The sequence below is a fragment of the Ambystoma mexicanum genome, chromosome 3p, assembly GCF_040938575.1.
Source record: "Ambystoma mexicanum isolate Mex_15411 chromosome 3p, UKY_AmexF1_1, whole genome shotgun sequence".
In the NCBI taxonomy this organism is placed as follows: Eukaryota; Metazoa; Chordata; class Amphibia; order Caudata; family Ambystomatidae; genus Ambystoma; species Ambystoma mexicanum.
In genome coordinates this window covers 1,265,038,481-1,266,191,913 of record NC_090925.1, presented here as the reverse complement: position 1 = coordinate 1,266,191,913, position 1,153,433 = coordinate 1,265,038,481, and the positions used below count along the sequence as shown (strand labels likewise).

General features: G+C 48.3%; 2 protein-coding genes and 1 long non-coding RNA gene across 4 annotated transcripts; 1 reads left to right on the top strand and 2 right to left on the bottom strand.

Moving 5' to 3' along the window:
- Positions 1-282,609: 282,609 nt before the first annotated feature.
- ACO2 (aconitase 2) lies at positions 282,610-920,307 on the bottom strand. Its single transcript, XM_069652760.1, has 18 exons — positions 920,182-920,307; positions 822,566-822,708; positions 762,406-762,664; positions 747,613-747,705; positions 663,382-663,540; positions 617,677-617,827; positions 560,816-560,920; positions 555,167-555,258; positions 554,359-554,464; positions 493,716-493,873; positions 488,405-488,478; positions 486,087-486,198; positions 466,365-466,487; positions 466,105-466,260; positions 411,408-411,599; positions 378,508-378,640; positions 361,968-362,089; positions 282,610-283,155 (listed from the first exon to the last, which is right to left on the bottom strand). Exons 1-18 carry the CDS (start codon positions 920,215-920,217, stop codon positions 283,018-283,020), a joined length of 2,352 nt encoding a protein of 783 aa, XP_069508861.1. The 5' UTR covers positions 920,218-920,307; the 3' UTR covers positions 282,610-283,017.
- A 45,907-nt stretch (positions 920,308-966,214) lies between these two features.
- LOC138581438 (uncharacterized) lies at positions 966,215-1,133,321 on the bottom strand. The gene is made up of 3 exons (XR_011304552.1): positions 1,132,943-1,133,321; positions 1,018,228-1,018,502; positions 966,215-966,574 (listed from the first exon to the last, which is right to left on the bottom strand). It is a non-coding gene; the product is annotated as an uncharacterized lncRNA (long non-coding RNA).
- PHF5A (PHD finger protein 5A) lies at positions 999,480-1,074,214 on the top strand. 2 transcript variants are annotated; one of them, XM_069652758.1, is made up of 4 exons: positions 999,480-999,631; positions 1,013,581-1,013,604; positions 1,037,093-1,037,259; positions 1,073,976-1,074,214. In XM_069652758.1, the coding sequence occupies exons 1-4, from the start codon at positions 999,580-999,582 to the stop codon at positions 1,074,063-1,074,065; spliced, it is 333 nt and encodes a 110-aa protein (XP_069508859.1). In that variant the 5' UTR covers positions 999,480-999,579; the 3' UTR covers positions 1,074,066-1,074,214. The 2 variants fall into 2 exon arrangements, with proteins under 2 accessions (XP_069508859.1, XP_069508860.1); XM_069652759.1 differs by lacking the exon at positions 1,013,581-1,013,604 and having other exon boundaries at positions 999,521-999,631.
- Positions 1,133,322-1,153,433: the final 20,112 nt, after the last annotated feature.

Genomic DNA, 1,153,433 nt, shown 5'->3' with positions numbered 1-1,153,433 from the left:
GTCCAGCCTAAAGGTTGATATGTTGCTTCTAGCCACTAGTACAGCGTAAGGGCATGTGGGCCCTTGGCGATCGTCCCATAATATGGTGATCGTGCTCCAGTTGTTGACACGAAGCTGCAGGTGTCTGCTGAAGAATCCATCCGCCGGTGTCTCAAACAAATGGCAGTGGCAGAAAGGGATCAAATACCTGTTATGAAAACAAAAAAAATATAATTAGTCTCGCTAGCCGAACTTCATTAATATTACTCATTTTATTTATTACGGCCGATCAGAAACTATTTGCTTGCAAGGATAGTTCAATGGAGTATGTTCGTCTCTAAAATCAATGCGAAAAGTAACGAGATAAATGGAGGCCAACACACAATGATAAACGACAGTTAGTCTACATGAGTGAGGAATGATATGATATATGATATGGCATTTGTAACGCGCCTATACTCAAGTGTTTCTAGGCGTGACGAGGCAGGTGGGGAACAAGGGCAGACAGACAACGATCCTACTAGGCCAGGTGTCTTTCTGATCGCGCATGGGGAAGGGCTGTACATGGTTAGTTGAATACAAATTAAATAATAGGGCCAGCTGGTGGCAAGTGCAAGGTAAATGCCGGGAGAAGGGGCTGAAGGATACAGAGACAGTCCCGTAGTGCAGGGAAAAGTGGCTGGGCCAAGGACCGAGATCGGTGAGACCAGTGGACCTGCATGCCCATGTGCCCACTACGAACAGTTTTACTTGCTTTTCCTAGCTCTTCATTCATTCATTTATTCATGCATCCATTCATTAAATCTTCATTCCGGTATAAAAGCGTGTAAAGATTTACTTACATTATATTTGAAATTTCCATTGTGTCTCTTCGTAATGCAGTCTGTAAAACGGACCGTGCTCTTGACAATGATTTTTCGTATACTGACCTAAAACTGAAACTCGGTCTAGTTTCTGAATTTTCTGCCTTATCGTCTCTTACGTTATTGCGCACTCCCTTCAAATGTAGTTCTCTCGGCATGGTCCCTGTTTCAAGGTCAAAAAACAATAGACCCTTATACTTCCAGTGCGACTTGTGGGCCTCATCTGGGCGCTGTCCTTCGCATTCTTTATTTGCAACATCACGTAGTATAGGCATCTGTGAGAACTTGAAGTTTAGAATCCGTCTATGTAGTGCGCCTCAATGTGCAAATGCGAACTGGCTTCTCTCCCAAATGCCACGGCCCGCTTGGCTGGCGCGTTCTAAGTGCCCCAATTTTGTCCCCGTTGTCTGCGAGCTTTGCAGCACAAATTGAGACATTTAATTTTTGGCGGAAGGTCAGGGAAAGTATAAAGTACCACAGGAGTTAAAAGTGAGATTTATTGTTTGTTTGTTTGTTTTATTATTTGCAATACGCAAGCCTCCCCTCCGTTAACAGTGCGCAGCATTTACATTTACATGAGATGAGACATGAGAAAAATATATACATAAACATATGTGAGGTGAATAGAGAGAATTCAAAGATGACACCCAGCTTGTTCGCCACCCATGATGGTGATGGTAGGGGTTAGGTTTACAGGTACACTGTACAATAACATTTATTTACAAAAAGACAATTGTATTGCAATTATTTAAACCGGGATTTGTACTTCAAAATCAGCTGTGCTTCGGGTTGGCATGGCACAGTCGCAATGTTCGGTGGCAATGGATCACTGCTCTGCACAGAAACGTCCAAAATTCCATATCTGTGCTTCTCTAACACAGCAACAATAAGGCCTTTCACAAAGTCGAACTGCATTTCATCATAGACTGGTTTGATCACCCATTGCTTACTTCGTTTTGAAAACACCTTAGTGTAGCGAGGCATCCTTACTTTACCCCTACTCCTAGATTGTTCACGTCCGACATTGCTGTTATGGGCCAAGACCGCTAGTAGAGTGCGATGTTTCATGCCCCGAAAGCTAAAATGCAAGCGCTTTGGCCTGTACGTTAGGCACATATTGTGGAACACCTCCAAATCTCCTGTGTGACAGAATTCTGTCAGTCCTCTCAAATCTCTTGATAGAGTTTTGTCGAAAACAATCTTCTCAATGGCTTTGTGTGTCGGTGAAGATGGAATCAACCAATTCTTCTTCCGTGCCTCCTCTGGGGACAAAGGGCCATGTTCACATTGGTGGAAATGTTCATTTGCTGTCCAGCGGTGAACGTTGGTACAGTGGTGCATCAGTGACCGCCATTTTTCAAGTAGTATTTCCACTGACCCCTCACAAGTTTTTGAGCTCCACCAAAGATGGTTGGTGATAGAATGTGACCACTGCAAAATACTTTCAAAACCTTTTTTTTTTTCCCTGCAGCCGAGATTTTCTTATTGATTGATTTAGCAAGATGCCATACGTCAAATTGATGTTTAATATGTGGGAACTGCTCTCTCATTGTCTTGGCAATTGAAACGTGTCTATCCGTGGCTATGAGGTCGATGTGCATTCCCCTCGATTGTAGATATTCCACTGATTTTATAAAACCTAGTTTCTCCATGGCCACTTAGGATGTACATTGTGTTACCTGCACGACCACCGAACTCACAATTTTCTTACTATCCATGTCCTGAAAGTGGTAGGTGCAGTACTTGGAAGAAAATCCAGGGCTGTCGCACTGTCCATCGCCGGCTAGCCTGAATCGCTTGCCTTCAAATGTACTTGCTAGAGACAATTGTTCAATTTTCCAAGCATCACTAATGGCCGGAAACAGATAATCACGTTGGTATATGTAGTACAGCGCTTTAGAAATGAAATGGAGTCCCACAAACTGAAAGAAAGCCTCTAACTTTCTAAAACTGGAGCCACTAAAAAGTGATGCAGCTGCACACAGTAGATTGCCTGCTGGCAGTTTCTCCAGCATCGGTTTTGCAGACCATGAGAACCTATGATTTAATCTACAGGCGGCATTTATTTTGACGTTACTGCCTTTTATTTGACGAGTCACATTAATCAATGGCTTCCCACATACTTTTCCTCTAATGGAATGCACACATTTCAGCATACTTATAATTTCCATCAAACAACTGTTGAATACAATGTATTTGCTCTCTTTCATTAGACTGTCATCCTGCGTCAACGTTGTTTCGGCATGTGACGTTGTGGAGATTTCAACACATTGGAAAGTAATATTGCTGATATCAAGTTCTGATGCGTCTATGGATGCTGCGGCTTGTTCATTCTCTGTCATTTCGACATCTATTACTTCAACATTGATGGGAGAACACAACAATGTCGACAGGTTTTTTGGTGGCAAATTTTTGGCGGGTGTAGATTGTGTAAATTTATCTGCAACTACTTCAGAGCTATCTTCAATACATTCAATAACATCTTCTTGTGGTGGTGCGGTCGCACTGTAGCTATGGTCCAATACAACTTTGCTGTAGTCTCCAAACACAGTTAATTCATGTTCTGGCCATTGGACATGAGCAACTCGAGCCTGAACACGCCTCGCCTCAATTAATAGTTCCTCCATAGTGTACACGGTCTGGCAAGCCACATCTCTCATTCGCTTCACTGTCTGTGTGTGTATAGTTCTGACACCCACGGGTAACTGGAGGAGAGATTGGAAAAGGGATGTTCAGTTTAAACACAAGATGGAGTGTAGTAGAATTGACTGGAAAAAAACATAAAATAGTCCCCAGCACAAACATTTTTTTAAAGTTATGAACTGTTTGTAACTAACCTTTTTTTGTTTTTTTTTCTTTGCAACTTTTTTGGCTCGACCTTCAACATCTGCACGCTGTAGCTCCGATTCGTTTCCGCATGTCCTCCCTTCCTCTTGCGCTGCAACGACTATATTTTCTGTTTCCGCATAGACAGCACGGAATGAGGCTCCATCGTCTCCCTGAAACATAGTACTTTTATTACTATGTATCAAAATATTGTTAGCATAAACACACGTGAGGACGAACACACAGGTACATCTCAATAGCCAAACACGATTTAAACATTGTGTGCAACAATCAAACGACAAGTATTCGACCAGTGATGATCTATTTCGATGGAACTGTCAGTATCCATACCTCTGGTTCTGCATTGACTGCCATGAATGGTTGTATTGGAGAGGAGGCATCCGCATCTCCCTGAAACACAGTACTTGCATTAGTATGCTTTTCAATATTGGAAACACAACACACACTTGGGGTTGACGGCACAGGTACATATAAAGAGATAACCACAAATGATGCATTGTCCAAAAGAATCAAGGAAAATCCAAATATGATCACATTTCATTGACTTATTTCAAGGATTCCTTTACATCTGCATCATCTAAATGAGATGTTGTGATTGTGGTGGAAGCTCCGTCGTCTCCCTGAAACACAGTACTTGGATTAGTATGGTTTTCAATATTGGAAACATAACACACACTTGGGGTCGAACGCACAGGTACAAATAAAGAGATAACCGCAAATGATGCATTGTCCAAAAGAATCAAGGAAAATCTAAATATGATCACATTTCATCGACTTTTTTCAACTAATTATTTACATCTGCATCATCTAAATTGGATGTTGTGATTGTAGTGGAAGCTTCGTCGTCTCCCTGAAACACAGCACTTGCGTTAATAGGGAAGAAAGTATAGCAAATGGAATCACGTTATATGATCACGCATGATGGAGCTGTCATTATCCATACCTCGTGCTGCTGAAGAATATCTATGGATGTTGCAAATGTAGTGCGCACTTCCGAAAGCTGTTGCGCCGATTCGTATACTTGAATGTCAGGCTCTGCATCAAGTGCAGGGGTTGACGCTCCATCAACTGCCTGAAACATAGTACTTGCATTAGTGAGGATTACAATTGTGAAAACATAACACACACCTGGGGTCGACAGCACAGGTACATATCAACGGCTAACCACGAATGAAACATTGTGTAGAACAATCAAACAACAAGAATTCCAGCTCTGATGATGACGCTCGATGGAGCTGTCAGTATCCATACCTCCTGCTGTTGAAAAACTTCTAGAAATGTTGTAGATGTGGCGGACGCTTCAGCATCTCCCTGAAAGACAGTACTTGCATTAGTATGGATAACACTAATTATAACTGAAAACAAACACCAGTGGACGATAACTAAGGTGTATATCAATTGGAAAGCAGTAACCAAACATTCGGTAAAATAATTACACGATAGAATAAAACTATTACTTGACATGCATAAAACAAGTATGTAGCGGATTAGCCTAGTAAGATTACCTGATACGCGCTAGAAGTGGTTGATAACTGCGACCACATCAAGGATGTAGAATGTTCTTGCTTCAGATTCAAGGTATAGTCAAGAAGTTGTAAAGGTCAATTAATGATTGATAATGAAATGCCAATATTAAAAATAGCCATGTAAGCCGACAGAATACTTGAAAAATGCTCAATACAGCACAGTTCCCTGTCCCATATATATATACATTGTGTTTGTGGGTTATGAAATCGAAAAAGAATATATTGATAAATGTCATTATTCAAAAAACTATACACTCATATCAATATCGAAATTATTACAAGGGATAGAACACCTACAATATCAATTAATCAATTCGGCTACCTACACACTACCGCAAGGCCTAAAGCTAAATCCGGACACTTGACTCACCGGTGGCGGAATGTGGACGAATAGAGTGGGAATAGCGTTTTCGCGCAATTTCCGTGTCGTTCGCCGTTTATTCTTCTTTGTTACCCAAGAAGTTGTGTACATGTCCAAGGAAAAGTGCCGGCTGCAGATGCGGTATCTATCACCCCTCTTGTCCTGTAAGACTTGTTGGACTCTACTTTCCAGCTCATCCAGTGGATATCCGCAATGTCTGACCCATTCTCTTATTCGATCAACAGTTTTCGGGACTACATGCATTGTAGTTCCTTCAGATTTCGCATGGGTCTTCGAAGGGCAACCGCTAATCGAACAGGCAGGCATTGTTGATAAATCAGAAAAGTAAATATCAACATTATTATACAATCTTCAAGAATAAAGATTTGATACAAAAGTAAATGAATCATACAATGATCAATGCAAGGTTTGTTTTGGTCACAGGAACTATAGCAGTTCATTATGTGCGGCTTAGTATTTGCATAAGTTGCAGAAATGTATAATTGATGTGACTGAAATCTGAACATGTGACTCGTCCCTTGGATGTTCTGTCTTGCACGAGAAGGAAACATGCTTACATTATAGACTGGACCCCCGAAGGATGCAATTCAATGACAATAGACAAAGATGAAAATAAATAGATCTATTGATAGCATAGCAATGGAAATTCAAGTCAATAGCAATGAGACCAATGAACATAGCACTATTGGGTACTCTACTCGCAAATAGATAGAAATTTAAAAATCTGTGAAATATGACCAGGATACATGGCCTTACCTTGACCAACAAACAGTTGGATTCAGCAAGCAGAGCAGTATGTTGCGGGAGAATAGGTGGATGGCCACAGGTAGCGCACTGATGGGTATGCTCGAAGCGGTCACAGAAGTTCACGGATAGCACGACGACGAGCAGATTAGCATAGATCTCAGTGGTTCCCAGGTAGCACGTTCAGGAGTTGACTTGCAAAGCACAAAGATGTTCTCATGAGGCATATCGAGTGGTTTTTAAAGTATTAGAAACTGGGGTGTGTTTGTGAATGAATGACGTATGTATGTCATGGTATTAGGGGGGCGGCCTGCTTGAAGGGGAGGCCTGCATGGAGACACGGGGTCTGAGGAGGCCATGTGACCGGTGGCCCCTTGGCGTGGGACATCTTTTGAAGTGTACATGTAGTTTGGCACCTTGGCCTTTCGCGCCCCTGACAGCCCCCCATGCCAGCGCGCATCCACCGGCGCGAACCGCCTTTGATACAGGGGGGTGGGATGGATGGCCCTGGGGCGTGCAGATAAGGCACAGGAAGACTGCTGAATGGAGACACACTTATGTGGATAGCAGGGGGGCGGCCTGCTTCAAGGGGAGGCCTGGCTGGAGACACGGGGTCTGAGGAGACCATGTGAACAATGGCCCCTTGGCGTGGGACACCTTATGAAGTGTACATGTAGTTTGGCACCTTGGCCGTTTGCGCCCGTCACAGCCCCCCATGCCCGCGCGCATCCACCGGCGCAAATCGCCTTTGATATAGGGGGTGGGATGGATGGCCCTGGGGCATGCAGATAAGGCACAGGAAGACTGCTGAATGGAGACACACTTATGTGGATTGCAGGGGGGCGGCCTGCTTCAAGGGTAGGCCTGGCTGGAGACACGGGGTCTGAGGAGGCCATGTGACCGATGGCCCCTTGGCGTGGGACACCTTTTGAAGTGTACATGTAGTTTGGCACCTTGGCCGTTTGCGCCCGTCACAGCCCCCCAGGCCCGCGTGCATCCACCGGCGTGAACCGCCTTTGATACAGGGGGGTGGGATGGATGGCCCTGGGGCGTGCAGATAAGGCACAGGAAGACTGCTGAATGGAGACACACTTATGTGGATTGCAGGGGGGCGGCCTGCTTCAAGGGGAGGCCTGGCTGGAGACATGGGGTCTGAGGAGGCCATGTGACCGATGGCCCCTTGGCGTGGGACACCTTTTGAAGTGTACATGTAGTTTGGCACCTTGGCCGTTTGCGCCCGTCACAGCCCCCCATGCCTGCACGCATCCACCGGCGCGAACCGCCTTTGATACAGGGGGGTGGGATGGATGGCCCTGGGGCGTGCAGATGAGGCACAGGAAGACTGCTGAATGGAGACACACTTATGTGGATTGCAGGGGGGCGGCCTGCTTCAAGGGGAGGCCTGGCTGGAGACACGGGGTCTGAGGAGGCCATGTGACCGATGGCCCCTTGGCGTGGGACACCTTTTGAAGTGTACATGTGGTTTGGCACCTTGGCCGTTTGCGCCCGTCACAGCCCCCCATGCCCGCGCGCATCCACCGGCGCGAACCGCCTTTGATACAGGGGGGTGGGATGGATGGCCCTGGGGCGTGCAGATAAGGCACAGGAAGACTGCTGAATGGAGACACACTTATGTGGATTGCAGGGGGGCGGCCTGCTTCAAGGGGAGGCCTGGCTGGAGACACGGGGTCTGAGGAGGCCATGTGACCGATGGCCCCTTGGCGTGGGACACCTTTTGAAGTGTACATGTAGTTTGGCACCTTGGCCTTTCGCGCCTCTGACAGCCCCCCATGCCAGCGCTCATCCACTGGCGCGAACCACCTTTATATCAATATATAGTATATCGCCTTTATATCAATGATAGTATATCGTTGCTTATCAATAACAAATGCCACATACCAGAGATTCTTGTAAGCACAGACCCACACTTCAACCGGTTTATTATAGTGGTCAAGACCCTAAGGCCTGTATAATCCAATGGTAATTGTTAGTATAGATATATGTGTGACTTTTATAGAGACATAACCTACTGAAAGACTTTGAACAAGTGTTATTTAGTGCATGCATTATCGAGAATATGTTATGCTAGCTTAGATAAATAGTGACCACCCTGCTTCACAGCGACCAGACCTTCACCCATTCGGAGCACAGATGTCTGACGTCCATCCTTGAATGGAGTCACACTTGATTCATTTAAAAAATCGAAACAAACGTTGTTAAAATATATGTGGTGTTTTATTTTGTATCTTATTTTCATGACACAAAAATACAAGACTTTAAAGATTATACAGGTCAGGTTGCAGCACAGCAAGAGAAAATCCCCTGTACTGACCGCTGTCACTCGGGAACGTTTCTCTAATGGCACGAATGGCACAGGCGGGTATCACTCTTCGAACGCGGTGTCCAAGCCTCCCGTGGAGCCACCATGTAAAGGAATGATAGGCCACCAGCCTGTACCACCTGTGAAAAGGAATGAAACAAACTGTTTTTAAATGACCAAGATAAGTTTAATAAACGTTTGTTGTCAATGACAATTCTTGTAACTAATGGCATTCTGCACGGACAAATGCTATCTAGACAATGCACACTATTGAACGACTTACATGCGTTATAATGATATGTAGATGTAATTTTGGATATAGTAGAAGAACATGAAATAGGAGTGGCATGACAAGCAGAGTATACTTACTCGTTACTCGGATTACGAGAACGAACAGTTGCGCGAAGTTCGTGCATAAGCACCATCATTATTCTCAACACGGCCCGTGTGAGGCAGGCTGCCCTGAAGTCTGGCAGCTCGGTGATGCATTGCGGTCGTGGCTCGCCTTCCGAAATGTAGGCCAGGCATCCCGAGTTTTCTCGGCAGCAGCAGTTCTCCTCCTCAGTTGGCATTAGCTTGCACCGATTGCATGTGCACCAGGTGGAGACGCCGTCCATTCGACTAGGCCCAGGCTCTTCATCTGTTGATTCGTCCTGCCAACTGCCGTCCGAATCCCCATCGTTTTCGCGTGCTTCCCTTTCCAGTAGTTCCTCCTCGGTATACTCGGGCTCGTACATGTAGGGCATTATTGTAGCCATTGTGTGTTAAACAAACTAAAATAATTTATAGCGGTGGTACTGGTATCTGTTCACACGGGCTACAAGCGGCGAAGGTAGCTGACCAGAGCACTGAAACGAGTCACAGAATACTCAAAGTAACACAGAGAGAGGAATGGAATCGAAAATCTGCTGCTGTGTGTTGTGAAACGGTCTGTTTATACTTATTGAGGAAAGAGGCGTCCTGCCATTTCCATGGCGACACGTCATTAGCTGAAGCGCAGCGAATGTTGACACGAGACGTGCTTTGGCGTTGGGAAATGGGCGGTACGAGTCTGCTGATGACACTCCCAGGGGCGGGGGAATTGATTTAGTGCCGCAAAAGCAGGTCAGCCAGGGCGATCAGGGAAAAGATAGGATTATCAGAAAATGGCGGCTCCCTGGTGCTTGTTTTCACGTGCGTTTAATGGACGAAAACTCGGGTAAGGTCCATAGGAAAGTTTTCTAAAATCGAGCCACTTAGGCTTAAAAAAACATGGCCGACCCGTAGGGACAATAAAAATTTTTACTAGACCATGCCTTTAATAGAGTCTACTGTAAATAAACCGGGATAGTTCTAAGGTTGGGTTTGTTTAAATAAGTTATTCAATGCCCGAGAAACTGTTTTCATTCAATCTGATTCCACTTGACACGTAGTCCTCCCCTATGTGTTGTAGCAAACGCTAAAGTGGGTGCAATTTCATCAGATTGAATAGTTAATCTAATACTGAATTTAATAATCTAATGGTCACTGAAACTTACCTTTTTGATTATTAAAGGAGAACATAAAAACATAAGATTGCTGGACACAAAATAACGGCCAATCCATGATGAGGAAAACCTCTGATTTATGTGTTGATATTGTATGATGTTTCAACTCCAGTGGGAACTAGAGTTTGAAATTCCAGTATTCCATTAGGTTTCTCCACGGTTTGCCTCCGTGACCACCTCGAGTCAGATTAGAACAATCTGTAGATGGTAGTACTAGTTTGTGAACCATCAGTGCAGGCGGAGTTAAAATCACCAAATATGACGATATTGTTTTTATGCTCATTACCCAACCATGTTTCTATTTCATTAATGGCAGATTAAATATTGCAAATTTGACTTTTCTCTGGGTTCTGTAAGGAAGTATATAAAGCGCTGTAAGGCGCTATATAAATAAACAATCAATCAATCAACACTAAAGACAGACACAAGTGATCACAGTTCAAGGGTGTTTATTAAACTGAATTACTGGGTTGGGAAAACGTCTAATCTAAATCTATATCTAAGATCGGAGCAGGCTACGACCATCAAAATAATAATGAGGCAGTCCTAGTGGCGTCTTGTCAAATAAAAGGGCCTAAGCTAAAAAAAAAACGATTTACAGCTAAATACAAAAAGATTGTCGGATAGTGTTCACAAGAAAAGAAAGAAGTGTTCTCATATGATAAGTCAGGATGTTATAGCCGGTGTTACGCTCACTTGGCTCCCACAGGGGCGTCGATCGGACCCAGACAGCTGCGGTCTCCTCCAACGTGATGCGTAGTGCAGAGATGACAGACTGGACTGGCCCACCTAATCTCGTCTGCTTGACCCGTAGAAGTATTCTCCTGCAAGTGGAGAAAGGGATTTAGCCACCCGTGGATTCTAGTAATGGCACCCCACTGTTCTCCCCACTAATCACCTCCGATATTCGCTTTCAGTAATCTCACCTTATGTTTTTGAATGATGAGCTCTCCATCCTGCGTGGAATACAGGGGCGCGTAGATACCAGTTACTTCACTGGTTCGAAGGCGTTGGAAGAGTTCCGGATGAATATTGACTCCGAGGTTCCTGGCGAGAACCCATAAGTATAAAGTCCAAAGAGTTCAATATGTCCGATGTTCACTCTTGTCGCATTCCCTTCTTGTGCTGCAGCCGGGTCCAAGAGAAGATTGTATTGTGGCAGCTGATGGCGTTCAGGTAAGAGTCTGTATTACCCAATGCTGTCCGGTAAAAAATGCATGTATTTAACTTGTTGTTTTCTCTCTCCTTACAGGTGCGGCATAAGAAGTTGCGGGATGTTAAAGAATAATGCCTCCGGTGGTAAATCAGGTAAGTCTATGGTGGTAAAAAGAGATTGTATTTGTTGGCTCTCTTGGCTCACCTTATGTTTCTTTGTCACCTAGATGCTGGAGTTCGGCGAGGAAAATGATGGAGGCAGCGCTGAATCGAAAAATGCAGTGAGGACTGGTGAGTATGGCGCGGCGCTGCAGCTGGCGTTGCGACGCGTGCGGAAATAATGTCTTTTCCAAGATCGAAGACGTGATGGATCCGGAATCAGGTAAGGAATTAAAATAAAGTCTGTATTCTATCCTTTCCTTCTTCTTTTCTCTTTTTCTAGGAGCTCAGGATTCGAGGAGGGTGTGGCAGAAGACTGGATGCTGACTGCAGGCACGGTGAGCGTTACGCTGCTGGATGCAGAATAACGCGAAGCATGTGCTGCTGTTCGGGTGTGGTTTAAATAGCCTTCAAACTAGTCCCAGGTAAGAAGTTCCTCCAGAACCACCCCCGAGTAAAAAATAGTCCCTGAAGTAAAGTAGTCCCATTCAGGCCTCACGTTGGCTTGACTTCATTGCAGCATGGTCTGCATGAGGTAAGTAATGTACATGAGCCTGGCGCCTATGGCGCCAGGACTGATTTCCTCTATGAGCCTGGTGCCAATGGCACCAGGACTGTACCCAGACAGCCCCTAGCCGAAGCTGCTGGGTTTTTTGTAAGCACCTGGATGCCTTCTCCCGGGGCTGATGGGATTGGTCCAGATGCCCGGGGGTAGGCATCATGACAGCCGGGGTCTCCTTTCCCTATGTTTTTAGCACGGGACAAGGCGGGACTCCTGAGCACAGCACACTCTCGAGCTTCTCCCGCACAAGTCTACAATTCCTCTCAGCGATATCAGGCTCTTTGGAGGTTAAGTCTCTTTTCTACAAAGTCTCTTTGCCTCCGAGGGACTGATTTGTTCAACAAATATCAAAACAAAAGTTCCTTTCAGTATGTTGGGTGATGACTTTTTCACCCCTGCATCCCCCTCTTCCGGGCTCAGACCCTTCTCGATGTTAGCCTCCCTCCGTCTGGTTCACTACTGCTTTTTTTTTCTTCAAATTTTATTAGTATCAATGCTTTTACAACTCAACGCAGGACTCCTGCAAACATCATCATGTTATAAGATACTGAGAAGGTTTTGACTTTCTCCCCACCCCCAAACAACTATTTAAACACCCCGCCGCCCCCTCCCTTACCCCAACAGTTTTTCGGCCGCTCAAGGGCAGTCTCCTAATTGGTCCCTCCGGGTTCCCCATTCCTATCCCTTTGGTCCCACCTTGAGGTTTGAGGGCCTAGGTGGAGGCACCTCGAATTCGATTGGCATCATGCTACTCCCAGTACGCCACAGTTTTGCCCGTGAAGTCATGTGTTTCCCTGTCATGGGCAGGTCCACTTTTCCTTACTTCACTCAATGCGACCCTTCGTCAATTCCCAGCCCCACCTCTTCTTCCTGCAAGTGTTCTGGGTCATATTTGACAGAAAGGGTGCCCATTCCATGGCTCTCGTCGGTGATTGATTATGTATTTGCCTCGGTAGCTCCTCCATTCTATATAAGTCTAGTGCCTTAACTGCCCACTCTTTTTCACTCGGGAGGCTCTCCCTTTTCCATCCAGATGCCAGGCATGCCCTAGCTGTCAGCACAGCAGGAGATAGTGCGTCATATGCGGTAGTTTCGTCCATTCCTCAGTCGACGTTTCCGTTCCGAATAGCACCAGTAGCGGGTCCAACCTCCTTTCTATTTCTTCGAAGCCCCTAGTCCATCCCAGCACTTCTTTCCAGAACTGTTGTACCTTTCCACAGTTCCACCACATATGCCAATAGTCTGCTACCCGTCCACATTTCCTCCAGCAGTGGGGATCTGCCCCCAGAAACATTTTCCCTAGTCTTGCCGGGTCCCAATGCCATCTGTATAGTAGCTTGAGCCTATGCAGCTTATATTGGAAAGCTACTGATGTTCGGTGGGTGCTTAGGCAGAGTGTCCTACATTGATTCGTGTCTAACTCCCTCCATCAAGTCTCTTTCCCACCTCTCCTTGAGTGTAGATACTTCATCCCGTCTGGCCTCTAGCAGTGCCTGGTATAACTTTGAGATGAGTCCCCTAGTGCCTTTTGCTGTGTCCAGAACCCTCTCTTTATGCTCTTTATGCGTCAGGGCCCTCTGAAGTTCCTCCTTTCATCTTTCTGACATTAGCACCCCCTTCACTTGCAAGTATTTAAAGACTGACATGTTGCGCATCCCCAGGGCTATTTCAAGGTCCGCTAACCCTAGGAATTAGTCCTTCTTTAGGACCTGCTCCAACCTCTCTAATCCCGCTTCGACCCAATCCTGGAACTGCCCGTGGCCCGGTATGTTGTCTCGTATGGGGGGTTCCCATTTATGGCTCAATGGAGAGAGCCATGTTGTGACTCAGTTCATTTCCTTTCTGACTCTCCATAGCGTCAATAATGGCCCCAAATTTATGTGTGAATGGATTCTTCTTGGCATTGCTCTCATCGGTGCCCAAAACCATTCCCTCAGGGTGACCGGGCGGAATCAGTGATCTTCTATCCCCACCCATTGTTTATCATTATCCATATGTAGGTGAGGAATCAGGGCCCTGAACTGGGCAGCTCTATAATACTTTCTCATCTCACGGAGTCCCACCCCTCCCCTTTCCTTTGGTTGGATAAATATTTTGTAGGCCACCCTCTGCTTTTCCCCCACCATAGGAATCTAAGTATTTTCTTCTTCAATTCCCCAAATTGCATCTCCTGTATTTCTATCGGGAGTGCCTGATATAAATATAACATTCTGGGAAGAATCATCATTTTAAGTGCATTTAGTCGCCCTAACCAGGAGATCGTCAGTTTCGCCCATTTCTCCATTTCACCTGTTAGCCTGTGCAAGAGCGGGGGGAAGTTGCATTCATACGGTCTGTCTAATTTCCACGGTATTCACACCCGTAGATACTTTATACTGTCCCTTTCCACTGGTATCCTCAGGTCCGACCATCTCAGGAGTTGTTCCGGTGTACCCTCACCTAGGGGAAGGATAATTGACTTGTCAATATGTATCTTAAAACCTGACACCTTCCCATATTCCTTTATGACCCTGAGTGCTCTCTGTAGGAAGTTCCCTGTGTTCGAGAGGTACGTAAGGATATCGTTCGCATACATACTTATTTTAAGTTTCTGCTGCCCCACTTCGAACCCCTCTATCCCATCACCTCCCCTTATCCACTCCCCCAGGGGTTCCATTGCCACAGCAAACAGTAGGGGCGAAAGGGGGCAGCCCTGTCTGGTTCCTCTTGTCAGGTGGAATTCACGCTTTTTGACCCCGTTAACCATTACTCTGGCAGTCGGTCCCGTATAAACCGCTCTAATTGCCCTGCACATCTTCTCTCCTACCCCTATTTTGCGAAAAACTGCAAAGAGGAAGGCCCACTCTACACTATCGAATGCCTGCTCGGCGTCTAAACCTAGGAGTGCTTGTTCCCCTGGCTTTTCCCCTACGTGCTCCATTAGGTGAAGTGTCTTCCTGATTGCATCCGGTCCCTGCCTACAAGCTAAAAACCCCATTTGATCGGGATGTATTATGTGTGGTAACTTTTCTTCGAATCTTGTCGCCAGGATCCGAGTGAAAATCTTTTCAGACATGTTTAAGAGTGAAATTGGACGGGAGTAGGAGCAAAGAGAAGAGTCTCTCCCTTCTTTGGGGATGACTGAGATCAGGGCCTTGCTAAATGAAGATGGGGCCTTCCCTGTTTCCAAGATGTGATTATACAATTTTAAGTGTTGTGTCAGGATTCAGGAGTATTTTTTATATAACCCTATCGTGTAGCCGTCCTCCCCTGGGGCCTTCCCGCTCGGGAGGCATGATATTGCACCCTGGACTTTCTCTGCTGTAATTGGGCTAAGTGTTCAATCTCTGGGGGTGTAAGTTAGTTCATGTGTACATCCCTCAAGTATTCACCAATCTCTCCGTCTGCGCCCTGAGCTTCGCTAGCATATAGTGTTTCGTAGTACTGTGCAAATCCCTCTGCAATATCCTTCGCGTGTGCCTATCTCCCATCCGGCCTCCCAATTTGGTAACCCACCGTTCGCCCCTCTGGGCCCTAAGACTTGCCGCCAGGAGCGCATCTGCTTTGTCACCCTTTTCATAATACTTTTGCTTCAAATATCTTAGTTTCCATAGCATTTCTCCCATACCCAGAGCCCTCAACTCTGCCCTTGTAGCCAGAACCGTCTCTCGGTGTGCCTCTATATCCCCTATCCCAGCATGCATCTCTCCCTTTTGTTCCACTATTTCCTTGCAAAGGTTCTCTTCTACCAGGCCCCTCTCTCTCTTCTTCCTCGCTCCCTCTCTGATCAGCAGACCCCTCCAAGTGGTCTTCCTAGCATCCCATACTGTTCCACACTCACTTCCCCTGTATCATTAAACTCAAAGTATTGCGCTATTCCCTTGGCCAGGTGGTCGGAGAAGAGGGGGTCGCACCAAAGCGAGTCACTGCATTGCCATGTGCCCCTTGGTCTGAATAGGCCAGAGATTCCTAGGGTGCTGGTCACCATATCATGGTCGGACCATGCCACTGGCCTTATAGTACTCTATCAATCTCAAGCTCCGCTCCTTGTTAAGAAGGAGGCAATCAATCCTTGTATATGTTTTGTGCGGGGGGGGTGAATGTAAAACCTTCTTCCCTCGGGTGTTTCTGTCGCCATATGTCTACCAGTGCATACTGCTCCAGTGCCAGGCCCAGGTGTCCCCATTTGTCCACTCTCTTATCCATGTTCCCCCCTCTAGTCTTTCTGTCCCATGTTTTATTAGCCCAGGCATTGAGGTCCCCGCCAATGATGTATAGGTCAGGCTCCCGCTCATGTATTCTATCCAGCGCTTCTTTTATGAATCTTTCTTGACCCTGGTTGGGGGCGTATACTGCTGCCCGTAACACTTTAGCACCGTCCAGAGTACCCTCCACTATTAGCAGCCTGCCCTCTAACAAGTTAGTAGCACCACAGTCTTGGATCCGGCAATGTCTATGGAGTATTATTCCCACACCTCCCTTTTTTCGTGGGTCCAGGTGCCCAGTGCACTCGCCCTACCCCTCCACCTCGTAGCTCTCGTTCCTCCACCCCGTACTAGCCTTGTCTTTGCCAGGAATAAGATATCCAGGGAGACTTTCCGAAATTCCCTTACTACCAATTACCTCTTGGTCGGGGAGTTCAGCCCTTTTACATTTAAGATGCCCACCTTCAGGCCCTTCTTAGCTGCACCATCCCCCGTTTCTGATTCTTACTTCTGCGTTTGTCCTCTCATGCCTAGGGTTTGGTGTCCCCACAGGATGTGTATTCTTTTCCCTCGGAGGGACATGCCCGGAATTTCTCAGGTTAGCCCTTCTGGAGCCGGTAACCCCCTCAAACTTTATACTAAACGTTTTAATGTTCCTAAAAGTAAACCCCCTTCCCCCAACTTGGAGGTACGAACTGTGAAGTAGGAAACGCCCCCTTTTTCACCGGGGGCCACTTTCGAGGGGTCTGAACAGCCTCCCTCCAGCAAGTTTCAAATTTTACCAGAGCATCCGTCCAGATTTCGTTATCTGGTACGGACCCGCTCACCTATTCACCACAATCGTCTCAGTCCACTTTCTGCTCTTGAGCCGCAGGCAACTTCATCGGTGAGGGTCCGTTGAGCCTCATGAATTTCCACCCCATCTGGGCTCTCCTCCTTCTCTGTGGTCCTGGTGCAGGTCGAGGATATGTCTCCTCAGAGGTCGGGTCCTGTGGGCCTTGCGGGCCTCTCACCTGATGTCCCATGTCCAATGTGAGGTGTCTCAGGGCTTGTTCCGCCACTTCTATCGAAGTCAGTCTGTATTCATCTCCTTCAGCCTCGAATTCCAGTGAGAGTAGATAGCCCCACATGTAACGGATCCCCCTTTCCCACAGCCAAGTCCTGAGTGGTCTGCAGCCTCTTCTCCTCGCCAGTGTAAGATTGGAGAGGTCCTGGTATATGAAAACTTTAGAACCTTCAAATTCAATTTCTTGTTGTTGCTTTGCTCTGTTTAAGACCTATTGGGCCTCATTACAACCTTGGTGCTAAGTGCACCAACTTTACCACCATGGTGTAAACTCCGTTTACACCATGGTGGATGGTGGATTTACCGCCCCATTCCAAGGTGAGTGGGGCGGTAAATCCCCATTTCCCATTTTCCCTTCCCCATTCCCATTTTTGCCCCATAGGGCATAATGGGAGTGGGGAAGGCGCTAATTACGGCACCGTAAATTACGGTGCCGTAATTAGCACCAAGGTGCCTTAGCACCATGGAACTTAACGCCTGCAAAAAGCAGGCGTTAAGGTGGGAATCAGGCGTTAAGGGTTAACAGTGGCGTTAACCCTTAACGCCTGAGTTGTAATGAGGCCCATTGTCTGTCTCTGTAACTTAGAAATCTGGCCACTATTGAGCGGGGGCTGTTTCTGTAGGGTTTACCCCCCCTCTGCGCCCATTCCAACTTTACCGTCTTGCCCTCTTCCGTTGCAAAGAGTTGATGCATCAATGCATGTACCTTTTCTTCAACATGCCGTGGCATTTCTCTATCCGATTCTTTCAGGCCCAGTATTCTCACATTGTTTCTTCTCTCCCTGTTTTCGAGGTCGTCGATTTTCAGCCTTATTTCCTCTTCCCTGAGGTCCAGCTCTGTCATTCCGCATCCAGACACATCTCCACCATATCTGCATTGAGCTGATTGTGCTCTAATTCCTCGATTTTTCCTCCCACTGCAGTCACTCTGCCTATCAGGTCTGTTAGTGACGCTTGTATGTCCCCTCGCAGGGCCCTCTGCCAAAATATGTCCGGTGTCCTCTTTAGTGGAGAATTTAGAGAGGTCAATTCCAGTAGCCATTGCGCTGTGGGATTGGTCAATGTATGCTTGCCTCTGTCCTTTGGGCTGTGACCTTCGTGCTTCTCTTCTATCTCCCCTCTCAGTGCGCACTCCAATACTATCTCCTCCTGTTCCTGCACGCTTACTCGCTTTCTCTGCGTTCTCTGTGCTGTCCCTGGTTTCTGTGCCCTTGTGCCCTTGTGTTTCTTCTTGAGAACTTGTCTCCGGGGGTCTCAGGGTGTGCCCTCTTAGTTTATCCTCTCCGACGTGTGACCCTCAGCTGTGCGGCACCGCGTAGGCAGAGGATGTTTGCGGGGTGTCTAAGATAAATCGGTCTGAGCACGGCAGTCCTCCTTCGCACTGTCCGGCAGTGCCAGCAGTTTATTGTCTCTGGGTGCTAGGTTGGGGATCAGAGCCAGCCAGTTGGCTGCGCCTGCACGTTGCAATGGCGTTGCGCCAACTCACTTCCCTTGCTCCCAGTTCCCAACTCGCGCACTGAAAATGCGAGTTGCAGCTCCTCTCAGCACTCTCCTCACATCCCTCTTTAGCTCCCGTTGCGTCGGATCTTGCTCGCGTGGGAAGAGAGGGGGTCTGGGCACGTATCTCTCTTTATGTGCGGGCACCTACCTTTCTTACACTCCGGACCCAATATGGCTTCCTCCATCCAGTCTCACCGTGCCTGCACTGCTGTTGAGCCTTCCCACATCGCTCCTCTGCCAATTAGGGACATGGTGTTCCTCGCAGGTCCCTCCTCGGACGTGCTATCTGCTCAGCTGTAGCTGGATGGAGTCTGCTGCACAGCCTTGGGATTCCTGGGGCCTGACACGCGGTCTCCCACGTGGGGTTCCCCCGCGCCTGCACTGCGCTTTCCTTTTCTAGGCCGGTTATAGGTGGGGGGGATCCCAGCTGCTTATACACCTCCCGCTCTCCCTCAGGCCTCTTTACTTAACTCTCTCCTCTTCGCCGCTGGCCCTCTCAGCGCCGTGCGGTCTGGGTGTGGGGAAGCACATCCTTGTTTGGTTGCAGCAGAGGTCCCCTCAAGCGCTCCTCCTTCGCCGCCGGGGCTCACCGTGGAGTTGTACCGGTGGGCAACTGTCTCCCTGCCGGGCCTCTAGCTGCACCTCTCATCGGATGGTCGCTGCTCAGAGAGATTTGCAGGCTCGCCGGGGTCTTCCGGCGGGGATCCTGCAGTCAACAGCTCCAGCTGGGCTCCTCCTCTAGCATCCTTGTTGGGTGCATTGCGGGGTGTATGCGATTCAGGGTGGGGAAAGCTTCAACCGTCGCCCAGTGTCCGCCGCCACAGGATGCTTTGCCTCGCCTTGGCTCACATCCACTTGAGATGGTTGTGATACGCCGGGCTTTCTTCGCTGCCGAGCGCGGCCCTGGCACTGCTAGCACCTCCGGGGAGGCCTCCTCCACGTTGCTGCACTTCTCGTGGGTGTCCAATGCTTCCCTTGCACCTACGGGTGCCCCAGTCGATCCTGCATCGAACGGTTGCCTCAGCTTGCGGTTTCTGCAGGTATGGATGCTCAATCACCTCTCTGAAGTGCTGGATGGAGCGGGAGCTGTGAACTCAGGCAGCCATCTTGTCCCGCGCCCCCTAGTGGTCTCCTCCACTACGGCTTTTTAATCAAATTGGATGATGACTTTTCACCCCTGGGTCTCTCTCTTCCGGGCTCTGACCCTTCTCGAATGTTACGGATCAAAGACTTTTGACTGTACAAGGGGTTTTACTCGACCCTTGTATGACCACTTTGACCTTTTCCGTTGGGCTCTCCTAGGGCCTTCTCGTATCGGTAGTTTCAACAAAACGGGGACCAGCCAGAGTCTTTTGATTGAGCGTCCACTTGGCGCCGGACCCCTCTGCAGCTGGTCTTTCCCTGCGTTTGTAACAGTTCAGTAATATGCACAGCCTTTGTTCTTTGATTCACCTTAGGTTGCCATTTGCAACCTTCGCCCAACACAGTTTGGTTTACTATGGGTTCTCCCTCCGACTCACCAGCTGTGATGAACCGATTGGTGTTTCTTGTCCCTGGAGTCAAGGATGATACCACGGTAATGATCGTCTCTCCCTGCCTGGTTTATCAGTGTAGGAGGGCTCCGTGAACCGTTGATATCTGCTACACCACACGCTGGCCGTTATTCCTGGTTTTATGATTACTTTAACAGAGGCTTTGCGGGTCTGGGTGGGAAAGGGCAAGGGCACTTCTCTCCTTGTGATCTCCTCAGTTCTCCCCGCCTTTCTCCTTCTCTTGAATTGCCGTCCTGGAATAGCTGACTCATTGTGCGGTCTGCCTTGCTTGTAAAGTGCTCTCATGCTCCACCTTTTATCCTTGTGGGGAAGGAAAAGGGCAGTCAGGTGTGTGTGGTTATTATCAATTGCCTAACTTTGTCTGACCCTTGTGTTGGGACATGTCAGGTAAACCGCCCTGGTATTACTCTGTTGTCTTTCATGGTGTAAGAAAGTGTTTGTGTTGGAAAAGCGGGTTGGGGTAGAACTTCTGAATATCGTACGAGGTAGGATGGGGAAAAGGTCTTATAAGGAAGGGGGTACAGCGTCTCACCCGTCGATGTCCCACTTCCACTCCCAGAGGAACCCCCATCCAGGTGATCCTCCCGCACTGGTCCACTCCCAGGAACTGGATCCAATAGCGATGGCTGTGTCCTTGCCACCTGGATGACAGCTTCTCTGGGACTAGTCAGGGAGACACCTCCAGGTTTCTCACAGTCTCAATATAAATGAAGAGTATTTCTATTTCACTATTTCCAGATTCCACCCCTACTACTAAGATTCCTTCATTTGTGGTTTCAATTAGGTGGGATGTCAATTTAAGCTTTAAATTTACAGCGATCACCATACCACCAAAAGGACGGCCACTTGTACCTTTGATGGCTTCATGAGTAAATGTTTTAAATCCTTCTATGCATAATGGAGTCGTCAACATAGCTTCCTAAGATATTGTGCCCTAGAAATATAGATCTGCGATTAGTAGTTTTTGTGATATTCAAGAAGCCACAGCTATTCCACAACAGAATTTCTAAAGTGCTTGTACTAAAGGCTAGTAATCAGGCCCTTGGGGACAGTGTTTTTGCTAAGAGCAGCAGCCAACCATGTCCAGTCTTGAAGGGACTCAAGACTATTCGATTGGTCCAACGTGTTTCTAACAGTCCTGGTAGCATTTGTGTAATCTCTTTTTATTACCAGAGGTGGAGTACCAGTTTGTTTCAAGCTGCCCAAGTCTCTACAGTTCGACAAATAAGACGTTATTTGTGTGGGATTCCTGAAACTCAATATGTCAAAACCGATAGACTGATAAGCATCTGTTTGTTCCCAGACCAAACGAGCCACTATGTGTGAATAGAAGTGACAAAAAAAACTCAGGTGGGACTCTGGCTTGTCTATTCTTTTTAGTGAAGGGGAGGGTTATGAACCTATACACTTACAATCCATCAAAATAAAGGTCTATCACAGATGCCAACACCAGAAATGCAAAAAAGGTAGCAGGCGCCCCTCTCTCGAAAGAACAAGGCATGATAACCTGTTCAGTGGTTATTAACCACATTGAGAGTTCGCAGCCATTGCTTTTTGCTCACTGTACCTTCACAGATGGGAAATTTCCATTTGCATATCAGTCTTTGTCCCGCCCACAAGGGCAGTCCAGCACCGAAATGCTATGGCAATTCCTCTCTGAACAAGAGTACCATCAGCAACCCCATACACGTGTTTCAGCCTTGTTGGGCATCATCAGTGAGGTGAAGCTGAGCCTCTCTAAGCACAGTGAGCAGGGAGTCCACGTCTGGTTGCCCCCAGGTAACCTAGGGTGACCAACCCCAAGTTCCTTTCAAAAATACAAAAAAGGTAGCAGGCGCCCCTCTCTCGAAAGAACAAGGCATGATAACCTGTTCAGTGGTTATTAACCACATTGAGAGTTCGCAGCCATTGCTTTTTGCTCACTGTACCTTCACAGATGGGAAATTTCCATTTGCATATCAGTCTTTGTCCCGCCCACAAGGGCAGTCCAGCTCCGAAATGCTATGGCAATTCCTCTCTGAACAAGAGTACCATCAGCAACCCCATACACGTGTTTCAGCCTTGTTGGGCATCATCAGTGAGGTGAAGCTGAGCCTCTCTAAGCACCCTGAGCAGGGAGTCCATGTCTGGTTGCCCACAGGTAACCTAGGGTGACCAACCCCAAGTTCCTGGGCAGGACAAAGACTGATATGCAAATGGATATTTCCCATCTGTGAAAGGCACAGTGAGTAAAAGCAGTGGCTGCGAACTCTCAAGTGGTTAATAACCACTGAACACGTTATCAGGCCTTGTTCTGTCGAGAGAGGGGCGCCCGCTACCTTTGCAAACTCAACACCAGAAATGGTTTAAAAATAATTGGATTTCAATTTTATTCACAAAAAATACTCAGGATCATCAAAAGTTTATATAACTCAATAATAGCACATAGTGTAGTCCTGTTTCATTCTGCAATGCAGATATTTCAAGTTCATTCCACAATTCATGTATTTCAGTGATGACACATAAGATGCCACTTATTTCTGCTCAATTCATAAAAACAACCCATAAACACAACGTGTAAAAACGTGGCAATGTAACATGGTCAGATAGTATCTGATGGGACAGGACCGACAGAGCTGAAAAGCCACAGAAGGGCACACGGATTAAATACACAAAGGTCTATGGATAAAGCGGACGACGCAGCGCAGATGAACGATTACGCCTTTTCTATAACCAAGCCTTGTTAAGAATACACCCTACTGAAGAGGGTCTGTACACTGTTTAGTGATTGAGGTGGTTTAGCAGTGGGATCACACACAGAGATTCTTATACGCACCCCACCAGTGGTTGCCAGAAATTCCCCACAGTGAGGAGGAGGAGATCATGGAGAAAGCGATTTCCTGTCACGGCTCGCTCCCTTCGCTCCCATTCCCGTCACTTGGGGGCATGTTTTGGGGTTTATTCCCTACTGGACATTTCCTCCGAACCTTATGCTACAGTGCTGTGATGAATTGGGAGTGCTAAAACCTTATTTTCCAAGTTACCTCCCTTCCGGATCCATTCCAGGTTTTTGGCAGCCAGCATGCTACTTTAATCTAATGACTATGCTTCCCAGAATGCCTGGCTCACTGCTTCACCTCCTCCCTTGCAGGATAAGGTTGGGTGGAGGATAGGCAACACCTGTGGCTGCAGGTGCAGCAGGCGGCACACCTGAAGGGTGTGCTCGTTAAGCAGCTTTAAAAGCCTCAGTTTGCTTCAGTCCAGCGCTGGTCATTGTTGCAGTGTTCCTGTTGTGACTGGTCCCTTGTTCCTAGCTTTTGTGCCTAGTTCCTAGTTCCTGTTTCTTGTTCCTCTGCCCTGGATTTCGGATTTGTGTGCTTAATTGATTTCTGCTTTCTGGATTTCCCTTTCTGTCTTCCTCTGTCTGCAGGCAGCCTTTCTCTGTGCTTTACCCTTTGATGCTGCCCAATCTGCATGTGTTCTCTGTTTCTTTGATGCTGTCCTTTGCCACTGAAAAACTTGATGCATTAGTCTTTCCCTTTATAGATTTAGCTTCCTGCCTTTTCTCCTTGGATGGGTGGGAAAGGTTTCCTTTTGTGATATCATTTTCCCTGCTCCTGATCCTTACTTTCTATTGGGATCCATTCCATGTTTTCCATTGCACTTCTGCATTTATTTCCCATTCATTATTAGGTGTGGGGTGCTGTTTTAACTAGTCCCTGTGTGAATGCCTTTTGTTTTCCTCACTATTCTATAATCACAATTCATACTTGCCCCTTGACTTGGGTCTTATGTATTTAGTTATCCTCCACCCATTGCTGTTATAGCCTTCTGGGTCCCTGTTTGATCAACTGGGTTCGTGGGTTTACTGACATTCAAGTGGTCTTTCCGGTCCTCGTGAGTACTGTTTCTAAGTTCCTTATTCAGTATCATCCAGAGTGTCAGCTCACAGATCCTGTCCTTGCTTGCCCTCTACGTGGGCTTAGCGCTGTCAGTATCTGTAATAGCATAGGGGGTAAGGAGTTTGCCGACTTTCCTTTCAGTCATAAGGAGGTTCTAAGTGCTTACCCCACATCCCTTTTCATATATTGGTATTATTGTTTCACTCTATTTGCACTCCTGGGTTTTAGTATACACGAGTCTTGGGTATTGTATGCACGTTGTTAGATTCAAAGTTGTTCACTGTGCGATTCCGTGCACATTTCCCTTGCCATATTCATTGCCTTCTTCCTTTCTTAACAGAATGGCCAGCCATTATTCCCGTTTGAATATGGCCAGTTTAAGAAAGAAAGGCAGCAAGGCCACTAACAAGTTTGTACAGAAAGCTTCCCTTACGTTTACCTGTGACAATCAAATCACTGATCCTGACTTAAATGAACTCCTTGTCACAAATGGGTATTTACGTGCAAAGTATTTCTCCCACAGGATGGCCCATCGTACATTGCCTGATCTTAGTTCTGTCTTTAATTTTGATCCAGATTCTATGTCCGCACAAGCCTTAGCAGCGGAAAACAACACACTGCTAGATTTATTACACACGAGTACCTCTGTTGTTGAACCCCATGATTCTGGTTGTGCTTTATCTCAGATTGAACAGTTTCATGATTCAAACATAAAGAATGGAGGGGTTCCTTGCATATCTTCTGTTTTCAGCCCTCAGTCTACAGCTTACTCCTCTGCACAAGTACTTACTGTAGTCCCTAATGCCAAGAGGTCTGATGTCAATAGTCTGCTTAAGGGAAACACAGACCAAGTCGGTAAGAGAGAGTATAAATCACAAAACTTGCAAGCAGTAAATGACAATGTACAATCAGTGCACATCCGGATGGCTAGGGCAGGATCCAGCCCTGATGCCACCATGCCTTCCCCTGTGCCTACTGATAGGGATGTACAGTTAAGGCGGGGTATGCTAAAAGCTGAACTTGAGGAGTTTAAACAAGAATACATTACTTTACAAGAGGAGAATAAAACCTTACAGTCTTTTCTGAATACACCTCAAACTTTATCCGTTGATGAAGTGAATACTGTTCAGTCTCTGAGTGCGGAGATTTTTGTAGGTCATGTTACTTGTCAATATGTAAAATCTATTGGGAGTGAAAGTCCTTTTTCTAGCACAGCACTTATTCAGGGCACAGGTTCTGACAATTGTTCTACCGTTTGTCAGGAATTGCTGTTAGCTGAAGATTTACAAGCCACTCCTTTGCCTAAGATTTCCTGTGTAGCAGTTTGTCATAATTCTGAGCTTGAACGCATACATGCTTCTGATTTCCAAACACAATCCACAATGGTGGCATACACAGAATCAGTCACTACTGTAGGCTTAGGTTCTGCCCTTTATCTAGCTGCTGAGACTGAAGTAGACATTCAAGCTGATGTGGAAAACGATACTACCTCTGTGTTCGCTCCTCCTTCTGCCAATTTTTGTCACAATGAACAGTCAAAGACAGTGCAGAATTCTTGTTTTGATGGACTCATTCCCCAGTATACTGAACCAAAGACCCGGCAGGCGATTCCTGAACTGTTGATTGTTAATATGCCACTTTCAGAAGCTAAGACAGAGGAATGGACATTTGACGAAATCCTGATTAATAGAGACTTTACTATGGTGATTCCTCTGGTTGATTTTGACTTCTACAAAGGAAGAGACTCTGTGTCATCCACTAAGGAGAGGGACGGCATGGGTACAGTTCAGTCTTTGGTTACTGGTGCCAAGGAGTCTACCGCCCTAAAGGTGCTTTCCATTCCTGAGCCACAAATGTGTCTGTTGACTTCTGGGACTTCAGTCTGTCCTCCTACAACCATTGACTCTTCGATTATCCAGTCCACGGCTCTGCAGTCATCGTTGACACACGTGTCTTCAATCAATGAACAATTGCTATGTCTGCCAGTCACTCAAGAGCCTTCACCATGTACGTGGTCAGAGCCAAAGACCTTGAAAAATTTGTCTTCAGCTAACGAGACGGCTCCAGCTTGCATGCCCTCAGCCTTAGAATTTCCTCTGGCATACCTATTTTCGGCTACAGTGACTCATCCAGCGGATTATCCTTCAGCCATGGAGCCTCTGGTAGCACATCCTGAGTGCATGTCTTCAGTCCCAGAGCCTACTGCTAGTTTGGCTTCAGTTCATGAGAGACCTGTTTCCTGCTCAGCCCCGCTGCCAATATCGGAGGTGCACCTGTCTACTCTGTCTGATCATGTTGCATATTCTTCTACTTCAGAGTTACTGCCTGAATCCCAACCATTTATTACGGATGAACGTCCAGCATGCCCTTCTTATGCTTCAGGGGGATCACCAGAATGCCTGCCTTTTACACAAGTTAATTCTCCCAACTGCTTGACTGTAGCATCAGCGCCTCACGAATATGCAACATCTGAGTCTGAGACTTCTGCCAGCTCTCTCTTCAGAAACATCAAGCTGGATCACGACTCGAGAGGGCCTTACATGCAAGGCCATTGGACTTGCCTGGAGTGTTACAAGAGGGAGACGGATACCATCCGCCATGGCCCAGTCACCGAACAAGTAGCCGACCAGGATAGCGGGCTGGACGGTTCGCATTTGGGGGCCGGTTTGGATCAGCCGCTTGACAGCTTTCTTGTTGCCGGATCCCACATGAGCCTGAGGGAGGGGACAGGCACGGCCCCCCAGCTGCAGCACCAGTCGGGTGCAAGTAGCCAAAGGAAGGGTATGACTGCTGCAGTTCAAGATGTGCCTGTTATTGCTCCTGCTGCGAGTGTGCCTGATGTACCAAGTACTGCGTCTATCACTCCTATCGGTATGCCAAACGTCCCTGCGGTTGTATCCCACGTGCAACAAGGTGGCTACATGACTGACACCAGGAGTGCCAGCCTCATACAACCCATTGGACTTCCAGGCCCCCAAGGCGTGGAACAGATGCAGTCGAACCTTGGTCACCCTCAACCACAGGCCTTTACCCAGATGGATGACGGGAGAAGATCTGAACCTCTACCTCGGCCGCCACCTTCTTTTTCTGAACATGAACATTTCCTGAAACCTGCTATTTTCTCACCTCCTGTGTGTCTGCTCTCGGCAGGGAGGCTACCAGAGCATCTACCATTGTCTAAAGCATGTTGCACCAGCCTGCCTCCCTCCTCAATGATGTATGAGTGTTCGCTCCCAGTGTCTGAGCTTCCTGGACCTTCCAACTCTGCTTCGGGTCCTGCAAGTCCTTCATGCCTTTCTTTGACCCATGAGTCTCTTCCTCACTGAAAACCTGCCTATGGCTCTTCTAGACTGCGGCCTGATTCTATTCATTCCAGTCCCTCTGCTTTTGCCCGCGGGTCATTGTTTCCGTCAGTGCCACCTCCGAAGACAAAGCGCTCCTGTCATGGAAGGAAGATGTTTTGTGCGGGTGACGGTCGCCTGGAGTCGGCCGTGGGAGGGGGTATACTGTCACGGCTCGCTCCCTTCGCTCCCGTTCCTGTCACTTGGGGGCATGTTTTGGGGTTTATTCCCTACTGGACATTTCCTCCGAACCTTATGCTACAGTGCTGTGATGAATTGGGAGCGCTAAAACCTTACTTTCCAAGTTACTTCCCTTCCGGATCCATTCCAGGTTTTTGGCAGCCAGCATGCTACTTTAATCTAATGACTATGCTTCCCAGAATGCCTGGCTCACTGCTTCACCTCCTCCCTTGCAGGACAAGGTTGGGTGGAGGATAGGCAACACCTCTGGCTGCAGGTGCAGCAGGCGGCACACCTGAAGGGTGTGCTCGTTAAGCAGCTTTAAAAGCCTCAGTTTGCTTCAGTCCAGCGCTGGTCATTGTTGCAGTGTTCCTGTTGTGACTGGTCCCTTGTTCCTAGCTTTTGTGCCTAGTTCCTAGTTCCTGTTTCTTGTTCCTCTGCCCTGGATTTCGGATTTGTGTGCTTAATTGATTTCTGCTTTCTGGATTTCCCTTTCTGTCTTCCTCTGTCTGCAGGCAGCCTTTCTCTGTGCTTTACCCTTTGATGCTGCCCAATTTGCCTGTGTTCTCTGTTTCTTTGATGCTGTCCTTTGCTACTGAAAAACTTGATGCATTAGTCTTTCCCTTTATAGATTTAGCTTCCTGCCTTTTCTCCTTGGATGGGTGGGAAAGCTTTCCTTTTGTGATAACATTTTCCCTGCTCCTGATCCTTACTTTCTATTGGGATCCATTCCATGTTTTCCATTGCACTTCTGCATTTATTTCCCATTGATTATTAGGTGTGGGGTGCTGTTTTAACTAGTCCCTGTGTGAATGCCTTTTGTTTTCCTCACTATTCTATAATCACAATTCCTACTTGCCCCTTGACTTGGGTCTTATGTATTTAGTTATCCTCCACCCATTGCTGTTATAGCCTTCTTGGTCCCTGTTTGATTAACTGGGTTTGTGGGTTTACTGACATTCAAGTGGTCTTTCCGGTCCTCGTGAGTACTGTTTCTAAGTTCCTTATTCAGTATCATCCAGAGTGTCAGCTCACAGATCCTGTCCTTGCTTGCCCTCTACGTGGGCTTAGCGCTGTCAGTATCTATAATAGCATAGTGGGTAAGGAGTTTGCCGACTTTCCTTTCAGTCATAAGGAGGTTCTAAGTGCTTACCCCACATCCCTTTTCATATATTGGTATTATTGTTTTACTCTATTTGCACTCCTGGGTTTTAGTATACACGAGTCTTGGGTATTGTATGCACGTTGTTAGATTCAAAGTTGTTCACTGTGCGATTCTGTGCACATTTCCCTTGCCATATTCATTGCCTTCTTCCTTTCTTAACATTTCCTTAAGTAAAAGCTATATAATTGAGCTTGTTGAGAAGTGACAGAACAATTAGCTCCTGAAGAAAGTTCTCCATTAAAGGTTTAGAACTGAAACATGTTGCATAAAGACAGGGGGCGGACAACGTATTAAGTTAATTCCTCCCATCCTATCTTATGACATTGATTTAACTATAGATAAGAAACAGAATTAGTCACTCCATTTTTTATGTAATTAGTTACTGTATTTTGTCAGTGTTTTTAAACGTTGTTTTATGAATTTTGCAGAATGAATTGAGATCTTGTGTGCCATCACTGAAACACATGAATTGTGGAATGAACTTGAAATATCTGTATTGTAGAATGAAATATGACTACACTATGTGCTATTATTAAATTATATAACCCTTGAAGATACAGAGTATTTTGTGTGAATATAATTTAAATCAAATTATTTTTAAAACCTTTTTGGTGTCATCTCTGATACACCTTTATTTTGATGGATTGTAAGTGTATAGGTTCATAACCCTCACCTTCACTAAAAAGAAAAGACGGGCCAGAGTCCCACCTGAGTTTTTTTGTAATTTAGCTCATCCGGGTATTGGTCGCACGCCACACACCTCCAGGTTTGAGGTAGTGATCCGGAGTCTCTTTGTGTTAATTGTGTGAATAGAAGTGAGCCACCAATTTATCACCAACTTGGATCATGAATTTCTACCCAGTCAATATCTCCAGTGTGTAATAGACAAAGCACTGCTATCTTCGAGAAGATATGTAGCAATCTTGATCAATTCAGATATACTGTTTAGTTTATCCGGGTTATATTTATAAAATCAATCACCCGATCATCAAAGTTAAACTCACTGTACATTTCACTTTGGTTCAATTTAATGGGCTTTTGGTTCGAAGCACCCCCGACTTCAGTGTACGCTACTGTATTGACCACACTTGCATGGTAATTCATAGAATTTCGCACAAAAGTGGCGCACGCGGCTGGCGCACAGTGTACGTGTGCGAATGTCTGCGCCAGCCGCGTGCGCTAAAATCGATTTCCGCGCACAGCGTATTCATGGATTTCAGCCTCCAAAACCAGCCGTGGCGCAGAGTGGCGCAGCGACCCTGCAGCAGCGCCAGTTACGCCCCCAAGAACGCCCTCGCGCAAGGAAAAGCCATCAAAATTCCTAATTCAGCGCAAAGGGCTGCGCTAACCCTGGACCAGTACACAGGGCTGCCAAACAGCAAACGCTGAGCGGGGAACGTGTATTACTGGGGTGCGCGGGAAGTTCCACATGCGATTTCAGCAGGGTACATGTATTTCTGGGGTGCGGGGAAGTTTAACACGAGTTTTCAGCAGGGTACGTGTATTACTGGGGTGCGCGGGAAGTTGCACAGGCGATTTCAGCAGGGAACGTATATTTCTGGGGAGTGGGGAAGTTCCACATGCAATTTCAGCAGGGTACGTGTATTTCTGGGGTGTGGGGAAGTTTAACACGCGATTTCAGCAGGGTACGTGTATTACTGGGGTGTGCAGGAAGTTCCACACGCGATTTCAGCAGGGTACGTGTATTTCTGGGGAGTGGGGAAGTTCCACATGCGTTTTCAGCAGGGTACGTGTATTTCTGGGGTGCGGGGAAGTTTAACACGCGATTTCAGCAGGGTACGTGTATTACTGGGGTGCGCGGGAAGTTCCACACGCGATTTCAGCACGGTACGTGTATTTCTGGTGTGCGCGGGAAGTTCCACACGCAATTTCAGCAGGATACGTGTATTTCTGGGGTGCGGGGACGTTTAACACGCGATTTCAGCAGGGTACGTGTATTTCTGCGGTGCGCGGGAAGTTCCACACGCGATTTCAGCAGGATACGTGTATTTCTGGGGTGCGGGGACGTTTAACACGCGATTTCAGCAGGGTACGTGTATTTCTGCGGTGCGCGGGAAGTTCCACATGCGATTTCAGCAGGGTACGTGTATTTCTGGGTTGCGGGGAAGTTTAACACGCGATTTCAGCAGGGTACGTGTATTTCTGGGGTGCGGGGAAGTTTAACACGCGATTTCAGCAGGGTACGTGTATTTCTGGTGTGCGCGGGAAGTTCCACACGCGATTTCAGCAGGATACGTGTATTTCTGGGGTGCGGGGAAGTTTAACATGCGATTTCAGCAGGGTACGTATATTTCTGCAGTGCGCGGGAAGTTCCACATGCGATTTCAGCAGGGTACGTGTATTTCTGGGGTGCGGGAGTTTAATACGCAATTTCAGCACGGTACGTGTATTACTGGGATGCGCGGGAAGTTCCACATGCGATTTCAGCAGGGTACGTGTATTTCTGGGGTGCGGGGAAGTTTAACACGCAATTTCAGCAGGGTACGTGTATTACTGGGGTGCGCGGGAAGTTCCACACGCGATTTCATCAGGGAACGTGTATTTCTGGGGTGCAGGGAAGTTTAACACGCGATTTCAGGAGGGTACGTGTATTTCTGGGGTGCGCGGGAAGTTCCACATGCGATTTCAGCAGGGTACGTGTATTACTGGGGTGCGCGTGAAGTTTCACACGCGATAGGCCCTGTGCGAGTGGGGTACGTGTATTTCGGGGGTGCAGGGGAGTCCTACACGTGAATTGCCAGTGTGGGTCCTCCCAGGTGTTCCCTCTACACCCTCCACAGCCCCTGAAGGCAGCCCACACCACAGGGGACTACCCTGCACCCCTGGTCATGTCCGCAGGCAGCCCATCCACCATGGGCATGCCCCCCCAGCCAAGCTACATGTCACCTTGCACTAGTGATCACCAACGCATTACCCCCTTGCACCCTCATCCCTCAGCAGTGCAGGGCACCTGCCAGCAGGCCCCCACTCATGTCCCACTCATGTCCCCTTGCACCCCCACCCCCAAGCAGTGCAGGGCACCTGCCAGCAGGCCCCCACTCATGTCCCCTTGCACCCTCACCCCCAAGCAGTGCAGGGCACCTGCCAGCAGGCCCCCACTCATGTCCCACTCATGTCCCCTTGCACCCCCACCCCCCAGCAGTGCAGGGCACCTTCCAGCAGGCCCCCACTCATGTCCCCTTGCACCCCCACCCCCCAAGCAGTGCAGGGCACCTGCCAGCAGGCCCCCACTCATGTCCCCCAGCACCCCCACCCCCCAGCAGTGCAGGGCACTTGCCAGGAGGCTCCCACTCATGTCCCCTTGCACCCCCACCCCCCAATCAGTGCAGGGCACCTGCCAGCAGACCCCCACTCATGTCCCACTCTTGTCCCCCAGCACCCCAACCCCCCAGCAGTGGAGGGCACCTGCCAGCAGGCCCCCACTCATGTCCCACTCATGTCCCTTGCACCCACACCCCCCACCAGTGGGGGGCACCTGCCAGCAGGCCCCCACTCATGTCCCCTTGAACCTCCACCCCCAAGCAGTGCAGGGCACCTGCCAGCAGGCCCCGACACATGTCCCCCAGCCAACACGTCATCACAATCTAGATCCCTGGCCCTTATGGCCAGCCTCCACATGCCAAAGACCCACCCAAGTATTGCATCCACCCACATAGAAATTCCAATTACATGATACAACCACAATGGCAAGTATGTAAATGAACACATGTCCGTCACACACACACAATGGGTGCAAGTGAATGTCAAAACCCATATCATGACATGCATGAAACCAATGAGATAATACCACAAATGGAAGTATAAAAAAATATATATTAAAGATAACATGAACGTAAATCAAATTAAACACACAACAATGGGAATAACAAAAGAAATGGTCCATGTCCGATAAATAATGAAAATCAAGAAAACATAAGCAAAAGAAATACAAAAAGAAATGTTGTCCAAAGTCACAGTCCAAAAAAGCAAATCCAAGGGAAAATAAAAAGTAAAAACCATTGCTCCATGGTGAACACAAAAAAAATATTAAAAAAGATGAATCCAATGTAGAACTATGTACAATTGAAGAATCCAGGGTCCATGAGCCCAACTTAAGAAATGAAACCTACCAAAAACTACTACCTAATAAAAAAAACTATATACAAAAATGTGGTGCATTGTCCAAGCGGTCCAAAATAAAGAAAAAGCTAAAGGAAACCTAATACTAACTAACTAACTATTTACAAGGGCAGGGGGCAAGTCCAACGGCTCACTTTTTGATGTCCCGGGCCCGGGCATCATCGAACTCCTGCTCGATGTCCCGGAGGCGGTCCTCTTCCATGGCCCCGAGGGATCGCAGGGACGATGACATCTGGATCTCCAGGTCCCTGTGAATGGCCTCGAGGCACTCGGCCCACCTCAGGGCCCTACGCATGGAGTTCTCCGCCCTGACCATCGTGAGCCGTGCCTCTTCCGCCCGCTGCCGCTCCGCATCTATCGCATGGCCCAACCGCTGCCACACGGAAGACACTTCCCGTCCAGGGTCCTCCTGCCCTCCGGCTGATGCCTGCCCCTCCGATGATGAAGGCCCCGATCCATCATGGCTCCCACCTTGTTGCTGCTGCTGCTGTGCCACTGCCTGTGCCCTGGCTCCTGCTGCCTGCACATCCTCCTCCAGCTGGGGTGCAGTTGTTGAGGTGGCCACCCCTGCTGGACGTCCGACTCCCGACTGTGACAGGGATGTGTCCTCCACCAGCCTGGCCGCAGGGTCAGAGGCAGCTCCACAGGGCACCCAGGTGACACATGGGTGGGAAGATGGCACGGAGGATGACTGGCGCATAGGGGGTTCAGTTGAGGAGAGGGTCGGAACAAGGTCCAGAAAACAGAGGAATCTGGCCCTGGTGAGCTGTCCCAGTGGGTCAACGCGGTCAACGAGCCATGCGAGAAGACATGCAGTCTCCTCATGAAAAGACTGCAGGTCAGCTTGCATGGCACGTTGACGCAACGCCACCCCACCCAGGACAGGCTCAACCCGGTGCCGGATAGCCACATCGGGAGAGGAAGGCCAGTTGGTGTAAGCCGATCCCTTCCCTGAGAACGGGTCTGGACGTAGGTATCCCTGCTGGTGCAAGATGATGCAGTCACAGGATCGGGGACAGGATTACACACAGGCACCTCCGCGGCGGCCTGTGCTGCAATGCACCACTAGCACCAGTGGAATCCCCACCTCCAGACCCCGTCTTTGTCCCTTGCACGGCCTCCTCCTCCACCAAAACCCCCACCAACCTGGATGACTCAGTGCCATCTTCCTCCGTCAGGCCCTGTGGGGTCTCAGCTGCCCCTTCGGCTGCCGAGGAGTCCAACTCCAACCTCCGCCTCTTGGACCTCCCCTGGCACGGGACTCCTCACTCCCTGACGAGATGACAACCTGGGAGGGGAGCGATCCCTGCCGCTGTGCTCCACAGCACCCTCTCCACCCTCTTCATCAGTCGACGCTGCAGACAGGGAGAGATAGGACACAGGCATCAGGGCACTGTATAATGGACTCATACACACATGACAGTTGCACACGAGTGTCATTGTCAAACTTCAGACATGGCATCACAATCCCCAACACATATGTCATTTCAAATCACACACATGAGCTATTCCACAGCCATATCGCAACAGCCAGCACCATCCATACACATACAACAACATGAGCAGGCAAGGGTGAGCGAGACATCACATGAGACAGAAGGAGTGCACTAGACATGCACACACGCCACCACACTTACATGCATGTGTACACCTCGACCAAGTGTCGCAGTGATGAGATCGGCATCCATGTCACATCTGGCAATCAGTCTTCTACACATCAGTCTCACATGCATCCATGTTGCATGACAGTTGCACACTTGTCAGATACACATACATGCACATGTACACAGTGCAGATACATGCAGCTGGAACCAACATCCATGTGTGACACCACAACCTTGACAACTGACATACACAGTCATTCAAACAGGTGTGCTCACACATCTGCATTTGGCCTGCATGCTTACCCACAAATACACCATCCACGTGTCTCACACATGAAAGGACTTGCATGTGTCAGCCTCACAGCCCTGTACATACACATCCATACATGGCCCTACAAAACCACATGTGCAACCTGCACACTACTGGCACACCACCACACGCACAGCTTCCAATCAGTATGCATGTACACTTACCGCTCGACTGCAGACGGATCTGCCTCTCAAGGACCTGGACGTAGAGCGCTGGGCATACGTGTTCCAGGACCCTCATTTGGTCTTCCGACAGGTGGCCCCGGCACCCCTTAGCGTCTTCAAGAGGCACCGGGCTTTTTTGAGGGTCCTGGACCTGAAGTCCTCCCAGCGCTTCTTGACATGATGGAATTCGCGGACTGCCACCCCCTCCGTGTTGATGGCAGTCATGATGTCCGTCCAGATCCTGGTCCGTCCTTCCTTGTCGGCGCGCAACCTTCTGAAGAGGGCATCATTGTCATGATCTCTGCTTCCAAAAGGTCAGGGTTTTCCCAACTCCCTTGGAAGCAGATCCATAACCCAGGTTCCGAGTGCCAACCAGTCCCAATTGGGACCTTTTGGACCCAGTCCTGGCGCCAGTGGCACCAGGCTCATAAATATGCCCAGTCCCAGCGCTGGAAGCGCCGGGCTCATAATGCTTGGGTGGACTTACCTGCAGCAGACCATGCTGCTTACTTGCCTGCCAGTTGAGCCTCTGATCCTCTTCTGTTTGGAACTACTTTTCCTGTTGGGTGGGGCAGGAGCCACTCCCTAGATTCAGAACACTGGAACTCTTCTGGAAAGCAGGAACTCTTTTCTTACCTAGGTGTGGCTGTGGAAGGAGACACCTAAGCACTACAGGAGGCTATTTAAACCACACCCGATGGATGAATCTTGCTTTGCGTTATTCTGCATCCTCTGCAGCAGAACGCTCATCGTGTCTTCTGCATCTGATCCTGGGCCTAAGAAAAAAGGCTTACCATCCTGAATCCAGTCTTCAGCAACACCTATAAAGACAAGAAAGAACAGGTTAGCATTACGGTCTCCAGTGAGAGCTCTTCACTTACCTGGTCCATCGGCTGTCACCAATGCCTCGCGCTGCATTCCGGCATCTGAAAGACAAAGGCTTACCTACTCTTCGTGCGCTCCGGAGGTCTTCACACTGCATTCCGGCATCTGAAAGACAAAAGCTTACCAACTCTTCGCACGCTCCGGAGGCCTTCGGCGCTGCATCCCACATCTGAAAGACAAAACAAGGTGCGTTTAAAGACATTGGGGAACTTTAATACTCACGTGCCATTACTCCTTTCCACATCTAACCCAGTGGGTATTCCGGCACCCTGCAGCCGCTCCGAACTTGTACCTGCAAAATAAAAAGACAGTTAGAGCGCATCGTGAAGCAGGCAACAAGCGCTTACTTACTTCCAGGCGCTTCTATTCATCACACGGGCTCCATCTTCAACTCACTTCAGCCCGTCATCCGCCATCGCCGGAACCCTGCAAAACAAGAAACATCATTACTAAAGACTTTAAAGACATTAGAATTACTCGAAACTTACCGTTCGTGCAGTAAACGACGGACAGCAGTCCTCTGAAGTCAAGAGGCCTGCTCCCCTTATCCAGTGAAGAAACTGGTTACAGCACCCTGCCCCGAGGCAGATGGAGAGCACGGCGTTCACTTACCTAAGGTGAGAGCGTTAACCTTTGGGGTTCTACAGGAGAAGAGAAAGGGAAGAAGAGAGAGACATTCAATAACCCAGTTCCTTAATCCCATATTTTCTATCTGCAGACATCTTACCCTTCGAGTCAGACATACAGTGCACAGAGGTCCAGCCCAAAGAGCCAGCCGTGTGTTACACATCACCTTTGAAGATACGGTATACGCCCAGTCAAGACCGGCGCCTCTACGGGAATCAGGTGAGCGTTACAGAACGCAAAGCCTACCACAAAACTCCCGTCCAGGCGCTATGGAAACCTCGGATACCTACCAGCTAGCCCAGTTACTTGGGGAACTAAGGGCAGAAGTGCATGCAGCCCGTCAGGAAACGAACGCTCTAAGAAGGGAACTGATTATTTCCAAGGAGCGAACAGATGATCTCGCTAGACAATTGCTACAGTCACAAGCCGGACAGACCCCGTTACCCGCATCTGGGGGAAATCTTCCTTCTACATCCTCTATGAATCCAGTGCAGATCAACCTACCTGGGAATGTACCTCTGGCTCCGCCCGAACGATTTTCTGGTGACCCAAAGAGGTTTGCAGTATTTATCAATCAGTGCCGGTTGCATTTCTTATGCCGGCCAGCAGCCTTTCCAACTGATCAAGCTAAAGTAGCTTTCGTGCTTTCGTACCTTAGTGGAAATGCGGCAGACTGGTCGATCCCTCTAGTAAATCAAGATGATCCGGTCCTCCATGATTTTCAAGCTTTTCAGCTCAGTATGGAAAAACTGTTCGCAAGACATTCACAGGGGCAGGCCTTGGACAATGAGCTTCTTTCGTTGCGACAAGGTAATCAAGACCTTTTGGCTTATATTGCGTCTTTCAACAGACTGATAGTGGAAACTCATTGGCCTGAGGACATAAGGATTACGCTGTTTTATAGAGGTCTACGTGGAGAGCTCAAAGATGTGTTAGCCCAAGTAGTGAATCCCCCACAAGATTGTTCGGACTATATAGACTTAGTTGTTCAAATAGATCACAGACTGCAGAACAGGAAGGCCGATCATTCCAAGTTTGATGCTCGAGTATTTTCCAAACCGCCAACTCCTTCCAAAGGAGTAGACTCCGGGGAACCCATGCAAATAGGGGGTCTGAAAGGTCCTCTAACACAAAAGGAGCGGGAAAGGAGAAAACAGTTGCAATTATGCCTCTATTGCGGAAACTCAGGGCACTTTCTTCGAGACTGTCCGGTGAAACCTGCCAAGAAGGCAGTAGGAGCTGCAGTTACCAAAGTTACAAACTCTGAGCAGGGAAACGACCTCGCCCGACAAGAATAGAGGTCCTCTTGCCGAGCGTGAAAACCAGTTCCGTGACCTCGCATTTCGTGATACCTATGGTCCTCATTAGCCCTGATAATCCGGATCGATTACATGCAATTGAAGTTTACGTCGACAGCGGTGCCATCGGCAATTATGTGGATCATGAAATGGTTTTGAGGATGAATCTAACTCTTTGTCCCAAGGCTGTAAAGGACGTCATTACTACGGTGGATGGTACGGAGATAGCCTCCGGGCCAGTAACGCATACCACTCAAGAGGTGACGCTAGTAAGTCAAGATGGACACCATGAGAAGATTGTGTTCGATGTGATCAAGGCCCCTCAGTTTCAGATTATTCTAGGAATACCTTGGTTAAAGAAACACAATCCTCTGATCGATTGGCGAGCAAGAACGGTCCAGTTTCCAGAATGTGTCTCTACTTGTCACCCTCCACCTGGTGTTGCACTGGCAGCAATTTCTTCAGAGACTCCCCAGTTACCTCCCGAATACCTAGAATACCAAGATGTTTTCCGGAAGGATCAGGCTAACTCTCTACCTCCTCATAGGTCTTATGACTGCCAGATAGACCTGATACCTGGATCTACTCCTCCTTGTAGTAGAAATTATGCCCTCACCGAGCCTGAGAACCTTCACCTTCGACAATACCTGGATCAATACCTGGCAAATGGGTTTATTCGTCCTTCCAAGTCCCCTGCTTCTTCAGCTTTGTTCTTCGTTCCAAAAAAGGAAGGAGACCTTAGAACTTGTATAGATTATCGCTCCCTGAACCAGATCACTGTTAAGAATAGATATCCGTTACCTTTGATCCCTGAACTCCTGGACCAAGTCAGAAAAGCATGCATATATACAAAGCTGGATCTTAGAGGAGCTTACCACTTGGTACGAGTAAAAGAGGGCGATGAATGGAAGACGGCCTTCCGCACCAAGTATGGGCTATTTGAATACCAGGTCATGCCCTTCGGACTTTGCAATGCCCCGGCCGCCTTTCAATATTTTATGAACGATGTCCTCAGAGAGCTCATAGATGTGTGTGTTGTTGTTTACATTGACAACATCCTCGTTTATTCTTCATCGGAATCTGAACATCGGAAACACGTGAAAATGGTCCTCGAATGATTGCGTCAACACAAACTTTTCGCTAAATTGGAAAAATGTGTTTTCAACGTGACTGAAGTTGAATTCTTGGGATTCATATTATCACCTGGCGGAGTGCGTATGGATTCAAAGAAGGTCGATGCAGTTCTCAAATGGCCATCACCATCCTCGGTAAAAGGTGTGCAAAGCATGTTAGGCTTCGCTAACTTTTACCGCTCGTTTATCCCCGAATTCTCTCGAATAGTCCAGCCCATCACTGCCTTGTTAAAGAAAAACAAACGTTTTGAATGGTCTACCGAGGCGGAACAAGCTTTCCAGGATTTGAAGACTAAATTTATCTCTGCACCAATCTTAAAACACCCTCGCCCCGAACTCCCCTACATCGTGGAAACTGATGCTTCAAGCCTTGCCATGGGGGCAGTTCTATCACAAAAGGACCCGGTAACCAATCAGTTGCAACCCGTGGCATTTTGGTCCCGCAAATTCTCGCCTCCTGAAATCAATTACACGATTACTGACAAGGAACTTCTGGCTATCAAGTCTGCCTTTAAGGCTTGGCGACATTATCTGCTGGGGGCCCGACACACCGTTACTGTGATTACGGATCACCGAAACCTGCAATATTTGAAAACCGCAAAAGCCCAATCCTCTAGACAACTCCATTGGGCATTATTCTTTGCCGAGTTTGACTTCATAATTACCTATCGACCTGGTACAAAGAACGGTAAAGCTGATGCCCTTTCTCGGATGGGAGTGGAAGAACACTTGATCAACCCTAAACCTGTACCAATCATTCCCGAACAAAGAATTCTGGGTGTAATCGCCACAGAATCCATAGAGGAAGTTAAGGATAAAGCCAGGCAACTTGTAACTCCAGCAGACATACAGAATTGGCATCTGCAGGGAAAGGACTTTGCAGTAAAGGACAACTTATTGTATTTCCAAGAACGATTATACCTACCCAGCACAGATTTACAGAAAAAAGTAATCTCGTGTTATCACGATTCTTTAATGGAAGGACATCCCGGTATGGCCAAGACCTCAGAAAAGATCAAGCGCTACTTCTGGTGGCCGTCTTGGAAAAAAGATATCAGAGACTTTATAATGTCCTGTGGAGTATGCGCCCAAAACAAGAGTCAAAAGGAAAGACCAGCAGGCCTCTTACGCCCTATTGACATCCCACCTCGCCCTTGGCATACGCTTTCTATGGACTTCATCACCGATCTACCTCCATGCTCCGGATACAATACGATTCTAGTAATCGTGGACTTATTCTCCAAGATGGCGCATTTCATTCCGCTCAAAGGCTTGCCAACAGCAGCAACTCTGGCCCGAGAATTTCTCGAAAACATCGTCCGACTGCACGGTTTTCCTTCGGTTCTAATTTCGGATCGAGGTAGTCAATTTATTTCTCATTTTTGGCGAAGTTGCTGTCGGTCGGCTCAAATTGATGTGAGACTATCGACCAGTCACCACCCTCAGACCGACGGACAAACCGAGAGGACCAATCAAACTCTGGAACAGTATTTACGCTGCATGCTGCAACAAACTGAAAAAACTTGGAAAGACATCCTTTGGATAGCCGAATATGCCTACAATAACTCTGTCCATTCGGGAACTGGGAAAACCCCGTTTTTTCTTTTGTACGGCAGTCACCCTCGAACTTCGGAGTTAGATCCCCTCCAAGATCTTGAAACACCAGCAGTAGACTACCTGCATTCTACAATCACCCAAGCCTTTAAGGAAGCTGTTTCTCACCTTCAAAGGGCTAAAGAACAATACAAGAAAGGAGCAGATCAACATCGGAAGGAAGCCCCTCAATATCAAGTAGGGGATCAAGTCTGGTTATCCACCAAATATCTACCTCTAAAAGGGCCACGCACATTCAACCCAAGATACCTTGGTCCCTATTCCATCACTACCATAGTAAACCCAGTAGCGGTCAAGTTGGACTTGCCCCCGCACATGAAGATACATCCGGTCTTCCACGTCTCTCTATTAAAACCCGTGCAACCTCAAACCCGACTAACTAAATCTCCAAAACCTATCCTAGTTGATGGAGAACTCGAGTTTGAAGTCAAAAGCATTCTGGACTCCAAGATCTCCAAATCTAAACTATTTTACCTAATTGACTGGAAAGGCTACGGCCCCCAAGAGAGATCCTGGGAACCTGCTGAATATGTCCACGCTCCTCGCCTAATCAAAAGATTTCTCCGAACATTTCCTGACAAGCCAAAACCCCTGGAGAAGCCCGGTTTGGGAGGGGCCTTGAGGGGGGGTACTGTCATGATCTCTGCTTCCAAAAGGTCAGGGTTTTCCCAACTCCCTTGGAAGCAGATCCATAACCCAGGTTCCGAGTGCCAACCCGTCCCAATTGGGACCTTTTGGACCCAGTCCTGGCGCCAGTGGCACCAGGCTCATAAATATGCCCAGTCCCAGCGCTGGAAGCGCCGGGCTCATAATGCTTGGGTGGACTTACCTGCAGCAGACCATGCTGCTTACTTGCCTGCCAGTTGAGCCTCTGATCCTCTTCTGTTTGGAACTACTTTTCCTGTTGGGTGGGGCAGGAGCCACTCCCTAGATTCAGAACACTGGAACTCTTCTGGAAAGCAGGAACTCTTTTCTTACCTAGGCGTGGCTGTGGAAGGAGACACCTAAGCACTACAGGAGGCTATTTAAACCACACCCGATGGATGAATCTTGCTTTGCGTTATTCTGCATCCTCTGCAGCAGAACGCTCATCGTGTCTTCTGCATCTGATCCTGGGCCTAAGGAAAAAGGCTTACCATCCTGAATCCAGTCTTCAGCAACACCTATAAAGACAAGAAAGAACAGGTTAGCATTACGGTCTTCAGTGACAGCTCTTCACTTACCTGGTCCATCGGCTGTCACCAACGCCTCGCGCTGCATTCCGGCATCTGAAAGACAAAGGCTTACCTACTCTTCGCACGCTCCGGAGGCCTTCGGCGCTGCATCCCGCATCTGAAAGACAAAACAAGGTGCGTTTAAAGACATTGGGGAACTTTAATACTCGCGTGCCATTACTCCTTTCCACATCTAACCCAGTGGGTATTCCGGCACCCTGCAGCCGCTCCGAACTTGTACCTGCAAAATAAAAAGACAGTTAGAGCGCATCGTGAAGCAGCCAACATACGCTTACTTACGTGCTTCCAGGCGCTTCTATTCATCACACGGGCTCCATCTTCAACTCACTTCAGCCCGTCATCCGCCATCGCCGGAACCCTGCAAAACAAGAAACATCATTACTAAAGACTTTAAAGACATTAGAATTACTCGAAACTTACCGTTCGTGCAGTAAACGACGGACAGCAGTCCTCTGAAGTCAAGAGGCCTGCTCCCCTTATCCAGTGAAGAAACTGGTTACAGCACCCTGCCCCGAGGCAGATGGAGAGCACGGCGTTCACTTACCTAAGGTGAGAGTGTTAACCTTTGGGGTTCTACAGGAGAAGAGAAAGGGAAGAAGAGAGAGACATTCAATAACCCAGTTCCTTAATCCCATATTTTCTATCTGCAGACATCTTACCCTTCGAGTCAGACATACAGTGCACAGAGGTCCAGCCCAAAGAGCCAGCCGTGTGTTACACATCACCTTTGAAGATACGGTATACGCCCAGTCAAGACCGGCGCCTCTACGGGAATCAGGTGAGCGTTACAATCATACTGCCCCAGGACTTGCTCCACCAGGACACCAACTTCGGTGGCAGTGAAGCTGGTGGCCCTCTGCCTCTCTGGCTGCGGGTTGCCAGTGGTCTCAGATGGTGGTGTGCCCGACATGGCAACCCCAGAGGCAGGAGTGGGTGGGCAACTGGGTCCTGGGGCTGGGCTGTGGAGCGATGGAATCCCAGTCGGGAGTCTTCGGTTCCAGAAGGGGTGGTCACAGCAACAGCACCCCTGGCTGACGTGCAGGCAGAAAATGGCAGGGCGCGTGGGCAGCAGGCAATCAGGCAGCAGCAGATGGCAGGTGGGAGCGTGCTCAGGGCGCAGAGGGGCAGTAATTCATCCTTCTGGGCAGGAGCATGGTCTTCCATGTGTGGACGCGTGGTCAGCTTGATATGGAGTGATTTGGCACGTGAAAATCTTGCACGTCAGCATGTAATTCGAGGAAAGGTCCTTAGCGCGTAAGCCCGTCAGCGCACCTACGCGATTTCATTGGACCAAAGGCCCTTAGCGCGTAAGCGCGTCTGTGACATGACGTGCGCGGGTGTTTCCCTCATAGCACGTGATGACAGAGCACACGTGGAAAAGCTGCACGTCCGAGTGTCAGCGCGTGTAATTGAAGGAAAGGGCGCGTACATGCGTAAGTGACATGTACGTGTGGGCCGGTTTCAAAGGTACATGTAGGACGCCATTTCCTTGTACGTGCTTTTTGTGGAGAGCGAGTGGGTGGATTCTGTACTTCTTGTCGGTTCACATGTGATTACTTCACAGCGTTTCAAGTTCGTACTCCCTGTTACCTCTGACAGCTTTCATTTTTCTACTTTTTTTGGGCCTGTCTCCTCAGACAGCGTACAATTCTTCTTTTGGCAGGGGTGTTGCCAACACGCACACGTGCGTATTTTTCACGTTCTTTTTCCAGGCAGACGGTGAGTTCCGCACGTACTTAGCAACTGTGCTTGCCCCGTGTGTCGCGTACCCCTTCAGAGGTCATTGTACGCTGCGTGTATCATGCTTATGCTTATTTTTGTGTTTCTGGGTGCCACAGCGTAGTGCGGGTTCATTTTTCCACGCACGTGGTCTACGAGGGGTTGCGTGCATGTTTATTTTTGTTTTTGGGCTGCCTGTGCATTGCGTGACCCGTCATCTTCCCCCAGGGGTCACAGACAGCCTTGTTAGAGCACTAGGGTACGAATTCCATCTAGTACCCTACCCCTTTGACCCCCAATTGCCCAGGACAATAGTTAACTGCTCCTCCCATACGCACAACAACATCAGTGCCATGGTTGGGAGGTGACCAAGCGGTAAGGGAGGCAAAGGTGGCCGACCTTTAAAAGGTGGACGTGGTGGGCGCGGTAGGGGACGTGGCCAGGATTTGCAGGGTGCCCGTAGACCCCCATGTGTGGAGGACCAATCAGGGACACCCATGCCCCCCCCCATGGTTGAGGAAAACGTGGCTGAGACCATCCCAGCTCAGCCCCTGTTGGACCAGCCCATTGTGGCACCTGACCTGGCACAGGATGACTCCCTGGCTGACTTCCAGGTCAGCAAGTCTAGGCCACGTGTGGCGGTGCAAGTTGTCACCAAGGCAAGTGGATCTGGGGCAGCTATGTCATCTGCTGCCCCAAGTATGCAGGGTGGTGAGGCTGCAGGGGCAGCTGCAGCTCCATCTGCCCCAGCTCTGACTCTCCCAGCCAGGACAGTGTCGGTCCTGGTCCATCATACTGATGTTTCCCCTGCCAACATCACACTTCAGACAATGCCTGCACCAAGTCCTATGGTCAATGTGCATTCGCACACTCCAACAACCCAGTCCACCGGTGATTCTGCACCTACTGACCAGAGCGGCATTAGCCACTCTGGCTCCGCTCCACCTTCTAAAAAGAGAAAGAAGGGTGCTCTGGCACGACAGGCTGAGACCCCAGGCACGGCTACACACTCCGGCACGTCAAGGAAGCCTTGCTTTAATGACGCAGAGCTTAATGCACTTGTGAGCTATGTGTAGCAACATAGCCACGAAATGGTGGTGACTGCAGGGTCCAAGACCACACCTGGTCAACGTAAGGCACACTGGCAGACCATCGCCAATGACATAAGTGCCCTTGGATTTGTGAGGCGCTCAGCTGATGATTGCTACAAGCGGTGGAACGACCTGAAAAGCAGAGCAAAGGACAAACTGGCCTCAAGTCATGCCGCTACTCTGGTGACTGGGGGTGGGTCTCCACAAGAGGACAACAAACTCACTGAGCATGAGTCTGTTGCTGGGACCTTCATCACAGAGGAACAGATCCGAGGTGTGGGAGAACTACCCCATTATGACTCATTGTCCGGTGAGTGCCCATTCGTGTGTGTGTGTAATGCATGTGTATGTTGTTTGGGTGACGGGTTCTGATTGAGTGGCAGGTGAGGGTGTGTGTGACTGAGTAGTATGGGTCACCCATGTGCTTCATCCAAAACATTCTGCGGCCTCGAATTTGGGTATGACACTATCCCTGATGCCCACAGTATTAATTTAGCACAACATTACGGCAGTTGCCCTTGAGGTGGCATCATGCAACAACATTGTTTGTATTTTTCAGTGTTCTTTCAGGCTGATTGTTTCAATTCTCCCACTTTTGCAACACATTCCTCAGCCTTATTGTGACATATGTGACATGCTTCTGTCAGTTGAGATGAAGAACCCCACATAGGCCCACATGTGTCACCTTGGTAGTTGAAAGATTTGACCATTCAGGCTGAATGAGTATTGTCCTGATCACATGATGTTTTTGGTCCTGTTTGAATGTGGAACATGCTAGTTGTTTCCTGTCATGTTGAAGAGCACAACCATTGATGTATACATGGCCCTGCAATCACTGTATTTTTGGACTCTGGATGTGTTGCAGTGTGTGGCACATGGCTTATCTTTTCACACTATGTGGCATTTTTCATCTCTTCATGTCCATCTCACGTGGATGGGTGACAGTACTCATTCACTGACATATGGATGTACTTGTGGAATGTACCATGACTATGGTACATGCCATCTGTGTGATGGCATGTGTCATTTATGTGTATAGGACATGCCACTCACAGGCCAATGTGTGATGGCAGTGCTACCCAGCATGCAGCAAATGTGTTGCTCTTCCATCTTGGTGTCATCAGTGTCAGACCTTTGCTTCCCCAACCAACTCTGTGACAGTGCATGCATGGGAGGGTTATAGTCATATGGGACATGTGTAAATCATGTACTGGTTCTGTAGCTTGTCAGGCCTATTTGTGTGCTATGGTGCTAATGCCTGTTTCCATTAATTGTCTTTCATGTTTTTGCAGGGGATGACACACTTGATGCTGGTGAGGTTGAGGAGATGGTGCAGACCCAGTAGGAACCTGAGGCACAACCGGCCACCAGTGGGGGACGTGGTGTGGTGGTGGGTGAGATTTTTGATTATTTTTTGACAGTGTGTTGCCCTGTGTGGCTCCAGTGGGCATCCACTGTATTCCGGCTGGGCACATGCAGGCTTGTCCTGAGTTTGGGTTCGATGCTTGGGTTCGTGAGACACACACCCCTCCTGCTTACCGTTTCCATGGGCTTGCAAAGGGTGTGACCAAGTGACAGTGATGTACACAGTGATGTTGGGCTCCCATGAGCTGTCTGGGCAGTCTGTAGTCAATACTGTGTAGACATTCCTTGTGAATATTGTTGTTGTATTGTACACCCCATGTTGGAATTATGTATGCTTCTGCTTCCATGTCTCCCTCTAAATTTGCAGGTTCATTCCTCATGTCTTCACAAGGCCGACTACTTTGGAGATGGAGTTCATGTTGTATGCAGTACACAGACAGGTTTTGAAGCCTGCAAGACTACAGTTGGAAGAGGGCAAAGTGGCGGCATATTCAGGTTGTAAGACTACGACTACTTGTCATGATGCCTGCTCCCGGGGAGCCGGTTCAAGCCCGGCGTCCCCGAAAGTGGACATCCAGTCCCCAAGGAAGGACCCAGCAACCCCATATAGGGGCCCTTTGGACAGTGTCCTGGCGCCTATGGCGCCAGGCTCATAAAAGACATCAGTCCTGGCACCATAGGCGCCAGGCTCATTATGGGAATACTTGGGTGCACTTACCTGATGCAGACCATGCTGCAGGATCCCGGCCTCCTTGAGGCCTGAAAGGAACTACTTTACCTGTGGGACTAATTTACCATCCGGGCGTGGTCGGGGAAGGATACATACCTGATTGGAGGAAGGATACATACCTGGAACTTCTTCCAAGGCTATTTAAACCCCACCCGAACAGCCACACGTGCTTCGCGTTGTTCTGCATCTAGCAGCTGGACGCTCACCGTGTCTGCTCCTGCATCCTGACTTCTGCCACGCCTGCCAGCATCCTGGATCACCTGCAAAGGAAGAGAAGAAGAGAACAGAAGAAGGAAAAGTCCTTACCTGCTAAATCCGCATCCCGGAGACATCTCGCCGACAATCCTGAAAAGGAAGACTTTAATTTAAAAGCTCATCGTGTTGATCGCTGTAGCGCCGCATTCCACTCACCTTTACAGGGCGCCTCCATGTTCAGCAGCGATCATCTGGATTCGCAGTCACGCCCCAGCACCTAGGGAGAAAAAGACCAGAACAAAAGGTGAGAGAGAGAAGGGGAAAAGGAAAGCTAAATTTCCATGTTAAGACTTACCTGTTGATTCATTCCCTCTTCATTTCGGGTCCGCGCCGCATCCTGGCATTTCCGGACCCCGGCCCCTAAGGGGAAAAAAAGACATCAGCGTTAATGAGCGAATGAAAAGACATTACCTAAAAACGCTCATTAAAGACTTACCTGATTTCTACAAGGATTTCACCTCTCATCTCGGGTCGGTGCCTGTTCCCCGGCATTCCGTACCCCGGCCCCTATGGGGAAAAAGACACTAGCATTAGTACATTAATGCATGGACACAAGGGGAACCTCTTATCAAAAAAACTTACCTGGAAGCCAAGCAAGTTTGGTTCTCACCAATCCGGAAATCCAGTGAAGTAACTGGATACCAACGCGCCCCTGCATCAGAAGCAGGATGGAGAGCTCGTCCTTCCAGACCCTAAGGTGAGACGCTACGGGAAATCACAGAAGGGTTTCAAGGAGGGTGAGAGGGGAAAGTGGGAGGCCGATTGCATTACCCCGCAGACAGTTAATCCCCTATTTTCCCCTACAGAAGGATACTTCTGCGAGCCAGACAAGCCAGATATGGGGGCCCGGTCCAGTCCGTCTTCCAAACCCTGCGCATCACCTTAGAAGAGGTCACAGCAGCGCGAACCAGGCCAGCGCCTCCGTGGGAGTCAGGTGAGCGTAACACTACTTTAACTTAGTACTGCCATGTTTTAGTTATGTTTGAGCTTGTGTAGCTGCATTGTATTGTTGGTAAGTATTTGGTCATGTGTGTTGTTAGTTCAACATTACTGGGAGCATATTGTTTGTGGCCAGTTTCCATTAGGGACACTGTACTTTGTGACACTTGTGTCAGGTTTTCGGGATTGCTTTGTTTGCTCTCACATAGCGTGACATGCCATGGTGTGTTGGGTGGTGGTGCTGGGGAGGGGTTGGGTAACATGGCACTGTCCTCATGTTGTATTTTGCAAGGGGGTAATGCATTTAGCAGCATATGTGTCTTTTGATGACACAGCATTGGTGGTGTTTCTGTAGGTAGGGATGCACACATTGTGACACTTCCAGGTGACCAATCTCAGGCTGGTATGGTCGTGACAGTTCACTGTTCCTTGTGTCATCATCGATTGTCAGCTGGTATGTGGGAGGGCTGTGTGCACTCCACAGGGGTGTGATTCTAAGTGAAGTAATTAGCCACCAGCTGCGTTCGGGCTGCCTCACCCCGTGCCCTTTCCCCTCCCATGCGCAGCGTGCGTGCATGTGGTTGGGGATGTGGGGGCACCACCAATTCCACCGGCAGGCCACGGCGTGTTGCAACATTGCGCAGGACACATGCTGTCACTATGATCCTGCACACTACTGGGGGAGCGTATAACAGCTGCCAGCCAGAACGGTCAAGGGAGCGAAAGCGTGACTTGAGCACTCCGAATGTGCGCTCCACTATACCCCGGGTTGCAGTATGGGCTGTGTTGTATCTTACCTCGGGTGGCGTGGTGGGGTTCCGAATTGGCGTCAACATGTGGGTACTCAGAGAGTAGGCACTGTCCCCTATGGAGGTGGTGATTGGTATCATTAGTAGGGTTGTGACATTACTCAGTATCTGGCATGCATGCATGCGCTGTGGCATTTATACTCACCGAGCAGCCATGTATCTCCATGTCGCCGAACTTCTAGGTCCCGGTTTAGGGTTGACATTCTGTAAATGAAACTGTCGTGGGTGGACCCTGGATAGTTGGCATATACTGAGGTGATGATTCCCTTGGCATCACATACTACCTGGACGTTGATGGAATGCGAGTGCTTGCGGTTTCTATAGATATGCTCTGATACCTTGGGGGGACGTAGAGACACATGGGTGCAATCAATGGCACCTAGGACTTTGGGGAATTGTGCCACCCCGTAGAAATCCTGGACGGCAGCCTGCCTTTCTGCAGGTGTTCTGGGCAGGTATATGTGCCTGCGGACTGATGGGCGTGCAGTCATGATGGCCAAGACCTGGTGTAGGCAGCGTGACTGCGTGGCCTGTGACACCCCCCCCCCTATGGCACTTGTCCGCTGAAATGATCCGGTGGCCAAAAAGTACCGTACATTGAGGACCTTCTCCAGGGGGCTGAGTGCTTGGGAGCAGAGGGTGGGTGATGTGAGGTCATCCTCCCACTCACTGACCAGGTCGAGTATTATGTGAGGTGGAAACCTGTACCTCCCATACACCTGGTCATCAGGCATGCCAAAAAGGGTGGTTCTGGGTGTGAAAATTCTGGGCCTGACTATCCTCCTCCTCCTCCTACGGTATCACACGACCACTGCTGCTAGGAACGGTATGTTCATCCTGGCGTCTGAGCTTGCTTGTTGTTTGCGCGCACTTTTATGCCTGCTTCCTGCTGGCGTATGTGTTTCTGGATTAGCGCGTCTTTTTTGGCGTGTGCGTGTGGGCGCATTTGCCTCCTGTACTTCCCCGCCCACCCCAGTAATACATGTACCCCGCTCGCCCAGGCCCAATCGCGTGTTAAACTTCCTGCGAGCCCCTGAAGTACACGTACCCCGCTCACCCAGGCACAATCGCGTGAAAAACTTCCCGCGAGCCCCTGAAGTAAACGTACCCCGCTCACCCAGGCACAATTGCGTGTAAAACTTCCTGCAAGCTCCTGAATTACATGTACCCCGGTCACCCAGGCACAATCGCATGTAAAACTTCCCGCGAGCCCCTGAAGTACACGTACCCCGCTCGCCCAGGCACAATCGCGTGTGAAACTTCCCACGCACCACCGCAATACACGCTATTTTTGACACAGCGGGTGTCCGTGTTTGTTGCGTACTCCTTTGCACGTCATTTGTCCTAGAGGGCCACAGTATGGGACATTCATCAGAGCTGTATATACAGGGTTTTTGTTAGCGCAGGGACGCTACCGCCTGCCTTCCTTCGTGTGACAGACATGTGTTGATGTACATAGTTGACTTTTGGTTTGTGTCATGAGATCGCCATTTCACTGCTGGGGGGTGGGGGTGCAAGGGGACATGAGTGGGGGCCTGCTGGCAGGTGCCCTGCACTGCTGGGGGGTGGGGGTGCAAGGGGACATGAGTGGGGGGCTGTTGGCAGGTGCCCCTCGGTGCTGGGGAGTGGGTGTGCAAGGGGAATTGAGTGGGGGCCTGCTGGCAGGTGCCCTGCACTGCTGGGGGGTGGAGGTGCAAGGGGACATGAGTGGGGGCCTGTTGGCAGGTGCCCTGCACTTCTGGGGATTGGGGGTGCAAGGGGACATGAGTGGGGGCCTGCTGGCAGGTGCCCTGCACTGCTGGGGGGTGGGGGTGAAAGGGGACATGAGTGGGGGCCTGTTGGCAGGTGCCCTGCACTGCTGGGAGGTGGGGTGCAAGGGGACATGAGTGGGGGCCTGCTGGCAGGTGCCCCTCAGTGCTGGGGGGTGGGGGTGCAAGGGGACATGAGTTGTACATGAGTGGGGGCCTGCTGGCAGGTGCCCTGCACTGCTTGGGGCTGGGGGTGCAAGGGGACATGAGTGGGGGCCTGGTGGCAGGTGCCCCTCAGTGCTGGGGGGTGGGGGTGCAAGGGGACATGAGTGGGACATGTGTGGGGGCCTGCTGGCAGGTGCCCTGCACTGCTGGGGGGTGGGTGTGCAATGGGACATGAGTTGGGGCCTGCTGGCAGGTGCCCTGCACTGCTGGGGGGTGGGGGTGCAAGGGGACATGAGTGGGACATGAGTGGGGGCCTGTTGGCAGGTGCCCTGCACTGCTGGGGGGTGGGGGTGCAATGGGACATGAGTGGGGGCCTGCTGGCAGGTGCCCTGCACTGCTGGGGGGTGGGGGTGCAAGGGGACATGAGTGGGGGCCTGTTGGCAGGTGCCCTGCACTGCTGCGGGGTGGGGGTGCAAGGGGACATGAGTGGGGGCCTGTTGGCAGGTGCCCCTCAGTGCTGGGGGTGGGTGTGCAAGGGGACATGAGTGGGGGCCTGCTGGCAGGTGCCCTGCACTGCTGGGGGGTGGGGGTGCAAGGGGACATGAGTGGGGGCCTGTTGGCAGGTGCCCCTCAGTGCTGGGGGGTGGGTGTGCAAGGGGACATGAGTGGGATATGAGTGGGGGCCTGCTGGCAGGTGCCCTGCACTGCCGGGGGGTGAGTGTGCAATGGGACATGAGTGGGGGACTGCTGGCAGGTGCCCCTCAGTGCTGGGGGGTGGGTGTGCAAGGGGACATGAGTGGGGGCCTGCTGGCAGGTGCCTTGCACTGCTGGGGGGTGGAGGTGCAAGGGGACATGAGTGGGACATGAGTGGGGGCCTGCTGGCAGGTGCCCTGCACTGCTGGGGGGTGGGGGTACAAGGGGACATGAGTCGGACATGAGTGGGGGCCTGCTGGCAGGTGCCCTGCACTGCTGGGAGGTGGAGGTGCAAGGGGACATGAGTGGGGCCTGATGGCAGGTGCCCCTCAGTGCTGGGGGGTGGGGGTGCAAGGAGACATGAGTGGGACATGAGTGGGGGCCTGCTGGCAGGTGCCCTGCACTGCTGGGGGGTGGGTGTGCAATGGGACATGAGTGGGGGCCTGCTGGCACGTGCCCTGCACTGCTGGGGGGTGGGGGTGCAAGGGGACATGAGTGGGGGCCTGCTGGCAGGTGCCCTGCAATGCTGGGGGGTGGGGGTGCAAGGGGACATGAGTGGGGGCCTGTTGGCAGGTGCACTGCACTGCTGGGGGGTGTGGGTGCAAGGGGACATGAGTGGGGGCCTGTTGGCAGGTGCCCCTCAGTATTGGGGGGTGGGGGCGCAAGGGGACATGAGTGGGACATGAGTGGGGGCCTGCTGGCAGGTGCCCTGCACTGCTGGGGGGTGCGTGTGCAATGGGACATGAGTGGGGGTCTGCTGGCAGGTGCCCCTCAGTGCTGGGGGGTGGGTGTGCAAGGGGACATTGGTGGGGGCTTGCTGGCAGGTGCCCTGCACTGCTGGGGGGTGGGGGTGCAAGGGGAAATGAGTGGGACATGAGTGGGGGCCTGCTGGCAGGTGCCCTGCACTGCTGGGGGGTGGGGGTGCAAGGGGACATGAGTGGGGGCCTGTTGGCAGGTGCCCCCCAGTGCTGGGGGGTGGGTGTGCAAGGGGACATGAGTGGGGGCCTGCTGGCAGGTGCCCTGCTGGGGGGTGGGGGTGCAAGGGGACATGAGTGCGGGCCTGTTGGCAGGTGCCCCTCAGTGCTGGGGGGTGGGTGTGCAAGGGGACATAAGTGGGACATGAGTGGGGGCCTGCTGGCAGGTGCCCTGCACTGCTGGGGGGTGGGTATGCAATGGGACATGAGTGGGGGCCTGCTGGTAGGTGCCCCTCAGTGCTGGGGGGTGGGTGTGCAAGGGGACATGAGTGGGGGCCTGCTGGCAAGTGCCCTGCACTGCTGGGGGGTGGGGGTGCAAGGGGACATGAGTGGGACATGAGTAGGGGCCTGCTGGCAGGTACCCTGCACTGCTGGGCGGTGGGGGTGCAAGGGGACATGAGTGGGACATGCGTGGGGGCCTGCTGGCAGGTGCCCTGCACTGCTGGGGAGTGGGGGTGCAAGGGGACATGAGTGGGGGCCTGTTGGCAGGTACCCCTCACTGCTGGGGGGAGGGGGTGCAAGGGGACTTGAGTGGGACATGAGTGGGGGCTGCTGGCAGGTGCCCTGCACTGCTGGGGTGTGGGTGTGCAATGGGACATGAGTGGGGGCCTGCTGCCAGGTGCCCTGCACTGCTGGGGGGTGGGGGTACAAGGGGACATGAGTGGGGGCCTGCTGGCAGGTGCCCCGCACTGCTTGGGGGTGGGGGTCCAAGGGGACATGAGTGGGACATGAGTGGGGGCCTGCTGGCAGGTGCCCTGCACTGCTGGGGGGTGGGTGTGCAATGGGACATGAGTGGGGGCCTGCTGGCAGGTGCCCCTCAGTGCTGGGGGGTGGGTGTGCAAGGGGACATGAGTGGGGGCCTGCTGGTAGCTGCCCTGCACTGCTGGGGGGTGGGGGTGCAAGGGGACATGAGTGGGGGCCTGTTGGCAGGTGCCCCTCAGTGCTGGGGGGTGGGGGTGCAAGGGGACATGAGTGCGGGCCTGTTGGCAGGTGCCCCTCAGTGCTGGGGGGTGGGTGTGCAATGGGACATGAGTGGGGGCCTGCTGGCACGTGCCCTGCACTGCTGGGGGGTGGGGGTGCAAGGGGACATGAGTGGGGGCATGCTGGCAGGTGCCCTGCACTGCTGGGTGGTGGGGGTGCAAGGGGACATGAGTTGGACATGAGTGGGGGCCTGTTGGCAGGTGCCCTGCACTGCTGGGGTGTGGGGGTGCAAGGGGACATGAGTGGGGGCCCGTTGGCAGGTGCCCCTCAGTGCTGGGGGGTGGGGGTGCAAGGGGACATGAGTGGGACATGAGTGGGGGCCTGCTGGCAGGTGCCCTGCACTGCTGGGGGGTGCGTGTGCAATGGGACATGAGTGGGGGCCTGCTGGCAGGTGCCCCTCAGTGCTGGGGGGTGGGTGTGCAAGGGGACATGAGTGGGGGCTTGCTGGCAGGTGCCCTGCACTGCTGGGGGATGGGGGTGCAAGGGGAAATGAGTGGGACATGAGTGGGGGCCTGCTGGCAGGTGCCCTGCACTGCTGGGGAGTGGGGGTGCAAGGGGACATGAGTGGGGGCCTGTTGGCAGGTGCCCTGCACTGCTGGGGGGTGGGTGTGCAATGGGACATGAGTGGGGGCCTGCTGGCACGTGCCCTGCACTGCTGGGGGGTGGGGGTGCAAGGGGACATGAGTGGGGGCCTGCTGGCAGGTGCCCTGCACTGCTGGGGGGTGGGGGTGCAAGGGGACATGAGTGGGACAGGAGTGGGGCCTGTTGGCAGGTGCCCTGCACTGCTGGGGGGTGGGGGTGCAAGGGGATATGAGTGGGGGCCTGTTGGCAGGTGCCCCTCAGTATTGGGGGGTGGGGGTGCAAGGGGACATGAGTGGGGGCCTGCTGGCAGGTGCCCTGCACTGCTGGGGGGTGGGGGTGCAAGGGGACATGAGTGGGGGCCTGTTGGCAGGTGCCCCTCAGTGCTGGGGGGTGGGTGTGCAAGGGGACGTTGGTGGGGGCTTGCTGGCAGGTGCCCTGCACTGCTGGGGGGTGGGGGTGCAAGGGGAAATGAGTGGGACATGAGTGGGGGCCTGCTGGCAGGTGCCCTGCACTGCTGGGGGGTGGGGGTGCAAGGGGACATGAGTGGGGGCCTGTTGGCAGGTGCCCCCCAGTGCTGGGGGGTGGGTGTGCAAGGGGAAATGAGTGGGGGCCTGCTGGCAGGTGCCCTGCTGGGGGGTGGGGGTGCAAGGGGACATGAGTGCGGGCCTGTTGGCAGGTGCCCCTCAGTGCTGGGGGGTAGGTGTGCAAGGGGACATGAGTGGGGGCCTGCTGGCAGGTGCCCTGCACTGCTGGGGGGTGGGTATGCAATGGGACATGAGTGGGGGCCTGCTGGTAGGTGCCCCTCAGTGCTGGGGGGTGGGTGTGCAAGGGGACATGAGTGGGGGCCTGCTGGCAAGTGCCCTGCACTGCTGGGGGGTGGGGGTGCAAGGGGACATGAGTGGGACATGAGTAGGGGCCTGCTGGCAGGTACCCTGCACTGCTGGACGGTGGGGGTGCAAGGGGACATGAGTGGGACATGCGTGGGGGCCTGCTGGCAGGTGCCCTGCACTGCTGGGGAGTGGGGGTGCAAGGGGACATGAGTGGGGGCCTGCTGGCAAGTGCCCTGCACTGCTGGGGGGTGGGGGTGCAAGGGGACATGAGTGGGACATGAGTAGGGGCCTGCTGGCAGGTACCCTGCACTGCTGGGCGGCGGGGGTGCAAGGGGTCATGAGTGGGACATGAGTGGGGGCCTGCTGGCAGGTGCCCTGCACTGCTGGGGAGTGGGGGTGCAAGGGGACATGAGTGGGGGCCTGTTGGCAGGTGCCCCTCACTGCTGGGGGTGGGGGTGCAAGGGGACATGAGTGGGACATGAGTGGGGGCTGCTGGCAGGTGCCCTGCACTGCTGGGGGGTGGGTGTGCAATGGGACATGAGTGGGGGCCTGCTGACAGGTGCCCTGCACTGCTGGGGGTTGGGGGTGCAAGGGGACATGAGTGGGGGCCTGCTGGCAGGTGTCCTGCACTGCTGGGGGGTGGGGGTGCAATGGGACATGAGTGGGACATGAGTGGGGGCCTGTTGGCAGGTGCTCTGCACTGCTGGGGGCTGGGGGTGCAAGGGGACATGAGTGGGGGCCTGTTGGCAGGTGCCCCTCAGTTCTGGGGGGTGGGGGTGCAAGGGGACATGAGTGGGGGCCTGCTGGCAGGTGCCCTGCACTGCTTGGGGGTGGGGGTGCAAGGGGACATGAGTGGGACATGAGTGGGGGCCTGCTGGCAGGTGCCCTGCACTGCTGGGGTGTGGGTGTGCAATGGGACATGAGTGGGGGCCTGCTGGCAGGTGCCCCTAAGTGCTGGGGGGTAGGTGTGCAAGGGGACATGAGTGGGGGCCTGTTGGCAGGTGCCCCTCAGTGCTGGGGGGTGGGGGTGCAAGGGGACATGAGTGCGGGCCTGTTGGCAGGTGCCCCTCAGTGCTGGGGGGTGGGTGTGCAAGGGGACATGAGTGGGGACATGAGTGGGGGCCTGCTGGCAGGTGCCCCTCAGTGCTGGGGGGGGTTGGTGTGCAAGGGGACATGAGTGGGGGCCTGCCTGCTGGCAGGTGCCCTGCACTACTGGGGGGTGGGGGTACAAGGGGACATGAGTGGGACATGAGTGGGGGCCTGCTGGCAGGTGTCCTGCACTGCTGGGGAGTGGGGGATCAAGGGGACATGAGTGGGACATGAGTGGGGGCCTGCTGGCAGGTGCCCTGCACTTCTGGGGGGTGGGGGTGCAAGGAGACATGAGTGGGACATGAGTGGGGGCCTGCTGGCAGGTGCCCTGCTCTGCTGGGGGGTGGGGGTGCAAGGGGACATGAGTGGGGGCCTGCTGGCAGGTGCCCTGCACTGCTGGGGGTGGGGGTGCAAGGGGACATGAGTGGGACATGAGTGGGGGCCTGTTGGCAGGTGCCCCGCACTGCTGGGGGGTGGGGGTGCAAGGGGACATGAGTGGGGGCCTGTTGGCAGGTGCCCCTCAGTGCTGGGGGGTGGGGGTGCAAGGGGACATGAGTGGGACATGAGTGGGGGCCTGCTGGCAGGTGCCCTGCACTGCTGGGGGGTGGGTGTGCAATGGGACATGATTGGGGGCCTGCTGGCAGGTGCCCTTCAGTGCTGGGGGGTGGGTGTGCAAGGGGACATGAGTGGGGGCTTGCTGGCAGGTGCCCTGCACTGCTGGGGGGTGGGGGTGCAAGGGGACATGAGTGGGACATGAGTGGGGGCCTGCTGGCAGGTGCCCTGCACTGCTGGGGGGTGGGGGTGCAAGGGGACATGAGTGGGGGCCTGTTGGCAGGTGCCCCCCAGTGCTGGGGGGTGGGTGTGCAAGGGGACATGAGTGGCGGCCTGCTGGCAGGTGCCCTGCTGGGGGGTGGGGGTGCAAGGGGACATGAGTGGGGGCCTGTTGGCAGGTGCCCTGCACTGCTGGGGGGTGGGGGTGCAAGGGGACATGAGTGGGGGCCTGTTGGCAGGTGCCCCTCAGTGCTGGGGGGTGGGTGTGCAAGGGGACATGAGTGGGGGCTTGCTGGCAGGTGCCCTGCACTGCTGGGGGGTGGGGTGCAAGGGGAAATGAGTGGGACATGAGTGGGGGCCTGCTGGCAGGTGCCCTGCACTGCTGGGGAGTGGGGGTGCAAGGGGACATGAGTGGGGGCCTGTTGGCAGGTGCCCCCCAGTGCTGGGGGGTGGGTGTGCAAGGGGACATGAGTGGGGGCCTGCTGGCAGGTGCCCTGCTGGGGGGTGGGGGTGCAAGGGGACATGAGTGCAGGCCTGTTGGCAGGTGCCCCTCAGTGCTGGGGGGTGGGTGTGCAAGGGGACATGAGTGGGACATGAGTGAGGGCCGGCCTGCTGGCAGGTGCCCTGCACTGCTGGGGGGTGGGTGTGCAATGGGACAGGAGTGGGGGCCTGCTGGCAGGTGCCCCTCAGTGCTGGGGGTGGGGGTGCAAGGGGACATGAGTGGGACATGAGTGGGGGTCTGTTGGCAGGTGCCCCGCACTGCTGGGGGGTGGGGGTGCAAGGGGACATGAGTGGGGGCCTGTTGGCAGGTGCCCCTCAGTGCTGGGGGGTGGGGGTGCAAGGGGACATGAGTGGGACATGAGTGGGGGCCTGCTGGCAGGTGCCCTGCACTGCTGGGGGGTGGGTGTGCAATGGGACATGATTGGGGGCCTGCTGGCAGGTGCCCTTCAGTGCTGGGGGGTGGGTGTGCAAGGGGACATGAGTGGGGGCTTGCTGGCAGGTGCCCTGCACTGCTGGGGGGTGGGGGTGCAAGGGGACATGAGTGGGACATGAGTGGGGGCCTGCTGGCAGGTGCCCTGCACTGCTGGGGGGTGGGGGTGCAAGGGGACATGAGTGGGGGCCTGTTGGCAGGTGCCCCCCAGTGCTGGGGGGTGGGTGTGCAAGGGGACATGAGTGGGGGCCTGCTGGCAGGTGCCCTGCTGGGGGGTGGGGGTGCAAGGGGACATGAGTGGGGGCCTGTTGGCAGGTGCCCTGCACTGCTGGGGGGTGGGGGTGCAAGGGGACATGAGTGGGGGCCTGTTGGCAGGTGCCCCTCAGTGCTGGGGGGTGGGGGTGCAAGGGGACATGAGTGGGACATGAGTGGGGGCCTGCTGGCAGGTGCCCTGCACTGCTGGGGGGTGCGTGTGCAATGGGACATGAGTGGGGGCCTGCTGGCAGGTGCCCCTCAGTGCTGGGGGGTGGGTGTGCAAGGGGACATGAGTGGGGGCTTGCTGGCAGGTGCCCTGCACTGCTGGGGGGTGGGGGTGCAAGGGGAAATGAGTGGGACATGAGTGGGGGCCTGCTGGCAGGTGCCCTGCACTGCTGGGGAGTGGGGGTGCAAGGGGACATGAGTGGGGGCCTGTTGGCAGGTGCCCCCCAGTGCTGGGGGGTGGGTGTGCAAGGGGACATGAGTGGGGGCCTGCTGGCAGGTGCCCTGCTGGGGGGTGGGGGTGCAAGGGGACATGAGTGCAGGCCTGTTGGCAGGTGCCCCTCAGTGCTGGGGGGTGGGTGTGCAAGGGGACATGAGTGGGACATGAGTGAGGGCCGGCCTGCTGGCAGGTGCCCTGCACTGCTGGGGGGTGGGTGTGCAATGGGACAGGAGTGGGGGCCTGCTGGCAGGTGCCCCTCAGTGCTGGGGGGTGGGTGTGCAAGGGGACATGAGTGGGGGCCTGCTGGCAAGTGCCCTGCACTGCTGGGGGGTGGGGGTGCAAGGGGACATGAGTGGGACATGAGTAGGGGCCTGCTGGCAGGTACCCTGCACTGCTGGGCGGTGGGGGTGCAAGGGGTCATGAGTGGGACATGAGTGGGGGCCTGCTGGCAGGTGCCCTGCACTGCTGGGGAGTGGGAGTGCAAGGGGACATGAGTGGGGACCTGTTGGCAGGTGCCCCTCACTGCTGGGGGTGGGGGTGCAAGGGGACATGAATGGGACATGAGTGGGGGCTGCTGGCAGGTGCCCTGCACTGCTGGGGGGTGGGTGTGCAATGGGACATGAGTGGGGGCCTGCTGGCAGGTGCCCTGCACTGCTGGGGGGTGGGGGTGCAAGGGGACATGAGTGGGGGCCTGCTGGCAGGTGTCCTGCACTGCTGGGGGGTGGGGGTGCAATGGGACATGCGTGGGACATGAGTGGGGGCCTGTTGGCAGGTGCTCTGCACTGCTGGGGGCTGGGGGTGCAAGGGGACATGCGTGGGGGCCTGTTGGCAGGTGCCCCTCAGTTCTGGGGGGTGGGGGTGCAAGGGGACATGAGCGGGGGCCTGCTGGCAGGTGCCCTGCACTGCTTGGGGGTGGGGGTGCAAGGGGACATGAGTGGGACATGAGTGGGGGCCTGCTGGCAGGTGCCCTGCACTGCTGGGGGGTGGGTGTGCAATGGGACATGAGTGGGGGCCTGCTGGCAGGTGCCCCTCAGTGCTGGGGGGTGGGTGTGCAAGGGGACATGAGTGGGGGCCTGTTGGCAGGTGCCCCTCAGTGCTGGGGGGTGGGGGTGCAAGGGGACATGAGTGCGGGCCTGTTGGCAGGTGCCCCTCAGTGCTGGGGGGTGGGTGTGCAAGGGGACATGAGTGGGGACATGAGTGGGGGCCTGCTGGCAGGTGCCCCTCAGTGCTGGGGGGTGTTGGTGTGCAAGGGGACATGAGTGGGGGCCTGCCTGCTGGCAGGTGCCCTGCACTACTGGGGGGTGGGGGTACAAGGGGACATGAGTGGGACATGAGTGGGGGCCTGCTGGCAGGTGTCCTGCACTGCTGGGGAGTGGGGGATCAAGGGGACATGAGTGGGACATGAGTGGGGGCCTGCTGGCAGGTGCCCTGCACTTCTGGGGGGTGGGGGTGCAAGGGGACATGAGTGGGGGCCTGTTGGCTGGTGCCCCTCAGTGCTGGGGGGTGGGTGTGCAAGGGGACATGAGTGGGACATGAGTGGGGGCCTGCTGGCAGGTGCCCTGCACTGCTGGGGGGTAGGTGTGCAGTGGGACATGAGTGGGGGCCTGCTGGCAGGTGCCTCTCAGTGCTGGGGGGTGGGGATCAAGGAGACATGAGTGGGACATGAGTGGGGGCCTGCTGGCAGGTGCCCTGCACTGCTGGGGGGTGGGGGTGCAAGGGGACATGAGTGGGGGCCTGCTGGCAGGTGCCCTGCACTGCTGGGGGTGGGGGTGCAAGGGGACATGAGTGGGAAATGAGTGGGGGCCTGTTGGCAGGTGCCCCGCACTGCTGGGGGGTGGGGGTGCAAGGGGACATGAGTGGGGGCCTGTTGGCAGGTGCCCCTCAGTGCTGGGGGGTGGGGGTGCAAGGGGACATGAGTGGGACATGAGTGGGGGCCTGCTGGCAGGTGCCCTGCACTGCTGGGGGGTGGGTGTGCAATGGGACATGATTGGGGGCCTGCTGGCAGGTGCCCCTCAGTGCTGGGGGGTGGGTGTGCAAGGGGACATGAGTGGGGGCTTGCTGGCAGGTGCCCTGCACTGCTGGGGGGTGGGGGTGCAAGGGGACATGAGTGGGACATGAGTGGGGGCCTGCTGGCAGGTGCCCTGCACTGCTGGGGGGTGGGGGTGCAAGGGGACATGAGTGGGGGCCTGTTGGCAGGTGCCCCCCAGTGCTGGGGGTGGGTGTGCAAGGGGACATGAGTGGGGGCCTGCTGGCAGGTGCCCTGCTGGGGGGTGGGGGTGCAAGGGGACATGAGTGGGGGCCTGTTGGCAGGTACCCCTCACTGCTGGGCGGTGGGGGTGCAAGGGGACATGAGTGGGGCATGAGTGGGGGCCTGCTGGCAGGTGCCCTGCACTGCTGGGGGGTGGGTGTGCAATGGGACATGAGTGGGGGCCTGCTGGCAGGTGCCCCTCAGTGCTGGGGGGTGGGTGTGCAAGGGGACATGAGTGGGGCCTGCTGGCAAGTGCCCTGCACTGCTGGGGGGTGGGGGTGCAAGGGGACATGAGTGGGACATGAGTAGGGGCCTGCTGGCAGGTGCCCTGCACTGCTGGGGAGTGGGGGTGCAAGGGGACATGAGTGGGGGCCTGTTGGCAGGTGCCCCTCAGTGCTGGGGGGTGGGGGTGCAAGGGGACATGAGTGGGACATGAGTGGGGGCTGCTGGCAGGTGCCCTGCACTGCTGGGGGGGTGCAAGGGGACATAAGTGGGGGCCTGCTGGCAGGTGTCCTGCACTGCTGGGGGGTTGGGGGTGCAAGGGGACGTGAGTGGGACATGAGTGGGGGCCTGTTGACAGGTGCTCTGCACTGCTGAGGGCTGGGGGTGCAAGGGGACATGAGTGGGGGCCTGTTGGCAGGTACCCCTCACTGCTGGGCGGTGGGGGTGCAAGGGGACATGAGTGGGACATGAGTGGGGGCCTGCTGGCAGGTGCCCTGCACTGCTGGGGAGTGGGGGTACAAGGGGACATGAGTGGGGGCCTGTTGGCAGGTACCCCTCACTGCTGGGGGGAGGGGGTGCAAGGGGACTTGAGTGGGACATGAGTGGGGGCTGCTGGCAGGTGCCCTGCACTGCTGGGGGGTGGGTGTGCAATGGGACATGAGTGGGGGCCTGCTGGCAGGTGTCCTGCATTGCCGGGGGTGGGGGTGCAAGGGGACATGAGTGGGACATGAGTGGGGGCCTGTTGGCAGGTGCTCTGCACTGCTGGGGGCTGGGGGTGCAAGGGGACATGTGTGGGGGCCTGTTGGCAGGTGCCCCTCAGTTCTGGGGAGTGGGGGTGCAAGGGGACATGAGTGGGGGCCTGCTGGCAGGTGCCCTGCACTGCTTGGGGGTGGGGGTGCAAGGGGACATGAGTGGGGGCCTGCTGGCAGGTGCCCTACACTGCTCGGGGGTGGGTGTGCAATGGGACATGAGTGGGGGCCTGCTGGCAGGTGCCCCTCAGTGCTGGGGGGTGGGTGTGCAAGGGGACATGAGTGGGGGCCTGCTGGTAGCTGCCCTGCACTGCTGGGGGGTGGGGGTGCAAGGGGACATGAGTGCGGGCCTGTTGGCAGGTGCCCCTCAGTGCTGGGGGGTGGGTGTGCAATGGGACATGAGTGGGGGCCTGCTGGCACGTGCCCTGCACTGCTGGGGGGTGGGGTGCAAGGGGACATGAGTGGGGGCCTGCTGGCAGGTGCCCTGCACTGCTGGGGGGTGGGGGTGCAAGGGGACATGAGTGGGACATGAGTGGGGGCCTGTTGGCAGGTGCCCTGCACTGCTGGGGGGTGGGGGTGCAAGGGGACATGAGTGGGGGCCTGTTGGCAGGTGCCCCTCAGTGCTGGGGGTGGGGGTGCAAGGGGACATGAGTGGGACATGAGTGGGGGCCTGCTGGCAAGTGCCCTGCACTGCTGGGGGGTGCGTGTGCAATGGGTCATGAGTGGGGGCCTGCTGGCAGGTGCCCCTCAGTGCTGGGGGGTGGGTGTGCAAGGGGACATGAGTGGGGGCTTGCTGGCAGGTGCCCTGCACTGCTGGGGGGTGGGGGTGCAAGGGGACATGAGTGGGGGCCTGCTGGCAGGTGCCCTGCACTGCTGGGGAGTGGGGGTGCAAGGGGACATGAGTGGGGGCCTGTTGGCAGGTACCCCTCACTGCTGGGGGGAGGGGGTGCAAGGGGACTTGAGTGGGACATGAGTGGGGGCTGCTGGCAGGTGCCCTGCACTGCTGGGTGGTGGGTGTGCAATGGGACATGAGTGGGGGCCTGCTGGCAGGTGTCCTGCATATGCCGGGGGTGGGGGTGCAAGGGGACATGAGTGGGACATGAGTGGGGGCCTGTTGGCAGGTGCTCTGCACTGCTGGGGGCTGGGGGTGCAAGGGGACATGTGTGGGGGCCTGTTGGCAGGTGCCCCTCAGTTCTGGGGAGTGGGGGTGCAAGGGGACATGAGTGGGGGCCTGCTGGCAGGTGCCCTGCACTGCGTGGGGGTGGGGGTGCAAGGGGACATGAGTGGGACATGAGTGGGGGCCTGTTGGCAGGTGCCCCTCAGTGCTGGGGGGTGGGTGTGCAAGGGGACATGAGTGGGGGCCTGCTGGTAGCTGCCCTGCACTGCTGGGGGGTGGGGGTGCAAGGGGACATGAGTGGGGGCTTGTTGGCAGGTGCCCCTCAGTGCTGGGGGGGTGGGGGTGCAAGGGGACATGAGTGCGGGCCTGTTGGCAGGTGCCCCTCAGTGCTGGGGGGTGGGTGTGCAATGGGACATGAGTGGGGGCGTGCTGGCACGTGCCCTGCACTGCTGGGGGGTGGGGTGCAAGGGGACATGAGTGGGGGCCTGCTGGCAGGTGCCCTGCACTGCTGGAGGGTGGGGGTGCAAGGGGACATGAGTGGGACATGAGTGGGGGCCTGTTGGCAGGTGCCCTGCACTGCTGGGGGGTGGGGGTGCAAGGGGACATGAGTGGGGGCCTGTTGGCAGGTGCTCCTCAGTGCTGGGGGGCGGGGGTGCAAGGGGACATGAGTGGGACATGAGTGGGGGCCTGCTGGCAGGTGCCCTGCACTGCTGGGGGGTGCGTGTGCAATGGGACATGAGTGGGGGCCTGCTGGCAGGTGCCCCTCAGTGCTGGGGGGTGGGTGTGCAAGGGGACATGAGTGGGGGCTTGCTGGCAGGTGCCCTGCACTGCTGGGGGGTGGGGGTGCAAGGGGAAATGAGTGGGACATAAGTGGGGGCCTGCTGGCAGGTGCCCTGCACTGCTGGGGGGTGGGGGTGCAAGATGACATGAGTGGGGGCCTGTTGGCAGGTGCCCCCCAGTGCTGGGGGGTGGGTGTGCAAGGGGACATGAGTGGGGGCCTGCTGGCAGGTGCCCTGCTGGGGGGTGGGGGTTCAAGGGGACATGTGTGCGGGCCTGTTGACAGGTGCCCCTCAGTGCTGGGGGGTGGGTGTGCAAGGGGACATGAGTGGGACATGAGTGAGGGCCGGCCTGCTGGCAGGTGCCCTGCACTGCTGGGGGGTGGGTGTGCAATGGGACATGAGTGGGGGCCTGCTGGCAGGTGCACCTCAGTGCTGGGGGGAGGGGATGCAAGGGGACTTGAGTGGGACATGAGTGGGGGCTGCTGGCAGGTGACCTGCACTGCTGGGGGCTGGGGGTGCAAGGGGACATGTGTGGGGGCCTGTTGACCGGTGCCCCTCAGTTCTGGGGAGTGGGGATGCAAGGGGACTTGAGTGGGACATGAGTGGGGGCCTGCTGGCAGGTGCCCTGCACTGCTTGGGGGTGGGGGTGCAAGGGGACATGAGTGGGACATGAGTGGGGGCCTGCTGGCAGGTGCCCTGCACTGCTGGGGGGTGGGTGTGCAAGGGGACATGAGTGGGGGCCTGCTGGTAGCTGCCCTGCACTGCTGGGGGGTGGGGGTGCAAGGGGGCATGAGTGGGGGCTTGTTGGCAGGTGCCCCTCAGTGCTGGGGGGTGGGGGTGCAATGGGACATGAGTGGGGGCCTGCTGGCAGGTGCCCTGCACTGCTGGGGGGTGGGGGTGCAAGGGGACATGAGTGGGACATGAGTGGGGGCCTGTTGGCAGGTGCCCTGCACTGCTGGGGGGTGGGGGTGCAAGGGGACATGAGTGGGGGCCTGTTGGCAGGTGCCCCTCAGTGCTGGGGGGTGGGGGTGCAAGGGGACATGAGTGGGACATGAGTGGGGGCCTGCTGGCAGGTGCCCTGCACTGCTGGGGGGTGCGTGTGCAATGGGACATGAGTGGGAGCCTGCTGGCAGGTGCCCCTCAGTGCTGGGGGGTGGGTGTGCAAGGGGACATGAGTGGGGGCTTGCTGGCAGGTGCCCTGCACTGCTGGGGGGTGGGGGTGCAAGGGGACATGAGTGGGACATGAGTGGGGGCCTGCTGGCAGGTGCCCTGCACTGCTGGGGGGTGGGGGTGCAAGGGGACATGAGTGGGGGCCTGTTGGCAGGTGCCCCCCAGTGCTGGGGGGTGGGTGTGCAAGGGGACATGAGTGGGGGCCTGCTGGCAGGTGCCCTGCTGGCAGGTGCCCTGCTGGGGGGGTGGGGGTGCAAGGGGACATGAGTGCGGGCCTGTTGGCAGGTGCCCCTCAGTGCTGGGGGGTGGGTGTGCAAGGGGACATGAGTGGGACATGAGTGAGGGCCGGCCTGCTGGCAGGTGCCCTGCACTGCTGGGGGGTGGGTGTGCAATGGGACATGAGTGGGGGCCTGCTGGCAGGTGCCCCTCAGTGCTGGGGGGTGGGTGTGCAAGGGGACATGAGTGGGGCCCTGCTGGCAAGTGCCCTGCACTGCTGGGGGGTGGGGGTGCAAGGGGACATGAGTGGGACATGAGTAGGGGCCTGCTGGCAGGTACCCTGCACTGCTGGGCGGTGGGGGTGCAAAGGGTCATGAGTGGGACATGAGTGGGGGCCTGCTGGCAGATGCCCTGCACTGCTGGGGAGTGGGGGTGCAAGGGGACATGAGTGGGGGCCTGTTGGCAGGTGCCCCTCACTGCTGGGGGTGGGGGTGCAATGGGACATGAGTGGGACATGAGTGGGGGCCTGTTGGCAGGTGCTCTGCACTGCTGGGGGCTGGGGGTGCAAGGGGACATGAGTGGGGGCCTGTTGGCAGGTGCCCCTCAGATCTGGGGGGTGGGGGTGCAAGGGGACATGAGTGGGGGCCTGCTGGCAGGTGCCCTGCACTGCTTGGGGGTGGGGTTGCAAGGGGACATGAGTGGGACATGGGGGGGGGCCTGCTGGCAGGTGCCCTGCACTGCTGGGGGGTGGGTGTGCAATGGGACATGAGTGTGGGCCTGCTGGCAGGTGCCCCTCAGTGCTGGGGGGTGGGTGTGCAAGGGGACATGAGTGGGGGCCTGTTGGCAGGTGCCCCTCAGTGCTGGGGGGTGGGGGTGCAAGGGGACATGAGTGCGGGCCTGTTGGCAGGTGCCCCTCAGTGCTGGGGGGTGGGTGTGTAAGTGTTAGGACACCTACCTGTGCTGGGCGGCGGGGCTCTGGGGGGCGTGCTGGTTCCTGGCGGCTGTACCCACGTCTCAGATTGTGGAGACGACGCGCCGCCCCGGGCACATTTCCCCGGCGGATTTGCTCTGTCCTGGCCCATGTGGGGCACGGGTGTCGTTTACGCAGCTGTTCGAACGTGTTTGCGTTCCAAACCTCGTTCGCGCGGCGACATCCATTCGCGCATGCGCATTGCAGCGCGGTTCAAGCCTCGTTTTCACACAGGACCGCTACTTAAGCGATCCGAATTAGTTTTCCCATCGCGTCTCAACACGGTTTGTTCCCTTCCGCTTCGCTCCCTGGTTCTGTGGTTCTTGGGTCCTGATCCTGTGCCTGGGCTGTGTCCTTCCCTGCCCCTACCCTTGTCTGGCTCCCCTTTCCCTTCCCTTACCTGTCTTCTTGTGTACTCTGGTCTCTTTCCTTGGGGTATCTTCCTGCTTCCATCCTTGCCTGAGTTGCCCGCCTCCTGCTGAGTCTCCTGTGGTCCTGGTCTGCTTCTCCGGCTCTCCTGCATTGGTACCTTGGACTCACTGCTTACCTGTACCTGTACCATAGACTCTTTGCTTACCGGCATTGGTACCTTGGACTCTCAGCTTACCTGTACTGGCTACTTTTGTACTTTCACTATCCTGGATAGCTGCTTGGGATACTTTGCCGGTACCTGCCAGAAACATCTACGACCTTCCCAGTCAGTGCTTGCACTGTTCTGACGCCACGTTAATATTGGGAAGCGTCATTCGTGGCGTCAGGAGCTGGCCCCAGTTCAATCCTTTATTACAGGACGGGTCCGGGGTTGGTTCTTTGCATCGCTACTCTTCATTTGCGAAGACTTCATCAGCTACGTGTCTACCTCTACCACGACCTGGCTACCTCGGCACGCAAGACTTCTGGAGATACAGGTACGCCCCGTCCTCGGGACACACAACTTAACAGATTGAGACGACTTATCCCCAGTTCTGAGACGGAGATGGAGGAATCCCAGGAGATCCATGACGAAGTTAGAGCCTTAAGAGCGGAAATGGCGGTATTACGTCAGGAGAATCTCAATCTCCGCCAGATGGTCATGCAAGGAACCCCTGTTATTCCACATGCGGAGACACCAATGGCTACTACCGCACCCATGAAGTTTGATGGTGATCCTAGCCGTGTGGCAGAATTCTGCAACCATTGCAGGATACATTTTTTGTTCCGGGCATCACATTTCACACAAGAAAAGGCTAAGATTGGCTACATCTTGGGAAATCTAACAGGAAGTGCCTTGGCTTGGGCTTCTCCCTTGGTATCGGCTAACAGTCCCATTCTTAATGATTTTGTGGCATTTGAGAAAGCATTTTTGGAGGTATTTCAGTCTCCCAATTTGGCAGTTACGGCACAGAATCAGTTGATGGATTTAAAACAAGGATCCAGTGATATTATCACTTATATAAGTCGGTTCCGTCAATTGGCTACGGACTCTCAATGGCCCGAAGTAACGCAAAAGACTCTGTTCAGACGCGGCCTAAGAGAAGAATACAAGGACGAGTTACTTCACATACCCGAACCTGAGACTCTGCCGTTACTCCAGGAGCAGGTCCTACGTATTGATCATCGCCTGGCCGAACGAAGAGGTGAGAGACGTCGGTTAGAGAGGTTCCTTCCCCGACCACTTCCTCAGGCTGGAGGCGCACCTGTCATTTTGGAGATGGGTCTAGAACCAATGCAGCTAGGAGCACTCAGAGGACCATTATCGGAGGCTGAGAAAAGACGCAGGAGAAGTCTCCGTCTTTGTTTGTATTGTGGTACTGCCGGACATTTTCTCAGTGCTTGTCCATTGCGACCAATCAAGAAGGTGGAAAACTAAGAGGCCTGTCGCGACGGAGGAAGGCAGTGACAGGCCCTTCGATCTCTTCAGTCCTTCCCATTCCTGTGACGACCCATCCACCCATGACTCCGGTGGCCCTTATGGCTCTTCAGATCCGGGTTACCTGGCATAGTAAATCAGTGATTGTATTGGGTCTTCTGGATTGTGGAGCCTCAGGTAATTATGTGGACTTTGAATTTTCCAAGAAGAACGGGATACCTCTGCTTGATAAGGGTTGTGCTACCCTGGTGGAGGTAATTGATGGAACCCCTTTGGCCTCCGGTCCGGTTCGCCAACATACCGGAATTCTACAGCTACAGATAGCTGAACACCACGAACTGATTTCTCTTGATGTGATTAAATCACCCTCATACCCGATAATTCTGGGGTTACCGTGGCTATTACATCATAACCCCATTATTGATTGGGCTTCCTGTACCCTGACCTTCGCTTCCAATCGATGTAGTCGGGAGTGTAACACCTTCGGACCTAGTACCGGATCTTCCACTATTGCCACTCAGACAGAAGGATCAGGACCGCTCCAAGTGTGTACCTTGTCTTCGGTACCCTCCGACTACAACGATTACCATGAGGTATTTTCTGAACCGGGTACCATTCCTTTGCCACCTCACAGAGACTTTGATTGTGCCATAGAACTACTACCCGATGCAGTAATTCCTCATGGCAAATTGTATTCCTTATCACCTCACGAGAGAGAGGTCCTGCAAGAATACTTGGATGACTGTCTTCAGAAAGGTTATATAACACCTTCTAAGTCACCTGCGGGATTCCCTTTGTTCTTTGTGAAAAAGAAGGAGGGCACTTTACGGCCTTGTGTGGACTATAGGCAATTAAACGACATCACACGAAAGCATCGATATCCGTTACCCTTGATATGCAACATTATGGAGTCTTTGCGGAATGCCTGTATATTTTCTAAATTGGATCTCCGAGGGGCATACCATTTAGTACGTATCAAGCCGGGCGACGAATGGAAAACGGCCTTTAAGACCCCAGCAGGGCATTTTGAGTATCGTGTAATGCCGTTTGGTCTGTGCAACGCTCCAGCCGTTTTTCAACGTCTAATGGACGACATTTTCTCGGATTTGATTGGTGTATCCGTATGGGTATATCTCGATGATATTTTGATATTCTCCAAAGAGAAAGAGGAACATCTACGTCACGTGAAGGAGGTTCTTGGTCGGTTACATCACAATCCCTTATATGCCAAAGCTGAGAAATGTCACTTTCATCAGAGTAGTATCGAATTTCTTGGATATGTTATTAGTGAATCCGGAATACACATGGATCCTGCCAAGGTACGGGCGATTCAGGAGTGGAGACAACCTTACGATTTGAAATCTCTTCAGCGTTTCTTAGGATTCGCCAATTTTTACCGGCGTTTCATACCTGCCTATTCGGAAGTAACCGCGCCTTTGTCAGATTTGACCAGCAACAAGACTCCGTTCAGATGGACTGCAACAGCAACCAGTGCTTTCAAGAGACTGAAGGAGGCATACAGTACTTCCCCGATTTTACATCATCCTGATGAGAACAGGCCATTCATCGTGGAGGCAGATGCTTCCGATTTTGCTGTTGGGGCTGTCCTTCTTCAAGACGATCCACAGACAGGGTTGGAGGTTCCTGTTGCCTATTATTCCCAGAAGTTAACATCCAGCGAACGAAATTATGCAATCATTGAAAAGGAGCTATTGGCCATAAAGGTTGCATTTGAGGAATGGCGTCACCATCTTCTGGGGGGAAGATTCTCAGTGGAAGTACGCACTGATCACCGGAACCTACAGTATCTACGCTCCTTACAGTGTCGTACTTCTCGTTTGGCTCGTTGGGCCTTGTTCTTTTCCCAATTTGATTTCACGATTTCCTACATCCCTCAGTCACGCAATTTGAAGGCTGACGCTCTTTCTCGCTCCCTGGAGAACAACGTTGAACTAGATCATCGAGCTCAACAAGTACTTCCTTCCAAACACTTCTGGTTGGTTATATCTCAATGCTTGGATACCATCCTACAGGACACTCAAAAGGATCCCAAGTATTCCTTACTTCTCCAACACCCTTCAATTAGGGAGAACGGTGGCCTACTCTTCTTTCACAATCGGTTATACCTCCCCACTGAGGTACTTCGGACTGCCGTCCTGCAAGCATTACACGATTCTAAGATTGGGGGACATCGCGGCATTCGATCCACTCAGGAACTGATTTCTCGCCAATTTTGGTGGCCAGGATGGGCTAGGCAGACAAGAGAATATGTGGAATGTTGCCCAGTGTGTGCCCAGGTCAAGATTCCACGAAAGAAACCTATTGGACTTCTCCAACCCACCGAGAGAGCACCATATCCTTGGCATACTATTGCCACCGATTTTATTGTGGACCTCCCTCCCTCGGAAGAATATACATGCATCATGGTGGTCATCGATTGTTTTTCTAAGCTAGCCCATTTCATTCCATTCCGGAAGGTACCTTCAGCCGGTAGTATGGCTCAGGCCTTTTTACATTCTGTTTATCGCTTACATGGACTTCCTGAGAAGATTATTTCAGACCGTGGATCTCAGTTCATTTCTGCCTTTTGGAAGCAACTTTGCCGTCACTTGGGTGTCCAGCGTGCTCTCAGTTCCGGCTATCATCCACAATCCAATGGCCTGACTGAGCGGACAAATCAGACTTTGGAGCAATACTTACGCTGTTTTTCCAATGCTTCTCAATCCAACTGGGCAAAACATCTGGATCTAGCTGAGGTGGCTTATAACAATTCTAAACACTCAGCCACTGGAATGAGTCCTTTCTATTGTTCCTCAGGTCTTCATCCCAGGTTGATTCCATTTCATCCTGTTCCTTCCAGTACGGTTCCTTCCGCGGATCAGATGGTTGCTGATATCCAGAAGAATCAGATCCAGGCCACAGGAGCTCTCGCCAAGGCATGTGAAAGTATGAAGGCACAGGCTGATAGGAGAAGGAGTAGTGAGCCAGCTTTCCAGGTTGGGGACATGGTATGGCTCTCTTCTAAGAATTTACCAGTACACAATCTCCCGATTAAATTAGCACCCCGTTTTCTGGGACCTTTCCGGGTGATCAGACGAATCTCCTCTGTGGCATTCAAGTTGGATTTGCCGCAGTCTTGGCGGATTCACCCCGTCTTCCATGTGTCTCTCTTTAAACCGTTTCGGTCTGATCCGTACGGTCGTTCGCATTCTCGACCCACGGCCATTGATGTGGGAGGCACTCCGGAATTTGAGGTGCAGGAGATTTGTGACTCCCGTTTCTTCCGGGGTAGGCTTCAATTTTTGGTGGACTGGAAGGGTTACCCTGCTTGTGATCGGACTTGGGAACCTTGTGTGAACATTCATGCCCCCGTCTACTACGGGAATTTTTTCGTAGGAATCCCTGGAAACCGGGTGCTCCGGGTCTTTCTGGTGGGGAGCATAGTGTTAGGACACCTACCTGTGCTGGGCGGCAGGGCTCTGGGGGGCGTGCTGGTTCCTGGCGGCTGTACCCACGTCTCAGATTGTGGAGACGACGCGCCGCCCCGGGCACATTTCCCCGGCGGATTTGCTCTGTCCTGGCCCGTGTGGGGCACGGGTGTCGTTCACGCAGCTGTTCGAACGTGTTTGCGTTCCAAACCTCGTTCGCGCGGCGACATCCATTCGCGCATGCGCATTGCAGCGCGGTTCAAGCCTCGTTTTCACACAGGACCGCTACTTAAGCGATCCGAATTAGTTTTCCCATCGCGTCTCAACGCGGTTGGTTCCCTTCCGCTTCGCTCCCTGGTTCTGTGGTTCTTGGGTCCTGATCCTGTGCCTGGGCTGTGTCCTTCCCTGCCCCTACCCTTGTCTGGCTCCCCTTTCCCTTCCCTTACCTGTCTTCTTGTGTACTCTGGTCTCTTTCCTTGGGGTATCTTCCTGCTTCCATCCTTGCCTGAGTTGCCCGCCTCCTGCTGAGTCTCCTGTGGTCCTGGTCTGCTTCTCCGGCTCTCCTGCGTTGGTACCTTGGACTCACTGCTTACCTGTACCTGTACCATAGACTCTTTGCTTACCGGCATTGGTACCTTGGACTCTCAGCTTACCTGTACTGGCTACTTTTGTACTTTCACTATCCTGGATAGCTGCTTGGGATACTTTGCCGGTACCTGCCAGAAACATCTACGACCTTCCCAGTCAGTGCTTGCACTGTTCTGACGCCACGTTAATATTGGGAAGCGTCATTCGTGGCGTCAGGAGCTGGCCCCAGTTCAATCCTGTATTACAGGACGGGTCCGGGGTTGGTTCTTTGCGTCGCTACTCTTCATTTGCGAAGACTTCATAAGCTACGTGTCTACCTCTACCACGACCTGGCTACCTCGGCACGCAAGACTTCTGGAGATACAGGTACGCCCCGTCCTCGGGACACACAACTTAACAGTAAGGGGACATGAGTGGGGACATGAGTGGGGGCCTGCTGGCAGGTGCGGGGTTGGTGTGCAAGGGGACATGAGTGGGGGCCTGCCTGCTGGCAGGTGCCCTGCACTACTGGGGGGTGGGGGTTCAAGGGGCCATGAGTGGGACATGAGTGGGGGCCTGCTGGCAGGTGCCCTGCACTGCTGGGGGGTGGGGGTGCAAGGGGACATGAGTGGGGGCCTGTTGGCTGGTGCCTCTCAGTGCTGGGGGGTGGGTGTGCAAGGGGACATGAGTGGGACATGAGTGGGGGTCTGCTGGCAGGTGCCCTGCACTGCTGGGTGGTAGGTGTGCAATGGGACATGAGTGGGGGCCTGCTGGCAGGTGCCCCTCAGTGCTGGGGGGTGGGGGTGCAAGGAGACATGAATGGGACATGAGTGGGGGCCTGCTGGCAGGTGCCCTGCACTGCTGGGGGGTGGGGGTGCAAGGGGACATGAGTGGGGGCCTCCTGGCAGGTGCCCTGCACTGCTGGGGGGTGGGGGTGCAAGGGGACATGAGTGGGACATGAGTGGGGGCCTGTTGGCAGGTGCCCTGCACTGCTGGGGGGTGGGGGTGCAAGGGGACATGAGTGGGGGCCTGTTGGCAGGTGCCCCTCAGTGCTGGGGGGTGGGGGTACAAGGGGACATGAGTGGGACATGAGTGGGGGCCTGCTGGCAGATGCCCCTCAGTGCTGGGGGGTGGGTGTGCAAGGGGACATGAGTGGGGGCTTGCTGGCAGGTACCCTGCACTGCTGGGGGGTGGGGGTGCAAGGGGACATGAGTGGGACATGAGTGGGGGTCTGCTGGCAGGTGCCCTGCACTGCTGGGGGGTGGGGGTGCAAGGGGACATGAGTGGGGGCCTGTTGGCAGGTGCCCCCCAGTGCTGGGGGGTGGGTGTGCAAGGGGACATGAGTGGGGGCCTGCTGGCAGCTGCCCTGCTGGGGGGTGGGGGTGCAAGGGGACATGAGTGAGGGCCTGTTGGCAGGTGCCCCTCAGTGCTGGGGGGCGGGTGTGCAAGGGGACATGAGTGGGACATGAGTGGGGGCCTGCTGGCAGGTGCCCTGCACTGCTGGGGGGTGGGTGTGCAATGGGACATGAGTGGGGGCCTGCTGGCAGGTGCCCCTCAGTGCTGGGGGGTGGGTGTGCAAGGGGACATGAGTGGGGCCTGCTGGCAAGTGCCCTGCACTGCTGGGGGGTGGGGGTGCAAGGGGACATGAGTGGGACATGAGTAGGGGCCTGCTGGCAGGTACCCTGCACTGCTGGGCGGTGGGGGTGCAAGGGGACATGTGTGGGACATGAGTGGGGGCCTGCTGGCAGGTGCCCTGCACTGCTGGGGAGTGGGGGTACAAGGGGACATGAGTGGGGGCCTGTTGGCAGGTGCCCCTCAGTGCTGGGGGGTCGGGGTGCAAGGGGACATGAGTGGGACATGAGTGGGGGCTGCTGGCAGGTGCCCTGCACTGCTGGGGTGGGGGTGCAAGGGGACATGAGTGGGGGCCTGCTGGCAGGTGTCCTGCACTGCTGGGGGGTGGGGGTGCAAGGGGACATGAGTGGGACATGAGTGGGGGCCTGTTGACAGGTGCTCTGCACTGCTGGGGGCTGGGGGTGCAAGGGGACATGAGTGGGGGCCTGTTGGCAGGTGCCCCTCAGTGCTGGGGGGTGGGGGTGCAAGGGGACATGAGTGGGGGCCTGCTGGCAGGTGCCCTGCACTGCTTGGGGTGGGGGTGCAAGGGGACATGAGTGGGACATGAGTGGGGGCCTGCTGGCAGGTGCCCTGCACTGCTGGGGGGTGGGTGTGCAATGGGACATGAGTGGGGGCCTGCTGGCAGGTGCCCCTCAGTGCTGGGGGGTGGGTGTGCAAGGGGACATGAGTGGGGGCCTGCTGGTAGGTGCCCTGCACTGCTGGGGGTGGGGGTGCAAGGGGACATGAGTGGGGGCCTGTTGGCAGGTGCCCCTCAGTGCTGGGGGGTGGGGGTGCAAGGGGACATGAATGCGGGCCTGTTGGCAGGTGCCCCTCAGTGCTGGGGGTGGGTGTGCAAGGGAACATGAGTGAGACATGAGTGGGGGCCTGCTGGCAGGTGTCCTGCACTGCTGGGGGGTGGGGGTTCAAGGGGACATGAGTGGGACATGAGTGGGCGCCTGCTGGCAGCTGCCCTGCACTGCTGGGGGGTGGGGGTGCAAGGGGACATGAGTGGGGGCCTGTTGGCAGGTTCCCCTCATTGCTGGGGGTGGGGGTGCAAGGAGACATGAGTGGGACATGAGTGGGGGCCTGTTGGCAGGTGCCCTGCACTGCTTGGGGGTGGGGGTGCAAGGGGACATGAGTGCAGGCCTGTTGGCAGGTGCCCCTCAGTGCTGGGGGTGGGTGTGCAAGGGGACATGAGTGGGGGCCTGCTGGCAGGTGCCCTGCACTGCTGGGGTGTGGGTGTGCAATGGGACATGAGTGGGGGCCTGCTGGCAGGTGCCCCTCAGTGCTGGGGGGTGGTTGTGCAAGGGGACATGAGTGGGGGCCTGCTGGCAGGTGCCCTGCACTGCTGGGGGGTGGGTGTGCAATGGGACATGTGTGGGGGCCTGCTGGCAGGTGACCCTCAGTGCTGGGGGGTGGGGGTGCAAGGGGACATGTGTGGGATATGAGTGGGGGCCTGCTGGCAGGTGCCCTGCACTGCTGGGGGTGGGGGTGCAAGGGGACATGAGTGGGTGCCTGTTGGCAGGTACCCCTCAGTGCTGGGGGGTGGGGGTGCAAGGGGACATGAGTGGGGGCCTGCTGGCAGGTGCCCTGCACTGCTGGGGGGTGGGTGTGCAATGGGACATGAGTGGGGGCCTGCTGGCAGGTGCCCTGCACTGCTGGGGGGTGGGGGTGCAAGGGGACATGAGTGGGGGCCTGCTGGCAGGTGCCCTGCACTGCTGGGGTGTGGGGGTGCAAGGGGACATGAGTGGGGGCCTGTTGGCAGGTGCCCTGCACTGCTGGAGGGGGTGGGGGTGCAAGGGGACATGATGGGGGCCTGTTGGCAGGTGCCCCTCAGTGCTGGGGGGTGGAGGTGCAAGGGGACATGAGTGGGACATGAGTGGGGGCCTGCTGGCAGGTGCCCTGCACTGCTGGGGGGTGGGGGTGCAATGGGATATGAGTGGGGGCCTGCTGGCAGGTGCCCCTCAGTGCTGGGGGGTGGGTGTGCAAGGGGACATGAGTGGAGGCCTGCTGGCAGGTGCCCTGCACTGCTGGGGGGTGGGGGTGCAAGGGGACATGACTGGGACATGAGTGGGGGCCTGCTGGCAGGTGCCCTGCACTGCTGGGTGGTGGGGGTGCAAGGGGACATGAGTGGGGGCTTGTTGGCAGGTGCCCCTCAGTGCTGGGGGGTGGGTGTGCAAGGGGACATGAGTGGGGGCCTGCTGGCAGGTGCCCTGCACTGCTGGGGGGTGGGGGTGCGGACATGAGTGTGGGCCTGTTGGCAGGTGCCCCTCAGTGCTGGGGTGAGGGGGTGCAAGGGGACATGAGTGGGGGCCTGCTGGCAGGTGCCCTACACTGCTGGGGGTAGGTGTGCAATGGGACATGAGTGGGGGCCTGTTGGCAGGTGCCCTGCACTGCTGGGGGGTGGGGGTGTAAGGGGACATGAGTGGGGGCCTGCTGGCAGGTGCCCTGCACTGCTGGGGGGTGGGGGTGCAAGGGGACATGAGTGGGACATGAGTGGGGGCCTGCTGGCAGGTGCCCCTCAGTGCTGGGGGGTGGGGGTGCAAGGGGACATGAGTGGGACATGAGTGGGGGCCTGCTGGCAGGTGCCCTGCACTGCTGGGGGGTGGGGGTGCAAGGGGACATGAGTGGGACATGAGTGGGGGCCTGCTGGCAGGTGCCCCTCAGTGCTGGGGGTGCAAGGGGACATGAGTGGGGGCCTGCTGGCAGGGGCCTGCACTGCCTGGGGGTGGAGGTGCAAGGGGACATGAGTGGGGGCCTTCTGGCAGGTGCACTGCACTACTGGGGAGTGGAGGGGGTCATGCGTTGGTGATCAGTAGTGCAAGGTGACATGTGGCTTGGCTGGGGGGCATGCCCATGGTGGATGGGCTGCCTGCGGGACATGACCAGGGGTGCAGGGTAGTCCCCTGTGGTGTGGGCTGCCTGCAGGGGCCGTGGAGGGTGTAGAGGGAACACCTGGGAGGACCCACACTGCCAATTCACGTGTAGGACTCTCCTGCACCCCAGATATACACTTACCCCACTCGCACAAGGCCTGTCGCGTGTTAAACTTCCCGCACACCCCCGAAATACACATACCCCGCTCGCCCAAGGCCAATCGCGTGTGAAACTTCCCGCGCACCCCAGATTTACATGTACCCATGCCAATCGCGTGTGAAACTTCCCGCGAACCCCAGATTTACACGCACCCCGCTCGCCCAAGGCCAATCGCATGTGAAACTTCCCGCGCACCCCCGAAATATACGCACACGCTATTTTTGACACAGCGGGTGTTCGTGTTTGTCGCTTACCCCTTTGCACGTCATTTGTCCTAGAGGGCCACAGTATGGGACAATCATCAGAGCTGTATATACGTGCTTTTTGTTAGCGCACATTTTGGTGCACATTTTTTTCATGCGCAGGGACGCTACCACCTGCCTTCGTGTGGCGTACGTGTTTAGGCCTGTGCGCGTCTTCGCCGGTGTGCTGGTTTGCCCTATTCGATTCCATGAATACGTGTTGTAGGCGAGCGTGTGGGCGTTCCGCGCACCTACCTCCTGTACTTCCCCCGTGACGCCCACATTTTCACGCGTTGTTCCCCATTCCGCGTGTCACGCCCCGTGTTGCGCCTACTTTTGTTATGTGCGCCGCGCTATGTGCGTGTTCGCTGTGGCCGTAGCGCACGCCGTTAGATGACCTGTGCGCCAGCGTGCGCCACGCAGATTTTCAGCGCACATCCCACATTTTACTGGCGCACGGACTTCCATGAATCGATGTGCGCGGGTTTTGCTGCGATTTTCGCACTTGCACTGCGATTCGCACGGTTTCGCACACTTGCGCGGGAATTTTCAGCATACATAATTGATTTACTGGTGTTTACTCCAAGAGTAGAATCTCCAATTTCGCTATTAATATTGAGTGATGTTTGTGGCTGTGGTGATGTAACATTTTCGGTAACAGCCAGTGTTTGTATACACTGCTCACAAACATCTTCATTTCCCTGAGGTAACAAGAATTTGTCTCTCTCTCCTTGGGAAAACGTGCTTGTTTAACTTTTCTTTTTCTTTGCTTCTTTTGGCTGTAGATGCAGCATCAAGTTAAAGGATGGCCCCAAGGTGCCAAGATTAGGAAGGATGTTAGAAACACTTCCTTGTTGTATGTTTTAGGAATAATAAAACCGACTTGAGGGTGATGCCCTTGTTGATCTGAGATAAATTATGATTGTGGGTAGAGGAGAGCGTGGCTCTGTGATCAATGTCTCCCTCCTTCGGATCACTAGTGTGGGAAACATCATACAACCCTTGGCACATACGCAAGAAAGACTCATCCAGGACCATCAAGTCCAATCGACTAAAGTTTGGTTAGGAGACTGCAAGAAAAGGTGCTAGATCATTCAGGTTTTTCAGCTGGCAAAATTCAGTTCTCTTTGCCTTTATGTGCCTTGTCTGCGCAACAGGGCACGAAATGGCATCAGCTAAGAGAGGCTGTTCCTTGCTTATGGGCACGCTCGGGGGGAGGGTGAAGGGGGACAGGATGACAGTCGGGCAGACAACCATAATGGTGGTGTTTGATGTACTTCTCAAGTTGTATTTGCGAACATGTGGAGGACAGAAGTGTTGATAAAGCAAGATCTAATGTGTCCACTTTTCTCTCTAAGCTCAACACAGCAGTCTTTAGTCTCACAATTCTTCTTGAGACTCCAAACATATAATAGGGAAGCTTTACTCACACACTCTCCAACAGCCCCGCAGACCACTGCAGACCGCACAATTGCCAGCGCACTCTGCATGGTGAGTTGGTTTTTAAAGCACTGGTTCCTCCTTGTGTCAAGGGGTTCAGGATCGAAACAACAGACAATGCAAACGTTTTGCAGACTTGCCACCACTTCCAGTCACCTTTTCTAGATGTTCACTTGTATCCTTTCTCCTGAACCCCCTGATTCCGCTCTATGCCCTCTCAGCAGCACAGTTTACTTCTTTTTTTTTACACTGTGTGGGTGCAGCACAGTTTACTGATTTCTTCATCTCTAAAATCACAAATCTCTGCTCCTCATTCTCAGACTACCTGCTCTTTACAGCTCTTTCCTCCTCCCATTTACATTCAGACACCGTAAACTCATAAACCCCCCTTGATTGACTCCCTTCTTCTCTGATACTTCTGGTCATCTCATCCTCTATCTCACCTGTCTTTTCAATCTCTCTACTCTGCTGTCGTTCCCTTCTCTTTCACTCATGACATAATCCCAAATCTGGAAATCCTACCCATGACCCTTTCATGCTCTTACTATAGCCCAATTTCTCTTCTGCCTTTCCTCTCTAAACAGTTGAAATGGATAATCTACTCAAGGTTCTTCTGACCCCAATCTCCACTCTCTAATTTCTCCTCTACAGTCCTACTTCTGCATGCGTAATTCCACATAAACTGCCCTACTATTACAGACTTTCTTCTCTTTGCCCGGCATAGTCAACTTCCCTCTATTCGCATTCTCATTGACTTAGCAGCTGTATTTGACACTGTGGGACCTCCTCCCCTTTTGTCTTCTCTGTTTGCTCAGCCTTTCTGGTACTGTGCTTCAATGATTCACTTCTTTTTCAAATTGTTCCTTTTTCTGTCTCCTGGGCTGGCTCCACCTCTGACGCTAGTCCTCTCCAATTTGGGGTTCAGTACTTGATCCTATTCCCTTCATACCATTCTCCTCTCTCAATTTACATCTTCCTACAACATTTACTCTCACTACTATGCAGATGGTTTTGAACTATTCTTCTCTGCTTTGACTCCCTTCATGTCAAAGTCTCTGTCTCCCTCTCCACTGCTCAAACTTGGATGCACACCCATTTGCTTCACTTAAATCCTGCTCGTCGGCCTCCCATCTCACCCCCCTTTTCCGCTCCGTCTTCAACTCTGCTATTCGTCTCATGTTCTCCTTACTCATTTGGGCTCCTATGACCCCCCCATCTGTGCTTTGCTTCTCTCCTCTCATCTGACAACCATCTCCTATTACACTTACTCAGTAAAGTTTTTAAACACATTCACGATCTAGCCCCCGTGTGCTCAGTCTTGCTTGCATTCTTTCTTTACTTGCACTCAAATTCTGGAACTCTCTCCCTCTTCGGTCGACCACCTCTCTTCACACACTCTTAAAAATCATCTACTTTCATCACTACCCAATGCTTGATCATTCTACTACTACATAATCATGTTATTTTCCTCATTATTGTACCATTTTATCTTAATCTCTATTCAGCGCTTTGGCAAACCCTCTCTACAAATTCAATAAAATACACTGTAGAGCTGTTACAACCTCTTGATATTACCACTAGATCTTCCCAGTCCCAGGTTGCTTGAAACCATCACACATTAGGTCATTGTTGAAGTGGCCTTATGGGAAACATCACATGCGGTATCGGATAAATTCACGTTTATGCACCATAGATGCATAACAGTGAAACATTGCTTGGAATGCTTGAACTCTTTGAGAGTAGTAAGCCATGTTGATTTGTTCTCCCAAAAACATTTTGGGTTGTGCCAGTGCCGAACCTGATTTAGGTACATTTACTGAATAAGCCAACTGACTAGAAGCATTGTGGACGTTACTGGTTATGAGCTAGTCGTGTAGAAAATTATAGACGTGCATGTCTTACCTGCGGAGAAGTGCCACCACCACCACAGCCAGTACCTTTGTGTATACACAAGGTGCCCACGTTAATGCAGTATTTTGAACTAGTAGTTTCCCACCATGAACCTGCGATATTTGCAAAGCTGTGGTAACATTGAAATATAAAAGTACCATCTCTCATGTAAAGGGCTGCCATGTTATCGTCCTTGGAAATAAGTGGAATCACCTCTTGCAAGGTGATCATTTTGAAAATCTGATCTTGACAAATTTGTTGTGGGAAGGTTTCTAGGGTTGGACCAATAGTTGTGTCTTTCTTGTGAACTAAGAAGTAGTATAAGAATATTCCTGTATTTCTCTATCATGGTGGAACTCTAACCCCCCTTTTTCCAGCAATGCTGCCACCTCAGCTTCTAGAAGCAGCTGGCAGCCTCTTTTTGGACAAATGTTCTTTGTAGGAATGTTGTAGTCTGAAACTCTACGCAGTAGCCATGTGTGACCATGTCAAATGCCAACAGATAATTGAAAATACCTTCTCGTGCATTGGAACATTGCTTTATTATTCCTTCTACTGGGGTAGCATGGGAAGGAAACTCGCACAGAAAATGATTTTTTTGGTGTTGCTTTGCCTTTGGCAGGCGCCCCTAGACCATGTTCACTTCAAAGTTATCTGGAATGACTTTGGTGTGGCAGGCCCTGCTGGGATCCTTGTTGGAAAAGTGAAACACACCTTGGGTGGGTTGAACACTCTGTTAAGGTGTCAAAACCCTGATTGTTGTTGTATGCGGTACGCCACCTTAGGCTTCCTGTGCCTCTGCGGGACTGTTTGCCCACAAATTTGTCCTATGACCTTTAGGGACTTGTTTCTTTTCTCCAGGTAAGTCATTCATTACCTTCTCAAAAAGAAATTCCCCATTGATAGGTTTATAAATGAGTGCAGCCTTGGTCTACGGTTTGAACCCTGCGATAAAGAGCCATGAGTATGTTGAGTATGGCAGCATTAACCATCTATTGGCACGCTGGTTCTGAGTTTTCAAGCCTATTATTGATTACTGTGTGATGCCAGTTGACTATCCTTAACCATGGCTTGTGCTTTGGACTCGAGACTTTCTGACATTTCATGTAATTGCTGCATGGCGTTCTATAGAAAGCAGTCATAACTGCTTAGCAGTGAAGTGTCCTCCTTGAAAGGTGCCTCCAGGAAGTGAATATTGACACCAAAGAGAACAGTGAAGCTATAGAATGTTTGAATGTAGCCACCAAGAATCTTGAGCTGCAAATGAAGGACATGGAAAACAGATTATGCAGAATTAACATAAGGGATCAAAACCTGCCATAGTCGGCAACGGACAGGGAGCTAAAGGTCCTGGGGATGTTCACTGACATTTTAGGAGATACGGCCCCAGAGAAAATTGAATTGGATTGAATCCAAAGAATGGGCAGGATCATGAAGGGCCGGGGTAGCAGGCCGCAGGACGTGCCAGCGGCTTTTACGCAATACACCCAGAAGGAGGCAATGCTGTGAGCAGCGAGGGCCAAGGAAACCCTAACAAACAAGGGTTCTCCCATCCAGCTATGTCAGGGCTTAGCGGGATCCATGCTCCTCAAAAGACGACAGATGGTTCTGGTGGTGAGGGAGCTGGCCTGCAAGGGAATCCGCTACAAATGGACCTGCCCATTTGGGTTGGTCTCTGAATGGGAAGGAGTACAGAAGCATATAACCACCACGCAAGAAGGGGCTGATGATGTGTTGAAGTTGGATGCAGACCAGAATGGACAAGAGGATCGTCCCTCACTCCCTGAAAACCGACGGAGGCCTAGACCCTGGGAGTAGGGAACGGCAGGAGAGTGACGGAGGCGGAGACCCCCCTTGAGGGGCCCCCAACCTAGAATGGGGAGGTGGGCGGGTGGACATTGGCAGATTAACAAACTGGATTGAAGTAAAGAATGTGAATGGGTCACATTGAAAGGGTGGTGGGCACAAAAAGGCATGAAGATGGGCACTAGGAGGGCAGAAGTTTGCTCCGTCTTGTACTTCCAGAGGGCGATAACGCTCAGGGGGAGGCCTGAAGGGAGGGGTGGTGAAGGGTGGACGGGGAGGGGCTAAGGGCGAGTCCCATAGTTGAGACAGGCGGGGGGCACGGGAGGGGGGAGTTGGGAAATGCGGGGACGCATCGGAAGTTGAAGACCGGTGCCGGGCAGAGTAGGGACGAGGAACATGCGGGAACCGGGAAAGGGGCAAAGCTTTGAATTGGAGGAGGGGTGGGTGGAAGCCGAGGAAAAATGGTCCAGAGTGAGATGGGCAGTGCGAGATGCAGCCAGAGGCAGAAGCGGGAGTTCCGGAAACATTCCAGTGGGCTACAAATAACATTTGGGGATTAAACTCCCCCCTGAAGAGGAAGACATTTGAATTATTCATGAGGAAGTCGGGCCCAGACATACTGGTGCTTCTGGAGACTCATCTCCTGTGTAGGGACCAGACGAGACTTCGACTGAGGGGCTTTTCCCGCACACACCAGGCATCTGGACCTAACAAAACAAGTGGAGTGGCCCTGGCTCTCCGACATGGAGTGGATCTCAGAGTAACAGATTCCATGGCAGATAAAGGGGGGAGGTGGCATACACAGTGGCCTCGGTTTATGGCCCCAATCTAGGCCAGGCGGCCTTTCTTAAGGATTTACTAGGCACTCTGGAGGGATTCACGAGGGGCCACATTATATTGATGGGGGATTTCAACCTAGTGTGGTCTAGGACACTAAATAGGTTGGCTGGGGGAGGGGCACTACACAAAGAGGGAGTATCGTCCAGGTCGCTGGAAGGACACTTTGCGGTCCTAAACCTTAGGGATGCAGGGAGGGAAGTGCATGGGTACAGGGAGTGTTTTGCCTTCTGCTCCAATGTACATGCATCGCACTACCAGATTGATTACATCTGGGTATTGGCGCTGCTCCTAGGGGAAGTGACTAAAATAGAGGTGGGGCCACTAGATATAGCAGATCACACTGTAATCCAAATGACCATACATATTCCAAGGCACAGATGTGGAATCTGGGGATGGAGAACTCTGGGAGAACTGCTAAGGGACCCAATACTTAGAAGGGAAATGGAGGGCAAGATTACTTCCTTTTTTGAGCTGAATGAGGTACAGGACACGGGGGAGGAAATACACTGGCACGCGTTTAAGGCTACAATTAGAGGAGAGTTTATTGCAGCTAAGGCACAAAGAGACAAAGAAATTAAGCTGCTGTAGACCCAATTGGAAGCAGAAGTGGAGGGCGTTAGACGACGGCTGTTGATAGCTCCAACCAGTACAATCATGAAGGAATATAGGCAGGCAGTTAGGCAGCTGACCATTCAAAGGGCGCACAGGGCCATGTTATCGACCTGTAAACCCTACTTTGCTAAGGCAAACAAAGTGGACAATCTCCTGGCTCGGCTACTAAGAGGGGAGGCAACTAAGAAAACTGTGACAGCAGTAGTGGATGAGATAGGCCGCCACCATACTCTCACAGGGACATCCAAGACTGCTCTGCGCGGAACTATGCAGACTTGTACACAACACAAGCCCTCTCTGATCAAAGGCAGGAGGATTTTCCAGCTAAAATTAGATTGCTGAGTCTGGGGGAAGAGGAGAGGGCAGCGTTAGGGAAGATATCATGAGGAAGAGGTACGCATAGTGATATTGGCACTGCCTCAAAACAAAGCGCCAGGCCCGTATAGCTTCACAGCAGCTTTCTATAAAACCTTTGCAAGAATCCTAGTCCCCCATTTTACTGGGTTCTATGACCATTTTCGGGAGGGTGGGTGTACCTTCGCATCAATGGAGTAGGCTAAAATGACCCTTATTCCCAAACTCAACAAAGACCCCACCAGGTGCAGCTCATATCGACCACTAATTAATGTTGATGCAAAAATGTATACAAAAATGTTGGCTAATCGGCTCGAGGGAATACTTCCAGACTTGATTCACCCTCATCAGGTGGGCTTTGTAAAAGGCTGACAAACATTTGACAATATAAGACGCATAGCTCACCTGGTGGAAAAAGTCCACAAGACCGTGACTCCTGCATTTCTTCTCTCATTTGATGCAGAGAAGGCGTTTGACAAAGGGGAATGGTCTTTCCTATTCAGAGTGATGGAAAAAATGTGGATGAGGACAGACTTTATCAAGACGGTCCAGGCTAACCACAGAACCCAAACGGCATGGCTACTCTTTAACGGGACACTTTCCTGTAGCTTTAGGCTAACTAGGGGTACCAAGCAGGGGTGTCCATTCTCCCCTTTCCTCTACGTGATATATTTGGAACCGCTTCTTCAGTACCTGCGGGAAGCTGCAGATGCGAATTCCATTTGGGGGAACTCAGCATAAGGTGGCTGCATTTGCGGACGACTTGCTACTCACACTTACTCACTTCCACAGACAACACACAGAGGGGTTGCAAGAAGCGTTCTCCTTGATTTTGGAGCGCCTCAGGCCTGAAGATCAACTAAACCAAGTCTGCGGTATTAAAATTTCTTTTTTTAATTCCTTTTTATTAACTTTAAACAAATGCAATAAAAATACAACAACCTGTGTCCTACAAACCCCCATGCCCCCGCACCCCGCTCGGTCCAAGTGAAGCTGTTGAAGAGAGGGGGGCTAAGTCTCTTTTGCTTGTCTAATACATGTCCAACAGTTGCAGGCGCTGTGTGCACCATTGTGCTCTGAAATTTTCTTTAAAAAAAGACAGTACTTCCCCCACCATCAGTCTCTGGCAAAGCGTGCCACGGTATTGTTCATAGCCTATGTTGCCCATTTCAGTGCTACAGATTGCCAGACCTTTCGAAGCCAATCTTGGAATGTGGGTATAGCCGTTTCCTTCCACCGTTGCACTACCAGCAGCATTGCCGCCAATGTGAGCATCGTTTGTGCCCTCCTCTGCCCTTTCCCAGCCGCTACCCATCCCCTCATCAAATCCCATTAAAATCTCTTCCGGAGAAGCCCCTGCATTTTACCAAAAAACCTGCGCTTCCTGCACCTCCTCCCAGAACTATTCGATTTTGGGGCATATCCGCCAAATGTGGGACCATATGCCACCACCCCCTCCCTCCGAGACCCCCTCCAACACTTGGGAAGACCCCGGGTAAATACTGCTCAGGCAGGCCGGGGTGTGGTGCCACTAGCAGCCTGTACCAGCATTCCTGCAATTGAGTTGCCTTGGCCACGTTTGGGATCAGCCTCCACAGCCTCTCTCAATAGTCCCTTGACATTTCCCTACCCACCACCCGTTCCCAGTGGTCCATATATGGCCATGCGGCCCACAGAGTGGCTTCGTCTAAACTTTTGTATAAGCTTGATATCAGTCCTTTTGGCCCATCCTGGGTTACGAGGTACTTCACAAAAGGGATGAGCAGCCGGGTGGCTGCTGTTTTAACCATTGGATCGTGAAGCCAATGTCTCAGTTGAAAATACCGGAGCCACTCTGTTTCATCCACCCGAAGCATTGTTTTAATAATTAAAGGGTCTAATGGTCAGACCCTGGAACACGTCCCACAGTTTGCGGCACACCCCCATCTCTCCCATTGAGCGAATGCCCATGGAGCTGTCCACAGTGTAAAGTCGGGGTTCTGAAATATAGGAGCGAATGCGAAGGGAAGGGTGTTATCCCATACTTCTCTACTATTCTATCCCATGTATCCACCACCAACCTCGTGATAGCGCTCAGATACATGTGCTTTGACCTATGTTGTCATGGCAGCCACAGGACCTCCCCAGATTGTGCCTTGCTACCGCCCTGTCCATCGTTGCCCATTGTTTGTCCCAGGACCCCGAGAACCACTCCCTAATGATCCACAGTTGGGTTGCCTCGTAGTAAAAGTGGAAATTGGGAAGCGCCATGCCCCCTTCTGAGCCATCAGCAGTGTACGACTTATCCTTGGTCTCTTGCTCTCCCATAAAAATTCACCCGTTACTTTCCCTAGATCACCAGAGAAACTTTTCAGGACTGCCATCGGGAGGGCCTGAAACAGATAGAGGAGCCGGGAGAGTGTCACCAGTCTGCCCATCCATGAGACTCTGAGTACCTTCCACTCCAGGAAGTTTGATTTAATGGCATGCTGCATGGGTGGGTAGCTTGCCGTGTACCAACCAGAAAGTGTTGGGGTTATTACAATGCCAAGGTACCTGATCCTGCCCGGGCTTCATATGAAGGGCGATGAAGCCTTTAGCTCCACCACCTCCCTGCCTCTCACCGTCAAGTTCAAGAGCTCCGACTTAGTGTTGTTTATCTGAAGCCCAGAGGCCCCCACAAACTCTGCTAAAATTCCCCTGCATGCCCTTATGGAATCCCCCAGTTTTGAAAGGGTCAGTAGCATGTCATCAGAGAAGAAGGCCTCTTTCTGCTGGAGTCCCCCAAATGGTATGCCATGTATCTCACCCGATTCCCTCAGTGATTGCAACAGAGGTTGCAAACTTTTGCGTGCAACAGAGGCGATAACGGGCACCCTTGTTTGGTTGCCCGGTTGAGCCGTATACTATGGGGCAAAGAGCGGTTTAAAGCAGGCATGCTGCGGGTGAGATGTGATTCGCCTGGACCATTCGCAACAAGTTCCATTCTAGGCCTATCCTCTCCATCACTTTGAAGAGGAAGGGCCATTCCACTCGGTCAACAGCCTTCTCGACATCAAGGGATAACAGGACCGCGGGAATGGAAGTCCTATGGACCTTATATACTAAGTGTGGTTTATAGTCATAATCTCGAATACAAATATGTCGAAAGTCATAATGTCGAAAAAATAAAGTCGAAAACAAAAATGTCGAATTTCTTTTTTTTTGTTGATTTTTATTCGAAATGGGGGGGTTCCCCCCAACCCGCCTTTTTTAATTTTTTTTTTATGTTTTACCCCTTTTTTTTACCACCGGAACCCCAAAAAAACATGTAAATTAAAAAAAAAAAAATTCGACATTTTTGTTTTCGACATTATTGTAATTCGACATTTTGTTTTCGAGATAATGACTGGACACCCCTAAGTGTGCCACTCTTCTAATATTATCAAATGTTTGCCTCTCTGGTACAAAGCCCGACTGATCCGGGTGGATTAAGGATGGCAGGCGCGCCTCTAATCTATTGGCCAGGATCTTTGTATATATTTTGGCATCCATGTTTATCAGGGCTATGTGCCTGAATGATATAAATCTAGTGTGGTCTTTATTGGACTTGGGGGGCAAGGTGATTTTTGCCTCCTCCATGGACGCTGAGATTCTACCAGACTCCCAAAAATTATTAAACAAACTGGTGAGTTGCAGTATCAGATCATTTGCAAATGCTTTATAATAGGGGACAGTAAATATGTCCGGTCCTGGGGTTTTATTGGCCGGGAGGGCTGCTATGACTCTTCGGACCTTGTCTGGGCTGATCTTCTGCCCCAGTTTTCCCCTCCCTTCCAGATCGAGTGAAGGGAGGTGAAGCCTATACACAAAGTCCACCAGCCCTTGGTGCAGGGTTTTTTGAGATGAGTACAGGCCCTCATAGTAAGTTGTGAAACACTCCTGGATCTTCTCCATACAGGTGTGCCAGACGCCCTGGTCCTCCATTATGGCAGTGATGGTGTTTCTGCCGGCTGACCCCCTGAGCAGGCATACCAGAATTTGATCCGCCCTTGCTTGCCGCTGCGTAAAAGCACTGGTGCACGAACAACATTGACCTTTGTGCTGTTTTAGTTCAGAGGATGTCAATTGTCCCACCGATTGTCTGTATTCCCTCATGTGTTTCCTGGAGGGTGCTCCTACTGCCTGCATCCTACTTACTTTCACCTCTGCCTCTAGCTGGCTTTCTAGTGCCCACAGCTGCCTAGCCCTCCTGGATTGCATGGTGATAAATTCTCCCCTCATGGTGGCCGTAAACGCGTCCCAGCGTACACTCTTCCCCCATTGTCCGAAGTATTGTTCAGAGTGAAGAAGTCTTTTATCTTGTCCTCTAGTTCCCCTTTAAGGAACCAGGTCCCACAATAGATCCCCCCGGTACCCGTCATCCCCGGATTCCTGGTCTACGTCCTGGCAGGCGCAGGTCCATTGTAACCACTGCATGGTCAGCAATTCTCAGCGGACCCACCTCCATGCCCGAGACTGCACCCAACAGAGCGCCCGACACCCAGATATAATCATTGCGGGATTGTGTCCCATGCACGCTGGAGTAAAACGTGAAGCATTCACTGTTTCCCTGGACCCCCCCTCCAGATGTCCCATAAACCCAGGGATTTTAATCTGTTTTGTAATGCCGGCGAGGCCACTGCTTCCCCGTGCCCACCTTCCCCCGCGCTCCTGTGTAACTCCCGGGAACATGCCCGGCTTAAATCTTCCATTAGAATAATGTGGCCTTGCAGCGCCTCCTCCATGACGTTCAATAGCTCCCTCAAGAACACCTCCTGCCCCACATTAGGGGCATACATTGATTCCAGTGTGTATGTGGCCCCCGCAAATTCCCCCACCACTAATACGCATCTACCCCCTCTATCCACTTTAGAGGATTGCACCCTTCCGCAGTCCATCCTGTCCCTAATGGCCAAGGCCACTCCACATTTCTTTGTTTCACTGGCTTCGCGCCATACTCTGGAGAAGCCCTGCAGTTGCAGCCTTGCCTGGTCTTTTCTCAGGAGGTGTGTTTCTTGAATTGCGAGCACATCTGGGGCCGATTTCCTAGTGAACTGTCCCAGTTTCTCCCTTTTGAGAGGGGAGTTAAGCCCCCTCACGTTACGTGTAGACCATTTGAATGGACATCAATCAGGTGCCTCCTCCCCCCTTTTCTCCCCCTCTCGCTGCCAAGTTCCCTGTCTCCCTGGCCTAGACCCCTCCCCTTGCCTGCTCACTGGGCCCTCCCCTCTTCCCCTGGCATCGATCCCCAACCTTTGGTGCCATTTCCTCCACCCCTCCCTTTCCCCCCCTAACAACCCTCTCCACCCCTCCCTTTGCTTATCCCTAATGGTCACTTCCCCCTCCCACCCTTTTCCCCCAGGCACTGCCGTCCTTACTGAACCCAAGACGGAGCATCTGCCATTGCCCATTGACTCCCCCTTGTATCCCACCATCCCTTTTAAGCAGGTCTACCTGCTTGTTCCCCATCATTAGCTGCTAGCCTTCATTGCGCTGCTCCTCCTCCCCCTGCGGCTTCGACGGTAGGTCCCGCAGGGAGGCCTTTCTCCTGGGTTGTTCTCCTGCCATCGACCACTTCCAGGGGGTGTGGTCTTGAGCGGGTCCTTCCCTGGAGAAATCGCTCTTTTTGGGGTCCCAGGCCCGCCTACAGTTGAAGGATGTCCATCCTGTGCCAAGTTGTCATGATGCGCTTTTGACTTCCCTGCCATTCAAAAACCAGTCCAAATAGGAAGGTCCATTTGTAATGCATTCCCCTGCTGGTCAGTTCCCTTACCACCGGCCCCGTTATACTCCACTTTAACAGCGTGTTTGCTGCCAGGTGTTGGAACAAGGAAATAGACGTGCTTCGGTAGGTCACCAGTTCCTGTGCCCTTGCTGCTCTTAGGACCGCTTCCTTCTGCGCATATCTTGAGAAAGCTGCCAGTACATCCCTCAGTCTACCATTACAGCCTCTAATATTTCTGCCAGTCCTATGCATCCAGTCTAGTTCAATCTTTTCAGGGTTTGTTTCCCCCAGGAGAGCTGCACAGATCTTCTGAACCTCGCCCTTTAGCTCCTTGTCCACCACAGATTCAGACAGGTTTTTGACCCTTATGTTGATCCTCCGCGACCTGTTCTCCATATCCTCCATTTGCAGCTCAAGGTTCTGTGTAACCACGTTTAGCCGCTCTATGGCCTCTCCATGGAGGGTTGTGTCCTTATCCAGCTCTTGCAATACCCTTTCGAGGAGGTCTGTCCTCTCCCCCAGCTGGCCAACCTCCCGACGAATTTCTGTTAGGGCTGAATTGAGATCCGATCTCATTAATTGGAATTGTTCTTGGAATGCTTTAGTAAGCAATGATTGAAGGGACATCATGTCACTATGAAGGTCCTGCCGCGAGATGGGCTCTCCAGCTGCTGCCCCCACTGATTCTCCCAGGTCCGCCATTCCTAGGGATGTTATCGGGCCTCTTTGCTTCTGTTGGGTGCCAGATGGCGGGGAGGGTGCCTCCTGCCCCTCCTGTTACAGCCTGCTTGATGGCATTTGCTTTAGTCTAAAACATTCACCTTGTTCCTCTGGGCTCCATACCTCGCTCTTTCCTTGGCATTGGGTGTGGGGCACCAGGCCCTGCTCATATAACCCTCCTCTCACTGTCTGGGAGGCTCTCCCCCCTCGTCGGGGTCATGCCACCCTCTCTCAGCGTTTGCTCCAGTCTTTGCCCTCTGCTTCTACAGCTGCGTTGCCTTTTCAGCCCCCTGTTTAAGCCTCCAGTTCCTATCCAGTGATTAGGCGAACCGCCAGGCCCCTCCTCTCCAGTCCTCTCACCTCCTCTCCTGCACTTCTATTTGCTGATTGAGGCCGCTCTTACAACCTCTCCGAGACACCTCTGGGTGTTATGGACTGTGGCCCCTCCGACCCTGGCCCTGTTCCCAGGGTTGTTGAAGACTGTGCCCTTGGTCATCCAAGACCCTTAGCGTCACTAGCCTCTCCTGCCAGTGATCCAGTCTCCAGGCCCTCCCCAGTAGCTCTGTTTGATTTGAAGTGGTCTGGGCCTCCTGGGCCGGACCCCTGTTCCTGTAGGCCTGGTTCCCTCCCCTGGCCCTTGTTAGCAGGTTGGGTGTCTGCTGCACTTCTTTCTCTCTGTTACAGAGAGGGACGCAATCGATTCTCCCCTCAGATGCAGAGCCTCGCCTGAGGTGGATGAGGGGGTGCCCCGCATGGGTGCCCCCTCCATCTTCAGGTGTGGTAGCTTACCCCCTGACCTCTCTTTTCCCAGGAGTTTAGGGGGCGGAAGTTCTGTTCGAGTTCTCCTCCTCCCCTCCATGCGAGGATTCCCGTTACAGTTGCTATGACTGTAAGCCGCCTTGGCGAGCATTGACACTGTTGGTGCGCTCATGCAGGGGGGATCCACCCTCCTTTCTCACTGCCTGCTGTCCTGGGCATGTGGTCCACTCCTCTGCCTTCTCCCCACTCCACCAACCTTCTAAGCCCCCCCCGATCGGGCCACCGCCACCCCGGCAGGGCCAGACAACTTCGCCAAGCACCGGGACCCTGGTTCTCCTATATTGCCAAGGGTCTCATTTTCCTCCTCTGCTCCCTTAACGAAGGTCAAGCACGTCATGCTGGTTCCCCACCACCTTATTGTGCTCTATGGCGCTGCTTGCCTCGTTCCTGCTGCTCGCCTCCTACCAGTGACTGGATGGGCTGTTCCGTGGGGGCTCCCGCTCACCAGATTCCTGCAGCACTGGGCTGCTCCCCTCTTCTTCTTTCTTCACCTATGGGGGGATGGCGCTTCTCTCCTAGTCTTCCGCACAGGCCACCTCCCCCAGAATACATAGGCGGGCCTGACCGTCCAGCTGAGCCCTTTTACGCCTGGGCATTGGGAACTGCTGTGAACCTCGATAAGTGCTGAACCCATATGCATGCATCAGTATTGGCCGAACCCCAAACCCTCTCCCGTAATGATAGGCTCACAACTTGTGTCAAGTGTTGGCAATATAAGGCCGTAGGATTTTATTGTACAGATATGAGTTATGGAAAATACACAATATCACATATCATGATGGTATCATACTTTTGGGCACCGGGTCCTGAGGTTACCCCCGCTGACCCGTGCCGCTTTCTTGTGTCCCAAGACTTGTTGTGGGCACCGTACAGTGCCTTGTACTTCTTTTTGTTCATCGCCCCTTTTTGTAGGGTGGGCGGGTTCTGTGGTAAAGAAGCAAGAAGATTTGGAAGACACTGATGAACCTCCTGTTTGCTTGGGTCCCCGTTCAGGGTCCACAAACAGATTGTGTTTACTCTGAGCATGCTGCTCATATTTATAGGACCCAGGGAGGCCCTGGGTCTTTGTTGTGTATGTGGTGGGGGCTGCTGTTGTCGCAGCCCCCGGCCGGATAGCTGACTGTCTGGCCCCCTGGTGGGGGCAGATCTTGTGAACCATGGGCCCTGCCTGACGGTTGTTTTACTTATGGTGCTTAGCACCTTGCTGTTTGGAGGAAGGGTGAGATGACTGTTCGCACCTTACCCTTCTGTGGCTTTGTGCTGCCGAGACTGCGTGTCTCCGTAGCTGGGGGGAGGAGAGGAGCAGGCACAGAGAAGGTTGGGGCTGCCTCTCTCCCAGCTGCCGATGGTAACAGCAGTTACCCTGCCTCGCTTGTGGGATGCCCATGCAGCATTGCCCATAACTGCTGAACCCATATGCATGCATTAGTATTGGCCGAACCCCAAACCCTCTCCCGTAATGATAGGCTCACAACTTGTGTCAAGTGTTGGCAATGAAAGGCTGTAGGATTTTATTGTACAGATATGAGTTATGGCAAATACACAATATCACATATCATGATGGTATCATACTTTTGGGCACCGGGTCCTGAGGTTACCCCCTCTGACCCGTGCTGCCACACACAGGCAGGTTGACGGCTAACCATGTTCCCCCAAGAGTATGCCCTAGAGACAGCCCCTGTGAGCAAGTGTTGCGTTGATTTCTCGAAAGAAATGCTCCATGCCCTGGTTAGACAAATGGGTGCCGTCGTGGAGAAAGAGGTCTGGGTTGCCTAGTGTAATGGCTGGGTGTTTTATGAAACCGGTCCTCTTGTCATACAGAATCTCTCTATCCCCCTGTTCAATTTCCTTCTGGATATGTCTATAGATTTGTAGCAGTTGGCCCCTAGCCATTTCTTTCTTGGTAAGATGGCTGAGAAGTATATTTCAGTACCCCTCCAGTTGTGCGAAATGCCTGCTATGGAGGAGCAGATTTCTTCACATAGGATGCGTCTAGCCATGTTGAATAGGTCGTTGCCCCCTAGGTGAATGATCAGGAATTCTTGGGAGTCCCTGTATGTCACCAATTCTGCTAGTGTTTCGTGGACGTCGGCCCACAATAGGCCTCTGTATCCCCACCATGAAGTAATGGTGTTTCTGAAAGGTGGCCCTTCTTTAGTCTCTTCTGCCTATCTGCCTTTCCTGGAAACGAATGAGTGGCCAACTATCCATGCTGATCGGAGTGTGGTCCTCGATTCGCCTGTTGTTTCTGTGGTGGTGGGAGGGAGGGAAAAGAAAAGAAAATTTGGGGGAGGATGGCTATATCAGTTGTGGTCTGATATATCTTTTATAACAGTCTGACTTCCATCCCCCTATGTTTTTTAGTTGTTGCTGTGCTAAGCCTCCCTGCCATGCTGCAGTGGCGGCACCTATCCTGAAGGAATGGGTAGCAAACTGTTTGGGATCCCACCCTGCTTTGCTGATTGCTTTTATCAGCACTCTTTTAAATTGGTAGCGGCTTAGATTAGAGCCGATGCATCCTTGTGGATTGAAAAACTCCCCTCCCCCACTTTATGGCGCTCACTACAGCCATGTTATCGCACCAGATCAAAAGTTCTGTATTCGCTAGTCGCCTGCCCCAGATGTGTAATATTAGCCAGATGGGAAATATTTCTAGTAGGGTGATGTTTCTTGTCCACCCTGCTGCTTGCCATGAATTGGGCCAGTGTCCTGCCACCCATTCGGAGTCTAGTATGGCTCCAAACCCCTTGCTCCAGGCTGCTTCGGTGTATAAGACCCTGTTTGACCAGGTATTTGAAGGCGTTCGCCAAAGTAAAGACCCGTTGAAATCTCTGAGGAATTTTCCCCATCTTTCCAGGTCTTGTTTCACCTCTCTGCCTAGCTGGATATGCAAGTGTGGTGTGGTGAGTGATTTGATTTTGAACTCTAGGCTTCTGGAAAATATCCTCCCTTGCGGTATTATTCTGGATGCGAAATTGAGGCTGCCTGCTAAGGATTGTATTTCCTTTACTGTCCTCTTTTCTTTCGTTATCAGGTTTTGTATTTTAAACCGGAGTTCTGCTATTTTTATTTTGGGGATTCTGCAGAGCCCCTTTGCTGTGTCTATTTCGATGCCCAGGAAAATTATGTTTGTGTCTGGTTCGGTGTTTTTTTCCTTCGCTAGGGGAATTCCCCACTGTGCGGCCTTGTGCTCAGGTTTTGCTAAAGCCCTGCCGCATTCCCCGGAGTTCGGTGGCCCTATGACCATGAAATCGTCTAGGTAATGCACTATTTTTTTCCCTGGTCTCTGCTTTAGGAAAGCCCATTTTCCTGGGTTCTTTTTTGGGGACCAGGCCTAGTGGAGATATTAAATAGTTCTTTAAAGGCATGCCGTCCCAGGGACCTGCTACCCTGCCTAAATGCAGTTCTTTCTTGATTTTGGTTTCTACTATCTGGGGGTTGTCCCTGGCTGACTTCAGGTTCATCGGGATGGTGTGTGGCCCAGAACCCTTAAATGGGATGGAAAAACCTTTGGTGAAACCCTGCCATAGTATCCTGCTGATTTCCTTGTCTGGGTAGTTGTTTAGGGCGTCCCTAAAGTTGCCCGGGTTGATGGGTGTTCGTCCTGGTTCTGAAATTGGGGGTTGGCACCTATCATTCTTTCTTGGCTGGTAGTCTGGTGCAGTTGCTTGCTGCATGGTCGCTGTTGCAGTTTGTGCAGGTGTGTTTGTACCAGCATTCTTTGCCCCATGTACACTGGTTTTTCCCAAAATTTCTGCATGGGATGTTGGATTTGGCAGCCTGCTGTTTGTTCTGTCTGTGGGCATTATTTTTAGCCGCCCAAGGCTGGTTCCTCCAAAAGGGCCGCTCCCCTTTTTTGGATTTATCATTGTCATGGGATTTGCTTCCTTGCGAATTTTTGCTATTTTTGGAAGAAGAATGCATGGTATCTTCTTCCTGGGGAGGTTCGGCGTTGAGGGTGTATAAATCGTTCTGGACTTCATCCCACTCAATGGGCGGCCTTTCTGACATGCTCCTCCTAAATCTGATGTCATATGCTAGCCATGTCTTCCCCCTCTGGGTTACTTTTACTTCCCTTTTACTTCCCTTATTTTATCAACGTATGCCCAGCTCTTCCTACCATCCATGGGGAATTTTTCTTCATATATTGTTGCTAAGATGGCAAAGGCTTGTAACCAGTTGTCCCAGTTTTGTTCGACCTGGGCGTTTCTGGCTATAGCTTTTTCTTCTATCTTTTTGGGGTCTCTGAAAGCGCCTTTTCTCTTTGCGTTGGGCTTATATTAAGGAAAAGATTTCTATAAATTCCTTGGCCCATATGGCTTATTTGATTGTGGTATCAATTGACCGTATTCTTCCAAGAGTATGCCCTAGAGACAGCCCCTGTGAGGAAGTGTTGCGTTGATTTCTCGAAAGAAATGCTCCATGCCCTGGTTAGACAAATGGGTGCCGTCGTTGAGAGAGAGGTCTGGTTTGCCTAGTGTAATGGCTGGGTGTTTTATGAAACCGGGTCCTCTTGTCATACAGAATCTCTCTATCCCCCTGTTCAATTTTCTTCTGGATATGTCTATTGATTTGTAGCAGTTGGCCCCTAGCCATTTCTTTCTTGGTAAGATGGCTGAGAAGTATATTTCAGTACCCCTCCAGTTGTGCGAAATGCCTGCTATGGAGGAGCAGATTTCTTCGCATAGGATGCGTCTAGCCGTGTTGAATAGGTCGTTGCCCCCTAGGTGAATGATCAGGAATTCTTGGAAGTCCCTGTATGCCACCAATTCTGCTAGTGTTTTGTGGACGTCGGCCCACCGTAGGCCTCTGTATCCCCACCATGAAGTAATGGTGTTTCTGAAAGGTGGCCCTTCTTTAGTCTCTTCTGCCTATCTGCCTTTCCTGGAAACGAATGAGTGGCCAACTATCCATGCTGATCGGAGTGTGGTCCTCGATTCGCCTGTTGTTTCTGTGGTGGTGAGAGGGAGGGAAAAGAAAAGAAAATTTGGGGGAGGATGGCTATATCAGTTGTGGTCTGATATATCTTTTATAACAGTCTGACTTCCATCCCCCTATGTTTTTTAGTTGTTGCTGTGCTAAGCCTCCCTGCCATGCTGCAGTGGCGGCACCTATCCTGAAGGAATGGGTGCTGAACTGTTTGGGATCCCACCCTGCTTTGCTGATTGCTTTTGTCAGCACTCCTTTAAATTGGTAGCGGCTTAGAGCCGATGCATCCTTGTGGATTGAAAAACTCCACCCCCCACTTTGGGTCGTTGTGTGTAATAGAGGTTGGTGATGCAAACCAGACAGTTTGTTGCTTCATCAATGCAACAAATGTTGATGGTTCTTTTTGCACCCGTTTTCGACTGCTGCATTTCTATGTTAACACTCTCCTGTCTCACCCTGACTTCCATGACACCCAGGCCGTTTGTGGCCTTGGTGCTGGAAGCGATGAGTTATCTTACCCGGAAAGCCCCAAAGTAGGCTAGGAAAAAGGCTGTTTTAAATAATATTATCTCGTATGGGTGCCAACATATGGCTTCCAACTGGCTTGCTATCTGCACCAGTTTGCTGAAATCAAGGGGTCGGCGGGTGTCCACTTGGGCACCCTCTATTCTGCCCCATCCCTTCATTGCATAAGAGATGAGGGCGTTCTGGGTGGGGTCTGAATCGCCCCGTATTTTTGTAAAATATGAAATTGCCACCAGGTGTCTTTTGGCCCAATCCCTTTTGAAACCTTGTTCCCGAGCCCATTTTAAAATACTTCTATATCTTTAATCGTTATTAATTCTACGTGGTTTATACCTGTGGCCTTAAATACTGTTTGTAAACACTTACTGTACTGTGTTGCCATAGTGCTTGCCACTGCCCTCTCTGTCATCTCCGTTAGGAAGCCTGTGAGGTTGTTGGCACCCGTTGGTGATGTGCCTGATTCTTGTTGGGCATCCCGGCCTGGGATTTCTGGAGCTGGCGTTGATGCCAATGTGTTGTTGGCACCCGTTTAAGGGGTGCCAGCTTTGTATTGGTCATCCCGGCCTGCACTCTCTGGTGCTGGCGTTGATGCCAATGTGTTGATGGCACTCGTTTTGGAGGTGCCTGGTTTTCGTTGGGCATCCCGGCCTGTGCTCTCTGGCGTTGATGCCGATATTTTTGTCTTCCCATTATTGCCCAGCATTCTGCTGGTATTGGCGTCATCTGCTCTTGGGCGTGCTGCGCTAGCTCTCAGAATCTTGTCCACTGGAAGCGAGATAAGGCATCAGCAATGTTATTATCTGCCCCTGAAATGTGCTTCGCTTTGACTACAACGTTTTCTTGTAGTGTGACTGTTGCAATGGCTCGTAATACTTTCAGTACTAAAGGGCATTTCGTAGACCTTCTGTTTATGGCGCCCACTACAGCCATGTTATCGCACCAGATCAAAAGTTCTGTATTTGCTAGTCGCCTGCCCCAGATGTGTAATGTTACCCAGATGGGAAATATTTCTAGTAGGGTGATGTTTCTTGTCCACCCTGCTGCTTGCCATGAATTGGGCCAGTGTCCTGCCACCCATTCAGAGTCTAGTATGGCTCCAAACCCCTTGCTCCCGACTGCGTCGGTGTATAGGACCCTGTTTGACCAGGTATTTAAAGGCGTTCGCCAAAGTAAAGACCCGTTGAAATCTCTGAGGAATTTTCCCCATCTTTCCAGGTCTTGTTTCACCTCTCTGCCTAGCCGGATATGCAAGTGTGGTTTGGTGAGTGATTTGATTTTGAACTCTAGGCTTCTGGAAAATATCCTCCCTTGCAGTATTATTCTGGATGCGAAATTGAGGCTGCCTGCTAAGGATTGTATTTCCTTTACTGTCCCCTTTTCTTTCGTTATCAGGTTTTGTATTTTAAACCGGAGTTCTGCTATTTTTATTTTGGGGATTCTGCAGAGCCCCTTTGCTGTGTCTATTTCAATGCCCAGGAAAATTATGTTTGTGTCTGGTTCGGTGTTTTTTTCCTTCGCTAGGGGAATTCCCCACTGTGCGGCCATGTGCTCAAGTTTTGCTAAAGCCCTGCCACATTCCCCGGAGTTTGGTGGCCCTATAACCATGAAATCGTCTAGGTAATGCACTATTTTTGTCCCCGGTCTCTGCTTTAGGAAAGCCCATTGGAAAAAAGAACTGTATTGCTCAAATAATGCACAGGATGCTGCGCACCCCATGGGGAGGCATCTATCTACATAGAATTTGTTGTTAAAAGTGAAACCTAGCCACTGCTGTGAATCTGGATGGACTGGCAAAAGTCTGAAAGCAGATTCGATGTCCAGTTTGGCCATCAAGGCGTTTCTGCCACACTCTTGTATGAGCCTTACCGCCTCTTGGGAATGTGTGTAAGATACGGCGGATTCTGTGTGTGGGATGCCGTCGTTTAAAGACTGGCCTTTAGGGTAGGAGAGATGATGGATTCGCCTCATTTTCCTGGGTTCTTTTTTGGGGACAGGCCTGGTGGAGATATTAAATAGTTCTTTAAAGGCATGCCGTCCCAGGGACCTGCTACCCTGCCTAAATGCAGTTCTTTCTTGATTTTGGTTTCTACTATCTGGGGGTTGTCCCTGGCTGACTTCAGGTTCATCGGGATGGTGTGTGGCCCAGAACCCTTAAATGGGATGGAAAAACCTTTGGTGACACCGTGCCATAGTATCCTGCTGATTTCCTTGTCTGGGTAGTTGTTTAGGGCATCCCTAAAGTTGCCCGGGTTGATGGGTGTCCATCCTGGTTCTAAAATTGGGGGTTGGCACCTTTCATTCTTTCTTAGCTGGTAGTCTGGTGCAGTTGCTTGCTGCATGGTCGCTGTTGCAGTTTGTGCAGGTGTGTTTGTACCAGCATTCTTTGCCCCATGTACACTGGTTTTTCCCAAAGTTTCTGCATGGGATGTTGGATTGGGAGCCTGCTGTTTGTTCTGTCTGTGGGCATTATTTTTAGCCGCCCAAGGCTGGTTCCTCCGAAAGGGCTGCTCCCCTTTTTTGGATTTATCATTGACAAGGATTTGCTTCCTTGCGAATTTTTGCTATTTTTGGAAGAAGAATGCATGGCATCTTCTTCCTGGTGAGGTTCAGCGTTGAGGGTGTATAAATCGTTCTGGACTTCATCCCACTCAATGGGCGGCCTTTCTGACATGCTCCTCCTAAATCTGATGTCATATGCTAGCCATGTCTTCCCCCTCTGGGTTACTTTTACTTCCCTTATTTTATCAACGTATGCCCAGCTCTTCCTACCATCCATGGGGAATTTTTCTTCATATATTGTTGCTAAGATGGCAAAGGCTTGTAACAAGTTGTCCCAGTTTTTTTCGACCTGGGCGTTTCTGGCTATAGCTTTTTCTTCTATCTTTTTGGGGTCTCTGAAAGCGCCTTTCCCTTTGTGTTGGGCTTCTATTAAGGAAAAGATTTCTATAAATTCCTTGGCCCATATGGCTTATTTGATTGTGGTATCAATGTTCCATGCCAGGCATCTTTTGTATCTATTTAATATCGCTGTTTGGAAAGATTTCATTTTTTGGTCTAACTGTGCATTACAGATTGTTATAATGTCAGTTGTATTGCTGCCGGGTGTCCCTGTCACGCCCGTATTGTCTGCACTGGGGGTTGCCCATGCTTTTAGAGCACCTGCTGAGTCTGTTGCTCGAGCTGTGGAGGCTGTTTGTATTTATAGCTGTGGGTGCTACTGGCAACTGCTATACTTGTTGTGGCGGGATTGCTGTAGGTAGGGTTATGGGTGGGTTGACAACCGTTATTGTAGGTTCTACTGTGATGGTAGGGTTTGAGGCCCCAGGTTCCCTTGTGGGCGGTGTCTGTTTCCCCCTTACTTCTACCATTAGTTGCTGTAATTCCGCTACATTCTCGCATAGTTTTGATAATTTTTTGTTACCTTTTTTGGCGCCTTCAGATACTTTTCTCCTTTTTAATGGTGCAGAAACCTCATCTTGGCTGGGTGGGCTGGTAATTCCTTCCCTGGGTAGGCCGTACATGTTTTCTCTAACCCATGCCCATCTGTAGTGCTCTGCCGCTTCAATGGCTGCTAACAATTGTGGAGATTTGGGCTTTTGCGCCGGTGTTGAGGGTGCCCGCGCTTTCCGTTTAGGCCCCATGATCTTTTATGTCTGTTATAGGAAAAGGAACACGTTTTATGAAGGAGTTAAAATTGTTGCTATCGGCAAGCTCTTTGAGCCTGTTCTATTTGTTGCCAGTGCTGGGTAACTGCTGGCTGTGCCTTCTTGAAAGGGTTCAAAGAAAAATTGTCTCCTAGTGTCCGCTTTGTGCGGTGTTTATTTTAATAAATGGGCAGCCCCCAGACTTGTTTCACTGGTATTTAAATAATTGGTTTCGCTGTGAGGGCACCCGTGCAAAATTACAGAAAATATTTTTAATCTGCAGTATTTGGGCCCGCCGAGCTTTAAAATGCGTTCACAAGCTCTGCGTGGATGTCAAGAAAAAACAAGCTCCTGGCTCGCCGTGCTACCAGGCTGGCTGTGGCTCTGCCCGAGTTTAAAACTGGCTTGTGTTATCTTGCCCCGCCTGCCTTATAACGCGGGGGCTCCGGTCCACTGTAACAAATTGTATCTCTTCCCAGAAACAAGAGTCTATTTTTCCTCCCTCGTAGCCCCAGTGCGGTGGCTCACCTGTAAGTTGCTGAATCGGCAGGCCGTCCGCGCTGGGCTGCTCGGGTGCCTCTCTCTCCTTCGTTCGTACATGCTTAGGATGATTCTGCAGCACGCGTCTTTGTTTGTTTTGTTTTGGACACGCTCGCCGCTCGCTTTTCCTCTACGCCAAGATGTTGAAATTGACGCCATCCGCGCTGGCTGTTCGGTTGCCTCTTCTTCCTTCGTTAATGCTGCAATGCAATTGCTTTTAACAGTACAATGTTCAGGAAAGAAAAAAGACGCTGCGATGTACAGCGAACTTAGATTTGCTAAAGAAGCAAGAAGATTTGGATGACACTGAGTAAACAGTGAACCTCCTGTTTGCTTGGGTCCCCGTTCAGGGTCCACAAACAGATTGTGTTTACTCTGAGCATGCTGCTCATATTTATAGGACCCAGGGAGGCCCTGGGTCTTTGTTGTGTATGTGGTGGGGGCTGCTGTTGTCGCAGCCCCCGGCCGGATAGCTGACTGTCTGGCCCCCTGGTGGGGGCAGATCTTGTGAACCATGGGCCCTGCCTGACGGTTGTTTTACTTATGGTGCTTAGCACCTTGCTGTTTGGAGGAAGGGTGAGATGACTGTTCGCACCTTACCCTTCCGTGGCTTTATGCTGCCGAGACTGCGTGTCTCCGTAGCTGGGGGGAGGAGAGGAGCAGGCACAGAGAAGGTTGGGGCTGCCTCTCTCCCAGCTGCCGATGGTAACAGCAGTTACCCTGCCTCGCTTGTGGGATGCCCATGCAGCATTGCCCATAACTGCTGAACCCATATGCATGCATTAGTATTGGCCGAACCCCAAACCCTCTCCCGTAATGATAGGCTCACAACTTGTGTCAAGTGTTGGCAATAAAAGGCTGTAGGATTTTATTGTACAGATATGAGTTATGGCAAATACACAATATCACATATCATGATGGTATCATACTTTTGGGCACCGGGTCCTGAGGTTACCCCCTCTGACCCGTGCTGCCACACACAGGCAGGTTGACGGCTGACCGTATTCTTCCAAGAGTATGCCCTAGAGACAGCCCCTGTGAGCAAGTGTTGCGTGGTTTCTCGAAAGAAATGCTCCATGCCCTGGTTAGACAAATGGGTGCCGTCGTGGAGAGAGAGGTCTGGTTTGCCTAGTGTAATGGCTGGGTGTTTTATGAAACCGGGTCCTCTTGTCATACAGAATCTCTCTATCCCCCTGTTCAAGTTTCTTCTGAATATGTCTATTGATTTGTAGCAGTTGGCCCCTAGCCATTTCTTTCTTGGTAAGATGGCTGAGAAGTATATTTCAGTACCCCTCCAGTTGTGCGAAATGCCTGCTATGGAGGAGCAGATTTCTTCGCATAGGATGCATCTAGCCGTGTTGAATAGGTCGTTGCCCCCTAGGTGAATGATCAGGAATTCTTGGGAGTCCCTGTATGTCACCAATTCTGCTAGTGTTTCGTGGACGTCGGCCCACCGTAGGCCTCTGTATCCCCACCATGAAGTAATAGTGTTTCTGAAAGGTGGCCCTTCTTTAGTCTCTTCTGCCTATCTGCCTTTCCTGGAAACGAATGAGTGGCCAACTATCCATGCTGATCGGAGTGTGGTCCTCGATTCGCCTGTTGTTTCTGTGGTGGTGAGAGGGAGGGAAAAGAAAAGAAAATTTGGGGGAGGATGGCTATATCAGTTGTGGTCTGATATATCTTTTATAACAGTCTGACTTCCATCCCCCTATGTTTTTTAGTTGTTGCTGTGCTAAGCCTCCCTGCCATGCTGCAGTGGCGGCACTTATCCTGAAGGAATGGGTGCTGAACTGTTTGGGATCCCACCCTGCTTTGCTGATTGCTTTTGTCAGCACTCCTTTAAATTGGTAGCGGCTTAGAGCCGATGCATCCTTGTGGATTGAAAAACTCCGCCCCCCACTTTGGGTCGTTGTGTGTAATAGAGGTTGGTGATGCAAACCGGACAGTTTGTTGCTTCATCAATGCAACAAATGTTGATGGTTCTTTTTGCACCCGTTTTAGACTGCTGCATTTCTATGTTAACACTCTCCTGTCTCACCCTGACTTCCATGACACCCAGGCCGTTTGTGGCCTTGGTGCTGGAAGCTATGAGTTATCTTACCCGGAAAGCCCCAAAGTAGGCTAGGAAAAAGGCTGTTTTAAATAATATTATCTCGTATGGGTGCCAACATATGGCTTCCAACTGGCTTGCTATCTGCACCAGTTTGCTGAAATCAAGGGGTCGGCGGGTGTCCACTTGGGCACCCTCTATTCTGCCCCATCCCTTCATTGCATAAGAGATGAGGGCGTTCTGGGTGGGGTCTGAATCGCCCCGTATTTTTGTAAAATATGAAATTGCCACCAGGTGTCTTTTGGCCCAATCCCTTTTGAAACCTTGTTCCCGAGCCCATTTTAAAATACTTCTATATCTTTAATCGTTATTAATTCTACGTGGTTTATACCTGTGGCCTTAAATACTGTTTGCAAACACTTACTGTACTGTGTTGCCATAGTGCTTGCCACTGCCCTCTCTGTCATCTCCGTTAGGAAGCCTGTGAGGTTGTTGGCACCCGTTGGTGATGTGCCTGATTCTTGTTGGGCATCCCGGTCTGGAATTTCTGGCGCTGGCGTTGATGCCAATGTGTTGTTGGCACCCGTTTTAGGGGTGCCAGCTTTGTATTGGTCATCCCGGCCTGCACTCTCTGGTGCTGGCGTTGATGCCAATGTGTTGATGGCACTCGTTTTGGAGGTGCCTGGTTTTCGTTGGGCATCCCGGCCTGTGCTCTCTGGCGTTGGCGTTGATGCCGATATTTTTGTCTTCCCATTATTGCCCAGCATTCTGCTGGTATTGGCGTCATCTGTTCTTGGGCGTGCGGCGCTAGCTCTCAGAATCTTGTCCACTGGAAGCGAGATAAGGCATCAGCAATGTTATTATCTGCCCCTGAAATGTGCTTCGCTTTGACTACAACGTTTTCTTGTAGTGTGACTGTTGTAATGGCTCGTAATACTTTCAGTACTAAAGGGCATTTCGTAGACCTTCTGTTTATGGCGCCCACTACAGCCATGTTATCGCACCAGATCAAAAGTTCTGTATTTGCTAGTCGCCTGCCCCAGATGTGTAATGTTAGCCAGATGGGAAATATTTCTAGTAGGGTGATGTTTCTTGTCCACCCTGCTGCTTGCCATGAATTGGGCCAGTGTCCTGCCACCCATTCAGAGTCTAGTATGGCTCCAAACCCCTTGCTCCCGGCTGCGTCGGTGTATAGGACCCTGTTTGACCAGGTATTTAAAGGCGTTCGCCAAAGTAAAGACCCGTTGAAATCTCTGAGGAATTTTCCCCATCTTTCCAGGTCTTGTTTCACCTCTCTGCCTAGCCGGATATGCAAGTGTGGTTTGGTGAGTGATTTGATTTTGAACTCTAGGCTTCTGGAAAATATCCTCCCTTGCAGTATTATTCTGGATGCGAAATTGAGGCTGCCTGCTAAGGATTGTATTTCCTTTACTGTCCCCTTTTCTTTCGTTATCAGGTTTTGTATTTTAAACCGGAGTCTGCTATTTTTATTTTGGGGATTCTGCAGAGCCCCTTTGCTGTGTCTATTTCAATGCCCAGGAAAATTATGTTTGTGTCTGGTTCGGTGTTTTTTTCCTTCGCTAGGGGAATTCCCCACTGTGCGGCCATGTGCTCAAGTTTTGCTAAAGCCCTGCCGCATTCCCCGGAGTTTGGTGGCCCTATAACCATGAAATCGTCTAGGTAATGCACTATTTTTGTCCCCGGTCTCTGCTTTAGGAAAGCCCATTGGAAAAAAGAACTGAATTGCTCAAATAATGCACAGGATGCTGCGCACCCCATGGGGAGGCATCTATCTACATAGAATTTGTTGTTAAAAGTGAAACCTAGCCACTGCTGTGAATCTGGATGGACTGGCAAAAGTCTGAAAGCAGATTCGATGTCCAGTTTGGCCATCAAGGCGTTTCTGCCACACTCTTGTATGAGCCTTACCGCCTCTTGGGAATGTGTGTAAGATACGGCGGATTCTGTGTGTGGGATGCCGTTGTTTAAAGACTGGCCTTTAGGGTAGGAGAGATGATGGATTTGCCTCATTTTCCTGGGTTCTTTTTTGGGGACAGGCCTGGTGGAGATATTAAATAGTTCTTTAAAGGCATGCCGTCCCAGGGACCTGCTACCCTGCCTAAATGCAGTTCTTTCTTGATTTTGGTTTCTACTATCTGGGGGTTGTCCCTGGCTGACTTCAGGTTCATCGGGATGGTGTGTGGCCCAGAACCCTTAAATGGGATGGAAAAACCTTTGGTGAAACCCTGCCATAGTATCCTGCTGATTTCCTTGTCTGGGTAGTTGTTTAGGGCATCCCTAAAGTTGCCCGGGTTGATGGGTGTCCATCCTGGTTCTAAAATTGGGGGTTGGCACCTTTCATTCTTTCTTAGCTGGTAGTCTGGTGCAGTTGCTTGCTGCATGGTCGCTGTTGCAGTTTGTGCAGGTGTGTTTGTACCAGCATTCTTTGCCCCATGTACACTGGTTTTTCCCAAAGTTTCTGCATGGGATGTTGGATTGGGAGCCTGCTGTTTGTTCTGTCTGTGGGCATTATTTTTAGCCGCCCAAGGCTGGTTCCTCCGAAAGGGCTGCTCCCCTTTTTTGGATTTATCATTGTCAAGGATTTGCTTCCTTGCGAATTTTTTGCTGTTTTTGGAAGAAGAATGCATGGTATCTTCTTCCTGGTGAGGTTCAGCGTTGAGGGTGTATAAATCGTTCTGGACTTCATCCCACTCAATGGGCGGCCTTTCTGACATGCTCCTCCTAAATCTGATGTCATATGCTAGCCATGTCTTCCCCCTCTGGGTTACTTTTACTTCCCTTATTTTATCAACGTATGCCCAGCTCTTCCTACCATCCATGGGGAATTTTTCTTCATATATTGTTGCTAAAATGGCAAAGGCTTGTAACAAGTTGTCCCAGTTTTTTTCGACCTGGGCGTTTCTGGCTATAGCTTTTTCTTAAATCTTTTTGGGGTCTCTGAAAGCGCCTTTCCCTTTGTGTTGGGCTTCTATTAAGGAAAAGATTTCTATAAATTCCTTGGCCCATATGGCTTATTTGATTGTGGTATCAATGTTCCATGCCAGGCATCTTTTGTATCTATTTAATATCGCTGTTTGGAAAGATTTCATTTTTTGGTCTAACTGTGCATTACAGATTGTTACAATGTCAGTTGTATTGCTGCCGGGTGTCCCTGTCACGCCCGTATTGTCTGCACTGGGGGTTGCCCATGCTTTTAGAGCACCTGCTGCGTCTGTTGCTCGAGCTGTGGAGGCTGTTTGTATTTATAGCTGTGGATGCTACGGGCAACTGCTATACTTGTTGTGGCGGGATTGCTGTAGGTAGGGTTACGGGTGGGTTGACAACGGTTATTGTAGGTTCTACTGTGATGGTAGGGTTTGAGGCCCCAGGTTCCCTTGTGGGCGGTGTCTCTTTCCCCCTTACTTCTACCATTAGTTGCTGTAATTCCGCTACATTCTCGCATTGTTTTGACAATTTATTGTTACCTTTTTTGGCGCATTCAGATACTTTGCTCCTTTTTAATGGTGCAGAAACCTCATCTTGGCTGGGTGGGCTGGTAATTCCTTCCCTGGGTAGCCCGTACATGTTTTCTCTAACCCATGCCCATCCGTAGTGCTCTGCCGCTTCAATAGCTGCTAACAATTGTGGTGATTTGGGCTTTTGCGCCGGTGTTGAGGGTGCCCGTGCTTTCCGTTTAGGCCCCATGATCTTTTATGTCTGTTATAGGAAAAGGAACACTTTTTATCAAGGAGTTAAAACTGTTGCTATCGGCAAGCTCTTTGAGCCTGTTCTATTTGTTGCCCGTGCTGGGTAACTGCTGGCTGTGCCTTCTTGAAAGGGTTCAAAGAGAAATTGTCTCCTAGTGTCCGCTTTGTGCGGTGTTTATTTTAATAAATGGGCAGCCCCCAGACTTGTTTCACTGGTATATAAATAATTGGTTTCGCTTTGAGGGCACCCGTGCAAAATACAGAAAATATTTTTAATCTACAGTATTTGGGCCCGCCGAGCTTGAAAATGCATTCACAAGCTCTGCGTGGATGTCAAGAAAAAACAAGCTCCCAGCTCGCCGTGCTACCAGGCTGGCTGTGGCTCTGCCCGAGTTTAAAAATGGCTTGTGTTATCTTGCCCCGCCTGCCTTATAACGCCGGGGCTCCGGTCCACTGTAACAAATTGTATCTCTTCCCAGAAACAAGTGTCTATTTTTCCTCCCTCGTAGCCCCAGCGCGGTGGCTCACCTGTAAGTTGTTGAATCGGCCGCCGTCCACGCTGGGCTGCTCGGGTGCCTCTCTCTCCTTCGTTCGTACTGGCTTAGGATGATTCTGCAGCACGCGTCTTTGTTTGTTTTGTTTTGGACACGCTCGCCGCTCGCTTTTCTTCTATGCCAAGATGTTGAAATTGACGCCATCCGCGCTGGCTGTTCGGTTGCCTCTTCTCCCTTCGTTAAGGCTGCAATGCAATTGCTTTGAACAGTACAATGTTCAGGAAAGAAAAAAGACGCTGCAAGGTACAGCGAACTTAGATTTGCTAAAGAAGCAAAAAGATTTGGATGACACTGAGTAAACAGTGAACCTCCTGTTTGCTTGGGTCCCCGTTCAGGGTCCACAAACCGATTGTGTTTACTCTGAGCATGCTGCTCATATTTATAGGACCCAGGGAGGCCCTGGGTCTTTGTTGTGTATGTGGTGGGGGCTGCTGTTGTCGCAGCCCCCGGCCGGATAGCTGACTGTCTGGCCCCCTGGTGGGGGCAGATCTTGTGAACCTCGGCCCTTCCTGACGTTGTTTTACTTACGGTGCTTAGCACCTTGCTGTTTGGAGGAATGGTGAGATGACTGTTCGCACCTTACCCTTCCGTGGCTTTGTGCTGCCGAGACTGCGTGTCTGCGTAGCGGGGGGAGGAGAGGAGCAGGCACAGAGAAGGTTGGGGCTGCCCCTTTCCCAGCTGCCGATGGTAACAGCAGTTACCTTGCCTCGCTCGTGGGATGCCCATGCAGCATTGCCCAGTCCCCTCCTCCGCAGCCGCTACTTAATCGGGCACCGTGGCCGTCCAGCCGCCCTCCGGTGCCTTTTGTCGGTGGCCGAGTGCCCTGCCTGCTCCATTTCCACACTCCACCTCTTATCTGCTGCCAGCCGGGCAGCTGCGCAGGGCCTCATGCTCGCTGCCTCTGCAGTGCTTACAACTGCTCCTCTGGCCTGACAAATGCTACTGAATGGGGGTCAATCTCCCCAGTCTCCGATGCTCTGGTCGCCAGCCACTTCTAATGAATCCGGGGTGGTGGGAGAGACAAAAGAAACTCCACGGCTGATGGAGCAGCTGCTGAAAAGACAACCTGGTGTCAGCGCCATCTAAGAATCTGAGGTATTAAACTTGATGGTGGGGGGGAAGTAGCAACATTGAAGGCGTTGCCGCACTTCATGTGGAGCCCTACGGGGATCAAATATCTGGTTATACATTCTACTTTGGAGCTCTCTGGCTAGTTTGCAGCAAACTACCCCCCATGCTGGCCTTCATTACAGCGGTCCTTCATATCATAGACCGAAAAGACTTAAAATCTTGTGGATGGGCCGATTAGCGGCAGTGAAGATGGTGCCCCTCCCTCGACTGCTCCACCTCTTGCAGGCCCTGCCGGTGGCTACTCAGATTACGTTTTTTCAGCAATTTGGAAAATGACTGGTAGCTTCATGTGGGAGGGCAAGAGGCCAAGGATCAACTGTACTTTCTTAATGTCGCTGAGAAGGGAGGGCGGGATGGTGCTTCCAAATTTCCAACTATATCACATGGCTTCCAAGATCCGGATAATAAGGGAATGGTTTGCGGTTTGAAGGGGAAGGGGGGGAGCAATGGGTAGTAATGGACCGGGCAGTGGTGGGGCACGAGTTGTGCAGCGTTTTGTGGATGGTGCGGCAGGATTGTTCTAGACAAATGGCTTTGAGTGCCATAACGAAGTTGGTGGCCGACACTTCGGATATATTAGTTAAAAAGAAAATATGGCATCACAACATTCCCTTCCCCATTTACGCCTATCTTTCGTAACCCAGGCTTCACACTGGGTACAGAACAAAGGGCATTTATCCAGTGGCAGGGAGGGAAACAGGGGGGTGTCGGAGTATCCAAGACATGTTCCAGGGCCAAACAATTAGATATTTTGTTGAATGTAAACAAAGCTTTGGGGTGAGGGAACAGGAAAGGTTGCAGGGTACTGTCAGATTAGGCATTGGGTCCTGAATCCAGATATCAAAGTAGCAACAATCCACCCAATCACAACAAAATTCCTCACCACACAAGATGGGACGAGGGGCCTTATCTCTGGCCTCTATAAGATCCTGGATGACGTCACACCCAGAGCCTCATGGCCATATATGGTGCAATAGGAGAAATCAGTAGGGAAGGCAATAACTAGGGAAGACTGGGAGAGACTGTGGAAGCAGGTACCGAGATTAGTAAAGACATCTCAACTTCAGGAATGCTTGTACAAGCAGATTTTTAGGTGGCACTACACCCTGGCCTAACTGCATAGAATTTATCCTGAGTCCCCACAGGCTTGTTGGAGGGGGTGTGGTGGCAAAGGTACATGGTTGCATATTTGGTAGAAATGTCCCAAGATTGTGTATTTTTGGGGGGTTGGGGCAGTACAGGAGGCTCAAAAGTTAGCCTTTGGGGAAGACGCCGAAGTCCCCACAGAGGAGGTAATATTGGAATTGGAGAGTGGAGGAGTGTGGGGGATGCCTATAGGCCGAAGGAAAGTGCGACTGGTGACGACGCTGGCGGCGATGTTGCTCATTGCACAAAGATGGAAGGGACCAGAGATCCCGTCCCTCCAGGATTAGCTGCGCAAAATGTGGGATTTTGTGGTACTGAGTGGGCAATATATGCCATGGATAATTGACTGCCTCGTTTTGCAAAAGATTGGGGGATGTCTTGACTTTTATAAGGAAAGATTACAGAATGTAATGGTGCCCCCAGCGTTTGAAACTCTTTGACGTCAATTAATCCAAAGGAGTAGGGTAGGAAAATCCCAGATATGGGCCGCATGTTTTCCCCGGGGAGGTGGTGGGTGGAAAGCAAAACACTAATGGAGCAAAGGCAATGTGTTGATGGTTATGTTTATAGTTCATTGAAAATAATAATAAAAAGAAGTGAAGTGGCGCTTGCAATGCGTACATTGTCACTACACCAGGAAAATTAAAAATAATAACTGTCTATTGTTAGGGAGAATTCTGATTCTATGGCTAATTTCCCTTAACTATAGAGTCCCCCAGCAGCTTTGGGAATTTAAAGGGTTTGTTTCTTTTCTCCTGCTAAGAGTGAGACTCTTTTTCCCACTCTTAGGCATTTTTGTTATGTGTGTCCTAGGCTATTTTTGTGTTTAATGTCTATGGGGTTTTTCTCACCTCCATAGGAACCATCTTTATTCACATGTGTTACACAGCACCCTCAGTGCAGTGACACAGGGGTGTCGTAGCGACCCCCAAGCATAGACTCCATACCCTGGGACTGACTATTGTCTCCCAGGGCATGTAAAGTCACCATTGACTTTACTAGTCAATTTTTATGAACTAAACCAGTACAACCCATCTTACTATGGAGGTACTGGAAAGGGTTAATAGTTTTTCCCTTCTGTTCATTTTCGAGAGGGTACCGTACAGTCCCTCTCTCAAAAGTTTCTGGCTGGTGGCAGTGGTTACTACCATAAATATTCGACCGCAAATATTTTCCTATGGGATTCTCCCATTGTTCAAGGCTACCACTTTTTCGGACAGTTTCTAACATACCGCCGGTGCATTTTAATATTAACTTTACTCCGGTAGGTTTATTTGCCAGACCTTTAATATAACTTCTTTCTCATGTCTTTCTCTAAACTCCTAACCCAGGTCGGGGATCCTTTGTTCGTCTGTTTGGCGGGCTTCTGCCAAAAAGCCCTCCTTTCTGAGCCACTGAGTCTGGGGTGGGTCCATTGTGTGGGAGAGGGAGTAGGACCCCTGGACAGGGATGCCTCAGCAATCCATGTCGCACTCTATCCTGATAGGCTGGAGGGTCTCCCGCCAAGATGACCACTCCACTGTGTGAGTGACAGCTAGGCTGTATGAATGGGGATCGTTTTGCATAAAAGCAGGGTCCTGAGGACTGGAAGAGCAAGACGTTGCCACTGGAACTAAGAAGCCGAAGAGGAGAGAAGCCAAAGATATGTGTAACGACTGAACCACCGGTGAAACCCTGCTGCAGCGTCTCACCACTTTTCTCCACACGACGAGAGAAGATCTTCATCTGCAAGAGCCTTCTTACCTTGAGCTGGTGGGGCCAACCAGTTTGCCAATCGCCTTCCCGGACCTGCCTTGGTTGAATCACCAGTACCCTGTACTCGGAGGCCGGATAGCCAGGCACCAGTCCACCCGGACCGCGATTTAAAGGAGCGTACCTTTTATTCGTCAGGCAGCACCGTGGCTGGTTTCATCCCTGGGTAGTGCAGTAACTCAAACCTTCCTCCAAGACGAGAGCCTCTCTTCCTCTGCTGGATCCCCCAAACTGCAGGAACTACCAGGAACAACCGCCACCACAGGAGCCACTTCTTCATTTTAAAGGCAAATTGTTCCGCCAGGCTGCCCTTTCTTCGCGGTAGCAATAAAGGTGTTTTAAATCCTTTACCTACCTGTTGGGTTGGCCGCCCCTCTCTCCCAACATTGTCTTTCACCTTCTGCATCCACCTTTTCAAAATCGTTAACCAAAGACTTGACTGCAGCTACAAGAACATTTTGCTCCTGGGCCCTTGCCCTGTACCACTGACTCTGGCACAGGCCTACTGACTCTGGCTACATTTGTTAGAACTGCCTTCTTTATATTACTTCTCAACTAGAACTGTGTTAATGCACCTACTTCTTATAACTACCCTTTTCTTCCCCTTTCTAAACCTTGTGAAATGCCATTTTGCTCAGTTTTCATTTAAGTATTTCCAATACTGATGCACTGTCTTGCTTAAACTGGTTCACAAACTTATGGGAAGTGTTGCTAGGGTGTGTAAGAAGCTATTTCTGTATAACTTGTGCTTTCCCTCCCTTGTGGGAAATTGCTATCGTATCCCTTGTGTGTGATTTTCACTGTGCCGTTTTGCTCAGTTTTGGTTCACTTGGTCTACAATTTAACTAGGGAGTGTTTATATTTTTCTTTGACTTATTTTAACTTGCTTGATGACTGATAAATGTGTTTTACTAGAAGTGTATAAAATAAATATATCTCTACTTTTTAATACAAAGCTTTGGTCAGTGTTTGCTTGTGTCATAGTACTGTAGGCCTATTGTGCAAACCCTGAATACTGCTCATCTCCCTCTTGAGATAAGTCTGACTGCTCAGCCACAGCTACCAACTAAATCTTTGTGGTACAGACTGATACCAAAGGGGATTTATTGCTCTCACCTGTAGTCCTAATCTTCTGTAGTCCTAATCTTCTGTAGTGCTCCCTAAGGGAACTGCACAGGATTCTGGCTAACATCTATATAAATTATAGACTGGATGTAATGTATGTAATTTCCTGTAATAATTTGTATCATGTCATCATTCGAACTTCAAAATGGCGAATACAAAAATAATGAATTGCGAAATGCACATTTTCCTGCAATTATATGTGGGGATGGTAGGGTTACAAATAATATAAAGGTAGTATTGAGGGGGGGGCTTCAGGGGGTCTCCCCCACATATAATTGTGGGGAAATGTTCAAGAAATTAATTGATATTTTTGTTTCAGCATTTGAAGTTCACAGTGATCACATAGATTATAATAATGAAATGCAATGTTACACTTGTAACATTTATGATTATAAGGGATAGATAGGCTTTAGTACAGTGGCAATACAAGATTTTAGGCAAAATTGTAATATCAGTTTGATGGTCACATTTAGTGTGGAAATCAAACTACAAAATAATTGTTAGACGTTTAGCTCACCAAGAAGAGACATTCAATGGGAAGGATAGTTTAATATGTTCCTTTACCAATCATCTAACAAGATCTTTTAATGGTCTAGTCGCTGTGGTTAGAATATGCCAATACGTTGAAGATGGTATCTGATTTTACATGTTACTTATTCTACATGTGCTTACTGTATACATACAAACAGACTCCATTGGCTTTATTCAAGCGACACAAAGACACCATTTGAGAGGTGAAAATCAAGAAATGTTGAATGGAATTCTTAAATAGTTAGCTTTTGGAAATACCATTTTATGTTTGTAGATTACCCAGATTTGAACATTGCATATTGGCATTTTAAACGAGTCAAGGCAGGAACATTTCAATTATTGTGAATCCTCCTATATACTTTCTCTTGGGCTGGTTACATTATCTGTGTTTATCCCCCTTTCCTCCGTTTTTCAATTAAGGTGAACAATGAGATTTAATGAAGAGATCATTGGATAATATATCCATTAAGCTGTGTGATTATTTTTTTTTACTTTGTTATCCTAATGAACTAGGAGGACAATGAGTTTATCCTCCTGGTAACAACACAATTCATATATTGGAATAAGGTTAGTTGGCTAAGGGTAATTTGATCTATACTTTATTCTTGAATCTATATTTAGAGAACACTTAGTTACTATTTAAAAAAAAAGATTTGTAAATTGAGACTCCTGCTCTTGTGATGAAGGGTCAATTATCCCTAAACACCTTGAGTTATCGCAGATCAGCAAGTTTTGATAAATTCCATAGGGATTATTTTTTTATTTTTTGAGGGTTACTTTGAAGGAAATATTGTTACGTGTTCTCATTTTTGAATATGGATGTTGTTTACAGTTTGAATGTTAATTCTATGTCAAGACCGGAGGCTCACATTATGCTTCTCTTTCTTTTATTCAACATAAAGAAGGAAGCTCGGCAGCAAGTATTTTATGCACCTGACTGTGGGCAAAAAGTATGCATAACAAGGTGCAATAAAATATCCATGAACAAAGAACTTAAAACATGAAGAAAAACAAACTCCAGTCCATAGAACTGTCTCTGGAAGAAAATAACTCAATATCCCAGAAGGCTTAGAAAGAGTTCATTAGGTCACAGAACATGTGACATCAGTCCTCCAATAACCATGCAGCTGTCCCTCCAAATAGCCCCTAACATTGTGTAACTTCCTCTTTCTTTGCTGCTCATAGCAAGTGATAAGTACATTTTATTTCTTATATCACTTTTACGGTGTTTTAATGAATAATTATATATTTTGCATGATGTTATCTTAACATCAGTCTGGTTGGATCTGTAACGTTATATTTCCTTTTATTATTGGGTACATTTGTTAGGTTAGTTTCTAATGTGAGGACCGTGTCTTGCATCCTCTTTCTGCCTTCTGTTTTCGGCTGATTTGACGCCAGCTGTTTGAGTGGCATCGGAGTACGTTCTGGAGATTCGAAGCCCCCGCGCTTCGCGAGTGGCTCCATTGTTTGTTTTGTCGGTATCAGCTACAGCGGACGCTCACGCACGCCTCCCCGACCCAGAGCAGGCTTCACGGGGCTCGGGGAGGCCGCACAGAGGTTTTTCTCTGTGACCGCGATGATGCCTGTGGCCACAAGGGGGAGCTCCAGCGCTCGAGCACCACGCATTTCCATCGTTTTTAACAACGGATTTTACGAGCACGAGTGCCGGCAGCATTTTCACAAGCATTTAGGTTATTCTTTAACTGATTCACTAAAACAAACAAAAAAAACAAGAGAAAGGTAGGAAAAGGAGATAGATCCTCTTCATTAAACTGCATTGGGCTGGAGAGAAGGCAGGTCTTCTTGCCCACAGAGAAGAAAAAAAAAGTGAAGAAAGGTGTGGTAAAGTTTTTCATTTACCATTATGGCAGCTCAGTACTCCCCTCAAGCAGACCAAGATTGGTCAGAGTACGAGGAGGACACTTACCAAATTGGCGAAGTGGCTATGGCAGACAGCTTAAAAAAGGACTCGGATCCTCTGTGGAAACTTGCATCAAGAAGGCTGTTTCAGAGATGCTCTTGCCCATCCAGCAACTCTATGGAAGAGCACTCGCAGAAGACTCCCCCACTAGGGAGGAAGAAAACGCAGAAAAGAAAGCACCTTTCTGATGGGGATGTACTCCGGCACGTAAGAGTAAAGACTCTCTGACCCCCGGAGCCAGCCTTCTCCGGGCTTCAGAAAGCCTTTCTAACTAAGAAGGAGGCCCCTCCCGACGATAGACCCTCTCACCCTGAGGAAGACAATAGGGTTGCGAGACCCTCGAGCCCAGAGAAATAGCAGCTGGGCACAGACGACGAACAGGATAAGAGTGATTACAATAATGGTAATCAGACCCTCATCTCCTCGGAGGAGGATGATCAGACTATTGGGTCAAGACCCTCTACCTCGGGGAATGCTGCAGCCCCTATCCCCAAGAAGACAACCAGTAAACATTCTTCTTTAGAGGGAATGTTTACACCAGAAGATTTGGTACACTCCAGGTCTACTGACTAGGAACCGTTGTTTAGAGCGACAGAATACATCAATGCCAGGCTACATCGGCCCCTGGATAAAGAAGTTAGAGCCAGGCTCAAATCAGAATGCCCTCGTCCAGAGATTCCGGGGAAGGTGGCTCTAACTCCTAAACTCAACACCAAAATGATTACCTTCCTAGGGAAGAACATCAAAGATCTCAGGAAAGGCATTGATCGTGCCTGGAGATCTTGCCAAGACAGGGTCCTGGACATTACTGGGCTCCTGGCGAAAATAATGGACCTGGCTGAAACGGCTATTGATACAGGGAATGCGATTGACCCAATAATTCTTTCAGGTTGGGCCCAGCGAGCACTCTGCTTGCTTGGGAAGGCCAACTGTGCCATATCTACTGAACACAGGAAAGGCATCCTCCTAAAAATAGATTGAAAGCTGGGAGAGCTGGCAGACACCGAATCCGGAGCAGCAGCTCAGGGTCTGCTCTTTGGGGATGCATTCATGAAAGAGATGTCCAAATGTGTTGGCACCTTCACCGCCTTGGACAAGGCTCAGGCATCCATTACAAGGGTCTTCGCTACCCAAAAAAATTCCTGGGCCCGACGAGGTAGGGGTCGCTCCTCCAGCCGATATTCATTTGTTAGAAGACCTCAATATTCAAGAGAACAGCACAATGCCTGGCAAGACCGCTCGGACACCTTCTTCCCATCAAGAGGGCAAGGAAGAGGTTGTGGTTGGAGAAGAGCCGCAAGATATCCAGCCCAACAACAACCAACAAGTCAGTGTACCCATAGCAACGCCAGCACCGCAGACACCCATAGGAGGGACGATAGCTCTCTTTGCGCGAGTCTGGGATTCCTTATCAGGAGACGCCTGGGTCAGGGACACAGCTCGAGGCTTCCGTCTAGAATTTTTTGCTCAGTCTTTCCAAGCGAATCAGCCCGCCCAGATAGTAATGTCCGAAGCGGACGTGGCAGCACTAGACATCAAGGTGCGCAGCCCACACCAGAAACAGGCAATTTGCCTTTGCTCAAGCCAGGGCAGATTCTTCAGCGCTATATTTTTGGTTCGCAGGAAGCAAAAAGTACGTCCAGTGATAAATCTCAGGGCTTTGAACGACTTCATAGTCTACCGCCATTTCAAGATGGAAGGGATTCACATGCTCAGAGACCTCTTGAGACCAGGCGACTGGCTCATTCTCCTGGACCTCAAGGACGCTTATCTGGCAGTGCCCATAAACCAGGCACACATAAGTTACCTGAGATTCGCCTGGAAGAACCAGGATTGGGAGTGTACGAGCTTGCCGTTCGGCCTCTCCTCGGCCCCTTGGGCATTTACCAAGCTTCTAAGGCCGGTAGTAGCTCATCTAAGAGAGCAGGGTATAAGACTCATAGGGCCTCATTACGAGTCGGCCGTGCCGGAATCCGGTGATTCTGTGACGACGGTCACTCCACTTCCGCGACAGCAAGGTTGCGGAAATAAGGGCCGATTATGGCACTTGGGTCACGCAACACACTGAGGCGGAAACGGAGTCACCGCCGTCATGTAAACACCCACGCACATGGACTTTACGCCACAGAAAACTGTGCTAAACACGTGTCCGCCCCCGCCGACACGGAAACACCGGAAGCGGAAACACCAACACCGGAAGCGGAAACTGCATGACCGCGGGAAAAAAACAAAAAAAACAGAGAGGCGGCCATTATACAAAGCACAATCCACTGCCATCCTCAGACACCACAGGTCAGATTACCTCCCTGAGACTGACAACTCATCGAATGGCATCCAGGATACCAGCACGCAGACAGCGAAAGGCGCGCTTTAGTGAGGCTGAGCTCACAGTTCTGTTGGACCACATTGTTGAGCATGCGGAAATGCTCTTTAGTGCAGACCAGCGGCGCGCTACTCAGCAACGGCGCAAGGAGGTGTGGGCGGAGGCAGCACGCAAGTGCACAGCGGTCGGTGTGACCACACGCTCTGTGAAGGACTGCCATAAAACGTGGGATGACCTCAGGCTCCGAGTGCGCAACCTCATGACTGCACACTGCCAACATAGCACTGGCACTGGTGGAGGCCCTGCATCCCCTCTCAAGTTGCAACCGTGGGAGGAGCGCTGCAACAGTGTCATGCACCTCAAAGGCATCCACGGCATAGGAGAGGCAGAGGCAGGAGTGAGCCCACCTGCACATGCTGGTAAGTGCACACAGTACAAAGCCATAAGTGTGAATGGGAGTGACCCAATGGACCCACTCACAATGCCCCCCCACAACAGGGCAGGAGTGACCCAATGGACCCGCTCACAATGCCCTCCCCCCCAACAGGGCAGGAGTGACCTAATGGACCCACTGACTGGCCAGATGACAAGTAACACATCCCCAAAGCGTGAACCCTGGAAATGCACACAGTGCGTGCCTGACTGAAAGCAGACACACACACACCTGAGTGCATCAATAGTCACAAGTGTGTACATGCAAGTGGTCATGGATCATCATGTTGGATGCATGTGATGGACACATCTAGTAACATCACACAACTAACAGCATGCCCTCTGTATCCCCACAGTCGAGACAAGTGACAGCGACTGCCAAGAGGCAACGCAGTGGCCACCTGCACGCGCCCAACTCAGCACTTCTGCCCAGGAGGATGATGCTAGCTGCTCCAGCACACAAGGACCGGCTGCATCAGGCACACCGGCTGCATCAGGCACACCGGCTACATCAGGCACACCGGCTACATCAGGCACCCACCCTAGCCCCGGATGATGATTCGCAGCCCATCTGCACAGCCGAGGAGGCTGCATCAAGTGATGGAAGTGGCCCGGCCATTCAGGCCGAAGCAGTACAACAGGGTGAGGGGTACAACATGGATGAGGTGTCACCCATCCATGGCCTACAGTTCAGCCCCCAAGAACTGCACAGCCCCATGCGCTCCCCAACTCCCTCCATGGCTGAGCTCAGTACATGCTTGCAGCACTTTGAGCAACAACAGGCCACCCTGACGCAGCTGGTGGAAAGTCAGCTGGAGGAGGCCAAGCTGCAGCGTGAGGAAGCCGTGCATCAGCGGGAGGAGGCCAGGCTGCAGCGTGAGAGCAATGCTACGTCGATGCGGCGGCTCTCCAGGTCGATTGGACAATTTGCGGCCACCATTGTCACCCTGGCACGCCATGTCAGGGAAGGGAACAGTGTGCAATCCAGCATTGCTCAGTCAATGTTGGTAGCCCAGCAGGCGTTTCAAGGGCGCTTGCCCACAGTCACACCGGCAGTCACCTCAGCCAGCACCACCCCATCCAGCTCTGCCACTGCCAGGACACGGAGGCGTTCTAGTCGGGTGACTGGAGCCGCCAGCAAGGACACGGCACCACATAAGCACACCCGCAAATAGTGGCATGTGGGGATGCCAGTCAACATGACATCTGGGGACACCATGGGTGTAGGGGGGTGGGTACGTTTGGGTGGTGGGGGAGGTCCATTAGGGGGTTAGTTGTTTGGGGCCTGGTTGGGGGTGTGTACGTTTGGGTGGTGGGTGGGCACGGGTGGACAGCTTACCTACCCAATGCACTTTCTTACCTGGTTTATCGAAAATACAACACCTTTGAAAAGTACCATAATGAGTGGACATCTGTAATTTCATATGCAGTACAATTAAATGGTATTTCCGGTCCTAAATTTTTATTGTCCCTACGGGTCGGCCATGTGTTTTTAAACATTAAGCGGTCGATCGTAGTAAAATTTGCTATGGACCTGACCCGACCTTTCGCCCACTAAACAAACGATAAATCTCACTTTTACATAAATAGACAATTATCTCCATATTTATGGTTCTCTAGGGCTGCAAAGCACGCGGTCAATATACAAAGATGGAGTGTAGAATTCAAGTTCTCAGGGATGGCTTTACACAGAATGTTGCAAAGTAAGAATGTATGCACTTTCACAGTGAAGGTCAGCTGCTTCGATTTATTGCTCGCGGGCCGGAGTGGCCCACGACTCGCAGTATAAGGTTCTATTGGTTTTTGACCTTGACAGACAGGCACCGTGCCTGAAGACTTTTGAAGGAGGGGTGCAATAACGTAAGAGATGATAAGGATGACATTTCAGAAACAAGACCGATTTTCATGTTTGTTCACTATAAGAAAGATCGTTGGCACAGACGGAGTGGTATTTAGGGACTGCATTACACCTAGACAATGGAAAATGCAAATCTAATGCAAGTAACCCTTTAGATGATTTTATCCCGGAATATATTAACAATAGCGTAGTGTTAAAGGCCAGTTAAGTTGGACTTGTTCGTTCAATGTGCCATTTTGTACGGCGCACTATCAACGCCGAAGTGGTCCCCTGGCGCTCAGGCGGCTCTGAAAAAGGCAGAGGAGAGGGGGTGGGTTAGTGGGAATAACGTAACATACTCCGTTGCACTATCCTCGCTAGAAAATAGTTTCAGGCCCAATAAATGAAATGAATAATTTTAATGAAGATCGGCTGGAGAGACTAATTTATGTTTTTAATACAATTACATCCTTCCCTACTGCCAATGCCATCATTTCCAGACCCCGGCCGACGGGTTCCTCAGCTGCCAGGTGCAGCTCCATGTCAACAACTTCACCACCCTGACCATTTTATGGGACGATCGGCAAGGACCAATATGCCCTTATGCGGTACTAGCGGCTAGAAGCAACATACCAACCGTTACGGTGGGGTAGTGCCTCGTTGTTGGAACAGCCTTGCGATTATCAGTGCGACCATAGTGCTTCTTTTATCGTAAACCAACACCCTGTGTACCGCAAAGGAACAGCGCGTGACTCAAGATGAACTTTTGCGGATCGAGAGCAAAGACAAATGCGAATCGCTGAATATTCTCTAAACATTTGACGTCAAATAAATGTACTTTACCAATTGTACAATGTTGCTGTTTGCTTTTAAACCACAGTTTCATATTCCGAATTGTGGCGCGCTGTGTTGTGAGATGATCTGTGTTGTTTTACGGGTTCTGTGTGAAGTCGCGTAGAAGTCGACTGGGCGCGTTTGGCTACGCAGCCCAGTAACGTCACGGAGAGAGGCGGGGAATATGAATGCTTTGTTGATGTCAGGCTCAGGGGCGGGGGATATGATTTAGTGCCGCAAAAGCAGGTCATCCAGGGCGATGGGGCAAGTGATAGGATTATCACATAATGCCTGCCCACAGCAGCCTGATTTATCGTTTGTTTAGTGGACGAAAAGTCAGGTAAGGTCCATAGGAAATTTTTCTACGATCGACAGATCCATGCCTGAAAACACATGGCCGACCCGTAGGGACAATTACAATTTGGTCATGGAAATACCCTTTATTCATTAAGTGGCATCACCATGTCCCTGAAATGCTGTGGATGTGCTGTCTCTCAAAAGTAAATGCGAATCAGTACATCCCGTGCTCGTTGTCCATCTAGTGAACCCGCAGGAGGTGGTTGTGCCATCCCATCCCCATCCCCATCTTCATCATCTCCGTCTGGGGGAATTGGAATGTTCCTGCGCTGGCACAGATTGTGCAGCATGGCACAAACGAGCGTAATTTTACCCGTCTTCACTGGGCTGTACAGCAGTGATCCGCCAGATCTGCTTAAACAGCGGAACCGGGCCTTCAGTAGTCCAAATGTCCTCTCAATCATGCCACGTTTGCGGACATGTGCCCTGTTGTACGCATCCTCATGCCTGTTCCTTGGCCTCCGTACAGGCGTCATCAGCCATGGCATGAGTGCATATCCGGAATCTCCTACATGGGATGTAGATGTGGGAGACATGTCAGTGTTGGTAGTATCATGTCTTCATCAGATGCAGTGCGATCTTGTGTCATTGTTCATTCATGCGTATGTGTCATGCAGTGTTTTCACTGATGAGTGTGAATCTTCTATGGCCATCATAGTGGGGGTTGGCAGCTGGACATTGACCAATGCATTGGTGTGCATGTGGCTTGTGAGTATGGCATTGTGCAGTGATGTGCACACATGGCAGGGTCACTCCACAGTGATGATATAGTAGATGCAGGACGTCTCATGTACAGCCATCATGTGCATTGTGAGTGCTGTGTTGCATATTATGTGGGGCCGGGGGGTTTGCTGTGGCTCCAGGTGTGTGTGCCAGCGGGAGTTCAGGCTGTGTGTGTCAGGTGGCAGGGTGTGAACGGCCACACTGTGGCTACCTGTCATGTGTTGCTTTGTGAAGTTTGGGTTCTGCTGTCTATTCAGTGGATGGGCGGGGGGTGATGCATGTGCAGTCGCAGCAGCCCACTCACGTAGCTCATTGCCCTGGTCACACACACACACCCCACTTACCCAGGTCCGGAGCATTGGCAGCTGTACTCACCCAATAGCCATGTGCTTTGTCCAGCATAGCGTTCCATGTACCGTGGCAATGTTGAATTCCGCAGTACCATTGAGTCATGGGTTGAGCCTGGGAAATGTGCGCAGCAATGTGTAATTACGAGAGTCGCATCACATACCATCTGTACATTCAGTGAGTGGTACTGTTTCCTATTGCGGAACACCATTTCAATTGCACGTGGTACTGTCAGCTCAATGTGGGTGCAGTCGAGTGCACCTACGCAATTTGGCATGCCTGCTATGGCATGGAAGGCCAACTTGGTGGCAATCACCTGGGGGAGGGTACGGGGTAGGGCAATCTGTTCAGACACATGGCGCAACAGGGCATCCAGTAACTGAACCAGGATTATTGAGAAACAGGGTTGTGATAGGCCGTGCAGCTCACCGACTGTGTGTTGATGGGTACCGGTGCCAAGAAAGTGCAGTACAGACACAACCTTCAGGAGGGGAGGGGGTGGCGGTGGGGGTGTCTATGTGGCTGCTGATGTCGTCCTCTATCAGGCCAGTGATGTACAGGATTGTTGGACGGTCCAGTCGGTATAATGTGTGGATCTGTCCTGGGGTGAGGTTCCAGGGTGAGGCCCTGATGCGTGGTATTGCAGGCTGACTGCGGGGTGCTGCCGGCTGGACAATGGGGTTTGGCATGGGTACAGGGTTAACTGGTTGCCGCCTGCACCTCCTACGCCGCCTCCTCCTCCTCCTCCTCTGCAACATTACTGCCATCATGTGCAGTGCTGCCTGTTGGTTGAGTAGGCCCAGTCCCAATGCTACTAGAGCTGCTGCCTGCATGGTTCTGTTTTGAGTTGGGCTGGGTGTGGCCCTTTTGTACGCACCCAGTGGCCTGCTGGGTCCAGCTGGGCTGATTTGGTGCATCTGTGGCCTGATTCAGGACACCAGGCACAGTTACCGCCACCGTGATCACGGTTTTACCACCATTTTGTTGTCGGTGTTTCCATGTCCGCGCTAGTTGTGATGCTCGCGGTGTTTCGTATTGCCAGCAACGGAGGAGGTTCCGTGCAGGCAGAGTTTACGGGAGCTTTAACTCTGCGGTGGCAGTTGGAGGTGGCGCCATTTCTGGGTTCGCAGGTCATGATTAGGCGGACGCAGAAACGGTGCCGGTATGGTTATACCGGCTGCGTTAATTCAGGACCGGAGCACTTGTAATGAGGCCCATAATCTACCTAGACGACATCATCTGCATGGCTCAATCTCAAGCCCTGGTAGAGCACCAGGCCAAGCTCGCCATAGATCTATTACACAGCCTCAGTTTCCTCATAAATTGGGAGAAATCGATTCTCTGCCCATCTAGAAACCTAGAATTTCTAGGGTCCGTAGTGGATACACAGATCTCGCAGCTCCGCCTCCCCACAGTCAAGATACATTCCACACGTCGGGAGATTTGCAGGCTTGTTCAGGGTGATGCCATATCCCTCCGGAAGCTGGCGAAAGTAATAGGTCTGCTATCCTCTTCCATTCAAGCAATATTTCACGGCCCTCTTCACTACCGGGAGTTAGAGACTGAAGGGTCAGCACTTGAGGCGCAGCCTTTCATACTCTCAATGTCTAACACTCTCGCCTCAGGCGAGAATGGAACTCATCAGGTGGCTCACGCACATGGAAGCCTGGAATGGCAGAGCCATCTTCGGGTCCACCCCAGACATAGTCATTGAGTCAGACGCCAGCTGCTCCGATTGGGGAGCAAGATGCAGCACAGTAGCCACGGGAGGAACCTGGTCTCCCCAGGAGCTGGAAATGCACATAAACTGTCTGTAGCTCCTCGCTGGCTCTTTCGCGGTACGGTCATTTGCCAGAGACAGAGTGATTTGTTGTATTTTACTGAAAATGGACAACATTTCTGCAGTGAGATACATCAATCATCTGGGTGGCACCAAATCAAGATCTCTAGCGGAGCTAGCCAAGGACTTTTGGCATTTCTGCCTGGAACACCAGATCTGCGTCACGTCAGAGTATGTCCCAGGACTCATGGAAGGTAGTGGCAGACTAGCACTCCCATCATTCCACCGACTACAGCGACTGGAGGCTCAACAGAGACATCTTCCTCCACCTCCAACAGATATGGGGACCCATGTCCAAGGACCTTTTTGCCTCACGCCTCAACACTCAGCTCGCAGAGTTTTACAGCTGGAGACCGGATCCAGCAGCTGCCGCAACAGATGCATTTCTACAGCATTGGACGGAAGGGATTCTTTACGCCTTTCCCCCCTTCACCATGATAGAGAGGACCCTGGCGAAGTCCTGTCAGGATCGAACAGAGCTGGTCCTCATAGCCCCAGTCTGCACATCTCAGACCTGGTATCCAGTTCTTCTGGAACTTTCCTCTGATTTTCCAATCCTTCTACCCCAATTTCCAGATCTGCTTGTGGGTCCGACAGGGCAACGTCACCCCCTTCTCCTCAGTGGGTCGCTGACCCTATCAGCTGGAGGATTTCAAGGCAAGATGGAGAGTTCCAGGGATATCACTTAAAGTAATCAGTCTCATCGAGAGCTGGGCCCCCGCTACCTTCAAGAGATACTCCAACTCTTGGAACACCTGGACAGGTTGGTGCCTGGACCGAGGGCTTCATCCCGTTTCAGCACCTATAGAGGAAATTCTGAATTTCCTACCCTCATGAGTTGAGCGAGGTCTCGCTTATAGGACGGTTAATGCTTACCACTCCACAATTTCAGCCAGCCACAACCTCGTGCAGGGTGTTCCAGCAGGAGAACATCACCTGGTTTGCAGATTACTCAAGGGTATCCGGGTTACAGTGACGCCTCCGGCTCGTTATGACAAGCTTTGGGATGTTAATAAGATGCTCAACCTTTTTCTTTCCTGGCCTCATAATGAGGAGCTATCCCGGATTGCGCTCTCTGGCAAACTTACTACACTGTTATGCTTGGTCTCCTGCAGAAGGGTCTCTGATGTCAGAGCCCTCGACTTAGCGGGCAGGACCTTTTCTCCTGATAGCATAGTTTTCCACATATCCAGAAGGACAAAATGCAATTCCAGAGTAATCTCTTATCCTGCCTTTAGGGAATAGCCCAAGCTTTGTCTCGTCAAGTGCTTAAAGGTCTATGAAGAGGTGACTGCGCCTCTTAGGACCTCTCCTAACGGACAGCTACTGATAGCAGTTACAGACCCCACAGAGTGGTTTCTGCTCCGACATTGGCACGCTGGGTGCGTTGGACTCTATCTCAGGCAGGAGTAGATACCAATCACTTTGGCGCTCACTCTGTGAGAGGTGCCATGGCTTCCAAAGCCGTTCAGGTGGGAGTCCGTCTAGAGGACATCATGAAGATGGCAGATTGGGCAGGGGAATCCATTTTCAAACAATTCTACCTGAAACCGGTAGAGCAACCTGCATCCATTGTGGCAAGTACGTTTTAAACAAGCATAATGTGAGCCTCCGGTCTTGACATAGAATGAAGATTTTCCATATTAACTTACAAGAAAGTCTTAATTCTATTAAAGACACGGAGACAAGCATTATCCCGCCCGTTTAGAGAAATAGTGGTACAAGATACGCTTGAGTACAGTGTTTAATGTCATTGCTTTTGGTGAAATTGCCATGCTGTAGGCTATGTACATTTGCATAATAACACTGATTTCTCTCCCACCCTCGTAAGAGGAATAGGGTTGTCATATGCATCAAGTAACCCTAATTATTTCTTTCTTCCTTCAACAGTGTCTACAGACAAATCCGCCTGATCCTTGGATCTGCTCTGGTTTTTCTTGCAGGACGCCCCCAGTTTGCGGCTTCTTTCCTATGGTTTTCTGGATGGCCAAGTTTGCAGCATTGAAAGAGGAAGTTACATCATGTTAGGGGCTATTTGGAGGGACAGCTGCATGCTTATTGGAGGACTGATGTTGCATGTTCTGTGACCTACTGAACTCTGGAAGAAAAGAACTCAATTTCCCAGAAGGCTTAGACAGAGACAGTTATATGGACTGGAGTTTGTTTTTTCCTCATGTTTTAAGTTCTTTTTTCATGGATATTTTATTGCACCTTGTTATGCATACGTTTTGCCCGCAGTCAAGTGCATAAAATACTTGCTGCTGAGCTTCCTTCTTTATGTTGAATAAAAGAAAATAAGCATAATGCTTTCCTCCATGTCTTTAATAGAATTAAGACTTTCTTGTAAATTATTATGGAAAATCTTTATTGTCATTTGTTAACAATTGAAGGAAAATGTATGCCAAAATAATTACTATTTTTGTTATTTTTCTTATACCATTAAGAAGTTATTATTAATTGCACACATGTTTAGTAACCCATTAAATCTTTCTAATTGAAATGAAAACAATGTTCATTTAAATATAATATGGCGTTAACCACCCATTCCAGCTGTTCAGATTTGGTAGAGCATGTAAAAGTGGCAGTAGGAACCAAGAAGAGGGTAAGGAGGGAGGGTTCACATGTCAATCCATGCACGACCCATGCTGGAGAACCGGAGTTACAGGTAAGTAATTTTTTCCTTCTCCAGCATAGGGTCTTGCATGGATTCACATGCTCATGAATACGATTACACAGCAGTATATATACACAACCACGAAGGCAGAAAGACTCAACAGAAGCAATACACTTATAACGTGAGTAAGAGACTCACCTCAAACAAACAGATTGCGTAGCACCGCTTGGCTGACACGGGACACCTCCCCGGAATCCCTGTCGATGCAGTAGAATTTTGTGATGGTGTGGGTGCATCCCCACCATCAGAAACTTCAAGACCAAATTAAGGTCCCAAACCGGAACCTGAAAAGGCGATGGCGGGAACACATTTGTGAGCCCTTTTAGAAATGGAGTAACCGGTGGGATATTGAAATAAGAGCATGCCTCAGATGAGCGCTTAAAGATAGAGAGCGCTGCTAGGTAACCTTTAATGGTTCCCATTTGAAGACCCTTGCTTGTGTGCCAATGAAAGCAAAATAGATCGACCATCCGGGGTCGAACACTGAAAAGGATTAACATTCTTTTCTCTGCACCAGTCGCAAAACTTATTCCAACAGCAATGGTACAGAGACTTAGTTGCTGGCCGCCTGGCCGAAAGCAACACCTCCATCACTTCATCAGGGAGGTCCCAATCCTTATATCTCAACCTTTTAGAAACCATGCGTGAAGGTTGAGAGTTTGGACCTCTGGATGGGGAACCCGACCATTCCCTCGCGAGAGAAGATCCTCTCTTTGTGGAAGACGCATCGGAGGACAGACGGACATGTCCAGAAGGTCCGGGTACCATGGTCTCCTGGCCCAATCTGGAGCAATGAGGATCATGTGGTTCACGAACCGTCTTAACCTCCTGAGAACTTGAAGAATGACGGGGACTGGAGGAAACGCATACAGTAGTGGAAATTCCCAATCCATAACGAAAGCGTCTCCTAGAGCTCCTCTCGGGAGAAATTCCCTTGACCAGTTCCGCTCGCACCTTCGGTTGGCACCGGTCGCAAGCATATCCTCTTGAGGGGTTCATCAAAGGGCAAATATCTCTTAAAGGACATCCTGAGCTAGTTCCCACTCGTGGAAGAAGGCACTCTGCCTGCTCAGGGCATCCCAGGCGTGTTCTCCTCTCCGGCCAGGTGAACTGCTGCTGGGGAGATTCCTTCTTGAATTGCCCAGTACCAGAGCTGCATTGCCTCTCTGCACAGTGGTAGTGACCCTACGCCTCCTCTCTTGTTGAGGTTATGCATGGCCACTGTGTTGTCCGTCACTATCAGGACAGTTTTTCCCCCATACAGATGGCAGAAAAGCCCTCAGTGCTAGCCTGATTGCTCACAGCTCCAAAAGATTGATCTGTAGTGTGGACTGTGATGGAGACCACGACCACTGACACTCAGATCGTTGGCATGAGCTCCCCACCCTTTGAGTGAGGCATACGTCTCTACAGTTAACTCTGGCCATGGTTGCCAAAAGCATTCTCCCTTCAGTAGATTTTCTTGTCAGAACCACCACAGAAGATCCTGTGATACTCGGACCGGAATCTGAAGGAGATCGACATCTTCCCTGAGAATTGGGAGCATTGTGTTCTGAGAGCCCATTGCAGGTATCTCATCCTCAGGCGTGCCTCTGACACCAGAAAAATGCAGAAAGCCATGAGGCAGAGCAGCCTCAAGAATTCGAAGGCCGTAAGACTCTGGGCACTCCGGAATTTGGTTACCATCTGTATAATGTCTTGAGCCCTCATCCTGGGTGGCGAGCACTTTCCCAGGGATGTGTCTAATACAGCGCCGATGTACTGGAGCTGTTGGGAAGGTGTCATATGGGACTTCTTGAAATTGAGGGAGAAGCCCAGTCTGTGAAGGATGTGGCAGGTAACATTGAGATGATCCACTGCTTGTTCGGGAGAATGCACCCTGATCAACCAATTGTCCAGATAGGGGTAGACATGAATCCACCCTCTCCTGAGATGCACTGCCACCACCATCATCCATCTGTTTGGTGAAAACCCTTGGGCGGAGGTCAACCTGAACGGCAGGACTGGAAACTGATAATGCGAGCCGCCAACGGCGAACCTCAGGTATTTCCTGTGCTTCAGATGGATTGGCACATTAAAATAAGCATCCTGAAGGTCCACTGACACCAACCAATCCTGAAGTTGGAGGGCCTGAAGGATCTGAGAAAGAGTGACCATCTTGAACTTGTCCTTCCTGAGGAACTTGTTCAAGTATCTCAAGTCCAAGATGGGTCTCAGTCCCCTGTCCTTTTTGGGAATAAGAAATATGGGGAATACAAGTCCAAGATGGGTCTCAGTCCCCTGTCCTTTTTGGGAATAAGAAATATGGGGAATACCAACCCTTGTTCCACTCCGCTACAGGCACTGGCTCTATAGCGCCTTTCTCTAGCAGGGTCAATATTTTCTTGCACAAGGAGCGGATCCGGAATCCTCAGAGTGACTTCCCGGTGGATTGTTCTGGGGCATCGTAATAAAAGGAAGGCAGTAACTGTGGGCTATTGTTTCCAGAGCCTAAGCAGCTGAAGTAATGCCTCGCCATTCTTCTAGATGCTGAGATAGCCTTCCCCCCAATGGTGTGCTGTGACACAAGGCCTCAGAGCAGTTTTGAAGCGGCTGCTGCAGAGGCTGATGGTAAAGAGGCTGCTGCTTGAGCTGGCTTGGCACCTCGCCCTTGTTCCCCATGAGGAAACTTATGTTGGCCTCTTTGACTGGCCATTCCTCTCGCCCTTCCAAATGAGGAGTAGTAGCGAAAAGACCTACCCCTCCACTGCTGTTCACTAGTACGAAAAGGCTGAGGTTGCCGAACAGCTGCGCCTAAAGACTTTGCGGCTGCTTTAGAGGTCTGCAACTTCTCAAGGCTCTCATCAGCCTTGCTGCCAAAAAGATGAGATCCGTCAAATGGCATTTTCAGAAGCCGAGCCTGCACATCAAGTGCAAACCACGACTTCCGCAACTACGCAAACCTGCGTATCACGGGGCTCATAGCCATGGATCTGCTTACACTATCTGCAGAATCCAACCCAGAATGAAGGGACTCACACATGGCTTCCTTGCCGTCCTTAACAATAGCCAGTCCCTTTCTTCCCCTTCGGGAATATGCTCTGCCACCATAGATATGCACTCCCATGGAGTGTATGAAAATTTAGCCAAGGCACAAGTGGGTTTGGCCGACTTCAACGCCATACTCCCAGTTGAAAATACCTTACATGCCCATACATCCACGCGCTAATCGTCCCTATCAGGGGGGATGGCAGGGTACGCTGCCTTCGAGGTAGCTGCGGCTGCCTGGACCACCAGACTCTCTGGAAAGGGGTGAGTTGACAGGTAGCCGGGGTCGCTACTGGAGGGGCGGTATTTTCTTGTAAGAGACTTGTTCACCGCAGGATTAGTCCCCGGAGTCTCCCAATTCCTGGCCACCCTTTTTGCAGAGCCACATGGAATGGTAAAACAGGATCTGTAGGTGGACCCTTGTCCAAAATGTCCATAAGATCATCCTGATCATAATGCACAGGAGGTCTAGACCAGCCCAGATATTCGACAGCTCTCGACATAAGTTGTCTGTAAGAGGAGTGGGCATGCTCCCCTAGGTCGGGTTTACTGAACTCCAGCTCAGGAGAAGGGTCTATGCCACTAGTATTATGTAAGTACTCACAGAGATCCTGCATCCTACTCTCCTCCAAAATGAGGCATTCAGGGACATTAGGGCAGTGGAGTAACTTTGCTGAAAATGTTGGGGGGGACATGACATCTGAAGAAAAGGTGCCCCAGCCAAATGAATGGGGACAAATGGTGTGCCATGAAAGTTGGGGGGGACAAACACCCCCGTCCCCCCCTAAAATTATGCCCATGCATTAGGGGTCCCAAACTGAAGACCAAAAGCGGCATCCTCCTCATCTGAACATTCCTCCTCCTCAAAAATGGAAGTGAGGGACTTAATAAAATCTTTTTCGGAAAATGGGTACACCTTTTGTCCGGTGTAGCACCCAGAGGCTGCACAGTTGTCGACTTAGACTTATGAAGCACCTTTTTCGGCAGTTCCACACTCACCTGTAACTGTGCTGGAAAAACCGGCAAAGACAGTGTTGGGGGTCCCTCCCTCAAACAGTCATCCGCATCCTACCCAAGAAGGCTTGGAGCCAGGGCTGAGTTCAACCTTCTTTATTCATGTACAACTTTGAACTGCCTTTCCCTTCCCTTTGTCCCTCCCCTTCCGCCCTTGCGGGGGGAGGGGTGGGGGGGGGAGAAAGAGAGAGAGAGAGAGAGAGAGAGAGTGAGAGAGAGAGAGAGAGAGAGAGAGAGAGAAAGAGAGTGTGTGTGTATGTGTGTGTGTGTGTGTGTGTGTGTGTGTGTGTGTGTGTGTTCCCTTTCATTCAGACACAACACCTCCCCCGCGCTTAACATGAAAGCCGGGGTCACATCTGTTCAGTGAGTCTCACCGGTCTCTTCACTGTTCTGTGGGGCCTTCCTGGAGACTCTCAACTTTCACCTGTTGCTTCTACCAGGGGGCTTGTGGTTTCCCCATCTTCTGGGTCCTCAGCGATCGCTTCTGGCGCCTCAATCATCAAGATACAGTCTTTTGAAGAATGACACGTTGCGAGTTATCAAGGGTCCCTTGATGGCCGTGATGATTCGAGGTTCTGGGTCATAACGGGTGTTCGTTTTCCTCCTCTGGTTTTGTCGTACTAGGACGGTCTGCCCTACTTCAAGCTGGGGGTCTTTTGCATTTCTCTTTTTTTTTTATTTAAATATATTTATTGTTTTTTCCAATACAGTACAACCAGTATCATCAGTTTAACAATCAGTTTTGTGTCAATAATCACTCCCCCCAACACTCCCCCCCAAATTAAACCAAGACCAGGACGTTGTGCTGTCAACCATTTGCGCTAGGGTGAGCCTGGGCTGTCCAGGTCCTCGCCGGAGGAGCTGTCTTCATTGGTGCGGAACAGAGCCACTGTAAGGGCTATCCACTGTAGAAGGTCCTCAGAGTCACCTATTTTTTGTTGTCGCTGCACCAGCTCCCAGGCCCCGTTTTCGGCCACAGACCATCTACGGAGGTCTTCCCACCATGCTGTGACGCTAGGGGCTCTGGGGCATTTCCAGGCCATGGCGATACGTCTTTTAGCCAGGATGTACATTAAATCCTTGAGTCTGTTAAGAGGCTTGTTCTTTTTGCCTCTCGGGTATGAGCCCAGAATGCAAGCCCTAGGGGACTGCACGTCCAGTGTTATATCCGCTTCTGCTACCTTAGCTTGAACTTGGGACCAGAAGGTCTGTATAGCCGGGCAGCCCCAGAACATGTGGGTCATTGCGGCAGAGGGTTCTTGGCACTTGGGGCATGTCGCCTGCATTTCTTTTTGTCGGCCCATTCCTTTGCTTTTCTCTTTTTCTCAGTGTCTCGTTTCCTTATGGCCGCTTCTTCTTCCGGTGTGTAGTCTTCCCACTGGGGGATGCGTGTTCGGGGTCAGTACCTCACCATTAGTTCTGCTGGCGTTTTCCCCGTCGCGTCGTGCTGCGTGTTCCTGTAGCTTCTGAGCATGCCGCAGATAGCCTGTGGTTGGGATATTTGTTCAGCTAGGGCCTTCTATCTGGTTAGTTTTATAGTGGCCATGAACCTTTCCACCATTCTGTTGGCTTGGGGCCAGAGTGGGGTAACCTTTTGGTGATGGAAGCCGAGATGGTCTGCGAATTTGGCAAATTCACGTCTTTGGAACGAGATCCATTGTCTGTCTTGACTATGTTGGGAATGCCCCATTCGCTGAATAGTTCATCTATGATGGGCGCCGTTTCAGAGAATGATGTTGAGGGTGTTTGTTTGATGAATGGAAACCTTGAGTACTCATCATTGATAACGAGCAGGTATCCGCCTTCCTCTAGGGGTCCATAGAAGTCCATTGCAACCTTTTGCCAGGGTCTCTCCGGGAGTGTCGTTGGCTGCAGGGGGCTTGGATTTGACTTTCTCGCTGCTAATTGACAGGGTTTGCAGTGTGCCAGCATGTCTTCCACTACAGTATGGTCCTTTACGAGGGTGAACTGTCGGCCAATTACGAAGTGGTGGAACTTCTCGCAGGCCCATACAGCTGCAAGGCTTTCTCGTTCAGCTTGGGAGTAGGCTTTTTCGGTGTGGGATAGGGCACGACTGGCATAAGCTACGACTGCATGTCGTGCATTGTCTTTGGTGTCAGTTTGGGCCAGGATGGCCCAGGGCCAACTGGACTGGCATCAACTGTGATGATGGTGTGCCACTCCGGGTGGAAGTATGCAAGCTGGCGGTGGCTGGCAAGGTTTTCTTTGATGGTTGAAAATGCCGTCTGGCAGTGTACATCCCAGAGGAATGGCTGGTCCTTTTTCAGGTGAACGCGGAGTGGGTCAGTGACCGTGGCATAGTTTGGGAGGTAGCACGCACAGTATCCTGCCATCCCTAGGAATGAGCATAGTTCCACAGTTGTCGTGGAAGCTTGAAGGTCAGTGATTGCTTTTATCTTGTCCGGGTCAGCCTTTATGCCTTTATCTGAAAATATGTGCCCAAAAAATCTGAGGCTCGTTTTGCTGATGTCGCACTTGGGTATATTCAGCGTTAAGCCTGCTTCTTGGAGGATCTTTGTCACGCTTTCTCCCGCAAACCCTCTCCCTGCTCCCTCCGCACGCCCGGTCTCTGCCAAGAACCATCAGGGGATCCCGTTTATGCACTCTGGCAGTCAGAGACTGCATCATCTTACCCGCCATACCAAGACACTGTTTGGACCAGGGGTTTACCGGCCATCCCAGCGCTGGAAAGTGCAATGGAGACTCCCACTGGCAGCCCGTGATAATCCACATCGTTTGCGACGATCCTCGCATCACGTGAGGGGGCGAGCACCGCCAGGAGTCACGTGGCGACAACGCTTCCGCATCACGTGACACGCATCACGTGATTTCTCTCAAGGATTCAAAAGCGGCCAGGAATACGGAAGCGTTGCTTCACAGCTGAACTCTTTCAGTACTGTACGGCTCTTGTTCCTTGTTTTGACCTTGCTCCTACGATCTGTGTACGACCCCGGATTTTGTCTACTGGATTGCTTTTGTCTCACCCTCGAGAACTTTGTGAACTTTGGCTTGAACTCTGTCACGACCTCGGATTTGTCTACTGGATTGATTTGTGTACACCCCTGGCACCTTTGACCCTTGACTTTGCATTTTCTACGACCTCGGACTTGGATTTGGATTGCCTCACGGATTTCGTTGTGTTTTGGTATTCTTGGCCACTGGCCTCTGCAAGGCGTTCGCCTGGCTGCATAACCTGGATCGCCTCAAACCTCGGTGTGCGCCCATCCACAGAGTCTCGCACACCAAGCCCCGTCCAGGGCCCCACTATCCATCAGGGTGACATTTTCTATACACTAGGTAAGCGGTGCTCTTTTCCTTGCTGGGTATTTATTGTACAACACGCACATTGTTTTGATAATCACTTATTGCCTTGCAGTGCTCCAGGGGTCCTTCTGGCTGTTCCCGGTTCCAGACCTGACGGCTCACAAAACAACCTGTGGCCTCAAAGACTGCACAGACACTGAATAGCTCGTTGTCTGTGTGGTACTTGGGGACGGAGGCTTACTAATCTACACGACCATCAAGATCAAGGCCCTCATTACGACCCTGGCGGAAATCGAAAAACGATGGCGGAAATGTAATACCGCCATCGAATACCGCTCGTTGCGATCATGACCCGTCACCGTAAAGTACGATGCCATTAGCGACACCGTAGTGAACGCCAACGCTAACTGCACCAAGTACGCGCACGCGCGCCTTGCGAAACCGTAATTTCCGCCATGGCGCAACGGTACGCGAATTCTGACCCTAGCGGACATGTACTCAACGCCATCAAGCATGGCGGAAAGTACCATTCCGCCATGGCGAGAATTACGGCATCGCGAACCAACCGTAAATGGCCCTACTGAGTGCCTGTACTCCACTCCCTGCCCACATTGCACAACTCCCCGTAGGCGCAATGTAGTCACACTATGCAACCAGTGAAATGTACAAGTCACCCATGCATGCCAACGATCAAATGCATGCAGGGGCTCCAAGTGGCCTGTGAGTGGCCATCCATATTTGGCATGTCACCATTGCCGTACTGATGCAGCACAGGCATGTGAAGGTACAAGTACACCAAAACAAACTGAATTATTCCATGAGACAAAACAACAATAGTCCCCCATCGCTTGCCACCAGTTAAAATCAACATCCAAAGCAGTATCCTGAGGGAGACTGCACCAGCCCTGTACAGTAGACAAACCAACCATCAGCATAAGCATGTACCACACAAGTTGGCAGAGTGACTGAGCAGCCAGGCACATCTCAAGAGGGGCCAATGGGAGCTGTAGGGCACAGATGGCACAAATACAGCAGCAATTCCAATGGACCTGACCTCAGTCTCCCTCCAAGAAACGCACGCAAACACAGGCACCTGTGACCAGCCATTTTCTGATAATCCCATCATTCCACCAATTCACCTGGCTGACCGGCATCTGTTGCACAAAAGCTAATCCCCCGCCCCTGAGCATGACATCATAAAAACAGTCATAATGGCAGCCCCTATCCCTGACCTAACTGGGCTTCGTAGGCAAACGCGGCCAGTACAGTACCACACAACTCCACTCAGAAGCCGGAACCCAATGCATATCATCTCACAATACATCGCGGCACCAATGGGAATATGCTACATTACTAGCAAAGAATAACGCTACACGGTAAATAACTGAATATAAATTTAATGCACATCAAAATCACCAAGCCCATACAGCTATTTACTCATAAACTCCCAAATAATTTACATATTTTCATTACTGTGGGCTGCATCCGCAATAAATGACCAGCTACTTCTTGTGTGACGCCCTGTTCCTTCATGGTACACAGGGGCTACATTTACGTTCAAAAAGGCAACATGGAAGCGCCTAGAACCGCAGGGCCGTCCCATGAAGTAGGCACTAGTCCAGCTGAAAGTATGAGATGTTGCCCCTAGCCACTAGTACTGCGTAAGGGCATGTGGCCCATTGGCGATCGTCCCATAAGATCGTAATGGTGCTCCACTGATTAACTCGAAGCTGCAGGTGTCGACTGTAGAAGCCATCTGCAGGAGTGGCGTACAGATGGCAGCGGCAAAAGGGGAGGAGATACCTGTCACCCAAATGAATAAAAATAAAAATAGTATGGGAATCCGAACTTCATAAGTATTACTCACTTCATTCAACACACTACATCTACAACCATATGCATGCTAGCCCACTCAAAAGGATTGATTTCACCCAAAAATAACTTGGGAATCATAACGATATAAATCGAGGTGAATACACTATCACAAACGAGTGTTTGTGTGCATGCGTCTGTTAAAACATAATCCATTTGATGGGATTGGTAACGTGCATAGACACAAGTGTTTGAAGGCGCGTCGAGACAGGGAGGGTTCAACAAGGGCAGATAGACGATGGTCCCACTATGGCAGCATTGCATCACATAGCGCAGGGGAAGGGGATAGATTCCAAAAAGCCATGTACATGGCAAACCCTCAATTAAATCATCTGTCCATGCATCCATTCATCATTCCCTCCTCCCGGTATAAAAACGCCTGAATATTTACTCACATAACATTTGAAATTTCCATTGAGTCTGTGCGTAATGCAGTCTGCAAAATCCACTGTGCTCCTGGCCGGATTTCTAGTGTAGTGAAATAACATGTAATTGGGAACGTCCTGCCTTATCGTCCACTACGCTATTGCGCATCCCATTCAATTCATATCAATCATTGCATTCTCGTCATGGGCCCTGTCCCAAGGACATTCAACAATAGAACGTTATATTCCCTGTCAGACCTGTGGGCGTCTCCTCGCCGCTAGTTGAAAACCAAAAGCGCTGTCCTTCGAATTCCTCATTTGCAACATCACGTCGAAAAGGCATCTGTGAACGCTAGAATTCACAAATACATCTATGTAGTGCGGCTGTGTGTGAAAATGGTAACTGGCTCCAATCACTAATGGGACTCCCCGCCCGTCGGTGAACGTCGGTACAGTGCTGCATGAGGGTCCACCGTTCATCGAGTACTACATTCCACTGACCCTTCACAAGTTTGTTCGCGACTGCAAATATAGTATGTTAAAAAATGGAACAATAGCAAAATTAACATATAAACCAATATTTCACTGCCATTGGGATTAAATACATGATTGTGATTGCAAGATGCCATGCGTCAAATTGCAGCGTTGTGTGCAGGACGTGCTCGCCCAATAGTTACTGCAGCTGGCACAGGTGGAATGAATCACCACAGGTGGAGGCTATACAGCCTGAAAACACATAAATTGCACACCCAAACCCCTCCCACAACCACACCCACTCCAAAATGCTACCGACAGGACTAGCGATGTTGGGCCTGGGGGACCTGATAGCACTGCAAGTACTCCAACTTCAAGAAGAAGACGAACACCAACTACTACAACAACCGGCCGCACAGATGAGACGAAGGAGGAGGAGGAGGAGGGCAAGGCACGGGCAGCAAGGCCCACCAGCACAGCCACTACCACCACGCAGGCAGCCCGCAATCCCACGCCTCCGAGCTAATCCGTTCAACCTCACTGCTGAGCAGATCCACACCCTCTACCGTTTGGACCGGGAAACCATAACCGCCATTGTCAACATGACACACGCTGACCTTGTCAGCATGATAGATAGCCCCACCGCCATCCCACCCCTACTGAAGGTGGTGTCTGTACTCCACTTCCTGGCCACAGGCACCTACCAGCACACAGTCGGACAGTTGCATGGCATTTCACAGCCACTATTGTCACGGACACTATTCCAAGTGCTTGATGCCCGCCTGAAGCACACAGACGACTACATCTCTTTACCACGCTCGGAGCAGGAGCTTACAAACACAAAAGTGGGATTCCATGCACTTGGCGGCATACCGGGTTGCATTGGTGCCATCGACTGCACCCATGTGGAATTGGTTGTCCCACATGCCATGGAGGTCCAGTACCGCAACAGGAAACAATATCATTCTATCAATGTACAAATTGTGTGTGACTCCAACAGGATCTTTACACATTGTTGTGCCCGATTTCCAGGATCAACCCATGATTCTATGGTCTTGAGGAACTCTACAATACCACGCTACATGGAGCGACACGCAGGGCACCGATCCTGGCTACTCGGTGAGTCTCATTTAATGCATGTGAATGTGGGGTAGGTGATGCGTCAATGACGTGGCAGGAAGGGGGGGGGATGCGTACGTAGCAATGTTATTCCACAAACATCCTTCTTTGTCCACATACAGGTGATGCCGGGTATCCACTGAAGAGATGGCTCGTTACACCAATCCGGAACCCACAAAACCAGCATGAGGAGGACTACAACCATGCCCACTCACGTACCCGTGTAGTCATAGAACAGGCATTCGGCCTACTGAAGGCTCGTTTCCGCTGCCTCAGCAGGTCTGGCGGGGCACTCCTGTACCGCCATGAGAAGGTGGCAAAGATGGTCATGGCATGTGTCATGCTACACAACATGTGCGTACGTAGAAATGTGGCCATGCCCCCTGACGCAGAACTGCAAGCACCTGAAGATGGTGATGATGAGGGTGGGGATGTGGCAGCACCTCAAGGAGTCCGCGAGGCACAGGAGGCCCGTGAAATTCGTCAGAATCTCATAGATGCATGCTTCTAGCACTCACGCCTGGTGGCTGTTACATGGACACGGGACTTGTGGCACTGTGTGTGTCTGGAACATACACAATGTGGACTGTACGCCAAGAAAGGCCTCGTACACAAAGATCAATGTCCACACATCTCATTGGATGAATATGAAGAAATGTATAGCAAATGTGAAATGATGTTACACACCCAATCGACCCGCCACCCAAAGAAGCACAACACACCCCCTCCACCCTCCTACCTCCCCCCCGAACACCAGTGTCCAAAGATGCTCAGTGTCAGTGGGCAGTCGCTATTGCAAGCCCCCTCTCCGGGTATCAGGGGCACCCCTGCCTGTGGAGCGCAGGTTCCTCCCAGATCTACGTTGGGGGCTGCCCTGGACGGAACTTGCAACGGATGATGTCTCTGCCTGCTCACGTCCATGCATGTCCCTAAGGGTTTGTGAGAGCTCAGTGAGCACACGGCGCACAGCGGCAAGTTCACCACATACGTCTTTGGACGTCGCATGCAGTTCCCCCCTCAGGCTCTCGGTGCTTCTCTCCATTTGTGCCCTTAGTGTCTCTGTACTTCGCTCCATTTCTGCCCTAAGTGTCTCAGTAGATGTTTCAATGGCTGCCTTAGAACCCCCACATTCAGCAGCATGCTCCTTGAGGAGCGTGGCCAGTTGCTGCTGTTGCACAATCATCTGCTCGAGGGACTGTTGCCTCTGCTGGGCCATGCCCATTTGCGGTGGTGTCACAGAGGGGCTGATCACCTCATGTTGCCTTGCCACAAGCCTTGTGGGGGTTGGCCAGTCGTCGTCTTGTGGGTGCCCCTGCGTGGTTTCCTCATGGTGTACGGGATGAAACAAACAGGGGGATTGAGACAGGTCATGGATGGATCCTACATCTACAGCACCGTTTTCTGTGTCGGAGCATGCTGGCATGAAAGCAGTGTCACCTATGGTGCTGCTGCCACCAGAAGCAGTGCCTTCTGTGGCATCCATTGGGGGGACCTGTGGTGCTGCTGTTGTGGACATGCTGGCTGCTGGGGTGCCTGTTGAAGTCCCCTCCAGTGTGCTGCCACTTGATTTGTGCTGCTGCCGTGTCTTGTTCCGTGCAGCTGAGGTGGAGGGTCTTTGGCCGTTGGTCTTGGCCCTCTTTGCAGGTGTGCTGGTAGGGGTGTCCTGTAGCTCGTCGTTTGATTCGGACCCTGTGGTGGAGTAAAGGAGGGCAAGCGTTATTTATGGGTCTGTGGAAATTGGAATGGCAATGTATCACATGCATTGGGGTGGTACCTGAGGGTGATTTGGGTCAGGGCCTTGGAGGTGGTCTCATTTTTGTGTGGATTGAGGATGCAGTTATTTTGCAGCCTGCAGTTAGGGTGTGCATGCTGCACATGTAGAGGGTGTTTTTAGGATTTTTACTTATTTATGTATTTGATCTGACTTTTAAAGGGCGCTATCATGGCAATGTATGTGGACGTTCTCCTGGTCATGTGTTTCTATTGCACTATGGGGACACATGGTACTTCACATGATTGGACATTGTGGATTTAGCATTGTTTTATTTGGGCCACCTACCTGATTCTTCGGATGTCTGCACTCCTTTCTCCATCCCTCCGACTCCCTCTATGCTCTCCATTCCAATGGTGGAGGCACAGATTTCTTCCCAGGGGGTCAACTTGATGGGTGAATCCGATCCTCCCCCGGTGGCTGTGGCAATGTTTCGGTTGGCCGAAAGTATGCTCCGGACGCGTATCCGCAAGTCGTCCCATCGCTTTCTGCATTGCTGTGGGTTGCGGGGTGCGGTCCCCACCGCACTTACCCGCTGTGCCACCAGGGCCCATATGGCCTTCTTGTTCGCAAGTGCCGTCCTGGTCATTTGGGTCGAGAAGACGACGGCAGCATTCTCCTGGAGGGTCTCTGTGAGCACGGTGAGTTCCTCATGGGAGAAGTGGACCTGCCGCTTGCGATCGCACGCTTTTTTAGCAACTTTTCCCATATTTATTTTTTTAACTGGGGTGGCTAACGGGTTGGGATGTGTCTCAGGGTCGGATTTTTGATGGTTGTGTTGGGATTCTGATTTTATAGGTGTACGGCGTGCTGTTTCCCGTTCCGGCACCATGTTTTTACTTCCGTTTCCGTATATTTACGGTGACCGTAATTTGCGCTGCCCGCTCATTACGGTGACCGCTAAGATGGGTGGCGGAGTTGCACCTAGGGCGGCGTACGACGGCGGTAAGGGGCATTTTGGGGCCATTTCCGCCATCGCGGACTTTGCACTTCCGCCATGGCGTTATGCTCGTGCCCGATGGGTCGGAATTAGCCGCACTTTGCTCCATCGTGCTATGGCGGAAACGCTATTTACGCTGTGGCGGTCATGTCAGTTACTTTCCGCCAGGGTCGTAATGAGGGCCCAAGTCCGTAACACACTGTGAAGCCTTCTTGGTCGTGCTGATTATGGATGCCTCCGCCGGGGACCCTGTGACCGCTCTAATGCAGGCTGTCGCGGCCCTTAGGACCGACATGGCCGTCGCAACCACTGCCATTCACCATCGTCTCGACGCCTTACAAAGCGCACGCCAACCTTTGCCTGTTGACGCTGAGTTTGGGGATCCCAACCCTCCACTCCAGCCTGCCCCTACTCCGCCTCCTACTCCCACGCCTGTTCTACTCCCAACACCTCTTCCCCTGGCGGCTCCAGAACGCTACCAAGGCGATCCCCGGAAATATCGCACATTCATCAACCATTGCAAACTACATTTCTTGTGCAGGCCTTCCCCGACTCCGTTACCAAGGCCGCTTTTCTCCTGTCCCACTTATCCGGGGTAGCCGCTACTTGGGCGAATCCATTACTAGAGAACGACCATCCAGCTTTGTATGATTTCGAACTACTAGTGTCCGAGATGGCGAAAGTGTTCGATACCCGTTATAAGGCCCAATCAAGAGACCTGGAACTCCTTGAACTATCACAGGGCAAGCATTCTCTGATTGAGTACATCACTCGTTTCAACCAGCTTGCAGCAGAAACATCCTGGCCAGAGCAGAAAAAGGCGATTGTCTACTACCGAGGGTTATGCAACCCCATGAAAGACGCCCTCGCGGTGGTTCCATCCCTTCCTTCTGTTTTCTCTGATCTTGTTGATCTCACTCTCCAGGTGGACGCTCGTAGAACCGAGCGTAAAGCAGAGACGTTTAGTTCTGGCCAGCTCTCTCCCGCTTCAACTGCCGCTGGTGGTGAACCTATGCAAATTGGTGGCATCCGTAGTCCTATAACCCCAGTTGAGTGGGAACGCAGGAGAACCAGTAATGCCTGTTTTTACTGTGGGACTAGTGGGCATTATGTAAGAGAATGTCCCCGTCGGCCAAAAAACAAAACTCTGGGTTTTCCGAAGGCTCGCCCTTGAGATCGGGGGTACCGGCGAGCCCTTCATTGACCCCCACTGGACCCGTATTTGGCCCTATCAGACCCATAGTAGTACATGCACTGCTGAAACCCTCTAGGGAGGTCATGCATGCCGTACGCATTGTGATTGACTCAGGGGCCACTGGCTGTTTTCTTGACATCACTTTAGCCCGGCATCTCAATCTGCCCCTAGTTCAGAAAGAACATCCTGAGCCTGTACAAGCGGTTGACGGCACCTCCCTTTCGTCTGGTCCAATCAAACAGCAGACTGCCCCTCTAGAAGTGGTGATTCAGGACACCCATAAAGAAACCATGTCTTTCGACCTTATCACCACGCCCCAGTTTGGTATCATACTCGGCATACCCTGGTTAAGACAACACAACCCCTTGATCAATTGGGGCACTGGGCAGGTAACATTTGAATCAGATGTATGTCAGCATTTCTGCTTAACAGAATCCGAGAGACTCACCTCTCCCGCCGCTATTCTTGGCGCCATGGCCTCTTCTCGAATTGAGGATATTGATCCACCCACACCTACACATACCGTGGGGGCTGTTACAGCTGGTATTCCTGCTGATTACCACGATTATCTGCAGGTTTTTGATAAAGCCACGGCAGAGGGTCTCCCTCCGCATAGGCCTTATGATTGCCCCATTGACTTGATTCCCGATGCACCAATACCAAAGGGTAGGATTTACTCATTATCCCATTCCGAAGAAACCGTCTTGAAGGACTATATACAACAAGCTCTACGGTTAGGCCACATTCATCCCTCTTGTTCCCCAGCTCCCAGCCCTATCTTTTTTGTGCCCAAAAAGGAGGGTGACCTACGACCATGCATAGACTATAGACGGTTGAATGCCATCACTATAAAGAACAGGTATCCCATCCCGCTCATCTCCACCTTGCTTGATAGACTGACACGTGCGTCCATCTTCACTAAGCTGGATCTAAGGGGGGCATACAACTTGATCCGAATGCGCCATGGAGACGAATGGAAGACGGCGTTCTGCTCCCGACAAGGGTTATATGAGTATACAGTAATGCCTTTCGGGCTGTGTAACGCCCCTGCCACCTTCCAGCGTTTCGTCAACGAAGTCTTCTCTGACATTCTTGACGTCTATGTTGTTGTCTATCTGGATGACATACTGATATTTTCGTCCTCCTTGGAAGAACATGTCATGCATGTCAGAGAGGTCCTATCCCGTCTCAAGAACAATGCTTTATTTGCTAAACCAGAGAAGTGCCTGTTTCACTCGAAGGAGGTGGATTTCCTGGGCTTTCACATCACCCCCGGGGGTCTCTCCATGAATTCGTCGAAAGTCCGAGCCATCATGGAATGGCCTACCCCGGTCAATGTTAAACAGCTCCAGTCTTTCCTTGGCTTCGCCAATTTTTACCGACGCTTTATCGCCGGTTTCTCGGCCATTGTTTCTCCCCTCACAGCCTTGACCAGCCCTCTTGTTCCGTTTAATTGGACTCCCGATCACCAAAAGGCATTTGAGGCACTTAAATCTAGGTTTGTCTCGGCTCCGGTCTTACAACACCCAGACCCAGAACTCCCGTTCATCCTAGAAGCAGACGCCTCTTATTTTGCATTAGGGGCAGTCCTTTCCCAGTCTTGTCCAACTACAGGCCGTCTCCATCCGGTAGCCTATCATTCCCGGAAATTCACTCCAGCCGAATCCCACTATACAGTTACCGAGAAGGAACTGTTAGCCATCAAGGACGCCCTCCAGACATGGCGACACCACCTCATCGGGGCAAAACACCAGACGGTGATATATTCTGATCATAAGAACCTGCAAGATCTAGCAAGGCTGAAGTGTACAAACAGCAGGCATGTCCGCTGGCATCTCTTTCTTGCAGCATTTGATTTTGTGGTGAAACATAGGCCGGGTCTCTCCCACGGCAAGGCGGATGCCCTTTCCCGGTCTCCTGGGGGGGAATCGTTACCTCTATTTCCCGACACATTGTTAGAAAAGGGCCACGTCATCTGTATGTGTACACCATCCCCTCCTATGCTTGCCATCATCAGACACTGGGTTTCCCAACACCCACATGCCTTAAATGAGTGGGACGTTCAACTACAGGAGGGGTTGCCTTTTATTCAAGGAAAGCTATTTCTCCCAACCAGCGATGTACGCAATCAGGCACTCGCTTGGTCTCATGATGCTGCATTCAACGGGCACCCGGGGCAAAAACGCACTCTAGAACTCCTACAGCGGTGGTGCTGGTGGCCTTCAATGAGGAGAGACATAGAGAACTACGTCAACACTTGTTCAATATGCGCTCAGTGCAAGTCGTCTAGGGGACGGCCTCTGGGGCTGCTCCAACCTCTACCAGTCCCACCCAGGCCCTGGCACACGGTCTCTATGGACCTTATCACTGACCTACCCCGCAGACGAGGCTACGACACCATCTGGGTTATCGTTGACTCCTACACAAAAATGGCCCGCTTTATACCTTGTACGGGAATACCCTCAGCACCCACATTGGCCCGTTTGTTCTTTCAGTCCGTTTTCTGTCTGTTTGGTCTCCCGCAGGTCATTGTTTCGGACCGAGGGTCCCAGTTCACGTCTTGTTTCTGGCGTGCCCTCACTGGCCTTTTAGGTATCGATTCCCGCTTCTCCTCTGCCTATCATCCAGAAAGTGACGGGCAGACCGAGAGAGTGAACCAGGCCCTGGAACAGTATCTGCGCTGTCTAACCCTCCAGTACCAGGATTCTTGGTTTAACCTGCTCCACCTAGCTGAGTTTGCCTATAACAATTCCTGGCACTCGTCTACTGGTTTCTCCCCTTTCTATTCCTTGTACGGTCAGCATCCTCGTGCCCTTCCTCTTCCTGATTTTCCCTCCGCCACTCCTGCTGCTGACGCCTGCGCTCGTGACTTGGTCGCGATCCATGCCCAAACACTTACCCACTTGCGCGAGGCCCAGGTGGTGATGAAAACCAAGGCAGACAGGAGGCGGCTAGCGGCTCCTAAATATTGTGTGGGTGACCGGGTTTGGCTCTCGACCCGCCATTTGCATATACCTGGCTGTCGCAAGCTGCTGCCCCGCTTTGTTGGTCCCTACAAAATTGCTAAGGTCCTGAATCCTGTGGCCTTGCACCTTTCAGTTCCACCTACCTGGCGGATTCACCCTGTTTTCCACACCTCCCTCCTCAAACCCTGTCTTGCTCCTACCCGACTTAGTGCCCCTCCTGCTCCTGTTTCTGTGTCCTCTCCTGACGAGTACGAAGTCAGTGCCATTTTGGGTTCTCGTTTCCTCAGGGGTCGTCTTCAGTATCTTGTGGATTGGGTGGGTTATGGCCCTGAAGACCGCTCCTGGGTCCCTTCCCGAGATGTGCACGCCCCAACCCTGGTTGCCCGTTTTCATAGGGACTACCCGTCTAGCCCACGGGGTCGTGGGCCTTTGAGGGGGGGCTCTGTCACGCTTTCTCCCGCACACCCTCTCCCTGCTCCCTCCGCACGCCCGGTCTCTGCCAAGAACCATCAGGGGATCCCGTTTATGCACTCTGGCAGTCGGAGACTGCATCATCTTACCCGCCATACCAAGACACTGTTTGGACCAGGGATTTACCGGCCATCCCAGCGCTGGAAAGTACAATGGAGACTCCCACTGGCAGCCCGTGATAATCCACATCGTTTGCGACGATCCTCGCGTCACGTGAGAGGGCCAACACGATCACGCATCACGTGAGGGGGCGAGCACCGCCAGGAGTCACGTGGCGACAACGCTTCCGCATCACGTGACACGCATCACGTGATTTCTCTCAAGGATTCAAAAGCGGCCAGGAATACGGAAGCGTTGCTTCACAGCTGAACTCTTTCAGTACTGTACGGCTCTTGTTCCTTGTTTTGACCTTGCTCCTACGATCTGTGTACGACCCCGGATTTTGTCTACTGGATTGCTTTTGTCTCACCCTCGAGAACTTTGTGAACTTTGGCTTGAACTCTGTCACGACCTCGGATTTGTCTACTGGATTGATTTGTGTACACCCCTGGCACCTTTGACCCTTGACTTTGCATTTTCTACGACCTCGGACTTGGATTTGGATTGCCTCACGGATTTCGTTGTGTTTTGGTATTCTTGGCCACTGGCCTCTGCAAGGCGTTCGCCTGGCTGCATAACCTGGATCGCCTCAAACCTCGGTGTGCGCCCATCCACAGAGTCTCGCACACCAAGCCCCGTCCAGGGCCCCACTATCCATCAGGGTGACATTTTCTATACACTAGGTAAGCGGTGCTCTTTTCCTTGCTGGGTATTTATTGTACAATATGCACATTGTTTTGATAATCACTTATTGCCTTGCAGTGCTCCAGGGGTCCTTCTGGCTGTTCCCGGTTCCAGACCTGACGGCTCACAAAACAACCTGTGGCCTCAAAGACTGCACAGACACTGAATATCTTGTTGTCTGTGTGGTACTTGGGGACGGAGGCTTACTAATCTACACGACCATCAAGATCAAGTCCGTAACAATCTTGCAGATAGTTGTAAGTGCCCCGTCATGTTGTTCTTGGTCCTTTGTGAAGATCAGGATATCATCGCTGTAGTTTAGGGCGTTCACCTCGGATGATATTAGGCGTCTGATTGTCTCTTGAAAGATTTCTGCGGCAGAGGATATGCCGAAATTGAGCCGTTTATATCTAAATAGCCTGCAAAAAAGTGAGGAACCTTTAGGGTGGGTATTCCTTTGATTGGACCTCAGCGCCCTTAAGTATATTTTTATATGAGTTTCATTGTGCACGGTCGCATGGGATAGTAACAACGGAGTACTAGGTTCCTCTACTCCGTTAAATTGAGAAGAAAAATTAAGCAGTTACTTTAACATTTGCACCATGCGCCCACGTTTTTCTGAGAAAAAAAGACACATGACCCCTTTCTCAGTTTTCCAATGCAATTTTTTGGAGTTTTTTATGTTTCTGTTTTTTTCTTTTTGCAAATGACAGTGCCCTCTTTGATAACACGTGTTTCGACGGTATCTTCATCTTTCTCATATCAGTGCTTATTGTTTTACAAATTCACAAAATCATAAAGGAATGCCATTCACATTCCATGTTGTATACAATTTTAAAACACATTTTCAAATGTAAAGTATTTAAAAAACAGCCCTTAGTGTGTCGCGAAGGTGATGATTGCTCGTGAAGCAGGGTCTATGACGAGCTGGTGGTAGCCCCGATTAAGGTCTAATTTTCAAAAGTGCTTGGCTTGGTTCAGCCTGATGAGCATGTCCTCTAGGCTAGGACCTGGGTGCTTCTCCCTTTTCATGGCAGTGTTGGGGACGCGCATGTCAATGCATATGCGTAGGCATCCATTGTCCTTGGGCACTATTACTATTGGGGATACTCATGGTGTCGGTCATTCTGCTTTCTCAATGATGTCGTCGAGGAGAAGGAGTTGGATCTCCTTTGACACTCGGGCCTGGAGGTGGAAACCCACCTTGCGGGGGTGTTGTGGCACCGGCGTGATCTTGGGGTCGATGTGCAGTTTAAATACAAAGCCTTTGAGCATACCTACTCCTTCAAACAGTTTGGGTAATCGAGCTTTGAGATCCTCTTTAGTGAGAGGTTGGCATGTTATTGACATGATGGCATCGCATTCTGACGGGTGTCCTTTTATTATCTCAGTTTGGTCGTACTGCAGGTCAATGAGCGCCAGGGCTCTGGCCGTTCGGTAGCTGAGAAGGCAGCGTCCTACGGAGGGACTCCTTATGACATGAATCGTGGTGGTTACTGTGAGATCGCGGTGCGTCAGGTCACATTGATATTGTCCTTTTGACATGGGCAGGGCTGCTCCCCACTGGAAGATGTGTGTTTTGGGACTTCTGCCGAGGGTAGAGGGCTGCAATCTCGTGGTATAGTTCTTCCTTCATGACATTTTCTGTCGCTCCGGTGTGAACAACAAATTGGTTCCTGGTGCCTACCATTTGTATTGTGACCCTGGGGGCTGGCGTGTCCTCAATGTCGACGCTGAGGAGACGGACGTACTCCCGGTCATATCCGTCTTGTAGGTATTGGAATTGTTGCACTTCGTCCTGGTGGTATCTTGGCGGAGAGTAGCGTATGGGTCGATGTTCCGGGGGAAAGGTTGGATATGACTGTCCTGTTCGTGAGGTGGCGGGAGTTCTCTTGTGTGTGTTCTCTCTTTCGCAGCCAGTTGCACTGGGTCACGGTGACAGAGGTTGTAGAGCTCATGGTCTTTCCTGTCTGGTTCAACCTGTAATCCTTCCTGCACTCTCACTGTGTTTGGGCGTTGGTAGGCGTTTGGGGTAGGTCACTCTTTCAACGGAACGCTGGTCATGTTCTCTGTGTGTCTCCGGTGTGCGACCGGCATTCGGTTGGCAGACTGAGTTCTCCTCGGGGAGTTGTTCCTTGTACATAGCTTGGAAGTAGTTTTCTTGTCCACATCGCATGCATCGCTGGCCAATTGCAGGGCATGCTCCCCTGTGTGGGTACTCAAACCCGCAGAGGTAGCATTGTCGATCACTTTGTGCACGTTGTGAGGAGTACCTGGGAGTTGATCTGCTCTGAGCATTCAGCTATCAGGTGTAGGGGGTTATGGCTGCGATGACTTCACCCTTTTTGGGGTTTTCTATGGCTGCGGCTTGGACGTCGATTCTTTCATATACTCTGGCTATGTCCAGTACTTCTTTGAGGGATAGGGCCTTTTTCAGAAGATGTTTCCTGAACATTGAGGATATACATCCCTCTATTATGCGTAGCCTGATCGCTTCGTCGTGGTTGAAGTTGGCGAAGTCGCACTTTATGATCTGCCTTTGCCGATGGTGTCGGCATCGACAGTCTGACCGTGGTGGAAGACCCGATAGGCACCATCAACTGTTGTGGCAATGATGTCGCCGATGACGTTGATGGCTTCGACGGTGTGGAAGACCTTGACCTCTCTCCATGTCTTGATGGATCTTTCGAAACCTTTTCAGAACGGGACCGCGAGGGCTCCTGATGCGGATCATGCCATTTACCCGGGCTCGAGGCCGCACAAATATCCGGCTGAGACCGCTCCCTGCCGGCTTCCACAGAAGGCATAGACGGAGCTTTGCCCTGTTTATCAAAAATCTTAAGAATCTCCACATAGAATGCTTCCCATTCTGCTGGCATCTATTTTTTGGATGGGCATCTCACCCTCTCTCGGTGAAAGGGGCCCCTAGGGGTCCCTCGCGTTATGGAAACAAGGCAAGTCACCACACACGATAGATACACCAGACACGAGGTTGTATTCCCAAAGCTAGGGTTTATTGCAAAGCAAATAGTCTCAGTTGGCCAACTCGATCTCACACCGCACGACATGTCTCTCTAGACCTCGAGGGACACAAGAGAGGGAATTACGTAAATCAGTTACATATATACAAAATGCATATCATACAATCAGCTGTGACATGTTTAACACCCCCCTTTATTGGGTTTCTTTGAACTCGGTTTGATGATGGACACTTTCGATGAATATGACACCTTCAAATATCTATTCTAGTAACAATATGCAACCTTGAAAGTGCGGAGACACCTTTTCTTTGTTGAACAGAACACAGTGCTTCTGTTCTTGTAAGCGAGCTACATACGGGGGAAGAGTCACATTCCAGACCTTGCTATCCATGAGGTGCTATTCGTATCCTGGGAGCCGACACGCTCTACAGGGCTCAGAAAAGGGGGGCCATAATAAGAGCATAATTCAAGCCTTTAGCTGCTTTATTCTAACATATTCTACCATATAACGAGACTGGCTGGCAACTGTGAAATGATTAAATACCCTGCGGCTCTGCTTCAAGGCTACATTCAGGAGGGAGCCAGGCATTCCTCCCCGGAGCTGCCTACGTTGTGTTTCAACAAACTCTTATTAGCCTCGCGGCCCTGCGGCCTTGTCCTTTCACTTTCAGACAACAATGTTAACAGTCGAGCAGTGTAAGCAGAAAATATGCTGCGAAGCAATTTGAACAGAAAGCAATGAGCAATTGTTAGAAAACAAAATGGCGATCCTTGTTACATCAAAATGGCCGTTCATTGGTAAAACTCGGAAACCTGTATTTCTATTGTTTCGTACATGAGACGGTTGGCCTTCGGCCACCAAAATGCATTTGCCGTCAATCATGAGAGGTATCCATTTTTCTAGACTGACATGGGGTGTTGCCTGAAGAAGACGAGGAAGGCGACCGGCGGTGCCTATGCCTCGAATGCTTCAAGGAGGACTACGAGTGGTGGGAACCACTGCGCAACCTTGAGCGCTTAGCCTTCTTCCTCTGAGAGTCGCCTCTCAACTCATCGGTCGAAGGCCCAGCAGGTCAGGACTTATGGGGCTTGGACACCTTGCCTACTTGAGCTTCCCCTTTCGTTCCCTCAAGGCTTTCCCAGTCATAGACTGGCACTTGGAGCAGGTATCCGTGTCATGTCCCTCGCCGAGGCAATACAGCTAGACTCAATGCGGGTCTGTGATAGATATCTTGGAGCCGCAGTCCCAGCATTTCTTGAATCTGGATTTAGGAGTCGTCAGCGTAGATGAGCACATATTGAGAACTTGAACAGCAAATACTTCAGAAGTATGAGGCGCGGTGAGTTTCACGAAGCAAACACGTTTGCAGAGAAATGGAACCGAGGCAACGGGTGCCGTGCATACTACTTATAATAGTCGATGATGTCACCCTTGACGGAGGCCTTCAAGGGACATCGACCCGACCCCATCGACGCAGAGCCCCCTCTGTTGAAAAACTTCTGAAGCAGCCGAAGCGGGACACTACATGTCAAAGATGAGGAATACGTTGGAGGACACAATCCATTCGAAGAAGTGTTTGGGGGTGGACGGTGTACCCTGTGCAACCTTTGGATTTTAGAAAGGAGGTTCCCTCTCATGTGAGTCTGTGAATTGGTAAGGATGTCGGGCCATAAACTCTACAAAACATATGATTTTGTTCATGGTTCTTTCAAACCTTTGACAGTCCACTGGCTTGAACTGAGGACATCATGAAATAGCAAAGGATCAGAAGGATCCTTTCCTTGAGAAGGTAAAGTTTATGATAATGGAGACATGGAAGCTGTGTATTGTGTCTGTTTCAATGCAGTATCAATGGCCGTGGAAACTGAAGATAGTTTCAACAGACTCCCCATGGGTTAGGAAACAATTTGGTTTGAGTTTCAACATACCGTGCCTCTGCATCGAAGATTTATGTTTCAGCACTTGTTTTTTGCCACAGGAAAGGAAATACTTTTTAGACGCAGTGTCGGTAGTTCTCTCTGTCATCATCAAAGATTATTCAGATTACAAATCCATAAACCACATATATATATATACATCAATACATCAATACAACAAGAAATAATCAACAAACAGTATAAAATCAATGTATGCGCCAGAAGGTTAAAACATAGAAAAAGCATTCAGGGTTAGCAATTGCCCTCAAACGATGCCAAGATTTTCTCAAAAATTCCAAGCAACCCCATGCTACTGGTATAGGTTCTGCATGTTAAAGATAAATCAATGCAGGTTGGGTTTACGTGAAATTTGTAGCTTTTAGCAAAGGGACAATATTTTTCATTCTAACATCATGATAGAGAGGACAGAATAATACAAATTACAACAGATCTTCTTTTGCAGCACTACACCCCGGGCAAACTGTTGACTGGTCCCGAGGTCCCCAGTTCTTAGTAACTGCTCTAAGCCATAAAAAGTTAAATCGGGGCCTAGTCAGAGCCCATTGATCTGTCACTTTATTACTGTGCAAAAGATATAATTGAACACCAGTTGGGTCTGAAATTAACACATTTTTCCTATTATATTAAATCCTGAGCCCAGATGTTTCCCTGTTGGCTGTCACTAAAGAACCACACATCTGCTTATATGTATTCGCTGCAGCCAGTGTTAAGAGCAGAAGGACACTACAAACTTAGAGCGTTCAATTGTAACAAGCACAGAGATAAAACGTAGCCAAGGTATTTAACGCCAAAATGAGCTCTGCATCAGGGCCTTGATGATCATGTGAGTCAACTTGGCTCTTGGATTAGACCAAGTGCCAGTCAATGCGAAGGCAGAGCCATATCACACTAGTCGCCAATGTGCGATGTACCTAGTTCAACGTGTACAGCAAATTTGGTGCTGAGCAAGGGAGACCCAAACGTTTTTTTTTAAAAAAAAACATTATCTATTGCTTCAATAGCAGTAATTTTTTGTTACCCCACAGGGCCGTGCAATAATTCTTTGCTGCCTTGGTTGCTGCTTCGGTCTGTGCTCTATACATTTCCAAAATAAGCTTAATCGGTTGACCCTGGCACATATTCATAAAGCGAGACAATCCCCCCAGGACCTGTCTCATTCTGAGACACTGTTTCTCTATATGCAAGGCCTCCCTGCCACTTTTCACTAAAGGTGATGCCCATATAATCACATTTTTCAACACGTGGGATAATTTCACCGCTGCTCAGCATTCTTCTCATTTTTATCCTTCTTCCGCCCCTTTTAGAACATACCATCACTGCTGACTTTTTTGTATTTACAGATAGTTTTAAGTCAGACATAAAGGCGTGGAGGTGTCTATTGAAACTTTCAAGGCAAGTGGAGTCCATGCAATCAAGGCCGTATCATCAGCATAAGACAGTACAGGGGGGGGTGTCTCGCCCAACTTGGGGGAAATCAGCCATCGTTTTAACTAGTGCCTTATATAGACCATTAATATAAAGGGAAAACAGCACCAGGGCCACAACACATCCTTGGCGTACTCTGGAAGTTCGCTCTCTCTCTCTGCACTTGTTTTTGGTGTTTGCCATGCAGCAATTGAGTTGACGAGGGCCCAAAGGATGCTTCGAGCCTGAAAGGGTTTTACCACTTTCTTGCGACACAGCGTGGTCGTGTTGGTCTGACAAAGTACTCAATGTACAGCTTGGGGTTGTGCGTTTGGTGTGGTATGAATGTGTGCCTTTGTCACAAAGTGTTGTCCCCATCACAGGTCCGCCCGCCTGCTTATGGGAGGCGGGGGCTGGAACTAGTGATTCGGCAGAACCCATGTCTCTAGCGTCACTCTGTGTGCCGTAGCTGCCTTGTTCCTCAGACTCTTCGGTGCCCGATGGGATTTCGATAGAAGCATCAGGCTGCATGGCATGAGCTGTGTAACATTTTGTATACAGGTCTTCCTATGTCAGATTTTTTAGTGTATGGCTTTAGAATTGTGAGGCTTTGCAGTGCTAATTTACCATTGGACTGCCCTATTTGGGATCAATTAATTGTTCCTTTTTTTCAATTGCCTATGTGACAAGTTGATTTTATTAACTAATCAACCTATTAACTGAATCAAATTGTTTATTCATCAGTGTCCAGTTGACCTGGCTCCTCTCGAATGAGAGATCATTTTTTCTCCGACGGAGAAGGTAGCCTTGGCAACTGAACAGCTATTTGAGGGATTACTGTCATTCTTCCGCTGAATTGTTTATTGGCATTGAATTGTTTGTTGCCTCCCTCCGTGACCGGCACTTTTTTAACACACATTGCACTTTATATCTCTGTATGTTTATTCCTGTGTGTATTCCTAACTATTTAATATTCTCTTAAATGAAATTTGACCAAAATAATAAAAATGTATTTTTTAAAGCCTTTCCTGTAGTCTGTATGGGGTGATCAGTGGAGTTGACCTTAGGTTACTGCTTTCATACTTTTGTTGGAACCATGTTTTCCTAAGTGAACTCAGTTTCACATCCGCTGGCTTGACCTTGTTCAGTATTGCGAGTTGCTTCCCCTTCTTGCCAGCGAAGTAGGGGTTACCCATCCATTTAGCGTTGAGGCAATGATTGCGTGCATGGTGCAAGTCCTTCCAATGATATTTCCAATTGCAGGACGGGCAAAATGTAAAAGGTGTATTGTCCATTGTCTGTGTGTAAAAGGCAGCTGTTACACTCAACTGGTATCCACGGGGACGCCACACGATACTGGATGGAGGTCTAAGCGCTATCCCGGACCCCTCTCTGCTTGGTTATGTGCCAGACGTTGGGTAGCACCTATAACAGGAGAATGGAGGGTTAAGATAATGGTTCTGTGATGGGCGGACTCCCACCTCCCTCTGGTCCAAATCCCCTCCCTTGGGGTTATTGCTCACCTTAGGTTTTTGTGCATTGAACTCTCTGTCCTGCGTCTCCGTGCAGGGGCGCGTGGTTGGTGCGGGCGTTCCGTGGACCTAGTTGCTTCACTGGTCAGTGTGCCCTTATGTCGGGTCCAGACCGGCTGTGACTCCGGCTCTGCTTGCTGTCTTCCAGGTGAGTTATGTCTTTTCCGTCTTTATTCTGTCTCTTTCTTTCCCTCCGTTTTCTCCATCTTCTCAGTGTCTTGCTCCACTACGCTGTTCCCTAACAATGTCTCTTTGTTTTCACAGTGATGGTTGCGATCTCAGAGTTGCTGCGCCGATGGCGAAGACCACAGTGAGTTATTGATGCGCGGAGTGCTGCGCTGTTTGTTGGTGTTAATTGCTAACCTGTGTTCTCTTCTCTTCTTTGTACAGGCTGCAGTGATGTTCCGGAGTGATGAGCGTTCGAAGCGCTGCTTGCCCAGGCAAGTGCTTTGTTAATGATGACCTTGTTCCTTCTCCCTTGCAGGTTGCGGTGAAACCCGGAGATGGGCGAGGTAAGAGAAGCGCAGGGTGCTGCCAGGACTCGCTGCTTCCCCATGTAAGAATTGTTGTTAATGCTGTCCTTGTTTCTTTACCTTTGCAGGTTGCGGCAGACTCCAGAGATGGGCGAGGTAAGCAAAGCGCAGGATGGATTCAATACCGGTTACTTCACAGGTAAGTGTTCTTGCTCGCTAATGCTGTTCATGTTCTTCCAGGTTATTAATGGAATACGGATCTAGGGCTTTAGGATCGGGCCGCCGGAGAAGCAGATGAGCAGGAACTGGACACGGTGAGTGTTACGCTGCAGGAGTGCAGAATAACACGAAGCATTTTCTGCTGTTTGGGTGTGGTTTAAATAGCCTAGGTAAAGTAGTTCCAGGCCAAGTAGTTCCAGGCCCAGCCACACCCAAAACACTAGAACACATGGCTTGGTTCTAAAGAACTGAGCTGTATAATAGGCCTCCATGTTGGATTAAGGTCCAAAACTGGTATTGCTTTATTCCTGATAATGAGCCTGGCGCCAGGGCCGACTCATGTGTGTTTCTGATGGAGTTATAAGGCCCTTGGGGCCAGTGTGAAGGGCTTTAGCCCCACTGCTGCCAGGGGGCTGTTATACCAGAGGGGGTCAGGGGCATGGATCGTGACAGCAGCACAACGATGATTGTAAAGGGGAGAGACAAAAAAGACATTCTTTGAGTGAAAGAGGTATGTGAACACCCAACTCTCCCTACTGTAGCAGGCTGAGGTCTGGTATAGGCCGAAGACAACGTGTCATGGAGTAGCAAGCTGCTGTCATAGCAAGCTGCTGTCGTCGAAAGCCCCAGATCTGGAGATGTGTCATAAAGCCTACCCCCTGGGACCCAGACCAAGTCCAGCAACCCCGGAAGCCGGCATCAGGTTATTCCAAGCAAGCCCAACAACCCCTGCTAGGGGCTATTTGGGTGCAGTCCTGGCGTCTATGGCACCAGGCTCATATGGAGAGTCAGTCCTGGCGCCATAGGCGCCAGGCTCATAGATTAAAACTTACCTGATACAGACCATGCTGCAAGAGCTCCAAGCTAAAAGAGGCTTGGAAGGGACTACTTTACCTAGGGACTATTTTTTACTCGGATGGGGCTGGGGAGGAATACTTACCTGGGACTACTTTGGTGGCTATTTAAATAATCCTTTGCGTTATTCTGCATCCAGCAGCGTAACACTCACCGTGCCTGCAAGTCTGCATCCAGTCTTCTGCCACGCCCACCTCGAGTCTGGAGCTCCTAGAAAAAGGGAGAAAGAAGGAGAAAAGGTTAGAACAAGAGCAATACCTTTGATCCTTACCTGAATTCCCGACCCACTGTGCCTTCGAGCTGGAAGAAAGAAGTTATTTTATGCGCGTCGCCTCGCCTGCTGCAGCGCCGCGCTGAACTCACCAGCCTTTACACATCTTCACATTCCACTGCATCCTTCTGCATGTTCCCGCCGCACTCTGGCACCTAAGGGAAGACAAGAACAGCAAGGTGAGCTAAGGGAACAATATTAGTTAACCCCCATAGACTTACCTGATTTTACCACCGGGGGTACTATTCCTCTTCACGGGGTCGGCGCAGCTTCCACTGCATCCTCGCAGAACCCCGGCCCCTAAGGGGAAACAAAAGGACAGCAAGGTGAAACAAAGGGACAAACAAGGGGAAACCTCCTCACCACTATAGACTTACCTGATTTTACCGCCGGAGGCATTATTCCCCGAGACCTCATACTTTCTCTCAGCACCTGAATAAGGGAGAAAGCAACAGGTTACATATGGACATTATTTTATCGAACTGTGTTGGATAATACAAATCCTTACGTGAATATTACCGGTTGCCACGAGGAACTCTTCGCTAGGGTCAAGCTGCGACCTGCAAGGAATCGGACAAGAGTGAAAGTCAGACATTTGAACTCTTACGAACTACATACTTATGGCGTCTTGCCGGATATCTCAGAATCAATATTGTTCTGGAACTCACCAATTCCTTCGAGCCAGTGAAGCAACTGGTTATCTACGCGCCCCTGCGCTCAATGCAGGATGCAGAGCTCATCTTTCCAAACCATCAGGTGAGACTATAAGAGGGGACATCAAAGGTGATCAGTGGGGAGAACAGCGGCAGTGGGGGTGGGGGGTTAACGGTCAACTCCACGGGTGGTTAATTCCCTTTCTCCATTTGCAGAAGAATATTCCTATGGGCCAAGCAAACGAAGCTAGGTGGGCCAGTCCAGTCCGTCATCTCAGCACTACGCGTCACATTGGTGGAGACCACAGCTGTCCAGTTCAGATCGATGCCCCTGTGGGAGCCAGGTGAGCGTAACAGAACACGAAGCCTACCCACAAATTCCCACCCGGGCTTTATGGATACCTCAGAAACTAACCAATTGGCTCAATTACTAGGGGAACTGAGGGCTGAAGTGCATTCCGCCCGTCAAGAAACCAATGCTCTTAGGAGAGAACTGATTTTGTCAAAGGAGCGAACTGATGACCTTGCTAGGCAACTACTGCAAAGCCAGGCTGGACACGCACCCCTACCAGGTCCCGGGGGAAATCCAGCTCCTGTGTCATCGAGTAAACCTTTGCAAATAAACCTACCAGGAAATATTCCATTAGCTTCGCCCGAACGCTTTTCCGGAGATCCCAAAAGGTTCGCCGTGTTTATGAATCAATGCCACTTGCACTTTCTATGCAGACCTGGAGCCTTCCCAAACGATCAAGCCAAGGTAGCCTTTGTATTGTCATATCTCACCGGCAGTGCAGCTGATTGGTCAATTCCACTAGTTACTCAGGATGATCCAATTCTTTGCGGTTTTCAGGGCTTTCAAATGAACATGGAAAGACTATTTGCCCGGCACTCCCAAGGACAGGCCCTGGATAACGAACTTTTGTCCCTATGACAGGGTAACCGGGACCTTCTATCCTACATCGCAACCTTTAATAGGTTGATAGTAGAAACTGGATGGCCTGAGGTAAAACGAATCACGTTATTTCATCGAAGGCTTCGAGGAGAACTCAAGGATGTCTTGGCTCAAGTTGTGAACCCATGTCAAGACTGTGCTGAATATATAGACTTAGTGGTCCAGTTAGATCACAGACTTCAGAACAGAAAGGCTGATCGAGCCAAGTTTGAGAATCGGGTGTTGGTCAAGACCCACGCTAACCCCAAAGGAGGAGATGCTTCAGAACCCATGCAAATCGGAGGGGTTAAAGGACCCTTAACCCAGAAGGAAAGAGAAAGGAGATGGCAAATGCAATTGTGTCTATATTGTGGAACTTCTGGGCATTTTCTACGGGATCGCCCTGTAAAACCACCCAAGAAGGTGATAGGAGCTGCTGATAAAAGCCATATGGAGTCAGACTCCGGAAACAACCACACCCGACAAGCGTAGAGGTCTGCTTGCCGAGCTTGAAGAAGGATACTCAGACCTGGCATTTCATCATACCAATGGTCCTCGTAGATCCAAGGCAGCCATTGCGTATGCACGCAGTAAGGGCATACATTGATAGCGGGGCCATAGGAAACTATGTGGACTACGAATTGGCTTCCAGGATGAATCTACCTCTCTGTTGAAAAACCACCTCGGATGTCATCACCAGTGTTGATGGAACTGGAATTGCCTCTGGACCTTTAACTCATTCCACCACAGAGATGACACTATTGGGTCAGGATGGGCATCGAGAGACTATTGTGTTTGATCTAATCAAAGCCCCACAGTTCCAAATAATATTGGGGATACCTTGGTTGGAAACACATAATCCTTGTATTGATTGGTGAGAGAAGAGAATAACCTTCCCGGATTGTGCACAAACCTCTTACCCAAAGAAAAATCTGAACGCAGGCCTGGCCACAGTAACCACAGCAGTCGTGCAACTACCTCCAGAATACCAAGAATTCCAGGACGTCTTCCAAAAAGAACAGGCAAACACCTTACCACCTCACAGACCGTACGATTGTCAAATCGATCTCATACCCGGTGCACAACCCCCTTGTAGCAGGATCTACGCCCTTACGGAACCTGAGAACCTTCACCTACGACAATACTTAGACCAGTACCTTGCTAATGGCTTCATTCGGCCATCCAAGTCCCCTGCATCTTCGCTTTGTTCTTCGTGCCCAAAAAGGAAGGTGACCTCAGAACGTGCATAGACTACCGCGCATTGAACCAGATAACTGTTAAGAACCGATACCCATTGCCTCTGATCCCTGAACTACTAGACCAAGTGAAGAACGCTTGCATATACACTAAGTTAGATCTCCGGGGGGCATACCATCTGGTACGTGTAAAAGAGGGCGACGAATGGAAGACTGCTTTTTGCACTAAGTATGGGTTATTCGAATACCAGGTGATGCCTTTCGGATTGTGCAATGCACCAGCAGCCTTCCAATACTTTATGAACGGTGTCCTTCGTGAACTCATTGACGTTTGTGTTGTCGTATATATCAATGATATCCTAGTATACTCCTCTTCAGAATCTGACCATGTGAAGCACGTCCGAGCAGTCCTTGAGAAATTGCGCCAGCAAAAACTATATGCAAAACTGGAAAAATGCGTTTTTCATGCCACAGAAGTTGAATTCCTTGGGTTTATCCTGACCCCAAGAGGATTCCGAATGGATTCACGAAAGTTGGACACAATCCTTAAGTGGCCATCACCAAGTTCAGTTAAAGGAGTACAAAGCATGCTCGGATTTGCCAATTTCTACCGCAGATTCATCCTGGATTTTTTACATGTTGTACATCCCATCACAGCACTCTTGAGAAAAAATAAACGCTTTATGTGGACTGAAGAAGCTGAAAATGCCTTCCAAGAGTTGAAAGCGAAATTCACGTCTGCACCTGTATTAAAGCACCCGTGCCCTGAACTTCCATACATAGTGGAAACTGATGCATCCAGTCTAGCCATGGGAGCTGTCCTGTCTCAATAAGGACCCTGAAACTGGCCAGCTTCACCCAGTAGCATTTTGGTCCAGAAAGTTCTCGGCACCCGAGTTAAACTATGCGGTTACCGACAATGAGTTATTAGCCGTTAAATCCGCCTTCAAGGCTTGGCGGCACCATCTTCTCGGTGCCAGGCATACCATTACTGTGATCACCGATCACCGGAACTTACAGTATTTAAAGACAGCCAAGGCCCAATCGTCACGGCAACTCCAATATGGGCATTGTTCTTGTCCGAGTTCGATTTCGTGATAACCTATCGACCAGGTTGTAAGAATGGTAAAGCAGATGCCTTATCCCAAATAGGGATGGGAGAGGCAGAAGTGAACCCAGAACCAGTACCTATAATTTCCGAACAAAGGATTCTTGGTATGACTACTCTACAGACACTAGAGGACATTCAGGTAAAGATCCAGCAATTCTTTGATCCTACAGCCCTGCAGGACTGGGTAAAGAAAGGCCCAGACTACTCTGTCACCAATGACCTGCCTTATTACTAAGGGCGGCTATTTCTGCCACACAAGGAACTACAAGAGCTAGTCATTTCCCGTTATCATGATACCCTAATGGAGGGGCACCTAGGTATTGCAAAAACTGAAGCTAAAGTTAAGAGACAATTCTGGTGGCCCACCTGGCGAAAGGATATTAAATCATTTGTGATGTCTTGTGGCATTTGCGCCCAAACAAAAGTCTGAAGAAAAAACCAGCTGGTCTCTTACAACCTTTAGACATTCCGCCTACACCATGGCACACCTTATCGTTAGACTTTATTACTGATCTACCCCCATGCAATGGATTTAACACCATTCTAGTTATTGTGGATCTTTTTTTCCCAAGATGACCCACTTTATTCCTTTAAAGGGATTACCTTCAGCTTCAATCCTGGCCAAGGAGTTCCTCGAAAATATTGTTCGCATACACGGATTTCTGTCCGTATTGGTCTCTGACCGGGGTAGTCAATTCATTTCACATTTTTGGAAAAAATGTTGTCAATTTGCGCAAATCGATGTGAGGTTATCGACCAGTCACCACCCCCAAACCGATGGTCAAACAGAGAGGACCAACAAGACTCTCGAACAATACCTGCGTTGTATGTTGCATCAGACAGAGTAATTGGAAAGACATTCTTTGGATCGACGAATATGCATACAATAATTCAGTACATTCTGGAACTGGACAAAGCCCCTTTTATACCTTATATGGGCACCATCCTCGAACCTCAGACCTTGACTCACCCCAACACTTAGAAATGCCCGCAGTGGACCATCTGCACGCTACGATTACACAAGCCTTTAAGGAAGCAACTGCACATTTAAAACAGGCGAAAGAAAAATACAAGAAAGATGCTGATCGGCATAGAAGTGATACTCCACAATACCAGATAGGGGACCAAGTATGGTTAGCCACAAAACACATACCTCTAAAGGGAACACGGACCTTTAACCCCAGATATTTGGGACCTTACTCTATTAAGGCCATTATCAACCCGGTGACTGTCAAGTTGGACTTACCTGCTAATGTGCGAATTCACCCCGTCTTTCATGAGTCACTTTTGAAGCCAGTGCAACCAGGGACAAGACTAACCAAGCCACCAGACCCCATCCTTGTAAACGGGGAACCCGAATTTGAAGTTAAGAACATCCTGGACTCCAAGCTGATAAAGTCAAAAAATGTTATTTAATCGACTGGAAAGGTTACGGACCACAGGAAAGGTCATGGGAACCTAGTGACCACGTTCATGCACCCCGATTGGTGAAAAAATTCCACCGAAATTTCCCAGACAAACCGAAACCACAGGGAAGAACGACTTTAGGAGGGGCCTTGGGGGGGGGGGAGGGAGTGCTGTCATAATGCCTACCCCCGGGGTCCCAGACCAAGTCCAGCAACCCCGGAAGCAGGCATCAAGTTATTCCAAACAAGCCCAACAACCCCTGCTAGGGGCAATTTTGGTTCAGTCCTGGCATCTATGGTGCCAGGCTCATATGGAGAGTCAGTCCTGGCGCCTCATAGATTAAAACTTACCTGATGCAGACCATGCTGCAAACTTACCTGATGAAGACCATGCTGCAAGAGCTCCAAGCCAAAAGAGGCTTGGAAGGGACTACTTTACCTAGGGACTTTTTTTTACTCGGGTGCGGCTGGGGAGGAATACTTACCTGGGACTACTTTGGAGGCTCTTTAAACCACGCCCGAAGAGCAGCACACGCTTCGCGTTATTCTGCATCCAGCAGCGTAACGCTCACCGTGCCTGCAAGTCTGCATCCAGTCTTCTGCCACACCCTCCTCGAGTCTGGAGCTCCTAGAAAAACGGAGAAAGAAGGAGAAAAGGTTAGAACAAGAGCAATACCTTTGATCCTTACCTGAATTCCCGATCCACCGCGTCTTCGTGCTGGAAGAAAGAAGTTATTTTATGCGCGTCGCCTCGCCTGCTGCAGCGCCGCGCTGAACTCACCGGCCTTCGCAGCATCTTCACATTCCACTGCATCCTTCTGCATGTTCCCGTCACACTCCGGCACCTAAGGGGAAGACAAGAACAGCAAGGTGAGCCAAGGGAATAAACAGAGGTAATATTAGTTGCCCCCCATAGATTTACCTGATTTTACCACCGGGGGTACTATTCCTCTTCACAGGTCGGCGCAGCTTCCACTGCATCCTCGCCGAACCCCGGCCCCTAAGGGGAAACAAAAGGACAGCAAGGTGAAATAAAGGGACAAACAAGGGGAAACCTCCTCACCACTATAGACTTACCTGATTTTACCGCTGGAGGCATTATTCCCCGAGACTTCATACTTTCTCTCAGCGCCTGAATAAGGGAGAAAGCAACAGGTTACATACTGACATTATTTTATCGAACTGTGTTGGATAATGCAAATCCTTACCTGAATATTACCGGTTGCCACGAGGAACTCTTCGCTAGGGTCATGCTGCAACCTGCAAGGAATCGGACAAGAGTGAAAGTCAGACATTTGAACTCTTACGAACTACATACTTACGGCGTCTTGCCGGAAATGTCAGAGTCACTATTGTTCTGGAACTCACCAATTCCTTCGAGCCAGTGAAGCAACTGGTTATCTACGCGCCCCTGCGCTCAATGCAGGATGGAGAGCTCATCTTTCCAAACCATCAGGTGAGACTATAAGAGGGGACATCAAAGGTGATCAGTGGGGAGAACAGCAGGAGTGGGGGGGGGCTAACGCTCAACTCCACGGGTGGTTAACTCCCTTTCTCCATTTGCAGAAGAATATTCCTACGGGCCAAGCAAACGAAGCTAGGTGGGCCAGTCCAGTCTGTCATCTCAGCACTACGCCTCACATTGGTGGAGACCGCAGCTGTCCAGTTCAGATCGACAACCCTGTGGGAGCCAGGTGAGCGTAACAAGATGTTAGTTGAAAACAGCTGAAGGGTGGTCGTCGAAACAATGATTACGAGCAGACATGAACAACTAATTTTTAAATGTTTTACTTCTATAAGAAGGGTGTTAGCCAAGGACTTCTGCAAATAGCAACCGACTACGATGGCAGAAAAAAACTATCTGACGGACCACGATGCATGAAGGACCATGGGTACAGTACACATCACACAAACACGTCCATTCGATATGCAATTTCGAAAACAAGTCATGCAATACTCCGCTACTACCACTAGATGTCAGCCCATTAAAAAATGGAGGAGATGTTACTTACAGGTAATGTTCTTGCTATGGAATCTTCACCCATAGATTCCTCACCAGATAGCTCTCCCTTCCAGAAAACTTGGGGGTGTAGCGCAGCTCGACTCGGTTATCGATGCCTCCTGAGTCGACATGTAGCGCATATACTCCTGACGGGACGTTGGTCGCCACATACATACGTCACTACATCCCCTGTACCTCAGTTCCCACCCCACCCGCCAAGCTCAGCAGCTGTGGAGGAACAATCCAAGAATATGGCTAAAACAGTGACAGCTCTCGTTTTAATGCCAAAAACAATCTTTGTTTCTTGGTGTAGACCAGGCGCATAACAACTGTGAAGAACAGTGCAGGCAAGAAAAGGCCTCAACGATAAATTTGGAAGCTCACCATTCACACCTCATCTCTTGAGAAGAGGCTAGTCACAATAACTGCAGAGCACTTTCACAACAGGGCTGGATGGGAGGGTGATGAGGAATCTGTGGGAGAAGAATCCTCAGAAAGAACATTACCAGTAAGTCATTTCTCCATCAATGGATTGCTTTCTCCTGCAGATTCCTCATCAGATGGACTCCCATAGCAGTATAGAAACCGGAGGCGGGATTAAAGTCTCTAAACAAAGAGGTTCTGCAAGTCCACTCAGCCATAGTGGGCCTCTGCACCACATGCTGTATATTATATGTTAGTCACTGTAGTGACTAACGTATTCCTAGTCCATAGTCCCCTTTCCTCCATTCTGTATGGGCGTCCCTCGCTAGGGACAGGAAACTGATCCTTTTTCTCCAGAAATATGGTCTTCCCCCATTAAATTCAGATGTGTGCTGGGGTGCGGCCTTGGGAGCATCCGCTCCCCTGACTGCGCCCACCAGCGCTACTCCTCAGTCCCCTTTGACGCGGCTATATTAGAATTGCCTAATGACACAGGTTTATTAAGGGGGAGGATGGTGAAAAGGGGGCTATGGACTAGGAGTATGTTAGTCACTATGGTGAGAACAATTACTCCTTTGTCCCTTCCCCTTCCCCTTTCCTCCATACTGTATGGGCGATTACAACTGAATACAGCCCTTGGGAGGAGAGTTGCCCCTCTAAGAAAACATGTTTTTTCAAAACTGCCTGGCCAAATGCTGCGTTAGATCTGGCGCTGGCATCCAAGCAATAGTATTTGCAAAAGGCCGATGAGGAAGCCCAAGTAGCCGCTTTGCTGATTGTCTGCATTGGAACCTAACCTATCTTTGGAAGGCCACAGCCGTGGCCTTGGCTCTGATAGCATGGGCGTGCATGTTTGTTGGCAAAGACATGTCCTGCCTCTCATAAGCTTCCTTGATGGCCAGCCCCATCCACCTAGCTATTGAATCATTGGATGGTTGACAGCCTGGCTTTGACCTGCCAAAAGTGATGAACAAGGCATCCGATTTACAGAGGCTCTTCTTACTGTCCAGGTAAAATCTTACAGCACGTCTGACATCCAGACAGTGCAACACTTTCTGTGCCTCATCCTTTGGATCTGCAAAGAATGTCGGAAGTACTCTGTCCTCATTGAGGTGAAAATATGATAACCTCTGGGAGAGCTGAAGGGTGCGTCCTTAGCAACACCTTGTCCCGGTGAAATGTGGTATACAGCTCTGAAGCCACTAGCGTCTGTATCTCACTGATCATGCGCGCTGAGGTAAGGCAAACTAGTAGAGCAGTCTTTGTAGTATCCAGCCTTATATCACCTGATGTCATGGGCTCAAAAGGCTTGTGGGCCAGCGCGCCCAGCACCACGTGAAGCTCTCAGACTGGATGCAGGCATTTGACTGGGGGATACAATCTGGTCAGGCCTGTCAAATGCTTCTTGACCACCGGATTGGAGGAGAACATGTTTTCTCCAGAATTTTTGTAAGCCCCCTATGGCTGCCAGATAAGTACAACAGGTGTCTACCTGCACACCGGAATTAGCAAAATGCGCAGAGAAAGACAACACGTCATCTAGTGAGCATGCCAAAGGATCTACTTTGTTTGCCTTGGCCCAGTGACTGAACCTGGTCCATTTGCTTCTGTACTGATTCCTTGTGGAGTTGCTTCGTGCCCCCTGAATGATAGCTAAGTTGTCCTGTGACCAGTGCAGAATTTCCAGGGTGACCTGTTCAGGAACCATGCTGCTAGGGCTATCTTCTGCTGGGGTGGGGGGGTTGAACCACTGTACCTCCCTGATGGGATAGTACGGGGGCTGGTCCCAATGGAAGGGGGACCAGGGGTTAATGCAACAATCAGAGGAGTTCTGAGAACCAAGGTCTGGCTGGCCACCACAGCGCTATCAAGTTGAGTTGAAGCCTCTGTGACTCCTTGAACTTGCAGATGACCCTATTGATGTGTCCAGTTCCTGCCTCAACCAGACTCCGTGGACACTGGTTATCCAGGGGAGCCCCCATTCCTCTAGGGACAAGTCTGTGGTAATGGTGATCTCCGGTAGCGGCTGCCTGAACAGCCTGCCCGCTCACAAGTTGGCCTCTGCACTCCACCACAAAAGGTTGTGGTGAAGGTGCTGTGGTATGCCGACTAGAGCAACTTGGGAGCCAGTTTCCTGATTCCAAGAGCCTGAGAAATGTAGCTGCAGCCTCCTCATTTAGAGTCTTATGTGTGACACAGCCAAGAGACAAGCCGCCATTATTCTGACCAGGTGCTGGTACCACCATGACACAGTTACTGGTCTGAAAATGCCCCGTGGCCTTCTTGATTGCTGTGATCTTGTCCTCCGAGGGGAAGGGCCACTCCCCACCCTGGTATCCCAAATTAGCCCCAGGAATGTTAAGGACTGCGTGGGAAGTAACTGCGACTTATTGAGGTTGATAGAGAACCCCAAATCGTATAGCATGTGCATAAGTGTGGCAGCTGTGTACTGGACTCCCTCAGGCGGCGCCGCTCATATGAGCTAGTCGTCAAGGTATGAATAGAGGTGGTGGCTCTCCGCCATGAGCAGGGATACTACAGCATTCATTAACCTTGTAATGACCCTTGGGGCTGAATTGAGGCAAATGAGAGGACCTTGCATTGGAAATGAAAGCCCATGATACTGAACCGGAGGAAGGAACGATGGGGCTCCCAAATCGGGACATGCAGGTAAGCATCTTTCAGATGCAGAAAGCACATCCAGTCAACCCCACACGGTGTCTCCGCAATGAGTGCTGGGGATACCATCTTCAACTTTTGAAAGGATAGGGAAAGGTTCAAGGATGAAAGGTCTAGTACAACTCTCAGGCCAGCCTCGTTCTTTTTCTGTATGGCACAAATATGGGACTAAAAGCCCATGTCTCGCTCTGAGGCTGGAACCTCCTCCACCGCCTGACTTGCCATGAGCGAACAGACCTCATCCAGAAGAGTTGCCGTCCCGATCTGTGGGTGTGGGGGGGGGGGGGTGGAGGGAGAGAGGAAATGGAGGTATCGGCAGGCGGAAGCCCGAGGAAACCAGTGAGAGAATCCATGGGCCCACGAACCTTGCACACCAGGAATGAATGTGAATGGCAAGCTTGTACCCCACCAGAGAACTGTGGATCTGGATGGCACATCACTGTTTCTGAGGAACTTCTCAAAGAACATGTTCTGGGGAGGAGCTTACTTGCATGGGTGTGGGTCCCTGGACTTGTACCTGTTGTTCAGCTTTAATTGCCCCTTGTCTTGGGTAGCTGGGTCTGTCTATCACCCCTGCGAGGAAACAGTTGGAGATGAGGAGGACCAGTGACCGGTGTAGTCCAATCCCACCTTGGCAGGCGTTCCGATGCCTGCGCACTGGAATCGAGACGTTCAGGGCGCGCCACCATTTTGTCTGCCGGGAGGCCATTTTTTCTGGTACCGCACCATGTGCTTGCTGCGTGACGATTGTAATACTGGGACCAGTCTCCGCCCGCTTGCATGACTGTGAAGGCTTGAAACTTCCCTGCACCTCAGGCAAGGGCCTGGTAGGCGGAGTGCCCTCGGCCATGACGTCAGTATTGCTGGAACTGTATTTAAGCGCCCTCTCTGGTTTACGCCCGGTGTTAGAGCTAAGCTCCTCGGGGAGCTCCCTGGGTCCCAGAGCCTTGGGACCCCTCATCTCTGGACTGGGAGGATCCTTAGACCCCTCAGCCGTGTAGCCGGTAGCTCGTAGAGCCTCGGTCGCTGCACTGGTAGTAGTGCCTGGAAGAACCCTCCTGCTTGGACACTTCCCAGGGAAGGCTTCACCCTTGCAGGGTGCAGAGGAGTACAGGGCACCTACCTCAGGCCTGGTCTTCCTCCTGACATACTACTTAATGTGCTCCGGTGGCGATCTCGAGAAGAGCTCCCTCCACCTGGCTAAGCGGTTCTTCAGCGATCGCAGGGTGAGTGTGTCGCATCCCGAGCAGCTATCCCAGCCATGGTCCTCGCCAAGGCCCGGAGGCAGAGCAAGTGTGGATTCGATGTGGGGAAGGAATTCTCGCAGACTGGACACCTGCTGAATCCTGTCCCCATATGCACCGGAGAGGAGCGTGGCACCGGAGGACAGAGTATTTAGACTCTGAATTAAATTAGCTATGTGGAAAGAAATGGAGAAACAATTATCCTGGGGAAGTCGTAGTGTGGTATTACGAGTAAAAGATAAGGCCTCAACCACAGCCTACGGTGAAAGAGGTCCGCTCCCATCGACGCAGAAAAGAGGACTGGGGAGCGGCGCTGGTGGGCGGAATCATGGGAAAACATGCTCCCAGGGCAGCGCCCCCACACGCATCTAAATCTAATGGGGAAGAAAGTGTTTCTGCTGAAAAAGGTCCCGTTTCCCATCCCTAGTGAGGGATGCCCATAAAGTATGGAGGAAAGGGGGCGTGACATAGGAGTACAAGGCAATATTACTTTGTAAACGTGTGACGCGATGACCACGTTGCAGCTCAGCAGATGTCTGGAGAGGGAGAATGCCACAAAGAGTTGGGCCAACCGTCTGATCTCGGCTGTCCTTGCCATGTAAAAACAAAGGGCCCTTTTAGGGTCCAACCTATGACACCTCTCCTCCTTTTTAGAAGGATGAGGAGGTGGGTAGAACACTGACAAGTCAATCCCCTGTGACACATGGAAATCTGAGACTACTTTGGGTAGGAATCCCTGGCGTGCCTTGAGAGACAGACAGTCCCTGATGAATTTCCAGATCTTAATCTGAAAAGTGACTATGAAAGAAACATGTTGGATGATGTAATGCTTTTATGAATTATAATGAGTGAAATGGTTTGAGCATGAATGGTATGTTTGATGTGAGTTTTAGATAAACTGACTGTATGCACAGCACGTGACACTTTATTGAGATTAGTGGCAGAAGAAAGTTTTTACACTTTGGCAATGTTACTAACTGTCTGTTCCTTTGCACTGTTGTATCTTTAATAATTGAATTGTATGAAGCTGAAAAAAGGTGTATCCTTTGTTTTTTTAACATTTTGTTGTAAAAAATAAAAGATGTATTTGTTGATATAGAAACCAGATTGACGTATTTACTTTGCCAGTTGTGGAAGACGAACCGTCCCTCCCCAAACCCCCCAAACAGGGCTTTTTTGCCCACAAATGTTTTGTTGTCTGTTGGTAAAGGTTCAAGAACCTGTTAGAGGGCTCGTTTGTGGGTTAGTTCCCTCATGCCTCTTGTGGTTGTTTGTTTCTAGAAAGAGAAGGTATCTCTCACGGTACTAAGAAACTGTGGTTTACAGGACAACGCCTGGAGCTCACTGACACGTCTCGCAGACATGATAGCCACCAGGAAGGCTGTTTTTAACATGAGCAATCTGATTGAACATGAATGCAAAGGCTCAAACGGAGCCGCCATTAAGAGCTTATGAACCAAATTAAGTTCTCAGACCGGGACTACGAAAGGAGTAGGCGAGAACCTATTCACAAGGCCTTTCAGGAATTGAGCCATTTGAAAAAAGAACCCAGTCGAACCGTCAGGGGGCGCAAACAGCATGTGTCCAGTGTTGCCAATTTAGCGACTTTGTCGCTATATTTAGCGACAAAGTGCGGGTCCCTAGCGACTTTTTCCATAGAAAGCGACTAGCGACTAATCTAGCTACTTTCCCGAGTCCCATTAGCGACTAGCGACTAATCTAGCTACTTTCTCCCGAGTCCCATTGGTTTGAAGACATACACTTTTTTTCTATTGGTTTGGAGACTTGCACGTTTCCAAACCAATAGAAAAGGGTGTACGTCTCCAAAACAATAGGAGTACCCCCAATCAGTGCCCCCGTCCTGGCAACCAGCCAGGCCAGGCCCGCCACACAACACGTGACGTGATGTCGCCGCGGCCTGCGAGAATGCGGCGAGAATCTGTCGCCTACAAAATTAAAGGAAATGCGTATGCGGATTGCGGACAGTTTCCCATTTAATTTCCTATCCTAAGACGTGCCGTCACCGTGATCTTCATCGTTCCTGTTGCAGCCGGCCCTGCCTGCCTTCGCTTTGAGCGCCTCTGCTGCCAGTTACCTCGTCCTCGCCTCGGTGGACTCCAGTGTGAATCCTGTTGCCTGGCCTGGCTGGAATCCTTCTTCCTTCCGACTCGCAGTTGCCACTGCTGAACAGCTGCAATTCTCCGACGTCAAGGTAAGTGCTGCCATACGGGTTGTTTTTAATGTATTCCTGTGCACGTTGTGTAGGGGGCTTTTCTTTTAATGTATGTGTGTGGATGGGGACTGTATGCTGTGTGCACGTTGTGTAGGGGGCTTTTCTTTTAATGTGTGGATGGGGACTGTGTGCACGTTGTGTAGGGGGCTTTTCTTTTGATGTATGTTTGTGGATGGGGACTGTATGGTGTGGATGGTGTGCGCACGTTGATACATGTATGGGCTCAACTCTGCGACCATGTCAGGGAGTTGTGCATGTAACAGCAACTTAGCATGTCTGTGAGTGGTGCACAGCCCCGCTGTTATAGGCACAGGTCTGAAAGCCCCTCCCAAACAACAAGAGCTACCAAATGGAAAACAATCCTGCTAAGTATGTTACATAAGCATACCCCACACACAGTGTCTCGCTCTCTGCCCATCTCGCTCATTGCATTGCGGTTGTGCCATATGTGCTGCCTTTTCCTCATCAGCATCAGGCTGGTGGCTCTTTTCTGTGCACTCTGGGACACATCTCCTGACACCCAGATTGCGCCACATGCAGGACAACAATGAGGATGCCCAAACTTTCCATGTGCATGCAGTAAATCCCTGCAAGCGTGTGGCAATGTAATATGTCCATCCGGAGTATAAAGATTCTCTCAGTTCTGTCTGCACTTTGAACAGGTGTGTGCTGACAGCAGTTATAATTAAACTGTGGGTTCATGGGTGCTACCTTTGATTTTCACTTCATGGGCACAACATTTCATTGGAGCGGAGTCCAACTGCCAGTGCAAGCTCTGCCTCCTTCAAACTCCACCCCTACCCCGGCCCTTGTGTGATTTTGCAGCCTAGTTGTGACATAACCTTTTGCAGCCTAGTTGTAACATAACCTTTTTCCCTCCTTTTTCATGTAGCTCCTGTCGGGTTCCGTGGTTTCTTGATGTTCCCTCTGGTCTGTCGCGACCCTTAGTGACTGATCCCTCCGCTGGCTGATCCTGCCCTTTTACATTCACTGTATTTGTTGCCTGTTGTGTCCGAGATATTAACTGCACAAGTATAAATCGTTGCATTTGCCTACCTCATCATGTCTCACACAAAACTGTACACGCAGAAGTACAGAAAGGAGTGGAAAACAAACCCTGCATTCAAAGTCTGGTTGAACCCACTTATTGGCGATGATACACGGGCATCATGCCTGTATTGTAAGGCTGATTTTTACGCCAAACTAAGTGATGTCAAAAAACACATGGCCACACTAAAGCATGCCATAAAGGCAAAGCCTTACTGTCCCACCCAAATCAAGCTGCCATTTATGGTTCAACAAATTGACTCTGCTAAAAAGGCTGAGGCCATCATGGCAATGGCAATCGCTGAACACTGTCCTATGCTGGCAATTGATCACATTGGCGAAGCATGTAGAGCTGCTTTCCCAGACTCTGGTGCTGCTACCCATTTCAAACTGCACAGGACAAAGTGCACAGAAATGATTAATCGTGTTGTAGCGCCCTACTTTCTGAAAAAGCTGGTTGCTGATGTGGGTGACCTGCGTTTCAGCCTCCTGCTCGATGAGTCCACAGATATAAGTGTTGCTAAGTACCTGGGGATTGTGATAAGGTACTTCAGCGTCACAAAGCAGACAATTGTGTCTACATTTCTGGGGCTTGTTGAGTTGGAGGGAGGAGATGCCAGCTCTATAGCCCGTGCTGTTGTGGCTTTCCTCGAGAAGTGTTCTCTCAAAAAAGAGAAACTCCTGGGGATAGGGACTGACGATGCGTCTGTTATGACGGGGGTTAACAATGGAGTGCATAAAGTGCTGAAGGAGGAGTATGGCCTGAAGGATCTGATCCTTATTCGCTGTGTGTGCCACTCTCTGCAGCTTGCTGTAACTCATGCTTCCAATGAAGGCATCCCCCGTAGCGTGGAAACTTTGGTGCGGGAGACTTACAAATGGTTTTCAGTGTCTCCCAAGCGCAGGTTGGCCTACAAGGCCGTATATGAGACCATCAACTGTGGGAAGAAAGCCTTACAGATAACAAAGATGTGTTCCACACGTTGGCTCTCCATAGAACCTGCAGTTTCACGCATTTTGGACCAGTGGGAGGAGCTTAAGCGTCATTTCTCAGTTACCAGGTCCAGAGAATACTGCTACATGGCTGAGATGTTATACTCCATGTACGGTGATCCACAACACATATTATATCTGACCTTTTTAAAGTCAGTGCTGGGTGAGGTACAGGTGGCCATCAAGGCTTTTGAGGGAGAGCAGGTGGATCCTCTTAAGCTACTTGACAGCTTGGTTAGCCTGATCAAGTCTGTGAGAAGCAGGGTACTCAATCCTCTGGCAAAAATTGATGTACTGAAAAGGCCAATAGATGGTTACATCTGTCCAAAACCGTATTTTGGGCACCTTTTTGAGTCCAAGGCAGCTGAACTCCGCCTTGCGCCAGAGGATGAAAGCAATGTCCGAAAGCGGTGTACATCCTTCACCATCTCCCTCACAAATGAGTTGAGGGTGCGGCTACCGGACAACATTGATGCATTGCAGTATGTGTCTGTTTTCAATGTGCAGGAAACTCTGAAGCATAATAAGAGCCCTGGAGAGGTAGTAAAAATAGCCAAGCTCCTTGGCTACTCCCCTGCAGAGATAGACAAGATTGTCCAGCAATGGCTTGTCATCCACCTCAGGAAATGGAACGAGACCAAAAGCACACTGGGCTTCTGGAGTGAGATTTGGAAGTTCAGGGATGCAGCAGATATCAATCCATTTCAAGAAGTCGCCATGGCTGCTGTGTCGGTGTTGTCATTGCCACACTCAAATGCTCAAGTTGAGAGAGTATTCAGCCAGATGGGTGTAGTAAAAACCAAACTTCGCAATCGGATGTCCTTGCAGAGCCTTAACTCTATCCTGTACATCAGATATGGTCTGAAGCTGTCTGGTGAAGCCTGTTATGAGCACCAGCTGCCTGACAGTGTTTTGCAGCAATTTGGCACATCAGCTGCTTACTCTTTCAAGTCAGCTCCCTCAGTTGCTGAACCTGCCATAGAGAGCCATGATGCAGATGATGACATTGTCCCAATCTTTCTGTGAGCGAGAACAGCTTGTGGCTTTTGTGTGTGTGTGTGGAGGAGGGTCTGGAAACAAAACAATAAACTTTGAATTAAGGCCCATCTATTTTCCCACATTGACAGCTTTTTTCTATTGCCAATTTTTTCTATTGCCCGTGTTTTCTGTTATCTTTTTCTTTCATTTTAGTTAACTAAATGCAAATTGTATTTAAAAAATGGTATGCTCATGTTATACATTGATTTGTTCAGGGCTCCGAACTGGGCCATACAATTAAAAACCAAACATGAGAAAACTAAACAAAAAATTAAAAAATAAAAACCAAGAAAGCAACTCTGCCAGTGTGTATTTTTGGGTCATTTTTGCCTTCTAAACATATATAGGGTGTTTTTTATTCACTTTTTGTTACCCCCACGTCATTGATCCCCTCTCCTACGTCCATTGCGCAACTTGCAAAGGCAATTATGCAAATTAGGCGATGATGTCATTTAGCTACTTTTAGCTACTTTTAGGACAGCCTCTAGCTACTTTCCGGACTGAGGAGTTGGCTGTCTCCCTCACCCAACAGGTGGAAAATGGCCTGTTAAATGCATTAAAATCAGATAATCAGCCTTGCAATCGATGACACCAGCATCGGAAGGCTCCAAATCGTAGCTGGAAGGCTGAGAAATCAGAGGCAAAAGGTGCTGCCTCGGTCCCAGCGGGGTGAACCGTGTTGTGTGTTGGTTGAATAAAAGGGGCTCTGCTGGCATGCCGAGGGCATTGCAGCAGAGCCCCAGGAAGAGGCAACTCGTGTCAGTGTGCGTTCTTGGGATCAGGGTTTGCCACGTGATCGTGGTCTACTTCGGTGGCTCGGCCTGGGTGCACACACAGCCGAGACCACCATGTGCTGGGTGCTCCCAGCAAAGAAGAAATGCCCGGTGATCCGGGCTGTGCAGGGTGACCCCTGTGCACTGGACGCTACGAGATCGCAGCGTTGGGGACCCTGTTGGGTGAACCTGACATCTGGTGTGGCCCGCCCCGGTGACCGGGGGCGGGCCACCACAAACCACATGCGCCATCTTGACGGCACTGTTGCTGCAGCAGGACCCTGAGGGTGGTGCACCCCGTCGAAGACAGGAGGAGGGGCTGCGTTCAGCACCCCAGCAATGTTAGGGTGTACTAGAAGACCACAGGGTCCTCATAGCACCAAGGGATAGTGGTGACCCTAGAAGCAAGTGCCCTATTCAGGGTGAGAAGGGACAGGAAGCCACATCGGACGACCCAACAGCACCGGGGCACACCAGCAGGCCAGTGATGGGCGCATGCAGCAGCACCTGGAGGCATCGGGTGGCCGAAGGCACTAAAGGCAGGTACCGGGTAAGCGAAGTACAGACATACAGCAAGCCGCGCTGCATGGGACAATAGAGCGTCCCATTCCACACACTGAGCAGGGATTACATTGAGGACTCATACTACTCAGCCCCAGCAGGGAAGCTGGGAACCCAGATGTGAGCAAAGCGACCAGTAGGTGTGTGAGCTCGTGAGGATCAGGCCTTAAAGGAGGGTCCACCGACTGGGCTACAGGAGTGTGAACTCTGTTTTGCAGTAGGCTGCCTTGAATGAATGAGGATCTGGGATTTAATGCAGCACCATTAACTAAATTGCCTCAAACCCTTGGAGAAAAAATGTGGTTGCAGGCTATCCGAGGCATGCACATCAAAAACCAGGACAGCAGTAAATAGGTTAGTCATGCTTGAAGTAACTTACGGTTTTCTTTCTAAGGAGCCCAACAATTCCTGTCACCGCTAACAAAATCCTGTTGAGGGCCGAAGGGTAAAAGCTGCACAACCGGGGTGTGTTGGATCAGCCCAAGCCCAGCAGACTTCTGGCGCCTGGCAGGACCCCACTCATACCTCCAACGTGTACTGAAAGGGCATCGCAAGGACACACGAGAGTATGGCTGGAAGGGAAGCAATTGCGTGCAGTGTTGGGGTTTGCCCCTGAACTCTCTTGGTCATTGGTGGATACCAAATGCTGAATCCCAGCACTGCGGAATTTTTATACAGCTTTCATACGAAGTCCGGTGATGAGGAGGCAACAATGATGGACGGACCCCCTCCACAACAGATGCAGGCCAGGCAGAATCTACCAAGGCGGTGTGAAGGCATCAGGAAATAGACACAGACAACTGAATTTAAAAACGTGGACTATAAACTTTCATTTTAACAGAAAAAGGGTTGGAAAAGGCCTAACTTGCCCTGTGTTAAGGTGGGATTTCCATAGCCAAATAAACTAAGGATAGGCTGTGTCACGATGTCCAAAGTAAAAGTCTGTGTCCAAAACCTATGCTTGCCATCAAATCTACTTGAATACAACATGTAGGGACCTAAGCACCAAAATGAAGTGTTCAAATAAAAGTTCAGAGCTTCTTCCAGCTCTTGTTTTGTAAAGTGTTTCACTTGCCCAAGTTCAAGATAGTTCACAATGCAAAGGCGTTCCCTTCCCCAAGCTTTCAAGTCTGTAAACTTTTTCACAACTATTCTTTCAAATGCTTTGCAGCTCTTCTGGTTTGGTCATCTTCACCAAGTTCACAAAGTACAGTTCCTTAATCTCAGTTCACGCCAAATTTGGATGTGCGTGTTTATTTCGTATACACAAATGTCAAATTCGACATGCCCATAATGAAATAATGTTGTGCATGATCCCCGCCTGCTATCCCCCAAATCCCTTGCCCTTAAAATCTCACCTCCTGCTCCTCACTTACCTGCGTTTCATCTGCACGTCCATGGCTCTGTCCCTGCGATGTGCGTGCCGCCTCCCCTTTGAGGGGGGAAACTTCCACTGCAGGGTAAGTTTTAAAAAATCTGAATATCCTTTATCCCCCGCTTTTCTTTTTTTGGAAGCGGGGCACACCCCTGCCACTCCCGAATTCCGTAATGTCAAAGAAGGGAAACGGGGGGCACTTCCACAGCCCCTACTCCCCTTCTTTGACATTTTCGGTTTGCGTTTTCTTTTCACACTGCCGAATTCAGCATTTTCTCACATGCGGTCTGCTAGATGCCAAATTTTTGTTCAATATCCCCAAATTTCCTTTATATTCAATCACAGGCTTCTTTGCACGTATTATAAGTGGCTTTTTCATAGGTAGGTGTCCTCGGTCTAGATGCAGTTGTCAGACCACACGGTCCACCCATTACAGGTCACGCAACTGACACAGCCGCCTTGCCTCTTCTTCCTTATAGGCAGGTTGCCACTGTTTCAGCTCTACCACGGTATTTGGCTTTTTCTCGCTTCACATTCTCATGATGCTTTACCATTGCTTGCTTGGCCACTATTCACTTGTTGCACTTTCATATATTCCTATGGCTCTTGCCAATACTTGTTTACACAGTTCCTTTACAACATAGGATTCCATTAAACTGCTTTCCTTCAGTTCTGTATTCAACGCTACTTGCTTTTCATTCGACTCAATATTCAAAAGTGCTTGCTTTCTTTCAAATAATTATTAAAAAGTGCTTGCTATTCAAATCATTATTCAAAAGTTTTTGCTTTCCTTTATAACAGCATTCATTAAGGTTCTCACAAGCTATATGCTCACCTGCTGTGCCAGTGTCCTTTTTCCTAGGTTGACTCATCGGTCGGTGCTTACAGCGCTACAGCGATGCTCCCGACCGCCACAAGCTCTTTATCTCGCGTGCAGCGCCTCGCTCTGTCTCCTCAGTGGTTCTCTGTGTCTTCGATCCTGCCACCGTCATGCCTCTCTCAGCTTGGGCCTCACTCTGGAGCTTTGCCTGTTCACTCTGGTTCCTGTTCCGTAGTTCGCTGCAGGCCTCCAGCTCCTTTCAGTCTCGCTTCCTGCTGCAGACACTCTGCAACGTACTGGGGCTCTCAAGAGCTCTGTCTGCCACGCCACCTTCCAGGAGAGGTCTGCGCTCCTCCAGCAGTCCGTTGACTTGCTTCCACAGCGGACTCAATTTTCCCCATTCTTGCTGCTTTTAATCTTCCCATCATCTTGATTGGTCCAAAAAGGACTAGACCGCTCATTGCCGACTTGCAAGTTCTGCATTGCTTTTGCTGGTCGCCTCCTCGTCCCAGTACATAACTGGTATTTGTATGTGTGTGTCAATAAAGGGAGGATGTATTTCTCTAGTTGGTCTCTTCCTTGTCCCAGTACCAAACTGGTGTCTATTGGGGAATGAATTATGGAAAACATAGGGATGGGATTGACAATAGCCTATTAAGGCTTGGGTGACAGTGGACACATGGTGAAAGGAAAATGGGGATACCGTGTCTCACCCAAGGGTGCCTCATCTCCGCTTCCAAGTCCCCTCCACCCAGCTAGTCCTCCCTCGCATATCAACTCCCAGGGTCAGGATCCAATAGCACTGGCCTTTCCCTGGACACATGGGGGGAGGATATGTTGGGGAAAGAAGTGAGGACGCCCTCAGATTCCTCACAGCGGATATTCAACTGCTCCTGGACAAAATCAGATTTATAAAGAGTGGACTTACTGTCGCAATCACAGAAGTCATGGGCAGGGTGGATAAGGTTGAGGAGAAGCTGGAATCTCTAGAAAACAATCAGCTATCGGCGGATTTGACAGAAATGAAAATAGATGGGTGGATGCAGGAGTATGAACAGAAAGCAAGAGATTTGGAGCTGAAAGTGGATGATCTGGAGAACAGGGAGAGACATTTGAACATCTGTATAATGGGCCTAAAGGAAGTACAGGGTCAATCTATTCTCTCCTTGGAGCGCCGTGCGCTGACATTAATAAACAGACTCTTTGAGGAAGTGCCCTCACCTGAATCATTGGGCAGGAGGTTTTGGCAAAGTGTCACTACTTCAGGCATACGGCAGCCATTCTGCAGAAGGCCAGAGAGAAAGACCAGATCTATTTCGAGAGCACCCAAATATGGATTTTCCAAGATCAGAAATGACCCGGAGTAATGAGATTGTCGCCCATTGATCCAGTCATTACGGGCAAAAAATATTCATTACTGGTGGGGGTTCCCGTTTGCTCTTTCTTTTTAATTCCAAGCAGAGGAGTATAGGGTCACTTCATTGCGGAAGACGTCCTGAGGCAAGTTATATCAGAGGATCGCAGCTTGGAAGCAGGCGATGCCGTGGCAACGACAAACTCGCAAAATGAGAACTCGGCGGTTTACCCACGAAGAGGCAGAGCGGCAGGCACAAGGAAGTTACAAAGATTTAACACGCCATGACCTTGGTCCCGGTCATTCTTTTTTTTGATCTAACTTGCTGAACAGTACCAGCAGTAGACTACAGAACTCATTGGAAGGTTCTCCTACTTAATCTGCTTTTGAGGTCACTGGACGTTATTTGTCTTTTAATTTAGGCGATTGACAAAGCTAGTCAATGTTGAAGGTTGAAAGTTATAAGTTACGCAGCCAGACTGATTGATGTTATGGCGAGAGGCCTCCCTTTGGTGGCCCTGGATTTGTTTTGGGCATCTCCAGAGCCTATTTAATATAGGGGTGGGGGCACGTTTGCCACTTGGGGTATTGGGAGCACGGTGGGAGTATGGGTTAGACATGTGTTTAGGGATGGTGGACAGGAGGGGGAGGTATGGGATGATTCTTTGCATGGGCATTTACTACCGGGAGAAGGGACGGGACAGTAGTGAAACTCACATCAGTATGTAAATGATATGATATGGCATTTGTAAGGCGCCCATACACAAGAGTTTCAAGGCGCGGCAAGGAAGGGGGAACAGAGACAGCAATCTTACTAGGCCAAGTGAAATTGAGATCGCGCAACTGCAGGGGAGGGAAAAAGTGCCAGGGGAAAGGGGAGGGGCAGTGCTGTACATGGGATCAAAACAATAAGAAGTGCGGCCAGCAGGTGCAAGGGTAATTGCAGACAGCAGGTGTCCAAAAGTGCAGGTAGGGGGACTGTAGGGTTACAGATACAGACCCAATTGCAAGGGTTGACAGGAGGCAGTGCGGGTGTGCATCTGGGCGGGCAGGGACGTGGGCCCAAAATCAGTGTGTAGCCAGGTGACAAGTGCAATATCAGACAGGAAGGGGAGAGGAAGGTAGAAGCAAAGCGGAAGGTCTTGAGGTGCTTCCGGAACCAGAGATGGTTCTCCTCAAGTTTCATAGATGCAGGGAGGCTGTTCTTGAGGGAGGTCCCAGCCGAAGAAAGATCTACCACCAACTAATTGCTTGGAGAAGCGAGTGACCCTGTGGGAGTTGGAGGAGTGAAGAGCTTGAGTAGGAATGTATTTACAAAGAGAGAGTTGGAGGTATTGAGGACCCAGGCCCCAGAAGGCCTTGTGCACAATGCAGAGGGTCTTGAACTTAATCCTTGCTGCCACTGGGAGCCAATGCAGAGATTTCAGTGCTGGAGAGATATGATCCCTGGGCTTGAGGCCAAGGATAAGTCTTGCAGTCCTGTTATGGGTGAGTTGCAGAGGGCGGAGAGTAGAAGCAGGCAGATTTAGAAAGAGGCTGTTTCAGTAGTCCAGCCTAGAGAGAGCCAGAGCTCTAGAGACAGTGAGATTCTGCGGGAAGGAGAGGAAAGGAAGAATACCTCTGAGGAGGTCCATTTGGTAGTTTGACTTCTTAGAGACGTCAGAGATGTGAGGAGAAAAGGATAGTGTGGAGTCGAAGATGACCCCGGGGTTCTTAGCCTCACAGATGGGAGCAGGAAGAGGGCCAAGGGAGTGACAGGAAAGGAGGGGGGAGGTGTGCCAATGAGGAACATCTCCGTCTTACTGGCGTTAAGGCAGAGATCGTTGGCGGCACACCACTCCTGGATAGTAGACACAGTCAGATCTGAGAGAAGGAGAAAAGGTGGCAGAGGAGCGCCTGAAAACGGGCTGAGTGTCATACACATAGCACTGAAAGTTGGAGAGGAGAGTGGCAATGCAGTGAGCAAGAGGTGCCAAGGATTGGTTGAACAGCCAGGGTGAGAGGTTAGACCCCCTGGGGCACACCACAGGTAGAGTGCGATAGATGAAAGGAAGGACCCAAGTTGAACCTAGGAGGGTTGAGAAGAGGGTGCACAAGAAAGTGCTTCAGGGGGAAGGGAAGGCTCCAGTGGTGAAGGAGTGGTTGCAGAAGTCAGCCAGGGCAGGAGCGAGGGTGTCAATGTGGTCCTTGATGGTTTTGAAAGAACAGGGAAGAACCTGTTTTGACGAGACTTTCATAGATCAGACTTGTCTAGAAACCTAGTCAGGGGAGAACAGGAAAGGAAGCGAAAGAGGAAGGAGAGGTGGCCACAGGGGGCCCGGGGGTAGAGGAGAGTAGAGGGAGGAGGAGAGGACAAGAGGGTGGACAGGATGTCCTGGGTTTGAGAGATGAAATAAGAAGCCAGGACCATGCAGAGGGCCTGGGAGGGGACAGGAGAGGTAGAGGCTGCAGCGGAATTGGCCAGCTACTTGCAGATTTTAAAGAGTTTGGCCGAGTTGGTAGATGCCGCAGAGACGCAGGCTTGGACGTGGGCTCTCTTCTTAGTGCAGACAGCGAGCCGGTATTGCCTTTGGAGCAGGCAGCAGGCCAGTTAGTCAGAGGATGTGCAAGAAGCTAGCCATTTCCTCTCAGCCACCCTGCACTTGCATTTAAGGGTGAGGAGTTTGGAGTCATACCAGGAGTTGCACTTGGCTTTGGCCTTCAAGCGTATCCTCATGACAGGGGCAAGAACATCAAGAGCATCAGAGATAGAAAAGTGGAACATGGAAAGGGCTGTGTCAGGATGTGTGTCAGCCAGAGGAGGAGGTAGGGGAGAGAAAGTGGCGGCGAAAACCTCAACTGACACACGCTTCATGGGTCGGATGACTGAGAAGGTAGGTGGCAGTGCTGGAGTTGGCTTATCCTGAGGGGTACAGAGGGAGAGATAGGAGGAATGGAGAAAGGGATCACTCCAGGAGAGAGGAGTGGTGAGGGGGATAGAGAGGGGGAGGTTTGAGGAGATCATAACATCCAGAGTGTGCCCTGCAGAGTGAGTCGGGCCAGGGAGAATAGAAAGAGTCGCAGAGGTTGTGAAAGAGTCCAGAGGAGGGACAGGAAGCATTCAGGTGGATGTTAAAGTCTCCAAGAAGGAGGAGTTGAGTGGTCCCGTCCATTAGGGAGGAGGAGAGGGCCACCCACTCAGAGAGGAAGGAGGTGATTTGACCACGTGGCCGATAGATAGTAGCCACAGTAAGAGAGTGGGAGAGGGGGAGTGGGAGAGTGAGTGAGTGAGTAAGTGAGAGAGAGAGAAGCAGAGAGAGAGGGAGAGAGAGGGAAAGAGAGAGAGAGGGAGGGAGAGAGGGAGACAGGGAGAGGGGCAGAGAGGGAGAGAGGCAGAGAGGGAGAGAGGGAGAGAGAGAAAGAGAGAGAGAGAGAGAGAGAGTGCCTGCAGACAAGGCATTCGAAAGAGGAGTAGACCTGCATAGGAATTATAAAGGCGAGAATCCACTCCGTGAAGATCAAGTCTACACCCCCTCTGGAACGGTTGGATCTGGGCGCAGAGAGGATCTTGTAGTCATCAGGGAGGAGAGTGTCAAAGCTTGTGACAGAGCCTGCTGTGAACCATGTCTCAATGAGACCAAGGACATTCAGATCAAGTTCTTCTAGGAGGCGGCAGATGTCAGGAGTGTTTGACAGCTGAGCGAGAGTTGAGAGTGGCAACATGGAGAAGGTTGCCAAATTTGAAAGACTTCCGGGGAGGGGTACAAATCAGAGGTACGGCCTGCAGAGGTGTAGAAGGAGCCCGGGTGGGCAGAAGAGGAAGGAGGAGAGGGCAAGGTAGCAAAGGAGGAGGCAGAGGGGGAGGCAAGGAAGCCCATGAAGGAAGAGAAGGGACAGCAGAAGAAAGTAAATTGATAAGCCGTGGGAAGCGTCTATCAAAGAGGAGAAGGTTGGCCTGAGGGCCTTGGACCAAACAGTGCCATTCAGGTAAACTTTAATGTTGACCTTAGAGGAGTGATAGGGGGCCAGGAGGGCCTCCCACCGGGTGTCACATGGGTGAAGAAGAGAAAGGAGAGAGCACAGAGACCATACGTCTGGTGAGGGAACGACAAATAGGATGTCGGTGAGGGTCTGTCTGGACTCAGCTGGGGGCACCGAAGAGCAACTAAGGTGGGCTAGCTAAATGTGAAAGGTCTAAAATTCACCCCAGAAATGCTTCATGTTAGTACGAGAGTTTAAACAGTCCAACTTGGACATTCTCTTCATGCAAGAGACCACATTTAAGGCAGCAGAGGAATATGCACTGAGGGGGAAAAGAGTTGGGGCAGTTGTGGAGGACCTCGGGCCCGACCAAGAAAGCAGGTGCAGGCATTTTGACACAGGGCAGCCTTGGGCATGAGGTGACGCAGGTCAAGAGAGGGAGGGATGGATGGCTGTTAGTGGTGAATGGATCTCTGGGTCAATCGGCTGTCACACCGTGTTCACTTTATGCCCCCAATTAACGTTTTGTTCGGAAGCTCTGGCTCTGTAGGAATACTAGGGGCCAGGAATGGTGATATGCTGGGGTTACTTAAACCTTATTAGGGACCCTCCAAAGACTGTTCATCGGTGAGAAGTGGGGTCTCTCCCGCCTCACCACAAGAGGGGGCAGCACTCTCAGTACTTTTACAGGGGCACTTTCTTTAGACTCGTGATTGACGGTCCAGCCCCTTCTTGTGCTTACACTTTTTACTTCCAGCTGGACCTCCTCAGAGGTATTCTACCTTTTCTCAGCTTTCCCCAGAAACTCAGTGTCTCCAGAGCTATGGTTCTCTCCAGGCTGGACTACTGCAACAACCTCTTTCTCAATCTGCCTAACTCTACTCTTGGCCCCCTTCAACTAATCCAGAACAGGACTGCAAGATCTATGCTCGGCCTCAAGCCCAAGGATCGGATCTCTCCAGTCTTAAAATCTCTGCACTGGCTCCCAGTGGATGCAAGGATCAAGTTAAAACCCCTTTGCATTGTCCACAAGGCTTTCTGGGGCCTAAATACCTTCCTTCTAGAGCCCTTCTCTCAGCTACCTCGAACTCTGAGGGTCAGACGTTTCTCCAAGCTGAGAGTGGGGCTAGATCTATTTCCTCTGTAGGTGCTTTCCTCTGCAACAACTTTCCTGCCCCTCTCAAACTTGAGCCAGACACCCTGAAGTTCCGGAAGCTGCTCAAGACCTTCCTTTTCTCCTCTGCCTTCTCTCTCCCTCTTCTTTGCTAACCTTCCTCACTGGTTGTGGGGTTCCCGCAGACTCTCACAGGGTACCCGGTCCCTCCATGACCAATCTCTCTGCACTGCTTCCAGGACTACTGCGCACTTAGGGTATGTAACTAACTCTACTACCCCCCTGCCTTCCATGCACTTACCCAGAGCCGCGCTGCCATGACTGCACTTCCCAGTCTCCCTTTCCCCCTTGCCCTTTTGTTGTTGCACTTGGACAACCGAATTACACAAGGCCTAGTAGTATCGTTGTCCTCTTTTCCATTTGACCCCCCCCCCCTTCCTTGTCTTGTGGTGCCTGGAAAAACTTGTGTACAGCACGTTACAAATACCAAATCATACATCACCCCACACAACATCCACCAGAACAAATTATATATTTATCAAGGCATGACAGGAACATCCCATGACTGGGGGCATACATCCAGTAAGTGGGATGGTCCAATCACAATATGGGTGTGACGACTATGGAAATGGGTCCTGAAATCCCAATAGATAGGCGCTGGGTCTGCAACAACACTTTGTTTAGAGATGGGGTATTCTGGGACTCTTTTCAGACAGAAGTGAAGGATTTTTTCCAGCAAAATGACACAGGCCAGATGCCGCACCACATTGTGTGGGAAGCAGCAGGCCATCTTCCGTGGCCACTTCATTTTTGAAGATGCAGCCAAAAATAGGAAAAGGCTATTGTGCAAGTTCGAGTGGAAGCAGCAGATCAAGGGAAAGGAAGAAGAGTTGAGACCTGCTGGGGGTCACCTGGAATATTTATTGCTGGATATAAGGGCACAGAGGTGAGCTAGGGGATACATGGAAAGGGAAGGCGATAGCAGACCCCCGCTTTGTAAAGCAGATATTCTTTGAAAAAGGAGACAAGGCCCACACATTGTGGGCGGCCTGCTTGCAGCATCAGGGGGCGGAGGGCAGTCTTCAAAATTAGGGGTGCAGGATGGGGGGAATTGTCACTGACCCTGCAGAGAGAGCAACCAAATGTGGCGATTTCTATTCCCAGTTGTACACCACTGAGGATGAGCGAGTGATATGCAAACACTTACATTCCCTTCCGCTAGCAGTTTTAAGACCAGATGAATGGGAAGCACTGGATGAACCAAACTCGAGAAAAAGAAATACGAATTGCCATCTCTAAACTGAGAGCTGGGTCGGCCCGGGGCAAAACGGCTATACGCCAGCATTCTATACGAGACACGCCCCCTTGGTCATCCCGTTCTTGACTAAACCTTTTAACAACATTGTGGATGGAGGGTTAATAATAATCGTTATCCCCAAGGAAGGTAAGGATGTATTGGATGTGGGTCCTACAGACCCATATCTCTGATCAACATGGATGCCAAGATCTAGGCCAGTGTTCTTGTGGCAGGTTGAATCTCTCATTCCCTCACTGATTCACAATGACCAGGTGGTTTTTAATAGAGACAGGCAGGGCTTGGAAAATATCCACAAAATCCTGCATCTGACAGCAGGTACAGACAGTGGAGGATGCAGTATTGCTGTCTGTAGATGCCGAAAAGGCATTCGACAGGGTTGAATGGCGGCTCATGAGAGCAACTCGGTGATGGCTGGCATAGGGCCCAGAGGGCTTGCAGGGGCACTGGGACTTTACCAACATGCAAGAGCAAGAGAAAAGAGTGCAGAAAGAAGAGTAGGGTGATCAACAGTATCAAAAGCTGCAGATAGATAGAAAAGAATTAGACTGGAAGAGATTATGTCGAACAGAGTGAGTAGAGTTTGATACATGAGGAAGGAGAGCAGTTTCTGTGGAGTGTGCAGTACAAAAGCCAGATTGAGTGGAGGGTAAATGAGTATATTGTGTACGATAGGAAGTAATTTGGGAATAAATAACTCTTTCAGGAGTTTAAAGATGGGGCGAAATGTAGAAGGATCCAGGGGAGGCTTCTTAAGTATAGTAATAACAGTGGTGTGTTTAAAGAAACAGTGGCATGTTTAAAGAAACAGTGGAAGTAGTAAAAAGCATTGATGATTGCATTGAGATAAGGTGATCAAGGATGTAAGGAACAAGAGAGGCTGGGATGGGACCAAGAGGGGATGGGCTAGGGTGAGAACAAAGAAGTGTCAGCATTTGTCAACAGAGAGACAGAAGAAAAGGAAGGGGCTATAACAGATTGCTTGAAAGGAGAGAGCAAGGGAGGTGGAGATCCTAAAAAAAGGAGGAACAACATTTTTGTTTTGAAGTAGTTGGTGAAATCTGAGGCTGAAGGCTTAGAGGAGATTGAGAGATGGGTGGGCATATGAAAGTAAGCATCCCGAAGATGGAGTTACCCCATTCAATTCTGGAGCTGAAAGGCCTTGAGGATCTGTGAAAGAGTGACCAGCTTGAATTGGTCCTTCCTGAGGAACTTGTTCAAGTGTCTCAGGTCCAAGATAAGTAGCAGTCCTCTGTCTTTCTTGGGAACCAGAAAATAGGTTGGATAGCAACATTGGCATTGCTCCTCTACAGGTGCCCTTTTCCACGCACCCTTCTCTAGCAGGAAGAGGATCTCCTGCAAAAGGAACAAGTCTGGTTCCCGAAGAGAAGTTTATTAACAAGTTGGGGGTGGTGAGAAAAACAGTGAGAGGAAAGTAGCATTTTATAGCAGCCAAGAGAGAAGAATCATAGGAAGAAAGGAGTGAGGACAGGGGGGTAAGATCATCTTGGGAGCAAGATTAATTGCAGTGGCACCTCAGCATTTCAGAGGATTGAAAAAAGTAAACTGAGAGCATGGGATAACCAAGGTTCAGATGGTTTAGGCGAGAGGAAAAACAGAGGATGAATTGTGCCCATACTGGAGGACAGGTTTTATGCAAGATCATGTCGAAGTCCCTCAGCAGCTTCCATCTGTACCACGTCCTCCGGGCCCAATCCAGAGCAATCAGGATCATGGATTTCCTCAACCTCCTGATAACATGAGGGATAACATGGACTGGTGGCAATGCGTATAGGAGTGGAAGTTCCCAGTCCGGCACAAACGTGTTCCCCAGAGCATCTGAGGAAAAATTCCCTAGGGCAGAATCGGTCACATTTCCTGATGATACTGGAGGCAAACCGATCCACTTGAAGGGTTCCGTAAAGGGTGAAGATCTCTAGAAGGACTTCCTGAGTTAACTCCCACTCATAGGAGACTGCTCTGCCTGCTCATAGCATCCACCGTTGTGTTCTCTTCTACAGCTAGGTGAACAGCCGTTAGAGAGATTGCGTTTAGCAGTGCCCAAAACCAGAGCTGCATTGCATCCCTGCACAGTGGTAGCAACCAAAGGTTTCATCGACACCGATGGTGTCGGCACCGGGGTGTCAAACACACCTACCGCAGAATCCTTTTTAAACTTTGAGCATGGAGGTTTTAAAATACTCCAACTCCTGGGGGGTGGTAGGCCCGGCCGATGGCTTATCTTTCTCAGATGAATCAGAGTCCCGACAACGGCAGTGAGGCCTTTTCTTTTGGGACGAGGAAGATGGCTCGAGTGGGGCTGCTTCTGCCGCCGATGTTCTTTTTCTGGGGTGTGCCCCTCGGTTTCGGCATCTGTGGACCGAACCGTCGACCACAGCAGATATTTTGACTGCAGTCGACCAAGCGCGAGCATAGCAGCTCAATCGGGAAGGGATTTCGGTGCCGAGGAACTAGAGACAACTTGTGTGCGTCACTGTTAGACATCTTGGTAGACTGCTTGAAGCCAAAAATCCGAGCAACCGACATTTCACGTCGAGAAATTTAGAAAAAAAGTCTGTTTTCTGACAAAAGCATTGAAATTAGTCAAAGACTCGATCTGTGTTCCCAAGTTGCATGATAGCATGCGGAAAAAAGGAACTGGGGTATTGGCCGTAGTGATGGAGTTTATATACAACGCCTGACATCACGTCCAGAGCAGACGACAGAGTACTGAGCAAGACGAATCGACTGCTGAGTCAAGGTCCACTAAGCCCCTGGTGAAAATATGGAATATCTATCAGATGAGGAATCTGCGGGAGAAAAGCAATCCATTGCAGCTAAGTAACTTGTTCCCTCTCCAGCATGGGGTCTTAAATGGATTCACATGCTATGAATATGATTAAAAGCAGTACATAACCACAACCAATGTTCCCTCTAAGCTGTGCGCATGTGCGCTTGCCCAGCTTCCTTCTGGGTGCCGCTCAGAAGAATTTTCGCAGCGCACACAGGCAATTCTCACCTATGCAAAAAAAAATGTAATGAGGCTCAAGACACAGCAATTACCTGACATTTGCTTTCTCTTAAAATAACGAACTAGTCGTGATATTCTGGTGTAGTTCATTTACGTTACCCTATTATGCAAGCGTGACCTTAAAAACCTAAACAAAAAATGCATCCACAAGAGGTAAACACTAATATGAAAAAGTGGCTCCATGAACAGAAAAGTCTTGACTAAGATATGCTTGCACACATTAAACAACTACTGTTCTTTCCCCTCCCCTGACTCCTGTGCTTTAGTCTACCACGCGCTTACTCTAACCTCTTCCCCTAAACATGTTTAGATATTAGCAGACAACCCTGACTATTCCTCTCTTGGCTCGGCAAAAGTTTACCAGACATGTACCTACATCAACTTATTTTATGTTTAATAACATTCAAATACCAGAACTTATTTTATTCATTGTGCCTTATAAAAGTTCCTTCCAGCGATTACCCTGGCACCTCTGAGATGTGCACTGCATGTGCAACACAACGCATGAAAGGACTCTGTAAATTCAACCCTGACCCTCCTCAAACTGTGCTAGCTCCCGCTGCAAGCCTATATCATCTTAAAATCCTGTTGCATCATCTGCAAGGCTGTCACCCTGAAGTCCCCAAGCTACCTCACTGAGAAACCCAGCATCTCCAGAGGACTGTAATCCACCAGAAGTGAGGAAATGTGTAGGCTTGAACTCCGATGGTGCAGGAAGGAAAAAACTAGAACTACATCCTTCTCTGTCTATGCTCCAATACTCCGGAACCTCCTACCGTCAACATCAGACTCACCCCATTGCTGCTACAGTTCAGGGTGAGCTCAAGACCTTCCTCTTCAAGGAATGGCTCCTCTGTAACACATAGGTCCACAAACCCTCCACTCCCCACAGTACCTGAGACTCTGTGATCTGCCCCACATTGTCTCCGCCCCTGGTTGCTTGCAGATCCCTTGCTGCAAATTTCCCACCATTGCCCTCCCCGTTAGCTCACACTCCCTTTTCTCCGCTTCCCTCACTGTGTTATTCCCCTTACGATTGCAAAGCACTCTGTTGAGTCCCAAAGCCAGGTCTGCGCTCAATAAATGCACTAATAATATTAATAATAAAAGCATCACCCACACCATCAAACCTAATTATCATCTCAAATATCGGATACGGACTGTAGGTAAACAGGCTACTTGGATGTATAACCTCACCCCATGCTTCCTATTCTTAGTACATATGTCACGCAAGTGCTTTGAAGTGGTCCCTTGCATGTTAACACATTATAAAACTCAAATATTAATTTGCCCTCTAAGGAATTTGAGAAGACCAACGTCATACTCAGAGTCTCCTACTTTAGCGTTGCTAACATTACTCTATAAGTGGAGAGCAACACTGCAATATCATTTACTTGGCCTGCAAGGGATAATGGGCATGGGCTATGCCAGGTATTACTTGTCTATAGTATTAGGGCAATGGATATTCAGACAGCAGAATGCTTTTCACACAATCTGCATCCTTTCTAAGTGTTCAAAGTTGCATAAACCTTAACACATTATATTGTAACTCAATGCTATACAACAATGATTTCACTTATCAGTTGTATAATCCTACCCAACATTATAAGAGTGGAATAAGTTGCATACGATCTTGTGTTCACTGCAAAATAATTGTTTACCTGCGGATTCATGCCATTTTCTTAAAATGCATATAATATCATGGAAAGGATCACAAAATATGTTTTTCTTGCAAAGTGTTATGAGTATGTAAAAAGCCCAATGAGTGTTTCACTGCTACAATCTCTCACGTTTTACAGTGCCCTGTCAACTAGTATTGGTGGAGAACACAGGAGCTGGGGAAGGGTACGGGTGAAAGGGCACAGGAGAACACTCCCTGTGGGTGATGAACAAATCAGTAACTTTCAAAAACCAAGTCAGTTGTTTTGGCAGTATAGTACAGTGTAGAAAATGTGTTTGTTTGCTGAAGGAAAGGAAACTCAAGTAACAGTCTACAGAACTGCACTTTGTTTCTTTCTATGCTCAGCTGCTGAGGTCATTTTAATATAAACATGTGTTCTGTGTTTACTGACTGTAGAATCCCCCTGCATCTTGTTTAACTGATAACAATGAATTACAGAGGGAACCCTAGTTACAGAAGAAGTCTCTCAAGCTGTTGTACCACTGAGCATTGATGCTGTTTCCCATTTTTATTGGGCACATTTTTCTTTTTTTAGGGATTAAAAATGGATGGTGTATATTTCTCTTAGCTGTAAGGCTGGTTTTGAGTAACTCACAGGACAATATAATGTGGCTAGTAAGCAGAAGCCAGGGAATTTTCATCATCATATTCTGTGGTGCAGTTATTCTGATGCAATTATCATCCCTACACAAATTATGAGAGGCACGTTCTCATGGCCCTTGAATTACTTCATTAAAGTTGCACATGAACTCCTATTGGCATGTTCTGACACATTCCTTTTAGTTGCCTTTATTACATCTGCAAATATTGTATCCAGTCTGATTTTTGATAGCCACATCAGTTCTGAAAAGCAATATTAGTTTTTTTGTAATACACATGAGTGTTTTTCCAGTGGCATACAGCACACTTTTTTCTCTGCACATGAGTACTTTTGCTAGCTACTGTGGCATATATTGAGGTCTTGAACTGGTATAATCATATATAAAATATGTATGTTTTTAACCTATGTGCTTGTAAAAAGTGTTTTAAGATGCACCTTTTATGCCGAATAGTAAACGATTGTAGTGGTTTGGAAGTGGCAATTCCTTCCAAACTCACTTTAGAGATGGTAGCTCACTAACTAAGCATGCTCACAAAATGGCTTACCTTGTGAGTCAGTTGCGCACATGGAAAATGAACTGTGCACGAATGGCAACCAGTTCCGCACTTACAGAAAAATAATTAGAGTGAACATTGACCACAACCACGGGAGGTGGCAAGGCTCAACAGAACAAGACTTACCCCGGAACACACTCGCCTCAAGAAAGCAGGTTTCTAAGCACTGCTTATCTGACACGTTACTCCTCTGTGTCGACACAGTAGAAGGTGTGAATAGACCTCCATGTAGCAGACCTGCAGATATCCAGCAGGGGAACACCAGGGAGGAACACTGTTGTAGATGCATGTCACATAGAATTTCAAGGCATGTGACACATCCAGTGAATGCAAGGATCTTTCAGCAGGCGTCAAAGGGTTTGCAAAGAAAACTGTAAGACCAAAGGCTCATTTAAATGAATGTCAGATGGGGACATTTGGCATAAAGGACTGATGAGTTTGTAGAACCACCTTGGATCGGAGGAAAGACATGAGGCTTACAGGATAGAGCCTGGATTTCTCCAACACACCTGGCCTATGTGAACGCCACAAGGAAGGCAGTCTTCCACAAGAAGATGCATAGGCTCAAACAGAGCACCCGTCGGTTTGGACAGGACCACGTTCAACTCCCACGCTGGGGCAAAAGCCTTCACCAGAGGGAATGCTCTGAAAATGCCCTTGAGGAACTACTTCACAAGCCTTTGCGATCACAGGGAGAGCTTGCCAGGAGCCAGAACACACCAGGATTTTTTGGCTAAGTGCACTTTGATGGAAGCATGGGCAAGGCCAGCTTTAGCCAGAGGAAGCAGGTACAGTAGAAGTTGCGGTGCTGTAATGCACTGTGGCGAGATCCTCTGTGACTGGCTGCACTCTATAAAGCATGTCCACTTGTTTGTAGCAGCATGCAAGTGTAGACAGAGCCCTGGCCTTGACTAGAATCTTCTTGTATTCGAATGGCAGCAAGAAATGCCTAAATTCAAAGGCTGCAGGAGCCAGGCTGACCGGTCCAGAGATGCAGAATCGTGGTGCAGAACCCGCCACCCCCCTCCTCTGGATAGCAGGTCCGGAAGAGGGGGGCAGCTGAAGGTCCGGGTACCAGATCTGTCTGGTGCAATGAGGATCATCTTGCAGTGGGAAATTGTGTGCATTTATCACGGTTGGGAGCAGCAGAATTGGTGGGAACGAGAAGGCATCTCCAGACTCCTTGCCCGAGGATACCTACTGGGAAACCACTGGCACTTGCCACTGGCTGGCCCCACTCACTGAAGATCTGAGAGGCTTGAGCTTGCTGGAGCTCCCACTCATGGCAGGACCGCAGCTCCCTGCTCAAAGGGTCAGATGGTATTTTGAATGCCTGCTGGGTGGAACGGGACTAGAAACATCCGGTGAGCAATGGCCCAGTGCCACAGGTTCTGTGCCTCCAGAGAGGATGGGAAACCTTGTCCCACCCTGCTTCTTAATGTAATACATGGTGGTTGTGTCCGTGAAGACCACGACAACGATGTTGATATGCAACAACATCTCCTCCGAGAGCCATAGGGCTCTGGCATGTAGTTGGCTGTGTGTTCGCCCCAACCTTCCAGTGAGGCACCAGTCATAACCGTTTCCTGATGCGCAGGGCTCTTGTAGGGCGCTCCTTGCGAGATGTGAGGGCGAATGAACAAGTGCAGGGCTTGGCAGAAAGCTTCATTGAGGGCTATCCTGTCGTTCCTTGAGCCCATGGCATTGGTAAATCCGCTTCTTTGTGGTTCAGATGGAGACAGTCGAGGCACTGTGAGCATTTGTCCTCCACAAACACGTTCCTCAATCTGCAGCTGGAGCAGAGCTTGAAGAGGGAACCTCTGTCCTTCTCCTCTGACATGGTCCGGCATGCGGTGTAGGCCCGATGGCCTTCTGGAATCTTCGATGAAACTCTCGACGATTCTGCCCTTGAGGGGTGTTATAAGACACCGACAAACAGATCCCTGCTTGCCCGGCAAAGGAGCGAAAGAGCACACAGGCTCTATTTCACAAAAATAGGAACTTATTTATCGAAAAAGCGCGAAAATGTAGAAAAGCTAAACACGATGACTCCCAACACTTGAATATGCAGTAAAAATCTGAAGATGGCTGCCAGAGGAGGGGCTGAGGCAGAGGGCAGTCATTGACTGGGGGCAGTATGACCCAGAGCTCACCGAGTGGTTTATATGAGAAACACAGTTTGTAAGTGAAACTTTCATTTACCGAGGATTCCCGCTCTGACGACTGGGAAGATTCATGACTAGGGGACAATTTTTATTCTCCAGCATAGGGTCTGGCATGGATTCACATAAAGTCACCCCCCCCCCCCCCCCCCCAACCCTGGCAGGAATCTGTGCTTATAATCACTGTGGGGATTGGTGGCCACAAGGGACGGTCCTTCAATACACTGTCCAGTTGAAGCCACCACCGAAGATCCTGGTGCATGACCCATGGAATGGTGATCCTGGCAGACTGAGGGTCCCTTTCCTGGTCCCAGTTTGCCACCAGCTGGAACTGGATTCTTCTAATTTTCAGCCTGGCATTGGGCACAGTTAGTATGCAGGAGGCTGAAACCCCCATGCAGATGTCTCTGGTCTGGAGAGGAAGTGCTGTGCCACCGTCTGAAAGTTTAAAGTCCTCTGTGGGGTGGGGAAGACCCAGTAATCCACTGTATCCCACTGGGCCCCCAGCAAGACAAGCACTTGTGTAGGTGCCGGCTGAGACTTCTTCTGATTGAATGAAAAGGTAAGTTGATGTAGGGTATCCACCAGCCTTTGGAACGACTCCCAGGACTTCTGTGGGGTATCAGCTCTCACCAGCCAGTCCTCCAGGTAGGGGTATAGGTGGTGGCCCTCCAGTTTGAGGGAAGCCACCACCACATTCATGAACTTCACAAATAGCCTGTGGGGGGAGGGGGCCCTCGAGTTTAATCCGAAAGAACCCTTTACTGGAAATAATAACCCAGCACTGTAAACCGCAGGAACTTCCTGTGCGGGTGAAAGTTTGGGATGTGAAGTTAAGCATTCTTGAGGTCCAGGGAGCACACCCAATCTCCAACACAGAGCGCCTCCGCAATCTGGGCTGGCGTCACCATCTTGAAACGTTCTAGGGGAAGAAAGACATTGAGCCTGGCTCTTTTTGGGGACAGCGAATACTATGGAGTAGTAACCCCCCACCCTGTTCAGAGAGTACTAACAGCTCCACCGCATGGTCCTTGAGTAGTTGCACAATCTCCCTTAGCGGCCCTGGAGACCCAACTTGGATCAGGGAAGGAGAACTGGGAGGCTGTGGAGGGAGAGTGCCAAGCCTGTGACACGATAGAAATAATCCACTGGTTGTGGTCCATTTGCCACCATTGCTCCATGTGCAGAGTAAGTCTGCCTCCGACTAGGGAGTTAAGACCTGGAAGTGAACATCAGCTCTTGCCAGGCTAAAGAGAAGGGGGACTGGAGGAATTCCTTGTGTGCTTGCCTCGGCTGCTTACTCCTGTGCTGGCTAGGGGGACCTGTCCAGCTGACAGTTTCTCCTGTTGCTGAATCTCCTGAAGGACCAGCGCTGGTCTGACCTGTGATGGGACTGTGCAAACTGCTTCGAGGGCGGCTTGGTAAAGACTGCAAGGGACGTTGCTGTGTGTGCTGGTTTCTTTCTTGCTGAGCTCGTAGTCCCTCGACGAGTGGAAGAGCTCCACCCCTTCAAATGGTAGATCAATGATGCACTCCTGTATGTCCGCAGCAAACATCGTGGGATGCATCCACTCCATATCGACACCAAGGCACAAACCCCTGCCAGCCGTGTCGATATGCACGACCAGAGCTTTGTGCACGTCCTGAGCTACGAGTTTTGCCTCCTGCAGGCCAGACTTAAATGCGGCCTGTCTTTCCACTGGAAGGTCCAACACAAAGTCAACAATCTCATACCAGAGCTTCTGGTTGGCAGTGGAGAGTATCGCGTCGGCCTGCCTGAGGTGCAAGCCTGAGTTGCCGTAGACCTCCAATTTTTCCTCCTTTGACATACAGGTGTTGTACACTGGTGCCTTAGAGTACAGTGATGCCGCAGACACCACTGAGGAATGTGGTTGTGGAAGGGCAGCCAGTAGCGAGTTGTCCTCATCCATCTTCCAAAAGCAGGCATTGAGCCGTTTTTTGGCCTGACATTTGGTATTTTCGGGTACCGGCACTCACAATAATTCCGCCAGCACATGCACCCTGTCGTGGAAGGACTAAGATGAAGACTCCTACCCTTCGTCCTCTGTGTTGGCTCCCATGTCTGTGCCCTTTTGCATGATTACATCACCCTGCCGGTACTTGGGAGCTTGGCACTGCAGAACCAGCGCTTCCACCAGAGGCACCAAGGCGGGCAGTGGTGGAGGGGGTAGTGGAGGTAAAATAAGAAAAAAACAATGTGCACACCTATTAAATGGTGTAGTTAGTTAATGTCAGAGTTTTGTAGATCTCTATATTACTCAATTATTGACTAATTTGAGGTGCAGGGGAGAAGCCTTGGTATCTAGGCGGGGACAAATATGAACACGAAAAGATTACCTAATGAGGAAACCTCTGTCCCCTGCCACCCCCCACTTGGTATGGGAGGAACCCTGAAGGGGACGACCCCAGGTACAAGTTGTTGGGGAGGGGAAACATCTGCGGTAGAACCTCCCCGATAAGACCCTTGAGGATCCCAGACATCTGCTCCAACTTCATGAGCAGAAGAAATTTGTTGAAACTCTCCTCGCAAGCTGGTTGAGGGCTGCTGTCTGAGGGTTGTCGCAGTCGGTATGGGGACACATGCTAGGCCCCGACTCTTGGCATGGTCTGCTTGGCCTACCGCTGGGGCGTGAACATAGGTGTGCCCCCCTGACAAGGGTACAGATGGTGCGGGGTCCAGGGATCCCAGTGAGGGGGCCCGGTCACCCCTGGCGCTGGGGAAGAACCATCTATTTGCACTGGCCACTCCAAAAGACGAGGAGGCCTGTGGGGTGTGAGGGCGTGCCCATGGTCTCACTGGTTGGGGCATGCCCCTGCACCATTTTAGGACTCGCCTGCCCTCTTGTTGGCTTGCTTGGGTCTCAGGAATCAGCGGGAAAGCTATGTCTGGCGCAGTGTCCTTCTGGCCGGTCCTTAGCGAGGACTCATGGCTGGAGCCAATCACAATTGTCTTGACCAGTCACAATGGTGTGAACATGGGGGAAAGATGTAGTCAATCTTGTTAACTGTGTATATATACACACAGAAGGCAAAGTAATAGTGCTCTCTGTTTCATGTGTCTCTCACAGGACTAACCTGTCTTTTGTATATTAAGAGAAGCCGAAGTAAAACAAGAAGGACAAATCGCCTTTTCAAAAATAGATGTCTATTTGTTAGCACAAACACTTCGGCTTATAAAGGGTATGTTCCCAAACAATGTAAGGAATGTCCCTACCGTTGGCCGTTGAGAAACTCACTTTTCTGGCTTTTCATCCGATACATTCTTACACTATTGTGTCTCCATAGGTATCCTGTATCCAAGTTGGTGTGCATCATTCTTGTTGACAACTACGCTAGGTTTGCACCTCCTTTAGAATCACAAAGCCCCTGAAGAAAACCCCATCAGCAACATAGTGGGTTGAAACATGTAGGGTACAGTCACAAAATCAGACAGACAACTACGAGTCTGAAACTAGATAGTATAGAACAATTATTTACTGCATTGCTAGTGAACATATATAGGTGTTTTGAACATCATAAGGTGTTCTCATAATCCGCACTATTGGGTTGTTGCATTTTTTTTTCCTTTTTTCTAATTTTGTATGCCAAGTTTCTTTACACAACAATGTTCGGGCACACATTGTTGGGTTTGGTACCTGTATAAACCTTTTTATGGTAAATAATGGCTTATTGTTGAAGTGCTTTTTCTATCTAAATTATAATAAAATAGTGTATTTTATTTATACCATCCTTTGTCAGAGTATATTTCTTTTCCCAGTACAATCCTCAATACTATTTTCTAGGTGGTAAGCCATAGACACAGGGATCATAAATTGGTGTTATTGCTCATGGCTGGAACGGACATCAGAAGGTTTTCTGGGAGTAAGAGACACCTCAGCATGTTTGCTGGGATCCTTTCTTGAACTGCAAACAGGCACCCCTTCAGACCTCGGTCTGGTACAAGATCCCAAAGACCCTCACACAAAGGCATGGTGGCAGAGCTTGTGTGCCCATCAGTGTTAGGTGCAGTAGTGTCCTTGGGCTTCTCGGTGTGCACGCCAGAAGCAGATTTTGCCTCAGGCCTCGCACCGGTCGAAGAGCCTGTTCAGGCCCTCCCAGTGGGGCCAACTCCCAGAAAGGCATCACCGTGCTGGGGTGAAGTGTTGAATAAGGCGATTAACTTGTCCTGATGTTTGATCACAACAGAATCCTTGATGTGCAAAGGCGCCAAGTTCTCAGTCTAAGCACGCTGCAGGCCATGCATGCGTCCCACCGGTGCTCGAATCCAAGGCACTCGAGACAGAGCGCATGTAGATTGGAGGCTGGAACGGTGCCATCGCACGAGGTACAGTGAGTGAAACATCCTCCCCCCAACCAACATGCACCGGGGAAGTGAGGAACCAGAGACCGGTAAAGTATGGTTGAAAAAGAAAAAAGACTCGGGAAGCTCCTGTGGAGCACAAAGAAAGGAAAGGCTCCACCAACACAGTTAGGTCTGTCCCATCCGTGCAGAAAAAGGGACGGGGGACAGGCGATGGAGGGCAGGGTTACAGGGTGAGTGTGCTGTGGCCACGCCTCTACACCTGGCATAAATTTAAAGGGGAAGCTCAATATTTTTAACTGAATGGTTCCAGTACCGTCCCCACCTCAGGAGCACATATACAGGATGGAGGAAAGGGGACGGGATGTAGGAGTATTGATATAGCCAGCCTCCCACTGGAGGCCAGAGTCAGCAATGTCAAGGGCAACTGATTGAATGGTCGGATGCCACTTAACCTTCCTGAAAGATGGCCATGGCCTCCACTTTCTTGTCCTCTGGCAGGAAATCGAGGATGGGCCTCAACTTGCACCAGAGCTATGTTGCAGTGTACAACAATGGCTAGGGCGTTGGCAGCCTTAACTGTAGAAGCCGCAGTGGTGGTTCTGTGCTTTCCAGCCGCATCCAGCTTACTTCCCTCCTCCAGGTGAGCAAGAGGATGAAGCATTCGACAACATCTTCCTCACAGCAGCTGAGATTACTGAGTCAGGTGTTGGATGGCCTCCAAGGCATTTAGAAGCTGCAGCCGGGACCCTATATTTCGTCTCCAGCCTCTCCTTTTTCATAGGCACAGAAAAGGGTTTTTGCATTATCAGCAGCCCGTCATCCAGAAGAGGGACTGAGACCACAATCTTTCTAGAGGATTCACAGCGCTGGAAAAATAATCTCTGGTTTCTCTGGAACCAGGTTGAAAAGCTTGGCCGCTCAGGAAATCATTGCCTGGATTGATCCCTATATGGTAGGACTACATCCAGTGGTTCACCGTCTACAGGGAGGTAGTCCTCAATCTCACTGGTGCCATCTGTATCCAGGTTGGTGTCCGTATTTTTGTCCATTCCAGTCAGGATCAAATTCTCCACAATAGCGGGCTGTGGAACAGGAGGTGGCTGCGGATCACAGGCCATGGAGGCAGTGCCAGGTGGGGCCGAGATTGTCTTGGTGGACTGGCCACATGAGCTGGGTCCGGAACCACACGAGGACCAGGAGCCAGAGGCAGTAGTCTCTGCTGAATCTCCGAGTGTGGAGAGTCCATAAATTGTCCAAAGAAACATCTTTTGGCAATGGATCTCTTGGAGCCTGAGGCCTCAAGATTGGTGCATGAGGCCAGCGGCTCGTAGGGCAAGCAGGCTGAAGCAGTTGTGCAGGCCACCAACCTGATGCTGAATCAGGCCAACACCACCCTCCACAAGGTGTGAGCCAATGTCTTCCAAGACTAATTCCTCCTCAGAGAGGATGGCAGAGGCATGGGCTAGAGACCCGACCGTGGGAGGCCTCATAAGGGACATGTTAGGCAGTTATGGGCCCCTTGTGGCATTTGGTAGAAAGGAGAAATTTAGAGGTGCCTCCTTTTCTCTGCTGGAACCTCTCATTAAGGTGCTGGGAGGGGTCAGAATTAAAAGCCAGACACAAAGTGGTCATGTTTTTGGTTAAAGAATTTTTATTCAACTTAAATGGGTTGAGAAGGGGAGCCACCAGGGGGCGCTGAGATGAGCTGAAGTCTCTCAGCCGATTTCCTCACCTGGGTGGGTAATTTTTTGAATTTGAGCTGCCCCAGCCCGGTGTGTGCGGAAACTTGCCCCGTCTGGTGCTGTCCGACGCTGCAGGGAGTCTGGAGAGTGAGACCCCAGTCCTCGGGAGTGCGAGAAGGAACCACTTGCAGCCTGCTTCGGTTGCGGCGATCTAGGCCTGGTGGGCAGCCCCACGGAGGGAACCGTTCGCCATTGGTCCTGCGAGCAGTGGGGGAGGGGCAGAGGCCTGTGGAGTTCCCACGTTTCTTGTGCAGAGCGGATGGCCCTGCGGGGCCCCCGCTCCAGCGACCCCCCAGCTCTGGAGGTGATCGAGTTGGTCACTGGGCCTGAGCGGTCCTGAGGTGCCCCGAGGCGAGAAATCCTGTGTGACCTGGCGGCCCCCCGCTCCGAGGCCGTGCTGCCTGGTGAGCCTGGAGAGGAGCGGCCGCCCATTGGAGGGGGCGGCCGTTAGAGCCCGTTAGAGGAGGCGTGGAGCCGGAGCGTCCCGGCCCGCAGCTGGACACTCGCTGCGGGGGACTGGGGAGCAGGGAGCCTGTGCTGGGAGCGGTGGCCGGGAGGTGTTCTCTGTCCTCCTGTCTTCCCGGGAAGCTGGTGCTCGGCTGCGACAGCGTCGTGGGACCCGGAGGACAGGTGAGTCCTCTGCTTGCTGTCGTGTGCGGCGGGGAGCGCATTCAGCCCCTCCTCCCCTGCTGACTTGGACCCCTGACCTGGAGAAGCCTCCCACTGCACCCCGTTGCTGCATTGGGACCCAGATTCCTGCGACCTCTTTCTTCTTCTGGTGCCTGGCTGCAGCTGCTTCTGGGTTTTTTTTTGAATCCCTGGCTTCCTGGTGAGGGTCTGGGGTCCCCATCACCTGTGACTCAGGATCCGAGGGTGGGCCTTTCTTCTTGTACTTTCCTGCCTCCCCCCACAGTTGATTTGCCTCTGCCTTGGGGGTCTCTGCAGGGACATTGCTGGTTGGTCCCCCTGCAAGCATGGCGTCCTGACAACAGCATAAAGGGCCTTTGTAACTCTCTCACTCCACTGGAGCAGTCCCCTGGTCAGTACTAAGGGGAGGAGGGAATTGAGCTGTTCCACAACTGCCCCAGCCTAAGTGTTTTTTTGTATAGGAGTGCCGCTGGAGACAGGGGGCGGAAGTCAGCTCCTTAACTTGGGATCCACAGTGGGACTGACCGGGGGGAGTGCAGGGCTCTCAGGGAGCTGGAGAAGAGAGGGGGGCCGTGCACTACTTCGGCCCTGGAGGCCACGCAGTCTGGGTGGTCACGGAGTACGGTTGTTGATGCGCGGAGTGCAGGCTCTGCAACGGTTTAGAAGGTCACCCCAGCGGCTAGAGGGAGATTTTGCCATGCAGGAGGCCAGTCAGCGTGAGACAGCAGACACAATGTCAATGAATCGGAACATGGCGGCACTACTTGAGGAGATTCGAGGATTTAGAGCTGACATAGGGAGGAGGCTTGACTCCCTTGATAAAAAGGTGGTTGATGTGGAGGACCGTGTTCAGGCGCTGGAAGCAAAACAATCTTCAGCCGACCTTTTTGAGACCCAGTTTGATATGCGTCTGGCGGATTTAGAGAGGAGGGAGGAGAAGATCATGCTCAAGTTGGACGATTTGGAGAATCGGGAACGCCGCTCTAACTTGAGATTTTTTGGTATTCCGGAGCAGAAGGGGGAGACGCAGGTGGATATTATCAGAAAGATCAAGGAAATTGTCAGCGCCCTGTTTGGTGGGGGAAAATACCAGCGTCCCCACCATTGACAGGGCTCACAGAGCGGGGGGAGGGCTGGAGGTCCCCGCTCTGTCCTAGTAGAGTTTCACTACTTTGGGGAGAAGACCAAGATATTGGAGTTGGCTCGTCGAAGTGGCCCCACCGAGTGGAACGGAGCTAAGACTTTTATATATCAGGACCTCTCTGCCCTTACGCTGGCCCGCCAGAGACTTTGCAGGCCGTTGATGACATGGTTGCAAGCTAAGGGGGTGCGCTACAGGTGGGGCCACCCGTTCTCGCTCTCTTTTGAATTTCATGGTGACAAGTACTCCCTTTACTCTGAAGCAGACATACCGAGAGTGATGGGGGAGCTCTCTGAATTTAAAGTGGAGGTTGTCCCCTGGTCCGACCACAATCTTGTTAGAGTAACATTGGGTGTTCTACTGTTGGCCTGAGGTAAATCAAGATGGGTGTGTAATGATTCCCTGCTAATGGATGGGGAGATTAGGAAATCCGTATTGGCCTCTATCACTGAATTTTTTTCCTTGAACGACAATGGGGAAGTGGAACTTAAAAATGTGTGGGACGCATTCAAGGTCGCGATGAGAGGTATCCTGATAGAGATGGGAGCGAGGAGGAAGAAAGGAAAGACTAGAGAAGAGTTTAAGTTGAGGGAGCAGATTTTTGCCATTCAACCGGGGGGGTAAATTGAAGTCACAGATGTGTCCAGGCAAGCGTGAGAAACTACAAAATCTTAGGGCGAGGTTGTTTGCCCTCCTTGTAGGCCAGACTGAGAGAAAACTTGCGTTCTTAAAACAGCGCTATATGGAGAAGGGTGAGAAAGCGGACAAGCTTTTGGGCTGGAGGCTGAGGGAGCTACGTAAAAATAGGCGAGTCAACTGTCTTTCCAATCGGGAGGGTGAGAGGCTCCTGGGAGATGAGCAAATAGCAGAGCAATTTAGGCATTATTATGGAAATCTCTATGCCTCTGAATATACCGGGTACGGTGCTGAGGTGGACCGATTCTTTGACTCTCTCCCAATTCCGCATCTTACTCAAGAGAGTTCGGCCTCCCTGGAGCTTCCCATCTCTTCTCAGGAGGTGATTGATGAGATCGCGTCCCTGAAGAGTGGCACAGCTCTGGGATTGATGGGCTCACTGTCCGATTCTTCAAGGTATTCCGATCCGCGCTGGCACCCTTCTTGGCGAAGGTATTTAATGCGGCCCTGGATGCGGGTTGCCTCCCCCCTCCATGATGTCAGCTCTAATTGTGGTCATCCCAAAAGAAGGGAAAGACCCCTCCCTATGTCAGTCGTACAGACCCATATCTCTCCTCAACACCGATGTTAAGATATTAGCCAAGATTTTGGCGACTAGGCTCTCCAGGTTCCTCCCTTCATTGGTCCATGGGGACCAGGTCGGCTTCATCCGAGGGCGTCAAGACTCCGATAACATCCGGAAAATGTTGGGCCTTATGCATGAGGTGTCCTTGCGAGAGTCTGAGGCTTCCCTCCTCTCGCTGGACTCCGAAAAGGCCTTTGATCGCGTGGAGTGGCCATATATGGGAAAAGTGCTCCGTAAAATGGGGTTTGGTGACTGTTTTTGTGGGTGGGTCTCAGCCCTGTACAATGGTCCCAGGCACGGGTGTTAGTTAACGGTAGTACATCTCAGAGAGAACGGTCCTGAAACCCTCTGAAGCCCGAGAAGGATCGAGACTGAGACCCTGACCTCTGTCTATAAGGGGCCTTAGACGGGACCTTTGCCAGGACCAACAAAGATTTGGCAGTTTGGGTGCTCGCCTCGGTCTTTGTAAGTTCCTAATCCGTAGAAGAATGAAACAATTCCTTTCTGTCGAAGGGAAGGTCGAGAACTTTATCCTGGACCTCCCTCGAAAACTTAGTCGCATGGAGCCATGCCTGGCGCGAGGTGTCAATTCCCACCATAAGGCCTCGAGCTGAGGCATCTACGTGGTGTGCCGCAGCTTCCAGCAGATCTTGTACCAAAACCCTGACATCCAACAAACCAGCCTTGAAGTCATCTAGACTATCCGCAGGAATACATTCCTGGAAATCAGCCAACTCTTTCCACAGCCTCATATTAGCTGCAGCCAGGATGAGCTTGGTATTTGCGTGACTAAGTTGGAGTGCTGAGTTAGCAAAGACTTTCTTGCCTAAGGAGTCCAGACGCTTGTCCTCCTTGGACGGAATCTGAGCCGCACCTGTTGAGGTCCCTGAGGCCAGCTTGGATTGAAGCGTGGCCGCAGCAACCACCGTCGAGGATGGGCATGGACGCCTCAGGTGTGAAGCCTGTAACGGGCATCCAGCTTACTTCCCTCCTCCAGGTGAGCAAGAGGATGAAGCATTCAACAACATCTTCCTCACAGCAGCTGAGATTACTGAGTCAGGTGTTGGATGGCCTCCAAGGCATTTAGAAGCTGCAGCCGGGACCCTATATTTCGTCTCCAGCCTCTCCTTTTTCATAGGCACAGAAAAGGGTTTTTGCATTATCAGCAGCCCGTCATCCAGAAGAGGGACTGAGACCACAATCTTTCTAGAGGATTCACAGCGCTGGAAAAATAATCTCTGGTTTCTCTGGAACCAGGTTGAAAAGCTTGGCCGCTCAGGAAATCATTGCCTGGATTGATCCCTATATGGTAGGACTACATCCAGTGGTTCACCGTCTACAGGGAGGTAGTCCTCAATCTCACTGGTGCCATCTGTATCCAGGTTGGTGTCCGTATTTTTGTCCATTCCAGTCAGGATCAAATTCTCCACAATAGCGGGCTGTGGAACAGGAGGTGGCTGCGGATCACAGGCCATGGAGGCAGTGCCAGGTGGGGCCGAGATTGTCTTGGTGGACTGGCCACATGAGCTGGGTCCGGAACCACACGAGGACCAGGAGCCAGAGGCAGTAGTCTCTGCTGAATCTCCGAGTGTGGAGAGTCCATAAATTGTCCAAAGAAACATCTTTTGGCAATGGATCTCTTGGAGCCTGAGGCCTCAAGATTGGTGCATGAGGCCAGCGGCTCGTAGGGCAAGCAGGCTGAAGCAGTTGTGCAGGCCACCAACCTGATGCTGAATCAGGCCAACACCACCCTCCACAAGGTGTGAGCCAATGTCTTCCAAGACTAATTCCTCCTCAGAGAGGATGGCAGAGGCATGGGCTAGAGACCCGACCGTGGGAGGCCTCATAAGGGACATGTTAGGCAGTTATGGGCCCCTTGTGGCATTTGGTAGAAAGGAGAAATTTAGAGGTGCCTCCTTTTCTCTGCTGGAACCTCTCATTAAGGTGCTGGGAGGGGTCAGAATTAAAAGCCAGACACAAAGTGGTCATGTTTTTGGTTAAAGAATTTTTATTCAACTTAAATGGGTTGAGAAGGGGAGCCACCAGGGGGGCGCTGAGATGAGCTGAAGTCTCTCAGCCGATTTCCTCACCTGGGTGGGTAATTTTTTGAATTTGAGCTGCCCCAGCCCGGTGTGTGCGGAAACTTGCCCCGTCTGGTGCTGTCCGACGCTGCAGGGAGTCTGGAGAGTGAGACCCCAGTCCTCGGGAGTGCGAGAAGGAACCACTTGCAGCCTGCTTCGGTTGCGGCGATCTAGGCCTGGTGGGCAGCCCCACGGAGGGAACCGTTTGCCATTGGTCCTGCGAGCAGTGGGGGAGGGGCAGAGGCCTGTGGAGTTCCCACGTTTCTTGTGCAGAGCGGATGGCCCTGCGGGGCCCCCGCTCCAGCGACCCCCCAGCTCTCGAGGTGATCGAGTTGGTCACTGGGCCTGAGCGGTCCTGAGGTGCCCCGAGGCGAGAAATCCTGTGTGACCTGGCGGCCCCCCGCTCCGAGGCCGTGCTGCCTGGTGAGCCTGGAGAGGAGCGGCCGCCCATTGGAGGGGGCGGCCGTTAGAGCCCGTTAGAGGAGGCGTGGAGCCGGAGCGTCCCGGCCCGCAGCTGGACACTCGCTGCGGGGGACTGGGGAGCAGGGAGCCTGTGCTGGGAGCGGTGGCCGGGAGGTGTTCTCTGTCCTCCTGTCTTCCCGGGAAGCTGGTGCTCGGCTGCGACAGCGTCGTGGGACCCGGAGGACAGGTGAGTCCTCTGCTTGCTGTCGTGTGCGGCGGGGAGCGCATTCAGCCCCTCCTCCCCTGCTGACTTGGACCCCTGACCTGGAGAAGCCTCCCACTGCACCCCGTTGCTGCATTGGGACCCAGATTCCTGCGACCTCTTTCTTCTTCTGGTGCCTGGCTGCAGCTGCTTCTGGGTTTTTTTTTTGAATCCCTGGCTTCCTGGTGAGGGTCTGGGGTCCCCATCACCTGTGACTCAGGATCCGAGGGTGGGCCTTTCTTCTTGTACTTTCCTGCCTCCCCCCACAGTTGATTTGCCTCTGCCTTGGGGGTCTCTGCAGGGACATTGCTGGTTGGTCCCCCTGCAAGCATGGCGTCCTGACAACAGCATAAAGGGCCTTTGTAACTCTCTCACTCCACTGGAGCAGTCCCCTGGTCAGTACTAAGGGGAGGAGGGAATTGAGCTGTTCCACAACTGCCCCAGCCTAAGTGTTTTTTTGTATAGGAGTGCCGCTGGAGACAGGGGGCGGAAGTCAGCTCCTTAACTTGGGATCCACAGTGGGACTGACCGGGGGGAGTGCAGGGCTCTCAGGGAGCTGGAGAAGAGAGGGGGGCCGTGCACTTCCGCCCTGGAGGCCACGCAGTCTGGGTGGTCACGGAGTACGGTTGTTGATGCGCGGAGTGCAGGCTCTGCAACGGTTTAGAAGGTCACCCCAGCGGCTAGAGGGAGATTTTGCCATGCAGGAGGCCAGTCAGCGTGAGACAGCAGACACAATGTCAATGAATCGGAACATGGCGGCACTACTTGAGGAGATTCGAGGATTTAGAGCTGACATAGGGAGGAGGCTTGACTCCCTTGATAAAAAGGTGGTTGATGTGGAGGACCGTGTTCAGGCGCTGGAAGCAAAACAATCTTCAGCCGACCTTTTTGAGACCCAGTTTGATATGCGTCTGGCGGATTTAGAGAGGAGGGAGGAGAAGATCATGCTCAAGTTGGACGATTTGGAGAATCGGGAACGCCGCTCTAACTTGAGATTTTTTGGTATTCCGGAGCAGAAGGGGGAGACGCAGGTGGATATTATCAGAAAGATCAAGGAAATTGTCAGCGCCCTGTTTGGTGGGGGAAAATACCAGCGTCCCCACCATTGACAGGGCTCACAGAGCGGGGGGAGGGCTGGAGGTCCCCGCTCTGTCCTAGTAGAGTTTCACTACTTTGGGGAGAAGACCAAGATATTGGAGTTGGCTCGTCGAAGTGGCCCCACCGAGTGGAACGGAGCTAAGACTTTTATATATCAGGACCTCTCTGCCCTTACGCTGGCCCGCCAGAGACTTTGCAGGCCGTTGATGACATGGTTGCAAGCTAAGGGGGTGCGCTACAGGTGGGGCCACCCGTTCTCGCTCTCTTTTGAATTTCATGGTGACAAGTACTCCCTTTACTCTGAAGCAGACATACAGAGAGTGATGGGGGAGCTCTCTGAATTTAAAGTGGAGGTTGTCCCCTGGTCCGACCACAATCTTGTTAGAGTAACATTGGGTGTTCTACTGTTGGCCTGAGGTAAATCAAGATGGGTGTGTAATGATTCCCTGCTAATGGATGGGGAGATTAGGAAATCCGTATTGGCCTCTATCACTGAATTTTTTTCCTTGAACGACAATGGGGAAGTGGAACTTAAAAATGTGTGGGACGCATTCAAGGTCGCGATGAGAGGTATCCTGATAGAGATGGGAGCGAGGAGGAAGAAAGGAAAGACTAGAGAAGAGTTTAAGTTGAGGGAGCAGATTTTTGCCATTCAACCGGGGGGGTAAATTGAAGTCACAGATGTGTACAGGCAAGCGTGAGAAACTACAAAATCTTAGGGCGAGGTTGTTTGCCCTCCTTGTAGGCCAGACTGAGAGAAAACTTGCGTTCTTAAAACAGCGCTATATGGAGAAGGGTGAGAAAGCGGACAAGCTTTTGGGCTGGAGGCTGAGGGAGCTACGTAAAAATAGGCGAGTCAACTGTCTTTCCAATCGGGAGGGTGAGAGGCTCCTGGGAGATGAGCAAATAGCAGAGCAATTTAGGCATTATTATGGAAATCTCTATGCCTCTGAATATACCGGGTACGGTGCTGAGGTGGACCGATTCTTTGACTCTCTCCCAATTCCGCATCTTACTCAAGAGAGTTCGGCCTCCCTGGAGCTTCCCATCTCTTCTCAGGAGGTGATTGATGAGATCGCGTCCCTGAAGAGTGGCACAGCTCTGGGATTGATGGGCTCACTGTCCGATTCTTCAAGGTATTCCGATCCGCGCTGGCACCCTTCTTGGCGAAGGTATTTAATGCGGCCCTGGATGCGGGTTGCCTCCCCCCTCCATGATGTCAGCTCTAATTGTGGTCATCCCAAAAGAAGGGAAAGACCCCTCCCTATGTCAGTCGTACAGACCCATATCTCTCCTCAACACCGATGTTAAGATATTAGCCAAGATTTTGGCGACTAGGCTCTCCAGGTTCCTCCCTTCATTGGTCCAGGGGGACCAGGTCGGCTTCATCCGAGGGCGTCAAGACTCCGATAACATCCGGAAAACGTTGGGCCTTATGCATGAGGTGTCCTTGCGAGAGTCTGAGGCTTCCCTCCTCTCGCTGGACTCCGAAAAGGCCTTTGATCGCGTGGAGTGGCCATATATGGGAAAAGTGCTCCGTAAAATGGGGTTTGGTGACTGTTTTTGTGGGTGGGTCTCAGCCGTGTACAATGGTCCCAGGCACGGGTGTTAGTTAACGGTAGTACATCTCAGAGAGAACGGTCCTGAAACCCTCTGAAGCCCGAGAAGGATCGAGACTGAGACCCTGACCTCTGTCTATAAGGGGCCTTAGACGGGACCTTTGCCAGGACCAACAAAGATTTGGCAGTTTGGGTGCTCGCCTCGGTCTTTGTAAGTTCCTAATCCGTAGAAGAATGAAACAATTCCTTTCTGTCGAAGGGAAGGTCGAGAACTTTATCCTGGACCTCCCTCGAAAACTTAGTCGCATGGAGCCATGCCTGGCGCGAGGTGTCAATTCCCACCATAAGGCCTCGAGCTGAGGCATCTACGTGGTGTGCCGCAGCTTCCAGCAGATCTTGTACCAAAACCCTGACATCCAACAAACCAGCCTTGAAGTCATCTAGACTATCCGCAGGAATACATTCCTGGAAATCAGCCAACTCTTTCCACAGCCTCATATTAGCTGCAGCCAGGATGAGCTTGGTATTTGCGTGACTAAGTTGGAGTGCTGAGTTAGCAAAGACTTTCTTGCCTAAGGAGTCCAGACGCTTGTCCTCCTTGGACGGAATCTGAGCCGCACCTGTTGAGGTCCCTGAGGCCAGCTTGGATTGAAGCGTGGCCGCAGCAACCACCGTCGAGGATGGGCATGGACGCCTCAGGTGTGAAGCCTGTAACGGGCATCAATTCTCTTACTGATATGCAGCCCGGTGTGGGACTTATCCCAGACCTTGCGGGCCTCAGTCAAAACGTCTTTCTGGAGGAACAGGCCGGTATGCTCTTGTGGTGACAAGGTGAACGCTCCCGAAAGCACCCCTTTCTGTGGAGCGGGGGCCTCAGGTACTGGAATGTCGAGCAGGGCCATCATATCCAGAACCCAGTCATGGAATGCTTTGACAGAGCGGGGCTGCTCATCGCTATCCTGATCTGCTTTATGGTCATCCAACTAATCTGGAGCAGACGGCTGAGCCGTCACAGGTTTTAAAGTGCTATCCCGTTCTACCAGTGTCTTCTCTATGGGAGAAAGCGTGGGTAGGGGAGGAAGCGCTGGAGGCGGACCAAGAGGAAGAGGGGGTACCACAGCAGGAGCCGCTGGATCCGCCGGGGTGGAAGGGGGAGCCAGAGGTTCAGGGTACATTTCCTTGAAAGGACCCTTAAAATACTCCTTCATAGGGTCAGAGTGCATGAGCCTCTGAAATTTCCCGAAAAATGCATCCTCTGATGAAGGTTTATGCGCTGGTGTAGGCAGAGGCCTCTCATATGGGGCATACCCCCACGATCGCAAAGAGGATGGTTGCCAGGAAGGCCCACCACCAATCGGGTCCGCATAGACCAGAGGAGCAGAAGCAGGTGGAAGTGAGACCTTATGAGGCAGCGGCATCCAAGCACGCCAGTCATAAGGGCGGAATGGATTTTTACCTCCCCGAGGTGGAAACAGCTGCTCAGCCCCAAAAATAAGGTTCCCAGCACGAGCCATCGAGAATGTAGGTGTAAGGGAAGAATCCAAAATGGCTGCCATGGACCACGAGGGTTGGGCTGCCATTTTTTCAATGCCTGAAGAGAAGGCAACCGTCTGCTCTGGCTGGTCAGGGGACTTAAGTAACACCTTAGCCTTGACACAAGGATCCTTGGCAGAGCCGGTACTGTGGGGTCTCAGATGTTTACTGGACATCTAGGGGGTGGCCCCAAAATTAGCCTCCATAGGAGGAACCTCAGCACAGCCGGTAACAGAAGAATTACGGTTTATGTCCACCCTCTTTGCTCCCTTGACAGAACCGGCATCACCACGTCCTTGAGCGCAGGAATGCTGAGGAATCACCCTCACAGAGAAGACCTTCAGAGCAGGTCTGTTGGTTTTGTCAGTACAGACCTTAGCCTCAAAAAGAGTAACCTCTGGTTTCCTCCCGGTACGTGTAGCTCCCTCGTGAGGGGCCTCAAGCCGAGGCTTGGTACAGAAGGCCCCAGAGAAGGAGGCCTCAGGGCGTAACCCGGTGTCTGAGTGGAAAGCTCCAGAAATGGAGACCTCGGAGCGAACCCCGGTGCCCAACGCCACAGATGAACGGGGCTGAAGTTTAGCACCTGACAGGTGAACCTCGGAACGTGGTCCAGTCTTGGCAGGTCTGTCGTGGGAACCATAAGAAAAACCCCTGGTACGCCTATTAGACCTGTGAAGCACCTCAGAGGAATCCCTCGTGGTAGAGCTGCTCAAACCCCTGCCAGACCTAGAAGACCCTGGGAAGGAGTCCCCCGGCCGGGGCACCCTAAAAAGTAAGGAACTTATTGTGCTTCTTTTCGTCGATGAAAAGTTGAACATGAGGTGGAGGAACATGCTAAAAGACCTCCCACCGAAGAAGACGGCGTTGGAGTGCACGGACGGAGAGGGAATCGCAGTAGAAGAACAAGTTACTTCTTACTTGGTAACGTTCTTTCGATGGGATGTTCCTCCGACGTATTCCTTATCTTTGATAGATCATCTCCCAGCTTGCTGGCCTCAGAAATTCTTTTCAGTAGAGGGCTCTGCGCGTCGACGTCCCTCGACAGCCTCCGTATCGGCGCCCACGTCATCACGCGTATAAATAGACTCGCGCAGCGTCCGTTGCTCAGTTCCGTTTTGACGTTAACAGTTTCAAATTAATTGGTTATTGACCTTGAAGGAGCGTAAGATGCAACCACAAAGGAAGTATTATTTTGGGGATGGATGGGAGGGGCGTTAAGGAATATGTCAGAGGAACATCCCATCGAAAGAACGTTACCAGGTAAGAAGTAACTTGTTCTTCGAAGGGATTGTGTCCTCCGACGTATTCCTTATCTTTGATAGACTCCCATAGCAGTGGTGTGTAATTGGAGGTGGGAGTAAAACGCCATGTTTCCTTTTAGGAATGAACAGAATGTAATACGGCTTTGCCAAACCTAGTCTCTTGACTAGAGGAGGAATCCAGGTTGTAAAATCTTGTGAAGGTATGTGCGGACGACCATGTGGCAGCCGCACATATGTCTCGAACCGGAACCCCTCTTTGGAAGGCCGAGGAGGCTGCGATACCCCTGGTTGAATGAGCCCTAGGATTCTGAGGAGGCTCTTTCCCTGCTAGCTTGTAACATTCCAGAATGGCCAAAATAATCCATCTGGAAATGGTTTGTTTTGTTATCGGTAGTCCCAATTTGTGTCTTGAGTAACCTACGAACAGTTGGTCTGCTTGCCTAATCCTAGCAAGTCTGCTGATGTAAAAGCTTAAAGCCCGCCTTGGGTCCAGCCTATGTAGCCTTTCTTCCTCTTTCCCCGGATGGGGAGGTGGATAGAATGAAGGTAAGGTAATTTTCTGAGTGATGTGGAATTCAGAAACCACCTTTGGGAGGAAATTAGGCTTCACCTGTAGGACAACTTTGTCTTTATGAAAAATTGTATGAGGGGGTTTACAAGATAGAGCTTGTAATTCGCTCACCCTTCTAGCAGATGTTAAAGCCACTAATAAGACAGTTTTAAGAGTGAGAAATCTTGGCAAACAAGAGTGGATTGGTTCGAAAGGAGTACCCATCAGGAAATTTAAGACCAAATTTAAGTCCCATAAAGGAACCTGGAACGGTCTTGGAGGGTAGACATTAGTTAATCCCTTTAGAAATTGTACTACTAAGGGTAATTTGAAATACGATGGCTCCTCTGCAGTGCGCTTGAAGATCGATAGCTCTGCGAGATAGCCCTTGATAGTGCCAACTTGAAGGCCTGAATTGGCCAAGTAGAGTAGAAAGGATAACACCGTTGGTGTACCACATGAAAAGGGGTTGATATTCTCTTCTCTACACCAGCTGCAAAATGTGTTCCAACGGCAGCGGTATAAAGACTTAGTTGCTGGCCTTCTGGCCGAAAGCAACACCTCCATGACATCATCAGGGAGGTCCCAATCTTTATATCTCAACCTTTCAGAAGCCAAGCGTGAAGGTTGAGGGTTCCGATGTCTGGATGGAGAACCTGACCTCCCTTCTGTGAGAGAAGATTCTCCTTGAGTGGAAGACGAATTGGAGGGCAGATGGACATGTCCAGAAGGTCCAGGTACCACGTTCTCCTGGCCCACTCTGGGGCAATTAGGATCATGGTCCTCCTGAATCTTCTTAACCTCCTGATCATTTGAGGAATGACAGGGACTGGTGGAAACGCGTACAGGAGTGGGAACTCCCAGTCCATTACGAACGTGTCCCCTAGAGCTCCTCTCGGGGAAATTCCCTTGAACAAAACAGATCGCACTTCCTGTTGGTACTGGTGGCGAACAGATCCACTTGAAGGGTTCCCCAAAGGGTGAAGATCTCCAGAAGGACTTCCTGAGCTAGTTCCCACTCGTGGGAGACTGTGCCCTGCCTGCTCAGAGCGTCTGCCGTCAAGTTCTTCTCTCCGGCTAGGTGAACTGCCGATAGAGAGATTCCTTCTTGAATTGCCCAAAACCAGAGCTGCATTGCCCCTCTGCACGGTGGCAGTGATCCTACGCCACCTCTTTTGTTGAGGTAGTGCATGGCCACTGTGTTGTCTGTCATTATCAGGACATTTTTCCCCTGTATAGATGGCAGAAAAGCCTTCAGCGCTAGTCTGATTGCTCTCAGCTCTAACAGGTTGATATGTAGTCTGGACTCTGATGGAGACCAACGACCGCTGATGGTCAAGTCGTTGGTATGGGCCCCCCACCTCGTGAGTGAGGCATCTGCGACTACTGTTATCTCCGGCCATGGTTGCCAAAACAGTTCTCCCTTCAAGATGTTTTCCTGGCAGGGCCACCACTGAAGGTCTCGAGCCACCTTGTCCGGAACCTGAAGAAGGTCCGTCATTCTCCCTGAGAATTGCGACCACCGAGTTCTCAGTGCCCACTGAAGAGATCTCATTCTCAGGCGAGCCTCTGGTTCAAGGAAGATGCAGGATGCCATGAGGCCTAGCAACCTCAAAAAGTCAAAGGCTGGGAGACGTTGGGCATTTTGAAACTTGGTGACCATCTGCAGAATATCTTGAGCCCTCACCTCTGGTGGCGAGGAAGGAAGGGATTCACGTCTACCCCTATCTGGACGATTGGCTGATCAGAGCTGTATCTCCGGAACAAGCTCAGATTCAGCTGGATTATGTCTGCCACTTCCTCCAATGAACTGGAGTCTCTGTGATGGTATCATCTGTGACTTCTTTAAATTGAGGGAGAAGCCCAGTTTGTGAAGGAAGTGGCAGACATAATCCAGCTGAATCTGAGCTTGTTCCGGAGATACAGCTCTGATCAGTCAATCGTCCAGATAGGGGTAGACGTGAATCCCTTCCTTCCTTAGACTTGCAGCCACTACCGACATTAGCTTGGTGAAGACCCTCGGGGCGCAGGTCAGCCCAAACGGCAGAACTCGAAATTGATAATGAGAGCCGCCAATTGCGAAACTCAGGTATTTCCTGTGTTTGAGATGGATTGGCACATGGAAATAAGCATCCTAGAGGTCCAGAGATACCAGCCAGTCCTGGAGCTGGAGGGCTTGAAGGATCTGAGAGAGAGTTACCATCTTGAACTTGTCCTTCCTGGGGAACTTGTTCAATTCTCGTAAGTCCAAGATAGGTCTCAGTCCTCCGTCTTTCTTCGGTATGAGAAAGTAGGGGGGAGTACCAGCCCTTGTTCCTCTCCGCTACAGGTACCGGCTCTATGGCACCTTTCTCTAGCAGGTCTACAATTTCCTGCAAGAGTAGCAGATCTGCAACTTTCAGAGAGCTGTTCCCCGGTGGATGACTCTGAGGGATGCGTAGACAAGGCAGGCAGTAACCTTGGGCAACTGTCTCCAATGCCCAAGCATCTGAAGTAATAGCCTGCCATTCTGTCAGATGTTGAGTTAACCTGCCCCCTACTGGTGTTTTGTAAGGAGAGTCCTCAGAGCGGTTTGGAGGCAGCTGTTGCAGATGCCGAGGGTAAAGAGGCACCTGCTGCTGCGGCTTTTGTATTTTTAACCCGTCCACCTCGGGTGAATTTTTTCTGACCCCTTTGAATCAGCTGTCCTCTGCTTCTTCCGAATGTGGAATAGGAGCGAAAGGACTTACCTCTCCAAGAGGTTCCTGAGGGGCGATATGGAGTCTGACGGATTGCAGCTCCCAGGGATTTTGCTGCTGCCTTTGATGTTTGTAGTTTTTCTAAACTGTCATCCGCCTTCTTACCAGACAAAGAAGAGCCATCAAATGGCATATTCAAAAGTCTGCTTTGCACATCTGGAGCAAAACCAGACTTTCGCAACCAAGCAAATCTCCGGGTTGTTGTACTTGCCGCCATGGCCCTGCTGATGCGGTCAGCAGAATCAATGCCAGTTTGAAGGGATTCGCACATAGCGTCTTTACCATCCTTGATGATGTTTAGGAACGCTTCCCTTTCTTCTCCCTCTGGGAGGCAGTCAGCCGCTGATGAAGCACACTCCAAAAGTGCGTGACTGAACCTTGCGAGCGTACAAGTAGCATTAATGGATTTCAACACCATGCTACATGCAGAAAATACTTTTTTGGCCATAGAGTCATATCTCTTATCATCCCTGTCCTGTGGAACAGTAGGGTAAGCCGATTTATTACCTGATGAAGTAGCTGCCTGAACAAACAGACTCTCCGGAGTTGGGCGTTTGGATAAATATTCGGGGTCAGTAGAAGACACCCTATATTTAGCTGATAATTTTTTGTTAACCGCCAGCATTACCTCAGGTGTTTCCCAGTTTACCAACATTCTCCTTTGTAATGCCGCATGAAATGGCACCACAGGATCCTCCTCTGGACCTTTGACCAAGATGTCTGTGAGGTCATCTTGCTGAAAAGCAGGTGAGGGTGTGGACCACCCCATAAACTCCATTATCCTTGCCATCAAGGTTCTATAAGGGGTTTCAGCATGTTCCCCTGGGTCTGGTCTGGCAAATTCCACTTCTGGGGAAGTGTCCAACCCACTTGCTTCCTGTAAGGATTCTTGGAGGTCTTTCAACCTGCCATCCTCAGGAGGTAAATTCCTCTGGTACAGGAGTTGCAGATCCCTGCAACTCAAAAGGTCTTTCCTGATCCGAATCCTCCCCTTCTTCATAAATAGATAAGACTCTGGAGTGATCAGGTCTTGAAAATGGTATAAACCCCATTTGCAGAGCAGAAGGGGCCAAATTCGTCATGATTGGCTGAGAAAACATCAACGTCGTCGACACGGACGTTAAAGGCTTCGAAGCCATCGAAAAAGGCGTCGAGAAAGGTGGTAGAGGCCTCGATGAACTCGAGAGTATCGGAATTCTACTCGAGGTTGTCGACAACATTGTCGTGATCGAGGCTCTGGGTATGGCCACTGGCTGTGAGGTGGCCGTGGGTTTGTCCTTTCTCGGATTCGAAGACGGCGTCGACTCGACTGACCTGTGCGTCGAAGAACCCTTCGATAACGGCGTCGAAGATGCTGATCTATGCGTCTAAGGGATCTTCGACGACGGCGTCGAAGACGCAACTTTGCCTTTACTCGAGGGTTCGTGACGCTCTCGAGTGGCTTCTTTCGCCGGGTGCTGTGACTTGCGGTGTTTTGATTTTTCAGGTCTTTCACCCAGGGTATCACCCTCAGCAGTCTCCGAGGGGGTCGAGGCCGCTTTCTCGAAGACGCTAAGCATCTTTTTCCTGAATTCCTCCCACTCAGCCTGAGAGCTATGTTTTGTGGGGCAGGAGACCCTTTTCGGGGAAACAGAAGAAGAAGAGGAAGGGGATCTTCAACGTCTCTTTTTTGAATGCTTAGATCTCGAAGAGTGATGGGAACTGCTTCGAGACCTAGAACGAGAATGTCTTTTGTGATGGCGAGGAGACGAATGTCTCGACTCCGCCGAGGAAACTTTCGAAGAAGTTTTAACTGCCTTACCTCTCTTGAGCTTCCCCTTACGCTCCTTCAAGGCTTTCGCCGTCATGGACATGCAGTCCTCGCACTCCGAACAATGGTGCTCGATTCCCAGGCACCACAAGCAGATCCTGTGAGGATCCGTCAATGACATTTTCTTTCCACAGTCTCGACTTTTTTTTAAGCTGGACCGTGGAGTCGTCGGTTCAGGTGAGGAAGCCATTGAGTACGAGTCGGTATTCACGAGGAATAAAGAAGTATATTTGACTGAAGAACTGAGCAACAATATTCCGAGGCCCCACAAAGCGCAGAAAAACGGAACTGAGCAACTGACGCTGCGCGAGTCTATTTATACGCGTGATGACGTCGGCACCGATACGGAGGCTGTCGAGGGACATCGGCTCGAAGGACGTCGAAGCGCAGCACCCTCTACTGACAAAATTTTCCGAGGCCAGCAAGCTGGGAGATGATCTATCAAAGATAAGGAATACGACGGAGGACACAATCCCTTCGAAACACAAATCCCAGCGATGGTCTGGACCGAGACACTTCAAGCTGAGAGAATGGGGATCCGCCCTAGCGAAGCGACGTTTGCATGAAGAACAGGACACAAATCCCAGACGCTCACGACTAAGTGACCAGAGCAGGAGAGAAGGACAACAGAAACAAAAATCTTTCCCAGTGATGCAAGTGCGTCCAGACCCGACTGCGTGGAGGAAAGAACTGAAGGGCGATGCGCGGGGCGGAGCTCAGGAGGCCAGGGTTACGGCAGTGAGCGGTACCCCGCGTAAAAAGCGAAGGACACCAATTTTGAATTTGATGCTTTTTTAAAAAAAAGTGATCCAGTCCCGTCCCGAAGGACGGAATGTCATGCAAGTATGAAGGAAAGGGGAAGGGCCATAGGAGTACGTCTTTAACATGGTATTTGCAAAGTGGACTTTAAAAAAAAAAAATAGAAAAGCTCCAAAGTAAAAGTTCTCCAAATATGGAAAACACCTTTAGTTCCAGAGGGGGATTCTCATCCCCTGGATTCTTCACTGGTAACACAAATGTCTCTGGGTCTAACAGTTCTCTGTGTCTTTCCTGGCTCACAACAATCCTGTTAGATAAAAACTGATCAGCCTAGTGTTTAAAGAAGAAACTTTTTTTTAAAGAAGAACTTACAAGTTCCTCCATTGGCTGACAAACACAGTTTCGACTTTACACTCCTTGTAGGTTTGCAATTTGCCTGGTATACTCCCCTGCCAGGACTTCTCTTGTACTTTCAACTGCCTGGTTTATGCTTGCCAGGATTTCCCATACATCACAGTTCTTCTTTACTTCCAAGTAGCATATACTTTGCTTGGTAGATCTACTTGTACAGTTACTTTAAGCTTTACCCCACATTTGCATTCACTGCTTATTGGGGTTTAGGTTGGCACATAAATCTTATTTCACTTTCAGTAACTTCACAATGTTCAAATTCTCTTTGGCACAGTCGCTGAAACGCCCTAGTGTTTCCACTCTGCTTGGGCTGACTCACCAGCTCGGCGCAGCATTTTCGGTCTTCCACATATGTTTGCCGCTTGCTTCCCAGGCCGGGTGGCTCAGACATCTCTCCAGCTTGTCTTGCCGCTCCTCTCCTGTTTTCAGTGTTCTCTTCCGTTCCAGGTAAGGACGCTTCCTAGCAGCTGGACGCCTAGGAATCCTCTTGCGGTTCCTGGCATCTCCACAGCACATCTTGCTCACACCATGTTACTTTCCTTCTTGGCTGCCAAGCTTCTTTGCTCCACCAGAGCGGCCCACATCTCCAGCTTCCACACAGACTCATTCCTCCAGCTTTTGCACACCGCCTCATGCCTCCAGCTTCTGCACACTGGGTCGGCTTCCATCTTCCTTCAATGGAGAGGCCACGTCTTCTCTCCTAGTAGTTACCACTTTTAAAAGGTCCAGCGCATAGGTGTTTTCATCCCAAAAAATAGTACGGTCATTAGGCTTGACCCTCCTGTTGCTCTGCATCTATTCATTCATCCTCATCTTAGTTCTTAGGTGGTTGTGGAAAATGAAGTCCACTGATATTAACTGACGACTAGGGTGGTAGCAGGGATGGAAGTTCATGGATGGTTTCTGATGTATACCTCTTGGAGAGTCTCTTAATGATTCCACATGGAAGATCAGTTCTACATGAAGGAAAACTAGTCCTGAAAAGGGCTCTCTTGGAGCTTTGACTCTTCAGTTTACAGATGGAAGTTTGACCTAAAGGGTGTTGGGAAAAGGTCTTATTTTCCTTATGGGGCGGTGGGGGGGGGGGGGACACATGGCAATAGGCCATTTAGGTATTGAGTAATGGGAGGTCTACCTCATGGGAAAATGTGGGCTACTGCGCCTCATCCAATGAAGCCAGAACATCTCCATGGTGGTGGTCTCCTCCCATGTGATCCTCCCTCATATTGCCACCTCAGGATCAAGAAGAGGCTGCCATCCCCGGGCCACAAAGGTGGAGGTTATCACTGAGGAATCAATGACTACTCCATTGGCTTAATCCCAGTACTCTGGAGAAGGGAGTGCAGTCGGAACAGACCCAGCCAGGACTGAGGCCTTTGAGGTAATGTTACCATTGAGATAGCAGTCGTGACCGTTGAGATGGGGCCTGCGGTCACAGACAGTGTTGGTGTCGTCGACAAGGACGTCTTTGTGATAGATAATGACGCTGCAGACAGTGATGATTTGTTGATGGTGTAGGGTCTCTGATCCTCCGAAGATGGTGTTCCCTTCATGCCCGTTACTGATCCAGACTGAGACTCTGCAGTGCTTGACGAGGAAGTCTGAGTGTTCGCAGACTTTGCCCTATTTAGGTACCTTCCCCTAAGAAGCGTCCTCAAAGGAGCTAAACCTCTTGCCTGAGGGAGTACAATCTTTGGGACTGCTAGGCATGACTAGGCACAAACACGGAAGACTTACGTTCGTCTAGCCATGAGAACAGTCTGATGGCGATCCTTCCTGGTTTTAGAGGACAAAGTTTGGCAAAGTGGGAATCCCGCCACATTGTGGTCCGGGTGCAGGCAGAAAATGCACTTTTGGTGGCAACCCTCGAAGACATTCTTCTGAATGCATCTGGAAAAGGCCTCAAAAAGGCTGCACTTCTCGGCCTCCGACATGGGACACGAACTAGGCCCAAAACTTGGTCTGCAGCCTCACACGACGTAGTGATCGGATAGACCGTGGGATCGAGACCGGCAAAGGAACTACTCTGCCGAGAAGTCAGACCGGTGATGGATTGGAGATAAATCGGATGACAAAAATGATAACAAATATGCAAAACAGTCCAGGAGCAAAAAGGACTCCAAACACGAAAACATGCGGGAAAGAATGAAGATGGCCACCAGGGGTGGAGCTAAGGAGGATGAGTGGCTTTGGTCGGGGCAGTATGACCCAAAGTAATAGCAATACGCTATACAAGTGATATTGCAGTTTTTAGCTTAAACCTACTCTACTTTATTTAACCAGTGGATTGCCAGTCTGACTGGGAATATTTATAGCATGTGAATCCATGCAAGACCACATGGTTGAGAATTGAAGCATCACAATGAATATGCTCCTGAAGAAGGGAGAATCTCCCGAAACACATTGAGCTCACTTTGATGACAATATATAACTTCATTAAAATAACTTTGATATGTTTTTCATGACTGTTCTTCTAATGGTTAACTTTACTGGCTTAGGTCACCTCTTGAATTTGGGTGGGTATTCCAACCCTAGATTGTGCAGGGGCTGTGACTCACCACTCCTTTGGGACACTTTTGTTTGTTCCTTAACTTGACGCAAAACTTTGGTGCCAGAGTTGCTATATTCTCCCCTGCACCTGTATCCTTCGAATCAATATTTGAGTTTATTATTCACAGTCATGGAATGTGCACTGAATGGTGTTATTTTTCTGAACTTGTTAAAGCATCTCAGATCCAAGATGGGTCACAGGCCTCAGTCTTTCTTGGGAACCAGAAAATAGGTGGAGTACCAACCTTTGTATTCCTCCACCACAGGTACCATTTCCACTGCACCTTTCTCCAGTACGGAAAGAATTTCCTGCAGAAGGAGCAGGTCTGGTTCCTGGAGCGATTGGTAGCTCGGCAGACAATCTGGGGGTCTTTTCAGAAATGGTAGACAGTACCCATGAGCTACTGTCTGCAGCGCCCAAGCATTAGAGATGCTGAGTTGACCTGCCTCCCACCAGAGTCTTGTGAGTGAAGCTCTCAGAGTGGCTTTGTGGTTGCTGCTGTGGCAGAGGGCAATGAGGAGGTAATAGCCTCTAGTGGCACATGGAAATCTCCTTTGCCCCATTTAGGCAGACTAGGTCTCTACTTCTCTGTCCAAATGTAGAGTAAAACCGAAAGGAACACCCTCTCCAACTCTGCGAAGGCAGATGTTGCTGTTGATGGATGCCTGCATCCAAGGATTTTGCAACTTCTTTAAGCTTTAATCAGCCTTTGCTTCAAAAAGGTTTGACCCAGCCAACAGCATGCCCAAAAGTCTCGACTGGACATCAGAAGCAAATCTAGATTTGCGCAGCCATGCAAATCTTGTGGCTCCACTTGCTGCCAGAGCGACCAACACATTCTGAAGCATCCAGTTACAATTGGAGAGACTTGCATGTAGCCTCCTTATCATCCTAAATGATGTTCATAAAGCCATCCTTCATTTCTCCCTCAAGAATATTTTCTGCTGCTCGGGAGACAACATCCCACAAAGTAAAAGTGTATTTGGCTAATGCGCAAGACGCATTAATGGCTTTAATCACCATATTCCCAGCGGAAAACACCCTTTTCCCTAGTACATATTTCTCGTCATCCCCATCGTGTGGGATGGTTAGATACGCAGCCGCTTTAGATGTGGAAGTAGCTACTTGTACCACGAAGCTATCAGGAGTAGGGTGCCTGGATAAGAAATCAGGGTTGATGGCTTATACTTTAAGTAAAATATAGATTGGGTAAAGAGATCCTTTCTGGGCAGCTTCTTTTCCTGTTAAAAGGTATTGATTACTCCTACATGCAAGCGCCCAAATATGCTTTTTCAATCACTTTATAGAACACACAAGATTCATGCTTCACACGTTGCTACGTGACATTTCTTAAAAGCACTCCACAACACCCACTAGGGTCTATCGCTAGAGGTAAGCACTCTACTTCCCTTTCAGCCCCTTATTCTAGCTTTTGTGACTGCTTTAACTACTTGGACTGTGCATTAAATATAATTATTAATCCTTCCAGCTAAGGACTAGGCCATAACGGTTACCTAAGAGGATTTATTTTCCCTGTTGCTACGCAACATCTTCTAGTTGCGCTTCACAACACCCGCTCAGTTTTACCTACATAGTGCTTGATGTAAGCGCACAGCCTGTTTGTTTTTAGCATTTCTTTCCTGACAGCTCAGACTGACCAGCAATGTCAACCTTCCTTTTTTTCAGCCAAAAGACTTGTTGTCTTGTATTGTAACTGTCATCACAGTGACTATAACTTCCCTTTTGACACAAGCGCTTCCACAGAAATAGTGCTATTAAGAGCAAGCTACTAGGTGAGTATTCTCTAAACCAAATACTGGGATAGATGGGAACCCTGGACATTTTTGTTGCAAAAAGATTTTTAATTGGTGTTCTCCAACACACATCTGTGCGTTCCCAGATGTACAACTAAACTCTGGATTTTGACGGTCTTCCTGTGACCTAGTGTTCAACGACTTTGCTTTTTTTTTTCTTTCTTTTTTTGGTACCTTCCCCTAAGAAGCATCCTCAAAGGAGCTAAACCTCTTGCCTGAGGGAGTACGATCTTTGGGACTGCTAGGCATGACTATGCACAAATATGAAAGCCTTACCTTTATCCAGCCTTTTTAGGTACCAGGTGAAGTTTTTATGCCACCTCTGAGGGGTTAATCAGTCTCACCTTTTTCAAGACACATAGCACTAATGGCTATTTATTGGTCTTTAGGCATCTTGCAGTGTGGAATCTTCAAGTGTTGCGGAGACTAGTTCTGTCAATTTTTGAGACCACACATAGGACACCAACTGAATGGTCCTTACAACAAAGAATGACAATCGGCTCCTGAAAAATGTTCAACCATCACTTGGACTTGGGAAGAGAAACATGTCGAGCGAAGGCTATTGCCAACAGCAGTGCCCTATATTAAGCAATCAAACTGATCTGACATGTATTACAGACCAAGCTACCCAATTTGTTTTATTTATTTTAAATGTTATTGTTTGCTTGTTAGGCCCTTATACAGCAAGTAAAATACTGTTTCAAAGCGCCCACAGGGCGGGGGGGGAGGGGGGGGAGAAACAAGGATTTGAAATACATTACAAAACACAATATTTAATAAGCAGTGATGGGAAAAGGAAGAAATGACAAACCTACTATGCTTTGTGAGTATTCAGAACGTACAAGTACAGCAAGGAAGAGGGCATACGTGCTGGGGAGACCAAGCTCATGGGTGAGCCACAGATGAAGTGCTTGGGTTATTGAGTGCTACACAGCCTAAAGTGCAAATCTCTGGGGCACAGCTTGTGCCAAGGCAAGTGCTGAGGGTAGAGAGGAGCTAGGCCGATTGGGTGTGGGAGGTCAAGGGGCCCGAGAATGCATAAGGGCCCCGGACACCAATCACAGCAACTATGGGATTAGCAGAGGAGAGAAGGTGGTAAAGTGGAAAGTCTTGAGGAGCTGCTGGAATTTAAGAAAGTCCTGCTTAAGGCGCAGAGGTAGGCTGTTCCAGAGGCAAACAATCGACCACCTACACTCTGTTTAGCAAAAGGCTTTAGTGGGTGCCAGAGTAATGTAGTGGTCTAGAGAGAGTATTTAGCAAGATAAAGTTGAAGATAGTGCGGTCCCCGGGCCCAGACAGCCTTGTGGATGAAGCAGAGGGATTTGAATTTAATCCATGCAGTAACTGGCAACCAGTGGAGACCTTTTATGGCAGGAGAGATAAGGTCCCTGGGCTTAAGGCCAAGGATAAGTCTTGCTGCCCTATTCTGGATTAGCCAGAGGGGTTGCAGAGTGGAAGATAGTAGACTCAGGAGGAGGCTATTGCAAGTCAAGCCTAGTGAGAACCAGGGCTTGGGTAACATTAAGCCTCTGTGGGATGGTGAGAAAAGGGAGAATTCCTTTGAGAAGGAAGAGCTGAAAGTGGGACTTCTTGGCAATGTCCCGAGTGTGAGGGAGGAAGGCGAGAGGAGTCAAAATTACTCCAAGGTTTCTGGCTTCAGAAGAAGGAGCAGCAGGGGGAGAGCCCAAGGAGGAAGGCCAGAGTGAAGGGAAGGAGGAGGGAGCAGGGGTCCCAATGGGAAGGATCTCAGTTTTACAGGCGTTGAGGCAGAGATCGTTGGAGGTGCACCAGGACTGGATGGCAGATATGCAGTCAGAGATGATGTAGGGTGCAAGTGGGTCAGCAGGAAGTTTGAAAAAGAGCTGTGTGTCTGCATAACACTGGAAGTTGGATGAGGAGGAAATGAGGCGTGCAAGCAGAGCAAGGTAGATGTTAAAGAGCCAAGGGGAGAGGATAGAATCCTGGGGGACACCACAGGTGGAAAAGGAAGAAGGAGAGGAGAAGGTGCCCAGGATGACTTGGGAGGAGCAGTCAGTAAGGAAGGATGTCTGCCAGTCCAGTGCCCGTTCCGAGATATCAAGGGTATTGTGTAGTCTTTGTATGAGGATGGAATGGTTGACTGTGTCAAAGTCAGAGGAGAGATCAAGAAGGATAGACAGCTGGGGAGTTGCAGTCCAGAGATGCAAGGAGTTCTTCACAGGTTCAGAAGAGCAGTTTGTGCCTCTGGATGCTCGGAATCCAGATTGATTGTCGTGGAGACCACCAACATGTTCGTAGTGTGAGTTGAGTTGGGGCAATGCCAGTTTCTCCAGCAGCATCCCCATGAAGGGAATGATGGAAAAAGGGCAGTAGTTGGCAGGGCAGTTAGGGTCTCTGCTCAAGGTTTTTTTTCAGGAGTGGGTGCACAAGGGAGTGCTTCAGGGAAGAGGGGAAAGATCCTGTGTCAAAAGAGTGATTGCAGAAATAGAGTACCGGGGCAAGAAAGCCAATGTTATCCTTGATGGTCCTGAATGAGAAGGGGGACACCTGTTTAGAAGAGACCTTCATAGAGTGGACAACTCTGGTAACTTCTTCAGGTGTGAGAGGGGAGGAGGAGGGTGGGGTGCCAAGGGAGGCAAGGGGTGTGGGATGGGTTGGAAGGGTGTGCAGCAAAGGAGATAAGGATGTGCTGAGTTTCTGAGGCGAAGTGTGCGTCCAGTGCATTGCAGAGGGCCTGGAAAAGGGGAGGAGGAGAATGCAGAAGGGTTGGCTAGTTCCCTGCAGATCTTGAAAAGGACAGTCGTGTTGTTGGATGCACCGGAAACCTGTGCCTATATGTGGGCTCTATTCTTGGCACGGATGCAGAGTCTGTATTGCCTATGTATGGAGCAGGCGGCAGGCCAGTTTATCAGAGGATGAGCCAGAGGTTAGCCACTTCCATTATGCCGCCCTGTACTTTCGTTTCAGGGCTGCAAGTTCTGAGTCATACCAGGTGTTACGCCTAGAGACAGGCTTCTGGCAGATCCTGTGTCAAGAGTATTGGAGATGGAAAGGTGGAGGTTGCTGAGAGTAGAGGTAGAATCGGAGGTAGGGGGGATGAAGGTGGAAGAGAAGGCAGAAGCCGATACTCATTTCATCGGGAAGATGTTGGTGAACGAGGTTGGCAGGGCTTTTTGGGGGGCGGTCAGAGGGCCAAAGAAACCCAGGTGGGAGGAGAGAATGGTCTGACCAGGAGAGAGGGGTGACTAGTTGGGAGGGGGAAGAGAGCGAGGTCAGAGTGTAGGAGGGTTTCCAGAGTTTGTCCAGTTGAGCGGATTGGTCCAGACGGAAGAATGGAGAGGGAAAGTGAGGGGCAGAGGTCAGTGAAGTGAGTGGGTGCACAGCCAGGGGAGTCCAGTTGGATGTTGAAATCACCCAGGAGGAGGAGGTTGGGGGTGGATGAAATTAAAGAAGAGCAGAAATCGCCCCATTCAGAGAGGAACAGGGTGGTGCTGCCTGGAGGCCGGTAGATAGTAGCAATGGTCAAGGTGGAGACGGGAGAGATGACCAACTTGCAAACCAGGGTTTCAAAGGAAGAGTACAGTTAGGTAGGTAAGGTGGAAGCAGGAACCCACTCAGAAGATTAAGACAACCTCCCACCAGTGCGGTGAGGTCGAGGCTTAGAGTTGATCTTGAAGCAGTCAGGGAGGAGGGCATCAAAAGCAGTGACTGAGCTGGCATTGAACCCTGTCTCGATGAGAGCGAGAAAGTCAAGGTCAATTTCTTCAAGAAGGAGGCAGTTGTCAGCAGTGTGTGTGTTGGCGGATTGTGCGTTGAGTCACCAGATGTAGGTCTGTCATCTGAAGATTTTCTGAGGTGGTGTTTCTATAAACCAGTTAGTCCTAATTTTGTTAGAACTAGAAGTCACAACAGCACTTTATTCCTATTCCAATGTTTGTCTGCACTTCATTTGTATTTTACATGAGCCATTGAATATTTTAGTCTTGTGTCTTATACAATTTTAGCCAGGGAATGAAAATGTTTTATTTTTTGAATGATGTACACTCACTTCCTTATGTTTTCCACTATTATGGATACCTTTTCTCCTGACCTCCGTTTTGGTTTTTAGAGTACCTTTGAACCCAGGGTGGGGTCAGGATTGCACGTACTAGTGTACAGATGCGTCACGGTTTTCCCAGTCTTATTGCCTTCATTACACTTTCTTACCAACTCCCTGTTGACAGCAGGAGCCAGCTGTCAATTTTCCAAAATATTCTTGAGTGCCTAGTGGAAAGGCAGTACAGGTATTTTAGGGGGTCCTTTGTCGAGCATATCTGTACGGTCATCTTGTACTATATCCTTTGCAGGACGTCCTCAAACCAAATGCACAAGTTAATTACTAACTGGTAACGTTCTTTCGATTGGATGTTATTCCAACGTATTCCTCATCTTAGATGTATTCCATCCAGCTTTAGCTGCTTCAGAAAAATGTTTTGGCAGAGGGCGCCGTGCGTCGAGTCAATGGTCCCTCAAAGGCCTCCGTCGAGGGCGGCGTCATCGGGTATATAAGTAGCACGCGCTGCGCCCGTTGGCCTCAGTTCTGTTCTCTCCCCCCACCCCCCTTCATTATTGATTTTTCATTGCGTAGACTGTGCCGGCAGACAGGTATTTGCCTTGCAAGAGTTAGAGTGGCAATAACCCAGAACAATCTACAGAGGGGTAGGTTGGGAGGGCGATGAGGAATACGTTGGAGGAACATCCAATCGAAAGAACGTTACCAGTTGGTAAGTAACTTGTTCGAGTGGATTGTGTCCTCCAATGTATTCCTCATCTTAGATAGACTCCCAAAGCAGTATGGACAATTTCTCTGGAGGAGGGGTTAGATTTTTTGATACTCTTAGATGGCTGAATATAGTACTGCTTTGCCAAAATTCAGCTCCTTAGACTGGGACGCATCCAGGCTATAACATTTTGAAAAAGTATGCAGCGAGGACCAAGTTGCAGCTTCACAAATTGACCTTATAGGAACACCTCTTTGTACGGCTGTCGAAGAGGTGATGCATCTGGTGGAATGAGCCCTTAAACCTTCTGGTGGGTCTTTTTGTGCTAATCTGTAGCATTCTGAAATACACAGCACAATCCAGTGTGATATTGTTTGTTTTGTCACTGACTAACCCAATCTCTTTCCTGTGTAGCCAATAACCAGTTGATTGTCCACTCTAAGCTTAGAAAGCCTAGAGATATAAAAGTTTAAAGCTCTATTTGGATCCAACCTGTGTAACCTTTCCTCCTCCTTACTAGGATGAGGTGGAGGATAGAATGTGGGTAAAACAATTATCTGACTTAAATGAAAATCAGATACCACTTTTGGTAAAAATGAGGGTTTAACCTTCAACACAACTCTGTCCTTATGGAACACAGTATAGGGTGGCCCAGAAGACAGTGCCTCCAATTCGCTCACTCTTCTTGCAGTGTTAAAGCAACTAGGAAATCAGTTTTCCATGTCAGTAATCTTAATGGACAAGTGTGCAAAGGCTCAAAAGGAGCACACATTAAGAATTTTAGTACCAGATTGAGATCCCAAATTTGCACTTGAAATGTGTAAGGAGGAAACACATTAGTGGGTCCTTTTAAGAATTGCACTACCAAATGAATTTTGAAATAGGAGCATTCTTCCGACAAGCGCTTGAAGATTGAAAGCGCCGCAAGATAACCTTTAATAGTTCCAACATTTAGACCTCTATGTGCTATGGTCAGGGGGAAGGACAGTACTTCCATTTCTTTGTTTTATTCAGGATCGACATTCTTTTCTCTGCACCAGTTGCAAAACATTTTCCAACGGCAAAAGGTATAGAGACTTTGTTGCTGGCCTTCTTGCCGAAAGCAACACCTCCATGACATTATCTGGAAGGTTGCAATCCTTGTATCTCAGCCTTTCAGATACCAAGCGTGAAGGTTAAGCTTTTTGACCACGTTCTCCTGGCCCAATCCGGGGCAATTAGGATTATGCGGCTCCCGAAGCGTCTCAGTCTCCTGATGAGAATGACGGGAATCGGAGGGAACGCGCACAAAAGTGGGAAACTCCACTTCACCACAAACGCGTCCCGGGGGAAATTCACTTGAGCAATACCTTTGCACTTCTGGTTGATTCCGGTCGCAAATATGTCCACTTGAGGGGTTCCCCAAAGGGCGAAGATCTCTTGAATGACTTCCTGAGCCAGTTCCCATTCGTGGGACACGGTTCTCTGCCTGCTCAGAGCATCTGCCATCATTCTCTTCCCCGGCTAGGTGAACTGCTGTTAAAGAGATTCCTTCTTGAATTTCCCAATACCAGAGCTGCATTGCCTCTCAGCACACAGGAAGTGACCCTACACCTCCTCTTTTGTTTAGATAATTCATAGCCAATGTGTTGTCCGTCATTATAAGGATATTTCTTGCCTTGACAGAAGGCAGGAAAGCTTTCAGCGGTACTCTTATTGCTCTCAGCTCCAGAAGGTTGATGTGTAGTTTGGACTCTGATGGAGACCAACGACCGCCGATTGTCAGATCGTTGGCATGAGCTCCCCACTCTTTGAGTGAGGCGTCTGATCTCCGGCCTTGGTTGCCAAAAACGTTCTCCTTTCAGGATATTCTCTGAACAAGTCCACCATAGAAGATCTTGACGAACTTTGTTCGGAATCTGGAGAAGATCCGTCATTCGGCCTGAGAACTGGGACCACTGAGGCTTTAGAGCCCATTGAAGTGTGGGATGTTTCAACCCACATATCCAAGCCCTACAACATCATTGTGCATTACTGGCAGCGGAAACATAATGGCCGCCGGAAAGCATGCTGCTTGCCAGAAATCATCCAAAAATACACAGTGAAAACCTGACAGATAGGCCACCATCTTCTTTTTCCTCTGTCAGTGTTAATACCGGAGACCATTGCCAGACCCTATCCTTTGGCTGCACACAGAGCAAAACCAGTGCAAAGGAATATGGTGCTGTTCAAAATCCGTTTTAATTGATGTCAAAAATTGCTAAAATCATGGGCATGAAACCACCAAAAAAATCCAACTTCTGGTTGGGTGTTCTACATTAGTCTACTTCAGAATCCACATCAATACAATGTTAGCAAGGATCATATGCTATCAAATAAAACCCCCTTTTTGAAATGTATTAATTCAAGACAGCTGCCAAAAATGGGTGCAGTACCAGATCCTGCACTGACCGGCACTGTTGATCTAAACTCTGACAGGAGACATGGATAAACAGTATCCTGATGCAGCTCAGACTTCTAAATGTTTGCGGTCCATGGGAAGCCTTCACACCTCAAAACTCCACACAAGAAGGCAGGAAATCACAAGTTTCTGTTAATCAAATGGAGAGTGGCACCCTGCACTGATTCCCTGCTAGCAGGAAAAACCAGACAAAGGATGCCTTCAGCTGAATAGGGTATGCTGATTTTGGGTGTGAACTGTCAACACTGCTCTGGGGGAAGGCAAGACATCTGATCTCTGAGTCAAGCCAAGTTTCTAGGGGCGGAGACAAACGACTGTGGATTCAGAGAGTCCAGCAAATATATGTTTTGTGAGAATACTGATAACTAATTATACCAAGCGGACAAAAATGTACAATTTGGAGATTCTTAAAATGACAATTTCACTCACAATTTGAGACTAAGCTGGACGTTGTGTGATGCTCTGCGACCAAACCCCATGATTTATTAATATTGCAGACACTGTTCATATCAGAAAAATGAAAACTTACTGTAATGTGCCCAGAGAGGGTGGGTACATCCATGTAAGATTTGATGCAAAATCAATATTGCGAAACCCACGAAAAGCGTGAGTAAGTGGTCATTTCTGAACCCAAGCTCTTAGAAAGATCAGGGTTGAACAGAGAACTGCCTTAAATTAATTTGGGATGTGTACATGTATTCTCAACAACTTGTGTACCTTGGAAACATTTGATTATGAAAAATTGGGTTCCAAGTAATAGCAAAGGGGTGTTTCTTGAATAGATTGTAAAATGGCAGCATCACTCTGACTCACTACCCTTTCTACAGTCAGGGCACAGAAAATCCTTTAACCTATCAAATCCTTAGTGGGTTGGGCATAGAAAGTCAGCCTTCCCACCCACTTTCAAAAGACATAAAAATTTCACTCTAATTGATTTCTGCGCAGCACGCTGCCCGACCATATCCAGAACTTAGACTCCAGAACTTGAAGGCGAGAGGCCTGAACCAAAAGCTGAATCCTTCTTAGCAGGCCTCAGAATCCAGCAACCTAACCAAACTATTCAACAGCTGGGCGAGCTGTTTGATTCTGGCTAGAACCCTGTGCCAGACCGAGACCCGGAAAGCAGAGCTGTATCCAGAACCAGTCAGACCCAGACCAGACCGCTGTGCCATGCCGATAGCAGACCAGAGGCCACGCTGTGAGCAGAACCAGAGACCGTCCGGTGGCGGGAGTGCAGTCCCCGGCCAATTCCCTTCCAAAACTAGGAGTATCCAGCCAAGAACTGTACATAGTCATCTCTTAGTCTAAAGTAATCTCATCCCATCCATTTCAACCTATTTAGAACTGCACAGAAATCGTGTGTCCATTCTGTGATTTCAAAGCTGCAAAAGTTTCATCTGTAAAACTGAAATCTTGACTTAATTTCTGAAAATCTACCTCCACAAAGTCCTTTCTCTTTGGCACAGGGAGAGGACCACTAGATACATGGAAAGGGTAAGCCTCCCCTTCCTTTTGTTGTACTAACATTGCGCAGTGTGTAAAATTAGAACTATAAGTAAGTTTTAAAAGGTGGGAATCAATTGATCAAATAACCTGCCCCCCTCTTTTTCTTCCCCTACCCTTCCTGTCATCCCTACAGGGAGAGGACATTGAATAATGCAGACTACGCAGCCATTGCAAATTAGGAGGCATCCACTTTTATGCCCTCCAAAGCCCTGAGGAATGTGGTCTAACCACTTCATACCACAGAAACCAGTCAGCTATTGGGAGACCTGACCTAGTGCCAAAGAAAAAAAGCACAGGCAGAGTCTTTTGTACTAGGACCCTGTAGAATAAACATTAAGGGTCCAACAAAGATTCTTCAACTTGTATAAACTTAAATTTGCAAAAGAGAAACCCACTGGAGAATATATTGTTCATCCTCCAGTTTTTTAAGAAACATATTTGCACCTGCCGGACGGAGAAAACCTATTAAAGTCACAAGAATTTCATCCGAATACTGGCAGACACACAGACAGCACGGAGTGGCTTAACATGTGTTTTAGCACGCTGGAGTGCACCCACATGCACTTGTAAGCTCAGACAAAGATTTGCGTTCTTCCTAACCCACCCCACTAAAGAAACTGTGTTCCTGAGTGTGATTATAGTATTGGGCAACCCACAGTAGGAATACCCGCAACAGTCCTTTGTGTTTTGTATAGTGCCATATTCTAGCCCAAAAGGTACATTCTCATCAGATTTCTCCTGTTCCTCAAAAATTGAGGTCAGGGACTTGAAACTCTTTCCTAGGAAGAGGTTTGAAAACCTTTTCTGGGAGAGGTGGCGGAGTATTAATGGGTTCTGAAGGCATTACAGGTCTTGTAGCCTTCTCTTTCCCTTTTTCTGGCCGATTCTGCCGAACTGGAGGTTTCAGCGTCAACAAAGGCGTCGGCGTAATACCAGTTTTCGACAGCACCAGCTTCGAGGGTGCCGAGGTGCTCTTCAAAGACTTGCCCTTCGAGGTGTGTTCGGTCTTGGACGGCATCAGTGACCTCGAGCGGTCGACTCGACTGGCTTTTCTCGCTCGGCGTCCTAGAAGGTTCTCTATCCTTCCTCTTTCGATCACCCGGGCTCGATGATGATGCTCCGGGCCGGCTTCCGAGGAAGGCGCGGACCGAGGCTTCGCTTTCTCGAACACCTCCATAATTTTGACCCTGAATGCTTCCCATTCTTTGGATGATGAATGTTTAGTGGGACATTTCATCCTTTTTGGGGATTTGTCCGAGGACAAGGTGGAGGGGGACCTGTGGCATGGTTTCTTTGATTTTTTTCGTCGAAGACGACGAGCGATGGGAATCGCTTCGGAATCTGGACCGATGCATTTCACGTCAAGGAGATTTCTCCTCATGGGACCTCGACTCGATGCTAGAGGCTTTACAGTCGGATTTACAACCCACCTGTAGTTTTCCCCTCCTCTCTCGCAAGGCCTTCCCAGTCATCACCTGACACTTCGTACAGGCCTCCATGTCGTGGCCTCTCTGAGGCACCACAAACACTCTCGGTGCGGGTCTGTGATCGACATTTTTGAACCGCATGACTTGCACTTTTTGAAACCCGATCTCAGGGTTGTGGTCGGCGTCGATGCAGAGGACATATTCGCTATTTTACTATTCTTACAGAACTCGAGGCACGCCAAATCTCCGAAGCAACGTACACTGCGGAAAAACGGAACTGAGGCCAACAGGCGCCACGCGTGCTACTTATACACCCGATGACGTCACCCTCGACCGAGGCCTTCGAGGGACCATCGACGCATGGCACCCTCTGCCGAAATATTTTTCCGAAGCAGCTAAAGCTGGATGGAATACATATATGATGAGGAATACGTTGGAAGACACAATCCACTCGAAATTCAGTTACATTGTTCATCACTGACCTGTCCACTGCACTTGGATGAGCAGCTGGGTCTGGTGCAGCAAACTCCACTCCTGGAGAAGTGTCCAAACCAGTGGCTTGCTTAAGGCTAGTAGCCAAGTTCTCAACTAAAGATTACTGAAATTAGTTAAGGGACATTGGGTGTGCCAAAACATTCATACCCAAAGGATAAAGAGTCATCTTCCTCCACAGAAACTGAACCAAAAGAAGTCCATCTTTGATAACTGTTTGAAACCTGAAGATGGATCAGAGGACGACATTGATGGCTTTTGACAACTAAGACCTCAAAGTCGAGTCATTCGACTGACGATGTAGAAGCCTTTGGCTTTGATGCTTCTCTTGCAGTCAACAGTCTAGTAGGCATCTCAGGCCTCCTACCCCAGGCTCTGGGGCATGCGAGTCTGAGCCTTCTACGACTCGCTGGCGGCTTTAGAAGGCTCAGGCCTTTGATACGGTCAACCATACCATCCTGCTCAAATGTCTCCATGATAACATGGGTATCACTGGTCAGGCTCTGGCGTGGCTGACCGCTTTCCTCTCCAACCGACCCTCCCAGGTCCAACTGGGGTCTTTCCTCTCTGACATCTTTTTTTCTACCTGTGGTGTCCCCCAGGGATCTAACCTCTCTCCCTGGCTTTTCAACCAGTATATCGCCGCTCTCTGCCCCAACTTTCAGTGCTATGCGGATGATACCCAGCTCATTTTCAGGCTACCCTCGGCCTCCTCTTCTCCTTCCCTCATCTCTGACTGTTTCTGCTATACAGGAATGGTGTGCCGCCAACGACCTCTGCCTTAATGCCAGTAAAACTGAGATCCTACTCATCGGAACACCCACTCCCTCCTTCCTTCCCTGCAGCTCTCTGGCCGGCCTCTCTTGGCCCTCTTCCTGCGCCTACCTGCAAGGCAAAAAACCTCAGGGTCATCTTCGACTCCACACTCTCCTTCTCTCCTCACATATCCGATGTCTCTACGAAGTCACACTACCAGATACACCTCCTCAGAGGTAGCCTTCCTTTCCTTTCCTTCCCCCAGAAGCGCACTGTCTTGAGAGCCCTGGTTCTCTCGAAGCTGGACTACTGTAACAGCCTCTATCTAAATCTGCCTGCCTCTACACTCCGCCCTTTGCAACTCATCCAGAACAGGACTGCGAGACTTGTCCTTGGCCACAAGCCCAGGGACCATATCTCTCCAGGTCTGAAATCACTACACTGGCTCCCAGTGACTGCGAGGATCAAGTTCAAAACCCTCTGCATTGTCCACAAGGCCTTCTGGGGCCTTGGGCCAAAATTCCTTCAACTCTCTCTTCCAAAATATCTTCCTTCTCGAGCTCGTCGCTCATCCGCCTCCAACTCGCTCAGGGTCAGCCGCTTCTCCAAACAACGAGTTGGGGGCAGATTTATCTCCACTGCAGGTGCCTCCCTCTGGAACAGCCTTCCTGCCTCCCTGAAACTTAAGAACCATCTCCAGTTCCGGAAGCAAATCAAAACCTTCCTCTTTGCCTCTGCTTTCTCTCCCCCTCTCCCCTGCTAAAATCACTGAACCGGCACTGAATCTGCAACTGGGCCACTCACTGTTCTTGGCCCAGCCACTCTCCCCTGCACTGCCTCCCTGGCAACCCCTGCACTGCGGGACTGTGTCTGTATCCCTAGAGCCCCCCTCCCCCCCTTCCCAGCACTTGTCTGCACTTACCTCGCACTTGCCACTAGCTAGCCCTTGTTATTTATCCTGTATGCTATTAACCCTGTACTGCACTTTTCCCTTCCCCTCTGCACTTGCGCGATCTGAATGACACCTGGCCTAGTAGGATCGTTGTCTATCTCCCCTTGTTCCCTCCCCCACGCCTCGTTGCGCCTTGAAACACTTGTGTATAGGCGCGTTACAAATGCCAGATCAGTGGGAAAGTTAGCCTTTTTCGGCTCTTTCGAGAGACCAGGAGGGGACGCCTTTGGGAAAAGGTCCATCTTCTGATGGAACTCTTCCCAGTCTGCTGCTGAAGCAGACTTGTCTGGAAAACATACCTTTGCCTCGTCAGGTGAGGAGTCAAATTAACAAGAACAATTGAGTCTCTTCTTGTATTTTCTTCAAGAAGATGAAGTGATGCAAATGGCTCCTTGCCCTAGACCGCTTAGAATACTTGGAGCGTTTAGGCCTATGAGGTGACATCTTTTAAACTCCTATCTTCAGAGCATCTCCTTTTCAAAGGAGGAGAGGACTGGGATTTTGACACAGACCGACATAAGGTGAGTTTAGTCTTCCTCTCCTTCAAGAACTTGCTAGTCATGGACTGACAGGAACCACAGTCAACTGTGTGCTCTTTACCGAGACACCAAAGGCACATCCTGTGCAGATCTGTGATCGACAACTCTAGTCACATTACGCACCCTTCTTGAAACCAGTCTTCGGAGTAGACTTACTCGAAGAAAAAACATAGTACGCAATATAAATTTGAATCGCTTAGGTGAGTCGAACCATTCTGAAGCGTGCCTTGATGTGGAAAAACAGAACTGAGCCAACAGGCGTAGTGTGTGCTATTTATACCAATGTCAAGGTCACCTTTAAGCACTGATATGGAAATCATTGAGTGACATCGATCCAATGATGCACAGCGCCCTATGCTATCGAACAAGTTTTTTTCGCACTGCAAGCAGGAGTTCATAGATTTCCGAGATGCGGAATCTGTGGGAGGACAAAATCCATTAGAAGGACAACACCTAAACCAGAAAACTTGAGGACTGCCCTACGAAAAATGGGCATCCTGGCCTGCAAGGGAATCCAAGTAGTAATTCTTTGTAAACTTGTGCAAAGACGCCCACGTCAAAGCCTCGTAGATGTCCAAGACAGAGAGCCCACTCTGCAGAGCAGAGGTGGCAGCCACTCTTCTGGTGGAATGGGCACCGAGACATTTAGGCACATCCCTTTCCAGCCGGACAGGGACTGCTTTGTCACGTCACATCACTCCCTGCCAAAATGAGCACAACTGTAACACACAAAGAACTGGTCATCTTTCCTAGTCTCTCATTGAAAAGACGTAGAATTTAAGGGCCTGCATCGGTTATAGTCAATGTAATCTTTCTCTGCCTTAGAAGGATGAAGTGGAAGAAAAACCACAAGATGATTTTCTGAATGATATGGAAATCCGAGACCACTTTCAGCAGAAAGGAGGGCCCTAGTCTCAAAATTACCTTTGTTTTGAAAAAAACAAATAGGCAGAACATACAACACCTGGAGCCCGTTTCGCGATTATGATGGCAACCTGGAAAATCATCTTCAGGGTGATTAACAGAACAGGAATGCAGGGGCTCAAACAGAGCCCCCAAAATCAATGTCAAAACAAAATTCAAATCCCATGCCAGAACTACAAATTGGAGGGGAGGAACCTGATTACACAAACCCCACAACAACTGCATAAACAGAGGGAATTGTTAAGAATAATCCCTGTTCCAGGGACCTCTTGAAAACAGAACTAGCAGTGCAGGAACCTTTAACAGTGCCAATCTACAGGTCAGTTTGGGCCAAGGACAGCAGAACATCCAACAGGGGATAAAGGGTACATGCCCCTCTCCTGGCACCAATGTATGCCACCTGCAGGCATAAAATTACTTGGTAGTCGGTCTATGGGCCGACAGAAGAACATCAAAGATGTCTTCTGACAAGTCTCACTCCTTGAATGTTACCCTCTCAGTAGCTAAGCATGAAGGTTCAGGCTGCTGAGGTTTGGATGAAGAACCTACCCTTTCAACAGAGGAAATCCACTCATGAGGCGCCATGGAGGGCAGATCGATATGCCCAGCAATTCCAGGTACCACATTCTTTGGGCCCAAACCGGAGTGATCAGGATCAATGTGGTCCTGAACAGGCACAGCCTCCTGAGAACCAGTGAAATGACCTGGATCAGCAGAAATGCTTAAAGGAGGCCAAACGTCCACTCGACTGAGTGCGGCCCCCAAAGGTCCCATTCTCTGGAGCTGAACAACTCACTTCATGTTGACACTGGAAGTGAAGAGGTCCACTTGAGCAGTGCCCCAAAGAGAAGAACTCTTCCTCTTCTCCCCCCCCCCCCCCCAACAGGTCTGACAGGTGAGCGCACCAGCCTGAGACTCAGCGGTGACCACAACCACCTGTGGGCAAGGTTGGCAAAACAACGTGCCTCTCAGCAAGTTGTCTCTCGTGGTCCACCTTGCAAGGCCCTGAGGGACCTGGCCTGCAACCTGCAAGAGGTCATACATGTGGCCCCGAAACTTCAACCACTGGCAACGGAAAAGCCACTGAAGCCATCTCATGTGCAGCCTCATATCCAGAACCACAAGGATGCAGCAGGCCATGAGGTTCATTAGGCGCAGAAAGGCGGAGGCAGGGGCTAGTCTCGGGGAACGAAGGATATCAAAGAACAAGATACTTTCTTACCTGGTAACGTTCTTTCTATGGGATGTTCCTCCGACGTATTCCACATCTGACACAGTAATGTCCACAGTTGTGCTGCTTAGGAAATTTCCATCCCCCCGGCATCCGTATCCTGCGTCGATACGCTGTCCCTTGAGGGCCTCCAACGAGAGCGGACGTCACCGGATGTTATATGTAGGACGCACGACGCCTGTAGCCTCAGTTGTAGTTGTTTTTCCCCCCCAGAACGTGTGGCACCAATCTCCTGCCAGAATGACTACAGAAAGCCTTGCGGAAACGTAAGCTGCAATCGCATAAGAAATTCGGTAGAGGGGCAGGCTTCGATGTGGAATACGTCAGAGGAACATCCCATCGAAAGAACGTTACCAGGTAAGCAAGTAACTTGTTCTTCGAGGGGATTGTGTCCTCCAACGTATTCCACATCTCTGACAGACTCCCACAGCAGTACCAAAGTATGGAGGTGGGAAAAGAATTTAGAATGCCCAATCAAATTGCAGAATAGAGGACCGCCTTACCAAAGGCCAAATCTTGCCCATGGATTTATAAAAAGTACAGACAGAGGCCCATGTGGCTGCTTCACAAATATTACAAATGGGAACACCCCTCTGCAGAGCAGTAGAGGCAGCCACACCCATAGTAGAATGGGCCCTTAAGCCTACCGGAGGGTCCTTACCCGCCAAACGGTAACATTCAGAAATCGTCAAAATGATCCATCTGGACAAGGTCTGCTTGGTAACAGCTTGACCTAAACGCCTTCCAGCATATCCTACAAATAGCCGATCATCCACTGTGACCCGGGACATCCGTGAGGGATAGAAGCTCAAAGCTCTCCTCAGATCCAACCTATGGAGCCTCTCCTTTTCTTTACCTGCATGCGGAGGAGGATAGAATGCCAGCTCAAATGAAATTCCGACACAACCTTCGGAAGAAAAGAAGGACGAACCCCAAGGACAACCCTGTCCTTATGGAACACCGTGAAAGGGGGCTTGGCGGACAGTGCCTGCAACTCAGTCACACTGCGAGCGGAAGTAACCGCAACTAAAAATACAGTCTTAAAGGTCAACAGTCTCAAAGGACAATAATGTAAGGGCTCAAACGGAGCTCCCATTAGGAATTTTAGAACCAAGTTCAAATCCCATCCCGGCACCTGGAAAAGTGATAGCGGAAACACATTAGTTAGCCCTTTCAGAAACTGAGAAATCAAAAGGAATCTTAAAATAAGAACACTCCTCAGACGAGCGCTTAAATATGGACAGCACCGCCAGGTAACCCTTAATGGTACCCACTTGCAGGCCCTTGTCAGCTAATGAAAGCAAAAAAAAAAAGACAACCACAGGAATTAAACCTTGAAAAGGATCCACATTCTGTACTCTGCACCAGTTGCAGAACTTTCTCCAACGGCAGAGTGATTTTGTTGCAGGCTTTCTGGCCGAAAGCAACACGTCCATCACGTCTTCAGGGAGGTCCCAATCCTTATACCTCAACCTTTCAGATACCAACCATGAAGGCTGAGGGACTTTACCTCGGGGTGGAGAACCCGACCCCCCCCTCCCGTGAGAGCAGATCATCTTGGTAGGGAGGACGGCGTGGAGGGCAGATGGACATGTCTAGAAGGTCTGGGTACCACGCTCTCGTGGCCCATGCCGGAGCAATGAGGATCATTTGGGAACCGAACCTCCACAACACTTGCGGAATGACAAGGACTGAAGGAAACTCGCACAGTTGTGATAAGGACCACTCCACTACGAGCGCGTCCCCTAAGGCTCCTCTTGGAGGAAATTCCTGCAAGCAGAATCTTTCGCACTTCCGGTTGACACTGGTGGCGAAGAGATCCACTTGTGGGGTCCCCCAAATGGTGAAGATCTCCAAAGGAACTTCCTGAGCCAGCTCCCACTCGTGAGACCGTGCTCTGCCTACTCAGAGCGTCCGCCGCTGCATTTTCGTCTCCGGCCAGAGAACTGCCGCGATCGAAATTTCCTGCTGGATGGCCCAGAACCAGAGCTGCATCGCCTCTCTGCACAGTGGGAGTGACCCTACCCGCCCCTCCTCCCCCCTTCTGCTGAGGTAGTGCATTGCCACTGTAGTGTCCGTCATGATCTGGACATTTTTCCCCCGTACAGACAGCAGAAAAGCCTTCAGGGCTAGCCCGATAGCCCGCAGCTCTAACAGACTGATGTGGAGTCTGGACTCCGACAGAGACCAACGACCGCTGACGCAACTCGTTGGCATGAGCTCCCTATCCCGTGAGTGATGCGTCCGTCACAACCGTCGCCTCCGGCCAGGGTAGCCAGAATGGTGCTCCCTTCAACAGATTACCTTCGTCGGCCCACCACAGAAGATCCTGGGCAACCGATGGCGGCACCTGAACGGATCCGACATCCTGCCGGAGGACTGTGACCACTGCATTTTGAGAGCCCACTGCAGAGATCTCATCTGCAGCCTGGCCTCTGGCACCAGTAGAATGCAGGATGCCATGAGGCCAAGCAACCTCAAGAACTCGAACGTCCACCATCTGCAGAATGTGAGGAGCCCTCACCTGGGGAGGCGAACACTTCCCCAGGGATGTGTCTAGCACTGCTCCGATGTACTGGAGCTGCTGGGTAGGTGTCAAATGAATCTTCTTTAAGTTGAGAAGCCCGGCTTGTGAAGGGAGTGGCAGGTGACGGACAGATGATCCAGGACTTGCTCTGGAGAGCGTGCCCTGATCAACCCATCATCCAGGTAGGGGTAGACGTGAATCCCCCCCTTTCCTGAGATGCACTGCCACCACCACCATTAGCTTGGTGAAGACCCTCGGGGCGGAGGTCAATCCGCACAGCAGGACCCGAAACTGAAAATGCAAGTCGCCAACCACGAACCTCAGGTACTTCCTGTGCTTGGGATGAATCGGCACATGAAAGTAAGCATTCTTGAGGTCAAGAGACACCAACCAGTCCTGAAGTTGAAGGGCCTGGATGACTTGCGAAAGAGTAACCATCTTGAACTTGTCCTTCCTGAGGAGCTTGTTCAAACCATGCAAGTCCATGATTGGGTCTCAATCCCCTGTCTTTTTTCGGGATCAAAAATATGGCGAATACCATCCCTTGTTCCCATCTGCTACAGGCACCAGTTCTATGGCGCCTTTCTCCAGCAGGGATAGGATTTCCTGCGCAAGGAGCGGATCCGGACCCTTCAAAGAGCTTCCCCAGTGGATTGTTGCGAGGCCTCTACCGGAAAGAAAGACAATAGCCGTGGGCTATGATCTCCAGAACCCACACATCTGAAGTAGTGGCACGTCATTCTACCAGATGCTGCGCCAGCCCCCCCCCCCCCAAACCGGCGAACCATGAGATATGGCCTTATGACTGAGCGGCTGCAGCAGTGCCTGAGGGCAAAGAGGCAACTGCCCAGGCGGCTTTGGCACCTCAAGTACCTTGTTTTCCACCTCTGGTACTCCTACGTTGGCCCCTTTGACTGGCAGCTCCCCTCGATCTACCAAAGGAAGAGTAGTATCGAAAGGAACCTCCCCTCTATTGCTGTACCCTAGGACGAAAAGGCAGAGGTTGACGTACTGCAGCGCTCAGCGACTTCACTGCAGCTTTGGAGGTCTGCAACCTCTCAAGGCTCTCGTCAGCCTTGCTGCCAAAAAGATGGACACCATCAAAGGGCATGTTGGGAAGCCGGGACTGTACATCAGGAGCAAACCCCGACTTCTGCAACCACGCAATCCTGCGCATCACGGTGCTCGTCGCCATGGACCGGCTGACAGTCTGCCACGTCCAGACCCGACTAAACGGATTCAGACATGGCATCCTTGCCATCCTGAACGAGGACAAGAAAACCATCCCTTTCGGGAATATATTCAGCCGCCAAAGAGACAATTCCACAGAGTGTGAGTGAATCTTGCCAAGGCACAAACTGAGTTGGCTGCCTTTAAAGCCATACCCCCAGATGAAAATACTTTCTTCGCCCAACTATCAAAGCGCTTGTCGTCCCTATCCGGAGGGATGGTAGGGTATGCAGCCTGCTTCCCTGGGGCCGTAGCCACCTGTACCACCAAACTCTCCGGAGTGGTGTGCGCAGACAAGTAGCAGGGGTCGCCACTGGCTGGACGGTATTTTTTCAGTAGCAACTTATTAAATGCCGGGAAACTCTCTGGAGCAGTCCAAGCCGCTGCCACCCTTCTTTGTAAAGCCATATGAAATGGCAGCACCGGGTCAGTGGGTGGACCTTGGTCCAATATATCTGTCGGGTCATCCTGCAGAAAATCCACAGGTGGAGCAGACCACCCCAAGTACTCAGTCACGCTTGACATGAGACGCCTGTACGAGGACTCAGCATGTGTACCAGGCACAGACCTGCCAAACTCCACCTCCGGAGAAGTGTCCAGACCACTGGTGTCATGTAGGGACTGATGCAGGTCTTCCATCTGGCTGTGACCAGACAACAGGTCATCAAGAACCTCAGGAGATACAAACCCCTCCTCATCCGACTCTTCTTCCACCTCTGAAATGTAATCCAAAGGCTGGAATAAATCTCTGGATGAGGGTACAGAAAAAGGCTCAAATACAGGCCTCACTGACTTACAGAGAGCCTTCCTCGGAGTTACCACTGTCCTCTGGGGCAACTCCAGCAAATTCTCCTCAAAAGGCATTGAGGGCACCGATGGCATAGACGTCGAGCGAGGCGCCGATGGTTTCGAGGCCGGAGCGTGTCCTTAGATGGCCTTGGCACCGGAGCCTCGAGAGAGTCCCTCGATGGAAATGTCACCGACGCCATCGATGCCTTCTTAGAAGGCCTCACAGGCTCCAATGGTCTCAAGGGCGTCAAGGACAGTGATCTGGCATGGCTATGGCGATTAACCTTGTCCGACCGGGACCTCGACGGCTCCCGATGATCGCGACGACCGCCCGAGCCCAAAGGCGTGCGAGAGGTGGCCCTAGCTCGTTCCTTGACGGCTTTTCTCGAAGGCCCAGACGGAACGGTGCCCTGCAATTCGAAAATCGCCATCATCTCCTTGCGGAATGCATCCCATTCCGCCGGCGATTAATGCTTGTTGGGACAAGCTACCCGCAATCTGGCGGAGTCCTCTGACGGCGCTTCCGAGAGTGCCTAGAAGAGGCAGAGGAATGGCAGGACCCACTCCGAGAAGAAGACCCCCTTGGATTTACGCTGACACGGAGAGTCGCCCCTCGAATCGTCAGTCAAAAGCCCTGCGGATTTCGACTTATGGGGTTTGGAAACCCTACCTACAGACAATTTCTTCTGCTCCCGCAAGGTCTTCGACGTCAAGGACTGGCATTCATCGCAGTCGTCGGTGGCGTGGCTCTCGCTGAGGCAGCAGAGGCAGATGCCATGTGGGTCCATAAGGGACTATTTGGAACTGCAGTCCCGACACTTCTTGAAGCCCGACTTCGGGGTAGAAGACGACAAAGAAATTTGCAATACAAAGTTAGAAGAACCGATTCAAAGGAGAAGAACAGAGGCGCGCCAAGATTCTGAAGCGAACACGTTTGCGGAAAAAACAGAACTGAGGCTATGGGCGTCGTGCGTCCTACATATAACGTCTGGTGACGTCGGCTCTCGACAGAGGCCCTCGAGGGACACCTTATCGACGTCATCGATGCAGGACACAGACGCAGAAAAATTTCCAAAGCAGCACAGCTGTGGACATTACTGTGTCAGATGTGGAATATGTCGGAGGACACAATCCCCTCGAAAAGATGTTTGCAACTTGGGCAGGAAAGCAAAGCCCAACCCAGGTGAGTGTCCAAAACCGTCCAATGAATCGGAGGGAGAAATCCGAGACGCTTTGAAGTTGAGGAAAAAGCCCAAGCAATGTGCAGAGAAGATGCTCCGACACTGGAGCTGGAGAGCGAGCTTGGACAAGCCACTCGAGGTAGGACCTGAGCCAGGCTGCGACCACTGTTAGCAGCTTGGTGAAAACCCTGGGAGCCGAAGAGAGACCGAACAGCAGGACTTTGAACGGGTAAAGGTGCTGGCCCACTGCGAACCTCCAGTACTTCCATTTGCTGATCCATCCGAAGCACGTGAAGTAGGTATCCTGAAGGTTCAGTGAATACCAGTCTGAATATGTCCTTGTGAAGGAACAAATTTAGCAGGCACAGATCCAGAATGGGAAGCAAGCCCCCATCCTCCTATGGCACCAGAAAATAGGTTGAGTATCCCCTGCCTCGTTCTGAAGATGGTACCAGTTCTATTGTGCTCTTTGAAAGAATCTGACGGACCACCTGGTATCCGAAGTCAGGGTGGTGGCCTTAGGCCCATGGTACAGTGGGGCACGGTAGGAATGGGAAGCAATATCCCAGACAAAGGACCTGCTCCTTAGGCCTTGCAGGGCATATGTCCTTGACCATTCTGAGCTGAACAGGAAAGCTCCCCCGTCCCCCCGTCCGACTAGTGTTGCCTGACCGAGTCAGTCAGGTTTTGCATTCGGAGCACGGAAGGGATGGCGGCTACACCTCTGGGAACCTCTGTCCCTCTGGAAACGCCTGCCATGCTGTTTTCCAGGGGGAAGACTGACACAGACCTCACAGAACATTGGTCTGGGAGGGACGATGGCCCCTAGCAGACTGTGGGGAGGGCTGTTGCATGGCTAGTCCCAAAGATTTTATTGCAACCTTCGGCAACTGCAATTTCTGGAGGGCGTCATCAGCCTTGGCTCCAAAAACATTCAGCCCATCAAAGGGCTTGTATAGAAGTTTAGGCTGCACCTCTGCAGCAAATCCAGACATCCTCATCCATGTGCGACATCTGACAAGTGCCGCTGGCTAGGGACCTGCCCACGCAATCTGCAACACCAGTCTGGAAGCCTCTTTGCCATACATGATTAAAGCAAGGAAGCCTTCCCACATATCAACTTCAGGAATATGTTTGGCTGCATTGGCCACAGCAGACCAAAGGCTGAAATCATGCTTGGCCAAGGAGCACATAAGGCAAACGCAAATACCCTCTTTACCCACAAGCATCTTACTCTCCCTTTCATGTGGGAGAGGAGGGAAGGGGGTGGTCTTCAAATTGACTGTCGCTGGCTGGTCCACCAAGCTCTTGAGGTGTGCGTGGGGGCTGGGGTGGGGGGCAGAGGGTGTTCGCGGTATGGTGCAGGATATTTCTTAGCCAGCTCTCTATCCATTGGTGGAGCAGAAGCAGGTTTTTTCCCCCAGACCTCCCGCATAGGGGCCTCTACCATCACATTAAAAAGGCATCAACCTGAATGTTCCATAATTTGCATTGAATTTTTGACCTGGATGGGACAGAAAGACCCAAAGTATCAGCCACCTTAGACATCATGCTCTAAAAAGCAGCTTGAGGCTTACCAGGGGGTAGCCACTGGAAGGATGTCTAGCTCCAGGGAAGTATTAAGGCCACTGGCATTCTGTACGCCCTCTGTCAATCCTAGCACATCCCCACCTTCCTCTGAAAACTCCTACAGGAAATCCCTTTCCTCTGTGAGAAGCCGGAGGGTATTCTCGCTTCTACTCACCCTGGACCCTCTTAGGTGGCCAGGGAAAGGCCATCGCTGTTGGATCTTGAGCCTGGTGGTGGAGAAGCCAGGGAGAATCACCTGGGTGGAGGGTCCTTGAGGATTGGGAGTGGGGTGCCCACAGGCAAGACATGTTATCCCCCTTCCCTATGGAAGACAAACCTAACCATCTCCCAGCCTTTATAGGCCATTGTAGAACCTCTCCCCTCATTTCCCCCAATTCAACCTTTGATAGTACTGGGACGAGGAAGAAGCAACTAAGAGTAATGGACACTAAACCTTCCTTTTACCACTGGAATGAAGATGATGCCTGCAGAGTACTTGCAAGGTCAGACCTGTCCTTTTAATCAAAGTCAGGCAGATCCAATTGGGAATCCACACCTGCAACCCGTCAAGTGGTTGCAGGTGTACAAAGGGAGACACGCCAGGAACCAGTGTCGTGAGAAGGCAGCTGTGGTGGGACCTGTGAAGGATCCAGGACGCCGGCTGACATCCCAGAGAGCTTGTAGAGCCCCAAGGGGAGTGGGCTGTGCAGTTGCTATAAGCATGCAGCCTCCAGATTGGAAAGCAAGTAAACAAAGCTGCAAGCAAGTAAGATGAGAGAACGCCATCTGCATCATTGCAAGAGAACTGGAATTGCTGGTGTGCAGAAATCACCCGGCATGAGAGCGGGGTTCACGGAGAAACAAAGCAACTGGAGCTGCCTGAAAGGAACGCTGAGGATCGGCGTGTGTCAGAGGAAGACTCACAAGTTTGAGTGCTCCTAGCAGACCGCATGACGGTAAAGTTATACCAACCAAATACAAACTTGAAATTAAGCTCAACTATGCATATTGAATACCGAACTGAATACAAACTTGAAACTACATTTGCGTACCAAACTGAATGAAAATTAGCAACGAACCGGGATTATGCATATTGAATATCAAATTAAACGAAACCTTGAAATTAAGCTTTCTGAACACTAAACGGAAATAAAACTATGGGCAAAGCAAGTAACTGATGAAAGCTAAAAAAGGAAAGTGCCCCAGTGAAAGTAGCCTGCGAAAAAGAGCGCAAGTGTGAAAGAGTAACAAAAGGTGAGGCATGAATCGGACCACCAAAAAGTGAACTTTTATGAATGGATACAGTGTGGAAAGGCCAAAGCCTGACAAGGTGGGTGAGACCTGGTGTGGCAAGGCCAAGCGGCGAACCAGGGGAAGCCAATAAGTGTAAAAACCACCAATAAACCAAAGGGTCGACAAAGAGAAACTAAGTGAATACAAATCTGTGCATAGGACAGGTACAGAAGAACGTGTGCGAGCAGATTAGTCTAGGGATCCTGGTCGCGCGACCCGTGATGGGTGGATCATGGGTTCCGACAACTGCGCCTAGACCAGTGAGCCCAAAATTATAACAACCAAAGACCTTGTAAAATACAACCAAGGAGAAGCACTGTAAGAAAACTGGTAATCAGGAAAAACATGCGAATATTGGGTTACCCCCTCCCTCTTATATGCAGGCCAGTTAGCCAACTGTGGAATCTGTGCAAATCTGTAACCTATGCTGCACAATGCCCCAACTCTTCGTTTCTCATTAAAAACATTTATCCAATCATTCTTATTACACATAAATCAACAAACATCAAGACTGATACATCATTTTAAAATATCACAAGGCTATCAAAACAATGTGTTGTATATACATTTCAATTAGTACTTTGACCCAAAAGGCTTCACTAAGTAATAGTGTAAACGCAAAAAGATGGGTCGAACACTTCAGAGGTCTTTTCAAGATCAATCTTATCCAAGGTGGAAATGTGGGAAGAGCCTGATGTAACATGGGACTTCAATTTCAAGAAAGGGGTAATTGAGGAAGCGATAACAAAATGTAATTCTGGAGCAGCAGGTCCAGATGGGGTAACTAACATCATTTTGAAACAAAACAAGGAAACGCGGGCACACTTTATTGAAGTCCTGTTTCATCACATCTCAAAGGCGAAGATAATTCTGGCTTCATGTAAATCGCTGAAAGTTGTTTCCACCTTCAAAAATGGAGATGAAATCCAAACAACTATCGGCCGATGGCCTTGTTAGATGTAATTGGAAAATTATTGCCTCATTTCTACAAAAAAACGATCTAAATGGGCTGATGAAGAAAAGATCATAGATGTAAGACAGACTGGATTCACAAAGGGAGTAGGGACAGACCTAAATGTCGGGTTGAACCTCAAAGTTCGAAACATTAAAAGCAACTCAGGCCTTGTTCCTAACATTCATCGATCTTTGTGAAGCATTTGATAGCGTCAATAGATCAACATTGTGGAACAAACTCAAGTCGTGGAAGTGTCCGGAGGATGTGCTGTAAGCAATCATGGCTCTCCACTCAGATAGCCAGAGGAGAGCCAATGGCTGAGATAAGAACTGAGAAAGGAGTGAAACAGGGATGCCCCCTAGCTGCTCTAATTTTCAAGCTATATCTAGCTGATCTACCAGAGACATTTAAAAACGTGAACATATTTCCCCAAAAATAACTGGATCTGCAATTTCATGGGATATATATGCCGACAATCTGGCGTTTTTAGACATGACCCAAGTGGGATTACAGCGACAAATATAGTCTTCAGGATTATTTCAAGAGGAATGATCTCAAAATAAATTCAAGTAAATCAAAAATTATGTCGTTCTGCTGCAAGCCAGGAAAAAAACGAGAAGGAAGTTTCAATGGAGATCAGGCAACGAGTTAATTGAAACTACAGAGTCCACTCGATATTTGGGAATCCTATTCAACAAATCTGTAAGAGAATGGGAATGGTTACAGGACCTGAAATTTAAGATGAAAAAGTTGGCATCTGAGGGAATCGCACTACATGCCAAATATGGTCAATTTAACATGAAACCTCTAATCAAATTTTACACACAGAAGGCAACTGCAACAATAACCTTTGCTAGCGAAACATGAACACCTTAAGTGACAAGGAACAGTAGGCTTGTCCCTTTTGCATAGATTTGCATAATAGCCTGGCACTTAAGGGGTTAAACATAAGTTGGACTATATGGAACATCTTGGAGGGGCACTTTTGGAGGAAAGTGTTGCGTCTTCCAACATGAGTGCCCACAGTAGCAATTCGGTACGAAATGGGTCTACAATCACTGCAATCAATAGTTTTATGGAAAACATTTCACAAGAGTGACAAAGTGACAATGTCATCATCTGCTAAACCTCATCATACACTAGGTCCATCATCAACTGGACCTTAACCCGGAATCTTAAATGGTACAAGAAATGTTTAGGACTCCTCCATCATTTAGACGTGCCGATAAAAACACTAAGAAAGAACCCTTGCGCTGCCAAACAGAAGATCTATAGAGATTGGATAGAGACCATCAATAAAAAGGTCGGAATTCATTTCTTCATTGAATCTAGTGCGTGAACCTTGCGCAGTAAAAAGCACCATGTAATATTTGGTGAGATTCCCAAGTCTATATCATTGAGATCAATTCCTACAACTCAGATTGTACTTGTATCCAACAAAAGAAATGCAGCATATGAGACACAAAAGTCAAGGATAATCCCTGTTGATTTTGCAAAGATGAAGTGGAATCATTACATCTGATAACATGGTGTCCAAAGTTTAAGACAATAAGAGTTACTACCTGGGGAAACATGCTCCAATGAGTCTAGAGATGGACGAATGGTGGAAGCAAATTCTGCAGGGGGAGAATCATATGCGCACATCTGCGACAGTTGATTTCATGGATTCAGTGCTAAAGAGGAGGAAGAAGGAACAAGTTACTTACCTCTAACTGTTATCCAGCATGGGTCTGGCATGGATTCACATGCTCATGAATATTCCCTGTCAGGCTGGGAATCCTCGGTACAGAAAAAAAAAAAAATCAGTATCAGTTTAGTTTCTGATCTGTCTTTCCTAGTAGTAACCAATCACTGATCTCTGGGTCATACTGTCCACAGCCAATGACTGCCCTCTCCCTAAGACCCGCCTCCGGCAGCCATCCTCAGATTTGGTAGCACGTAAAGTGGCAGTATGACCAAGTAAAGAGACGCAGAGGGGTAGGCGGGAGGGTTCGCATGTGAATCCATGCCAGACCCATGCAGGAGAACAACAGTTACAGGTAAGTAACTTGTTCCTTCTCCAGCATGGGGTCTGCCATGGATTCACATGCTCATGAATATAAGATTACATAGCAGTACACATGCACAACCACGGGAGGTGGCAAAAGGCTCAACATTAAGCAACTCTTAGCTCCTCCTCACCAGGCTCTTCAGGCAAACAGGTTGCGCAGCACTGCTTGGCCCACCCTGGACTCCTCCCTGGAATCCCGATCAACGCAGTAGAATCTCGTGAAGGTGCGAATCGACCCCCACGTAGCAGCCCTGCAGATGTCCAGCAGGGGCATACCAGACAAGAACGCTGTGGTAGCAGCGATCACTCTGGTCGAATGGGCTCTCGGATGACCGGGCAGCGGTCGGTTTGCCAACCGGTGACAATGCATGATGCAGCCTGAGAGCCATCTGGAAATGGAAGCCTTCGAGAGAACCTTCCCTTGATTCACAGGCCCAAAGTTCACAAAAAGCTGACGTCTTCCGAAAACTCTTCGTGCGGTCCACGTAGAACTTCCGCGCTCTAGCTACATCCAGCGAGTGCAAAGTCCTCTCGGCCGGCAACAGGAAGAAAACTGGTAACACCAAGGGCTCGTTGAGGTGGAAGTCCGACGGCACCTTGGGCATGAAGAAGGGATGCGTCCCGAGCACCACCCTCGTGTCGTGAAAAGTCAAGTATGGAGGCTTGCAAGATAGGGCCCGAATCTCTCCCACGTGACGTGCGGAGGTGATGGCCACAAGAAAAGCGGTTTTCCACGATAGGAACTTCAATGGCACCGTATGCATAGGCTCAAAAGGAGCCCCCCCCCCCATGTCAGCACCATGTTGAGCTCCCACGCCAGGGCTGGGGCCTTCACCGGCGGGAACGAGCAGAAAAATCCCTTCATAAATTCCTTCACCAGGCAATGAGACCACAAGGACACCCGTCCTGTTGTCCTGGTGTATCTGGAGATGGCAGCCAGATGTATCTTGATAGAGGCGTGAGCTAATCCAACCTTGGCCAACAACATTAGGTATGGCAGTACTTGAGGGGCCGTAATCCGTAGAGGGTTAATCTTCTGTGCCCGGCACCAGACAGAGAACCTCTTCCATTTGTGTCCATAACAATTGAGAGTTGAGGACGCCCTGGCCTTTGCAAGAACCTCTCTGCAGTCGGCCGGTATATTGTATCCCCCAAACTCTAGTGCTGCAGGAGCCAGGCCTGCAAGTTCAGCGACTTCGGGTTGTGATGAAGAATGGCGCCTCCTTCTCTGGAGAGAAGATCCGCGTCCACGGGCAGTCTGACTGTTGGGACGCCGATAAGTCCAGAAGGTCCAGGAACCAGATCTGTCTCGGCCATGCCGGTGCAACGAGGATCATCCTGCACCGGGACTTCTTGAGCTGGTTGACGAGCCGGAGTAGCAGTGGCAACGGCGGGAAAGCATAGAGGAACAGGTTGTCCCAAGGGAACGAGAAAGCATCGCCCATGCTCCTCGGTTGGGGGAACCTGCTGGCGAACCTCTGGCACTTAGAGTTCGTCGCGAAGAGAACGGCCTGGGTTCTGCCCCACAGCCTGAGGAGTCGATCCACTTGATCCTGGCGTAGCTCCCACTCGTGGCACGAGCGCAGCTCCCTGCTGAGTGAGTCGGCGATGTTTTTCATCCCTGCCAGATGAAAAGGTACCAGAAACATCCCCTGGTCGACAGCCCAGTGCCACCGATTCTGGGCTTCCTTTGACAGGGCTGGGGATCTGGTTCCACCCTGCTTCCTGATGTAGAACATTGTGGTGATGTTGTTGGTGAAGATCCTCACCACCTTGCCCTTGAGGGACGGAAGAAAAGACCTGAGGGCCCAAAAGACTGCGCTGAGCTCCAGAATGTTGATATGAAGTGGTTTTTCCTCCGGGAGCCAAAGGCCTCTCGCGTGGAGATCTCTGGTATGCGCTCCCCACCCTTGCAGGGAGACATCCGTCGTCAACGTTACCTGGTGAGCTGTGGTCTGAAAGTCTGCGCCCGCCGTCAGATGAGTGCGGGTGCCCCTTCACCAGATCGCTCGTCGGAAAGGTCTCGTTGAGCGGTGTCCTGTTCTCGAAGCATCCCCTCGCCTGGATCTAGCGTGCGTCGAGGAACTCTTGCAGTGGACGCATTTGAAGTCTGCACAGGCGTACCAGATAGATGCAGGAGGACATCATCCCGAGAAGGGATTTGATGGGTTTTACCCTGGCTATGTCCGTGGCTAGCAGGCGTTGCACCTTGCCCAGGAATGCTTTTGTCAGACGGCGAGGCCAGCCGTGCCACTGTGTCGAGCTTGGCTCCCAGAAACAGGGCGACCTGCGAAGGGACCAGGTGGGATTTGGGGAAGTTGATGGAGAACCCCAGGTCCGCGAGTAGCTGGACGGTCTTCGCTGTGTGTTCTATGGCGAGCTCCCTTGTCCTTGCTCAGATGAGCCAGTTGTCCAGTTAGGGATAGACGTGGATCCCTTGCAGGCGTAGCCACGCCGCCACTGGTGCTAGGCACTTGGTGAATACCCTGGGTGCCGATTTTAATCCGAACGGGAGGGCCTTGAACTGGTAGTGCCGTCCTTTGACCACGAACCTGAGGAACTTCCGGTGTCCTTTTAGAATGGGGATGTGGAAGTAGGCATCCTCCAAGTCCAACAACAGAAATCGTCCTCCTTCAGCTGTCCCAGCAGGTGCTGGAGGGTGACCATCCAGAACTTCTGAGCCTTGATGTACTTGTTCAGTCGCCGCAGGTCCAGATGGGACGCCAACCTCCTGTCTTCTTTACGAGAAAGTATCTTGAGTAGACCCCGGAGCCCCGAAGTCTCTTTGGGACAAGCTCAATGGCACCTTTCTTGAGCACCGCCCTTACCTCCAGCAGCAGCTGGGTTACGTGGTTTTCCTTCCTGGCTATGGGTGGCACGCGAGGGCACTTCTTTAGAAACTCAAGGGCGTGCCCCTGGGCCAGGGTTTCCAGCACCCAGCGGTCGGTGGAGATAGACTCCCACACGCTGACGAACTTCGCCAGCCGGCCTCCCACTGGGGTGCTTTGGTGGGGGCCCGACGCAACGGTCGGTTCAGTCCTGTTTCAAGGCCGCCTTGACCTCCCTGGCGACAATGGCGGGAACCTCCAGACTTGCCCCGTCCTCTATAGGCCTCCTGTGATGAGGAATGGGCCGCTTGACGGTAGGTAGAGGAGCCGCTGCCGGAACCTTTGGAGGCCCCTTGCTTGCCTCCGGTGTTCCGAAAGGATGGCCGTCGTTGCTGGAGAACTCCCAGGGCCCGGGCTGTTTGTGTCCGTTTTGATGGCTTGCAGGGACTCATCGCCTGTCTTCCCAAACAGGTTGTTCGCGTCGAAGGGCATGTCCAACACTTTGGCTTGTACGTCCTGGCGGAAATCCGTCGCCTTAAGCCATCCGCGCCGTCTGAGGCAAACACCGTTGCCCAACTGGCAGAAACCGGTGTCGGCGATGTCCGTCGCCACCGTTATGGCGTGGTCCGACACCACCTCGCCTTCTTGCAAGATTTCCAAGGCTTCTGCCCTCTTGTCCAGCAGGAAGTCCAACAAGGGAGCGATTTTATACCAAAGCTCCCTGTCGTAACGGGCAACGATAGCCAGGGCGTTGGCCGCCTTAATCGTCGTTGCCGCCGACGTGATGACTCGTCGTCCCTTCCCATCTAGCTTCTTTCCCTCGCCGTCCGGCGGTGAAGTCGATGCCGATACTCCCCCGCCTTCTTCCTGGCCGCCGCCGAGACGACTGAATCCGGGGTCGGCTGTGCTCTAAGGCATAGAGGGGCCGCGTCTGGGACCCGGTACTTCTTTTCGTAGGTTTTCTTTTTGCCGGCGTCGTGGATGGGTTCTTGAGAGAGAGCCCCTCGTCCCAGATGTCATCCAGTAGCGGTACCGCGAGGACCGTCTTCCTCTTGGCCTCTCGACGTTGATAGAGGAACCCCTCCTTTTCTTCGGGGCAGAGCTGGAAAAGCTTGGATGCCCTGGAGATCGTATGGAAGGATCCAATCTCATCGGGCGGGGAAGCCCAGGGAGGGGGGGGGCGACGGGGGGTCCACCCCGCCGTCGCCGCCCGTGCCAGTCGTGGCCATGTCATCCCCTCGGACCGTGGACGGGGAGGAGGGTTGAGCAGGCCTTGAGGGCTGGAAGGGTGTAGGTGGATGTGTTCTTCTCTTGGGTGGTGGACTTCCCGATGGGCTTGCCACTGGCTCCTCCGTCGGGGGTAAAGGCAATTTAGTCCTCATTTCAGAGCATAAGGATTGAAATGCCATCAAAATGGCCGCCGAGTTGTCCTGCGGCACTGGCTGCAACGGGCGCAATGGTTGGTCTGGGGTCCCATCGGCGCTTCCGTCGTCCCCCTCGTCAGGATGCCTCTCGACGGGCCGGTCCTCCATGCCCGTGTCGTGGCTCTCAGGGACTTCGACAAGTTCCTCCTCTGAGGTTGTGTCTGAATCCACGACGGCCACTGGCCCCCCAGGTGGCAGGGAGACTCTGGGCCCCGAGGCCGCTACCACAGGTGTAACCTCCGCAGGCTGCGCCAGGGTTGCCACGACCACCTCGATAGAGGCCTTGGCTGGGTGAATCAAGGCCTTAGTCACCGACTGCGTGCTTGTGGCCTTCACCTTGGGGGAGGGCTCTCCGCCTCGCTCCCCATCAGCCGAAATCTTCGAGATCGACCGGGGCCTCTCCAGAAGCTTGGCCGGGTTCTCAGATTTCCTCTTACCCGAGCCAGAGCATTGGCTCGTGGTCGATGGGGCTGGGGCGAATGCCCCCTGGCAGCCGAGGAGCCCGACCGTTCGGCGCTCCCGGTGCTTAGCTTTCTGTTGGGCCCCGTCGCCGGGGCACCCTCACAGGACTTAGAAGACCGCTCAGATTTCTTTTTCTTCTCACCTGACATATTCTTTCCCTCCAGCCATTTGGCGAGACGAAGATGGCGGTCCCTCATGGTCCGCTCCGACATGTTCCCACAAAACGCACAGTCCTCCTCCATGTGAAGACGATAGAGGCATAAGGAATGCTCGTCTTCCTTGAACACGTTCTGCAGCTGGCATCCAGGGCAGGCCCGGAACAGCTTCCCGGGCGTCAAGCTCCCTTTCTCCTGGGCCATGTCCAGGGAAGGCCTCAGAAACTTCTGGAATCCTCCAAAAGCGTTGTTCGACGAAATCTTCACCCTTGAGGGGCGTAGAAACTTCCGAAACGGGTCCCCGTTGATCGGATGTAAAAACGGTGGAGCTTGAGGCTCAATTTAACCGAAAAATGAGAAATTCTCTTTGAAAAAAGCGCGAAAACGCAGCAAAAGCTCGAGAGCTATAGCACGAGGACTCTTGAACGTGCGCTAAAAATCTGAGGATGGCTGCCGGAGGCGGGGCTTAGGGAGAGGGCAGCCATTGGCTGTGGGCAGTAGGATCCAGAGATCAGTGATTGGTTACTACTAGGAAAGACAGATCAGAAACGAAACTGATACTGATTTTTTTTCTGTACCGAGGATTCCCAGCCTGACGGGGAATATTCATGAGCATGTGAATCCATGCCAGACGCCATGCTGGAGAACTGCACGATTAATTCTAGCACTGACCAAGTTGAAACAATCGGAAATCATACAAAAGTGGAAAAGAGAAGGCAGCAGTCGATGGAGTAGGGCCAAGAAGGCCATCGAAAGGACTGGTTTAGTTGATTAAGTGGAAGGCAAAGTGTGAGTTTGATTCTTTTGGAATGCTTTACTGGCGCAGGAACATTTTTTTTTAACAGTTTGTTCTTTTCAAAGGTGGGAAGGATAGGTTATTTTGAGTGTGAAGGTGCCTATGGTGTGGTTAAATGGAAATTTAATAAAACATTTGTAATCAACTAATGTTACAAAACAAATCATTCAACAGGCAGTTAAAAGAATAATCAATCTTTCCTACTCGTTAAAGTGCATGAGGACAAAAGTGGGGTTGGTGCTTGTAAGTGCTCCATATGCAAAGCCGCAGAACGTTTTTAATTTTTCTATTGGTACAGCTTGGGATGAGCATACAGACAGGACACAATTATGAACTGTTGTTGATGGATTGGGTCAAGATGTTCCATACGCATTTGTTTAGCTACCAGTTCTAACAACGGTCTCTGTATGCATACCCTGCGGTTACGCTCTTCTATTTTTACAATTCTGCTTTTGGAAGGATATAATGCACAATAATCGGTCCACACAAGATTATGATCTGGAGCAGTACTGAAGAGAACTTTAACAACTTCGGGCAGTGGCTGAATGAATGCAACCCATTTCTCAAGTTCACCACAGCACAATTTGACTTCAGTACCTTTTTTGGATCTGGTTCTAATAAAAACTGCTCAAGGCGTCATTGAAACTACTTTGTACCGTAAACCTATGAACAAAAATACCCTCTTACATTTAGTCTAAAAATTAACACTCCATTGGGGCCTTTTCTGCGGATCAGAAGGAACTGAACTAAAATGGGAGGAATTTGAAAAGGATGACATTCTGTAAAAAAACACTTAGTGGATAAATCTGTAAAAACTACCAGAATAAGGAGCCAAAAACATAACCAGAGATTTGTTGAACCCAACATCGAGAACATTAACGTATAACCCATGTAACGACAGTCCCATCAGTAATGCACTTAAAAAGGTAAAAAAATTATAAGGTTGCTCACCATACTGACCACCTTACTCCTAGTCCATAATCCCCTTTCCTCCATACTTATGCGACATTCCTCCGTCCTGTGGGACAGGACCGGAGCACTTTATAAAAAGCATCACATTTTTCAAAAATGTGTCCATCCTCTTTTTATGCAGGGTACCGCATGCCGCCGTAACTCCGCCCCGCGCATCGCCCATCAGTCCTTTTTCTATCGCCAGTTCAGAGACCTTTAAGCAATAATAGAGGAACCTTATTAGAGGGGACGGTGGGCGGACGTATGGAGGAAAGGGGACTATGGACCAGGAGTAAGGTGGTCACTACAGTGAGTAACCTTATAATACTCCTACGTCCCGTCCCCTTGCCTCCATACTTATGGGAGTTGCCCAAGCACTCCTCACAGGAACTACAGGTGGATGGAAACCCCCTACTGAAACAGGTTTTTCAGCACAGCCTGGCCAAACTGAGCATCAGATTTGGCGCTCAGGTCCAAACAGCCGATGGGGCGGCCCAAGTAGCCGCTTTCGCGATTGTCTCCTAGGGGACATATTTTTGAAAGGCAACAGCAGCTGCCTTGCCCCATACCAGATCTGCATGAATCCCTTTAGGAGGCTGGAGACCCTGAACAGTGTAAGACTCCGTAATACAGGCAGCAATCCATCTGGAGATGGTCGCGTTGGAGGCCTGCTTACACTGTGGATTACCAAAAGTCACCAATAGTTGAGAACTCCTAAATTCAGATGGTCTGTCCAGATAGAAGAGCTCTTCTAATATCCAGGCAATGTAAAACCCTTTCAGCTTTCGAAGCCGGGTTTGGAAAGAAGACCAGCAGGGAGATGAACAAGTTACTTTCTTACCTGGTAACGTTCTTCCGATGGGATGGTCCGACGACGTATTCCATATCTATGACATGTAATCACCACAGCTGTGCTGCTTCGGAAACTTTTTTCGGCGTCTGCGTCCATGACGTCGATGCGCCGTCGTCGAGGGCCTCCTCCGACGTCATCCGATGTGATAAGTAGGACGCACGACGCCCGTAGCCTCAGTTGTAGTTTTTTCCCCCAGAACGTGTGACACTAGTCAACTGCCAGTCAGACACAAAGCCTTGCGGAACGTAAGCTGCAATCGCAAAAGAAATTCTGCAGCGGGGAAGGCAGGGCGGGAGCGATATGGAATACGTCGTCGGACCATCCCATCGAAAGAACGTTACCAGGTAAGAAAGTAACTTGTTCTTCGAGGGGATTGGGTCCTCCGACGTATTCCATATCTATGACAGACTCCCAAAGCAGTACCAGAGCAAGGAGGAGGGAAAGAATTTAGAATCAAGATTTAGAATAGCCAATCAAATAGCAGAGCAAAGGACCGCCTTGCCAAAGGCCAGATCCTGTGCTCGGATGGAATCGAGGGAATAGTGACGTACAAATGTATGTACTGAAGCCCAGGTGGCTGCATCACAGATGTTGCGAATAGGAACACGCCTCTGCAGGGCAGTAGACGCAGCCACACCCCTGGTAGAATGGGCCCGCAAGCCAGCCGGTGGGTCCTTACCCGCAAGCGGTAGCACTCCGAGATGGCCAAAATAATCCAGCGAGACAAAGTCTGTTTCGTCACAGCTTGCCACAAACACTGTCCAGCGTAACCAATAAAGAGTTGATCGTTCACTCTGACCCGGGACATGCGTGAAACATAAAAGCTCAAAGCTCTCCTAGGATCAAGCCTACGGAGCCTCTCCTCTTCCTTACCAGGATGCGGAGGAGGAAAGAATGCCGGAAGAACAACCTTCTGGGCCAAATGAAATTCCGTCACTACCTTCGGAAGAAAAGAAGGACGAACTCTAAGGACAACCCTGTCCTTGTGAAATACAGTGAAGGGAGGCTTAACTGAAAGTGCCTGTAACTCACTCACTCTGCGAGCGGAAGTAACCGCAACTAAAAACACAGTTTTCAGAGTTAACAGCCTCAAAGGGCAAGAATGTAAAGGCTCAAACGGAGCACCCATAAGAAACTTAAGAACAAGGTTTAAATCCCAACCGGGCACCAGGAAAGGTGACGGAGGGAACACATTAGTGAGCCCTTTCAGAAACTGTGAAAACAAAGGGATTTTAAAGTAAGAACACTCTTCAGACGAGCGCTTAAAGATGGACAGCGCCGCCAGATAACCTTTAACGGTACCCACTTGCAAGCCCCTGTGGGCCAAAGAAAGTAAAAAGGACAGAACCATGGGGATGTCACATGCAAAAGGATCCACATTCTGAACTCTGCACCAGTCGCAGAACTTACGCCAACGGCAACGGTACAGAGACTTTGTTGCTGGCCTTCGGGCCGAAAGCAACACCTCCATCACGTCCTCAGGGAGGTCCCAATCCTTATACCTCAACCTTTCAGAAGCCAAGCGTGAAGGTTGAGGGATCTGACCTCTGGATGGAGAACCTGACCCCCCCCCTCCCGTGAGAGCAGATCGTCTCGGTAGGGAAGACGACGTGGAGGGCAGATGGATAAGTCGAGAAGGTCCGTGTACCACGTCCTCCGAGCCCACGCCGGGGCAATGAGGATCATCCGGGAACCGAACTTCCGTAACCTCCACAGCACTTGCGGGATGACGGGGACTGGAGGAAACGCGTACAGCAGCGGGAATGACCACTCCACCACGAACGCGTCTCCTAAGGCTCCTTTTGGAGGAAATTCCCGCGAGCAAAACCTTTCGCACTTCCGGTTGACAATGGAGGCGAAGAGATCCACTTGAGGGGTCCCCCAAAGGGCAAAGATCTCCAGGAGAATCTCCTGAGCAACCTCCCACTCGTGAGAGATTGCGCTCTGCCTGCTCAGAGCGTCCGCCGTCACGTTCTCGACTCCGGCCAGATGAACTGCAGAGATTGAAACTTCCTGCTGGATGGCCCAGAACTCGAGCTGCATCGCCTCCCTGCACAGAGGAAGTGACCCTGCCCCCCCCTTTTTTGTTGAGGTAGTGCATGGCCACTGTATTGTCCGTCAGGATCAGGACACTCTGTCCTCGCACAGTCAGCAGAAAAGCCTTCAGGGCTAGCCTAATGGCCCCCAGCTCCAAAAGATTGATATGGAGACTGGACTCCGACGGAGACCAACGACCGCTGACTGTCAGCCCGTTGGCATGAGCTCCCCATCCCGTGAGGGATGCATCCGTCACGATCGTCACCTCCGGCCAGGAAAGCCAAAATGGAGCCCCCCCCCTCATCAAGTTGCCTTCGACGGCCCACCACAGAAGATCCCTGGCGACCGAGGGCGGCACCTGAACCGGGTCCGACATCCTGCCGGAGGACTGCGACCATTGCGTCTTGAGTGCCCACTGCAAAGATCTCATCCGCAGGCGAGCCTCTGGCACCAGAAGAATGCAGGATGCCATGAGGCCGAGCAACCTCAAGAACTCGAATGCAGGGAGCGTCTGGGCATGCTGAAACTTGTGCACCATCTGCTGAATGTGAAGAGCCCTCACCTGGGGAGGAAAACACTGCCCCAGGGCAGTGTCGAGCACTGCTCCGATGTACTGGAGCCGCTGTGTTGGCGTCAAATGGGACTTCATTAAATTGAGGGAGAAGCCCAGCCTGTGAAGGGAGCGGCAGGTGACGGACAGATGATCCAGGACTTGCTCGGGAGAGCTCCCCCTGATCAACCAATCGTCCAGGTAGGGGTAGACGTGAATCCCCCTTGCCTGAGATGCGCTGCCACCACCACCATGAGCTTGGTGAAAACCCTCGGGGCGGAGGTCAATCCGAATGGCAGGACCCGAAACTGAAAGTGCGAGTCGCCAACCGCGAACCTCAGGTACTTCTTGTGCTTGGGATGGATCGGCACATGGAAGTAAGCATCCTTGAGGTCGAGTGACACCAACCAGTCCTGAAGCTGAAGGGCCTGGAGGACTTGAGAGAGAGTAACCATCTTGAACTTGTCCTTCCTGAGGAGTTTGTTCAAACCGCGCAAGTCCATAATGGGTCTCAATCCCCCGTCTTTCTTCGAAATCAAAAAATAAGGGGAATACCATCCCTTGTTCCTCTCCACTACAGGCACCAGTTCTATGGCGCCTTTCTCCAGCAGGGCTTGAATTTCCTGCGCAAGGAGCGCATCCGGACTCTGCAAAGAGGTTCCCCGGTGGATTGTCGCGAGGCCTGTGCCGAAAGGGAAGACAGTAGCCGTGGGTTATGATCTCCAGAACCCACACATCTGAAGTAATGGCTTGCCACTCTACAAGATGCTGCGCCAGCCTTCCCCCAACCGGCGAACCATGGGGCATGGCCTCACGACTGAGTGGGAGCGGCTGCGGCGTTACCTGAGGGCAAAGAGGCAACTGCCCGAGCAGCCTTGGCACCACGGGTACCCTGTCGTCCACCTCTGGTACCCCTGCGGTGGCCCCTTTGACTGCCAGCTCCTCTCGCTTTACTGAAGGATGAGTAATAGCGAAAGGAACCACCCCTCCACTGCTGTCCCCTAGGACGAAAAGGCGGAGGCTGGCGAACTGCAGCGCCCAACGACTTCGCTGCAGCTTTTGAGGTCTGCAACCTCTCAAGGCTCTCGTCAGCCTTGCTGCCAAAAAGGTGTTCACCGTCAAAGGGCATGTTGAGGAGCCGGGACTGCACATCAGGAGCAAATCCCGACTTCCGCAACCACGCAAACCTGCGTATCACGGTGCTCGCCGCCATGGACCTACTGACGCATTCAGCTAAATCCAAACCCGACTGAACGGATTCACACATGGCATCCTTACCATCCTGGACCATAGCAAGGAAACCATCCCGTTCGTCCCCTTCGGGAATATGTTCAGCCGCCAACGCAACACAGTTCCACAGAGTGTGTGTGAAACGAGACAAGGCACAAATGGAGTTGGCCGCCTGAAGCGCCATACCACCAGAAGAAAACACTTTCTTCGCCCAGCCATCAAAACGTTTGTCGTCCCTATCAGGAGGGATGGTAGGGTACGACGCCTGCTTTGCCGGGGCCGTGGCCGCCTGCACCACCAAACTCTCTGGAGTGGGGTGCCTGGTCAAGTAGCAGGGGTCGCTACTGGCTGGACGGTATTCTCGCGACAAGGATCTGCCCACCGCCGGGAGACTCTGGAGCAGTCCAAGCCGCCGCCCTTCTCTGTAAAGCCATATGGAACGGCAGTACCGGGTCAGTTGGGGGACCAACATCAAGGATGTCCGTCAGATCATCCTGCACAAACTCCCCTGGGGGAGCAGACCATCCCAAGTACTCAGAAACCCTAGCCATAAGGCGCCGGTACGAGGAATCGGCATGAGAGCCAGGCTCAGACCTACAAAACTCCACCTCCGGAGAGGTGTCCAGTCCACTGGCATCATGCAGTGACTGTCAATTCGTCAAACTGACTATGGCCGAGACAATTTCATCTGGAACCTGACTAGGAACCAGGCCATCAGAATCCTCATCCGCCTCTGAAATATAGTCCAGGTGGCGAAAAGAAGGCACCCGAGAGTGCTTGCTCTTAACCAGAGCCTTCCTAGGGGGTTCTCCCGAGCCACGGGGTACCTCCGACACGAAAGGCGTCGATGGCGTCGAGCGAATCGGCGCCGAGGAAATCGGCGTCTACGTCAGACGCAGCGCCTCCAGCATCGGCGGCGTCGACACAGCCCTCGAGGCCGGAGCCCCTAGCGCGTCCCTCGACGACCCGAGCGTCGACGGCCTCGACGACTTCCTCGAAGACGGAGCCTCGAGAAAGCCTGTCGACGCCCTCGACGCCTCAGACGTCGAGGTCTTCCTCGAAGACTTCACAGGTGCACACGGTCTCGAACGCGTCGAGGACCGGGACCTGGAACGGGTACGGCGAGAACGAGTCTCCTTGTCCGAACGGGACCTCTCCCGTGACTCGTGCCGACCACTCATGCGAGCGGTGTCTCTCGACCTCACACGACCGACCCCACTCGGGTGCGCGGACGGCTTAGTACCCTGCGACTCAAGAATCGCCAGCGTTTTCTTCCCGAAGGAAGCCCATTCCTCCGGCGTCGCACGGCTGGTGGGGTAAGCGACGTGCTGGGCAGAGTCCTCAGAGGAGGACCTGGAAGACGACCGGTGTCGGCGCTTCCGAGAACGCCTCGAAGAGGCTGAGGAGTGGCGAGACCGACTCCTAGAAGGAGACCCACGAGACTTCCGACGATGACGCGGAGAGTCACCCCTCGAATCATCCGTCGAAAGCCCCGCAGACTTCGACTTCCTGGGCTTGGACACCCGACCTACCGACAACTTCTTCTTACGTTCGCGTAAGGCTTTGGACGTGAGCGACTGGCAGTCGATACAGTCATCCGTGTCGTGGGCCTCCCCGAGGCACCAGAGGCAGGCGTCGTGCGAGTCCGTCACCGACATCTTGGACCCACACTCCCCGCACTTCTTGAAACCCGGGGTCGAAGACGAAGTAGAAGACATCTTCACACAAAGGATTTGCACAAAACGAACAGGTTCGAAGAACCGAGAAGAACAGAACTCCAAAGAGTCGAGGCGTGAACCGAGAATCACGAAGCAACACGTTCGCGGAAAAAACGGAACTGAGGCTACGGGCGTCGTGCGTCCTACTTATCACATCGTCGGACGTCGGAGGAGGCCCTCGACGACGGCGCATCGACGTCATCGACGCAGGAGCCGAAAAAAGTTTCCGAAGCAGCACAGCTGTGGTGATTACATGTCATAGATATGGAATATGTCGGAGGACCCAATCCCCTCGAATGACTGATTTAGATGGAAATCAGAAACCACCTTTGGTAGAAAGGAAGGATGTGTCCTCAGGACAACCTTATCCTTGTGGAAAACCAATAAGGGATGCTCCACCGACAATGCTTGGCGCTCACTCACCTTGCCGAAGTAACGGCAACCAAGGAGGACACTTTCCAGGAAAGGTGCTTAAGATCTACCGTAGCCATTGGTTCAAAAAGCTTATGGCACAAGGCCGGAAGGAGCACGTTCAGATCCTGAGTCCGATGCGGATTGCTAACAGGAGGGTAAAGACGCATTAGACCGGCAAAGTGCCTTTTAACCACTGGATTTGACAGTGAAAAAGAGCACTGATCTGTGGAAAAATAGGCAGCAACAGCCAAAAGATAAGTCCTGCATGAAAGGACATGAATGCCAGACTCTGCTAGATGAGACAACGGACAGTACTGTATCGATTGTAGGCCCCCTGGGGTCCAGCTATTTGGCTAAGCACCAATTGCAGAACCCAAGCCATTTGCTTCTGTATTGAGATCTCATTGAGGGCTTCCTGGCTGCCTGAATAATGCGCACGTTGTCAGCAGACAGGTTGAGCTCCTCTAAAGATCTGAACTCTGGCCCCATGCCGCCAAGCTGAACGACTGTGGGGAGGGGTGCCACAGCTGTCGATCTCTCGGGTGAAGCAGGTCGGGGCCAACGGAAGCCTGATCGGTGCACACACCGACAGATGTTTAAGCTCTGAAAACCAGAAACTGGCCAGCCACCACGGAGCTATGAGCAGAAGAGAACAGTTCACTGTGTTCCTCAGCTTGCAAATCGTCCGATGAATCAGAGGAAGAACCGGAAAAGCATAGGGCCTCATGTTGTGCCATGGAATCTCGAGAGCATCTCCCAGAGAGGAGGCTCGAAGCCCGTTTCTGGAGGCATACAGAGGAAGTTTCTCGTTTGCCGTCATTGCGAAGAGGTCCACTTCCGGAGTGCCCCAATACAGGAAAATCTGCAAGAGGACCTCTGCTTTCAATTCCCATTCATAGCGGACCATTGTTCGTCGGCTGAGGGCATCTGCCGTAACATTCAGCTGGCCCGGGATGTGTACTGCCACAAGCCAGATGCCATGCTGAACCGCCCATTCCCAAATCTGAATGGCAAGATCCACAAGAGGAGGGGACTTGGTGCCCCCCTGCTTGTTGATGTAAAACATGGACACCACATTGTCCGTGCGGACACGGACTACTTTGTTGGCAATGACCGGTCTGGACACCTTGAGCACCAGGAAGATTGCCAGAAGATCCAGATGATTTATATGAAGGAGTTTGTTTCGGGGCGACCAGAGGTCGGAGACTTGAAGGCGGCCCAACGTCGCACCCCACCCCTGAAGGGAAGAGTCCGTCGTGATGGTCCTCATCGAAGCAGGTTCCTGAAAACTCACACCCACCGACAGGTTGCTGAGCGACAACCCCCACTCCAGGTCCACTTTCATGAAAGCTGGAATCGATATCATCTTGGAGTCCGAATCCACAGCCTGACGCCAAGAACTCCGAAGAGCCATCTGCATCCGTCTCATTTTGAGCCGAGGAAGAGCCAATACGCATGAGGCCATGAGGTCCAGAAACCTCTGAAACCACCAGGCCAACATACTCCCCGACTGCGCAAACATCTGACACGTGGCCAACAGATCCGCCATTCTGTACCCGGTCAGGTATACTCTGGAGTCAATCATGTTCCAAAGAAAACCCAGGAAAGTCAGGTCCTGAGAGACCGTCATGGAAGATTTCTGCCAGTTCACTGACAGCCCAAGGTGGAACAGGAGCTGGAGGAGACTGAAGGTTGCTCAAGAATTTCAGAGTGCAAGGACTGTGCAGCAGCCAATCGTCCACATACGGATACCCTGAAGCCGAAGATAAACTGCAATAACCGACATCTTCGTAAAAACACGCAGTGCTGAGCTGAGGCCAAAGGGGAGCACTTGGAACTGAAAGTGCTCCTCCCCCATGAAAAACCGTAGGCATCTCCAGTGTGGATTCAAGATCAGAATATGCATATACGGATCCTGAAGGTCCACCACGCTGATCCAATCGCCCTTCTGTAAAGAGGACTTTATTTGACAAGGCGTGATCATCTTGAATTTCTCTTGGGATAGAGAGAGATTGAACTGGGAAAAGTCTAGGATGGTGCGCAGGCCAACCTGGTTTAGTATGGGCACCGTAAACAGCCGGGAGTAGAAGCCTTACCCTCGCTCCCCTAATGGAACAGGTTCCACCGCTCTGAGATCCAGTAGTTTCTGAATTTCAGCTCTGAGGGAGGGCAACCGTGACTGCTGGAAGGGAGGATTGATGGGTGGGGTAGGGAGAAGGGGTACACGCAAGCCCGCTGTCATGATTCCTGCTCATGTCCCCAGCCCTCCAAGATGACAGGCTGGAGCCAGGCCACGATCACCTACATGGCCGTCAAGGGCCTCTCCATCCCTCCAAAGACCCATTTGGAGTCAGACTTGGCGCTGGTGGCACCAGACTCACTCACTCACTCACTCACTCCCATAGGATAACATTGGGGATTGGACTTGTAGTGCATTGATGGGGACAAGATGGATGCCCACACATTTCGGTTCCCAGAACTGCATGTGCAGTCTAGTCTTTTGGGTGTGGTTCAGCCCAGAGACACTTGGGATACCCAGAGACTATTTAAGCCACGCCCAGGCTGAGAAACATGCTTTGTTCGGATCGGTCTCCAGTAGGCCTGCATCTTTCTTCTGTGCTCAGCTTCTGCAAGAACAAGAACACCATTAGGAACAGCCTTACCTTGCAGCGCTTCTGCCATCATTCATCGCTCCTTCTGTTCTGCGGGCATCTTAGGCGGTGTCATTCCCGGCACGCCGCTTCCTAAGGAAAAGGGAAAAGAAAAGAAAAAAAGGCATTAGTAAGCATTCGGCAAATCTTTGCTTATTTTTAAAGACTGTACGAGCTTCAAACGCTTACTTGAATCCAAGCCGCTCTGGAGGAGCTCTGTCTCCGGAACTTCTCATCCATCTGCAAGAGCGAAAAGACTCCAGGTTAGTGTGGAAACATCTAGAGGCACCGCATACCGCGCTTACCGCATTTCTTCTCCATAACCGGCATCCACGCTGAAAACATTGTGGCACAAAAGAGAGAAAAATAACTCCGTTCAATACAAATACGAAAGGGTCGCATCGCGCTCTCACTCACCTTCAGCGCTACTCATCTCAGCAGCACGTCGCCATCCCTGGAAGCCGCCCATCATCTAAGGAAGGAAACGAACAAAGTTAGAGAACTGTTCAAAAGACTCATTATACTTACCTGTCTGACTCTTGCCAGTAAAGTAACTAGGCAGCAACGAGCCCGCATCAATCAACGCGTCCCTGCGCTGAAAGCAGGACGGAGAGCACACCTTCCAAGAAAACAAGGCCCAGTCTCCAGTCGAGTAGACTCCAGGGAAGGGGTTGAAGGGTTTTGAGGCCCTCCTGCGGAGCGGGTGCCTTGGGTACTGGAACACCTAACAGGCACATGTCCAGCACCCAGTCGTGAAAGGCTGCGACAGAGCGGGGCTGGTCTTCGCTGTCCTGATGGCCCTATGCATCATCCGACAGGCCCGGATCAGGCTGAGTCGCATCAGGCACCACAATAGACTAGTCCACTGGGGACAATGGAGGTGGGGTGGAGGTTGGGGGGGTGGGAGAAGAGTCAGGGGAGGCCCAGCAGGTAACGGCGGAGCCAACGGAATCACAGGAGCCGCAGCTGGGACTGACGGCGCCGGCGGGCATATCTCCCTATACAAGCCTCGAAAGTACTCCTTCATGAGGTCGGAATGCACAAGTCTTTGAAACTTGCCGAAAAAAACGTCCTCCGACAACGACTTAGGCGCGACTGGAGGAGGCCTCATGAACAGAGTAATTCCAGGGAAGCAAGGGAGAGGATTGCCAAGAGGGCCCTTCCCCGCTAGTCTCCACATAAATCAATGGTGCTGATGCCGCAGGGAGCGAGACATTGTGCGGTAGGGGCATCCGAGCGTTCCAGTCAAACTGGACAAAACAGATGTGCACAAGGAAACCTATGTTCACCTGAAAAACCACTCTCACACCTAGAGACGATGGTGTAGTTGTAAGGGAGGTATCCAAAATGGCCGCTGTGGTCTTGGCAGGAGCAGCCACCATTTTGTCAGCACCTGAAGAGAACTGCGACACGTGTGGAAGTGAGGCAGGGGTCCCCACAGGTGTGTCAGGAGTCTTCATCTTAGCCTTTACACAAGGAACCCTGGCCGAGCCGGTACTGCGTGGCCTAGAATGTTTCTGTGACATGCTATCAGATAAAATAACCAGGTTACTCACCGTAGTGACCACCTTACTCTTAGTACATAGTCCCCTTTCCTCCATACTTATGGGACATCTCTCCATCCTGTGGGACGGGACCGGAGCACTTTGTAAAAAGCATCCAAACATTTTTTTTTCCAAAATGTGTCCTTCCCTTTCTTGCGCGGGGCCCGGCACACGGCCATAACCCCGCCCACCTTGGCTCCGGGTCGCCCATCAGTCCTTTTCTATCGTCAGGTCAGAGACCTATTAGCAATAACAGAGGAACCTTATTAGAGGGGACGGCGGGCGGGCATAAGGAGGAAAATGGGACTATGGACTAGGAGTAAGGTGGTCACTACGGTGAGTAACCTGGTTATACTCCTACGTCCCGTCCCCTTTCCTCCATACTTATGGGAGATTCCCAAGCACTCCTAACAGGAACTACGGGTGGATGGTAATGCCCCTTACTGAAAAAGGGGCTTCATCAGAGCCTGACCAAACTGAGCATCAGCTCTTGAGCTCATGTCAAGACAATAATGCTTACAAAAAGCAGATGGGGATGCCCAAGTATCTGCCCTAGCGATGGACTCCCAGGGGACACATTTCTGAAAGGCAACCGCGGCTGCCTTGCCCCGCACCAGGTGTGCATGAATACCCCTAGGAGGCTTCTGCCCTTGGACGGTGAAAGACTCCGTAATGCAGGCAGCGATCCACCAGGAAATAGTCGCCTTAGATGCCTGCTTACCCAGAGGGTTACCAAAAGTCACAAATAGTTGACAAGAACTCCTAAGCTCGGATGTTCTGTCCAGATAGAACTTAAGAGACCTCCGGACATCGAGACAATGCAGGACCCTTTCTGCCTCTGAGGCAGGGTTCAGAAAAAAGACCGGCAGGGAGATCGACTGATTCAGATGGAACTCAGATACCACCTTCGGCAGGAAAGCAGGATTTGTCCTTAGGACTACTTTATCCTTGTGAAATGCCAAAAAGGGGTGCTCCACCGACAAGGCCTGGAGCTCACTCACCTGCCTCGCTGAAGTAACGGCGACCAAAAAGGGCACTTTCCAGGATAGGCACTTGAGGTCCACCTTGGCCATTGGTTCAAAAGGCTTATGGCACAACGCAGTCAGGACTACATTTAGGTCCCACAGCGGGTGCGGACTACGAATTGGAGGGTAGACGCGCGTTAAACCTGCAAAATGACTTAGCCACTGGATTACACAGAGTAAGAGCATTGGTCTGTAGAAAGGTAAGCAGAGACCGCTGAAAGGTAAGTTCTGCATTACAGAACATGAACACCCGACTCTGCTAAGAAGGATACGAAGGACAGCACTGTCAATCGTAGCCCCCCTTGGGTCCAACTGTTTTTCAAAACACCAATGACAGAACCTGAGCCACTTACTTCTGTATTGAGATCTAGTCGAGGGTTTCCTGGCTGCCTGGAGAATACGCATGTTATCCGTAGACAAGTTAAGATGTCCTAAAGACTTGAAATCAGGCACCATGCCGCCAAGCTGAGCGATTCTGGGGAGGGGTGCCACAGCTGCTGTTCCCCCTGGTGAAGAACAAGTTACTTCTTACCTTGTAACGTTCTTACGATGGGATGTTCCTCCGACGTATTCCTCATCTTAGATCTCTTTCCAGCTTTGCTGGCCTCGGAAATTTTTTCTCTCTCTAGAGGGCGCTGCGCGTCGACATCCGCCGAGTCGATGTCCCTCGACAGCCGCCATATCGACGTCATCCTGCCTATAAAGGCCGCGCGCAGCGTCCGTTGCTCAGTTCCATTTTGTAGCCCACAATAATTCTTTCTGGACTAGACTAATCACCCTGAAGGAGCGTAAGCTGCAACAAGGGAAGTAGTACTGCGGGATGGCTGGGAGGGTCGATAAGGAATACATCGGAGGAACATCCCATCGAAAGAACATTACAAGATAAGAAGTAACTTGTTCTTCGAAGGGATTGTGTCCTCCGACGTATTCCTTATCTTAGATAGGCTCCCATAGCAGTATTCTGTTATTGGAGGTGGGAGTACTGACTTCATGCTTCCTCTTATTGATGAATAAGAGTGCAATACTGCCCTTCCAAACCTAGTTTCCTGACTGGAGGAGGAATCCAAGTTGTAAAACCGTGTAAAGGTATGGACGGACGACCATATGGCAGCCGCACATATGTCTCTAACCGGCACTCCTCTTTTGAGGGCCGATGAAGCTGCGATACCTCTGGTCGAATGAGCCCTAAGATTTTGAGGGGGGCTCTTTTCCTGCCAGTTTTTAACATTCCAAAATGGCTAAAATGATCCATCTGGAAATGGTCTGCTTAGTTATCGGTAACCCCAGCTTGTGACCTGCGTAGCCTACAAACAGCTGGTCTGCTTGTCTTATCCTAGCCAGTCTACTAATGTAAAAACTTAAAGCCCTTCTTGGGTCCAGCCTGTGTAACCTCTCTTCCTCTTTCCCCGGATGGGGAGGAGGATAGAAAGATGGAAGGGTAATCTTCTGTGTGATATGAAATTCAGAAACCACCTTTGGGAGGAAATTAGGCTTCACTTGCAGAACTTTGTCTTTGTGAAAGATTGTATGAGGGGGTTTACAAGAAAGCGCTTGTAACTCGCTCACCCTTCTAGCAGATGTAAATGCTACTAATAAAACAGTCTTAAGGGTAAGAAATTTTAACGAACAAGAGTGGAGTGGTTCGAAAGGTGTGCCCATCAGGAAAGTTAGGACTAAATTTAAATCCCATAGGGGAACCTGGAATGTCTTGGGGGATAAACGTTAGTTAACCCCTTTAGAAACTATTACCAAGGGTAACTTGAAATAGGATGGTTCTTCCGCAGTGCGCTTAAAGATGGATAGCGCTGCGAGATAGCCCTTGATGGTGCCAACTTGAATGCCTGAATTCGCTAAATAAAGTAGGAAGGACAAAACCATTGGTGTACCACATGAAAAGGGATCGATATTCTTTTCCCTATACCAGCTGCAAAATCTGTTCCAACGGCAGCGGTATAAAGACTTTGTTGCTGGCCTCCTTGCCGAAAGCAACACCTCCATAACATCATCAGGGAGGTCCCAATCCTTGTACCTCAGCCTTTCAGAAGCCAAGCGTGAAGGTTGAGGGTTTTGATGTCTGGATGGAGAACCCGACCTCCCTTCTGTGAGAGCAGATTCTCTCTGAGTAGAAGTCGAATTGGAGGGCAGATGGACAAGTCTAGAAGGTTCGGGTACCACGTTCTCCTGGCCCAATCCGGGGCAATTAGGATCATGGTTTTCCGGAATCTTCTCAACCTCCTGATCATTTGAGGAATGACAGGGACTGGTGGAAACTTTTACAGGAGCGGAAACTCCCAGTCCACTATGAACACGTCTCCCAGAGCTCCTCTCGGGGGAAATGCCCTTGAACAGAACAGATCGCACTTCCTGTTGACACTGGTGGCGAAGATCTCTTGAAGGACTTCCTGAGCTAGTTCCCACTCGTGGGAGACTGCTCTGCCTGCTCAGAGCGTCCGCTGTCAAGTTCTTCTCTCCGGCTAGGTGAACTGCCGATAGAGATTCCTTCTTGGATTGCCCAAAACCAGAGCTGCATCGCCTCTCTGCACAGAGGTAGTGATCCTACACCTCCTCTTTTGTTGAGGTAATGCATGTCCACTGTGTTGTCCGTCATTATCAGGACATTCTTTCCTTGTACAGATGGCAGAAAAGCCTTCAGCGCAAGTCTGATGGCCCTCAGCTCTAACAGATTGATATGTAGTCTGGACTCCGATGGAGACCAACAACCGCTGATGGTCAAGTCTTTGGCGTGGGCTCCCCACCCCGTGAGTGAGGCATCCGTGACTACTGTCATCTCCGGCCAGGGTTGCCAAAACTGCTCTCCTTTCAGAATGTTCTCCTGACAGGCACACCACTGAAGGTCTTGAGCCACCCTGTCGGGAACCTGAAGAAGATCTGTCATTCTCCCCGAGAATTGTGACCACTGAGTTCTCAGTGCCCACTGGAGGGATCTCATTCTCAGGCGAGCCTCTGGCACTAGGAAAATGCAGGATGCCATGAGGCCTAGCAACCTCAAAAAGTCGAAGGCTGGGAGACGTTGGGCATTTTGAAACTTGGTGACCATCTGTAGAATATCTTGAGCGCTCACCTCTGGTGGCGAGGCTTTTCCCAGGGAAGTGTCCAGGATCGCTCCGATGAACTGGAGTCTCTGCGATGGTATCATTTGTGACTTCTTTAAATTGAGGGAGAAGCCCAGTCTGAAGGGAGTGGCAAACATGATCTAGCTGGATCTGTGCTTGTTCCGAAGCTACAGCTCTGACCAACCAATCGTCCAGGTAGGGGTAGACGTGAATCCCTTCCCTCCTTAGACTTGCAGCCACTACCGACATTAACTTGGTGAAGACCCTCGGGGTGGAGGTCAGCCCAAATGGCAGCACTCAAAATTGATAATGAGTTGCCAATTGCGAACCTCAGGTATTTCCTGTGTTTGAGATGGATTGGCACATGGAAATAAGCGATCTGAAGGTCCAGAGATACCAACCAGTCCAGGAACTGAAGGGCCTGAAGGATATTAGAAAGTTACCATCTTGAATTTGTCTTTCCTGAGGAATTTGTTCAATTCTCGCAAGTCCAAGATGGGTCTCAGTCCTCCGTCTTTCTTTGGAATGAGAAAGTAAGGGGAGTACCAGCCGATGTTCTTCTCCCCTACAGGTACCAGTTCTATGGCACCTTTCTCTAGCAGGTCTAAAATTTCCTGCAAGAGGAGCGGATCTGGAGCTTTTTGAGAGCTGATCCCCGGTGGATGACTGAGGTATGCGTAGGAGAGGCGGGCAGTAACCATGTGCAACTGTCTCCAATGCCCAAGCATCTGAAGCGATGGCCTGCCATTCCGCCAGATGTTGAGTTAACCTGCCTCCTACAGGTGTCTTGTGAGGGAAATCCTCAGAGTGGTTTTGGGGCGGCTGATGCAGATGCCGATGGTAAAGAGGCACCTGCTGTTGCTGCGGCTTTTGAATATCTACCCCGTCCACCTCGGGTAGTTCTTTGTCCCATTTGAGCCGGTTGTCCTCTACCTCTTCCGAATGCGGAGTAGAAGCGAAAGGACTTGCCTCTGGCAGAGGTTCCTGTGGGACGAAAAGGTGTCTGACGGATTGCAGCGCCTAGGGATTTTGCTGCTGCCTTTGATGTTTGCAGTTTTTCTAAACTGTCATCCGCCTTTTTCCCAAACAAAGAAGAGCCATCAAATGGCATGTTCAAGAGCCTGGCTTGCACATCTGGGGCAAAACCATACTTTCTCAACCAAGCAAATCTCCTGGTTGTTGTACTTGCTGCCATTGCTCTGCTGATACTGTCAGCCGAATCAATGCCCGTCTGGAGGGATTCGCACATAGCGTCTTTACCGTCCTTTAGGATATTTAGGAATGCCTCCCTTTCTTCTCCCTCCGGGATGCAGTCAGCCGCTGTAGAAGCACACTCCCAAAGTGTATGGCTAAATCTAGCAAGGGTGCAAGTAGCATTAATAGATTTTAACGCCATGCTACATGCCGAAAAGTCTTTCTTAGCCATAGCATCGTATTTTTTATCGTCCCTGTCCTGTGGGCCGGTAGGCTAAGCAGTCTTGATGTCAGTAGAAGATGCTGCCTGTACCACCAGACTTTCTGGGGATGGGTGTTGGACAAAAACTCCGGGTCTGCAGAAGATACCCTGTATTTAGTAGACAGTTTTTTTATTTACTGCCGGGACGACATCTGGGGTTTCCCAGTTCGTCATGATTTTTCTTTGAAGAGCTTTATGAAAAGGTACTACAGGATCCCCCTGTGGACCTCTATCAAGAATATCCGTGAGGTCATCCTGTTGGAAAGCCTGTGAAGGTGTTGACCACACCATACATTCTGTGATCCTGGCCATTAAGGCTCTATAAGGGGTTTCAGCATGCTCCCCCGGGTCTAGCCTAGCGAACTCCACCTCTGGGGAAGTATCTAAACCACTTGCCTCATGTAAGGAATCATGGAGTTCCTTTAATCTGCGTTCCTCTGAGGATAACTCCTCTTGAACTGGGGTTGCAGATCCCTGCAACTCAAATGTCTCTTCTTGGTCAGATAGTTCTCCCTCTTCCATAATTGAGGACATTGTTCTCAATTGGTCTGAACTCACAAAGGGTGCGAAACCCATCTCCAAGGCAGAGGGTGCCTAACTTGTTTTAATCGGCCTCGAAAACGTCGATGTCGTCGACGGCTTCGAACGTGGCGTCGAAAACAAAGGTGGAGGCCTCTAGGTCCTCGATAGAATTGGAATTCTGCTTGAGGATGTCGACATTCTCGACGACATCGTCATCGAAGACCTGGGAATAGCCACTGGGTGCGCCGCAACCGTGACTTTCCTTGGCGTCGACGCCAGTGTTGAGGATGGCGTCGAGTCGACGGACCCGTGTGTCGAAGGTCCCTTCGACAACGGCATCGAAGACACCGACCTCGGTGTCGACGGAACCTTCGAAGAAGGATTCGAGGTCTTTGCTTTACTCGAGGGTTCGTGACGTGCTCGAGAAGCTTCCTTCGCTGGGTACTGCGACTCGTGGCGTTTTGGACCTTCGGGTCTTTCGACCAGAGCATCGGTCTCAGCAGTCTTCGAGGGGGTCGAGGCCGCTTTCTCGAAGAAGCTCATTTTTTCGGAATTCCTACCATTCAGCCCGGGAACTATGTTTCGTGGGGCAAGGGATTCTCTTAGGTGAAACAGAGGAAGAGGACGAAGAAGGGGATCTTCGGCGTCTCCTTTTCGAGTGCTTCGATCTCGAGGAGTGATGGGACCCGCTTCGAGACCTGGAGCGCGAATGGTGACGAGGAGACGAATGTCTCGACTTCGTCGAGGAAGAAGCTTTAGAAGTCTTAGCTTTTTCCAGATTACCCCTACACTCCTTCAGGGCCTTAGCTCTCATGGACATACAGTCCTCGCACTCCGAACAATGGTGTTCAGCTCCCAAACACCACAGACAGACCCTGCGAGGGTCAGTCAGCGACATCTTTTTTCCACAGTCTCTGCATTTTTTAAAGCCGGACCGAGGGGTTGTCGGTTCCGACGAGGAAGCCATCGAGTATGGATCGAATATCGAGGAAATTGGAATAATTCTCTACGAAACTGAGCAACGATATTCCGAGGCATTGAGTAAGCGCGGAAAAACGGAACTGAGCAACGGACGCTGCGCGCGGCCTTTATAGGCAGGATGACGTCGATACGGCGGCTGTCGAGGGACGTCGACTCGGCGGACGTCGACGCGCAGCGCACTCAAGAGAAAAAATTTCCGAGGCCAGCAAAGCTGGAAAGAGTTCTAAGAAAAGGAATACGTCGGAGGACACAATACCTTCGAAGATCAGGTTGCCAGTGACTCCCGATCGGCGGAAACAGACAGGTGTTGAAGTTCTGAGAACCAAAACCTGGCCGGCCACCACACTGCTATGAGTAGAAGGGAACAGTTCACCGAGTTCTTCAGCTTGCAAATTGTTCGGTGAACTAGAGGCAGAGGCGGGAAGGCGTAAGCTCTCATGTTGTGCCATGGGATCTCGAGAGCATCCCCCAGAGAGGAGGCTCCCAGCCCCCCTCTGGAGGCATACTGAGGAAGCTTGTTTACCGCTGTAGCGAAGAGGTCCACCTACGGGGTGCCCCAACGCAAGAAAATCCATGAGAGGACCTCCGCCTTCAACTCCCACTCATAGCTGACCACTGTCTGCCGGCTGAGGGCATCCGCTGTGATATTCAGCTGGACCAGGATGTGCACTGCAAGCAGCCAAACACCATGAAGCACAGCCCACTCCCAAATCTGGAGGGACAGATCCACGAGAGGGGGAGACTTGGTTCTCCCTTGCTTGTTGATGTAATACATCGACACCACATTGTCTGTGCATATGCTGACCACTTTGTTGACTATGATCGGTCTGAATGCTCCGAGCGCTAGGAAGATTGCCAGAAGCTCTAAATGATTCATGTGGAGGAGCCTGTCCTGGGGCAACTAGAGATCCGAGACCTGAAGAGGATCCAACGTCGCACCCCACCCCAGGAGGGAGGAGTCCGTTGTGATCGTCACCATAGGAGCTGGGTCCTGAAACCCCCGCACCCACCGACAGGTTGTTGAGAGATGACCACCATTCCAGGTCCACTCTCATGGAAGCCGGAATCATCATCAGCTTGGAATCCGGGTCCACAGCCTGACGCTAAGAACTCCGAAGTGCCATCTGAGTCCGTCTAATCTTGAGGCAAGCAAGAGGAAGAGCCAACACGCACGAGGCCATGAGGCCCAGAAGCCTCTGGAACCACCAGGCCGACATGCTGTCCAACTGCACAAACATCTGACACGTGGCTAACAGATCCGCCATTCTGTCCCCGGTCAGGTACACTCTACAGTCGATCGTGTTCCAGCGAAAACCCAGGAAAATCAAGTCCTGCGAGACCATCATAGAAGATTTCTGCCAGTTCACCGACAGCCCAAGATGGAACGGGAGCTGAAGGAGAGACTGAAGATTGCCTGCTGCGCTCAACGGGCATGGACTGCGTAAGAGCCATTTATGCAATGGATACCCTGCAGACAAAGATAGGCTGCAATCACCGACATCTTCGTGAAGACACGCAGAGCTGAGGCCAAAAGGAAGCACTCGAAACTGGAAGTGCTCCTCTCCCAAAGAGAAACAGATATCTCCTGTGTGGATTCCAAATCAGAATATGCATGTACGCATCCTGAAGATCCACCACACTGAGCCAATCGCCCCTCTGCAAGGAGGACCATATCTGGCTGGGCGTGATAATCTTGAATTTCTCTTGGGGCAGGAAAAGATTGAACTGGGAAAGGTCTAGGATGGTGCGCAGGCCAGCCTGGTTGGTTTGGGCACCATAAACAACTGGGAGTAGAAGCCCTCCCCTTCTTTCCCGAGGGGAACGGGTTCCACAGCTCTGAGGGCGAGCCCGACAGCTGAAAAGGAGGGTTGAAGGGCGGGGTAGGGGGTAGGGGTAAGCGGAAGCCCGCCCGAGCGACTGACAAGACCAATCTGTCTTCGGTGATGGTCTGCCACGCTTTCCAATGAGACGCAATGTGTCCTCCCAGCGGGGTCTCGTGTGAGGGTGGAGAACCCTCATTTTGTAGGTTTTTCGGTGGTGTTGCCACCTGAACCTGAGGAGGCGGCTGAGGAGCGGGAGAAAAACCGAGTCCGTTGTTGCCTACGGCGGTTATTCCCCAAAGGGGTATCCACTCTGCGAGATTTACGGTCTAGGAAGCCCCTAAAGCCAGAGGAGGGTCGGCTTTGCGACAATGGTCTCGGTTTTGAAAGGGGTCTTAACAAGGACGGTTAAGGACTTAGCTGTCTGAGTGCCATCCTTCGTCTTGGGGAGCTCTACATCTGTTGTAGAATGAAAGAGCTCCTTAACATCGAACAGAAGGTCCAACACCTTGTCCTGCACTTCTTTTGAGAATTTAGTGGCATGCAGCCATGCCTGTCGTGAGGTATCAACCCCCAGCATAAGGCCCTGAGCCGAGGTGTCTACGTGATGAGCCGCAGCCTCCGGGAGATCCTGGGCCAAGACCCTGGTGTCGGATAATCCCGCTTTAAAATCTTCCAGCTTCTCGATCGGGATGAACTCCTCAAACTCAGACAGACCTTTCCACATCCGCATATTAACCCCTGCTAACCAGTTCGGCACTGGCCTGCCTGAGCTGCAAGGCCGAGTTGGCAAAAAATATTCTCCCAAGGGAGTAGAGGAGCTTGTCCTTTCCCAGAACCTGAGTAGCCATCGTGGAAGAGGATGCTGCAGGCCTGGACTGCAATGTGGCCGCAGCCACCACTGTGGAGGAGGGGAGTGGACAAGACGAAAGGGCCACCTCTTCCGAAGAATGCAGCCTGTATCGCGCGTCAATTTTCTTATTGACGAAAAGTCCAGAGTGTGGCTTTTCCCAGACCCGGCAGACCTCGGCCAGAACGTCCTTCTGCAAGAACAGGCCGGAACGCTCCAAAGGAGACAGGGTGAACACCCAGAAAGCACGCCCTCCTGCGGAGCGGGTGCCTCGGGCACCGGAACATCTAAGAAGCACATCATGTCCAGTACCCGGTCATGAAAAGCTCTAATAGAGCGGGGCAGGTCCTCGTTGTCCTGATCACCTTGCGCGTCATCCGACAGGTCAGGATCCTGCTGAGCCATGTCGGGCGCTGCCTTGTCCACGGTGGACAATGGGGACAAAGGCAGAAGAGTCGGGGAAGGCACTGTAGGCAAGGGAGGCGCGGGCGGAACCACCGGAGGAATGGGTGGAGCCAGAGGCGCGGGCGGACATAGGTCCCTAAAAAGCCCTTTGAAATATTCCCTCATGGGGTCGGTACGCATGAGCGTTTGAAATTTACCAAAAAAAGCGTCCTCCGGGGCCTGTTTTGGAACCAGAGGAGGCCTCTCAGGGACGTAACGGGGAAGGGTGCCACACCGGCCCCTCCACCGACGTATCCACATAAATCAAAGGTGCCGACCTCACAGGCAACAAAACATTGTGTGTAAGGGGCATCGGGGCGTTCCAATCATAAACTGGCCGATAAGGATGCACACAAGGAACTTAATTTTCACCCACGGAACCAAGCCCTACAACTGAGGCCGATTGCGTAGTTGTAGGGGTAGCACCCAAAATGGCTGCTGCGGTCGTGGCGGGAACGGGCGCCATTTTGTCATCGCCTGAGGGGAACTGTGGCACGTGAGGAAGTGAGGCAGGGGTCCCCGTCGATGGATCAGGGTTCTTAACTTTAGCCTTAACATAAGTAACCTAGGCAGAGCCGGTACTATGAGGCCTGGAATGTTTTTGCGACATACCAACCGCCAAATTAGCCTTCCCAGGAAGGACCTCGGCACTGCCGGTAAAAGAAGAACTTTCCTTCTTTGCCCCCTCAACTGATCTGGTGTCGCCGCAAAAGCGGGAACGGTGAGAAACAACCTTCACCGATAAGGCCTTGTCAGGCCTCTCAGAAATGTTGGTAGCTTTAGCCTCTGAACGAGGGACCTCGGACCCAGGTCCAGTAACAGCCTTATCCGCACGGGCCGCTAACATCCGTTCAGTGTCACCAAGCCCAACCAAGGCCTCGGGGCGCACCTCGGTCTTATTCTTGAGAGAAGCCGATAGAGAGGCCTCACAGCGAGCTCTGGTACCCCACGACTCAGTAGAACTGGGTCTACAAACAGCCCCCACAGGAGGGGCCTTGGAGCGTGCTCCGGTATCCACAGGCCCCTTATGGAGACCCTCGGAGAAAACTCTGGTACAATTATTAGGCCCAACGGGCACCTCAGGGCAATCCCCGGTGACCGAGCGATCAACGCTCCTCCCGGCCCGGGAGGAACCTGGAAAGGTATCAACCGGGCGGGGTGCTCTGAAAAGTAAAGAACTTACCAGGCGTTTCTTCTTTTCATCGATGAACGCCTGAAAATGCGAAGGAAAATTTGTCGGAACACCTCCTCCCACCGCTCCAAACGACGTTGAAGTGCCCAGACCGAAAGGGAGTCGCAGTAAAAACACGAGTCCCACCAGTGATTTCGGTCCCAAACACTCTAAACAGAGAGTATGGGGATCCGCCGTAGCGAAACGTCACTGACAAGAACAAGTAGGTCCAGTCCCGATTGTGCGGAGAAAAGGACTGATGGGCGATGCGCTGGGTGGAGCGAAGAAGGGCGGGGTTACAGCCGCGTGCGGTACCCCGTGTAAAAAGAGAGGAAGGACACATTTTTGAAAAATGTGATGCTTTTTACAAAGTGCTCCGGTCCTGTCCCACAGGACAGAGGAATGTCCCATAAGTATGGAGGAAAGGGGACAGGAGAGTAATTGGAACATTGTGCAGACTACAGAATTTTAGGGGTAATAGAGCATTCCTCCAGAGGAGCCTCTGTAGTCTCAGTACTGACCGGCGTCGTAGAGGATGAAGTTTGGCATGGCACTGAGAGCCTGGCACCTGTAGGTGGGGTCTGACGGTGCCAAGGGACTTCAGTGAGTAAACTGTTAGGGAGAATTCTCCGTTTAGGCTGAATTTCCTAACCTAGTGAGTCCCCCAGCAGCTTTGCTGGATTTTTGGGGTTTATTTTTTTCTCCTGCCAAGAGTGAGACTCTTTTACCCTCACTCTTGGGCATGATTTGAGTGTGTTTCTTTGAATCTAGATGTGTTTAATGGGCTATGGGGTCTTTTACTCCATAGGGCTTCATGTGTTTTTGGGATGTGTGTTACACAGCACCCTCAGTGCAGTGACACAGGGGTGTCTTAGTGACCCCCCCAGTATAGACTCCATACCCTGGGACTGACTACTGTCTCCCAGGGCATGTAAAGTCACCATTGACTTTACTAGTCTTAAATGCTGAACAGAACCAGTACAAATCATCGTATTGTGGACGTACTGGCTGGGGCAATTCGATTGCCCCAGGGTCTGTTAGTCGAGGGGGCACGTCTCCGTCCCCCCTGATCGAGTTTTGGCTGGTGGCAGTGGATACTACTTTGTATATTCAACTGCGAATATTTTCCTATGGGATTTCCCATTGTTTTAGGCTACTATCTTTATTTAATAATTTACGGTAGCCTCGAACATACCGTCAGGTTTATTTAATTAATATTAATTCTCCGGTTTGTATTTTTTGCCAAAACTCGATTCTAAAATGGCGTTTGTGTTCTCTTCTGTGACTCCAACCCAAGTCAATCCCTTTGTTCCACTTTTTGGCAGGCTTCTCCACAGAAGCCCTCCAAAGTGGTGCCACTATGTCTGGGGTACTTAGGAGGGGTGGAGGGGAATTTAGGCACCCTGGACTGAGTTGCCTAGGCAATTCATGTCGCACTCCATCCTGATTGGCCCAAGTGGTGAGCCGGCCGGCTCACCACTTAGCATGTTTGAGTGGCAGCTAGGCTGAGTGAATGGGGGTTTGCTGCATCACCACCACCGGTGGAGCCCTGCTGGACTGCCTCACCACTTTTCCCAGCTACAGAGGAGATCTCCCGCCGGAGAGTCTTCTTCCTTTGACTGGTGGGGATAACCAGTTTCACCGTCTTTTCGCTTTCCCGACGTACCTCGTGGCCGCCTTGCCTGTGCCAAGCACCCCGGCAACCGGCATACCACGTTTTACCACGAACGCAAAACCAAGGTACCACCTTTAACCGGAAAACTCTGCGGCTGGTTTCTTCCCTGGTAGTGCAACAACCTTCATCTTTCCTCCAAGTGGAGATCTTCTCTTCCCCTGGACAACGACGCAACTTGCACTCACTACCAGGAACAACTGCCACCGCTGGAGGATCCTTCCCACTTAAGGTACAGTGTCCCGCCTGGCTTCCCTTGCTACCGACTGTACGGGGTAGATTTAGCCCCCGGCTTTCGAACCTGGGTTAGCCTGGGACACCTTGGCTAAACTTTTCTAAGCCTCTCTAAACTCTTCTTTAGCCCTCTGCAAGACTAAGCCTAGTGTAACTGATCTTGGGAGCATTTGTGCTCTGCTATCTCTAAGAGTGGGCTCAGCCTTTGGACTTTGGCTCACCAGTGACTTTTTGCTCTGTGCCTTGCTAACAGTGTTCCTGAATCAGAGTGGTGTACCTCTTCATATTCTGTCTTTTTCCCTCCCTTTCTCACAAACTTATTAGAGTGCAATCTAGTTAAGCGCTCACCTCTGTATGAAAATAAGTGGTGTTTTACTGTGATTTATCTAATAGGGAAAAAGGGGTGTATATATCATAATAGTAACTGTGTTTAGGATAAGTTTACAATAAGAGTGCTGGAGTGTTTCAACTGTGTGTTTTAATAAATAATTATATACTTTGATACCAACGCTCTAGTCAGTGTTTGCTTGTATTATTGTATCTGAGTGCCTATTGAGTATACTTTGCATACTACCCAACTCTTCTTGAGGAAAATCTGGGTGGTACAGACTGCTACCAAGTGGGTTTACTGCCAACACCTGTAGTCTTAAATCTTTTGCAGTGTTCCCTAAGGGAACTGTACAGGTGTCTGCCTAACACAAACCTATAGGCATGCAGAGGTGGTTCTGCAAGTCGTGGAAGATGTAGTGAGTCCAGTCAGTGCCGAAGGGACCCAGGGGCCGCTGCTTCTTTGGAACAGATGGCAACCATGCTTTCGCAAAAAGCCTCCCATTCCTTTGTGATGGAGGACTCGGTAAGAAAAGGTACCAGAGTTGCCTTCTCCAGAGAACCCTTGGAGCAGGGGTGTCATTTATTGTAAAATGAGCGTCGATGGGAGGACTCAACTCGATGAGCAGGACCTCTACGATGCTTCTCCCTTTTCCTTGCATGTAGGCAACCTCTCCTGGGTTCGTCGCTCTGCAACATGCATCCTCAATCGAGGCCACAGAGCCTGACCCATTGCTATATAGGCAAAAAGTGAAGAGTTTTGCACCGGTTCCCATAGGGCCTTAGGTGCATGGACTGGCACGAACCGCAATCCAGGGTATCTTGCTCCTCGCCCAAACAAAATAAAAAATATGGCGTGGATCCGAGTCAGATGTCTGCCAGCTGCAATCCGCGTATGGCTTGTAGTCTGAGGCTTTTGACAGTCGGCATGGTGTAGGAGAAAAATATTGGAGTGTGGTCTGATTAGCGAATAGAGTGCGTGTAAAAAAGGAACCGGAAGCAAATTCATATATACTGGTCTCAAGGTCATGTCCAACGCGGGGCGAGTAGAGGCATTGTGTGGAGCAGCGTTGCTCCCCCTGGTGTCAAAGGTTTAGAGGAGCAACTGCGCTGGAATAGGATCGTAGATGAGGACTCTGTGGGAGGAAAGAATCCAGTAGAAGAAAGTGATCATACGAGTAGAGGTAGAGTGGGAACTGGGAGGGTATAGGAAATAGATAATAGCTGTAAAATGCCCTACTTGTGTAATTAAAATGCCTTAACCAAGTGTGCCTACAGATCCATGATTTATAGATCTGGAACTGAAATCAGGTTTGATAAAGCCACCAGTTTCATCTGACTTTCTCAGACTCCTGACATGGGGCAGTATGAGACGTCACATGAAATCCCATTAAGAACAAGTGAACAGTCCATAACTAGCCTGCCCACAAACTAATAACCTCATGCAACAAGGAAACCTCAACCTTATGCATGTAAAGGTAACTTTACGTTGTTTTCACCCGAACGCTTGTATGTAACCAGCGCTTTGAGGTCTCTGGGTTTAGCGCAGTTTATAAATGTCTAAATAAATATATTTCCCGTTATAAGCCATGCTCCCCATCTTCCAATGTGCTGCACCAAGCAGGTCTTCTGGGTACAAGAACATTTTCCGATTGCTTATGTGCAGCTTTAAACCGGCAGTGCCAATTGCACAACATCATTAAATGTTATTGAGCGAATGTTGGTATTATTGGTGAATAATTTGTAACCAGGGTTTGTTACTGTGCTCATTAGGACATTTTCAGCTTTCAAAGAGGTAAATACTTACACAGCCTTGATTATTTCATAGTCCAAAGTAAATGTATTCTGGGTGTTGTGCGCTCCATTCTTAGTTTGCCTAAGCCCATGTATACCTTTCTCTCTTGACTGCGTTTAAAGTGGCCACAGGTCCTATCCTTGCATATCCCATAACCTTTCCTGAAATATTTCCATCGACTCTTGCTATTTTAAATTTGCCCTGTTTCAGAGACTGGAATAGGGAGTTAGAGGTGAAGAGTGGCTCGGGGCCAATCACAATTTACCACCCTAAACACTGGTTTGCAGACTGAAGCAAATCAAAATGATTTCTTGAAGTATTTTTGAGCCCACTGATAACATTGCATTCTGAGCTCAAATATGTAACTCTCCTGACATGGCAGGGAGCAAGTAATTAGAGCCCTCAAGTTTCCAATGTACCTGCGTCAGTTGGCCATCATGTCCTGTTTTTGCTTGGAATTAAAATAGCATTTCTTTCCTAAGTCCCAAGTTCCAATAGGAAAACACAGGATTGGACAGCATTCTCACAGCCACTTGAGCGCTCTGGAATCACAAGTTTGAAATGCACAAAAATGAGATAAAGTTTGGAGACTAACACCCCAAGTGCTTTAAGTTTTTGCAATTCGGTTGTGCATTAAGTGACGCTTGTAAGCCACAACTATTGGCATGGGCATTAAGGCTAAAGGAGAGCTGGGATGGTAAAAGGGGTGGAGAGAGGCAAATTATGAGGATATTGTTTGGACTTTTATCGTCGCATGGCCATGCTAGTTCCTAGGAGCATTCCAGCTCACTACCCCGCTGCCCCCATCTAAAAACACCCTTCAGCCAGGATCTCTGGGACAGCTCTGCGCTTTTAAGGTGAAGCCCATATCATTTCTAATTATGTATTTAAAACTAAAACTCCTGGAATAATAAAAATGTATCCGATTAGTGTTCCTGACAACTCTTGAATTATAATCAATATGTTTGTCCTTGCCTCTGTTCCTTGAATTAAATTCTGTCTGAGAAAGGTTAACAAGCACCAACAATGCTATTCTATTTTTGGCTCTTGCATAGGCATTTGCCAGACACTGTCATAATATACTGAGATGCCAACATAGTTTGCCCGCTGTCATCTTATAATCAAATAGCACCATTAATGGCAGTGCCTGGAAAATGCCTTTCTCGTGCCTGCATAAAAGCCAAAACTGTTGGCTTAGCCTATGCTTGTTCTACGTTATTTCCTACCTGCCAAACCCAATAATCTAGTAAAGAGGACAGCTCAAAAGTAACTCCCTGGAGAGAAGCACACAATACTACCACGTTGTAAAGTTTGGTAGACGGCAGAAAGGCACGCATTGAAGAGTTTTCTGCAGTGCACCCAGACAATATCAAGCATTCATTATACAACGGAGTTTTCCCATTCTAATACTATTAGGTCACAAATGTTAGCCAAAACAGTAGTCAAACCACCAACAAAAGAAGTGCTATTCAATCCAGTTTGCGCTGAGACAACCAAAGTAGTCAGGACAATTTGGAGACTTTCTTTTTTTATTAACCCATCAATGACTAATTGTTCCAAATATCGCAAGTGGATTCTCCATCTTCAACCTACTACATGGTTTTATACAACATACCACGCTTACTTAGTTGTGCGCAGCCGCAGTACAATCTTAAATCAGTTAGTGTCACAAAGCAGCAGCAATCTCTACAGTATTAAAAAACAGAAGCCCAGCATGAATGATCTTAGACTTTACCAATGAGAGCTAGGCTGGGGGAGTTAAATGGGGTGAGGGAATGGACTATCACAGAGACGATACCAAGTAGTAGCTTTTAAATACTGCATGACCTTAAACATTTCTGCTAGCAACACGTACAGACCATATTTTCTTCAGATCCTTCGCAGGGGAGGAAGGAGTGTGAAAAACATATACATGTGTTACAAACATACCAAAACAAAGACAGCAGCAGACTGAGCACTAGCGTTGCCACTAGAAGACCAGCGGATCCCTCCATTTGGTCTTCAATTACAATGGAGCCCAAAACACAAATATGAGCGCTACAATTCCCGGAGAATGTGCAGGTATCCTTTTAAATACTAACCTAAACACTAACGTTTTTAGAAACTGTTCTGAGTTCAGCAGAGTAACCAAAGGGTTGCAGAAGTTTTCTTTCATTTGTAGGCGCAAGTATCAGAGCAGGACTGTGGGGCACAAACTCCTCTCCCATTGACTTATTCCGATTAGCAAGAAACGGTGAGGCACGAAATGGTCTGTACAGCAAGGAGAATATTGTGCAAGTTGACAGACACGAGAAACCCATTTGGGCTAGGTAAGTGAAAGTTTTTGCCGACCACACGACATAACATAATTGGGTAATGCAGGGCTAGTGAGGTATCGGTCCCCACACAAAGCCTAGCAGTGTCTACCATTGTGCCTCAAATGATCATGTCTAACCAACAAGACAATCAGTTTGTGTTGGTCGTGGGAGTGAGGCAACGGTATCCGTCTGCGACAAGTAAAAAAAGAGATGCAATCACAGTCTCCACTTAGACGACCAAGATCTAATGCAAAAGCAGTAGCTATTGCTTAGCAGTAGCAATGGTTTGTGAATGTAGTTATTTCATCCACATGGTTTGAGGCCTTAAGGCTTGAGCGCAGGCCTCGGCTCTGCTCAACACTGCGGGAAATGACCAATGCTTGGTAACTTCAGAAGTACCCTATGATGGGAAAGAGGAACCATGTACTTTTACTGCTATTCTAGTGTGGGCATCTTAAGGTACAAGTCTTTCAATGATACCCCACTGTTGGTAATCCCAGCTAAAGCTCAACTCTTCAAATCTGAGATGGATCTCATACCAATGGGATCATTAGTGGCCTGTAAAAATGGTTTGCATCTCCTGGGATTCTACAGCATTGACTACTAACCCAACCATAGGTCCACCTCACAGAAAAACACATTTGCATGTACTTTATGCCTCTGAGTTAATGTGAGTGTGGAGAATGATATTCACATCCACCTGCCCACATAGAGGCCAAAGTATAGAAAGGCAGGTAGGTATATGTTTTCAGAATAATACATTCCGGACATACCAGTTTGAGATGCAAAATGCTCCCTCTCCTAGCCTAAATAAGGATATTGAACGTAAAATATAAGGCATTAAGCTGGAGCGCCAATGAGGTGTGGGAAATACTGGGAGCAAGGACAAGGTTGACATATGAGTGGTCAATGACCCACTGCAAAGTTCTGCTTCATGTTGCCAATCTGATCACCCACACTTATTCTGAGGGGCAACATCACCCACCAAAAAAGCGCACAGTTACAGGGTCAAAAAGACAAAGGGTATTGTCAAGGCTCGTGTTGGGAACCCCTTGTAAGAACAACCTAAACAAAAAATGCATCTTTCATACCACTCTAGGGGAAAATGTTCCTTGCCTTCAAAAGTGATGTTTGTGCTTTGTAGTGTTTCCTTCAAACATTTCTAGGTACCATGAACTTGAAGTTAAAGTTCAGGGGGTGGGGCATTCCACACTTCAAATTACTACATCGACATATAAGGGCCGCCAGGAAACACCCACACACCCTGTGCTACAGACACCAAAGTTAAAATCCACATCGGACATGCTCACACGTTGAAAATTCAAACATCTCCACAGGCCTATTCACCTACATTTTGGGCCCTTTAAGCCAATTGAAAGCAGAATTCGATGTGCTAAATGACACCGTTTTGTCGAATAGGAGGCATTCACATGTAGCGTCAGCATTTACTGATCTATCTGCTACCAACACATTAAAGTATTTGCAATATAAAACTGTTCTCCAAATGGCCTAGAACCTCCTGTTCTTGACGAATATAGCTCGTCCAGGTAGGCAAAAGATTAAAACATTTTCCACTAGAGTTTAAATTGACTTGTTCATGGTTTTGAACAAAGAATTTCCTACCCCCAGAGAATGAACCAATTGCATCCCTTATCAAAACACTGTTTCAGGCTTTACGCTGCACCATCAAAACAATTTGGAAACAATTAAGGAGGCCTTAAAATATTATGGTTTAGTCAAACCAAATGGAGCATTGCATCTGCTTTACAGAAAACAACTTGCCCTGCCCTTTGGTTCTTACATTCACCCCAGCCTCACAACCCGTTTGAATGGATTCAATCTGGGGCCATACATCGTCCTATCGGCCTGATTTACAGTGACAAAAGCTGAGTTAGGGAGAGACACACACAAACACCACAATCTGTGCCAGGCATGGCAACAAGCAAGTCATTTTTATTTGTACAGATTTATGAAATGTTGGTAATATATCTTTATATTTTATATCTAAAATAATTTCAGACCCTGGCACACGGTCAAGATAAAAATGAATCGGCTGTGAGTATTGGTAATAAATATGGAAACAGTGGGACGTTGGTTGCAGGCCAGGTGAAGAATACAAAGCCACACTGAACGAAGCCCCTTCATCACCATAGTAAATTCAATGTGAAATGCTGCAAATAGATACCAAAATGCATTTTCTCTTTTGGACACTTAAAGCAGCGAAAACAAAGGTGTATGCGAAAGGGTGCAGATCAGTCTGAATTAAGGGGGCAGCAGGCCCAGCTCTTCCCTGGATGGGCCACATGGACGGAGATCACAGAGCAGTGGCCTCAATGTTGCTGCAACTCCTTCATGCGGTTCAGTGCACTACCAGCCTGGAACCACTCAATCTGCGTTTCGTTGAAGGTGTGGTTGAGCTGGATGGTGTCCTTGCTGCCATTTTGATGCTTGATGATACACTTTAGGGGCTGCGGAGAGGACAAAAAGTAAAATAATGTTATTAAGTCTACTTCCCATAACACTATGTACAGCTGGATGTCTGCCCCTCTCCGAACTTACACATTAGCTATTAGCAAGTGTTACTTGTAATTCTAGTACTCCACCATGAACCTTGAATATATTGAACTATGAATACGACCTCTTTTTTCTTAAATTCTTTAGTGCTAGGTGCGAAAAATAATGAAGTTACATGCCCCATATTCCTCATGCAACAGGCGAGCCTCTAGCTCTCTACAGAGCCTAAGTTCAAGATTCAAGGCAGTGCTGTTTCCATATTAATGAGCCTTTGTGCTGAAGAGATCTACCCTCAAAATGAGTGCACTTCAGTTTTCAAGAGCTAAGGTTTTGGGGGAACCCACTGTAGGCACCCGGTTAGCAGAAAGTACTAGTACTGATAGCTTTGTGGGTAATACACAACATTTTCTTTTAACTGGCCTGTGGAACACGTCTCTTTCAGGACAAAGGTGGGACAGGCACCATAATTCTGTCTCCAATGAAGATTGTGAAGCACTGTATGCAGGAGCAAAGCCTAGACGCTATTGCAATAAACAAGCTGGGAGAAAACGAATGGTAGGACATTAAAAGCAGCAGATAGAAAACTCCCATATAAAAACTGCATGACAAGTAGTTTAGCCACGGAAAGTCCAGTAAGACTACTCTGCCCTGTGGCAGAGTTTTCCCATTGTTTTACACAAAGACTGGAGAGCTTCACACTCCTGCTTTGGCTCATTTGAACTTGGGTTGAGCTAGTCTGTGGGCGTATGGAATTCTGGTGGGCCTAGTCGCGAGGGTCTTGGCAATCTTTTGGTGAAAGTAGGGCGGGGTAGTTTTGGAGATACCCGTGTGTGATTGTGAGTGTTTTAAAGGCGATTCTTTCTCGAATTGGGAATCAGTGTACTGCTCTCTGTGCAGCCGATATGCGTTCAGATCTATGAATGTTCATGGCCTCTTGTAGAGCGTCGTTTTAGATGTTCTGATGTTTTTGTATGTTGTGTGCAGAGGAACTGGCAAAAAGCACATTACAGTAATCTAGCCTAGCGCTGACAACTGTGCACGCGATAGACAACCGTCTTTGTAGAGGAAGGGTCTGGCAGAGTTTAATTTAAGTTGGGTATGCTGCTGAGGAGAAGGAGATGGCATTCACTTGGTTCAAGGAAAGGGTAGCATCGAGATAAACCCCTACTAATTGTAGGGCTGGGGTGATTGGAATTTTAGTGCCATCGATGGCCAAGGCTGAGTAGGGTCAAGTCTTTTTTAGCACGGTTGATGGACTGACAAAGAGGAGCTCAGTCTTCATCGTTGAGACAGAGGCCCATGCATCACCATCCAAGCTTGGATGGTTGCAGAGGCTGTGCTCAGTAGCAGCGTTATTTGCTTAGTTGCCATAGGGGCAGGAGAATCTGCGTGTTGTCGGCATTGTTCGTGTATGCTATGCCGAGGGAGTCCAGGAGGTCGAAGAGAGGCTTTGTAATTATATGTTCTAAAGCGTATTGGGGTGGGAGCGATACTAGCATTCTCGGATAAGACTAATTGCTCTGCCTTCCAAGAAGAAGGTGATTCAAGACTTTGCTTCAGGTGTGGAGGCGGCTGCGGTGGTTGCAGAGAAATGGTCAGCCAGGTCAAAGGTTGCAGACAGGCCTAGAAGAAGCAGGGCACATTTCCCTTCATCCCGGATCTCAATCTGGTTTTTAAGGTCTAGGTGTGGATGCTATGGCCTGGACAGAAGTCAGACTGGTAGACTACTAAGATATGGTTTACTTACAGATGTTGTTGAATTTGGACATATGCTGCTCTGCAGTATTTTAGTAGTAAGGGGACTGTGGTGCTCCACCGATAGATGTTGGGTGGAGCCGCGTCAAGTGAGGTTTTTTTATTAGAACAGGGAGAACCCAGGCTTCTTTGAGGTTTGGATGTACTGTGCCTGCCATGAACGATAAGTTGATAAATTGTGATGAATAGTGCCAATGCTTCTGCACAGTCGGATGAGAGGCAGGGCATACATCCCCTTTGCATCTTGAGAGTTTCAAGCTCTGTAGTATATGTAGCGTTTCTTGCTCAGTGATTTATTTTTAGAAGCGAAACAGTTGTGTTACTACAGTATTAGTGGTAGGTGAGTAGGTGGCTGCAGTGGCCAGGCGAGCGTTTCAGAGTGGACAGTTTGGAAATCATTTGTGTAGCATGTCGATTTTTAGCAGCAAGGCGTTCTGTATGCTAGAGCACCATGCTGAATCTTTCGTGAGGGTAGAGGGTAGGGAAGCATGGGCTTCCAATTCCCCAAGGATGGAGAATAGTTCCCTGGTGTCAGATTTAGCATTAGCTATTCTCCTATTGAAGGTGGTAGCTTTGGCTTGAATGATGGCTTGTTTATACCATTTGGAAAGATTTTGTCATTTGTTTATTAATGTACGTATAGCCACAAATGGCTTTGTATGTAACAGATTAGCAAATAGACATCCTCCTGTAATGTGTATGTTGAACATCATGGAAAGATTTGTGAACACCTGCTTTAGGGCGTTTAGAGGGGGTTTTCTTTCAACAGGTTTCAGCAAGTAATATTTTTTGTTTCGAGTTCCAAGAGGTCGAAGAGAACCAGGAGTTGATATGACCTGCTGGTTTGGCTTTTTTGCCAGCTAAGGGGCGATTGTGTCTACTGCGGCCGTTAGGGTTTTGGCATAGAGATCTGCTAGAGTCTTAGGATCCTGTGCGTTAAGGAGCTCATGTTTGAGGGCCTCAAGAAGGGTAAGATGCAATCTTTAGTTAGTTTATGGGAGCTACACGCCAGGGACAGCAGTAGCAGCACAGTCAAGGGTTTAGTTTGCATGTTGAGAGGGTTGGTGAAGAAAATGATGTGGTGGTCTGACCACAGGCAGGGAGAGTTAGAACTAACGATGATGAGGTAGTTAAGGTCGGCTATCCAATCAAGAGTATGCCCTTTGGCATGAGAAGGTTAGCCAATGCGATAACGGACGCGAAGGACATTCAGTGAATTGGCCCAGAGCAATGCCAGTGGCTAAGATTCATTCTAAACCTTCCAGCCATCAACTTTTTATTTTTGCTTGGCCAAGTAGGTTGCCTGCAGGTCAGCAGGATTGTTAAGACCTTGGTTTAAGTCACCCAGGAGAATCACTTGAGGAAGGTTTGAGAATGTCCCAGCAGGGAATAGTTTCTTACCTGTAACTCCATTTCTCCAGCATTGGTATCTTTCATGGATTCACATGCTTAGAATATTCCCCGTCGTCAGGCTGGGAATCCCTGGTACATTATATAGACCCTTTCCGGTAGGAAAAAACTTTTTCGACGCTTATGCGTCCTATCCGCCTCGTTTTGTATCATGCGTGCCCGCGCCGTAGGACGCCATGATATAAATACAGGACCCGCCCCCGCGCTCCCTCAGATTTCGGCCCCCAAAGTAGTGGGGGAACCAGTTTGCATGCCCAGGGGAGGCAGGCGGGCGCATGTGAATCCATGAAAGATACCAATGCTGGAGAAATGGAGTTACAGGTAAGAAACTATTCCCTTCTCCAGCATTGGATCTTTCATGGATTCACATGCTTAGAATAGATTACATAGCAGTACCATCCCGAAAGAGGAGGCGTGCATGCAAACTCACATACTTTCCTCACCATGCCCGTTCCCTATGGTCGTGTACCCATCAGCAATTGTTAACATAGAAAACGAACAATATTCAATCATAATTGCAACAAGATCTAACCCCTCAACCGGGGCTTACCTTATTGGAATAGGTGTCGAAGCACCACCTGTCCCATCCGAGTATCTTCGGCATGTTGTTGTGACAGGCAGTAATGGCGGGTAAAAGTGTGTGTAGCCGCCCAGGTAGCCGCCATGCAGATGTCCCCCAGAGGGACTCCAGACCACAGCGCCGTCGCTCTAGTTGAATGAGCTCTTGGGCGTCGCGGAAGAGGCTTCCCAGCCTTGGAATGGCAGTACGAAATGGTAGACAATACCCATCTTGACAGTCCTTGCTTTGAAATGGCTTTGCCTTTAGCACCCAGATCATAGGCCACGAACAATTGCCTCGTTTTCCTGAAAGGTTGCGTGCGATGAAGATAAAACTTGAGAGCCCTTTTCACGTCTAATGTGTGTAACGTGCGCTCCGCTCCAGAGCATGGCTCTGGAAAAAACGTAGGTAAGACAATAGAGGAATGTTTATGGAACACTGAAGGAGCTTTCGGTATGAACTGTGGGTTAGTGGCAAGGACCACCTTGTTCTTAAAAAATCTTAAGTATGGTGGGTCTACCATTGGAGCTTGGATTTCCGAAATACGTCGGGCTGAAGTGATGGCCACCAGGAAGGCCAATTTCCACGACAAAAACTTTAGAGACGATGACGACATTGGTTCAAAAGGAGGTTTCATAAGAGACGCTAACACCAGATTGAGGCTCCACACCGGAGGAAATCTCTTCTCGGGAGGGAAACTCCTGAACAAACCTTTAAGGAAGTGCTTAATCAGGTGGTCGCTGAATAATGGTGCGGAATGTCGTTGACGTGTAAACCTGGAGATGGCGGCCAGGTGTACATTTATCGACGACACCGATAAGCCCTTTTGAGCTAAGAACAGCAAGCATGGAAGGAGCTGTTCCGGCGTAATCGACTGCGGAACCAAACCTGGTTGATCCCCACACCACTGACAGAAACTCCTCCATTTGTACGAGTATGAAGTGTTTGTGGAAGGTGCTCTTGCCGCTTGCAGAATACGACGACACTCCTCCGGAATCGTTAGCTGGCCAAATTCGGCGAAGTCAGGAGCCAGGCCGTCAGCTTGAGGCTGTCCGGGTCGTGATGCCAAACGATACCCTCCATTCGAGACAGAAGGTTGGGGATCTTCCTGAACCTCATTGGCTCCGCCGCCGCTAAGTGCAGCAGGTCTGAAAACCACACCTGTCTGGCCCAATACGGGGCCACCAGAATCACCCGACATGGGTACTTGAGGATCCATTGCAACGTCCTCTGGATAAGAGGAAATGGAGGGAATGCGTACAGGAATTTGTTCGTCCATGGGAAGGAGAACGCATCCCCCAGTGAGCCCTGCTGAGGCCATCTGCTTGCATACTGCGGGCATTTCCTGTTGTCCTTCGACGCGAACAGGTCGATGGAAGGATGTCCCCACTTCTTGAATACATGTTGTAGTTGCTGGTCGTTCAGCACCCATTCGTGAACTTCGTTCATTTCCCTGCTGAGGGCATCTGCCTCCACATTTCTCACACCTGGCAGGTGGAACTCCAAGATTAGCATGTTGTGTTGCAGGGCCCAATGCCAGATTTTCTGTGCCTCCGTCGACAGGGACCTGGAACGTGTTCCTCCTTGTTTCCTTAAGTAAAACATTGTAGTCGTGTTGTCTGTCATGACACGCACCACAGAGTCTCTCAGTTGAGAAAGAAAAGATTTTAGAGCCCACCGCACTGCTCTCAGTTCTAGTAGGTTGATATGCAGGGAGGACTCTTGTAGCGACCACCGGCCTTGTACCTGTAACGTATCCAGATGAGCTCCCCATCCGCTCAGCGATGCATCCGTCACCACCGTCTTCTGGAACTCCGGTTCCACCAGAGGCATTCCTTTCGTTAAATGAGTAGAAACTCTCCACCAACAGAGCGCTTGTACCAGTTGTTCGTCGATGACCAGTCTGTCGGACCAGCGACCGTGGCTCTGCGCCCAACGGTCCGGTAGAAATTCCTGGCAAGGCCTCATAAACAGACGGCAGTTGTTTATCAACGGAATGCAGGATGACATGGTCCCTAGCAGGGACATGTATTTGCGCACCGACACCCTGGCACCGCATCTCCATTCCGACGCCTTGCTTTGTAGCTTCTGTATTCTTTCGCTGGATGGTTTTACAAGGCTTGTGTGCGTATGAAACTCCGCTCCTAGAAAGACCAAGGTCCTCGAAGGCTCTACGGAGGACTTGCTGAAGTTTATCGCGAAGCCCAGTTCCTGTAAGAGGGACATCGTGGCCCCCAGACTGTTTCGTGTTTGTTCCATGGACGAACCTCTGACCAGCCAGTCGTCTAGATAGGGATAGACATGGTGACCGTCCTTCCTTAAATGGGCCGCTATGGAGGCCAAACACTTGGTGAACGTCCTGGGGAGGACTTGAGACCGAACGGGAGGACCTTGAACTGAAAATGCTTTTGCCCGACGACGAACCTTAAATATCTCCTGTGTCGTGGACGTATTGGGATATGAAAATATGCGTCCTGAAGGTCTAGCGACGACAGATAATCCATGGGTTGCACTGACCTGATAACCTCCTGGAGCTTTAGCATTTTGAATTTTGAGCTCTCTAGCCATTTGTTGAGTACCCTCAGGTCGAGAATGGGCCTCCATTTTCCATTTGGCTTCTTGACGACGAAGAACCGGGAATAAACCCCTTGTCCTTCCTGTGCCACAGGAACCCGTTCTACCGCTCCTTTTTGCAGCATCAGCGCCACCTCTTGCCTTAGAACTCGAAGGTGGGGCTGGGCCGAAAACACTGGCGGAAGACTTGGAGGCTTGTTTTTGAATTGCAGCGCATGACCCATGCGAATCGTGTCCAGAACCCATCGATCTGTGGTGATGCATTTCCATTGGTCGATATGATGAGACTCGACCCCCCAGGACGTTCCGAAGGCCGTCATTGGTTGCTGGTTTGCTTGTCCTTCGTCGACGAGGGACCCGAGCCGCGTCGTCTGGAGGCTTGATAATCTCTGCCTCTACGTGCCGACTGGGATGCCCGTCTGTAACCTTGTGAGGAGTATGAGGGCCTGTTAAATCCACGGTCCCTAGAGGCTCCAAAGCGGGAGTTTCCGGAAGCACCCCTGAAGGGGCGAAAAGAGCGAAAACTTCTACCTGTCTGGAGGGCGCCGAGAGACCTAGCGGTATCTGTGTCTTCTTTCATCCCCTTCAAGGCTTCATCTACCTTGTTTCCAAACAGATGTTCTCCTTCACATGGCATGTCTAGGACCTTGTATTGGACTTCAGGTCTAAAAGTAGTACATTTGAGCCACGCTTGTCAACGTAGTACTACGCCATGATTGATTTGTTTGAACCCAGACTCTGCTAGGTCCACCGCAATATTAATTGCATGGTTCGAGGCCTCCTCACCATCACGTACTAGCAACATGGCTGCTTTTCGATGTTCTTCCGGCAGATGTTCTAGGATAGGGGCTATTTTATGCCACATCTCCCTATCGTATCGTGATACAATCGCCAAGGAGTTGGCTGCTCTTACCGTCGTGGCGCCAACTGAGAGCACCTTTTTTCCAAAGGCGTCCTGCCTCCTGGCCTCGCTTTCTGGTGGGGTTGAACATTTTTGCTGTACTCTGGCCCTTCCTAGCCGCTGCCGCCGATACCACAGAGTCTGACAGTGGCTGTGATGTTAGACATTTTGGAGTGGACTCCGGAGCTTTAAACTTTTTCTCAATACGCCCCTTAATAGCCGGTTCCGAGAACGGATGACGCATCGTCCTGAGGCCTTCTTGCCACACGTGGTCCAGGATTGGGATGGCAAATACCGATTTCCTCCTTTGACCCATGTGATCAAAAAGAAAACAATCTTTCTTTTGCTCTTCAGGAATTAAGCCGAACTCGGAACACGCTTTTCCCATCATTGCATGGAAGGCTCCCACATCATCCGGAGGAGATGGTTGTGCCTGGCTCCTCGTAGACTCTACCTCTACATCCGAATTCCATGTTGGGTCTCTCGACGGTGACAGGGAGATGTCCGATCCCGAGTCACCTCGTATAGAATCAGACTCCGATAGCTCACCCTCCTCCTGCGCTCGAGGACGATCCTTCACCACCTGGGAGGCCGACGGGCTTTTGATCGTCGAGCGAGCTGCTTGAGCTTGTTCATCGACGGAAGGTGCAGAAAATATCAACGATGAAGTGCCAGGCTGAGGGATCTGCGTATCCAGACGCTGCAGGAGCTTCTGAAGTGTATTAAGCACATCCAGAGACAAAACCTTCTGGGGGGTCAGCAACGTCGAGGATAGAGGGACCACACCCCCACTCGCACTCGTCGTCGACGTATTGGAAGGCCGTAAGCCCAAGTCCGACGGCTGCATAACCATGCCACATTCTCCTTCCACCGACGACACCGACAAGGCCGTGTCTGGCTGCAGTAGGACCTCAGGGGGGGCCGGGTCACAAACCTCTGGCTGCCAGGCCATAGATTGAGTCACCGTCGACGAAGGAATCCCCACCGCTGCTGCCTGAATAGTAATAGGCATCGTCAGCGACACCGGGGTCGACGAGCAAGTAGCCGGCACCGAGCCTTTAGACTTCGTAGCTGATTTCGTTGCCGACTTCTCCGCTGAAGCGTCTCGACTCACGGAAGACCTAGGACGGTCCCCTGAGGAGGATTTTGACGTCGCTTGCCTCTCCGTCTTAGAGGATGAGGAGGAGGACTTTTTGTGTGAGGAGGAAGACCCAGCATGCTTCCCCGTATGCTTGTCCGCAGGGCATTTTTCAACAGGCCGCACCTTCTTCGAGGGAGGTTCCGACTTGCTCCTGGAGGCCGTGGAGGCAACTTCTGATGCCGGATAGGCACCCGCTCCGTCGTTAAGCCAGTCGACCAACCTTCTTTTCCAGTCTTTAAGGGTTTTTTGGGAGAAACCCTGGCATATCTCGCATGTATCCGCCGTGTGGTGCGGGTGGAGACAGTAGATACAATCCATGTGGGCATCACCTTCATAGACTTTTTTGAGTCCACATGTCGCACAAGGACGAAATAAAGCTTTTCCGGACATATTTTTTCCAGAATGTAACGTCGCCGAAGCGAAAATACAACCTAATTTCGATTAGCAGTAACCACGAGGATCCCACTACTTTGAAAGACGGTTGAAATCTGAGGGAGCGCGGGGGCGGGTCCTGTATTTATATCATGGCGTCCTACGGCGCGGGCACGCACGATACAAAACGAGGTGGATAGGACGCATAAGCGTCGAAAAAGTTTTCCTACGGGAAAGGGTCTATATAATGTACCGGGGATTCCCAGCCTGACGACGGGGAATATTCTAAGCATGTGAATCCATGAAAGATCCAATGCTGGAGAACTTCAATTCCTGCAGTAAGAAAAATGTAAGTTACTCACTGTAGTGCCTAAACTACTCATAGTCCCCTTTCCTCCATCCTTGTGGGCTTCCCCAACATGGGACAGTAATGGAGCCTTTGGCAGCGAGAAATTGAGCTTCCCCTTTAAATTTAGCATAGCGCATGGGGGCTCTGGTGTGGGACCACCCTGCTGAAGCCCGACCCTCCAGCGCCTCACCTCAGTCACCTTTGAAGACATATCGGACGCTTAGATACCTGGCTACTTTTATTACACATTAACACTTGGCATACTAGCAAGGAAAAATGGGTGGGACGTATGGTGTAAAGGGGAGTAAAGATACTCACCGTAGTCACTATAGTGACTACGGTGAGTATCTTTAATCATACATTCCGTCCCCTTTCCTCCATCCTTGTGGGCGATTCCACCAAACAATAACATAGGGTGGATCTGTGACAACCTACCTCATATCTATGATGAAGCGAAAAGAACTGTCTGACCAAAATCTGCATCGCGCCTGGAGCTGGTGTCCAAGTAGCAGCCTTGCTGACGACATCTCAAGAAGCAGGTCTCTGAAACGCGACAGCCGCGGCCTTCGCTTGGACCGCATGGGCATGAATCCCCTCAGGAACAGGTTTGCCCATGGTCGTGTACGCCTTCGAAATGGCCTCAATTGGAAATGGAAGCATTGGATGCCCGAGATCCGGGTGAGTAGCCCCCAAAAGTCACGAACAATGCCTCAGACTTTCTGAAAGATTTCATCCAAGTGAGTTTAAACTTGAGAACCCTCTTGCGGTCCAAGGAATGTAGGGCCCCCTCTGCCTCAGACTTTGGGTTCGGGAAGAACACAGGAAGGCATATCTCTTCATTTAGATGAAACAGACCACCCTAGGCAAGAAGTTTGGGCGAGTACGCAAGATGACCTAGTCGTCGTGAAACGTGGTTAAGGGCTCGCACAAAGACGATGCTCATTAAACCCTGCGAGCAGAGATGAGAGCCACCAATGAAAGTTTTTAGTGCCACCAACTGGATGGCCAGAGGCCATAGCCTCAAAAGGATTGCACTGCAAAGCTGCAAGAGCCACATTGAGGTCCCAGAACAGATGCAGCCTATGCACAGGAGAAAAAGTGCCTATTCCACTCCTTAAGGTGAGCCTTACCCACGATGTTGGCTGCCGAAAACACATGCTCAGGGGAATTTTTTAAGCCCCAATGGCTTCCAATTAGGTGCAGCAAGTATCCACCTGAACTCCAGAGCGAGGCAGGTGTTCTGAAAAGGCCAGCATGTCATCCAGAGGGCAGGTGACTAGGCCCAGACTACATTTGCGAGCCCAATGGCAGAACCTAGTCCATTTGCTCTTCTCTTGGGACCAAGTCGATGGCCTACTGGCCTGACTAGTGTCCCATCGGTCATCTGAAATGGTTCTACGTGATTTCGCCGACCTATTTTTGGTCGTGGTACTTTTCATCGCCGGTTTTTTACATCGCCAGAAACCCTGTTTTTTTTTTTATTGTCGCGGGGGGGGGGGGGGGGGTTGGTGGGGGGTTGGGGTATTCCCCTTCCCCCCAAAAAAATGAAATAAAAAAAGGGATTTCTGGTGATGTAAAATCCGGCGATGAAAAGTACCACGACCAAAAATAGGTCCGGATGTTGCACTGCCCCCACCCTGCTTTGTCAGGAAACCCCTGCTGGTGATTGGATGGGACCTGATTGCAGCAGATCCGAAAACCAGGCTCTCGAAGGCCAGTGGGTCGGGGGGCAACCAAAATGAGGCTGCAGCCCACAGAGGCCCGGAACTTGCGGAGGGTCTGCTTGATCAGAGGGGTGGGCAGGAACGCATAACACCTGCAGCTGGGACAACAGACCTGGAAGGAGTCCCCCACTGACCCCGACCTGCCCATGAGACAAACTGGGGGCCCTAAGCAATGCGAACAAAAGCAGGTCCGCGAACCCCCAACGCTGGAACAGGGGCAACAAAGAGTCGTCGTGCAACTCACAATCATAGGTGTTGAACCCCAAGTGACTCAGCTGATCTGCTTTTGCATTGCTGTACCCTGGCAGGTGGACTGCCGAGATACAAATGCCCTCTGTAAGGGTTCATTCCCAGATCGAAACCGCCTCCATGCAGAGGGTGGGGAAACGGGTGGCACCCTGCTTTTTCGAGTAAAACATTGCAATAGATTTGTCCGTTCTGACCAGAACCGACTTGACCCCGATTAGGGGCAGAAAAATGTTAAGGGCCAGGCCCACTGCCCTGAGCTCAAGCATATGGATATGTACGAGGGCTTCTGTCCAGGGCCATGTCATGAATTGCATAGCCCTCCAGAGTAGCCCCCCACCCCAAAAGAGGGCTGTCAGTCGTTACCACCAGGTTAGGCTCTGGTCGGGTGAAGGGAGTTCCCACTGAAACATTGGCAGTCGCCAGCAAAGACTGGGCAGAAGGAGCAGCAGTATAAGGATCCTGTCCGACTGATCCCAATTGGCCGCCAGGTGGAGCAGGAGGCGCCTCATCTTGAGATGAGCATGCTGTACACAGTGAGCATGCATCCTGGAAGTGGAAAGACAATTGTGAACTGCAGAAACTTCAAATGAGGTTGATGCAGTGGATATACGGGTACATGCAGGTACGCATCCTTGAGGTCCAGGGAACACATCCAGTGCCCTGCACACAGACTCTACGTGCGCAGAAGTAATCATCTTGAAGCATTACAGCGTTAAAGACAGATTTAGAAATGACAGGTCCAGGAATACCATCAGGCCAGGCTGGTTGTTCTTGGGTACTGAAAACATTCTGGAATAGTAACCCCGTCTACAAGAGGAACCGGTTCCATCGCCTGCAAGAGCGAAAGGACTTCTCGTGAAAGAGCCGGGGACCTGATCGGACGAAGAGGCGAGGATGGTGAACGCACAGGAATGGGAAGACTGAAGCCTGTGGAGACTACAAATAGGATCCACAGGTTGCTGAAAAGAGACTTCCAGGTGTCATGGAACAGAGCCAAACGGCCCCCGACAGGCAAGCTGTGTTGACCAACCTCGCTGTCACTGCTTCTTCGAGGAAGAGCAGAAAAAACCTGTGAAATGTCCTCTGCTGCTTCCTCAAGTTGTCGCTGGGCGACCCGTCAGGCATCCGTGTACTGTGTTCTCGGACCCCCTTGAAGCCGGATAAAGCGCAGGGTTTGAAATCAGTCCTACCCTGGGATTGAGGGAAGGATTTCTGAGCTGGTTTTGTCAGGATAGCCAAGGACTTGGCGGTTTGAGTGGAGGCTTTCTTCTTTGCCAACACGTCATCAGTGGACGAATTAAAACGGTCCACACCCTCAAAGGGCAGATCCAGGATTCGGTGCTGCACATCAGATGAAACCGGTGCGCATCCACGACATCCTTTTCATCAAGATCCCCAGGCACAGTCCTCTGCTGGCTGTATCGATTTGGGCGACCAAAGATCACACAAGGTCCTGCGCAATGGCCCGGGCATCCGCCAGACCGGCCTTGAAGGAGGCTTGTTTGTTCAAAGGGAGGTCGGGCAGAGATTCCCCGAGCTCCCGCCACAGCTTTTGGTTTTCTTGTTAGCTGCAGCCAAGAGGGCATCTGCATTGGCCTGCTGCAGATGCTGCCCTGAGATAGAGTAGCAGTGCTTTCTCAAGGACTCGGGGGAGGCAACTCCGGTGGAGGAAGATGACAAAGACTATGGTTTAGAATACGAGGCGTAAGCCACTACAGAGGAATGGGGCTGCGGGAGGGAGGCCAGGAGGATTGGCTCCCCATAAACCTGCTATCCAACTTCCTGTTCATCTGGGTGTTGGCCCTGGGCTTCTCCCAGACCTTCTGCGCCTCCTGCAGAACATCCTTTTGGAGGGGAACGCCAGACCGGATCGTGGTGCCCAAGACCTCTGCTAGCACGCCCGACTCCTGCGGGAACTTTCTCAGGAAGATGTACCCCTGCCCTCCCCACCCCCCCACCAACAACGTTGCTAGGCATTGGAGTCCGCCCAGGTCCGGAGCCGCAGACCGGTCCAATGGCGGTTGAGGGGGAAGGCAGTGGTCAAGGGGGGGAGGAGGGGGGGCGGTCAGACAAACTGGTGGGACCTGAACTGGAGGAGGGGATGGGAGCACAAGAGGAATGGGAGGAGTACGAAGAGGAGGGGGTCAAGGCGGCGCCACCATGAGGGATGATCTTCACAATGTCCTTCAGGAGCCCCTTCATCTGAAGGGAATGCATGAGGAGGAAGTGCTGAAAGAAGCAGTCCCCAGAAGCAGTCTGATCCCTAGGGGCGCTGGGCCTCAACTCCAGGCCAAAGCGCTGGAGGCACCTGGTGCGTACAGCTGTACGGCTGTGATGGGTAGATGTAGCCCTGAGGGGACCAAAAACGGGTACCGTAGGATCTGATTCTGCTTCCAGAGGGAAGGGGGTTGGGATCATCCTGCAAAGCTCACTCGATGGGCGAAAGTACTGGCAGGCCTGGAGCTAGATCCAAGATAGCCACCTACCTGGCAGGCTATGCCACATGCCGCTCTGTCATTTTGAATCCTTGCGCCACACCCTGAGTGGGAGGGTGCGAAGGCCCTGAGCGGCCTCAGACACGAAAGGATACAGCTTGGGACTTGTACCCGAAGCAGTGGCGTCGACCTCAGGGATCCCTCTTGTAGACGCGGAGCCCTCAGCCAGTAGTCGTAACACCCTGTAGGCAGGGAGCCCTCGGCACTTGTGCCTGTAGCCATGGTGCATCTAGCCAAAGAGCCTCTTGGAGGTGGCACTCCAATCCCTTACCCCCTGGGGTAGAAGAGGACGAGCCTGATCGTCTTATCCAAGGACAGCCCGATAGGACCCCTAGGCTTAGGAGCCAGTAGCCTGGAAGGCCCCCGGACACCTCATCTTGGGAGCCGGCATCATCCTGCAGGCCTGGCAGACCTCAACCAGAGGAACCTGGATCCGTGGGAACCCCGGGGAAGGACTCGCCACTCTGTGGAGCCATGCTGAACAAAGGGCCTAACTTGTCTTGAGGAGAGGTCCTGGAGACAAAGTTCTTAACGTAGGGCAGAGGAAAAGTGTGGAAGATCTCCCTCCACCGCGTCAAATGGTACTTCAGTGCCCTGTGACTGAGTGCTGCAGGCCGAACATGAGTCCCAGCAGTTGTCGGGCCCCAAGCACTCAAGTGCATGGGGGTACGAGGCCAAGAATGAACAGTCACATGAGGCACACCTCGTGAAGCCTCTTGCGGTCGACATTCACCGGGGGAGGCGAGGCAGTAAAGTGAAATAAGAATTGACAAAAACAGATGGGGATCAAGCGGAAAGCTAAGAATTCTCTGCGCTGGCAACCAGGTCTGACACGGTTTGTGCGGAAAAAGAGACTGAGGTGAGGCACCAGAGGGCGGGCCTCGACGGGGCATTCCCATGCCAAGGCCGCACGCTATGCTAAATTTAATGGGGAAATCTCAATCTTTTGCTGGCAAAATTTCTGGTACCGCCCCGATGTTGGGGACACCCACAAGGATGGGGGAAAGGGGACAGGACGTACGAGTACCTCGGTTATCCCCTTTCTCAAGGAGGGTGGATTTGTTGCATTGGCCCTATAGGAAAATAGACTTTTTTACAGTTCAGTACAATAGCGCACATAATACCTTCCGTAACGTGGACACAGGGACCCAGCACATATTTCATTCATCCTATATAGAACAGACAACACCAACAGCTTCTAACGTGAACTCTTATCTACTCAACTGACTGCATTAAGGTCAAAACACAGCAGTGAAACTGCTCCTCCGATTGAAAATATATTAAGACATCAGCGCCGCCGTTATTACACTGGCTTCCAATCAATCAAATTAAGGATTTATCTCAATACCACTTGCATAGCCCACAGCACACATTTCATGGCAAGAGCACTAAATCCATCGTAAGGAAATTCCGTCACTACCAACCAAGAACACTTCGATTCATAAGCAGGGACTTCCTTTTGCTATAAATCAAGTAACGGAACTCCCTGCAAAAACAGCTCAACAGGGGAAAAAAAGAACCTGACAAGTAATCAAACCCTGGCTAGTCAATTAACAGCTATGAGACCAAGATCATAATCTCAACCTACTCAACTACCTTTTGCAACACTATGGTATAAAACTACATCGCAAGATGGGGGTGCCATAACATTTGGTTTATTTACCATGTATACAACGAACCATGTACACCACCTGGTAAGCATGCATATTTAGTGTGCTACCAACTCTCAAGGGCGTGGGTATGGGAATGTCTCCATCTGAAACCCCTGCAGTTTTGTAAATTGGTATATGTGCAGAATACAGCACTTTTCTCCCCAAATATAATGGTAAAAAAGGTTGTGGCTCTAGGAGCTTGTAAACCAAACCAAAGCTTTGAGATCTGTTCGAGCCTTCATGTGGCTCTGGGCAACCCTCCAGACTATAGGTCTTCGCCTGCCAAGCCATTGCGCACAAGGGGAAAGACCATATGTAGAGTAGCCCAGAGCAATTGGCAGAGGTTTTAAGATCAATTCTAAACCTTCCAGTCATCACCTGTTTTTGATTTGTCACTCATGTCTGTCCAGACATGGATTCTGTATCTGCTGGGGCTTGCAACCCAAGTTACTAGTCACGGAATATGCCCAATGAGCCCGAAACATGTCTGGGGATGCTTGTTGTCTTGTGCAGAAGGGATCTGACCTAGCAGTTTGGGCTAGACTGCCCCTTTGGGGGTGGGGGCCAAGCATGATTTGCCTATTGCCTTTCCCCTTTCTGTAATCGTTTGGCAAGCAAAGAACAAAAGTGTGGAGGGTAGCACAGAGCGTATAATGTGTCTCGTATTGAGCAAAATGTGTGCATCCCATGTAATTTGTGAATACACTTGATCCTAGTTCCACAGAGGTAGCTCCTGCTTACTGGATGATGCCTGATAACCAGGAGCTACTTTTAAATTCATATAACTAAGCCCTAGACAGTGCACAACCACTTAATTCCCGGACAGCGCCCAAGACTGTTCAACTCTTGCCCTCCTAGCTCTCGGTTTGTCCTAGGCCCTCACATCAAGACACTGTTCTTAATTCCAGTTGGCAGCCTTGATGGTTCAGCAGTTCTAGCTATCCGAGCAATCCCAGTTTCTTCCAGCACAAATTTGTCAACCTGTTATATTCATGAGCATCTCAACTGCACTAGAGCCTCTGTGAGCACCCCAAATGGCCATTGGAGGAGATGTTCTCCACTTTCCTGTTTTCAAAAGTTTAATCCATCCTCAAGGTTTCTGGGTTCCTCATTCACAAATACCTTAATGACAGTGTTCCCAAGGCATCCTCTCTGGATATGGTCTGCTGCCAGCATACAACCCACAATGCATTGCTCTCAACCAATATACCAAATGAAGTTAAAGTCAATAACAGCAGAAACCCCAAGTCTCCTGCAAAATCTCTTGAATACCCATCAGCCTAGGATGCTCAAAGCCACCACTATTACAAGACAGCTGCCATTTTTGCAAAGCACCATTTGCAGGCCTGACAGTGCAATATGAGGCTCCCTAAGAGTTTGCCTTTTCTTAAAAATGTACAGTGGTATGCACTATATACAGTACACAATGCATCTTCTCAATTTTCTTTTTTTTCACTTTGTTACACAAAGCAGCCAAAAACATAACTTCATGTTTGGCTGTGTAACAGTATAACTTAACACTAGAACAGTAACAGAAGGGTAGACTTAGCGCAGTCAGGCTTAACTTGGGGAGGGAAAGGGAGGAGGCTAGCAGGGAGGTTCCATTATTCATAATGGTCACCAGAAAAGAAGATGCCACACTATTATATTGAAAAATGTACACTTACTACAAAGTTACACAATATCTATGAGAGAGAAATAAGTACTCAAATAAAATACCACAATAGAGAACAGTGTAGTTCTAAAAACAGTAAATGGTCAGTTAGGACCGAACACCCACTTAACCCTAAAATGCAAGTCTGATACATGGCGGCAGACACTACACATATAGACTGTCAGAAGATAAGAGTAGACCCCTAGACAACAATATAGACAGTCGTTAGCATAGACCGGATCTAAGGATGACAGAATTAGAGTACGTTTCCTACTAAACTCTAAGCAAAGGTAATAGACATACTCCATATGCACACAGTACAGTGAGAACAGGGGCTAATAGGAGTGCAGAATATTCAAAGCAGCCAGGGGGGGCTAACAAAGTCAAACACGGTTTAGATTCACACTATGCCCATATGGCCAGGGACATCAATTCACCAAAATGCCAGGTGTAGCAAAGTGCCTGATAACAGGAAGTCATTCATATGACATTGACATCACATGATATAAAACACATGACATTTGGCCCCAATGTGATCTCCTGAAGAGACCAAAGGGTGTAAAAAAACACTAAAGCTTAAATTTCATCAACTACCAAAACCAGTCAAGACTTTCAAAGCACCTACCACATTTTAACTAGGGTGCTACTTAAATATGGAATGGATGGGGCAATGTTATGACTGGGGTAGACCCAGAAGAACCAACATATTCCAGGGACACTGCCATGCATATGCCACTACAGTCTCATATGACAATGTATTTATTGTCAACTCATACCAATTCTTGCTGCAACTCCGGTCTAGTAATCCCACATCAAGTAAAGCCCCAGGTGCTGCATAATACAGTATGGTCATGTAGCCTTGGTCAAAATTAAATCACATTTTCTTGGCAACTTTCCGTCGACTGGATGTTCCTCCCACAGATTCCTCATAGTCAAAAAAGTTAATCACGCCATCCTGGAAATATAAAACCCTTCGAGCCCTTTTTGGATCAAGTCTATGCAACCTCTCCATTATTAGGATGATGGGGTGGATCAAATGCTTGCAAGGTAATTTTTTGTGTCAGATGGAATTCGGACACCAACTTGGGAAGGAAGGACGACCTCCCCCAATACTATCTTCTCCCTGGAAAATATTGTAAACAGATGTTTATAACAAAGCTTGCAGCTCACTCACTTTGCGAGCAGAAGTGATGGCCACCAGAAAGAGTTTAGAAAGTTAATAAGCTGAGTGGAGAAGAATGGGAGAGGTTTGTATCGTACTAAGATTAGTATGGAGTTCAGATCCCAAGCCAGGACTAGGAAAGGGACCGGTGGGAAAATGGGTCAGTCCCTTGAAGAACTGAATAGGCATGTTAAAATAATAGCCTTGCTCTGATGTGTGTTTAAAAATGTATAACGCTTCCAGGTAGTCTGACAGTAGCCACCTGTAGCCCTTGGTTGGCCAGGCACAACAAAAAAAAAAAAGCACTGCCGGTGTGTCTCAAGTAAAGGATCAGTATATATAGCTCTACACCAGTTGCAAAACTTGTTTCAACAGCCGTGGTATAGTGCCTTTGTTGTTGGCCTTCTGGCAGAAAGCAAACACCTCAATCACATCTTCCGTTAGGTCCCAATCTTTGCATCTAAACCTCTCTGAACCTTCATGCCTGGTTTCAGAATTCTGATTTCTGGGTCAAGAAAACTGCTTCACTCTTGGGAGTAGGTTCATTTGCTGAGGAAGACTGAATGGAGGACAGATGAACAAGTCTAGAAGGTCTGGGTACCACGTCCTTCTGGCCCAATCTGATGCAATCAGGATCATGGACTTCGCGAACATCCTCAATCTCCAGATAAAATGAGGAATGACAGGGACTTGTGGAAACTGGTACATGAGTGGAAATTCCCAGACCACTACAAACGTGTCCCCCACAGCTCTCCTCTGAGCCAATTCCCTGGAGCAAAATACATTGCATTTCCTGCTGATACTGGATGCGAACAGATCTACTTGGGGGTGTTCCCAAAAGGATGAAGATCTCTAGAAGGACTTCCTGCACTAACCCCCACTTGTGGGAGATCATGCTCTGCCTGCTCAGAGCATCTGTTGCATTCTCTTGTCCGGCAAGGTGAACAGCTGCTAAAAGTATCCTGTTTTATAGCACCCAAAACCTCAGTGGTAGTGACCCCACACTCCCTCTTTTGTTGAGGTAATGCATGACCACTGTTCATCATTATCATGACGTTCTTCGCCTGTGTGGATGGCAAAAAGGCCATCAGCACCAATCGGATCGCCCTGAGCTTTACGAGTAGTCTGGATTCTGACGGGGACCAAAGTCTGCTGATTGTAAGACCGTTCATACAAGCTCCCCAGCCTGTGAGGTGAGAATCAGACTACTGTTATCTCCGGCCAGGTTTGCCAAAAAGGTTCCTTCATCATTCTCCTCACAGGCCCACCACAGGAGATCCTGTGCGACCTTGCTCGGGACCTGAAGGACCGTCAGTCATCCTCCCCAAGAATTGTGACCATTGGGATCCGAGGGCCCACTGGAGGGATGTCATCCATAGGCGGACTTCCGGCACAAGTAAAATGCAGGATGCCATGAGGCCGAGCTACCCCAGAAAGTCTAACGCCGGTAGAGGTTGGGCATTTTGAAATCTTGTCACCATCTCTAAGATAGGTTGAGCCCTCAACAAGGCAGGCAAAGCCATCCCCGAGGAAGAGCCAGGACCACTCCAATGAATTTCAGCTTTTGGAAAGGCATCAACTGGGACTTCTTGAAGTTGAGAGAGAAGCCCAGTTTGTGGAGAGTGGGGCATGTGTTGGTGAGATGTTCCAGAGCCTGTTCGTATGAACAGGCGCTGATCAGCCTACAGCCTAGGTAGGGAAGGAACAAGTTACTTACCTGTAACTTTTATCCAGCATGGGTCTACCATGGATTCACATGCTCATGAATATTCCCCGTCAGGCTGAGAATCCTCGGTAAAGAAAAAAATCAGTTTAATTTCTGAACTGTCTTTCTCCTAATAACCAATCACTGGTCTCTGGGTTATGCTGCCCCCAGCCAATGACTGCCCTCTACCTAAGCCCCTCTGGCAGCCATCTTCAGATTTGGTAGCACGTAAAGTGGCAGTAGGACCAAGAGAAGAGCCGCAGGTTTGCATGTGAATCCATGCGAGACCCATGCTGGAGAACAGTTAAAGGTAAGTAACTTGTTCCTTCTCCAGAATGGGGTCTGGCATGGATGCACATGAATAAAGAATACATAGCAGAACACACATGCACAACCACGGAAGGTGGCAAGGCTCAATATTAAGCATTTCAATATCTCAATATTAAGCATCTCTTACCGCCTCACCAGGCTGACCTTCAAGCAAACGGGATGCGCAGCATTGCTTGGCAGACTCTGGACTCCTCCCTGGAATCCCGGTCGACGCAGTAGAATCTCGTGAAAGTGTGCGTCGACCGCCACGTAGCAGCCCTGCAGATGTCCAGCAGGGGCACACCAGACAGGAACACCGTAGTTGCAGCGATCGCTCTGGTTGAATGGGCTCTCGGACGGCCAGGCAACGGTCGGTTTGCCAACCGATGACAATGGGTGACGCAGCCGGAGAGCCACTGGAAATGGAAGCCTTGGAGAGAGCCTTACCTTGATTCACAGGGCCAAAGTATAAACAGCTGTGATGCCTTACGAAAACTTTGTGTGGTCCACGTAGAACTTCAGCGCTCTAGCCGCATCCAGCGAGTGCAAAGTCCTCTCAGCCGGCGACGAAAAGAAAACAGGTAACACCAAGGGCTTGTTGAGATGGCAGTCCGACGGCACCTTGGGCATGAAGGAGGGGTGCGTCCTCAGATCAACCCTTTTTTCGTGGAATGTCAAATATGGAGGCTTACAGGAGAGGGTCTGGATCTCTCCCACTCGTCGTGCAGAGGTAATTGCCACAATAAACGCAGTCTTTCACGATAGGAATTTCAGAGGCGCCAAATGCAGAGGCTTGAACGGAGGACCCATGAGCCTAGTCAGCACCACATTGAGCTCCCACGCCGGGGCCGGAGCCTTCACCGGCGGGAACAAACGGAAAAGTCCTTTCCATGAACTCCTTGATCAGGCAATGCGACCACAGCGACGACCACCCTGGAGTTGAGGTATATCGGGAGATAGCCGCCAGATGAATTTAAATGCAAGCATGCGCCAACCCCACCTTGGCCAGCGACAGCAAGTACGGCAGCACCCCAGCGGCCGTAATCCATAGAAGGTTTATCTTCTGTGCACGGCACCAGACAGTGAACCTCTTCCATTTATGTTCGTAGCACTTAAGAGTCGAAGAAGTCGTTGCCGTGACAAGTACCCCCTTGCAGTCAGTCAGGATCTCGTACCCTCCAAACTCTAGTGCTGCAGGAGCCAGGCCTGCAGGTTCAGCAACCCTGGGTCGTGGTGCAGAATCGCGCCTCCTTCCCTGGCGAGAAGATCTGCGTCTGCCAACAGCTTGACTGGAAGGGACGTTGACATGTCCAGAAGGTCCGGGTACCATATCTGCCTCTGCTACACCGGTGCGACAAGGATCATCCTGCACCGAGACCGTCTGAGTTGACTGATGAGTCGCAGAAGCAACGGCAAAGGCGGAAACGCATGGAGGAACAGGTCGTACCAGGGGAAGGAGAATGCATACCCCATGCTCCCCAGCCGGGTAAAACCTGCTGGCGAACCTGCAGCACTTGGTGATCTTCGCCGTCAGATCGATCTGGGGATTGCCCCATCGTCAAAACAGTAGGTCCACCTGATCCGGTCGAGGCTCCCACTTGTGGCAAGAGCGCAGCTCCCTGCTGAGCGAGTTGGCGACTGTTCTTCACTCCTGCCAGATGAAAGGCTACCAGGAACAGCGCCAGCCCAGTGCCATAGATCCTGCGCTTCCTTGGAGACAGCCGGGGATCTGGTGCCCCCTGCTTCCGAATGTAGAAAATCGTGGTGGTGTGGTCTGTGAAGACCAGCACCTCCTTACTCTTGAGGGACGGAAGGAATGATTTGAGGACCCAAAACATGGCACAGAGCTCCAGGAAGTTTATGTGCAATTACTTCTCCTGCGGGAGTCAAAGGCCTCTTGCGTGGAGATTTCCGGTGTGCGTGCCATCCCTCTAGGGAGGTGTCCGTTGTCACAGTCTCCTGATGTGCCAGGGTCTGAAAGTCTGTGCCCGCCGCCAGATGCGTGCGGACGCCCCACCACCGAATCGCTCAGCGGAATGTCTCGTTGAGGGCGATCTTGTCCTCGAAGCTTCCCGATACCTGTATCCAACAGGCATCGAGGAACTCTTGCAGTGGCCTCATCCGCAGCCTGCACAGCCAAACGAGGTAGATGCATGACAACATCATGCCGAGTAGGGACTTTATGGACCTCACCCTGGCAACTTCCATGGTCAACAGCCGTTGTACCTTGCCCAGGATGGCTTTTATCCTGTCCTCCGACGGTGAGGCCAGGCGAGCCACCGTGTTGTGCCTGGACCCCAGGAACCAATAGTCCTGCGATGGCACCAAGAAGGAATTTGCAGTTTATCAAGAACCCCAGTTCCTTGAGCAGGCAGACGGTCCCCTCTGTTCGACGTCGAGTTGCCTCGTCTTCGCTCGGATGCGCCAATCGTCCAGATAGGGGTAGACGTGGACCCCCTGCAGGCGCAGCCGCACCGCCACCAGTGCCAGGCACTTGGTGAAGACCGTTGGAGCAGACTTCAAACCGAAGGGAAGGGCCTTGAATTGATAGTGCTGTCCTTGGACCACGAAGCGCAAAAACCTTAGATGCCCCTTGTGGATGGGGAAATAAGCAGCCTCCAGGTCCAGCGACAACAGGAAATCTCCTTCCTCCAGCTGTCCCAGCACGTGCTGAAGGGTGACCATCCGGAACTTCTGGGACTTTATGTATTTTTTGAGGCAGCAGAGATCTAGAATGGGACGCCAACCGCCGGTCTTCTTTCGGACGAGGAAGTACCGCGAGTATACTCCGGAGCCCCAGAGCCTCTTCGGGACGAGTTCTATCGCACGTTTTTTCAGCATCGCACGTGCCTCTAAAAGCAGTTGCGGAACATGGTTCTCTTTCCTGGCCACTGGTGGAAAATGGGGAACTTCCTTTGGAACTCCAGGGTGTGTCCGCGGGCCAGGGCATCCACCACCCAACGGTTGGTGGAGATGGACTTCCACACACTTAATAAGTACGCCAGACGGCTCCCACCGGGGTGCTCGTGTGGGGGACCACCGCCACGGCAGGTGCAGTCCCATTTCCCTGAGGCCATACCACCTTGGGTCCCTTGGCAACAATGATTTCCTCTGGCCTTGCTGCGGCCCCTGCATGCTTCCTGGGACGAAGAACGGGCCGCGTGACGGTATGAAGAAAAGCTGCCAACAAATCCTTTGGAGGCACCCTGGGACTTGCCTCTGGAAGCCTGAAAGGTCGGCCGTCGCTGCTGGTGTGCCAAGGCACGGGCCATCTCGGTATCTGCCTTGATGGCCTGCAGCGATTCGTCTACCATCTTGCCGAACAAGTTGTCCCCGTCGAAGGGCATGTCCAATACCCTCGCCTGGACGTCCTGATGGAAGTTAGTGGCCTTGAGCCAACCAAGGCAAACACGGTTGCCCATCTGGCGGAACCTGGTGGCGGCGATGTCCGTGGCCACCGTGATGGCATGGTCCGATGCCACCTCGCCTTCTTGTAGGATTTCAAGGGCCTCCGCCCTCTTGTCGTCCGGGAGGAAGTCCAGGAGAGGGGCGATTTTAAACCAAAGCTCCCTGTTGTAGCGGGCCACAATGGCGAGAGCATTGGCCGCCTTAATGGTCGTTGCCGCTGATGAGATGAACCGTCGTCCCATGGCGTCTAGCTTCTTTCCCTCGCCGTCCAGTGGGGAAGTGGAAGTCGATGCTGCCGACCCTGCAGATTTCTCCCTGGCCGCCGCCGAGACCACCGAGTCGGGGGACGGCTGCGATTTGAGACACTTCGGTGCCAAGTCTGGAACCCAGTATTTCTTCTCGTACTGGTCTCTCTTCGCTGGTGCAGAGGACGGGTTCTTAAAGAGGGACAGCCCTTCGTCCCAAATGTCGTCAACAGCGGGATCGAGAGCATGGTCTTCCTCTTGGCCTCACGCCATCGATAAAGTAATCCCCCCCCCCTTTTCCTCGGGATTGAGCTGAAAAAGCTCCGAGGCCCTAGAGATCATGGCGTGGAAGGAGCCGAACTCGTCGGGGGGAGAAGCCCTGGGTACCGGTGACAGAGATCTGTTAGGTCGTCGCTGACGCCTGTACCTGTTGTTGCCGTATCAGTCTCGTCCCTCGGCAGAGGGGAGGGATAGTACGGTGGAGGAGGATGGACTCGTCTCCACTTAACTGGTGGATCCTCTGAAGGTCCAGGTGCCGGATAGCCCATCGGAGGCAACCTTGTCCGTAACTCAGTGCACATGGTGTGCAGAGCTTCTAGGATGTCCGTCGACCTGTCGGTGTTGGAGGCAGTTTCGACGGGAACGTTGGAAGTGGTTCCTCACTGCACTGCCATTCCTCGTCGGTTCCCTCATCGCTCTCCACATCTGCCTCGTCGGGGTCCTTCCCGTAGGACCTGGCCTTGACGCCCTTCTTCTCAAGTACTCAACCTTGTTACCAGAGATTCCTCATACACCTGCAGAAGCATGAGGGAATAGGTCTTATAGAACTCTCTGGTTAAGCCATCGGGCCGCAGTGATTTTGATCCCGGGAGCGCCTTAATTATGGTTAGGATTTCTCTGAGTGAAAACTCTCGATTGAGAGCTTCGCAGAGTTGTGCCTCGACCCAGTACAGCTCCACCTCCCAGAGATGGTGCTGCAGGGTCTCCAAATCCTGCGTATTCTTAAACTGTATAGGTCACTGCAGAACGCTCTGAATAGCGCGGCTAATCCCTCCGGTGTGTGCACTGGTCCGCCCTGGGGGTCTCTGATATACTCCACATGTGGGGACAGTTTATCGGCCGCCAATAGTCGGGCCAGTAGGACCCCTGGTTTCTGTCCCTCTCCAGACTGGCGTATCTGGTGGCCTCGGCCGAGGAACTAGATTTCCCGATCAGCGTTGGTCCTGAACTTGTCAAGCTCCTCTCGAAGCTTCGAGTTCACCATAGATCTATAATCTGCTTCTAGATCCTTAAAACGGGATTCCCCATCTGCAAGGTCCCTCCTAATGCCACGGAGGATACCCTTTTCTTTAGAAAGATACACCCCTCTGATGTAGCATTTAAAGCTTTACCCGAGCACCCCAACGGAGGAGTCCTCGTTGTGTAGAAAAAAGGCCTGAATTTCTTCCCGCAGTTCCTGTCAGAATACTGGGTACTGCAATGTTTTATTTAAATAGTGAGGAGTGCCCCCCGCCCCACTCCTCCTCTCCAACCTTCCCAGCCCACATTCTAAAAGTACAGAGAAGCGATACGACAGGGCCCGAGGGAGTATCACCCCACCCAAACTCCCTCTCATGGGACACCAATAGAAAATCCAGCCTATAGCTGGATCCGTGAACCCAGCAGTGGAAGGTATAGTCCTGATCGTCTGTGCCGATATTGCCAGCTGTTAATAAGGTTGTACGTTTTACATCTCTTGTATCAGCAAACTCGCCTTAGTGACAGGGCTTTCACCCATTCCGGATCTATCCCTTAGAGGGTCCATCACCGTGTTCAGGTCCCCACCCCATACAATGGTGACGTCCAGACAACCAGCCAGTCCCACCATGACCCAATCAAATACATTTGAGCTTTCTATATTGGGGCCGTAAGCAACCAGTACACCCTCAAGAACGCCATACACCAATAGGGCCCTCCCTTCATCATCCCTTGCCGTTGAGATTAAGCAAAATGTTACTCCCCTTGCAATGAGGATAGCAATTGCCCCACACCCCGTGCGCATGAGGAGAAATACCTATAGAAACCTCAATGGGCGCCCCACTTGTGTTCAGAGGAGGGAGTGAGTCTCTTGTATGAAGACCACTCCTACCTGATGTCTCCCTGAGGTATTGTACAGCCTTCCGGATCTTGGAGGTATCCTTTCCCCACCCCCAAATGTTCCATGTGCCTACCCGGAATACCATTTAAAACAGAAAATAATCAGGTGTTTGAGACAGCTTCCCCTTACTTATATATACCCTACCCGTCCTGCAGGATCAAATTGTGATGACGTGGGTGAGATGCCATGGTGAAAATTGGACTGACAACTAAACCAAAACCAGACCCCCCGCCTCCCCTTAACTGTAATAACCCCTCTCCCGCCTGCTAGATCGCCCCTTCCCCCGAGCCAAAAACCAAAACCAGTGCTGTGCTGAGGGCGCTAGTGTCCAACCAAGTTTGCAAAGGTCTGCTAACCGTTGGTAGTATACATATGACTGAGGCAGCCTGGATTATATAAGAGGCCAGCGCCCCCCCCCCCAATGTTCTGCAGCTGCCCTGTACTCCCATTATGCTGTGATTTTGTGTGTCCCCATTTCAAGGATCCATCTGGACCCCACCTCCCCCCGCCCTCCGCCCCCCATTTCAAGGATCCATCCGGCCACCCCACGCCCGATGCCGGTCTTCAGCTTCATCCCTGAGCCTTGGATTGTTGTGGGGGGCCACCAGCCAATCCCATCCAGAAAGGAGCTTGCCGCCTCTGGAGAGGTAAAAAAACTGTCTTCCCATCATGTTGGATCCGAAGTGTAGCTGGAAACGGCATGGAGTAGGGAATATTATTGCCCGAGGCATCTTAACTCCTGCAAAGGACCGTCTTGACGCCCGTCATACTGGAGGGCTCCTTTCAGTCTGGCCAAACGAAGGATTGGGTCCCAGTCTTCATAGTTCAGGAGGACAGCAATGACAGGGTGGGGGCCGCTCCAGGTATCGGTCGAGCAGCTGCTACACGGTGTGCCCTCTCCACAACGAAAAGCAGGGATACCTTGGACACCCCCAAAGAGCTCCCTGTATAGGGTTTCCACAACTACTTCCATCTTGTACTGCCCCTGCTGTTCCCTGATGCCCCCCAGAGGAATATTGTTTCTGCGTGCTATTCCTTCCAGGCTCTCATTCTTGGCAGTCACCGACCTGATCTGTATCTCGAGAGTGGACACCCTGGCGACAAGCGAAGACGATCCAGCCTCCAGCACGGACACTGTTAAACCTCGTCCAGTCGATCGCCAGGTTTGTCTAGCCACTGTTGCATTAGGTCGACACTGAAGGAAAGTCACGTTTGGAGTCCAACCCACCAATGCCCGCCTTCAGGTCCAGAAGCATTTCCCCAATATCCAATTCCGTCATCTGGGAGGCTCTGTCCGCCATTACCTCCATTGATTCTGATGCCTCCAACTGTGGTTGTGGTTTGGGCGTCTTCGAGGAGGAGGGGTCCCCCCTCGAAGGTGAGCTTCCATTGAGTCGTGTACGATTTCCCATGTTGGGGGAAGCCCACTGCGGGCCCCAGGAAGTGCACCCAGCCGAAACGACCCATCTCAGAGGAACCAGCAATCACCTACTGGGCTCCCCACCGGACCGGGATCATGACCACAGGACACCAGCTTGGGCCTGCAAGGCCCACCCTCTGTCGCTCAGCTCTGGCCAGCCGTGTCCAGATCCCCGGTTGCTGCCAGCTATGCTATTTTATGGTGGCTAGAGGGTGTGGGGGGCTCACATCGGATAGAGGATTGTGGCTGCCTCGATATGGATAATTTCAGGATTTATCAGAGCCCTCGCTCGGAGTCTGCCATCTTGGTCGGACTCCTTAGCACCACCATCCTTTTTTCCTTAAAAATTGTAGGAAAGACATGCAACTAGCCAGATAGAAGCAGTAACCTTGGGCCATCACCAGGTGTCCCCTCACTCTAGGCAGGTGTGCAACAACCGCCAATGCTTTCAGCAGGGATGGATGGGAGGGACGATGAGGAATATGTGGGAGAAGAATCAGTTGAAAGAAAATTAGAGTAATCTGGCATCTAGTTTTTAATTCAAATGTGTAGAATGTGGTTTAAGGCATAATATTTTGAAGACCTCAAACATCTTCTTGAAAAGGGATGCCTGAGCGATTAGAGGCTCTCAATGATCAGACTTCCACCAGCACCCCTCCTTCCGGTTGTGGTTGCCGAGGTATTGGAACTAAGAAAACTGCCAACCCATCCATGCGATCATGGAACGGACAAGCTGAATATGGCATATCCTCATTCTCCTCCTCATCTTGGTGTGGTGCCAATTTGTCAAGCAGAATAGTAGAGTCCTTATCTTGAGGCAACGGAATTGAAACCAGAGTCAAAATATGTACCGTAGGTTGAGATGGCGTAGGCTGTTGCTGTGAAAGGCCCAGAACATCCTGCACTAGTTGGTGACTTTTGAACTGGAGGTCGTGGTGGAGGCATTGGGTGCAGGGAGTGATGAGGTTAAACCTGAGGTACCACTTCTTTAATTAGGGAATTTAATATCCCTGTCATTTGTGAAGACCTCATTAGTTGCAACAAGCAAAAAAATGTGGCTTGTGCTTGGTGTCCCTGGGGGCTAGTGCTTGGGGGGGCAAGTAGATGTAGGTGGTCTACATCCCAAATGACAGTATTGCAGCCCACTACCCTTGGAGGGTCTCCCCAAGTGAGCAGGGTATGCAGTATTCCACTATGCCCAAGATGGGCCCCTGTCGCCAGTGAGGCCAGCATGCCTGTAAGTAAGTTGAGCAGGCCGTTGAGAAAACCTACAAGGTTGTGTGGCCCACTCAGAGGAAGAAGAGGATAATGTTGCTACAGACTCCTCAAACCGAGCACTTGGTGCCTTTTAAAAGCTAGTCATTGTTGTGGTAGCTTTGTGGTGAGCACATGGTGCCTGTGTGCTCTGTGCAAAGCCCTGAGCTTTAGGCCTTTGTAGGACCTCGAGATGTGACTGTGCCAATGCAGACTTTTGGAGGAGCCCCTAGGAGGCTTTACGCCCCCAGGTTTTCACCTGGAAGTTGGATGGCATTTAGGCACTCTCTTAGGCCTAGGCCCGGTACAAGAGCTTTTACGCTACTCGGATCGATGTCCGGTAATAGGACCAGCTCGTCCCTCGACATCCGACCTGGTAGGATCCAAAGACCCTTCAGTGCGTGTACCGGTAGCCTGAAAGGCCTCAGGTAGAGTGTCTGTATAAGGATCTCTAGGACCCCTCACAGCGGAAGAGGTGAGCTGAGGTACTGATGAAGAATGAACACTTACCTGTCTGACGTTCCTCATCTTTTGTGGAGTGAAGTCCTGGAGGTGGCCTGGAGAAGACCGTGAAAATATCTCCCTCCCCCTGGATAACCCATTCTTAAATGACCTGGGAGTAAACGGGTCACACGCTGCACAGGTATCCCACCAGTGATCGGGCCACAGACACTCCAAACCGAGCGAATGGGGAGGTGGGGTTTAGGTCCGACAACACTCTCGCGCCAAGTCAACACCATCTCAAAGTCCTGCCACTACCACCTTAAAACTCTTAGGCGCATCTTTCCATAACTCTCCTTTCACAACAGACTCTCTGCGGTCCAATCAATTGTTATATCAACGCAAAACCCCTCTACCTCGGAGTCCACGCTTACCAACTGAATACACTTCAAAAGGGCCCAAAACGCTGCAGCCAAACTGCTACTAGCGCTCGGCCCGAGAGACCACATCTCCACAGCCCTTAAGACTCTGCACTGGCTTCCAGTGGCCCAAAGGGTGACTTTCAAAACCTTTCTCATCGAGCATTGCATAAAACTGGACCTCAACATCTTCAAGACAAGCTAAAACCCCATCACCCTCCATGTCCTCTAAGATCAAGCTCAGCCGACCTCCTAGTCATACCTAAAACAAACTCAGCCATGTTAGGCGGATCATCATTCTCAGCCTTGGCCCCCACGCTGTGGAACGCACTCCCACCCCACATCCGCCTAACTGAAGATCTAATGTCTTTCTGCAAACTACTGAAAACCTGGCTCTTCCCCTAAAACCAACCCGTACGTAAACTAGCCCAAATAGAATAACAGCAGCTCAATGACACCAATCCAACAAACTACTAGATCCTGAATAACAATAAGACAAATACAACATTACGATCCATGTGAGAAATCGACAACTAATAACCGCTAATGTGAACTAAAAGGACAAACAGAATATAACGAGTAAAGTAGACCAAAGCAGTGAAATGGATAATTTGTTTTGAAAAAAATTGTACGAAAACAGTAATGAAGTTTAAATTAATGAAATGGATGTAATGAGTGCAAGGGACAAAATGAACAAAACGGGCGAAATGAGTAAAGTGAAGAGGATGAAAAGATGAATACAAGAGACTGATGAGTACACAGGTGACTCCGACTGTATGAGTGCATGGCATACATGGAAAGTAAAGAATAGAAGATTCAAATACATGAGACAAGAGTAGTGCATAAAATAGATGGCGCACGGAACGGATCCAGTGCGGATGACAAGTGGACGAGTGGCGCAGAGCGGACGAGTGGCGCAGAGCGGATTGAGCGGGTGAAGTAGGTCGACGGAATGGGGACGTAAGTTGATTGAACGGATGAAGTAAGTGGAAGGTACTGATCCAAAGGGAATCGTCCTACTTTCTCCAATTTTTGTTTCGGGTGGGGCAGGTGGCGCAGTAGGCGTCTCACCCCCCTCTGTGCATATATTAAGTATCCAATCTGTTGGCGGCTCTTCCTCCTTTCCCGGTTTGCAAATTTTCCATAGTGCGCGGAACGGTTCAGAGTGCGCGGAACGGACTGGAGCGCATGGAATGATTCGGAGCGCATGGAACTGCACGACATACATGGTTTGTAATGCATGTAACGTTTGAAAGAGCATGTAAACCATCTTATCGCATCACCATGCTTACTCTACTCCTTACACCACCATTCAACTAGAACACAGATACTATGACACCATTCGGTATAGCTGTTTTCATACCAACATCTGCCTCATACTCCACATCACTCTAATCACTGCTGGTTTCACACCCCCCAGCCAGGTGTTCTCCTCAGGCCTAACGCAGTCAGAACCCGTCTGGATAAAACCTGCCAGAACGAACACATACTCCTGATCTCTCAACCACCACACCTATCGCTATGAAGCAGCTATTACATGAATTCCACACCAGCTGCACACATATCCGGTGCTGACAAGCCCCTTTGACTATCTCTACTTTCTACTGACTTGAACTTCGGTTCCCGAGGGCGTTCAACCTACCAGCGCCTTCAGACCATACCAATGGTACATAAGGCGCTATATAAATGCAAAGTAACATAACAGGAGGCGCAACCCGTGGCTGACATACACCGGGAAGCAAGGCCGGTGAAAAAGTGAAGAAACTATTAGGATAAGGAACAAGTTACTTACCTGTAACTGTTGTTCTCCAGCATGGGTCTGGCATGGATTCACATGCTCATGAATATTCCCCGTCGTCAGGCTGGGAATCCTTGGTAAAGAAAAAACCAGTATCAGTTTAGTTTCTGATCTGTCTTTCGTAGTAATAACCAATCACTGGTCTCTGCGTCATACTGACCACAGCCAATGACTGCCCTCTACCTAAGCACCGCCTCTGGCAGCCATCTTCAGATTTGGAAGCACGTGAAGTGGCAGTATGACCAAGTGAAGAGCCGCAGAGGGGTAGGCGGGAGGGTTCGCATGTGAATCCATGCCAGACCCATGCTGGAGAACAACAGTTACAGGTAAGTAACTTGTTCCTTCTCCAGCATGGGGTCTGGCATGGATTCACATGCTCATGAATAAAGAATACATAGCAGTACACACATGCACAACCACGGGAGGTGGCAAAGGCTCAACATTAAGCATTACATCAAACTCAACATTAAGCATCTTACCTCCTCACCAGGCTCACCTCAGGCGAACAGGTTGCGCAGCACTGCTTGGCCGACCCTGGACTCCTCCCTGGAATCCCGATCGACGCAGTAGAATTTCGTGAAGGTGTGCGTGGACCGCCACGTAGCAGCCCTGCATATGTCCAGCAGAGGCACACCAGAAAGGAACGCCGTGGTAGCTGCGATCGCTCTGGTGGAATGGGCTCTCGGACGGCCAGGCAGCGGTCGGTTTGCCAACCGATGACAGTACATGATACAGCCGGAGAGCCATCTGGAAATGGAAGCCTTCGAGAGAGCCTTCCCCCTGATTGACAGGTCTAAAGTTCACAAAGAGTTGTGACGTCTTCCGAAAACACTTTGTGCGGTCCACGTAGAACTTCAGCGCTCTAGCCACATCCAGCGGGTGCAAAGTCCTCTCAGCCGGCGATGAAGGCGACGGGAAGAACACAGGCAACACCAAGGGTTCGTTGAGATGGAAGTCCGACGGTACCTTGGGCATGAAGGAGGGGTGCGTCCTGAGCACTACCCTCGTGTCGTGAAAAGTCAAGTACGGGGCCTTGCAGGAAAGGGCCTGGATCTCTCCCACCCGTCGTGCGGAGGTGATGGCCACAAGAAACGCTGTTTTCCACGACAGAAACTTCAACGGGGCCGAGTGCAGAGGCTCGAACGGAGGTCCCATGAGCTTGGTCAGCACCACGTTGAGCTCCCACACCGGGGCCGGCGCCTTCACCGGCGGGATCGATCTGAACAGTCCCTTCATGAACTCTTTCACCAGACGATGAGACCACAGGGACGACCGGCCCGTGGTTCTGGTGTATCGGGAGATCGCAGCAAGATGAATCTTGATGGACGCGTGTGCCAGTCCAGCTTTGGCCAGCGTCAGCAGGTACGGCAGTACCTGGGGAGCCGTAATCCGTAGAGGGTTAATCTTCTGTGCGTGGCACCAGACAGAAAACCTCTTCCATTTGTGTCCGTAGCATTTAAGAGTCGAGGACGCCCTGGCCTTTGCAAGAACCTCTCTGCAGTCGGCCGGTATGTCGTATCCTCCAAACTCTAGCGCTGCAGGAGCCAGGCCTGCAAGTTCAGCGATTTCGGGTCGTGGTGGAGGATGGCGCCTCCTTCCCTGGAGAGCAGATCTGCGTCCACCGGCAGCTTGATTGGCGGGGTCGCTGACAAGTCCAGAAGGTCCGGGAACCATATCTGCCTCGGCCACGCAGGTGCGACGAGGATCATCCTGCACCGTGACCTCTTGAGCTGGTTGACGAGCCGGATTAGCAGTGGCAAAGGAGGGAACGCGTAGAGGAACAGGCCTTCCCAGGGGAACGAGAAAGCATCGCCCATGCTCCTCGCCTGGGGAAACCTGCTGGCGAACCTCTGGCACTTGGAGTTCGTCGCCGTCGCGAACAGGTCGATCTGGGGAGTGCCCCACCGTCGGAAGAGGCGATCCACTAGATCCTGCCGTAGTTCCCACTCGTGGCACGAGCGCAGCTCCCTGCTGAGTGAGTCGGCGATGGTGTTTTTTATCCCTGCCAGATGAAACGGCACCAGAAACATCCCTTGGGCGACTGCCCAATGCCACAGGTCCTGCGCCTCCTTGGAGAGTGCTGGGGACCTGGTTCCGCCCCGTTTCCTGATGTAAAACATGGTGGTGGTGTTGTCGGTGAAGATCCTCACCACCTTGCCCTTGAGGGACGGAAGGAAGGACCTGAGGGCCCAAAACACTGCACGGAGCTCCAGGACGTTGATATGTAGGGATTTCTCCGTCGGGAGCCAAAGGCCTCTTGCGTGCAGATTTTCGGTGTGCGCTCCCCACCCTTCCAGGGAGGCATCCGTGGTCACGGTCTCCTGGTGGGCTGGGGTCTGGAAGTCCATCCCCGCCGTCAGATGCGCGCGGGTGCCCCACCACCGGATCGCTCGTCGGAAACTCTCGTCGAGTGTGATCCTTTCCTCGAAGCTGCCCGTCGTTTGGATCCAGCGCGCGTCCAGGAACTCCTGCAACGGGCGCATCCGGAGCCTGCACATGGGAATGAGGTAGATGCAGGAAGACATCATTCCGAGGAGGGACTTGATGGACCTCACCTTGGCCGCGTCGGCCACCAACATCTGCTGCACCTTGCCCAGGATGGTCCTGGTCCTCTCCTCCGACGGGGAGGCCAGAAGGGACACTGTGTTGAGCCTCGCTCCCAGAAACAGAGCGTCTTGCGCGGGTACCAGGTGGGATTTGGCGTAGTTCACGGAGAATCCCAAGTCCGTGAGAAGTTGGACGGTCCTTGCCGTGTGAACCACGGCGAGCTCCCTTGTCTTGGCTCGGATGAGCCAGTCGTCCAGGTAGGGGTAGACGTGGATCCCTTCGCGGCGCAGCTGCGCCGCCACCGGTGCGAGGCACTTGGTGAACACCCTGGGTGCCGACCGTAGTCCGAAGGGGAGGGCTTTGAACTGGTAATGACGCCCTTGGACCACAAACCTGAGGAATTTTCGGTGCCCCTTTAGGATGGGAATATGGAAGTAGGCATCCTCCAAATCCAACGACGACAGGAAGTCTCCTTCCTCCAGCTGACCCAGGACGTGCTGGAGGGTGACCATCCGGAACTTTTGCGCCTTGATGAACTTGTTCAGACGCCGCAGGTCCAGGATGGGGCGCCATCCCCCCCGTCTTCTTCTTCACGAGGAAGTATCTCGAGTAAACTCCGGAGCCCCGAAGCCTCTTTGGGACGAGTTCGATGGCGCCCTTCCTGAGCATCGCCTTTACCTCCAGGAGAAGTAAAGGGACGTGAAGTTCTTTCCTGGCCACGGGGGGGACGTGCGGACACCTTCTTTGAAACTCGAGCGCGTGGCCCCGGGCCAAGGCGTCCAGCACCCAACGGTCGGTGGAGATGGACTCCCACGCGCTGACGAAGCTCGCCAGCCGGCCTCCCACCGGGGTGCTTCGGTGGGGGCCCGACCCCACGGCCGGGTCAATCCTGCTTCGACGAGGCTTTGCCGCCTTGACCTCCTTGGCGACGACGGCGGGCTCCGCCAGACTTGCCTCGTCCTCTGTAGGCCTCCTGAGACGACGAGCGGGCCGCTTGACGGTAGGTGGAGAAACCGCCGCCGGAACCTTTGGAGGCGCCCTTGCCTCCGCTGCTCCGAAAGGGCGTCCGTCGTTGTTGCAGAACTCCAAGGGCCCGGGCCGTCTCGGTGTCCACTTTAATGGCCTGAAGGGAATCGTCCACTGTTTTCCCCAAACATGTTGTTCCCATCGAAGGGCATGTCCAGGACTCTGGTCTGAACGTCTTGACGGAAGTCCGTAGCCTTGAGCCATCCACGCCGCCTAAGGCAAACGCCGTTGCCCAACTGGCGGAACCCAGTGTCGGCGATGTCCGTTGCAACGGTAATGGCGTGGTCCGAAGCCACCTCACCTTCCTGCAGGATCTCCAGGGCCTCTGCCCTCTTGTCGTCCGGCAAGAAGTCCAGCAGGGGAGCCAGTTTGTACCAGAGCTCCCTGTCGTAGCGGGCCACAATAGCCAAGGCGTTGGCCGCTTTAATCATCGTCGCTGCCGACGAGATGACTGCGTCCCATAGCGTCCAATTTCTTTCCCTCGCCGTCCGGTGGGGAAGTCGATGTGGAGGCCGCACCCCCCCCGCTTTTTTCCTGGCCGCCACGGAGACGACGGGGTAGGCTGCGCCCGGAGGCACAGGGGGGCCGCGTCCGGGACCCGGTACTTTTTCTCGTACCGGTCTCTTCTAGCTGGCGTCGTGGAAGGGTTCTTGAGGAGGGTGAGGCCCTCATCCAAAATGTCATCCAATAGAGGCACTGCGAGGACCGTCTTCCTCTTGGCCTCGCGCCGCTGATAAAGGAAACCTTCCTTCTCCTCAGGGCAAAGTTGGAAAAGCTCGGATGCCCTGGTGATCATGGAGTGGAACGATCCAATCTCGTCGGGCGGAGAAGCCCTGGTGGGAGGCGACGACGGTACATCCTCGTCGTATACCTCGTCGTCCGTACCCGTCGCTGCCGTGTCAGTCCCCGTATCATCCCCTCGGGTGGACGGGGAGGAGGGCTGGAAGGGGCGCGACGGCTGAAAAGGAGGCGGAGGGTGGATCCTTCTTTTCTTGGTAGGGGGAACCCCAGAAGGTCCCGGTTCTGGGTCCCCCGACGGGAGAGGTTCCGTCGGCAACGGTAGTCTCGTCCTTCTCTCTGAGCATAAGGACTGTATAACCAACAAAATGGCCGCCGAATTGTCTCGCGGCGCTGGCAGAGGGGAATCCGACGGGCGATCAGGGGCCCCGTCGGTACCCTCGACGATGTCGTCACCTGCGTCGGGATCCATCCCGACGGGCCGGTCTTCTTCCACGCCGAGGCCGTGGCTTAAGACCTCGACCAGCTCCTCCTCCGAGGTTGAGGACGAATCTACGACGACGCCTTGCCCCCCCTTTTTCTTCCCCACGGGGGATTTCACGGGGGTCCTATCGATGGGCACAAAAGAGGACTCCCTCCGAGGTGGCAGGGAGACTCTGAGCCCAGAGGTCGCCACCACTGGTGTAGCCTCCACAGGCTGAGCCAGGGCCGCCGCGACAGTTTCGATAGAGGGCTTGGCCGGATGGATTAAGGCCTTCACCACCTTAGGTGCGCTCACCGCCTTATCCTTGAGGGGGGGGGACACTGCCTCGCTCCCCCTCCGCCTTCGAGCTCAACCGGGGCCTCTCCAGGAGCCTCGCCGGGTGCTCGGCCTTCCTCTTACCCGACCCAGAGCGTTGGCTCGTGGTTGATGGTGCCGGGGAGGGTGCGCCCAGCCTGGCGCCCGTAGAGCCCGACCGTTCGGCGCTCCCGGTGCCAGCGGACTCGCGGTGCTTGGCCTTATGTTGGACCCCCGTCGCCGGGGCGTCCTCAAAGGTCTTAGAAGACCGCTCGGATTTCTTCCTCTTCTTCTCGCCGGACGGGCTCTTCCCTTCCAGCCAGTTGGCGAGACGTTGATGGCGGTCCTTCATGGTCCGCTCCGACATGTTGCCGCAAAACGCACAGTCCTTCTCCACGTGCGTCTTGTCCTCATGTAGGCAGTAAAGACAAAAAGAGTGTTCGTCCTCCTTGAAGACGTTCTGCAGCTGGCATCCAGGGCAGACCCTGAACAGCTTTCCGGGCGTCGAGCTTCCCTTCTCCTGGGCCATGACCGGGCCTGAGAAACTTCTGGAGTCCTCCAAAAGCGTAGCTCGACGAAATCTTCACCCTTGAGGGGCGCAGACGAATCCGACACGGGTCCCCGTTGATCGGATGGTGAGTCGGTGGAGCTTGAGGCTCTTTTGACCGAAAAAACGAAGTTTTTGAGAAAAAACGTGAAAAAAATAGCACTAACGCTCGAGAGCAATAGCACGAGGATCCCAACACATGAACGTGCGGTAAAAATCTGAAGATGGCTGCCAGAGGCGGTGCTTAGGTAGAGGGCAGTCATTGGCTGTGGTCAGTATGACGCGGAGACCAGTGATTGGTTATTACTACGAAAGACAGATCAGAAACAAAACTGATACTGGTTTTTTCTTTACCGAGGATTCCCAGCCTGACGGGGAATATTCATGAGCATGTGAATCCATTCCAGACCCCATGCTGGAGAAAAAAAACTGCTAAGCAGTTAAAGATTCTCGAGCAGGGTTGGTCCGATCCAGTCTGTGCAGAAAAAAGTGGACAGAGGTGCGGCGCCGGTGGGCGGGGCATGATTATGCCTCTAGCTGTGCCCATGCATGCCCCAAATATAAAGGGGAAAGGGCTTTTGCAGGGCAAAATGGTTTTCGGTTCCGTCTCGTAGGGAAGCCCATGAAGTATAGAATAAAGGGGACGGTACGTAGGAGTATGCCATATCCACCACAGGCTGGAAATTCGTGGCTTTGAGCCAAACTTGACGGCGCAACCCAGCTCCGTTACCCATCTGGTGGAATCCTGTGTCCGAAGCAATGGCATGATCAGACACGGCCTCTCCTTCCTGTAGAAGCCCAAGTGTCTAGTCATCAGGCAGAAAGTCCAGCATAGGGCCCAAGTTACAATCAGAGCTCCCAGTCGTAGCAGGTGAGGACTAGCACAGAGGTAGCTGCCTTGATATTGGTAGTGGCAGTGGAAATGATCAGTTTACCAAAGACTTCGAGCTGTTTGCCTTCTATGTCTGTTGGTAACATAGAATTGTTAGCAGAAAGTTTCAGTGCAGCCGCTTAGACAATCAAGTCCAGGATTGGCTGTGTGCTAAGGCATTTAGGGGCAGAATCTGGAGCTTTGTAATTCTTTTCAAAATCAATCTTTCTTGGGTGGTGCGGGGAAAAGATTCCTCCTCACCAACAGGCCGTACTCCCAAATATCATCTAGCACCAGGATAGCCACCATAACTTTCCTGGCAGACTAACACTGTGATAGGTAAGAATTAGTGTAGTAATAATGTGTGAGACCATATAACACTTATCAGCTTGGTATTCGGTAACCCACCTTTTGGTATATGTCTATACTACAGAAGTTGGTAGTGTGACTGAGCAGCCATGCCTATCTCAAAAGGGGTAAATGTGAGCTGTAGAGCTGTAACAATGAAATTCGTAAATACAGGTAACCAAAAACACACAAGGTTTCAGTTATAAATAATTTAGTTAACATCAATTTTTAAGTAAGCATTCGCTAAAAAGGCAATTTATATAACAAGGTAACTATACTTTAAACTTGGGCTGATCCTGAATAGTATTTTAGTGGATACTCTTCAGATGAACAAGTTAATTACCAAACTGGTAATGTTCTTTTGATAGGATGTTCCTCCGACGTATTCCTTACCTTTGATGTTATCCATTCCCGCTTGCTGGCCTCGGAAAAAATGTTTAGTAGAAGGCGCTGCGCGTCAACGTCCGAGTCGGTGTCCCTTGACAGCCTCCGACGTCATCATGAGTATAGACTTTCGCAGCATCCGTTGCTCAGTTCAGTTTTGAAGTTCATATTTGCTTTGCATTAATTGGTTAGTGACCTTGAAGGAGCGATGAGGAATACGTCGGAGGAACATCCCATCGAAAGAACGTTACCAGTTTGGTAAGTAACTTGTTCTTCGAAGGGATTGTGTCCTCTGACGTATTCCTCATCTTCGATAAGACTCATAGCAGTAGTACAAAGAGGTGGTAGTAAAGATTAAAGATTTCCCTTTAAAGATGTACAGAATGCAACACAGCTTTCCCAAATCTTGTCTGCAGGCTAGAGGAGGAATCAAGGCTGTACAATTTGGTAAAAGTATGTGCGGAGGACCATGTGGCAGCCGCACATATCTTTAATACCCTCTGGTTGAATGAGCCCTAAAATGTTGAGGGGGGTTCTTTTCCTGCCAATTTGTAGCATTCTAGAATGGTTAAAATAATCCATCTTGAAATGGTCTGTTTTGTGATTGGCAATCCTAATTTATGCCCTGCATATCCTACAAACAATTGGTCTGCTTGTCTTATTCTAGCAAATGTGACAATATAAAAACTCAAGCCACGCCTTGGATCCAGCCTGTGAAATCTCTCCTTCCGCTTTCCCTGGATGGGGAGGAGGATCGAACGAAGGCAAGGTTATTTTCTGAGTAATATGGAATTCAGAGACCACCTTTGGGAGAAAACTGTGCTTCACTTGTAAGACCACCTTGTCTTTATGGTGAACTGCCGATAGAGAGATTCCTTCCTGAATTGCCCAAAACCAGAGCTGCATTACCTCTCTGCACAGTGGCAGTGACCATATGGCGTCTCTTTTGTTGAGATAGTGCATGGCCACTGTGTTGTCCGTCATTATCAGGACATCCCTTTCCCTGTACCGATGGCAGAAAAGCTTTCAGCGCTAGTCTGATTGCTTTCAGCTCCAACAGGTTGATGTGTAATCTGGACTCCGACAGAGACCAACGACCGCTGATTGTCAAGTCGTTGGCATGGGCTCCCCCCACCCCGGTGAGAGGCATCCGTGACTAATGTCATCTCTGGCCAGGGTTGCCAAAACTGTTCTCCCTTCAATGTGTTCTCCCGACAGGCCCACCACTGAAGGTCTCGAGCTACTCTGTCTGGAACTTGTAGGAGATCTGACATTCTTCCTGAGAATTGCGACCACTGGGTTCTTATTGCCCACTGGAGGGATCTCATTCTCAGGCGAGCCTCTGGGCACTAGGAAGATGCAGGATGCCATGAGGCCTAGCAATCTCAAAAAGTCGAAAGCTGGTAGACGTTGGGCATTTTGAAACTGGATGACCATCTGTAGAATATCTTGAGCCCTCGCCTCTGGTGGCGAGGCTTTCCCCAGGGAAGTGTCCAGGACTGCTCCAATGAACTGGAGTCTGTGATGGTACCATCTGTGACTTCAAGTTGAGGGAGAAGCCCATCCTGTGAAGGAAGTGGCAGACATAATCTAGCTGGATCTGAGCTTGTTCCAGAGATACTTCTCTGATCAACCAGTCGTCCAGCTAGGGGTAGACGTGGATCCCTTCCCTCAGACTTGCAGCCACAACTGGCATTAGCTTGGTAAAGACCGTTGGGGCAAAGGTCGCCCAAATGGCAGAACTCAAAATTGATAGTGAGAGTTGTCAATTGCGAACCCCAGGTATTTCCTGTGTTTGAGATGGATAGGCACATGGAAATAAGCATCCTGAATGTCTAGAGATACCAACCAGTCGTGAAGCTGGAGGGCCTGAAGCATCTGAGAAAGGGGTACCATCTTGAACTTGTCTTTCCTGAGGAATTTGTTCAATTCTCGGAAGTCCCAGATGGGTCTCAGTCCTCCGTCCTCATTTGGTACTAGGAAATAGGGGGAATACCAACCCTAGTTCCTCTCCGCTACGGGTGCCGGTTCTATGGCCCACTTCTCTTTCATTCAAAATCACGCCATTCACACCAGAACGTACCGAAAACCTACAGAGGTCAATTCCGTCTTGCATGCGAGCAGCAGTCACCAACAAAGTATTTGTATTTTGTATTTGGTTTATTTATAAAGCGCAACCAGGCCCAGGGGCATACAGGCACGTACGTTTTTTTGATCATGTTACATAAGAGTACAGTTACATTAGCAAGCAGTAGGCAACAGTAACAATAGTTGCGGTTATAAATACATTGGTATTACAGGTACAAGCATACATGTTGCAATTAAGGCGGTGAGACAGATAGTAATATTATCCCGGGAGGGAAATTCTATCGAGCTAGGAGGAACTGCAGTTTAGATACTGACTACTTAAGTGAACGCGAATTATTGACAGTGATTCTATGCTAGGAGGTTATTGCCGCAATGTTGTCAAAAAATCTGTTAAAAAATATGCTCAAACCAAACAATTGGATCTGCTTGTTGAAAGCTGTAAAGATAATACTACGCAAAAAAATCCATTGCTATCATTACTCGTTTTTCCAAAGACAGCAGTCTTTTATACAAATTGGTAGCCAAACATTGGCACATTTTGAAGTTCGATAAAGACTTAACACCCTTTTTAACAGAACAGCCCAAACTCACGTTTACTAAAGCATCCAACATTAAGCAAAAATTATGCCCATCTTTCTTTGATCCAACTCTGCCACAAGACAAGAATTGGCTACAAAAAGGCCCCAGTTTTCACAAATGTGGTAACTGTAAAAAATGCAGATATGCGTTGGATAAATGTTATAAATTCTGTGATGGTTTAGGGCATGAGATAGAAAACTCAGATTTTATAAATTGTAAAACATGCTATCATATGCGTATGTGGCAGATACTACATAGGTAGCACAATTAGGCAGCTGGGGGGATGTTTCAGAGAGCATCTACTGAGATTGAGAAATACAGATTCCAAACTGCCTTTAGCCATACATTGGCAGAAGGATCACCAAATGGCTAATCTGGATGACTTACGTTTTGTGGGTCTGATGAGAGCTAACGGGGCCAAGAGGAGGCAACTTACAACTAAAACTTCGGAAAATTGAGTCTAAGCTCATTTCTCTTTTCAGAGCTATAGAGTGCGGTCTCGATTCGTACCATGAAATGTATGTGTTTCTGCAATAAGTGATTCAATCTCTTGTATGTTGAGCCACCCATTGTCCATATTGCATTGGTTTTTTATAACTTATATTGATACAGGCAATATAACATTTCTAATCTGGAATTACACTTAGTTTTATATCAATTTATCTATTCTCATATGCACTTTGTTTTCCTTAATGGTAAATTTACCCAAATTCTATAATAAGTATGCTTTATTTGTAATCTAATTTTCTGAGTAAACATTCAAATTAACAAAACCCAATTCTTTGCACTATCATCCGTCTCACAAATATTCCTTTAACATGAAGGGCTTAAGCTGGGGCTGTCATAATTCCATTACGTGCCTACCATCCAATACTAATTCAATAACATTAAATTATCATGCCTATATTTCTTGACTTGAATATCAGCCAAATCAAAATGTTCACCACACAAAGTTGACTGTTACTACTACCGGGACCAACAGTGACGTCTAGATGACGTATTGTTTACATATGACGTCACGTGTACGTTTACGGGTGACATCACATTACGCCCGTGACAGCCATTTTAATCAGGCAGAACGCAAAGGTGCACGGACGACACCCTCAAAGGGGATTGATCCCGTGATTTTCTTCTGTTCCTAGATTTGAACCTCTTTATCAGGCAAGTCATTAAGACAGTATTTGGAGGCAACCTCAGGAGATACTAATCAGTAACCCATATTAGTTGGTTGGGCTATATATTTTGCTGATTGAACAACCTTATCAAAATAGTGCCTGTTTGTTCATTTATTATATCTCATTTTCAGAACTCTGAATACTACATTTGGTGATAACTACGGCAACACAACCATTCGTGCCATTGATGGAATGACAGCCATCTCTTTACAGACCCTCCATAGTAGGACTGTTTCGGGATAAATTAATCCCCGAGGTAAATCATCCTTTTCTGATGCTCTATACACATTTCATTAATTATTCCATATTAGAAAAACTAATTAGTACTCTATTATTCTTATATTTTTTAGTGATTTAACAAGACTACATTCAATTCAGGGTAAGCTCCACCCTTGCCACCTCTTTGAATTACTAAAGCAAGGAGGTAGCTAGCCCTAATTTTATGCAGCATAGCCAATTTAATGGTTTATAGTGTGTAGTGTACTAGCACTCATGGTGAATGTTTCTCAATGCATGTGGACAATGGGTTGCTCATCCAAATTTGGGTTTTATCTATTAAAGCACCAACTCATATTCTATATTCACTTTAATGGATAACCCAGTGACTCGGTGCAGTAAGATATATCATTTTGACATGTATGCTTTCCATTATAACTGATCATACTTTATTCATCATTTTATTCACATTTGTGAATACGGACATGTGACTACTCTACCTCCCCGATGACAACACCCTGTGTGGTATGGTTTGACGTTTCTTTGATTATTTCATTTTGAAATTTGATGGTAATGTGGGCTTGACTGCCCGGTTCACACAAATGCTTGAAAATTTTCTGTTAAGTTTCTTTGATTCGCTTTAATTGCTTAGGATTTAATTTACACAGCCTTGAGAACGACCTGGCTCGTCGAAGCACATGCCGGCTGTTCAGAATAAAGAAGATCTTGATACTCACCAATATATGCCATTTCTTATACCTTTAATTAGATATTGATGATTTCTAATGATTCATTGATTGATGTTTGAACCAAGCGCGGTCTAGTCTGATGACACATAGCGCCATTTAACACTGATGTTTAGGAATGCATCCCGTTCTTCCCCCTTCTGGGAGACAGTCAGCCGCAGATGAAGCACACTCCCAAAGTGTGTGGCTGAATCTTGCTAGCGTGCAAGTGGCGTTGATAGACTTAAGCGCCATGCTACATGCCGAAAATACTTTTCTTGACATGGCATCAAATCTTTTATCATCTCTGTCCTGTGGAATAGTAGGGTATGCTGATTTACTGTTAGATGAACTCGCTGCCTGTACAACCAAACTCTCTGGAGATGGATGCTTGCTCAGATATTCAGGATCTGAAGCTGATACTCTGTATTTAGCAGAGAGTTTTTTATTTACCCCAGGGATAACTTCAGCAGTTTCCCGTTTAGCAGATATTTTTCTTAGCAGAGCAGTATGAAAGGGAACAGGATCCTCCTGTGGACCTTTATCTAAAATATCAGTAAGGTCATCCTGCTGAAAAGAAGGTGCAAGTGTAGTCCACCCCATGAATTCAATTCTGGCCATCAGAACCCTATAAGGAGTTTCAGCATGCTCTCCAGGGTCTGTATAGCAAACTCTACTTCTGGAGAAGTTTCTAAAGCACGTGCCTCATGAAGAGACTCTTGAAGGTCTTTTAACCTGCTCTCCTCAGAGAATAACTCCTCTGGCATGGGTATTCTAGTCCTTTGCAGACCAAAGGGTCGCTCATTGTCCGAATCCTCTCCTTCCTCATATATAGAGGATACGGCTCTAAAGTAATCAGACCTAGGATATGGTTTAAAACCCATTTCTAGAGAGGAAGGAGCCAAATTCATTGTCACAGCCTGAGAAAACGTCGAGGTTGTCGACATGGACGTCATGGGCTTTGGAAATCCTGAGAAAGGCGTCGAAAAAGTTTGAAAGACCTCAATGCACTCAAGAGGATCGAAATCCTACTTGGCGTCGCCAAGGTTGTCGACGGCATCCTCGACGTTATGGTCAGGGCTTTCGACCCCTCTTACTGCCTGTGACGTAGTGACAGTTGTAGGTTTGTCTTTCATCGGGGTCGACAGTGGCGTCAAAACAGATTTATGCATCGAAGGGCCCTTCGACAAAGGTGTTTATGCCGATTTGTGAGTCGAAGGAATCTTCGATGACGGCGTCGATGACGCGGTCTTATTGCTTTTACTCGAGGGTTCATGACGCTCGAGAACTTTCTCTCGCCGGGTTCAACGACTCGCTGCTTTTTGATTTCTCGGGTCTTTCACCCAGGGTATCACCTATAGACGTCTGATGGGGTTGAGGCCGCTTTCTCGAAGACGCTAAGCATTTTTTTTACGGAATTCCTCACACTTAGCCGGAGAACTGTGTTTCCTGGGGCAGGTGACCCTTCCTTTTTGGGGAAGAAGAAGAGGGGTTCTACAAAGCCTCTTCTTAGAGTGTTTTGATCGCGAAGACTGGTGAGATCCGCTTCGAGATCTTGAACAGGAATGTTTCTTTTGTCGACGAGGAGACGAATGTCTCGACTCAGTCGAAGAAACTTTCGAGGGAGTAGAGGTTTTAAAGCCCTTACCTCTTTCGAACTTCCCCTTACGCTCCTTCAAGGCTTTCGCCGTCATGGACATACAGTCCTCACATTCCGAACAGTGATGCTCCGATCCCAGGCACCACAAACAGATCCTGTGAGGATCCGTTAAAGACATTTTCTTTCCACAGTCACAACATTTCTTGAAACCGGACCATGGAGTCGATGGTTAGTATGAAGAAGCCATCGTATAATGATAATCTTCGAAGAATAAGAAAGTTTTTCTGAAGAAAGGAACCGAGCGTTACGTTTCCGAAGCGCGGAAAAACGGAACTGAGCAATGAACGCTGCGCAAGTCTATTTATACTCATGAGGACGTCGGCGCCGATACAGAGGGCGTCGAGGGACACCGACTCGAAGGACGTCTACACGCAGTGCCCTCTACTGAAAGAAAATTCCAAGGCCAGCAAGCTGGAATGGATAACATCAAAGATAAGGAATATGTCGGAGGACACAATCCCTTCTAAATTCTTTTTACGCACTACCTACACCCCGAGTTGACTCATTCACAAGGACAGTATGGCATTTACCTATCACACTGAATACACTTTGCAGATTCTGAGGTTGCAGAAAGGAAAGGCTTAAGGAAGGAAACCACGTTACATGCGAGGACAATCTTCCAATGAGATCTAGACAAGCCTTTCCCAGCAATTAATAGTCTAAAACAAGTTACCTCCTATGAGTGACAGAAATATTAAAGTCAATGGACTAGAAGCCTCTTCAGGGAGCCAGGACAGCCAAAGTCAATTGGAACACAGTCGATGGAGCTGAGGCACTTCTTAGATATAAAGTCTTACACAAAGTTAAAGAGTTTGTAGAAATCAGTTGTAATGGTAATGTTTATTTATAAAGCACCTATACACAAGGCAAGTGTTTCAAATCGCTCAAGGAGGGTGGGAACATGGGGAATAAAACAGTAGTTCAGAGCCCTTGAAATTCTGAGACGATAGTAGTCTGCACAGGCAGAGTAAGTGCATATAATACAACGGTTGAGAAACAGCAAATGGGCCGGACGACAATGCTGCAGTTTTACCAAGTGCAATTAAGGGGTGAAGACAGGTGACAACAGAGACTATCTTCAGGCACAGTGCATTCGTATCGTGCAAGTGCACACAGTTAAAGGGAGGAGGTGGTCCAAGTGCACCCAGTCAGTGGAGACCGGGGTAAATGCAGAGAGACACTGTCAATTCTGAAGTGCAGTGAGGGTGAGGAGACTGCAGGGCCCTGAGGCCAGTGCGAGAGAGGACTGGCAGGAGTACAAGGGACATGCGAGACTGAGGTTGTTAGGGAGAATTCTCAAGAATGGCTAATTTCCCTTACCTATAGAGTCCCTCAGCAGCTTTACTGGATTTCTAGGATTTATTATTCTCACTTGGTAAGAGTGTGACCCCTTTTTACAACTCTTAAATGTGTTTTGCTGTGTGTGTTTTACCTGTGTGTGATCTTGGGCTATGGATCCTCACCTACTCCATAGACATCAATTTCTTATGTGTGTTACACAGCACCCTCAGTGCAGTGACACGGGGTTGTCTTTCAGACTTCCCCACTGCCTCCAGTTTCTGAGACCGACTACTGTCTCCCAGAAACCTATAAAGTTACCATTAACTTTATATAGTCTCTTTAAACCACAGACCCAGTACACCCAATCTTACATGGAGTATTGGAAAGGGTTAATCTGTATCCCTTTTTGTCTGTCTCTTGGAGCACTGTTTTGCTCCCTTTCCATTAAGACTTGGCTGGTGGCAGTGGTAACTACCCTATTTTCCCTACCGCGGTTATCTTAAATAACCCTAGTAGTGTCTTAGGCTATCCTGGTAGCCTCAAACTTAAACCCGCTTGACCATATTGATTTTAATATTGTTCCGGCTGGGTTTAGTCGCCATTTCTTTTTGGTGAAGTCTCTCGTGTTCGTCTCTGCGCACCAAACAAGGTTTGGTTCCTTTGTTCACCGTCTTTTTCCAGGCTTCTGCATAGAAGCCCTCCTTTAGGCGCCTGAAAGTCTGGGTAGGCAGGATGTGAGGGAGGGGTCTGAGGACCCCTGCCATGGGTTCCCTTGGTAACCCAAGTCGCACTCCTATTTGATTGGCTAGGTGACTGTCCAGCCAGGACAGCCACCCTGCTGCGTGATTGACAGCGAGGCTGGGTGAATGGGGGAAAACTGCATAAAAAGCAGGTCTCTGGGTCTGGAAGAGTAGAGTCGCCACAGGAACCAAAGAACTGATGAGTAGCTGACAGAAGAGGACCCCTACGACTGAACCGCCCGGTGAAGCCCTGCTGCAGGTCGAATACGACGACGATAGGATCCTCCAGGAATCTTCTTCCCTTGAGCTGGTGGGACCAACATGTTCGCCCAAACTACAAGTCATGACTCACGCCTCTTATCGAATTCGCTGTACAGAGCTACAGTGGGCCGGATAGCCCGGAAGGTCCGACCCTGCTTGGGTTTTAAGGCGCGCACCTTTTATTCGTTTTGCTCTGCTGCTGGTTTCTTCCCTAGGTGGTGCAGGACCCTCCAGTCTTCCTACTTCGTGTCAGTCGCTTCAGGAACTGTGAGCCTGCAGGGACCACCAGGAATGTCCGCCTCAGCTACAGCTTCTTCTCCATTTAAGGTACTGTTCAAAATCTGGTTGTTCGTTTCGTTCAGCCACGGTGAAAGTGTGCAAAATCTTTCTCCAATCCGAGGGCTTGTCCTTCTCTTTAAACTAACCTTTCTGCCGACTAACTTAGTCTGGGACACTTGGCAAAGACTTAACCGCGAACTCCTCTGAACCCTGTGATCTTGAGCAAAAGACACTTGTCCTATTGACTTTGGCCTTAAGCCGATTTTGTTTGATCCTATCACTGGAGGTCCTCTTTCCAGATTGCCCTGCTTACTTACCTGTTGGTACTGCCTCATTATTGCCTAATTTTGTCTTTCCCTCACTTTTTAATTAAAAGAGAGCCATTTTGCTCCCACTTCATTTTGTGAGCTTAACTCAGTGGTATTCAAACTGTGGGTCGCGACCCCCTAGGGGTCCGCGGGTGCATCCCAGGGGGGCCCTGAGAGCTCAGCATGAAAAAAGATTTTTATTTTTTTTTTTTTTTTAGATTGGAAGAAATGGGCAGGGGTGGCCCACATGGGCGGGCTGAAGCATGAAACTGTCTCAGGCAACAATGAAAAAGTGGCCCACAGTTGTAAATGGATATTCATTCCTTTAGTCACAGACTGGGCCTCATTACTACTATGGCGGACCAGTAACAACGGTGCTGGTAAGCTACCGGCACCGTTGCTACCGTTCCGCCATAGTAAGAGTTGTGCTCGTGGGTGCTTGACAGCCAGCCAGGTCTGACCTCAGCTCGTCGGATGCACCAGCACCGTTATTAACGGTGCCGGTGCATCCGAGCTCCCCATTCCCATTTGAGCCCTATGGGGCTCAAATGGGAATGGGGATCTACCGGCACCTTCGAAAGGGCAATTATCATGTCCGCCTAACTCGGCATGACCTAGTAATTGCCCATTCGCGGGTGCCAGACCCGGATGCAACTCCAGTGGCAGCCGTGCCGGTTTTACCGGCACAGCTACCGCCAGAGTAGTTATGAAGCCCACTGTTTCAATAGTACCCAAAGGGGTGCTTTGTGTTAAAATGTAAGTAAATTGTGATATATTCAGCAACAATGGTCAACATTAGTAACTGCATAGTTAAGTAACTCATCAAAATGGTCCACATTGGCCAAAATGGTGGCCCATTTTGATTGGCCCAAACTAGCATTTTACATTTTTGGTACAGGCATTGCCCTATAGGCCTGTCCGAGCCTGGCGGCTCATCCATAATGGCAAGAGGCGCCCACCCAGTGGCCCCTCACCCATTATGGAGGAGCTAAGGAGCCAGCCCAGTGAAACAGTGAGCACTCCCTCAGCTGCTTTATCCAGCTAATGGAGTGCTCCTGGGCTGGCTGAACTGTCAAAGGGAAACACTGTTTCCCTTTGACAGTTCAGTTTAGTTCCCCAGCCGCACATGCTCACTGAGCCATGCAAGTGCTGGGGCGTTTTGCTTCGCCAGCATTGCATAGCTCATTGGAAATGCTGGCTGGGGCACTGCATGTCTGTATGTCCGAGGGGGAGCTCCTGCGCCTCCTCGCACATACGGACAGAGCAGCTGGGGTCATCAAAGAAACGAAGCTGGGGTCATCAAAGAAACGAGCTGGGGGTAGATCTCCGTCTTCGGCTGGGGCCTCCCTCTGGAACAGCGCCCTGCCACTCTAAAACTTGAGAACCATCTTTCTTCCTGCACTTATCAGACCTACCCTGTCTGCTGCCTTAAAGGTAGCACTTGCAAATTGCTGGCTGCACTACCACTGTTTGTTGCCTTTATTATTTATTTATTGTTATTTATCTGTTTCTCCTCTGCTTCGCACTTTCCACTTCTCCCCCCTTCCATGCACTTTTCCCCCTCACACTTGCGCGTTCTCAATGTCACTGGGCCTAGTAAGATCGCTGTTTTATTCTCCTCTGTTCCCCTCCCTTGCCTTGTCACGCTCTGAAACACTTGTGTACGAGCGCGATAGAAATAAAATATCAATGCCTGCCCCCTGGACTCCCAGCAACAATTGCAAACTGTTTGGCTATTTACCCATTTTTTGTTAAAAGTATGCTCTACAATGCAACATTTTAACCTATTATTTAAAAAAAAAATACACAGGGGGAAACCCCCCCGAACCTCCCCTTAATGCCCCTCCACTTAAAAAAGATTCACCAGCCGCCACTGGCCCTCAGACTGTGTTGGGAACGGGATGGGGGAACCGAGGGACTATGGTGGGAGCACAATGAGCGGGAACCATGGGATAGTGATGGGAGCAGAGTGGGGAGAGCCCTGGGTGTGTGATGGGGTGGGAAAAGACCAGCGACTGGGTAGGAGTGGGATGAGGGAGCCCAGCGACTTTGATGGGAGCAGGTGACGGCGCGCAATATATACTGTCCATTTGGCATTTCTGGGGGGTCCCGACCTGACCAAATTTTGCTCAGGGGGGCCCTGGCCAAAAAAGTTTGAAGACCACTGGCTTAACTTGTCTGGAAACTATTGGGTGTGGTGTAGTAAGAGTGATGTTTGACTTGTTTTACTTTAGTGAAACGTTATACAACTGATGTGTAAATAAATGTATATTGTTTGACTTGGAAACCTTGAGTCAGTGTTTGTTTGAATCATAGTAACTGCTGTCCTTTGTGCAACTACGGATACTGCTCACTTGCTCGTGAGATACGTCTGGCTGCTCAGCCATTGATAACACTTTACTGTGTAGTACAGGCATTTACCAAAGGTGAATTTGTGCTGCCACTTGTAGTCCTAATTGTGTGTAGTGTTCCCAAAGGGTACTGCATATAATTCTGCCTATCAGGTACACTAGGCAACCAGTCGGCAAGCTGTAAGAAAAAGTAGGGAGAGGGAAAGAGCAGAGAGCTGGGTTAGCAGGGTAGAGGGAGAGAGAACGAAGAGGAGAAGAGGAAGGTCTTGAGGAGTTTCCGGAACTTAAGGAGATCAGGCTCAAGACGGAGGGAGGTCCCTGCTGAGGATAAGGATCTCCCTCCAAATCTCTGCTTGGAGAATCAGCTCACTCGTTAGACTCACTCGTTGGAGTTAGATGAGCGGAGGGCTCGGGAGGGCCAGTATTTAGGTAGGCAACTTTGCAGCTAGGTAGGTCTCAGGCCCGAGAAAGCCTTGTGGACAATGCAGAGGGACTTGAACCTGATCCTTGGAGCCTCGGGGAGCCAGTGAAGGGATTTCATGCTGGAGGGTCACAAGCTGTGTAGCCTGTTAAAAGCAGAGTTGAAATTAACTAAGGTAAGCTAATGCAATTCCCAACTGGGAAGAAAACAGCTAAAAAGACAGAGGTAAGTACCAAATCTAAACGGTACCTCTTGTTAGAAGAGAGGTCCAACTGGATTATGATCTGTTTCAGTTATGCAGACCCTAGGTTCCGGAGCCTCAGGCATCGAGACAAGAGGGAGGATGTCTGGAGGGCTCCTGCTGTGGCAAATTGGAGGTAGTCAGCAGCTACAGGCTTTCAGTTCAGCAGCACTTTGTGGTTTCAGCGCTCAGTAAACAGCATTGGTCGGGGATCTCGGATACTGGTTGGGCTTCCTTCACTCCTTGGGTCCTGCACTCTGGTGAGGGGACTCTAGCTCGGATCATCCTGCTTCTGCAGGTCCTTAGGAGACTCCTGGAGCTTCTGGCCGGATTTCAGACGTTGCACTAGACTACAGATTTCTCGACCCCTGGAACTCGGTTCTTGCAGCAGCAAAGAGGTACAGCCAATATGGTCCACTGGAGTTAGTCTCAGGGTTGGTTGGTCCCACTAACTAAAGGGAAGAAGTCATCCCTTCTGTCGAATTGAAAAAGGAGTGTCGGCACAGCTGCAGGGATTCACCAGGCAATTCAATGGTCCAGGAGGATGCAGCAAGCCTTGTTCACGGTTTCTTCATCGGGTGTTTCTCCCAGTGGTCGACTCTGCCTTTAGTCCCAAAATCCTCGCCTTTTAAGCAGGTTTCTCCCACCTGGCTGAACGTACAGAATAGAAACCCAAGAAAGACCTCACAAACATAAAATGACGAAAAAAGAATAGGGCCATTTTGACAAAAATGGTCACCCATGGGTGCTATACTGCAACTGAGGATTCAACCTGTGGTAGAAAAGCACAATGGTAGGAAAATGAAATGGTAGGAAAATTAAAACACTGCCAAAAGCCATTTAAAGTAGTGAGGGTAACAAATCATCAGATCACCACCTGATCCCCATTGAGGTCAACATTAATCATATACCACCTAATAAATAGCCCCTGGCACCAGCCTGCCTCACCAGGAACAAGCGCAACATCACTGCCGAAGCCTTATTACCTCTGGTCCTACCCACCCTCAACGCTCTCCCAGCCAACGCTGACTTAAACCTATTGATTGACACCTTCAATGACTCCATGGCTAAGGCGATGGACACCATTGCCCCCCTGAAACTACGTAAAGACAAGCCAAAAGCTCATCTGAACTCATGGTACACCCCTGGACTCAAATTACTCAGAAAAAAGAAAGCGAAGGCACAACTCACATGGAAGACCAACTCCTCTGTAGAAAACAAATCTAACCTCACGAACATCTCGTCTCTATACAAAAGCGAGATAATTCGTACCAAAAAAGATGTATACAACACCAGGATCGCTCAGGCAGGATCCTCCACTAAAGAATTATTCAAAATTTTGAAAGAACTTGAAAACCCCATTTCACCCCCAGACACCTGTTTGAAAGACAAATCCTGGTGCACCAGCATCCAAAACGCCCTCAACAACAAAATTACAGGACTCCAAACCAAAATAGAGGACAAACGCCAACAACTCTCCAATAACAAGGTCACCACCCCTAGCCTACCCACGCCCAATAATACCTGATCGGCTTCACATTTAAGAAAGTTACCACGGCTGAAGTCCAAAAAATCATCACTTCCTTAAAACCATCGAACTGCAAAGGGAACAGATGTCCCGCCCGAACATAAAAGACGCAGCTAGAGAGCTTTCCCCCTTCATCACCAGACTTATTAACCTATCCTTCATCAATAATTCAGTCCCCAGCAACCTAAAACAATCATGGGTTCTCCCACTCTTGAAAAAACAATCCCTAGACCCAACCATACCCACCCAACTACAGGCTCATCACCACAGTCCCATTCTTACTAAAAATCCTGGACAGAATTGCCTACATCCAAATTCAGGAATACCTGGAATCCAACCAACTGCTAGGAATACGTCACTCTGGCTTCAGACCTCAACACGGAACAGAAACTGCCCTTGATGATCTCAAAAGCCAGATTGAAGAAATTAAAGACCATGGCAATGCCGCAATTCTACTCCTCCTAGACCTCTCAGCAGCTTTTGATTTGATCAGCCATGAAATTCTTTGCAATCACCTATCTACCGCAGCTCACTTCTCTTCTGCCATCACCTGGATACAATCTTTCCTGGCAAATAGAACCATGCGGGTCTTCTCATCAACAGCTGCAGCAGACCCCATCCCTATCTCATGCAGGGTCCCACAGGGCTCCTGTGTATTCCCCACTTTGTACAACATATTTACAAAGCCTCTATTTGCCAACTGGACCGTGTGGGTGTCACCTACACGAATTACGCAGATGACACCCAGATACTCCTCACCATCACAGGCAATTACCAAGCAGACGTCACCCGGATCAACAAAATATTCTCCATCATTCAGGCATGGATGGCTGATCATGGCCTCTGCCTGAATGATGAGAAGACAGAGCTCCTCATCGTCGGCTCCCCTAACAACCTAACTAAACTTATCCCCACCTACAATAACATCACGATCAATGGTCACACCATACCCATCGCCCAAAAACGTGAAAACCCTCGGCCTCTACCTGGATGCCAACACTAACCTCTCCAAACAAACCAACATGATCGCCTCAGCCTCTGCCTATACCAGCAAGCGTATCAGGGCCAGCAGACCTTTCCTATCATCCAATAGCTGCCTCACTCTCGCCAGAGCCCTCATACAATCCAAGCTGGACTACTACAACAGCCTGTACCTAGGCGCTAATCAATCTGTAATTAACAAACTACAGGTACTACAAAATAACGCTCTGCGCGCAGCCCTAAACATTTCCAGGCGAGAGCATATCTCCACCACTAGGAAAGCCTGCAAATGGCTCTCCATACGGCAGAAAATTGACTTGAAAACCATCTGCCTCACGTACCCTTAATCACCTAGCACCACCATATCTAGCTAACAAATTCACCATGATACCTGCCACCAGAACCACCAGATCCTCCAACACGCTATGCTTGACAGTGCCCAGATTCCACCTAAAAAGAGCCGGAGAAACCAGCTTCACAGTACTTGCCTCCCAGCTCTGGAACACCCTACCACTCAAAATTATCGAGTCCTTCCAGATCTTCAGGAAGCAGGTTATAAGCTGGCTCCTGACCAAAGAGTAGCACTACTCACCCCTGACCTCACATCGCCCGCTCGGTAAACTGCTGCATGTATTGTAAATGACTGTATATTGAAATTGTATATTGCTAACTGCAAATTGTACTCCTTTATACTATATATGTACATAGTATATGTATATTAATTATGTAACAGATATTTATCTATTATGTAATCATCTTCTTAAAGCGCCCTTCTAACTGGGTTTGGAGCGCTATACAAATAAAATAAACAAACAAAAAAATGTTACATGAGAATGTAGGATAAGGGGCTACTAGGTAACCCCTCCAGCACTCCACATAAAATGGGGTGTGCTGGACCTACAAAGAGAAAAGGTAAGTAGTCAATTTCACTTGACTATTCTTGGGAACAGTAGTTCACACAAGAACATGGTATTAAACCTTATGAGAAATGTGGAGGATTCATCTGCGACACTGCACTGAAGGTGCTGTGTGTCACCATACAAAATGTAGATGCCTATGGAGTTTGTAAGACTCCAAAAACTGAAAAAACATAATCCAAATCAGGTCAAAAACACGAGTGAGAAAAAGGTCTCACTCCAGGGTTAAAATTAAACATTTCTAAAGTCCAGCAAAAGTGCTGGGGGTCTCCAAGGTTGAAGGGAATTCGGGAGAATTCTCACATCTGTGCCAACACTCGCCACCCACGGACTAAGTGAGAGGAGGATTTAATACACTCCTGGATGAATCTCTTATTCCAGTCGTTCATACTTTCTGGAGAGACCATCAGCATTTTGGTGATTGCACCCTGACCTGTATTCTATGGTAAAATCAAAACCTTGGAGGCTGATAGACCATCTCAACAATTTGGGATTCTCCCCCTTCATCTGCATTAACCATCGCAAGGGTTGGTGGTCTGTCTGAATAATAAATGTAGAACCATACAAGTATGGCCTAATTTCTTCAGAGACCACACAATGGCAAAACATCAACGTTCAATGGTTGCCCATCTTGCCTCGCGGTCCTTCAGTTTCCGAATGATGAAGCCGGTAGGGTGTTCCTAGCCTTTCTCATACAGTTGACTCAAAACTGTACCCATCCCTGTGTTAGAAGGATCTGTTTGTACAATCAAGGATTGGTTTTAGGCAGGAGCTCAAGACTGGAGCTTGACAAAGGGCTTTCTTCAGTCCTTCAAAAACCTTAGTGCACTCATTTCACCCGACCTCCTTGGGGAATTTGTGTGAGGAGATCACATTTAAGGGAGAAGCTATGGTTCCATAGTTCCAAGTTTAGTGCCTGTGGTACACAGTGATACCTAGGAAGGCTCTCACTTGAGTCCGAGTACAAGGGGTGGCCCAGTCGTGTACAGCTTGTACCTTGCTAGGCAATGGCCTTATTTCACCACCTCCTACCTCATTTCCAAGGTAGACCACTGTATTCTGGTCAATTTGACATTTACAAGCCATTATGGTCAGATAGGCCTGTTCCAGAGCCTGTAAACAAAAACATATCCTAGGTGGTGAAGAGGCTCTTCCCAAGTGGCCCTGGACATTGCAATGTCATCCAAGTATGCCATGAGAAGTCATCTAGCCCATTCAGAACTTGATTCGCCATCCACTGAAATGTAGCAGGTGAATTTTTGAGTCGAAAAGGCATAACCTTAAACTGGTATATGCCTCCTTGGTATGATTTGTCAAATTTACTGAGGCACTTGGCTGAACCAGGTTTGTCCACCAGCTCATCTGTCCTGGGTAAAGGATTGGCATCAGTCGGGGTGACTGCATTAAGAGCTCTATAGTCCACACAGAATCTAAACTCTTTGGTTCCTGCTTTGGGCACTAGTACAACTGAACTAGCCCATGGACTTGCAGATGGATCAATAACCCCAAGATCAAACAAGCATCTTCTCGACCTCTTTGATGTGTGTTCTGACATTCTGTAACCCCTGCTTTTGACAAGGAGACCGTCACCAGTGACAATATTATGCTGGTCCCAAGGGGTCGAGCCTGGTGTCAATGAAAACTGAGGCAAACTGATTCAACTGAGCCTTGCACTCCCTCCTGTTGTTGCAGAGTCAAATCTGAAGGTTGTCCCCTTCACTCTCCTCCTCTTGATCAAAGGCTAGAAGCAAAGCTCCAAGTTCTAGTCTGGAAACATAAGCCTTCAGACGGTTAGTGCTAGACCCTAGGGGCCTCCTTGGGGTTGCCCAAGTACACTAAATAATGGACCTTTCCAAGAATGCCTACAATCTTGAAGGGTGCAATCCACTGGTCCTGTAAGGGCCTCTGCCTTTTAGCTACCATAACCAATACAAGCTGGTCTGGAGTAAACTCCATGTTTGCCTTCTGGTCATGCCAATTTTTGACCAGAGACTGACCTGCTTTTAGGTTGTCTGAAGGTTATGTCATCAGTTCCATCCTCTCTGAGGCCTAGCACAAAGTGACTCCAACCCTTCCTTGATCAGGGCCAAGGGGCCTCGGACTGGATGACGATGGAGAAGTTCACAGGGGCTAAAACCAACCCCTGATTGAGGGACTTCTCTATAAGCAAAAAGAAGGCATGGCAGTAGAAGGTCCCACTTTCTTCTAAGGGGTTCCTCTAAAGCACCTATCAAAGCTTCTGGACAGATTTCAGACGTTGCACAAGACTACGGATTTCTCGAGCCCTGGAACTCTGTTCTTGCAGCAGCAAAAAAGTACAGCCAATCAGGGAAGATGGTCCAGTGGAGTTAGTCTCTGGGTTAATCGGTCCCACTAACCCAAGGGAAGAAGTGATCACTTTCGGAGCTTCTCTGTCGAATTGAAAAAGGAGTTCCAGCACAGCAGCAGGGCTTCACTGGGCAATGCAAAGGTCCAGGAGGATGCAGCAAGCTTCGGTTCATGGTTTCTTCGTTGGGTGTTTCTCCCAGTTGTCGACTCTGCTTCTAGTCCCAAAACCCTCGTCATTGAAGCAGGTTTGTCCCATTCATGCTCCGCCTAGGCTGTCAGTCACACAGCAGGGTAGCTGTCCTGAAAGGACAGTCAGCCAATCATGACTGGTTGCATTCATGCACGCCTAGAGGCAATTGACAGGGGAGTTTCGGGAACCTCCCTCATATCCTGTCTTTCCAGAGACACTGGAGCCAGAGGAAGACTTCAGGGATGAAACCCGCCAAAGGCAAAAACGAACAAAGGGCTCAAAGTAAAACCCAAGAAAGACCTCACAAACAGAAAAGCAAAAAAAGACGAAGCCATTTTGAGAAAATGGTCACCCATGGGTGCTATACTGCAGCTGAAGATTCAGCCTACGGTAGAAAACAACAATAGTAGGAAAATTAAACCACTGCCATCAGCCATTTAAAGTAGTGTGGGTAACAAAAAGGTTTATATGAGAGAGTAGGATAAGGGGCTACTAAGTAACCCCCAGCACTCCACATAAGGTGTGTGCTGGACCTAAGGAAAAAGGTAAGTAAAGTCAATTTCACTTTACTAGTCTTGGGAAAAGTAGTTCACACAAGAAAAAGGTATTTAAACCGTATGGGAAATCTAAGGAATTTCTCTGCGACACGACACTGCACTAAAAGTACAGTGTGTCACCATACAAAAAGTAGATGCCTATGGAGTTTGTCAGACTCCAAAAACAGTGAAAATACATAATCCAAATCAGATCACATGAGCAAGTGTCTCACTTCAGGTTAAAAATGAAAAAGTCCAGCAAAAGGCCTGGAGGGTCTCCAAGGTTGACTGAAATTAGCACAGAAATGAGAATTCTCCCTAACACCCGGCTCATTGGTCATTAGACTGGATACTGTGCTAGGCTGTTGCATGCACATGTTGAGGGTGTGGGGGTTTGGCTCACCTGTTTCCTGGCTGACGGTACCCACCTCCAACACCCTCAATTCCCTCCATGTCAAGCACCGAGCTGCACTGCTCCTCCCACAACGTGAGTGCTAGTGGCGGCAATGGACCTGCTGTGGCCATGGTGTCCTGCCTGTGCTGGAACAGCAGTCCGCAGACACGTAGGTCAGTCTCTCTCTTCCTGCAGTCTTCCCCATACCAGGGGACACACCCGACTGCAGTTATCTTCTGGCTCACCCTCTGCCAGATTTGGGTGCAGCGCTGGGAGGAGGGTTTGCGCCTTTTTTTTTATACTGTAGAGCTCATCATGGTGGGCCACAACCTCATCAACCAGCTCACCCTCTGTAAATGTTGGCTTTCTCAGCTGATCTTGGGCTGCTCAGGGACATTTTTGGTATTTGGGAAGAGTGGATGGCTGCCAGGGACTCAAATTTTTTATTGATTGGGATTTCCAAAATGGCCGCCAGTGCTCCTCGTTCCGGCGGTGAAGCGTTTCCCGCCGGCACCAATAGCACCGATGGCGGAATTGAAAAATGCACTAGGCCTTTGGGAGATAGCCCACCTTCCAGCTCCGTTTCCGCCGTACTCAATTAGCGTTATTGCTAAGGCCCAGTGCGCATGTGCGATACCGTGCTATTTGTGCCACGGGCCCCAGCAGTAACACCATTTCCGCTTGCCGGAAATAGCACCTGCTTACTGCCCAACTCGTGATAAGGCCCAAAGTAAGGAACAAGTTACTTACCTGTAACTGTTCTCCAGCATGGGTCTGGCATGGATTCACATGCTCATGAATATTCCCCCTCAGGCTGGGAATCCTCAGTAAAGAATAATCAGTTTAGTTTCTGAACTGTCTTTCTACTATTAACCAATCACTGGTCTCTGGGTCATACTGCTCCCAGTCAATGAGTGCCCTCTACCTAAGCCCCTCCTCTGCCAGCCATCTTCAGATTTGGTAGCACGTAAAGTAGCAGTAGGACCAAGAGAAGAGCCACAGAGGGGCAAGAGGGAGGGTTTGCATGTGAATCCATGCCAGACCCATGCTGGAGAACAACAGTTACAGGTAAGTTACTTGTTCCTTCTCCAGCATGGGGTCAAGCATGGATTCACATGCTCATGAATACAAGAATACATAGCAGTACGCACATGCACAACCACAGGAGGTGGCAAGGCTCAACATTAAGCATTACAACAACTCAACATTAAGCATCTTAACTCCGCACCAGGCTCACCTTCAAGCGAACAGGTTGCGCAGCAATGCCTGGCCGACTCTGGACTCTTCCCTGGAATAACGGTCGACGCAGTAGAATCACGTGAAGGTGTGCGTCGACCTCCACGTAGCAGCCCTGCAGATGTCTAGCAGGGGCATACCAGATAGGAACGCCGTAGTAGCAGCGATTGCTCTGGTCGAATGGGCTCTCAGGCGGCCGGGCAACGGTCGGTTCGCCAATCGGTGACAGTGCATGATGCAGCTGGAGAGCCATCGGGAAATGGAAGCCTTCGAGAGGGCCTTCCCTTGGTTCACAGGGCCAAAGTTTACAAAACAGCTGTGATGTCATCCAAAAACCCTTCGTGCGGTCCACGTTGGACGTCAGCGCTCTAGCCACATCAAGCGAGTGCAAAGTTCTCTCAACCCGCGATGCAGGTGACGTGAAAAAAACAGGTAACACCAAGGGCTCGTTGAGATCGAAGTCCGACGGCACCTTGGGCATGAAGGGGTGCGTCCTCTACTACCCTCATCTCGTGAAATGTCAGATATGGAGGCTTACAGGAGAGGGCCTGGATCTCTCCCACTCGTCGTGCGGAGGTGATGGCCACAAGAAAAGCTGTCTTCCACGATCGGAACTTCAGCGGCGCTGAATGCAAGGGCTCGAATGGCGGACCGATGAGACCGGTCAGCACTACGTTGAGCTCCCAGGCCGGGGCTTTCACCAGCAGGAACGAGCGGAACAGTCCCTTCATGAACTCCTTCACCAGGCGATAAGACCACAACGACGACCGGCCCGGAGTTCTGGTGTAGCGGGAGATAGCCGCCAGATGGATTTTGTTGGAGGCATGTGCCAGCCCTGCCTTGGTCAGCGACAGCAAGTACGGCAGCACTTGAAGGGCCATGATCCGCAGAGGGTTGATCTTCTGTTCACGGCACCAGAAGAGAACCTCTTCCACTTATGTCCATAGCACTCAAGAGTTGAGGAAGCCCTGGCCTTTGCAAGAACCTCCTTGCAGTCTGCCGGGATGTCGTAACCTCCGAACTCTAGTGCTGCAGGAGCCAGGCCTGCAGGTTCAGCGATCCCAGGTCATGATGTAGGAGGACGCCTCCTTCCCTGGCGAGAAGATTTGCGTCCGTCGGCAGTTTGACTGGGGCAGACTGACATGTCCAGAATGTCCGGCAACCCTGCTGAGTGAGTCGGCGACAGTGTTTCACTCCTGCTAGATGAAAGGGTACCAGGAACATCCCCTGGGCGACGGCCCAGTGCCACAGATCCTGCGCTTCATTAGATAGGGCTGGGGATCTGGTACCTCCCTGCTTCCGGATGTAGAACCTTGTGGTGGTGTAGTCGGAGAAGACCCGTACCACTTTGCCCTTGAGGGATGGAAGAAAAGACCTGAGGTCCCAGAACACAGCCCGAAGCTCCAGGACGTTGATGTGAAGGGACCTCTCCCTTGGGAACCAAAGGCCTCTTGCGTGGAGATCGCCGGTGTGTGCTCCCCAACCCGTCGTCCGTCGTCACTGTCTCCTGGTGCGCTGGGGTCTGGAAGTCCATGCCCACTGCGAGATGCGCACGGATGCCCCACCACCGGATCGCTTGACGAAAAGTCTCGTTGAGTGGGATCTGGTCTTCGAAGCTTCCCGTCACTTGCATCCAACTGGTGTCGAGTAACTCCCGCAGTTGCCGCCTCCGCAACCTGCACAGACGCACGAGGTAGATGCAAGATAACATGCCAAGCAGGCACTTGATGGACCTCACCCTGGCCATTTCCATGGTCAACAGCCGTACCTTTCCTAGGATGGCCCTTGTCCCTTTCCTCCGACAGCGCGGCCAACTGCGCCACTGTCGAGCCTGGCTCCCAGGAACAGGGCAACCTGCGACGCTTACCAAGTGGGACTTCAAAGTTTATCTAGAATCCCAGCTCCATGACTAGGCGGATGGTCTTCGCTGTGTGGTCGATGGCGAGTTCTCTTGACTTTGCTCAGATGAGCCCGTCGTCCAGGTAGGGGTATACGTGGATCCGCTGCAGGCGCAGCTACCAGTGCCAGGAACTTGGTAAAGACCCTTGGAGCCGACTTCAAACCGAAGGGCAGGGCCTTGAACTGGTAGTGCCGCCCTTGGAGCACATACTGTAGGAACTTTCAATGTCCTTTGTGTATGGGGATGTGGAAGTAAGCATCCTCCAAGTCCAGCGACGATAGAAAGTAGCCTTCCTCCAGCTGTCCCAGCACGTGTTGAAGGGTAACCATCCGGAACTTCTGTGCTTTGATACATTTGTTCAGGCGTCGAAGATCCAGGATGGGCCGCCAGTCTTTCGGACGAGTATACTCCGGAGCCCCTTTGGGACGAGTTCTATCGCGCCCTTTCTCAGCATGGCTCGTACCTCCAGAAGAAGCTGTTGAACGTTGTTTTCTTTCCTGGCCACAGGTGGAAAACGGGGGCACTTGCTTTGGAACTCCAGAGTGCACCCGTGGGCCAGGGCATGCAGCACCTAACGGTCAGTGGAGACTGACTCCCACACCCCGACGAAGTTCGCCAGCCAGCCTCCCACCGGGGTGCTTAGGTGGGGGCCCAATGACATGACCGGTTCAGTCCCGTTTCGCTGAGGCCTTGCCACTCTTGGCTCCTTGGCGACGACAACGGTATCCACCGGCCTTGCTGCGGCCACTAAGCTTTCTGCGACGAGGAACGGGCAGCTTGGCGGTACGATGAACTGCCGCCGAATCCTTTGGAGACACCTTGGGATGTGCCTCCGGAGGTACGAAAGGACGGCCTTTGTTTTTTTTTTTTAAACATTTTTATTAAGAGCGCAGCTCATAAGCACGACAGTCATTTATACAGTTCCATTAACATACAGGAAAGGAGCATTCAGAAATAAGACGCCACAGCATCCATATTGTAAGCACAAAAACATCACTTACAAGATAAGCAGCTATCACAGATCAAGGTGTATGTTCAGATGCTACATCTGAGTCTGAGTCCAGGTCACACAGATAGAAGCGCAACAATGGCCAGATGTCCTTGGGACGAGAGGGCGATGGCACTGACCTTATGAATAATTCCTCATCGTCATTTACCATACAAAGTTCCTTCAAGAATGAGGCCCTGGTTGGGGCAGTGGGGGATTTCCAGCATTTAAGAATACAACGTTTTGCGATGATGCATGATATTTTGAATAACCTCCTCGTGGTTTCCTTTACCTTCCCTATGTCACCCAAAAGATATTTCAAGGGCGAGAGATCTGCCGGAATGGCTGTGATGTCCTCAAGGAGTACTGCCACTTCCCTCCAGAATTCAGTAACCCTAGGACACGTCCAGTACATATGATAAGGCACTGCATCAGGGGCATCGCATTTAGGGCAGGCGCCCGTGCAAGTATTCACAAATTTAGCTACCTTGGAGGGGGAATAGTGGAGTTGGTTCAGTACTTTAAACTGGATTAGTCGTAACCCAGAGTTCATAGACACCGATCGGGTTAATTGACAGTACCGGGCCCAACAGACCTCATCTATCCGAGTGCCCGTGTCTCGTTCCCAGACCTCTCTCATCGTGTTGCGTGACGGGGAGTGGGCCTGAACCAGGGTGTATAGCATGGAGACCCCCTTGCCGCAACTATCCGTGGACACCATTGACCTAATACATTCATGGGATTGGGGTTCTTGTGGGAATGTTGGCCATCTCGCCAAAAAGGCCGCCCTCATTCTATAGTATTGAAGGTGTTTAAGTTGACCCCTGCACCCACTGCAATGAAATCCGTGAGATCACAGAACTCCCCATCAGGAAACATATCGCCCAGTGTAAAAAGCTTGTAAGGATCCCAGGATTGCTGAAGGGCCCGATCAAATGTGGGGGAGATGCCAGAGAAGTCCCATAAGGGAACCTCCGGGTCATAGGGGGATTCCACGCCGATTCTTCCATATATCTTGGCCCGTGGTTGTATATACTGGGTCAAATGGGCATATGCCGCCATAGCGCGGGTTAAGGAGGACTGAACGTATGTCGTTTGGGCGGACAGAGTATCTTTCAATCAGTATGTGTGGGGCTGTGTCCTCAGGATCAAACCAGTGTTTTACGAATTGTGCTTGTGCACATAAATAATATAACAAAGTCCGGTGCAGCAATGCCACCCTTAACAAAAGGTTCCACCATTTTATCCCAACCCATCCTAGCTGTTTTCCCATTCCAAATGAACGAGGAAGCAAGAGATTTAAGTTTAACGAAAAAGGTTTACCAGGCCAGAGAGGGATATTATTGAAATAATAAAGGAGCTTGGGGAGAACCACCATCTTTAGTAACACCACCCTCCTGTATAATGATAGTGGCAGGTTAGCCCACATTTGAAGCTTAGTCACCAGAGTTGACAGCAATTCCCCCTGGTTGTGTACGAATAGCAGGTCTCTATTTCTAGCCACTAGTATCCACAGGTACCTCACCTTGGAGGGGGCAAAACAAAATCCCTCTACACCAGCTAGGTCCCCTGTGCTATCCGTAAGGGGGAATATTTCAGACTTGGGCACATTAATTCTGTATCCAGAATGTTCCGAGAATTCCTGTATGTCTGCCATGATGTGTTTTACATTCTCAATGGGGTCTCGGACGTATAACAGGGTATCGTCCGCATATAGCGAGATTATCTGAGGGGGCCCAGTCATCCTAAGCCCTCTATGTGTGTGGTGTTGGTGTATGTATTCAAGGACGGCCTTTGTTGATGGAGTGCCCAAGGCCCGGGCCGTCTCGGTGTCTGCTTTGATGGCCTCCAGACTCTCGTCCACCACTTTCCCGAACAGGTTGTTTCTGTCAAAGGGCATGCCCAGTACCATGGTCTGCACGTCCCGACGTAAGTCTGTGGCCCTGAGGCAAACGCGCCGGCACAGGCAAATGCTGTTGCCCGTCTGGCGAAATCCAGTATCAGCGATGTCCGACGCTACCGTGATGGTGTGATCCGACACCAGCTCGCCTTCTTGCAGGATTTCCAGGGCTTCCGCCCTCTCGTCATCCTGGAGGAAGTCTAGGATAGGGGCAATCTTGAGCCACAGCTCCCCATCATAGCTGGCCATGATCGCGATGGCCGCTTTGATGGTCGTCGCTGCAACGTCCCATAGGGTCTAGCTTCTTTCCCTCGCTGTCTGGAGGGCAAGTAGAGGATGACGCCGTCGGCCCAGCCGCCGCTTTCTTGGCTGTCGTGGAGTCTATGGAATCCGGGTTTGGTTGTGCCCCGAGGCACATAGGAGCGGAGTCTGGGACCCGTTACTTCTTCTCATACCGGTCTCTTAGCAGGGACCGTGGACGGGTGCTTCAAAAAGGGACAGTCCTTCGTCCCATATGTCGTCCAACAGCGGGACGGAGTACCGTCTACGTTTTGGCTTACCACAGTTGGTAAAGAAATCCCTCTTCTGTTCCTCGGGGTACAGCTTGAAAAGCTCTGAGGCCCTGGCGATCATGGCGTGAACATTTTGTTGGGGGTGGGGAGAATCCCGGGGGGAGGTGGCGGGATATCGATTCCATCGTCGAAACCGTTGTCAGTCCCCGTCATCGCCGTCTCCATCCCATCCCTCGGCGGAGGGGATGGGGTGAAGGCTGGTAGGGAGAGGGGTGGGGGATGGACTTGCCTCCGCTTGTTCGGCGGGCTCCCCGACGGTCCAGATGCCACTGGGTCGTCCGTTGGGGTTAAGGGCAACCTTGTCCTCATCTCCGTACACAGGGTCTGCACAGCCATAAAGATTGCTCCCGAGTTGTCCTGTGGCGTAGGCATCGGTTGCGACGGGAGCTTTGGCTGGGGCCCTCAGTTTCCTCCACGGCCCGCGGCTCCTCGTCTGCTCCACCGTTGCTCTGTACGTCTGCCTTGTCCGCCACGTGCGACTTGTCGGCGTATAGGCAGTAGAGGCACCGGCAGTGCTCGTCCTCCTTGAAGGCGTTCTGCAGTCCACATCCTGGGCAGTTCGTGAACAGTTTGGATACAGTAGGCGTCGAATCTCCTTTATCCTGGGCCATGTCCAAAACGGGGTAGGCCTAAAAGGTCTTCTGGAATTCTCCCAGAAGTGTAATTCGACGAAAATCCGCCCTTGAGGGGTGTAGAAATTTCCAAAACAGGTCCCCATTGATCAGAAGAATCGGTGGAGCTTGAGGCTCGAATTGACCAAAAAAATAAGAGTAAACTTTTTGAAAAAACGCAATACGCAGTAAAAGCTCGAGAGCTACAGCATGAGGACTCCCAACACGTGAACGTGCGGTAAAAATCTAAGGGGCTTAGGTAGAGGGCAGTCATTGGCTGGGGCCAGTATGACCCAGAGACCAGAGATTGGTTAATGGTAGAAAGACAGTTCAGAAACAAAACTGAAACTGATTTTTTCAGTATCAAGGATTCCCAGCCTTACGACTTAATATTCATGAGCATGTGAATCCATGCCAGAGCCCATGCTGGAGAATTGTATTTAGTTTGCAAAACCACAAAAGTCTTTCAGGAAGAAAAAAGGTTAATAGCAGCAGAGCTCAACATTCTAGAGACCCTTTTCGTGCAAACTAACGTTTTAAAAGTCCAATCCCTGACTATAGGAAAAAGGCAGTTTGGAGTGGATTCAAAGGCTTAAGAAGCAGAACAACAAAACGTTTTTCAGGATACTTTTAGTTTTTAGGAAAAGATACTTGGCAATTCAACACAACGATGGAGACCCTGCAAAAGGACTCACTTAAGGGACACAAGTCGACAGCTTGGGTCTGAGGTAGAGTGGAGACTATGGACAACTCTTCACGCACTCCAGTCACTCTGGAGCGACTTCTTGGTTCAAAGTATGTATACCTTTCACCCCACAGTACCTTAGGTTAGAAGAAATGCGTGTAGCTGGATTCACCTGTGCAGCAGCGATGGACACGGTCTCCCGATTCCTCGGTCTGGCAAAGAAAGAAAGGTCTCTGAATGGGATGTCTCAGCAGCAGTCTCGAGAAACTACTCTTGGCACAGATTTCTTCGGCCTCCTTGATCGGGCTGCGGTTTTAGCACCTTTCTCAGCACCAACAAAGGACGGTACTCGCCCGGTCAATCTTCGATTCTTGAGTCCTGCACTCTGGTGAGGCGACTGTAGTCCTATCGGGTCTTCTGGAGGTTGTCATGATTCCTGCCCCTCATGTCCCCAGCCCTCCAAGATGTCAGACTGGAGCCAGGCCACGATCACCTACCCGGCCCTCAAGGGCCTCTCCATCCCTCCAAAGACCCACTTGGAGTCAGACTTGGCGCTTGTGGCACCAGACTCACTCACTCCCATAGGATAACATTGGGGATTGGACTTTTAGTGCATTGATGGGGACAAGATGGATGCCCCCACATATTGCGGTTCCCAGAACTGCATGTGCAGTCTAGTCTTGGGTGTGGTTCAGCCCAGAGACACCTGGGATATCCAGAGACTATTTAAGACACACCCAGGCTGAGAAACATGCTTTGCGTTTTCTGCACCTGCAGCGTGACACTCACCGTGTTCGGATCGGTCTCCAGTAGGCCTGCATCTTTCTTCTGCGCTCAGCTCCTGCAAGAACAAGAACACTGTTAGGAACAGACTTATCTTGCGGCGCTTCTGCCCATCATTCATCGCTCCTTCTGTTATGCGGGCATCTTCGGTGGTGTCACTCCCATCCCGGCACGCCGCTTCCTAAGGAAAAGGGAAACCAGAGAAAAGGCATTAGTAAGCATTCTGCAAATCTTCGCTTATTTTTAAATACTGTACAAGCTTCAAACGCTTACCTGAATCCCAGCCACTCTGGGGGAGCTCGGTCTCCGGAACTTCTCATCCATCTGCAAGAGGGAAAAGACACTCCAGGTTAGCGTGTAAACATCTAGAGGCGCTGCATACCGCGCTTACCCACCGCATTTGTTCTTCATAACCGGCATCCACACTGAAAACGTTGCGGCACCTAAAAGACACAGAAAAAGAACTCAGTTCAATGCAAATACGAAAGGGGTGCATCGCACTCTCACTCACCTTCAGTGCTACTCATCTCAGCAGCACGCCGCCATCCCCGGATGCCAGCCATCATCTAAGGAAGGAAAGGAACGAAGTTAGAGAACTGTTCAAAAGACTCATACTTACCTGTCGGACTCTTTCCAGTGAAGTAACTAGGCAGCAACGAACCCGCATCAATCAACGCGCCCCTGCGCTGAAAGCAGGCCGGAGAGCACACTAAGAAAACCAGGTGAGCTGTGGATCAAAGGGAAGGGTTGGACCCCGGGGAAGAAGGGGGTTCAAGCACACAGACAATAAGGAACTCTACCAATCCTGTGTTTCAGGCCCAGTCTCCAGTCGAATAGCCTCCAGGGAAGGGTTCAAGATCGTAAGAGGTCAGAACAGGCTGAGTGATGTCCCCGTGGATACCAGGTGACTGTTAGAGGTTCACATGGAGCTCAGCAAAGACGTGGACGGATTCCGGCCTTGCAAAGACGTTGCACCGAAAAAGGGTTCCGCGATCTGCTGTTTGCGGTCTGCAGCTCTGGAAATGCGCAGCACCTCAGGAGATGGCTCAATGTGTAGTTCGTCTCAGGGATGGTTGGCCCCAGCAGCCAAAGGGAAGGGGTCGTCCTCTTTCGAGCTCCTCCATCTAGTAGAAAACCGGGTCAGGACAGCAGTGGTTAATTCACAGTGATAAGAGTCCGCAGGTGTCTCTGGTCGGCTTCAGCTTAGGTTACATCGTTTCCAGTGGTCGACTTGCCTTTCAGCTAAGGAACCTCCCATTTTATTCAGTTTTCCTACACTCTGCAATCTCTCTCAGCAGATTACACAAAGGATTGGTTGGCTGTCCAATCAGGACAGCCAACCCTCCCCCCCCCCCCCCCCCACACAGTAGGAACTGGCTCCATTCAGGCAGACAGCGGGCGGGGGAGTGAATAACTCCTCACCCAATTCCTGCCTGTCCAGACATACTGGAGCCTAGGCGGGGACACCCATGGGTGCTGCCAAAGGCAAAAAAACACACACACTGGTAGAAGGGATAAAGAACAACCACGATAGAAATGGGAAAGAAAGGAGTCACCATGTTGGAACATAGGTGACCCTACTATGCACAACCAAAGCTGTGAATACAGTCTGCGGTAAAAAATGGCACAATAGTTGTTAGAACAAGTCCACTGCAACCGGCCATAACTATAGGGTTGTCTATGTAACTAAAAGGTCACAGGAGCAGAGAGAAGGGGAATACTACATGTCCCCCTTTGCATTACACATAAGGTGGTGTGTGCTAATCACTCATAGTATAATGTTTTATGAAGGATACAAAGTATCCTTCTTTCCTTAAGAATTGCAGTCAGTAAGCATAAAGAAAGAATCTCAAAGGAGAACCCAAAGGGTTCCCAGCAACACTACCCATAAGGAACTGTGTGCTGCAAACGTTAAACACGGATGCCGTTAGAGATCTGGATAAAGGTAGACTATAGTAAAGGTAAAACACAGTTCCAAAAGAGCAAATAAGAATGAATGATGGGAAAACTGCTACCTTCATTCAGGATAGAAAGAAAAAGGTCCAGAAAACCATCCAAAAGTGCAGGGGTCTCACTAGGAGAGGGTATGAACCATAAAAATGCTAAATCTCCCTAACACTAACCCAAGAATACATGTTGAACGGTGAGCGACTTTGAAAAGTTTATTCAAAGTTCACCCTAAGGAAGCAATGAGCTCAATGCGGTAGTAAGTGCTTTTGTCAGGGACACCAAGTAATCTCTTAAAAGTAGTTTTCTAGTGTGCAACAACCAATTCTGGTCACATAGTGGACCCAAGATAGGAGTCCCATTCCCAAGCTACAAACTAAAAAGTTAAAGGTTACCTGCAGGGAATGAGTTTACACCCAATACTAGAAAATGGGGACCAAGTATACAAACCAGCCCCCTCTAATTACGATCAGAACTGAAAATGACCCTAGGCAACTGGGAACAACTGCTCAGTGTGGGTTGAGGTATTGGAGGACATGGGGTTGAGGGTGCTGCATGCTGTTTTGATAACTGGGTGCAGCAGTTCTCGTCTCAGTCAAACCCCACCACAGTCCTGAAGATCACCAGTCTGGACTTGGACAGAAGATCCTTCAATTTAGATACAATGAGGACCCTCGCCCCGGATGCCAGACACTAGCAGTTGAGAGGTGACCCTGCACAGGGTTCCCAGGCACGAAGAGACAGGAGGTGGGAGGGGGGTCGGGTTCTCCATCCAGAGGTCCAGTCTCTCAACCTTCATGCTTGGTTTCTGAAAGGTTGAGGTATAAGGATACAGGCCCATAACTCAGAGCTCAAGTACAACAACCTTGGCGATGCCACATTCCGAACAGGTTAGACCCACAAGGGCGGGAAGCACCACAAAATGTCTTTTCCGTTGAAGTACATTGCATCGCCTTGCGCTAGATGGCTTGAGTTATGGTTGTCCTTGCAGCAGTCTTCCACTGTCCTTCTGTAACCCTGTGCTTCAAACACTTTATCCCAGTGTTTGATTAAAGGAATGGCTCCAGATTCTCTTCTGATATACAAATCCCTGGGACGGGGGGGGCGGGCCTATTTGGAAACCTGCAACATTCAAAATCTGGGGGATGGTGCAATCAGACAGCCAGCACAAGTACAGTCAAGACTCACGAGTACTAGGGCCCATCCACAGCTCCTTATCCAGCCCAAGCCAGTTCCATGAACACATTCTACTTTTCTGGTTCACGCCTGCAAACTGAATGCCCCTGTATGGCAATATCCTTCCCATGACCAGAGTAAAGTCTGTTAAAAAAAAAAAGTGAATAAATATGGCCAGTGATTTGGGGCTTTGGGGCACTGTGCAGCACAGTAGGCTGCAGTGCTGCAGTACTGCAAAACCGAAAAGGTGCACAGGAGCACACCCAAAAGAACAAGTTACTTTCATACCTGGTAACCTTCTTTCGATGGGATGTTCCGACGACGTATTCCACATCTATGACAGTAATCACCACAGCTGTGCTGCTTTGGAAAAAATGTCAGCGTCTGTGTCCTGCGTCGATACGCTGTCCCTCGAGGGCCTCCGTCTAGCCTACGTCACCGGATGTTATAAGTAGGACGCACAACGCCTGTAGCCTCAGTTGTAGTTTTTTCCCAGAACGTGTGGCGCCAATCTTCTGCCAGAATGACTACAGAAAGCCTTGCGGAAACATAAGCTGCAATCGCATAAGAAATTCTGTAGAGGGGCCGGCTGGGAGGGTTCGATGTGGAATACGTCATCGGACCATCCCACCGAAAGAACGTTACCAGGTAAGAAAGTAAGTTGTTCTTCGAAGGGATTGGTTCCTCCGACGTATTCCACATCTATGACAGACTCCCAAAGCAGTACCAACGTATGGAGGTGGGAAAAGAATTTAGAATTTTAGAATGCCCAATAAAATTGCAGAATAGAGGACCGCCTCGCCAAAGGCCAAATCTTGTCCATGGATAGAATCCAGGGAGTAGTGTTTTACAAAAGTATGGACAGAGGCCCATGTGGCTGCTTCACAAATGTTGCAAATGGGAACACCCCTTTGCAGAGCAGTCGAGGCAGCCACACCCCTAGTAGAATGAGCCCGTAAGCCTACCGGAGGGTCCTTACCCGCCAAACGGTAACATTCAGAGATTGTCAAGATAATCCATCTGGACAAGGTCTGCTTAGTAACAGCTTGACCCAAACACCTTCCAGCATATCTTACAAAGAGCTGATTGTCCACTCTGACCTGGGACATGCGTGAGATGTAGAAACTTAAAGCTCTCCTAGGATCCAACATATGGAGCCTCTCCTCTTCCTTACCAGGATGCAGAGGAGGATAGAACGCCGGAAGAATTACCCTCTGGCTCAAATGAAATTCCGACACAACCTTCGGAAGAAAATAAGGACGAACCCCAAGGACAACCCGGTCCTTATGGAACACCGTGAAAGGTGGCTTGGCGGATAGTGCCTGCAACTCACTCACTCTGCGAGCGGAAGTAACCGCAACAAAAAATACAGTCTTAAATGACAACAGTCTCAATGGACAAGAATGTAAGGGCTCAAACGGAGCTCCCTTCAGGAACTTTAAAACAAAGTTCAAATCCCAAACGGCAACCAGGAAAGGTGACGGTGGAAACACAATAGTTAGCCCTCTCAGAAACTGAGAAATCAAAGTAATCTTAAAATAAGAACACTCCTCAGACGAGCGCTTAAATATGGACAGCACCACCAGGTAACCCTTAATGGTACCCACTTGCAGGCCCTTGTGGGCTAACGAAAGCAAAAAAGACAGAACCACAGGAATGGCACATGAAAAAGGATCCACATTCTTTACTCTGCACCAGTCGCAGAACTTTCTCCAACGGCATAGGGACTTTGTTGCGGGCCTTCTGGCCGAAAGCAACACCTCCATCACGTCTTCAGGGAGGTCCCAATCCTTATACCTCAACCTTTCAGAAACCAAGCATGAAGGTTCAGAGACTGGACCTCTGGATGGAGAACCCAACCCCCCCCCTTGTGAGAGCAGATCGTCTCGATAGGGAAGACGGCGTGGAGGGCAGATGGACATGTCGAGAAGGTCCGGGTACCACGCTCTCCTGGCCCATGCCAGAGCTATGAGGATCATTCAGGAACCGAACCTCCGTAACCTCTGCAACACTTGCGGAATGACGGGGCTGGAAGAAACGCATACAGCAGTGGGAAGGACCACTCCACTACGAACGCGTCCCCTAAGGCTCCTCTTGGAGGAAGTTCCTGCGAGCAGAAACTTCTCGCACTTCCGGTTGACACGGGTGGCGAGACGATCCACTTGTGGGGTCCCCCAAAGTGCGAATATCTCCAAGAGAATTTCCTGAGCCAGCTCCCACACGTGAGAGACCGTGCTCTGCTTGCTCAGAGCATCCGCCGCCTCGTTTTCGTCTCCAGCCAGATGAACTGCCGAGATCGAAATTTCCTGCTGGATGGTCCAGAACTTGAGCTGCATCGCCCCTTTGCACAGTGGGAGAGACCCTGCCCCCCACTTTTTGTTGAGTTAGTGCATGGCCACTGTATTGTCCGTCAGAATCAGGACATTCTTCCCCCGTACAGACGGCAGAAAAGCCTTCAGGGCTAGCCTGACGGCCCTCAGTGCCAACAGAATGATATGGAGTCTGGACTCCGACGGAGACCAGCGATCGCTGACTGTCAACTCGTTGGCATGAGCCCCCCATCCCGTGAGGGATGCGTCCGTCACGATCGTTACCTCCGGCCAGGGTAGCCAACATGGAGCCTCCTTCATCAGATTGCCTTCGACGGCCCACCACAGAAGATCCTGGGCGACCGAGGGCGGCACCTGAACGGGATCCGACCTCCTGCCAGAGGACTGCGACCACTGCATCTTGAGAGCCCATTGCAGAGATCTCATCCGCAACCTGGCCTCTGTTAACAGTAGAATGCAGGATGCCATGAGGCCGAGCAACCTCACGAACTCAAACGCCGGGAGACTCTGGGGATGTTGAAACTTGTGCACCATCTGCAGAATGTGAGGAGCCCTCACCTGGGGAGGCGAACACAGCCCCAGGGATGCGTCGAGCACTGCTCCGATGTACTGGAGCCGCTGGGTAGGTGTCAAGTGGGACTTCAAGTTGTGGGAGAAGCCCAGCTAGTGAAGGGAGTGGCAGGTGACGGACAGATGATCCAGGACTTGCTCGGGAGAGCGCGCCCCGATCAACCAATCGTCCAGGTAGGGGTAGACGTGAATCCCCCCTTTCCTGAGATATGCTGCTACCACCACCATGAGCTTGGTGAAGACCCTCGGGTTGGAGGTCAATCTGAACGGCAGGACACGAAACTGAAAATGCAAGTCGCCAACCGCAAACCTCAGGTACTTCTTGTGCTTGGGATGAATTGGCACATGAAAGTAAGCATCCTTGTGGTTGAGATACCAACCAGTCCTGAAGTTGAAGGGCCTGGAGGACTTGAGAGAGTAACCATCTTGAACTTGTCCTTCCCGAGGAGCTTGTTCAAACCACGCAAGTCCATGATGGGTCTCAATCCTCTGTCTTTTTTCGGGATCAAAAAATATGGGGAATACCATCCCTTGTTCCTCTCCGCTACAGGCACGAGTTCTATGGTGCCTTTCTCCAGCAGGGATTTGATTTCCTTCGCAAGGAGTGGATCCAGACTCTTCAAAGAGCTTCCCCAGTGGATTGTCGTGAGGCCTCTGCCGGAAAGGAAGACAGTAGCCGTGGGCTATGATCTCCAAAACACACATCTGAAGTAATGGCCCGCCATTCTACAAGATGCTGCGCCAGCCTTCCCCCAACCAGCGAACCATGGGACATGGCCTCATGACTGAGCTGAAGCAGCTGCGGCAGTGCCTGAGGGGAAAGAGGCAACTGCCCGAGCGGCTTTGGCACCACTAGTACCTTGTTTTCCACCTCTGGTACTCCTACGTTGGCCCCTTTGACTGGAAGCCACCCTCGATCTACCAAAGGAAGAGTAGTATCGAAAGGAACCGCCCCTCCATTTCTATCCCCTAGGACGAAAAGGCGAGGTTGACGTACTGCGCGCTATACGACTTTGTTGCAGCTTTGGAGGTCTGCAACCTCTCAAAGCTCTCTTCAGCCTTGCTGCCAAAAAGATGGTCACCATCAAAGGGCATGTTGAGAAGCCGGGACTGTGCATCAGGAGCAAACCCCCGACTTCAGCAGCCACGCAAACCTGTGCATCACGGTGCTCGCCGCCATGGACCGGCTGACAGTCTGCCACTTCCAGACACGGCTGAACGGATTCACACATGGCATCCTTGCCATCCTGAACGAGGGCAAGAAAACCATCCCGTTCCTCCCCTTCGGGAATATGTTCAGCCGCCAAAGAAACGCAATTCCACATAGTGTGAGTGAATCTTGCCAAGGCACAAACGGAGTTGGCTGCCTTTAAAGCCATACCCCCCAATGAAAACACTTTCTTCGCCCATCCATCAAAGCGCTAGTCGTCCCTATACGGAGGGATGGTAGGGTAGGCAGCCTGCTTTGCTGGGGCATTAGCCGCCTGCAGCACCAAACTCTCCGGAGCAGGGTGCAAAGACAAGTAGCCGGGGTCACCACTGGCTGGACGTTATTTTTTCGGAAGCAACTTATTCACTGCCGGGAGAGACTCCGGAGAAGTCCAAGCCGCCGCCGCCAATCTTCTTTGTAAGGCCATATGAAATGGCAGCACTGGGTCAGTGGGTGGACCTTGGTCCAAAATATCCGTCAGGTCATCCTGCAGAAAATCCACAGGTGGAGCAGACCACCTCAAGTACTCCATAACCCTAGACATGAGACGCCTGTACGACGACTCGGCGTGTGTACCAGGCTCAGGCCTGTCAAACTCAACCTCCGGAGAGGCGTCCAGACCACTGGCATCATGCAAGGATTGACGCAGATCTTCCACCTGGCTATGACCCGATAACAGGTCATTGGGAACCTCAGGAGGAACAAACCCCTCCACATCTGACCCTTCATCCACCTCTGAGATGTAATCCAAAGGCTAGAATAAATCCCTGGATAAGGGTACAGAAAAAGTCTCAAACACAGGCCTCACTGATTGACTCGGGGCCTTCCTCTCGGTTTCCACCGGTCTCCGGGGCACCTCCGATAAAGCCTCCTCAAAAGGCATCGATGGAATCGGCATCGAGTGAGGCGCCGACTACTTCGACAACGGCTTCGAGGCCGGAGCCCCGAGCGTGTCCTTCGACGGCCTCGGCGCCGATGGTGTTGATGACTTGAGGAGGCGGAGCCTTGAGAGAGCCCCTCGACGGACATGGTGCCAATGGCGCTGATGCCTTCTTAGAAGGCCTCACAGGTTCCAACGGTCTAGAGGGTGACGAGGACCAGGAGCGGGCATGGCTAGAGCAATCCGCCTTGTCCGATTGGGACCTCGACGGCTTCCGATCTCACCGACCGCTCGAGCCCGAAGACGTGCGAACGGTGGCCCTAGCGCATTCCTTGCTGGCTTCTCTCGAAGGCGCAGATGGAACGGAGCCCTGCGATTTGAAAATCGCAATCATCTCCTTGCGAAACGCGTCCCATTCCGCCGGAGATTAATACTTGTTGGGACAAGCTACCTGCCGTCTGGCGGAGTCCTCGGACGAGGAAGGCTACCAGTGACGGCGCTTCCGAGAGTGCCAAGAAGAGGCAAAGGCATGGCGGGAACCACTCCGGGACTGAGACCTCCTGGACTTATGCCGACGCGGAGAGCCGCCCCTCGAATAGTCGATCGAAAGCCCAGCATATTTTGACTTATGGGGTTTGGAAATCCTACCTGCAGATAACTTCTCCCGCAAGGCCTTCGACGTCCAAGACTGGCATTCATCGCAGTTATCGGTGGTGTTAGGGAGAATTCTCATTCTATGGCTAATTTCCCTTACCTAGTGAGTCCCTCAGCAGCTTTGCTGGATTTCTGGAGTTTATTTTTTCCACCTGGTCAGAGTGTGAGCTTTTCCCCAACTCTTACCTGTGTTTTGCCACGTGTATTTCAACTGTTTGAGATTGTGGACTCCGGAGTACACCACTTCAGTAGCCCCACTCTGTGTGTTACACAGCACCCTCCGTGCAGCGACACATGGTTGTCTTAGACTTCCCACAGACTCCATTTTCTGGGACCGACTACTGTCCCCCAGAAAAGGGTAAAGTTGCCATTAACTTCACAGTCACTTAGCACGGATCCAGTACACCCCATCTGATTTGGAGTACTGGAGAGGGTTAATTCTTAGCCCTTTTTATCTGTGCCTCTTGGAGCATTGTTTCACTCCCTTAACATTAAGACTTGGCTGGTGGCAGTGGTATCTACCCTAATTATTCTACCGTGATTATATTACATAACGTGGTACTGTTTTAGGCTATTTTAGTAGCCTGGAACTTTAAACCCGCTCACCCAATTACTTTTTATTTCAGATCCAGTTGGGTTTAATCACCATTTCTTTTTGTCAATATCCTTCTTGGGTCTTTCTTTGCGCAGCAAACCAGGTTTGCCTCCTTTGTTTGCCAACCTTTGGCGGGCTTCTGACCCGAAGCCCTCCTTTGGCGTCTGGGTGTCTAGGTGGGCTGAATGTGAGGGAGGGGTGTCGTCACCCCCTGCACACGGTCTCCTTGGAGACCCAAGTCGCACTTTGTGTTGATTAGCTGAGGTGGTTGTCCGGGCTGTACAACCCCCCCCCTGCTGATTGACAGCCAGGCTGTGTGAATGGGGGATTTTGCCATAAAAGGCAGGACTCTTGGGCTAGAAGGCAGAGTCGCCACTGGAACTGCAAAGAACCGAAGAGAAGCGGAGAAGACGACGGCTGCTGGAACCCCGAGTCCCGGTGAAGCCCTGCTGCAGTCCTGAGCCATCTACCCTTCAGCGACAAGAGAAGATCAAGTCCGGAGACTTCTTCCCTTGAGCCTGGTGGGATCAACCAGCCCACCCTTTCTTCAGTCAGAGAATCCTCTCCTGGGTCGAACTCACTGCTGTGCTGTAGTGGTCCGGATAGCCATCAGAAGAGCCCTCTCCTGATTTAAAGGGACACCTTTTATTCATCGTTGTCTTTTTCGCTGCTGCTGGCCTCATCCATCCTTGGACGTCTGTAGCGATCTGCACTACCCTTTTTGTCCCCACGACTGAAGCCGCAGGAACCGTGAGTCTGCGGGAACTACCAGGAACAACTGCCGTGGCACCAGCTTTCTCCAACGGAATAAGGTACTATGCACTTTTGGTCGTTCTATCCGTCCAACCATCCGGAATCGGGGTGAACCCTTTTCCTCCATGAAGATTTGTACTTTCTTCCTTCCCTCCCTCTTATAACTTTTCCTTCCATCTGACAATATCTAAGTACTCTTGGCATCTCGAACTGTTCAACGTGTGATTTCGGCAACTGAGCATCTGCTCCATTGACACTGGCGCAGGCCTATTGACTTTAATCTGTATCTTTGAAGAAGTCCTCCGATTCCCTTGCCTTGACAAAAGTATTGCTTGTGATTTTATTCACTTTTCCCTTGTTTGAAATTCTAAAGTACAAAGTGTGTTTTAACTTCGTGAGCATTTCTATTCGCGGGTACGCGTTAGTATCGCAACACCGGCCTGTCAAATCCTATTGTACTTACCTTGAATTTGCTGGAACAAGTGGAATTGGTTGTGTGTAGTGTATTTTACGTGTGGTTTTGAATTTATAGAAGTGAAGTGTTTTGTGAACAGATGGTTCAAAATAAATTTACTTATACCTGAAATCTTGAGTCAGTGTTTGCTTGAGTCACAGTAATTATGGTCCTTTGTGTAATCTCTACTACTGCTCATTTACTCTACTGTGTAGTACAGGCTTGTACCAAAGGTGAACTTGTATTACCACTTGTAGTCTTAATTGTGTGCAGTGGTCCCTAAGGGCACTGCACAGGATTCTGCCTAACAGGTGGCGTGGTCCTCGCCGAGGCACCACAGGCAGACGTCATGCGGGTCTGTAAGTGACATCTTGGAACCGCAGTCGCGGCACATCTGGAAGCCCGACCTCGGGGTAGAAGACGAAGACATGATTATCACAATAAACCAAGAACGAAGAACCGATTCAACAGGAGAAGAACAGAGGCACGCCGAGATTCCGAAGCGAACACGTTCACTACGGGCCTTGTGTGTCCTACTTGTAACATCCGGTGACGTCGGCTCAACGGAGGCCTTCGAGGGACAGTATCAACGTCATTGACGCAGGACACTGACACCAAAATATTTTCTGAAGCAGCACAGCTGTGGTGATTACTGTCATAGATGTGGAATGCGTCGGAGGAACCAATCCCTTCGAAAGGGTAATATAAAAGATGCCACAGGCTTCACCAAGTGTGGGAAACATGCCAAGATAGCCAAACGAAAGGGGAAACTTGTGTCCCCCCTCCCCCTCTCTCCGGGAGCTAGTAGGGCTACATCACCGACTTAAAAATGGGAGACATGGCTTAAGTACAAACCTGTGCCCCAAAAATTCTAGGCGTTAAGCAAGGGAGTGAGGTTAAAAAATGCCGCTCCAAAAAAAAAAATATATCAGGTCATGGGTTCAAGACAGCATAAATGCTGAGCTCCCACTGAAGTCGATGGGAAAGATGTGCAAAGGAAAGTCTTCCATACCACCTACCGCTACCCAGAAAAAAAAAAAAAAAGAGTGCAAACAAAGTAGCCAAAATGGCTACATCACGGTAAAAGATAAATACACATTGGTCTAGGATAGCTAAAAAGTGCCAACATTAGGTACCACTGTCACCAGCTTGTGTGGGCTTAATGGAGTATTAAACAACTGCCCATGAAGTAAAAAGGAAGGTGAAACAAGGTTACCCTGCACTACTGTTCACAAGAGAGCCAGTAGTTCAATACCAAAAACACTAATGTGGGACCGCGGCAAAAAGAAAAATCTTTCCTAACAGTGAGCATTTCTTTCAGATTTTTTTCTTCAGTGTAGATGGCCTTGAGGGATCAAAGTTAGGCAATATAAAATTATCCAAATATGAGCAACTATTAACTATTTCAAATGCAAATATTTTTAAGTGTTGTGGGGTTGCGCTCATGCATAGATCATTTTTGGAGATCCCCAAACATATCCACCTTTCTGTTCTCAAACACCATATACCCACTTGTTCTGCTATTAATGCCATACCACACTGAAACTTGGACAGCTCAGTCTTTTAAACTATTCCACATTTGATGCACTCATTTGGAGATATCAATTTGGAGTGGATCTTAACATCTTTCATATCAAGACTGGTCCCACAGCAATGCTGCTAATAAAAGCATGGGCCTTGGAAATATTTTTGTTCAAAGTCTGTCTTTAATTCTCATGTCCTGCCTAACGAAACATTACAAACTCACTGCTAGGAATAACACCACTTTTTTTCAAGGAAACCTCTGATCTTATAGTCAACCAGTTATTGCCTCAGGTAGTGCTTTTCTTGGAACATCACAAGCTAAACGTCAGAAGAGTTTTGAATTCTCAGAGCAAAAGTATTACTCACAATCCATCTCAGAAAACTGCTGGCTTTTATACTCGAAGAAAAAGTATGGTCATTTGATTACCTTTCCTGGTGTCAGGTCTTTGAGTCCAGCAATAGTGATTTTGTCCTCAGGGTGAATCTTGTCATAGTCGGCTGGGTCAGCAAACGTGAGCGGTAGCAGGCCCTGCTTCTTAAGATTAGTTTCTGAAAGCAGACATAAAAAAAACTTAGTAAATGACAAATCATGTACACTAATGATAAATGGCATGCTCCCTAACTGCTGCAGTAATGTGCATAGGCGAGCAACAGTTAAGCAGGCAGAGGGGCACAACAGTGTTAAAACATTATGTGGGAAGAGCAGTGCAGGAAACATTGTGTGTTTATACAAAACACCATGAACATAGGCATTCAAATGAAAGTTACGGCATTAATGACAATAAGAGGCAGCAGTGTCAGGTGGGTACATTGGATATATCAGAAAAACAAAAGCGGATGGCAGTTCCAAGTACATCAGGTGTCCAGAGGGGAGGGGAGATGAGAAAGACATTTCTCAGTACACATCTAGCCATTTCCCCCATATCTTCTTGAATTTCCGGGGGCAGACTTTCCGGGGGCAGTCTCTCGCGTTGTAGATGCGGTGTTCCATAGATGCGCACCTGCTTACTTCGTTGATCCATTGGTTCAGGCATATTGACTCTGCCGAACCCCAAGTAGTGCTAGAAACTTTAACTAAATCATTCATCTGTCAGCTTCAAAAAGCCACATCATGTAATTCCTTTGGTTCAATGTGATTACGGCTGGAAGTAGGATGCCGGTGGTACCAACTGCGTTTGTGTTTACACTGATGTATGGTTTGTTATTGAATTTTGTTATTACGTCAAAGTGTGTTTGTGTGAGCGCATTTCGAGTCCCATGCTTCGCGTAGGCTGTCTAGTGGTTGGTCTAGAGTATTACAAGTTGAATATTTCCAAAGTAAAAGGGCATCAACAGTGGTGTTCTGTCAGGTCACTACCCTCAAATGGAAGGTCCAATATGCGTTCTTGGACATCGGGATTTACTTCGTAGCCCAGAGCTAGGCCGTGCAACTCATGTCCGGGGCAATGTAGATGGCCCAGCCAGAGGCATCAAGGCCACGGTGGACTCCATGATGTCCTGCGCTACCTGCTTGGCATCTTCTAGGTCAGCCTTGAACCGCGCTTTGCTCTGTGCTGGAAGTTCTTGGATGCAAGGAGGCGTTGGAGTAAAGCTTTTTTCCCCGTAAGCCTCCAAGATCTTCTACTTGCCTAGCAGCATTGTGGACAAGGACGACTGAGGCTTAGAACAGCGGGACACGGCAGAAATCACTGAAGAGTGCGCTTGAGGACGTGGCAAAAGCAAGAGTATCCCCTCCATCTGCCTATACTTGGCATCTAGGCGTCGAATGACAGGTTGCGCTAAGTGCGGCTTGAGACACCCCTTCTTGGCCAGGGAAGTTACGTCTTTCTGCATCGGGATCCCCGTTTTGGAAGGGGGATCCCGATGCAGAAAGACGTAGCTTCCCTGGCTTTAGGGTGAGGAAATTTGCCAAGACCCCCTGCACGGCAGCTCTTCCTCGGGCTGAGGAAGGCCCACATATTCTGCCAAACCTGCAAGGCGTCCATGGAAGGCACTGGGTGAAGATGGCGTGTCGGGGTCCTACTCCTTGTCCGGAACTGGTGGAGGAGTGCTGGGCGCCGTGGGCTGCGGTGTGGAACCCGGAGCCGGTGGTTGCTGCGGAGGTTAGTGTGGAAGCGCCTGTATTGTGGGAGGCAGGGAAGCCGGCAGCGGTGGTTGCCCTGGGGCCTGTGGCACCGCAGCCATAGGAGGAATTACTATGGGAAGTGGAGGGGGGAGCGTGTCCCTGATGGCATCCTGGAGGATAGCCCCCATCCTGGGTGGTCGCATCAGCCCTATGAACCTTCCAAAGAACCAGTCTTCTGAGGCTGTAGAGGTGGCAGGAGATATTGACGGAGTGGCTAACGGCTGCAGGGACCAGGGCACACTACCTGAGGTGCAGGGGAACCCTGCCCCGCTGATGGATAAACTGTAGGTCACACCTGGTTGGCACCAGTCCCACCTTGTGACTCGTTCCTCCACCCTCTCTGCCAGAGGGGATATCGGACGCGCAGCCATTTTGCCAAGCTGCGTGCCAAAGTCATGGTGCCTGGCATGCTGGAACCTGCTCCGTCCAAGATGCTTGGTGTTGGAACATAAGGCCTATCCCACACCGCAGGCCGTGACATGGAAGGCGTATTGCCCTCTGCAGAGCTGCAGGTAGTGCTGCGTGAAGGTGCCCCCCTCGGCCATGAGGCCGGTACTATGGCATTGCCCCTCGGGAGTAATCCCAGTAAAAGAACCTTGCAGTCCCTCGGCCGTGAGCTGGATTAGCCTTGGTTCTTGTGCTAGTGCTAGAACCCAAAAGGTTCCTCCTGTTTGGGCGCTTCCCAGGGAAGCAGTCACCCTCACAGGGTGCAATGGTAAATAGAAGCCTTACCTTAGGCCTCAAGCGATGTTCGACAAAATCCTTCAGGTCCTCCGGAGGCTCTGAAAGAGCTCCCTCCACCTAGCTAGCCTGTTCTTCAGTGCCCGTTGAGTAAGCGCGGTGCACGTGGAACAACCCTCCCAGCCGTGGTCAGGGCCAAGGCAGTGAGTGCAAAGGGTGTGGGGGTGTCAGAGGACCAAGTACCTATTGAAAGGAAGAAGACAAAGATAGAATATCCAGGGAAGAGCGCATGGTATTACATGGCCGAAGCCAAACCTAGGAGCGCTGGTGAATTCGGCACGTTCCAGTCGAGGCGGAAAAGGGGAGGAGTGGCATCAGTGGCCAGAGTCAGGTGAGCGCATGCTCCCAGGGCAACACTGCATTTAAAGGGGAAGAAGATTTTTCTGGTGAAAGGTTCAGTCTCCCGTGCCTCACGAGGGACGCCTCATACAGTATGGAGGGACGGGAGATCAGAGTAATTGTGTGATCTCTTGTTTTATTCTATAACCCTTTTCTTTGACGTTCTCCTCAGCATTGCTCTAACTGCAACAGTGATTATATTAATGTCCACAGTGTCTTTACTATTTAAGTCACCTGAGGGTGTACGAAGTGTGTGTGCCATCCCCAATGGGTATTTGCTGATTTAGAGACACTAAGTATTTTGGAGTGTATTTGTGTTTTACTTATTTATTGCCCCTTCTGAAGAAGGCTTATTCAAACTGACTTAAATTTATAATTGTTTAATCAAGAAACCTTGAGTGTAAGTGTTTATTTGAATACTTGTCACCTTGAATCTCTGTAACCACCCTACTGCTCACATTGACCCCTCTTGAGATAAGCCTGGCTACTCGGCCACACTACCAACCTGTGTAGTACACACTTTTACCAAAGGTTGGGTTCCTATTGCCGGGAGGACAAGGTTGTTGTAGTGCACCCAAAGGGTACTGCTCCAAATCTTGCCCAACAACGACAATGCACTCGGAACGGGCAGCAGGTCTCTTGGTATTGGGGTTTCTCATCTCTGAAAACTCACAGGACATCAGGACATGGCTCGAAACAAAGTTAGTCTTGGGACTTGATGTTCCCACCAGTCAAAGGGAAGGAGTAGTCCTCTTCAGAGTTCCTCTGTGACACAGGAAATGGTGTCAGGACAGCAATGGTCGCTTCAGACTGTTGCAAAGGGTCTTCAGGTGTCTCTGGTCATCTTCTGTTACTTCAGCTTCCAGTGGTCGACTTGCTTTACACTCCAGAAGCCTCAGCTTTTATACTGTTCCAGAACACACTCCTCAGCAATCTAGCGCAGCAATTTACAGAAAGGGGCGTTTGGCTGCCCAATCAGGACAGCCAGACCCACAGTGGGCGCTGGTAATATTCAGGCACTCTGGCAGACAAAGGACGGGGTGGCGGAAAATGCCTCCCCCACTTCCTGCCTGCCCAGAAACTGGAGCATAGGTGGTGACACCCACTGGTTTCCGCCAAAGGCAACAGACGCGCGTACACACACACACACACAACCACCCCCCCCTTCCCAAAATAGTGGAAGGGCTGACAAAGAACAATGGCAAAAAAAGAATAGAGCCCCGAGTTGTTACTCAGGTGCCCCTACTGTGGACCACCGAGGCTATGGACATAGCCTGCGGTAGAAAAAGAAAATAAAAATAAAAAAAATTACAAAAAAAAAAATCACAATAGTTGGGTAGGACACGTCCACTGCCACCAGCCATAGCTAGGAGCTTGTCTATGTAACATAAAAGTCACAAGAGCAGAGATCAGGGAGATACCAAGTATCCCTTTGGAATTCCACATAAGGGGGTGTGTGCCACTCTCTCAGACTATAAAGTTTTGGGAGAGAGATCCTTAAGAAGAACAAGTTATTTCTTACCTTGTAACGTTCTTTCGACGGGATGTTCCTCCGACGTATTCCTCATCTTAGATATATCCTTCCAGCTCTGCTGGCCTCGGAAAATTTTTTCTCCAGAGGGCGCTGCGCGTCGACGTCCCTCGAGTCGATGTCCTTCGACAGCCGCCGTATCGACGCTCGACGTCATCCTGCCTAAAAAGGCCGCGCGCAGCGTCCGTTGCTCAGTTCCGTTTTGTAGCCCACAGTATTACTGTCTGGACTAGACTAATCACCCTGAAGGAGCGTAAGCTGCAACAACAAGGGAAGTAGAACTGCGGGGATGGATGGGAGGGTCGATGGGGAATACGTCGGAGGAACATCCCGTCGAAAGAACGTTACAAGGTAAGAAGTAACTTGTTCTTCGAAGGGATTGTGTCCTCCGACGTATTCCTCATCTTAGATAGGCTCCCATAGCAGTATTCTATATTCGGAGGAGGGAGTACTGACTTCACGCTGTCTTCTATTGATGAATAGAATGCAGTACAGCCCTTCCAAACCTAGTCTCTTGACTAGAGGAGGAATCCAGATTGTAAAAACGTGTAAAGGTATGGACAGACGACCATGTAGCGGCCGCACATGTGTCTTTAATCGGCACGCCTCTTTTGAGGGCCGATGAAGCTGCAATACCTCTGGTCGAATGAGCCCTGAGGTTTTGAGGGGGCTCTTTCCCTGCCAGTTTATAACATTCCAGAATGGCTAGAATGATCCATCTGGAAATGGTCTGCTTAGTTATTGGTAACCCCAGCTTGTGACCTGCGTAACCTACAAACAGCTGGTCTGCCTGTCTTATCCTGGCTAGTCTACTAATGTAAAAACTTAAAACCCTCCTAGGGTCTAGTCTGTGTAACCTCTCTTCCTCTTTCCCCGGGTGAGGAGGAGGAGGATAGAAAGATGGTAGGGTAATCTTCTGAGAGATATGGAATTCAGAAACTACCTTTGGGAGGAAATTAGGCTTCACTTGCAGGACAACTTTGTCTTTGTGAAAGATTGTATGAGGGGGTTTACAAGAAAGCTTGTAATTGGCTCACCCTTCTAGCAGATGTAAGTGCTATTAATATAACAGTCTTAAGGGTAAGGAATCTTAACGAACAAGAATGGAGAGGTTCGAAAGGTGTACCCATCAGGAAAGTTAGTACTAAGTTTAAATCCCATAGGGGAACTTGGAATGGTCTTGGGGGATAAACATTGGTTAACCCCTTTAGAAACTGTATTACCAAGGGTAATTTGAAATAGGATGGTTCCTCCGCAGTACGCTTAAAGATAGATAGCGCTGCGAGATAGCCCTTAATGGTGCCAACTTGAAGGCCTGAATTTGCCAAATATAGTAGGAAGGACAAAACCATTGGTGTACCACATGAAAATGGGTCGATATTCTGTTCTCTACACCAGCTGCAAAATCTGTTCCAACGGCAGCGGTATAAAGACTTTGTTGCTGGCCTCCTTGCCGAAAGCAACACCTCCATAACATCATCAGGGAGGTCCCAATCCTTGTACCTCAGCCGTTCAGAAGCCAAGCGTGAAGGTTGAGGGTTTTGATGTCTGGATGGAGAACCTGACCTCCCTTCTGTGAGAGTCGGTTCTCTCTGAGCGGAAGTCGAATTGGAGGGCAGATGGACAAGTCTAGAAGGTCCGGGTACCACGTTCTCCTGGCCCAATCCGGGGCAATTAGGATCATGGTTCGCCGGAATCTTCTCAACCTCCTGATCATTTGAGGAATGACAGGGACCGGTGGGAACGCGTACAGAAGCGGAAACTCCCAGTCCACTATGAACGCGTCTCCCAGAGCTCCTCTCGGAGGAAATTCCCTTGAGCAGAACAGGTCGCATTTCCTGTTTAGGCTGGTGGCGAACAGATCTACCTGAGGGGTTCCCCAAAGGGCGAAGATCTCTTGAAGGACTTCCTGAGCTAGCTCCCACTCGTGGGAGACTGTTCTGCCTGCTCAGAGCGTCCGCTGTCAAGTTCTTCTCTCCGGCTAGGTGAACTGCCGATAGAGAGATTCCTTCTTGGATTGCCCAAAACCAGAGCTGCATCGCCTCTCTGCACAGGGGTAGTGATCCTACACCTCCTCTTTTGTTGAGGTAATGCATGGCCACCGTGTTGTCCGTCATTATCAGGACGTTCTTCCCTTGTACAGCTGGCAGGAAAGCCTTCAACGCAAGTCTGATGGCTCTCAGCTCCAACAGGTTGATGTGTAGTCTGGACTCCGATGGAGACCAACGACCGCTGATGGTCAAGTCGTTGGCGTGGGCTCCCCACCCCGTGAGTGAGGCATCCGTGACTACTGTTATCTCCGGCCAGGGTTGCCAAAACTGTTCTCCTTTCAGAATGTTCTCCTGACAGGCCCACCACTGAAGGTCTCGAGCCACCCTGCCGGGAACCTGAAGAAGATCTGTCATTCTCCCTGAGAATTGTGACCACTGAGTCCTCAGTGCCCACTGGAGGGATCTCATTCTCAGGCGAGCCTCTGGCACAAGGAAAATGCAGGATGCCATGAGGCCTAGCAACCTCAAAAAGTCGAAGGCTGGGAGACGTTGGGCATGTTGGACCTTGGTAACCATCTGTAGAATATCTTGAGCCCTCACCTCTGGTGGCGAGGCTTTTCCCAGAGAAGTATCCAGGATCGCTCCTATGAACTGGAGTCTCTGCGATGGTATCATTTGAGACTTCTTTAAATTGAGGGAGAAGCCCAGTTTGTGAAGGGAGTAGCACACGTGATTTAGCTGGATCTGAGCTTGCTCCGGAGAAACAGCCCTGACAGCCAATCGTCCAGGTAGGGGTAGACGTGAATCCCTTCCCTCCTTAGACTTGCAGCCACTACCGACATTAACTTGGTGAAGACCCTCGGGGCGGAGGTCAGCCCAAATGGCAGTAGTCGAAATTGATAGTGAGAGTTGCCAATTGCGAACCTCAGGTATTTCCTGTGTTTTAGATGGATAGGCACATGGAAATAAGCGTCCTGAAGGTCCAGAGATACCAACCAGTCCTGAAACTGAAGGGCCTGGAGGATCTGAGAAAGAGTGACCATCTTGAATTTGTCTTTCCTGAGGAATTTGTTCAATTCTCGCAAGTCCAAGATGGGTCTCAGTCCTCAGTCTTTCTTCGGAATGAGAAAGTAAGGGGAGTACCAGCCCTTGTTCCTCTCCGCTACAGGTACCGGTTCTATGGCACCTTTCTCTAGCAGGTCCAAAATTTCCTGCAAGAGGAGCGGATCTGGAGCCTTCTGAGAGCTGATCCCCGGTGGATGACTCTGAGGTATACGTAGGAAAGGCAGGCAGTAACCTTGGGCGACTGTTTCCAATGCCCAAGCATCTGACGTTATAGCCTGCCATACCGTCAGATGTTGAGTCAACCTGCCTCCTACAGGTGTCCTGTGAGGGGAGTCCTCAGAGTGGTTTTGGGGCAGCTGATGCAGATGCTGATGGTAAAGAGGCACCTGCTGTTGCTGCGGCTTTAGAATATCTACCCCGTCCACCTCGGGTAGTTCTTTGACCCCTTTGAGCCGGTCGTCCTCTACCTCTTCCGAATGCGGAGTAGAAGCGAAAGGACTTGCCCCTCGCAGAGGTTCCTGTGGGACGAAAAGGAGTCTGACGGATTGCAGCTCCTAGGGATTTTGCTGCTGCTTTTGAAGTTTGCAGTTTCTCTAAACTGTCATCCGCCTTTTTCCCGAACAAAGAGCCATCAAATGGCATGTTCAAGAGCCTGGCTTGCACATCTGGGGCACAACCCGACTTTCTCAACCAAGCGAACCTCCTGGTTGATGTACTTGCCGCCATTGCTCTGCTGATACTGTCGCCGAATCAATGCCCGTCTGGAGGGATTCGCACATAGCGTCTTTACCGTCCTGTATAATATTCAGGAACGCATCCCTTTCTTCTCCCTCCGGGATGCAGTCAGCCGCTGTAGAAGCACACTCCCAAAGTGTATGGCTGAACCTAGCAAGGGTGCAAGTAGCATTAACAGACTTTAATGCCATGCTACATGCTGAAAAGACTTTCTTTGCCATAGCATCATATTTTTTATCGTCCCTGTCCTGTGGGACTGTAGGATAAGCCGTCTTGACATCGGTAGAGGATGCTGCTTGTACCACCAGACTTTCTGGGGATGGATGTTTAGACAAGAACTCTGGGTCTGTGGAAGATACCCTGTACTTTGCAGACAGTTTTTTATTTACTGCTGGTATTACATCTGGGGTTTCCCAGTTTGTCATGATCTTTCTCTGAAGAGCTTTATGAAAGGGCACCACTGGATCCTCTTGTGGGCCTTTGTCAAGAATATCTGTGAGGTCATCTTGCTGGAAAGATTGTGAAGGTGTAGACCACCCCATGAACTCTGTAATCCTGGCCATTAAGGCTCTGTAGGGGGTTTCAGCATGCTCCCCCGGGTCTGGCTTAGCAAAATCCACCTCAGGGAAAGTGTCTAACCCACTTGCCTCATGTAAAGAATCATGAAGATCCTTTAATCTGCGCTCTTCAGAGGAAAATTCCTCTCTAACTGGGGTTACAGGTCCCTGTAACTCAAATGTGTCTTGTTCAGACAAATCACCCTCTTCTAAAATTGAGGATATAGTTCTCAATTGTTTTGAACTCATAAAGGGAGTAAATCCCATTTCCAAGGCAGAGGGTGCCGAACTTGTCATTATTGGCCTCGAAAACATCGATGTCGTCGACGACGCCGAAGGCTTCGAGCGTGGCGTCGAAAACAGAGGTGGAGGCCTCGAGGACCTCGACAGAATTGGAATTCTACTCGACAATATCGACGCCATCGACGTCGAGGGCCTGGGGATCGTCACTGGATGTGTGGTCACCGTGACTTTTCTCGGCGTAGACGCCGGTGTCGAGGCCGGTGTCGAGTCGACAGACCCGTGTGTCGAAGGTCCCTTCGACAACGGCGTCGAAGACATCGACGGAACCGTCGAGGAAGGTTTGGAGGTCATAGTCCTACTCGAGGGTTCGAGACGCGCTCGAGAGGTTTCTTTCGCTGGGTACTGCGACTCGCGGCGTTTTTGACCTTCGGGTCTTTCGACCAGAGCATCGCTCTCGGCAGTCTTCGAGGGGGTCGAGGCCGCTTTCTCGAAGACGCTCATATTTTTTCTGAATTCCTCCCATTCAGCCCGGGAACTATGTTTCGTGGGGCAAGGGATTCTTTTTGGCGAAACAGAGGAAGAGGAAGACGGAGAAGGGGATCTTCGACGTCTCCTCTTCGAGTGCTTCGATCTCGAGGAGTGATGAGACCCACTCCGAGACCTGGAGCGCGAATGGTGACGAGGAGACGAATGTCTCGACTTCGTCGACAAAGAAGAAGCTTTAAAAGTCTTACCTTTCTCCAGCTTCCCCCTACGCTCCTTCAGGGCCTTAGCTGTCATGGACATACAGTCCTCGCACTCCGAACAATGGTGTTCGGCTCCCAAGCACCACAGACAATTTCTGTGAGGATCGGTCAACGACATCTTTTTCCCACAATCTCGACATTTTTTGAAGCCGGATCGAGGAGTTGTCGGTTCCGACGAGGAAGCCATCGAGTACGGATCGAATAACTCGAGGTAAATAGGATTATCTGACTAAGAACTGAGCAACGGTATTCCGAGGCACCGAGGAGCGCGGAAAAACGGAACTGAGCAACGGACGCTGCGCGCGGCCTTTATAGGCAGGATGACGTCGAGCGTCGATACGGCGGCTGTCGAAGGACGTCGACGCGCAGCGCCCTCTGGAGAAAAAAATTTCCGAGGCCAGCAGAGCTGGAAGGATATATCTAAGATGAGGAATACGTCGGAGGACACAATCCCTTCGAACTGTAGTTACTTCAGGATATAGAAACTAATATCAAAGGCGGACCCTAAGGGTCCCCAGCAACACTGCCCATAAGGAGCTGTGTTCCGACGCCTTTAAGAGTTATGGAGGAAAAATAGACTCTGCAGGACATTAAATACAGAGTAAAGAGTTTCAAAAGGCAGAGCCCATAAGAATGAATGAGTGGAAAAAGGCTCCACTCATTCAGGATTTCAGAAAAAGTTCCAGAAGTCAAGCAAAAAGAGCTGAGGGTCTGACTAGGGGAGGGAATGAAGCATAAAAATGATAAATCTCCCTAACAAAAACCATAGCAACACTTTCAGGTGACTGCTTAAATAGTAATGGCTTGAGTCCACAATTGTTAGCGAGAAATGACAGTTGCACTGTTTAACTAGTAGTGGCTTGCATCAACAATTGTTAGTGAAATTACAGTTATGTCACTATTTTAGAAGTGCAATAGAGCAGTTCAGGGAAGTGCAACCCAGTATTAGTTTTAGGAGAGCAGCAGCTATTCAAGGACAGTATAACCTATTGGTATTTGAATTATTACACTATTTCTAAGTATAGGAATAGACAGTTTAACCAATTATGCTTTTCAGAAGTGTGTTTTACAATTCTAAGACAAGTAAGAACTCTTAGGACTATTTTAGAAGTTTTCATTCTGTTTTTTTTGGACACTTATTTTTATTGTGACATCTTTTACAATAGACCTTACACATACAAAACACTAAAGAAATGCTGATTAAAAAAAAAAAGAAAAAGTAATCTCAATCCCAGTTAAAGAGAGACAATGCAACGATTAAAGACATTCTCCCGCCACATGAGCTTGGACCAAAATAAGTTCTATGACTAGTCTTTGCCAAAACAATCCCCATCTTTATGGACTACAGATTGCCTTTTCAAACCTAACTTCGAACATTCAATTACCTGAGTGAGCCAGCAGAGTGAATGTGAGATGAACAGTATTTCTGGGGGCCTCTCACTGCAAGAAATCGTTCCGAAGCTCAGGTTGATACTTGTTGCTTACTCTCGAAGCCGAGCCGGAAGAAGGTGACTCGCTGTTCCCTTCCTTGCAATCTGAAAGCTGCTGTGCCTTCAAAAACTGTTCCAAGAGTAGGTGGTAAGGAGATCTCTCCCGGAGCTACGAGGGACCATCGTGCACCAGCTGATCTTTGCCGAAGCTCCATGGTAGACAGACATACGAAAGGCTGCCGACCGGAGAAGGGGCCCGCCGAGGAGAACGAAGAGAAGCACCAGAGAGCAGTCTGTCGACTACTGCCGTCGGCAACCGGAGCCGCCGTGCTCCCTTTGCCTAAGAACATTTGATCCAAGGACTTCCTTGATCATCACCGTCAACTGTTTTTTTGTCCTGCCGGAGAAAGTCAAGGTCGTGGACGACCGAGGAGAATCCCCCGGTGGGTTTCCCGCCACCCAAAGACCTCAGACGCCGACGAAGCTACTGAAGCCAGCTGTGGTTACATCCCGTCCGCCGACGCCCTTGCTGGGCCAAAGTTCTTCACTGACTCTTTGCGGCAACGAACGATCATTGTCGAGGAGCACTACACGCCTCCCCTATTGCAAGGCATTTTCGACCGATCGTCAACAAGCACCACAAGGACCGAAGCTGCTGCTTGAACAACCACGTTCACCTTTTCTTCTTCTCGGAAGTTCGACGACCCGTTGCTCCTGCTGGAAAGGTAGCGCACTCAAGAAGGGCCCGTCGATTCCCAGACGAAGAACTCTACAACACAAGGTACATTTGGGTTGCAGAACTATAGAAGATAAGACTTTAATAGACAATATAAGGACAGGGCTTGTAGTGCATCTTCATTTACAGGTTGGCCAGGTGGGGGGAGCGGGGGAGGAAATCCTCGGACGGAACGATGTCTCAGTAACAGGGCCAGTTTTCTGCCAATTGTCTAACCCACTTGTCTTCCTCCTAAGTGTATGGTTGATATCGTTTTGCTGTGTTGATTAGTATGCTATTTGAACTGAGTACAGTTGATGCATTTTTAATGGAAGCGTAATAGTGGTACCACCTAGAACTGTATATAGTTACCATTTTAGAATTGTCAGAGCACAAAGTGAATTATCGTGATTGTGTATATAACCTTGACCCTTATTTATATAAAGACTTTTAACTAATACAGTGTGTAGACATTCCTTAGTGGGTGCTTGGGGACTACACTGTACTTAACCAGCCTGCATCACCTCCTGAGAAGCTAGGCCTTGATTGCTCGTCCATTGCTACCAACAATAGAGAATCTTGGCTGGGGTCCTCTGTGCCTCTCCTCTACCATATAGCGAGCAGGAGTAGACACGGTTGCTTTACAGCCGTGTCTATGCCTATGCCCATGTTTGGATCCGGGGCTCCGGTGGGGTCTTCTCAAGATGAGGTGGTGATGGAGCAGTCGGATGTCGAGGAATGGTGCCCCCTTTGGACTCTCTTACTCTGGGAGAGCTCAACATCAGAGGCTATGGAGTCTCCCATGGAGGTGCAAGCCCTGATGGAGGCATTCTTTGCTGGATTTCGGTGACCAGTGTGTACAGGATCATTAGAATATCCAGCGACACATCCCTAGGTCTAGGGGTGAAAGGAGCCAGCAGAGTGGGGTCTGGCCTGATGCGTCTCTTGCGAGCAGGGGACTCGGGTCGACTGCCCCCATACCCCCCCTTTGTGATATAAGCAGCACCCGCTGTGCAGATCATGCTCTCCCTCGCTGATACTCTAGTTGATCTGCTCTGGCCTATCTGGAGCAGCCCGCTGGTCCACATATCAGGGAGGTTCCACTGGGGCGGGAGGAGGAGGGGGATATGGGAGGGGTGTGGGGGGGCATGAGGGGGATATGGGAGGGGTTCGGGGGAGGTGGGGGGGAGAAACAGTCTTCCTCTCAGGAGGTTGCTGGGTCCGTGCAGTCACCTGGTCTTCCCCGACACAGGCGTCTCTGCAGCCGTATCTCGCCTTGCGGGCAAAGACACCAGTGGAGCGGCTGCCACTGTTTTCTTGGACCCCACTCCTTCAGAGCTGCCATAGTGGACGTCGTCGACTAAGCGCTGCTTTCGTCGACGGTGCCATTGTCGACTCAGTTGACCAGGCATGCTGCAAGATCTTAGCAAACTTCAACTGCTAAGAGAATTCTCATTTCTGTGCTAATTCCCTTCACCCTTAGAGACCCACAGCTCATTTGCTGGGTTTTAGGACTTTACATTTTTATCCTGAGAGACCTTTTTCTCACTCATTTATTTATCTGATTTGGACTCTGTTTCGTTAGGTATTGGGGTCTGACAAGTTCCATAGGCATCTACCTTTTGTATTGTGACACACAGCACTTTCAGTGCAGTGTCGCAGAGAAGTCCCCTGGATTTCTCATAAGGTTTAAATACCTTCTCTTGGGTGAACTCAATGGTCACTAGCAGCAGGTGACTGGGACAACTGAGGTAATATCTCCAAAGGTTGTATTGGCCCATGTAAGGCAAGACCTCCAGACAAAAACAATCCTCTAGGGGGGGAAAAGGCTTGGTGCACCGTTTTGCAAGGATAACCAGATTTATTTTGTATACATAAAGGAAAATGTATCAGATGGTCCTGTAGAACCAAACTGACAGAGCACTTGGTTAGTTCAAAGTAGGTACAAGGTTTTTAAGGAAAGAAAATGTCAATCATGATGTAAAAAATAGTGTTATCCCACCACCCTCATTGGCTATCACCTACATACATACTACCAGTCGCCTATAGTCCCTTGATTGATTGGCCGCATCCAAACTACCACTAGCCTCCAACATGTGGTCCACCCTAGTCCATCACCTGGGTTCTGTGATGAATCCTGTGGACTCCTCACAAAGACGTTACCTTAAAAGTCGACTCCGAGGTGGCCAGGGGAAGGCAGCAGTTACCTGAACCTGACCCTGTGGGTATTAGTTGGGAGGAGAAAGGCCCCAGAGTAACAGGACTCCTCAGTTGGGAGAGCCGCAGTATTAGTCTTCCTCCAAGAAAGATTTCAGTGATGCCAGAATATGTAATGGCTGGCTGTCAGGGGGAAGTTTCCTTTCCCAAAGCTATCCATCTTAGTGATTGTGAACACAGTCATAATTAATCACTTATGAGTAAGACTCCACTTCACCAAATTGCCTACATTTAACGTGGTAAAAACTTTTAGTCAAGAGAAGAATGCTAAATATGATCAGAACATTAACATCTTAAGTACTGATAAAGCCAACTCATTTGAATCTTAACCAATTATTGAATCCTTTTAAAACTCCTTTTAAAACTCCTTTTAAAAATAGAATGAGAGTGTGAAGGTACATTTGGAAACAATGCTCAGAACAAAAGCCAATTTGAATAATGGGGACTTCAAGTCCCACAATGCCCAAAGTAATGGGACAAGGAAGAGGGATTCAGAGGCACTGGACTGCAAGGTGAAGCCTAGTAGTGTTAATGACCCACACCTGAGTGGGACTGAGGTATATAAGACCATGTCAGGTAGAGGCCATTAGGAGAAGTAGAAGGTGGAGTGCTTGCAGAGACTCCACATTGCAGTGGCAGCAAAGGAAGAAAAGCAGAATCCAGAGCGGATGACTGTCCCGAGGGAGTCTCCAACTTTGATGGCCTTACATGCAGGGGTTGCGTGGCATGAAGCGTTATTTTGAAAGGCTTTCCCCATTGTAACTTGTGCTCCAGTGGCAAGCGAGCACTTTAGTGTACCTGGAGTGAGGAACGCTCCTCTCTCGACCGGCGCATGCACTGAAACGAAGCAGAGTGCTGTGCAAAACTGAGGGAAGGAAGCAGAAGGGACTGTGACAGCAGACGCGTATGCAGCAATCAGTGAGTTCACTACTATTGTGTAAACCCGGAACGATCCGGAATGTCAAATCTTTTATCATCCCTGTCCTGCAGAAGTGTGGGATATGCAGCCCCTTTTGATGAAGTGGCCAAATTAACCACCAGACTCAGGACTCGGATGCTTGGAAAAGAATTCCAGATCCATAGATGAGGGCCAATACCTTTTAGTGAAATCTTTATTAAAAGCTTGGGGTTGGGGCATCTGGCTTTTTCCAGTTGTCCTGAACATTCACTACTGTATGAAAAGGGAGAATGGGATCCTTTGGAGGATCCTTGTCAAGGATGTTCGTTAAATCGTCCTGTTCAAACGCCACAGCAGCTCTACCCCAGCCAAGGTATTCAATAACCTTTGGCATAACTGACCAATAAGAAGCACCAGTATGTCCAGGGCACTCTGGTGTTCCAAACTCCACTTCTGGAGAAGTGTCCAGACCAGTTGTATCCTTCCGTGTGTCCACTAAATCCATAATTCTTGATTTCCGAGAGGCGTTCCTCTGGAACATCTGGAGAACCATATTCCAATCCAAACAATGGACTTTGAACATCCTGCTCCTCATATGGAGCTCGAACTTCTTAGAGGCTTAAAAGCACACCCCAATGAGGATGTCAAAGCCATCAACAAGGTTGACTTCGATGAGCTTGACCCCAATACCTTTGGAAGAGCATGAGAAGCTGCTGGCTTCAATAAGGCTCGAGTTGCTGCCACTCAAGGAGCCTTCGAGGCCTTTCTGAGTGGGCTCTTAGGAACGCAAACAGAAGATTTCAACGACGCCCTGGCTTGCTCATGCGGCGGATTGGGGTCGGAAGCCTGTTTTGTTTCAATCGAAGGGGTAGATGGAGCCGCCTTCCAGAAAACAGCCAACATCTTTAGTCTATAATCGTAATTCTTCTAACTCGGCTTGTGAAGCCGCCTTACTTTGAAAACGTATTGGGCGAGGAGTCCGAGGACGACAACCGAGATCAATGGGGTCGCTTCCTGGATTTTCTCAAAGAACATTGAGACCTCGACAGAGCGCTTTGCATGTTTCCCACACTTCTTGGACCTGAGATGAGAAACTGCTCTCAAACCCTTGCCCTCCGAAGATCTCATCTTTGACAGGGTGGAAGAAGGGTACTTGGATAAAGGCCTACCCAAGGGGAGTTTCCCCTTCTCCTCATCAGTCATCGGCCTTGTGGGTTTCACCCAAACACCAACATATCGGGTGCGGGACTGTGATGGACATCTTGGAGCTGCAATCAGAACATCTTTTGAACTCTGTTTTTGGGGTAGACATAGTCGAGAAAACTTTCTACACAATACAGAATTCGCTGAGGTGAGTGAACCGTTTCAAAGCATAGCTGTGGTAAAAAAAAAAAACAGAATTGAGGCAACAGGCGCAGTGCATGCTACTTATACTAATAGTCTACAGCACGGTCGAGAGCGGACACTGCCGAGGGACACTAGGCCGACGACACATGGCGCCCTCTGCTGTGAAAAAAGTTTCAGACGCTGCACGCAGGATACTGGGAGTATATCAAAGATGAGGCATACATAAGAGGAGACATTACATTTAAAAAGTAGTGTGCACACAAGACAGATATAAAGCTAGCACTTACCATGGATCCTTGCAAAGCTTTTAGTGATGATGGCTCGTCCACCTAGATGTCTTGGCTCAAGGGCAGCATGCTCCCGGCTCGAACCCTCACCATAGTTCTCGTCCCCAATTACAACCCAGCTGATGCCATCTTTCTATTAAGAAAAGGAATATAAAGTTACTACCAGGAACTAAAAAAAGAAAAGCAAATCAAGCAGTCTAGGAAAATTAGCAGCGGTTTTCAAAACTAAAGTTAGAACTTATCTTGCATTGTTACCTTTTCAGTCTCAAAAAATGAAGGTTCTCACCGTATTGACTAGAGTACTCTTAGCCCTTAGTCACACTTCCTCCATCCTTGTGGATGTGCCGGAACATTGGGACGATACCGGAACCTTTGAAAGGGGAAAAAATGTAGCTTCCCCATTAAATTTAGTATAGCGTGCAGGGGTATGGCTTCCGGTGTGGGAACACTCCACCCTCTGGTGACTCACCTCAGCCATCTTTCAACACAATGGAAGCTTAGATACCTGCTACGCCCATTACATATCCATTGGCATACTAGTGGGGGAAGGCGGGTGGAACATATGGGGCGGGGGGAAGGGGATTGAACGCTCTAGTACGTTGAGTAACTAATTACCTCATACGTCCCATCCCCTTTCCTCCATCCTTGAGGGCGATTCCACCGAAAAAGAACACAGGGTGGAGCTGTGACCACCTGCTGCATATCTAGGACATAGCAAAAAGGTTCTTCAGCACCGCCTGACCAAACTCAGCATCGCACGTGGAGCTAGCGTCCAGTGAGTAATGCTTACAGAAGGCTGACTGAGTGGCCCAAATAGCCGCCTTGCTGCTGATATCCCAAGAAGCATGTCTCTGAAATGAGAAGGCAGTGGCCCTCACTGCATGGGCATAGTTCCCATCAGGAACCGGTTTAGCCATGTAAGCCTATATAATGGCCTGGAACATCTAACGGGCGATGGAAGCCTTGGAAGACAGAGCCCCGGGAGGAGGCACTAAAAGTCAAAAAATAATACCTCCGACGCCGACAGATTGAATCGGAGAGAGAAAAAACGAGGACCCTCTAGAGGTCTGTGGAATGCAGGGCCCTCTCTGCCTCAGGCTGTGGGGTAGGGAAGAAAATCGGCAGACTGATCTCCTGATTCAGATGAAATGGCAAGTGTGTGTGGTAAATGAATGCAGTGACGACCATGTCGCCACTCAGCAGATGTCCCTTACCGGCACATCTTTATGCAGTGCTGAAGAAGAAACCAGTTACTTACCCGCAACTGCTGTTCTCCAGCATTGGTCTGACATGGATTCACATGCTCATGAAGAAAACATAGCAGTACAGCATTACACAACCACGGAGGTGGCAAGACTCAACAGAAGCAAATACTCTTACCCCCGGAACAGGCTCACCTTCACACCAACAGGTTGCGTAGCACTGCTTGGCCGACCCTGGACTCCCCTCTAGAATCCCTGTCGAAGTAGAATCTCGTAAAGGTGTGCATGGACCTCCATGCAGCAGCCCTGCAAATGTCCAGCAGGGGCACACCAGACAGGAATGCCGTTGTTGCAGCGATCGCTCTGGTACAATGGGTTCTCAGACAGCCATGCAGCGGTCGGTTAGCCAACCGGTGATGAGTGATGCAGCCGGAGAGCCACCTGGAGATGGAACTCTGACAAGGCCTTCCAATGGTTCACATGACCAAAGTTCCAACAGTTGAGATGTCTTCCGGAAACTCTTTGTGCGAGCCACAAAACTTCAGAGCACGTGCCACATCCAGTGCGTGCAAAGTCCTTTCCGCTGGCGACGAAGGAGTCAGGGAAAAATACAGGCAACACCAAAGGCTTGTTGAGATGGAATTCCGACGGAACCTTTGACATGGAGGGATGAGTGCGCACCGCCCCTGTGTCGTGGCAAGTCAGATAAGGCCGCTTACAAGACAGGGCCTGGATCTAATCTGCTCTCCTCGCAGAGGTGATGGCCACAAGGAAAGCAGTCTTCCACGAAAGTTACTTGTCAGAACCACGTTGAGTTCCCATGCCGGGGCGGGCACCTTGACCGGCGGGAACGATCGAAACAGTCCTTTGAGTAACTCCTTGACTAGACAGTGTGACCAAAGAGAAGACCGTCCTGGAGACCTGGAGATAGCTGCCAGATGCATTTTGATAGAGGTGTGAGCCAGCCCCGCCCTGGCCAAAGACAAGTACAGATGGATCTGTGGGGCCATGACTGTCAAGAGTGGAACTTCGCCTGGCATCACATCGCAAAATGCTTCCACTTGTGCCCTTAGCACTTAAGAGTCTACGACGATCAAACCCCGGGAAGGCCTTCCCTGCAGTCCGCCGGAAGCTCGTACCCAGCGAACTCTAAGGCTGCAGGAACCAAGCCTTCAGGTTCAGCGATCTTGGGTCGTGATGCAGGATTGTGCCTCCTTCTCTGGTGAGCAGATCCGTGGCCACTGGAAGCAGCATTGACATGCTGAGGTGGTCTGGGAACCAAATCTGCCTCTGCCACACTGGGGTGACGAGGATCATGCTGCACCAGCGCCATTTGAATGACTCGCAGCAGGAGAAGCAACGGAGGGAACGTGTACAGGAACAGGCCTTCCCACGGCAAGCAGGCATTTGGAGTTCGTCACAAACGAGTCGATCTGGGGTCTGCCCCACTTGAGGAATAGACTGTCCACTTGATCCTGCTGAAGTTCCCACCCATGGCAGGAGCGAAGCTCCCTGCTGAGGGAGTCTGCTATGATGTTCTTGGGTCTCAATGTTTCCCATTTGGCGGAACCCCGTGACCGCAATGTCCAGGACCACAGTGATGGCGTGGTTCGACTCCACCTCGCCCACCCGAAGGATCTCCAGCACCTTGACCAGCCCAGTGCCAGAAGTCCTGCGCCACTGGGATCTGCTGAGCCTGGACCCCAGGAACAGAGCGTATTGCGATGGAATCAAGCAGGACTTTGGCTAGTTTACAGAGAACCCTAGATCCGTCAGCAGCCAGACAGTCCCCTGTGTGGTAGACAGCGATCTCCCCTGGACTTGGCATAGATGAGCCACTCGTCGAGTTATGGGTACACATGTATCCCTTGTAAGCGCAGATATGCCACCAGTGGTGCCAGGCACTTAGTAAATACCCTGGGCGCCGACTTCAGTCCGAAGGGAAGGGCCTTGAACAGGCAGTGCTTTCCCTGTACGAACCATAGGAACATTCAATTTTTCTCGTGAATGGGGAAGTGGAAGTAAGTGTCCTCCAGTTCCAGCGACGACAAGAAGTCTGCCTCCTCTAGTTGGCCGAGCACGTGCTGCAATGTAACCATGCTGAATTTTTGGGACTTGATGCATTTGTTGAGTCGTTGCAGGTTGAGAAGGGGCCTGCAGCCCCTGGTCTTTTTTTTAACTAAGAACTATCTGGAGTAGACTCCAGAGCACTAGTCTCGCTTCGGAACCAGCCCCATCGCCCCTTTCTTCAACATGGCCCGTAACTACTGTCGAAGATGAGGGATGTGTTGTTCCTGCTGGGGCACTGGCAGTATCAGCGGACACTTTCACTGGAATTCTGTAGTGTGCCCGTTGGCGAGAGCGTCCAGCACCGATCAGTTGGTGGAGAGGTTTTCTGACACGCTGACTAAGCCAGCCAGCCGGCCTCCCACCAGGGTGCATGGGTGGGGGCCCGACATCTTGCCCGGTTCAATCCTGCTTGGGGGGCCTGCATGCGCCTTGGGAGCGACGAGGGCATCCACCTCCGAAGGCTTTGGAATGACCCCTGTAGGTCTCCTGGGTCGTGGAACGGGAGGGTTTGCAGTACAAGGAAGATCCTACGCCGAAACCCCTCAATGACCTTCCCGATTCCCCTCCTGAGGCATGAAAGGACAGACTGTATTGCAGCGTGCCCAGGCCACGGGCCGTCTCCGTGTCTGTCTTGATGGTCTGCAGCATATCATTGAGGGCTTTCCCAAAGAGGTGGTCTCTATCAAACGGCATGTCCAGGACGCTCATCTTAACTTCCTGCGTAAAGTTGGTGGCCTTCAACCAGCCATGACGACAGAGGCAGACCCCGTTTCCCATTTGGCGGAACCCGTGACCGCAATGTCCAGGACCACAGTGATGGCGTGGTTCGACTCCACCTCGCCCATCCGAAGGATCTCCAGCACCTTGACCAGTTTGTCCTCAGGGAGGAATTCCAGTCGCTGGCCAGCTTGTATCACAACTCCCGCTCATACGGCCAGGAACGCTAAAGCATTCGCCGCCTTGACCGTCGTAGCCACTGAGTAGATTACCTTTCTACCCACGGTGCCCAACTTCTTCCCCTTGCTGTCTGAGGGAATGGAGGCTGAGGACGGGTTGGAAGACTCCTTCCGCGCAGCTGCTGAGACCGTGTCCAGTGAGGGCCATGACCGCATACTTTGGTGCAGACTCCGGCACCTGGTATTTCTTCACCAGCGGGGGCTGAGGTGGGGGTTTTTCAGCAGCACCAGGCTCATCCCAGACGTCGATGAGGCATTGCCAGAATGGTTTTCCTTTTCGCCTGCCGGCGTTGAAACTGGAAGCCCTCCTTCTTAGTCTCGTCCGGTGTTAGCTGGAAGTGTTCCGATGAGCGGGCTACTATAGCGTGAAAACAAGCCCACTTCGTCCGGGGGAGAAGCCCTCAGAGGCGGGGAGGTGCCGCCGTCGTTGGCAGTCGTCGCCGTGTCTGTCCCCATATCTCTATCTCTAGTGGGGCACGTGGGGCGGCTGGTGAGACTGTAAGGTGCTGCTTCCTTTTCTTGAGCGCCGGTGGTGCCGTCACCATCCTCTTCTGTGGAGAGTTGAAAGAAAGTCCTGTGACAAATCCCTGGGAGGTGTTCCGGGAGCAGGCTTGCTGGGCCCAGCGCCTACGTAGTCCTAGTCAGCGTTCCCACCGTCGTCCCCCTCTGCAACCTCTTCCTCCGTGTTTGTCGTCCCTTACATCCTCCAGAATCATGTGGACAGAAAACATGTCCTTCTGAAGAAATATCTGTGCCCTGGAGCACTTACACTCTCGCCCCCCCCACCCCTTTGTGTCCAGAGGGGTTGGTCTCCGGTTTAGGGACCGCATACTCTTCACTGGTATCTTTTCCACCGGTTTGGCCGAAACCTGCCTCCTGGGAGGAAGAGTCACCCTGGCTGTCGTCGGGCACCCTGGACCGCTCACAGTCCCTTTAGCCTTCAATAGGGCGCCAGATAGTCCAGGACAATTTTGCCTGTCTCACCTGGACCTTCAAAGGCAGGTGAGACACCTTACCCTGCGGCTTGGCCTTCTCCCGCAGCTTCCATGGGGTAGCTGACTTAGTCTTCGAAGAACTGGAGTGATGGCAGATGGAGAAGATGATCGCGCCTCTGTCGCGGGACCCGCTGGCGTGGCGACCCCGACAGACACGGACTCAGTGCTTGACCTAGTCTTGGGCTCCCACAGATAGTGTGTCCTAAAAGGACATACAAGCCGCTCTGACTGGCCGATTCTGGGTGAGGCATGCCCCTGTGCGCCACTCCGGGCAGAGGCCTTGGCGTTGAGCCACACCGTCAATCTACTGTGCCGATCCTTGATGGTGCGTTTGGTATACCCAAGGCAGATCTTACAATCCTCCTCCATGTGGAGGTAGTAGAGGCACTGGGAATGCTTGTTCTCCACAAACACATTCCTCAAACCGGAGCTGGTGCAGAGCTTGAAGAGGGAACCCCCGTCCTTCTCCTCCGACATGGTCCGGCATACGGTGTAGGCCCGATGGCCTTCTGGAATCTTCAAAGCAAAACTCCAGACAATTCTGCATTTGGGGGCATTGAAAGGCGGCAACAAACTGATCTCTGCTTGCCGAATGAAGAATGAAAGAGTGCACACGCTTTAACAGATCAAAAATAGGAATTAAAATAGCAAAAAACGCAAAAAACGCAGAAAAGCTCCAAGAGCGACACACAAGGACTCCCAACACTTGAACGTGCAGTAAAAATCTGAAGATGGCTACCAGAGGAGGGGCTTAGGGTGAGGGCAGTCATTGGCTGGGGTAGTATGACCCAGAGCTCAGTGATTGGTTTATAGGAAAAAGACAGTTTGTAAGTGAAGTGAAACTCTTTCCGAGGATTCCCGGCCTGACGGGGAATATTCATGAGCACGTGAATTCATGGCAGACCACATGCTGGAGAAGGAGCCACACCGCTCGTGGAGTGGCCTCGGATGCCCAGCGGCAGACCTTTCACTACTTTGTGGTAACATTCAGAAATGGGGGGTCATTAAGCTGGACATGGTTCGTTTAGACACCAGTATGCCCTTTCTGGACAGAGAGATGGTCACAAATAGCTGGCCTGCTTTTCTGTAGTGGGATGTTCTCGCAACCTATGGAACCACTTTTCCTCCTTGGACAGGTGAAGGGGAGTAGAATACAGTCTTTTCTATACTTTGAGATAAATGAAACGCCAAGACTATCTTGGGCAAAACACTGGTCGTACTCCAAGGGATACTATTGCCCTGAAAAAACAAAGGACTGGTGGTTTGCTCAACGGGGACTAACTCATTAACCCACCTGGCTGCTGTAACCATCACCAAAAAGGCAGGGTTCAACGCCAGTAAACAGATGGAGAATGCAAAGGCTCAAACGAAGCTGCCATTAGAAATGTTAGTATCAAAGTAAGGTCCCAGTCTGGAACCACAAAGCAAACAGGCAGAAACCTGTTTACAAGGCCTTTTAGGAATTGGGCCATTACTGGGATCGTAAATAAAGACCCTTGACCTGGAGACCTTTTGAAATCAGACAAAGCTGTTGAATCCCTAGACTGTAGCAACCTGAAGGCCTGCCGAGGCCAGAAGGAACTCCATCACTGCAGTTGTGATTGAGTCAATGCAGAGATGGGGTCAATCTCACGTTCCCTGCACCACACCTCGAATCTCCACCTGCACACATACAGCAATCTTGTTGACGGTCTACGTGCAGGCAGCAGCACCTTAAGTAGCTATTCCTAGACGTCCCAGTCGTACCGCATCCTCTCAAGACCCACGCATGTAGGTTGAGGGATTCCGGGTTCAGGTGAAGTACCAGACCTTCCGACTCGGATAGGAGATGCGGCCTTCGAGGCAACCGGAGAGGTGGGCAGATGGCCAAGTCCAGAAGCTCCGAGTATCATATTCTCGTCCAATCCGGGGCAATCAATAACCGGGTTGCTCAGAACCTCCTGAAAACCCACGGAATTACGGGAATCTGAGGGAAGGCATAGTGCAGATCGAATGATGCACTCCACCAAAAATGCATCCCTCGGGCGCCTCTCGCCAGGCATTCTTTCGAGCAAAACTGTTCACACTTCCTGTTGGACTCACTGGCAAACAGATCCACTGCTGGGGTACCCCCACAGAAAAGACCTGACTTCCTGGCGCACTTCCCACTCGTGTAAGACCATGCACCGCCTGCTCAGGGTGTCCGACAATCAGTTCTGCGTCCCTGCCAGATGTACTGCCGAGACAGATTGGATTCTCTAAAAGCCAGAACCACAGCTGCATTGCCTCTGCATAGGGGAGGGTCGTGCATGCCACCTTGCTTGAGGTAGTGCATGGCCGCGGTATTGTCCGGCATAATCAGGACACGCTACCCTTTCATGTTGATTTGCAACGTGCACCGCTACCACCAAAGGGCAGTCTCCAGGCGCTCAAGTGGCTCTGCAAGAGAAGAGGGTGGGCTGTGTTAGTGAGGATAGGATAGATGCAGAACCATAAGAAAATGGTGTGCGTCAGTTGTCTTGCGTGTGGGAGTTGGTTGAGAGGCCCTGCTTGTTGTAACCGTAAGGGTAGGACTCAATGCCTCAAATGTGTGCTAGCATTTGTGTTGGGTGTGTGGGTCGAATGAGGTTAGGGTGGTGGTTGCAGTCGCGCGCACTGGTTAGTTGTATCCATAAGGGCATCCAGAGTTGTGAAAGAATGTTAAGTGTCGTCTTGAATTGTGTTGTGCTTTTATGTAGTGTCGATGGACTTGCGGACTATGTGCATCGGTTGTCAAGAATTGCCGAGTACGAGAATTAGATTAGTTCTAGGTGTGTCTGTAGTGTGGCAAGCCCCTAGCCATGTAGAGTGGCATTGGTTATGTTAGAGGAGCAGGAAAGGGGGAATTCGTTAGCACGTGTTATTTTTTTTAAAGTGCCTCTTCGTTTGCCGCTCAATGGTACCTTCCAACGTTCCTCGTTGTGGTCAGGCAGCCACTTCCCCCACGGTTTTCTGGGGGCAGAGGAATAGTTATAACTAGTCTGTTCCCAATTACTTGGCCGGGATTAGTCTGAGCATTTGCATTTTGGCCTGTTGGCTCCTAAATGGGCATACAGCTGGTACTGCAATACATTTGGGGAAATGGTGCACGGCTGGGCGATGGTTATTTCATGCGTTACCTGGCTGGGCTTTCCTGAGTACATACATTTGCGCATGGGGCGTCATTCCCTTCGTGTCTGCTGATAGGGTGGGTAACTCTTTGCTGGTCTCCCTGGTTGTGGCATGACAGGGTGAGGAGGGGAATTTGGGCAGTGGGGTATTTTGGTCCTCCTTGCCGCCGTTATGTGATCGTGTCCCTTGGTGGGTTTGTTTTGTCCACAACATTTTGCTGCTGTTTTAGAGAGGACACAAACACATTCAGGTTTAACCAGATTTCTTGCAGTTCCAGTCTGTTGATGTGCCATTGAGCTTTCATCGCAGACCAAAGACTGCTCACCTGCAAATCCTTGCAGTGAGCACCCCAGCCCTTCAGTGACTCATCGTTGATCCTCGGGCCAGAGGCTAGAAAGGCTCCCCAGAGCACATGTTCTTGATGCTGGCCAACCAAGAGAGATTGTTGGCTACCTACCTGGACACTTTTAGAATGTCCTTTAAAGTGATGAAGTACTGGAACCATTGACCCCGCAGGAGCAATTGCAGAGACTGCATTCACAGTCCTGCCTCTGGTACTAGAAAAATGCAGGACGTCAGGAGACTCAAAAGGCAGAAGGAAGGAAAGCACTGGCAAGGTGGTGTTGCGCTGGAATAGCTGAACCATCTGCCAGACACTGGCAACTCTTATCGGGGTTGGGACGTGGGTGTCCAGGACCAATGGGGGAAGTTGGGGAATGGGAACCATGGGGGACGTTGGCCTCCATGCTCGGAGGCGGGCTGGCTGCCTGACCACAACGAAGAACATTGGAAGGTACCATTGAGCAGCAATCAAAGAGGCACTTTTAAAATTAACACATGTGCTAACCAATTCCCCACCAATGAACTGGAGCATTTGTGCAGGTGTTGCGTGGGACCTCTCCAAGTTCAGGGAGAAGCCCAGCCTGTGGAGTAGTGAGCAAGTATCTTGGAGATGGGTCAAAACTTGCTCCGTCAACTTGCCTCGGATCAAAACTTGCTCCGTCAACTTGCCTCAGATCAACCATTCATCCAGTTATGGGAACACATGGACGCCAGATCTCCTGAGGTGGGTCGCGACTACCGCCATTACCTTGGTTAAAACCCTTGGAGCGGAAGACAACACAAAAGGGAGCCTCTTGAACTGGTAGTGCTTGTACCCTATGAGGAATCTCAAGAATTCCTGTGCTTCTGGTGGATTGGCACATGGAAATAGGCATCCTGGAGATCTATTGACACCAGCCAGTCCTGAAACCTGAGAGCGTGGAGAATTTCTCTAAATGTCACCATCTTCAACTTGTCCTCTCAGGAACTTGTTCAAGCATCTGAGGTCCAAGATGGGACAGAGCCAGACACCACCCCTCTTTCTTGGGTACCAGTAAATACCAGATCGATCCTCTCTACTTGGGATGTACCTCTTCGACAGCACCCTTAAAGAGCAGGGCTTGCAGCTCTTCCTGGAGATGCCGTTTCAGTTGCTGAGGGGGTGGTCTGTCCAGCTGCGTTTTTATGAAAGGCAGACCGAAACCCCATCGAACGAGCTGAAGCGCCCATATATCGGAAGCAAGCTCCCGCCATTGGGGTCAGTGCTTGCCTTGAGGCAAAGTCAAAGGCAGGTTTAGCCGGCTGCTGGACAGCTAGGCCCAGAGTCTTGACGGCAAGCTTCGAGTCCTTACATTTCACAAAGGACTCCTCTTTAGGGCCGAACAGATTCTCACCGTCAAAGGCAATGTCCAGTAATTTGTTTTGGACATTGGATGAAAATCCAGATGTGTGAAGAAGCCTGTCTCTTCAAGACAGTCGTTGGCCCCATAGATTTCCAACAGTCTGCAAGGTCCAGCCAGGTCTATGACGACTGCTGCGCCCTCTCCTCAGCAGACTCGACAATTCTCAGGAAGCCCTCCCGCATTTCCCCTTCGGGAATTTAATGAGAAGCTTCCCAGATTCCCCTCCACAAGTCAAACGTGTACTTTGCGAACGCGCATGACATGCTAACTGCCTCAAGGGCCATACTGCCCCAGGAGAACACCTTGGTTAGGACGTCAACCTTCTTTCCTTCCCTATATGTAGGGAGTGTAGATGTGGCTGGCCGAGTGTTAACAGTGGCCACCTGTACCACCAACTCCTCTGGTGTTGGATTAGTGGAGCGATAAACAGGGTCTCCCCTTGCCGGCCTATACTTTGTGACTTTGGAATTCACTGGTGCAGCGCATCTGCATAAGGTAGCGATGGGGTCGACAATAGCCACATGAAATGTCATGACCTCTCCGTAGAGGGTCCTTCGTCTAGAATTTCCATGATGTCAATCTCACAAAGGTCTGGATGGGGTTCTCCAACCTAGGGTTATCCACCACCCTATCCACTGTGGCATGGTACTTGGCATTTGTATGCCCAAAAGGGTGAGCCTGCTGTGTCTCAATCAGGAAAGGTGTCCAGGCCACTGGCATCATTGATGCTCTCGGCTATGGCGTGTATATCTGCCTGGTCAGAGAAAAAAGTTGCTGCCTGCATAAGCAGCAAAGCCACATGACATCTGGTCATCATAGCCGTCGAACATGTTCACCATGTCATAACTCAGCTCTCAACTGCCGGACGTACGAGCTATCGGCACGGAAACAGATAGTCCTGTGTCAACCGGCACCGAAAGACACGGATGCCAGAGGCACACTGGTAGTAATCAGCGTGGAGCCGGAGAGCTTTGACATCACAGTGGTCAGCTTGGGGCTGGGGGTTACTGGGCGCCACTTGAGCCACCAAAGGCGGCTGCTTCGAGGGATCACCCGGAGGCCCAAGGCCACCTTCTAAAACATGTAAAGCATCTTCTCTTTGAAAGCCTCCCACTCGGCCTTCGATGAAGGCCCCGCTAACGACTTACCGGGATCAATCGATGAGTCGGATCCGTGCCTGCGTCAATGGTGCCTTCTCTTTATGGGAGAAAGTAGTGGCTCTGAGAGAGTGACCTATTTTTGCATTTCTTCTGATGCCGATACTCCTTTTCAGGAGTAGGCCCCTGCGTATGGGGGCTCTGACGATCAGGCAGCCGACCAGGCCTGAGGTTTAGATTGGGCCGCCCGACATTCGCAGCCCTCGTCCCTAGCGATTTTGGGTTCATCTTTCAAAAACGACAGTCCTCGGTGACGTGCTCGATAACGAGGCAACAAACGCAGACACCTTGTGGGTCTCTGGACATTTTGGAAATGCAGTCCTTGCAGCGCTGGAAGTCAGATACCTTGGGAGTGGACATGGAATTGAATTTGTGTCGAACAACCAAATTCATCGGTTGAACAAAACGTGTGAGTTGCTCCATGAGCAGCGTTCTGAGACAGTGGAAAAACTGAACTGAAGTACAGGGGTGTAGTGACGCAGTATATGTAAGACACCGATGTCTCGATGCAGCGGTCGTCGACTCCGGACAGGACAAGACAGACTGCAGTCGAGGTGCACTATATCCCCTGTTGAAAGGTTTTCCAAGCACTCTGTTGAGGTGGCTCAGGCTTTGTCAGTCCTGCTTACTGGAAGTCCGGAGGATCTTCCCCAAGCTCGGGTACGTCTTAGAAGTGATGCACTCCGTTTGGTGTTCCTCTCCCTTGCACTTCGGTTCCAGTAGCAGCAGAAGTACAGCCAGCTCAAAGAGGATGTCCAAACTAGTTCACTTTGGAGTGGATTGGGCCCACCGACTCAAGGAGAGACGTCATCCTTGCAGGGCTTCTTCGGCGCTTCAGCACAGCAGCATGGCTTCACCGGGCAAACCAATGGTCCAGGAGTTGCAGCAGGCGTCTCTTCCAAGTTCTTCTTTGGATTCCTTCGTCCAGTGGTCGAATCTGCCTTCCAAGCCCTAAAACCTCACCTTTTATGCAGGTTTTTCCCATTCATTCCAGCCTAGCTGTCTATCACACAGCAGGGTGGCTGTCCTTGGCAGACAGCCAGCCGGTCAATCGCCTTTGGGCGAGTTCCTGTAACCAAGGGGATCAGGCACAGGGAGTTTCAGGCACCTCCCTCATTTCCTGCCCCAGCCAGACATACTGGAGCCAGAGGCAGGCTTCACTTGTGAATCCCGCCAAAGACAAAACGAACAAAGGGACCAAACCTGGTTTGGCGGGCAGAGTAAATCTCAAGGACCTTTCCAGCAAAAAATTGCAAAAAAAGGCTGGGGCCATTTTGACAAAATGGGCACCCATGGGTGCTTTACCAAGGCTGCAATTGCAGCCTGCTGTAAAAACAATGGTAGTAAAAGGTAAACCACTGCCACCAGCCTTTAATTGTAGAAAGGGTAAGAAAAATGTTACATGAGAAACTAGACAAAGGATACCAAGTAACCCCTCCAGCACCCTATGGTAAGAACATACTTTACTGCTCTTGGAAACAGATTTTTTACCAAGAAAAGGTATTTTAAACCTGTCCAAATCACAATTACCCAAGAAAATGGGAAAAAAAGGGTCTCACTCTCTCCAGGTTAAAAATCAAAAGTCCTAGAGTACAGCAAAAGTGCTGGGGGTCTCTTAGGTAGAGGGGAATTAGCACATTTCTGAGAATTCTCCCGAACACTAGATAAAAACTTGTCCCAGCAATATCACTTAAAAACCAATGCATCACCTACGAAGGACAGTAAGAATCAAAGTCCATGGACTAGAAGAGTCGCAAGGGAGCCAGGACAGCCAAAGTCAATTGGAGCAAAGTCTATTGAGCTGAGGCACTTAAATAGCAAAAAGTCTTGCAGTTAGAGAGTTTGCTGTAGAAAATCACTGTTGGGCCACAAGCGGTTACACTTTTGAAAATTAGAGCTGAAATACACTCTTGAAAAGCAGCTACTGCAAGTCAACTGAGAAGAGCAGAACTACAGACAAAGAGGCAAGTACCCCAAAGTCAGAACAGTACCTTTGGTTAGAAGAGGATCCAGCTGGCTTTTGTCTGGTTGCAGTGATGCAGATCCTGTGCTCCTGGGCCTCAGTCGTGGGGACTAGACGTCTGGAGGACTCCTGCACAGCAATTCAAAGGTCGGCGGCAGCTACGGGCGTTCTTCCGATCAGCAGCACTTTGTGATTTCAGCACTCGGCAAACAGCACCACTGCGGATCTTGGACACCGGATAGGCTTCCTTCACTCCTTGAGTCCAGCACTCTGGTGAGGTGACTCGAGCTTGGGTTGTCCTGCTTCGGGAGGGTCCTCGGAGACTCTGGGAGCGTTTGGCCGGCTTACAGACGTTGCATTTGACTACAGATTTCTCGACTCGTGGCACTCTGTTCCAGCAGCAGCCAAAAAGTACAGCCAGATGGGGAAGGTCGTCCAGCAAAATTTGTCTCGGGGTTAGTTGGTCCCACTAACCGAAGGGAATAAGTTGTCCTTTCCGGAGCTTCTCTTGTCGATTAGAAAAAAAGGAGTTTCAGCACAGCAGCATGGCTTCACCGGGCAGTTCAATGGTCCAGGAGGATGCAGCAAGCTTTGTTAACAGTTTCTTTGTCAGGGTGTTCTTCCCAGTGGTCGACTCTTCAGTCCAAAAAGCATCACCTTTTATGCAGGTTTCTCCCATTCATGCACAGCCTAGCTGTCACTCAAAGCATGGTGGCTGTCCTGCAAGGACAGCGAGCCAGCCAGCCAGGACGGGGTGCACTCAGGTTACAGGGGAGTTTCAAGCCTCTTCCTACCCTTGCAGACACACTGGAGCCAGAGGCAGGTTTCAGTACTGAAGCCTGCCAAAGGCAAAACAAATAAAGGGGTCAAACCTGGTTTGGCACGCAGAGTAAAAGCGAAGAAGGCGAAAAAAGACCGGGCCATTTTGACACAATGGTCACCCATGGGTGCTATACTGCAGGTGAGGATTCAGCCTGCGGTAGAAAAGCACAATGGTGGGAAAATTAAACCACTGCCACCAGCCATTTAAAGTAGTGAGGGTAACAAAAAATGCTATGAGTATGTAGGAAAAGGGACTACCAAGTAAAACCCCCCAGCACTCCACATAAAATGGGGTGTGCTGGACTTACAAAGAGAAAACGTAAGTAAAATCAATTTCACTTTACTATTCTTGGTAACAGTACTTCTCAAAAAGAAAAGTTATTTAAACCTTGTGAGAAATGTATGGATTTCTCTGACACTGCACTGACGGTGCAGTGTAACCATACAAAAAGTTCTCAAGTCCAGCAAAAGAGCTGGGGGTCTCCAAGGTGGGAGGAATTTAGTACTAAAAATATTAAAATGCTCCGCAACAGAACCTATAAAACAACAAATCTAATTTAGCATCCTTCTAAGGTATTGTCCAGATCAAACTTGTTTCCTTTCAAAACACTAGGAAGACAACACTTTCGGCCCATACAGAGAGATCTGCATAGTCTTCCACAATGGAGGACACCTCCACAGAGCCAGATGTGAACCTTAAAGTCTGAGTCAATAGTTGTGCAGAATTCACCACAGATCACTTCTCTCTGATGCATTCTAGACTAACCCAGCAGAAGGAACGATAGACTACAAATGGGATTTGAAGGAATAGCGACAATGGTGCAGAGTCTGCGCTTTGGTTACAAAGAAACTTGCCAAACACACCCAAACAGTCATGAGATGGTCCTTTATAACCTTGGACTATTTACTCTGCAGCTGAACTTGTTAGTCATTAAGATTTACAGCTACCAAAAAGGAACCCATCAGCACAGCACTTGATGACGGACTGGCCTAGGCGGAAGGTACAAAGAACCCAGTGTTTGAGAAGCTACATCAACATCCCTCTGGGCATCAGGAAGCCTCTTTGGCCACGTACCAACACTGGTAGGAGCCAAGTTGGGTGGACAATAAGGCAGAAACCAGAGCCTTCTTTTAAGATTTCTCCTGTAAACATCCTGCCAAGCTGCCAATGATTCCAGTGCACTTGTTTAGGTGCAATCTCTCTACATCCCTTGCTTCATTCATAACACCAGGCTTTTTAAAATCAAAGGCAAAATCGGGGCAACAAAGATAAAAAGGTCTGTATCTGCATCTTCCGACCACTACACAACTGGAATCAGGGAATCCAAAGCCAGGAAGCAGGCTAGGCTCCTTACTCTGTACAGACTGACAAAAGTCAGGACAGTATATCAAAGCCATGCCAGAGTGGAAACTGTATACCAAAACCCTTCATGAATTTGGAGTCCTAATAACTCTTCCAGGCGACGGCAGCTTCCAACACCAAGGCAGAAGACCCAGGCGGTAAAAACCACAAGCGGCAGTAAAATGGTTTCCGAAAAAAATTGTCCCCAATTAGGAAGTGTGGCAAAGCTAATAAGAGGGACCAGTGGCAGAGCAAGCATAGGCTAGAACGTATGCCCTGCAGCCAAATAACTGAACAAGAACGTGGCCTAGGACAAAGGGGCTAGCCATAGTGGTCAAAAGCATTTCTAAAAATGCAGCAATGGCTTTAAAACCGTGAAAAGCATCAAGCAGGTAAGTAAAGCTGCTGCACTCGGAAAATCGGACATACGCGAGTGTAGGAAAAGCCCCCAGACATCCAATTCACATGGACTGGACTAAGTCAACCCACCAGTCACACAAAGGTGCCCCAAAGGAAAGCTTTTTGTGGGCAGCCAATCACGTTGACCGGATAAAATGGCCAACTCCCAGGCCTAACATACAGCATGTTTAATGATCAGGTTGAAACCAGCCTAAATCGCCCTCTGCCCATCCCTACACCCCCTTAAATGAGCTCATGTGTGCATAGTGGTTATTTTAGGCATTCCTTAAGTTTCCTTAAACAAATAAATGCCCAAGAAACTACATGGCTTAAAGGAGGACTTAAAAATATGTATATATTTTAGTACTGCACTGGCTACCAAAAAAGTACATTGGGATACTAATGCAGTAAATTGGCTGCTAAAAAAGGAAACCCTGTAATCCTTATGGGCTTCCAAGGACCATACATTTAAAAACTGGTTGCAGTTGCAGTGGCAGTGAGACTTCTACTGAAGTCCCTCTGCCCTCAAAAAGGACAGAACAACCATAAAATGAAACCAGGAAAATCAATTAAAAAAAATGTCCAAGAAACTGCCTGCCGAAATATCAGAAATTGAATTCTGCTTTAACACCAGTGGCCCATGTGGGAAAGAATCTGTATTAACTCACCAACCCAAGAACCAGGAGGTAGGTACTCACAGTGGCAGTTCCAAAAACAGTTAAATAACCAGCTCAATGTGTCTTCCTTTGCAGGCGAAATGCAGGATCCAGTCACTTAGGCACTGAACCCCAGACCTAGAATGGTCCAAAAGAACAATCAGCCTTTGAAAATAAGAACCCAGGCAGGCAGGAACGGTCAGCTCAAAGGACATAGGCAGCTCACCAGCAGAAAACTGTCCCATGAAGAGAATGGGGGTTGGGGGAGGGGGGGGGACCAGGATGGCCCGGGCAAGCGGATTAGGCAGGGTAGTGCAGTCCCACTGCTCTGCTAGACAGCAGCTGCTTCTAACAGCCAATGTGCATAACCCAGGCAGTAAAAACGACAATATGTGGTAAAAACGAGAAGCAGCAGTAAAAATGCTCAAAAAATGTTCTCGGCACAGGAAGTCTAACCCAGCCAATGAGTATGTCCAGTAGCCAAATTTTCAAACCAGCGCTCGAAACCGTACTCCTAGTCCAGCCACTATGGCCAGATCGGGCCCTAAAAACAGAGCAACAGCTTCTTCACAGCAAAAATTCTACAGCAGTTAAGTGAGCCTGCCGCAATCCTGAAACCAAACAGAATTGAGTGTAGGAAGAGGTGGTTCTTTAGATATTCCATACACACAAGGGATGACTTAAACCAGCCTCCCCAATCACACAAAGGGGCTTTAAACAAAGGTTTTTGGTGCAGCCAATCAGGGTGGTCACAAAAACCACCAAAATCACACAGATCACCCCAAAAGGATGTGGAATGGCAATGTCCGAGGCCAGAAACAGGCCTAAATCAATTTGGTGTACACAGAGCAGGCTCAGTGATCCCATGTGTGCCCAACAGCCATTTTAGGCCTGCCTTACAGTTTCCCCGAACAAAAGAAAAGCTCAACAAAAAATGGCAGAGAGGTCTTAAAAAAAGAAGGAGTACCCCGATGGCTACCGTTAGGCAGAATTCTCATTTCTGTGCCAATTCCCTTAAACCTTAGAGACCCCCAGCTTGTTTGCTGGATTCTAGGACTTTAATATTAAACCTGGAGTGAGTAAGCACTTTTTCACACTCGTGTTTTGACCTGATTTGCATTATGGGGTTCCTTTGTTTTTGGAGTCTGACAAACTCCATAGGCATCTACTTTTTGTATAGTGACACAGCACCTTCAGTGCAGTGTCGCAGATAAATCCTCTAGATTTCTCAAGGTTTAAATAACTTTTCTTGTGTTAACTACTATTCTTGGGAACAGTAAAGTGAAATTGACTTTAGTTACCTTTTCTCTTTGTAGGTCCAGCACATCCCGTCGTATGTGGAGTGCTGGTGGGTTACCTAGTCGCCCCTTGTCCTACTTACTAATGTAAAAAGGTGTAGGTTACCCTCACTACTTTAAATGGCTGATGGAAGTGCTTTAACTTTACAACCATTGTGCTTTTCTACCGCTGGCTGAATCGTCAGCTGCAGTATAGCACCAATGGGTGACCATTCAGTCAAAATAGCCCTGGTCGTCTTTTTTCGCCATTTTCTGTTTGCAAGGTCTTTCTTGCGTTTTACTCTGCGGGCCAAGCCAGGTTTGAGACCTTAGTTCATTTTGCCTTTGGCAGGCTTCAGTACTGACACCCGCCTCTGGCTCCAGTGTTTCTGGAAGGGCAGGATGTCTCCAGGAATGCCCGACTGAACCCAGTAACAGCTAGGCTAGGCCTGAATGGGAGAAACCTGCTTAAAAGGTGAGAGTATTCGGAATAGAGTCGACCACTGGTAAGAACAACCAGAAGGCAGTTAAAGCTTGCTGCATACTCCTGGCCCTTTGAATTACCCAGTGAAGTCCTGATCGACGAGAAAAACTCAAGGGACGACTTCTTCCCTTGGGTTAGTCGGACCAACTAACCTAGAGACGAACTCCACTGAACCATCTTCCCCGACTGGCTGTACTTCTTTGCTGCTGCAGGAACCGAGTGCCAGGGGTCGAAAAATCCGTAGTCTAGTGCAACGCCTACAAGGTGGCCAGAAGCTCCAGGAGTCTCCCTAGGAACCTCTCGAAGCAGGATGAGCAGAGCTCGAGCCCCCTCACCAGAGTGCAGGACTCCAGGAGTGAAGGAAGTCCAACCAGTGTCCGAGACCTGCAGTGGTGCTGTTTACCGTGCACTGAAACCACGAAGTGCCGCTGATATGAAAAGAGCCCGTAGCTGCCGTCGACCTCCGAATTGCTGCCGCAGGAGTCCAGAAAACTAGGATCTCCATCACTGCAACCAGACAAAAGCCAGCTGGACCACTCTTCTTCTAATAAAAGGTACTGTTCCGACTGGGGGCGTTAGGGAGAATTCTCTGTAAAGGCTAATTTCCCAAACCTAGTGAGTCCCCCAGCAGCTTTGCTGGATTTTTGGGGTTTATTTCTCTTGCTAAATGTGAGACTCTTTTCCTCCCACTCTTGGACATGATTTAAGGTGTTCCTTTGACTTTATTTGTGTTTTATGGGCTATGGGGTCCTTTACCCCATAGGGCCCTTTACCCCATAGGGCTTCAGGTGTTTTTGGTATGTGGGTTACACAGCACTCTCCGTGCCGTAACCCAGGGGTGTCGTAGCGACCCCCAAACATAGACTCCATACCCTGGGACTAACTGTCTCCCAGGGCATGTAAAGTCACCATTGGCTTTACTAGTCTCAAATTGTGAACAGAACCAGTACAAACCATCCTATTGTGGACGTACTGGTCGGGGCAATTCGATTGCCCCGGGGTCTGTTAGAGGGGGCACTGCCAGTCCCCCCCCCGCCCGAGTTTTGGCTGGTGGCAGTGGATACTACTTTTTATATTCGACCGCGAATATATTCCCATGGGATTTTCCCACTGTTCGAGGCTACCACTTTTTAAAATAGCCTCGAACATACCGCCGGTTTATTAAATTATTAATTCACCAGTTGGTAATTTTTGCCAAAACTTTGTTCCAAAATGGCGTTTTTGTTCACTTCTGTGACTCCAACCCAAGTCGAGCCCTTTGTTCCACTTTTTGGCGGGCTTCTCCACAGAAGCCTCCAAAAGTGGTGCCACTCTGTCTGGGTACCACAGGGAGTGTGGGAGGGGGTTTAGGCACCCTGGACTGAGTTGCTTCGGCAACTCAAGTCGCACTCGTGTGATTGGCCCAAGTGGTGAGCCGCCCCGCTCACGACTTAGCATGTTTGATTGACAGCTAGGCTGAATGAATGGGGGTTTTCTGCATAAAAACAGGGCTTTGGGGACTTGAACTTCAGAAGTCGCCACAGGACCTAAAGAATCCGAGGAGGGAGAAGCCGAACCGACCTGCAACGACGACACCACCGGTGGAGCCCTGCGGAACCGTCTCACCACTTTTTCCCCGACGACAGATCACCAGTCCGGAGAGTCTTCCTTTGACTGGTGGGGATAACCAGTTTGCCCGTCTTTTCGCCTTCCTGGACCATCTCGTGGCCGCCTTGCCCGTGCCAAGCACCCCGGCAACCGGAATACTACGGTTTACCACTACCGCGAAGAAAAGGGTGGTACCTTGTAACTAGGTAACTACACGGCTGGTTTCCTCCCTGGCAGCGCAACGACCTTCAGCTTTCCTCCACGTCAAGACCACCTCCTCCTCTGGACGAAACACCGACTTGCACCCGCTGCCAGGAACAACTGCCCCCGTTGGAGCGTTCTTCCCACTTTCAGGTACTGTGTCCCGCCTGGCTTCCCTTGCGACAGATCGTTCGGGGTGACAGTAAACCCTCGACTTTCTAACCTGGGCTAGCCTGGGACCTGTTAACTAACTTTTCCTGACTTGATCTCAATCTTGTGAACTTCCTACAAAGACTCTTTAGTGATCCTGGACACATTTCGCTTGCTCTCTCTAAGAGTGGGCCTGGCATTTGAACTTCCTTGCTCTCCAGTAGACTTTGCCTAACCTGCCTCACAGTGGTTCTTTGAAAAGTATTGAAATTTGTGTGCTTTCATAACTCTGCCTTTTTCCCTCCCTTTTTAATAACTTATTAGAGTGCCATATTATGTTAAGCGCTCACCTCTGCCTGAAAATAAGTGGTGTTTCTCAGTAAGACTGGTCTAGTAAGTAATTACGGTTGTATATATATATAATAGTGACTGTGTGTTGAATTTACTTACCTCTATTTGTGCTAGTGTAATTTACAAGTGTGTCTTTAAATAGATAATTATATACTTTCACACCAAAGCTCTGGTCAGTGTTTGCTTGTGCTACTGTGTCTCTGTACCTATTGTGTATACTCTATTTACTGCCTAACTCATCTTGAGAGAAGTTTGACTGCTCAGCCACAGCTACCAGGTAAATCTGGGTGGTACAGACTGCTACCAATTGGGTTTACTGCCAACCACCTGTAGTCCTAAATCTTTTGCAGTGTTCCCTAAGGGAACTGCACAGGTTTCTGCCTAACATGGAGTACTTACCTCAGTGTCTGTGGCTTTACCTCAGTGTCTGTGGCTTTGCTCTTCTCAGTGGAGACTTGCAGTAGCTACCTTGCTAGAGTTTATTTCAGCTCTACCCTTCACAAGTGTAACAGCTTGAGACCCTACAGTGATGTTTTTCTTCAACAAACACCAACTTTGCAAGACTGTCACCTAAGAAGTACCTCAGCTTCAAATACTGTGCTCCAATTCACTTTGGCTGTTCTGGCTCCCTGCAGACTCCTCCAGTCCACTTGACTGATATTTACTGTCCCTCAGCCGTGACAACTTGGTTTTAAACTACTATTGCTGGGAAAGTTTGTCTAGACTTTACGGGAAGTTTTAAGTACTCACATGCTCCGAGAACCGGTTTAGCTTTTTTGCTTCCCTAAACCTCTCCCTTCTACAAACCTCAGAATCTACAAAATGTACTAGTGATAAGAAACAAGTTACTTACCGGTAACTGTTCTCCAGCATGGGTCTGGCATGGATTCACATGCTCCTAATATTCGCCGTCAGGCTGGGAATCCTCAGTAAAGAAAAATCAGTTTCGTTTCTGAACTGTCTTTCTACTATTAACCAATCACTGGTCTCTGGGTCATACTGCTCCCAGCCAATGACTGCCCTCTACCTAAGCCCCCCCTCTGGCAGCCATCTTCAGATTTGGTAGCACGTAAAGTGGCAGTAGGACCAAGAGAAGAGCCACAGAGGAGTCAGGAGGGAGGGTTTGCATGTGAATCCATGCCAGACCCATGCTGGAGAACAGTTACAGGTAAGTAATGGGGTCTGGCATGGATTCACATGCTCATGAATACAAGAATACATAGCCGTACACACATGCACAACCACGGGAGGTGGCAAGGCTCAACATTAAGCAACTCTTACCTCCTCGCCAGGTCCACGAGGCGAACAGGTTGCGCAGCACTGCCTGGCCGACCCTGGACTCCTGGTCGACGCAGTAGAATCTTGTGAGGTGTGAGTCGACCTCCATGTAGCCTCCCTGCAGATGTCTAGCAGGGGCAGACCAGACAAGAACGCCGTGGTAGCAACGATCGCTCTGGTCGAATGGGCTCTCAGACGTCCAGGCAACGGTCGGTTTGCTAACCGGTGACAGTGCATGATGCAGCCGGAGAGCCATCTGGAAATGGAAACCTTCGAGAGGGCATTCCCTTGGTTCACAGGTCCAAAGTTCACAAACAGATGCAATGTCTTCCGAAGACTCTTCGTGCAGTCCACGTAGAACTTCAGCGCTCTAGCTACATCCAGCGAGTGCAAAGTCCTCTCAGCTAGCGACAAAGGCGACGGGAAGAAAACACCAAGGGCTTGTGGAGATGGAAGTCCGACGGCATCTTGGGCATGAAGGAGGGGTGCGTCCTCAGCACCACCCTCGTCTCCTGGAATGTCAGGTATGGAGGTTTACAGGAGAGGGCCTGGATCTCTCCCACTCATCGTGCGGAGGTGATGGCCCCAAGAAACGCTGTCTTCCACGACAGGAATTTCAACGGGGCCGAATGCAGCGGCACGAATGGCGGCCCCATGAGCCTGGTCACCACCACGTTCAGCTCCCACGCCGGGGCCTTCACCGGCGGGAACGATCGGAACAGTCCTTTCATGAACTTCTTCACCATGCGATGGGACAATGGCAACGAGCGTCCCAGAGTTCTGGTGTACCGGGAGATAGCCGCCAGATGGATCTTGATGGAGGTATGCGCCAGCCCCGCCTTGGCCAGCGATAGCAAGTACGGCAGCACTTGAGGGGCCGTAATCCCCAGAGGGTTAATCTTCTGTGCACAGCACCAGCCAGAGAACCTATTCCATTTGTGTCCATAGCACGAGAGTCAAAGAGGTCCTGGCCTTTGCAATAACCTCCTTGCAGTCCACTTGGATATCGTACCCTCTGAACTCTAGTGCTGCAGGAGCCAGGCCTGCAGGTTCAGCGACCCCGGGTCGTGGAGGATGGCACCTCCTTCTTTGGCGAGAAGATCTGCGTCCGTCGGCAGTTTGACTGGTGGGGGGCGGGGGGAAGGGGGGTGACATGCTGACATGTCCAGAAACCAAATCTGCCTCGGCCACGCCGGTGCGACAAGGATCATCCTGCACTGGGACCAGAGTTGACTGATGAGTCGTAGCAGCAACGGCGGGAACGCATACCGGAACAGGCCATCCCAGGGAAATAAGGCATCGCCCATGCTCCCCGGCTGGGGAAACCTGCTGGGGAACCTCCGGCACTTGGCGTATGTTGCCTTCGCGAATAGGTCGATCTGGGGAGTGCCCCATAGTCGGAATAGGCGATCCACTTGATCCTGCAACAGCTCCCACTCGTGGCACGAGCGTAGCTCCCTGCTGATTGAGTCGGCAATGGTGTTCTTTATTCCTGCCAGATGGAAGGGTACCAGAAACATCCCTTGGGTGACGGCCCAGTGCCACAGAACCTGCGCTTCCTTGGATAGGGCTGGGGATCTGGTGCCCCCCCTGCTTCCGGATGTAGAACATTGCGGTGGTGTTGCCGGTGAAGATTCGTATCACCTTGCCCTTGAGGGACGGAAGGAACAACCTGAGGGCCCAGAACACGGCTCAGAGCTCCAGCACATCGATGTGCGGCGACCTCTCCTCGGGGAGCCAAAGGCCTCTTGCGTGGAGGTCTCCAGTGTGCACTCCCTAACCCTCCAAAGAGGCGTCCTTCGTCACCGTTTCCTGGCGTGCCAGCGTCTGGAAGTCCATACCCGCTGCTAGATGTGTGCGGGTGCCAAACCACCAGATCGCTTGGCGGAAAGTCTCATCGAGTGAGATCCTGTCCTCGCAACTGCCTGCCGCTTGCATCCAACGGGCGTCGAGGAACTCCTCGAGTGGTCGCATCTGCAACCTGCATAGGTGCACGAGGTAGATTCACGATGACATCATGCCGAGTAGGGATTTGATGGACCTCACCCTGGCCACCTCCATGGTCAACAGCCATTCTACCTTGCCCAGGATGACAGGGAGGCCAATCGCGCCACTGCGTCAAGTCTGGCTCCCAGGAACAGGGCGACTTGCAACGGCACCAAGTGGGATTTCACTAAGTTTATAGAGAACCCCAGATCCGTGAGCAGTTGGACCGCCTTTGCTGTGTGATCAACGGCAAGTTCTCTGGACTTTGCCCGGAAGAGCCCGTCGTCCAGGTAGGGTTAGACGTGAATCCCCTGCTGGCGCAGGTGCAGCCGCGCCGCCACTGGTGCCAGGCACTTGGTGAATACCCTTGGCGCCGACTTCAATCCCAAGGGAAGGGCTTTGAACTGGTAGTGCTGCCCCTGGACCACAAATCGAAGGAATCTGCGATGTCCCTTTAGAATGGGGATGTGGAAGTAGGCATCCTCCAAGTCCAGCGACGATAGGAAATCGCCTCCCTCCAGCTGTTCCAGCACGTGCTGAAGGGTGACCATCCAGAATTTCTGAGACTTGATGTACTTGTTTAGACGACGAAGGACCAGGATGGGTCGCCAACTGCCGGACTTATTCCGGACGAGGAAGTACCGCAAGTACACTCCGGAGCCCCGGAGCCTTTTTGGGATGAGTTTTATGGCTCCCTTCCTTAGCATCGCTCACACCTCCAGAAATAGTTGTGGCACGTGGCTTTCCTTCCTAGCCACGGGTGGTATATGGTGACACCTCTGAAATTCCAGGGTGTGCCCACGGGCCAGGGCATCTAGCACCCAACAGTCGGAGATGGGCTCCCACACGCTGATTAATTTCGCCAGGCGGCCTCCCACCGGGGTGCTTGGGTGGGGGCCTGACGCCACGGCCGGTTCAGTCCTGCTTGGCCGCGGTCTTGCCGCCTTGGCGACGAGATCCTCCCGTCTTGCCGCCTCCTCTGTAGGCTTCCTGCGACGAGGGGCGGGCCGCTTGTCGGTACGACGAGGAACCGCTGCCGAATCCTTTGGAGGCACCTTGCTTGCCTCCGGAGTTCCGAAAGGACGGCTGTCGTTGAACACCCAAGGCCTGAGCCGTCTTGGTGTCCACTTTGATGGCCTGCAGCGACTCGTCCACTGTCTTGCCGAACAGGTTGTTCCCGTCAAAGGCATTGTCCAGAACCTGGGTCTGCACGCCCTGGCGGAAGTCTGGCCTTGAGCAAGCCACGCCAGCGAAGGCAAACGCCATTGCCCATCTGGCGAAAGCCTGTGTCAGCGATGTCCGTGACCACCGTAATGGCGTGGTCCGAAGCCACCTCGCCTTGCTGTAGGATTTCCAGGGCCTCAGCCCTCTTGTCCAGGAGGAAGTCCAGCAGGGGTGCAATCTTAAACCACAGCTCCTCCCTGTCGTAGCATGCCACAATCGCGAGGGTGTTGGCCGCTTTAATGGTCGTCGCCAACGAGATGACCCGCCGTCTCATGGCGTCCAGTTTCTTCCCCTCGCCGTCTGGCAGGGATGTTTAAGTTGAAGCCGTCGCCCCCGCCACTTTCTTCTTGGCCGCCGCGAAGATGATCGAATCCGGGGACGACTGTGCCCTGAGGCACATGGGGCGGAGTCCCGGACCCAGTACTTTTTCTCGTACTCGTCTTACCAGGAGCTGTGGACGGGTTCTTCAGGAGCACCAGCCCCTCGTCCCAGATGTCATCCAGTAATGGGACAGAGGACAGTCTTCCTCTTGGCCTCCTGCCGTTGGTAGAGGATACCTTCCTTCTTCTGCTCTTCAGGGCAGAGCTGGAAGAGCTCAGATGCCCTGGCGATCATGGCGTGGAAGGAGCCGATTTCGTCTGGAGGGGAGGCCCGAGCGGCTGGTGATGGAAGGTCCATTCTGTCATCACCACCGTAGTCATCCATTCCAGTCGTCGCTGTTTCCGTTCCAGTCTCATCCCTCGGAGGAGGGGGAAGGAGGTGAAGGCTGGGAAGGAGGAGGGGGATGAGTTCTCCCCGCTTGGTCGGCGGGCTTCCTGATGGTCCAGGCTCCGCTGGACCATCCGCTGGGGGCAAGGGCAACCTTGTCCTCATCTCCGTACACAAGGCCTGAATAGCAATCAAGATCGCTCCCGAGTTGTCTTGTGGCATAGGCACCTGTTGCGACAGGAGCGACGATTGGGAGTAGGATCCTCCGCCCCCTCCATGGCCCGTGGTTCATCGGCTGAAAAGAGGGTTCCCTCCACAATGGCAGGGAAACTCTAGGCCCAGAGGTCGTCTCCACTGGGATAGCCTCCGCAGGCTTCGCCAGGGCCGCCACGACTCCCTCGATCGAGGCCTTAGCCGGCTGAATCAGGGCCTTCGCGACTTTGGGTGCTCCTGAGGCCTTCACCTTGGGGGGAGGGTCACCGCCTCACTCCTCCTCAGCTGTCTGTCGGGATCGGCCGGGACTTCTCCCGAAGCTTACCCGGGTTCTCAGATTTCCTCTTCCCCGTGCCAGAGCGTTGGCTCGTGGTTGATGGCATCGGTGATAATGCACCCTGCCTGGCAGCAGGGGAGCCCGACCAATCAGCGCTCCCGGTGCCTGCGGACTCGCAGTGCTTTGGCTTTTGTTGGGCCCCCGTCGCCGGAGCGCCCTCAAAAGGTCTCAGAAGACCGCTCGGACTTCTTACTCTTCTCACCTGCTGCTGGGCTCTTCCCCTCCAGCCAGTTGACGAGTCGAGTAAGACTATCCCTCATTGTGCATTCGGACATGTTCTTACAAAATGCACAGTCCTTCTCCACATGCGATTTGTCATCGTGAACGCAGCAGAGGCACCGAGAGTGCTCATCCTCCTTAAAGAGGTTCTGTAGCCCGCATCCAGGGCAGCTCCTGAACAGCTTGGATCCAACAGGTGTCATGCTTCCTTTGGAAACAAAATACACCAATGAATAGGTTCAAGGGTATCCTGGGCCATGACCACGCGGGGTAGGCCTCAAAGATCTTCTGGAATCCTCCGAGAAGTGGAAACACGACGAAAAGATGCCCTTGAGGGGCGTAGAAAGTTCCGAAAACGGGTCCCCGTTAATCGGAAGTGGAGTCGGTGGAGCGTGAGGCTCAATTGACCGAAAATATAAGAGTAAACTCTTCGATAAAACGCAACACACAGTAAAAGCTCGAGGGCAGTCATTGGCTGGGGGCAGTATGACCCAGAGACCAGTGATTGGTTACTAGTAGAAAGACAGTTCAGAAACAAAACTGAAACTGATTTTTTCTTTACCGAGGATTCCCAGCCCGACGACGAGGAATATTCATGAGCATGTGAATCCATGCCAGACTCCATGCTTGAGAAATGCCCTTACTGTTCTAGTTAGTGAAGTCACCTCAGGGTGTAAGAAGTGTGTAAAAGCTTGGTCATTATACTGGAAAAGTATTTTAAAGTGCATTTGATTATATATTGCCTCTTTTTAAAGAATGCTTATTTAAAAACTGCTGTTAAATAGAACTAAAACCTTTAGTGGAAGTGTTACTTGGTTACTTGTATTTGCTTAGTTCATTGCTACAGCTCTATAACTCACATTTACCCCTCTTGAGATGAGCCTGGCTGCTCAGTCACACTACCAACTTGTGTAGTACAGGCCTATACCAAAAGGTGGGTTACCCAATACCAAGAGGACAAGGCTGGTTTAGTCTCCCACAGAGTTACTACATCAATTTTTGTTCAACAGCTACCAATAAGGGCTACTCAAAATGTGGCTACTAATGGGGTAAACCTACAAGCACCCCCATTTCCCACCTATGCCCCAAACACAATGTAGGGTGACAGTCACCCGTTGGCTAAACAATAATACCTGTCCTGGGAGCCCTATGGGCTTTCCTACAAACGCATACAAAGAAAGGTTTGCAGCGGCAGGGGTACTTCAGAAGTTAAAGTTCCTGACCACAAAAAAGTCAAATGTTCAGGAAACCAAAGGGCGAAAAAAAATGCAAAACACTCGAGTTACCATAAAATGAGTTAACAGAGCCCCCAAAAATGAAATTAAGCCCCAAACTCTACCCAAATGGATTACCACTAACCGAAGCATACACTTTACATGTATGGGAAACTCGGGCCGGTGGAAACAAGCCCCACATCACAGCCATCCATATAAACATTTTAGGGCAACCCAACCGGTGGTAAGTGCGGAACAAGTTACTTACCTGTAACTGTTGTACTCCAGCATGGGTCTGGCATGGATTCACATGCTCATGAATATTCCCCGTCAGGCCAGGAATCCTCGGTATAGAAAAAATCAGTTTCAGTTTTGTTTCTGATCTGTCTCTCTCAGTAGTAACCAATCACTGGTCTCTGGGTCATACTGCCCTCTCCCTAAACCCCGCCCCTGGCAGCCATCCTCAGATTTGGTTGCACGTGAAGTGGCAGTATGACCAAGTGAAGAGCCGCAGAGGGGTAGGTGGGAGGGTTCGCATGTGAATCAATGCCAGACCCATGCTGGAGAACAACAGTTACAGGTAAGTAACTTGTTCCTTCTCCAGCATGGGGTCTGGCATGGATTCACATGCTCATGAATATAAGAATACATAGCAGTATAGACATGCACAACCACGGGAGGTGGCAAAAGGCTCAATATCAAGCAATACAACAACTCAACATTAAGCAACTCTTACCTCCATATCAGGCTCACCTTAGGCGAACAGGTTGCGCAGCACTGCCTGGCCGACTCTGGACTCCTCCCTGGAATCCCGGTCGACGCAGTAGAATCTCGTGAAGGTGTGCGTCGACCTCCACATAGCAGCCCTGCAGATGTCGAGCAGGGGCACACCAGACAGGAACGCAGTGGTAGCAGCGATCGCTCTGGTCGAATGGGCCCTCGGACGGCCTGGCAACGGTCGGTTTGCCAACCGGTGACAGTGCATGATGCAGCTGGAGAGCCATCTGGAAATGGAAGTCTTCAAGAGAGCCTTCCCTTGATTCACAGGTCCAAAGTTCACAAACAGCTGTGATGTCTTGCGAAAACTCTGTGTGGTCCACGTACAACTTCAGCGCTCTAGCTACATCCAGCGAGTGCAGAGTCCTCTCAGGCGACGGGAAGAAAAATGGCAACACCAAAGGCTCGTTGAGGTGGCAGTCCGACGGCACCTTGGGCATGAAGGAGGGGTGCGTCTTCAGCACCACCCTCGTGTCGTGAAACGTCAAGTATGGAGGCTTGCAAGACAGGGCCTGGATCTCTCCCACTCGTCGTGCAGAGGTGATGGCCACGAGGAATGCTGTCTTCCACGACAAACTTCAAAGGCACTGAATGCATAGGCTCGAATGGGGCGCCCATGAGCCTAGTCAGCACCACGTTGCGCTCCCACGCCGGGGCCTGGGCCTTCACCGGCAGGAATGATCGGAACAGTCCTTTCATAAATTCCTTCACCAGTCCACGAGACCACAAGGACGCCCGTCCTGTAGTTCTGGTGTAACGTGAGACGGCAGCCAGATGTACCTTGATGGAAGCGTGAGATGGGCCAGCCTTGGCCAAAGACAATAGGTACGGCAATACTTGAGGGGCCACCCTCACAGGACTTAGAAGACCGCTCGGACTTCTTTTTCTTCTTCTCGCCTGGCGGGCTCTTACCTTCCAGCCAGTTGGCGAGACGGAGGTGGCGATCCTTCATGGTCCGCTCCGACATGTTCCCACAAAACGCGCAGTCCTTTTCCTTGTGCGTCTTGCCCTCATGGAGACAGAGGCATAACGAATGCTCTTCCTCCTTGAAAACGTTCTGAAGCTGGCATCCAGGGCAGGTCCTGAACAGCTTCCCTGGCGTCAAGCTCCCTTTCTCCTGGGCCATGTCCGGGGTAGGCCTCGGAACTTCTGGAATCCTCCAAAAGCGTAACTCGACGAAATCTTCACCCTTGAGGGGCGTAGTAACTCCGAAACGGATCCCCGTTGATCGGAAGTAGAAACGGTGGAGCTTGAGGCTCTATTTAACCGAAAAAATGAGAAAATCTGAAAAAATGCACGAAAACGCAGCAAAAGCTCGAGAGCTAAGCACGAGGACTCCCAACACTTGAACGTGCGGTAAAAATTGGAGGATGGCTGCCAGGGGCGGGGCTTAGGGAGAGGGCAGTCATTGGCTGGGGGCAGTATGACCCAGAGACCAGTGATTGGTTACTACTGAGAAAGAGATCAGAAACGAAACGGATACTGATTTTTTTCTATACCGAGGATTCCCGGCCTGACGACGGGGAATATTCACGAGCATGTGAATCCATGCCAGACCCCCTGCTGGAGAACACAAAAAACTTTCCAACCTTACTCATAATCAGGCACCCTTACTCCAATGTAGATCCAAAAACGAAAGCAGACCTTTTTAGATCTAGCTACTGAGGCCGCACAACTATGTCCATACATGGCTTTTGATGTATCGAGTGCTGGTTCACCTCTGCTGTGGGGTGCGGACATGGTCGGTAACATCCCACCAGCCCAAGCTTAGTCTTCCCCCAAAAAACGGCTGGGGGGAGAGGGGGAACGAAAGCCATCCACACCCTGCGGTTTATCCAGGGTGCAAATGGTTTATTGTATTGCCACTCGGGATACTGGCGGTACTTCTGAAAAGAAAAAAATAAAGAACAAATAGACAGCTGAGGAGCACAGGGACCGTAGCACAAAGCTCAAATCCAGCAAGTAAGTGGGGAAGAAGGGAGGCAGGAGGTGGGGGAAGGGGTATGGTTTGGTTTTGGAGGTATGGGGGGTCAGGAGGCAACAGGGAGAGGCCTCACTGTTCCCCTCCCTACATTTAAAAAATAAAAAGATAACAGCCCCACCCTGGGAAGGGCCTCAGGTGGCTGGAACCAGCAGGCAGACAATGTGTATTCTTCCCTGCTGTTCTGCCACCCGACAGGCTGAGCGCCCTTCCCCAGGTGTGAATGTTCAAGAACACACTTAGCAGAAACAGTGTCAATAAATCACATTAGGTTTTTCTTTTAACCAAATGTCAGCGTTGTCGAACATTGCTTTATTCCAAACTCTTTTCTGTCATTGGATTGAAAACTTGCGTCAGAATACCTATTTTGGGGATTCTAGGATCCTTTTTTGGGCATGCAACATATTACTCACCGTCCCTACTCGTGAATTTTATTGACAGACTTTTTTTGTGGCCAGAGGGACTTCACTTGAAGGCCCCTTATGCCCGTTTTAGCCTTATATACAAAAAGGTATATGGCATTGGGTTGCCCCCAAGGCATCCAGTACCAGGTGTGCCTATCTGGCGCCAGAGTTTTGCCCTAGTGAGATTTATTTTACTCTACAAAGGTCTAAGGGAGTAGGTTGGCGCAGTTCCCCTATGCATTACGATACCTGTAGTCCAGTTTTTATAATTGTGGCATTATGGATTTCCATCATGGGCCCAAGTTGTCATGCAGCGGCGTGTCGTGTGGTGCAAGCCTTCTGCGGTGTGCAGGTCAGCCATATACAGAACTATGGCAGGGCATGCATTATATTTACCATATAGATACCAAGGATCTAGGTTTGATGTCCTAAGCAGCTCTACTGTTCTGCTGGACCATGTCATCATGGGTGGAGCCCAGGAAACTAGCATAACAGCGGTTTACTGCGATGTCGCCATCACAGGTCAACTGTAAATTTAGGGTCAGCTGTTGCTTTTAGTTCCGGTACAACTCTTCCAACACCTGGGCGGATGGCAGTGAGGCACCAATATGACATGCATACAGTCCATATGGACACTTAGGAGGGGGGGGGGGCCTGCTGGAGAGAATCTTGCCTTGGTCGCATTTTCCTTTGCTGTGGTGGGCAAGGAGATGTGATGTAGTGCATAGTGTAGGATTGGATCAAGCGCCTGACCAAGCACCATGGAGCAGGTGGGAGCCAACATGTCACGTCACATTCCCACAGCGTGCTGGAAAAAGTGACCAAAGAGTCCAGCACAGTCAAGCTTCCACCGATCCTGCTCTCTAAATCTGCCAGTAAGAATGTAAGAAGCTCAGCTGTGGTCTCCCTGCTCAGGTGTAATTAGCTGCCATTTGAGTGCCCAGGGTGATGGACTGAGTCTGGGAATGGGCGCTCTCCTTGCACTGTGCCTCCTCCACCTTTGTGCATACTGTAGAATATGATGTTACTGCTGCGCACGCCTCTGCAGCTTAATCAACAATAGGTTCTGGAGCTCAACATTTTCTAGTACTAGTGGCCGCAAGGTGTTTGGAAGTGCTGGAGGAAGCTGTAGCCCTTCAATACCCCATCCTTTTCAGGGCTTACAGCCTGCACTTGTGGGTTGAGTTTCGTGATCTTAACACCTTTACCTCGACCTCTTGAATGGAGCAAACTGCAGTGTTTTGGGTGAAATTACTGCTGGTTTGTGGCAGTATTTCAGCAGTATGTTGATAATACAGTGGAATTTGCATTCTATTATGGTGCCAATTCCAACAGTGGATTTTGAGCAAATTCTTGTTGCCAATTCCTTCAGCAGAATTAGCACATACTGTGGGTTACCTATAACGGCTGAACAGTAAAAGTGGCTGTAATTCTGTTAATCAATTTTTCACTATTATGCCCTACTCGTAACATGACCCTAGTTGCCTTGCATGTAAAGCATCAAGATATGGTATGAAGCACATTTAAAAAATACACCAATACATTTTTTTTAGAAAATCAGAACATTTACATACTTGAAAATTAATAATGAACTCCTTCAATGGGTTTCCACGTAAAAAGTGCTCTCAAAGAAAAAACAGGATTAAAAATATCACCCAAAATGTATAATGTCAAAATAAATGTAAAAGCAATAAGCAAGTACGGCTTTGTGGAGATTTCCCAATTACAAATGACTAACGTTTAGACAAGCATTACCAGGCACAGCGACTGAAGTCCTTTTCGAGCCAGAGCCTGCCCTTTAAAAATGGGCAAGATCCAAATCTAGCAGTTAGGTGGAGGTTAAATCCCACTCCAGGGAGTAGCTGATCAATCCCACAAAGCGACAACAACCCACAAGCAGTCCCTGATTAATGACTGAAAATCCAGTCTTTACCTTGTAAAGCATCTACATGCATGTTGGGCACCATACACCCTTGTAAGCAAACCTGTGGTGGATGGGACCCCATCCTCCAATAATCGTAATGGCCACACGATTGGAAAGAAACAATTTACACTGTTGCGTTAAGTTATGTGCAAGTAAGTGCAGGCCCTCACCTTGTAGAAACGTGCAGTATCTGGTACAGATCCATATTCCTGAGTGACAGCATTCTTCACAGAGTTAGCCTTGTTGTTTTCAATGTTGATGGCTCCAATAAGTAAATTGTTCGATATGTTGTCCAGATGGCCACGGAATTTGAGCCATGGGCCGGCAGCAGAAATGTGATCAGTGGTGCACTTCCCCTTCACCTGCAGCAGCACAAGGCAAAATATTTAAACAAAAGATTGCCTTCTGGACTTTAACACCTCAAACAAAAACAAATTGACATCATTATAGAATATAATATGACCTTGATTAACCCTTTGTTGCCCTAAATTAGAAATGCCATCAAACAGCCAATGCCACGTAAGACTTGTTCACTTAGCTAGAGAAAACATGCCCTATGCTTACACAAGACCCTAAGGATGTTGGCTTAAGTAGGCCTCAGACATTATGACAGTTGGCTTGGTTAGGATTAGCTAGTTAGTGTGGTCAAACAAAATAAGGTTAAGCCCTCTAAAAGGGGAGCAGTGTAGATGAGAATGCAGGTTAATTTTGTTTTAAGGCAGTTATTGTACAACCCTCGGAGAGATCTACAATCACTGATCTTAATGTCCAACACACCTGACTAGAAAGAAAGCCCAACATCCAGCCTCTAGTGGTAGTTGACTGATTAGAACAAGTTACTTAACCCATGGAAACATTCTTTCGATTGGATGTTCCTCCCACGTATTCCTCATTTTATGATAATTATCCTTCCAGCTTCATCTGCTCCAGAATTTGTTTGACAGGGGGAGCGGTGTGCCGTCTCGTCGATGTCCCTTGAGGGCCTCCACTTGACTGTCGACGTCATCATCATAAGTAGCGCAAGCAGCACCGGTTGGCTTCAGTTCTGTTTTTCCTCCTCCTGAAGAGAAATGATCAGGCATACCATAGACCGTAGGCTCCAAGAAAGCGTAAAGTGTAAGAGCACGTAATTGTAGGGACTCTGGGAGGGGCGATGAGGAATACGTGGGAAGAACCAATGAAAAGAAAGTTACCATGGTTAAGTAACTTGTTCTTCGAATGGATTGTATCCTCCCACGTCTTCCTCATCTTATGATAGACTCCCAAAGCATTAATAATTTGGTGGTGGGAATATGAATTCTATTTTAATCATGGACCAAATGAAGGACCGCTTTTGCAAATGGTCCTCCGTGACTGAAAATTGAATTCAGGCAGTAATGTCTCACAAAAGTGTGACCAGTTGACCAAGTGGCCGCTGAACATATGTCTGATTGGGACACCTCTTACGAGCAGCAGAGGTTGCCATGCCCCTTGTGGAATATGCTTCAAAGCCATCTGGCAGATCCTTGGCCGCTAATTTGTAACATTCACTAATAGCCAGGATGAGCCATCTAGATATGGTTTGTTTTTTTAACAGCTAGACCCAATTTAAGGCCAGTAGAGCCAATGAATAATTGGTCATTTTAGCGAAATGTATGGAACAAGTTACTAACCAGTTTTTCTCCAGCATGGGTCTGGCATGGATTCACATGCTCATGAACATTCCCCGTCGTCAGGCCGGGAATCCTCCGTAAAAGAAAAATGTTTCACTTACAAACTGTCTTTCTCCTATAAACCAATCACTGAGCTCTGGGTCATACTGCCCCCAGCCAGTGACTGCCCTCTCCCTAAACCCATCCTCTGGCGGACATCTTCAGACTTGGTAGCACGTAAAGTGGCAGTATGACCAAGAGGGACTTACAGGTAAGTAACTTGTTCCTTCTCCAGCATGGCGTCTGGCATGGATTCACATGCTCATGAATAAAGAATACATAGCAGTGCATCATACACTACCACGGGAGGTGGCAAGGCTCAACAGAAGCAATTACTCTTACCTCCGAAACAGGCTCACCTTCAAGAAAACATGTTGCGTAGCACTGCTTGGCCGACCTTGGACTCCTCTCTGGAATCCCTGTCGACGCAGTAGAATTTTGTGAAGGTGTGCGTGGACCTCCACGTAGCAGCCCTGCAGGTGTCCAGCATAGGCACACCAGACAGGAATGCAGTCGTCGCAGCGATCGCTTTGGTGGAATGGGCTCTCGGAAGGCCGGGCAGCGGTCGGTTTGCCAACTGGTGACAGTGCGTGATGTAGCCGGAAAGTCACCTGGAAATTGAAGCCTTGGAGAGGCCTTCCCATGGTTCACAGGACCAAAGTTCACGAAAAGCTGAGATGTCTACCAGAAATTCTTCATGCGTGGCACAGAACTCCAGAGCATGCGTCACATCCAGGGAGTACAGAGTGCTTTTAGCCGGTGATGAAGGCGCTGGAAAAAACACATGCAACACCAAAGGTTTGTTGAGATGGAATTCAGACGGAACCTTTGGCATGAAGGAAGGGTGCGTCCTCAGCACCACCCTTGTGTCGTGGAAAGTCAGATAGGGCTGCTTGCAAGATAGTGCCTGGATCTCACCTACCCTCCTGGCAGAAGTGATGGCCACGAGAAAAGCCGTTTTCCACAAAAGGAACTCGAGGGGCTTGACGCATAGGCTCGAATGGGTCCCCCCCATGAGCCTTGTCCGCACCACGTCGAGTTCCCACACTGGGGCCGGGGCATGCACCGGTGGGAACGAAACAGTTCTTGAAGTAGTCCTTGACTAGACGGTGTGACCAAAGAAGACCGTCCCAGAGTCCTTGTGTAGCAGGAGATAGCCGCCAGATACACTTTGATGGAGGCGTGCACCAGCCCAGCCTTGGCCAAGGACAACAAATACGGAACGATCTGCAGGTCGTGACCCTCAGAAGGTTGATCTGTGTCCAGCACCACGTTGGGAAGCGCTTCTACTTGTGGCTGTAGGACTAGTCGATTATGCTCTGGCCCTGGCAAGGACCTCCCTGCAGTCCGCCGGCAGCTCGTACCCACCAAACTCTAAGGCTGCAGGAGCCAAGCTATCGGGTTCAGTGATCCTGGGTCGTGATGTAGGATTACGCCTCCTGTGGTGAGCCGATCCATGACCACTGGCAGCTTGACTGGAGGTGACGTAGATAGGCGGAGAAGGTCCGGGTACCAAATCTGCCTTGGCCAGGCCAGGGTGACGAGGATCATCCCGCATCTGCAACGTTAGAGTTGATTGATGAGTCACAGCAGGCGATGCAACAGAGGGAACGCGTACAGGAACAGGCCTTCCCACAGGAAGGAAAACTCGTCCCCCATGCTCCTCGGCTGGTGGATCTGCTGGTGAACCTCTGGCACTTGGAGTTCACTGCCGCAAACAAAATGACCGGGGACTGCACCACTTGATCCTGCCGAAGCTCCCACTCGTGGCAAGAGCACATCTCCCTGCTGAGGGAGTTGGCGATTGTGTTCTTGACTGCCGTCAGGTGAAACGGAACAAGGAAGGAACATTCCCCTGGGCGACGTGCCAGTGCCACAAATGTGCCTCTCTGGAAAGCGCTGGGGACCTGGTGCCCCCTTGCTTCCTGATGTAGAACATTGTGGTGGTATGGTCTGTGAAGACCCTCACCACCTTGCCCTTGAGGGACAGAAGGAACAACTTGCTGGCCCAGAACACTGCTCGTAGCTCCAGGAAATTGACGTGGAGCTCCCTTTCCTCCGTTAGCCACAGGCCTCTGCCGTGGAGACATCTGGTGTGGGCTCCCTAGCCCTCCAGGGTAGCATTCGTGGTGATCGTATCCTGGTGTGGGGGGGCTCTGAAAGTGCCTGCCCCCACTGATATTGGTGCTCAGGCCCCACCACTTTATCGCTTGAGGAACTCGTTGTCAAGAACAATCTCGTCTGCGAAGCTTCCTGTCATGACCCTTGCCCCTGGCCCTCACTGGCAAGTCAGCCTTCCAGTTAGGGCCAGGTCAAAGGCCTTAAAACCTCATCCGAGACACTCTTGGAGTCAGTCCTGGCGCCTTTGGCGTCAGGCTCACAACCATCATGAAGACCAACATTAGAATGGGACTATTTACTTGGGATGATTTAACTTGGGGGGAGTTCAGCCAACATGGAGGCACACACATCTCAGTTACAAGGAACTGAGCTATGCGGTCTAGTCTTTTGGGTGTGGCAAGCCTGGGACTACTTTACCTGGACTACTTTGGGTGTGGCAGGCATGGGACTATTTTACCTGCACTACTTTACCTGAGACTATTTAAACTGCACTCAAACAGCAGAACATGCTTTGCGTTATTCTGCTGTGGGCAGCGTAACGCTCACCGTGACCAGTTCTTTGATGCCAGCTTACCTGAAACCAAGGACCTGCAGAGTGAGAAAGAACACTACGAAACTTACCTGGAACAGTATCCCGTCTTCAATCCATCGCCGACTTCAGTTCCACTCACCTGAAGGTACGAACTCCATCATCGATTATTTTTCGACCTAAGAGGCACATAAGAATTGCATATAAAGACTGTAAAGCAGCAAACCTACGGAGTCGCAGCAGGCCTGGATTCCCACAGGGGGGCTTGCACCAGTGAAGTAACTTGGTCGCTGCTCGCCCCCCCACATCTACACGCCCTTGCCACGAGGAGGAGGATTGAGAATCCACCTTTTACAATATTAAGGTGAAGAGAGGGCCCAAGGGGGAGGAAGGAGTTGAGGCCAAGGGAGGTGGGAAAACCGACGATCTGGTATTGAATCCAGCTCTCCTATATTGCAGACCCATCTTTAACCAGAGGCCTTACCAGGGGGCCGGGAGAGGGTTAGAGAGTGCAAATCATCCAACCAGGGTTGGGTGGCGCCCCCGTGGATACCAGGTAAGCGCAACACTTCCGGACTCCTGGACCCACCAAGCATCCAGAAATTCCTGAAGGGGTCGGATCTGCAACCTGCAGAGCCTGATCAGGTACATAAACGACATGTCCAGCAGCTACTTGATGGTCTGTACCGTGGCGGTCTACAGTGTCAACAGCCGTTGCACCTTGCCCAGAATGGCCGCTATGTGTTCTTCCCAGGGGGCCGCCAGGCAGGAGACCGTGTTGAGCCTGGAGCCTAAGCCCAGCCTGTTCTGCAATAGTATCAAGCAGGATTTTGGATAGTTCACCGACAACCCCAGGTCCGTTAGCAGCTGGATGGTCCTCTGTGTGCGACAGCAATCTCTCTGGACTTGTCCCTGGTGAGCCATTCGTCGAGGTACGGGCACAAATGTATCACTTGTAGACGTAGATGGGCCGCCACTGGTGCAAGGTACTTTGTAAAAACCTGGGCGCTGACTTCAGTCCAAAGGGAAGTGCCTTGAATTGGTAGTGCCTTTCCTGTACGACGAAGCGCAGGAACCTCTGATGCTTCTCGTGAATGGGGACGTGGAAGTAAGCGTCCTCCAGATCCAGCGACGTCAGTAAGTCGCCTTCCTCCAGTTGGCCGAGCACGTGCTGCAACGTGACCCTCCTGAATTTTTGGGACTTGAGGTACTTGTTGAGTTGCTGTAACTCGAGAAAGGGCCTCCAGCCCCCGGTCTTTTTTTTACTAAGTATCTGGAGTAGATTCCAGAGCCCCGGAGTCGCTCGGAAACCAACTCGATCGCCCCTTTTCTTAACATGGACCGTACTTCCTGCAGGAGCTGCGGGATGTGCTGCTCCTGCCGGGCCATCGGTGGTATCCGTGGACACTTCTGCTGGAATTCTAGAGTGTACATGGGCGAGAGCGTCCAGCACCCATCGGTCGGTGGAGAGGTTTTTCCACACACTGATTAAGCCCGCCAGCTGGCCTCCCACCAGGGTGCATGGGTGGGGGCCAGACTTCCTGGCGGGTTGAATCCTGCTTTGGCAAAATGCGTGCCGCCGTGGGAGTGACAACAGCGGCCACCTCCAAAAGCCTTGGAACGACCCATGTAGGCCTACACGCGTCGTGGAACAGGAGGGTTGGCGGTACGAGGACAAGCCTCTGACGAAACCCTTAGACGACCTGCCGGATTTCCCTCCGGAGGCACGAAAGGAAGGACAATGTTGCAGCGTGCCCAGGGCACGGGCAGTCTGTCGGTCTTGATGGCTTGCAACGATTCGTTGACAAGACTTCCCAAAGATTGTCCCCGTCGAAAGACATGTCAGGACCTTCATCTGAACTTCCTGCCTAAAGTTCTTTGTTAGGGAGAATTCTCAAAATGTGCCAATTCCTCTCTACCTAAGAGACCCCCAGCTCTTTTGCTGATCTTTGGGACTCTAATTTTAATTGTTTGTTTTCTGTGTTCATTGTCTTTAGTTATGGAGTATTAACCAACTCCATAGGCATCTTTTTTATTTGTGTCACAGCACCGTCAGAGCAGTGACACAAGGATGTCTTAGACTTCCCAAACGTTTAAATCCCTTCTCTGGGATAAACAACTGTTTCCCAGATAATGTAAAGTGAAATTGACTTTACTAGTCTTTTCCAAATTCATAGACCCAGCACGCACCATCTTACAATGGAGTGCTGGAGGGGTTACATAGTATCCTCTGTGTCTAAACACTCATGTAGCAGTCAAATGCTAACCTTTCCTATTGCAAAAGATGGTGGCAGTGGTTTTACAATGAACTACCATGATTTTTCCCAACCGTGAACACCAGTAGCTAAAAATCACGGAAGCCATGTTTTTCAAGACGGCACCTTAAGCCCCTTTGTTTAAATGGGTCCCGGTCATCTTTTTTCACCATTTCTTTTTGGAAAGATCCTTCTAGCATTTGTCTCTGCGTGCCCTACCAGGTTTGGTCCCTTTGTTCGTGTGCTTTTGGCGGGCTTCAGGACTGAAGTCTGCCCTTGGCGTCCGAGTGTCTGGGGTAGGCAAGAAGTGAGGGAGGTGCCCGAAACTCAGTGCTTAGTCTCCTAGGAGACCCAAATGCACTCTGGCAGTATTAGCTGGCTGGCTGTCCAGCAAGGACAGCCACCCTGCTAGGTGAGTGGCAGCTAGGCTGACATAAAAGTGAGAAAACCATTTAAAAGGAGAGTTGTGGACTGGAAGGCAGAGTCGACCACTGGAATGAAAGAACCGAAGATGAGCTGGAAGAGGACGGCTGCTGCAACCACTGGACCGTTGGTTTGCACAGTGAAGCCCTGATGCAGGTCTGAATTGCCAAACTCCATTTGACAGAGAAGCTCCTTCAAGGACAGCTTCTTCCTTTGAGTTGGTGGTACCAATCAACTCAAGACACCTGGATACCATTCTCAAGAATTGTTTGGTTTAACCATGGAAAGGGACACCAGTTGGTTTTCTTGAATCTACAGCTATTGGAACTGAAGTGACTCCATTTTGTTTGCACTCTTCAACGATCCCATGCAGTGCAAGAGTCCCAACGTCCTCCCTCTTGTCGCCACGACTGAGGCTCGGGAACTGCGAGATCTGTAGGAACTGCCAGGAACCACGACTTCAGCAACATTTGTTTTCTTCATACAAAGGTACTGTGCCAACCTGATTGAGAGAACGTCGCTCTCGTTGAGAAAGTTTGTGAAACTTTCCCAACTTGCAGGCCTAATCAGCTTCTGACCCCACACATGATTCTTTTTTGCCTAAACTACTTCGGAGAACATTTGCAAAGATTTTACCGTGGATACCAGAACTGCTCTTTCCTATCCAGAACACTAGCCCATTGACTTGAATTTAACTATTCTGGTGAACTGAAACCATTTGCACTGCCTAGAAAGTATATATGATCTATTCTACTTACTTTTGTCCTTTTTGCTCACCGTTAACTGAAAAACCATTTGGCACCTTTTTCAGGGGAGCTCAAACGGTCTCAGAAACTTAGATTTTTGTATTGAAGTGTATTGGACTATAATAAGTTTACTTCTAGTGAAATGTTTTATAAATGATCGTCTATGTGTAAATACATTAAGTGTTTTACCAAGAAATCTTGAGTATGACATGCATTACTTACCGAAAAGCATTTCTGATGATTGTATCTGCTTAGATTAACATGCTGTGCATATGGTCTGACATCCAGTGGTAACCGCGGAGTATTGCATCTTGTCTTTCGGGGAAGTCGGCATAGGCGTGTCAAACACTCCCTATTGTGACGTGTGTAGTACCCAAAATCCCTCACGCGCCAAGGTCCCTCCGATTGTATTTTTTCTGCCATGAGGGAGCCCAAGGCTATAGTGAGTGAGTACATGAAGAGAGAAAGTAGTAAGAAGTCTATGTTCCTTCCACCCTGAGCGGGGAGGCAGGGAGGGCGCAAGTGAATCTAAGCAGATACAATCATCAGAAATGCTTTTACGGTAAGTAATGCATGTCTTCTGATGCTTGCTAATCTGCTTAGAATCACATGCTGTGAATAGACTAGCGAGCAGTACCCGGAGTTGGAGGTGGGTTGTGAGAAGGAACAGTAGAAAAAATGTGTCTTTGTACTGCTTGTCCCACCTGAGAACAAGACCTAGAATGAGTGTCTAGGCAATAGTGTTTTGTAAATGTGTGTACAGAACTCCAGGTTGCCGCTTTGCAAATGGACTCTAGGGGAACATTTGCAATGAATGCTATGGATGCCCCAGTGCCTCGAGTAGAGTGCGCTCTAGGCTTGAATGGCAGTTCTCCCTTTGCAAGAGTAACAGTGTGATGCATTTGACAATCCACCTTGATATTGCTGATTTAGAGACAGGGTCCCCTTCTCTACCAGCTGCCACTGAAACAAAGAATTGTTTAGTTTTCCTCAGTGGTTTAGTTCTATCCATGTAGAACATGACTGCCCTGCACGCATCTAGTGTGTGAAGGCTTCTTTCGGCCATGTTAGTAGGTCTCTGGAAGAACGTGGGTAGTTCGATTGATTGGTTCACTTGGAACCTCGAAATAGATGTCGGCGTAAATCTGGGATGTGTGCGCAGAACTACCTTATCTTTGTGGACTGCAACAAAGGGGTCCAAAACCGAGAGGGCCTGTAGTTCGCCAACTCTTCTGATAGAAGTAATAGCTACTAGAAAGGCTGTCTTGTAAGTCAGGTCTTTCAGACTAGCTTTATGAATAGGCTCAAAAGGGGGTCCCATGAGCCTAGTTAAAACCACATTTCGATCCCACCCAGGGGCTGGGTGAGTGATGGGGGACGCCACTAGGTGAACCTTTAAGGAATTGAAGACTAACCCAGAGTCCAACAGATGGGTTAGATATAACACAATGTGTGAAGGCGAGCAATCGGTGGGATTGACGCCTTTGGAACTGCACCAGATGACAAAACGTTTCCATTTGCTGGCATAGCAATAACGTGTGTTAGGCTTTCTTGCCTCCCTCAGTATGTCCATGCATCTTTGAGGGAGTTGCAAATGTACAAACTCAATGACCTCAGGAGCCACGCTGCTAAGTTCAGAGTTTGTGGGTACGGGTGCAGAGTCTCCGCCCTGTCCCGAGACATGTTGTACAGGCAGGGCAGTTTGACTGGTGGGGAGAGGGACATTTCCATCAGGTGCGCAAACCAAGGTTGGCGGGCCCACATGGGAGCCACCAGAATCATGGTGACTGGTTCCTGGTGCATCTAGTGTACTATCTTGTTCAGAAGGGGAGTCGGGTGGGGGAGGGGAGCGAAGACAAATTTCCCTGACGAAGTTATCCAGAGACCGTTCCCCTTGGATCGGTTCTGGGGGTACCTGGAGGCGTAATCTTGGCATTGGGCGTTCTGAGTAGCGAACAGGTCGATCTCTGGAAACCCCCATTCTGCGAAGACGTTGGATCAGGGTCAGATTGGCCCCTCGGCCTTTCGCCGGCCCGAAATCGTCCGAGGTGTGGGGGCCGGTTTCTGGCCAGGCCTGGGCTGGTTTGGAAGGAAAAGAAATATAAAAAGAAAATATATTTTTTCAAAAAGCCTTTCATCCTTCTTAGGTCGATAAATGAGTACCAACCCAGGTTGGGTGATATTGTATGCATATTTATTCTATAAAAAAGAGCTTAAGCGTAAGTGCTATACAATAACATTATCAATTGGCTTTGGACGTCTGCTTGGGTTCATAGTAATTTAGTGTACTTAGGAACAATGCCACTTCCTGTTTTGTCAAGGGGTGAAAGGTCATGTTTCATCGCTTCCCGGGATGTCACTTTGGGGTGGGGTCAAATGAGATCACTTCTGGCGATGTCTTCAGAGGTCAAGGGTCGTGCGGCGAGGGGTCGGTCACTTTTTTTTGGGTGACCTGGCCTATTTCTTGCCCCAGTCCGACCCTGCGTTGGATACAATGTCTACACGCAGTCGCCATTCGTACTCTTCTGGCAGAGGAAAATCTCAGCTGAGTACGTCTGCCAGAAGATTGAGTTCCCCTGGAACATGTTGGGATATCAGGAACATCTTGTGTTGGAGAGCCCATATCCAGATGTTTTGGGACAGCTTGGATAGCCCTGGAGAGTGAGTGCCCCCCTGTTTGTTCAGGTAATACATTGCTGTTGTGCTGTCGGTTAGGACCAGCACGGTCTTCCCTTGCAGTTGCTCCTGAAAGGCTTTCAATGCTTTGAACACTGCTAGTAGCTCCAGTAGGTTTATATGGTTGAACGCTACCTGAGGGGACCACACTCCGTGCGCCGTCTGTTGAAGCAGGTGAGGGGCCCCCCCCACCCCGTGAAGGATGTGTCTGTCGTGAAAGTGGCTTCCACTGCAGGGGTGGTGAAGGTTTTCCCCTTCAAGAGGTTCTCCCTCGACCACCACTGCAGAGAGAACGAGGGCTGGCGAGGCCACTAACAGATCTTCCCATTGTCCGCTGGCCTGACACCATTGGCTGTTAAACCACTCTTGCATGGCATGCATGCGCAGCCGCGCGTGGGGAACCAAGTATATGCATGACGCCATCATCCCTAGAAAACGCATAGCTTTGCGTACCGTCACCTCTCGACTGGCTACCTACTGAGGAACCTGAGAGCATGTTCTGAACCCTCTCGCTGGAAGGGAAGACTAGACAGTCTTCCGTACGAATTAGAGCCTCCAGGAACTGTTTTACTTGGCTGGGGACTAAGCTGGATTTCTTTTCGTTGATCGAAAATCCCAGGCTGAACAGTAGGTCTACTGTTTTTTGGGTGTTTGAAAAACAAACAGTCCCCTGTGATGAGCCAATCGTCGAGGTAACGGTAAACTGGAACTGAGTCTGCGCAGGTGTGCCGCTGCCACTGCCAGGACCTTGGTAAACACCCTTGGCGCCGAGGCTATGCCGAAGGGGAGTACCTTGAACTGGTAGTGTTTGTCCTGAATCACAAACCTTAAGAATTTTCTGTGCGCTGGCAGCATTGAAATATGAAAGTATGCATCTTTCATATCCAATGTTGTCCTGAAGTCCCCTGTTTTAGCAATGGGATCACCTCTTGCAGTGTTACCATGCAAAACTTCTGGGGCTTTATGAACTTGTTCGCTGGGCGCAGGTCTAGAACAGGACGCATGGTGAGATCCTTTTTGGGTACAAGGAAGTACACTGAATAGATCCCCTTGTTTACCTGAAGAATCGGGACGGCTTCTATGGCGTCCTTTCCCAGCAGCGCTTCCACCTCTTGGCTCAGGATCTGCAGATGTTCCGGTGAAAGGCGTCGATGTTTAGGCGGTCTGAACTGTGGAGGTCGGGCGAATTCCACGCAGTAACCGTGGGCGACCGTCTTTAAGACCCACTGGTCTGAAGTTATCCCCTCCCATGCCTTGAGGAAAGATGTTAATCGCCCCCGACCGGGGAGACATGGGAGGGGACCTGGACTTGGTGGTCATTTCTGACTCGAAGTTGACGCTCCTCTGGAATTGGAGCCCCTGCCTCTATTCTTTCCGTGCTTCTGACCCCTGTGGGGGTAGTAAGTGGGGCTTGCAGCAGGTTGAGTTGAAGTTGCCCGTGCCGAAATGGTTTTGAGCGGCGCGGGCTTGTCCTCGAAAGGACCGCTGAGAATTACGGCCCCTCTGTGAAGAGGGTTTCTGGGAAATTTGGTGCAGCGACTTAATAGTCTCGTGCTCCTTCTTGGCTGTCTCCAACGAATCGTATACCGCCTTCCCGAAGGAGGTTGGCTTCTTCGATGGGTTTGTTGATAATGGATGCCTGGGTCTCAGGCTTGAAGCCTGACGTACGCAGCCACGCGTGCCTCTTTAGGAGAGTACCCTGTGCAAGAGACCTGTCTGCTGTCTCTGCGGTGTCCAGGGTATTCTTTACCACATTCTGATTGGCAAGTTTGCCCTCAGAGACAATGGCAAGAAGCTTGGCTCTGGTTGGTTCCGGAACCTCTTGAAGGCCTTCCTGGAGTAGGTTCCATTGGGCGGCGATGTAGCTTGCTAGTAACGTTGTGTTATTGGCAATCCGGACTGTATAGGCCACTGCTGACGTAACCCGTTTGCCTTGGGCATACAGCCTTTTAGACTCCTTGTCCGGGGGTGACTCTCCCGTGGCAAGGGGAACCCCTGCTCTTTTGCGAGTGTTGGTCACCACCAGCAAGTCTGGGATTGCGTGTCCTTTGATATATAGCGGGTCGGTGGGGGAGGGTCAGAAAAGTTTTGACCCTCGGGTTCACAGCCCTAGGCCGAGCGGGAGTAAGGAAGGAGCCAGCCATCTTAACAGAGCTCAAAAGAGGGATAGACTGGCTTGCCGGAGGTTTTTCATTAATAGTGTCCTCAGCGAAATCTTGTTGGGGCAAGGCTTCAAGCGTGGCAATTTTAAAAAATTCCACTGCTTTCTTCAACATGTTGTTGAAAGCCATTTGATCATCCACCGGGGAAGCTTGTCGAATTGGGGTGGATGGGGGAGAGTCAAGGCAAACGATACCAGAGTTATGATCGTCCTGCTGGGTGTCCTCCCAATTGTCAGTTGCTCCTTGATCTTCCCCATAGTTGTCCAGAAAAGAGGACTCCTCTTCTGTATAGATGTCCCTATATGTGTCCATATGGACATCTTGTTGATAGTCAACTTGGTGTTGGATATCTTCATGTATTAGAGGGTTAGGGTCTACCCGAGCCTTTTTTGGCGGAGGTTGATCAGAAGGCTTTGAACAATTGCTCCAGCCGATCCATGCACCCCTCGAATTGTTCCGTGGTCCACTTGGATGATCCAAATGGGCCTAACTGAGTAGGGACCGTGGTCTCCGCCCTAAGGCGTTGAGAGGATCTCCTCAGGGTGCTTGAGAGGGGTACCTGGCTTTCTTCGTAAGATTCTTCAGGATCGTCTTCCAAATCCGTGGAAAACTTTTCGGCGGATTGGCCCATAACTCTGGGCAGAACCGGTACTAGGCCCACCGCCGTAGCAATCCTATTGATACTCTTACGGATAGACACTGAATCTTCGGGAGACAAAGCTTCTGAAGATGTGTCGGCAGTGGAAACTTCTTCCGCAGCTACAGAAGGGCCTGTGGATAGCTTCTCGGGTAGAGGCCTACTTGTAGTCTTTTGGGCCTGTACGGGCCTTGGAAATCGTCGAAGTTTCTTGTACGGAAACTTCGGCGCGTGTAATTTGGGGAGTAGCGCCCTTGTTATATTTGCTATGCCCAGTCGTCATGCGCTGCTGCGGAAGCGGGGAAGGCTTCGGATCAGACCGATCCGTGGGCACCGCTGAAATTTCCGACTGACCCGTTGGCGCTTTCGCCTTCTTCGACGAAGTCGTCGAGGAGGGCGCTTGGGTTGTATGCTTTGTGCGGTGCGATTTTACGCCCCCGTCACCGGGTGTGGTCCCTGTAGCAAGACCGGAGTCGAGCCTGGAAGGGTCGGGGACAGGCGTGGCGGCCCTAGAATAGTCCGCCTCAAGGTCTATAACGTTCATGTTGGACGTTTGGTCATCCGATGTACCACCGTCACTTTCGGCTGGTGTCGCGGCAGGGAAGGGAGGCTCTACGCGTGACATTCCGTACGCGACCCACCGCTTCAACCGGCGCTCCCTAAGGGTTTTAGGTTTAAGGAGTTTACATGCCGGACACTGCTTTTCGTCGTGCTCTAAGGGGAGACAAGCGTTACACGACGTGTGCTTGTCTTTCCACGGATATCTGACCCTGCACACAAGGCAGAATCTACATGGAGTCCTTTCCATAGCAGAAGGGAAGGATGACCAGACCAAAAAGGAAAGCAGTGGAAAAGAGGAAAGACATAACAGTATGGCAAACCCCAAGCCCATTCTCCCTACTGTGTAGGCCGACCAGAAGGCCCGACCACGTGGAAGTCCGAACGCCGGATCTTAGGCACCGGAACCCACAGCCGTAGACGATTCCCCCGTAGTCTTCATCGAAGATGTTCTTGTTGGGCGAAGTGACTTAACAGGGAATAAAACCGACAATTCGGTAAGAAACAATGTCTCATGAAGAGCTCCGCTATAGGGCGACCAGTTACCTAGGCGGAAAAAAACAATCTGAGGGACCTCGCCGCGTGAGGGATTTTGGGTACTACACACGTCACGATAGGGATAGTGTTTCAGACACGCCTATGCCGACGTCCCCTTTCGGTCCCCGAAAGACAAGGTGCAATACTCCGCGGTTACCACTGGATGTCGGACCATATGCACAGCATGTGATTTTAAGCAGATTAACAAGCATCAGAAAAGTGTCTACTTAAACCACTGTGATTGAAAGTCCTCTGTGTAACTACATGTACTGCTCACATTCACTCTTGAGATAAGCCTGGCTGCTCAGCTCGCTACCAACAAACTGTGTGGTACAGACTTCTACCAAAGGTTTGTCTTGCTTACACCTGTAGTCCTAATTGTGTGTGGTGGTCCCAGAGGGTACTGCATGCAATTCAGCCCAACATTGTTTTATTCTTTGTTTTTTCAAACATTCAACAAACAAAACTACCAAAACAATAATGTAACATACAGCTGGCACTGCTTGAGGGGAGCCTTTCATGAGAACGATGATCTTGGGGTTTTGCACTTTTCACTATGAACAGCTCTCAGGTATTCAGTTAGTGGTTGCATATCCATTTGCCCAACCTCATGGGGTAGTGATCAGATGGCACCACGGCTGTTCAGACGCTGCCATTAAGACTGTCCTCTCGGTCTGTCAGGGTTATACCCACATTATCCGGCTCATCTGGGTCCACAATGTCTGCCTTCTCTGGGTCCATGCATATCCTCTAGGAGTGTTTTCCATGCTAATGGCTTGTCGCTACTTTACCCTGACCCTCTCTGGACTGCACTGGTCCATACTACGGTCTCTGCCAATGCCCAACGATTTAAGTATGTCCACCATGCTTGTATTCTGGGCCCCATGTTGGTCTTCCATGACATGGCAATCCGGTATTTCACCAAGATGCACATCAAGTCCTTCATCTTGGCCATGCCCGAGTTTTGTTTGTTGCCCCTTGGGAAGAGTCTCAACAGGTAGCTCTCTCTGGTGTCCATTGTAGCATTTGCACCCCTACCCCCGATGCTCTTGCATTGATGTCTTCCAAAAATGTTTGTATAACTGGGCATCCCCAGAACATGTGGAGCATATCTGCATTTTCCTCGGCACGTCGGTGGCAGGTGCGAGTGTCCTTGTTCCCCATTTTGTATAGTCTTTTCAGGGCGATATACGTTCTGTGGGAGACAAAGCTGCATCTGCTTGAACTTTGCATTTCTCGAAACAGTTTTTGTGTAATCGCAGGACCCTCGACCATTTTTGGTCTGTAAAAGGCTTCTGAAGTTCAGACTTGCATTGGCCCCACACTGGCAGTGTCTTAGTGTTATTAATTTTCAAGAGCTGCTCATGCCACCTTGACGTATGTCCCCCTTCTGAGAGGTCGTACCACGTATCTAGGTCCGGTTGTAGTTCCCCTACCACAGTAAGGTCAGGCCACCTCCTCTTGATGGTTTGGACCATACTATTGTGTAGCATGAACGGTCCTTTGTGAATATCGCTTTCCTCTGCAAGGGTGTTGAAATCTACCTATTTCCCTTCCTTCCATAGGTCTCCAACCTGAGCCACACCTTTAGCTTCCCAGTGTGTCCTGTATGCAGTCAGTGCTTCCGGTCTGGTGCCCACAAGTCCCGCCAGGGGTTCTGCAGGGAGCATGGGTCTTGGCTCCCCCGAGCCTTCCACGCCCTTCTCCATAGCGCTAGCCCCAATCTGAGCAAGGTTTGGCGGCCCTTGGCCCATGATTTATCCATCCAGATAAGTTCTCGTAGGTAGCAGTTTCGCAGTGCCTGCTGGAATAGTAGCAAATCTATGGATACGTTATCCCCGAGCCATCCGACTACAAATTGCAGATGCCCTGCTAAATAATCTCTCGTAGTCCGGCACATTGATTCCCCCAGACAGGTAGTCTCTTTGTAGAGCATGTAGAGCTAGTCTATTCCGCCCTCCACTCCACAGGAATAATTGTACTATCGTGTTCAATTTCTTTAAAAATATCCCAGGTATATTGTAGGGTATGTTTGTAAAATAATATAACAGACAGGGTAGGGCCGTCATTTTTAAGAGGGCCAACCGCCAAATATACACTAAAACCTTGAAACGTTAAATGGAGCTGTCCAGTGCTGAAATTACAGCACTGGACAGCTCCATCCAATGTTTCAACGTTACCAAAAAAAAAAATAAAAGGATTGAAATGCTACTTTTAACATGTAAAAGTTAATTTCAATTCAATTGAAACTAATCCATGACTATTGTCAACGGATTGGTTTCAAAAGAAATGCACTTTGCATGTTAAACATAGCATGTCAAAGTTTGTTTTTTTAAGGACTATAAACCCTTTGTATAATAACCTGATACATGCAAGGAAGTCCTCGCCCACACCGAAGTGGGCTTGCACCCTGAGCAGCCAATTCTAAGTCAAAGGCCTTGACCGCATCTAAAGACGCTATTGCGCTTTCGCCCTGTTAACCGTTGGTTTGATCCACCACGTGGTGTAGCCTTCGCAGGTTCCACGTGGTGTTACACCCCGAACCATAGCCTGTCTGGTCCGGGTGCACTAGTGTGTGCATCACCCTTTTGAACCTGTTAGCTAGAGCCGCCGTTAGGATTTTGCAGTCCTGATTTATCAAGGTGATGGGCCTGTAAGAGCCTGCATCAAGGGGGGGCTTACCCAGTTTCAGGATGGGTATTAAGGTTTCTCGCATGCTGTCCGGCAACTGGCCCAATTCAAACGCTTCCTGAAACACCTCCAGTACATGTCTTGTAGAACTCTCCGGGTAGCCTGTCGGGAGGCCGTCTATCACTGCTTCCAATTCCTCTGCCGTTAAGGGGGCCTCAAGCATCTGTGCATGTTCTTCTAACTTTGGGAGGTCAATCTGGTCTAGGGCATCCATAAAGTCAGTTATCTGCCTCGCGAGTGCTTGATTATAGGGACTCATAAAAAATGTGAGAAGACCTGGTTTATTCCCTCTTGGGTTCTCAAATGCTCCCCAGCATTATTTTAAACCACATTGATCGGGACTTTAACCTCTTGTTTGGTTAGCCATGCCAAGAGCCTCCCCGGTTTATCCCCCTCAGCGTTGCAGTCTGTATTTTGCATAACTTAGATTCCCAAGTTTGTCCCAGATTGCCTTGCACTGTATGCTGAGGGATACCAGTTCAGGTGGTCCCACCCCCAGTGAACCCTCTTGCGATTTCATCCTCACTTTTCCAATCTCCCTGAGGTCTGTCACGACACTCCCCCCCCCCCCCCCCCCCCCCCGAGTCCCGCTGCCTTCCCAATCGCTGCCCCTCTCACTACTACATTAAAGGCGTCCCACTCTGTTGCTGATCGGTCTATGCTACCTGTGTGGAGTTAAAAGTAATCATCGTATCTTGCAGATACCCTTCGACCTCCCCCTATAGCAGTGTCTCTGCCCTCAGCCTCCAAGTCAGTATAGGGGCCTTCCTGTGTGTGTACACCCATATTGCCGTTACTGGGTATGGTCTGAGAGTGTACTCGCTCTGTGATGCACGCTAGTGAATTTTCCCAGTGTCTCAGTCCCAGTAAAGAGGTAATCTATGCGTGTGAACTTACCGTGTGGGGCACTGTAGTAGGAGTTTTCCCTCTGGTCTGTGTGTAGGTTCCTCCAGACATTCTCCAATTTCCGTTGCTCCGGAATCTTCCAGAGTGCCTTCGCCGACGGGGCCGGCCTCTTGTATTTATTGTCGGAGCAATCTAGGAGCAGGTCCAATGCACAGTTGAAGTCCCCTGCCCAAATTAATGCTGCCTCCCTGTATGGGGCCAGTTGTGGTGCCAGTTTCTGGAAAAACAATTTTGCGTCGTTGTTTGGGGCGTAAGCATTCACCAGGCACACCACCTTGTTTTCCAACAACCCGTGCACTAGCACCCACCTGCCCCCTCGGTCTTGTTCTTGCGTTAACACCTGGAAGGGAACCCCTAGGGGATATCCACGTTAACACTCCTCTGGCGTAAGTGGAATAGGTCGAGCTAAACATTTGTCCACCCGACTTGGCCCTTATCTTGGATTGTGTATGTCATCAGGTGGGTTTGCTGCAGCATTGCACTTGATTTATTGAGCCAGGTGTGCACACTCAGCTTTTTTACATAGGCATTCAGTCCCCAGACATTCCAGGTTACTATTGCGAGTTCCTCTGTGCTCATGTGCCGACTGGGCCCTTTGGTTCCCATGAGCCTATGTTATCTCCAATCTGTGTCCTGGTCTTTAGTATCTGCTCTGAGCGTCTCTATTGCTATTGGTCGACCTCCAGGTGTCCATACTCTCTATGTGCTTTGTGGCTCTTATAGAATCTCCTTCCCTGGGCAGCATAATGCATGGCCTTCGTCTCCATAACCCCCTTTGTTTCTTGCGCCATTGTAATGCATCATCACTATAGGGTGCGCTCCCCTTCTTGTGCCGCTTGCAGAACAAAAAACCGACACAAACGCGCAGCCACCCTCCCCCTGCTCGGGCCCCGCTGCTTCTCTTGCAATGTCCTGCCTTGGTGGGGCAGGAACGCTGCAGCGTGATGCCTCAGAACTGGCATCCTGCCTAAAGTTGGTGGCTTTCAACCAGCCAAGATGACTGAGGCAGACACCGTACCGCATCAGCCGGAACCCTGTGTCCGTGATGTCCAGGGCCACGGTGATGGCATGGTCCGAAGCCAGCTCGCCTTTTTAGAGGATCTCCAATGCCTCGATTCGCTTGTCGGGGAAAAACTCCAGCAGCAGGGCCATCTTGTACCATAACTCCCTGTCGTATATGGCCAGAATCATCAGGGCGTTCGCTGGTTTGACCGTTGTTGCCGCTGAATAGATCACCCATCTACCCACAGCTTCCAACTTCTTACCCTCGCTGTCCAGGGGGAATGGAGACTGAAGATAACTGATTCGAAGATTTCTTCCTAGCAGCCGCCGAGACCACCGAGTCCGGTGAGGGCTGTGACCACAAACATTTGCAGACTCTGGCACCCGGAAATTCTTCGGTAGTTGTCTCTTTTCGCTATGGCTGAGGCGGGGATTCTCAGCTGCGCTAGGACCTCATCTCAAAGGTTGTCCTGGACCTCATCCCAAACGTTGTCCTGGAGAGGCACCACCAGAATGGTCTTCCTCTTGGCCTCCCGGCATTGATAAAGGAAACCATTTTTGGTCTCTTCTGGCGTCCGCTGGAAGAGCTCAGTGGCATGGGCGACCATGGTGTGGTACGAAAACACTTCATCCAAGTGAGAAGCCCTCAGTGGCGGGGAACTGGTGCCGGTGTCAGTCGCTGGGTCTGTCCCTGTAGGGTACCATTCCTCTTTCGCCAGCAGAGGGCCGGAGCCAGGGGTGCCATCAGCATCCTCTTCTGCATCCAACACCAGTATGGGGAGGCTAGCTGAGCCCAACGCCAACGTCTTAGTCAGCATTCCCACCCTCGTCCCCCCTCAGCGTTTCCGCCGTCACTGTTCCCCACGTCCTCCAAGACAGTGAGAACCAACATCAGATCCTTTTTGTGCAAAGAAGAAATATCTCTGCCCTGGAGTGCGGTTGAGGCCTCCACCTCCCACTCCCCCCACCCCCTTTCACATCCTGAGGGGGTTGGTCTTGGGCTCAAGGATGGCATCCTCTTCTCCAGGAGCGTTGAAATGAAGACAGACTGAAGATTAGGACGCTGTTCCCGTTGCGGAACCCGCTTGCACAGCGACCACGACAGAAACGGACTTGGCCTTGTCTTGGGCCCCCACGGATGGCGTGCCCTCAGAGGACTTAAGAAGCCTGTTTCTCGGACCAGCCCGGTCCTGGGTGCGGCATGCCTCTGTTTGCCACACAGGGTAGAGGCATTGGCGTTGCGCCAAGCTGCCAATCTACTGTGTAGATCCTGGGCGGTGGGCTTGGTAAAACCAAGGCAGATATCACAATGCGCTTCCTTGTGATCGGGGTGGAGACAGGCACTGAGTGTGTCTTCCACAAACATTCCTCAATCCGCAGCTGGAGCAGAGGTTGAAGAGAACCTCTTCAATGCCACGTCAGGTGTGCGGTGTAGGCCCGATGGCTTTCTGGAATCTTCAATGAAACCCTTGATGATTCTGCCCTTGAGGGGCTTTTGAAGAGGCCACAAATGGATCCCTGCTTGCTGGTCAAGTAAACAAAAGAGCACCCGGGCTCCATTTGACAAAAAAGGAACTTTTTAACACAAATAGCAAGGCCTCAACACTTGAACGTGCAGTACAAATCTAAAGATGGGTGCCAGAGGAGGGGTTAGGGAGAGGGCAGTCACTGGCTGGGGCAGTATGACCCAGAGCTCAGTGATGGGTTTATATGAGAAAGACAGTTTGTAAGTGAAACTGTTTATTCTTTTACCGAGGAATATTCATGAGCATGTGAATCCATGCCAGACCCCATGCTGGAGAAGTAATCTTTCCTCCTCCTTTCCCGGATGGGGAGGTGGATAGAAAGTTGGCAAAATGATTGTTTGCGACAAGTGGAAGTCGGAGACTATTTTAGGAAAAAAGGTTTCACTTTGAGAACAGCCTTGTCTTTATAGAAAATCGAGCCTGCAACACGATTACCCAGCGGGCTGATGTAATTGCAACAAGCAAAAACAGTTTTGAATGTTAAAAGTCTTAATGGGCATGAGTGTGAAGGTTCAAAAGGAATGCATGTTAAAAGCACCAGACTGAGATCCCATACAGGGACATTGAGTGGAACTGGCGGAAATACATTAGTAAGACCTTTTAGGAATTGAACAATCAGAGGGATCTTAAAATATGAACCCTCCCCTGAGGTGCGCTTGAAAATAGATAGCGCCGGCAGGTAACCTTTAGTTGTTCCAATCTGGAGCCCCGGTGTTGGGGAGAATTCTCAGAAATGTGCCAATTCCCTCCACCTTATATAACGCCAGCAACTTTTGATTTTGTGGACTTGATTTTTTATTTACCTGGAGAAAGTGAGACCCTTTTTTTCCCCCCACTCATGTATTTTAATGCGATTTTGAACACTTTCTTTTGGTTATTGAGTCCTACAAACTCCATAGGCATCATCTTTTACATTGTGTCACACAACACCTTCAGTGTAGTCACACAGGGAAGTCTTTCAGATTTCCCAAAGGTTTGAATACCTTCTCTTGGATAAATTACTGTTTCCCAGAGCAGTAAAGTGAAATTGACTTTACTTACATTTGTAATATTCTAGACCCAGCACACACTATCTTACAATAGGGTGCTGGAGGGGTTACCTAGTATCCCCTTTGTCTAGTTTCTCATGTAACATTTTTTATGCTACCCTTTCCTCACTGAATAGCTGGTGGCAGTGGTTTCGTTTTAACTATGGTGGTGTGCATTTACCGCAGGCTGCGTTGTCAAAATGGGCCGGTGGTCTTTTTTCGCCATTTCTTTGTGGAAAGGTCCTTCTTGAGATTTACTCTGCACACCAAACCAGGTTTGGTGCCATTGTTCGCTTTGTCAGGATTCACGAGTGAAGCCTGCCTCTGGCTCCAGGGTGTCTGGGGTAGGCAGGAAGTGAGGGAGGTTTGCAAAACTCCCCGTGCTTCGTCTCTGAGGAGACCCAAATGCACCCTGTGGTGATTGGCCGGCTGACTGTCTGGCAAGGATAGCCACCCTGCTGGGTGGCAGACAGCTAGGCTGGAATGAATGGGAGAGAAATGAATAAAAGGCGAGGCTTTTGGCTTGGAAGGCAGAGTCGATCACTGGACGAAGGAACCGACGAACAACTTGACGAGGATGCCTGCTGCAACTCCTGGACCGTTGGTTTGCCCAGTGAAGCCCTGCTGCAGTGCTGAAACGCCAAGTTGGCATCGACAGAAGCCCCTGCAAGGACTTCTTCCCTTGAGTTGGTGAGACCAATCAACTCCAAAGTAAGCCACCTGGACATCCATCTCCGAGCTGGTTGAATTGCCACAGAGTTGCTGCTGGAAACCGTATAGCCAGGGAGAGGAACACCAGATTGTGTGCGTTGCTTTTAAGCTGGCCTAGAGCTTCAGGAAGATCCTCCTTTCTTGGTCTCTTAAATCGGCTGGAAAAGCTCAGATGCTTTGGAGACCATGGCATGAAATTACCACCTAATCTGGTGGTGACGCCCTCGGTTGTGGCGATCCACCCACCATGACGATGTAGTAATCGTTGTCCGTTCCTGTGTCCATCGGGTTAGAGGGCACCTGGTGTGGAGGCTGATGTGGAGCCGCCTGGGCCTGCGGTAACCTCTTCTGGATTTCGGGCACCAGTGTGTGTAGGGTCGAAAGGATGTCCAGGGATTCATATCTCAGCTGAGGAGTGTTGTCTGCTCACTAGGCCCGCGCCGTCCTCATGGACCGTGTGCAGGGACTGCTGGTCCCCATTGTCCGAAGACAAAATATTTATGTCTTGTGGTACAGCCTGTGGCTGGCCTGGGTCTTCATTGCCGCCTCCACTTTTTACACCCGAGGGGTCCGAGCCAGGCTTAGTGACAGCATCCTCTTCTCGGGTGTGCCAGCAGACTTCGTCACTGCCCCAGTCGAGGTCTCCCACCTCTGTGCACAGACACCATGAGCGCAGTAGGGGCTACCTTGACGTGGTCAGCCCCTTTGGCTTCGGAAAGTGTGGCCACCACCAGCTCAATCGTCGACGATGATCTCTCCTGCGCCGCCTGTGCTTTGTCCGTCTTTTCCTCCACCGTAGGCTGCTCAGCCTTCTCTGCAGCTTAGCCGGGTTGGGTGACTTCCTTTTTGAAGAGGAGCTTGATCAATGGAGGCAGATGGTGACGAAAGCACCCTGTCCATCGAGGGACCCGCTTGTGCGGCGACCCAAATGGTAGCGGACTCGCAGTGCTTGGCCTCGTTTTGGGCCCCAAAGGATGGAGTGCTCTCAAAGGTCCCGGGTGAGACATGACCCTGCTTCAGGCACGGGGCAGAGGTCTTGGCGCTTAGCCATGTCACCAGTCTACTGTGTCGATCCTTCATCTTTCTCCTGGAGAAGCCAAGGTAGATCTCGCAATCTCCTTTATGGTCTGAGTGGAGGCAGTAGAGGGATTGAAGGCGTTTGTCCTGCACAAACCCATTCCGCAGTTCGCATCTGGTGCAGATCTTGGAAAAAGGTAACTTCCTTCTCCTCCGTCATGGTTGGAGATGCAGAGTAGGCCAGATGGCCTTTCTAGAAACTTCGATGAAAACTCACCAACCCTTGCCATTGAGGGGCGTTGAAATTCACTGACAAACGGATCCCCGCTTCTCGGTCGATGGAGAGAAGAGCGCACAGGCTCTTTGACAAAAATAGAACTTTTCCATTGAAAAAGGACGAACACCGTAGAAAAGCTCAGAGCAACACTCGAGGACTCCCAACACTTGAACCAGCAGTACACATCTGAAGAGGGCTGCCAGAGGAGGGGCTTAGGGAGCGGGCAGTCATTGGATGGGGGGGCAGTATGAACCAGAGTGCAGTGATTGGTTTAGGGGAGAAGAACAAGTTACTTACCAACTGTAATGTGCTTCCGATTGGATGTTCCTACCACGTATTCCTCATTTTAGATCTATCCTTCCCTTCAGCTTTGCTGCTTGGGAAAAAAATGTCTCTCCACCAGAGGGCGCGCCACTTGAGGCTGCGGCGCCAATGTCCCTCGGCGGTATCCGTCAAGCGCCGACGTCATCCGCTGTATAAATGCCTCAAGCGCACCTGTTGACCTCAGTTATGTTTTTTCGTATATTGTAGCCAATGGATTGTAGGTAATGGCATGCCTCTTTTGACACAAGCCTTAAAGGAACTTTGAGTGTACACCACGTAAACTGTACTGTGGGGTAGACTGGGAGGGTCGAGGAATACGTGGGAGGAACATCCAATCGAAAGAACATTACAGTTGATAAGTAACTTGTTCTTCGAATGGATTGTGTCCTCCCACGCACTCATCTTAGATAGACTCCCAAAGCAGTTTTGTATTGGAGGAGGGAATCGATCATGTACAGAATGAATTACTGATTTAGCAAAGACCTCCCTGTGAAGAAGTCGAATCTAGAGCTTAGTGTTTTATAAATGTGTGCATGGATGATCAGGTGGCTGCTGCGCAAATATCTTGCACTGGGACACCCCTTCGAAGAGCTGTTGAAGTCGCCATGCCCACGGTAGAATATGCCCTCAGTCCATCTGGAGGATCTTTCCCAGCCAATCTATAACATTCAGTTATAGCCAAAATGATCAATCTAGACAATGTTTGCTTAGTCACTGCCAGCTCCAATTTACGGGCAGTGTATCCCACAAAGAGTTGGTCACACTGACGTAATCTTGCCAGTCAAGAAATATAGAAACTAAGAACCCTCCTAGGGTCTAATCTATGTAGCCTTTCCTCCTTACTTGCGTGAGGGTAAAAAGCAGGCAGTGTTATTTTTTCTGACAGGTGAAAATCTGAGACCATTTTTGGCAAAAAAAAAAAAAAAGAGGGTTTCACCCGAAGAACAACTTTATTTTTTATAAAAGACTGAGGAGGGCCTGCTAGAAAGTGCCTCCAACTCACTCACCCTGCGGGCTGATTTAATTGCCACTAGAAGTATGGTTGTTAAAGTAAGGAGCCTTAACAGACAAGAATGTAAAGGCTCAAACAGGATGCATGTGAGGAACTTTAATACTACGTTTAAGTCCCACACAGGTACTTGAAAAGGTATTGGAGGAAACATTAAGACCTTTTAAGAATTGTGTAATCAAAGGTATTTTGAAGTAAGATTCTTCCTCAGAGGAGCACTTTAAAATGGATAGCGCTGCTAAATAACCCTTTATCGTGCCAACCTGGAGCCCCAGATTGGCCAAGTATAGCAGAAAAGACAATATTGTGGGAATACTACACTGAAGTGTCCACATTCTTATCTCTGCACCACTTACTGAAATTATTCCAACACCACCAGTACAGAGATTTAGTTGCTGGCCGAAAACAAAATCTCCATAACGTCATCCAGAAGGTTCCAATCCTTGCATCTCAGCCTCTCAGAAGCCATGCGTGAAGGTTGAGTGTTTTGACCTCTGGATGGAGAACTCGACCTTCCACTCATGAGAGCAGGTCCTCTCTTTGTTGAAGACATATTGGAGGGCAGATGGACATGTCTAGAAGATCCGGGTACCATGTACTCCTGGCACAATCGGGGGCAATTAGGATCATGGTTTTGCTGAACCTTCTTAGCCTCCTGATTACTTGAGGGATCACGGGGACTGGAGGAAACGTGTACAGAAGTGGAAAATCCCAGTCCACCACAAAACTGTCTCCTAGAGCTCCTCTGGGAGGAAATTCCCTTGAGCAGTACACGCACTGCCGGTTGACCCGGGTTGCGAACAGATCCACTTGAGGGGTTCCCCAAAGGGCGAAGATCTCTTGAAGGACTTCATGAGCTAGTTCCCATTCGTGGGAGAGACTGCTCTGCCTGCTCAGAGCGTCCACCGCTGTGTTTTGCTCTCCGGCTAGATGAACTGCCGACAGAGAAATCCCTTCTTGTATTGTCCAGAACCAGAGCTGCATTGCCGCTCTGCACAGTGGTAGTGACCTTACCCCCCCCTCTCTTTTTGAGGTAGTACATGGCCACTGTGTTGTCCGTCATTATCAGGACATTCTTTCTCCGTACAGAGGGCAGAAAGGCCTTCAGCGATAGTCTGATTGCCCTCAGCTCCAATAGGTTGATGTGTAGTTTGGACTCTGATGGAGACCAACTAGTGCTGATCGTCAAATTGTTGGCATGAGCTCCCCACCCTCTAAGTGAGGCGTCCGTCACTACCGTTATCTCCGGCCATGGTTGCCAAAAAGATTCTCCCTTGAGGATATTGTCGTTGCAAGTCCACCATCGAAGATCCTGTGCCACTCTGGCCGGAACTTGCAAAAGATCTGACATTTCCCCTGGAAATTGGGACCATTGAGTCCTCAGGGCCCACTGTAGGGATCTCATCCTCAATCTGGCTTCTCCCACCAGAAAAATGCAGGATGCCTTAAGACCAAGCAACCTCAGAAAACCAGAGGCCGCTAGATACTGGGCATCCTGTAATGTTACCATCTGCAGAATATGGTGAGCTCTCTCTTCGGGAGGCAAGCCTTTCCCCGGAGCAAGTATCCAGGACGGCTCCGATAAACTGGATCTTCTGTGATGGCATCATATTTGACTTTAAGTTCAGAGAAAAGCTCAATCTGTGAAGGAAGTGGCAGGTCTTGGTAAGATGCTCCTGGGCTTGTTTGGGGAGTGTGTCCTGATCATCCAATCGCCCAGGTAGGAGTAGACGTGAATCCCCCTTTCCCGACACTCGCTGCCACTTCCGCCATCAACTTGGTGAAAACGTTTGGGGCACAGGTCAACCCGAAAGGCAGAACTCGAAACAGATAGTCATCCCAGGAGGATAGCTCAGAGGCAATGTGCGCGCCTAGGAAGCAAGACGACACGAAGCAACACTGGTTCGATCCCCTGGTCCGTGCTTAGAAACCTCTGGGTTTCTAAGCGCCTTATAAATACGCAACTAAGAAAAACACTACGCTAAAAAATAAACAATTTCTGTAACAGCGCCTCCATGCCTGCGGGCTGTGCGAGCGCTTTAAAAATGTAAAATAAAATAGTGAGAATTGCAAATCGCGACCCTTAAGTACTTCCTGTATTCGATATGTATTGGCACATGAAAGTAAGCATCCTGAAGGTCCAATGATACCAACCAGTCTTGGAGATGGAGAGCCTGACGGATTTGAGAGAGTGTTACCATCTTGAACTTGTCCTTCATGGAGGAAGTTTTTCAAGTTTCTCAAGTCCAAGATGGGTCTCAATCCTTTGTCCTTCTTTGGTATGAGGAAATATGGGGAATACCAACCCTTGTTCATCTCTGCTACAGGTACATGTTCAATTGCATCTTTCTATAGCAAGGTTGAGACTTCCAGCAACAGGAGCGGGCCTTGGTGTTTGGCAGAGTTGTATCCCGGCGGGTGATTCTGAGGTTTCTTTTGAAAAGGAAGGCAGTAACCTTGGAATACCGTTTCCAGTGCCCCAGCATTTGAAGTAACGCCCTGCCATTCTTCCAGATGCTGCGAGATCCTGCCTCTCCCGGGGTCTTGTGGGTCAAAACCTCAGTGGCTTTGCGGCAGCAGCCGCCGAAGGGGCAGTTGCCGTTGCAGGGGCAGATCTAGTACCTTTTCCTCGACCCCGAGGACATTTCCTTTGCCCCCTTTGACTGGCCTGTCCCCTTCCCTTTCCAAATGAGGAATAAAATCGAAAGGGACGACCCCTCCAGGAAGATGGGCCTGTGTAGGGGTGTTGAGGTTGTCGTATAGCGGAACCAAGTGATTTTGCCGCCGCCATGGAAGTCTGCAGCTTCTCCAAACTTTCATCTGCCTTGCTGCCAAACAACCGCAAGCCTTCAAATGGCATAAAGTCGTCTTGCCACATCCGGTGCAAAGCCAGACTTCCTCAGCCAAGCAAATCTACGTAGCACCGTATTGGACGCCATGGATCTACCGATAGTCAGCCGTGTCCAAACCAGATTGAAGGCATTCCCCGAAGCCTCCTTTCCATCACTTACTATGGACAGGAAACCTTCCTGTGCCTCACCTTCAGGGATGTGTTCAACTGCCGCTGTCATACAGTCCCATGGAGCGTATGTAAGTCTTGCAAGGGTGCAAGTTACATTTGTGGATTGATGCCATGCTCCCCAACGAAAAAATCTTTCCGGACCATGCATCGATATCATCCTATCATCCCTGTCTGGGGGAATTGTTGGATATGCTGCATTCCTAGTAGAAGTAGCTGCTTGATCTACAAGACTCAGGTGAAGGGTGCTCAAATATCCAGGATCTGAAGAACACTGCCTGTATTTTGAAACTTTTTTTATTTACTGCCGACGTTGACTCAGGGTTTTCCCATGCAGGGTTCACCTTCCTTTGTAGAGCTACGTGAAAAGGAAGTATGGGATCTTCTTGAGGTCCCTCTGAAAAGGAGGTCGGTCATATCCTCCTGATAAATAGGTGCATTTCTGCTCCACCCCATAAATTCAGTTACCCTGTTCATTAACTTTCTATATCCTGCATCGGCATGCTCAGCCGGGTCAGGCTTTACAAATTCAAGCACTCATAAGTCTGCCATTTTAGATTGAGGGTCAATGAACTCCTCAGGGACCGGTTTCATTCCAAATTTCACTCCCGTAGGTGAAACATCTTCTGGTGAACCTCCCTCATAAATGGAGCAACATGGTTCTAAAGAAATCCTGCCTACTTTCAGGGTGAAATAATTTCTCAGGTGGCATAGATTTTGACAGATGTCGATTTTGCAACAGGAATGAACGAAGACAAGGGCATCAACGTTATAGGCATCGCCTTTGATACAGTCGAGTTAACCTTCGATACTTTCAAAGGAATTGTTGACGCCGAAGGAGCCTTCGACACCGTCTACTGTGCACTCGACGTAACCTTTTTGGAATGGTTTGTCGACACCCTGTGCTCGATCGCCTTCGATAGAGGTTTAGAGGAAGTCTTCGATGAGGATTTTGATGGCAGATGAGTAGTCAACATTTTAGCGAGTACTAACCCCAATTTCTGCACCGGTAGGCATTATGAGGCATCGGGGAAGATTCCCTGGACGACACCCGCAATGATTTCTCGTCAGTTTTTCTTGTCTTCGATCTTCCCCTGTCACTTTTTATATGAGCAGGGGCATGGCCTTCGATAGACTGAGGGGGGTAGAGGGGAGGGGTCGGGCCACATTCTCAAAAATATTTAGCATAGATGTTCTGAAGGCTTCCCACTTTCTTGTGGAATCATGTTTTGACTGACATGTGATCACTTCCTCAGACGACGTCTTTTCTTGGCCTTTTTTGAGGAAGGACTTCCTGGATCTACTCCAGACTTTTTGGGTTTGTGACATTTTAAAGAAGACTCGGCCGAGTCTCACCCCCCCCCCCTCTCCTCGAAGAACACTTCAAGGACTCCTCCCCCACCGCCAGTTTACCTCTGTTCCTTTAATGCTTTATGGGTCAACAACTGACAGGAACCGCACTCGTCTATATGGTGGTCGGAACTGAGGCACCAGGGGCAATTTCGATGGGGGTCAGTCAGCGACATCTTCCTCCCACATTTCTGGCATTTTTTTATCCAGTCTTCGGCGTGGAAGGATTTGATTAAGATGACATTTTCACAAACTGAAGCGCTGTTTTCTCGAAGCGAAGCTAACGGAACTGAGGCCACTGGGCATGTTTGACGCATTTATACAGCGGATGACGTTGATGCTCGACGGATACCGCCAAGGGACAGACGCTGCAGCCTCAAGTAGAGCGCCCTCTGGTGGAGACATTTTTTTCCGAAGCAGCAAGGCTGAAGTTACGGATATATCCAAGATGAGGAATACGTGGGAGGACACAATCCATTTGAAATCTAGTTTGAAAGTGAATGCTTTCTCTTTTACAGAGGATTTGCGTCCTGACAGGGAATATTCAACATGTGAATGCATGCCAGATCCCATGCTGGAGAAACTTAGTATCCCCCTTCTCTTTGCTCCTGTGACTTTTTAGTCACAGAATCATCCAGTTATGGTTGGTGGCAATGGATATGTTCTACCAACTATTGTGTATTTCTTATACCGCAGGCTATGTCCACAGCCTGGGTAGTGCACAATAGGGGCAACCAAGTTCCAACTTGGGGGCACCCTTTTTTCACCTTTACTAGTGGGATTGTTCCTTAGCCCTTCTACCATTCTGAGAGGGGGAGTGTGTAGGTGTGTTTTGCCTTTGGCAGGAACCAGTAGGTATCCCTGCCTAGGCTCCAATGTGTCTTGGCAGGCAGGAAGTGGGGAAGGATTCTTCCACCCCCTTGCCTGCCAGAGTGCCTGAATAGAACCAGCTCCCACAGGGGACCTAGCTGTCCTGATTTCAATCTCTCATCATTTTACAGAAAGGGACATGTGGCTGTCCATAGGAGTGTGCTGGAACTGTATAAAAAGGTGAGGCTTCTGGAGTGTAAAGGAAGTCGACCACAGGAAACAGAAGTAGCCGAAGAAGACGATGACCAGAGAAGCCTGCAGACCCTTTGCAAGACTGTGTAGCGACCACAGCAGTCCAGACCCCGTTTTCTATGCGACAAAGAAGCTCCGAAGAAGACTCCTTCCCTTTGGCTGAAGGGAACAACCAGTCCAAAACTAACTTTGAAACTAGCCATCTCCCGAGGTCCTAGGAGATTCCAGAGCTGCGTAACCCCAATACCAGAAGACCGGCTGCCCATTTCGAGTGCATAGTTGGGGAAAGGCTAAATCTGTCCAAATCTGTGCTGGGCCTGTAAGGACACTCCAGAGATCCGATCCAACTCACCCAACCCCCTACCCCTCACTTCAGTGTGGGACTGCAGGAAGCGAATAGGATTTACGGGATGACGCGTGTCCTTTATTGGTGCTGCTGAAAAGGCGCCAAAGTGTGCAGACTGAGCCAGAGTGAGCCAAGAAGGTGCTGAAAGTCGTGTCACAGGTCCAGCCCTCGAGACTGCTGCTGTAAGACACCATCCATTGTCCTGCCTGTTGTCACCAGACCAAGGAATCCGGAGGTCGGGTCCAGAGTTGCCACATCGCAGACGACCCAACACGAACACTGTCTTCAAACTCAAGGTACTGTGAGGTAAAAGGTATTGCTTACCTGATTCCGAGAAGTCACTCCGGAGCGTTGGAGTGCACATAAAGGTGTCCAGGGCAACTTCCTCTTACCTCTGACCCAAGCTGCTGCTTGTGTCTCCTTTACGAGCCTGCTTTTAGGTCCCCTTTGTTAGTTGCTAACTTGTTGCTTGAATAAATTATAAGTTACTTACTGTAGTGACTAAGGTACTCCTAGTCCATAGTCCCCTTTCCTCCAAACTGCATGGGCGACCCTCGCTATGGACAGGAGACGGAACCTTTTTCACCAGAAAAAATAATCTTCCCCTTTAAAGTTAGAGGCGGGCACGGTCTGGGAGCATGCGCACCCCTTACTCCCCCACTAGCGCCACTCATTCTCCATTGATGCAGACAATATTACCATTGCCTAATGACACCAGTTTTATTAGGGGGTGGGGGGGCGGTAGGATGGAGGGACTATGGACTAGGAGTATGTTAGTTACTCCAGTGAGTAACTTCTAATTCCTGAATACTGCCTGTGCGAAAGCCGCATCTGACCTAGAGCTGGCATCCAAACAGTAGTGCTTGCAGAAGGCCAAAGGAGTGGCCCACGTGGCCGCCCTACTGATGACCTGCCACGGAACAAGCCCCTGCAACGCGACTGCCGTGGCCTTGGCTCTGATACCGTGGGCATGCATGTTCGCCGGAAGTGGTCTGTGCTGCCCCCCCATGCCTCCTTGATGGCCAAAACCATCCACATTGCTATGGAGGCCTAAGAATCCCAATATCCCGGCCTTGAACCGCCGAAGGGGACTAAGAGCCTCCGACTTGCATAAGCTCTTGGTCCTGTTTAGATAGAATTTCATGGCGCGCCTGACATCCATACAGTGCAAGACCCTCTGAGCAACGTTGTTAGGGCCTGCAAAGAAAGTATGTATTTCCTCATTTATGTGGAATGCAGAGACTACTTTAGAGAAGAACGCAGGATGTGTTCTAAGGAGCTCCTTATCTCTATGAAAGGTAGTGCAAGGTTCTGAAGCCACCAGTGCTTGGATTTAGCTAACTCTGCGTGCAGACTCAAGACTCACCAAGAGAGCCGTCTTATTGGTGACTAGTCTGATTTCCACAGACGCCATTGGCTCGAAAAGCTTGTGCGCCAGGGCATCCAACACTACACTGAGGTCCCATACCGGGTGTGGCATCTTGATAGGCGGGTAGAGCCTGGTGAGGCCTGCCAGATGTCTTAACCAACGGGTTGGAGGATGAGCACACTTTCTCCTCCACGTTCCGATAGGCTCCAATGGCCGCCAGATAGGTATGTCATGTGCATTTGCACACCCGAGTGAGCGAGGTGTGCAGAGAAGGATAGCACGCCGTCCAACGTGCAAGTAAGCGGATCAACTTCCTTTGACTCCGCCCAGTGGCAAAACCTAGTCCATTTGCTTTCGTACTGGCTTCTAGTAGAAATGCTCCTAGTGCCCTGTATGATGTCTAGGTTAGCCTGCAACAGATGTTTTAGTGTGACCTGCTCAGGAACCACACTGCAAGGGCTAACTTCTGCGGGGCGAGGTCAATGACCCTGCCTCCCTGTTGTGATAGAAGATGAGCTGGGCCCAGTGCAAGGTGAATCGGAGGCTGGTAAGAGGCTGAGCAGCTCCGAGAACCATGGTCTCGCAGGCCACCACAGATCGATCAGAATGATGCTGAGGTGACGCGACTGCCTTATCGTGCAGATCATCCTGTGGACCAGTGGAGTGGGAGGAAATGAATGCGTTGATGCCGTTAGAATTTAACTGTAAGGCGTCACCCAGGGAGCCTGCAAAGTGCAGCTGTGATCTAATTTTCAGCCTTGTGAAAGGCACTGCCAGTAGGAATGCCGCCATGATACTCAAGAGGTGCTGGTACCACCAAGCTGAGGTCACTGCTCTGCTGAGAAAGTGCCCTGTTGCTCCTCTTGATGGCTACGGTCTTATCCCCCGGAGAAAAAACACTTTCAGAGCTAGTGTGCCAGATGAGGCCCAGGGAAGTAAGGCTTTGAGAAGGCTGCAGCTGCGAGTTCTTGAGATTGATGGAAAACCCCAATTCGTGGAGTGGATTCATGAGGGTGGAGGTGTGATGGACCGCCTCCGGGGATCTCACCCTGATGAGCCAGTCGTCCAGGTACGGGTAGACATCGTGACATTGGGCCCTGAGAAGGGCCACCACTGCAGTCATCAGACTGGTAAAGACCAAGGCGGCTGAATCGAAGGTTAGAACCTTGCATTGGAAATGTATTTATTTATTTGAATTTATGTAAAGCGCACGTCAGCCCAGGGGTATCGTGGCACGGTTACATGAAGACTATCTGGTTACAACGGAAGTAAGATGGTTACAAAGCAATTTTAATTACAGGACATTTCGTAGCAGACGTATGAGAGCAAGTGTAGGTGAAGGAGGGAGGATGTTAGTTGAATAGTGTGGTTTTGAGGGCTTTGAGACACGAGTACAGCGATGGTTCTGCTCTGAGTGAGTTGGGGAGGGCATTCCAGAGCTTAGGTGCTAGGTGTGGGAAGCCAATGCCGCCGGCTTTGGCTCTTCTTACAGTGGGTACTCTGAGTTGGTTGCCGTGATGGCTTCTTCTAGGACGGATGGAGGAGTTCCTAGTTATAGTTTCAGATAAGTATGTGTGATTGGTGCACTTGTGTGTAAGAGTGAGAATTTTAAAGTGAATTCTTTCCTTGACTGGGAGCCAGTGGACAAGTCTTCTGGCCTGTGACATAGGGTCAGTCTTGGGGATGTATAGTGCAGCGCGGAGGCCATTATTTTGCACTATTTGGAGCCTGCTTCGGTTTTTTGTTGATGTGCCTGCCAGGAGGGCGTTGCAGTAGTCCAATCTGGCTCCTATAGTAGCTCTGGCTATGGAGAGGCAGTTGGGCGTGGTAAGGTTGAGTTGTATGGCATAAATGAGTTTGGTGGTCAGAGTAGATGCTGAGGCGATGGTTTGTCTGGTCAGAGAGAGTGTGGCGTCTAAGTAAACTCCTAAGGTCTTGACGGCAGAGGAGATAGGTATGCTAATACTGTTTGTAATCATGTGAGAGTAATCGGGGCTAAGTTTAGTTAGTGTTTCGCTGGGGGCTAGGATGATTTCGGTTTGGTCTCCGTTTAAGCAGAAACCATTGATAGCCATCCAGGTTTGGATAGTGGAGTAGATTTTGAGGAGGGCTTCTGAGTCTTGGTCGCAGTCTCCGGAGAGGGGGAGGACAACTTGCGTGTCATCGGCGTAGTTTGTGTAGGCTATGTTGAGGGAGTCCAGTAAGTCAAAGAGGGGTTTGTTGAATAGGTTGTAAAGGGTAGGTGCAGTGCAAGACCCTTATGGGACTCCACAACTTCTAGTGGTGGGAGGGAGGGAGGGGGCGGGGGGGTTGGCCTGATCTGAGTACACTTTCATGGCCCTACCTTCAAGGAAGGATGTGATCCAAGTGGTTGCCGTGAGAGAAGTGTGCAGCATTGAAGAGGTGAGATGTGAGAATGCTGTGGTCGACCAGGTCGATTGCTGCAGAGAGATCGAGCAGTAGGAGGAGAGCAGGTTTGCCCGTGTCCATTATCTTGGTAATTTGATTCTTTAGATCTAGAAGGGCAGTTCCAGTCCTGTGGCCTTTGCGGAAACCGGATTGTCTTTTGCCTAGGATGGTGTTGGTTTCCAGATAGTGTTGGATTTGGTTGTGTGCAGCTTTGTCTAGGATTTTGAGGAGGAAGGGGAGGGTGGTGATGGGGCGATAGTTTTTAGGGGAGGAAGGATCGAGAGGGTTTTTTCAGGAGCGGGTGAACCCAAGCTTCTTTTAGGCACTGTGGTACGGTTTCAGATGCAAATGAAGCATTGATGAAAGCCGTGATGGGGCGAGGGATTCTGTGCAGTCTTTGAATAAGGATGGTGGGCAGATATTCCCTTTGCAGGTGGAGGGTTTGATTTTTTTGAGGAGGTCCTTGACTTCCATCTCGGCGACTTATCTGAAAGCGAAAAGAGGTGTTTGTGAGAGAGTCGTTAGTGTGAGGTGTGGGCAAGCAGGTGGGGGTGTTGAGAGCTTTGCGGTGGGAGGCCATTTTGTTTTGGAGTGTGCCGACTTTATTCAGGAGGGCAGACTGAATGCCTGTGCACCATGCTTCATCCTTGAAGATTTTGTCTGAGCTGGAGGCAGGTGTGGTGAGTTCTTTGAATATGGTTAATATTTCTCTTGATTTGGAGCTGGTGTTAATAATTCTCTGGTTACAGGATTTGGATTTAGCGTGGAATATAGCTTTTTGTAGGTCAATGAGATCTGTTTGAAATCGTTAAGAGAAGACTGGTTAGGCGCCGATTGCCATCTGGATAGAGCTTTGCGCTTCTTGGAGCGAAGGTCAGATAGTTCTTCAGTGAACGCGTTCCAGGGCTTTGATTTTTTCCGTTTTATATCTTCTAGAGGGGCAATGAGTTTGATGGCTTGAGTGAGAGCACTGGAGTAGATGTTGGCGAGAGGTAGGGTCATGGGTTAATGGAGGCTTGAGTTCAGGGATATCGAGGAGAGGAATGAGGTTGGACGCAGTGAGTTTTTGGAGCTTCTTACTTTTGCAGGGGGGGCACGAGTTAAGGTTTTATGGGTGGGTGTGGTAGGAATGGAGAATTGAATGAGGTAATGGTCCGTCCATGGGTGGGCCGAGATGGAGGTGACTGCAGATGAGCAGTTGTGATCAGCTAACCAGTCAATGGATCTGCCTTTGTTATGAGTGGGTGCAGTAATTTTGTGTTCAAACCCTATGTGTGATAGTTCTTTGGCTAAATTTGCGGCCGCTTTGTCCTTCGGGTCAGATAAGCCAAGGTTAATATCCCCTAGAAGCATGCTTTTGGTGGTGCTTTGGAGGTTGTTGCCTATGTTTTGGAGGAGTTGCTTTTGGTTGTCAGGGGGTGATCCTGGTGGTCTGTAGGTGATAAAGAAGTTTATGGTGCAGTTAGGGGAGAGGGCTAGTTTAGCAGTGAGGAGATCAGCGTTGTTGTCCCATTGTTGATTGCACATTCTCATGGCGAGGGTGTGTCTTTAAAGATGAGAGCAACTCCGCCACCACCTTTAGAGTTCTTACGGTCCTGTCTGAGGATGGTATAGTTTTGTGGGAGGGCGAGGTGGATGGATGGACTGAAAGCTTCAAGGAGCCAGTTTTCGGATGTGGCAAGTAGGTCAAGATTGTGGGTGGTGATAAGGTCATTGATTTCGATGGCATGAGCATGGACAGAGCGCGCATTGATGAGTGCACATCTTAAATCGTGGAGTGGGTGGGTGTTGGGGTGCTGGAGGTGGAAGGTGCGTATTTGGGTGTGGGAGGCTGGGGCGTGAAGGGTGCTAGGGTAGTGAGCATGGTCAGATGGTGAGGCTGGGCGACTGAGGTATGGGTGCAAGAGCCGAGTCTGTTCCTAAGGAATGTGGAGGGTGAAGTGCTACGGAGAGCTAGGAGGGGTTTGGTGTGTGTTCTTAGTCTACAGAGTCTGAGGTGGAGTGGGTGATGTCCTATCGGATTGGTACGGTGGTTGAGTGTGGATTGGAGTGCAGACGATGGTGTGGAGTGTATGAGGTCAGATGGTGGAGTAGGGCATGGGTGAGCATGCTGGAATGGGTGCGCAGGCGGCATGCTGCAGATGGCCAGAAGGAAGAGGGATATGATGAAGATGGAGGGTGAGGAAAGTAGGTGCGTAAGCGCTGTGGGGTGTGTGTCAAGGGGCTGGATTTGTAGACAACAGATGTACAGGTAGGCAGGCACCAACACCGTTGATAGGGGCAGGCAGTAACACAATTGATCAGGGCCGCTAAGGGCAGGCTGTAATACATCCAGGTAGCTTTAACCATAGTGTTTGTCAGCCCCTCTTTGTTCGTCCTAACTATGGAACTGACCTTTGTTTTTTGTGTATGTTACTATTCAATTCTATCTGCTCATATATTCAAGGAAGGGCCACTGTCTTGATGATTTCCTGTTTTTAGGAGGCACTTTCCCCTTGCTTCATCATGTCTTCGGTGCCACACCATGTGCATCTGCGTGTTACAACAGGCGTTATCCTCCACTGAGTTACCACATGCAACAGTGGTCCACAACTCCTTTATACTTTCCTGTTTTCTCTGTCTCACTCGTCGTCGGTAGCAGTCTGTGTGCCTTGCATCACAAAGCCATTGAAGAGATCTACTACTCGCACCGTACCCTACCCATCCAACAGCATCCGGGCGTGCACCAGGTGCCCCTTGTGTCTTGCAGTAGTCCATTTGCTCTTCCTTTTTCAGAGCAGGCTCAACGAATATGCAGACCCCTTTCCTATATCACGGGAAATGGAAGCCCATGATCCGGAACCTCAGGAGGGACTGATGTGGCTTCCAAATCGGGCATGTAGGTAAACGTCCTTCAGATCCAGGGAGCAATTCCAGTCTCCCCCTGCACAGCAATAAGCGCTGGCGTAACCGTCTTGAACTTTTGAAGCGGGAGTGAAAGGTTCAGGGTGGAAAGGTCAAACAACTCAGACAAGCCTGTTTCTTCTTGTGTATGGCAAAAATCCTGGAGTAGAAGCCCATGCCCCGCTGGGACGTCTTCCACTGCCTGGCTCTCTATGAGCGATAGAATTTCCGCCTACAGAATTCCCCCCTCTTCCCCCCCCCCTTACCAGAGATGCGTGGACCCGAAGGAGCGTGTCAGGCCTGCTTTATCTCTGAGGCTGGGGCAGAGGAGGGGGACTGAACAAAGCCCTTATTCCCCGCCTTGTGTTTGCGGCAGTGCCGACTCAGAGAATGGTCCGGCTGCCTGTATCTTCATTCCTGGAAGCCACCAAACGCCTGCCCCTTGTCGGAACGCTGGTGCGTCTGGCTGTAAGTCTTGGCCGTGGCCTTTGGGAGGATAAGGATTTTGCAGTCTGGAAACTGTCCTCATCAAGTTCATCGGCTGTGGAATGAAAAAGGTAGCTACCTTCGAAAGGAAGGTCCAATATGCCTTTCTGGACGTCCAGGTTGAACTTGGTCGCCCTTAGCCAGGCCGTCCTCCCCATGTCTGTGGCAATGCAGATGGCATGGCCCGAGGTGTCTACATGCACCATGGTTAACTCCATGATGTCCGGGGCCACCTTGTAGTTTCTGCCAGCCCCGCCTTGAAACGTGCCTGACTGAACTGGAAGTTCTGGAAGGAAGTCAGCTATTTCCCGCCAAAGCCTCTGTTTAACGGCTGCAAGCATGGCTTCTGCATTAGACTGTTGAAGGTGCAGTGAGGCGTCGGAATAAACCTTTTTTCCATACGCATCCAAGATATTCTCCTTTTTGCCTAGAATCGGCAAATACGAGGTAGCAGAGGACGACAGGATTGGAGTAGAGTGAGGCTGCAGCAATCACCGAAGAATGTGGCTGAGGGTGTGCCAAAAGCAAGAGCGGATCCCCCTCCAGTTGCCTGCACTTGGCATCCAGACATCGATTGGTAGGATGTACCGAATGGGGCTTAAGCCATCCTTTTTGGCCAAAGCGACTACGTCTTTTTGCATCGGGACCCCTGGTCTGCTCGCGGGGCTTAGAGTGAGGACCTCGACCAGGACCTCTACCTCGGGTTGTGGAAGCTTCAAGTATTCGGCCAAACCTGCAAATCGTTCATGGAAGGCCTCGGCTGAAGATGGCGTGTCGGGGTCCTCCTCCTAGTCTGTGTCAATCAGGGTGTCTGGCGCCAGAGGAGTGTTGGGCGCTAAAAGCGGAGTTGTGAAGACCAGAGCTAGAGGCTGCTGTGGAACCGTCCGAACTGTAGGAAGCAAGGAAGCCAGAATCGAAGGAACCGGCGTGGGCAGCTGGGGCTGCGCAGTGGCCAAAGGTGCTGGAGCCATAGGAGGAATGACTGTAGATGCTGGGATTGGAGATGAGAAGTCCCCGATCACATCCCGAAGGACTGCATCCATCTGAGGGGAACTCAAGCGTGAGGAATTTCTCAAAAAAACCTGTCCTCACAGGCTGCTGGGGTAGCAGGTGGCATTGATGGAGTAACGGGAAGCTGCTGGGGCCTGTGCATACTCTGCCTTGCTGGTTGCGGGGTATATCAGCCCTGTGACGCTGAAGGATAAGCTGTAGGCCACGTACCTGGTGAAGACCAGTCCCACCTGGACACTATCTTCTACCTGCTCCCCGAACGGGGGTGGTGTCAGACGAGCAGCCATTTTGTCTGGCACGGCGGCCATTTAATCAGGCAGCATGCCACGTGCCTGGGTCGTGGTGCTCGCCTTGCTGGGTCTGGCCTACTTCTGGACTCTTAGCGGTGGAGCTTGAGGCCTACCCTGTACCTCAGGACGAGGTGTAGTGCCCTTGGAAGTGTTGCCGGTAGTGCTATGTGCAGGCGCCCCCTCAGACATTTGTCTGAGTAGTAGGGCGTAGCCCCTCGTGTGGACAACCGGTAAAAGTACCTTGCGGTCCCTCAGCACTGTCTCTGGATCTTGTTGGCCTTACAGCCGGTAGATGAGCGAGCCTTGGTACCCGTGCTGATTTGAGAATCTGAATGGTCCCTCCCACTCGGAGTCCTGGGAAAGGAGTCGTTCTTGCGGGGTGCGATGGAAAAAAAGCAGCCCTACCTTGGGCCTTGAGTTGTGTTTGACGAAGTTCTTCAAGACCTCTGGAGGCGACTTCTCAAAGAGCTCCCTCCACTGAGCTAACTTGTTCTTCAGAGCGTGTGGTGTAAGCGCGTCACTCGATGTACAACCCTCCTAGCCGTGTTCGGGGCCAAGGCAGCAGAGGCAAAGAGCGTGCGGGGGTCGGACGTAGGGAAGAGCCCCTCACAGGCTTGTCACCTGCTGAAGCCCGCTGACAAGTGAGGCACCAGAGGACCGAGTACCTGATTAAGGCCAGAAGACAAAAGAAGACAGTATCCGGTAAAGAGCAAGTGGAATTACAAGGCCGAAGCCAAACCCAGGAGCGCTGGTGAAAAGTGGTCTGTTCCCGTAGATGCAGAAAAGGAGACTGGGGAGTGGGGCCGGTGGGTGGAGTCAGGGCAGCACATGCTCCCCGGGCCCCACCCCTCTAAATTTAAAAGGGGAAGAAGAATGTTTCCAGGTGAAAAAGATTCCATCTCCCATCCCTAGCGAGTGACGCCCATGCAGTAAGGAGGGGAACAGGACGTAGGAGTACTTTAGATACTGGAAGAAATCCATAGGACCTCTTCAGTATTCGCTTTTTGACAAGACTTCAAGCCCTCTCCGAACTGCCTTTAGCAAGGGTTGAGTTTTTTGACATAAGACTTGCCAGACGAAGAAACCATCTCTCGAACCTTGAACTAAGCTCATGTTGCACTAACCACTTACTTTCCTCCCTTCAAGTGACTTTTCTATATGGGTTTGCAGAGTAAATGCATTACCGTATAACCTATTGAAAACTGCATGTGCAATTACCGATTATACAATAACCTTATCTTCTCCCTTCCTAACGTTCCTACAAATGCGACCGCGAACAAACAAAAGTGAAAATACCCTTTGAAGTGTATTATCTAGTATTTCTAAGTCTTCTATCGTTACCGTCTGAAGTATTTAAGGTGATTCTGGTGTAAATATGACATGATACTTACCATAGAAGCATTTCTGATGATTGTATCTGCTTACATTCACATGCTGTGCATATGGTCTGACATCCAGTGGTAACCGGCGAGTATGGCATCTCGTCTTTCGGGGACCGAAAGACGTCGGCATAGGCGTGTCTGTAACACTATCCCTATTGTGACGTGTGTAGTACCCAAAATCCCTCCCTCGCCGAGGTCCCTCCGATTGTATTTTTTCGGCCATGAGGGAGCCGAAGGCTATAGTGAGTGAGTACATAAAGAGAGAAAGTAGTAAGACGTCCAAGTTCCCTTCCACCCCAGGCGGGGAGGCAGTGATGGCGCATGTGAATCTAAGCAGATACAATCATCGGAAATGCTTTTACGGTAAGTAATGCATGTCTTCTGATGCTTGCTAATCTGCTTAGAATCACATGCTGTGCATAGACTAGCAAGAAGTACTTGGAGGTGGGTTGTGAGAAGTAACAGTAGAGAAAAGATGTCTTAGTACTGCTTGTCCCACTGCTGCTGAGAATCAGACCTAGAATGTGTGTCTAGGCAATAGTGTTTTGTAAAGGCGTGTACAGAACTCCATGTTGCCGCTTTGCAAATGGACTCTAGGGGAACATTTGCAATGAATGCCCCAGTGCCTCGAGTAGAGTGCTCTCTAGGCTTGAATGGCAGTTCTCCCTTTGCAAGAGTGTAACATAGTGTGATGCATTTGACAATCCACCTTGAGATTGCTGATTTAGAGACAGGATCCCATTCTCTACCAGCTACTACTGAAACAAAGAATTGTTTAGTCTTCCTCAGTGGTTCAGTTCTTTCCATGTAAAACATGACTGCTCTGCGCAAGTCTAGTGTGTGAAGGCTTCTTCGGGCCATGTTAGTAGGTTTCTGGAAGAACGCGGGTAGTTCGATTGACTGGTTCACATGGAACTTTGAAATAAATTTCTGCGCAAACCTTGGGTATGTGCACAGAACTACCTTATTGTTGTGGACTGTAACAAAGGGGTCTAAAACAGAAAGAGCCTGTAGTTCGCTAACCCTTCCGATAGAAGTGATAGCCACTAGGAAGGGTGTCTTGTAAGTCAGATCTTTCAGACTTGCTTTATGCATAGGCTCAAAGGGAGCTCCCATGAGCCTGGTCAAAACCACATTCAGATCCCACACAGGGGCTGGATGGGAGGATAAATCCTCCTAACCCCTTCCATAAAGGCTTTAATTACTGGTATCTTCCACCACAATACTTTTTGCTGTGATGTGGTGTAGGCTGACAGCGCAGCCAGATGAACCTTTAGGGAATTAAAGACTAACCCAGTGTCCAACAGGTGGGTTAGATACAACACAATGTGTGAGGGTGAGCAATCGATGGGATTGATGCCCTTGGAATTGCACCAGATGACAAACCGTTTCCATTTGCTGGCATAGCAATAACGTGTATTAGGCTTTCTCGCTTCCCTGAGTATGTCCATGCATCTCTGAGGGAGTCGCAGGTGTCCAAATTCTGATCTCAGGAGCCAGGCTGCTAAATTCAGAGTTTGTGGGCATGGGTGGAGGGTCTCTCCTCTGTCCTGAGACAACATGTACAGGCAGGGCAGTTTGACTGGTGGGGAGAGGGACATCTCCATCAGGTGAGCGAACCAAGGTTGGCGGGCCCACATGGGGGCCATCAGTATCATGGTAACTGGTTCATGGTGCATCTTGTGCACTATCTTGTTGAGAAGGGGAGTCGGGGAAGGGGGGGGGGGGATTTGGCGGATAAGCGTAGACAAATTTCCCTGACCAAGTTATCCAGAGACCGTTCCCCCTTGGATCGGTTCTGGGGGTACCTGGAAGCGTAGTCTTGGCATTGGGCATTCTCTCGAGTAGCCAACAGGTCGATCTCTGGGAAACCCCATTCTGCGAAGACGTTGGACACAATGTCTTTGTGCAGCCGCCATTCGTATTCTTCTGGCAGTGGAAAATCTCTGCCGAGTACGTCTGCCAGAAGATTGAGTTCCCCTGGAACATGTTGGGACAACAAAAACACCTTGTGTTTGAGAGCCATATCCAAATGTTCTGGGACAGCTTAGTTAGCCCTGGAGAGCGAGTGCCTCCCTGTCTGTTCAGGTAATACATTGCTGTAGTGCTGTCGGTTAGGATCAGCACCGTCTTCCCTTGCAGTTGCGCCTGAAAGGCTTTCAATGCTTTGAACACCGCTAGTAGCTCCATTAAGTTTATATGATTGGACGCTACCCGAGGGGACCACACTCCGTGTGCCGTCTGCTGTAGCAGGTGAGCCCCTCCCCCCCCGCATCCCATGAGAGACGAGTGTTGTAAGAGTGGCTTCCACTGCAGGGGTGGTGAAGGTCTCCCCCTTCAAGAGGTTTTCTCTTGACCACCACTGCAGAGAGAGAACGAGGGCTGGCGAGACAACTACCAGATCTTCATATTGTCCGCTGGCCTGACACCACTGGCTGTTAAACCACTCTTGCATGGGATGCATGCTCAGCCGCGCGTGGGGAACCAAGTATATGCATGACGCCATCATCCCTAGCAAACGCATGGCTTTGCGTACGTCACCTCCTGACTGGCTACATATCGAGGAACCTGCGAGAGCATGTTCTGAACCCTCTCGCTGGAGGGGAAGACAAGGCCATCTTCCGTCCGAATTAGTGCTCCCAGAAATTGTTTTACTTGGCTGGGGACTAAGCTGGATTTCTTTTCGTTGATTGAAAAACCCAGGCTGAAGGAGATATACTGTTTTTTGGATGTTCGAAAAACAAGCGTTGAACGAGTCCCCCGTAATGAGCCAGTCGTCGAGGTAAGGGTAAACTAGGACTGATAGTCTGCGCAGGTGTGCTGCTGCCACCGCCAGGACTTTGGTAAACACCCTTGGTGCTGAGGCGATGCCGAAGGGAGTACTTTGAACTGGTAGTGTTTGGCCTAAATCATGAACCTAAGGTATTTTTTGTGCGCTGGCAACATTGAATTATGAAAGTATGCTTCTTTCATATCCAATGTTGCCATGAAGTCCCCCCGTTTCAGTGATGGGATCACCTCCAGTAGTGTTACCATGCGAAACTACTGGGGCTTTATGAACTTGTTCGCTGGGCGCAGGTCTAGAACAGGACGCATGTTTAGATCCTTTTTGGGTACAAGGAAGTACACTGAATAGATACCCTTGTTTACCTGAAGAATCGGGACAGCTTCTATAGCGTCCTTTCCCAGCAGAGCTTCCACCTCTTGGATCAGGATCTGCAGATGGTCCGGTGAAAGGTGTGATCGCGGCAGTCTGAACTGTGGAGGTCAGGCGAATTCCACGCAATAACCGTGGGCGACCGTCTTTAAGACCCACTGGTCTGAAGTTATCCCCTCCCATGCCTTGAGGAAAGATGTTAATCGCCCCCGATCGGGGAGACATGGGAGGGGACCTGGACTTAGTGGTCATTTCTGACCCGAGGCTGAGGCGCCTCTGGGATTCGGGCCTCTACCTTTGCCGTGTTCGACCCCTTGGGGGGTAGTAGGTAGGGCTTCCGGATGCTTGATTCGTGTTGAAGTTACCCGTGCCATAGTTCTGACCGGCACGGGCTTGTCCTCGAAAGGACCGCCGAGAATTATTATCCCCCTGGGAGGAGGGTTTCTGTGTAATCTGGTGCAAAGACTTAATAGTCTCGTGCTCCACCTTGGCCGTCTCCAACACGTCATCCACTGCTTTCCCGAAGAGGTTAGTCTATTCAATGGGTTTGTTAATGAGAGAGGCCTGGGACTCAGGCCTGAAGCCAGACGTGCGCAGCCATGCGTGTCTTTTTAGAAGAGTACCTTGTGCAAGAGACCTGCCTGCTGTTTCTGCAGTGTCCAAGGTGTTTACCACATTCTGAGTAAGCAGTTTGCCCTCCGAAACAATGGCGAGAAGCTTTGTTCTGGCTGGTTCAGGAGCCTCCCTGGAGGCCTTCTTGGAGCAAGTTCCATTGGGTATCAGCAGAGCTTGCTAATAGCGTAGTATTATTAGCAACCCGAATGGTGTATGCAGCTGCTGATGTGACGTTTGCCCAGGGCATACAATCTTTTAGACTCCTTGTCCAGTGGTGATTCTCCCGCGGCAAGAGAGAATCACCCTTGACCTGCCCTCTTTCGAGTGGTAGTCACTACCAGTGCGTCTGGGATGGCGTGTCCCTTGATATATAGAGGGTCGGTAGGGGAAGGCCGAAATAGTTTCCACTCTCGGGTTCATCGCTCATGTGAGCAGCTGTGACCAAAGATGGAGCTACCCGTCTCCGGACAGAGTTAAGGAGGGGGGTGGATTGACTCGCTGGAGGTTTTTCTTTAATAATATCCTTCACAAAGACCTGCTCCGGTACCGCCTCTTGAGTGGCAATTTTGTGGATGACCAAAAGCCATTTGATCATCCACAGGGGAGGCCTGGCAAGCCGGAGTGGGCGGAGGAGAATCCAGGACCAAAATATCAGAGTCCTGATCTTGTTTTGTCCAAGGGTTTTCACCTTCCTGCTGGGTCTCCTCCCAGTTGTCTATCGTGTCCTGTTGATCCTCATAGTTTGAGAAAGGACGCTTCTTCCTCATTATAGATCTCTAAGTATCCATATGGATCTAGTCTTCCTGTTGGGAAACCTGATACTGATGTACTTGAACTTGAGGGTTAGGGTCTACCCGTGCTCTTTTCGGGGCGGACGATCTGAAGAGACGATGATCCGCTCCAGCCGATCCATAAAACCTTCGAACTTTTCTGTAGTCCATTTAGAGGACCCGAACGGGCCGGCGCGAGGAGAAGTGATATTCTCTGCACTTTGGCGTCAACGGAAACCTCCAAGGGTGTCGGAGAGAGTCTCTTGACTATCTACGCAAGTCCCATCAGAATCAGGAACATAATCCGCCGAAAACTTTCCCGCGTATTGACCCATAATCCTTGGCGGAACCGGGATAAGACCCACCGCCGCAGCGATCCTTCCGATGCTACTTTGGATAGTCGCCGAATCGTCGAGAGACAAAGGCTGCGATGATTTGTCGGCAGCAGAAAGACAGTCCGTGCCACCAGGAGGTTTAGCGGACAGGTTTCCGGGTAGAGGCCTAGTTGTATCTTTTGGGCCTATAGAGGCCTTGGAACTCGAAGCGTCGGGCTTCCGACTTTCGACATGTGTAGGATTAGGAGTAGCGCTCTTGGTCTTTTTTGTTTGCCCAGTCGCCATGTGCTGCTGCAAATACAGGGAAAGCCGTGGATCAGAGCGATCCAGGGGAACCGGCGAAGATTCCGGCAGCCCCGTTGACGCTTTCGCCTTTTTCGACGCAACCGTCAAAATTGGCGTAGGGGTTGTGTGCTTAATCTTACGGTGCGATTGTACACCCCTGTCACCGGGTGGGGTCCCTGTAGCAAGACCAGAGTGGAGCCTGGAAGGGTCGGGGACGGTCGTGGCGGACCTAGAAGTGTCCACCTCAAGGTCTATAACATCCGCGTTGGATGTTTGGTCATCCGAAATACCCCTGTCACTTTCGGCTGGTGTGGATACACACATGACATGCCGAACGCAGCCCACCGCTTTACACGGTGCTCCTTAAGGGACTTGGGCTGAATGAGTTTGCACGCCGCTTCTCGTTGTGCTCTAGGGGGACAGAGGCGTTACACGTCCTGTGCTCGTCCTTCCAAGGATATCTGACCCAACACGTAGGGCAGAATCTAAAGGGAGTCCTTTCCATAGCAAAAGGGAAGGATGACCAGACCGAAAGGGAAAGGAGGAAAGACATACTAAAACAATATGGCCACCCTGACCCCACTCTCCCTACTGTAGAGGTCGGCCAGAGGGCCCGACCACGTGGGAAATCCCACTGCCGGATCTTAGGCACCGAAATCCACAGCCGTAGACGATTCCCCCGTAGTCTTCGTCGAAGATGTTCTTATTGGCGAAGTGGGGAATAAACAGACAATTCGGTAAAGATAAACAATGTCTCTAGTAAGAGCTCCACTATAGGGCGACCAGTTATCTGGGCGGAAAAAAACAATCTGAGGGACCTTGACGCGTGAGGGATTTTGGGTACTACATACCTAACGATAGGGATAGTGTTACAGACACGCCTATGCCGACGTTCCCTTTTGGTCCCCGAAAGACAAGATGCAATACTCCACGGTTACCACTGGATGTCGGACCATATGCACAGCATGTGAATCTAAGCAAATTAACAAGCATCAGAAAATATATACATCTGCTATATAAATATAAGTACGTGTAAGTGCTTCTTTGCTGTGCCTGTCGAAGATTCTGAGTACTAACCTACAGCTCACATCTTCCTCTTAGATCAGCTTGACTGCTCTGCCACACTACCAAGGTCCTGAGAGCTAGTGCAGACTAATATGAGTTGGGGGGGTGAGGGGGTCTACAAACCACTGAGATAGCTTACTAAAGTCTTAATGCACGTAGGACTTTAGGAAAACTCCCCTAACAATCAGGACTGACAGGAGGGCACAGGCTATTACTGGAATTCATGGTCAAACTGGGGAGGAGGTGGTCACCAACGATAGTGTAAATAGGGTCGTTAAAGAGTGCTATGCTAAATTACATGCCGACACGTGCACGTTTACGGCCCTGGAGGGGTAATTGACTGGCATGGAGCTCCCAGAGCTTACCCTGGAGGATGGTGTTGACCTGGCCACTCCAATAACGGTTGAAGAGGTATACGAGGCTATAGCTGCTTTGGCGTCCAGCAGGGTGCCCGGGTCAGATGGGTTGTGGGTCCAGTTATATAAAGGAGTTTAAGTTGAGGTATGCTCCTCGATTACTGTTAGTAGGGAAGGAAGCGATGGAAACTGGGGAGTTGCTGTCGTCCCTTCGCAAGGCTATTACTGTCTTATTGAAGCCCAAACCATCTGACGATGTTGCATCGTATAGGCCTGTCATTAATTAATGTCGACATGAAGATTCTCGCTAAGATACTTTCCTCCCCATGACTTGCCTGGTGCACCAGGATCAGAGTTTATACCAAGTCAATCCACGGCAATCGGGGGGGAAGAGGGTGTTTTCGATCATCTCAGATTAACCAGTGAGCCAGGTAGGTTGCTTCCTCCCCGGACACTGAGAAAGCTTTTGATCAGTGTTGTGGATTTGTTTGGGGTTGTTGAGGAGAATTCTCAGAAACGGGTTAATTCCCTTCTACCTTAGAGACCGCCCCCTCCCCCCAGCTCTTTTGCTGGACTTTATCTCCAGGATAAAAATTAAAAGTCCTAGTGAGACCTTCTTCCCCACTCTCACATGCCTTTCTATTGGATTTGAACACAGTTTCTTTTGGTTTTGGAGTCTGACAAACTCCATAGACATCCTTTTACATTGGGACACAGCACCATCAGTGCAGTGCATTTGAGAAATCCTTTGGATTTCTGCTAAGGTTTAAATACCTTCTCTTGGATAATTACTGTTTCCAAGAGTAGTAAAGTGAAATTGACTTTACTTACATTTTCCTCTTTATAGACCCAGCGCACACTATCTTACAATAGGGTGCTGGAGGGGTTACTTAGTATCCCCTCCGTCTAACTTCTCGTGTAACATTCTATGTTACCATTTCTACAATTAATGGCTGGTGGCAGTGGTTTACTTTTTCCTCCCACTGTGTTTTTACCACGGGCTGCGTTATCAGCTGCAGCATAGTACCGATGGGTGCCCATTTTGTCAAAATGGCCCTGGTCTTTTTTCGTCATTTCTTGTTGGAAAGGTCCTGGTTGAGATTTCTTTTGGTCTTTGGCTGGGTCCACTGGTGAAGCCCGCCTCTGGCTCCAGTGTGTCTGGCAGGGCAGGAGGCAAGGGAGGTGCCTGAAACTCCCGGTTAATAGTCTCCTTGGTTACAGGAATGCACCCAAAGGTGATTGGCCGGCTGGCTGTCCTTGGAGGACAACCACTCTGCTGTGTGAGTGACAGCTAGGCTGCAAATTAATGGGAACTACTTACATAAAAGGCAAGGTCTTTTGCAAGGAAGGCAGTCTCGACCACTGGACAAAGGAACTGAAGAAAAACTGGAAGAGAAGCTTGCTGCACCTCCTGGACCGTTGGGTTGCCCGGTGAAGCCCTGCTACAGTGCTGAAGCTCCCATTTGGACATCGACTAGGGAAGCCCGAAAAGGAAGACTTCTCCCCTTGGGTTGGTGGCACCAATTGACCCCGAATCGAACTCTACTGAAACTCCACTCTCTGCTGGCTCTACTTCCATTGCTGCTGCAGGAACTGAGTGCCAGGGGACAGGAACACCAGAATCGAGTGCATCGTTTTTAAGCCGGACCTGAGCTCCAGGAAGATCCTCCGGACTCCCTAGCAGCAGGGCTGACCAAGCCTGAGCCATCTCAACAGAGTGCTGGACCCCAGAAGCAAGGAAGTCCACAAGGTGTCCAAGAACAGCTGTGGTGCTATTTGCGAGTAGATGAAACCGCGAAGTGCAGCTGATCTGGATTGCGCCCATTGCTGCCGCAGACCTTCAAATCGTAGGGCCAGAGTCGCCAGACGTCCACACTCTTGTCCCCACAACTGAGGCCCAGGAACTGCAACGGGAACAGAAGCCAGCTGGAACCATTGCTTCAGACCTAAGGTACTTTGAACAAAGAGGTACTTAATTATTGTGTTTGTAGATTGCTTGCGCTCACTGGAGACTTGCATTTGCTGCCCTTTGCAGAGTTGCTTGCCCTTCACAAGCCTCCGAGTTTGTGGCCCAACAGTGATTTCTTTTTACAACAGAACTCCAACATTGTGCAAGACTTTACCCACCATTAAGCAGTGCCTCAGCTCCCCTAGACTTTGCTCAATTGACATTGGCTGTCCTGCCTCCCTGAAGGCTCTTCTTACCCTCTGACTGCGTTTAACTATCCCTCCACAAAGTCATACATACCTTACTTGTATAGCTGGGAAAGGGTTAATCTACATTGCATTGGGGGTTCAAAAGTGCTTACCTGTTAGAGAAACTTGTTAACCATCATTTCCTTCCCTAACCTTTTCCTTTTTACCACCACTTCAGTCTTACCATTTAAGAGTGAAAAATGATCTATTAATGGCCACAGTGTCCCAACTATTGAAGTCACCTCAGGGTGTAGGAATATCTGTGCACCGTCCCAAAAGGGTAGGAGTGTATTTTGAAGTTTATTTTTATTGTTGCCAATTGCTCCCTTCTAAATAAAGCTTATTTTAAAACTGTTAAATATTTAATCAAGAACCTCCAGTATACGTGTTAATTGAATACTTGTCACTGTGAAACTATGTTGCAACCCTATAGCTCACATTGACCCCTCCAAAGGCTGGGTTACGTATTGCAAAGACAAGGCTGGTGTAGTCTCCCACAGGGTTACTACATACAATCTTGTTTAACAGGGGTTTTGCAGCAATATCAGTTTGGACAGTACTTTATAAATGGTGTACGTTTACTATATACTGGGCATGTGTCTAGAGTTTGCACTAACAAGACTATTTCACAGGTGTTGCAGCTGGAGAGGGGTCCACATCAGGTCAGTTATCCCCCTCTTTGCACTTACCATTGAACCCATGGCTGCACATATTAGAAAACATGGGCATAGGGATGTCCTCATATTGGGCCCCCCACAGGTTATCTCCTTATACGCAGAAGATGCTCTCCAGTATACCCGAGACCCAGAGGTTAACCTGGGCCCAATGATAGTCACGGTTCATGAGTTTGCCAAATAGTCAGGGTACAAGATGAATAGGGCTAAGTCAGAGCTTTTCCCACTTATGAATGCTACGATTGCTCTGCCAGATCTTCCAGGGGGTCCTGGTGCAATTTAGGTATTGGGGTAAAGTAGTCTCGGGCGCAGAAATCCTTGTATGCAGATAATCATGCGACGTACCTTCAGGCGCTTAGGACTAAACTGAAAGTATGGTTCAGACGTCCTATGGTAGACTTTTGTTACTCAAAATCATTCTTCCGAAGGTTCTCTACTATTTCTGTAACATCCCGATTTGGCCAGGGAGGGGAGGGAGTTTTTTTAGTAGATAACGGTCGCTTGTGCTGGGATTTCTTTGGGGAGGTGGGGTCGGCTAAGATTAGTTGCGAGCAGCTGGTTCAGCCCCACACAGGGGGGGGATTGGCGCAGCCAGATTTCGAGCACTGCCATTTGGTGGCACAGGCACCCTTTGCCGGATATTGGTACGCCTCAGGGAGCAGGGCATAGGCCTGTACTACACAAGTTGGTAGTGTGACTGAGCAACCAGGCTTATCTCAAGAGGGGTAAATGTGAGCTGTAGCAATACAATCCACCAGCACAAGTAGCCAAGTAACACTTACATTATTTTTATAACAAAAACCTTGAGTGTATCTAACAATAGTTTTTAAATGAGCATTCTTTAAAAAGGGCAATACGTGTAGCAATCAAATATACTTTGAAATACGTTCCCAGAAACAACACAAAGCTAGTAGATACTCTTTAGAGATGCTTCTTACACACTTCCTACACCGAGGTCACTTAACTAACTAGGAAAGTAATGGCATTTATATATCACTAGTACACTTTGTAAATTCTGAGGTTTGTAGAAAGGCAAGGTTAAGGGAAGGAAAAAGGTTAATCTGGTTGTCCAAGCATATGAGATCTTAAATCTTCCAATTAAGTCTAGATAAAAACCTTTCCCAGCAATAAGAGTTAAAAACCAAGTTATCACCTAGTCAAATGGACTAGAAGAGTCTGCAGGGAGTCAGAACAGCCAAAGTCAATTGGAGCACAGTCTATGGAGCTGAGGCACTTCTTAGATAGCAAAGTCTTGCACAAAGTTAGAGTTTGTTGAAGAAAAATCACTGTAGGGTTGCAAGGTGTTACACTTGTGAAGGCTAGAGCTGAAATCAACTCTAGCAAGAATGCTACTGCAAGTCTCAGTTAAGAGCCAAGCTAAAGACACTGATGTAACTACCCCAAGTCAGAATAGTATCTTTGGTTAGAAGAGTGGTCCAGCTGTATTCTGTCTGGTTGCAGCGAAGCAGATCCTGGGTTCCTGGGCCTCAGTCGTGGGGACAAGATTGAGGACGTCTGTGGACTCCTGCAGCAGCAATTCAGAGGTGGGCGGCAGCTACACTTTTCGAATCAGCGTCACTTTGCGGTTTCAGCACTCAGTAAAAAGCACCACCACAGATCCCGGATACTGGTTGGGCTTCCTTAACTCCGAGTCCTGCACTCGGCTGAGGGGACTAGAGCTCTGGTCCTCCTGCCTCGAGGGTGCTGGGAAGACTCCTGGAGTTTCTGGCCAGATCACAGACGTTGCACTCAACTATGGATTTCTCGACCCCTGGCACTCTGTTCCTGCAGCAGCAAAGAAGTACAACCAATCGGGGAAGGAGGTCTAGTGGAGTTAGTCTTGGGGGTTAAGTTGGTCCCACTAACCCAAGGGAAGTCGTTGTCCCTTCCGGAGTTTGTCGATTATAAAAAGAAGTTTCAGCACAGAAACAGGGCTTCACCAGTAGCAAGCTTAATTCATGGTTTCTTCATCAGGTAATTCTTCCCACTGGTCGACTGTCTTCAGTCCCAAAACCCTCACCTTTTAAGCAGGTTTCTCCCATTAATGCACAGCCTAGCTGTCACTCAAACAGCAGGGTGGCTGTCCTACAAGGATAGCCAGCCAATCAAGACTAGCTGCATTCAGGTATTCCTAAAGACAAAGGACAGGGGAATTTCGGGAACCTTCCTCATTTCCTGCCCTTCCAGACACACTGGATCCAAAGGCAGATTTCAGTACTGAAGCCTGGCAAAGGTAAAACGAATAAAGGGGTCAAACCTGGTTTGGCACGCAGAGTAAAACCCATGAAAAACCTCAAACAGAAAATGGTGAAAAAAGACAAAATGGTCACCAATGGGTGCTATACTGTAGCCGAGCATTCAGCCTGCGGTAGAAAAGCACAATGGTACAACAATTAAACCACTGCCACCAGCCATTAAAAGTAGTGAGGGTAACATAAAACATGTTACATTAGTAGGTATGAAAAGGGGCTACTAAGTAACTCCCCAGCACTCCACATAAAATGGTGTGTGCTGGACCTACAAAGAAAGGGTAAAAAAAGTAAATTTCACTTAACTATTCTTGGGAACAGTAGTTCACACAAGAAGAGGTATTTAAACCTTGAGAAATCTAAAGGATTTCTCTGTGGCATTGCACTGAAGGTGCAGTGTGTCACCATAAGTAAATGCCTATAGAGTTGGTCAGACTAATAACAAAGGAAGCAATCTGAATCATGTCAAAACACATGAGTGAGAAAACGGGCTCGCTCACTCCAGGGTTAAAATTAAAAAGTCCCAAAGTCCAGCAAGAGAGCTGGGGGGGTCTCCAATTCTCCCCAACATCTGGCGATTACTAATCCCCATAATAGGAGGGTCCCGCTATGGGGTTGCCCAGGTCAGCCCCCAACCTATGATGTAGAAATACGTGGGCGTGGAAGAGCAATTGACGAGTGGGGACCCGTTTCCTGATGGTAGCTTTGTGGCCACTGAGGCTTTTCGGGCAAAACTAGGCAATAGCTTTTTCAAAGGACTGCATTACTATCGACTCGGGCTGCCGCTCGAAGTCTGCAGCCCTCCTTCCCACTTGAGCTCGAGACGCATGCCTGTATTGCAGCAATTACTGATGGGGGTGAGAACAGACGTATGGTTTTCAGACTTTATAACCTGGTGCAGGCCAGAATTGAACGGAAAAATAGGGCTGGCCAGAAATGGGAGTGGGATCTAGGCATAGAGTTCACAAATGTGCAATGGAGGCATCGTTTGTTAACCAAAGAAGTGTCCATGAATGCAGGATACCGGCTGATAGTTAAAAATACTTCATTACATTATTACCCTGCTATGCTCGCTAAACTCTCCCCTGATGCAAGTGGTGCATACTTGAAGTGTGGTCTCTCCCATGCTAACTCTTACCATATGTTCTGGAAATGCCCTCCAGTCAGCTTATATTGGCAGATGTGCTAAATATTATTGAAATCCTGCCCGATATGTCGCCATTGAAATATCTGTTGAGTGATATAGGCAAAATGGCAGAGGCAACTAGACGATTCTTTAACCTTGCGTGTATTCTATCCAAAAAGTGCATCCTCCAACACTGGAAGTAAGCATTTGCTTCAACTTGCAAGGAATGGCGGAGGGATTTGATGTATACAAATGAGGGAGGAAACATACATTGCTATGGTGAGCCCTTCCTGCTGGCCTAAAGACATTTGTGCTCCATTCCGTGCATATTTGGCCTGGGAGGAAGGTCAATCCAATGGGTGATGGGAGGTGCGTGGGACAAACAACGGAGATACCTTTGTCGCATATGCACAGTGATGTGTGGATACCCGACAATGTATTGATCCCACCTATGTCACGCTGCTACTTTTAAGTATTACTGATAGCAAATATACTGTCTTTTTCTTGGTTTGCAAAAATAAAGTAAAACATAAAAATTCAAACCAGGGAAAATATGGCACAATTCTCTTGACATGAGAGGTCAGTTGGGAAAACCCTGGAACAAGCATTGCCGAGAGAGATTGAAAGCAAGGTTGACAGCTTGAACAAACCTGCATACACGTGATGTCAGAATGGGGGAGCTTGGCACAATTAACAACTGAAGTCAACAAAGTAGCGTTATTGAAGAAATACAATTGTGTGATGCTTAAGAGAAATGTGAATGTTCCATAGAGACCAGATAAGAATATCAGGTGGTGAACCTTTTTGGAAAGATACCTGGCAACAGTGTACAGCATGGGATCTGTGTGTGCCAAAAGGGGAGATATTCCTGCCAGGAGAGTAAACCAGGATACCAAGAGAATTCAGTTGAGATTTCCTGGCAGGAGAGTGTACTGGGAAACTCACTTTGAATTGGTGCGTTAGAGACTTGGTTATATTAAGTTGTTTCAATTGAACATTTTTGTCAAGCAAGAACTTTGAAAAAACTCGCCTTTTGCCATAATTACATCACTATTTGAGAAAAGACATTTGTTTACCATCCTGAAAAGTAGGAAATATTTTCCTTTGTGATATTCCAGCCAATATCGTGGCACAAACAGTTTGCTTTGCCATTCTGAAATACTAGGAGAGACTTCCTCTTTGCCATATTCCACCCAGTGTTGAATAAGGAACATTTGTTTTGCCATCCTGAGGAAAGTATTCGGTAAACAAGACATTTGGGTTGCCTTCAAGAGTCGACACAGAACATTGTGAATAGTTTTCTTAAAACAATCCAGGGGAAGGGAATCAAACCCTGAATATAAGCACCGTTTTGGTTGAAGAGATACGGTTGGGTTTTTGCACATTTCTCTTGCACGTTTTGCTTGTATATGTTTGTGTCAGTGTCAAATTTAGTTTGGACACAAGGTCAGCCCAATTTAGTCTTAGTTTCATAGGAAGGGACATTCACGTTACGATAGGGAAAGCTAGGCCGTTATCTAAAACCCTTTGTTAATAAAGTTTCCTTTTCCATCAAATCCCCCCCCAAATAAAAATCTTCTTGCAGATCTCTGCTTAATTTACAAACCTTGATGAGAATCTGCATGTCTTCCAAATCCTTTCCGTCCCACTTATCGAAAGGATGCAGCAACTGTAGACGTTGGCTGGTGGGACTGACATCCACCCTCTGGCTGCTACCTTCCTTGGGCGGGTACTGGTAAGTGTCTTGACCAGGGTCGAATTCCTGAGACACAAACAAAATGAAATTTTCAGGATGCATATGGGATTAGCAAACATGGCTCTATAAAGAAGGCACACAATTGGGTAGGGGTTATAGGTGAACCATACCGCTTTTGGAAGCTCATCAGCATCTGGTGCTTCCAGCTTGAACTTCTCTCCTTTGGATCCAGTGAGGAAATCCCGCTCAGGGTCGAATTTCAGGGTCCCAGCAATGGCCAGAGCAGTTACAATCTGCAAAGGAAAACAACGCTCAAGGACCTGGACCACAGCACAAGGACTGTTAAGAGGGGGACTTTCAAAGGAGTTTAGCGCCTCAAGCAATTAACTTTTTTTGGTTTTGGGGGAGATTAGGGCAGCTGAAAGTCAACGAGAAGAGCTAAAAGGGAGGAGAGATTAGGAAATGTGAAAGTCAACTAGGATGGCCAGCAGGGGGGAGATTAGAGGAGATTAGTCAACAAGGGGACCAGAACTTTAGTTCAGACTGGGAAATCAGTAGGACTAGGGCACAAAAGGACAGATGCTAGCGCAGTATTCCATTATCAGGGTTCTTTTGCCTAGGCCTAGTAAGATTGTTATTTTGTCCTCCCTGGTTTCCCCCTCCTTGTCTTGTGCCTAGAAACACTTGTGCACAGGTGTGTTTTATATGCCACATCATATCATTTTTGTCACTCCCCTAAACCTTTTGCTGCCTATGCTTTGACTTTCTCTTTGTTGTCAGAGGGACTTCAGTAGAAGTCTCACTCACACTGTAATTAGTTGCATGTGCTGCTTTACTAGTTCTCATGGCTAGTGAGTCAGGAGTGCTTATGCGCTCCCCTTTGGACCCAGGGTAATTTCATCACTCTGGAAGTGTTTCAGGACATAGGCGAGTGTGTACGATTTTCATAAATGTGAATAATCTTCCTGACCAGTGTCAACTCGAGACCCCTTTGCTTGGACTTTATTTTGACTTGTTCCTAGGTGAGTGGGAATCTCCACCCCCCTCTCCCCTCCCCTAGTCTTTTACTCTTTGCATGGGTAACCTTTTTATGTCCCTCCATAGTGTATCCTTGAATTTATAGTTCCCTATAATTTTGGGCTTTGGCTGAGTTGCCCCTTTGGGGTTACCTTGTTAATTTCTCTTGCCACCTGTTCGTTAAACTACTGTTCCCAAGAAGTAAAGTGGGTTTTACATGCATTTAGTGAGCCAGCACACGCCACCTTACGTCGAGTGCTGGGGAGATGCAAGTTATATCCTTTCTTACTTACCCGTTAACATTTTTGCTACAATTGTAAAGTTACTTGAAGGGCTGGTAGCAGTGGGTCAACCTTAGTAACCTTTTAGTCTTATTACTTGAAGGCTGTCAAATCAGACAGTAATGCACAGGAGGGTCACCATTAGACTAGAATGGTGGCTCCTTTTTCAGCATTTTAGTCCGGGGGGGGGGGGGGGGGAATCAGAGGGAGGGTTCGCATGTGGATCCATGCCAGACCCGTGCTGAAGACATGCATTACTCACCGGAATAGCATTTCTGATGACTGGATCTGCTTAGATTCCGACATATGGTCCGACATCCAGTGGTAACCACGGAGTATTGCATCTCGTCTTTCGGGGAGAAAAAGGGGACGTCGGCATAGGCGTGTCTAACACTATCCCCATCGTGACGTGTAGTGTACCCAAAATCCCTCACACTGCAAGGTCCCTCTGATTGTATTTTTTCTGCCATGAGGGAGCCCAAGGCTATTGTGAGTGAGTAAATAAAGAGAGAAAGTAGTAAGACGTCTATGTTCCTTCCACCCGAGCGGGGAGGCAGGGTGGGCACATGTGAATCTAAGCAGATACAATCAGAAATGCTATTAAGGTGAGTAATGCTGGTCTTCTGATGCTTGTTAATCTGCTTAGAATCACATGCTGTGAATAGACTAGCGAGCAGTACCCGGAGTTGGAGGTGGGTTGTGAGAAGGAACAGTAGAAAAAATATGTCTTAGTATTGTTTGTCCCACCTGAGAATAAGACCTAGAATGAGTGCCTAGGCAATAGTGTTTTGTAAAGGTGTGTACAGAACTCCAGGTTGCCGCTTTGCAAATGGACTCTAGGGGGAACATTTGCAATGAATGCTATGGATGCCCCAGTGCCTCGAGTAGAGTGTGCTCTAGGCTTGAATGGCAGTTCTCCTTTTGCAAGAGTGTAACATAGTGTGATGCATTTGACAATCCACCTTGATATTGCTGATTTAGAGACAGGGTCCCCTTCTCTACCAGCTGCCACTGAAACAAAGAATTGTTTAGTTTTCCTCAGTGGTTTAGTTCTATCCATGTAGAACATGACTGCCCTGCGCGCATCTAGTGTGTGAAGGCTTCTTTCGGCCATGCTAGTGGGATTCTGGAAGAAAGTGGGTAATTCAATTGATTGGATCACATGGAACTTCGAGATGAATGTAGGCGCAAATCTGGGATGAGTGCGCAGAACCACCTTATCCCTGTGGACTGTAACAAAAGGGTCTAAAACTGAAAGGGCCGGTAGTTCACCAACCCTTCTAATAGAAGTGATAGCCACTAGGAAGGCCGACTTTGAAGTAAGGAGCTGGGTTAGAAATGGGGCAGTGAATCCTCTTAACCCCTACCATAAAAGCCTTAATAACAGGTATTTTCCACCACACTTTGTGACGTAGTGTAGGCTGAGAGCAGCTAGAAGCACCTTTAGAGAAATAAAATCGAAACCAGAGTCTAACAAATGAGTTAGATACAACACAATGTGGGCAGGTGAGCAGTCAATGGGATTGACGCCCTTGGTTTTACACCAGATGAAAGCGTTTCCACTTACTGGAATAGCAATAACGAGTGTTAGGTTTTCTAGCCTCCCCGAGTACGTCCATGCATCTCAGAGGGAGTTGAAGGTGTCCAAACTATGACCTCAGGAGCCACGCAAGTTCAGAGTCTGCGGCCATGGGTGTAGTGTCCCCCCGCATGTTGTACGGGCAGGGTAGTTTCACAAGGGGGGAGAGGGACATTTCCATTAGTTGAGCGAACCAGGATTGGCGGGCCCACATGGGGGCCACCAAGATCATGGTAACTGGTTCCTGGTGCATCTTGTGCACTATCGTGTTGAGTAGGGAAGTCGGGGGGGGGGGGGGGAGCGTAGACACATTTCCCTGACCATTTTATCCAGTGTCTGTTCCACTTGGAGTGGTTCTGGGGTACCTGGAGGCGTAGTTGGGCATAGTCTTGGCATTGGGCGTAGTCCCGAGTTGCAAGCAGGTCTGTCTCTGGGAAGCCCAATTCTGCGAAGACGTTTGAGACTATGTCTTTGTGCAGACGCCATTGGTATTCTATGGGCAGTGGGACATTTCTGCTGAGCATGTCAACTAGAAGATCGAGTTCTCCTGGAATGTGTTGTGACGGTAGGAACATCTTGTGTCTGAGAGCCCACATCCAAATGTTCTGGGACAGCTTGGATAGCCCTGGAGAGTTTGTGCCCCCTTGTTTGTTTAGGTAATACATGGCTGTGGTGCTGTCAGGACCAGGGCTGTCCTCCCCTGTAGCTATGTCTGAAAGGCATTAAGTGCTTTGAATACCGCCAGCAGCTCCAACAGATTTATGTTTGGACGCTACTTGTGGTGACCACACTGTGTGCTGTCTGCTGATGCAGGTGAAGGGGGGGCCCCCCCCCCGCCCCGTGAGATGAGTCGGTCGTGAGAGTGGCGAAGGTCTTTCCCTCCAAGAGGTTTTCCCTCGACCACCACTGCATAGAGAACAAGGGCTGGCGAGACAACTACAAGATCTTCCCATTGTCCACAGACCTGACACCACTTGCTGTTGAGCCACTCTTGCATGGTACGCATGCACAGCCGCCCTTGGGGAATTAAGTAAATGCATGATACCATCATACCTAGCAAGCGCATGGCCTTGCGTACTGTCACTTCCTGACTGGCTACATATTGAGGGATCTGAGAAAGCATGTTCTGAACTCTCGGAGGGGAAGACGAGGCCATCCTTTGTCCGAATCAGAGCTCCTAGAAATTGCTCGACTTGGCTGGGGTCCCAGCTGGATTTCTTCTTGTTGAAGGAGAATCCCAGACTGAACAGGAGGTCTATTGTCTTCTGAGTATTCACTAGGCACGTTTCGTAAGAGTCCCCTGTTATGAGCCAGTAAGGCAGGGTAAACAGGGACAGATAGTCTGCGCAGGTGTGCTGCGTCTACTGCCAGGACCTTAGTAAACACCCTTGGCGCAGAGGAAATGCCGAAGTGGAGTACCTTGAATCGATAGTGTGTCCTCCATCATGAACCTTCGATATTTTCTGTGCACTGGCAACATTGAAATATGAAAGTAGGCATCTTTCATGTCCAATGTTGCCATGTAATCCCCCTGTTTCAACAGTGTGATTTCTTCCTGCAGAGTTGCCATACAAATCTTGAGGTTTGACAAATTTGTTCGCTCAGCACAAGTCTAACAGAGCGCATGGTGAGGTCATTTTTGGGTACAAGGAAGTACACTGGATAAATACCCTTGTTTACCTGAAGAATTGGGACGGCTTCTATGGAGTCCTTTCCCAGAAGTGCCTCTACTACTTCTATTAGGATTCGCAGATGGTCTGGCGTCAGGCGTCGTGCTCTGGGCGGTCTGAATTGTGGAGGTCGGGCGAATTCCACACATTATCTGTGGGCGACCGCTTTTAGAACCCACTGTCTGATGTAACCCCTCCCATGTCAAAAGGAAGGAGGTTAAGCGCTCCCCTGACCGGAGTGACATGGGAGGGGACCTGGATCCGTAGGTCATTTTTTACCAGAGGCTGTGGCTCCCCTGGAGTTGGGGCCTCTGCCGTTATGCGCCGCGGACCCCTAGGTAAATAGTTGGCTGGGATGCTGGATGCTTGTCCAGAGTTCCAGGTGTTTCCCGTATGGTGTACGTTTTGTACGGAACAGGATTGGCTTTGAAAGGACCGGCGGGAACCGCTTCCCCTCTGGGGAGGGATTTTGTGTGATTTGCTAAAGGGACTTAAGTGTCTCAGGCTCTTTGGCAGTCTCTAGAGCATCGACTGCTTTACCAAAGAGTTTTGACTCCTCTAAGTTTAAGGGCTGCTTGGGTCTACGGCTTGAAGCCAGAGTTGGAGCCAAGCTGCCGTTTGAGCAGGGTACTGTGGGCTAGGGATCTTCCAGCCATCTCTGCAGTATCAAGAGTGTTTTTTAGTACAATTTGGTTGACCTGCCTGCTCTCGGCCACAATGGCGAGTAATCTGGTTCTTGTTGGTTCAGACAACTCCTGGAGACCTTCTTGTACAAGGTTCCACTGTGCATCGGCATAAGTGGCAAGCAACATAGTGTTTGCTCTGGGTCTGGTAAAAGCAGCTGCCGTGGTAATTCGCTTACCCAAGGGATACAATCTTTCTGACTCCTTATCGGGAGGTGCCTCTCCCGTAGCAAGGGGTATTCCCGCCAGTTTCCGTGTGGTGGTAACCACTAGGGAGTCGGGGGTGGCATGGCCTTTAGTATATGTAGGGTCAGTAGGCGATGGCCGAAATAATTTCTCCACTCTTGGATTTACTGCCATAGTCTGGGCTGGAGTGACCAGGGAAGGAGCCAATCTCCTTTTAATGGAATTCAGGAGAGGTATGGCTTGACTGGAGGGTTTTTTCTCTTTGAGAATATCCTTCACGAAATCTTGTTCAGGTTCATATAGGGCCTCCTGGGTGGCGATTTTAAAATAATCCGCTGCATTTCTTAAGATGGCATTGAATGCCATCTGATCGTCCACTAGGGAAACTTGGTGGGCCAGAGTGGAGGGAGGGGAATCCAAACATAGGACATCCGTGTCCTGGTCGTGAGTAGGGAGTGTCCATGGTTCCGTCTCAACCTGGTGAGCGTCTTCCCAGCATTCTTTGGGATCCGCCTGGTCATCCACAGTGCAGCGTTGTAGGAAGGTAGTCTCCTCTTCCTCATCATAAATTTCCTGATAAGTGTCCATCTGGATCTCATCTTCTGGGTGGATAGAAGTGAACTGTTCTAAGAGAAGGCCCAACATTTCTAGGAAATTTAGAAACAGGCACAAAGGGAGGGTCCTCCTGAGGTCTCTTGGGGGTAGGGTGCTCTGAACGTTAGACAAACTTTTCCAAACGGTCCATGCACCCTTCAAATGTGTCTTTGGTCCATTTAGATTAACCAGAAGGGTAAAAAAGGTGGAACATTTTTAATTTCCTCCCTATGGCAGAAAAATTGGTTTCCCATAGAGCTAGCCAAAGGCTCCTGACTCTCCTCGTAATCTTCTTGAGCATCGGGGTATTGCAGTACGTCTTTCGACGTGTCTGCGGTCTTCTCCTTGTGCTTCGTTGTGTCTTTAGGCTTCAGCCCCACTGCCGAAGAAATCCTAGCAATGCTTTCGGTGATGTTCGGCGAAGCGGGGCATATGCTGTATGACTAGGAGGCCTAGCGGTAGAGCTTTCTCCTACCGGGGCCTTAGAGGGTCGGAGCATCAGACGAGCACGCTTCAACGGCCGAATGTGGTTTGGAGGGAGCCCCCCTTATTTTTTGAAGGCTCAGTCGCAAGACGCTGCTGCGGATGATGGGAAGGCAGTTGATCTTGAGATGCAGAGGATTCCGTCGAATCCTTCGCCCGTTTCAACGGTACCGTTGAAACCGGGGCAGGGATTGTGTGTTTAGTGGGTTTGCGATCTTGTACGTCCTTGTCGCCGGATGTTTTCCCCATAGCGTGACGCGTATCAGGCCTAGCGGGGACTGGCGTGGTGGAGCTAGAGGTGTCCGTCGTGAGGTCGATGGCATCTGACACGGATGCTTGGTCATCACTTGTGCCCTCGTCACTTTCAGAGGGCCCAGCAACAAGATCCAGCCTGCGACATGCCGTAGGCGGTCCACAGCTTAACGCAGAGCTCCTTAAGCGTCTTAGGTCGAAGGAGTCTACAAGCTGCGCTTCGTTGTGGTCAAGGGGTAGACAATTATTGCACTTATTGTGCTCGTCCTTCCAAGGGTATCTGGCCCTGCAAGTGGGGCAAAACCTAAATGGTGTCCTTTCCATAGCGAAAGGAAATAAAGACTGACTAGTCCTAGAGGGCAAAGAGGGGGAAAGAGGAGACATAGCTGAAAGGATATGACCACCCCGACCCCACTCTCCCTACTGTGCAGGCCGGAGAGAGGGCCCGGCCAGGTGGACGGCTCCACAGCTGGAGTTGGTGTCGAAGTCCACCTCAGTCTTCGGCATTGAAAGTCCCCCCCCCCCCCCGTCTTTGTCGTAGTACAGGAAGCACTGAAGTAACCATCAGAGGATAATTGACAAAGTCGATAAAGTAGAACAATGTTTCTTATGAAAGCGCTCCGCAATAGGGCGTCCAGTTATCTGGGTGGAAAAAACAATCTGAGGGTCCTCGGCACGTGAGGGATTTTGGGTACGCTACACATCACGATAGGGATAGCGTTACAGAAATGCTTATGCCGACGTCCCCTTTCTGTCCCCGAAAGACAAGATGCAATACTCTGCGGTTACCACTGGATGTCGGACCATATGCACAGCATGTGATTCTAAGTAAATTAACCAGCATCAGAACAATAGTTACAGGTAAGTAACTTCAATCTTCTCCAGAATGGGCTCTGCCATGGATTCACATGCCCATTAATTAATACGTAGCAGTACACATTACACAACCACGGGAGGTGGCATGGCTTAACAGAAGCATTTAACCCTTACCTCTGGAATAGGCTAACCTTAAGCTAACAGGTTGCATAGCCCTGCTTGGATGACTGGAATCCCTGTCGACACATTAGAACTTTGTGAAGGTGTGCGTGGACCTCAACGTAGCAGCCCTGCATATGTCTGGCAGGGGCACACCAGAAAGGAACACCATGGTCTCAGCAATCACTCTGGTGGAGTTGATTCTCGGACAGCGGTCGGTTCGCCAACCAATGCCGGTGCGTGATGCAGCCGGAGAGCCACTTTGAAATGGAAGCGTTGGACAAGGCCTTCCCATGGGTCACAGGACCAAAGTTCACGAACAGTTATGAAGTCTTCCGAAAAAACCCTTTGTGCGTGCCACGTAGAACCTCAGGGCACGAGTAACGTCCAGCAAGTGCAAGGCCCTTTCCGCTGGCGACAAAGCTTTTGGGGAGGGTGGGGAGGACTTAAACACCAAAGGCTCGTTGAGGGGGAATTCAGATGGAACCTTCGGCATTAAAAATGGTTACGCAGCACCACCCTCGATTCGTGGAGAGTCTGGTACAGTTGCTTGCAGGATGGGGCCTGGATCTCACCTACCCTTCTGGCAGAGCTGATGGCCAAAAGGAAAGCAGTTTTCCACGAGAGAAACTGGAGTGAGGCCTGATTCAGAGGCTCAAAGGGGGCCCCCCACCCATGAGCCTCGTCAGAAAAACGTTGAGTTCCCACACCGGGGCAGGAGCCTTCACTGGCAGGCAAGATCTGAAAAGTCCTTGGTGAAACTCCTTGACGAATCAGTGCGACCAAAGTGTAGATCTTCCTGGTGTAGCAGGCGATCGCTGCCAGGTGTACGATGGAGGCGTGCGCCAGTCATGCCGTGGCCAAGGACAGCAATTACGGAAGGATCTGTGATTCCATGACCCTCTGTGACAGGCAGCACGTAGCAAAACACTTCCATGTTGTGACTGCAGCACTTCAAGGAAGACTACGCCCTGGCCTTGGCGAAGACCTCTCTGCAGTCCGCTGGAAACTCAACATCCAAACTCTAGTGCTACAGGAGCCAAGCCCGCAGGTTCAGCGATCCTGGGTTGTGATCAAGGATTGCGCCGCCACCTCTGGTGCCAAGATCCTGAACCACTGGGAGCCTGACCTGAGGCAACGCTGACAGGCTGAGAAGGTCCAGATACCAAATCTGCCTCAGCCACGCCGGGGTGATGAGTATCATGCATTGACATGGTCCGAGTGCGTTGAGGACTCAAAGCAGGAGAGGCAACGGAGGAAACGCGTACAGAAATAGCCCTTTTTCTTCGGTAAGGAGAAACACACACACACACACACACACACACCGGGCTCCTCGACTGGTGGAATCTGCTGGCAAACTTCTGGCATTTGGAGTTCGTCGCCATAAAAAGATATACCTGGGGTCTGCCCCATTTGACGAATAGGCGGTCCACCTGATCCTGATGAAGCTCCCACTCGTGGCAGGACGTAGTTTCTTGATGAGGGAGTACCGCAAGGTGGAGAGGGACGAGGAACATGATCCGCTGTCCAACAGTCCCGTGCCACAAGTCCTGCGCTTCCTTGCAGAGCACCGGGGATAGAATTAGCCTCCACTTCCTGAAGTAAAACATGGTGGTGTCTTGTCAGTGAAGATACTCGCCACCTTGTCTTTCAGGGACAGGAGGAATGACTAGAGTGCCCAGAACACTGCTCATAGCTCCAGGATGTTGATATGAAGAGCCTCCTCCGGCAGCCTCAGGCCTCTGGCGTGCAGACATCTGGTGTGCGCTCCCCATCCCTCTAAGGAGGTGTCTGTGGTGACAGTCTCCTGGTATGGCGGGCTTTGAAATCTCGTGCCTTGGGAGATGGAGTGAACGTCCTACCATACCATCGCCCGACGGAACTAGTTGTTGAGATCTTGTCCGCAAAACTTGCAGAAACCTGTATCCAGCATGCATCCAAGAATTCCTGAAGGGGTTGCATTTGCAACCTGCAAAGCCGGACGAGGTACATGCAGGACGACATCAAGGCCATCACTGTGGACGTCTTCGTCGACAACAGCCGATGCACCTTCCCTAGAATGGCTGCTATTCTCTCCTCCGAGGCCAACACCAGGCAAGGCACCATATGGAGTCTGGCACCTAGGTACAGCGGGCTCTGATGGTGTTAAGCAGGACTTTGGATAGCTGACAGAGAATCCCAGATCCGTTAGTAGCCAGACCATCGCCTCTGTCTGCCCGTCGGCCAGTTCCCGCAAGCGGGCATGAATCAACCAGTTGTCCAGATACAGGTATACCCTGTAGACGTAGATGGGCTGCCACTAGTGCCAGGCATTTCGTGAACACTCTGGGGGCCAACTCCAAGCTGAAAGATAGGGCCTTTAACTGGTAGTGCTGTCCCTGCACCACGAAACATAGAAACGTTCTATTTTTCTTGTGAATGGGGACATGGAATTAGGCATCCTCCAGGTCCAATGCAGTCAAGAAGTCTCCTCTTTCCAGTTGGTGGAGCCTGTGTTACAACATGACCATCCTGAATTTTTGAGACTTGAGGTATTTCTTCAGACGTCGTAGGTCTAGGATGGGTCTCCAGCCCCAGTCTTCTTTCTGAACAGAAAGTATCTGGCATAGACTGCGGGGACCCAGCTCTATCGCCCCTTCTTGCAGCATGGCCCATACCTCTTCCAAGAGCCAAGGGATGTGCTGCTCCCGACGGGATCAGTGGACCCCTGCATTGAAACTCCAGGGTGTGCCCTTAGGTGAGTGTCCAGTGCCCATCTTTTGGTGGTGATTACTCCACTTGCTGACTTACCTAGTCAGGCAGCCTCCCAACGGGGGTGCGCAAGTGGGGCCTGATGTGCCGGCCAGTTCAGGCTTGCTTCGGCGCTGGGGGCCTGCCCTGCAGGTAACACTGTCCTCTGCTACCGCAGGCCTGGGAGCGGCCTCTGTAGGCTTACTGGGTCGTGTATCTGGAAGGCTGTTGGTACGATGCAGAGAAACCTTTGGAAGACCTACTTGGCCATCCTCTGGAGGAGCGAAAATAAGAGCAGTGCTGCTGGATAGTGCCCAGGGAACAGGCCTGCGCTGTATTCGTATCCATTTTGATGGCCTGGAGCGACTGGTGGTCGTCCTTCTCAAAAAGGTTCTCCGACAAGCATGTCCAACACCTTCGCCAAGACCTCCTGACGGAAATTCATGGCTTTCATCCAACCTTGGCGACTAAGGCAGACACCGTCCCCCATTTGTCGGAACCCTGTGCCAGCGACATCCAAAGCCATGGTGATGGCATCATCATATGCCACTTCGCTTTCCTGGAAGAGAGCGGTTGCCTCCATTGCCTTATTGTCAGAGGAAATCCAGAATTGGCCCCGCTTGTACTACAACTCCCTGTTGTACCTGGGTAGGATCGCCAGCGCGTTGGCCGCCTTGATAGTTGACGCTGCAGTGTAAATGACCACCTTTCCCCGGCGTCCTACCCCTCGCTGTCAGGAGGGACAGCAGATGAGGATGGGTTGGCTGACCGTTTCTTCGCAGCCGCCGATACCTCCGAATCTGGCAATGGCTGCGACATCAGGCACTTGGGTGCAGAGTCCAGCACCCGATATTTCTTCTGCAGTCTATACTGTTTGGCTGGAGCAGAGGACGGGTTCTTCATGAGGGCCAGGCCCTTTTCCCAAATGTCGTCCAGAAAGGGCATCACCATGATAGTCTTCCTCTTGGCCTTGCGCCTCTGGTACAAGAAGCCCTCCCATTTGGTTTCCTCAGACACTAGCTGGAATAGCTTGGAGGCTCTTGAGATCATGGAGCAGAATTATCCCCCACACCCGGTGGGAACACTATATGGAGCATCAAAATGTGGAGATTCACCATCGGCTGTAACGATATCCTCATCTGTCGTCGTGGCTGTATCCGTCCCTGTACCAATGTCTGGGTCTTCTGGGACCAGGCGTGGTGGCGGTGGTTCAAATGGGAGTCGGGCGACGCTTCTTTGCTGCAGGCTGATCAGGAACCATCAGAGCCGGAGGCATCCTCATCTGGCTCTCTAACACCAAGTGTGTAGAGTCTACACTAGATCCAAGGAAATGTCCCTCAGCTGAGAAAGCAGTACAGGAAAACTAGGCACTGAGCCGCCGTCATCCTCTTCAACATCCTCGTGGACCGTGTGTGTACGAACCCCTTGTCTTCGTAGTCTGTGGACGAGACCTCTTCTGTGGTTAGGTCAACGGCCTGGGAGGGCTGTTTCGGGGCCTTCCTCGCCCACCACCCTGGTTTCCCCTCCGAGGGACTTGAACCGGGGCCTGAGCCAGTTTCCCCCCCCTTCTGGCGTGATTATGCGTTTCCTTTGTTTTTGGAGTCTGAAACTCCATAGGCATCTACTTTTTAAATGGTGACACACAAGCACCTTCAGTGCAGTGTCAGAGAAATCCTTTTAGATTTCTCATGAGGTTTAAATACCTTTTCTTGTGTGAAGTACTGTTCCCAAGTGAAATTGACTTTACTTATCTTTTCTCTTTGTTGTAGGTCCAGCACACACCATCTTATGTAGAGTGCTGGGGGTTACTTAGTAGCCCCTTTTCCTACTTATGTAAAAATGTGTTTGTTACCCTCACTACTTTAAATGGCTGTTGGCAGTGGTTTAATTTTCCGACCAGTGTGCTTTTCAACTGCAGGCTGAAATCTCAGCTGTAGTATAGCACCCATGGGTGACAATTTTGTCAAAATGGCCCTGCCCTTTTTTCACCATTTTCCGTTTGTGAGGTCTTTCTTGGGTTTTACTCTGCGCACCAAGCCAGGTGTGAGCCCTTTGTTCCTTTTGCCTTTGGCAGGCTTTAGTACTGAAACCCGCCTCTGGCTCCAGTGTGTCTGGAAGGGCAGGAAGAGAGGGAAGTTCCCAAAACTCCCCTGTCCTTTGTCTTTAGGAATGCCTGAAAGCACCCAGTCCTGGCTGGCTGGATGTCCTATCAGGACAGCCACCATCTGTTTCAGTGACAGCTAGACTGTGCATGAATGGGAGAAACCTGCTTAAAAGTCAAGGGTTTTGGGACTAGAGGCAGAGTCGACCACTGGGAAAAACAACCCAACAAATAAACCGTGAACAGAGCTTGCTGCATCCTCCTGGGCCGTTGAACTGCCCGGTGAAGCCCTGCTGCTGCGCTGAAACTTTCTAAAATCGACAAGAGAAGCTCCAGAAGGGATTCACAACCCTTGGGTTAGTGGGACCAACTCACCCTGAGACTAACTTTACTGGACCACCTTCCCTGACTGGCCAGGGGTCGAGATATCCATAGTCTAGCACAAAGTCTGATCCGGCCAGATGCTCCACGAGTCTCCCCAGGACCCTCCAGAAGCAGGACGACCAGTGCCCAAGTACCCTCACCAGAATGCAGGACTCTGGGAGCGAAGGAAGCCCAACCGGTATCCAAGATCCGCAGTGGAGCAGTTTACGGAGCACTGAAACCGAAAAGAGCCCGTAGCTGCCGCCGACATTCAAATTGCTGCTGCAGGAGTCCCCAGATGTCCTCCCTCTTGTCACCACGACTGAGGACCAGAACACAGGATCTGTATCGCTGCAGCCAGACAGACGCCAGCTGGACCACTTCTAACCAAAAGGTATTGCTCTGACTTGGGGTTCTTATCTCAGTGTCTGTAGCTTGCTCTTCTCAGTTGAGACTTGCAGTAGCTGCTTTGCTAGAGTTGATTTCAGCTCTACCCTCCATAGGTTTAACAGCTTTTGACCCTACAGTGATTATTCTCCAACTTTGTGCAAGACTCATCTAAGAAGTGCCTCAGCTCCAAAGACTTTGCTTCAATTGACTTTGGCTGTCCAGGCTCCCTGTAGACTACTATTCTACTTGACTGATGCTTATTGTCCCTCATAACTGATGCATTGGTTTTAAACTAATATTCCTGGAAAATATCTTTACTTCATTAGAAGATTTAAAAATCAAGTGCTCACATGCTCTGAGAACCGATTTAACCTTTTCCCTTCCCTTAGCCTTTCCTTTCTACAAACCTCAATATACAAAAGCCATTAGTGTCCTAGCTAGTGAAGTCACCCCAGGTTGTAGGAAGTGTGTAAAAAGCATCTCTAAAGAGTATCTACTAGTTTTTTTATCTACTGTTTCCTTCTCTTGCAGCAGAGATACCCGCAAAACACAGGAGTGACCGTACTCCGCCTTGATGGAATGGAAGCTGCAATAGCACAGAATATTCTGCTGAGGGGTGGGATGTGAGGGTGATGAATACGTGGGAGGAACATACACCTGGAAGTAACATGTTCTTCTAATGGATTGTGTCCTCCCACGTATTCCCCATCTTAGACAGACTCCGAAAGCCGTATAAATTTTGGCAGAGGAAGTAGAATTATAATTCTACATTTTCATGGATAGAGTGAAGGACTGCCTTACCAAAAGTACCATGTTGACCTAGGGAGGACACAAGGCAATAATGCTTAGTAAACGTGTGGATGGAAGACCACGATGCTGCGTCACAAATGTTTCTAATTGTTACGCCCCTTTGATGGGCTGTAGATGTAGCCATGCCCCTGGTGGAGCGAGCTCTTAAACCTTCAGGAGGGTCTTTTCCTGCCAGCCTGCAACATTCTGATATTGCCAAAATTATCCATCTAGATAAGGTCTGTTTGGTAACAGCCTGACCTAGTTTGTGTCCTGTGTATCCTATGAGGAGTTGTTCATCAATTTGCAACTTGGACATTCTTGAAATGTAAACTTGTTTTATGCTCTCAGAGGGCTATGTAGTCGTTCCTCCTCCTTACCAGGAGGTGGGGGATAGAATGTAGATGGAACCTTTTTTGACCTAAATGAAAATCCAAAATGATTTTGGGCAAAAAGGAAGGTTTGACCTTAAAAATGACCCTATCCTTGTGGGAGATGGTAAAGGGTGGCTTGGATGAAAAAGGCTGCAACTCGCCCACTATAAGAGCTGATGTCAGAGAAACCAATAGGATGGTTCTGAAGGATAATAACCTTAAAGGACACGTGTGCAGAGGTTCAAAGGGTGCACACATTAGGAATTTTAAAACCAGATTATGGTCCCAAACCGGAACCTGGAAAGGAGATGGAGGGAACACATTAGTGAGCACTTTTAGAAACTGAGTCACCAGTGGAATTTTTAAACAAGAACATTCCTCTGACGAGCTCTTAAAAATGCACAGCGCCGGCAGGTAGCCTTTAAAAAAGGTACCTGAGCACCAGATTAGCTAAGAATAGAAGAGATGATAAAACACAGTGTTATACATAGATAATGATCTACATTCTTTTCCTTGCACCGGTTGCAAAACTTATTCCAGCAGCAACAGTAGAACGACTTCTTTGCTGGTCTTCTGGCCGAAAGCAACATCAATAACGTCATCTGCAAGGTCCCAATCCTTGTATCTCAGCCTTTCAGAAATCAAGCATGAAGGTTGAGAGTCTTTACCTCTGGATGGAGAACCCAACCCTCCTTTCACGAGAGACGGTCCTCTCTTGGAGGAAGCCACATCAAAGGACAGACGGACATGTCCAGAAGGTCCGGGTACCACGTCCTCCCGGCCCAATCTGGGGCAATTAGGATCATGCGTTTCCCGAACCTTCTCAACATCCTGATCACGAAGCATGACAGTGACTGTAGGAAACGCGTACAGGAGTGGAAATTACCAGTCCACTACGAACGAGTCTCCTAGAGCTCCTCTTGGGGGAAATTCCCTGGAACAATACAGTTAGCACTTCCGGATGACCTTGGTCGCAAACAGATCTACTTGAGGGGTTCCCCAAAGGATGAAGATCTCTTGAAAGACTTGAGCTAGTTCCCACTCGTGTGAGACTGCTCTGCCTGCTCAGAGCGCCCACCGCTGTGTTCTCTCCGGCTAGCTGAACTGCCGATAGATTCCTTCTTAATTGCCCAGTACCAGAGCTACATTGCCTCTCTGCACAGTGGTAGTGACACTACACCACCTCTCTTGTTGAGGTAGTGCATGGCCACTGTGTTGTCAGTTATTATCAGGCCATTCTTTCCCAGTGCAGAGGACAGAAAGGCCTTCAGCGGTAGTCTGATTGCCCTAGGCTCCTAATGATTGAAATGTAGTTTGGACTCTGATGGAGACCAAGGACCGCTGACTGTCAGATCGTTGGTGTGGGCTCCCCACCACGCAAGTGAGGCGGCCATCACTACTGTAATCTCCAGCCATGGCTGACAAAAGGGTTCTCCCTTCAGAATATTGTCCTCGCTGGCCCACCACAGAAGATACTGTGAGACCCTGGCTTGAATCTGAAGTCAGACCGATATCTTTCCCGAGAACTGAGACTATTGCCTTCTTAGGGCCCATTGAAGGGATTCCATTCTCAGGCGTCCGCACCTCTGGCACCAGAAAAATGCAGGATGCCAGGAGGCCGAGCAACCTCAGAAAATCGAAGGCCGGTAGACTGAGCATTCTGAAATGTGGTCACCATCTAAAGAAGGTCTTAAACCCTAACCTCGGGTGGTGAGCTCTTTCCCAAGGATATAGCTAGCCCAGCTCTGATGTACTGGAGCCTTCGGGAAGGTGTCATATGCGACTTCTTGCAATTGAGGGAGAAGCCCAGTCTGAAGAGAGTGGCAGGCGACATTGAGAAGATTCAGGACTGGTTTGGGAGAACGTGCCCTGATCAGCCAATCGTCCAGGTAGGGGTAGATGTTAAATCCCCTCTCCTGAGACTAACTGCCTCTACCGCCATCAGTTTGGTGAAAACCCTCATGGCGGAGGTCAGCCCGAATGGCAGAACTCGAAATTGAATATGAGAACCGCCAACTGCGAACCTCTGGTATTTTCTGTGCGGTCGATTGATTGGCACATGAAAATAAGCATCCTTAAGGTTCAATGACACCAACCAATCCTGGAGTTGGAGGGGCTGAAGGATCTGAGAAAGTGTGACCATCTTGAACTTGTCCTTCCTGAGAAACTTGTTAGCATCTCAAGTCCAAGGTGGGTATCAGCCCTCCGTCCTTCTTAGGTATCAAAATAATATGAGTACCACCAACCCTTGTTCCTCTCCGCTACAGGCACTGGTTCTATAGCACCTTTCTCTAGCAGGGTTGAAATTTCCTGCACAAGGAGCGGATCTGGAATCCTCAAAGATTATATAAAAGGAAGGCAATAACTGTGGGCTACCGTTTCCAGAGCCCAAGCATCTGAAGTAATGTCTTGCCATTTTTCCAGATGCTGAGGCAGTCTGCCCCCCCCTCCCCCCCCCCATCTCCCAACTGGTGAATTGTGCATCAAGACCTCAGAGTGGTTTTGCAGCGGCTGATGCAGAGGACGATGGTAAGGAGGCTGCTGCTTGAGCTGGCTTTGCACCTCTACCTTGTCCACCATGAGGAAATCTTCTCTGGCCTAATGGACTGGCCATTCCTCTCGCCCTTCCAACCGAGTAGTAGCGAAGAAAATCTACCCGTCCAAGATTGCCCGCTACGACGAAAAGGCTGAGGTTGCCTAATAGCGGCGCCTAAAGATTTGGCTGCAGCCTTTGAGGTTTGCAACTTCTCAAGACTCTCGTCAGCCATAAAGAGACCACCTGTCAAAAGGTATATTGAGAAGCCTAGATTGCACATCAGGTGCAAAACCCAACTCTCAACCACTCAAATCAGCGCATAACTGCAGGTAGCCATGGATCTGCTGATGCTATCCACAGAATCCAATACTGATTGAAGGGACTCGCACATGGCCTCTTTGCCATCTCTAAGAACAGCTAAGAAGCCGTCCCTTTTATCCCCTTCGGGAATGTGTTCTGCCGCCATGGAAATACAATCCCATAGAGAATACAAAAAATGTTTAGGGCACAAGTGCAGTTGGCAGATTTTAGTGCCATGCTCCCTGCAGAAAATACTTCCTCACCCATCCATCTACGCACTTGTCGTCCCTATCAGGAGGGATGGTAGGGCACGCTGCTTGTTTCGAAGTACCCGTAGCTGCCTGCACTACCACACTCTCCAGAGTGTGGTGTTTTGACAATTAGTCGGGCTCACTACAGGAAGGGCAGTATTTCTTTTGTTGTTCTTGTCAACTGCTGGATTGGATTCCGGAGTCTCCCAATTCCTGGCCACGCTTTTCTGCAATGCCATATAAAAAAGGCAAAATAGGATCAGATTATGGACCCTTGGCAAAATATCAGAGAGGTCGTCTTGCTCATAAGGCAACGGTGGCCTACTCCAACCTATGTATTCAACTACATTCAACATGAGTTGCCTGTATGATGCATCCACATGCTCCGGTTGTCCAAAATCAAGTTCGGGTGAGGTATCTACCCCACTTGCTGTTTGCAAGTTGTCATACAGGTCCTTCATTCTGGACTCTTCAGAGATAAAACTCAGGTACATTGGTTGTACTGAATGCCAAATTGGATATCATCCTCAGAACGCTCCTCTTCAAATATTGAAGATTTAAAGATATCCTTTTTTGGAAGTGGAGCATATACCTTGTCTGGTTAGCAAATAGTAGGCGTCGAAGTCAATGCTTTATCAGCTTTGACGGCACAGCTGGCAAGTACGACGCATCGTTGATGGCATATTGGGCGTCGAAGGCACAGCCGGCTTGGACAACCTCGACTTTTCCTCGTGTCTCGTATGATTCTTCAATGAAACATCGGATTGAATTCTTGAGAGCTTGCAATGTGGATCAGGCCTTTTTCAGGGCTCGAGGGCGTGCAGGATTTCGGACGAGACCTTTCCTTTGAAGGCTCGGTAGGAGCACGGCTTTGTTTTTCTAAAATCTTTAGCATTTCAGCCCTGAAGGCTTCCCACTCTGCGAGGGTGGACTTTTTAGTAGGGCATGCAACCCTTTCTGGGGAAACGTCAGACGACTAAGTCAACTAAGGCGACATAGTGTGCCTTCTCTTCAAAGAAGAGTGATGCGAGCCACTCCTCGACTTGGATCGCTTGATCTTCGAGGAGAGTCGCCTCTCGACTCATCCGTCGAACTTTTAGCGGATCGGGTAGGTGATTTTTTAGGGATTTTTCCTACCTTAAGTTTCCCCTTCCAGTCCCTCAAAGCTTTTCCCTTGATGGACTGGCATTTTGAATAGCCAGAGGTGTCATGGCCCTCCCAAAGCCACCACAGATAGTCACGGTCAGTGAGCGACATTTTTGACCCGCAATCCCGGCACTTTTTGAAATTTTACTTCGGTGTCGATGGTGTTGAAGATTAAGACATTCTATCGAGAGGTGATAGTAACAAAGACATCACAAGATGAGGTGGGACGAATTTTGCGCCAAGATGTCACGGAAAAACGGAACTGAGGCCAACAAGCGCTCCACGTGCTATATATGCCTTTGATGGCATCACCCTTGACAGAGGCCTTCGAGGGACATTGACTCAACGCAATCTCAACGCACAGCACCCTCTGCCTAACTTATTCCAAAGCAGCTGGACAGCAAGTGTCAAAGATGAGGAATACGTGGGAGGACAATACATTTGAAAGGTGGATTACCCAATACCAAGAAGCCAAGGGTTGTGTAGTCTCCCACAGGGTTACTACATCAATTCCTGCCTAACAAGGCGCCCAGAACTTCACAGACAAAGGGTCCCCGCTGCCAGCAGATGATGCAAAGAGCACACAGGCTTCTTTGAAACAAAAGAAAAATCCACCTTTTCTGTCCAAAGCACGAAAAAACATACAAATAGCTCGGAGAGCAAACTCAGGGACTCCCAACACTGAAGCGTGCAGTAAAAATTTGAAGATGGCTGCCAGAGAAGGGGCTTAGAGAGAGGACCGTCATTGGATGGGGGCAGTATGACCCCAGAGGACAGTTATTGGTTTGGAGGAGAAACGCAGTTTAAATGAAAGTGAAACTTTTTTCTTTTACCGATGATTCCCAGCCTGACGGGGAATATTCACGAGCATGTGAATCAATGCCAGACCCCATGCTGGAGAACTTGCATCTTCCAACAACCCTCACTCAGTAAAAAAAAATGACTAAGTGTGGGCATGGCAAGGAAAGTGGAACAAGGGGTTTGCAACCAATGCCAGGTAAGACCATGGGAGGGGATGTCGACCTAGATTCGAAAGCCTAATGGGGCACAAGGGTTGCGAGAAGGGCTGGGGCACAAGATAAATAAGGCCTAAGATCTGTGCAAAAGCCATGAAATCAGAACTACTGATGCTCTTTAATTTAGGAGAAGGGGTGGGAGGAATTGTTTTAATGCAGATACACAAGCTCCTTACCTCTGGTGACGTGACAAAGGCATGCGTCTGCGGGTTAGCATCATTCCTTCCAGTGAAATTTCGGTTATAAGATGTTACAATAGTGTTCTTTTCACCTTTTTTGATGTCCTTCCTGGAGAAAAAAAAAGCACAAGGTATATCGTACATGCTCCCCAGACTGCTCAGCAGGCTCATTTGCAACTAAAGCAAATTTAACCCAAACCACTTTGTTGGGTAAGGCTTACTAGGACTTGCGGCACATACACACGTCAAATTGCCTTACGTGCATAGCAGCACAATTCTAGTTTTAATTGGTATACCACAAAGCCCACTAATTCAGAGAATGCAAACAGTAAATGGTACTCACTCAAGCGTCATATACAGTGCCGGCTATTACCATTCAAATGGGAAACCGCATTAGCTACTAAAAAAATAAACAATGTGAATGCCCTGCATGCATCCAACCCTCAATGCCTCCCACCTCTTTTCAACATATGTAATGTCTTCCAACCTCCCAGTCCTTAAAGGTTAAGGCATACAGAGGAAAGGTGTGAATGACAGGTCAAAGGGGCATTGCAGTCGAATGTCTCAAGCTGTCTTTGGCGCGAGACCCTGAAAACCTTTGGCTTTCTGAACTAGTTCCGACTCATTTTCCCCTAGTAATCTCTGGCCATACTAAGTATGCAACTGTTTCAGTTGCCTTCTAACAGAACCTCAACTATCTAAAGATGGGGAGCTTGTGGTTCCCAAGTTAAGTAACCTTGCTCAGTAGACTCTGCTTACACCATTCGTTTGTGGCAGTGTGACAGTATCTTGCTAAATGTTAGCAAATTATTCTGGCCCTAAATTGTACAGAAAACCCCAGGATGCTGTTGTGCAATTGGGATGAAAAGCTGTTCCACCGTTTAACATGTTTTTTGTGTGTATGGAATGGATTCAGTGGTAACTTGAATTGGATTTTCAGAATCAACCCCGTGGAGAGATTCTGAGAGGCCACTGTATTGTGTTGAAAAGGCTAAGTCTGAAATGTCTAGTCAAACAAAGTTAGAGTGACCGAGCCGTAAGTCAGACTCGGGTGCGTGGGGGGGGGGGGTTTGGGGGGACTAGTTCAGTGGGCCACACAATGCACTTTCAATAAGCCAGAATGATTATACATATTTCTATTTATTTAGGTCTTGGACAACTCAGCAATACGAAACACAAGCTGGTATTATATTAAACACACTGTTGGGTACACATTCACATTTGGGTTGCTTTGACTACAGAGCACCAACACTTTTGAACACTGATCAATATTAGAACAGTGTGATGGGGAAAGTAACTGAAGAACAAGGTAAGTAATCAATTTAGAGAAGTAACATGTAAGGAAGATAGATGTTAAAACAATACACAACCTTCGTGAGGTTCTACACTTACAATGTGTGTTTTAAAGTTTAAGAAAAACACTAAAGTTCTAGAATTATGTAAAATTGATTGCAGTGCATGAGCAATTGCTCTTCAAAAGTTAATCAATGTACTATTTAAAGTATTACACTATTAGGCATGTCAGGTAAAAAACAAAGTACATTTCTAAAGTGTGTAAATTGATATTTAGTAAATATGGAAGTGCATCTTTAAGTGACTTTCTATGCCTCAATTAAAGAGTTGATTAAGATTGTCAGAAGCTGGTGTACCTTCTAGTGAATGAAACAGGAACAATGACCATGAGAAACCAACAGCAAGTAAAACTGCTGTACTAAAAAAATAAAGATGTCCATTAAATAACACTGCCGCCTTAAGGTGACAAAGACATGCAGGCTCAGATGCCTCGCACCACCAGATTGTTCACTGCTATGCAAACATTTAGTATTTAGCTGAACAAGGTAAAACCCATGCGCAGCCATTTCATTTTCACGTGGCTCTGGAAAGCAAGCACAACAGCTAACTTCTTGATCGGCACCCAGGAATCTTTTCTAGGTTTTATATAAGGGCATACTTTGGCAGTTGCTTTCATTGTACAGGGTTCTGAGTGGAATCTGAGCGTTCTGGGCCTTTTCCTGACAATTTCTACACCATCTTACATTTTTCCTACAATAAGGCATGACAGGCTGGTTCCCTTTTTTGTTAAACTCTATAAAAATATAGAAGGGTACTTAGGCACTCGTATGCGCTTCTCCTGAATAACTTTTTAAAGAGCGGGACACACTACATTCTACTTGCCTGTCAAAGCTCACACTTCTCTGCCAAACATTGACAGCAACTTATCACTGGCAACCTAAGTCACTAGCTTAACAAGATGTGCTGAAAGCTCCCTCCAACACACTTTTGGGAAAGCCCCTGGCATCTGAGCAACTTCATACCTGTCCCACTGTCCAATACATGGGCCACATGCGTTAGCCAGTACAACACCTCCCACATCACGAAGGATCTGCGCCTAAGAGGAGAAGGGGAGACACATCAGTGGAGGCAATATCAAACATATTGATTCTTAGGACGACCTTTCCAGCTCTTACTTTAGAGAATTTGGTTACGGTTCTAAACTTACAGAAATAAAAGCAACATTTTTGGTGGAGCGTGGTAGCCAGGAATACAGCAGAATAGCCTTACTTTGAATAAAAGAATACCCACACAGGCGTCGAAAAATAAAATGTATATATCTCCATAAAAATACTAAGACAGTTATGATGATCCAACTTATCACTGCAAACCTATTGAAATTCAGCAAGGTGTGGCGAGTGATGAAGTATTATTGTTAATTCATGCTGCTATGGCATGTGCTCATGGGATGAGCAACTGGCAGGGACGCAGGACTCAGTTAAAACGGCCGTCACCTCACACCCCTGAATTTTAATGGTTTTGTTGCTATAGATCAAATCTCAACTTCGTTTTTTGTCACTGAATTTCAAGTATTTGGTTATGCCTATCCCCCATACCTAGTAACTAAACACGTTGCACCAATTAGGCAGTATACTTTAGTGCCAAGTAACCAGATCCACCTATCCTCTGTCCAGCTTAAAAAGGACTATGGCCAAGGTCCAGAACCATAGGCCCATTTATTTTTGGTCCACCCCTTTGGTGCAATTCCTCCCCGACCCTCTCCCATTAACCACTTTCACTCCCTGGTATGCATGACGCTTTTTGTCTTCCTAGTGCAGCTTTAGTCATTACAGAAGGAATCTTGCAGGATTCCGCCTGTCAGACAAACATGTTCTTATCCAAACGGGATCACCGAGGTCCTCCCTAGCACTCCCAATGCACACGTGGTAGGTCCTCCTCCCTCCGAAACTATCCAGATATGAAACAAGCCATTTCCTCCCAAATATCATTTTGTACACTCGCTTCCCTTAAGCTTATTGCACAAAACACTCACAGCGAGTAAGCAAAAAAAAAAAAAAAAAAACAAGTTTGTGAGCAGGGGTAACCACGGGATGAATTTATACCAAACCAACAAAAGGCACGTCCAAGTTTCTTTGTGCCCAACTTGTTTGTTTGGTGCAAATATGTCCAGTGGGTTTCACACTACAGGTATTCAATGCAAGAATAAATGACTTGCCTCCAATGTTCCTGATGGATGTCCCTCCCACATATTCCTTATCTAAGATGATATACCTGCAGCACAGCTGATGTTCTTATACCTGCCTGCCACCAAGGGGCGCAGCTCTGTTTCTGCTCCGCCCAACGACTATGCATCCCCACCAGACATCAGGGGTCAATATAAATTGAGGTGCTGCGCTCTGTTACCTCAGTTTCACCCATTTTCCCAAGCACTTTACACAGACACTGCAGAACCAAAGGTGTCCTAGCTATCCGCAAAGTGTAGCAGATAGGGCGGAATCCGTAAGAACGAACACTACCAAGCAGCAAGTAATTTTTTCTTCTAATGGATTCCTACCTCTCGTCGGTATGGTCAGGTAAGGGGTGAAAATGGCAAAAACAAATTGAATAGCTGCAAAAATCTTTCAGCATGTCACCAAACCTGCTTCCTCAATACAGAACAAGAAACCAAGAGTGCATCAGGTCCAGGAGAAAGCCTAAATACACTTGCACAAAGGGGCTGCCCAAAGTACAGCCAGCCAATCACTAAATGGGGCTGCAGGTCAGATGACTAACCATACTGATAAGTCAATAGGAGTAGCACACAGCCTTGGCCACCCCCATAAGTGGGAAAAACAGTCCAGGGAGCTATACGGGCCAAAACCAGTTCAGGCCAATATGGGGGTGGCCATTACAGGGAAAGAAGTACATTTTTGGCAATAAAACGTGTACAGAATTTACTATTAAGATAGCGGAGGACATGGGTACTTCACAATGGTGACTGACTTCAAGACTAGATGTTGCAGGGGACAGTGGAAACAAACCAGGGACAAGGAAAGGACAGAATGACAGAAACAGTATGGTGGCGGAAATGCCGAATTAAGGATGGCGGGATGATGGAAAAGTGCTGTAGGGTTTTTCATGTAGGGTAAGGAGAGAGGAAAACCGGGTGATGGAGTAGGGTAGTGTGCTAGGAAATAGGACATCAGAAAGGAGAGGTTTGAGGATGGATTTAAATAGTGGTAGATTGAGTAGTACAGAGAGAAGGTGGAAGAGTATTCCCGAGTAGGGGAGAGTGGAAACAAGAGGGAGCACACGGGATAAGAGTGGTGGCAAGGCGGTGAGCCGAGGATGATTGTAAAAAGCGAGGAGGAGAGCATGGAGTGAGAGTAGCAGATAGGTAGGTTGGAGCGAGTCCATGGATAGTTTTGAAGATGAGAAGCTTGTACTTGGTTCAATAGTCAGCCAAGCGAAAAATTTTAAAGTGTGCTGACCATGAAGTTGAGGACTTTGCCCAGGAGGTGAAAAAGCATAGTTGGGAAGGCCATAGAGTAGACTGGCCCATTACTGGGATCTAGAAAGGACCAAGGAGGAGATTTGCTGTATAGCAGTTTTGCAAGAAAGAGGATGACATTTTTGGGATATTGGGGCGGTGGAGTCTGGCTGCAGTGGTAGCTTTGGAGATGAAGTGTGATGCGTCATAGATGACACCACGGTTACAAGCGAAAGCAGAGTAATGAGGCTAGGCAGGAGAGCAGAGGAGGAAATCGCCCTTTTGGTTGTGTAGTAGAGATTTTCAGTTTTAGTGGACGGGAGCATGAGCGAGTGAGACAGGATGCAATATGTTCGGAAGAATTCTCAAATGTACCAATTCCTCTCTACCTTAAAGACCCCGAGCACCTTTGCTGGATTTTGAGGACTTTAATTTTTAACCTGGAGAGAATGAGACCCTTTTTCCCCCACTATGTTTTTATAATGTGATTTGCACACAGTTTCTTTTGGTTTTGGAGTCTGACAAACTCCATAGGCATCATCTTTTACATTGTGTCACAAAGCGCCCTCAATGCAGTGGCACATGAAGTCTTTCATATTTCCCCAAGGTTTAAATACCTTCTCTTGGATAAACTGTTTCCCAGAACAGTAAAGCGAAATTGACTTTACTTACAATTTGAACTTTCTAGACCCAGCACACACCATCTTAAAATGGGGTGGCAGGAGGGGTTACTTAGTATCCCCTTTGTTTAGTTCCTCAGGTAACCGTTGTATGTTATCCTTTCTACAATTAATGTCTGGTGGCAGTGGTTTACTTTGAACTACCATTGGGAGTTTTTACCGCAGGCTGCATTCGCAGCTGCAGTAAAGCACCCATGGGTGCCCATTTTGTCAAAATGACCTTGGTCGTCTTTTTGCCGTTTCTTGCTGGAAAGGTCCTTTTTGAAATTTACTCTCAAATCAAGCCAGGTTAGGACCGTTTGTTCGTTATCTTTGGTGGGATTCACTCGTGAAGCCCGCCTCTGGCTCCAGAGGGGCAGGAAGTGAGGGAGATGCCCAAAACTCTGCTTAATCCCGCTTGGTTACAGGAATGCACCCAAAGGCGATTGGCCGGCAAGGACAGCCACCCTGCTGTGTGATTGACAGCTAGGCTGGAATGAATGGGAGAAACCTGCATAAAAGGCAGGGTTTTTTGGCTTGGAAAGTAGAGACGACCACTGGATGAAGGAATCCGAAGAACTTGGAAGAGACGCCTGCTGCAACTCCTGGACCATTGGTTTGCCTTGTGAAGCCCTGCTGCTGTGCTGAAGCTCTGAATTTGCCTCGACTAGAGAAGCCCTGCAAGGACGACTTCTCCCCTTGAGTTGGTGGGACCAACCAACTCCAAAGTTAACTCGTTTGGACATCCTCTTGAAGCTGGCTGTACTTCCACTGCTGCTGGAACCGAAGTGTCAAGGAGAGGAACACCATCACTTTTAAGTCGGACCGAGCGTTAGGAAGATCCCCCGGACTTCCCTGATGCAGGACTGACCAAGCCTGAGCCAACTTAAATGAGTGCTGGACCCCAGAAGCAAGGAGAGTCTGAGGTGGTATCCAAGAACCGCAGTGCTGCTATTCGCTGTCAGACGAGAGGAGTTGAAACGCCGAAGTGCCACTGAATGGAAGTTTGCCCTTTGCTGTCGCCAACTGTCCCGTTGGAGGTGTCCCCAGAAGTCCTCCCTCTTGTCCCCACGACTGAGGCACAGGAAAAAAAGGATCTGCAGAGCCACACAGGAACAGAAGCCAGCTGGAACCATCTTTTCTAAACAAAGGTACTGTAAAGTCTAAGTGAACGTACCTCTTGTCTTGTAGCCTTACTTGTTCTCAGTTGAGACCTGTCTTGGTTGCATCTTCTACGTCTCACAAGCCCCCCAGCTTGTGGCCCTACATTGATTCTACGTTTTCTACAAAGACATCTAAAACATTGCGCAAGACTTGCTTACCTGCAAGAAGTGCTTCAGCTCATCTAGACACTTGCCCAATTGACATTGGCTGGCCTGGCTCCCTGAATGACTCTTCTTTCCTCCGAAAGTGTTTTTACCTTCCTTCCAGGAAAGGGTTAACTTACTTTGCACTGGGGTTCAAAAGTACTAACCTGCTGAATAATAGTTGTGTGATCGCTTATCTTATTCTAAAACATTTCTTTGACATGCTTTTCAGTACTGCTCTAAATGTACCAGTGAGATATTAACGTCCACAGTGTCCTAACTATTTAAGTCACCTGAGGGTGTAGGAAGTGTGTGTGCCATCCCAAAGGGGTAATTGATGATTTAGAGAAACTAAGTGCGTATTTTGGAGTGTATTTGTTTTATTATATTGCCCCTTCTGAAGGCTTATTCAAACTGACTAAAATAAATTAATAAATGTTTAATCAAGAAGCCTTGTGTGTAAAGGTTTATTTGGATACTTGTCACTGAATCTGTGTAACCACCCAACTGCTCACATTGACCCCTGTTGAGATTAGCATGGCTGCTCAACACACTACCAACCTATGTAGTACAGACTACTAACAAAGGTTAGGTCAAGGTTGTTGTAGTGCACCCAAAAGGTACTGCACCAAATCTTGCCTAGCAATTACTCTGGTCAACAAGGGTGGCATCTCAGAACCCTCCCACAGGGCTGGTTCTGAAAATGCATCTTAACAATTAACATATCAGTGGACCCGCCATGTTTTGAAATGGAGATCTTCAGTCCAATGTCTGGATCCAACTTTTCATCTCTAACAAAGAATCCTTCCAGGTCAGTTGAACTGGAAAACAATAGACAGAAAAATTGGTTTCCGCAACCCTTTACCCAATTCTACCAGTTCACATAATAAGCACTCACATAGCCGTCTCGCTCGATGGTGGCCCTGATCTGCTCCGAGCCTGGGGTAACCGTGAACTGAGATTTGCACTTGATCCCATGGTCCAAAGCCTGCTTGGCCACTGCAGCTGAGCGGCCCATGTCCTCATAGCTGGAATTGGTACAGCTCCCAATGAGACCTGCATATAAGGAAAACGTGTATATTTAAAACATGGGCAGTGTGAAAAGTGCACATATTCTTAGTCCCATTAAACCAAATCATACTGAAAGGAATCCAATTAATCCACACTAAGATTTTCATAATCAACCCTTGGGGAGGATTTTGGGAGGCCATGCTATTAAAGTGAACAGAGAGACCCTGATATTTAAGCCAAGCTCGATCAAGGTAATGTAACAGAGTGGTGGCAAGGCTTAGTTTCAAGTGGGGGTTGAGCGGTCTAGAGCTATTATGAGACCACACAGAGCAACACAAAGAATTTCAGTTAGACAGGCAAGTACACAAAATATACATTCACCTTTACGAGATATGGGAAAGCACTTGATTCAAGGAACAGTGCAACTCCGGTGCATTAGAATTTGAAAAGACACTTCCAACAGCTTCCCTACCTCTTATAAAGCACAAACCTAAGATAGTTTGGGGCGTGCCAAACGTCACAAGTTGTAAAGTGTATACTTGACAAGTAGGTTTATGAAGAAATTGGCGATGCCAGTGGTTATGATGAATTATAAAGTAAGACACAGTTCAGGTTAATAAATTCACTCAAGCACAGACACTAGAATAGGTTCAGTAAGGGATTCATGAACAGGATTCAACAAACCAAAGTTAGGAAAGAATGATATTAGGGACAGGACTTTATAGCTGAGTAGCCCTATGAAGGACTGTGGGGGACCGAAACAGCTATGCTAACTTACCCTGTGACTCGGATTTCTCCAGAGACCACTGCTGGGGATCTGGAACCCATTTGGAATAGAATTATGCCTTTTGTCTGGTCAAGGAAGGCCTAGGGGTTGGATGTGCAGAGGTCCCTTTCGAAAGCTGGATTTAGTTTTGGTCGAGGTGCTTCGGAACCAGCTTCAGACAGATTCCAGCATAGCACTGAAACAAAGGAAAGATGTAGACTTCTGCAGAGCAGGGGGAGAAGATGGATTGCAATGGTAATCGCAACAGTGAGGCTGCGACAGGCTATTGTCAATGAACAAAAAAAAGGAGCAGGACCAGCACAGCTTTCGTTGATACAAGAAGGCCAAAAATGCAGGAACAGGTGTCTTGTTATGCAAGTTTAAGGTCCTCCAATGTACACATGGAGGATACACATGGAACGGCGATGGCTGCAGCAAGGTGGCCCAGGAGAGAGCTTGTCAGTCCACCAGTTGGGTGCAGGGAAACTTTGAGCAGGGGCCCAAGCAGGAGCAGGGCTTTACTGGAACTTTTGTGGAGTTGGTCAGCAACAGGGGTCCTTCTCGGATCGTCATAATGCTCTTCTTCATAGAGGACTTATCGGTTTTCGCTGCAGGAGAGCTCCACTTAGCCAAGGGAGCTTGTCCAAGCCCACCAATGGTATGAACCTGCACCATTCACACAGGCAGTATCTAACAATCATGGATAGGCACTGGCCACAACGCCTGCCCACCAACAGACATTCAGGCACCAGGATGTGTACTGAGACCAAATAATCTGAGCATCCACATCAGGGCTCACACAAACTGCCCCTTTGCCTGCAAAAGAAGCAGCTGTCCCCAGAAAAGGGCATACCATGAACAGAATTTCCAGTCCTGAGAAGACAGAAAGAAGGCCAAAGACAGATTAGGTTTAAGTTACTTACCTGTAACTATTGTTCTCCAGCATGGGTCTGGTATGGATTCACATGCTCATAAACAAACACAGCAGTAGAACATCACACAACCATGGGAGGTGGCAAAGCTCAACAGAAGCAATCAACTCTTACCTCTGGCACAGACTCAACTCAAGCAAACAGGTTGTGTACCACTGCTTGGCCGACTCTGGACTCCTCACTGGAATCCCTGTCAATGCAGTAGAATCTCGTGAAGGTATGCGTGGACCTCCACATAGCACCCCTGCAGATGTCCAGCAGGGGCACACCAGATCGGAACGTCGTTGTCACAGTGATCGCTCTGGTGGAATGGGCTCAGACAGCCGGGCAGCGGTCGGCCAACCGATGTGTGATGGAAGCTTTGGACAAGGCCTTCCCATGGTTCACAGGACCAAAGTTCACGAACAGTTGAGACGTTTTCCCAAAAACTTTGTGCGTGCCACGTAGAACTTCAGAGCACAAGCAACATCCAGCAAGTGCAAGGCCCTCTCAGCCGGTAACTAAGGCTTCAGAAAAACACAGGTAACACCAAAGGCTTGTTGAGGTGGAATTACGACAGAATCTTTGGCATGAAGGAGGGATGTGTCCGTAGCACCACCCTCGATTCATGGAAAGTCAGATATAGGGCCTGGATCTCACCCAACCTCCTGGCAGAGGTGATGGCCACAAGTAAAGATGCTTTCCACGAGAACCTGAGCGCGGCCTGATGCATAGTCTCAAAGGGGGCTCCCATGAGCCTCGTCAGCACCACGTTGAGTTCCCAGGCTGTGGCAGGAGCCTTCACCGGCGGGAAATATCAAAACAATCCTTTGTAGAATTCTGTGACGAGACAGTGGTACCAAAGAGAAGATCTTCCTGGGGACCTGGTGTAGCGGGAGAAAGCCACCAAATGCTCCTTGATGGGGCATGCGCCAGCCCCTGCCTTGGCCAACGACAACAAGTATGGAAAAATCTACAGGGCTGTGATCCTCAAAGGGGTGATCTTCTGCCACTGGCAACACGTAGAGAAATGCTTCCACTTGTGACCATAGCCGTTGACGACGCTCTGGCCTTGGCAAGCATCTCGCTGCAGTTTGCTGGCAACTCGTAGCCTAGGGCTGCAGAAGCCAAGCACTCCGGTTCAGCGATCCTGGGTCGTGATGCAGGATTGCGCCCCCTTCCCCTGTGAGCAGATCCGCGACCATTGGCAGCTTGACAGGAGGCGACACCGACAGGCTGAGAAGGTCTGGGTCCAAATCTGCCTCGGCGACGAGCATCATCCTGCCTCAGCACTGTTTGAGTTGACTTATAACGGCAGCAGGAGAGGCAATGGGAGGGGCTCGGAGAAGAACATGTACAGAAACAGGCCTTCCCAGGGGAAGGAGAATGTGCCCCCCATGCTCCTCAGCTGGTGGAACCGGCTGACAAATATCTGGCATTTTGAGATCGCCGCCGCAAAAAGATCAATCTGGGCCTGCCCCACTTGATGAAAATGCGGTCCACCTGGTCCTGCCGAAGTTCGCACTTGTGGCAGTAGCGCAACTCCCTCTTGAGGAAGTCTGTTATGGTGTTCGTTACTCCCATCAGGTGAAAGGGGATGACTAATATCTCTTGCTCGATGGCACAGTGCCACAAGTTCTGCAGCTCTCTGGAGAGCGCTGGGTATAGAGTGCCCCCCTGCTTTGTGATGTACAACATTGTGGTGGTGTTGTCTGAAGATCCACCTTGCCCTTCAGGGATGGAAGGACTGACTTAAGGGCCCAGAACAGTGCCCACAGCTCCAGGATACTGATGTGGAGAGCCTTCCCCTCCTGCACCCACAGGCCTCTGGCGTGGGGATGTTTGGTGTGGGCTCCCCAGCCCTCCAGGGAAGCATCTGGGGTTACAGTCACCTGGTAGGGGCGGGGAGGGTGTTTCAAGCCCTGCGCCCCTGGCTATGTAGTGCACATCCCACCACATTACCACCCAAACTCAAAGGGGACCTTGTCCACGAATCGTCCGGACATTTTTAATCCAGCAAGCGTTTAGGAACTCCTGGAGAGGTTGTATCCGCAACCTTCATAGCCGGATAAGGTAGATGCAAGATGATGTGCCGAGCAGCCACTTGGCCTGCACCGTAGCAGTGACCTTCAGTGACAACAGCCGCTGTACTTTTCCCAGAACAGCCACTATCCTCTCATCCGAGGACGACACTAGGCAGGAGACTGTTGAGCCTGGCACCAAGGAACAGTGCATTCTGCAATGGTATCAAGCAGGACTTGGGCTAATTGATGGAGAACCCCAGATCCGTCAGCTGGACAGTCTGTGTCATGATGCCCGCTCCTGGGGAGCCGGTTCCGAAAGCGGACATCCAGTCCCCAAGGAAGGACCCAGCAACCCCATATAGGGGCCCTTTGGACAGTGTCCTGGCGCCTATGGCGCCAGGCTCATTACGGGAATGCTTGGGTGCACTTACCTGATGCAGACCATGCTGCAGGATCCCGGCCTCCTTGAGGCCTGAAAGGAACTACTTTACCTGTGGGACTAATTTACCATCCGGGCGTGGTCAGGGAAGGATACATACCTGATTGGAGGAAGGATACATACCTGGAACTTCTTCCAAGGCTATTTAAACCCCACCCGAACAGCCACACGTGCTTCGCGTTGTTCTGCAACTAGCAGCTGGACGCTCACCATGTCTGCTGCTGCATCCTGACTTCTGCCACGCCTGCCAGCATCCTGGATCACCTGCAAAGGAAGAGAAGAGGAGAACAGAAGAAGGAAAAGTCCTTGCCTGCTAAAATCCGCATCCCGGAGACATCTCGCCGACAATCCTGAAAAGGAAGACTTATTTAAAAGCTCATCGCGTCGATCGCTGCAGCGCTGCATTCCACTCACCAGATTCGCAGTCACGCCCCAGCGCCTAGGGAGAAAAACACCAGAACAAAAAGGTGAGCGAGAGAAGGGAAGAAGGAAAGCTAAATCTCCATGTTAAGACTTACCTGTTGATTCATTCCCTCTTCATTTCGGGTCCGCGCCGCATCCTGGCATTTCCGGACCCTGGCCCCTACGCGGAAAAAGACATTAGCGTTAATGAGCGAATGAAAAGACATTACCAAAAAACGCTCATTAAAGACTTACCTGATTTCTACAAGGATTTCACCTCTCATTTCGGGTCGGTGCCTGTTCCCCGGCATTCCGTACCCCGGCCCCTATGGGGAAAAAGACACTAGCATTAGTACATTAATGCATGGACACAAGGGGAACCTCTTATCAAAAAACTTATCTAGAGGCCAAGCAAGTTTGGTTCTCACCAATCCGAAAATCCAGTGAAGTAACTGGATACCAACGCGCCCCTGCATCAGAAGCAGGATGGAGAGCTCGTCCTTCCAGATCCTAAGGTGACGCTACGAGAAATCACAGAAGGGTTTCAAGGAGGGTGAGAGGGGAAAGTGGGAGGCCGATTGCATTACCCCGCATACAGTTAATCCCCTATTTTCACCTACAGAAGGATACTTCTGCGAGCCAGACAAGCCAGATTTGGGGGCCCGGTCCAGTCCGTCTTCCGAACCCTGCGCATCACCTTAGAAGAGGTCACAGCAGCGCGAACCAGGCCAGCGCCTCTGTGGGAGTCAGGTGAGCGTAACGGTGTGCTCCATGGCTACATCCCTTGAAGGACAGGTACACGTGTATCCCTCGTAGACCTAGATAGGCCGCCACTGGTGCCAGGCACTTAGTCAACACCCTGGGAGCTGACTTTAGGCCGAATGTGAGGGCATTGAACTGGTAGTGCCTTCCCTGCACCACAAAGTGTAGGCACTTTCGATGCTTCCTGTGAACAGGGATGTGAAGTAGGCATCCTGCAGATCCAGCAACGCTAAGTCTCCTTCCTCCAGTTGGCCGAGCATGTGCCGCAACGGGACCATCCTGAATTTTTGGGACTTCAGGAACTTGAGATGCCACGGGTCTAGAATGGGCCTCCACACCTCCCCCCTAACACACCCCCCCCACCTACCCCAAGTGTTCTTTTTGACTAAGTAGCTTGAGTAGACTCCATAGCCATGGAGTTGTCTTGGAACTACCTCCACCGCCCCTTTGTGTAGCATGGCCCGTACCTCCTGCAGGAGTTGAGGGATGTGCTGCTCCTGCCGGGTCACTGAAGGGATCCGCAGACACTTTCGCTGAAACTCCAGGTCATGTCTGTGGTCAAGAGCGTCCAGCAACCATCTGTCAGAGATCTTTTCCCACTCGTTGACAAATCCAGTCAGCCGGACTCCCACCAGGGTGCACGGGTGGGGGCCAGATGTTCTGGCCGATTCAGTCCTGCTTCGGTGCCTGCGTTCCGCCCAGGGGGTGACGACAGCGCTGACCACCTCCACCGAAAGCCTTGGAACGGCCTCTGTAAGGCTCCTGGGTCGTGGACAGAGGAAAGATGGTACGAGGAGGAGAAACCATTCGTCGCTCTGCCCGACTTTCCAGAGGTGGAAAAGGAAGAGCAATGCTTTTGGAGTACCAAGGGCACGAGCCGTCTCCATATCAGTGTTGATGGCATGCAAGGACTTTTCAACGGCCTTCCCAAAGAGGTCCTCCCCGTCTAAGGGCATGTCCAGCACCCTCGTTTGGACCTCCTGGTGGAAATTGGTGGCCTTCAGACACCCTGGACGACAAGGCAGACACTGTTCCACCTGCCGGAAACCTGTGGCAGCAATGTGCAGGGTCACTGATGGCACGGTCCAAAACCACTTCACCTGCCTGGAGGAGTGCAATCGCCCCCACCCGCTGGTCATCGGGGCGGAACTGCATAATAGGGGCCAGCTTATACCATAGTTCCCTGCCGTATCTGGCCAGTATCGCGCCAATGTGTTGGCTGCATTGACAGTCGAAGCCGCAGAGTAAATGACCTTCCTCCCCATGGCATCTAATTTCTTCCCCTCGCTGTCTGGAGGAACGGAGGACGAGAGGTTCGACTCTTGCAGCCGCTGACAGAGTCAGACGACGGGTGTGACCGTAGGCACTTGGGTGCGGACTCCGGCACCCAGTACTTTTTCTCCACCCTATCCCGCTTGGCCAGGGTCAGGCAAAGTCTTCCTCCCAAACGTCGTCCAAGAGGTGCACTGCCATGATGCTCTTCCTCTTGGCCCAGCACCTCTGGTTTAAGAAGCCCTCCTTGGTCTCTGCGGTAGTCAGGTGGAAAAGTTCAGAAGCTTTGGCGACCATGGCATGAAACGACCCACCTCATCCGGAGGGGGAAGACCTCGGTTGCTGCAATGCGCCAGCCGTGACAAGGTTGTCGTCAGTCGGGGTCCACAGCAGGGAGGGTACCAGGCGTGGGTGTGGAGGTTGATGCAGGGGCGTCGGATGGCGCTTCCTCTTATTTAGCCAGAGGCAACCACAGGGGTCAGGGCTGAAGGCATCATCTTCTGGATTTCTGACACCAGCGTGTGTAGGGTCACAAGGAGGTTTAGGGATACATCACTCGGCTGAGGACGAGTGTTCAGCTCACTAGGCCCCACGCCGTCGTCCCTCACATCCTCATGGACCATGTGCAGGGACTCCGGGGTCCTCATTGTCTGAGGATGAAACATCCATGTCTTGGGGTATGGCCTGTGGCTGGCCTGGGACTTTATAACCCCTCCCTCTCTTTTGCACCATGAGGGGTCGGAGTCGGGCTCAGCAACGGCATCCTCTGCTCCAGTGTGCCAGCAGACGTTGCCACCAGCCCGGCTGAGGACTCTGGAGCAGGGACACACTGGGCGCAGTAGGAGCTACCTTCACGGGGTCATCCCCTTTTGCCTTCAAGAGCGGCTGCCACCAGCTCAATCGTCAACAAAGATTACTCCTGCGCCGCCTGGGCCTTCTTGGGCAGGTCTGTCGCCTTTTCCTCCACCCTAGGCTTCTTGCACAGCCTAGCCGGGTTGGGAGAACTTCCTTTTTGAGGGTCTTGATCGATGGGTGGCGATGGAGGCAGATGGTGACGTTGATCGCACCCTTCCCATCGAGGGACCCGCTTGCGTGGCGATTGAGAGAAACAGACTCCCAGTGCTTGGCCTGGTCTTGGGGCCCCCCCATGGATGGAGTGCCCTCAAAGGACTTAGAAGCCTGCTCTTTGGACTGGCTGGTCCTGGGGAGGCATGACCCTGCTTGGGGCACGGGTTAGAGGCCTTGGCGCTTAGCCACGCCACCAGTCTACTGTGTCGATCCTTCATCGTTCCCTTGGAAAAGCTGAACCAGATCTCGCAATCTCCTGTGTGGTCTGGGCGAAGGCAGTAGTCTCATTGAAGGCGTTTGTCCTCCACAAACACGTTCCACAGTCCGCATCTGGTGCGCAACTTGAAAAGGGAACTTCCTTCTTTCTCCTCTGTCAGGTGCAGAGTAGGCCCGATGGCCATCTGGACATTTTTATGAATAAGATGATCCTTGCCCTTGAGGGGCGCTGAAATGCACCGACAAACTGATCCCCGCTTGTTGGCAGATGGAGAGAAGAGCACACAGGCTCAGTTTTGACAAATACTTTCTCAAAAAAGCGAGAAAACCTTAAAATAGTGCAGAGCAAAAGTCAAGGACTCCCAACACTTAAATGTGCAGTAAAAATCTGAAGATGGCTGCCAGAGGAGGGGCTTAGGGAGAGGGCAGGCATTGGCTGGGGGCACTATGACCCAGAGTACAGTGATTGGTAGAGAAGAAATACAGTTTGCAAGGATAAGTAACTTCTTTTACTGAGGGTTCCCGGGCCTGACAATTGGGAATGAGCATGTGAATCCATGCCAGAAACTTTCACTTTAAAAACTATTTCTCCTCTAAACCAATCACGGTCCTCTGGGTCATACTGCCCCCATCAAATGACAGTCCTCCCCTTAAGTCCCGCCTCTGGCAGCCATCTTCAGATTTGGTAAGCATGTAAAGTAGCAGTATGACCAAGAGCCGCCACAGAGGGACCAGTGGGAGGGTTCGTGAATCCATGCCAGACCCATACGGGCGAAGAACAAGTTACTTCTTAACTGGTAACTTTCTTTCGACTGGATGTTCCTCCAACGTATTCCTCATCGCCCTCCAAGCCTACCCCTCAAGTTGGTAAATAACTTGTTATTCGAATGGATTGTGCCCTCCAACGTATTCCTCATCTTTGACAGACTCCCAAAGCAGTATCCATGAGAGGGGGAGCGAGAAGACAAACCTAATTAAATACCAAAGGCAACATCCCGAGCATGGGAAATATCCAGGGAATAATGCTAAACAAACATGTGAATGGCAGACCACGTTGCAGCATCGCAGATGTTCTTTACCGGTATACCCCTCTGCAAGGCTGTCTATGTAGCCATGCCCCTGGTGGAATGAGCCCGCAAGCCCTCAGGAGGGTCCTTGCCAGCCAACCTGAAGAATTCTGAAAGGGTAAGGATGATCCACCTAGAGCAGGTCTGTTTAGAAACAGCATGACCTAATTTGGGTCCAGTATATCTCACAAAGAGCTGGTTGTCCACTCTGACCTCTGACATTCTAGAAAGATAAAAGCTCAAGGCTCTCCTAGGATCCAACCTATGGAGTCTCTCCTCGTCCTTACTAGGATGAGGAGGATAGAAGGTGGGGAGCACCACCTGAGAAATTAAATTCTAACACTACCTTCAGTTGAAAGGACGAACGTAATCTCAATACAACCCTGTCCTTGTGGAACATAGTAAAGGGAAGCTTAGAAGACATTGCCTGCAACTCGCACACTTCGAGCAGAGGTAACTGCAACCAAGAAAACAGTCTTAAATGTCAACTCCACGGACAAGAGGGCAAAGGTTCAAACAGAGCACCCATAAGAAACTTCAAGACCAAATTAATGTCCCAGACTGTCACATGAAAAGGCGACGGCAGCAAAACCTTCGTGAGCTCTTTCAGAAACTGAGTGATCAGTGGAATCTTAAAATAGGAATATTCCTTGGATGAGCGCTTCAAGATAGAAAGCGCTGCCAGGTAACCTTTAATGGTTCCCACCTGAAGACCCCTGTGGGCCAAAGAAAGTAAGGAGAGAAGCTCCGGAATTGAGCATTGAAAAGGATCAACATTCTTTCCCCTGCACCAGTCGTAAGACGTATGGCAACGGTACAGGGAAATTGTTGCTGGCCGCCTGGCCAAACGTAACACCTCCATCACGTCATCCGGGAGGTCCCAATCTTCATCTCCCAACCTTTCAGAAACCATGCGTGAAGGTTGAGAGTCTTGACCTCTGGATGGAGATCCCAACCTTCCTCTCGCGAGAGAAGATCATCTCTTTTGGGAAGACGTATTGGAGGACAAATGGACATGGCTAGAAGGTCCGGGTACCACGCTCTCCTGGCCCAATCTGGAGATATGAGGATCATGTGGGCCCCGAACGGTCGTAACTTCCTGAGAACTTGAGGAATGACGGGGATCGGAGGAAACACACGGAAGCGGGAATAACCAATCCATGACAAACGTGTCTCCTAGAGCTCCTCTCAGAGGAAATTCCCTTGAGCAGTACCTTTCGCACTTCCAGTTGGCACCAGTCACGAACAGGTCCACCAAAAGTGCAAAGATCTCTTGGACTTCCTGAGCTAGTTCCCAATCGTGGGAGACTGCGCTCTGCCTGCTCAGCGCATCCGCCGCCATGTTCTCCACTCTGGCCAGATGAACCGCTGCTAGGGAGATTCCTTCCTGAATTGCCCAGAACCACAGCTGCGTTGCCTTCCTTCACAGAGGTAGTGACCCTACACCGTCCACTATCAGGATAGTCTTTCCCTGTACAGACGGCAGGAAAGCCTTCAGTGCTAGCCCGGTTGCTCTCAGCTCCAAAAGATTGTGTAGTTTGGACTCCGATGGAGACCAACAACCGCCGATAGTCAGATCGTTGGCATGAGCGCCCACCCCGTGAGGGAAGCATCCGTCCCTACCGTTGCATCCAGCCACGGTTGCCAAAAAGGTTCCCCCTTCATGAGATTTTCCTCACTGGCCCACCACAGAAGATCTTGGCAGACCTTAAACGGAACATGAAGGAGATCCGACATCTTGGCTGCAAACTGGGACCATTGAGCCCGGAGAGCCCACTGAAGCGATCACATTCTCAGCCAAGCCTCTGGCACCAGAAAAATGCAGGATGCCATGAGGCCGACCAACCTTACGAATTCGAAAGCCGGAAGACTGCTTTTGTAACAATCGGGAGAATGTGTTGAGCCCTCACCTTGGGTGGCGCGCACTTTCAAGGACATGTCCAACACAGCCCGATGTACTGGAGTTGTTGGGAAGGTGTCATATGCGACTTGAGGGAGAAGCCCAGTTTGTGAAGGGAGTGGCAGGTGATTCCGAGATGATCCAGGGCTTGTTCGGGAGAACGTGCCCTGATCAGCCAATCATCCAGGTAGGCGTAGACTTGAATCTCCCCCTCTCCCGAGATGCGCTGCCGCCGCCACCACGAGCTTGATGAAGACCATCGGGGCGGAGGTAAACCCGAATGGAAGGACTCGAAACTGATAGTACGAGCCGTCAACTGCGAACCTCAGGTATTTTCTGTGCTTCAGATGGATTGGCACATGACAAGCATCCTGCAGATCCAATGACACCAACCAATCCTGAAGTTGGAGGGCCTGAAGGATCTGAGAAAGTGATCATCTTGAACTTGTCCTTCCTGAGGAACTTGTTCAAGATCGGTCTCAGTCCACTGTCCTTCTTGAATTGGTTCAATAGCGCCTTTCTCCAGCAGGGTCAAAATCTCCCACACAAGGAGCGGATCTGGAACCCTCAGAGCTTCCCCGGTGGATTGTCATGAGGATGTCGAAGAAAAAGGCAGTAGCCATGGGCAACTGTTTCCAGATCCCATGCATCTGAAGCAATGGCTCGCCACTCTTCTAGATGCTGAGACAGACTGCCCCCTACCGGTGAACAATGATTTAAGGCCTCAGAGCAGTTTTGAAGCGGCCGGGGCAGCGCCTGATGTCAAACAGGCTGCTGCTTGAGCGGCTTTGGCACCTCTACCTCGTCCACCACAAGGAAACTTAAGTTGGCCCCTTTGACTGGCCATCCCTCTCGCCCTTCCAAATGAGGAGCAGTAGCGAAAGGAACCACCCCTCCATTGCTGTCCCATAGGACAAAAAGGACTGAGGTTGCTGAATAGCTGTGCCCAAAGATATGGCAACAGCTCAAGGCTCTCGCCAGCCTTGCTGCCAAACAGACTCGTCAAAATGCATGTTGAGAAGACTAGCCTGCACATCCGGTGCAAACTCTGACTTCCGCAACCACACAAACCTGCGCATCACGGTGCTCGTAGCCATGGACCTGCTGACACTATCCGCAGTGTCCAACCCAGACTGAAGGTATTCACACATGGCATCCTTGCCATTCTTCACACTAGCTAGAAAGCCACCCCTTTCTTCCCCTTATGGAATATGCTCAGCCGGTAAAGGAGATGCAATTCCACGGAGTGTGCAGAAACTTTGCTAAGGCACAGGTGGAGTTGGCCGATTTAAACGCCATGCTCTCAGCCGAAAATACCTTGCGTGCCCTTCCATGCACTGATCGTCCCCATCAGGAGGGATGGCAGGGTATGCTGCCTGCTTCGAGGTGGCTGTAGCCGGCTGAACCACCAAACTCTCCGGAGTGGGGTGGGTTGACAGGTAGCCGGGGTCGCTACCGGATGGGCGGTATTTCTTTGTTAACTTGTTCACCACCGGAATAGACTCCACCCTCTTTTGCAATGCCACATGAAATGGCAAAACTGGGTGGGTCAGTTGACGGACCCTGGTCCAAAATATCTGTAAGATCATATTGATCAAACTGCACCGAGGCCTGCCCCAGCCGAGGTACTCCACAACTCTCAACATGAGTCTCTGATAAGCAGAGTCGGCATGATCCCCCGGATCCGGCTTGCGAACTCCATCTCAGGGGGAAGCGTCAAGGCCACTGGCAACATGCAAAGACAGGAACAGATCCTCCATCCGACTCATCAGAAATGACAGTCTGGAATACCGTCCCATACAGAAGACCAAAAGGACCAAAATCCTCATCCGACCTTTATTCATCCTCAAATGTCCTGGAGGAGCTTAAAGAAGTCCTTCCTTGGAAGAGGAGTACATCTCGTCGCAGCTACAGGCTTCACAGACTTGGCAGTAGCCTTCCTTGGCGGGTTGACAGTCAGGGACCTCCACCAGTAAATTCGGCCCAGATGGCATCAATGGATCCGACGGCATCAACAATGGCGCTGACGGCTTGGAGGGTCTGACCGGGGTCAAAGACCAGACAGGTGCACCCGACTGGCATGGTGCCGATGGCACCGACACCATCAAGGGCGTTGATTTTGCGTTCCTCTATGGTTTCGCCAGAGAAAGACTGCGACCTGGACCTGCCACGCCTCTGGTGATCGCTCGAAGCCTTGCCGGAATGAGGCCTCAAAGGCTTCCGATGTTTATCATGGCGTCCACCAGGGCACAAAGGTGCGCGAGTATCCGGCCGAGACCGTTCCCTGCCGGCTTCGTCAGAAGGCACGGACGGAACTGTGCCCTGGGACTGAAATCGCAGCAACATCTGCACCCGGAAAGCACCCCACTCCTCCGGGGTTGAGGATTTGGTGGGGCAGGTCACCTTTTTCAGGGAAGCGTCATCAAAAGAGGACGAGGAAGGCGAACGATGACGCTTCTTGGACCGCTTCGACAAAGGACGAGTGGCGCAAACCACTGCAGAACCTGGAACACTTGGACTTCTTCCGACACAGAGAGGCCCCTCTCGACTCATCGGTCGAAAGACCTGCCGACTTAGATTTACGGGGCTTGGACACTGTGCCTACCTTCAATTTCCCCTTTCATTCCCGCAAGGCAGTCAGCGACTGGCACTTCGAACAGTCATCCGTAGCGTGGCCCTCGCCAAGGCACCACAGACAAATGCGATGCAGGTCGATGGTGATCGACCTCTTGGAGCGACAGTCCCGACATTTCTTGAAGCCAGACCGCAGGGTAGAAGACGTAGTACGGCAACTTAATAGACCCAATGCCACTGACGCAGTGCACCCTCTGCCGAAAACATTTCCGAAAGCAGCACAGCGGTGGATATCACATGTTGTAGATGAGGAATTAGTAGGATGACACAATCCATTGGAACAATAGTAACAGGTGAGTAACTTAAACCTTCTACAGTATGGTGCCTGGCATGGATTCACATGCTCATGAATAATGAATACACAGCAGTACACATTACACAACAACACAAGGTGGCAAGGCTCAAAAGAAGCAATGTATTCTTACCGCTATAACAGACTCATCTCAAGCGACCAGGTAGCGTAGCACTGCCTGGCTGACTCTGGACTCCTCCCTGGAATCCCTGTAGACGCAGTAGAACCTCATGAAGGTATGCGTGGACCTGTACGTTGCAGCACTGCAGATGTAGAGCAGACTAGGAACGCCTTTGTCGCAGCGATTTCTCTAGTGGAGTGGGCTCTTAGATGGCCCAGTAGAGGCCGGTTAGCCAACCAATGACAGTGCATGATGCAGCCGGAGAGCCATCTTGCGATGGAAGCCTTGGACAAGGCTTTACCACGATTCACAGGTGTTAGGGAGAGTTCTCAGAAATGTACCAATTCTCTTTCCGCAGACTTTAGGACTTTATTTTTATCCTCGAGAAAGACTCACCACTCATGCATTTTTATTTGATTTGAACACCGTTTCTTTTGGTTTTGGATTCTGACAAACTACATAGGCATCTTTTACATTATGACACAGCACCCTCCGGGCAGTGACATAGGGAAGTCTTATAGATTGGTTCCCAAGCGCAGTAAGGTGAAATTGACTTTACTTTCTTTTTGTAACTTTATAGACCCAGCACCCACTATCTTACATTGAGTGTAAGTGCATTTAAAAATGTTATGTTACCCTTTCTACAATTAATGGCTGGTGGCAGTGGTTTACTTTTTCCTACCATTGTGTGCGTTTGATCACTGGCTGCAATTGCAGCTGCAGTATAGCACCCATGGGTGCCCATTTTGTCAAAATGGCTCTGGTCTTTTTTCGCAATTTCTTGTTGTAAGGGTCCTTCTTGAGATTTACTCTGCGCGCCAAACCAGGATTGGTCCCTTTGTTTCGTCTTTGGCAGGGTTCAGTGGTGAAGCCCAGCTCTGGCTCCAGCGTTTCAGGCAGGAAGCGAAGGAGGTTCCTGAAACTCCCTGTGCTTAGTCTCCTTTGTTATAGGAATGCACCCAAAAGGTGATTGGCCGGCTGGTTGTCCTTGGAGGACAGCCACCCTGCTGTGTGAGTGACAGCTAGGCTGCGAATGAATGGGAGAGACTTACAAAAAAGACGAGGTCTTTTGCAAGGAAGGCAGTCGGCCACTGGACGTAGGAATTAGAAGGTGACCTTGCTGCAACTCCTGGACCGTTGGTTTGCCCAGTGAAGCCCTGATGCAGTACTGAAGCTCTGAAATCGCCTCAACTAGTGAAGCCCTGCAAAGGAAGACTGAGCCACCTCATCAGAGTGCTGGACCCCAGAAGCAAGGAACGCACAGAAGATATCCGAGAACCACGGTGGTGCCATTTGCGAGAAGCTGAAACTGCAGCAGATCTGAACTTTGGCCATTGCTGCCGCCGACCTTCAAATCGTAGTGCAGGAGTCCCCAGACGTCCTCCCTCTTGTCCCCAAGACTTAGGCCCAGGAACAACAGGATCTGCCATACTACAACCGGAACAGAAGTCAGCTCAAACCAATTTCTTCAGCCCTAAGGTACTGTGAAGTAAGTGGTACTTACCTCTTGTGTAGCTTGCTAGTTCTCAGTTGAGACTTGCATTTGCTGCCTTTTGCACAGTTGCTTGCAGCTTTGCCCATCACAAGCCTCCTAGCTTGTGGCCCAACAGGGATTTATTTTTCAACAAAACTAACGTTTTGGGTGACTTTTTACTTCCCTTCAAGACATGCCTCAGCTCCCCTATACTTTGCTCAATTAACATGGTCTGTCCTGTCCCACCGAAGACTAACCTCAGACTGTGTTCTGATCTGTCCCTCCAAAAAGTCATACATACTTTACTTATGTAAGATTTTCATAGACATGGCAAATCTTCCTGACCTGTGTCAACCCAAGAACTGATTGCTTTACTAGTGGGATATTGTTCCTTAATACCTCTGAGTAGGAACCTTTTCCACACTCACAATCTTTTACTCTATTTATGGTAGTCATTTTTTTGACTCTCCATAGTGTATTTTTAAAGTTATTGCCAAAACGTTGTTAAAGAGGATAAGTGCCTGTTGTTGCTGGGTTGCCCTAGGGGCTGCCCTTTTAAAATATTATCTGCTAACCTTGAGAGAACTACCGCTCCCGAGGGTAGAAAGGATCTTTGGATCCGTTTTACATTTCATTCTGTGAAGCCAGCACACCCCGCCTTATGTGGAGTATGGGGAGATACAATGTATCCCCTTTCACATTAAAATGAACAACTCTGCAACAATTCTGTTAGACACAATCTTACATTCAATGGCTGGTGGCGGGAAATTCCTTTGTGGGATTTTTCATCTTCGGCAGAGTCCCCTGAACTCCCCACCCAGGCTCCAGTCTGTCTGTGAGGGCATGAAGCGAGGGAGGAGTCCAAAGCTCCACAGCACGTTGTCCACATTCAGGCAGGGAAGAAGACAAATCCCAGTGGATGTGGTGGCGGGGGGGGGGGGGGGGATGAACAGCGGGGGTTGTAGCTGGCTGTCCTGATTGGACCCTCCTTGTAAAATGTAGCGAGAGAATGCAGAGGTTGTGCTGTAGCTCCTGTTAAATACTTTGAACCTGGAAGCTGAAGACAGGTCGACCAGAACCGAAACCGAAGAGGATGAAGGAAAAGCGGCAGAAACTATTTCCAGCTCCCAGAGAGCCTGCTGTGTAACCATAGCCTGCTGTAGCCCTTCTTCGCAATCGACCTGGGGACTCTGAAAGACTTCCCTGACCGAGAACCTGGTGAGACCCACTAGACTCAAGTAGACCTGCATTTTGAGCCATCCGACGCGTTGCTGCAAGCTTGCTTTGCTGCAATACCCTAGGACCTCTAGCCACTGTGCCGTGCAGTTTTCCAAATCTCGCTGAAACTTTGTGGGCATCCTGGTGGATCTCCAAAGACACGAATAGAGTCCCAAAAGTCCGCTCAACAGTGCTGGAAATTTTTAACGATTAGAATTCAAGCGTGATTTTCTGTCTTCTTCCGTGAACCATGAAAAGGCGCCAAATCCGCAGAACTGCATTTATATGGTTTTACTTAACTTGAGTTAGCTGTGTGCCATCCCAAAAATAAGTTAGTTACTGATTATCTGTGTTTCACGGATTTGAAAAGCACCTGTAATTTAATACATTCTTAGGTTTTACTCACCTAGTAAAACTCACAAAAGTAGTTCTAGGTTTTTACTGTACCTGGAGTAAGTGTTCCACTATTCACAAAAAGTATATTGTCCAGTTGACTGATTATGTGATTTGTAGAGAGTCACTGTACAACTGGTAGGGTCTACTGCCCTTGCATTCCTGAATGTAATTGTGAACTTAACCATTGGTTTTCACTCCAAGAATAGGTGTGACCTATACTGAATGAGTATGAAAAGGTTTCGACTTCCCTAGAACTACTGTCAGGTGTTCCAAATAAGTTTTATGCTTTGGTCTGTGCACCTTCAAGCAGAGTGTTGTGTTTTGATAATTGCGATTACATATACTGTATAATACTTATTTACCCCTAGCTTTATCTGGGTCTACCTGTATTTAAATAGATCCTTTATTTTAGACAATACATAGTGTTTCTTTGGACCATTTGTATTACAATTTCACTAGTACTGATTCTACAGCCCTCTCTCCCTTCTTAGATAAGCCTGGCTGCTCCGTCTACACCCTGAACCCAGGCAGTACATCCTTATACTAAGAGTGGAGTCTTGTACTGCCTCAGATGAATGGTGTTGCTAAGGCCCTTAATTGGATTTCAGAAAAAACTGTCCTAACACTTGAATAGCTGTGAAAGGGTTAATCTACATTGCATTGGGGGTTCAAAAGCACTTACCTGTTTGAGAAACGTGTCAAACATTGTTTCCTTCCCTAACCATTTCCTTTTGACACCAAACTCAGTATTGCTCTAAATGTACCAGTAATATATGAAATGCCCCCAGTACTAGTTATTGAACTCACCTCAGGTTGTAGGAAGTGTATGTGCCATCCCAGATGGGTATCTACTGAAACATGTGCATTTTGAAGTATATTTAAGTGTTACATATTTGCTCCCTTCTAAAGAAGGCGAATTCAAACTGACTGTTTAAATTAATAAATAATGATTTAATCAAGATACCTGGATTAGAAGTTATTTGGATACCCGTCACTGTGAAACAATGTTGCAACCATACAGCTCACATTAACCCCTCGAGATAAACCTGGCTGCTCAGTCACTCTACCAACTTGTGTAGTACATACTTATACCAAAGATTGGGTTGCTATTGCCAAGAGGACAAGGCTGGTGCAGTCTCCCACAGGGTACTGCATACAATCTTGCCTAACGGGTCCAAAGTTAAACAAATGAGTTGTCTTCTGAGAACTCTTCGTGTGTGCCACGTAGAACTTCAAGGTATGAGCAACATCCAGCAAATACAAGGTCCTCTCCGCCGGCGACAAAGGTTTCAGGAAGAAAATAGGCAAAACCTTGTTGGTGGAATTCCGACAGGCCTTTGGCATGAAAGTGCGGTGCGTATGCAGCACCACCCTCGATTCGTTGAAAGTCAGACACAGGTGCGTGCAGGACAGGGCCTGGAGGGCTGAGGCGATGGCCACAAGGAACGCAGTCTTGCACGAGAGAAACTTGAGTGGGGTCTGATGCATAGGTTTGAAAGGTGTCCCCATGAGTCTCGTCAGGACTAGGTTGAGTTCCCATGCTGGTGCAGGCGCCTTCACCGGCGGGAAAGATCAAAAAATCCCCGAGAGACTCCTTGACGAGTCTGACCACAACAAGGATCTTCCCAGGGATCCGGTGTAGCGTGAGATGGCCACCAGTTGTACCTTGTACAGGTGAGCCAGACCAGCGTTTGCCAAGGAAAGCAAGTATGGAAGAATCTGTGGGGCCGTGACCATCAGGAGGGGTAATCTTCTGCGACCGTCTCCACGTAGAAAAGCACTTCCACTTATGGCCGTAGCACTTTAGGGTCGACGATGCTCTGGCGAGGACCTCTCTGCAATACGCTGGCAGCTCATAACCTCCAAACTAAGGCTGCATGAGCCAAGCCTTCAGGTTCAGATATCCTGAGTCCTGGAGAAGGATTGCGCCTCTCTGGTGAGCTGATCCGAAAGTACTGGAAACTTGACTGGAGGTGTTACTGACAGGCTGAGTAGGTCCGGATACCAAATCTGTCTCGGCCACGCCGGAGCAATGATCATCATCTTGCACTGACAGTGTGTGGCACACACGTAGCAGGAGAGGAAACGGGGAGGGGGGGGGGGGTTAGAGAAGAGTACAGAAACAGACCTTCCCACAGGAAGGCGAAGGCTTCCCCCAATGCTCCTCCCTTGGTGGAATCTGCTGGCAAGCTCTGGCATTTTGAGTTTGCTGCTGTGGCAAAAAGATCGATCGTGGTCTGCCCCATTTGGCTGACGGTCCACCTGTTCCTGATGAAGTTCCCACTTGTGGCAGGAGCGCAGGGCCCTGCTGAGGGAGTCTGCAATGGCGTTCTTGACACCTGCCAGGTGGAATGCGACAAGGAACATCCCCTGTCCAATGGCCAAATACCACAAGCCCAGAGCTTCCTTGGAGAGCTGGGTGATCGAGTGCCCCCTTGCTTCCTGATGTAGAACATAGTAGTGTTGTCCGTGAAGATCCTCACCACTTTGCCTCACAGGTGGTAGGAAAGACTTTAGGGCCCAGAACACTGCCAGTAGCTCCAGGATGTTGATGCACAGATCCTTCTCCTCCGGAAGCCGCAGACCTCTGGCATGTAGACATCTGGTGTGAGCTCCCAAACCTGCCAAAGAGGGGTCTGTGGTGATTGTCTCCTGGTATGGCAGGGTTTGAAATCCCATCCCCTGGGCGATGTGGGAGCGCACCCCCCACCACTATCGCCCGCTGGAACTCCTCATGGAGGAGGGTGGGGGAAATCTTGTCCACAAAAAACTTGTATCCAACGCACATCCAAGAATTCCTGTAGGGTTTGCATCTGCAACCTGCAGAGACGATGAGGTAGATGCAGGACAACATGCCCAGCAACAACTGGATGGCCCAAACTGTTGCCGCCTTCGCTGAGTCGCTGCACCTTCCCTGGAATGGCCGGTAGCCGCTCCTCCGAGGGGGATGCCAGGCAGCCACTGTGTCGAGTCTGGCGCTGAGGAACATCACATTCGTCGATTGTGTTAAGCAGGACTTCAGCTAGTTTACGGAGAACCCCAGCTCCGTCAAGGCCAAACTGTCTCCTTTGTGTGCTTGTCGGCCAGTTCCCGCCAGCGGGTTCGTATCAGGCAATCATACAGGTATATATGTATGCCATGCAGACAGTTGGGCCAGGCATTTTGTGGCCGACTTTAAACCGGATAGTAGGGCCTTGAACTGGTAGTGTTGGCCTTGTACAATGAACCTAGGAACTGATGTTTCCTGTGGATGGGGACATGGAAGTACACATCCTCTAGGTCCAACGACGAGAAGCAGAAATCGCCATTCTCTACCCCCTGGCCCCGGTCTTCTTTCGGACCATAAAGTATCTAGAATAGACTCCAGAGCCAGTCGGGAATGCGCTCCATCGCCGTTTCCATAACAAGGCTCACTTCTAGGAGCCGAGGGATGTGCTGCTCCCGATGGGGAACCGGTGGAATAAGAGGGCACCTGCGTTGGAACTCCCAAGATGTGTCCCAGGGCGACAGCATCCAGCACCCATCTGTCGGTGATCTTCCACTCGCTGACTAACTTAGTCAGCCAGCCTCCCACAGGGGTGCACGAGTGGGGGCTAGATGTCTTGGCCAGTTCAAGCTTGCTAGGGCACCAGCGTCCTGCTCCCTGGGAGAAGGCGACGCTGACCTTTCGCTACTGTAGAATGCATTAAACATGTACTCCGTTTGATTAAAGGAATCTATTCCATATACTTTATGGGAGCGACCCCTGTAGGCTTCATGCGTGGTGGATCGGGGAGTGCCTGTACGATGTTGAGTATCCCTTGGATGATCTACTCTATTTTACCATGGAGTGAAAAGGCGACAAGCAATACTGCTGCAGAGTGCCAAGGGAACATGCTGTCTCCATGTCCATCTTTATAGCTTGAAAGGGTTAATCGACCGCCTCCCGAATACATTTTTTGCTGTCAAAAAGCATGTTCAGCACCTTTGTATGAACGTCCTGGTGAAAGTTAGCGGCCTTCAACCATCCCCGCCGACGAAGCCAAACACTGCCTCCCATCTGTCTGAAGTTGGTGTCTGCGATGCCCACTGCCACCTTAATGGCATGGTACAACGCCACCTCCCCTTCCTTGACGAGGGCTAGAGTGTTTTCTTGCCGTCGGGAAGGAATTACAGGATAGGGCCGAGCTTGTATCGGGACAAGATAGCCAGAGCGTTAGCCGCTTTGGCCATGGATGCCGCCATGTAGTCTGCCCTTGAGGGGCCCCCAACTTCACTGACAATGGATCCCGGTTGGCGGCCAATGACGATAGGAGCACAAGGGCTCCAATGGAACGCAAATAGAACTTATCTGCAAAAAACTTGGAATAAAGTACAAAATAGCTCGGAGAGCAACTCGAGGACTTCCAACACTGAAGCATGCAGTAAAATTTTGAAGATGAGGCGAGAGGCGGGGCTTAGGGAGAGGACTCGTAGGATGCGGCTATGACCCAGAGGACAGTGATTAGTTTAGAGGAGAACGAGTTACTTGCCCATGGTAACATTTTCGACTGGATGCTCCTCCCACGTATTCCTCATCTTTGACACTTGTTGTCCAACGTCAGAAAAATATTTCGGCAGAGGGCGCTGTGCGTCGAGTCGATGTCCCTCGAAGGCCTCAGTCGAGGATGATGTAATTGAAGGCATACATAGCACGTGCAGCGCCCGTTGGCCTCAGTTCTGTTTCTCCTCCTCTTGCAGCAGAGATGCCCATAAATACACGAGTGACCGTACTCAGCCTTGATGGAACAGAATCTGTAATAGCATGGGAAATTCTACTGAGGGGTAGGTTGGGAGGGCGATGAATAATACGCGAGAGAAAAATCCAGTCGAAAGACCATTACCAGGGCTAACTAACTAGCTTGTTCATCGAATTAATTGTCCTCCCACGTATCCTCATCTTTGACATACTCCCAAAGCAGTATCAGGTTTGGAGGAGGGAATAGAATTCTAATTCATACATTTTCATAGACAGAGTGAAGGACTGCCTTGCCAAAACAACCATCCTGACGTAGAGAAGAACCCAAGGAATAATACTTAATCAACGTGTGAATGGAAGACCACATTGCCGCTTCACACATTTTTCTAATTAGTACACCCCTTTGAAGGGCTGTAGAAGTAACCATGCCCCTGCTGGAATTAGCTTAAACCTTCAGGAGGGTCTTTTCCTGCCAGCCTGTAACATTCTGATATTGCCAGAATTATTCATCTAGACAAGGTCTGTTTGGTAACAGCCTGACCTAGCTTGTGTCCTGTATATCCGATGAAGAGTTGGTCATTAATTTTTAACTTGGACATTCTTGAAATTTTAAAATAATAACCAGGATGAGGTGGGGAATAGAAAGAAGGTAGAACAATTTTCTGACCTAAAAGAAAATCAAACATGATTTTGGCCAAAAAGGAAGATTTGACCATTAAAACAACCCTATACTTGTGGAAGATAGTAAAAAGGGTGGCTTGGATGAAACTGCCTGCAACTCGCTCACTCTACGGGCTGATGTCGGAGTTTCCCAATAGGATGGTTTTGAAGGTTAATAACCTTAAAGGACATGTGTGCAGAAGTTCAAAAAGGTGCACACATTAGGAATTTTAAAACGAGATTATGGTCCCAAACCGAGGGAACACATTAGTGAGCCCCTTTAGAAATTGAGCCACCAGTGGAATTTTGAAATACGAACATTCTTCTGACGAGCGCTTAAAAATGGACAACGCTGCCAAGTAGCCTTTAATGGTGCAAATCTAGAGAAAGAAAAAATGGATCTACATTCTTTTCCTTGCACCAGTTGCAAAATGTATTCCAACGGCAATGATACAAAGACTTTGTTGCTGGCCTTCTGGCCGAAAGCAACACCTCCATTACATCAGGGAGGTGCCTACCCTTATATCTCAGCCTTTCAAAAACCAAGCATGAGGTTTGAGAGTTTTTACCTCTGGATCGAGAACCCGACCCTCCTCTGGCAAGAGATGGTTCTTTTTGTGGAAGAAACATCAGGACACAGATAGACATGTCCAGAAGGTCCAGGTATCACGTTCTCCTGCCCAATCCGGGGCAATTAGGATCATGTGTTTCCCAAACCTTCTCAACCTCCTGATTACATGAGGAATGACGGAGACTCGAGGAAACTTGTACAGGTGTGGAAACTCCCAGTCCACTACGAGCACGCCTTCTAGAGCTCCTCTTGGGGGAAATTTTCCTCAAGCAATATCTTTCGCACTTACGGTAGACCTCGGTTGCGAAGAGGTCTACTTGATGGGTTCCCCAAAAGGTGAAATTTGCTTGAGGGACTTCCTGAGGTAGTTCCCACTCATGGGAGTCTGCTGTATCTGCTCAGAGTGTCTGCCGCTGTGTTCTCTTCTCCGACAAGGTGAACTGCCGATAGGGAGATTCCTTCTTGAATTGCCCAGTACCAGAGCTGCACCGCCTCTCTGCACGGTGCTAGTGACCCTACACCACCTCTCCTGTTGAGGTGGTGCATTGCCACTGTATAGTCAATCATCATCAGGACATTCTTTCCCAGTACAGAGGGCAGAAAGGCCTTCAGCGCTAGTCTGATTGCCCTCAGCTCCAAAAGATTGATATGTAGTTTGGACTCCAATGGAGACCAACGACCGCTGACTGTCATGGGCTCCCCACCGCGTCAGTGAGGCTTCCATCACTACTGTAATCTCTGGCCATGGTTGCCAAAAGGGTTCTCCCTTCAGAATATTGTCCTCGTGGGCCCACCACAGAAGATCCTGTGAGACCCGTGTTGGAATCTGAAGTCGGTGCAATATCTTGCCTGAGAACTGGGACCATTACGTTCGTAGAGCCCATTGAAGGGATCTCATTCTCAGGTGAGCCTCTGGCACCAGAGAAATGCAGGATGCGATGAGGCCGAGCAACCTCAGAAAAATCAAAGGCCGGTAGACTGTGGGCATTCTGAAATTTGGTTACCATCTGAAGAATGTCTTGAGCCCTCACCTCGGGTGGCGAACTCTTTCCCCAAGGATGTATCTCGCACAGCTCCGAGGAACTAGAGCTTTTGGGAAGGTGTCATATGGGCTTCTTACAACTGCCCAGTCTGAAGAGAGTGGCAAGTGATGTTCAGATGATCCAGGATCTGTTGAGGAGAACGCACCCTGGTCAGCCAATTGTCCAGTTAGGAGACTTGAATCTCACCCCCCTCTCTCCTGAGACCCGCTGACACCACTGCCATCAGTTTGGTGAAAAAACCTCAGGCCGGGGTCAGCCCAAATGGCAAAACCCGAAATTGATAATAGCCCAAATGCGAACCTTGGGTATTTTCTGTATTTGAGATGGATTGCACATGAAAATAAGCATCCTGAAGGTCCAATGATACCAACCAATCCTAGAGTTGGAGGGCCTGAAGGATCTGAGAAAGTGTGACCATCCTGAACTTGTCCTTCCTGAGGAACTTGTTCAAGTATCTCAAGTCCAAGATGGGTCTCAGTCCTCTGTGCGCATCAAAAAATATGGGTAGTACCATCCCTTGTTCCTCTCCACTACAGGCACTGGTTTTATAGCATCTCTCTCTAACGGGGTTAAAATTTCCTGCACAAGGAGCATATCCAGAATCCTCAGAGCGGTTCCTCTGTGGATTGTTCTGACGTCTCTTTGTAAATGGAATGCAGTAACCATGGACTATGGTTTCCAGAGCCCAAGCATCCGAAGCAATGTCTCGCCATTCTTCCAGATGCTGAGACAGTCTGCCCCCCCCCCCACTTGTGAGGTGTGACTGAAGACCTCAGAGTGGTTTGGCGGCAGCTGATGCAAGGCCGATGGTAAGGAGGCTGCTGCTTGAGCTGGCTTAGCACCTCTACCCCGTCCACCACAAATTTTCTATGGCCTCTGACGGGCCATTCCTCTCGCCCTTCCAAATTAGTAGCGAAAAGATATACGCCTCCAAGGTAGCCCACTAGGACGAAAAGGCTGTGGTTGCCCAATAGCAGCGCTTAAATATTTGGCTGCCGCCTCCAAGGTCCGCAACTTCTCAAGGCGCTCGCCAGCCTTGTTGCCAAAAAGATTAGACCCGGCAAAAGCTATGTTGAGAAGCCTAGATAGCATATCGGGTGCAAAACCGGACTTCAACCACGCAAATGTGCACTTAACGGTGCTGGAAGGGACGCGCACATGACCTCTTTGCCGTCTCTAACAATGGCTAAGAAGCCGTTTCTATCATCTCCTTCGGGAATGTGCTCTGCCGCCATAGAAATACAATCCCATAGAGTATACGAAAATTTTACGATGGAACAAATGGAGTTGGCAGATTTTAGTGCAATACTCCCTGCAGAAAATACCTTCCTCGCCCATCAATCTACGCGCTTGTCGTCCCCATCAGGAGGGATAGTAGGGTACGCTGCTTGTTTGGAAGTAGCAGTAGCTCCCTGCACCATCAGACTCTCTGGAGTGGGGTGATTTGACAGGTAGTCAGGGTCACTACTGGAAGGGCAGTATTTTTTGGTCAATTTGTTGTCGACTGCCGGATTAGACTCCAGAGACTCCCAGTTCCTAGCCACCCTTTTCTGCAATGCCATATGAAAAGGCAAAATAGGATCAGATTGTGGACCCTTGTCCAGAATGTCAGTGAAATCGTCTTGCTCACAAGGCAATGGAGGCCTACCCCAACCCATGTATTCCACCACTTTTTACATGAGTTGCCTGTAGGGTGCATCCCCCATGCTCCCCAGCCTCTGGTTTTCCCAAATCAAGTTCGGGCTAGGCATCTACCCCACTTGCTGTTTGCAAATTGTCATACAGGTCCATTTTGGACTCTTCAGAGAACACGTTTTGGTACATTTGGTGTACCATACTGCAAGCCAAATGGGGCTTAGTCATGCTCAGAACACACTTCTTCAAAAATTAGAGTTTTAAAGAAATCCTTTTTAGGAAGGGAAGCATGTATTTTGTCTCGTTTTGTAATAGTAGGCTCCAACGTCGAAGTTGTTGATGTTTTCTTTATCAGTGCCGACTTAGGAGGGGCACTTGGCAGAGACAGCACAGTTGACAAGTATGGCACGGCTGGCGTCGAAGGCTTCGATGTCGAGGGCCTGGCAGGCGAAGGCATTGACCTCAACTTTTCCTCGACTATGAACCTTCGATGGTACATCGGATCGAGGCCTCAAAGGCTCACTATGCGGATCAGGCCTTTTCCCAGGTTCGATGACGTGCAGGATTTCGGACGAGACCTTTCCAGCTTCTTTCGAAGGCTTGGTAGGAACATAAAGATTTTTGAAAAACAAAAAAGCTAACAGCTCAACCCTGAAGACTTCCCACTCGGACGGAGTGGACTTTTTAGTAGGGCAAGCAACCCTATTGGAGGAAACGTCAGATGACTGAGCCGACCTACAGTACCTTATCGATCAGTCCAAGGTTTTGCAGATCAGGTAGGGGATTTGCTAGGGATGTTTCCTACCTTTAGCTTCCCCTTCCATTCCCTCAAGGCTTTTCCCATCATGAACTGGCATTTCGAACAGTTTGGAGGTTTCACGGTCCGCAAGGACGCACCAAAAACCGATACGGTGTGGGTCAGTGAATTACATTTTTGACCCGCAATACCAGCACTTCTTGAAACCTAACTGCAGTCTCGACGGTTTCCATGAAGACTATCAAGAAGTGATTGCAACAAAGACGTCACAAGATAACGCACCGAATTTCACTCTAAGCGATCGCGGTTCGAGAAAAACAAAAATGGAGGCCAAGGGGCGCTGTGCGTGCTATATATGCCTTCGATGACATCTTCGACGGAGGCCTTCGAGGGACATCTACTCAATGCCATCTACGTTCAACGCCCTCTGACAAAATTCTTTTCGGAAGCAGCTGAAGCTGGACAAGTGTCAAAGATGAGGAATACGTGGGCAGACACAATCCATTTGAAATACAGTTTTAAAGTTTTTACAGAGGATTCCCAGCCCGAGGACAGAATATTCATGAGCATGTGAACCCATGCCAGACACCATGCTGGTGAAGGTAAAGTGCTAGGGGAGTTTTCCTAAACGCCATTTGAGGTAAGACTTCATAAAACTAATGCTTGGCATACAAGTCCCCAACTCTTCGTATAAGTCTGTACTACCCAAAGGATCTTGGTAGAATGTCAGAGCAGCCAGGCTTATAATAGGAGGAAGATATATGCTGTAGGTAAGTGTTAGGCAAGATTTGGCGTATTATACTTTGAGTGCACTACAACAACCTTGACCTCAGGGCAATAGGAACCCAACAGTTGGTATAAAGGCTCAATGGGAGCAGTAGGGGAGTTAGAGTCACAGTGACAAGTACCCAAATAAACTCTTACACACATGATTTCTTGATTAAACAATGTATTTAAGTCAGTCAGTTTGAATAAGCCTACTTCAGAAGGGGCAATATAATAGGAACACAAATACACTCCAAAATACACAGTTTCTCTAATTCAGCAAGTACCCTTTTGGGATGGCACAGAGACACTTCCTACACCATCAGGTGACTTAAATAGCTAGGACACTGGCCAATTATCAATGTTGCGTTTAGAGCAATACTTAGGAGCATATTAAAGAAAAGGGTTCTTCGAATAAAACAAGATCTTACAAATATTCTGAAGCAGGTAAGTACTTCTGAACCCCCAATGCAGAGTAAGTTAACCCCTTCCGGGAACGAACGTAAGACACACAGAGGAGAAAAGAGTCAATTGGGCAATAGTCTAGGTGAACTGAAGCACTTCTTGCAGGTAAGAAAAAGTCTGTCACAATGTTTTAGAAGTCTTTGTAGAAAAAATTAAAATCAATGTACGGCCACAAGCTGGATAGCCATGTGAAGTAAAGAAGCCCTAGCAACTCTACAGAAGCAGCCAAGACAAGACTCAACTGAGATCAAGTGAGGTTACACAAGAGGCAAGTTCTTAGACTGTACAGTACCTGTGGTTAGAAAAAATTGTTTCCAGCAGGCTTCTGTTCCTGTGTGGCTCTGCAGATCCTGTTCTTGTGCCCGATTCGGGAAGGTGGTCTTCTGGGGACTCCTGCAACAACGGGACGTTCAGCGACATAAAATAAACTTCTATTCAGCTGTACTTCGCGGTTTCAGCTCTTCGCATCTCAGCAAATAGCACTACTGCGGACTCTTGGATACCACTTTGGACTATCCTCACATCTGGGGTCCAGCACTCTTGGGGTGGCTCAGGCTTGGTCAGTCCTGCTTACTAGGAGTCCGGAGGATCTTCCACAAGCTCGGGTCCAACTTAAAAGTGATGCACTCCGTTTGGTGTTCCTCTCCCTGGCACTTCGGTTCCTGCAGTAGCAAGGAATTACAGCCAGCTCTGAGAGGATGTCAAGATGAGTTCACTTTGGAGTGGATTGGTCCCACCAACTCAAGGGGCAAAGTCCTTGCAGGGCTTCCCCAGTCGAGGCCAATTTGGAGCTTCAGCACAGCAGCAGGGCTTTATCGGGAAAACAAACCGTCCAGGAGTTGCAGCAGGCTACTCTTCCAAGTTCTTCTTCGGATTCCTTCATCCAGTGGTCGACTGCCTTCCAAGACAAAAAGCCTTGCCTTTTATGCAGGTTTCTCCCATTAATTCCAGCCTAGCTGTCATCACACAGCAGGGTGGCTGTCCTTGCCGGACAGCCAGCCGGCCAATAACCTTTGGGTGCATTCCTGTAAACAAGGGGATAAGCACAGAATTTCGGGCACCTCCCTCACTAACTGCCCCAGCCAGAGGCGGGTTTCACTCGTGAATCCCACCAAAGGCAAAACGAACAAAGGGACCAAACCTGATTTGGCACGCAGAGTAAATCTCCAGAAGGACCTTTCCAGCAACAAATGGCGAAAAAAGACGACCAGGGACATTGACAAAATGGGCACTCATGGGTGCTTTACCGCAGCTGCGAACGCAGCCCGCGGTAGAAACTCCCAATGGAAGTTAAAAGTAAACCACTGCCACAGGCCATTTCTTGTAGAAAGGTTAACAAAATTGTTACATGAACAACTAGACAAAAGGTATAATAAGTAACCCCTCCAGCTGCATATTGTAAGATAGTATGAGTCTGTGCTGGGCCTAGAAAGTTACAAATGTAAGTAAAGTCAATTTCATTTAAGTGCTCTTGGAAACAGTTTCTCAAAGAGACGGTATTTAAAAAGTTGGAAAATCTGAAAGACTTCCCTACGCCACTGCACTGAAAGTTCTGTGTCACACAATGTAAAGATGATAGCTATGAGTTTGTCAGACTCCACAACCAAGAAGAAACAGTTCAAATCACAGAAAAATATGAGTGGGAAAAAGGGGACTCTCTCTCTCCAGGTTCAAAATGAAAAGTCCTAAAATCCAGCAAAGTTGCTGGGGGTCTCTAAGGCAGAGCGGAATTAGCACATTTCTGAGAATTCTCCCCAACAGTAAGTACACTGAACCCAGCAAACACAAAGTCCAAAGAAACACTTTTAAATGTTATATTAAAAAAATACATTTACACAAGGTAACCAATACACATTGGAATTCTGAATACGCCCATGCTTTGATTGACTCCAGTGGTTTAAAAACCACCCTCAAGATGGCCACTGCATTGCCCTGCAGATTTCCCCCTTCTGAAATGCCTGGCGGGACACTCCGAATGCTGGAGGCAGCTGGTTGGGTGCCCCCCCTCCTCCAGAAAATCCCAAGGCTCAGGCAAGCTGGGAGGCGACACCAGGACGAGGCCAAAGGGCCAGGTCTAAGGCCCCTCTCTTTCCCGGCCTGTCCCGGGAAGACCCGCTCTTTTCAATCAATGGAGTCCCACCAGCAACTTCTAGCCTCCTCCTGCCTTCACTGCTAAAAACATCGACCTGGAACTCTCAACGATAACATGGTAAGACAGCCAGTTATCCTGTGTCAAAAGCACTACCCTCGATTATCCAACATAACCCTAGTGCAGAAGCAGCAAGTGCAATTTACCGGTACACGCTGCAACACCCACCATTAGGACCGTTTTTCTTAAATCCAAGTAAAACCAGTCAACTGAGGCAGTACAAGACTGCACTCTTCGTATAAGGCTGTACCACCTGAGTTCAGGGTAGCGTAGACAGAGCAGCCAGGCTTATCTAAGGCAGTAGGGAGGGCTGTAGAATCAGTACAATAAAATAGTTATACAAATGGTCCAAAAGAAATTAAAACGCTGTGGATTGTAAAAATCAATGGTTTATTTAAATAGAAGTAGGTCCAGATATATTGTTGGGAAAAAAGTACTATCACAGATTGTTAGAACGGATTTCTGAACTCTGACCTGGTGGACAGAGGTCAGTAGGCCAGCCTAGTTTCTTGGTACAGGGTAACCTTCTGGACAAGCCAGACCAATCAAGGTAGCTTGGCGGCAGTCAATACTAGGTCTCAGGAGGGGTGAGGGTGACTGAAAGACCTCAATGAGCACACAGATTAAAGGAGATAGAGATATATACACATATACATATGGGATACATTACTCACCGTAATCGTATTTCTGATGCTTGTATCTGCTTAGATTCACATGCTGTGCATAGGCCGACATCTAGTGGAAGCTGCGGAGTATTTCAGTTTGTTTTTCGAAACTCGAAAATGGGCGTCGACACAGGCGTGCCAGTAATACTATCCCTAGTGTGACGTCCACTGTACCCAAGATCCCTCACGCGTCTAGGATCCTCAGATTGTATTTTTTCCGCCATACTGGTCGGAAGCATCTTGCGGAGTCCCCTGGCTTTAGCCATACTTTTGCTAATTATTGAAGTTTAAAATTATTTATTGACATCCTTCACCACCCCAACGTCAACACTCGACGACGGCTGGAGAAGACATCGACCGTCGGCTGCTGCACGACGGATCTGGGCCTAGTAGGCCGCTGGCCTCGGCCCTGCAAGTAGGGAGAGTGGGGGGTGGAACATACTCTTCACTCTTTGTATATATGTACACCTTATATATTCCTACACTTACCAGCCCGCTGCCTCAAGGTGCGTATGGAGGGTACCCCTTTCCAATTCTGCCCCAAGTGCAACCGCAAATACCCTTGGGTCGACAGGCACGCCACGTGCAATCTCTGCTTGCCGAGGGACCACCCCGATGCGAACTGCAGAGTGTGTAGCAGGTTTAAGCCTAAAACACTTAAGGACCGTTCGACAAAGCGTTGGGCCCACCACGCCAGGCAGGCGGCCATGGCAGCGGAGGGCGCCTTCAGCGATGGCAGCGACGCCGTACTTTCGGACGGCGAGGGCATTACGGCGTCGAAAGACTGCCGAGCGCAGGTCCCCGACCTCGGAAGGTTGTCCGGCAGGGCGGCTATGGGGAAGACGCCCGGCGACGCAAGCGCTACACACACTAAATCCAACCGAACCTCGACAACGTCGACTTCTCGGAAAGAGGCACAGATAGAACGGTCCGACTGGGTGTCCTCTGGGCGCTCTCGATCGAGATCGCCTCATGACGCAAGGCAATCATCCACTCTTGCCAAGAGTGCCTCGCTCCCTAGATTAACGGAAGTTCGATCGTCGGAAGACGAAGACGACTTCCACCCCCAGGCCGCGCTCCAGGAGACGGAGGCCGCAGTTAACACCAGTTAACACTGCAAGGTACTTTGTGCACATGTTGCAGAAATGTTGCAATATGGGCAAGGATTAACAGAAACAAAGTCTCCCAGTACTGACCATCTTTAAGGGCATGTCAGTTTCCCCATAAAAATTGAGAAAACAGCCCAGAGGAGTGCAGCAGAAGGCTGTGTTCCTCTGGCAAAGTCAGACTGCAGTGTTTAAACAAAGCAAAATGTTGGGGGGTACACAACTGGAGGGAACAATACACATGGAATGGAAACTTTCCTAACAGATCATATAAACACATTATAGAAAAACACTATACTTGAAGGTACACAGACCAAAGCATATTACCTAACTGGAACACCTAACAGGAGTTGTAGGTTAGTCAAATTAATAGTTTCTTTTTAGATTACATTCAGTATTATAAGGGTAGTAGACCCCATCAGTTGTACCGTGACGCTCGGCAAGAAATCACATAGTAATAACTGTACAATACATTTTTCTGATCTAGTGCCACACAGACTCTAGGAACAGTATAAACCTATAACCCTGATTCAGGACAACCGTTATTCTAGGGGAGTTGGACTTGGGGTTTAATATTCAATTACAGTTGCTTTTCAGTTCCCAGACTAAGGGAAGTAATAACCAACTTATTGTAAGGTAACAGGTATACTTAAGCCAAGTATAACCTATAGACGTTTTACAAGAGCTATAAGCAACTTAAAGGCAGGTATAAACCCAAGACTGTTTGTGTCCGTCTAAAACAGACCAGGGAAAGCAAAACCCAGTGTTACACTTTATGAATGACTCAAGGTTATTCTTAGTAGGTAAAACCTAATGCAGGCTTATTCTGGACAGGCTAACCGCAAGTCAGGGGAAGCAAGACCCAATTAGGGACACTCGTACAAATATCCCAACATGAATAGTGAAGTGAAACTAACAGCATTACTTTTGGGAAATGGCACAACCAAATCACAGGTGAGTAATGTACCCTTGCATCTACTTTGTTAGAATGGCAGAACATTTCTAAGTTAAGTAATAACTTTTGTAACTGTAGTTACGGTTACCAACCAACTTCTTTTTCAAATAAGTAACTTTTAAACGCGTATACTCTTTTCTAGGCAAAAGGCCCAATCCTTAGAAGTATTTCCCTATTCTTGGAGCAAGAGTTTTTAGTGGCAGAAGGAGGGGTGGGGGGGCACTAGGGTCTAGTCTCCAACAGGCAGGTCAGGATATGTTCTTAAGTAGCAAAGGTCAGAGTTCCTAACGAAGACTGTTGGAGCAAGTACTTTACTTTTAGAGCTAGTTGAGGATCCAGGGGCTTCAGAGAAGACACCCTAGCAGGATTCCAGCAGGGGTCAATCACAGAAAACCTAAAACTACACAGGAATCACAAGAGACTTAAGGTAAGTAAATACCCAAGCCAGCACATTACCTCGGCACAGAAGATTTTGCAGCAGGACAACTTCAGTATCTGCAGCCAAAAACCTGGTTGTTTAATTCCTTCATCAAGAAGACAGGACACTAGGACTTTTGCAGCAAGGATCACCAGGAAGGCTCTAGGCAAGATTTTCCTCACAGCTGGACGATGCTCTGTAGATTTGGCACCTTTTTCAGGAGCACAGAAGACAGAATATCGCCAGTCTAATTCTTGTTGTTTGCAAGGTCCAGCACACAGGCGAGGGGACGTTTCTGACTGGAATCGAGCCTCTGGAGATCCAGCAGGATGCCCATGAAGTTTCTGCAAAACTTGGAATTCAGAAGACTGTGCATCGCACAATGGTTCAAAGTCCCAGGGTATTGCAGCCACGCAAGGCCACAGCATGGCTCAAAATGCAGGTCTTCGAGTCTAGTGGGTCTCACCACGGTCAGGGTCATAGTTTTCAGAGTCCCCAGGTTAATTGGAAGGAAGGGTTACAATAGGATCCGGTTACACAGCAGGCTCTCCCATCGCTGGAAATGGTTTCAGTCGCGAATTCTTCATCTTTCTCTTTGGTTCCAGTGGTCGACTAGCTCCTCAGCTTCCAGGCTCAAAGTTTTATGCAGGAACCCAGCCAATCAAACAGCCTTGCAACATTCAAACTTGGGGGTGGAATCTCAAACTGAGGCTGGAAGACCAAAGATTGCAGAGTTTAGTACTCCTCGCTTGCTTCCTGTCGTCACAGACTCTGGAGCCTGGGCGGGGAGTCTGCAGAACTCCCACAAAAGAAAAAAAAAGAAAAAAATTAAAAAGAAATCACAAGGAATTTCACGCCATGGATATCAGGGCAAGGAACAAGAAAGGACAAGGAACACTAAAATGGCGAAAAAACTAGACTGGGGCCATTTTGGTAAATGAGCACCCATGGGTGCCTTTACCGGGGCTGGGAAAACAACCCGCGGTAAAGGTGCACCAAATTAATAAAACGGTTCACTGCCACCATCCAATTAAAGGCATGTTCGTCCTTGTAATAAATGTAACATTTAAAATAAGGGTATACTCAGCATCTCCCCAACACTCCACATAAGGTGGGGGTGCTGGTCTCACTTAATACAATGTAAAAGGGATCCAAAGATTGGCAAAAAGTTGTCCGAGGATAACTTTTAAAAGAAACTATGCAGAGTCGAAAAAGATTCTGCGAGTGTGGAAAAAGGTTTACACTCTGAGACGTAAGCAAAATAATCCACTAGTAAAATCAAAAGGTTCGGGGGTTGGCAGGTCAGGAAGATTTATCATTACTATGAAAATCTTTCCCAACACACCCCGATTATGAAAATTGCCCTACACTTGCCGTACGTCTACCACAAGCAGCAAGCCTCCTCCAACAAGGTTCTTGCCTTCAGTGCATCGCTACCTCACACCGATACATGCATCACTGCCCAGGCCCTCCCCCTGTCCCCCCGCTTACCGCTCAACACAGACATCGCCCACCTTCCTCACCCCAGCACTGGCATCTACGACCCGTAACCTGCATTTCGGCCCGATTGTCTCAACCAGACTACTTCCAACATAGCACACCGGCACTTCTGCCCAACAAGGACCACAACTGCATCAATAGCACCCCAAAAGCAACGTCACCTAATGGTGCATGCAAACTCACACAACCACGCATAATGACTTGTGTCTGCACCAGACAAATGTACTGAATATGCTGTTCTCAGCCCCCTTTCCAGTCAGTACTGTGAAGGTGCCCTGCATTATTGCTAATGTGCCTTGCCCTACTACAAATGTCTGCTCTACTGCAAATGTGAGCTGCTCTACCACCAACACCAAGCCCCTTGCCAGCAAGGTTGCATACCTAGCACCCAGATATCTGGGAAATATCGCACCCTCCCTACACTGGATCTGTTCACTGAAACAAAAGCGTACCAGCAGCTAACCCGAAGCACCAACCTACCCCTCCAAGGCCCATCACTTACAAATCCAACCCTACATCCAACCACAAGCCACACCAGCTACACTGGCATCCACTCAGGCCAGAACCCTCCCACCACAATCTCACCCTACACCCAAAGGCCCCACATATTAGCCATCACAACCCCCCCCCACACATACCCTGAACACCAACTTCACCTATACACACACGAGCCCCCCCCCCCCTGCCTAGGTACACCACGCCTACATACTCTGCACCAGACTGGGTGGTAAGCACAAACACCAATCGCACCCCAACAAGCCTAAACCACCACCCCTGTGACCACCTTACACACCACAAACTGTTGAGCACACCACCAACACTCTCAGTCACACCTTCCCAAGCACACTCATAACCAACCCATCACCACCTCCCCCACATTCTGAACATCTCATTTGTGCACTCAACGCACGCTCCTTGTGCGCTCATTCCCCCGAGATTCACAACCTCATGCTCAACCTCAAACTCCTAGCCATTACATAAATCTGGCTTCAAGAGACAAATGGCCCCTCCCTAATGCTAGCCTTGATCCACCAGCTACTCAATCCTAAGAACTGACAGATCTCAACCAAGGTGGAGGTGTCACCATCATATCCAAATCCACCTTCCCCATCAGAGGCTGAGGCTCCCACTCCTACCTGGCTACGAACTACCACTAGCCAAAATTGAAGCCAACCACCAATCCATCAACATACTACTACTCAATCACCAACCCAGCTCCCCAGACGCCAACATCCCTCTGTTCATCGCCCCGCTCCTAAAGCCCCAAACCAAACTCCTACTTCTAGGAGATTAACATAGGCTACAACGACCCCCTCCGACCAAAAGGCTGCAGCCCTCACCTCAGCTCTTGAAGAACTTAACCTTGAATGGATACTACCCACCAACCTTTCCGTACAAGTGACCTCCACGGACGGACCACTCTGAGATCAGCTTTGCCATGCTGTTCACACCCATCTCTGTGGCAGGTATCTTTTCACCAATCACTGCAAGGTACACAAAGTGACCAAGGAACTGCTGGCACCTACCATCCTTTCCACCCTTATTGAGCATCCAGACACCACTGAACCCAAAGCCATCCTCGCAGCCTACAAAGCAGCACTCATCTGAGTCCTAGACCAGCATGTCCCAATCAAGATCACATCCCCAAAAAGAAAAAGCCCACCCCAACTGGTTCACAGAATAACCAATAGCCCTCTACAAACTCGAAAAGGAACCCAAGAACAACTCTGGCAATAAAACCTTATCCCACCAATAAGGAAGCCTTCAATGCCATTGCCCACACCTACAAAAGTTACCCTGACCGCAAAAGCCAGCATCTATGACTTCCGATTTAATGAAGCTAGCCCCAACACAAGAGAGCTCTTTAAAATACTCAAGGAGCTTGAAACACCAGCCACACGAACACGTTTCCCAAAATACAAAACATGGTGCACCCTCATACAATCTGCCTTAGCCAACAAAATCCACAAGCTCTGGGACAAGAAATCCCTCCTCCCTTGGAACCCAACCCTCCACAACCAACCACCCCCTCCACACCCGAAAAAACCCTGTTCTACTTTATCCCGTCTCCCCCACAGATGTACCCATACCATACAACACCTCAAAGCCACCAATCGCACTGGTGACATCTGCCCTGCCCACCTCATCAAGTTGTGCGCAGGCTCAGTTGCACCAACAATTGCCAATTTCATCAACACCTCCTTCAACTCCCACAGTCCCTAACCCTATCAAAGCAGCCTTGGTAACTGCTCCTGAAAAAAACTTCCATAGACCCCCACCCTCCCAACCATCTACCGCCCTATCACCACAGTACCTTACCTTGTGAAAATCCTTGACTGCACTGCCTACCAACAACTCCAAACACCTTGAAACCCACAACCTCCTAGGTTCCCGCAAATCTGGCTTTAGGCCCAACCAGCACAGAATCAGCCCTCCTCCATCTTAAGGTTCAGCTGGACCTCATCCTTGATGACAGGGATCTCGCCATGCTCCTACTAGACCTCAGCAGCATTCGACCAGATCATCCTTGGCAACCACCTCACTGCCACCTTCAACCTCTCCAAAGATGCATCCAATTGGATCGAATCCTTCATATCCGGACGATCCACTAGAGTCTTCGCCGGGACCGAAGCAGCGGATCCCATCCCAGTCTCACTATACAATATGTACAAAGTCCCTCTTCGACCGCCTGGATAGCCTAAACATCCCGTACACAAACTTTGCTGATACGCAAGATCTCAAACTCACCAGCAATCACAAATTAGATTCCACCCAACATCAAATCTACAGCATCATCCAGGCCTGGATGGCCACACATCTCTGCCTGAATGATGACAAAACGGAGCTCCTCAGTCTGCGCCCCACACCGCCTCAAAAACCTCAACCCCCACCTTTACTTCATTCTGCATCAATGGCATCACCCCTGTGTCACCACACGTCAAAACACTGGGCGCTCATCTCATCCGTAGCCTACACCAAACTTACTAATTGCTCCTGAAAATGTCTGACTACTAGCAACTGCCTCACCCTAGCGAGAGCCATTATCGGTAGTAAATTGGACTATTGCAAATCCATCCTCACAAAAAACCTTACTTACAATCGATTCAGAACTCCTCTCAGAGCAGCCTGGGTCCTGAAATGATCAGACCACATCTTGTCTGCCAGACGCGAGGCTCACTGGCTACCCATCAAAGCATGGCTTGAGTTCAAAATCCTGACACCCCCCCACTTCACCCACGCATATCCAAAAAGTCTCACACAACCTGCACTCTGCTTCATCCACCACACTTTCAACAGCTAGATTTAACAGAAAGAGCTGGTGGTTCCTGCCTCACAACTCTCAGCAACACTCTGCAACACCCTGCCGTCCTATTCTCAAGATCACCCCTCCTACCACATCTTCTGGGAAGAAAAAAAAACACTGTTCAACAAATACCCTTGAACCCAATAAGACTTCAATTGAAATGAATAGCCCTGAACATTGATACAACATGCATTACCTGTACATTGCCAGCATCCAACTGTCTAACATTAACTGTAGCTCTACTACCTATGCTGTAACCTAGCGCTGTGTGTATCTCTGCATCTGGGCACTATCAACCAATGAAATGAAAAAATAAAAATACTTTTCAAAGGCCATTGTTTCAATGGTAGTTGCTCACGGTTACAATTGTTAAATAGTTTGACACTAATGACAGTTCTACCATATTATCGGTACTACAACGTACTCCCTTTACCGGTTACCACAGATATTTGGTAATATTGTTTAGTTATCAAAACCACAAAGTCTTTTAGGAAGGAAACAGGTTGGTTAATCATACAGCAGCAGAGCCTAACGTTCTAGAGACACTTTTGAGGCCAATTAATGCTTTTAAAGTCCAAGCCCTAACTATACGAAAGTCAGTGTAGGAGTGGATCCAAAGTCATAAGAATTAGCAATACAATAAGTGTTGCTCAGGATACTTCCAGCCTTTAGGATAAGTTACTTAGCAATATAACACAACAAGGGGGCCCATGAAAAAGGACTCCCTAAAGGGACCCAGGATGGCAAGCCTGGGTCTGGGAGAGGGGACAATGGACACCTTTACTCACTCCAGTCACACTGGAGCGACTCTTCTGTTCAAGGCAAGTTATACCCTTCACCCGGCAGTACAGTACCTTAGGGTAGAAGAAATGTTTGTAGCTGGATTCTCCTCTGTGCAGCAGCAAAGGACCCAGTCTCCCGATTCCTCGGTCTGGAGACGAAAGGAAGGACTCTGAATGGGATGTCTCCGCAGCAGTCTCGATAGAGGAATGTTGGCACGTATTTCTTCAGCCTTAGTCTGCCTGTGGTTTTGGTGCCTTTTTCTCAGCACCAAAGAAAATAAAAAAAAAAAAAAAAAAAGGAGTCCGATCATGCCTCTGAAGGTCCAACGCGAGCTCAAAGTTCTGGATAGATTTGGCCTTGCAAAGACATTGCACTGCAAACGGGTCAGAGGTCTCCTGGTATTCACGGTCTGCAGCTCTGGAAAGGCACAGCACCTCAGGAGACGGCTCAACTTGTAGTTTGTCTCAGGGCTGGTTGGGCCCACCAGCCAAAGGGAAGGAATCTCGCTCTCCAGAGCACCTCTGTGGATTAGAAAATGGGGTCAGATCATAAGTGGTCGTTTCACGGCGATTGGAGGGGTATGCAGGCGTCTCTGGTGCTCGTCTTCAGCTTCAGTTCTTCTGTTCCAGTGGTCGACTTGCCTTTCACCTCAGGTGCCATCTTTTATTCAGTTTTCCCCACACACCACTCTGCAAACTCAGCATTTTACAGAAAGGGGCAGTGGCTGTCCAATCAGAACATCCAGCCCCCCTAATGGGAACTGGTTCCATTCAGGCACTCGCAGACAAAGGGCAGGGGAGTGAAAAACTCCTCTCACTTCCTGCCTGCCCAGACAAACTGGAGCATAGACAAGGACATCCAGTGTTCCCGCCAAAGGCAAAAAACACACACAGACCTAGGGTTGTCTATGTGAGTAAAGTGCCACAGGAGCAGAGAGAAGGGGGTTTACTAGGTATCCGCTTATCACTCCACTTTCTTTATCCTTCCTAAAACCTTATACTATGAGGGATTAGTACGCATAACATGTGCGTGCTAATCCTTCATAGTATAAGGTTTTATGAAGGAGAAAGGAGAAAACAGAGTTCCCTGCAACACTGCACATAAGGTGCTGTGTGCTGCAAAAGTTAAACACAGATGTATTTAGAGATAACTGGAGGAAAGCAGACTCCATAGTAAAGGTATAACAGAACATAGTTCCAAAGGTCAGCGCAAATAAGAATGAATGAGGGGGGAGGGAGGAAGGCTCTCCTCATTCTGGATAGAAAGGGAAAAAATGTCCAGAAGTCCAGCTAAGATTTCTGAGGGTCGCCCTAGGAGAGGAGATGAAGCACAATGATAAATCTCCCCAACACTAAGGACAAGCGAAAACCACGAGATGCGGCCATTTTAGGGTGCTAGCCACTTGCAGTAAAAATATAAGTGCACAAAAAAGGCACAAAACAAAATGCCATCAGCTCGTCCTAGGCACATTGCAAAAGAAAACAAAGAGCCATCACAGAAAATGTACTACATACTCAAAGTATCCTAACCACATTTCACTTTAAGGTGATGTGCACAGTTGTAAATTATAAGTTACTCACCATAGTGAAAATTTAGAGGCGCGCGTGGGCACGGGCCAGGGAGTATGGGCTGCCCTGACTCCGCCCTCCGGCGCCACACCTCAGTCCCAATTGAAGCATTGAAAATAGACTTAACATTGCCTAATGACACCAGTATTATGGGGAGGTTGGTGGGCCGTATGCAGGAAAGGGGACTGGACTAAGAGTATGTTAGTCACCACGATGAGTAACTTCTAATTACTCTTACGTCCCGTCCCTTTCCTCCATACTTTAAGGGTGATTACAACTGATTGTAAGGAGGAGACCCTCCTTAAGCAAATAGGTTCCTGAGAACCACCTGTCCGAAAGCCGCATCAGATCTAGAGCTAGCATCCAAACAATAATTCTTGCAGAAAGCAGAGTAAGAGGCCCAAGTGGCCGCCCTGCTTATGACTTGCCAAGGGACATGGCGCTGGAATGCGATGGCTGTTGCCTCGGCCCCGACTGCACGGGCATGCATATTGGCCTGGAGCAGCTTGTGCTGGCCCTCACATGCTTCTTTGATGGCAGAGACCATCCAGCGGGATATAGAAGCCTTAGAGGCCCGATAGCCTGGCCTCGAGCCGCCGAAAGTGACAAACCGGCGTCCGGCTTGCGCAAGCCCTTGTTCCTGTCCAAGTTGAATTTTAGGGCACACCTGACAGTGCAGCACTCTGTGCTTTGTTCTTGGAATCGGGAAAGAACATAGGACTATTTCCTCGTTCAAGTGAAATGCAGATGGAAACTTGGACAGAAATACAAGGTGTGTCGGTTTGACGACCATGTCCCTGTGAAAGATGGTATATGGTTCAGAGGCGACCAGCGCCTGAATCTCGCTGACTCTGCGAGCCGAGGTAAGACCAACTAGTAAGGCCGTCTTGATGGTTACCAGCCGAATGTCCACGGACGCCATTGGCTCGAATGGCTTGTGCCCCAGGGCGCGTAAGAGTATATTAAGGTCGCACAGAGGGTGCGGTCTCTCGACGGGCGGGTAGAGCCTAGCGAGCCCAGTCAGTGTTTGACAATGGGGTTGGAGGAGGAAAAGATGCCTTCCTCCGAGTTCCTGTAAGCCCCAATGGCTGTGAGGTATGGGCAGGAGGTGTCGACCTGTACGCCTAAATGGGCGTAGGTGTGCCAAAATTGCAGGCCAAGGGGTCAACCTGGTCCATTTGCTTTTGTACTGGGCACTGGTGGCTTTGCTCCTGGCGCCCTGTATGATCTCCGAAAACCATGGTCTGGCCGGCCACCATGGAGCAATCAGAATGATGAGTCTGTGCGACTTCTTGATCTTGCAAATTACCCTGTGGATCAGGGGAGTGGGCGGAAAGGCGTAGGCCGTCATGCCGGTCCACTGGAGGTGAAATGCGTCGCCCAGAGAGCCGGGGCCCTGACCCTGCCAGGATGCGAACTGGGGACACTTCTTGTTGTGCCAGGTGGCGAACAGATCTACTTGTGGGTGACCCCACTTGTTGAAAATCTCCAGAACAAGGTTGTTTAGCTGCCACTTTTAATTGTCTGCTCTCAGCCTGTCCGCTTCCAGGTTGGATTCCCCCTGGAGGTGGACTGCCGAGAGGAAAATTTTGTTTTCCAAAGCCCATTCCCACATGCTGATTGTCAGTCTGCACAGAGGAAGGGATCTGGTGCCTCCCTGTTGGTTGCCGTAGTACATGTTAGTCGAGTTGCCTGTCTGGATGCGGACAACTTTGCCCCTGAGAAGTGGTAGCAATGCTCTGAGCGCTAACCAGATGGCGTTCGGCTCCAAGCAATTGATGTGGTATTCCTGTTCCTGTCGACTCCAGGTGCGGTGGTCCGGGAGATCATCCAGGTTGGCTCCCCAGCCCTCGAGCGAGGAGTCTGGTGACGGTGGCCTGCGGAGAGGGCAGTCAGAAGGGCTTGCCTGTCCATAGGTCGCAGTCCATGGACCACCAAGTTAGGTCCGGGTGGAGAGATGGAGGAACGTGGATAATCTCAGATTGCGAGCCCCGCTTCTGACTCCATGAGGCCTTAGTCTCGTGTGCGGCACGGCTAACAGAATCGCTGCTAGTAGATCCAGGAGATGTTGGTTCCACCATGCCGCGGTCACCTCTTTGCTGAGGAAGTGGGTGGTGGCCCTCTTGATGGCTGGGATCTGGTCTTCCGACGGGAAAACCCTCTCGGAGCACATGTCCCAGGAATGTCAGTCTGCATAAGGAGCAGCTCTGACTTCTTGAGGTTGTGCAGTGTGTTCATAAGGGCATGGGAAGAGTGGTGAACCGCTTCCAGAGATGTGACAGTTGTCGAGGTATGGGTAGATGTGGAGGCCCTGCGTTCTGAGGAGGGCCGCTCCAGCATTCATTAGTCTGGTAAAGACCCTGGGGGCTGAGTTGAGGCCAAACGGGAGGACTTTGTGTTGTGCTTTGTGTGTTTGTGGTGTCTGTGGAAGAGAGGGAGATTTGTAGTGAAGTGCTTGCTGTATATGTATGTGCAGAATGAGCTGAGAGAATGTTGGTGTACTGCAGCGGAATGTTTGGGTGTGAATGGTGCGTCAGTGTTCTAGCTAGAGTCAGTTGAGGACAAGTCAGCCTGGGTGATGGGACCCAGTGGTTCACCAACAGCTTAAAGAGACTTGTAATAAAGACTGTGTAACTTACCCGAGTATCCAAGAAGTACGCTTTGTTGCACTGGCGACGAGGATCACTGAAACTGAGAACCTGCACAAAGATGAAGAAAAAGACTACAGAGGGGGGAGCAGCAGAAGGAGAGGAACCACTGCCCCCCAGAGAACAAGAAGCTAGTCCCATCACCCAGGGCTAATAGAAGGGGGAGTAACTGCGCAGAGACATGGGGCTAAAACTGTAAAGCAGAAGCTGAAACAAAGTGAAGGGGGAAGTGAAGCCCCAGTGTAGTGAAGCACCCAGCGTGTGGATGCACCAAAGGTGAAGCAGTATCCAAACAGAAGTCTGAAGTGAGGGGGCGAAGCACAGTATACACCAAAAGAGTACAAGCCCCAGAAGCGAGGATAAGCTCCTAAACGTGAAGCGTGCTCCCCCAAAAAAAAAAAAAAAAAAAAAAAAAAAAATTTTAAAAAAAGAGAAGCAGATGTTTTGGAGAAGGGGCAAAGCACAGAGGGTGTTCAATGAAAGGAAGCCCCAGCGCAGGACCAGGGTACCAGTGAAGGGGCAACCCTGCATAGTATCAAGGAACTTTTAAACTGAGAATTAAAATTTCATCCCATATCCAGGGGAGATAAAGGAGAAGCTTAGAGAAACCTTTCAGGGGGTAAGGTGGGATGCCCTTATGTGATGGTACTAATGCAACATGGCATTGAGATCGTGAGAAGAGTCAGCGTGTGGGTCGCCATGCATTGATCGCCCTCTAAAGAGGGCAAGTGAAACGTTTTGCTGTACATTGTGCATGGGGTGAGAGAATGACCGTTGGACAGCAGGAGACCAGTAATGCTCCGCAGTGAATTTGTGACTGATGACGTCACAGACATTCGGGGGGGGGGGGGGGGGAGTTGGCAAAGCTAAGGAACAAAGACACTCAACTTTCCATGCGGTAGAGGAAAGGACTTGTCTGCGAGCCTCTAACGTGATAAAGTCAACCCGGAAACGTAATAAGCCCTAAACCGATGCGGAATGAGGTGTACAGTGAAAGGGTGCATGGCAGGACGAGATTACAACGGGTAACAAGAGATAAATTCCGACAACTGATTATCGCCAGATGGTGTAGATTAAAGATAAAGCGGCGCATTTTTAAGTAGTGCTCCGACTGTTCTGCTGGATGATGCGAAGCACGTTGAAAGGGAGTGTTCTTCGGGGCGTAAAGTTTTCTCATGCGCACCAAAACTAATAGCAGAGGCATGCAGAACTGGCATTGTAGGAGAGGCCTACGATGTTTGTAGGAGAGGCCTGCAAGGCGGATTTATATCCTTTTTAATGTTAAGCTGCGTATTATATGGAGTATAACGATATGCTGTATTGCACACGTTTTTTCAGAAGTTTCATCGTGTGAATGGTGTGTGCAGGAAGCTATGCTAACTGAGGATGCAAAGGTTAATGAGAAGATGCGTGTGTGTGGGTTGTGCATGTTGAAGTACAGAAGTTAGTTGAATAGCGTAACCCTTTTTTAGGATGTTCAGGAAACGGACCCTTTTGGACACTAAAAAAATACAGTTATTGTTGTGAGAGCAGCAATTAGAACTACATGAAGTATGTCTGGTATGGCTTGAAGTGCCAACATGTATGACAATGCGCTAGTTATAACCTATTTGAGGCATTGCAGATTTCGTTACAAAGCAACATGGATTTATGCTGCATGGTTTGAAGAATTTTAGGCTGCAAACGTGCGGCATGGACTCATAAGGTTATAAAGCATTACAGATGTTTTTGTAATAGGAGGTTTAAATGAAAGGCAAAATGTTACTGTTGAAGATGTGAATTTGGAGCAGTTCAATGCTAAATGTTCTAGTGTCATAAGTGAAATGGCATGTGTGGAAGAATGGGAGGTCTCTGTTTTCATCTGAAATTTTTGAAGTTTTGAAGGAGTTATTGAAGTTGTGTGGGGAAAGCATCCCCTCAGTGTGTTTACAGTTTTAAGTTAGCATAACCTAGTGTAACGATAGCGTCCAATAGTTGTAGGGATAGCATCCCTGCTATAGGAGGGTAGCGCCTTCCACATTAGTTGTGAAGCATGAAGGTATAGGAGGGTAGCCCCTTCCACATTAGTTGTGAAGCATGAAGTGTGGGGATAGCGTCCCTGGTATAGGAGGGTAGCGCCTTCCACATTAGTTGTGAAGCATGAAGGTATAGGATGGTAGCGCCTTCCACAATAGTTGTGAAGCATTAAGTGAGTGGATAGCGTCCCCGGTATAGGAGGGTAGCGCATTCCACATTATTCCAATTTTAAAGAGTGCGTCTCGTTAACGAGATGTACAGCTACTGTTTTCCCTCGTGTATTGATGTGTGGTCTCGTGAATGTGTGTAGAGAGGGAGAAGTGTTGTGCTGTGCTGTGCTGTGTGTTTGTGGTGTCTGTGGAAGAGAGGGAGATTTGTAGTGAAGTGCTTGCTGTATATGTATGTGCGGAATGAGCAGAGAATATTGGTGTGCTGCAGCAGAACGTTTGGGTGTGAATGGTGCGTCAGTGTTCTAGCTAGAGTCAGTTGAGGACAAGTCAGCCTGGGTGATAGGACCCAGTGGTTCACTCTGTAACAGCTTAAAGAGACTAGTAATAAAGACTAACTTACCGGAGTATCCAAGAAGGCCACTTTGTTGCACTTTGTATTGGAAATGGTAGCCTATGATCCTGAACCGTAGGAAAGAACAATGTGGCTGCCAAATCGGTACGTGTAGGTACGCGTCCTTCAGGTCCAGGGAGCACATCCAGTCTCCCTTGTCCAATGTCTCCGCTATAAAATCTGGCGTAACCATCTTGAATTTTTGCAGGGTTAAGGAGAGGTTGAGCGTGGAAAGGTCCACCACAACAAATGGCGAAAATTCTGGAGTAAGAGCCAAAGCTGCGCTGGGACGCTGGAACTTCCTCCACTGCCTGGCTCCCTACGAGCAACAGGATCTCCACCAAAAGAGTTGCTGTCCTAACCTATGGGAGTGGAGGGGAGGAGGGAGGAGAGGCTGGTGTGGGAAGGCGGTACCCCTGGATACTACAGAGAGGATCCAGGGGTCCGTGAAATTCTGTCGCAAGAATTGTGCATGGAGCGCAACATGCCCCCCACCGGAGACATGTGGACCCGAAGGGGCGTGTCACGCCTTCTTTCCCTCTGAGGCTGAGGGGGGGGGAAGAGGGGTTCGGGGGGGAATGGAAAAAGCCCTTACCCCACCCCTTTTTGTTGTTTGTGCCGGTTCTGAGACAGCGAGCGGTCCGACTGCCTGGATCTGCGTTGCTGGAAACTGTGGACCCCTCCATATGTACGACCCTTCTCCGAGCGCTGCCGAGATTGGGTGTACGATTTGGGCATGGTCTTTGCAAGGATGAATAAAGACTGCCGTTTGAGAGCTGTTCTTTTTGTCAAGCTCCTCGTCCGTAGAGAAGTGGAAGAGGTGTTCACCTCCCCACCCCCCTCGAACGGTAGATCTAGAATGCGCTCCTGGACATCCGGGTTGAATTTTGTTGCCCAGAGCCAGGCTGTTCTCATGTCTGTGGCAATACAGATGGCACGGCCTGAGGTATCTATATGAGCCACTGGATTCCATGACGTCCTGCGCCACAAACTTGTCTTCTGCTAGCCCCGCCTTAAAGCGGGATTGGCATTGGGTGGAGAGTTCCGGGAGGAAGTTCGCAATTTCCCGCCATAACCGTTGGTTGGCAGCAGCCAGCATGGCATCTGCGTTGACCGGACACAGGTGCAATGAGGCGTTGGGAGTCGGTGCTCAGGGACCGCTGGCTTAGGAGGTGGAATCGGCTGTGGGGCCGGAGGAGGCAGCTGCACCGGGGCCTGGGGGCCCAATGAAGGAGTCTGGTGCCTCTAGCATGGCGGGGAGGACTTCCCCGACTGCATCTTTGATAACCCCCATCTGAGGAGACCTCATGAGGCCGAGAAACTTATCGAAAAGCACCTCCTCACTGGCTTAAGAGGTGGCAGGGGGTACCGACAAAGTAGCAGGGGGCTGCTGGAGTCGCTGCGTACTCTGTCCATTTGGACGCAAAGGAAAGTTGCCCCGCGCAAATGAATGATAGACTGTGGGCCACGTACCTGGTTGAAGCCAGTCCCACCTGGACACTGGTTCTTCGCCGAATTCGTGGAATGGCGTCTGACGGGTGAACCTTTCTGGCGCGGTGGCCATTTTGTCGAGCTGCCTGCCACGTGTTGCTCTGCCCACTGGGCCCGGCCTCGTCCAAGACTATTGCGAGTGGATCACAAGGCCCACCCTGCTCCTCGGCCCGGTAGGTGTAAAACCCTCGACCCGGAGGTCGATAGAACTGCGTTTAGGAACACGCTCTGACGTATTGCCAGTATTAGGGCATAGCCCGTCGGCCATGGTGCCGATAAAAGGGCGAAGCCCCTTGGGTGAAGACCCGGTACAGGAACCTTCCGGTCCCTCAACACTGCGCTCGGGAGGATCTGAGATCCACTCGACCCGAAAGCCAGTAGTTGTGGCAGCCTCAGGGCACGTGCTGGTAGAAGGACCTGGCCAGTCCCTCCCACGCGGGAGAGGACCTGGGAAGGAGTCTCCCTTGCGGGGTGCGCTGAAAATATTGGCCCTTCCTTGGGCCTGGTTCGATGCTTCACAAAGTTCTTGAGATCCTCTGGAGGCGACCTCTGGACAAGCTCACTCCACCTGGCGAGTGTTCTTCAGCACCTTAGAGGACAGCGAGTCACACGCCGAACATGACTGCCCACCGTGGTCTGGGCCAAGGCAACGTAGGCAGTGGGGGTATGAAGTTGGGAAGAGCCCATTGCAGGATGGACACCTGCTGAACCCTGTAGAAGTCGGCACGTGCCAGGGAGTAGCGTGACGCCTGAGGACTGAGTACCTGAATGACAAAAGAGCATCCGTGCGCGGAATTACATGGCTGAATCCAAACTGAGGAGCGCTGGTGAATTCAGCCCATTCCCATCGATGCGGAAGAGGTGTGGCGCCAGAGGGCGGAGTCAGGGCAGCGCATGCTCCCTGGGCCGTGCTTCTAAATTTAAAGGGGAAGGTTTTTCTGGTGAAAAATGTTCCGTCTCCCGTCCCTTACAAGGGACGCACATACAGTATGGAGGAAAGGGGACGGGACGCAAGAGTACAATACAAGAAAGAGAAAGCCCCCTAGTACAGATAGTATTATGGATTGATAGTTTGCCCTATAAGTGAGACAAAGGGCGTAAAGCCTAAGGCTGTAGAAGCCTATTGGAGAAAAGCAGAACAAATTAAATCTTCCCCCAACAGCCACTCCAAGGCAAGAGACAATAGCACACACCTATGAACTCACTCTAATATGCAACAAGCTCACACATTGAGATTATTCCCCCACTGTAAGAGGACAACTTAATCTCTGTATGTTGGGGAGCTAATTTTTTCAGATAACGCATTGTAACGTATGCTAAAAGGAAACAGAATAGTATACAAAAAGGATTTAGGAATGGTGGCTATGACTAGAGAAGCCATGCATGGTGCAGTAACCTCCTGTAACACAATCTCTTCATGCTACGTTTCTGCAGCCTTACAAGCTATACTATGTTTGGGTGGAGGTTTCCAGAACATTTGAAAACCTTGTCTCACTTGAGAAGTGGAGCTATATGCGCAGTATTGAAGCCCTGTGTTCATGGGGCAAGGGGCACTGACCCACAATTAGAGCAACGGTTTCCTGCAACATTTCTCTTGCAAACATAGTTGTATCAATAGCTGAGGAAGGAAGGGCAACTCCTAGAAGGGTAGGGTAATAGTTCATAAGATAAACATACCATGCAATAATGTGATGTCCACAAAAAAGAAGCCCTACAAATTGGTGCTTTATCTTCTGTGAAAGCAAGCAAAATGTTGTGCAGATTAAAAGAAGTGTTTGAAGGTTGTGAACCTCACAGCATAAAAGTCCAATATTAAATGGATACATCTTGGCAGCCAACCGCTGTGACTAATCTAGACTATTTGTCCCGTCTCCCCAGAGGGGAGCAACCCCCTTTGATGCTAGGAAGGCGAGCCTGCTTCACAAAACCCTCCCCAGGGGCAAATGAGACTTCACTGGGAGGGATTCCCCTCTTGGGAACAAGGACTCCCAGCAAGGAACTCTGTTCCCAAAAACACATTATCCACCAACATGGGAGTCGGAAAGACTTAATCCAGTTTTGTATTTACCGAATAGTGACATTTCTTCAATCTCTGGCTTCAGGTAATGCTCGATTCCGCCTGAGCTGCACAGCCAAAGGAGGACACCTCTTGTTTGTGATGACTTGTATAAAACCACAAAGAACCTTGAATGGAGAAGAGTGAATGCTAGGCAGGGCCAGGCTAGACTGCAGAGCCAGAGGTAGTGTGGAGAGCGAACAATTCGCACCATCAGAAGACCTGAGGGCTTTGGGAATCCCAAGAACCATGAAATATGAGAAACAGAAGAGGGACAGGAGGGCTCCACTCCTCAAGTACAAACAAGAACATTGTCAAGTACCAAGTTGGAAATGATGGAATTTTTGTAAGAGAACCTTTTCTTCCTGGAAAGAGGGAACCATATGGAAGTAAGATTTGGCATACAGAACGTGCAAAGGTTGCAAACTGTGTTTGCGAGACATCACCACACTTTTAAAATCCCTTGGAAAAGGAATCCAAGTGATTGGGCCAGGCAGAAGCCAAGGACAGAGGCTATTGCTCTGGCCTTAAGTGGTAGGGCCAGTTAGCTAATAGGATATGGGCGAAGGTCCATTTCTTTTAGACTTTGACAAAAACCCTTTTAGTTGGTTAGGCAGGGAACTTCTCAGTAGTAGGGCTAGAACGACATTATCTTTTAATTAAACATCCAATTACCATGGAAATGTTAGTGAAGTCATCCTCCTAGTTTGTCACACCACGCACGGGTACCACAGGACCCTCAGCCAGCAGTTTGTACATCACAGGAATTGAAGGGAGAAAGACTGCTTCAGAGTGACTGAAATTTGCCAGCAGACAGACTGAAGCAGGGGATGTGTACCTTGCTAAAACCAGTTTGCAATTCCTCTCGTGTTTCAATCCTCACCCCAGGTTTAGACAAAATAACGTTCAGACTACCAAGCTAAATGGGAATACTTGGGAGAGGAGTAAAGCTCAGACTCCAGTGAGAAGTGTATTTGGAGTGTATTACTCAACCCTGTGTTCAGGGTGTGAGAAGGAGTTCTGCACAACGAGGCAACAGCGTTTCCTTCACGTCCACCTGAACCTCCTAGTGGTTAAAATGGCAGCGTAGCCAGGGAAGTCAATTCATCAAAATGCCAGGAGTAGCGGAAGTGACATGACACCAAATGACATCACAGAAAGTAATGTCACATGATATTTAACTCTGATCGCATCAGTTCCTCTTCAACCCTTGTGACATCGCCGGGAATGGCATGCAGCATAAAAAACAAGGGACAAACGTCCAATGTTTTAAACCCCAAATAGGCACTAAAGCAGACAAGAATATTTTAGATACCAGCCACATTTTAACAAGGCTGGTGCGTTCAGATGCCATGCATAGAGTTCATATGACCGGGTAACACCAAATATAATCAATATAGGCTGAGACCCTGCCATAGATGAGCCACATCAGCATTGTATGGACAGTTACTTCCATAGTATGCCAATTATAGCTGCAGTTCATTATCCGACTAGAGCCCCTACAGTGGCAGCTGCTGCAATAGTACAGTGTCCAAAAATTCAATAGTTCCAAGTCACCAACAGGGCAGTAATCCTTTCATTGATATTAGTTATTTATATAGCGCTGTAATTAACACATTTACATTCCATCATCGCAACTAAAGCTGGTACTCATTAATCAACCTTGAAAGAGTGAAAGGCAGAGTTGGCCTTGCTGGGATTCAAACCTGCAGATCACAGAGCGTAGCAGCGAAATCTGAACCCACTGAGCCATCTTACCGCTTTGCTAATCAAATTCAATGACACAATAAGAAACATGTAAAAACTGTCTGCACAATGTAGTACAGACAAGTAACACCGTTTGCTGTAGCCTTGATGCACAGCAAGAAAATGCCAGGCCACAATAAGACATACCCAGACCTCATGCACCAAAATGGCAATCTAACCACAACACTTACCATGCTTACCTTATCATAGATGACCAGAAAAATATACAATACCACAGTAAGGAAAGGGTTGAATGACTTTAACCAAATGCCAGCGTAGCCCGATAATTACACTTATGATGCTTAATTCCAGATAGATCCCCAGAAAAATATGCCATGACAGTAAGAAATGGCTAGACTGCCTCACCCAAATGCCAGTGTTTGTTTTGGGTTCTAACAATTGGCGCTTTACAGGACCGAAGGAACGGCAGACTAAAATCTGTAACGTTAGAGGCACCAAGCCTTAAAGATGCACTAATCAGTGATACAGAATAAACAATTTTCTAGCCTTGATAAAGAACTTGTAATGGTCGAAACAGGTATCGGCACCCACAGTGATAAATAAACTTCTAAATGGTATCAATCCAAAACGAGTGGACCAAATCCTTCATCGTTTCAACATAGGGAGCACATAAGAAATGTGTGAAGCGCCAATTGTGTAGGAACCCAACACAAACGCTTGCAATCTTTGGTTGGGGCATTACAGCACAGCCTTAAGGGTCCCTAAAGCCGGCTGACTTTACTAATACCAAATGTCTAAGGAGGAGCTTGGCGCAGTAACCAACTGTTCCTGGTGCTCTTACCACTTTTCAAATCAACACATCATGCATGCTTTTTTATGAATGCCCATCATCTTTTATCGCACCTCCCTTCTGCCCTGCCCTACCCACACATCCGCTCTCCTTCCCACTCTTTCTCCAACACCCAAAATCAGCTTGTTGTCCCAGTACTTGCGTATGAGGCAAGGTGCTTTATAGGCAAGACTGGGATGAGGAAGCGTAGGACTAAGAGTAATGAAAGTTACTGGTAAGTAATCCAGGCATTGAGCACAATCACACATTCCTATACCATTCATTTTCTCATTTATATGTGCATCTATTCACACCACACAACCCAGCCACCCATACATGCACTCATTCATTCACATGTACATTACATAATATAAATACAAACACATCCCCTTGCATGCACGCACATTTACAAAAATTACATCTTACCCTTTTCCCGAATCCATTGCTCAAGGAACTCCTCTGCAGGTCAGGCAGGCCTCTAGCTCAAATGCTCTATGCATACAAGGTTTGTCCTGGTGGGAGATTTGGGGTGAATTCAGCCCCGTTTAATTTAGGTTTCTCTGCAACTGTCCTCTAGGGGTTGCAGAGGCAGTCAGGGGAGTAACCAGGGGTTGCAGTTGCAACCCCTTCCGACCCCCAAATGACATCAGTGAGAGCAGCCAAAGCCAAACTCATGGGGAAAGCAGGGTGACCAGAAATGTGGACATAGTTAGGAAAGATGTATTTTTGCTGCCTTTGCTCCATGTGCATCAATGGGACACTCATTTTGCTATAGTTTTGAACCTTTCCTAACTTTTGGAGACAAGTGAAGCCTTGTTGCGTCACTTACCTTGTTAATTAATCTTTTATAATGCTCAATACCATAGACCAGTCTAAGCGTCAGACCGGGATTCAAACATCTATTGCTCTGCATGGTCTTGCTTCCAAGACAGCTTGCCCCCGATATATCCTGCCGGCCAAAAGCTCATGCTTTGGGAGGCACTAATCAGTCCCTATGCTATTAACGTAAGAACTTTGTTCTCCATAAAACAGTTCTTTAGCTTATTTTTCCAGAACATATGTTCTGTGAAGTGCAGCAGGGACACCTGTGCCTCTGTACCTTTGTGGTTACTTTTATAATGTGTCCAGGATGGGGTTCTGGCAACAGATACTTTTATGCTTTTTTCTTTTTTTATAGTCTTGTGCACTTTGGCATTAAGCAGTAAAATGCGAACACCATTACTTCAAAATGGCTGTGCCACAAAATGTTTGCTTGTCCTTTGGCTATCTTGTTTTGACCCGCTACCTGCCCTGGAGTTGACTGATTTTCCATGAATGGTAATCACTTTCCTGGGGAAAACTCAAGCTTTCACTGGAAAAGTGGTGATCTGTGTGTGTGACTGGATGTTGGGGGCTGTGTCTGTCTGGACTGAGTCCACATATGTACAAGGTGTGCATTGTATTTTTTTTTATTTTGTTTATTTCTGAAACGCTCGAATCCAAGTGCTGTACAAAATTAATAAGTTGGTACAAGATTTGGTAGAAACATACTGCAAGAACAGAGAAAGAAAAAGACAAAAGCAACCATAGAGAAGAACCAGTCGATCGGTCAATATGAAAGTCTAGCAATTTGAAAGGAGTGAATAAAAAGGAGGACATGGATGGAAAGATTAAACAATCATAACAGTTAACCAACAAGCACCCAAGGACAGATGGGGAAAAGTAATTGAAGGAGCAGTGGGAGGGCAAAGTCCAATCTACCCAACCGGGAAGCCAACGGTGCCATCAGCACTTTTAAAAAGCCAATCTCGCCCCCTCTGACACGGGACACACTTGCTGGGCAGAAGTAGTGGCAAGAGGCTGTACAGGAAAAGACAGCGGTGGGCAGTTTGAAGGTACAGACGCTTGGCATTGGTGGGCTGGGGCAACTCCAGCATGGTTTCTGGATAAAAGGAGGGCGTCTACAGCCATTCTGGAGATTATTGTTGGAGCTAAGATCCCTACGAAGGAGAACAGCCAACTTAAGTCCCAGAACCCATCTTTGGAAGATTGCCAGCAATCCTTTCTTCACTTGCATGGCAAAACCGAGTGTTTGCAGATCTGCTGAAGACCTTTATTTGAGCTTCAACCCCTGGACCAGTGAGAACTAATCCTGACCTCTTCTCAAAAATCCAGTCACTGGAAGCGCTCTGAACAGTTCCGGAACCAGCCGGTGGGCCAGCCAGACATCCTCCTGGGCTTCTGTGCAGCAACGGTTGGCATCCTACATTGGGAATCTGAAGATCTTCCGTTAATGGAAAATCAAGTATTTCCACCAAGTTGCACCTCACCACCACAAAGAGGGGCCTGCAGGACTGGTTACATTGTTTTCGCCACAAGGGGCGTCTTCTGCCATTTATGTTCCATAAATGGCAGAAGACTAGTTCTCTGCATACACATACACAACAGAATGCTAGTTCCATACGTGTATGCAACTGTGTTACCTGAGGTTTGCATTTCAAAGCTATCTCCATATGTGTTTGCAATTGCGCTATTTGAAGATCTCACTAGAAATACTCACACAGCCTGAAGAGCAAGCCCCTTCTCTATTAGACCCACACCGCCAACTGCTAGACCATATCGGACAACTTAGTAGTGGGCCCTAACATAAGCACCGCCTCCGAGCAGTGACATTCTAGGTCACCACCACCGGTATCCCCACACCCCCAAATGCAAACCCACACAGCACCACCCGTCAAACCCAAACCAGCTTCGAACAGTTGGACTCTCCAAACATACAGCTGGACTCTCCAAACATTCACCCGCACTCCTAACATAACCTGCACCCAAGGCACAGTCATTCCTTAGAAAAACAGGCCTGGCCCAGCTCGCTTGCCCTAGACATCACCCCCTAGCCTGCCCAACACCCTTCCTCTCCACACAACCAGCATTTTCAATCATACACCAAACCATACAAAACTAGACCCATCCTAGGCAACACCCGTCGCACACGCCTTACATCAAAAAGCACTCACATACAACCAAACACCACAATCCACCACCATGTACAAACGAAACTCCAGACTCTGAGGGCACACCCACCTCCAGCACCTCCTCATCAACAACCCCCCCCCACACCCCTAACAACCACCATGTCAGCCATTACACATGAAACCCAGGAAACAGCGCCCTTGCAATACGGCAAAACCATCAGCCCCGCCCCCCCCCCCCCCCTCCGCAGTACACGCGACCCAACCCCTCAATGCCATCAACTTAAGACAACCACTACTAGGAGCACTATTCAACGCAAGATGTCGGAGCACATGCTATTGAAATTCATGACTCCATTTTAGAACACAAATTAGACTTCTTGGCACTCACTGAAACCTGGTTACATGCTGCATCAGGCCTTCTTATCACACTAGCTGTCCCAACAGACTACACCCTCCTCCGATCGGACCGCACTGGTACCATAGGTGGTGGAGTAGCCATCATCCATAAAACCATGCTACTCTTTAGGGAATGTAAATTAGAACCCTCTCCCTCAAGCTAGCAGTTAACTCCCAAGAAACCATTAATTTCCTAATAGTCTACAGAACTCCAAGCACCCCAAGCAAGCCAGAGTTAGACCCATCACTCCAAAAATGAAACCCAAAACTACATACATTGTTCTAGGAGACTTTAACCTAGGCTATGATGACCCCCGCAGACAGCAAAGCTGCAGCCTGCAAAAAAGCATTCCAGGAGATGCAATTCACCCAAATAGTCAACGCCCCCACACACTCCAAAGGAAGAATTCTGGATTGGATGCTCATCCTGAATACCACAGTAACCATATAAGACATCCTCCAATTGCATTGGACTGATCACTGCCTAATCAAACTCACCATAAAGACAGAAACTGACCACAAAACCTCAAACTGCAAACTACCACCTATACAGGTCAGAAATATGCGTAAGCTTTCCTCTGAAAATTTAAACGCAGTACTTAAAACCAAACCACAAGCCAACACTACCCAAGGCAGTATTGCTAAACACAATCACAAATGCCTTAAAGCTGCGGTCGATGAAGTAGCCCCACTCAAAGCCAAAGTGCCCAAAACTAAACGCAGCGCCCCTTGGTTCAACAATGACCTCATAGAACTTATAAGAAAAAAGCCTTCGAACACCGAACTAAAAAAAAATAACTCACCCGAATTACAAACCAAACTACAACTAGCCAAAACCTACAAACTCAGCGTACTTTCCCGCAAAGCTGAATCACTTAATGACCGCATAGCAGCCGCAGCCTCCAACACCAAAGAATGATTCACTATTATCAAAATCCTAGAAACACCCATCCAACCCATAACTCCAAGCAAAGCCTGGTGTACCACGATTCAGGATGCCTTATCCCTCAAAGTGACCACTCTTCAAAACAAAATAGCCTCCCAAAAAAACCTACTAGATCTTGCCACCACGCCCACCCACCCCTTGACTAGACCCATCAGCCCTGATGTACCAGAATTCCACTTTACCGAAGTCACCACTGAACAAGTCCTTAAAACAATAGGTTCCCTTAAGCCCTCAAATTGTGAAGGCGACAGCACCCCAGCCAAGGTAGTCAAAGAATGTGCCACTGTACTAGCACCCACCATTACCAACTTTGTGCATGAATCTTTCATCTCCAGCGAAATACCAGCCTCCATTAAAGCAGCCTGGGTCACACTACTACTGAAAAAACCCACCCTAGTTCCCACGGTCCACACCAACTACAGGCCCATAACAGTACCTTTCCTCCTAAAAATCATTGACAAAATAGCCTACACCCAAGTACACCACCACCTTGAACAGAATCATCTACTAGGGGAAAGACAAACAGGCTTCTGCCCCAACCACAGCACAGAGAACGCTCTTCGAGATCTCAAAAACCAGATGGATGCCATCAGGGAGTCCGACAAACTATGTATCCTCCTATTCCTTTACCCATCAGCGGCGTTCGACCTAGTCGACCACGATAAACTCTGCCAAACGCTATCCTCAAATTTTCACTTCTCCCACAAGGCCACCACATGGATAAAATCCTTTTTGTCTGACCGCACCTCAAGAGTATCCATAGGAGAAGTTGCAGCAGATGCCATCCCTGTACCACTAGGTGTACCACAAGGATCCTGCCTCTCCCCCAATCTATACAACGCCTACACTAAGCTACTCTTCACAGCACTAGATGCCATGGGAGTAATCTACACAAACTTCGCAGATTACACAGATCCTCATCCCTATCACAGGTAATCTTGATCAAGACACGGCCACCATTAATACAATCTACTCTCACATCCAAAGCTGGATGGCGTACAACAGCCTCTGTCTCAATGGAGACAAAACTGAGATCCTTATAGTTGGATCCCCCAATAAACTCAGCAAACTCCACCTAGACTACACCTCCATAATGATTGACGGTACACCCATTAACATCTCCCATAAAGTCAAAACATTGGGTGTATACCTCGATTCTAACCTCACCATGAACAGCCATAATAGCACCCTCTCCTCCTCAACAGCCTACACCGCCAAACTCACTCAGCAGGCCTTTCCCATATCCCGACAACTGCTTAACACTTGCTAGAGCACTCATCCTAACAAAAATAGATTACTGCACCATTCTATTGCTAGGTACCTCCTAAACACATCTAACCAAACCCCAGCTCTTACAAAACAAAGCCCTTAGAGCAGCTCTGAGCATCAAAAGAAGAGAACACATCTCAACACAGAAGAGATGCACACTGGCTCCCAGTGCAGTCCAGAATCCTGCATAAAACACTCTCCATCACACACAAATGCTCATCAGACACGTCTCCTACCTAACTCAAATGCATTGCACGCAAAACAGTATCAAGATCGCTAAATATCCAACTACTCATTCCCCACGTCACCACTACAAGAGCAGGCAACTCTAGCTTCACTATCGCAGCCCCCCACATCTGGAATTCCCTCCCACCCCACCTATCAAACGAAACTTCGCTACCCAACTTTAAAAAAAACCTCAAAACCTGGCTGTTCTACAAGTACCAATACTCTCACAACTCCTACCCCATACACAAAAAAATACATAGCAAAATTAGGTCAATGCTATTGTAGACAATAGACAATGTACCTGTCACACAGCTGCAATCATAAAAAATGACAAAGAACTGTTCCCTGCTATTAATGATGTATGTAGATGTTACTCGCTATATTTAACTTGCTGTCAACAAAGATATATGTAACTGCAACCCTCAAACAAAGATATATGTAACTACGCCGTGATACCCAAGGGTCTGGGCGTATAACCAAATGCAATAAATATGTAAAGAGTCAACACGGTTCGCGATCTGTATTGCATCTTGGGAGTCCTCAGGTAGTTGCCAGTGGGGTACATCAGGGCGCACAACTGCAAACTACGTGGACCAAAGAACCAGATGCCCCAAGTGACCACTGCACCAGACGAGCTTGGGCTTCCTCAAACATAACAAAGGCACAATTCCAGAAGTCCTCATGATTTCAGGAACTTCTACATTGGTTCCGGAGTGAATCAGTGAACAGGGGGGTGGGTAAACATACCCTTTTTGCCCCCCCTCTCAATAGGGTTCTATGGGCATTTTATCAGCCATGTGTCTCCCCTTCCAAGCCTTGAACGGTGGTGTTCTGGCCTGGTACTCTCCCCTGGATCTCCCCCAAGGTGGGTGGGTTGGGAGAGGGTCTGACTTTTCTCTTGTTTTTAACAACTTTGAAACACTTAAAACTACAAGCCAACTCTTGTTCATTAATTCTAAAGAGCCTCCTGGTACTTGTGACGAAGGGCACTAGGCCTCTTTTCTAGGTAGGGGAGGACTTCTTATGGTTAGAACCTTAGTTTTAAGGTTTTGCGTGGGGTATCCTAACTTTCTTCTAAACCTATTAGGTTCCCAGAACTCTTGATTACTTAACCTGGTTCTATTTTCTTATTTCACTTGCTTTATTACACTTACAGTAACATTGAAAAGTGAACCAAACGTTACTTCAAAATGAAGCATTAGTGCTCTTATCAGAACACACAAAGGTGAGGAGTGTATACAATGGAAAAGTAAACCTTCGGAACAGATCACTTTATGGAACAATTCTGGACAACCACTGGTCATCACATCTGTCCAGCAACAGACTTTCGGGCGCCAGACAATGTGGACTGGGACCAGACAGCACGCGAGACGCCGAATCAGCAGGGTACCTGTAATCCAGGCGCCTCAAATGAATAGCCGGAGACTACGGGTACACCAAATAAGATTCGATTTGGCAATATAAACCAATCTAGCCCAGATTGGGAAACCATTTTCAAAGATTAAAGTTTGCTAGCGCAGCCTTGATGGAAGGTAACACGTGTTGGCACATTGGCAATTAGAACATACAAGGGAACATATTTTGAATTAATTATGATCTCAATTTTAAAATCAACATAAGGAATTTTATATTTGGCATACATGTTAAATTGATGATTTTATACTGAAATATACTGAAAAACAAAGTTGTAATTGAGGACATTTATATTTTTATTATTATTGTTAAATGCTCTTCATTTGATTGTGCACAAAAGGATATTTTGTAGCCAAATGCGCCAATTAAAAAAAAAGTGGAATAAGGTCACAACTCAGAATAACTGATTCAAGTTTCTTTACCAATCATAAGTAGTTAATCACTAAAGGGTAGAGGCTATTTTGGAGCGGATCAATCTCATGTGAACAAATTCTTTGCTAAGTGCTATTCAGATACTCATCACTTTAGAACATGCACATGGAATTGGGCGTTTAGATATTGCATTATAGGCGGTTGGCAAAGCCTACAACCATTCAAGCAGCAGTCCACCTAACATTAGAAGATCAATGCACAGCTGAACTCAGTTTTGCTCACAATATATACACTACTGGGACCAGACAGACCTAGCCCCATCCTCTGGCTCACATACACAAAACCTACCTGCACGCAAAAGCAGCAGCTTTCACCAGGCAAGGTGTTACCATACGTGACATTTCCTGACCTGAGAAGTCAGGAAGAAGGCCAAACAACAAGTGAAAATCTCGTGGCACTGTCTAGGGTGCTAGCCACATTTAGTAGACATTTGCAGTAAATCCAAAGATGCACGAGAAAGATCACCAAACCAGTGAAAATCACAGCTGCCACCAGCTTGTCCTAGGCACATTACCAAAGTAACCATAAAGCCATCAGTTAAAAAGTTAAGGGTATGAAGGATCCTACTTGCGCTTCATAGTAAGGAGAGGGGTGAAATTTTTCAAATACAAGAATTCCAAAAGAGATACAGTCTCTGTACTGACAGTGTTATTGACTAGTCCGTTTCCCCATAAGAATGAGCAAAACGGGCAAGGGAGGTAAAGCAGAAGGCGTTACTGACCTCCAAAAGGATAGGGTTCAAATATAAGAAATACATACTAGGGTCGATAGGAATCTATGGAGGAAGGGAAAGCTGCCAAAGGAAAATCCTCCCCAACACCCGCACTCTACCTACTGTTCACCTTTCGGTGTGGAGCACCTTTTTGCGTGATGTCCCTAATGTCGACTCTGCCACTTGACTCAGATGAGAAGCTTCTACAGCCTTGAAACACTTTCACAGAACGATTGTACGATCTAGTCAGTTAAAAGACAGACATCTGCGTTGTGTCCTGCCCAATGGCGGGAAAAGTCTGAGGGTGTAGATCAGTGAGGGTACCTGTAAACCTAGGATAGGGATATTGTGACAAGTACGCCCTGTCGAAACCTTTTTTCCCCCACCAACCACTAGATGGCAGCTTACGCAAAAAGCCTGTGACTAAGCAGATTGACAACACATAGCTTTAGTGCTTTTACACGTCTAGAGCGTGATAAGGCCCAACATAGTATGTATGTGCGTTCGGTCTAATTTGATCCATTTGGTTGTTCTTTGTGTCTCACTGCACCATTGCATCACAAACGTATCTCCTGAAGTCTTGCTCTGCTCTGCTACACTACCTTGGCTGAGTTTAGCCTGACCCAGGGGTCAATAATCCTGTTCACCAACTGAGGTGGCTTCTCGGAGCCCTGCCCACAGGGCTGGTTCTGAGACTACATCGTGAGAAACACCCTAAACTGAAACAGAATATTGTTATAACATAAACGGACAAACATTTCAAGTTGTCTTCATAAGGATCCCCGTTAAAGATTGTAATTTTCTGTAAATATGTGAAACTTGCATTAAAAGGCACTGAAAACTGAATCATACCAACTCTGATGTCCAAGGGCCAGCCCTTCGCCTCTGCAACAGCTCCTATCTCTGAAACAGGGTTGGCAAGGTCTGGAGTGAAGGGTCCATTTATATGGGGTTTCAGCTGAGAGGAAAATGACAAACGCAGACAGGAATCAGACACAAAAGGTAGCATTAGGCCAGAAAACAAATAGTGACTTGTGAAGTTCTGTAGCATGCGCCTTTCCTCTGGATTCGTGGAATGATGTGTGTTATTCCACTATATCTGGCAAGTATATCAGCAGGTGTATTGTGTCTCACATCTGGAGTCATTAGCAAAGGGCTGTGAGAAAAGACATAGCACTGCTGCCCCCTGAACTCACAAGCAGATGCTATAAACACCAGAGATCAAGTTAGGGTTGCTCGGCTTATGTTAAACATTTAAAGCAACCCAGATTTGCAGAACAGTTAAATAAATCATCTGCACACAGGAATAAAACGTACTTGGGACTGCACTACAGCCAAACCAACTCCTAATCAATGACCCCACAACATTAACCCCATATTCCCTAAAGCAACAGTTGAAGTAAAAATATTCCAAGTGTGATTTTACTGGCAGATAATTTAGTCAAAAAAAATCCTGCGCGTCTGATCCCATGTTAAACCATCTGTTTGCTCCCTGTAGTGTATTATTGCTAGGTTTTGGGGGAGACGTTTGACTTGATAATGCCGTCTGCCCATTTACTCCAAGAAAAAGCTGGAGAGTGATAGGAGAGCCACAAAGCAAGTGTTTGGTATTTATTTTGCATAGCATGCACAGCAAATTTAGTAGTCTTGAAGCACTCACCTCATTCAAGTCCAACTCGATCAACTCATCATACTCGCATCCTTCATCAGGTACCAGTTCCTTTGCAAATTCATCAGACAAAGCAGCAATTTCTAGACAGAAAAGTTGAAGAACTGAAGTTTAACAAACAATATTTATTGTGTCAACAGAGCTCATATGTAATGTAAAGTGGTTTTATATAGCGACCTTCTGCCAATAATGTTGGCATCACTATGCATGGCTCTGTAAGGAAGTAGGGCATGGTGTGTTAGTCAGATAGTGGGAAGGCAGCTGCAGAAAACTTTGGTGTTGATGGATGCATGTCGGAAAGTACCCGTTTACATGTGTGTCGATTAGTCCTGGACGAGCAAGTGAATTCATGGGTAGGTGCGAGCCTGGGTGGCAGGCCTGGATTTAGGAGCCCACCAGAGGCCGACCCTAGAGCTTGGCAAATGGAAAAATCTAAACATATGCAGAAAAAGGAAAGAATAGCAGTTGGGTTTCAAGAACATTTACTAGCTTTCCTTTTTATGCATTTATTTCCATTTTGCCAATCAGTCCCCTGACATGCAAGTACCAACCCCACATCATGATTTCAATTGCCTAAAAGTGTGCAGGTACCAACAATTGAACGCCTTATTGCAGGGCCTTTGTTCACAGCGAAGCCCAGGCACCGTTTAACGTAGGAGTGCCCCGTTTTGTCCGGCCATGGTTCTGTAGGTCAGCCAGATCGAGTCAACCTAGTTCAAATTTCGGGAGGTTGGGGGGGGGCGGTTCGGCTCGAGCATTCCCGCTCAATGGCGTTGCACCACTGCCAGGCAGCTGTACAGCAATGGGCCGTCACCATTCCACGGTGGAGCGGGATTGGTGGCAGCCCATTGAATACATGGGAGAAGAGACTTCAGCGGCATTGTGCATCATGTATTTATTTCCATTCTGCCCGCGCCGCAGCAGCCCCCTCTTCTCAAACTGCAGCCAATACCTGCCTAACCTCCCGGTTTTCCCCGGAGACTGGGGGTTTTTATCCATTTCTCCCTCCGGGGAAGACCCTGGAGTCTCCGTTTTCGGGTCCGTCCAATCCTCCATCCGATTGGCTACCGGCAGTGAATTGGGTGGAGGATTGGACGGGACCCGGAAACTGCACGAACACGGTATTGCCGCGTTTATCTCAAGCTTCCATTCTTTTTGCCCAGTTTGCCAGGGCTCAAGTCGAGGGTATACACGTCCACCCACTTTTTTCAGAGGGTGGACTCGGTCCCACCTGATAAAATGAGAAATATTAAAGGTCCTCTTTGAATTGCTGAATTAGACGACCTCAGGGATTGAACCACAGCCATCAGGTTTGAAGGCTGAACACCGCACCACTGAACTATATAAACTCATGAAAAGTAACAGATAACTAAGGTGAAATGTCCCATTTCGGTACTACAAGTCCCTGGAAAAACCTTATTTGAACAAAATATCGTCTTTTAGTTGTGTGTTGCTTTTATGGAAGGCGAATGCCATTTCGTCCTATGGAATTTGGGTGGTTATGCATGTCCTTGGACATTCACATTTAATGCATGCCACCGAAAAGTGCAAACTGCAAACGTGCTTCTAATGACGGCTACAACAGCCGAGTTTACCTTTTTGACCGGTGGGCGCGGCCGTGTGCAAATGGGCGGAGTCTTATGACTGTGGTACATCTCAGGGTTTTTGATTTTCAAATATAGGCAGGTAAGCTGCAGCGGCGTCGGCAAAATGTAAACAAACACAGAAAGTAAAGAAAATAAATGGCGGGCTGGATGCTGGAGAGCATCCGGGCAGAATTGGTTCCTTTATATGCTTTTTATGCATTTTGCCCGTGCCTCTGCAGTCCTCTTCCCGGACTGCAGTGGAACTGGCAACATGGAAATAAACGTATACAGGGGCGGGGATGAGGAGGATTTACGCATTTACCATTTTTACAGGGCCCTTTTGCATTTGGAAGCATTACACTAATCCAGATAAAAGCATTCTTGCTAACATGTGCTGGCAGGTCTCAGCTGCAGGCATGGCTACATCTAAACATTTAGAAATGCGCACCCACACCATCCCATTCAGAGACCGCCTTCCAGCCTCTTTCAGTTGATTCTGGCAATTCCCTGTTATAACTACGAGACTAAAAGTCCCATAATGCAGTTAAGTCGTTACTCACTGGCATGCACACCTTGTTATGCAGGACGTAAATAAAATGTGCAATGCCTCAAAGTGTAAACACATTGTTTTCACGTCAAGCCAGCAGACATGGCACAGACTAGTATGCATCATTAGTCTGGTATTCACTTTAGCATAGATGCAGATTATGGGGCTTTTAAATGCTAAGCAGCCCATCCCAGTGAGCTGTGGCTTGATCAAGAAATGGGCCATTCCCACACACAGATCTGCTAATGCCTGCAATAAGACGTGCCAAGTGGGTTACTTGAAAGAAACAGAATGAGGGGAAAATGCATGCAGCCTGTGTAGTCTTGCTGGGACATCTCATTAACATTTTAGCAAGCGCTTGACCAGTGCTTTCCTCGCAGGAACCAATAAAAGTAACCCTGAACTAGAAAATCACGGACAATTTAATAAAAACACCCTTTTTGGGGATGAAAGTACCGCCACAGCCTACAATGTTGACTGCTCCAGCCCAACCGAGTCTCAGAAGCAGCAACTCTGGGCATACTGAGAAAACCCAGAGACTCCAAAGCTCTTCCCAGAGAAGAGCGTGAAAACCCCAAGTCTCTGGGATAAACCTGGAGCTTAGGCAGGTATGTGGCTCACTGGTGTGTGGATGGGAGCACAGGATAGGCTGCATGTGTTCTTTTCTTTATTGCGCTTTTGTCCCGATTCAGTGTGGTGGGGAGGCATGGTGGGGCCAGTGGCATCCTGGGGGTACCGACCCTAAGCAAGGGTCGGGCTGGAGCGTCCATTTCAGCCCAGACCTCACCAGGCTCGCCCACCTCTATCATAGATATGAAAATCTGTTTGTGGTTGGTACTGACCGGGCAGGTTAGCCATATGTGCAGCCCAGCCCTTACCTGCCTAATCACTGGGTTTTTAGCCATTTCTCTGGGTCTCTGGGGAAGTCCCTGAGTCTCTGGTACGTCCAATCCTCCATCTGATTGGCTACCAGCAGCAGTCTTTTGCAGCCAATCGGATGGAGGATTGGACAGGACCGGAAACCGGGCGAATGCAGTATTACTGCGTTTATTTTGCTTAAACTATTTTTTGTCCCCAAGTTTGCCTTATGTTTGTGTCGCCCTAAATTGAAGGGCGACTAAAACAAAAGGCAAACTGGCCAAAAAGAATGAAAGCTGAAGAAAAAAATAAACGCGGCATACTGCTTTCAATCCGGTGTCATTAATGAGGATTGAAAGCAGTATTCCTATTTTTTCAGATTAATTCTTTTTGGCCAGTTTGCCAGGGCTCAAATTGATGGTACACGCGGGATGACAGACTCGCCGCCCCCAACTAAAATGAGAAACACTGAAGGTCCTCTTTGAATTCATGAATTAGCCGACCTCAGGGATTGAACCACAGCCATCAGGTTTGCAGGCTGAACACCGCACCACTGAATTATATAACCTCATGAAAAATAAACAAGGTGAATATGTCCAATTTCGGTACTGCAAGTTCAAGGGAAAACCTTTGTATCGGTTCTTGGAGTTTAAAACATGCACACATGTTTAACGTTTTCAAAAACATTATTTGAAGAAAATATCCTCTTGGATTTGAGTATTGCTTTTATGGAAGGCGAATGCCATTCGTCCTATGGAATTTGGGTAGTTATACACGTCCTTGGACATTCACTTATTGCATTCCACTGTAAAGTGCAAACTGTAAACGTGTTTCTAATAACGGCTACAACAGCCGAGTTTACCTTTTTGACAGGTGGGCAGGGTGTGAGAGTCGTGTGCAAATTGGCGGAGTCTTTTGTGACTGTGGGCGGGGCATACATCTCCAGGATTTTGGTTTTCAAATTTATCAAGTACGGTGCAGCCCCCGGATTGTGGGATGCAAAAATCAACAGCTTAAGTCATAGCATCAGAAAGTGTTAAAAACAAGGACTAACGTCAGTCAACATGGCACTGGGACATTGTGTGGCAATTTTGAGGACCCATCATGTTTCACTTTTTCTGGGCGCTATAAATCTGCTGTGCTCAAGCCGATATTGCTCATCCTTTAGGAATTGTTTGCACTGTAAAACTGGGCAGTTCGATGCAAGCTGCCCATCTTGGGGACCCCTTTAGTGCTAGCCACTTGTGCCGTAGTTTAGTCTCTTTTTAGTATTGCAAAAGGCCCAGAGGACAAAAGCATGCGCTGCACATGCCAAAGCAGCTTCCAATCACTAGTCATGCCCACAATATACCCATAGCTCCAACACCAGTCGGGTTCTCAGTCAACATGAAGTGCATATCAAAGTTAGCCTTCTTGAATGTGCAGATAACCTTTGCAGATATTCAGATACAAAGACAAAGGACCTCGCCGTATTTGCCTTTACATTAAGTCAAGTCAGTGCAGTTACCAAAACCTATTAAGTCCATGGGGCCTGTAAATTAAGGAGTATAATATAACAAGTATTTCCTGTGGGGACCAAAGGAAAGCAAGCCAGGCCCTGTATTTATGGGTAGAGACAAAAATGTTTTTATATTTACCAGCTACCGCATCTAATGCCCTAAAAATACCCCTTCTCCCAGTTAGTCAACCCTGGACGCTAATGATAGGAGACCTTTAAGAAATGGACCAACTTCCAAGATAGAACGGCTGAAATACACAAAACTAAAATGCTGCAGCCAGCCACCAAGAGTAGTTAGCAGCACCAACAGAAGTTGACTCTAAGCAAGTTCCTATAAAAGAGGATGAACCATTGTTTTCTGAACTGTGCTGCCATACTGAGGGGGAATATGGAGAGAAAGCAAACAACTCCTTTTTGACCGAATTCTTCCAAGATAAATAACTTAGCAGATTTGACTGAACCGAATTGCACTCTCACTTTCCGGGATTCCTCTAGGATAGGCTGCAGCGTTAGCTCTAGAATTTCTACATTTAAGCAAGTGAAGTTTGGTTTTAGTCAAATTTCGCCATTAATAGATAAAATATAAATACAATACATTTGGCCAAAACTGAATCACCATAAAAGTGACTCTTTAGAAAATTCATAGAGGCTGTAAATAAAATTAAAATCAGAATCCAATATTAATCACAATTCATTATCAAGAACATTGCTTCTAAATACGTTCCAATTTCAAAATGTGTTGCACAAATCAATAAGTGCACCAGAATAGCTGTATAGCATAAACAGCCAGCACTTTTTTTAAATCACTAATATAAAATGGATTTGAAAAGAGTCCGAAAGATGCAGTGAGATGTTTGATCAAAATGCTAGGGAGCTCGACATTCAGGGGCAGTGAAGCAAAGGATACAAGAAGAAAACATTACCTTGTAAGACCTTGGGCAAAGTAACACCACATACATAACCCAATCCATGATAGATTTCCAATATTATGCTACAGGATACAGGTCTCCAGATGTTTTGGCCAACAACTCATCAGCCCATGGCAGAATACTAAATGAGGAATCATGGATGGGTCATATTCTGACACCCCTTAAAATAGGAACATGTCCTAGCTACACAACCAGAAACGTATCATGATTGGTTACACTCACCACTCCTCCCAGTCTTTTCCAGGTATTTCTTCATGCGATGGTTGTAGGGGAATACAGACGTAGTCGCCCCAATCTCGGCCCCCATGTTGCAAATTGTTGCCATACCTGGGTTGAGGGGCAAAGCAAACACCACAGATTTTCAAAATTAGAGGAATTTATTTGCAGCCTGAATATTACAAGATAGCATACCTGTGACAGAACAACAAGAGTCCTGAGAGGTTTAGGGACATGCTGAACTGGGATCTCTATTTTGCACAATGGCCTGCCAATTGTCCTATCAGAGGTCAATACCCAAGAATGCCATTGGGGACATTAGAGCATCCTCGACAGTCCCCAATCAGAGACCCTCCTTTTCGTTTTTGGAATTCAATTCCACCTCCAAAAGCAGGTGGCAGTACTTGGGTCAGCCAAATTTAAAAAGGGATTGAGCAGTGGCATTGTTAAAACTGCACAATGACGTGGTGTTAATTTATCAGGAGTCAGCCCACAACTTCGCAACCGGGTTTACTTCAAGTCCTCATCATTCTCCAAATGACAAACATGGTGGAGCAGCCAAGGCTAAACACGGGAGAGAAGCAGGGATGTAAAAGTTACAATGAAAACTTAAAATGTTTCAATAAGGGAATGTATACAATACATATTGTTCCCGAGAAGTCGGTTCCCAAAGTTATTAGCCTCAGCACGGCCATCTTATTGATGCTTTCTTGGAACGTCACGGGTTGGGCTGACAAATGGGATCATTTTGAAATTAGAGGCTTATTTAATTCATTAGATGGTCCTTTTACAAGAAACCTGGGACAATTGCACTCACTGGAACACCAAATTAAAGCTACAAAGAACAATTTACTTACCCCCTGGTAATGCTCTTTCAGCTGTATGTGCCTCCCATGGATACTGATCTTGGATATCTTCGTATCTTATTTTGCTGTCTCAAATGTTTGACAGAAGGCGCCGAGTGGCATTGCGTCAATGTTCCTTGATGGCTACCATTCCTGCGTCCAGACGTGATGTCAATGACAGTATAAATAGCACGCACAAGGGCAGTTGCATCAGTAACACATTTTTTAAAACTAAGATCCCAGTTCTGTCATGCGTTTAAAAATGGATGATGAACCAAGTATCTCAACGGTAGCCACCAGCAGCCCTTGAAAGCACTGCAGGTGTATTGCAAGAAAGGGGATCTATATCTCCACATGAGCTGCAAAAGAAATTTTAACTGCAGCAGTATAGTGCGTTTGTTGCTGGTCTTCTAACAAAAAGCAACACCTCCATGCATCTTCCGGAAGGTCCCAATCTTTATAGCAACCTCTCTGAAACTATGCTTGAAGGTTCAGAGGTCCGATTCCTGGGTGAAGAAGATGGCCTCCCCTTGTGAGAGTAGGTCCACTCTCTGGAGAAAACAGAGGGCAGGTCGACATGTCTATAAGGTCCAAGTACCACGTCCTCCCGGCCAAATCAGCATCATGGACTCCCTCAACCTGCTGACATGAGGAATGACAGGGACTGGTTGGAACGCGTACAGCATGGAAATTCCCAGTCCACTACCAACGCGTCTCCCACAGCTCCTGGGTAAAATACTTGGAGCAGAAGAGGGCGCACTTCCTGCTGATACTAGCTGCAAACAGATCCACTTGAGGGGTTCCCCAAAGGGTTAAGATCTCTAGATGGAATTCCTGAGCCAACTCCCATTGGTGGGAGATCGCGCTCTGCCACCTCCGCCGTTGTATTCTCTTCATTGGCTAGGTGAACAGCCAACAGATCCTTTTGTAGCACCCAAAACCAGAGTTTCTTTGCCTCCCTACACCACCTCCTGTTGTGGTAATACATGGCCACTGTGTGGTCATTATCAGGACGTTCTTCCCCTGTATGGATGACAAAAAGGCACCAGTCTGATCACACTCGGCTCTAACAGGTTTATGTGCGGTTGAGATGTTCCAGAGCCTATTCAGGAGATCTGCCAATTGTCTAGGTAGGGAAAGATGTGAAACCCTCCCCACTTTAGACTCTATGCGACCACTCATCAACTGGAAGACCCTAGTGGCAGAGGTGAGCCCAAAAGGCAGTACTCAAAACTTGATGGTGAGAACTGCCAATGGTGAACCTCAGCTATTTTCTGTGCTTGGGATGCATAGACACATGGAAATAAGCATCCTAGAGATTGAGTGACACCATGCAGTCCTGGATCTGAAGAGCCTGGAGGATCTGCAAAAGAGTGACCATCTTGAGTTTGTCCTTCCTGAGGAACTTGTTCAAGTGCTTCAGGTCCAGGATGGGACAGTCCTCAATCTTTCTTGGGAACCAGCAAATGGGTGGAGTACCAACCCGGGTATTGTTCAACTGCATTTACCTTCTCCACGGCATCCTTCAACAGGTTCCATGTAATAACATCCCCGCAAAAACGTCTGACAAAAAGTTTGCAGTTTTTTTGTGGGACATTACATTGAACATGCAGGGGACACCCCCGCAAACCCTGAATTATTTTGTCATGGGGAATATATAAGGTTGCCACCGGCTTTTCCCAGCGACATTATGTATGGGGCCATTATTACCGGATACCCTTCAACAAGGAAAGAATCTCCTGTCGAATGAGCGGATCTGGTTCTCGAAGAGATTGCTCACTTGGGGGACAATCTGGGGGTCGTTGCAGAAATGGGAGACAGTACCCTTGTGGCACTGACTTTAGTGACCAGGCATCGGAAGTAATGATGTTCAATGCTTGCAGATTCTGGGTCAACCTGTCTCCAACCGGGCTTCTGGGAGCAAAGTGCTCATTGAGGTTTTGGGGCTGGTGGTGTGGCATGGGGATATGAAGAGCTTAACTGAGCAGACTTTCCTCCATGGCTCTGGGGGCACGTGTGAAACTCATTTGTCCTCTGGGTAGCTTGACCCCTTCCCCTTTGACCAAAAGAAGAGCAATAACGAAAGGAATGCCCTCTGCAAGCCTGCGAAGTATAGGTGTTGCGGCTGACAAATGGCTGCCCCCAAGGAATTTGGTGCAGCCCTTGAAGCTTGTAGCTTTTCTAGGCTGCCGTCTGCCTTTGGTCCAAATCAAAGGGCATATTCGGGAGCTTGGATTGGACTTGGGGGAATCACGTAGCCACACATCTTTTGATCACGTTCCGAGTATGTGCATGTGGAAAAACAGAACTGAAGCAACAGACGCATTGTGTGCCATTTATATTATCAATATCCCGTCTGGACGCAGTAATGTTACCAGTAGAGGCTGCAAAGCAAGATGCAAATATATCCAAGATGAGGAATCCGTGGGAGGACACAATCCATTACAAATATAGAGGCTATTTTGGTGGTCTAGTAACTTTTGGAAAATCCTAATCGGATAGAACCATAACACCAGTAACACATGACACCGAACATTAATTCTGCAAATAAAACCGGCTCAGAGACTCATTTCGGATAAATGTTTAAATAGTAAAAAAAGAAAAAGTCAGAATACATAAGCGAGAACTTAAAAATGCTACTGAAAATGTATTGAGTTGTATCCATGACTCTCCCTTTTGGATAATTGCTTGTGATTTTAATGTACAAGGAACCATGCCAGATGCATAGAAGTTGAACATGGAAGATAATACTCTAAACATCCCTGCCTTATAATCATTGAGCCTAAAATCTATATGGATGGGCTCAGATTAACAAGAGGAAATTAGAATAATGTCTGTACAAAAGCCCAGGCCCAGACCGAATTCTACCCGACCTTTTCAGAAGCCGAAGCCTAGAGGATTTATAGGTGCCCCTCCCAACATTAGACTTCAATTCCATGTTCGCATCAGGGAAATGATCTAACTCTTAGAAATCTGCAGTCATCTGCTATATATATATATATATATATATATATATATATATATATATATATATATATATATGAGAGAGTTCCCTACTATCTATAGGCCTATCTCTCTCTCTCCCTCTCTCCCCTTGCAATGGGGATAATTTTGTATTGCCCCCATCTTTTTAGGTTATTTTTGTATGTCCCTAAAGGCATGCTGGCGGCAGCAGTTACATTTACCGCATATGGCTACTAAACGTGGCTAGTGCCCTAAAATGGCCATACCACGAGTTTTTTGCTTGATCTTTGGCCACACGGTTTGGCCTTCTTCCTGCCTTACCAGGTTGGGATATCCCATATATAAGGTCATGCACTTGCCTGGGAAAGCTGCTGCTTTCACTGGCTAGTGATGCCTTTGTGCGCCGCTCAGGAAGTAGGTAGAACTGTCTGGTTCCACTACACATCCGTGGTGCCAAGTCCACATCTAAGGCATGAGTAAAACCAAGAGTTGTCCCAGATTAGACAACTGGCTGTTTTAGCGGTGTAGATCCTTCCCATTGGTGCGATAGGTCTTGCTTCCATGCTAGATTTCGGCTAAGAAGAAGAGTACTGTTGCAGCCATTTCTTCAGATCAGCTTTGGAGCCGAGAATCCCTTGTAGAAGGGCAGCAGACTGAAGATCCGAAGACTGCTGAAAAGGCCCAACATCCCTTGCTGCTTATGGCCGAGTGAAGCCCTGTTGGACTACCCGATATGTGAAGGCCCTGTGCGGTGCTTTGGGACAAACCAATCTCGACATGCTCGAGGATCCAGGCGCTCTGAGCCTTCAAAGTGTCTCTGGATCACCAGGTGGACTGACAAGCTCCCCAGTGGGCTACCTCGCACAGTCACCGTTCCGCATTTGTAGCCGGAACTTTGGTGTTCACCAGCTTGTGGTAAAAGTCCCCTTCCTTCCAAATTTCAGCCTCCCAGCAGCAGGGATGCTACTCTGGAAGGATTTCTACAACTACGACTGGAAGGACGCCAGCCATCATCTGTGTGCAGTGGAAGTCGCTGGCACTCGCCTTCCCCCAGCCTGTGAAGCATTATCCTGGGTTTAGATGTCCTTGTGCAACAATGGAGAATATGTCCTTTCAGGGGGTATATGGTTCATGGCATACAGCTCCTCACCAAACATGGCGGGTACGCTTGGCCACGCCTCTCATCTTCCTGTATGGTCTAGTTGGCTGGAAATTGTGTCATCGACAGACGCCGCGCTGCAGCAAGATGCTCAGCAATCCCATAAGATGTAGAAAGCTGCTCAATGCGTCTCAACGCTAAGGCAATTTGGTACCCTTAGCTCGGCGCTGTTAGTTCCGTTCCTTTTATGTTCCCCTTCATGTGTTCCTTCGCTCCTCCTTCCTCTTGCAGTCTTGACCTCTGTACCAGTTTCCCACCGGTACGGTTTGTCATTCTGCCACCCATTCCTTTGATCCTGTGATCTGTTCCTTCAACTCTCGAAGCCACGTCGGACCCGAAATCCCTTATTGGACTTACTCTTCCAATTTGGCTGTGCTTGGGAAACTGTTAAGTGTCTGGATCCTCACCATCTAACACCATTCACCCCTTGCAGGTTTTTCTCTTTTTCTTTGGGGTTCACTTCGGTGGTCACGTTGGCCGTTACTAGCCACTGCCAGGTGATGTGGCTTCTGGAGAAGACCACCCCATGTCTGCGGGATAAAGTCAGACACAGAACTTCATCCAAGTCTACTCTCAAAGTTCATGTAAGTTCAAAACCTGATAGCAGCTGTATTCCTGATGGGTGTCCTCAAGACTGCTGCATCAGTTCATTCTATATTTTTCCATCTCCAAGGGTAGTACTCTGCTCCTGGACTACAGGAAGAACCCCTTCACCCACAGCTCCAGGGCACCTCACCGGTAAAACCCGAAAAGTAACATTTTACTCACCAGTAACTTTGTTGCATCTCTTCTTTTGTATAATCACCACAAGTCACTTACCTGCATCAGATATATTCTGGGAAGAAGCATTGTGACTTTTGGCACAAGGCCCCACTCTTCCCAGGGATTGGACTTCTGGTGCTAGGGAATATTTGTGACTTGGTTCCATCTTATGCATCATTTTACTGACTCTTGTTGATTTAAGTCACTGAATGCATTTTAAGAACCTATGGTGACAGTATATGGCATTCATTACTTACCGTAATCATATTTCCGATGCTTGTATCTGCTTGGATTGACAGGCTTTGCATAGACCGACCTCTACTGGTAAGTGCCGAGTATTGCATGACGTGTTTTCCAAGTTTGTAAAGGGGCGCGTTTGTGATAATATTCCTAGTATGACATGTACTGTCTCCATGGTCCCGCACGTGTCCAAGGACCTCAGATTGGTTGGTTTCTGGCACGATGGAGCAGAACATGCATGCTTGAGTACAGGAAAGAAAGGTTTAGGAACAACTACAAGAGGGCAGAAAGGGTGGGCACATGTGAATCTAAGCAGATACAAGCAGTGGCTTCATGCATTAGTTCAAAAGGTGGACCTATGAGTTTGACAAGTCCAACATTTAAGCCACATCACGGAGTTGGATTTAAAATTTGGGGCAGCGGTGTAGAAAATCTTTTAATCCCTTCCATGAATGCTTTAACCACTGGTACTTTGAACCATGACACCTTAGTTTGAGAGGTCGTGTACGCTGAAGAGTGGCTAGATGGACTAAGGAAATTAAAGACTAATCCCGAGTCTAAAAGGTAAAGCAGAATGAAAGCAGTCAATGGGGTTGATGCTGCATGTTCTACACCAAATGTCAAAGTGTTTTCACTTGTTGAAATAGCAATGTCTTGTGCTGGGCTTACGTGCCTCCATCAAGATGTCCGTACATCTTTGTGGCAATTTTAAATGTTCAAACTCTGACTTCAGGAGCCACGCTGGCAAGTTAAGTGTTTGAGAGCATGGATGGAGTGTTGTTCCTTGATGTTAGGATAACATGTTGTAAGGGCACAGTAGTTTGACTGGTTTGTTGAGACATTTTGAGGTGTGAAAACCATGGCGGTCATGCCTACACATTGGTGCCATCAGGATGAATACAACTTGTTTCTGGTCTATCTTGTGGATTTTGTCAGAAGTGGTGTTGAGGGGAGGTGGTGGGGGAACGTGAGGCAGTAGTTTCTTACCTGTAACTCCATTTCTCCAGCGTTGGTATCTCATGGATTCACATGCTTGAATATTCTTTGTCAGACCAGGAATCCTCTGTGATTTAAAATAAATATATACATTATTTCCATAGAAAAATGGAATGAAGATTGCCCAATATGGTATTCACTTGTGGAGTCCCTCCACCCCACTTTGGTCCTTTATGAGCCTAACCAATGTGGTGGCAGGGCTTAAGCTCCACCCCAGGCAGCCATCTTCAGAATTTGAGCCATGAGTAGACTACATGTATGACTGCTGGCTTTGGAGCAGCCTCTCAGGGGAGGCGGGTGGGCGCATTTCAATCTATGAAAGAAACCAATGCTGGAGAAATACAGTTACTAGTAACTAAGACTTCTCCAGCATTGGATCTTGCATAGATTCACATGCTTGAATTGAATACCAAGCTGTTAAGCATGCCCACGTTTCTTTACACCCTGAAGGTTAGTCTTCAGTATACCTAGAGTATAGCAACTCAGCTTAGGTCCCATTTATAGGCAAGGCGGGAGAAGGCTGCTCCTACCTTACAAAAATAGGTCGCATAGACCGCCTATCCAAACGCTGATTCCTTGTTGGAGTCTTCAGCCAAGCAATAGTGCTTGGCAAATATGTGCAGCGTGCTCCAGGTAGCCGCTCTGCAGATGTCCTTTATCGGTACTACTGTGTGGAAAGCAACAGAGGCTGCTCTTCCCCTGGTGGCATGAGCTGTGGGGGGGGGGGGGGTCTAGCGAGTGGGTCCCCTTTAGACTGATGGCAGTGACTTATGCATTTAGTCACTCAGCGTGCTAGACTTTGCTTAGAAATATGTGAGACCAGAAAATGCTATGAAAAGCCTCAGAGAAGCATGCAACTCTTTGGTCCTTTGAATGTAAAATTTGAGGACTCGGACAACATCTAGCGAGTGCAGTGTTGTCTCTGTGTTGTGCGGTTACAGAAAGAAGTCGCGAGTACGATACGCTCCGAGAGTGACATTTCCGATAAAACCTTGGATAGGAATTGAAGATGCGTTTTAAGGATGTCACGGTCTCGCTGGAACTTGAACAGTGGTTCCGATGATAGGGCTTGCAGTTAGCTGATCCTTCTAGCCGATATGATGGCTACCAAGAAAGCAGCTTTCCAGGATAGAAACGTCATATCACACCTATGTATGGGTTCATATGGTGATTTGAGTGTGGCCAGGACCATGTTCAGGCTCCAAGAAGGCACCGGTGGGAAAGTACACAGTAACCCTTTAAGAAATCTTAAATCGCTGGATTGGTGAGTAAAGATGATCGATTAGGATTTGTTGTATAGGCCGATATGGTGGATAGATGTACATTGATTGAGGCCAGGGAGAGCCCCGCTTTTGCTAGGTATAACCTGATCCACTGACGCAGTGAGTGGGTCCAAAAGTGAAGTCTCACCATTTGGAGAAACGTGTCAATTTCCGGGTGTATGTGGTCCGTGTGGACAGAGCTCTAGACGCTTTGATTATGTCCCAACATTCTGCGGGAAGAGTTAGGTTTGCTAATTTCCACTGTTCAGGAACCATGCTTTGAGCGATAGGCTTGCTGGGTCGTGGTGGAAAACCTTGTAGTTCTGCTGCGTCAATCGGCTCTGATACCACATCTGCCGTGCCCATTCCAGTCCTATGAGAATCATTCTGCACGATTGCTCCTTCACCCTGCATAGTACCCGCGCTATCAGTGGAATCTGAGGGAAGGTATACAGAAACTTGCCTGTACAGGTTACTGAGAATGCGTCCCCTAGTGATAGGTCCTCTGGGTATCTCGATGAGAACAGGGGATATTTCTTGTTGTCTTTGGGGGCAAAGAGCTCGATCTGCAGAGGTCCCCACTTGTCCAATTCCCATTCGTGGGAGGTTGTGTAGTCTCTGTTCAGCTGGTCCGCTAGAACATTTTCCACTCCTTGCAGGCGTTCTGCTTTGAGCTCAACTTTGTGCTGCAACTCCCATGACCATTGTTTGTGCTTCCTTGGACAGCATCTGATCTCGTGCCTCCCTGCTTGTTGCTATAATGCATGGAGGTGTTGTACACCTGGATCGTTACTACCTGTCGTGCTAGTACGGGTAAGAAAGCTTTTAATGCCCAGCATATAGTTCCGAGTTCCAGAACATTGATGTGTAGTAGGCACTCTTGGTATGACCACGTGCCTTTTGTTTGCAAATCTGCCAGGTGTGCTCCCCAGCCTGATAGAGACGCATCTGTTCTGAGAAGGAGTGTTGATGTCAGAGGTTGGAATGGCATTCCATGCGACAGATTTTGCGGTGTGCTCCACCATTGGAGTGCTTTGTGGAAACTCGGAAGCTGGATGACGTCCCTCCATGACCGAAGTGCTTGTGCCCATTGATGGTCCAAGGTCTCCTGTATTGGCCTCGTATGTAGCCTGCAGTTTGGAATGAGAAATATACATGAGGATATCATGTTAAGGAGTGATTTGAAAGATCCCACTGTGGTTGTTTTGCTGTCGCTGAACCACAAGATCAGTTGTACCATTGTTGATACTCTGTCTGCCGAGGGCCGTACCCTGGGTATGCAGGTGTCGAGCTCTGCTCCCAAGAAGGACTATCTTGGCGGGTATCAGACAGAATTTGGGTTCGTTTATGGAGAAGCCTAGCTCCTTCAGGAGATTAGTTTTTGTGACAGCTTTGGTCGCGAGATTGAACAAGCTTGCCCTTATTAACCTGCCGTCTAGATAAGGAAAAACCTCTGTTCCTGTTAGTCTGAGGTTTGCTGCCGCCAGTGGCAGGCACTTAAGACTCGGTTCTGATCTTAGGCCGTATGGGAGGACACAGATTTGGAAGTGTGCATTTCTTACTGCGAATCTGAGATCTTGTGTGTGCTGGGCGGATGGGGACATGGAAGTAGGCGTTTTCCAAGTCCAGGGTTGCTAGGAAGTCTTGTTTGTTTAACCAAGGGAGGACATTTTGCAGTGATGTCATCTTGAATTTGATGCGCTTGATGAATTTGTTCAGTGCTCTTAAGTCCAATATTGGTCTCCACTGACCGTTCTTTTTCTGACTAGAAAAAAGTCTCTTCCCCTTTGTTTCACTGGAACTGGTTCTATGGCCCTTTTTGGAGCAGCTTGCGAATCTGTTGTCATATTATGCACAAGATGTGCCTCGAGTGGTGTGGGCGGAAGGGATGGGGTTGATCCAAAAATTTGACTGTCTCCCCCGCAAACTACTTGCAACACCTATCTGTCCGATGTGATGTTTCGCCAGTGGAGGTAATGCCGACTTATTCATCCGCCCACCGAGGTAAGCTGTAGGTGGAAACTGTCCGAGTAGTCAGTTTTGTTTGGATTGTGTTTTGGCATGGTTAGAGCCATGCCTGCCTCTGTGTATTGAACCTGGCCATAGACTGGTTGTATTTATTATCCTGAAAGGTACTGCCTTGTGTTCTTTGATTCTAAGAAGGACGGTTGAATCCTCTGTATTTGGTGGATTATCGAAGTGTGGCATTCTTTGTCCTTTGCTTTCAGCGAGCTGATAGCTCGAGCTGTATCAGTGTCCGTCTTAATACCCTTGAGATAATAATCAATTTTCTTGCCAAAGAGATCCTGCCCATCGAAGGGCATATCCAGAATTTGTGCTTGGATTTCCGGTCTGAAGTTTGTTGCTTTCATCCAAGCTTTTCTTCTTAGGACCGTGCAGTGGGCCATTTGACGGAAGCCTGATTCTGCAATGTCTACCGCCGCGTCAATCGTGTGATCGGCTGTGGCTTCCCCATCCGTTATTGCCCTTGCTTCTTGTTGGAGTACAGCAGGTAGGTGTTTGGTTAGTTTTGATATGCAAAGCCATAGTTTCCGGTCCAAGCGTGCTGTCATAGCCAGAGCATTACCTGCTCTGATGGTCAGGAAAGCAGGGGACATTTTCCTGCCCATATCTTCCAATTTTTGTCGTTCCTTGTCAGGGGGTTTTGACAATGGGGATGCTGGGTTTGCCAGTTTCTTTCTAGCTGCCACTGATTACAGCGTCTGGCTTCGTATGCCCTCTTAAGCATAGTGGGAGCCTATCTGGGGCCTTGTATTTTTTCTCTGGCCGCGAGACGAGAGCAGGTGTAGATCGTATTTTTACTCCTGCATCCCATACAGTATTCAAGAGGGGGACCGTAGTGAGTTCTGTGTTTATCCCTGTGTTCGTATAGAACTGATTTTCTTCTGCTGTTACTTGCAGCTTGAAAAGATCTGCCGCTTAGCCAATGATGGTATGGAACGATACCAAGTCATCCGGTGGTGAAGTTTCCCCTGGGGAATCCTTTTTCCTTGGTTTCTCTATAAAGTAGTGGTCCCATTCACTGTGTCCGGGTCATGAGTATTCTCCCCTTCTTCTAGGTCCAAAATAAAATCTCTTAAATCGGTCCCTCCTGCCAATCTGAAACTGAAGCAGTTGAGGGTATTATAGTTGGATCCCTTAGTGTGGTCCAAGTGTGGTCTTGGTGTTAGGGGTCTAGTGAAGATCTCGGTGGTGCGACTAAGTGAAGCACTGCATGTTCTGCTTCTAGGTCTGAGGAGGGTCCGCTGAGCGTGGCATTTTATAAGCTCTGTTTCTGATGGGAGAGCCTCTAGCCGTGCTGTGATGTGATGTGATGTGATGTGGTGATTTGTCTCTGAGGGGGATCTTGTGTTCCTCAAGTTAGTGGACACATTTCTATGTCTGGGGCTGGTTGGTATCTCTGACGTCTATTGAACACATCATTAACTCTTTGCATGGACTCCATCAGCATAGGTTCATATGGATCTGACATCCTCAGTAGTGGATTGCCAAGGTGGACTATTCTCCTTAGGGGTGATAAAAGGTTGTTCTGGTATGAATTCAGTTTCAGAGAAGTCTTCTCACAGAATGATATCTGACAGCTCTGCAATATCTTTTATTGGTGACAATTGTGATATCAATGGTTCTTCCAGGACCTCTTGAGTGACTGGCTTTGCGTCTCTTGGTATATTTGTGTTATCCTCCGTGGACGGCGTCTTCGCCACTAGTGGGATGTTCGTGGGCGGTGCTTCTGGCTTGTTTTTTTTACCAGTCGACGTGGAAGTCGATGGTTTTGTCAACGACACAGATGATTGATGTCTCGTGGACGAGTTGAGATTTTGGTTCCGTCGATGACTGTTTCGTAGACTATTTCGATGGCGAGGATTGACTTGACGACTAGGTTTGGAGAGTGGTCCTAGGCATCTTTTCTTTCGTCGACTGTCTATTTGTCGGTGCACCTTTATCATTGTCATTACCGCTACTAGACGGCGGTTCCGTAGATGATCATCCGACAGTTTTAGAAAACACCTCCTTACCTTTAGGAGGTTGTTTCTTTTCCTTAGAAGAACAGGTTACTTACCAACTGGTAACTTTCTTTCGATTGGATGTTCCTCCAACGTATTCCTCATCTTTGATATTCACGTCCAGCTTCGGGGAAAAAAAAGAATTTTAGGCAGATAGTGCCGATGGGGTCGAGTCAATGTCCCCCGAAGGCCTCCGTCAAGGGTGACATTGTGTGCACAAGTAGCATGTGCAGCGCCAGTTGGCCTCAGTTCCGTTTTTCCCCTCCTGTTTGTGTTGTCAGTGTAGGCAGACAGTATACAGCCCTGCAAGAGCGGAAGTTGTAACAGCATAGGAAATTCTACAGAGGGGTATGATGGGAGAGCGATGAGGAATACGTTGGAGGAACATCCAATCGAAAGAACGTTACCAGTTGGTAAGTCATTTGTTCTTCGAATGGATTGCGTCCTCCAGCGTATTCATCAACTTTGATAGACTCCCAAAGCAGTATTGCAGGATTTGGAGAAGGGAGTAGAATTTGAAGTTGTCTGCATTTATAAGGCCGAACGGTACTGCCTTACCAAAGGCAACATCCTGAGAGTGGGCAGCATCTAGACAGTAATACTTTGTAAATGTATGCATCGAAAACCAAGTTGCTGCATCACAGATTGATTTGATAGGAACGCCCCTTTGAAGGGCTGCCGAAGAGAATATATATCAGGTGGAATGAGCCCTTAAAACCTTCTGGAGGGTCCTTGCCCGCCAATTTGCAACATTCCGAGATGCCAAGTATCATCCACCTTGATAAGGTCTGTTTTGAAACAGCCTGACCCAAATATCTTCCATTATACCCAATAAAGAGTTGTCCACCCACTCAGTCTGGAGAACCTAGAAATATAAAAGCTTAAAGCTATTTTAGGGTCCAACCCATGGAGCCTTTCCTCCTCTTACCAGGATACGGCAGGGGGTAGACCGCTGGCACAACAATTTTCTGATTCAGATGGAAATCAGATACAACCATAGGTAGGTAGCAGGGTCTTACCCTCAACACAACCTCATGGAACACGGTACAGGGCGGCCTGGAAGAAAGTGCCTGCAACTCGTTCACTCTACATGCAGATGTTAATGCAACCAATAATATGGTTTTAAAGGTTAACCTCAATGGGCATGGGTTTGAATGGGGCACACATTAAACACATTAGAACCAAATTAAGGTCCCAAACTGGGTGGGAACACATTTGTGAGCCCTTTTAAGAATGGAATCACCAAGGGAATTTTAAAATAGGAGCACTCTTCCGAAGCGTGCTTCAAGATGGAAAGCGCTGCCAGGTAACCTTTAATGGTCCCAACATGGAGACCTTCATGTGCCAATGATAAGAGGAAAGTTAACACCTCTTGAATTAAACCTAGAAAAGAATCTACATTCTTTTTCCCTGCACCAGTCGCAAAACGTGTTCCAATGGCAACGGTACAGAGACTTTGTTGCTGGCCTTCTTGCCAAAAGCAACACCTCCATGACGTCATCCAGAGGTCCCAATCCTTGTATCTCAGCCTTTCAGAAACCAAGCTTGAAGGTTGAGAGTGTTGACCTCTGGATGGAGAAGCTGTACCCCCCCCCCCCAACCACCCCCCGTTGCGAGTGAAGATTCTCTGCGGAAGACAAATTGGAGGACAAATGCACATGTCCATAAGGTTTGGGTACCACGTCCTCCCGGCCCAATTTGGGGAAATTACGATCATGGTTTAGGATGATGGTTTTCCTGAACTTTCTCAACCTCCTGATTACGAGAAGAATCACAGGGACTGGAGGAAACGCGTACAAGAATGGAAATTCCAAGTCAACTGCAAACGTGTCCCCTAGAGCTCCTCTTGAAGTAAATTCCCTTGAGCAGTACTGATAGCACTTCCGATTGACCTTGGACGTGAACAGATCCACTTAAGAGGTTCCCCCAAAGGGTGAAGATCTCTTGAAGGACTTCCTGAGCTAGTTCCCACTCGTGAGAGACTGCTCTGACTGCTCAGAGCGTCTGCCGCTGTGTTCCCTCAGGCTAGGTGAACTGCCAATAGAGAGATTCCTTCTTGTATTGCCCAGAACCAGCGCTACACTGCCTCGCTGCACAGTGGTAGTGACCCTACCCCTCTTATTGAGGTAGTACATGACCACTGTGTTGTCCGTCATTATCAGGACACTGTTTTGTTTCCCCGTACAGAGGGCAGCAAGGCCTTCAGCGCTCGTCCGATTGCTCTGAGCTCCAAAAGGTTGATGTGTAGTTTGGACTCCGATGGAGACCAACGACCGCGGATTGTCAGATCGTTGGTGTGGGCTCCCCACCCCATGAGCGAGGTGTCCGTCACTACTGTTCTCTGGCCGTGGTTGCCAAAAAGATTTTCCCTTAAGAATATTGTCCTTGCAAGCCCACCATAGAAGATCTTGAGCCACTCTGGTCGGAACTTCCAGAAGATCTGACATATTCCCTGAACATTGGGACCACTGAGTCCTGAAGGCCCATTGAAGGGATCTCATTCTCAATCTGGCCTCTGGCTTCAGAAAATTGAAGGCTGGCAAATACTGGGCATTCTGGAACTTTGTCACCATCTGCAGAATGTGCTGAGCTCTCACCTCGGGAGGCGAGGCTTTCCCTGAGGAAGTATCCAGGACTGCTCCGATGAATTGGAGTCTTTGGAATGGTATATGAGACTTCTTGTAATTGAGGGAGAAGCCCAGATGTTCCTGGGCCCGTTCGGGTGAACAAGCCTTGATTAACCAATCGTCCAGATAGGGGTAGACGTGAATCCCCCCTCTCCTGAGTCTTGCTGCCACTACCACCATCAGTTTGGTGAAAACACTCAGGCTGAGGTCAGCCCGAATGGCAGAAATTGAGAACTGCCAACCGCGAACCTCAGGTACTTTGTGCTTGATGTGGATTGGCACATGAAAGTAAGCAATCTGAAGGTACAATGATACCAACCAGTCTTGGAGTTGGAGAGCCTGTAGGATCTGAGAAAGAGTTACCATCTTGAACTTGTCCTTCCGTAGGAATTTGTTCAAATTTCTTAAGACCAAGATGGCTCTCAATCCTCCGTCCTTCTTGGGAATGAGAAAGCAGGGTGGGGGCAGGGGGGTGGGGGGGATACCAACCAGTGTTCCTCTCAGCTGTAGGTACATGTTCTAGTGCACCTTTCTCTAGCAGGGTTAAAATCTATGCACAAGGAGCTGATCGGGAATTTTGACAGTTGTATCCCGGTGGATGATCCTGAGGCCTTTTCTGAAAAGGAAGGCAGTAACCCTGGGCTACAGTATCCAGTGCCCAAGCATCTGAAGCAATTCCCCGCCATTCGTTCAGATGCTGCGAGATTTTGCTTCCCACCGAGGTCTTGTGGGTCAAGACCTCAGAGTGGCTTAGAGGCGGCAGCAGCTGAGGGGACAGTTGCAGCTGCTGGGACTCATTGCTACCCTCACCTGGCTCCCACAGGGGCGTCGATCGGACCCAGACAGCTGCGACCTCCTCCAACGTGAAGCATAGTGCAGAGATGACCGACTGGACCGCCTAATCTCGTCTGCTTGACCCGTAGAAGTATTCTCCTTATGTTTTTAAATGATTAGCTCTCCATCCTGCGTGGAATGCAGGGGCGCGTAGATACCAGTTACTTCACTGGTTTGAAGGCGTTGGACGAGTTCCGGATGAATATTGACTCCGAGGTTCCAGGCGAGAACCCGCAAGTATAAAGTTCAAAGAGTTCAATATGTCCGATGTTCACTCTTGTATATTCCTTTCTTGTGTTGCAGCTGGATCCAAGGGAAGATTGTCTTGTGGCAGCTGATGTGTTCAGGTAAGTCTATTACCCAACACTGTCCGGTAAAAGATCCGTGTATTTAAATTGCTGGTTTCTCCCTTACAGGTGCGGCGTAAGAAGTTGCGGTTTGTTACAGAATAATGCCTCCAGTTGTTAATCAGGTAAGTCTATGGTGGAGAGGTTGTATTTGTTGCATTTGTAGGCTCTCTCGGCTCACCTTATGTTTTTGTCCCCTAGATGGTGGAATTTGGCGAAGAAAATGGAGGCTGCGCCGGATCGAAAAATGCTGTGAGGACTGGTGAGTATGGCGCGGCGCTGGAGCTGGTGATGCAACGCGTGTAGAATAATGTCCTTTTCAAGTTCGAAGACGTGATGGATCCGGAATTCAGGTAAGGATTGAAATAATATCTGTATTCTAACCTTCCTTTCTTCTATTGCTAGGAGCTCTGGATTCGAGACGGGCGTGGCTCAAGACTGGATGCTGACTGCAGGCACGGTGAGTGTTACGCTGCTGGATGCAGAATAACGCGAAGCATGTGCTGCTGTTCGGGCGTGTTTTAAATAGCCTCCAAAGTAGTTCCAGGTAAGAAGTCCCTAGAAACACACCCGAGCAAATAATAGTCCCTGTAGTAAAATAGTCCCATCCAGGCCTCACGTTGGCGTGGATTCATTTGCAGCATGGTCTGCATGAGGTAAGTAACGTCTATGAGCCTGGCGCCTAAGATGCCAGGACTGAACCCAGACAGCCCCCAGCCGGGGCTGCTGGGGTTTTATTAAATATCTGGATGCCTGCTCCCGGGGCTGATGGGCTTGATCTGGATGCCCGGGGGTTGGCATCATGACACTGATCTAGCACCCTTTCCTCTTCCACCACGAGGGAATCTTTTCTGGCCTCTTTGACTAGCCTGTCTTCTTCCCCTTCCAAATGAGGAATAGAAATAAAAAGGACGACCCCTCAGGGAAGATGAGCCTGAGCAGGCGTGTTGCTGAGGTTTTATGGAAGTGCTAAGTGACTTAGCCGCTGCCTTTGAGGTCTGCAGCTTCTCTAGACTCATCCGCCTTGCTGCCGAACACCTCAAGCCGTCAACAGGGGTTTATATGATCAGACTGAAAACAAAAGGTCTGACTGTACAAAAAGACCGAAAAATGCTACCACGAAAGGTTCGAACAACGAAAGTTCGAACCTTTGGTGGTAGCATTGTAAATATAAAAAAAAGACGACTGGGGGCGTCCCCCGCAACACCCCGCTCACTATACTTTACAGTATACTGAGCAGGGGTTACGGGGGAAACCCCTGCAGCTCCCGAAAAAAAAAGATGACCCTGCAGCGCCAGTTCTCGATCACAGACGCAATGACAGGTAAGTGGGGTGTGGGCATGGGTGTGTAGGGGTTATAAACGTGTATTCGCATGGGAAATATACAAACCTTTTGTGGTTGGTACATTTCACATGCGAACATTCGGCCGCGGCAAAATCAGCCGCGGTCGGATCATGTAGCTCCTTCAACGGGCATATTGAGTAGCCTGGCCTGCACATCTGGTGCAAAGCCCGACTTTCTCAGCCACACAAACCTGCGTAGCACTGTGCTAGAAGTCATGGACCTGCTGATGCTGTCAGCAGTATCCAGTCCTGACTGGAGACATTCCCCATTGCCTCCTTTCCATCCACAACAGCCAAGAAACTGCCTTGTTCCTCGCCTTGCGGAATGTGCTGAGCCGCCATGCTAACAGTACCACAGGGTGTAGGTAAACCTCGAAGGGGTAACATTGGTTGAATTTAAAGCCATACTGCTTGAAGAAAAAATCTTGCGAGACCAGCCATCAATTCTCTGGTCATCTGTCATGATTCCTGCCCCTCATGTCCCCAGCCCTCCAAGATGCCAGGCTGGAGCCAGGCCATGATCACCTACAGGGCCCTCAAGGGCCTCTCCATCCTTCCAAAGACCGACTTGAAGTCAGACTTGGCGCTTGTGGCACCAGACTCACTCCCATAGGATAACATTGGGGAATTGGACTTTTAGTGCTTTGATGGCGACAAGATGGATGCCCCCACATATTACGGTTCCCAGAACTGCATGTGCAATCTAGTCTTTTGGGTGTGGTTTAGCACAGAGACATCTGTGATATCGAGAGTCTATTTAAGCCACGCCCAGGCTGAGAAACATGCTTTGTGTTTCTGCACCTGCAGCGTGACACTCGCAGTGTTCGAATCGGTCTCCAGTAGGCCTGCATCTTTCTACTGCGCTCAGCTCCTGTAAGAACAAGAACACCGTTAGGAACAGCCTTACCTTGCGGCGCTTCTGCCCATCATTCATCGCTTCTTCTGTTCTGCGGGCATCTTCGGCGGTGTCATTCCCATCCCGGCACGCCGCTTCCTAAGGAAAAGGGAAAAGAACAGAAAAAAGGCAATAGTAAGCATTCAGCAAAACTTCGCTTATTTTTAAAGACTGTACGAGCTTCAAATGCTTACCTGAATCCCAGCCGCCCTGGGGGAACTCTGTCCCCGGAACTTCTCATCCATCTGTAGGTGGGAAAAGACACTCCAGGTTAGCGTGGAAACATCTAGAGGCGCTGTATACCGCACTTACTCACCGCATTTCTTCTTCATAACCGGCATCCACGCTGAAAACATCGCGACACCTAAAAGAGACAGAAAAAGAACTCAGTTCAATACAAATACGAAAGGGTCGCATCGCGCTCACTCACCTTCAGCGCTACTCATCTCAGCAGCACATTGCCATCCCCGGACGCCGGCCATCATCTAAGGAAGGAAAGGAATGAAGTTAAAGAACTGTTCAAAAGACTCATACTTACCTGTCAAACTCTTGCCAGTGAAGTAGCTAGGCAGCAACGAGCCTGCATCAATCAACGCGCGCCTGCGCTGAAAGCAGGACGGAGAGCACACTATCCAAGAAAACAAGGTGAGCTGTGGATCAAAGGGAAGGGTTGGACCTCGGGGAAGAAGGGGTTCAAGCACACAGACAACAGGGAGTTAAACTCTACCAATACTGTGTTTCAGGCCCAGTCTCCAGTCGAGTAGACCCCAGGGAAGGGTTTGAGGTCGCAAGAGGTCAGAGCAGGCTGAGTGACGTCCCCGTGGATACCAGGTGAGCGTTACATCATCCCTCTCTCGGGGAATAGAGGAGATAAGCAGACTGCCTTGTGGACGTAGCTGCTTGGACCACTAAGCTTTCAGGCGTAGGGTGCTTAGGTAAATAGTCTGGATCAGAGGATGAAGCTCTATATATTGTGGCAACTTTTTGTTTACTGCTGGCCCAGATTCTGGGTTTTCCCAGTTGGCCATGACCTTCCTTTGAAGGGCTGTATGAAAAGGTAGTACTCTATCCTTCTGAGGACCATGGCATCTTGTTCGCAGGCAGGCAGAATTCCTGCTCCAGCCCATGAACTCCACAACCCTATTCACAATATCCCTGTATGTTGAATCAGCTGGGTCAGGTTTGTCAAACTCCAATTCAGGCAAAGCGTCTATGCCACTAGCTGACTGGAGGCAGTCAAAGATCAGACATTTTTGATTCTGGATCAATAAGCTCCTCAGGAGCATTCTTTGTGCCATATTTCAACCCAAATGGGCAAAAATACTCCTCATAAATAGAAGTTCTTGACTTGAAAAAGTCTTTCCTTGGCAAATGGGTATAAACTTTAACCTTACCCATGGGTTGAGGCCATGAAGGCATCGGTTTCGCCAATGGCTATGACGCTACAGGAATCGACGCGGTCTTCGACAGAGACGTCGATGTTGTCGACGTTAGCTTCGATAAAGTAAAGGTGCCTTAGACAAAAGTCGTCGAGAATGGTGTTGACAAAGGTTTGAAACCTGATGCCATTTTGTCCAGAATTGCCTTCGATTTATGCACCAATAGGCTTGCTCTTTTTCTGAGGTATCGGAGAAGGTTCTCTAGACGGTACTTTGGATGATTTCTTGCCAGATTTAGCGCATTTGGTAGTCTCTGACCTTCCTCTCATCCGGAGGATGAGCTGGGGCATGGTCTTCGCGTGACTTCTTCGTGGGGTCGAGCCACATTCGAAGATTTGCATCATTGAGACTCTGAAAGCCTCAGATTTTCTACAGGAATCATGTTTAGTTGGACAAGCGATAACCCTTGTAGAGTCACAAGACGAAGGAGGAGATCAGTGACGTCTCTCGAAGATTTTCTCAACGACTCCTCGATCAAGACAGACTTATGCCGGGACGAGTCCCTAGACTCCCCAGAGTCTTATTTCACTTTGAAGAGGCCTTCGAAGTTTCCCTCCGCATCGCCAATTGCCCTAGTGGTTCCTGGAGAGCTTTTCCTGTCATGGCCAGACAGGATACGCAGTCATCGGTCCGATGGTCGGGACCCAGGCACCACAGCCAGACGTGATGGGGGGGGGGGGGGGGGTGGGTATTGTTAGTGATGGACATTTTCTTCCCACTGTCCTGGCATTTTTTTTAAACCAGTTTTTGGGTTCAAAGGATTAAAAGATGAAGACATCTTGAAAAACTGAAGCGACGTTTCAAAACACGAAGCGAGAGCTTTCGGAAAAAACAGAACTGCAGCCAACGGGCGCGCTCAAGCTATTTATACTGCATGAACGCTCTACAGCAACCCTCGAGGGGCATCGACGCCGCGACATCGAGCACAGCGCCCTCTGGTGTGGAACATTTTTTTCCGAAGCAGCAAAGCGGATGATACAAATATCAAAAATGAGGAATATGTGGGAGGAAACAATGCATTCGAAGAGACTTTCTGCTTGTAGAACTTGCCAATGTTCTTGCTACATCTTCCTGTGTCTTGGTGGATGGTGCTGAAGGGTTTCTATTAACTCGATGGACACAGCACTCACTGTGATGTGGTCCCCTCCTATACATGGGTAAAAAGAGGAATGCTACTCCCTACTCTGGAGAGAACCTGAATGGGTGCGTCATTGCTTAGGGGCTGTGGAGCCTCTAACGGCTGCAGCCCTACCTCAGGACAGCCAGCACCGCAGTGGGAACTGAATTCTCTCAGGCACACGAGAAGACAAAGGATAGCAGCATTTCGGGATCCTCCCCCATTTCCGGTCCTTGCACACACTGGAGCCTCTGCGGGCTACACAAAGTGTTTCCGCCCAAGACAAAGGTAAAACCAGGACCTACCCCACACCCAGGCTGGCAGAAGGACCAAGAAAGGACCAAGAAATAAGACAAAAAATGGCGAAATAAGCCACCCTTTTGGTCAACGGTGACCCTTCTGTGTCTTAAAGCAGCTGTGGAGACAGCCTACAGTCAAAAATCACACAAAAGTCAGGCGAACATGTGCACTGCCATCAGCCATAATTGTATGCTTGTCACTAAAAGAAATTTACAGAAGGAGAGAAAGCGGTTACTAGGTATCCCCTCAGCACTACACATAGGGTGGTGTGTGTTGATCTGACAAAGGGAAAAGCTAAAAAAGAAAAAGTATCCTAACCTTGAGAACAGTAGCAAAGGGTGCTGTGTGTGCTGCAAAAGTAAATTACAAATGCCTTTAAAAAGGTGCGGCGGAAAACAGGACTCCATAAAATAAGGTAAAGCAGGAGGAACAAGAGTTCCCAGAGTCGGAGCAAAAAACAATTGAGGAAAAAGGCTCCCCTCATTCAGGAGAATAGGAAAAAGGTCCATGTGTCCAGCAGAAAAGTGCTGGGGCGGAGGGGGGGGGGGTTCTAACAGATGGGGAGATTTTTCATTTGTATGCCAAATCCCCGCTTACCCTCCTTGGACTGCTAAGGGGATGATTGGGTCTGAGAGGTATACCATGGAGTGGATCCTTGCCCTCTAAAGGAGCGGTGTGTATTGAAAATGCCCCATTGGACATAGGTTCTATTAGAATTGCCCTAGAGTTTTAAGGATGCCATGCTCTTTAGCATTTTTAGGAGCATCATCCACTGCCTTGTTAGGAAAATTCTCTTTACAGCACACCTGTCCCTCCATTTTGAAGGATCCCCAAACCTTTTGCTTTTTATTTTTGAATCTGACCTGCACTTTTTACAGTGCAGAGAAGCCTTCACTACACTGGCTTTTGCTCATTTGTCATAGGGAAACTGACCTGTCCTTCAGGCTGTCAGTACAGTGAAACATGGTTTCCCTTAGTCTTGTTAAAACGTTGCCACTTTTGGTAACCATCATTGTACAATTTATTTTACAAGGCAGTACAATGGGGTACACTTAGTGTTGCACTACACTAACACAAGGAAGATTGCTGGTTACTTTAGGTGTGGCAGCAGTTACTTTTTGCTATTTTTTTAGTGTATTTTGTTTTAGCCTCACCGTGTTTGGCTACCTACTGTGGCTAGTGTTCAAACATGGTTTCAATAACCCTTCTTCCGGCTTGTGAGGACAGGAAAATCCTTACATGGACTTCCAGTGCCCGGGAAAGCAGAGGCTTTTCATAGGCTACTGCAGGGCCATGTGTTTACTGCCAGGAAGTGGGTTGGGACCGTCTGGTCCCAATCCACAAACTGGTTTCAGTGTCTGAATGGTATGCATGAGCTGTGCCACTAGTTATCCTGAATGGACCACTGCTGGGGTGTGTGTCGGACAGATATTTGATTGGCTAGCGGGAGTTCAGCTCAGACCTGCCTTTTGGATAAGAACTCTTGCACCATTCCAGAAATCCTGGAAGAAACCTGAAGGAACCAAGTATCCCGTCCAGCTGCAAGATGTGTAAGGAGACTGGCCCTGTTGGAAGGCGGCCTGGTGACCAACCTCTGCTGCTGTCCTGTAAGGGCCCGTCTTGTAGGTGATCTCCAGAAGGCCTGTGAAGGAGTTTCGACCCTTAGGGTTGGGTGAACAATCACCCTCTCTGTCAGCTCTGAATCCTGCGAAGAAGAGCCCTCAGAAGTGCCCCTGGATCATCCAGCTCAGCGTTTGGGCTGCCATGATGCAGACGCCATTGCGCGTTGAGGCCTGGAACTTTGGGGATCGACAGCTTGGCTACAGGATTCTGACAAATATGGTGGTTCCAGCATTAATGGGACCAGAGATAGGAGGTGAAGTCCGACTGGGACAGCTGTGTCCCCCTGCGTTGCCGTGCATCAGTGGCCGTCTTCCAAATCAGCTTTCCATCGAGTCCTGTGCTGAGAAGGGCCCTGCATAGAGTTCTTCTGCATTCTCCAGCCAAGACCTTGCACCAGCATTTGTTTCCGACGGGATCGAATCTGCAGCCCCTGGGCATCAAGGATCAGAGCAGACAGCGGGAAAAGTGACCATAGACCCTCTTCTGAAGACCTGCCAAGTCCTAAGAAGAATCAGAGTGCAGGGGAGTGAGTTTTAACAGTACCTAATGAACACCATATTTCCCTTTTAAAAGTTTGGTAACTTGGCCATTGCTTGCTCGTACAGGCATTCCGAAAGTGGGGGACACTTAATCACTAGAGCAACTTGTCCTCTTCCCCGTGGAACTCTTCATTGGACCTCTAGATGCCCCACCCCCCCACTAACCTTTTCCTGTCTCAGAAAACTGCGTGAAACTTTGGTGAACTGTTGGGCACAAGGCCCCATACATTTTAGGTATGGACTTTTAAAGTTTGTGTTGTCTCTCTGTGGTCCCCTAATGCAACATACAAATAACTTACCTTCCTTTGCAAGGGTTTATGTATTTTGCCCCACTCTAGTGATCGTGTATATGTGTTTAATTTAGTTTGTGTGTTAACATTACATCATAGTAGTCATTTTTCATCGTGTTATATGGCCATAAATATTTTTATAACCATTTGCCCAAGTGTGTTCCTTGACTTTTCACGGTGTGTGCGCTCATTGAGGGCCTCTTACCAGGCTCACCCTTCCCGAGACTTAGCCTTGACCACTCACCTTGCTACCTTGACTGGTTTGGCTACAGCTCCCAGAGTTGTCCCGGTCACTAAACTAGGTTGGCCTTCTATACATCTGTCCACCAGGCCAGAGTATAGAAAATCAGTCCTAACATGACTTACCAAATAAGACATTGGGTTCAATGGGCATATATAGCAGTGTTGCCTGTATCTCAAGTTTAAATCCTGACTGGCGTAACCAAGAAAGGTTTAAAAGAGTACCCTCAGTCATGATTAGACTAGCAGTGTCTGCTACATTAAATTATTTTGAATAATGCAGTTGGCAGCCAGTTTGCCCTCGGACACTTTGGCAAATTTGTGAGCATAACAGTTCAGGAACAGCATCAAGTTGGTCGTGGACACTGTCCCAAAGAACTATCGTAGCTGGCTAATAAAGGTGTTAGATGCATACCTGGTAAGCTGCTGAGGTTGACACTTTTACCTAGACCATATCATTTTTTGCTCTCCATTTCAGGTGGTGCCTCTGCAGACTGATGAGTGCCCACCCTTTATCTTTTGGTTGTGACCAATAGAGAATACAGGTTTAAGCTGTACCTAATGTAGAGGGGGGTCCATGACGACACCGGGATTGACTACCCTGGTTTGGGAAGTGATAGATGGTTGAATACATTTAGCAATTGACTGAAGTAAAGAAATAAACTGGCCAACAGACACTTCTCCTAAGATATCAAAGAGGTGTGTCTTGCATGGTTTCCTGAGTTGGATTTTAAAATGATCAGCTGCCTTGATGAGCAGATCATTGTATTGACTTTGGTTGTGTATTGGAGAATCTGCATAGGCTCATCTGTATCTTCTGGCAATGGCAATACAAATGTCAGCATCATCCTCATCTTGATCTTGGGTATACAGATCATTGATCCGACCTTGATCGTTAGCAGTGTAAACATGCACCTTGATCACCCTGGAGTTGGTCTTGTTCATCATTTGGTATTGAGAGGACGGTTGTGGGATAGACATAAAAATGCACCATGTGATTTAGCAGGAGGTTCTCCCTCGGCAACAGGTTCTCCCTCACCAAAAACAAAATATTTGTTTCAAAGGGTTCTTTTCTAAAATGTTTACAAAACATGAAATCCTATCCACAGTAATCTCAAACCGGTCTTTAGTCCAATATCCTGTAGTAGGAGCATCTTGGAATTTGAAAGCTATAGAACCATCTACAGATTAAAAAGTGGGTTGTGAATGTAAAGCCTGCAAAAGAGACCGATGTATATAGTGTTTTTCGATGTACCTTCCAAGGGCATGGAAACTTGTTTAGAAACAGGTTTATGATGTGTATTTTGACGTACCATTAGAGTGCGTTGGATAGGTTTCAAATGTTTGCCATTCGGTACGCGAGTGAACATGTGTGGTAGTGGAAATTGTTTCGCGCAACGCCTGTTTAGGGTGTTTGTCTTGTGGCGAACATGAAGACGAAGGGCCCAGAGTACAAACGACACATCGGTACCACATTGTCATGTTTCGACTTTAGTTAACGAACGGCTAGGGGTTGTGTTTTTGGTATGCAAGTGTTCATGTGTGCCTTTGTCGTAGAGTGTGGTCTCCATCACAGGACCGCTGGCCTGTTTCTCAGAGGAGGGGACTGGCACACGGGATTCGGCAGAACCCATAATGTCTTCAGCGCCACTGTGCCATAGCTGCTTTGATCTTATGCGGACTCCTGCGTCTGATGGCTTATCTGTGTTAGTCGGCCTGCATGGTGTAGGCAGCCCAACCTTTAGTTTGTCGTTCAAGGATTATGGGAATTAAAAACTTACAGGACAGACCATGCTGTTCAGAGTGATCCCTTGGAAGGCAGTGATTGCACATGCAATACGTGCCCTTCCACAGATAATTCCTATTACAGGACAGACAGAATTTAAAAGTATTTTCCATGGTTTGAAAAAAGGTATCACAACATTGAGTGTAAAGGGGGAAGATGAGAAAAGAAATTTAAAAAATGATTGTGTGAGAAACCCCCTCTCTCCCTAGTGTAACAGGCCAGAACCTGGTGTAGGCTGAAGCCAGAGAGCCATCACATTGAAGAGAACGGTTGCCGAAAAGCTCCAGGATTTAATGATGTTTGCCGAAAGCCACTGAAGAGTTGAGTCAAGTGACGGTGAACTAACAATAGCGAACAAATCACTAAATTAAGTAGAATACTAATAAAGGCATTAGCCAATAAAGTCTGCATAGTGCGACTGACCACGGTGATGGGGGGGGGGGGGGGGGGACAATCTGAGGGACATCGACGCGTGAGGAACCATGGGTACAGTACACATCACACCGGATAGTATTACAAACACGCGCACGTTTATGTCCTTTTTCGAACTTCGAAAAAAGTCATACTAAACTCCACGCCTACCACTAGATTTCAACCTCTGCTAAGCATGTGGTCCCAAGCATAGCCACAAGCCTCAGAAATATTTATTGAGTGGTGAGCTATCACCTGCTAGTTTCATTTTCTAGTGTGTTTTTAAGGACTACAATAAATACTGTATTTATTTACATCCCAGGTTAAATTGTATTGTGTGCTTCACCGTGTGGACTCATTGCGGACCCTTCAAACCACTCGCTCCACTGAGAATAGCCTGGCCTGCTCTCCATTGTTACCTTGTTTGGGATTTGGCTAACCTCTCAGAGTTCCTCTATTCACTATCACTAGGCTGGCCTCCAAAGATCTGTCCACCAGGCAAGATTCTAGAAATCCATCTTAACACCAGTCTATTACATTTCCCCATTTGTTAATGTGGTGGGCTGGACCCATGTTTTGCTTCTCTGCTCTTGGGACTGCTGGGTCTTGTAAGCCTCCAATGGATCAACTTGCCTGGATATCCACTGGTATCCCCTGGGTTAGATTGCTCTCTTCTGTGCATCTGTGGAAGAAACTGGGACTTACCAGGTATTTCCTGTTGCGTACAGGGCATTGATCTCAACACCTGAGCTCATACATTTGACACTGAAAGGCATTTACGTGGACTTGGCATTTTTTTCTACTGTCCTCCTAAGGTCCCTGGAGTTCATCAACAAGCGCTGGACTTTGAGGCCTCCCCTGATTTTTTAAATCTTTGTATTACATTCCTACCTACGTTACACATTTTAGAAATATGTTGCGACCATTTCCCTACTTGGGTGTATAATATGCCCTTCTGACCTAGGTACCATTTTCCAAAACGATATCCTGGACTTCAGCAGTCCTTGTGCCATGTTCTGGGATTCTGTTTCCCTGTGCTCTACGTAGAAGTGCTGTAATTGTTATATGCATATGTATTTTATACAATACTTTATAATGTAATAGGAAACCTGTGTTAAATTCCGTTTGGTATCTCTGGATCCTGAACAGGATGGTAAATACAGTGTACATTATCTAGGGGTCTACTCCAACTTCCATCTGGATGTCTAGAAGTATTGTATCTGCCACCAGGCATGAAGCTTACATTTTAGGCTAAAGAGTGAGTTAGACCTTAACTGATCAATTCCTATTTTTCTTTCACACTGCTGCTATTGCTCTGTGTTACCAGAGTATTTTTCCCCAGCATAAATATTTTGTTTGACCTAAATAAAGTGCATCCTTTCAGTATATCTGTAGGGTGTATTATTTTGTGCTGTTTACTGGGATTAATTGTACCTCCCCAACAGCCTTATGCCCTCCTGAAGCCAAGCCAGACTGCTCATCTAAAGCTACCATTGGAGAATCTGGCCTTTCTTTTTGGGCGACACTGTTCTACCATTAAGTTAGAGGATTACACAGCCTTTGCTGGAGGGATGTGCAAAAATGCTCCCCAACACCGGTTCTACAAAGTGGTTCCTACTCAGGAGGGTCTACAACCATGCGTTTGCTAACTTTATCTAAAGTAGACCCAAACCCTGCCTGAATTTAGTTTAATTATTTCTGGAAGGCTGAATCTTTACTTACCTGCTGATGCTTTTTTGCCGAAAAGCTGCTGCTGCAATTTGGAGATCTAGTTTGGCAATACCGGCAGGGCTGGTCTCATCATCAGTTTGGATTTTCGGCTGCTGGTCATCCTTCTGGGGTGGTCCCGTTCCCTCTCCCTGGTGGTCGTCCTCATCTGGACTGGGTCTACCTTGCTGGGCCTGGCCCTCTTTTGCTGCATTTTCCCCCCCATTTGTTTGGCTTCTGGATTAGGAATCTGCAGTCGTTCAGAACGGTATTGGTGCCCCAATACCTTTTTCCGCACCTGTTAATTTGGGCCATACTGGTTTGAGTCCACTGTAGTCTTCAAGTGACCGTTTTCTGCTGATGGTCCGTTTCCCCTTTGTCCTTGGAGCTGTGGGAAACTACCCGGTCAGGATCTTTCAACCTCGTTTAGGCAACCTCCCTGTTGATTTCACTCATAGCTGATGGGTCCCACTCCAAGGAAGGCAATTTATTGTTTTTTGGCCATCAGGTCGTCATTGGTCTGGCATTCAAGTCCCCTTTTGACCAGATCCTGCAAGCCCCCTGCAAAAGAAGACTTTGTACGCACCAGATTGTTTCACCATCCCTGAACCATGTTTTGAGAACCACCACATCTCTGGGCCTTGGGTTGTTCGAAATATATACCCTCCGACTGGGGACCTGTGGGGAATGTTAAAAGGATTCTGCAGGTCACATTCGAGCATGTTTTTACATTGGCTTGTTTTTGCCCTGAATCCTGCTTGACTTTTCGTCCTAGGGCTACTGATTCTTGCATCCGGCATAGTTCACTAGGGTCTCCTCTTGTGCCCCCTGGGGTCAGATGTCTTCGCCACACTTGATGGAAATAACTGAATGGAGGTCTGTCCCGTTAATTCCTATGCAGAACTAACGTACCTAAAAACGCCCCTAAAGTGACTTTGGAGTACTTAAATGTCTCTGGATATTTTTCTTCGCCCCATTGAGATTTGAGCCAAAGAATAGAATGTACAAGTACCATCGATTTAATGTGTATTTTTAAAGTCTTACATTCCACTGCTGTCTGAAAAAGGTCTCATTGAAATGTAACTTTTTCCAGGTATGTAGTATGCTTCGTGCAATAATAAGCCTTAATGTTATGATTTTTGGGTTGCCTCTGGCTTTATCAAACACCTCCACACAATCTGGCCCCTCTTTCTACTAACTGCTTTCTAGACAGATCTATGTATTGTTGCAAGGTAGATGTTGGGAATAAAAAGGGAACCAGCATATTATCAGCCACTACAGTAAAGAACAAGCAGGGAACTGGTGTTAAACCTAAACTAAATGCATGCCATAGCAGAGGCTGTATCTGCGTTCATTGCAGATGCAGCAACAGCTTAGCAGCAGTGGGTTCCATGGAAGTGAGCTGCACAATCCAGAAGGCAAGAGGACCCTTGGCACGAGCTCCTGCATCATGCCTGGACACACCCAAACTAACGCACAGGCACACGCACAGGCAACAAAGCTCTGCTCTATCTACTGGCTACTAAACAAGTTGGATGAGTTTCCATGGAGCTCTTGCAGGCCAGCTCTTCGCAGGGACAAGCCCACGCCTGAAACCACCCAGGCCCCACACATTACCACGATAAGTAACTTGGCACTGCGGCTCCTTGAATAACCCAGTTTCTGATCGCAGCACACTCAGCCATCAGTCAGCGTGCTGATCACATGCCGACATGTTAATGTGACTGCCAATCTCCTTACCCTGAAGTGCTGACAAGTTCCCTGCGAGAATCGCTGAACTAATCAAAGCAAGTCACTAACTCTGATCGGATTTAAAGGCATGATCATAGCTTTTATTGCCATAGTTTGCTAAACTACTTGGCAGGTGCATCTCAGTGGGAATCAGCGGCAGTACAGAATCAGATCTTAAAGCCAGCGGTAAGTAGCCCTTGTTTCTTGCTGCTCACAATTGTATATTTGTTTGTACCCAAGGACAATGTACCTTGCATGAGGTAATGCACGGATCTGTACCTCAGCACACCAATATACTTGAATGGGGTAATGCAATTCTTGGGCATAAGGTTTCACAGAACACCAATGTAAACTGTAGGAGGTAATGCAAGTTTGATCCGCTGGGTATCAATACACAAATATATATTGCATGAGGCAATTCAAGATGTCTGTTCTCCATAATTGTATGGGTAATGCATGTACGGGCACTTTAGTGCAATACAGTGGAGTGAGTGTGAATGTTTGTAGCCTCAACAGCACAGTGGTGGAGATTGTCAGCAACATCTGCATCAAAGAGGCAAGGCAGGAGTCAAGGAGCATTTACCCTACTTCCTCCATTCCCATCCGTAACCTATCCCTAACCAGCTTTCCGGTTACCCTACTTCCCACTACCCATCCAATACAGTGGACCCTAACAGTCTTTCCCTGATGGGTTGCAGGAGCTTGTGTACTTCTAGAGTGCAGGCGCCCAGACCTTACGGGGAGGCACGGGTTTGTGCTACCTCTGGGCAAGAGCCAAATTAGCTGTGACAGTAGAAGACCAGAGTGTCCTTGAAAGCACTAAGACTAATAAGAGCTATGGGAACCCAGGTGATCCAAGTACTGGGACGGGTTGGCCCTGCCAAGTTATGAACATGGATCCCATGAAAGAGGAAGGACTTCAACAATGGGCCCAGACCCGGCTGGCAACATTGTATAAAGGTCAAGTTAACAACGGACTTGCATTGTCGTCAAGACAGCCCCAGCATAGCTTCAGGCATGGAAGCGTCAGCTGCAGGAGCAGCTGCATGGCAAATACCAGAGCAGCAAATGCCAGCGGGAAGCGGAAGGCGGCTCTCCAGGATACAAGTCGACAGATCCAGCAACATACATACGAGGCAGTGGTAGGAACACTGAGAAGGGGGACTGCACTGTTCCACCCTAGTACCGATACTGCAGGGAACCAAAACACGCAAAGCAGGCAGCCGCCGAAGCTCTAAGCAGATGACCGGAGGAAGGAGTTGAAGACCAGCTCCAATCGTGGTAAGTGCTGCTGTCGTTTGTAAAGGTCCCTGAAGTTAACGGAGTGCAGGAGAGTTTCTGAAGCATGCGCAAGGGTTGCTGGGCTGAGAAGACAAAGGCGGGCCTGGGACCCTGTGAAACAAACAGAAGCATAATGTCCTCATTGGGATGGTTAAGTAAATCCCACTGACCACCAGGAAGGGTCAGAAAGACCCTGCGAAGTCACATTCCGAGTCCTCTTGCTCGTGGCAGTCCTTGGCCGGAGAATGAACCAAGAGGGCTGAGTGAAACGAGAACAGAGGTTGGTGATCCCAAAAACAAGCAGCATTTAGAGTAATCTTCCTCGAAGCAGTCCTTGGTACGAGTGTGAACCTAGGGGGCTGGATGAAAGGAGAACCAGGGGTCATGGGCCAAACACTAAATCTTGACTGAGAAGTCCTCTTCCTTGTGTCAGTGCTGGCCAGGAGTGAGCCAGGTGGCTCAAGTGCAAAGAAGAGAAGAAAAGGAAGATCTAAGGGCAGTGAGTCATTCCCGATGGATTGTCCCTTACACTTCAAACTAAAGTCTTAACTCAGATAGGTTGACACACTATGGTGGACTCTGACAGACCCATTAGTATTTTAGTCGAGGCAGGGAAACCCTCTTAGATTTAGGGAAAGTTGGGGATTCTATTGCTTTTCATTTGGCTAATATAAGTCTATAGCCCCAAACATGCCACCTGTGTGCCAGTCTTCTCCTGCATCCTTACAAGCATTAACCCCCACACATGGGGTCCAGAGAATTACTATTTTGCTATTGTCCAGGGTTTCCCTTTTTCGCACCGGTTAGGCAAAGTTTGCATGCAGTACCCTCTGGGACCACTACACAACTAGGACTACAGGTGTATGCAAATCCAACCTTTGGTATAAGTCCTTACCACACAGTTTTTGGTAGCGAGCTGAGCAGCCAGGCTCATCTCAAAAGGGAATGTGAGCTTGTAACAGTATTACACAGAGGACTACAAACACAAGTATTCAGACAGACACTTCTACTCAAGGTTCCTTGGTAAAACACTTAATTTATTACACAGTCAGTTAGAAAACCTTCACTAAAAAGGAGGCAATCAATATCACACAAAAATATACTACAGTACTTCACACTATCCGGTTCTGTGACAATTAAACTACTTTGAAGGAGGAGCAAAATGGCATAAAATAATTAAACGAATATTACAGTTACTCTTAAACAGTGCAAATAGTCCGAGTTCACCAGAGGAGTTGATTCAATGCAATAGGTAGGCTAAAGTCAATGGACTAGAGTCTTGTATAGGTAAAAACGGTTCCGGTAGTTAAACGGAAGTCTTTGCCACGGTTCTCAGAAGTAGTTCATAAAAGAAAGATTCATATCTCGGGTCAAAAGCTGACTAGGCCTGCAAGTTGCCAAAATTTATTGCACTTTCGCAGTGAGAGGTAAGTTCTCGGTCGGGTTTTCACAGTACCTTGTATTGAAGAAAAAGATGCAGCTGAAGATTTCTGTTCCTGGCAGTTCCTGCAGATCTCGCTGTTCCTGAGCCTCAATCGTGGGGACAAGAGGGAGGACGTCTGGGTACTCCTGCACTGCACGGGGACTGGTCACATGCTGGCAAACTGGAAAATCTTAGATTCCGGTAGCGGTCTTCAAAGCACACAAACTGGTGTCCTCCTCCCTGGTTATTCGGTTTCCTGCAGCACTGAGGAAAATACAACCAGCTATGAGAATGGTGTCCGGGTGGCTTACGAGTTGATTGGTCCCACCACCTCAAAGGGAGAAGTCGTCCTTTAAGGGCTTTTCTGTCGAGATGAACTTGGCTATTCGGACCTGCAGCAGGGCTTCACTGGGAAAACCAACGGTCCAGGAGTTGCAGCAGCCGTCCTCTTCCAGCTCGTCTTCAGTTCTTTCGTTCCAGTGGTGAGCTCTGCCTTCCAAGCCAAGAGACTCACCTTTTATTCAGTTCTCTCCCAATCGATCCAGCTAGGCTGCCACTCACCCAGCAGGGTTGCTGTCCCTGCCAGTCAGCCAATCGCGCCAGAGTGCATTTGGGTCTCCTAGGAGACAAAGCACAGGGAGTTTCAGGCACCTCCTTCACTTCCAGCCCACCCCAGACACTCTGGCGCCAGAGACAGTCTTCAGTCCTGAAGCCCGCCAAAGGAGTAAGAACAAAGGGACCAAACCTGGTTTGGCGCGCAGAGACAAACTCTAGAAGGACCTTTCCAAAAAGAAATGTCGAAAAAAGGAAGACTGGGACCGGTTTAAACTAAGGAGGCTCAGACACCATCTTGAAAAACATGGCTTCCACGATTTGCAGCTACCAGTGTTCGGGGTCGGGGAAAAGAAAATCATAGTAGTTCGTTGTAAAAACCACTGCCACCAGCCATTTCGATAGGAAAGGGTAGCATTTGACTGCTAAATGAGTTCCTAGACACAGGGGATACTAGGTAACCCCTCCAGCACTCTATTGGAAGATCGTGTGTGCTGGGTCTGGGTCTAGGAATTTAAAGACTAGTAAGTCAATTTAACTTTACATTCTCCGGGAAACAGTTTATCCCAGAGGTGTTTAAACCTTGGGAGAGCCTAAAAGGCTTCCCTGTGTCAATGCACTGAGGGTGCTGTGTGACACATGAAAAGATGCCGCCTCTGGAGTCGTCTAAAACTCCATAATCAAAGAACACAAGAGTAAAACACATCAAAATACACGAGAGAGGGGGGTGGGGTGGGGGGGGGGGCTCACTCCATGTAAAAAAAAATCAAGTCCTCAAAATCCAGCAAAGTTGCTGGGGGTCTCCAAGGTGAAGGGAATGAGCACATGTTTGAGAATTCTCCCTAACACTCCACTCATTCCCCCCTCCCCCAGACTAGGGGACAGGGAGATTTAATCCACCCCTGGATGAATCTCCTTACTCCAGTCGGTCATACATTATGGAGAGACCATCAACATTTTGGTGATTACACCTTGACCTGTGTTCAATGGTAAAATCAAACCCCTGTAGGCTGATTGACCATCTTAATTTAGGATGTTCCCCCTTCATCTGCATGAACCATCTCAAGGGTTGGTGGTCTGTCTGAATCACAGAAGTAGATCCATACAACTATGGTCTTAACTTCTTCAGAGACCACACAATGGCAAAACTTATGTTTTATGGTTGCCCACCTTGCCTCAGGTTCCTTCAGCTTCATACTGTTCCCTACCTTTCTCATCCAGCTGAATCAAAACTGCACCTGTACCTGTACTGGAAGCATCAGTTTGCACAATGAAGGTGAGGCTGTAGTCAGGAGCTCTTAAGACTGGAGCTTGACAAAGGGCTTTAAGTCCTTCAAATGCCATAGTGCACTCATTCCACCTGACCTTTTTAGGGAATTTGGGTGAGACCACATTCAAGCGAGAAGCTAAAGACACATGGTTCTCTATGCAGTTCCTATAACCACAAGTGAGACCTAAGGCGGCTCTCACTTGGGTTTCAGTAGTGGGGGGTGGCACATTCTTGTACTTTACTACGCAATGGCCTTATTTCACCTCCTCCTACCTGATGTCGAAGGTAGATCACTTTACTCTGACCAATTTGACATTTACTTGCCTTTATGGTCAGATGGGCCTGCTCAAGAGCCTGCAAAACATATCCTAAGTGGTCAACATGTTCTTTCCAAGTAGGGCTGAACACTGCAATGTCATCCAAGTATCCCATGCAGAAGTCCTTCATCCCATTCAGAACTTTATTAACTATCCTTTTGAGATGTAGCAGGTGCATTCTTTAGTCCAAAAGGCATTACCTTAAACTGGTAGAAGCCTGCTGGGGTCGAAAATGCAGTTTTCTCCTTGGCATGGTCGGTCAGGGCTATTTGCCAATTGTCTGACGTTAGGTCAAATGTACTGAGTTACTTGGCTGCACCAAGTTTGTCCACCAGTTCATCTGTCCTAGGTAAAGGATTGGCATCAGTGTTTGCGACTGCATTTAGAGCTCTATAGTCCACACAGAATCTCAACTCCTTGGATCCTGCCTTTGGCACTAGTACAACTGGACTAGACCATGGACTGGTAGATGGCTCCATTACCCCGAGAACAAGCATCTTGTTGACCTTTATGTGGGTTCTTACATGGTCTGACATCCTGTAACCTCTGCTTTTGACAGGTAAACCGTCACCAGTGAGAATATCATGCTGGCCCCAAGGGGTCAAGCCTGGTGATGGTGACAACAGAGGGACAAACTGATTTAAGAGAGCTTTGCACCCTTCCTGTTGTTCCAGTGTCAGATTAGAAGAGCGATCAACTCCTACCTTCCCATCTAAAGGTTGTCCCCTGAGGAGATCAGGTAGAGGTTCACACTCCTCATCCTGAGCAGAAGCTAGAAGCAAAGCTCCCACTTCTGGTCTTGAGACATAGGCTTTGAGACGGTTGATGTAAAAGACCCTGGGGCCTCCTTAGGATTGCCCAAGTCCACCAACTAATTGACCTCTCCCACGTTTTCCTACAACCTTTAAGGGTCCAATCCATTTGTCCTGCAAGGCCCTCTGCCTTGTAGGTACCATAACTAGAACTTGCTAGTCTTGAGTAAACTCAACCATGTTGGCCTTCTGGTCATACCAATGCTTCATTAGAGCCTGACCTGCTTTCAAGTTATCAGATGCTTATGTCATGTGGATCATTCTCCTGCAGAGACCTAGCACATAGTGACTCACTGGCTTGGGAGAAGGAACACACTCCAACCCCTCCTTAATTAGGGCCAAGGGGCCTCTAACTGGATGACCATAGACCAGCTCAAAGGGACTAAATCCAACTCCCTCCTGAGGTACTTCTCTATAAGCAAAGAGAAGGTCTGGCAGTAGAAGGTCCCACTTTCCTCTAAGGGGTTCCTCTAAAGCACCCATCATGCTCTTCATAGTTTGGTTAAACCCCTCTACCAATCCATTCCTTTGGGGATGGTAGGCAGTTGAGAAGTCACTCCAGTTTTTCCACATGGCCTGCATGTAATGGGAGAGTTTGATCCCCTGTCAGAGATTACTTACTTAGGAAAACCTACCCTGGTAAAAATACCAAGTAGGGCCTTAGCAACAGCCTGAGCTGTAACAGTCCTCATAGGTATAGCTTCAGGATACCTAGTAGCATGGTCTACTACAACCAATATAAATCGATTGCCTGAAGAGGTTGGATGGTCTAAGTGACCAACAATGTCAATTCCTACCCTTTCAAAAAGGGACTCCCACCACTGGGAGAGGCACCAAGGGTGTCAAATTTGTGGCTCCACTCTTGCCAGAGGTCGGACAAGTGCGACAGCTCCTACAGAATGCATCTACATCAGACCCCAACTTAGGCCAGAAGAAATACAAAGAGCCTTTCCTTGGTCTTCTTAAAGCTTAAGTCACCAGCCAAAGGAATCTCATGGGCTAACTGTAGGAACTGTCGTCTTATCTCTAGAGGCATTACATGTCTTCAGTAGTCCCCTGGGATAGACTCAGTTGGTTCACTGTAGAAGAGATCATCTTCCCAGTACAACCTGTGCTTCCCTGGCTCTTGCCCGTCCAGCTGGGAAGCTGCCTGTTGGCGAAGTCCTTCAAGAGTAGGGCACTCTGACCTCTGCCCTACAGGGGCCACCTTCTGCCAGTAAAGTCTGCAGCTCAGTATGGTCTTTAGGATCCAGATTTCCAACAAGGGTGGGGGGTAGTCTTCCAGCTCTGAATTTTCAGCAGCCGATTCAACCGTTCCTGGTTGTTCCTCACACTCAGCCTCAGCTGGTGTAGTCACAGGTGTTACTTTGGACAGTCCTCTCGGGGATGTCCTGGTTGGAAGCAGAGGAGTGCTCTCTTGCTTTTTCTTGGAGACCTTGAGTTTCCCCTTTGTCGCTCTTCTTAGAAACAGCAGTTAGTAGTTCCTGTGGGATGGGTGTTCTAGATTCTTCTCTAACATCCTCTGGAGAGGTTAAGGTACTCTCTCTGGCCTTCCTCGTCTCTGTTCCCGTTTCCTTTTGCTGGGCGGCCTATGGGTGCTTGATCCAACTCCAAGAGTTTAAGTCATTCTCCAACAGGACTCTCCCAGGCACGTCACTCGGCACACTAACAGGCATCTTTACAGTCATGTTGTTGCACTGGATAACAGCTGGTAATCTTGGAAGCATTTGAACAGGGCCTCCAGCAAGGTTAGTAAGGCCTTTGGGTGCCTTAGCAACATCCTCAGGTTTGAAAAGAGATTCATCCACCACTGTAATGGTGGCCCCAGTGTGTCTAATGGCAGGGGTCTGACAATTTACAAGTACACTGTCCTTGTAATATTCTTTTGAGTTATCTGGAATTGAATAGACATCCAAATTCTGCTGTTCCCACAGACCAAGGGACACTAAAGGAACACTGACAGACTCCAATGGGGTCTTCAGCCAGTAATTGAACGTTTCCACTTGCCATATGTACTTCTCCCTCTAGGGAAAAGGCTAAGGAGGCAGTGTGGATCCCTGAAGGTTTACCCTTACATCTGGGATCCTTTTCACATGGTCAGTAGACCCACACGCATAACATTTTCCAAATGTATTGACAAATGGGGGTTTCTGCTGACCTCCCTCTGGTTTGGCACCAGAGGTTTCACTAGCCCTATTGTTTCCCAGGTGGCTGACCCTTAGGTTTGGGGCCCTCTTTTGGATTGGAGGTATTAGAATTCTATTTGCAATCTTTCTTCTGCTGCTTCCCATCATCCTTCTTCTGAGTTGCCCCAGAATCCTTGCGAGTAGCCCTGTTGGCAACCCATAAATCAGCAGCCTTTGCTAACTTCCTTGGATCAATTTCCTTAGAGCCAGCCAAGATCTGTCTCAGTTCAGGAGAGCAGGCATCAAAAATAGATTCTAACAAAAATAGATTCTCATTCCTTCATAATTGTTAACGCTAACAATTTACCCAACCATCTAAGTTCTTCAAACATTCACACCCAGGAGCCCCAGGGGTACCATCATGCTTTTTGAGGGTCTGAAACCTCTTAAGATACTGGGAAGGAGTTTCCCAAATCTAGCAATCAAGGCTAGCTTCACAGTTTCATACTCCAGTCCATCAGGTTCCACCACCTCCATTACAGCATCAGTTGCAATCTGAGGGAGCCTAGCCAAAAGCCAATGAATCAACAAATTGCCTGTGAAACCCTGAATCCCATAGTTGTACTCAAAATCCAAAATATCAAGCTTCACCTCATACATACTCACAGCTTCCTTAGGACTGGAAGACCTAAAGACTCTGGGAGAAGACCATTTTCAAGAGACAATTTCTTCATTTCAAGAGCATGATGCATTTCCATTTCTCAAGAGTTTGATTTCTTGATGTTTACTTTCAGTTTGCATTTGGAGCCTTTTGAACTCTAACTCAAGTCTCATTTTAAATTCTGGACTTTGTACTGGACCTGGTAGGGTCCCTGTGGCTAAAGGTTGAGGCTTAAGAGCTTGTTGAGGTGCAGAAGGGCTCCCATCCTGAGACTCCAACTCTTCTTGCTCCTCAACATCACAAGAGTTGGCCTCTGAATCAATATCATCCTCATCAATATTTTCCACATTTGCTGAAGTGAAGGAGTAGCTTTTCCACATTTGCTGAATGAGTAGGTGTAACAGACCTACTTCTCAGACTTTGAAATTCCAACAATTCTATAAATTCATTTTTATTTCCTTTAACAGGGAGGTTCCTGTCCTTACACATTTCCTTCAGTTGATCTACTGTTAAAATGATCAGGGCCTCCTGTCTGTAGTTATCCATATAAGGCATGATAAAAATACTTTTCTAGTGGGGCTTAGCCTTGTGAAGGTTACTATCTTAAAAGTAAAGCAGAACTCTCAATGTAACAACTATACAATGTATCCTCACACCCTGCCACCAGTGTTATTCAAAGTTTGCATGCAGTACCCATTGGGACCACTACACACAACTATGACTCCAGGTGTAAGCAAAACCAACCTTTGGTATAAGTCTGTAGCACACAGTTTTTGTTGCGAGCTGAGCAGTCATGCTTATCTCAAGAGGGAATGTGAGCTTGTAAGGGTGTTACGCAGAGGTCTACAGTCACAAGTATTCAGATAGACAATTTATTACACAGTCAGTTAGAACATTTTCACTAAAAGGAGGCAATCAATATCACAAATATATACTACAGTATATCACACTATCCGGTTCTGTGACATTTAAACTACTTTGAAGGAGGAGCAAAATGGCATTCAGAATATTTGAAGTAGGAGCAAAAAGGCATAACAATTAAATGAATATTACAGTTCCTCTTAAACAGTGCAAATAGTTTGAGTTCACCAGAGGAGTTGATTCAATGCACTATTTAGGCCAAAGTCAATGGACTACAGTCTTGTGTAGGTAAAAACGGTTCTGGTAGTTAAACGGAAAAGTCTTTGCTAAGGTTCTCAGAAGTAGTTCATCGAAGAAAGATTCACGTAACAGAAATTGCAGACATCGTGAATAACAATCTTGATTTCCTAGCGGTGACAGAACCCTGGGTGCAACACGCAGCAGGCCTGTCCATTGCCTTAGCTGTCCCGGACAACTACTCCATCCTTCGAGCAGATCGACCCAACGCTCGAGGAGGTGGAATAGCCATCATATTCAAATCCGCCCTTAATATAAGACTAGCCACCCCCCTCCTCACTCACCTCATGTGAACTCATCTCAGTGAAGTTCCTAACTTCGCCCAATAATACTATCACTATCCACATTATCTACAGGCCTCCAGGACCCCCGGGGTCCTTCGAAGACATCACATCCCTAGCAGCTGATCCCACCAAATCTACAGCGCAGATTATTATTATAGGCAATTTCAACCTTGTCTACAATGACACTAGTGACCCACACGCCATCTCGCTATCTACCTCACTAACAGAACAAGGCTATACCCAAATCAGCACCAAACCTACCCATGAGAAAGGCAGGATACTTGATTGGGTAGAGGACCTCAATTGTAACATCACGCTAATAGACTATTCCTCTAGTATGGTCAGACCACAATCTCATCACCATAGAAATGAACATGAATAACCTGGAAAAAAATACAGCCTACTATTGCACCTCCTTGTCTCACAAGAAACTAACGAAATATCACAGCGGAGACCTTAGTACCTCTGGTAGTCCCCATACTCAAAACCCTACCTGCCACTGATGACCCCAACTCGATCGACATATACAATGAGACTACGCCCAAAGCCATCGACGCTATTGCCCCAATAAAATTGCGCAAAAGTAAACCCATAGCCCATCTGAACTCCTGGTTTACTCCAGAACTAAAAATAGTCCGTACAGAAAAGAGAACATTTGAAACTCTGGAAATCTACCCCCACCCCTGAAAATAAAACCAACCTTGCCATTACCGCTGCTACCTACAAAAGAAAGATTCCAGACCAAAAAATAAAACTTCAATAACCGAATTAGTCAAGCAGGCACCAGTACCAAAGAACTATTTATCATCCTAAGAGAATTAGAGAACCCTAACCCCCCCGGCAGATATGTGCATTACGGATAAACCATGGTGCACTAGCATACAAAATGCCCTATTCAACAAAATGATCAGGCTCCAGACTAAAATAGCTGAAAAAAGGATACGACTTAGAACTAATACTCCAACACCACCTTCAACTGCGCACATTGACTCAGGTTTCAAATTTAATAAGGTTTCCATACCTGAAGTTCAAAAAATGATTGCATCTCTTAAACCATCTAATTGTAAAGGTGACAGCTGCCCGGCTCATACATTTAATTATAAAAGACACGGCCAGAGATCTAGCCCCATTTGTCACAAAACTCAAACTCATCCTTCTCCAATAATTCTGTCCCAAGAAACCTGAAAGTCCTGGTTCTCCCATTACTGAAGAAACAGACCTTAGACCAGACTATACCGACCAACTACAAACCGATCACAACCGTTCCCCTTCTACTGAAAATCTTGGACAGAATTGCTTGCAAATTCAAGACTATCTAGAATGCAACAAACTACTCAGAAACCGCCAATCTGGCTTCAGACCGCAGCACGCAACAGAAACTGCCCTTGTTGATCTCAAAAGCCAGATCAACGATCTGAAAGGGAAAGTGACTATACTACTTCTCCTAGACCTCAGCTGCTTTTGATCCGGTAGACCATGAAATACTATGTGGTCACCTATCAGCAGCTCATTTCTCTAGGTCTGCAGCCACTTGGATCCAATCTTTCCTTGCGAATAGAAATATGCGCGTGTTCTCTGCCTCGGCAGCTGCTGATCCTATTCCTATCACTTGTGGAGTCCCACAAGAATCATGTGTCTCGCCCACTTTGTATAATATTTTTACAAAGCCACTATTCGACAAGCTGGACAGTCTGGGTGTCACCTAGAGTAATTATGCAGATGACACCCAGACACTCTTACCCCTAACCGGAATCTATGATCCAGATGTCACCCAAATTAATGAAGTCTACACCATCATTCAGGCATGGATGGCCACACATGGTCTCTGCCTGAATGACGAGTTACTTCTAGTTGGCTCACCCAACCACCTTCTCAAACGTAGTCCTAACTACACAAGCATCCTCATAGATGGGAACATACCTATAACCAAAAATGTAAAAACATTAGGTTTTTATCTTGATGCCAACTCCAACCTAATCAAACAGGTAAACGTTACCTCGTCTGCCACTGCCTATACTGGCAAGCTGATCTGGGCCTGTAGACCCTTGCTATCTCCCACCAGCTGTCTCACACTAGCTAGAACGCTCATACAATCCAAATTGGCTTATTGTAACAGTCTTTACCTAGGTGCCAATGAATCTATTACTAACAAACTGCAGATAATGCAAAATAATGCACTTGGAAAGAGCCCAACAGATTCACCAGATCTTACAACACACCATGTCTGGTGGTGCCTAGATATAACAAAAAGAGCTGGCAGTGCCAGTTTCCCAAGACTAGCCGCTCAGCTCGGGAACACTCCCACAAAACATTCAAAGTATCCAATCATTTGACAAATTTAGAAAACACGTTATCACATGGATACTCAGTAAAACTTACACGTTACAGTCCACTCAGTCTACTGCTACCCTTGCCTTGACCTAATCGTTACGACATATCTTCCATGTATATTGACTCATTCAAATTTACATATATGTAATCTCCTGCCAGACGACTTTAGAAACTGTATCTCCCTCATTTTACATATATACGGTGACTGGTAATTATATCCCTACTGGATACGAGATAATTTGCATCCATTTTGTATAAATGTATATGTGCCATCTATTTTGTAAAAAAATAGATATGGAACAAGTTACTTACCTGTAACTGTTCTCCAACATGGGTCTGGCATGGATTCACATGCTCATGAATATTCCCCGTCAGGCTGGGAATCCTCGGTAAAGAAATAAATCAGTTTAGTTTCTGAACTGTCTTTCTACTAGTAACCAATCACTGGTCTCTGGGTCATACTGCCCCCAGCCAATGACTGCCCTCTACCCAAGCCCCTCCTCTAACAGGAATCTTCAGGTTTGGGAGCACGTAAAGTGGCAGTAGTACCAAGAGAAGAGCTGCAGAGGGGTAGACGGGAGGGTTTGCATGTGAATCCATGCCAGACCCATGCTGGAGAATAAAAGTTACAGGTAAGTAACTTGTTCCTTCTCCAGCATGGGGTCTGGCATGGATTGACATGCTCAACAACCACGGGCGGTGGCAAGGCTCAACATTAAGCAATACAACTCCTCCACATTAAGCATCTCTTACCTCCTCACCAGGCTCACCTTAAGCGAACAGGATGCGCAGCACTGCCTGGCCGACTCTGGACTCCTCCCTGAAATCCCGGTCGACACAGTAGAATCTCGTGAAGGTGTGTGTCGACCTCCACGTAGCAGCCCTGCAGATGTCGAGCAGGGGCACACCGACAGGAATGCCGTGGTAGCAGCGATCGTTCTGGTTGAATGGGCTCTCGGACAGCCAGGCAACGGTCGGTTTGCCAACCAGTGACGGTGCATGATGCAGCCGGAGATCCATCTGGAAATGGAAGCCTTCGAGAGGGCCTTCCCTTGGTTCACAGGTCCAAATTTCACAAACAGCAGTGAGGTCATCGGAAAACTGTGCGGTCCACGTAGAACTTCAGCGCTCTAGCCACATTCAGCGAGTGCAAAGTCCTCTTAGCCGGCGACGAAGGTGATGGGAAGAAAACAGGTACCATCAAGGGCTTGTCGAGATTCAAGTCCGACGGCACCTTGGGCATGGAGGGGGTGCATCCTCAGCACCACCCTCGTATTGTGAAAAGTAAAGTATGGAGGTTTACAGGAGAGGGCCTGGATCTCTCCCACTCGTCGTGCGGAGGTGATGGCCACAAGAAACGCTGTCTTCCATGAAAGGAATTTCAACGGTGCCGAATGCAGAGACTCGAATGGCGGCCCCATAAGCCTGGATAACACCATGTTGAGCTCCCACGCTGGAGCCAGAGCCTTCACCGGCCGGAATGACCGGAACAGTCCCTTCATAAACTCCTTCACCGGGTGATGGGACCACAGAGATGATCGCCCCAGGGTCCTGGAGTAGCAGGAAATAGGCGCTAGATGGAGGCGTGCGCCAGCTCCGCCTTGGCCAGCGACAGAAGGTACAGCAGCACTTGAGGGGCCGTAGTCCACAGAGGGTTAATCTTCTGTGCCCGGCACCAGACAGAAAATCTCTTCCATGTGTGTGCATAATACGAGAGTCGAGGGCGCCCTGGCCTTTACAAGCACCTCCTTGCAGTCCGCCGGGAAATCATACCCTCCAAACTCTAGCGCTGCAGGAGCCAGGCCTGCAAGTTCAGTGACGCCGGATCGTGGTGGAGGATGGCACCTCCTTCTCTGAGGAGATCCGCATCCGTCGGCAGTCTGACTGGGGGGGCGGGGGCGCTGACATGTCCACAAGGTCCGGGAAGCAGATCAGCCTCGGCCACGCCGATGCGACAAGGATCATCCTGCACCGGGACCGTTTGAGTTGGTTGAGCCGCAGCAGCAATGGCAGGAAAGCATAAAGGAACAGGCCGTCTCAGGGGAACGAGAAGGCATTGTCCATGCTCCCCGGCTTTGGAAACCTGCCGTCGCAAACAGGTCGATCTGGGGATTGCCCCATCGTCAGAAGAGGAGATCCACTGGATCCTGCCGCAGTTCCCACTCATGGCACGAGCGCAGCTCCCTGATGAGTGCATCAGCAATGGTGTTTATTCCTGCCAGGTGGAAGGGTACCAGAAACATCCCTTCGGCGATGGCCCAATGCCACAGATCCTGGGCCTCCTTGGATAGGGCTGGGGATCTGGTGCTTCCCTGCTTCCGGATGTAAAATATTGTGGTGTTGTCGATGAAGATCCTCACCACCTTGCCCTTGAGGGACGAAGGAACGACCGGAGGGCCCAGAACACGGCTCAGATCTCCAGGACGATGTGTAGTGACCTCTCCTCCAGTCGCCAAAGGCCTCTTGTGTGGAGATCGCCAGAGTGAGGCCCCCCCCAATCCCTCCAGGGAGGCGTCCATCGTCAGCGTCTCCTGATAGGCCGGGGTCTGGACGTCCATACTCGCCGTCAGATGCGCGCGGGTGCCCCACCACCAGATCGCTTGTCGAAAGTGTTGAGTGAGATCCTGTCTTCAAAGTTGGCCGTCGCTTGCATCCAACGGGTGTCTAGGAACTCCTGTAGTGGTCACATCCCCTTAGTCTGCAAAGGCGCATGAGGTAAATGCAGGAGGACATCATGCCGAGCAGGGACTCGACAGACCTCCCTTTGGCCACGTCCATGGTCAACAGCCGTTGCACCTTGCCTAGGATGGCCTTCATCCTTTCTTCCGACGGAGATGCTAGCCGCGTCACTGTGTCGAGCTTGGCTCCCAGGAAGAGGGCGACTTGCGACGGTACCAGGTGAGATTTTGCAAAGTTGATCGAGAATCCCAGATCTGTGAGCAGTTGGACTGTCTTCCTTGTGTGATCGATGGCAAGTTCTCTTGACTCTGGCCGGATGAGCCAGTCATCCAGGTATGGGTAGACGTGGATCCCCTGTAGGGGCAGCCGTGCCGCCACTGGTGCCAGGCACTTTGTGAACACCATGGGCGCCGACTTCAGTCCGAAGGGAAGGGCCTTGACCTGGTAGTGCCGTCCTTGGACTACGAATCGCAGGAACTTTCGAGGTCTTTTAAAGATGGGGATGTGAAAGTATGCATCCTCCAAGTCCAGCGACGATAGGAAGTCGCCTTCCTCCAGCTGTCCCAGGACGTGCTGGAAGGTGACCATCAGGAACTTCTGGGACCTGATGTACTTGTTTAGACGACGACTGTCCAGGATGGGTCGCCAACCGCCGGTCTTTTTCCTTCCGAGGAAGTACCACGAGCCTCTTTGAGAGGAGTTTGATGGCTCCCTTCTTTAACATCGCTCGTACCTCCAGTAGTATTTGCAGGACGTGGTTTTCCTTTCTGGCTACAGGTGGAATACGAGGACACTTTCTCAGAATTTCCAGTGTGTTCCCACAGGCCAGGGCATCCAGCACCCAACGGTCGGTGGAGATTGACTCCCACACGCTGACTAAGTTCGCCAGCCGGCCTTACACCGGGGTGCTCAGGTGGGGGCCCGACGCTATGGCCAGTTCAATCCTGCTTGGCAGCGGTCTTGCCGCCCTGGCCTCTTTGGCGACAAGATCATCCTTGCTTGTCGCGTCCCCTGTAGGCCTCGAGGAGTGGGCCGCATGGCAGTACGTCGAGGAGTTGCCGCCGAATCCTTTGGAGGCACCTTGCTTGCCTCCGAAAGGGCGGCCGTCGTTGCTGAAGAACGCCTAAGGCACGAGTCGTCTCCATGTCGGCCTTGATGGCTTGCAGCGACTCGTCCACCGCCTTGCCAAACTGGTTGTTCCCGTCAAAGGGCATGTCCAGGACCCTGGTTTGCACGCCTTGACGGAAATCGGTTGCCTTGAGCCAACCGCGAAGGCAAGCGCTGTTGCCCATCTGGCCGAAGTCGGTGTCGGCAGTGTCCATGGCCACCGTTATGGAATGGTCCGACGCCACGTCTCCCTCCTGTAGGACCTCCAGGGCCTCCGCCCTCTTGTCGTCCTGGAGGACCTCCAGGGCCTCCGCCCTCTTGTCGTCCTGGAGGAAGTCCAGGACGGGAACAATCTTCAACCATAGCTCCCTGTCGTAGCTGGCCACAATCGCAAGGGTGTTGGCCGCTTTAATGGTAGTCGCCGCCGAGATGACCAGTGGTCCCATGGCATCCAGTTTCTTCCCTTTGCCGTCCGGCGGAGATGTCGAAGTTGACGCTGTCGCCCCCGCCGCTTTCTTCTTGGCTGCTGCGGAGACAACCAAGTCCGGTGTAGGCTGCGCCCTAAAGCACATGGGGGCGGAATCTGGAACCCGGTACTTCTTCTCGTACCGGTCTCTCTTGGCAGGGGCCGTGGATGGGTTCTTCAGGAGCAACAGCCCCTTGTCCCAGATGTCGAGTAACGGAACCGAGAGGACAGTCTTCCTTTTGGCCTCCCGTCGTTGATGGAGGAAACCTTCCTTCTTCTGTTCCACGGGGCAGAGCTGGAAGAGCTTGGATGCCCGAGCAGGTGGTGATGGAAGGCCCATCCCGTCGTCACCACTGTCATCTGTCCCTGTCGTGGCTGTCTCCGTTCCCGTATCATCCCTCGGCTCAGGAGACGGGGAAGAGGGCTGTGCATGCCGAGACAGCTGGAAAGGAGGGGGTGGATGAATTCCACTCCGCTTGTTTGGAGGGCTTTCCAACGGTCCAGGCTCCGCTGGGTCATCTGTTGGTGGTAAGGGCAACCTTGTCATCTCTGTACACAAAGGCCTGGATCGCCATCAAGATCACCCCCAAGTGGTCTTGTGGACCAGGGACCGGCTGCAATGGGCGCAACAGTTGGGGAGTGGAATCCTCCGCCTCCATGTGTTCGTCGTCACCGCCGTCCTCTCTTCGTCCGCCTCTTGGGCATCCTTCCCGTGGGACCGGACCTCCTCGAACTTCTTGTTCAGGATCTTAGCGACTCCAGCCAGTTCCTCTTCAGAGGCTGTATCCGTGATGGCCACCGGCCCGGCCCTGCCCCCCACTCCCTCTCTCTTACCTCCGGGGTTTTCACTAGGGTCTTATCGATGGGCTGAAAAGAGGATTCCCTCTGCGGTGGCACAGAAACTCTAGGAGCCGAGGTCACCTCCACTGGGGTAGCCTCCAGAGGCTTCGCCAGGGCAGCCACTACTCCCTCGATAGAGGCCTTAGCCGGGTGAATCAAGGCCTTCAAGACCTTGGATGCGCTTGAGGCCCTCACCTTGTGGTGGAGGGGGGGGGGGGGGGGGACGACACCGCCTCACTCCCCCTTGGCCGTCAGGATCGACCGGGTGGTTTTGGAGGTTTCCAACTCATCTGGTCCCGCCACGTCAAGGGGAGGTAGTGTCATACATTGTTCCTCTGACCATTAGAGGCAAGAAGCTACGGATCACAGCAACGCTTTGCCCGTAGTGACCTTTGAATATTGCAGCAGCAGAGCTTCTATGGGCCATCATGGTTAGGGTGCTTGTCGTTGCTTAGAGGCTATTACAAGAAATTTACAAAGGTTTGGTCCAGTTTCCATTGTATTTTAGGAAATGGTAGCAGAGAGGAAACTCGGCATCAAATGTTTGAAGATATACATGCTTGTCATTTGATGGCTACCCAATCATGAGTACTGTTGGGGAGATTTATCTTTTTTTTAAAATCCCTCTCCTAGTGAGACTCCCAGCACTTTGTGCTGTACTTCTGGAGCCTTTTTCCCCCCACATTCTTTTCTTGCTCTGATCATGGGAACCCTGTTCTATATGTTTAACTTTATTTTATGGAGCCATAGGTTCCTCCATAACTTTAAAAAGGCATCTGTGTTACACTTTTGCAGCGCACAACCCTGTGTGCAGTGTTGCTGTGAACCCCTTAGGCTCTGCTTTTTATATTTTATTATAACTACTGTTCTGAAGGTTAGAGGGATACTTTTCATCCTTTGCAGTTTTTCCTTTTGAGAGATCTGCACACACCCCTATGTGGAGTGCTGAGGGGTTACCTAGTATCCCCTTTTGCTCAGCCCATGTACCCCATTCTTTTACAGCAACCATATAGTTATGTCTGGTGGCAGTGGACGTGCTGTACTGACTTTTGTGCTATTTTCCACCGCAGGCTGTATTCACAGCAGCAGCTTTGCACAGGAGTGTCACCTTTGTTCCAACATGGTGGTTTCTTTCTTTTTTTGCCTTTCCTGGTGTGGTTCTTGCTTAATCCTTCTACCATCCTAGGAGGGGGGCGAGGTGCTGATTGGAGTTTTGTCTTTGCAGGAACTCTTTGGTTAGCCCACCAAGGTTAGTGTCTGCGAGGACAGGAAGCATGGGAGCATCCCTAAACTCTGCTATCCTTGTCTTCTGGTGTGCCTGAAAGGAACCAGTTCTCACTGGTGGACTAGCTGTCCCGATTGGCCCCTTCTGTAAATTGCAGGGAGAGCTTGCAGTGAGTGCGAAATCCTGATAAAAAAAGTGAGGGTCCTGAGGCAGAAGGCAAGTTGACCAATGGAACAGAAGATCCAAAGACGTCCAGAGACACCTGCAGCCCCTTCCAGTAGCTGCAAAGGGACCACTGCTGTCCTAAACCGGTTTTTAAATCTACAGAGGAGCTCCAAAGAGAAGGACTCCTTCCCTTTGGATTGTTGGGAGCAACTAGCCATAAAACAATACGATGTTCTTTCATCGCCTGCATTTCCATCCCCTGGCATTATAACGTGCATATTGCAACAAACATAATCATTGAATTTTTTGAGGGGGGGGGGCAGATGAGGGTTTGGGCGGGTAGGCAATAGCCAAAAATATATGTGTGAGGAGTCCACGGTGGGGTATGAAGACACACCCCCCAAAAAAAAATAAAAAAATAAATAAAAAACACATTTTCGTTGGAATGTACACATTAAAATGATGGGATGAAATTGCAGGCGATGAAATGACATGGAACCCATAAAAGACTACCTGCAGACCGAGCCATCCCCGTCCCACTCCAACGGTCTGAGACCTTCCAGGGCTGCAAACCACCAAAATCAGGGGACCTCCAACCCAATTGCAGAGAGTCTGGCCATGAATGAATCCTGCCAGAACATTGGTGAGCTCCAGACACCATATCCTCCTACTCAAAGTTCACTCACTGGAGTGCAGGACCGAAGAATCGAGGCGGATGGACCGGGCAGCAATCGTTCATTTTCAGAGCATGTAAAGAGGCACCAAAACTGGAGGCCAACGAGGGAGTACAAAGAATTCCTTTGAGATTTTGTTCTCGACTGCTGCTGTGACATCCCTTCCAGTATCGCTCCTTTTGTCACCTCAACGAAGGAACAGGAGACCGGGTCCAGCACGGTTGCAATGTGAAAGCATCCAGCTGCATTGTCTTGAGCACTAAGGTACTGTGGAGCTCGGGGAAAGTACTTGCCTCAAGCCATTTTGTGACGGTTACTGTAGTGCTTTATCCAATGTTCAGGTGTTCACCCAGGCCTAATGCTTGTGTGCCTATAGGGAACCTTTTACAAGGCCCCTGGTATCTTTTTGTACAACAAAAGCATCCTACGTAGGAGTAATTGAACTTTACCTTTTCTGCTGCTGTATCTCACTTTGAACACTCTGACTAAACTCTTTAGCAGGCCATCCCCAACTAGTTGAGTATTGAGATCCTTGAAAAATATAAGTAACTAAAAATCGTAAACTGCAATTGCTGAATTACACTTTACCTACAACAGAACATTTTCTGAGGGACTACAATAAGTGACTTTACTTAGCATTGAACTGTATTCATGAATTGTATATTTAATTGCTTTTGGTTTACTCACCTGAATTATTGCTGATGTTTTTTATTGTGTCGATTAGTTTAAATAGTACTTACATTCCCGAATATAACTGCCTTGTGTATTTAAAATAAATGTCTATGTTAATACAACTACAAGTGTGAAAGTTTCTTTGGGGCCATGTATTTACGGCGTTCATGGTACTTGCCTACAGCTCACATACTCCTAAAATGAGCCTGGCTGCTCTGCCATTTTACCAAACTAAGAGTTGGGGCCTGCATACAAGGGGTAGTTTTATAGTGTCTCACCTGCTGGTAGACTTTAGCAAAACTCCCCTTACAAGTACTCATACATTCAAAGTTTCCCAGGCAAACAGCCAACAATGTGGATTCAGCCATGAATCCCAATAACTTTACAATAACATGCAAGATATAGTTTTCCCTGACCAAGCCTGGGGCTTCCTGGGCTCAATTTAGCAAACAATCTAGTTGAACAGTTTTCCTGCATGCAAGGAAAAAAGATTAGGGTTGGGCTTTCAACAAAAGATATATACGACAACACAATAGTTCTGTTTTAGGTTGTATGTTTTGTCCGGATGGTTCAATGGACAGCATCTCCCTGGCTTCCACACAAACCACCTTGAGTCTTGAATACTTCAATCCAGTGATCCTTCAAAGGACACACGTCACTCACTCACTTCTTGACCCCTTATCTGTAGATTCCGCTTTTGGTCGTCAACACGAGGGACCACTTTGCCTGTGTCTGGGGGCCTGGCAGGCGTCTGCACTTTAGGCCCGAGCAGTTGCATCTAGGGCTTGACAAGGTGGAATTGAGCTTCCAGCAAGAGGCTGGCCACCTAGGCCTCCCTACAGATTGGGTCGGGGTGATTTTTTCACCTTCCTGTCTTGAGGTGCCGACTAGCTTCCTCATTTCCTCCCTATACATCTCCTCAACAAGTGTTGCAACAGTCTTTTACCAAAAAAAAGGACCTTTACCTGCACCTTTTCGGACCCCTTCTCCTTTCACCTCCTTCATGCCTGGCCACATATGCCTGTACACCTCCACCACTCTTATGCTCACAAGTCTAAGTCTTAGGACATGCCTTCTCTCACAGTCTTGTCTTCTCCAACCTCCTTTTGTTCCATAGAGATGCGGTTTACAAAGTTTTAAATAGGCCATTTGCCATCTCGCATGACATCTCACATTATAGCATGTTTTTCCTGGTGTGTGGACTGTAGCTGCTGCTCTCTCCCCGTTAAAAATGTGTTTTACCCAGCCCACAACACAGTGCATTTTGACTGTCTCTGCACACAGGTCAGGGGGCGGTGCTTAACACTCTCCTTGATGGTTGTGAAGGCTGTAAAGATGTGCTTTTCTACTCCATTCCAAATTTTCAGCTTGTAGGAGAGATTATGGCAGATTTAGATCTTAGCTCCTTTTAGAGGGGTTTATTGACCTGCCCTGTATATCGTAGGCTTGAATCATGTTCTCCTGAACCCAGTTTCTCAGTTTTGTCCCAGATCACCAGTTTACTTCAGGAGAGTGTTTCCCTTCAATCCCTAGGGAAATTCACCAAGTTGTAGGTGCTTGATGTTGGGGGGGGCGGGAGGACTGGGGGCTGCCCACCCCCCCTCCCCGAAATACTAAATTGCAGTGCAAAGTCCCAGGTAGCCAGATGTACCAAATACCCATAACAAATGCCTGGCAAGTGCATCAGGAAACTTGCCAGAATTTCACACCATTACCGTCGGGTACAGAGATAGGAGACTCCCTTTGAGAGCTTTAGATATCTCAGGGTGCACATTTCACAGAGTAGTACCCTTAGCAGGCCTTTAATGACTTAGAGTAAAAGGTGGATGAAGAATTCATGACATGAAAAAACAAAGGGTCTGAAATCAAAGCCATAGTGCAGGCATTTCACACTCGCAGGAGGCAGATAACACGAGACCCTGGGGCTGAGGAGAGTATTCTACCCTTTTCTTTGCAATTTCACTAAGGGTCTGGTGTTGGCCATTTGTTGAAAAGGATAGAAGCTATAATAAATCATGCTCTCTGCTGGGCAAATGCAAAACGTCTAGCAACATTGCCCATTCCCACAGACTTATTTACGATTCTCAGCTCTATGCTTCTACTACTGATTTGTTCTACTCAACTATTTAACCAGTCCTCCTGAGGCATCTTCCTCACCGGTGTCCCCAGCAAAGAAAGGATAAGGACCTTACCCGTTTGTGCCCGTTAGGGCCCGATCGGGCCATGGGACAGACTGCTATCTAGCATTTCACCTACAAAGTAGTCATTACTATGTCTCGCAAAAAGACATCTCCATGCGTCTTCCACCTCCTAGCCTTGCTGTGGTTTGAATGGCTAAGCACTCTGTACAGCCCAGAACCTCATCAATATCGCCCATTCCCCCATCCAACACCCTCAGACCACAACCCCTTCATTCTGATCAATGCTCGCTCAGGCCACAAAGATCACCAGCCTCATCTTGTTCAACAAATTGGATGCCCACTTCATCACTGAAACATAGTTTACCACATCCTCCCCCCATGTTTTCAATGTTTTCAATGTCCTCCTATCCCCAGGCTACTGGATCCAAAATGCTGACCAGCAAGGAAGGGCATGAGACGGGGTGGCAATCAACTGGAGCAATTGGCTCCATCATCCCCTCTTCCAGAACAAGCGGGTTCGAATCCCTCACCTGCCGATTCACTTTATCTCACAAGGAATTCATAAACTTCCACCTCATCTACACACCACCTCACAGGAGTGACTTTCATAGCAGAAATCTCCAACCTACTTTCCTCTGCCAAATTAGCACACTAATAATTTCTTTCTCTGAGATTTTAACGTTGACAATCACACTCCATGCGCGCTTTTTGCACTGACCTGCTACATGAACCATAAGTAAATTGTGTTCTTCCCCCACGCACAACAGTAACATCTTCAAATCATGCCACCCCCCCAAACAATCACCTGCACAGACTGTTTGCCCCTCGACTGGTCTGACCACGCTGCTATCCCACCCATCACCCACTCGAACAGATCCCACAAAGGTCAGGTTAAACGCCCCCCACTCAGCAGTGCTCATTCAAAACCTTCCCAATTAATATGCTAGAAGCTAACTTCACCTACCATCCCCCCCCAACATGGAATGCCTCGGTCCTCTGATTTATTCAGCTACTCATGCACTCCCTCAAAACAACCCAGGCAAAACCAAACAATCTGCCCCTTGCTATTCCTCCAAGCTTTCCTCCAACAAATGCTCAGAGTTCTAGAGAAAGGGTGGTGCAAAAAACCAAACCCTGGTGCTCTCACCAGTCTCATCTATACATGCTAACCGTAGGATTCTAATTAGCAGGGCCAAAGCTACTTACTACTCCATCACGGCAGCCTCAAACAGCAGCAAAGCCCTCTTTAAAGTAATAAAGCATTGTATCAAACCCTCAACTGACCCGAAGGTGCCAGCAACTCAGGAAAAGTGATGGAATCAACCATTTTAAAATCCGACAGACCATCAAATTAAACTCCCACAGCAGTAGTCCCCCCTGCACTTCAGCACACACTGCCCCTCTGGACTGCATTCTCCCGTCCCCTTCCCCAGACCTAAAAACATTTGCCTCCCTCAAACCTACTTCCTACTCTGACAATCTCATCTCAGCCCCATCAAACAGCTGATGGTCAGACGCTCAATGCACTACTCAGCATCATTAATACCTCCCACACAATTCCTGGAAACCATCAACACTGGTCTCCTACAAACTCTTGAAAAAACCAACCTTAGACCCAGACCCATTACGAACTCCATTTTATTGGCAAAATCTTTGGAACAGTAGTTGCTACACAGCTATTTGCCAGAATCGAACTACACCTCCTAAGCGACTTGCCAGTCGGGGTTCCATCCTTCATCCAGCAGGTCTTGCACATCAATGTGGGGGGAAAGCCCTCCTGACAGGGCTCCCAGCCACTCATTTGGCTCCCCTGTAAGCGGTCCATCATGCCGCAGCATATCTTAACGGGTGCGCAGAAATTTTACTGAATCGCCCAGTTCTGCGCAAACTACATTGGCTTCATCTGCAGGCCAGGATACAGCTCAAAACTGCATAGATCTACAAAGCAGACACAAGTAGCACAACAGGGTACCTGGCAGCTAAGCTCCACATATCTGGTGGCACTCCTCTCGTAGCAAATCAACCAACCGGCTCGAATCACAACTTGCCCGGAAAGAGGACCAGCAAACAATCCTCTTGTCATGCATTCACCGTTTAATCCTCTATCCCAGTACTTGTTCAGAAAGCCCCAACATTCTTCAATTTCACAAATCTCTGAAAACATGGCTTTTTCAACACCTGGCCAGGGACTAAACCCAATGGATGCACAGAACACAACTCACAGTACTGCGCAACTGTTAAGATACCAGCACAGACGCTGGCTCCTCACTCCCTGTACAGCACTCCAAAGCCCTCGAGGGCTAGGTCTTCACTTTAAACAATAACATTCCTGTATGGAAAACACAGGTGAATAGTGTCGGTAGGGCGTTGTGGTATCCAGACAATTTCTGATGCACCAGGCTTTTTTTTATAAAACCACCAAATGACAAAATTATGCAATGAATGCATCTACAAAATGTTCACACTTTACAGTCAACATATGAAAAGGCTCTTAATTGAGAATGTTGCAGGTCTCCTCTACTCTTGACTTCTTTTCCCTTCCTTTTTCAAAGGAAAGGAAATGTTATACTCCATCGGTATAATTATTTTGGGGCAACAAAGCATCAAGGAGATTTGCAGTACATTTGCCCACCCTGATCAAGAAGGTATATAGTAAGGGGGTGAGGGAGAAGAGCCAAGCTTTACATTCTTCCATCGAGCTCTGCATAATGGCGCATGAAAGGGAGTCTCCTTAGCAGCATACATGGCGGATGTTATGTTTTTGTAGAGCGCAACATTCACCACAGAGACCTCTTAGTGCTACTGAGCAGGACAGCAGGAAAGAAATTAAAAAAGGATAGGTTTTCAATACCTGTCGAAAGGAGAAGTGGTTCGCTGAGGCCTGAAGAGCACGAGTCAAGAGTTCAATAAAGGATGAGGCCGCAACAGAGAAGCAGCAGCCGCCAATCTGAATAAGGTTAAACTTTGCTGGGAGTCGCTTTATCCTCTTTGGATTGATGACAACTGCATCAGATAGCCTTTGGCAAGGTTAGTCGTCCCACCAGGGATTCATTGTGGTCACGCCACTGGTGTATTTAGTTTCTCGCTCCGTTCCTGCTTCTTGGGCAAGCTGGGATACTCTCACTTCACTCCGCTGCTCAGGCATCCGTCGATAGTCACAGGCAGCGTCTCTCTGGATCTGCCATCTCCAGGTGCAACTTCATAGGGGCATCCCCTGCTTATGCTCTTCTCTGCTCGCACTGTGCCATCGATCAGCGTACTCTCCTCTCCCGGCCTACTACAAGAGACAGACCTTTCTTGTGCATAACAGGTTATTTCAGTTTTGCATTCAGCCAAGTCTCTGGGCCATGCAATCTTCTTCATATCTGATAGTCCATAAATGTCACAATGGTATTGATATTGATATTTTATTTCTATCATGCTCATACATAAGTGTTGGTGACTTGGGGAATTCCTTAAAGAACGGGAGCCCTTTTTCCCCCTAAGGGGGGGTGTAGTCTCTCCCCTTTGGGGGAGAAATGACAAATAATTGCTCTGTCACACTGAGGTAACTTCTCTATTCACAAAAGAGGTTACAATAACTTTGCTACCTTGAGCAGCAATGATGGTCATAGCTGCGAAATGGATGGACTGAGATACCAAATATACAACTTATGGTGGATGAAGCTCTGGTCAGTTTTTGCGCCAACAAAAAAAAAACAGACCCAACATATAGACGGAAGGGTTTTGTCCAGAAATGGGAGCGGATGACATCTCTATCGTTTAAAGTTTATTTATACCACATGACCGCATAGACTTGGAACGATGAACTTGTTTGGCATACTAGAACCGGGAAGGGATTAGTCTGCAAACTAATAGCGGTTAGTGGGCAGATAGGTTGAATTGGAAATAATCCAACATCAAAGAGGGAGATACAGACTGCAGTGTGATATGATTCTATGTCAAGACCAGGGGCTCACATTATGCTTCTCTTTCTTTATTTACTTCACATAGAAAGCTCAGCAGCAAGTTTTGATGCACCCAGAACCAGATGATAACATCTATACATAAACAGCGTGCACGAAAACATACATGAACACCATTAAAACTGAAGAAAAACATCATTTCCAGTCCATAGTTGAACAGTCACTGAAAAATAGGAAACTCAATTTCCCAGCAAGCTAGGTCCAAGTTCATGATAGGTCACGTAAACATGTGACACCAGTCCTCCAATAGCAGTAGGTAAATCCCTCCAAATAGGGACCAATAGTATATCCCCCCCGCCTCCTCTTTTGAGGCTGCAAACATTGAACTAAACCAAGAACATAAGTCTGTGGAGATACAAAGCACGTCAGGTTGGCTTGTCCGAAGTCACTAAGAAAGACTAAGTCAAGGGTTACCTGATGTACATATTAACCCTATTCAGACACCAAAAAGGCAGAGCTTGCCAGGATAAATGGCTGCTCAACAGCTAATTCAAGAGACTGGGAGTTCAGCCATTAACTTTATATTGATTGTTTATGGTGTGAACAATCTCATTGGATGAGGGATGAGCAACAGCCACCCAAACCTCAGCTACTGTGCATCGAGCTGGAGATCAGCTAGAGTGAATTGTTTGAATCAAAAAGCATGAAAAGATATTTGTTAGCCTAAAATGCAATGCATAGATTGTTTAAAATGTGGTTTACCGGTTTTAAGAAGGGGGCCAAATTGCTCAGGAAATTGGCAATGTGGCCATGTTTACACAAATTGGAGCTGCTCAATAGAGCCCACCTTTAGAAATGTTTATGTTGCTTTGTTTTCAATGAACTACATTAACTCACAGGATTATTTCAGAGAAGCAGTTCAGATTACCTATTAATTCACACTTGTGTAAACTGCCAGGAAGTAACCACCTGCATCTGCTGGCTCATATGGAAAGGACTATCCAGTAAGGAACGATTATAAAAACCTGCTGTGTTTGAAAGTGCCACCTGTGTGCTTTCTCAGCACAGAGTGGAGCAAAGTAGCAAAATTAATTTTTCCATGGCTACCGTATGAGCAGTTCTAAAGTGCTGTTAACAAGGTACAAGTACACCATGTCTCTTCTTCCTTCGACCAAAATTAAATAAGTATAAGAAATGTCAGATCCCCGCAAAGACTTTCCATCTCACTTATACAGATAAAATGTATCAGAGCAAATTCATGCCCACCCTTCTCTTCAAGAATCGTAAGTACTTGCCTGTGCACGAGATTGACTCCACACCAGGACCATGGTATTCCACAATAGCTCCTGTGCCACCCTTTACTGTAAGGATCCCAGCCACCTTTAGAATAATATCCTTTGGAGAGGACCAGCCGGAGAGCGAACCAGTCAGCTTCACACCAATTACCTGGGAAGGGCGATAAGCAAGTCATATGAATGGTAAGATTGTGGCACTGGAAATGTGGCAAAACAAATGGGCTTTTATTATATATGATTGGGCGTCCCAGCACATCACAGCATGCATGGTGACACCCAGCCAGTGAAATTGCATTCAGATTCCAACTGAATGCCAGAGTTCGGGGGGCCATGGAAATGTTTGTGGGTGTCCAGGAGGAGGTGTAACACCTACTGGAGCAGAGACATCCGATTAAAACACATTGAGAAGTGTCAGTAACGCAGACACTATGAATAGTAGTGCCCAGAGTACAAGTTGCCCACTATAGTACTAGTGAAACCTTAGTCCATTACTCAAGACTCATGGAATGTTCTTATTGCAGGAAAAGTCAATGTAAACATATCGCATGCCAAAGTTCACATTTACACAAGGAGCCAGGTGTATATGCACCAGTAGTCTCTACAAGAATGTGTCTGCTCCCCTTAACTTAGTCATTTGCTATATTTCTATAATCAAAGGCATTTACAGAAGATCATGTTGGGCAGGAGCAGTGTGGGTAGTTGCAAGAGGGGACTAAGGACTACCAGTGCCAAGACTCACTGTGGTCAATTAATGTAAAAGACCTTCATCAGTTTCCATCTCGTTTATCTTAAACTCAAAATAACTGAATAGTTCTACATATGGGTGGGATTGCAGAATGCTTAATACATATAAACCTATCCAGATTAGAAAAAAAATGCCCATCTGACTTTCATTAAGTAAACATTTCTGACTCAATGGTCCACAGGAGAAATTCTTGATTAATCTGACATTGGAGATTTTGGGGATAAATGCATTGTCAATTTGAATATTTAAAACCTCATTCAGTGGGCCCATTGCAGGAAGACATACCTGTGTGCGGATATTACACTTAAACATTATAATTTCATTCTCCTAGGAGTTTAACCCCTCCTAGAATGATGTTCCATTGGTTCTGCTCTCAAATTACCCCATAGCAGCTGGCATCACAGGAGCTACAGGGACACATACAATTACTTATAAGTTGACATACCTTGCCGTGATAAGTACTGGCATTTTGATTTGAGGCACGGACATGGTGAAAGTCAAAGCTAGGAAGTAGAAGGAACAAGTTAACTGCAACTATTGTTCTCCAGCATGGGTCTGGCATGGATTCACATGCTCATGAATATTTCAAGCCGTCAGGCCAGGAATCCTCAGCAAAAGAAAAAACAGTTTCACTTACAAACTGCCTTTCTCCTATAAACCAATCACTGAGCTCCGGGTCATAATGCCCCCAGCCAATGACTGCCCTCTCCCTAAGCCCCTCCTCTGGCAGCCATCTTCAGATTTGGTAGCACTTAAAGTGGCCGTATGACCCAAGAAGAGGCGCAGAGGGGCAGGAGGGAGGGTTTGCATGTGAATCCATGCCAGGCACATGCTGGAGAACAATAGTTCGATAAGTAACTTGTTCCTACTCTAGCATGGGGTCAGCATGGATTCACATGCTCATGAATAAAGAATACACGATTAAAGAATACATAGCAGTACAACATTACACAACCACAGGAGGTGGCAAGGCTCAACAGAAGCAAGTACTCTTAGCTCCGGAACAGGCTCACCTTCAAGCGAATAGGTTGCGTAGCACTGTTTGGCCGACCCTGGATGTAGCAGCCTTGCAGATATCGAGCAGGGGCACACCAGACCGGAACGCAGTTGTCTCAGCGATCGCTCTGGTGGAATGGGCTCAGACGGCCGGCCAACAGTCTGTTTGCCAACTAGTGACAGTGCGTGATGCAGCCAGAGAGCCACCTGGAGATGGAAGCCTTGGACAAGGCCTTCCCATGGTTCACAGGACCAAAGTCATGGAATAGTTGGTCTTCCGGAAACTTAGTGCGTGCCACAGAACTTCAGCGCACAAGCCACATCTAGCGAGCGCGAAGTCCTTTCAGCCGGCGACAAAGGTTTTGGAAAAAACACAGGCAACACCAAAGGCTTGTTTAGGTGGAATTCCGACAGACCCTTTGGCACGAAGGAAGGGTGCTTCCGCAGCACCACCCTCGTGTGGTGAAAAGTCGGCTAAGCCTTTGCAGGAAAGGGCCTGGATCGCACCTACCGTCCTGGCAGAAGTGATGGCCACAAGAAAAGCAGTCTTCCATGAAAGGAACGAGGGGCCTGATGCATAGGCTCCAATGGAGCCCCCTCCCACCCCCATGAGCCTCGTCAGCACCACTTTGAGATCCCACGCCAGGACTAGCGCCTTCACCAGTGGAACGATCGAAACAGTCCTTTGGTCCCACCGTCTCGTCAAGGAGTTCCTCAAAGAGAAGACTGTCCTGGAAACCTGGTGTAGCAGGAGATAGCTGCCAGAAGCACCCCGACAGAGGCCTGCGCCAGCCCTCTCTCCCCCTGCCCCCCATTGGCCAAGGACAAGTACAGAAGATCTTGCGGGGCAGTGTAAGAGGGTTGATCTTCTGCAACCGGCACCACGTAGCAAAACCCTTCCACTTCACGTGAGTCGACAACTCTCTGGCCCTAGCAAGGGCCTCCCTGCAGTCCGCCGGCAACTCGTACCCTCTGAAGTCTAAGGCTGCAGGAGCCAAGCCTTCAGGTTCATGATGCAGGATTGCACCTCCATCTCTGGTGAGCAGATCCGCGACCACTGGCAGCTTGACTGGAGGCAACGTTGACAGGCTGAGGTGGTCTGGGTACCAAATCTTCCTCAGCCACGCCATGGGTGACGAGGCTCATCCTGCATCAGCACCATTTTAGTTGACTGATGACTCGCAGCAGGGGAGGCAACAGAGTGAACGCATACAGGAACAGGCCTTCCGACGGGAAGGAAAACACGTCCCACATGCTTCTTGGCTGGCAGACCCTGCTGGCGAATTTCTGGCATTTGGAATTCGTCACTGACGCAAAAAGATCAATCGGGCGTCTGCCTCATCTGAAGAAGAGGCTGTCTACTTGATCCTGTCGAAGCTCCCACTCGTGGCAAAAGCGCAGCTCCCTGCTGAGTGAGTCTGATGGTGTTCTTGACTACCGCCAGGTGGAAAGGAATGAGGAACATTTCCTAGGCAACAGCCCAGTGGCACAAGTCTTGCGCGCCTCTGGACAGCGCTGGGGATCTGGTCAACCCCCCCTCAACCCCCTCGCTTCCTGGATGTAGAACATTGTGGTGGTATTTTCTGTGAAGAGCCTCACCACCTGGCCCTTGAGGGACAGGAGGAACGGCTGGAGGGCCCAGAACACTGCCCGCAGCTCCAGGACATTGATGTGGAGATCCCTCTCCTCCGGTAGCCACATGCTTCTGTCTGACTTGCAGACCTTCAGTGTGGGCTCCCCAGCCCTCCAGGGAGGCGTCTGTGGTGAAAGTCCTGGTATGGGGCTCTGGAAATCTGTGCCCCCAGCGATGCTGGAGCGCACGCCCCATCACCTTATCGCTCAACAGAACTCGTCGAGAACAATCTACTCTGCGAAGGTCCTGGACCTGGATCCACCAAGCATCCAGGAATTCCCGACAGGGTCACATCTGCAACCTGCAGAGCCGGATCAGGTAAATGAACGACATGCCGAACAGCAAATTGATAGTCCGACCTGTAGCGGTCTTCAGTGCCAACAGCTGTTGCACCTTGCCCAGCATGGTTGCAATCGGGGTCAGCCAGGCAGACTACCGCGTTGAGCCTGGCCCCAGGAATAGCATGTTCTGGATGGTATCAAACAGGATTTTGGATAGTTGACTGAGATCCCCAGATCAATCAGCAGCCGGACGGCCCTGTTTGTTCTCGACGGCTACTTCGCTGGACTTGGTGCGGATGAGCCAGTCGTCGAGGTATGTGTTCACATGTATCCCTTGTAGATGCAGATGGGTCACCACTGGCGTCAGGCACTTCGTGAACACCCTGGGTGCCGACTTCAGTCCGAAGGGATGGTCCTTGAACTGGTAATGCCTTCCCCATACCATGAAGCACAGGAACTTCCGATGCTTCTCGTGAATGTGGAAGTATGCATCCTCCAGATCCAGCAACAAGAATTCTCCTTCCTCCAGTTGGTCGAGCACGAGCTGCAATGTGACCATCCTGCATTTTTGGGACTATGTTTTTGAGGTGCTGCGGCTCTAGAAAGGGCCTCCAGCCCCCCAGTCTTTACCAAGACGTTTCTGGATTAGGCACCAGAGTCGCTTTGGAACCAGCTCTATCGCCCCCTCTTTAGCATGGCTTTTAAGTGACATCAGCCACTTCTGAAAGCATTGGAATGGCCCCTGTAGGGCAGAACAGGAGGGCTGGCGATATGAGGATGATCCCCCCGCTGAAACCCTTTGATGACCTGTTGGATTTCAGTCTTGAGTCATGAAAAGGAAGACGTTGCTGAAGCGTGCCAAGGGCACCGGCCGTCTCCACGGTCTTAAGGGCTTACGATTTGTCGACAGCCTTCCCAAAGAGGTCGTCCCTGTCAAAGGGCATGTCCAGAACCCTAGTTTAGACTTCCTGCTGAAAGTTGGTGGCTTTCAACCAGCCACAACGACGGAGGCAGACACTGTTCCCCCATCTGTCGGAACCCTGTGTCTGCGATGTCCAGGGCAACGGTGATGGCATGGTCCAATGCCACTTCACTCTCCTGGAGGATCAAGCGCCTCAACCACTTTGTCGTCGGGGCTAAATTCCAGCAGCAGGGCCATTTTATACCACAGCTCCCTGTCGTGTCTAGCTAGGATCGAAAGCGCACTCACTGCTTTGGCTGTCATCGCCACTGAGTGGTTCACTTTCCTACATCCAGCATCCAACTTCTCCTCGCTGTCCGAGGGAACGGAGGCTGAAGATATTAGAAGACTTCTTCCTTTCAGCTACCGAGACAATAGAGTACGGGGAGGGCTGCAACCGTAGGCACTTGGGTGCGAACTCCAGCACCCAGTACTTCTTTTCCAGCCTCCCTCTTCGCCGGGGCTGAGGCCGGGTTTCTCATTAGCGCCAGGCCCTCAAGCCAAACGTTGTCCATGGGTGGGAGCGCTAGAATGGTCTTCCTCTTGGCCTCACGTCGTTGGTAAATGAAACCTTCCTTTTTTGTCTCTTCTGGTTGAGGCCTCCACTCCCCCGACCCCTCTTGTGTCCCGAGGGGTCCGTCGTCTCAGGCCTAGGGATGGCATCCTCTTCTCTGGCATTTGCTCCACCAGCTTGGCCAAGGCCTCTTGCCTCGGTGGGAGGGCCACTCTGGACGCCGTCAGGGTCCCCTGGACCGGGTCAGACCCTTTCACCTTCAAGAGGGCAGCAGCCACCAGCTCAATAGTCGAGGAGGACTTTGCCTGGACTACATGGGCCTTCAGGGGCAGGTCGGACACCTTTCACTGCGCCTTGGTCTTCTCCCGCAGCTTTTCTGGGTTAGCCAATTTCCTCTTCAAGGAAGAGCTGGAGCAATGACTGGGGATGGAGGCAGATTGAAGGTGCGCATGCCCTGCCCGTCGCGGGACCAGCTTGCCCTGCGACCCTGACTGAAACCGACTTGCAGTGCTTGGGCTGGTCTTGGGGCCGCATGGATGGAGCACCCTCAAAGGACTTAGAAGCCCGCTCCACGGACAAGCCTGTCCTGGGTGAGGCCTGCCCCTGCTTGCTGCACAGGGTAGAGGCCTTTGTGTGAAACCACGCCGCCAACCTAATGTAACGATCCTTGACGGTGCGCTTGGCGAACCCAAGGCAGATGTCACAATCTGATTCCCTGGTGTCCCGATGGAGACAGTAGAGGCACTGGGAGTGTTTGCCCTCCACAAACACATGCCCCAATCTGCAGCTGGAGCAGACCTTGAAGAGGGAGCCTCCGTCGTCCTCTCACATGGTCCGGCGTGCGGTGTAGGTCTGATGGCCTTCTGGAATCTTGGATGAAACTTGTAGATTCTTGCTTTTGACGGGCTTTGAAAAACGCAGACAATGGATCCCTGCTTGCCGGTCAAAGGAATGAAAGCACACACAGGCTCCATTTGACAAAAATACAAACTATCGAAAAAGCGCAAAAATGTATAAAAGCTCACAACAAAACACGAGGACTCCCAACACTTGAACGTGCGGGGGAAAAAATCTGATTATAGCTGCCAGAGGAGGGGCTTATGGAGAGGGCAGTCATTGGCTGGGGCAGTGTGACCCCCCCGTTCCCCCCCAGAGCTCAGTGATTGGTTTATAAGACAGTTTGTAAGTGAAGGTGAAACCTTTTACCAATGATTCCCGGTCTGACGGGGAATATTCATGAGCATGTGAATCCATGCCAGACACCATGCTGGAGAATATCTCACTTCCAGCCATCATGGTGCCTGGCATCTAATGGTGCAGACTGCTGGCAATGTTCTTAACAACCAGTAATGTCACAGAGAGCCACAGAACTGTCCAGGCTAAGAAATGGGGATGGAAATCCTCACTTTAGAACTGTGGCCGCAAAGCAGAATGCGCACTGGACTGCCTCAATGATTTTCCCATTTTAGAATACTTACCTATATATTGATTTGATTTTCCTTCATTTATATAAAGCATAGACTTTACTGAAAAAGTAAATAATGTGCTTTCTATAAAAAGACACTGATCTCGTAGGACTTCAAGGGTTGGGACGCAAGAATGTCAAAAAGGTGTAATAGAATTTAAAGTAGTGATCCCCTCACCAGAGTCCAGGACTGAGGGACAGAGGGCACTCCAACCGGAACTAGTTTATATCTCTCGCACTGAGAAAAAGGAACCAAAACCACAATGAGTCGCTCAATCGTGTGAAATCCATTACTGCAGAGTCCCTCTCCAGAGTGCTGACACAGAAGCCTGCCAGACATCCTCCCTTTCATCACCATGACCAGGAACAAGGGTCTGCATCAAGAAGGCATTCAGCTGGAACCTCCTCTTTAATTCTCAGGTACTGTGGGGCTTGGGGTATACCTACCTTTTGCCATTTGTAGTGCTCCCTGGCTTGGGAAGTACTACTTTAACCCCTTTGGAGTTGACCTAAAATCACCTGTGCAGGCATTCCAGCGCGTGCACCATCAAGTGTGTGCCCCTTGAGCTCCAGTGATGTTTCAAAGAACTCCTGGCTGTTTGATAAAATGTTTCTAAGAAAAGCTGCATCAGAACTGTAACTGTCCCATTGACAGTAGCAGTCCTGGTTTCCTAAAAGCTCCTCTTCTGAACGCTATTGGCTTTGGCAGTGCGTGTTCCCTTGCAGGTTTTAATTATGGACACCTATTGCTGGAATAATAGACGGCCTACATCCCTCTTGGAGAAATTAACTATTGAAGCAGTTGAAAGTGTGTTCTACTTTAACCATTTTCCCTCCCAATTTCAATTTTGTAATGGTGAACAAAAATAAGTGCCAATACGGACCTTGATTGATGTCCCTGTGTACTACAACATGTTTAGCATAGACAATTACTCACCTGCATTAATGGTTCTTGTTTAAATTAATTCTATCTTCCATTGAATGTTATTACTAGTTGCTGCTTTTTAAAGAACAAGTTACTTACCAACTAACGTTCTTTCGTTTGGATGTTCCTCCCACGTATTCCTCATGATATTCGTATCCCTGCTTCGGAAAACATTTTTCACCAGGGGGCGCTGTGTTCGAGACTGCGGAGTCGAAGTTCCGAGGGCCGCCGTCTGGCGTCGATGTCATCCGCTGTATAAAGGGCTCAAGCAGCGTCCGTTACCTCAGTTCTGTTCTTACGGTGTTCATGGTCGCATCATCTGATCAGGCTTTAAGTCTTCAGTTTCTTAAGGAATTCACAGTGCAACTGGCATAAACTGTACGGAGGAGTAGGACGGGAGAGGAGGAATACGTGGGAGGAACATCCAATCGAAAGAACGTTACAGTTGGTAAGTAACTTGTTCTTCGAATGGATTGTGTCCTTCCATGTATTCCTCATTTTATGATAGATTCCCATAGCAGTGGTAATTTTGGAGGTGGGAGTACTTGACATTTTAATTATGGACTGAATGAAGGACAGCTTTTGCAATAGTCCTCCTTGGTATAAAGTAGAGTCCAAGCAGTAATGCTTTACAAAGGTGCGCATTGACGACCAGGTAGCCACAGCACAAATAGCCTGCACCGGGACACCCCTCTGAAGGGCCATGGAGGTTGCCATGCCTCTGGTTGAATGAGCCCTTAGTCCATCTGGGGGCTCTTTCCCAGCTAGTTTAAAGCATTCAGATATTGCTAAAATTATCCATCTGGATAGAGTTTGCTTAGAAACGGCAAGGATCAATTTGTGCCCGGTATACCCAACAAATAGTTGGTCACATTGTCGGAGATTTACCAATCTGGAAATATAGAAACGGAGCCCTTTTTGGGTCCAGTCTATGTAATCTTTCCTCTTCCTTACTAGCGTGAGGTGGAGGATAAAAAGGTAAGAATCTTTTGTGACAGATGAAAATCATACACTATTTTAGGCAAGAATGATGGCCTGACTTAAAATAACCTTGTCCCGATGGAAAATAGTGTGAGGAGGCTTACAAGACAGTGCCTGTAACTCACTTACCCTGCGGGCTGATGTTATAGCCACTAACAGAATTGTTTTAAGGGTGAGCAGTCTTAATGTACAAGAATGTAAAGGCTCGAAAGGAGCACATGAGAAATTTCAAAACTAGATTTAAATCCCAGATGGGCACCTGAAAAGGCGTCAGAGGGTATAGATTTGTCAACCCTTTCAAAAATGGAATGACTAGAGGCATTTTAAAATAGGGCACCTCTTCGGAGGAGCGCTTAAAGATAGGTAGCACTGCCCAGGAACCTTATCGTTCCAACTTGGAGCCCCCAAATTAGCTAAGTGTAAGAGAAAAGAAAGTACTGTTGGAGTATTACAAAAAAGAACGTTACTTTCTTACCTGGTAACCTTCCTTCGATGGGATGTTCAGACGACATATTCCACATCTATGACAGGTAATCAGCACAGCTGTGCTGCTTCGTAATTTTTTTTATTACATTTTTTTAATTTCAATTTTCTTTTTTCGGCATCTGCATCGATACGCTGTCCTCGAGGTCCTCCGTCGAGCCAAAGTCACTGGATGTTATCAGTAGGACGCACGACACCCATAGCCTCAGTTGTAGTTTTTTTCCCCAAAACGTGTGGCACCAATCTTCTGCCAGAATGACTACAGAAAGCCTTGCAGAAACTTAATAAATTCTGTACAGGGGTAGATTGGGAGGGTACAATGTGGAATACGTCGTCGGAACATCCCATCGAAAGAACGTTACCAGGTAAGAAAGTAACTTGTTCTTCGAGGGGATTTGTTCCTCAGACGTATTCCACATTTATGACAGACTCTCAAAGCAGTACCAACGTATGGAGGTGGGAAGAGAATTTAAAATTTAGAATGCCCAATCAAATTGCAGAATAGAGAACCGCCTTACCAAAGGCTAAGTCTTGCCCATGGATAGAGTCCAGGGAGTAATGTTTTACACAAGTATGGACAGAGGCCCATGTGGCTGCTTCATAAATGTTACAAAAGGGAACACCCCTCTGCAGAGCAGTGGAGGCAGCCACACCTAGTAGAATGGGCCCTCAAGCCTACCGGAGGGTCCTTACCCGCCAGACGGTAGCATTCCGAGATGGTCAAGATAATCCATCTAAAGGTCTGCTTAGTAACAGCTTGACCCAAACGCCTTCCAGCGTATTCAACAAAGAGCTGATCATCCACTCTGACCCGGGACATGCGTGAGATGTAAAAGCTTAACGCTCTCCTAGGATCCAACCTATGGAGCCTCTCCTCTTCCTTACCAGGATGCAGAGGAGGATAGAATGCTGGAAGAATAACCTTCTGGCTTAAATGAAATTCCGACAACCTTCGGAAGAAAAGAAGGACGAACCCTAAGGACAACCCTGTCCTTATGGAACACCGTGAAGGGTGGCTTGGCGGATAGTGCCTGCAACTCACTCACTCTGCGAGCGGAAGTAATCGCAACTAAAAATACAGTTTTAAAGCTCAACAGTCTCAAAGGACAAGAATTTAAAGGCTCAAACGGAGCTCCCATTAGGAATTTTAGAACCAGGTTCTAATCCCAACCGGGCACCTGGAAAGGTGACGGTGGGAACACATTAGTGAGCCCTTTCAGAAACTGAGAAATCAATGGAATCTTAAAATAAGAACACTCCTCAGCAGGCGCTTAAATATGGACAGTGCTGCCAGGTAACCTTTAATGGTACCCACTTGCAGGCCCTTGTGGGCCAACGAAAGCAAAAAAGACAGAACCACAGGAGTGGCACATGAAAACAGATCCACATTTTTAACCCTGCACCAGTCGCAGAACTTTCTCCAATGGCAACGGTACAGGGAATTTGCTGCAGGCCTTCTGGCCGAAAACAACACCTCCATCACGTCTTCAGGGAGGTCCCAATCCTTCTACCTCAACCTTTCAGAAGCCAGGCATGAAGGTTGAGGACTTGACCTCTGGATGGAGAACCTGACACCCCCCCCCCTTCCGTGAGAGCAGATCGTCTTGGTAGGGAAGACAGTGTGGAGGGCAGATGGACATGTCGAGAAAGTCAGGTACCACTTTCTCCTGGCCCATGCCGGAGCAATGAGGATCATTCGGGAACCGAACCTCCGCAGCACTTGCGGAATGACGGGACTGGAGGAAACGCATACAGCAGTGGGAAGGACCACTCCACAAACACGTCCCCTAAGGCTCCTCTGGAGGAAATTCCTGCAAGCAGAAACTTTCGCACTTCTGGTTGACACTGGTGGCTAAGAGATCCACTTGTGGTGTCCCCCAGGGCAAAGATCTCCAGGAGAATCTCCTGAGCCAGCTCCCACTCATGAGACTGTGCTCTGCCTGATCAGAGCGTCCACCGCCACCTTTGTCTCCTGCCAGATGAACTGCCAAGATCGAAATTTCCTGCTGATGGCCCAGAACCAGAGCTGCATCACCTCTCTGCACAGAGGGAGAGACCCTCACTTTTTGTTGAGGTAGTGCATGGCCACTGTATTGTCTGTCAGAATCAGGACATTCTTCCCCCACAGACGGCAGAAAAGCCTTCAGGGCTAGCCTGATGGCCCTCAGCTCCAACAGATTGATATTGAGTCTGGAACAGATTGCCTTCGATGGCCCACCACAGAAGATCCTGGGTGACCGAGGGCGGCACCTGAACGGGGTCCGACATCCTGCAGGAGGGCCGTGACAACTGCAGCTTGAGAACCCATTACAGAGATCTCATCCGCAACCTGGCCTCTGGCACCAGAAGAATGCAGGATGCCATGAGGCCGAGCAACCTCAAGAACTCGAACGCCAGGAGACTCTGGGGGTTGAAACTTGTGCACCATCTGGTGAATGTGATGAGCCCTCACCTGGGGAGGCGAACACAGGGATGTGTCGAGCACTGCCCCGATGTACTGGAGCCGCTGGGCAGGTGTCAATTGGGGCTTCTTTAAGTTGAGGGAGAAGCCCAGTTTATGAAGGGAGTGGCAGGTGATGACAGCTGATCCAGGACTTGCTCTGGAGGGCGTGCTCTGATCAACCAATCATCCAGGTAGGTGTAGACGTGAATCCCCTTTCCTGAGATACGCTGCCACCACCACCATGAGCTTGGTGAAGACCCTCGGGCGGAGGTCAAGCCGAACGGCAGGACCCGAATCTGAAATGTGATTCGCCAACCGCGAACTTGAGGTACTTCTCTTGCTTGGGATGAATCGGCACATGAAAGTAAGTGTCCTTGAGGTCGAGAGACACCAACCAGTCCTGAAGTTGAAGGGCCTGGAGGACGTGAGAAAGAGTAACCATCTTGAACTTGTCCTTCCTGAGGAGCTTGTTCAAACCACGCAAGTCCATGATGGGTCTCAAGCCCCCGTCTGTTTTTCGGAATCAAAAAATATGGGGAATACCATCCTTTGTTCCTCTCCGCTACAGGCAGCAGTTCTATGGCGCCTTGCTCCAGCAGGGATTTGATTTCCTGCGCAAGGAGCGGATCCGGACTCTTCAAAGAGATTCCCTGGTGGATTGTCGTGAGGCCTCTGCCGGAAAGTAAGTCAGTAGCCGTGGGCTATGATCTCCAGAACCCCCACATCTGAAGTAATGGCACGCCATTCTACGAGATGCTGCGCCAGCCTTCCCCCAACCGGCGAACCATGGGACATGGCCTCATGACTAATCTGAAGCGGCTGCGGCAGTGCCTGAGGGCAAAGAGGCAACGGCCCGAGCGGCCTTGGCACCACAAGTACCTTGTTTTCCACCTCTGGTACTCCTATGGTGGCCCCTTTAACTTGCAGCTCCCGTCGATCTACCAAAGGAAGAGCAATATCTAAAGGAACCTCCCCCTCCATTGCTATCCCCTAGGACGAAAAAGGTGGAAGTTGGCGAACTGCAGCGCTCAACGACTTCGCTGCAGCTTTGGAGATCTGCAACCTCAAGGCTCTAGTCAGCCTTGCTGCCAAAAAGATGTACACAGTCAAAGGGCATGTTGAGAAGCCAAGCTTGTACGTCAGGAGCAAACCCCGACTTCCGCAACCACACAAATCTGCACATCACGGTGCTCGCCGCCATGGACCAGCTGACACAGTCTGCCATGTCCGGACCAGACTGAACAGATTCACACATAGCATCCTTGCCATCCTGAACGAGGGCAATAAAACCATACCGTTCCTCCCCTTCGGGAATATGTTCAGCCGCCAAAGACACAGAATTCCACAGTGTGAGTGAAACGTGCTAAAGCACACATGGAATTGGCTGCCTGTAAAGCCATACCGCTGAAGAAAACTTTCTTCGCCCAGCCATCAAAACGTTTGCCGTCCCCATGCGGAGGAATCGTAGGGTACGACACCTGTTTTGCTGGGGCCGTAGCCGCCTGCACCACCAAACTCTCGGGAGTGGGGTGCGGTCAAGTAGCAGGGGTCGCTACTGCCCGGACGGTATTTTTTCGGTAACAACTTACTCACTGCCGGGAGACTCTACGGAGCAGTCAAAGCCGCCGCCACCCTTCTCTGTAAAGCCATATGAAATGGCAGCACCGGGTCAGTGGGTGGACCTTGGTCAAGGATATCTGTCAGGTCATCCTGCAGAAAATCCACTGGTGGCGCAGACCACCCCAAGTACTCTGTCACCCTTGACATGAGACGCCGGTATGAAGACTCAGCGTGCGTGCCACCCTCAGGCTTACCGAACTCATCCTCCTGAGAGGTGTCCAGACCACTGGCGTCGTGCAAGGACTGACGCAGGTCTTCCAACTGGCTATGACCAGACAAGAGTTCATCAGGAAGCAAAGCTTCATCAGACCCTTCATCCACCTCAGATGTAATCCAGAGGCTGGAATAAATCCATGGATGAGGGCACAGAAAAAGGTTCAAATAGAGGCCTCACTGACTTCTTCAGAGCCTTCCTCGGAGTTTCCACCGATGCACGGGGTACCTCCAGTAAAGCCTCCACAAAAGGCGTCAACGGAATCAGCGTTGAGCATGGCGCCGATGACTTCGACACAGGCCTCAAGGGTGGTGCCCCGAACGTGTCCTTAGACGGCCTCGGCGCAGATGACTTCCTTGGAGTCAAGAGCCTCGAGAATCCCGACGGACATGGCGCCGACGTCTTCTTAGAAGACCTCACAGGCTCAGACGGTCTCGACGGCGTCGAGGACCGGGACCTGGAGCAGGCATGGCTAGAGCGATCCACCTTGTCCAATCGGGCCCTAGACGGCTCCAGATGATCGCACCGACCGCGTGCAAGCGGTGGCCCTAGCGCATTCCCTGCAGGCTTCTCACGAAGGCGCAGGCGGAACGGAGCCCTGCGAATCGAAAATTGCCATCATCTCCTTACAAAATGCATCCCATTCCACAGGAGAGGAATGCTTGTTGGGACAAGCAACCCGCCGTCTGACGGAGTCCTCGGACGAGGAAGGCGACCTGTGACAGCGCTTCCGCGAGTGCCTCGAGGAGGCAGAGGCATGGCAGGAACCACTCCGGGACCGAGACCCACTAGACTTACGCTGACGCGGAGAGTCGCCCCTCAAATAGTCAGTCGAAAGCCCAGCGGATTTCGACTTTTGGGGTTTTGAAACCCTACCTACAGATAGCTTCCACTTCCGCTCCTGCAAGGCCTTCGACGTCAAAGACTGACAATCGTCAGTCATCGGTGACGTGGTCCTCGCCGAGGCACCAGAGGCATACGTCGTTCGGGTCCGTAAGTGACATTTTGGAATTGCAGTCCTGACACTTCTTGAATACAGACCGCGGGGTAGAAGACGACGAAGACATGATATCTTCACAAATAACCAGGTTCGAAGAACCGATAGAAATATCAGAAGAACTGAGGCACACTGAGATCTCTGAAGCAAACACGTTTGCAGAAAAAAGAAGAGCTGAGCCTACGGGCGTTGTGCGTCCTACTTTGAACATCCGGTGACGTCGGCTCAACGGAGGCGCTGGAGGACAGCGTATCGACGCAGAAAAAAAAAATTCCGAAGCAGCACAGCTGTGGTGTTTACCGGTCATAGATGAGGAACAAACCCCCTCAAAATGGATCCAGATTCTTATCCCTGTACCAGTTACTAAACTTGTTCCAATGCCACCAGTACAGAGATTCTGTTGCTGGCCTTCTGGCCGAAAGCAAAGATCCCAATCCTTATATCTTAGCCTCTCAGAAACCATGCGTGAAGGCAGAGTGTCATGACCTCCGGATGGAGAATCCGACCTTCCTCTTGCGAGAAGATCCTCCCCTTTGTGGAAGACGTATTGGAGGGCAGATGGACATGTCCAGAAGGTCCGGGTACCACTTCCTCCTGGCCCAATCTGGGGCAATTAGGATCATGGTTTTCCTGAACTTTCTCAACCTCCCGATTACATGAAGAATCACGGGGACTGGAGGAAAACGCGTAAAGAAGTGGAAATACCCAGTCCACTACGAACGCGTCCCCTAGAGCCCCTCTTGGGGGAAATTCCCTTGAGCAATACAGTTCGCACTTCCAGTTGGCCCCGGTCGCGAACAGATCCACTTCAGAGGTTCCCAAAAGGGCGAAGATCTCTTGAAGGACTTCCTGAGCTAGCTCCCATTCGTGGGATACTGTACTCCGCCTGCTCAGAGCATCTGCTGCCGTGTTTAGCTCTGCTGCGAGGAGAACTGCTGACAGATTCCTTCTTGCATTGCCCAGAACCAGAGCTGCATTGCCTCTGCACAGTGGAAGTGATCCTACACCTCCTTTTGTTGAGGTAGGAACAAGTTACTTACCTTTAACTGTTGTTCTCCAGCATGGGTTCTGGCATGGATTCACATGCTCATGAATATTCCCCGTCGTCAGGCTGGGAATCCTCGGTAAAGAAAAAACCAGTATCAGTTTCGTTTCTGATCTGTCTTTCGTAGTAATAACCAATCACTGGTCTCTGCGTTATACTGACCACAGCCAATGACTGCCCTCTACCTAAGCACCGCCTCTGGCAGCCATCTTCAGATTTGGAAGCACGTGAAGTGGCAGTATGACCAAGTGAAGAGCCGCAGAGGGGTAGGCGGGAGGGTTCGCATGTGAATCCATGCCAGACCCATGCTGGAGAACAACAGTTACAGGTAAGTAACTTGTTCCTTCTCCAGCATGGGGTCTGGCATGGATTCACATGCTCATGAATAAAGAATACATAGCAGTACACACATGCACAACCACGGGAGGTAGCAAAGGCTCAACATTAAGCATTACAACAAACTCAACATTAAGCATCTTACCTCCTCACCAGGCTCACCTCAGGCGAACAGGTTGCGCAGCACTGCTTGGCCGACCCTGGACTCCTCCCTGGAATCCCGATCGACGCAGTAGAATTTCGTGAAGGTGTGCGTCGACCTCCACGTAGCAGCCCTGCATATGTCCAGCAGGGGCACACCAGAAAGGAACGCCGTGGTAGCTGCGATCGCTCTGGTGGAATGGGCTCTCGGACGGCCAGGCAGCGGTCGGTTTGCCAACCGATGACAGTACATGATACAGCCGGAGAGCCATCTGGAAATGGAAGCCTTCGAGAGAGCCTTCCCCTGATTGACAGGTCCAAAGTTCACAGAGTTGTGACGTCTTCCGAAAACACTTTGTGCGGTCCACGTAGAACTTCAGCGCTCTAGCCACATCCAGCGAGTGCAAAGTCCTCTCAGCCGGCGACGAAGGCGACGGGAAGAATACAGGCAACACCAAGGGTTCGTTGAGGTGGAAGTCCGACGGTACCTTGGGCATGAAGGAGGGGTGCGTCCTGAGCACTACCCTCGTGTCGTGAAAAGTCAAGTACGGGGCCTTGCAGGAAAGGGCCTGGATCTCTCCCACCCGTCGTGCGGAGGTGATGGCCACAAGAAACGCTGTTTTCCATGACAGAAACTTCAACGGGGCCGAGTGCAGAGGCTCGAACGGAGGTCCCATGAGCTTGGTCAGCACCACGTTGAGCTCCCACGCCGGGGCCGGCGCCTTCACCGGCGGGAACGATCTGAACAGTCCCTTCATGAACTCTTTCACCAGACGATGAGACCACAGGGACGACCGGCCCGTGGTTCTGGTGTATCGGGAGATCGCAGCAAGATGAAACTTGGACGCGTGTGCCAGTCCAGCTTTGGCCAGCGTCAGCAGGTACGGCAGTACATGGGGAGCCGTAATCCGTAGAGGGTTAATCTTCTGTGCGTGGCACCAGACAGAAAACCTCTTCCATTTGTGTCCGTAGCATTTAAGAGTCGAGGACGCTCTGGCCTTTGCAAGAAACTCTCTGCAGTCGGCCGGTATGTCGTATCCTCCAAACTCTAGCGCTGCAGGAGCCAGGCCTGCAAGTTCAGCGATTACGGGTCGTGGTGGAGGATGGCGCCTCCTTCCCTGGAGAGCAGATCCGCGTCCACCGGCAGCTTGATTGGCGGGGACGCTGACAAGTCCAGAAGGTCCGGGAACCATATCTGCCTCGGCCACGCAGGTGCGACGAGGATCATCCTGCACCGTGACCTCTTGAGCTGGTTGACGAGCCGGATTAGCAGTGGCACAGGAGGGAACGCGTAGAGGAACAGGCCCTCCCAGGGGAACGAGAAAGCATCGCCCATGCTCCTCGCCTGGGAAAACCTGCTGGCGAACCTCCGGCACTTGGAGTTCGTCGCCGTCGCGAACAGGTCGATCTGGGGTGTGCCCCACCGTCGGAAGAGGCGATCCACTAGATCCTGCCGTAGTTCCCACTCGTGGCATGAGCGCAGCTCCCTGCTGAGTGAGTCGGCGATGGTGTTTTTTATCCCTGCCAGATGAAACGGCACCAGAAACATCCCTTGGGCGACTGCCCAATGCCACAGGTCCTGCGCCTCCTTGGACAGTGCTGGGGACCTGGTTCCGCCCTGTTTCCTGATGTAAAACATGGTGCTGGTGTTGTCGGTGAAGATCCTCACCACCTTGCCCTTGAGGGACGGAAGGAAGGACCTGAGGGCCCAAAACACTGCACGGAGCTCCAGGACGTTGATATGTAGGGATTTCTCCGTCGGGAGCCAAAGGCCTCTTGCGTGCAGATTTTCGGTGTGCGCTCCCCACCCCTCCAGGGAGGCATCCGTGGTCACTGTCTCCTGGTGGGCTGGGGTCTGAAAGTCCATGCCCGCCGTCAGATGCGCGCGGGTGCCCCACCACTGGATCGCTCGTCGGAAACTCTCGTCGAGTGTGATCCTTTCCTCGAAGCTGCCCGTCGTTTGGATCCAGCGCGCGTCCAGGAACTCCTGCAACGGGCGCATCCGGAGCCTGCAAATGGGAATGAGGTAGATGCAGGAAGACATCATTCCGAGGAGGGACTTGATGGACCTCACCTTGGCCGCGTCGGCCACCAACATCCGCTGCACCTTGCCCAGGATGGTCGTGGTCCTCTCCTTCGACGGGGAGGCCAGAAGGGACACTGTTGAGCCTCGCTCCCAGAAACAGAGCGTCTTGCGCGGGTACCAGGTGGGATTTGGCGTAGTTCACGGAGAATCCCAAGTCCGTGAGAAGTTGGACGGTCCTTGCCGTGTGAACCACGGCGAGCTCCCTCGTCTTGGCTCGGATGAGCCAGTCGTCCAGGTAGGGGTAGACGTGGATCCCTTCGCGGCGCAGCTGCGCCGCCACCGGTGCGAGGCACTTGGTGAACAACCTGGGTGCCGACCGTAGTCCGAAGGGGAGGGCTTTGAACTGGTAATGACGCCCTTGGACCACAAACCTGAGGAATTTTCGGTGCCCCTTTAGGATGGGAATATGGAAGTAGGCATCCTCCAAATCCAACGACGACAGGAAGTCTCCTTCCTCCAGCTGACCCAGGACGTGCTGGAGGGTGACCATCCGGAACTTTTGCGCCTTGATGAACTTGTTCAGACGCCGCAGGTCCAGGATGGGGCGCCATCCCCCCGTCTTCTTCTTCACGAGGAAGTATCTCGAGTAAACTCCGGAGCCCCGAAGCCTCTTTGGGACGAGTTCGATGGCGCCCTTCCTGAGCATCGCCTTTACCTCCAGGAGAAGTTGAGGGACGTGTAGTTCTTTCCTGGCCACGGGGGGGACGCGCGGACACCTTCTTTGAAACTCGAGCGCGTGGCCCCGGGCCAAGGCGTCCAGCACCCAACGGTCGGTGGAGATGGACTCCCACACACTGACGAAGCTCGCCAGGCAGCCTCCCACCGGGGTGCTTCGGTGGGGGCCCGACCCCACGGCCGGTTCAATCCTGCTTCGACGAGGCTTTGCCGCCTTGACCTCCTTGGCGACGACGGCGGGGTCCGCCAGACTTGCCTCGTCCTCTGTAGGCCTCCTGAGACGACGAGCGGGCCGCTTGACGGTAGGTGGAGAAACCGCTGCCGGAACCTTTGGAGGCGCCCTTGCCTCCGCTGCTCCGAAAGGGCGTCCGTCGTTGTTGCAGAACTCCAAGGGCCCGGGCCGTCTCGGTGTCCGCTTTAATGGCCTGAAGGGAATCGTCCACTGTTTTCCCAAACAGGTTGTTCCCATCGAAGGGCATGTCCAGGACTCTGGTCTGAACGTCTTGACGGAAGTCCGTAGCCTTGAGCCATCCACGCCGCCTAAGGCAAACGCCGTTGCCCAACTGGCGGAACCCAGTGTCGGCGATGTCCGTCGCAACGGTAATGGCGTGGTCCGAAGCCACCTCACCTTCCTGCAGGATCTCCAGGGCCTCTGCCCTCTTGTCGTCCGGCAAGAAGTCCAGCAGGGGAGCCAGTTTGTACCAGAGCTCCCTGTCGTAGCGGGCCACGATAGCCAAGGCGTTGGCCGCTTTAATCGTCGTCGCTGCAGACGAGATGACTCTGCGTCCCATAGCGTCCAATTTCTTTCCCTCGCCGTCCGGTGGGGAAGTCGATGTGGAGGCCGCAACCCCCCCCGCTTTTTTCCTGGACGCCGCGGAGACGACGGAGTCCGGGGTAGGCTGCGCCCGGAGGCACAGGGGGGGCCGTGTCCGGGACCCGGTACTTTTTTTCGTACCGTCTCTTCTAGCTGGCGTCGTGGAAGGGTTCTTGAGGAGGGTGCGGCCCTCATCCCAAATGTCGTCCAATAGAGGCACTGCGAGGACAGTCTTCCACTTGGCCTCGCGCCGCTGATAAAGGAAACCTTCCTTCTCCTCAGGGCAGAGTTGGAAAAGCTCGGATGCCCTGGTGATCATGGAGTGGAACGATCCAATCTCGTCGGGCGGAGAAGCCCTGGTGGGAGGCGACGACGGTACATCCTCGTCGTATACCTCGTCGTCCGTACCCGTCGCTGCCGTGTCAGTCCCCGTATCATCCCCTCGGGTGGACGGGGAGGAGGGCTGGAAGGGGCGCGACGGCTGAAAAGGAGGCGGAGGGTGGATCCTTCTTTTCTTGGTAGGGGGAACCCCATAAGGTCCCGGTTCTGGGTCCCCTGACGGGAGAGGTTCCGTCGGCAACGGTAGTCTCGTCCTTATCTCTGAGCATAAGGACTGTATAGCCAACAAAATGGCCGCCGAGTTGTCTCGCGGCGCTGGCAGAGGGGAATCCGACAGGCGATCAGGGGCCCCGTCGGTACCCTCGACGATGTCGTCACCTGCGTCGGGATCCATCCCGACGGGCCGGTCTTCTTCCACGCCGAGGCCGTGGCTTAAGACCTCGACCAGCTCCTCCTCCGAGGCCGAATCTAAGACGACGCCCTGCCCCCCCTTTTTCTTCCCCACGGGGGATTTCACGGGGGTCCTATCGATGGGCACAAAAGAGGACTCCCTCCGAGGTGGCAGGGAGACTGAGCCCCGAGGTCGCCACCACTGGTGTAGCCTCCACAGGCTGAACCAGGGCCGCCGCGACAGTTTCGATAGAGGGCTTGGCCGGATGGATTAAGGCCTTCACCACCTCAGGTGCGCTCACCGCCTTATCCTTGAGGGGGGGACACTGCCACGCTCCCCCTCCGCCTTCGAGCTCGACCGGGGCCTCTCCAGGAGCCTCGCCGGGTGTTCGGCCGTCCTCTTACCCGACCCAGAGCGTTGGCTCGTGGTTGATGGTGCCGGGGAGGGTGCGCCCAGCCTGGCGCCCGTAGAGCCCGACCATTCGGCGCTCCCGGTGCCAGCGGACTCGCAGTGCTTGGCCTTATGTTGGACCCCCGTCGCCGGGGCGTCCTCAAAGGTCTTAGAAGACCGCTCGGATTTCTTCCTCTTCTTCTCGCCGGACGGGCTCTTCCCTTCCAGCCAGTTGGCGAGACGTTGATGGCGGTCCTTCATGGTCCGCTCAGACATGTTGCCGCAAAACGCACAGTCCTTCTCCTCGTGCGTCTTGTCCTCATGTAGGCAGTAAAGACAAAAAGAGTGTTCATCCTCCTTGAAGACGTTCTGCAGCTGGCATCCAGGGCAGACCCTGAACAGCTTTCCGGGCGTCGAGCTTCCCTTCTCCTGGGCCATGACCGGGCCTGAGAAACTTCTGGAGTCCTCCAAAAGCGTAGCTTGACGAAATCTTCACCCTTGAGGGGCGCAGACGAATCCGACACGGGTCCCCGTTGATCGGATGGAGAGTCGGTGGAGCTTGAGGCTCTTTTGACCGAAAAAACGAAGTTTTTGAGAAAAAACGTGAAAAAATAGCACTAACGCTCGAGAGCAATAGCACGAGGATCCCAACACATGAACGTGCGGTAAAAATCTGAAGATGGCTGCCAGAGGCGGTGCTTAGGTAGAGGGCAGTCATTGGCTGTGGTCAGTATGACGCAGAGACCAGTGATTGGTTACTACTACGAAAGACAGATCAGAAACGAAACTGATACTGGTTTTTTCTTTACCGAGGATTCCCAGCCTGACGACGGGGAATATTCATGAGCATGTGAATCCATGCCAGACCCCATGCTGGAGAAGTACATGGCCACTGTGTTGTCTGTCATTATCAGGACATTCTTTCCCTGTACAGAGGGCAGAAAAGCCTTCAGCACTAGTCTGATTGCTCTCAGCTCCAAAAGGTTGATGTGTAGTTTGGACTCCGATGGAGACCAACGACCGCTAATCGTCAGATGGTTGGTGTGGGCTCCCCACCCCGTGAGTGAGGCGTCCGTCACTACTGTTATCTCCGGCCATGGTTGCCAAAAAGGTTCCCCCTTGAGGATATTCTCCTTGCAAGCCCACCATAGGAGATCTTGAGCCACTTTGGTGCGGACTTGAAGATCTGACATCTCCCCTGAAAACTGGGACCATCGAGTCCTGAGGGCGCACTGAAGGGATCTCATCCTCAATCTGGCCTATGGCACCAGAAAAATGCAGGATGCCATGAGGCCTAGCAACCTTAGAAAGTCGAAAGCCTGTAGATGTTGGGCATTTTTAAACTTCATTACCATCTGCAGAATGTGGTGAGCTCTCTCCTCGGGAGGCGAGGCTTTCCCTGAGGAAGTGTCCAGGATTGCTCCGATGAATTGGAGCTTTTGGGTTGGAATAATTTGTGACTTCTTGTAATTGAGGGAGAAGCCCAGACTGTAAGAAGCGGCAGGTCAAGGCAAGATGTTGTAACGCTCACCTGATTCTCGCAGAGGCGCCGGTCTTGACTGGGCGACTACCGTATCTTCAAAGGTGATGTGTAGCACCCGGTTGGCTCTTTGGGCTGGACCTCTGTGCACTGTATGCCTGACGTGTAGAGTAAGATGTCTGCAGATAGAAAATATGGGGTTAATGAACTGGGGTTATTGGGGTGTCCCTATCTCTTTCCTCTTCTCCTCTCCTGTAGACCCCCAAAGGTTAACGCTCTCACCTTAGGTAAGTGAATGCCGAGCTCTCCATCTGCCTCGGGGCAGGGTGCTGTAACCAGTTTCTTCACTGGATAGGTAGCGCAGGCCTCTTGACTTCAGAGGACTGCTGTCCGTCGTTTACTGCACGAACGGTAAGTTTCGAGTCATTCAAATGTCTTTAAAGTCTTTAGTAATGATGTCTCTTGTTTTGCAGGGTGCCGGCAATGGCGGGCTGAAGTGAGTTGAAGATGGAGCCCGTGTGATGAATAGAAGCGCCTGGAAGCACGTAAGTAAGCGCTTGTTGCCTGCTTCACTATGCGCTCTGTCTTTTTATTTTGCAGGTACGAGTTTGGAGCGGCTGCAGGGTGCCGGAATACCCACTGGATTAGATGTGGAAAGGAGTCATGGCACGTGAGTATTAAAGTTCCCCAATGTCTTTAAACGCACCTTGTTTTGTCTTTCAGATGCGGGATGCAGCGCCGAAGAGTAGGTAAGCCTTTGCCTTTCAGATGCCGGAATGCTAACCTGTTCTTTCTTGTCTTTATAGGTGTTGCTGAAGACTGGATTCAGGATGGTAAGCCTTTGCCTTTCAGATGCCGGAATGCTAACCTGTTCTTTCTTGTCTTTATAGGTGTTGCTGAAGACTGGATTCAGGATGGTAAGCCTTTTTCCTTAGGCCCAGGACCGGATGCAGAAGACACGATGAGCGTTCTGCTGCAGAGGTTGCAGAATAACGCAAAGCAAGATTCATCCACCGGGTGTGGTTTAAATAGCCTCCTGTAGTGCTTAGGTGTCTCCTTCCACAGCCACGCCTAAGTAAGAAAAGCGTTCCTGGTAAGAAAAGAGTTCCTGCCTTCCAGAAGAGTTCCAGTGTTCTGAATCTAGGGAGTGGCTCCAGCCCCACCCAACAGGAAAAGTAGTTCCAAACAGAAGAGGATCAGAGGCTCAACTGGCAGGCAAGTAAGCAGCATGGTCTGCTGAAGGTAAGTCCACCCAAGCATTATGAGCCCGGCGCTTCCAGCGCTGGGACTGGGCATATTTATGAGCCTGGTGCCACTGGCGCCAGGACTGGGTCCAAAAGGTCCCAATTGGGACTGGTTGGCACTCGGAACCTGGGTTATGGATCTGCTTCCAAGGGAGTTGGGAAAACCCTGACCTTTTGGAAGCAGAGATCATGACAGATGTTCCTGGGCTCTTTCGGATGAACTCACTCTGATTAGCCAATCGTCGAGATAAGGGTAGACGTGAATACCCCTTCTGATTATCGCTGCCACCACCGCAATCAGTTTGGTGAAAACCCTTGGGGCGGAGGTCAGCCCAAATGGTAGAACCCGAAACTGATAATGAGAACCACCAATTGTGAACTTCAGGTACTTTCTGTGCTGGAGATGGATTGGCACATGAAAGTAAGCATCCTGAAGATCCAATGCAACCAGCCCGCCCTGAAGCTGAATAGCCTGAAGGATCTGAGAAAGGGTCACCATCTTGAACTTGTCCTTCCTAAGGAACTTGTTCAAGCTTCTCAAGTCCAAGATGGGTCTCAATCCTCCATCCTTTTTGGGGATGAGATAATAGGGGGAGTATCAGCCCTTGTTCCTCATCGCAACAGGTTCTATTGCACCCTTCTCTAGCAGGGTTAAAATCTCCTGCACAAGGAGCGGGTCTGGAGTCTTTACAGAGTTGGCTCCCGATGGATGATTGAGGTCTTTGATGAAAAGGAAGACCGTAACCATGGGTCACTATCTCTAGTGCCCAGGCATCTGACGTAATGCCCCACCATTCGTCCAGATACCGAGTGATTCTGCCCCCCCCCCCACCAGGATTTTGTGGGTTAAGATCTCAAAGTGGCTTTGCAGCAGCTGAGGAGGTAGTAGCCGCTGCTGTGGCTGATCTAGCACCACCTCTCCCTTTTCCACCACGAAAGGGTTTTCTCTGTTGGCCTCTGACTGGCCTGCCGTCTTCCTTTTCCAAAAGAGGAATAGAAGCAAAAAGGGTGACTTCGAGGAAGATGAGCCTGCGTAAGAGTGTTGCTGAGGTTGTCTTATAGCGGCGCTGAGCGATTTCGCTGCAGCTTTCGAGGTCTGCAGATTCACTAAGCTCTCGTCCGCCTTGCTGCCAAACAACCTCAAGCCATCAAAAGGCATATGAAGTAATCTAGACTGCACATCAGGTGCAAAGACAGATTTCCTTAGCCATGCAAACCTGCACAAGACTGCTAGATGCCATGGACCTACTTATACTCGCCGCAGGGTCCAATCCTGACTGAAGGCATTCCTCCATAGCCTCTTAACCATCCTTCACTATAGCCAGGAAACCATCCCGTTCTTCACCTTCCAGGATGCGTTGGCATGCAGTCCCACAGAGTATAAGTAAATCTTGCTAATGTGCAAGTGACATTAGTCGATAACGGGGCCATGCTGCCCGAAGTAAAAGCTTTCCGGGCCCAAGCATCAACTTTATCGTCCCCGTCTGGTGGTATTTATGGGTAAGCGGATTGCCTAGTGGAGGTTGCAGCTTGCGCCAGACTTACTGTATTCCAATTTACCATTACTGTTTTTGGTAGAGCCTTGTGGAATGGGCGAACAGGATCTTTTAAAAGACCCTCACTAAGGATGTCAGTCATGTCATCCTGGCCAAAATCCAGGGAAGCTGCTTTCCAATCCATTAAATCAATGACCCTTCCCATAGGATTTCTATAACTGGGATCAGCATGATCTGTGGGGTCTAGTCTTTCAAAATCCACTTCAGGTGAAGTGTCTAAGCCACTTGCATTTTGGAGACGTCTATTTTAGACTGTGGGTCCACTATTTCTTCAGGAACTTCCCTGGCTCCAAATCTAACTCCAGCAGGAGTGACATCCTCTTCAGAAGAATGTTCCTCATATATAGAAGACATGGATCTAAAAGATTCCCGTCTTGGTTGTGGGTGGAAAGTCTTTTCAGGCAAAGAAGGTGGAATTTGTCTAGGTATGGACAATGGCGTCTACTTGGGTTTTGGTATTAAAGAAGGCCTCGATAAAGGCGTTGAAGGCGTCAATAGGGTAGACGCTGGCTTAGACTGTCAAAGGAGGCTTCGATGCAGCTAATGTCATTGGTCTCGATGCTATGGTCGTATACTGTCGAGTCGAGTTTTGGTTTCAACGTTTATGCCGGTTCCGTTAGCCCAGATTTATGCACCAGAGGCTTAGACTTTGTGCGAGGCATCAGGGAGCTTTCCCGCGAAGACACTCTCGACTCTTTCAGCCCTTGCGCGTTTGGATCTTTATTTTCCTCTGTCACTTTTAGAGTGAGTAGAGGCATGATCACCACGCGGCAACTTCGAGGGGGTCTGGGCCGCTTTCTCAAATATTTTCAGCAAAGCCCTGAAGGCCTCCCATTTTTCTGGGGAATCGTGCTTTGAAGGGTAACTCTCCTCTCAGAAGAGGAAGAAGACCTATGACGTCGCTTTGAGTTTTTCGACGAAGACGAGGAAGACTTCCTCAAGCAACTTTCCGATCTCGACCTCTACTCGTGACGAGATGTTCTACCGATTCGTCCGAATCCTTTTGTCTTTTTGAAGACTTATATTTCTCTTCCCCCACCGCCATCTTACCTCTGCGTTCCCCAAGAGCCTTATTTGACATGGCCTGACAGGACCCGCACTCATCAACCCAATGGTCTGGGCTGAGGCACCAGAGGCAATTCCGATGGGGGTCAGTTATAGACATCTTCCTGCCAGACGTCAGACATCTTTTTAACCCTGTCTTGGGTGTGGAGGGAGTTGAAGACTAAGACATCGAAGAAATTCTTGATGCGCCGGAAAAAATGGAACTGTGGTAACGGGCGCTGCTCAAGCCCTTTATACAGCTAATGACGTAGACGCCCGACAGCGGCCCTCGAAAAACTTCAACTCTGCAGTCTCGTACCCAGCGCCCCCTGGTGAAAAAAAAATCTAAAGCAGCTGAAGCTGGAATACGGATATGAGGAATACGTGGGAGGACACAAGCCATTCGAATTCTTAATTTGCTTTGTGAATAAATACATGTAATATAACTAAGTGTGTGTTTACGGATTTCATGATGCTACTCTACAGCTCACATTACACCTCCTAAGATAAGCCTGGCTGCTCAGTCACTCTTGTGTAGCACAGGTCTAAATTAAGAGTCGGGTCTGCCTAATACCAAGAGAAGTCTTGTGAAGTTCCACACCAGAAGGATTTAACAAAATTCTATCACAAGACCGGAGGCGAGCATTATGCTTCTTCTTTAATCACTGCTCAAAAGCAATTCAAAACACTACTCTTTAAACTTTTTTTTTTTAAGAAGTATGCCCAACTGGCTTAAAAAATGAATAAACAAAACATAGTACATATAAACTGCATGTCCCAAGAGTCTTAGAGGCTCTGTAGTCCCTAGTCTCAGTTCAGCCCTCCAATGAGAGCCCTCTGTTAAGTATAAGCCCCAGTGTCCTTAGGTACTTTCCTCTTTTTTTCGCTGGCTCGACAGCTTAGTACCCATTGTTTCTTCTTTTAACATTCAGGTTTCTCAAGTTTAGTTATATACGCGCGTAGGTGAGATAAAATACAATTTGCGCAGCATTAAGGTGAATGCACGTTTTTATTGCTTGAAAGCACGAACAATCTCTTGAATGGAATCGTAGCGTGGAGCGTATAATATTTTAACAGCTCCGTCAGAACGAGTCAGGAGGGAATGGGAATCCTGCGCTTCAGGGAGCCCATTCCCTCTCAGAAGGGTAGCGCGAAACACAGCGTTATGCTCGAATGACACACTTTAACAGCTCCTTAAGAGCGTTCCGCGCCGAAGTCTTTTCCCCTCATACAACGTTCTTTACTCGAACATACCGGCTCACAGTCAGGTCTGGAGCGCAAAGGGACCCGTGCCTATCAAAAGCACTCGAGTGATTTAAGAGGCTTACGAAAAAAATATATATAAATACATTGCATTTAAGTGCTCAGCCATTAACATCCGGGCGGACAGGCCAATTGCAGAGCCTACAGAGCACCAGATCACAGCCCTCACTGTCAGGCAAAGATAAGGAGATTAGTACTGGGAGGAGTACAGTGATCAGGAGCTGCAAGAGGAGGAAATGGACCTCTCAAAGCTTTAAGAAGGTTTTGGGAGACTCACTAGTCAGAGCAGTTGCTCAGGGAGTCCAGCCTATACAGGACAGGCTACAGGTCCTGGAGAACATGTTGGGCACTAAAGCTGGCAGAGTTGAGGATCCAGGAGAGGGGACCTCCACCATCAAGCCTCTACAAGATCTACATAGGGGGTGTACAGCGGCCCAGATGAGGAAGCACTCTTCTACCCTGCGGGCTCAGATATGGGGAAGAGAGAGAAGACCCAGGAGGCAGCTGACTCCTTTAACAGGATAAAGGACGCATTCCTTGCTAAATCAGCAGTGTCCTGCCTCGTACCCCCTACCCCAGGGGCGAGAAACATAGGGGGATGTGCCTTCTTCCTCAGAAGAATATGACCAAGAGGAAGAGGAGAGAAGTCTGTCAGGCGGTAGTACAGGGAAATAAAGACAGATAAAAGCCAGCTTGGTGGAGAGTACCCCAGAGGAGGACAAGTCTGATATGTTTGAACCAGAGGCCATTAGGCACACTAGATCCACAGACTGGATCCCATCTCCTAAAGCAGCGCTAAACATGTCCCAGAAAATAAGAAAACCTCTAGAGAAGGAGACCAGGTTTAGACTTCGGTCAGAGTGTCCCAGAACACAGCTCTCGCAGAAAGTGGCGGAGACACCGGAACTCGACCCCAAAATGTTGACTTTCATCACTAAAGCTGGGAAAGATGCTAGAAGAGGGATGGACTACACGTGGCGGTCCTGCCAAGATAAAATATTGGACTGGACAGGCCCCATAGCTAAAATTATGGTCCTCGCCGAAAGAGCAAAGGATACCGGAGAGCCGGTGGATCCGATCATCCGAGCTGGGTGGACTCAACGAGCCGTGCGTCTCCTAGGCAATGCGAATACCGCCATTTCAGCCGAGAGACGTAGGTCCATGCTTTTAAAAATAAACAAATTAGGAGACCTAGCCTTATAAGAGGCAGGAGAGGGAGCACAGGGCCTACTCTTCGGCGACACATTCGTCAAAGAGATGAATAGGTTCGTAGGGACTTATACTGCGCTCGAGAAAGCGCAAGCATCGATTAGGAAAGGGTTTCCTTCTCAGGTTTTTGCAGGGGCCGCTCGTCCGGCTGCCTCAATTCCAACAGGAGACCCCAAGGGCCCAAGGCCCAATACTGGGAGTCGCACCAGCAAGACGCGTTCTTCCCGAGCAGAGGAAGAGGTTTCAGAGAGCGCAGAGGAAGAGGCTACTTCAGGCAGCAGAAGAAGAATTCCACAGGTGAGAGGGAGCCCAGCGAGTTATCCCCAGTGGGAGGGAGGATATTGCTTTTCATAAACTGGCGCGAATTATCAGCAGACGCTTGGGTGCTTCAAATGGCTCAAGGATTTCACCTAGATTTCATAGAGCCGATTCAGTCTCAACCCCCTCAGCGCATGCATGCCTCAGAAGAAGAGATAGCACCAGTAGATGCAGAGTTAGAAGCGCTGGTACGAAAACAGGCGATAGAGTTCCGACCCACTCAGGTTTCTTGAGCAACATGTTTTTGGTCCACCGCAAAGGAAAGGTGAGACCAGTCATCAATTTAAAGGAACTGAACAGTTGGCTAATTTACAGACACTTCAAGATGGAGGGAATCCACTTATTGGTGGACCTCCTGCGGAAGAACGATTGGCTAGCCCGGCTAGACCTAAAGGATGCAGATCTCACGATACCCATAGCACCTTTATACCGTTGTTTCCTCCGTTTTAAGTGGAAAGAGGCAACATAGCAGTTTAAGACATTGCCCTTCGGGTTAACATCGGCGCCTTGGGCATTCACCAAGCTAATGAGGCCCCTAGCCACCGCAATGAGAGAACAGGGAATAAGGATGATCATATATTTGGATGACATCCTCCTCATGGCAGAAAACAAGGAGAGACTGCAGACACAGGTGCGATGGGCGACCGCTTTCATCTCCAGTCTGGGGTTTTTGATCAGCAAAGAGAAGTCAAGAGCTTGTTCCATGCAAGAACCTGGAATTTCTGTGTTTCACCATAGATACGAGAAAGGCCACTCTAGCCCTACCGTCCTCCAAGATAAAATCCATCAAGAAGGACCTGAAGACAGCCCTGGGGAGACAGTTTATTTCGCTTCGGAATCTAGCCAAGATAGTGGGCCTTCTGGCGGCCTCGATTCAGGCTATTTTCCCCGGCCCTTTACACTATCTAGCCCTTCAGAGGCTCAAGATCAGGTACCTACAGAAGGAATGGAGGTAACATCAGCAGGTCCCGTTGGACGAGGACAGCAGAACAGAGCTCCGATGGTGGGTGCACAATATGGAAGCATGGAACGGCAGGGCCATCTTCGGAGACCTGCCAGAGCTCATAGTAGAATCCGACGCCAGCAGGTCAGGCTGGGGAGCCAGGTGCAGACACAGACAGGAGGGAAGTGGTCCCCGAAAGAGCTACAGCTGCACATCAACTGTTTGGAGCTGCTAGCGGGATCATTTGCAGTAAAGGCCTTCTGCAAGGACAGGTCGCAGTGCTGCATTCTGCTGCCATGGACAAAATATCCGCAGTGAGATAGATCAACAAACTGGGAGGATCGAAGTCCAAGATGCTAGTGGAGATTGCCAAAGATTTCTGGCACTTCTGCCTGAGCAGGAACATATCGGTCAAAGCGGAATAACTTCCGGGAGTGAAGAATACCATGGCCGACTGGAACTCCCGATATCTGATACTCTGGAGACTAAACGAGTCAGTATTCAACATATTACAGCGCAGGTGGGGGCAGTTTCATACAGATCTGTTTGCTTCCAGACTGAATACACACCTTCTGAATTACTTCAGTTGGAGGTTAGATCCGGAAGCACTGGGAACAGACACGTTCCTGCATGTTTGAGGACTCCATGTCCATTATGCCCCCCTTCTCGATGAGAGCCAGGGCACTAGCGAAAGTGCACAGGGACAAGGCCAAATTAGTGATAGTAACTCCAGAGTGGAGATCTCAAGCTTTGTCTCCGATTCTGATGGAACTTTCCACAGATTTCCCTCAGAGGATCTCACACCGAGAGGATCTCCTCTTCGATCCAGTGGGAGCACCTCATCCTCTGATTCTGAATCAGAATCAAACTTCTGGCCTGCAGAATTTCAGGCGAAGATGGTGCTTGACGGGACTTTCAGAGGAAGCTACAGAGCTCAAAGTATCATGGGCTCCCTCGACAATCAGGAGCTATAATTCCGCTTGGCAGGCCTGGGAACTATGGTGCAGGGAGAGGAGTATTCCTCCCTCCCATTTCAGCCCCTATAACTCGAATTCTAAATTTCCTGGCGTCACTTAGTGCTGAAGGGAAAGCATTCAGATCGATAGGTGTGTGTATAGGTCAGCCATTTCGGCGGGTCACAAACTGGTGGACGGGGTACCAAGGAGTAGACCCAGCAGTAGTAAGACTTTTCAAAAGGTATTAAAGTGAGCAAGCCTCCTTTACTTAGATACTCAGTCCGGTGGGATGTTATGAAAGTATTGCACCTGTTTGAGCAATGGCCAAGAAACGATCTTTTGTCGGAGAAGCAACTGTCCGGGAAGTTAGCTACATTACTATGTCTAGTGTAGACGAATTTCAGATGTGAAAGCCCCCGAGATAGACCGAAAGATTTTCTACCCAGAGGGAGTGGCATTCAACATAGCACAGCGTACTAAGACCAACTCCAGAATATTTACTTACCCGTACTGACCAGATAACAGCAACCTCTGCGTAGCGCAATGCATAAAGCGATATGAAGCAGCGACAGCCGCGATACGACCTGCAAGGGTCACCCAACTGCTTATTGCATGTAGGAGACATTACAAGGCAGTAGCTCTGGCTACTATAGCAAGATGGGTGAAGGAGATTATGGAATTAGCAGGAAAAGCCATATCTGTCTTTGGAGCAGATTCGGCCAGAGGAGCTATGGCTTCAGGAGCTTTTGCAGCTGGAGTTCCGCTGCAGGAGATCATGAAAGCTGCAGATTGATCCAGTGAATCAGTGTTCAGAACTTTCCATTTTAAGCCGGTAGCGAATATCACAGCAGCAGTGATGCAAAGCTTTGAACAAGCATAATGCTCGCCTCCGGACTTGTCATAGAATGAAGATTGCCCATGCGCCAAGTGCAGGAAGTCTTGATTCTATTAAAGAGACAAAGGCAAGCATTATCCCTCCCTACAGAATTCAAGAATGTAAATAATGCTGTATTGCATTATCATGATTGAGATCTTGAGAGGAATTCCCAGCCCTAACAATTAGGATTTCTCTTTGACCATAGGGGAAGAACAGAAGAGTAATCGGGAATGATGGAAAGTCGAAAGGGGCTATGACATGCAGAGTAGCAGAGAGAGTTCAAGTTGTTTAAAGTTGGATCTGTTAGACAATTTCAAGAGTTAAGCAGTGAGAGAAGAAAAAAGAAGCAGAAAGTACCCAAGGACACTGGGGCTTATACTTACCAGAGGGCTCCCATTGGAGGGCTGAACTGAGGATAGGGACTACAGAGCCTCTAAGACTCTTGGGACATGCAGTTTTTATGTACTAGGCTGGTTTATTTTAATTTTTTAAGCCAGTTGGGAATACTTTCTTAAAAAACAGTTTAAAGAGTAAAGTTTTGAATTGCTGTTGAGCAGTGATTAAAGAAGAATAAGAATAATGCTCACCTCTGTGTCTTTAATAGAATCAAGACTTCCTGTGCATAGGCAATCTTCATTGTACCAAACACCCATCATTCAATATCATATGACTGTATAACCCTGTATATGCCGTCAAATCCCAACCATTCCAATTCCACTCTTGTACTCGTCGCATGTAATGCTGCTGTGATTTCTTCCATTATAGTTCCTAGCTTTCCTGGGCCATTCTGCCACACTCAAACTGCTCCCTCGTCCAATATGTTGCAGGCAAGCTCTCGCTGCGACCAACAAGAAATGTGCCATGTAAGGCGCAGCTTTCCATCACCCTGCCTCTCTACCAACCCGAAGAGGGTTAGCATGGGATCTAAGGCCCTCAATGTCCCTCTGACACCTTTATCCATCTCAGACGAGTACACCTGAACCTCCCTAAATGGCTACCACATATGCCAATATGTGGCCCTTTCCCCACATCCATAACAGTAGGGGCTCACCCCAGCAAACATCTTGGAAAGTCGGTCCAGAGATTACTGCCAACGGTGCAATAATGTAATGCCATGTAGCTTATATTGGCAGGGCACCGACGTTCGGAATGCTCTACTACACACAATATTCCACAAATGTCCATCCACTTCACGGACCAGATCCCTCTCCATCTAGCCCTCAGCAACTCTGTTCCCCTAGTCGCCTCCACCACCGACGTATAAAGCAAGGAGATAAGCCATTCATCCCACTCTGCAAATCCAATTTCTTTCCGTTCTTGTGAGCTTTCTCTGCTTCAACGGCTTCCATTTCTCTGCCATCAATACACCCATTAACTGCAGGTAGGAAAACACTGATAAACGCCCAATCTGTAACGATGCTTCCAACTCCAGTAGGGTGGTAAATTTACCCATCACCCACATTTGCCCGACTCTTGATAACTGTGGATCAAACGAACTCTGATATCAACCCAAGTGTGGGATATCATCTCTGATCACGGTGCCCATATTCCCTGGCCACGTTCCCAAATGTTGCAAATCACTCCTAGTCTTTCCAGAGGAACCCACAACCATTTGCCTACCTTAACCTGTTTTAAGTTATAGTTTGCGAGGTAGTCCCACGGTTTATCCTCCGATACCTCAAGTGCGGTACCAACATCCTCAACTGCACCGCCTTATAGTATAGACTGAAGTCTGTAAATCCCACTCCTCGCCGTTTTGGCAATATCAATGTATTACATGTAGTGCACTGTTTCTTCCCCTGCCAAAGGTAACATAGGCATCATTCTAGCACAGCAACCTATGCAAGTGTTGCTGGATTGCCCTTGGGGCTTTATTTTCCTTCGGTGAACTACTGTTCAAGTGTAGATGTTCATCCCCTTTACATTTTATATAGTAAAACAAGCACCTTTATGCGGAGTGCTGAGGAGATGCTTAGTATCCCCTTTCTCACTGCTCCAGTAAACATTTGTGTTACTGTAACAAGCTAACTCTTATGGCTGGTGGCAGTGGACATACTTTTATGATGTGTTAATATTACACACAGGTTGTCAAATCAGCCGCAGTAATGGAGGGTCACCATTCTGTTAGAATGGTGGCTTTTCTTTTTTCGCCATTGAGTGTGCTGGTCCTTTCTTCAGTCTTCTGCTGTCCTGGGAGGGGGAGGTCCTGGCTGAAGTTGTCTTCGGCAGACACCCTTTGTGTTTCCCCACCAAGGCTCCAGCGTGTCTGAAGGCAGGAAGTGAGGGAGTAGTATTAAACACCACAGCCCTAGCCTTCAGGTGTGCCAGAGCGAAACCAGTTCCCACTGGAGGGTCGACTGTCCTAATTGGACAGCCACTCACCCATTCTGTAAACTGCAGGGAGAGTGCAGAAGTTGTGAGTGGGTTCCTGTTTAAAAGTCCCAATTCTGGAAGCTGAAGAAAGTCAACCACTGGAGCTGAATCAGAATAGAAAGAATGACGACTTTAACGGATTCCAGCAAAGACTACGAGCCCTACCCAGAGTCTGGCAAGACTCACTAGTCTTGAGAAGACCTAAAAAAAGAGCCATGCCTCAAAGTGCTGTGACCTTGCAGTGCTGCAAACCCCCAATACCAGGGCACCCTGAGCCAGAGTGCAGTGCCTTCCGAAGCGAGATTTTAACAGTAGCTTTGGTTGACTCCTGCTTGTCCTCCAGAGACACTATCTGAATCCTTGAAGTCCCCTCACCAGAGTGCAAGGCCAGATTTGCAAAGAGAATCCGAACAACAATATCTGTTCATCGGGCACCTGTAAAAGGGCGCCAAAAAACAAGAGCGCCACAAGCTTTGAAGATTCCTTTGTTGGGAGCCTCTCCTGTCGACTGCTGCTGCAAGCTCCCATTCAGTGTCAGTGTTTCGTCACCAGACCAAGAATCCAGGAACCAGGTCAGACGCTGCTGCATTTTGAAGGCACCTATCCAGAAGCTCTTCTCAGGTACTGTGTTGCCCTGGGTAATTCTTACCTCAAGTCTTGTGTCGATCCTGTGTGGCTGAAGGGGTGATGTGTTTGGGAGTTCGCCTAGGCCTGTTAGGTAAGATTATCAAATGAATAAAAAATCTTCCTGATCCGCGTCAACCCCAGAACTTTTAGCATTTATGGCGGATTATTTTTCCTTACACCTCTGTGGGAACCTTTTTCCACACTCACAGAATCTACTCTTTATGAGTCATTGTGAAGAGTCTCCATAGTGTCTTTTAAAAGTTATCCTCCGACAACCTTTGGCAATAAGTGCCTATGGTCGCTGGGTTGCCCTAGGGGCTCCCCTTCGAACTTTCTCTGGCTAACCTTGTGAGAACTACAGTTCCCAAGGGTAGGAAGGATCTTTGGATCCCTTTTACACTTTATTAGGTGAGACCAGCACCCCTCCCCCATCCCCACCTTACGTGGAGTGCTGGGGAGATACCAAGTATTCCCCTTCTCATTTTAATTATAACATTTATGTTACAAGGACAAACTTACCTTTAATGGCTGGTGGCAGTGAACCTTTTTATTAATTCTGTGCACCTTTACCACAGGCTGTTTTCCACAGCCCCGGTAAAGGCACCCATGGGTGCTCATTTTACCATAAAAACCCCATTTTCTGTGCCATTTTCGTGATCCTTGTTCCTTCACCCGACGTACGTCCAGGGTGGGAAATTCCTTTGTGTGATTTTTCTATCTTCGCCGGAGTCCTGTGGACACCCCTCCCAGGTTCCAGTGTTTGTTAAGGCAGGAAACGAGACAATAGTTCAAAAACTCTGCAGTCCTTTATATTCCAGCCTGACTGCAAGAATCCAGGTCAAACCGTAAGGCTTGCTGTCCTGAAAGGATTAACCCCCCAACCTCCCAAGTTTAATGTAGCAAGGCTATTTTATTGGCTGGGTCCCTGCATAAAAGTCAGATCCTGGAAGCTGACGAGGTAGTGGACCACCAGAACCAAAACATAAGAGGAAGATTCGGCTGAAACGATTTCCAGCGACCGGAGAGCCTGTTGTAGCCCTTCCTTCCAATCAACCTGGGCACTCAGAAAATGATGACCCAGAGCCTGGTGAGACCCACTAGACTCAAGAAGACCTGCACTTCGGCCCAGCCCATGCCATGCTGGGACCTTGCGGGGCTGAAATACCCCAATACCTTGGGACCTCGAGCCATTGTGCGGGACAAGGTCTTCAGAATTCCAAATCTCACTGATACTTCGTGGGCATCCTTCTGCATCTCCAGAGGCACGATTCCAGTCCGAAAAGCCCCCTCCCCAGATTTCTGGACCTTGCAAACAATGAGGATCAGACCAGAGATATTCTGTCTTCTGAGCTCCTGAAAAATATGCAAAATTACCAGTTGCATCCAGCTGTGAGGAAAGCCTTGCCTAGAGCCTTCCCCTTGATCTTTGCTGCAAAAGTCCCTCCAGTATCCTGTCTTCTTGATGAAGGAATTCAACGACTGGGTTTATGGCTGCAGATCCTGAAGTAGTCTTGCTGAAAAATAATCTTCTGTGCTGAGGTACTGTGCTGGCTTGGGTACTTCGCTTAAGTCGTGTGCGATTCCTGTGTAGTTTTGGGGTGTTTTGAGATTGGGCCGATTCCAGTCCAAAGGGGAGGGCCTGGAACTGGTAGTGCCGTCCCGGCACTACGAAGTGTAGGACCATTCCGTGCTTCCTGTAAATTGGGACATGGAAATAGGCCTCCACCAGGTCCAGTGACGTCCAGTTGGCCGGGCATGTGCTGCAAAGTGACCATTGCTACTCCTGCCAGGCCACTGGAGGGATCCGCTGACACTTGTGCTAAAACTCCAGGGTATGTCCGTGGGCGAGAGCATACAGTACCCATCTGTTGGTGGAGATCTTCTCCCACTCGCTGACTAACCCAGTCAGCCGGCCTCCCACCTGGGTGCATGGGTGCGGGCCTGACATCTTAGCTGGTTCAGTCCTGCTTCGACACCTGCGTTCTGCCTTGAGGGCGATGACGGCGCAGACCACCTCCATCGTAGGCCTTGGAGTTGCCTCTGTAGGCCTCCTGGGTCGTGGAACGGGAAGACAGAGTACGACGAGGAGAAAACTTTGGACAATCTGTCACTTTCCTCTGGAGGCACGAAAGGCAGAGCAGTGTTGTTGGAGTGCCCAGGACACAAGCTGTCTCTGTATACACCTTGATGGCGTGCAAGGACTCATCGATGGCCTCCCCAAAGAGGTCATCTCCGTTGAAGGGCATGTCCAGCACCCTCGCCGGGAGCTCCAGGTGGAAATTCATTGCCTTCAGCCAGCCTCGACAATGGAGGCAGACACTGTCCCATCTGCCACTGTCCCATCTGCCACTGTCCCATCTGCCACTGTCCCATCTGCTGGAAACCTGCGTCTGAGATGCTCAGTGCGTGATGCATGGTCCAAAGCCACCTCTCCATGCTGGAAGAGGGTTCCACCTCCATCCTCTTGTCATCGGGCAGGAACTTCAGAAGTGGACCCAGCTTGTACGACAGTTCCCCGTCGTACCTGGCAGGATCGCCATATGCTGGTCGTCTTGATGGTCGACACAGCGGTGTAAATAACCTTCCTCTTCATTGGGTCCAACTTCTTCCCCTCGCTGTCTGGAGGGACTGATGACGAGTAAGCGTTCGACGATCTCTCCCTCACGGTCGCCGAAACTATACAGTCTGGCGACGGTTGCGACCACATTCACCTGGGAGCGGACTCCGGCACCTGGTACTTTTTCTCCAGTCTATCCTGCTTGGCCGGGACAGTGCAAGGATTCTTCAAGAGGTCCAGGCCTTCCTCCCACACGTCGAGGTGGGGGTACAGCCATGATGGTATTCCTCTTGGCCTCGCATCTCTGGTATAGGAAACAGTCTTTCTTGGTTTCCTCGGGCGTAAGCTGGAAAGGTTCAGAAGCTTTGGTGACATGAATGAAACAACCCCAGCTTATTCGGTGGGGATGCCCTTGGCTGAGGAGATCCACCCGCCATGACAATATCGTCAGTCTACGCCGTGCCAGTGTCCGTCCCCATGTCCACAGGGGACTGTGGGAGTTGGAAGGGCATCGGATGCGGAGGTTGATAAGGGGGCGTCAGATGGCGCTTCCTCTTTTTAGCCACAGGCTTTTCCGGGGCCGCAGGTGCCAGGGCATGCCGCATCCTCTTCTGGATTTCTGACACCAACATGTGTAGGGTCGAAAGGATGTCCAAGGATACATCCCTGGGCTGAGATGGCGTGGTTGGAGCACTAGGCCCCTTGTTGCCTTCAGCACTGCCGTCCTCCACGTCCTCGTGGACCGTGTGCAGTGACCAACCCCCAGGTCCTCTTTGTCCATGGATGAAACGTTCATGGCCTGGGGCATGGCCAGTGGTTGGCCTGGGACTTAATCATCATGCCCCCCTGGCCCCTTTTGTACCCTGAGGGGTCAGGACAGGCTCAGACAGTATCCTCTTCTCCAATGTGCCACCAGGCATTGCCACTGCCCCCACTGAAGCATTCCACCTCAGACTGGGACACACTCGGCGTAGTAAAGGCTACCTTCACAGGGTCAGCCCATTTGGCTTTTGAGAAAGCAGCTGCCACCAGCTCAAACATTGATGAATTTTCCTCCTGCGCCGTCTGGGCCTTCTTGGGCAGGTCGGCTGCCTTTTCTTCCATCCTGAGCTCCTCTCACAGCTTAACCGGGTTGGATGCTTTCCTCTTTGAGGAGCTCGATCGTTGGCTGGCGATGGAGGCGGATGGCGACGTTGATCACCCCCCCCGTCCATCGAGGGACCTGCTTGCGCGGTAACTCTGACAGAGCCAGGCTTGCAGTGCTTGGCCTAGTCTTAAGCCCCCATGGATGGGGCACCCTCAAAGGACTTAGAAGCCCGCTCCTTGGACCGGATGGTCCTGGGTGAGGCATGACCATGCTTTGGGCATGGGGCAGAGGCATTGGCATCTAGCCAAGATGCCAGTCTACTGTGTCAATCCTTCATTGTTTATTTAGAGAAGGCGAGGAAGATCTTACACTCTCCCTTGTGGTCCGGTGAAGGCAGTAGAGTCATTGAAGGTGTTTGCCCTCCACAAACACGTTCCATAGTCCGCATCTGGTGTAGAGCTTGAAATGGGACATTTCTTCTGTCAGGTGCGGAGTAGGCCTGATGGCCTTCTGGAAACCTCGAAGCTTTTGACGATCCTCGCCCTTGAGGGGTGCTGAAATACACTGACAAACGGATCCCTGCTGTTGGCAGGTGGAGAGAAGAGCACAGGCTCTTTTAGACAAAAATAGATACGTTTTCCGTCGAAAAACAGAAAAACTGGAAGTAGCTCACGGAGCAAAACGAGGACTCCTAACACTTGAATGTGTGGTGAAAATATGAAGATGGCTGCCAGGGGAGGGGCTTAGGAAGAGGACCGTCATCGGTTGGGGCAGTATGATCCAGAGCACATTGATCGGTTTAGAGGAGAAGTTACTTACCCCATGTAACATTTTCGAATCGATGTTCCTCCCACGTATTCCTCATCTTTGTTCTTCGATATCCAGCTTCAGCAATTTTGTTTTCGGCAGAGGGCGCTGTGCGTCAATGGAGTTGACTCGATGTCCCTCGAGTGCCTCCATCTCGAGGAGGATGTAATCTTAGGCATATATAGCACACGCAGCGCCCGTTGGCTTCAGTTCTATTTTTTCCCCTTTTCAGTAGAAATACCTGCATGATTACGGGAATGACCGTACTCCGCCTTGAATTAACTAAAGCAGTAATAGCATGGGAAATTCTACTGTGGGATAGGTTGGGAGGACGATTAGGAATACATGGGAGGAACATCCAGTCGAAAGAAAGTTACCAGGGGTAAGTAACACTCTTCAAATTGATTGTGTCCTCCTGCGTATTCCTCATCTTTGATAGACTCCCAAAGCAGCATTTGATTTGGTTCAGGAAGTAGGATTAGATTTTAATGGTTTTCATGGACCACATGCAGGACTGCTTTTCCAAAGCTACAATCCTGACCGAGTGAAGCTTCCATGCATTAATGCTTTGTGAATGTGTGGATAGTAGACCATGTTGCCGCTTCACAAATACTTTATCGGTATGCCCATTTGCAGGGCTCTAGAGGTAGCCATGCCCCTGGTGGAATGGGCCCTTAAACCTTCAGGAGGATCCTTCCCTGCGAGCCTGTAACTTTCTGAAATGGCCAGAATGATCCATCTGAATAAAGTCTGTTTAGTAACAGCCTAACAGAAGTTTGTGACCCGTATAGCCAATGAAAAGTTGCTCAATATAGAGTTTTGACAGTCTAGAAATATAAATGCTCAAAGCTTTACAGGGGCCCAACCTATGTAACCTCTCCTCCTCCTTGCCAGGATAAAGGGGGTTTAAAAAGAAGGCAAAACAATGTTTTGTCCCGTCTGGAAATCAGAAATTATTTTGGGTAACAATGAAGAGTTAACCCTTCGAGTAACCCTATCCATATGAAAGATAGGTTTGGACGAAAGTGCCTGCAACTCGCTCACTCTACGGGCTGACGTTAGAGCTACCAATAGAATGGTTTTAAAAGGTGAAAAACATTAAGGGAGACAAGTGTAAAGGTTCAAAAGGTGCACACAGACATTTTAGATACAAATTAAGGTCCCAAACTGGAACCTGAAACCGATGGAGGGAACACACTGGTGAGCCCCTTTGGAAATTGTGTCATCAGTGGAGTTTTGAACTATGAAAATTCCTCTGACAAGCGCTTCAATATGGGCAGCGCCGCCAAATAGCCTTTAATAGTACCAATCTGGAGTACCAGATTGGCTAAAGATAGCAGAAAGGATAAAACATTGGCGTTTTACATAGAAAAGGATCTCCATTCTTTTCGCTGCACCAGTTGCAGAATTTTATTCCAGCGGTAACAGTACAAATATTTTGTTGCTGGCCTTCTGGCCGAAAGCAAGATCTCCATTACGTCATCCGGGAGGTCCTAATCCTTGTAGCTCAGCCTTTCAGAAACCAAATGTGAAAGTTGACAGTCTTGACCTCTGGATGGAAAACCCGACCCTCTTGCAAGAGGTGGTCCTCTTTGTGGAAGACGTATTGGAGGACAGATGGACATGTCCAGAAGGTCCAGGTACCAAGTCCTCCTGGCACAATCCGGGGCAATTGGGATCATGCGTTTCTCAAAATGTCTCAACCTCCTGATCACGTGAGGAATGACGGAGGAAACTCGGGATAGGAAATTCCCAGTTCACCACAAACGAGTCTCCTAGAGCTCCCCTTGGGGGAAATTCCCTGGAGCAATACAGTTTGTACTTCCAGTTGACACCAGTCGCAAACAGATCCACTTGCAGGGTTCCCCAAAGAGTGAAGATCTCTTGAAGTGCTAGTTCCCACTCATGGGAGACTGCTCTGCCTGCTCAGAGCGTCCACCACCGTGTTCTCTCCAGCTAGGTGAACTGCTGATAGGGAGATTCCTTCTTGAATTGGCCAGTACCAGAGCTACATTGCCTCTCTGCACAGTGGTAATGACCCTATACCACCTGTTGAGGTAGTACATGGCCAGCAATTATCAGGACATTCTTTCCCCATACAGAGGGCCGAAAGGCCTTCAGCACTAGTCGGATTGCCCTCGGTTCCAAAAGACGGATATATCGTTTGGACTCTGATGAAGACAAACGAATGCCGACGGTCACATCGTTGGTGTGGGCTCCCCACCCCGCGAGTGAGGCGTCCGTCACTACTGTTCTCTCCGGCCATGGTTCCCAAAAAGGTTCTCCCTTCAGAATGTTAACCTCACAGGCCCACCACAGAAGATCCTGTGCGACGCTGCTTGGAACCTGAAGTAGGTCTGATTTCTTTCCTGATAACTGGGACCATTTGAGTTCTGAGCCATTGAAGGGATCTCAAGATGTCATGAGGCCGAGCAACCTCAAAAACATAAAAAAATAAAATAGGAAGGCCGGAAGACACTGGGCACTTTGAAATTTGGTGACAATCTGTAGAATGTCTTCAGACCTCACCTCAGGTGGCGAGCTCTTTACCAAGGATGTATCCAGAACATCTCAGATGAATTGGAGTCTGAGAAGGTGTCATATTGGACTTCTTGTAGTTGAGGGAGAAGCCCAGTCTGAAGGGAGTGGCAGGTGATCCAGGACTTGTTCAGGAGAACATGCCTTGATCAGCCAGTCGTCCAGGTAGGGGAAGGCGTGAATCCCCCATCTGCCAAGACTCGACCGCCACCAGTTCGGTGAAACTCCTCAGGGCAGAGGTCAGCACAAATGGCAGAACTCGAAACTGATCATGAAAACCGCCAACTGCGAAACTTGGGTATTTCCTGTGCTTGAGATGGATTGGCACACGAAAATAAGCATCCTGAAGGTCCAATGACACCATCCAATCCTGGAGTTGGAGGGCCTGAAGGATCTGAGGTGGTGTGACCATCCTGAACTTCTCCTTCCTGAGGAACCTGTTCAAGTATCTCAAATCAAAGATGGTTCTCAATCCTCTGTCCTTTTTGGGTATTAGGAATTCAGGGGAATACCAACCATTGTTCCTCTCCACTACAAGCACTGGTTCTATAGCACCTTTCTCTAGCAGGGTTAAAACCTCCTGCACAAGGAGCGGCTCTGGAATCCTCAAAGAGTGGTTCCCTGGTGGCTTGTTCTACGTCTCTGTATAAAAGGAAGGCAGTAACCATGGGCTACAGTATCCAAAGCCCAAGCATCCGAAGTAATTTCAACTTTTTTCTAGATGCTGAGACAGTCTGCATGCCACTGGTGAACTGACACTCAAGACCTCAGAGGTTTTGAGGTGGCTGATGCAGTGGCAGATGGTAAAGATGCCCCTGCCTGAGCTGGCTTGGCACCTCTTCCACCACGAGGAAATCTTTGGCCCCTTTGACCAGCCATTCCTCTCGTCCTTGCAACCGAGTAGTAGCGATAAGATCTACCCCTCCAAGGTTGTCCACTAGGTCGAAAAGTCTGAGGTTGCCTAATCGCGGCACCTAATGATTTGGCAGCAGACTTCGAGGTCTGCTACTTCTCAAGACTCTCGTCAGCCTTGTTGCCACACAGGTGAGACCCGTCAAAGGGCATGTTGAGAAGTCGGGATTGCACATCTGGTGCAAAAAAAAATTAAAACCTGTGCATAATGGTGCTAGTAGCCATGGCTCTTTGCGTCTGTAAATATGGCTAAGAAACTCCTTCATCCCCTTTGGGCATGTGCTCAGCCGCCATGGAAATGCAGTCCCATATAGTAGTCGTACATTTTGCAAGGGCACATGTGGAGTTGGCAAATAGGAGTGCCATACTCCCTGTATAAAATACCTTCATTGCCCATCCATCTACTCTTTTGTCGTCCCTATCTGGAGGTATGGTAGGGTAATCCGCTTGCTTAGATGTTGATGTAGCTGTCATGACCCGTGACCCAGAACCCCACTGGCATGGTCACATGCCAGGTAGGGTTAGGACTCAGGGTTCATTTGGGGCCCCAAGGGCCTTACATTATCACAGACTCTACTGGAGTCAATCCTGGCGCCTTTGGCGCCAGGCTCATGTTCAGATTGGGACTTTTACTTGAAGGGACTACTTTTTCTGTGAAGACCTGCAGCCAACAGAGGCACCCACACAGTCTAGTTCCTAAGAACCAGACTATGCGGTGCAGTGTTTTAAGGTGTGGTAGCCCAGACCACTTTACTTGGACTACTTTACAGGGGGGCTATATAAACCACACCCAAGCTACAGAACGTGCTTCGCGTTATTCTGCAGCCAGCAGCTTGACACTCATGTTCGGAGACCAGCACCCGGCGATCGTGAAATAGCGGACCTGCAGAGGAGACAAAAGATCATTAGCAGTCTCAGCTTACCTGCAACTTTCCATCCGTCGATTACTGCTGCTCGCGGTCTTCCATCTAGTTGGCAGCATCTTCAGGACATCACGCACGAACTGGTACGAAGTGCCTGGAGGGAGCGAGAAAGGAGGACAGCGTTAAACATGTTACTCACGGCATTCACAGAAGTAACCATAAAGTCCTCACCTGGCTGGGCATTTCTTGGCCGGTTCTGCTCTGGAAATCTTCGCACGCCCAGAAAGACCATTGCAACCTGAAAAGGAATAAAGAATACAGGTAAGCCCAAAAAGACATTAGCGCGCCGCACTTCACGCTTAACCTACCATCCATCCGCGTCCATAATCCCGGCAGGAGCCTGATCCAAGTGGTGCAACCATCGAACCTCCGTACACCTAAGGGGGAAACAAACAAGGAAAGACATTAATAGCAAGAAAGAAAAGCAAAGGCCTTTAGAGACTGCTATAATCGGACTTACCTCCTTCAAGACACTTGAATGGTTGGCACCAGTGAAGTTAACTCTGTGGCTTCAACCCGCAGAAAAACTATGCACCCCTGCACAGAAAGCAGGAGAGCACACCAGACGACATAAGGTTAGGAGGGGCCCATCAGGTCGAGTCCAAGGTGCTGGTGGGAGGAAACGAAATCAGTTCTTAAGTCCAGTCCTCGTGTATTTTCAGGCCCACCTGCCATAGAAGACATCACCCCGAATTGGGCACGTCCAGGGTGAATCAGGCAACCAGGGAATACGGGCGTCCCCATGGATACCAGGTGAGCGCAACAGTAGCTGCCTGTACCACCATGCTCTGGAGTGGGGTGTTCGACAGGTAGTCATGGTCACTACTAGAAGGGTGGTACATCTTGGTCAAGTTTTTATTTACAGCCGGATTGGTTTCCAGTGTTTCCCAATTCATCGCCACCCTTTTTTGCAAGGCAAAATGAAACTAATATAGGATCCGACTGAGGACCCTCATCTAGGATGTCTGTTAGATCCTGTTCGAACGGCAATGGAGGCCTACTCCACCCCATGTAGTTGACTACTTTGGACAGGAGTTGTCTGTAGGACGCATCAGCCTGCTCCAAAACCTCTGGTCTCCCAAACTCTAACTCAGGTGAGGTGTCCACCCCACTTGCTGTCTGTAGGTTCGATGACATTCTCGAGACGGAGGCCCTCGAGGGACATGGATGCCTTTGACGCACATCGCCCTCTGCCGACATGTTTATTTCAGAAGCATCTGCATATCAAAGATAAGGAATACGTGAGAGGACACAATCCATTCGAAATATGGTTTGTAAGTGAAAGTGATTTTTCTTCTACCAAGGATTAGGCCTATAGTGTGTGAAAGGTTATTAGATAGAATGGTAATGCCCAGCTCAGGATGCTTTCTGGATAAGGAAGGTAAACATAAATTTGAGACGACATTTGTCAACGCAGGAAGCCAGTGTAAAGAGTAGATTTAGGACATCTACATATTTTGTTTAGCATATGGGCTGCTGCATTCCAAGGCTATATGGCCCGAGGTGGCAGGCAGACTGCTCTCAGCCCTTTACTTGGGTGGCGGGCTGTTACCTACAGCATCAGCCCGCCACTGAGGGGCATATAGCCATTAGAAGACAAGGAAACAAATGAAACCTACCTTTGCTGCGCAGCCACGACCGGGCCATGCAGTGCTGCTGAAAGCATCAGTCCGTTTTCCATGTTGATGACTTTGTACTAATCAGCATAGAAAACGGACAGAGGACAGCAGCACTGCCGGCGCCTGGCTGTGCAGAACAGCCAAGTTTCATTTTTTTTTTGGGACAACCCCATTAGCACCTGTTTAGAAAACTACATGGGTGCTATGGGGAAGAGGAGCGGGGAAGGAAGTGGGAGCGGGGAAAGGGGTGCTGGCTGCCCAGGCAGCTCAGAACGCAGGCTACCATACCGTACAGCCCGCGTTCCGAGCATTGTAACTAGCTGGCGGCCCCCTTCAGTGTGCTAATGAAGGTGATACAATCTGCTGACATTCTATTTTGGAAGCGCAAGGTAAAACAAAGGATGGGTATCTGAAATTAGACTTTTAAAGGTCATCCGGGCTACATTTGATATCCCAAATTCAACAAAAATAGGAAATAAATTTAAGATTAAGGGAAACAGAAACAAGTAAAAGACAGAAAAGGAGCTAGTTAGTTAGAAAAGAGGGACATGGGATGTCCATACAAAGGGTAGTGTTCAAGTGTATAAAGTCGACTAGGACAAAATAGAAGAAAGGCTGGCATTTGGACCAGGTCATCTCCCAAAAGGACATCAATATTAGAATAGAAGACTAGTATACTGTGGTTTCATGTACACCATTTGGTTCGACCAATTTACTATGAAAAATATTGACCATACAGACCTTGTTGCATTCATTTTTGCTTGTTTCCAGGAGTGCGTTAATGATAGTTTCCCTACCTCCTGGTAGGAGTTGCTCACTGTAGATCTACCCATAGCAAGTCATACACCACCCACCTCCGCCCCACCGCCCCCCCCCCCCCCCCCCAACAGGACTTACCTTCGGACACTTCAGTTCCCAGGGGATACTAGCCATGACATCCACTGCGTCTGCTCCTCCTACACCAATGCAAATTCCTCCCAGGCCACCACCATTTGGTGTGTGAGAGTCTGTGCCGATAAGCAGGACACCTGGGAAAGCATAGTTCTCCAGAATTATCTGTAAAGGAACACAAGGGCATTCAGAAGGCACAGAACCAGGACTAGGCTTGATATTGCATGCTACCAACAGGTGCCAATTGAGTGATAATTCAATTTTGGCAAGTAAGAAATGGTGCTATGTGCATTCATGCCAGGGGGTTTCATTTCTATTTTGCCTGGCTGGTAGTTTGCAAAATTCCAGTAATCAATTTACTCCCCCACCTACCCCCACAAATTCTAGTTTTAGATCAAAGGGTGTCCTATCAAATACATAGAACAAGTCATTTTTTGCAAGGATTTTAATGCCATAGATAGGGGCAGGAGGTTCCTCAAGTACAACATAGCCAAATTCCACCACCCCTAAACATAGAACACCTGCATACACTCTGAAACCACCCCCCCCAGGGGCACAAACAGCAGGTAATGGTGCAAATTCCAGACAAAGTGCTAAACGTTAACTGTGGCTACTACAGAGAAGAAACGACCAGTGGGTCACTAACATAGGAAAAGAAGGTTTTCCCACTAACATTAGGATCTGGAGTTTGCCCCACCCGGATAGGGAGACCCAGGAAGGTTTGGAGATCAGAATGAGAGGACTGGTGTCTACGCTCTTGCCAGAAGGCTATCCCAGGGAGGTTCAATTCAATAAGGTCCATAGAGGAGCTGGCGAAGCGGAAGGCCAGCTATCGGTGGCATCCAAGTACCGCTACTTCAAGGGCAAAGCTGTCCATGGACAAAGCCAGGGCTGACCCATGCCTGAGAAGGGCCCAAGATAAAAATATTTCAGGACCGATTACACCCTGGAGCAGCATAGAATGTGCAGATCCCCGCACCACCTGGCTCACAGAAGGAATACGCTACAGATGGTGGACATCCTTTCTCTCTGGTGTTTGAAGTGGGGAATCATCAGTTCTTGGTACGGGACACTGAGTAGGTGCCAGCTGTCCTGGTAGATCTGAAGCAGACGGATGGGGAAGTGAGACATGTGGAGCAGGCCGCAGCCAGAGAAACATTGGAGGGCCTTTACGCAACCAAGTGCACGGAAGATGGTGGCAGGGGTGAGGACATTTCACAAGATGGCCACTCAGTCACTCAAAACACAGCCGAGCGCCACCGAGCAATCCAGGAAAGTCAATGAAGTAGTGACCGAGGGAGTGTGGAAGGGCTTAATAGAGTGGAGGGATTTGGAGAATGGGATAGTGGGAGAATATTGAAGTCAAGGGTGTTAGGTAAGATCTTTTTACAACACTGTATGGACCCCCAACACTAGGTGTGCCTAAGTGAGAAACCTGAAGCTGTCTCGCTCGCTAGTCCTCGGGGATCCGTCATCCGGGTGGTCAGGACACAGTCATCAATTTTGGATCCAGTTCCTGGGGGTGGACCAGTGCAGGAGGATCACCTGGGTGAGGGGTCTTCGGGGAGTGGGACACCGGATGGTGAGACGCAGTATCCCCTTCCCTGTAACACCTGTACCCAATCCTACCAAGTAGGATACTTGGTAACTCAACCCCCACCCCCTTTTCCCAACAAACATTTCCTCACGCACAGCTCACTACAAGAGAAAACAGACTAACACCCGAGCCGAATACCTGGCATGTCCCAACACAATGGTCAGGCAATTACTGCTGACCATTACACATACCCGACTTCCATTACACACCCCCCGCCCCCCCGGCCCAATGATAAAACGCAAAGCACGAAAGCACACTGAGCAAGGCAAAGCACGTGAGGAAGCAGCAGTTCCAATATGGCAGTTTAATACAAGGCGAAAGATGGCAAAACCGAAAAGGATTGCAAGGAGGGAAGAGCACATGACCTTGTCAATGAGACATTTCATGAACCTTCGAGAATAGGAAACACAAGAACAGGAATCAAGGCTGAAGAATCCTGCAGTGTGTGTCGGAGGTACACAGGGCTCTACCGGGTCAATGGTCAAAGCGGGGAGAAATGGTTGGCGCTGTGGCACTGTCCATGGCTCCTACAACAAAGCAGCAGGGAATTCGGCACAACCGGTGAGTTGGGGAGACCGATACCAGACCGATCTGTGTTGAAGCCAAGGTTGCAAGCGGCAACATTGTATAATGAAAACTGAAGAGAACAGTTTATGAAGCATATGTGGCAAGCGACACGAACACAATAGTGATTGAACTTATGAAGCCAAGATCCGATACCATAGACCGAGTGGTCCGGCACCACGTAGGTGCTCATTCGGAAGTCTGTTAAGTATCCAGCTGAAAGGTGGCAAATGTGAAGAGTGAAAGAATTGTGACATCGAAGTGGTCCTGCAACGGGTCAAGCAAAACCCTTTCGAAAATCTTCAACAGGCGATGAAATAGTATATGAAGTTGGTATGAGCCCGGCGGAGGGAGATCAGCTAAAAGGTTTTGGTTAAAGCAAGTTTGTCTAAAGTTATATTGGAAATTGCAATTAGGCCGAGCCCGGCCGAAAAGAGACTAATTGAACTTTGTGTTAAAAAGGGATCTTAGGCTGACCCAAGGGGATTCGAGATCCGAGCCTGGCCGAGGGTGATCCAGGGTGAACCGCAAGTACCCAGAGAAAAAATATCCTACGAGAAATTGGATGTATAAATAATTTACCAACATTTTGTTTAAAGCATCCGAGCACAGCTGAGGGATCCGAGGTGAATAGTGAATTGCCTAAGAAATGGAGTACTTGTGAAAGTCTGAAAGTGCATCAGGCCCTCTGAATGAAGACACTTTGAAAAGCAAAGACTTGGCTATGGAAGGCCCTGATGCTAATGACTGCACCATATCCTCATGCTAGATAAGACAGACTGTGCTAAGCTAGAGTGTACCGCTTTGTCCCGTGTTGAAAACGTGGGGAAGGGAGGCCAACGGCCTGAACATCCTGACATTTTGTGAAAACCTCTTTCAACATTGTTTCCCCACACTATTTGTATTTCGAGGTGGATTGGCAATGGGTTTGTTAGTATAGGCCCTTTTATTTTGACAAGACACTACTAGTGCGTTATTTGATGGTTGTATCTTGCTCCCATCTGTAGATTTAGGATTAGATGGGCGTTTTTCAAACCCTTTTTTAAATTTAATAAACACCCTTGAACTGTGGTCACTTGTGCCTTACTGTTGATACCATGCCTTCCTTACACTAAGGGACAAGCTGGTGGCAGCAGTTACAATTTTTTTCTGTAATTTACTTTAGACTTACCACGTTTGGCTAGCAACTGTGGCTAATGTCCAAACATGGCCGTGTCACATTGTTTGCTTGTCCTTTGACCATATTGTCTTTAACCCTACTTCCTGGCCTATGAGGTCAGGAAAATCCTTATATGGACTTCCAGTGCCCGAGAAAGCAGAGGCTTTTGGCAGGCTACTGGAGGGCCGTGGGTGTTTGCTGCCAGTAAGTGGGTTGGGACTGTCTGGTCCCAATCCACAAACTGGTTTTGGTGCGTCTGAGTGGTATACATGAGTTGTGCCTCTAGTGGTCCCGACTGGACCACTGTGTGCGCGCCAGATCAGTCATTGACTAGTGGGAGTTTAAGCTCTTACCTGGCTTCTTGGATAAGGGGGCGGTCCAATGCACCCATTTCTATAGAGATCCTGGAAGAAACCAAAGGAGCCAAGAATGCTGTCCAGCTGGAAGGCCTGCAAGCAGACCAGCTGGAAGAGGCCCTGGCGACCAACTTCTGCTGCTGTCCTGGTAGAGCCCTTTCTTGTTAAAGATCTCCAGCAGTCCTGAGAAGGAGCTGCGACCCTTGGAGTGGAGGGAACATCCATTCTCAATGTCAGCTCTGAGTTCTACAAAGAAAAGATTTCGGAAGTGCCACTGGACCGCCAAGTGGCGGACCAGCTCAGAGTTTGGGCTACCGCACTGCAGACATCACTGTTCCGAGTTAAGGCCTGGAACTTGAGGATCTAGAAGACTTACCTCTGCAAAATCTTGTGGTCCTAGCATCAAGGGGACCATAGATAGGAGGCGAAGTCTGACCACAGCAAGTCAATTCATTTGTGTCGTCGTGCATCAGTGGCTGTTGTCCAAAACGGCTTACCTGCGCCCAGAAGTTGTGAAGTAATTGAACAAAGTTGAGAAGCAATAGTGATTGAGCCTAGCAAAGTGGTCGGTACCAACCCAAAGATAGAGCTAGTTAATTAAGAAATTAGATGCTTGAGCAGCGAATGATGGTGCTTGCTGGTATTTGTTGCTTTAAAAGGAGTTGAAAAAGTGGAATTTAAGCAAAAATATAAAGGTTATTTCATAAAATCTAATAAGTATTGACCGTCAATTGAGACTGGTCATCATGTGAGACACTCTTCTTATGGACTTATGTAAAACATTGCCAAAGCACATGCCCACGCTCAAACAGTATATTACGGAATGGATGAAAGGCACATCAGATAAAATGCCCTTTTGGAGAACATGTGTTTCGACACACCAGTGTCTTTTTCGAATCAGGGCTGGTGATAAAAACTAGTGAATGTATAGCCGAATTCACAGTGAAAAACATCCGATCATAATGCATAATAAAACATGTAGAAGTAAACCATGAAAACAAAAGATTAAATTAAATTACATTCAAAATAGTCAGAGAAAGGGAGGGGTGAAGGGGCAGGAGGTTCAAGGTAAGAAAAAGCAAAAAGGTAAAAAACAACAAAATATTAGTACATACTCATAGGTCATTGTCTAGTAGTGTTTAGACAAAAACATCAATCTTACTTAAGATAATAGATATAGAGATTTGCCCATGGAGGCCTTACCTATATTCCAAATCAAAAGTCTTCAATTCAGTAGAACAGAAAGTCATGGGTTAAATCCCCCCCGTTTTGATTCATGCCAAAATATCACATTTTAGACAGCAAATACGTGTGACTCGTCATTTAAAACGTCTAATATTGTCAAAGTCTCCTATATTGCATATTATGGAAACTTTATGTCTAAGTGGAAAAACCTACAATAGTGAATTACCCAGAATTAAAATAACCTCAATTATACAAATTAGTCATATGTAAGAAAGTGTTCATGTAAATACTGGATGAAATCCTAAATACGATAAACAGCGTTTGACTGGAACGCGGCAAAATGTATTCAGACCAAATAATGCTAAATCCAAAGACGCTGCGGTTACATGTATAAAGTATGCGCTTACTCTGGTCCAAGCACGGCCACCCCATTACTCGAGTTGCAGCCGTGCGACAGAATGCGCCAACAAAAAAGCGCTGAAAGCACAAAAGAATTGTGCTGCAGCTTACCTCCGGCTTGTACTCAATCTCCTTTCGTCTGGGTCGGTCGGCAAAGCGGTTTCTCCCAAGTTTACAAGGGTTGTCTAGGCAACCCTAGTCCTACTACTATTTCCATTAGGTCCTATTCGGAGAGTGAGGCAAAAGAAATGAGCGCCATATTATGAGTTCAAATTATAGAAAAGGGAATACGAATCGTCGAAATAGACAAAGGGTCCCCATGGGGCTGTAGTTTTAGCATGCTAGGACAACAGTGCTAAAAATGAAGTTTTATAAAAAAAGTTAAACCTAAAATCTACAGGTGATCAATAAAGTCAAGTGAAATACTATGGACGGTTGTTATCATGCAGAGTGGTCGGGAGGGTGGGAGGGTCGATGAGGAATACGTGGGAGGAACATCCAATCGAAAGAAGGATAAAGTGGGTTAGTAACTTGTTCTTCAAATGGATTGTGTCCTCCCATGTATTCCTCATCTTAGATAGGCTCACAAAGCAGTATGAATTCGGAGAAGGAGTGTACCAGAATTATTCATGAACCGTGTGAAGGGTGGCTTTTGCCACCTTGAGATGATGTTTGAGTCCAAGCAATAGTGCTTCACAAAGGTGTGCATTGACGACCAGGTGGCCGCAGCACAAATATCTTGCACTGGGACACCCCTCTGAAGAGCCGTTGAAGTCGCCATGCCCCTAGTTAAATGGGACCTTAGCCCATCTGGATGCTCTTTACCAGCCAATTTATAGCATTCAGTAACTACCAAAATTATCCATCTAAACAGCATCTGTTGATACCGCTAGACCCAATTTGTGTCCAGTATACCCGACAAAGAGTTGGTCACTTTGTCGAAATGTAGCCAATTTGGAGATATAGAAACTCAGAGCCCTTTTCGGGGCCAGTCTGTGTAGTCTTTTTACCTCCTTACTTGCATGCGGAAGAAGATAGAAAGGTGGTAAGGTAATTTTCTTTGACGGGTGGAAGTGAGACTATTTTAGGTAAAAAAGGTTTGACCTCAAGAGTAACTTTATCCCTATGGAAAATGGTGTGAGGAGGCTTACAAGAAAGCGCCTACAACTCTCACCCTGCGGGCTGATTTAATTGCCACTAGCTTTAACGGGCAAGAATGTAAGGGCTCAAATGGAATACATGTAAAAACTAAATTTAAATCCCAGATGGGTACCAGAAAAGGGGTTGGAGGGTACACATTTGTGAATCCTTTCAGGAACTGAATATTCAAGGGCATTTTGAAGTAAGACACTTCTGAGGAGCGCTTAAAAATAGAAACCGCTGCTAAATATTTTTATTGTAGGAACTTGGAGCCCCAAATTGGCCAAGTGTAAAAGCAAATCAAGTACTGTAGGAGTATTACATAAGAATGGTTCCACATTCTTATCCCTGCACCAGTTACTGAACTTGTTCCAACATCACCGGTACAAGGATTTTGTTGCTGGCCTTCTGGCCAAAAGCAAAATCTCCATTACATCATCCGGGAGGTCCCAATCATATCAGCCTCTCAGAAACCATGCATGAAGGCTGAGTGTCTGGACCTCTGGATGGCGAACCAGACCTTCCTCCTACGAAAGAAGATCCTCTCTTTGTGGAAGACTTATTGGAGGGCAGATGGACATATCCAGAAGGTCCGGGTACCATGTCCTTTTGGCCCAATCCGGGGCAATTGGGATCATGGTTTCCTGAACTTTCTCAACCTCCCGATTACATGAGGAATCACAGGGACTGGAGGAGACCCGTATAGGAGTGGAAATTCCCAGTCCACCACAAACACGTCCCCTAGAGCTCCTCTTGGAGGAGATTCCGTTGAGCAGTAAAGTTTGCACTTCCTGTCGACGCTGGTCACGAACAGATCCACTTGAGGGGTTCCCCAAAGGGCGAAGATCTCTTGAAGGACTTCCTGAGCTAGTTCCCAATTGTGAGAAACTACTCTGCCTGCTCAGAGCATCCGCTGTCGTGTTTTTCTCTCCGGTTATGTGAATTGCTGATAGATTCCTACTTGCATTGCCCAGAACCAGAGCTGCATTGCCTCTCTCCACAGTGGTAGTGACCCCTACGCCCCCTCTTGTTGAGGTAGTACATGCCACTGTTGTCCGTCATTATCAGGACATCCTTTCCCCGTACAGAGGGCAGAAAGGCCTTCAGCGCTACTCAGATTGCCCTCAGCTCTAAAAGGTTGATGCATAGTTTTGACTCCGATGGATCGTTATGAGCTCCCCCCATCGTGAGTGAGGCATCCGTCACTACTGTTAGCCATGGTTGCCAAAAAGATTCTCCCTCGAGGATATTTTCCTTGCAAGCCCACCATAGAAGAACTTGAGTCACTCTGGCTGGGACTTGCAGAAGATCTGACATATCCCCCGAAAATTGGGACCATTGAGTCTAGAGGGCCTACTGAAGGGATCCCATTCTCAATATGGCCTCTGGCCATAGAAAAATGCAGGATGCCATGAGGTTGAGCAACCTCAGAAATTCGAAGGCCGGCAGATGTTGGGCATTTTGAAACCTAGTTTCCATCTGCAGAATGTGGCGAGCTCTGTCCTCGGGAGGCAAGGCTACTTACTGTGCTTGAGATGGATCGGCACATGAAAGTAAGCATCCTGAAGGTCCAATGAAACCAGTCTTGGAGTTGGAGAGCCTGAAGGATCTGAGAAAAGGTCACCATCTTGAACTTGTCCTTCCTGAGGAACTTGTTCAAATTCCTTAAGTCCAAGATGGGTCTCAATCCTCTGTCCGTCTTGGGAATGAGAAAATAAGGGGATCACCAACCCTTGTTCCCCTCTGCTACAGGTAAATGTTCTATTGCACCTTCCACTAGCAGGGTTACAATCTCCTGCACAAGGAGCAGGTCTGGAATTTTGACAGAGTTCGCTCCCGGTGGATGGTCCTGAGGCCTTTGCTGAAACTGAAGACAGTAACCATGGGCCCCTGTTTCTAGTGCCCAGGCATCTGAAGTAATGCCCCGCCATTCCTTTATATTGTGAGTGATCCTTGTGGGTCAAGGCCTCAGAGTGGCTTTGCAGCGTCTACTGTGGCTGCTGCAGCGGCTGAGGGGACAGTTGCTGCTGCTGATCTAACACTGTTTCCTCTTCCACCACAAGGACATTTTCTTTGTTGTCCTTTTTGATTGGCCTGTCCTTTCCCTCTCCCAAATGAGTAGAATCGAAAAGGACGGTTGCTCCAGGAAGATGACCCTGAGTAAGAGTGTTGTTGAGGCGCTAAGTGATTTAGCCGCCGCTTTGAGGTCTGCAGCTTTTGTAAACTTTTGTTGGCCTTATTGCCAATCAAAAGGCATATGGAGTAATCTGGATTGCACATCTGGTGCAAAATCTGACTTCCTCAACCATGCAAATCTGCGCAGGACTGTGATAGACGTCATGGACCTGCTTATGCAGTCAGCAGTGTTCAAATCTGATTGGAGGCCTTCCCCCATAGCCTCCTTTCCATCTGACTATTGTAAGCAAACCTTCCCGTTCCTCGCTTTCAGGAATGTGTTCAGCCGCGGCCGTCATACAATCCCACAGGGTGCGAGTGAACCTTGCAAGGGTGCAAGTCACATTCGTCGATTTTAAGGCCATACTGCCTGAAGAAAAAACCTTCCGGGCCCATGCATCAATCCTTTTGTCGTCCTTATCCTGGGGGACCAAAGAGTAGGTCGAATGCCTAGTAGATGTGGCCACCTGCACCACTAAGCTCTAAGGCGAGGGATGTTTTGCTAGGTATTCTGGGTCAGAAGAGGAAGGCCTGTACTTCCCTACAAATCTTTTTATTTACAGCTGGGCCAGAATCTGGGGTTTATAATGTGGCCAAGGCCCTTTTTTGTAATGCTTTGTGAAAGGGGTTGACAGGGTCCTTTTGAGGGTCTTCATTAAGCATGTCTGTCATGTCATCTTGATCAAAATTAGGGGAACTAGATTTCCATCCCATAAACTCAATGACTATTCATCAAATGTCTGTACCCAGAGTCTGCATGGTCTGGTTTATCACAATCTACTTCAGGAGAAGTATCCAGGCCACTGGCTGTTCGTAGGCATTCATACAGGTCAGCCATCTTAGATCTAGGGTCTATTAATTATTCAGGGACATCTCTAGTTCCAAATTTCACTCCAGCTAAAGTAATGTCCCCTTCAGAGGAATGTTCCTCAAATGGACGACAGACCTGAAAAAGTCTTGGGTGTCTTGTCAGCTTCGACAAAGGTGTCGATTTTGGCGCCGGAATTAAAGCTGGCTTCGACAACGAAGGAGCCTTCGATGCAGTCGGGGAAGGCGTTAACGCCATCGACTTCGATGGCAGGTGGATTCCCGGCACCATCTTGTTAGTCGACACCTCAGATTTATGCACCGGTAGGCCTGATCTTTCTTTATGAGGTGTCGGGGAAATTTCTTCCCACAACACCCTCAACTTGTCGTTGGATTTTGCACGTCTGGTCTTTGACCTCCCCCTGTTTTTTGGGGGAATCATGTTTTGAAGGGTAAGGGATGACCCTTGCGTCAGTCGAGGACAGAGGAGATCGGTGTCATCTTTTCGTTGATTTTTTAGACTAAGAGGAAGATTTCCTCGAACGATTTCTCGATCTCCTCGACCTACGCCAGGATTTCACTCTATTCTTTTATCTTGCTTGAAGACTACTTAGAGGATTCCTCCCGCACGACCAGTTTACCTCTATGTTCCTTATGAGCCTGACAGGAACCGCATGTCCCGGGCCCAAACACCAGAGGCAATTACGATGGGGGTCGGTGATAGACATCTTCCCGCACTTCTGACATTCTTTTTTCCAATACATTTTTATTGGCAGATTTTCATAGAAACAAGAGTAACTAGAAATCAACAACCTTTCCCTTAAACGACCCCCCCCCCCCCCCAACTCCACCCTCCCTTCCTCTCCCTCCCCTGTGCCCCTCCCACCCCCCCCAGATCCCATGGGTTCAAAGATCGATCGAAATCAACAAATGAAATTGAGGCATGAACAAAGGTAAATTAACAGGTCTGTTTCGTCCTGAGGACGGATTATGCCCAGTAGTTCCATCGCCTTGGGGCACCAGGCACGGCGTGCACCCTCCCTTACAAATGACAGAAGACTGGCCCAGTCTGTATAAAAGCGCATATGGCATCCCTGGATCGAGGTGGTGAGCCATTCCATTGCGACCAGTGTCCAGAGTTTCGCGACCCACTCGTGCTCCTGTGGAGGGACCTTTGAATTCCACTTTCTAGCTAAGACCAATGCAGCAGACAATCCTTATCGCATAATTTACGGTCCGCCTTGGAGGGCAGAGTTGCGAAGACAGCATTCAGGCCTATCCAGTCCCGACCCCTTTCGCCAGACAGCCGAAGCCCCAACACCTGGGCAGTTGCCCGCTAAACCTGCAACCAGAATAGATTCGGACACTCCCGCCAAATGTGAGCCCATGAGCCCGCAGCACCGCATTCCCTCCAACATTTCTCTGAAATTGTGGGGAACATTTTATTTAACCTAAGCAGGGTGCGGTGCCATCTCAGTAGGAGCTTCACCTAGATCTCAAGGATTTGAATAGACCTTGCAAGTTTCGGGATTTGGAACCACAGCCTAAGCCATTCCTGTTACTCTATGCCTGATCCAAGATCTTATGCCCATTTACTCATGCAGGTCTTGGAATGTATAGGTTCCTCACGTTTCATTAGTCTGTAAATGGATGAGATCACCACCCCCCCCCCCCCCCCCCCCCCCATCACCCGACTCAGTATCTAGAAATCTTTCAAAGTGAGTAAGGGAGAGAGAACCCGCCTGCTTTACTGACGGATGGGAAAGCCAGTGCCTGATCTGGAGGTACGAGAATCTCTGCTTCGCCCCCACTCCAAAGTCCTTACACTGCTCGAACTGCTTCACCTCTCCCCCTTAAGCATATCTCGCAGCATCCTGCAATCACCTGAAAACCATGGGTCGAAGCTCGGGTCATATGAGGCTGCTGGAGAGAATTGTGGGTTACCATGCAGGGGTGAGTACGGGTATGGGAAGGAGGTGATCCGAGCTCTCACGATGGCCTGATCCCAGGCCTCCCCTGTTGACGTTATTGTACTACAGTACATTCTGGTCAGCCGGTCTTACTTTGGGACCCACAGGACCCCCTACAGGTCTCTCACCACGACTGCCCTGTCCATCGACCTCCACACCTTGCCTCTGCCATCCCTTTGCCAGTCCCTAAGGACCCTCAATAGTGCTGATATAGTGTACACCAAAGTCTGGTTCCCCTAATCCACCTCTGTCTGGCAATGCTTTCATCGTGGATGCTGCCACCCTTGGACTCTTTTGGTTCCATACGAACCTACTAGTTATTTTCTGCAGGGCTCTAAAGAAAGAAGTAGGGACACGGACCGGTAGGGCCGCAAAGTGATACAGGAGCAGTGGAAGAATTGCCATCTTTAAAGTATTGATTCTAACCAACCAGGAAATCTCGAAGGGACCCCAGTCGACCAGCTTGGAATTCACCTTCTGAAGAAGCGGAGGGTAATTTGCTATATATAAGTGCTCCACAGCTTTGGTCAGCTGGATCCCCAAATACTTCAGTGAGGTGTCCACCCATCTATAGTCGTAAACCTTTGAGGTCTTGAGTGGCGGATGGTGACAATGTAAGGGGAAGCGCCTCAGACTTATGGACATTAATTTTTCGGCCCGCTACCTGCCCAAATCTGTTAAGCTCTTCCCACCGCCTGCAGAGAGACGATCGGGTGAGTCAATGAGAAGATCATATCATCGGCAAAGGCCGCAATCTTATGAACCTCCCCGCCCCCAAATGGAATTCCCTTGATATCATCAGCCCCTCTCACCATCTCCAAGAACGGTTCGAGGTGGAGGGTGTAAAAGAGCAGCGACAACGGACAGCCCTGCTTGGTGCCTCTTCCCACCATTATCGGAGCAGAGATTTGGCCGTTAATTGCCAGACGTATAACCGGGTTTCGGTAGTTTGCCCTTACCAGAGTTGTAAAACCCAGGCCAAACCCCATTCGACCCAAGACCGCAAACAAGAAGCCCCACTCGACCCGATCAAAAGCCTTCTCGGTGTCGATCGCCAAAATAAGGGCCGGGATATTCTTTTTCTGAGAATTTTCAACCAAGTGTGCCAGCCGTCTCACATTATCTGAGGTTTGTCTGCCCTTTATAAACCCCGACTGGTCACAAATTAATTTGGGAGGATGGATTCAAGGCGGTTAGCTAGGATCTTAGCATGAATTTTGGCGAGCATGTTAATTAAAGCAATAGGGCGATAAGACGCGCAGTCCGTCAGATCTTTGCCCAGTTTATGTATCAAGATTACCTTGGCCTCATTCGTAGAATAGGGGAGAAATCCCGTCGCCCCTGTGCAATTAAACAGTTTAGTAAGAATTGGAATCAGGAATTCCTTGTGGGTCTTGCAAAATTCAACGACAAACCCATCAGGACCCGGGGCTTTGCCGGATGGAAGGTTAATAACTCATCTCATCCGCCGTAATCTCGACTTCCAGCACGTCCCCATCGTCCTGCGATCAACGTCAGACGCCAACATCCCGCAAATATGCTTCCTGATCTGAGCAATCAGAAGCTTGAACTATAGAGGTCAGAGTAGAATTTAGTAAATTGAGCTTCAATGTCAGAATTCGACGTGAGCAAAACTCCACCCTCACCCTTTATTTTTAATATCGTCTTGTCGTCTGCTTCCTTCCGCAACCTTCTGGCCAGCAAACGGTCAGCTTTGTTGCCTTGGACGTAATATCTTTGTCGCTGACGGAGGAGGCTACATTCAGCCGCTCTTGTTTGTATGAGGTTTAACTGACCTCGCACAGCCCTGTATTCCTTTTTGGTGGCTGCCGACAATCCCGTGCCCATGCGAGCCATAACCTCCGTAAGCCTTGTTTCCAACCTTAGTTCCTAGAACTTCAGTTCCTGTTCCCTTCTAGCTTTGATTGCAATGATCCTTCCCCTAATTGTGGCCTTCAGGGCGTTCCACCAATTCTGAGGGGTAGTATCGTCCCACTTGTTATTGTTAGAGTAATCCCGTAGTTTCTTCTCCATCTCCCCAACCAAGACCGGATCCCTAAACAGCAGGGCCGGATACCTCCATTTCCAGACGGACGGGGGACCCTTGGGAGATGCCATTATAAGGGTGAGCGGAGCGTGACCTCCCAATGTGATCGCTCCTATCTCCAAGGCTGTCACCCTCCCTAACAGTGGTTTCGAGATCCAGACAATCCATCCGCGAATGCGACCTGTGCGAGTAGTGTACCCCTTCATCTGCCCGTAAAGTTCTCGCCAAGTGTCCACCAGGGCCAAATCCCGCAGTTTCCTTACCAGATCCCCTGATGGACCCCCACCGACTCCCCCATGATGCAGAGCACCCATCTATGGCGGGGTCCCATGTCAAGTTAAAGTCCCCCATAAGGGCAACGTTACCCACAGCGAAGTTCCCTAGTCTTGAGGGATTTTTGTAAAAAGGTATCCTGGGCCTGATTAGTTGCTACCGTGAAGACCTCGCCCATGCCCTCCAATAACACTGCTAGATACCGCCCCCGACTATCCTTCTGCATGTCTCTAATGGAAAGGCCTGATCCGTCCCGTAACGCAATTAAGCAGGCTTGTGTGGCCTGTACCAATTTAGAATAACCCCAGAATCAAATTCTGTGAGAGAGTTCTTCGTGTGTACGCGAGTCTCTTGCAGGGTCACTACCTGGGGCTGTTCTCTCAAGACCATTCACGTTTAGGGAAAGGAACTTTACAGCTTGGGAGCTAGCCATTTGCCCGATTCATGTGGACCATTTTAACTCTGAAGAACCCCCTGAGCCGCTCCTCAAATGTTGCACTTGTTTGCAGCATGTGCTCCTACTCAGGGCGCCATGCCCAGGCGCCCCGCCTGAACCCTAGATCTAAAACCTCACCCAACCCCCCCCTGCCCACCTCCTCTCCCCCACCCATACCCCCTCCAGGCAGGAACGACTGGGCCTCAAGCCCCCCTCATGAGTTTTTCACAAGAGCGATCCCATTAATCCCGTCCCGGGAGGATAGCTCAGCAGCAGCGTTTGCGTCTTGGAAGCAAGACACCAAGCAACAACAGGTTCGATCCCCGGGTCCGCGCTTAGAAACCTCTGGGTGTTTAAGCGCGTTATAAATACGTAACTAAGACAAAAAAAAAAAACCAATTACACAACTAAGAAAAACAAATTCCTGTAACAGCGCCTCGATGCCTTCGGGCTGTGTGAGCGCTTTATAAATGTAAAATAAATAAAATAAATACTAATAAATAAAAATAAATAAAAATAAATTAACCAACCCAGAAACTTCCAACGCAGGGAAACCCTTCCCCATTCCAAGACTCCCGGCCTCCCCAGTCCCCCCCCCAACCCGCAACCCTTACAACTCATTCGAACAAACCATCAACCACTAGTGAACAGCTGGCGGTAGCGCCCCCCTCACCCCCGGGCTCTAATTGTTAACTGAGCTCAGCCAAGGAAAGTCTCATGTGTCTGACGGAGGACCGGGTCGCTGGCCCCGGCGGCCAACCGGGTCGCTGGCCCCGGCGGCCAACCGGGTCGCTGGCCCCGGCGGCCAACCGGGTCGCTGGCCCCGGCGGCAATAGGCTTCGCGCAACCCGAGTCTGTTGGTCTCTTGCGACCTCTCCTGCGCTTGGATGTAGACCATTCCCAAGGCTTTCGAGTGGCCGGTGGCTCGTAAACCCCCTCTAATGTGGGCAGAGCCTGCTCTTCCAGGCTCAACAAAGACATCCCTTGGTCGCAGGTCGTGATATGATGGGAACCTTGCCACATGAAAGACAAACCAAAGGGGCGGGCCCATCTGTACCGGATTTGCTACGATCTAATGGACAGGACCGGACCCATCCGTTGCCTCTTAATTAGGGTGCTCCTCGCCAGGTCCTGGTACAGCGATATTTCTTGGCCATTGTAGGTGATACAAGCCGCCTTTCTAGCTTTCTCCATAACCTTCTCCTTCATTGCATAGCTATGGAAAGCCACTAGTACGTCTCACGGTCTGGACCCTGGCTCGGCCGCTTGCGGGCCCACCCTGTGGACTCTGTCAAACTGCATTTCAGGGTCTGGATTAACTTCTAGCAGGTCAACAAATATAGCTTTCAAGACTGGGCCTAACTGCTGGTCCTGGACATTTTCCGGCAGTGATTTCACTCTAAAATTCGCCCTTCTAGACCTGTTCTCCAGATCCTCTGCCAGTAGCTCCAGGTTTTGCGTTGCCACAGCCAGAGACTCGAGCAAGTTGTCCACTTTTCTGGCGTCCTCCGTCAGTTCCTGTATGGCCCGCTCATTAATGTCCACTCTCTCCTCAACTTTATTAACATCTCTTAAGATCCCTTATATTTTCAGCCAAATCCTCACGCAGCTTGTCCATGTGATTTTCTCAACTAACTCCCCCATAAACTGCGAAAGCATCGCTTGGGTAATTGGCTTGTCTTGACCCTCACGCGATCACCCGGGGGTGCTCTAAGGGGAGTCTTGGGCTGCCTGTGGATCCTCGGCCATGTCCACCTCTCTGGACCAGAATTTCGTGAGGGGGGACCTCCGGAGCCTTTTGGGGGGTCTTCCCTTGGGGTGGACAGTCTTTATGCTCGATTCTGGACATGTCTGATGTGAGCACCCACTCTCCCCCCCACCCCCCCCCCATCCCCAGAGAGTGAGGAGGTGGTTTGAGGTTTCGGCAAAACCCTCCGGTCAGCAGGGCTGCAGGCGGAGGGCGGCAGGAGCGGGCGCACCCCAGTCCGGCCATGGCCCTAAGCAACTGTGCACTTTCCAGACAGGAACCAGTTGGCGCCTCCGTAGGCCAGATTAAACAAACTTATTTGTAAAGCACAAGAATTGTGATGGGGGAATCCCGCTCCAACGCCTGCCGGGCCAGTTCCTCTGTGTAACGATGCTAGGGGAGCGGCTCCTCGTCCCAGCCCCCGGAGCCCTCACGTCCCCGCCATGCAGGGAAGCCCAATGAGGGCGTCCTCCACCACCTCCTGCAACAAACTCAGTTCTGGACCCCCCCCCCGCCCCCCCAGTCCACTGGCCCCCCCCCCCCCCCCAACTCCAAGGATATGCCTCCACGGAAGGGAACAGAGATGATCAACCTGCCAAGCCACCTGCGGGGCGAAGCAGGCCGCCCAGACATCCTTGCAATCCTCTGGGGGGAGAAGGGGAACCACTCCAAATTCTCCGGGGACGACCCGAAGTCCACCAGGGGCACCCCACGGCCCGCCCCCGCACCTCCCAAGGCCGGCCGGCCGAGGGACGCCAGTCAGGCGGAGCTCCAGGAGACGGGGGGGGGGTGGGGATCACAACCCCCCCCCCCCCCCGACAGCCGCCAGCAGATGCTCTCCCCACACGGCGATCCGGGACTCTAGGAGGGGAGGGGGGGAAGAGAACACTAACTACTCCCGGGGTCCGGTTCGGCCTGCACTCCAACAAGGCCCTCTGGCTCCAGGCCGCAGGGACGCCCCAGCCCCTCCCGGGAGAGTGCTAGCAAGGAGAGCCAGGCTCTTCCAAGGAGCCCCGCCGGCCCGTCCAGATGCCGGGGAGGGCTGCTAATGTAGTGGACGGGATTGGAACAACGCAGGTCGGGCGCGTGGGGCGATGTGTCCTGCTCCCTAGGCAGCCATCTTGGAATCCACTTCGGACATTTCTTAAAGCCAGTTTTGGGCATGGAAAGATTTGACAAAGACATTTCGCAGACAAACTGAAGTGCTATTTTCGTGACAAAGCAGTAGCTATCAGAAAAGCGTAACTGAAGCCAATCGGTGAGGCTCGAGCCCTTTAGACTACGGATGACGTCAACGCTCAATGGCAGCCCTCGATGGACAAAGACGCTGCAACCTCGAGCACAGCGCCCTCTGGTGAACATTTTTTCGGAAGCAGCAAAGCATGAAGATACGAATATCTAAGATGAGGAATACATGGCAGGACACAATCCATTCGAAGGGGCGGTATCGACAAGTGGAGAGAGGATTGGGAATGCAGGAAGCAGTGGGTGCATCACAGGTGAATAACTTGCGCCCGATGGATCAAAGTGGGTATGGGTTCTTTCCATGAGGCAGATGTGGATTCCAAAATAATCCAGGTGGGTTTCAGAATAGAATCAGAGTACCCAGTGAGGATATAACCAAGGGGGACTTGTCCGACAGGCACCCCCAGTATGTTGGACTTGTGCGAGGACAGGGCACATTGCACGTGTATTTGGGAGCCAAGGGAATGTACAAAATGGCCAATTTTCAAGAGGGGGGGGCAGCTTATCCTCCACCATATAGCTCACAAACTAGGGAAGGGTTTGCCCAAGAAAACACATTGTATCAGTAACGCGCAGCGAGTACAGCAACAAAAGCTGCTGCAAATGAATCCACCACAAGGGCAGTCGCAACAAGCCCCTATGTAAACACAGGACAACTGGTGACACCCAGAATAGGTGGTGTCACTGTGGTAGGAGGAAATCCTTTGACAGGGATGAGCCAATACCCACAATAGGACAACTCACAGGGTGACTCAATGTGTTCAGTACTATCTGAGACACCAGACTTCCCGCCCTCCCCCTCCCTCCCCCCCCCCCAAGAGGAGCCAAGGCTCTATGTGACAATAGGAGACAAACCCTTTCCTTTCTAGTAGACACTGGGGCTACTCGTTAGTGCATACAAGGGAGAAAATATCCAATGTTGGGAATTGCCATGAATGCTCAAGGGTTCTCTGGCGCTACAAGCAGAGTTCCTTTTACTGATGAATTACCAGTCTAAAGGAGAGTGTGACGTCTTCCTTTGTTATATTCACGACAGCTGTAACATTTTGGGAAGGGATTTAATGACTAAACTTAACCCATTCCATTCACTGATCAAGGGATAATGCGTTCCACTCCAGGAATACACTATTTAAATATGGGCAAATTTATACTGGTGTTCACAGGGCAAGTGGCTCTGTGAGGCGTTACAGTAGATCTTTCTGGCTTAGTGGGAAAGAGTGAGAATACCTAATGAGTTTCTGTTTAGACCGTGAATATCAATGGGGGTGGGGGGGTGTCAGAATCCCTATAAAAATAGAAGCAGCCATAGTACGAAGGGAAATGGCAGTGCTCAAGGAGTAGATGAGGAGGGTAGACAATGGAAAACAGTAATCTCTCGAGAAAGGCCACCGATTGGTCTTCCGTAAACATGTCATCAGTTATGTCAAACTGATGAAGTTCTTTATGAGCATCACGTTCTGGATAAGAATAGAAAAGAGAAGTCCTACTGCGAATGGCGATAATGCAGCAGCGGCCAGCGTTTCTTCAGGACGACTTGGAAAAAGTGCCAAGTGTGCTTTGGAAAACAGGCCCTTATGACGTAGGTTTATTGAACGGAATAGGGGAAGTTAAAATAAAGCTGAAGCCAAGAGAGATTTTACCTCGAGCAAGACAGTACCCCATGCCTCAAGAGGCTAATGAAGGTATATTTCAAACTTTTCAGCACTGATGAAACAAGGGATTCTAGTGCAATCTGAATTGGTGTGCAATACCGCCTTGTATCTGATCAAAAAATCTAAAGCAGGGTCGTGGAGATTTATACAAGATATGAGAACGATTAACCAGATTGTAGATGCAGAGTTTCCTCTAGTTCCGAATCTGACAACTATACTATGCAGTATCCCAGAAGAAGCTCGATAGTTCACAGTGATCAATTTGAAAAATGTGTTTCTCCATCCCGTTGCAAAGATTCCCAAGACTTAACCTCCTTTACGTTCCGCCAAACTTGACTGAAACATACTCGTCCGGCCCAGGGGTTCTGTGAGTGCCCATCGATTTTAAGAGTCCTACAGATGGATTTAGGCAATATTGATCTTAAGGGTGCAGCGATACAGTGCGTAGATATTTTAATTTGTAGCACCACGGAAGATGATAATGCGATTATGAAAACCGCAAAGCCAAATACAGTGAAACAGATGCAACAGTTTGAGGTTATGCAACTATGTTAGAGCCTGGGTGTTTGATTACAGTACATACACAGGACCGCTTTCGGAAGCTTTGAAGAAAGCACAACTGGATAAAGTAAAATTAGAATTGACTGAAGAGGAAGGGTTTGAAAAGTTGAAAAAAGCAATTTGTCTAGCCCCTGTTTTAGCATTTCCAATTATGCTGAGGAATTCTATTTGTTTCGGCACACAAATGGGACAATCATGACAGCAGTGCTTACACAGAACTCCAATGGGGTACAAGCCTTTAGCATATTACAGTGGGATTCTAGACCCAGTTACGAGAGGACAATTTCCTTGCGACCAGTTGGCAGCTTCCACGTTTGCAATTGAAAAGGCCACAAGTATTGTCATGGGCTGCTCTGAAGCATGCTCAGTTTCCCATTTTAGAGAAACGCAAAGGCACATTGACATCTCAAAGATCTTCAGCTTATGGAGGTAATTATTTCAAATCAGACAATTAAAAGCTGAGCTAATAGCAGAAGGCGATCATGTGAATGACTGCTAATTATGCTTAATTTTATGATATACCCTGTAGGAAGGGAGTAGTTTCTTACCTGTAACTATTTCTCCAGCGTTGGTATCTTTCATGGATTCACATGCTTAGAATATTCCCCGTCGTCAGACTGGGAACCTTCGGTACACATATATAGTCGTTTCCTATAGGAAAAAACTTCCGACACTTGTGTGTCCTATCCACACCTACGTCCTCTCTGGGGCCGTTCACGCATGCCCCATAGGACGTAGCGGTATAAAAGCCCCGCCCCCGTGGGTCCCGTCAGATTTCGGCCCCTCCAAAGTAGAAAGGAGAACCTGCTTATGCACATATCTTGCACATTGCATTCCGGGGAGGCTGGTGGGCGCATGTGAATCCATGAAAGATACCAACGCTGGAGAAATGGAGTTACAGGTAAGAAACTACTCCCTTCCCCAGCATTGGATCTTTCATGGATTCACATGCTTAGAATAGATTGTATAGCAGTATCTTAAAAGAAGGAGGTGAGAATGCAATGTAACATACACCACAAAAACACCCCAAAACCTAATATATAGGCACGTAAGCAGCAACATATTTTCTGATATATATATATATATATATATATATTGCTGAAAACAGACACTAAAGAACCAGAATAGACAAGGCAAAAGACAAAAGCTTAACCGTTTTTGGCTTACCTCATTGAAACAGATGGCGCAGAACTGCCCTTCCCATCTGTACTTCATCCGCATGCTGCCTTTCCAGGCAGTAATGGCGTGTGAACGTGTGTGGGACTGACCATGCCGCCGCCTGGCAGATGTCTGTCAGAGGAATTCCTGCCCACAGCGCCGTGGAAGAGGCTGTCGATCTTGTGGAATGGGCTCTAGGGTGCCCTTGTAGGGGTCTCCCGGCCTTGGAGTGACTAAAAGCAATCGCCGACGAGACCCATCGAGCCAGTCCTTGCTTGGAAATTGCCTTTCCTCTTGTCGACGGACCGTATGCGATTAACAGCTGTCTGGTAGTTCTGAGTTCTTGTGTTCTTTGCAGATAAAATTTCAACGCCCTTTTCACATCTAGAGTATGAAGAGCCTTTTCCGCCGTCGATGACGGGGTCGCAAAGAAAGTAGGGAGAACAATGGTCGAGTGTTTGTGATAGACCATCGGAACTTTCGGGACGAAAGTAGGATTAGTTTATAGCACCACTTTGTCCTTAAAGAATCTCATATATGGGGGGTCTATGACCAATGCCTGTAGCTCCGATACTCTTCTAGCTGATGTAATGGCAATTAAGAAAGCCAGCTTCCATGACAGGAACTGCATGGATGAAGAGGACATTGGCTCGAAAAGTGGCTTCATTAAAGCCGCCAACACCACATTTAGACTCCATATTGGTGGGAACCGCTTCGTTGGGGGAAAGTTCGAAAAAGACCCCTCATGAAATGTTTCACCAGTCCCTCGCTGAATAACGGAGAGGACTGTCTCCTCCTTGAGATGGCTGCCAGGTGCACCTTTATGGATGACGAGGATAACCCACTCTCCGCCAGATGAAGATACGGTAAAACTTGTTCTGGAGTTACTTCTAAAGGCCGTATTTCATGTTGCGTTTGACATCACATACAGAACCTTCGCCACTTGCAGATGTATGACTGGTTGGTGGAAGGAGCCCTAGCCGCCTGTAGAATTCTCCGGCAATCCGACGAAACTTTCAAAGTGCCAAATTCCCAAAAGTCAGGAGCCAGGCCGTCAGGTTGAGGCTGTCCGGATTGTGATGCCACACCGTTCCCTTGTCCCTGGACAGGAGATTCGGAACCTTCTGGAATGTTATCGGTTGTTCCAACGACAGATGCAGCAGGTCGGAAAACCAAGATTGTCTCAGCCAATACGGTGCCACTAGAATGACCCGGCATTTGTATCTGCGTATCCACTGTACAGTTCTCCGTATAAGGGGAAACGGAGGGAAGGCGTACAGGAACTTGTCTGTCCATGGAAATGAGAACGCTTCCCCTAGGGATCCTTTCTGAGGCCATCTGCTCGCGAACTGCTCGCATTTCTTGTTTTCCTTCGTTGCGAAGAGATCCACTGAGGGGTGACCCCATCTTTTGAAGATTTTCTGCAGCTGAATGGTGTCCATCTCCCACTCGTGTATCTGGGCCATGCTTCTGCTTAGGGAATCCGCTTGTACATTCTTCACTCCTGGAAGATGAGCCACTATAGATATGTTGTGTTTCAAAGCCCAATGCCATACCTTTTGAGCCTCCCCGGACAGGGTCCTGGACCTCGTGCCGCCTTGTTTTATCAAGTAGAAGTGTTGTCTGTCAGCACTCTTACTCTCAACCCCTTGATATGTGGGAGGAATGACCTCAAGGCCCATCTCACTGCCCTCAGTTCCAGTACATTGATATGTAGGAGTGATTCGGTCGGGGACCATCTGCCCTGGGTTTGGTAGTTGTCCATGTGTGCTCCCCAGCCTGTGAGGAATGCGTCCGTGATGATGGTTCGCTGAAATTCTGGTTCTTGTAGAGGTACCCCTCTGTCCAGGTTGTGAACGCTTTTCCACCATTGGAGGGCTCGGATGATGTCGTCGTCGACGGTTACCCTGTCTGACCACCGACCCGTGGCCTGCTTCCATCTGTCCGCTAGGAATTCCTGAAGTGGCCTCATGAACAATCGACAGTTGGCTACTAGATGGATGCAGGAAGCCATGGAACCTAGGATCGCCACATACTTTCTCACTGAGAGTGTGCCATGTAAACGTAGTTGACTCGTCAGTCGATTGATCTTTGACATTCTGTCTAGGGAAGGTTTCACTATTCCCGACTGGGTTTCGAATTGAGCTCCCAAGAACTTTAAGTTCTTTGATGGCCTTAGAGAGGACTTTTCGAAGTTCACTGCGAACCCCAGTCGTTGCAGAAGCTGTAAGGTAGCCTGTACGCTGTTGGTCGACGCCGAGGAGGATCCCCTCACAAGCCAGTCGTCGAGGTACGGGTATACATGATGCCCTTTCTTTCTCAGCCAGGCTGCCACGGGTGCCAAACATTTTGTGAACGTTCTTGGGGAGGATTTGAGACCAAACGGAAGCACTGCGAATTGGTAGTGTGTCCGACCTACCATGAACCTCAGAAACTTTGTGTTTTTGACACATAGGTATGTGGAAGTACGTGTCCTGTAGATCCAGCGACGCCAAAAAATCTCCCACTTGAATTGACCCGATTACTTCCTGCAGCGTGAGCATTTTGAATTTTTGGCTCTGTAAGGTCTTGTTGAGGTTGCGCATGTTGAGGATGGGACGCCACTTTCCGTTTGGCTTTTTTACCACAAAACACCGCGAGTATACCCCTTGGCCTTTCTGCGATGCAGGAACCACTTCTATGGCACCTTTCTGTAACATAAGTGCTACTTCCTGCAGCAAAACGCTCAGATGTGGTTGGGGTAGGAATACCGGTGGACATTTTGGCGGTTTGCATTTGAATAGTAGCGAATGTCCGTACCTCACTGTGTCCAACACCCACTGATCTGTTTTGATGTCCTCCCATTCTTTGACGCAGCTTGACACTCTTCCTCCCAGAACAGTGCGCTTCCCGTCATTGCTGGCCTTTTTGTTTGTTAGTCGAGGGATAGGCCGGTCGTCTCTTGGATGACTGGAAATTTCTGCGCCGGCTTGAGTTTTGAGAGGCGCGTCTATATCCCTGGGAAGGGTATGCTGATCTGCCAAAGGATCTATCCCTGGATGCAGAGAATCTTGAATTGCCCGATGCCCCTTTAAAGGGACGAAAAGATCGAAAATGTTTTCCACTTTGAAGGGCACCCAACGAACGTGCCGTATCCGAGTCCTCCTTCATGCCTTTCAGGGCCTCGTCCACCTTTTCTCCAAAAAGAAGGTCACCTTCGAAGGGCATGTCCAATACTTTATACTGCACCTCGGGCCTGAAGTTGGTGCACTTAAGCCAAGCCTGGCGTCTAAGAACAACCCCGTTGTTTACTTGTTTAAAGCCCGACTCCGCCAGGTCCACCGCTATGTTAATTGCATGATTCGACGCTTCTTCGCCCACTCGTACCAGAGACAGCCGTTTTTCGATGTTCCTCCGGAAGGTGGTCCAGTATAGGGGCTAGTCTGTGCCACATTTCCCCGTCGTACCTGGCGACAATAGCCAAAGAGTTGGCTGCTTTCACAGTTGTAGCACCCACGGATAGTACCTTCTTACCAAACACATCTTGGCGCCTTGCCTCATTATCCGGAGGGGTAGAGCACTTGTGTTGGGCCCTCGCTTTCCTTGTCGCTGCTGCCGACACCACTGAGTCAGGTGTAGGTTGGAATGAAAGACATTTCGGGGTAGAGTCTGGCACTTTAAACTTCTTTTCAATGCGGCCTTTGACGGCCGGTTCAGAAACCGGGTGACGCATGGTTTGGACACCCTCTTTCCAGACATGATCTAAAATGGGTATTGAGAATACTGAACGTCTATTCTTACCCATATGGTCGAACAGAAAACAGTCCTTTTTCTCCTCCTGCTGGACCAAGCCAAATTCCTTGCATGCCTTTTCCATCATTGAATGAAAAGCGCCAATATCGTCTGGTGGAGACGGGTGAGTGGGGCTCTTTGGTGTTTCCAATTCAACATCCGACACCCAGGATGAATCCCTAGATGGAGACGGAGATATCCGATACCGATCCTCGGTCAGATACAGAGTCCGACAGCTCACCCTCCTCGTGGACCACTGGAGTCACCGGAACTCTGGTCGTTTAGGTTGGACGATGTGACGGCCCTGGCTCCTCGACGGGAGGCGTTGACGGGTTCACTGGTGGAAGCCTTTCATCCAACGATTTCAGCAGCGAGTGCAATGAGGACAGGACCTCCATGGACAGGGCCGATTGTGAGTTTGAAAATTGGGTAAACACCTGAGAACAGGTTGCTCCTGATGGTGACTTGGCTCGGAGCCCAAGATCTTCCGGGCCCGCAATCCTGAAACCGTCGTCTTCCTTCAAGGAAATCGACGCTGCTTGTTCCTGCAGCAACGTGTCCGGCAACACCAGATGAAAAACCTCTGGTCTCCAAGCTTGAACTTCGGTCGCCGAGGACATCGTTGTCGCCGTCGTCGTCAGCGGGTTGATGACGGGGGAAACCAACTGCGTTAGCAGCAGTGAGGACATTGACTGGTTCGTCGTCGTCGACGGTGGGCCTGCAGGTGGCTTAGGTGGTCCCGCCTTCACAGAGCTCTCCCTGCACTTTTCCGACTCTCTACTCGTGGCAGATCTATGAGGATCGCCCGAGGAGGATTTTGGCCTTTCCTTTCCATGTTTTTTCGACGATGAAGACTTTTTTGAAGATTCTTTTGAAGAGTCTTTGGAAGAGTGGCTTCGTGGAACATCCTTTTCCGCCGGTCGAGTTTTCTTTGCCGGTGGTTCCGACGAGGCTGAACGGCGCGGGGCCCCCGAAGTTTTCGTCGAGGCCACGCTGCGCACGGAGCCAACCTCCGACTGAGGATATGCTCCTGCCCCGTCATTTAACCACGACACCAGTCGCCGACTCCGATCTTTCAGGATTTTCTGGGAAAAACCTTTACATATTTCGCACTGGTCTGCCGAATGGTGAGGGTGGAGGCAATATATACAATCTAGATGGCCGTCCCCCTCGTAAACCTTTTTCAATCCGCACGTGGCGCACGAGCGGAAGAGCGGTTTGCCCGACATCCTGGTAAGACCAATAATCTTTCGATCAAAAACGAGTAATTTCAACAATACCTAGAAAGTAGAGACTACGCGAGGAGATCCCACTATCTTTGGAGACGGTTGAAATCTGACGGGACCCGCGGGGGCGGGGCTTTTATACCGCTACGTCCTACGGGGCATGGGTGAACGGCCCCAGAGAGGACGTAGGTGTGGATAGGACACACAAGTGTCGGAAGTTTTTTCCTATAGGAAACGACTATATGTGTACCGAGGGTTCCCAGTCTGACGACGGGGAATATTCTAAGCATGTGAATCCATGAAAGATCCAATGCTGGAGAAAATACTTTAGCAGGAGGGGAAATTCTCTTTAATGATGGTTCTTTGAAAATTGATCAGATTAGTGGGGAAAAGGCATTCAGGCGCAGCATTAGTGAGACACAGATTAAATTGAGCTTTTGAAGTGGTGGCGAGTGCAAGGCTACCATCTCACTTTTTATTTGTATTTATAGAGCGCACTTGCAGCCCAGGGGCATCAAGGCGCCGTTACATCAGGGTAGCTCAGTTACATGACACGGCATTGCTTACTGGTTACATTAGGGGTAGCAATGTTGTAGAGGGTTACAGGAATATGCAGCATAGTAGGTACTCATATTATACATTGTTGGAGGTTGAAGGAATGAGGAATAGTGAACACATGGCATTTTGGAACAGGTTACAGGAATATGCAATATACATATAGGGCATGATATATGCACGATGATAGGGGGTGGGGAGCTTGCTGAGCAGTTCAATGCCTTAGGGGCAAAGATGTGCGCTTCAGATAAACAGACGTGTTTACATTTCCTTGCAGAAGGCTGGATGGGATGAGATTTTTTCAAGGCTGGGAGGAAGGGCGTTCCATTGAGTTGCTGCCATAAATGGGAAGCTTGAGCCTCCTGCCCGCGCTCCATTGACCTTGGGCACTAAAAGAAGGTTGATGTATGGGGTTCTGGTAGGTGGTGCGATTCTCTGAGGTATTGGGTGCTGCGTGGAAGAAGCACTTATGAGAGGCAGTGTTTTGAAGAGAATGTGTTCCTTTACTGGTAGCCAGTGGGCTTGTTTCCTGGCGGCTGAGATGTGGTCTCTTCTAGGGATATTAAAGGTCAGCCCAGGGTGAATTATTAGAACAGTTTGTAGTTTATCAATATTCTTTGATGTACCAGCTAGGAGGGCGTTACAATAATCTAGTCAAGATCCAATTATAGCTCTGGCTATCGTCGGGCAGTTATCTTTAGTGACGTACGGCATAGCTGAAGTGATGAGTTTGGAGTAATAGGCACAGGACAAGGTGATGGAGTTGACTTGTTTCATCATGGGGAGGTTGGAGTGTAAGACTCGCAAGGTTTTTACAGCCTGGGAGATTGGGATTAGTATGTTATCAATGGTAAAGAGACTATATTGTTGTCCAATTTTTTTTTTATGTTCCCCGACATCCAACTAGACGTAGTTCTGTTTTGTCTCCATTGAGAAAGCCAGTTTTGGGCCATCCAAACTTGGATGGCGGTGTAGACCGAGTTAAGTGTTTTGGAATCGGCTTCATAGTCACCTGTGAGTATTAGGAGGACCTGTGTCGGCATATTTAGTATATGTGATGCCTAAGGCATCAAGGATACAGACCAAGGGCCTGGTGAAAATGTTAGAGGGTTGGTGATCTGCATGATCCCTGGGGCACTCCACAGTGGATGGTGTTGGGGTGAGCGCAGGCTAGATAACAGAAAACTCATAACTCTACCTTTGAGAAATGAGGTGATTAATGTTCTGGCATTAGGTTAGAAATGTGTGGAGGTTGACAGTGTGTTGGCATAGGGTTTGTGGTCGAAGAGATCGAATGGCGCCGAGAGGTCACGGAGGAGTAGCAGGGCTGTTTTGCCAGAGTCTCGGATGTTGTCTATTTGGTTTTTACTGTCATGTAGGGCTGTTTCGGGTCTGTCACCGGGGCGGAAACCCGACTGCCTGAGACCGAGAAGGTTAGCGACTTCAAGGAACTGCTGGACTTGCAGGTAGGCTGCTTTGTCTATTATCCTGAAGAGGAAGAGGATGGTGGTGATGGGCCTGTAATTACCTGGTACGGATGGGTCTAACAATGGTTTCTTTAAGAGGGGGCGGACCCATACTTCCTTGAGGCGGGCTTGTAATGTGCCCATTGAAAAAGAGGGGTGCTGATGAAGGTCGTGAAGAAGGGTGGAGGTGTATTCTTTGATTAGTGTGGCTGGGCAGGTGTCACCTTTGCAACTGGATGGATTTCATGAGTGCTAGGAATTCCTTTGTCACTTCTCTGAAGGAAAATAAGGGTGAATTTTCAGAAGTGTCCGTGGTTTCCGCATGGATGTGGGGTGCTTGGTTAAGTGCCTGTTGGCTGGTTTGGATTTTACTGTGTAGCAGGTCGAGTTTGTTGATCATGGTGTCTTGGATGCTGTAGCACCAAGCTTGAACTTTATCAATGAGTTGGGGGGTAGGTGATACCAACTCCCTGAATATGGAGAAAATCTCTTTAGTGTTGGAAATGGCTGTATCTATCCTGGTAGAGAGGTGGCTTTTGCTTTGATGGCTGTTTTGTATATTTTAGCAATTCTGTTGAATTTGCCTTTATTGGAGTAGCAGGGGTTTTGGCTTTCCATGTGGAGTGCTTCCTTTTTTTTGGAGCGCAGTTGAGGTCAGGAGTGAACCAGGCGATAGTGTGCTGGGTGCGTTCAGCTTTTCTGAGAGTGACTGGGGCAATGTGTCTAACTGGGGTTATGATGGTGTTGAACGTTTGGTAAGTGATTTGGGGTCTTTAGAGAAGGGAGGTCTTAAGGCAGGGACTGCTAGGTGGGGTAGGAGTCTTTGGTCAGTTGACGGGCACTTCTGGTAAGAGCTAGTAGGAGGGGTGTTGTGGGTCTCTGGGCTCTCTTACTTGTAGTGATATCAAAGAGGATAGCGTGGCGGTCAGTCTAAGGCAGGAGTAGGGGTAGGTTAGACTGATTTGGCAGTTGTGCTGGGCTATCCAGTCAAGGGTTTGGCCCTTGATACCGTTGGGGTCTGCGCTAACTTGTTGGAACCCTAGTGCTTTGTCGAGAGTTTTAGCTGCACAATCTTTTTGGTCGTTCATGCCAAGGTTGAGGGTGCCCAGGAGGATGGTCTGGGATATATTTTTAAGTTGTCTTCAAGAAAGTGGGTCAGGGATTCTTTAAAGTCTGTTGTGGGTCATGGAGGGCGGTAAACTATTTGGAGGGCGATGGTGCAGTTGGGGGATGGGTCGAGCTTGAGGAGTAAATGGTCACTTATCAGATGTTTTATCTACTTTTCTAAAGGGAATAGAGGCTTTTGCAATAAGGGCAACGCCGCCGCCTATGCAAGGGCGATCCTGTCAAAAGATGGTGTAGCCAGGAGGGATGTCAAGCGACAGTTCTGGGCCAGAGGCTTCGTGGAGTCAGGTTTCACTAATGGCTAGGAGGTCGAGATTGTTAGTGCTGATGAGGTCTTGAATGTCAAGGACGTGGGCCTGAAGCGACCATGCATTGATAAGGGCCCTGTTGAGTAGCTGTGGTGGCTTGAGGTGTTGGTGGTGGTGGTGGGGTTCTGGCTGGGTTGTAACGATCAAAGGTGTCAATCTGTTTGTGAGAATGTCGGCAGTTATGGTGGTAGTGGGTGTGCTTTAGGTTTCAGGTGGTAGGTCATCTTTAGTGTTGGGAGCATCTGCTGTATGCTTCTGGGTAGGCAGTACAGTCATACCCCGAGTCATGTGGGCAGGTACATCAGGACTGACCCTGTGCGATACAATCGGCAGTGCTGCATGTGTTTGAGTAGGTAGTGAAGGCTGCGATTGTTGGGTCACCTGAATGTTTGTGGACAGTTTGGCAGCAGCTGTGGTGGAGGGGTGGATGAGCTTTGTGTGCGAGCCGATTGTCTTTCTAGTCTAGTTGTCTCTAGACTAGGCAGGAGGGGTTTGGGGGGGGTTGTGTGTGAGAAGGTTCTAGATCTCAGGCGAGAGCTTCTGTTCTGGCCTAGACAAGGGATGGTGGGGTAAGGTGGGCTAGTGGTGGTGAGGGTGGATGGATGGTATGGCAGGAGTGGCAGTAGGTGGGAAGATGGGGGAATGTGGGTCGGAGGGGGTGGTGGGCATGGACATCCTAGACGGTGAGACCATTGCCTATGCAGGCGTATGTGCCTGCTGTGCAGGGTAGAGTATGGGCAATGGTCTGGTGGGGGGAAGGGGGAGCTTAGTGTTGTAGGTGATGGTTAATGGCACAGTGCACAGTTAGGTCACTGGGAATATAAAACAGACATGTGGCTAGGCTAGGCCTGCTACACAGTGAGGAGGCTATGTTGAGAATACAGCAGAGTTGTGCTAGGCGCACAGTGAGGGTGAGGTGGGTTAGGTGAAAAGGAGATCAGCTGAACAAATTGTATATCTGGGCAGCGAACAGGGCTAGGCATGGTTAGGCCTGCGACAGTTTGCGTGGCTGGACGAGCACAAGCAGAGAGGCTAAGTGTATAGCCGGGATGAATGTCAGAAACACAGTATGCCATGCATGAGGACCGTGGGGGCATAACGTACAGGCAGCGTATTGAGGTGTACACAGAACCACAGTACAGCCCAATAACAAATGCACAAGGGCCATGGGTTGCTAGGTAAATCTGAGTTAAACAGCTGCAAAGCTGTACAGTCGGAATGCAAGACGGCGATGGAGGTGCTAAGTAATGACTGTAGAGCAAAACAATACAGTAGCAAATGTACTAGGACAAAATGGTGCGCTAAGCAGTTTTCAGTTTAGCACAAAGCAATACAGTAGTAGATGCACAAGGGCAATGGGGGCGTCAGCTCATCTAAATTAAACAATGAAGCAGCATGGTAACAAATGCAGTGACAGTGGTGGGCTCAACATGTAGGCAGCGTATTGAGGGGTACACAGCTCTGCCGTACAGTACAATAGCAAGTGCACAAAGGCAATGGGAGGCGCCAAGTGATTTGAAATTAGATCAAAGAACAGTAACAATTCGACGATAGGCAGGAAAGGATATGAGTCACACTGGTAGGCGTCAGCTTTTGTAGAGAGCGTGAATTTAGAGTACAGATTGGTAGGCGGTGTTAGAGCAGGGAGGTTGCTCAGATGGATCAGGTGTCGTAGATGTGGCGAGTGGGTAGCCAGTCAAAACGGTGGAGCACACAGTGGATCAGGGTTAATGGTGTGTGCAGGTTATTCGTAGTGTTGCAGCCTTTTGTCAGGGGCACTTAAAGGCAGGTAGTGGGATGACAGCCTGGTATAGGGGTGTACTCTTACCGATTTGCTTGACACTCTTGGAAAGGCTCAGTCAGGAGCCTTAATAGTGTGCCTTAGCAGTAGGCCAGCTTCACCTGCTGGTGTCCACTGATTGAAGGGCTATATATGCTGCTGGGAAGCCAATCCGGAGGCCCTGTTAAGGCCAAAAGGTGCTACATTTTCAGCAGCGCCATCTTGGACAATGTTAAGCCTTGTGGTGAAGTCCAAAACAAAAGTTAGAATGCTGGTCTGGAAGCTCGGTTCCCTTTTGGTTAATCAAGTTCAGAGGTCGGTGAAATTTGGAATGGAGATGCTGGCTCCAAACAGCTCGATGCAAAAATCGGCTGAGAGCTGAATGTGATAAAAGCCGATGGGCTTACCTAAACCTCAGTACACCTTGGTAGCATTTATTGTCGCACTCAACACGATGGGCAGGAAGTGACTGTATATTGACAGTCTACTTGATGTCAACATTACACGCAGGATTAGCACATTGGAAAAGGAGGGGCTACCTCTGTGTGCACGGCACTCCAATGCAGCACGCATCCTTATTAGACGGGCTTAAGGCACTACAACTCCCAGTGGCCATAGCAGCCGTTAAATGCGCAGCGCCCACTAATAGATTTCATCTCTTGCAGAACGAAGCCGAAGAAGCCAAAAGGGTTGCCTATTCCCCAGATATTTCGAGTTTTGATGCTGAGAAAATTAAAGAAAAAGTAGTTACAACCATGTTAGTGTAAGAGGGGTTTAATAAATTGTCGGTAACCCAACTAACGGAGACTCAAGGGAGTGTAGCACAGGAAGAGCAGGAATTATGGAAGGGGGTATTTTTTTATACCCCACAGAAGCATTGTGGCAACAAGACAGCACTGCAAATTGGTGATGCCAGTTGCATTATTAAAGGTTGTGCTTGAACAGCTGCATTACCCCGCGCATGTAACTAGGGAGAGTCTTGCTGCTACAATTGCGGAAGACTGGTTAATTCCAAATTTGTTGGAAAATGTTTACTGCTGGGCATAGATCGAGATCAATTAGAGGGGTAATACCACGACCGAACGGTCCGTTTTAATAAAGTTACTCACCGTAGTGACAACCTTAATCCTAAATCCATAGTCCTCTCCGACATACTTTTGGGACATTCCGTCCTGTGGGATGGGACCGGAGCACTTTTGTAAAAAAGCATCAAATTGAAAATGTGTCCTCTTCTTACGTGGGGTACTGCACGCAGCCCTAACCTCGCCCTCCTTAGCTCCTCCCCACGCATCGCCCTTCAGTCCTTTTGTATCACCAGGTCTGAGACCATTTATGCAATAGAGGATACTTGGAGGGGACGGCGGGCGCGTGTATGCAGGAAAGGGGACTATGGACTAGGAGTAAATTATACACTTACGTCCCCTTTCCTCCATACTTTTGGGAGATTACCAAGCACTCCTTACAGAATAACCGGTGGATGAACTCTTTGAAAGAGGTTTCTAACAGCCTGCCCGAACTGAGCATCAGCCCTGGAGCTCAGATCTAGGTAGTAAGGTTTCACAAAAGATGGGGAAGCCCATGTAGCTGCTTTGGCAATGGTTTCCCAAGGAACATATTTTTGCAAGGCAATGGCAGTTGCCTTGGCCCCACACAAGATGGGCATGAATTCCCTTCCGAGACTGAAGGCCCTGAACGGCATAAGCCTCAGATACAGGAAGCAATCCATTGAGAGATAGTTGCTTTCGAGGCCAGCTTTCCTTTCGGGTCTCCAAAGGTCACCAAGAGCTGGGAAAAGCTCCGAAGATTAGATGTTCTGTCCAAATAAAACTTATGAGCTCAACTTGCATCCAAATTATGTAGAACCCTCTCGGCATCTGGGAAGAAGACAGGCAAGGCAATAGACTGGTTCAGATGAAAATCGATTACCACCTTCTGAAGGAAAGAAGGATTGGTCCGGAGGAAAACCTTATCCCTATGAAAGGTGAGGAATGGGTGCTCTACCGACAAAGCCTGAAGTTCACTTATACGCCTTGCCGAAATCACCGCAATCAGAAAGGCCATTTTCCACGAAATGAATTTCAAATCTGCCGTAGCCACGGGCTCAAAAGGTTTATGACAGTAGTAAGGACCACATTCAGATCTCACCTGTGATGCGGGTTACGCACAGATGGATATAGATGTAGAAGACCTGGAAAATGCCTTTTAATGACAGGGGTTGTCAATGAAAAAGCAGGAGTCCGAAGACAGGTAAGTAGCAATAGCCGACAAGTCCTACAGGACAAGACATGCATGTCCGAAGCTGCCAGATGAGAAACGAAAGACAGGACCATATTGATTACAGCTTTGCTGGGATCCAGCTTTTTAGCTAAACACCAGCGACAAAAACAGAGCCATTTGCTCCTATACTGAGACCTGGTCGAAGGTTTTCTAGCCGCTTGAATAACACGCATATTATCAGCGATCAGATTGAAGATTTGAACTCAGGCACCAGGCGGCCAAGCTGAATGATTGTGGGGAGGGGTGCCACATCTGCTGATCGCTCTGGTGAAGCAGGTTGGGAATCAGTGGAAGCATGATCGGTGAGCAGACAGATGCTGAATCTCTGAAAACCAGAATCTGGTTAGCAACCACAGGGCTATTAACAAGAGAGTGCAATTCAACATGTTCCTGAGCTTGCATAGAGCCCGGTGAATCAGAGGAAGAGGCGGGAAGGCGCAAGCCCTCATGTTGTGCCACGGAATCTCTAGGGCATCCACCAGGGAAGAACCTCCCAGCCAGTTCCTGGAAGAAGTTTCTTGTTCAATGATGTCGCAAAGAGGTCCACTTCTGGAGTGCCCCAATGGCGAAAAAGTTCGGTGAGGATCTGTGTTCAGCTCCCACTCGTAGTTGAGCACCGCTCACCGGCTTAGAGAGTCTGCCGTTACATTCAGCTGGCCTGGAATGTGTACCGCCAACAGCCAAACGCCATGCTGAATGGCACATTTCCAAATCTGAATGGCTAGATCTACAAGAGGAGATGACCTGGTACCCCCCCATGAAGGTCCACAATGCTGAGCCAGTCACCGTTCTGAAGACGACTTTGGCTGGGTGTAATCATCTTGAATTTCTCTTGGGGAAGAGAAAGTTTGATCTGGGAAAGGTCTAGAATGGCTCCCCGGCCAGCCTGGTTGGGTTTTGGCACTACGAACAGAGAGTAGAAGCCCTCCCCTCGTTCTCCTAGGGGGAATGGGTTCCATCGCCCTGAGATCTAGAAGGTTCTGGACCTCGGGTTTGAGGGAGGGCATCCCCGACTGCTGAAAGGAAGGATTGAAGGATGGGGTGGGGGGAGAGGCAAGCGGAAAGCCTGCCTGAGCGATGGACAAAACCCACCGGTCTGTGACTGTTTGCCACGCCTCCAGATGAGGGGACATTCGTCCTCCCACCGGAGTCTCGTGCGAGCGCCCAAAAATATTTTGCAGACTTTTCGGCAGAGAGACTACCTGTCCCTGAAGTGGAGGCTGAAGACCAAGAGAAAACCCGACCTTGCTGCTGTCTCCGACGGGAGTTACCTCTCGGCGCGTCAGTCCTACAAGACCTGCGGTCCTGGAACCCTCTGAAGCCTTAGGAGGACTGAGGCTGGGAGCTAGATCTCCGAGCGTTGACTGGGGCCTTCACTAGCACAGACAGCCTTGGCAGTTTGCATGCTAGCTTTAGTCTTGGTGAGCTAGTCATCCGTCGAAGACCGTAACAGCTCTTTGCCATCAAAAAGCAGGTCAAGAACTTTATCTTGGACCTCCTTCGAAAACCTCGTTGCATGAAGCCAAGCTTGACGAGAGGCGTCCACCCTCAGCAGGAGGCCTCGAGCCAAAGTGCCCACATGGTGCGCAGCAGCCTCCAGCATATCCTGCGCTAACATATTGGTATCTGACACCCCCCCCCCTTGAATTCTTCCAATTTGCCTGCCGGAATGAACTCTTGGAAGTCAGCCAAATCGCTCCACAGTTTCATATTTGCTGCCGCTAAAATGAGCTCTGCTTTAGACTGACGCAACTGCAGCGACGAGTTGGCAAAAATCTTCTTGCCCAAGGAATCGAGCAATTTGTCCTTGGACAGAACCTGGGCCGCAGCTGCGGAAGTCGCAGAGGCCAGCTTAGATTGCAGAGCGGCGGCCGCTACCACAGTCGTGGACGGGAGCGGACATGACGCCAAGGCTACTTCCTCAGATGTGAGGCCTGTAACGGGTGTCAAGCCTTTTATCTATGTGTAGACCCGGTGTGGGGCTTATCACAGACATTGCAGGCCTCGGCCAGGACTTCCCTCTGTAGGAACATGCCAGTGCGCTCCTGTAGGGACAAGGTTAGTGCCCCCGATAGCACCCCTTCCTGTGGAGTGGGTGCCTCAGGCACTGGTATATCCAGGAGTGACATGTCCAGTTCCCGGTCGTGAAATGCTCTGAGTGGGGCTGGTCTTCACTATCCTGATCTGTCAAGGGGTTGTCTAAAGCATCCCAGTCCCCCTGACTGCGACGCGACAGGCGTTAGATTGACATTTCGCTCTGCTGAGGACTTGTCCACCGGTGACAAGGGAGGCAGAGGCAGAAGAGTCGGAGGAGGCCCGGGAGGCAGAGGAGGTGCTGCCGCCGGAGCAACAGGCGCCGTGACAGGAAATGTCGGGGCAGGCAATGCAGTCTGAGGGCAGATATCTCTAAAGAGACCCTTAAAGTACTCTCTCATGGGATAAGAGTGCATTAGACACTGAACTTTCCCAAAAAAGGCATCCTCTGCCAAGACCTTAGGCACTGGAGTGGGCAGAGGCATAATGAGGATCATAACCCTACAAACGTAGTGAAGTGGGCTACCAAGAGGGCCCACCACCCACCGGGTCTACATAGACTAATGGGGCAGATGTAGGGCGAAGCGAGACCGAATGTGTGTAGTGGCATCCGAGCACGCCAGTCATAGGAAGGGCAGAACAGATTCACACTGTCGCATGGAAAAGGTTGTCCACCAAAAAGAAGGTTCCAGCACCCGCTGACGATAGCATGGGTGTGAGGGATGAATCCAAAATGGCCGCTGTAGACCACACGGGCATGCCTGCAATTTTGTGAACATCTGAGGAGAACTGCGTCACATACGATGAGGCAGTTGACTCCAGACTGGTCAGGGGACTGGACTGAAATTTTAGTCTCGACACAAGGAACCTCGGCAGAGCCGGTAACAGAGGAGTTACGGTCAACAACCTCTCCCCGTGCACCCTCAACAGAACCGGTAACAACGCGAGTGCAGGAAAGATGAGGAATCCACCTCAGACAAGACCTTAACAGGCCTCTCAATTCTGTTAGTACACACCTTAGCCTCGTGAAGCAGAACCTTGGAACAGAGTCCGGTCTTAATATCTCACCGGAGAGCGGCCTCGAACCGTGGTTCGGTACAGAAAGCCTCAACTGAGACCTCAGGGAGCACCCCAGTGTGTGCAGGAAGCTCCCAACAAGGAGACCTTGGAGCGAACACCGGTACCAAATGCCTCAGCACGACTAGGCTGCCTATTAGCACCTGATCGGTGAACCTCAGATCATGATCCGGTACAGGTAGGCCCATTGCGTAAAGCCTTGGAGAAAACCCCTGTACGTATATTAGGCCCGAGAGAGTCACCTCACCGATAACCCCAGTAGAAGAGCTTATGAAGCCCATCCCGGACCAAGATGACACCGGGAAGGAGTCCCCTGGCTGGGGTGCCCTGAAAAGTAAAGAACTTACGGGCGTCACTTATCTGTCAATGAAGAGTTGAAAATGTGATTGAGGAACCTTCTGGAAGATTTCCTCCCACCTACAAAGACGACGCTGAAGTGCCCAGACCGAAAGGGAGTCAGAAGAAACCAGAGTCCCAACGGTGATCTGGTCCCAGACACTCCAAGCAGAGAGAATGATGGGGATCCGCCCTAGTGAAGAGACGCTCGCAAGAGTAACAAGTGGAAAATCCCAGACGCTCCGGCATAAACGGAGGACAACGCGACCGCAGAACCTAAGCAGGAGAAAAGGACAACGGGAAAGAAAAGGTCTTCCCGGTGATGGTGCGTCCAGCCCCGACCACCGGAGAAAAGGACTGAAGGGTGATGTGCAGGGCAGAGCCAAGGAGGGCGGGGTTAAGGCTGCGTGCGATACCCTGTGTAAAAAGAATGGCATTTTCAATTTGATGCTTTTTTTTTTTAAACAAAAGTGCTCACGTCCCACAGGACGTAATGTCCAAAAAGTATGGAGGAAAGGGGACGGGACGTAGGGGTACAGGATTTACATCTCGATTATGTCGATATGCTGCAGGTGTATAATGGATATAGCTATCTATTAGTGGTGGTGTGTATCAACTCTAGGTGGATCGAGGTAGGTTCGTATACACATCCTGATGCCATTTGTGCAGCAACGTTTTTAGCGCACAGAGTCTTCCCGAGATTGGGGTGTGTGTAAAGTGCTGATATCCAACAATGGGCCACATTTTGATAATTAGCTATTTGAACAAATAGGGGTTCTATTGAATATAAAGCACAAGTTTTCTTCTGCTTATCACCCACAAGCGAACAGGATATGAGAGACACTCAATGGCCACCTTTAAGAAAGGACTGCCAAGATTAAGACTTTGAAGAAGGGATGGCTATATTGCCTGCCCCTTGTGTTATATGCCCTTCGGAATCAGCCAGGATCAGACCACAAGGCATAAAATAAGCTGTGTTGCATAGCAATTTGCAATGCAATTCTGCAGGTTTGCTAATCAAATGGACACTTGTGTAGCAAAGTTAGCTATTTAAATGGCCCTCTTCAATGAAGGCACAGCTCGCCCTACATCCCTCTCACCCTCAGTGCTCGCTTCACACTCTTTTCTCTGTTCACTTCAAGTGCTAATGGAGAGAAAGTGCAGCAGTAATCGTCTCCTCCACTCGAGTGTCAAAGGCATGTGTAGGAGTGCTAGGCAGGATTGCAATCCAGAAGTAATTTAGGATGATACTTTTATTAAGCTTTCTATATCCTGTCGGGCAAAAAGATGTGTCAACTTTATATTTTTTTAAAAGATAGTCGTGCAATTCCATTCCTAAAATGCTAGTTGTTACATAATGCATAATTACAGTATTGATACTGTTAAACACTATCTTCATGCTTTACAGTAATGTTTAGGTTAGTGTATCTAAATATAGTGTCAACTATATTTCATTTTGTTGGGAAAGATGCATCATATTGACGAGTGAACACATTTGAAAATGTACATGATCAAATGCTTTTGATGACCAACCTTGCAACTGGTGCTCAACCCATGAGCGAACCCATACTCCTTGACATTCTATATCATCACCCTGTTGCTTTATACCAGGTACCCTAAAAGTGAGATGACCACAAACTACAATATTCCACCTAGTTTGCCCAGTTCTCTGCGTGCCATGCAATCCATTCTTACATAATGAATATACAAAGCGAACTACATGCTTATGCAAAGTAGTGATAAGTAGTTCCACCCAGTCTGTATATCACAGATCTACTGAAATACCAAACACTGTAGTTATCCTCCAGAGCCCTCGCATTGCTTTATGCTTATGATTGCTTATGCTTAGGATTGTATTATAGATTTCCACCTGTGGGAGACAACTGGCCAAACTTTTTTTTAGAGCCTTTTTTATCATAGCTATTTGTGTCCTTTCAAGCAGCTAACCTTTTACATTTTACAGACATCTATGGCTTGCAAAGTCTTTTTGCCCACTTACATAGCTGAGTAGATTTTTTGAAGGGTGAGTAGCATTTACAAGAGAAGTTTGAAACTTATTTAACATTTAATTTGCAGTAAATATCAAATAAAAGTTTCACTGTGCATGGCTGGCCTCTGAGGTGCAGCAGTGTGCCAAACAAAGTGGGTTTGTAGTAACATGCACCATTTTAGAGAAATCCTATGTTAAATGTGTTGTCCTCCGTTCTTATGTATCGAGTGCATTTTTCCTAGGCTGCATAGGTAAACTAATTTACTCGACCTGTATGTCTAGCTGAAATCTAAAGAATTGGCAAGGCCTGACTCCTCTCACTAATGCCTTATTTCAGTGGTACTCATAACTGCTGTACTGTTGCTCATTTCATGTCTTGGGTACAAACGTCTTGTGACATTAATATTAGTAGAAAATTGCTAATCAAATGGGTCTGTTTACTAAACAAAAAAAATGTAATTAGCAAACTCTGCTAATCAATTTTTGAAAACTAATTTATGCCTTGGACCATCACCTCACCCCTCAAAAGCTAGTGACAGGGCGTCTTATGAGAACGCCTCTTACATCTCCGTCTAGGAGTAGAATTGATGCCCAGAGTGTAGCTAAAACTTTAGGTGAGGAATTGCATAACTATTTGACACGTATGACCTCTAGCATCTCATTTCAGATCAAGTCAAGCACCAGGTGGGTAGGTCTCAGAACACAGAAGACAATTCAACAACCAAACCAGATCAATTATCGGCACCTAAGTTATATGTTGGAGACCGAGTGCTGATTAAAAATGTTACTAGAAAGTGGCATGAGCCACGCTTTAATGGCACCTTTTGCGTTGAGAATATAACCCCTTCAGCTGAGATGTCCAAGGAAGACAAGCTTGGTTTCACTTAGCGGATGTAAAAGCCTACACAGGTTAGACCCTCCCACTGTTGCTGATCCAGAAGCAAGACAAGAATTTCAGCGTGTGCAGACCATCGATGACGAAGGATGATAAAGCAACGACCAGTGGAGGAGATAGATTTAGCTTGGACTAAAAAGCAGTGGACACTCCTTATATATTTAAGAAGGAATTCAAGGACTTGCTGAGAATTTTAGTAGGCCAAAAATTGAATTTAGAAACATTCACGTATCAAAGTTATGCCTAAACGGCAGTACTTTATCAGAAAATGGAAACAAGATCAGTATCCAGATTCATTTTGTGGTGCATACCTGTTCCAAGCAGTCAAACATATGCTAACCAACAGTAACGCTCATCGACTTTTGCTTGCTTTCTTTGTCTTTATACTTCAAGCTTATCCTGCTCTTGTCAGACAAGAAGTTGATACTCGCACTTTTTTACAGGATCCTAAAATAGCCCAGTGATAAGACGGCTCATTGCAATAAATGAGCAAATCTTACAGTTGCAAACGTAAAGAAATGTGAGGATATTAGAAATAATATAGAAGGCGGCACGGTTCTAGACAATGAACCAGGACAACAAGTACCAGGATGGCGCGAAAGGTGGAGGCCTAGGTTTCTGTGCATAATATATGCCTGTACAATTACTCTCTTTAGCTTTCTATTCATGTTTCACTATCATGTTAGTACTTCCACTGAGGTAGAGGCCCCTATGGTTCTTCCTATGATGGGACATTCCTTTGATATATTTCATGAGTGGTACAAGGCTTCTAAAAGACAAAGTAGAAATGCAGAGGAAGATCATGAGGTGGTAAAAACCTATCTAGATAAAAAGGGTATGAATACCTACCTTGACAATGCAGCACACTTGGGTAATAACATGAGGTACCAGCACACGATGGAAGTAGGGGAAACATCTAAGGAGTGGTTACGTCTGCTCTCATCCCCTATGCCATGAATACAGTGCAAACTTTCATCTCCAGAGAAGTCCCAGAGCACAATGCCAGGCGCCTCGTTCATCTTGCAGCATGTATGACCAGAGGACAATTTCAGGGAAGTTGGGCCACTTTACGATGGAGATCGAAATGGTTGTTTCAATTCCTGGATGATTATATCAAGACTACACAGATTGAAAAGGAACCCTTATGGGAGCGCAAGATGCTTGTGTATCCTGCAGCAGGACGGGAAGAGGTAGTCATTGAAGACATGAAGAGAATGGAGTGCCCAGATATACTTGAAGTCCTGGGCTAAGCATGCCAAACTACCGACATGGGTAGAAGATTCGGGTCCAATGGTTGTGGTCCCCTTGGTGACTGCGACATTGTGCTTCCGAAGACATGGGAAGAAGCATGTGGGAGATAAAGGCTGCAAAACTACAGTTGACGTTTCCAGGATGGGAGCAGGTACTGCCGATCCATCAATATTGGCCTTGTGGACCTAAGCCCTACATGAAGCTGCACAAGGATTGGGGCGGAATGTGTTCCTTGGTGCTCATTCATGTTCCAGTATTAGTCAGAGTGACCTGAACATTGTAGAATTTCCAAAAGTAGATGCCTGTTTGAGAAAGACGATCGCTTGACTCTGAGCTTGAGGCCAAGGATAAGTCGTGTGGTTCTGTTCTAGATGAGTTGAAGAGGACAGAGCAGCAGAAGGAAGATCGAGAAAGAGGCTGTTGTAGTAGTCCAGCCTAGAGAGAACCAGGGCTCTGGAGATGGTGAGCCTCTGGGGGGGAAGGAGGTGATAAAAGGTAGAAAACATCTGAGGAGGAGCAGCTGGTTGTGAGACAGATGTCCGAGATGGGAGAAGAGAAGGAGAGAGTGGAGTTGAAGAGGACCACCAGATTTTTTAGCCTCATTGGCAGGTGAGGGCACAGGGCAAATGCAGTCCAGCCAGAGTGAAAGTGGGAAGGCCGGAGTAGGGGTCCCAACGAGGACGATGCCCGTCTTACTGGCATTGAGGCAGAGATAATTTGCAGCACACCATGACTGAATTGCTGACAGTCCGGGATGAGCGAGGAGCTCCAGGGTAGCATGAAAGAGCTGCGTGTCAGCCACAACACTAAAAGTTAAAAAGAGATCCTGTGGGCCAAGCGGGCCATGTAGACATTGAAGAACCAGGGGGATAGGAAAGATCCCTGGGGGACACAACAAGAGTGATCGAGAGAAAGGACCAAAGTTCCACCAGGGATGGACAGCCGGAGAAAGGAAGCGAGACATGCCAGGGCCTGATCCGTGATGCCCAGGGTATCACAGAGACAGGAGAATAACAAGTTACTTCTTACCTGGTAACTTTTTTCGATGGGATGTTCCTCCGACGTATTGCTTATCTTGATAGATCATCTCCAGCTTGCTGGCCTCGGAAAAAACTTTAGAGGGTGCTGCGCGTCGATGTCCCTCAACAGCCTCCGTATCGGCGCCGACGTCATGCGTATAAATAGACTCACGCAACTTCTGTTGCTCAGTTCCGTTTTGACGTTAACAGTTTTACATTAATTGGTTAGTTACCCAGAAGGAGCGTAAACTGTAACCACAAGGGAAGTTTTACTGAGGGGATGGATAGGAGGGGCGATAAGGAATACGTCGGAGGAACATCCCATCGAAAGAACGTTACCAGGTAAGAAGTAACTTGTTCTTCGACGGGATTGTGTCCTCCGACGTATTCCTTATGATGGACTCCCATAGCAGTGTTGTGTAGCTGGAGGTGGGAGTAAATGGCCATGTTTCCCTTCAAGAGTGAACATAGTGCAACACAGCTTTGCCAAACCTAGTTTCTTGGCTATAGGAGGAATCCAGGTTGTAAAATCTTGTGAAGGTATGTGCAGACGACCATGGGGCAGCCGCACATACGTCTCGAATCGGTACCCCTCTTTGGAGGGCCGAAGAGGCTGCGATACCCCTGGTTGAATGAGCCCTAAGATTTTGAGGGGGCTCTTTCCCTGCCAGTTTGTAACATTCCAGAATGGCTAAAATGATCCATCTGGAAATGGTTTGTTTTGTTATCGGTAATCCCAATTTGTGCCCGGAGTAACCTACGAACAGTTGGTCTCCTTGCCTAATCCTAGCAAGTCCGCTGATGTAAAAGCTCAAAGCCCGCCTTGGGTCCAGCCTATGCAATCTTGCTTCCTCTTTCCCCCGGAGGGGGATAAAATGAAGGCAAGGTAATCTTCTGAGTGATGTGGAATTCAGAAACCACCTTTGGGAGAAAATTAGGCTTCACTCGTAGGACAACTTTATCTTTATGAAAAATTGTATTAGGGGGTTTACAAGATAGAGCCTGTAATTCGCTCACCCTCCTAGCAGATGTCAATGCCACTAATAAGACAGTTTTAAGGGTGAGAAACTGTAGTGAACAAGAGTGGAGTGGTTCAAAAGGAGTACCCATCAGGAAATTTAAGACTAAATTTAAGTCCCATAAGGGAACTTGGAATGGTCTTTGAGGATAGACATTGGTTAATCCCTTCAGAAATTGTATTACTAAGGGTAACTTGAAATACGATGGTTCTCTGCAGTGTGCTTGAAGATCAATAGCGCTGCGAGATAGCCCTTGATAGTGCCAACCTGAAGGCCCGAATTTGCCAAATAGAGTAGAAAAGATAACACCGTTGGTGTACCACATGAAAAGGGTTCGATATTCTTTTCTCTACACCAGCTGCAAAATTTGTTCCAACGGCAGTGGTATAAAGTCTTTGTTGCTGGCCTCCTTGCCGAAAGCAACACCTCCATGACATCATCTGGGAGGTCCCAAATCCTTGTATCTCAACCTTTCAGATAGCAAGCGTGAAGGTTGCGGGTTCTGATGTCTGGATGGAGAACCTGACCTCCCTTCTGCGAGAGAAGATTCTCCTTGAGTGGAAGACGAATTGGAGGGCAGATGGACATGTCCAGAAGGTCCGGGAACCACGTTCTCCTGGCCCAGTCCGGGGCAATTAGGAGCCTGGCTTTCCGGAACCTTCTCAACCTCCTAATCATTTGAGGAATGACAGGGACTGGAGGAAACGCATACAGAAGTGGAAACTCAGTCCACTACGAACGCGTCCCCTAGAGCTCCTCTTGGGGGAAATTCCCTTGAACAAAACTGATCGCATTTCCTGTTGATGCTGGTGGCGAACAGATCCACTTGAGGGGTTCCCCAAAGGGTGAAGATCTGTTGAAGGACTTCCTGAGCTAGTTCCCACTCGTGGGAGACTGTACTCTGCCTGCTCAGAGCGTCCGCTGTCATGTTTCTCTCTCCGGCTAAGTGAACTGCCGACAGATTCCTTCTTGGATTTCCCAAAACCAGAGCTGCAACGCCTCTCTGCACAGCGGCAGTGATCCCACGCCTCCTCTTTTGTTGAGGTAGTGCATGGCCACTGTGTTGTCCGTCATTATCAGGACATTTTTCCCCTGTACAGATGGCAGAAAAGCCTTCAGCGCTAGTCTGATTGCTCTCAGCTCTAACAGGTTGATATGTAGTCTGGACTCCGATGGAGACCAACAACCGCTGATGGTCAAGTCGTTGGTATAGGCCCCCCACCCCGTGAGTGAGGCATCTGTGACTACTGTTATCTCTGGCCATCGTTGCCAAAACAGTTCTCCCTTCAAGATGTTTTCCTGGCAGGCCCACCACTGAAGGTCTCGAGCCACCTTGTCCGGAACCTGAAGGAGGTCTGTCATTCTCCGAGAATTGCGACCACCGAGTTCTCAGTGCCCACTGAAGAGATCTCATTCTCAGGCGAGCCTCTGGTACAATGAAGATGCAGGATGCCATGAGGGCTAGCAACCTCAAAAAGTCGAAGGCTGGGAGACGTTGGGCATTTTGAAACTTGGTGACCATCTGCAAAATATCTTGGGCCCTCACCTCTGGTGGTGAGGCTTTTCCCAAGTGTACAGGACCGCACCAATGAACTGGAGTCTCTGTGATGGTATCGTCTGACTTCTTTAAATTGAGGGAGAAGCCCAGTTTGTGAAGGAAGTGGCAGACATAATTTAGCTGGAGCTGAGCTTGTTCCGGAGATACAGCTCTGATCAGCCAATCGTCCAGGTAGGAGTTGACGTGAATCCCTTCCCTCCTTAGACTTGCAGCCACTACCGACATTAGCTTGGTGAATACCCTCTGGGCAGAGGTCAGCCCAAATGGCAGAACTCGAAATTTATAATGAGTCTCGCCAATTGCGAACCTCAGATATTTCCTGTGTTTGAGATGGATTGGCACATGGAAATAAGCATCCCAAAGGTCCAGAGATACCAGCCAGTCCTGGAGCTGGAGGGCCTGAAGGATCTGAGAAAGTTACCATCTTGAAGTTGTCCTTCCTGAGGAACTTGTTCAAAATAGGTCTCAGTCCTCCGTCCTTCTTTGGTATTAGGAAGTAGGGGGGGCGAGTACCAGCCCTTGTTCCTCTTCGCTACAGGTACCGGTTCTATGGCACCTTTCTCCAGCAGGTCTACAATTTCCTGCAAGAGGAGCGGATCTGGAACTTTCCAAGAGCTGTTCCCCGGTGGATGACTGAGGAATGCGTAGAAAAGGCAGGCAGTAACCTTGGGCAACTGTCTCCAATGCCCAAGCATCTGACGTAATAGCCTGCCATTCCGTCAGATGTTGAGTTAGCCTGCCCCCTACTGGTGTCTTGTGAGGAGAGTCCTCAGAGATTTAGAGGCGGCTGATGCAGGTGCCGATGGTAAAGCGGTTGCTGCTGCGGCTTTTGTATTTTTACCCCGTCCACCTTGGGTGAATCTTTGACCTCTGAACAGACTGTCCTCTGCCTTTTCCGAATGCAGAATAAAAGTGAAAGGACTTCCCTCTCCAAGAGGTTCCTGAGGGGCGATATGGCGTTTGGCGGATTGCAACACCCAGGGATTTTGCTGCTGCTTTGGATGTCTAACTTTTCTAGGCTGTCATCCGCCTTCTTATCAAACAAAGAAGAGCCGTCAAAGGGCATATTTAAAAGTCTGGCTTGAACCTTGCAAGCGTACAAGTAGCGTTAATAGATTTCAATGCCATGCTACATGCAGAAAAAAACTTTTAGCCATAGTGTTGTATCTTTTGTCATCCCTGTCCTGTGGAACAGTAGGGTATGCCGATCTATTGCCTGATGCAGTTGCTGCTTGGACAACCAGACTCTCTAGAGTTGGATGTTTAGACAAAAATTCTGGGTCAATAGTAGATACCCTATATTTGGCTCAGGAGTTTCCCAGTTAGCCAATATTTTTCTTTGTAATGCAGCGTGAAATGGAACCACAGGATTCTCCTGTGGGCTTTGACTAAGATGTCTGTAAGGTCATCTTGTTGGAATGCAGGTGAAGGTGTAGCCCAACCCATGAATTCTATAATTCTTGCCATTAAAATTCTGTAAGGGGCCTCAGCATGTTCCCCTGGGTCCGGTTTGGCAAATTCTATTTCTGGGGAAGTATCTAACCCACTTGCCTCATGTAGGGATTCTCTAAGGTCCTTCAACCTATTTTCCTCAAAGGTAAATTCCTCTGGTTCTGGTGTTTCAGATCTCTGCACCTCAAAGGGTCTTTCTCGATACAAATCCTCCCCTTCCTCATAGAATAAAGACAAAGGTCTGAAATGATCAGACCTTGGAAATGGCTTAAATCCCATTTCCAGAGCATAAGGGGCTAAATTTGTCGTAATCGGTTGGGAAAACGTTGACGCGGACATTAAAGGCTTCGAAAACACAGAAAAAGTCAAGAAGATTCGAAGTGGCCTCGATGAACTCGAGAAGATCGAGATCCTCCTCGAGGTTGTCGATGACCTCGAAGTCATGATAGAGGCTGTAGGTATGACCACTGGCTGTGAGGTAGTGACGGCCGTGGGTTTGCTCTTTTTCGGCGTCGATTCGATCGACCTATGTGTCGATGATGCAGATTTATGCATCAAAGGGACCTTCGACGATGGCGTTGATGGCAGTGCCTTTGCTCGAGGGTTTGTGACGCTCGAGTAGTTTCTTTCGCCGGGTGCAACGACTCGGAGTTTAGATTTTTCGGGTCTTACACCCAGGGTATCACCCTCAGCTGTCTTCGAGGGGGTCGAGGCCGCTTTCTCGAAGACTAAGCATCCTTTTACAGAATTCCTCCCACTCAGCCTGAGAGCTATGTTTTGTGGGGCAGGTGACTCTTTCCGGAGAAACAGAAGGCAGACGAGGATGGGGATCTTCGATGTCTCTTACTTGAATGCCTGGATTTTGAAGAGTGGTGGGAGCTGCTTCGAGACGTAGACCGATAATGTTTCCTGTGTCGGCGAGGAGACTAATGTCTCGACTCTGCCGAGGAAACTTTCGAAGGAGTTTTAACCGTCTTACCTCTCTCAAGCTTCCCCTTACGCTCCTTCAAGGCTTTCGCCGTCATGGACATGCAGTCCTCGCACTCTGAACATTGGTGCTCCGATCCCAGGCACCTCAAACATATCCTGTGAGGATCTGTCAACAACATTTTCTTTCCACAGTCTCGACATTTTTTGAAGCCGGATTGTGGAGTCGTCGGTTCGGATGAGGAAGCCATCGAGTAAGAGTGTTTATTCTCAAGGAATAATGAAGAATATATTCTCTGAGTAACAAACTGAGCAACGCGATTCCGAGGCCCACGAAGCACAGAAAAACGGAACTCTACGGACGCTGTGGGAGTCTGTTTATACGCATGATGACGGCGGCGCCGATACGGAGGCTGTCGAGGGACATCGGCTCGAGGGACATCGACGCGCAGCGCCGTCTACTAAAAAAAAAATCCGAGGCCAGCAAGCTGGAGATGATCTATCAAGATAGGGAATACGTCGGAGGACACAATCCCTTCGAACAGGATGGTGTGGTTAACTATCAAAAGCAGAAGGCAGGTCAAGAAGAATGAGGGCAGAAGGAGAGTTGGAGTCAAGATTTGAGAGCAGGTGTTCAGAAGAGCAGTTTCCGTGCATCTGGATGCTCTAAAGCCAGAATGATTGTCATGGAGTCAACAGATTCAGTGTGAAGAGTAAGAGATATGGCCAATTTAGGGATCAGGCAATAGTTTTCCCAAATAAAAGGGTCAGCAGGGGTTTCTTTTTAGCAGAGGGTGCACAAGAGTGTTTGAGAGTAGTGGAGAAAACTGCAGTGGCGAAGGAGAGGTTGCAGAGGTCGGCCAAGGCCGTAGCGAGTATGTCAATATTGTCTTTTATAGATAGAGGGGTAGGGGGTCCACCTGTTTGGAGGAGGCTTTCATAGACAGGACTTGTTTAGAGATCTCATCAGGTGTGACAGGGGAGAGGGAGTAGAGAAAAGGAGGGGGCAGTGGCCAAGGGGGGCCCCCAAGAGGAGATGGTGCAGGAGGGGGTGAAGAAGAAAGGAAAGGATGTCATGTATGTCGGTGAAGTGTGTTGCCAGGGCCAAACAAAAAGCCTGGGTGGGTGCAGTAGAGGATGCAGCTGCAGTAGGGTTGGCCGGTTCCTTGCAGACTTTGAAATGTTTTGCTGTGTTCGATGCAGGCTTAAATATAGGCTCTTTTCTTGGAACAGATGCAAAGTCTACATTGACTTTGAAGAAGGCGTCAAGCCAGTTTGTCAGAGGGTGCACCTGAAGATCCCCATTTCCGCTGCACTTGCGTTTAAGGGCAGCCAGATCGAAGTTGTACCAAAAGTTGTACTTCTTGGCAGGCTTCAGTCGGACCCTCATGACAGGGGCAAGAATGTCAAGAGTTTTGTAGCTAGAAAGGTGAAAGTTAGAGAGGGCTGTCAGGGTGCGAGTCAGCCGCAGGAGTAGACGGAGGAGTGTAGGTGGCTGCAAAGGCAGCCACTGATACTTTCATGTGTTGGATGGCCTTGAAGGCAGGAGGTAGTGCAGGGTGTGCCCATGCTAAAGGAGAAGAGAGCTTCAAGTGCGACGAGAGAAGAGCGTGATCAGTCCAGGAGAGTGAGGCAGTGAGAGGGATGCCTGTAGAGATGAGCATTAAGCGCTTTGAAACATTTTGTATAGGTGCTATATAAATAAACTACGATATATCAAGATGTGGCCAGTGGTGTCAGATCAGAAGGCAGAATGGAGAGCGAAAGTCGCGCAGATTGCTGAGGAGTCAGGAGAGTAAAGATGGATGTTAAGATTCCCCCAGCAGGGGCAGTTGGGAAGAGGAGGAAAGTAGAGAAGTGGCCAGATTAGCCCATTCCGAGATGAAGAGGTTGGGCTGGCCTGATGGCCGATAGAAGTATACAAATAATCGAGGTCGTCCCTTATAGCAACGAGTGGATTGGGACTAATATGAGAAATCTCTATAAACCAAAGCTATCCACTCTGCTGAATTGAAAAAAAGTTAATGTTTAAAAACCTCAAGCAAAGGGGTCACAGAAGTTATTTTGCCACAGTATTTGTACTCTGAAAACATTCCTTGGTTGGACAAAATAGTTTATTTTATATTTTCAAAAGGTTTGTGAATACAACAAATTGAAAGTGCAGATTTAAGTGACAGAAAAGGTAGTTAAAGAAAGGAGCCTTGGAATTAGAAGGCAATCTACCAAAAAAGACAAATTCGTACACTTTGCAGGTAAATTTATGCAAACAATAAATGAAGCATCTGTAAAAACATATATAACAAGGCAAACAGAAAGAAAATGTGGCCTAATTCAACGGCCCAAATGTTAGTATGCAAGTACCGCTGCTTAAGTACATAAATTGATGTTGGTCTGCCTCAACTGGCAGAGCAAACATTAAGAGGCCAAAGGTACTTTTTCTAGAGGGTAACTCTAAACAGCCCCTTTAACAATAAACAGGTACCATTGTTAGATAAGTAAACAAAAAAGCAGGTCTGCTGACGTGTCGGTGTTTAGTAACATGGAAAACAGACGGTGGCACAGGGAACTTCGTGCATCAGAAATCTTTCAACATCAGTTCAGGGTATAGCTGTAAGTTAAGTCCCGAGATGAAGTTTTCCAGTTGATAGAAAAAAGTTCAAACATCCATATTCACGTTTCGGATATGCCCCCTGCTGGGCATGTGCATTTGAAAATAGTGCCTTCCTCAGGGCGAGAACATGAAGAAATGGGGGAAATCAAACTTGTCCCTGTATGAAGGCAGACAGAGAAAAAGCTAGGGGTCACAAAACAAGGTTTAAAATTGAAGGAATGTTTTCATCTGTAGTGACATAAGTCCAAATCCAGAGAAAATTATTTACTTTATAATTCTGTAACAAAGATTAAAAGCCCTAGTGGGGACTGGGGTCCTTACCCTGATTGTAGGCATGACCAAATCACAAAAAACCACTAGGGTTGGGACTGCGGTCTTCCACATTTAAAAAAAGGACAGCTTGGAACGCAAGGTCTCCAGGGCGCAACCATCCACTGTTGTGTTTTGGTGGTTGCCTGTGGCAGTAAGGAAAAAAGACAAACCAATGGGTTTGTCTGTCTGGCAACTTGTAAATGCCAGAGAGCGATTTCTAAGCAAAGTTGAGTGGAATGGTTTGAAACATACCTCTTTCCAGTAAAACACGTGTTTGAAAAACTCCTGCTTCACGTGTAGAAAGAGTAAATCAGATGCCGTGATGGTGGTGCTCCGCCTAAAGCAACCCAAAATACAAGAAAACGGGAAAGCGGAGTCCGTGAGACTAACGTTGATAAAAAAGGCTATTTTTTGGTATATGATTGCAAAACTCCCAAGCATAGGCTTAATGCGGTTTAGTGACCGAAAAAAAACCCATTTGAGAGAGTGCAAAAGGAATGAAAAGCGGTCCTTTCTTTGCGGTCCTTTCTTTTACCTGGAGTAGAGTAGTGGCGTGATTAATCCAAAGCGGTGAAGTTCTCTCCTTTCCGCTATGAGTGGGAACTTCGCAGACTGACTCAGCTGGGCGGATGCTGAGTCACAACTGACGAGCATGTAGTGCCGCCGTGGCTGCCGCGGGTGTGGCTTGTGAATCAAGAATGTGATTGACTGATTCACGTCCCGTTGCACCTTCTCTGATGAATGCAGAGGAGGTCCAACGTGATAGGAAGGCTTAGGCTGACTATCAGATACGGCTGTGGGGGGGGTGTCCCTCCGCAGCGAGACCAAGGCAGTGGCCGATGGAGCAGAATGAGTCAGATAATCACCTGGCGGGTGAGTGAAGTTGCAAGCACCAAGCAACGAGTGCATTTGGGCTGCCTGTCATCCAATGCAGAGGGGGTGGGGCTCACTGGTATTGTGGCTAACCCACCAATGGAAATAAAGCGGTGCCCACCAGGGCAAAATAATCATTTGTTCTTTTTTTCATATCATGTGGGTATGTGTAAAGCTTGATACTTTCATCAAGCCACATAGCATGCGACTCATGAAGGAGCAGGTTTATAAACGACGGACATGGCGTATATTCAGATAAGAGGACCCGTGCGTTAGGTGAAGGGCGCCAAATGTGGCGCTCATTAATTTGAGAGAGCCATGTAATGATTGATTACTGGATATTTGACGACGGGAAACCAGAAACATACCGGGAAGTATGAACCCAATGCTAGGGTCCTGTCTCTAACTTTCATGGTGGTGGGGGAGGGGGGGGGGGTGAGGTAGGGGGTGGAGGTGAAGGAGGAAAAATTAGAGGAACCTAATGCCTAGATGGTTCAAAAGGTATTTAGGAAAAGCAGTCAGAAATACCCAGGCGAGGGGGTGGATGTATATGGGGCATGAATTTTTTTCTGACCTTAATGTGGGAGATGTCATAATTGCTCATTATGTTTTAGATTAGGGGGACATTCTTCATTTAGACCGTTCTCGTGGCTCGAGAGTATGTATCCACCTTGCTTCTTTGTGTTGAAGACTGCGCAATATGTTAGTAGATCCCTTTGCTAAATCCAAGATCCACCACTTGGTGTCATTGGGGTGTGGTGGTTTTCTAAAAAAATGGTTCACGAGAGGTGCAGATATATTTTTGCATCTGATGCGAGAGCGGTGCTCAGAAATTCTGGTGTTCACCGATCTACTTGTCTGGCCTACATACCTTAGGCCACAGGGGCATTCGATGCAGTAGATAGCTTGTTTTGTCTTACAGTTCGTCATGAAATTCAAATGCCATATCTTGGGTCCAATACTGAAATGTTTGATTTTGCAAGTGAATTGACACACTGAACAAGACCCACACGGAAAATGTCTGAGGGTCGTTCTGAGATCCCATAGGCCTCTTCTAGGTGCTGGTTTTTTAAATTTCGAGTGTACCAAGGTATCCCGAAGGTTTTTTGCCCTTTTAAAGGCAAAACGTGGCATGGGAACATCTGGCAGGCTAAGTCTTACAATCGGCCAGTATTTGTGAATAAGTTTCTTAATCCGAAAGGTATGGGGACTGTGTAATCACACAAGTTATTTTGTCCGAGTCAGAATGTTCCAGAGTGGTGGTATTGGATAAGAGAATGTCCCCGTCTGTGAATCTGGCTTGTTTCTTTGAGTTGGAAATCAGTTTTTTAGGATAGCCTCTGTCAAGACGCCGGTTAGGGAGGTCCTCAGACTGTTGGTAGAAGTCTGCTAGGTTGGTACAGTTGCTCCTTATTCTGAGGAACTGGCCGTATGGTAAGTTTTCACGCAAATGGCGTGGGTGATTGCTTGAAAAATGCAGGAGAGTGTTCCGTGCAGTGGTCTTCCGGTACACACTGCATTTCAAGATACCATCTTCGTGCCCGATTTTAAGATCGAGAAAGCAAATTTCTTTGTTGCTGTTCTCCATGGTAAACTGGATGTTGTCTACATTATTGAGTCAGGTTAAGAAAAGGTCGAGTTCTGATTCAGGGCCATTCCAAATGAAAATAATATCTATATATCGTTTCTAGTATGAGATACTCGATGGTAGGGGTTCCTGTCACATAAGATGTAATTAGTCTCGAAATTGGACATGAACAATATAGCAAGGCTTGGGGCAAATGTCACACCCATCGCTGTGCCTTTGGTCTGCATATAGAATTGTCCATCAAATTCAAAAAAGTTTTTGCATAAGGCTAAAGTCATGAGTTCCAGAATTAAATTGTGTGGTACTCTGTTGATCATGATGAGCGAGTGTTTCATGTATACATTCAATGGCCTGGTCTTGGGGAATACTTGTATATAGGCTGATAGAAGTGGCCAGAGTAAGAGAGGAGACAGGCTAGAGGGAGAGACAGGCATTCAAAGGAAGAGTAGAGCAGAGTGGGAATGAAGGAACCAGTTATCCACTCAAATATCAGGGCTACTCCACCACCTGCCCTGCTGGGCCTGGGTTCACAGGGGATCTTGTAGCCTTCAGGGAGAAGTGGGTCAAAACTTGTGACAGAGCAGTCCTTAAGCAAAGACTCAGTAAGAATAACAAAGGTCCAGAAGCTCAAGGAAGTGGCAGATGTTGGAGGAGTGCTTGACAGCTAGCGAGAGTCAAGCATGGCAACATGAAGCAGACTGCCACTTTTGAAATACTTACGGGGGTGGGGAGATAGAGATCCTCCCATAAGCGGCAAGAGTGCCCGAGAGATAGAGGTAGGAGGAGGCAGAGAAGCAGAGCGTGACAAGTATGTCAGTGAGGGGAGTCCAGGCAAAGGAGCCAGGGCAGAAGTAGATGGCAAGGGAACCAGTGTAGGAGGGGGTCGCAGGAGGCAAAGGAGCCCCAGATGCATTGGCAATGGATGGCAGGGGCACCAAAGTAGAAGAGGCTGACGAGCTTGTCAGTGCAGTACATGTAGGCAAAGGAGACAATTCGGAGCGAAAAGGTAGCAGTTGAGTGGCGGTGAGGTTAGGAGGCAGGGTGGCCAAGGTGGGGATAGCTGGCAAGGGAGTCTGAGCGGCAATAGAAACCGATGACAAGGGAGCCAGTGAGGGGGAAAGTTGAAAGTTGATAAGGCGAGGAAGAATCCCATCAAAAAGTAGGGTGGGTTGAGGCCCTTGTACCAGGAGGGTACCATTTCGATAATGACCCAGGAGGTGGAGAAGGCAAGAACAACCTCCCAGCGGGCGGCACCATTTATGTGTGAGAAGGAGTAAGGCGAGAGCAGAGCGACCATTTGAAATCCATAGGTCGGGAGAAGGGATGACAAAGAGGAAGTCGGTAAGTCTCTCTCTGGAGTAACCACTGACGTAGGTGTCAGCGATAGGCAGGCCAGGGTGTCCTTCGAGTTTCTTCCCGACGGGCCTCGTGAGAGGGGGAAGGATAGGCGATAGAGAAGCAGTTAAAGATAGGAGGGATAGAAATCGCCATAGTGAGGGGCACAGGCTGTGGAACACTTAAAAAGGCAGAGCAGCTGAGGATCGTGGAGGGAGTAAGGCGGCGGTGGTAGATGCACAAAAAGAGAAACGGGACTGGGAAGCGAGACAATGGGAACCAAAGAGGGTAAGGGAACAGATACAAAGTGAGTAGCCAGTCAGCGCAATCCCACGCACCGCAGGGTGTACACACCTAAATGTTAGGCAGACACCTGTACAGTTCCCTAAGGGACCACTGCAAAAAGTTTAAGACTACAGGTGTTAGCAGTAATCCCAATTGGTAGCAGTCTGGACTACCCAGATTTACCTGGTACGTGTGGCTGAGCAGTCAGACTTCTCTCAAGAAGAGTTACAGTATATAGAGTATACACAATAGGGCTAAAAATACAGTAGCACAAGCAAACGCTGACCAGAGCTTTGGTATAAAAGTATATAATTATTTAAAAACACTTGTAAAAATACACTGGCACTAATATGTCAAGTAAGTCAAACCCAGTCACTATAAATATATACACCTCCCTAATTAATTATTTGACAAGTCTAGGTTAAGACGCCACTGATTTAGCAAAACAGGTGAGCGCGTAACCATATGTCACTCTAATAATTTGTTTAAAAATGGAGAGAAAAGGCAGAATAGGAAAATCACAGGACCAAAACTTTTAAAGAACCACAGCAAGTCAAGAAAGGCAGAGTCTACTGTAGAGCAAAAAGTTCATAGGCCAGGCCCACTCTTGGAGAGCAAGGCGGAATGTGCCCAAGATCACACAGTGGAAATGCACTCAAAGTCTTTGCAGGAAAGTCAAAAAGAGGTTGGATCAAGTTAGAAAGGTAATGTTAACGGGTCCGAGGTCACCCCAGGATAGAGAGTCAAGGATTTACGGGACACCTTGGACAGTCTGTTGCAAGGGAGACCAGGCGGGACACAGTACCTGAAATGGTGAGAAAGTTTCAGCGGGGGCAGTTGTTCCTGGCAGCGGGTGCAAGTCAGGGCTTCGTCCAAGGGAAGAGATGATCGACATGGAGGAAAGCTGGAGGTCCTTGCACTGCCAGGGAAGAAACCAGCCGCAGAGTTTCCCGGTTAAAAGGTACTACCCTTTTATTCACGGTAGTGGTGAAGCGTGCCTATCCGGCTGCTGGGGTGCTTGGCACGGGCGATTCGACCACGAGACGATCCAGGAGGCGAAAAAGGTGAACTGGTTGGTCCCACCAGCTCAAAAGGGAAGACCTGTTGTCGGGAAAGTGGCGACTTTCGTACAGCAGGACTCCACCGGTGGTGTCGTTGTCGTAGATGGCTCAGCTTCTCCCCTCTTCGGATTCTTTAGGTCCTGTGGCGACTTCTGAAGTTCCAGTCCCCAAAGCCCTGTTTTTATGCAGAAAACCCCCATTCATCAGCCTAGCTGTCAAACATGCCAAGTGGTGAGCCGGGCGGCTCACCACTGGGCCAATCACACAAGAGTGCGAATTGAGTTGCCAAGGCAACTCAGTCCAGGGTACCCTCCCCCCCACCCCCCTCCCATCCCCCAACACATCCTGTAGACCCAGACAGAGTGGCCCCACTTTTGGAGGCTTCTGTGTAGAAGTCTGCCAAAAGTGGAACAAAGGGCTCAACTTGGGTTGGAGTTACAGAGGCGAACACAAACACCATTTTAAAACCGAGTCCTGGCAAGACCCAACCGGGGAATAAATATTAAATAAATAACCCGGCGGTATCTTTAACATAGCACCAAAAAAGTGGTGCATTTAAAATGAATAGGAAAATCCCATAGGAAATGTTCTGGTGGAATATTTTGCATGGTATCCACTGCCACCAGCCAGAAACTTGACAAGGGGGGACCTGACAGTGCCCCCTTGAAAAAAAGACCCAGAGGCAATCGAATTACCCCTACCAGTACTTCCACAATATGGTTTGTACTGGTTCTGTTCACAATTTAAGACTAGTAAAGCCAATGGTGACTTTACATGCCCTGGGAGACAGTAGACAGTCCCAGGGTATGGAGTCTATGTTTGGGGGTCACTATGACACCCCTGTGGTACTGCACTGAGGGTGCAGTGTAACTTACCAAAAACACATGAAGCCCTATGCAGTAAAAGGCCCCATAGCCCATAAAACACATTACAAAGTCAAAGGACATTCTCAAATCATGCCTAAGAGTGGGAGAAAGACTCACCCGCAGGAGAAAAAATTAAACCCCAAAAATCCAGCAAAGCTGCTGGGGGACTCAATAGGTTTGGGAAATTAGCCTTAACAGAGAATTCTCCCTAACACTAAGGATCTTTGAAAAACACTTTGCAGCTTGTGAAACAGGACAGGAGCACTGGTCTTCATTACACATGATTCGAGAACAAGGTGCAAGATAACAATTGCATTATCTTTTCCACAGACCCAAATATAAAACAAAGCTTTTTGGCTTCTGCTGAAATAGGTCCTTCCATTTAAGGAAGTTTTGACATACACCTGCACTTAAATGAACTTGTATTTGGATAAAAAAAAGGAAGAGTTTGCTGACCAAATATGCATTTTTGCAGCATGTGCAACTATAATTTTAGCCTGTGTAGTAGGTTAGGAGAGCAAAGAGAAATGGTGCAGGTCTGCCGATTACTGAAAGAAAAAGACCATTAGCTCCTGTGTAGTTAAATACACTGGTGCTAATTGCAATATGACCCTCATTAAGGGATCCTTGCTTCGCTTGGGCCCTTAACTTGGCCGGTGGGCAGTTACCGATGGAGTTGACCCGCCAGCTCGGGCATACAACCCCAGTATTTGTGTGACAATACTTACCTATAGGTTTCATTGTTTAGAGTACATTTTAAAGGCCTAATAAATTCATTGTATATTTTTGTACTTACCTGAAATTATTGGAGTGCTCTATATGGGTCACATTGTAACACTAGACCACTCTCATACCCTTTGAGAGTCTAGGTCTTGCTGCTATGCTTCCTACCTTGATTGTCTTTTGCTAGACTCCAGTCTTTCCGTGAACCATCATTGAAATGCATGACTCTCAAAAACCAACACCATAGTTGATTTTTTGAAATCCATCAACACCCTTTTACTACCACAAGTCCCAAAGCCTGAACACAAAGACCAAAGAGTAGTCAGCAGAAAGGACGAGTTCAGGAAAGAAAAAACTCCAGAAGAATTAAAACAACTGTGCTTGAAAATAAAGAAAAAACTATTTCACATACTCTATGATCTTAAGGGCTTGAAGGCAGTACAAGTGTGGCAAGCCTGGAAAAGCTTCTAGTAGTCTCTTATAAAGGCTGTGGGAATGCCATTTACGCCCAATGACACTGTTCCTTCAATGCAGCTTCCTACAATGCAGCATCAATAAATGTTTTCACTTCTTTGGTACTGTAATGCTTTTGAATTGTAATGTTTTTACTAAAACATGGAGTCTGCTAAATGTATTCTGGGTGTGCCCAAAGCAGCAATGGACATTTCTTCCTTAGTGAGATCTGCATTTAATGTGAAGTTTGAACAATGTTTCACTGGCAAACATGTTTTTCAGCGAGGCCCAGTGCTAATATTATTCTGCATTGCTTCAAGGATTGTTTTTAAGAAAGGTGCCAGCTGGCGCCTGACAACGTTGCAGGAGCCGAAGGAAAATTATTCTGTCTTTCGTGCTTCCATGAGAAGGAACAAGTTACTTACCTGTAACTGTTGTTCTCCAGCATGGGTCTGGCATGGATTCACATGCTCATGAATATTCCCCGTCGTCAGGCTGGGAATCCTCGTTAAAGAAAAAAATCAGTATCAATTTCGTTTCTGATCTGTCTTTCTTAGTAGTAACCAATCACTGATCTCTGGGTCATACTGCCCCCAGCCAATGACTGCCATCTCCCTAAGCCCCGCCTCTGGCAGCCATCCTCAGATTTTTACTGCACGCTCAAGTGTTGGGAGTCCTTGTGCTTTAGCTCGAGTTTTTGCTGCGTTTTAGCGCTTTTTCAGGAGATTCTCATTTTTTCAGTTAATCGAGCCTTAAGCTCCACCGTTTCTACTTCCGATAACAGGGACCCATTTCAGAATTCTTCTACACCCCTCAAGGGTGAAGTTTTCGTTGAGTTTACGCTTCTTGGAGATTCCAGAAGATCTGCTGCCTACCTCAACGGACATGGCCGGACAAGGGAAGCTCGACTGCCAGATCCAAGCTGTTCAGGTGCTACCCTGGATGCGGATTACAAAACTTTTTCCAGGACGAGCATTTGCGATGTCCCTACTGCCTTCATGAGGACAAGCACGTGAAGGACTGTGCGTTCTGCAAGAACCTTTCGGAACAGACCAAACAAGATCGTTGTTCCCGCCTCGCCGCCTGGCTGGAGAAGGGCACAGCAGGTGAAAAGGCGAAGAAAAAGTCTGAGCAGGCTTCTAAGTCCTGTGAGGGCGCCCCGGCGACGGGGGCCCAACAGAAGGTCAAGCACCACGAGTACGCGGGCACCGGGAGCACCAAAAGGTCGGGCTCTTTGGCTGCCAGGCAGGGCGCGACTTCGCCCCAGCCAATGACCGCCCGCTCCCTAAGCCCCGCCTCTGGCAGCCATCCTCAGATTTGGTAGCATGCAAAGTGGCAGTATGACCAAGTGAAGAGCCGCAGAGGGGTAGGTAGGAGGGTTCCCATGTGAATCCATGCCAGACCCATGCTGGAGAACAACAGTTACAGGTAAGTAACTTGTTCCTTCTCCAGCATGGGTCTGGCATGGATTCACATGCTCATGAATAAAAGAATACCTAGCAGTATACACATGCACAACCACGGGAGGTGGCAAAGGCTCAACATTAAGCATTACAGCCAAAACTCAACATTAAGCAATTCTTACCTCCTCACCAGGCTCACCTTCGGTGAACAGGTTGCGCAGCACTGCTTGGCCGACCCTCCCTGGAGTCCCGATCGACGAAGTAGAATCTTGTGAAGGTGTGCATCGACCTCCACGTAGCAGCCCTGCAGATGTCCAGCAGGGGCACACCAGACAGGAACGCCGTGGTAGCAGCGATCGCTCTAGTCGAATGGGCTCTCGGACGGCCAGGCAGCGATCGGTTTGCCAACCGGTGACAGTGCATGATGCAGCCGTAGAGCCATCTGGAAATGGAAGTCTTCGAGAGAGCCTTCCCCTGATTGACAGGTCCAAAGTTCACAAAGAGTTGAGACTTCTTCCCAAAACACTTCCTGCGGTCCACGTAGAACTTCAGCGCTCTAGCCACATCCAGCGAGTGCAAAGTCCTTTCAGCCGGCGACGAAGGCGACGGGAAGAAAACAGGCAACACCAAGGGTTCGTTGAGGTGGAAGTCCGATGGCACCTTGGGCATGAAGGAGGGGTGCGTCCTGAGCACTACCCTCGTGTCGTGAAAAGTCAAGTACGGGGCCTTGCAGGAAAGGGCCTGGATCTCTCCCACCCGTCGTGCGGAGGTGATGGCCACAAGAAACGCTGTTTTCCACGACAAGAACTTCAACGGAGCCGAGTGCAGAGGCTCGAACGGAGGTCCCATGAGCTTGGTCAGCACCACATTGAGCTCCCACGCCGGGGCCGGAGCCTTCACCGGCGGGAACGATCTGAAGTCCCTTCATGAACTCTTTCACCAGACGATGAGACCACAAAGACGTCCACCCCTTGGTTCTGGTGTATCGGGAGATCGCAGTAAGATTAATCTTGATGGACACGTGCGCCAGTCCAGCTTTGGCCAGCGTCAGTAGGTACGGCAGTACTTGGGGAGCCGTAATCCGTAGAGGGTTAATCTTCTGTGCGTGGCACCAGACAGGGAACCTCTTCCATTTGGGTCCGTAGCATTTAAGAGTTGAGGACGCCCTGGCCTTTGCAAGAACCTCTGCAGTCGGCCGGTATGTCGTATCCTCCAAACTCTAATGCTGCAGGAGCCAGGCCTGCAAGTTCAGCGACTTCGGGTCGTGATGGAGGATGGCGCCTCCTTCCCTGGAGAGAAGATCCGCGTCCACTGGCAGCTTGATTGACGGGGACGCTGACAAGTACAGAAGGTCTGGGAACCATATCTGCCTCGGCCACGCAGGTGCGACGAGGATCATCCTGCACTGTGACCTCTTGAGCTGGTTGATGAGCCGGATCAGTAATGGCAATGGAGGGAACGCGTATAGAAACAGGCCCTCCCAGGGGAACGAGAAAGCATCGCCCATGCTCCTCGGCTGGGGAAACCTCCGGCACTTGGAGTTCGTCACCGTCGCGAACAGATCGATCTGGGGTGTGCCCCACCATCGGAAGAGGCGGTCCACTAGATCCTGTCGTAGTTCCCACTCGTGGCACGAGCGCAGCTCCCTGCTGAGTGAGTCGGCGATGGTGTTTTTTATCCCTGCCTGATGAAACGGCACCAGAAACATCCCTTGGGCGACGGCCCAATGCCACAGATCCTGCGTCTCCCTGGACAGGGCTGGGGACCTGGTTCCGCCCTGTTTCCTGATGTAGAACATGGTGGTGGTGTTGTCGGTGAAGATCCTCACCACCTTGCCCTTGAGGGACGGAAGGAAGGACCTGAGGGCCCAAAACACTGCACGGAGCTCCAGGACGTTGATATGGAGGGACTTCTCCGTCAGGAGCCAAAGGCCTCTCGCGTGCAGATTTTCGGTGTGCGCTCCGCACCCTTCCAGGGAGGCATCCGTGGTCACCGTATCCTGGTGGTCGGGGGTCTGGAAGTCCATGCCCGCCGTCAGATGCGCGCGGGTGCCCCACCACCGGATCGCTCGTCGGAAACTCTCGTCGAGTGTGATCCTCTCCTCGAAGCTGCCCGTTGTCTGGATCCAGCGCGCGTCCAGGAACTCCTGCAACGGGCGCATCCGGAGCCTGCACAGGGGGATGAGGTAAATGCAAGAAGACATCATTCCGAGGAGGGACTTGATGGACCTCTCTGGCCGCGTCCGCAACCAGCATCCGCTGCACCTTGCCCAAAATGGCCCTCGTCCTTTCCTCCGACGGAGAGGCCAGAAGCGACACTGTCGAGCTTCGCTCCCAGAAACAGTGCGTCTTGCGCAGGCACCAGGTGGGACTTGGCGTAGTTTATGGAGAATCCCAAGTCCTTGAGAAGTTGGACGTCCTTGCCGTGTGCTCCACGGCGAGCTCCTTCGTCTTCGCTCGGATGAGCCAGTCATCCAGGTAGGGGTAGACGTGGATCCCCTCTCGGCGCAGCTGCGCCACCACCGGTGCGAGGCACTTGGTGAACACCCTGGGTGCTGACCTCAGTCCGAAGGGAAGGGCTCTGAACTGATAGTGACGCCCTTGGACCACGAACCTGAGAAACGTTCGTTGTCCCTTTAGGATGGGAATATGGAAGTAGGCATCCTTCAAATCCAACGACAGGAAATCGCCCTCCTCCAGCTGACCCAGGACGTGTTGGAGGGTGACCATCCGGAACTTCCGTGCCTTGATGAATTTGTTCAGTCGTCGTAGGTCCAGGATGGGACGCCATCCTCCCGTCTTCTTCACGAGGAAGTATCTTGAGTAAACTCCGGAGCTCTGAAGCCTCTTTGGGACGAGCTCGATGGCGCCCTTCTTGAGCATCACCTTTACCTCCAAGAGAAGTTGAGGGACGTGATCTTTCCTGGCCACAGGGGGGAAGCGCGGGCACCTCCTTAGAAACTCGAGCGCGTGACCCTGGGCTAGGGCGTCCAGCACCCAACGGTCGGTGGAGATGGACTCCCACACGCTGACGAAGCTCGCCAGCCGGCCTCCCACCGGGGTGCTTCGGTGGGGGCCCGACCCCACGGCCGGTTCAGTCCTGCTTCGACCAGGCTTTGCCGCCTTGACCTCCTTGGCGACGACGGCGGGGCCCGCCTGACTTGCCTCGTCCCCTGTAAGCTTCCTGCGACAACGAACGGGCCGCTTGACGGTAGGTGGAAAATCCGCCGCCGGAACCTGTGGAGGCACCATGTTTGCCTCCGCTGCTCCGAAAGGGCGGCCACCGTTGTTGGAGAACCCCAAGAGCCCGGGCCGTCTCCGTGCCTGCCTTGATGGCTTGAAGGGAATCGTCCACTGTTTTCCAAAACAGGTTGTTTCCGTCGAACGGCATGTCCAAGACTCTGGTCTGCACGTCCTGACGGAAGTCAGTAGCCTTGAGCCATCCACGCCGCCTAAGGCACACGCCGGTGCCCAACTGGCGAAATCCAGTGTCAGCGATGTCCGTCGCAATCGTTATGGCGTGGTCCGACGCCACCTCTCCTTCCTGCAAGATCTCTAGGGCATCCGCCCTCTTGTCGTCCGGTAGGAAGTCCAGCAGGGGGGCCAGTTTGTACCACAACTCCCTGTCGTAGCGGGCTACGATAGCCAAGGCGTTGGCCGCCTTAATCGTCGTCGCTGCAGACGAGATGACCCTGCGTCCCATCGTATCCAATTTCTTTCCCTCGCCGTCCGGCGGGGAGGTCGACGTAGAGGCCGCGCCCCCCCCCGCTTTCTTCCTGGCTGCCGCGGAGACGACCGAGTCCGGGGTCGGCTGTGCCCGAAGGCACAAGGGGGCCGCGTCCGGGACCCGGTACTTCTTCTCGTACCGATCCCTTCTAGCCGGCGTCGTGGATGGGTTCTTGAGGGCGAGGCCCTCATCCCAAATATCGCCCAGTAGAGGTACGGAGAGGACCGTCTTCCTCTTGGCTTCGTGCCGTTGATAAAGGAAACCTTCCTTCTTCTCTTCCGGGCAGAGCTGGAAAAGCTCGGATGCCCTGGCGATCATGGAGTGAAACGATCCAATCTCGTCGGGCGGGGAAGCCCGGGTGGGAGGTGACGACGGCAGATCCTCGTCGTAAACCTCGTCGTCCGTACCCGTCGCGGCCGTGTCAGTCCCCGTATCATCCCCACGAGTCGTGGACGGGGAGGAGGGCTGAACTGGGCACGACGGCTGAAAAGGAGGTGGAGGATGAATCCTTCTCTTAGGGGGAGGGCTCCAAGAAGGGCCTGGCTCCGGGTCCCCCGTCGGGAGCGGTTCCTCCACTGGTGGTAACGGCAGTCTCGTCCTTATCTCCGAGCATAAGGACTGTATAGCCAATAAAGTGGCCGCCGAGTTGTCTTGCGGCACTGGTTGAGGGGAGTCCGACGGGTGGTCAGGGGCCCCGTCAGCACCCTCGATGTTATCGTCGTCTCCTACGTCGGGGTCCCTCCCGACGGGCTGGTCTTCCACGCCAACGCCGTGGCTTAAGACTTCGATCAGCTCTTCCTCAGAGGTTGAGGCCGAATCCACGACGACCTGCCCCCCCCCTTTTTCTTCTCCGTCTGAGGTTTCACGGGGGTCCCGTCGATGGGCATAAAAGAGGACTCCCTCCGTGGTGGCAGGGAGACTCTGAGCCCCGAGGTTGCCACCACTGGTGTAGCCTCCACAGGCTGAGCCAGGGCCGCTGCGACTGTCTCGATAGAGGCCTTGGCCGGATGGATTAAGGCTTTCACCACCTTAGGTGCGCTCACCGCCTTCTCCTTGGGGGGAGGGTCACTGCCTCGCTCTCCCTCCGATGGGGCCTTAGAGCTCGACCGGGGCCTCTCCAGGAGCTTCGCCGGGTGCTCGGCCTTCCTCTTACCCGAACCAGAGCGTTTGCTCGTGGTTGATGGTGCCGGAGAGGATGCGCCCTGCCTGGCGCCCGTAGAGCCCGACCGTTCGGCGCTCCCGGCGCCAGCGGACTCGCTGTGCTTGGCCTTGTGTTGGACCCTCGTCGCCGGGGCGTCCTCAAAGGTCTTAGAAGACCGCTCGGATTTCTTCTTCTCGCCTGACGGGCTCTTCCCTTCCAGCCAGTTGGCGAGACGATGGCGGTCCTTCATGGTCCGCTCCGACATATTGCCGCAAAACGCACAGTCCTTCTCCACGTGCGTCTTGTCCTCATGTAGGCAGTAAAGACAAAAAGGAGTGTTCGTCCTCCTTAAAGACATTCTGAAGCTGGCATCCAGGGCAGACCCTGAACAGCTTTCCGGGCGTCGAGCTTCCCTTCTCCTGGGCCATGTCCGAGATGGGCCCGAGAAACTTCTGGAGTCCTCCAAAAGCGTGGCTCGACGAAATCTTCACCCTTGAGGGGCGTAGACGAATCCGACACGGGTCCCCGTTGATCGGATGAAGAAACGGTGGAGCTTGAGGCTCTTTTGACCGAAAAATCGAAGTTTTTGAGGAAAAAACGTGAAAAATAGCACTAACGCTCGAGAGCAATAGCACGAGGATCCCAACACTTGAACGTGCGGTAAAAATCTGAAGATGGTTGCCAGAGGCGGGGCTTAGGTAGAGGGCAGTCATTGGCTGTGGTCAGAATGACGCAGAGATCAGTGATTGGTTACTACTACGAAAGACAGATCAGAATCGAAACTGATACTGGTTTTTTGTTTACCGAGGATTCCCAGCCGGACGACGGGGAATATTCATGAGCATGTGAATACATGCCAGACCCCATGCTGGAGAAATGTGTAACTGGAGGCAGATGTAGTGCGCTTGGAAAATGAGTTCGCTGCGGAGAAACATTTCACTGATGCAGTAAAACAGTTGGCATGACAAATCTAAATATCAAGAAGGGGCTGAGAGAGCAGCGGTCAGGGTTGCCCGATATAAAAGTAGAAAAAGACTAGGCAGTGTCAACAAAAGGAAAGTTGCGGCTGTGATTGCCACCACATGGGCAGATTGGGATCCTGAGGAATGGGATGGTGATATCTGGAATTGAACTGATTAAATGCAGCTGGCAGGGGGAAGCAGCGTGAACTAAAACGGGACAAAAGGGCTGTAACTGCTAAGCGAGTAACTAGGCACAGGGCTGGCCCCCATCCACATAATCCGGGCGGTGTTGTTGTAGATTCGACCACACTGGAAGATTACACACAACAGGAAGTTGGTGAGATTATTACTCTATCGACTGAAGCAGAAGTCGGGGTGTCCTTACTCACCTGGATGGTGCGAATGTATGATGGAGGTGCTGGGGGCCTGCTAGTATATTCCACAGATTCCCCATGCTTTCTGCCTCTGTCCACTAATAAAAAAGAAGCATTGCGGGCTGGGCCTCCTTCAGATGCAAATGGCCAAGTTTCACAGGTTATCTGTTGCACCTAGCTGCCCAGGGGTGTAACCGCAAATATCCTATCACCACGGATTGGCCCACTGAGGAAAAGTGGTATACATTAAAGGAGGAAGTTAATATAAATTTAAAAATAAAAAATAAATCAGAGAACATGCTATGAAAGAAGCAGATCATGTAGCATGTAGATGTACCAGTACATATGGGGCGAAGGGGTACCAGTGTCAACCGGAAATATGGTCATGAGAACTGCTCCACCCGCATACAAGAGCATCATGACTTAAGTGGGCATGACTGGGAAACCAACTGATGCAGTAGTAGATGCTATTCGGCAATTATCAGATCTGGTGAATGGAACAAAGGTGAGGACAGACCCAGAGTGGCACAGTGGGAAAAGAAAGCAGGAGGCAAGATCGAGACTCCAGAGTGTCAAGAAAGGATGTGTTTTTGGCAATGTGCCACGGGAGGAGATTGATTGTATTGAAACCAGGGAAATGTATGAATTGTATAAAAAGAGGGCTTGCTGGGACAGAGCACTAAAAACAAAAGACCGGTGTGACCAAGCAAAAAAGAGACACTTGCCCTTCAACACTTCCTGAGAAGGAGCCGATAAAAGGGTCTATGGGGATCCCTTCCCAGTACCAGCCAACATATGCGGATTTGAGAAAAGTGGTGAGTGCAATGTTAGAGTGAGTCTGGATACACCCATATGAAATCAGACTAGGATTATGGGCAAACCCCGGCAGCATCTGCTCGAATAAAAGTTGACAGGCGACCTCATGTTAAGATATTTTGGAAACACACAAGAGGTCCAAGCTTTGCTAAGACACTGGGGTGCAGGTCTCATTGATTCATGGAAATCCTTCAAGCTTAAAAGGTCGACACTACCATTACTGGGCTGGGGTGAAAGGAAACACCCGCAGTACAGACAGGAGTGTAAAGGAAGATGGGCAATTAGTCAAAGCAGAAATATCAAGTGTTGATTGTCCAGATAACTGAATACATAATCGGTTTTGACATTCTGAAGGGTTGACTTTGTGGCTAGGAGCTAAAAACCTACCAATTTGGAGTAAACACATTGACTTATACACCAGTTATGGTAGGCATATTGAAAATCTCTCCGGTGCACGTGTCTTTGGCCACAATGCGTGCATCTATGAAGCAATACCGCATTCACAGGGGTCATAAGAAAAATTTCAGACACCATTAAAGACTATGTAGAAGCAGGAGTGTTACGGCCGGTTACTACTGCTTGGAATAATCCAATCTGGCCTCTGAAAAAAGGGATGGAAGCTGGAGGATGGTGGTGGATTATAGAGAATTGAACAAACATACTCCTCCTTTAGTTCCCGCAGTCCCAGACAGTCACTTTAAGAACATACGCAAGTTTGAGGGGACATGGTATGTTGTGTTAAATTTGGCAAATGCCTTCTCTGTGCCAATTGCCGAAGAGTGCCAGGAGCAGTTTTCATTTTCTTAGGGTGGGCGTCAGTACACATTCAGGTGATTGCCTATGGGGTACTTACATAACCCAACCCTCGGTCACTGGCTAGTGGCAAAACATGCAAACCGGACATACAAATCTCATATTACATGGATATTTTGATCCAGGGTAAAGATGAGCCAAGTGTGCAAAATCAGTTGTAAGGAATCATTGACCGTTTGAAGGAAGGCTAAGCAATTCACCCCAACAAAAATGTCACAGGCCAGCTGAGACTGGTATTTTGGGGGATTCAGTGGCATAAGCAGCATCGAGAGATGGCGCCGAAAGCCCAACAAAAGATACTTTAGTGTACCACACCGATGAGCAAGAAACAAGATCCGCAGTTCACATGGCTGTTTGGGTTTTGGAGAAAATTCCTTTAGGATTTTGGAGTCACAAATTAGCTGAGGCTGGTGATAGATCACCTCCGTTTGAGAAGCAATTGCTAGAATGCTAGTGGGCTCTTGTTGACAATGAGCAAATGACGGTAGGTCATGATGTACTTATCAGGCCCGAAATCCCGATTATGCAGTGGGGGTTGAGATCTAAAACACAGGATAAGACACGCTCAAGAAGCCAATATAATCAAATGGAAAAGATCTATCCAAGATACAGCAAAATCATGAAAGGGTGGTGTTGCCAAATGACAAGAGTAAGTGGCTAATATACCACCTGTAGACTACATACTGCAGGAAGTGACCAAAGTGTGTCTGTCTCCAATGAAATAGGGAGTACCTTATGGGGATTTTATAGTTGTACAGACAGAACATGCCTGGTTCACCAATGGCTTAGCCCTTTATGTAGGAACTGAGCGCTACTTACTGTAAAGCAGGGTCATAATCCAGAGCCAAAAAAGATTCTAACATCAGATAAAGGGAAGTGGAGTCAGTTTGCAGAACTGTATGCAGTATTCAAACTTTGAAACAAGAAATACCTGTACTGTCATTTGTACAGATTCATGTTCAGTGGCTAATGGGCTAGATGTGTGTCTGCCAACATGGCAAACAAATGAGTGGAAAATTCATTCCAAAGAGTTGTGGGGAAAGAACCTGTGGCAAGATATCTGGGGAAATGCGATCACAGAGTGAATGAATGGTACATCATGTGGATGCGCACTGTACTACTAACTTGGAACGCTGGCTTAATTCTGTTGCAGACGAACACACCAAGATCAACTCTATAGACGCAGAGGTTCAGGAGGGCGGAGAGTTTGGCCAAGTGGGCTCACCAGAAATGTGGACACATGGGAGAGAATGCTACTTGCAGGTGGGCCCAAGCTTGAGGGATTAGTATCCCTTTAGAAGTAGTGACAGTGATTTTGCAATGTCCTGTGTGTCAACATCAGCAGCATAGACCCATCCCTCACGTTGTCCAAGGTACTTTACGAAGAGGCAAGTTGCTGGGGCAAATCTGGTAGATCAATTATATCAGTCCTATGTCAATTAGCAAAGGTTGCCAGTATGCATACACTATTGTGGACACATTCTGGGTATGACAATGCATTACTTACCGTAAAAGCATTTCTGATGGTTGTATCTGCTTAGATTCACATGCTGTGCATAGGTCCGACATCCAGTGGTCACTGCGGAGTATTGCATTTTGTTTTTCGTAGTCGAAAAGGGGACTTCGACAAGGCGTGTCTGTAACACTATCCCTATAGTGACGTGCGTTGTACCCACAATCCCTCACGCGTCGAGGTCCCTCTGTTTGTATTTTTCTGCCCTGAGGGAGCCTTATAGACGTGAGTGAGTACAGAAAAGAGAAATATAGAAAAGGATGTCTATGTTCCTTCCATCCGAGCGGGGAGGAAGGGTGGGCGCATGTGAATCTAAGCAGATACAACCATCAGAAATGCTTTTACGATAAGTAATGCATTGTCTTCTGATGTTTGTTAATCTGCTTAGAATCACATGCTGTGCATAGACTAGCGAGCAGTACCCGGAGTTGGCGGTGGGTTATGAGAAGGAACAGTAGAGAAAAGAAGTCTAGATCTGACTCCCAGGTGGGACAGGCAGTATTAAGAGTGTGCATCTAGGCAGTAGTGTTTTGTAAAGGTGTGCACAGAACTCCAGGTAGCCGCTTTGCAGATGGACTCAAGGGGAACATTTGCAATGAACGCTATGGAAGCCCCAGTGCCTCAAGTGGAATGTGCTCTTGGCTTGAAGGGTAGTTCTCTCTTAGCAAGAGAGAAACAGAGTGATGCATTGAATAATCCATCTAGATATAGTGGACTTTGAAACTGCATCTCCTTCTCTTCCTGCTGCCACAGAGACAAAGAACTGATTAGTCTTTCTCAGTGGTCTGGTTCTTTCCATGTAGAACATGACAGCTCTGCGTACATCTAGTGTATGCAGACTTTTTTCTCCCAAGCTGGAAGGGTTTTGAAAGAACGTTGGTAGTTCTATTGACTGGTTTACATGACATTTAGATGAATTTTGGTGCAAACCTTGGGTGTGTGCGTAGAACCACCTTATCCTTGTGAACTGTTACGAAGTGGTCTAGTACAGAAAGAGCCTGTAGTTCACTTACTCTCCTAATGGAGGTGATAGCTATTAGGAAAGCAGTCTTAAGAGTAAGGTCTTTAAGAGTTGCCTTGTGCATGGGTTCGAAAGGAGGGCCCATGAGTCTAGAAAGTACCACATTTAAGTCCCATCCGGGAGCTGGGTTAGCTATCGGAGGGTGTATTCTCCTTACCCTCTCCATGAAGGCTTTGATAACTGGTATCTTCCACCACGACACTTTAAGTTGGGAAGTGGTGAATGCAGAAAGTGCCGCTAGGTGGACTTTAATGGAATTGTACACTAGACCTGAATCTAGTAAATGGGTCAAGTACAGAACAATGTTAGTGGGAGAGCAGTCAACCGGGTTGATGCTCTTACCTTTACACCAGATGACAAATCTTTTCCACTTGCTAGAATAGCAGTGGCGAGTATTAGGTTTTCTGGCTTCCCTGAGGATGTCCATACATCTCTGCGAGAGTTGTAAATGTCCAAATTCTATGATCTCAGGAGCCAGGCTGCTAAGTTCATGGTCTGAGGGCATGGATGCAGTGTCCTGCCCTTGTCCTGTGACAGCATGTTGTACGGGCAGGGAAGTTTCACTGGGGGAGATAGGGACATCTCCATCAAGTGAGCGAACCATGGCTGCCGGGCCCACATTGGGGCCACTAGTATCATGGTAACCTGCTCCTGGTACATCTTGTGCACCACTTTGTTGAGAAGGGGAGTCGGGGGAAAGGCGTAAACAAATTTCCCTGACCATTGAATCGACAGACCGTTCCCCTTGGATTGGTTCTGGGGGTAGCTGGAGGCGTAACTTTGGCATTGTGAGTTCTCCATAGTTGCGAACAGGTCTATTTCCGGGAATCCCCATTGCGTGAAGATGTTTAAGACTATGTCTTCGTGCAATTGCCATTCGTACTCTTCGGGCAGGGGGAAGTCTCTGCTGAGTTTGTCTGCTAGCAGATTGAGTTCCCCTGGTACATGTTGTGATAGTAGGAACATCATGTGTTTGAGAGCCCACTTCCATATATTTTGGGACAGTTTGGACAGTCCTGGAGAGTGAGTGCCCCCTTGCTTGTTTAGGTAGTACATGGCTGTGGTGCTGTCTGTGAGGACGATCACTGTCTTTCCTTGTAGGTGTTCCTGAAAGGCCTTCAGTGCTTTGAACACCGCTAGTAGTTCCAGCAGGTTTATATGCTTGGATGCTAAGCTCGGAGTCCATGCACCGTGAGCAGTCTGATGGGATAGGTGAGCCCCCCATCCTGTGAGGGATGCGTCTGTGGTTAGAGTGGCTTCCACTGCGGGTGTGGCAAAAGTTTTCCCTAATAACAGGTTTTCTTTTGTCCACCACCGTAGCGAGAGAACCAAGGCCTGCGAGACCACCACTAGATCGTCCCATTGTCCGCTGGCCTGACACCACTGGCTGTAGAGCCACTCCTGCATTGGGCAGACGCGCGTGAGGTACAAAATAAATACATGACGCCACCATCCCTAGCAAGCGCATTGCTTTGCGTACCGTCACCTCTCGACCTGCCACATATTGGGGGATCTGAAACAGCATGTTTTGGACCCTCTCGTTGGAGGGGAAGGCGAGGCCGTCCTTTGTTCGAATTAGAGCCCCTAGGAATTGTTTGATTTGGCTGGGGTCTAAGCTGGACTTCTTTTCGTTGATGGAGAAGCCCAGTTGGGACAAAAGGTCTACGGTCTTTTGGGTATTGGAGAAGCATGTTTCGTAAGAATCCCCTGTTATGAGCCAGTCGTCGAGGTAAGGGTATACCGGGATGGATAACCTGCGCAGGTGGGCCGCTGCCACTGCCAGTACTTTCGTGAATACCCTTGGTGCAGATGCTATCCCGAAGGGTAGTACTCTGAACTGGTAGTGCTTGTTCTCTATCTTGAACCTGAGGTATTTTCTGTGCGCTGGCAACATTAAAATATGAAAGTATGAATCTTTCATGTCTAGTGTTGTCATGTAATCCCCTTGTGATAACAGTGGGATTACTTCCTGCAAGGTCACCATACGAAACTTTTGGGGTTTGACAAACTTGTTCGCTGGGCGCAGATCTAATACAGGGCGCACGGTTAAGTCCTTTTTGGGTACAAGTAAGTAAACTGAATAAATACCTTCTGTTACCTGTGATAGGGGGACAGCCTCTATAGCTTCTTTTTTCAGTAGCTCTTCTACTTCTTGAAGGATGGTGAGGTGTTCCGGTGTCATGCGACGGTTCCGTGGGGGTCTGTACTTCGGGGAACCGTTGAATTCGATGCAGTATCCGTGGCTATGGTGGATAAAACCCAGCGGTCTGACGATATTCCCTCCCATGCTGATAGGAACGATGTTAGCCGGCCCCCGACCGGTGATGCATGGGAGGGGACCCAAATCTTCGGGTCATTTGTTGGTATTGGGCGTGGAACCTTTGGGGCTGGAGCCGCGACCTCTTCCTTTGCCACGGCGTTGGCCTCTTTGACTGAACTGGTTGTTACCCTGGTTAGAGGGCCAGTTGGTAGCAGAGTAAAATTGCTGTTGGTTTTGCTGGCGTTGGCCACGAAAGGAGCGTCTATTGCCATAGCCGCATCTGTTAGGGGGCCTAGAAATTTGGTCAAGAGTCTTGATGGTATCAAACTCTTTCTTTGCATGTTCTAGGGCCTCATCAACTGCTTTCCCAAACAGATGTGTTTGTTCTACGGGCTTATTTATCATGGAAGCCTGGGTTTCCGGCTTAAATCCCGAATTGCGCAGCCAGACATGGCGTTTGAGAAGTATTCCCTGAACCAGGGAACGGCCAGCTGCCTCTGCGGCATCTAAGGAGTTCTTTTACGATGCCCTGGTTTACAAGAGTTCCCTCTGAGAGTATATCTAACAGGCGTGAATGCAGGGGTTCTGGTGCGTCCTCTGCTTCGCTGCGCAGCTTGCTCCACTGTGCATCTGCGTAGCTAGCTAGTAGGGAATTGTTATTTGCAATCCTAGTTGAGAAGGCGGCGGAGGTCGTGATTCTCTTCCCAAGTACATAGAGCTTCTTGCCCTCTTTGTCAGGTGGTGCCTCACTAGTGGATAGTGGTACCCCCGCTCTTTTTCTTGTATTAGTAACTACAAGGGAGTCCGGAATAGAATGTCCTCTGATGTACAAAGGGTGAGAGGACGAAGGGCTGAAGAGCTTTTCTATCCGAGGGTTGACCCCTCTGACTAAGGCAGGATTGGAAAGGGAAGGAGTTATTCTTCTCTTTATAGAAGCCAGGAGCGGAATAGACTGACTAACAGGGGCTTTTTCTTTAATAACGTTTTCTACAAAGTCTATATCAGGAAGAGTTTCCCCTGTATCTATTTCAAAATGCGCTGCTGCCTTGCGCAATAGTGCATTAAGTGAAGGTTGGTCATCTATGGGAGAGGTGTTTCCAATAGGTGAATCCTTGGGAGGAGAAGGGTGAAAGGCATCAGGGTCTGAGTGCACTGATGGGGATTAGCAAGGCTGCACTGATGGGGATTGCCAGGGCTGCGAGGTAGCTGTATCTTCTTCAAAAACTCCTGCACTAGTGTAAGGATCTTCTTCAAACCCCTCTTCCTCATGATCTTCCTGGAGGTATTGCTCCTCTTCAGTGAGGTCATATACGTCTGTAGAAGGTGGAAACAGCCTAGGGATCTTGACCCTAGGGTCATCCTCTTGGTCTTGTGTGTGGGTGGGTTTTGTCTTCCCAAAAACCTTTCCATTTTCTCCATACAAGAATGGAGTCTTTCAAGGGTCTCATGGGGGACCCCTGAATAGTCTAGAGGGGGGAAATTAGTGTTTTCACCTTCCAAACGCTTAGAACGCTCCCACAACGTCGAAGAAAGGTTTCCGTCGCCCTCAGAAAAGCCCTCTGGTAGTTCAGAAGTGCCCTTAGATGAAGGGGGCAGTTCCTGGCTACTCTTGTGCTTTTTCGGCATTTCTGTAGCTTTTTGTGCGGTATTCGACGTCTGTTTCGTCGTCCGCTTACGTTTGTCTTTGGAAACAATTCTCGCCAGGCTCTCGACAACGAGTTCGTCAGTAGAGGGCTCTGGTGTCGACGTTGCCTGCGTTACGCGTTGTTCCTCGACGGCCGCTCTATGGAGCGTTACGTCGGATGATTTTGAGGTAGCGCCCGTGTTTGATGAAAGCCCAATCGCTGGTCGCGTCTGCGTTTGCGGGTGGTGCTTGAGACCCTTACGGTCTGAGGTAGACGCCGGAGTGCCCTGCGTCCCCTTCGGCGCTGATGGATCCTTCGTCTTCGACGAAGAAGAGCCGTGGGTTGTGTGCTTAGGCCTTTGGGGTCTATGTGCGTCCTTGTCGCCGGGGTGTTCATCCCCATAAGTAGGGCGTGAGCCGAGCCCGTCGGGGCCGGGGACGGACGTCGAGGAGCGCGAGCGCTCCTTCTGGGGGTTAATGACTTCCGTAACGGACGTTGAGTTATCACCCTCCTCGTCACTTTCTGTAACGGCGCCGGCGGGTGAGGAAACCGACTTCGACATAGCGTAGTCCGCCCACCTCTTAACTTTCCGTTCTTTAAGAGTTCTTGGTTTCAAGAGCTTACAGGCCGCACAGCTGTCCTCCTTATGATCGAGGGGCAAGCAACGATTACAGAGCTCGTGTTTATCCTTCCAAGTGTATTTGCCCCTACAGCGTGGGCAAAACTTAAAAGGTGTCCTCTCCATAGCTGAGGCAATAATAACTGGTGATAACAACCCCAAGGGAAAGATAGGGGAGAAAGAAAGACATTCTCAAAGAGAAGATAAAAGTTCGAACCCCCACTCTCCCTACTGTATGTTGGCCGGCGAGGCCAGGCCACGTGTTCGGCAGCGCCGAAGGATCCCCTCCGTCTCTTCCCCTCCGTCGAAAACTTGCTCGGCGGAGAAACAGCTTCACAGCTAACGTCGAGTGGAGGGATCTTTAACAATATAATAAGTATAATTAAGGACCGAGGTCCGTAGTAAGTATTTTGCAATGTCTGTCTAGGAGCTCCGCGTAAGGCGACCAGAAGCTGGGCGGAAAAAAACAATCTGAGGGACCTCGACACGTGAGGGATTGTGGGTACAACGCACGTCACTATAGGGATAGTGTTAGACACGCCTTGTCGACGTCCCCTTTTCAACTACGAAAAACAAAATGCAATTAGTCTTGCTTTTAAGGCGAGCATGTTGCTGCTGAGCTATCCTCCCGAGACTTACTAATGTAACATTTTTTATGTTACCCTCACTACTTTAAATGGCTGGTGGAAGTGGGTTAATTTTCTTACCATTTTGCTTTTCTACTGCAGGCTGAAACCTCAGCTGCAGTATGGCACCATGGGCGACCATTGTGTTAAAATGGCCCCTGACTTTTTTTCGCCATTTGTTTGTGAGTTCTTTCTTGGGTTTTACTCTGTGTGCCAAACCATGTTTAACCATTTTGTTTGCTTTGGCGGGCTTCAGTACTGAAACCAGCCTCTGGCTCCAGTGTGTCGGGCAGGAAGCGAGGGAGGTGCCCGAAACTCCATGTCCTTAGTCTCCTTGGTTACCTGAATGCACCCTGTCCTGATTGGCTCGCTGTCCTTGCAGGACAGCCATGCTGCTGTGTGAGTGACAGCTACACCGTGCATGAACGGGAGAAACCTGCATAAAAGGCAAGGCTTCTTGAACTGCAGACAAAGTCGACCAATGGACAAAACATCCGATGAAGGAATCTTGAAGAGAAGCTTGCTGCATCCTCCTGGACCGTTTAACTGCCCGGTGAAGTCCTGCTGCTGTGCTGAAACTGCTTTTCCGAATTGACTATGAAAAGCTTCTGAGAGGACGACTTCTTCCCTTGGGTTGGTGGGACCAACTAATCCCATGACTAACTTTGCTGGAGGACCTTCCCCCAACTGGCTGAACTTTGCTGCTGCTGGAACCGAGTGCCAGGGGTCGAGAAATCTAGTCTAGTGCAACGTCCAAGACGGACCAAAGCTCCAGGAAGATCCTGAGGACTCTCCCGAACCAGGACAACCAAAGCGCGAGTCACCTCAGAGTGCTGGACTGAAGGAGTGAAGGAAACCCATCAAGTGTCCAAGATCCACGGTGGTGCTATTTGGCGGTAGCTGAAAAGTGCTGAACTGAAAAGAGCCCATAGCTGCCGCCGAACTTGGAACTGCAGTGCACGAGTCCTCCAGACGTCCTCCCTCTTGTCCCCACGACCAAGGCCCAGGCCCAGGCACCCAGAACAGATGCCAGCTGGATCCTCTTTGAACCTAAGGTACTGTCCTGACTAAGGGGTACATATCTCTTGTCTGAAGCTTGCATTATCTCACTGAGATTTGCAGTAGCTGTTTTTTGAAGAGTTGATCTCAGCTCTGACTTTCACAAGCCTAACAGCTTGTGACCCAACAGTGATTTTCTACAAACTAACTTTGAGCAATCTAAGAAGTGCCTCAGCTCCATAGACATTGTTCAAATTGGCTTTGGCTGTCCTGGCTCCCTGCAGACTCTTCTAACCCATCGACTGTGATTCTAACTGTCCCTCAGAAGTGGTACATTGGTTTTTAACTAGTATTACTGGGAAAGGTTCTATCTAGAATTCATTGGGAGATTGGAAGTGCTCACATGCTCCGAGAACCGGTTAACCTTTTTACTTCCTTAATCTTTCCTTTTTTCACAACTTCAATTCTCCAAGCACAAGTGATATATAAAAGCAAATACTGTCCTACTAATTGAAGTCACCGCAGGGTCTAGGAAGTGTGTATGAAGCATCTCTAGAGTATCTACTTGCTTATCTTGATTCTGAGAAAGGGTTATGAAGTGTATTTTGATTGTTGCACATTGCCCTTTTTAAAGAATGCTCATTTAAAACTGACAGGTAAATAATTATACTTGAAAACCTTTAGTGTAAGTGTTATTTGGATACTTTGCCTGGATTTCGATGCTACATCTCACATTTACCCCTCTTGAGATGCGGCTGGCTACTCAGTCACTCTACCAACTTGTGTAGTACAGGCCTATACCAACTTGTGTAGCGCAGACCTATACCAACAGGGGGGGGATTACCCAAGACCAAGAGGACAAGACTGGTGTGGTCTCCCACAGGGTTACTGCATACAATCTTGCCCAACAATCAGCGTCCAAGGTTGTTTTTCAGTTTGTGTACTGGGGAGAAAAATAAGGTGCACATTTTGAAAAGCAAAACAGGTACTTACCCAAAAATTGCTAGATTTCACGGCCCAAGCTCTGCTCATTACTCTATGGGACCTTTATGTACACTTAATTTTCCAACAAGCAGAATTAGGCCACACATTTGCTCTCATCTAATGGGTCTCTTGGAGGCAAACTTAACCTTCATGTTCTCAAATGCACTGCACCAAATGGATGTCGGGTGCAGTCTGCCATCTAAATGCAACCCAAAGTAAAAGCACCTCCTGCAATCAACTTTGGTTCATATGTCTGGCAGGCTTCCGCAGCTACCACCTTAATGTTGTGTTGCCTCTTCCATATCTTCAGAACATCTCCTTCTCTGCCGACTTCAGCCCATCAATGTAAAGGCTCATAATCGGTTAATTGTTTTTTGGTCTTGTATTTTTCATTTGCCAACTCTTTGTTTTAATCAAGCAACATGATCTAGGGATAGATGTTCTAAACAATACAGATGCTGCCAAGAAAATATTTCATTTAGCAGCTTTCCCTCCATTGACAAAGGAACCATCCAGCCCCCAAAACATGTTTTGATTAGAAACCTGTCCTGACTTTTGGAGGACAGTAAAGCTTTGTTTTAATATTTCCTTGTCGGGGCACTGGTCAGCCCATAAGGCTACCAATGTAGGGGGGACCCGTCCTCTTTGCAATACTAGTTCACTGTAGCACACAGCATTTAGAAACACTAATTTTCCTTACAACATGTGTTACTTTTATGAGATGTCCAAAATGGACTTATGGCAGCTGATATTGTACTGTGTTTTTAGTTTTGACTGTGTACACTTATGACTATTTCCCATATAATGTAATTACTTGAAATGGAGGCAGTGCCACCAGCTATCTTGTCCTTTGGCCACTTTCCTGTCTTTTAGCTAGGAAATGCCACAAATGGTAAGCCATTTTCCAGGCAAACCCTAATTTCTTGGGAAAAGCAGAGGTGTTCACATCCTGGCAAAACATGGGGGCTGTGACTGTCTTGTCCCAATCTACATTTCACCACAGGGATGGCTGTTGCTGGGCAGATGCGGGGCAATAGGTTGCCCAGGATTGAATAGCCCTTGCCAGTTTGATTGGTGTTGATCCATGCCATTAGTGGGCTGGGGTGATCACAGCTGGAATTTGGGATAAGTTAAATCCGGCGTCAGATCGTCATTTGAAGACTGCTGTTGAAGACAAGCAGCATGGTCTCCAGCCAAGTCTTGGTGAAGCCCTATAGCTCTATATCGATCACAAGACACTCAATGCTGCTTGAACCCATGGACTGGTGTTACCACCCAGCCCAGACCCCTGCATGAGGATCCTGCCTGCAGAAGTCTTCAGAAGCATCCTGAACCATCCTGTGGGGTGACCTGCTTCAGCCAGGGCACTTACAGTGCATCCGTCACCAGTATGACACTTGGCTTAAACTCTGCAGGTTATCTACATGTGGTCCAGCAACTGCTGCCATACAACACGAAAAGAGGCCTCCATGGAGCAGTCTTTTCCTCATCATCACAAGTGTTGCCTTCCATTCCCTGATAAGGGTGTTCTTCATTGCTGCCAGTCATCGCAAGACCTCTGGTGCCTGGCTCGTCCATATTCAAGATATCAGGAACTGTGTCAGAGCACTCAACCACCATCTAGCTGTGCCCAAAACCACCGCAGTACCTGCAGGTCCCAGATTCCCAATGCAACCGGACCTTTCAACTGCAATAGGGCCTAGTGACAGAGCCCTAGCAGTGGTTTCACGCGATTGTATTGGCATACAGTCCACTACCTTGCCTTGTGATCGAGTTCTGGCTAAGGACCCTTTAAGCCCCCCTACAACCACCTCTGGGGATTCCAGTAAGGTAAAGGGATTGTGGATAGCCCTAATCTACTTGCCTTTATGTTGTTCTTCACTGGAACATTCGCCAATCGGTTAGCTTGGTCTTTACTAGTCCTTCACTTTTAAAGAACATACATATACATAATACATAATACATACACATAAACATAAACATTACTCACCGTAATCGTATTTCTGATGCTTGTATCTGCTTAGATTCACATGTTGTGCATAGGCCGACATCTAGTGGAAGCTGCAGAGTATTACAGTTTGTTTTTTGAAACACGAAAATGGGCGTCGACACAGGGCATGCCAGTAATACTATCCCTAGTATGACGTCCACTGTACCCATGATCCCTCACGCGTCTATGACCCTCAGATTGTATTTTTTCTGACATGAGGTAGCATGAGGAGTAGCGCGAGTACCGATAAACCAAGCAGATAAATAAGACTACCAGCATCCATGCGTCTTCTCTCAGAGGGGAGGAAGGGTGGGTTGCATGTCAATCCAAGCAGAAACAAGCATCAGAAATACGATTACGGTGAGTAATGTATCTCTTCTGAGGCTTGTTGAATCTGCTTAGATCACATGCTGTGCATAGATTAGCGAGCAGTGTTAGAAGGAGGAGGTGGGATGCGAGAAAGGTCATGAGCAAATAAATGTCTTAGAACCGCTTGTCCCACTTCAGTATCTGTCTTGGAATGGGTGTCAATGCAGTAGTGCTGAGTAAAAGTGTGAATAGAGCTCCAAGTAGCTGCTTTGCAAATGGTGTCAAGGGGTACATTTGCAATGAAAGCCAGAGTGGCCCCAATGCCTCTAGTAGAGTGGGCTCTTGGCGTGAAAGGCAGAGTTTTTTCAGAAAGAGTAACACAGGTGGATACAGTTAACAATCCACTTAGAGATGGCACCTTTAGCGACGCGATCTCCATCTCTGCCTGTAGCTCCCGAGACAAACAGCTGATCTGTTTTCCTTAGCGGTCTGGTCTTGTTTACACAGTAGAGGACCGCCCTACGCACATCTAGGGTGTGTAGTTTCACCTCAGCCGAGCTTTGTGGGTCTTGGAAGAAAGCCGGAAGCTCGATGGACTGTTCACGTGGAATTTAGAAATAAACTTCGGTGAGAACCGTTTATCTTTATGAACTGTAAAGAATGGATCCTGCACTGACAGAGCCTGAATTTCACTGACCCTTATAGAAGTTATAGCTACTAAGAAGGCCGTCTTATAAGTCAGGTGTTTGAGACTGCTTTTATGAATGGGTTCGAATGGGGGCCCCATGAGTTTGGATAGCACCACGTTAAGATCCCATCCTGGTGGTGGGTTTGAAATAGGAGGGTGAAGTCTCTATTCCTTCCATGAAAGCTTTAACCACTGGTATCTTCCACCACAACACCTTGTTATGGGATGTGGTGTATGCTGACAGCGCTGCCAGGTGTACCTTCAGTGAGTTAGATACTAGTCCTGCATCCAGCAGGTGGAGCATGTATGTGACAACTGTGGAAGGAGTGCAATCCACTGGGATGACTTGCTTGTTCTGGCACCAGATAACAAATAGTTTCCATTTGTCAAAGTAGCAGTGTCTCGTGTTTGGCTTCCTAGATTCCTTTAGGATGTCCATACACATCTGAGGTAATTTGAGATGTCCGAACTCTATGACCTCAGGAGCCATGCTGCTAGGTTCATTGAGTTGGGTTGAGGATGCACCGTTTGACCTTGGTGCTGGGACAGTAGGTTGTACCAGCCCGGGAGTTTGATGGGTTCGCACACCGCTAGTCTGCGTAGGTGTGGAAACCACGGTTGTCTCGCCCACATGGGAGCAACTAGGACGAGCGTCATTGACTGTTCATCTTGTTGACCACCTTCCTGATGAGGTGTTGGTGGAAAAGCGTACGCAAACATCCCTGACCAGTTCATCCACAGGGCGTTCCCCTGGTAGTCTGGCTGGAGGAACCTGGATGCAAATCCTGGGCACTGGTTTCGCTTGTGGCGAATAGGTCTATAGTGGGGGAAACCCCATTGAGAGAAGACATCTTCTACATTTCTGTGTATACACCATTCGTGTTCCTTTGGGAGGGGATCTCTGCTCAAAGCATCCACCAGAGAATTGAGATCCCTGGAACATGTTGAGATGACAGGAAGATCTTCCGTCTGAGGGCCCATATCCAAATTTTCTGAGCAAGCTTGGACAGATTTGCCGAACGAGTCCCTCCCTGCTTGTTTATGTAAAGCATAGCTGTAGTGCTGTCCGTCCGGATCTGCACTGACAGATTCAGCAGGTAGGGCTTGAACGCTTGAAGCGCTCTGAATACTGCCAGAAGCTCTAGCAGGTTGATGTGATTCTTGGCCACTGAGTGAGACCAGAGACCCTGAGCTGTGTGGTGGCGGTGGTGAGCTCCCCACCCTGTCAGGCATGCATCGGTTGTGACTACCGCCTGTATCTAGGGATCGTAAAAGGGCTTCCCCCTTGGACAGATTTTCTCTTGTCCACCAGTGAAGGCTTTGTACCAGTGTTGGCGAAACCACCACTAGATCGTACCACTTGCCTGAGACCACTGTTTCGCCAACCATTCCTGCATGGGACACATGCGCGCGTGGGGGACCAGGTAAATACATGACGCCATCATGCCTAGCAAACGCATTGCTTTGCGTACCGTTATCTGGCGACCGGCCTGATATTGTGGAATTTGCAGCAGTATATTCCGAATTCTTTCCTCTGATGGAAAGGTCAACCCCTCTTGTGTGTCTAGGATAGCTCCTAGGAACTGTTTGGAGGTGCTTGGCACCCGACTTGACTTCTTCTCGTTTATTGAGTAGCCTAATTCGAAGGAGGTTGATCGTCCTTCGAATGTTTGTTCTGCAAATTACTGGGGTCTCCCCCGTGATGAGCCAGTCGTCCATGTAAGGGTACACTGGGATTGCCTCCCTGGGTAGGTGTGCTGCCGCCACCGCCAGTACCTTGGTGAATACCCTTGGAGCCGAGGCTATCCCGAAGGGCAGTACCTTGAACTGGTAGTGCCAACTGTCCACCTTGTAGCGCAAGTACTTTCTGTGCGCTGGGAACATGGAAATATGAAAATAGGCATCTTACATGTCCAATGTTGCCATGTAATCCTTTTTTTAGGAGGGGGGATTACCTCCTGGCGAGTAGTCATGCGAAATTTTTGGGGCTTGACATACATGTTTGCAGGCCGTAAATCCAATACTGGGCGCATTGTCAAATCTTTTTTTGGCACAAGGAAGTAAGTTGAATAAATACCCTTGTTTACCTAGTGTCCCGGGACGAGTTCTATCGCGTCCTTTGCTAGAAGATTGACAATCTCCTCGAGGATGATTTTCTGGTGGTAGAAAGAATGTATTCTTTGTCGTGGAGGGTGTTTTGGGGACGCTCCAACAGTTCTATGCAGTATCCTGCGGACACTGGACAACACCCATTGTCTGAAGTGATCCCTTCCCAAGCTTGGGTGAAGTTGGAAATGCGTCCCCCTACTGGGGATGTGTGAGAAGGGACCCTGAACGGAACGTCACTGTGTTGGTGGAGGCGTGCCGCCGCCTCTACTGGGGCTGCCTCTACCCTTACCACGCCCTCTCTTATTACCCCTGCCATAACCCTGGGTAGACTGCTGGCTGCGGTTCCATTGTGTACCCTGCCCCTGGGAATAGTTAGACCCTCTGGGAATTTTGTCCGCGTGGGCAACGAAAATTGCCGTTCCCTCTCTGGTTAGGGGGGTTTATTGGTTAGTTGGCCTAGGGATTTGAGTGTCTCGTACTCGTCCTTGGCATTTTTCAGCGTGTCCTCGACCGCCTTTCCAAACAATAGAACCGGCTCCACCGGTTTGTCTATGAAAGAAGCCTGGTTTCGGCTTTGAACCCAGACTGTCGCAACCAAGCATGCCTTTTGATAACAGTACCTTCTGCTATCAATCTGCCGGCGTTATCCGCGGCATCAAAGGTTGCTTCTAATATGCAACTGGACACAGCTCTTCCTTCCGCCAAAACTCATGCCAATTGGCTTTTTAAGGGTTCTGGGGCAGAATCTATGAGTGCCGCGACTTCTTCCCACTGGGAGCAGTTGTAACTTGCCAGTAGGGTGGTGGAGCTGGCAATCCTTGCCTGGTAGACGGAAGTGGAGGCTACTTTCCTGCCCAAGCCATAAATCTTCTTGCTCTCCTTGTCGGGAGGAGATTCCGATAAGGGTGTTCCCGCCCTCTTACGGGTGTTAGTAACTACCAGAGAGTCCGGTTTCAGATGCCCTCTTATGTACAGTGGTTATGTTTGGGCTGCCCTGAAAAGCTTCTCAACTCTGGGGTTTACCGCCCTAGTGAGATAGGGATTAACAAGGGAAGGGTCTATCCTCCTTTGTATAGACTTCAGGATAAGGATGGCCTGGGCAACCGGTCTCCTTTCTCCCACTAACACCTGGGCAAAATCCCTCTCTTCCTGCGCACCCTGGGTGTCAATGTGGAAGTCTTCTGCCGCTCTGGATAGTACTTCATTCAAAAGAGGCTGGTTATCGACAGGGGAGCCGGTAACCAGGGGTTCTTTATCTACCGGGGAATCTAGCCTGTAGGTTTCTGGGTTGTCCTCTTGGTCCTAGTCATCCCAATAGTAGCCTGTCCCAGTTTGTTCTTCCAACATGCCCAAATCTGGATCCTCATAAAGGGATGGATCTCCCCGATATTGAGAATAGGGCTGTATACTGAAGGGGTCTGAAGTAGGAGCTTCAACCCGGGACTTCTTACTTGGGGTATAGGATCCCTAGAGCCTGAGGAAGTTGACCCGTCTGGGGTAAGAGAAAGTGTTCAGGGTTTTTGGCGTAGAAATCTGCCAATGAGGACATCCTTGACATGACTGTCTATGTCATCAGTAGACCACTTTCTTGAACTGGGAATGATTCTTTCTTGAAGGCCTTTCCCTGTCTTATCTAGACTAGACCTACTGGTTTGAACAGGGTTCTTTGGGATAACAGAAGACCAAGACTTGTCCATCTGTTTAAGTGGGGTAGAACGTCTTTGAGGTGTGGAAGTAGGCTGAGACCGCTTCCTCTGTTTTTCAGTTTTCTCGCCCCTCCGGAGTCTTTCGACACCTGGCGCCGGGGTTCGGGGGTAGTGTCCCTATCTGTGTAGTGACTCGGGAGCAGCCGTTGCGCGCCCCGTTGACACCGACTCCTGGAGTGCGGACTGGGGGATAGAGGTCGGCTTCGTCTGATGATCGAACCTCCGTTACCTTGGGGAGCGAGGCACTTCTGGCAACAGTGAATGGTTGCCTGGAGTCATGCGGCGATCGAGAACGCCCAGAGGACACCGAATCGGACCATTCTGTATGTGCCTCTTTCCGAGTACTCGGCGTGCGCATCAAGTCTCGGTTGGACTTCATGCGTTTTGTGGAAGTGCTGTGGGAAGCGCTTGTGTCGCCGGGGGTCTACCCCATAGCCGCCCTGCCGGACAACCTTCCGAGGTCGGGGACTCGCTTGGCTGTCAATTGACGCCATGTTGCCCTCACCTTCCGAAAGCACGGCGTCGCTGCCATCACTGAAGGCGCCCTCCACTGCCATGGCCTCTTGACGCCTGGCGCGGTGGGCCCAACGCTTGATCGAACGGTCCTTGTGTGTTTTCGGTTTGAACCTACTACACGCTCTGCAGTTAGCCTCGGGGTGGTCCCTCCGTAAGCAGAGATTGCACGTGGCGTGTCGTCAACCCAAGGGTACTTGCGGTTGCACATGAGGAAAAATTGGAAAGGGGTACCCTCTATACGCACCTTGTGGCAGTGGGCTAATAAGTGAAGGAATATATAAGAATGTACCTATATACCAAAAGAGTGTAGAGTATGTCCACCCCCCCCCCCACTCTCCCTACTTGCAGGGCCGAAGCCAGAGGCCTTCCTAGGCCCAAATCCGTCGTGCAGCTCTCGACGGCGATTTTCTCCATGCCGGCGTCGAGTGTGGATGTTCGGTGACTTGACGTTGGGGTGGAGAAATGGGGAAATATAATATTTTGGCAAAAGTATGGCTAAAGCCAGGGAACTCCGCGGAATGCTTCTGACCAGTAAGGCGGAAAAAACAATCCGAGGGTCCTAGACGCGTGAGGGATCATGGGTACAGTGTACGTCACACTAGGGATAGTATTACTGGCACGCCCTGTGTCAACGCCCATTTTCGAAAAACAAACTAATACTCTGCAGCTTCCACTAGATATCGACTATGCACAGCATGTGATCTAAGCAGATTCAACTATATATATATATATATATATATACATATATACACACACACACACACACACGCTTTAGGGATAGCTTCTGGGATTTAATATGTTGCGTGTTAAGGCCTAAAATTGTGTTTTTGTTCTGCAGTCTAACTGGATTTTTCCTGAAGTCTTGCCTTACAGATCCACAATAGTGTGGCTAAACCCAAGTGTCAATTACACAGTTCATCAACTAGGGTGGCCTCAGAACCCTCCTACTTGGCTGGCACTGAAAACACATCTCATCAGATGCTTTTCACTGCCATATCCTTTTCTAGCATATTGGTCAGAAGTGTTCTCTGCTCTCTTGGTTTATAAGGAGTTTCTACGTTCACTAGATGTTACTAAGTTTAAAAAAGGGCGCAATACGCAAATTGTCACCAGAAATGATCTATGTGGATGGTTATCCTTGAATGACTTAGCTTTAGGTCTTAAGCAAGTATTTATATTTTTGATTAATGTAATATTTGTATAGGTATTCCAGAATCTGGCTGCAATAAGAACCTCGAGTATGATTCAATAAATTTGATAAGAGAACAGGCTACAGGTCAAAGCACATTTCACATGTCATTAAGCAATTACATCTCAATTCAAGACTCTCAGCTCACTGTAGTTTTCACAGGGAAAAGTTAAGCAGTTCAGGTAAACAAATTTGACCCCATACCTGGTGGATGATTCCTGAACCGGGCTTCCAGAACCCAACTCCATATTTGGCACCAGCTGAGGCCAAAAAGTTGTACACCTCCTGGTTTATATCCTGCACAAAGGGGAAGAGAATATCAATTTTACGGCTTCTTCAAAGGAAGCATTCCATAGCTTTACAAACAGCTGCCTACTCCTCTCCCCACCAAAATGTCACTGGTTCTATGGCTTAGAAAAAGACCCAACAAGCAATGGGACGGATTACTCACTGAAGGAAGGGACTTATTTCAATCCTTTTCACTGTGGGTCTATGCAATATTCACAAACCCCGAATGGGTTCTGCTTGAGAGGGATCTTGGAACACATAAAACACAACTTGAATCGCAAATGCGTAACGTTCAAGCACACAGATTACATTGAGCAATTTCCTTTATTCCAGAATGACAGTGGGGCTCAAAAATGCTATGAGCTAATGGTCGTTTGAGCTGCACTGTCATTATTTGAAGAAATCCATGTGGAAAGTTAGGTTAAAGAAATTGTGACTTTCCTTGTGCCATTAGTTCTCCCGATATTGTCCTGGCTTCTAGAATTCTTTTGCGGTTAGAGTGACTTCTACTAAACTACCATCACAACAGCATATCATTGCGTGCTGCCATTAGTAGCTCTTATGGCCACTAGGGCATTATGTCCATGTGTGACCTTCTCACCCAAGAAGAGTGAGGGAGTAATAGGTTGGTGAAAGTTACATGTTTTATTTCTGGCTACACCATCCGGTAAAGTAGGGACCCGTTAAGCCAGAATTTTATTTTTGAGGGTTCTTCTGTCACATTTCATGGGACGCCGGACATTAGCCCCCCACCATCCCTTTGGTTAGTACAATCTTACATTTGTGGTCAGACACTTAAGTCGTCCCACCACTGAAACCCTTTTTTGTATATGGAGCAATGTAGCCCATATGGCACCTGAGACAGGTATTCTTTAAGCACCCCATTTTTGCCTTAAGGTGATTGTATGACCCTGCATTGGTTTTAGAGGGTAGTCTGGTGGCAGTTTTTCAGTTTTGGCTTCACAGGGATGAAGTAGATTGTACCACATTCATAGTCCAATGTGCCTTTTTGGTAACAATTGGGGGGCATTCATTTTGTGTGTGGGTTTACTTGTTAAAACATTTCACACAGAATATAAAAATCCTAATAGACAAAATTTAAAGGAGACATTACACTGCATTGATTATGCATATCAATGCACAATAAAATAACCCGTCCATGTATAATAAACATCGCACTAAAGCAATCATCAATGCCATCTGTCGCCCCTCCATTGAATGAAGCCAAAGCAATAAAATTCCTATTCTTCAGAAGCCTTCTTTGATGCTGCTCTTCCATCAAACTTTTCTTTGCTTCCTTTTCCATCTAAGCTTCTTGAGAAAGTTTAGACAAGTTTCTTCCTTGCTTCATCTTCATTCTTCTATTGTCTTTGAAATCTGACTTCTGCCCTGCTCACCACACTGAATCTGCTGCCGTTACTTTCAGCAAGGCAGATTAAGCAATCCTCTATTAATTCTCCTTGGTCTTTCTGCTGCTTGCGACACGGTTGATCATGCTATTTTACTTTTCTACCTTTCAACTCTTGGCTTATCTGGGTCTGTGCTCAGATGGTTTAACTCCCATCTTTCTAACCGCACATTGTTTCTTGGACTGCTCAGTTTTCTTAATCTTATCCACTTGACAAGGTTCTGTTCTAGGTACTCTTTATATACCATTCCTTTGTCTGATCTCATTTCGTCATTCAATCACTTCTATGCTGATAATTCACAAATAGTCTTTCTACCTGCTCTTCTTCCCTTCACAACAGTGCTTGCTGTTAAAGTCTTGGATGGCCTCACAATTACTTCATCTCAATCCCTCTAAAATAGAGGTTCTTTTCCATCCTTCCTCACCGCTCCCGTTTGTCCTCCCTCTGGTCTTTTGTCTCCATCTTCTCTTCTGCTCGAAACCTTGGTGTCGCATTTGACCCCCCCCCCCTCCCCTCTCCCTGCTCGTGGTGCTAGTTTCCATCTTTATAATCTTCTGCATGCTTGTCCTTTTCTTTCATTTCAGGCTACTAAACTTCTGATCTATTCACTTGTCTTTTCCAGGTTAAACTATTGTTCAGTTATTCTATAAGCTCATCTTACTCCTTTACGTTCTGTCTTACTCTGCTATTCCTATGCTTTTTCAGCTGCCTTTCCGTTCTGCTTCTCTACGCTCCTTTGATCTCCATCTGATCTTTCATTTTCTTTGCTTCGTCTATAAAGCTCTGAGGTCTTGCTCTCGTCTTTGTACTCTCCTGCTCGTTCTCAATCGTTCCGGTTCCTAGATACCTTGTACTTCACAAATTTGTTCTTTCCCTTCTTGCACCTAATTGAATGCTCTTCAGCTTACTATCCGTGCTTCTACTTCGCATATTTTTAGTTCATCTAAAAACCCATCTTCTTTCTCTTCCTCTTATTTCGGATTGTAGATTTTTGTCAGCAGGTTTCATTTTTATTGTACCTTTGGAACTAATTTCAAAAATGCTCAATAAACGATAAATACAATTTTAAAAGTAGGTTATGTTTAAAACTTTAAAAACCTTCTCTTAACAAATTGTGTTGAATCACCTCTACTTAGCAAGTGTCTAATTCAGTTGGAATTTTGCATAGGCAGCAAGCTCCATTACTTTTATAAAGACCCCAGTAAGGACATTTTCTTTGGAGAGTGATGAATCCAAGGATGTCATCACTTCTTTCCATGGGGTAATCTACCCCTTTATGGCCAGTGGACGGCCTCCACTACCTGATCCTAAACCTGGGATCAGCTATTTCAAGGACCACCGCAGGGGTGAGATAATTCTCCGGATGACTCATTGACATCAGTGGAGGAAATTGCATGCCCTCCTTTTTCTCTAATGGACAATTCCATAATATCCCATGCATTAATGGCATACCATGCTGTTAACTCCCATCCCTCCCCTTGTGTTAAAACTAAAAAAAGAGGGAAGGGGGAAAGGGAGAAGGGGGAAAGGGGGAAAGACTGGGAGTAAATAGGATTACCTCCACCGTAACTCAGTATCCATCTGCTCCAAACAATATGGAATACATTTCTTTTAAAGTGACTAAAGCCATTTTCCAAGTTAACCATACAAGTCGCCAAATGTGCCAGTGAAACTGCCGAGAATCCGGTCTCAAATTCCTCCTCCAAGTTGCTAGGAGTACTGCCACAAGGAAGCCGACTAGAGTAATGAAGATAAAGGCAGACAGCGAACGCAAGCAGCATTCTAGCCGTTATGAGCGTCAATCAGCTTGCGGGACATTTAAACTCGGAAGCCAGCTGACACAGAAGCTGTCTGGAGAGGACTTACCTGCTGGGCATTAACCGAGGGACTACTCGGCAAGTACAGGCACTGTAGAGCCGCACAACTCACAGAAAGATCCAGAGTGTGTGAAGGTCAGTGTGCCGCAAGACCACCAGAGGAGGGAAGCCAACCTCCTTGCGGATAAGGATATTAGCGAGACGCTGCCGCACCACTGCAGGCCAGGAAAGCGTGAAGATGGTAAACGAAATCCACAAGAGACTGGAACCACACAGCTAAGGCGGCAATCCAGAAAGATGGAAGCAGGACGCAAAAGGAGCCACTGTGGGATCAGCGTAGAGAAAGCTGTACCCACTATCACAGACCAGTGAATTTGCCTAAGTTAGAAGGGAACACTTGGGCATTTCGGCAATGGAACTGAATGCAAATAAAGCTGAAGTAAATGGAAGAAAAGAAAGTTACCATGTTGTTTAAAGGAACAGGATAAAGACTGAGATTGTCAAATCTACTAGTGCGCAATGCGCACATAAAAAGCCTTGGAAGAAGATTACACCAGGCATTTCAAGTCACAAGTAGTGTGTACAAGAGAAGGTGTTCGCCAATAACGAACAGTTGCCATAATGAAAATCCCTGGCACGAGAGTATACCAGGCAATGCAAGTCACAAATGTTGTATAGAAGAGAACCAGTGTTTGTACATTTGAAAGGACCCCAGCAGGAAAGTATATCGGGTGAGATCCAGTTGAACAATTCAAAAGAGTATACTGTAGGAGGAATAAGCCTGATAAAAATATTCAAGTGAACCATAAAGACTAATTCAAACTGAACAAAGTAACCTGGCAGCAGAGTGCACGAGGTAGTTCGTCAAGAAGCAAAAACCGACAGCCAAGCTACTTTGTAATCAGTTTGTTTTTGGAACTTAAAGAAACCTGTAGGAACTTGAGTGAAGAAGAATCCAGCAGAAGGGAACCACCTTCTGTATTGGTGAACCTGCTTTGCATGGAACGTGTTGGAATTTACTTTTGCAACATTTATGCACCTTCTAGGACCAAAGACATTTCCCTTTTCACACTGTAGTTAATTTTTAGATTGTGATGAGAGTCAGAATAGTACTTTGGACAACCAAAAAAAGGACAGACCCATTTGTTTTATTTTAGGACGGGAAAAGCCCCTTAGAGCAGGGACCAAAGACTTTTCCAAACCCATTTCTGTTTAATAAATGGGTATGGCCAAAGACATGTGCTGGGGAAAGGTGGTCTTTTCCACACCCCCTTACCATTCCCACATTGAAGGATCTCGCATCCCCCCCTCTCGCCTATGAGTAATCTGCACTAATCACCCTCTAATTACTAACAAAAGGCAAACATAACCAAGCCCTATTAAGACACAGACTCCATTTTGTGACACACCAGACGCCATCTTTCGCTAGGCCTGAAAATGATCTCTAAAAAAATGTCTCTCCCTCTGCCCAGCGCCTTGCACAGACAGCACAGGTCACCCACCCCTTCCGCCCACCCTTTTGTTAGCTCCGCACAAGCCCTGTTCTCACGGAAATCCAGCCATTCACTGTTGCAACAATTAGTATCATCCCTGGACAAGTGATCTCGCTGCGCGAGACCAGAGCAGGCCCCAGCCTGGGAGCACATCCATCAACACTAACCTGTATGTGCTCCCTCGACCCCCCACAGCCCACTAGGCCCATGCCCCTCTGCTCTGTTTGATCCAGAAAGACATCCGACTCCTCACAGTGACCAGATGAGGATACCCACCATAGCCCTAATCACACATGTGCCAATATATCCTCTATAGAAACACCACATGTCCGTTCGTATCATGAGGCATCAGGTAGATCAAAACCCCCAAGACGGGCACCCAGGTATGGGGCACTGTTTTATGGGTATTCCATCTCCGGTCCCTTGCAAGGGATGCCCACACAGTATGGAGGAAAGGGGACGGGACGTAAGAGTAATACAGTTTGTAAGGGAAAGTGAAACTGGTTTTTCTTTTACAGAGGATGCCCTGCCTGACTGGGAATATTCATGAGCATCTGAATCCAAGCCAGTCCCCATGCTGGAGATCTGCAAAAACATTGCCGCATAATTTGATGAGCCATCTTGAGGCGGACTACCTCGTTAACTGCACTTCTGTTTCTTGGCGTCCATATTTCAATGAATCACACTTCAAATTTCAAGATTTTTTTTGCCATACTCCTTGCGAGCTATGGACCCCTGATTGCACATTTCATATTTATAAAATACTTCACTCAAAATTATGAGACATGCAGATGCTCAAAAAGGAGTAGCATCCTCAACTAGAAATTGCCTAACTACGATCACGAATGCGGCCCCATGAGCCAGACATTTGACTGTTTGGTACATGGCCACAATTGCTGATTCATAGCAAAGATCAAGAAATAGTTATTTCATAACACCCCAGTGATACCTATGGAATCCATACGCCCAATCAGCAAGGTGGCTATAATGCTGTGCGCGTGGTTTAACAGCTCATACGGAACCCGGGTAAATATACTTTTCTCCCAGTGATGCATAGTCATACCTATAAGGTCCATACAGCTGAGGTTATATATCATTATGAATATGGCATATCACTCAATACACTTCATTCGACCCCTTCATTCAGACCATCTGGCCAACTATGGGTCAAGAAGATCAACTGTTGCTATCTTTTCGTCAGTGTGCCGTCCACATTGCTTTCAGTAGTGCTTTTAATGTGTAGCACCATCCACCTAAACTCAAATTTGATATTCGCTGTAATTAAGTGTTTAACCATTTGCGTTTCCTCTGTTCTGTTTTTCAAACGGCTCAAGTGTTCCATGATTCTAGTTTTTATCTTGCGTGTCACCTTACCTATATGTGGTTTACCGCAGGGGAACACAATTTGTTACACTACATTGTTGTGTCAAAAATAGTAAACTGATATCTTTTCCATTTAGTTCTCAGCCCAATCTCCACTTCAGTTTTGGTGAGATTCTAGACGCTGCATTTACAACATGGGCAATGTTCCTTTAGTTGTGGCAACCACACAATTCGGTTTCTTGGTCTTTTAGATCTAATGCTGATTTTATTTTTCATTACAAGATCTAATATTCTGGCTCCTTTTAAAGGCAAAGATGGGGTTTTAAAAATGTGTAAATGAAGGCTAGAAGATAGGAAACAGTATAAGGTGTATACGCAGGGCTTTGTTTTTATGAGTGAGGGGCATAAGATGTGCTGGGGCAATCCCAAGTATTTTTGTAGAATTCCAGGAAATTACCTTAATGGTATAGCCACTCCGGTCTGATGTTTAGGGGCCAAAGGAAAGCCTAGATTAACTAGAGTAGGGCTGAGTTGATTGGCATACGCATCCTCCGAGTGTGTGCACAACCACAGGAAAATCTTTACCAGTAAATTGACCAGAATGTCCTTGTTCGATTGGGAGGAAAAACACCAGATAACACTGGACAAAGTATCTTCCACAAAGGGTCATCTAGTGTGTGATCAGTAAAACAAACTCCTAATTTATAATCCTTTTACTGCGACATTAAGTCACACTTCTATCTACAACGCTCAACAGAAACTGTAAAAAAAATTATGCGCAATTGAAACATTTCACAAATGGATTTAAGACAATTTTGATAAAGTGTGCACCAAATATACACATGGATTGTTTTAAATCAAACACTCTTCAGAGCAACATGACAAAGAATACCAAAACACATTGTATCCAAACAATAATTCTGTGTCGGAGTTTTAAACATGACTGATTCAGATTACTAATATTGTTGAAATCAGTAGTCTGACAGTAGGATGCTTTCTACTTGCATGTTCCAGTTCAATGTGGATGATTAACACACCAACATGTTTCATTTGTAACAGGCACTGGAGGAATTTCTGCTGGAACATACAAGTATCCTCCCAGTCCTTCAGATGCCCACCTGCCATTTTTGGTCAAATAGGGCACTCCTCTATGCTATGAAATGCAAGGAAACTATTCAGTCCACATGATCTTCCTCAATGAATGTTCCCACCCACACAAGGCATATCTGTCAAACTTGCATACATCTATTCTGACAGTACACTGATGGACACTAAGAAAATAGGAAAATACAGCGGTGGGGGGGCTAGTGGAACAATTTCTCTGGTCAGGATATTCTGACCTCCTGCAAGTAAGGCCTAAATGTGCAGCAGGAGGGCAATATGGTAGTCACAAATATTGGCTTTAGCCATCTTCTGTATATAGCTCAAAATGATTTGCAGGCCCAGCTGTGAATACACTGCATGAAGGGAGAGCGGATCAGACTGGCTGGCAGTAACTGCTGCATTTTCTTCCTTTTATAGCTGCATGCACGTTTTCTTGGTCCAATCTTTTCCTATGCGAGCAGTCAATGCTGCATGAGTAGAAAAGCAGCTTGCATGGCTTTTTATTGAGTTTCAATGTTAAAAAAAAACACAAAAACAAAAAAAGGCCACATCATTTCGAGAAGATCTACATTCCCCCTATATCTTTTGAACACATGGATGGAACGTCACCAAACTTGGCACAAAGCTACTCTTGCCAACCCAATGAACGATGAAGCATGCCAATTAGGAAGAATCCATGCAGAGGTTACAAATATCAAGTAAATGAACAAGGTATTTTCTTAGAACGGAAAACTCCATGAGGAAAATGGATTTTCAGAACAAGTCGATTTTTCCAAGTAACGTAACTTCCAGTTTCATTAAAAAAAACTAGAGCCAAACAAGATATGATCTTTAGAAAAAAGACAAAGCTAACTATATTTATGACATGCCATGCAAACATTTACAAAATATATGCAAGACACCTACACATAGGCAACTTTCACCACAGTGTACCCCCTATGAAGTACAAGTTAAACACTATGTAATCCCTCAACAACAAAAACAAACGGTATAAAAATAAGGTAAGCACAAGACACCTTAATACAAATATTCACAAACGTCACATTCACTTCATAATGTACCTCTACAAAGAAAAATTCTAAATAGAATTACTACTACCAACCACTGTGTAAGTAGGAGAATTTGCAAGAAGTGTCAAAGCCAATAGTTTTGCAGTATGTAGCCAATTGGCAATGGATCAAGCTTCAATTGCCATTACAAAATCTACAAAAAAAAAAAACTGGGATTGGCAAAGCCAATAGCTTTGGCATTTGCAGAGATTAACAAATGGTTGTAATTGTCATGCAATAGCCTCCTGAACAATACACCATTATGTACATACACTAAAATATTGTTAGGTTTTCTTTAAAACAAATCTCACTGACCACGTCTAAAAACATTGCAGCACCTATGTACTATCAATGTAAATTATGTCCATACAATATGTAGTCACCATCACCACAGACTAAACCTCAAATGGACACCACCACTACTTCATTCACATCAGGAGCTTACCAAAGTTCAAATGAATGCTGTGAAGTAGTGGTGTGAATTAGGTTTATTTGTAGTGTGGGAGATTGTATGAACATTTAATTTACATTGTGTGTTAATAGGAACTATAACTTTGGTTATTCCCAAGACATTAACCTTATTTGTTTAATGTTCTTTTCAACTGATCTATATGTGTATTTTAATCAAGGTCCGGCGTTTCAGATAATCCAAATTTTGTTCTGCAATTGAGTTATGTTGCCAACAAGTGTGGCCGGGATTGGCTAATTTTTATCATCGATACGGCCAAAGTGACCGAAAAGATCTTGGTAGACTTAAAAAACTCTTGAAGAAGAAATCAAAAAGGCAGTTCCTCTAGAGCTCTATAAAAAACAACTAGATAGTTTAATGACAGAAATGCTGGCGTTTAAAGAAGATTAATTGAAAGAACGCGTGCAAAGGATGAAGGACCTAGTGAATTTTAGTCACGAGAAGGCATTCCCTACACGCAAGAAAACTATCAAACTGAACGCCAAGCGTTGGCCTCAACCTCTGGAAACACACGAGGACAAAGGAAAGTGGCTTTTGCAAACACTTTTCAGCTCCAGTGACGGAGCACGTATGGCCCTGCCCCCACTAATCGTGGCAGACCGAACTATCGGAAACAGAATAGAGGCAACTAGAGGAAGGAATAACGCAATTCGAAGACAAACAAGAGGCAATTTGGCAAATAGGGCCAATGATCTTCCCTTTTTTTAGATAGGAGCCCAGAAGCGTGGGACCCAGAACAGAGTGACCACGAGGAGTATGCAGGCATTGTGGTAAATCTCTCCAAACATACCGACGCAGACTGAAATGAGGCTACTTGAAAGAGGGATGGTTTTGTCTCTACAAATGTACACAACCCATTTCACCAGCTAATGAGGAAATTCCATCTACAACAATTCTTTCAGAACAATTCCTATGATATGGAACCATCTGAATCAGGCCTCCAAAATAAATCGAATTTTTGTGCCCCAAGTGGCTCACACAGCTCGGAGGCAAAGGTTTTTGAACATAGGGTTCTTAAAGATCTAGAAAGAATTGAGCAATCTGCTTCTAAAAGCATTTTCCACAATACCAGTACGGCTGAAAGCTTAGCGTTGAAGAACCTTCTGACAACCAAGATATAATTATTCGCAAAGCAGACAAGGGCGGTGCTACAGTTCTATTGAACCGGGAAGATTACGTATTGGAGTGTAATCGACAACTGATGGATACCACCTGTTACCAGTCGCTTTAGGAAGATCCCACTTCCAGACTAATGAAGCATATTTCCAACAAAGTTGCAAAGGCCAGAGAGGAAGTGGATAAAAGATAAAGAGGCAGACTTTTTGGTTAAAGATAAACCCTTGATTCCACAGTTATGTGCTCCCCAAGATCCATAAACCGTTAGTGAAGCCACCAGGGAGACGCATTGTATCCGGGGTCAATTCTGTCCTTGAACCCTTGTCCCGCTTTGCAGACAGATTTCTTCAACCGCGTCAAGAAAATGGCCTCATACGTGCAGGACACAACACAAATCATCCTTGAAGTAGAAGGATGCCCTTCAATTCACAGACAGATACTCCTGAGCCTGAATGTGGTGGCACTATATACAAACATACCACAACAGGCCTCACTAGAGATGCTCGAAGAAAAACTTTTAAAGGATCACACTGTCAAGAAGGCCACAATCTTTCATTTTCTGGTGCGCTGAAATGGCCCTGACGGAAAACTACTTTCACTTTAACGGCACATTCTTTAAACAGATCCAGGGCATGGCCATGGGAGCCACACTGGCAGCAAGCGTGGCTAACTTCTACATGGAATTTTTCGAAACCAGTACAATACTGCTAAACAACCCGTATTGTGAAAACATTAGGGTCTGGCGTTGTTACATTGACGATATTTTCGTCATTTGGAACGGCACCACAGAACGATTGAAAGTTTTTGGAGTGGATAAAGAGACAAAATATGTTACTGAAATTCACTTCCTCCCACAACAAGCGGACAATTGATTTCCTAGACATCACAATCGTAGTAGATGATGCAGTTAAAGAACTATATGTGAAGCCCTTTAATAAACCAACAGATAAAAACACGGTGCTTCACTACGACAGCTTTCATCCCAAGCACGTACGTGACAATTTACCTTTGGGGCAATTCCTAAGGCTGAAGAGAAACAGCACAAAAAGGGAGGATTTCAAGAAAAAGGCTGAAGAGATGCACACGCCTCTTGAAGCGAGACTACCCTAGTAGAATGGTTAACACTGCCCGGAAAAGAGCCAATAACCACAGAGAATCGCTCCTACAGTACAAGCAACAGAGAGCAGATAAAACAGGACTGGACCGCCTAGTATTTGTAAATACCTTTAGCCATATGTCAAACAATCAAAAACATTATTGGGAAACATTGGAACATCTTGGAAAAAGGCCCAAATCCAATTGCAAGACCAATCATAGCCTTCAAAAGAAGTAAAAACATGAAGGAGCCAATAACCAGGAATGACATTTCGCCAAGACCGAAAACCACCCCAACACTAACAACTGTGGGGCCTGCAGGTGGTTACAGGACATTTTCCGTGTGGTTCCTGCCAGTGTTGTACATACACAATAAGAAGTTCATCCATAGACATTGGTCTCAAAACTCCTTGGTTGCAGAACACACTGACCAATTGCAATACCAATTGTGTTATTTATGTAATATGGTGTCCATGCAAGAAACTATATAGGCAAAACGGAAATAAAAGTGAAGATACGTATAGGAGAACATCAGAGATGCTTGAAGAACCGCACCAAAAATGCACCCCCGGTAGACCACTGGATAAAAAACATCCATCAGGTACATGATCTATCGTGGTCTGTCATTTACAAACTTAAACCCAGCAACGACATCAATCGTGACAGGATCACCCTCTAGAAAAGAGCGAGAATTCATTTTCCTAACAAAAAGCATGACAACGGGCTTGAATGAAAGATTGGATTAGGTAATATGATCTGTTGAAGCGTTATTGCCCCTTGACCAAGTCCGGAATACGACACATGGGCAGGTACGAGTTTGCTTTTTCCAGTTGTGCATATTATATAACTCCTGACAACACGTTTGGTTCTGAGCACATTCTTGGTATTACAGCCCGTACTAACTCACATATGTAGTCGTTCTGCTCTTGATGCACGAGGGTGAACTTTGGAAGCCTGTCAGCGCCCTTCCAAGCATAGACAACAGCCTGATCACCATGACTACGTGTAGAAGGCTTTGGGCGAGTCTAATTTAATGATCACGTGATACAGACGGAATACGGAGCGCGTACCAGCCGATTGGCTTGAAGTGAGCCACCTGACCCTGTAAAAATAGAACCTTCCGTAGCTCGACCGAATCGGAGAACTGAAGAATTCAACTCGCGAGTGGAACTGTGCAGGAAGCGACACTCGATTAGAGTCCAACACGGAGCCAACCATTGGAGGTGAGCACACTTGTTTTCCCCGCGGGATCACAAACGGACCCAGCCAATACTTTTGCCTTATGACTGCATTATACGGGAATCATAATAATGAGGCAAACCGCAGTATTTTAATGACACACTGCAATCCCCTCCCACTCCCCCTTTTTTTGCTCTGGGTCGGGTATACGGCAGACCAGCTCAGTGTTTTAGATGAATCGATCTACATGCAGGGTGTCGGACAATCCTGCTGCAATTGAACCTATGCTAGTATAGAATTGTGCACGAGGGCTCGTACATCTATCATGGAAGGTGTGGATATAATGCTGATTGGAAGTTGGGACATAACCTGCGTTTTAACAACTTGACGCTTTATTTAATTGGGCAACACAATCATCCGTTGTCTTTCTCCTGGTCTTCCCCCTTTTCCGGTCGCTGTACTGTTTCTGATCCGTGGACCAAACCGTGCCAGTGATGTAGGGTATGCAGGATTGATTCTTTGCTGACCGAATTGCCATGGATGTGTACCATTCAAAGGTACGCCGTTACGTGGAGCTCGACAGTGACTTATATGCGAAGTCTTTTTTGCTCTGGGGTAAGAGCTAATGAAGGGGAAATGGGTATCGTAATACAATACTTCTCTCTGTAGAATGAGTTCAAGAGGTTCGTTCCTCTAACCCCTCCCTCTTCTCAAGAGCTATGACACATTTCCCACTTGATGCTTGACACACCTGTGAGGACTTCGAACCGTGGGCACTAGCAGGTTACTGCTGCTGGACCCGACAGCTAACATTCTCCAGATGGAATTGTGGAGTTTTCAACCAGGACGTAAGTCACTCCGATAAGCCAGCCTGTTATTTTCCATTCTGACCTCGCAATTCTAGAAATCTACTGATTGTTGTGATTAGAGTGCTCCATACTACAGATGGCGCAGTGGACCACGACAATGTTGAATCTAATAGTTTGGAAAGTTCTTATGTGCCCCACTTAAAGGTAAAGAGACAGGGGGTGATAACTCGGTATTAAGGCGACTGGCTCACACTTCTCCACATTTATAGCCACTACAGTCGAGTATGCTGTTTCTAATGTCTAGTGTCCCAGTAGGAAGGAGGAGATTTCTTGGTACCCAGTTCAGATTAGCACTCGTCCTCCATATTGTCCTTCCTATTGTTCAAGAGTATTCTATTCTCTCATGATTAAAAGGACTTATGAATGAGGTGTTGGGAACCAGCACTGCCTTTGTAACTTATGTGAACAGAACATTGTCTGTTGAATTAATTAAGCCAGTTGCAAGCTTGATGTGTTTTTTGGAACCTTATTGATCTTGGTTCTAGTACAGATTAGTACTGCTTGTACTTAATTTGATCATGCCTAGAAATCTTTATTCTAAGCTGTATACTGCTCTTTTACAGGGGGGAACCACCTGTTGATGCTCTTATTCAATGTAATCATACTTACGGAATCCGGTGACACTGACACAGATAGTGTCAGTCTGAAAATCTTTTTTTTTCCCAGAACATTTTATGAATTTCTGCGTCTGTGCTATTCTCCCACTTTGATATTTCCCCTGAAGAATTTCCATGGAGTAAACCCGTAATAGGAAAGAAACATGTTGGGCTGGTTTTTATGCAATGTTGAAATTTATTTGGTTAATGAATGAATAATGCTTCATGAATGAGTATGATTGATATGAATGTCACGAGTGGGTGGATAATCTAATGAAGATTTGAAATTGCTTGTTTTTCATGATATAGATCTTGAATTGTTTAGATTCTTCTGTGTATTGGTCCAAGCCATGTAATTGTACTGCCCTGGTCCTACACAGTGTGACTGTTCTCGAATGTTTGTCTAAAAAATGTTTTATCCATATAGTTTTTTTCCTCTGTTGATTAACAAAATTAATTCGCCTTTCATGGATTTAATGTATCAAACCAATTTAATATAAATGCGTTTGAAATAAATTCCTTTTAAGAAAAAACAAAATTTTGGGACTCTTTTCAATCGAAGGTTGATGCTGGTTCGTTAACGAGGTTGGTGTTTGGTTCAGTTACACCCTGTTAAAATAGTGATATAAATTTGGAGTCACTAGCTCTGTTGCTTGACAAGGGTTCCGCCCTTAATGTGAGGGTCCGCTGGTGACTCACCTTTTTCCCTCAACCTCCTTGTTAAGATACTGGCGTTTCTGCACACGAGTAGCTAAATACAAGGTTTATGAATAACTAATGAAGCAATTAGACTTTATGCATGAATGTCTGCCACAGTCCCATCATTAGCTTCTGCCCCTTCACTAACCAGATTGCTCTGCTAAAGTCCCCCCCCCCTCAAGGATCTTGGCCAATACGTACCCCAACATGCTCTTGCAAGTTACTGTTTCATAACGGTTCCTTCAATTGCCCTTTTTAACCCCACCCAACCCCACCCTGGCCAGAGGCTGTCAGTATGGCAAATGTAAAGTCAGTATATTTTGAAGAGACAATTGCGTTTGATTAGGCACAAGAGCTTTTACAATGAAGACACTTCATTTGGATTGAAATTTCTGACATCAATCCTAGCTACAATTCATGCTTCTCACACTAGTTGCTTATACATTGATCCGTCTAGTGCAACCCAGCAATTTTCCCACTGCACAACTCACCTTTGCCCTGCGCAAATCCTTCTCTCCGCCCAGCTGGGCCTCAATCAGGTGGTCACAGTGGATGGTGGAAGGCACAGCCACCCGCGCAAGACCACTGCTGATGAACTGCAGCATGGCCATTTGTGCTGTAGCATCCTGCATGGCCACACGGTCTGGCCGCAGCCGTAGGTAGGTGCGGCCCCGCTCAATGTCTTGCTTTACTGGGTCATCTAGGTGGCCATACACTATTTTCTCCGACAGGGTTAGCGGACGATCTAGCCTGGAACACAACGGAAGAAAGCATTAATGTGACTCAATTAGTTGCATTTCAAAGGCTTTAAATCCCAATTCTATAGGAATTCGTTTCATCTTCTCTTAACATTTCTTTTGCATTTAATATACTTATTTTGCACTCAAATTATGACATTTGTATTTACAGTATAGTGTAAATCAATCTGATTTTCAAGATCTACAAGAGCTTATTGTGGACTTGATGCTAATTGAGCAATAAGGCTGGAAGTTCTCTAAAGCAGGATAGAAAAGGCTGTGGGTAAATGGGCTTTGGCCATCTTGCTGAATAATTTTACTTGGTGGAAACTTCAGTTTTCATGGGAAAGTGTAAATAAATTAGATGTCGCAATAAGGAACAGTCCGGATTGGGGTGGGTAGGTCAAGCGGTAGGTTGGGTCACATCAACCTAGATTTATAGGCATACAATAGGTAAAATGCAAGGGGGCGTTTCGCACAGGGAATTCCATAGTAGTAAAGGGACATCAAAAGGAGAAAACAATGGAGCGCAGCCGTATTATCGGGTCCCTGAAATGTTGCCTCAATACAGAAGAGAATCCAAACCTTTTTGTACGGTGGTCGCTCTTACACCATTCATTAAAAGGTTTACTATATTGCTTTGTGACTTGCCCAAGGAAGAATATGCGTGAATGTGCATTGAGCTAAGGTCCAGTATATGAGTCCATGATCGTTTGCGGAAAGCTTTAAGGGTGTTGTGTACTGTGTTAAGACCACCCGAGGAATACCCTCATGTGCCAGCAGTGAAATGTATCTCAACACAACCTCTTGCAAGGGACAATCCAGATAATGTAATTTAGTTTGAACAGCCCTAAGCTAATGGCCCAAAATGATTAAATGAAAACTGGTACAGGCACAGGACAGCAAAATGCAGTGAAAGCAAGAATAAAGCTTGAAAGCAGATTGGTCTATTGCAGCAATAGGCTGGGTAATATGCAGCTACTGTGGTGTCTCGATCGCAAATGTCTATTCCTTTACAGGCAGACCTGAAAGTTTCCGGAACCGTTAGGATGCACTCTGCATTTCAGTGTATTGGTACACTAGAAGCAGATTTCCTTGACAATAAACCAATTTTCTACTTGTCTGATATATTAGGATCTCAAAGCCATCAGAAGTGGTAAGGTGGGCATATTTCTACTTGGTGAATGCAAGCACGACAGCTCACTGAACAGAAATGATACGTTTGACATTAATCTATTTTTGGGTTCTTTTAATTCAGAGCCCCCTAACTGTTTTGCCAACTTCTCCATTTTTTTCCGACTGTCTGCGTGGCTTCAAGCAGTAGTGCTTTGTAATCATCCCATTTTGTCCATTGGTGAAAAAGTGTTGGGAAGAAAGCGTTTACAGCAACACATTGTTTTTTGACTGCATCATGCTCTAGCCTTTTTTAGTAGACACATTTACCTATATGGCCACTCACCATACATGGTTAGGGCAATTTAAAAGTTCAGCACCCCGTCCATTTGGTTTGGTGTTCAGTCTGAAGGGGCCAAGATGCATGACCAAAACGGATGTTCCATCTAGGTAACCTTTGTGTGAATATTATCAAATTTAAGCTGTATGATGGACTCTTGGGCCCCTCAATACACAACTGTATGTATATGAGAAAGTGTGGTGACTGTCAAAACTGAATGCTACACAGTTGGGTTAACACCTGCCCTATTCTGCGTCCATAACTAAGTAGACCACAGGACTTTCGACAGATTCGCCTGCAGTCTTCCAGGTAATTCGAGGACACGAATGTCTTTGCGAGAGGACCTTATGACTCGCTATCCTAGCTGAGCCCTGTTGATCTGTGGATGCCTCTGGTCACCTACTAATCGGAACCATGTCTTCCCACCATTGTTGCATGCTATAACTCCAAGTCTACAGCTTCGGATACTCTCATAAAACCTTCCTGTCCTCGTGGTAATCGTTGGTGTGAAGATGGGAGCCGTTCTGTTGCATGCCTGGACTGTGGCTTGATGCTACTCTGCCTTTACTTGCTCCGTCCTCAGACACCTTTTAGCACATCGTGCAGTTCAAACCATTTCTTGCTACCTCTCTGATCCAGTCTCCACCTGGGCTGCCCGCTGGGCCCTCTTTCACCGCTCCTGGGCTGCTGTGGTGCCCACATTGTAGGAAGTCTTCATTGGTCGACTATTTAATGGAATTTTATTGTCCTGCAGCTAATCAAGGGAGTAAGTCCCTTCTCCCCTTGGCACTAGGGAGGTGAGCCCAGTACACAACACGCTCCCTTGGGGAGCGAGCAAGCAGGAGCCTAATGGGTTGACCCTCTGCCCCTGGGGACAAGGAATGCCCGAATGGCAGAAACACCTCCCCCACGCCCTTAGAGTGAGACATGTTTGTAGGATATATGACTAAACCGGATCATTACATGCAGGGTCCCTTTAAGGTCAGGCTGGCTTTCTGACCAAGATATGGTGCTGCCTTTCACTGAACACCCAGACCAACTGACTCGTTTCTTCGCATTTATGGAGGAGCTTAAAAACAGTCGATATGTTTATTCGGATCTAAAAAGGCCGACCAAAGAGTCCCACACGCAGAAGCCAAAGCAAGCAGACAGCCAGGTTGGGCGAAACAAAGACGTACCGTCATCCGAGAAAAGCCAACAGTTCAACAGCAGGGGTGAGTGTTAAGGATTTCTAGAATCTGGCCTGATGGACAAATTTTGGGAAGGCTATTCTCATAAGAGAATGAGTGGGGTCGGGGGTCCACACAATGAGGTGCACAATTTAATGTAGACAGGAATGTATAAAAATACAATATGGATTCTAGGCCTTAAACACAAACTAAAAATAAAAAAGCAGGTGATGTCGCAAAACTCTCCATAAAACAGTTAACAGAGGTTCTTAAAATGCATTCAATGACTTAATCAACAAAGGCGGCAAGTAGTGTGATTTGTCCAATCAGGGACAACTTTGTTTCACTCATGCCCCACACCTAGACTATGGCTCCAGTTATGTAGAATGGGATCAGACAGTCCCACCCCCTTAGTGAGCCACACACACAAAAGGCATCACTAGCACAGAAGCTGCAGCATTCCCGGTGAAATGCATGACCTTATATGGGTTTCCTGACCTGACAAAGCAAGGAGGCAAATAATATGCCCAAAGAACAAGCACTAGACCCCTTTAGTAGCCATACATGTTGAATGCGAATGAGAACACTAGAAATAACAAAAATTGTTTGGCGATACAAATGTATCCCCATTGCATTGTAGAAAAAATAAAAGTATGGCAAGTAGGGTTGAGATGTTATGTTTTATTACAACAATTTGAGATGTTTTGGTTTGTTTGATAGAATCTGCTTTTGTAAATTATTATAATTGGTTATTTATAACACGCTTAATACCCAGAGGTTTCCAAGCATGGACCCGGGGATCGAACCTGCGTTGCTCTGCGTCTTGCTTCCAAGGCGAGCGTGTTGCCCGAGCTATCCTCCCGAGTTCTCTTGTTGGATTGCTTACATATCCCTTCCTTTTTTACCTGTATTAGATTGTTATCACTGTTGTATACTGCATGTATTTGATGGATTGGGAATAATAAATAAAGACAAAAAGGGAACAGTTTCCCAGTACTTGTAGTCTGAAGGACTGCTCAGTTTCCCTCTTAACAAATGAGCCAACTGCAGGTGTGGAGCTGAAGGCTTTACTTCCCCACAAAAAGTCAGAACAGGTTAAAAAACAAAGCAAAACGATTCTGGTCGGTGCGGGGTGCTTTGCGGGGGCACCCATAGAAACTACAGAGGGAAATTTGCCAAGAGATGTTTGTTTTGCATTGATATGGTCTACATACAACATTTGCAGTTTAAATATACACTTAACTGTCTACATAAAAGGTTATACAATCTTCTAAAATTACTGTTAATAAAATTACACGTTGGCACATAAGAGCTTGTTAAAATTCAGGTCTTCAGTTATGATTAACTAGTACAAGACAACTTCTTCAACCCTCACAATTTAGTATATAGTCAAATGAGAATATAAAAGAATTGCACATGATATTTCAACCATATTACATGTTAGCACAAAACACTTCAAAAACGCGTTAAGATTCAGGTCTTCAGTTTTATGAAACTAGTAAAAGTCAGCTGGTTCAAACCTTAGAAATATGGCATATAACCAAATAAAAATGTACAAGTGGGCATGATATTTCATCATGACTAAATTTTGCTCTTTAACATCTGTTCAGGAGGGAAATGTCAATCAATTCGGTCAAGTTGCAGAGAATTCAAGTAAGTAATTGCAGCTATGATTATTGAATTGCAATTTCCATTGAAAATACTGGCCCATAGTGTGTTGTGGGACAAATTAGTACTTCCAATATAAACACTCTAGGTAGAACCTTCTTTTGTGGAGCAAGGCAGGGCAATGTACAATAAGGTGCTTAAGTGTTTCAGGTGCCATCAGGTTTTTACAGAAGTGGCAAAGTTATCTGCAGCTTTTGTTCTTCGTCCTGTAAACTCACGAGTTGGCCATATGTTCAGCCTAAAGCGTAGGTAAAGCATATGGTTCTTAGTTTACAGTCTGGAAATTTTATTCAATATTGCTCTGGATTATGCATACTCTTCATTCGGGGTATTCCATCTTTAATATCTGCATATTGCATACAATGTTGAGTTAAGATCCAATCAGAGCCATAGCTTTCTTTTTGCTCGATCTGGATTTGTCATGAACAATTCTAATGCAATACCTGCTGCTAGCATGATAGCCGATATGATACATGTTGCTTCCATGGGGTCAACTTTTTCATTGTAGCTGCTTTGAAGTAAACCAATAAAATCGATAGGAGGGAACCTTCAATATTAACACATTTCTTGTATAAATTACACATTTTCCAAGTTCATATAGCACTAAAACAGCAGTCCCAGTTCATATCAAATTAAGCTCATTCGCTGACTTGAAGGAAGCAATACCCTTTCCCCCCCCCAAAAAAACCTAGCCTAGTCCAGTACTTTTCATCTTCGAAGGCTCTGGTTTCTGCACCATACATTATGTCTGGACCTGCCTTTTGCCTATAAAACCTTTCTGTATTTTTTGAGAATGACCGTCGCTTGGGCTGCTGCAGTCTGGACTTTTCATAGTCACTCCAGCTGGTATGGTAAATCAGAGGCGTGATAATTGGTGTTGGGGCCTAAGTAGCAGTATTCTTTTATGGTCTCTATCCGATTGCCATTTAAATGGCATTTATAATCCCCATCACGTTAAATCCAACTGCCGAAGAACCCAGCCTGTTCACGAGGCAGTGAACGAAAAGAAAATGGTCGCTGCCATTGTTGCCACGACGACCAGGAAGCCAAACATGCCCCAGCTGCCCCATAGGCTCCCACACCTCAGCCGGCCCTCCCCCTCCTGCTTTGAATGGAGGGGAGGTGCACCGCGAGGCGAAGCCGCCGAGTGAAGGCCGTGAGGAAAGACCTGGTCCACTCTTGCAGCTCTTCGCTACTTCAAGTCGCTGAAGGTAGGTAATAGCATCGCTACTGCCCACTGTCCTGATGCAAGCACCAATCCAGAAATTGTCCAAAGAAACCAGCGTCTTTGCGTCTGCACGCAAAGGGCCACCGTCTCCACCTAGTGCCCCGATGTCGGGTCCCCTGGGCAACTGAAGGCATTAGGTTAGACTATAATGGTTTGGTTGTTTAGATTAAGGAAACATCTTTTGTGAACTTTAATCATTATCCAGCCAACAACTTCTATCCCAGCTCAAGATGGAGAACTTCCTGATCAGCAGTGATTGGATAATGACTACTGTGATGCAGTTTGGAACCTAAAGAAAGGTTCTAAACTGCCATTCATTCAAGATCTGCATGAGTGGTCACAGAGAACTAGAGCCGAGGAAAACCCAAGAAAACTACTTAAAGAATCCTTGAAGATATTTCTAAGAATTGCCTGAGACAGTATTTCAGATAAGTGTTCATGAGAAGTAATAAAAGACTTTAGTTTTAAAGGAACAGTATGTACAGATTTAGTTGAAGATATTAGCTGTTTTGAATTCAAAAAAGAAGTTGCTGATAAGTTACAGATTAAAGTTCAACATTGGATAGTTTTACATGTTTGATTGTATTTAAAAGCGCGCGTCAACTGTAAAAGTGTCTTGCAACGTTGTGCCGGCCCGCGCGTGCAATTCTTAAGCATTGCAATGCTAGATTAATTGCGTGTCTAATGCGCATCATAGAATATAGTAATGTTCATGTATGCGTGCCCGCGTCGCGAGTAGAACATTAGAGAAATGTAATGTGACGTGCCCAGGAAGTGTAAGCCGTCGTGACGTAATTAGTTTCTTCCGTTAAAGGAAATTCGTTTGAAAGTGAAGACGTGCCGTGAAATTATATCGATCGAGTGTGCACACGCATTACAAGCATCAGCAAGCTGCTTTCAGTCTGCAGGAAAATAAATAAACGAGATCTGTGTGCGTGTAATACAGCTCCTGCAAGCCGCGCTCAGTCTGCATTCATTTAAATAACTGTGTACTACGATCGCATGAAGTGGGAAACCGCGGCAGTGAAACCTACGGATATTTAAGTAAGCGGCTCCTTAGTCATCGTATTTTTGCGCAATTCTGAAAACAGTATGAACTTTCAGACAGTGACAGTCGACATTTAACAAGATTATCAACTGGATGCAGTATTCCATCTCACAAGGAAACAAAAGAAAGAATTAAATTTGTATAGATTTGAACTATATGTCTGCAAGTAAACTCCATACCATGAAATCCATTTAATATAAAAGATTGAAGTAAAAGACATCCAATTGAGAAAAAAGTAAAGTATTTATGAAGTTAATTTTCCAAAAATCTCAGTAAATTAACAGAGGCTGTCAGGTAATTAAGGGGTTTTTGGGAATAAAGCATTTCTGATGGTTGTATCTGCTTAGATTCACATGCTGTGCATAGTCTGACATCCAGTGGTCACTGCGGAGTATTGCATTTTGTTTTTCGTAGTCGATAAGGGGTCATCGACTAAGCGTGTCTAACTATCCCTATAGTGACATGCAGTGAACCCACAATCCCTAACGCGTCGAGGTCCCTCCGTATTTTTTCTGCCCTAGGGGAGCCTATTAGACGTGAGTACAGAAAAGAGATATATGTTCCTTCCATCCAAGCGGGGAGGAAGGGTGGGCGCATGTGAATCTAAGCAGATACAACCATCAGAAATGCTTTCACAGTAAGTAATGCATGTCTTCTGATGCTTGCTAATCTGCTTAGAATCACATGCTGTGCATAGACTAGCGAGCATTACCCAGAGTTGGAGGTGGGTTGTGAAAAGGAACAGTAGAGAAAAGATGTCTTAATACTGCTTGTCCCACCTGGGAATCAGATCTAGAGTGGGCATCTAGACAGTGTTTTGTAAAGGTGTGAACAGAACTCCAGGTTGCCGCTTTGCAAATGGACTCAAGAGGGACATTTGCAATGAAAGCAATGGAAGCCCCGGTGCCACGAGTGGAGTGTGCTCTTGGCTTGAAGGGTAGTTCTCTTAGCAAGAGTGTAACAGAGTGATGCATTGTACAATCCATCTAGAAATAGTGGATTTCGAAACTGCATCTCCTCTTCATGCTGCCACAGAGACAAAGAACTGATTAATCTTTCTCAATGGTCTAGTTCTTTCCATATAAAACATCACTGCTCTGCGAAGATCCAGTGTATGCAGGCTCTTCTCAACTAAGTTTGAAGGATTTTGAAAGAAAGTTGGTAGTTCTATTGACTGGTTGACATGGAATTTAGAGATACATTTTGGTGCAAACCTAGGATGTGTGCGTAGAACCACCTTATCTTTATGAACTGTAACAAAGGGGCCTAGTACAGAGAGCGCTTGTAGTTCACTTACTCTCCTAATGGAGGTGATAGCTATTAGAAAAGCAGTTAAGTGTTGCTTTGTGCATGGGTTCAAAGGGAGACCCCATGAGCCTGGTTAGTACCACATTTAGGTCCCATCCAGGAGCGGGGTTAGCTATGGGAGGGTGTATCCTCTTCACTCCTTCCATAAAGGCTTTAATAACTGGGACTTTCCACCATGACACTAAGTTGGGAAGTGGTGTATGCAGAAAGTGCAGCTAAAGGGACTTTAATAGAGTTAAACACCAAGCCTGAGTCTAGTAGGCGAGTCAGGTACAGAAATTTGTGTGGGAGTAGTCAACTGGGTTGATGCTCCTTCCCCTACACCAGATGACAAATCTTTTCCATTTACTAGAACAGTGAGTGTTAGGCTTTCTAGCCTCCCTGAGAATGTCCATGCATCTCTGCAGGAGTTGTAAATGTCCAAATTCTATGCTCTCAGGAGCCAGGCTGCTAAGTTCATGGTGTGAGGGCATGGATGTAGTGTCCTGCCCTTGTCCTGTGACAGCATGTTGTACAGGCAGGGAAGTTTCACTGGAGGATATAGTGACATCACCATCAAGTGAGCGAACCAAGGTTGTCTGGCCCACATAGGGGCCACCGATATCATGGTAACTTGTTCCTGGTGCATCTTGTTGAGAAGGGGAGTCAGGGGAAAAGCGTAAACAAATTTCCCTGACCATGGTATCGATAGACCGTTCCCCTTGGATTGGTTCTGGGGTACCTGGAAGCGTAATCTTGGCATTGTGAGTTCTCCAGAGTTGCAAACAGGTCTATTTCTGGGAATCCCCATTGTGTGAAGACGATGTCTTCGTGTAACCGCCATTCGTACTCTGAGGGCAGAGGGAAGTCTCTGCTGAGTTCGTCTGCTAGCAGATTGAGTTCCCCTGGTACATGTTGTTACAGTAGGAACATGTGTTTGAGAGCCCACTTCCAGATGTTCTGGGACAGCTTGGACAGTCCTGGAGAGTGAGTGGCCCCCCTGCTTGTTGACGTAGTACATGGCTGTGGTGCTGTCCGTGAGGACCATCACTGTCTTCCCTTGTAGGTGTGCCTGGAAGGCTTTCAGTGCCTTGAACACAGCTAGTAGCGCTACACTCGGAGTCCAGACTCTGTGAGCAGTCTGATGGGATAGGTGAGCCCTCCATCCTGTGAGGGATACGTCTGTGGTCAGAGTGGCTTCCTTGCAGGGGTGGCAAATGGTTTCCCTATTACCAGGTTTTCCTTCGACCACCACCGTAGCGAGAGAACCAAGGCCTGCGAGACCACCACTAGATCGTCCCATTGTCCGCTGGCCTGACACCACTGGCTGTTGAGCCACTCTTGCATTGGGTGCAGGCACGCGTGAGGTACCAAATAAATACATGACGCCATCATTCCTAGTAAGCGCATTGCTTTGCGTATCGTCACCTCTTGACCGGCCACATAATGGGGGATCTGAAACAGCATGTTTTGGACCCTCTCGTTGGAGGGGGAAGACGAGGCCGTCCTTTGTTCGAATTAGAGCCCCTAGGAATTGTTTGATCTGGCTGGGGTCTAAGCTGGACTTTTTGATGGAGAAGCCCAGTTGAAACAAAAGGTCTACAGTCTTTTGGGTATTTGCGAAGCATGTTTCATAAGAAACCCCTGTTATGAGCCAATCATCGAGGTAAGTGTATACTGGGATGGACAGCCTGCGCAGGTGGGCCGCTGCCACTGCCAGTACTTTCGTGAATACTCTTGGTGCTGATGCTATGCCGAAGGGTAGCACTCTGAACTGGTAGTGTTTGCCCTCTATCATGAACCTGAGGTATTTTCTGTGCGCTGGCAATATGAAAGTATGCATCTTTCATGTCCAGTGTTGTCATGTAATCTCCCCGAGAAAGCAGGGGGATTACCTCCTGTAGAGTCACCATACGAAACTTTTGAGGTTTGACAAATTTGTTCGTAGGGCGCAAATCTAGTACAGGGCGCATGGTTAAGTCATTTTTGTGTACAAGGAACTACACTGAATAAATACCTTGCGTTACCTGGGATAGAGGCATGACCTCTATGGCTCCTTTTTCTAGTAGTTGGTCCACTTCTTGAAGATGGCGAGGTGTTCCGGTGACAAGAACCGTCCCCCTCGGGGGTCTGTACGTAGGGGATCTGTTGAACTCTATACAATAGCCGCGGGCTATGGTTGATAGTGCCCAGCGTCTGATGTTATACCCTCCCATGCTGGAAGAAAGGATGTTAACCGGCCCCCGACCGGCGTAGCATGGGAGGGGACCCGAATCTTTGAGTCATTTGGTGTTGGTGGCTTGGGAACCTCTAGGGGTCGGACCCCGACCTCTTCCCTTGCCACGACGTTGTCCTCTTTGGTTATATTGTCCACTGGTGCCTTGGTGAGAGTACCTATTACCTGCAGAATATTGCTGCTGCTGTTGCTGCTGGCGTTGGCCTCGAAAAAACCACTTATTGCCATAACCACATTTGTTGGGAGGCCTTGAAATTTGATCTAGTATCTTGATGGTGTCAAATTCTTTCTTTGCGGTTTCTAAAGCCTGATTCACCGATTTACCAAAGAGGTTTGCATCTTCTATAGGTTAATGCTTGCCTCTCAGGTTTAAAGCCCGAATTACATAGCCATACATGGCGTTTCAGCAGGATTCCTTGTACTAGGGAACGCCCGGCAGTTTCTGCAGCATCCAAGGTATTCTTGATGATGCTTTGGTTGACTAAAGTCACTTCAGTCACCGTGGCTAGAAAACGAGTACGTAGGGGTTCTGGTACCACCTCAATGTCCTTACGTAGTTTGCTCCATTGTGCATCTGTGTAACTTTCCAGCAAGGAGTTATTCTTGGCAATTCTTGCGGAAAAGGCAGCAGAGGCTGTAATCCTCTTTCCTAGGGCATATAATTTTTTACCCTCTTTATCTGGTGGTGCCTCGCTAGTTGACAGCAGCACCCCTGCTCTCTTCCTGGTATTTGTCACCACTAAGGAGTCTGGTACAGAGAGGCCCCTGATGTATAAAGGGTCCAATGGAGAAGGACTAAACCATTTTTCTATCCTAGGGTTGTCCCCTCTGATCAATGCAAGGGGGGAGGGGGGGGGGGGGGTTCAGACTCATACGGTCTGATGCAGCCGCCGGTAGGACCTGCGTCTCCGTTGGCGCCAACGCCCTCTTCGTCTTCGACGAGGAAGAGCCATGGGTTATGTGTTTATGGGAGTGTTTTCTGTGTGCGTCCTTGTTGCCGGGGTGTTCATCCCCCATAAGCAGGGCGTGAGCCGAACTTTTCTGGGCCGGGGACAGACAAGAAGCGTGAACGCTACTTAGAGAGGTCTACGACTTCCGAAAGGGACGGGTTGTCACATTCCTCGTCACTTGCGGCAGCAGCTGATGAGTCAGACCTAGACATGGCGTAGGCCGCCCAACTTTTGACCCTACGGTATTTTAAAGTCTTCGGCTTAAGTAGCTGACAGGCCGCACAGCCGTCTGCTCTGTGGTCGAGAGGTGAGCAACGGTTACACTGTTTGTGCTAGTCTTTCCAGGTAAACTTGCCCTTACAACGCGGGCAAAACCTAAAGGGTGTCATCTCCATAGCTGAAGAATAGATCGCATGCGACAACCCCAAGGAGAAAGGCATTCTCAAAGAGAAACAATAAGGTCCCACAACCCCACTCTCCCTACTGTATTTGGCCGTCGAGGCCAGGCCACGTGTTCGGCGAACGCCAAACAACCTCTTCCGTCAAAGGCACTGCCAGAGATCTTGATTGGCGGTGAACAGCTTCGCAGCTACGACGACGGAGGTGTGAAGAAATGAATAAAGGACGACCAAAGGTCAAGTAAAGTTTTTGCAATGTCTCTCGAGGAGCTCCGCATATAGGCGACCAATATCTGGGCGGAAAAAAACAATCTGAGGGACCTCGACGAGTGATGAATTGTGGGTACACTGCACGTCACTATAGGAATAGTGTTAGACACGCCTTGTCGACATCCCCTTTTCGACTACAAAAAACAAAATGCAATACTCCGCAGTGACCACTGGATGTCGGACTATGCACAGCATGTGATTCTAAGCAGATCAACATACATACACATACATATATTTCCTTAAGAAAAGGTTAGTGAAGTTAACTCAGTTATTTGTTATATCTTTGCAGGTATCCAGAGTTCCATGGTGTTAAGCAATGAGGGCTCCAGTGTGATCTGACCATTTGTTATTTTCTCCATTTTCCACCTTTCCCCCATTCAGGTCAATCCAATAATTGTTAAATTGATTGTTGGGTATACTAGTTTGAGGGACTGGGTGGGCTTTCCATCTGCTCCTGCAGGAGATCCTTGCTGGGACCCTATACCCGAGCACTACTCTTAGGTTATTGCGCCTTAGGGCAAGGCTCCTAATTCCATACTTCTCGCACATCTCACCTGTTTTTACAGGAGAGATCTGCCCTCTCCCGCATGTGCCAATTGTCCGAAGCAAAGCTCCTCCACACTCTTCATTCCCCTTTCTACCGAACCCATCGAAAACAATCCTCACAGCCACATGTATGCGACCCATACGACCCTAAAGGCACTCATGCAAAAGCCCTCAATAAAGCCCGATCCACCCTAGGGTTCTCACAAGCAATCTCTAGCCCCACCCACACTAAAGGCCACACCCTAGACTGGGTTGACCACCACAACTGCTCAGTCTCCTTAAGATCACTCCTCTAACTTGGCCTGATCACCACTATTACATTCAATATTATCACCTCAAAAGAACCTCAACCACCCACCATCTCCCTTCCAGCTGCACTCGCGCAGCTCTAAACTGCTCACTCACAACAAATCTCAGCACCTCAGGGTGCCTGCTCTGTTACCGCCCTTCTCCAACGACCCTGAACTTCTTGCCAACAATTTAGAGGGTCATCTCCCAGGCCGTTGACTCAGTGGCACCTCGCACCCTCAGAAAAGTTGAAAAAGCGAAGCACTAATGCTCGGTTCACCCAAGACCACCTACAGATGCTTGGGAAAGAAAAAAAAAGCTGCACTCACCACTTGGATTAACAACCCCACTGAGGCTACCAGAACCGCCTTCAAATCTATATACAAAAGCGCCATCACTAATGCCAAAACCACCGCCTTCAATAGAAGGATTGCCAAAGCTAAATCTGGAAGTCTAGAAATCTTTGCCATATTCAGAGAGCTTGAGGCCCACTCCTCCCCTCCTTCACCTATTGTAAAGGACGAATCTTGGTGCAAATCCATCCAGTGCGCCATGCTAAATAAATTGGAAACCTTTACAAGCTAAAATCCTCTATCACCAACGGAAGATCACCAAATTGGTTGCCAGTAGTCAAGACATCCGTACCACAGCATCCAATTCCAGCCACTCCCCATTGTTCGATTTCAAAGACGTGAGTGAATCAGGTCATCTCACTCCTCCGATCCAAACCTTCCAACTGTAAAGGTGATGTCTGCCCAGCACAAGTCATCAAGGACTGTGCCCCCAATCCCTAGCCCCGATCATCGCTGCATTCATTAATGCCTCTTCGTTCTGGCTACGTCCCATTGGGACTAAAGGAAGCGTGGGTTTGTACGTGCCTCCCTTGACCCATCCATCCCAGGCAATTACAGGCCCATCACCACTGTCCCCTTCCTATTAAAAATTCTGCATAAAGCAGCCTACCTGCAAATACAGAAATTCCTAGAAGACAGTCTCCTAGGACTTAGACAATCAGGGTCCAGGCCACGTCATGGGACCGAAACGGCTCTCCTTGACCTCAAAAATCAGATTGACCTTAGACACAGGCAAACCCGAGCTGCTCCTGAACCCGTCGGCAGCCTTTAACCTGGTCGACCACAAGACTGTCAGCACCTCTATCAGTGGCCAACTTCTCTGATAAGGCTTGTTAATGAATAGACTCATTTCTAAAAAGATAGAGCAATGAAGGTCTTCTCCAGGTTGATGCACAGCCCCCACCCTCTACAACCTCTTCACAAGGCCTCTGTTTAAAATCTTGGATTCCTCAGGCATCTCATACGAACTATTCAGATGACACCCAGGTACTCATCCCCCCCCTCGGGAGACTACTTGTCCGACCAGAACACTCTGAACTCCATATACACAGCAATCCAATCTTGGATGGTAGAAAACTGGTTATGCGTCAATAGTGACAAAACCGAGCTCCTGCTGGTTGGCTCCCCTTCCACCCTGAGCAAGTTGGGCAACCAATACTACTCCTTCACCATTGACAATATCCCCATCACTGTGTCACCATCCTTCAAAACCCTAGGTGTCTACCTCGAACCGGACGAGACCATGAATAGGCAGGTCAATGCCATAGCATCCAAGTCTGCCTAAGTTATCAACTCAGTAAGACCCTTCCTGCAATGCCCTATTCATAAGCACTTCTGCCAAGAATGTGGCCTAGCTTCAAATTGTTCAAAATAACGCCCTCAAAGCCGCCACTGGTCGAGTAGAGAACACAGGTCCACTGTCTTCCAGTTAAGGAAAGGATCATCTTTAAAGCCCTCACCCTGACTCAAAAGTCTCTCCATGACCTTGCTCCCCCCCCCTATCTGGCACTGAGAATCACCAAACACCACCCTTAAACCTTCCATATCTCTGTATTCCAACCTACTGTGTTCCTAGAACATGCAAAGCCTGTGCTGGCGGCTCCAGCTTCCCCACGATTGCCCCAACACTTTGGAATTCCCCTCCACCCCACCTCAGGCTTACTGAATCCCCCTCAGCATTTTCGCAAGGCCATCAAAACGAACCTCTGACTGTATAATCCTGCATTCTGTGATACTGTGTAACCTGTAATTCGGCAATGGAAACAAGTTCTTCAATGGGCAGCTTCTTTGTAACCCTTAATCAAGCCTCCTTAAACTCGATATAGCGCCTCGATGCCTGCAGGCTGTAGCACGCTCTCCAAATCCAAATAAATAAAATAATTGGAATATGCATTTTTTTTAGTATTACCACAGGTCAGAATCCTAGTCTTGCTCAAGTTAATTGTTAGCAGATTATCTTTGGCATTATCTTTGGCATAGGATTCTAAAAAGTGAGTACATTTTGCAAACCTTTCGGGGTTTTAGAAATTAGAAAGCAAGTCATCTGCATAGAAAAACCAGGGACGCTTGAATGCTCCGATTTTCGATGGATCTCCAAGCTACCAAGCTACCAATAGTCCGGCTGACGGTCGACCTCAGGCCAGAGTTTTCGCTGGCAGTAAGGATATGTCATATCCATGCCACAGCGGGGTGTTAATAAGCCACGTTTCTTGGAGTAATGTTGAAATGATTAAGAGCATCATTTACGAGATCTCTTGTCATCTTAAAATATACAAAAAAGATCAGCTTTTGCCTTCCATATGGTATTTAATACTATGCCAGACGTGATCCATAATCTAGCTTGTGTTAGGTTATCATTGTAAATGAACTCCACTTGATATACATCAGAGGAGCCTAGATCTTCAAGTGTTTACATATCACTACAAATCAATGTACTACTTCAGTTTAGAGTATGTTTGATAATGTCCTTCCCTACATATCAGTAATAAAGTGTGATGATTTTTATGTTGATTCAGATGGGCTACTGGGTTGGCCACAAGGCTTTTCAAAGAGGTTTTCAAATGAGTATAATAGTATGTAGTACCTCCAATTGCCCGATTTTGAACTAATTCTTGAGAACTATTTGGCTGGATGAGTAATTGTGTGTTTGAATTTTCTGAAGGATTGCAGGCGGGAAGAAATGTACCAGTTTTTGTTTGGGGAGGCTCTAATAAGGATTTGTTATCCCAATGTTCAGCTTCCTGTACTAAATCAAGTGGTTTTTATGCCAATGTTTTTGGCAAGGTATTAGAACAAGCCTTTGTCAGCTTTTCATGCTTTAGCCATCTTGACGCACTTTCATAATTTGTTTACTAGTGGTCTGTGTTAAAGTAACCGGGAGTGTTAAAGACTGGATAAAGTTGAGATCTACTCCAGGACGATTTAGGGAATGCTTTCCGAATTTTGGCTTTTTTCACCATTGGGGGATTCAAGGTAGAGCTTTTACTATTGGTAAATATCTTGAAGAGCAAGCACAAGGCTTTAAAATTGGATGGCTTTAGCTTCCTGGTCAAGCGGTGCTCCTGCGCCGACGCTACAGGATCTTCACAGAGGGCACTGGTACACATCTCGCCGGAGTCCGCCTGCAGCGACTTGTCATTCGCTGTTGTGCAGACAACATCTTGACTCAATTCATGCTCACTGATGGTTGGAGCCGCTAGCGTTGTCTGCAAGGCAAATGGATCAAGGTTAAACTGAGTCTATTTGGCCATCTAGGTTTGATGTGTTAACCGAGTTCGGTTTTGTCTCATGCTACTTGGGTAATTTGTACAGTAGCTCATTGTTTATCTTCTCATCTAAAGTTTTGTTAGCGACATCACTGTGTTCATGGCTCCTAATGTAATCAAGAAAAGGAGCAGAACCTTGACTTGGTAGAGAAATTCTACGTGGCGTTAGATTGGCAAATGAAATTGAGAGGAACTGTCGGAGGATGACGATTTGGAAAACAATAGGTGATTGCGACAGCGTAGGAGATAGGTGTGGCAAATGAACATTGTCCTCGGGATGTATCTGAACTTCTGATGTCCTCTTTTGCAACCGCTTCACCGACGATCGCAGCTGTTATTTAACGTGATGTTGAGGCATTTGCAGATATAGTGGCAGTGTAAATTGGACGAATGAAGAGATGTCTGTTGGGTAGTCTAACAGTGTAATGGGACAAATTAGCATCTTGTTCAGAGTGTATCACATCTACATTGGGAACAGCAAATCTAAGTGCAGGCTGTAATATCGATGTGGAAATCGAAGGGGTTTGGGGGGGCTTCTGGTTGATAACTAGGTAGGATTCAACAGAATCGCAAGATCAACCAGCACTTACATCTTGAATTTCAGCAGTCACACCGCATAGGTCTTGTACTTCATCTACTTGTAATTGGTCGGTTAAGGAAGGCCGTACCGATTTAGGAATACAAAACCCTAGTATGTCTGAAGTGGTTGCTGGCATTTGATTCAACAGTCGTGTTGACAGTGATTTAGTAGCAGATTTAGAGTTTTTGTTTTGAACTTCCAAAATCCTTTACTTTCGCTTTGGATACATTAGTAGTAGAGTTCGGCATGGCTGTTTTAAAGGTGTACGAGTAGCTCATACAAAAGAGTTCTCGTCCTTGCTTAGGAGCGTGTTGCAGGGCGTGTTGCAATCCACTTGCTGTATTAATAGGAAGTTATAAAGATAAATAAATCTAGTAATTTGTAGCAATCACAGCAGAAAATCAAAGCTAAGGTAGAATTTTACTCATCACCACTCCGCCTCCCTGCTTAACTGCACTCTACTCACGCACAAATGCGCGCAGCTGGTTTTTCTTGTAGGAGGCAGGAAGTTGTGTGGCAGAGCCAGTCAGTTGTGGGTTTAAAAAGTTAGTGTGAGATTTGTACAAGTCCACAATAGTCAGTGATAGGAGATCCCTCAGTCGGGTTTCAAAATGCTCCTGCCTAACTGCACTTGACAAAGCACTCGCGAATGCGCACGAATTTGAGAAAAATCTTTCCTAACAGATGCCCATACTTTGCAGAGGCAAGTCAAAAATATGCCAGGGCTAGAAAAATCCCATACCCAGAGAAGAAAAGAGGCAAGAGATGCCCATCTTCCAGGACTGGCAAACCAAGAAATCCAGAGGGCCATTGAGACCCATAGCCTGAGAGGCTAATCCAAGAATTACAAGGCTGCCAAGACCTGTCGCCCCAAAGGTCCAATTGATGAGCTTAGAGTGCGAGAGATGCCCATATATTCCAAACAAAGCTGGTAAGAAACCCACGGCTTAACCGTTGCAAAAAGGTAGGAAAACATGCAACTGGCAAGAACTAAAGCAAGAAGGCACAAAGATCGCAGACTGTCATAACCAGAGAGCCTAAGAGCAGCGCACGCTAGGGGGCCTGAACAAGCCCACTGCCTACCTGAAACCAAAGACGCAGAACATTCAGATTCAGCATTCTTGAATCTAGTATTTCTAAGACCTGAAGGACAAACTCCAATTTTAGAGATGGTATAAAACAGGCAACCTGGCAGAAGCCTTATTGAACAAAGTAACATTTTGTTGATTTTAAAAGATGCTTTCATTTGAACTAAGACACTAACTTCACACAGTGACGATACCTTACTTAAGAAGTCTTCAGAGACTTCATGCACCAGTGAGTTGGGGGTCAGAAACAACCAGCCTGCACTAGTCCAATGGGTGATCTAACCCTAAGAAACATCTGTTTAGAGTTCTTTTCTTTCCAGAGTAGGTGAGGGGCCTGGTTAGGGTTTGGAGTGAGGACTTTGCTCATGTTGTGAAATACGGACTAGCACCTTTGTTATTGTTTTGTAGCATAGGGATTCTAATTTAGCGATAGGGAGAAGGTCTGTTTGAATAATGCCTTTGTGTCAGTATATCTATGGCTACTACACCTAGTTCTGGCAGACTATAGGACCCTGTTCATACTGAATAGAGACCCCTTCTGCCTTCTTACTGGTCCTAATCCAGACCCCAAAAACAAACCTACTTTTGGCATACCAGAAAGAGGAGTCGGACCAGAAGACCAGGTTTTTCGATAAGCTTTTATTCAAACAAAAAGCCCCATTATTCCTATTGCTAAAAGGGAGCTCCCTTCCAAACAACAAAAAAGATATTTGTCAAGCTGTCAAATAACTAAAGAGAGGTCCTCCGTCCTAACATGTCCAACTGGCCCTACCACAAAGTGACGAGCAAACAAAAAGGGAGAAATTATTTTCACACTTGAAGTTGTCCATGCCTCTTAGCAGACCTCTCTCCTGCAGACAATTTTCAGAATCAAATGTTCGTCCCAGACAGTTGTTCCTGCCCTGGGTCACCGGAGATTTTAAAAATAAGAAATTCAAAATCCATGTCCGTCTCAGTGCCTCTCGTCACAAAGTCACTCAGTCCATGACAGATTTTCAAGTGCTCAAAAGGCTTGCTCAGGTCAACAAACGTTTCAATGTTGGGATCCAATGGGGTACTCCATCATCTTCCAACAATGCTGTAACTTAATGCCCAACTCGCCATCACATTGTGGTGTAGCGTGGGCATTCTACTTTTCAATTCAATTTTATGGTTCACTTCGTCTTCAATATTAGTATCGTTCTCGTGTCCCTCAGGACAGCTCTGCCCTTGTGCAGGCAATTCACAGGGTCAGTAACCCCCTGGGCTGCTCTTGTATCTGGTAGGGTCTGTTCTGTAAGGAAGGCATGGTATCAAAGACAGACAAGTGATCACAGTTCAAGGAGGTTTATTGAAAGTAATCATGGGTGTGAAAAACGCCATCTAAACCTAAATCTAAGATGGGCGCAATATAGCACCAAATAATACAGTCCTAGTGGAGTGTAGTCAAATAAAAGGGCCTATACTAAAAGAAACTATTGTCAATCCTTACCACTATGCTACAAAATAAGTGTGGGATATTGACAACGTTTGTATGCAGTACCCTTTGGGACCACGACACAACTAGGACTAAAGGTGTAAGCAAAACCAACCTTTGGTATAAGTCTGTACTACACAGATTTGGTAGCGTTGATGAGCTGCCAGGCTTATCTCAAGAGGGAAATGTGAGCTGTAATGTCATCACAAAGAGGTCTACAATCACAAGTATTCAAATAGACTTACACTCAAGGTTTCTAATTAAATTTATTTTCACAGTTTAAAACAGTCACTAGAAGGAGGCAATTTGTATCACAAAAATATACTTCAGTACTTTACAGGCATTTAAACTACTTTGGAGGAGCAAAATGGCATAGGTTAATAAAAATATTACAGTTACTCTTAGACAGTGCAAATAGTTTTGAGTTCACCAGAGGAGCCAATTCAATGCAATAGGTTAGGCCAAAGTCAATGGGCTAAAGTCTCGTATAGGATAATCAGTTCTGGTAGTTAAACAGAAAAGTCTTTGCCAAAGTTCTCGGAAGTAGTTCGTAAAAGAAAGATTCATATGTTGGTCACAAGCTGACTAGGCCTGCAAGTTGCCAAAGTTTCAAGCACTCTTGCAGTGAGAGGAAAGTTCCCTCGATCGGGTTTTTAATGTACCTTACAATGAAGCAAAAGATGCAGCTGAAGACTTCTGTTCCTGCAGATTTCACTGTTCCCGAGCCTCAGTCGTGGTGACAAGAGGGAAGCCGTCGGGTGACTCCTGCACTGGGACTGGTCGAAAAGCTGGCAACTGGCAAATCTTCAATTCCGGTAGCTGTAGTCAAGCACACAAACTGATGTCCCTTTCCCTGGTTATTCGGTTTCCTGCAGCATTCTGCAGAAACTACAACCATCTCTGAGAATGGTATCCAGGTGGCTTATGGTTCAAGTTGATTGGTCCCACCAACTCAAAGGGAGAAGTCGTCCTTGCAGGGCTTCTCTGTCGAGATGAACTTGGCGATTCGGACCTGCAGCAGGACTTACCCGGGCAAACCAACGGGTCCAGGAGTTGCAGCAGCCGTCCTCTTCCAGCTCGTCTTCGGTTCTTTCGTTTCAGTGGTCGACTCTGCCTTCCAAGCCAAGAGACTTGCCTCTTATTCAGTTCTCTCCCATTCATTCCAGCCTAGCTGCCACTCACCCAGCAGGGTGGCTGGCCTTGCCAGACAGTCGGCCAATCACGCCAGAGTGCATTTGGGTCTACTATGAGACGAAGCACAGGGAATTTCGGGCACCTCCCTCACTTCCTGCACATCCCAGACACTCAGGAGCCAGAGGCGGTCTTCAGTCCTGAAGCCCGCCAAAGGCGAAGGAACAGAGGCACCAAACCTGGTTTGGCACGCAGAGAAACTCTAGAAGGACCTTTCCAAAAAGAAATGGTGAAAAAAGAAGACCGGGACCTGTTAAATCAAAGGGGGCTCAGACGCCATCTTGAAAAACATGGCTCCCGTGATGTAACGCTACCAGTGTTCACTGTCGGGAAAAATCATGGTAGTTTGTTGTAAAACCACTGCCACCAGCCATTTCGAGAGTAAAGGGTAGCATTTGACTGCTACATGAGTATCTAGATACATAGGTAACCCCTCCAGCACTCTATTGGAAGATAGGGTGTGCTGGGTATAGGAAGTTGAAGACTAGTAAAGTCAATTTCACTTTACTTTCTCTGGGAAACAGATTATCCCAGAGAAGGTATTTAAAGCTTGGGAAATCCTGGAAAGGTTTCCCTGTGTCACTGCACTGAGGCTGCTATGTAGCACATTAAAAGATGATGCCTATGGTGTCCATAACCAAAGGAACACAAGAGTAAAACACAAGAGGAGGGGGGTGGGAGGGGGGGGGGGAGAGGCTCACACTTTCCAGGTAAAATAATCAAGTCCTCAAAATCCAGCAAAGTTGCTGGGGGTCCTAAGGTGAAGGGAATTAGCACATTTATGAGAATTCTTCCTGACATGGGATAATGTTCACAAAAAGAAAGTAGTGATTACAAGTCAGGATGTCTAGGCCATTGGCGTCCCTTCCCCACTTTTTAGCATGGGACAAGGTGGGTCACTCGAGCACAGCACTCTTGGGCTTCTTCTGCACAAGGTCACAGTTCCTTTTATAAATATCAGGGCCTTCTGTGCCCAAGTCTTTTATTCTACATTTCTTGCTTCAGAGGGCCTGATGTACCAGAAACAATGAAAGAAAAAGTTCCTTTCCAAATATTCAAGTCGTACGGTTCACTCTGCGCCCTGGATCCCTTAGCCAAGCTCATATCCCGCTTTCCCAATTAGTCCCCCTCAGTCAGGTTCAGGCCAATTTCAGAATATAGGCATTCCTCAGTTGAGTTCACATTTGCCACAACTATCGTCTTGGGCGAGTTTGTTCACCCAGGATCCCCCCTCTTCCAGGCTCAGACCCCCTTTTAGACAATTAGTCCCACTCAGCTGGGCGGAGAACAATTTCAGTTTGCAGGCAATGAAAGACTTTGGAATGTGTACGGAATTCAACTTACTGCAGGACCACTTCGATTTTAAAACTCAATTTCTACAGTCAGGTGGGTGCCAAACAGACCTTTAAGTGAGCACCCACTATCTGGCACCCATTTTGTTTTCATAAAGTTAAATTGTATACAAGTTTTGTTCATACAAGGTTGCCGCTTGCAACCTTGAACATAACAGTCTGGTCTCTCCTGACTCACCAGCTGTGCTAAAATCGCTGGCGTTGCTTTACTGTCAAGTCAAGGACAGTACAACAGTGGCAATCGCTTCTCCCCTCCTTGGCTATCAATGTGGGAGGACCCTGTGACCGCTACACCATTCATCATTCCTGGTCTTGTTTCTGTTACTTGCAGCTTCTTAAAAGTCGCAATCCTTTCTTGAAAAGGGCAAGGGTAATTCCCAATTCCCTTGTCATCCTCTCTGGTCTTGCAGTCTTTCTCCTCGATTTGCCAACTGCCATCTCGGAGTTTCTGCTTCCTCGTGCGTTTTGCCTTGCTCCGCGTGTGCTTGCGTGCTCTGCCGTGGGGTTAGTGTCATGAAGTCAGGTGTGTGTAATTCCCAGTAATTGCCTGACCCTTGTGTTGGGACATGTCAGGTATACGGCACGGATGTTAGTCTGTTGAGTGTGTCAGAAAATGGGGTAGGGGGATTGAATTTTGTAGGTTCCTACCTGGTAGGATGGGGAAAAGGTGTTATAAGGAAAGGGATACCTCCCCCTTCCACTCCCTGAAGACACCCATCCAGGTGATCCTCCAGCACTGGTCCACCCCCAGGCACTAGATCCAATAGCGATGGCCATGTCCTGCCACATGTATGACAGACACCTTCAGGTTTCTCACAGTCCCTTCCACCTTACAGGACTTTACAATGTGGCTCTCTTGGCTGTCGTTCTTAGTTTTATAACTCTGGATGCTTTGGTCCCTGCAAAGGTTTGTTCAAGTCTCATTAGCCAGTGAGTGACTGGTTTGGGCTTCCCTGCATCAATCATACGTTCCATATGGCGCTCTCTGCAGTGTCCCCTGGCCCTTGCCTCCAGTTCCATGATTTTTGCTATTGGCCAGCTAACTCCCAAACCTTTTCCTGGCATGCTTTCCACGCATGGTCCATGCCCTTCCGAGGTCTTTAGAGGCCTTGGACACAAACGTAATCTAGGGGTCAAGTTCAGGAGTTTCTGCCACTTTCTCTGCCAGGTCTGGCCAGGGGCATTGGGACCACTTAAGCATTCTCACTTAATTTTTGATTAGTTTGCACAATTGATTCCAGATCCAACTTATCAGTAAGCTCATCTTTGGGCACTTCTAGGTGCTTCGCCTTTGCCTTCCGTTCCCCACTCTTCGACTTATATGATGCGCTCGAGTCTGACAAGAGGTACTTCGCTTGTGAAAAGCAGAACAAGAGGAAAGAACCTGGCCATGAACTAACTAGTAAGGGCCAGTGGGAGGAAGTGAACTGATGGACTACCAGAGGCTCGCATTTTGATGGGATGTGTAGTCCCGTTTGGTTTTGTGTTTAAGCTTTTTGCAAAAAAAGAAAAGGAAAGAAAATTAGATTTAAATCTGCTAGGATGAGCTGCTGTGATGAGTAGAATAAAGGAAGTGGAAGCATAATGCTTGCCTCCAGTCTGGACATAGAATACAAATATCTACCATCACCATTAACTTAATATGCATCAAATAACAAGGAATTGCAGGCAAGTAATGCATATGCAGTAAAATCATGGCAACCAGCCACAAGTAAAATATACCTTTCTTTAGTGGTCTGGCCTTAAGATGTATGGGGCCTAAATGCTTTCTTTTTTAAAGGAAGCACTCAGACTGTCTTGGCCTTTGGGGCACATTCACCTTCATTTTGAGGTCCCTTTAGTTTCATGGCAAGCTCGGTACATCCCAACACTAGCTTCTTGTTGAACCATCAAACTCTTAAGATGAATTTTCAAAACCTGGTCGGCAGATTTTAGTCCACCCCAGTTATGGTCAACAGGGAGCTCTGGGAGTAGCCTAAACCCAATCAAGGTTGCAATGGAGAGCAGACAAGGCTTAGTCTCAGGAGAGTGAGTGGGGTAAGAGGCATTCAATGGTATGTATGGGGCCTAGTAACCACAAATCACAGGTTCCAACACAGGAAGAAATGATCTTAAAAGGATGCAATGCGCTTGTGATTAGTTTCAAACTATTTTAAAAGGTCAATAATTTACCAGAGGAAAGGTATACTCTCCTCCTTCCAGATCCAAGGCTACCCCATGGGCAGGATACTTGACCCAGGCTCGACGACCACCGCTAAGAGGAAGGTAGAAGACAAAGGGAGTTGCCCCAACATTATTATAGGGGTGACAGGGTGAGGAGGCATTGGGGGACGATGGGGAGATCCAGGCATAGTTCTACCTACCGCTGCTTGAAAACGGGTCAACTGAGGGGGCTGGGGTCGCTGGGAGCATATTCCTTTTGTTCAGAGAGGTGCCCAGGGGTTGCAGTTTTGATGATTCCCCCAGTCGAGTGCAACTGCAAGATGCAATCCCCGATGAAGAAATTTAGATTCCAACGATGCAGACCCATTTAGGTGACCTCACAGGGTGGAGAGTTCCATCGATGATCACAGTTTGCAGGTGACTACATGGATTCTTCCAGTCACGGTCACTGAAGATGCTCCTGGACAGTAGCCCATGAATATAAAGAGACTTTTGGCAACAATGTTCTGGGCTTGAACGCAGAAGGGCATTTTTTCTGGCGAGGCAGCCCACAAGGGAGCTTGTCAGTCCAGGGACACTTCCGAAGCTTCAGAGCAGCTGGTTCCTCAAGAGGGCATCAAGGATAGTTGGTTTCAATAGTGCAAGCGCAGAAGCCCCGACTGGGGTCTTCGAAGATTAGGCAGATGAGTAGGGCTAAACTGGGCCAGTCACTGGAGAGGATTGCTGGCCCACTGCATAAGTCCTTGTGCCATCAACAGGCTGCTCTTCTTCAAAGGATTCTTGGCTCCAACGTAGATCTGAAGAATAGGTGCAGGAGTTGCCCTCTTTAACAAAATCCAAGCTGGAAGCAAGTCCAAGCCCATCAATGGTAAGGATGTGCACCACTCAAACTGACAGTTGCCCAATCATGGACTGCCTGGGCTACACACAAAAGGCTCACTAGTCTGCAAAAGCAGCAGCGTTCCTGGGTGAATACATTATCTTATAAGGGACTTTCCAAACCTGACAAGGCAGAAAGATGGTCAAACCACAATATGACAAAAGAGCAAGCAAAAATTACGTGTCACAGCTATTTTAGGACATTAGCCATGATTAAGAGCCATATACGGTAAAGGCTAATGTGCACACCAAAAATATCAAAAAACAGTAAAACTGCTGCCACCAACATGTCTTTAGGCACATAAAAGTAACCGAAAATCCCTGCGTCAAATGTATATAGAGGGATGTTGTAAAAAGAACTATTTAGAAGTAGTATTTAGAAGTCGTCTGATTGGACCTTGGTGAATACAGTTTTCAGGATTTAAAGCAGTCAACGTGCACTTGCCAATATCCCTTGTTTTAAGTGCATCACAGGCCATGGTCATGTCTGTTGAAGTTTTATCATGCAACCATCTTGTTATTTCTGTCTTGTCAGTATGCTATGGCAGGTGTTCAACCTTGAGTGCGTATAGTCAATGCCACAGGGAAGGCATTCGCAATGACTCATTGCAAAGCCTCCGATGGGCTGAAAACTGTACACCTAGGCACTCAGTCTGGTGTGATCTGGTGGTGCAGACGAGGAAAGGACCGCTTTAGCTGAACAGCAATATTAAAGAAGCCTGTGCTGTGGGAAAGGAACATTTGTGTTGCTTTTCCATTCAGCTCTGCAAGCTCCAAGTGATGCAGTAAGTTTCATTGTAAAATGCAAATAGAAATGGCTTGCCTCATGGGGCCAAAGCTGACAAATATCGTTCTTGGACTGAGGTGCTGCAGCATGGCACCATGTAACACACTGGCTCTGGAGGGTGGGTCTAGCTCAAGCACATGCCAAACTCCTCACTCACCTGCTTGGCTTGCTCCTCCCAAACAAATAATCTGTCTGAAGCATCCACCTTTAAAAGATGTACTATTCCTCCCACTGGCAGGATGACCTCTGAAAAAGCATGCAATCCTACAGTTGGCTGCAGTACTTGTGAGAGGTCACTCATTGAGATAACTGGTCTCGTATCAGAGGAAATGTCCCTTGGCCACCCCCTTACTAAACCAACAATTTCAGCAAAAAGATGTAGTGTTAGGAGGCATATGACACTTCTGCCTATTTTCACAGTAAGTGCCAGAAATTCAGTTTCACAGTGATTCTGGGCATACAGTATGGCTTTACTCTGCTGTATGTAGCCCCTGTTTTTTTTGTTATCCTTGTTCCTTGCCCGGGAAGCCTACTATTATAAATACTGCGTGCCAGGACCAGACCCACGGATATCACCATGTTAACCAGTCCTGCTCCAGGCAAGTTCGCACTCTTCCTTCCCCGGAGCACAGACAGCTCCCAGGATACCACCCCAGACCAGCTGCTCTGGTGGGGAGCAACTTGCAATTAAAAAAGGGTTAATACAGTAGATGAGCCACACCCAAAGTTCTTTGATGTTAACAAGGCACAGTACACCAAAGGGGGAGTTTTGTTACCCTGTGAATTTTTATATAAAACATTAACTTCAAGCCAGCAATACAACCCCTTTCCTTCTACCAGCCGCATATGACAATTCAGTTTCTCTTCAGTGTTTAATAATGCATTCACTGTACAAACCCATCAATAAATGAACTTAAAGCAAGTTCCTATACACTCTGCCTACGGGCCCAATACTTTCCTCCTCAACCTCCTGCTTCATCACAACCCATTGCCTGCTTTACCCTGTCTCTAACCCCTCAGCAGCTGCAGTCTGCACGAACCCAAAACCTTTCCCTTTTTCCAGTCATCATTGTCACATAACTACACACAGTACCTCTCGGTCCTCTCATCAGGTCAGTCCTGAGTCCCGTCTGTCCCGCTCTGCCGCGGGTGGCGCCCATACATCTAGTCTGTGGCTTTGACAGCCCTGTTAATTGTTGGGGCTTTGGGATCCAAGTCCTCATGGGGAGGGTGGTGTCCCCCACAGTGCTTTGGGATTCCCTTTGAATTCATAGCGCTCCTCTGTATTTAAACCGGGTTTTGGAAACATTTGATTTTTTTTATTTTGATAGCGCTTCAGAAACCCACGATTTAGTTTCTCTGTGAGGGTGGTGCCATTTAGTTGGGGCTCTGAAAGCCCTAAATGCTTGTTTGGGCTTAAGAGCCCGTGCTGCCTGCTGACAGCGCAGTGGTTACATTTCTTCTTTCCTCTATGGCAGTGTTTAATTTTAATAGGACTGCCAGCCCCGTCTCCCTGCTAGAAGGCCCAGGGTTATATTTCCTCTGTGGCGGTGCCTTAGCGCAAGTCCTTGTTGGAGGTGACAGTGTCTCCCTGACTAGTCCCCGGGGATCTGTCATCCAGGACACAGCGATTGCTATTGGATCCAGTTCCTGGGGGTGGACCAGTGTGGATCACCTTAATGGGGGGGAGGGGGGGTCCTCAGGTAGTGGAAGTGGGACACTGGTTCCCCTTCCATATAGCACCTTTTCCCCATCCTACCCCTTAAGATATCCAGAAGCTCTACCCTCTGACTTTTCCGACAGCTACAATTTTACACCATGAAAGAGACTTACACCAGAGCAATTTACCCGATAAGTCCCAACACAAGGGTCAGGCAAAGTCAGGCAATTGATAACCACACAACCGACGGCACTTTCCCTTCCCCACATGGATAAAATGTGAAGCACGAAAGCACACTATGAGCAAGGCAGACTGTACGGCGAGGCAGCTAGTCCAGGATGGCAGAGACGAAAAACAGCGAGAACCGAACGGACAAGGAGAGAAGAGCCCTTGCTCTTTTCAACCCAGACCAGCGACGCCTCAGAGAAAGGAAACATAAGAGCGCGAACAATAGCCCACGTATGCTGTAACAAATATCAACAGTACACAGAGCGCTCCTACACGGATAAGCACGACCGGGAGTGACGCCTGCGACCATGGTACCGTCCTCTACTCCAAAGACGAGAAAAGCCAAGCGGTTCATCATAGCTGGTGAGTCGAAGGGAGAACCAATAAAGAAACCGAACTGTTGAGCGAGGGTTGCAAGTGGCAACATAAAGGGAATTAAAGAACTGTTAAGAGAGCAGGGGTAAGACCAGCTGCAGAGCGGTCCGGCACCACATGGGTGCTCACGTGAAAGACTGGCTGGTTTCCCCCCCTTTTCTTGTAACGATCAATACCAGCAGGCCCTAGGAGAGTCATACATAGACGGTCAAAGTGATCATACAAGGGTCTAGTAAACCCCTTGTATAGTCGAACGTCTTTGACCCATGAACAAAAAGGAAGCTAAGGGAAGGAAATTCCCTAGCGTGATAAAGAAGAGAACTATATAACTGGCAAACGTGAGCCCGGCTGAGGGATGCCTGCAGAACAGAACGGGGTGAAGCATGGTAACCCCACGAACATTGTGTTGACAAATACTGACCCTAACTGAGGGATGTCCACAGTGGATGGTTTAAGACATGAGTTGTGAACAGGTGAAATCCTTTAAATAAAAGCCGTAGTGAAACGGACGGGAGGGAGGCTAAACATTTGTGAAGGGTCTGAGTCCGGAAGAGGGGGATCCAGGGGTGAAAAGTCATCACCCAACATACATACGTAAGGGAACTTTGTTTTGTGATTTTGGAACACATCAGGTCCTCGGAAGCAAGACTTTTTGCATGAAAAGAGACAACCACCGAAGGTCCCAATACCAGTAAAAGGAACAGTAGCCTTAGACCAGAAATGCTGTGGACAGGAGTACCGCCTTGTCCCGTGCTAAAAAAGTGGGTAAGGCAGAACCCACCCACCCCCTTCTCCCCTTCCATCCCCCCACCCCCCACCCCCCGTTGCTGCAATCCGTGTGTGATCTGTAGGTTGCAGGTTCGAATCCCTGCATGACCAACTCAGCCTTTCATCCTTTAGAGGTTGATAAAGGAGTACTGACTTCAGTTTGGTGATAATTATGATAAATATGTTCCAAGTACAGCGCTTTGCCAAAAGCGCTATGTAATTAACCGTTTCACCAGGAGATTCTTGCCTCCCTGCACTGTTGTATCATAACATTTAGCTCCAGGAAATGAGGACTCATTAAACAGACAATTCTGCTATCAAACCTCAAAACACAATACAATTCATGCTCGTGTTACTATGTAAAAGGCTAGGTTTTTGTGTTTTCAACAATACAGGAGAGATCATATGGCCAGACCTTCGAGAAATAATGAAATGTGTATTCTGTCACAATGCAGAAAGCTGCTGCATTGTAATGATTTCCATACAGTTTTTGCACACGCCGGCTGGATGTTACATACATTTTACTCTTGCTAAGGAGAAAAGTCATTTTTACTCTTATAATCACATTTATTCACAAAGTTTAAAAATGGGAAGTAAAATACTCCCACCTCAAAATCTTATCTGAGCACTGCCTGCAACAGAAGGAGAAAGGTGGAGCGCGCGCGTTGGGCTCAGCACTGTGGTGATGGTCCAGGGATGGTGTTGGTACCTCAGAGGTGGTTGTGGAGTACTGGTGTCCTGAAGCAGTGTGCAGAGTCACAACCGTGAGCTTGGGGAATAATGACACTTGGAGGATGTGGAGGCCTTGGCAGCTGCTAAGCCCTAGTTAAAAGGTCTGGAGCAGATTTGTTCCTGGCAACCATTTGAGGAGCCCGAGACGCAACCCCAGAGGTTCCGGAAGCGCTTTAAGTTCAGGTGGTATATTTGAGGTGCTGAATGAGAGGCCCTGCTTGGAGCTACACCCCACATGCAATACAAATTTGCTGAGAATGTTTGTTCGATCTGCTAGCACTACAGTTCGGACTGTGCAGAGAGCGGTGAGTGAGGTCAGAAGACCCTGATCGGCCCATGGCAGTGTAATGTGATTAACAATGGGGGAGTGGGGTGAGCGGGAGCCCCAAGTATTTGTTCAAAAAACCACTGATGGGAAATGGAACCACGCTGTAGGACGCAGGGTCTTGGATCATGAGCCTACAGATATTCCATAGAGAGACTGACATGGCGTCTGGGACATCCCTTAGGCCTGTAAGGGAGGAGGCCAGGACTGATGGTACCCACCCAGCAACGAACGAGGACAGTCTGTTGCAAGAGATAAAAGTGATAATCCCTTCTCCATAGCAGACTTGTAGGGGCAAGTAGACTCCATGGAAGGTAAGGCGAAGAGTATGGAAAACAACCAGCTTATCTGAGACCTCTTGGAGATGAAGTATGATGCAAGGCTCCTGGATCTAGAACCAAGGACGACCTACTGCTGAAAGTGGATGACCTCAAGAACAGACGAGAAATAAGGATTTTTGGCCCGAGCATAAATAAGGGGGTGAGGGGGGGAACACTCCTACAAATGTGGAAAGGTTGGTGAAAGACACTGAACGCCATGTTTAGGGATGACTGAGGTACAAAAGTGCAAATTGAGCGCACAGGGGTGGAGCTCCCAACAATAGAGGCCCTCGCCTTGTGGTGGTGAGATTCCTCTTACAAGAAAAGAGGAGAGATCTTTGAAAAAAGTGCAACATCTGAAAGCACTCTGGCTATGGGAGGACACAGGATTTACCAAGACCTCTCAGTACTTACGCTTTCAACAGCTCACAAAATGTTTGTCTGGGAAGGCTGTTTGATATATTGGAGGGCCATCCCCTTTGCTCTGGTCTTTGAAAACAGGGTCAAAGTACATAATTACTATAGGTGCAGAAGCAACCCAGGAAAGAGACCATCTTTCCAATGTGGGGGGTGGTGGGGGGCGGCCAGCACACAAGAGCTCTGAGGTGGCGTTTGGGAATGAGAAAAGGAAGCCAGGTGGTCCCACGCCACAGAGTACTGGGGAAGGAGATTCCTGAAGTTATGTAAGTGAGATGGACAGCCAGGGCATCATCATTTTGACTTACAGGGAGCAGAGGCTCGACAAGAGCGATTGGTGGGGGGGGGGATCAAGGGGAGTGTTGAAGGTTGTTTGGTGGGGAGTAATGGGACCCTGGCAGACCACTTGAAAGTGGCCATCTCCTGTAGGAGGGTGAAGTTTGAGGGGTCGGGGATTCGTGGGAGTGTTGGATACTGTTAAAGGCTGCTTTTGCCTTTGAATGTCTGAGGGTGAGGCAGCAGCTGTTGAGAAAGGCGAGTGTTATGAGCAGGGGCGACTTCCTCTCAACCAACACCACCAGTATGTGATATCTGTATGGCGGGGGGTACTTTAAGGTTGGGACTCAATGTGAAGGGGTTTAACTCCCTGACAAATAGGGTATTTGTGGCACAGGAATTCAGAAGAGTAAGGAAGGACATGCTGTTTTTGCAGAAGACGAAATGGAGGGTAGGTGAGGAGTGCAAGATCCAGAGTGAACAAGTAGGGCAGTGCTAGCATTCGGGGGGAGGTCAAGGGGTGTGTGGGAGTATTGCTTCACAGATCAAAGGTCCTTCAGGATTCCGATGTACACATGGCCATGGAGGGTAAATCCTTAGGGTCCACCTAACGTTCCGTGGAATATGTATGGTGCTGCTATAGTATATGATCCAAAACAGGGGCAGGCATTCTTTTGTAGGCAGGCTTTGGACCTATAGTGGACCAGGAATCCGATCTACCAGTTATGGGAGGGGATTTTAACATGTGGGCAGATCTGTACTTGACTAAACTCACTGAGAGACTTGGACACTAGTGCTGTGCAAGGGGCGTGGGTGGGGGTCGGGGGACACATTTGTATAGGTTTTGAAATCTCTGGGCCTGACTGACGTGGCACCATTTGAACCGGATAGGAGGGGTTTCACCTTCCACATTAGGATAGACTATTTAGTACTGGATAGATGGATGGATGACAGGGTTGGGGGTCTGCGAGATACAACCGGTGGGTTGGTCGGACCACGTTCAAGTCCTTATGGACGTACAAGTGGGCAGGCTCAATAAATGTGATCCCATGTGGAAATGTAAATATACTCTCTGGAGGGACCTATTTTTGGGGGAATGGAGCTGAAAAATTAGGGAATTTTTCAAGTCCAATGACACTAGAGAGGTGGGAACGGGGGCGTTCTGGGACGTTGCAAAGGCAATGGAGAGGGGGCTTTTAATAAACGAGAGGGTCCGTCAAAAGAAGCAGAGGGCATTCATGGAGAACCAACTCAGAATGGAGATTTTCCAATTGGAGTATAGAGTTGTGGAAGGAGGAGGAGGAGACAGGAGCTTCTAGGTTCAGAGAGGGAAGAGGCTTGATCTGAATGCACTAGAAACAAGGGAGACTGTTAGGAAGCTATGGGTCTTACAACAAAAATACGAGGAGGGCAATAAAGCAGGCACACTTTTGGCTGTCTGGCTGAGTGCACCGAGATCAGAGAGGTGGGTAAAGGAGATGAAGACTGTGGAAGGCAGTGTTAACGTGCTCATGGGATATTGCCGATCGATTTGCAGCCTTTTATTCGGAGTTTTACAAGAGAAGGGAGATCAGCAGATCATAAGCTATTTTGGCTTATTTAGATGAGTGACCCTCCCATGCCTAAACCTGGATGAGGCAGAGATATTAGAGTCCCAAGAAACTAGGGAAAAAATCAGGGCCACCATAAAGAGAATACTGTGGGTTGAGGCTTCTAGGAATGGAACCTGCCTGTGCTGAGCTTCAATTGCATTGTGAGTTTGGCAAGATCACAGGAGTGGTGTTTTTGGGGTTTTGCCCGAGCCCCAGTTTGGTAGATAAGAAAAGTTTTTTTGCTCCCGGCTATCTTGTGTATAAGATCCAAAAAAGATATTCATAACTCTGGTTAGTACGAAATGATTTGTTTATTTTCGATAATTTTCTTGAGTGGTTCTTTCCATAGATATATTTTGTGTTTTGAGAAACACGGTTAGAAACTTGGTGTGCAAGTTTGGTCAGCCGACACATGTTTCGAACCATAGGGTCTTTCTCAAGGCAAGTCAAAATTGCTGAGTGCCATCAGTGGGGTCCTGTTGTATTTGGGACTGTCCTTGCGGCAGTCCTGGCTCCTAATGGTCCCTGTGTGCTCTATCTGAGTCCCTGGGCAGTGATCTGCTACCATAAAGAGAATGCTGACAAAGGAAAGCCCCTGGAGAAGACCGATTCTCAATTGGGTTTAAGAATTTTTCAGTGGAAATCCTTCCCACTTGGGGAATTTCTTTTATTGCATCCTTGATAATTGATGTGCCCTAAGATCCTTTAGACAGGCAATTATTTCAGTGATCCGTAAAAAGGGGAATGACCCAGCCCAATATTCGTTATACAGGCCCATTTCCTTACTAAATGTCAACAAGAAAATCTTACGAGGATGTTGGCCACCCGCTTCAGAAGGTATATCCTTAATTCATTTCATGCATTTCAGGTATTCATTCTGGGCAGACAGGGGAGGATATGCTAAGAAAGACATTGCATGTAACTGAATATGCAAGGGGAAAGGGCGATGACCCAGTACTGCTTTCTCTTGATGCAGAGAAGACATTCAAATGGGTGGTGTGAGATTTTCTTTGTGCTGTTCTTTAGACACTCTTTTGGGGCCTGTGTTCTGGATGTGATTTGAGCGGCATGACATACATTACTCACCGTAATCGCATTTCTGGTGCTTGTATCTACTTAAATTCACATAATGTGCGTATAGTCCGACATCTAGTGGTAGTCGCATATTGCATCTTTTTTTTAAATCGAAAAGGGACATCGACATGGCCGTGACCAACACTATCCCCAACGTGACATGTAGTGTACCAAAAATCCTTCATGCAGTGAGGGGGGGGCCCCCCTGGTTGTTTCTGTTCTGCCACAAGGGAGCCTGATAGAATGCGTGAGTACAGAAGAAAAGGTGTAAGAAGTCCATGTTCCTCAGAGGGGAGGCGCATCTGAATCTAGGCAGATACACGCACCAGAAAAACGATGACTAATGTAGGTCTTCTGATGCTTGTGAATCTGCTTAGAATCACATGCTGTGAATAGACTAACGAGCAGTACTAGGAGATGGCGATGGGATGTGTGAAGTAACAGTAGCAAAGATGTCTCCACACCGCCTGACCCACCTGAGAATCAGTCTTCGAATATGTATTGAAGCAGTAATGTTGAGTGAAAGTGTGAACAGAACTCCAGCCAGCCGCTTTGCAAATAGAATCAAGAGGAACATTTGCAATAGAAGCTATATTAGCTCCTGTGCCTTGAGTAGAATGTGCTCTAGGCGTAAAGGGTGAATCTCTTAACAAGAGAGTAACATAGCTCAATGCATTTAACAATCCATCTAGAGATTTCCGACTTCGAGACAGGGCCCCCCCGCCCCCCCTTTTCTCTACCAGCGGCGACTGACCAAAAAATGGTCCGCCTTTTAGTGGTTTTATTTTATCAAGGAAATGCACCAATGCTCTCCTAAAATCTAGTGTATTAAGGCTTCTTTCAGCTGAGTTAGTGAAATGCTGAAAAGAATTTGGAAGTTCGATGACTTGGTTTATGTGGAACTTAGTAATTAGGTGCAAAGCATAGGTGTGTGCTCATGAATGGTAGCAACTGGTCTTGAACTGAGAGCCTGCAGTTCACCAACTCTCGTAACAGAGGTAATAGCCACCAGGAAGGCAGTATTATAGGTGAGAGCCTGAGTCTTTTGCATTGGCTCAAAAGGAAGTCCCATTAGTCTTGTAAAACCAACATTCAAGTCCAATCCAGAAGTTGGGTTAGAAATAGGAGGGTGATTTTTTTTTCCCCTTCCATGAATGCTTTAATCCTTGGAATTTTCCACAAGGAAACTTACCTCGGAGATGTGGTGTACGCAGAGAGGGGAGCAAGGTGGACTTAGTGAGTTGAAAACAAGTCCTGAATCTAAGAGGTGTTTGAGATAAAGGTCTATGTTTAAGTGAACAGTCAATAGGGTTGATGTTCCTTGTATTGCACATTGTTACTCCAATGTCTGGTGTTAGGTTTCTGTGCCTCTCTAAGAAGGTCCATACTTCTTTGAAGGTGTCCAACTCCATGACTCCGGGAGCCAAGCTGCTAAGTTGAGCATGGGTGTAGTGTCTGCCCTTGGTCCTTTGACATGTTATTAGGCAAGGCAGTTTCTTCAGTGGGGAGAGTGACTCATGAGATGAGAACCATGGCTGTCAAGCCCACATTGGTGCCACCAGGATAGTGTGACCTTTTCTTGGTGAATCTTGTGAACTATCCTGTTGTGTAAGGGAACTGGGGGAAATGTGTAGGCAAATCTCTCTGATCAGGTTATCCAGAGACCTTTCTCTTTGTACTTTCTCTGTGGGTACCTGGAGGCGCAATCTGGGTATTGCGCATTCTCCAGCGTTGCAAAATGTTTGATGTCTTGATGACCCCATTTTGCGAAGAGGTTTTCATGCAAGCGCCACTCATGATCTATGGGTAGCTGCAAGTCTCTGCCAGAAAATTGTGTTCCCCTGGAACATGTGACAGTAGGAATGTCGTGTTTAAGTGCCCATTTCCAAATGTGTCATTTAACGCAGGTGCAACGGTACTGTATACCTTAAAAAAAAACTTTAAAAAAGCAGTAAAAAACAAACTACATGTACGATCTGAAATAAAATAAAAGTGAAAGCAGGAACGAGCGAAAGAAAAACGAATCAGAAAATACGTTGCAGGGTTTCCTTCACAGGCCTACATTAGGATTTTTTCCCACAACCGTCAGCTCCTGTGATAGGCACTGTGCTACTACTTCCAGGTAAAACGTCAGAGCGAATGTCAGTTTGTTCGATTCATCAAAACACTTGCCACCATTCATCCCCATTCAGGGATCTTTGACCCGCTAACAGTTTGCTCAAATGTTTGGTTCTTTCCATTCTCAAGGCAGTGCAGAACAGTATCAAGTGTTTTAGCATTGCATCCTGTTTTTGCAAAATCTACAAATCAGGTCTTTTTCTGTGTTTTTAGACCAACGGCTTTGAACTTCTATTCTAAATTGGTGAAGCCGAAATTTCATCAGGCGATTTTGTCGATGTCTATCCAGAAATTCTTCTAGATAGTTTAGGATATTATTCAGGGCTCTTGCCTCTAAAGGCATATCTTGCATGATTTTATATTTATTTCTTATATCGCTTGTGTCGGTCCAGTCCTGTGCCCAAAGCTTTCTCTTAATGGAGTCAGGATTGTTCTCTAAAATATCTTTGGTGGTGTCAAGATTAAGATCCTCACAACGATCCACCCATAACGTGAGGATACTCTCCTTGTGTCCTCTGTAAGATCTTAAATTGAGACGGTCCGTTCTTCATAATCATCTTGCAATATATTGGCAACGTGTTCCATGATACTCTGGCATTTATGGATAACAAACCCAACTCATAGCGAACGCATGAAGTTGGTGTTCCCTATGGTAACCACAGCCCTTTGGTCCAAAAGATGTTTTCCATGGTAGCCCACAAGGTCCCCGGGCAGCCCAGCGCACTCAGCCCTCTGGATCATCGCTGGGACTGCCTTTTGTTTGTAAAAATGTAGTATTGGCTTCAAGGAAACATTTCCAAATTTCTTGTTTAGTACTGCCGCTTAGACAGCAAGCTGTATACATTTAGCCTTTACTTTTTCAACCCAGGGGGCCTTGTTCAAGCCAGAACTGGTCTGCATACACAGGTACCTGGTCTGAAAACGTTGATGAATTGGTTCTCCAGGCGCCACCAAAATTTCATCCCACTGCAGGATTTATTCCTCAGGTCTTGGATTGTTACTATTTCAGACTTACTAGGATTGATGCTCAACCCGTTTGATTTGGACAAATTCTGCAATGGGGAAGCACGTGTGCCTTGGTTCGCTAGATGCTTCGTGAAGGTAAAATGCCTTTGTGTAAAATCCGATACACCTTTACAGCCACTAGCACTTTAAAGACCTTAAGCATAATGACGTAACACCGCTTTTGCAAATAAGAAACATTATGTTTAAGCTAAAATGTACTTATTGTTTTCAATGCCTACAGGAATTGAATTTAGCAGAAAACTGCCTCTGAAGTGGAACTAGAAAATTTGTATTTACTCACTGAACGCTAGTGAGAAGACAGTGTGAAACCACGAGAATTGGAACTTTTTTGCAAAGCAACAAAAAGTTTTCAAAAAGGACATCTAACAGGTATAGATGAGATTGCCTTTTTCAGATATTTTTAACCCTTTTTTATGGTGCACCTTTGCAGGCATATATATATATATATATATATATATGTTTAAGCTGACATTTGAGCTTTAGCAGGAATGTATAGTAAGGGTGTTTCCTGGTTTCTATTTTAAGACAGCGGGGTACTTATTGGCCCATAACAGTGGTAATTTATTTACCTTTTTGTGCACATGGAGATTAATTAACCCCGAGCATTCTGGGTTTGAGTCTATAAAAACATTTGAGTTTGCTCCCCATTCATCAAACAGTAGCATACTGAGGAAGTTCAGAGATTGTGTTTAACAATGTTTGCCTATGTTTTTAGGCATTAGTTAATGTTTTAAATCATGGTGTTTTTATATGTTGTAGCATTGATAAAGCCTTTGAATAAGTCTACTAATCCTGAAGAAGACGTTGACCAATGGTTATGAAAAATCTGGCCAATTGATAAGTCGAAACTATACAAAAGGAAATCCAATGAGGAGAAGACTACTACTAGAATAATCTTGGATACTTGTAGTTGATGTATAATGGTGGACTGTCAAAGTAGGAATATCACTACTGCAAAAGTTTATTTAAAATGTCTTTATACAAACCAGATTCGGTTGTGAAAATAATGAATGGTTGAAGTGTGTATTAGCAATATATGTATAGGAGAATTATTTACACAAAAATGTGTTATTTGCACACAAAAAACTTGTTTACTAAAAATATGTTTGTTGGAAATTGTTTTATAACCGTTTAGAAATTATGTATTTTATGAAATTGTAAGAATAAAATTATATATTTTTATTAAGAACACTCTCTGGCTCTCAGCATGCGTTGTCTGAAACACATTTGAGTTTTTCAGCACATAGGGCATCCTATTTTTTTTAGCATACAACCCGTTTGACATTGTGCAAAAGCATGTAGTTTTCGTTGCAGCCCGATTGGTGTAACGTCCAGAAGGATGAGATAGTCTGCATAGAGGAACCAACTCCGGTAGGTTCCGTTAATTTGGAGGAAATTAAGCCACACTTTGAAGGTTGCCCCAATGTCGGATAGAAAAAGGTTGAATAGAATTGATGCCAGGGGACAAGCTTGCTTAACACAACGAAAAGTTTATAGGAACGAATATTCCAGTATCGTTATGTAGGTCTCTTATTGCCATTTGCAGACCCGACTGACATTTCCACTTCACAAGTTTTTTTTCCAAAGAATCTCTCCGTCCACACTATCGAAGGCATGTGATAGAATGATAAATGCAAGATAGACTTTTATGCCTTTTCTTATTGCTTCCATTTTCATGATGTTAACGAGGAGTAGGTTTAGAACACAGCCTACTCCTTGAACAAAACCTTCTTGTCGAGGATCGAAAGGTTGACTTGTAATCCAGCTGTTGAAGCTGTGGCATAGATCTTGCCCAAGACGTCCAGCAGTGCAATTGCCTTTCTTAAAGATAGGCACCACAATGGCCTTCTAAGATGTACAGCTGGACTGTTCGCGGGCTTTCTTTCTGACTAGAAGATTACAAAATTCAGCCCAAGCCTCTGGGTTTTGTTCGAGTGTAGTTGGACAGTCCATCCAGGCAATTAACGGGCCCGTTGTTAGCATCCTCCCCATTCCCATTGAGCCCTATGGGCTCAAATGGGAATGGGTATTGACTTTTACCGGGTCCAAGAAAAGGGCAATATTACCAGCGGCAGCCAGTGCCATAATGTGGCCCCTTAAGTCAAGTCTTCAGCATTTGTACGTTCTTTGAAACCCAGCGTTGACACCCTGAAGTGGGGGACCCTGGTGGCTCCAGATTTTCCTGTGTTCCATGTCCCACTTCCACTCCATCAGTTGGTCGAATTTTGGGAATTTGTCATTCAAGTCCTTGTTTATTTGCTTTATGTCCCGGAGTAATTTATCTGCCACAGCCAAGGATTTTAGTCTTCTGTCAGGACTGATCACCAGTCTTCGGCGTCATCAAAACATTTCACTCTGTACTCAGGATCATGGAATACCTTGACTAATTTACCTCGCAAGCCTGTTGACAGCCAGTTGCAAATTGTGTGTGGATCTTAGGACAAGCAGCCACGGTTCCGGCCAAAGTGCGCACGGAGACTTTAGGTTTGGGGCACACTCCTCTCCTAAACGTGCTATTTTGCTTGTCTGAGTTCTGACCGTTTGGGCCCCGACAACAGGTTTTGCTGTGATGTCACTAACCGCTGCATATTTGAGAAGTCATGTCTAGCAGGCTGTGTATTCAGTGGAGACAGGATGGCAATTTGATCGGGCACAAGATTCAAAGAGCCATACTCTGATTGTGTTCATACTTGCACCCGGGGGGCTCCAACGATTCTGCGTTCTTTATTCGGCTCTCCAAGCCAAAATTCGGAGAGACAGCAACCGTGAGTCCCACAGTGTGCCTAACGAGGTGAGTGCGTTGCAGGCTCCTCAGACTTCTACTTCACGACACGGTGTTGATTTGGAACACTCGCCTTCTTACTTTAATGGAAGTTCCATTCATAGCAGTTAGTGACAGGATTCTTGGTAATTAACTTGTTATACGGGGCCGACTGAGAGGCAGACAGACTGAGCTTTTGTTTCGTGTAATTGCAATTACAGCATCGCTTTGTTGTACTTTTCGGTCTGTTAGGGAGAATTCTCTGTTTAAGCTGAATTTCCTAACCTAGTGAGTCCCCCAGCAGCTTTGCTGGATTTTTGGGGTTTATTTTTTTCTCCTGCCAAGAGTGAGACTTTTACCCTCACTCTTGGGCATGATTTGAGTGTGTTTCTTTGACTCTAGATGTGTTTAATGGGCTATGGGGTCTTTTACTCCATAGGGCTTCATGTGTTTTTGGGATGTGTTACACAGCACCCTCAGTGCTGTAACACAGGGGTGTCATAGTGACCCCCCAATATAGACTCCATACCCTGGGACTGACTACTGTCTCGCAGGGTATGTAATTCACCATTGACTTTACTAGTCTCAAATTCTGAACAGAACCAGTACAAACCATCATATTGTGGATGTACTGGCCGGGGCAATTCGGTTGCCCCAGGGACTGTTAGTCGAGGGAGCACGTCCCTGTCCCCCCTGATCGAGTTTTGGCTGGTGGCAGTGGATACTACTTTTTATATTCAACCGCAAATATATCTCTATGGGATTTCCCATTGTTCGAGGCTATCAACTTTAATTATTTAATTCCTATAGCCTCGAACATACCGCCGGTTTATTAATATTAATTCTCCGGTATTTTTTGCCAAAACTCGGTTCTAAAATGGCGTTTGTGTTCGCTTCTGTGACTCCAACCCAAGTTGAGCCCTTTGTTCCACTTTTTGGCGGGCCTCTCCACAGAAGCCCTCCAAAGTGGTGCCACTCTGTCTGGGGTAGGGGTGGAGGGGGATTTAGGCACCCTGGACTGAGTTGCCTAGGCAACTCAAGTCGCACTCCGTCCTGATTGGCCCAAGTGGTGAGCCGGCCGGTTCACCACCTAGCATGTTTGAGTGACAGTTAGGCTGAGTGAATGGGGGTTTTCTTCATAAAAGCAGGGCTTTGGGGACTGGAACTTTAGAAGTCGCCACAGGACCTAAGAATCCGACGAGGGAGAAGCTGAGCCGACCTGCTACGACGACACCACCGGTGGAGCCCTGGTGAACCGTCTCACCACTTTTCCCCCCAACGACAGAGGAGATCTCTAGCCTGGAGAGTCTTCTTCCTTCGACTGGTGGGGATAACCAGTCTGCTTCCTTTTTCGCTTCCTGGAGCATCTCGTGGCCGCCTTGCCTGTGCCAAGCACCCCGGCAACCGGGATACCACGTTTTACCACTACCGCGAATCAAAGGGTAGTACCTTTAACCGGAAAACTCAGCGGCTGGTTTCTTCCCTGGCAGTGCAACGACCTTCATCTTTCCTCCACGTCGAGATCTTCTCTTCCTCTGGAAGACGCCGCGACTTGCACCCGCTGCCAGGAACTGCCCCTGCTGGAGGATCCTTTCCACACAAGGTACCGTGTTCTGCCTGGCTTCCCTTGCAACTGACTGTACGGGGTACATTTAGCCTCTGGCTTTCGAACCTGGGACACCCTGGCTAAAATGTTCTGAGCCTAATTAAAACCTTTCTGAACTCCCTGCAAGACTTTTTAAGCCTGTTGTCATTGTGTGATCTTGGGTGCATTTGTGCCCTGCTCTCTCCAAGAGTGGGCCTGGCCTATGGCTCACCAGTAACTTGACTTTCCTGCCTTGCTTAAGAGTTCCTAAGTATTAGTGTGGTGTATTTTCCTACATTCTGCCTTTTTCCCTCCCTTTTTCGTTAACTCATTGGAGTGCCATCTATAGTTAAGCGCTCACCTCTGTCTGGAAATAAGTGGTGTTAACTAAGACTTGTCTGATAAGGAATAAAGGATGTATATATAATAGTAACTGTGGAGAGTGATTTACAATAATAGTGCTGGAGTGTTTCAATAAGTGTTTTTAAATAAATTATATACCTTGATACCAAAGCTCTGGACAGTGTTTGCTTGTGCTATTGTGTCTGAGTGCCTATTGTGTATACTTTGCATACTGCCTAACTCGTCTTGAGGGAAGTCTGCCTGCTCAGCCACAGCTACCAGGTAAATCTGGGTGGTACAGACTGCTACCAAGTGGGTTTACTGCTAACACCTGTAGTCCTAAATATTTTGCAGTGTTCCCAAAGGGAGCTGCACAGGTTTCTGCCTAACACGGTCCATTAAGCAAGTCTATTTGATTTTCGTTTTCGCCAGCCCACTAAAATCCTCTACTGTCATGAGGGCCAAAAACACAACTAGATTCATATGGAAGTCCCTCGCTATCACACACCCTCGAACAGTTTACAGACTTTCACCAAATCTGCTTACTTGGGGAAGCAAACACTCTGTACTTTTCTTTGGAATCTCAGACAAAACGTCCCTCAGGTCACCCTGGTCCACAGATCCTCTTCTTAGAGGTGACCGCGTTAACGGCTGCGAGGGCAGATTCGGATCTCTCCTCTGCTGCTCAACTTCCATCAATAACCAATGAGTCTGTAACGCTTACCTTAGGTCTCAGCGGGAGCGTAACGCCTTTACAGCTGAGGACCTGTTGTCTGGGCACTGATTCTGTGGAAACAATAACAGAACCAATATTGTAATCCGTCCACCAACTAAAACGGATAGTGTATCTTGAAATAACCACACTTCTCACCTGTGCTTTTGTTTTGTGGAGCTCTCCATCCTGTATTCTACAGGGGCGCTTTGGGTAGGTGACTTGATCTGAGGGGGCTTTGGTGTCGAAAATGTCTTAACTGACCAATGTCCAAAACATCTAACAGTATCTTGGGCAAGTCTTTTTGGTGAAAATAATAATTACATAGTTAATCAGATACTGCATGGTACCTACGTTGGAGAGCTCTCTTGCTAACATTTCCTTTAGTTTTTGCAGGTTCGAGGTTCCCCAACAACGGCTGATGCTGTGGTATGGCTGCAGCTATACTCGTTTTGAGGAAACAGTAAAGGTCAGTTTGTCGGAAAAACAGTAATAGCTGCCTTCAGAAACAAGTGCAGTGAGAAATAAGCGAAGAAAAGCCTTGCTGAGACTTGTAAGCACATATGTAACCTTTCTTTCCTTTTTACATGTTCATTCATTCAATACCTTTGTTTTGCAGGTCTTCAGAAAAACTGTTGAATACCTTCGGACGATGCAGAGACTGCTGAGGAAAACTTCAGGAAGATACACTGCAACCGCAGACGAAAGCTGAGAGAAGAAATGCTGTGGCTGCGACAGAGCTTCTGACAGAAGATGCAGAGACTACGAATATAACAGCGGACTGAGTAAAATACTTGGGTTCGGTAAGCCTTTACAATTCTGCTATTCTCTTGATTTTGCTGTGGAAATATCTGACTCTTTCTTCCATTGACAGGTTGTCAGATCGCTGGAAGCGTTATCTGCTATCAGTGGCGAAGACCCGAAGCAAGAGCTTCGGCGGAGGCGGGGCTTAAGTAGCTCGCTCTTCAACAGGTGTAGAATGCACTGAGTTATCTATGGACTTAGCGGCGGCCATGTTGAGGGTAGGGAAGGCAATGCGAGTGTAATGAGCCTATGGGTACAATGCTAAGAGTGAGGTAAATGTATCTTGCGCCAAGCTTGAAGCCACTGTTGACCCACTGAGGGAAATGAGGTTCCTTGCCTCCCTAGTTTTACTGAATGGAATCTGTATTGCTGTGCTGGGATCATGACAGTCTGGAGAAAGGGGTTTGTTCAGGCGAGTGTTTGAATAATCCAGCACAGCCGTGGCAGGTCGGCAGTCAGCCTCCAAAGACTACACCGACTCCGCGCCGCGGGGTCGAGGTACTTTTGAGTCACGCTCCTCCTCTGAAGTTAGAAACCATAGAAAGACTTTCCCAAAAACAGATCAGCTGGGCAAAGCTTCACAAGCCTCCACAGTTCACAAGACTCTGCACTGAATCAGGAACAAATGTGAGTACAGTAACACGTGCCAGGCTGTCAGCTCCCACAGAGCCGGATGAATACTGTACATACCAAAACTTCCTGGCCTTTCTACTGAAAGTCATTACCAGGGAGATGGGGGTGTAGAATGTAAGATCGTTTTTTACACAGGCGATATGATATTACATCTAAGTAATCCGTTGAATTCAGTACCGGCTGTTTTACTGTTAAAACAGGAATATGGGGCTCTGCTTTCGGTGAATGTCCAGAAGTCTATGCTCCTCATTTGATAGCGATGTAATGGAGGATAACGTGGACTCGGCTCTGCTCTCACTGCCGATTTAGGGGCTGAGGGGTTCTAAAATATATAGGGATGGTTCTGCCCTGTTCACGGACATGAGGCTAACTACCCCCCACTGTTTGCACAATTTGTGATCTACAGGTATGGGCCAAGCTCACCATCACATGACTTGATGTGTTACATACTTTAAAGATGACTCTTCCCAAACACCTTATACGTTTCAGAAGCTTCCTGTCACGGAATTGATTATCAAGGAGGCAAAGAGTCAAAGGATTGGTTATAATACTTTTGTTGATGGAGGTGGGAGGGGTTGGTCTGCCGGACCTAGTAAGCAATTACCAGGTAGCATAGATGAGAGCTTTGGTACCACATATGCAGAACGATGCAAAATGGGTGCAACTCGAAAACTATTGGCTAAGGGATATCCCTCCAGCAATGCCCAACTTTCTACTAGAGGCAGCCAGAGGCAGTCTACTGGAAAAGCAGTGTTACCCATGGAAGGAGAGGGAGCTTTTCGAATTGGAGTATATGCCTGGGATGTTGCATTAGAGATCTAGAGTTATGGAAAGGTTCCCCTTCACAAAATAGTATGGAGCAGGTAATTTGTTGACCCCCTTTTCCCAGGAAGACTGGGAAAATGGTAATTCATAGATCGAAGTTTTGGTCTCCTTCGCCGGCCATGGGCTAATCCAGGTTGGAGGCGCTAGAAGTAGTGTGACCCATGGAGAGGTGTGAGGTAATGACATTCAGTACAAAGGCCAGGAAGTTTTGGTTAGTACTAGTGTATACAGTTAGGTGATGGGAGGCGAGAAAGATTCAGGCAATGGTGGTTATAGTTTAAGTTATTGAGTATTGCTTTGTCAATTTGAAATGCCAATAACATTATTTACAAAAATGTGCTATGAGGTTTTAGGAATTGCTGATAAGTGTCCAGGTTAAGCACTAGCCTTATGTTACAGCACAAGTGAGCACTATCTTAAATACTATCACATGCACCAGCCTAAACACAATCAGGAGATAGTCACTGGCATTCATGTAAACTCAGGATATAATAACCGCTGCTAATGACCAAACTATTCCCATGCAGTGAGTACACGTTATCCTCAAAATACAGATCGAGTTAAAGCATCAAGCTACTACGATTAGTCCAATTCCATGCTCTTTATTTGGCATTGCCGTATTTTTGATTTGTCCTTTATTCTTTTTAGAATTTGCTGCAGCCGGCAATTTCATTTAACCAAACGGTTTCTATGTCTCAATGGTCTTTCTTGCACTCCCTCAATTACGATCGGGTTCATTCCATGCCCTTAGTAGTTGGTTGGGCAATTGAAACTTTACTAATGCTAGCAGTCCCGACAGTCGTCAAAAGGAAACTAAAGGCAAATGTCCACTTCTGGAGCAAGTTAGTCTTGCCACAAGTCCTCAAATTTAAGGATGTCCTTTCAGGGGCTCCTGCCTCAGGTTATCACATTGTGATAGAAGACTACAGTTTTCATCCAAAGTATTCGAACTGCCATGGTCTAAACACTACAGTAACATACAAAGGAAATCTTTCAAAATAGTAAAGAGAAATAGCTTCTACCAAACTTCAGCAATAAGGAGAAGATTTAGAAACACCGACATACCCAACTACTGCTACTTGGGGAGGGGCTTAGGCTAGACATCTCATTGGTAGCGGATAAAGGGACCTAAATATGGGGGGGGGGGGGTAGTAACGTTTTGTAGGCTATTATAAGGGCAACTATGGATTCCCAGCCTGTGAATCTATGAAAGATTCAATGGGAGAAGAGGAGCAATGACTAGCATTGTTTAAAGGTCAAGTACAGCATTCCAAAGATAAAAAGACAATATTAAGTTTATGAAATATGCATGTTTGGCAGAGTCCAGAGCAATAAAGGGACGATTCTTTATAGGAGACATGGAAGGACAGACCATGGATTCTCCATCAGCGATGCAGATGAAGATGCAAGGATGTCCACAGATGTAAGGCCCAGCTTCTCTTTCCAGGGAGGTCCTGTCAGATATTTGGATAATCCTCAACTTCCCATCGTAACAGAACATAACGTACAACCCACTGGGCAGGTGGGAGTGTATTGGGAGGCAAGGAAAGCAGGCAAAGGGGAATCGTCAAATGCTACATCTCCCTCTTCCACTCACAGTCATCCCTCCCCAAGGCTATTGTGTTACCGAAACTTCCTCTCCGTAACCCCCCCAGACTACCAGCAATGACTCATTGGACTCAGGATGCCAGGAGCTGCCATCTTCAGTGACACCACCCACAAGCCCCGCACAGGTTTCAAAATCCTTAAGCTTCCCTTGCCGTAATGATGTGCACATGATAATCACCCATCCCTCAACTTCTACGGGTCTTCCCGCAGCACCCTTGAAGTCGAAAGCCTATTTGCACCTCTCCAGTATGATATTTTCTTCCTCACATACTCAAACGCAACTATCTTTAGCTAGGTCACCAAACCACCACAACAGATAGTTTTGTGCCTGCATTCCTTCCCCCACATTACTGTGTTATCGTTCCAGACCAGTTCCTGGACTGCCCTCTCCAAATTCGACCCACTCTGCAAAGCTAATTTAAGAGTGCGCTTCGGGATTCTGTTAAACCTCTACTTACTTGCCCATTTCTAGATGGGTGGAACAATTAGGTTTTTGATGTGATTAACGCCACTTTACTAGAAATTAGATTTCTCTAGAACAAAATTGCACCCTGCAGTTAGTGACTGGTGTGACATGTCATTCCTTGTGCCTGAAATAATGGTATAGGGCTCTAGAGGCAGTGGGGGAATCCGCAATGACTACCTCGGGCCAATTGCAATGTAGTCAGTGAGCGTACCGTCTCCCTCCCAGTCTCCCCACTTCCTCCCCTCTAAACTTCTGATGGGGCACAAAATATTGCGATCCAGCTTGTTCCATGAGACTGGACGGTGGAACTTGTCAGGGTGTCGGGTGGGGAGGAGCTATTACAGCATCCATGCTAGGTCACCAATATTGTTCCCAGAGCAACCTTGTGGTGGCAGTCCTCCAGAGAGAATACCGGACTGTGCCCTTTCAGGTAATTCCCAAAGGTGCAGCAAGCATGATACAAATGGCTAACCGAGGAGTGGGTGAAATAGGAAATTGGGGGGGGAAATGGGTGAGAGCATGTGTGAAAAAAAAATAACACATTTGTATCCCAATGGCTACCTAAAAGTAACTTTGTGCTTTTAATGTGGTAAATTAGCTTGCACCCCAGGTGAAGTCAAAAGTAAATTACAGCTGCCTTCGGCCTACTAACTCAAAGAAATGTAGGGTGATAAAATCACTGTAGAGCCAAACGTGGGTGCTGAAGCCTCTAGTCCTAGGAGCCATATGGGCTACCATAGGACCACACTTAAAAAAGTTTAGTGAAGATGGAACTTCAGTGGTTATGACTGTCCACAAAATAAGGTCTGAGATCCGGGAAACCAAAGTGTTGCAGTGACAGGGACACTTAAGCAGCTATCCTCTGTCCTCCCAAAATAAGCTAAACATGCTAAACTGAGGGGATTTGAGAAAACATTAGGGGTGCTGTAAAAATGGGACCACAGAACCCTCCAAATTTGGAATTCTATCCCAGAGAGAAGATGTACACTTGGATGTATTCCCAGCTTGATAGAGTAAAGAAAAATCTATATAGTGCAGCCTTCTGATGCAGTGCTTGTTCCTTACCCAACTAGTTAGCTACTTACAATAGAAGTATCTTAAGGGGCCTACATCACATATGATTTGATACTACCAAAAGATTAACAAATGACTTACCCCTGGTAATGTTTGATGGATGTTCCTCCCACAAATTCCTCATTCTTCTTTGCAGTCTTAGAAAACTGGGTTGTTGTGCGGCATCGTCAATGTCCCTCAACAGTTACCTTTGCCATATCCGGGAGTTACGTCAATGATAGTATATATAGCACGCACTGCGCCCGTTGCTCCAGTTCCTACTACCACACCCCACGTAACCCCCACCACCCTGTCCCACCCCCCACTATGCCGTCTTGAGGAAAAACTGCATGGTATTAAAAGAGAAGTAAAACAAATTCACCCAGAGTCAGAGCTGTAGACTGGGAGGGCGATGAGGAATCATGTGGGATCAACATCTATTAGAAATAGCATTACAAGGGGCAAGTCATATTTGTTCTTCTAATAAATTGGGTCCTCCCAAGGATTCCTCATTTTTGACAGACTGTCATAGCATTTTTGGAGATGGAGGTGAATTTTTGTGTGGAATTCGAATGAACACATTACTGTGCAGAACCCCTCTTCCGATGAGTGTCCTTGGCCGATTGGGTGTCTAGGCAGCAATGCTTTGAGAAAGTATGGAGTGAGGACCAAGTTGCAGCATTCCGCAGCCCGAACCCTCAAAATTACCTTGGCCTTCGAGAAAACCGTAAAAGGTGGCTTGCATGATCGAGCTTGAAGCTCACTCACCCTGTGATCAGAGGTGATTAATAAAAAGGTCTTCCATGTTAGTACACAAAATTATAGTGGGACCCAATGGGGCCACCGGACCTGAACCAAAGGCCCACAGTATTATCACAGTGAAGTTGAGATCACAAAATCTTGCATCTAAAATGGCAGATGTGGGGGGTTTGGGTAATCTTACTGTTCCCTCCCTCCAACCTCCACCAACTATCCCTCCTAAAATATCTGACTCTAGCATGCGCTGGTGCACTGCTCATCTAAACAAATCTGGCGGAAACCGGAGTGTGAGCACAGCAAAAGGTTGGACAAAGTTTATTCCTTCCCTCTCAGCTCACCGGAACTTTTTAATAACACATTTTCTCACGGGAATTCTAAGTTTGTGTGCCGAGGCGGTCTTTGTGAGAAAACGTACTGGACATCTGTCGGGCAAGGAATCTGAACACAATGAACAATGGCATCGTTTCTTAGTCTTCTTCCGTGACGAAGAGTGACAGAAATCACTCATGGATCTTTGAATTTTTTGAGCGTTTTTTGGGTCTTTCTGGAGACTTGTCTTTGGTGGAACTCCTGCCCTCGGACGATTTACAAACAGACAGGCATATGGTGAGCTTCAACCTTCTCTCCTTCAAGGCCTTACTTATATTGGCAGGAGCTGCATTAGACTTCTTCATATTCCCTCGCCGAGGGACCAGAGTCAAATCATGTGCCGATCAGTGATCAACATCTTCGAGTCACAGTCCACATCTTTGAAAGCCAGTTTTTGGTATAGACATGACAAAACACATTAGTTCAAAAGAAACTCAAACAATTCCGAGAGCACAGAAAAACAAAAGTGAGGCAATGGGCGCAGTGCGTGCTATTTATACCATCGACGTCACGTCCTGATTCCACCATCGAGGTATAATGCTGCACAGCACCCTCTGCTGTCAAATTTCTTTTTCCAAAACTGCAACGCATGTGTGGGAAACCCAAGGGTATTCTCACTCCTACTCCCCCTGGCTCCTCTTCTCAAGTGGCCAGGAAAAAGCCATTGCTTTTGGATCCTGACCCGGGGGGTGAGAAGCGAGGGAGGATCACCTGGGTGGAGAGTCCTTGGGGACTGGGTGGCGGGTGCCCACAGGCGAGGCATGACAAATCCCCCCCTTTCCCTATTGACGACCAACCTAATCCTGCCTCGGCCTGTACAGGCTGCTGTAAAACCTCTCCCCACATTTGATGTCCGACAGTACTGGGTCAACGAAGAAGCCACTAAGTAATTAACTAAAACTTAATTTCACCACTTTGGTACTGGGAAGAATAAGACGCCTGCAGAGTTATTTGAAAGTCAGGCATGTCCCTTTAATCATAGTTGGGAAAGCCCAATTGAGAATCCACACCTGCAACCGGTCAAGTGGTTGCAGGTGTATAAAGGGAGACCGGTGGAACAGGAGTTGGAGGGAGGGGGGGGGGGGGGCAACAGGTAAGCCTGTGTGACAGTCCAGAAAGGGACCCGTTTCGTGAGGAGGCCATGGTGGGACATGAGGAAGCAAGGACGCCGGCCAATGTCCCAGCAGACCTGTGGAGCCTAGGGTGAGTCGGGCCGCTAGGCTGCCAGAGGTGTGCGAGCCTCAGTTGTGCAGAGAAAGCTGCTGGAGCAGTGAGGAAGGGAGAAGAGACTTTATGGGCAAAGCTAATAGTTGAAAAAAGCTAAAAGGGAAAGGACCCTTTTGAAAGCAACCTACGGAAAAGAGGGAAAGTGTGAAAGGGTGCAACAGAAAGGTGGGGGAATACATAAAACCACCTCTAAGGGAACTTTATGAAAGGATACAGTGCGGCAAGGACACATAGGCTAATCCGGAGAAGCAAGTAGAGTTAACCTGTACATAAAGCCAAGAGGCCGACAGTAAAGTGAATTGGAGTTTGGACACAGACAAATCCAGAGGAACCTGTGTGGGCTGAAGAGCCTGGGCAACCGGTGATGGGTGGACCGACGACTGCACCTAGTAGAGAGCCCCGAATTCTGAAAGCCAAAGACATTGTGAAATATACCAAGAAGGAGCACTGTATGTGAGCTGGTGATGCAAACCAGAAGGAGGGTAAAGTTGGCCTGGAGTTGTGTCAAACCTTGAAAGAAACAATATCAGTTGCTACATAGAAGTCTTGGAGAAGGGAACCCTGAGACTTGAACTGTAAATGCTGTCTTGAGGACGGAGCCGCAATACCCTCTTTTGAAATAAGTTGCTTGGAACTTGGGGAAGGGAACCCAGAGTATTTGAGGAACAGGTTTGAATGTGAGAAAGGTAATCTTGGAACGTTGTTACTTGTAGAAAGTGAACTGAATAGGAAGCCGAGAGCTGGAAGAAGCTCAGAACTTTGTGTTGATCACCATTTCTTTGACGATTGACATCCCTGCACATTGTTTAGCTTTGGTTTTGAGGGAAAGGATAGGATCTGGACAGACTTTCCTTAGTTCACCTTAGCATAGAGTAAGTTAGGTCATTTACTTTAATGAACCATTCTGTTATGAATTTGGAATCGGTTAACTGTTTCTTGCTTCATGATGCCTTCACACAGGATACAACTGTATCAGATGAGTAATCCGTGAGAGGACACAACGCTAGAAGTTAAGCATTTAAGAGTGCCAAGCCTTGCACTAGGAGTCCTAAAATAAACGGACACAAAACCACCCACAGAGCCAAACAAGGAAGAGGACTTGAGCTCTACACAGTCCTAGGGCATTAGGAACGTAAAGTAGGAAGAGGGATGAATTACCATCTGTCAAGTTTGTAGAAGCCCTGGCCTGCATTTGTAATAAATAACATTGAAAGTTCCATCTCAGAAAGGGTGGTCTGCTAAACTCCATACCAAAAGCATAGTGTACGCCGGTGCCCTGCAATATCAATATCCCAATCTACAAAGTCTGCTCTCCAGTGGCACAGAGCAGGTCCAGAACTCGCAGGTGCCCTATCGGACAGCTGCTGTGACTACAAAGACACTGAAGGGCAAAGCAGCATTTAAAATCTGCACCTGGGCTGCAAAACCACATAATGTTGATTAACTATCATCCTAGTGGCAGTTTATTTTTTATACATAAGCCAGAACCAGAGTTTGGTGGCAGGTAGTACTCAATTATTAAAGCCACATCATCATAGAAGTCCACTCTGAGCCCATGCCAACCATGGCCAGGCTACATGCATACTCCCTAGACTAGCTGTCTCTGCAGCAACCAGAAGGACAGTAGCCAGTGGGAGCTGTGCCTCTTTGATCCATTGTGAGGTCAGTTAATACCAGTCTCCAGCCCAGGATACAGGCTTCGGAGGGCACACTAAACAAAAAGACCAGTCTCACACCAGGGTGTTTCATACCAAAGGGCCTTTGATGCTAGAGGTTTGAACATGGGCGAGTTTAGTGTAGCCCGAGGCAGCTCAGCACAGTTGTGGGAAGGATTCCACCATCTTCCTCTACACCCCTCTTCAATTCCTGACCCCTCTACCCCACTTCCTTTAGCACAAAGCCATTTGGGTACGCTGCAAAAATGCACAGAATACTGATCACAAAGTCAGGCTATCACTCCTTAAAGCAGTCTTGCTTTCCAACAATCCAGTGTAGCGTTTTGCCTATTTTAGAAGGTGTCTCCCATCCCTTCTTTGATTCACTTTGACCATACGCGACTTGAAGATTTCCTTTTGATCTCATAGGAGAGTTAATCTTTGCAAATCCGTAAAGGCAAGCACTGCTCCTTACCCATTTCCAGGGCACATCGGTGGGGATTCTAGCTGAGAACCAATGCCTATTCTGCTTGAAAACCTACCTAGGCTGGAAGATCAGAACCTGAAAGGACTCATTTTGTCAGAGCCCCCCTACAGTGCGTCTCAGCATCGTGGGTGCCAGGACCCCAGTTTTCACTGCAGACAGAACCACACTCACTGTACTCAGAGCCAAGCGATAGCCAGTGCTGCTTTTGACACTCTAGCCCTTTGAACTGGCTCACTGCTGCATCATACCAGCGAGAGCACACCAACTGTTCTGCTCGAACAACCAGCTTACTGCTTCAGACTACTTCAAAACGCTTCTGCATGAATCAGACCATGGGTCACAGCTTAAGACCTCAATTTGAAACTCTGGAGCAATGCACTCATTGACCTGAGCCAGCAGTGAAAACTGTGGCGATTGGCTTGTTAAAAGGAGTTAACTTGTCTATTTAAAAGATGGTATAGTTTACAAGAATAGTTGACATACTGATCAATGTAAGAAGTGATTTTGTTAAATAAGTACCCGGCGAGGGGGTTGTGGCGGCCTCCCAGCCAATGGGGAGGCCCAGAACGCAGGTGTTACCAGACCGTAATCATGCCGCCGACCACCAACTACCCTCGCCAGGGAATGAGATAAGTCTTACCCTCCCCCAAACCACTGAATTCCCTCCCCGCCCTCCCACCCTCACGTTTTCTGTACATTTCGGGAACGGACATGCGGGGAACACTTGTGTCCCCAGCGTGGCTGCTCCCGATATGCGACAGGTGGTCACGGAAAGGAAGAAAGGACAACGTGTAGTTCCTTGTCCTATTCCCATGGCGGCCATTTTTTGTGTACTTTTTTTAAAAAATTCAATGGCCGGCATGGAAAGGGAAAAACTGTTTTCCCTTCACTGGCTGCCATTTTCTTTTCTGTTCCAAACCTCCTGAGCATTTCGCATCAGAAGCTTTTAGTACCCTGGTCCTATGGGCCATGGTACTAATAGAAATAATTACCACTTCAGGTAATGCCCGGGGGCCTTTGTTAAAGCCCGAGCAAATGGGTCCCGGGGCATTACCTGAAGTGGTAATGCCCCCTTTGCTCAGGGCCCATTGCTTAAATAATGTCAGGTTGAAAAAGCTAACCAAGGTTAAGTAACTTTGTCGACAAACGTTTTCCTGATCATAAACCAGAACAAATTGCCAATACCAGAACATGAGTGAATTTGACCTGCATATAAAAATGTAAAGAAAAATTGTAACCAGCGCCCCAGCTAGAATGAATCCCCATCTTTCTTACCCTATAGTCAGATTAAGTGTGCAGGAAACGAGACTTTCACCGAAGACAACGTTAATCTTTTACTGAAAAGGGGCAACTTTTTTTTGTAATCAGATAATGACTCTTGTAAGTGAAATGCTACAGCATACTAGACTCGAAAACAGCAACGCTTTCCCAGAGGCCATCAGTTGTCCTTATTCTTCCACATCCCATTCTGCCCCCACAGACCCCAAATCAATACCTTTGAAACAGTGGATGGGTGCACCCAGCAAGATGGCAATTACAAAGTCAGATATGTGCACATACTGCACATCGTCAAGCTCATAGCTCATTCCTATTTTTTAATTAACAGGAATGTGTGTGAAGTTGTGCAATCATTTCTTAATCTTACTTCATGCTGGGAAATCCAAATCAAATAGTTTTTCCACTCACAATTGACTGATGTGCTCTGTGCCCAATTTAACTGAACATTTCAAATCGTTATCCCAGGTGTATTTAATTCATAGTCCATATGGAACAAGTTACTTACCTGTAACTGTTGTTCTCCAGCATGGGTCTGGCATGGATTCACATGCTCATGAATATTCCCCGTCGTCAGGCTGGGAATCCTCGGTAAAGAAAAAACCAGTATCAGTTTCGTTTCTGATCTGTCTTTCGTAGTAATAACCAATCACTGGTCTCTGCGTCATACTGACCACAGCCAATGACTGCCCTCTACCTAAGCACCGCCTCTAGCAGCCATCTTCAGATTTGGAAGCACGTGAAGTGGCAGTATGACCAAGTGAAGAGCCGCAGAGGGGTAGGCGGGAGGGTTCGCATGTGAATCCATGCCAGACCCATGCTGGAGAACAACAGTTACAGGTAAGTAACTTGTTCCTTCTCCAGCATGGGGTCTGGCATGGATTCACATGCTCATGAATAAAGAATACATAGCAGTACACACATGCACAACCACGGGAGGTGGCAAAGGCTCAACATTAAGCATTGCATCAAACTCAACATTAAGCATCTTACCTCCTCACCAGGCTCACCTCAGGCGAACAGGTTGCGCAGCACTGCTTGGCCGACCCTGGACTCCTCCCTGGAATCCCGATCGACGCAGTAGAACTTCGTGAAGGTGTGCGTCGACCTCCACGTAGCAGCCCTGCATATGTCCAGCAGGGGCACACCAGAAAGGAACGCCGTGGTAGCTGCGATCGCTCTGGTGGAATGGGCTCTCGGACGGCCAGGCAGCGGTCGGTTTGCCAACCGATGACAGTACATGATACAGCCGGAGAGCCATCTGGAAATGGAAGCCTTCGAGAGAGCCTTCCCCTGATTGACAGGTCCAAAGTTCACAAAGAGTTGTGATGTCTTCCGAAAACACTTTGTGCGGTCCACGTAGAACTTCAGCGCTCTAGCCACATCCAGCGAGTGCAAAGTCCTCTCAGCCGGCGACGAAGGCGACGGGAAGAATACAGGCAACACCAAGGGTTCGTTGAGGTGGAAGTCCGACGGTACCTTGGGCATGAAGGAGGGGTGCGTCCTGAGCAGTACCCTCGTGTCGTGAAAAGTCAAGTACGGGGCCTTGCAGGAAAGGGCCGGGATCTCTCCCACCCGTCGTGCGGAGGTGATGGCCACAAGAAACGCTGTTTTCCACGACAGAAACTTCAACGGGGCCGAGTGCAGAGGCTCGAACGGAGGTCCCATGAGCTTGGTCAGCACCACGTTGAGCTCCCACGCCGGGGCCGGAGCCTTCACCGGCGGGAACGATCTGAACAGTCCCTTCATGAACTCTTTCACCAGACGATGAGACCACAAGGACGTCCGCCCCGTGGTTCTGGTGTATCGGGAGATCGCAGCAAGATGAATCTTGATGGACGCGTGTGCCAGTCCAGCTTTGGCCAGCGTCAGCAGGTACAGCAGTACCTGGGGAGCCGTAATCCGTAGAGGGTTAATCTTCTGTGCGTGGCACCAGACAGAAAACCTCTTCCATTTGTGTCCGTAGCATTTAAGAGTCGAGGACGCCCTGGCCTTTGCAAGAACCTCTCTGCAGTCGGCCGGTATGTCGTATCCTCCAAACTCTAGCGCTGCAGGAGCCAGGCCTGCAAGTTCAGCGATTTCGGGTCGTCGTGGAGGATGGCGCCTCCTTCCCTGGAGAGCAGATCCGCGTCCACCGGCAGCTTGATTGGCGGGGACGCCGACAAGTCCAGGAACCATATCTGCCTCGGCCACGCAGGTGCGACGAGGATCATCCTGCACCGTGACCTCTTGAGCTGGTTGACGAGCCGGATTAGCAGTGGCAAAGGAGGGAACGCGTAGAGAAACAGGCCCTCCCAGGGGAACGAGAAAGCATCGCCCATGCTCCTCGCCTGGGGAAACCTGCTGGCGAACCTCCGGCACTTGGAGTTCGTCGCCGTCGCGAACAGGTCGATCTGGGGTGTGCCCCACCGTCGGAAGAGGCGATCCACTAGATCCTGCCGTAGTTCCCACTCGTGGCACGAGCGCAGCTCCCTGCTGAGTGAGTCGGCGATGGTGTTTTTTATCCCTGCCAGATGAAACGGCACCAGAAACATCCCTTGGGCGACTGCCCAATGCCACAGGTCCTGCGCCTCCTTGGACAGTGCTGGGGACCTGGTTCCGCCCTGTTTCCTGATGTAAAACATGGTGGTGGTGTTGTCGGTGAAGATCCTCACCACCTTGCCCTTGAGGGACGGAAGGAAGGACCTGAGGGCCCAAAACACTGCACGGAGCTCCAGGACGTTGATAAGTAGGGATTTCTCTGTCGGGAGCCAAAGGCCTCTTGCGTGCAGATTTTCGGTGTGCGCTCCCCACCCTTCCAGGGAGGCATCCGTGGTCACTGTCTCCTGGTGGGCTGGGGTCTGGAAGTCCATGCCCGCCGTCAGATGCGCGCGGGTGCCCCACCACCGGATCGCTCGTCGGAAACTCTCGTCGAGTGTGATCCTTTCCTCGAAGCTCCTGCGTCCAGGAACTCCTGCAACGGGCGCATCCGGAGCCTGCACATGGGAATGAGGTAGATGCAGGAAGACATCATTCCGAGGAGGGACTTGATGGACCTCACCTTGGCCGCGTCGGCCACCAACATCCGCTGCACCTTGCCCAGGATGGTCCTGGTCCTCTCCTCCGACGGGGAGGCCAGAAGGGACACTGTTGAGCCTCGCTCCCAGAAACAGAGAGTCTTGCGCGGGCACCAGGTGGGATTTGGCGTAGTTCACGGAGAATCCCAAGTCCGTGAGGAGTTGGACGGTCCTTGCCTTGTGAACCACGGCGAGCTCCCTTGTCTTGGCTCGGATGAGCCAGTCGTCCAGGTAGGGGTAGACGTGGATCCCTTCGCGGCGCAGCTGCGCCGCCACCGGTGCGAGGCACTTGGTGAACACCCTGGGTGCCGACCGTAGTCCGAAGGGGAGGGCTTTGAACTGGTAATGACGCCCTTGGACCACAAACCTGAGGAATTTTCGGTGCCCCTTTAGGATGGGAATATGGAAGTAGGCATCCTCCAAATCCAACGACGACAGGAAGTCTCCTTCCTCCAGCTGACCCAGGACGTGCTGGAGGGTGACCATCCGGAACTTTTGCGCCTTGAACTTGTTCAGACGTCGCAGGTCCAGGATGGGGCGCCATCCCCCCCGTCTTCTTCACGAGGAAGAATCTCGAGTAAACTCCGGAGCCCCGAAGCCTCTTTGGGACGAGTTCGATGGCGCCCTTCCTGAGCATCGCCTTTACCTCCAGGAGAAGTTGAGGGACGTGAAGTTCTTTCCTGGCCACGGGGGGGACGCGCGGACACTTTCTTTGAAACTCGAGCGCGTGGCCCCGGGCCAAGGCGTCCAGCACCCAACGGTCGGTGGAGATGGACTCCCACACGCTGACGAAGCTCGCCAGCCGGCCTCCCACCGGGGTGCTTCGGTGGGGGCCCGACCCCACGGCCGGTTCAATCCTGCTTCGACGAGGCTTTGCCGCCTTGACCTCCTTGGCGACGACGGCGGGGTCCGCCAGACTTGCCTCGTCCTCTGTAGGCCTCCTGAGACGACGAGCGGGCCGCTTGACGGTAGGAGGAGAAACCGCCGCCGGAACCTTTGGAGGCGCCCTTGCCTCCGCTGCTCCGAAAGGGTGTCCGTCGTTGTTGCAGAACTCCAAGGGCCCGGGCCGTCTCGGTGTCCCGCTTTAATGGCCTGAAGGGAATCGTCCACTGTTTTCCCAAACAGGTTGTTCCCATCGAAGGGCATGTCCAGGACTCTGGTCTGAACGTCTTGACGGAAGTCCGTAGCCTTGAGCCATCCACGCCGCCTAAGGCAAACGCCGTTGCCCAACTGGCGGAACCCAGTGTCGGCGATGTCCGTCGCAACAGTAATGGCGTGGTCCGAAGCCACCTCACCTTCCTGCAGGATCTCCAGGGCCTCTGCCCTCTTGTCGTCCGGCAAGAAGTCCAGCAGGGGAGCCAGTTTGTACCAGAGCTCCCTGTCGTAGCGGGCCACGATAGCCAAGGCGTTGGCCGCTTTAATCGTCGTCGCTGCAGACGAGATGACTCTGCGTCCCATAGCGTCCAATTTCTTTCGCTCGCCGTCCGGTGGGGAAGTCGATGTGGAGGCCGCACCCCCCCCCCCGCCCGCTTTTCCTGGCCGCCGCGGAGACGACGGAGTCCGGGGTAGGCTGCGCCCGGAGGCACAGGGGAGCCGTGTCCGGGACCCGGTACTTTTTCTCGTACCGTCTCTTCTAGCTGGCGTCGTGGAAGGGTTCTTGAGGAGGGTGAGGCCCTCATCCCAAATGTCGTCCAATAGAGGCACTGCGAGGACCGTCTTCCTCTTGGCCTCGCGCCGCTGATAAAGGAAACCTTCCTTCTCCTCAGGGCAGAGTTGGAAAAGCTCGGATGCCCTGGCGATCATGGAGTGGAACGATCCAATCTCGTCGGGCGGAGAAGCCCTGGTGGGAGGCGACGACGGTACATCCTCGTCGTATACCTCGTCGTCCGTACCCGTCGCTGCCGTGTCAGTCCCCGTATCATCCCCTCGGGTGGACGGGGAGGAGGGCTGGAAGGGGCGCGACGGCTGAAAAGGAGGAGGAGGGTGGATCCTTCTTTTCTTGGTAGGAGGAACCCCAGAAGGTCCCGGTTCTGGGTCCCCCGACGGGAGAGGTTCCGTCGGCAACGGTAGTCTCGTCCTCATCTCTGAGCATAAGGACTGTATAGCCAACAAAATGGCCGCCGAGCTGTCTCGCGGCGCTGGCAGAGGGGAATCAGACGGGCGATCAGGGGCCCCGTCGGTACCCTCGACCATGTCGTCGTCACCTGCGTCGGGATCCATCCCGACGGGCCGGTCTTCTTCCACGCCGAGGCCGTGGCTTAAGACCTCGACCAGCTCCTCCTCCGAGGTTGAGGCCGAATCTACGACGACGCCCTGCCCCCCCTTTTTCTTCCCCACGGGGGATTTCACGGGGGTCCTATCGATGGGCACAAAAGAGGACTCCCTCCGAGGTGGCAGGGAGACTGAGCCCCGAGGTCGCCACCACTGGCGTAGCCTCCACAGGCTGAGCCAGGGCCGCCGCGACAGTTTCGATAGAGGGCTTGGCCGGATGGATTAAGGCCTTCACCAACTTAGGTGCGCTCACCGCCTTATCCTTGAGGGGGGGGGGGGGGAACAGTGCCTCGCTCCCCCTCCGCCTTCGAGCTCGACCGGGGCCTCTCCAGGAGCCTCGCCGGGTGCTCGGCCTTCCTCTTACCCGACCGAGCGTTGGCTCGTGGTTGATGGTGCCGGGGAGGGTGCGCCCAGCCTGGCGCCCGTAGAGCCCGACCGTTCGGCGCTTCCGGTGCCAGCGGACTCGTGGTGCTTGGCCTTATGTTGGACCCCCGTCGCCGGGGCGTCCTCAAAGGTCTTAGAAGACCGCTCGGATTTCTTCCTCTTCTTCTCGCCGGACGGGCTCTTCCCTTCCAGCCAGTTGGCGAGACGTTGATGGCGGTCCTTCATGGTCCGCTCCGACATGTTGCCGCAAAACGCACAGTCCTCCACGTGCGTCTTGTCCTCATGTAGGCAGTAAAGGCAAAAAGAGTGTTCGTCCTCCTTGAAGACGTTCTGCAGCTGGCATCCAGGGCAGACCCTGAACAGCTTTCCGGGCGTCAAGCTTCCCTTCTCCTGGGCCATGACCGGGCCTGAGAAACTTCTGGAGTCCTCCAAAAGCGTAGCTCGACGAGATCTTCACCCTTGAGGGGCGCAGACGAATCTGACACGGGTCCCCGTTGATCGGATGGAGAGTCGGTGGAGCTTGAGGCTCTTTTGACCGAAAAAACGAAGTTTTTGAGAAAAACGTGAAAAAAATAGCACTAACGCTCGAGAGCAATAGCACGAGGATCCCAACACATGAACGTGCGGTAAAAATCTGAAGATGGCTGCCAGAGGCAGTGCTTAGGTAGAGGGCTGTGGTCAGTATGACGCAGAGACCAGTGATTGGTTATTACTACGAAAGACAGATCAGAAACGAAACTGATACTGGTTTTTTCTTTACCGAGGATTCCCAGCCTGACGGGAAATATTCATGAGCATGTGAATCCATGCCAGACCCCATGCTGGAGAAGTGTTTCATGCCAATGATGGCACTTCAGGATTGTTTACAAGTTTAGACTGGTATTTTAAGTTTGGAAAATCAATGGTGATTTGAAGCAGATGTTAAAAGTGTGATGCTTAGTTCAGGCAACTGCTCCGACCATTATTTGGCTTTATACCTACTGATACAGGGTGCTCTTAATTTTACAAAAGATGCAGGACTACTAAGCACATCAAAATCCAAACAGGCAGTTACCAGATGTCAGTGTACACTCACCGCTTCCGCACAATGTCGATCTTCTTCTGCAGTGTCTCATAACAGATGTAATCATTGGGCTCAAAATGGCTCATGGCCACTTTGTGTTTCTGGCAGAGGGCTGCAGAGACATGGTATCGCCGAACCCCATGTCCAAGAGATTGCTGGAGGAAGAGAGGAAAGTGCAGCGCATTAAAAGGCTTGAACAAGACAAGGAGGCTTCACTTTAGCTAGGCAAACTAAAATATTGGCATACCTTTATAATGGCATAGTGCTACAAAAGGAATTAGCTGATCCGAAACGGTGGTTCACTAGAAAAGGCATTTTTCTAAGACTTATGGGTACTACAAAAAAACAAATTGCCTCAAAGCATTCTTGTTGACTGTTTCCCCAGGGACGGTAATGTTGGCTGAGGTTTAACCAGTACTTGTGGGCTACACAAATTGCACTAATATTGTAAACAAATGCAAGTAATGGTCAACCAAGGAATGGTGATTATTGGAAAAGCATCTGATGTGCAAATGTTCTAATGCTGCAGAAGACCCGATTGGACACTTTTAGATCAATGCCATACACGTAGCTGTTATCTAGTACGGCTGGCACGGAACTTCTCCCCACCATTTTCAAGTCTGCCAATTTTCCATTCAGATCTAGTGGGCAACATGAAGATTAAGTTACTTCCCAAAAAGACACTTAATCAGTAATAATGGCAGGGTGTAACATTTGCACTCACCACTAGCGATTGCCTAGTGATATTGGGCTCAGTAAGAAATTGTGTTGTGTGTGTATATAAATAATTGAGGTGGCGTGTGACTTTGTATGGCTGGCTAACGGACTGGGGCAAGATAAAGTTGCAGATAATGGAAGTCATTAAGTCAACCAAACAAGCATTGAAAAAGTCTACAGCTAAGGCATTTGTAAAGTAAACACCTTGTCAGGATTAGAGGCATAAGGGGGAGGGAAACGCTGGGGAAGCAGAGGCGAGGGAAAGGGAACAGAACATGCAATGGGTGAAAATAAAGGCAGACATTGCAAAGAATGTTAAATGGGCTAGGTAGGTTGAGTGGTAGAGAAATGTGTCACTATGAGAGGCAGATGCAAATATGGTGGGGGCAAAGGAGGGAACCTTGAATGAAGAAAATTAACACAGGGGGAGGAGAGGTGGTTTCTCAAGTAGTAATGGCACAGGGGGAAATGCTACCTGATAGGAAGGAAAGGGGTGGGGAACAGTGCACAGGAGATCAGAGGAATGATCTTAATTTTTCTGCCACAAGACATTTGTAACACTTAAATTAGTCTGGGCTGCATTTGGGGCTGTCATTTCAGCATAAAAGGGATTTATTTCTACCAAAGTGTTCCAAAAAGGGCTGCATCATGCTTCGCAGCAAAAACAATGCATTTTAAAGCTGTTTCTGGTGCATTGTTCTATGGGGAAGAGAACTACAAGTCCGGCAAACGCTGGTGATCCTGTGCTACAATCCCTTAATTGCGACGAGGGGACAGCCTCCAAGTATAAAGACCAGCGGCATCTGGCCCCTATAATTATTGCTAATGGCCAAGAGCAACAAATGGATGAACTAGCAGATAAAGCTGAAGTAATGACTCCATTAACGTAGAGCTGACATAGGGGGCAATGAAGGGGGCGTATTGGAGAGGCAAAACACCAATACGTCCGAAAATGACACGTCCGCTTTCTAATTGTGGTTTAAAAAAAACATAGGTCAGAGAAAGAATCAGGACTTTAACCCAAGGGAAAATAAAAGCACGAGGTGCGCCCCAATTCAAAGCTAGGAATGGATAGAGGAGAATTATATCACAGGTGGAAGCCTATTGCAACTGGATATTTTGAACGTTCAACCATGTAGTCAATTTAAAGAGCGGTTTGAGCCTGTTGATCCTATAGACTAGCACAGATTTTAACAAGCTTTCGAAGCTATTGGCTAATTACTAAACTAGACATCCCCCCCCCCCCAAGGTTTGCATCATACGTTGCGAGAATTGGAAAACTTAATCTCCAATACCTGCCTTGAATGTGGTTCTGAGTTCCTTTGTGACACTATATAACATTAGTGAGCAGCCAGTTATAGCCTAATCACAACCAACTACACTCAGTGATGTAAGGATTCAGGAATGAGACGTGGCCACAGAGGGGCCATGTTAGTTACACATTTTATTAAAACAAGGGGGGGGTTGGAAAATACATCACTATCCCAAATCTAGGTGGAATTTCCCTACCTCAACCAAAACTAAATGGGTCTGTCCAGTGTCAAGATGTGAAACGAAAAGTATGTCCTCTGTCCATAATTCTATTCTGGGCCTCACTAACTAAAATCTAAAGTGTAAAGGATATGGTCTCTTGATTTTTAAAAGTGCCCAAATGTTCAAGGTCAACACAAAAGGTTCATATTGAACAAAAAAACGTTCCAATGAACAATGTTCATAGTTACAGAGAATAACTTCCTTCCCCAGATTCCTTATTCCACTACTATACATTCAAAAAGAATAATCTGGCTCCAAAAGAATTACTCTCCCCTTGGTATCTTTCTTGGGTAACAATTTTTTTCCGCAGGCTTTGTCAAACCTATAACATGTTAAAAGTTCTGAAGGTAGGTCTCTTCCTACCGACTTTCCTTATACCTTCACAACAGTTTATAATCCAAGAGCATGATCCTCCTTCACATGCTTGATTACTTTATTTCTCTATTGATCTTCACCGGGTATCTTCTCTTGCCAGGCTTACACCAACACTTAACTTCACCTGGTACACATTCCCAACAGGACTTTTATACAAATACTTAGCTTATCCTGCCAGGACTATCACAATTTACTTTTTCTTTAAGGTGGAGTTTCACTAACCCATTCATGACTTGTTTCACTAACCCTTTCATTTCCATAACTGTTTTGCTTTTGGTCTCTTGTTGCCTTTTCAAGAAATGATTAACTTGATTAGGCCATCCGGTAAGCCACTTGCATTCTTCGAGTTCATGGGTTGCTTTTGGCCTACCCTCACTTCGGTTCTCTTCCAACTGCAGTACATTTATGGCACAGTACCTGTTCGCTGGCAAACCGGTAACCCTCTTTTTCCCCAGGGCTTACTGGTTGCCCTCCAATCCAGTGTTGACTCTGCAATGGTGTTTGAGCCATTGCAGCTAGCACGGTTATGCGCAGGTTTGCATTGTTGAGGAAGTCTGGCTTTGCACCGGATGTGGAGTCCAGGCTACTTAACACATGCCATTTAAAGGCACACAACTGTTCGGCAACAAGGCTGATTAAAGCCTTGAAAAATTACAGACCTCAAACACAGTGGCCAAGTCACTCAGTGTTGCTTTAAGACAGCCTGACCCTTCTCACCCTACTGCACAAGCATGCAGGCAACAATTCTTTCACTATTCCTCATTTGGAAGAGCGAGAAGCCCAGCAAGAGAAAATTCCCTCGTGGTGGACAAGGAAGAGGTGGTAAGTCCGTCCAGGCATTGGCTGCCTTACCTTCACCCACAAGACTGATGGGAGGTAATCTCAGTCAGCATTTGGAAGAATGGCAGGGCATTCCTTCCGATGCTTGGGCCTTGCAAACAGTGGCCCAGGGTTACTGCTTCCCTTTCTTACAAAGGCCTCTGGATCACTCACCAGGGAGCCACTCCTGCACAATTCCAGAACATTTCCTCTTGCAGGAGATCTCCAGTCTGCTAGAGAAAGGTGCTATAGAGCCAGTACCTGTAATGGAAAGGAACACCCTGGGAATCACAGGTCAGGCTCTGGTGCGGTTTACCTCCTTTCTCTCCAAACGCCCATCCCAAGTGGAACTCTGCCTTTCTCTCGAATATCGGTGGTCTCAACCTGTGGCGTTCCCCAGGGATCCAACCTATCCCCCTGGTTCTACAAGGTCTATATGGCTGCCTTGGCATGTGCAATTGCCACTTTCACCTCCAACTTCCAGTGCTACACGGATGACCATCTTTCAGGCTACCCTCAGCCGCTTCCTCCTCCTCGCTCATATCCGACTGTCCGCTACACTGTCATGGTGTGCTGCAAATGACCTTTGCCTCACCAGAAAGATTGTTTGCATTGGGACCCCTGTTCCAGTCTTCCCACACTCCCTCTGGCCGGCCTATCTTGGTCCTGTGCCTGCACCCACCTGCGAGGCGAAAAACCTTGGGGTTATCTTCGACTCCACTTTCTCCTCTCACATCTCAGACATCTCTAAAAAGTCTATCAGCTACACCTCCTCAGAGATACTCTACCCTTTCTCACTTCCCACCAGCGGCTCACTGTCTCCAGAGCCCTGGTTCTCTAGGCTTGACTACTGCAACAGCCTCTTCACCTACCTCTGCTTCTGCCCTGGGCCCTCTGCAACTCATCAGAACAGAACTGCAAGACTTATCCTTGGCCTCAAGTCCAGGTACTACATCTCTCCGGCGCTAAAATCCCTTCACTGGCTCCCCGTGGCTGCAAGGATCAAGTTCAAGACCCTCTGCATTGTCCACACGGCTTTCTGGGGCCTTGGACCTACCCATCCACAACATTGCATACCTAAACACCGTCCGCCCAGAGCCCTCCGCTCATCTACCTCCACCTTTCTGCAAATTAACTGGTTATCCAAGTAGAGATTTGGAGGGAGATCCTTCTCAGCAGGGGCATCCTCTGGAATAGCTTCCCTGCTGCCCTCCGTCTTGAGCCTGTTCTCAAGTTCAGGAAACTCCTTAAGACCATCCTCTTCTCTTCCTTCACTCTCCCTCTACCCTGCTAACCTAGCTCTGCTTTTTCCCCTCTCGCCCTCCTTTTCCTTAGAGCTTGCTGACTGGGGTCGCCTGTGTACCTCAGTCTCACAGGTCCCTGGCACCCCCGCCAGTCCTCAGGTATCACCCCCCCACCCCCGCCTCACTGCACTTAAATGACCCAAGAGAGTGGCTCTCTGCACTTAAGTCTCCACCATTTGGGTGCTCTTGGGATCCCTCCCCAGTAACTGTCTGTGCACTTGCACAATTCGAATGCATCGTGCCTGAAGATCGTCCCTCTGTTCTCCCCCGTCTACACCCCTTAATTGCACTTGGTAAATCAGCAGAATCGTCGTCAGGTCTATTTGCTGTGTCTCAGCAGTTATTGTATTATATGCACTTACTCTGCCTGTGCAGACTATCGTCTGCAAAGTTCAAGGGCTCTGAACGGCTTGGTTCCCCCACCCCACATGTTCCCACCGTCCTTGAATGCTTTGAAACACTTGCCTTGTGTATAGGCGCTTTATAAATAAATACAAGCCCCGAGGTGAAAGGGCTGTGTGCTGTTTGGCGAGTGAGAAGTGAAGGGAGACAGTTTTCCACTCTCCCCCTTCGAGGTGCGTGTGCCTTTAATTGTACTCCTAAGCAGCTGGTCAGCTGATAATATAAGGCCGCCCTTGCGGCAGAAGCCCTGAGGTGAAAGGGATGTGGACTGTTTGCTGTTTGGCGAGTGGCGGTGTGGCTAACTACTCGAGGGGCCGAGTGTCACTCATGATGCTACCGTCTACAACAACGTTCAATGAAAATCGTCAGACATGGCCCCATTAACATCTATGCTAAAAACTCGTGCACACAAGAAACGCGAGTGCACAGACGACTGATGGCAGAGCTCCAGTACACCATGTGCCGACAAAGTTAGTTATTTCTGTACCTCGACTACGGAAGTGGCACCTGCGTGTGTGAGATGAAAGACTCAGCGTGCATAGCGAGCCCCTCACAGCGGAGCAACAAACCACTACGTTAAACACAGTCAGCTTTAAACATTGAAGTTGAGTCGGTCAGCCCTCACTTCTCGCTGGAGCAAATCGCGCACAATGGTGCGTTACCTAGCAACACAACATATTGACGGCCACAATAGTCAAGTCAGTGCCTGGGGACTTACCTCATGTAGCTGATGCGCCCGTTGGGTGTGGAGCAGATGGGGAGGCGAGGTAGCCCTCGTCCCTTCGTGTGTGGTCGGGGTGTGCTTGGCACTTGGAGACGGTGACGGAGCTGGATGTGGATTGTCGGCGATTGCGGCTGAAGCAATCTAGAGCTGCACAATCAATACAAGAATGAGCACGTTAGACCCCATTGATGCTAGTTCGCCTAATTCTTTTATTAGTATTAAATCCCTGCAGCCTAACCGAAATGAGCCCATGACGAATGACGCTGAAAGACTAAATGCACTTAAACTAAATGACTAAGTATTCTGTGACTGGAAGAATGTGCAAGACTGTCATTAATGAAGCTGTCTTGACTTGTCAACATTCCCCGCGTAAGAACGCATCGGAGGAAAGAGCACTAACAAAGCACACGGAGCGACGTGATTCGCTAGACGTTAACAATGTGCTTCAGAACTTAGTCTCGATGAATAAAGCCTGTAGGACTAAATCACAAGAAACACCAATTTTGAAATCTAACGCTGGAGAGCAAGCGTTGAAGCGAAATAACAGGCAATTATCTGAGCATCATGAAGATATATGGCAAAGTGTGCTGTATAAACGTGCAAAAATGACTGATAAATTCAAGTCAAAATAATGCCCGCATGAATTATCTTGTCTGCAGGTTACCTCTCAGAAAAGGTTGTGCACTAACATGATGAGCAAGGTTGTAGGCAGAGACTTGTTACCAAAAAAATTGCAACTATCTTGCTCTGATTCCGATTCTGAAGTTACATCTGACTCCATTTATAAAACGCCCCTTTCCCAAAATACGGAGAGATAGAGCCATTTTTGCCAGGAAGAAGCGATCTACTATGGCTCAAACACTTGATCCTGATGCAAGCACGGTGACGCCACCAATGGCGCTACAGGCGGTGGTACCCGACAACTTTAGTGGCTCTAACAAACTCCAAACTGATCCAATTGGAACATGTATGTGGCCAGATAAACACCAAGCAACACGAGGGCTTTTAAAGGCTGGACGAATCATATAAATTCGTAAGTGATCAAAGAAAAAATGATACACTTGACAAAAGACTCCTCGCAGAAGTTGCTAGAGAAACCCTTGCATTATTCAAACATGAAGCCCCAATGCCAAAATTGGTTGCACAAAGTGGAAAATTGGATGATGGCACGTCGAAGAGTGGGAACGTATGTCATTGAATGCACTGACACGAATGCAAAGTCATCACGCATACGTACATACATGTACTGTGAATGCAAATCATGATGACTACAAAAGACAACATCTGGAAAAAGACCTGCAGGATCCAAAGACACCAACCCTGGACCTGATCTTTCATAGAGAGAATGACTACAATTGTTCCAGGCATGGCAAAAAGCAATGATATCTTAATGGCAGCGGAAGTACTGGTTGATAAAATTGTGGATGTTTCTTTCCACACTGCATTTGAACAAGCTAGAAGTAAGGCAAACCAGGCACTGCGGAATAACCAAGCGGAATCCATTTCAAATACAAACTTACAAATTGATAGAGTTAGAAACGAGGATGAAATAATCATCGCAGTCCCGGTTCCAACGCTCCATCTAATTTTTAACGGCGGGTCTGATATACCCACAACAACAAGGCCCACAAAACTAAAAGTCCAACAAGGCAAGAAATGTAAAAATGTACTGGGAAAAATGGCGCCCGGAAATTTCTTTGTAATATCAAAGTGGTTCATGTGTTGGCCAAAGACTAACAAATCAATCACAACGAAAAAATTAGTACCCGACATTCCATCAGTGACGCCAATTGATGTTGTCTTATCGACAGTGAGTGTCAAGCAGGAAATCCCCAGCGAACTGGTAAATATGTCTACATACGACGATACTGAACATGAGGACTTGGAAGCGATGAATAATCCAACTGTGTAACAACGAAGCACTGGAGTAGATGCGAAGGTTGACACAAATTTTGCACGAGAACAGGGTGTCACCAGAACTGTAGTCATTGAGATCGAAGAACCAACTCAAAACCTGACTTGTATAAATCAGTCTGAAAAAGGGTCATTGAGTGAAAGGGTTTGTACCTTCAGTGAGAAAGCTGATCAACAGATTCTGCAACCGTCCCCGTGAGCCCTGACTTCATGACAACGCATGAAAAAAGACTCATAATAAATATAAATTGTCAGGAGTTAAATCCAAGAAGGGTGGAACATAAACATAACAGAATGGAGGTCTGTGGAAAAGTTGATCGTCCAGGAAATGTTGATGTTGAGTTAAGTCAGTCGAGACAGCACGACTCACACGACACTGCCCAGACAACAGAAACACACGTGTCCTCTCCAAAAAAAAAAAAAAAGTACAACTTTAATGTGGTCACCAGACGTGGGGTTGTGGTTAAGTTACTGGTTGAGAGGCTAGAATCGTCTGATAATCTGATTTTGAATCGAGGGAACATTATTACATCACGTTCCAGGACAACGCGCTATTACCTCTAATGGCTTAAAGATAGTCGAATTCCCAGATGAACGGCGAAACGATATAGTTCTTCATGCAACCTCTACTTTAATAGCAACGACTATCCTTGAAGCAAATGTGGCTATTTTCACTAGGTTTTGAAGTATATAGACTGGAAGAAGTGCAGCCTGTAATGTCACTAAGAAAAGAAAAGTTGTCCCACTATTCAGCACGTGTCCAAACGGCCACCAAATTGCAACGGTCCACGAAAATCACCCAATACCCTCAGGGAGGGTCCGCCTGGTTTTCCAAAACAACCGCTAAGGAGGCAGATCCAAAACATGGATTGGCAGAACTGGAAAAAAACAAGTTTGGTTTGATGAGTGGACAGAACTGGAGGCTGCTCGAGACAAAAATAAGCATAACTACACAAGGTCAGTCTGGAAGTGTAATCGCTCAACCAGACAACAGTCAAAACCATCATGACATAATACAGGACTGGCAATGGCTGCTAACAACTTTAAATAATAAATACCAACAATATGCCAGAAGGAGAATGATTCACAGACCTGTATACTTGGTTCTTGGAACACGCAAGGGTTCAGTCATTTATTGACCACAAAGTGGCTGAGTGGTCTTGCGATTGTATGCTTGGAAGAGACTTGGATGGGTGTTGTGCCTGTGGTAGCAGAGTTTGATTTAGCATTAAATCCCGCTATTAAACCTAAAACTGGGCGTCCAAAGGCAGGACTTCTAACCCTAGTAAGGCGATCATTGGGTTTTGGCATTATAAACTCAGTTAATCATTCGCCATTTATCCAGGAAACTACGATTGCGAAATTGGACCGCACGAACCAGAATACGGATCGAACAACAATACTGAATCTGTACTGGAATCACTGTAGAGCTGGAAATCATAAGTTCATAGATGACCACTTACTAGATCAAAATGGGTCAAATATAATTTGTGGGGACTTAAATATTGACTATTTTAAGGCCCAGAAGGATGAGAAAAAATCTTTAGCTACCCACTGGATGGATGAAATGAAGACACAGAACGTACAGATGTACGTTGGAAGACATACCACTAGCCCCCACGTGGAATCGTGCTGATCAGGGTTCCACAATTTACTATATATTTGTTTCTGCAGCACTACATCTGCGAGTGAAATCATTAAAAGTTGTTCAAAAACACAATAGCGACCATGACATGCTGACGATGGAATCAGTAACTATGCCATCAACCGCAAAGCCAAAATGTGCACACAAGATCGTAGAAGCAAGTAGAGTGAGGCTAAGTTTTGACGACGAAGTTGTCCAGCCGCTATTGTCAAACAGGGTCCATGTTAGAATACGAACATCTACTTGCACAATTTAAAACTAAGAATTTAGGATCTAAAAATATAAATTTCAGACGTATACATTGTTTCAATCTGGACATCCTAAAACAGAAGCGCCTGTTGAGACGCGCAATTCGGCAAGCGCAGGTATCAGCCATAGAGACACGGTCAGTGAAAACAAAGGCGGCTACACAAAGGTCGAAAAACTGGATTCAATCTCATAAAAGCCTAATGCTACAGAAGGATGCAGAACTAATGCTGGGGAGCTTAAAAATACGAGAGATTTTTGGAAAATTATCAATGACACAAGCTCCACAAGAAGCACTACAAACTTCTATGGTATCAGAAGTAGCATGGATAGCCCACGTCAAAAAATTATACAAAGCAAATGTGATGCCAAACACTAACGAACCAATTATTACAACTTGGGCTTTAACATTTCCCAGAGACGACATTTTGTCAATTACCAAAGCAAAACGTTCAAGAGCCCCTGGCCCGGACGGCTTAACAAACTTTACTATTAAACACCCGGAGCTATGGGCAGATGTCTGCGTGGCTTTATTTGCGAGAATACATGAGCAACGAACACCTAAGTCCTGGAAATCAGCAGTGATTGTCCCGGTGAAAGAACGTGCCCTAAAAATTATCATCCAGTAGCCTTACTGGACATCTTAGGCAAAATCTACACGACCATGTTACAGCAAAAACTAGTCAAGTGGGCAAATCAATCAAAACACGTGAACGTCAGACAAGCAGAATTCGTTAAGCAGGTGGGATGCTCATGAAACCTGTTGGTGCTGAACTTGCTTAAAATGGAGGCGATAAAATCCAATGCAATGGTCTACCTCGCCTTCATTGATTTTTCTTATGCCTTTGACATGATCGACAGGGCACTTGTGGCAAAAAATGCGTGCATAAGGTTGCCCGGAAGACCTAATGGCAGCTGTCAAAGAGCTGCATACGGGAACCTTAGAGTACATCTGAGCAGACAAGTGGATTGTCAACGCAGATTAAAACATTCAAGGGAGTCAAACAGGGATGCCCCTTGGCGGCAGCGATTTTCAGCCTGTTTATATCAGACATAGGAAGCACCGTTGAGGCAGTAAACTCATTCCCACATAAGGTACATAAAACACATGTAAATTGGCTCCTTTACGCAGACAATCTTATTCTGTTGGACTCAACACATCGATCTGCAAAGGAAAAACTATGCCATTCAACAATATGTGACTGCTAACCATTTAATTGTCAATACAAGTAAATGTGAAATTCTTGTGCTCAAAAACCTTAAAGTCGGGAGGGCCAGTAGGGTTAAAATGGCAACAGTCTATGGGACAGGAAGTGATGCAGATTTCAACTTGTGTAAAATACCCTGGAAGGGTATTAAGCTCTTGTATTAATGATGGTCCATGGATAACTGGGGCAAGACAAATGCATGCAACTTGCAAGCCAAGCATTGGCGATAAAGAAATTTAGAAGGTTCTCTTAAACCGGTCCTGAATTTTTATCATCAAAAAGTAATTCCGGTTCTAGCATACAGGGCAGAAAATTCCCTGGGTTGCTCAGGGGAGGTCTGGTCCTCTTTTGAAAATATCTTTTGGACCAATGTATTGGGGTTACCCAAAGGAATAACGCCTTCCATACGTTATGAATTATCGCCAATATCAATACATGTCCGAGTTTGTTGGAACCTACTATCACTGTACCACAAAACGGCCTGGGAATGAATTACGCAATTTTAAAATGTCTACAGTGTAACCTCATCTACGTCGAGCATTGTGTCAATGTGGCTTAAGAGATGTGAATGCCTGTTGGCGGAATTCGATATCAAGCCTGAAATGCTTCAACGCAGCAAAAGTGAAAATTTGGTGCAAAGACTGGGAGCAGACGTGCGCACAGAGAGTGGCTTCTAAAATGATGACTGAAGCTCCACCTGAAGCTCGAGCGTATGGAAACATCCAAAAATACATTGAGCCGTTCCCTAAACCGAATGTCAGAAGGTTGTTTATGGGGCTTCGGCCATACTCCAAAACAAAAGAACATCTTCGTGCTTGGTCTTCTAATGCAAATTTGAATCCTATGTGTTGTTGTGCAAAAGAGAAGGAAACAAACATTTGGTGTTATTTTGTAGTGAGCTACGAACAGAAAGAATGCGATACTTGGGCCTATGGAGGCTGTCACATCCTTTTTGTGCGGAGGATTGGTGGCAACAAATGTTTAACGGAAGGGACATTACACTATTGCCTTTAACAACTTTTCTGGCGGTAATCGAAAATCGGTTGATAAGCCCCATTGTCTACAAAAGTATGTAAAATGCAGCAAGAAATTATGGACCATGGTAAATAGCAAAAAGGGTGTATATGTGGAAATGGCGTTATGTGTTATTACAATGTGTTTATTTTAAAGGTTTGTAGTTAAACCAATATTTTTTTTTAAATAAATACAAGTTCTGGGTTCTAAGTAGGCCAGTGCACTTTGTATTGCACTACTTACAGGTTTGCCTCTTGTGTCAATTTAAACTTGTCAGTCAATAACTTTTTAGTTTATTCACATTACAATGTTCGTTATTGTTTTACAACGCCTAATGTGGCACCACCTTGAAATTAGGCAAACTTGAAAGTAATAAGAAAAATTGTAAAACAAAAATGTTAACCTAAAGGAAAGGAATAAACTACAAAGTTGTAACTAACAAGTTCAAAAATTGACTCATTGAAGAGGCAGGCCTGCAAGTAGTGCAATACAAAGCGCACAGGGCTACATAGACCCCACAATTTGAATTCACTGATCCCTGGACTGGTCGGCGGATACCAGTCTATGTAGCCATGCAGCTATTGATCTCCACATTTGTTGATCAAACTAAAGAACCAAAAACCACAAGGGTAGAGTGCACCAACTATTCTATTCACCCAACTTATATGAAGATGTATAAACAAACATTACCATAAATAAACATTACCATTACCAACAGGGGGTGTTACTCACCTTACTTTTTGATCCCCAAGAAGACAGGATTTCAACCCATTTTGGACTTCAGATCCTTGAACAAATTCTTCAGGAAGGACAAGTTCAAAATGGTCCCTTTCTCAGATCCTTCAGGCCCTCCAGCTTCAGGATTGGATGGTGTCATTGCACCTTCAGGAAACAAACTTCCATGTGCCTATTCATCACAAGTATAGAAGTACCGGAGGTTCGCCACTGGCAATTCTCACTATCAGTTTCGAGTTCTGCCATTTAATCAAGGGATACTTTGCGGCGCTGTCCATATTTAAGCGCACAACTGAGCATGCATCCTACTTCAAAATACCTCTTGTGATTCAATTCTTAAAAGGGCTCATGAAGGATTCCGCCAGCACCTTTTGTGGTTCGAGTTTGGGATTTAAATCTGGTTTTGAAATTCCTTGTGCTCCATTTGTGCCACTTCATGTCCATTAAGATTACTGGCATTGACGATAATCTTTTAACAGCCATAACATCTGCACACAAGATCAGCAAAATTAGACTCGTGCAAACCACTGCATACAACCTTTTATAAGGAAAAGGCTGCACTGAGGGTCTGACCCACTTTTCTGCCAAAGGTGGTTGCTGAATTTCACCTAAGCCAGAAAATTGTATTGCCAGCTTTTTACCCTAATGACGACCAGCGCCCTCCACTGCAAATTTAGAGGGTGCTCTGCATAGTTGACACGATGTCCCTCGAAGGCCCACATCCCTTAACAAGGCCAACGTCATCGACAGTATATATATAGCACTCGCGCTTGCTACTCCGTTCCTAGTGCTTTCCCTCTGGTAACAGACTACCCAGCAGTCACAAGGTCAAAAGACCAGGCATTCAGGAAAAGAAAGGTGTAATGCACAGCAATTCTATGGGGTGGAGGGGGGATATGAGGCATACATGGGTGGACCATCCAGTCAAAAGAACATTATCAGGGCAATTAATTTGTTATTTGAATGGATTATGTCCTCCCACATACTCCTCATTTTATGATAGCCTCACAAAGCAGTATGGTATTGGAGAAGGGAGTAGTCTTCAGCTTTCGGTCCGGGATAGAGGGCATACAAGCTTTAGCCTGCTTGGACTCTCATCAGCCGTCATCTTTCCCTTCAAAGGGACTGGGGCTGCCTTTTCGAAGATCTAGACGGAAGGTCTCCCATTCAGCCTTCGAGGCCGACCTACCTAAGCATGCGAACTTGCGGTCAGGAGAGGAGTCTGAGGAAGACAGATCTAGGATACCTTTTCAATCTTTCAACAGGAACTGCTCAGAGACAGAATGTTTCTTAGAAAGCTTGCTCGGCGGTAACTCAACCCTCAAACTATGGTCAGATCTTTTCAAAAGACATCATGGGGACTTCTGCAGGGGCCTACCTGTAGCAAGATTCCCCTTTCGTTCCTCAAGTGCCTTCCCAGTCAGACTGGGAAGAACCACAGTATGCCGCCTTGTGTTCGATGCCCAAGCACCAAAAACACAATGAGGATCGTTAATGGACATCAACCCGCATTTCTCAAAACCTGGTCTTAGGGTGGTCGACATTTTTAGGATAATCGTAATATTCAACACAAAAACCACATTGTTAGAAGCGAAGCTAGTGAAAAAACAGAACTCCATAACAGGCGTGGTGCGTGCTATATATACGGTCGATGACAGCCTCGAGAGGGGACTAAGGCCTTTGAGGGACAGTCAACGACGCACAGCGCCCTCAACCGCAAAAATATTTTCTGAAGAAGCTGACGGAAGGAGTGATCATAAGAGGAGGAATATATAAAATGAGGAATACGTGGGAGGACACTATCCATTTGAAAGTAGATTTACATAAAGGTTGGGGGAGGAGTGTAACAATATGCCATTATGGCACTGGGCATCGAATAAACATCCCTGGAAGGGAAGGCGGGGTATGAGACTTCCCCCAATGAGGTCACCTGTTGTCCCTGAGAGCCACCTCCCCCCGGTGGTCATAATATAGCCACCCCCAGGGTCAGTATCAGGTAGAGTGCAGTTATCTGGACACAATAGGGGACAGCTATCTCTGGGAAAGGACCGAGTTAAAATTAGCCCTCAAAGAAATTCACAAAATATACTATCTGGATATCAAGAATCGTGCCATTCAACACAATGTAACGTCTAAGCTGCCTTGGAAAAAATTGACAAATTGCTACCGAAACTAGATAGCAGCTTTGAGTGAGTGTTTTGTAAATAAGAAAAAGAAAGGTAAAGCACAGACAGCACCACAGATGGTGAACGTAGAAAAGGTGAAACTTGGCGTTACTGCCGCCTCAAATATTGCAGATGGCAGTAAGGCGAACGAAAACTGTCGCAGAGATTCGAAGCGGTCAGAAGTGTGCTCAAATATGTACTTGTAATGTTTTCATGTACCCTTCCTTTACGTTGTAGCTAAGCTTGAAGTATGCATGTATTATGTACTCTGTTGCACCCAGCTATCTATGGGTTTCTGTGCGCCTTATAAATAAACAAACTTCGCTAATAAACCTGCAGTCTCTGCTAACACGCTTAGCATCCATACTTGTGAACCCTCCCCCCACCCTCCCCTTCTAAAAGAAAGCCACTAAAAAACAGAACCGTCGAAAGAGTAATAGGAAACTCGTAAATTAGTTTGAAATTTGCACCTGACAGAAGAGGCTGCAGAATCAGACAAAAATGAAGAAATACTATTAGGAAAAGTAAAATCGGTAGTGAATGACATGCATTACTTACCGTACAAGCATTTCTGATTGTATCTGCTTAGATTCACATGCTGTGCATATGGTCCATCATCCAGTGGTAACCGCAGAGTATTGCATCTCGTCTTTCGATGACGTCAGCATAGGTGTGCCTGTAACACTCCCTATAGTGACGTGTGTAGTACCCAAAATCCCTCACGCGCCAAGGTCCCTCCGATTGTATTTTTTGTGCCACGAGGGAGACCCAGGCTATTGTGAGTACATAAGAGAAGTAGTAAGAAGTCTATGTTCCTTCCACCCCGAGCAGGGAGGCAGGGAGGGTGCATGTGAATCTAAGCAGATACAATCATCAGAAACGCTTTTACGGTAACTAATGCATGTCTTCTGATGCTTGTTAATTTACTTAGAATCACATGCTGTGCACAGACTAGCGAGCAGTACCCGGAGTTGGAGGTGGGTTGTTAGAAGCAACAGTAAAGAAAATATGTCTTAGTACTGCTTGTCCCACCTGAGAATTAGACCTACAATGAGTGTCTAGGCAATAGTGTTTTGTAAAGATGTGTACAGAACTCCAGGTTGCCGCTTTGCAAATGGACTCTAGGGGAACATTTGCAATGAATGTTATGGCTGCCCCAGTGCCTCAAGTAGAATGTGCTCTAGGCTTGGAGGGCAGGTCTCTCTTTGCAAGAGTAACAGTGTGATGCATTTGACAATCCACCTTGAGATTGCCGATTTAGAGACAGGATCCCCTTCTCTACCAGCTGCCTCTGAAACGGAAAATTGGTTTGTCTTTCTCAGTGGTTTAGTCCTTTCCATGTAAAACATGACTGCCCTGCGCACGTCTAGTGTGTGCGTTAGTAGGTTTCTGGAAGAACGTGGGTAGTTCAATTGACTGGTTCACATGGAACTTTGAAATAAATTTTGGCGCAAACCTGGGATGTGTGCGTAGAACTACCTTATTTTTGTGGACTAAGGGGCCTAAAACAGAGCCTGTAGTTCGCGAACCCTTCTGATAGGAGTGATAGCCACTAGGAAGTCAGATCTTTCAGACTTGCTTTATGCATAGGCTCAAAGGGAGCACCCATGAGCCTAGTCAAAACCGCATTCAGATCCCACCCAAGGGCTGGATGAGAGATGGGAGGATAAATCCTCCTAACCCCTTCCATAAAGGCTTTAATTACTGGTATCTTCCACCACGATACCTTTTGCTGTGAAGTGGTGTAGGCTGACAGCGCAGCCAGAAGAACCTTTAGGGAATTGAAGACTAACCCAGTGTCCAACAGATGGGTTAGATACAACACAATGTATGAGGGTGAGCAATCGATGGGATTGACGCCCTTGGAATTGCACCAGATGACAAACCGTTTCCATTTGCCGGCATAGCAATAACCTGTATTAGGCTTTCTCGCTTCCCCGAGTATGTCCATGCATCTGAGGGAGTTGCAGGTGTCCAAACTCTGATCTCAGGAGCCAGGCTGCTAAGTTCAGAGTTTGTGGGCATGGGTGGAAGGTCTCTCTATCCCGAGACTTGTTGTACCGGCTGGGCAGTTTGACTGGTGGGGAGAGGGACATCATCAGGTGAGCGAACCAGGGTTGGCGGGCCCACATGGGGGCCACCAGAATCATGGTAACTGATTCCTGGTGCATCTTGTGTACTATCTTGTTGAGAAGGGGAGTCGGGGGGGGGGGGGGGGAGCATAGACAAATTTCCCCAACCAAGTTATCCAGAGACCGTTTCCCTTGGATCGGTTCTGGGGGTACCTGGAGGCGTAGTCTTGGCATTGGGCGTTCTCCTTTGTAGCGAATAGATCGATCTCTGGAAAACCCCATTCTGCGAAGACGTTGGACACAATGTCTTCATGCAGCCGCCATTTGTATTCTTCTGGCAGAGGAAAATTTCTGCTGAGTACGTCTGCCAGAAGATGGAGTTCCCCTGGAACATGTTGGGACAACAAAAACATCTCGTGTTTGAGAGCCCATATCCAAATGTTCTCGGACAGCTTGGATAGCCCTGGAGAGCGAGTGCCCCCCCCGATTGTTCAGGTAATACATTGATGAAGTGCTGTCGGTTAGGATCAGCACGGTCTTCCCTTGGAGTTGCCCCTGAAAGGCTTTCAATGCTTTGACCACCGCTAGTAGCTCCATTAAGTTTATATGATTGGACGCCACCTAAGGGGACCACACTGTGTGCTGTCTGCTGTAGTAGGTGAGCCCCTCACCCCGAGAGATGCGTCTGTCGTAAGAGTGGCTTCCACTGCAGGGGTGGTGAAGGTCTTCCCCCTCAAGAGGTTTTCTCTTGACCAACACTGCAGAGAAAAAACGAGGGCTGGCGAGACAACAGATCTTCCCACTGTCCGCTGGCCTGACACCAGTGGCTGTTGAGCCACTCTTGCATGGTACGCATGCGCAGCCGCGTGTGGGGAACCAAGTATATGCATGACGCCATCATCCCTAGCAACCACATGGCTTTGCGTACCGTCCCCTCCCGACTGGCTACATATTGAGGAACCTGAGAGAGCATGTTCTGAACCCTCTTGCTGGAAGGGAAGACAAGGCCGTCTTCCGTCTGAATTAGCGTTCCCAGAAATTATTTTACTTGGCTGGGGACTAAGCTGGATTTCTTCTCGTTGATTGAAAAACCCAGGTTGAAGAGGAGATCTACTGTTTTTTGGGTGTTCTAAAAACAAGCGAACGAGTCCCCCCGTAATGAGCAAGTCATCGAGGTAAGGGTAAACTGGGACTGATAGTCTGCGCAGGTGTGCTGCTGCCACTGCCAGGACTTTGGTAAACACCCTTGCCGCTGAGGCGATGCCAAAGGGGAGTAGTTTGAACTGGTAGTGTTTGTCCAGAATCATGAGCCTTGGGTATTTTCTGTGTGCTGGCAACATTGAATTATGAAAGTATGCTTCTTTCATATCCAATGTTGCCATGAAGTCCCCCTGTTTCAGCAATGGGATCACCTCCTGTAGTGTTACCATGCAAAACTTCTGGGGCTTTATGAACTTGTTCGCTGGGCGCAGGTCTAAAACAGGACGCATGGTGAGATCCTTTTTGGGTACAAGGAAGTACACTGAATATATACCTGCGTTTACCTGAAGAATCGGGACGGCTTCTATGGCAACCTTTCCCAGTAGAGCTTCCACCTCTTGGATCAGGATCTGCAGGTGGTCCGGTGAAAGGCGTGATTGCGGCAGTCTGAACTGTGAAGGTTGGGTGAATTCCATGCAATAACCGTGGGAGACTGTCTTTAAGACCCACTGGTCTGAAGTTATCCCTGCCATGCCTGGAGGAAAGATGTTAATCGCCCCCCGACCGGGGAGACATGGGAGGGGACCTGGACTTGGTCATCATTTCTGACCATAGGCTGAGGCTCCTCTGCGATTGGGGCCTCTGCCTCTACCTTTGCTGCGTCTGACCCTTTGGGGGGCGGGGTAGTAGGTAGGGCTGCCGGATGCTTGATTCGTGTTGAAGTTACCCGGGCCGTAGTTCTGACCGGCACGGGCTTGTCCTCAAAAGGACCGCCGATAATTATTACCCCTCTGGTAGGAGGGTTTGTGTAATCTGGTGCAAAGACCTTAGTCTCGTGCTCCTTCTTGGCCGTCTCCAACGCTTCATCCACTGCTTTCCCGAAGAGGTTAGAGTCCTCAATGGGTTTGTTAATGAGAGAGGTCTGGGTCTCAGGTATGAAGCCTGACGTGCGCAGCCATGCGTGTCTTTTTAGAAGAGTACCTTGTGCAAGAGACCTGCCTGCTGTTTGTGCAGTGTCCAGGGTGTTCTTCACCACATTCTGATTAACCAGTTTTCCCTCCGAAACAATGGCGAGAAGCTTTGTTCCGGGTGGTTCAGGAACCTCCTGGAGGCCTTCTTGGAGCAAGTTCCATTGGGCATCAGCATAGCTTGCTAATAGCGTAGTATTACTAGCAACCGAAATGGTGTATGCAGCTGCTGGCGTGACACGTTTGCCCAGGGCATACAACCTTTTAGACTCCTTGTCCGGTGGCGATTCTCCCGTGGCAAGGGGTACCCCTGCCCTCTTTCGAGTGGTAGTCACTACCAGTGAGTCTGGGATGGCGTGCCCCTTGATATACAGAGGGTTGGTAGCGGAAGGCGAATGTTTTTCGACTCGTGTTCACCGCCTGTGTCTGAGCAGGTGTGACCAAAGATGGAGCTAACCCGTCTCCGGACAGAGTTAAGGAGGGGGATGGATTGACTCGCTGGAGGTTTTTCTTTAATATCCTCCACGAAATCCTGCTCCGGTACCACCTCTTGCGTGGCAATTTTAAAGAATTCTGCCGCTTTTTTCAACATGTAGTTGAAAGCCATTTGGTCATCCACAGGGGAGGCCTGTCGAGCCGGAGTGGACAGAGGAGAATCCAGGTCCAAAATAGAGTCCTGATCCTGTGTCTAAGGGTTTTCCCCTTCCTGCTGGGTCTCCTCCCAGTTGTTTGTCGTGTCCTGTTGATCCTCCTCAGAGCTTGAGAAAGGACTCTGCTTCTTCCTCAGATATCTCTCTATATGGATCAAGTCTTCTTGTTGGAAAACCTGAGACTGATCTACTTGAACTTGAGGGTTAGGGTCTACCCGTGCTTTTTTCGGGGGCAGATCTGAAGAGGCGATGATCCGCTCCAGTCGATCTATAAAACCTTCAAACTTTTCAGTAGTCCAGTTAGAGGACCCAAACGGGCCAGCGCGAGGCGAAGTGACATTCTCCTCTCTTATTGGCGAAGTGACTTAACAGGGAATAAACCGACAATTCGGTAAAGATAAACAATGTCTCAAGTAAGAGCTATGCTATAGGGCGACCAGTTAATTGGACGGAAAAAACAATCTGAGGGACCTCGGCGCATGAGGGATTTTGGGTACTACACAAGTCAAGATAGGGATAGTGTTACAGACACGCCTATGCCGACATCCCCTTTTGGTCCCCGAAAGACAAGATGCAATATTCTGCGGTTACCACTGGATGTCGGACCATATGCACAGCATGTGATTCTAAGCAGATTAACAAGCATCAGAAATTCAATTATCATAGCAAAATAGTGCGGACGGTAGCTTGGGCTCAACGTTAAATAAAATACATTTTCAATTCAAACACGTCAAGGGAATGTGTACCTGGTACCTTTCGCTGAGGCTTTAAGCAGCAGACCAATCATTAAAAGGAACCAAGCCCCATGCAAAATGTCACATGGCGAATTGTGAGCTGAAGGCTTTAAAATTTACATCTGAATCTCAAGGCCAAGTGACAAATCCTTGACTTACAACAAAAAATCAATCAACCTTTGAGTCACCCAATGATGTCTTATTTAGAAGCCTATAATAAACTTCCATTAACATATGCCAGAATAGTAGGTCAACAATTTCATCCTGCCTGCGCAAAAAGATAAATAGCCTGGGGCTCCAATGCCAGTCCAAGTACTGCAACTTAAAAGTAAGACAAAAATAATTGTAACTTGCATGCGAATGACAGGCTGCAAAGGTACTCTATTTTCTAATAGAGATTTCAGGTCTTTAAGTTGTGATGAAGATCTTGCAAACTAACTGTAGAACATAGTCCCGTCACATGCAACAGTTTTCTTGAATATAAAGACATTTTAAAAACTTTACACAAAGTTACGAGTCTGCGGCTCCTCACCTCTTAAGATATCTTGCCCGTTTATTTTTTTTAATGATTTAAGATATTGTGGAATTATGCATACATTCAAAAAGAGCAACAAAGGATTCCAAGATGGCTGTCGTGCACTGAGAACATGTGCCGGTGGAGCTCCTACCGAAGAGTTTACAATGGGCACATTGAAGGGTGTCTGCCAGATGGTTTCCTTTCTCAGTTAACGTTGGGGCCGCACTATGGAGGTTGGTCTCCCCCGATTTAACTGAGAATTCGGAGCTGAATCTTGAGGCAGAAGGGATGACAGCCTGACCACGCCCGCGATTCTGCTACGCGGCCCGGCAACAGATATGGGTGAGCTCAGCAATTGGCCCATCTAAGCAATTGGCCCATCTAAGCTAAGAGTATCTAGCTGTATCTAGCTTTTTATGGTCTTCTGGTGACGGTTTGGAGGATGAAGACCATATCGGCATGCTGCACCGAATGATCCCCTTCTCACACTGCGGCATATCAAAATAAAACATCAAAAACAGTCATCTTGCATGTATGCTCTATGAGGGGCACTGAATTCATCCCCCACCCTCTCCCGAGACTAGGTTGGCGTCTTGTGTTGGTTTGGCAGACTTGCTTGCAACAGTGGTGTGGTCCTTACCGGCACGGAAACCCGCTAAGCCTAAGCACACTATACATACACTTGCACAATATGCAAGAACCTCGAGAGGCTCCCGTATCGAGCATCACATGCAAGTTACAGCATCGCCAGATACTTATACGGTTTCCCAGACAAGGAATAGAGGGTAGCACGGAGCACCAGCTGACCTAATAAACAAAGGCCGAGGCTACCAAGCTGCAAGGATTAATATGGTCACTCAGAACACTTCTTAAAATACGGCCACCCAAGAAAGAAATCTTTTTGACCCCAATCTAATACAACCTACAAGGATACGATAAGGCTATGCAGTGCGGCCCACCCCCGGTGAACCTTGGTATTGCAACATACAAGCTATGACAGTCTACAACCTAATAGATGCTATTCGCAAGTCTCCAGATTTCACCCCCCCCCCCAACCCCGCCTCGGTATCCGCTCAGGAGTGTGGCAACCCTTCACAGAAGTCAACTTTTATGGTCTGATATGCAGTGGTCGGCCCTAGGGTGGGAGTGATACACAAACCTTGCATTTTTATTTTCTTTGTTTCTACATTGTGCAATCACCCCTACAGAGATTAAGCCATCTGCACGACTAGAAATCTACAGGAGGAATCTGTTCTAGAGGCAACAGCGTGGTCAAATTTGTAAAGTGCGTTGTATAGCAGTAATACCAAGTAGAGTTAGGGGGTCAGAACATACTTGCACTGCCTCGGTCACAAGTTTCATATAACGGGGGATACCCCACTAGTAGCAAGCACCATATGCCGGGAACAAAAAAGAAGGTCGGTGTGCCTGGTCGATCTAAGCCGCAAGTAACTAAGTACAATCCACTGCAGGACATTTGGGCTAGGACCTCCAGGCTTCAGCAAACCAGCACTCCTATTTCTCTGACAAACTTACCTCTAGCAATGGCAGAAGCCAAAGAAGATTTCACAAAGAGTTGAAGACTTACAAAGCTCATTTACAGCGTCCTTCCAAACGCAATTTACAGCATTCACATGGGAGATAAAGCAAATGATAACTGACTAAGATCTGACCTGGGTGAACACACAGATGCAAATGAAAGGGCGACACCCAAGACAATAGACAGGAATTGGTGGATCACTTGGCGAAAACTCATTACTTGGAGATGCAGTGTGAAGACCTAGACAACAGACTCGTAGGGCAAATATCAGTTATAAACACTCCGGAAACGGTTGGGTACGCCGATCTAGAAGAAGCAATAATTTATCTCTAATAAAGCGATACTGGGTTCAGACGATGAAGTGCCTAGATCTGGTCCCGGCATGCGCCCTAGGGACATCTTGGCAGCATGCAGGGACTAACCACAAAAGGAAAGAATATGGCGGGTGGCCAGGAAAGTCAACCCCATCACATAATTGCTCAACTATACAATTATTTCAGGATCTTTCCCCGCTCACACTTCAGAAGGGCAGAGAAACGTGAACAGATGTTAAAAATTCAGCAAGTACAGATGGACATTCCCGTTTGGCTTAACGTTTGCAATTGACGGGAGACAACATAGGGTCAGCTTCCGGAAGATGGCATTGATGTGCTAAAGATTGAAGAGGACATTGCTCAGAATCAACAGCTACAAAGGAGCAACCTCACATCTGGAACTTTACAAGAAAAAACCAAGCCGGGACAAAGGAGGCATACGAAACAGAGGCATAAATCGGACCTGGCGGAACCCTCTACAAAGGGAAATGAATCGAGAGTTGGAAAGGAATTGGATGAGCGCTGTGCCAGATGAGCAACATAACCACCGGTTTGGGGACGAGTTACTCCCAACTTGGAATCTATTGTGTTGCTGTGTAGAGGGTGCTAGGATACCCTAGAGGGGTCCCTGGAGGAAGAGATGACCCAAGGCGGAGGAGTGCTATAGTAGGTACTTAAAGGTGCAATGGGTCACACTGGGGATGGGGTTAATGGGGATAAATGTTATACTTGTGGGGGGTGGGGTGAAGGTTCAATGTTTGGTGTGGGTAAGGTCCAAGATCAGGGCAAAGTGTACACATTTAAAATTAAAATATCAAAACACTCAAGGGTATATCTCTTAATATTCAGGGGCTTAATACCCTAGTAAAACGCAAGAAATTGGATGCGTTCCTAACATGCCATCGGCCAGACGTTCTAGCTCTACAGGTCTATCATTCAAGCAAACGCCGAGAGGAAAACGGCAGGTGTTTTAATTGCAATTAGGAAGGAGACAATTCAATTCATCAATACTAGGGCAGAGAAGGATGGCGATATTTATCATAACTGAAATAGAATCAGCAATGGTAACCCTGGCATCTCTATGCCCCAAACACTTGGCAAGGCAGGTTTCTGAGGAAGACACTAGCGGAGGTGGAAACCTATATGGTTGGAGAAAAGTTAATATTTGGGGATTTAAATCTGGCATGGGACCCTCACAGAGACAGACATGAGAACCCAATAATACAAAGGAAAGTAGAGCAGATAGTCTTTGAAGTGTGGGTAATAATGAAGTGGACGGAGAAAGGATACACACATTACTCCCATGTTCATAAATCATTTTCATGCTTAGATTATATTTGGTTTTCATCTATACTGCAGGGCTAGATTACAAAAATAGGGATTCATCTAATTGCATTGTCGGATCATTCGCCCCGGGAAGTGGCGATCCTCCTTCCGGGAACAAGGATAAGGGCTTGCCCTTTGGAACTATTTCGGGATTCTGTGTTAAGGGAGAAACTAGATTGAGGAATTTTTTTGAGCTAAATGACAGGAGATATGGCAGTGAACACACTATGGAATGCCTTTAAGGCCACTTTTCGTGGGGAACTTCTCAGAAGGGGCTTGCACACAAACAGGTGGCCATTGAGTCCGAACAAGAGGATGAATTGAACCAATGAAAACGGAAGGAAGTCTATTAAGAAAGCATATAGAAATATAAGGAGGAGACTACAGCGTATGCGAACATCGAAAGCGGAAAAAGGTCTACTGTATGCAAAACAAAAGTATTACATGAAGGCGAATAAAGCAGACCGATTGTTGGCCAGGCAGTCAAGGCAAACTCTAGCATTGCGCATCATTTTGGATGAGAAGGATACAAATCTGGTCAACATCACAGATATTCACAATTTGTGGAATTTTACCCTAAACTATATAAATCAGATAGTCCAGACACTATAGCACAAGAATTATATTTACACTAAGTTAAGCTCCCAAGGATCTCATCCCATGTGTGTGAACTTTTGGAACGAGAATTAACTATTGAGAAAAAGTCATAGATTATCCGCCGTCTCCCCCGGAATAAGGCTCATGGCCAGGATGGGTATTCAGCCCTGTTTTATAAAACATTTCAATCAATACTGGCACCTAAATTGAAAGATTATAACTCATTTATATAAAGCCTTCTATGGAGGAAGCAAAAATTATCCTTTTTCCAAAAGCTAATCAAGATCCCACAGCATATGGTCATATCGACCTTTTGGCCCGATTAATCTCGACGCAAAAATGTACACGCAAATTCTGACTGTTACGCTCACCTGGTCTCTGCGGAGGCGTTGGGGCACGGTTGCAGACCTCCCGGTGGTGAGGTCGATCTGGTCCGACTTCGCCCTCTGCGCTTATGTGGTGACTGGTGGTAATAGGTAATGCTGCTCGGGACTGCTCCTGCGTGGAGAATAGGGGGCGTGAGTATGCCAGCGTGCGCGCCTGATCCCCTTCCAGACCCCTTCTCCCAAACCGTGGTACCCATGGGATGCACTGTCCCTGGAAGGCTCACCTCTTTAGTTTTGGCGAGCCCTCCATCCTGCCGCTTCTGGCAGGGGCGCTTGTATGACCCGGACAGAGTTCCTTCACTGGTCCCTGGCACGTGGTAGTCCAGTCCTGCTGCGACTAAGCCACTATACTTCAGGTAATTGTTCCGGTTTGCCTTGGTCTTTCCATGTCTGTTTTTGTTGTATTGTAAAGTTTGTCGCCTTGTATTGCTGTCCGTTCCACTTTTGATGTTTGCTCTTTTGCTTTCTTCCCTTGCAGGTGATGTTGCCGACCCGGCAGAAGCTGCGGACCTCGAGGCGGCAGCCAGAGGGAATGAGGAACAAAGCTGCAGCAGTACAGTAGCTGGTAAGTTAACTAAGGGGCACGCGGGGTTCAAATGTGGCACGGCCCTAGGACGGATGTTCTAACCTTGTCTGTCTTCACAAGGTCTGAGTTCGTGAGTGTGGTGCTGCGGCATCGGGCTCAAGATCGCTGAATGTCGGGTGAGGAGTCTGCAGATGAAGCGACGAAGCACCGTTTCCTGGAGGTGAGTATGCAGGAGAACGCCTGGTTTCAAAGGGAAGTAAACTGGTCCAAGCACAGGGGAGCGTCACGTTGCATGTGAGTGCACAGTAACGCAAAGCACTGCCTTAAGGATGGAGCAGCTTATATAGCTGAGCTTCTGAAGCCACGCCCAACAGGTTCAGCCGGCCTGCCACACCCAATGAATCAGCACATGAGGATTTTCTCTGGAATAAAGACTCAGCTCCTGGAAAGTTCTTTTAAAATAAAAGCACTCCTGCACTGAAATAAAGAGTTCCTGCTCACATCTCTATGAGCCTAGCGCCATGGGTCCCAAAGGGACATAAGTGAGTTAAGTGACCCATTGCCCCCATCACTGTGGCTTGTGTGTTCTGGGGCCTGTGGCCACGACACCAACACGTTAGTGGATATTTTACTGTCTTTGGTCCATCCTGATCAAGATCCATTCCGATCTATCAGGATTTATTAAACACAGCCAAACCATATCAGGATGGCTTGCCATTTTATTGAAAAGATGAGTAAGAAGGGACAACCAGCGCTCTTCCTATCACTAGACACACAAAGCATTTGAAAGGGTGGAGTTGTCATTCCTGTTTAAAGTTTTAGAGGCTATGGGATTTAGTCCTAATTTCATGAACATACCTGTCTACTATATTAACCCCAAAATAAGGTTATCAATAAATGGTCAGCTATCTACTATGATTATACTACAGCGTGGTATAAAGCAGGGTTGTCCACTATCCCCGCTTTTGTATGCAATACATCTGGAACCCTTTAAGTAAAATTAATAGACAAACAGATCAAATACACAGGATACTATTTGGGCCAGATCACAAAATAATGGCCTATGCTGATGTTGCTTACGGTCACAGAACCAGTGGAGTCATTGTTAAGGGTCACTCGGGAATTAGAAGAGTTGGAAATGTGGCTGGTTTAAAAAAAAACTGCTAAATCTGAAATATTTATCGCTTGCACCCCTTCAGGTAACTCAGGTCTTGGCAAACGCCAATTTCACGTGGGCTAAAGACAAAATTAGATTACTAGCAGTCTATTTAACCAATTCATTACAGTCTGTGTATAGAGTACATTTGCCCCCTATTTTTTTTAGAACTTCGACATTTACTCTTGTGGCGCGGCCCGTTAACAATCTTGTGGTTGGGGCGGATAAACACGCTGAAAATGTCAATACTACCTAAAATGCTATATTTATTCCAGGCATTCCCCAGATCGGTTCCACACATTTTTTTAAAAAGTTGCAAAGCAGGATATCACAATTAATTTGAACAATAAAACCCCATGGGTAGCAATGAAAAGGTTGATTCTACAAATAAGGGGGGCCTTGGACTCCCAATTTCGTAAAATATCAGGCAGCACACAAGAGTGCTGAGAATGGTATTCCTTGAGAAAACATGGGCCAGAATAGAAATATTTGTGGGCCGCTTATTGCAGAATTGCTTTGGCTTCCTGAACAGGATTGCCCAAAGAATATGCATGCCAGCCAGATTACCAACCTAGTTGAAAATATATGGGACATGGCTGTAAGACAATACCAAATTACTACACATCCCTCCCTTTTTCACAAATATTTAACAAGCCACAATTTAAACCAGGCATGGAAAGAGGATCCTTTTCTAAATGGAAGAAAACGAGGGCTCGGATTTTATTCCGTTTGATCAATGCAAAAAAGTGTTGGGGCTAACAGAATTAGATAAACATCAATATTTTCAGGTTAGACATTGGTTCGCCCCACCGAATGAAGTTGCGGCCATTAGCCCATTAACAGCATTTGAGACTTTTTTACTAGTTTGTTTTTTAAACGGTTGCACAAGCAGAGAAAGCACAGACAAAGCATACATTTTATCATGACTCAAAGGAAAACCATTTGAGGATTGCACAAATGTACATTAATTCTTTCCTCGCCCTCCCCCCCCTTCTTACCCATCAGTCCACCAGTTGAGGCATCCGTTTGGCTGCAAAGGTCAGTATCATTCAATGCTAGTTCGGCTATCTCTAGGGCCAGTCGTACAGCGTGAGGCTTATAGGTTTGAGCCAGGAATTTCCAGTCATTCTACAAGTGGGGCCCAAATGTCTAAACCGATGCAGAAGACCTGCTTTGGCTGCAGTGACCTTTTTCGCCACCAAGATGTTCCAGAGCTTGGTTCAGCGTAGGGCTCTCGGATTTCAATGTACGGGCCGTCGTAATCCTTGCAGCCAATATCGTTTGGGTAAGATTGGAGGTCCTCCCTGTTTTAGGATAGGATCCCGGCACAAGAATGCCTAGTAAGATGGCCTGCAGATTGTTGGGAATCGTCACTTGGGTGAGGTTGTTTATAGTGGCTATGCATTGGTTCCAGAAGGCTTGCACAGTGGGGAAAGTCCACCACATATGTATATATGACCCAGGCTGTCTGCATTTGCACCAACATAAGGGGGCTAAAGGACTGATTAAATCGATGAAGGCGTGTTGGGGAGTAATACCAACGGAGGCGCAGTTCATAAGCACACTCTCGATTAGTAATGCAGAAAGATGAGTGGGCTCTGATCCATATGTCCACCTAGGTTTGGTTGTCCAGTGAATGCCCCAGGTCCGATTCCCACTAGGTCATATGAGGTTCTAGAGGAGAGGAGATGGTCTTTTAATAGTTTATAAAGACTAGAGATCCTACCCCTCGCCAGCATTTCCTGCAAGGTTGAGGCTGGGTGCATGTGTGGCTTCCAGTCGGACCAGCGGTTGAGTATACCAGTGCCGAAGTGGTGCATAAGAGAATCTGTCAGATTCGGTCTGCAGCTCTCGAAGGTGCATGGTTGGCCATTTTCAAATTGAGTTTTTAATATCAAACCCTGAAGAAAAAACATTTCTAATCTAAATCGTCTTTGGCAAGACGAGCTCCAAGTTGGGAGCTTGAAATATGTTCAGAATTGGCAGCAAACTTCAGGAATATCGATTTCTACAGAAGAATGGCAAACGCTATGGAGAGATTCCAAAATTTACAAATTCCCTACAGATTAGAGAATCATGGTACAAGGCTATGCTACAATGGCATTACACTCCGCACAGGTTATACAAAATGAAATTAACAGAAAAATGTTGTAGGGAATTGTAACAGACAGGGGGATTGGCTACATGTCTGGTGGGACTGTCTGAAACCCTAATTATTGGGGAACTATTAACAAGCATATTCAATTAATGTTTGGAAAGGAGTAGCCGGCCCATACAAAGGACATTCTTCTGGGTATAGCAACATCGGAGGAACTGAAATGGCCTAAACATAAATGTAAAGCTCAGATTATTCTAAAGGTGGCAGTATTAGTGGTTATTGCTCAACATTGAAAAATAAAAGTCCTCCAAATGTTAATGATTGGTTTGTAAAGATTTGGAACTTTGTTGCCTTAGAATGGTTAACGTAGCCTATCCAAGGAGCACATGCTTTCACAAAAGAATGGGGAATGGTACTGCAACTTCTACAGGATGATTACGTTGTTGCACTTTGTCCACAGACTGAATTTTAGGCATTGCATAGACTAGTTCTCTGTGGACATTATACTTCAGTGGGGGGTGAGGAGGAAGGGTTGGGGCATATGTTTATGTAAAATTTGAAAGCCCAATAAAATATTAACAAAAATGATCATTGTTAAGTCCATTCACCAAATGGTATGACATCTACCCTTCAAGGCGTCAAAAAGGCATAAGGCGATTGGCTCCAACTTTGAACAAATTTGGCAAATTATTGTTTATAATGATCAGATACAAATAACTTGTTCTTGCAGAGTAACCAGATAGTACAGAGAACCAGAGGGAAACAAAAAATTCTGAAGCCCTTGGTGATGGCTCTGGCCTCTGAGAAACCTTTCAAATAGATTTCAGAAATCAGGTGATCTTTAGTAGAAGGAATGCCTGTACCAACATTGAAACTCTTGATTTGGAACACCAGAGGCTATAATCACTTCATGAATATTGTGTAAGGAAGAATTATATTTTAAAAACACACTGAGGGATCTTATTACAAGAGGTGTGGCTAAAAGATCAGTGATGTGTTCACCATCCCCCAGCTATTAATATCTAATCCAAATGGAGGGCGACTGTCATGGGGGTCTCCTGGTGGCAATTGACATAGGCGTGAACAAGATGGAAGTCCTTTCTAAGGAAACCCATTGGGTTGCTACAAGGGTTACCTTTGAAAAAACAATGCCAGAATACATTATTGCTGGTAAATTTATATTGGAACTCCGCGCAAATAGAACTATTAAACTTCCTAATGGTGCTTGAAAAGGTTGAGACTTATCACATTGATAAAGATGGCCAAATCATTGCGCTGGATGGACACTTCAACTCTAGCCGTTACTGTGAATGTGGGAAAAACTCGTTCCTAGAACTAAATTTGGTATGGCATGGAAATCCTTAATCGATGATTGACTAGCAAATCGAAATGTTAAATGAAGTTCAAAAGATAAAAGTGCATGGAAAAGTGGCACAGTGTGTTAAAATATATATTACCTGCAACTGCCGTCAACAAGATTCATGAATGGGAGATTCAGAGAACAGGTTAAGATCCAGAGGGGGGCAGCTGGGCTGACCGCTGTCACCTTTAATTTCTGCTATGGCAATGGAAACATTTGCAGATACTGTTAAGCAAGATCAGGACATTTTGGAAATAGAAAGCAAATGAGGAACGCATAAACTAGTCCTGTATACGGACGCTCTTACTTTTCTTGAGGGACACAAAGTGGACCCTGCCGAGAGTGATGACCAGATTACAGGAATTTGCCAAGGTTTCAGGGTTCACGATAAATTCCAAGGCTCTCAATATAACTGATAGCCAGAGTGAAAACAGAGCGTAGTACGGGTCTCCCGCTGTTCTGGGTAGACAAAGACATAGAATATTTGGGGATAAAGCTAACAAGAAGATACACCAAATTATACGGAGCAAATATTCCGCCCCTCTGGAAAGGGTTAATAGAGGACCTGCATAGATGGGACACAGGAGCTCTCGGTTTGCTAGAGTCGCTGCAGTTAAAATGACGGTTATACCCAGATTGTTATATCTTACCAGTTCTGCCCCCATAAACATACCTGCCAAGACATTTAAAACCCTACAAGAGGAGATATCCTTTATTTGGCATAAAACGAAAACTTGGATTCAGAGATCGGTCCTCCTCCGACCAATATGGACCGGAGGACTGGGAGCCCCAGACTTGAAGAGGTATATCCTAGCAGCCCAACTCACATTTTGAGATGGTCAAACCCTGAAACACAAGGGCTGGAGTAAAATGGAGCAAGAGGTTCCCACTATCCCTCTGAGTGCGCTGCAATCCTTGCGTACCGGAATATTAGCTCCACTCTAAAAATGGGACCAGGCATTGAAATGGCGGGAAATCGCCCAAGGACTAGGACCACACAGAACAATGTGCTATAACAGACTTCTCCCCGGGAATGAATGTAGCCAACTGGGAAAGATGGGCGGGCCAGGACAGATTGAAATTAGAACATTTACCACAATGGCAACCCTCTGCTCTTCGAGGAATGCAAGTAGGGGAGGGAGAGAGCTACATATACATTCAGATCAGACACTGGATCTCAGGGGGAGGTAAAGGGGGTGGGTACAAGAGCACCAATGTATCAGTACCACCGCTGGGACCCAACCATCCTTGAGTGCGGGGCGGGCTGGGCTGCGATACAGAATTTCCCTTGGGGGAGGCAAGGGGACCCTGCTGGGGCTCCCTGGAACTGCTGCTGTGCTTGGGGACGGTACACCCACATGGTAAACTTATGTCCAAGGCCGGGGACATCACCTCCAACCGTCCTGGAGTTCTGCCTGGGCTGCGTTACAGCTTTTCCCTTCGGCGAGGTATTGGCACACTGCCGAGACTCCCTGGTTGGGAAAAGCTGTAACACAGGCCAGCCAGAACTCTAGGACGGTTGGAGGTGATGTCCCTGGCCTTGGACATCAGTTTACCATGTGGGTGTACTGTCCCCAAAATGTTCACCCTTTTTGGTCATTTACTCTCGCCACCCTACAGCAAACTAGGGGAAACAATTGGCCAAATTTGGCAGAGAAATCTCATGGAACAAAAAAGTTACAAGGCTTTGAATGGCGACATACCAAAATCACCAAAGAGGCCTTGGCACAAGGGGTGAAAACCCATGGCAGTTAAGGGGTTAATAAATAAACGTTGGACGATTACTTTATGCCCCTGGTTCCCCCTCTTCCGGGGCTCAGATCCTAAACAAGTTATCATCTATATCAGGACCTTCGGTAGTTAGAGCTCTTGCTTCCGATGGCCCGATATGTTCAGCATAAAATAAATGTTCCTTCCTTATGGCACTTAGGGTGAGGGTTCTTCAACCCCAGGGCCCCCTTCTTCCGGGCGCAGATCCTTCTCGAATCTCAGCCTCCCATATTCTGGTTCACTGTGGCTTATTCACACAACTTTCACTTGTTACATTCACAAGGCTCAATGTCTAGTAAACAGTTCACTGTGGCCATCCCTCTGTTGGGTTCACTCTTGCCAACTTTCACTAATCAGTTTTTTTCTTTTCTCACCATGCGGGATTCAATCCCTTAGCTTTTCAATTGTCAGTCAAAGACTTGACTGTAAAGAGGATTTTGCTAGACCCCTGTAGGCCCACTTTGACCTCTGTGGCTCTCCTAGGACCTTATGGTATCAGTAGTTTCAACAAATGCGGGATCAACCAGTGTGTCTCGAGTGAGCACCCATGTGTTGCCGGCTCTCTCTGCAGCTGGGTTTCCCCTTTATGTTCAGTTCTTTGAACTTTCCTCGCGTTTGCTACTTTCATTCAACACAGTTCGGTTTCTTATCAGTTCTCCCGTCGACTCACCGGCTGTGAAGAACCACTTGGCTTTACTGGTCTCTGGAGTCCAGGCCAGTACCACGGTAGCCGGCGTCTCGCTCAGTCCTGCTCATCAGCGTAGGTGTGCTCTGTGCATCATTGACATCTGTTGCAACACGTTGGCTATTGTTTGCAGTCTCACGATTCCTACCAGAGGTTTTGCGGACCTGGGACAAAATGGCAAGGTGGCTCCCCTCCTTGTCACCCTCTCAGTTCTTGCCGCCTTTCTCCTCCTCTTGAACTGCCGTGCTTGGATATTTGTCTCGTCGTGCGATCTGCCTTGCTCGTACCATGCTCTCGTGCGCCACCTTTTATCCCTGTGCGAAAGGCAAAGGGTCATCAGGTGTGTAATTCTGGCCAATTGCCCGACTTTGTCTGACCCTTGTATTGGGACATGTCAAGTAAATGGCTCTGATGTTAGTCCGTTGTCTTTCGTGGTGTGCGAAAGTGTTTGTGTCGGCAAAAGGGGGAGGCAGTGTTTCTGAATTTCCTATGTAGCAGGATGGGGGAAAAGGTGTTGGAAGAACAGGGATACCGCATCTCACTTGGCGGTGTCCCACTTCCACTCCTGAGGACGATACTCCAGGTGATACCCCCCACTGGTCCACCCCCAAGAACTGGATCCAATAGCGATGGCTGTGTCCTGGCCACCTGGATGACAGACCCGCAGGGACTTGTCAGGGAAGACTACTTCAGGTTTCTCAGATCAGCCACTCCTGAGCATTTGACCAGGGGTAGAAAAAGCATGTGGGCCTACTAGGTTGGCTCCATGCACTACTTGTTACACAATTCTGGTTACGCCTCTGGTGAGTTGGGGTTAAAGATGCTTTTAATGGGCCAAAGGAAGGTGCAATGCAAGGTCTACACAGCCTCTTGGGCTTGGGGATGACAGGGTGGGTCTGTGGGAGGCAGGGAGTCCGCAATAGTGCAATAGGTTTAATGTCACATCTTAATGACAGTTTTCAAAACCGCCACCCAGCCCCCCACTGCCCCCATCCCTTAAAAAGTTGTGCCTTGCTCTGCCCCTGCGGCAACCACGAATAGGTCCCAGTCTACACTACCCGTCTCCGGCTGAGAAGTACATACAGCAGCTGATGCATACACAACATGCATCCTGATGGGAAGATGGGAACTGCGGCATCTGTACATTGGTTCTTATAACAGGGTGAACTTTCCTAAAGTGCTGCAAATACTATCTTGTGCAAGGAGAGATGTGTGAACCGACAACCCCATTTTTGTCGGGATAGATCTTGTGCTACCAAGCGCAGTGCTGAGGGCTAGAAGACCACTGCTAGTCTGAAGTGCTCAACTCATTACATGGCATGCTGTGTTTTTTTTTTTTTTAGACATTGATGGGGGATTTTCAGTTCACTGTTTTTCTGCACTTTCTGGTAAGGTGGCAACATACTAGTCTAGTATAAGAGCATGTCTTGCTTCTCATTAGTGCATGGTAAATATTTTCACAGTCCCAATGCACAATGAAAAGAGAAATGTTACACTGAAAGGCAATAACTCACAAAACTCAGCTAGAATATAAAATGGCTCTTTATGGCCCCTTTATTCTCAATCAGGATACAAACCAAAATAAATGCAATAAAAATAAATGATTAGCAAATGGTTTAAAATACTTCACTATTGAGGTCACTGCAGAACACCTCATCTTAGCCAGCATTACTGATAAGCTCTGGAAACAAGCAGGCACAAGAGATTCTCCCTTCAACAGGCATGGAAAGCCATGCGTCCACATTTTCCCCAAAGGTTTTTCTGTCTGCGTTTTGATGCTTGTATCACACAAATGCACAATAGCATTTTCCAGAACTTTCTGGCTTTCCAAGTCCACCAGCTGCCAGTTCCCATGGATCCTCGGCCGAATGACATTGCACCTCAAGAGGCAAACTCTTCCCTTTCTTATGGGAGCGCAAAAGACAGAATAACATTCCTGCAGCACCTGCAACATTATGAGGCACCAGTTGGCACCTTTCTTCAAAGCAATCCTTTAAGCAATGCGGAATATAAGCAGTGAACCCCTGCTGAAAAACATGTTACCGTGTTCAAACTTCACATTAAATGCAAATCTCACTGAGTCACATTAAATGCAAATCTCACTGAGTAAGACAATGTCCAGTGCTGCTCTGGACGCACCCAGAAAGCATTTCACACAGACTCCTGTTTTAGTCAAAAATGTTACAATTCAAAAGCATTACAGAGCATTAGTGGGATACATTAGAATCATGCAGACACACAAAGCCCCGATACATATGCCCTCTCCAAAGAAAGACGGATTTGTTCACTGCTTTGGTGTGCAGGGATACAGGTGCTGAAAAGCCTTTCTGAATTAAAAGTAGAGGATGTCGCAGAAGGGCCAAATGAGTGCCATATGCAAAGAAGGTTTATATACAATACGACCAAGGTTGGCATCATTATACCAAAGGAAAGCACATGTTCCTGTCCAGTCCCTCTCCAACACCTCCAAGTCCATTCCATGTTGTCAGTTGCACTCTCTTGCATCCCAATAGAGGCTTATGGTTTATATAAGCTTGTCAATCTTAAAGTCTCCCGCTAGGCCAAGCAGCACTTGTGCTACATTGAATGCTTGAGCTGAGCAGGCACGTCCGCCACCTCACAGCCACACAATACCTGCCCTCCATTCCAAGCCCAGACCCTTCTTTTAGTACCCTACAAACCTCAATTTGCAAGAGATTCTGGAGGCTATGGAAAACAGATGACGGTGCTTAGACGAGATACCATACAAATCCTACTTGCCACTATCTTGACCATTCTTCGACGATGTACCAACTGACCGCAAACTGGAGTTGTGCTGCATAAAATGCATATCGGCATCAGGAACCCCCAAGCCAACAGTGCCATCAACTGGACTATCTGCCCAGAGCAAAGAATTCAATATGCTGTCCAGCTCTTTGAATATTTTCCTGTGGAGGGGCTGACTGGAAGGATTACAACCACTTAGGCAAAATTAGCATCTTGCTCCTCACCATCCGCCTCTTCAATGATAACAAAAGAATTCCAAAATGCTAGGGGCTGCCGAAATACTGACGTCTTGATCATGTTCTCCTAGATTGGGACTTCCTCAGAGTTAATACCTCCCAGATATTCTAATGTCGTAGACCACTCAATGCCCAAATATAATTCTCCAACTCTTCTAGACCCTCCTCTACCCCACTGGAAATATGCAAGACTTCCTCCAATTAACACTCACCCATGACTTAGGCCATAAGACAACTTCTCCAGCCATTTGGGGAATGTGCACACTGGATCCTTGAACTGTATTGAAAGGTAATTAGCATACAAGGAGATCAACTGCAGCACCGCTGCCAGAAATATTCCCCCCCCTCCCCCAAAGGGGGTGGAGAACATCTGAAAGTGTCGAAATAGCTTTTCCAGTCTTTTTCCCAGTCGGGAGGGGGAGGTCTGGGGACCATCTTCTAGGGGAGTTTGGTGATGGTCTTGTGGAGGTGCTTGACCTGCCTCACGGTACTCAGTAGCAATCCAATGTCTGCCACCTCCAAAAACAGGTGAACGGACTGGGATCAAAAGGTCCACCATAAGCATAGAATTTAGACAATCTCTTCCCAGAGATTTACCATTTTGCAATGAGTTGATCGTGTCTAACCGGTTTCAGAAACTGGTTCTTCCAGCAGTCCCTCTTCCACCTCACCAATGTTGAGCACACCAGAGGAGAAATTCATCCACCTGCTCAACATCCATCTCAGAATCCGGAGTGTACAGAGCTTGATAGAACCTCGAAAATACATTCTACCTGTTCATGCAAGATTGAAACCGTTTACTACCACCACTTTGACACGGAGCATGCATGCTGATATTCTACTAGTTTTATCTCCTTCCTGATAAAACTAAAGTAATTGTGGTAGCCAAATGTGCCCAGCTGTTCCATCACTAAGCTCCAACTCCTCTGCCTCTGAGGTCTCAGTCTTTGCACCCGGAAAGTCCAGCTTCGCTTCGAGCCAGGATAATTGCCCTATTTACGACTCTTCACCGCCTTGGTCACTGAAATGCACTCACCATGGGCCACTACCTTAAACTAAGTCAACGCAAGCACTACTCTCCTCGAGATTCATGTTCCAAAAAACTATTCTCTTTAAACTCTTGCCTGGATGCCCAATCATACAGCAGCTTCACATTCATATGCCATGAACAACCCCCAACCTTCGGAGGTGCGCCCTTCAATGTGAACTTTACCCAAGAATGGTCCAAGAAAAGCCTACCCGAGTACTCCACTTGACACCATATCAGTGGCCCCATCCAACATTAAAACACCCTATCAATTCTCATGAACTTTTTGTACAATAGTGAAAAGAAAAATAACTGGCAATGACTTTGCCCCTTCCACCATACATCACACAAAGGAACACTTTGCTCTGCATTACCATATTTCCAACCTGCTGTGTGAGCAGCTCTGCCATTGTGCAAAAACACTCCCATGGGCCTTTTCCTAACATTAAGAACCCCAAGTAGGAGATTATGTCTGCCCAAGTCTTCGCTCTTTGGGGGCAAGCACCCAAAATGGGAACCCTGGAGCAATCCAAATCACACTGCTTGTAAAGGAGAAATAACAAACAGTATATAACTGCCTATTCCAGCTTTTCCAAAGTCTTAGTTTGAAAATCCTTAGCTAATTGAGACTTCTGCAAGAGAGCAATCCTCACCCTCGGTCTCTGCAAAAAGGAACATACCCGAGACTTTTTAGCCTCAGTGCCCTTGTACGGCCATTACAAGTTGCAGCATTACTGCAATCATGTGAGAAACAATCGCTTCCACCCGTAAGTAGCAAAAGACTCAAACCCCTCTTTGTCCAAAGCATACATTTCGAGACCACCTATCCCATGAGCCCACCCCTGCTCAACCCCCCCTCAGCTCAACTCTGCTCAGCTCCAGGCAACCCTGCATCCTTGACTAACAGATAATGGACAAACACCCCCACCCCAACTCCCCTAGCCGTAGCAAATACTGCTCAACAGGAGTGCCAACTGGAGTACACAAAAAACAAGCTTCCACAAAGATTCAATCCCACATCTCAACTCACTACCAAAGCTGAACTGCCACCGCTGAGATTGTAGCTAGTCCCTCTCGGAGAATGACTAACCAAAGTGAAAAGGTGTGCTAAACTGTCCCCATACCAAATAACAAAAAGGTGGGTCCCACCTTGATCCTGTACTTTGATGCACTCTCACACTATCAAGATGTGTCCCTAAGTAGACTGAACGTAGCGTGCAAACACTTCCAACTATATCCCTATTAAGAGAACACTGGGCCAGGCCCAGCAGTCAGTCCTTCCTCCAGCAGTAGATACTAAATCACGTTAGCACTGCCCTGGACACTACTTGGCACCAGACTCTTCCTACCACCACTCCTTTCACTTCACATGCAGGCTCCCTACCCACCCAGTCACACACCTGCGGCGTTTGAAAGAAAAGTGTTCTGCCATTGCCCTTTAGCATCGAGGGAAAGAAAAACATACATTTTATTGCTGGTGACCTCAAGTTTCTTCACATCCTCAAATAACCTAGCCTTCTGAACTGTCCGCAAAGATGCTGATGAAATTCCATTGGTTTCAGACTTCCACATTATCTTTGTAGTTGGGCACCACTGTAATTTTTTTTTTTTTTTTTTTAAATTGTATGGTTTACAAAAAACCTTTACAAATAGAACAAACTTTATAATTAAAAACAAAATAGTAAAAAAAAAAAAAAAAAAAGATAAACATTCATTGCTTTGCATTTGCATTTGAAAAAAGAAGAAAAAGAAAATGCCCGCTAAAGAAATACGAAATTACAGATTTACATAAGTTGCAAAAATTTGCAAATTTTACAGAAAAGGGACAGACAATAGATAATCAACCGGTTTCAGATTTGAAATTTGATTGTCTAAGATTAGTCAAGTCAATATAAAGTACTAGTTACAGAGAATAACAGATAGAATAAATACAAGGTATAAAATATGAAATACATTGCTCATATTAAAAACACTGTGCTCATATAGTAAAAAAATTCATAGTTCCAAGAATAGGAGCAGAAATCAGACCAAAGGGGCATATAGGTCAAGGGCTCTGATAAAGCCCGCCACAGCCAGACCAACCTTGATGTTCGAGATTGAGAGACATTGTGACCAAATCCAATTGTCTACCCCCAGTCGCCCCATAACATTAAAAATGCCTAGATATTTGTCCCTTAAAGAGGTCAAAGCCTTGCAGTCAAGAATGAGATGCCGAGAAGTTTCAGTGACCCCCAAAAGTTTGCAGAAACGACAGGTGGGATCCAAATCAGAAAACTTCTTCCTTTTACGTAGGACTTCCCGAGTGGGAAGAAGGTTCCATCTGAGTTTTATAAGGAGAGCGGTAGTGTCTATTAGGAAATTGGATCAAAATAAAGGACATCACACCTCTCTTATGATCAAATTGAAGATCACTCAGTGAGGAATAACCATGAAGTTTTTCGATAGTGTTGCTCCAATCATGGCTGAACAGAGACTCCTTTACCTTGTTAGGGTTTGTAAGTAATGTATCCCTGTCGGAGGATATGTCCATCAGGGTCTTATCGCAGAGAGTGGAGAAAAGATGGAGATATATGTTGTGGCCCGAGTGTGTCTGGGAAAAAATCATGTGGCCCACATCAACATATAAAGTATCAGGTCTAGGGGAAAGCAAGGCTGAGAACAATGAGAGAACCCTCCAAAGAATCCTAGCTCGTAGAGAAACCAGACCCAACTCATATCTAATGGCAACAGTAGGAATTGAATTGGGCAGTTTTAAAACTTTCCTCCAGTAAATACCTTCAAGAGAGTCCCAGAAGGGCAGAAGTGTAAAGTAATGGAGTTCCATACCATACAATAACTTTGGAGTCACCTTACCCTTGAAAAAGTCTACCACGGGTTTGAGGGAAAACATACAATATTTATTCTCCAAAGTACGTGATTGGGAGATGAGAGGGAGCAGTTTCTGTCTAAGAAATCGTCTCAGTTCTATCACCGATGGTTGGGCCAAGATCAAAAAGCCCAAATAGACGATTTTGTTAACTCGAGAAATGTTTGTTCCCCCCATTTTCCATACTTTGTTGTTTCGGGTTCTCCCCTTTGAGAATTCCATGATACGTGTTTTACCAGGATTGATCTTCAGCCCATTTAACAGTGCGTACTGTTCAAATTTACACAGGAGCCTCTGCAGGCCCACTTTGGTCTGGTCGAACAAGAGAAAGTCATCGGCATATGCCAACCATGAGAATCTCAGGTCCCCAAGTTTAGCACTCACCGTGCCTGCATTTTTCAGGAAGTTATCCACATCAGCCAAATAGAGGATAAATAGACAGGGAGCTAACGAGCAACCCTGTCTCACCCAGATACGCGTCCTAATCCTCCTAGAGAGAGTACCAGCCAAATCGAGCCTGATGTGTACCCCCGAGTTTTCATAGAGGGCCATAATGAGAGAAAGGAGGCCCGCCGGGATGCCCCATTTAGTTAATTTTTCCCATAATCTGGATCTAATGACCAGATCAAATGCATTGGATAAATCAATTGAGGCGACATACAAAGGACCATCAGATTTTCCCCAAGAAGAGGTCTGAAGGGCAGTTATAATAAGACCATTGAGATTGGTAGAGTGGCCGGCCCTGAAGCCAGTTTGGTATTTGGGGAGAATATGATTGTCCCTAATCCATATGTTAAGATGGGAGAGGAGCAGAGAAGCAAAAAGCTTACAGTCCGCGTCTATAAGAGATCGGTCTATAATTCTTTACCTCAGAGCGTAAGCCTCTCTTAAAGATTGGGACAATATGGGCCGTATGCCAACTCATAGGGACCTTCCCGGAATTTACTACGTCCTGAAAAAGCAGGAAGAGTAGATTGGCCCAAATCTCGGGCTCGGCTTTGAATGTATTGTTCGTAAGGCCATTTGGGCCTGGCGCCCTAGATTTCTTAGCCTTAGAAATAAGACAGAACACTGTCTCCAGATCAAAAACTGGTTTCCATGCGTCATTCGATGGGTAAATCATCAATGCATCCGAAGCCAAGTCTTCCTCCCCAATATCAAAAAGTTTAGAGTAATAGTCAAACCATTTGGCCTCTGGGATTGCATTAAGCTGATCAGCCATCAATGTGTTATCAAGGCTGGAAACCGAAGCCCAAAAAGCCCTCACATCTCGTTTTATTAGTACTGCAAGCATATACTGTGCGTCATTTTGAATCATAGTAATTTTTCTATGCTTACAGTAGTTTTTGTATTTTTGACGAATGGTTTTAATTTTTGTTGTTTTATCTGCCCAATCCATATCTAGGGCTTGAACATCCCTAATAAGTTTCTTAGTAAGGGCCTTAACATTGTCGAAACTATGGTTGTGAAATTTTTTGAAGACTCCTTTCCTTAGCTGGCCATAAATACTACTCTGTAAGACATTGAGAAAACTATCAAAAGAAGAGGTGTTAAAGACTGCTATTTTCCAGCAGAGCGAGGTGTGGTTAAGGGAAGAGATCAGTTTGTTATTAAGAACACTGATGTTAAAAGGAGACCACCTTATCCCTGTCCCTTGACTAACAGTATAAAGCTGAGTGGGTCCACCCTCCGGCAGAAGCTTGGTGAAAAAGGGGCATAGAAATTGAACCCGGAGAATACCATGGTCGCTCCATGAGTTGAAGGACACCTCGACATTAGAAGAAAATGGAATCAGGGAATGGTCGACAGACGTAGTCTAAGGTGGAAGATGAGGACGATCTACGCCAGGTTGGGCAGGAAGGATTAGTAGCATCATAATGGCTGTTAAGACAAGTTAGGCCAATTGAATCCAAAGCCAGATTCCAAGATCGGCCCCATGTAAGTTTTAGTCCTATACGTGGATCGTCTTCCATAACCAAGCCCAGGTCATCATAATTGGATTCCAGACAAAGAGTGCAGTCTGAATTTAGATCGCCCGCCAAAATGAGTTTGCCCATGGGGTGCAGATATCTCCAGGCAAGGATTGTATCAGTTAACTTCTCCAGAAACAATTCGAGAGGAGAGATTCCCATATGCCAGTAAACATTGACCAAGAGAAAGTAACAATTAGAATCCGGAAAAAACACCTCTAAGGCCATGAAGCCAAAAGGTGTATCCGAAAGCTCCTTAGCAACAGAGCCGAAGGAGGTTCTTACCCCTATAATGAGTCCCCCCGATGCGCGGCCTCCCAGGCTAGGTTTGGCACATTGAGAGAAAATATCGAATCCATCAAGAACTGGAGTTGAAAGTAGCCAAGTTTCTTGGAAGAAAAAACAATGCGAAGCCTTAATCACGGCAACCGTTTCTAGGTTCGTGAACAAATGGGAATTACCTCTAGAGTTCCAAGAAAAGAAACTGAAGCTATTTAGAGGGCGGGCCTTCGAAGAGGATTCTGATTTAGCGGGAATTAAATCATTTCCATAAGCCTGCGGTGACATGTGCCCAGCTCGCGGAGTCTCCATTAGATTTGGGCAAAAAATGCCTCCGTTGGGGTGGGGGAGTTCTTTCTGGATGGTAGACCATTGTAAGATTACCTCTATATTCAGCCCCCTCTCCTTTATTTTTGGCAAATTGAGAAGAGTCCACTATTTTTGCTTCAAATCCTAGTTGCTTCAACCCTTCCATATGCCCCATGATCAAGTTTAAAACTACCTTCGATCTAAGAATAATATTACTAACATCTACCCGATCATGGAAAGGGAATAAAATGCAATCTATGTCATAGCTAGAGATAAGCGAAAGCGAAGGAAGTTGGTGAAAGATTTTAAGTATGTTACCACGATTTAAACAGATTGGCATATCTTCGCCCCAAAGACTGGAAAGCTGTATAACATCACCAGAAACTTTTGTTGTAGCAGAGACAGGTAAGGACTCAGTAATTTTTTTGGTAAAGTGACCAAGGGGGTCAGCCGCCAGATCACAACCCCTTGCCCCTCTTAGTATAGTCCTATTATGGTTGACATTTGGCCCCAGTGGAAATCTTTCCCAAGATTTGGAAACGTTCTTATTATGGGCAAAGTCAAACCCAGAGGGGACCGCTTCTCGAGCCGCAGACATGCGCATATTTGAGATGCTAAGAGAAGCAAGGTTAAAAGGGGGGAGAGTCGATAAGACATTGTCTGATCGATCTGTCATATCTCCATCCCTCTTAATGCAGTCCATATTAACAGGGGGCTCCTCAGGAGCAGACAAGAATGCCGGGTCAGAAGGAGAGAGCCGAGTAATAGGAACCTCGTCCTGTGACAAGCTTACGTTGGAATTAGACACTGTCACCTTGCTGATCTTGGGAACAAGTAGTGACTGAAATAAATGTTTAACCATATCAATGTTAACCATATTAACAGTCGGCGTAGTTAGAGAAGTGTCCGGATGATTCAGGCTTTTTCCAGAAATAGACTCCAGAGAAGTAGAAGGGAGAATTGCTTCTGGGGCAGAGTCCATAGCCTCCGCTGCAACAGTATCAGTAGGCAGTGCTACAGGGTTGGTACTAGTGGATGCTGGTACGGTAAGAGGTGTTATCCGAATGCTAGAAACTGCAATTTCACCAGTACCAACAGTCCTTGGCCCCGCATCTATAGAAGCAGAGGTATTAATCAACATACCCACCGCATCCGTTAAAACAGATGCAGGTGGTAAAATAGGTGGAGCATTGGTGGTATCTGGAGTGGTCACATGAATGGAAGAGGGGATTGGTTCAACAGAGTTATCAGTCCCCTGTGGAACTGCAACAGTGGTTGGAGGGACTAAAGAGTTTGCCATAAAGAGGTTTTTGAAAAATTGATTAGTATACGAAGTAATCTTTTTGACATTCTTCTGATTTTTTGTTTTCTTCATTTGTTGGCTCATTTTCCTTTTCTTTCCTAGACAGGGGAGGACTTTTGGACAGGAATTTTCCTCTGGGGGCTCAGAGGAAATTGCTGCGATTTCTGGAGTTAGGATAATCATGTTTTCTCCTAAGGATGCGATATGGTCACCTTTAGAACGGACGGCCGACTCTGCAGTCCCACCTGCACATGAACGATCTTGTATAGAGGGTTTGAGGGATACCCTTGGCAGATCCTCCTGTACTTTGTCCTCTCCTCTTTCCGTAGAGAATACAGTCGGGACACTGGGAAGTATATCTGTAGGGTCGTCAGCCTCTCGCAAACCATCAAAGGCAGCTCGGGGAGTCATAGAGGAAGAGCCCCGGGAATCAAGATCTAGTGGTTGGAGAACCAGAAGACCCGGGGCCGCATTGGGGACCACCCCTAAAGTAGTGGCCGTGGTCCCCGTAGGCCCCTGATGAAAATCGTGTATAGGGGCCAAAGGTGGATTGAAGGAGGTAGGGTCAAGACCTTGAGTGTTCAAAAATTGATTTTCTTCTTTTATAATTTTTACTAAATCTTCAAATCTATCTAGGCCCTCCAGCCTAGAATATATTTCAGAAAGTATACGTGAATTGGATGTAACCTCTGACCAGATGTTATCATAGAGACTCACAAAGGAACTCAGAACCATATTCAACGCAGAGATAGTTGGATGGGAGAGTTTAATTCTATCATCAACATCTTTAAGGGTATGATGTAGAATAGACTCACTGGGCGGATCAGTTTTGAAGTCCGGAAGAAGACCTCTTTCTTTTAACCAGTTTTGTTTTTCAGTATACTCGTCAATAAAGTTAGTGAGATCTGAAGGGGAACCTGCCCATGATTCATCACAAATTTGTTGTGTTACATTATTTGTTTTGTTAAGATGGGAGTCCAAGTGGCTATCAGCAATTGCCTTATCTGCACATTCTATGATACTGATATCGTCAATATCCTGGACTGAGAGATCTTCAATATCCAGTTTCTTAGCTACGTTAATTAAGTTAGTGTGGGCCGGGGTATGTACTGGAGGAAGAGGGTAAGGAGATTTAGCCAGAGTGCTAGAAACAGATTTCTTACCAAAAAAATGTGTGATGTTTTTCCCCTGGATTGGATTACCCTGGGTACCTAGATTAATTTTTATTTTTGATATTGAGTTACGGGGCTTGTTGAGAGGGGTTTTGAACGGCAAAGAGATCCCATTAGGGGAGAAGGGAGTTCCCACCACACTAGTAGAAAGGTTGACGTGAGAAGAAGATGTGTGCTTAATATCACTGAGTAATGCTTTGGATCCTAAAGAGGGTTGAGTGTGAGAGATAACAACGCTCCCACTGTCCTTCTTCTCTAATAGTTGTGATACAGTAACTTCTGATTCATCCACCATGACTGGGGGTATGGGCATACTAGGATTCAGTGAGGCAATCATTGGAAGAGGGATATTAGGCAGAGGGTTGTTGTCATATGCCATGTTGCTTTTTGTCTTTGAGAAACTGACCCCGACCAAAAGATTGGAGGCAAGAGTAGCAGCTAGACGTTCTTCCTGAGTATCTATAGAAATGTCATGTATTCCATTGAAAATACAGTTATTATGAGCTGTGTTACGTAAAGTGATACCCATAGCATTGCAAACCTCAGACCTCTCTCTCACATGAATTTGGGCCTGGGCTATGTCCCTTAAAAGGAGAGGGTTATAATGGGCCTGAAGTGGAGCATCATCAGAATTCCCCATAGCAATAGGAATGGGGGTTTCTGGCACAATAACTGTAGATGGCATGGAGGGCATACTGACAATGGGCGAAGGGGACAAAGGAGGTGAGACCTCCATAGCAGTCTGACTTCTAAGTCCCTTACGTGTCATTCAGATAAAACCTCAGCCTGACAGTAGGCAGAATGAGAAAGAAAATAAGAGTTATGTCAGAGAAGGTACCCAGAAATACACTGGAAATAAGCCTAAATGTCAGGGGAAGTTAGACATAGAGACACACAGCAAAAAATTACTAGGCAATTTTTAAATTTTAAAAATGCAAGTGTTAGAGTATGGCACAAATAGCGAAAATCAAACTCTGAAAGACCAGTACATTGTCTAAAAACCCTATGAAGTATATATGTAACCTAGCATTAAGAGCGTATTAAAATAAAAAGTAATGTTACACACTCAATTAAATAAAAGTTTTAGTAAATGAGTTGTGTCAGCGTAATAGTCATTTTCTGGGAAGGGAACGCCCGACGGCTTGTGGAGCTGCCAGAGTCCGACTCTCCACCCCAAACCCTCGTAGTAAGAATACAACTTCAATTGGGTTGGCTTGGGAAGGCCCAGAACAGTGTACTCACAGATCACAGCCAAACAGCAAAACAGTATCTCCAGCCCTTACAGTCTCCAGGGCTTAACGCCGCAAGGGCGGCTGTGCCGGCAACTTGTGCAGGCTGGCAGTCACGTGCTGTGTCACGTGTTCAGGAAGGGGTCCGCCCCCTCCAGGAAGCAGAATGGGCTGCAAGAGCTCTGCTCGCAGTGCAGCTGTGAGGGATGGACCTTGCAAGCACGAGCGTTCGTAGGAGAAATGAAACGCTCCTTCCAATCAGCAGAAAATACGCCGCAAGGGCGGCTGTGCCGGCAACTTGTGCAGGCTGGCAGTCACGTGCTGTGTCACGTGTTCAGGAAGGGGTCCGCCCCCTCCAGGAAGCAGAATGGGCTGCAAGAGCTCTGCTCGCAGTGCAGCTGTGAGGGATGGACCTTGCAAGCACGAGCGTTCGTAGGAGAAATGAAACGCTCCTTCCAATCAGCAGAAAATACGCCGCAAGGGCGGCTGTGCCGGCAACTTGTGCAGGCTGGCAGTCACGTGCTGTGTCACGTGTTCAGGAAGGGGTCCGCCCCCTCCAGGAAGCAGAATGGGCTGCAAGAGCTCTGCTCGCAGTGCAGCTGTGAGGGATGGACCTTGCAAGCACGAGCGTTCGTAGGAGAAATGAAACGCTCCTTCCAATCAGCAGAAAATACGCCGCAAGGGCGGCTGTGCCGGCAACTTGTGCAGGCTGGCAGTCACGTGCTGTGTCACGTGTTCAGGAAGGGGTCCGCCCCCTCCAGGAAGCAGAATGGGCTGCAAGAGCTCTGCTCGCAGTGCAGCTGTGAGGGATGGACCTTGCAAGCACGAGCGTTCGTAGGAGAAATGAAACGCTCCTTCCAATCAGCAGAAAATACGCCGCAAGGGCGGCTGTGCCGGCAACTTGTGCAGGCTGGCAGTCACGTGCTGTGTCACGTGTTCAGGAAGGGGTCCGCCCCCTCCAGGAAGCAGAATGGGCTGCAAGAGCTCTGCTCGCAGTGCAGCTGTGAGGGATGGACCTTGCAAGCACGAGCGTTCGTAGGAGAAATGAAACGCTCCTTCCAATCAGCAGAAAATACCACTGTAATTATATTACACCCACTCAGCAACCAATTTCACTCAATACATAACTAACATCTCAAAGCTGGAGGATCACTCTTTCAAGAGAAGATACTCAGCCCTATCTCCGGTGATTTAGCTCTTGATGCAAAGGCACTTAACGATGTCTATTCTATTATCCAGGCTTGAATGGCTCATCATGGGTTTTGACTTAATGAGAAAAAGGAGTTACTCATCCTTGGATCGCATTCAAAATTGGCCAAACTTGATCTAGTTTACAAATCATTCACCATATCAAAGTGTCGAAAGCCGCAAAAAACTCTAGGCATTTATCTCAACGCCACTTTATCTCTAACTAGACAAACTAGTGCCGTAGCGTCTGCCTCGGCTTATTCTTGCAAACTTATTACAGCCTGCAGACCATTCCTGAACACAGAACTGCATCATCCTAGCCAGAAATCTAATCATGGCAAAAATAAACTATTGCAACGCTCTACTTAAGGACCAGTCAAAAAAAACATTGACAAGTTACACAAAACAACGCCATTAGGGCGGCCCTCAATATCCCTAGAAGATTTCACATTTCTGACAGACGTAAACTCCATTGGCTCCGCATCACGCAGCGAATATCGCTCAAAACCTTAGCCTTAATTTACAAGGCTCAGAACAACCTTGCACCACCATACCTGTCCAGCCGCTTCTCGCAACATGTCGCAAATAGACCGCTGAGATCAGCCTATTTCAGCACACTCTATACCTAGATTTAAGCTGCAGTCTGCTGGGGGCTCAAGTTTCCCAGTTCTTGCAGCTAAACTTTGGAATAACACCCCTTCCATACTCAGATCTGAACCTACGTTCCTCTCATTCAAAACCAAAACCAGACGCTGGCTCCATGAGCTTGATGAGCCTACTACTCACCATAGGCACCTACCTTAACCACATCAGCACTTCCTACCCCTTCTATTCTCTTGTTCTCTCGACCTCTCTTCTCATCTCCCCTTACACCAGCTCTATTATCCTGTATATGCCTCTGAGTAATTATGTCTAACCTGCACCGCGATGTCCAAGTATGTTTCGAAGTCTCATTGTATCATTTATTGTTAATAACTGTTCCCATGTCGGAACAGGTTATGCATGTCTGTAACCACCTTCTTGTAACCACGCGCCCAGATGCCTCAGGGCAAGGCTGCGCTTCACAAATAAATACAAGGTCAAATAAAATTCCCATACACCACATAGACAGCGAGGTGCATGATCGTAAATGTCTGCTGAGGAAAGATCTAAGGCTTCTATTTAAATCCGGGCTCCTTGAAACGATTATCCTAGAAAAAAAAAATTAAACAAAGTTACAAAAACTGGATGATCAATCACAGAGGGCATAGAGCACAACTGGATGGGGAAGCAATGCTAAAGTCTTTGCGGGGTGTTAATTCCAACTTCTGGAATTTGATTAATGACCTAGACAGATAAATATCGGGGGATTAATCAAAAAATCCCAAAACTCGGGAGCTGCAGGTCCGAACAATTTATCTAACAAATTATTAAAGCTTAATCGAGTGTTGTGGGCCAAAATATTGTATTTGCTTTTCGATAACATCTTGTCTTTCAAACTCATTCCACAGTCTTGGAGGGTTTCGATTGTTATACAAGTGTTTAAAAGGGGATCCCGCCTGTGCCCTTCGAGTTATAGGCCAATTTCAATAGCCGATCCAGAGTCCAAACTGTTTGCTTCTTTGGTGCTTCTCGATCTACAGAAATGGATTTTGAACAACCACATTCCAAGCCCAAAACAAAACTTTTAAAAAGAATATTGGGGGGAGTGGCCAGGACCGCCAACGATGTGGCGGGTTCCCTGATGGCCTCCGTCCGAGACCTGCAGCATTTGGCAATAAGTTAAGCTATCGACGATCGGATTGCAGCAAGTGTCCGATCCTCGAAAATCGGAATCTCCGAGGCACGAGATGTTATCCAGTGGGGCTCCACTGATCCCGTATTTGGCAGCGAAAATCGCGTAAAAGCTCAGATGAGCCCAAGCGCCACCCGGCGCTTCCAAGATGGAGGACGGGACTCCTGGACGAGGAGCTCAGTGATGTACGTCCCCGTCTGAGCTGAGAAGCGGAGATTGAGCCCGAAGTGAGCTGACACCCCCGCGGCGTGGTGAGCGGGAAGCTCCCTGCTTCGGGGCTGAGCAGTGCGGGGGCACTGAAGCATCGGAAGCACGAGAAGTGAGTGGTGCGCAGCCCCCTCTGCCTCCGACTCCTCCCCGGTCCGCTTACCTGAAGCGCGGACTCCAGCTTCGTGCGGCGACATCAGGGAGGGGGAGAGCCCATTCGGTGCAGTGAGGGTCCCACGGAAGAAACAATATCTGGGCCTGAGGTGCTCCCGTCCTAAAGCACCGCGTTACACTCCGGAGATTGATGGGGAGCAACCGGAGACCAGCGACCAACAGCATCAACCGGCTCCCGGGTCCCTCCTCTCTCGCAATCAGGATCCTCCAAACCCCATAAAGGTGAGCTCGAGGCCTGCCCGGAAGATCCCACAATACAACCACCATACGGACAGTGCACCCCGTGGGCCCCTTCCCCCCCCGTCCAACATCCTGGGGTGCCCCGGCCCACCCTCCCTACTGAAATTACAACTGGGAGCTGCCCCCTGGTGGCAGCACCCTCTGGAGCCTTCCCCTGGATCCAGCTGGGGCCCTCTGGTTGCCATCACCCAACCGCCTTCCACCGAGGTCCCACCGGGCATCACCCCAACTCAACCCCGTAGGGGCCGAGGTCTGAGGCCCCCACTGCACCCCGATTCCTGGCTGCTCCTGGGCCACCTGCTGAAGTCCTACTAGAAGCCTACCCTCCGGCCACCACCATCTGGCCGTCCTCCATTGACATACCTCGTGAGCCTCACTCCTACTCTGTCACATCTCCAACGCCGCAGGAACCCGGAGTTGAGGTCCCCATTGCGCTCTGCGACTTGGCGACTTCCTGGGGCGCCCCTGGCCACTACACGCCATTATCTCTCTGGGGTCCCAGACCCCCCCATCCTTGGGGCGGAGGAGGACCCCGCCACCATCAGACTCACTCTGCTAGTGTCAAGGGTGCCCATCTCCCCACCACGCTTGAAACCTAGGGAGCAACACTCAGGTGAGAGGGGGCCGTGGGCCCCACGGAAGGTCCAAACATCCTGAGAGTCTCAAGGTTAAGCTTTGACTCCGCTCTCGCGCAGACGGGTCTTCTCCCCCCCCCCCCCTCCACCATACTGCTAGCAGCAGACGAGGAAACCGGACCCCCCCTCCAAGCTGACCCCGCAGAAGGCCCCCGAGGAGCAGGGGAAACTAGCCACTAAGGAAGATATCCAAGCCTTCATGCGAGATATTAAAACGGAGTTCCGATCCTGCATGACGGAGCTCTCCACACGGATGGATCAGACAGAGCAACGACTCACTGAAGCGGAACAGAGGGTGGGTGAGGTGGAGGACCTGACCCAGAGCCACAACGCCACTTTATTAGACATGAGACGCGAGATTCTGGCGCTCCAGAATAGGAGTGAGATGCTGGAATACAAGCAGGAGGATCTAGAAAATAGGGCGCAACGAAACAACTCGAGCATTCGAGGGGTCCCGACATCGATTCAAGACAAAGATCTGCCAGAATACATAGATGGACAAAGCCCAACTCATCCTGGACCGTACCCATAGACTTCGCCCAAGACGAGGTGTAGATTCTGACCCTCTTCCGGATGTAATTACCAAGGTCCACATCTATGCCACTAAAGAGGCGATCACAGCAATAAGCCGCTCCAAGGATAAGCTCTCGTTCATGGGCACCCAGCTCCAGATATTCCAGGACATTTCCTTGATGACCCTGCAGAAAAGAAGAGCCCTCAAACCTTTAACCCTATTCCTACAGACCCAGCAGATACGCTACAGATGGCTCTTCCCCTCCACGCTCCAATTCACATTCCAGGGAACACAGCGAAACATTTGTCATCTAGAAGACGCAGGGTCCATCCTACACCCGAATTCTCCGGAGCCCTCGCCCGCTCAGAGTCCACTGCGTCAGACGGAAGATACAGAGCAGCTGTCCCAGAGACGCCAACAGCAGTCCTGGTCCAAAGCACAGACGCCGGAAGATGAAATAATCTTGCTACGACTGAGGACAGTGAAATGACCGATCCAATAACTAAAAGGAGAAATCAATGATGCTGCGGGTCCCGAGCGGCCCATACCCCACTCCAAGGAGTATGTCACCAACCCACCCTTGGAGACGAACCCAACCAAGTGGTGTGATCCTAGCCCAGTTGGCTGGGAGGACAGTTCTGGCCCAGTTGGCCGTGGGAAGGGTTGCACTGAAAAGTCTGGCCCCCCCCACGCCGGAAGAAGTTCACCATCCCGTTGGAGGAAAGTTAAAGCCCAGCCACAGGAAGACTGAGAATCTGAACCCCTAGATGATGGCTGAGAATCTCCCTCCCCCCCCCCCTCAGATCAGCTCCCCCTATCAGAAGCAGCCCAGGAAACGCTCCCTCCACATCAGAAATTGAAATTCTTAACGATGAACGTCAGGGGTCTCAACGCCCCGCAGAAGAGAAAGGCGATACTGCGACATTTGCAGAATGACAAGGCCTCCATAGCCTTTCTCCAGGAGACGCATCTAATTCTGGCTGATTTCTCCCGGCTTCGTGACCAGTAATTCCCGCTACAATTCCTGGCATCGAATGGCCCAAAGAAGGGGGGCACAGCAATCCTATTTGCCAGGGGCCTCAGACAGCAGATCCTAGACTCCTTGCTTTGCCCAGATGGCCGCTTCGTAGCTATAAAATGCTTAATATTCGACCAGCTGTACACTCTAATCTCGTTTTACGCCCCTAATGAAGAAGAGGAGTTCTATTCTGTCTTGGAAAGCACCCTCCCACCATTTGCTGAGGGCCAAACGATCATTGGGGGAGATTTTAACAGGGTACTGGACCCATTGACAGACAAATCTCACCCTGTGGCTAGGAGAGACTTGTCTGGCGACAGCATTACTCAAACTATTGAGAACCATGGAGGTTGTAGACACCTGCAGAGTCCTCAATCCTGAGGTCCGCGACTACTCTTTACTCATATGTACATAGAACATACTCACGCATCGACCTCCTCCTGGCTTCCCCGCATGTAAATTCCTCATTGGTCCCAGAATCCTTTCGGACCATGCTCCAATAAGCCTAACTCTCAGAGCCCACGACCCTGACCCGACCCCGCGACGCACATGGTCCCTGTATGACCCGATCTTGGGAGATATGTCAGTGAGAGATGTAGTGGCTAAAGCATAAAGGAAGTTTTTGAAGTAAATAGGAATGAGGATACCTCCCCCGGCAAATACATGGGATGCTATGAAGGCGGTAGTGAGAGGATTGTTAATCTCTCAAGGAGCGGCCTTCCACAAATGAAAACAGACACGCCAAAACCTGGAGCACAAGGTGCAGGAGGCCGAGACAGTGTGTAATGCCAGGAACTGGACCCCGAGAACTTACCGAGCGTTACAGTCGGCCCGGAAGAAGCTGGAGGCCCACTATGCTGAGGATGCAGCGCAGCTCCTAGCCAAGACGAAACAAAGCTACTACGCCAGAGGGAATAAAGCAAACAAATTCCTGGTCGAAAAATTAGCTAGAGCTAAGAAGAGGAACACAATCATAGGCTTCCGTGACTCCCAGAGTGCAACGCAATTTGCGGAACTCGATAAATTGAAGATTGCAGAGGCCCATTTGGCTGAAACGATGTCGGCAACCCCGAGATCAAGTGGAGAACAGCAAACCTACTTGCGGGATGCAGCCCTACCTCACATCACACCCGCATGCAGCGAAGAGTTGGAGGCCTCGATCACCCATGAAGAAGTCGATGCAGCCATTAAAAGCTTGAAATCAAGAGCCCATGGACCAGATGGATTCTCGACTCGATTTTACAAACTCTTCCGACCCCAGCTGCTGGCCCCCATGACGACGCTCCTGAATTCCTTCACCACTTCGGGGTCCATCACCCAGTCGATGCAAGAGTCAATTACGATTTTAGCTCTCAAACCAGGAAAAGATCCCAAGGACATCGCGGCATACAGACCCATCTCCTTACTAAACCTAGATGCGAACATCTATTCGAAGGTCCTGGCAAATCGACTAGCGAGGATTCTCCCAGATATTATAGATCCAGACCAGACGGGCTTCATATTGAATAGGGCAACTACGGATAATACACGCAGGGTCCTTAATCTGATCGAGATAGCCAAACTAGACTCACGGAAATTAGCCCTGTTGGCCTTGGACGCGGCCAAGGCCTTTGATAAAGTAGACTGGTCGTTCCTGACTCACCCTGGAATCCTTCCATTTTGGACCCTCCTTCTTGAAGCTTGTCTTAGCGAATTATCAGGCCCCGAACACCCTCCTCCGGATGAACGGCCTACTATCTAGCTCAATCCCCCTATCATGTGGCACTAGGCAGGGGTGCGCTCTCCCCCCTTCTCTTCGCCCTGGTAATGGAACCCCTAGCCCAACGTATTCGCCTCAACTCTAGAATTAATGGCCTCCAAGAAGGCCCGTCCCAACATAAAATAGCACTATATGCGGACGATGTGATGTTGACCATAACGGACACCTCCCAGTCGTTGAGGGCTGCCCTAGCAGAAATACATAGATTTGGAAGTGTCTCGGGATTTTCCATCAATTTCGCGAAATCATCAGCCTTCGGAATAGGCCTGGAACGGGGAGACAAGGAGTCCGTTAGATCATATTGCTCGATCCCGTTAAGGGAAAAGTCAACCCCTTACCTTGGAGACCAGATCCACGCCTGCCCCGGGGATACCTACCGGATGAATTTCCCGCTGCTGTTCAAGACCCTAGAGAAAGACCTGGATCGTTGGCTTTCAAGGGAAATCTCGCTAATAGGTCGCATTGCGGCCTGCAAGATGAACCTCTTACCACGATTCCTTTACGCCTGCTCTGCCCTCCCCGTCATAATCCCTCGGCCACCGCTCCAGCGTCTCCAGAGGAAGATTTTCAGCTTCATTTGGAAAAGGAAGAAGTCACGTATCACACAGAAAACCATGTGTGCCCCAACCCCGGGTGGCCTCCGGGTCCCTGACCTCCAAAAATACCAGATGGCGGTGCAGATAGCGCACACTCGAGCCTGGACCATCGCATCAGGGCGCCCCAAGTGGACGGACACAACAGTCCCGACTACCTCTCCCCCTCCGCTTTCTGCTGCATCTGCCGGCCTCCCTATGGCAGACCTGGCCAACCATCCTCTCATCGACCAAGCAGACTTTAAAAGCATGGGACTGGGCGCGCAAATTCAGAGGCATCCCGAGAGACCTGAGCCCATCTGCCTCAGTGTTCCAAAATCTGGCCTTCTCACCCAGGACCTCTCTCCGGAACTTTAAGAACTGGATAGCCGGGTGGCTTAACTCCCTAAGTCAGCTATTCATAGGGACTCAGCCGCTGACGTTCTGCCAATGTAAAAACGGCTTTGGCCTTTCGGAGAACGACAGCTTCGCTTATTTCCAAATCCGACACTGGTGCACGCACCCCCAGACCCGCATGGCGGCTACGAGGGAAAATGGATGCTCTTGAATTAACTGCCGCAGATCCTCCGAGCCGAGGGCGAATCTCGGCGCTATATAAATTACTGCAGCCAAACCTGCCCGAAGCTATAGCAACGTATCTGTCACAGTGGGAAATGGAGCTAGGACGGATATCTGGGCACGAACCCACTCGTGCTCCTCCTGCGTGACGAACCGAGAATGTGCACATAAATTACTGTTAAGATGGTATCACCCGCCGCTCCGGCTACACCACTTCAATCAGTCCCTCGACCCGCTATGCTGGCGCCGCTGCGGCATGACAGGCTCATATCTACATATGTGGTGGACTTGGCCGATGGTGGCGAACTTCTGGTCCCAATGTATAGCCACCATTGCAGACATTACCCAGACCACGCTACCATTGGAGCCAGAACCAATACTATTGGGGGCTCCGATTCCGGGAATATACCCAAGATCTGGTAAACAGGCGGCTCTTATAACAGCTGCTCCTAGCCGCTAAAATCACGATAGCCCGAACCTGGAAATCCCTGGAGGGCCCCCTAATGATTTTGTGGTGGTTGAAACTCCGACATCTTCATATCGGAAAGGGTCATGGCGGCAAACAAGGGTCATCTTCACCGCTTTACAAACATCTGGTCGCCCATGATAGACTACGACCAACGCTTCCCAGCCTTAACATTCAAGCCACGCTTGGTGACAAACGCCCTAGGGGCCGAAGATAGATTCCCGACCCAATTAGTAGAGGAGCGAGGTCCAGAAGACACCCAGAACTAGAGGGCGGGAGGGGGAATTTCAAGGAAAGAGAAAGGGTGTAAAATGTAGTTTGTGCCAATCTATCTAATATGTTTTCCTGTGTGCTGACCAAGTTTAAAAAAAAAAAAAAAGAAAATTGGTATGAGAATATTGGTATGGACTGTAGGGGACTTATCCTAAAATGTTTATCTGAGAAATCAATGAAAATAGGAGCAAGGTCCACATTCATTGCATAAATGAATTTAACTATGGCCTTTGACCTGGTAGCCAGAAACACTATAGCAGCTGTTGAGACCTAGATATGCCAAGACATCTTTTGGACAGCAGGATTGCTCTTTACAGGTTCAAGGTCCTTTTAAACTCTTAGGGATATCGTTTCAACAGAACTTATAATACTGAATGGGTTACATCAGGGGTGCATGTTGGCCCCCACGATATTTAACCTGTATGTCAGTGGTGCTGAAGTTGCGTTGTCTAATAAAGGATTAGTTTCCCTCAAAACTAACACTAATCTTTCATGGATGGGCTACGCAGATGACTTCCTACTGATAGACAATACAAAGGTGGGTCTCCAACGTTTTAAGTGTTTGAAAGGTTTGTATCCAAACATCATTAAAAATCAACCCAAAAAGACAATTCTTGTTCGTTTTGGTAGACCCAACAAGAGGCAAAGTGCCTTTACTTGGTCATGCGTAGGCAAATTGATTAGATCCCAACCGGCCTTCAAATACTTGGGCTATCACTTTTCGGGGGTAGGTTCCACCGTCTTAATTAAAAGTAAACTTAAATTAAAAGCAGAAGTTGCAATAAGGCAAATGCGTTTCATAGAAACGAAATTTGGTAAGTGTTCTATGGTACCCTTGAGGGAATTGTACATTATGAAAGTGGTACCGAGACTTGTTTATGGTTTGGAATTGATTTCAAATGATCTCATGGACTACCTGAAGAGTTGAGGGAAAAATCTGAAGGTCTTGTTATTTTTCTTAGCAAAAACCGATCCCGATCGAACTCAAAAATATGAATTTGGTCTTCAATCCCGCTCAACCTTGGTAATTTGAAAAATAATGTTTGTGGGGAAAATGCAAAATGGCTAACAAGGGGGAACTTTATGCATGCGCAGGTAAGGAAATCACTAATCCTTTTACATATACCTTGCACAATGCGACAATGAAATATCTGAGAAACCTGTGTATGTCTGCCACAACAATGCTTAACAAAATAATCAAAATCAAAGAAAGCCTAATGGGCTTCGACTCGCAGAACAGAATTAATAGAATTTTAGAGACCAAACTGTATAATCAGATCTGTTCGACATGGAAATGGTCACCAGTTATGGAAGGATATTTAAAGAAATATCCGTGCAAGAGGCTACGCAATTATTGTATGCGTTTTAGATTTAATGTGATCCAAACCAACCAAATTAAGAATATCAGAAATCGATGTGCAGAAGATTGGCAATGGTGCCGATTTTGCAAAGTTGAGGGGGTTGTTGAATCACTTCACCATACTTATTTGTCCAGCACTCACGAGCCAAAGGATTGCTTATTTTGCACTATTTGTACAATCAACTGAAACAGTTAATAGGGAATTTATCTGGAATAGAATGCTGCAGGAGAATTCTATAAAAAGTACTTTAAGAAATGTTTGTGATCTGTGCTAATATTGTGTTTTATTGTATAAGTTGACAGTGATCTAAATGCTGATAAAGTATACAGAAGATATTTTGGGAAGTTTATTAGCAACATTTTATTCTCCATGTATTCATAGTCGGATGCTGTAAAGAATGACTTCACTTGACGCTTGTGTTATCTGTGTTTTAGTGTAAACATTTAGTTTTCTCTTATGGGTTTGTATGCATCTTTTGATTGTGATACTGTTTCTGAATTTTGTAAAGGTTTATAATAAACCAGAACAAACAAAAAAATAAAATGATATTAAGTGGTGGAGCCCCTTCTGGAGGGTGCCTTGCATGAGCACAATGTGCCCTCAAAAAATGCAGCTAGCTTCGCCGGGTCAACCGAAGAGAAATTCTCCACAAACAGCTCAGCATTGCAGCCCTCCACTCCATCAGGAAAGCCCAACTAAGCATTGTTCTGCCAAGAGCAACCTTTGGCATACTCTACTCTTGTCTCAAGGGCTGCTGTTCTACTCAAGATCCTTCGCTTGCGTCTACAGTTACAAGATTACATCCTCCGCATGGACCAGCTGCCTGCCCACACTACGACACTTTGTGCAGGTCTTGCCTCAGCAGTACCCTTACGACTATTCCCATTCTATCCTCCAATTCTTCTCCGGGGTCTTGCATTGCCACCAGAAGTGGTTACCTTCACTTCTGTCACATCCCCAGTTAACTGATATCTGCTGGGGGATCCGTCCCACCAAGGAACGGACATGTGATTGCTCACTGGCATAATTGTGAATTTGGGTCTATAGGGTTTTGGACTGTTCCTTCGTTGATCACTTCCAAACGTGCTAATGGTGTTCCCCTCTTTCCCCCACATCACAAGTTGTTAAATACTCTATACCACAAACACAGCAACACCACTGTTCCCAAAGGTGCCCTCCGATGCTACGCAGCTTCACTTAAGGCCTTTCAACCTGCCAGAATGGCATCAGGAAGGAGACACCGCTAAAACGGCATTACCCACTTTTGCCAAATTACTGTCAGCAAATGATTTGCTGCATTGTTTAGGACTTAACTGCAGCAACATTATATATGTAAGCTTGGGTAAAGTATATAGAAAGTATATAGAAGTGGGAGGGGTAAAGAAAATATAAGGGTAGCGGTAGAAAGTGGGGGGCGCAGTAGATAAATGTGGTAAAATCAGCAAAAAGTATTAGACGAAATGTAATTCGGCAAAGGAAATAGTCGGTAAGCAGTCAAAGATAGTGCCAGCTAGGATAGGCATGTTGGCCTAACGCGAGGCCAACCTACACAGTTTACACAGATCGGACCTTGGAGTGCTACTTCAGCTCCACCGCCAGCGGTATCTAGATGCAGGAGTGGTCCAACAACCACTTGCCTGGCTCTCAGCTGGTAAACAAAGCACTCGGCACAACACACCCTCTCCCCTCCGACACAAACTGTCACAACACAAAGACGGCCAACCTGGCATCTAGTCAGCATGCCAATTCTACCTGCAGAAATCACTGCTCCAGCAGCACACACCTGGAGCCGCTATTAAACCTACAGCAGCTGATTGGGCTGGCCCTGCATCAGCTAATCGCATGCGTTCCAGTTATACCACCCAGCTCCTGGCGATGGAGAAAAGAATGAAAGCTCTGGAAAGAAGTGAACACCAGCAGACTCTGCTCCACAGCCAGGCATAAACTGTCACCATGCTCGCACTCCTATAATACAGACTTATAATACAGACTTCAAGCGAGCCACCTGCAGCCGATCGCACAGCCTCTCAGCAGCGCCTTCAATCCTTAACCACACACTGTACTTCAGAGTCAGGACAATGGCCATCAGGAGACCACTGCTCCACGCGTCCCTGCCATCGTGGGGTGGGGGGGGAGATGTACATTCTCTTCTAGTAACCGCTTCCTTGCTACTTCCCTGGCACCCCTCGGACCTCTGCTCCCCTGTGCCATCTGACGTTCCTCTCCAGGCAGTGCCACCACAGCCTTCCAGGCACCAGCAAGTCTCTTCGGGATATCTGCAGGGCTCTTAAGCGGCATTGGCACATCACTGCAGCATGCACTGCCATCAGCACACCTCTCTAGCAGTGCACGTCCTAGTGCTACATGCCCACAGCAACCATCTTGGGTGCTCAGGACCATGCCAGGCCTCAATAACATGCTCATAATTATGCTGTATATCGCTCACCATTTCAAATATTAATCTCAAATTGTCAAACTCATCCTACACACAGGGCTCCATTGCTTGCTGGTACAATTCAGCATTAGTGTTAGTTTCAATTGGGGGTGAGCAAGAGCAGAGTACTTGTGTAGCCATCATTCAGATAGCCACCCTCTACCTCTCATGGTAAATCCCTCTTTTAATGAAATGGTGACCATGGCAAAGAAAACTCCACAAGCAGTTTCAAGAAAGCACCAAATGTAGGTTAAAGCGAGTAAAGGTGATTTAATGGCATTGATAGGAAATGTAGCATCCTAATACACAGTGATCCTAAAATAGTAAGTAATATGATATTCAGTTAGTAAACTTGGGTTCGTGGGACGTAAACACATTGGAACAAAAGAATGATATAAATGGACGACATCCTTGCACACCTTTATGCTGGAAAAACTGAAAATAGTTAAATATGAATTTCAGTGACAAGACGCAAACGTCAGAAATGTTAGGTGTCCAAAATCTGCCCCCTCACTGGAGCACAGCCCCCTTCCACCTTCAAATAGCTGCCCTTACTGCAACTTTCTAGTTTACTCAAAACTCCTCTGCACAGCGCACAGCCCAGAGAAACTGTCTGGGATTCTTAGCCTCCGCTTTGAAGACCCCCACCATAGTCCTATGGGCTGAGGAAAACAGGTTGGATAATTTGCATCATAGTCCAAGTTAGGCAAAGTCTTTAAAAAGGCATACCACCATTTTGGAATTATTTCCATTTGTTTCCAGTGCCGAGTTGGTGTTTGCCTGCTGCCCTGCTCTTCCCTTACCTCCTGGCCGTTTCCCTGTAAAGAAGCCAATTGTGGGATTCTAATGTTTGAAAGGTAGTCATATGGTACAGGAAAACTCTGCAAAATCGTTTTCTCTTTTGGGAATGGGGAAGGAAAAAGGTCTATGATGCATTTGCAGGGGGGGGCGAAAAACCGTTACAAGTACTGCTGACAGAATAAATTGGGCTTTTCCCCTCAATGATCAGCACCTGTTTAAGGGGCCTCTGAATATAACGGAATAACATTTTGCATCGCATGGTTCGATTTGTTCAGACATTCCTGGGAAGATTTTGAATTTTGCAGCTCACCAGAATTCCAACCCTTTGGGTTAGTCGCAGCATTCTTGCTAACAAATAAATATACTCCCAAATACCATAGTTCTGTAAGCCAAATCTTTCATGCCGAAGGAGAACAGTCATTGTGTCAGGGTCACCCATTTTCTGGGGATAACTGCTACTTTCCAGAGGAGAATTCCTGTGGTTTTCCCCAAAGTGACATGACGAATCTCCCAACAGGCTTCTCTATACATGCTACTAAGTTATCCATTCACCACTTCTCCCTTAGTGTCTTGTTCATAGTTGGATCAATCCAATGGCTTTTCTTGAAGATTGTCCAATAGAAGGTTTTAAGCTAACCATCAGGGATACACTTTTCTTGCCGATTCTGATTATCCTACAACTTTCCTCACTTTGTCTCCCCCTCCATACAAAGACTTGCATGGCTTGTTTTTGGGAGCGTAGCTGGATGAGAATCACCTTGACTAGTCCTATGAGTAGACCCCAATACTATTTTGGGTTAGCTTCTTTCAGGGAGTTCGTCTTGGCTCCCAGTGCCCCTCCAGCCTTAAAGGACTAGCCTTATAAAAATTCAGGGTTAAAATACTGACTCGGGATAGCTGTAGAGGACCCTAGCTAGACTGACTTACCATTAGTAGACAATACTTCAGGTGCTCATTGCACAATCCCAATTGGCAGAGGATCAGAACTTCAACATTCAATTGCCATAATATCTCCAACATTAGTCCATAAGTTGACTCATTTTCTTTTTATGAACTTAAAGTCAGAGCATAACATTGTTCCCTCTCAGAGCAGGTCTTTACAAAAATAACTTTTCTGTAGCAAGGGGGTTTGCCTTTTATCAATCAACAAATTATACGTTCTAACATTTGATCTTTGGGAGATTAAGGACTGCACACCCCTCATATCAACATTGGCATCTTTGAATTATGGAATCTGTATATTTGATCTAATTTTAAAAAACGAATGGGAGATTTGATCAAATTTCGGGCGTACGAAAATGTACGACTGGAAATAAGTCTCCCATTCAGTGCCATTACAGTGCACAAGGGGAGCATGGGTGTTCCCCGAACCCTTGTTCACTCTAATGGCTTAGGGGGAGGCAGGCGTGTCCTCCCATCCAGAAAATTAAAGTTGAACAGTAAAAAGGACCCTGCGGTGCAGGTTTTTGATCACAGAAGTGAAGGGAACAGGTGTCGCCGGGACCCAGCAAGTCGGCAGCACAAAGCCAAGTGACACGCGTACGGTAAGGGAGTGGTGGGAGCGGGTTGTCTGAAATGGCCGTGGGATGAAGAACCAAAAGTTAATTTCAAACAAAACTCATTTTTTCCTCCATGTCATTTCTGAATCGATCAATTCATGGTAATCCTTAACTGATCCTGGTTTCCAATCCCTTTTCCATCCAAGTCCATATAAAGCATTCTCCCAAGTCCAAGATCTCCCTTGAAGTCTCAGTTCATTTCTCTTCACGAGGTCTATGACCACTAAGGGGTTTTTTGTAGTCTTGTTGCCCCCTTTTCCAAGTTACAAACCCAGCTCCTTGTCTTGCACATCTCTGCTGTTTGGGAGAAATTGTCACAAACAGCTTTGTGAATCATTAGAAATGTTATCATTAGTTCTGCTTCATTACTTCAGTTAGTCGGTCCTATTACTTGCTCTTGAAAACCGCTAATGGTGCAGAAGATGCTATACTGCTCCACCTGCCAGCTTACAGGTCACAATGAAGCATTAACCCCCATCCCTTGCATTCCCCTTAAAATGTGCCAGTCATACTAGATGCCACTCGAGTGGGACCAGAAGCCATACTACCATCTGCATTCTTATTTTACTGCAAACTGTTGTCCCGTTCTTACCAAGACATCAGAGGTCCTGGTTTGCTTTAAAGCCAATGCATCACGCTTCACTGGGTAGGCTGGAATCAACTTCTCTAATATAGGTTTCATCCGTATTGCGAGGTTTCATCTGTACCTCACTTTTCTTTTGCGGCTTTAAAAAGGAACTGTACTACAAATACCAGATCCAATGGGATAAATTCAATGCAGGGCGGCTTCTCCATTGAGAGCTATCCTCAACCCTTATGACCAGAGTTACAAAGCTTTCATCTATAGTAGCAATATCCAGCTGCTTGATCAAGAACATATTCTGTATGTTCTACAATAGAACTTGATCTATGGTGCTGGGTACCCTCAGATAACCAAAGCTAGTTCTGTAAGGGTATCCCTCCCCTCCAAAACCTTGAAGTCAGGTCTGGGGAATCCATGTAACTGAGACCCAGAACATTAAGCATTCTCCAAGTCAGGGTACAAAATGTGCACTCGCCAGAGACCTTTTACTCTTGATAAGAAATATGCTTTGTATACGTATGGAATTGTGGTGCGTGATTTTTATGGCTGACTATCAGCTTGCAACTTGAATGTTTAACATCTGCTTCAAGTCATTTGACTCTTGAAGCAGGGTGGTTAACCACTTCAGTATTCGTACTGGGCTTGCGTTGGAGAATAGTTTACATTGTCATTTGTCAAGTGTTCTCCAACTGACATCCTTGCATCTTCAATGGCATTTTATTTGTTCGATAGGTCCCCCTCAGACCCAGGGATGGATAACAGTAAAGGGGTCCACTGTACACAACCATGTAAAAGGGGTGCAATGAGATCAAGATGCATCCATCCCCTGTGGCTTCTGTTCCATTCATGTACACAACTAATGATGCTACCTCTATAGACGGCCAGTTAGGCAACTAGCTTATGGCTGAATTTCTCATTTGAATGCAAGTCGGCTTCATGCTGGGTGTACATTAACAGCCTCCTTCACCAATGTCTTGTGCAAGGTAACACTGAAACTACAGATTATAGTAATCGTAATATTCAAAGCTCAGTGCCGGAACTGGGGTAAATGTGTCCAGGCTCAAACCTGGAAGTGAGCGACTCAGCTGAGAGCTATGCGGTCCGAGTGCTAAGTAGGTGAAATGGCCATAGGGACAGATCCGCTAGTTGGAGCAGGCCTCCTCCCCCACCCAATGTTTGCTTCCTGCCCAGACCTTTCATTGTGCAGACCTTTACGTACTAGTGTTCTTGTCTATGTTTGTGGTTCTTCTATGTTTGCGGTTCTCGTCCACTGTTCTATGTGCGCCCTGATGCCTACAGCGCGTTATAAACAAACATAATAGCCTTCAGCTCTGTCCTTTACAAATACTACACTATGGATCATCATTCCGCCCTTCATTGATGAAGATCACATGAACCACAAGTATTTTCTGCCACAGGAGTATTCCTTCATTATTCCTCTTGTGGCAAGCCTCTCGCTGGTCTTCATAGGACTCTTCCTGTGATGTGGAAGAGCAGAAACTCGAAGACTGATTAAAGGAGAAAGTGTAGCAGCTAGACCAGAGCGTCTGACCTGCGGGACATCCAGCAGCGAGGCCTCATCGCATATTCCTGGCATCCTGTGAGCTGGATGGCCTCTCACTACTCACCCAAACTGCCCCTCGCCTGCTACCGGAACCATCAGATTGGAAGCACCTTCACAGACACGGGTGATTAAGAAAAATGTGGCATCTGGTTCCTCCAGGTGGGACGATGAGTTGGACAATAAGTTGTCTAGATTACCTCTTCAGTCCAGTTGGTGATGCCCAGAAGAGGGTTGGTAGAGGAGTGACTAAGTATCGGTCCTCCCATGCTCTGCTTATCATTTGATTCAGTCTCCACTCTAGCTAGTTCCTCACATTCAGCCATTTATTCTCTAAACTCGCAGCCGCTGCTTAAAGTCAGTTTGTCCAATGAACAAGTCTTCCAAGAACCCTTTCTAGATACATATGTAAAGAAAGTTAAAGGGTCTGTTTGTAGTGCTCCATCCTCAGAGAAACAAGAGGGATGTCCTGAGGATGCAAGCAGTGCAGAGCAAACTGGGAAGCTAAAGGTCAAGCAGGGAAGCACAAAAAAAAATGCAGAATTAGCCTAATGGCCCCTTCCACAATCAATTACTTGAAATAAACTGTTCCACCGCTCACACTTGGGGCACCTCGAACATTACGCTTTCTACATTTGGGCCCCCCTCGTGGTAGCTAGCCTTTGAACTGCATGTTCAGCACGTGGTTTACTGAGTGTTCTCCTCTTTCAGGTCCAGACCCATCATCTACTAACCTATGAATACAGTCACAAATTATAATCATGCCCCTCCAACTCTTGGGGCCAAACTCCTTTTGTTCAATTTGGGCAAAGGAATAAAACCCAGAAGCAAGGAGCTGAAAGGGGGGAAACTTCGAAACTGCTGTATCGCAGTGGCTCAGAGGGCTTACAGAGGTGTTGGCTTCCTAGAGGAACCAGGAAGCAAAGAGTGGAAACATGTAGGTGAGGGAGCAGAGACTGCAAGCAGCACAAACGCTCACACCAGCTCCTACAGTTAAGGAAACATCAGGATAATAGTTTCCAGGGGGTGGGGGGGGACGTGCTTCAATTCAACATCTTTGGAACAGAAGGGCAAATGAACCCTCGAAAGGCGCAGTATTATGGGAGGAAAGGTCAAGGAGCTTGTGGTCAAAGTGGGCAATTGGGTCAATGTAAAGCTCCATGCTACAATCAAGAAGGGATGCTTGTTCAAGATAGTCTGAAGAAAAAGGGGGCAGAGTAATTCTTAGTAACATTGAGACACCAAATATGAAACACTAGTGTGGTTGTATTCCAGAAAACAATGTGGGAGCCACTTCGGTTTATTGCTACATGTCCTGGAGTATAGGTCTAGTCTATCCACAGGTTGAAGGCCTTTCATTTCCTTTGGAGCTACAATGGCTGGGTTATTAGATGGCAGCTGGAGGATCACAGAATGATGTGCTGGTTCCTTGGCTGTGCTTCAACCAGATACTTCTGTAATTTCGGTTGTCTTTCCCCGACTCATCTAGAGGGAGATCTTTTCTTAAATGGTTAGATCATTGAGAAATATTGCTGGATGTGCGCTTGGGAAGTCAATAGGCTCCCAGTGCAGATAAATGCATATTCTATACATTAAATATTACTAGTGTCAAAAAGAGTGTCGGATAATTTTAAAATTATATAATAGAGAATGAATGTGATAGAAATGATTGCGCATGGGTGGAGTGTTAGGGTGATCCTTTACTTTCATCTTAGCATTGGTATTTTTACACAATTGTAGTTGGCATGTTGAATTAATAAATGCTGTATATTTTCCACATTGCTTTATACTTTGCTTTACACAAATGTTCATATGCAAGGTGTGATTAGGAGGTATGAAAGAATTATTTCATAGAAGGAAGAGAGTTGAGAGCAACCGATTATTGTAGGAATCATCTAGCGATCGTGGCAGCAGGCGAGTGTTGGGGTGGTTGATAAGGTCTCAATGGGAGAGAGGGGTTTGCGTTGCGCATGCCATTTTGGTGAATGGGGTAGACAGCAATGTTGCGATTTAGCATGCATCTAGTGTAGTTAATAAAGGAATAAGTGCTACTATTAGTGTTACTTTGTGTATATTTGCACACAGAACATAACAAGTGATCCAATATAAACACAATGCAAGCGTGTGGCATGCCACGTAGCACCTAAGGATGTGCAAAGAGGAGCTCCATATGCGCACGCAAGACTGGAGATTTGCAGATGGAGAAATCACTGAGGGGACGTGGTAGTCTTGAACCTACATGCACAGGGGTCTTTAGGGACATGTGTCTGGGACAGTTGGGGGAACACTGGGTACATGGCAAATACATCTGTATGCTGCAGGTTCCCTCATAAGTAGGGGTTGTGTAGGCTGCAGAAACCTGGATTGGCGAGACTGTGCGACTGGGAAAACTGGCTGAGTGAGGATGAAGTCAGCTACGGCCAGGCTTTGTTTTTACAACTGTGTACTATTGTGAAGAGGAGATGTAATCTTTAAGTACATGAGAGCATGTTATGTCCAGGGAAGTCCAGCCACTGGGTAGGGTCAGTTTGTGGCTGGGTAATAAATTCAGTGCAATGGATGCTTAAGGGCAGAGGGAACAAATGGATTATAAGTTTTCAATCAGGTTCTCACGCATGAGCAGGATGTGGTCAGAGGCCATGCATGCTGAAATGGTAGCCGTTAGAAATGTGTGAAATGAGTATGCCAGCAAGTCTGGGCGGATAAAATGCTTATCGTCAGTTCAAAGTAAACTGGTTTGTTTCACTCCCTCAGCCAGGCTTTGCAAATTCTTTAAAATCCCACTAGACCTGCAGTGCAAATTCCTTAATTTCAATACTCTACCTAAGAGAAAAGCACTTGCCCCAAGGTGACTGACAAATTATTTACCAGTGCTTTTTGTAAAATGGTGCAGGTCGCCATAAGCACACTTAATTTATGGTACAATACAGTCAGGCATGCACAGTGAAACTTGATTTTGCCATTTACTGCCAACAATGTGATTGCAGTAAAGTTTCTAACATCTCAATTCTCGCCAGCAAGGCCCAATATCATGCAAATGCCACTCACCCCTCAAAAACTACTCGATAAAGCTAGTGGGCTAGTAGATTGTGCGAGCCATGCCTCCTCGTATTGTTGCAGTACCCTTGGAAAAGCGATGTGCATCACAACCTGGGTGTGGGGTCCCCAACCAGTTGGAACATGTAAATTAAAATTGTTGTGAATATGTAGCCATGTGATGTTATGACCTACTACAGAAAGATCCAGAGAAGAGGTGTTCTATAAATATGAGAGGATGCAAATGTTGAAAGGGGAGGGATGTTAAATAAATGTATCCAATGAGAGCGTGGGAACTGAAGGGGATTATATTTCTCTGTATAGGGTTGACCAATCAGGTTTGGGGGATTACTTTGTAATGAAATATGTGGGAGTGTTAATTTGCAAAATGTATATTATGTGATATCTTTGTATGGTAAGAGGAGAATCTGGTTAAGCATCATTACCCCCTGCCGGTCGGTTGTACAATAAACTTGCTTTACTAATAAAGAGTGCACGCACTTCTTGAGAGGTGGGCTTATTTAGAGAGAAGGGGAACAAGGCAGTTCAAGAAACACATTCTATCAGGGAATACCGAGAGAAGTTAAAATACTTTAACTTCTATGAAGATAAACAAAATAATGTGCACAGTATATATCAGACTATTTAGAAATCCTCAAGTTTTTTGTAAGACTAACTTTTCAAGATGCAAGGTACTAGCCAGGTATAACAAGTCAATCTGCTTGGATCTCCACATACATGGCTCACCATTTCTTGCTCGCCAACAGTAAATCACTAGCCAATGGCTAGTAGCAAGTGAACATGTTGAAACCCAGATTACTGAATGCACAGTCAAACTGGTGTTTCGGTCAGAGTGCTGTTAGTAATAAGACTAGAAAGAATCTGTGCGGGGAGAGGAATTCGCTTCTTCGGATTCATTTTTGTAATTGGTCCAGCTTGCTACAAAACGAGAATGCTGGCGGGGTAGGTCAAGTCAGGAATTTCGCTGGTGAAAAATGTTAGTGGGTTCGGTCAGTTAATGCATATTTGGAGACTATGGTGAAATAGGGCAAGGTGCCAAAGCTTTTGTAACAATTGCTTCAAAAGGCAATCCCTCAATCCCCATTTGTATTTATTTGGACATAAAGCGCTTTTGCCAACGTGATTAACATTGTAATAAAAAACGACATAATTTGGCAATTAAAAAGGTTAATATGGAGCTAGATATGAGAGACATCAATTGTTGGAAATGGCAGAAAGATGGGTTTATAGTTATATATAGGGAGCAAAGGTGTTGAACGAAGAGACAAGGGGAGAGAATTCCAGGGGGTGGGGGGTTAAGAACATTATGGAGAAGTTGGGATTGCCATCGAAGATTGTGAGGAAGAGTATAAGATGGTGATAGAGTGGGGCAAAACAATAGATGCACCTAAAAACAAAGTGGAGAACAAATAGCACAAAACAAATAGAGGAGGGGCTAGAAGAACACTAGGGAAGTGAGAAAAGAAGGCGGGTAGCAGTGTTGTAGAGTGGAGGGGGGTAATATGAGAATCCAAAAGTTGTACTAAAGTTCAAAGCTCAATAGCAGAAGTGGGGCAAAAGACGCAGAATAATAAGAGAATTAAGGATACAATCAGAAGTTTAGTGGCCTGAAATGAAGCCAAACGTGACGAATATTAAAAAATGGAAAAGCTGGGCATGAGCAACATTTGAACTATGCAAGGAGAATAGAGAAAAATAAAAACTAACTAGATTTCAGGATACAGAAAAAAGGGAGTGAAGAGGGCTGCGTCTGAGGCAAAGTTAGGTAGAGTAGAAGCAGAAAAAAGGGTTTTCATTTTGGTCTATGGTGAACGAAATGAGAAGACAGTGTTGGGTGACAGACATTTTGATATATAGTGGTGTTAAGCGTGTCAGTAAAAGTGCAAAGGGAGAAGATTTGAAAATGACAAGACAGATCATAAGAGATGAGCAGAAAAGGGAATAGCGTAGAGGGAAAAGTGAACTGAGGAAAGAAAATGGAAATGATCGACTGCATCAAAGGCATGACAGAGCAAGAAGAATCAGTATAGAGGGTATTTCAGCATGGCGGGCTGACAGGTTATTAGAGACGTGGAGATGAGCAGTGTCAGTAGAGGTCAAAGCCAGACTGGAGAGTTTGTTTGGATTCAGAAAGGAAGAGACCTGTGAATAGACTGTACAATGTAGTCGTTTATGAAGAAAAATAGGGAAGAATTTCCCTGGGACAGCAGGGATCCCTAGAGTAAAATGCATCTATCCCTTCATGCTCGATTTACAAAGATAACAATCCAGATGGCCAGAGTTGCTATCCTTTGCGCATATTAATGAAACCTGTGCCCGGCACATTTCGTCCCATAAACTGATCATCAGTGACAGGTCTGGTGATGCAGTGATGTTAGGATGGTGATAAAGCTCTTCAGGCAAGCTAGTCTGCACAAGAGCCACTGAAGGAGATGGATTTCAAAGAAACTGCTGGTGAGCAATGAAGAGGTCTGAAGGCAGATGTTGCAGGTTCAGACATAAAAGCTCTGGCCTGGCACACTGCAGTTTGGATAAACTTCCACACTGTCCTCGTAGCTTTGGTATAGTCTCAACAGGATACTTTATACTAGCAGTCACCCCTTCAGACCAAAAGAATGCAGACACATTTGTTTTTAATACAAAATATAGGGGTGGAGTGAACATCAGGCATCAATAAGAAGGATGTGCATCCTTTCAAAGTTGTGGCGGGAATACACAACTGCAGAATTCTTCCCAGGCTGTCCCTTAGATGTGGATTGCAGACAACCATTCATACAGCCAACCGGTAATTGCAGCCCTCACTCAGATGGGCAGCAGCCATACATGGTTATAAATGCCTCCCATTCACTTGAAGAACAAAGTGAAGTGGCTTGTCTTGGTACTGACTTTATGCAGCATTCCTCGGTTCCCTTAAAGTAAATCTACTGTAGGCCTCCACCAACCAGTGTGCCCATGGAGCCGATGGCTCGAGTTGCCTAGAGCCTCTCGGGAAGCACATCAGATTTTGGTTCCTTGGAGGCCTCACCTAGAGGGAAGGAAAAAAAACAAGAAGAAAGTAAACTGGTCAGGGGAAAAAGCAGAAACTGCAAAGGCTTCTCTCCCAGAGTGCAGTTTAGGACTTTCAGCCTCAGGCTGGATTTCTACCTGGTTCCTTTTTCAGGGGAGTATCTAAATTCCTGAGGGCTTGGCAGGCATTAGCTGCTGCTAGGGGGACATCTAGATTACTCCACCTATACATTGGAGGCAAGCAAAGAAAAAACGCTGTTTCTACCAAAGATTACGGTCTTCTCCTGGTTGCATTGTCCTAAACACAAATTGGGCAGATGCAGGAATCTCAATCCTCCCATCAGCATATACTACTGAATAGCACCCATTCCCATCAAGATGCAATAGACGGCCACCGCCAGCAATTGCCTTTACCCAATGCGCTAGGATGAGAGTGCAGTATCAAAGGTAAAGAGTAGTACGACAAGCAGCATGAAGGAATTGTATTGGGGCGGATGATACACCAAAAAACAAGCGCTATCAGAGTAAATTCATCTGGCTTGTGTTAAATGTACACATGCATTATTCAAGAGGATGTGTTTTTGATTACAACGTATGATCACTAAAAAGCATAAGCCATATAAGACTTCAGCTAATGACACTTGTAAACTGATTCCTGAAAAAGGAAAAACAAAGCCAGTCCCAGTTCATCTTGTCACGCTTGATATGGAGTCACTTCAAGTAAACGAGACAATTGAAAGTTTGTTACATTACTCCATGATGCTTGTTGTATCCATTTATTTCCGAAGAAAACAGTCTACATAAGAAATGGAGCATGTGTCGCAGAGCACGATCAAAGTCCAGGGAGCCAACCTACAAGAGTTGTACGTGCTCATTGGGTGCTGGCAAGGATCAGGTCTCCATTGCACCAGACGTCCGCGAGCTTGGCTTGCAGTAAAGGCAGGGCTAGATGCATACAATAGCTGTGCTCTCAACCTATACAACATGCAAACCCTTCATAAGCCGCAGTTCCTGTGTTCTTTCCCGTTAGGAACGTATGCACTTGGCAAGTCGTGGCTTTTCATGTTGGCACCATTTCCATGTCAAGAGCATGCAAAGTGAGACGCCAGGAAAGAAAGTAGCACACATGGTGCTACTTCGCCGCATTGTGGTTGATTGGGTTCTGAAGAATACCAAATAACTCCTTTTGCCTAAGCACCATTCCCAGGGAGAGACGCACCCTGCCGCAGTCAACCCTGTGCCATTCCCATACAATTACTTTCTCCAGGGCACAAAATGTGCAGCTGTTACTAGCCATTGGCTGGTGATAATGGAATCTTGGTAAGAAATTGTGTGCTTGGGTAACATGTAGAACTGAGGCAGGGAGTTCTATGACTGGCCAGTAGCTTGCAAGTTGTGTGAACAGCATTTGATGTAAAGCAGAACCACCTTGACTTGTCCGTTCTAACAAAAGCATATCGAGCAATTAGAGCATCACGCTACCCAAGAGAATTACACTTTAAATCGTTTTAGAGCTAGCAAATGATTACCTACCTAGGAATGCGGGATTGCTAGAAGAGGTAGATGACATACTTCCATAAGACAGCTGAATGGGCCCATGTGACAAAGCTCCATGCACACAGGTTATTTCACTAATGCTTTATCTGGGTTTGGGTAGAAACCTAATGATTGCACGCAGACTCAAAATTAGTAATTGGGTTATCTGTCCCAAGTCCACAGCGTGACGAATACCTGGAGGCTCCACCCATAACCTCCTTGGGCTATCAAAACCGTATGGTAAATTAGTGAATCGCACTGGGCTATAATGATTTCAATAAACCATAGATGTTATTCATTCAATTAACTCCATCCATCCAATGCTGAATTCTAGCAGTGCTGTATTTATTCATAATCATAGCGTGCATTACAAATTGCAGCCGGCATGTGTTTCGACCATAGGTCGCCCTCAAGTCAACAGAAGTATTTGAATTTCTTCAGTAGCAGTTAGAAGTTGCCAACTGTACTTGTAATGGTGTTCTGGTCCGAAAAACCGGTAGCGCACGCGTTTCATAAAATGTTTTATATGGTGACCTGATAAGGTGTGTTCAACTGTGTGAAGTACTGGCCTCAGTGCCATGGGGCCGTACTCAGACAGTACTGCACTATGAATAAACAGCACTGCTACAATTCAGCATTCGATGGAGTTAATTGAATAACTACTCTATGGTTTATTGAAATCTTAGCACAGCGCCATTCACTCATTTACCCTAGTTATCCCATTTCCTATCCATCGTAGCATACCACCGGAGAGCAATTAAGCTTGCAGCTTGTGCAATAGTAAATATTTGAACTGCCCCCACAGACTGCATTGTTCATGCCTTTTTTCTAAGTCTAGAACATGAAAGATACTTGAAGGGATTCAGATTGCTAGGAGATATTAGGTCCCACTTGTAGCCAAGAGCAAATAGTTTAGCTTGACACCAATAGCTAAAAGGGAGGACTGCCCATGCCAACTGGTGCAATAAATAAATGTGTACGATATGAACAGCTGGACGATGTATATAAACGAAAACAGTATTCTGCAACCTGTGGCTCTCCTAATGTTTTGACGATTGCCATGACCCCTTAGCAAGGGGTACATTTCTAAATGCAAGCTACTAGCCAGGCATAAAAGTCACTTGCCACCAAATATTCTCCACATACGCACAGAAGGTTTACTCGCCAAAAGTCTATCATTAGCCAGTCGCTTTTGGAGAGTGCAAATTGAGGCAAGTCTTAGTGACTAGGTTGGCTAGAACGGATGGGAGTTAGTCTAAAACATCTGGTGAGCCGCAAGTTGGAGACCTCATCAGGAAGACATTTAAAGCACAATGGGCCTGATATTCGGCACAAAACAAGCATTAGGCTGCTTGATATGAAGATGCATTTAGGTTTTCTGGAAAACCACCCCCAGCACAGCCTCCTCTGTTACAGCTCTCCAACTAACTCTACAGAACATTGAGCCATAACCTTCAATAAACATTCCCTCACCAACATTGCGCATGCCATCATCCCCTGCGAGACACATCAAAACATCTCCCCCCCTTCTTCCATCAAGATATACCTTATTAACCATTGAAATCCTATTCTTATTCCAAACCGGTCCACCTCTCGCTGTGCCTTTCATCACTCTTTCCAAACTGGGTGAGAATATAACTGAATATTAAAAAAACAAAATCACCTTTGCTCTCTACCACTCCTTTCTTTATGCTCACCCAATCTCCACACTTACATCCAACTTTTCTTTCTCCCTCATGACCCACTTTCTTGTCCTTCATCTTTCCCCTCATAACATCCACCACACAATCCGACTCACTCTTCGCAACCATGGGGGTACAACTTTACTGTTAGGTTTTAGACCTCTCATCACTTCAAAAGCACTCGCCTCAGTTTCAGCATGCAGAGACATTCGCAGTGAATATAGCCTCTCCAGTACTGCTACCTACCTATCTTTGCCACATGTGGCAGCCATCCTAATGGCATCCATTATAAATCTGTTTATCCTTCCCACCATCGCATTCTGGGTGGTATAATGCTGACCTCTTATGCCTTATCTTTCACTTTTTCCAAGTAATCCTGAAAACAATATCCGTGAGAATTATACTTGGTAAACCTTCCCTCGCTAATATCTCTTGCAAAAACAACAATTCTCTCACCAGGTGTGCCTCACAATGTTATATTCAACCCATCTTGACATTAAATCAATTAGGACAAGTATGAACTTTCCTCAACCTCTCCACTGGTCCCAATATGTCCATAGTCACATCATCCCACACTTTACTCAACACCAGTTTCTAAAGGGCTAGGATTTTGCCACCTCTCCCGTACCAGACTTTCTAAAATCTAGTCAACCGTCCAGTCTCCTCTACTCCACTGTCAAAATCAGGCCACCAATACTCACTTCTCAAAAGAGCCTTTGTACGAGTGATACCCACATGACCCTTGAGCACTAGGCCAATAATCCTCCTGCGAATATCCAGAGGTACCACAACACGTGCCAAACAACAAGTACACCTTCCACAACAGACAACTCATCTCACAGCCCAGAGGGACTCTCCCTCCGATCTAACAAAGTGTTATGTAGTCAGCCGAATTCAACATGCACTCTTCTACTGCTTCATCCTGGTCTATGGCTTCCAGCCACTCTCCCTTTGACATCACACCATTATAATTCACGTAGATCCTGCGATATCACCACACTTCTCCATCTGCCCTTAGCATGATAAATGATCCACCAATACATTATCACGTCCCGCTATCACTCCCATGAAAAATGCAACTCTCCTGGGAATCCCCCCTGCCCACACCCCTCCCCCCACCTGCCCACACCCCGCCCCCTCCAGCCCACACCCCCCCCTGAGATCTCTTTTTACTCAAAAATAGCTTTCGAGGGCTTATGGTGAGTCCGAATAACAAACTCCATACCCCACAGCCCAATGACAACCCTATGCTTCCTTTTCAGGGACAAACATTCCTTTCCAGCCCATTCAATACACATGAAGCGTGTGTAATTATCTCATCCTGCCCATCTTTGATATGAGACAACACAGCTCCCACACCACCATCACTGGCATCCACTGTAATAACACTTTTCCGTTTTGTTTGAAAACATTTCAGTATCTTCGCTAGTTCAAAATCCTCCTTGAAGCAACAAAATTCTTTCACATGCACTATTCCAAACAAATTCTTCTCTTTTCTTCAAAAGCTTTCTCAATTCAACCACCTTTTCTTACACATTTTTGGTACAATTCAATCATACCCAAAACATATCCAAGTTCCCCTTTCGGTCTCCCAATCTTTATGGCATTCACCATCTCCCTTTTGTGCTGGAGGCCGGAACTTAAAATCTCATGACGCAGTTATTTGACTTCTTTTTTGTTTAATGATTTTTATTGATTATTTAATAGTAATAACAATGAAATAGATGATTAGATCAATCAGTAGGTATTTCATAAACAGAAGTGTTGGAAAGAATGCATAATATCAATGGATAGATGAAACCCTCCAGTAATGAGGGTATTATACCAATGAAGTACAAATAAGTGGTCAAGATTGATGATCTAATCAACATATGCTGATGGAAGGAACGAGGGGTAGACATACTTAGGACGAACAGGGAACGGAAGGTGAAGGGGGAGCATGCAAAACATTACACGTTGGGTAAAGATTGTAAGAATACACATGTAATCCTTTATTTGAAGCACTGAAGTTGATATCCATGAACCATGAGTTGACATTGTGAAAAGAGATATCCAGTAAAAAAAGACCATTAAACAGTACTTGAATCTAGCATTAAGATGCATTGCCATACATAGTTCTAATCTGTGAATATTTGTTCCACCAACCTTTGACAGATTTCAAGTTGGCCGTGATGAGTTTAATAGCGATCGTAATTAATAAGTCAGGACCATAGGCGAGATGTGATTTTTTTCCCCCACTGTCAGGGCTATGCTGCCCAGGAGTACGTTAGAGCATGTTAGGGGAGAATTTAAAAATGATGTTCAGGAGAGACCATACCTCACCCAAGAATGATTTAACAAAGGGGCACTGAAAGAACACAGAACTGTAGGATCCACAGATTGCCACAAGTCCAACAGGTGCATTGGGATTATAAAAGGAACTGTGAACAAAGAAAAATAGATTTTGATATATCGTGGCAGCTGTGGAGACAGTTTTGACCTTAGTCCAGAGTAATTGCCCGGTTTTGTCATCAAACCGCTTTCCACAATCTGCTTCCCATTGACTTAGTTAGACCATCAGTAGGAGAGTCTTTGGCACCTAATCATTTATAGAATTGGGCTGCGTTGAAACACGTGTATAGGCAAGTTATAAATGCCATATCATATTGGGAGTAGAGGTCATGAACAGGATACTTGCAGGGTTGGGAGTGAGCTTGTTCTGAGTGAAATGATCAAAGCAATTAAGGCAAGCATTAACTAATGTATTATAAAAGCTAATGTCAGAGGAGGGTAAGAAGAAACAGATCTTGGAAGGATTCCCAGCCAGTAGCGTGATAAATTTGGTGAATGAATCTAATCACTTTACTGATCCAGGACTTAAGGATTAAATGTAATAGGTTTGTTCCATAGAAATGGCAAGAATTTGAGAGTCAGCGAGTGAGTAGGTTGGAAGAGAAAGAGAAACAGATGCTTTGATCGGGTAAGCTTAGAAGGTAAAGATCCGAATATGTAGACCAAATCTTGCGTTTTGATAGGTGTGGTTAATTCCATTTCAAGAAAAAACCAGGAAGGGAGGTCCTCTGTTTCGGAGGAGGAAAGCCAGATGCATGATTGTTTAATTAGGAATGCATCATGGTACAGTTTGAAGTCTGGAAACTGTAGACTGCCATGCTCAAAGGGGGTTCTAAGCTTGCTGACAGCATTTCTTGTATTCTTGCCAATGCCCCATGAGAAATTGAGCAGGATAGAGTTGGTAGAGAAGAAGGATATGGGGAGTGGAATGGGGAGCATTTGTAAGTAATAGAATAATGGGTGAAAGCATCTTGATAAGTTTCAAGACACCCCCACCAACAGATATAAGGGAGATCAGAGAGGTAGGTTCCTTTAGTCCAGGAGGAAGAGATGAAGAGTAAGTTTATGGTATCCCTAGTGGAAGAGGTATAGAGTAGACCCAGATATTTAAGCGAATTGTCACTCCATTTAAAGCCAAACATATCAATGTCATGCTTGATGCAGAATGAATTGAGGTAAGATCTCAAATTTGTCCTTATTTAATGTACAACCAGAGGCTAAGAGAAACCATTTAGGACTGATAGACATAAATATGAGCTTTAGGGTTCAAGAGAAGAAGATCATTGGCATATGCTACAATTTTGAATTCTTGTTTACCACAAGTCAAACCAGGAATCTGAATATCAGTTCTTATACGTTGTAATAAAGGCTCAGGAGATAAAACAAAATGGGAGAAAGTGGGCAGCCCCGTCTTTCAAAAGAGGACAAAACCTTAGGGACAAGCTAGTGAGAGCTGAGAAGCCTCCGAAAGAAAAACAGATGTTAAGTTCAAGGAAAAGGGGAACATATCCTTGCTTAGCTTGATCACACTAACAATGTGATTAAAGGAGAATTTGTAACACCCACTGACTGGTAAAAAATATAAACTGAAGGATTTTGCCACCTGTATTTCTACAGGAGTGATATATGCCATCAAATGTCCATGTGGTAAATTATATGTTGGTCAGACCACTTGAGCAGTTAAAGAGAATAACGGAACACAAGTCCAACATTAGATGTAACAATGTGAAATCTCCCCTTGCCAGGCACTTCTCACAATCTTCACACACAGTAGCCCAAGTGTAGTACATGGTCTTAGAGGTTGTCAAAAAACCATATAGAGGGGGTGATTACCAATCAACGCTATCACGCAGAGAAAAATATTGGATACATCTTCTGGACACTCTTAGCCCCAAAGGACTCAATGAGGAGTTTTCCTTGAGATGTTTTATTTGAAATACATGTGACTGGATATGTTTTTACTTTGTTGACCTTTACAATGTGACAAGAACATTGTCTCACCGTATGTGTTCACATCCGCATGTAGCTCGCACTGGCATCATCCACCTGTGGCAGTGTACTTGAAGTTGGTATTAATGTACAGTGGAATACCTGTTAAACATTGACAAGTCTGGGATTTGTCAACCGGCCCGCTGAATTAATGGGTTGTCAAGCAGAATATTGTCATAGTTTTTATGTAAGATTTACTATGCATCGGATGTTCATTTAGAGCACCATTAATTAGTAATGAACGTTAATTTGTGTAGGAAAGTTAATATCAATGTATATTCAGGATATCATTACCTGCCACCTACCCAGCACCGTCTGCCACTGTGACCACTCTATAATCCTTAACATTTGTTTATATCTTCATTTGGTCCCTTTTTAAACCCATTTTTTGTGACATTCGTCAGCAGCGGAATATCACACATTTTGCTCTATATACAGCACCATTGCACTTGTCTCATCATTTAACATTGCTACCATGGAACGTCCTATTTTTCAATATTTTCATGAATGTTGGCTACATTTTAGTACATTAGGTACATAAGCAGTAGCGTCATTAAACTCCATTCTATGATGGCGCCCATGCACCACATCGATTCCTGGATAACCTGTTTGTTCTTAGACTAGAGCACATAGTCCGTCATCTATGTTGCCCATTCGAGCACGATTGTTGCAAGCAGCCCCCTAGATACCAGTCCGCAGTCTGGGTCGGCTTCCCTAGTGACAGCATAGCCCACCTTAACCCTTGAGAGGCACGCTCCGCCCGCAGTTTTCTACTCGCGGCCGGAGCCTTTAGCCTGTGTATTTCAAGAAGTTTCAAAACCCGAGCGTGATTTTCAGACGCAGCCTTCGAGCGGCTTAAACCGTGAATCCCGGATTACTAACATTTTGGTCTACTTGTATCCAAGCCGTGGGTAAGCATTAGAACCTTCAATGTAGCACTTATCCATAGGTCACTTGCATTTATAATACTACTATATTCATTAGGGCATTTGGACAATAGATAACTAGACAATTTATTTTGTTGTAGGATTCGTTCTTTAGAACACTTGAGAAACTCATTGCATCCTGAGGACTTAACTACCACTGGGCACCATCTTTAGCCCGCAGCATTTTTAAGAGCATTTAACTATCTTGAACTTGACTGCACATGCAGTGAGAGGTATGCCTTTACATTTACTCTGAGCTCCATTAGCTTGCTTTCTCAGGCTATTAGCATTTTTGAATATGTCTCAGAACATACACCTATTCATTGGAGTTTAAGTGACATTCTGTTTTAGTCAGTTCAGAGGTTATTATAGCATATGATTGTTCTTTAAACATTTAGATTGCCGCCCTGACAGAAGTTGTTCACTCGTCCTGAATTTTGAGGACCGACACCCGCACATCACGCCCTTGAGGCAGTCACTTTCTTTTCAAGAACACTATTTAAAGGTATGTTAGTCTCTACCTGTGCTTTCTAATCCGTGTCCTGTAACATCTGGGCATCTTCTGTAATGTTTTCATGTAGATAATTAATATGTTGGTTCACCTCATCTCGGCTATAATTCAGACAACTCAACTGTGAGAATTTATTGGTCACATTGCCAACTCCCCCTTGAAGGATTGGTGCCTTTGGAAGAATATGTAACTGGTTTAATACATATGATCGATATTTTGGTTCTTTAAAAATATAGGAATTTTAATGGATCATTCCACAATTAATGGGTTTTGCCTTTGCCTTTTTACATGCTTGGTGAGCGCTTTTGTTTAGGAGTATTTACTAGTCAAGAAACCTGACATGCGCTTTCTTCATTTCATTTTTCTTACAGTTCAAAATTCACTTGGCTCTAGAAGTGACAGGATCCCGAAACACGTCAGCCATTTTTTTACTTGAGTTATTATATACGCACTGGGTCCACAAGGTCCAAAACAATTTGTATATTGTATATCATTTGATATTTGGTTTTGGTCTCAGCATCACAAGATTTATTGATGTATATTTCTTCAATTAAAATGGTCTTTAACCATTGAACTCTAAAATTTGAAGCATTTGTTTGTCTTGAAATTATATGATTAAATATTTTACATCACCATATATCTATGCTTTATTTTAGATTTACTCTTAACCGTTATTATACGGGATACAAATAGTGTGCAGGGGACGGGAGGGCTCCTACCTTTGGATCCTCTTTTCTCAGTACGGATAGGTATTTGTGATCCTGTGCCAGGGTCACGTTTCCTCCCCCGCACCTTAAAAGATTACTTAAAATTATCTACACTCACTTCTTAAAGATTTTGAATACGTTAGGTGTGTGCATCTACATTCCCCTCTACAGCCCCGTCTTTGTGCCCCGTTTAAGGGGGAAAAGGATGATGGACCGTTAATAAAGATAGAGGATTTGGGGTTGGAGTGTAGATGTTTGACCAGCAAGATAAAGCACTATCCACAGCCATGCCAGCGTAAAGATTGGAAGAATTCCCAGCCCACCCGATCAAAAGCTTTTTTGGCATCCAGCGCTATGGCGGCATAACTTTGTTTAACTTTTTCCCTATAAAATGAATGGCATATAGTACAAGACTTGCATTTGAAGAGATGCTTCTCCCTTTTACATAGCCAACCTGATCTGCTTCAATTAATTTGGGGAGGTAAGATTCAATTCTGTTAAATATCAATGTTTATTAGGCCACTGGGCCTGTAGTTTTTAGGAAGGTCAGAGTCTTTCAGAGACTTAGGAAAGAGACTTAAGATGGCTTTGGAAAATGACCCAGAGGAAGAATAATGTTTGTTGGCGAAGTATGTGAAGTTTGATTTGACTTTAGGGCAAACTTTTTTGGCCGGGCCCCCCCTGAGCAAAATTTGGGCAGGCCGGGGCACCCCAAGAATGCCAAATGGACAGTATGTGTTGCGCACCATCACTGCACCCTACTTCCAGTATAGTCCCTGGGCTCCCCCACCTGCTCCCATCAGTCGTTGGGCTCCCTCATCCCATTCCTACCCAGGCCCTGAGCTCTCCCGTCCCCGTCACACACCCTGCGCTCTTCCCACCCTGCTCCCAACACTTTCCCATGGTTCCCACCCATCCTGTTCACACAGTCCCTGGACTCCCCCCCATGCTGTTCCCAACATAGTCCGAGGGCCAGTGGCTGCTGGTGAATTTTGTAAGTGGAAGGGCATAACTATTTCCCCCAAAGATGGCATAGCAAACTAGCGCAGTGAGGGAGCCTGAACCAATCAAGGGGGTTTAGGGCTTTTTTCCCCCCCTGTGAATTATTTTTAAAAATAATGGGTTCAAATGTTGCATTGTAGAGCATACTTTAAGACAAAATTGGTAAATAGTCAAACAGTTTGTAATTGGTGCTGGGGGGGCAGAGGGCAGGCATAACATTGCTTACTGAACATCTATGATAGATGTCCAGTAAAAAGATACCATCCCTGTCCCCTGGGTCCCACTGGGCCTAACACAATTAAAGTGATTATGTGTGTATGCAAGGCGCTACGGTGCCAAGGGGGAAAGCATGGTATTTTTGACTGGCCATCTATGATAGAAATCCAGTAAAAAAAATACCATCCCTGTCCCTTGGGCTCCACAGCGTTTCCAATGAGCTATGCATTGCTGGCAAAGCAAAACGCACCAGCACTTACATGGCTCAGAGCATGTACGGCTGGGGAACTATCTGAACTGTCAAGGGAAATGGTGTTTCCCTTTGACAGTTCAGCCAGCCCAGGAGCACTCCCTCAGCTGGAAAAAGCAGCCAAGGGAGTGCTCATTGTTTCACTGGGCTGGCTCCTTAGCTCCATAATGGTGTGCACCCCCTCACCATTATGGTGGAGCCGCCAGGCCCAGACTGGCCTGTAGGGCAATGCCTGTAGCAAAAATGCAAAATGCTAGTGTAGGCCAGTCAAAATGGGCCACCTTTTTGGCCAATGTGGGCCAGTTGGATTAGTTACTTCACTATGCAGTTAGTAATTTTGACCATTGTTGCTGAATAAATAATCTTTTAAAATGTAAGTTAATTGCGATATTTAAACAAAGCACCCCCTTGGGTACTATTCAAACAGTCTGACTAAAGGAATGAATATCCATTTACAACTGCGGGCAACTTTTTCATTGGTGCCCGAGAGAGTTTCATGCCTCAGCCCGACCATGTGAGCCGCCCCTGCCCATTTCGTAGAATGTAAAAAAAACGGAAAAATAAAAATAAAAAACTACTTTTTTTTACATTTCTTGCTGAGATCTCATTTCCCCCAGGAATGCAGCCGCGGACCGCTGCAGGGGCGCACTCCACATTTTGAATACTGCTGCTTTAGGGGATAGAATAGTGGAAAAGCGATGAAAGAACTCAGGAGTCAGGCCATCAGTACCTGGTGCTCTACCTGTCTTGAGATCTTTGGTTGCCCGAGTGATTTCATAGGTGGCTATTTCACGCTCAAGGCTGAGATCTACCTGGGGATAGGAGTCTCAGGGTTTTGGAAGAAATCAGGTTTTCAGGAGAGATGGTGGTGTCTGGTGAGTAAAGTTTAAAGTAAAAGGTTTTGAAAACTTCTAGCATCTCAGAGTTAGTAACGGTAGTGCCCATACTATTTTTAATATGCAAGATGAAGGTTTTCCCTTTGCGCGATTTGAGATAAGCAGGAGCTTTCCCTGCTTTATTAGAGGTTTGGTATATTTTGGATTTAAATTTTAAGCTGGTTTTAGGTGTAAGTTCTACAAGTGTCTTATTAATGTGTGTACATAATGATAAAATATGATTAGGTTTTGACTGAGGGGGAGTGTTAGTATATTTTTTTAATTTTTAGGGAGTTCCAGAAATAATTCATCCACAATACCTTTGTGTTCTCTTTTCTTTCTACTAACATACTGAATGACATGTCCTCTCAGTGCTGCTTTATTGTCAAGAAAGAACTGCTTCTGAAAACTGGTAAATGACCTAATAAATTGTCTTGTAATAGTATACTATTGAAGCACCATCTGCTGGAGTGTTTGCAAATATTCAGAAAATAAAAAGGTGGTAATAACAGGGGCATGATCAAATGTTGCCAATACAAGAATCCAGAATAGTGAGCAACAGTGATTTGGTAACAAAGATAATCTAGACGTGAATGGGAATCATGGGGCAGTGAGTGAAACGAAGTCAAGGTGAGTGGGGTGCGAAAGTCTCCAAGTCTCCGCCAAACAATACAGCAGATAAAGGAGTCATGAGACTTGGAGCTTCGGAAGACGCATTTAGATCTCTGGTCCATAAATGGCTCAAGAATGTTATTGAAGCCCACTAGGTTAGTGAGGTCAGATTGTAAGATGTTTTGTTTCAGAGTTCCAGAAATTGGGATATGGCACAGTGGGTCTGTTTATATTCGTAATAGATCTAACATTAGCCCCAATCTGTAGCTTAACTCACACCCACATACCATTGTGGTCTGTATTTTGATTAATAATTGTGTTGGGGAGGTTCTTACTGAGTATGGCAACTCCATTTTTCTTTGCTGGGGCAGGGCTGGCAATTACATCTTGGACCCAAAAAGATTTTAGTTTCACTGATTCGGTCATTGACAGGTGGATCTCCTGGAACTTTACACGGGCTTAATTGGGTTAATTCCTTTCACGTTCCAGGATATGCATTTAAAATGATCTACTACCCATGCTTGTAAATATGAACTATACGTGTTAGACATAGAAATTGAGTAAGAGAAATACCAAATCACAGAGGAATGGAAAAGATAAGCATATAAACGTCTTGGAGTGTGTAATGTGCCATTTAAGAATCCGCTCGACACATAGGGAGGAAACATAAGGAAAATGGGGGAGTCAAACGAACTTGACATTTGTATAACATGACAGAAGAGAGATGTAGAGAAATAGTGAGAAGTACTATAGGAGAAAGATCGGTGTCGGGTTAATACAGAGATGGACAGAGCGAAATTGAGGGCTAGGTGACCCCTGGCCGGACTTCAAAATGAGTTCAGCGGGATGAAGGGCAACCGAACCACAACAACCAGACCGGCAAGCTATATCAAGAATAACTGAGTATGAAGTCAATGCCCAGTGAAAAATAGTAACAGAAGGAGGTATAATAGTTGGGGTGGAGAATGAGGTGCCGGAATTAGAGGGCACAGGTGGAGTAGAAGTATCCAAGCTGTCAGCCTTGAGGGATCTTATAAAGGATTTGAGGTCCACAGGATCACTGAAGACGGACGTTCTTCCATTATGTGCAACTTAAAGGAGCACGGATGGAAAAGACTAATGCTGAGTTGCTTAACGGCAAGACTGTATGAGGAATTCCTTTCGCAGCTGATCAGTTTTAAGAGCAATGTCCTGAGAATGTAAATCCTGCTGTCTTGCCAGATAAGATTGCTTTTTTCTTTAGCTTTGGAAATAAGCTGCAACTGTGTATATTCCAGTTATAAAATAAATAAGTATGTGGCATGGGATGGTGTGCATGAGTAGATTCTGGGGGCCTGATTTTATGCACCCGTTGAATATTGAGGACGATGTCTGGTGGAATGTGGAGAAGGGCTGAGAGCATTTTCTGCAGAAACAAGAAAGCATCTTGCCCTTCGCATCCTTCACAAAGGCCTGAGATACAGAGATCATTTCTTCCTCGATTTTCAAGTTCTTCAATGGGCTTCTGGAGTACTTTGACGGTACTTTCAAGTGAGGTCACTAGGAGAAAGATCTTCCACCATGCTTTCTCGTTTTTCCACATCCTCCATTCTATTTTCAAATGCGCACCATCTGTCACAGAGTCGCTGCAGTTTTAAATTGGTAGTTTCGATAAGAGGCTTTAAAGACCTAACAGTAAATCCATACTGGGGTGCGAGGGGTTGGATGCAGGAGGAGTTACTTTTGGGCCTTTTAAGTGTGGATGGGGATGAGGCTGACAGTCCTTGAGAGCTTGTGCTAGCTTTTGCCCACCTTTTCCTGAAGCCATGATGTTTTTTTTATTGTTTTTTAGTATAGTCAGTTGTAATGCCCAGATATTATAGGGTATTGGCCAGGAAAATGTGGTGTGAGCAATAGCGAAGGTGATATTTCAGTCAGATTTACAGCAGTATGAAGCTGGGTGTATGACGAACAGCCACAATCAAATGATAACAAAGGAATCTAAAAATTCTCATCGCAGTATAATGCAATAGTAGCCAACCGAATTAGCTTTCCTTTCGGCTTTATTTGGTTTCTTTTCCACTTTGTTTGGTGCTTATTGTTTTGCCCAGCAGATGGCATGGGCGTGAGGCCCGTCCAGAGACTTCTGTTTCCTGGCAAGGCCAGCCGAGTTTTTCCTCAGCTGTGTCTGTTTTGCCGACTGATGGCTGTCACTGCGAGGTCTTAAAACAGCGTGTGGGCAAGCAAGGCCAAGCAAAGTGGCACCGCGCGATGCCACAGAAGAAAGGCAACCACCAGGTGAGAGAAAATGCTTTGTAGAGGGTTAATACAACACTGCAGGTGTTAAAGAGTGCCTCGGGAGGAGTGAAAACAGGTGGCCATCAGCCTCGGCGTCAAGCAACAAACCCTCCCCCCCCTTTTTCTTAAACACATTTATATCTTCTCAGCGATAGTCCCTTCTCAAGAATTGTGATTCTTGAAAATGTTTGACATCCTATTCCTTTTCACTGCACACTAGATCTTGGAAGAAAAATACTCCCTTCATTCCCCTAAACAAACGATCCATCACTTTCTGAAAAACTGACACCAAACTGAATGGCATACTTCTAAACTGAAAGACACCTTCGTGGGTTATAAAAGCAGTTAGCTAATTTGTTAAGCAGAAGCCATATCTAGTTTAGTTTTGAAAATACACTCCCTTTTCTGATCAAAGTTCACTCATGTTAGGCAAAGGGTATCTACAATAACATGTTTAATTCACTCAAGTCGACACAGAGCCTTAACTCCCCCGTTGGCTTTTTCACCACCACGAGTGAGAGATCCACTGTACTCCTGCTCTCTCAATAATACTGTCTTTATAATTTCAAAAGTTCGCTCTTCACACCACCCCTCAAGATTAATACACAGAACGCAACTTTGCAGCTACAGGATTGCATCCTCTTAAGTATTATTTGATTCCTCATTTGTTTCATTTTTCATAACCCATTCACAAACACCTTGTGAAACCTCTCCCACACAGGCACATCTCCAACCTATAGCACTTGCTCAGACAAAATAGGGTCAAGCATGATTTGTAGTTTCTTTTTCTCACACCATCCCAGTAGTGTTGCACCTTTTCTTGTCACTTTTCCCTTGTGCACACCTTCCTTTGAAAAGTAACTGGCATCAAAAGACCCTAATACCTCTTTAAACCAAGTTGTAATCAGCTGGATTACATCCGATTTATGTAATGTATGCCGCCACCAACTACTGGCTCAAACACATCCTTTGGCATGAACGATATATTTGCACCAGAGTCAGCCATCATTGAAACTTCTCTTCCATTCACACAAACAGGCATAGACTTTCACATTCGTCATCTTCTGAACTCTGACACTTTGCACCATGAAAAGAAAAAAAGACTAGAACTTGGAGAAAAACAACGCGGCGAACAAACTGAAACTCCTACAACAAAATCGGGCTTACAAAAAGGAAATACAAATAGCAAAGAGTAAACACTACGACAACGAATCTTCAAAGCACCAAACACCCAAAAAGAGCTCTTCAGAATCAAACAAAATCAAAAACCCTCCGGGATGTAACAACTCCATCCGTGAAACTCTGCAACGACCTTGCAGACCACTTCAAAAACAAAAACATCCAACAAACCATACAAAGCAGACCGTCTGATCTGACCACAACCTACAACCAGAAGGGGCACCCAAACTACAAAGCTTTCCAGAAATATCAGTGGAGACATTCGTCAAACTGGTAAATGAAAGCAATAACTCTGGGTCCCCCGAAGACCCCTGCCCACCAGACATACAAATCGATTCTTAAACAAGGAACGCCCATGGAATATCACAGGAATGTCCTCGCAACTGGGAAAGTGCCACAAGCCTTCAAAACTGCATACATCAGGCCACTACTCAAAGATACAGCAGGAAACGTAGATGACCTCTCCAACTACAGACCCATCTCTAACATCCCGTATACAGCCAAGCTGCTCTAAACGTACATATACAAAACGACCTAAGAGTTTATAGAAGAGCACAGCCTACCAGGACAGGCAGAAGTTGGCTTCAGACCACTGAGAGGAACAGAATCAGCTCTACTCTCAATATGGGACGATCTAAAAAACAACAGACTCGAACAGCACTGCCTCGATACTCCTAGACCTATCGACAGCATTTGACAGTCGACCATGACACCCTCATAACGAGATTAGAAGGACTTGGAATAACAGACACCGCCCTACTATCGATCAAATCTTTCCTAACAAAGATAACGGAAACGGTATGGATGAAACCCTTCAAATCCAGCCCGAGATATTCCACATGTGGAGTACCACCAGTATCATCCTTCTCCCCGCTACTATTCAACATCTACCTGTATCTACTGATCAGAATTATCAAAAGCCATAGCCTCACCTGCTACAACTATGCTGATACACAAATAATCTTCAAAATAATATTCAAAATACAAGACAACCCAGAAAGAAACTCGACGCTAGAAAACTGCCTCTGCAATGTATTCTTCTGGATGAACTCCAATTCCCTCAAAATCAACCCAGGAAAAACAGAAATAATGATCGTAAAAAAATAAATGGAGAAAACCAATTCTTCCCTTGGCCAAGGGAACTCGGGACAACCCTAGCACCCTCGCTGATTGTAAAAAACCTGGGAGTTCTGATGGACAATAATCTCCCGCTAGAGCCACAAGTAAACAATCTCCTCAAGAAATGCTTCTTCCTCCTGGGAGCGGCAAAGAGAAACTTAACGTTCCTATCGTTCACCAACAAAATGACCACCATCGCCCTCGTCATGTCCAAAGTAGACTACGCCAATAGCCTATACCTAGGCATGCCTGAACGACTCCTAAAAAAACTACAACGCATTCAAAACGCGGCAGCCAGACTACTTCTGAAACTACCCCGAAGAGAACACACTGCACCAGCGCTGAAAACACTACATTGGCTACCAATAAAACCACAAATAAAATTCAAAACAATGCATTACACAGAGCAGTACACAACGGAGGTGCTGAGTTCATAGAGACAAACTGCGCCTATATCAACCAACAAGAACGCTCAAATTAAGCATAGACAGCCGCCTGGAACCGAAGCCCTACAACAGAAGAGAACTTGGAGGAACCTCCTCTCACCAAGCCCCGAAAACCTGGAACGACCTTCAAAGTACATACGTAAAACAAGAAACCACCTATTCAGGAAATTACTCAAAACCTGGCTCTTCACGTCATAACTAGAAAGACTAGCCACAGGGGCACCGACATAACTAAAAACATCAATGAACGGAGGTTGATCGTGATACACACCGATCAATGGGAAAAGCGGAGGTAAATATCCCACGACATACTAAAGGACCAAACGGAGACAGTCGCAATACAACCAAAGACAGTAAACATAGCAAACTAAGACAGAGACTAGAATGAATCATCAAGGGGACCATGACCTTAACTATTACCTTCCCCAACAGCCCCAAGAACAAAACAGAGGGGGAAAGGAAGCACTGCATCACGGGACCCATTGCAACAGGTGAGAAACATCACTACACACTATCTACCAATACAAAGCAGAAAGCACAATGCACCACCACACAATAATACAACTAAACAATCCCAAGGATGTTCACCCCACGGAAATCAAAGAACCAGCCAGGACAGAAGGATACGAACGTCTGAATACACAGGTTCACCAAGACAGATCCACTAGGACAACACTTCAACACGACCCGACCCTGAGCCATTCAAAGCCTTAAACGACCAGGGTCACACTAGAACACCTGATAAACACCTGATAAGAGATCACCCACCCAGTCCCACACCTGAAGATTAGGTTCAGACACACCCACCAATCCAAGCTATACTCGATAGGATACAGTTGGATCAGCGCAACACCACCAAAGCGAGTCGGCCCACGAGGAACCAACAACATCCCAACCCACAGGTATACAACTCTAACGGAATCATAAGTACCTGAATCAGGGTACATAACCCACTAACCCAACCCTCAATCTTCGGCATGCTTAAACCCACACAAAACCACACAACCATCTCTCTCCCAGAAATCTTTAACACACCGCATCAACACAAACTTCAACCACAGCACTCGAGGCCTTCATCCGATCCTAGCACCAAAGCCCAGCACTCGGTGTATACCTAGCTGAAGCTTCCAACAGTACACCACTCCTTCTCCCCTCTTACCAACTAACCCTACCCACCCTTCCTGTTTACAGATTCGCCAGAGCGCCTGGGGATGAATTCCGTTGGTGACGGTGCGCTATACAAGTACCGCTAACATAACATAACATTCACTAATGTTTTCTATCGGTTTACTCTTCACCTTCTGAAGAATCATCTTCAGCAACATTAAAAAAAAAAGAAATGTTGAAGATTTTACAGCAATTTGCAAAGTGACCTTCTATTGCACTTTACGCACAGTCTTGCAGCCAGGGCAACGAAATGCGACAAGGAAATGCACTGTCATCTCCCTTCAGATGTTTGCTCTCCCCCCCACATCCCCCTGTTCGTAATAGACTACTCCTTCGCTTCGCTTTCTTTTTCTGTTTGTTTTCGGATACTTTCAAACTTCAACTTTGACATCTTGTCCTCTCCTCCTGTTAACTTGGAAACACGCTGGTGAATGTTCAACTCTCCTGGCAATTTCAAGGACTTCATCAGGGTTGGTTCATCCTTCAACCATAGCTCCTCCTATTTATTGCAGTTGCAATGTATCATGAATTGGTCTCGAATATGCTAGTCACATTTTTCTCCAAATTTGTAATGACAAATTGTTCAAGGCAGTGACATATTCCTCCACACTTTCTTGCTGTTCTTGAAGTTGCACCCCAAAACGATAGCGTTATAATCTAGTGCTCGTTTTAGACTTAAAGTTTTTATCCAATTTCAACAAGGTCAACTATTCTTTGGGTGCATTCCCATCTCCCGTTTTGACACATTACCCCCATTTACGAAAATCTGTTGCCCCTTGTATCCTAGAAAGTACATTAGAAGGTACACCTTCCTGTCAGTAAATACCAATTCCCACATGCAGCCTTTATATAATGTAGGTAGCCCTTCTTCCATTGGTTCCACTTTATTTTTACTGGACCCGGAGATGCCAAGAAAGTGGCAGGTCCTGGTACTCCTGGCACGAGCATTTTTGGTAGGTATGCTGTACACAGGTCAATCACAAGGAGGGGAAATTGTATACTCTAGAAGACCTCAGTGTTCTTAGAATGCTATTGCTTGGCCACTATTTGTAAAGTTCTGATGTAAATCGGGGGTTTATTTGGCTGGAATTTTATTTTTCCTTACTACAATAATATTTTTCTTTACTATACATTTTCCAGTTAATTTGCTGAGAATAGACAAATGCGCTGCTAATGCCCACAAACGTACTTAGAAGAGGCGTAGGGCAATCGCGTTTATTCTCCTATGTCAGAGAAACTATACAAGCGACGCATCACCAAAGAAACCCTTGACGCTCATGGTCGTGGTGCACCATACCACGGCGTAGGGTCCCATGCTCTATAGCAAAGAGAAATGTTGCTTCAATGAGGCATTGCTGAGGGGGCGCGCAATCGCGATTCAATCAGCTCGTGTTGCTCACTTGGTGAAAAAATATCTTGTATTTTTGAGCAACTTAAAACCTTGTGTAGTGAAGCAAGGGAATGCAAGCAAATTCCCTCCCACCTTTCACAGTATGCAGGGCTCCGAACATGGAGCTCTGAATGACTAGTACTCTTCTCTTACCGAGACACTGCCTGGAGCATTTGTAGCACAGAGGTTTGTCCCTGCTCTCTGCCGACAACACAGCAAAATGTGTGACTCTGGTAGGAACTTCTGGCTGAACTATGTTGTATATTCACCTTTACCTCGTTGTCATTGATCTAAAGCACAAAAAAAGCATTGGGTGCTTTAAATTAAGATTTTAGCTTTCTATAAACAACCCGCAGCAGCCTTCTCTCTTACAGCTCTCCAACTGCTGAATTCTACAGAAAATCGAGCCATAACCTTCCATAAACATTCCCTCACCAACATTCCATCATCCCCTGAGAGACATCAGGACATGGCCATATGCAATTGACATAGTTTATGTATTCATTGTGCATTTGTAAGGTGCTTACATCAAGAAATTGTGTTTCAAAGCGCCCTTTACATAGTTTGCATTTCATGTTACGAGTGACATGTATATACTAGTGTCTTGTTACTCAGATGCAGCTCCTGCTTACTGTTCGATGGCAGATGGGCAGGGAGAGCTACATTCAGCTCTTGCTCATCAGGCTTTCGTTTCGATTCCTAAATCGACATGTGCAGCTTAGACCCTGAAATGACACTTCAGACTTCACTGCCCAGGCTGGGTTTGTTTATTTCCCTGCTTGAGGAGTTAAAATAATTCAATAAGATTCAAAAAGATACTCCTGAATGGGAAAAGCCTGTTCTACAGCATGTCAATTGCAATTACATGGTATTAAGCATCTATATAGATGGCAATACATGCCATATATATTTTGATATTGATATTGTATTTGTATTCCGCTCGTACACAAGAGCGCGACAAGGCAAGGGAGAACAAAACGATCTTACTAGGCCCGGTGACACTGAAAGCGCGCAAGTGCATGGGAGGGGGAAAGTGCAAGGGGAGGGCGTGGGAAGTGCTGAGCAAAAGGAATACAAAAAAATAAAATAGATAAATAATAAAGGCAACAGACAGTGGTGGTACTGCCAGCAAGTGGTAAGTGCAGAAAACAGGGACAGGAGTAATGGGGTGGGCCTGTAGGGTTACAGATACAGAACCCCAGCGCAAGGGATTGCCAGAAGGCAGGTGTGGGTGGGTGGCAGGGTGAGCAGATACCTGGGCCCGAAAGTCAGATGGTGACTAGGTGCACGATGCTGAGAGCAGATCAGCAGGGGAGGGGAGAGAAGGCAGAAACAAAGGAAGGTCTTGAGGTGCTTCCGGAACCGGAGATGGTTCTCCAAGTTTCAGAGCGACAGGGAGGCTGTTCCAAAGGGAGACCCCAGACAAATATATCTACCCCCAGCTTGTTTCTTTGAAAAACGACTGACCCTGAGGGAGTTAAGAGGTGGAGGAGCGAAGAGGTTGTGGGGGGGTATTTACAGAGAGAGAGCTTAAGGTATTTTGGGCCCAGTCCCCAGAAGGCCTTGTGGACAATGCAGAGAGTCTTGAAATGTATCCTTGCAGCAACTGGGAGCCTGTAAAGAGATTTCAGGGTTGGAGAGATACGATCCCAGGGCTTGGGGCCAAGGCTCGTAGTCCTGTTTTGGTTAAATTGCAAAGGGCAGAGAGTAGAAGCAGGTAGATTTAGAAAGGCTGTTGCAGTAATCCAGAAAGAACCAGGGCTCGAGAGACAGCTTCTGAGGGAAGGAGTTGAAAGGCAGAATACCTCTAAGGAGGTGCAGTAGGAAGTTAGATTTTTTTGATACATCAGATGTGGGCAGAGAAGGAAAGTTGGAGTCAAAGATAACCCCAAGGTTCTTAGCCTCACAGGTGGTGGTAGGAGGAGGGCTAAGGGAGGCCGGCCAGAGTGACAGGAAAGGAGGGTGAAGGTGTCCGCCAAAGGAGGATCTCCGTCTTGCTGGCATTCATGCAGAGATCAGTGGCTGCACACCAATCCTGAATGGCAGATAGGCAGTCAGAGAAGAGACTAGGAGAAATGGGTTGAGTGTCATCAGCATAGCACAGAAAATTGGAGCAGAATATGGCAATGCAGTGGGCAAGGGTTGACAGGTATTGGTTGAAAAGCCAGGGTGATAGGTTAGACCCCTGGGGGAACACTGCAAGAAGAGGGGGAGATAGATGAAAGGAAGGACAAGTTGGAATGTTGCTAGCATGTTTACATATTTAAACATAAGGATATTCTGGACAGAGGTCGAGTAGACATTTTACACAGGAAACCAAATAGGATACAACAAGTATAGAATATTGTTACTGTTAGGATATCGCTATATGGCGAGAGTGGTTTACAGGCAGGAAAAATGGGACAGTCTGGGTGATTTCCCAGCTGTGCTTACGAATAAATGGTATATACTCATCGACCTTCCGACTCCCACTCATGGGAGTAATTTTAAGGGGGAGACGGGGGTGTTTGTCCCCCCAACTTTCATGGCACACTATTTTGTCCCCATTCATTTGGCTGGGGCACCTTTTCTTTAGACGTCATGTCCCCCCTCCCCCCAACTTTTTCAGCAAAGTTACTCCACTGCTCCTACTGCACGTACAATCACCTTCAAAACTTCCTGCATCATCTATAAGACAGTCGTCCTCAAGTTACCCAGCTACCTCTCAGAGAAACTCTGCATCTCTGGCAGACAGCACACCGCCAGAAGCCTGGACATGTGCAGACGTTAAATCTGTTGCTGCAAAAACGGAAAGGACCAGAAAACAAGCATCCTCTGCCTATGCCCCAAGACTACGGAAACTCCTCCCCGTCAGCATCAGACTCACCCCCACGCTCCTACAACTCAGAAAAAAACTCATGACCCACCTCTTCAAGGAGTCTCTCCTCCTCAACACCTAGGCCATCATGACACCTCGCGAGACGCCTCTGGCCCCTCTCCTCCCCACCACCCGGTACAGCTGTAGGCCCCCACCCCACCCCACCCCCCCCCCGCTGTTTGTTCTGTTGTCACTGAAAATCGCTGTTATGCATCAAATGCTGTACACCTCTAAATTGCTCCGTTTTGTATCTGTATTGGTGTATACCTCTGTAAAGTGCTCCGTTGCTTCTAAGGTAGGTCTGCACTAAAATACCAAAATAAAATATATGCTATGGGAATTTCCAATGATCTGGCCTTCCCAGGTTGAACAAACAATTCTCCCCCTTGTTGCCTTCTGCTATGGGAAAGCTATCAAGTTATCACCATTTTATTGCAGAAATGGCCTCAACACTAAACTATTAACCAGGTTCTCCCATATTTGTCCTGTTTTTTTTTCATGCTATGTTTTATGCATAAATGGCTGAATAGGTTACCAGGGATACCCAGCTTGACAGGTAGCTGAAAGGCTTTTCCCAGCCATACACGAGGAGTGGCTTAGAAAGACGCAGGAGGAAGTAACTTCATAAATTAATAAGGCAAGTGATGACACAGAAGTTTGCCATCTAGACTAAAGATGCACACTCTGAACTAAAGGCCCTAGCACCAAGTACAATCACCAAGATCAGAGAAGGGAAAGGTGGAACGAGTGCAGGAAATATCAATTAGAGGGCTTAAGGAGGAGGTGTAGACTAGAGAGTTTATGAAGAAGTGTTTGCCTTTGTAAACTGTGGTTCAGCTGCTCTTGCAATTCCTACAAGGAAGAGGCGTCAAGAATAGGAAGTGGAAGGGAGTCATTGAAAAGATAATTGGAGAATATATCCGGTGCTCACACGCACCTTTGACTCTATTCTCTCTACTGACTTGAACTTCGGTTCCCGAGGGTGTTCAACCTACCAGCGCCTTGAGACCATACCAATGGTACATAAGGTGCTATATAAATGCAAAGTAACATAGCATAACAGAATACAGTATACAAATAGGTTTCTTCAAGTGATAGTTAATTTTGTGGTCTCTTGTGTGTTATTGCTGCAACAGGCTGTGGATGAACTTCTTTAGTTTGGGATTTTAAAAATGTATGTTGTGAAGGGGATTTGTTATTTATATAAAGCCTCTATATAAAATTACCACCCTACTGCAGTTGGTACTCATTTATGGATATCAGAAGGAGTGCCTTTCTGCACTGCTTCATATGTAAGCAAATAAGTGTCAGGGCCAAAATATTTTCTAGCACCCTTGTGACACTGTGGAAGGGCAGTTTACCGCCATTGTTGCCACCACCCACAGCTGCACCCCACAGTGTTGACATATTTGGGGTTAAATTGCAGCTTGCACCTGCTCATTGGGGTTAATTGATGCTCTGGCTATCACTTCATAATTAATCAAAGTCTGAGACAGTAAGTGCTGGGGCTCAGAATTAAGTGCAATTGCACCACTTCATGCTTCAATTGCTTTCAGCATTTATTCAACAGAATTTTTATTAAAAATAAAATTGTATTCATTTTTGTTATCTATATAAATAAAAATGTAAATGTTTGTTCAAAATCTTATATCTCCGAAAGTTCAAATAGGCGCGTGTTTTATTTACCTACTATACATAGATATCACACCTGTGACAGGTAAAAACATGTTTTCTGAAAAACAGCGCCACCTGTTGGTCGTAAAAGTAACATGCTATACTGTCTAGATCTCAACCGCACAATTCTAATGATTGGCCTTGAGCTTTGTTGATGGTGATTGCAAACGCAAGTTGGCATGAATTGAGCGGTTACGATTTCTGCACCGAACGATGAAGCACGAGTTGTATTTCCTGATGTTAGGAAATGGTTTGATTCGGCAGTATATTCGGCAAGCAAAGTTTTTAATGGCTCTGGTGGTTCTCCAAGTTGAGGCAGTTTGATTTTCCCAGCGGCGCAACACATTCCTTTTGTTTCTCCATTAAATTTCAGAGCCTTGCAATAAAGGACACACTTCAGTCATGGTGCCGTGAGAACATGCCGGCTCAAACTATAATTAGTTGGGTTGTACCGGAATGCAAAGCGATTGTAATCGCGTGATTGCTGAGCACGGAGTCGTGTTTGACGCTGAGCTGCTGTTTCTTGTTGACGTCTTTCAGCCACTATCAGCCTGTCACGTTCATTCTGTTGAGAACAAAGCAGATCTGAAGCTGCAGAACGCGATCGCTGTGCTTGCAACCGTGCTTCCTGAAGTCTGGCTGCACATCGCTCTGCTGCTTCCTCGGCACATATTTGAGCCACGGAAACATTGAAATGGAATCTTAAAAGATTCAATATAGCGTGTTGCTTTTACATCCAACAGATGGCGCTGTTTTTCATAAAAAAGCATGTTTTTACCTGTCACAGGTGTGACATCTGTGTATAGTAGGTATATAAAAACATGAGCCTATTCGTATGCAACGCTGTGTCAAAATTTCAAAGCAATCTGAAGATATTTCGGAGAGATTTTGAACAAACATTTACATTTTTATTTATATAGATTTGGTTTTTGTTGGGACTACCACACAAATACCCTTTAATTTGTGTTCCCCTTCCTTTATGTTTTATCACATTCTATTTGTAAAGAGGGTATACTTGCCAAACTGCTTAATCACAAATGCATGCTTCTTAGGAAATTAAACTGTTGGTTCATTGGAGGCAACTTGATTTTCACTACAGGGGTAGAAATGCACCCACCTCCACCCTGAATATAAGCAAGCGACCAGCCCAACCCATCCTATGGACAAACATTTTATAGCTCAAAGAAGGTAGCAGGCGCTCCTCTCCAGAAAGAACATAGCATGATAACCTGTTCTGAGATGAGTTTGTAGCACACGCTTTTTGCTCACTATACCTTTCACAGATGGGAAATAACCATTTGCATATCAGTCTTTGTCCCGCCCACATGGGCAGTCCAGCACCAAAATGCTATGGCAATTCCTCTCTGAACAAGAGTACCAAAAGCAACCCCATACACGTGTTTCAGGTTATCATGCCATGTTCATTCTGGAGAGGAGCGCCTGCTACCTTTTTTTGAAATATGTGCAAGCAACTTGGGCACCCTGAGTGACCTGGGGGAAACCAGACGTGGACTCCCTTCTCACTCTGCTCAGAGAGGCACAGCTTCACCTCACTGATGAGGCCCAACAAGGCTGAAACACGTATGGGGTTGCTGTTGGTACTCTTGTTCAGAAAGGAATTGCCATAGCATTTCGGTGCTGGACTGGCCATGTGGGCGGGACAAAGACTGATATGCAAATGGTTATTTCCCATTTGTGAAAGGTACAGTGAGCAAAAAGCGTGTGCTGCAAACTCATCTCAGAACAGGTTATCATGCCATGTTCATTCTGGAGAGGAGCGCCTGCTACCTTTTTTGAAACATTTTATAGCACTTGTTTTTTTAAAGGAATTGCAAAGTCATATGATTAACAACCAGTTTTTAATATATAAAATCTCAGCAACCATCTCTTAACCTGCTGAGCAAATGGTAGCCTTCTACTGTTCAGCGTTGTCTATGGATCCCTTAATGTACTAAAAATCACTGCATTGCCAACAGTGTTTTGGGTTCAGCACTGGCATAGATGGGATTTAAAGTGGAATTGATGTACAGTGTGGAATTTGGAAAGAAGCAGCATGAAAGAAATGATCACGGAGAAGACCCTGTGAAACCAGCCTGTCTGTGATAAGTCTACACAGACCATGAAGGAAATCCAACCAACGACCACACACACAACCCCCAGAAGATGAGATAATGAGGCTCAAGCCTCGGTATTCAATGATCACTGCTGATGGATAAAATATGTCAGCAAGAAAAAGAAAGAAACTGCGCCCCGCCAGCAGATCACAGACCGATTGCAACAGTGAACGCTCACCCCCTAAGCAATTTTACCACTTGAAAGCACCAGATCTTTTATTAGGTTGTAAGTTAAGTGATGTATCATCGCAGCAAGATACTGGCTTTTTGCTTTTTTTTTTAAAAAAAAAACGTGCTGCTATAATTGAATTCACAAAAAAAAATGTAAACCATTTTAGTGGCTAAAAAACATGTAAATGCCACAAAAGCAACATCCGTAGTACAAGTGAATAATTCTGGTATTTTTATATTTTGAAAAATATGATTATTTACCCTTACGACTTTTCTCCTCAAATAAACAAATGTGAACAATGAGACTTTAGTATCACTTTAAGAATGTGAATAGCCATCAAAAGAAACAGCGATTCCAAGTCAGAACGGCAAAGCATCAGTGCACATTATATTATATATACCGCAAAAGTACTCTGTAAATGGGACTCGCTGAAACTTCCATCCCAGGCACCCTTACTTCGCCGTATGTCAAGGTTGCTCCTGTTCCACAACGGTTTACCATTGAAAAACGGAACGAATACCTAGATAGGAGTTGAGCGCACGTTCATCTGCCTGGTACAACTGTGCAGCTATAGTGAAACCGGCAATTATGTTCCGGCAAGTCGTTTTCATCTCCAACATGCGAGTATCCCTTTTGCTCCTTTCGGTCCGCTTCACCTTCACGTCACCTTGACCGTTAGCAAGGGTGGCGCAGGAATCCTTCCTTCCCTCACGGATGTATCCAGCCGACACCCGCCTAAAACGTACGCATTTAAACGTGACGAGCAGTGCGCCCCAACTAGCTTGAAGAGGGTTCACACCCCGTCAAGTTCAGGAGAAGCAGAGTGTGCCCTTTCCTACACTGCTCACATGAGAGGGCGTAACGCCCAGCAAGGGTTACTGTCAGCCCTGGGAGCATAGTTTCCTCTCAGTAATAGATGTGCTACAGCTATCGCCGCCCCTGCCCACAGGTGATCCCATCTACTCACTCCCCTCTCACCTGGAGGCGACCGGCAAGGAGACAGTAGGACGCCATTTTGTTCACTGACAAAGATGAGGGTCGCCTGAAGGAGGCGTCATGGTACACGCGCCTCTTAAAGGCTCGGGCTGTGGGCGTGGCACGCAGATCCTGGCAGCTGTATAGAGTAGAGCTGCAGGACTCTACGTAGTCATGGACTAAGCTGTAAACGATTTCCAGGACCTGAATCATCAAGGGGTGTAAAATCGTTAAAACATTATAGGCAATCATTATTAAACGCGTTACACTTATATAACTCACGGACCACGTTTAAATGCTTACAAGCGCCTTTTTAAAATTACAAAAAGTATATCCATAAGGCTAAACAGAGAAAAGGGAATGAGTGAGTCGCGGAAACATAAAATGAACAAGGGCAGCTAAGGTCAAGGGAACTTGAGTTGAGGTGAAATACTTACATGGCGAAAGAAGACTAGAAGACTACAGTGCTACAGACATGTGGCATAATACTTCATGTATGGACATGTAAAGAACACTTACACACAGATTGTTAAGATCGTCGTGGCATTCAATTGTCTGTTTTTCTTGCTCTATTTGATATTATTTGTATTTAATGATAGTGTGTATTCATGGTTTACAGTAAACCTTATACACTTCTCTTTCACGTGCCCAATCGCGTTACAGTGACAAACATACTTGATCTTTTATGCAGCTCCCCACCTGGCCTGTGCATGCCTGTCAACCTTGTGAACATTGAAGATTATGTTTTTGGTGGCTGGGATTCCATTTAGATCTATGGTAAGAGCCTAGACGGGCAAATGAATAACACTACGGCATGTGACACCAACAAAAAGGGGGTACGTTCATAAGTATGTTGAAGTGACTATGCAACAACCAAAGTAAAGAAACAGACGTTTATTTATGTTTCTTTCTGAATAAAAACCCACCAGCAGCGCTGCAACCATGTTCTCTCATAACCCCTGCATTTGACCATTTGCCTTTCTTGCCCGTTAATCATTTGCATAAGTTCTTTCGCTGCGCTTCGATTCTTCCCATGCAAAGAATTGGCGTGACACAGTATTTTCAAATGGCAAACTTGGCCGCAGTTTTTATTTCCATAACAAAAAAATGTATTGTACACATTTGTGAACTTCAGTCTGCAAGTGTGGCGCTTGCTCCGTGTCGGATCTCACCTGCTTCCCCTATACCTTTGTATAGTTTCCAGTAGGCCCCCAACTCCCCCGACCCTTTGTACCTGAGCCTATCCTGCCCATGCAGGTGTCCGCGGGTGGGGAGAGTGCCGTTTGTTTCTTGGGGGAAGCTGAGCCTTCGTTTGTTACCACCAGACGCCCCCGCCGTTAGGCCCCCAAGAGGCGCTGAACCGGAAGAGCGACTACTCATTCCGGTTTCCTTCTGGCTCATCCGGAGTCTATCATTTGTGCTTGTTCGCCAAAACACCGCCACGCCACTAGGTGGGTTCCCGCCCACCGTGGCTCCCCCTCCTCCTGTCACTTTTTCACAACTCCAGCAATTTGGTACAAATGTTCCAAAAAAAGAGCTCCATTCCCATTGCATTTAGTTTCTTCCTTGATTTCTCGACTGCCGAATGGTTCTCCGCCCCCCTCCACTCTGCCCTGGGAATTACCTCTGACCACACAATCTCCATCTCGCCCCACTGTGCCGAGATCTCCTGTAACGAGTGTGTAATGTCCATCAACAAAACCCCCCTCCCCAGGCTGGTCAAATCATTCCCTCCCAAGTGGATCACCAGCACATCTGGTTTCCGCTGTCTTTCCAGCAACTTCCGTAAGAGCCCCTGTAGCTGGGCCCATTTCATCCCAGGCACACCGTGCCATTCAATCCGGAATTCACCGGCCGTAAGTTCCTCCTGCTCCCGAGTCCAGCTCGCCTTTGCCCTTGAGATGAATGAATGCCCTACCACCCACACGGTCCGCTTTCTTTGTAATGCTGGGAACGAGAAGTGGAGGGAACGGCATGGTTAACTCATATTTTTTCTGGCCTGACATATCTTTTGTAGCACCCCGAGGACCATCTTCCCAACCTCTTGATGTCCTCTGCCCCCAAATCCCCGGTTGCCGCGGAGGTGGCGGCCCCTATTCGAAATGAATGTGTCCCAAACCGACCCCCTGTTATCCCCATTTTAGCCAGGCCCTGGTCCATCACTCTCCTAAATTGGAAGCGGCTTAGTGCCAACCCATCCCTGTGCAACAGCCATGGTGCCTCTGCCTCTGACGGCTGTCGCTGCTGGAGGAAGCTATCCGCCGCCGCCACTGGGCATACTCTGCTTGTTTGAATGGCTTGTAATGTCAGTGTCGCCCCTTTCCCTTTTTGATCAGTCTTTGACCTTCTCACATAGATGACCACCTGGGACCTGCTCAACTGTACGTCCCTCAACCGTAAAAACCCACCCCCCTTACCATCTTTATTCTATGGCACCAGCTTGCTGACCCTTAGAGCCCCAAAGAACGCCACCGTAAAAGCGGCCGTGAACAATACCCTCTCAGCCTCGCCATCACACACAATGTCCAAACATTTAATTAACCCATGAAGTTTTAAAATATCAATTGTCACCTCTCATCTGGCTTTGGCACTGCTTGTCTTGCCCAGCCTCTCATGGCCAGTGCAACATAGTGCTCCTTGGTGGGGTCCCTCTCCCCTTTAAGTTTGGCATAATGTGCTATGGCCGCCAAATGGTATGACACCCATGATCGGGTCTTCCCCGTCCTCTAGCACCAGCCCACAAAGGCCCGCACCGGTTTCTCCCCTTGCTCACCTGGCCACACCTCTTCTTGGAATTGCAGAAAACGTTCCCAACATGCCCTGTACCTCTTAGCTGTACCTGGCACCAGTGCCGTCTCTACAAGAGAGCTCAAATCCCTCCAATCATCCGCCCACCACTGTTCCTTGAACAGTGCCATTTCTTTCCTTGCTTCGGGGCAGCTTTCCCGGAACCCATCCCACTGTAAACGAGACAAAGAATCAACGGCCGTATTTTTTACACCGGGAATGTGCCGTGCCCTGACCTCGATGTTCAATGCCAACAGACTTTTGGTGAGTTCCCTGAGCAGCCTTAGCACCCTTAGGTTGCTGGATGATCCTGTGTTGATAATCTGGACCACTGCTAAATTGTGAGACCATAAGGCCACCTTTTTGTTCTCTAGGAGTTCCCCCCACAACTTGAATGCCATTACTATGGGGAATAGCTCCAACAGTGTAATGTCCTTTGTAACACCCTCCTTGTGCCATTCAATTGGCCACGCCTTGCCACACCATCTGTCCCCCAGGATTGCGCAGAAACCCAGAGACCCTGCCTGATGAGTCGGTAAACAGTTTGAGCCTCTGACTGCTTGCCCAGTCTGCCCTCTAGATTGCCACCCCGTTTGACTCCGCTAGGAAGGTGTCCCACATCCTGAGATCCTCATTTACCTCAGCACCTAACCGGACGTGCTGAGAGGCATGTTGCAACCCTACTGTTTTCAGCTCCATGCTCCTGGCAAACACCCTTCCCAATGGTATTACTCTCCCCGCAAAATTGAGGTTTCCCGCCAGGGACTGCAGCTCCTTCAGGGTTGCTTTGTTTTTCCCCAACAGGTTTCGAATCATAACCTGTAGTTTCTGTACCTTGTCCTGTGGGAGCCTACACTCGCCTTTTATTGAGTCAATCTCAATCCCCAGAAATGTCAAAGTGGTGGCTGGACCTATGGTCTTCCCTGGTACCAATGGCACCCCTAACTGTGCCATCATCCCTTGAAATTCCTCCATGAGGGCCCTGCATTCCCCCGTCCCCCTTCTACCAATGAAGAGGAAATCATCCAAGTAATGCAAAATTCCTCCCTCCTTTGTTTTTTGCCTCACCGTAAACTCCAAGAAGGTGCTGAAGGCCTCAAAATAAGCGCATGAGATTGCGCAGCCCATTAGAAGACATTTGTCGTAATAGTAATCGTTGCTTACTTTGAAACCCAGCAAATGGTAACTGTCTTTGTGGATTGGAAATAATCGAAAAGCTGACTCTATGTCTGCCTTCCCCAACAGCGCCCCCTCCCCTGCTGCTTTTACCAATTGTATCGCATCCTCCAGGGAGCCGTACTGTACCCTGCACAATTCCTCAGGTATGGCATCATTCACCGACTGACCCTCAGGAAATGACAGGTGATGTATCAGGCAGAACTGGCCCTCTTCCTTCTTTGGTACCAACCCTATGGGGATACCACCAAATTGTCCATAGGAGGAGCGGGAAATGGGCCTGCCACCCTACCCAGACCCACTTCCTTTTCCACCTTCCTCTGCACCACCTCTGGTTTATCCAGTGCTGACCTCAGTTTAGCTGCCTCTATCCCCCCTTGACTACCCGCCCCAGGGATCTGGAAACCCCACCTGAAACCTTGCCACAACAATTTTGCATCCACCTTATTGTGATACACATTCAGAAAGGAGTCATGGCGAAGAGGTTAACCGGTGTGGGTAAGTTGCATTTAATCACCATTTTGTCCTTTACAGTTTCCACTACCTTGCATTGCTTTGCCAACACTTCAATCACTATTCGCTTTCTCTTTTGTTTTGCTATTGTCCTTGTGTTTGGCCTCGCCTGGTGTGGATCTGCAGGGACCGGCGCCGCTTCCCCTCTGGTGCTTGTGCCTGCATGCTTTACCATATGAATAGTACCCATCTGCAAACCTCCAGCAGTTCTCCTGTTCCCCCTGGTGGGCTGCTGCCCAGAAACACCCAGGAGGAGGGCCCGCGAAAGGACCCCCTCCCATGCTGCCTGTACTCCCCTCTGCCCCTCCCGGCCCGGGACCTCTCCCTTTGTGGTTTGTCCTCCGGCTCCCTGGAGGGTACTACCTTGTCGATGTAGCCCCCGACATCCAACTCATCCCATGACATTGCTGGCCATATTTGCATTTTTAGCCTGAAACCCCGGTCATAATGCAACCACCCATCCCCGCCATATTTCTGATACAAGTCATGCACATACTGCTCATAAGCTATCATTGCTAGTGCATCCTGTGTATACCTTTCCAACATCACTGACATGTACATCCTGTATGCTTTGAGCTAATTGTTGATGGAGTGCTCTACCTTGGCGCTCCCCCTGTCCCTTTTTTCCTTCTCTTTCTCGGACAGTTCCTTCAGCCCTCCTCCCACTGGCACAATCCCCAACAACTCGAAGATTTCTATAAACTCTTTTCTCCACAATCTTTCTTTGACTGCCCATGGAATATGCCATACCAATGAATTCACTGTTGCCCGCATTGGGGCAAACCCTGGCATCGGTCTACCATACTGAGTCGCCTGTCCCCAGGTTCCCCCTGGTCCAAAGCTGCTCGGGCCTGCAGCTGGCAACTGTGCCACATTCTGAACCCCTACCATGTCAACCCCCAGCCCCAGCCCCCACCCACTCTGGCCCGCTTGTGCACCTGCAGGGGCCATTGGTACAGATATTTGCGCCATCCCAGTATTGTTAGGCGCCCCGGGTCCTTGGCTCCACCACTCTTGTCCCCTTGTTGCCCCTGCTGCGGTAGCCAGTTGAGACTGTTGACTGCCCCCCCGGTGGACCCACACTAGGCTGCCCGACTGATAAAAAAACCCCAGGTGGGATCCCGCTTCTTTGAGGCAATTGACTTAACCCCCCTCCTGGAGCCCATGTCTGACCCCCATTTCCTCCCAGCGGCCCCCCAACGCCCTGGGATGCCCCTTGCTGGGCCAATGCTCCAGCACCATTTCCCATTCCCTGCATAAAACCAGCATTAGTAATTATATTTGGCACTTGCCCATTCTTTCCCCATGCCTGCAGGCATTCCATCACCATACCTTTCACTATCTCCAGGGATGTGTTTCCTTCCACAGCTACGTCCACCGTTCTGGTTGCAGGAGTGCTGGGTGGGCTCACATGGTTCCCTGCAGCCTCAGCAGGTGTAGGAGCCGTTAGGGCCACATCCTCCTGCGCCCTCCCTTTCTACCGTGATCTCTTGGTGTTGCCGGGCTGTTCTTTGTTTGCTTTGGCTTTCGCCGTCATTGTCCTTTTCCTTTTCTTCACCTGGACCTCTTCTTCTTCCTCTTCTTCCACGCTGTGTATCTCCACTTCCACCACCGTCGCTTCACTGGGACTGTCCTGAAACATGAGTGGTGAGTTATCAACCTGGCTGAGCCCCTGCTGCCCCCGCCCAGGCTGGGCCATCATTGTCGTCATCCAGTCTGGCCCATGCGTGGCTGCCGCCACCCTGGCCATCTCCAGAAAGGTCGCCAGTTCCATTGCTTATGGGTGTTCTGTTGTTCAAAGCTTTCTTCCTTTCCCCCCTGAGTCGCCTGTAGCTGTTCCCTGTGGCTGTGCCTCCTTCTAGCCCCTTGGCACCTCTTTGTTGGCTGCCTGCTTGCTGCCAGCCCTTCACGATTGCTCAGGTGTCCTGGGCGTTGTGAGGCTATGCGCGAGCATCTTTGCTCCATGCTCGCCGCCCCCGTGCGTTGGAACCAGAGAGGCGGGCTGGCTTGATGCTTGGGGTGATGCGCAGGCGCCCGCCTGCCCGTTCGCCTCCTCGCCCCGCTCGTCCCCTGCAGCATTGCCCGATGCAGACAGCCTGTGGCTGCCTGCTCTGGCCGCCCGTGCTTTGGACAGGCCGTAGCCTACTCAGGGATGTGCAGAAACCTGCGGTGTGGGAACAAAGGCAGCTCGCCCGCAGCCGCCCGCTTGGACCGTCCTTGTCCTTTGGCGGGGCCGTGGCTCATGATGCGTGTGCAGGCATCAGGGAACAAAGGCAGCCCGCCCGCAGCCGCCCGCTTGGACTGTCAGTGTCCTTCGGCGGGGCCGCGGATCAAAATGCGTGTGCGGGCGTCAGGGAACAAAGGTAGCCCACCCGCAGCCGCCCGCTTGGACCGTCCGTGTCCTTCGGCAGGGCCGCGGTTAAAAATACATGTGCAGGCGTCAGCGGTGCCTGCTTCCAGCTTCTCCCGTGAATGTCGGTCCTGTTCCTCCGGGCGGGACCGCAGCTTCCGGCCATACCTGAGGCTCCCACACACGCCGGTGTTCCCTTCGTCGGCTTCCTGGTCTCCGCCTCTGGTTACCTCATTCTTCCGGCCTCTTGATCCTCCGACAGCTGTGCTCAACCGTGTCACCGCTCCTGATCCTCCGGGCTCGTGACGCTCGCCCCGGTCCCTGGTAGCTTTGCGCTGTTCCCCCAGCGGTAAGAGAGACTCCTGGACAGCACTTCGTCCCGACAAACAAAATTCAAATGAAATTCTTCCTTCCTCACGGCGAGTCAGCAGGGTCCCACTGCCAGAGCGAGATGTTTCTGCAGTCGGACCCTGCTGCTTATAACAAAACCCCCCTTTCCTTTGTTTTGCCCTTCGCGGGCTTCGGGACGATTTGGCGCCGTTCCGCCCCCACCCCCTCCCCTTTCCCAGGGGGAGGGGAACAAGTTGTCCTCAGGACTCCGCAGCGGTTACAAAGCTGCCTCCTCTATTTTCTTCTGGTCTTTCCCATCGACAGCGGCATTCTACTCTCACTGTCTGCTCTCATAACCATCCACGTTCTCGATCCTCACTCACATTCCACTCCTTCCATCGTACTGCTCCTTCCATTCCATTGCTGCTGCTCAGACTGGCTGCTAGTACACTACACACCTCCCCTTCATCAACCCAACACACAATCTTTGAACGTCTCTGGTAGCTTCGCATGCCTGACTGGTCTGCAACCTGACATTGAATCACTACAACGACTGCTTCTACTCTCGTTTTGGTCATAGACTGACTCGTAGTCACCTTCACCTCTGCTTAACTTTCACAACCCTATCGATATTCCACGTTCTCCCATCCTACATCATAACAGATATGTGGAAGACTCTTTTAACAGTGCATGGTTGAGACCCCTGCACGGGTACCTGTCTCAAAGGACAAGGCAGTTTAACTCTCACAAACTCACTTTCCCTTTTCTCTTATCATACCCATATAAACAAGTCTTTCATTGGGCGGCTTCATTGTAACCCTTAATCAAGCCTTCTTAAGCTCTGACACCATTGTCAGTCAATAGTTCACAAGGATACCCTACATACTTAAATACTTGTTCCATGAAGTCAATCACTTCTCGCGTCGTTATGCTTTGTGTGATCTTCACTTCCACCCATTTAGACTGAACACCAAACCCTACAGTCCCTACTCTCTGCACTTATGAGCCTCCCAGTGGCTGCACTTGTGAGTTAACTGCACTTCCCCCTTCCCCTCCCCCTGGCACTTCTCCCCTTCCCTCTTCCCCGCACTTGCGCGAGCTGAATGACACAAGGCCTAGTAAGATTGTTATTTTGTCCTCCCTTGTTTCCACCTCCTTGTCTTGTAGTGCCTAGAAACACTTATGTATAGGCACGTTATAAATGCCACATCAATTCATATCATATCAACCAACACAATCCAATATTTCTGAACACCCACTTTGAATTGGTCGTATGATATCAATTTTTATGCTCTCAAGGAAACGGTAAGTTTCTTTTAGTTTGTTGCCTTCCTGGATGCATGAGTGAATTAAGTCATTTAGAGTATCCTGTGAGAGTGACCAGAATGTTTGTTTGTGAAAGAGGTTCTACACCCCGGCAATTGGAGATGTGAGCCTGGGTGGTGGAAGCCTTCACTTCCTGTCTGTGCCTAAGCCAACACTCTGTTCCACAGTTACAGGGCCTGCTGTAGGCCGCTGCTTAAATCGGTCTAGGACGGCCACAAAGAGCTAACAACTTGCAGAGATAGCAAAAGAACCCACCCGACCTCCAAGTGCTAGGCCACAAAGATGAACTTACAAAGAAGCACTAACATTAGAAGAAGGCAAGGCAAGGTATCCCTGTCGGGGGAGCCTGTGGCAGTTGATTATAATTAGACGCTCTCCAGCTCTTGGCAGCATAACCTTTGGTAGCTTGCAGCAGGGAAATGTAATCAGAGTCTCCAGCTCTTAGCAGCCTGCTGCCAGCAAATGTACTTAGTATGCCTCCTCCTGCCCACTGCATCCTGGACAGGCTACATATACCAGAATGCATCTGCACCTGAATTGAACATGAAATGTTCAAAACTGTAGTGATAACACAGAATGCAGAGGGAGCTTGCAGGTTTTAACCTGGTTAGTATGCCGTGAACAGAGTCTCGGAATGTGCGCACGCAGCGGTGCTGAGTGGCAGGCAGGTAGAATCCTGACAATTCCCTTCCAGAGAGTAGAGCCCATACCTCCAACACTAATATAACCCAGAGGTTAAAGAAACCTTTCATAATGATATAAAAATGCAAAACAGAAGAGCTGCAAGCCACAAACATCCTGTACAAAACAGAGAAAATAAGTACCCAGTAACTGGGATGTACAAGTGTCCAGAGCAAAATTTGAAAATTCCTCTCTGCAGTCTCTGGGTTAAAGAAACCTTTCATAGTGATATACAACTGCAGAACAGAAGCGCTGCAGACCACCAACGCCTGGTACAAAACAGGGAAAATAATGACCTAGTCACTGGGACATATAAGGGTCCAGATCAAAATTTGAAAATGGCAAGAAACATAAATACCCCGTGCTCTTATAGAGGGACGTTGCCATTGAGAGAAACAAAGCACTGGGCGTTGGAAAATTGAATGACAAGTCGTCCAGGGAAACAGGACAGTACAGTAACCATATTCCAACTTCCCCTCAAGGGAAAATCAGAATATAGATCCAGAACCATCCTGATAATAACTACCACATTCAAAATATTGAGCCCATAAACACCAAAACACAGAGCCATGTTAATAACTTCCAAAAACTCTAATCCTGACATGTAGAATTCAGGGGCATGGTCGATCTTAAATGAACATCTTTCAGAAAGGAAGCACTTATGTACCCCTTTTAAAATGCTTATGCTTATGCATATGCTTATGCTAATGCAGTAATATGAGCAGAATGCAGAACTACTCCAAGGAACCAATGTTATTTGCTGTGCTTGGGTATGAAGCCAATATCCCTGAGGTCCAACAATTTACTGATACAGTTACCACAGTGAAAAAAGACAAACACAGTAAGATCACACTACAGTTATCTACCTCAACCCAGGATAACCCTCATTAGAACCTGGCATTGTGGAAGAAAACTCATCAATTGCCAATCCCTGGACCAATAGATCACCCGTATCAATCAAGGGAAACTGCACTCACTCTACCAGTCAACTAGAAAACATGTGATAACTAATGACGGACGGATTACACATTCACCAACATATAAGTCACAGTCAGAAGACCTATGTTCCAAGGAGGTATTAAACTGATACCCAGAAATAACCCGGTAACTCGGGACATCCCAGGTGACTCCAGCAAATTAATATTGTATTCTCAACCATAAGTGGGCCCAATACTACACCTAGAGTAGAGGAAACAGCCATGAAGCAAAATGTCCCTCAATGTCACATTACCTTAATGTATTTTTTATTTTTTGTCTTCTCTGAATTTTATTTTGTTTTAATTCTTGTCCTGTGCTTCCTTTGATAGCTTTGAGTTGAGTGGCACAATATAAAAACAATAAATAAATAAATAAATGCTGCATATGGGGAAGGCATCGCACCAAGGGCAGGACCCACCCGGTCATACCATGCGTAAATGTACGTCATAAAGTAATGTATTTTATTGGAGGTGAATTGTATAGTTTGCTTGTGTCACAGATGGCCACAAGAATCCGAGAACCATGTACGAAGTTTCAAAGCTTTTTTTAAATAATCTTTAACAGATGTTTCAGAAACCTTTTTGATGGCCACACTAAGAGGGTTCCCATGTCTTCCTTCAACCTCCCTGTGGGTTCTCTCCGCCCTAGCCGAAGCATCCCTATGTGCTGTGATGAATCAGAGCTGATTCCCCCAGAAAACCTGGCCTGGGACCCTTGTAGCCACGGAAAGACAGACGCTTACTGATCCAGACCCTGTGAGAGGATCACATGAGGGGGGGGCAGGTCAGGAGGAATGGGAAACCCCCTTGTTCAGCTTTCCAGAGACCCCCAACCTTCTAATGGCTTATTACTGGGATGAAGAAGAGGGTTGAAGAGGAACAAAACTGCAAAGTGAAACTTCTTAATGGAAATGACCCACACGTGAGGGAGACTGGGAGGCTTAAAAGGCCCCCTCAGGTACAGGCCATGAGAATGAAGAAGGAGCAGAGCAGTAGTCGTAGGTGGAGGAGTTGTGAACTCACCACTTTGCAGCAGAAGCAGACACTGGAGGAGAAAGAAGACGCTGGGACCACCGTCATGTGTCGAGCACTAGTCGGTCCTGAGAGGGTCATCACCTCAGCAGGAAGCGAAAGTTTGAAAAGCTTCCTCCACATCAAGACTGTCTCCGGTGGCAGGCGAGCACCGGAGAGCCTTTGGCGCAGAGGAAGCTCTGTCTGCGAGTGGCGTGGGCCGCAGCAGACTGGCACGAGCAGATTGCCTGACTGCAAGTGGCAGCAGAGGTGGAAGACCTGGAAGCAGTGAGGGAAACTGATGTGCACGCCATACCCAGTGAGTTCACTAAGCTATTGTGACACCAGAGCGCTCCATAAACACTTACTTGCTCATAACAGGTACTTTAATAACAGAAAGCAAACAGGTAGATGGAAAACCACAGACTTTACTTTTACTTTACTATATTTAATGGTTCCCTTCTTTTTTTTGAAGAGATAGGGTCGGACGGAAACCAAGCTTGCAAGGGCCGCGGCCGTACGCAGGAGACAGGGAGGTTAAAGATGGTAGAGAGAGCGAGAATGCCGAAGGCCGGCAGAGGAGAAGGAGTGCAAGAGGGAAGAGCGCCGGAGGAATTGAGGCAGCAAAACAGTAGCAGGAAGATGAAAAGAAAGGCAAAGAATGGCTGAAGGCGATCTGGTAGGGTACTAAAGATAACGCAGAAATATACAACTCACAGGAGCAGTGTTGACAGCAAAAGTGGAACTAAAGTTGCAACACTCAGTGGGGTGGGGCCAGCACCAGGTTATACATCCAGAGATGAGAAAACTAGACCCGGCCTGAGGAAAATGTAACGGGCTGGTCGATGGCGGCTCCTCCACCTGCTTCAGAGCTTCCAAGTGCAGCGATTCATGACAAATGCTTTAACCTGGCCTACACCTCTAGTCTCCTCATTAGACCCCCTACTGGATAGTTATGCCGGATTTGTCACAGCTTTCAAGGCCATGTTTGATCACCCAGTTATCATCTTCATGGCACAGGAAACATTGTTGGACTTCCAGCAGGGCACCCAGGATGTGCTCACTTATGTAACAAAGTTCAAACAGTTGGCCAAGTAAGCACACTGGTCCCAGGTGGCTTGTTTCACCCTGTTCCACAGGGGCTTACATGAGGACATTATGGACGAGTTAGCCAGGTTTCCACAATCAGCCAGTTGACAAGCTCTTGTTGATATTGCACTCCAAATAGATTTTCGTTCTCAGGAAAGGAAATCAGAGAGGAGAACGACAAGATGTTTAGTTCCTAGGCTTCCTCTGCCTACTTCTTCGATTCCCTCCACTACGTTCTCAGGTGTACCTGGCACATCTGAATCTGGGCCTATGCAACGAGGCAATTTAAGAGGACCACTCTCAAAGAAATGGAGAAACAGAAGAATGGAAAAAGGTCTATGGGCCTCATTACACGGATGGCGCTGAACCATGGCGCTATTAGCGCCATGGTTCATGCGGGTAAAATACCGGCACCACCTTGGTGGAAAGGGGAATTACCGCCCTATTCCAAGGTTGGCGGGGCGGTAATTCCCCCTTCCACCATTGCCCTTCCCCATTCCCATTTTTGCCCCATAGGGTTCTATGGGAATGGGGAAGGTGCTAATTACGGTACCGCAAATTGCGGTACCGTAATTAGCTCCCTGGTGCAAAAAGCAGGCGTTAAATTCCCCAACCCGCAAAGGGACCTCGTAGTAAGGTGGTAAGGATTTACCAGTACCGGTAAAATACCGGTACCGGTAAACCCTTACCGCCATCCGTGTAATGAGGCCTTATGTCTTTACTGTGCCTCATCCAACCATCTACTCCGAAACTGTCCTGTCACTCCACCCTGGAGGTCGGGAAACACCAGCCCCCTCTCCTGAATGGAGCCAGGACACAGGAGGAAGATTGCAGCTCCAGCATCCAAACCACTCAGACACCAACCGGATCCTCTCTAGTGATACTACAGATCGCCATATTCCTACCCGAGAATTAACCCATTCAAGCTCTGGCTTTGGTAGTATGCGGGGCAATTGGACTATTCATGGATGACGATTGGGCTCAGAAATACAAAATCCCACAGCAAAATAAGTCTACCAAAGAAACTGTGGAAGGTATTGATGGTCAGTCTTTATCCTTGGGTTCCATAACAGAGGAAACCAGACACATAGGAATATTGATAGACCGTCATTCTGAACTCCTTAGGTTTGACATTATCAGAGCAGCCCATTATCCTGTAGTCCTAGGACTTCCGTGGATACATCGCCAAAACCTGTACATCAATGGCCAGTGGGAACCTTCTTTCTTGGTTCCGGGTTTTGTACCACTCATTGCTTGGGGAATTCAGAGGAAGTCGTTATCAGCATTACTAGATCCGGAGAACAACAAAACCGTACCGCATTAGCTCATGTGCAACAGGTTCCAGAAGAATACGCCAAGTTCATTGACGTCTTCTCTTCCTCCCAAGAAAAAGTCCTCCCACCTCGTTGATCTGAGGATTGTGCTATTGAAACCATTCCAAATACCATTATACCATTTGGAAGAATGTTTTTTCTTTCTGCACCTGAGAAAGCAGCCCTTCGGGAATATCTCAATCTAATTCAAAAGAACAGCCTTATTCGACCATCAAAATAACTGTCACGACTGTGCCACTGGCGCACCAATTGGCACCCATCATGGACTAGCACTACAATCCCCAGAAGCCTTAGAGAACAGTGCAGCCTTCACTTTCCCAGGACTAGAGAGGGAGAAGACCAATTACATTCAGGTGTGCTACTCCAGGACTGCTAATTAGCCTTCTTCAGCACTGGGAAGGTCAGTATTTAAGCAGCTGCCTGCATTGAGCTTTCTACCAGCCCTTTATTGCAAATTTCCTTGGACATTTGCTGTGTCCTGTGGTTTCCAGTTCCTGCTCTTGTTACAGAGCCATGTGTTCAGGGATGTTGCTAGGTCTGGAAAAGATCAGGGGCTAAGCTAATGTCGGGACTGGCGGGACTCAAGGCTAGCTATAGCCTTTTGGTTGTAGCCCCTGAGCTTCTATCCGGGGCTATAACAAAAAGACCCGGGGCTATAGCCCCCTCAGCCCCTACCTAGCAACGCCTCTGCCTGTGTTTCCTATACTGCAGCCCTGCTTCCTTGTTTGCAGCCCTCTGTTCCCTGACTACAGCCCCCTTGCTCTCTTCCTTGTTTGAAGCCCTCTGTTCCCTGGCTACAGCCCCCATGCTCTCTTCCTTGCTTGCAGCCCTCTGTTCCCTGGCTACACCCACTTTGCTTTCTACCATCAATTATCTTGTTCCTTGCCGTGTGCTGCGGCCACTGCCCATGATTCCTGTCCTTAGCTTCCTTGAGTCTTCAGTCCTCCCCTTTTTTCATCCACTTCAGTAGCTCAGTTTCCGGTCGCCGTTCCCTGCATTTAGATACTAGTTTTCTGCCCTTCTTTTCTTCCAGTTTTCTGTCCTGAACCTTGCTCTCTTTGACTTCCTTTTCCCCTGGATATTTCTGTTCTTGTCTTCATTTGTGCTTTATGTAATTCCTATGTTATGTTCAAAGTTTGGCTGCTGGATTTCTAGCAGGCAATCTCTGCCCCTTCCCTTGTCACGTTTCAGTGTTGTACTTCGTGTCATTGTTCACAGTGTACTGGTTCCTGTTTCAGGAAGCAGTCATTGTTCGGTTCCTGCTGGACCTGTACAGGCTTCAGTCTTGTGAGTACTGTTACCTTGTTTGCGCCTTAGGGTTCAGATACAGACACCCACTGCTGTTGCTCCTTTCCATGAGCATTCAGAGTGGGCCCCTGTAATAGCAATCTGCTCAGAAGGCTGAAGTTTCCCTGGTTCCGTGGGACACTCTTCCCCCCATTCTGCGTACACCCCAAGAGGGAACCAAACGTGTTTGTTCTCTTTGTATTCCCTGCCCCTTTTTGTTCACAGCCTCTGTTGCCTATCCTTTCTTGTCTGCAGGACTCCTTGTAATCCATCTTCTTGTGTGCCTTTCTCCCTTTGGCTTAGTGGGCACACCTCTACCTTCAGACCCTTCCTGACAATAACCAGCTGCAGCGTCTTTATTTTTTGTGCCGAAAAAAGATACCTCTGAACTTCGTCCATGTTTAGACTACCAAGGACTAAATCAAGTCACCATAAAAGACAAATATCCCTTGCAACACATCACTGATATTTTGGAAGTCCTACAAGGAGTGGTTATGTTCTCCAAGCTCGATCTCCGAGGAGCATAAAATATTGTCCGCATGGGGACGAGTGGAAGACAGAATTCAGAACTCAGTTCAGGCACTTTGAATACCTAGTGATGCCCTTTGGGTTGATGAATACCCCCATGGTTTTCCAAAGGTTTATGGACCGAGTATCTTCAGACCTCCTCTTCCAGGCCGTCATAGTCTACATAGGCGATAGCCTGGTGTATCCCTCTCATAAGGATGCCCATTCTGCCCATGTTAAAACAGTGTTATCCCAACTCCAGCAACATAAACTGTTGGCTAAGCTGGAAAAGTGTCAATTCAAACAGACAGAAATACAATACCTCAGCTATCCGGAATCTCCATGGACCCTCAGAAAGTGATGGCAATCGTAGAGTCTCCACAACCTACTACAGTGAAGCAAGTCCAAGCATTCCTAGGAATGGCCAACTTCTACAGGAAATTCATTTCCAGATTCTCTCATTTGATGATACCCATCACTTAAAGAAAAACATACCTTTTATTTGGGCTTAAGAACAAGACAAAGCCTTTTAACAACTGAAAAGGTTGTTTAGCTCAGCCCCAATCAGTCGCAACCCGACACTACCAAGCTGTTCATAGTTGAAACAGAGGTGTCAGAAGCAGCTTTAGGGGTAGTCCTTATACAGCAACATGCGGACGGCCAGGAACACCTGCTGGTATACTTGTCTAAAACTCTCAGTTCCAGTGAAAGGAACTATACAGTACTCAAAGAATAACTATTAGCTGTCCGACAAGCGCTCTTGGCATGGTGTCACCTAATCCTAGATGCTTTGTGTCCAGTAATCATTTGAACAGATCATTTGAATCTATGTGTGCTTCAGTTACCGGAGTGTAGGAACAGCAGGCAGTCAAGATGGGCCTATTTCTTTGCGCAATGGCGGTTTCCTGTCACATACATCCCCGGATATCAGAATTGCCTGGCAGACACCTTGTCCAGAAGACCAGACCTCTGCATGCCTGGGATTCCAGTTCCCCCTCGCATATTTCAAAACAAGGTTGTCATCTGTCATGTAGACCATATCCTACATCTTGTAAGAGAGGATACTGCTGGCATTGTGGACTCCCAGCCACCTCCACAACTTAAATACCAGCACCTGACTGAAACAAAAGGCTATCTCTTTCAAAATGGGTTGTTATATCTACCCACGAAAAAGACCCAGGAAGTGGCCTTACAACTCTGTCCTGATTCCTTACCGGAGGACACAGAGAAATCAAGACCACCTTACATACTATCCGGCGACATTTCTGGTGGCCTACTATGGTTCCTGATGTAAAGAACCATGGGCCTCATTACGGGTCTGGCGGTAACCCTGCCGGTGCTTTCGGACTCTATGGGAATGGGGAACAACATTTTACAGGTGCCTGACATCCCGGGCCGGCAGGGTTGTAATCCCCCAGTGGCACCAGGCGGTCAGGTGCTGGTAAATTATTCCTAGCCCGGCGGCAACCGGGTTACAGCCGGTTTTGGAATGAGGCCCAATTTGGACTTCCTACATAGGCCTCTTGTACTATAATCCTGCAAGCAATAATGCATCAAATGGCACCCATTTGCTCAAATACATCAAGAACATTGGAGGGCTTTGAGGCCGATGATATAGAAAGGGTAATTAAGAAATAAAAAGCACAAGCCCCCCAGCCCTGATAAAATTCCTAACATAGTATACAAAGCCAACCCCATACTCTGGGCAAGAATATTGGCAGGCTGGTTTGCAAGAATATTTTCTGGGGATTGATTCCTGATAGTTGGAGGGATTCCGTATTGGTTCCCATTTATAAAAAAGGTGGAACCGCAGACCCATCCAACTACAGGCTATTAGCCATGCTTGATACCAGCGCTAAAATCTTTACGTCATTCCTTTTAACAAAGCTAAATAAGTGGGCAGAGGACACAGGCTGATTACACACATTTCAAACTGGCTTCTGCAGTGCACATAGCACAATTCATAATAATTGCGCACTGCAATATTTGGCTTCGAATACTATCTCACATAAACACAAACGGTACCTATGCTTTGGCTTTGTACACAATGGTCTGCACATGGTTGACACAAGAGGGGAATTTATCACACCAGATTAAAACTAATACTGGACTGAAGTAGGGGTGCGTACTTGCACCCTGTTATATAATTTATAGGTTTCAGACTTAGATCTTCATCTGGCTGGTGTCCGTATGGGCATTGGAATCCAGCCTGTGCCATGGCTAATGTATGCCGATGATACAGGCCTCATGGACCTTACACCTGTCGGCCTACGACATTCTATTGAAGCTTTAATTGCATATGCCAGGACCAATGACTTGAGTATCAACTCTTCCAAGACTAAAATCATGGTCCGTGGCAGCAAAACTAAATAACATGGTTCTTTTGTATGGAAATTGAATGCCATCAATCTGGAAGTTGTCAATTGCTATATATACCTTGGATCTCCTCTCTGTGCCTGCCCCACCTATTCCTACTATGGTGATTTTACTTTGCCCCTGCATATTTAAGAAATGGTCTATGATAAAACATTTTGCTACCAACATATGTGGCAATAATTTGGAAGGCATAATACAAATATATCAAACTAGTATAATTCCGGTCCTTACCGTTGGTCTTGAATTTTTATGTGAATACTATGTAGGATGGTTGTCCAGGCTTGAAGGGACAATCCTTAGATCCATCTTAAATGTGCCTAAGACAACCCCAATAGAGGCCCTACAATGTGAGCTGAGTTTATGCTCACTTCGGGCTCATTGGTTGATTAAATGTTGTAAGTTGTATTTCTTACTGCTATTTAGAAAACCCCATGATAATACTCTATTGGGTCTTATAGCTATGAAGTTGGGAGCTGAATTTCCTAATATGTTCTTGGGAGCTTTAAAAACCACTGACTGCCGACATTGTGAGAACATTGATTTTCCAATAGACAACATCCATCTTAAAAAAATGGCTTGGGTATGGGATAGATCAGTAACTATTCAAAAGCTAAATAGCAAGAGGCAACATTGTGAACTTAGCCAGCAGTGATTTTCTAATACCTGTCCCTTGTCATACCTGTTTACATTTTGTGATGGGAAAATGAGAGAATTTATGGTCTTCCTTCACTTGAACATCTTGCCCACATATGAATATACTGGGCGCTGTCTTGGCATTTCGCTTGGTGATAGATTGTGTAGGTTCTGTCACGGAGCAGGAGAAAGAAATTGCCACATTTGAACGCAATGCCCTATTTTAAAATTGCACTACCTAAAGGCTTACTCTACTTTTGTTAGCAACCCTATGAATGTCCATGAAGACCAATTTTGGAGTACACAGTATGGAGCATCCTCATTGGTAATCACTGGCGCAGGTTTTTACATATGGAAAGAGGCTGTGAAACGTTTGTTGCGCCGTTAGATTAATTCTCAGTAAACCATTTAGAGTAGGGTTCTGTCCATTTGAATTAGGACGACTTGTGAATTGTATTGGGCATTTATATCACCACCATAATGATGCAGCTCACGTTCAAGCTATACAGAGTCGTTGGAAAGAAAAGAATTAAGTTTCACGATGTTGAATTCTGACCAACAAATCTGAAACCTTCGCACAAAAATGTCTAAAGGGAAGGTTGCGCCTATATATCAATGTGTGGGTCCAAATTAGCAGTAAGTGATCACTGAGATTAGATTGAATTAACTCAATGGGGCTAACAAATACATAATCTATGCAGGTAGAAAACCTCCCAATGGTCCAAGTTTTACCCAAAGGTAAAGAATCTCTCCCTTAAACATTCAGACAAAGCCAAATTATGGGTTTCCAAACATTATCTCCAGCAATTCGTTTTTGAAGGGCACGTGACAATGGGTCCAAAAGGACATGCAAGTCAAAAGTGGGTCTTATTTAATTTTCTAAATAAATGCAATCATTAAAATCCTCTGCAACGGTCACCCTCCCCGGGGGAATTGATTATTCTAATGGGTTAATAATTCAGAGACTTTCCCACGTATAGGGTTACTATATTTCTCAAAAGGGGGATTATATATATTGATGACTAGAACAAGAGTTTGGAAATAAATCTTATCATGCACAATAATTGATAAAACATATGGAGAGGGTGAGCCAATTGTTAAGGGTGCCATGATATGATATGATGTTTTATTTATATCACGCTTATACACAAGTGTTTCAGAGCGCAACAAGGCAAGGGAGGGGAACAGGGGAGAACAAAACAACAATCGTACTAGGCCCAGTGAAATTGAGAACGCGCAAGTGCATGGGAGAGGGGAAAAGTGCATGGGGGGTGGAAAGTGCAGAGCAAAGGAGAAAAAGCATAAATAAAAATAAATGAATAAATAAATGATAAAGGCAACAAACAGTGGTAGTGCAACCAGCAAGTGGCAAGTGCTGGGTTTTTATGCAGCAGGCAGGATATGTCTGATAAGTGCTGGAAGAGAAGGGGGGTGACTTTATGGGTACAGATACAGACCCCAGTGCAAGGGGTGGCCCGGCAGCAGTGCAGGAGGGTGGCAGGGTGAGCAAGTACCTGGGTCGGAAGACAGAGGGTAGGCCAGGTGCATGATGCCGAGAGAGAACAGATCAGATGGGGAGAGGAGGGGCAAAGGCAGAAGCAAAGAGGGAGGTCTTAAGGTGCTTCCGGAACCAGAGATGGTTCTCCTCATGTTTCAGAATGGCAGGGTGGCTGTTCCAGAGGGGGGCCCCAGCTGAAGACAGAGATCTACCCCAGCTCGTTTCTTTGACAAAAGACTGACCCTGAGGGAGTTAGAGGTAGAGGAGTGAAGAGCTCGAGAGGGGAGGTATTTGCGGAGGGATAGCTGAAGGTATTTTTGACCCAGGCCCCAGAAAGCCTTGTGGACAATGCAGAGGGTTTTGAATTTAATCCTCGCATCCACTGGGAGCCAATGGAGAGATTTCAGAGCTGGAGAGATACAATCCCAGGGCTTGAGGCCAAGGACAAGTCTTGCAGTCCTGTTCTGGATTAGTTGCAGAGGGCAGAGAGTAGAGGCAGGTAGATTTAGAAAGAGGCTGTTACAATAGTCCAGACTATAGAGAACCAGATCTTGGGAGATAGTGAGCTTCTGGGGAAAGGAGAGGAAAGGCAGAGTACCTCTGAGGAGGTGCATTAGGAAGTTTGACTTTTTGAAGACATCAGAGATGTGGGCGGAGAAGGAAAGTGTGGAGTCAAAGATGACCCTGAGGTTTTTAGCTCGCAGGTCGGGGTAGGAGGAGGGCCAAGGGAGGCCAGCCAGAGAGTGTGGGGAAAGGAGGGTGTGGGTGTGCCAATGAGGAGGATCTCTGTCATGCTGTAATATGCTCTAGCCACAATGGCTAAGCCGCCAGTAGAGCGTCCTCTGCTATTCCGCCTAGCTATGTAACCAAAGTTTCCATATCCGTCAAGAATAAAATCGTCAATCAGCCAAGCCTCTTGCAATAAAAAGACATCATAACACATCAGTAGACGTTGACACAAAGGGCTTTTTCAAAAAAGAATTGGAAGTAGAAGGTGGACCGGAAATTGAAAAAAAGAATAAAAGCAATCAATCAGTGAAAAGTCATGCCTTTATAAAGTATAGCCATATAAAACGGAATGTTGTCAATTACCTGAATAAAGTAAATGTAATGTGGCAACTCAACTAAGGGGCTGAAATCATCAGAAAAACAAACTGCTCCCCGAATCCAATGTAGAGCAGTCTCTGTAAACATAGACATATATTGTTTAGAATCCCACGAGATTCACAACATTGCAATTCTCAACGTTCGTGGTAAAGTGTATAGAATAAGCTTACCGTCACAGAGAGTATGGGGGAGCTGTTCTCTCTACGTCTGCCGGTAGCAGACTGACCACGCTGCATCGGAGTGTTGCTTGGCAACCTAGCTAAATATGACACGTGATCGCGGCTCCTCGCTAGAGGGCGCGATGAAAGTGTCAAGGCTGCAATCAAGCCAGTAGGCTTGAATAAGAAGGATTAAACTATTTTTGGAGCCTAGTGGGCTCATAACTAGTAAAATAAACCTATTTAGAAAATAAAATTGAAGTTAGTGAAAATCATAGAAAGTGAAGAAATACTCGATGCCAAAAATCTGGGTAATGTAACACAGAAGATAGTAGCACATATAAGAAGGACAGAACAGAATTATGAAAAGGATGTAGCTATGTCAATATTTCACATCATGCATCAAATCGTAATTATATAGATAGATGCTGCCAGTGGTGTCGTCATCAAGACGGCACCTTGGGTCCTGCATAAAAATCCAGGATATGCAGCATGCAAGTCACACCCCTGGGGAGTGTTATAAATCCACATTGTCCGTAAAATTTCAAAATACCAACCATATTTGTAAGTTCATGTTAACAATAGTCTCATGTAAATCATGGTGCCACTAGTACATGAATGTAATTCTAAACAGGTCCATCCAAACAGAAAATAACATACAATCAGAGAAAACAATGAAAATTAATCTCCTCATTTAGTCCATTAGGTACCAAGCTGCCAAGCCTGTCTATACAGTAAGTTTCCCTGCGATTTAGACGTTGGCTTAGATCCTCATGAGGACTGTTCTTGGTAAGTACTTCCAAAATCACAAATCTTATCTGTGTCACATTATGTCCATTAGCCACCCAATGTCGTGCCACAGCTGAATCGGTGTTCGCATTACGGATACAGGACCGATGCTCACCCCACCTTAGTTTGTCTGTTCTTGTCGACTGTCCAACATGTCCCAAATGTCTTCAGCAGAATCCTCTGTCCTGTTCATGGATGGTTGATGATGTTGCCTTTGATAACAAAGTTACAATTAACACAATGGAGGCAAGGGAATGTACCAGTACGTTGGATTGTAGGTCCTTTTATTGCTGGTTTAGTTTGCACAAATTCATCCCTTAGGTTCCTACTGCGTTGATATGCAAAAACTGGTTTTTCATTAAACAGATTCTGTACTCTAATGTCGTTTTTGAATATCTCCCAGTGCTTCATGATAGTTTTCTTAATTTTATTACTTTGAGTTGAAAATTTGGAAACGTATTCTGGTGACTTCAATTCTCTCCTATCCTTGGGGTTCTGTACTGATACTAGAGTCTCTCGTGACAGGGCATTGACCTTGTCAGATGCTAAATCAAGCTCATCCTGCTTGTATCCACGGGCCAGAAATTTCTCCTTCATCTCCATCTGTTGCATTTTATAGTCTTCAGGATCACTCACTATCTTCTTTACCCATAGTAACTGACTGTATGGCAGGTTTTTGAGCAAACTTGGCTGGTGAAAGCTGAGGCGATGCAAGAGGTTATTACGATCAGTGATTTCCGAAACAGAGAAGTACTGTAGCTGTTAGCTTGCTTTCTGACCTGGACATCTAGGAATGTTATGGTGTCATATGAAGTTTCCTTAGTGAATTGTATCCTTTGGTCAATGCTGTTTAGATATTCAAAAAATATCTCAAAAGACTCTTTGGTCCCCTTCCAAACTCCAAAGATATCATCTATATATCTTGTCCATATCCGAATGTCCTTATTCCATTCTTGTCTCTTCAATACGTGGCCAGTCCCAAATTTGTTCATGAAACTATTGGCGTATGAGGGTGCCATAGTGGCCCCCATTGATGTTCCTGCAGTTTGTAAGTAGAACTGATTGCCATACTGAAAATAAGAGTTTTCTGCGATAAATTGTAGAAGGGGCAGTATAAATTCCTTCTGGGCACGTATTTCAGGTGCTTCAAGCAAAAGCCATCCACAGCTTCTATCCCTAGGTCATGAGGTATGGAGGTGTAGAGACTTTTCACGTCAATTGTGAACATCAAATCTTCTTGTAAAGGTGTCAAGGAGTTGAGTTTTTGAAGGAAGTGGGTGGTATCCCGAGTGTAAGTACAAGTTTTCTGGATTAGAGACTGTAACAAGAAGTCGATATAGATCCCTAGAGGTTGGTTAATGCTCTCTATTCCTGCTACAATTGGTCTGTCAAAGGCAAAATCATCAACCATCCGAGAACAGGACAGAAGATTCTGCTGAAGACATTTGGGACTTGTGACAGCAGTAACATTATTTATGGGATCAAGTGCCCATGGAGGAAATTCTATGTTGGACAGTCGACAAGAACAGCCAAACTAAGGTGGGGTGAGCATCGGTCCTGTATCCGTAATGCGAACACCAATTCAGCTGTGGCACGACATTGGGTGGCTAATGGACATAATGTGACACAGATAAGATTTGTGATTTTGGAAGTACTTACCAAGAACAGTCCTCATGAGGATCTAAGCCAACGTCTAAATCGCAGGGAAACTTACTGGATAGACAGGCTTGGCAGCTTGGTACCTAATGGACTAAATGAGGAGATCAATTTTCATTGTTTTCTCTGATTGTATGTTATTTTCTGTTTGGATGAACCTGTTTAGAATTACATTCATGTACTAGTGACACCATGATTTACATGAGACTATTGTTAACATGAACTTACAAATATGGTTGGTATTTTGAAATTTTACGGATAATGTGGATTTTATAACACTCCCCATGGGTGTGACTTGCATGCTGCATATCCTGGATTTTTATCCAGGACCCAAGGTGCCGTCTTGATGGCGACACCACTGGCAGCATCTATCTATATAATTACGATTTGATGCATGATGTGAAATATTGATATAGCTACATCCTTTTCATAATTCTGTTCTGTCCTTCTTATATGTGCTACTATCTTCTTTGTTACATTACCCGGATTTTTGGCATTGAGTATTTCTTCACTTTCTATGATTTTCACTAACTACAATTTTATTTTCTAAATAGGTTTATTTTACTAGTTATGAGCCCATTAGGCTCCAAAAATAGTTTAATCCTTTTTATTCAAGCCTACTGGCTTGATTGCAGCCTTGACACTTTCATCGCGCCCTCTAGCGAGGAGCCGCGATCACGTGTCATATTTAGCTAGGTTGCCAAGCAACACTCCGATGCAGTGCGGTCAGTCTGCTACCGGCAGACGTAGAGAGAACAGCTCCGCTATACTCTCTGTGACGGTAAGCTTATGCTATACACTTTACCACGAACGTTGCGAATTGCAACGTTGTGAATCTCGTGGGATTCTAAACAATGGGCCTCATTACACGGAAGACGGTAATGGTTAACGGCCACCGTTAATGGTAACGGTGACCGTTAACCATTACCGCCTTACTACGAGGTCCCTTAGCGGGTTGGTGCTTTAACGCCTGCGGCGTTAAAAACCAACCCGCTAAGGGACCAAGGAGCTAATTACGGCACCGCAAAATTGCGGTGCCGTAATTAGCGCCTTCCCCATTCCCATAGAGCCCTATGGGGCAGAAATGGGAATGGGGAAGGGCAATGGCGGAAGGGGGATTTACCGCCCCTCCAACCTTGGAATGGGGCGGTAAATCCCCTTTCCGCCAAGGCGGTGCCGGTATTTTACCGGCATGAGCCATGGCGCTAATAGCGCCATGGCTCACCGCCTTTGTGTAATGAGGCCCAAAATGTTTCTATGTTTACAGAGACTGCTCTACATTGGATTCGGGGAGCGGTTCGTTTTTCTGACAATTTCAGCCCCTTAGTTGAGTTGCCACATTACATTTACTTTATTCAGGTAATTGACAACATTCCATTTTATATGGCTATACTTTATAAAGGCATGACTTTTCACTGATTGATTGCTTTTATTCTTTTTTCAATTTCCGGTCCACCTTCTACTTCTACATACATTATTGCTGGGTATGTGTTTTATTTTATTTTCATATGCTATTTAACTGGATGCTTATTCCATTTCGACATATTTTGACGCATGTTTCACATAATTGTCATATCCTTGGGCTTGTATTTGTTTTATAATATTTACGGGACTGTTACTTTCAAATATATATGATATGATTATGTTGTTCAGACTTGCCTTGATGAAGGAATTTGTATTCCGAAATGCATTGGCACAATTTGAGTCTGTTGAAAGAGTGACTTGTGGCAGAACTCTTCCTCACTAAAAATTATTAGTGACTACGCATTATTATTTTTTTGCATATGAACCTTGATTGGATAGATAAAATCATCACTGAAAAACAACACTACTTTTGAGTTCTTTCTAATCATTTTTTATCTCTACATTAAGTGTTTACCAACATTGTAACTAATTAAAACCCGGATTGGGATTCAGAGAGCGGCTGTATGACTGGGTATTGCACCTAGTCTCTAGTTTCTACTGTTATTTTTTGACTTGGGTGTCTCCAAGTCTTTTACAGCCGGCTCCTGCATATAGTAAACTACCCTGCTATTGAGAACTATACATCAGAAACTTCATTTACCAAGTATTAAGGACATTAAGGAGATTAATGTTCCAGTGGTGCCCACTCATTTTTGCTTCCTGCTTTATTCATACAGGCCTGCCTATTTAACTACAATGGATGGTTAACTTTCTTACTGCATACAGTTAACAAATAGCCCATCTTCTTATGCTCTATTTGATGTGAACACAAAAGGGCCATAATAGCAGGTTACGGCCCAATTAGTGGCACTATGAGTATCGGGCAGAACAATTCTTGTGATATCATGTCTTCTGATGTTCCTAAGAGGTGGAATACAGTGAAATAGGCCATGAAGTTGCTCCTATTCAGGAAAGGGCTAGTCAACAGAAGAGAAAGGTCTTCCAATTTGACCGCTTTCCCCAACAGTAAAGTTTTGTTGCAATGATGCTCGGGCCCCATGCTGGGCAATCCACTATTCAGGCCCCTATAATCATCATGAACAGGTAGAGTAAGATGAGTTTGAAGCGTTTGTGGATGATAATCAGCACCGTACTGGTAATCCAAAACAGGGAATTTCTCTGTCACCAGTACAGGACAAGCTACAGTCGTGGGGCAAGAGTTGGTTGCATACGAATTAGAAACAAAGGTGTTTTCAGATGGTTTATTCCTCCGACCAGTGTATAGCCATCTCTCGAGTGGGCCACGTAAGTCCACCTGGAGTACTGTATCATCCGCTAGAATATTTATGACAGTGGTAACTGGCCTGTGAGTAAAAGCCTGAGCCACCCCAGGAAGCCCCAATGTGCAAGGGTGATAACAAGGACTATTGGAGGCTATGGACTGTGGGGTGGTTGGGTTTTTATGTTGTTGATCGAACATAGATAATTTTCTAGGGGCGTACAGAAGAGGACAGCTATGTCCCTTCTTCTTCCTCGTGGGCTTCTTAAAATTAGCCGCATTAATGTTCGTAGAATGGTTGCTCCTCAGGCCTTGGGCTTCGTTATCAATCAGTGACTGATCTGATGATTCCATAACCACTCGTTCTAAAGTAGCCATTGTATGTATTTGGCTTGTGAGATCGATAACGGGTCACGATGTATCTAGGACGCAGTTATTGCACCGTCCTTGAGGTCACTGATATCGGCACTGATATCGGCACACTAATTTGCTGATCAGGCTTCAAAGACATGCAATTTTCCCTGTGAGATTCCAAAATAACATATATGACTTTGTCCAAAATTGATATGATCTCACACTGCTCTCTAGCCATGTTTGCACAAAGTGTCATCAGTGACTCAATTGACACCGCAATCACATCCAATTTAGAGTGTGAGAGTTCCCCCGGATTACTCTGCGGGATAATGGGCAAGGATCTACCTCCAATTACCACACTGTGACCATCACCATTGCTCTCACTTTCACTATCATAGCAACTGGAAGAACTCAATGTTGAGAGCAACCGTCGGATGTCGGGAGTAGCCGGCAACTGGGTTCCAATTATATTGTTATATGCGGTTGAGGAGTTTAAAATTACATTTTCCTCTGAAGGACCCATTGAATTCCACTGGAGACTTAAGCACAAATTAAGCAAAGAATTATTGTTATCAATGGCGGGAGAAAACAAGGTGGCTTGGTCCATCAACAACTGCTGGGAGAGCTACGGAGATGTGCTTATGTGGTCCATTGATTGAAAAATTGTACAATCACACTGCGCCAAACTCGGGACTGTTAAATGCAACAATGCATCAGTATTTATTGTTGACACATATCAGCCGGCACGTGTTTCGAGCAGAAAAGCTCTTCTTCAAAGGCTGATTATCAATTAAAAACATGTATAGTGACAATTCACAACATCATTTCATGTGTGAATGAGTACATATATCAAAATAAAGGCACAAAAAACCGTGGGTAATCAAACAAGGAGTACATGACAATGAATATAAGATAAGAAAGCATCATATTATGCACATTTGTGTATCACCAAAGCAAAAACAACCATGTTTTGTGAAGTATAATCAAATTAACAATCATTATATAAATTGTGATTCAATTGACACCAATACAAAAGACATAGTACAGACAAATAAAAGAGAGAAATTGGAGAGGAGGTATAGAGATCCGATTAGTATTGAGCCAATATTTGGTAAGAAGTGATCTTTTTACTTATGCATAAAAACAAAACTACAGGGCGGTGCGTTGCATGGGACATGTGCCGTGGGGATAAGTAAAGATCAAAATATATATAAATCCAAATACCTCCAGATTGTCATGATAAGTAAACATCGTTTAAGATAGAAATAAAAAGGTACTGTGAGTTGCCCGTGTATCTTGATATATTCTTGTGACATTATATTATGAAAGATAAATGATATGCAAGCCGGGCAATTTACCAAGAATAAAGGGCTTGTTTGCCCAGAGATCATATTCAGATGCCTAAAATAAATAGAGGAGATGAAAAATAATATGCACTGAAAATCTCTTTCTTCAAGGTGACGTCCCAGTGCAGATGAAAGACTTGGCACAACGATTTCTATACAATAGATTATTCGTGAAGCACATATCTTATTGGCGTTGCACTTTCATTCTAATTAAAGTAGTACTGTGATCCGATGCGCCAAACAAAGTTTTATGTCATCGTGCAATTTTGCCAAACCAAACCATCCATTTTGGAACACCAGGAATACCCAAAAGTCAACGCAGGTGCGTCCGTAAAGACACCGGAACAGAGAAGAAGAGAAAAACAGACAAACCCAATTGTGAGTGCTTAATAATATCGTGTGGCTCGATCGAGCTGAACTAGTTTACGTGACTCATCTCGTAGACCCTAGGGGTCATAGTAAAATTGCAGGATCATTACACTTAACCAGCCTTTCGGTGTCTGAACGGACTAGTTGACCAGGCTCTGAGAGACAGGCAGCCAATATACATAGACTTTAGCAGAAGCTGAACTATACGAATGAAACAGAGTCTTGGGTGCATCCTGGGCCGCCATATTGGTGGAACAGGAAACCATGTCATTCCTAATGATAACCCTACGTTAAAAAGCAGACTATAGGTATTTGAACGTTAAAGGACTATAACGCAATGTCATCGTAGTTCAATATTAATAGATATGAAGCTCATATTGCGCTTAGTCCACGATCAATGAAATAATCATTGCCTACCTTCCTTTTGGTGTTCCCTCAAATTGAGATTCTTTATACATTAGCAGAGACATGAAATCAAGATATAATCCCCATTGTGCAAGTCAGATGCGGCATACAACCATGTGTAACACAAAAATAGGGAAGGCTACGGATCTCAAATTCATTATTGATAACGCAATGTTGTACTGTCCATTTGTAATGTAAGGCTTGCTGCCAATTCTACTCCAATAACCATATATGCAGTTGAGGATTGTAAAAAAGAGACAGCATTGGGGTTGCCTCACTGGATACCTTAGCACCTCTCTCCACATGTCCATTCATATTGCAAACCTGTATTTCCAAACGTTCCTATTGCACAATAATATCTAAGTAGAGGACATATTATCTTTGTGATAATAATAAATCATAAATTAATGATACATGATGTCATAATATAAGCACACAAGTCTTGCGTCAACCCTTATATCTTCATGCACAATCAAGTAATCATTAGTGTATTACTGGTGATGCCACCACCATGGAATTTTATTTAACATTGAATGAAAGCTAAAGTGCATCACCAAATCACACAAATTAAAGATTAAAAAATCCTGACTCATTATAAGAATACATAGAATTCATGGTCTGTGTTAAGGCCATGAGATACCGTTCTATATTGACCAATCAGTCTTGCTTCTAATTGCCTGAGTTCTAACTCCAGGTTGCCACCTCGTTGAGGAAGATTCATCTTTGTTAACCCTCCAAATCTAATGTCTTGTTTGTTTTCCATCTAATGGGCAATTTGCCAATGCATAGCCAAAGGATATTTATCATCTTGGTTGGAGATGGTAGATAGGTGCTCGCTAATTCTAATTTTTAAAGGCCTGATTGTGCTTCCAATATAACAGAGTCCACACACACAGATAATACAATAGACAACATACTTAGAATTACAGTTTATGAATGAATTGATATAATATTTGCCTAATTGTCCATATTCTACACATGAGCTTTCCAGAGCATATTCACACATTGAGCAACATCCACATTTGTGGAATCCTTATCCGTCCCTGTGACAGCCATGTTTGGCCACTTGCTTGGTTAGACATAAATGGGGGACAAAGTATATCTTTAAGTGTTGGTGCTTTGCTATAAATAATGCTTGGGTTGGTGTCAAGCCATTTGGTAAGGTCCTGATCCAGTTAAATCAAATGGCAATGCTTCTTCAAAGTTGTATGTATTAGATGACTATCAATGTTGTATTTCGTAACAAATCTTAATTTATTTAGTTGTGAGTTGGCAGATCATTTTTTCGGGGTAAGCAGATCAACTCTCCTCATAATTTTCACTGCTTGTTCTGATTGGATGAGAACTTGCTTCTTATATCCTCTTGCTAAGAATCTCGTGTTGATGATTGCCTGTTCATTATGAAAATCTACATTCTCTGAATTGTCAGAATGCACCAAAGTATCAACCGAAAAGGATACAATATTCAAAAGGATACAGGAGGTAGGGTCTTCCGGATCCCTGTTCACCCGACTTGATAGTCGTGAAGTCAACAAAGACCTTCCAAATGATACAACCCTCTGGCTGATAAAACAGGCAGAGCGATGGATCACTGGAAAGGGCGTGGGTAAGGTATAGTAATCCAGCCTAGGACAAATTAAAGTATCATGAATAACTGCTCCAACCTGAGTATGATGAGTTAGATAATGACAGGAATGATCACACTGACCTGTATCTCTGGGTAGAACAATCCAGAAGTCTCTTGATGGATTTGAAATGAAGAACAAAACGACAGGGAAGGGAAAATTAGTAAGGGAGACTTATCCCGGACGGAACGAGGCTCACGCTAGATACGGGTTGAATTCACCACAGGATAGCGTCCAAAGTTCAGTTCAAAGTCACTTCCAATAATCCTTGAAAGGCTTCCTTCCCACTTAGGGATCAATCCTTCTGTTTATTCCACAGATGCAGGAGTTAGAAGAAAATAGTGTTTGAAGACAACGTGAGCGTGTGGATTTACACGCGGGCAGGAATCGCGCAGCCTGGGCCAGCCGCGTGTGAAGACAACGTGCGCGTGTGGATTTACACGCGGGCAGGGTTCGCGCAGCCTTGGCCAGCCGCACTTGAAGACGAAGAGCGCGTGTGGATTTTACACGCGGGCAGGATTCACGCAGCCTGGGCCAGCCGCACTTGAAGACGAAGAGCGCGTGTGGATGTTACACGCGGGCAGGATTTACGCAGCCTTGGCCAGCCGCGTATGAAGACAAAGAGCGCGTGTGGACTTTACACGCGGGCAGGATTCACGCAGCCTGGGCCGGCCGCACTTGAAGACGAAGAGCGCGTGTGGATGTTACACGCGGGCAGGTTTTACGCAGCCTTGGCCAGCCGCGTATGAAGACAAAGAGCGCGTGTGGACTTTACACGCGGGCAGGATTCACGCAGCCTGGGCCGGCCGCACTTGAAGACGAAGAGCGCGTGTGGATGTTACACGCGGGCAGGTTTTACGCAGCCTTGGCCAGCCGCGTATGAAGACAAAGAGCGCGTGTGGATTTTACACGCGGGCAGGATTCACGCAGCCTGGGCCGGCCGCACTTGCAGACGAAGAGCGCGTGTGGAATGGCACGCGAAGGGATAGCTCCAGGAATCAGCGTGTGGCGGAACACACGCTATCGAAGGCCCAAAAGTAGCTGTAGGAATATACCAGGATGTAGATCAGAGGTTCAGCTACACGACGCCAATAGAGACGATCAGAAGCAGCGAGTGAAGTTTCTACGCTGCTTAAATACGTGATACCGTAGTTCACGTGACGAAGCAAAAGTCACGTGAAGTTAGCGACGTGAAAAGTGTAAACGTCGTTTTCCCGGTAACGTATCGAATAGCCTCCATTTGGAGTAGAACGGTCTAGCTGTTCTACGAGCGTAGCGTCCAGCATGCATGACAGTGCCATCCCCCAAAGGGACAACCTCTCCCCTTCTTGTGTGGAAGCGCTTCAATAAAGTAGGAGCATGAATGTTGGAAAGAGGTTCCCAGGACCTATCTTCGGGTCCATAGCCCTTCCAGTCCACCAGATAAAATGGTCTACCAGAACGGAGTTTCATATCCAGTATGTCTTGTACCTCGTATTCATCAGACCCCCGCACAGAAATAGCAACAGGCCGTACCGGCAGTCTAGTAGTGTCAGAGAAAGGCTTGATGAGCGAGACGTGGAATACAGGATGCACCCGCCATCGTTGAGGCAAAGCCAGACGTACAGCAGCAGGATTAAGAACATGGAGCACAACATACGGACCGATGAATCTAGGCAACAGTTTCTTTTTGCCCGGAATTCTTAAGTTCTTAGTGGATAGCCAGACTTTCATCCCAGCCTTATAGACAGGTGCGGACACCCTATGAGCATCGGCATAGAACTTGTCACGTCGTTTGGCCTGCTCCAAATGCTGCTTCACCTTTCTTTGTAATCTCTTCAGATCACGAAGCGTACGGCCTGCGGCAGGCGTGTCCAGGGATAGACCGGAGTCTAGAGGTATTGATCGGGGGTGTTGTCCATAGAGAGCATAGAACGGTGAAGTGCCTATGGCACTATGATAAGAGTTGTTATAGGCGAATTCAGCCGCCGGCAGTACCGTGAGCCAATCCGATTGGTATTGCAAACACAGACACCGCAGATATTGTTCCATAGTACAATTGACCCTTTCGGTCTGTCCGTCGGTTTGAGGATGATAAGCGCTGGACATTCTATCATCAATTAGTAATGCAGATGTTAAGGCTCTCCAAAAGCGTGACGCAAACTGCGAGCCCCTGTCAGTAATGATTACTGATGGTAGACCAAAGAAACGGAATATATGTTGGATGAATAGATCAGCCAGAACAGTAGCAGTTGGTAAACCAATACAAGGAATAAATAGGGCCAATTTAGTGAAATAATCCACTACGACCCATAGGGTATCATATCCTTGATTTGGGGGGAGTTCCACCACAAAGTCCATGGATATCATGTCCCATGGTTTGGTAGGGACAGGCAGGGATTGGAGTAAGCCCACTGGTTTACCAGGAGTATTTTTACATTGGATACATACAGAACAAGAAGATACGTAGTTTATAACGTCTTTTGCCATGGATGTCCACCAGCACCACCTTTTGAGCAGGTCCAGTGTTTTCTTCTGTCCAGGATGGGCTGCAATCAAGGAATCATGATTCCATTTGAGGGCTTTATCCCGCATTGAAGGAGTTGATAGATAAAGCACCCCCTGTGTGAATGGTAAACCGTTATGCACGTCTAGATTCATATCCTGGACTACTTGTGGATTATTTTTTACCCACTCTTGTATTTCGGTTTTTAAGGATGGTTGAACCGAACAACCACAAATCACATGATCTGCCAACAGCTGGATCTGTACTTGTTTTTCTTCCTGCGCCTCTTTACTCATACGGGACAAAGCGTCCGACTTAACATGTTCTCGGGCAGGACGATAGGTGACTTGGAAATCGTATTGGGCGAAAAAGACATGCCATCTGGCCTGACGGGCCGTAAGGCATTTCATGGATTTGAATGCTTGGAGATTTCTATGGTCAGAGTACACCAACACCTGTTGTTTGGCCCCAAGAAGATGATGACGCCATTCTCGGAAGGCATCTTTGATAGCCAGTAGTTCCCGTTCAGTAACGGTGTAGTTCCGTTCATATGAGGTGAGTTTACGAGAGAAGAAAGCCACTGGGTGTTCCTCCTTGGTTTCTGTGCAGACTTGTGAGAGCACTGCGCCAATAGCGACACTGGATGCATCCGCTTCAACGACAAACTGGCGATCAGGATCCGGATGTTGAAGCACGGGTGCAGTGGTAAATGCTTCCTTCAGTTTTTCGAATGCTGCTTGGGCATGTTGGTTCCAACAGAAAGGTACTTTGGAACTAGTTAAAGCCGTCAAAGGAGCTACTGTTTTGGAAAAGGAATGGATGAATCTGCGATAGAAATTCGCAAAGCCCAAGAAAGACTGTAGCGATTTGACGTTATGTGGAATTGGCCAATTCAAGACGGCCTTTACCTTGGAACGACTCATTCGAGCACCTAGATTGGTAATGTCGTAACCAAGGAATTCCACTTCCTGCGAATGAAATACACATTTTTCGGCTTTCACATAGAGGTGGTTCTCCCTAAGTCTTTGTAGGACTGTAGAAACATGTCTGACGTGTTCCGATAGAGATGAGGAGTAAATCAAAATGTCGTCCAGATAGACAACCACAAATCGGTCCATGATGTCTCTGAATATATCATTCATGAAGAATTGAAATGTGGCGGGAGCATTGCACAGACCAAAAGGCATCACCAAATATTCGTAAAGACCATACCGTGTCTTGAAAGCGGTCTTCCATTCGTCGCCTTCACGAATGCGAACCAAATTGTATGCACCTCGCAAGTCCAGTTTGGTGAAGTAGCTGGAAGTGCCTAACTGATCCAACAGCACGTTTATTAGCGGTAAGGGGTATTGGTTTTTGATGGTGATATCATTAAGTGCCCTGTAATCAATGCAGGGTCTGAGGTCTCCCTCTTTCTTAGGAACAAAGAATAGAGGAGATGCAGCAGGAGATTGCGAGGGTCGTATAAAGCCCATGGCTAGCGCCTTGTCAATGTATTCCTTTAACACGACATCTTCTTTAGGTGTTAAAGAATAAACACGGCCTGTAGGAATTTTGGCACCCGGAATCAGTTCGATAGGACAGTCGTACTGTCGATGAGGAGGTAATTGTTCTGCCTGGCCTTTATCAAAGACATCAGCATAATCAGCGTATTCGCATGGTATGATTTGTCGCATTGATGTACAACGCTGATAGCAGAATCCTCCACCACAGAGGCCAATATGTGTTGTTTATTTGACACCTCCTGACTGGTAAAGCAATGTTCGTTGCAATGAGTCGAAGGATATTGGAGCGATCCCGAAACCCAGTCAACAGTAGGATTGTGAAGGGTTAACCATGCAAGACCAAGTATGATCTCGTACTGCGGAGCAGCAATAACATCGAAGACGATTTCTTCTGAATGGTTATTTGATAACGTCATCCGAACAGGTACCGTCTCCTGGGTTACCATACCAGAAGTTAACACAGATCCGTCCACGGTATTCACCGTTTCAGGTTTTTTTTTGTTTACTAGGGGTAAGGAACGATTCTTGGCATAGGTGATGTCTATATAATTGCTGGTGGCGCCAGAATCAACCATGGCCTTGGAAACCACTTCTCGCTCATCACAATGTAACGTCACCTGTACTATTACAGGTGCATGTTTAGGAATGGTACTGGAGTCCGATGAAACACTCGACATAGGGACTCCTGCTAATGTCGAGTTTTGGCGTTTCCCGCACGCTTGACGGGTTTTTTAGGACATGTTGCCAATAAATGCTCGGAAGAACCACAATACATACATAAGTGGTTTTTTCTTCGGTTCTCCCGTTCTGTATTGGACAATCGGCCTCTCACGGCGCCTATTTGCATGGGTTCAGGGTCGTTAGAGATGACTGCTGGTGTCTCTGACCGCCCCGAGACTGGCATGAAGGGCTTTTTCTCTCCCTTTCGAGCATTCCTTCGGGCGTCGATTTGTAGAACCAAATCAAGCAGCTCTGGGAAACCCGTAGGAACCACAGGAACAGTAGATAAGGCGTCTTTCAGTTCTTCAGAAAGACCCTTGTAAAAAACAGCCGTTTTCTTGCTGTCAGGCCATTGGGTTTCCGCCGTCAGTTGATTGAACCGGGCGACGTAAGACATAAGGGGTTGGCTGCCTTGTTGTAGGTTAAGCAACTCCAAATCTGTGGCTTGAGTAGAGTAACGCATGTCAAAGACTTTACTCATAGCAGTCAAGAGATCGTCACAATCGTACAACAAAGGGCTATTAGTTTCCAACAAAGGGTTAGCCCAAGCAGCAGCCGTGCCCCCTAAATGGGAAAGCACGAAGGCTGCTTTTGTGATTAGGTCAGGAAAAGATGTAGGACGGCAAAGGAAATGGAGTCGGCACTGGTTTACAAAGGTTCTGTAGGTTTTGGGATCACCCGTGAACCTTTCTGGAGGGGCCAAGGGAAACTGAGTGGGCATAACCACGTTAATAGTCTCCTGTGGGGGTGCCGTAGTCCCAGATCCGGATGCGGTAGCCATCGGCGCTTGTGTTCCCTGAGGACTACCATGTAGGGCGTCTTGCATAACGTCCATACGGTGCCGTAACATGTCCTGTGCAGTAACCATTTCGTTTCTCAAATCGTGGATCAACTGTGTCAAAACAGTTAAAGGATCCGTACCCTCCATGGCTTCTGATTCTGTCAGAATGCACCAAAGTATCAACCGAAAAGGATACAATATTCAAAAGGATACAGGAGGTAGGGTCTTCCGGATCCCTGTTCACCCGACTTGATAGTCGTGAAGTCAACAAAGACCTTCCAAATGATACAACCCTCTGGCTGATAAAACAGGCAGAGCGATGGATCACTGGAAAGGGCGTGGGTAAGGTATAGTAATCCAGCCTAGGACAAATTAAAGTATCATGAATAACTGCTCCAACCTGAGTATGATGAGTTAGATAATGACAGGAATGATCACACTGACCTGTATCTCTGGGTAGAACAATCCAGAAGTCTCTTGATGGATTTGAAATGAAGAACAAAACGACAGGGAAGGGAAAATTAGTAAGGGAGACTTATCCCGGACGGAACGAGGCTCACGCTAGATACGGGTTGAATTCACCACAGGATAGCGTCCAAAGTTCAGTTCAAAGTCACTTCCAATAATCCTTGAAAGGCTTCCTTCCCACTTAGGGATCAATCCTTCTGTTTATTCCACAGATGCAGGAGTTAGAAGAAAATAGTGTTTGAAGACAACGTGAGCGTGTGGATTTACACGCGGGCAGGAATCGCGCAGCCTGGGCCAGCCGCGTGTGAAGACAACGTGCGCGTGTGGATTTACACGCGGGCAGGGTTCGCGCAGCCTTGGCCAGCCGCACTTGAAGACAAAGAGCGCGTGTGGATTTTACACGCGGGCAGGATTCACGCAGCCTGGGCCAGCCGCACTTGAAGACGAAGAGCGCGTGTGGATGTTACACGCGGGCAGGATTTACGCAGCCTTGGCCAGCCGCGTATGAAGACAAAGAGCGCGTGTGGACTTTACACGCGGGCAGGATTCACGCAGCCTGGGCCGGCCGCACTTGAAGACGAAGAGCGCGTGTGGATGTTACACGCGGGCAGGTTTTACGCAGCCTTGGCCAGCCGCGTATGAAGACAAAGAGCGCGTGTGGACTTTACACGCGGGCAGGATTCACGCAGCCTGGGCCGGCCGCACTTGAAGACGAAGAGCGCGTGTGGATGTTACACGCGGGCAGGTTTTACGCAGCCTTGGCCAGCCGCGTATGAAGACAAAGAGCGCGTGTGGATTTTACACGCGGGCAGGATTCACGCAGCCTGGGCCGGCCGCACTTGCAGACGAAGAGCGCGTGTGGAATGGCACGCGAAGGGATAGCTCCAGGAATCAGCGTGTGGCGGAACACACGCTATCGAAGGCCCAAAAGTAGCTGTAGGAATATACCAGGATGTAGATCAGAGGTTCAGCTACACGACGCCAATAGAGACGATCAGAAGCAGCGAGTGAAGTTTCTACGCTGCTTAAATACGTGATACCGTAGTTCACGTGACGAAGCAAAAGTCACGTGAAGTTAGCGACGTGAAAAGTGTAAACGTCGTTTTCCCGGTAACGTATCGAATAGCCTCCATTTGGAGTAGAACGGTCTAGCTGTTCTACGAGCGTAGCGTCCAGCATGCATGACATGAATAATTTCTCCTTGCCCAAATAAATTCCCCTTTGGGAATATTGGTATTGACTGTCTTTTTATGTCAGCTTTGTGCGTGAAGAACTTAGTTAACAGAGGTTTCCTTTCTGAAAGTTGTGGTCTTGAAACCTCGATCCGTAATGGAAATTGATAAATCCAAAAAATCAATTTTGGAATCACTAAATATGTGAGTAAATTGGCCTAGTTGCTTGAGCAACTGGAGGTGAGGGTGGGGCTGCTCCATGGAGTGCATCAGATGACTCGGCCAGTGCTGCTCCAAAATAGCCTGTGATTTTATTCTGGGCTCCTTTTCCCCTTACTTCATCCTTTCCACAGCCGAGTACCTGTTCCAGCTGAGTATAAGGGTTGTGGGGAGGAGGATTGCTTCATGATGCCTTCACAGTGTATAGGGGACTTGGCAGGTGAGTAAGTTGATTATAAGGCGGGTGACACCCACCAAAAGCATGTGAGTTGAGAGTTATGGTACTAGTATGCCCAAAGAGATGCAACGCCTTGACAACAGTTTTATTATTATGATATTCATTGAGCGCTACCCTAGCTTCGAGAAGCAACATAGCACTTTACAGAGGTATACACTAATACAGATACATAACGAAGCGCTTTACAGAGGTGTACATTATTATAGATGCATAACAGGGCGCTTTTCGGTGGTAAAAACACAACGGAGATACAGTGTGTCAGTCCGGTCTAACTTATCCTCTTCTTCCGAATATGCCCCCGACTCCCCTTCCTCCCTTTCCACCTCACCTTGAAGTCTCCGGCGTTGTGACAGCATTGGGTTGTCTTTTGCTCGAGTCTTTACTCCTTTTTTTTGTAGATGAAGGCGACCAAGGTAGGACGCCACAGTGACACCCAAAGGGTGATCTGTGGCAACCCTCCGCAGCCGCCGAGTACTGGGGAAAAAGCCAAAGGCATAAAAAACCCCGGAAGAGATGAAATTCCGCAGCTGAAGGAAGCTCGAGTATTATGACTCCAAAGGATACTGTAGTGAAGTAGGAACGGATCTAACACAGCGGGGGTGGAGGTGCTGACAAGAAAGGCAGATAGCGATAGGAAGTGTGAAGCCGTAAGTACTTCAGCTAGAAAAGTTTAGGCAAGGCAATCCGAAATACAGGCAGTGGTCGATACACGGGAGGAGCAATAGGTAAATCCAAGCAGGAATGGGCGAGGCAGAGCAATCCGAAAAGCAGGCAGTGGTCGATACACGGGAGGAGCAACCGGTAAATCCACGCAGGAATGGGCGAGGCAGAGCAATCCGAAAAGCAGGCAAAAGTTGGAACCGGGAAATCAGTGGAGAGAAAAGAAAAGAAGGAGAGAGGAAGGAACCAGGGTAGCCAGGAAAATAGTAAACTGAAAGAAACGAAGGGAAGCGCACTCACGGAAGACGGGAGGGTGGAAGGGAATATTAAGAGGACCAGATAAACAGGCGGGGAGGAAACGAAGGAAGAAAACAGTAATAACCAGAAAGGGAATACCAAACGGAGATAGCGCAGGCAAGAGACAGAACGAAAACTGTACGTTGCAACGCAACCCGACCCCGGAAGTGAAATGTATAAATACCGGTGTCGGGAGGCTGCAGGAAACAACTAGACCGACACCTCACGTTTTCCTCGGACGTGATGGTGCCAGTAAAGGCGGACGCAATCTCCACCTATTCCACAGCCGCCAGATTCCCCGCGGTGTGACAGTATGCCCCCTCCCCAGGTCCACCCCCCCAGGTTTAGAAGGGTTCTTGACATGGAACTGTCGTAGAAGGAAGGGGGTACGTAAGTGGGATCTGGGTTCCCATGTGTCCTCAGAGCTTGGATAGCCTTTCCAGTGGACTAGGTACTCCAATCGACCTTGATGATAACGAGAGTCGCAAATGCGGGAGACCTCATAAAAATCTTTAGAGGGATCCGGAGGTACAGATACCTTCCCTTTCGTCCGAAGCCATTTGTCTTCAACAAATGCCTTTAGTTGGGAGGTGTGAAACACTGGGTGCACTCGGCGTAGTTGTGTGGGTAATAGGAGACGAAAGGCCACCGGATTAACCACGTGTGTTATCTTGTATGGTCCGATGAATTTAGGTGACAATTTTGAAGGACGCACCCACTGTGGTAAGAATTTAGTGGAGAGAAGCACTCTAGAACCGACTGTCCAATCTGGGACAGGTCTCCGGTGTTTGTTGGCTTGGAGCCTGTTTCTGTCTTGTGTATCTTTGAGTCCCTGTCTAGCCCGGTCTTGGGCCTCTTTTACGGTTGCTAATGTTGTTTCAACAAAAGGGACTGAGGACTCTATGTCAGTCAAGGGTAGAAAAATACGGGGATGGAACCCGTAAGTACAAAAAAAAGGGCTGGTACCGATGGCAGAATGGGAAGAATTATTGTACGAAAATTCAGCAGTAGGAAGCAACTGGACCCAATCGTCTTGTTGTTGATTAACGAAACATCGAAGATACTGCTCTAATGTACCATTGAGACGTTCCGTCTGACCATTTGATTGTGGGTGGAACCCAGAGGTCAGAGCTCTTTCTATGCCCAACCGCCGACAAAAGGCTGCCCAAAAATGCGAAGTGTATTGGGTGCCACGATCAGAAATGATTTTGGTAGGCAGACCGTGTAGTCTAAATATGTCTTTGAGAAATACTCCTGCCATCTTGGAGGCTGAAGGCACTCCGGGTAATGGTGTAAAATGTGCCATCTTGGTAAAAGAATCAACGACCACCATTATACAGGTGCATCCTTGAGATTCGGGCAATTCCACTATGAAATCGGTAGATAATGTGGTCCACGGGCCTGTGGGAACCGGGCATGATTCCAACAATCCCAATGGTCTTTGGGTAGAAGACTTGTTACGGAGACAGGTGATACAAGATTGTACGTACAGTCTGGCTTCTTCCCTCATCTTTGGCCAGAAGAAATAACGCGATAAGAGATCTTGAGTGTTTTTTACTCCACGATGACCTGCTATCTTGGTATCATGACACCAGAACAATGCCGTCCTTCTCAAGGATGTGGTTGGCAAGTATAACCTTGCGTTGACTAAATACAGCCCATCCTTCAGAACGTACTCCGGCTTCTCTCCCTGCATTTCATCTTCAAATCTCTCTCTTGAATCATCCTTGACCTGTTGTAGGAAAGTCGATACCAAACCGATACAGGGAGATCTAGCAAACATTAATTCAACGGTGGTTTCCTGTTCTGACAAGTAGTCACTACGTCGGGACAGGGCATCAGCCACAACGTTTTGCTCTCCCGGGATGTAGGTTATGTTAAAGTCAAATTGAGCAAAGAAATGAGCCCACCTAGCCTGCCTAGTATTGTAACACTCAAATTGACGCAACACTTGTAGATTCTTATGGTCTGTACGAAGGGTGAAAGGGTGTTCACCACCTTGAAGGAGATGTCGCCATTCAGTGCAAGCTAAATTCATGGCCAGCAGTTCCCTCTCTATAACAGAATAATTACGCTGGCTAGGATTCAGTGTCCTAGAGTAGTACGACACTGGATGTTCTTCACCCTGAAATTCCTGCAGCAAGACTGCTCCTACAGCAGCTGAAGACGCGTCCGTCTCCACGATGAAGGGTTTGTGTTGATCAGATTGTCTTAGTATGGGAGCGGAGCAAAAGGCCTGTTTTAGTTGTAGAAATCCTTTCTCAGCTTGAGAAGTCCACTGAAATGGTAGGGAGGACTTCTTAAGGAGTGTGGTCATCGGGAGTACTAAATGAGAGAAGTTCGGAATGAACTTCCGATAGAAATTTGACAATCCTAGGAATCTTTGGATCTCCTTCACAGATTTAGGGGACGGCCAGTCCAAGATAGATTTAACCTTCTGAGGATCCATCGATATCCCCTCTGAGGAAAGAACGTAACCAAGATACGAGATAGATGTCACAGAAAACTCACATTTTTCCAACCTGACTGAAAGGTGGTTGTCTTTGAGTCTGCGGAACACCTCTTTGACATGTGCAACATGTTCTTCCTTAGAGAAGGAAAAGACCAAAATGTCATCGAGATATACGATGACTGAGTGACCTAAGAGATCCGAAAAGAGTCTGTCCATAAAACGTTGGAATGTAGACGGCGCGTTCACCAAGCCAAAGGGCATCACTTGGTACTCGTATAACCCGAAAGGGGTTCTGAACGCCGTCTTCCACTCGTCCCCTGCTTGGATCCTAAGCAAATGGTATGCATTACGGAGATCTAGTTTGGTAAACACCGTGGCTGCCTCTACAGCATGGATGATTTCTGAGATCAGGGGCATCGGGTATCTGTCCTTGACAGTAACTTTGTTCAGCCCCCGGTAGTCTATACAAGGTCGTAGCTCCTGGGTGTCTTTTTTAGGTATAAAAAACAAAGAAGCGCCTGCAGGGGATTTGGAGGATTTGATTAGATCGTTGGCCAGATTCTTATCAAGGTAGTCTTGCAGAAACTGTCTTTCTAGTACCGTCAAAGGATACATCCGACAAAACGGGACCAAAGCACCTGGATGTAAATCGATGCTACAGTCTTCTGGTCGGTGGGGGGGTAGTTCCAAAGGGATCTTTTCCGTAACCACTTCGGTATATTCTTGGAGATAGGCGGGTATACAATGAATGGTCTTTGCTTCTTCTTCTCCACAGGAGGTTTGGATGGTAGAAAAAGTGGGTTTTGCCAAACAGTTTGTCTTGCAGTGCTCGGAGTGAAAACTCAACAGGTTTCTGGACCAGTCTATGGTGGGATTGTGTTTACGTAACCATCCAATGCCAATGATCAGGGGAAAGTGGGCCGCTCGGATTAAGTCAAAAGAAAGACGTTCGGAATGCTGCCTGATGTGCATCGTGAGGATTTCAGTGGCATGAGTAATGAGGCCTGAGCTCAAAGGTTCCCCATCAACACCTTCCACCTTTTGATCTTCCGTCTTGGCAATCCGTGACAAGCCCTGGCTTTCTGCCCAATGAGTATCCATAAAGTTCCCAGCAGCCCCGCAATCAAGGAGTGCTTGGGTTTGAATGGAGTTCTTGCCAATCAGAAGAGTAACGGTCATTACCATGAGTCGGGCATCATCTGATTCATCTGAACGGTCTGAAGTAGTGACTGAAAGAGTAACAAAGGGACTGGAGTCACTCCCTCGGTAATAAGTCCCTAAGTTTACCGAGGGTGCTCGTTTCCCGAGCGCCGGGGAGGAACAGACGGACAATCCCGAAGTAAATGAGATGAGGATCCGCAATACATGCATAGATTTCCTTCTCTTCGTCGTCTGCGTTCTTCAGTAGTGAGAGGGGAACGAGTGGTTCCGATTTGCATAGGTTCTTCTCGTGAAAGACGTGTAGAGGGAGGTGGCATCGAGGAAGGAAGGACAAGGGGCATGGCACCACCACTCTTGATCTTGCGGCGCTCCGCTCGACGTTCGGACAGTCGGAAGTCGATCCGAAGTGTTGCAGTGATCAAATCTGCAAAGTTTAGGGGACGTTCAATACGTGCAAGTTCATCCTTCAACTCTTCTCGAAGACCCCTTCGAAAAATGGCATACTGGGCCTGTTCTTGCCACCCAGCTTCTGCTGCGACCTGCTTAAACGAGGTAATGTAGGACATCAGGTCAGAGCTTCCTTGCCTGATATCTAAGAGGTCCTCAGAGGCCATGTAGGTGCTTTCGGTTCGTAGAAATGTCTGTCTCATCAGGGTTTTGAAAGCATCATAGTCCTGGAGAACCGGTTCGGTTCTGTTAACCAGTGGGGTGGCCCAAGCCAAGGCATTGCCAGACATATGAGTTATCATATATCCCACCTTGGCATGACCCGTAGAAAAGGCATGAGCCCGAAAAGAAAAATGCAGGTGGCAGGCATCCAAGAATTCTTGTAACCTTTTAGGCGACCCATCAAACTTCCCAGACACCAGTGGCAAAGGGGGTAAGTCAGCAGTGGGTGGATCCCGCTCTGCTACTCTTTGTTGTAGCGCAACGTTGGCGCTCTTGAGGTTTTGAACTTCCAAGTTCAGGCTTTGAACCGCCGCAATCAATTCCTGGACCTGTTGCGGCGTAGCCATATCTGATTCTGGGCGTTGCAAACTACTGTCAGTCCGGTCTAACTTATCCTCTTCTTCCGAATATGCCCCCGACTCCCCTTCCTCCCTTTCCACCTCACCTTGAAGTCTCCGGCGTTGTGACAGCGTTGGGTTGTCTTTTGCTCGAGTCTTTACTCCTTTTTTTTGTAGATGAAGGCGACCAAGGTAGGACGCCACAGTGACACCCAAAGGGTGATCTGTGGCAACCCTCCGCAGCCGCCGAGTACTGGGGAAAAAGCCAAAGGCATAAAAAACCCCGGAAGAGATGAAATTCCGCAGCTGAAGGAAGCTCGAGTATTATGACTCCAAAGGATACTGTAGTGAAGTAGGAACGGATCTAACACAGCGGGGGTGGAGGTGCTGACAAGAAAGGCAGATAGCGATAGGAAGTGTGAAGCCGTAAGTACTTCAGCTAGAAAAGTTTAGGCAAGGCAATCCGAAATACAGGCAGTGGTCGATACACGGGAGGAGCAATAGGTAAATCCAAGCAGGAATGGGCGAGGCAGAGCAATCCGAAAAGCAGGCAGTGGTCGATACACGGGAGGAGCAACCGGTAAATCCACGCAGGAATGGGCGAGGCAGAGCAATCCGAAAAGCAGGCAAAAGTTGGAACCGGGAAATCAGTGGAGAGAAAAGAAAAGAAGGAGAGAGGAAGGAACCAGGGTAGCCAGGAAAATAGTAAACTGAAAGAAACGAAGGGAAGCGCACTCACGGAAGACGGGAGGGTGGAAGGGAATATTAAGAGGACCAGATAAACAGGCGGGGAGGAAACGAAGGAAGAAAACAGTAATAACCAGAAAGGGAATACCAAACGGAGATAGCGCAGGCAAGAGACAGAACGAAAACTGTACGTTGCAACGCAACCCGACCCCGGAAGTGAAATGTATAAATACCGGTGTCGGGAGGCTGCAGGAAACAACTAGACCGACACCTCACGTTTTCCTCGGACGTGATGGTGCCAGTAAAGGCGGACGCAATCTCCACCTATTCCACAGCCGCCAGATTCCCCGCGGTGTGACACAGTGGGGGTTAGGGCACAGAGGGGGACAGAGGAGAGGTACAGCTGTACCGAGAGGCAGGGAGGAGAGGGGCGTGCAGCATCTAGCGAGTCAGGTGGCGCGAGGCGCGACGTGATGGCCTAGTTGTTGAGGAGAAAAGACTCTTTGAAAAGGTGGGTCTCGAGTTCTTTTCAAATTGTGGATGCAGGGAAGAAGAAAAGGAAGGGTCCAGGAAAGAGGAATCCAAAAGACAATAAAATGGGGAGACCCACAAATACATGGCTCCTAGGAGGCAGAGGAGCAAAGGGGAAAGTAGAAGGAGAAACGAAGAACAACTCTGGAAGATCTGAGGAAAAACGGGCCAACCAAGGAAAACAGGAGTGGCCTCTTGGGAGTGCAGCTCTAGGATTAGGATATGTCGGTGACAGCTGTACGCGGATAATAACACGGTTCAAATGAGGTGCCTGTGACATTACTGGCATAATGCCCGTCACACACAGCAGGGACGAACCCTGTGGCCATGTTGGAAGGGACTGCGGAAACCGCCAATGCTGAAACAGTTGCCATTGCATCTGTGCAGGTATGACTGATCTGAAACCTTTAAATGTAGTATGGGGTAGAAGGGCCCAGCTAACAAAAGATCATATTCATTGCTACAGAGTCAGGACCATGGCTAGTACCCACACTCAGCCCCAAACAGAAGAAATAGGTTTAGTGCAGCAGAGGTAGCACGTCTGTATGGGCAGTAGAAGTGAAAGCTTCTCTTATACAGAACAGGCACATCAATTGCAGCTGCATCTAAAGCTACAGTTTTCCCTTCTTGTTTTCTCTCTATCCCGATTCACTTCCCTCACCTCACAACCTCTATTGTAATTTAAGTATTTGGCAACGTTTTTCTTCCCTGCAGCTAGCCCTCATAGACCCAAGACTTAAATGTTTATGCTTGAATGATGAATTCCAAGGAGGTCCTCAGCTTCCTAGGCGTGTTGTACTTTTCATGGGTATTTGTGGCCTTGAGCTCGGTATTGCCTGGGGGTAGTCAAGCCTGAAGTTTAAAAGATGTCCCTTCACTCAGGAACGAGCATAGGAATTGCAGCGGAGGGGTAGTGTAGGCAGATTTATTTTTTCAACCCAATGATATCTGGTTGCATGATTTCGGACCAATTAAGCGTTCACCTCTGACATCTGTGTGCAACCTGCACACATATGAACTCTGGGAGAGTTGACTTGGCCCTTAATCCTTCAGAAGTTGATAAACAGAGTACCTTGAAGATCCTTCTCTTTCCAATCAACCAAAATATTGAACTCAATGCCCAGTTGTTCTGTTAAAAGGGTGTGAGCTTGTTCCTGGGACCAGCCCAAACACAAAATAACATGCTCTCTTCCCCTGCAAGTTGGAACTTTATGTGACACACAATGCCAAAACCAGAATATAACATACTTGCATTTATTTGACAATTAACAGATAGCATGGAAAAAGCAGAAATTTAGTAGAATGGGAAGAATGCAAGTTATAAATCACAAATACACAAATCACACATTTTACGTTCCTAGATACTCAAGCTCGAACACGCCACATCAAGGACCTGTTCAGCCTAGCACCTGGCACCTCTCCTTCTCTAGACAGCACTGAACTGGCCTTTGCCCCTCTCTGGAGTCAACGTGTAGGTGAGATATGGCAGGCTAGGAACCTCTTCACATGAGTATGCTGTTGATTCTGGGTGCAAACCTTTTATCTGGCGGGATGGTCACTGAAGGCGACGTTACCTTTCTTGAACCTTCAGTGCATAAACATGTTTGCTGGTGGAAAATCCCAACTCTGTATCGATCCAAGTCGCTCTGCAAAGTAACATAGTGTAAGTGTAAGTTTGCCAGCATTCAGTACACTCTTTGAATACACTGCTAGCTCTATTTCCCAATACAGTAGACTATATGCCTGATATGCATTGTGGTTAGCTCAGTGAGTGTATGTGCCTGCATGCTTTTCTCATACATTACACCAGGTGACTCTACAAAGATCAAATAGTCTTCAGAAAATCTCTCAAAATCTGGCTGCTCAGTAAACTACAAAACAAACACTAACATGACATCTTCTGAAGAGCAGACTAAGCAAACATTTCAACCCCTAGTCCCCTAGGCTGTGACTCTAAAACCCACCAGAAATGGTCCTACAACTCCCACGGGAAGGACAACTTAGAATGTAAATACATAATAGCTGGCACAATTCTGGACACAAAGACCTATCAGAGCAATACCCTCTGAAACCAGGATAAAATGGAGTCTCACTCACTGACATGTGTAAAATGCCTGTGCACAACACTTAAATCAATAGCACGTTGGAGGTCAGAACCCCCAGTTGGGTCAGCCCCCAACCTTTTCTCCCCATCACATATAAGACACTGACACCAACCCACAATTATCATATAAATGGAACCCTGGACAGAAACAACACCTCATCAAGATGGAGAACGCCACAACTTGAACTCTACTGATTCAGTATTGCCTTCAAATTCTAATAGGACTCCCCAGGAGCCCTAGGCCACCTCCCCCTTCCTCAACCTTTCTACTAGTATCTTGAAACTACATGCCAGCACAATCCCAACCACAGTCACCCTGGGGAGCAGCCCAGTGCTCATTGCACAACCTGCTACATCTTTAGCTCTATCACATATGGCGCTCTGTCAGGGACTCTCATTGTCCCAGCACTTCTATTCATATATCATGAATTTATACTTTTAGATAGTACGGCTTACAAGGACACAAAGCACATCGAGCCATACCAGCACTCAGGACTTTGGTACACCCGACTCGCACTCATCAATGCCATATGTTTAGTACCTGCCTCTCCCTTATTTTTTATTCTATTTACTTTTAATGTGCTTAGCTCAAAAAGAGCTTTTTCACATAAAACAAATATACACCCATTACTAAACACATAGAGTTTAAGATAGATACAAATTACACAATTCATTTCCAATAACATACTAAAATATATACTAAAATGCAATCATAAAACATAAAAACCAACATATTTATGTTCCTTTTTACAAACTCTCACATTTCAGGAGCCTAACCACTATTAACCAGATCCGATAAAGTGAAATGTGTAGTCGAACCAACCCTGAGTTCAGGCAGTAATGCCAGAACTCCTCCCTCTTTATTGTGTCATAATCACTTACAAATGGTTCCAGATAACACATATAAATACTGCCCAATTGCTTACACTCGGTCATAACATGTTTTGGGGACTCGAGAATGTGCTATTTTCCTGCGAGAGTTCAAACCTAGGCCATGTAACCGACAGAACCAGGAGTTAGTTGATATGCAACCTTAAAATCAACCCTCTTACTTCCGGATCTGGGCATTCCAATAAATACCTTTGGGGCAGTCATAAAAGTATGGAAAATCATGACACGGACTGATAGGACTTTAGCTTCTCTAGGTGGGCATAATCGAGATTCCAGTCCCATAACAAGATTTTGTCTCTAAAGGTTTTATTTCATTTAAAATAATTGCCACTATTGTGTGTATCATGGGGCCAGTCAATGAGCTCAAACAGCCTTTTATTTAGCACTGCAACGTTGGTAGCTTTTACTCTAGGCTCATTCTCAATGTTCCTGGCCATATGGCCTAATACAGGGCATTTAGGAAGATTGGTTGCTTTCAAATACAAATCTCCTCTATGTCTTAGGACCAAGAACCTCAATGATGTTAAGCCAAGCTCCAATCATAAAAGGTCAATTGAAACTGCCTGGGGGAGATTTAAGATTCTTTTCCAGAATCATCCCTCCAAGGCATTGAGCCAACTGAGCTCTGTCAGGGCAAGTGCCTCCAATCCATAAAGTATGCACAGACAGAAACCTTGCACATAAAATGTCCTCAAACCAGCAGGGCTATAGCCTGCTGTATGCTTTGCAAAGTTATGAAAGAGCCCTGTCAGCTGGGCTGCCCTCCGACTCTTTGCAGCAATGAATTCCAGGCATCTCCTGGTTTTCCCTAGCTCAAGATCCAAATATGTATAACTTTCAACCTTATTCGATAGTGCTTTGCCCCAATAATAATAGCAACCTTCGAGTTGGCCTGTTTGTGCATAATATTGTCTTTGTTTTTTCTAGATTGATCACGAGATCATTCTCCCTAGCATACATGTGCAATTCTCGTTGTAGGTGAAAGGGTCGACTGTAATTGATTTGAATGCAATAGTTTCAAGTCAAAAGGACTGGAAAAAAAGGTCAAATCTATAATTATTTTTTTCACGTTTTTGGTGTAAAACCACTTTTTTTCCTATACGGAAGCCAAAAAATAAAAATACATTTAAAAAAAGGCATTCAACCTTTTTTTCAGTCCTTTTTTTTCAGTCCTTTGTTTCGATTCTATTGTCATTCGAAACAATGTATTCGACCCTTTGACTGGACACCACAATTCTCTAATAGATCACAACATACAGGTGTCTGTATGGTCAAGAAGGACCATCTCGTCCACATACATCAGTGAAGCAACATGTACTTTCCCTATCCTAGGGGGCAATGAGCCTCACACCTCAGTCTTGCGGAAAGGTCGGCCATCTGCAGATTGAATAATAAGGGGGCGAGCAAGCAACCTTGCTTCATCCCCCTGTTGATGTTTATCCAGTCCATAAAAGTGTCTTACTCCATCCAGCGTGATCCGCACCTTTGTGTCAGAGCGCAATTATATCAAAATGTGCACAAGCTACATAGGGAATCCCAACGTATCCGATTTGCTCCACCGCCTCCTGCATAAATTATGGATGGTGGAGCAGGTAGGTCTAAAACAAGTTTGGAAATCCTCCAAGGTATGCTTTGCTGCCACCCACTGCTGGAGCCTGCAGACCCCCAAAGATGCAAAAATCTTCTGTCACGTCCAACATGGACAGCTATCGATAATTGGATGGCAAAGTGAGTGGACCCTTCTTAAGGACTGGGATCAAAAATGCTTGTCTCCAGGAGTCTGGGATGGAATGAGACTCACAAACCTTCTTGAATAATACCTCTAAGATGTGTGCCCATATTTCAGGGTCTTTTATGGGCACCATGCTAGCCAGCCTATTATGGCCTGGGGCTTCCAAGGATTTTAAATGCCCAATGGACATCAGGATGCTCTCCCGGTGCCAGTCCAGATTCCACTCCATGCACCTGCCTCACCCTTATCACCACACTCTCTTTTGGTTTGGCAACACTGCACGTCACCACAAATTTCAGAGATGCGCTATACAAAACCACTTTACGTTACCTTTAAATTGGTTAATACCACTTATTACAGCATTTCGGAGAGGGAGGCATTTGGCATGAAGTGCTAGATAAAAACGTGAAGTTACTATTGTAAAACTTTAAAAAATGGACCAGGTTTAGATGGAAGTTTTTTTTTTTTAACAGAAGACTTTATTGGTTTTCTCTTACACATACCTCAGTAGTATGACAGCTTGTATCATATCATTTGTTATTGCAACAAGGCCCAACACATTAACCCCCAGCCAACTGGCCTCACCCACCCACATTCCCTACCCCCTATTCTGCCTGATAGACTTGTACCCAGTTTATATGGAACGCTATTGATTATCAGTTTACTGAGTGGCCACTTTAAAGAAGACTGTTGAATGGTCATGCTGGAGATGTAATATATAAGTTTGGAGGAGCTGCCATTTAGGGTGCTGTAGGTTCCATAGCTCTCAACCTTTTGTGTTGCCAAGGCGGGTGAACAGCCCAATGCAGTGAATGGGAGTATAGGGGGCATTACGGGTCAATCAGCTAATTTTAAGATGGGCAACACTAGCCAAAAATGTGTGAGGTGAGAGATATGCGGTTGGACTTTGAAGGTACCTGCTTAAGGAGAAAGGTGGGTGACGGGGTGACTGCTGACTGTAATTTTCTTTTGGTATGTCATTCTATGTTAAGACGGAAGGCTCGGATTATGCTTTCTCTCTTTACTTGAAACTCGAGCAGCATAAAAAACAGTTACAAACCAAAATTACACATTAAAAATGACATTTCCCAGATATAGGGCCTGATTCATGGAAGTGTTTTATGATGATGCAATCCCATAGGAAAACGTTCCATGAATCAGGCCCATAGTCTTTTGTGTGTAGTCCATTTTTGATATGTCAACAAAACCATGTGTCCTTTTATAACCAATCTCATTGCACCATGCTCCTTATCTTCCTCTACATTCCTCTGTCTTTCCTCTTTTTTTGCTACTCGGGCAGCCATTTAAATGCTTTTTTAACACCGTACAATATGATATATATGTATGAGAGTGATTTCGTTATAGTTGCATAGATAACTTTACAAGACAGCGCAAGCGCAGCGAGTAGACTGTGGCGGAGCATTTCGCAGTCAGCAGGGAAAGTATATATACTTTGTAGAACGTTTGCGATGGGGCTGAAAGCTCCTGCAAAGGCAACGTCTCCGTTCCTCGGAAAGGGGGCACTGCGGTCCGGAAGTGATCCTGACCACAACGGGACCAATTGAGGTTCCAGCACTCAGTGATCACAATCCTTGTGATATCGTGATGGTGGACCTCCTCACGCATCCACTCGTGTATCCTCTCATACATGCAAGGATACCGCGACGCAGGAGCTGGGGTGCAACACGTCTTTAATCAAACGATATCTGACTCTAACTGCCCGTTCTGGCGGTAACCCCGCCCATCCCCAACACGTGGGACGCAGCCCACTAAACAGTGATAACAAAAAGAGGACTCATCCTCATATCAACTAACAGTGACGACACCACAATCCTAACCATTTGGTGGAGCGAGGACATCAATCAGTGTAGAGATTTCGGATTAGATCATACCGAAATTAACAGAGCACGCACAGCAACGCACCGGAGGTGTTGCTCTACACAAGCTGACTAGAAAAGTCAGCAGTTTACACCTGAGCGCCACCTATTGATCAATAAAGAAGCCGACAGGGGAGAGGGTTGGTGGAGGTGTTAAGCACCTAATATCAAGCAAGAAAGCCAGCAGCTAATAAAGAGATAGTGCTAAGCACAAAAACGGGCACAGACCCAAGATAAACTGAAAATATAAAGTAACCCAGACCCACCTAAACTGCAGATTTCTGACAGGTACAAGTCCAAGAACCCTACAAAAACCCACTAGCAGTACAAAAATGCAAAGCTCCAGTGAAGATTATGAGGAACCCCATATCAGCAGGCAATGGTAGCCTCCAACAGGGGCCAGTTAGTACAGTGTGTACTGGGCACAGGCCTGGGGGCAACATCCTAAGGTAAGAGCTTGGTGAAGGACCATATTACTTATTCCCAGGGATGGAGGCCCTGGGGGGAGAAGCCTGGAGAGACTCCAAGAGGGGCAAGGGGGAACAAACACAGCCAGAAAGACCCCCAGCTTCCGAACCCCCCCCACCCCCCCGGGGCACACCACGCAAGCAGAGAGGTGGTGAGAAAATAGTGAGTTCATGGTGAGGACAGGTAAAGAATACACGGATGATGAATCCTATTCAGAGGACGTGGAGGAGGAAGAGTGGAACGAGACATCCAAGGAAAGCTCAGAAGAGCATAATGTATCACCCCCAAGCCCTCCTGACAAGCCTAAGACTGCCAAGAAAAGGAAAAGAATGGAGGGAGGAGGAATTGATGGGCTAGGTATTTGACCCGGATTCTCTCATCCATCCCAGGTCGGCGTAGTGGGAGCCCCCCGCCAAGATTGCACATTACATAAAGAAGAGAATTTGTAACACCCTGTCCAAGGAGGCCAGGAGCAAACTACAGGCAGAATGCAGCAGGCCCCAAGTGCCAGAAAACATGGAAGAGGCTCTGGAAATAGATGAGAAGAAGGAAATAGATGAGAAGATGCTATCCTTCATGGTCGCTGCGGCAGGGACATCAAGAAGGGGAAAGATAGATCCTGGAGATCGTGCCAGGATAAATGCCTAGATGTCCTAGGCTGAAAAACAAATATTTGGCAGATGGCAGAAGAGGTAAGACAGCCAGAGCAAAAAAGTAGAGCCGGAAATACTAGTGGGCTGGGCGCAGAGGGCAATATGCCTACTCGGCAATGCTAACAACGCCCTGACAATGGAACGACAGAGGTCCATCCTCATCAAAATAGAGCCCAAAATGAGCAAACTAGCTATGGCAGAATCAACATCCAGCAGTAGAGGAAAACTGTTTGGAGATGTGTTTATTAAGGAGATGGCAAAGTTTGCAAATGCTTACGCTGTGATATATATGGAACAGGCATCATTAAAAAGTCTTTGACCATAAGGTTTTTGGAAGGGCTTGTTAGGGAGAATTCTCTGTTTAGGCTGAATTTCCTAACCTAGTGAGTCCCCCAGCAGCTTTGCTGGATTTCTGGAGTTCGTTTTTTTTTCCTGCCAAGAATGAGACTCTTTTTCTCTCACTCTTGGACATGATTTATGGTGTTGCTTTGAATGTTAATGTGTTTCATGTGCTATGGGGTCTTTTACTCCATAGGGTCTCATATGTTTTTCTTATGTGTGTTACACAGCATCCTCCGTGCAGTAACACAGGGGTGTCATAGTGACCCCCCAACATAGATTCCATACCCTGGGCCTACTTCTGTCTCCCAGGGCATGTAAAGTCACCATTGGCTTTGCTAGTCCCAAATTATGAACAGAAACCAGTACAAACCATCATATTGTGGACGTACTGGTTGGGGCAATTCGATTGCCCCGGGGTCTGTGGTTCGAGGGGGCACGTCTCTGTCCCCCCTGATCGAGTTTTGGCTGGTGGCAGTGGATACTACTTTTTATATTCGACCGCAAATATATCTCTATGGGATTTTCCCATTGTTCGAGGCTACCAACTTTAATTATTTAATCCTTATAGCCTCGAACATACCGCCGGTTTATTTATTTAATATTAATTCACCGGTTGGTATTTTCTGCCAGAACTCGGTTTTAAAATGGCGTTTGTGTTCGCCTCTGTAACTCCAAACCAAAGGTCGAGCCTTTGTTCCACTTTTGGCGGGCTTCTCCACAGAAGCCTCCAAAAGTGGTGCCACTCTGTCTGGGATGCACAGGGGGTGTCGGAGGGGGTTTAGGCACCCTGGACTGAGTTACCTTGGTAACTCAAGTCGCACTCTGGTATGATTGGCCCAAGTGGTGAGCCGACTGGCTCACCACTTAGCATGTTTGATTGACAGCCAGGCTGAGTGAATGGGGGTGTGCTGCATAAAAGCAGGGCTTTTGGGACTGGAACTTCAGAAGTCGCCACAGGACCTGAAAATCCGACGACGGAGAAGCTGAGCCGACCTGCTACGACGACACCACCGGTGGAGCCCTGCTGAACCGACTCACCACTTTCCAACGACAGAGAAGATCTTCCGGCTGGAGAGTCTTCTTCCCCTGACTGGTGGGCACAACCAGTTTACCGTCTTTTTCTCGCATCCCAGGACGTCTTGTGGTCGAATTGCCCGTGCCAAGCACCCCGGCAACCGGATAGCCACTTACCACTGGACCGCAAATAAAAGGACCGCTCCTTTTAATTGAGAACTCTGCGGCTGGTTTCTTCCCTTGCAGTGCAACGGACTCCTGCTTTCCTCCCCGACGAGATCCTCTCTTCCCCCGGACAAAGCACCGACTTGCAACTGCTGCCAGGAACAACTGCCCCCGCTGGAATATTCTCACCATTTTAAGGTACCGTGTCCGCCAGGCCTCCCTTTCTAACGATTGCTACAAGGTAATAATAATCCCTTAACCTTCTGGACTGGACTGGCCGCCTTGACCATCTAACTGGTCCCTTTCTTTTTGGTCCAACTCTTTCTGAACTTATTGCGAGACTTTTGGGCACTTTGAACCGTGTGACCTTGAACACATTTTGACCGGATCCTCTTAAAGTGGGTCCGGCCTTGTTAACTTTGACTTTACGGTTTTAACCTGCCTTCTTCTCCTACTGTTTTCTTCCAAAAGTGTTGGGATCTGTTTCTATCTTTGCTCTGCCTTTCTCTCCCTTTTAAACCGATTGATTAGAGTACCATCTTTGTTAAGCGCTCACCGCTGTCTGAAAATAAGTGTTGCTTTACTTAAGACTTGTCTAACTAATCGTTGAAGGGAGTGTATATCTTTTAGTGACCGTGTTTTTGAACTGCTTGATATTAGTGCCAGTGTGTTTTATTAGATGTGTTTTTAAATAAATAATTATATCTCTTTAACACCAAGCTCTGGTCAGTGTTTGCTTGTTCTACTGTGTTCTTTTGACCTATTGTGAATACTCTGTATACTGCCTAACTCTTCTTGAGGGAAGTCTGACTGCTCAGCCACAGCTACCAAGTGAATCTGTGTGGTACAGACTGCTACCAAGTGGGTTTACTGCCAAACACCTGTAGTCTTAAATCTTTTGCAGTGGTCCCAGAGGGAACTGCACAGGTGTCTGCCTAACAGGGCTGGCAGAGGAAGAGGCCACTCTGCCAGCTGGTTCCCCTCCTAAAGGCCCAACTATAGAACCAGAAATGACTGTAGAAATCAAGAAGAGTGCAGACCCAACCCCTTCTTTCAATCGAGGGAAAGGGGTAGAGGCAGAAGCTGGAGAGGCACACTCACCCGCTGGTAGCAGGGGTCCCAGCGGTAGGGGGAACAGCACAGTTCTTAGAACAGTGAAGAGAGTTATCAGGAGATACATGGGTCGAGCAAACAGTACAGGGTTTCCATCTAAAATTCTGGCAGGAACCAGTACAGGCAGAATACCTGAAGCCCATGAGGTTCACCGAAGAAGACGAAGAGTTATTAAGCAAGGAGATAGTGGAACTAGAAAAGAAAGGTGCCATTGCTCTAGTGTCTGACTCCTCGAACGGGTTTGTGAGCAATATGTTCTTGGTCAAGGGCAAAAAGAAGCAGAGACCAGTGATAAACTTGAGAAGTTTTAACACATTCATAGTATACAGGCATTTCAAGATAGAGGGTATCCATCTATTAAGGGACATGTTGCAGAGGGAAGACTGGTTGGTCAGGATAGACCTCAAAGTAGCATATCTGACAATCCCAATAGCGAGGGAATATCCCAGATTCCTGCAAATTTGGTGGGGAGGCCGGAAGTGGGAATTCACATGCCTCCCATTTGGTCTAGCATCAGCGCCTTGGGCCTTAACGAAATTAATGCGGACAGAAGTGGGTCACGTCAGAGAACAAGGGATCAGACTGATAGTATACTTGGACGACTTCTGACTGATGGGATAAGACAGGAGGAGACTGCTAGAGCAATCAGAGAAGACAATCCAACTATTACAAGAGCTGGGCTTCCTAATAAATTGGGAGAAATCTGCATTGGAACCAGTACAGACAATAGAGTTCCTAGGGTTCGTGATAGACACGAGAACAGCCACGATCAGCCTACCGATAGACAAGTCAATGTGATCAAGAAAGAGATCAGCTGAATAATAGTGAACGAAGAGTTATCGCTCAGGGAGGCATCCAGACTAGTAGGGAGACTAGCATCATCCATTTAGGCAATCTTCCTGGGGCCACTACACTACAGAGCTCTTCAACGCCTGCAGATCCAACACCTGAGAAAAGGGTTATCATACGAACATAGACTACCGATCTCTTCGGAAGCAAGGACAGAACTATGGTGGTGGTTCAGACACATGGAGGCTTGGAATGGGAGGGTGATATTTGGCTCATCCACGGACCTCATTATAGAATCAGATGCCAGCTGTGGGGCCTGGGGGGGCCGCTGCAGAGAGATGACAACAAGAGGCAGGTGGTCAGGGAAGGAACTGGAGCTCCACATCAATTGTCTGGAGCTGATGGCGGGCTCCTTTGCAGTGAGATGCTGGACCCAGGACAAGGTGAACTGTTGCGTACTACTAAAGATGGACAACGTCTCAGCAGTTCGGTACATAAACAGACTGGGAGGGACGAAGTCCAGGATGCTAGCAGAGCTAACAAAGGATTTCTGGCACTTGTGCCTAGAGAACAAGATCATCATTACAGCAGAGTATCTCCTGGGTCTGCAGAATGAAGTAGCAGACTGGAATTTGAGATACCCGAGAGATGCCAGCGATTGCCAACCTGACAGGACAGTATTTGCGTCCTTAATGGAAAAGAGAGGAGCATGCAAGACAGATCTGTTCGCATCCAGGCTGAACACTCAGCTGAAGCGATTCTTCAGCTGAAGGCCGGATCCAGCAGCAGAGGCAACAGATGCATTTCAACAAGAGTGGGGAACGGACAAGGAATACACATTTCTGCCATATACAATGATTCTGAGCAGTAGCAGAGGCCAGGAGACATCAGGCGACAATCATTTTAGTGTCACCGGACTGGAGGGGTCAGGTATGGTTCCTGGACCTTCTTGAATTGTCGATCGACAAGCTACTGGTGCTGCCCCAGTTCAGGGAATTGAATCTGAATCCAGTGGGGAGAATCACCCACTGAACCAGGAAGCAGAACTGAGACTGATTGCATGGGAGATTTCCGGGCGGCCTAGCAAAAGTCAGGACTTTTGGGAGACGCTGAAAAATTAATCGAGGAAGCGTGGGCACCAGGTACAAGAAATGCCTACAGATTGGCATGGACAAGGTGGAGTAGCTTGTGTGTGGAACAGCACATACATCCCACTAGAGCAGATGTAATGCAGGTAGTGAATTTCCTAGCGGCTTTGGCAGCACAAGGCAAAGCTTGCAGAATGTTAAACACATATAGGTCAGCCATATCTGCCGGACACCCTAAGACTGTCAAGGCCACCGTTATCCAAATATTCACAGACATGGGACACGAATACAGTCCTGTATAACTGGCTAGACAACAAACACTTGACAAGAAAAGCAATATTGGCAAAGCTCACTTCACTGCTCTTCCTCATAGCTTGCAAAAGAGTGTCAGATGTAAGAGCACTCAAAATAGAAAAGAGACCCTTTGGCCCTTCAGGGGGTCACATTTCACATTAACAAGAGAACCAAAACAGGTATCAGAACAGTTTCCTACTCAGCTTTCCTGGACCAACCTAAATTATGTCCAGTCTGGTGCTTGAAAAAGTACAAAGAGATGACTCTTAGAGCTACGGGAGTAACACAATTGTTTATTCACTAAGAAAACCATTCAAGGACGTAGCAGGGGCCACCCTAGCCAGATGGATTAGATGGTGCATGATGCAGGCAGGCATTGACATTGGTACTTACGGAGCGCCCTCCATTAGAGGAGCTTTGGCGTCTTTGGCATTTAACGCAGGGGCCAGGTTGGAAGACATCCTAAAGGCAGCAGACTGGTCTAGGGAGTCAACATTTAAACAATTTAATTTCAGACCAATAGAGGAGATGTCTGCTTTGGTGTTAGGTAGGCTTTTAACAGGCACATTCTGAGCCTCTGATTTTGACATATTTATGTATTTATTTATTTATAAAGCGCAACTAACCCAAAGGTATCTGTGTGCATTGCTTAGGAGTACAGTGTAATTACAATCAATCTGCTTACAATCAAATATAGACAGAAATGGAAAGCATGACATCAAGCGAGAATTTGTACATAGGCATGTATTTTGTAAGGATACCATAGCAAATCTGAATGACAGGCACCTTAATGGTCCTATACAAAAAGTCAAGTTTTCACTCTTTTCCTAAAAATCCAGAAGGAAGGTTCTGCTGTAATGGCTGTGAAGGGAGTTCCAAAGTTTTGCCGCTAGTACTGGGAAGCTGTTGCCCCCTGCTTTTTAAAGCTTGAATCTGGGAATATTTAATGAGTGTGTATGAGAGGAACACATAGGCCTGTTGGATTGATTTCTGGTGAATTTGGAAGCAGAGTTTGACAGGCATTTGTGAGTAATGGCTAGCATTTTGAAGGGGATTCTGTCCTGCACTTGAAGCCAATGGGCGTTGCATCTAGCTGAGGAAATATGGTTGGCTTTCAGGATGTTCAATGCCTCTCTAAGAGATTTGTTTTGAAGCACTTGTCATTTTTTCACATTACGTTTGTTAGTACCTAGGTATAGTGTAAAGTTTTGATAGAATAAGTGCTCTCACCCAGGTAATGCAGCTGTTAGTGGACAAAAATGGTCTGCAGGCATTGATCAATTTAGAAGTGTAGGCTGTTGCCGATGCTGTTGCATTAACTTGCTTGGTAAGGGGGAGATTAGAGTCAAGCTAGCGTCCAGCTTTCAGTGTTCTTCCAACCCACTCCCTTCGCCTTCCTCCTCACCTGAGCTGTTTGGTTCAAAGTCGTCTTGCTGTAGATGTCTCCGGGCGAGATAATCCTTCTCCTTTTTTGGTGGAATGTGCCTGCCTGGGGTAGAAGCCACAGTGGCTGTCTGTAAGCTGCAGACCTGTGGCTCCTATCCCGGGGAAAGGCCGGTGAACAAGGGGAAAAAAGCTGAAAGCTTAAAGAAAAACCCCTTTGAAGGAATTGAAGGTGTAGAGAGCAACCTGATGTCTTCTGAGCGTGGTACTGTGAAATCCGTAGTCCAGGATTCCAGTAAGCCGGCCCGTGGGTAAGCGGAATCCGTAGGTCCCAACTGGAGAAAAGACAAGCCGGTAGGAAGCACAGGAGACCCAATAGGACCGTCAGGATGGGTTGCCTGCCGAGTGTGGGGTGAGTAGCTGCTGAGCGAGGTAGGAGAGGACCAAGCCCTAGCAGAGACAGCAAATCAAGCAGAGAGAGGAGGTAAGGAGGAAACAGATAAGCCGAGGTAAGCGTAGCTCAAGAATAGCAATATAGAGACGGTGCGAGGAAATCAGCCAGGGTGGCATCACAAAAGGAAAGGGTAGTAAATGAAGCCAAGAAAAAGAAAGAGAGAGAAGTACTTCGGGACGAAGCGAGGAAAGGAAAACGAGTGTTTTAACCAACGAGGAACAACACACGGCGTAACGGTTGCAACGTGCCGACCGCTGGGAGTGAAGATGCTAAGTACCACCCAACGGCGGCCATGTTGGTAACCATTAGACCAGTAGATCACGTTCCAAACAACGTAATGGAAGCATTAATGGCAGCGCAGCCGGTGGAGCAGCCGCCAATGCGGCAGCAATTGCCAGTCGCCTCGGTTCATGACAGATAGATGCCAAGTGTTTTGACTTCCTTCGAAACTTTAATTATGTTGCCATCGATATTGAAGGTTTTGAATAAGTTCTCTAGTTTATTGAGGTGGCTCTGAGATCCTATAAGGAGTTGCTCAGTCTTGTCGTCATTCAGGCAGAGGCCGTGGATGGCCATCCATGCCTGAATATTTGAGTATATTTCTTTGAGGAGTTTAGAGTCTGTGTCATAGGGATGAGGATTTGGGTGTCATCCGCATAGTTAGTGTAGGTGACAGCCAAATCATCTAAATGGTCGAATATCTTAGTGAAGATATTATATAGGGTAGGGGAGACGCAAGAGCCCTGCGGTACTCCGCAAGAGACTGGGGCAGGTTCTGCTGCCGTGGTCGGTGCAAAGACCCTCATAGTCCTGTCAGCGAGGAAAGACTGCATCCAGGCTGCAGCATTTGCTGAGAAAGAGGCTGCTGAGCTTAGGTGGTTGGTGATGATCTACTAAGTCAAAGGCCGCTGATAGGTCCAGCAGGAGAAGGAGGGCTGTGTTTCCTTTGTCCTTTAATTCGTCCATTTGGATTTTTAAAGACTATCAGGGCTGATTCAGTACCATGACCTGGTCTGAAGCCTGATTGTCCAAGGCCTAAAAGATTGTTGGTTTCTAGGTGGCTTTGTATTTGTAGGTATGCCGCCCTATGCAGGATTTTCAATAAAAAAGGTACTGTAGTTATCGGCCTCTAATTAGTAGGAATGTTCGGGTCTAGGCTAGGTTTTTTAAGAAGTGGTAGGACCCAGGCATCTTTAAGGTTGGTTAGTACTGTGCATGTTTTGAAGGAGGCATTTCTTAGAGAGGTGATGAACAGTGCTAACTCTTTTGCCACATCTTTAATAACTGTTGCAGGGCACGAAACTCCTTGGCATCTTCATGGTTTAAGGGTTATTATAATGCCTTCTTCTTCACTGCTGGTAAGCGGGGCAAACTCAAAAGGTTTGCGATGTTTGGATGGTGGGTCAGGAGGCTTGGTGAAATGTATACTGGTTGGCACTGTAAGCTTTTTTGATTCTATTTTGGTTTGTAGGAGATATTTTTTCATCAAGTAGCGGTTTTTGTATATTGGTGCACCAGGTCTTGTCTTTGATTCAAGATTCTATCGGTTGTGACAGAGATTCAAGTTCTTTGAGGATAGAGAACAGCTCCTTAGGTCCTGATTTAGCGTTCATAATCCTGTCATTGTAGGTGTCACTTTTAGTTTGTAAAATGGCTGTTTTGTAATTGTTGGAGGCCTTTATATATTTTTCTTTGTTCAGGTCTGCAGGGTTTTTGGAGTAAAACGCTATATAAATTCAATAAAATACAAATACAAAATACACATTTTTTCCAATCTGATTCTGTGGTTCTTTTAATGCTGCGTAAGGCTTTTGAGTCAGATGTGAACCATTTATTGAGGGGAGCTTGTGGTTTTTCTTTGCACATTTTTAACGGAGCTACTTTGTCTGGGGTCTGGAGTAGTGTGTGATTGTACAGTTTGACAAGAGAGGATGCGTCCATACTCGTGGTTTTAGGTTGATTAATGATGGGTTGTAATAATGGCAATCATTTCTCAACTGTGATATTACGATTATTTCTGGTGAGTGCAGGTGGTGCTTGTGTATTGTTGGAGTTAGCGTGCTGGCTGTCCTGAATGGAGAATGAGATGATATGGTGGTCATACCAGGCGCAAGGTGTGTTAGAGATGATCTTGGTGTTGCAGTTTAGATCTGATAGCCAGTGCAAGGTTTTGCCTTTGTTGTGCGTCGGGTTGGTGATGTGATGGGAGAAGCCTGGCTCAGTGATAGTGTTAGCTATCGAGGTTGTGTTGTCATCGTTAGTGTCATTAAGGCTCCCAGCAGCATTATTTGAGATCCCAGTTTAGTATTCCTATTAAGGAGAGATATCTTCCTCAAATGTTGATATTAGGCATGGGGGTCTGTATATCAGAATTGCAGATGTACATAGAATACTAATTTCCATACTAACATTATAGAAAGTCAAGATTCTATTAAAGACAAGGAGGCGAAGGATTATCCCACCTGCATAATTGTTATGTAGAATTTGTGACATGTGATGCATATTTGCTATGAGAAATGTGACAGACATATAAGGCAAATGACATAAGAGTTACTAAAGTTGTGAAGCTTGTGGCGACATAACGATTACCCACCCTATCACAGCTAGCCTCAGCTTGTTGTTTGATTACTCTACAGCAACGGAGGTGAAGAATACAGGAACATGAACAGGGACAGAGAAGGACAAGGATTAATGTAGTGTATACCGGTTGGAGCGCAGAAGTTAAAGATGGAGACAGACAAAGAAAGAGGAAGGATACAGAAATGTAGAGGAAGATAAACAGCAACGAGATTGGTTATAAAAGGACACATGGTTTTGTTGACATATCAAAAATGGACTACACACAAAAGACTAGGGAAAGTAGTTTTTAATGTGTAATGTTTATATGGTTTTTAACAGTTTTTTGTGCTGCTCGATTTTCAAGTAAAGAGAGAAAGTATAATCCTTTGCCTCAGTTTCTTTAATAGAATTTTGACATACGTTAGTATGGAAAATCAGTATTTTCCATCATTTGTTTATTTTTTTTCAAACATCTTTTTATTGGTTAAATAACATAACACACGTGATACAAAATCAAATTAAGCGTCTTATCGCTTCCCTGACTCCCAGGGGCAGTGCGTGCATGTGCTTACTGCAAAACCAGATCACCCGTCTCAACATTCCCTCCCCTGAGTTCAAGTAACTCCCACTGACCCCCTGTCCCAACACTGTGTGTGTTCACGTGTATTCCAGTCTCTGAGCCCTTATGCATGGGGAGGTCCGTGGTTCTCTTGTCGATCCTTGCTTGTCTCCAAGGTTAATGTAAGGTCCTTCCCAGCATAATGCTATATCTCCTCCCCCGCCACAGTCGTCTATATATATGGGTCAATTATTTCACGAAATCTGGATGCTCTAGCAGGATTTCGCATTGATTGTCTCGTAAAGGATGCACCTTCTAGTTGACATGTCTTTGAGAGGAGTTTGGCATGTGCTATCGCAGATGGTGGCATCTTAGCTTTCCAAAGGATGATGAGGAGTTTCCTTGCGGAGAACAGAATGAGGCTAATGAGTTTGCGAACTAGGGTGTCTGTGTGCCATTCGACAGAGTCTGCCCCCAATAGCACCTCAGGAGAAAAAGCTACATCTGCCCCCTCAATTGCTCCAATTTGCTTGTGAACTCCGCGCCAATAGGGGGAGATGTGTGAGCATTGCCATAAAACATGTCCCATTGTACCCAGTGCCCCACAGCCCCTCCAGCATACGTTGCTGTGAGGGATCACTCCGACAAGACAGCTTGATGTAACAAAAATTTGTCTTTATTCACTTTTGAACAACTTCAAAATATGGCAGGAAGACTATAATAAAAATAAAGAAAATTAATCTTCCCAGTCAGGCTTCCAAGTACTCCTTCTTAGTGCCTGGGATATAATCCTTGTAGGCTTCCTTGTGGAATCTGGACTAAATCTGGTTTTAGTCCTCGTAAGCCCACCGGTAAGAGGCTCCTGCTGCTTCGCTTCCCATGCGGTTCTGTAAAGAAGTGGAAAATTCACCATTAGTCCTACATCTCTCTCTGGGTTCTATAGGGGCTGATCACTTCTGGGCCAATCAGAGACTTCTACCCAGCTAAGCCTTGATAAACCCCCCCAATCCCCACCCCCTTCCTTCCTTTGGCCGGTAGCCATGATGCCCTCCACCCGCGTGCCGTGAGGTAAGGACTTTGGCGTGTACTTTCGTTTTGTTTGTTTGTGGGTTTTTATATGTGCTGGCTAATCGCCGTTCTTGCGGCAACTCATAGGGTTTCTCTGCCCTTCCCTGAGCCGTGGCTGTGTGTCGGCGGGCTGTCCGAACAGCCCCCAGACGTTCTTTCCCTTTCCGCTTATAGAGCAGCTGTTGGCTGCATTCCTCATGGAGGCTGCGGCGTGTCGTCTGCATATACGCCGGCCGTTCTTGCTGCGCCACACAGGGAAGCTTCAGCCCGTTTCCTTCATTGCTTGGCTGTGTCCGAGTCACGGCCTCAGGTTTTCCTCTCCTTCCCTCCTCTCGGGGTGAGCAATTACTCGCAGTCGGCTCTGTTTCTAGTTGTGGAATGTGCAAGTTGCTCGCGTTAGGGTTTAGTGAAGCAGTGTATTTACCCGAGCTTAAGTCGGCACCCCAACACGTGTGTTCTCCTTTTTCCTTGGTCTCCTCCTCACTCTTCACTCCCTCCGTCCCCACGGCGCCCTTCTCAGGGTTCAAGCCGTCGCACACACCCCCCCCGAGGAATCAAGCCGCTCAGGCCGGTCCATGCTCCGGGACAGATAATCAGGTACAATCTGAAATGATGAAGGTTTATGTACTGTTTTGAACAAGAACGCCTGTAGCGTGAGGAACCATCTGAGGACTCTCTGATTGGAATCTTTATGAGTGGCCAGCCATTGTAGAGGAGTGTGGTCAGTGAATACCATGAAAGACCTTCCTAACAGATAGTATCTTAGGGTTTCAATGGCCCATTTGATGGCCAGACACTCTTTTTCCAAAGTGGAATACGCCATCTCATGGGGTAGAGGTTTTCTACTAATAAATTATATTGGCACCAAGTCCTCTTCGGTTCCTTGTACAGCACAGCGCCTAGCCCTGTTCTAGATGCATCTGTCTGTACAAAAAATGTTTTTTTGAAGTCCAGACACTTTAGGATTGGTAGAGAGGACATGAGGGTTTTCAGGGTTTTGAAGGTCTCTATTGCCTGAATGTCTTGTACCACGTTACTCTTATAATTGGATTTAAGGGCCTCGGTTAAGGGTCCCGCAATGGTAGACAACATAGGGATAAATCTTCTGTAGTAACTTACGAACCCTAAGAATGCTCTTATTTGTTTTCTGTTGCTGGACATAGGTAACCGCATGATGGCCTCCACCTTGTCTACTTGTGGTTTGATGATCCCGCCGCCAACCTGGTATCCCAGGTATTTAGTTTCTTGTGCTGCGAGGATAGTTTTCTTTGGGTTTATGTGTAACCTGCTGTTCCTAAGGAGGTAATTACTTTCACCAAATGATCCTTGTGTTCCTCCCATGTTCTGCTGAACACAATAATATCGTCCAGATAAGCTGAGCTGTACTTTGTGTGTGTAACCAGTATTTTATTCATCAATGCCTGAAAAGTTGCTGGGGCACCATGTAGACCAAAAGGTAGTACTGTTAACTGGTATAAACCCGTTGGCTTAGAAAACGCTGTTTTCAATTTATCTTCTTCGCGCAACGGGATCTGCCAGTAGCCCTTCATTAGATCTATTGTACTGATGTACTGGGTCGTGCCTAGTTGTTCTATTAGCTCGTCAATCCTTGGCATGGGGTACGCTTGAAAGGTTGATATGGTGTTGAGTTTTCTGTAATCCATACAGAACCTGGTAGACCCATCAGGTTTAGGGACTAATACAATTGGTGATGACCAGTGACTGGTGGATAGCTTAATCACCCCTAGGCGCAGCATTTCCTCCACCTCGGCTTGTATGGCTGCTCTTTTTGATTCTGGTAGTCTGTAAGGTCTCACTCTCACCGTTTGGCATGGATCTGTGCTGATCTTGTGCTCCACAAGAGACGTCTTCCCTGGATAGAATGAGAATACATGTGCTAGGGGCTCCAGGACTTTTTCCAATTCTTTTCTTTCTTCTTGACTGAGTTGAGATCCCCAGTTGACAGCCTGGAAGGCTGTATCTGTTCTTGTAATCTGTAAGTGATTCATCTCCCGGTTGTCAGAGTCGGTTTCTCTCCATTTTTTTAGAAGGTTAATATGATAGATTTGTTGTTTCTCCTTCCTTTCTGGTTGTTCCACCTGGTAGTTCACTGGACCGACTTTGGCTGTGATTGTGTATGCCCCCCTCCACTGAGCCAGCATTTTGTTTGAAGAGTCGGGCAACAAACCCAAAACCTTTTCACCAACTTTGAAGGTCCTCACCCTTGCATTTTGGTTATAATACTTCGCTTGAGACAACTGTGCTCTCCCAAGGTTATCTCTGGCCAACTCTCTTAGTCTCGAGAGGTGTTCTTTCATTTTGATCACATAATCCATTAGATTGTTTTCTTCCTCTTGTCCTTCCTACTCCTTCTTTGCAATATCTAGTATTGTTTTGGGTTTATGCCCGAACAAAAGGCCAAATGGGGAGAACCCCGTGGATGACTGTGGGGTGTCCCTCAGGACCATAAAGTCCCACGGAAGTACACGGTCCCAATCTTTTCCAGACGGGGCTATTATTTTTTTGAGCATGGCTTTGATTGTTTTATTGTATCTCTCCACTAGTCCATCCGTCTGGGGGTGGTAGATGGAAGTAACTATGTGTTTAATACGTAACTGTTCGCACACCTTTTGCATTATTCCGGATACAAAATTGCGGCCTTGCTCTGTCACTATTTCACTAGGCAAACCAACTCTGGAAAAAAATTGAACCAATTGTTGACACACCTGTTGGGCGCTTATGCTTCTCATAGGAAAGGCCTCCGGATATCTGGTGGCATAATCAACCAGAACCCGGATATATTTATGTCCGTGACTATTTGGTTCCAAAGGGCCACCCAGGTCCGTAGCAATCCTGTTGAAGGGTTCTTTTATAAGGGGCATCGGACATAACAGAGCTTTTTGTGGTTTATGTGGGTTGGTTTTCTGACATACTGGGCACTCCTCGCAGTATTTGGTCACTTCCTTGTACACCCCTGGCCAAAAGAAACTTTTTAACAACTTTTTTTGAGTTTTTTCTTTACCCAGGTGGCCCCCCGATACATCATCATGCGCCAGTCTTATCACTGTTGTTCTGTAACTCAGTGGCACTAGTAATTGTTCTATTTCTCCTCTATTTGGTTCCGTGGTTACTCTATAAATGAGCCTTTTTTGATTTGAACCAAGGGTATGCTGTTCCTGTATCTCTATCAGCCCTGGCCTGTTCTCTGGCATACTTCAAGGAAGGATCGCTCAATCGTTCACTCCGAAATTGTTTCATGCCATCTTCCGGTAACCAATCGATTACCCCTATTATCTGACTTCTTTCTCCCCATTGTTTCTTTTCTTCTCTCACTTCCCTTCTTGTTTTCTTTAGGTGATTACTCGCACTTGGTTCAAGCTCACTCTGGGCATGTGGGGCACCTTTTAACCACTCTGCTTCATTAACACATTCCCCAAATGAAGGTAGATCTGTCCCCAATACCTGGGCTGGCAAGTGTGGCATTATGGCGACCCTCATTCTTGTGTTAACCCCTTTGACCTCCAGATCTACTTCCTTTGTAGGATACATTTTTGTGTCCCCATGTACACATTTAATTTGCATAGGATGTTTCCCCACCCCTTCAAGATCACTTACTTCCGGTCTTATGGCCATCTGTTCACTTCCGGAATCAAGAAGACCTTGTCTGGGTGTTCCATCTACTCGCACGTCTACAAGATAGGGATCCCTCCTTCTTCTGAAGTCTCTGGACTGGACACATCCAATTTCCATTGGTTCGGCTTTTGGCTTCCTCGGGCAAAACCTGGCTATGTGCCCCCATTCTCTGCAGTGAAAGCATTGTGGCTGTCTGTTAGTGGTGGGCCATGTAGGGCTTTTTGCTTCGGTGCGACCACTCTTGTTCTCTGTGGGTACTGATACTCTGGGTACTGGTTTCGGAAAGTCTGTAGATATCAAGTGGTTTGGGCCTGCTTTTTGGAAAGCAGAATCAATGTCAATGGCCTCCGCCAGAGTTGGTCGGTGGTGTTGCCGTACCCAGCGTTGCATTGCCATTGGTAGGGCTTCTACAAACTGTTCCAGTTTGATTTTGTCCATTATTTCTTGCACTGAACTTGAGGCTGGTTTTAACCGTTTGTCGCTTAGATCATGGATTCTGTAATATAATTGTCTTGGCATTTCGCCATTTCATAGTCGGTATTCACGTAACCTGGACCTGTAGGCTTCTTCGTCCACTCCCATCCTTTCTAGAATGGTTTTCTTGATGTCATCATATGTGGCATCTCCTGCAGGGTTAGCAGCCTGATATGCCCCTTGCATGGGGCCTTTTAGGAGGGGAGCGATGAAATGGCCCCATTTGTCCACTGGCCATTGTGAATTTCTCACCACCCTTTCGAAGTTTGTGAAAAAATACCCAGGGTCTTCTCCTTGTTGGAATATTTGTAACACATTTGTAGGGGCTATGGAAGCACCCCTGGTCGCAGTAATCGTCTCCGTTATCTGTTTGATGGCATCTTGGGTTGCCGCCTGTAGTTGCAACGCCTGCTGCAGAGCCTGTCTGTCAGTCTGGGCTTGATGTGACTGCACTTGTATTAATTGCTGTAGCTGTTGCTGTCCATCGGTGAGAGCTTTTATGATTGCCTCCAAGGCGTTCTCCGATCCCACCGCTGCCACCAAATTTGTGAGGGTTCACTCCAACAAGTCAGCTTGATGTAACAAAAATTAGTCTTTATTGACTTTTGAACAACTTCAAAATATGGCAGGAAGACTATAATAAAAATAAAGAAAATTAATCTTCCCAGTCAGGCTTCTAAGTACTCCTTCTTAGTGCCTGGGATATAGTCCTTGTAGGCTTCCTTGTGGAACATGGACTAAATCTGGTTTTAGTCCTCGTAAGCCCACCGGTAAGAGGTTCCTGCTGCTTCGCTTCCCATGTGGTTCTGCAAAGAAGTGGAAAATTCACCATTAGTCCTGCATCTCTCTCTGGGTTATATAGGGGCTGATCACTTCTGGGCCAATCAGAGACTTCTACCCAGCTAAGCCTTGATAAACCCCCAAAGCCCCGCCCCCTTCCTTCCTTGAGGCCGGTCTCCATGATGCCCTCCACCCGCGTGCCTCGAGGTAAGGACTTTGGAGTGTACTTTCGTTTTCCTTGTTTGTGGGTTTTTTAATATGTGCTGGCTAATCGCTGTTCTTGCGGCAACTCATGAGTTTCTCTGCCCTTCCCTGAGCCGTGGCTGTGTGTTGGCGGGCCGTCCAAACAGCCCCCAGACGTTCTATCCCTTTCTGCTTATAGAGCAGCTGTTGGCCACATTCCTCATGGATGCTGTGGCGTATCGTCTGCATATACGCCGGCTGTTCTTGCTGCGGCGCACAGGGAAGCTTCAGGCCGTTTCCTTCATTGCTTGGCTGTGTCCGAATCACGGCCTCGGGGTTTCTTCTCCTCCCCTCCTCTCGGGGTGAGCAATTACTCGCAGTCGGCTCTATTTCTAGTTGTGGAATGTGCAAGTTGCTCGCGTTAGGGTTTAGTGAAGCAGTGTCATTATCCGAGCTTAAGTTGGCACCCCACCACGTGTGTTCTCCTTTTTCCTTGGCCTCCTCCTCACTCTTCACTCCCTCCATCCCCAAGGTGCCCTTCTCAAGGTTCAAGCCGTCACAGTTGCACGTGGGAACCCCCATCTTATTGAGTTTGGCCGGGGTGTGCTATAGTCGCTGTATGGTTTTATATTGGATCTCTGTTTTTGAGATTCCCTGAGACTAGTGGTATAGCTGTGAAATATTGAAGGATTTCAGATGTGTTGATATGGATTCCTAGATCTTCGGGCCATGCCCTCGCTAGTATGTTATTCCTGTTTAGATTTTGTGGGATCGCCATCTGATAGAAGTGTGGGAAAGAATGTAAGCGCTGCCCCATCTCCCCCTTGCAAGGGGCTGGGGCCAGGAGGCGGGAGTGTAGTGTTGTGTGGCTGTGTATCGTGGCTTGTATCATGTGGCATGTCAGCCAGTGTCTGTCTTCGAGGCCAGCTTAGTGCGTGCAGCCCAAAAGTGCATGAGCGTTCCTTCCTGGCTTATGTCCATCAACCGTATGTCTGCCCAGTCCTTCTCTTGTTTGTGGTGTACTTTCTGCACTACTCTGTACGAGAAAATAGCCCACACGCTGGACCATATTGCCGCATTTTGAATTGGAACCCCCTGTTTAGCCCTCAGCTTGTGCCGCTGGGAGATAGTTGGCCCTGTGATAGGGTGTTTTTTGATGTTTGCCAGAGGTTTATTGGGGGGGGGTGGACATGATTTCGATTTGGGTTAGCGGTTGAAGTAGAGCAATTTTCATTGCCCTCCAGCTTGATTCATCTGATGTGTCTAGCCAGCGCTTCATCCAGCAGACCCGGGCCGCTTGGTGATAGGCTCACAGAGACAGCGCCACAAGCTCTCCATTTGTCTTACCCACCTGTAGTATTGGGAGGCGGATACGTGCCTTCTTCTCCCGCCAGATAAATATAGCCACAGCTTTGTCTCGATTCTTCAGTGAGGAGTGCGATGGGCTGACTGGGATCATCATTGTGATAAATGGTCAGTTTGGGGAACGAGTTCATTTTCAGTGCGTTTATCCTTCCGGTCAGGGATAGGGGCAGAGCATCCCATCTCAGCAAGTCGTTACAGATGTTTTTGAGGGTTTGTGGGTAGTTTAGGTCCCGAAGTTCGTCTAGGGAGGTGCTTACATTTATGCCCAGATATTTGATGTGCTGCATCTGTAGAATGAACAGGGACACCCCCCCCAGGGTCCCATCAGATGTCACGGCGTAGGGGCATGCTTTCATGATGCCTACCCCCGGGTCCCAGACCAAGTCCAGCACCCCCGGAAGCAGGCATCAAGTTACCCCAAGCAAGCCCAACAACTCCCGCTAGGGGCTATTTGGGTGCAGTCCTGGCGCCTATTGCGCCAGGCTCATATGGAGAGTCAGTCCTGGCACCATAGGCGCCAGGCTCATAGATTAAAACTTACCTGATGCAGACCATGCTGCAAACGTACCTGATGCAGACCATGCTGCAAGAGCTCCAAGCTAAACGAGGCTTGGAAGGGACTATTTTACCTAGGGACTATTTTTTTTACTCAGGTGGGGCTGGGGAGGAATACTTACCTGAGACTACTTTGGAGGCTATTTAAACCACGCCCGAAGAGCAGCACACGCTTCGCGTTATTCTGCATCCAGCAGCGTGACGCTCACCGTGCCTGCAAGTCTGCATCCAGTCTTCTGCCACGCCCGCCTCGAGTTTGGAGCTCCTAGAAAAAGGGAGAAAGAAGGAGAAAAGGTTAGAACAAGAGCAATAACTTTGATCCTTACCTGAATTCCCGATACATCACGCCTTCGAGCTGGAAGAAAGAAGTTATTTTATGCGCGTCTCCTCGCCTGCTGCAGCGCCGCGCTGAACTCACCGGCCTTCGCAGCATCTTCACATTTCACCGCATCCTCCTGCATGTTCCCGCCGCACTCCGGCACCTAAGGAGAAGACAAGAACAGCAAGGTGAGCCAAGGGAATACACAGAGGAATACCCCCCATAGACTTACCTGATTTCACCACCGGGGGTACTATTCTTCTTCACGGGTCGGCACAGCTTCCACTGCATCCTAGCCAAACCCCGGCCCCTAAGGGGAAACAAAAGGACAGCAAGGTGAAACAAGGGACTAACAAGGGGAACCCTCCCCATCACAAAAGACTTACCTGATTTTACCGCCAGAGGCATTGTTCCCCGAGACTTCATACTTTCTCTCAGCTCCTGAATAAGGGAGAAAGCAACAGGTTACATCTGGACATTATTTTATCGAACTGTGTTGGATAATACAAATCCTTACCAGAACATTACTGGTTGCCACAAGGAACTCTTCAGTAGGGTCAAGCTGCAACCTGCAAGGAATCGGACAAGAGTGAAAGTCAGGCATTTGAACTCTTACGAACTACATACTTACGGCGTCTTGCCAGGAATATCGGAGTCAATATTGCCCTGGAACTCACCAATTCCTTCGAGCCAGTGAAGCAACTGGTTATCTACGCGCCCCTGCGCTCAATGCAGGATGGAGAGCTCATCTTTTCAAATCATCAGGTGAGACTATAAGAGGGGACATCCAATGTGATCAGTGGGGAGAACAGCGGAGAGGGGGGATTTACGCTCAACTCCACGGGTGGTTCATTCCCTTTCTCCATTTGCAGAAGAATATTCCTACGGGCCACGCAAACGAAGCTAGGTGGGCCAGTCCAGTCCGTCATCTCGGCCCTACGCGTCACATTGGTGGAGACCGCAGCAGTCCAGTCCAGATCGACGCCTCTGTGGGAGCCAGGTGAGCGTAACACATGACCTCTGACTTGCTCCATTTGATGAGATATCCTGCCATTGGCCCAATCTCTAGAAGTACTGCACGGCTATGCGGTAGTGAGGTGGGGCCGTTACTAATGTAGAGCAGCATATCATCGGTGTAGAGGGGCACGCAGTGTTCCTCTCCGCCATGTTGTATGCCTGCCCATCCGTCATCCCCCCAAAGCTTGATCGCCACCGGCTCTATAGAGAGGGCGTAAAGGAGGGGTGAGAGGAGACACCTCTGTCTTGTGCCTGATTGTAAGTCGGATGCCGGGGATGTGATCCCGTTGGTTACCACTGAGGCGGTCGGGCCGGTATGTAGCAATTTTATTAGCTGGACAAGGCGTGCGGCGAAGCTGTATTGGGGCAGGCCCCTGAAAATAAATTCCCACTGTAGCTTGTCGAACGCCTTCTCTGCGTCGACAGCTAGTATCATATCTTCTGGATCCGTATCCCCGGCTATTAGATGTAGTAGCCGGCTGACGTTATTACTCGAATTAACCCTGTTTGATCCTTATGTACTATATAGGGAAGGCTATCTTCAATGCACCACGGCAAGCACTTTGCCAGGATTTTGCATCCCCGTTTATCAAAGATATTGGTCTATATGAGCAGCAAAGTTCAGGGTCCCTCCCACCTTTAGGAAACACTATAATATTAGCCACCAGCATTGAGTGGGGCAGTTGGCCCCGGGAGAGTGCTTCAATGAACACTTCCTCAAGTCTGTGCGCCACCTCCCCACCCATGCTTTTGTAGAAGTCTATGTGAATCCTGTCTGGGCCCGGGGCTTTCCCGGCGGACAGTGCTGCTATTGCGCTTGTAATTCCAGCTGCCGTAATGCGAGCATCCAGTGCTGCCCTGTGGTCTAGCGGGATCTTTGGTATCACGATTGAATCTAGGAAGGATTCTATGTCTCTTATGGTCTAAGCGTTTGATGCTAGATATAGGTCCTTATAAAATTCTGCAAATCTTGCATTGATTTTGTCATTGCCCACCAGCAATTTCCCTTCATCATCCCTGATCGCGGTGATGGCTTGTGCGGCCTGTCTTTGCTTTAGGGCTAGGGCCAGCAGCCTCATTGGCTTGTCGCCATCAGCATAGTATGCCTGCGACCAATTGGTGTAAGATTTCTAAGACCTGTCTGCGGTTACCTGTCTTATCTTGGCCCTTAGTTTGCTTAGCTGCGGCCGTAGTTGTTTATCTCTAGTTTCTTTGTGGCACTTTTCCACCCTTTGGAGTTCTGCTGTCAGCCAGGTTTTGGTTTCCCCCATGTCTTGCGCTTATGCTCCCAGCGCGATATGAATTGGCCCCTCGTGTAGGATTTGATGGCGTTCCCACAATCATATGCTGTGTAGTTTTGCACTAAGTTGAGTTCCCAGAACCCTTCAGTGTCATCTGCTAGCTGATTTATAAGGTCAGGATATTATAGCATGCGCAGATGCAGTCGCCATGTGGGGGGTCTGCTTGCAGTGTCTGGGAGGGTAATCTTCAGTAGTACCGGGGCATGGTCCGACAGGGTGGTCAGGAGGATTGTGCATTCTGAGACTCTGTGGGCTGTGTTGGTTGGGGTTAGCCAGTAGTCTAGGCGCAAGTAACTATCATGTGGGTGTGAGTAGAAGGTGACATTTTGATCTTGCCCATGCATAGTTCTCCAGATGTCCACCAAGTGGAGATCTGCCATTAGGGAATGGAGAGCTGCCTGCTTCTTCAGCGGGCTGGAATGTCCCGTGGCCATGCCTTTGCGGTCGAGGAGGGGATCTAGGGCTATATTGAAGTCTCCCCCTATTATTGTTAGGTTGCCTATGTATTGGGCGAATGCTGCGAATGCGCGAGTGTAGAATTATGGGGTGTCTGTGGTAGGGGCATATATGTTGAGAAGTGCAATGGGGTGTTGGTGAAGGAGGCCCTGAGCCAACACATTTCTGCCCTTTACCAGAAAAGGGACCCTTTAACTTATGAGAATGGAGACTCCCCGCTTCCCATGTTGTGGCGAGTGAATCGCTGTGCCCACCCATCCCTATTGCAGTTTCCTTGATTGTGACACCCTGAGGTAGGTTTCTTGGAGGAACACTATATCCCCCTGGAGAGCCTGCATTTTATTGAACATTCTCCTCCTTTTGATTGGGTGGCCCAATCCCTGTATGTTAAGCGTCACTAGTGTGATAGTGTTAAATGAATCTTCACGAGATCGTGGGTTACCTCTTCTTCCTGTAGACCGTGGAGTTGAGGTTGCCAGTATGTCGATGTATCGATGGCCGATGAATGGGTAGCGCGAGAAATTAGCCCAATCCCCTCCTGACAATATAAGACAGGACGGCACTGAACCAACTCTCAATGCCACGGGTGGCACTTCTCAGAATTTGCGTGACGTCGGGACAGTGTTTCCACTGGCTGAGAAGGCTTGATGAAGACACCGATGATTACAGGGCTGAACACTGGACTTCCAAAAAGGCAGTAAGGCACAGGTACCGGCAGGGCACAAGACAGGCAAAGGAGAACAGACTGCAAGGAAAAGCAGTACTGACAGGGAGATCCCTACTTCAACTAGGAACCCAGACAGGACCTCTCCTACCCTAAAGCAGGGACATGCAAGGGACCAGCAATACAGGGAAGAAAGGGTAGGAGGACCAGGAAGCAAGAAGGAAATAAGGAAATGAGGCAGGACTAGGTAGAAAAAGGTAGAACAGGGAACTGGAGTGCTGGAAAACGAGCGCCAGGACTCCAGCAGCGCATACACAGTAACAACCGCGTTGAGACGCGCTGTCCCTGTGCATGCGGTGCCTTTATGGCCCGGGGTCAAAGCGAGGCTTGGAACGCATGTTCCGACACTGCGCATGCGCGGGACGTCGAGTACTGACGATCCGCGCATGCGCAGATCCTCGCAAGATGGCGGCGTCCACGGCGCCCATCCGAACCGCGGGTCGGCGTGAGGAGAGACGCCACCGCGGGTACAGCCTCAATGAAGGAGGAGACCGCTGCGGCCGTGGACCAGGGACCCCAGGACAGGTGAGTGACGCCCGCGAGCGGGCGCGCGGCGTGACAGATAGGAGCCATTACGTGATTCCTCTGGGTAGACTTGCGCTATGTCTTTGCTGGGTGCCGTGATGTTTCCCTTTTCCTGGGCCTATTTTAGGGGGGTATTGGCCTAGCCTGTAATTGTGAGCACAACACACATTTAGGCTCGGACGTGAGCCACACGTAACCCTTGAAACAGAACTGTAAACATAACGTTGGGCTGGCCCATCTAACCGCCAGTGCCCAACACATGGCCGCTGTGCCCTTGCGGGGGGCCAGGGATGTCGGTGGACCAGCTGGTCGCCGGCCCGTCCTGGTGTGCCCCACTTGGGGCATTACGCACAGTAATTTGCTCCTGTCGAGGCGCTGGCAGCCTTGACTGGATCTGAGCCGCTGCCCTAGGTCCGGCCTTCTTCTATCGTTGGTCCTGAAGGAAATTTCCATGAGTGAGTCGGATTCGGGGTTTCCCATTATGTTTGCTGATCGGAGCCCCCAGGCTTGCCCTCTGAGGGGATGCTTTGTGTGGTATCCTGCAGTCTCCAATCTGCTATCTGTGAGTGTTCCCCATCCCCTTGGCTTCCTGCCTCCCCTATGCCATTTTCAATTTGCTTGCTGCTTCTCTTGGTAGGGTAGAGGGTGGTTGTCCCACCGTTGGGCATCTCAGGGTGCTTTTTCAAAGTCTGTTGTAACAAGGTCGCGTTGTTGGAGAAAGTGCCGCACCATTTCTGGGTCGTCGTAAGTGTGCCATTGCTTATCTAGCTGGATGCACCACATTGCTGGGAATTTTAAGTAGTGTTTGTGCACCGCGGCCTGTAGTGCCTCAAAGATCGGGTTGAAGCTCTTGCGTCGTCTCGAGACTTCCATAGAGTAGTCATCGATCCTTATGTCGTTCCCTGCCACTTTGTTGGGGGTTGCCGTTCTGTATGCTTTGAGAATGAACATTTTATGTTGGAAATTGAGCATATGCATAGTTCTTATCCTCGGGCGCTCGTTCGGAGGAGGTTTTTGGCGCTCTGTGCACCCTCTCAATAGTGAGCTCCTGTGCATTTTCGATCTTCAGGGCGTCGTGGAGGAAGCTGTAGATATATGTCTCTATGCTGGGCCCTTCATGGTTCTCTGGGAGGCCCACCTCCCGCAAGTTATTGCCTCAGGAGCAGTTTTCTTGGTCGTCAATTTAGTCTCCCAGTCGTTGCACCGCTCCGGATGGCCCTGTCTAAGTCTGCAGCCATGGACGTCTAGTTATCTTCTACGGTGCTGATTCGCTGCTCATTGTCCGTGATTATCTCTGCCTGGGCCGCGAGGCGGGTCTGTATGTCCTGCAGGTCTCTCTTGATATCCAGTACGGCGGTGTTCATCTCTTGCATCCGCTGCCTTGTTATTCTAATTTCTGAAAGTATAGTCTGGAGCTGGGTCTGCACATCCAGCTCTGACTTTTTTCGGCTGGACCTTCTTAGCAGGCTTTGTTGTGTGGGGTCAGTTGGGTCCTCCAAATTTAGGTTCTGGCATTCCTTGTGCATCCCTTTCGGGCCGGCTTGTGTGCAACCCCTGAGGCACTCGCCCTGGTGGTGTGGCGCGGGTTTCCGTGCTCACGCTTCACTTTGGTGTAGATTACTCTTGCAGACTGTGCTTTAACGGGCTGAATTGCTGTGCCCAACTAGAGTTCTCCCCCAGGATCTTTGCTACCGCCGTGTTGAACAGCCTGTCGGGAGGGGCCCGATTGTAGTGCTGTGGGGTTCAACGCCCCCTGCCGTGTGGTATGTCCACTCTGGCACCCTATAGCACGATCTCTTCCACCCTTGGGTTCCTCGGTTGGTGGTGTCTGCTCCCGCTATGTTGTGGCCGCTGTTGTTTTGAGGCGACCGTTCGGCCCTCTGGGGTGTTCCTGGGACTGTTGTGTGCAGTCCAATGGTGTCCGGCCTGCAAAGTCCCTAAGCCACCTATGTGGGCCCTACACTTAGCAGGGGCCTTGGCCCTTCTCCAGTAGTGGGGGGGCTGCAACGTCTTTGCCTGCCTTATTCGGGCTGTGTGGTGGCTTGTTGTGGTACACTATTATGGCCCAGTGGTAGTCCTGTGCAGGGGCCTCCCAATTCTCAGGTGCTGCCCGGGTGTCAAGACGTGAGTTACTGTGTGGACTAAAAATACCTCTGTTCCCAAGTACCAGTCAGAGAGAATAACACACTCGCTGACCAATCTTTGAGACCACAGGTGTCTGGAACAACAGCACCGGGTCCCCAGGTAGCTGCAAAGGGAAGATAATGCAGGTTAACAGAATGCAATGGTCAGAACAGACGGTGCGCTAATAGGAACCATACCTACCACTTGGAAGCCAAGGACAGGTTCTGTAGTAGAAGGAAGGATGGAACCCCTGTAGTAAAGGAGTAGAAAAAACCCTCTACTACTGCGGTACTGATATCAGTGGAAGGAATGCCATCCCCTGAGGTGATGTGTCCAGAGCCTTGTAATCACCCAGGCAGTTCAAAACAAGGTGCTGTGAAGATGAGCCCAAAATTCAATCCAAAGAGCAGTTCCAATTGTCAAAACTAGGGGTGAGCTGCAGGGCAAGGCGACGTGAGCATAGTCAGGGCAAATCCAAAAGCAGTATCCAAGAGTCAGTTCCAAGGTCAAAAGGCACGGGTAATCCAGATGGGCAAAACAGCGTGGGTTTTGTCAGGAAGATTCAATAGCAGTAGCCAAGAGTGTTGCTGAGGTCCAGAAATCCAGGTTATCAAGGTAAGCAGACAGCAAGAACAAAAATGCTACGCGCCGGCCGGGTGACACAGCTGAGAAGCACTGAATCTCTGCGCCGGGCGTTCATTTATGCTGGTTGCCGGGGTAACCAGCCACGTGATTTCTAGCGCATCAGGTGACCGACTGTGAATGTGTCTCTCCGTCTTTCCCCCAAATGCCATGGCAACCGCCAATGTGCACGTAGCCGCATCAGCTGTTTCTGTCTCCTTCGGGAGCTGGTGATTTCCTTAACCCAATAATGCCTGCGAGAAACTTTTAGTTTATTGATGCTCTGCAGTGTAAGTGGAGTAAGGGGAGGAGTAGGACGGCGCAGACGCCGGACATAAGGGTGGGCCTGTGACAGATTCTTGACACCGGGGTGGATATCCCCCTGCGTTGTCGACGTGCCCCGTTTGGTTTGCAGCTTGTTAGTGGGTCAGTGAGGCTTGGGCCCTCAGATGCACCTTGGTTTTCTTCTTGGTATGGCGCCCCAGTATTCTGTCTCTGCTGTTGAGATACACGGCCCGGGCTTCCCCGCGGCAGGCTGCTGGATGTGTCTGTGGCGTGCGCGCTACAATATCAGGGTCCACTTCCCTTTGTCTTCCTCCCGCTGAGGGGCTGGGGTTTTTTGAAGGGAAGGGCCGGTAGGGGGGTTCCGGGGGGGTATCCGCTTTGGCAGCGGGTCTTGATTGCAAGGGGCTACCTGGCATTGCTCGCTGTTGTTGCCCCCCTCTGCAACCCCACCTCACCCTCCACACCACGCTTACTTCAATGAGGGCCTTCGTACAGCCCGGGAGTCTCGTACTGCCACACTGTCTGTCAGTGAAGGTTGAGGCACCTGTGGGGCTGCGCGCGCCCGCAGCGGTGCCGCTTGCTGTCTGCTGTGCCCCGGGCCTCCTTGGCGCTTGGCTTAGTGCGTGCTGCCCTTCCTGGACTGCTGTGGGCAGTTGTAGTCATTGCCTGAGGCTCCCCATCCCGCCTTGCTTCCGCTGGCTTGCTCCGGTGTTTGTTTCAACATCCGCGTTGGGATTGTTTCTCTGCGCCCTCATGCGCACTCCTGGACCGTTTCGGGGTGAGCCCTGGTTGGTTGGCGTCCCCAGCTCGCTTCCCTTTGCTACGTTGTGGTGAGTTGGGCTGGCACCCGCGACCTACTCCTTAGCCCGCCTCCTGCGGCCAACGGTTTTGGCGGGCTGCGGTTCGCCTGACACTGGGGCTCTGGAATTCTTTGGTTCTGCTGTTCCGATTTTGTTGATTCCTACACCTCTGTGGTCTGTTTGGTTGCAGGCTGCATATTCCTTCTTTTTTTTGCACTTATCACATTCTAAGGGGTATTAGCAGCTTCTCCTCTCTATCAGTGGCCGGAGCTCCACTAGTCCGGGGCCATCTTTCGCAGGCTCTCTAGCGCCCCCTCCCATCAATTGTTTTAAAGCTAGAATAACAGATGCTGATAAAACGTAGTTAACTTTTTATGGTGTATATTTATTAACTTGATGAAAAATATTTTCTCAAAAATGTTGAACTTGGGCGCAAGGATGACACGCAAATTCGTGAATCGTTCCAAAAAAAATAAAAAATGTTGAACTTGCAACCTGACTACGTTTTTTGACCAGCTAGGTAAAATATGTCTGGTGAAACAGTTTGTGACCCCTATTTGATGTGCCACTGTGACTGCCCTGCCCTCGTTGTTCAATTTTCGCCCCCCTTTTTTCCTACTCCCCTTCGCAATTTTGATTTCTAGAGACGACAGTGGCCACACGTTCAGAAACATAACTCGGTTTAACACAGCAAACCGTCCCCCGTGGATTGTAGCGAAGTGTTCCCTTGCCTTCCCATTAATGCCTACTCCCGCCCATCCCCGAACCTTCCTGCTTAATAGTATAGCGATCCTGATGAGATAATAGCGTGCGTGGTTCGTGTCGTGAATTAGTGTGGTACGTAAAGTTAAGTCACGCTGCGAGAACGCGCTGCAAGGGCCGTTCCTCTAATGTGAAGAAGTTGCATTACCTCGTCGCTGTTTCTCACCCTCGATCATGGCGAAGCATCATCCTGATCTGATCTTTTGCAGGAAACAGGCAGGCGTGGGTGAGCAAAGGAGAGGGTGGGAGAAAAGTGCCGTGGATTTGTGGCGATGGGAGTTGACATTGGCATTAAACACCAATGTCTCAATTAAACCGGCATGGAGTACGGGGCATGTCCTTTGTGCATGTGTACTAGGAGATAAGAGCCGAGGGCTGGCGTAGCGAGGTTACTCCAGTCTCCAGCACGCAGTGTGTATTCAGGATCCAGTATGGTCCAACACTGCTCTCAGAAAATAAATTGTGTTGCTTGAATAGTTTAAAAGTGTTCTCCCTTGGAAATCTTGCCAGTATTTTGCCCCCACTTTTGTTGTAAAATAAACGACCATTATTTCGTTGAGCCCAGTAATAAATACTTTATTGTTCTCTGTTCCAATGGCAACACTTTAAGAATTTCAGAGCTTTGCATAACGTTGGCACCCGAAATCTTAACTTTAGAGGTGTACACACAATAATATATCCCGTTTGTTATATAGCAAAAGTTATGCTGCTGAGCTCGTAAAAGGAACTCCCCAAAGCTAATGGTACTTAGATGTATCGACCTCCGAAGACCTTGCAAAACACAGCGAGCCAGTAATACGTTTGAGTGGCGTCTTGGGGGTTAAAAAGTGGAAATGGCCAATGATTATAGGTATTTAGGAATTACCATCAGAGCACATTTCTCCAGTACCTGAGTTTTAGAGGAGGCAACACAAAAAGTATGTAAAAAATGGCTCATACTAAGGGAGTCGATTGACTCCCAAGGAGGGAGATGTATAGAAGCCAGGATCTTGGCATATGAGACCTTAATAGTTCCCACCATGCTTTATGTCCTCGAAGTCTTCCCATTGAAAAGTCTGGGCAGGGAGCCATGCGAACGCTATGCAGTTAATTTAACTAAAGTATTATTATTCCATGTATTTTTTTTCCCACACCAATTGATGCTTTTGCGTAAGCACTGTATTAAAGTAAAGTGACATTCCAGTGTAAGTAACTTGGTGGGGTTTAATCTGCAATATGGTTTTTCGTTTGAGATGGCAAGTGTTCGAAATGAAATGTCATCACTGTGGTTTTGCAGGTTGGTCATGCGGCAGGGTGAAAGTGATTGAATGAGTTTGCTAACTGTTATGTGCAGCATTTCAGGAGAACTTACTTTGGAGGATTTGCAGGTATCACGAATACAACATGGACTGTAATGTATATTGTTTTATCCCACTTGCTAGTGTCTTTATAAAATGTCATGCCTGATGTTTGAATGTGTTGTGTACTAGTGTAACACCTTCTTTGAGGATGTTCAGGTGTCGTACGTTGCCGTAATGGCAACATGGACATTTAGGGTTTCATTGGTAGGAACAGGTGTGTTAAATGTGTAAAGTTTAGGAAATGTTACACTTTCAAAAACAAGTGGCTGTGGATGTTATGTACATTTGGTGCGTGTCATGAGGGTGGGTGGGTGTTGCCCATTGATGAGTGTTAACTTTGTTGTTCAGGCATGAGGAGATCTGAGTGTTTGAGCATGGGTTTGTAGTAACTCGTTGTTTGGGTTTGTGGTAACCCATTTATGTTGGAAGGGGCATGAGATGCTCGAACCTAGGTGTTGTGGCAGGGGTTCGAGGTAGCCAATTGTTTAGGAATGGGTGCGGGCAGGAGGTTGCCTGCATGCTGTTCGCGGCACGTGAGTGGTGGGGACGCCCTCATTTCTTGTGTCTGGTGTGTGTGTTACAGGGTGTGGTTGACCCCAAAGTCACTAAGTGGTATGTTATCCAAGTTGTGAGATGGCTTGGGTGAGCTTTTCTTGTGTTAAATTAATTGGCAGGGAATGTCATTGTCGGTGGTACTTACCTGTGAATTTAGGGCTAAGGTATTTCCTTTTCCATCTGGTTGCTGGAGGTCTTTGCCATTGTTAGTTGTGGTGTTTGGTTGAGACTTTACTGCTGATGGCTCAGTTTCGAACTGCCGCCACGCTGGGATCGGTGTTTGGGTACTTGGATTGGAATTCCTCCGGTTGTAGTGGCCCTTGTGTGAATGAGGTGCGAGTGAGCTTCTGGTTGTCTGTGTGTGCGTTCTATGGGTCCTGGTGTCTTATCACTATTGGTCTGGGTGGATTGTGTAGCAAGTTAGTTAGTTCTCGCTTAGTTTGGGCAGGATCTGGTCTATCCCGATGTGGGGAGTTTGGGGGTGGCAGTCCCATAATTCACTGGTGGCAGTGGTGAATAAAAGGAGCAAAGAGTTTTCTGGTGGGTTCATTGGTGTGTATAGCGTGGTTGCCCAAGGTGGGGCTGGTTGTGCTCGATGGTGGCAGAGTCAAGGTTCCCTGGTGGCGGTGGGGAGCGGAAGGTGATCAGTATTCCTGTTGGTTTGAGAGAGTAATTGAGGCGGTCGTGTTCTGTCCCCTGTTGGTTAGTTATGTTGTGGAGGTACAACCACCCGGTGCCTGTAACTGGATGGGGGGGGGGTGTGTGTGTGTGTGTGTGTTTTGCTTTGTGAGTGTTGGTGCTTTTGTAGGAGGGGAGGTGTTAGTGTGATATTCTTTGAAGGAAGGGAGGTGTTCGGGTTTATACTATTCTCCCTGTTAAGCTGTTTAGCACACCTTGTATGTATGCTGAGTGGTGATGTCATGTATGGAGTGTATGGGTATGAGTGAGTGGAATGCTGTGTGGTGAGTGTTCCACCTATGGCAGTTGAGATGATGTAGCCTGGGTGGTGGGAGCCAGTGGGCTCCGCTCTGATCCTGTAACTACTGAAGAATCTTCCTGATGACACCTGATTAAAGAAACACAAGTATAACAAATATATATATATATTTTGAATTGGGACTCCTCCTTTTTTTAATGTCATGGTCACTGGCCTCTTGTAATCTTTGGGTCGTGATAAAATTAGGGGGCTGGACTCCCTACTTTCACTTACACTTCAGCATGCTAATAGATATTTAAAGAGTGAATGGTTCGGAAATTTGGACACAAGGCTTGTGCGTGCAGCGGGAGGGGATATCTGTGAAATACACTTCCACATTATGAGGCCAGGAACATGTCTTGGCGTTACTTGCCGGCTGGTCTGTGATATCACGGCTCAGTAGTAGAGGAAAGAAAGTACAGCGTTAATACTGAAGAGGAAGTAAAGCAAGAGCTGGTACCCCACACACTCGGGTGTAAATGGAAAAAGGAGTAGCAAAGAATGAATCGTGAATATAATCACAAATAGACAAACAGCCAATAACTAGTATGTTTACTTTGTGGGCGTGACCTCCCTGGTTTATTTAGTGGTATCACAAGTGCCATTGCATTCATTAATGGCGTTGCCTCTCTAGGGGCGGAAAAGAGGACCTCGCTGCTCTGTCTAGAATGCAACTACTCGGCACCATTGTAATGGGTTATGTACTACCTGTGTAGGTGAGTTTCAAAACAGAAATGCCCTAGAAATGGTACAAAAAAGGACAAAGAAAAGTACTTCAGGCCAATACTGTGCTGGATAACAACGGGCGTTGACACCAGGCTGCCAATACCACAAAGCACATAGAATCGTTCCAGGACTCTAGTACTTCTGGCTCACACGCATCAATGCCATATTTTTAGTCCTATATGTTTTGAAGCAAATGCTGGCCTCTGACTCTAATAAAATATCATGGAATTGATAAACTGTTTGAATTACCATAAGGATCTGGTTCTTTAATTTGGAATGAACATATCACCTTTAACAGTTAGTATCTTTGAAGCAACTCATTTTATACGCCTAAGATACCTACAGTAACCCCTTCAGGGTATGATATGATCGTTTATTTATATAGCGCTTATACACAATGTGTTACAAAGCGCTTCAAGGCAAGGGAGGGAACAAGGGAACATACAACCACATTCTTACAGGCCATGAACAGTAAGGATGTGAAATTAGCCATCGTACTTGGCCTGACGACATTTCAGATAGTGCAAGAGCTAAGACATAGATAAGGAAGGGAGGGGGAGAGTGGGAAGGAAATGGAAACAGACAGGCGACTACCGTACTAGGCCTGACGACATTTCTGGTAGAGCTGGAGAAAAACAAAAGGTTAGGGAGAGGGGTGCAGAAAGGGAGGGGAGGAACAAAACAAGCGACTATCGTACTAGGCCTGACGACATTTCAGATAGTGCTGGAGAGGAAAAAAACAGTAATGGGAGGGTGGAGGAAACAGACGAGGTTGCTATCAGATTAGGTTCAGGGACAATTCTGATAGAGTAAGTGCATAGAAGAAAGTAAGGGGAGGAGATAGGAAAAGGGAGAAGGGAAAGGAGGAGAGAAAAGAGATCAAGCAGTCAACAAGAGTGGAGAAGCAAGCGTGGAGAGCGAATACAATTGCAGAAGTCAATAGTCGCACATAATGTTGCAAGCCAGGATACTCAGTACAGTCATTGAGTGACTGATTAGCTAGATGATCCACATCTATCTTCTCGCATTGCTGTATTTTGAGTCCAGGTGTCTCTGGACCTTTTTTTCAGTCAGCCCCTTAAAGAATTATTCACAGAATCACAGTTGTGTGATTGAATTTTCAACAATTAGATACAAGCGGACTAAGCCACGTGGTGCCCACCTCTGCATAGCTGCTTCTACCAGAGCTCGTAACATACAGAAATCCTGGTCAGGATCATCATTGTAATAGCTGTAATATGGACAAACCAATTCCTGTAACTCCCATCTGTTGATATCCCCCTTGCATGTTCCCCAGAAGATCCTGGAGGTTGGCAGCAAATAGCCCCTCATAAGTGGGGATCAATTTCGCCCCCAAATATTCAAGAGCACCCTGTTCCCAGAGCAAACGGAAGGACCTACACCAATGCTCCACCATAACTAGGTTCTCCGTGACATTATGTGCCTGATTCACAGAAGCATTTTACAGTGGTGAAATCCCATTGGAAAACGCTCTGTGAATCAGGCCCTTTGTGCCTTAAATTTGGCATAGTTAATGCAGAAGCACCTGCAAAGTCGTCTAAGAGGGCAATCGTCCTCGGAAGTGAATGCCTCGTATCACAGAGGAGCAAAAATACGTCATCTGCGTATAGTGCTGTTTTATGTTTGGCCCCCTTGACGTCTATGCCCTTTATTACTGGGTCCGATCTAATTGCCGGTGCAAGGGGGGACAGTGGACATCCCTGCCTGGTGCCCCTCTGAATATTAGCTTGGTCCCGTGTGATTCCTTCTAACCTGTATTTTCATAGTTGGGACTTGAAAATTAGCAGGAATAATTTGTGTGAAGGTTTCCCCACAACGGACCCCTCCATTGTGAGCCTAAGGTAATTCCAGTCCATTCTGTCGAATGCCCTTGTGGCATCCAAAGCCAGCATGAAGAATGTCTGGCTCGTTCTCTTGCCCCATGATGTTAAGTTCAGACTTTATCCTGAGTATTCCTACCCATAATGAACCCTGTCTGATCTGTATGTATAATTTTGGGTAAGACTTCCATCAGGTGGGGGTATGGGAGCTTTTGCGTACAATTTAGCATCCCCATTGAGCATGGAAATGGGTCGATACCTAGAGCAGGACGTGGGGTCCTTCCCCCGGTTTTATCAACTGTGTGGTTGCGGATGGGCCCATATCCCCAGAGGGCCTGCTAAGATAGTCCAGAAAGTTTTATAGTAGCCCTTGCCGAATCAGTCTGGTCCAGTGGACATATTCCCTGCTAACTAACTTATGCCTCTGAAAACGGGGCTTCCATCGCCCATCTTCCTCTGTGATAAGCGGCAGGTAGAGTCTCCTCTCAGGAACGCTTGTTGGTCCTGTCCTCTTCAGTTAGTCCTTTCCCTGCCGTTGCCCTGGAGTAAAAATCGTGCATGATTTCTATTTATTTATTTATTTATTTATTTATTTATTTATTTCTTCAGCCTCCCCTCTCTTAAGCTCCCCAGGCCTCAACTGTATAATAAATGTGCATGCTGCTTCATAAGTTTAGCTCTTTGCCTTGTACTCTTTCAGATAATGTTTGCTTCATTTGGAGTATCAATTGCGTCAATCTGTCTGCTAGGTGTGCTTCTAATTTTGCACTGGCCCTCATCAACGTTCGCGAAACCTTCTTGGACCTGGTGTCCTTGTGCGCACCCTGAGCTTCAGCTACCTCCTTTTCAAGCGCCACCCTCGCCAGTTCTTTTCCTCGTAGGAAAGCTGATGTCCTAGCTATGAACTCCCCCTCATGACCGCTTTGCTCGCATCCCACACCATGCCCCAATCCGCTCCTTCTTTCTCCCAGAAATAATTTCTTAAATTGTCCTCCATGTGGGTCCACAATGGCAAATCCCTTAATATTAGGGCGTTCAGTCACCAAGGTTTACAACCCCCTGGAGCATTCCCCACTGGTTCCAAATGGAGGTTCACTGGGGAATGGTCTGAGAGGTATCTCGTCCCAATCTCCAGGTTCATCACCTGTGGGAGGAGTGTCAGAAACCAGCACCATATCAGTGCGGGAGAATTCCCCTATGCACTGCCGAATGAGTGCACGCCCTGGACTGAGGGTGACCCCTTCCCCATAGGCCCATGACCATCTTCCACTTGGTATCGGCACCAACCAGGATGATGAGGGCTACTTGGGCGATCTCTCCTGTCTCCGTCCACTCTCCCCTTAAGTATCGGGAATCCATCCCAATGCACAATGTCATAATGTCAAGGCCCATTCTCCATTTGCCAACTGTTCCGTGGTAACAATTATTAGTATACCTGGCACCTTCTGTCTTCCTGGATAAGGTCAGAGCTGCATTTGTCTTCCCTGTTCCTCCCCTTGGGCTGTAGGCGTGCCGACTTCTAACTTTCTTTCTTTGCCGGAGGTAGTTTTTTTTTTTTTTTTCCTTATCCTCATGACCCACTTTCAGTTTTGATGGGTGACCTTCTTCACCTCCCTCAATCAAGTCAGCCACTTCCTCCTCTCTGGATATCGAATATTGTTGCACCTGCCATTGAAACCGCAAGGCGCAGGGGAACATCCATCGGTAACAAATCTTAATTGAGCGGAGCCAGCTTGTGACCACCTGCAGGTGTTTCTGTTTTACGAGTGTCGCCTGCGCCAGATCTTGATATAGCACCAGTGGGGTGTCTCTGAACCTCACTGGTTCCTGTTTACGGGCTTCTCTCATTACTTCTTCTTTCAGTTGGAACAGATGGACTCTGGTCAAGACATCCAGAGCTACATTCCTGCTTATTTGGAATGAGGAGTACACACGGTGGGTATGGTCGAGCGGTGGGTATGGTCGAGCACTATCTCTTGCTCCACCTCCTCCCCCCCCCAAGAGGGAATTGAACAAGTCCTTCATGTACTCCTGCAGCTGTGCCCAACACTGCTGCTGGCTTCAGGTTTTGCTTGCTGGCTAATGTCAATATCACAATACAGTATGAACAGTTTGCAGGCGTCATGCGCTACAATGTAGATCTCTTCCTTCCACCGTAGCTTGTGGCTATGGGAGAGGTGCTTCAACTGCAGTGCTGCATTTGCTTTTGTAGTTATAGACTGCCGCTGGCACTGGGACCTTCCTCCCCGACCCGCTGTTCTGCGTGGGCTCCTCATTGTGTCCTGCTCCAGCCCCGGGCACTCAGGAGCCTTTCCTCGCTGCACCGCCTCACTGACGGGGCAATGGGCTGTTGCTCCGTAAATCATGGCAATGTCTGCTCCTCCTTCCGCCCCACGGTGCCGTCTCCCGCTATTGCTTCGCTGCTCACTGCATCCGGCCCCAGAGCTGTCAGAATGCTGGCCCCTCCTCTGGGCCCTCGTACAAGTACGTGAAGCTCTGCCACACTGGAGGACACGCATCCACTCGCGTGGACCGGGTCCATCCACCATTTTGAGGGCACTCCATGGTTTGCGTCAGAGTCGGCGCCCCTCATTCTGGTTGCCGGCAGCTGCTCCAAACTTCCCATGGAGTGTCCCCAATCCATGGGGGTGACTTCCCGTTAATTTTGGGCCTCAACCTGCTCAACGATGGGGTGGATTCAGGGCCCAGGACAGGTTCAAGACTGGGAGCTCAGCGAAGAAGCATCTGCTGGCGTCTCCAGCTAGCCACGCCCCCATTGTATGTATTCTTTCAAATAATTCTGATCACCATATTGATTATTGCATCGTGACATGAACTCGGCGTTAAGAGACTTGATCAAGAGATCAGTTCATATTTGCTCTAGATCCAAGTTCCAAACTTGTCTTTTATTTAATATTTTGAATCTATTCAATGAGACCTTCAGTGGGATTACATTTTGATTTGCCTTTTCCAGATACCAAACTCCTGATTTAAAATATATATGGCTGTTTTAAGATATCCCTGTACTTGTTCCAGAGTAAGGTTGTAATTCAATTTGAGCAGGGAAGTTGGTGAGGCATCAGCCAGTTTCCAGCAAAAAATTTAGCCTACTCAATATCATAGCGCTTTTAACACTGTGCTTTCTTGATTCCAACAGCACATTCTCTATGTGAGTGTTTCTTTTTAATGTTAGCAAAGTTCTAAGACAGCGATTTTGAATGGTCCGTATCTTTTGTATGTTTAAATCCCAAGATTACCACCCCATACAGTATCATTGGTCAAAGGTATAATAACAAATAACTAAAAAAGATATAATTGAAAGAATAATTTGTGTCAAATGACATTTCATTATGGTATAAAATGCATAATCCCAAGAAAAACATGTTTCAGTAAAACATAGACTAGTCAAACTCCTCATTCGTTCCCTTCGGGTAAAGGCATCCAGTTTCTGAATCCAAAACATCTCTCTTTGGGTTAACTGTTTCAAAAAATGTCCACCACGTGGGTTGAACTGAAGGGTTTCCAAAACGTGTAACCTCAACTGAGACACAGTATGGTGTCAAGATCAAAAATGTCAATCAACAACAGAAGTCATACATTTGAACGATGCTCATTCCATCTCAGTTTGGCTTACGTACAGCCTGACCCACATACTAGGAGCTACAAGGGCATCAAATGCAGTAAATTACATTTTGGGTGTCACAAGTAGCAACATTTTGTATTGGACATGGCATACCATTATATGGATGTATGAAGAGCAGTTGTTGAAATTTAAGCAGGGAAAAGTTCACTTTCTGTGACGCACGCTTGGCATCCACCAAAACTCGATTTTTAACATTCACCAACAAGTCCTTATAATTTCTAGAATTTTTATAAGCAAATTGCTTGAATTTTTATAAGCAGAGATTGGTTGTGTGTGAAAGAAATGCTTTGTAATTGCGTCCTTTTGCAAAATGTAACAATGTCTGGTGTAATACAATCTGTAGAGTTGCATCACAAAAAGGCATTCAGCAGGTACATTTTCTGCATTCATCAAATACAATTCATCAGCCTCCATGCTCTCTAGATGGGTAGTAGAGGTATAGGGACTGTAAAGTCTACAGTAAATAAAATAGAACCATCAGTAATGTCCCCTGCTTGCGATAAAAGTTCTAGAAAATGTGTCGCGTTTTTGATGGGATTTATTGACCTTTACAAGTGGTTGAAGGATTTTGTCTGTATAAATGCCTAATGGTTGTAATAAATTACAGGGTTCGATATTGAAGGGAGCTGGAAGCTAAGCATCTCCTGCTTGTAGCTTAGAAGGGGCTGGCTAGCTTGACAGCAACAGCTACGAGGGGCTACTTTTGGCTCCCCAAGCCAACGGATGCTGACAATCTAAAATAAACATTAGGACACATCTATACCCTATTTAAAGCATAAGGAGTCATACATAATGGACACAATGATGCTTGCATCTTATATCGAAGTTATATTTTTTCAGAAACGCTGTGTACTAGCTCCCCATTGCCCAGTGTTGGCTCCTGGTCACTTGTTAAGGCTGGATACCCAGGACCTGCTTTTAGCCCCTTCCTACCCTGTCTTCCGAGCCCTGCACTATTTTAAGGAGATGTGCATGCCTTTGTGGTCATAACAGATTTAATTGGTTATTTATGACGCGCTTAATACCCAGAGGTTTCTAAGCGTGGACCCGGGGATCGTACCTGTGTTTCCCCGCATCGTCTTGCTTCCAATGCGAGCACGTTGCCCCTGAGCTATCCTCACAAGACTATTAGTACTTGGCACAAAGGAGCATCCAGGTGGATCAAACAGTCTCTTGTGTATCTTTTGCAAAATATGGAAAAAGTTGCTTTAGGGTGATCGACCAATCAGAAAGATTTGGTCCGTTCTGAAATCCACCCATTTTATACAGCTTGCAGTGCAACTCTTGGAGAAGCTGGTCATCTCCCAGCTGATCCACCACGTTGAATCTGTTGGTTGTCTCCACGACCACCAGTCTGGCTTCAGAGCAGCCAGAGGCACGGAAACTGCACTCCTGAACACCCGTGAAGACTTGCTCTCAAATCTCGACTCCAACTCTTCCCTCCATTCTTATTCTTCTTGAACTTTCCTCTGCCTTTGATACGGTCAATCATGCCACCGTTATAAACCAGCTACGCGATACCCTTGGCATCACAGACCTGCCACTGGACTGGTCACCCTCCTTCCTCTCTGACCGACCATCCCAGGTTCAACTGCCCCCTTTTCTCTCCACTGTCACTCTCTCCATCTGCGGCATCCCGCAGGGCTCTATCCTCACTGTGGCTCTTCAACATCTATATTGCCCCTCTAGCCCATTTGATCTCTGCCTTCTCTCCTCACTTCCATTGTTAAGCGGATGACCTGCAACTCTCCTTCAAGCTTCTCTTCACTGCCTTCTCTTCTTCCTCTTTTATTCTCGACTGTCTGACTGCTATACAGGCATGGTGTGCTGCTAACAATCTCTACGTTAATGCCAGTAAGACTGAGATTCTTCTCTTTGGGACTTCAGCCACCCCCTCCTGTGAGGCAAAAAACCATGGTGTCATCTTCGACTCCTCTCTCTCCTTCTCTCCACACATCACAGACCTTGCCAAGAAGTCCAACTTCCAGCTGCGCCTCCTCAGAGGCATTCTCCCTTTCCTCACCTTCCCCAGAAACTCAATGTCTCCAGTGCTCTGGTCCTCTCTAGGCTGCACTACTGGAAACGCCTTTGCCTCAATCTGCCTAAATCCTCCCATTGCCCCCTTCAAGTAATCCATAATAGGACAGCAAGACTCCAGGGACTGCATCTCTCCAGCCCTAAAATCTCTCCACTGGCTCCCTGTTGCTGCAAAGAGCAAGTTCAAGATCCTCTACATCATCCACAATGTTTTCTGGTGCTGGGGACAACACTACATCCAACTCTCTCTTTCCCTAAATACCTCCCTGCTGGAGCCCTTAGGTCTTCTAGCTCCAACTCTCTGCAGATCAGACACTTTTCGAAGCTGAGAGTGGGGGGGGGGCGGGGGGAGTGTAGATCTTTCTGTTCAACCGGTGCCTCCCTCTGGAATGGCCTTCGTGCCCCTCTGACTTCAGCCTGATTCTCCTTAAGTTCCGGAAGCTTCTCAAGACCCTCCTTTTCACTTTCCCCCTCCCCTGCTAATGTCCCCCTCTGCCATTTTGACTGCCTGCCAGGTTCCTTCGGATTCTTACAGGGCACTAGGCCCTCCACGACCAGTCTACCCCTGCACTTGCTCCCCTGCCCCCCCTTACTTGCCCTACCGCGCTCCCTCCCCCTGGACTAGCCTAGTTGGACCTGCATCCATTGAGCCCATCCAGCCCCGTTCCTTGTGGACCTTCTTTACCCTGCACTATCTGCGGTCCCTGGCACTTGTCCACCTGGCTTCCCCTTAGCACTCACCTAACCCTGCCTCGCCCCACAACCCCCGCCATTGTGCGCTTCCCAGGCAGACCTGCACTCTTCCTTTCCCTCCTTTTTTATATTTATTATTTAATTTATATGCTTATACTGAGCTGAAAGCCGCAGGCACCAGGGAGCCAACATGTAGACATGTTTTCTTCAACCCCGACTCCTCCCCTCCCACCCCCGTCTTTGAAGGCGCAACACCATTTTCTGTATAGGCGCATTAAATACCCAATAAATAAAAGTCTTTATAAGTTGTATTTTAGTTGTAGGGTCTCGTTGCAATCTCACATAGCTTGTTTCATCTCCAAGTAGTCTTACATTCACGGTCATAATCTACACAATCTAGAATCACAAAGAAACCGACCTTGTCTGCTGCTTTGAAACCACTGTCTAAATTGTTAGTAAAATGCTCTAATACTTGCTAATCTCTTTTAGACTGATTACTCCATTGTGTATTCTTTAGGTTATCCACTACTACCCTGTGGAAGTATGCAAGTGCCACATTTTCTACTTGTGGATTTTACGCACTTTCAGAGCGTAGTTCTAAAAACAATTAGTTCCACTTCCACTATCTTCACAGGGATCCATCCAACTGTGAAAAAACCCCACCTTCGAACACATCTTGCCCTAAGTCTAGACCAATTTACAGAATGGCTTACTTGCCTTATGGGGAATGGCTGGTGATTACTGTGTTAGTGAGCAGCACCGCTCCAGTGGAGTGATTGGGGTGCCCTTACTGGGCATGAGGGCATACATGTTAATAGTGAGACCCTTTGCCTGGAACCCCCTGGAGTTGCAGAATTTTAGCTTGGGGCTGTATGCAATGGGCATGCTCGGACCCAATCCCCCAATCTCTTTGGTTAACTCTATACGGCGGTGCATTAGGAGGGCAGCAGTGGCTACTAGGATAATGGTGCGAGTAGAGTAGTTGTGCAAAGCTGATAACTGGTTACTTTCAAGTGGGAGGGCTGGGGCCCAACCCCCTGTCTTAGTTCAGCCCATGGAGTTGGCGGGGCAGAGCCAGGTGCTGGGTGGAGGACTTGTATAACCTTAGAGAAAGCTCAGCTGCTGGAGACATGCCTCAAATATTAATGACTCCTGAGTGATGGCTCTGTTATTTGTCCCAGCCTCTAATATTTTTTACCTGTAGGTAATGTCTGCTGTCTGAGACCTTTTGCACTTATGGTCAATGTAACCTTCTAGGAGAACTGTATGGGTATCGGTGGGGTGGGTGTGATTCCTCTGCCCCTAGGATCTGTGAAACCTAGGGGCTAGCTGTATTGGCTCAGAGTGACCTGAGAAATGTCTCGGCTTACTGAGACCTGTGCATGTAGCATCCGTGTAACCAGAAGGATACCTCTGGTACAATTGTCCTTCACTTTCAAATGTTAGTAACTTGAACCATAGGTTTGTTGGGTCAAAATGTGTAGATCTGTTTTAAGCTAAGCGGTAGGTCTTCTGTCTGCATCTTGTGCGTTTTAATGGATGGATGGATGGATGGATTGATTGATAGATACCACTGCAATCTGGGCCACGTGTCTGTCGAATTGGTTTTTCCTAAAGGATATGTTGCTGTCTTTAGGACTTGTAACCCATGGAATTAATATGACGCTGTCAAGGGAGCTTTTACAATAGCTGAAACCTTTTGTAGCTCTTCTCTCTGAGACTTAAGAATATACAGGTGGTGTAACCAAAAGGCTAGTTCTACTTTCTGAATGAGTAGCCTGTAACCTCTCTGTGCATACAATGGATGTCTGAGCCGTTGGCCTGTAAAGTGTGTGCTTCAGATATTGTGTTTAGCAGTTTGTGCTGAAAGGCTTCTGGTGCCTTTGTATGATCACTGTATCTGAAGTAATTAACTTGTAAGCTCTTAAACCTATAGGCCCTCCTTGCTGAAGAATTGTGTGTGTAACTAGTCAATGATAAGGCTAGGTGAGACCCAATTTGCTGCATTGTCTGCTGTCCGATTTGTCTCCTTTGTTTGTCCCAGGAGGTTTCCCAGTAATCTTCATGACATTCTTGTGCCTGCTTTAGTTTCCTGAGAGATCTTCATTTCTGTATGCAAGTAGTTTCCATTAGTGCGATACTGGCATGGGGTGATGCTAAATGGTGGAGTGGAGAAGTCAAACCTAGTTTAGCATTTTATCATAACTTGGCTATGAGTGGTCGGTCGTCCTTTGCGCTGTTCTGTATTGGCATGAGGAGGGACTGCTGTTGTGTAAGAATGATATATAATATTGGTGCTAGATTTCATGCAATGTTTGAGATTAAGTAACCAATTGTTTTGTTTCCTCCCCCTTTCTCTTGCAGCGATCGGACGCTTATGTGAGAAATGTGAGTATACTTTTGTGATGGGGGTGGTGGGCAGAGTATGAGAATCAGAGATTCCCAAATGGCTGAATATGAATGGAGTGGGGATGTATATTCTGTCACTCTTAACAGATCTGGACTATTGACATAATGTTGTAGCTGTTATTACTTTTACTTTGCTATATTACTTGTAACATCACAGGAGTCTTCCAAAGACAAGGTTTTCTATATCACTTCTACAGCTCCTTATCTTCTCTCAGACCTTTCTCTTTTAAATGAACATCTTTCCTGACTGACTCCTCTGTAATGAGACTTAAGCTTTCTATTCACCCCTTTTGTTCAACTGGAGACCCTCCTCATTTCCAATACTGTACAACTGTATTTCACTAATCTTGCAAGTTCATATCCAAGCATCGCTGTACACTTTCTTTCCTTGGGGAGAGATTTGATGTCCCCTCCCTAGACCTGCCTTTCTTACCCTGTCCTGTACTTTTTACTGGTGATCCATTGCACCTTTCCTTCTACCATTAAGTATGCTTGTTTTTGTTTGCTGTGTACCATTGATCTTATATGGCCAGTTCCCCTTCCCGTTTGTACAGGGTACAGGATTGAAAGTTGTACAAATGACAAAGGGTCACTTCCTTTCTGCCTATTTAGAATGAAAATTGTGTCCTGCAAGTACTAAAAAGCCAGACGGTACTAGTTGTCTGTATCACCTCCATCTGTGTGAATGTTGCAGAGCAGGCCAACTGACATCATTCCTATGTGATTTGGTCGAGTTTATTTTTGTCGAATTAGTCTTTTTCAAAATTATTTTGTTAATATTCAATGGGGCTGCAAATATATGCAGGGGAGACCCTCCCCCTGCCGCACCTACCCTTTATATTTATTATCACGATTACCCCCCACATATATTTTTCGGCCTCAGCCCAAAAAATAATCACATTTTACTGCAACCAAACCTCAGATTCCCCCTTGATTAGGTTATTGTTCTGTTTATCCTGATAATTTTTTTCTACCACAACCAATGTTGTTGTCATACCCTAATTCATTAATTGCTCCCATAACACAAGGAGCAAATTGAACACGATTCTCCATGGCAAATTCAAATACCATGTTCCCCTCATCAAAGCCTGCCTTGATCAGTGGACCACTACTACTTCTAAGTCAGCCAAGGAAAGCTTTACAATAGCCTGCTGTGAGGGGGTCAGAAATGAAAGCGGACACAAAGTTGTCATGTTCTTGGTTAAAGACACTTATTAACTTAAACAGGTTTGGAAAATGCCTCTCTGACCCCACACTAGGAGTTTCCCTACCTAAAACCAAAAACTAAGGATCTGTCTGTCAGAAATCAAAAGCTGACACTGTGTACAAACGTTCTATCCTGACCCTCACACTACAAACACAATAATAAAGTGAGGAGGGAAATGTCTTTAACCTGGTATTTGCCAAACATTTCCATAAATAAGAATAGAACAGCTCCAATGTAAATATTTCCAAGATGAAAAAACGTTGGATCCAGAGTGCAAGTCCCTACCCCTGGATTCTCGTATGACAATGTCTCTTGCTCTAACAGTTCTTTGTGTCTTTCCTGGCACACAAAAAACCTGTTGGGTACAAAGCTGTTTATCCTTTATGTCCTTTTTTAACAAAGTTCCTTTTTTATTCAACAAACAGTCTTTTTCTTGACACTTGTAGGTTTGCAATTTGCCTGCTGTACTCTCCTGCCAGGATTTCTCTTGTACTTCTACCGTCTGGTATACTTCTCTTGCCACAACCACTGTTTCTCCGAGGACGATCGATGATGCAGACTCATTGTTGCCATATAATGATTTGACCGTACTGCCACCCTAGTGGATGACGTTTACAATATCCTGGGCCTTGATTGAATGTAGTACAATATAATCAAGTTGTGTATATGTCCATTGTTGTCACGAATAAAGTGTACGTCCTATGATCAGGCTGTAAAACCTAAAGGTGTCTGTAAAGTGATACTTAACAAACTCCCCAAACAGGCTGGTGGGCTCCCTCCCGCAAAGAGAACCAATATTTTGAGGGGTCGGCTGAAGCATTAAAATCCCCTCCATAAATCTTGACACCCCTACTCCACCTCTCTAACAAAGAGAAGGATTCTTCACAGAACAGAATCTGATGTTGGTTGGGGCATACAATGCACACGTCACTTCAATTTAATGCAACTTTCTCCTAACGGCCAGGAAAGTGCCTCGTAGCCCCTTCTTAAGTTGCAAGACATGTAAACCAAGCAAGCAATTTTTTTTGTTTTAATTGTATTTTTTGGGATTTTTTTTTTGTTTTAAATCAAAATCCCCACACCACCCTTCTGTTCCAGGCCAGATGATCAAACAACTGTCCCAATGCCATTACCTCTGATGTTGTACTCCTCACTCTACTTAAATCTGGTTATCTGATCAGATAATCTATCGACAGCTGACTGTCGAAACTCCCTCCCCACCAGAGACCACTTTTTCAGGGAATTCAAACCAATTGACATTCAGAGACACAACCCGCAACAGATCTTCCCCAATTATAAATAGTCTGAATATTTCATTGAAACCCTGAACCAAGAGCCTCATCAAGATGCTGACATCCTACTTCAATCCTGGCCCCTGTCTCACGGAAACTCAGCAGGGCCCCAAAAGGTATACGTGTGACCCTCGGGGAATGTTCAGCTTTCGGAATTTCCTGGAACCCCTTCTTCCTCTCTGCGGTTGAGCTTGTTGAGTAACCGGTAATGCTGATAGACCCTTCAACGCCTTTTCTTGGCTCGGCACCTGTGTCCCCTCCTGTAGATGCTCCAAGATGCCTTCTGCCTCTGCTATTGTCGTGATACAGAAATGTTCCTTATGTTCAAAATTAAGAGAAAAGGGAAATCCCAATCTAGAACGCCCACTGTTATCTCTAAACCATGGCGTCAACTAGCGACACTCCTGCCGTTTGATAAAAGTTAGGGCAGATAAATCCTGATCGATTTTGGAGCGCTCATCCTTTGCATAGCTTTGCCGCTTGCTTCCCACTCTGGCCTGCTTTGATGTCTCTCCTGCTTCTGTCGCGGCTACGCTCCTGCATGCGTTCTGTCCTTACAGGTACTGGTAAGGGCAACGCTGCTTCAAGCTGCCGAACGCCCAGGAATCCTCTCGCCGTTCCTGCCGTCTCCAAGGCACGACTTGTTCTCGCAACATTACTTAACTTTCTTCTGGTGATACCCTTTGTTCTGCCACACCGGCTGGTGCCTGGAGCTTCAACATGCCTCTGAGGGAGATGCAAATTCTTCTCCTGAAAGAGTTTGATTTCCTTCTTTAAATGTCATGTGTAACAGGACTTTCGGAAAACTAGCACGCTCATTGAGCTTGGGGGCGCCTTCTGCTCTGCATGATTTCCTTAATCCTCCTTGTCCCTAGTACTTGGGGTGGTTATGGGAACCGGAGTCCATTGATGTCAACTGATGCATAGTATTTGGAAAATATTTCATTGATTCCATTTGACAAGTAGTTCTAGATGAAGGGGAATTATAACTGAAAACCGCATTCTTGGAGCTTTTTCTTTTTAGACCAGAACTAGGAGCTTGGTCTAAAGGATTTTGGGATAAAGTTTCTCTTTCCTACCACCGGGGAATCTGTGATGACCCCTTTTGGATTCATCACAGTTTGCAGAGTTAAGAAACACCAGACCCTAAATACAGGACGTGTGGATTTCTCCCCGCTATTCACAAGCATGCTCACATTTTTCATTGGTCATCTCACTGTTGACCCAGAACTATCCTTCAACACCATTCCCACTCTGGGATGTACTCCTGCAGGGTATAATGGCACCTTTCACCTTTCCTGTTCACCACTACTTTGTCTTTTCTGGGTAGTGTCCTACAGGCCGTTAGTCTGCCCTTTCAATGTGCAAATTTGTATAACGATTTCTTACCTAATCCTGTAGTTCACTTACTCTCACTGGCTGCTGATAAACCAGAGGATTCTGGTTGGTTTGAAGAAGCAACATCGTTTTTTACCCCTCCAGCCCCCCTATGCACAAAATGGCAGATACATTCCACTGCATGTCCAAGAACCTGTGATGCAAATGCAAAAAGTGTATTCTTCACCACCTTGCATCCAAATCTAAACGGTCATACAAAGTTGCAGTTATCCATGGACAAATGCAAACCCTCCAACCATTATCAATGCAATTCACGCATTAAAATGCCACACAATCCCTTCCAATACAACCCTACCTAAAGGATATGCATTCTAAACGAAGGACAGTGTATTTGTTAAAGTTCACTTTTTATTATTTTGTTCATCAGCTAAATATCATTATGAAAATACATCTACAAAATATACCATGAGACACATTGACTAATCTTATATTAAAAGCCAACTATAAAGAAACGCATATCACACCAACCAGTGATCACATATCACACATCATTCCTCGCATCCACTTTCACCCCCATTCATACAAACAACCATTCATACTTGTGCAATGACCGCAATGTTAATAAATATGTTCTGTAACCAGAACTTCTATCTATCTCTTAGATTTTTACTGCTAGGACTTGTTCAGTGTCTACTAAAGTGAATAAATGTCAATTTTAGAAATGGTATATGTTATCAAAGATTGCTTTTAACATATATTACTTACCACATTTCTCTGTGCAAACCCAAGTTGGAGCCAACTCCTGTTGGAGTGGGATCTACGGTTATGTCTCCTCGAGTTTCGGCCAACTAGACAGATTTGTGCAATTTCCATCTAGTGCTCCTCGTCAGGACATATACATTTAAAGTAAGACAGTTTTGTAACAATGATTCAAGTTGCTGTATATTAAATCTTGTCCAATGCTCAACGTGTACATTCTTCCAGTTTACAGATTCCAATGCTTCTGTAAGTCAGATGTGTTACTGAAGAAGCCGAATGAACTAAAGGGAAGTGAGAGAAAAAAATAGCAGAATATTTACAATCATTCACTACAACGTCCTTCATATTCTAAACATATATCATTGTTTAAAAAACATAACACTGATTTGTCTTGTCAATGCCCCTAGATATCTTTGAGCATCGTCTGATCTGAGTCATTAAACCCATGCTAATTGAAAGAGAGGCTCTGTCCTCTCCTTATAATTTACGGAAGGGTGGTGTGACTAACCATTGCTAGCATAAACCCCCGCCCCCACCACCACCCCCACCTCCCAGGCACACACACTAAATCAACTCTATGCATCAATCACTGATTAACCAGCCCAATGTGTATTTGTGAAGTTGTGACTCCAAACGATTGACCCCAATCACATGTGCATGCGCCAAGATATTATGGGTAAATAGTTGAAAGCGTCTTACCCATTGGTTTGTAGATGTACTATAACAGATACATCCCAACTTTTATCACAATTCTTTTAAAATTTGAATAAAAACGGACTATACATTTGTTAAGCAAAAAGCTTAGTGATTAAACTTTGCTTACCCTTATTAAGAGTGCCTTGGTGTTGCGTCCTGCACGTTCTTAAATTATACCATGAAGCACTCTTTGTATACCACACATACTTCAGAACTTTATTAAGCAAGTGCTTTAGTGGTTCTGCGTTGCTAATTGTGTATGTGTTTTGCATTGTACTCCAGTGAGGCATAAAATGTCACTTATCTTGGTCCTACGAACTTAGAGCCTTGTGTGAGGACTTGATCATCTGATTGCAAATGTCCACTTTTGGCATCAGTTGTGATGAGGCGCATTGCTGGAAAAAACATTGTTTTGAAATGTATTTTGTATTTGATTACTTTTAAGCGCCTTTTGCTAAAGGCTCTGAACAATAAAAGAATTCAAAACTTCAAAACAGTACAATCAAAATGATAGAAATGAGTACAGGTTACATAAAGTTTTTTTTTTTTTTTTTTTTTTAATGAAGCAAGAGATGAAAGAAGGTAGAGTTTAAGATTTGTTTGGAAAATGCGAAGAGATGAGGAGGACCGAAGTGAGAGGGGAAGAGCGTTCCAATGCTTAGGAGCCAAAAGAGAAAAAGAACAAACGAAACGAGGCACATAGGGCTGTGGGGGTGCCTAGGAACAGTAAAGAGAAATAGATTCTGAGATCGTAAGGGACATAGGAGAGTAGGGGAGGAGAGGTAGGGGATGGCCAAGCCATGGGTGAATTTGAAGACAATCGAGAGCAAGTTATACAGAAGACGAGATTTGAAAGGAAGTAGTGAAATTGAAAGCAGGGAGGATGTAATAGGAAACCGAGGGGGGGAGGGGGAAGAAAAAAGGAGACTAATGGAAGAGGTATAGATGGAATGAAGAGGGAGGGAATGAATGAATGAATGAATGAAGAGGGAAAAGGGTGACAAGCGGGAGACCAAGCAGTAAAGATGAACAGTAGTCCATTTGAGAAAAGACAAATGCAACTAGCTTTGTATCTTGAGAGAGGAGTTAATGTCCTGACCTCACAGATGAAAATTATACTTCACAAACCCGGTATGTTTTCCTTGTTACCCCTCATTCAATTCTACTTACTGAAAGTAGAACCCATTCTGCTTTATCTATTGGATATGTGTACCTTTTGAGATCAATGCTTTTCTTGATGCCCTACAGGGCAAATTATGGAAAACTGTCTTAGGTGTAGCATTATCCATTGCCAATGCATTGATATGCCACGAGATTAACTTGTTACCTCTTTCAGTAAAGCGAAATTCGAGAAGTCTAACAAATTACATCAAAATAGTTGACCCTCCCAAAAAATACTTTGAGGAGCTCAACAAAATTCTTGGTGACCCCAATATTCGTTCCCTGAATGAACTTTCTTCAAAACTCAGGTTAATTCTCAATGCGATCGATGAAACGCCAGAGTCAATGAGTATGTGTCTGCCGAGCCAAAAGAAAAAATATCAGAGATATCACTGGTGCATTATGGTAGACCTGTTTGCGACACATCCATCCTTCTATGAATACAATCTTGTTCGGAGGAAATGGGGCGACTGACCTAAATATTTAATCCAATTCCCCTCCTCAACAGCAAGGAAAACGTATCTTCGTTTTAGGCTAAATCAATTACCAACATATGTGAGAACTAAATCTTGGTATAGATCCCAGGGAACAATGGGTTCAGGCACATGTCGTTTTTGTGTGTCGGATGAAGCGAGTGAAACTTTGAGCACCTGGTGGTTTATTGTAACTTCTTTGAGGAACCATGTGATCGGATCTTTGAATTGAGATCTTTGAACAATCCTCATATTGCAAGAGAATCATTGTGGAAACTATGCATGGAGGGTTACAGCCAATGACTTACCTTGAAATTGGTTGATTTACTTTCATTGATTGAGGTGAAATTGTCTGAGGCTCTATTGACTGTATAACTAAGTATAACCTGATTCAAAACTTAAGCGCACTAAAAGCTTATGTTGTAATTTTCCACCCATGTGGCTAGATCAGGGCTCTCTAATTATCTATTCCTATACAACAATATGCAATTTATCATATATTGATGTCTATTGTGGATTTCGGTTCTATTCCAAACTTCTCCAGTTTTATTTTTGTGTATGAACTATTATTTTTAAATTATATTGTTTTTACTGTATTTATTTCATTCAATGAGCCATTAGCATATCTTTATATTTCCTTCTTATTTTATATATGTAATTTACCAAAATGTAATCTGATTTTGTAAAGGTTTTATTTGATTAAACCAAAAACAATAACAAAAAATAATGTACACCCTCTGGAGTCTTTTAAGGAAACAGTAACTGGCCTTGGTCCGTAATCTGGCTGATGTAAGGTAACCAGACCGCAGTGAAGAAGGGCATGATCCTGCATATGTAACCTATGGGGAAGCTGCTGGTGACCAATGCAGTTCATGATGCAGGGTTGCTACCAAGGAAATAAAGTGTTCCCGACACACCCAGTCTTAGACTGGCACGAGCAGTCAAGGCAGCCCTTCGGAAGAATTGTGAAAATATGGATAAAAGTACAGAAAGAGGAGCAACACCCCTATCAACTCCTGCTTCACCCACAAAAGTTCCAATGTTAGATCTCGGTGCTGTCGTTAAACAATGGACCAATATTCTCTTATTATTCTACTGCGGTAAAGGGTCAGCGCTCCATTTTGGAAGCCTCAAAGAAAAAAGCTTTCCTATTGGCTGAACCTTTTGTAAGGTACACTACCACAAACTGCATAGTTTTGTTTCCAGTGAGAAGTGGATGGGTTTCGGTTGGAGGGAGGGGACAGGGTGAGCTTTAGGAGGAGAATTGTTAAAACAGAAATAAAATGGCGATTTATCAATGTGTGAAAGAGGACTTGCTACTTTTCAGCTGCCATGATAGCAGAGTAGATGGAAGTAGTGTATGAAAATATGAACATGGCCGACTAGACGAATCTCCTTTAGATTCCATCATTTCCTTCACAGTATTCAGCCCTTGAAGTGCACCCCACCACCACCAGAGATGTAGTTCTGGTGTCGACAGATGGTCTTGAATTTGCTTTTACCAAATGCCAGTTAAATGGAGTTATTTTAATAAACCTCTGCTAGTTCATTTTGTGAGCTAGTAATCATTTGCATAACAATATTTTCTTGTTGCCCTTTTCTAACTTATGCCGACTCATGTATACTTATAGACCTTTTAGCAATCCATTCCATACATTCATAGCTTGTAGTTTGTCTCTGCGCTACCAGCGCAAGGTTTTCACAGCCAAGATTAGTTTGATACCAAAAGGCCAAAAGGAACCTCTTAGCTAGCAAAAGCTCAGTTCCCGCTGTGCCCTACAGTGATGCCAACAAACCAGATACCATACCCCTTTCAACTGCTTCCTGGTTTCCCAGGACCAGGTCTTGAACACCATATCCTCACTTAAACCCTCAAATTGCAAAGGCAATAGCTTCCTGGCGCATTTAGTCAAGTTGCGCGCACCTAACGCCCAACTTGGTCAGTGCCTCCTTCAGTACCAATTTGGTTCTCGCTAGCAATAAAGAAGCTTGGGTTACCCCTATTCCTCAAAAAACCCCTGCGGGACCCATCCATTCCGACTAACTACCGTCCCATAACTACAGTGCCCTTCTTGCTAAAAATAGTGGCTAAAATAGCCAATTCACAAGTCCAAAACCACCTGGAAACTGCTAGGAGCTAGACAATCCGGCTTCAGGCCTAATCATAGTACCGAGACAGCTCTTTAGCTCTTTTAGATCTAAAAATCCAAATGGATGCAATAAGAGACTCCGGTAACCTGCGCGTTTGCTTCCTTCTCGACCTTTCAGCCGCGTTTGATTTGGTGGACCACGACAAACTATGCACAGCCCTATCAGCAAACTTCAATTTCTCCACTGATGCTACCCTCTGTATCAAATCCTTCCTAGCTGAAAGCACCTCAAGAGTCTCCATTCGCATCAAAGCCGCTGACCCTATAACTGTTCCCCTCGGGTCCCCTAGGGCTCCTGCCTGTCACCGACTCTCTACAATGCGTACACAACTCTTTTTTTTTTATTTTTTATTTTTTTTTTTTTGCAGCCCAGCATGCATGAATTTCGCAGATGACACTCGGATACTGATTGCTATCACAGGCAACTATGAGTATGACTCAATTTACATCAACGAGGTATACTCTATCATCCAAAATTGGATGGCTACCAATAGGCTATGCCTTAATGATGACACAACTGAGATTATCATCATTGGCTCACCGGCCAGAATAAAATCTCTGCACCCAGACCACGCCTCCATCACCATTAATGGCACTCTCATTCTAGTCCTCAGCCAAGTCAAAACCCTAGGTGTCTACTTGGATTCCAACCTCACATGGACTAAACCCATCAGCACCCTCTCCTCGACGGCTTACACAGCTAAACTGATCACATTAATCCACCAATTCCTGACACCTCAAACCTGTCTCACACTGGCCGGGGCCCTCATTCTATCCAAATTAGATTATTGTTACATTTTCCAACTTATCAAAACTCCAACTGTTGGAAAACAAAGCCCTACAAGCAGCCTTAGGGCTAAAATAAAATGGCATGTATTTTATTTTGGAGGGTGAGCATTTTGGAGGCTAGGGCATTTTGAATGGTTGTGCACCATGCTTTGCTAGAATTGGTAGTGGTGGCTGCGGTGGGGGATTCTAGTTCCCTGAGAATCAACAATAGCTTTTTGGAATTCAAGGTGGCGTTGTTAATGCAAGTGTTAAGGGAATTCGCTTTATGGGCAATAACTCCAGTTTTGTAAAATGTTTTGGCTGATGTATAAGCATTAGTTGTGGTGGTGGGTGGGGCCTCTTTGTGTAGGTGTTCCAGTGCTCTTTTGTTACGCCGGAGTAACGTTAAATCTTTGTTGAACCAAAAGTTGGTTCATTTGGTAGGGCGTAATGTTTTGGTTTTGAGTGGGGCTACTGCATCGTTGGTAGTGTTGAGGCAATTTTGATAGATGGACGTGATAAGGTCAGGGTTGGGGATTGCATGAGCGTAGGATTTGAGATTATCTGCAAGGATGAGGCTGTCGGCCGTGAGATTGTGTGTGTTTCTTATGGTGATGGAGCAAGGGGAGGGGTGGTAGTACTCATTCCTAACTGGGTCGCGATGAGGAAGCTGATTGAATGGTGGTCCGACAAGTTAATTTCTGAGATGGATGTGATGGTAAATTGGGTGTTTAGGGTTAGGCTCCAATCTAGTATTCTTCCCTTAGAATGTGTGGGTGAGTGGACAAGTTATGTGAAGTGCATTTCTTGGAGTGCCAAGCAGAGGGCATTGGCTTTGTGGTCGAGTTTGTCATTGTAACCTAGATTGAAAACCCCTAATATGATGAATTTGGTTGCATGGCTCCCTGCCCAATAATATCCAAGAATATATTTAGCATATGCTGAGGGGGAGGGGGAAGGAGTGGGGGAGTGTGTGAGTTTAAATAAATAATTTCTTTTTGTGGCTTAACTTGTTGCTGAGTTTTGCCAGAAGGCCATTGGGAGCCGGGGCCTTCCCTGTTGTAGTTCCACCATCTTTACCTTTCCGATTGGATGTCCAACTCCAACTCCTTGTCTGTTGATCAGCTAACATTATGCATGGGAAGTCTTTCATGGAACTAAAAAATTCAGGTAACCCACTTTTTCTGACTCATTTACCTATAAACTGAAATAAGCCACTGATATGGCCTTTTGTCAACATGTTGCCTTTTGGTTTCTTAAGCTAGTCATATATTTGCTGTTCTACTCTATACTCGCCAACCAAGCCATCACTTTCCAGACTGTCTATATGGTGCCCTTGGCTGCCAATTGAGCTATGCTGTCTATGCCAAGGATAAGGAGCAAAGGAGCAGATATAAGTTCTCCCCATCATAATCTTCTCCTCATCCAACCATTATGACTTGCCATCTGCCCCGGTTATTTTTTTTTCATGCAGTCTTGTCTTCCAGCTGGGCCCCTTTTGCAAGTTTTACTAAATGTCCTTCTCTGTCACCTCAGTTTACTTGTGAGCTTCTCAGAGGATCATTTTTTTTTCTATTGGGAGGGTATTCATTTGAGTATATTCTTTCATTAACTTTTCGCCTTTATGGGTTACTTTCTCATCTAACGGCTGAAATGCCTTCAAGTGCAACATTTCCCACTGTCTCCGACCCTCCTGAATATTGGGAGTCTGTGATTCCTCTTGCAAGGAAGTCTACATTGTTCACTCTGATAGTTTGTCCCTGGGTAGAAAATTAAGTGTGCCGCACATTAGAATGTTTGCCTGTCTGGCTATCATTCTCTCTTATATCTGCTGGACTCACAATCTACCCCGAGTCCCTCAAGCAATCCTGGGAACGTTCCTTTTTCCTGCTTGAACGTCTGCAAAGAGCTGCTGAATTTCCAAGACTGGTTCGTTTTTCTAATAAATGTATATTCTTTTTTTAACTACCCCATCCACTTGTGTACACAAGCCCTCCACAGCACCACAATCCACCTAGTAAATAGCAAAGATCGAGTGAAGGCTGTGTCCGGGTGGGTCTGGTTGGGTGTTGGGACCACACAGGTAGGTATAGCTCTGTGGCAACGTGCTCGTCTTGGAAGCAAGATGACGCAGAGCAACACAGGTTCGAATCCCGGGTCCGTAATTGGAAACCTCTTTGGTATTAAGCATGTTATAAAAAAACAATTATAATGAAGTGTAAGACTTTGGGTTATTCGGATTACTGTGAAATCCCTATCTCTATTCATTCAAGTCCTTTCTTTTGAGGCATAACGAAGCTAAAATCACTGTTGATCTGATGAATGTACAACACCAAAATACTGCAGTCGCTGGCAAGTACGCCTATATATATTTTTTTGTTGTTTTTTTTGGTCATCAGTACCATAACACAGACGGCATCCCTCTTAGCAAGCATATTTGAGTTGGTGTCTACAAAGGCTTAATCGCAGAATGCCGTCCAGACTATGTTGTTGCTATCTTGCATGGTAGATCAAACATCCCATGCACTACCATCCTAGAAAAACGCCTAGCCTGCCGTACACACTCTTCTTTCAAATGGTTTATCGCCTACCTTATCCGCCGCCCAAAGAAACCAATCGTCTTCCTGTGGAAACCAGACGCGCTCCTCCTCTGTTCACCAACACGCATTCAAATGTAGTTGTGCCCTGGGGGCTCCTGAAACGCTTTCAGAGCAACCCTCACTCCACCAAGAAAAGCCCAAAAAATAGCAATTCTTGAAAACCAACACAAAGGACACTGACCACCATATTGACACTACAACACACGTGAAAGGAGCCCTGATCAATGCTAGATCCCTCACTGCCCACTCCTTGGACATTGCATTCCTCATTAAGACCAATGACCTAGACATCTTCGCAATCACTAAAAACTGGTTGCACTCTGCATCCCCCTGGCCATCCCGGAAGGTTATACCATTTACAGGAAAGACAGAACCACCTCTAGGGGGAGGAGTTGCACTCATCGCAAAAAATATTATCAATCTAAGAATATCCAGCAATCACATATTCCCATCGGGTGACGTAATCTCTCGGCCACCTGCTCCTTCACCCTCCACATGGTCTACAGACCTCCAGGCCCATTATTTTCATTCGAAGACGATAGTACCTCCCTTCTAGCATCCAACACAAACCCCCTATCTAAAATAGTAATTATGTGTGACTTTAACCTAGGGCTGAATGACACTACAGATGCCTAACCATGCCTTCTCGCCAACACAATGGAAGCTCAATGCTTCACTCACCGTTCTCCCTCCCAACACACAAAGGATGAACCCTGGACTGGCTAGCCGATATCAACTACGTGTGAAATATACTAGCAAATACCCAATGTCCATGGTCTGACCACAAAGTCATCCTATTTTTCCATTGCAATAATTACCAAACCGGTCAAACCCAGCCTACTCACCTCGACAACGCCATCAAGAAATCAGCTCAACATCAACCGAGATAACATTCTGCCCCTCCTATTATCAATAACCAGCCTTCCATTCATTAATTCTGATCCCCACCTCCATGGTGTCCTTAACTGTCCTAGCAGCCATCAACAAAGTAGCTCCATTAAGCATCCGGAAAATAAAACCTTTTGCACACGCTAATCCTTGGTTCTCTGCAGACCTCAAAACCTTGCGCTCTGAAAAAAGATTAGCAGAGTGCAATTTGGAAAAAAAACACCTACAAACACGCCATAGCTAGTGAATACAAGGAAGCAACCATCCAGAGCTAAAGGAAAATTCTACAACTTGAGAATGCCCAATCAAGCTCCAGGGAACTCTTCGCCATATTTCGGGAGTTGAAATCGCCTGCCCCAACCCCTGATCACTGCATCAAGTATCAACTGCGGTGCTCTAAAGTCCAAACCGCCCTAGCTGACAGAATCACCCTTCAAAACAAAATTGAAACCAAGAAAGCCAAACTCGCCTATGACACTTACAACTTCACAGCAGGTTGCACACACATTCAAATTCACTCCCATGTCCATTACGGAAACCATCAAAATGATCAATGGACTGAAGCCCCCAAGATATCAAGGTGACATCTGTCCAGCTACCTTGGTTAAGGACTGTGTCAATGAGCTAGCACCATTCATTACCACTATGATCAATAACTAATTTGCCTCCAGCAGTGTTTGACAATTGAAAAGAAGCTTGGGTACTCCCACTCCTTTAAAAAAACCGACTCTGGACCCCAACCTCCCTACTAATTACCGTCCTATCGCCACTGTTCCATTTCTCCTGAAAATACTGGACAGAGTAGCCTACTTACCGATACATAAATTCTTGGAATTTAATAACCCCCTTAGGCCTTAGACAGTCAGGCTTCTGCCCGGGCCACGGAACGGAAACAGCAAGGCTCATGTGTTTGGCCTTCATTATACAATGTGTTTACCAAGCCTCTTTTCTATAGTCTAGACAAACTAGGTGTCACGTATACAAATTATGCGGACGACACCCAAACACTCCTACCTATCATGGGGTCATCTGACACTGACTCTTAACATACTAAACAACATTTGCCTCACCATCCAAGCATGGATGGCACAAAACGAGTTATGTCTCAACGATGAGAAAACTGTATTGCTCATTGGTAGCCAACCCAAATTAAACAAACTACCCCAATTCTACAAATCTTTCAACATTGATGGCAACATCATAGATGCAGCTCCTCTGCAGCCTAAACATCCAAACTAATCGGAGCCAGCAGACCCTTCTTATCTTCTGACAACTGCATCACGTTGGCAAGAGCACTCCTCCTATCCAGGATCCACTATTGTAACTCCCTTTTTTGCAGGCTCCAATGCTCTAAACATCAGTAAATTACAAGTTGTGCAAAACAGTGCGATCAGAGTAGCACTTGACCTACCCAAACATGAACACATCTTGTCAACAAGACGTAACTTCCACTGGCTCCCTGTAAGAGATCGGATTAAATTCAAAATCCTTTCACTGACCCAGAAATGCCTCCACAACAGCGCTCCAGCATACCTAATCAATCAACTTTCCAAAACCCAGTCCAATAGACCTACCTGATCCACCTATGCCAGCCTAGTCGCTACACCCAGATTTAGACTGCAAAGCTGGCGGTGCTATCTTCCCAGTATTTGCTGCCAAATTATGGAACTCCATGCCCCTACCATTGAGGTCATTCCGCAAAGGCCTTTAAAATCTGGCTTTTCACCCAAGTCTGGAACTAACTTATGCTTCAAGTTCTCACAGGCAGATAGCATAACACTTCTTAATTACTGTCTTTATACTCTGTATGCCGTAACTTACTCACCTGCTGCACCATGTTGCAAATGACACGCAACAAATTATGGGGTTAGAAGTTCTGTAAACAATGTAAGATAATGTTACCTGTAATCTGCCACCACTGTGCTGTACTTGATATGACTGTAACTTCATGCAACAAGTTCCTAATGTAACCAATCTCTTAAGCTAAAGCACCTAGATGCCTTTGGGTTATGTGTGCTGTATAAATGACAAAATAGAGTAGACCACTCGAACCAAAACCGAAGAGGACGATGAAGGAAAAGCGGCAGAAGATTGCCCGCAACCCGAGAACCTGCTGTAGCCCTTCCTTCCAATCGACCTGGGGACTCCAAAAACGACTGTCCGACACAGAGCCTGGTGAGACCTGCTAGACTCAGGAAAACCTGCATTTTGAACCATCCCACGCCGTGCTCCGACTTTGCAGGGCTTCAACACCCCAATACCCTGGCACCTCAAGCCATTGAGTGGGGCACAGTCTTCCGAATTCCAAATCTCGCAGAAACTTCGTGGGCATCCCAGTGTATTTCCAGAGGCACAAATCAAGTCAAGTCTGAAAAGTCCACTCACCAGAGTGCTGGACCTTTGTAACAACGACATTTACGACCAGCGATATTCTGTCTTCTGTGCTCCTGGAAAAAGGCGCCAAATCCACAGAACCGCATCCAGCCACGAGGAAAACCTTGCAGCAGGGATCAACGGAGCAGGCTCCAGGCAAGTCCCTTCCCAGGTCCTATTTTTCAGTCACCATGACCAGGAATCCACCGACCAGGTTTTTGGCTACAGATCCTGAAGTCTTCCTGCTGCAAAATCTTCAATGCTGAGGTACTGTGTTGGCTTGTGCATGTACTTAACTTAAGTCTCTTGCGATTCCTATGCAGTTGTGGGGGTTTTCTGTGATTGGGAGGCCTCTCGCCCAGTTCACCCAGTCCCACTGCTGGAATCCCCCTAGGGTGTCTTCTGAGAAGCCCCATGACCCTCGACTAACTCTAAAATACTCAGTTGTTTGAACAGTCCTCCTGAGGAACTCTGACCTTTGCTACTTAAGAACCTACCCTGGCACTGTCTGTTGGACACTAGACCCTAGTGATCTCTCTTCTGCCACTGCGAACACTCATTCTCCAAGTATAAGGGAAAGACTTTTAAGGGATTGGGCCTTTTGCCCAGAAAAGGGAGTATGTAATTAAAAGATACTTACTTGTAAAAGAGTTGGTTGGTAACTGTAACTCTGAGAGTGAACAGTTACAAAAGTTATTACTTGCCTTGAATGTGTTGTGCTATTCTCAAAAGTATTTAACCTTTCTTTCCTTGGAAACCGTTTTGCCATCCTAACAGAAAGTGGCTGTAACAGTAGATTACTCGCCTGTGATTTGGTTGTGCCTCTTCCCTAAAGGAATGCTGTTGGTTTCACTTTATTATTCCTGTTAGGATAATTGTATGAGTGTTCCCCAACTGGGTCTTGCTTCCCCTCACTTGCTGTTAGCCGGTCTAGAATACGTCTGCATTAGGTTTTACCTACATAGAATAACCTTGAGTCATTTATAAACACTTGGTTTTGCTTTCCCTGTGCTGTTTTAAACGGACACAGAGAGCCATATGTTTATACCTGCCCCAAGTTGCTGATGGCTCCTTGAAAAAGTATATGCATTTTACGTACCTTGAGTTGCTGTATGCCTTCCAAAAATAAGTTACAAGAGTTACTGCTTATCTCGATCTGTGTTTCACTGATCTCAAAAGCACCTGTAATTGAATATTACATCCTTAGGTTTCACTCTAGTATACCTGTATTATCACAAAAGTAGTTATAGGTTTTTACTGTACCTAGAATTAAGTGTTCCACTATTCACAACACGTATACTGTCCAGTTGACTGATTATGTGATTTGTTGCTAAGCGTCATGGTACACCTGGTAGGGTCTACTACCCATGAATTACTGAATGTAATCATTGGTTTTTACTCCCCAAGAATAGGTGTGACCTATACTGAATGTGTATGAAAAGGTTTGAATTCCCTAGAACTACAAGTGTTTCAAATAAGGTTTATGCTTTGGTCTCTGTACCTTCAAGCATAGTGTTGTGTTTGTATAATTGTGCTTATATATAATGTGATGGTACTTATTTCCCCCAAGATTTCTCTGGGCCTAATTTGTATTTAAATAAACCATTTTATTTTTTACAATACATAGTGTTTGTGTTGGACCAGTTGTATTACAATTTCATTAGTACTGATTCTACAGCCCTCTCTCCCTCCTTATAAGCCTGGCTGCTCTGTCTATGCTACCATGAACTCAGGTGGTACAGCCGTATACTGAGAATGGAGTCTTGTACTGCCTTGGTTGAATGGTTTTACTAAGCCCTTGATTGGACTTCAGAAAAACTGTCCTAACGCACCAATGGGAAGGATCTGCACCTTTCAAACAGGCAGAGGGCCAGAGGCAGTTCAATCATGGACAGTTAGCTGGCCAAAGTTTGCCCAGCAGCAGATCTGCTCTGACTGGAATGCGGATTGGGATCACACAATCAAACCTTACTTCCAGGCATACGCAGTACTGTTTGGAGTCCCAGGGCTGGTCACTGCAAACATTTATGGCCTTATTTGGAATGTTCTTGCCTCAAAGGGCAGGAAGTTGCCCAAAAGGCACCATGGTACAAAGGCCAAATATGTACCAGGAGGTGTTGCTTTCTTTGAATGTGTTATTGCAAATGGCATTCTGGCGCTAAAAAGAATGGTGCACAGTAGTGCACTGAGACAGGCGGGTGAGTGTACAGCACGGTTAACTGCCATCTACATGTATTGTGCACATTGCAGAAGTAACATAACTTTACAAGATAAAAAGAAAATGGAGCCTTGTCACTTTGCTGCTCCATTGAAGGTGCCTTGTGTTACAATATACAGCCATGGGAGAAAAATAAATGTGAGCATCTCTCCCCTCACGGTCAGCCATAAAGACTGAGCCTTGCCCTCAAAACATGCAAGATAAGCAGGTGAGCGAGGCTAAAAGGACTTCTCGCACCACAGAAGCTGCCAGTCCTCCAAGTCCATAACAATGTCCAAGACCCTGTGGGTCTGATAGAACCGGCATTCTTCCTGAAGGTGAGCACTAAAAAAAAATCTAATTCGACTCTAGTCTGACATCTGGAAGCTCTACCATAGTGTGTGCTATATTTCCCAAAGGGAAATGATTCTGCCCCATAATTGAGGTCTTGTCATGTGCAAGTTAAAGACCTTGGCCCTTTTGAGTTCTCACCAACCCTATGGATGGCTGTTCCCGCAACTCTGAAAGAAGAAAGTAGTACCCGTTCCATTTGCAGTGGAGCTAATATTTTCATAGTAGATAAATGCCATTAAACAGGAATACAATCGGAATGGTGGTTTATAGCTGCAACCCCAAGAAGAGCACATACCACTCCAGATGTGAAGCGTTTCTCAGATTTGTACCCCAAGTATAAGACCTGATGTGCCTTACTGGGGATAATCATACTGCCCTTTGTAGGAATGACAGTCCTTTGTGTAGCCTGTGTTTTTCAAGAAACCAGATTCTTCTGTGAAGAAGTTGACTTGTGATGTCTGGAAATCCAAAGCTCGTCTAGTCTTAAAAACCTATTAATATGAAAGCGAGTATTCTCCACCTGTAGTAGGAAGTGGACATTGCATGGCGCCTGTGCCCTCGGGTTGTATCGTAAACCCAAATACCCTGTTCATAGAGTGCAGAAAACTCAGATATTCAAGGTAGAGCGGGGAATGAATGGCATGTGAATGGCTGTAAGTTTTGAAAAGGTGGACTTCTTTCTGGTTTAGGAGCTCCCTATGCCTTGGACTAATGTGCAGAATGTGGTTCCATCTGGCTACTAATAAACTGTTGTCGTCCATCCAGGTGGTTCACATTAGTGAACTGATATACATCTTGACTGATATACATCTTGAATTCCGGAAGAATATACCATCACCAATCACAACACAGTCCTAGTTTCTTTGAGAGCTCCAGCATACTAGAACAACCTTGCCACACATGTTTGTTTATTTAGCATTTTGTAAGGTGCTTCTATGTAGTAAATTGTGTTTCAAAGCGCTGACACGGCAACAGGGAGGGAACGAAAAACAAATATAACAATGAAAGATAGAGGCAGACCTAGTAGGCCTTGTGAGCATTCAAAATGTGCAAGTGCAGCGAGGGATGAGGGAGTTGGGGAGTAAGTGCTAGGTTTGTCGGGGAAACGCTAGGGAGTGAGCAGCTGCAAGTGCCTAGGTGGAGTGGTCAGCCGTCAATAAGTAAGTGCAGGCTTGTGGTGACATAAACCAGTGGGTCCCAACGCAAAGTGCTGGGAAGGGTGGAGGCTGTAGGCGATTGGGTGTGGAGGCCAGGACCCTGGAGGACACATAAGGGCCCCGGTGACCAATCTCAGCAATTGTGGGATTTAGCAGAGGGAGGGAGGGAGGAAGGAAAGGGTGTGAAAAGGAAAGTCTTGAGGAGCTTCAGGAATTTGAGGAGATCTGGCTCAATACAAAGGGGGAGGCTGTTCTCTCTCCTCAGCATGCTCCCTCCTATAGATCGACCACAGCTCACTGTTTAGCGGAGCGCTTAACACACAACTTGTTGCCGGAGGAACATAAAGATCTGGATGGATTTAGTGAGTGCAAGTTGTAGATGGCGTGGTCCCCAGCCCTAGACAGCCTTGTGGATGATGCAGAGGGATTTCAATTTGATCCTTGCAGCAACTGGTAACCAGTGGAGAGTTTTTAGGGCTGGAGAGATGAGGTCCCTGGGCTTGAGGCCAATGATAAGTCTCATCGCCATATTCTGCTGGCGGGTTCGTAGAGAAGATGGTAGATTAAGGAAAAGGCTATTGCAGTAGTCTAGCCCAGAGGGAACCGGAGCTCTAGAGACATTGAGCTTCTTGGGGAAAGTGAGGAAAGGAAGAATTCCTTTGAGGAGCTGGAGTTGAAAGTGGGACTTCTTTGCAAGGTCCTCAATGTGAGGGATGAAGGAAAGGGAGAAGTCAAAGATGACTCCCAGGGTGTCTGGCTTCAGATGAAGGGGAATGGGAAGGGGGAAGAGCCCATAGAACATGGACAGAGGGAGCAGAAGTCCCAATAGGAAGGATCTCCGTCTTGCTGGGGTAGATATCATTGGCAGTGCACCAGGACTGGATGGCAGATAGACAGCCTGGAATGATGGAGGAAGTAAGACGAGGATTAGAGAAGTTTGAAGAAGAGTTGTGTGGCATCTGCATAACACTGGAAGTTTGGGGAGAAGGTGGAAATGAGGTGTGCAAGCGGAGCAAGGTAGTTGTTAAAGAGCTAGAGAGAAAGGTTGGAGCCCTGAGGGACGCAGCGGGTGGTGATAGAGGTGGGGGAGAAGGCCTAGAATAACCTAGGACGGACGGTCACTAAGGAAGGAGATCAGCCAGTCCACTGCCCGCTCCACGATACCTAGGGTATCGTGGAGTTGTTTTATGAGGATGGAGTGGATGATGGTATCAAATGCAGAGGAGAGATCAAGTGGAATGAACAGCTGGAAGTTGCCATCGAGATGTGAGCAGTTCCTCACAGGTGTTCAAAAGAGCTGTTTCCGTGCCTCCGCCCCTTCCCACCATACATGAGCCTTCTTGCTGGATCTCACCAGACCACAACTCCCACCAGCGCATGATCAGCACCGACGTGCTCATGCGCCACTCATTGGAGTTCCCCAAACGGCAACCACCAGTGCGCATGTGCAGTAGAGGAATGACTCGCTAGTCTCCTGACACGCATGCGCACCTCCGGCATTACACTGATAAAATCACTCTAACGAGCAACAAGCGACAGATAGCGGGATGCCATTACGCGTAGGAACAGGCTACTACAAGGAAGCGCTACCTCCTCCCAGGACCATAGGACCATGCGGATCACAACGCATGATAGCTCCATAGACCACCCACTCTTCATATGTTCATTTTCGCCACGCAACAACACTCAGTTGGACTCTTAACGGGGTTCATCAATCACAGACTAGAATCATAGGACCACGCGCATCACTAAGAGTGCTAGTTCCTTCACCCCGCGTTTTCACACACATTACTTACCGCTGCGCACCAACCTAGTTGGACCCACAACGCGGTGTATTTAACACATGACAATCACTGATCGCGACTGGGAATCCCCAGCCAGAACTCCAAATCGCCACCAATGAACGGATTACCACACGGGCACCTGAACCCTTAATGTAACAGTTTACTAACGTTTTCAACACATAGGAGCTCTCTCTGAATATAAACCACTCACTGATAAACACGCAGAGCGCGCTCTGGCTAGAGAACGAACTACACTTGTATTCGACCACCAACTAGTCCAATAACTCAGCCATATGGCCTGCAAGAGTAGGCACCTGCACACATCACAGTGATCACATATCAGGACCAGCCACCATAATAAGGCAGCACTCTACTAATTCGCCCGGCACTCTGCCACCACCACCAGGCCACGGTACTGCATGAGCACACCAATATACATTGGCAGCAGTAAAACCTGCCATCCAAACAAGCAGTACCTAAGACTCATATTCTCATCACTACAGGGCCCAACAATAGCCAACTGTAATCACAGGAACTCGCACAATAAAACCAGGACCCGATGGGGGCGCCGAACCGCATCACATAGGTAAGAGGACATTCAATCCACCCAATCATAATCCTGAACCTCATCTAGAATTCATGCTGACCTTGCCTTCTTCCCTCTCTCCCTCTTTTCTCCTTTTCTCTCCGTCACATCCATAATGATTGAACTAAACTCAAATATGTGTAAACCTATGATTTATGTGACCTATCTACACTTCTTTCCACCCAACACCATGCACCTTGCCACACTTGATGCGTACCATGTCACCTAAAATGTCACTGTGTGATTTTGAACATTTATCAGCCTTGAAAAGGACCTACGGGTCGAAACACGTGTCGGCTGTCCACATGGACACGAGCCCCCACTGTATCTAGAAGGGGTGTTTTCAATCTAACTAGATCAAATAAACAAACCCTCTTGCAACTGAGCACAAATGTGAGACAACTTTGTGGAAAAACAATTTCTTGAAACAAACAGATGCAAGGTATCCAGGTTTACCCCCCTTCTCTCTACTAAACATATGAGGTGTGCGCTACACCTCAACACAAACCTGTGACCTTGCCACCAAATAGAACAAAAACGGACTTACTAAACTAAAGCTAAGCAAGGTAGGTTCCACCTCTAGGACCCATGTTCTCATTTCTGATAAATGTTTTGTATGCCTGCCAGACTGCAGTGCCCTATAAACTAGACCATTTGGGAAGGAAGACTAATATTAAGGCCTGAATCTGAACAATGAGCTAGGCCAATTACCACCTTACATCCCCTCTCCCACCATAACCCCCTTACCCAACGCCAGTTTGATGGAAAATACTGGTGGCGGGGGATCCGAATGCTGCAGATCTTTCGCAGCAAGCTTGGTACTGTACTCAATTGAACTTCAACCTGCGACCTTTGCCTAGGAGTGTGCCAGGAAGCTACTCTGCTGAGCTGTCCGAAGAGAGTAAAGAGTGGTTTGTTGGCGCTTAAGGTGCTCCATAGCTGAGAGCCACATCCATATCCTTGCCCAGCAGCATCCTGGGGAGTATCAGTGATGACTACATGCTTGAACCAATGCCCGCTGAACACTGTCCTGGGTAAAAACCTGGAACTTTTTAGACTAGGGAAGTACTCTGCACCTTTGGTCCTTTTTTTTAAAAATGGGCACCCTTTCATACTTTGCTTTGGACCTTCCTTGACCTGTTGAGAGGAAATTAATCTAGCCTCTAGTTGTACGGCATCCTGTTGGCCACCCTTCTAAAACTGCTGATGGGGCCTGGTCCAAGTTGTGTGAACCCTTACCCAGGAATGAAGTTTGAGAGAAGTACTTTTGGGGGTTAGTTTAATCCCGTCGTGGTTGGAGAACATCTTGGGAGATGACAAAACTCATGTATTCTTATGCTACCGTTTACTTTCCTTTTAGCCTTGAAACTGCATAATATATCTTCTTGAGAGCCCTACATATGGTTGCTGGTTTGTTCCTCTCTGCTTTTGATACACCATATATGAATGCTCTGATGTAGTAACCCGCCACCCCGTTGCAATACATCTTGGTTTTCTATGTGCCACTTCCAAGTCTTCTTGCTCCACCTCATTGCTGAACTATCTGTTTCTATTTTTCCCCTCGGATTTTCCTTTATGCACCCTCAGTCATTGACCTAGTTTTCCTACAAAATAGCTCTTTCACTGTTTTTCCTGTGCTTTCTGTTTTATGTTCACTTGCTTTTGTTCTCCAATTCTGCTGCAGGTGATGGTAAATGTGTGATCTGTGACTCGTACGTGCGTCCATGCACACTGGTGCGAATCTGCGATGAATGTAACTACGGCTCATACCAGGGACGTTGTGTGATCTGCGGAGGACCAGGTGTCTCAGATGCATACTACTGCAAGGAATGTACCATCCAGGAGAAGGATGTGAGTTTTGCAACAGTGTGTGGATGATTTGACTAGACACGCTTTGATATCAACATGTGAATTGAGCCATTCTCACAACTCCACTAAAGCAATACTGACCTCCAACAAGCCTTCTAATTAAGTCCTGACAATGGCACACTGCTGTACTGATGTTAAACCTGACTTTCTCAAAACTATCCACTGACACTTGATAAAGTATACCTGGGCAGAGCTTTGTGGGGGAACTAATGCAGGGGATAAATTATTTCTGAGGCTTGCGGATCTGCTTAGAATCGCATGCTTTGCATAGGCCGACATCTAGTCGTAGCTGCAGATCATGACCCATGAAGTATTCGAAGTTTGAAAAGGGTCGTCGACTGGACTTTTTTGTAATTCTGTCCTTGTTGTGTTGTCGAGGTCCCTCACATTATTTCTTTCTGCCATCGTGTTTAGACTTGTTTCTCATGAAGTCCTACAGCTAATCTACTTTTAAGTTATCTCTTTATTAATTTTTCGACGATTTCCTTTCCACGCTACATCTTGACAGAAGACCTTTCAACGACTGACGCAGACGTTTGTTCCAGCAACGGGCTTCGGCCTACACCTGGCCTTTTCGTACAGAGAATGCCTACCTCTGTTCCTGATTTTACTTCTCCAGTCTTGCTGCCCTTAAATTTTCTTTCCAACACCCACAGGGTGTGTAACCACTGCCTTCCCCACGATCACCAGGAGACCCATTGCGCATTAGTCCCAAAAACTTGAATGAGCTTAGAACAAAATGTTTGGCACCACATACCATGATGTCATAAACCGTTGCTGGGGTCGGAGTCTTTTCAGGAAGGCCAGGGCAGTGAAGGCTCCGGTTTGGAGCCTGAAGACACCACAAGGGGAACCCTCAGACCTTTGCATGTCAGTCCCTAACCTCGAAAGGCAGTCGCAGTGCACTGCTATGGGGAAGGGGAAGGCCTCTGGCGACAAAGACGCACAGACATTCACACCCACGCCCAAGCACATTTTCCATGGCTGCTTCTTGATGGAACTGGTGAAGGAAGGCTGCACGCCGGCAGCAGGCACATCGTGGCATACCGACCCACAGTCAAAAAAAGCCAGCTGCGGTTCCACATCAGCGTTTACCACAAGGCGATCAAGACAAAGTGGCGGCTATAGGCATGCATCAATCCCACTCGACAGATGAATTGGAGACACCGAAACATCCATTGAAAAAACACAACTCACTTTTTACAAAAAAACACCATAAAATAGCCCATAGCCGTAAGACACACACGCTTCCTGCCTCTGAAGAGCATGAAGAAGCTAATTTGCCTCTGTCCCCATCTCCTCCAAAGAAAAGACCTAGGGAAGAGACAGACCCCAGAGCGGTTGTTACCATTGTTGCCATTGGCTGAAATACGAAAAACGGGGACTATGGACATGGTCTCCTCCTTTTATGACTTTATGAAACCAAAAGACTTTAGACCTCGATATCTCAACCCCTTGAGTCACGTCAGCCTCAACGTCCTTCGCCCACTCCTCCCACCCTTGCATCCATGGATGCCTCGCATGTATCAACACGGGGACAATGTCTGACCATGCACAGATGTAGACATTTGGTACGTAGACCAGGATGACCCTGGTCAAGTTCAGGATAATTTGTATTTGGATGATCAGGATGACCCAGATGTCAATATCACTGACACACCAGATGTTAGAGCGGCAGATGGTGGCAGTTATTGTATAACGACCTGCTTTAAAAAGATGCTCACCATTCCAACATTCATACTGAGGAGACAGTTATTGATGGTACCAGTTTTGTGAAGGACATTCTTAATGAGAATAAGCCAGTCAGCCAAGCAATTTCCTTACTCCAGGCCATTAAAAAAATAATCACTTAATCTCTTGCCACACCTTCTCTCACCAGAGCAGTAAACCTGAGAGTTTAGAAAATCTTTAAACCCTTGCCTTCAGACCCCATCTACATCAGGGGACATGTGAAACCAGACTCCCTTGTCACCACTGCCAGAAAGAGGGCTGGTGTTCCACTCTCTACTTCAGAGACACCCCCTAACAAGGAATGCAAGCACCTATACACTTTAAGTAAGCGCATTCCGACCGCAGGCACCTGTATGACCAGGATCGCAAACCCGACACTGCTGGTAAGGTACAACACCCAATGGAATGAATTGCTCAAGACCCTAGACTCTGTACCAGAACCTGCTAGTTCTCACCTGTTTGACATCTGTACAGAGGGTAGGCAAGTGGTGCAGAACATACTAAAAAAAATGTACTAGACTCTGCCGGCACCTCAGGAAAGTCATTGATGAGGGTACCCTTCTAAAGGAGCATATGTGGCTCTGTGATTCTGGGTTCAAACCCGAGACACGGCACTAATCAAAATGCTGATTGAAGAGGCAGTCCTCTTTGGAAAGGCCGTTGATGAACAACTTGAAAACGGACAAGAAGGAGCACGAAACCTTAAAGACTCTTCGACAAATTACAAACAAGCCATATGTCCAGAGGGGCATCTTTAACGAACCACACACATTTCCTTGCCACGGTTTCAATCGATCAAGCCAAACAGGCTCTGGGGCTTTTGGCTATGCTTTTTACAGTCCCCAGTCTCAATCTACCTCTCACCAATCCTATTAGCCGAGGGGGGTTCACTTAGGAAAAGGGTGTTGCAGGCATACAGCCTCTAGAGGCACAGCAACCCCTGCCAACAAATGATGGACCAGTCCACGTTCCCTCCCATGCATCCCTAGTCGGGGGGGGGGGGGGGGATTGGATTGGGGGGTCTCAGAAGACTTTTCACCCGGCAATTGGAGGGAATAACACTGGTTTGCTGGGTGCTCACGAAAGTGGCCAAAGGGTACTCCATAGAGTTCATCCAAACACCATGCCACCACCCTCCTCGTGCAAGTAAGATGTCAGCAAAACATTTTCTAATTCTACAAGAGGAGATCCAGGCACTACTAGAAAAAGGAGCAATAGAGCTGGTGCCACCTCTAGGGGCAGATCAAGGTATTATTCATCGTACTTCCTTGTTCCAAAGAACGATCTGACCATGTGCCCCCTGCAAACACATATGTGAAGTCTCAAATTCAGGATGATTACATTACAGGAGATAGTCCTACCGCCTAAAACAAGGTGATAACATGGCAACATTGGACATGAAAGATGCATACTTTCATATTTCTATGTTGCCAGTGCACATAAAATTCCTGAAATTGAAAGTGGGGGACAAGGGCTATCAACTCCAGGTGCTACAATTCTCCATAGCCTCATCCCCCAGGGTATTCACAAAGGTTCTAGCAGTAGTGGCCGTGCACTTACGAAGGCAGTCCATTCCTGTGTACCCTTACTTAAACTGGCTAATAACCGGAGACGCACCTCAAAGGTGCCTGCTAGAATCATTCCAATTATGATTCTCCATAAATGAGAAGTACAGTCTGGTGCCAGGCCAAGTAAAACAATTTCATGGGGCGCTAATCAAAACCAACAACGGACTAGTTTTCCCCTCTGCAAGAGGGTACAAAACTGCTGTTTCAAACACCTCCGTATGTAGCCGGCTGTCAAGTAACAGTGCAAAAGGCAATGCGCCTTCTAGGAATGATGGCTTCCCATATCTATCTTGAGCCACATGCTCGACTGCGCATGCGTCCAATTCAAGGGTGGTTAGCGAAACAATGGTCGCAAGCAAGCGGTATGTGGGAAGATCTAGTGGTGGTTTCGCAACCTCTAGTACAATCGCTACAGTGGTGGTCCAAAGACCACCTGTTAAACGGAATGCCTTATAACTCGCCAGCGATCAAAGCCACTCTTACAACAGACGCATCCTGACAGGGTGGGGATCTCCCTTTCTCCATCACACTAAACAGTGTGTGGACACAGGCATTAACCAAGAAGCATATCAATCTTCTAGAACTGCTTGCAATTTCAAAGCACTTCAGGCATTCAAGACTCAGTACACAAAACAGTCCTCGTCATAACAGAGCACCACAGCCATGTTTTACATAAACTGGGGCCAACACATTCTCCGGGGCAGTCTAAACTAGCCCAGAACATTTGGCTGTGGGCATTAAAACATGACATGCTTTTCCTAGCCTAACATGTTTCAAGGGACCTCAATTCACTGGCAGACATACTAGGCACAAGTGTGGTGTTAACAGAACACGACTGGCAACTGAACACAGACGTGCTACACGTAGTCTACTGCGGATTCCTAGAAATAGACCTTTTTGCTACTCGGAACGCACGATGCCTAGATTACATGCACACATTTCCCTAGAAAGGTTCCAAAGGGAACGCACAACTAATGAATTGGTCGGGGAAATCTGCGTAAGCTTTTCCCCTACCACCTCTTCTTAACAAGATAGTCCACAAGCTACACTGGGAACAAGTGATCCTTATCCTGATGGCTCCTATGTGGGCACGACAAACCTGGTTCTCTCGCATGCAGACGATGTCTCTGTGTCCTCCAATGGAACTACCCTGTCCAACCAACATGTTGATTTAGGATCAAGGGACAATACTCCACCCATGCCCTCGGACATTGCACTTAGCAGCTTGGCTCCTGAGGTCATAACATTTGGTCACTTAAATCTGGACCAAAGATATATGGAAATTCTTACAGGCACAGAAACCAAACACACAACATTGTTATTTTAACAAATGGCAGCGTTTTGTGTTATGGTGTCAAGACATGTTCAATCCAATGGAATGCTCACTGTCTGACATAGTTCACTATCTACTAGACTTGGGCTTAGTATTTAACTCACTTAAAGTACACTTAGCTGCTCTCTAAGCATAAACCACTCCACAAAGAAATGACGCCCTCCAATTTCTAATCCTATGCCTGGCTCGGACCTAAATATTGTAATTAAACAAGGTTTATGGATGCCCAATTCAAGCTTTTCTTATACTATTACAACTATCAGAAAGGTCAATGAAATGCCAGCACGATCAGTACAGGGCCCCTTTGTTGTTATCCACAATGACAAGGTAATACTATAGCACTTAGCCACGATTTTCACATAAATGTAGATCTAAATTTCATGTCAACCAGTCCATAGAGATTCCTGCATTTTTCCAGCACCCCTCTAACACAGCAAAGAGAAGCCTTCAAAAATTGGATGTACGAAGGACTGTCATGTACTACCTACAAAAGACTAAACCAATGAGAAAAACAGATCCTTTTTTGTATCCATAGCCACAGGAAGGGACGGTGATCCTATCTCTAAATCAGAAATTTCAAATTGAATTGTCAACTGCATCCACTTTGCTATTCTCTTGCTTTAAAGAAAGTTACCATCCAAGCCTTTATGCTCCTGGATGCCATTTGCAAAGCTGCCACTTGGAGTTCCGTACACACTTTTACCCAACATTTCTGTCTAGACACACATTCCAAGGGTGATAAAATATTGGGGCAAGCTGTGTTAAAACATCTATTTGTAGTGCTACCGTCAAACAACTGACCTCATTCTTCAAGTACTGCTCTATGAAAAGCATGTGGTCCTAAGCAGTCCCACAAGCCTCAATTGGTATGCATTACTTACCGTAATCCTATTTCTGATGCAGGACTACTACACGTATTTTGGAACTGTCCGATAGAGCAGGAGTACTGCGCAGGGATATATAACAAGCTCGTTGAGGTCCCTCAGATTATTTGTTTCTGACAAGAGGTAAAGTAAGCGTGGAGTGTAGGCAGATATTATGAGGTGTTAAAAATGTTTTAAGTTTTCTGCTCCAATAACCTTCAACTCCAAGGAGGAAGGGTGGACGCATGAGAATCTAAGCAGATACAAGCATCAGAAATAGGATTACGGTAAGTAATGCATACCAATTGAGGCTTGTGGGACTGCTTAGGACCACATGCATTTCATAGAGCAGTACTTGAAGAATGAGGTCAGTTGTTTGACGGTAGCACTACAAATAGAAAAAAAGCTAGTTAAATCAAGCAATGGCAGAGTACTGGGTCGCTACCTCCCGACACAGTTCTCTGTGAGGATCCCCACACCTGGGCAACCTGTAAATAAAGCGTATTGACTGGCCCATCCCGATATGCTCAATACAGTCTTGATTCCTTCTAAAGGTTCTATGACCCTAATGTACCTGGTTTTATAGCGTTCTTCAGTGAGTTGTCGACGGGCCCTTCTAGAGTGAACTCCCTTTAAGGCAAGAGCCACGGGTCGTCGAGATTCCTTAGTGACGAAAAGGTTAACGCTGTTTTGAGGGAAGCAGCTTCGACCCTCGCAGTGCTCGTTGACGAAAGCTTGTGAACGTCCTTTGAAGATGAGGTGTGCGGTGTACCTCCACGACGATAGTTAGTTCCTGCAAAAAGTCAATGTAGAACTGTGGCCCAGCAAGGGCGTCGGGTCGTCGCGTCGGCGATTGGGACGTGACCACAGCTGGCTGGCAGATCTTAAGTGGCGTCTTTGATGATTTCGGGTGGTGGGAAACCCACCGACGGATTCTCCTCGGTCATCGACGACCTTGACTTTCTCGAGCCGGACAAAGTGGTCGACGATGATGAGCAAGGGAGTCCTTGAATCAAATGTCTTGGGCAAAGGTGGAGCGTAGCAGCTCCGGTCGTTGAGCAGCACAATGCCAAGTTGTCCCTGCGTCTGGGCAACACACTTCGACAGGCTTCCAGTGGTTATAGGAAACCTGCAAACCCTGGTCAAAGACGATGGACTTGGATGTCTGGGTGCTTCACTTCGGATTCCGCGGTGGTCCCCTTCTCCAGTCAGCAGCCTTTCGAGGGTCCGACTTCCAGGGAGCTTTGGCAAAGATCAGCTGGTGCACAATGGTCTCTTGTAGCTCAGGAAAAGGTCTCCTAGCCAGGTCCTCTCTTGGATCAGTTTCTTGAAGGCACAACAGTGTTCAGATTAGGTAGAAAGGAAACTACAGTTAATCATCTTCTTCCAGCTCGGCTTCAAGAGTAAGCATCAGTTTTGACTTCAACTTCTGAACAATTTCCATCATGGAGAGGTCCCCAGATATACTGTTTGGTCTCTCATTCACTCTGCTGAGTCACACTCGGGCAACCAATCATTCAAGAGGGCATGCAGGAAGGAGATCAGGCTCACAGCGCATTCAAGCCATTCTCATTCCAGACACTCCCAACACGGAATGTGGATTTGGACAAGCACCCAGCCATTCAGCACTCCACTGCATTCATACTCGTTTCAGGCAGGGCTGTCTCAGTCATTGTCACACACCAGATACTAGACACCCAAAACATGAAATGCGTATTCGTCACACACTCCAGTCACCCAGGTCCCACCCCACGGGCGTACCCACAACATGCAGTCATTTGGGAAGGCTGCAGCAAGTCTGGCCTTGGCTTCCCCACAATACCATATATTGAACTTCCACCAACAGCCAGTCAGGGGAAGAGACAGAGTCGGGCTTCCCGGGACTTTGGGAAAACAAGGTAACGGCAATAGAAAGCAAGAGACCACCGGGGCCATTTTGTCTCCTACCAGGAATCAACTGATTCCAATGGCGGGGCATGGGTATCCCAAAGTGGAGGATACTCGGAGAACCTGTCAAATTCAGCATGGTGCTGCCGCCAGCCCATACCCTGCTCTGTGGGCCACACACATGTGCCCAGAACCTATACTAGGGGTACAGGGTTGTACCCCCCACCCATGGGTGCCATGCGAGTATCCCAAGGGTCTGTACTCCAAACCAAAAAGAGGAAGAGCTGCACTGCCAGGGGTCCCACATGGACTCCTGTGCAGAAAATAACAGATAAGCATGGTAAAAGCACTACAGGACAAGGAGGCCCTGTCCCTCTACTGCATTTCCAGCATCACACTGTAGCCCCCCACTCCCCCTGCAGTGTAGTTGAAGCAGCCTTCCTCGTGGAATTTACCCAGGTCAACTCTGTGATCTTAGCGTGTAGTACCATAATGTGGTGGCACCTCAAAAAAACCATTCACATACAAGTAGGGCATCCGTGGCAGGAGCACCATCTTTATCAAGATGATCGTTCCCATCAGGGAGAGGGGCAGTCTTTTCAGATTTCCAATGCCAAGTCCAGCCTGCACAGTGTTCTATCCGTGTTGGTATGTGTCCGCATCTCAGTGTATTTCTGTCCCCAAGTACCTTAAGGAGTCTTTTGCCCAGCTTTGCATTGCCACTGCCCCTTCCAAGCCCATTTGGCATCGCAGTCCGGCTAACCAAAACAAGCATGACTTTGCTAAATTAATTGTGATGCCTGACAGCTCTCCGAAATTCTCCACCACCAAAATATATTGTATTGTTGCTGACGTGTATAAGGGCGCCATCTGCATACATCGAAATCGAGTGGCGACTCGACCATTTTGATAGCTGCTGTCTCGAATTCCCATCTCAGATATATACTGCTAGTGGATCCATGGCCATCGCAAACAGCGAAGGTGAGGACGGGCAACCCTGACTTGTTCTGTACTTAATTGCCCACTCCAAAGTATTTTGTCCCGTCCTAAGCCTTGCCACTTGGTTGGTGTATAATTGATGGACACACTGAAACTCATTGCCCAGGCCACATTTCTGCAGCATTGCAAATAGACAATCCCACCACACGGAATCAAGCACCATAATTGCATCCAATGATACCATGGCATACTCTTAATTCCAGTTAGCAGTGCGGGACATCACATGCTGCCGTTTCCTCAAATCATTATTTTTATTTCTGCTCTGTATGAATCCCGTTTGGTCCGGGAGTATTGGCTCCGGAAGTACTGTCTGCAGTTGTCCTGCTTGTATCAAGTTTAGGATCTTAGTATCTACTTTTAGCATTGAAAGGTGTCTAAAGACCCACACACAGTCACACGCACATCTTTTCCCGTCTTCAGGATTGACACAATTACCACCTCTCATGGATCTCAGGAGTTTTCCCAATGCCTTTATATGCTTTATAAAACTCTGGTGGGAGCCCCTGGCCTGGAGTTTTATGCATTGCCAGCTGAGATATGGCTACCGAAATCTTCTGCTCTGTTAATTGCACACCTAGTTCCTCTCTCTGCGACGCTGATATCGTAGGGACATCAATTTTTATAAGTGTTTTCTAAATGATTCCCCTGAAGTTGCAGTGCCCACCCATACAGTTTTTTTGTAATATTCCGAACATTATTAACCTCTGTGCGTGCCATGTGTTAGGCAAGATTGTATGCAGCACCCTTAGGTTGCACTACAACAGCCCTGGCCTCCTGGCAATAGGGACCCAACCTTTGGTATAAGAGTGTACGACACAGGTTGGTAGCGTGTTGAGCAGCTAGGCTTATCTCGAGGGGTCAATGTGAGCTGTAGGGGAGTTGCATGGGGATTCAGTGACAAGTATTCAATTAAACACTTGCACACAAGGTTTCTTGAATAAACAATTATTAATTTATCAGTCAGTTAGGGTAAGCCTCCTTCAGAAGTGAGCATTATAACAGTAACACTCAAATATACTTCACAAAATACACACTCCCAATATCTCTAAAGCAGTGAGTGCCCTTTTGGGATGGCCCACAGACAGAACCTACACCCTCGGGTGACTTCAGTAGCTAGGCTGCTGGGGACATTAATATATCACTGTTGCATTTAGAATCCTTTTAAGAGTAAGCCAAAGGAAAAGGTTATTAGAACATACAAGAGACCACAAATATTCTTAAGCAGGCAAATACTTTCAGATCCCCTAGTAAGAGTCATTCAGCAGAACAGGCTAAGCCAAAGTCAATGGGCAAAAGTCTATATGAGCTGAAGCACTTCTTTGCAGGTAAGTAAGACAAGTATTTGCACAATGTTTGAGAAGTCTTTGAAGAAAAAGAAGAATCAATGTAGGGCCACAAGCCATTAGACTTGTGAGTAGTGGAAGATGCAAGCAACTCTACAGCAAGAGGTAAGTTCGCTCAGACTTTTACAGTACCTTTGTATTGAAGAAAAAGTGCAACATGGGACTTCTGAGCAGCTCTGCAGATCTCACTGTTCCTGGACCTCAGTCGTGGGGACAATAGGTAGGACTTCTTGGGACTTTTGTACTTCAATGGACAGTCACCGTTCGCAACTGGCAATCTTTGAACAAGTGGCAGTTTGGTGTTTCAGCTCCTCGCGTCTACCGCAAATAGCAACACTGCGGTTCCTGGCTGTCGAGATGTACTTTCCTTGCTTCTGGGGTCCTGCACTCTGTTGAGGGGGCTCGGTCAGTCCTGCTTCCTGGGAGTCCGGAGGATCTTCCTGGAGCTCTTGACAAGCTTAAAAGCGACACACACAATCTGGTGTTCCTCTCCCTGGCGTTTCGGTTTCCGGCAGCAATTCTGTGGAAAGTCAACCAGCTCCGAAAGAATGTCCAGGTGGCTTATTTTGGAGTTGATTGGCCCCACCAACTCAAGGGGAGAAGTCGTCCTTGCAGGGGCTTCTCTGTCGATACAAATTTGGAGTTTCAGCACAGCAGCAGGGCTTCACCGGGCAAACCAACGATCCAGGAGTTGCAACAGGCGTCCTCTTAAAGTTCTTCTTCGTCCAGTGGTCGACTCTGCCTTCCAAGCCAAAAGCCTAGACTTTTATTCAGTTCCCTCCCATTCATTCCAGCCTAGCTGTCAGTCACCCAGCAGGGTGGCTGTTCTTGCCGGAGAGTTAGCCGGCCAATCACTACAGAGTGCATTTCGGTCTCCTAGGAGACTAAGCACAGGGAGTTCGGGCACCTCCTCACTTCCTGCCCAGCCCAGAAACCCTGGAGCCAGTGGCGGCTTCACTTGTGAATCCTGGCAAAGGCAAAGCGAACAAAGGGACCAACCTTGGTTTGGCACGCAGAGTAAATCTCAAGATGGACGTTTCCACAAAGAAATGGCGAAAAAAGACGACCGGGGCTATTTTGACAAAAATTGCACCCTTGGGTGCTTTACTGCAGCTGTGAACGCAGCCAGCGGTAAATGCACACCACAGTAGTTAAAAGTAAACCACTGCCATCCATAGAGGAAAGGGTTACATAAAAATGTTACATGAGAAGCTAGACAAAGGGATACTAAGTAACCCCTCCAGGACCCTATTGTAAAATAGTGTGTGCTGGGTCTAGAAAGTGATAAAGGTAAGTAAAGTCAATTTCACTATACTGCTCTGGGAAACAGTAGTTTATCCCAGAGAAGGTATTTAAACCTTTAGGAAATCTGGAACACTTCCCTGTGTCACTGCACTGAAGGTGCTGTGTGACACAAAGTAAAATATGATGCCTATGGAGTTTGTCAGACCCCATAACCAAGAGAAACCGTGTTGAAAATCACATTAAAATACATGAGAGAGTGGGGGGAAAAAAGTATCTCTTTCTCCAGGTTAAAAAATCAAGTCTTCAAAATCCAGCAAAGTTCCTGGGGGTCTCTAAGGTTGAGGGTATTAGCACATTTCTGAGAATTCTCCCCAACACCATGTCTCCCCACAGTCGTCTTTTATTTCCACTATGTTCGTCCTTGGGTTTTCTTTCTTCAGGAGCCAAGCCAGACGCCTGCCAGACTTGTCTAACTGCTAATGTCTTTTTTGGGAGTATGTGAAATCTTCTCAGAGAAATTACAAACTTCACATAAAAGTACCACTTCTATCCACCTTATCTACAGACCTCCTGGTCCTACAGACACCTTCGATGAAGATATAATGACCTTACTGTTTGATAATATCAAACCTATATCACAATCCCTAATCTTAAGACTTCAATCTAGGCTACAATGACCTTAATGATATCCCTGCAACCTCTCTAGCCAACACTTTGGCCGAACATGGATTTATTAAATAAATCACCCTACCCACTCATAAGGAAGGACCCTTAATTGGGTAGCAGATTTAAACCTTATTGAGTTTGAGCTCATTATGGCCCCAGCTCGCAACAAATCTTGTCCCATAAGCACCCTCGTGCTCCACAAGAAACAAACTGAACATCACAGTTGAGGCCATCATGCCCCTTGTAATACCGATCCTCCATGCATTACCCAACACGATTGACCCTAATGTCCTCGTTGATGCATATCATTCTTCAATGCTTAAAGCCATTGACGCAGTAGCACCCTTCAAAATGCACAGAGGAAACCTAGAGCCCATGTGAACTCATGGTTCACCCCTGAGCTGAAAGTGATCCGCACTGAACTCAAAAATGTATGGAAACTCGCACTCTTTCCCCTGAGAACAAAACAAACGTCATCACCATCTCCGCTAAATACAAAAATGAGATCTTCCGCACCAAACGCGAAACTTATAATAACAGAATAAATCAAGCAGGCTCTAAAACCAAAGAACTCTTCACTATCCTGCAAGAAATGGAAACGTCTAACCCTCCCACAGAAATGTCCAGTCGATTATGTCGGTCTGCTCCAACCCAACCCCTCTCCCCCCCCAGCCTATATCACATACCTTATTACATCTTGCATCAAACTTTCAGTATATACATTCACATTAGTTCACTGACTATGCGGGACATTCATTACTCTTCTGGTATCGCTATCTGCTGAGGCCATCAATTCCTGCACTATGCGTTTTCAAGAGTCCAGGACTGTGTTTTGCTCACCCTGGCGTCAACGGGCTTCTTCCTGTCACACCGATGTTTCTGCTTGCATCCATTTTTGGAGATCGCTCCACCATAATGGCACTTCTGGTCTCTTGTGCGCCTTCCACCCCATTGCTATTCTACGTTTCACCAGGATGTATGCTAGGTCTTTCTGCTTACTGACATCTCTCTTGTTCCGTTCGCCCAAAAATGCCAAGCAAACCGGCCATGGGTGTACTCGTGTCTAATGTTCTACCTGCCTTGGCTAAGGCCTATGCTGCTTCTTCCCAATATTGTCGGATCTTTGTACAAGCCAGGAACATATGTACCAGGTGCGCATTAATCGAGCTGCATTTCGGGCAAGTTTGTACTTTTGCCTTATTAAATTTAGCGATCTTCTGGGTTAGGTATGCCCTATGTAGAGCTGTATTCATTGGAGCTGTGTGTTTCTAGACACCTTTTTATGATGGCTAGTACTCTACCCCAGACTGCATCTGATAATTGCTCTTGCAGGTCCGCCTCCCAGCTACACCTTGTCTGTACCAGCAGGTCCCGCTTCCGTGACATTAATAAGTCATATATATTCTAGACACTGCATGTCCACCCTCAAATATTGTGAAGTGTTTCGATTGTATCATACTCCTGCCCTGCCCCAACTGTATCCGGCCAATTTTGCTTTAATCTAGTGAGGAGTACAGCGTGTTACGTGCTGTCTTTCGTTTATGCCTGTTTCCGAGGTGAGCATTCTGAAAATCTCCTGCCTTCACGTAGCAAGTCTCCCACCATCAACATCCTGAAACACTTGTGTACGAGCGCGATAGAAATAAAATATCAATTCAATTCACCCCCATAGGTTCCCAATACTTCCTCACATTTAGTCTGAGCTGTGGGTCCTCCACCTTCAGTGTCACTAAGGGGACCTGAGGGGGGGGGGGCAGTAAGGTGACTGCTTCTCTAAGAAGCGACAGGCCCTGTGCCACATCCTCTTACCCAGCGTCGTCAGTAGCAGGGACTTGGTGGCGCCACTGTCAATATCACTTCTTGCGGCGCATGATGGCTGCAACATCAAATTGTCCTGGGTCTGCTCATCTGACAGCCAGTTTTTGACGAATTACAGCTGGTTTGCCACAAAATATGCTTCGAAGTTGGGCACCTTTATGCCACCTTGCTCGTATGGTCTCTGCAATTTCGTTTCTGCCACACAGCACGTTGAGTTGTGCCACAAGAAACCACGACATAAACTGTCAAACTCATTAAGAAAGCCTTTGGGGATGTTGTACGGGACACTAGCAAAGTAATGGAGAAGCCGCAGAAGCACCACCATTTTTAACAGCGCAGCTGTCCCCATCAGTGAGAGGCAACATGACCCAGAAGGCCATGGACTTTTCTACTTTCTCCACTGCTTTTTTTTTTTTTAAACTTCTTTATTGGCAAGGAACGGAGGCAGGCACAAAACACAGCGCATCAACAGTTGTTACATGTTTAGGATTAGCAATACATGATACTTACAGGGGTTTACAAAAGAAAAGCGGGTTTGCAGCCCATTAGACCTTCCCCAGCCCGGGGTTGCGCTTCAGACTATGTATCTGGCCGGGGAGACGAGAGCAGTTCGATGTCGTCCTTACTGTTCAAGTAGCTACAAAAATCTGTCCACACATGTTTGGGGTGGGAGTTCGCAGGGAGGGGGTTGATGTAGTCTTCATCACATATTTGAGTCCAGGGGGGGGGGATGTCATTTCCAGCACTGTAATATACATGTTTTGGCCACCATGCCCCAATATTCAGAAACTTAGAAAAAAACTTCTCCCCATCCCACAACCCGAACAGTATGGCCAGAGGATAAGAGGCGATTGGGATCCCCACTATCTCTGATAGGGCTTCAGTCACTGCTTCCCAGAACGGGGCCAGCACGCTGCAGGACCAAAACCTGTAGGTGTGGTCCGCCTCCAATCTGCATCTCGGGCAAGCGTGGGGCTGATTCTGTGCAATTTTCCCCACCCTGTGGGGCAGGTAGTATAGCCGGTTGAAAAGCTTGTATTGCATGCACCTGAATCTGGAATTGAGGGAGACCTTGCATGTATGTAAACACGTTTTGCTCCACATGATATCCAAACCCAGTTCATTAATCCATGCGTCCCCCGGTTTCTGGGGTACATCGACCGACTTTGCCATCAGCATTTTGTATAGGGAGGATATTATTCCCCTACCACCGGCCAAGTTAGATATTTAGCAGATCTCGGGTGAATCAAGGGGCTCATCAGGGTAAGAGGGCCACATGGCACGAACTGCCGCTCTTAGTCTAAAATATTGTAGCAGCTCGAGAGCAGATCCCGAGTGACCATGACGCCATGTCTGCGGGGTGATGAATTTCCCTTCGGGGAATAGATCAAAAAGTGCCTGATACCCTAGGTCTAGCCAGTGTTGCGTAAGGAGTTTGTCATGTGTGGGGGTGTGGCCCGGAAAAAGCCAAATGGGTAACCACTTATAGTATGGGTGGTGCGCAGGGTGGGAATGCAGGAGACGTCTCCATGCCATGATTGTGGTGGCTACGGGGTCTGCCGGGGCGTCGTTCTGGTATGAGCGATAAAGAATTAGGGACATATTTACCTCCTCACTAGCAGGTTCTCTAGTTTCACTTGGGGAGGTGGGTTGAGATGCTTATACCAGTGTGTAGCGTGTTGGGCTTGTGCGGCAATCCAATAAATGGTGAGGTCCGGGGCGTTAAAGCCCACTTTCTCGTAAGGTGATGTCATGTGTTGCCACTTCTTGCGAACCGCTCCGGAGTGCCATAGGAATTGGGCACACGCAGAGTGCAATTTAGTGAAGTACTGTTTCCCCGGCCAAATCGGGACATTCGCGAAAATATAGAGTAGCTTGGGGACTACTATCATTTTGATTAGGGACAGCTTGCCAGATAAGGAGAGCGGGAGGATATGCCTCCTTGACATCTTGGATTCGACGAGTTGTGCAGTAGCAGTGTAGTTGTCAGTCAGTAGTGAGGATCTGCGTAGGGATACCTGAACCCCAAGGTATCTAATGCCCACTGGGGATCAACTGAGGGGAAACTCACACGCAGGTTGGGGGTGGGGTTGCAGTAGTGAGTGGGAATAGTTCAGACTTGGAATAATTTATTGTAAAGCCAGAGAATGTACCAATTTTTGTTATGTTCCGGATGATCGAGTTTAGATGCGCAGAAGGGTCCCTGATGTAAAGGAGTACATCGTCAGCGTAAAGTGATATTATTTCCGGTGCGTCGCGCAGACGTATGCCCTTACGGGTGTGTTTATCTCTGACACTGTCGGCCATGGGCTCAATAGCTAGCGCAAATAATATAAGGGAGAACGGACATCCCTGGCGTGTGCCCCTATGAAGCGTAAAGGGAGACGACGTTAGGGAGTTTACTTTCTCCACCGCTTTTAATGTGTTCTGAGAGTGCTCTGTCTTGGGGTTGTGGAAGATATCCACTCCCAGGTATCTGAATATGTTCGGCTCCCAATTGATCAGTAGCACAGGAGACGCTCAAGGAGATTTCTCCATGTACGCCGCTAAAGGGAACAAACATGATTTCTGTGCATTAATGGTTATGCCAGATAGGTCTGCATAACGCTCAAACACGTCCAAAATATACTGTATGTTGGTTTCTGGGTGTTGCAGGTATAAAAGCATATCAACATATAGGGAGTTTAAATTACTATTACGCTGTACCACTATGCCTGCATCCTTATATTCCTTCCGAAGATGCACTGCCAACAGCTCTAGGGTCAGTATAAACCTCATGGGGGACCACGAGCAGCGCTGTCTGGTGCCTTTCTCCAACTGCCATTGATTCAAAATGTGGGTACCCGTCTTAACTCTCACCTTTTGGGCTGCTATACAGAAGCTGCACCAATTTTATGTATGTTGGCCCCATGCCGAAACTCTGCAGCACCGCCAACAGTCACTGCCATCTGACCGAGTCGAATGCCTTGACTGCGTCAAGAGAGGCCACGACATATCAGTGTGTACTGACCTGGGTATGATCTGTAACATGGTGAAGCCTTCTCAGGTAACATTTCTCTCTGCAACATATCCGGTCTGTTCCGGGTGTATACGTTTGGATATTACCGGCTTAAGCCTATTGCCCATTAAGGCTTTAAGGATTTTCCTGTCCTGATTAAACAGCGATAGGGGTCTGTAGGAACCACATTCGGTGTCAGGCTTGTTGGGCTTCAATAATGGGATTATAATAGACTCTCTCAGCGACATGGGCAGTGTGCCCATGTCAGTGCTTCGTTCAACAAAGCCAGCAACGGGGGCGGGGGGGTGCACGTCTGTTATGAATTCCTGGGCTATCCATCTGCCCGTGGGGCTTTTCCAGTCGACAACTCCCTTATGGTGGCTTCTAGCTCCTCTATGGCTATGGGGGCCTCCAGCCTTTCTGCTTCTTCTGCATCTAACTTCGGGCAATCTGTCTGTGCTAGGGCCTCTTCTATTTATGACTGGTGTCCCTGGGGTCTGTGTATAGCTCCTTATAATAATTATAGAAGCACTCAATGCTTTCCTGCGTCACACAAGCCTCCCCACAATCTCCTGTATCAATTCTCTTTAAGACTCACTCTTGTATAGCCAGGCCAGCATGTGCCCCAGTTTATCGCCATCAGCATATTGTGTCTCTACATATTTCTTGAAGTTCAGCTTGCCTAGTCTATCCCAATGCTAAAAAACATTCCAGGTCGGGAGCATGATCGGACAGCGCCTGTGCCCTATATTCCGCCGCCTTAAATTCACCCAGTGTCTCTTCCCCTGTGAATACGTAGTCTAAACTCATGTATAGATCCTTGGGGGCATTGTTATGCGAATATCATTGGGCATGCGGGTGTAGGGCTCTCCATATATCAGACAATTTGAATGCTTGCAATAACGTGTTCAATGCTTTGGCTGTGGACTCGGGTGAGTGGATTTATCATCTGACCTGTCTCGCTCTGGGTTCAGCGTGCAGTTAGTCCCTGCCCTCCCACACACTATTATACCATCCCTCTAAGTGCCAATTTGGGGGTATAACAAACGGAAGTAGGCTGCAGTATCGTGATTTGGTGCATATGTATTACTAATACAGAGTTCTTTGTTCCACTAGCCCTTGGATAATAAACATCCACCATCCTTGTTCCCAAATGTTTTGTGTACTTTAAATGGTACAGACGGCGAAACTCATGTCAAAACTCCTCTGGCAAATACTGAGTATGGAGAGCCTAGAGTTCTGCTACACCATTTCTTAGCCAGGGCAGTTTCTTTCCTTTGTGAGGTGTGTCTCTTGGAGTGCAATGTCAATTTTCTGGCGTGTCAAATATGACATTATTCTGTTGCATTTTAATAAAGCTATTGAGCCCCCTGACTGGCTCAAGGCAATTATAAGGTCCCCCCCCATCCCGTATAAGCAGTCTTGCATGCCTTAACAGTCTGATGTGCAAATTATACTTTCCATGTGTGGATATGTAGGCTAACTCCCCTCTAACTGCTCCCACGCCTACCCTTCCCCCCAATTGCCCAGCTCAATACCTTGTGCTCATGCAACGCTGCTTTTCACCCCGCCCCCAGTTACTTGTCCTGGTGACTGGGGTGCGGCAGGTGGATACTCGACAACTAGTATCCAAAAACAAATCCACTCTTGGGGGAAGGATGCTTCTCCGCAGCATGTCCTTGGGTGGAGTGTGCACTGTATGCTCCTGTTGTGTGCAAATATTAATGCCCAAGTCTTGTGTAACAGGTCTTCGTCCCCTGCAGTCTGCCAGTCATGCCTGTTCTCTTTACCGCAAAACATGCAGCTTTTTCAGCGTGTTTCTTCTTTACCAGTTGTCTGTTGCACCCCTTCAGTTTGCAAATTTTCCATGTATGTGCGTCCTCGGGGGGGGGGGGGGTGTTGAAGAAGATGGCTCTGCCTTGTTTTGTACTTTCAGCCTTTCAGCCTTTCAGTACTTTCGTACTTAAGATTCGATCCTCGTAACCTCCTCTTGACAGATGTGAAGTGCCTCCTCTGTCTCTGCATCTGCAAGGTATAATCCAGGTATGCAGTAATGTTTGCCGATGCTCGTTGTATTGTGCCGCCTTTCTGAAAATGTTCAAGGATCTTTTCTCTATCTTTCGTAATTGAGTATCCTGGCTATTATAGGCCAGGGAGGGGCACCTGGCGGCGGTTTCTTCATCAGGGACCTATGTGCCCTTTCTACTGTGAAGCCCTAGGTGGGGGTGCACAGGCTGATTTCTTGTAGAAGCAGGTTTTCAATAAAGTTGGTGGGGCTCGTGCCCGTCCCCCCCCGCCCCCCGTTCTGGACGTCCGATGATTCTTACATTATTGTGTCTTGCTCGACCTTCTGCATCTTCCACACTCCCCAGATTCTGCAGTTGCTGCTGCGGCATTGTTCAGGCCAGCTGCGTTCACTGCTACTTCTTTTTCCAGAGTCACTGTGCGTTCTGCGAGAGCCCGAACATCTTGCCTCAGAAGGTTCGCATCCGAGCTAATGTGTCCATTTTGGCTTCTAGCACAATCTTCAGTGCTGCTATGGCATCCAGCACGTGCTGGTCTCCTTTAGCTTGATTTTGCTCTCCTTTGGGGAGATGAGGCCACTGGTAGGGTGTTCTCCCTTAGGTTTGTGGTTTTAGTGAAAGTAAATGTAGGTTGCTTTTGACTTTTTTTTTTGGTATTGGACACCATGGATGGTTCTTCTGAAACTGGTATTTCCGCACTTCTTTAAGTACTTGCTTGTCTGTATTCCTCTCTACAGATCGTCAGCTGGTGTCAGCTGGGGGTTGTTTGTTATAATCAAGGGAGGCAAAACTGCCTCTTGGGTTCTTCGGGTGTGCGCTGCTATTGGGTGACGCCGCCTATATTGCCATAATACTAGCAGCCTTTTGCTGCTTCAGGAGATGGCTGTTTGCACCTACATGTGTTATCCACGTGCTGTTGCTTGACGTGGTTCACACCCAGCTGGTTGGCCAGTACCTGTGAGCTTCAACTTGATCCTATGTTCTTCAGTAAGTGTGACAATGTCGGGGCCCCTTCTGGGCACCCCCTTGCCTACTGGAGGCTAGCTGTTTTTCAGATTGCTCTTTTGCCACTGTTTTTGATGTACCCTTATGCTGTTATCCCCAGATTGTTTGTTTGTATTAGCCTTCTGAGTGTGTACTCGCACACCCTACCGAAGGTCATGCCCCCAGCTGGACCTTGTTTGCTGGAATAGTTACCTGCAGCTTGTTATGCTACATGGGGTTTACTGCTTTATATGGCCTTCTTAGGTGTTGGACTGTAGTCCTTTTGCATTCATGTTCGATCAAATGTGCGTATCTTGTGCCTGCATAGTTGTCGATTGCCCTGCATTTAACAGTGCTCTCCGGCAGTTCGTTCCAACGGTGTGCACACCCACATGTACTCAGGTGGGCCGGGGCCGGTTAGAACCACTGCCTGCTAGCAGCGCTCTGTCTCAATCGGCTATTGAGTTGCTTTTGTTTCCGTGTCTGAAATCCATCGGATGTTGGCAATGTACCGCTTCACCAACAATACACGTTGGTGCTTGCCCAGCGTGCAAGCTGTGCCTGCCCTCCCTGCTCTGTGACAGGCAACTTGTCTCTCGGGTGTGCTCCGCTGCTCCCGACTTACCGCACTGCTTGCGGCTCCTCTGGCAGCCTTGTCGGCCGCCTATGCAAATATTGTTGCGCTCTGGCTCGCAGGCCATTCCGCTTCTCACAGCGCTGCTTGGCCATACATGCTGTGGATGTTGCCGAGTTCGCCTCAAGCACCCGCTTGACCATCGGGCTTCACTGCGGATTTAATAGAGATCCAGCCAGCCACCAGGGTATTGATTACGGCCATCCGCACCTCGTCTTGCTTTGTTCTTCTGTGAACGTAGGCTGCAGCCACACGTCTGTCATCTTGTTACCGCTGCCGCCGGTCCTGTCCCTTTCTTAACACAGCCGTATTTCTGTAAGCTGCACACCATCCACGCTCTTTACCACAATTGGGCCTGCATTATTCATCCGTCTGGTTGTGCATTGCTGAGGATTTGCATGTGCTGGTGTCATGATGCCTGCCCCCGGGGATCGAGATCAAGTCCAGCAACCCCGGAAGCAGGCATCAAGTTATTCCAAACAAGCCCAACAACCCCTGCTAGGGGCTATTTGGGTGCAGTCCTGGCGTCTATGGCGCCAGGCTCATATGGAGAGTCAGTTCTGGCACCATAGGCGCCAGGCTCATAGAATAAAACTTACCTGATGCAGACCATGCTGCAAGAGCTCCAAGCCAAAGGAGGATTGGAAGGGACTACTTTACCTAGGGACTATTTTTTTACTTGGGTGGGGTCGAGGAGGAATACTTACCTGGGACTACTTTGGAGGCTATTTAAACCACGCACGAAGAGCAGCACACGCTTCGCATTATTCCGCATCCAGTAGCGTAACGCTCACCGTGCCTGCAAGTCTGCATCCAGTCTTCTGCCACGCCCGCCTCGAGTCTGGAGCTCCAAGAAAAAGGGAGAAAGAAGGAGAAAAGGTTAGAACAAGAGCAACACCTTTGATCCTTACCTGAATTCCCGATCCATCGCGCCTTCGAGCTGGAAGAAAGAAGTTATTTTATGTGCGTCGCCTCGCCTGCTGCAGCGCCGCGCTGAACTCGCCGGCCTTCTCAGCATCTTCACTATCCACCGTATCTTTCTCCATGTTCCCGCCGCACTCCGGCACCTAAGGGGGAACACAAGAACAGCAAGGTGAGCCAAGGGAATAAACTGAGGCAATATTAGTTACCCCCCCATAGGCTTACCTGATTTTACCACCGGGGGTACTATTCTTCTTCACGGGTCGGCGCAGCCTCCACCGTATCTTCGCCGTACCCCGGCCCCTAAGGGGAAAAAAGGACAGCAAAGTGAAACAAAGGGACAAACGAGGGGAATCCTTCTCACCACAATAGGCTTACCTAATTTTACCGCAGGAGGCATTATTCCCCGAGACTTCATAATTTCTCTCAGCACCTGAATAAGGGAGAAAGCAACTGGTTACATACTGACATTATTTTATCGAAATGTGTTGGATAATACAAATCCTTACCTGAATGTTACCGGTTGCCACGAGGAACTCTTTGCTTGGGTCAAGCTGCAACCTGCAAGGAATCGGACAAGAGTGAAAGTCAGACATTTGAACTCTTACGAACTATATACTTAAGGCATCTCGCCGGAAACCTCGGAGTCAATATTGTTCTGGAACTCACCAATTCCTTCGAACCAGTGAAGCAATTGGTTATCTACGCCCCCCTGCGCTCAATGCAGGATGGAGAGCTCATCTTTCCAAACCATCAGGTGAGACTATAAGATGGGACATTAAAGGTGATCAGTGGGGAGAACAGCAGGGGGGTGGGGGTTAACACTCAACTCCACGGGTGGTTAATTCCCTTTCTCCATTTGCAGAAGAATACTCCTACGGGCCAAGCAAACAAAGCTAGGTGGGCCAGTCCAGTCTGTCATCTCGGCACTACACGTCACATTGGTGGAGACCGCAGCTGTCAGTTCAGATCGACGCCCCTGTGGGAGCCAAGTGAGCGCAGCAGCTGGGGCCAATGCTGTGGGCCAGTATCGTACCGGATATAAGGAGCCCCAAGAAAAGTGTCCTTGCTGCTTGGCTGCCTAGCCACACCCCTCCGGTTCTCCTTCAGCATTGTGGGCTAACAAACTTCAAGTTATCCTGCCCAGCGAAACAAAATACATCCTTGTATGCATCTTGTGTGGTGGAATAGAAGGAAAACCACTTAGTAGAAGGTGTTATCGTCCCTCCATATCTTTAGTTTAGTGTCGCCACCAATGTTCCCAGCACCTGTGTTTGCGATGATACTTAAACCTCCCCACCCCCCCCCCCACAATCCACTCTGTTCTCTGTAGCTAGCTAGACCTTCTAATATTGATTTTAAAAAACGTTGACTTGTCTATATTGGATGTATATGTATTTATGATACAAATGTTTCCCTTCCAGAGCCCCCTTTACCTGAATTCGCCGAACTTCTTCCTGTTCTTTTACAACCTTTTCCACCTTGAGGTATCCCATTCACTATCCATATATGTACCCCTCTCGAGTATGTTGAATAGGTTCCACCATATCCCAATCCTCCCTACCTCCTAAGCATAGCCTCCTGCCTGCTCTTCTCTAGCTGTGTCTCCTGCAGCAGTGCAACACTCATGTTCTTCCGTTTGAAGTTATTATGCACTCTATTACTCTTAACATATCCATTTAGACCTTTAAGATTCCATGTAATAACCTTGAGTTCAACCCCCATTTCTCTGTTGGTCGTAAATATTCACAAGGTCCTTTCCACTCTCCCCAAACCCCCTTTCAGTCACCCCCCACTGCATATTGAGCATCAACGGTTCAGTCCTTCCATAGTGGTATCTGCAGTGTACTCCCACCTCCACAAACCAGACTTAACTAACCTTCCCTGTTACCAACTTAACAAAACCATAAACTTGCTCTCAATAGCAACTCGCTATTTGGGATAGAGCCAGAGCGTCACCCTGGATCTTCTAGCGGGGCGTAGAAGTCCCGCCGCTGACGCCAAGAACTCTCCCACGCAGCCAGATTGTGTCCTCAGCTAATGTACTACCTGTGTGCTCAGGGTAGTTGAGTGTCGCAGCAGAAAACCAAATTCGGTGGGGGAGTGCGGGGGGCGGCGGGTTACACCCTCACAGTAGAAGACAGTTGTACCCAGGGCGCCGGATAAGCAGTAGTTTACAAAGCGGTCCGCTATCGAGTTCCTGTGCCTTTTTATTGAAGTATAGAATTTTCGGCAGCTCTAGGTCTTAGACGTCCACCTCTCCTTCACCTACTTGTCCGTCTCGGGCGCTCTGCCAAGGTCCCTTCTAATTTGCCTCAGCACTCTTAGCTTCTTCCAGTAGCAAGAGGAAATGTTGCTGATCCATCCAGTTATGTGCCATTTCGGGATTGTCGGAGAACGATGACTTCCCCGTATGCAGGATTTTAAGCTTTGCATAGTATAGCAGCATATATTGTACCTATTATTGACGAAGCCTGGTCTTAATCAAGTCATAATGTCTGCGCTGCTTCTGCACTTTAGTAGTGCAGCCTGGATAAATGACCAGGGTCAAGTTCCCTCTCTTGATCCTTCCTCCTTGTCTTGAGAATCTCATTATACTAACCTTGTCCTTCTAATTAAATATATTGGCAATCATTGGTCTCTGCTGCACACCAGGAGGCAGTATCCTGCTCCTTGCTTGGTGCGCACTCTCAACCGTGATCCCCTGCAGGAGCTTCCAGTAACTAGCTCTTGTAGCAGCAGATTTTTAATAGTCTGTTGGATCCCGTCCTTCCTCATCCTCCTGCAGACCAAGGATTATAATGTTATTCTTTCTTGCTTGTCCTTCCACGTTCTCAGCTCCATCTTCCAGCGATGAGTCTTCTGCAACAGGCTCTCGACTTGTTCCTTTAGCTTGACTGTCTGTCGCCTCAATTTTCGCCTCTGTCACTTTCACCTTTGCAGCCAGCGTACGTAGATCGTGGCAAAGTAGCGAAAGTCCGCTTTCACCTCACCAATCGTGCTCAATCGAAGACCTACGATCCACTATATCGCCACCAATGTTGGCTGCTCTCTGCACTTTCACTTCCATGGCCTTGGGTGTGTGCGTCTGCTTTTGTTGAGCACAATGCTCCATCTTAGCCTGTTTCAAGTGCACATGAGGCGTGCGATGTGACCTCTTCCTTCTATAGATACAGAAGGATCCAGTCCTCTGCCACCAACCGCACCCCAGCCTTCACAGCCTGTCATTACAGCCAGTCCGTTATGTGCAGCAGCCTCCTGTCTAACCTTCTGGCAGCCAGCCACAGTAGGGGTGGTTCCCAGTACACACGCAGCAAGATACAAAAAATAAGGGGAGGTGGTTTAAGCAGGTGCCGTACGTGGTGGTGATCTTTCTGACACTTTCTTGGATGTCCAGTGTTCATGCAACCCACGTCTCCTCTAACCCCCCCCCTCCCTTTCCAGCCTCGCAATAATCAGTTGATCCTTCAGCCCCCAATCGTCTCAGGTATCTTGATCTGTGATCTCTTTAAAGGGTGAGGAGAACCTACTTCCCTGGTCCGCTGCACGGATTCAGGTGGACAGGGAGGCTAGCACTGAGTTTTGCCTCGTGTCTGTTGGCACCACTCACCATCTCTCCCGCCACCGATTCCCCAGCTCTCTGCCGCTATCTTTGACCATGCTGCTCACTCAGCGGGTCTGCGCCACTGCAGATTTTGCCAGCCGAAGTGCCTCCAAGGTCTGCCAAAGTCAACTCTGGGACCACGATCTCGGAGCGCACTGTGCTCCTTGCTGTTTCAGGATCAATCCTCCATCACAGTTGAGGCCACATAATCCAGCATGCCATACACATCTAGATTCCACATTCAGCAAGCTTTTACAGTAGGATTTTGGCGTGTTTTACCGGCTCCCAGACCGGAGCTCACCCTCAAGTCCTCACTGCATCCGCTCTGGCCGCTCCCCCAGGGGATACAATGTTTAAATGATCTTTTATCCAGGATTAAATACTCCTTTGGTACAAATGAGGTTCTTAGTGTAGATAAAGTAGAGTAATGCTTTTAGATTGTTACAAGGCATTTATTTTTGATATTACATACGTATTTCATTCCACAATTGACCGTGTTTAATGTGTACACAAAACGTAGCGTCCTGTTTTAACATTGGCCTCTTTCAGGGCACAATAACTGGTTGTTAGAGATTTTTACACAGCCTTCTTTTGAGGGCTGTGTAACCATCTAACATAATGGTAGAAAATTGTCACCCAAAAGTGAAGACCAAACTCTCATGGTAGACGTAACCGAGGGTTTTGAGCTTTGTTGGATCTTTTCATGTCTCTAGTTGGCTTCACCACTTGTAAAAGCATGCAACAATGTGCCTTTCCTTTGTTTGCTAACGCATGCATCTAAAACATGGGGACTTAGCTTGCCGTAATACCTTTTCTGTTTGGGTCCTCTTTGGCTACAATTACTAGACTTGGTGGATGATTGGGCACCCTCATTTTACCACTGACTGTATTAAATGCCCCAAGCTTTACACTCTATGCATCACAAAATAAACAGAGCACACAGTGACAAGCCACAAGTTTTTCTTCCACAATGGCGCTCATTAGCTTTTATCTGAATTAGCTCAAAATGGAACAGGGGTCAAAAGCGTTTTAAGAACATTTGGAACAGAATATAACACTCATGTACATGGCAATGGACATTGGAAAAATGCAATCATGTAAACTCTTTAGAAATACCACAGAGAAAACATGGCACATTTCACATTTTAGCTAGACAGTGCAGTGACGCAGACGCTCTGAAATCCTTTCTTTTTTTAAACCCCAAACCTCCCACAAGAAACTTGGCAGGCATTACAGGGTTATCTGAGCAACTTTGGAAGGCTTTGGGCGATTATGCAATCCAGCAAAGGACTAAACGCATACATAGAACAAACCTTTATATTCTATTGCTTGAAAAGAATGTCGTACTTTCTAATTTTTACACTCTTATGCTTACTGTTAGGGTGAATCCTCAGAAATGTGCCAATTCCCTCTAGCTTAGAGACCCCGAGCAACTTTGCTGGATTTTGAGGACTTGATTTTTTTTTTAACCTGGAGAGAGTGAGACCCCTTTTCTCATGTATTTTAATGTGTTTTTTTTTTTTTTTTTACACGGTTTCTTTTTGGTTGTGGAGTCTGACAAACTCCATGGGCATCATCTTCTACATTGTGTCACAAGGAGTGCAGTGACACAGGGAAGTCTTTCAGATTTCCCAAAGGTTTAAATACCCTGTGCTTAGTCTCGTAGGAGACCCAAATGCACTCTGTGGTGATTGGCCGGCTGACTGTCCAGCAAGGACATCCACCCTGCTGGGTGACCGACAGCTAGGCTGGAAGGAATGGAAGCAAGCTGCATTAAAGGCGATGCTTTTGGCTTGGAAGGCAGAGTCGACCACTGGAACAAAGGAACCAAAGAAGAACTTGAAGAGGACGCCTGCTGCAACTCCTGGACCCCTAGTTTACCCTGTGAAGCCCTGCTGCTGTGCTAAAACTCCACATTCGTATCGACAGAGGGCCCTGCAAGGATTTCTCCCCTTAAGTTGGTGGGACCAGTCAACTCCAAGTAAGCCACCTGGACATCCTCTCGGAGCTGGTTTGAATCTCCAGAGTTGCTTCTGGAAATCGAATAGCCAGGGAGGGGAACACCAGTTTGTGTGTGTTGCTTTTTAGACTGGCCAGGAGCTCCAGGAAGATCCTGCGGACAGACCAAGCCTGAGCCCCCTCAATAGAGGGCAGGACCCCAGAAGCAAGGAAAGCCCATCTCGACAGCCAGGAACCGTAGTGTTGCTATTTGCGGTAGACGCAAGGAGCTGAAACACCAAACAGCCACTTGTTTGAAGATTGCCGGTTGCGAGAGGTCACCGTTCCATTGCAGTGCAGGAGTCCACAGAAGTCTTCCCTCTTGTCCCCACGACTGAGGCCCAGGAACAGAGATCTGCAGAGCTGCTCAGGAACAGAAGTCATCTGCTGCACTTTTTCTTCAATACAAAGGTACTGCAACGGTCTGAGAGAACTTACCTCTTTTTGTAGAGTTGCTTGCATCTTCTACCCCTCACAAGTCTAACGGCTTGTGGCCCTGCATTTGATTCTTCTTTTTCTTCAAAGACATTGTGCAAAGACCTTTCTTTCTTGCATGCAAAGAAGTGCTTCAGCCCATGTAGACTTTTGCCTATTGACTTTGGCTTAACCTGTTGCACTGAAATACTCTTATTGAAGGATCCAAAAGTATTTGCCTGATTGAGAATATTTGTGGCTCTTGTAAGTTCTAATAACCTTTTCCTTTGACATCCTAGGAATATTCTAAATGCAACAGCTAAATATTAATGTCCTCAGCACCCTAGCTATTGAAGTCACCTGAGGGTGTACAGTGTGTCTGTGGGACATCCCAAAAGGGTACTTATTGATTGACAAATATTAAGAGTGTGTATTTTGTCAAGTATATTGGAGTGTTACTATTTTATTGCCCCCTTCTGAAGAAGGCTTACTCTAACTGATAAATTAATACTTGTTTATTCAAGAAACCTTGTGTGTAGGAGTTTGAGTACTTGTCACTGTGAATCTGTGTAAATCCCCTACAGCTCACATTGACCCCTCTTGAGATGAGCCTGGCTGCTCAATCACGCTACCAACCTGTGTAGTACAGACTTATAACAAAGGTTTGGTTCCTATTGCCAGGAGGTCAGGGTTGTTGTAGTGCACCCAAAGGGTACTGCATACAATCTTGCCTAACACTTAGCAAGTGCTTTAGAGCGCTCTGTCTGCAGCTGAGGCTGCCAGCGAAACCCCCTCTCCTGCCGACTCTCAGCATACAGCCTGGCTCCCGTCAGCCATTGTAGTCAGTCTAATGAAGGACAACCTCCTTTCTCTCCTGCAGGCTCTCAGCAGACTCAGTAGCTCAGCTCACTGCACATGCTTTTCACAGCACCCGGAAGTCTCCACTTTTCTCTCGAATCTCTTCTTGATCTCTCGGTAGAAGACCCTGCCTGTTCTCTCTTTTAAAGCCTTCTCTCTGCTGTCCCACTGCGCTTAAACCTTCATATAGAAAGAATGTGATTTTTTTTTTTCATACCTCCTGCCGTGATATCACCCATCCATCAAGACCGCCCCTGTCATGTCAACTCCCAGTAGTTTTCCAGAAGGCTCTCTGCTCCTTCACCTTTTTACAGTGTTGAGTAGCATTGCTTTCCCCAATCCGGATGGCTATTTGTAACACTTACATGCTAATTTCCTGCGCTTTCAGCTCACACACAATGGGCTGTTTAAGGCAGAATTAATCTGCAATTTTGTCAAGTTTTGAGCCTCACGTCCACACACTGTGGATTGGTTTGCAGTTTGCATTTTATTTTCTAAACCATCATCCACTGTTTACACCAGGTTTGCACTGTGGGCTATGGCCTAGGCTAATCCCACTCTAATCATTAGATTAGTTTGGTTAAAGATAAGTTAATGGGTTAGCACTTAGTAAGTAAAATGTTGTGCTATGCTATTCTTTTCAATCAATACTATGCTCACACCTTTCTTTGGCTTGTAAGAATTCTCATCAATTTCTCACATGAGTGTTAAGCCGCACACATCGGCTGCAGACTGCAACATCATACACTTCTGTACTGGCATACACGTTCTACAGGAGTCTGAGGTCCAGCTAAAATTCTTGCCTGTTTGAAATGCTGCACTTCTTGTTCCTATAGCTTTCTCCTTAACTGTAGAGGTGAGGTGGGTGAGTCTAGTGTTGAGAGGGAGAGAGGGAGAGAGGGAGGGAGGGAGGGAGGCAGGCAGCAGTGTCTGGAGTCGAAGAGGGAGTAGGCCTGTCCTCTGGTTTGTTTCTTCCTGAACCGGTGCAGTTCAGGTCCAGGAGCCAGAGGGTGCAGCATGGCAATTTCCACTCACCCAGCTGTTTGTACAGTTCCACGTGGCTGTTCGTTTTCGCCCCTCCTTTATAACATCCATGTCTCCTCTACCACAGGTGGTGGATAGCTTTCGTCTAGGGTGTTGGATATATGCAAATGAAACGGATCTTGGTAGATCGCATTGGGGATTCTGAGGATGTTTTTAGGTTAGAGGCTTGCTTGAGGTCATTTTAGCGCTGGATGCAAGACCTTTGTTCATACCTAATAATGATCAGACTAAAGTTATGCTTGTTGGTTGCCATCCTGAATGTCTTATACCCTCACAGTGGCCATCACCCCTAAGGCTTTTGCCAACAGCCCTGGAATCTGTCCTTTTCGACATTTGCTTGTCTTTCTTTCGCCAGCTGGAGGCAGTTGTGAAAGCTGTATATTTCCATCGATATTATCTAAAGTATCTGCAGTTATTTGTGGATTACCATTATTGTAACATTTTAGGACGAGGCATTCTTTCCAGAGGGCCATAATGCATGTCACTGTATTTAGCACATGCCAAAAGAAATTTGCACAAACTCCAAGCAGTTTGAGATCGAGCACGAAGGTTTTGCGCACACTTAAAGAAGCATGATCCTGTTTCTCAAGCTTGTCGTATACTGTTTTTGGATCCCTATTGAGGACCCAATCCATTCTCGAGCTATGAATCAGATCTGGAAGATCCTTAACGCCCTTGCTCCAGATTTCCTGTCAACCCTTCTAAAACGTAATGTTCCTAAACGTTGCCTTAGGCCCACCTTGAGCCCATCTGTTAGTACGTTTCAGAGATCATGTTTAGGTGGCAAGTTTGAGTATTAGGGTATCGATTGTGGATGCTTTACACATATCAGTTGGAGAAGGTTCTTCTCTGCAGACTTTTAAGCCATTTTTAAAGCAGCATCTTTTTCGATTACAAGCATCTTGTATTTTTCTTTTTTGTATTGTATTTTAGTAGGTGTTTTTGGATCTCCATGTCTGTTTCATAATTGCATTTTACGATGTTAATTTCTAGTTTGCATCTCTATTTGTAAAGTGACTAGAAACTAGTTTGGCTGGTAATTTGTTGCACATAATGTTTTGTCTACTAAATGTCCTGGCTTCTGGTAGATCGTAAGGCCTCCGGAAATGCTGATCTTCTTAATGAGGTTGCTTGTGGGCGACTACTCTTTAGATGATGCTGGAGGACTTTATGGTGATGCATGCCTTCAGCGGGAGCCAGCGAATTTTGAGGGTCGGGTGGTGTGGACAAATTTGTGATAAAAACAGGCTATACCTAGCCATTTACTAACTTGCTCTTTACCCTAAAATGTAAACCCTGTACTTGGTGGCAGACATTAATACAGACTTTCAGGCTGTAGTTAAGAGTAGACAATAAGGCACACAGTAATTATCATTCTCCGGATCCAAGAATGCCACACAATCTAGTTGCATGTTTCTGCTGCAAAAAAGTATTACACTTTATACATACAGCACAAATAACTGGGTCCAGTGTCCAACAAAGCCAGGAGGAGTTGTCCAGAATATATTTTAGATTCACGCTACCTAAGTCAAGAGGAACAGATTTCCCTCACGGGGGAAACCATAGCAAAATGCACTGATGCCGTGTATATCTTGCGGCAAGGCTTTAATATGTAGATGTAAAAATCCCTAATCAATCAATCAATCCAGGGTAGTGACTAAAATAAAATTTCAGAGAACCCCAGGGACCCTAGAAAAATGTCAGAGGTAAGTACCTTGCAGTGTCACTTGGGGCAGTTCTTGTTTTGCTGAAAGTGCCCAATAGGAAACCGGACATAATTTGAATGTTATGTTCATGTTAAAGGATATTTAAACCATGCACTATCACCACCGGAGTGGTCCATTGGCACACTGGCGGATCTGAAAAGGACAGAGGGTGTTATGGGTTAGTAAGGCTGAGTGGGGAAAAAAAAGCAAGAGAGCTGTGATGTGCTGTTGGCAGCCTCAGTTCGGTTAACACCGTTCACTGAGCTTAGGTGTGCTTTTTGGTTGGTAGCCTTCATGTGTTGTGCGGGGCCATGTGTGGTATGTTTTGTTGTTATGTAGTTGCGTGCGTTTTGTAGTGCTTTCGAGGTATGGTTGTGTTTGTGTAGAGTGTGAGAGGTGTATACAGAGGGGTGAGATTGTTTAGTGGGGTTGGTTAGTGGCATTGCTATTTAGAAGTGACCCATGTTAGTCTTCACAATTGTGTCTAGATGTGGCGCATTGCTCTTCACAATTGTGTCTAGATGTGACGCAGTGCCAATCTTCAGTATTCTGTCTAGATGTGATGGAGGTCAATCTTCACAATTCTGTCTAAATGTGACTGGGGCCAATCTTCACAATTCTGTCTAGATGTGACAGAGGCTAATCACACTCTGTCCAGGTGAAGAACTCCTAAATCGGAGGCAAAACAGTAAGTGCAAAACATCTAGAATTTAGGTATCTGGATGGAGGGAGAACGCCTAGGTATGGCACACAACAGTAAATAACACCACTGAACTGAATGCTGATCTGCAGTTATTGTGAATAGACATGTAGGTCGCAGTTCCTCCCTACAGATGTATGTGGTAGCAGGGGACACCAGCTGAGACCCTAGATAGGAGATGCAGTTCTGGGGTTGAGTCCAGCAACCCCTGTAGAAGAGAAGCATGGTAGTGTTGAGCTAGCAATGCATGGCAATGGAGAAACCCAGTTGGTGTGGACCTGCAGAGCCTTGCAAACAGACTACGTGGACCCCTTGACGACAAGTATCTGTAATATCCTGCCAACTATGAAGGACATTTGCAGGGTGGCTACCTGGAGCAAGCTCCATATGTTGGCCAAGCACTGTTGTCTGGAAGAAGGCGCTGGAAGGGAGTAGACTGTCTGTCCTGCGACAACTGTTTGTCTGAAGTAGGAGCAGCCATAGTTCCTTTCCTCCTTCTCTCCATGTTTCAAGCATGCATAATGTGTTAAGGGTAATCTTTGTGGGTCCTATTGTTGACCTATGTGTGCTTTAGTGAAGTAGGTTGCATGCGTCCACTGGTTGGTATTCTGTTAAACCATGTGAATCTATGAGGACGTATCATAGTCCAGAATATATTTTAGATTTACAGTACCTAGGCCAAGGAACATTTCTCTCAAAGGAGCGAAACAGTAGTAACACTCAGTGATACATCGTATAGCCTGACCCAGGGGTTTGATATATAGGTGTAAAAATCTGTGCTGCAACAAAGAATGTATAGTGCATTTTTGTGTGCACTCAGCAAAGATGTATATGTGTCTGCCTAGGCATTATATTTTGTACATTTATTCATCTGTTAATGTGCATGTCCTTTTCCCAGGTGTATAAATCATTTATTTATTGTGGATGAAGAGGGGGCCGGGCACTGGACTACATGCCATAACCCACTTGCCTGATTCGTTTTTATCCTGGCTCATGGGTCTTTTATGTGCAGTGCTTTGGATTGAATTGCATTTTGAACTGAAAGATTAATGAATAGCTGGAGTTCTGTACCATTCCGTTTGTACTAATCTCAAACATTGCCTGGTCCCAGACTTGACGTGTGGTCTCAATAGCTTGGTTTACCCTCCTGCCAAGCAAATGCCCCCTTCGGTGCTCTTTCTGCTTATCTATCTTAGGGTCCCAGACCCTCTTCTTCTCTCATGTTCATATAGGTGTGGGTCCTAGACCCTCTTATTTTGTATTCTGCAGCCACTCCCCGAGTCCTCCCGGACCTTCAGCACCTCTGTCTGCCCACGTACCTGTTACTCTGGTGCACAACCCGCAAGCAGCAGTGCTTCCCTCTGAGGCTCCGGCAGCGTTCAGGCATGTTCTGCAGTCATCTGCATCCTCGTCGGTCAACTTGCATTCGAGTTTCTCTTCACAGTGGCGGTCGTTCCGCCACTGTCGACTCCCTTCCCTGGATTATGCTTTGCTTTCTGATGGCTTGCAGTATTTTAGGGCACTCGGAAATTTGCTAGAGTGGCGTGTCAAGTAGCGGTGTCTCCTGCTCCAGATCCCCTGTTCGGTGGGTTGTCATCTCCTGGGCTTTCTCGTTGGGGGGGGTGGCTCTCTGTTTGTCCCTCTACAGATTTATATTCTCCTTGACCAGTCCAATGCAGTGATAGATTAGACCATTCTCTGGAGTGATTATCCTACACCTGGTCATCTTTACAGCACTGAATGGAGTTATATGGGAAACAGTTGGTGTTTTCAGGGCCGCCAGTCGGTCTAACCTAGCAGGTGGGTTGACCTCACAATATAATATATTGGCACAGGGAAGGAGAGTTTGCCTTGGAAAAGGAGGGTCTATATAAGTGGACCAGTGCTGTGTTCTCTTGGAATGGTCGTCCCTAATCCTATAAGGGGTTTCCTCCCCTGGTGCACTACCCCCAGGGGGACTATTGTACTGTGGGAACAGGTTTCAATCCCAGTGCCTCGCTTAGACTGGTTCCCCGTATTAAGCAGGTTCTAAAAGATTGATTCATTTTTATATATTCGCCCTTCGGACAAAGAAAGAAAGCATGTGAATCACTAGCCAGTATAACACAGGTAAGTACTCTGGTGCATGAAATTCGGGAAAGCTACTTAAAAATAAGCACACACAGTTTCCCTAACATGTAGTGAGTCAAAATCTCAGATAGTTCGAGGCCTTTTGTTATCAGTTCTAAAGTTATACTTTCCAGATATGTTTAATAAGAGATTGGACAGTTCCAGTGGTTATGATACAAAGTTCAAAAGAATAAGTAAAGTTCAGGCAGGTAAACTCTCTCAATCCCAGACACTATGGGGAACGGGGTGGGGAGGGAGGGGCATGTTAACTGAAATCCTGAACTCTCCAGAGGCCAATGCTTAGGTTCTGGAATCCGTTGGAGGACAGTCTTCTGTGCTTAGCCTGGTCGAGGAACGCCCAAGGATCGTGGGTGCAGAGGTCACTTTTGGACGAGGGAATTATTTTTGGTTGGTTGCGGTGCTTAGATCTCAGTTACAGGCACCTTCCAGCGAAATGCCCAAATATAGTAAAGTTGAAGACTTCTGTGGAGAAGGCAACCTCTGCACACGTCTAGAATGCGAGGAAGACTGAACGCAAAGGTAGTCATTATGATCAGGTGGCGACAGGCGATCTTCAAGGGACGAACAAAGGAGCAGGCCCTACATGGTTTCCGTTGAGGCAAAAGGCTGAACATTCAGGAGTTTTAGGTGTCTTGTAATACAAGTTGAAGATCCTCCAAGCTCCAAAAATGCACTTGGTATGGCGACGGCTGCAGCGAGGTAGCTCAGGAGAGAGCTGGCCTGTCCACCGGTTGGTCCAGGGACACTTCAGAAAAGCTCACATGGGGGAGATCCTTAAACTGGGACCAGGACTGATTGTTCCCACTGGTCTCCGCACTGACCAGGGTCATCTTGAGATGAGGTCAGAGGAGGGAGGGTTTCACTGGGACACCACTGGTTTTGGTGTTTTTCAGTGGCAGGGATCGTCCTCTGGTCATCAACTGGCTGCTCTTTTTCATAGGGGACTTGGCTCCAACGATCTCCAGAATGGCTGCAGGAGTCCTCATTTTAGCCAAGATCTGGACTGGAAGCTCTCTCGGATCCGCCAATGGTATAGATCTGCACCATTTAATCACGGATAGCCACTTCTGCCGAGCAACAGATATTCAGGCACCAGGATGTTTAATGGGACCAGACCGTCCCAACACCCACATTCAGGCTCACACACAAACCGCCTCCTTGCGCAGGAAAGCAGCTGCAGCAGTCTTCACTGGGCCAGGGCTTCCCATATATGGCAATTCCAGACTGAGAGGGCCGTTAGGCCATATAACAATATGTCAAAGGACGAGCAAAACCCTTGTGGCACAGCCATTTTAGGGTGCTACCACCCATTGTAACCATTTGTTGTAAATCCAAAAGGCACGAGTAAAAAGGGATATGGGTTGTTTGACCGAAAAAGCCTACTGGCCATTTGACCAATTCTTCCTGACACCCACTCCCTGCCACCTCCACCTATTCACTCACCCCACAACACATTTTTTATTAAAGTGTTCCATTTGACTTACCAAATTGGGTCAAAAAGATGCAGTGAAATGGGAGTAGGTCAAATTGGCATTAGGGTAACTATGCCAATACCGTAGAAAGTATAGAACAAAGTAGAAAAAGATCCACTGCCACCAGCCCATACTAGGCACATTGTAAATGCCAACAAAAATCCACTACAGAAAGTTCTAAGAATACAAAGTATCCTAACCACAATTCACGGCAATGTGTGCAATTGTAATAGACACTCACTGAGATGGTCATCCCTCGGTGCCCTCGATATCGGTAGATTTATGGACTGATCAGTTTCCTCCTAAGAATGAGCAAAGAGATAAGGGAAGTAAAGCAGAAGGGTTTACTTGCCTCCAAAAAGTCATATCCCAGGTTCAAAACAAACCAGCATTGGCAATGCTATCAGTTTTAGTGTTTGTGTAGGCATGGGAAAGGTACTTGTCACGCATTGCCTTGGTGTATTTACTGGCCATCAATGGTAGCATCTGCAAAATATTGCGAGTACATGAGTATATAATGGCTGTCCCTGGCAAATGCCTTCTACATAAGAACAAGCATTTGCAAGACCAAATGTTATGGCTTGTGTATAACGGGATATCTGTGAAGGACGCGTGTAGTGCTTATAAATCGAATGGCGGAAGGCTGACCTGGATAAGACATTTATATTACACCAGTAGAGAGTTTACAGCTCTAAGTCCTGAACTCTCAAAAGTCGGCTTTGAAAAAGCACTGGCAGGCACTTTGAGCATAAAGTCTAATGGTAGGTATTCATAAAGCTCACCCAGAGATCCCAGGAGGATGTTTGGGCGGGAGGGGCAGGAAGTGGATGGGAATGGCCATGTGGATTAGCATGGCCATGGGCAGTCAAAGGATGGGTAAATAACACTCCTAGCTTTGAATCCCTTATCATATGTCATTTCTCCCGAGCTGTACTCGGAGTTTCGGCCTATATGTGGCGCTTTAGCACCACCTAATAGACTTGTAGGACACTTCTTCGTTTTGGCTATATGAAGAATGCGACAACATAAAAGTCTTTCCTAATACATATATGAGCAGGATTGTTTGCAGAACCTTGGAGAAGTGGCTGGGGCTCCTCGGGTAGACTCCACTTGCAAGTCATTAGCAAGGTCTACCTTTATTTACTCAGGAGCTGATGTTCCAAGTCCCCGGAGTGTGAATACAGGTGCAAAAGACGGGTCTAAGGGTGTTATGACGTCTTAAAGGCTCAATTCATGCTCTAGAGCATTTTCATAATTTTCTTTAAAAGCGCAGTGCAGGGACGAAACAGAAGTTAGTTTCCACCTCCCTTTTACCCTCGTATTCAAAAACTATTTGGTTTATTATGTAATCCACCTGCTTTTACACAAGTAAAAGGCAGGTGGATTACATAGGAAATCACTTCAGCATTTACTCCTTTTGCACTGCAGCAGGCAAAATCGAGGTGTATGGAGGCTTCTGCCGTCTCTTTACACACCTTTAAAAAAAATTAAAAAATAAAGATTTTTTTTTTTTGGGCGCTCCGCAGTACAAATGGATAAAATTACCAATAGGGGACCTATTTGCATGTAAGTGCACACTTAAGTGAGCCCACCTCTGGGTAATCTACACCCAGGAGGAAACCGACTCCTTGTTCTTTCATACACCAGTGAAGTGTCTACCTTTTGGTTACTTAATGGTATTTCATGCACCAGTGCAGCGCTATTTCTCTCCCACACCTAATGAATAAAATGTTTTTTTTTACATTTCATTTTCTCTAGCGTGATGGCTGCCCCAAGATAGTTAACCTTGGTAGCTCCAAGACAGACCTTTTCTACGAGCGGAAGAAATACGGTTTCAAGAAGAGGTGACGTGGAGGAACCCACCTGCTGCCTGGACTTGCCTTTCTGATATCCTGGACATGTACAAAATGTAAAACCTTTTAGGGTTTTTAACCTCCTAGGTGACTTTCTTTTACCGATTGTTTTTCAATGCAATTAAACAAATGACTTTTTTTAAATGGAACACATTTGTAGTGTGGTATAGTTCTGTTTGGCCATGCCCTCTGGAAACGTGTGTTGTTTTATTTAACAGCACGGCTCAGAGACCTATATTGGGTTTTCTATGGAATGGAAAAAATCTTGAAAATAAAATGTTATTTTGGGAGTGGGCCGTAGGTGGATTGGTGTTAAGAAAATACTTCTGTTTTCACAGTGAGCACTTGTAATTGCAGCCAACTTGCATATGGTGGCAGTGTACATATGCATTTATATATGTACAACAAATATATATTTGTTAAAGGCTTACAGCATAAATACAGATGGTTAAGGCTACATATGTCCAAAGTAAGATTATTTGATATGGCACGGAAAAATTGACAACCTGGTTAACTTAAACGGCTACGACAAGTCAACTGGAAATCAAATCCATACTCAGTAGGGGTAGGATTTGGATGAGATGGGAGCTAATGAAGGTGGAAGATGATGATGATGATGATGATAGAGCATCTATTAACAATTGCTTCGGGTAACTTGTCTCTTCTCTGTATTGAGATATTTATTGAAATGAGGGTGTAATTTCATACAGATATGATGCACAGAAAAAGCAATAAAGGAGATTGGGGCAGCCCCTTGGTGAAATGTGAGTTAGAGTACCAGTTAATGAATGGGACATAAGGCAGAGTTGGATTAGTGAGCAGGCATAGCTATTGCATACAATGAAAATAAAAATACTGGCCTAGTGCGGCAGTAGGTGGTAATGCACAAGTTCACATATTTACAAATGGAACAGAGGAACAGATTTGGTAGTTACTAGACTATGGAAAAAAGATTAGTGCTCTTTATGCCCTGGTCTTAGACAGTTTTTAAAAGGCTGTCTAGTTTATATTTAAAATGTACCTCTTAAATCTCATGCTCATGACCCGAATCTGGTGGGACAGAATCTGAAAAGTAGTGCAGTTTGGGGAAAGATGCTCTGGTCCTGCCCCCTAGGTAACTAGGCCAACTTGTTGGGAATGCCAGTCTGATTACACAAAAAGGATAAGCCAGCTAAATAGCTAGTTTGGATAACTGGCTTGATTTTGCTTTTCTGAGGCAGTTGTTTTTGGGCCAGATAATTGAAAGTGTGCTTATTTAAAAAAAGAAAAATGGCACTAATCATGATTTGTGTACTTTAAAATTATTGAAGTTGGGAAGTCCACTGAGGTACAGCTAGCAAAAGGGTGAGCTAAATACAGGGGAAGGGGGGGGGGGTCAGCCACCATGCTAGTTGCATTTGGAATAGCAACAGTGACCCTCAAAAGCGTTTGGTGCACAATGATTGAGAAATTGGCGTTCTTTTTTGGAAAACCTTGATTTTGCAGAATCCTTTTTGTTTTCAAGACTTTATTTATACATTTAATACTTTACATAAAAAATAAAACAATACAATAATACAATGTACAGAGATATTTACACAGATGCAAAATAGTAACCTTATTTGTAAAAGAATAACAAAAAAGGATAGAATTAAGGTGTACAAAACAGAGAGAAGCAATAGAGAGCGAAAGAAACAAACAAGATAGAGTAAAATTACAAAATCAAGAGAAAGATCGATCCCTGGGATACGAATAAATAACTAAGCATAAAGATCATTGAATGCATGCCAAATCCACTCATATTTGTCGAGTTGGTCTTTTGCATTAATGGATACTTTCTCTCTCCTTGACAAAATGCACACTCTGCAACCAGTCAACACTCTGAGAAGTGTCACTTTTCCAAAATTTCAGAATGCGTTTCTTAGTTTCTTAGTTAGAAGAAGTTAGACAGCCCAATACTTAACGGAATCAAACCCAACACACCAAGAAGTGGTTCTCTAGGTATAGATGAATCCATTCTCTGAAAAACAGCATCCCAAAATAATTGTATCTTTCCACATAACCAAAGCATATGGAGCGTGGTGCCCACCTCTTTAGTCATTCTAACAAACCTCTACATTACACAACTTGCACAATCTCATCTACCATTGAGACAAAATTTGGCAGAATCTTATGGTGGAAGAAAAGTTGAAGTAGACTGACCTCTTCCTACAGTTTTCTTTACTGTGGTGCACTGACCCAAGTAAGAAACCGATAGCTAGCCGAGTCTCCCGACTGTGGTAGTTAGTTGGTTCTCGTTGTCCTGGGCAGTAGAGTAAATCTTCAGAGAAGCAAGTATACTTTATGGTTAGTTTGTCAAGGCCCAGGAGCATGTTGCCAAACTATAATCTTCTCATCTTCATGTAAGGATTAGCTATAAAAGATCCGTTTGATAGCTATCGCAATTGCTGTGTGTATTTTTGTTCTTTACCAGTTGTGACTGTGACCAAGAGAGACACTACCTCCAGGAATCTCCATTAACCTATGATCTTGAACCAGATTTCCGGTGGCTTTCCATGTCCCTGAAAATGCCTTTTGGAGTCCACACAAAGTCCCAGGCTTCAACAAACCAAGATAGCACAATACACTGTGGCAGAGGTTAACTTGAAAAAAAAGGATCAGCTTGACAGACAGTTTTCCTTGTTATAAGACACTGGGTCTTTTATACTAGCCTTAATTAGGAAATTGGTCAGCCGAGTCACTGACTCCAGCATGTGAACTGACTTGTCCATAGCTGTGCTCCTTGTTTGTTCTCCCGGTTTGATGAGCGTTCTACCGCACATGCTCGAATTTGACGGTTAAACCCCTATTCTCTTGTAACCCAACAAATATCATAAGAAATATATAATCTCATTGCATATTCTTACACCTTTCTGGTGTGTAAGACTGCATTCTGTTGAACGTTCTGCAGTGTTGACCTGTTTTCCAGCTTGTAGACATGTACTGCTGCCAGTCCTTAATTTCTAGCCTAGGATGTTGCTTTCATATTGCTTACGTGTTTTAACCATGCACCCACTTCAAATACCTCTGTTTTGGGCACGGGTAAAGGGTAAATTAGCAGGACAGTTTATTGCAGATTTTGATCAGCGATACATGAAAGGCTTAACATTTTTCAGTGTATCAATAAGGTTTATTTTAAGGCGTTGTCACTGAAATTAGCAGGTATTTGGAGCTTAGCCATGCTTTATTGCCAAGCTAAACTGGTAAATGGAAGCTACAAAAGTATGCCTGATCTGGTGGTGCTGGTTCAGGAACTTTATTTTTCTGCATGCCAGCCATGACTCCTTATACATATACATAAAGCATGGCATTGGCTGCCTTTAAACCATCTCACAAACACTGCAGCTATCTGGGACCTCACCAAATTTATACCCTCAAGGTATGCTACTGATCAAGCTTAAGCATTGAATTTGAATAGATATCTCTCCAACTCGTATGCAGCAGGTTCTTTCATTCTTTTCCATGCACCCTTTAGGATTGGTTAGATGGCTAATATAATTAGGCATTTGCTGATGAGCACTGATTTGGTGCCCTATGGGCGCATGTTTGAATTTCAGTACAACAGAGTGCTTTTCCCTCTACAATTGGGCAAACCAAGGCTATGGTGTTTTGGGACAGTTTTTCTGAAGTCCAACTAAGGGCTTAGTAAAACAATTCAACTGAGACCGTACAAGACTCCACTTTTAGTATAAGGCTGCACCACCGGAGTATATGGTAGCGTAGACTGAGCAGCCAGGCTTGTCTTTGGAGGGAGAGAGGGCTGTTGGAAAGTACAAAGAACCTGTAATAGACCAAGGATGCAATAGAAACACTTGCACCCAGAAGTATTGTATTCATAATAAACCTTTTATTTTCTTATAAGTGGGCCAGGTCTTGAGCTAAGTACTGGTCATAGTCATGAACATATTTATAAAAACACACCAATATGCTTTAAAGTACACAGACCAAAGCATAGACCTTGTTCCGAAAACATAACCGTAGTTTTAGGCAAGTCAGACCTTATCAAACACATTTAGTATAGGACACACCTATTCATGGGGAGTAAAACCATAGGTTACTTTTAGATTATTTTACAGTAACTCAAGGGTAGTAGACCCTGTCAATTATGCAGTGACACTAAGTTAAGGAATCGCATAATCTACCAACCCTGTTACCAGGGTACACTTTCTGAATAGTGAACACCTATTCAAGGAACAGTATATACCTATTACTACATTTATGTTAAAACACAGTTCTACTAGGTGAGGAAGACCTTTTGGTGTATTATTCAATTAGTTGCTTTTCAGATCGGTGGAACACAGATTAGGGTATGCAATAACTTTCTAACTTATTTTAGGCTGGGTGAAGGCAGAACAAGGTAAGTAAAACTCAGTTACTTTTTAAAGGAGCTATCGGCAATGTAAAGGTAGGTATAACCCTTAGACTGTTTTAGCATCTGTATGAAATAGACCAGGGAAAGCCAAATCCAATGTTACACTTTAAGAATGACCGGTAGATAAAACCCAAGGCAGACTTAGTTTAGACAAGTTATACAGCAGGTCAGGGAGGCAAGACCCAGTTGGAGAACTTGCACACTAATATTCTGAAATAGTTTTGAAGCCAACCGCATTACTTTTGGGGAAGAGGCACAACCAATTCACAGTGTGTAAAATAACCTTAAATATACTTTTCAGAATGGCACAAGACACATTCAAGGTAAGTAAGAACTTTCTTAACTGCTCACTCTGAGTTGGTTACCAACTAACTCTTTAACAAGTAAGTAACATTTTAAACACTTGTTATACTTTTCAAGGCAGAATCCTTTTCTTATCCACTCCTTCCCTATTCTATTGTATTAGTTCACTCAGCGGCAGAAGGACCCTAGTGGTCTAGGTGCCAGCTGTAGGCAGGGTGAGATAGTGTTCAGTTGCTGCAAAAGTCAGAGTTCCTGTGGAAAAGTGTTAAAACAAGTAAGTAGTTTACTTTAAAGTTAGTTAGGGTCCATGGACTTCTGAGAGGACACCCTAGGAGGATTCCCGCAGTGGGCGTGGGTGAACTGATGAGAGGACTATTAATCGCAGAAAACACCCCAAAAGCTTTACAGAAATCACACAGGTTTAAGGTAACTAAATAACCCAGCCAACACAGTGCCCCAGCACAGAAGAAGAGTTGCAGCAGGAATACTTCAGGCTCTGAGCCCAAAACCGGGTCAATGGTTCCCTTGGTCACGAAGACGGAAGACCGGACTTTAGAAGGGATTTTGCATCAGGGATCAACAGTAGGTTCCAGGCAAGAGTTTCTTCGCGGCTGGATGCAGCTCTGTGGTTTTGGTGCCCTTTTCAGGAGCCAGAAGAAGACAGAATATCGCTGGTCGGATTCTCGTCACTTGCAAGGGCCAGCACTCTGATGAGGGGTGTTAGGCAAGATTGTATGCAGTACCCTTTGGGTGCACAACAACCCTGACCTCCTGGCAATAAGAACCCAACCTTCAGAATAAATTAAGTATTCACAGAGTTATCCTTAAGCAGGTAAGTACTTTCAAAATACACTCCCGCCCCCTGCCCCCCCAATGCAAAGTCAGTTAACCCTTTCCTGGAAGGAAGGCAAAACACATAAGCAAGGGAGAGAAGAGTCATTCAGAGGGCCAGGCCAGCCACAAGTTAGTAAAAGTCAAGGTGAACTGAAGCACTTCTTGCAGGTAAATAGAAAGTCATTCACAATGTTTAAAAAGCCTTTGTACAATCGAAGAAATCAAAGTAGGACCACAAGCTGATTAGGCTTGTGAGGTAAAAAAGCTGCAAGCAACTCTACAAGAGCACCCGAGACAAGTCTCCAACGAGGACAAGCAAGGTAGCACAAAGAGTTAAGTTCTCTGACTTTAGAGTACTTTTAGGTTGAGGAAAAGTGCAGCAGATGACTTCTGTTCCTGTGCAGCTCTGCAGATCCTGGTGTTCCTAGGCCTCAGTCGTGGGGACAAGAGGGAGGACGTCTGGGGACTCCTGCACGGCAATGGGACGGTCACCGACCGCAACCGGCAATCTTCAAACAAGTGGCACTTCGGTGTTTCAGCTCCTCGCATCTACCGCAAATAGCAACACTGTGGTTCCTGGCTGTCGAGATGGGCTTTCCTTGAATCTGGGGTCCTGCACTTTGTTGGGGCTCAAAGTTGTTGAGGGGGCTCGGGCTCGGTCAGTCCTGCTTCCTGGGAGTCTGGAGGATCTTCCTGGAGCTCTTGGCCAGTTTAAAAGCAGCACACACTATCTGCTGTTCCTCTCCCTGACTATTCGGTTCCAGCAGCAACTGCAGTGTGATTTAAACCAGTTGCGAGAGGATGTCGAGGTGGCTTACTTTGGAGTTGATTGGTCCCACCAACTCAAAAGGCGAAGTCGTCCTTGCAGGGGCCTCTCTGTCAATACGAATTTGGAGTTTCAGCACAGCAGCAGGGCTCAACTGGGCAAACCAACGGAGGAGTTGCAACAGGTGTCCTCTTCAAGCTCTTATTCAGATTCCTTCCTCCAGTGGTCGACTCTGCCCTCCAAGCCAAAAAGCCTCGCCTTTTTTTTTTAGGCAGCTTTCTCCCATTCATTCCAGCCTAGCTGTCAGTCACCCAGCAGGGTGGCTGTCCTTGCCGGACAGCCAGCCGGTCAATCACCTAAGAGTGCATTCCTGTCTCCTAGAGTTTCGGGCACCTCCCTCGCTTCCTGCCCCAGCCAGACCCCTGGAGCCAGAGGCGGGGCTTCACCCGCCAAATGAACAAAGGGACCAAACCTGGTTTGGCGCGCAGAGTAAATCTCAAGAAGGACCTTTCCACAAATGGTGAAAAAACGACCAGGGCCATTTTGTGGCACCATGGGTGCTTTACTATGGCTGCGAGCGAACGCAGCCCGTGCTAAAAACACACGATGGTAGTAAAAGTGAACCATTGCCACCAGCCATTCAGTGAGTAAAGGATAACATAAAAATGTTACATCAGAAACTAGACAAAGGGGATACTAAGTAACCCCTCCAACGCCCTACTGTAAGTTAGTGTGTGCTTGGTCTACAAAGTTACAAATGTAAGTAAAGTCAATTTCACTTTACTGCTCTTGGAAAAAGTTTATCCAAGGGAAGGTATTTAAATCTTGGGGAAATCTGAAAGACTTCCCTGTGTCGCTGCACTGAAGGTGCTGTGTGACACAATGTAAAAGATTATGCCTATGGAGTTTGTCAGATTCCCCAACCAAAAGAAACGGTGCACAAAATCACATTAAAATACGAGAGTGGGGAAAAAGGGTCTCCCTCTCTCTAGGTTAAAAAAAATAAAGTCCTTAAAATCCAGCAAAGTTGCTCGGGGGTCTCTAAGGTAGGGAGAATTCTCAGGAATGTGCTAATTCCCTCTAACAAGGGGACTTTTCAGACTAGTCTCGTCTCTGGAGGTCCTGCAGGATGCCACTAAAGTTTCAGCTTGATTCTGAAGACCGTGCACAGCACAGTGGCTCGAGGTCCCAGGGTATTGGGGTATTGCAGCCCTGTGAGGTTGCAGCACAACGTGGGATGGCTGAAAATGCAGGTTGTCTTGAGCTCAGTGGATCTCACCAGGCTATGGGTCGTCCTTTTCAGAGTCCCCAGGTCCTTGGAACAAAGGGGAACAGCAGGCTCCGGTTACACAGCAGGCTCTCTGGAAATCGCTACGTCTGTTGTTTCTTCATCTTCCTCATCAGATTCAGGTCCTTTGGTCGACCACCTCTTCAGCTTCCAGGATCAGACTTTTTGTGCAAGAACCTAGCCAATCCAACAGATGTGCAACATTCAAATGGAGGGGGCTGGCTGTCCTTTTAGGACAGCCAGCCTCCCAGTTTGAACTGTATTCTCGCAGGCAGGCTGATAGACAAAGGGCTGCAAAGTTTTGGACTGCTCCCTCGCTTCCTGCCTTCAGATACTCTGGCACCTGAGTGTTTGACCGAGGTCTCCAGCTGAAGTGAAAAATCGCACAAAGGAATTTCTCACGCTGAAGGGCAGGGGAAGATCCAAGAAGGGTCAAGAAGCACGAAAATGGCAAAACAAAGACTGGGGCCATTTTCGTAAAATGGGTGCCTCTACTGCTGCTGTGAAAACAGCCTGTGGTAAAGGTGCACCGAATTTGTAAAAAGGTTTACTGCCATCAGCCATTTAAGGTAAGCTTGTCCCTGTAACCGAAATGTTACAGTGCTGGTGAGAAAGGGGTTACATTGCGTCTCCCTAGCACTCCACATAGTGGGGTGGTCTTGTTTCACCTAACAAAATGTAGAAGGGATAGAAATATTTTCTACCCTTGGAAACTGTAATTCTCACAAGGTTAGCAAGAGAAAGTAAAAGGGGAGCCCAAAGGGCAACCCTGTAACAATAAAAAGGTATAAGCCGAAAGTTGGCAAAGAGGATGGTCAAAGGCGCAGGGTGTTGGTGTCCCGCTGTTGCCTTTCCTTTGATGGCCCCTCCCACCCGCCTGCAGAACACCTAAATTATCCCCCCCCCGCTAGGGTGAAGGGCGCAGGGTGTTTTGTAGTCCCGCTAGGGCCTTTTTCTGTGATGCCGACCAGCTGATACTGCTCGCCCCCCCCCCCTGCCTACGAGGAGGGAAGGCTACAGTGTTTGCGAGCCCGTGAAGGGCATGCAGCCAGTCACTGAACTCTGTACACGGACCCGGCCAGGCAAGGGGCGGTGCAATATTTTGCAACAATTATGAGCCTCTCTATGCCTGCTCCGCTGTGTACCGCCGTGCAACGTCCCTCTTCTAATGCTCAGCCATCCAGCAAAACCAGGTACGTTTTTGAGTCATAGACCACTGGCATTTAAGTCATTTGCAACTACGTAAGACTCCAACTGACTGTATTGCTCAAAGCAGTGCCCTTTTAATTATATTGCTTCTGTCGAGCCCCTTAAACCATAGCTGAAGCTTCCTGAGAGAGGAAAGGAAGTCTTGTTTTGAACTTGGTCATCCATAATGCCAGCTGTATCTATTCAACAGTTTGCACGAGTAACTGGGAAAACCGAGGAGCCATATGAGCTAGCTCCAGCCCCAGTTCATGGCCCTGGCTCTGACCCTCAAGTGGACCAAGAAAGAACACAATTTTCAATCTACCCACCCAGGCTCGACCCAGTGTCACAGACCAAGTGCCCAGCAGAACAGCCAATCCTGCCAACTCCTTTGGGGGAAGTCAATTTACTCATCAGAGAAATTCAGAAATTCTAAGATGCTCCTCGCACAAATGTTAACCTTACACCAGGGGAGGGGCAAAAAGGTGCCCCTTTTGACACTGCCACAGTCCCACTGGATGTCTCATCCCCTTGTAAAATATCGATTTTGGATTCCGAAAACCAGTGAGGGGTGGCTGGTAATTGGCCTGTCCTTACAAACCACCAACCCCATCATCCTTATCTAGAAGGGCTGCCTGGCGTTTGAAACCTGGCAGCCTTATGCGGCAAGGATCCTTTGACCTAATTTTCCAGGCAAACCCTGCTGCTTCCTGCCTAAGCCAGGCCGACTGGAAGCACACCGCCCTCTGCCCCGATCGGAACCGGAGTTGAGCCACGGGGGCAGGACCCTGCAACCCACTGACACAAGTACAATGGATTCACTCTCTAACCAGTGCACCGCCCGCACAGCTTCAACCAAGTGCAACAAACTTGGCAGGAACTTGATCAGCCCAATTGAGGCAATCGTTATAGCCCCACTGGCAAGCCCATCCAACCCAGACTTTAAGGCAGGGAAAGCAGACCCTGTCGTTCATAAGCAACATGGGGAGTGTGGCTATGGGTCAAGGGAGTGCCACTGCAACTGTAGATGGTCATGTTGGAACTTCAGACAATCAAGAACATGCTAATGTCCCTGATTGAAGCTGGTAGAGCAAGAGAGGTTCAGGGGAGACACTTAACTAATCGGGCCAGATAGGTAGGGGGCCTAACCAACCAAAGGAGCTCTGTACTAACCCAACCTCCCTTCCCCCTTGTCAGTTCTGTGAAACACGATAAGTCCTGCCGCTACTAGTGACAAAAGGGGCAAAGGATCAATTCATATTACTGATCTAGCTGGTCCTGTGCCTGAAGGGCCTGCCCAGTCCCACACCAACACCTTTGAGTTCCCGCAATCACACCAATGGCCCATGGATAGCTGGTCCCCCCTCTTCACACCCCCCCCCCGAATAAATGGGTCAGCTGGGATGTCGGACTGCGCGCAGGTTCAACACCCACCAAACGCTCATGAGGCCTCCAACAGGTCCTTGGCCCCATGGTCAATCTTTCTCCATCAAGTCCTCAAACCATCTACAATAAGGTAAGAACCGAAGGCAGCACTCCTCAATAAGTCCCTTCTCTGGCTGAATCCTTTGAGGGACATTTGATCTATGTCTATGGACTAAATTGTTGAGAATATTCTGTTCACTCAGTCGAAGGAAGCTGCCTCCAATTCTGACATTATAGAGTTAATGTTTTGTGATGCTAGATTCGTTAAGTACTTGCAAAGTCTTGGCCAATGCTGCAATCACTCTGAGTGCATACCCTTAATGGCCCAATGTCAAGGTCTTGTCGGGAACACTGTCCCCTTCGGGGAATTATCTGTACGCCCTGCTGTGACTACGGACACTAAAATATGTGAATGCCTGATCCAGACAGCGAAGCTCCCGAAACCCCCTGAGCTAATAATGGCTGTTAAGGTGTTACTGCAAACAGTTGTTTTTCTTTTCTTTTTTTCTCTGTTGTATACTCCTGTGAATGGCTGTTTTTGAGCTGTACTATTGCAGTAATATGTAAAACTTGTATGGCTCCAGAGCCGAAATAAAATTAAACGAAATTATAACATTAAAAGTTACATTATGGAGTGTCTTAAAAATGATACCCATAAAAAGAGTAAAAGGATCTGGGAGTGTGGAAAAAGCTTCCCATTCACTGATGTATAGGGAAAAATAATCCAACAGTCCAGCAAAAAGTTCTGGGGTTCTCACAAGTGAGTTAGATTTAGCACAAAGGTTAACATCTTACCTAACATGGGGGCATATTATAGAAACTTCAAAACATTTGGGGATGGTCTGAATATCTCTTTACCCACTGGTCAATACTCATTGAATTGTCCATTAATGGTTATGAATTCCACAAATTCTTCTGGCTTGGGTCTAAAAGAGAACATGTCTTGCTGTTCTGTTCCTGGAACACCAATACCCTGCCCCCCCCCCCCCCCATGGATCCCCCCTCCTTTACCCGAGCCTACTGTTTCCAGGCTAAGACTTGGTACATTCTACTTCAACAAGCAGATGGTGGTGATCCTATCACATTTTCGAATTAAGATACCATACAATGGCTCTGTCAGCTTTTAAGTACACCAGTGCCTAATAACTTTCCCACCATGTTACTATCTTGATACTGACATCCTTTTCCCGAAGTTCTGCAGTTCTCGACACCTCTATATAAATTGCTGTTTTACACTGCTGAGAGCTGGATTCTTGTGTCAGTCAACCTCTGTTCAGTTGAGAAATTGCAAGATTGGCACTGCCACATCCCTGATGGTGAAGCATGCCTAACACTACACCAACATTTAGTGTGAAATTGTGTAGTAAGAGTTCAGGTTAATTCTGAACACGTGTCGCCAATGTCTAGATGCTTTTGTGACATGTAAATAATGTGTTCGACCCTTCAAATATAGTTCCTGATCTGGTTCAGATTCAGACCCCAAGGTTGTTGCAGGATGGCGCCTCATCAAGCAGTCCAATCTCAGGGAGATCCAACAAAATTCCCATAGTGTACAGACACTGGTACAGAATTGGAACATGGGTCTTCCAATTTGCATGCATTACGTTTTTTTCTGTCTGGTGCAAGAAAGTTACGCAGGCCAAGGTTCCTAGAAAATGAACCTTTTGTAGCATCTATTCATTCACCTACTCTGTTTGCTTTGATTATAATATCACTTGGAACGACTCTGGCCACCCTTGGCTTCCTGTCACTTCTGAGCAATGAAGCAAATTATTGGGAAAACGGAGCATACCAGAATGGAACACTAACCTTCTAGATGAATATGTCAGTCTTGTCCTGCTACAATATTCAAAATTGAGACAACTTGGATACATTTTCTGACCCTCCTTTGGAAGCAGCTGAGGAATGTTGTGTCTGCCATGCTGATGAGAAAGAAGGGTCCATGCAACAGTTGCAAGTAAACCGTATTTAACTAACACCTTGATGTGCGGTCGGTGCAGCAGTGGATAGGAGGACATCTATTTGAATACTTATAACCTGTATTGTGAAGTGTTGGGTAAGATTTTCGTAGAAATGGTAAATTTTCCTGACCTGTCAACCCTAAAACATTTTGCTTTACTGATGGATTATTTTTTCTTATACCTGTGAGTGGGAACCTTTTTCCACACTGACAGAATCTTTTACTCTTTTTATGGGTTTCAGTTTTTTAGACTCTCCAGAGTGTCTTTTTAAAGTTATCCTCTTTAGCAACTTTCTGGCAATGAGTGCCTGTTGTTGCTGGGTTGCCCTAGGGGCTCCCCTTTTAATTTCCTCTGGCTAACATTGAGAGAACTATAGTTCTCAAGGGCAGAAATGATATTTGGATCCCTTTTACATGTTATTTGGTGAAACCAGCACACCCCACCTTATGTGGAGTGCTGGGGAGCTACAATGTTATCTCCTTTCACACTAAAACTAACCATTCTGTACAGGGACAAGCTTACCTTCAATGGCTGGTGGCAGTGATAACTTTTATTAATTTGGTGCACATTTACAGAGGGCTGTGTTCACAGCTGCAGCAAAGGCACCCTAAGGGTGCTCATTTTAACAAAATGGTCCCTGTCTTTTTTTTGCCATTTTAGTGTTTCTTGTCCTCTCTTGTTCCTTCCCCTGACATCCAGGGTGGGAAATTCCTTTGTGATTTGTATCTTCGGCGGGAATGCCATGGACTCCCTGCCCAGGCTGCAGTCGGTCTGTGAAGGCAGGACGCGCGGGAGGCGTCCAAAACTCCACAGCCCTTTGTCTTCCTCCTTGCCTGAAGGGGGACAAATCCCAGTGGGGGGGGGGGCTGGCTATCCTGATTGGACAGCCAGACCGCCCCTTGTTGTAAAATGCAGGGAGAGAATGCAGAGGTTGTGCTGTAGTTCCCGTTAAAACTGTGAACCTGAAAGGTGAAGACAGTAGGGCAATGAGAGGGCACATCTCTGAGATTAGGAGACAAAATAACTGGTTATCTACCCACGATAAAATCCGGCTGAAAACTGCCTCCCTCACTTACAAATGTATGAACAATGCTGCGCCTTGCTACCTTACAGAGAGATGAACTCAAATCTTTTACTAGAACCATTATAACAGCTAATACTAATTGCCTCACTATCCCAAGCTTTAAACTTTCTAGGGTCGGGGGCTGTAGCTTTCCAGTCAAGGCAGCGCAGCTCTGGAATGCCCTACCTCCCTCCTTGCGAGCGGATCAAACATACATAAACTTCAGACAGAATTTCATCAACTGGATTAAAGATAATGACCAATAATCTGCAAAGGAAAAAAGGGGGGGGGCTAGGTGCACACCTTGGGGTAGATAAAAAAGTAAGAATAGGTTAGATCCCAGTCAAACTGTTTTTTAAGGTTGGAGGTGCACGGGAGGAAATAAGGCCTTGGCACCGAGGCCTAATATATACACGAAAAGAGAGAAAAGGAACCCATTATGGATCCCTCCTGTCCCGTGCACACTATCTAGGGACCACCGAATAGGTGCTAAAGACTCATAATTGATTAATTACAAAAAGTTCAAAACAGAGTAAACAATCAAATTTTACATTTGCTATTGAAAGAATGACTTATTCACAAGATTTGTAAAAACAGTCAAATTTAATTGAATATAACAGTCAGAGATTAACAGAAAACACATTTATTATGAACAATGTTGACAGATTTACGCGTTTCGAGGGGAACCCTCTTCATCAGAAGCCTGAGGTGAATTTGCTGATTGTTGAAAGTAATTATAAGCAAAAGCGGAAGCAAATGGAAAAAAGAAAAACACATTTAATTAGGCAACCAGTCATAATGTTTGTGTGAAATCAAAAGATTAAGCAGTACAGATTACAGCTAGAAAAATAGGGGCCAAGTTGTGGGTGTTTACTCCAATCAAGAGTTGATAGCCGGTCAATCTTAAGCCATGCTGTATCCAAATTTAAACAAATTCAAACACAAATTGATTTTAGAGTATCAAAGAAATGAGTTACAGCTTTGAGTTGAAGGGATTAAATCACATCAAGAATTCATACCCGGTTGACATGGAGCCAACTTGTCTTCTAGTGCTGCATCCCAATTGTACAGAATATGTAGTTTGGGGAAGCCGCTGGGTGGGGATTCCAAGAAATGTTGCGTATACCAGACGTGGAGGGGTTAGTTAGGTTCATGTCTGTATGCATAAGGCAACTTGATATATATATCAATTTGTGGTGGCCGTCCTGGCTTAGGGACAAGCTACAAAAATGCTAACTCAAAACGTGGAAACACTCACCCGTGTGTTATAGTGGAATAGGCGTAGCTATCGGGAAAGATGCCGGTATTCATAGGAGGGAATACAAAGTCAAAAGCTTCATGTGATATTAGGACCTGTATTACACACAAATGATATAAGATGAACAAACTGTTATTGGAAGAGAACATTCATTCAAGGGTCTCCAGACATACATAGAAAAATACATGGTACACACCCTAAATGCGTTGTCTGGACCACATGGAGAGCCTTCTAATGCCCCAGTATATGCTGAAGACAGAGTTTGAGATATGTACATCACTAACCGTGTTCTTACTTATTTGAGGCATCTAATTGAAGAATACACATGTATAGTATACAGGGAAAGCTATATAAATATTTAGGAAAAAACAACCAAATGACATGTTCGAATAAGTAGCTTTCAACAATACCCAGCGTTTTTTTTCATGTAGGCTCACCCTGCGGGAGAAAGTACAAGTTGCAGGGGCTCTCTCGACTGAGGGCGTGCTGTACTGCAAGCAGTCGGCGCGTGGAAGTGAACTCGTATAATAAGTATTAAGTCAATCTAAAGGAAAACATATAAGTATGTTCAAGGCTCACCGTTCGAGGTTGTGTACCCAAAATGTTTGACCGCATAGCGCGGATAGAGGTTTAAACAATCACTCCAGTTGCCATACCTCATAAAAGAAGTCCAGACTCAAGCCAGGGTGACCGTGGAGCAGCTCAAGCGTCTGTGGCCACAGTAACCATGGAAGCTGTCTAGCCGTGTTCGTCTTACTGTGTGGATGTACCAACATCAACAACTGACTACACAGAACCAGTTACAAGACGGCAGTGGCCATCTTGAAAGTATTAAGTGTATAGGATTTCGTATTCTGGAAATAAAAACATATTGAAAGGAATGCCTAAGCCGCCTGCAAGATGGCCTAGCAGAGGAAAACACAAATGATGGGTGGAACATATGAAAGTTCCATATTGTGTGCCAAATGCATATAAATGCGAACATTTATATAGTATCTGGTAAAAATATGTATTTTCCAAATTTAAGACCACCGGCTATGGCCATGGATTAAGTAAACATTATATAGTGTCTGGTAAACAAATGTTTTTTCCAAATTTGGGAACAAGTGCTTTGTCCATAAATTTTGGGTGACAAAACGATAAGTGTGTATACCAAAGACGGAACGTCTTACGTAAGGTGCACCATGAGTCAGTTTTAGCGATCGGCCTATTTACAGGCCAATTTATGAATCTAGAGGCATGATATACCATGGTAAGTGTCTGAATATGACAAATTGAGTCTTGGAGGTATGTAACCTGCCTATATCCATTCTATAGTTTACAATGGGATACGATCATATGATCCATATTGGCAAAGGTTTAAAAATTATGGATCCATTCAGGACAAAGTCGTATTCAAAGAGCAGACAAAAACCAGTTAAAGCCTTCCCATCTAAGAGGCTAATGAAAAGACACTGAGTTAATTCAGAGTATGCATTTGATAAAGTAAATAAGGACAGGTGAAGTCAATAAACCAATTTCCATGCGCAGATTGCATGTCGTGTACAGACCAATCGTGCATCAAGTGGTAGTGTAGCGATGACATACATTTTCATTTAGTGTCCCCTTAGTACAAATGTCTAATTTCATTCTAGATAAAACAGCTCAAGGAGAATTCGTCATTCAGCCCCCTGGGTTGTAAGGTATCCAGTTGATCAATCCAAAATGTCTCCCTCCGGGATAGGAGAGATGGGTAATCTCCACCCCGTTGGGGCCTTTTTTACCACCTCGATCACCTGAAACTTCATTTGTGCTATGGTATGTTGATGATCAAAAAAGTGGCGTGCCACTGGCGATCTCATATTTTTACATCTGACGGTGGACTTATGTTCTGTCCACCTTTCTTTCACTTCCCTAGTGGTTTGGCCAATGTATAATTTGCCACAGGGGCACTTGATAGAGTAAATTACTCCTGCTGACACAGGTAGCAAAGTCATGTATCTTGATCTTCTTCCCAGTGTGCGGGTGAGAGATGGTGTCACCCTTTATAATGTTGTTAGTGTTTGCAATTAAGACAAGGGTAAGTACCGTTCTTCTTTGTTTTAAGTAGTTGTTTTTCCTTTTTTTTAGCCTCTCTGCTCCGACTAATCTATCCTTTAGATTCCTACCTCTTTTGATAGCCATCATTGGTACTTTCGGAAACAATTTGAATAAGGCTGAATCATTATGAAGGATGCTCCAGTTCTTCTTGATGGTTCTGCTTATTTGAAAACTGGCGTGAACGTTTTTAGATATAGAGCAGAGGTATAGATTTATTTTTCTTCTTTGGGCGTCAGTAGTTTTTCTCTGCTCAGCTCAGAGGGATTGTTCTTTCCATTGCTTTATCCAGTATTTCTACTGGATAACCTCTTTCCTCAAATCTGTCAATCAATTTAGCACATTCAGAGTCCAGACCCGCTGGGTCTGAAATGATCCTTTTTCAGGCGTAGCATTTGGCTGTAGGGCAGACTACTCCGCATAGGTTTAGGATGGAAACTTGTGTAGTGCAGCAAATTGTTAGCGTCTGTAGGTTGTGAAATATATAGAGGTGGTAAGTCTCCCTTCTTGAATTTTAAGTTCCACATCAAGGAAGTGCAGGGATGGTGCACCAATTTCCACTGTAAATTTAATTTTTTGATTAACTTCGTTCAGGTAGCTAAAGAACTGGTCGAACTCATTCTTGAGCCACACCAGACGCCAGAAATATCATCGATGTAGCACTTCCACATCAATATCTGCGGTGCCCAATGTTGATGTTCTAGGACTCATTTGTGCTCAAAATGGTACATATATGTATTTGCATAAACTGGTGTCATCGATGACCCCATGGATGTTCCAGAGATTTGTCCATAGTACTTCCCTTGGAAACAGAAATAGCTGTTCTTGAGGATCAGGTCTAAAAGTTCCACTGCAAATTAGGGATTGCCTTTGATGTCTGGTGAGTTAGAGAGTAGTCAGAGTACGGATTTAATTCCTTCATCATGGGGGAATCGATGTATAAAGGCTGCAAACATCCATACTAAAGAGAATGCAGTCATTGCTGAGAGCTGATATCTCCTGTAAGCAATTCAAAAAGTCAGTTCTATCTTTCCAGATATGTTGGGATGGCCAGTACCAGCAGTTGCAATAAGCGGTCTACATGTATAGCAAGTGTATCAAATACGCTGTCAGTACCAGCGACTATTGGTCTCAATGCTGCTGATCTGTTCTCTCTTGGCACTGTGCACCTGGCCGCCCTCTGTCCTTCGGGCCCAGGTACCTGCTCATCCTGCCACCCTCCCGCACTGCCTCTGGGCCACCCCTTGCACTGGGGTCTGTATCTGTACCCCTACAGCCCCCCCTTTCTCTTCCTGTGCTTCTCAGACCTACCCTGACTGCTGCCTTAAACCTAGCACTTGCAAATTGCTGGCTGCATTACCACTGTTTGTTGCCTTTATTATTTATTTATTGTTGTTCATCTGTTTCTCCTCTGCTTCGCACTTTCCACTTCTCCCCCCTTCCATGCACTTTTCCCCTCCCCCCTCTCCCATGCACTTGTGTGTTCTCAATGTCACTGGGCCTAGTAAGATCGCTGTTTTGTTCTCCCCTGTTCTCCTCCCCTCCCCTCCCTTGTCGCGCTCTGAAACACTTGTGTATGAGCGCGATAGAAATAAAATATCAATCAATGGAGTAGTTATGATGTTCTTGTGGAGTTTAGGCAAGCCATAGAAGACTGGCGTTATCGGATGTTTGTTCAACAGAAATTGGCTGGTCTTCTCGCTAATCCACTAATTTTCGTATGCATTGTCAATAGTCTTACCAATTAGAAGGATAATTCTCTGTAGAGGGTCACCATCCAGTTTTACATAGGTGGTGGTGTCATTTTTTATTTTTAAATTTCTTTATTGGCATTTGTTATAAGTACAACAGCAGTGTGACAGTGGTTGCCAAATGCGGCATATTTAAACCACGCCCAGGCTGAGAAACATGCTTTGTGTTTTCTGCACCTGCAGCGTGACACTCGCCGTGTTGGGATCGGTCTCCAGTAGGCCTGCATCTTCTGCGCTCAGCTCCTGCAAGAACAAGGACACTGTTAGGAACAGCCTTACCTTGTGGCGCTTCTGCCCATCATTCATTGCTCCTTCTGTTCTGCGGGCATCTTCGATGGTGTCATTCCCATCCCGGCACGCCGCTTCCTAAGGAAAAGGGAAAAGAACAGAAAAAAGGCATTAGTAAGCATTCAGCAAGTGTTTGCTTATTTTTAAAGACTGTATGAGCTTCAAACGCTTACCTGAATTCCAGCCGCTCTGGGAGAACTCTGTCTCTGGAACCTCTCATCCATCTGCAAGAGGGAAAAGACACTCCAGGTTAGCGTGGAAACATCTAGAGGCGCCGCATACCGCGCTTACTCACTGCATTTCTTCTTCATAACCGGCATCCACGCTGAAAACGTCGCGGCACCTAAAAGACACAGAAAAAGAACCCCGTTCAATACAAATACGAAAGGGTCGCATCGCGCTCTCACTCACCTTCAGCGCTACTCATCTCAGCAGCACGTCGCCACCCCGGACGCTGGCCATCATCTAAGGAAGGAAAGGAACGAAGTTAGAGAACTGTTCAAAAGACTCATTATACTTACCTGTCGGACTCTTGCCAGTGAAGTAACTAGGCAGCAACGAGCCCGCATCAATCGATGCGCCCCTGCGCTGAAAGCAGGACGGAGAGCACACTTTCCAAGAAAACAAGGTGAGCTGTGGATCAAAGGGAAGGGTTGGACCCCGGGGAAGAAGGGGTTCAAGCACACAGAGACAATAGGGAGTTAAACTCTACGAATCCTGTGTTTCAGGCCCAGTCTCCAGTCGAGTAGCCTCCAGGGAAGGGTTTGAGGTTGTAAGAGATCAGAACAGGCTGAGTGATGTCCCATGGATACCAGGTGAGCGTTACACAAGGGAGATGGTGAGCTTGGCAGAAGCCAAACAGATCTATCACTGGTCATCGAAACCTCCTGCACAGGGCTCTGAATGTGAATTCTTCTTGAAGTAGAGCTCGAGGATAGGGATACTGCTGAAAGTATCCACCACTCCTTTCTCTTCCCCAGACATATAGACTGCATCCAGTGATAGCAGGTGAGATTCTGCCAGCCCATGAGCTGGGCTGCAACCCAGATGAGAGAGGGGCACCTCAAACCCCCATGAAAAGTGATGCATCACTTGGCCACCATGATGTTGGTCTGGACAAGAACTGCCTCGCCCTCCAACTGCTGGTGGAAATGGAGGAGAGCTCTATGAATGGCTGATTCTTACCATCCATTATGAAGATGCTTTGCTGTCCACCAGAGACCAAAGTGCCTGAACTGCCCTGCAGCATTCAGGGTATTACCCGAGCCCTTTGCACTGGCATCTGTTGTCACAACCATGGGGGTCTGTTAGGTAGTTAACACACTATGCAGTGATGACGCGTAGTGTGTGGAATTAAATGTTATGGTTGTGGAATGTAGCCATTCCAGGACCATTATGGTTTGTAAGTTTTCCTCCGAGGGTTAGACTCCGGGGGCTCTGCGAATAAACTCGCGCAAATATTTTATGGTATGAGTCATTCATAACAAATTGGTGACAAGTGTACCTTTCCAGGAAGGAGTCCCCGGAGTTCCCTTTTGCGACCGCAACTTGTGAGGAGGGCCGCACGGACAGACGAGAGGGAGATCCTCCCACGGCACCGTGGCTGAGGGTGGAAGGCGCAAAGCAGCAGAAGTCCGAACCCATCGCGTGCAGCACTGAGTCTTTGTAGGGGGAAGCTGATTGCGGTTACTGTGAGTGAAAGAATATTGACTAGAAAAGGACATTTTTCCATTCGAGCGCTCTGCGAGTGTGAGCACATTTCATGAACCCCTGAACAACGGCCGAACCATTTGAGGAAAGCACCTTAAGGCGTGCTACAACGTGACGGCCATTTTGGTGACAGAAGTATCTGTGGTCATGTTACCATGACAACTGTAATACGGAGAGATATGAAAGACATGCGTGCAAGGGTAATTCATGCTCCGTGAAGATACAAAGTGAACACAAGCATAGTGAAGAGGTTCAAAAGCCACAGCCAAGTAATAAATGTGCGCTTATACAGTACACAGGAACTTTATATATTCTACAACTACTAAGTGAGACATTGCCCTAAGAGACGCATAAAAGTAATGATCCTGGTTGACATTTGACTCACTGGTAGCATTATGAAACTGTAACTACTGAACAGTCAAGTGAAATCGCCCACATCAAGGTCTGTCAGCGAATACACCATCACCATAACATCCTGCAACATATTACAGCACCAGTACAGTTCCTTCCGTTTCCTGGTAACCCCACATATCCATGGGAACAATGGTTGGATGGATTCCAGGTATACTTGTGGCCGGGGGAGGCAGTAAATCTAATGATGATCTCAAAGAAGCTACCCTACTGAACTGCATTGGAGCTGAAGCGTTAAGGATTTTCAGGGCGCTTCCCGAACTAGAAGGGACAGAGAATGGGGGTGGTGATAACAATCGCAAGTTTGAAAATGCATTGGGGAAATTGGCCAAACACTTCGGAATGTTGTATTGGAAAGATACCATTTTTTTCGAGACGCCAACTAAAGGGAGAATCAGTTGATGCTTATATCGCAACCTTGAGAGGTCTCATGTCCACATGCAGATTCACTGGAGTTGGTGAAGAATATTTAAGGGACCAATTGGTGTTACACGTGGCAGACTCACGCATACAGCAGAGATTATGGCAAACTAAAGATCCATCACTGGAGCAGATTGAGAGATTTGACAAATCTAAAGATAAAGAAATCAGGATGCTCCAAAAGGAAGCAAGAGAAGTCTCTGAAGAACCCTTGGTGGTCATGGTAAGGAAAATGTCAATTAACAATTCCAGAGCTAACTCCAAAAGAGGCAGAGACATGGGATATAGAAACCAGACACAAAATCACTGTCACGAATTTGGTTGGTACAAACACAATGACACAGAGAAAGAATGCCCTGCTGCAGCTGTGGAATGCTACAAATGTGGCCACACAGGTCATTTTGCAAAAGTGTGCAAGAATGTTCGGGGGAAGAGGAGGAAGATTTGACAGATACTCATTCAACAGACAACCTAGGAACACCATAGGGATAGTCGAGGAAAATAATGCACCTAACAACATGTTAACCATCAGAGGTGAAAATGTAGAACAAGTAAGATACTCACAGTTACTACAATAGGAGGAAACAAGGGACCCTGGGTGGATATGACGATAAATGGTATTTCCTTACCAATAATAGTGGATACCGGATCTCCTTACACTATGGTCGATGTCAATACATTTGTTGAAGCACTGTCTGGTGACTTACAGAAGTTACAATGCACAGGTGTAAGAGCAACGGCTATGGCAAAACCCCCATTTAGATCATTGGATGTACCTGGGTGAAGCTATGCTTCTGTGGAAAAGAAACATATTGTAGATTGTATGTAGCAAAGAATGGCTCGTCAGTAGTCGGATGGGAAGAACAAGCCGTTCTACGTGTCAGAATCCATCCAGGAGAAGAAGTTCCCATTCTGTGTGTCCTAAAGGACAATAATGTCATCAAAGCTACGTTAGCAAAGCAATTCCCTAAGGTGTTTAGTGAAAAGATTGGTCTCCTAGAGGGATTCCAACACAAGATTATTCTGAAGAAAGGGGTGACACCTATAGCACATAAGGTAAGAGGAGTTCCCATTGGCACAAAGGAAGCACTCAAGAAGGAACTTTCTCGATTGTGCAAACAAAATATAATTGAACCCATTGAGAGCTCGGAATGGTTGGCTCCAATAGTGTTGGTAAAGAAGCCGGATGGATCCATAAGAATGTGTGTGGATCTTAGAGACCTTAACAAAAATATCTGGATAGACAGACATCCTCTTCCGAATATAGGAGAAGTACTGACAACCATGAAACCAGCCACATTTTTCAGCACCCTGGATTTGTCCTCGGCTTCCCATCAGATAGCATTAGAAAGTGAATCTAAGAACTTGACTTCATTTGTCACTCCGATGGGGGCATTCATGTTTAAGAGGATGCCATTTGGCCTCGCTTCAGCTGCCGCAGTGTTCCAAAGACAGATGTCGTTCTGGATTGGTGGTCTGGAAGGAGTGTACTGCTTCCAGGATGACATTTTAATATCGGCCAACACAGAAGAACAACATGATGCGAAACTAATAGGAGTGCTGCAGGTAATTCAAAAGAGTGGTCTCACTTTGAAACTTGACAAATGCAAGATTAATTGCGATAAAGTGTCATATTTGGGTCATTCAATTGATGCTAAAGGCATTAGTCCAAAAAAATATTTAATGGATACTATTTTGAGCATCACTGAACCGAGAAACAAAGATCAACTAAGAAGTTTCCTGGGCATGACTGAATATTACTCCAAATTTGTGAGTGATTACACCAACAAAACTAAAAATATGAGAGAATTTATGAAAAAATCTACGAAATACATGTGGTCCGATGAATGCAAGAGTGAATTTGAACAAATAAAAGTTATCATCAATAAAGCCCCAACACTAGGGATGTTTGACTGCAAAGCCAAACCATCATTTCAGTTGATGCCAGCAAAATTGGTTTGGGTGGTGTTTTGGAGCAATTACAAGACAAAGGGTTGGTGACAATAGCATTTGCGTCAAGAGTTTTAAGAGATGCAGAATTAAACTACTCAACAATAGAAAGAGAAGCTTTGGGAGTAAAGTGGATATTGGAACACTTTAGAAATCTAGTGCGGGGATTACCTATTATACTCAAGACTGACCACAAACCACTAGTACATGTGCTACAGTCCAAAATGCCACATTTGATATCTCCAAGAATTAGACGTTGGATTTTGGATATAATGCAGTACAACATTTGATACATCATACTGTGGGAAAATTAAATTATGTGGCTGATTGCTTCTCAAGGTTGCCGGGGGAATACACTGGGACCAATGTCGAGAAAGAACTGGGAGGTGACGACATCATTGCCACCATAAACCCTGGTGTGATGGAAGGAGAATGGAAGAACATAGCACATGGCGATCGAGAACAAGGAAAAATCAAGGAGGCGATTAAAAATGACTGGCACATGTATGACCAAGGTTTAAGAGATTATGCCCAAATCAAGGAAGACATTTGGATGGATTCAGAATATATATATATATATATATATATATATATATATATATATATGAGACCGAGTGATCCCTCCTGAGAGACTGAGAGGAAAAATAATCGCCTTGGCTCGACATTTAGGGAGAAACTTGACAAAAAGGAGAGTGAGGAGTACCTACTGGTGGCCGGGTCTGTGGAGAGATGTGGAGGAAAGCGTCAGGAACTGTGTAGCGTGTGCTATGGGTGATGAATACAAGAATGTAAGGAAAACACCTCTACAACCTGTTGAGATCCCAAGTGAAGTGGGTCTAAGTTGGCCATAGATATCACGGGGCCGTACGAAAACCTAGAGGCTGTTAAAATATACATTGTCGTGCTGGTAGACTACACCTCGAAATGGGTTGAGTGGGGTGTGGTAGAAGAGAGTGTCAGATCTGGTAAAATATTGAACTTTCTAAGTGAAAGTTTTAACAGAGAAGGTGACCCTAAAGAGATAGTGTCAGATAATGGAGCACAATTTACTTCACTAGAATTTCAGCAGTTGTTGAGGGGGAGAGCCATTCATCACATAAAAATGTTGTTATACCATCCCATTGCAAATGAACTCGTTGAAAGGATGAATCAGTTTGTGAAGGGAGTAATTCAATTAGCGGTGGCTAATTCGCTTCCATCGAAGGAAGCTCTTAAAGAAGCTCTTTGCACATATAGAACCACTCCACATTCCACTAAGGAAATAGAACCCTTCACCATGATGAGGGGCAGACAAGCATTCAATTGTCTGAGACCTGCTTGGATGTTTTACGGAACAAAAGATATATATTCTTTTGTATTTATTGAAATTTACTCAAAGTGGTAAAACAAAGAGTTTTATCAAAACTTCTTCACCGTTTCTTTCTCTTCATTAGGGAAGCACTTCGCGCACGTCCCCTTCCTCTCCGCGTCTCACAAAGATGGTGTCTCTGTCCCACTGGGCTTTGCATCTTTGTCCGCTTCCCTATGTTGGTTCCAGTCTTGATGCAGGTTGTGGTCCATTCGAAAGTGTGTTGATCTTTTTCATCACTATATCTGTTAGTTTTGCCATTGCCACCGTCCAGTTTGTTTTTTCACCTGATATTAATCGGTTCTACCAGTCATCGGGTTCGAGGTGCCATGCATTTTTTGCCAGGGGTTGAAGATACATTTTTCGGATTTCCATAGTTTCTGGGCATTTCAACAGTAGATGTTTCAGTGTTTCTATTTCCGCTTGATTGTCACATAGGCGGCATGTCTTTATCCTATTCGAATCCCGAATGGCTATGATTTCTCGGGTTGGTAGTAGGTTTAATCTGGCTTTTAGAAAAAGGTTTCTCAGTTTTTTGTCGGGGGATTTGTGGCAGTAATTTTGAGGTTTGTTCAAACAATTGAAAGTGGGTGGTAGATGCGTTAGAAGTTTATTGCCAGCCGCTTTCTCCACTGTGGTCATCCAATCCCACTCTTTCATTTTTCGTTTGATTCTCTCAGGATTTTCCATTAGATCTTTTTCAGAGCAGGCAATTTTTTTCAGATCTTCTTTTCTAGCCATCGCCCAATTGTTTAGGGCTCTGCACTTTCCTGCTTCAATTTCATCTCTCATGAACTCATAGGTAGGTAGCGTGTCCGACATGATTATCTTTCTGAATAGAGTCATCGCACTTTGGTCCACCATGGCTGCCAAGGATATCAGGCCCAGTTCTCTCCTAATTGCCGGCATGGCTGTCGATTTCGGGACCCCTAACAGCGTTTTCCATATATAGCCCTCCAATTTTGTCCACAGCTGGCGTGGTATATTGAATGAAGTTTCGGCTCCGTACACTAAGGCCGGCACTACCTTAGATTTGTAGAATATGATGGCTGGAGATAGCGAGAATGTTCCGTATTTTTTTTCCACTGCTCTTGCTTGTGCTGTCAGGCGCTTTGTTTTCTCCCATAGTTGACTTTGCCAAGCGCTGTCTGTTCCGGAGCTGTCCATCATTACCCCCAGGTATTTGATACTTTTTATGTTTTCTATTTCCATGTTCTCGATAAACAGTCTGCTTTTTCTTTCTTAGGTTTTGACCTTTTTCTAATATCAAAACCTTTGTTTTTGATTTGTTTATTTCGAGGTTGTTTTCGCTGATATATCTTGCCAGATTTGTTAGTTTCCGTTGGAGGCCTATTTTTCTTTGATCGATCAAGATTACATCGTCAGCATATAGCAATTTTGGGAGGGAACCCTCTTATTTTCTCTTCTGAGTGTTGGTAATCTCCCAGGAAGGCTATAAATAGTGCTGGGGCCAATGGACAGCCCTGTTTTACACCTCTGTTTACTTCGATCTCTTCAGAGAGGGTGCCTGGTAGGTTTAATTTCACTCTGATTTTAGTCTTTGTATGTAGGGCTTTTATGGGGTCCATCACCTCCTCTGGGCACTTCCAGGATTGTAGTTTTTACCGTAGCATTCTTCGATTTATCCTGTCAAACGCTTTTGATAGGTCCACAAAGGCCAGGAAGATCCTTGGGGCCCCCTTCTTTACTTTTGCCTTCAGAATATTCAGTAGAAAGATGTTGATCCCCGTACTTCCGTTTTTTTGGAACCCTATTTGCAGGACGTCTCTTGAAGGGCAGTTTTGTTCCCAGGTGCGAAAGTGAGTGAGCAGGTGAGTCGCAAAGATCTTTCCTATTATGTCTAATAGGGCGATGGGTCTATAGCTTTCAGGCTCATGTCGTGCTCCTTTCTTGTAGATCGGTACTATGACCTCATTTAGCCATGTTTTCGGGATAATTTTTTTCCTGCCGCACTCCTCAAATATCTTGCTGATCAGATTGGACCATTCCTTCGGGCACATTTTAAGGTCCGTGTTTTATAAACCATCCGGACCTGGTGCGCGGGATGTTTTTAGTTTGTTGATTGTTTTTTCGATGTCAGCTTTATCTGATACATCGACCCAGGGTGTGTTGTTCATTTTATTCATTGTGCCCTCATCTTGTTCCGGGGACTTGAATTCTGTTGTAAAGTGGCCTATCCAACGTGCTTCCGGGACTGCGTTGCTCTGTACGCTCTTGAGTGTATTATTTGGTGCGTTTATCAAGCCCCAGAAATCCCTTGCCTTTTTTGATTGTAATTTTGACAGCATCTCCTCAGCGTCTTTTTGGATTTGGGCAGCTCTGTGCTGTTTTCTCCAGTTTGTATACTCGTTCTTTGCCTGCTTCCATTTCTTCCAGTCTTCCAGCGCGTTGGTCTTTTTTGCCACTCTTTTCAATCCACGGACAATTTTCATTTTGTCTACCAACTCTTTATCAAAAGCATGTTTTGGTGCTATGGGGTTTTTGCTGTTTTTATTCACCATTCTTCGCAATGCCAATAAAAATGGTAGGTAGTTCGGTCTCTCCTCATCCGATGTCATTTGAGATTTGATTGTCTTTTGGGACCACGCTAAGTTGATTTTCGCTATGTCGGTTTCGGCTATTCTTAGACGGGTTCTCTGGGCATTTGCTTCAACTGCTGAATCATATACTTCCTTATTTGGTCTGTGTCCTTGCCATGAGCACGTTAGCAGATTGTGATCGCTTTGTTGGGTTTTTATAACTTCAAAATTCCTCATGACACTTGTCAACCCATCAGAGATAAAGATGTAGTCCAGGGTCGCTTTTGATGCATTGCGTTCCCACGTTGGAAGGTTTTGTTGGGAGGGAAAGAGGTCGGCTGTGTTTTGGATGTTCCTGACTCTGATGACCTCATTCCACGCCTTTCCTCTTTCTCCAGCTGGGTCGTATGTTCCGCTTGCTTGTTTGCCCCCCGAGTGTACCGACTCTATCTTGGATCATTTCGCATTGAAGTCTCCGCATACTACGATTTCGGTCCTCTCGAACTCCTCGTATAGCTTATCAATTGTGTCTCTCATGTTTGAACAGAACGATTTGGTGGACGTCCGTTGCGGGTTCCAATAGCAGTTGACTATCGCTAGTGGCTTTATCTGAGATTTTTGCTTCTTACCATCGCACTGATTCCATGACGTCAAAACCACCAATAGTTCATAAGCTTCTTTCCATTTTTTTGGTTCCGATAGCCCCTGTCCTGTTTTAATCGCTATTAGGAGACCTGATGAAGGTCTACCTAGCAGACCTTTTACTGCCGGCGAGATTTCGACGGTGTAGCCATCGAGCACTGGCCTATCAAGCAACCATGTTTCTTGAAGGCATATTATGTCATAAATACCCAGTTCCACCTCTCCAGCTGTGGTCAGATGTGCGTGGCCTCTTGTGTTCCAAGACCCCAAAGTAAAATGATCTTTTTCAGGCCTCACCGCGTCACTGCTTTGATTTATCTCGTGGACGTCGGGGGACCCAGATAGTTGGTATTTTTTTGAATTTTTGTTCCAGCTTTGTGTTAGCCATTTCCATGGGCCTGCTTTCTGTTCCTCCACCACTTTCCTCTCTGTTTTAGATGTTGCTCTATTCTTATCCTCATGTCTCCTTTGCTCGTCCCCTCTTACCCTCTGTAAATCCCTGTTTTTGTCCTTTGCCGGGGAGTCTTCTGAGTCTTCCTTCGGTCTCTCCCGGTTCTCCCTAGACAGGCGGGACCGGCTTGATGCTTGGATTTCTGTCTCTTTCTTGTTTCTCTCACTCTTTCGTGCATCTTCCCATCTGATGTTACAATGCTCTCTGCGTGCTTCCACCCTCTCCTGTGGTTCTTTCCAACGGTTTTGACGATAGAGCTCTTCCGTCCTTGATTTGTAGTGCGTTTGTGCTCTTTGGGTTTCTGCCTTTTCCATTATGAGGGTATTTTTGTCGTTTTTCTTGGTTAGCTCCGTGAGGTGGAAACCCAAATGTTCGATTTCTTCATAGGCTTGTTGGTCAATATGTTCGATTCCTGCAGACTTGAGATGGAGGTAGGCCTTGGCCCTCTTTTCTCTATGATAAGGCTCCACAAGTTTCAGGTCTTCTGTTCTGATTTTTCTCAGGGTTTTCATTTTTTTCATTATATTCAGCACTGTAGGTCTATTCAAGATCAAGAATCTTCCGTCTTTGACTCTCTGTTCCAGTTTAAACACTCTTGTCTCTTCTTTCTTATTCTCGTGCCTGGCCTTTTCATGGCTTTCCTCTTTCTCGTTCGAATGCGTTTCTGTTCTGCTATTATTGTTTGGGTTTTCCCTTGTATTTCCCAGAGTACCCAGGAGGCCTTTTTTCTGTTGCGGGTCGACTAAATTTGCCAACTGTCAATTGGAGGCTACTTTAGGCGCCTGCTCGTTCTCCACCACTCCGTTCCCATCCACCTTGTCCGTTATTTGGCTTGCACCTTTTCTTTTTATCTCACCCTCTCTTTTTTTCTTTACTTTGTTGTTTGGTTTCTTCCTTGTGTTCGTGGGTTGAGATGTTCATTAAGTCGGACATCACCATAAACTCCTCTATGGTTTTCAGTGATCTAGCGTCCGGTTCCTTCGTTCGTCTTTCCGTTGGTTTGTTGTTTTTCTCATCTTCTGCGCACCCTGCCCCAAGGTCGATTATTTCTGACGGCTCAGTCGTTTGCCTCACTGATAATGTCACGCCTCTTTTCCTCCGGGGTGTGATGTGATACTTGGGTTGTTCTTTTAACGATTTGCTCCCCAGTCAGTGCTTTTTTCTTCTCTCTGGGAGATGAGGGCGGATTTCCCTTTGACTTCGACTGCGCTGCCATTTCCTGGATCTTAGCTTTTGTACAGCTCCTTTTTTCCATTTGATCCTTATTTAGGGCTTCCATTATTTCGATCTTCTTTTCAAGCGTTTTGATTTTGGTTTCCCACTTGCATGCTTCCTGCGTTGCCCGATTTTCACCCACGATGATATAACTTTCTACATGGCTTAGTTTACTTATCATATTTGCCAAGATTGCAGTGTTATCCTTTACATTTTCCTTTATTGCCTCGTATAGCTTGCAGAATGGTGCCAGCACGATTGACATAGCTGACATAATTGCCATCATGTCTGGTTTGTTGTTAGGCATCTCTTTCTGCATTGAGGCTGCGATGTCACTTAGTCTTCTCTTTTTTGGAGATTCTTGAATTTTCTCTTGTCTTCGTGTCGCCGTGTGAGGGTCTGACTGTGTTATGTCCACCAAAGGACTATATACTTTGTCCTTTCTTTGATTTGGCCCACCCGACCCTTTGTTCGACAGTACTTGGTCGCAGATTGCTTTCGACGCATCCCTTGCTTCGATGGCTGCTTTCATGGGGGAGCCTGTCGTCAGATGTGGTTTAGTCCATGCCGTAGACTGTTCTCTGTCCGATGGAGGTACCCCTCTTTGTGTTGTGTTCCCAAGTTGCGGGTTTGCAGAAACCTGCTCCTTGTTGTTCTCCCCCCTCCTGCTCAGTCCTTTTCTGTTCCGTCTCTTTGGTCCCATTTTTTGGGGTTTTCATTAGCGGTCCAGGGGGGAGGACACATAGCTGTTCTCTTTCTGTACCTGCCTCCTGACCACTCATCTCACTGATCCTAGGAGGGGCTACACTCTGAGTTGCCGTCTTTTCTGAGATTGCCGCTTTCGCCTGGTCTTGGCTGATGGACACAAACGTACCACTTTCGGTTCTTCGCTGCTTTGGCGCAGGTGGCGTTTCCCCGACTGCTTCCAACAATTCAGCATCGGAAACTTCGTCATCAATTAGTAACTTTCTTTTATGATGTTGTATGAAGAAGTTCTTTAATGGGTGCGATATGATAGGAGCCGGTAAACCTTTCCTTTGGGAACCTCTTCTTTTCGTCTTTCGTTCTTGTCTGTTCGATCCCTCCCTTTCTGCCCGTTTTCCTTTCAGTTCTTGCCTTTTTTGTCCCTGGGTTTGTTCCTTTTTTTCTTATTTTCAAACATAGTTGGTGGTTTTCCCCCATTTTCTCCCCTTTTTGCCCCTTTGCCGGGGTCTTCTGGTTTGCTTCCAATTCCATTGATCCATTTATTATATCGCCTGGGCCCTCCGGTTCGATGATCTCTAGGTCTGAATCTACTGCACTCAGCCCCTCCTCAGAGTCTTTGCGACTCGCCACATCCGATTCATCTTCGGAGTCAGTTTCGCTGGCAATAGCCCCCCTAGTGGTATTATTTTCATGTGATCTTCTTTTAGTCTGTCTTACTTTTTTTTTAGTACAGCTCTCTTTCTCAATGCTCCTTTGGTGTATCATAGCTTTTATTTCTATTTTACTCGTCTTCTGGGCTACCACTCCCCCTGGTTCGTACTCCAGAGTAGTGGTCTGCTGGCTCCACGGTTTTCTGCGGCTCCCTCCTGGGCTGTTTGGTTGGTTTTGTACTGGACACTGAGGGTTGATCCTCAGTGCCTCTGCCTCGGACTCTCCTGGTCCCTTCACGGGCCCATCGTTGTTTCCTGGGAGGCTTTTGTTGACGGGGGCCCTTTCGTTCCGAGACGAGACCCCCGCCTCTACGACCGCGGCCTCCACGTCCTCCGCTTTCTCCTCTTCATCCTCCTCTCTCCTTCCTTCTTTGTCGTTTGGACTCCGGCCTAGCCCTTCGCTCCTGAACTTCTGCCTGGCGTCAGGCGGGCGCCGTCCTCCGACCGCGCTCGCACCGACGTCACTCGTCTCCAGCGGAGACTGCGAGAAGCCAGCCGTAGGATCGGCCTCAGACACCGGGGTACTCATGCTGGTAAGTTCATCCCCCCCGAGATTCTGCTCCACTCCATGGACACAGAATCTCACCGTCTAAGGGTGCTTCCACTTCTGACGTGATCCGTTTTCCGAGAACACTCTTGTTATTCTTTGTTTGTTTCCTCGCATCTGCCCCACTACTGCCCCTGGGGGTCTCGATAGTGTTAGAATCTCCGACCCCCCCCCCCCCCCCCGTAGGTGTTTGCTTGATTCTCGGAACTCCTATCTCCTCAAAGGTCAGGGCTGTAGTTTTGGCCCTCGACTTTAAGGCCGGACGGCCAGAGACCTCTTCCTCAACAGGGCTCACTGCCTGTCTCACTGCGGATTCGGACTTACTCCTCTCCTTTGATCCGGTCGCCATTAACCATGTGGTTTTTGAAGACTTCTGTAGTCTTACGTCCGGTTCCATGCGACTCTGACTCAGCGTCTGCAGCGGACTGCTGCAGACTGCTTCTCACCTCTGCTTCCCAGCTCCGCGGTAGGTGTGGGTAGTTATAGGCTCCACCTCACACAGTTAGGACAGTAGAAAGACTCTCGTGCTGGACTGCTGCAGACTGCTTCTCACCTCTGCTTCCCAGCTCCCAGATATTAATTTGGACATAGAACAAATCCTAAAGAGAGTAGTTGAAAACAGAGAAAATACAAAGAATACTATGATCGCAGAAATGGAGTAAAAAAGAAGATATTTAAGAAAGGAGACTGGGTTTGAGTCAAAGAATCTAAAAAAAAATGAAGTGCGCATCTAGTTTCAGACCACCACAGAGAATACAAAGGAGCACTGGCAAGTCGGTTGTGTTGGAGGATGGCAAGAGGTGGTCGAATGATGATATCGTGTGGGTGCAATATGAGGCTGGAAGGCCAAGTACCAGTGAGAATGGCAACCACGTAGTAAAGGATCACATTGACTCTGGAACATCAACCGGAGGTTAAGACATGTGTGTCAAGGAGACGGAGCATGGCAGTAGGGCCACCGTAAATGTGTTATCGAGAAGAAATCGCAGGATTATACAGAACATCAACAGTGACTATGTATATTAATAGAGATCGCTCCATGTTGCTGCTAACATGTATCCTTTGAATTATAGTTTAGTAAGTTAGTTATTTATTCATATGTTTTACTATTTATTCTGACTATGTGGTACAACACACTCACTGTGACTAAAGTTTTAAAAAGGGAAGGGAACGTTAGGTTCCACACACTACAAGGTGATGATGTGTAGTGTGTGGAATTAAATTAAATGTTGTTATGGTTCTGGTTATGGTTGTTGTTATGGTTCTGGAATGTAACCATTCCAGAACCATTATGATTTGTAAGTTTTCCTCAGAGGGTTAGACTCTGGGGGCTCTGTGAATAAACGCGCTCAAATTTATTAGGGTCGTATGACTCAAAGGAAACCCCCTCAATAGGTTGGGTAGTGATAACGACCACTGGAGGGATGATGACCTGATTCAAATCTTCATTGGGATCAGTTGGGAATAATCCTGTGACAAAGGATCCCAGTGCCTCCAGATGTGAGCCACCAGAGGTTGAAGATGAGCCCTGGCCAGACAGAAACCACAAAGACAGAGGTCGCCATATCCCCCTGGCTTTACAGGTACGTCTGGATGGATGGTGAAGGACTGGAGAGAAGAACCCACAATCGTGCCCTGTGGAGAGGCAGTAAAATCACACCTAGCTGGCTGCTTGCTGAATTCCACCCTGATGAATTTCAGCACAGAGCAGGGATCAGATGGTTCTTGGTAACCTTCAACTTCCATCCAAACGAAATCATTGTTTGGCAAACAATAGTCCTGTTCCTCGCTGCCTACTCTCTGGAAGAGGCCTGCATCATCGAGATATGGATGTACTCGTAACCCTTTCTTGTGGAGAATGCCACCAATGGCGCAAGCACCTTGCTGAAGTCCCTTTGGGCCGATGCGAGTACAAACGAGAGTACCCTAAACTGGAAGTGACCTTCCAAGGTAGCAAATCTGAGGATCCTCCAGTCTGACTCTGATGGTGATGCAGGGGTATGCATCCTCACATCCACAGAGCACAGGCAGTCCCCCTTGAGAGTTCAGCTGAATGATGGTCTGAGGAGTCTCGTCTGGAATTTCACCTTGGTCACAAAGGGATTAACTCTCTGGCGATTTCTGATAGGAGCGACGCCCTGTAAAGGCTTTGGAACCAGGAAGGAAGGTGGTGGAATATATCCCCAGCTCTTGTTCTGCCTGAGGTACATGTTTGATAGCATTTTCTATAAAAGAGCCGCAATACCCTGATGCAGCGCTGGCTTCCTCACTGCATAATTGGGCCAAGGACTGATGAGGACCCCAAAATCCGGAGGAGCGGTGAAGTCTATAGACAAGCCGCTCGGCGTACTGTGCACACCCAGGAATCTGAAATGTGATGGCACCAGATGTGAGAAAAACTGCTGAGGCGACCATCCACTGGTATTTCTGGATGGACTTCGGATAGTCAGAAGGGGGGGCGAGGGATGGGGGCTGACTGCCTAAATGAGACAAGCGTCCCAAGCCTGGTCACAGAGGATCATCCTCTGCCCCTGGCCTACCCCTGAAACATTGAACTGTGCGTCTCACCCTGCATCCTGACATCACAGCAAGGGTCTGCCCTGGTGTCTGTCGTGACCACAGGCACTGAAGTAGTTGTAAGTAGAATCCGCCAGTTGCAGACAGGAAACAGGAAGTGCGAGGGGTTCGGCCTCCTCTTTGCTTGAGGGGGTGGGGCATGTTAGTGGCTCGCCCCCGGTCCCCGCGGCGGGCCACAAAGAGTGTCGGGGGCACCCGACTCTGCGACAAAGAGCATACATGCCAACCCTCCCGATTTTCGAGTGAAAAGTACTGCTGTTTTTCACGTTCTACCGCCTAAAATAATTATTTCCCCAATGCATTCCTATGGCGAAATTGTTGTCTCACGATTTCGCTGTAGAAATCTCCCGCTCAGCTGCTTCGGAATGTTGGCATGTATGAAATGAAAGAGTGTTGGGGCACCTGACCCGGCTGCGGGCACGCAGCGGATATCAGATAGAGACCACCCTGTCCCGTCCGGATCACCGGACCAGTAGATGCCAGCTGGGGTCACCCGGCTGGGATCAGTCTCGGCGAGGGACCACCCAGGCCAAGACCTCCGGCATCGGCCACGTTCACGTGGTGCGGTACAGCTCACAAAAACACGCAGACACGAGTTGCCGCTTCCTGGGGCTCTGCTGCACTGCCGTGTGCGTGCCAGCAGCGCCCCTTTTATTACAGAGGCGTCATGACGATGTCATGACGCTCTCTGGCAAAAGAAACTAGACCCACACACAACAGGGCAGGCATCCTCACCTTCTTTCTTTGTATGCATCTGTCTATGAGGCGAGTTCACCTCATAGACATGTGCATGGTGAGTGTATGGACTGGGACGAGGAAGAGGGACGGTTGTAATGCAAACTAGACAGGACGCCAAAATCGCCGAATTACCAATAACCTTTACCTATACAGTAATGCTAAACACATAAAAACATAATCGCAACACTGGAGTGTATATTGTCGCAGCATTGAACTTACATTGTATTTCATATAGATACAACAGATACAACCATTGCTCAAGATTCACACAGCACATTACCTCAAAGTCATTAACACACTGATCCATCTTTCATTCACTGCTATTGCCTTCGGAGTCTCTTTGTAAATGTGAGTCCCTTTGTAAATATTGGATTGTAAAGTTTACCTGTAAATACCTGACAAAGTATATCCTGCTTTGTAACTGTATATTGTTGTTATTGTAACCTAATATATGCGCCCAGATGCCTTTGGGCCAGGCGCGCCATACAAATAAAGAAATACGTGTCAAAGTAAAAGCTTAGTAAGGTAAAGTTGAAAGATTCTAAATACAAAACATACCTTGAGATAGCAGAGTTCTTGTACTACTGAATGTCGAAGCACTAGGTGGCGCCCTCAATACACGAAACCTGCCCGTTTTCTAGCAGTAATTTCAACTAAAGGACATTTGGATAATCGTTTCCAAAATGTTCTCAACCGTTCTATCGCGCATAATCCAGATGCATTTTTTTTTAACTGAACAAACTCGACACAACAAAATGCAATTTAAAAACTAAACAATGTGGATCGGTCACAGAGCGGGGTAGGCGTCGTTCATCCTCAAATTATTGCCCGAGCCTAAAATGGAGGCCGTAAATTGCGAAAGAGCATGAACCCAAGCGCCGGGCCCAATCGATGGTGAGCCCGCTGAGCACGCAACCTCTTCCGCACGCCGACAGGTTTATACCGTTATTCACGCTCTGTGGAAAATAGAAGTAATGCCAACCCGGCCCTTTAAAACAAACTAAATCGAAAAAAGGTAATTGTTTTCTTTTATTTTTGAATTAGTAAATATTGTTGTAATTATGAGTAACTGACAGTCTTTATGGGAAATGTAAACGCCTGTAATTATTTTCCATGTTTTTTTAACCGCCAAACTATGTAACGAGACTGTTACAGGATAAACCGAATATTTATGGAAATTATGTCTAGGATGATCTCCTTTCAATTGCACAAGTTGCCATTTTAGGCATGTGCACAGGGACGACGTCGGGGCCTTTCAACTGTTTCAAATGAAAGGGGCCTTGAGCCTCAGGGGGCCCCCAGAAACTGCACCCATATTTCCAGTCTGCAGTCTAATAACTCAGCAATATATTCCTTTATATGTTACTTAGGTTCTGGGGCTTACAGTGTGCGCTGTGCAGCGCGCGCCTTACAAGCTGCGTTTGCTGGAGCAGCCCGCCCGCCTGCCGACTTCCATTGGGGAAAACAGAAGTGCCATCACCTCGTTGCCATTCAACACGGGTTCCTCCACACGTCAGCCACTTGCTTACAAAGAAGGATTCATTGCTATTCAGCAGGCATTCACTGTTTCAGCTCTCTGCTGGCTCACCGTCTCGTGATCATTGGCAGCTTTTAATGTATGCCCCCCATGTATGCCTCAGACTGCTTTCCGCTCTAAGCAAGGGGGGTCCCCAAGTATCATGCTCAAATGGGCCAACACACATCTTCAGCCGAGCCAGCGTCCATTGCGGGTGACTGACATGGGGGCAAAAGTGAAAAATAATTTTGTGCATTCTGCTACTGGCTGCACGGAGGGGGCGCGCTGTGAACCTAACCCCCTCACCACCTCCCTTCCTTGAGGACTGCACTTGCCAGGTAAGTCTGCCATCAGCAAACACTCCACCCCGAGAGAGCATGACCTTCAGGGACCAAAGATGGTGGGCGGGGACCCGAAGACCGTTGAAGCTGTAAAGGGAAGGGGGAAAAAGCTGTTTGCAAGGGAGAACTACAACAGCCAGGACATGGCAGTGGTGAAGGCAGGCCATGGCTGGGATTGAGAAGGCACAGTTGACCCTCAATGCTACGTGTCAGAGCTGGAGAAAAAGCAAGCCTGGTCTGAAGGAAAACCGCCTGGGTTATGGGATGATGTTGCAAGAACAATGGCAAAGGGTCCATCTGTACGTGTTCCAATGTGTAATGTTAGGGAGCTGAAGGCTTCTCGGAAGAGAAAGAAGGCCATGACCTCCATGAGGGAGCATAGAGTGGATGAAGCCATGGTGCAAGAGAGAAGAGATACCGTGCCCAGATACGGAAGATGGGAGTTGACGAGGAGCTATCAAGCACCTTCTATTTTAAATCCAAAGTGAGATTCTATATTGCTACACTGTGCCATAATGTGAGCGATGAAGGGTCTTTACGGACCCTGAGGCTCCATGTGTTATGCAGGAACTCAATCTGGGCAACATTTACACAACAAGCAGTGAGCATCGCCGATTCATTCAGGCTTTCATGTCCGATTATAGAATGTGTTCATGGGTGGGGATTTCCATATGACAATTGCACCAGGTGAGATGAGAGTTCCTTAGAGTAGCCAAACAGACCACGGCTCCAACAAGGCCCTCACAGGGATGTTCTCTCAATCTGAGGTACTTGATGTGTGGAGAACCCTTCCCCCAAAAGATAGTGTATGGTTATGTCTTGAGGGTACATGAGTCAGTCTAGGATTGACTATAACCTGGCATCGGGGGGCCTGCTAGAATGCACTGAGGATCTGCAAATAGACAGCATGTGCATTTCAGATCATGCACTATTACCCTGGGGCGAGGGTGCCAGTGTTTATGAAGGTCATATTGGAGGTTGAATAGCACGTTATTGAAGGATTAAACCTTTGGTGAATAGTATCAAAACCCATATCAAAGCCTTCTCGGGCCAGAATGTGGACACAGAAGGGATGATTTGGACAGTCTGGATGCCCTGAAATCGTATATTGGGAGGGCATTGATGAATGTGGCTTTGCTTCAAAGAGAAAACGATTACAAGAACAATACCATTTTGAGGAAAAGCTGTGGCAGTATGAACGCCAATAGTTTTGACGTTTGTAGTTAATTGCAGTTTACATTTAGCATGGAGGGAAGGAATGAGGAATGACCGCACAGAGAGGAAGAAATGACAGCATGGGAGGGAATGAAGAGCAGCGCCAGGGGTGAGAGAAGCACTGTGGCGGAAGGAAGAAGACATAAATGGAAACACAGGGAAGAATAAAAACATCCAATAGATGAAAGGTAGCCCAGCAACAGTACACAGGAGCATTGTACAACATTGGAAGGAAGGAGTGGCAGCACAAATGGGGGCGCAGCACAAATGGGGGCGCAGCAAGAGCACATGGTTGGCTGATCGAAAGCACAAAGGTGGGTTTTAGCGATCGCGCTAGAGGGGTGAAGGTACGACAGTGCAAGGGGTGGGGAAGAGGAACATGGGGACGGAGGAAGAACAGCGCAAGGGGGTGGAGTAACAGCACAAGGGGGAGGAGCAACAGCACAAGGGGGAAGGAGCCACAGCGCAAGCAGGGAGGTGCGGCAGCGCATGGAGGAAGGAGTGACAGTGCAATGGGTGAGGGACAGCACAAGGGGGAGGAGGAGGAGGAGGGAAATCGCAAGGGGGAGGAGGGCCAGCACAAGGGAGGACAGCGCAAGGAGGAAGGAGCAACCCCAAAAGGGGGTAAGAGTGACAGCATAGGGGGGAGAGACATTGAAAGCGAGAGAGGAAGGACAGTGCAAGGGAGAGGCACGACATTGCATGGGGGAAGGAGAGCCAAAGGGGGAGGAGGTACAGCACAAGAGGAGAGGAGGGACATAGCAAGGGGGAGGTTAAGCGCAATAGGTACAGTGCAAGAGAGAAGAAGGATAGTGCAAGGGGGAAATAGTAACACAACAAGGGGGAAGGAATGACAGCACAATTGTGGAGTGACATCTGATTGTTGTGTATATAATTGCAGCCTTTGGTCATATTTGAACTATATTGTACTTTTGATCTCAGTGCGATTTCTTACAAGGATGACAGCATGTTGTCAGTGGTACTGCACCTGTCCAATGAACTACAACCTGCAGATGTCCTCACAACTTATTTTATTGAAGAGTTTCAGTACCACTGTCAACATACAGATGTCCTCCTGAGAAATCAAATTGAGATTTATTATGAGGGCATCTGTATGTTGTCAGTGGTACTGCCCCTTTCCAAAAAACAACATAAAATAAACAAGAACCAGGGAAACATGAAATAGAAATTGAATCAGGTTGTGATCTGCAGAACATAGTTGTCAGTGGTTCTGCACCTCTCCAATGGACTACAACTTACAGATGTCCTCGCACATTTTTCTTATTGTAGAGGTGCAGTACCACTGATACCATACAGATGTCCTCATAATAAATCACTTTGAGATTGGAGAGATGCAGTATCACTGTCAACATACAGATGTCCTCATATGAAATCACATTGAGATTTATTATGAGGACATCTGTATGTTGTCAATGGTACTGTGCCTCTCCAAAACAAATGATCGCTTGTATGGGACCATTATCCAGAAAGTGAAACCTACATGTAGCCCAATGGGTGCCAGGAACGTAGCTCAAATGTAGCCCAACTCCCCCTGGCTGTGAAAAGAAAGATCACTATGCTATCCCAGCTTTGAAAGTGACACTGTCACACGACATGGTACAGAACTGCTGATTGGGAGGAAAGTAGTTAAACATCCACTATTGGGTTACATTGGCGTAATGGATCAAGAAATAACATTGTCTGTTGGCCCATTAAGCCACAGCATTTCCAGTTGTCATGCCAACCACAAAGTCAGCTTTCTGACACCCTTTGCTCTCTCTCTCTTCTATGTAGCAATAGTGTTGGCAATATTCCGGTGGCTCTGCCACCGAAATGCACCAAAACCAATTATATAGAAACATTTGTTTAGCTGAATGTCCTCACTAAAAAGCTGATAAAGTGTTTGATAAAACCAAGGAATCCTACTGGGAGCAAATCATTAAAGAAGCTAGAGGCTTCACACCAGGTCACATACAATAGGGATAGGGAGGGCTAGATGGTGACTAGTAATTGCTGTGCTACAACAATCCAATCGGCAACCAACCCACAAAAAGAGCTCTTCAGAATCATCAAAGAGAAAAAAAAATCTTGTCCTGCAAAAAAAGGTGCCATTCCAACACAAGCACTGTGCAACAACATCACCAACCAACTTAGATCAAAAATGTAAACAATCCAACAGACCTTCAACACAAATCGCGCAAATATAAACACAACCACAGAATCACAGATAACTGGTGGTACACAAACCACTATGTAAAACACAAGGGACTGTTTTGGGTATTCCGACTGGGTTGCCCAATACTCTGGTCACACTAGGAACTCACAGTTTTTTTTAGTGAAGTGGGTAGGGATGGATACATCTCTATCACTGAACTCACAAATGCAAGTAAGTACACTCTATCGTGCTAAAAAGCACATAAAGCCGATCCCGACTATATGTGTGTCTGCCATTTTCCGGATGAGATGCTAAAATCTTTAATGAGCTTTCTCCGTTGGGCAGGTGTAGGAATGTCTATTAAAACGACTGGAGAGTGTGCATTATATTCTCCAGTGGGTTCCTCTTTCGCATCTGAGCATTGAAGAATCTTGTAGGGTCCTTGATATTTGTTTTTCAGGATCCTAATAGGGAAGACCCTGCCTGTGCTGTTTACTGGAGCACTAGGTCAGGTCTCCCAATAGCCGACCAGTTTCTGTGGTATGAAAGTGGTTACACCGCATTCCTCAGGGCTTGAGGAGGCACACAGTTAGGTTCCTCCTAGTTTTCAGTGGCAGCTTTGTCTGCATTATTTAAGGCCCTCTCCCCTTTCCATGTGGTAAATGATTCTATGCACGGATGGGTGAGGCAGCCTGAGACCTGCTGCTTTCATCTGTAAAGAGGTCTGGCGGACCTCACCCATCCGTGCATAGAATCATTTACCACATGGAGGAAAAAAAAACCAAAACATGGAGAGGGCCTTAAATAATGCAGACAAAGCTGCCACTGAAAACTAGGAGGAATCTAACTGTGTGCCTCCTCAAGCCCTGAGGAATGCATTGTAACCACTTTCATACCACAGAAACCGGTCGGCTATTGGGAGACCTGACCTAGTGCTCCAGTAAACAGCACAGGCAGGGTCTTCCCTATTAGGATCCTGAAAAACAAATATCAAGGACCCTACAAGATTCTTCAATGCTCAGATGCGAAAGAGGAACCCACTGGAGAATCTAATGCACACACTCCAGTCGTTTTGATAGACATTCCTGCACCTGCCTAACGGAGAAAGCTTATTAAAGATTTTAGAATTTCGTCCGGAAAATGGCAGACACACATATAGTCGGGATCGGCTTTATGTGCTTTTTAGCATGATAGAGTGTACTTACTTGCATTTGTGAGTTCAGTGATAGAGATGTATCCATCCCTACCCACTTCACTAAAAAATCTGTGGGTACACAAACCACAGCAAGACTTCCCCGCTTTGAACCAATAGACGAAGATACTTTCTCGACACTAATAACGGAAACCAACCTCGCAGAATCTCCAAGCGACCCATTCCCTGACATCTACAAAGAAATCCTCAACAACAGCACCCCATGGTCACACTTCCAGCACCTAATGAACCTATCTCTAAGTACAGCAACAGTACCAAAGTCCTTCAAATCGGCATACATCAAACCACTAATAAAAAAGGAAATGAAAAGTGCGGAAGACCCCAGCAAGTACAGACCTTTATCCAACCTGCCCTACCCGACAAAGATACTGGAGAACCATGTATACAAAATCCTACTTAACCAGGTAGAAATGAATGGCATACTTGACAACTCACAAGTTGGCTTCAGATCAATGAGAGGAACAGAATTGCCACACCTACCCATATGGGACGACCTAAAAATAAATGCAGACAATGGCACTTAACCTGCCCTCATACTACTGGACATCTCTACGTCATTCGACACAATCGGTCACACAACACTAATAAATAGATTGGTGGAATGCAGTATTTCAGACTCCACCTTAAAAATGGCTAATTTCATTCCTCACAAATCGAACCAAAAGACCTTACCTATGGCATTTTGCCTCCAACACCAAAAATCTATCTTGCCGGATGCCACAAGCCTCCAGCTTCTCCCCCCTCCTTTGCAATGTCTACATGTTCCCCTTGAGAAATATCAGTGGAACTCACAGACTGACTGCCTTCAACTACGCAGAACATACATAACTGATTGTGAAGATAGTCACAACCCAAGAACCAAACAATTCCCTCAAAAATTGCCTCACAGATATACACCTGGTTAACAACGAACAACCTCAAACTGAACCCGGCCAAAACAGAAATAATGATCTCACCCCGGAAGGCAACGGAAACCAACTCCCAACTGGACTTGCCGCCGGGCATGAGAACCCAACCAGAGACTTCAAGTGTGATAAACAACCTAGGAATGCTCATGGTCAACAGACTATCTCCAGAACCACAAGTCAAAGCCATCACAAAGAAGTACTTCTACCTCCTGAGACTTCTCAGGGAGATGCTCCTGTACCTCTCTTTTCCACATAGAACCCTTAAATCATATCCCTGATATTGTCAAGAATCGACTATGCATGCAGCCTCTACCTCGGAATGCCTGAATGGCTCACCAAAAAAAGTCAATGCATCCAGAACACTGCAGCAAGGATACTCCTGAGATTAAACAGAAGAGACCACCTCACACCAGCGTGGAGAAGCCTACATTGGCTCCCAGTAAAGGAAACACATTAAATTGAAGGCCCTCTGCATTGTCCAGAAATCTCTACACAGAAAAGGAGACACATTTTTCCAGGCCAGGATCAGGCACTATCAACCAGGAAGAGACCTAAGATCAAGAAACGACCTCCAAATAGAAACGAAACAATACGAAAAATTGACATTCGGAGGAACTGCATTCTCACGCCTAATTGCTAACCTGTGGAACACAATGCAAAAGGAAATTAGAACCACAGAAGACCACCTCACCAATGAGGACCCAAAGAAATACCCCAGCCCCTCCACACTCCTCTTCTCTCTGCCATGCGTCACACCTAGATAGATCTGTGAAGAGCAGCCATGCCTCACATTAGACAGATATGTGAAGACATCCCACGTGCCACATCTAGATATCTGGGAAGACTGGCCATGCACTTCATTAGATAGAACTATGGAGGCTTACTATGCGTCTCTCTAGATAGTTCTGGGTAGATCAGCTGTGCAACATTTCCAGAAGGTTTGTGAAGATTAGCCATGCGTCACTTTAGCTGTTAATCCTACACCACCCAGAAGCACATTTGTAGTTCATAGTTCTTGCTGAACAAATGGGGATTAATGGGAGTAGCCAATGGGTTGCACCCAGATGAACCTGTGTGAGAAGGTAGCGCTCTGTGTTTGGAGAGGTGGCAGGGGCAGCCAGCATACCGCAGCCGGAAGACCTGGAGGGTACCACTGAGTTCAATTGGATGAGCTCTGAGGACATACTTGGAGGAATTTTCTTAAAGTTACCAATGTACTAAATAATCCACTCTACTCCTGCTACATAACTCACAAATACTATACATGTCTATGGGCTAGCCAAAATGCACACACCTAACGTGCACACAAGAAAACATCCCAGACACTGGACCTACCCTATGGACAGAACAAACCAGTGCATACAACCATTGAAACACCGGCCAAACTACATATAACATGCACTAAAACACACACCAACATAACTTTCTCCTGCATACAGCAAACAGCCACACCACTGAACACTCCTCTTACGGATACAACAAACCAGTGTGCATGATTATAATACCACCCAACCGCACATGATAAAAACAGCAAACAGAAACATTAGCACATAACCAAGGCACTGAGTTTTACCCTTACAGATACAACAAGCCAGGTCCTACTACCAACTCACACGCAAGACAATGCACACGGACACCAGTTTGTCCTGGTTCTGAACCTATCCTATCCTTTCATTCTATCCTCACTAACACACCCTGTCTTCCTTTCTTACAGAACCATGTGAGTGCATAGAGACCACCCCTGGGGTGGTAAGGGTGAACAGTATAAGTCAACATAACATAATATGTTTAGAGAATTTTATAAACATGTTTAAATAGAGAGGTAGGTGATGCCTCAAGGAGGCAATGAGAGATGATCTGCATAAGGCAGGTTTTAGGAAACTGATATGAAAGAGGAGAGTCTGAGCGCACCTATAATGGCACAGAGCATCAAAGGTGCTGTGAAAAGAAATATGTGCGGAGCAGTCAGGTTGTCAGTGAACTTCTATGTGAGAGTGCAGACAGAATTCTCCTGGACCATGTGTACAGTTTTTCTTAATGCTATTTTGATGTTGTATGGATAAGCTACACTCATTTTAACTGGCAATAGTCACATTAAAACTCAAAGGTGGGGAAGATTTGGCGTAATAGGGGATGTCAGAGACAAGATCATCAGGGAATACTTATTAGAATACTGAGGATGATTATGTAAACCATGCGGCAGAACTAAATCCGAAGCATATTTTTTTATCTTTCCTGCCCGGGCCCCGCGTTGCAGCTGCAGTGAGATCTTCCCCTCTGCTGGCATAACAACTGAGGACAGCAGAAAGGGTGTGCAGCCCAGCGGCGCTCCGCCTCACGGTGCTGGTGAACGCTAGAACGAAGGTGCTCCGCAATAAGGCAATGGGGGTGCCCCGACACTATTACAGGTGAACTGATTCATTCCCCAGTGTTAAGGACTATTCAGGGCACCTGTGTCACGAATTTAAGAAAAGGAACACCCCCCCACCTAATCTCCTGGACAATGTTGTGCCCCACAAAAATAGATTCGCTTTCCCTGCCGCTGACCTCTTTAAAGGGTAAGCGAGACACCCACCTTGAGAAATAGTGGGAGTGAACTGGACCCCTGCCTCGGCGACGGAGGGACCATCACAAAGGGTCCATAAGGGAAAGGTGGCCGGTGACAGGATACCACCTCGCAGCACCCTACAGATGTCGCAGAATAAGCCTAAGGACCTTAAAGAGGGAGTCCCCACGTCCAAGATGACAAAGAAGCAAGATGGAACTCTCCAGAAACTATGGCAAAAAGAAGGGGGAAACATGCATGGGGGACGATCAGACCCAGATCAATCGGTCAGAGCCAGAGGATTCCCCAGCTAAATTGAAGGAGCAGGTGAACACCAGTGAAGTGTTTCAACAATGTTTTAAAGCGTTTAGCGACCAGATGACGGAAACATTGCAAACACAGCTGAACCTAATCAGAACTGAACTAGCTCAATCCCTACAAGAAGTCAAGGGGGATATTGCGGAATTGAGGACAGGGTTAACACAACCGAAAATGCTATTCAAGAACTAACCGAGGATACACGTAAGATTTATGCGTTGGCAAACCAGTTAGTAATCGCCACACACAACCTTGAGATTCAAGCAGAGGACCTTGAGAATCGCTCAAGGAGGGCTAACAATAAGGGTCAAGGGACTACCTGAAAACGTGAATGATCGAGACCTTCGGGAGACAATGCAGCAAGTGTTTGCGGACCTGCTGGAACTAGAGGCAGTGGGTGAGATACCCTTGGACAGGATACATGGGGTGGGCCCAAAAAGAGGTGAACCAGGCGCCAGACCAAGGGAAGTAGTAATGGCGCTACGAAGATAGGACCAAAAGTAAGGCGACCCTATAAAAGTTAATGGTACAGAAATTCAGCTATATCAAGACTTGGCCAAAACTTCGCTGGCGCAAAGGAGGCAGCTGGATCCGGTAGCTAGGGCTTTATCCCAAGCACAGATATGATCTAGATGGACCTTTCCATTTGGGATGGTCTTGTCAAGGATGGCACTCTACTAAGAGTGGCACAGGACACCCAGGAAGCATTTGGGTGGTCGTGCCAAAGTAAAGTGGACAGAATAGTTCACACACAGCTGAAAGAAAGGAGAGCGAAGAGTAGGCAAGCGTAGTAAGGGAAAAGGTACAGAATAGATTCCCTCTTGGGGTGTATGCAGATATAGGAAAATAGTATTCCACGAACCTTAGGAAAACTCTAATCTTCTGCACAGTTTGCTATAACAGAGGCCCACACTGTTTGCTCATGGCTTGGAACAACAGCTATGGGTGTCTGTAACGTAGAAACTAGGCAAGGGAAAGGGCAGAGGTTGCCTGACGGAAACCTACAGACAAGCTCTGTACGAGGGGTTTACAAACCGTACAGGAGAAGACACTAACAGATAAATCCAGGGAAAAGGAAGTTGAATACCGAACTAGCAGAAGGAAATGAAGGGAAAGCCGTATAACAGGATTGGATAGGGAGAAAGAACTGAGGGTTGAAAACAAGGGAGCAGCAGTCAGGAAACAGAGGAACTGCAATAACTGAAAGTAAATAATGAAGGTAAACTGATGTAGATAGCAGAGGATGGTAGGGTACTAGGTAGAAAACTCAGAAAAGCAGGAAAGCAATGGGCAAGCCCAAAAGGAGCAGGGCTGTAAGGAAGGAAGCCCCGAGGGATAGGGTTTAGGGCAGCGGAGTGAAGCAGGCTGCACGGCAAGGAACCCAGAAGGGCCGGGCAGCAAGGAGTGAGCCCAGAGGAGTAGGGCCGCTGACTGTAGAAGGGTGCAGGAGGACTGTAGAAGGCTGCTAGACTGGAAGCCCAGCGGACGAAGACTGTAGGTTGAAGGCAGTGGAGCGTGATCTGCTGTAAGGCAGGAGCCTGGGAGGCAATGGCGGAAGGTAGCAGCGGAGCGTGATCGGCTGGAAGGCAAGGGCGGAAGGTAGCAGCGGAGCGTGATCGGCTGCAAGGCAGGAGCCTGGAAGGCAATGGCGGAAGGTACCAGCGGAGCGTGATCGGCTGCTTGGCTGGAGCCTGGAAGGCAATGGCGGAAGGTAGCAGCGGAGCGTGATCGGCTGCTTGGCTGGAGCCTGGAAGGCAAGGACGGAAGGTAGCAGCGGAGCATGATCAGCTGCAAGGTTGGATCCTAGAAGGCAAGGATGGAAGGTAGCAGCGGAGCGTGGTCAGCTGCAAGGCTGGATCCTGGAAGGCAAGGACGGAAGGTAGCAGCGGAGCGTGGTCGGCTGCAAGGCTAGATCCTGGAAGGCAAGGACGGAAGGTAGCAGCGGAGCGTGATCGGCTGCTATGCTGAGGAACCGCATACAAAGATACGTAGCTCGAAGCAAAAAGGTGCTGGAAGGACTCTTAATGCAAGAGATTGAGCCCCTGCAGGCAGCAGCTTTTATACTGCCCAGCCCAGCACAGAGGCAGGCTAATTGGTTGCACCTGGCTAAGCACACCTGCAGACAATCGGCCACCTCCCTCTCTGTTCCTGAGCTGGTGGAAGCAGAGCAAATACCTAGGGCTTCTGGGGATTGTAGTTCAGATGATGACCAATAGGAATAGCCAGGAATAGATGGTTATAGCCAAGTGCATTGTGGTTATTGAATTTTGTTGGAAGAAATAGAAAAGAACCAAAGTTTCGAAAATGGGAAATAAGGTCCATAATGATCGCCAATGTATGCGCCCATGGCGCAGGCATGACAGGTCTTCACATGGGAGGGTCACCAGCATAGCATCACCACACAAGAGGAAGGGCTCAGGATTGTGAACATTGAGGAGGAGGGGGGTGAGTCTCTTGGTGGGCGACACAGGAAGCCCCCCATTGAACGTCTGCAAGAGAAGCCCTGGGAATGGAGTAGAGTATAAGAATCTAACGCAAAGAAAAAGTCTCCACGCGGCCCCGGTGGACTGATGTCTAAGTCACCAGCTCATATGAAAGACTAAGTATAATAAAAATGGGCCTGGGGGTTTTACATGGAAGTGGGGTGGTTCAGGGATGTCATACGCAATAGCCTTAGGGGGATCCTTGGATAAAGGGGATTGACCAGGGAGGTGGGAGGGATGGTCCCGGTACTTGGAATTGGGGGAGGGCATGATTATTGCTCAACCCGCACAGTTGTTCCCTAGGTATTTAAAGAGACTTAGCACCCATGGCCGTCAACATGGGAGGAGGGACGGAAGTCTGAGTTTAGCCATAGGGGAGGAGGGAGGTGGAGGGATGTTGGGGAAGGATGGGGGCTCGAGAGGGAGGGGGTGACTGCATTTCAGAAGCATACAGGGCAAAAAAAGGTATGGGTAGTAAACGGGGGATTTGCTTGCTCTCACTTAACGTCAGGCAGTTGAATACACCAGTCAAAAGACGGAAGGTTGAGGGGTTCTTGCAAAAAGGCGAAACCTAAAATAGTGACTCTTCAGGAGACTCATATCTTTAAGAAGGATAAGCACAAATTGAGGATTAGAGATTACCCCCATGTGTTGGAAGAGAATAATAGGGGTAAGACGGGAGGGGTCCTCATTGCATTCAGGGATTTTGCTCACTTGAGAATAAAAGGGACGATAATTGATAAAGAAGTTAGACTAATTTTTGCCCATATCCAATGGGGAGGCAAACCGGTTACAATCGTCACTGTGTACACCCCTAATGTGGGTCAAGATGGTTTTCTACAGAGGTGTTGGAGAAATACATGACAGGACAGCTCATTGTCACAGGGGATTTTAACATTGCGTGGAACCCGAAGGTAGACAGAAGTGCTAGCTCGGCCCTCTCAGTTAAAGGTCCGACTCAACATCTGTGCACCAGTATGACCCGGTTAACACTAGTCGATGCCTGGCATGTATCGCAAGGGGGGGTTTAAGGGTATAAGTTTTACTCCCATGTACATAGACCATTCTCAAGGATTGACTATATCTGGGATTCCGCTGTGCTACTGGGACAGGTACAAAATATGGAACTGGGGCCCATAACCCTGTCTGACCACGCTCCCTTGTCACTAGAACTTCAGTTATAGTGGGGGGCGTCTGGGATGTGGCAGTGGCAATTCTGTAGAAACCTGCTGCGCGACACAATGATTTGCAACAAATTGTGGGATACCGTTTGAGAATCATTTGATAGAAACAAGATCCCGGCATTGCAGGAACATGTAGTATGGGGCGATTTTAAAGCAACTATACTGGACAAACTTATAGTAAGGAAGGCACTATGGGACAAACAGACAAAGTCTTTACAAGAAGATTTGGAACAACACTTAATGGGGTGATGGCTAGAATGGAAACAGATAAAGGGGTATCCCTTAGAAAGGAATATAGACACTTCAAAGGTCAAATTAATGTTATGCAGATGAAACAGGCGGAAAGATCACTACTATTCTTGAGGCAGCGAAATTACGTGCAGGCGAATAAAGTTGATCGCCTCCTAGCTCGTCAAGTAAGGAAAAAAGGAGCTGCAAGTGTGATCCTCTACATTAAAACGACCTGGGGAACCATTACCTGTGCATCAGAGGAAATCCTCCAGGCCTTCACAGAGTATTACTCACCCTTATACACCTCAGACTCCCCAAACAAGGAATGCCAAGAGGCATATCTGAGATTGTGCCCATTGAACAAAATAGACCAAAGTGAGAGGGCGAGCTTGGAGGGTGAGATCACGGTGGACGAGGTTCGGGCAGCGATCCGATCCCTACCGTTGAATAAGGCCCATAGACCGGATGGCTTGCCGGCTATGTTCTATAAGACATTTCAAGACACTCTGGCCCCGATGATGACATCTCTCTTTAATTCCTTTTCCACTTCGGGGCACATCTCCGGGACTATGGAGGAGATGAAAGTGGTTTTATTCCCCAAACCTAATAAGGATAAAAAACGGTGGTTTGTATAGACCTATTGCGCTAATAAATTTAAATGTGAAAATCTTCCTGAAACACTAGCGTCTAGGCTGGACAATATAATCCCTGGGTTGCTTCACCCAGATCAAGCAGGCTTCACCATGGGTTGACACATTTATTATAACACGATGTGAATTAGTCACCTGATAGAAAAAGTAAACAAGTTTGGCCTCTCTGCGGGGGTATTGGATTTGGACGCGGAGAAGGCCTTTGACCGAGTAGAGTGGTCATTTTTGTTCCGCACTATGGAGGCCATGGGGTTTGGCCTGGGTTTTCTCTGCTTGGTCAAGGCCAGCTATGGATCACCAGTGTTGAGGCTAGCCATTAATGGGCATATCTCCCAGATGAAACCAGTGTGCCGGGGCACCAAACAGGGCTGCCCGCTATCCCCGGTATTATATGCAATATATCTAGAACCACTGTTAACCAGGATCAGACAAGAGACAGGATTAAAGTATTACATTCGGTGGGGAGGAACATAAAGTGATGTCCTTCCCTGGTGATCTACTGGTGACTCTAACGGATTTGAATACCTCGCTCCCGGTGTTGTCGACCCATTTGGGGGAATTTGGTAGGGTGGCGGGCTTGAAGATCAATGCCCAAAAATCTGAACTGATGGTCCTACAGGGGGAAGGGGCGCCGACGTCTCACTCATTAGACACCGGGCAGAATGTGAGGTCAGATAGAGGCCTCCAATACTTGGGGGTATTAATAACTAAGTCTGTAGACAATATGTACCAGGCAAATTATGCCCCCCTGCTAGATATGATAAAGAAATGGTTGGAAGAACGTGGCCCGCTCAACATCTGACGGATGGGCCATAATAACGTCATCAAGTTGATAGTTCTTCCCAGAGTATTGTATTATTTTCTGGCCCTCCCCAGAAATTTTTCACCTCCCTGAATAAAAGGGTGGTAAACTTTATCTGACAAGGGAAGAGGCCACGGGTCGCATGGAAGGTCCTGACATCACCAACAGGGAGTGGCGGGATTGGTCCTCTGAACTTCCAAATATATTTCCAAGCAGCCCCGTTAAGGGTCATACGAGGATGGCTTGAACCCAGACAAGATATGGTGACAGATGGACAGAGCAGTGGTAGGCAGACCCTTAGATGAAATTCTGTGGTATCCAAAAGTGGATAGAACTCCCAACATGTATAGAAGTCGGGTGACAGTCCTGGTAGGTTATACATGGGATGCAGTGGTTAAGAGAACAGGTATCACAACCTTCCCGTCCCTGCTTACTCCCTTACTACGCAATACCCAATTCACTCCGGGGTTGGAGAAAGGAGCATTTGCCAGATGGGAAGAAGCGGGTTGTCGGAGGGCAAGTGTTATCATGGTGGGTCAGGATTGCTCAAAGGTGTAAACACGTTTTTGTCCCCATGGAACATGAATGGATAGCGAAAATCTGGCACTGTGTATCGTTCGAATGGATAACATGCACGATTCAGAATCTGCCTGTTGGATGTGTTGTAAAGATAGGTGCTCATGTGTAATATATTTTGAAGACTTCAGATGGCACATTTTGCAGGGATCCGCGGGAGGGGAGGGGTGGAGGTTGGGGGGACAAGGGTTGAAGGGGAGAGTGGGGAGGGGTGGGGGACAAGTGTCAAGGAGTTCCCCCTTCTCACCTGGGTCTGGTGTTTGCCAGTGTCTTCGATCGCTGTCTTCTTGCGAACGCTCCTGGTCTTGAACAGCGCTGCTCGAGTCTCGTCTGGTTCCAGGTTGCGTTTAGTTCCGGGATCGCGGAGTCCAGGAATCCGGGAGACTGGAAAGGCTAGAAATGCCCGGAACCAGGAAGGGGGAAAGGGACAGGAGTGGGTAATAGCAAAGGAAACAATACCGCGAGCTACGATCACACGTCTGGGCTACTCTGCAATAGCATTGAGACGTGCGGAGCCGCGGAAGGTGTGGTCTATAAATAGATCACGCTGCGCTCAGCGCATGGAGCGAGCAAGGGCTACAGCTCTGAGCGGCCATGTTGGAAGTAGTACGGAATGTAAGCCCCGTTGAGACAAGGACCAGGAGGTCCAAAAGGGGCGTGATCTGAAGTTCATGACAACAAGGGTTGAAGGGGGGGGGTAGGATTGTTAATGTTAAAAAAAATTAAATGCTAATAAAGTACCTTTACAAAAAATAATTGTAATTTAGCAAAATGTGATTCAACGAGTTTGTAAGTCAAACAAAATGGGTAATACTGCAAAATCTAGGACCTTATCTCACTAGGACAACACGTTACTATCAGCAACTATGATGTAAAACTCTACCCACTTTGGGAGGGACATGTTTGCATTTGTCCAAAGAGACCATGGCCCTCATTACGACCCTGGCGGAAATCGAAAAACGATGGCGGAAATGCAATACCGCCATCGAATAGCGCTCGGTGCGACTATGACCCGTCACCGCAAAGTACGAAGCCATAAGCGACACCGTAGTGAACGCCAACGCTAACTGCACCAAGCACGCGCGCGCGCGCAATGCCAAACCGCAAACACCACCATGGCGCAAGGGTACGCCAATTCCGACCCTAGCGGACATGTACCTAACGCCATCAGGCATGGCGTAATGTACCATTCCGCCATGGCGAGAAGTACGGCATCGCGAATCAACCGTAAACGGCCCCACTGAGTGCCTGTACACCGCTCCCTGCCCACAAAGTACAACTCCCCGTAGGTGCAATGAAGCCACAATGCAACCATTGAAATGTACAAGTCACCCATGCATGGCAACGAACAAAAGAAACACAAGAGGGGCCAATGGGAGCTGCAGGGCACAGATGGCACGAATACAGAAGCCATCCCAATGGACATGACCACAGTCCCCCACCAAGAAACGCACGCAAACACAGGCACCTGTGACCAGCAATATTCCGAAAATCACATCATTCCACCAGTCCACCTGGCTGACCGGCATCTGTTACACAAAACCCAATCCCCCGCCCCTGAGCATGACAACATTCAAACAGTCATATTGGCAGCCCCCATCCCTGACCTCACTGGGCTTCGTAGGCAAACGCGCCCAGCACAGTACCACGCAACTAAACCCCGAAGCTGGAACCCAATGCAGATCTCCTCACAATACATCGCCCCCCAAATAGGCATATGCCACATCACTTGCAAAGAAAAACGCTACACGGGCCAAATCAGATTAGAAATTTTATGCACATCAAAGTCACCAAGCCCATACAGCCATCAGGCCATGAACTCCAAAACACTAATCACCATTGTGGGCTGCATCCGCAAGAAATGACCAGCCACTACCTGTGTGTCGCCCTGTTCCCCCATGGTACACAGAGCCACATTCACGTACGAAAAGGCAACATGGAAGCGCACAGAACCGCAGGGCCGACCCAATGGGGAGGCACTAGTCCAGCTGAAAGGCCGAAATGTTGCTCCGAGCCACCAGTACTGCGTAAGGGCATGTGGGCCGTTGGCGATCGTCCCATAAGATCGTAATGCTGCTCCACTGATTAACACGAAGCAGCAGGTGTCGGGAGTAAAATCCATCTGCAGGAGTGGCATACAGATGGCAGTGGCAAAAGGGGAGGAGATACCTGTCAACCAAAAGAAAAGAAAAAGAACAGAATGGCCATCAGAACTACATTCGAACAACTCACTTCAATGATCACACGAAATCCACAGCCATATGCATGCTAGGCCACTCCAAAGGATCATCACCACCCCAAAACCACTTGCGACTCATAACCATCTATATCGAGGTGCAAACACCATCACAAACGAGTGTACCTGTGCATGCGTCTGTCAAAACAGATTCCATCAGATGGGAATGTTAACGTGCATGGACACAAGTGTCTGAGGACGCCTCGAGACAGGGAGGGCTCAACAAGGCCAGATAGACGATGGTCCCACTATGGCAGACCTGCATCACATAGCGTAGGGGAGGCGGATAGATCCCAAGAAGCCCTGTACATGGCAAACTCTGTATCAAATCACCTGCCCATGCATCCATTCATCATTCCCTCATCCCGGGATCAAAACGCCTGAATAATTACTCACATAACATTAGAAACATCCATTGAGTCTGTGCGTTATGCAGCCTGCTAAATCCACAGTGCCCCAGCCCGTAATTCCAGTGTTGTGAAGTAACATGTATTTGGGAACGGACGGCCTCATCGCCCACGTAGCTATTGCGCATCCCAAACTATTCATATCAATCATTGCTCCCTCGCCATGGGCCCTGTCTCAAGGACATAGAACAATAGAACGTTATATTTGCAGTCAGACCTGTGGGCATCTCCTCGCCGCTAGCTGGAAACCGAAAGCGCCGCCCTTCGAATTCCTCATTTGCAACATCACGTCGAAAAGGCATCTGTGGCCGTTTGAAATCACTAATTATTCCATCGAGTGCGGCTGTGTGTGAAAATGGCAACTGCCTTCACCCACAAATGGGACGCCCCGCCCGTCGTTGCAACTCGGTACAGTGATGCATGAGGGCCCACCGTTACTCGAGTACTACGTTCCACTGACCCTTCACAAGTCTGTTCGCGACTGCACAGATAGTATGGGAAACAATGGGACCACAGCAGAATGAACATATCAACCAATCTTACACGGCCATCGGGTACAAATACATGATTGCAATAGCAAGATACAATTCCCCGATTTGCAGCGTTGTGCGCGGGACGTGCTCGGCCAAAGGGGAGAGCAGTTTGCACAGGTGGAATCAATCACCACAGGTGGAGGCCATACAGCCTGAAAACACATAAATTGCACAGCCAGTCTCCTCCCACAACCACACCGAAATGCTACCGGCAGGACTCGCGATGTTGGCCCTGGGGGACCTGATAGCACTGCAAGTGCTCCGACTCCAAGAAGAAGACGAACACCAACTACAACCAGCCGCACGGAGGAGACGCAGGAGGAGGAGGAGGCCAAGGCAGGGCCAGCAAGGCCCACCAGCACAGCCACTACCACCACGCAGGCAGCCCGCAATACCACGCCTCCGAGCACATCCGTTCAACCTCACTGATGAGCAGATCCACACCCTCTACCGTCTGGACCGGGACACCATAGCCGCCATTGTGGACATGACACAGGCTGACCTTGTCAGCATGATAGATAGCCCAACCGCCATCCCACCCCTACTGAAGGTGGTGTCTGTCCTCCACTTCCTGGCCACAGGCACCTACCAGCACACAGTCGGACAGTTGCATGGCATTTCTCAGCCACTGTTCTCACGGACACTATTGCAAGTGCTCGATGCCCTCCTGCAGCACGCAGACGACTACATCTCTCTACCACGCTCGGAGCAGGAAATAACCAACACAAAAGTGGGATTCCATGCACTTGCCGGCATACCGGGTTGCATTGGTGCCATCGACTGCACCCATGTTGAATTGGTCGTCCCACATGCCATGGAGGCCCAGTACCGCAACCGAAAACAATTTCATTCCCTGAATGTACAAATGGTGTGTGACTCCAACAGGATCATTACACATTGTTGTGCCCGATTCCCTGGATCAACCCATGATTCTATGGTCTTGAGGAACTCTACAATACCACGCTACATGGAGCGACACGCAGGGAACAGATCCTGGCTACTCGGTGAGTCTCATTTCAAGCATGATAATGTGGGGTATGTGAATTGGCAATGACCTGGCAGGAAGGGGGGGGGGGGTGCGTACGTATCAATGGCATTCCACATCATACGTTTGTCGTCCACATACAGGTGATGCTGGATATCCACTGAAGAGATGGCTCCTCACACCAGTCCGGAACCCACGGGACCAGCATGAGGAGGACTACAACCATGCCCACTCACGTACCCGTGTAGTCATAGAACAGGCATTCGGCCTACTGAAGGGCCGTTTCCGCTGCCTCAGCAGGTCTGGCGGGGCACTCCTGTACCGCCATGAGAAGGTTGCAAAGATGGTGATGGCATGTGTCATGCTCCACAACATGTGCGTACGTAGAAATGTGCCCATGCCCCCTGACGCAGAACTGCAAGCACCTGATGATGGTCATGATGAGGGTGGGGATGTGGCAGCACCTCATGGAGTCTGCGAGGCACCGGAGGCCCGTGACATTCGTCAGCATCTCATTGATGTATGCTTCTAGCACTCACGCCTGGTGGCTGATACATGGACACGGGACTCGTGGCACTGCGTGTGTCTGGGACATGCACAATATGGACTGTACGCCTATGATGGCCTAGTACACAAAGATCAATGTCCACACTTCTCATTGGTTGATCGTGCACTTTTTATGGCATATGTGATATAATGTTGAACACCCTATCGACCCGCCACCCAAGTGAGCCCAACACACCCCCTCCACCCTCCTACCTCCCCCCCGAACACCAGTGTCCAAAGATGCTCATTGTCAGTGGGCTGTCGCTATTGCATGCCCCCTCTGCGGGTATCAGGGGCACCCCTGCCTGTGGAGCGCAGGTTACTTCCAGATCTACGTTGGGGGCTGCCCTGGACGGAACTTGCAACGGATGATGTGTCTGCCTGCTCACGTCCATGCATGTCCCTAAGGGTTTGCAAGAGCTCAGTGAGCACACGGCGCACTGCGGCAAGTTCGGCACATACGTCTTTGGACGTCGCATGCAGTTCCCCCCTCAGGCTCTCGGTGCTTCTCTCAATTTGTGCCCTTAGCGTCTCTGTACCTCTCTCCATTTCTGCCCTAAGTGTCTCAGTTGATGTTTCTATGTCTGCCTTAGTGCCCCCACATTCATCGGCATGGTCCTTGAGGAGTGTGGCCAGTTGCTGCTGTTGTTCGATCAACTGGTCGAGGGACTGTTGCCTCTGCTGGGCCATGGCCATTTGCGGGGGTGTCACAGAGGGGCTGTTGTCCTCATGTTGCCTTGCCACAGGGCTTGTGGGGGATGGCCAGTCGTCGTCTTGTGGGTGCCCCTGCGTGGTATTCTCATGTTGTACGGGATGGGACAGACAGGGGGATTGGGACAGGTCATGGATGGATCTGACTTCGGCATCCCCGTTTTCTGTGTCCGAGCATGCTGCCATCAATGGGGTGTCACCTATGGTGCTGCTGCCACCAGAGGCAGTGCCTTCTGTGGCATCCATTGGGGGGACCTGTGGTGGTGGTGTTGTGGGCATGCTGGCTGCTGGGGTGCCTGTTGATGTTCCCTCCTCTGTGCTGCCACCTGATTTGTGCTGCTGCCGTGTCTTGATGCGTGCAGCTGAGGTGGAGGGTCTCTGGCCGTTGGTCTTGGCCCTCTTTGCAGGTGTGCTGGTAGGGGTGTCCTGTAGCTCGTCGTTTGGATCGGACCCTGTGGTGGAGTAAAGGAGGGCGAGGGTTATTGATGGGTCTGTGGGAATTGGAATGGCATTGTATCACATGCTTTGGGGTGGTACCTGAGGGTGATTTGGGTCGGGGCCTTGGAGGTGCTTTGATTTGTGTGTGGAGTGAGGGTGCAGTTGTTTGGCAGCCTGCAGTTAGGGTGTGCCTGCTGCACGTGTAGTGCGTGTTTTAGGGGTTTTTAATTATTTATGTATTTATTGTGGGTTTTAAAGTGCGCTATCAGGCCGATGTGTGTGGACGTTCTCCTGGACATGTGTTTCTGTTGCACTATGTGGACGCATGGTACTTCACATGGATGGACTGTGTGGATTTGGCATTGTTTTATCTGGCCCACCTACCTGAATCTTCGGATGTCTGCACTCCTTTCTCCATCCCTCCGACTCCCTCTATGCTCTCCATTCCGATGGTGGAGGCACAGATTTCTTCCCAGGGGGTCAACTTGATGGGTGATTCAGGACCTCCCCCGGTGGCTGTGGCAATGTTGCGGTTGGCAGAGAGTATGCTGCGGACGCGTATCCGCAGGTCGTCCCATCGCTTGCGGCATTGCTGTGGGGTGCGGGGTGCGGTCCCCACCGCACTTACCCGCTGTGCCACCAGAGCCCATATGGCCTTCTTGTTTGCAAGTGCCGTCCTGGTCATTTGCGTGCAGAAGACGACGGCAGCATTCTCCTGGAGGGTCTCTGTTAGCACGGTGAGTTCCTCACGGGAGAAGTGGACCTGCCGCTTGCGGTCGCACGCTTTCTTCGCTACTTTTCCCATTTTTCTTGGTTTCGCTAGGGTGGTTGACGGGTTGGGGTGTGTTTCAGGGTAGTGATTTTAGTGGTTGTGTGGTTTTAGTGTTTTTATAGGTGTACGCCGGGATGTTTCCCGTTCCGGGCCCGTGTTTTAACTTCCGTTTCCGTATATTTCCGGTCACCGTACTTTCCGGTAGGCGCACACTGCGGTGACCGCTAAGAGGGGTGGCGGTATTGCACCTAGGGCGCCGTACGGCGGCGGTGTGGGCCGTTTTGGGGTCATTTCCGCCATCGCGGACTTTGCACTTCCGCCGTGGCGTGGTGCTCGTGCCCGATGGGTCGGAATGGGCCGCACTTTGCTCCTTCGTGCAATGGCGGAAACGCTATTTACGCTGTGGCGCTCCGGTCAGTCGCTTTCCGCCAGGGTCGTAATGAGGGCCCATATATCAATTTGCTTCTTGCATGGCAAGAGAAAGAAAACTTAAATGGTTGCCTTGGAAGTAATGGGGTGTAGTGTCGGTGGATTAAGTCTGGGCAGCTACATGCTAGACTTTAAGTTCCAAAACATGCAGTATAATCTATCTAAAGTGGTGGAGAGGAGGTCTGGCACATCCTTTGGACAGAGTAATGCAATTTTAGTGAAAAGTTGGAAGGTAGATGGGCCATACCATGAACCCACAAATTACCCGCAAATGTGTCATTGGTGGCGATGATGTGGGATGACTGATTTCAATTGGCGATAAGCAGACTTTTGAATCAGGGCAGCGGTGGGTAAGAAAATTATCCTATGACTATGGCCCATATTGAAGGACTGGAAAAAATATGAATTACGTAGCAATGAAGAAGTAATGTTCCTTTTTTATAGGAGGGTCTTGTAAGCATAGAGGAATGTGGGCACGGTTTCCGAGGGCACAGATACCCATTGGTGAGAGTGAGCAAGCAGCTGAAAGTGGCGTATGGTCCGCATGGTGGAGAGAACAGAGATATCCCCCCCTCCCCCCCAACCCCATGTTCTTTGTTCCCTGAGTCTATTTGTGTAAGTGCTACCCCTGGGAAAAATAGCATTACACTTATTGAATATTCATCACTGTTTGCTCATTGACTCGATGTGGGGTGTGTTGCCTGTAGTCACTTGCAAAGAGAGAATAAAGATATTAAACGAAGAAAAAGAATTCTGCCATATTAGATGCGTTTTTATTATTAGGGTGGATACATTTTGTATCTGTTTTTCTTTTTGAGAACATAGTTTCCTTTAGTATGGGAACAATTCTATAAAGCATTTCTTATGTGGGTGAAGGAAATGCTGTCGGGAAAGGCCGATTTTAGCTGCTGTGCAGGTCCTTTTCTTTTAAAGATGAAGAGAATTCTTGTTAGGCTGCAGCTGCAGCCAGACTGTTTAGACTCTGGTCAATACAAGAGATTATTGACTGCATTCTGAGCATTCTGATTGCCTTAGAAGCGGTCAATAATGACTTCCTTGCGCTAATTACAAATAACCTTTCTTTTGCGGACGCTGCTTTTGATAATACAGTAAAATCACTTACAAGTTCAGTCGTCAGCTACAGTTTGGTCAGATGCTCTAGTCCCAGGGTCTCCAACCAGTAGATCGCGAAGCCACTGGTAGGTCGCCAGAGGCTTCCCAGTAGTTCTTCACATCAGACACCAGAATGAGAAGTGTGTGTGTTTACTTTGGTGTGTGAAGTCCCTGGGCCTGTCCTGGGCCTCTTACCCCTCCCTCTCCTCTTCCTGCAAAGCAAACAGTCAAAAGCCGTGTGCACGATGAGAAGGCGGGCTGCATCTGGGCTTGAAGGGCTCGGGGCAGTGTCCCAACAAAGAGTTAACTACCAATAACAAAGGTAAATGGGGGGAAATGTGTACTGTGGCCATTGTCACCAAGATATGCAAATGATGGCTGATTAGAAAGGGAAAGGATGTATAAATCTTCATGCCATGTGAAACAAGGCTGGGGCTGTGATTGTTTCAGTTTCACTCTGTTTCTTTAAACTTATTTTGTTTGGCATTACTTTGCATGGCGGTAATTGTAGGCTTTCAATCAGAATGGGGAAAATAAAGCTACAGCTATAATCGTTTTATGCTCAGCGTGTGCGTAGAAAAATAAATATGTTTGAGTCCCAGCTTGCAGGAAAAAAGGTACATCTAGAGTTACGAGTAGCTGTTTATGGCAAAACAGATTTCATTTTTATTTGAAGATTCTGAGTTCTGTGTCTTAAGGCAGTGGTACTTCAATTGTATTAAAGGTTAAGATGGACTTTGCTGTGAAATGTGTGTCCCAATACAGGAGTTCAAGTGCTAACAGCAATTTTGTATTTAAGTACATCTGGAAAACTACCGGCTGCACTGCATTCTGGTGCTTATCCCCTTACATTCATAAAACTAAACAGAAATGTAATATGATGTGTGCTGTCAATACCAGGGCTTAAAAAACATTATTTGATGGTTCTGTTTCAGCCTGAGATTTACAAAATAGGAGTATAAATGCAGTAGTTAGGTAGGAAAAGTGAGCAACGGTTGGTATGTATATATTTTAATATATATGGCATTAGTATAGCTTGAACCTTACTACGTAACAGAGCATTGTACAAAACATGGTGGTGTATACAGGGTGGTGTATACAGGGTGGTGTATAAAGGGTGAGCCCATTAAGAAGAGCCACGGGATGGGAGAATACTTAAAAGGGTTGACACCCTTTGGCTAAGTACACAAACTGGGAGATCTGTGGGAAATCTGAATGCATGTGTCCTATTCTGACAGGGGATTTTCAGCCTTTCATTACTGTGTTGAAATGGTGCATTTTGTAAGCACTGTTTTTGCCTAAAAAGTAATTCTCTAACACAGGAAACATTAAAATAGATGCCTGGTCACCAACAGTACACAGCATATTCTGGCATTGCCACTGTAAAACACATGTTGATACAATTGCAAACAATATGTCATAATTGTCATTTTAAACCATGTTTGTGATGCTGGAGCCCTTGAATATGTCTGCGAGAGTTGGACGTGCGAGACAGGCATGGCCCATTGGTCATGCACCAAAATTACCTGCATGATTCCAGCAGAGAGTGGCCGTGAACCTGTGAGCGGTTCTCTGTGATACTGCCACCTTCATAAAAGGAGCTGGGTGGCAGGTCACCACGCACTATCGCTACAACCATGCTCTCTTTGCTCAAAATGTTAACATAACAATTCATATATTGTCTGGTTGTGTTGTTTTAAGTCATCGCTATAAAACTGAATTTTATTTAATTTTATATTTGCATATAAACTGATCACATGGTTTCCATATGGTCAGTTTTTCAATCTTGCCAATTATTTTGACATAAAATCCTATAAGGGTAGTCAACAAAGTAGACTTTGGCTTACTTTTCCTGGGCTCATTATTTGATATAAAACAAATGTACTTTTACAGATGGTGCAATTGTGAAGGAGGCAGTGACTCCTGTGGCTGAATTTGTTGTAAGAGATTTTTTAAAACTGTCCTGAAGGTATGTGTGCCATGTCAGGTGTGCAGTTAGTGCAGATACCCTCTATGCCATAGTGTTTGCCCGTATCAGCCAATGTGATTGCCTGTCTCTGCAGAGCTGCCCTTTTTTAGGCATGGACCTCCTGATATCAAAAAGTTGGTCCCATCTGACAGCAGAGTGCTATTGCTGTTTCAAGCGGTATTGTACAAAATAACCTACTCCCAGAAGTTCGACTCCCAAAAGTTCGACCCCCAATTTTCCGCATATATATATGTGGGGGGGTAAAGTCAATCAAAAATGTATAGGGGTAAGGTGGAGGGGTTGTGGGGGGTCTCCCCCCCACATAAATATTTGCGGAAAATTTAAAATAAAAATAAAAATAAAAAAGGACTTTTGGGAGTCGAACCTTTCGGTTCGGTAAAATCACGTAGATCCATTTCAAGTTACACACCAGATTGTTCAGCGCTGGTGGACTGCATGCAGTGTCAGGCTTCACATTAAATGTCCCAATTGGTTTTCTACATTCTGAAATGCTTGACAATTTTTAAGAGACAGCTGCTAATAAACAATAATGAAAGAAATATGTTTTTGAAGTTATTAATATCATGGTAAATGCATATGCTATATAAAGAGCAAATAAACCGCCGAATACATCTTCATAGAAATGTGCATTCTCGTGGACATCTTCATCCCAGTAGCTCCCGCCTATTGGCAATTAACTACAAGTAGCTCTTGCCAATGCAAAGGTTGGATACCCGTGCTCTAGCCGAAAGGATCTGATGCGGTTATTGAAAAATATATACAAGTGAACAAAGACAGATTAGAAAATGTACACGCAGCTCCCATGACTGCAAGAATGCTGAAGGGTATCCTGGCTTAGGCAGAAATCTATCCAAGCCCCTACAAAGGAAACAAGTGACAGTATTGATTGGGAAGAGCACAAAGCAGCAGCAAATAGGCCTACGTCATCACATAATGATTAGGATGTTCCAGGTACATTTAAAGCGACAGCTACTCGGTTCTATTCCAGCACAGCCTTTTCGAGTCAAAGGCAAAAGAGAGTCAGAAGTTGGGGAGTGACACGTACAAGGGGCTAGAAAACAAGCTACATTGTTGCCATGGTTCTTTAGAGTCGCTGTTGCTTAATGATTTGTTTGTCTGAAAGATACGCTACATTATAAACTGGTTCAAACTCGTGCACATTATCGGACTCGCCCAGACCCACACACTCCGGCCTCCACACCGTGCCTGAAATGTCCAGCATAAGCAATAAGGCAGATGAGGTTAGGGGATGGTGGGGAAGAAAAGACTTGTGCACAGCTTCAGATCTCAGACTGCAAAACTAAATCAGAAAGAAGGTTGAACTGAACATACAACCAAGAACCCCCAGTGCTACTTCTTAGGATCGTTTAAGGGTCACCAGCACAGAGACCCAGTGTTTAAAAATGTTCGCCTTGGCCCTTCTATCTGCACTCTGGAGCAAGATGTCGCTGCGCCTTCTAAGGAGACTGTACCGCTGGGTGTCTGCTGTCCTGACCCCCCCCCCCCTTCTCCTGGGCCCCCATCTTGCTGCAAGTCCTGACCTATCCCCTCCCACCTGCATTCTAACATCCATCATATTGTCACGTTGCATGGCGTCTCCCTATTTAACATGTGTTTCAAGGCGCAACGAGGCAAGGGAAGGGAAACAGAGGGAAGACAGAGATAACAATCCTACTAGGCCAGGTGCCATTGCGATCATGCAAGTGCAGGTGAGGGGGGATGGGGAAAAGTGCAGGGGGAAAGGGGAGGGGGCAGTGCAGTACATAGGAAAACAGTAAATAAATAGAATAAATAAAGGTACGGCCAGTTGGTGGCAAGTGCAAGGGTAAGTGCCGACATCAGGTGTCAAGTGCTAGAAGGGGCTATAGGGATACAGAAACAGTCCCTGAGTGCAAGGATTGGCAAGGGGGCAGTGCAGGTGTGCATCTGGCAGGGAGGGGACCTGGGCCCGAGATCAGAGGGAAGCCAGGTAACCAGAGCAATTTAGATTCAGCCAGTAGATCAGCAGGGGAGAGGAGGAGAGAAAGCAGAAGCAAAGAGGAAGGTCTTGAGGTGTTTCCCGAACCAGAGATGGTTCTCCTCAAGTTTCAGGGAGGCGGGGAGGCTGTTCCAGAGTGAGGCCCCAGCAAAAGAAAGAGCTCTACCACCAACTCGCTGCTTGGAGAAGTGACTAACCCTGAGGGAGTTGGAGGCGGATGAGTGAAAAGCTTGAGAAGGAAGATATATAAGAGAGAGTTGAAGGTATTGAGGTCCCAGACCCCAGAAGCCCTTGTGGACAATGCAGAGGGTTTTGAACTTAATCCTCACCGCCACTGGGAGCCAGTGCAGAGATTTCATTCCTGGAGTGATCCGATCCCTGGGCTTGTCCTGTTTTGGATGAGTTGCAGAGGGCGGAGAGTAGAGGCAGGCAGATTTAGAAAGAGGCTGTTGCAGTAGTCCAGCCTAGAGAGAACCAGAGTTCTGGAGACAGTGAGCTTCTGGGGGAAGGAGAGGAAGGGAAGAATACCTCTGAGGAGGTGCAGCTGGTAGTGTGACGTCTTAGAGACGTCAGAGATGTGAGGAGAGAAGGAAAGTGTGGAGTCGAAGATGACCACAAGGTTTTTAGCCTGACAGGTGGGAGCAGGAAGAGGCCCAAGAGAGGCCGGCCAGAGAGTGACAGGAAAGGAGGGAGCCAGTGTGCGTGCCAATGAGGAGAATCTCGGTCTTCCTGGCATTAAGGCAGAGATCATTGGTGGCACACCACTCCTGGATGGCGGATAGGCAGTCAGAGATGAGAGAAGGAGAAGAGGTGGCAGAAGGGAGCCTGAAAATGAGTTGAGTGTCATCCGCATAGCATTGAAAGTTGGGGCAGAGAGCGGCAATGCGGTGGTCAAGAAGTGCCAGGTATTGGTTGAACAGCCAGGGAGAGAGGTTAGACCCCTGGGGAACACCACAGGTAGAGATAGAGATAGAGGAGATGAAGGACCCAAGTTGGACGTGGGAGGGTCAATCAGAGAGGAAGGAGGTCAGCCAAGCCAGGGCCTGATCGGTGATACCCAGGTTATCATGGAGACGGTTGAGCAGGATGGTATGGTTGACCGTGTCAAAGGCAGAAGAGAGATCATGTAAGATGAGGACACAGGGGGTGTTGGAATTGAGGTTGGAGAGCAGGTCTTCACGGATGTTCACGAGAGCAGTTTCCGTGCTTCTGGAAGCTCTGAAGCCAGACTGATGGTCATGGAGACAACCAACAGATTCAGAGTGAAGAATAAGCTGGAGATGGCCATATTTTCCAGGAGGTTGCCCAGGAAGCGGGCGATGGAGATTGGATGATAGTTAGCCGGGTAGGAAGGGTCAGTAGAGGGTTTCTTAAGAAGCGGGTGCACAAGGGGGAGGGGAAGACTCCAGTGGTGAAGGGGTGGTTGCAGAAATCCGCGAGAGCAGGAGCCAGGGTGTCAATGTGGTCCTTGATGGTTCTGGAGGAACAGGGGTGAACCTGTTTTGACAAGACTTTTATAGATCGGACTTGTCTAGAAACCTTGTCTGACGAGAACAGGGGAAAGGCAGAGAAGGAGGGAGGAGAGGTGGCCGAAGAAGGGCAAGAGGAAGAGCAGGGAGTAGAATACGGAGGGGGAGAGCAGGTGAGAGAGGACAGGATGTCCTGAGTTTTAGAGATGAAATCAGAAGCCCAGGCCGTGCAGAGGGCCTTGGAAGAGAAAGGAGAGGTAGAGACTGCAGCAGGATTGGCCAGCTCCTTGCAGATTTTAAAGAGTTTGGCCGAGTTGTTAGATGCCACGGAGATGCGGGCTTGGATGCAGGCTTGGATGTGTGCTCTCTTCTTTGTGTGGATGGAGAACCGGTATTGCCTTTGGAGCAGGCGGCAGGCCAGTTTGTCAGAGGATGTACGGGAGGCAACACATTTCTACTCAGCTACCCTGCACCTGCACTTGCGTTTAAGGGTGTCGAGGTCTGAGTCATACCAAGAGGTGCACTTGACTTTGGGCTTCAAGCGGATCCTCATGAAAGGGGGAAGAACATTGAGAGTATCAGCTATAGCAGAGTGGAGCAATGAAAGGGCTGTGTCAGGGTGTAAGTCAGCCAAGGGGGGAGCATGGGGGTGAGAAAGTGGCAGTGAAAGCCTCAACTGACACACTCTTCATGGGTCGGACAACCGAGAAGGTAGGTGGCAGTGCTGGAGTTGGCTGGGCCTGAGGGGTAGAGAGGGTGAGATGGGAGGAAAGGAGAAAGTGATAATTCCAGGAGAGAGGAGTGATGAGAGCGATCGAAAGGGGAAGGTCTGAAAAGATCAGAACATCCAGAGTGTGCCCTGCAGATTGAGTCGGGCCAGAGGGGAGAATAGAGAGTGAGAGAGAGTCGCAGAGGTCACGAAAGAGTCCAGTGGCAGGACAGGAAGCATCCAGGTGGATGTTGAAGTCACCAAGAAGGAGGAGTTGAGTGGTTGAGACCAGGAGGGCAGTGGAGAGGTCCACCCACTCAGAGAGGAAGGAGGAGATCTGACCAAGTGGCCGATAGATGGTAGCCACAGTAAGCGATCCTGCAGACGAGGCATTCGAAAGAGAAGTAGGCCTGCGTAGGGATGACAGAGGCAGGAATCCCTCAGGGATGATCAGGGCTACACCCCCTGCGGAACAGTTGGATCTGGGCACGGAGAGGATCTTGTAGCCATCAGGGAGGAGAGTGTCAAAGCTTGTGACAGAGCTGGCCGTGAACCATGTCTCGGTGAGACCGAGGACATCGAGGTCAAGTTCCTCCAGGAGGCGGCAGATGTCAGAGGAGTGTTTGTCAGCTGAGTAAGACTTTAGAGTGGCAATATGGAGAAGGTTGCCGTCCTTGAAAGACTTCCGGGGAGGGGTACAAATCAGAGGTACGCCCTGCGGAGGTGTAGAAGAAGCCCGAGGGAGGGGGGGCAGAAGAGGAAGGAGAAGATGCCAAGGTAGCCAAGGAGGAGACAGCATGGGAAGGCGAGGAAGCTGTGGAGGGGAGGGCCGGGACATCAGGGGAAGAAAGGAAGTTGATGAGATGCGGGAAGCGTCTATCAAAGAGGAGAAGGTTGCCTTGAGGGCCTTGGACCAAGATGGTACCATTCAAGTAAACATTAATGATGACCTTAGAGGAGTGGAAGGAGAACAGGAGGACCTCCCATCGGGTGCTACCACTAATGGGAGAGGCAGAGAAGGGAGAGAGAACAGAGACCATATGTAGAGTCCATAGGTCTGGCGAGGGAACGACAAAGAGGATGCCAGTGAAAGTTTGACTGGAGGAGGAACTGGTATCGGTGTCAGCGATAGGGAGGCCTGGGTTGGAGCCTTTCAAAATGTTCTAACTCGCCTGCCACACTGACAGCGGTGGTGGAACTGGTATTCTTTACAACTTCTCTTACTCTGTTGCGTCTCATCTAACACCTCTTGCTTGCTTTCCTCCTTTTGAATATCACTATATTTCCTTCTCTGAAACCAACCCCCTCTCCTTCTTATGATTTATCACCACCAGGGCCACTCTCCTCTTTTTGGGACGACATGGGCTCTCTTCTTTCTCTCCTTCTTCCATCTGCATCTCCTTTTCTCCCAGTTGGTGGTTTTAATCTCTATCTTCTTAGTACACATGCCTCTTCTCACTTTCTCCTCTTGCTTGACTTTTTCAATCTTACCCAGTTCCATTCCCCTCCCTCTCGCATTTCAAACTCCTCCTTCTTCTTTGACCTCTCCTTCCACTGCCCTAGCTACTCCACTTCCTTTTGCTAACCATCTTCCATTATCCTTTTCTAGGTCCCTTGCTCCCCCAGCACCCAATGGTCACGCCCCTTGTTCTACCCGCCGTAACCTTTGCTCTTTTGATGTACCTCCCACTTAATGTCTCTGCGTTCTCCTTCCTATGTATTTCTTCTCCCTACTAATACTGCTCCATCTTCCCTTGCCTCTAGTCTGACAACTATCGATTCTCTTTACTCTGCTCACCCCTTTCGTGCCTCCCGAAACCTCCCACCATAGCACACTCTTGACCTTCTTGCTGTTCATTCTTTCTTATGTTGTGATGAATGACAATGGAAAAATCCTACTCTCCTGGTAACCTTGCTTTTCTTTCTTCTCTACCATTCTCTTTGGCTTCCTCTCTGCCAACTGCAAAAACGAAATATTTCTCTGACCTCATCTGGTGTAATTAACCCTATCCTCACCACTTATTTCAGCCCTTAACCAAATATCCGCTCCACCTCCACCTGACCCATCTCTCGCCTTGCCCCTTTCACCTGTTGTCAACTTCTTCTCTAAGTCACTCTACTTCACTGATTGACATCTTCTACCACTAAGTCCCCCACTCCTGTTTCCTTTTCTTGCTCACTCTGCTCATTTTCTCTCCAGGGCCAATCCTACTGCTTCTCCTCTTCATCCTCTCCTTTCTTCCCTTATCCCTAAATCTATCACCTCCTACTTCCCTTAGTTACTTCTCTTATTAACTAATCTTTTTTCTCTGCTATTTTCCTTCTGATTTCAGAAACCTTCTCTCGACCGTTCGCTGCCTGCCGTATTAAGTCCCATCTCTCTCCCGCCCCTCTTATCAAAAATCCTTTAACAAGCCAATTCTCATTGTACTTAGATGCTAATGATCTTCTCCCACAGTCTCAATCTGGATTCTGACTCCTTCACTCTACAGAAACGGCCCTTCACAGTGTATCTCACTCACTTCTATCGGCTCGTCACTATCCTCTATTCTTATGCTTCTCAATCTTTCTGCTGATTTTGACACTGTGGACCATCCTACTCTTCCTTCTACCCTTACCTCACTTGGTTTCTTTGCCAGTGTACTGGGGTGGGCAATGCCCCCATACTTTTCTGGTTCTAGGTCCTCTCCTTTTTCTGTCTACACTTCTCCCCTTTCAGCATGTGTGTCTTCCTTTGGTCTTTCGCCCCACGTCTATGCTGACGACACCCAGATGTGTATTTATTTAAGACTTTTCTGATTCTTTGCACTCGACCCACTGCTGTACACTCTTGGATGCACTGTCATTTTTACATCAAATACTTCAAAAACAGAGATCTATTTCTTCCCTCCTCTACTATTCCTCCCACTCGTCCTCCCTGTTCTATTTCATTTTCCCCTTCCACTCTCCCTTTCTCTGCTATGGGAGGAAATCTAGGTGTATTCCTAGACTCCTCTCTCTCTTTCTCTCACCACGTCTTCAATCATGCTTGCGCCCGTCATTTCAAACTTTATAACAATCGCAAAGCCTATCCTTTTCTGATTTTCCATGCCACAAAACTACTCATGCCCACTCTTGTCTTTTCTTATCTGGACTACTGCTTGTCACTTCTTATCAGCCTATTTGTGTAACCACGTTCCCTTCAGGCCCTGTTTTCAATTCTCCTATCCGTACTCTATGTAGACTACCACCTCGTGCTTCGGCTGTGCCTTCTCTGCCAGCTCTCACCTGGCTATCCTTTGACTCTGGTATACATTTTCACTTCCTTTCTGTTGTCTTTAAATGTACACATGGGGTCTCATTACACGGAAGACGGTAATGGTTAACGGCCACCGTTAATGGTAACGGTGACCGTTAACCATTACCGCCTTACTACGAGGTCCCTTAGTGGGTTGGTGCTTTAACGCCTGCTTTTTGCAGGCGGTAAAAACCAACCCGTTAAGGGACCTCGGAGCTAATTACGGCACCGCAAACTTGCGGTGCCGTAATTAGCGCCTTCCCCATTCCCATAGAGCCCTATGGGGTAGAAATGGGAATGGGGAAAGGCAATGGCGGAAGGGGGATTTACCGCCCCACCAACCTTGGAATGGGGCGGTAAATCCCCTTTCCGCCAAGGCGGTGCTGGTATTTTACCGGCATGAGCCATGGCGCTAACGCCATGGCTCACCGCCTTCCGTGTAATGAGGCCCATGGTCTCCCCACTCTTTCTTCGTAAGTCCCTTTTTATGTTCCATCCCCTTCTCTTTGATCTGAATCCCAGTTTCTCCTCACTGTCCCTAATTCCCCTGTGGACATTCCAGTTTCCGCACTTTTTTTTCTTCTTGCTCATAGACACAGGAATTCCCTCCCCCTTATTATCTACTCTTCTCCTACTCTTCATAACTTCTGCTCATGTCTCAAGATCTTTCTACTGAACCTTGATCACCAAGTTTTCTTGACGGTTTCGCTATTTATTGCGTCATAATATTTTAACTGTTCCCTTGTTGTGCAGTGCTTTGGTAAAAGCTTTTTATAAATGAAATAAAATACAAACAATGGAAGGATTCTGTGGGGTTGGAGTTGTGGGTGTTCTCTGATGATTAGAAGGGCCTCCAGCCGGGATCAAGATATCCTGCAGCTGAGAGCTGGAAAGATGAAACCGGACAGCATGAGGACCACAATGAACCCAGGGTAGGAAGGATGGACATTTGGGATGTGAGAGAAGGCAGGGCACGAAAACTTCAAAGTCTCAGATGCAAGTCCGACAAGCAGACTGCGGTCAGGATCCGATGTATCCCAGAGTAGGTCACAGGATTTTAGAAGTCCAAGGAACAAGAAGGTAGCATGACGAGAGGAGCACAAATGTGCAGAAGTGAAGGGGCAAGGGGCAAATAAACGCCAGATTAGATACTATCCACAGTATAAGCCAGCTGTCAGGCATTTTACTTGAAAGAAACAAAATAAATTCAAGGATGGCATGTCCATTGTGGCTAAGTCTATATTGAAATGTAGTCCTGGCGGGACCAGTCTCTGCACCACTGCCAGAACACACAAGGAACAACCCACCCTGAGCGGGAGTGTCACCAGCCGGTTGCTGTAAGCTTGAGGCCTGGGTAGTAGTATGTAGCAAAAGCACATTTCTTGAGTTTGCTTTATAGGCGGTTATGGTGTAGAACCTGTTTTACGTGCTTGGCATGCTGTTCGTATGACTGAGTAAAACAGGATGTTGTCAAATTGGATTACAAGAAACCAGGCTTGTTAACGGAATGCTGGAATGCAGAAGGGAGATTCCAAAGCCTGAGCGGCATGAAGACCCATATTTGGCCTGCAAGGCAGTTTTCCATTCATCATCTGACTCGATATGGGTCACTTTGTAAGCCCCTCTCAGGTCTAATGGTGTGAGTACATGTGTATTGCATAACTGTCCTCCAGAAGAATATGACGGGCGGAGGAACTGATTTTTGCTTATGGTGACCTTCAGTGCACTATTCTATGTAGGGCCTTAGTCCCTCCAGCCCCTTTTCTTAGATGCAAAGAAGAGCTGCGAGGCAGGGGGGAGACAAGAATGACAGAATTGCCTGTTCTGTGAATGGTTCAGACCAATATTAACCATATCTATTGTATGCAAGACTATATATCCAGGCGTGAGAGATAATCTGTCAATGGCTTGTGCCCATCCAATTTCTGCATGGTATGATATATGATATTTTATTTATTTCGCGCTCGTACACAAGTGTTTCAGAGCGCGACAAGGCAGGGAGGGGAAACAAGGAAGAACAAAAACAACGATCTTACTAGGCCCAGTGACATTGAGAACGCGCAAGTGCATGGGAGTGGGAAAGGGGAACAGTGCATGGGAGTGGGGGGAGTGGTGGAAAGAGCGTAGCAGATGAAAACAGATAAATAATAAAATAAATAAATAATAAAAGACAACAAACATTGGTAGTGCATCCAGCAAGTGACAAGTGCTGGGTTCAAGGCAGAAGACAGGGTATGTCTGATATAGTGCAGGGAAAGGTGAAGGGGACTGTATGGTTACAGATACAGATGCCAGTGCAAGGGATTGCCCGGAGGCAATGCAGGTGAGTGGCAGGGTAAGCAGGTACCTGGGACTGGATCACAGAGGGTAGTCCAGGTGCATGGTGCCAAGAGAGAGAAGATCAGCAGGGGAGAGGAGGGGAGAAGGCAGAAGCAAAGAGGAAGGGCTTAAGGTTCTCCCGGAACCAGAGATGGTTCTCCTCAAGTTTCAGAGTGGCAGGGGGGCTGTTCCAGAGGGAGGCCCCAGCTGCAGACAGAGATCTATCCCCAACTTGTTTCTTTGAAAAACGACTGACCCTGAGGGAGTTAGAGGTAGAGGAGCGAAGAGCTTGAGATGGAATTTATTTATGGAGGGATAGCTGTATCAAAGGTATGGAGGATTTACTGGCAAAGGCTATCTCCATGAAAATTCCAGTGGTCCGGGAATACATCTTCACATCAACTGGAACAGGGTGACAGTCTGTGAAAGGTATTATCACATGCATGGTGTTACGTGGAACATCCACCTGTAATGTGTTGGTGAAAGATTGGGAACATGAATCACCCAGACTCACCCCTGTGAAGGATAATCTGTCAGTGGCTGGTACCCATCCAGTTTCCGGATGGATCAAAGATATGAATACTTTACTGGCAAAGTCTATGTTCATAAAGTTAGCTGTGGTACCAGAATCCAGCATCACATCCACTGGATAAGGGTCATGGTGCCTCATTAAAAGTCTGGTGGTAACCCTGCCAGTAAAACCGGCAGGTTGCCGCTGGACTTGTAAGATTTACTGGTGCCTAGCTTGCGGGTAACACTGGGGGATTACAACCCTGGCGTTCCGGAAAGTCAGGCACCGGTAAATTGTAATTCCCAGTTCCTATTGAGTTTCATACTCAATGGGAATGGGGAACACTGAAGCACGGGCACCGTTACTAACGGTGCCGGTGCTTCCATTATGGCTTGATTACCGTGGCTACTGTGTCCGGCAGGGTCTGCCCTGTCGGGCACAGTGGCTCTGGAAGGCAAACCCGTAGTGTAACTCCCGGCACTGTTGTTTCTGGACCGGCACACTTGTAATGAGGCCCAGGTCTGTGAAAGAAATGGTCACATAGTGGTGATATGTGGAGCTCTGTAACCTGTTGGCCAGAGATGGGTCTGTGCTCCCTCCTGGGGACCAGCCATGGCCTTTCCCAGAGTTGCAGACGGCTTTAGCGAGCACAGTCATGGATACCACCAGATTTGTCGCAATGCACACACACAGAGGCCATTTTTTTTCCACAGCATGCTTTTCTTCCTATTTCAATGGCTGACACATCCTGCATAGTTTTAGAGGGGGTATCGGGCACCTTGAGCTTAAAAAGGGTCTTGATAACAAATAGGGCGCAGGCCGGTATTTGGAGCATTTCTTCTTAATTGCGCATTCAGATAATTGTTAGTCTACCTGAAGACAATGTTCCTACAACTAAGAGAATGTATTTGCTCTGGTTGGTACCAAAAAATCATCCTTAAGACTGGGCAAAAGAAGTATGCCGTCATCGTGGCCAGCAAGTCCATTTCTGTGACTAATTGGTAGGAGAAGCTATATATAGAATAGAACTGTATTTTGACAGCATATGTCCTTTTCTACTAATCTTGGAATTGTGTTGAATTGACATGCCAATGTTCTAGCTCGCAGATAATAGTCCGTTTATTTTTCTTGTAGGCCTGGACACTGTTTTATTGGTTTCGTATTGGAGTCTTCTGATCATACCTAATCTAGTCATTGATATTATTGTTGAGTTTTCGTATGGGCACTGTGTTGAGTTTTTGTTGTTATCAGTTTTCTGTCCAGTTTTGTTACTTGTTATGCGCCCTGATGCCTGCAGGCTTTCGCCGCTTTATAGGCATACAAATAAATAAATATATGACAAGCAATCTTCAGGCCCCTGTTTGAGGTCCAGTACGTTCTGATCCCTAGCTTGTGCCTTATAACTGGTGTCTACATCCCTGGCGAGTTCAGCCATAAGAGCAACAACATCTTAAAGGAGATCATTGACTTAGAACAGAGGAATGGGCCAGGAATAATCAACCCCACGCCGCAGAAAATGTGGAAATACGACTGCTGGTTTCACTGAGGTGTTTGGAAAGGCCTGAGGTCTACACAAAAAATACAGATGGCTTTTGGTAAAGGAAGGTCTAAAGCAAATTGGGTTCTCCATAGAATCATTTGGTGCAGTTATGGGGAAATGAGCATTGAGACCTGGCACAGGGGCAGTGACTGCAGCACCCACCCAATGTAGCTCTGCTATGGCTTCTTCAGCAATCGGAACTGGGACATCAGGGATGCAATCCCTAGTGGCGCAGAGACTGCATAGTGCATTTATGGTTGAATCCTTCTTTGAGGCGGGGAAGCAGCATCTTGGGTGCATAACTGGGTAAAGAGCATCCATAGGATCAGCCCTAGTGCCCATGGGGCCCTGTCTAAGTGGGAACAGGAGTGTGGGGTCTACCAAGGCTCAGGACTCGACCTAGCCCAGGCAGTCAGCCCATCATACCTCGCCCGAGATTCCCAACACAGACCATACGCCAGAGGAAATCGAGATAAAAGGCGGAGAGGAAAATACATGGACCAGACCACTGTTTTATATTCAGGCTGCAGAAAAAGTGTTAAACCGAATATACCTCGTAGGCCCCCTTCCCCACTTCTAAGGACCAATTAAGGGTTACCTGGGATGAAGGAAGGAATCTGAGAGGACAGAGTGCTGGGTGTTCCTTGATGGTTATCAAGACCTCCAGCAAAGAACACCTTATGCTGGCAATACGTGGAGGGATGGAATACAGAAGGTCCATGCTCACAAACCCGATGGCACGAGGGAGGTAATGAGTCCAGTCCAAGAGCGGAGGAGAGGAAAAAGGAAAGGCCCAACGTGGGAAGAATGGCAATTGGAGAAGCAATGGAAAGAAGGGACATATATATGCCCCCTTTTCTTGAAATTGCCTAACATACATATAAGGCTGCATCAAGGTTTGTTGCGAGAAGGCCCCTTGGAAGATGGATTTTGCCATCAAGTAGCTGTCGACCATGTGAAAGCAGTCCCGCCTCCCCCCCCCCCCCATGCATTCTTGGTATCGGCCCATTACTGCACAGCTAAACACTGCAAAAAAGAAAATATCACATTTTGAATGCTGCATTTTGCCGGATATATATGTGGGGGCGAGGGGGTGGGTTAGGGTTATAATAAATGTAGAGGGTATTGGGGGGGGGTCTGCGAGGGGTCTCCCCCACATATATATATAGCGAAATAGGTCCAAAGGGGGGAAAAGTCATAATTTTCGGCTGTGCACTGTTTGATATGCAGTGATCACATAGATCCTTCATTCTATGCAACAGGGTGAAAGGTCTTCTGCTTCTGTGTCACCCACTGACTTTTAATCCACCTTTGTCTAGCACTCTCACCTTTTTTGCACTGCTGTAATTCTCTGAAAATGTTGCCTACTGCACACATGGATGTGATCCTTCTCGCTTTAAATGTATGGTGACCGACTAGCAGCACTATTGTATCTAATTTTTGACATCCTCCCCGTTCTCTAACGGCCTGCTTGTAGATTTCATTTAGTGTGCAATGCCATTGGTGTCTTGTTTTCTGACCCTTCCCTAATCGGAAAAGCCCTGTTCCCCGGAGAGCTCTGTCTGAGGGTAGTATGTGTGACTTGGAGCTCCTTGGCCTATTCCGTATGCAAGCAGGGAGTACTTATGCGGTCTCTTGTTAATTGAATGTTTCTTATACAATCTGGTTTCCTTTCTTTTCCCTGGATCGACTGGGAACCAAAAGAGGCCCTGGAAATACTTTTCAAAGTGGCCCCATATTGCACATTTTCAACAAGCCCAATGAGTTTCCTATGGAACAATTTGGAAATACCACACAAAAGAGGCCCAGGGTGCAGAGGCCTACCGGGAAATATCCAGAGTTCCCTATGGGCCAGTCCACCCCTGCATGCCTGCCCTACAGGAACAGGCTAGAATAGGATTAATTAGTGATTAGTTGTGTAGGCAGATGTGTGGTGCTGTATTATCGACTCCCTGAACCTCCATCTGTTGGGGTTTCTTGTGTAATTTCAAGTGATGTAGTGGGGCAAGGGCTGCCCCCCACTTCTAATATTACTATGACTTTATTTTACTAGAATAAAGTCATTTAGACCTGAACAGTTATTCAATCAAATAGGTTAAACACCTATAACTATGGAAACGATGAGGGACTAAAAAAGTACTAGGTGGTCAAATATTCAATTGACATAGGTACATGACCTATAATTACTACAGACAATGACAAGCCCAGTTAAAGCTATGCATAGCAATATTACTTGGACCACAAAGAACCAAAGACTGACGTGTGTTTCACGCTGTGGTCTGATATGGAGACCTGCAACACGTTTTTTCCCAGTCAATGCTTCAGGAACATTGTAGGACATAAAACAAGCAAACAAAAAGGGAGAAATGCGAGCAAAACATTTTTGTTATGAGGTTGTCACGGCCCCACCTTACTGCTGGAGTCGTACCACTGTCTCCTGGCAGGCTCGATGGCGCTTGCGGGACTGCTGCCTCCAGGGACCGCTGTGGCGTGTTTCACCGCCTCAGGGACTCCGGGGGCATTTACCGTTGTTGCGGCCCTGCCCTATGGATGCCACCATGTTGGTACACTTGCGCTTACACGCTGGGTCAGCATCTGCTTTCTGCACATGCGCAGTGCGTATGGCTTGGTCCGTTGCCCACAGCAACACGTCTTTTGACGGTGGGCTCCGGACCACATAAATAGTGATTTGCCCCCAGCTCCACACGTCGCAACCTTTGCTAGAGGTGACAGTTATCCTTGGTTCCTGTTTTTGCTACCCTGCCCAGTTTTCTTGGTCTCAGCTCCATTTCCCTTGTTCCCTCTGATCTCCTTCCATTTTCATCATTTGGCTTCTGAACCCTTCTCTGCCAGCTTGTTTCCTTTCTGCTGCTATACCTATCCTCCCCCCTTGAGGAGGGGACCCGTTTTCTCTCCTTGGGCTTCACACGTTCAGTGATTTGAACTGCCTGGCACCGTAATAATCCCTGGACGGCCTGTCCCTGTGGTGTTGGGAAAAGGCTCCCAGTTTCTGGCTGTGTTTTCATTTCTCAGTCCAGGGACTGGTGGTTGACATCCTGGAGTTAATGCTGGTAAACTGCAGAGGTCCTCCACGGATCGTCAGTAGCTGCACTTCTTCAAAGGGGTCTTGGCTCTAAATATGATCTGTGGAATGGCTGCAGGTGTTCAACCAAGATCTGGACTGGAAGCTCACCAAGGTCCACCAACGGTAAGAATCAGCACCATTGAAAGATGCAGTGGCTATCCACACTGACTCTGATGCTTAGAGTACCTCTCGTGCTCCCTGGCATGCTCTCTGGCTCAGTCGCCGCCTCACAGTCCCTGGCTTTTCCTGGACACACGCTTCCTTCAAGCATACCCACGGGCACTTTTCCCCTCCCACACACCATCTGGTACCTTGTGGACTGTTCCTGCCGAAAGATGTTCTAGTTGTTGTCAGTCTCCCCTGCACATTGTCTGGCAGATCTGAAGTGAAGCCCCACAAAAGAGAGTGGCCGGTGAACTGTCTCCAAGCGTGGACAGCTCTTTGGCTCCTCACAAGCCCTGTGTCAGAGATGCGCTGCTTGATGGTTTCTTCTTCTTCTTCTTCCACTTTCTGGAGGTCCTGCCTCTCAAGGTTGTTGGCTTCTCTCTAGCTGGCGACGTCTCTGCTGTTGTAGCTCTTTCTTCTGTGGGACTCCACCTGTATTCTCCCCACCTCTTATACGCTGTGCTGTTGATTTCGTACTGTGATCATGATCCGAGAAGTGGGACTTCAGTGCAGTTAGTGTGTTTTTATCTCCTGGCTCCTGCAAGGTTGTGCCATTTGGGATCTGTGCATAGTGTGGGAAAGGCATACACTGAGAGGCAAATGTTAAGAATGAAGGAACAAGGGGCAACGTGTAAGAAAGGCATTGGATTAGTGAGGGTTATTGATAGGGGCTTTCAGTGGCACCAGAGGCACAGGGGTGAGTGAAATGCATAGAGAAAGGAAAACCAAGGATGACAGGACGAGGAGAAAGGAGGAAGAGGCAGAGGATAGCTAATGATTGGGTGAGGGAGTAAATGTGGCACATCGTTTTCTTTTTTTAAACATTTCTTTAATTAAGTTTTGCATGTCATGACAATAATAACCACACCGAGCAACAGGCTCTAATCATATACAACATTTTAAATGACTTATATCCTATCCATCTAACCACTACCACTCCATAACATCCCCCGCCGCAGCCTTCAGTTAGTCCGTCAGTCAATTACAATTGTTGCATCTACATCCTCCGATTGATGTACACTTTCCTTCTCTCCTCCATTTGCGAAAAGTGCTACCGTTAGCGCTATCCATCTTTGTATATCTATCCCAGTCTCTGTATTTTGCGTTTTAAGCTCCTTCTCCCACACCCCTGTTTCCGCTATGCACCACTTTTCCAACTCCACCATCTGTATACACTCGGTTCTCTCGTATCTTTCCATCCGATGGCTATGACCACATCCCTGTATTCCTGCCTCAGGTATGCTGCCATGGGCTCTACTGCCAGAATATATAACATCGGGGACAGTGGGCTCCCCTGTCTAATGCCTCTATGTACATACCACTGAATACATACTTCCCGTCCTGACCCTGGCCATTGGTTCTGTGTATATCAAGTGCACCCATCTCATAAACAGCGGGCCAATCCCCATCTTCTCCATCGTGGCATACAACCAGTTCCATTGCACTGAATCAAATGCCTTTTTAGCATCTAAAGAGGCAACCGAGCCTTGTGAGGACCTATCTGCCATGCTGTAAATCACGTGATGGAGTCATCTCAAGTTGTCCGAGATGCTTCTCCTGGGCACATACCCTGTCTGATGGGGGTGGATCAGCGTGTGTATCACCCGCCGGAGTCTACTCGTCAAGATAGCTGTAAGGATCTTGCTATCCTGATTTAGTAGAGACAGGGGCCTATACGATCCGCAGTCTGTGCTCGCCTTATCCGGTTTGAGCAGTGGCACAATCAGGGTCTCTCTCATGCTTGCGGGCAGGATGCTGTCTGCAAATGACTCATTGTACACCTTGGCCAACAGTGGTGCCAGTATATCAATATATGCCTTAGAAAACTCACTTGGGAGCCCGCCTGTCCCTGGTGCCTTCCCCATCGGCAGGGATCTAATAGTGACCACCATCACCACTTCCGGTGTTATAGGAGCCTCCAGTGACTCCGCTTGGGGACCATCTAATTTGGGTAGGTCTATCTGGGCGAGTACATCTTGTATTTCCTCCTCAGTGCCTCTCTGGGGGCCGCGTATAATGCCTTGTAATATTCTGAGAACACCTCATGTATCCCCTCCTGCATGCCCACTTCCTCCATCTCTGAGTTCCTGATGGAGCAAATCGGAGACCCGGCAGTCTCACGTTTACACAGCCACGCCAGCGTCCTCCCCAGCTTATCCCCTTGCGCATGATCCTATCCAGGTGCTTTGCATAATTAAACTTCCCAAGCCTATCCCATTGTGCTATGCCAGTTTGCTTTAGCGCTATCATCTCCTCCAACTGTTTGTTTCCTGTCAAGGTCCCCCCCGCCCGCCTCTTCAATTCCCTCTCTGTCTTCTCCAATTCCCTCAGAACGTTCTGCACCCCTCCTGACTCCGCTATAATCACTCCCCTGACCACTTTTCATGCTTCCCAGACTGTGCCCACTTTTTGTACGCTTCCCTCATTTACTTTTATGTATTCAACAGTGTTTTTCCTGACGTGCTCCGCAAATGCAGTGTCTTGCAGCACTTCGCTCTTCAGTTTCCACGTGGGAATTGGCGGTTTAGGGGCAGACACTCTCCATCTCGCCGCCAGTGGTGAGTGGTCAGACAATATTCTATCTAGGTACTCAGTCTCCAAGAATTCGGGTCCACTTTCCCCTCCTGTAAACATGTATTCTATTCTGGTGTACACTTTATGTGGTGCAGAGTAATAGGAAAACCCTCTCGTTTCTCATTGCTCAGCCCTCCTTAAGTCGCGTAAATTCTAGTGGTCTACTAGTGAGTTCAATACCTTGGCCGGGGGGGGTGGCCACCTGTGCTTAGTGTCAGACCTATCCAGAGCTGGATCCATTGTGCAATTGAATTCCACCCCCCAAATCAAAGTACCACTTCTGTATGGACCCAATCTCGCGTGTAGTGATCTAAAGAACACTGTGGCGTCATGATTAGGGGCGTAGGTGTTCACCACACAAACCTCACGGTTTTCTAGTAGCCCATGCACCATTACCATCCTACCCTCATTGTCCGTTTACACTGCCAATACTTTGAATGGTATGCTGGGGGCTATCCAGATAAGGACCCCCCTCCCATATGTCGAATATGTTGAGCCCACCATCACAACCCCACCACACTCTTTCCTAGTTCTTTTGCTTCTGTCCATCTAAGCGTGTTTCCTGCAATAGCGCTATCCCGACCTTGTTTCTCCGGATATACATGCTCACTCTCTTTCGTTTCACATAGTTATTAAGTCCTGTCACATTCCAAGTCATAATTCTAACCGTATTAGCCATCATTGATCATGTCGAAGAGTTAGTGATGCCACCGGCAAGTGGCCAGCCTAAGTAGGAGTTTGTTGGTATCCACCATTAACTGTGACAGGCTCCCCATTATTGTCCCACCCCCCCGTCCCTCCTCACACACACATGCCCAACTTCAAACGTAACTAGTCCCGCTATGCCTTGCATGCTGGGATAATCCTGTTTCCGCTCCATTCCT

Bases quoted from the DNA above. Each gene is read 5' to 3' on its own strand.
- ACO2 (XM_069652760.1), bottom strand. From the start codon at position 920,217: ATGGCGTCCTACTGTCTCCTTGCCGGTCGCCTCCAG. The intron at 555,259-560,815 runs GTGAGTGTAACC...TTTTCTGTCTAG, and splicing joins GGAAAAGACTGGGAGGAGTG to AAATTGCTGCTTTGTCTGAT. The intron at 283,156-361,967 runs GTAATCAAATGA...TCCTCTCCGCAG, and splicing joins AAGACCTGACACCAGGAAAG to CCCCTAAAGTGTATCATCAA.
- PHF5A (XM_069652758.1), top strand. From the start codon at position 999,580: ATGGCGAAGCATCATCCTGATCTGATCTTTTGCAGGAAACAGGCAGGC. The intron at 999,632-1,013,580 runs GTGAGCAAAGGA...TTTCTCTTGCAG, and splicing joins CAGGAAACAGGCAGGCGTGG to CGATCGGACGCTTATGTGAG. The intron at 1,037,260-1,073,975 runs GTGAGTTTTGCA...CATTTTCTCTAG, and splicing joins GTACCATCCAGGAGAAGGAT to CGTGATGGCTGCCCCAAGAT.